Source organism: Lagenorhynchus albirostris, chromosome 2 (assembly GCF_949774975.1).
Source record: "Lagenorhynchus albirostris chromosome 2, mLagAlb1.1, whole genome shotgun sequence".
In the NCBI taxonomy this organism is placed as follows: Eukaryota; Metazoa; Chordata; class Mammalia; order Artiodactyla; family Delphinidae; genus Lagenorhynchus; species Lagenorhynchus albirostris.
The window spans coordinates 119,477,897-120,583,092 of record NC_083096.1 but is presented as its reverse complement, the minus strand read 5'-3'; the positions used below and the strand labels follow the sequence as shown (position 1 = coordinate 120,583,092).

The 1,105,196-nt window shown below is 39.2% G+C and overlaps 4 protein-coding genes, 3 non-coding genes and 2 pseudogenes across 17 annotated transcripts; 7 read left to right on the top strand and 2 right to left on the bottom strand.

The window, feature by feature from the left end:
• The first annotated feature begins 14,634 nt into the window (after positions 1-14,634).
• LOC132516580 (small nucleolar RNA SNORD45) lies at positions 14,635-14,713 on the top strand. The gene has a single exon (XR_009539404.1). It is a non-coding gene; the product is annotated as a small nucleolar RNA SNORD45 (small nucleolar RNA).
• Positions 14,714-14,850: 137 nt separating this feature from the next.
• RABGGTB (Rab geranylgeranyltransferase subunit beta) lies at positions 14,851-21,873 on the top strand. Of its 2 annotated transcripts, none has more exons than XM_060139738.1 (8): positions 14,851-14,991; positions 15,635-15,832; positions 16,975-17,080; positions 17,923-17,975; positions 18,054-18,164; positions 18,729-18,854; positions 20,720-20,873; positions 21,279-21,873. In XM_060139738.1, the coding sequence occupies exons 2-8, from the start codon at positions 15,644-15,646 to the stop codon at positions 21,413-21,415; spliced, it is 876 nt and encodes a 291-aa protein (XP_059995721.1). In that variant the 5' UTR covers positions 14,851-14,991; positions 15,635-15,643; the 3' UTR covers positions 21,416-21,873. The 2 variants fall into 2 exon arrangements, with proteins under 2 accessions (XP_059995721.1, XP_059995720.1); XM_060139737.1 differs by having other exon boundaries at positions 14,852-14,991; positions 20,720-20,869; positions 21,275-21,873.
• Positions 15,268-15,350, top strand: LOC132516581 (small nucleolar RNA SNORD45). Its single transcript, XR_009539405.1, has one exon. It is a non-coding gene; the product is annotated as a small nucleolar RNA SNORD45 (small nucleolar RNA).
• Positions 15,977-16,048, top strand: LOC132516579 (small nucleolar RNA SNORD45). Its single transcript, XR_009539403.1, has one exon. It is a non-coding gene; the product is annotated as a small nucleolar RNA SNORD45 (small nucleolar RNA).
• Positions 21,874-26,529: 4,656 nt separating the features above from the next.
• On the top strand, positions 26,530-120,233 carry MSH4 (mutS homolog 4). Its single transcript, XM_060139736.1, has 19 exons — positions 26,530-26,722; positions 32,637-32,797; positions 34,321-34,431; positions 37,477-37,592; positions 38,488-38,661; positions 43,515-43,687; positions 50,853-50,920; positions 68,392-68,466; positions 77,725-77,789; positions 78,908-79,077; positions 82,913-83,049; positions 84,043-84,149; positions 85,397-85,521; positions 86,756-86,956; positions 101,827-101,945; positions 103,226-103,354; positions 114,123-114,297; positions 115,657-115,745; positions 119,964-120,233. The coding sequence occupies exons 1-19, from the start codon at positions 26,710-26,712 to the stop codon at positions 120,153-120,155; spliced, it is 2,400 nt and encodes a 799-aa protein (XP_059995719.1). The 5' UTR covers positions 26,530-26,709; the 3' UTR covers positions 120,156-120,233.
• Positions 120,234-127,264: 7,031 nt separating this feature from the next.
• ASB17 (ankyrin repeat and SOCS box containing 17) lies at positions 127,265-144,228 on the bottom strand. The gene is made up of 3 exons (XM_060141923.1): positions 143,758-144,228; positions 131,064-131,343; positions 127,265-127,471 (listed from the first exon to the last, which is right to left on the bottom strand). Exons 1-3 carry the CDS (start codon positions 144,156-144,158, stop codon positions 127,265-127,267), a joined length of 888 nt encoding a protein of 295 aa, XP_059997906.1. The 5' UTR covers positions 144,159-144,228.
• Positions 144,229-333,021: 188,793 nt separating this feature from the next.
• ST6GALNAC3 (ST6 N-acetylgalactosaminide alpha-2,6-sialyltransferase 3) lies at positions 333,022-988,336 on the top strand. 10 transcript variants are annotated; one of them, XM_060139726.1, is made up of 5 exons: positions 333,022-333,153; positions 577,805-577,999; positions 695,516-695,925; positions 911,911-912,018; positions 913,082-915,330. In XM_060139726.1, the coding sequence occupies exons 1-5, from the start codon at positions 333,136-333,138 to the stop codon at positions 913,266-913,268; spliced, it is 918 nt and encodes a 305-aa protein (XP_059995709.1). In that variant the 5' UTR covers positions 333,022-333,135; the 3' UTR covers positions 913,269-915,330. The 10 variants fall into 10 exon arrangements, with proteins under 10 accessions (XP_059995709.1, XP_059995708.1, XP_059995717.1 ...); XM_060139725.1 differs by lacking the exon at positions 333,022-333,153 and adding an exon at positions 413,854-413,911; XM_060139735.1 differs by lacking the exon at positions 333,022-333,153 and adding an exon at positions 519,219-519,319.
• LOC132516596 (U1 spliceosomal RNA) lies at positions 372,305-372,441 on the top strand (annotated as a pseudogene).
• LOC132516117 (protein arginine N-methyltransferase 5-like) lies at positions 417,523-419,420 on the bottom strand (annotated as a pseudogene).
• Positions 988,337-1,105,196: the final 116,860 nt, after the last annotated feature.

Sequence of the window (1,105,196 nt, the reverse complement as noted above, 5' to 3'; positions counted from 1 at the left end):
AATGGTGTTTCTGACATCACTTATGATTTTCCAATTCTGATACCAACTGGGAATTCATAGTTCAATCCTATTCTGACAGTAACTCAGAATAGTTAGCATCAGACTCCACAGGTGTAAGGGCTCCACCCACTCCGTCTGAAGTGGTATCTCACTTCAGAAACACCACTATAAGTCCTGGATCCCCAGGCTACCCACACTTCTGACCACTTTGGCTACAAATTCAGGTATTCCCATGACCTTGCCCTTGGGTTTGATAATTTGCTAGAATGGCTCACAGAACTCAGGTAAAATACATTTACTGGTTTATTACAAAGGAGGAGATGCAAAGGGCAAGGTATAAGGAGAGACACCGAGCTTTCATAACTTCTCCCAATGTACCACCCTCCCAGTACCTCAGTGTGTTCACTAATCTGGAAACTCCTGAATCTCATCGTTCAAGTTTCGGTAGAGAATTTACAGCCTCCCTCTCCTGCCCAGATGTCAAGGGTGGGGTTGAAGTTCCCACCTGCATTAGTCAGCTAAGGTTGCCATAAGAAAATGCCACAAACTGGGTGGCTTAAACAACAGACATTTATTTTTTCATAGTTCTGGAGGCTAGAAGTCCCAAGATCAAGGTACCATCTGGGTTGGTTTCTGGTGAGGCCTCTCATCCTGGCTCGTAGACAGCTACATTCTCACTCTGTTCTCACATGGCCTCTTGTCTGTGCACATGCATAGGGAGAGAGTGAGCTCTGGTGTCTCTTCTTCTTACAAAGACACCAGTTTTATTAGATTAGAGCCATACCCTTATGACCTCATTTAATTCAATTACTTCTCTTAAGTCCCTATCTTCAAACATGGTCACATGGGAATGGTTAGGGCTTCAACATATGAATTTGGGGCAGGGGTTTGGGGCAGTTTAGACCACAACACTACCCTCTAATTACTTGGTCTTTCTGGTGATTGGCCCCACCCTGAGCCTCTTTAGGGGCTCCACCCTAAGTCACCTCATTAGCACAAAGTCTACTATGATCTTTTGAAAGGGGCTCATTATGAATAATAAAAGAGGGACTTCCCTGGTTGTCCAGCAGTTAAGACTCCACGCTCCCAGTGCAGGCCTGGGTTCGATCCCTGGTCAGGGAACTTGATCCCACATGGCACAAAAAAAATCCCACACGCTGCAACTAAAGATCCCGCACGCTGCAATGAAGATCCTGTGCGCTGCAACTAAGACCTGGTGCAGCCAAATAAGTAAATTTTTAAAATTTTTATTTTATTATTTATTTATTTATTTATTCATTTATTTTTTGGCTGCGTTGGGTCTTTGTTGCTGCGCTCTCGTTGTGGAGGTCAGGGGCTACTCTTTGTTGTGCTGCGCCGGCTTCTTATTGTAGTGCCTTCTCTTGTTGTGGAGCACGGGCTTCTAGGTGCACAGGCTTCAGCAGTTGTGGCGTGTGGGCTCAGTAGTTGTGGCTTGCAGGCTCTAGAGCGCAGGCTCAGTAGTTGTGGTGCATGGGCTTAGTTGCTCTACGGCATGTGGGATCTTCCCGGACCAGGGCTTCAACCCATGTCCCCTGCATTGGCAGGTGGATTCTTAACCACTGCGCCACCAGGGAAGTCCCTAAAATTTATTTTTTAAAAATAATAAAAGATACTCCTGTTGCTCAGGAAATTCCAAGGACTGGATGAGCTTGAAACAGAGCAGGACCCTATGATCCTTCTTCCCCAACCCCATGTCCTTCACCTGCCTTTTGTCTGTGGAAAAACTTTAGCCAAAGAATAAGTTTAATCAGAGAAGTGAGAAAATGCAGAAGCAAAGAAAAGTCAAACAGGACAAAACAATAATAGTTTAGTCGGTAAGCAAAGTCAAGGACCTTTAGCTCCTCCTCAAGGGCTATAGATAATATTCTGAGCCATATCGAGTGAGCTGTCTTACAGACACTGAAAGCCCCACCAGGTGGAAGAAGTTAACTACATGATGACCAGACTGTAGCCATGACATAAGCTGCTACAATTCTGAGAACTGGCCTCAAGGAAATGGGAACAAACTGACCCTGGAACTGAAGATTAACTGTACTTAAAACAATCAGGGGCTTCCCTGGTGGCGCAGTGGTTGAGAGTCCGCCTGCCGATGCAGGGGACATGGGTTCGTGCCCCGGTCTGGGAAGATCCCACATGCCGCGGAGCGGCTGGGCCCATGAGCCATGGCCGCTGAGCCTGCGCGTCCGGAGCCTGTGCTCCGCAATCGCAGAGGCCACAACAGTGAGAGGCCCGCATACCGCAAAAAAAAAACAAAAAAAAAAACAAAAAAAAGAACAATCAGGATGACACTGGTCAGACCACTACATGACCAATTTCAAGATGACTGTCAGAGCTGACTATGCCATTTCTGCATGTAGCCCCCTCCCTCTGTATAAAAGCTCTTGCCTCCTGACTGTCAGGCTGCGGGGGGAGCCAGCCTTTGGACAGGCATCTGCCCTTCCTCCCCTGCCCCCGCCCCCCGTTGCCGGCATCCAAAATAAAGCAAACTTTCTTTTCCACCAACCTTGCCTCTTTATTAGCTTTTGAGGGGCGAGCAGCCAGACCCCACTTTCACTTACAGGCTCACCCAGGGACTGGGGACAAAAACCAAATCCATTTCCTCTTACACCTCACTAAATTATGAAAATAAAAATCTAATCTTTTACCAAGAAAGTTTAAATGGCTTTTTCATGCTCAATTATGAAACTGTGTTTTAATGGTACAGCTCAAGATTGGTAGGAGATTTCTAAATAAATTGGATATTACATAGAAATTACAAGTTAAATGGAATATATACATTCCAAATGCAAATTTGAATTTACACAAGTTCAAAAATTCACCTACATATTGTAAATATAAAGCTTCTAGACATGTAACTGTATTCCAAAGCCATATAATGAGAATATTAAAGTACCTTTGATAAGTATTAAGCAATTATATAACTATCAATTAAGAGCTTTTAGTCACAAGTAACACAAATGAACTTAAGCTACTTAAGCAAAATATGGACAAATATATTTTAAGTATATTGAAGTGCCTCATGGATCTGAAGGCTGGAACAGAGTCAGTTTTAGGAAGGATCTAGAACCCAAATAGTCTTTAGGAGCCCATGAAATAGTACCTTTCTATCTATTTTCCCTGTCATGTTTCATTCTTTCTTGTTCTATAGCCTAGCTTCTTCCTCTGCTTCTTTGATCCCGTGATAGAATAAGACCTAATATATTAGATTTCCCGCCACTTATAAAAGCTGACTGGCAAGGGCCATTACAGCCAGGAGGATAGGTAGAGTCAGACTACAAACATGATTGTTAGTTGCCTACATCTGTGACTTGATGTTTCCTGGAAAAGACATAATTTTATAAAAGATCTGGTATGTTTATGGCAAGTTTATTGAATGTTTAAGGAATCTACCAGAGTCATCAATTTGCATATAGGGAGAAGAGTTTATTCCAAGACTCCTCTGAATTAAAAAAAAAAAAAAAAAGCTGTTTACATGGCTTCTAGAATGACACCCATTGATTTGAATATATACCCTGTAACTAGATAATACAAAAGTTCTTTGGAGATTGAACTCTATAGGCAACAGGTTTTTTTTTTTTTAAAGGTTTCATATAACTAATGAATGAATGAGAGAACTAACAAGATGTTAAAACTAGTATAAGGGAGAATTTGAAGAACAGACATATCGGCAGTTAGAAACGCTTAAAAGAATTTGCTAATAGATGTAAAACTGGCAGGGCAAAAAACCTAAAGAGGGGGTCATCTTCTCTTTTTTTTTTTAGGCCACACTGTGCGGCTTGCAGGATCTTATTTCCCTGACCAGGAACCGAACCCATGCCCTCTGCATTGGGAGTACAGGGTCTTAACCACTGGACAGCCTGGGAAGTCCCGGGGGTCATCTTTTCTATACAGGAGAAACCACTTGTAGTTCATGGCTTATTTTCATTACTCTCCATTTTCTATAATTTAACTTTTAACAGAGTTGTAAAACAGTTTAGCCAGCCAATAGACAATCACAGGTATATACCTCTTCAGAGGATCCATGAGATAATACCTAGCAGTCCACTAAAAGGACACTCAGTAATTTCTTTTATACATTTCCAAGTCTTTGACAATGTGTTTTGACAGTCTCTTTTCATGTGAGCATAAATAATCTGCCAAGATTACTCTTGATGCAAAAAGACAGGTTTCTTTAGGTTTGGCCTGATTACCTTTGTACAGTAAGGGTGTTAACTGTGTAGGCCTCCTCAGATTTACTTTGCAAATCCAGAGATGTGCAATACTGAACAATTATTAAAGCTGCAAGATTAACCTCTGTATGAAAGTTTTCATAAGGACACTGAAATTGGACTTCTAAAAGCCTCTGGAACCAAGCTCAAGAAACTCTCTACCAGATTTCTCCAGTAGTACCTAAGACTTTAGATAAATTTCTTCCTCAGCATCTCTAAAATTTACTATAGAAGGGACCTTCCTTACCATCTGTAAGACTGGAACCTTTTAAGCCAGGTACCATTCCAGTTTTACTGGGGCAGCTTTGTAGGCACTGACTCTACATATAAAGTCAACTTGTTTTTTTAATAATGGGTTTGTCATACATGAGTAAATGTGAATTGGTCTCAATTATGACACTCCAGGTATGGCTTTGGTTACACAATCAATTTGTTCAATTATGTCCTGGTAAACACGAGTAAAGATTCCTTTTGATATTGCCATGAAATGTAAGGAGACTCAGTAAATGTTTCTAAATTCTGGGGACACAGAATCAGATACCATTTTAAAATTCCAGTTTACAAAAGCAGAATCTACTAAATTGAAGACTAGAGATAGCCTAAGAATTAAAAAGGGCTTCCTTACATATCCATAAATATAGAACATAACCACTGCATAAACAATATTCCAAACAAGTAACCATAATTAAATTTCCCTCATTGGTCCCTTCAGTTCTCTGTAATTGCTCTGTTGGATCTTGGATCAGTAAACTACGTTCAAGAAGCTGTGTGCTTCTAGTGGTTAAGAATCTGCCTGCCAATGCAAGGGACACAGTTTCAAGCCCTGGTCTGGGAAGATCCCACCTGCCATGGAGCAACTAAGCCCATGCACCACAACTACTGAGCCTGTGCTCTAGAGCCAGCATGCCACAACTACTGAAGCCCACGCGCCTAGAGCCTGTGCTCCGCAACAAGAGAAGCCACCGCAGTGAGAAGCCCGCGCACTGCAACGAACAGTAGCCCCCCCCCGGCCGCAACTAGAGAAAGCCCATGCACAGCAACAAAGACCCAACAAAGCCAAAAAAAAAAAAAATTTAAATAAATTTAAAAGTAAATAAATAAGATAATAGAAAGTTGAACCAAATTTGATTAAAAAAAAATAAAAGAACTGTCTGCTTCTAGACAAAAGAGTTCTAGAAATCCTGACTCAGTCCACTGGTATGGTGTGAAATGTGTCTAAGCTATGTCAGTTTGGAAATGTGTACCCACAAAACTATTCTTTGACGTCTCTATTGACAGTTCAAAGCACCTGATTCTTCCCATGAGGCTCTGAGACTGTCTGTTCCTGAATGCACAAACTTTGGCCTGTAGATCTATAGGCAGAGCCCTCAAGCTAGCATCAGAGTAAAACAGAAACTATCTGTAGATAACCGTTTTAGTTCAGGCTGCTACAACAATACCATTGCCAACTAAAGAATGTTACTTACCATCCAGTTCTGTTAAGAATTAAGCTATTAGCCCCTGCAGTCACTGACCTTCAACACAGCCTGAAAGGAATTCAGGGCAGAATGAGGCATTCTATGCTCTGGGAAAACTGACAGAACAGACCTTCAGGAAAAACAGGTATTTTCAGGAGAAATTTTTTTATGAACCTGGATTCTTGCATCTTCCCATACTTAGAAAAGCACTAAAACCATTAATTAAGATATCTGTTCTTCATGTCTAGCAGCAACCTTCTACAGAGATGTGTGCTGGGTTGCACATACCCTCTTCACCACAATCACATGTATACTGACCTCCCCCGTTACCTCTTCAGAACAATTTCTCAGAGCTATTTGAGAGTCTGTCTCCTGGGCTATAGTCCTCAGTGAGACACTGAATAAACACAACTCGCAGTTTTTCTGTTGTACATTTTTTTTCAGTTGACACCATAGACTGAGTGGTTTAAACAACAATGTATTTCTCACGATTCTAGAGGCTAGGAAGTCTAAGATCAAGATGGCTGCCCTCTTCTGTGTTGCAGACTTCTAACTTCTTTTACACTAACGTGGCAGAAATAGGGTGAGAGCTCTCTGGGGTCCCTTTTATAAGGGAAATAATCCCATTCATGAGGACTGTACCCTTATGACCTAATTACCTCCTAAAGGCCCCACTTACTAATACCATCACACTGGGGATTCGGATTTCAACATATGAATTTGTGGGGGGACAGAAACATTCAGTCCATTGTAATGACCAAGATTGAAATAATATCAGAATGGAAGTGAGTTCAAATCTCTATTACAGCATAGTGCATAATTATTTCATAAGAATTTAACCATTATTTCCCCTGAGGGAAACAAAGAGAATTGACAAATCTCCAGGGCCTTCTCATAAAGTATACAATTTTGGACATATTTATATTAATAACATTTTACCTATACAAATTTAAGCTATGGAAGGCTGAATCGATCTGAAATATTTACCAAATTTTTCTATAAAGCTCCCACAGTAGTGTTGGTAAATAAGAAATATGGGGTACATGAAATAAACTTAATTATTTCTAATACTTTTCTTTTTATGAGGTGAAAGAATAGATTTTTTATTTTCCAGCCTCCCAATCCCTCTCCTCCAGGAAATTTCAAAGATACATTTAGATGTAAAATATATCGTGAAATTTTTATTTTTCTGAATTCAAGATTTAACCTTGAGAAGGCAAAATCAAGAGATGTCAGATGATCTGATCACTTGATTAAGATAGGATTATAGGTACCTGAGAAAGAACACTTGTTTACCTATTTAATTAAAGGGACAATAAATAAAAATAAACACAGAAAAATATAACATGATTATACAGAACTTTGTTTCTCAAATGAGGAAACTTTGTTCCTTTTTTAAAAATAATTAAGGGTATTAAAATTTCAATATATAGAACACAGAAAATTTATTCTGTAAGACAAAATCTCTGGTATGTAGGCAGACGGTAAAGAGTAACCTTTTACCTTTGGTGAAGGGGTCAATCAGTAAACCAAGTAAGCAAGCCCCATAAAACTGAGTGAACTTTGCCAAAATTTTAGTACCTTCCAGTGTTTTTTTCAGATTCAGGTATTACACACCAAGGCAAATAAAATTCACTTTCCTAAAGTTTTGTCCTTCACAATGCTTTTTCATATTCTAGAAAAAGCTGATACTTGGAACGAAACTACTCATTTTCTCTTGAAAAATAAAAACACATACATAGTTGTATCTCTCTATCACTACTGGTCCAACTCTAGTGATATAATAATCCTTATTATTATGACTTAATTGTAGAAACTAACTTCTACTTCAGAGAAAGCTGGGAAGCAGGTCATTGAGAACTGTTTTTCACACACGAACATTTTAGCAAAGTTCATGAATATTAACACAACTTTATATATCTATGCATATCCCTTTACACCTTGAAGTGGCAAAAAGAAACATATTTATTAACTTGACCCAAATGTAACTTATTCCATAGCATATCAAAGTAAGAAACAAAAGTATATAAGCTTAAAATTATGTTCAATAATCAATGATTTAATATTCTATCCAAGAAACAATCCAGGCATATTTGATTATTCATTAATTAATTCAATATCAGTCCAAGGTTTTACATTTCCTAAAGATCATGGAAATTATCTATAATCTGACATAATTCAAAACATAATTACTGTTGGAATAAACAAATTTTGTTAGACTTATGATTCAATATGGTGGAACCCAAAATTACATTTTCAAAAATCTTAAACTTCATTTAGGTGTTAGGTTAGCTAATTTGACCAATAAATCATTATAAAAAGTTTAGGAAATCCAGACTAATTAGTCTCTTCATTTAAAAATAAACTGCACTTAAACATATAGTACTATACTTGTATTATACTGATAATTAGAGAAAAAGACACATAGCTGTTTTTCTCTTTAACCTAAATTACAAACCTCTCTAATTTGTCCACAGATTCATCTTACTATGTGAACTTGAATTTTTAAAAATGTTTTTTGAGCTAGTAGTTTTTATCAGAATAACTGTTTTCCTTTAAAGTCTAGCTCATTCAAAGTATTAGAAGTTAATTTTTACAATTTTTCTGTTAATTTGGGGACTAACCCATTTATATAAGTGCCTATTTATCTCTATAAACTAATCAGAACAGAGTTCCTTAATATGAAGCATAATCTGATTTATTAGTTTACACTGCTCAGAAGTGGGAAAGTATTTCATAGATGTGCAATAAGAGGGCAAAGCCTTCCTCAATTTTAGACAAACAGACACAGTGAGAACTTAAAAGTTTCAGATTTACAACAACTTCAGTCACAGGCCAAAAATAAACTCAACAGTCCAGATCTCAAAGCTGTTTTTCTTTTCAGTGGGCTTTAAATTCTTAACTGATTAGAGCTCTCACACATAGACAAGAGTGAATAAACCAGATTCTCTGTCATTTCTCACCCATGAGAGAAATAGACTTCTATAGCAGACAGAGATCACCAAGTGGGTCATAAAAACATAGTCTTAATCATTGCCACCAATGAGATTAAATTATGAACTGTGCCTGAAGCAGAAACAATAACAAGACACAAAATCAGTAAGGAGGTGAAAAAAAAAAATCAGTAAGGAGGGCAAAACCTACATAAATAGAGTCCAAAAAAGTTAAGGCTGTGGAGTGGCTGTGAGAGCCAAGAAAAGACCTGCCTTGGCTTGGGTAGATCTTGAGGTGCCATTCTCAAGCAATGCAGTTTACTTAGCTCTATCTGTTGAGTGTACTTGGGTATCTAAGGAAATGTATAATTTTCAAAATGGTAAAATCATGACGCATATAAATATAAAGTGAATACATGTCAAAAGTTTTATTTAACTCATTATAAAAGGAGGGAACCAATAATATATTAAAACCAATTTCTAGCAACCAATTTAAATCTTATAACCTAGATGTCTCAATGTATCTTTTTTTTTAAAGCTTTAAGCTCTTTTTTATAGTTCATAATTAAAGGACAGGATTTTACATTTTATTTATTTGTTTTAAATATTTATTTACATGGCTGCACGGGGTATTAGACATGGCACGCAGGATCTTTGTTGCCACATGCGGGATCTTTTAGGTGTGGCATGAGGGATCTAGTTCCCTGATCAGGGATCGAACCTGGGTCCCCTGCACTGGGAGCATGGAGTCTTAGCCATTGGACCACCAGGGAGGTCCCTTGGACAGGATTTTACATTTTAAAATGTTTTTTATCTACAACTTTGTTTAGAAAGTTTCTCTTAAATTGCTCCAGAATTCTAGTTCTTATATACCTGCATCTTTCCTATCAGAGTTCCTTTTATTGTTGGAACTACTTAGTTAAGAAGGCCTGCAATTCTAAGACTTTAGACAAGATTTCATTTGCTTGAAGTGAATCCAAAAATGGAGGAATAAAAAAAATCAGGGATGTCCTAAAATATATAGAAGGTTATAATATAATTTTACAAGTGTAATATGCAGCATGGAGCATGTAATATTCTGCTTCTACATTTGCTATTTCAGAAATAAATGACTCATAGTGAAGACATGGAAGCAACCTAAATGTCTATTGACAGATGAATGGATCAAGAAAATGTATATGTGTGTGTGTGTGTATACACACACACACACACACACACACACACACACACACACTGGAATATTATTCAGCCATAAAAAAGAATGAAATAATGCTATTTGCACCAACATGGATGGACCTAGAGATTATCGTATTAAGTTAAGTGAGTCAAAGACAAATATCATATGATATCACTTATATGTGGAATCTAAAAAGATGATACAAATGAACTTATTTACAAAACAGAATTAGACATAGAAAACAAACTTATGGTTACCAAAGGTTATAGCAGGGGGAGGGGGGTGGAGATAAATTGGGAGTTCAGCATTAACAAATACACACTACTATATATGAAATAGGTAAACAAAAAGGACCTACTTTATAGCATAGGGAACTATACTCAATATCTTGTAATCACCTATAATTGAAAAGAATCTGAAAAATAATATATATATATAAAACTGAAACACTTTGCTGTAAATTTGAAACATTGTAAATAAGATATACTTCATTTAAAAAAATGACTCAGTTACTATGTTTCATTGATTCCAAAATGCATATTTCTTCTTATTTAACATCTCAGAAATCTGGGTAAGTTTTATGTTAATAGCCATTGGCTATTTTTTTCTACCTTTGATGTTTTTGCAATTGGGATGTGTCTTATAGTTAGTGGCATCTTAGGTAAAATATGATACTGTTGTCCCCTGGAAATGCTATTCCGTGACATAATAAAGATGTTAAACCAGAGTAGAAACAGTTTAGATATTGAATGTTAATGAAACTATGTTCATAGTTGTAGTCAGTCACTATATGGTCTTTGAACAAAACTGTAGGTAAAGAGGAATCCTTTTATTTACAAAATGATATGTGTAATATATGAAATGGTGAACAAAGCAGACACTACAGCTCTCATAAAGCTTATAGACTACAGCAGCATTGCCCAGTGGAAACATAAGGTGATCTACATGTGTAATTTAAAATTTTCTAATAGTCACATTAAAAAAGTAAAAAGTAACAGATGAAATTAAGTTTAAGAAAATACTTTAACCCAATATATCCAAAATATTTCAGCAATCAATACTTTTAAATTATTAATGAGATATTTCTATTTTTCTTACTAAGTCTTTGAAATGGGGTGTGTATTTTATACTTACAACACATCTCAAATCAGAGTGGTCACATTTCAAGTGCTCCATGTGGCTATATTGGACAGCGGAGGTCTAGAGGCAGAGATGAACTTGTTTTATATATATATGTATGTATGTAGCTACTTTTCTTTGGAGGGGAGATATTTTTATTTTTTTTGAAGAGGTAAAACATACCAAGTTTCAAAAGTATCAGAGTACTCAGTGAGAAGCTTTCCTTAAATCCTGTCCACAGCCACCCATTTCTCCTCCAGTAGGTAACTGCTTTGGTTCTGTGCATTCCCAAATATATCCATATATTTTTTTCCCTTTGTTTCCCACACAAATAGTAGTAGCATATGGCACATCGGTACATCGTTTGGTACATTGTTTTTGTTTTCACTTAACATATTTTGTAAATCTTTCCACACAATGTTTGCAGAGTTTCCTCATTCTTTTTAATGGCTGCATAATGAATACACCATAGTTTATTTCACCTTTTTTTTTTGCGGTACGCGGGCCTCTCACTGTTGTGGCCTCTCCCATTGCAGAGCACAGGCTCCGGACGCGCAGGCTCAGCGGCCATGGCTCACGGGCCCAGCCCCTCCGTGGCACGTGGGATCTTCCCGGACCAGGGCACGAACTCGTGTCCCCTGCATCGGCAGGCGGACTCTCAACCACTGTGCCACCAGGGAAACCCTATTTCACCTTTTCATGGTTAAAATGTTTGTTATTTTTTGCTATTATGACGACTGCTGCTATGAATATTCTGGCACATGTCACTTCATAGCCAAGGGAGTATATTTGTAGGATAAATAGCTAGAAATAGAATTGCTTAATGTGATTACAAGAATTGCTAGAACAGATACTCCCTATAAATATTTCCATTTTGCTCACCATCGTACCCCCAAAACCTAGAATAAATAATATTTGGCACATTATAGGCATCCAATACATATCTGATGAATGAATTAATAAAGTAGGAAGAGAGGCTTACTTTTCATTACTTCAGCAGTTATTGCCTCGACCTGAATGTTATATTTTGGACCGGATGCTTGTCTTATTCTTATTTTGAGTATTACTTTTCCCAGGAGACATGACCTCTCTCTCTCTCTCTCTCTCTCTCTCTCTCTCTCTCTCTCTCTGCCTTGGTTTTTCTCACTCTACAACACTCCTCTCCCATCTGATTTAGAGGCAAAAGAAAGCTGGGAAATGACATTACTATTGTGAAATAAAATTCATATTTTAAGGCAAGACAAGAAAATTTTAAACATAAAGATATTCTTCTCTGTCCTTTGGCCTCCGCTGTGCCCCCACTGTGCATTGTGTATCTGCATTATGCATCAACCAAACCTCCCCCATCAGCAGGAATACCTGCTCAACCATAAAGAGCAACATTCTCCCAGCATCAACAAGACAGCTCCTTAAAAGATAACATTCTTTCCTGATCTTGTAAGGGGTCACACGACCTACCACGATGACACTTATATCTGGATTATGTAAAACTGTCAATAATATGTCATTTGATGTACAGCCCCTTGTCTCAAAAAACATATAACTGTATCTTCACTTGTAACCCGCGGAACGGTCCTCAGAGCTTTCTGAGATGCTCTTCCCAGGTTATAATCCTCAAATTTGGCTCGGATAAAAATTTCCATTTCTTTCTGGCAGCAACGGATTAATTTTTCATCAACACTATTTAACAAGGCAGACTTTTTAAAATAAAAATTATTAGGGCTAGAGACAATCATCACGTAATGATAAAAGGCTCAACTCAGCATAAATAGATAATTCTAAACTTATATGCATTTAATAAAGTGGCCTCAAGCTAGAAATGCGAGTATCAACAGAACTACAGGGCGAAATAATGAAATCTATCATCACAGTAGATCCAACATTCTCTCAATTACTGATAACCCACATAAGTCACTGTGTCAGGAAACCTTCTCCAAATCGTTACGGAATGCAAGGATGTGTGGTGCCATTATTTTCTAATGGGTGCTCAAAAATGCTTAAGTATGACAGTCCTAAAGAAAGCACAATTGAAAACAGCTGTGTTAACACACCTAGTAAATCCGATATCTGTGGAAAGCTCATAAAAGGCACATTGGTGTTTCTTTGTTGAAAATTCAGTTCCAAATATTTCAGATATTAGTACTTCCTAAAGAAGTGGGGGGAGTAGGTGAGGGAGTCGGTCGTAATGGCCAAGGCAAACAGGAGGGGAATGTGAACACTTCATTAACATTCACTCAAAAACATTTATTGAACACTTAACTACGTGCAACTCTATTAATTACCAGCCATTTCAGATCTTCGAAGTTCAAAGAGTCTCAAGAATAAACGATTTCTTAAAAGTTATTCAGGGGCTTCCCTGGTGGCGCAGTGGTTAAGACTCTGCCAGCCAATGCAAGGGACACGGGTTTGAGCCCTGGTCTAGGAAGATCCCACATGCCGCGCAGCAACTGGGCCCGTGAGCGACCATTACTAACCCTGCGCGTCTGGAGCCTGTGCTCCGCAACAACAGAGGCCGCGATAGTGAGAGGCCCGCGCACCGCGATGAAGAGTGACCCCCGCTTGCGACAACTAGAGAAAGCCCTTGCACAGAAGCGAAGACTCAACACGGCCATAAATAAATAAAAAAATAAATTTTTAAAAAAAGTTATTCAGGTATTTACACATTACTTAAAACCCTTGTAGACAAAACCGCGGACCTTACGAGACGAGAAAATTGGTGCCAGAGACTTTAGGCGCAGGCAGCGAGGACAGCTATGAGCAGTCGGTGGGGTCCTAGGGCAGCCATGGCACTGCTCTTTCCTTCAGGCGGGAGTGTGGTCAGCTATGTCGGGCGCGGGGTGGGGGGTGGGGGGGGACCTGAAGGACGGCTCTGCGCAGGCGCTTGCCGCCTAAATCCGCCCAGCGACGAGCTTAGTTCTCTTTTCGGTCTCAGACATGGTGAGTGCGGTAGTGTTTTGAGTTGCTGTGTAGATGAGTCGGGAGGAGACTGGGTAGGCTAATGTTTAAGCAGATCAGGCACCAGTGGGTTGTTTTCTAGGTATTGGAGAATGGTTGAGTTAAGACACAGGCCTTGGAAGGTTTTTTGAGGAGTCAGAGACAGGGTGAAGTATTACTTAGCATTTTCTGCAGATCTCGCGGCTGTACATGCGGCCAGACTTCCTCCTATCCGGCGGGCCTCAGGGTTCAACGACCCGGTTAGTTAATCTCTCAAAAAAGCCGGCTAGTTCTCTTTTCCTTCTCTATATACATGTACATATATATTTCCTTCCATTTGGCCATGAATATATGGTTCAGAACCTTTATTAATAGTATGGTCTTGATCTAGTAAATATTAATGGGATGTGAAGGAAATTAACTGCTTTGTTCTTATTGGTAGTGATCGTGACCTACTTAAAATAAGAACTAGAGCAGCATCCTCATCACCTGGGGGCTTGTAGAAACTAAGACTAAAGCTGGAGAAGATTAGGCTAAAGGGACTGCTTGCTTGATAAATAACTTTTGGGGAACATGGAAGGTGCTTTGAAACCTGAGTTTCTAGGATTAATAAAATCTCATTAAAGAACTTAACTGAAAATTACGGGCTAGCAAGATTTTTATTTTAATGCTTCAACTTTTTGCCACATGTAAGCCATATGTTGTCTTTATAGTGTGTGTTTATATTACTTAACTGTTTAAGTGAAAGATAAGCAAAGAGTGATGAAGACGGAGGTAATTTTTTGGGTCGATGATGAGCTGGCATGTATTCTGAATCTAAAGTTGATTATTACTGCTTTAGCTCTAGAATTACTCTGAGACCTGAAAAATACCTGCATCTTTATGAGGGCTTTAGTTCTTTTTTAGTCAGATACTTTTAAAATTGAAAGTTTTTATATGGCAAGATGAAATCAGAATTCAAATGTGTATTGAATATATGCTCCGGAGTCAAACGTTAAAAGATAAAAATTATGAAATTACTTTTTGTGTGAAAGGGCACACCGCAGAAGGATGTTATTATCAAGTCAGATGCACCCGACACCCTATTAGTGGAGAAGCATGCAGATTATATAGCATCCTATGGCTCAAAGAAAGATGATTACGTATGTATACTTTTATGTTGAAAAGTTTATTTTTAAAGGTGTTGGCCATTCTGCATAAGCAGGTTAGTATGGCCCATGTTTCTTAAAAATGATATCCAACTCCTGTGTGACAAGGACTGGTATGTGTGGTTGAGGGGCAATGGAATTAACCATGGTCCTTACCAACACTTACTTAGAGGCTTTGGCAGACAAAGTAGATTTCCCTTCCTGCATAGATTTGTAATAATTTTGAGGCATGGAATAGAGTTCCTTCTGTAGTTGAGGTAATGCTTTCAAGGTCAATGATGTGTTGGCATGTATTACCTGAGTTTACGGTGATGTGGGATAACACTTAAGCTCTAGAATTACGCTGAGACCTTGAAAAAGTTTAACCTTGAAGAATGGTGTTCCCAGTTTTCTTCTGTGGGAAAATCTTAGAAAAAATTAAATGAACAACTTAATTGGAAGTAAATATTTTCCCCTGTAGGATACAAAGAGCTGAAATTTACCATGTTGGGAAATAATCTAGTATTGATGAATTCCCATAACCTTGTAGCTATGGAGTTAGGGCCATGTAACACCATGACTATTTAGCTTCATGTGTTCAGTATCTTTAACCTGGCATCAATTCAAACTGACGCATTAAAGTAATTCTGTATTTTAGGAATACTGTATGTCTGAATATTTGAGAATGAGTGGCATCTATTGGGGTCTGACTGTAATGGATCTCATGGGACAGCTACATCGCATGAATAGAGAAGAGATTCTGACATTTATTAAGTCTTGTCAACACGAGTGTGGTGGAATAAGTGCTAGTATTGGACATGATCCTCATCTTTTGTACACTCTTAGTGCTGTCCAGGTAAATACTAATAAAAATTCAGCAGTCTTGGTGATGTATTCTCTTCCGTGAGAGTGGGGAAATTGAAACTAGGTATCAGGAACGTGACAAAATCAGTATCTATGTTAAAAAGTTACCTTTTCAAATGAAGTATATGTTGTACAAGGTCAATGATGTGATGGCATGTATTAGCTGAATCCAAAGTTGATGTAAATTCTAAAATTACACTGAGACCTTGGATGGTAATTATGTTTATCTTCAGGATATGTAAATATTTGAAAATCACTCAGTGGAGTTAGGTTTGTTTGTTTTGAGCAAGAAAAATCCTTTGAAGTTAAGCCACTGAAATCTTTTATTTATTAGACAGCATGACCTATCCTATCCAAATAGATTGCGTTACATAAGTCTTGTCTGATAATAGAAATGTCATGTGGAACGTTATTCAGAGAACAGCAAATAGCATAATGGATTACATAAACTGCTCAAAGCCTGTTTACCACATGTGTAGAAGCCTCCTTCATCTGTTTCTTGTATTGGTCAAACTTCTGCATGGCATTTGCTTCTCTCCATGGCCTGGCCATTTCCTCCCTTTTGTCTCATCTTGCTTTTCATCTAATATCTGGAAATAACTAAGCTGCTTGTGGTTCCCTGTTTATACTCTGTCATTTCACAACTCTGCTGTTTTCCGTGGAGTTTTTAAATTTTTATTTATTTTTACATTTTTGGACGAACTGCGCTTGAGGTATCTTAGTTCCCTGACCAGGGATTGAACCCAGGCCCGTGGCAGTGAAAGCGCCAAGTCCTAACCACTGGACCGTCAGGGAATTCCCTCCTTGGAGTTAGCTTTGATTTTGATATTAGTGAAAATCCACAAATAAGGGTTTAAAGTCTATGTAAGTTTAGTATATATGAGTCTTAGAGTGCTAAGTTAACAATTTATAAATGGAAAAATAATGCTTTGTGGTTAAAGCTTTGTGTTTGTTGGTAATATCTATAATTTGAATACATAGTAGAAGTGCACATTTGAGAAAAGTTCACAATGTACATAAACAAAAGGACATGCTTGCTTGACAACTTAAAAGGTAGTTGAGGAAGAACATTGTTAGGACAACCTTACCAGTGTTGAAGAGGTATTTACTTACCATGGTTTGTTTTTGTTACAGATTCTTACCCTCTATGATAGTATTAATGTTATTGATGTAAATAAAGTTGTGGAATATGTTCAGAGTCTACAGAAAGAAGATGGTTCTTTCGCTGGAGATATTTGGGGTAATGTCCCTTTAATCCATGGCACCCAAAATACCAATCCAAAAATGTTCTGCTTTGGTATTTATTGTAGTGATAAGCTTTGTTGCAAATTTTAAAGTTCAGCGAATTGGGGGCTTTGCTAATAACTTACCAGGAGATTTTTAAGTTTTTCATCTTTTCAGGTCCCACTAAGCAGCTGGTCTAACTGGAGTTAATGGTCTGCTGGAAGTTCCAGCATGCACTGTGCTAGTTATATCAGCATACAGGAGTACTGGAACAGAGGGGGCCAGTCTAAAAGATAAGGTAGGTGAAACTTTTTTCCCCAGTATTTGGTGGCTTTGTAAAGTTTTTTAAAAACTTTCTGGCAAGGGGAAAATATTCAAAAAACTTTACAAACTTACTGAATATTTGAGTGGAGGGAGGGAATAGTATTTGACTTGATAAATGTAGATAATCTCTGCTTTAGGGCTGAATACAGTGCAGGCAGGAGAGACCAGCTGCTTCATGGGATGTGAAAATCTACTTTTATATAATAGGGTAAGTTTATTACCATTCTGAGAAATTGACTAGTCTTTTTCTTTCTGTTACCTTTCTGGGGCTTTGAAAGCAATTTATTTGCTTATATTTTTCACAAAGCAGTTTTCTAGTTCTTAGTTTCCTTCGAAATAAAGTAAGTGATTATGGATCACTTTTTAAAGATTTAGCTTTCCTCCTGGTGACTAACATGTGCTTACATGTTAAGCCTGAACTCTTGGAAATTTAACCATGGTAGTTGTACGGAGGTTTTTAATTAACTTTTACTACATAATACGATCAGAAGCCTCTGATAACAAAATGTTTTGGCTTGATCCCTTTATTTTTAGGAGAAATCGACACAAGATTCTCTTTTTGTGCGGTGGCAACTTTGGCTCTATTGGTAAGTTTTAAATGTTGTATTGGAATGATTAAGCTTCCATTATTATTCTGGAATTTAATAGGTATATTTTGTTTACAGGGGAAGCTGGATGCTATTAATGTGGAAAAGGCAATCGAATTTGTTTTATCATGTATGAACTTTGATGGTGGATTTGGTTGCAGGCCAGGTTCTGAATCCCATGCTGGGCAGGTAATTTATCAATCTAGATTAAAATGTAGTGTCAGTTTTGAAGGGATAACCCGTGTAATTGGGAAAATAACAAGTTAATTTGACTGAATGTAATATAATGTGGGATGTTATATAAGAATTAATTGCTGATTAAGGAAGGCGTTTTTACAGTAATGTACTTTGTATGCAGTCCCCTGTTGGTGAAATCCTCTGACCCAGGTAAACGTAAGTAGTTTTGTAATTACCAAAAATATATTTTGATTTTCAATTAGTTTTTAACCAGGTGAAAACATTCCCTACCTATCCCCAAGACCTGTTTGCTTGTGCCAGAGGATGTTGTATATGTAAATGGTTGTCAAATAAAGCTTGCTTTTAGCCATGAAGAAATTGTGACAGTAGTCTTGCATTGCAAAGTTGCATCCTAGTAGTGTTGGATTTGTTCAAATAATTGTGTTCTTGTTTGCAATTCTTACTGTCAGCAAATTTTTAGATAGAAAATGGAGCTTTAATGATTTAAGTAGTTTTTATCACCATGTTACTGTTGAAAAACTATTATACACATGTACTTTATGTCTGTAATTTTAGATCTATTGTTGCACAGGATTCCTGGCTATTACTAGTCAGTTGCATCGAGTAAATTCTGATTTACTTGGTTGGTGGCTTTGTGAACGACAGCTTCCATCAGGTGGACTCAATGGAAGGCCAGAGAAGGTATCTATCGTTTCATAAGATTAACTTTTTTTTTTTTTTTTTTGGCGGTATGCGGGCCTCTCACTGTTGTGGTTTCTCCCATTGGATGCGCAGGCTCAGTGGCCATGGCTCACGGGCCCAGCCGCTCTGCGGCATGTGGGATCTTCCCGGACTGGGGCGTGAACCCGTGTCCCCTGCATCGGCAGGCGGACTCTCAACCACTGCGCCACCAGGGAAGCCCAAGATTAACTTTTTAAGTTTTATAACCTGGATTGAGGACTTAAATTTTTGTCTTATATATTTCAGTATTGCTCTTGTAAATTGATAATGAGCTTTTCACCTTAACTACTTTGCATTATGTATATCTGGGAGTCAAAGGCTTCTATTAACACATGCATCTTGTACAGAAATCTCCATGCCCACTTATGGTGGGTGGGGAAGGACAGTGGATTTGCCAAATGAAAGATTTTTTTAAAAAATTGGATTACAACATTTTTATTTAAAATCTTTGTTAATTTTTAAAGAAAAACCCAATTTGTTTAGCTCTCACACACTCTGAATTGGGTCTGTAACGACCAGGTAGTAAATATTTTTAGCTTTGACCTATGGTCTTGTTACACATACGAATTTCATAATTTTCCCGTTGCAAAACTATTATTTTAAAAAATCATTTACACAGGGCTTCCCTGGTGGCGCAGTGGTTGGGAGTCTGCCTGCCGATACAGGGGACGAGGGTTCGTGCCCCGGTCTGGGGGGATCCCATGTGCCGCGGAGCGGCTGGGCCCGCGAGCCATGGCCGCTGGGCCTGCGCGTCCGGAGCCTGTGCTCCGCAGTGCAACAGGCCACAGCAGTGAGAGGCCCGCGTACCGCAAAAAAAAAAAAAAAAAAAAAAATCATTTACACATATTAAAAGCTATTCCTGTGGTCTAGATTTGACTCAGTGGCTGTAGCCTGCTGAGCCCGTGACCTAAAATATGATAGAGCATGGTGATGCTTTTATCTGGGTCATTGTATTTTTGTTTAATTTTGCTTGCTCAGTATTTCTGAATAAGTTAATGGGTAGGAAAATAACCACAAATGGTTTCTAGTTAAGATCCAATGAAACACCTGGGCAGCTTTTCAATAAGTAGAAGATGGTTGGGGGTGAGGATTGCACTTAAAATCTAGAACAGCTTTTTTTTTTTTTTTTGCCGTTCGCGGGCCTCTCACTGTTGTGGCCTCTCCCGTTGCGGAGCACAGGCTCCGGACGCGCAGGCTCAGTGGCCATGGCTCATGGGCCCAGCCGCTCCGCGGCATGTGGGATCTTCCCGGACCGGGGCGCGAACCCGAGTCCCCTGCATCAGCAGGCGGACTCAACCACTGGGCCACCAGGGAAGCCCTAGGACAGCTTTTAATGTGCCTGTGAATCACCTAAGGATCTTGTTGAAATTCGGTCTGAGGTGGGAACTTCTGCATTTAAGTTACCATGATTTGAGGAGCCAGGGTGAATTTTTTTTTTTTTTTTAAGCAGGTTGTGTACTGCTTGGACAGCACTTACTGAAAATGCTGTACCTAAGGCAGTGGAACATATAGTACCGTAGATCTCACGAGCCTGACCACCAGATTCTTGGATTAAGGGGCTTATTTAGGTATTCATTGCAAATAGAAGATAGATAGATGGATGGTTATCACTGAGTACTGAAACTGAAACATTCAGCGTGGTTTTCTATGGAATGGAGTGTTTGGTCTTCTCTTTTCCAGTGATTATCTTTAATTCTAAGCAATTGTATTTATGGACTTCAGTGTTTCAAACACTGCATTGTCAATATATCCCTTGATTCCCTTCCCACCCCCAATATTTGGGCCAGAAAGTAAATTTGAGGCAACTTGTGGCTTTTTCCTCCTAGTTACCAGATGTGTGCTATTCTTGGTGGGTGTTGGCTTCCCTAAAGATAATTGGAAGGCTTCACTGGATTGACAGAGAGAAACTGCGCAGTTTCATTTTAGCATGTCAAGATGAAGAAACGGGAGGATTTGCGGACAGGCCAGGAGATATGGCAAGTATATTTGTGACTGTTTATGTAACAGTTAAAATTTTCAGTGTTGCTTTGTGTTTTAAGGGTTCTAAGTTTCCAGAATTAGGAATAGGGGGGTGGGGGGAAAGGATGGTATTTCCAAGTGTTGCTTTGAAGGGATGCTTTTTAAATAATTGTCATTTAAGAATATATGAAAGATCTAAAACAAGTTTACAGAAATTTCTGGTCACTTATTGCCAAGAAATGAGTGTGTGGATCAGGTTCTGTGTTTAAAAACACAATTTGAAACCATCATTATTTCAGAAAACTTTAAGCATATGTTCAAATAAAGGGAATACAATAGGCTCCAGTATAATCATTGTTCAGAAGCAGGGTTTTAGAAGTTTTCATTTTGTAATACTCTATAAATTCTTATTTTTTTAATAGGTAGATCCTTTTCATACTCTATTTGGAATTGCTGGATTGTCACTTTTGGGAGAAGAACAGATTAAACCTGTTAGCCCTGTTTTTTGCATGCCTGAAGAAATACTTCGGAGAGTGAATGTTCAGCCTGAACTAGTGAGCTAGATTAGATCCCTTGATGCAAAAGTTCCTTAGTGTAGTTTTACTGTCCTAACATTTCACTATTTGAAGTGCTTAACAAACTTAATGGCTGCCATGTTAATATTTTGTACATGAATTGTGTTGATTTTAATAATTATATAATTATACATACTGTAAATTAGAGATCTTTATTGTACCTTCAGCTTTCCGTTTTCTTCTGGAATGCTGTTATTCTGAGCGTAATATTTTGTTTATGCTTCAAAGTATTTATCTTGTTTGTCTCCATAACAGCAAACTGAGTTGAACTCTATTTAGCTGATGAAGTCTTGTATTCTGATTTTCCCATGTACTCCCTTGATATGTTATATATAACTATAGTTAATATAAATTGGTCTTTGTCAATGAGAATGTTAACTGATGAAGAATTGATGAACCCCATAGAAATTAAAAGATAAAAAAAATAAATGGCTGAAATTTGGGAATATTTCATATGTTTGTGGTTACTGAGCTGGTTACAAAGTGATTTAAGTAAGTGACAATTCACCATCTTGGAATAGGATTGCAATCTGGACTATATTCTCACTTTCTAATATTTTATGTCAGAATGCCACGGGAGATTGTTGGCTTTTTTCCCTGCGGATTAAGGAAACACAAGTTGATAGTTGCCACAGTATTTTTTTGTTACCTGTGTTTTCAGAAAGATAAGACCACAGCTAATCTCTTATAAGAGTTTTATGTTCTTGGTGAAAATGAAGAATTTTAATGAACATTTTTCTTGATGGAAGTTGAAATTTGCTCAAGTGTCCTTGCAATACCCTGTGTAAGAGTTAGAGAATCTTCTTACATGTGTATAGTGATGATTCTCAACACTTGGCCAATGTGAGATTGAAATGTCTAGCATTGGTTTTTTTTTGTTTTCTTTTTTGTTTTGTTTTTTTTTTGCGGTACGCAGGCCTCTCACTGTTGTGGCCTCTCCCATTGCGGAGCACAGGCTCCGGACACGTAGACTCAGCGGCCATGGCTCACGAGCCTAGTCACCCCGTGGCATGTGGGATCTTCCCGGACCCCGTGGACCGGGGCACGAACCCGTGTCCCCTGCATCGACAGGCGGACTCTCAACCACTGTGCCACCAGGGAAGCCCTAGCATTGTTTTTTAACAGTTCACTAATTTGAAGGGTTTGAGTTGCATTGCCAGTATTTTGTTTCTGAAGGTTTGGAAGTCATTGGATGGAACATAATTTTATTTAAGTGCTGTCATTGGAAGTTGGAGTTTTGAGGACTGCAGTCATTGCATGTGGATGAACTGTTCTATGAATACCTGATTTATTGACATATTAACAATTGCATGAATTGAGTAATGCATTTCTTCTAATAGTATCCAGAGTATTCTGTTTTCAATCCTGGCATCTCTACGAAATTGGTATTACTGTGTATTCAAGAAAAGTAAGCAGGCACAAAATTTCCCAAAGGTCATTTGTTGTAAAGCTAGTTTGAGTTTTTGTAGTCTGCTCTTAACCAGTTCATACCTATGTGTGAAAACCCAGTACTAGAAATTGAGAGAGAGGAAACTGTCCAAGAGATAACTCTTCTTAACCTGGTTCCTCCTATACTGTGCACAGCCATATGCTTACGGGGTGAAGGGCAATCTTGCAGTGATAACAGCCCCGTGAATGTTTAAGCTGTAAGGGGTTAGTGGCTCTTTAGCCAGGAAACCAATGTTAAATGGTTTGTACTACTGTGTGAGCATTAAATTTGTTTCCACTATCACAGGCACTGCGTGCATAGTGATGACAGTTTATGTAATTAAAAAGAAACTAGTGTATTTGGAGGTATGTGTGGAACGTTAGCCCCAAACACCTTGTGATAAGGAAATAAGGTGTAGTGCGAATAATGGGTCTTCCAAGTTGGATTGATGGGCCCAGAATTCCTTTCAGCTGAGGAGGTCTGTACCTCACATTTAGCTCAACCAAATCCTGTGGGAGGTGACGGGACCGGAACGCCTGGAAGTACATTCCTCGATGTGGATGGGGGGGAGGGGCGGGGAAGGTGGGCGGTTGCAGCACGGCCTCTGCGCCTGCGCCATGCGGCTTCTTGCGCATGCGCACCATACTCGCACTTTTCCCGGCGTCGCTTCTGCGTTTGGGCCCTGAGGAGGGTGTTCTGAGAGGGCTTATGAGCATGTTGAGGCCTGAGATCCCACCAACTTCGCCTTCTGTCCCTGCGGTTTCCCCTTCCTCGGTAGAGGCTCGGTCCCAGGGTCCCCGCTACAATTTCGGACTCCAGGAGACTCCTCAGAGATGTCCTTCAGCCCAGGCCGCCTCTTCGTCCTCCCCTCCAGGCACGTCTGGAGCGGCGGGCGACCGGAGTGGCAGCAGCAGCCTCCCTCGGCACCCGCCCAGCGCGCGGCCAGCTCAAGGCAAGGAGTGGTTGTGTGAATTCCCGGAGGCTCAGGGAGCTGTGGTTGGTGGTTATCACAGAGAAGTTATCAGTTGGGGTTTGTTTGGAACATGAGAATGGGATGCTCCGGGAATTTAGTGTTTCTGAGTGGCTAAAGGGCTGGACTCTTCAAATTAGTTTCATTACAAGGCTGTGATGGCGGGTGGCATTAACATCCGGTGTGATGTCCCAGCTCTCTGCCCCTAATGACAGATGCCTGAATTTGTGCATGAGTTTGGTGATAGAAATGGTGAACTTCTCGGCTCCTGAGCTTAACTCACCAAGTCCTTCTAGGATGCCGTGAAACAGACCAGATTTAACATTTTATCTAATTGATCTGAAAAATGTCTTTCAAGGAGAGTTCAACTCGTTTATTTTATATTCAGTCACTCTCCATGGCAAAACCATCACCTTTTTTTCCAGACAACACTGCAAGTCAATGATAAGGTAACAAATGCCAAATTCAGTGGTCACTTTTCAGTTCATCTTGTGTGACCTTTCCACTGTGTTTCATGTTCTTGACCGGTCTTCTCTTAAACCGTCTTAATTTGCTTTCGTTGATTCCACTCTCCCGTGTTTTTCTCCTGCCTTCCAGAGAACTATGCTTACCTTTGTTAGTTCCCGAATTATTGGTTTGTTCTTGGAGGTTTTTTCCTAGGCCACTTCTGTCTGGATGTGACTATCACCACAGCCCAGATCTCATCTATGCTCCAGATTCCTATTTCAGACTGTTCTGAAGTTTCTGGTGAGGAACCAGTGGAAATCCTCAGACTCAGTGTATGATTAATTTAATTCATCTCTCTGCAGCTCCTCAACCTGTTTCTCTTACTTATCTCAGTCATTGGGTTTTTCTAAATCTTAAACCTAGGAGACCAATAATTCGAGTATTCCCTCACTCATAACATCCAAATATTTAAATTCTATCTAACTTTATCTTTTAAATAATTATGTACTTTTCTATCTCTGTGCCATTACAGGCCCTTATGATTTTATGTCGGAGTTATTGCCTCATACTGCTAAGTATTCTTTCTTTCAAGCTTACTTACAGTGTCGCTAGAGTTATATCGAAAATGAAAATCTTTTTTTAATTCTCTCTTTTTAAAAATTAATTAATTTATTTTTGGCTGCATTGGGTCTTTGTTGCTGCGTGCCAGATTTTCTCTAGTTGTGGCGAGCAGGGGCTACTCTTCGTTGAGGTGTGCAGGCTTCTCATTGCAGTGGCTTCTCTTGTGGAGCACGGGCTCTAGGCACACAAGCTTCAGTAGTTGCAGTATGCGGGCTCAGTAGTTGCGGCTCATGGGCTCTAGAGCACAGGCTCAGTAGTTGTGGTGCACGGGCTTAGTTGTTCCGTGGCATGTGGGATCTTCCCGGACCAGGGCTTGAACCTGTGTCCCCTGCCTTGGCAGGTGGATCCTTAACCACTGCACCACCAGGGAGGTCCCGGAAAATGAAAATCTTATGTCCCTTGGCACTTCAGTCCATGACTCTGTATTTGCAGTTAAAAAAACATACTTTTTTTTTTTTAAATCATATTCTTTATCAGGACATCCAAGGCCATTTGGGATCTGTTTTCAATTTTTGCAGTCTTATCTCTTACCATTTCTTAATAATTACCCTACTTTCTAACCTAACTGACGTACTTGCAGTTACTCCAAGACAACATACGTGTTTACGTTGTCAGTATAATCCCCCCTTCGTGAAATGCTTTTTCAACAGTAATAACATCCACTAATTAACGAGCACTACTCTGTTCTAGCTTCTTACTTGGCATTTTGTATCTCTGATCCTCACAATAATTCTGCAAGGTAGATTTTTCTTTTGTCCCAATTTTACAGAGGGAGTTTGCCACCCCATGGTTTATAGTGTTGGAGAGGAGTTAGGGCTGTATATGAAGGTTTGAGAATTGTCAGGAAATAGATATTATTAGAAACCAAAATAATAGATGAGATGCCCAGAGAAAATGTATAATTTTGAATTTGAGAGAAAGTAAAAAAGTATGGAACCTTGGGAAGCCAACAGTCAAGAGTCAGGCAGAGGGAAAAAGGACCTGGCAAAGGAAACTAAAAAGAAGTGGTTTAAGGAGAATCAAGATAGAGAGTTGTCATGGAAATCAAGGGGAAGAGGAGAAAAGAGACCCAATATATACTTTTAAGAACTTCTGCGTGTGCCCACAACATTGTAAATCAACTATACTTCAAGTAAAAAACAAACAAAAAAACCTCCTATGTGCCAAGACACTATGCTAGGCTGTTTATGTACATTCCTTCATATTTTATGACAACCCTATAAAATAGGTAATGTCTTATATCAGCAGGTAAGTAACTAAACAAGGAACTGAATCGAAGTGAGCCTAAAACTCTTTACACCAGTTACCTGGGAGGAGACAGTTTCAATGAAGAGGTCAACAGAGGAAAAGATGTGTTATAATTACTATACAAAGAAAATACATCTGGTATATTTGAAGATTAGAAGGTAGTTTGTGATTTTAGCAAGAATAGTCTCAGTCAACTTGTATAAGAAAAAGACATATTAGCAAGCACTTTTCATTATACTTTAGTACAAGATTATTTATCAGTAATGTTAAACTTGTCATAATTTGTTACACTAAAAAATCATTATCAGATGAAGTTTTATAGAGATTATAAGAATTAGTACAACATTGCATAATTTGGAATCTTTAAGAACTGATATTTAATTTTTTTTTAATTTAGATTCATACTTTACAAACAAAAGATCTTATGCAGAAAACACACTTGCATCACATTTTACTCTCGGTACAAGCTCATCCTCTGCGCGAGATAGTAATTATCCTCAAATACTAAAAACTCCATTATCTGCTGGAAATCCCCAGAGACCAGGTTATAAAAGTTGGACACTGCAAATGGAATATTCAGGTAAAGTGAGTGGAATATTGGCCTAATTGATCTTTTGAAACTTTTAAAAATTATATATTAGGGTAGTTAAGTTAATATGAAGTTACTTATAACTAATATGGAAGACTGAATGATAAATACATCAGTTTAGCCATATCTACAATTTGAAGCTGGATTAATAAGTCTACATAGTTTGTGATATTTTTTGTTAAAAAATGCAGGTCTACATTATTTTATCATTCTGACAAAAAAGGCACAAGAAAGAGAAAGCCCTTCTATATGTTTGCTTAAATCTAAAAGTTGATCCTGATAATACTATTGAATGATTTTTTAATACTTAAATTTTAGAATTTATCTAAATGTAGATTTTCTTGAGGGGAAAATGGGTGAAATAGGTCTACATGTGTAAACATCTCTTGGTTCAAAGATATATGAATGTATACATTTGCAAAATAATGACAAATTGTTTTTCTGAGTGGTTCTACCAACATACACTCTTACTAGCAATATATGAGCGTTCTTGTTGATCTGTATCCTATCCAGCATTTGGTAGTGTCAGACTCCTTAATATTTACCAGTCTAGCAGTTGTAAAATACTACCTAACTATAGTCTGAATTTGCATTTTCCTGGTTATAAATGAGGTTGATTATCTTTTTTAAGTTGTCCATCTTCTTTGCTGGACTATAAACTCCATGAAGACAGAGACTGTAGCAGTGAAGATACAATCTGAAGTAGAACCATACAATAATTTAAACACGGAAGATTTAATATAAAGAATTATTAAACTCATAAAAGAGTAACTATAGGATATAAGGAAACTCTACGAGGCACCCTAGGGCTAAGGGGACTCCTAAGAGGTCCTACTTGGAAGTGGCCCCCTTCTGGGTCCCATTTCCAACGCTGGGGTACTGACCTCTTTGGAGAAGGTGAATACTGAATGGCAATTTCAATAGTGACAGCAGATTTGCCAGGCCAGGCAAACAGGAAGCGGGCAGGGTGGGTGAACTACAGCTGATGGCTAGAACATGGCTGTGCAATGGGAGTGGGCTCTGGTGTGGGTTGGAGGCCTGGAGCACACAGTCTCCCTGTTGGGAGGGGTGGTGGCATCAAGAGGACTATGGGAGACAGACTGAATAGAGAGTGAAAAAGCCAAAGGAATTAGTATGGGCAGGAGGCCTGGAATGCAGGATATCTCTGTTGAGAGGGCTATAAGGTGATTGTTACCATGCCATGCTGCGGCTGTGTGATTGCCAGAGGACAGCACATTCTGGGTATGTAGCTGGGCACATCACCACCAGATGTCCTCATACCTACACTGCTGACCCAGTGGAAACTGCCAGAGAGCCCTTCATCATGCAAGGTCCCTCCAGTGCCCTCAATTGAGAAAACTTAACATTATGCACACTTTTCTTTTAAACATCTTTATTGGAGTATACATTATGCACACTTTAAAGGAGAAATATACAGCAATTCTGTCCACTGTTGCAGAGCTTACATTGAAGTGTGAATTTGGAGCCGAGTGACAATAAATTGATAACTGGCATAACTCCTTTGGCTATTCAATGTCCATATATGTCATTCTACACACATTTGGATTCCTTTACAACAACAAAATAACTCTGTGTTTCTACCTAACAGGATGTATACATCTGTACTTAAAAGTGAGGGGGTTCTCACTCTTTCCCAAAATGAGAAGATTCATAGTCCCAACAGTCATTGCATATTAATTATCTCAAATTCAGTCGTGGACCCACTGAATATTGTGTTACTTAAAGACTAAGTTGTAAAGTTAACCTCCAATAACTTGTGCATAAATTTTTTAAAAGTGAAAAGAGAGAAAAATGGTTAGTTTATACAAATAAACATGCATATAACAAAGCATAGAGAAAATATCCAAAGCTACTGCAGTTTGTATTTCTTTTTTTTTTTTTTTTTGCGGGGGCGGGTACGCGGGCCCCTCACCGTTGTGGCGTCTCCCGCTGCGGAGCACAGGCTCCGGACGCGCAGGCTCAGCGGCCATGGCTCACGGGCCCAGCCGCTCCGCGGCACGTGGGATCTTCCTGGACTGGGGCACGAACCCGTGTCCCCCGCATTGGCAGGTGGACTCTCAACCACTGCACCACCAGGGAAGCCCTGCAGTTTGTATTTCTGTAATTGTCACGAGGTTATAGTGGATATCTATGTCTTCCTTCTTCCACTACCCATTCTATATTTCCCTTACCTGCAGCAATACGGGTGGAATGATCCAGACCTTCATTCCTGAAGGGTCTGAGTCCTTGGTCATTCTGCCTCTTATTGGTTGCTGTAGTTTTCCATTAACATTTACTATTGGAAATACTAAGGGGTGCCTTAGAGCAGGGGTTCCCATCTCCCGGGTCGTGGACCAGTACCTGTCCATGTCCTGTTAGGAACCGGGCCGCACAGCAGGAAGTGAGTGGCGGGTGAGCGAGCGAAGCTTCATGTATATTTACAGCCGCTCTCCATCACTCCCCATCGCTTGCATTACCGCCTGAACCTACCCCCTCCCCCATCCATGGAAAAATTGTCTTCCACGAAACCGGTCCCCAGTGCCAAAAGAGGTTGGGGACCGCTGCCTTAGAGAACCCCCTGGGCTCCATATATAGTCCACTTTGCCTCCATTGTGTATAGCGACATGATATCCCCTTGGCAGTTAGGAGCAACCACCCCGTCCATAGATAACCCCTCCCCCCCTTTTTTTGGCCTATTGGTTCAGTAGCATAAATAAGGAGCCTAAAATGGACAGTTGGCAATCTCATCTTCCAATTCAGTGGAATCATTGCTGTGTCACTTGGTGGAACCAATAACCTTGTGGAGACTAAGATCTCCAAATCAGCAGAGCTCAAAGTTGCCAGAATGGGAAGCAAAAATTCTTTGGGTGGGTTGATCGGGATAATAGTGAAGTGAGAATAGCCACTCCTATTTCCTCCTCTTGATTCTTGGACCTGTGTATTCTGGTTATGAGGAATACAGCATCTATGATTCAAAGTATAAACTGCATCCTGTAAGACAGAGCCCCATTCTTTTAGGGTATTGTCTTCCAATTGGCATTAAGTCTTCAGTAAGTCATTCTGCCTTTCAGCTAAGCCAGGCATTTCTGTGTGATGGGGTATGTGGTAAAACCAGTTGTTTCAATGGGCCAGAGTCCATTGATGCATTTTTTTCTTTTGCTGTGAAGTGAGTTCCTTGATCAGATGCAATACTGTGTGAAATGCCATGATGGTGGATAAGGCACTCTGTAAGTTCATAGATCGTGATGCTGGCAGAGGCACTGTGGTCAAGGAAGGCAAATCTGCATCTAAAATATGTGTTTTTTCCAGTGGGGACAAATATCTGCTCCCTCCTTGATGGAAGAAATCCAGTGTAATCAACCTACCATCAGGTGGTATGTTGTCCCTCTGGGGAATGGTACTGTATGGGGCATTTATGTTGATCTCTGCTGCTGGCCTGCAGAGGGGTTAACCAGGTCAGCCTTCGTAAGAGGAAGTTCACGTTGTTGAGCTGATGCATAGTTTCCATTCTTGCCACCATGGCCACCATGTCACCATGGCCGATTTGTTCATGGGTCTATTAAGGAAACACTGGTGGCTGGGAAAAGAGGCTAATTGACATCATAGGGTGTATCATTTTGTCCACTATTATCAAGAGTCTCCTTTACAGTGGATGCCCTTTGGTGAGCATTCACATGAGACAAATATTTTCAAAGTCTATGCCCGTTCTAAGAGATCCATCCACATACCTCTTCCCCAACTTTCCTTGTCACTGTCTTCCAGTTCTGTTCCTTCCAAGTCCCTGACCATTCAGCTAAACCATTAGCAACTGCTTATGAATGAGTCTAAGTCTGTACTTCTGGTTATCTTTCATTCCAGACAAGCCAGACAAGGTGGAGAACCAAATGTACTGCTCAAAGTTCTGCCCAAATGAGATCAAAATGAACTAAACAACTCAAAATTTAGAAGAAAATAGTAGTGAATATCAAATGTCTCAATGAAGGAGGACTTTTGTAGCAGAAAAGTAATGGAAGAAATTATAAAGGAAAAGACTTTCTATACAAAAACAAAAATCTTTGTGACATCAAAAAATAGCAAGATTAGTAGCAACTATAAGTTGTTGCCATTGATTTACAAGATTCTCAAAGAAACAGGTTGAAAAACATTAAGACCTAGTAAAAATTGTGCAAAAAGTATGTAAACTTCTCAAAATATAGAAAACAAATGGATATATTAAGTGAAGTTCAATTTTGATAGTAATTTTAAAAAATACACATTTAAAGCACCAGTCCATTAAACTAGCTAATAATAATAATAACAACAATAATAATACATTGCAGAAGTTAGTAATGGTAAGGATTCAGTAAGATTGGTTTTTCTCATATACTGATGATGGAATTAAAAGTTGGTACAATCCTGAAAGAAATGTGGGAATATATGTGAGATCCTTTAAAAGTGATGGTTTTCCTTTTTTCAGTAATTTGACTTATAAGGAGCCAATTTAGGGAAATAATAAGAGACCCAGAAAAAAGCTTTATGTACTATGATGCTTATTTTAGTATTACTTATAACAGAGGGATAACAGCGTAAATGTTCTTTTAAAGTTTAAGGGAGATGTCTTCTGTGTGTACTGAACTTCCAAGTACTGAAACTTGATATTAAGTTTCCAGTTAAGAATGGGAAGGTCATATTCAATTGCAGAACTTAAATTGACTTCTATAGATCTAATATAAACTCAATCACCATGTATAACAAGGCTTTAATGGCAAAAAAGGTTCTGAGATCTAGACACAATAGATTTTTAAATGAACTCTTAAGTTGACTACTGACTAAAATAGCATAAATGTAAAAATAATTTTGTAGGTGTTACAACAGAATAGAAAAGAAAAAAGGATTCTAGATTAGGGAGGGTGAGGAGGGGAGAAAAGGTATATTGAAAGGTTGCAAAGGGGATAAAAGACAATTTTGCTTCTTTGAAAATAAAATTTTAGGTATGTTTAGTAGTCTGACTTTTTGTTATCCATGAATAATGCCTTATAATTTCAAATACTTTATAAAACCCTTCTATATTATGTTTACTTCTTATATAACAACTTTGTTAAAAAGGTTTGGTATTTCCACTTTACAGATAAAGATATGGTAAATTTAGAAAGGTTAAACTACTTACCTGAATATTTATGGTTTGTCAGGCATAGATCTCAAAATCACTAATATATGTAGTGGTTAAGAGCACCAGGTCTGGAACCAGGCTGCCTGTATACAAGTTCTACCAGTTCCATTCATGCTTCAGTCTCCTGAAAAGCAAATGAAGAAAATAATGATGTCTGTTGATAGAATCATGAGAAGTAAAGTTAATTCAAGTAAAGAACTTGGAACATTCTTGGCACATTAATAAAATATCCAACATTACACAGATATCTCATAAATGGAGTTTATAGTCATATAATGTTTTATACTTTATAAAATGCATTGATATATATTATTATCCCATTTGAGCGTTTCAGCTACCTCTTGAGTTAGGTAGGGCAGGTATTAACATTATATTTTGTGATATATGATTATTTATTATGAAATAATTTGCTCAAATTCATATAGCTCTCAAATGACAAGGTAAGATAAATAATATGTTTTCTGATCGCAAATTTAGTGTTTCTTTATGACTTCATTCCATTCCAATAAAATGCAAAATAAGACAATGTATAAGTTTATTATTTCTAAATGTGAAGTTAAGTTTTGGCAAAATAGAGAATTAACATTTTTATTTGGTCAGGATATATGGAAAGATATATTTTGATGAGCAAAACGAGACTTTTTTTCTTGGATAGTAATAGCTGTGTCCTAGACTTGGTGCTTTGAGATTTTATGAGAAAGAACTAGAAAGTATTGTTAATGTTTATACATTTTCTTTAAAAATTTTTTTTAATAGCTACATCCTCATCTGCAGTTTCTGCACACTCTCCATCAGTTATTGTAGCTGTTGTAGAAGGGAGAGGACTTGCCAGAGGTGAAATAGGAATGGCAAGTATTGATTTAAAAAGCCCACAAATTATATTATCTCAGTTTGCAGACAACACAACATATGCAAAGGTAAGTGTTTATACTCCTAGAAAATGGTTCATCTAGAGGGCACTTTGCAGATTTTCAAGTCAGTGCTTTCCTAATTGGTTTACTTTTTGGTAGAATAATGGTTATTCATTATTGCACCAATGTAGGTTACTCTGAATTACAATAAAGTTTTACATCTGATTTTAATTTTTTAATATTATTTTCTAAAATAACATGTTTTGGTGTTACTTAAATATTCCAAATTACTATTAATATTAGTTTCTAAAATTAATGTCTTCAAATTAATAAATCTTGGACTCATTCCAAAGATAACATATGTAATAATGCTATCTCCAGAGGGTTGTTTCCACTGAACTGTATTTGAATTTTATTTTCCAGAGCTAAGGGAGACTGGTGTCTTAGACCAGTCATAATTTAAGTCTGTCAACTTCTTGCCTTCACTTCCTATCACTCATCATTAACTTGGGCCACTGGCCTGTTGTTATGGGAATTTGTGTGACTTATCAGGTAGAGGTAGTCTACTCCCAATTCAAAGAAGTTATTTGACCCCATTACTATTATTTTTTATTTTTTATTTTTTATTTTTTTTGCGGTACGCGGGCCTCTCACTGTTGTGGCCTCTCCCGTTGCGGAGCACAGGCTCCGGACGCGCAGGCTCAGCGACCATGGCTCACGGGCCCAGCCGCTCCGCGGCATGTGGGATCTTCCCGGACTGGGGCACGAACCCGCGTCCCCTGCATCGGCAGGCGGACTTTTAACCACTGCGCCATCAGGGAAGCCCCCATTACTATTATTAAAACATATTAAATGCTATGTTATTTTTAATGTTTTATTCTTTATTTCTTTCCCTAATTCCCCTTTATGGTTCCCAGTATGTAGACTTCCTTTCCCTACCTAATAATTAATTTTTTAATATACCTAACAACCTAAATGATATTAGTACTGCATATCTGGGTATTTCACATTTCTATGCAATTTAAAAAGAATAGGATAAAAGTTTTTTTAAAAAACGGGAATGTTCAGTATATTGATAAAGTATTTCTGTGTCTAGAATAGTTCTAAGAAATGCATCTTAGACTGAAAAGCATCAGTCATAAAGCAGATGTTTCTCATCTGTGTTTCTGTACTTTTCAACTTCTGAGCTGTATCCGTGTGGCCATATTGATTGAATCACCATAGTTACGCTATTGAATGTTTATGTTTTTCATGGAGATGAATAAAATACCGAGTAGATGAATGTATTAAAAAAAAATTTTTTAGGAATACATATTTGATATGTTCAAATTATTTGGGGGCTTAGAGCTGATACAAACTATTGTGAGTAAAATATAGCCTATGCTTATGATAATATTTTGTATTTATAATTTTATAGGATGTATGTTTGACATATTACCATTAGAAGTATATTTAATTGAAACATATAATTAGAACAGTTGTGATTTTGTATGTTTCTGACTTAATTTTATCTCTCAGAAAAATACGAAACTTTTTTGGTTTTAGAGAATCCTAAGCTTACATTTAAGAAATTATTCAAACAATTTTAGGTGATCACTAAACTCAAAATTTTATCACCTTTGGAAATAATAATGTCAAATACTGCCTGTGTTGTGGGGAATTCAACCAAGTTGTTTAGTCTCATCACAGAAAATTTCAAGGTAAGTGATTTTTATTCTCAGTAGTAACATTCAAGATTGTCTTATTTAAAATCCATTTTATAATATCATCCTAAAGAACAATAATTTGGGTATCTTTACCCTAAAGTACTCACTAAGTACAAATCCTAAGCTTAGGGACTATTAATACATATAATAAAAATGACAAGGAATTCACTTATTTGATTTGGTACCCTTGATATACTTTGCAAAAAAGGAAAAATCTTTTAGGTAATAAGGAGGTTTCCCAGAGTATACAGGAAGCAGACACTTAGAGAAAGCATGGATTTCCTTAGGTATAGCTTCCTGGAAAGTAGTTATTGTGCTGCCAGACTGGTTGAAAGTGAAGTTCTTATTCTTCTAGGGGATAGCAACTATCAGCAAGTACTTTTTCTTTTGGAGAATTTGATTTATATTATAGAATTGTTACAGCTTCCCCTGGCAACACATACTGTCTCACCGTCTGTGGGACTGTGACAGGGAAGTGCTCTGGAACCTTTTCCAGCCAACACTCTCCCTCTCAGTAAGGGCCTGTCTACCATGTGGTTTATTTCTTCCCTTTAGCACATCTCCCTGCTTTGTGGAATGGAGGCTGTGGTTCTGAACCAAGTAGGCAGCATTGCAGTTAGAATAGTTCTTGAGGAGTGCAAATTATTTTCAGAATATTATATTTCATTGTAGACTTAATCTTTAACACATTTGAAACCAAGTTGAGATTATGGTCCAATGAGTTCTTTATAGTTCTTAATATATTCAGCATCTACAGTCATATAAGATTTCTTGTGCTCTTAGAGATCCATTGTAGCTCAGCTGTCTTTGACTCATTGCCAGAAATGGTTCCTATTGTAAACCTATTGTCTCTATTAGACAGGACTTTTTATCTCTTTCATTCATGACTTTAGACTTCTTTTCATCACCCTTATTTATGTATACCTTTCCATATACCTTCATTATTTTGTATTGATTAAGCATTCTAAGTCCTTTGGTTGTGAATAACAGAAATTCAACTTAAAGTAGCTTAAGTGAAAAAGTACATTTGTTGGCTTATGTAACTGGGAAGCCAAATGGTTGGATAGATCCTATCCTTACTCTCATCTCTACTGCCATCTTTCTGTGAGGTTTAATAAAATGATTGCTCATGGCTCCAGGCTGATGTCAACTCAGCTTAGTCAACTGAGAGTAAAAACTAACTTCTTCCTTCCAGTGTCCACATATGAATTCAAGAGAAGGACCCTGACTGTTCCTGCTTTGTTCATCTTCCCACATGTTAGATTAATCACTGTTTCTGGGGGTAAAAGCACTATGATTGATTAATCCCAGGTCATTTGCTTTTTGCTGTGGGGCCCAGAGTACTGTAATTGACAGTCCTACATGGACAGAACAACATAGAATGTGGGATAGATGAATCCTCCAAAGGCGAAAACAACCTACATTTACTACGCTTGAGATGTAAGGCAATATAGCATAGTGCTTAAGAGTAAAGGAGCCAGGGACTTCCCTGGTGGCGCAGTGGTTAAGAATCCGCCTGCCAGTGCAGGAGACACAGGTTTGAGCCCTGGTCCGGGAACATCCCACATGCCATGGAGCAGCTAAGCCCGTGCGCCACAACTACTGAACCTGCACTCTAGAGCCTGCACGCCGAAACTGCTGAGCCCGTGTGCCACAACTACTGAAGCCCGCGTGCCTACTGCCCGTGCTCCACAGTAAGAGAATCCACCGCAATGAGAAGCCAGCGCACCACAACGAAGAGTAGCCCCCGCTCGCCACAACTAGGGGAAGCACGTGGGTGGCAACGAAGACCCAGCGCAGCCCAAAATAAATAAATACATAAATAAATAAATTAAAAAAAGAAAAAGAATAGAGGAGCTATACTGTTGTGGTCTCAAATCCTGATTCTAAATGACTGTGTGCAAATTAAATTAACCTCTCTAAGCTTCAGTTTTTATTCGTCAGTAAAATAGGGACAATAATAGTATCTACCTCCTAGAGAATTAATATTTTATATAAGGTAATCAGAAATGGTCTCACTGATGAGGTTACATTTGGGCAAAGTCCTGATAGGAGTGAGAGAGAGAGCCATAGAAATATTTGATATAAAAGCATTATAAACAGGGGAAAGTCAATGTTATTGTTATCATTATTATCACACTTACCATAAAAAGACCTCAGTTAAATAAGAAGCAATATGAAGTGTAAGGAACATGGACTTTTTAGTCAAAGAAATCCAAATTCAAGTCTCAGCTCTGGAACATATCAATTGTATATTAGAAAAATTGCTTGACTTCTCAGAATTTGACTTAGAGGAAGATTGTACTTAATATTGATACAAAACTTACATCATACGGTTATTGGGAGGATTAAATGAGATAACTCTTCAAACAATCTTGGCACATAACAAATTCCCTACCTGTTTATGACTTTTTTTTGCAGCCTTGCAGCTCTTTCACGGTCCATTGTTATTATATTATTAATACCTTTCTTACCTATTACTTTTATTCAAAGTAGGCAGACCTTGTACTCTGCAGCTGCATGCATTTTTTTTTTTGCTCTTTTAAAAAAAGTTCCATTATCTGCTTTTCTTTATTCTATAAATTAAATTCACCTTATGTAGATAGCATTTCATAGATTTGATAGCTGGAATTGGTATTTTTGGCTTCCCCAGCTAGTGTATTACAAAGATTTACCCTCTCTAAATTATGATAGTGTATATGAGGCTGAATGTAAAACCTTTGTTGCTGTTGTTGCTGTAGAATAAAATTAGTAGAAGTCAGAGACTCTCATGTTTATTTTTTATTTACTTAAATTTCATGTAAATATGGCTTAATAGGAGCTACAGACTGCTATAATTCACTTAACAAGACAGACCATCATTCTTTTTGTAAATAACTAAGAAAACTTCTTATTTAACTCTAGAAAATAATAAATAATGAAAAAAACTTTATTCAATATTTAAGTCATCTACCCATGTATGAGCATGTATTTAAGAAAGCAGCTTTGGGCAAGTGCATGAAACTTAAAATTTATTTTGAAATTAAAAATTCTTTTCAGAACGTTAATTTCACTACTATCCAAAGGAAATACTTCAATGAAACAAAAGGATTAGAGTACATTGAACAATTATGCATAACAGAATTCAGCACTGTCCTAATGGAGGTTCAATCCAAGTAAGTTAAAATTTAGGGCAAGTAGTAAATCTCTGGTGTGTATTCCAGGACGGAAAGGTCTTTTGTGTGTTTTATTCTTTGCTATATTCCCTACCACCTAGAAAAGTGCCTGGCTTATAAAATACACTCAGTAATTATTGAAATAGTAAAATAGTTAACTAAAATTTATATACAAGGCATATCTTGCTAACTAAACTTTTATGGAATTTCTCCAAATTAGTCATAATCTACTGCCTTAATGGTTCCTGCTCACTTTACTTTGAATTGAAAAGCTCAAGTAGCTACAGCAAACTAGAAGTGTGAGGGTACAGAAGTGAAACACAGTTAAAGCTGTGTTCCTGTTACTTCATACCTTTACTCCTTCAGAATGACACAGGGAATGATATTTTTGGAATGGATATTTCTTATAACATGCTGAACAGATACTTACTTTGAGCCAGGTTGGACAACTTGTTCGCTCAGTTAATCATGACGACTACTGTCACCGAGATCAAAACATGCTTTCCTATACATTGGGACCTCCTGACTGTACCTTTACAACTCTCAGACTTTTTCAACATTATTTGAATGTGTACTTAGAATGGTACATCAAAAATTGACACAAATTACCATTGAATGTTGACTTCTAACATGTGACCTATTGGGAGTCTAATATCCCTTAAGTCTCAGACTTTAAAAAATTGTCTCTTTTTATCAACTTTTATGTTTTAGAGGTAATTTAACTAGTTATCAAAAATCAGGAACACTTGGTGTGCTTTTTCCCTTTGATTTTAAGCAATGCTATGCAAATATTTATAATTTTGCTAATATTAAAGTGAAATAAATGTTTTCTTTTATAGCAATACTTTTTTTTATTCCAAAGATTTATAGTGATGTATCTTCGGTCACTTTACAGGTATTACTGCCTTGCAGCTGTTGCAGCTTTATTAAAATATGTTGAATTTATTCAAAATTCAGTTTATGCACCAAAATCGCTGAAGATTTGTTTCCAGGGTAGTGAACAGACAGCTATGATAGATTCATCATCAACCCAAAACCTTGAATTAATAATTAATAATCAAGACTCTAGGTAAGATCATCTATTTTTTTCTTAGAAAATGTATCAGTATATTATGTCATATTTTTCTATGAATAGTTACTTTACATTTCTTTAAATTGTTCGATGGAGAAATATTGAATAAACATATTTTTAATCCTTATACCATTGTTGGTGAGCTGCTCAGATTTTTCACCAAAATCAGGTTTTAAAAATATATTTGTACTAAACAAGAAAAAAAAAGTAACAACCCATTTCAAAACTAGGTAGAAGACTTGAGCAGACATTTCTCCAAAGAAGATATACAGAGGTTCAATAAGCACTTAAGAAGTTGCTCAACGTCACTAGTCATTAGGGAAATGCAAATCAAAACCACAATTACCACTTCACACCCATTAGGATGGTTATTATTAAGTAAATGGAAAATAATTGTTGGTGAGGCTATGGAGAAATTAGAATCCTAATCCATTTATGGTGGGAATGTACAATGGTGCATTCACTTTGGAAAACCACATGGTGGTTCCTCAAAAAGTTAAACATAGCATTACCATATGATCCAGACATTCTACTTCTTGGTATATACCTAAAAGAATTGAGAATGGGGACTCAAACAGATACTTGCACACAAATATTCATAGCAGCATTATTCATAGTAGCCAAAATGTGGAAACAAACCAGATGTGCATCGATGAGTGACTGATAAAATAAGATGTATACAGATAAGGTGTATACAAACAGTGGAATATCATTCGGCCTTAAAAAGGAATGAAATTCTGATACATGCCACGAGATGTATGAACCTTGAAAACATCATGTTAAGTGAAATATGCCAGACACAAAAGGAAGAATATTTTATGATTCCATTATATGAAGTACCTAGAATAGGCAAATTTATAGAGACAGAAAGTAGACAGGTTACCAGGGGCTGGGGGAAGTGGGGAATGGGAGAGTTATTGTTTAATGGATTCAGAGTTTCTGTTTGGGATGATGAGAAATGAATGATGGTAATGGTTGCACAATACTGCAAGTGTACCTAATGACACTGACTTGTGTGCTTAATATGGTTAAAATGCTAAAGTTTGTGTTTTATGTTTTACCATAATAAAAAAAATTGTGTGCAGAATACTACAAAGTTAAAATAACAAGTTTTAAAAGCATTAAATACAGGAAATTCAAGGGGGCTACATAATCATTTGAGAAGGTGAAAATAGTTGAATCAACTTGGTCTTTGTGTATGACTAGATTGCTCGTTTTATTGGTTTATTGTTAGCTTTAGAGGAATATTTATGGTAAGCATGAATAAGAGCGAGAGTGGGAGATTGCCCATGTGTGTGCACACACACACACAAACACACAGTGTTTATAAGATTTCATAGTGGTTGGGATACCTAAACTAGAATCAAAATGTTATTAGAAGATAATGTAATCAACCTGTGGTGGTGCTTATAGTAGGCATAAACCTATATAGTTTAATATGGGTTCAATTTGGTACAAAGAATTAGTGAGTAATGGTTTTTCTCCTTGAGGAATTACAGTCTAAAGGAGGAGATGCATAGTATCATAGTATCATTAACATGTACTAAGTACATCAGGCCCTCCGTAGCCTAGGGACCCACAGTTGGATGAATCCACAGATATGGAACCTGTGGATATGGAGGGCCCACTGTAGTAGGCCACTTTATATAAGGGACTTAAGCATCCTCGGATTTTGGTATCCACTAGAGGTCTTAGAATCAATCCCCTACAGATACCAAGGGACAACTGCATAGTGATATGAAAGTTTACATAAAAAAATGATGGGATCATAGCAGAGAAAGAAAGTTAACTGGGCTTAGTTAAGAAGTAAAAGGGGAGTAATTAGAAAAGGCTTTCTAGAGAAGATAATACCTGACATGAGGGTTTTTTTCCCCTGATATGAGGTTTGAAGTATAAATAGAAGTTATCCATGGGCTTCCCTGGTGGCGCAGTGGTTAAGAATCCACCTGCCAATGCAGGGGACACAGATTTGAGCGCTGGCCTGGGAAGATCCCACATGCTGTGGAGCAACTAAGCCCGTGCGCCACAACTACTGAGCCAGTGCTCTAAAGCCCACGAGCCACAACTACTGAAGCCCATGTTCCTAGAGCCCATGCTCCACAAGAGAAGCCACTGCAATGAGAAGCCTGTGCACCACAACGAAGAGTAGCCCCCGCTTGCCGCAACTAGAGAAAAGCCCACACACAGCAACGAAGACCCAATGCAGCCAAAAATAAATAAATAAATAATTTTTTTAAAAAGAAGTTATCCAGATTACGAAGTAGAAAAGGTAGTAAGGCAGTGAATAACAAAGTCTTGAAAGCGTGATTTTCAATATAGCAATATGGTATGTGCAAGGAAACCATAAGCTATTTACTTTGGTGAAGTACAAGTTGGGAGTAAGTAAGCTTGGAGTAAAATCTCAGCTATCAGTACTTAAATATAACTTTGGATATTAATGAAACAGATAAACTTAAAATAATCATAAATTTTAGTATTAAGAGTACTGAACAGAATAAAGAGTACTTTATACAATTGAAACCTTAAGGTGCTCACTGCCAATTTCAGAGCCATAGTGTTTAAGTATTTCTGTCACTTTGTGTGCTCTTATCTTGGCTTCACTTTTAATTATGTGAAATCTCCAGACATTATTTACAGTTACAAACTTAGAAACCTATAATATCTAATTTTTTTAATTATTTACTTTAATCATCAAGAACAGTTTAGATCTATCTAGGTACTGTTGGCATTACTTTTAGTAGAGGTAAGAATAGTACTGTGTATACTATTTGTCATTGTCAGTGTAGTGACCTCAACACCTTTGTAGTTCCACTGAATAATGATGGTCTAAAATTCTAATGTTTTAAAGGAGTTTATAATTAATTGTAATTATTCCTTTTCAGCTTAGTGAATAAATAATATTTTTTCTATTGCTAGGGAAAAAGGGATAAAATAATATCTGGATAAAGTACTCTGTCATTGACTTTCTAAATTAAAATAACATGGGGTAATGTAGACAGTCAATAACCAAGGCTGGTAATTATTACAAAGGGTTTCGTACTCAGTTTTACTTTGTCACATTTCATAGTTAATCATTGTTTACCATTATCATTGTCAAACATTGCTTGAGTTCCTGCTATATATTAAATGATAGGATATTTGACCTCCAAGAGTTCATGTTGTAGTTGAAAGAAGAAATTGAGGTCTTTTCACAGACTTGAACCAAAGAATATTAGGTTAAAAGATGGGCATGCTATCTACTGAACTGTCTGAATAGCTCTAATGCTTCTATGGATTTGTTACTTGTGCAGCATACTGTTTCACCCATTGATTTCTATAGCAAATGGCAGATTTAGGTATGCTCCCCACCTCCTTTGTTCCTGCAGAAGACAAGTTCTCAAAATTGTGCCTGTGACTTACCTATGATGACCCCCACTCCCAGCCAGGACTTGATTTGAATAGTTCCCTAAAAATTTGTTTAAATTGATATACCAAAAATTTGGCAGCCTGATTACTTGAGTCATTTTTATTTCCTTTCCTCTCTTAACCCAGATTCAATATGTCAGTAAATCCTCCTGACTCAACCTCTAGAGTACATACATATTCTGGATCACTTCTTAGCATTTCCGGTGCTACAACCCTAACCCATACCTCCATCATTTTAGCCTAGACTACTCTATAGTGTAATAGCCCCTAACTCGTCTCTCTGCTTTCTTCCCCTCCTACAATTAGTCTATTCTCAACCTAGTGGCCAGAGTGTGATCCTTTTAAACCAGAAATTAGATCTTAGAACTTTCCTGCTTAAAATCTTCCAGAGCTCCTATTATATTTAGAATATAATTCAGACTCTTTACCGTGGCCTACAAGGACTTATGTGTTCTGGTCTCTTTCAACTTCTTCATTCATCTCCCTTAATTCTTACCCTCACTTGCAGTGCTCCACCAACTTTGGTCTTCTTTCTGGTTCTGGAGCCAGAAAGACTACCTGGGCTTAAATTGCTGTTCTGTTTTGCCCTTTTAAACAGTAACTCTTTTCTTGTTCACTTACTTGGAAACCTTGGGCAAGTTACTTAATTTCTTTGTGTTTCAGTTTCTTCCCTTGTAAAATGTTAATAATAGCATCTATCTCATACCATCATTGTTAGAATTAAGTAAGTCAATATATGTAAAGTGCTTAGAATAAGGCCTGGCACATACTTTGTGTTCACTATATGTTAGCTATACTCACCATCAATTGTCATCATTATTCCCATCTCATCATCATCTTGGCATGGATGCCTTCTTAACTCAACTGCCGAATATACATACAGGTCTTTCTCAACCAACCTAACTAAATCAACCCTCCTGGTCATTCTCTGTACAGTTCTGTTTGTTTGTTTGTTTTTAACAGTTTCTGTACCTGATATTATTTTCTTTCTTTCTCTTTTACTTATAATTCTCTAACTTCTTAAGTTAGAACAGAGTGATTATATTACTCATTTTATCAGTGTAAAAGTTCTCCCCTTAAGGATGTGTTGTTGATATCTTGCTATTATTGATGGAATGCCATGGACTAGAATATTTTATATTAGTCTGAGTATTGTTAACTGATCTATGAAAAAAGCCATTAACTAAATGCAAGAAGATTCTGTCGATCTTGTTAATCAAAGTGTGCTTCACTGACTGACAGCACACCTGAGAGTGTATTTGAAACGTAGATTCTCAGGCCTCATCCCAGACCTACTGAATCAGAATCCTCATGTGATTTGTATGCATATTAAAGTTTGAGAATCACTACCGTAGATTATAGGATTATTTTAAAAGTTAAATTACAGTTTTATTGGATTTTCCTTAGTATACTTAATGAAATTTTCCTAACTTGTGTTTTTAAAGGAGCAGTCACACACTCTTTGGTGTTCTAAATTACACTAAGACTCCTGGAGGAAGTAGAAGACTTCGTTCTAATATATTAGAACCTCTAATTGATGTTGAAACCATTAACATGAGGTTAGATTGTGTTCAAGAACTGCTTCAAGATGAGGAACTCTTTTTTGGACTTCAGTCAGGTAAATGAATATCATCTACTTTTACAAATACAATTTTTTTTTTTTGCGGTACGCAGGCCTCTCACTGTTGTGGCCTCGCCCGTTGCGGAGCACAGGCTCCGGACACGCAGGCTCAGCGGACATGGCTCACAGGCCCAGCCACTCCGCGGCATGTGGAATCCTCCCAGACCGGGGCATGAACCCTTGTCCCCTGCATCCGCAGGTGGACTCCCAACCACTGCGCCACCAAGGAAGCCCAAATAAAAATTTTTTAACAAAATACATTGTCTTCTTAAAAAGATACCAGTCCTGTTGGATTAAGGCTCATCCTAATGACCTTATCTTAACTTGATGACATCAGCAAAGGTCCAATTTCCAAGTGATATCACATTCAGATACTAGGGTTTAGGATTTCAAAGTTTCTTTTTGGGGGATACAATCCAACTCATAACATGAGGTAAGAGAATTGCCCTTGGCATCTGTTCACTGGCATGGCAGTGCAATTTTCTTTTTAAATCTGTAGGTGGAGGGGCAGTTTATAGGCACTGATCCGAGTCCAATTCCTGGTTTCTAGCAACTTGATCTGTCTTCCATAACCTCACTTCCCCAACCTCCCCTCCTGTTGCTCTGGAGGTCTAAACGGAAGTGGTACTTGAAAATCTAGAAGGCATTTACAGCCTTTAGGTTTTCCTAAGTCCAATTCTAAATACCTTTTAATTAGTATAATTTCTTCAAAATTCTGACATTATACTGACTGTGACTCTGCATTTCCAATGTTGTTTTGTATATTCATTTTTTTCTATATATTCCTGTGTATTTTGTGAGGCTTTGGGAAAGGTACAAAAAGGCCACTTTTTAACTGGTCAGCCTTGTTCACAGCAACACCTTATCTCTCTTCTTCCAGTAAACATCTTGTTGAAAAACAAATTTTCTGCACACACTATCTTCTGTTCATCACTACATCTTAATCAATCAGTCTTGTTTCTGTGCTCACTCCTGCACTGAGACTGCTCTTGTCAACGTCACTATAGCAGATATTGTTGGTTCTCTGTCCAGATCTTCTTGGGTCTCCTTTACCTTTCTTTGTGCCCCTTTTCCCTGCTATGTGTGCTTTTGCTTCTAATGGCCTGTACCTGGACTCTCTTTAGAGGCCTGCCCTCAGGCTATTAGAGGGCTTTGCTCTCAGGCACGGAGTGCCAAAAGTGCCTTGTGGACCTTAAATGACTGAATGTTGTGGGAGTATGAAAGCCCAGCTGTCTCACACTGTTTTGGCAAAAACCATGAATGTAACTTAAAGTCCACAAGCCTTCTACAGGATCAGTTGAAGTTACCTTCCATAGGACTTTGCCTGAAATTATACTTTTGTTTGGCTTTTTTTTCTCTTTCCTGTCCTTCTTGTCCTCTTTATTGGTTTCTCGTGGAAGCAAATTCTTAATATATTACTTGCACATGAATCTTCATCTCAGCCTCTGCTTCTGGAGCACCCAGCCTAAAACATTCACCCATAGTCTCATTGTTTTTAAATTTAATGGACACATATTAGTTCTCCTATTTGAAATCCAACTTCTTTGGTGCTGCCAAAAATCTCTCCTTATTGAATTACTGCCTTTCTTTGCTTCTGTGATTATACAGTTTCCTAGTTTTCTTCCTATTTCTTTGGAGTTTCCTTTTTTTAAAGCTCTGTCACTCATTTCTTTAACAAGTTTATGACTATCCAGTCAAAACCAATGGGGTATCTCCCTTGTAATGTTATCTTTACTATTTCCAAATAGACTACAGGACTGTATACTGTCTTGGAATGTCTTCAGAAAGCTCTGTCATTGATCAGGTAACAGAGTAAAAACCCCAGAGTCCTTTCTTTCAAATGGAAGTGAGAATGACTTCTGAGTCTTCTTTTTAGGCTTGTTTTCCTTTGCTCATTCCCTAAATGCTATGGCTCTTCAAAGGTATGTCCTGGGTTGTCTTTTTACCCCGTATATTCTTATTATATGATTTACCCACCTTCTTGGTCTTATAATTATCATTCACGTATTCGTAACTTCCAAATTTACATCTCATGTCCAGATATCTCTATAGACCTTCAGCCCCATATATCTTATTGCCTACTGAGCACTTATTAGATGTTCCTTAATCACCTCACATTTAATGTGTCCAAACTGTGCCATCTTCCCTTCTAAATCAATCCCTTCTGATTTCAGAGAATAGCTCTACATCCAAGCTGTTTACCAAACCAGATACCTGGAAGTCATTCTTGACACTTCCCTTCCCTGAAATTAATCATCAAATTTTGCAAAGTCTCTTTCTATATATCTCTTGCATGTTTAGCTTCTATTCCCAATGCTGCTGCTCCAGCCTGGGGTACCATTTATCTATAATCTGATTTATTGCAGCAGCCTTCTGTTTGGCTTCCTCCTCCAGTCTTGTTCTTTACAGTCTCTTCTCTATATGAGAGCCTGAGAGATCTTTTGAAAATATAAATCTGAGCATATTACTCTTCATTAGTTTCTTGTTGTTGATGTAACAAAGTACCACAAATTTAGTGGCTTAAAACAACATGAATTTATTATCTTACAGTTCTGGAAGTCAGAAATCAGTTTTGCTGGGTAAAATCAATGTGTTAGCAGGTCCACCGTTTCTTCTGGAGGCTCTAGGGGCAAAACTGTTTCCTTGCCTTTCCAGTTTCTAGAGGCCATCTACATTCCTTGGCTTATGGCCCTTCCTCCATCTTCAAAGCCAGCAGAATAGTTTCTTCTCTACTTTCTGACCTCTGCTTTTGTCCTTATGTCTTCTCTCTTTGACTGATCCTCCTACCTCCCTCTTTTTTTTTTTTTTTCTTTTTTGGCCACGCAGCTTGTGGGATCTTAGTTCCCTGACCAGGGATAGAACCTGGGCCCCCGGCTGTGAGAGCACAGAGCCCTAACCACTGGACTGCCAGGGAATTTCCCTGCCTCCCTCTTATAAGGACCCTTGTGATTACTTTGGGACTAACAAATAATCCAGAATAATCTCTCCATTTCAAGATGCTTAACTTAATCCCATCTTCAAAGTCCCCTTTACCAGATAACATATTCAAAGGTTCCAGGGATTAAGATGTGGACATCTTTGTGGGGCTACCACATATCCGCTTGCATAAAATCCTTCATTCTCTTCTCATTACTTTTAGGATAAAATCCAAACTCTTCTGGATGGCTATTTCTTTATCACCTCCCACAGCATCTCTTGTTACTCGTCACTTGTCATTCTGCCTTCTAGTATAATTGAACTTCTTTTAGTTACTTGAACATATCCTGTCTCATGTTCTGGCTTTTAAAATTTTTTTAATTTAATTTATTTCCATTGGGGTATAGTTGATTTACAATATTAGTGTCAGTTGTACAACATAATAATTCAAAATTTGTATAGATTATACTCCATTTAAAGTTATTACAAAATAATGACTATATTCCTTATGCTGTATAATATATCCTTGTAGCTCACTTATTTTATACATAGTAATTTGTACCGCTTAATCCCCTACCCCTTTCTTGACCCTCCTCCCTACCCTCTCCCCATTGTTAACCACTAGGTGGTTCTCTGTATCTGTGAGTCTGTTTCTGTTTTGCTATACTCTTTTGTTTGTTTTATTTTTTAGATTCCATGTATAAGTGTTTGTCTTTCTCTGCCTGACTTATTTCACTAAGCATAATACCCTCCAGGACCCATCCATGTTTTCACAAATGGCAAAATTTCATCCTTCTTTTATGGCTGAGTAGTATTCCATATATATGTGCACACACATATACCACATCTTCTTTATTCACTCATCTGTTGATGGACACTTAAGTTGCTTCCATATCTTGGCAATTGTCAGTAATGCTGCTGTGAACATTGGGGTGCATGCATCTTTTCAAATTAGTGTTTTTGTTTTTTTCAGATATATACCCAGAAGTAGAATTGCTGAGTCATATGGTAGTTCTATTTTTAGTTTTTTGAGAAACCTCCATATTGTTTTCTACAGTGACTGCACCAATTTACATTCCCACCATCAGTGTATGAAGGTTCCCTCTTCTTGACAACCTTGCCAACATTTGTTATTTGTGGTCTTTTTGATGATAGCCATTCTGACAGGTGTCAGGTGATATCTCATTATGGTTTCGACTTGTGCTTCTCTGATGATTAGCAGTGTTGAGCATCTTTTCGTGTGCCTGTTGGCCATCTGTATGTCTTCTTTGGAAAAATGTCTATTCAGGTCTTCTGCCTATTTTTTAATTGGATTATTTGGTTTTTTGATATTGAATTATTTGAGCTGTTTATATATTTTGGATATTAACCCCTTCCCGGGTATATCATTTGCAAATATTTTCTCCCATTCACTAGACTGTCTTTTCATTTTGTCAGTGGGTTCCTTTGCTGTGCAAAAGCTTTTAAGTTTCATTAGGTCTTATTTGTTTATTTTTGTTTTTATTTCCTTTGCCTTAGGAAACAGATCCAAAAAAATATTGACCATTCATGTCAAAGAGTGTTCTGTCTATGTTATCTTCTAGGAGTTCTATGGTGTCAGGTCTTACATTTAGGTGTTTAATCTATTTTGCATTTATTTTTGTATATGGTGTGAGAAAATATTCTAATTTCATTCTTTTACATGTAGCTGTCCAGTTTTCCCAGCACCATTTATTGAAGAGACTGTCTTTTCCCCATGGTGTATTCTTGCCTCCTTTGTCATAGATTAATTGATCATATGTGCATGGGTTTATTTCTGTTCCATTGATCTGTGTGTCTGTTTTAGTGCGTATCATGTTCTGGCTTTTGTACTCTGTAATATTTGTCTAGAATCTTTTATCTTTCTTCTCTGTAACCTCTTCTCCCAAGCTACTCTTTAGCCAACTGCAGTTCATAATTTATCATCCTAGTTTAGATGTCACTTCTTCTAGAAGCCTCTCTGGCTCCCCAGGTCTATATTAGGTATCTTTTCTATATGTTGTCTATAGTATCTTGTTATGGCACTTATCTTACAGTATTGTAAGTGAATGTTTTGTTGGATGATTCCCATATGAGTCTAGAACATAATGGGTGTTCATATTTGTTAAGCTATTGATTTATTATTAAACATGTTGAAAATTGTATTCTGTTGTTCCAAAGATTATAATGTTCTATATGATGAGATTTTAATGAAAAACTTGGATTTTATTTGAAGCTTTAGTTTTCATATATTTTAAGTTTTATAATTCCTTATAATAGAAAGTTTTAAATTGGCATCTACAAATGTTAAATATTTCTATATTTTCTTTATCTTGACAGTTTATAATTTATCTTAACATGTAATAAAGTAGGAGAGCAGGAATACAGAACAAGGGTAATTTTTATAGTTTATTAAAATATGAGAATGTGAACCTCATAAAAAGTACAGTACGTACTTTCTTGTAGGCATTCTACAATAGGGATGAAAACATGAAGATTAAGTTATAAGTTTTTGTCCTCAGGAATCTTACATTCATGTTAGAGACACAGAACTCTAAATAAATAAATATGATACAGTATGAAAAGCACAATAATAATTTAATATTTTGTGGAAACATAGAGGAGGGAGCTGGGATAAATATAGAATCCAGGATTCACAGAGATAATATTTTAGCTCTGTCTTAAGGGAATGAGTAGGATTTTGACAACAGGAGAATTCTAGAAATGATCCTCAAGACAAAGGGAACATGCCTGAGCAAGGTATGTTGATGTGCATAGGGGTAACAAAAATGTGTTTTGGATGCAGCGGCTGGGATAAAGATCCGGTATGGGTGCTGCTGACTGTGATCCTGAGCAGTCATTACTTTCTAGGGTACACTTCTTTTTCTGGGAAGTTGAGGAAGATAGAGTTAACATAAGCTTCTGCAGTTATACTTACATTGTTATAAAAGAACTTGCTGTATTTAAGGCATGGCCAGTAGTTATTTATGACTTGAAGCCTTGGGGAATGGCAGGAAATGAGAATTGAGGCTGGTTTATGAAAAGCCTTTATATAATGCTAAGAAGTTTGGATTTTATCCTGAAATCAATAGGGAGGTGATGATTCTAAACCAAGAGAGTAATATATATGGTCAAATCCTTATTTTAGAAACATTGTTTGTTTGTTACAGTAGATTTGGGGAGAGGAAGAAGGAAGAGACTGAAAAAGAGAAAGGCCAATCTATGTGAGGGCTTAAGAGAGTCTGACTAGTGGACTCACATATAAAATGTCATGGTAGTATAATATAATAGTATAACAGTATAATAGTATACTCAGCCTATTTACTCTAATTTTTTAACCACAGTTTTAACATAATTACCATAGAAGTGGTAATTTAGAAAGAGGCACAGCTCTAGAGGTAGGCAAACTGAAGAACATCAAAAATTTGAACAAGAAAGAAGTGACATAAAATTTTTGTATTTAGTTCTTTTTTTTAAAGGATAACAGTTTGGGGCCACTTTGTGAAAGTATCAATAAGTTTACACAAAAACTTTTGAGATCACACATTACAATGATGATAATAACCATGAGTCATTAAGAAATAGTTACTATAGTTTAAGGTAAAGAAAAAAACACCTGGGGACATTTAAAAGGGATAGATTCCAATTATCTATACATATACTTTTATAGTGTACTTGAAGCTGGAAAATGAATTGAGAAGAATAAAATAACAGTTTTGAGCTCTGGTATGTGCAAGGTACTCCTATGCACATATTATTGCACTTAATCCTCACTACAACCCTAGGAGGAAGATGTTATTATCCACATTTAAAAGATGAGAACAACTAAAGTTCAGAGAAGTTATGTAACTTTTGGAAGGTTATATGGTTAGTGGTTGAACTATGCTTTCAAACTAATCTTCTCTGATCTTTTAAGTATCATGTAGAAAGTTAGAAGTCAAAAAGGTGGGAAGAAAATTATGATAAGCAACATCTAAAAGTCAGAGAAGTAGAGTTTCAAGAAGGAAGGGGTGATCAACAGTGGCAAAATTTGAAGACAAGTTCTGAGTAATCAAAAGTAGGAAAAGACCACTAGAATTTATTAGTTTACTCCTGGTAAATGTAAGATAGATGAAGATAATTCAAACAAGTAATATTTTCAGGTAAAACTGTTCTGTTCTATTACTTGAGGATAATATTTTACATAGTGTATATTTTAAAAATGTAACATAAAGTTTAACTGCTCATAGTTTCTGTTTGTTTGTTTCAGTTTTAGCAAGATTTCTTGATACAGAGCAGCTTCTTTCTGTTTTAGTCCAAATTCCAAAGCAAGACACGGTATGTTTATGTATAAATTATATGTTATATTGTTATACCTTATGTGATATAACTTGTCTTAATATGATGTAACAATTGGAAAATATGAAAATCTTTTGGAAATGTACATCATTATTAATATCTGGAGTATTATACCTTTTTAAAGGAAACTTTTTTCCTCAATGTATTATCATATATGGTATACTTAAAATTAAAAGTTTCTTAGGTGAGGAATTGGTATATTTTCATTTATCAAATATTTACTTAAAGAATTTGGATATAGTTTTCAAAAGCCTTAGATGATAATAATTTGCTTATTAAATAGAGAAAAATTGTTTTAGTTCCAAAGGTCCTTTAAAAGGTGATCATTATGTGAAGTTTGATTAGTTTTCAAATATGCTTAACATTTAGGAATGAAACAAAGTCTTTGGATATTTTACAAATTTAAATACTTAGTGCCATATATACGATGGAATATTACTCAGCCATAAAAAGAAACAAAATTGAGTTATTTGTAGTGAGGTGGATGGACCTATAGTCTGTCATACAGAGTGAAGTAAGTCAGAAAGAGAGAAACAAATACTGTATGCTAACACATATATGTGGAATCTAAAAAAAAAAAGTGGTACTGATGAACCTAGTGGCAGGGTAGGAATTAAGAGGTAAACATAGAGAATGGACTTGAGAACATGGTGGGGGAAGGGTAAACTAGGATGAAGTGAGAGAAGCATCGACATATATACACTACCAAATGTAAAATAGTTAGCGAGTGGGAAGCTGCTGCATAGCACAGGGACATCAGCTTGGTGCTTTGCGATGACCTAGAGGGGTGGGATAGGGAGGGTGGGAGGGAGGCTCAAGAGGGAGGGGATATGGGGATATATGTATGCATATGGCTGATTCACTTTATTGTACAACAGAAACTAACACAGTATTGGGAAGCAATTATATTCCAATAAAGATCTATTAAAAAAATAATAAGTAAATACTTAGTGCCTATAGGCACATTCTATAAAGAAAGTAATAGATGGTTTTCATTCTTCCATTTAAGGTGAATTGAAAAATATTTACTTTAATGAAATACATGTACAGTTGACTGTTGAACAATGCAGGGTTTGGAGTGTCCCCCTCCCCGCCCCCCATACAGTTGAAAACGCATGCAGGTGTGTAACATTACAGTCAGCCCTCTGCATAGGAGGGTTCTGCAACTGGATTGTGTCATACTGTATTTTTTGAATAAAATCCACCTATGAGTGGACCCGCACCATTCAAACCCATGTTGTTCAAGGGTCACTTGTATATTTTTGCTCGTGTGCTTAAAAAGGAAAGACGTCTTGTACATCAGTAAAACTTGATTTAAAATTTGATTACTTTGCAAATCCATTGAAGGCTTATCTGTGTTTAAGAAGCCTTTCCATATTGTAGAGGTAATTGCTCTTAAGGTTCATTTACAATAAAAACATTATATGGAAAAGTTTTGGCTGTTGGGCAGGCAGAGAATTGGAAGTTTCCTTAAATAATTGAAACACCTTAAAATTCAATATATACAATGAGAGGTAACCTAGAACAACTGATGTCTGGAACAAAATTAGTTGGTTTCATACAATGAGGTTAGAAGCATTCCTTCCTCTTCAATTTTCTCATAGTGTTTGTGTAGAACTGGTACTATTTCTTCCTTAAATGTTCGGTAGAATTCACAATTGAAGCCATTAAAACTTGGAATTTTCTTTGTAGGAATGTTTTTGACTCTAAATTCAACTTCTTAAATATTTAATAGATATGATGCTATTCAGGTTACCTGTTTCTTCTTCTTCTTCTTTTTTTTTTTGGCCAAGCAACTTGTGGGATCTTAGTTCCCTGACCAGGGATTTGAACCTACAACCTCAGAAGTGAAAGTGCAGAGTCCTAACCACTGAACCACCAGGGAATTCCCAGAATATCTTACTTTTAATTAGGGTGTTTATTTCATTTGTACTTAATGAGATTATTGATATATTTTGATTTAAATCTGCCATCATGGTACTTTTTTTCTATTTGCTTTCTTTTCCTTTTCTTCTGCCTTCCTTTGGATTAATTGAATATTTTTTATGATCCCATTTTACTCCTCTGTTGATTTATTGGATAGAACTCATTGTTTTGTTATTTGAATGGTTGCTTTCAGGTTTATTGATTACATCTTTAGCTGAATTCAGTCTACCTTCAAGTAATGTTATGTCACTTCACATGTGGTATAAGAACCATAGAGTAGTGGCAACAGAAGGAAAAATAATACAAGTTGGGAGTATATCCAACTAAAAAACTTCTGCACAGCAAAAGAAATAACCAATAAAATTAAAATGTAACTCCAGAATTGGAGAAAATATTTGCAAATCATGTATCTGATAAGGAGTTAATATTCAAAATATATAAAGAACTCATATAACTCAATAGCAAAAAAATAAACAATCTAATTAAAAAATGGTCAGAGGAACCAAATAGATATTTTTCCAAAGAAGACATATGAATGACTAGCAGGTACGTGAAAAGGTGTTCAGCATTACTAATCATCAGGGAAATGCAAATCAAAACCACAATGACATATCACTTTTTTAGAATGCCTGTCATCAAAAGGATGTAAGATAGCAAGTGTTGGTGAGAATGTGGAGAAAAAGGAACCCTTGTGCATTATTGATGGAATGTAAATTAGTGCAGCTAAATTTATGGAAAAGAGTATAACAGTTCCTCAAAAAATTAAAAAAATAGAACTACCATATGATCTAGCAATCCCACTTCTAAGTATATATCCAAATGAAATAGAAGCAGGATGTCGAAGAGATATCTGCACTCCCATGTTCATTGCAGCATTATTCACAATAGCCAAGATACAGACACACACACACAGAGACACACACAGGAATATTATGCAGTCATGAGAAAGAAGGAAATACTTCCATTTGTGGCAACAGGGGTAGCATTAAGGGCATTATGCTAAGTGAAATAAGCCAAACAGAAAAAGATAAATACTGCATGGTTTCGTGTATGAGAAATGTAAAAAAAAAAAGCAAACTCACAGAAAGACAGAGTAGAAAAGTTGTTGCCAGGGCTTGCAGATCAGGGAAATAGGAAGAGGTCGGTTAAAGGGTACAAACTTTCAACTCTAAGATGAATAAAATCTGCAGATCAAATATAAAACATGGTGACTATAGTTTATAACACTGTATTGTATAATTGAAATTTGCCAAGTGAGTAAATCTTAAATGTTCTCACATACAAAAAGAAAGATAAATATGTGAGGTGATGGATGCATTAATTAACTAGATGGGGGGATCCTTTTGCAATGTGTATGTACATCAAATCACCACAATGTACACTTTAAATATCTTACAATTTTATATGTCAGTTATACCTCAGTGAAGCTGAAAAAGAAAACCTTATGGTAGTATGCTGCCATTCCCCCCATTCCTCCCACTGGGCTATTGTCATATATTTTATTTCTACATATATCACACAGTTTATTTTTTAAAATATAACAGCTTTATCAAGGTAGAATTCACAAAGCATACACTTCACCCATTTGAAGTATACAATTTAACCATGTTTTGTACATTCATCGTTGTACAACAAACACTACAGTCAATTTTAGAACGTATTCATCACCCCAAAAAGCAACGCTGTACCCGTTAGCAATCACTTTCCATCCCTTCCAATCCTCTTCCCCTCAGTGCTTGGCATTTCTAATCTATCTGTTCCTTTAGATTTGCCTGTTCTTGACATTTCATATAAATAGAATCACACAATATGTAGTCTCTTATGTTTGGCTTTTTTCACTTAGCATAATGTTTCAGGTTAATTCATATTGTAGCATACATCAATATTTGATTCTTCTTTTTTTCTTTTTCTTTGCGGTACGCGGGCCTCTCCCTGTTGTGGCCTCTCCCGTTGCGGAGCACAGGCTCCGGACGCGCAGGCTCAGCGGCCACGGCTCATGGGCCCAGCCGCTCCACGGCATGTGGGATCTTCCCGGACCAAGGCACGAACCCGTGTACCCTGCATCTGCAGGTGGACTCTCAACCACTGCGCCACCAGGGAAGCCCTGATTCTTTTTATTGATAAATAATACTCCATTGTATAGATATAGCACATTTTGTTTATCTGTTCATCAGTTGATGAACATTTGAGTTGTTTGCACTTTTGATTATTAATAATGCTGCTATGAATATTTATATACAAGTTTTTGTGTGGATGTAAGTTTTTGTTTATCTTGGATCTATACCTAGAGTGGAATTTCTGGCTCATATGGTAACTCTATGTTTAATTGTTTGAAAAACTGCCAGACTGTTTTCCAAAGTGACTATCGTTCTACATTTCCACCAGCAGTCTATGAGGGTCCCAATTTCTCCACATCCTTGCCAACATTTGTTACTATCTGACTTTTTGATTCTAGTCGTCCTAGTGGGTATGAAGTAGTCTCTTGTGGTTTTTATTTGCATTTCGCTGATATGACTAATGATGTTGAGCACCTTTTCTTGTGCTTATTGGCCATTTGTATATCTTCCTTGCAGAAATGTTTACTCATATCCTTTGCTAATTTTTGATTGGATTGTCGTTTTATTATTGAGTTGTAAGAGTTCTTTATATATTCTGGATATAAGTCCCTTATTGTATATATGATATACAAATATTTTCTACCATTTATTGGGTTGTCTTTTCATTTTCTTCATATATCCTTTGATATTACATGTTAATTCCCTTCCAGAAGGATGACTATTTAGCTTTCTTTCCTTTTCCTTCTATAAACATGGACACTTCCCTACTTCCCCTCACCCAGTAAGGTTATAACATAATTTTAGTTAGATAAAAATGATTATGACTATCCATGCTACACAGAACTGAGCATGCACAACTTTTTACATTTTTCCCCCAGAATTAATAACTTTTTGTGTGTGTGGTTTACCTTGTACTTTCACTAATTCAAGCATAGACGTTTTCACCAATCATATAAATATCCTTTCAGTATATTCTAAATATCCTCTCGGTATTCATTCATTCACTTCAGGTACTCAATCAGTTTCAACCTCTGGAAGATGTCTCTCCCACGGGTTTCAAACTTGTTCCAATCTGGATTGTTTACCTCTCTTTCGCTAGTATACAGCTATGACCCCAGATTTCTCTTCATCATCATTGTTTGTCTTTCCTGTGTTGGATCTCTCTTTTTTAAAAAAAATGTTTGTTTATTTATTTTATTTTTGGCTGCATTGGGTCTTAGCTGCGGCACGCAGGATCCTCCGCTGTGGTGCGTGGGCTCCTTGTTGCAGCACATGGGCTTCTCTCTAGTTGTGGCCCACATGGTCAGTAGTTGTGGCGCATGGGCTTAGTTGCCTCTCAGCATGTGGGATCTTAGTTCCCCGACCAGGGATCCAACTCACATCCCCTGCATTGGAGGGTGGATTCTTAACCACTGGACCATCAGGGAAGTCCTGGATCTCTTGTTTTTTATATCCCAAGTCTTCCTCTGTTTTCATTTACTCTCTTCTTTTCATAGAGCACAGTTTTTAGTAACTTTTTGAGAAAGAGTGAGACTTTATATGTCTAAAATGTTTTCTCATTTCCTCATGACTGATTGATAGTTTTGCTGAAAATAGAATTCGTCAGGAAGTAATTTTCCTTCAGAATTTAGGAGGCATTTCCCCACTGTCTTGTAGCTTATAATATTCCTATTGAGAAGTTGAAACCGCTGAGACTCCTGAATTTTGGATATGACTGACATATTTTCCCCCTCCATTCTCTGGAAGCATGTAAGACCTTTTGGTTTCAGCATCTTTAGAAAGTGAAAATAAAAATTAAATAAAATCTCAAATCTTCAGAAAATTTGCAAGTACATTACAAAGAACTTATTTTCCTGAAAATTTTAAGAGTTAGTTGCTGACATGATGCTCTGTCACTCTCAAATACATTAGTATTTCTTACAACAAGGATATTCTCCTATTCAACCACAGTAAACCTTCAAAATAAGGAAATTAACGATAATACCATTTAATAACATTTAATCCTCAGACCCCATTCAAGTTTTTCCAATTTTGTCAATAATATCCCTTATTATTATTTTTTAAGATGTATTTATTATTTTTTTATTTTTTAAATTTTTGGCTGCATCGGGTCTTAGTTGTGGCATGTGGGATCTTTGTTGAGGCATGCGGGATCTTTTGTTGTGGCGCACAGGCTGTTGCGATGCGCAGTCTTCTCTCTAGTTGTGGCATGCAGGCTCCAGGGCATGTGGGCTCTGTAGTTATGGCACGCGGGTTCCAGAGCGTGTGGGCTCTGTAGTTTGCAGCATGCAGGTTCTCTAGTTGAGGCATGCACGAGCTTAGTTGCCCTGCGGCATGTGGGATCTTAGTTCCCTGACCAGGGATCGAACTGGCGTCCCCTGCATTGTAAGGTGGATTCTTCACGACTAGACTACCAGGGAAGTCCTGCCAACAATGCCCTTTATAGAAAAAGGATTCAGTTAAGAATCAAGTATTGCCTTTAGTTTTTGTATCTATTTAGTCTTCAGTCATGACCATGACACTTGAAAATTATGGGTATGTATTTTCGCTCAATTTGGGTTTGTCTGATGTTTCCTCATCATTAGATTCAGGTAATATTTTATTATAGGAAAGAATTAATTATCAGATTATACCTGAGAGCAGTCTCTTTGTTGTCACCTTGTGTAATGTGTAGTATTACACAGTCATACGTATTCATGATTTAGTTTCTCTGGCTATAAGAATTAGTAATATACCATTGACCCTTGAACAACATGAGGCTGAAGGGTGCTGACCCCCTGCAAATTGAAAATCCTTATATAATTTTTGACTTCCTCCAAACTTAACTATTGATAGCCTACTGTTGACTGGAGTCCTTACTGATAACATAAACAGCTGATTAATATATATTTTGTATGTTATATATTTTTATACTGTATTCATACAATAAAGTAAGCTAGAGAAAAGAAAACATTATTAAGAAAATCATAAGAAAGAGAAAATACATCTCCAGTACATATGTGCATTTATTGAAAAAAATCTGCATTTAAGTGGACCCATGCAGTTCAGACCTGTGTTGTTCAAGGATCAGCTGTACATGTTTTTGCATTAGACTGTTTCTGGTTATATTAAGAAAGGAATATCAATTTAGCCAACTAGCTCTCTGGGAAATATCTGTGATTAAATAACCAGCTGCTGTAATCAGTTTGACTGTCAGATTTTAGAAAAGCCCAGTGGGCTAAGTGTAAGGTAATTCTGTAAACTGAGAATCTGGAATCTTTTTTCCAGTCTAGAAAAGGCAATCTGTAACTAGCTCCATAAGGTTTTTATGGGCCAGTGTTACTTCCCACCCTTTTTAGTTTTGGAGGGATCAGTCATAGCTGTACATTTTTTACTTAACCAGCACATCTGTCCTTTGTGGAGGCTTTTTAAAAAATACTTTCCACACCTGAAGCTAACACAACGTTGTAAATCAACTATACTCCAATAAAACATTTTAAAAAAAGGAAAAATATAAAGTAAAAAAAGTACTTTTCAGATGAGATGTACTAACTTTTAAGGAAATTTAAGCAATATATTGACTTGATACATAATTCATGAATTTCAGTATTCCTTATACTGTTTCTCAGTTGCTGTTTCCTTAACCATCTGGAGATATATTTTAAATGAGGCTTTTCCTTCATTTAATATAAGCATATATATATATATCTTAATTAAATATGATATTTACTAAATTAGTTCAGACTTGTGCTGGTTAAATTGCATTATTTGCTTAAGCTTGTGGATGAACTAAATGTTCTTTTGGCTGAATTTTATGATTGGCTTAAACTTCTGAATGAACTAAATGTTCTCTGAAAATTTCCAGTATGGAATTGTTTGCCTAAGGTGAATTCTCATATTTTCTCTTTAAGAATATTGATTTTATAAAATGCATATTTTCTGATCATAAGTATTCATTGAGAATAAAATTTAAATTTATTATTTTAATTAATCCAAATGTCTTTTCTTTTTATGCAGTGTTTGTAACCTTACAATTTAATGTATTGCATTAAGAATGTTTGTGTTTTCCATTATAAACATCCAAAATACTTCCTGCAACATTTGAAAACTTTGATATCAAAGAATTTTTTTCAACTTTTTACCCAAGTTTCTTTGCTTTGTTTTGAATAACTTTTTATTTTTTCCAATTGATTTCAGACTGCCATATAGAGTATGTAGTACATGGCTCCTTCTTTAATTAATTCAACAAGTTATTTTACCAAGCATTGTAATGAGTGCTAGGGATAAAGTAAGAAGTGAATCTCTAATCCAAAGGAATTTATAATTCATTTTGAGATTTTGGTTAAAAAAAAGCAATTACAGCATAGTATTATCAGGAACTGTAAGGTATCTGATATTCTACCCTACTTGCAAGCTAACAAGTTAGCCTGCCACAGTTTCATAAATGCTGACAGAAGACAGACTCCTAGATCAGAGAGAAAGGACTTTATACCCACAATAGCAATATCCAGAGTATCAACATTTTCTTGCACTGATTCCCCAAGCTCCTTTTCCCACAGGGCGATGTGAAGAGGGCTAGGTGATACCTGCACATACAGAGTTTTACAGGAGAGAACTGCTGATCTTAGGGAACCTGAATCTTTTATAATGGGCGGTAAGCATATTTGCCTGCTATTATGCAGGGAGGCACCATCTTTATCTTCTGAGACTGTAAGCAAACCTGCCCTTTGCTGTAGAAGGAGACACTATATCTTTCAAGGCTATTCACTATATAAACATCCTTGAAAAGTCTGTCCAGAACAAAGGCAGTCAGTGCCTTTGCTCATAAGATATGCAATAGGCCAGTAGAGAATTGTCTCCCAGTTCTCCACGAAGAAACTCTTTTCTTGGCTTTGAAGAAGCAAGCTGTAAAGAGACTGTATTAGTGTTCTATTGCTGCATAACAAATGACCTCAACTATAGCAGCTTAAAACTACACATATTTATTATCTCACAGTTTCTGTCAGTTAGGAGTCTATGCATATCTTAGCTTGGTTCTCTGCTTAGGGTCTTACAAACTGCAGTTAAGGTGTCATTCAGGGCTGGATACTCATCTGGAGTACTCACCTAGGGAAGGGTCTGCCTCTCTGCTCATGTGGTATGGGCAACACTTAGTATCTTGCAACTGTAAGATTCATTGCTGTTTACTTTTTCAAAGCCATTAAGGTAGGAAGAGATTGGAAGGAGAGACAGAGAAAGAAGAAACAGGAAATCACTAGTGATATAAGAGGTTAAGAGAGTACCTGTGTAAATATAGTAAGGCAACTCCTCCACAGCAGGATTTCTCAAACTTGGCACTGTTGACATGTTGGGATGGATAATTCTTTTACTGTTCTGTGCATTCTAAAATGTTTAGCAGTATTCATAGCTTCTACCCACTAGATGCCAGTAGAATCCAATTGTTATACCCAATTATTACAGCCAGAAATGTATTCAGGCATTACAACAGTGAACACCCATGTGATGACCACTCAGGTAAAGGAACAGATATTGCCAGTACTTCAGAACTCCCCTTCTGTTCCTTCCTGTTCATTATTCTCTATCTCCCTCCAAAAAGAAACCACTTATTATTAATTACTTTTTTGTTTTTCTTTATAACTTAGTTTTACCTGTTCTTTTAAAAACTTTAAATATAAGGAATCATTCAGTGTGTATTTTTTATATCTGGCTTCTTCTATCCAGCATTGTGTTTGTAAGATTATTCATGTTGTTGCATGTAGCTATAGCTCATTTATTTCCATTGCTATATAATATTCCACTATATGAGTATGCCATTATTCAGTTCACTGTTGTTGGACTTCTGAGTTGTGGGCAGGTTTTGGCAGTTAGAAATAATACTGCTTAATCATTTTATACCTGCTTCTTAATAAAATTTTGGACATATTTTTATTGGATACATAGGAATGGAACTTCTGAGTCTTGAGGTGTATCTTCAACTTTAGTTGAACTTTTGGCAAACATCGTGTTTGCCAAAATGTTTTTCAAAATGATTGTACTAATTTACAGTCCTATCAGGAGGGTATGAGAAGTCCCATTGCTCTTATCCAAAACCTGATATTGTCAGTTTAAAAATCTTAGCCATAGTGGTTGGTAGATAGTAGTATTTCATTGTGGTTTTAATTTGCATTTTCCTGTTAATGAGGTTGAACACCCTTTCATATGTATATTGACCATTTGACTATCTTCTTTTGTGAAGGTCTTGCCCATTTTTCTGTTGAGTTATCTTTTATGATTTGTAGAGCTGTTTATATAAGCCCTTTGTTGCTTCTGTGTTATGAATATCTTCTCCCACTTTGTAATTGGCTTTTTTTGCTCAGTATTGTGGGGTAGACATTGTTAGTGTGCCACCCACATCCCCTTGGCATTCACTTTTGTGTATGGATGGCATCTCACTGCAAGCAAGCTGAAACTTTCTGCCTGAGGACTTTCTCTGGCCACAGGAGAGACTAGAGAGTAATCAGGGAGCTGCTGACCCAGTGATAGGTCTTGACGAATACTGAACTGAAGTTGGTGAATAAATGCCCCATTTTCCTTACCTCTGGAAGTAGTTTCTGAAGCTTACTTTACAGTGTCTCTGAGAGGTCTCCAGCAGGATTGAGCCACGGTACCATACACTGGTAACCGGATCATCATTACATCCTATATTGATGTTCTTCCCTTGCCTTCTTACTTCCCCACTCTTCTTGCCTATACTTCCTGGAATTACTTTTCAAATAAATTATTTGGTTTCTAAAAATTGGTTTTTGGAGAACCTATCCTGCATCAGTGGTGTCTTTTGATGAATAGAAATTCTTTTTTTATGATTCATTATTTTGTATATATTATGAAACAATCACCACAGTAAGTCTAGTTAACATCCATCCCCATGCATAGTTTTAAATATTTTTCTCGTGACGAGGACTTTAAGATCTACACTCTTAGTAACTTTCAAATATGCAATACAGTGTCATTAACTGTAGTCACCATGCTGTATATTACATCCCCACGACTTATTTATTTTATAGCTGGAAGTTTGTACCTTTTGACCTTCTTCTCCCATTTTGCCTCTCCTCCACATCCTAACTCTGGCAACCACCAATCTGTTCCCTGTATTTATGAGTTTGGTTTTTTGTTTGTTTTTAGATCCATGTATAAGTGAGATCATGTGGTGTTTGTCTCTGTCTGACTTATTAGAAGTCTTTAATTTAAATGTAGTCTACTTTATTTTTTCCTTTATAGTTAGTGTTTGTTGTATTCTGCTTAAGAAGTCTTTACCTACCCCAGTGTCTTGATTGTACCCATGGGATTTTAATTTATGGAGATCACTGAGTGATGACATGGAGAGGCTAATGCCATTTAAAGGCTATATGTGTGTGTGTGTATATATATATATATATATTTTTTTTTTTAATCTAAATTTATTTATTTATTTATTTTTGGCTGCATTGCATCTTTGTTGCTGTGCGCGGGCTTTCTCTAGTTGCGGTGAGTGGAGGCTACTCTTTGTTGTGGTGTGCGGGCTTCTCATTGCAGTGGCTTCTTCTGTTGTGGAGCACAGGCTCAGTAGTTGTAGCACATGGACTTAGTTGCTCTGCAGCATGTGGGATCTTCCTGGACCAGGGCTCGAACCTATGTCCTCTGTGTTGGCAGGTGGGTTCTTAACCACTGCACCACCAGGGAAGTCCAAAGGATATTCTTATTACTTACAATTCCTGAGAGAAAGAAGTACGTCACACAGAATTACATGGGGAGGTACCAGGATTACTCAGGAGGTGGAGGACTGGGGGGAAAATATTGCAAAACCCTAAATTACTGCAGTAGTAGGAACTTGTTAGGTGAAAACGTCCCCTATTTAGTAAGAAGCAAAACACAGATGGTGGGATTTGTGGTTGGAGTATTTGTAATGTGATTTTTGTGTGCCCACAAAAACCAGACCATGGGGGAGATGTAAACAACTTGGCCATTAGTTTGAACCTGTGATTAATGTGTGCTAAATCATCCATTATGAAACTTACAAAGGTTTGGTTAGAATATCCAAGGTAATGAAGATATTCTTCTTTGTTATATTCCAGATGCTTTATTGTTTTATGTTTAGATTTACAGTCCACCTGGAATTGATATTTGTATGTGGTGTGAAGAAGGGGCCATATTTAATTTTTTCTTGTACAGATTCATAATCGTATTGGTACCATTTATGGAGAAGACTTTCCTTTGCCTACTGCTCCACAGTCAACCTTTGTCATAAAGCAAGTGCCCATATATGATTTTCTTTCTAGACTCTATTCTATACCATTGGTCTGTCTGTCTGCCCTTGTGCTGATACCACAGTTTCTTAATTACGCTATTATAAGTTGATATTCATTAGAGTTAGTCGTTCCATACTGTTCTTCTTCAAGGGTATCTTGGCTATTTTTGGAAGATGTTCTCCTTTAGTAATAGTGATGATAATTGTCTTATGTTCGGTGAATTTTATTTATTTTTAATATTCCAGTTAGTTTCAGAAATTCATTATAAGAGAGCATGAGATAACTTGTTTTGGGGCTAACCACGTTCATCTGAGTATTTCTTCTAAATTGATCCATATAGTCTTGGAAAAGTCCAGGTATTGTGCAATGGGGATATAGGTTAGGAGGCTTCAAAGAGAAATCGCTCATAGCAATACAAGCTTACCTCAGGAAACAAGAAAAATCTCAAATAAATAACCTAACATTACACCTAGAGCAACTAGAGAAAGAAGAACAAACAAAACCCAAAGTTAATGGAAGAGCAGAAATAAATGAAATAGAGACTTAAAAAACAGTAGAAAAGATCAACCAAACTAAAAGCTGGTTCTTTGAAAAGATAAACAAAATTGATAAATCTTTAGCCAGACTCATCAAGAAAAAAAGGGAGAGGGCTCAAATCAATAAAATTAGAAATGAAAAAGAAGTTACAACCGACACCACAGAAATACAAAGGGCCATAAGAGACTACTACAAGCAACTATATGCCAATAAAATGGACAACCTAGAAGAAATGGACAAATTCTTAGAAAGATAAGAAATGGACAAATTCTTAGAAAGATACAATCTCCCAAGACTGTACCAGCAAGAAGTAGAAAACATTAACAGACCAGTCACAAGTACTGAAATTGGGCTTCCCTGGTGGCGCAGTGGTTGAGGGTCTGCCTGCCGATGCAGAGGACACGGGTTCGTGCCCTGGTCCGGGAGGATCCCACATGCCGCGGAGCGGCTGGGCCCGTGAGCCATGGCCGCTGAGACTGCGTGTCCGGAGCCTGTGCTCCGCAACGGGAGGGGCCACAACAGTGAGAGGCCCGTGTACCGCAAAAAAAAAAAAAACAAAAAAACTCTGCTCAAACAAAAGTCCAGGACCAGATGGCTTCACAGGGGAATTCTATCAAACATTTAGAGAAGAGTTAACAGCTGTCCTTCTGAAACTATTCCAAAAAATTTCAGAGGAAGGAACACTTCCAAACTCATTCTATAAAGCCACCATCACCCTGATATCAAAACCAGACAACAATACCATAAAGAAAGAAAATTACAGGCCAGTATCACTTATGAACATAGATGCAAAAATCCTCAACAAAATTCTAGCACACCGAATCCAACAATACATTAAAAGGATCATACACCATATTCAAGTGGGATTTATCCCAGGGATGCAAGGATTTTTCAGTATCCACAAATCATTCAGTATGAGATACCACATTAACAAAATGAAGAATAAAAACCATGTGATCATCTCAATAGATGCAGAAAAAGCTTTTGATAAAATTCAACATCCATTTATGATAGAAATTCTCCAGAAAGTGGGCATAGAGAGAACCTACCTCAACATATTATAAAGGCCATATATGACAAATCCACAGCTGGTGAAAAGCTGAAAGCATTTCCTCTAAGATCAGGAACAAGACAAGGATGTCAACTCTCACCACTTCTGTTCAACATCATTTTGGAAGTCCTAGACATGGCAATCAGAGAAGAAAAAGAAATAAAAGGAATCCAAATTGGAAAAGAAGAAGTAAAACTGTCACTGTTTGCAGATGACATGATAGCAGACATAGAAAATCCTGAAGATACTAGAGCTCATCAATGAATTTGTTAAAGTTGTAGTATACAAAAGTAATACACAGAAATCTGTTGCATTTCTATACACTAACAATGAAAGTTCAGAAAGAGAAATTAAGGAAACAGTCCCATTTACCATCACATCAAAAAGGATAAAATACCAGGAATAAACCTTTCTAAGGAGGCAACAGACCTGTACTCCAAAAACTATGAGACACTGATGAAAGAAACTGAAGATGACACAAACAGATGGAAAGATACCCATGTTCTTGGATTGGAAAAATCAATATTGTCAAAATAGCTGTACTACCCAAGACAATCTACAAATTCAGTGCAATCCTTATCATATTACCAATGGCATTTTTCACAGAACTAGAACAAAATTTTTAAAATTTTGTATGGAAACACAAAAGACCCCGAATAGCCAAAGCAATCTTTGAGAAAGAAAAGTGGAGCTGGAGAAATCAGTTTCCATGACTTCAGACTGTACTACAAAGCTACAGTAATCAAAACAGTGTGGTACTGGTACAAAAATAGAGATATATAGATCAATGGAACAGGATAGAAAGCCCAGAGATAAACCCACGCACTTATGGTCAATTAATCTATGACAGAGGAGGCAGGAATATGTAATGCACAAAAGACAGTTTCTTCTGTCTTTTAATAATAAGTGGTGCTGGGAAAACTGGACACCTACATGTAAAAGAATGAAATTAGAATATTCTCTAACACCATATAGAAAAATAAACTCAAAATGGATTAAAGACCTAAATGTAAGACCAGGTACTATAAAACTCTTAGAGGAAAACATAGGCAGAACACACTTTGACATAAATCACAGCAGTATCTTTGTGGATCCATTTCCTAGAGTAATGGAAGTAAAACCAAAAATAAATAAATGGGACCTAATTAAATTTAAAAGTTTTTGTGCAGTAAAGGGAACCATAAAAAAAAAGACAACTTACAGAATGGAAGAAAAATATTTGCAAATGATGCGACTGACAAGGGATTAATCTCCAAAATATACAAACAGCTCATACAGCTCAATATCAAAAAACAAACAGTTCAATCAAAAAATGGGCAGAATGGGACTTCCCTGGTGGTCCAGTGGTTAAGAATCCACCTTGCAATGCAGGGGATGCCAGTTTGATCCCTGGTCAGGGAACTAAGATTGCACACGCTGCAGGGCAACTAGGGTTGCACGCCACACCTAGAGAGCCCGTGTGCCGCAACTGCAGAGCCCATGCTCTCTGGAGCCCATGCACCACAACTACAGAGCCCACGTGCTCTGGAGCCTGCACGCCACAACTAGAGAGAAGCCTGTGCACTGCAATGAAGAACCTGCATGCTGCAATGAAATATCCTGCATGCCGCAACTAACACCCAACACAGACTAAATAAATAAATAAATATATTTTTTAAAAATGGGCAGAAGATCTAAAAAGACATTTTCTCAAAGAAGACATACAGATGGCCAAAAAGCACGTGAACATTGCTAATTACATTGCTAATTAGAGAAATGGAAATCAAAACTTCAATGAGGTATCACCTCACACCAGTCAGAATGGCCATGATTGAAAGTCTACAAATAATAAATGCTGGAGAGGGTGTGGAGGAAAGGGAACCCTCCTACACAGTTGGTGGGAATGTGAATTGGTACAGCCGCTATGGAGAACAGTATGGTGGTTCCTTAAAAAACTAAAAATAGAGCTACCATATGATCCTGCAATCCCACTACTAGGCGTATATCTGGAGAAAAACAATTCAAAAAAGATACATGCACCAAGGGACTTCCCTGGTGGCACAGTGGTTAAGAATCCACCTGCCAGTGCAGAGGACATGGGTTCGAGCCCTGGTCCAGGAAGATCCCACATGCCGCAGAGCAACTAAGCCTGTGCGCCACAACTACTGAGCCTGTGCTCTAGAGCCTGCAAGCCACAACTACTGAAGCCCGCGCACCTAGAGCCTGTGCTCTGCAACAAGATAAACCACTGCAATGAGAAGCCCATGCACCACAACAGAGTTACCCCTACTCGCTGCAGCTAGAGAGAGCCCATGTGCAGCAGTGAAGACCCAATGCGGCCAAAAATAAATAAATAAATATTTTAAAGAAAAAAAAAAACAGTAGCCAAGACATGGAAGCAACCTAAGTGTCCATTGACAGATGAATGGATAAAGAAGATGTCATGTATACACATGCACACACACACACACACACACACACACGCAATGGAATATTAGCCATAAAAAAGAATGAAATTACGCCATTTGCAACATGGATGGACCTAGAGATTATCAAGATAAGTGAAGCAAGACAGAGAAAGAAAAATACCATATGATATCGCTTATGTGGAATCCAAATAATGACACAATGAACTTATTTACAAAACAGAAATGGACTCACAAACATAGAAAACAAACTTGTGGTTACTAAGTGGGAGAGGGAGAGGGATAAATTAGGAGTTTGGGATTAAAATATACACATTAATATATATAAAATAGAAAACCAGCAAGGGCCTACTTATAATAGCACATGGAACTATACTCAATATCTTGTAATAACCTATAATGGAAGAGAATGTAAAAAAAGAATATGTATTACATATTATTTAATCTTTATATATTCTTGATATATTTATATATGTAAAACTGAATCACTTTGCTGTATACTTGAAACTAGTACAACATTATAAATCAACTATATTTCAATAAAAATAACAAAACAGCTCTATATCAAGCATATTACATCATAATTGTAATATCCTAAAACTCCTTGTCAGTATTGGTAAATTAGTCCATTCACAAACATTCCTCATTTCCCCAGGTTTAGTACCAGTGTTTGGCTTTGGAGATGGTATGATTTGATTTTCAGAAAATTTATTTATAAAATTTAGAATGTTGATGTTGCTTTATTTTGAAAAACTATAATTAGTTTGGACCACTGGAATTATGAAAATTGTTTTACTTGCATAAACAGGAACCGATGAGGGAAATTCATGTTCTATAACTATCTGGGAGGTTTGGATTCAGTTTTTCAAGTATCATCCATTTATCAGTGTCTTTTCTGCCTTTTAAAATTAATCTTAGTCTCTTAGTGCTGGTCAGTATTGAATTGTATCTCCTATTGCTACTGTGGGTTAAGCTGGACACAAAGGGTTTTATATAGAAATGAAAGTTGGGTACAGTGAGGTGAACTCTTCTCACTGTCAGACTCACAGGAGACTAGTGCATTAGGCTTATCATGATGGGTCAGTAATTTGTAATCATTGTCTAGGCTGTTATCCTGCCTAGGTTGATAAATAAAAATGTATGGGAAATGTAAGTGTAGAATGTTCAAGAGGAAAACCCATTAATGTGTTAAATATTTATGGTGTCCACATTTGGATTTTTATCTTAATAGGTTACTGCAGCGGAATCAAAGATAACAAATTTAATATACCTAAAACATACCTTGGAACTCGTGGATCCTTTAAAGGTAATTTTTATGTGTATATGTTGTTTAAAACATGTCTAGCATCAGCTTTTTAAACTTTTTGTTTTGAAAAAATTTCAAACAGTAAGTTGCAAGAATAGTATAATGAATTCTCATATTCTCTCTCTTTCCACACACAGCACACACACCTATTATTGTCCTTATTATTACCTTACTGAACCATTTGAGAATAAGTTGCAGTACCTAAATACTAAAGTGCATATCTCCTAAGAAAAAAGATGTTCTCTTGCATAGCCACAATATGATTTAAAAATTCAGGATATTTAACATTGGTAAAATACTATTAAGTTGACCCTTGAACAACATGGGGGTCAGGAACACCAACCCTGCGTGTAGTGGAAATTCTGCATATAACTTATTGTTGGCCCTTTGAATATTCAGTTCCTCCACATCCACAGTTCCTCTGTATCTGCAGTTCCATAGCTGCAGATTCAACTAACCGCAGATCACGTAGTATTGTGGTATTTATTGTACTATTGAAAAAAATCCACCCATAACTGGACCCTCACAGTTCAAACCCATGTTGTTCAAGGATCAACTGCATATTATATATAGCCTATATTCACATTTTTTCAGTTGTCCTAATACTGTTCTTTATGGTATTTTTGTTTTTCCTGGTACATGATCCAGCCAAGGACCATGCATTGTATTTAATGTCATGTTTCTTTACACTTTTTTTTTTTTTTTTGCGGTATGTGGGCCTCTCACTGTTGTGGCCTCTCCCGTTGCGGAGCACAGGCTCCGGACGCGCAGGGTCAGTGACCATGGCTCACGGGCCCAGCCGCTCCATGGCATGTGGAATCTTCCTGGACTGGGGCATGAACCCATGTCCCCTGCATCGGCAGGCGGACTGTCAACCACTGCGCCACCAGGGAAGCCCCTTTACACTTTTTTAAAGTAAAAAGTTTCTCAGCCTTTCTTTGCCTTTTGTGATATTGACATCTTGAAGAGTAAGGGTCAGTTTTTTTTTTAAATATCTTTATTGGAATATAATTGCTTTCCAGTGTTGTGTTAGCTTCTGTTGTACAATAAAGTGAATCAGCTATAAGTGTACATATATCCCCATACCCGCTCCCTCTTGTGCCTCCCTCCCACTCTTCCTATCTCACCCCTCTAGATGGTCACAAAGCATCGAGCTGATCTCCCTGTGCTATGCAGCAGCTTCCCACTAGCCATCCATTATACATTTGGTAGTGTATATATGTCAGTGATACTCCCTCTCTTCGTCTCAGCTTCCCCTTCCCCCTCTCTGTCCTCAAGTCCATTCTCTACATCTGCACCTTTATTCCTGCCCTGCCTCTAGTTTCATCAGTACCATTTATTTAGATCCCATATATGTGTGTTAGCATACGATATTTCTTGTTTTCTTACTAACTTGCTTCACTCTGTATGACACTCTAGGTCCATCCACCTCAGTACACATAACTCAATTTTGCTCCTTTTTATGGCTGAGTAATATTCCATTGTGTATATGTGCCACATCATCTTTATCCATTCATGTGTTGATGGACATTTAGCTTGCTTCCATGTCCTGGCAATTGTAAACAATGCTGCAGTGAACATTGTGGTACCTGTATCTTTTTGAATTATGGTTTTCTCAGGGTATATGCCCAGTAGTGGGATTTCTGGGTCATATGGTAATTCTATTTTTAGCTTTCTAAGGGACCTCCATATTGTCCTCTATAGTGGCTGTATCAACTTACATTCCCACCAACAGTGTAGGAGGAAACCATTTTCTCCACACCCTCTCTAGCATTTATTGTTTGTACATTTTTTGATGATGACCATTGTGACCAGTGTGAAGAGATACCTCATTGTGGTTGTTTGCACTTCTCTAGTGATTAGTGATGTTGAGCATCTTTTCATGTGTTTCTTGGCAATCTGTATGTCTTCTTTGGAGAAATGTCTATTTAGTCTTCTGCTCATTTTTGGATTGGGTTCTTTCTTTTTTTGACATTGAGCTACAGAGCTGCTTGTATATTTTGGAGATTAATCCTTTGTCACTTGCTTCATCTGCAAATATTTTCTCCTATTCTGAGGGTTATCTTTTCATCTTGTTATGGTTTCCTTTGCTGTGTAAAGCTTGAAGTTTAATTAGGTCCCATTTGTTTACTTTTGATTTTATTTCCATTACTCCAGGAAGTGGGTCAAAAAAGATCTTGCTGTGATTTATGTCATAGAGTGTTCTGCCTATGTTTTCCTCTAAGAGTTTTATAGTGTCTGGCCTTACATTTAGGTCTTTAATCCATTTTGAGCTTATTTTTGTGTATGGTATTCGGGAGTGATCTAATCTCATACTTTTGCATGTACCTGTCCAGTTTTCCCAGCACCACTTATTGAAGAGGCTGTCCTTACTCCACTGTACATTCCTGCCTCTTTTATCAAAGATAAGGTGACTATATGTGCGTGGGTTTATCTCTGGGCTTTCTATCCTGTTCCATTGATCTATCTTTCTGTTTTTGTGTCAGTACCATACTGTCTTGATTACTGTAGCTTTGTAGTATAGTCTGAAGTCAGTGAGCCTGATTCCTCCAGCTCCGTTTTTCTTTCTCAAGATTGCTTTGGCTATTCGAGGTCTTTTGTGTTTCTATACAAATTGTCAAATTTTTTGTTCTAGTTCTGTGAAAAATGCAATTGGTAATTTGACAGGGATTGCACTGAATCTGTAGATGCTTTGGGTAGTATAGTCACTTTCACAATATTGATTCTTCCAATCCAAGAACATGGTATATCTTTCCATCTGTTTGTATCATCTTTGATTTCATTCATCAGTGTCATATAGTTTTCTACATACAAATCTTTGGCCTCCTTAGGTAAGTTTATTCCTCGGTATTTTATGTTTTTGTTGCAATGGTAAATGGGAGTGTTTCCTTGATTTCTCTTTCTGATTTTTTGTTGTTAGTGTATAGGAATGCAAGAGATTTCTGTGTATTAATTTTGTATCCTGCTACTTTACCAAATTCATTGATTAGCTCTAGTAGTTTTCTGGTGGCATCTTTAGGATTTTCTATGTATAGTATCATGTCATCTGTAAACAGTGACAGTTTTACTTCTTCTTGTCCTACTTGGATTCATTTCATTTTTTTTTCTTCTCTGATTGTTGTGGCTAAAACTTCCAAAACTATGTTGAATAATAGTGGTGAGAGTGGGCAACCTTGTCTTGTTCCTGATCTTAGAGGAAATGCTTTCAGTTTTTCACCATTGAGAATGATGTTGGCTGTAGGTTTGTCATATATGGCTTTTATCATGTTGAGGTAGGTTCCCTCTATGCCCACTTTCTGGAGAGTTTTTATCGTAAATGGGTGCTGAATGTTGTCAAAAGCTTTTCTTGCATCTATTGAGATTATCATATGGTTTTTATACTTCAGTTTCTTAATATGGTATATCACATTGATTGATTTGCATATATAGAAGAATCCTTGCATTCCAGGGATAAACCCCACTTAATCATGGTGTATGATCCTTTTAATGTGCTGTTGGATTCTGTTTGCTAGTATTTTGTTGAGGATTTTTGCATCTATGTTCCTCAGTGATATTGGCCTGTAGTTTTCCCTTTTTGTGACATCTTTTTCTGGTTTTGGTATCAGGGTGATGGTGGCCTCGTAGAATGAGTTAGGGAGTGTTCCTCCCTCTGCTATATTTTGGAAGAGTTTGAGAGGGATACGTGTTAGCTCTTCTCTAAATGTTTGATAGAATTCGCCTGTGAAGCCATCTGGTCCTGGACTTTTGTTTGTTGGAAGATTTTTAATCACAGTTTCTATTTCAGTGCTTGTGATTCGCTTGCTCATGTTTTCTATTTCTTCCTGGTTCAGTCTTGAAAGTTTGTGCATTTCTAAGAATTTGTCCATTTCTTCCAGGTTGTCCCATTTATTGACATATAGTTGCTTGTAGTAGTCTCTCATGATCCTTTGTATTTCTGCAGTTTCAGTTGTTACTTCTCCTTTTTCATTTCTAATTCTGTTGATTTGAGTCTTCTCCCTTTTTTTCCTGATGAGTCTGGCTAATGGTTTATCAATTTTGTTTATCTTGTCCCAGAACTGGCTTTTACTTTTATTCATCTTTGCTATTGTTTCCTTCATTTCTTTTTCATTTATTTCTGATCTGATCTTTATGATTTCTTTCCTTCTGCTAACTTTGAGTTTTTTTGGTTCTTCTTTCTCTAATTGCTTTAGGTGTAAGGTTAGGTTGTTTGTTTGAGATTTTTCTTGTTTCTTGAGGTAGGATTGTATTGCTATAAACTTCCCTCTTAGAACAGCTTTTGCTGCATCCCATTGGTTTTGGGTCATCATGTTTTCATTGTCATTTGTTTCCTGGTATTTTTTGATTTCCTCTTTGATTTCTTCAGTGATCTCTTGGTCGTTTAGTAACATATTGCTTAGCCTCCATGTGTTTGTATTTTTTACAGATTTTTTTCCTGTAATTGATATCTAGTCTCATAGCGTTGTGGTTGGAAAAGATACTTGATACGATTTCAATTTTCTTAAATTTACCAAGGCTTGATTTGTGACCCAAGATACGGTTTATCCTGGAGAATGTTCCATGAGCACTTGAGAAGAAAGTGTATTCTATTGTTTTTGGATGGAATGTCCTATAAATATCAATTAAGTCCATCTTGTTTAATGTGTCATTTAAAGCTTTTTTTTCCTTATTTATTTTCTGTTTGGATGATCTGTCCATTGGTGAAAGTGGGGTGTTAAAGTCACCTACTATGATTGTGTTACTGTTGATTTCCCCTTTTATGGCTGTTAGCATTTGCTTTATGTATCAAGGTGCTCCTATGTTGGGTTCTTAGATATTTGCAATTGTTAAATCTTCTTCTTGGATTGGTCCCTTGATAATTATGTAGTGTCCTTCCTTGTCTCTTGTAATAGTCTTTATTTTAAAGTTTATTTTGTCTGATATGAGTATTGCTACTCCAGCTATCTTTTGATTTCCATTTTCATGGAATATCTTTTTTCCATCCCATTACTTTCAGTCTGTATGTGTCCCTTGTTCTGAAGTGTGTCTCTTGTAGACAGCATATATATGGGTCTCGTTTTTGTATCCTTTCAGCAAGTCTGGGTCCTTTGGTTGGGGCATTTAATCCATTTACATTTAAGGTAATTATTGAAATGTTTGTTCCTAGTACCATTATCTTAATTGTTCTGGGTTTGTTTTTGTAAGTCATTTCCTCCTCTTGTGTTTCTTGCCTAGAGAAGTTCCTTTAGCATTTGTTGTAAAGCTGGTTTGGTGGTGCTGAATTCTCTTAACTTGCTTGTCTGTAAAGCTTTTGATTTCTCCATCGATTCTGAATGTGGTCCTTGCTGGGTAGAGTAATCTTGGTTGTAGGTTTTTCCCTTTCACCACTTTAAATATATCTTCCCACTGCCTTCTGGCCTGTAGAGTTTCTGCTGAAATATCAGCTGTTAATCTTATGAGGATTCCCTTGTATGTTTTTTGTTGCTTTTCCCTTGTTGCTTTTAATATTTTTTCTTTGTGTTTAATTTTTGTTAGCTCGATTAATATGTGTCTCGGCTTGTTTCTCCTTGGGTTTATCCTGTATGGGACTCTCTGTGCTTCCTGTATTTGGGTGGCTATTTCCTGTCCCATGTTGGGGAATTTTTCAACTATAATCTCTTCAAATATTTTCAGCCCCATTTCTTTTTTCTTCTTCTTCTGGGACACCTATAACTTGAATGTTGGTGTGCTTAATGTTGTCCCAGAGGTCTTGGAGACTGTCCTCCGTTCTTTTCATTCTTTTTTCTTTACTCTGCTCTGTGACATTTATTTCCACCATTTTATCTTCCAGCTCTCTAGTCCGTTCTTCTCTCTCAGTTATTCTGTTATTGATTCCTTCTAGAGTGTATTTTATTTCAGTTTTTGTGTTGTTCATTAATGTTTGTTTGCTCTTTAGTTCTTCTAGGTCCTTGTTAAACGTTTCTTGTATTTTCTGTCTTCTATTTTCAAGATTTTGGATCATGTTTACTATCATTACTCTGAATTCTTTTTCAGTTAGTTTGCCTATTTCCCCTTCATTTACTTGGTCTTGTGCATATTTATCTTGCTCCTTTGTCTGTAATATATTTCTCTGTCTTCTTATTTTGTCTAATATACAGTATTTAAGGTCTCTTTTCCCTAGGCTACAGGGTCACAGTTCCTCTTACTTCTGTTCTCTGCCCCCAGTGGTGGTGTTGGTCCAGTGTCTTGTGTAGGCTTCCTGATGGGAGGGACTGGTGCTTGCATTCTAGTGGTGGAGCTGAGTCTTTTCCCTCTGATGAGCGGGGCCACTTCAGGTGATTTGTTTTGGGCTGTCTGTTAGCTTAGTATGACTTGATGTAGTCTGTGTGCTGATGGGTGGGTTTGTGTTCCTGTCTTGTTTGTTGTTTGGTATGACATGTCCAGTGCTGGGAGCTGCTGGCACTTGGGTGGACCTGGGTCTTGGATTCAGATAGAGGCCTCAGTGAGAGCTCTTGGCAGTTAATCTTCCCTGGGACCGGGAATTCTCTCGTGGTCCAGCATCCTGGACTCGGTGCTGCTACTCCAGAGCCTCAGGCCCATCTTCTGGTCGAGGAACCAGGACACTGCAAGTCTCTCGTCCTGGCAATAAAGGGGATAAAAAAAAAAAAAAGACTAACAAAACCCCAGACAAATGGTAAAAATTAAAATCAAACAAATGGAAACAGAAACAAGGAAACACGCCGCACACACAGAAAAGAAACAAAAACAGAACCAAATAAATCAAATAGCAAGAGAACAACCAGACAAACAGAAGAACCAAAGAATGAAATCAAACAGTTAAGAGGAAAGCTGACAAAAACCCAAAACCAAAAAATAAAACCAAAGCAGAATTCTAACGGAAGAATGAAGCAAAGAAACAAAACAAGCTGACAAAAATGATGTAAAAAAAAAATGAAAAAGAGAAAAGCGAAAAGACAGAACAACAGAAAAGTAATGTAGAAATAAAAATACATTTTAACAAATAGAAAATATATTAAAGAAAAAAAGGCAAACAGAACCCTGGAGAAATTGTAAAAACAAAATCAAACAAACAAAAACAGAAACAAGAAAACACACACACACGTGCAAGAAACAAAACAGAGCCAAATAAAACAAAAATCAAGAGAACAACCAGAGAAATACAAGAACTCAAAAATGAAATCAAACAATTAGGATTAAAACTAACATAAACACATAACCTAAAAACAAAAACAAAACAGTGTGCCAATGAAGAATAAAGCAAGGAAACAGAATAAACTGATAAAAATGATTTAAAAATAATAAAAAGGGAAAAAACACAGGCAACAGAAAAGCAAAGTAGAAATGGAAATATAAAAAAAAGAAAAACAGAAAAATATATTAAAGAAAAAGAGGAAGAAAAAAATAAGGGAAAAGAACACAGAACAACATAAAAGCAAAGTAAAAATAGAAATGTATAAAAAAATAAAAATATTTTATAAACCATGGAGATCCCAGAAGACTGAATTTAAAAAAAAAACTAAAACAACAACAAACAAAATGAAAGAAAGAAAAAAAAGCTAGAGCCAACAACAGAATGAATCAAAATGTAATAAAATTAATAGTAATAATTATGTTTCCCTGGAGTCTCCGCTGTTAGTGTCCTTACATGCCGTGAGCCACAGCTCACCTCTGCCTCCCCAAGAGGCCCTCCTCTGCCTCTGGGCTGGTCTCTGGACCTGCTGTGTGCCCTGTGGGGACCACTCAGTCTCTGATCTGGCCCAGTTCCTGCGTGTGCTTGCCCCCAAAGCCCACAGCTGCCAGAGCTAGACCATTTTCATTTGTGGGAACACTCATTGTCTACTCAGATATTCCATGAAAACAGGGTCTTCCTAGCTGATTGTGGGGGTTTGATCTGCAGCTTGTACAACTGATGGAAAGATTTTAGATCTTCTTCCTTAGTCACCCCATCCCTGGGATTCAGCTTTGGTTTTATCCCCACCTCTGCATGTGGTCCACCCACAGGAGTCTGGTCCTGAGGCTGCCTTGGAGCTCTTGGTCTGCCCCTGTGAGGACTAGGTGCAGAGGTGGTATGACTGCTTGGATCACGAGAGCCCTGGCGGTGCCAAATGTGCAGGGAAACCAGCGGCCACAGGTGCCGGGTCAGTTGTTTAATAAGATATTCCTCAGTTTGCGTGATTGTTTCCTCATGATTAAATTCTGCTTACCCATATTTGGCAATAATACTCTATGAGCAATGTTGTATCTTTCTCAGTGTATTACATCAGGAGGCACATGATGTCATTTTTCTTTCCCTTCTTGGTGATAATAACTTTGATTAATTACTTCACTATAAATTTATAAGTAATCTGTGGAGAGATACCGTGAGACTGTGTAAATACACTGTTTCTTGTCAAACTTTCACCCATTGATTTTGTTATTTATTAATGACTTTTACCTGAAGTAACTCCGATGGTTACAGAATGGTGATTTTTTTCATCTATTTTTAAATAGATGGGGGAGAAAAGGAGCATGTAATGATATAAATTTTTTGATTTGAAAAAGGGACAGGAAATATGTCATAATACTTAAGAGTATTTATCTTTGGAAGGGTGGTAGAATAATGAGTGATTTAAATGTTTTTCTTTATGCTCTTGTGCATTTCTAGTTTTTATTGGTATGTATTATTTTTCTATTAATAAGCAAAAAAGTTATTGCCATTGCCTCATAACAAAACTAAAATAGGAGGTAAAAGTCAGGTTACCTATGTTTTCTCTCTTTTCTGTTTATTCAAATAGTGATCACTCATAGTTTCAATTAAGCAAAATAAAATCCCTACTTTTGCCATATAAGAATGGATAAGTTGCTCTATTTACAAATATACAAAACACTTTCTTAGTTTAATGTATTAATACATTTAACCCAAATTTTGGAGTTATATGTAGAGTACTCTGAATGTACAATGATAACTGTTTAACTGCATTAATAAGTAATTAATTAAACTAGTTAAACTACATTAATAAGTAGTTTAATGTTAATGTTAGTTGGGCAGCAAGAAAAATAAAAGTCATAATAGTAAAGCAGTGGATGCCACTGTTTAGCCATGTGCTCTTTATCTGAAAAATGGGCCAGATACAATCTGTCTTCACCTGCATACCTAAAATTTCTGTTATGAGTATATAAATGAGAAGATGAAGCAAGAAAATACTTGGTAAAATGTAAAGTACCAAACAAGTCTAAAATGCTTTGTTTGAATAATGTCATAATTTATTATCCTTAACTATCTTTTTCTTTATTCTTTAATAGATTACTCTGAAGAACTGTAACACACCTTTATTAAGAGCTTACTATGGTTCCTTGGAAGATAAGAGGTCTTTGTCATCCAACTGTTAATAAAACAGCAGATTATTTCTTTCTTCCTGATCATAACTGATTTTAAGAACTCTAATTATATTCTATAGAACAATTAATTGAACTTTGGTTAACAGAAATTTTAAACTGTTCATTAAAAATTTATTTATATATTATATTTTATAAATACCAATAAATAGGGTAACAGCACATTGAGGGTTTGTGTTAATGGACAATTATAATAGCATTAAAAATTGAAATCATACAAAATTTTAATATTTCTTTTTCTTTTTAACTATTCTCCATGGAAAAACTTGCAAATATAAAAATATATTATTCTTTTGTGTTAAATCATGAAGGACTTAATGTAACCAAAAAATAGTCTATATGAATACTGAATGAGATCTAATTACAGTTTAATTTTAGTATTGCTTTTAGCAGTGGCACCTTGGTTCTTGAACAAAATGGCTTGTGATACTTAAAAGCTGTTATTTTATTGATTCAAGGTTCACACCTTATGTGAGGTCACAAAATGAGGTTAATAAAACTGAATTATTACAGATAAATACAGAACAGAATACTGTAAAATAAAAGGTTAGGAAAATAGGTGTTACCAGACTCCTGGTCTGCATGATCACTGCACTTAGACACTGATGATTGAAAGGTTCCTGTTATACTGTCTCATAATATGCTTAATCTCCCTTGCACCAACTGAGGGCAAGGACCATACGTTAATCCTTCTTTGAATCCCTGCACCTAACACAGTGATTGCTACATGGTATAAGTAAATGTTTATTGAGTCAATGAGCATGAAGCCAGAATTTTTATAAAGTGCTTCAAGGATATATCACAGACACAGTTGGTATGTGTAATTTGGGAGATCTGTTTATCATCAGTTGTAGGATTGTTCTTGGTGGTCTCATGTTATTTTAGGAGAGTAGTTATGACTCATGAAATAGTTTACAATTGATGTAGTCACAGTCCTAATTTATGTAATTTTATATATATTGTTTATTTATTTGCAAAATAATTTTCAGCAATAATTTTAAGAAAATATGTTATTTGCTATCGTTAACTGTTGTTCAAATTATCAATTAACATAACTGTTTGACTTATTGCCTATAATGTTCTTTTTTAGGTTTGTAATCATACTTGACAAGATTAAAACAGTAATTAATGATGATGCAAGATACATGAAAGGATGCCTGAACATGAGGACTCAGAAGTGCTATGCAGTGAGGTCTAACATAAATGAATTTCTTGACATAGCCAGAAGAACATATACAGAGATTGTAGATGACATAGCAGGTAATGTAATTACTTGAACATATTTATTCTGTTTTTTAGAAATAAAACAAAATTTTTTAGGACATGTTGTGCTTTTTTTGCTGATTATATTAACGATGCATATTTTAAATTTATTTTTTGTTACCAAAACAAATAATAGATAATGTTAACAGATATTATCATTTAAGGATACTTTAAAAAAAAAGATCTCACAGTGTTATAATGTGTCCCTTCTTTTCTACAAACTTAAATTTAGAGTTCCTTCAAATTTAAATATAGGGTTACGTGAAGGCTAGGAGAGTAGTTTACCTTCATACAATGTTGAGTATAAATTGCATGAAAAATACTGGCTATCCGTGCTAAAGGGTTTCATTGGAGGAAGAGATATCATTTTTGTCTAGAAGAGGTAGCATTTCAGCTAGTACAGTAATTCATTTTGTGAATTTACTAATCTCCTAGTTAATATAGACACTGTCCTAGGTACTGGGAATACATAGTGAACAGAACAAAGTCCCTGTCCTCATGGAGCTATAATAGTAGTAGAAACAGATAATAAACATACACACATATGTATGTGTGTGTATATATATATCTCTCTCCATTGATATATATGGATATATATATATACATATTGATATATAAAGTATATCAATCATATATAGTACATAATTTCACATGGATTTAAGATATAGGAAGAAAAAAATAGTAGGTCAGAGGGGTCAGAGTGTGACTGGGTGTGGAGGCATAGAGGATGGGAATATTTTTAGTAGAATAGCCTAAAAAGGAATTCTGCCCTCTGGCAGTGGTACATACTGAAGCACAATGGCCTGAGGAAACCTTAAGGAAATTTGTTAGGATGGTATAGGGCATTTCCTTACAGAGCTACTAAGAGATAAGGTCAGAAATGTAGACTGGGGATCAGAATTTAGTTTTCGAAGGCCAGATTGGAGATGTTTCCCAAGGAGAATGAAGAGGCACTGAGATGTTTTTGCTCTATGGAGTGAAATTGATCAAGAAGATATGTTGAGTGAATTTGAGTGGAGCAATGGAAAGAGGAACTATTTTAAGCTATTACAAGTTAACAAAGCATTATTTAGGGTGTATATGAGAAGAGAGAGATGCAGAGGTTGAAGGAAGAATTGATAAGAATTAATCATTGAACTCAAAATGGATTAAAGACCTAAATGTAAGGCCAGACACTATCAAACTCTTACAGGAAAACATAGGCAGAACACTCTGACATAAATCACAGCAAGATCTTTTTTGACTCACCTCTTAGAGTAATGAAAATAACAAAACCAAATGGGACCTAATGAAACTTAAAAGCCTTTGCATAGCAAAGGAAACAAAAAACAAGATGAAAAGACAACCCTCAGAATGTGAGAAAATATTTGCAAATGAAGCAATTGACAAAGGTTTAATCTCCAAAATATACAAGCAGCTCATGCCACTCAATATCAAAGAAACAAACAACCCAAACAAAAAATGGGCAGAAGACCTAAACAGACATTTCTCCAGGAAAACATACAGATGGCCAAGAGACACATGAAAAGATGCTCAGCGTCATTAATTATTAGAGAAATGTGAATCAAAACTACAATGAGGGGCTTCCCTGGTGGCGCAGTGGTTGAGAGTCCGCCTGCCGATGCAGGGGACACGGGTTCGTGCCCTGGTCCAGGAAGATACCACGTGCCGCAGAGCAACTGGGCCCATGAGCCATGGCCGCTGAGCCTGCGCGTCTGGAGGCTGTGCTCCGCAACAGGAGAGGCCACAACAGTGAGAGGCCCGCATACTGCAAAAAAAAAAAAAAACTACAATGAGATCACCTCACACAGGTCAGAATGGCCATCACCAAAAAATCTATAAAAAATAAATGCTGGAGAGGGTGTGGAGAAAAGGGAACCCTCTTGCACTGTTGGTGGGAATGTAAATTGATACAGCCACTATGGAAAACAGTATGGCTGTTCCTTAAAAAATGAAAAATAGAGCTACTGTATGACCCAGCAATCCCACTATAGGGCATATACCCAGAGAAAACAATAATTCAAAAAGACACATGCACCCCAATGTTCACTGCAGCACTATTTACAATAGCAAGGACATGAAAGCAGCCGAAATGTCCATCAACAGAGGAATGGGTAAAGAAGGTGTGGTCCATATATACAACGGAATATTACTCAGCCATAAAAAGGAACAAAATTGGGTCATTTGTAGAGATGTGGTTGGACCTAGAGTGGAGTAAGTCAGAAAGAGAAACAAATATTGTATATTAATGCATATACATAGAATCTAGAAAATGGTATAGATGATTTTATTTGCAAAGCAGAAATAGAGACACTGATGTAGAGAACAAACGTAGGGATACCAAGAGGGAGAGTGGGGGTGGTGGGATGATTACTAGATTGGGATTGACACTATACACTATTGATACTATATGTAAAATAGATAATTAATGAGAACATACTGTGTAGCACAGGGAACTCTACTTAATGCACTGTGGTGACCTAAATGGGAAGGAAATCCAAAAAAGGGGATATATGTGTATGTATAGCTGATTCATTTTGCTGTACAGTAGAAACTTACACAACATTGTAAAGCAACTGTACTACAATAAAAATTAACTTAAAAAAATATTGGGAGGGAGAATGGGCTACAGTGAGAGCTGGCTGTCTCTCTGTTTTCCAATCTGCCAAGCAGCCAGGCCTGGCTGGTTGAAATGTGGCTCATTCCTCCTCATCCCATCGGAGTTTCTTTACCAACAGCAGCTGCCTTCCACTTACTCACGCCCAGTCATCTAGGGCTTGTCTCTCTTTGGAATTCCATTCATTTAGACTGTGTCTGGATCTCTTTCAATATCTTTTATGACAGAAGATTTCTAAATTTATTGTTTTCTCATGGTTACAGTGGCACTGATGGTTTTTTGTGACTTTTTAATATCCTAGCTGAAAGTGGAACCTTCTATAATTTCTTTGATTTTCTGGTTTTGTTTTTATTGGCCTTTTTTTAAAAAAAAAAAACTAGTTTTTTACTTTTTACTTTTTTAAACTTTTTTACTTTTTAGTAAGCTATTTATTTTTATTCTAGCACCAGGTCCTTCTCAGTTAATTTGGAAGTAAGCACCATCTAAATGATCAGAAGGAGAACCTGGCTAAGGCTCTAAGTTTTTCTCATTCACTTTTTCGTTTATTCAGTCATTTATTAAATTGGCAGACATTGGTAGAATACCAACCAGCCCTGAACAGAGCAGTGGGCTCGACACCACAGTGGGGCAAACACAGATGAATGACACAGTTTTGACTACAAGTTAGTGGCTTAAGTTGAGTTTTAATTGGACTCACAAGTGTCTTCTCTTAGGAGACACAGAGATATCCAGGACTAGACAATGGGTCTCTTGTATTAAATGTCATTAAAAAAATCTTTCCTGCCTTCAAAGTTGAAAAAAATAAAAAATAATACAAATGAATCTATATACAAAACGGGAACAGATTCACATAGAACACAAACTCATGGTTACCACAGGAGAGAGGGAGGGAGGGACAAATTAAGAGTATGGAATTAACAGATACAAACTAGTATACATAAAATAGATAAGTGATAAAGATTTACTATATAACATGGAATTATATTCAATATCTTGTAATAACCTATAATGTGCAAAAAAATCCCACTGGATCACTATGTTGCACACATGAAACAAATGCAATGTTGTAAAACAACTGTACTTCAAAAAAAAAAAAGGTAACAAGACCTTCCTACTTATATATAAAATAACAAGAAAAAGTTATATGATTTTTTTAAACATGAAGAGTAATTTTTCTCATTAAATTTCTTTGTTTTTCTTGTTTCTGGTCACTAGGAATGATATCGCAGCTTGCAGAAAAATATAGTCTTCCTTTAAGGACAAGTTTTAGCTCTGCTCGAGGATTTTTCATTCAGATGACTACAGATTGTACAGCCCTACCCAATGATCAGCTTCCTTCAGAGTTTATTAAGGTTCATTCTAGAGTTTTGGTTAGGAAATTATTGTTTCTGATTTTACAGAATTGCATTTACATATTTTCTGGCACTTCTTGAGTATTACATGACAAATTTCTGAATGTTTTGTGTATTGCTTCTCTTACTACTACTCACCCACCTAATAGCTTTACTAATCGAAAAGCAATTGAGAAGATTTTTTTAGAGAAATACCAAACACAGTGTTTCCCACAGTTCTGGGAGCTTGGTATGGCTAAAAAAAGGAAAATGAAGAAAGAAAGTCCAAAAGGAAGTTTTGATCAAAGAAGTTTGGAAAGTACTGTACTACCTCTTCTCAATGCACATCTGCCTATTAAAGGTTTAATAAAAGTCCTAAAGTAGAGAAATTTGCTTGATTTTTTAAAATCTCGTATTGCCAAACCTTCTGGCCAGGGTAATATTTTTTTCTATATACATGTTAACTCCTCCACAATATACCAGTTTGGGAAAGTCTAACCCACTTTGTTTTCTTTGCCCCCAGGGAGTACCTTTTGACAAAAACAAACCATTCAACTTTTGGGTCTTTAAAATACCTATTGTATTACCAAGTAATGAGGGATGGATGAAGTAAAGAATGGGCTGAGAGTTAGTAATGGGGTTAGAGATTGAGTGAGGTTTGGATATGGGCCAAGGGCTAAGACAGGGAGGGATCAGAGAGGGAGTGAGGATTACTATCTACCATGCATATTATTACTTGGTAATAAGATGTAGTGTTTTAACATTTCTACATGGCTACTTTAAGGCCTGTAAAAATAGTCATGTCAGATGGACCAGGTTAAAAAATTCTGCTTTAACTTTAAAAGTGATCTTCCTTTTCTCTTTCACAAACATTATTTGGGATTTTTTGTGAAATTATTACCTGAAAAATTAAAGTGATTAACTGAAGTACCTATACTTCTATTGTTTTAAATCTGTATGTTTTATTTCATAAGAGTATATATGTATCTTGACATTTATTTTTTAATCTCCTAGCAGATTTCTAAAGTGAAAAATTCTTACAGCTTTACATCAGCAGATTTAATTAAAATGAATGAAAGATGCCAAGAGTCTTTGAGAGAAATCTATCACATGACTTACATGTAAGAGCACTTGAAATTTTTGAATACTGAATTAAACTCGTTTAATTTGAGGTACTATAAGTTTCATTAATTGACTTTTTGTCTGGTTGTGGAAAATTGTAGTTACAAATGTTAGCAAGGAAAGACCATTTTCTGGAAAACCATTTAAAACTTTAAAGTCTGTCATTGTGATTGGGATCACTGAGCCTCACAGAACATTCAGGGCAAATCTTAATTACAAAACCAAACCAAACAAACACATTATACTGTGTTATAGAAAAAGTTTGATACACAACCAAATTTCTACATTTCAGCAGTACTTCATTCATTCTTTTCATAAAGTTTTAAGAAATGTCATAATGACATGAGCTTGAAATACCTGTAGTACCACTGATACTTTTGTAGTATATATTCCACCATGATGTAGAACTTGGCACATCTGGGTTTATCTTGGGCCCAGATAAGTTTCATTAGGTTTATTCTTTTTCTTTAGTATGTAAGCCCTCAAATTCTCATGCCTTAGTACTTACATAACAATATCACAATAATGCCAGTCTTTTGCTGTTCATGAAACGGTAGCAATGTGTCTAGAAATAAGAACTAGGACATTGGTAAGCTGAGATGATAAAGATAAATGTTGGGCTTTCAAAACAATTTCAGAGCATAGACCAAAAAGATTATAAGATATAGTAAGCTGGGGAACATATTTCTCCATGTAAGGGAAAAACTTTTATATTATGTCACAATATGATAACTGCCACATAAAAGCTTAAATAATTATGTTGTTAGGATATGTGTGTGTGTGTGTGTGTGTGTGAGAGAGAGAGAAGAGAGAGAGAGAGGGAGAGAGAAAATGGGTGAGAGAAAATACATAATAGCTTTTGTGTTGAATTTAACATTGCAAAAACAAAATTATTAGCAGATGGGATCTGTTGAAGTATAGTGAGGGCTTGCTTTGACCTATATAAAATATTTCTATTAATAAAAATTTATTTTATTAATATTTAATAAAAGGAGTTATTTTAAAAACTTGGTGTTAACACACTAGAAGATGGATTCTTTGCTACTAAGTAACTGTGACCTTGAGTATAAGCTTCAATTTCCTCATCTCTAAAATGAGGCAATAGAACAATAAACTTTACCTGTAGTGTACAACTCAAATGTGAATGTTATTTTACCTCAGACAATGAATTTAATATTGTTTTACAATTGCATTGTATGTGTCTCTGTAAAAGGCACTACTTGTCTTACCAAACATGTATTTTCAGGATAGTGTGCAAACTGCTTAGTGAGATTTATGAACATATTCATTGCTTACATAAACTGTCTGACACTGTGTCAATGCTGGATATGCTCCTGTCATTTGCTCATGCCTGCACTCTTTCTGACTATGGTAAGTTACTTTCTTTGGGATAAATACGTTGCGTACTGAAATTTGTATTCCGTTCAAGCAATTTTATGTAACAATTATGAATGGTTTACATTTTTTTTTACCTGAAATACAATGTCTTGCTTATGGTCCTAGACTAAGACTCAAAATAGAGAAAGTGAAATTATCCTTAAATTTTCTTTTAAAAGTCAGAAAATCATTTACTGAGAAATTGAGAAATCACAAAGAAAAAAAAACAGCAAGAAACTTTAAAGTTTCCCCGAATAAGAAAGACTGTATGATGGGAAAAGGTATTTTACAAAGATTTTTTTCATTTTTGATATTTCTGTATTTCTTATGGAAATGTTAAATTTTTCAATTGGTATCATATAGACCAAAACTTTTCAATCTTTTGTGTCTCTTTTGGGGTTAAAACCTTACATTAGAGATCAGCTATTTTAATAGTAGTTTTCTTAACTATTAAGATATTTGATGTTGCTCCATTTTGAGAGGGACCATTCTAAAACTCAGAACTTATAAATAGTGAATTTTTGATGTTAAGAATGATTTAAAAATAGTAAAAAAAAATTTCTAATCAGCCTCACTTTTATAATGAATGCTTTCAAGTTTATCCATGTGTTTCATCTAGAAGCATGTAGCATTTTAATTTTTACTTGTCCTCCCACCCTCTTCACCTCAGAAATTATCTATACAGACCTGATCATTGTTTCTTGCTATAAATTAACAAATCTTTTGTGTCTGTTTTCTCTACCCTCTGAGATTTCTTTTTACACAAAATTTCTATAACTTTGGACATAAAATTATGTTTTTATTTGGTTTTACTCTATTTTTAGACCTCATTCAGAAAGCTAAGTATATCAAATTTGAAATAATGCTTAAGACAAGGATTAAGTAAACGTGCAATTTTAGAGTACTTGTAAATTAATTATTTTAAAAGTGTTATCAATGGCTGATTGATTCACTTTAATTTATGCAAATCTGAAAAAGTTATGAACTCTTTTGGAGCCCAGCACAATGACACAGAGCTAAGTCTTAGATTTTTCTGGAAATGAATAAAAGTTGTGATGTGATTAGACTATGTCAATTATAATTTAGAAGGATTGGAGATAAAATAATACCTTAATGATATTGTTCCAAATTGACCCAGGTAAAATCACTGAAGTATAAACAGTATGTACATACCATAAAATCTTTAAGTATAAATATATTAATCTTTCAAAAACATTTTTCTCTTTAGTTCGGCCGGAGTTTACTGATACTTTAGCAATCAAACATGGATGGCACCCCATACTTGAAAAAATATCTGTGGAAAAACCTGTTGCCAACAATACCTATATTACAGAAGGGAGTAATTTTTTTATCATAACTGGACCAAATATGAGTGGGAAATCCACATATTTGAAACAGATTGCTCTTTGTCAGATTATGGCCCAGATTGGTAAGTTGTGGATTTACTTTATAATTACCAATTCTGCTCCCTATTTAAAATATTTTGTGCCCACTGTTTTATTTTTATTTTTTTAACATCTTTATTGGAGTATAATTGCTTTACAATGTTGTGTTAGTTTCTGCTGTATAACAAAGTGAGTCAGCTATTTGCTTACATATATCTCCATATCACTCCCTCTTGCATCTCCCTTGCACCCTCCCTATCCACCCTCTGGGTTGGTCACAAAGCACCAAGCTGATCTTCCTGTGCTATGCAGCTGCTTCCCACTAGCTATCTGTTTTACATTTGTTAGTGTGTATATATCAGTGCTACTCTCTCACTTTGTCCCAGCTTACCCTTTCCCCTCCCCGTGTCTTCAAGTCCATTCTCTACATCTGCATCTTTATTCCTGTCCTGCCCCTAGGTTCATCAGAACCTTTTTTTTTTTTTTAGATTCCATATAAATGTGTTAGCATACAGTATTTGTTTTCTCTTTCTGAATTACTTCACTCTGCATGACAGACTCTAGGTCCATCCACCTCACTACAAATAACTCAATTTCGTTTCTTTTTATGGCTCAATAATATTCCCTTGTATATACGTGTCACATCTTCTTTATCCATTTATCTGTGAATGGACATTTAGGTTGCTTCCATGTCCTGGCTATTGTAAATAGTGCTGCAATGAACATTGTGGTACATGACTCTTTTTGAATTATGGTTTTCTCAGGGTATGTGCCCAGCAGTGGGATTGCTGGGTCATTTGGTAGTTCTATTTTTAGTTTTTTAAGGAACCACCGTACTGTTCTCCATTGTGGCTGTATCAATTTACATGCCCACAAACAGTGTAGGAGGGTTCCCTTTTCTCCACACTCTCTCCAGCATTTATTATTTGTACATTTTTTGATGATGGCCATTATGACCAGAGTGAGGTAATACCTCATTGTAGTTTTGATTTGCATTTCTCTAATGATTAGTGATGTTGAGCATCCTTTCATGTGTTTGTTGGCAATCTGTATAACTTCTTTGGAGAAATGTCTATTTAGGTCTTCTGCCCATTTTGGATTGGGTTGTTTGTTTTTTTGATATTGAGCTGCATGAGTTCCTTGTATATTCTGGAGGTTAATCCTTTGTCAGTTGCTTTGTTTGCAAATATTTTATTTAATCCATTTGAAGTTTATTTTTGTGTATGGTGTTAGGGAGTGTTCTAATTTCATTCTTTTACATGTAGCTGTCCAGTTTTCCCAGGTCCACTTATTGAAGAGGCTGTCTTTTCTACATTGTATATTCTTACCTCCTTTGTCAAAGATAAGGTGACTATATTGCGTGGGTTTATCTCTGGGCTTTCTGTCCTGTTCCATTGATCTATCTTTCTGTTTTTGTGCCAGTACCATACTGTCTTGATTACTATAGCTTTGTAGTATGTCTGAAGTCAGGGAGCCTGATTCCTCCAGTTCCATTTTTCTTTCTCAAGATTGCTTTGGCTATTTGAGGTCTTTTGTGTTTCCATACAAATTGTCAAATTTTTTGTTCTAGTTCTGTGAAAAATGCCACTGGTAATTTGATGGGGATTACTTTGAATCTGTAGCTGCTTTGGGTAATACAGTCACTTTCACAATACTGATTCTTCCAATCCAAGAACATGGTATATCTTTCCATCTGTTTGTATCATCTTTGATTTCTTTCATCAGTGTCTTGTAGTTTTCTGCATGCAGGTCTTTTGCCTCCTTAGGTATGTTTATTCCTAGGTATTTTATGTTTTTGTTGTTATGGTAAATGGGAGTGTTTCCTTGATTTCTCTTTCTGTTTTTTTGTTGTTAGTGTATAGGAATGCAAGAGATTTCTGTGCATTAATTTTATATCCTGCTACTTTACCAAATTCATTGATTAGCTCTAGTAGTTTTCTGGTGGCATCTTTAGGATTTTCTATGTATAGTATCATGTCATCTGTAAACAGTGACAGTTTTACTTCTTCTTATCCTACTTGGATTCATTTCATTTTGTTGTTTTCTCTGACAGCAGTGGCTAAAACCTCCAAAAGTATTTTGAGTAATAGTGGTGAGAGTGGGCAACCTTGTCTTGTTCCTGATCTTAGAGGAAATGCTTTCAGTTTTTTACCATTGAGAATGATGTTGGCTGTAGGTTTGTCATATATGGCTTTTATCATGTTGAGGTAGGTTCCCTCTATGCCCACTTTCTGGAGAGTTTTTATCGTAAATGGGTGCTGAATGTTGTCAAAAGCTTTTCCTGCATCTATTGAGATTATCATATGGTTTTTAATACTTCAGTTTCTTAATATGGTATGTCACATTGATTGATTTGCATATATAGAAGAATCCTTGCATTCCAGGGATAAACCCCACTTGATCATGGTGTATGATCCTTTTAATGTGCTGTTGGATTCTGTTTGCTAGTATTTTGTTGAGGATTTTTGCATCTATGTTCCTCAGTGATATTGGTCTGTAGTTTTCTCTCTTTGTGACATCTTTTTCTGGTTTTGGTATCAGGGTGATGGTGGCCTTGTAGAATGAGTTAGGGAGTGTTCCTCCCTCTGCTATATTTTGGAAGAGTTTGAGAGGGATACGTGTTAGCTCTTCTCTAAATGTTTGATAGAATTCGCCTGTGAAGCCATCTGGTCCTGGACTTTTGTTTGTTGGAAGATTTTTAATCACAGTTTCTATTTCAGTGCTTGTGATTCGCTTGCTCATGTTTTCTATTTCTTCCTGGTTCAGTCTTGAAAGTTTGTGCATTTCTAAGAATTTGTCCATTTCTTCCAGGTTGTCCCATTTATTGGCATAGAGTTGCTTGTAGTAGTCTCTCATGATCCTTTGTATTTCTGCAGTTTCAGTTGTTACTTCTCCTTTTTCATTTCTAATTCTATTGATTTGGGTCTTCTCCCTTTTTTTCCTGATGAGTCTGGCTAATGGTTTATCAATTTTGTTTATCTTCTCAAAGAACCAGCTTTTAGTTTTATTGGTCTTTGCTGTTGTTTCCTTCATTTCTTTTTCATTTATTTCTGATCTGATCTTTATGATTTCTTTCCTTCTACTAACTTTGGTGTTTTTTTGTTCTTCTTTCTCTAATTGCTTTAGGTGTAAGGTTAGGTTGTTTATTTGAGATTTTTCTTGTTTCTTGAGGTAGGATTGTATTGCAATAAACTTCCCTCTCAGAACTGCTTTTGCTGCATCCCATAGGTTTTGGGTCGTCATGTTTTCATTGTCATTTGTTTCTACATATTTTTTGATTTCCTCTTTGATTTCTTCAGTGATCTCTTGGTTGTTTAGTAGCGTATTGCTTAGCCTTCATGTGTTTGGTTTTTTTAAAATTTTTTTCCTGTAATTGATATCTAGTCTCATAGCGTTGTGGTTGGGAAAGATACTTGATATGATTTCAATTTTCTTAAATTTACCAAGGCTTGATTTGTGACCCAACATATGGTCTTTCCTGGAGAATGTTCCATGAGCACTTGAGAAGAAAGTGTATTCTGTGGTTTTTGGATGGAATGTCCTATAAATATCAATTAGGTCCATCTTGTTTAATGTGTCATTTAAAACTTTTGTTTCCTTATTTATTTTCTGTTTGGATCATTTGTTGATTGGTGAAAGTGGGGTGTTAAAGTCACCAACTATTATTGTGTTACTCTTGATTTCCCTGTTTATGGCTGTTAGCATTTGCCTTATGTATTGAGGTGCTCCTATGTTGGGTGGGTAAATATTTACAGTTGTTATATCTCATTCTTGGATTGATCCTTTGGTCATTATGTAGTGTCCTTTGTCTCTTACAATAGTCTTTATTTTAAAGTCTATTTTTCTGATATGAGAATTGCTACTCCAGCTTTCTTTTGTTTTCCATTTGCATGGAATATCTTTTTCCCACCCCCTCATTTTCAGTCTGTATGTGTTCCTAGATCTGAAGTGGGTCTCTTGTAGAGAGCATATGTACAGGTCTTGTTTTTGTATCCATTAAGCCAATCTGTATCTTTTGGTTGGAGCACTTAACCCATTTACATTTAAGGTAATTATCGATATGTATGGTCCTATTACCATTTTCTTAATTGTTTTGGCTTTGTTTTTGTAGGTCTTTTCCTTCTCTTGTGTTTCCTGCCAAGAGAAGTTCCTTTAGCATTTGTTGTAAAGCTGGTTTGGTGGTGCTGAATTCTCTTATCTTTTGCTATCTACAAAGGTTTTTTTTTTAAAGATTATTTTTAAAATTTATTTGTTTTTGGCTGTGTTGGATCTTCATTGCTGTGCGCAGGGGTTTCTCTATTTATGGCGAGCGGGGGCTACTCTTCATTGTGGTGCATGGCTTCTCATTGTGGTGGCTTCTGTTGTTGTGAGCATGGGCTCTAGGTGCGTGGGCTTCAGTAGTTGTGGCACATGGGTTCAGTAGTTGTGGCTCATGGGCTCTAGAGCGCAGGCTCAGTAGTTGTGGCGCACTGGCTTAGTTGCTCCACAACATGTGGATCTTCCTAGACCAGGGCTCAAACCCATGTCCCCTGCCTTGGCAGGTGGATTCTTAACCACTGCACTACCAGGGAAATCCCTTGTCTATAAAGGTTTTAATTTCTCCATTGAATCTGAATGAGATCCTTGCTGGGTAGAGAAATCTTGGTTGTAGGTTTTTCCCTTTCATCACTTTAAGTACGTCCTGCCACTCCCTTCTGGCTTGCAGAGTTTCTTCTGAAAGATCAGCTGTTAACCTGATGGGGAATCCCTTGTATATTATTTATTGCTTTTCCCTTGCTGCTTTTAATATTTTTTTCTTCATATTTAATTTTTGATAGTTTGATTAATATGTGTCTTGGTGTGTTTCTCTTTGGGTTTATCCTGTAGGGGACTCTCTGCACTTCCTGGACTTGATTGACTATTTCCTTTACCATGTTATCGAAATTTTCGACTATAATCTCTTCAGACATTTTCTCAGACCCTTTCTTTTTGTCTTCTTCTGGGACCCCTGTAATTCAAATGTTCCCACGTTTAATGTTGTCCCAGAGGCCTCTGAGCCTGTCCTGAATTCTTCTCATTCTTTTTCTTTATTCTGCTCCCTGGCAATTATTTCCACCATTTTATCTTCTAGCTCACTTATCTGTACTTCTGCCTCAGTTATTCTGCTATTGATTCCTTCTAGAGTATTTTTAATTTCAATTATTGTGTTGTTCATCACTGCTTGTTTGCTCTTTAGTTCTTCTAGATCCTTTTTAAATGTTCTTGTATTTTCTCCATTCTGTTTCCAAGAGTTTGGATCATCTTTACTATCATTACTCTGAATTCTTTTTCAGGTAGTTTGCGTATTTTGGCTTCATTTGTTTGGTCTTAATGGTTTTTACTTTGCTCCTTCGTCTGTAACATACTTTTTTGTCATTTCATTTTTTATTTTTTTGATGGGTTGTGCTGCATTCCTGTCTTACTGGTTTTTTGGCCTGAGGCGTCCAGCACCAGAGTTTGCAGGCAGTTGGATAGAGCTGGGTCTTGGTGCTGATATGAGGACCTCCAGGAGGCCTCACTCCAATTGATATTCCCTGGGGTCTGAGGTTCTCTGTTAGTCCAGTGATTTGGATTTGGAGCTCCCACCACAGGAGCTCAGGCCTGACCTCCAGCCTGGGAACCAAGATTCTGCAAGCTGCATGGCGTGGAAAAAAAAGAAAGAAAAGAAAGGAGCAGTACAATATCAAAGAATAATAAACAAAATAAAGTTAGGAAGATAAAAAATATATTAGGAAAAATAAAAATATAATTGAAACAACTGCAACAAGGTAAAATAAAACCACAACAGAAAAAAAAAAAAAAGGAGAGCCTCCGGGGAGAACAGGCCAAAAGGAGAGAACAATAACAAAGTATAAAGAATAAAAGAAAATTAGAAAAATAAAATATTTATTAGGAAAAATAAAAATATAAATGAATGAACAACAATGAATCAACAAGGTAAAACAGAACCCGAATCTAAAAGAGGGGGAAAAAAAGTCTTGGCTTTGGGGGTGGAGTTGAGGGGGGGGAACTTAACAAGGGGTGGGGTTTAGGGCAGGGCGGCACCTAGGCGGGTGAGGGGGTGACGTTTGAGCATGGGGCGGTGACGAGGCTGAGGACCCATGCAGCCAGAAAAGGCCTTGGTGGTGGGGCCTAGGTAGGGTGACATTCAAATGTGGGGTGGAGCCTCTACTTAGGACCTGTGCTGAAGGGGAGAGGCAGCACGTGGAAAGGAGGGCCTCTGGAGTGTGGGGTTCTGGTGTTTGGAGATAAGGCCCTGAGGGAGGGTGTGTGGGTGGGGTTTAGACCCAGCGCATTGGAGGGTGTCTCCAAGTGTAGAGGTAGGGCCCTGGATGGGGGTGTAGGGGCGGGGCTTGGGCTCTGCACGTCAGGAGGGAGCCTCCGAAGGCAGAGGATTAGTCCTGGGAACCCAGCAGGCTCCCCAGTGCCTAAGTGGACAGGGAATTCCCAGCACTGGCTGTGTTCCCTTCCTTCTCTGCATGCCCCACCCCACTGTGTCTTCCAGTGTCTCCTCCAGGGTCTCCCCCGTCCCTGCTGGACCCCTAACCGTGGGTGGGTCCCACTGGGTGTAGGAATACCTATCCTCCCCCAGCCACCCTTCAGGGGTGCCAGTCTTGGAGGTCCGGCCTTTACTTTTGCTCTCCTCCCTCCCTCCCACTCCCTCAGGACCCGCCAGGCTGGAGCGGGTCTTGGTGGGCAGAGGATCAGGCCTTGGATCTCATCAGGGTCCTGGGGGCCCAAGTGGGCAGGGGAAACCTGGCCACACTCCCTTTTGATTCTCTGCCCTCCCAGTGGTTCCCCAATTTCCCCCTTCGGGTGTGGGATCCCTTCCCCTCCCCCAGCTGCCCCTCAGGAGCACCAGTCCCATCCCACCTCCACTTCTCCTCCCGCTTCACTCCCCACATGCCCCACGTCCTACCCGGTCGCTGGGGGTTCCTCCCATCCCCTTAGGTGTCCGTGGCCCTCCAGTGGTGCCTGGTAGGTGCCCTAGTTGTGCAGAGACACAAATTCTACATCCTCCTAGTTCACCATCTTGACTCCGCCTGTGTCCAGTATTTTAGATCTAGGTGCGTAATTAACCCAAGAACAGTTTGGAGTAGATTTTCTTACCTAAAAATATAATAGTGTCTAATATATATACATACCATAAGTTTTACTATTTGGTATTTATTAAGCTCCATCCAGTTTGGATTACATTGTACTGAAAATTTTGTGGGATATAACAAAAGTAGAAATTGCCTTACAATAGCTATTAGTGTTGCATCAACTACTGCTAAACTGAATCATATAATTATCTGAGATTCAAAAAGTTTGTTGGGAGGAAAAGTGAAATAAGTAGGATAAACTGCTGCTTCTAATAACCCATGTAAGATTTTCCCCAAATTATAACATTGGGCACAGAAACATTTCCCTTACTTAATTTAAGGGGTACCAATAACTTGGCTACAGCAACTGATATATTACACACATGTGTGTATACACACACATATAAATGGCTATCACTGGCCCAACATTGTTACATATTTCTTGTCATAGAGGCATACTCACCGCTTATCTCTGAAAACTGGGTTCCTTGAGGACTATATGAATCAGAGATGAGATGATTGGTCCTAATGCAGTGGTTCTCAAGCAGGGATGATTTTGGTTCCCCTCATCCCCTGGAATTTGGCAATGTCTGGAGACATTTTTAATTGTAACAACTGAGGGGAGTATAAAATCCAGAGATGCTGCTAAATATCCTGCAATGCACAGAACAGCCACCTTCTCCATTTCACCCACCCCACCCCAGTCCACACACATACACAAGAAAGATTTATCCAGCCCAAGATGTGGTTGAAAAACCTTGGTCTAGTGTAATGGATTGTAAGAGAAATACAGCAATAGCAATATTGATCATACAGTGCAAATTTACCCTTACTACCGGGAAAGAAAATTAGAGATGAACGAATGAATGAATAAAGAGTAAATATTTTATTGAGTTTATAGTTTAAAAGGCCATCTTAGATAACTTCCCTCCCCTTATAAGAATACTGATTCATACGTTACATGATAATCTTACTTCTGTTTGAATTGTTATAAGGAGTTCTATCCTTTAAAAAAACAGGCTATCTAATTGTTGGATAGCTATAATTGTTAGAACATTCATTATACTGATTTGAATTTAACTTCCTATAACTTCTACTCATTAGTCCTAATTCTTATCATCTGTGCATTTCAGAATCATCTAGTATCTCCTGAGAATAGCCTCTCAAATATTTGAAGAAAATTACTATTACTCTACTTCTCTTGTCACTGTCCATCTTCAGCCTCTGAAATACCTAAAAGTATATATATGATCTGATCATAAAGGAAACAGTAGGACTTGAAAGGCACCAAAGTTAAGAATACAGGCTTTGGAGCTAGACCTAGCTTGTCTAGTTACTGGCTGTATGATCTTAGGCAGATTATTTAACCTCCTTAGTTTTTCTATCTGTAAATAAAAATTATAATAGTACCTATGTCTAAGAAGTATTGTAAAGATTAAGCGAGATAATATATATAAAATCCTGTGGACTTAAGGGAAGGGTATGAGAAAGAAGGAGACTTTCCAGATAGAGGTAAGAGAATGTTCCAAAGCACAGAAGCAAAAAACAGCATGATGTTCCCAATGAACCACAAGGAATCCAGAGGCTTAGTGGTTCTTTTGCTTTGTAGAACAAAGAGTGGCTGTGAGAAGTGGCAGGCTTAAAGCTGGAGAGATGGGCAGGAGTCAGATTGTGAAGGGCCTTAGATACTTAATGGAAGAGATAGAACTTTATCCAGAAATCTGTAGGGAGCTATTGAAATTTAAGTAGGAGAATGGCATAATTGGATTTGAGTTTTAGATAGCTCACTCTGGTTAATGTACGGTTAGAAGAGAGTCAGATTAGAAGCAAAATAGCAGCCAGTAGGTTTCTTTGGTATGATGATAAGTTGAGAGCCTTTTAGGTGGAGATATTAGAGAAGGGAAAATATTAACATATACCATATACGCGATATTCTATACTTGATATTTTCACATTTAATCCTTTTGACAATCCTATGAGAAAGTTGTATTTAAGATATCTGCTTTCTGAGGTGTGATAATTATAATTGCCACTATTATTATTATTACTTTTATTTTTATTATCCTGACTTTTGCTTTCTCTTCCTGCTAGTCCTTATTATTCAGAGATACATCCTATTCTTCACCTTTGCCTTTGTTTTATTTTATTTTGTTTGTTTTTTGTTTTTTTGCGGTACATGGGCCTCTCCTGTTGTGGAGCACAGGCTCCGGATGCGCAGGCTCAGCGGCCATGGCTCACGGGCCCAGCCGCTCCGCGGCATGTTGCATCTTCCCGGACCGGGGCATGAACCCGTGTCCCTGCATTGGCAGGCAGACTCTCAACCACTGTGCCACCAGTGAAGCCCTGCCTTTGTTTTAAATCCTGGACTAATCTGGCTTTGTTTGTTCGCCCCCATTATTTCACCATTTTGTCTGTACAGAGTTCTGTATACTTGATACTTTTCCCATTCAACTATTTGTATATTTTTATCTTCCTATGGTTTTAGAATGCCTTTTATATCCCACTTTGTAGAGAGGTACATTAATCAGATTGATTTGTTTTCAAAAGATGAGTATTTTAGATTAGTTAGCCTGATAATTTCTCAGACAGAAACAGTCTTGTGGATGAAAATTTACCTTATTAAAAAAAGAACATATTTAAAGTGATGAAGGAGAAAAACCTACAACCAAGATCTGATTCAGCAAGGATCTGATTCAGATTTGAGGGAGAAATTAAAACCTTTACAGACAAGCAAAAGCTGAGAGAGTTCACCCCACCAAACCAGATTTACAACAACTGCTAAAGGATCTTCTCTAGTCAAGAAACACAAGAGAAGGAAAAGACCTACAATAACAAACCCAAAACAATTAAGAAAATGGGAATAGGAACATATATATCGATAATTACATTAAATGTAAATGGACTAAATGCTCCCACCAAAAGACACAGATTGGCTGAATGGATACAAAAACAAGACCCATATATATGCTGTCTACAAGAGACCCACTTCAGACCTAGAGACACATACAAACTGAAAGTGAGGGGATGGAAAAAGATATTCCATGCAAATGGAAACCAAAAGAAAGCTGGAGTAGCAATTCTCGTATCAGACAAAATAGACTGTAAAATAAAGACTATTAGAAGAGACAAAGAAGGACATTACATAATGATCAAGGGATCAATCCAAGAAGAAGATATAACAATGGTAAATATTTATGCACCCAACATAGGAGCACCTCAAAACGTAAGGCAAATACTAGCAGCCATAAAAGGGGAAATCGCCGGTAAAACGTTCATAGTAGGGGACTTTAACACCCCACTTTCACCAATGGACAGATCATCCAAACAGAAAATAAATAAGGAAAAAAAAGCTTTAAATGACACATTAAACAAGATGGGCTTAATTGATATTTATAGGATATTCCATCCAAAAGCAACAGAATACACATTTTTCTCAAGTGCTCCTGGAACATTCTCCAGGATAGAGCATATCTTAGGTCACAAATCAAGCCTTGGTAAATTTAAGAAAATTGAAATTTTATCAAGTATCCTTTCCGACCACAATGCTATGAGACTAGATATCAATTACAGTAAAAGATATGTAAAAAATACAAACACATGGAGGCTAAACAATACACTACTTAATAACGAAGTGATAACTGAAGAAATCAAAGAGGAAATCAAAAAATACCTGGAAACAAATGACAATGGAGACACGATGACCCAAAACCTATGGGATGCAGCAAAAGCAGTTCTAAGAGGGAAGTTTATAGCAATACAATCCTACCTTAAGAAACAGGAAACATCTCGAAAAAACAACCTAGTCTTGCACCTAAAGCAATTAGAGAAAGAAGAACAAAAAAACTCCAAAGTTAGCAGAAGTAAAGAAATCATAAAGATCAGATCAGAAATAAATGAAAAAGAAATGAAGGGAACAATAGCAAAGATCAATAAAACTAAAAGCTGGTTCTTTGAGAAGATAAACATAATTGGTAAACCATTAGCCAGACTCATCAAGAAAAAAAGGGCGAAGACTCAAATCAATAGAATTAGAAATGAAAAAGGAGAAGTAACAACTGACACTGCAGAAATACAAAAGACCATGAGAGATTACTACAAGCAACTCTATGCCAATAAAATGGACAACCTGGGAGAAATGGACAAATTCTTAGAAATGCACAACCTGCCAAGACTGAATCAGGAAGAAATAGAAAATATGAACAGACCAATCACAAGCACTGAAATTGAAACTGTGATTAAAAATCTTCCAACAAACAAAAGTCCAGGACCAGATGGCTTCACAGGTGAATTCTGTCAAACATTTAGAGAAGAGCTAACACCTATCCTTCTCAAACTCTTCCAAAATATAGCAGAGGGAGGAACACTCCCAAACTCATTCTACGAGGCCACCATCACCCTGATACCAAAACCAGACAAGGATGTCATAAAGAAAGAAAACTACAGACCAATATCACTGAGGAACATAGATGCAAAAATCCTGAACAAAATGCTAGCAAACAGAATCCAACAGCACATTAAAAGGATCATACACCATGATCAAGTGGGGTTTACCCCAGGAATGTAAGGACTCTTCAATATATGCAAATCAATCAATGTGATACACCATATTAACAAATTAAAGGAGAAAGACCATATGATCATCTCAGTAGATGCAGAGAAAGCTTTTGACAAAATTCAACACCCATTTATGATAAAAACCTTGTAGAAAGTAGGCATAGAGGGAACTTTCCTCAACATAATAAAGGTCATATATAACAAACCCACAGGCAACATCGTCCTCAATGGTGAAAAACTGAAACCATTTCCACTAAGATCAGGAAAAAGACAAGGTTGCCCACTCTCACCACTCTTATTCAACATAGTTTTGGAAGTTTTAGCCACAGCAATCAGAGAAGAAAAGGAAATAAAAAGGAATCCAAATCATGAAAGAAGAAGTATAGCTGTCACTGTTTGCAGATGACATGATACTATACATAGAGAATCCTAAAGATGCCACCAGAAAACTACTAGAGCTAATCAATGAATTTGGTAAAGTAGCAGGATATAAAATTAATGCACAGAAATCTTTGGCATTCCTATACACTAATGATGAAAAATCTGAATGTGAAATCAAGAAAACACTCCCATTTACCACTGCAGCAAAAAGAATAAAATATCTAGGAATAAACCTACCTAAGGAGACAAAAGACCTGTATGCAGAAAACTATAAGACACTGATGAAAGAAATTAAAGATGATACAAATAGATGGAGAGATATACCATGTTCTTGGATTGGAAGAATCAATATTGTGAAAATGACTCTACTACCCAAAGCAATCTATGGATTCAGTGCAATCCCTATCAAACTACCAATGGCAATTTTCACAGAACTAGAACAAAAAATTTCAGAATTTATATGGAAACACAAAAGACCCCGAATAGCCAAGTTAATCTTGAGAACGAAAAACGGAGCTGGAGGAATCAGGCTCCCTAACTTCAGCCTATACTACAAAGCTACAGTAATCAAGACAGTATGGTACTGGCATAAAAACAGAAATATAGATCAATGGAACAGGATAGAAAGCCCAGAGATAAACCCACGCACATATGGTCACCTTATCTTTTCTAAAGGAGGCAGGAATGTACAGTGGAGAAAGGACAGCCTCTTCAATAAGTGGTGCTGGGAAAACTGGACAGCTACATGTAAAAGTATGAGTTTAGAACACTCCCTAACACCGTACACAAAAATAAGCTCAAAATGGATTAAAGACCTAAATGTAAGGCCAGAAACTATCAAACTCTTAGAGGAAAACATAGAGCATTCTATGACAAAAATCATAGCAAAATCATAACAAAAATCATAGCAAAAAAATCACAGCAAAATCCTTTTAGACCCATCTCCTAGAGAAATGGAAATAAACAAATGAGACCTAATGAAACTTCAAAGCTTTTGCACAGCAAAGGAAACTAAAAGACCAAAAGACAACCCTGAGAATTGGAGAAAATATTTGCAAATGAACCAACTGGCAAAGGATTAATCTCCAAAATTTACAAGCAGCTCATGCAGCTCAATAACAAAAAAACAAACAACCCAATCCAAAAATGGGCAGAAGACCTAAATAGACATTTCTCCAAAGAAGATATACAGAGTGCCCACAAACACATGAAAGAATGCTCAACATCATTAATCATTAGAGAAATGCAAATCAAAACTACTATGAGATATCATCTCACACCGGTCAGAATGTCCATCATCAAAAAATCTAGAAACAATAAATACTGGAGAGGGTGTGGAGAAAAGGAAACACTCTTGCACTGCTGGTGAGAATGTAGGTTGATACAGCCACTATGGAGAACAGTATGGAGGTTCCTTAAAAAACTACAAATAGAACTACCATATGACCCAGCAATCCCACTACTGGGCATATACCCTGAGAAAACCATAATTCAAAAAGAGTCATGTACCAAAATGTTCATTGCAGCTCTATTTACAATAACCAGGAGATGGAAACAACCTAAGTGTTCATCATTGGATGAATGGATAAAGAAGATGTGGCACATATATACAATGGAATATTACTCAGCCATAAAATGAAACAAAATTGGGGCTTCTCTGGTGGTGCAGTGGTTGAGAGTCCGCCTGCTAATGTAGGGGGCGCGGGTTCGTGCCCCGGTCCAGGAAGATCCCACATACCGCGGAGCGGCTGGGCCTGTGAGCCATGGCTGCTGAGCCTGCGCATCCAGAGCCTGTGCTCGGCAACGGGAGAGCCAACAACAGTGAAAGCCCGTGTACCGCAAAAAAAAAAAAAAAAAAAGTAACGAAATTGAGTTATTTGTATGAGGTGGATGGACCTAGAGTCTGTCATACAGAGTGAAGTAAATCAGAAAGAGAAAGACAAATACCGTATGCTAACACATATATATGGAATCTAAGGGGAAAAAAATGTCATGAAGAACCTAGGGGTAAGACAGGAATAAAGACACAGACCTACTAGAGAATGGACTTGAGGATATGGGGAGGGGAAAGGGTAAGCTGTGACAAAGTGAGAGAGTGTCATGGACATATATACACTACCAAACATAAAATAGATAGCTAGCGGAAGCAGGCGCATAGCACAGGGAGATCAGCTCAGTGCTTTGTGACCACCTAGAGGGGTGGGATAGTGAGGGTGGGAGGGAGGGAGACACAAGAGGGAAGAGATATGGGAACATATGTATATGTATAACTGATTCACTTTGTTATAAAGCAGAAACTAACACACCATTGTAAAGCAATTATACTCCAATAATGATGTAAAAAATAAATAAGAAATAAAGATCAGCTGTTAACCTTAAAAAACAAAATTAAGTGTTTTGCATTCATTCTAATTGTGGGTATTTCTGTACTCTTCTAATAACAGATATTTCCTAATATATCTTTCTATAATGATTTTATCAACTTGAGCTTCATAACCATTTCCTTCAGATTTACATATTTTGAGTATTTATCATCTAAATATATAAAATTTTTATCAAGTTTATAACATATTTCTAATATGCTTGAATATATATTGTCTATTTTCAACTTCCAAATAACTGTACAATAGGTAGGATAAGTATTTCCATTTTTTATGTGAGGAAGATGAAGCTGGGAGAATTAAGTGCTGTCCAAGGTTGTACAGTAAATGACAGAGCTGGGGCCACATCTTCTAGTTCCATACCCAGTGATCTTTCCACCACATTAATTCTTAGACAGGCTAGTAAATAATCTGAGTTGGTGGAAAGTGCAAAATGTTAGTAGTACTTACGTTTTATAAAAGCATCTCAGTTTACTTTGACCTTATATTTTATAGGATCATATGTTCCAGCAGAATATGCTTCCTTTAGAATTGCTGAACAGATTTTTACAAGAATAAGTACTGATGATGATATTGAAACAAATTCATCAACATTTATGAAGGAAATGAAAGAGGTACCCAAGCTCAACTTTTCTTCTGTTAAAAGCATATTGAATTCTCCTATTAATGGTCAGTTATAACATAAGAAAGTATTCTTATACTTGCAGATGTGTTTATACTCCTCTACAAGAGCCAGAGGGCAGTCAAAGACAGCTTCCTAATTTCTGTCTTATGTGGAAATGGAAGCAAATGTTTTAACGAAAAATACAGCTTTAAAGAAAAAGCTAGTATTATTGAGTGATAAAAATGCACATTCATGTTTTTGTGTGAAATATATAAAAGACTTCAGAAAACAATGACCTATTCAGGAACATTTTGCATAATATCTATTGTTTCTGTTAGGCTTGGTTTTAAAATAAAAGATCACTGTGTTAAAAGGCTTTTAAAAATCATCCACTTCTGTGCTCTTGTAGAATTTTCACTTCCTCTAACAAAGTACGTATCATCACCTATTTTTGATCTGAGCAAATGTCAAGTAAGCTTGAAGGGCTAAAGGAATTCAGTACAGCTCTTGGGCTATCTTTAGTAGGTAGGAGTTATTGGATCACTATGCAGATAACTTTTTTTCTTTAGATAGTGGGAGAATAAAGTTATTTGCCCACAGTATATGATATTTATATAATTATTTAGTATGTGTTGACTATATATGGGAGAATATAACAATATACTAGGTGTTTGAGGTGTATTTTTAAGTGGTCCTAGCTCTCAAGAAGCTTAGTTCTATGGAAAGGTAAAATGGCCATGAAGGTTACTATTGTGTCATGTCATACGTCTTTATTGGGCATGGGTTTAAGTTTCTTTAATTGGGAATCAATGGACTTGGATGCTTTTCCCTAAATTTTTCTTTTCATTTTTACTGGCTATAGAGATGGTAAAATAAATTTGAGAGATAGTTCCGCGCGTTTTATGACAACAATTGATTAATCATTTGTAGAGAAGAAAATGACCATCTTTGTGCTTTATTTAAACATTTGATTCATTGGTTTATTTCACTGTACCTGAAATATCAATATTTTAGATAATGTTTATTTACCTTGTTGTCTCATACACATATGCATATGACTATTTATGTACACTCCAAAAATGTATTCTGTTAATACATTTATTCTATTGGAATTACTAAGTAATGAGATTTTTAGAAAGAAAAGCAATGCGTTAGTTTCTGCTCAGCAGGATTTCTCTGTAAAAATATATTTCAAATGAACTAATTATGAGACTGGATTTTTCCTCATTTTTTCCTATAATAGTGACAGCTGTTTGGTCACAATGAATAATACTGAAATTATATTTTCAGATAGCATATATTCTACATAATGCTAATGACAAATCACTCATATTAATTGATGAACTTGGCAGAGGTACTAATACAGAAGAAGGTATTGGCATTTGTTACGCTGTTTGTGAATATCTGCTGAGCTTAAAGGTATTCTTCTCTATTTATTTTAAGTACATTAATTTTGAGCCCTTTTTTAAAATTTCTTTTATTGAATGAAAGATTTTTAAAATTGTACAGTGCCTTACAATTTTCAAAAGTTTCACCCAGATAATTTCATATAATCCCATAATAACCCTTTTTCTTTTTTCCCCTGCCCATATATTGCCTCTGCCTCCTTCCCTCTCCCCACTGGTAGCCACTAGTTTGTTCTCTATATCTGTGAGTCTGTTTCTTTTTGTTTTATTCACTTTGTGTTGTAGTTTTAGATTCTACATATAAGTGATACCATACAGTATTTGTCTTTCTCTGTCTGACTTATTTCACTTAGCATAATGCCCTCCAAGTCCATCCATGTGGCTGCAAATGGCAAAATGTCATTCTTTTTTCAGACATGGAAAACAAACATAAGGTTACCAAGGAAAAGTGGGGAGGGGTAAACTAGGGATTAACAGATACACACTATTGTATACAAAATAGATAAACAACAAGGACCTACCGTAGCACGGGGAACTATATTTAATACCTTGCAATAACCTATAATGGAAAAGAATCTGAAAAATAATATATATATATTCTTTTGCTGTACATCTGAAACATTGTAAATCAACTATACTTCAATTAAAGAATTTTTCATTCTTATTAATGGCTGAGTAGTTTTCCACTGTGTGTGTATGTGTGATATATATATGTATATATATATATATACCACATCTTCTTTATCCACATATCTGTTTTTATAAATTTATTTTATTTATTTTGTTTTTGGCTGCACTGGGTCTTTGTTGCTTCACGTGGGCTTTTCTCTGCTTGCAGTGAGCGGGGGCTACTCTTGGTTGTGGTGCACGGGCTTCTCATTGCGGTTGCTTCCCTTGTTGGGAGCACGGGCTCTAGGTGTGTGGGCTTCAGTAGTTGTGGCACATATGCTCAGTAGTTGTGGCCCACAGGCTCTAGAGTGCAGGCTCAGTAGTTGTGGTGCACGAGCTTAGTTGCTCCATGGCATGTGGGATCTTCCCGGACCAGGGCTTGAGCCCGTGTCTCCTGCATTGGCCGGTGGATTCTTAACCACTGCGCCACCAGGGAAGCCCTCCATATACTTGTTGATGGACACTTAGGTTGCTTCCATACCTTGGCTATTGTAAATAATGTGTTGAGTCCTTCTTTGATGTATCCTTTATAAATTCATTACAATTGGATTTTACAGGCACCTACAAAATGGCTCATTAAACAATTTTAGTTAATAAAAACATACCATAGCATTTATATTTTCTTCATTTCTGATGGAAGCAAGAACAGTTAATATGATAGTCATGATGTACAAAACGAAAGGAGGAAATCAAGAAATAAAAATAATGTCAAAACTAGTCACTTGGCTTTAATTTAATCAAATTAAATAGCAAAACATGAAAACATTTCAATAATTGACTCTATGTGTAATAACATTGACTGTGATGTCACAACATGAAGTAAATTATGTATCTGAAGTCACTTTATGGAAAATCTACTTAGCTGAGATTTCACTTCTTTAAAGGAAATGTTTTTTCATAAATCAACTATGTTAAACAAACTATGATTTTTGCTCTATTATTAAGGTAACTTGTAAAATATCTTTTTAGATAATCACTCAAAATATATACTGGTATGAAAAAACTTAAATAAAAATATTTTTCTATATTTAAAGTACCTTAAAATATCCCTAAGATGAGGTTCTATACCTTAAATGAGTCCACAGTGATTTATTATATATAGAATGAGAAAAATCTTTTTTTCTTTTTTTTTCTTTTTTTATATTTTTCATGTTTTTCTTTTCTTTTTTGAGAAAAATCTTATTTTATACTTAAAGAAGAATATGTGATGAATCAGAACTAATGTTAATAGATAACATTAGTCTTTGTAATTCTGAATCTGTTTCAGTCGATAAGAATTTCTCATATAAATAAGATGCATATATTACTTATTGGGATTAAAAGCTAATTAGTAACAGTGTTGCTAAATTTTATATGTCAGCTTGACTGGTCTATGGAGTACCCAGACATGTGGTCAAACGTTTTCTGGGTGTATCTGTGAGGGTGTTTCTGAATGAGATTAGAATTTGAATTGGTAGAATGAGTAAAGCAGATTGCCCTTTCTAATGTGGGTGAGCCTTAGCCAGTCACTTTTGAGTGGGGCCCAGTTGAAGGCCTGAATAGAATGAAAAGATTGACCCCTTGGAGTAGGAGGAAACTCCTGCCTGACTACCTTCAGTCTTGAACATCGGTTCTTTCCTGCCTTTCGTCTGGAACTGAAACATCAGTTCTTTCTGGGTCTTGAGCATGCTAACATTTAGACTAGAACTACACCGTCGACCCTCCTGGTTCTCAGGCCTTTGGACTTGGAGTGGAACTACAGCATTAGCTTTCCTGGGTCTGCAGCTTGATGATTGCAGATTTGGGGACTTGTCAGTCTCCATGATCATGTGAGCCAATTCCTTATAATAAATCTTTCTCTTTCTCTCTACAGACAGACACAGACACACACCCACGTACACACACACACAAATATATCCTATTAATTGGTTTCTCTGGAGAACCCTGACTAATACAGATTTTAATATCAAGAGTGGTTCTAGGGGAACAGAATTTTAGGGATGAATGTTTTGAGTTAGTTCTGGAGTTTCTAGAATCGATTTTCTAAGCTAATTAGATTTAAAGATACTAATGACTCTATTTCCAGTAGTAAAGAAAGCACTGGTAGTCCATAGTGTGATCTAGCAATAGAAATATGCAAGATATCACCATTGGATATTCTTTTTTTAAAAATTTTTAAATAATTAATTTATTAATTAATTTATTTTTGGCTGCATTGGGTCTTTGTTGCTGCACACAGGCTTTCTCTAGTTGCAGCAAGTGGGGGCTACTCTTCACTGTGGTGTGCAGGCTTCTCATTGTGGTGGCTTCTCTTGTTGCGGAGCACGGGCTTTAGGCGCGCGGGCTTCAGCAGTTGTGGCACGCAGGCTCGGTAGTTGTGGCTCACGGGCTCTAGAGCACAGGCTTAGTAGTTGTGGTGCACAGGCTTAGTTGATCCGTGGCATGTGGAATCTTCCTGGACCAGGGCTCGAACCTGTGTCGCCTGCATTGCCAGGTGGATTCTTAACTACTGTGCCACCACAAAAGTCCCACCATTGGATATTCTTAATCAACCACTTATAAGAAGCAAGGAGCTGGGTAACTGTGTAGATGATACTTTCAAACGTTTTTGGCAAACTAACAAATATAATGAGATTGGCTGGTTGCTTCTAATTTGCTGAACAAAGTGGGGAAAGAAAAGATGAGTTCAGGAATTCAATTTCTGAGTAAATCCGTGCCTAAAAGACCTGAAAGCTTCTATGTATGTCCTGAAGGAGACTCTTATCTCCTATAGCCTGAGGTTACTGAAAATCAAACCCAGAGTCTCATTCTTTGACTGGCTGAATTACAGTGCAAGTTGAACTCCCAGCCACATAGTAGCGACTCTATTTTTAAAGTCAAAACATTGATTGGCAAGGAATGGGATCCTGAAGGTTGGAGTGGAGACATGTGGGAAGACTCTAATAAAGCTGGGGACATTGAACCTCTAAGTTCTAATGAGTCTTCTTTGCCAGTGGAAGAGGCTTCTCTACCCTCAGTGTGAGTAGCATCCCCAGCCCGTATGAGGGGATTAAGTCTGCTTTGTCTGAAGAAACTGTAATGACTTCCCCTAAGGCAGTTGCCATGTAAAACAATGCTAATTCTCCTCAGGATCCACCCTTACCATCCTTCTATGCTTCTAAACTATAAATAGACTCAGGTCCCAGCAGGCCCGTAAAGGTGAGGTATGAAGTGTGGCCCATGAGGAGGTACACTACACTTCAAAAGAACTACTTGAGTTTTCTAGTAAATACAGATAGAAATCTGGGGAACATGTATGGAACTGAATATTAAGGATGTGGGATAATGATGGAAGGAACATGAAGTTGGATAAGGCCAAATTTATTGATATGTACCCACTAAGAGGTTTTGAATTTCATGTTGCAGCTCAGGATGTTTGGTTCGTTAGTTGAAACATGAACCAAAATGTAGCCCATAGTGAGTGACTTGCAAATGCTGTATCTGCCTTGGTTTAATGTAAAGGAAAAGATTCAGAGGATTAGGGAGATCGGAATGTTATGGATTTGTCATTTAAGACCTACTCACCTACTCTGCAAGGGTCCAGAAGACATACCTTTCACTATGACTGTGAGAAATAAATTTGTGAGGAGAGCCCCAACATCCTTAAAGAGCTCTGTGATCACTCTTCTCTGTAGGTCATATCTTACAGTGGAAACTGCAGTCACTGAATTAGGAAACCTGAATACAGTGGGAGTAATTGGATCTTGCCATAGCAGGATGTACCAATGGATGGTACTCTACTACCAAAGGCAAGACAGGCATGGTTACCAAAACAGACAGCAGAGTCCAAGCAGCAATCAGAATAGTCTTGACTTGGGCAGTCATATGGCATTTGCTAGTTGATTGTGGTGTCCCTAGAAGTGAAATAGAAAGGAAGCTTATTAAATTCGTATGTGATCTTCTAGATAAGCAGAAAAGTTTTAGGTCAGGTGAACAAAAGTCTAGCCTGAACCATAAAAAAGAGAGTCAGGGCCCCTCAGCCAGTTTCTAGATCTGAGCCAGTTTACAGATCTAGAAGTTCTTAAATGAAGGGGAAGCCAGGTCCCCAGGAGGAGGGACTCTGGTACACTCCAAAAATATTTTATGTTAATTTTTCTCCCAGCCTTCTCCAAAGGGACCTACAGCCTTTTACCAGGGTAACTGTGCATTGGGGAAAGAGGAAATAATCAGGCTTTTTGAGGGCTACTAGACACTGGCTCTGAACTGACTCTAATTACAGAGACCCAAAACATCACTGTGGTTTACCAGTCAGGGCAGGGCTTATGGAAGTCAGATGATCAATGGAGTTTTAGCTCAGGTCTATCTTACAGTGAGCCCGATGGGTATGCAACCCATCTTGTGATTATTTTCCCAGTTCTAGAATGTATAATTGGGATATGTGTATTCAGCAGCTGGTTAAATCCTCACATTGGTTCCCTGACCTGTGGAGTGAGGACTGTTATGGTAGGAGAGAGCAAATGGAAGCCACTAGAACTGTTTCTTGGTAGGAAAATAGTAACCCAAAGCAGTACCCCATTCCTAGAGAGATTGGAGACATTAGTGCCACCATCAAGGACTTGAAAGTTGCAGGGGTGGTGATTCCCATCACATTCCCATTTAACTCATCTATTTTGCCTGTGCAGAGGACAGATGGACCTTGGAGAATGACAATGAATAATTGTAACCTTAACCAGGTGGTGACTGCAATTGCAGCTATTTGTACCAGATGAGATTTCATTGCTTGAGCATATTAACATATCCCGTGGTACCTGGTATGTGGCTAATTAATCTAGCCAATGCATTTTTCTCCATACCTGTCAATAAAGATCACCAGAAGCAGTTTGCTTTCAGCTGGCAAGGTCAGCAGTACCCCTTCACTGTCCAACTTCAGGGGTATATCAGCTCTCCAACTCCGTCATAATCTAGTTTGTAAGGATCTTGATTCCTTTCGACAGGATATCACACTGGTCCATTACATTGAGAACATTATGCTGATTGGACCTAGTGAGAACAAAGTAGCAACTACTCTAGACTTATTGGTAAGACATCTGTGTATCAGAAAGGGGAGATAAATCCAACAAGAGTACAGGGGCCTAAAGACCTGTACTCTGAAAACTTAGAAGATGATGAAAGAAATTGAAGACAACACAGATGGAAAGATATACCCTGTTCTTGGATTAGATGAATCAATATTGTTAAAATGACTGTACTCCAAGGCAATCTACAGATTCAGTGCAGTTCCTGTCAAATTACCAATAGCATTTTTTACATAAGTAGAACAAAGAATTTTTTAATTTGTATGGAAACACAAAAGACCCCAAATAGCCAAAGTAATCTTGAGAAAGGAGAACGAAGCTGGAGGAATCAACCTCCCTGACTTTGGACTATACTACAAAGCTGCAGTAATTAAAACAGTATGGTACTGGCACAAAAAACCAATCAATGGAACAGGATAGAAAGCCCAGAAATAAACCCACTCACCTATGGTCAAGTAATCTATGACAAAGGAGGCAAGAATATATAATGGAGAAAAGACAGTCTCTTCAATAAGTAGTACTGGGAAAATTGGACAGCTACATGTAAAAGAATGAAATTGGACCATTCTCTAACACCATACACAAAAATAAATTCAAAATGGATTAAAGACATAAATGTAAGACTATAAAACTCCTAGAGGAAAATATAGGCAGAATACTCTCTGACATAAATTGCAGCAATATCTTTTTGGATCTGTCTCCTAGAGTAATAGAAATAAAACCAAAAATAAACAAATGGGACCTAATTAAATTTAAAAGTTTTTGCACAGCAAAGGAAATCGTAAACAAAAAGACAATCTATACAGAATGGGAGAAAATATTTGCAAATGATGCTACATACAAGGGCTTAATCTCCAAAATATACAAACAGCTCATACAGCTTAATATCTAAAAAACAAACAATCCAATCAAAAAATGGGCAGAAGATCTAAATAGACACTTCCCCAAAGAAGACATATAGATGGCCAACAGGCATCTATGAAAAGATGCTCAGTATCACCAATTATTAGAGAAATGCAAATCAAAACTACAATGAGATATTACCTCTCACCAGTCAGAATGGCCATCATTAAAAAGTCTACAAATAATAAATGCTAGAGAGGGTGTGGAGAAAAAGGAGCCCTCCTACACTGTTGGTGGGAATATAAATTGGTGCAGCCACTCTGGAGAACAGTATGGGGGTTCCTTAAAAACCAAAAATAGAGCTACTGTATGATCCACCAAATCCCACTCCTGGGCATATATCCAGAGAAAACTATAATTTGAAAAGATACATGCACCCCAGTATTCATAGCAGCACTATATACAATAGCCAAGGCATGGGAGCAACCTAAATGTCCATAGACAGATGAATGGCTAGAGAAGATGTGGTATGTATATGTGTGTGTGTGTGTGTGTGTGTGTCTACACACACACACACACACACACAGTGGAATACTACTCAACCATAAAAAAGAATGAAATAATGCCATTTGCAGCAACATGGATGGACCTAGAGATTATCATATTAAGTGAAGTAAGTCAGAGAAAGACAAGTATCATATGATATCACTCACATGTGGAATCTAAACAAAATGATACAAATGAACTTATTTACAAAACAGAAATAGACTCACAGACATAGAAAACAAACTTATGGTTACCAAAGGGATAGCAGGGGTTGGGGGAGACATAAATCAGGAGTTTAGGATTAACATATATATGCTACTGTATATAAAATAGGTAAACAACAAGGACCTCCTGCATAGCACAGGGAAGTATACTCAATATCTTATAATAACCTATAATAGAAAACAATCTGGAAAAGAATATACATATATGTATAACTCAGTCACTTTGCTATACAATTAAAACTAACACGATATTGTAAATTAACTATACTTCAATTTTTAAAAAATGTAAAAAAGGGAAAAAGTATAGGGGCCTTCTACCTCAGTGAAATTTCTAGGAGTCCAGTGACATGGGGCATGTTGAGTTATCCCTTCTAAGGTGAAATATAAGTTGTTACACCTGGCCTGTCCTACAGCTAAAAAGAGGCAAAATACATCGTTGGCTTCTTTGGATTTTAGAAGCAACCTATTTCTCATTTGGATGTGTTACTCCAGCCCATTTACCAAGTGACCTGAATACTGCTAGTTTTGCATGGGGCTCAGAGCGGGAGAAGGCTCTGCAACAGGTTCAGCCTTGCAAGCTGCTCTGCTACTTAGGCCATATGATCAAGCAGGTCCAATAGCGTTTGAAGTATCAGTGACAGATAAGAGATGCTATTTGGCCCCTTTGGCAGGCCCTTTGTAGGTGACTTGTAGCACAGGGCATTAGGATTTTGGAGCAAAGCCCAAAGCCCTGCCATCCTCTGTAGATAACTACTGTCCTTTTGAGAAACAGCTCATGGCCTGCTACTGTGCCTTAGTAGAGACACAATGATTAACCACGGGCCACCAAGTTATCATGTGACCTGAGCTGCCCATCATGAGCTGGGTGTTATCTGATCCACCAGCCATAACGTTGGGCATGCACAGCAGCACTCCATCATCAAATGGAAGGGGTATATACATGATTGGGCCTGAGAAGTCCCTGAAGGCACAAGTAAGTTACATGAAGGCATGGCCCAAGTACTCATGGTCCCCACTCCTACTAAACTACTTTCTTTCACCTTGTACCTGTGGCCTTATAGAGAGTTGACAGGGGAAGAGAAGACTTACCTTGTTTACAGATCATTTTGTATGATATTCAGGTGCTACCCAAAAGTGGACAGCTCTAGCACTATAGTCCCTTTATAGTCCCTGAAGAACACTGGTGAAGGAAAATTGTCTGACTGGGCAGAACTTGAAGCATTGTACCTGGTTGTTATTTTGCTTGTGAGGAGAAATGGCCGGTTGTGTGATTACATATCAATTCATGGGCTGTAGCCAATGGTATGGCTGAGACTTGGAAGGAACATTTTTGGAAAATTGGTGACAAGGATGTTTGGGGAAGAGGGATGTGGGTAAATCTCTCTGAATAAGCAAAAAAATGGAAATATATTTGTGTCCCATGTGAATACTTACCAAAGAGTGGCCTCAGGAGAGGAGGATTTTAATAATCAACTGGATAGGATGACCTGTTCTGTGGATATCAGTCTGCCTCTTTCCTCAGCCACCCCTGCCATCACCCACGGGGCTCATGAACAAAGTGGCCATGGTAGCATGGATGGAGGTTGTGTAGGGGCTCAGCAAAATAAATTTCCACTCACCATGGCCAACCTGCCCAGTCTGCACTGAGCCTCTGATACAGCACTATTCCCCAAGATGATTAGCCAGCTGCCTGGTGGCAGGTTGATTATGTTGGACCACTTCCATCACGAAAAGGGCAGCAACTTGTTCTTACTGGACTAGATACTTACTGTGGGTACAGAGTTGCCTTCCCTGCATATGTGGCTTCTGCAAAAACTACCACCCATGAACTTAACAGAATGCTTTATCCACCATCACAGTATTCCACACAGAATTGCAGAATTGCTTCTGATTAAGGAACTCACTTCCTAACAAATGCAATGCAGCAATGGGCCCATGTTCATGGAATTCACTTGTCTTATGTTCTCCACCATCCTGAAGCAGCTGGCTTGATAGTAAAAATATAATTATTGTTACTTACTTTTTTTTTTTTGCGGTACGCGGGCCTCTCACTGTTGTGGCCTCTCCCATTGCGGAGCACAGGCTCCGGACGCGCAGGCTCAGCGGCCATGGCTCACGGGCCCAGCCACTCCGCGGCATGTGGGATCTTACCGGACCGGGGCACAAACCCGCATCCCCTGCATCGGCAGGTGGACTCTCAACCACTGCGCCACCAGGGAAGCCCGCTACTTACTTTTAAGGAGCCTAATTTGTAATCTAGTATCTTTAGTGCCTAGCACAATCCTTGCAATATAAAGGTCCTGAATAATTATTCGTTAAGTCTAATTAACCCGAAATAGAGTTTACAGAGTTACTAGAATAGATTGATTTGATATATGAAATTTGAGCATGTTAGTGTTATTATGAACATGGTCTCTAGCTTCTAAATATTGATAGTTTACTGGGTTTCTGAATATTTTCGTGTTGCTTTGTAAATTTGGTTTGTTTTATACCTTTTGGTTTGTTTAGTAGTTTTGGAGATTTATTATTTTTCTGTCATATACAAAACCATTCCTCCCTCTGCTACCCCCTTTCCATAGTTGATAGCCATTTGCCAGTCAGATATTTTCTTTTTAATGTCTTAATATTTAAAATTTCCACTAATCACCTATTTAGTTTCTCACTTGTATCTTAAAACATAACGAGTTAGAGCCATATCTCCTTCTGCTTCAGTAACTCTGGGCAGGAAGCCACTGCGCTGGTCAAAAGTCACTTGAACCACCTCCATCAAAATCACCTAAAGTACTTAGGGAAAATGCAGTTCCCTGGGGCCCTAAATTACACTGCTGATTGTTAGAATGTGAGCGGGATAAGCACCAAGAATTTGCATCTTTAACAAGCTCTCCAGGGGATTACTAAAGTTTAAGAATCATTGTACTAAGCAGTGTCCTCAACCTTTTTTCCCCTTAACTACCTATTCCCAAACACAATGCAAATATAAAAGCAAAAACCTTTGCAATTTCAAATATCTAAGACAATCCATTGATTTCACTTTCCCAAAACTACTTATATGGAAGGAAGCTAGTTTTAAAGTAAAGGTTTTTAAAAGTTGAGGGAAATTTTATTATTTCATTTGTGGATTACTTCTCTAATAAATGATTACCTCAGTTAGTAGCTTTATTTCTGGTAAACTTCATCCTTTCAATATCTTCAGGTTTCTTTTTTTAGGATTTTTGCATTTGTTCTCTTTCCCATAGCATAACATACGTGTGTGTGTAATCATAATAAATATTTTTTCTTCATTGAATATAAAATTTCAAAACATTTTAAGATTAATTGACCATGTTAGCGTCAAAGTTCATCAGTTTCATTTCTACATTTCTGCTAAGCTACTTAGAAGGTTAAACTAAAAATTTATGTTTAAATAGTTAAAATAAAATTTTCTAGTTCATTTAAAAATACTGATATTCATTGTTGTATATTCTAGGCATTTACACTGTTCGCTACACATTTCCTGGAACTATGCCATATAGATGTTCTATATCCTAATGTAGAAAACGTGCATTTTGAAGTTCAACATGTAGAGAACACCTCAAGAAATAAAGAAGCAATCTTGTATACCTACAAACTTTCTAAGGGACTTACAGAAGAAAAAAATTATGGTATTGCATATAGAAATTATATATATACACTGAAACACTACATATTCTTGTAAGACAAACTTTCTTCTCTTTACTTGACTGTCAGTCTAAGCAACTTTCCTTTTCATTCTTTTGAGTGCTTATATGATCTAAGACTGTATTTTCTATGTCAAACTCACATTTTATATATATTAAGCTTATTTTAAAACATATTAACAGTAACTATGTAGAATTATAATACATGAAAGTCCCAGAAGTATAGTTTCTATCCTTAGAAAAATGTAGTTAGTTTATATTTGCAAGTTATATAATGAATTGAAAATTATGTATTTCTTAGATACTCTTTCAGTAACAGCATCCCTCTGTTTTCTTCAGATTCAGGGAACTTGATAACTAAATCTTAAGTCTTAAAATGGAATGTATTACCAAATTATGTGTGTTCATAAACTTGGTTAGATATTTTCTATCTAAATCATTTTGTGACATGTAAAGTGGCACAGATTGAGGAAATTTTCAGTTGAATTTTACACATAAAGTTCCAAAACTTATTTTAGCTATGAATGTGACATTTGTGAGGGTAAAAATAGCATCTTTGTTTTGCTATTTGAAATGGGAAAATCAAATGGATAACTTAATTTGTATCAGATGTTCAATCTTTATAAGCCTCAGTTTCATCTATTAAATGGTGATATATGTGGATTTCTGAAGATTAAATGAATTATCAAATACAAACTGCCTAGCATAGTGCCTAGCAATTAGTAACTTCTAAATAAATGTTAGTGTTGCTTCTGTTGCCTCTAAAGCAATAAATGAACTATTGGCACATAGTAGAAAGTCTATAAGGCATTTACACAATAAAAATCTGGGAACATGAGAATACTAGTTGGTATTTGAATTTGCATGAAGAGTAGTCACCTACCATTATGTCTTCAGAGAAATTCTTCCCTCGTTGATCCGCTAGATAGATGAATATTCAGCTGTAGGCTTATCTCTGACTACACTTTCTTCTACCCTGAAAAACCTGTTATTTCCTTTGACCTATAAACCAACTGAATTTGTAGTTGGAATTTCAATGTTATTACTACCATTTGATTTTTTATTACCTCTTTTCCTTTCCCTATCATGTTTTCTGCTATCTCAGAGGTATCTTCAGAGGTAATTGATATTCTAATTTGTCTTAAATGTCTTAGCAAGTAATTAAATCTCATAATTGGTAAGTTGTCATCCAGAAATTAGGGAAACTTAATTTTGAGAATTAAGTAGTTCATAAATATCTAAGAAAGGAAATTTAAGTCTGTGAAGAAAAGATTAATACTGATTAAAACAAACTTAACAAAACCAGCAATAATAATATTGAAGCCCCATTCTTGATAATTTTAGGATTAAAAGCTGCAGAGGTGTCGTCACTCCCACCATCAATTGTCTTGGATGCCAAAGAAATCACAAGTCAAATAACCAGACAAATTTTGGTAAGAAACTCTTTAGCAATAAGAATTGTTTTTCAAATTCAAGAAAATACTTTTAGTGTACATTTTTATTATGGCCTCGGATCTAAATATATATAATTAATAATTAAAATATTTAAAACAAAAACCTAATTCCTAAATAAAGAAAATCCTTTTTCCTTCTCAAAACTTTTTTGGTTTGATCTATTATAACTTTTCCCAGCATACCTACTAATAAGATAGGAGACAAAAGTTAAACAGTTGTGTTCCTACTTGTTACTACACTGACTTTATGATAAGAAAAGAAATCTCTATAAAGTAAGCATTAAAAATAAAAATCACTATGCACAACATTTTCATGTCTTTTTAAATAGTTTTCAAAGCTCTTCTATCCATTATCATATATAAGCCTTGTAACTCTTCATGAAGCAGTTAGGTCTAATAAAAGATAAATAATAAAGGTATTATTTTTATGTGCATTTTTACAGCTGAGGTTCATAGAGCTTAAGTGATTTGCTAGGAAGCAGTAGATCCAACACTGAATTCACATCTGTTAACTGAAAATTTGGAAATCCTTTTTCAGGTTTTTACATCAAGTTGCCTTATATTGTTTTAAGAATCCAGTGTGTTCAGTAAACTATGCTAGGTGCAGTATGAAATTTTCTTCAGTATTAACAGTTTCCTGTGTCTTTCACTCTTTCTTAACCTGCCTTCAATTTTTCTTTCGCATTCCTCAGTCTTTTGACCTCCTAGACTGCTTTTACGACTCTACTTGCCTAACTACTCCATTGGAATTCCTTTGCCAGTAATTTTGGCAGTGCTTCACTTCGAAAGAACCTCTCATTACCTAGTTCTTCAGAATTCCTCTTGCCAAATTCCAATTATGGGCAACCTCTCCAGTAGCCTTCTAGGTTTTGGATTTCCTGATGCTGCTCAAAATATATTCAGGCTAATTTTAGCCACTGCAAATTTGTATATACTAACTTTGGTTGAATATTTTACTGAATAGTTTTTTCTTCTGTCCCATTAATCTATGTGGTTTCTTATAGTAACTCTTTCAAAATGTTTCTACTCTTCCTGAGCCCTCAATAACCTTACTCTCTACAAAAAAATTTACCTCCTATACTTTTTGAGAGACTTGAGGTCATCCTGGTGAGTCCTTGAACCTTTTCCTCCTTCAGAATTCTATTTTGGAATTTCTGTTTTTTACCTATTTCTCTTCCTTCCTATTTCAGAGGAAGAGATTACCTTTCAACCTTTTCTTTTTTTTTTTTTTTTGCAGTACGTGGGCCTCTCACTGTTGTGGCCTCTCCCGTTTTGCGGAGCACAGGCTCCGGACGCGCAGGCTCAGCGGCCATGGCTCACGAGCCCAGCAGCTCCGCGGCATGTGGGATCTTACTGGACCGGGGCACGAACCTGCGTCCCCTACATCAGCAGGCGTACGCTCAACCACTGCGCCACCAGGGAAGCCCCTTTCAACCTTTTTAAGGTTAACTTTTCTACCTTCTTTACATCTCGATTAAGATCAGTTTCTTCATCAGTTTTTCTTCTTAGTGTTTTTTTCAGTGGCTTTTTTTTCCCCTATGAATATGGTTAAGTTTTTCCCAATAAATCTTTTTTTTTTTACCTTCTCAAATTATATTTCTCTTCCTTTTACTGCCAGTTTCCCAAGAGTAATCTATACTTGCTTCTTCCATTTTCCACTTGCAAACTGGATCTTGTCATCACTCCACAGAAAGTTTCCTCTTAAAAACTAACTATTCATAAAATTGTATGGCCTTTTTTTCACTTCTCATCTTCCCTGTTCCCTCTACGGCATTTGCCACTACCCTTCTTTCCCTTTTCATAATTCTTCCCTGTCTTGGCTACTGTGGAATTGTCCTCTCCTGGATGTTCTTATTCTCCTACCCCTTTGATTATTACTTCTTTCCTTTCTTCACTAGTGCTTTATATTATTCCACCTACCAAACAGAAGTATTCCTAAGATTTTACCATTGTTTCTTTGTTTAAAATTCTATACTCTTGGGCTTCCCTGGTGGCGCAGTGGTTGAGAGTCCGCTTGCCGATGCAGGGGACACGGGTTTGTGCCCCTATCCGGGAGGATCCCACATGCCGCGGAGCGGCTGGGCCCGTGAGCCATGGCCGCTGAGCCTGTGTGTCCGGAGCCTGTGCTCCGCGACGGGAGAGGCCACAACAGTAAGAGGCCCGCGTACCACAAAAAAAAAAAAAAAATTCTATACTCTTGCTGATCTCACCTTTCCTCAGCCTCCACTTTCATTTCTTTTTGACTCTGAATCTATATATTTTTATCCATAGTTCTTCTTGAAATCTTAATTTATGTTTTCACTCTTCAGTAGGTTCGAAATTAAATTTATCATCTTTTGAAAAATCTTCTCATCTCTTCACTTTCAGATCTCCTAGTGACCCATCAGAGCTATGAATCCTTCTTCTTAATTACCTCTCATTAGGACTAAGCAGTAGGTTCTCTCTCTTTTCCAACCCATTCTACATACTTCTACAAGATTGTCTTCTAATGCATAGTTCTTATGTTGTTTCCTGCTCGGAAATTTTCAGTTGTGTCTTACCAAATAAAAGTTGAACTCCTTAGCCTAATGTTGAAAGTCTTCTATGATTATTTCTCAAAATGTAATCTGAGGATTACCTACGTTAGAATCACCTGGGATACTGGGTACCATCCCAGATTTTCAAGGGTCTCCTGTGGCTCAAGGATTTACATTTTTAACCAGTCTTCAGATGATTTTTAAGCAAACTAAAGTTTGTTAACTACTGCTTTATGATATCCCTTTGTTTACTACCTCAGTGTTGTATAACATTACTCAATTTAACTATAATGTACATTTCTGCCACATTGAATTACTTGTCATTTCATCATTTTGACCTGATTGTGTACCATACTTTCTAATGTGTTTGTTCTCTCTGTTTCTTCCATCTGGAATGCCCTCCCTTCTAGGCTCTTCTGTCCATCAAGATTCATTTCAAGTACTCCATCCTATTTAAGCTTTTCTTGACACAAGCTGGAAGTGAACTTTCTTTCCTCTGAACATTTTATATCCCTCTTAGGGGACTTTTCATGATTAATCAGTTGCTTGTAAACATGTCTGTTTCACTGTAAGACTGAGCTTTTTGACTTCCATTATCACGTCAGGATGACATTTTTGTATGCCCCCATAGTCATGAATGCAAGTTATAGGGTCTGGAATATAGATAATAATAGATATTCAATAACTGTCATTTAAATAATAAACTGATAGTTGATCAATCAGTGTATCAAATAGATGGATGGATCAATATATGATAATCTTATTCTACCTCATGGAGTCGTATTCATTTTTCCTATAGTGAAAGTAGAGAAATATCTGGAATTCTTGGCTATTGAGGAGTTGAAGGGATTGTATTTCCTTTAGTGAATGGAAGCTAAGTCTTTACATAGTTAAGATTGAAAATGCTGCTTCCTCTTTCTAGCTCAGGCAAAGAAATGAATGTAGAATTTTCTAGCTATACTCCCAACCCTGAAGGGAGGTATTCAAGGACTGAATTCTAAAGGTCTTCCAAAGTATTAGAAGATTCCCATTTTAAACATTATTTCTTGGGTATCCTCAAGTATAGTTTGTAAGTATAATTAAGACATAATTTCAACTAGCAATTTATGTTGCTTATTTTAAAAATGTAATTTACCCCTCAGGCAGTATTTTCTTTTAGGCTCTAGCAATCCTATATATGAACTGTTTTGAGGGACAAGCAGTTTACTGATGACCCATTCTGTCTACTAGTTTATCTGTTGGGGAATTAAAGTAGGAGATACAGAGTAGTACTCTGAGTGACATTTAAAATTATGAATACTGCATAGCAATGAGCAGAGTGCTATTTTCCCATACCTTTTTGATGAGAAAGTGTTTGTAGAACATAACTCTGTGGATTTTCTATTACTCTTTGGTGTTGTGTTGAGATATTTGACCATTTAGCAGATTTTTTTTTCATTGAGAAGTGGTTTTCAAGGATTAAGGATCTGTCATAAGGTAGTAAATACTCATGAGAAATGTTATTCTCCAAAATAATATTTATTTCTTCTGGTACATGATTAGCTAGTTGGATGGGGCTGACTTATCCAAAGGGATTGGTTAACCATTGAGTTCTTATTTCTATGAAAGGAGATAGAATATTGCCAAAATAAAAATGATAGTATTTATATTTTAATTTTTATCTATATTTTTTCAATAACAGCAAAGCCAAAGGAGTACCCCTGAGATGGAAAGACAGAGAGCTGTGTACCATCTAGCTACTAGGCTCGTTCAAACTGCTCGAAACTCTCAATTGGATCCAGACAGTTTACGAACATATTTAAGTAATCTCAAAAAGAAGTATGAAGCAGATTTTCCCAGGGCTAAACAAGTTTCAGGAAACACTGAAGAATAATAGCAACTCACATCTTATACTAATGAAATAATATGTCTTAATATGAGGAACCTAGAATTCATTTTTCCCAAGAGCAAAAGAAAGTAATATTTGTTAAATTTTGTATTTTAATTGAAAATTACATTATATTAACCTCAGAATTATCATCTATATGTTCTATATAAGAAAATATTTGTTATATAACTTAAAAAATGAGAACTATTTAAAGAACTGATTTTTATGTTAGAAAAAAGTGTAACGTGACACTTTTTTCTCATTTATGAAACTTCATGTTAAGTTTATTTATATTTACAAGTTATGGTTTAAAATGTTATCATAAATAGTTTAACTAAAAGAAATCTTTCTTTGCAGGTCTGAAAACTTAGGCGGAGTTTTCTTTTACACTGTTATTCAGAAGGAATATTTCTTTTACATTCTTATTATGACTTAATGATGTCTTAATTAATACACCCAAATTCCAACACTGGATGCTTCTGAAGTTTGTTAGAATGATACCGAGAATTTTAAAGTATTCTTTTTGTCATTCAGTATAGTTCTAAAAGGTGAAATTCAGCAAATAGATATTTTGTAATGCAGAGAGTGTTTCTGCGAGGAGTAGTTACCAAATAGCCAGGTGTTCCATTTTCTACTCACCAACTTCTTCTCTTTTCCCTTTTCCAAATTTTCATTTTTGACCATCTTTTTTAGGTGAGTAAACAAGGCAGCAGAAAGGTAATATTGATATGTTTGCCTTAATTGTTGTTTCACAAGGGAGCATTTTATAAAATTGTGTTTCCACAGGCATGTGGCTCACACCTTTTAGAGTTAACCCAAAGGTCATTCTGGTTTTATAAATGGACAAAAGAAAATGGAAGACCATCAGTTGTTCAGTAACTGCAAAGAGCTATTGTCTTCTCAAACACCTTATTTCTATAGTTCCGTCTCAGTAGAAGACTTACTCACATAATCTCAGCCCAAAGGCCTAAGGTAGGGAAATTACTCTTGGAAACTTAAGTGTCTGGAACTCAGGGTATACATTCAGTAAGCTGCAAGATTCATAGTTATTTGTATTACTGTGAATTACTATTACAAAAAATTGTTCACAGACTTATTAGGGCCCTATTTTTTGTTAATATATACATATTTTATTTTATAAAATGTAATACTAATATTTTTTACTTTATTCAGCATTCTAAGTACACATTAGTTGCCAGATATATTGAAAAAGTTATAATTTGAAAGACACATAATTTTTTTGAAAAATAATTGTAAATTAGTGTTAATAATTACGTTAGATATATACTAAATGTCTTATTAGACTACTTCTATTTCCTATTCTCATGTTTTAGAAATAGAGCACCACCGTATTTGAATTTGACCATTAGTCACATTTAAATTCACAGCCTTTGAAATGAATTATATTTTATGCAGTCATTCCTAAAAGCAGTTAGATAATTTAGGTTTGTGGCAAATTTCTAGAAGGTACTGAGGAGGAAAAGGGAATGGCACATTGTTTGGGAGGGCAGGGAAGAAAAGGGAGGAAGCAATAACAGGCTGCGGAAGAAAAACAGGCAAGCAGAGACAGGTGTGAAGTATTAAATATGCTGAATATCATTTACTCAAATGTATTAACTTCCCTTTACATTTAACCCTAATATTAAATTCCACTAGACTTTTAAGAAATTCTTCATCATCATTCTGCAGCTTTTGATGCAAAAATGGCAGCCAACCAATTAATCCCTTTTATTTTAGATTTGGAATACTGAAATAAAAATGGGTTTATATCTTCTTAAAATTAAATACTTTTTCTTCAGTCATTTTGTGTGTTGCCGAAACATATGGAAAAGCAAATCAAATGCAGATATAATTATAAAGTCGTGGTACTATAGGATGGAGGTGAATGCTAGGAAGACAATCCATCCTTTAATTTTCAGGTCTATTTGCTCTACTCTTCAGTACCTCTTCGCCTTTGCCTTTCTCTAAAATTATAGATCATTATCTTATAATTCAGTCTTTTAAGATAAATGTCCATAATGTTTTAGCAAACTCCTTGAATTTCCATCTCAAAGCCATTCTTTTAGTCTGTTCCCCCTTTCTCCTCACGTAATCTTCAAGTCTAGGGGTATGGTATATGGGAGTAGAGGAAAAGGGCAGCTTATCCTCATGCCTAGGAAGTAATATATTTGTTTATTTTAAAATTTGCATAACAGTAAAATCTTTTTTGGTCTACAATTTTATGAATTTTGGCACATTTATGGATTCGTGGTACTACCACATTCAAGATGCGGAACAGTTCTGTCACCACCAGATGATTCCCTTAGTACTGTCCCTTTGTAGCCAAATTCTTCCCTGACTCCTAACTTTAACCCAGCAATCACTGAGTATGGTTAAGCATTCCTTCCCTATAGTTTTGTTTTTACCAGTCATATAGCATGTAACCTTTTGAGCCTGACTTCTTTTACTGAGCATAATGTACTTTAGAATTTATCCATTTGGTTGTGCCTTTTAATTGCTGCCTGGTATTCCATTGTTTGTATGTACCACAGTTTATCCATTCACTCACTGAAGGACATTTAGGTTTCTAGTTTTTGGTGATTATGAATAAAGCTGTTATAAACATTTGTGTACAGATTTTTGTGAGTGTTAAGTTTTAATTTATCTAGGTTACATAGGAGTGGAATGGCCCTGTCATATTGTAAGTGTATTTTTAACTTCATGAGAAGCCTGCAGACTCTTTTCCAGAGGGCTTATACCATTTTGCATTCCTGTCAGCCATGTATGAGAGGTCCAGTTTTCCCACATGTTCTTTAGTACTTGGTATATTGTCAGTTTTTAAATTTTTTTTAGCCATTCTAATAGATATGTGGTGAGTAATGCATTTAAAATATTTTAAAGCTATTCTGATCATTCTTTAGCAAGCAGTGATTTTTAAAAATCTTTCTTTTTCCTAAATTATTTTTTAGCTGCTTTTTAGTTTAACCTCTCTGATAGCACATTTTTAAATCTTTTACTTCAAGCAAAAGTTTCAGAGTTTGGTAAAAAACTACCAAAAATATAATTCAATAATATTTATTATGGAACAGACTACGTACTAGGTGCTAGGCGCACAAAAGATGTCTGACTTTGAGGTAGGCTTTTCAGGTGTAGTTAAGAAAAAAACGCATGTAGTAGGGTTGGAACACCATGTGATAAGTATGATAATAGAGGAACATAAGAAGGGTAGTAGCACAAAAAATGTTTACAGTTCTTTGTGGGTCAAGGGAGTTTAAAAGGTAGTAAAATATGTCAAGTGTTCAGGAAGGGAAGAGCATTTTAGATAAGGATCAGCATATGTAAAAGCAAAGAGATGTGAAACGGTAAGCAGCTTGGTTTAGCTGGGGGATAGAGTGCATATGAGAGAGTGGCAAAAAGATGAAGTAAGGGCTTTATATCAGTTTCTCCTTTAGATGACTGAAGAGTTTTAAAGTCTGTTGCTGGAGAGTGGAAGAGGGTGGTGGTGGTGGTAGAGGAATAACATGATAAGATTTCCATTTTAGAAAGATCATCTGGGTGGTAGCATAAATGGTTTTGGGATGTGTGGTTGAAACCAAGGAGACGAGATAGTTTAAGAAACTCTTTCAGTAGTGCAGAAGAGAATTGATGATTAAGGGTAGAAACAGTGAGAATGGAACAGGGTTGTGTGTGTGTGTGTGTGTGTGTGTGTGTGTGTGTGTGTGTGTGTGTGTGTAAAGGAGGAGAATGGAGAGGATGGAGTGGCTGGTGGAGGAGAGAAGACATTGACTTGAAAGATATTAAGGAGATTTAGTGCTGATTAACCAGATTTAGCGATTCATGACTTATCCGATTTTTTAGTGAGGGGAAGGTGTTATGGATTGAATTGTGTCCCCTTGAAAAAGATTCGTTAAGTCCTAACCCCCTGTACTTCAGTATGTGACCTTATTTGGAAATAGGATCATTTCAAATGTATTGATAATTAGTTAAGATGAGGTCATACTGGAGTAGGGTGGGCCCCTGATCCAATATGACTGGTGTCCTTATAAGAAGATTGCCATGTGAAGACACAGAGACTCAGGGAGAATGCCATATGAAGATAGAGGATTGGAGTGATACATCTACAAGCCAAGGAATGCCAAAGATTGCTGGAAAACCACCAGAAATTAGGAAGGATTCCCCTACAGTTTTCAGAGGGTGTGTGGTTCTGCTAACACCTCAATTTTAGGCTTCTGGGCTCCAGAACTGTGAGACAATAAATTACTGTTGTTTTAGCCTCCTAATTTTTGTACTTTGTTATGGCAGCCCTAGCAAATTAATACAGAAGGGAAGAGTTAAATATGATTCTAGGTGGTGATACCATCAACCATGTTGAGAAATATGGAAATAATAAGAATTCCAGTAGAAGGAAGTTTCAGAGAATTCCCTGACAGTCCAGTGGTTAGGACTCGGCACTCTCACTGCCAGTTTCCCAGGTTTGATCCCTGGTCCGGGAACTAAAATCCCACAAACCATGTGACATGGCACACCCCCCCGCCAAAAAAAAGAAGAAGAAAGAAGTTCCAGAAATTTAGGTGCTGCTTGTTGCCCACTCTCTAGCATAAGTATGAACCATGTTCAGTATAAGTGATGACTAGATAAAATTCATTAAGTTCTGTTAGAGTGGATGGAAATTAGGGAATAAATGTAAAAAGATTTGCTAAAATATTTGCCCAGAAGAATCACTTCATCTGGATGAGCAATCTAGTTTTTCTTTATAAGCTAGATTAAGATTTTTTTTAACTTTCTTCATATTAACACATATTTCCAACTAAAATAATTATCATATGCTACTGGTAAAATATTCAAATATTAATACATTGTGTGTTGTTTGAACTTCCTATATACTTATTTATGAGCTTAAAATATGCTCAATCATAATTAAATGTAGTTTAAGTGTAATAAATAAGCATTTCTATAATCCAACCCTGTAATGCAGTTAAGGGAACGAATGTGGAAGGAGAGGAAAAGCAAGTGATCTAGTTATATTGTTACTTGGCTATTTCCATTCTGTTCTTTAGAAAGTTAAATCACACAATTGTTTTGTCTTACTATAGGACCAAAATGAATACCCTTTTCATATGAATTGTCAAATTTTGATAGTCCCCAGACTGCAGATAGTGAGGATGGATACTGTCTACCATAATCTACTGAAATCGATCTAAATGCCGTGATGAGGTGGGGAACAGATTCTTGTTGTCAAGGACTGTGAAGTGTCTAAGATTTTTACCTTAACTTGCAAACTAGCAGTTTAGCTTACCATACTGTTTTCTGTCAGAAGACAAAAGACTGAGTGAGAAACAAAGAACTTTATTACTAGTGGCACAGCATGCAACATGAGCTTCTTGTTTGTGTTGGTTCCACGTACTCCCATCCTCTAAGATGTGTAGTTGTCCAGGTAAATGTGCACACAGTGGATTGGTGTTACAGCTGAAGAATCCCAAGCTTGGGACACTCCAGGCTTTTAAAATGAGCTTCAAGCAAACCTTGACCACTTCCCCAGAGGAAGACATTGCCTTTATTATATTAGATATTGAGCAAACCTGCCCTCTGCTCAGAGGGAGCCACTCTCTCTATCTTCTAAGGCTGCTCACTGTACAAACATCCTTAAAAAGATAGTCAAGAGTAAGACAGTTCCTCTGCTCATAAGACAGGTGGAAACACAAGAGACCCATGGAGAATTATCTTCCAGTTCTCATCTTTATGTTGCAACAGTTTGACCACATAGTTATATAGAGAACAGTCTAATACCCTAGATATTCAAAAAGCAAAGAGCTAAAAAATTGTTGTAGAATACATTCTAATTCTTTTAAGGTAAGTTTCTTTGTAACCAAAGGATATGCAGATTTAACTGATAATAGTTTCATTTTGATGTGATGTTGGGTCAAAACTGTTTCTTTTTTTGTATTAAAATGCATATAGGGCTTCCCTGGTGTCGCAGTGGTTGGGGGTCCGCCTGCTAATGCAGGGGACGCGGGTTCGTGCCCCGGTCCGGGAGGATCCCACATGCCGCAGAGCGGTTGGACCCGTGAGCCATGACCGCTGAGCCGGCGCGTCTGGAGCCTGTGCTCCGCGACGGGAGAGGTCACAGCAGTGAGAGGCCCGCATACCAGAAAAAAAACAAACAAACAAACATATAATTTGGGGTAGATGAAATGGGTGAAGGTGATCAAAAGGTACAAACTTTCAGTTATAAATAAGTCCTGGGCATGTAATGTACAGCATGGTGACTATAGTTAATAATATTGTTATTATATATTTGAAAGTTACTAAGAGAGTAGATCTTGAGTTCTCATCACAAGAAAAAAAACTTGTAACTATGTGTGATGATGGGTGTTAACTAGACTTATTGTGGTGATTATTTCACAGTATATAAATTTATTGAATCATTCTGTTATATACCTGAAACTATTTTGTTTTACACAATTGTATCTCATTAAAAAAATACTGCTGGGCTAGTATTTAGGGGTATCACATACCAAAACACCCAAGCTCCACGTTGTAACTTAAGGCTAATTATGTCCAAATATAATCCATTTCTGTCATCCTATTCCCAACACTTTAGTTGACTAATTCTTTACCTTGTGTTATTTGTGACCACGGATGCTACAGAATTATAAATTCTTCTCTCAAGGAAGGGATCACCTCTTAATTTCATTAATTATTCCCTACTACCAAACACAGTGTTTTATTTGCAAAATAACTCAATAAACATTTGTTATTATGGATACAAAATATAAAATAATATATACATAACTTAGGACATACTAAAAATAAGAGCTTCAGAGTTCAGAATATTAATATGACCAGATTTTCCACAAGTAACAAGAATGCTCTAAGGCTGAAAACAACTTTTAAAAATAGAATAAAAGCATAAATCTAAAATATTTTAAAAATGCATATAATTTGTTACACTGTATAGAAAGTTAATGGGTAGAGCCATATGTTAATTTAAATGGGATGCATTTAGGGTGTCATGTGAAAATATATTTTCTAATGGAATGTTCAATGCAGTAAAAATTTGTGTGAAGTTAATAGTTTATTAACTTCTAAACCATACAACAGTGAGCGTCCTTAAAGAATGAAGAAAAAGATGTGCATTAGCATTCTAAATTCAGGTAGTTCTGTAGACGAACAGGAATTAGAAGTGAAAATATTCCATTTGGGAGCATATTGTTGGTCAGTAGTTGAGCCCTGATGGTTATTCTGCAAAGATGTAATAGTTCACATGGATCTTTGTATCTTGTTGAAGGAATGTAGTCCAGCCAATTTGAAATAATTGGACGTCTTCCTAAACTTAGCTGTGTCTAAAGAAAAGGGAAAAGGGAAATTATAAACATTTTAATTGTTTTATTTGAATTCACAAAATGCATCTTAAATTTATTTAACCCTTATAATATTTTTTTAAAACATTTTCACTTGAGGCAAGAATTTTCACTCCCATTTTATTCTCACAATCATATATAAGGTTTAATGTGTCTAAGGACACAAAACATTATTTCTTACAACAATGAATCTGTATGTTTTTAATTTTAGACAGACCATACACTTATGGTTTATTAGCTTCTTCTAGAGTAGTGTTGCCAATTTGACCAGTTTGACTGGAATTATCTAGGAGACTTTAGAAAATATTAATGCTGAGGTTCTACTCCAGAATTTCTGATTTAGTTAGTGTGGGGTTGGGCACAGACAACATAAATCCTAAAAGTTCCACCAGGTAATTCCAACCATTGTAGAGTAAAACTACATACTGCTGAATCATGAGAAGACCTAACAAGAGGCCCATACCCACGAAGATAACTTTTTACGTTTTAGTTAAGCTACCCTTTTAAAGATTTAGTTCTAGAAGCCAAATGTTATTAGGCTGATTTAGAAGTAAAAGACATTGCTGTGTTATAGAGGTACTTCTCCAGAGGAACCTACACTCTACAGACTACATGACACTTTAACTTAAATGATATATAATTTTTCATTGTTCAGTAAACAATTATTTAAAGAATATCTCATGTATACTCAGCATTGACCTTGGTGCTTGGGATAATTGCTAGGCTACGCAAAATAGACATAGCCTCTGCAATCACAGAACTGTGGTCTAGAAGTAAAGATATCTAAATGTATATTTACAATAAAACTGGCAAATGTGGAAATGAAAAGCAGGGTTATTTAGAATTCTTTAAGCTGGTTTTTATGCCATTTTTCACCTTATTGCTCAATGCTACTTCACTTATTAAGCTGAAATTGATTGGAATCCAGCTTTAACTGCTTTGCCACTCAGGTGATTTTGATCAACTAATTCTCTCCTAGTACTCTTCTATTTTGAGTGTACCTCAGCAATAGCATTCATGGACCTGGTTGAGAATCCATATGTCCTATCGACATATGTGCAGGACTAACACTGGACAAGGATAAGCAAATTACTAACGAAGCAAAAAAAATTTTTTTAACATTTTTATTGGAGTATAATTGCTTTACAATGGTGTGTCAGTTTCTGCTGTATAGCAAAGTGAATCAGCTATACATGTATGTACATCCCCCTTTCTCCTCCCTCTTGTGTCTCCCTCCCACCCTCCCTATCCCACCCCTCTAGGTGGTCACAAAGCACCAAGCTGGTCTCCCTCTGCTATGTGGCTGCTTCCCACTAGCTATCTATTTTACATTTGGTCGTGTATGTATGTCCATGCCACTCTCTCACTTCGTCCCAGCTTACCCTTCCCCCTCCTCGTGTCCTCAAGTCCATTCTCTATGTCTGCATCTTTATTCCTGTGCTGCCCCTAGGTTCTTCAGAACCATTTCTTTTTTTTTTAGATTCCATATATATGTGTTAGTATATGGTATTTGTTTTTCTCTTTCTGACTTACTTCACTCTATATGACAGTCTCTAGGTCCATCCACCTCACTACAAATAACTCAATTTCTTTTCTTTTTATGGCTGAGTAATATTCCATTGTATAAGTAAAGAAGCAAAAAATTTTTTTTTTATTTTTTATTTTTAAAAATTAGTTGCCAAGGACTTCTCTGGCGGTCCAGTGGTTAAGAGTCCATGTTTCCAGTACAGGTGGCACGGGTTCAATCCCTGGTCAGCGAACTAAACTAAGATTCCACATGCCATGTGGTGCAGCCATAAAAACAAAAACAAAAACTAGCAACAAAATTTGGTGCCAGGGCTTCCCTTGTGGCACAGTGGTTAAGAATCTGCCTGCCAATGCAGGGGACACAGTTTCGAGCCCTGGTCTGGGAAGATCCCACATGCCGTGGAGCAACTAAGCCCGTGTGCCACAACTACTGAGCCTGTGCTGTAGAGCCTGTGAGTCACAACTACTGAGCCCATGAGCTGCAATTACTGAAGCCCACACACCTAGAGCCCGTGCTCCACAACAAGAGAAGCCACCGCAATGAGAAGTCCGCAGACCACAACCAAGAGTAGCCCCTGCTTGCCACAACTAGAGAAAGCCCATGCGCAGCAACGAAGACCCAATGCAGGCAAAAATAGATAAATTAAATAAATTTTTAAAAAATGCTTAAAAAAAATTGGTTGCCAAAATAATTTGACGAATTTGCTGTCCTTACAGTTGGCCCAGGCATGGTTGATTGATATGCATTGTTAAAGGTTAAAAAAATTAAAGACCCAACAGAACTGTATTTCTTAGGAGTTTATTTCTGAAGTCACACCTTTAAAGATAAGGGGAACTGCTAGATTCCTTGGTACTTTGACTGGTTTAAATTTATAGGGGTAGCTTTCTTTACCTTATGCAGACTTATTTCTCTTTTTTTTAATTAATTTTTATTGGAGTATAGTTGCTTTACAATGTTGTGTTAGCTTCTACTGCACAGCAAAATGGAACAGTTATACATATACATATATCCCCTCCATTTAGGACACTACAGTGCATTAAGTAGAGTTCCCTGTGCTGTACAGTATGTTCCCATCAGTTGTCTATCTTAGACTTATTTCTTGATACTAATAGACATGATACAATTTGATGCTGAAACTTGCAGTTCATTTTGACAGGATAAACATGCCCTTCATGTGGTTGATTTTTTTTTAAACCTTATCAAGGAGAAACTCTTCACATTTCTGAGGGATAGATATTTTCAATTGAGCAAATATTTAAAGCCTTTATATTTTCATGCTTAAAATTGTTCAGGAATTTTGAAAAGGAAAATATGTTTCTTGGTATGTGATTATAGTGGGGAGAAATGTAACTTTCATTTTACAATATTCTATTGGAAAAGAAGTCTGTTAAAAGTTTAATTTGTTCTGTTTTGTTTTTGTTTTTAAATTTAATTTATTTATTTTTGCTGAGTTGGGTCTTTGTTGCTGCGCGTGGGCTTTCTCTAGTTGTGATGAGTGGGGGCTACTCTTCATTGCAGTGCATGGACTTCTCATCGCGGTGGCTTCTCTTGTTGCAGAGCATGGGCTCTAGGCTCGTGGGCTCAGTAGTGGTGGCTTGCGGGCTCAGTAGTTGTGCACAGACTTAGTTGCTCCACGGCATGTGGGATCTTCCCAGACCAGGGCTCAAACCTGTGTCCCCTGCATTGGCAGGCAGATTCTTAACCACTGAGCCACCAGGGAAGCCCTGTTCTGTTTTTGAGACATAGAAATCCTAATAAACAGGTTATTATGTAATTAGAATATAATAACATACATCTACTTAATAACTACTAAAATAAACTATACTAACTTAAAAAAATTATTTCATATTTAGAAGACATAAAATTATGAAATAAAAGAGCTAATGCTCAAGATAATTAGAATTTTGCCTATTTTTAATTTATAAACATATACTCAGTGATTCACTGGATTGATAGATGAAAAATTAACTTTATTCTTGCCTCACAATTTTATCTTAAAATTGATCAATATTTGAGGCTACACCCAAAGTACAGTATTTTGCTTACCTCTATTTCCCTGGTTGAAATGACAGAAAGCACTCTGGAACAAAGCACTAAACATGTTTTGGCATCTTCCTGGACGTCTACCAGTTCATGATCAACCATTATCCTCACTCTTGAGGAGTAGAGCAATATTGTTAACACAATGTTGATAGGGTTTTTTTCTCTTTCTACGATTCCATATTGCAGGAGTATTTTTAAGATATTGGATTGTCTCATCTGAGCTACATAAAGTAGAGGTGTGATTCCACTTAATGGGCTTGGACAGTATACTGGTGTGAAAGTTCTGTGAATCAGACAAACAAGAAAAACCTCATTGAATATAGAATTAAGAAATGTGGTAAAAACTTTGTCTTAACAGTAAAGGGAAAATAATAGTATTATCTTAAATAGTAAATATCTTAAATAACATTAATGTAACTTCTCCTTTATATATAGTATGTCTTAAAAAGAGTTTTCCACTCCGAATCTAGGCCAACCTGAAGGTCAAAAAATAAGAAAACTGTACTACACACTTAAATCCCGTTTACACTTGTAAAAACAAACAAACAAAAAGATTTACAGTGTGTGGAAAGTGTTTAGTTTTAGTAATAGCAATTCTGTTTCTCATTTGAGAAATCCATAGTGATTGGAACTAATATTATGAAACTGATATAGCTCTGGAAAATCTAAAATGGAAAAGAGGGACAGACTTTTTTATTTCGCTTTATTAATAGAACAGAATTCTGTGACCCTTTTGTTTTTGTTGTTCTTGATCATGTATCAGGCTTGAGATTGAATTGAGTGTGAAAATTAGACGGAAAAGGAATAAGTTCAACTACCTTAATTCTATTTTTCAACTTTAATAAAATCAGAGTTGGTATTTTCAGGTTGAAGAAATGTAAATTATGATGAGGGTCATATCAGGTCCCTCCAGGACAGAATTTAATTTGCCTTCTTCAGTAGAGTTTTGAGAGTTCTCTGAAATCTTGTTTTTCCTGGATTGCTATATGATGACTGGACTTGAAAATTTCTCCTCCCTTATGACAGAAATGAAAATGTTATTTTTTTCTAATTGTGTATAGTTCTTGCAATTGTTTCATTTAATAGACATTTATGTTTGCTATTGAATTGGTTACTATATGTAGATAGGACATGGTAGAATCAGCCACAGGGAATTTTGTATTAATTATCAAGCTTTGATTTGGCCAAGTAGACATTGCTTTTAGGACTAAAGGTCCTTGTCTCTGGAATTCTCTTGGTTGATCTAATAAAATACTAATATATTCTGCAGAACAGCATACAAACTATAAATATTAGTTTCGGACAATTATGCCTAGCAAGAAAAGCATTATTCAAAAAGAACTTTAAGATTTCAAATAATTAAGATGGAAGGCAACATGGTATAGTGTTAAAAACAATAGAGATTTAAAGGTTCTAGATTCTAGGTTTTAGTTCTCCTAACTAAGAAGTCAGCTTCTTTGAGTCTCCATTTCCTCATGCATTTATGTATTCATTCGCTCATCCATTCATTAACTAATTTATTTAACACTGGCTTGTCCAGAGCATACTGAGTACTAGATATGCAAAGATGAAAGATGTAGTCCTTGATCTCAAGATGCTTATTATAGTCTAGTAAGGGAAACAAACAAGTAATTCAATAAATACAGTACAAGGTGATAATTGCTACGATAGAAACATGCTTGGGGAACTGTAGAAACACCAAGGAGGGACACCTAACTCTATCTGGGTTAGTCATTGCCTGTAGGTTATTCTGGATCTAAGACTTGAAGGTCATATTGTGGCAATAAAAAGATTGGAAAGAATGTTTCATTTACAAACATAAACCAACACTGGAATATTGTTATGCAAGAACTAGCTATATAAAATACATCTTTTATATTAGATAAGTTCTCTGGTTGAAGTGTATTTGGGGTCCTAGAGACCTCCCATATGGTGATTCTCTTGTCAGGAGCTCCAAAAAGTACAGTTTGAAAATTACTAGACCAACTAGTTTATCTCCAAAGCTTCACTGAGCTCTGAAATGCCAAGATTTTGTGATTTTTAAAAAAATAGTGTGGTGCAGTGCAGAATAGTGTTTTAGAAATTAAGAAGTGGGATTTTTGTCATCACTCTACCAGTGGCACTATATATATTCTTCTAACTCTGTATAAAGTATATATACACTCTCTCCTAGAGTCATCTCCAGATCAATATTGTCCTGAACATCTCATCTTTTTCACAAATACTTCCAACACATATCCAAAATTGAACTTCTAAACTAATTCTACATTCCCTCTCCTGATTGTTGGTATTCACTTTCCCAAACCACCACTGCATTCAACTCTTTTACATTTCTTTGATTTGTATATGTTCTTCCCTTCCATTTTCAATTCTGGGACAAGTCTTGCTCATCGTATAAGACCCTGTCTAATAAACTCTATGGCACTTTGTACATAGCTCCATTAAGCTCTTATCATTTTGGACAACTTACTTAATGTCTCTAATCTTTCATTTTCTTATGTTCAAAATCAATGCATGGGCAAGATAAACTATAAAATTTTAAGTTCTACAGGGCAATACTCTTTGTCTGTTTAATATACTTTTATATCCCTAAATGCCTAGAACAATGCTTGGCCCATAGTACATACTCAAATATATGTTAATTGATTTTTTTTTACCATTATCCTGAAAATTATTATTTTAAAGTTATTCTGTAGCTTTCGGGCCTAGTCAGAATTTTAGTGAAGTGCAATCATTTAACATTTTCAAAAGCAGTCTAATTTATTCATCTTGCTAACTCTTAAGAAGATATTTGCCTTAAGAGACTTATAAGTATGGGAATTCACGGGACTTAGGGGACAAAAAATACTGTAAGTGGCCCTTGTTAAGATTTAGAGATATTAGTTCATTTTAAGATATTAAGATTGACATTACTGTAGAAAATATTTTGGACCAAAAATGTTGAAAACATAACTAAAACTCAAATAGGTTTAAAATGAGATTCAAAAGTCTAGTCTGTACCCAAATGACATATGATTAATCCTCATGTTTAAAGATCATGTTATTGTAAACCAAAATTTGCTTAATCTGTCCTGGCAGTTAATTATTACAGTACTTATATGGATGGAATGAGGCAAGCAAAGCAAGAATCAATTTTTAAATGTGAGGTTAATGAACTGAACCCTCTGTATCTGAAAACCTGTCATATATGCACTTATGAAATGGGACATAATATTTCCATATAGACATGCAGGGAATGATTCCGTTTTGTAGCTATAATAATTATTTCTAAAAATTTTCCTAGCATTTCTCTTCTGGTTTCCAGCTGCCAATTTAATAGACCTTTCTTCATAATAATTTTATCTTTGATATTTGACAGTTGACTTTCTTCAGATGTTTTCCCATGACTCCGTGGGACCATTCTCTTCAAGTTATGCATCTACCTCTTTGACTATTCATTCTCAACCCTCTTTCACTGATTCCTCTTCCTCTGCCCTCAACATCTAGGTAAAGTAGATGTGGCGTTTTGACTAATTTTCATCTGATTAATTGTTCTCAGGCAATTTCATCTATGACTATAACATGATAACTACTGTCTGTTAATTTATTCACCAAATACTTACTGAATGCATACTGTATGCCAGGCACCCTTTTGGGTACTTGGGATATATGAGTGAACAAAACAAAGATGCCGCTTCTTGCTAATATAGTAGTGAGGGATAACAGACAATATATAGCAGAAGGAACATAGCAAACAAGCCAATTTCATAATATGTTAGAAGGTTTGATAGTATTCTGGGAAAAAGAAAAAGTAGTGCAGGATAAGAAGTATGGAAGTGCTGGGAAGGTGCAGTGAGGGCATTTCTCAATTTTATTTTATTTTTTTAATTTAAATGCAGTTGACATGCAATATTATATTGGTTTCAGGTGTATAACATAGTGGTTTGATATTTATACACAATATGAATTGATCACCACAATAATCTGTCACCGTACAAAGTTATTACAATATTATTGACTATATTCCCTATGCTGTAAATTACATTCCCATGACCTATTTATTTTATAACTAAAAGTTTTTACCTCTTAATCTCCTTCACCTATTTTTCCCAATTCCATACTACCCCTGCCGTGAAACCAACAGTTTGTATCTATGAGTCGGTTTCCTTTTTGTTTTTTGTTTTGTTTTTTTAGATTCCACATGTAAGTGAAATCATACAGTATTAGTTTTTCTCTGTCTGACTTATTTCATTTAGCATAATACCCTCTAAATCTGTCCATGTTGTCACAAATAGCAAGATTTTATTCTTTTGTATGGCTGAGTAATAATACATTGTATATATGTATATATGCACAGACACCACTTCTTTATCCATTCATCTATTGATGGACACTTAGGTTGCTTCCATATCTTGGCTATTGTAAATAATGCTGCAAGGAACATAGGGGTGCATATATCTTTTTTAATTAGTATTTTCATTTTCTTCACATAAATACCCAGAAGTAGAATTGCTGGATCATATGGTAACTCTATTTTTAATTTTTTTGAGGAAACTACGTACTATTTTCCATAGCGGCTGCACCAATTTACATTCCCACCAACAGTGCACAAGGGTTCCCTTTTCTCTATATCTTCACTAACACTTATTGGTGGTCTTTTTGATAATACGTGTTCTGACGGGGGAAGGTGATATCTCATTGTGGTTTTATAAATTTAGTTATTTATCTATTTATTTATCTATTTATGGCTGAGTTGGGTCTTTGTTGCTGCACATGGGCTTTCTCTAGTTGTGGTGAGCGGGGGCTACTCTTGGTTGTGGTGCACAGGCTTCTCATTGCAGTGGCTTCTCTTGTTGTGGAGTGCAGGCTCTAGGCATGCGGGCTTCAGTAGTTGTGGCACACATGCTCAGTAGTTGTGGCTTGTGAGCTCTAGAGCGCAGGCTCAGTAGTTGTGGTGCAGGGGCTTAGTTGCTCCACGGCATGTGGGACCTTCCCGGACCAGGGCTCAAACCCGTGTCCCTTGCATTGGCAGGTGGATTCTCAACTGCTGCGCCACCAGGGAAGTCCCCTCAATATGGTTTTAATTTGCAGTTCTCTGGTGATTAGTGATGTTGAGCATCTTTTCACATATCTATAGGCCATCTGTATGTCTTCCTTGGAAAAAAAATACCTATTCAGGTCCCCTGCACCTCTTTAAATTTGATTTTTATAATATTGAGTTGTATGAGTTCTTTATATGTTTTAGATTTTTTTTTTTTTTTGCAGTATGCAGGCCTCCCACTGTTGTGGCCTCTCCCGTTGCGGAGCACAGGCTCCGGACACGCAGGCTCAGCAGCCATGGCTCATGGGCCCAGCCACTCCGCGGCATGTGGGATCTTCCCGGACCGGGACACGAACCCGCGTCCCCTCCATCGGCAGGCGGACTCTCAACCACTTGCGCCACCAGGGAAGCCCTATATGTTTTAGATATTAACCACTGGTTGGATATATTGTTTGCACATAACTCTCCCCACTCAATAGGTTGCCTTTTCATTTTTTTGATGGTTTCCTTTGCTATCCAAAAGCTTTTTAGTTTGATGTAGTCCCATTCGTTTAGTTTTGCTTTTGTTGCCCTTGCCTGAGGATACATATCCAAAAAAATATTGCAAAGACTGATGTAAAATTGCATACTGCCTATGTTTTCATCTAGAAGTTTTATGGTTTCAGGTCTTATATTTAGATCTGTAACCATTTTGAGTGTATTTTTGTATATGGTGTAAGAAAGTGGTCCAGGTTGATTCTCTTGTGTGTAGCTGTCCAGTTTTCCCAACACCATTTATTGAAGATGTTGTTTTTTCCCCATTGTATATTCTTGCCTCCTTTGTTATAGATTGATTGACCATATAAGCATGGGTTTATTTTTGGACTGTCTATTCTGTTCCATTGATCTATGTGTCTGTTTTTGTGCCAGTACTATACACTTTTGATGACTATAGCTTTGTAGTATAGCTTGAAATCAGGGAGCATGATACCTCCAGCTTTGTTCTTCTTTATAAAGGTTGCTTTGGCTGTTCATGGTCTTTCAAGATTCCATACAAATTTTAGGATTATTGGTTTCAGTTTCATGAAAAATACCATTGTTATTCTGATAGGGATTGCATTGAATATGTAGATTGCTTTGCGTAATTTGGACATTTTAACTGTTAATTCTTTGAATCCATGAGCATGGTATATCTTTCCATTTATTTCATCAATATCTTCAATTTCTTTCATCAATATCTTATAGTGGTTTTTGTGGTAAGTTTATTTATTTTGGCTGCATTGGGTCTTTGTTGCTGTACACAGGCTTTCTCTAGTTGCAGCAAGAGGGAGCTACTCTTCGTTGCAGTGTGCAGACTTCTCATTGCAGTGGCTTCTCTTGTTGCAGAGCATGGGCTCTAGGTGCTCGGGCTTCAGTAGTTGTGGCTCGCGGGCTCAGTAGTTGTGACTCGCAGGCTCAGTAGTTGTGGCGCACAGGCTTAGTTGCTCCGCAGCATGTGGGATCTTCCCAGACCAGGGCTCAAACCCGTGTCCCCTGCATTGGCAGGCGGATTCTTAACCACTGCACCACCAGGGAAGTCCCAATATCTTATAGTTTTCAGAGTACAGGTCTTTCACCTCCTTGGTTAAATTTATTGCGAGATGTTTTATTCTTTTGATACAATTATAGATGGGATTGTTTTCTTAATTTCTCTTTCTGATAGTTGGTAACATTTAGAAATGCAATAGATTTCTTTACTGATTTTGTATCCTGCAACTTTACTAGATTTGTTTATTAGTTCTAATAAATTTTTTTGTGGACTCTTTAGGGTTTTCTCTATATAGTGTCATGTCATCTGCAAATACTGACGGTTTTACTTTTTTCTTTCCAATTTTTCCAATTTTGTCTCTTTTTCTTGTTTGATTTGCTGTGGCTAGGACTTCCAATACTATGTTGAATAAAAGTGGTGATAGTGGGCATCCTTTTCTTGTTCCTGATCTTAGAGGAAAAGCTTGCAGGTTTTCAACCGAATAATATGTTAACAATGAGTTTATCATATATAGCCTTTATTATGTTGAGGTATGTTCCCTCTATACCCACTTTGTTGAGAGTTTATATCATAAATGGATGTTGAATTTTGTCAAATGTTTTTTCTGCCTCTATTGAGATGATTATATGGTGTTATTCTTTGTTTTGTTAATGTGGTGTATCAGGTTGATTGATTTACGCATATCGAACCATTCTTGCATCCCTGGAATAAATTCTACTTGATCATGGTGTATATCCTTTTAATGTATTATTGAATTTGGTTTGTTATTCTTTTGTTGAGGATGTTTGCATCTGTGTTCATCAGGGATATTGGCCTGTAATTTTATTTTATTATTTTTTTCAAAGTGCGTTTATCTGCTTTTGGTATCAGGCTAATGTGGGCCTCATAGAATGAGTTTGGGAGCATTCCTTCCTTTTCAATTTTTTGGATGGTTTGAGAAGGATTAAGTCCTTTTTGAATGTTTGGTAGAATTCATGAAAGTGTCTGGTCCTAAACTTTTGGCATTTTCCAATTTTAAATAGGATTATAGGAGAGGGCTCTACTGAAATGTGACATTAGATAAAGAAGAAGGAGATGAAGAAGTTAGCCATTTGGACATTTAAGAACCCTAAGGCAGGAGAGTGTGCCTGGGGTGGTGGAGGAAGAGTAAGGGAGCCTGTGTGGCTAAAAGTGTGAAAAGGGTGAGGGATAGTAGGAAATGAGGACAGAGGTAATGGAATGTCACGTCGTGTAAAGCCTTGCAGATCACTGTAAGAACTTCATCTTTTACTCTAAATGGAATGGAAGAGCCACTGGAGATTTTGAGTAAAAAAAAGCAGCACGATCTCACCTTCATTGAGAATTTGTTATGGAATAGAAGGAGAGAAATCACTTAACTTAGGTGATAACAGTGGAGATGATCAAATTCTGTATATTGTTTAAAGGTAGACTCAACAGATGTCCTGACAGACTAAGATGTGCAATGTAAAAGAGAGACATCAAGGATGACACTACATAATAGCTACCTACTGCACATCTTTACCTGGATATCCCTTAGGCAATGCAAACACATGCATCCAAAACTGACTTTGTAGTCTCTTGTAATAATTTTGATAGATTTGTGGCATGACCATTGTGGGAGACTGAAATAGCCTCTCAATATGGCAAAAGGGATTTTGCAGATATAATTAGGATAAGGATCTTGAGGTGCGAGATTATCCAGGGGGGCCCAGTATAATCACAAGAGTCCTTATAAGAGATGTCAGAGAATGACAGAAGCAGAGCCAGTGAAGGAGATAGGACTACAGTGTTGGCTTTGAAGATGGAGGAAGAGACCATGAACCAAGGAATGTAGGCAGCTCTAGAAGCTGGCAAAGGCAGCTAGAGTATCTAGCTAGAGCCCTCTAAGGCTCTCCCTTAGAACCTCCAGAAGGAACCCACCCTGTGACATCTTGATTTTAGCCCTTGTAGCCTCATTTTGGACTCTGACCTTCAGAACTATAAAATAATAAATTTATATTATTTTAAGCCACTAAGTTTGTGGCAGCTTTGTTACAGCAGCAAAAGGAAGCTAATACAATCATCAATGAGTCTCAAAATTTAGAAATTTGAAGAGTAACTCTTCTCTTTCATTTTCTACTTCTAATCACCTACTGTAATGCCTGGTTATTCTATTTAGTAATATCTCTTCTTTTCCCTATTGCTATTGTTTTTAGTTTAAGTCCTCATTATGATTTACCTAGGGATTGGGGGGGGGGATGGTGGCAGAGCAGATTAGTTCTTCCCCCAAAACTATTATAAGTACACATGTAATCTTAGGTAGCACACTGGGCATGCTATGCAAATTCAGTTTCAAGCACCTCCTCTAACCACCTCCCTCTTTTCAATCAGATTGCTTCCCTCAACCCTTCCTCTACAGAAATTCTGGACCTGCCATTCTACCTGGAGTGTTTGAGCAGTCTACTAACTAGTCTCCCTAATTCTAGCTGCACCCTCCCTTACCACAGTCCAGTCTTCAAATGGGAGCTAATGAATCTTCTCATACTTCAAGTCTGAAAAGACCTTCACTGATTGGGTATCACCCATGGTATAAATTTCAAATTCCTTGGTATGGCCTCCAAAGTCCTTCAAGGGCTCTCTTTTAGGCCTTATCTGTCACTATTACCTGATTTCCAACTCACTTTCTAGCAATTGCTGAATTGCCTGTAGTCACTGGATACAACATGTTTGTATCTCTCCTGGCTTTAGTCAGCCTCTCTCTGCCTAGATTACATTTCTTCAAGGGAAAGACAGGGAAAACTCCTTTTTACATTTTAAAAATAAATTTAAGACATCACCTCTTCTAAAGTGCCTTCTCCGATACCAGCTCCTCCCCAATATTAATGATGTCCTCTGTTCTTTCTACCTCTATATGCTTCTATTTTTGAACTTATAGTATAATTATAATTTTTTATGGCTTATGTACTAGTCTGTGAGCTCTCCAAAATCAGGAAATATGTCTACTTTGTTTTTGTATCCTCAGCAAATAACACAGTGCCTGGTACTTAGAAAATGCTTAATAAATGATTATTGTTATTTTAACTGAATGATGTCATCTCTCTTTATCCACTTACAGTCTTCCATACTGTGGCATTTATTTTTGCAGGTTTATTGCAAAAATGAACAAACTTAAGTTCCTTTCTCTCATTAATTCTGTCTCTTCTCCTCCAGAGACCTATTTAGACACCTCATTATTGGGTTAGCGAAATTATCAAACTGGAGTGTATACAGGGGAAGGTGACCAAAGAATGATGCTGCTATGGAAATAAAGAACAACAGATAATAGGAAACATAAGGTATTTATTATGGGAACATAATAGCTATGTTCAAATATTTGAGAGGTTTTCATACAGGACAGAGAATGAGTAGACTTTGTATTCTATATCTCTGGGGGCAGAGTTGGAGAAATGGAGACAGAATTCAGTGCACTATGAGGAAGAAGAATCTAATAAAGCTGTATAAAAATTCATTTTTTCATCCAACACAATCTTCATTAACCACTTACTATGTATCTGCATAGTTCTAGACATGAGGATTCAAAGCTGAAGCAATAGTCAAAGTTCCTCCTTTCCTGGAGCTTACTTTTAGCAAGAGTAGACAGTGGACAACAAATGTGTGGTTGGAATATAGTGTTCAAGGGGGAGAATGACATGAGATTAGAATTTGGGAGATTGGATTTGGGGACATATCATATGGGAGGTTTTTGTTTTTTTTTTTTTAATTTTTGGCTGCGTTGGGTCTTTGTTGCTGCACGTGGGCTTTCTCTAGTTGCGGTGAGCCAGGGCTACTCCTCGTCAGGGTGTGCGGGCCTCTCACTGCGGTGGCCTCTCCTGCTGCAGAGCATGGGCCCTAGGCGCATGGGCTTTGGTAGCTGTGGCCCACGGGCCCAGTTGCCCTGTGGCACGTGGGACCTCCCGGACCAGGACTCAAACCCATGTCCCCTGCATTGGCAGGCGGACTCTCAACCACTGCACCATCACAGAAGTCCCCATATGGGAGTTTTAAAAAATGGTTATTGAGTTTGAATTTTATTTCACCTGTAGTAGGAAAACTTTGGATGATTTTAAGCGTGGGTGGTATGGCCTATTTTACATTTTTATAAGGTCACTCAGGCTTCTGAGTCAAGAATGGATTGTAAGAGGGAAGAGTGGAAGCTGGAAGACTCTTTAGGAGTCCATTGGAGTTGTCTAGGCAAGAGACAATGGTGGCTTCACCTACGTTAGAAACTGAGAAGATGAAAAGTATAACTAATTGTTACATATTTTAGAGATTAAATAAAAAAGATTTGCTGATGTGTTGTGAAAGAAAGAGAAGAAGCAAACATAAATCCTAGATTTTTGGCCTGAGCAACAGAGGTCATTACTCAAGTGCAGAATTCAGGGGAAGGAGCAAGTTGGCAGGTATAGTGTGAGTAAGATCAGTATTCTGTTTTGATTCTGTTAAATTTGAGATGCTCTGTGGAGATGTTGAGCAGACAGCCTCATATAGGAGGAGTCTGGAGCTCAGAGGAGAGGTCATGGCTGGAGATAAAGATTTGGGAGTCATTGGCATATCGTAATATTTAAAGTCGTGGGACTGGGTAAAATCTTTGAGGGAAAATGAGTGGCTAGGAAAGAGAAGGGTCCCTGGCAAAGGAATGATTTACCTCAGGAAATAGTTAACTCACTACTACTAGAGTTGTTCAAGCAGAGACCAGATGAGCACCAACCAGAGATGCACTCTGGGAGTTGCTGCCCAGGAAAAGGGGTTAGGGGAGGTTTGCTAATGAATTCTTAGGTTCCATCTGAATTTAAAATTCTGTGAATCTGAAAGATCCTAAAGATATTGTGGTACTTAGAATTGGCCTGTAATGTGTTTTACCTTGTGGATGCATCTAAGTCAAAATCTGTTAATCTTCAAACAGTTTATTAAGACAGTTGTTAATGGCAGTCTATCATGTCCCACCATATGTTTTTCTTTCATTTTCCTTTCTTTCCTTTCAGTTTTCCCTTCTTGCCCCTCATTAATCTTTTTTTTAACTTATCCTTTCTTCCTTTGTTTTACTTCATTTTTCTTTCCCATGGGCCTGCCAGGGATACACATAGGTACTACTTAACCCAGCTAGTGACACTCAGTGTTAGAAGCTGCTGATCTCTGCTATAGTTACAAATATAATGGTCGTAAAACAACCAAAAAGTACTACTTGGAGTTTTATTTATTGATATTGAAGACTTCAGCTCTCAGTTTTTGTACTTGGGTTATCATTAAGGAAGGTAATCCAGTGGTTCTCTATCACCACAGTGATACACAATCAAGAAAACAACTCTGCTTCAGGCAGAATCTAAATTGGTTTAGTCTTAAACTGATCTTATCTGTCTTGTTTTTCATTGAATACATGGTTCTATCATCATGCCTAGTACAGTGCCTCATGCATAGTAAGGTGATAAGTACTTTGTTGAATGAATGAATAAATGCACATCTGTTCTAATCAAACTAATACCTAAAACCAAAGACTAAATTGCAGTTAGTGCAAACTAAGTAACTTTAAAATCTGTATTACAGACTACAACGAGGTCATATTGGACATTTTATTCTAAGATCCTCAGTAGTATTCATTAGCTAGATTGACACGTTGAGACAATGTGAAAATTTGGTTCTATAGCAGATTGAATCAGGTATTTGACTTTCACTGTGTTCAATTCTGGAGAATTTGGAGTCAAATTTATAATGTTTAACATAAAAATAGGGAATTATTATGTTTAACAAGTATGACTAAGTGAATATGTGTATATATCCTGAATTATACTTTGAAAGACAATTTAGATAGTTTATAGATAAACATTCTCAGTATTCTCAAAAAGAAGAGATCACAGTATTACAAAAAACAATGTCTTTGACTAGTTACAGAAATCTAGGTTGTGTAACACTGCATTACCTTGAACACTTACATATAAGCTTTATAGAGCAAACCACTAGTAATTTATTGGTACATAATAATTTACATATAGGTAAAATTTTACTGAATAAATAATGAAGGAATGAACGAGCAATCAAATCAGGATTCTTTATCCATATGTAGTCACTATGCATATACATTTTAGAAAAAAAGAAGTAGTATATCCTCCTAAAGAGAAATTTTCTCCTTTTATGTTGAAAACATATGAGATTATTACCTCCATATCAGTGCCAGGTTACAACTTCTGTCTTGAACATAGTCTTTTGTCCTCTTGAGGAGCAATTCCACAAAGTCAGGATTACCTTTTCTGGCGAAAACCCAGTACAGAATTGTATTCACACATATTTCAGTAAATTCAAGATTAAAATTTAGTTCAAAACAGTATCTTGATTTTTCCACAAATGCAATATAATCTGTGAGTAGTATGTCAAACCGATCCAAGTCTGTGTACCTCAGAATTTTTGCCAGTGTTCTGTAAATCCTGGGTTCATAACAGTGATATCCCCACTGACCCAAAAACTGCAAGGATGGTCTTTTAACAATTTTGTCAATGAGATCGCAGAACATATTGCTTTGTGGACAAGAAGTCTTTCGACATAATTTAGAAGATTTACTCATTGCTACTTAAGGCAACGATATAGAAATAAAATCACAGGAAGTCATACTGTAATCCTTGAGTTACTCTACAAACAGGAAGTGCTCTTTAAACTGTAGCCAGAAATAAATATCATGTGAAATATTACCATCAAGTACTGGATGACATCACAATAGATGGAGATCTGTCATCAGCATAGGTCAGAAATTTGGGATATTATATGTAACTGGTGACCTTTAAGAAAGACATATTGGACAGAAATGGCACATGGGAGAGCTATATAATATTAATATAGAATATATAATATATATTGTATATTATATATAATATATAATATATATATTACATATAATATATATATAATAAGATATATTTTTAACTTTCTAAGAATTCAACTCAAGCTAGTATGTATGTTTATCAAGTGCTAAAAGTACAGTCTATACATTAGACAAAATAGTATTAATAATCAGACTGATTATTCTTTTTAGGCTATCATATAACAAAGAGCTAATGATAGAGTGAAAAAGTTCAAGTACTGTTGTTCTCATGTTCTGCATGAGGACTGCACGTTCTCACTTAATCTTCATAGGATATTTTCCCTATGTTATAGTTGAGGAAACTAAGGCTTAGATAGGTTAATAAACCTGCCAATAGGCACTGTATTAATTCTCAGAGAGAAAAGATGTCATACAATATTAAACAAAATTTGGAAACTTTGTTTTAGAATTGTAAGTTTTGTAGAGATTATTCCTCTACATATTAGGCAGAATATATACAGTGGGGTCATTAAAAGTACTTCAAGCTGGGGCTACCCTGGTGGTGCAGTGGTTAAGAATCCGCCTGCCAATGCAGGGGACACAGGTTCAAGCCCTGATCCGGGAAGATCCCACATGCCATGGAGCAACTAAGCCCGTGCGCCACAACTACTGACCCTGCTCTCTAGAGCCTACGAGCCACAACTACTGAGCCTGTGTGCCACAACTACTGAAGCCCACTTGCCTAAAGCCTGTGCTCTGCAACGAGAAGCCACCTCAATGAGAAGGCCACGCACTGCAATGAACAGTAGCCCCTGCTCACCGCAGCTAGAGAAAACCCATGCACAGCAACAAAAAACCCAATGCAGCCGAAAATTAATTAATTAATTAATTTTTTAAAAAGTACTTCAAGCTTATTATGGCATCCTTGTCTCAGTAAAATAAAGCAGAAATATGTTAAGATTGTTTTATCATTATTTTGTAGTTAATGCTTCAGCCAACTTTCTGTTAAATGTAACAACCTTGAGTGTATTTATTAGCAATTTTAAAGGTATTTAAGTATTTTCTTTTTCCTTTTGCATATTTTTCTTTACATAACATGAATGATGCCTCTTTAGTAAAGGGAAGTTATAACTTTAGGTTTACTGTAATATACTTCCAGTAATATTGTATTTTATAAAATCCAAACTCTCTTTTAGCATAAAAACCTAATAAATACTGTCATCTTTGTAAAAACTAAGAATTTTGTTGTTTTCCTCTACTTTCTTTTTCTTCTTTTCCCTAATTCAAAAAATACATTTTTAATTGAACTATTTTTATTGATTTCTTAATAATACCAAACATAAAGGTTGTAAAAAATTGAAACATAATAGAACCAGTGAAAATCCCTCCTTAAGATAAACACATTAGTCCTAAGCATAGGCCATGCCCACTGCCCAAACCCCGCCCCTGCTTAGGCCCCGCCCTCCACAGCCAAGGACTTTCCACCTTTTTTTTTTTTTTTTCTACTCCTCTGTTTAACTACTGTGGTTCTGTTTTACCTTCTGGTTGTTGTTTCATCTATATTTTTATTTTTGTATTCTTTCTAACATATCTGTTAGTTTCCTAGTCTAATTTTATTTCTTTACTTTGTTATTGTTCTCCTTTTTTTTTTTTTTTTTTTTTTTTTTGCCGCCCTGCACAGCTTGCAGGATCTAGGTTCGTGAACCAGGGGTCAGGCTGAAGCTCCTGTGGTGGGAGCTCCGAGTCCGAACCACTGGACTAACAGAGAACCTCAGACCCCGGGGAATATTCATTGGAGTGAGGTCTCCTGGAGGTCTTCATCTCAGCACCAAGCCCCAGCTCTACCCAATAGCCTACAAGCCCCACTGTTGGAAGCCTCAGGCCAAACAACCAGTAAGACAGGAACACAGTCCCACTCATCAAAAAAAAAAGGGGGGGATGACAAAAACATATCTCATAGATGAAGGAGCAAGGTAAAATCCTACAAGACCAAATAAATGAAGGGGAAATAAGCAATCTACCTGAAAAATAATTCAGAGTAATGATAGTAGAGATGATCCAAAGTCTCGGAAATAGAATGGCAGCATGGATTGAGACAATACAAGAAATGTTTAACAAAGATCTAGAAGAACTAAAGAACAAACAGAGATGAACAACACAGTAACTGAAATGAAAAATACACTAGAAGGAAACAATAACAGAATAACTGAGGCAGGAGAATGAATAAGTGAGCTATAAGATGAAATGGGGGAAATAACTGCTGAGAAACAGAATAAAGAAAAAAGAATGAAGATAATTGAAGACAATCTCAGAGACATCTGGGCAACACTAAACACACCAACATTCAAAGTATAGGGTCCCCGAAGAAGAAGAGAAAAAGAAATTGGTCTGAGAAAATATTTGAAGAGATTATAGTGTAAAACTTCCCCAACATGGGAAAGAAAAGAGTCACCCAAGTCCAGGGAGCCCATAGAGTCCCATACAGGATAAACCCTAGGAGAAACATCCATGACACATATTAATCAAACTAACAAAAATTAAATTCAAAGAAAAAATATAAAAGCACTAAGGGAAAAACAAAAAATAACATATAAAGGAATCCCCATAACGTTATCAGCTGATTTTTCAGCAGAAACTGCAGGCCAGAAGGGAGTGGCAGTATATACTTAAAGTGATGAAAGAGAAAAACCTACAACCAAGATTACTGTACCCAGCAAGTATCTAATTTGATTTGAGAAATCAAAGGCTTTTCAGAGAAGCAAAAGCTAAGAGAATTAAGCACCACCAAAGCAGCTTTACAACAAATGCTAAAGAAACTTATTCTAGGTGGTAAACACAAGAGATGAAAAAGACCCACAAAAGCAAACCCAAAACAATTAAGAAAGTGGTGATAGGAACATACATATCGATAATAACCTTGAATATAAATGGATTAAATGTCCCAAGCAAAAGACACAGCCTCGCTGAATGAATACAAAAACATGAACCATATATATGCTGTCTACAAGAGACCCACTTCAGACCTAGGGACACATACAGACTGCAAGTGAAGGGATGGAAAAAGATATTCCATGCAAATGGAAATCAAAAGAAAGCTGGAATAGCAATACTCGTATCAGATAAAATAGACTTTAAAATAACGACTGTTACAACAGATAAGGAAGGACACTACATAATGATCAAGGGATCAATCCAAGAAGAAGATACAACAATTGTAAATATTTATGCACCCAATATAGGAGCACCTAAATACGTAAGGCAAATGCTAACAATCATGAAAGGGGAAATTGGCAGTAACACAATAATAGTAGGGGACTTGAACACCCCACTTACACCAATGGACAGATCATCCAAACAGAAAATCAATAAGGAAACACAAGCTTTAAATGACACAATAGGCCAGATAGATTTAACTGGTATTTATAGAACATTCCACCTGAAAGTGGCAGAATACACTTTCTTCTCAAGTGCACATGGAACATTCTCCAGGATAGATCACATCTTGGGTCACAAATCAAGCCTCAGAAAATTTAAGAAAATTGAAATTGTATCAAGCATCTTTTCTGACCACAACGCTGTGAGATTGGAAATCAGTTACAGGAAAAAAACTGAGAAAAACACAAATACATGGAGGCTAAATGGTGCTCTACTAATTAACCAAGATATCACTGAAGAAATCAAAGAAGAAATTTAAAAATACATAGAAACAAGTGACAACGAAAACATGATGCCCCAAAACCTATGGGATGCAGCAAAAGCAGTTCTAAGAGGGGAATTTATAGCAATTCAATCTCACCTCAAGAAACAAGGAAAATCTCAAATAAACAATCTAACCCTGCAGCTAAAGCAACCAGAGAAAAAGAACAAAGAAAACCCAAAGTCAGTAGAAGGAAAGTAATCATAAAGATCAGAACAGAAATGAAATAGAAACAAAGAAAACAATAGCAAAGATCAATAAAACTAAAACCGGTTCTTTAAGAAGATAAACAAAATTGATAAACCCTTAGCCAGACTCACCAAGAAAAGAAGGGAGCAGATGCAAATCAATAAAATTAGAAATGAAAAAGGAGAAATCACAACAAACACCACAGAAATACAAAGGATTATAAGAGACTACTACAAACAATTATACACTAATAAAATGGACAACCACGAAGAAATGGACAAATTCTTGGAAAGGTACAATTTTCCAAGACTGAACCAGGAAGAATTAGAAAATATAAACAGACCTATCACAAGTAATGAAATTGAGACTGTAATTAAAAATCTTCCAACAGGGCTTCCCTGGTGGCGCAGTGGTTGAGAGTCCGCCTGCTGATGCAGGGGATACGGGTTCGTGCCCTGGTCTGGGAAGATCCCACACGCTGCAGAGCAGCTAGGCCCGTGAGCTATGGTGTTGAGCCTGCACGTCTGGAGCTTGTGCTCCACAACGGGAGAGGCCACAACAGTGAGAGGCCCACATACCGCAAAAAAAAAAAAAAAAATCTTCAAACAAACAAATGTCCAGGAATGGATGGCTTCAGAGGCGAATTCTATCAAACATTTAGAGAAGAGCTAACACTGATCCTTCTCAAACTTCAAACAAATTGCAGAGGGAGGAACACTCCCAAATTCATTATATGGAGTCACCATCACCCTGATACCAAAACCAAAAAAAGATATCACAAAAAAGAACATTATAGACCAATATCACTGATGAACATAGATGCAAAAATCCTGAACAAAATACTAGCAAACAGAATCCAACAACATATTAAAAGGATCATACACCATAATCAAGTGGGGTTTATCCCAGGAATGCAAGGATTCTTCAATATATGCAAATCAATCAATGTGATACACCATATCAACAAATTAAGGAATAAAACCCATATGATCATCTCAATGGATGCAGAAAAAGCTTTTGACAAAATTCAACACCGATTTATGATAAAAACTCTACAGAAAATGGGCATAGAGGGAAACTACCTCAACATAATAAAGGCCATGTATGACAAACCCACAGCAAACATCATACTCAATGGTGAAAAACTGAAAGCATTTCCACTAAGATCAGGAACAAGACAAGGATGTCCACTCTAGCCACTCTTATTCAACATACTTTTGGAAGTCCTAGCCATGGCAATCAGAGAAGAAAAAGAAATAAAAGGAATACAAATTGGAAAAGAAGAAGTAAAACTGTCACTGTTTGCCAATGACATGATCCTATACATAAAAAATCCTAAAGATGCCACCAGAAAACTACTAGAGCTAATCAATGAATTTGGTAAGGTTGCAGGATACAAAATTAATGCACAGAAATCTCTGGCATTCCTATACACTAGGAACAAAAAATCAAAAAGAGAAATTAAGGAAACAATCCCATTTACCATTGCAAAAAAAAACGAATAAAATACCTAGGAATAAACCTACCTAAGGAGGCAAAAGACTTGTACCCAGAAAACTATAAAACACTGATGAAAGAAATCAAAAGATGGCATAAACAGATGGGGAAATATGCCCTGCTCTTAGATTGGAAGAATCAATATTGTGAAAATGACTATACTACCCAAGCAATCTGCAGCTTCAATGCAATCCCTATCAAGCTACCAATGGCATTCTTCACAGAATTTACAATTCATTTACAATTTACAATTTACAATTTACAATTTACAATTCATATGGAAACACAAAAGACCCCGAATAGCCAAAGTAATCAGAAAGCTGGAGGAACAGGCTCTCAGACATCAAACTATACTACAAAGCTACAGTAATCAAGACAGTATGGTACTGGCACAAAAATAGAAATATAGATCAATGGTACAGGATAGAAAGCCCAGAGATAGACCCACGCATATATGGTCACCTAACTTATGACAAAGGAAGGAGAACATACAATGGAGAAAGACAGCCTCTTCAATAAGTGGTGCTGGGAAAACTGGACAGCTACATGTAAAAGAATGAAATTAGAACACTACCTAACACCATACACAAAAATAAGCTCCAAATGGATTAAAGATCTAAATGTAAGACCAGACACTATAAAACTCTTAGAGGAAAACATAGGAAAAACACTCTTTGACATAAACCACAGCAAGATCTTTTTTGACCCACCTCTTAGAGTAATGAAAATAGAAGCAAAAATAAACAAATGGGACCTAATGAAACTTAAAAGCTTTTTCACAGCAAAGGAAACCATAAACAAGATGAAAAGACAATCCTCAGAATGGGAAAAAATATTTGCAAATGAACCAAGGGCCAAAGGATTAATATCTAAAATATGCAAACAGCTCATGGAGTTCAATATCAAAAAAACAAACAATCCAATTAAAAAATGGGCAGAAGACCTAAATAGACATTTCTCCAAAGGAGACATACAGATGGCCAAGAGGCACATGAAAAGATGCTCAGCATCACTAATTATTAGAGAAATGCAAATCAAAATTACAGTGAGGTATCACCTCACACTGGTCAAAATGGCCATTATCAAAATTCTGGAAACAATAAATGCTGGAAAGGGTGTGGTGAAAAGGGAACCCTCTTGCACTGTTGGTGGGAATGTAAATTGGTACAACCACTATGGAGAACAGTATGGAGGTTCCTTAAAAAACTAAAATTAGAACTACCATATGACCCAGCAATCCCACTACTGGGCATATACCCTGAGAAAACCATAATTCAAAAAGAGACATGTACCACAATGTTCATTTCACCACTATTTACAATAGCCAGGACATAGACATGGAAGCAACCTAAATGTCAAATGACAGATGAAAGGATAAAGAAGATGTGGCACATGTATACAATGGAATATTACTCAGCCATAAAAAGAAACGAAAATGAGTTATTTGTAGTGAGGTGGATGGACCTAGAGTCTGTCATACAGAGTGAAGTAAGTCAGAAAAAGAAAAAAAATACTGTATGCTAATGCATATATATGGAATCTAAAAAAGAAAAGTGGTTCTGAAGAACCTAGGGACAGGACAGGAATAAAGACGTAGACATAAAGAATGGACTTGAAGGTCCGGGGTGTGGAGTGGGAAGCTGGGGTGAAGTGAGAGTAGCATGGACATATATAGACTAACAAGTATAAAATAGCTAGTGGGAAGCAGCAGCATAGCACAGGGAGGTCAGCTTGGTGCTTTGCAATGACCTAGAGACGTGGGATAGGGAGGGTGGGAGGGAGGATCAGGAACAAGGGGATATGGGGATATATGTATGCATATGGCTGATTCATTTTGTCGTACAACAGAAACTAACACAGTATGGTGAAGAAATTATAGTCCAATAAAGATCTATTAAAAATTTAGATTAGTAAAAAGCATTATTTTTAAATTTAGAGGGAATGTTGGAGTTTGATATTATTGCAATCAAAGGACTCTGTAGAATATAAAATATTGAGTACCTGTCATTAGGGCTGGGAAATTTGTTTGCTTTCCTAATAATTATTCCCATTTTATATAAAGATTAAAAGCAAATTTTTTCATAAACACAAACCTATTTTTGCAGCATTTTTGGTGATAAGATTGAAACATCAGTCAATAGGACATGGATTGAATAAATCAAGTGCATCCTCCTAAGAGAGCACTGGGCAGCTGTGACATAAGGAGTAACTTCTTTTAACTATGCAGACCTAAATTGTCAGTGACTATCAGAATACTTTGTGCAGTTAGCTTTATTTTGGCAAGGAAGTGAATATAATTCATATAGTTTATGCACTTCTATATATTTATGCATTTGTATCTTAATGGAAAAATTAAAACTATACAAGTGGGCAACTGTGAGGTGGGGAGAAGGAAGAGGATAGAGGAGAAAGGAGGAAACTATATTTCTCAGAAAGTACTTGTTTTGTTTTGTTTTAGAATTATATAATTATTGTGCCTGAATAGATATAATAAAATAGTTTAAGATATAGTCAAATAAAACAAAACTAAAAAAATATAATCACATTAGCAGTTGTATATAGAGACTTTAAAATATTTTTATGCTTATGTATATAAATAGATGTATTATTATATACTTTGTTCTTTTTATACAAATGGGCAATATTTTATATAACTTGTTCTATGAGCTGATTTTTATTTGTATAACAATATATCATAGATACCTTTGAATGACCATATATAATAATAGTTAACTCCTATATACTTCTTACTATGTACCAGGCACTACTTTAAGCACTTTCTGTATTAACTCCTTTAATCCTTCCAATAACTCCATTTCACAGATAAGGAAGTTGAGATGCAGCACTTAAGTGACTTACCCACAATGCTATGTCTAGTAAGTAGTAAAGCTGGAATTTGAACCCAGGCAGGATGGTACCAGAGGCTTCACTTCTCTCTCCTGCTTCTCCAAAAAGAGAGGTTACCTTTCCATTTTCATGGTTAGTTTATGAATAGAAATCAAGAAACAAGAGCTCTACAATTATATCTCAAAAACAGAAACAGATGGTAGATTAATCCTGTTTTGGCAAAAAATATTATTAAAGTAATAATGAGGTATATCTCTACATGTATAAATTTGAGTGATTTTTTTCCTTTATAATTTTCTTTGTTATTCGAATGTCTGATTAGGTGTTTTTTAATCGAAAAAACTAGTAAAGTCATTTTCATTTTGAATATAATAACCAGAATATATTAAGTCAGAATTGGTGCTGCATTAGTTTAAAAAAATATTTTTAAATTATAACCACTATGAATGGTAAACATCAAAAACATATTCAGTACACAATCTGCTGATTAATAATAATAACTAATATATATTGAGTTCTTATGTACTTCGACTATACTAGATGAGTGCTTTACATGCATTTTATCATTTAATCCTCAAAATTCTCTATTATTTAATCTCTGTTTTATGGTTGAGGAACCTGAGGTTTAGATTGGTTAAGCCACTTGCCAGAGGTCATATAGTCACTGAGTAGCAATGATTTGAACCAAAGAGGAATCCACAGTCCATATCCTTTGTCTGTGTGCTCAGCTGCCTTCAGACTTGAGTATAACATCTTTGCCAGAGTGTAGTTTATACATTCTCATGTTCATGGAAAATCCCTCAGTAAAATCATTTGAAGTCTAATGGCACTGAAAATATATTCAACAGCTTTTATAAATGTCCCGATTTAAAGAAAAATGTTCTATACATTATACACTAATAATTGAAAAAGTATGAGTTTCAAATAAGTATCTTACTGCTCTTCCTAGTACCCTAGACATAGATTGCATGTTGACCTCTATGTGTTGTGAGTAGGCCAAAGGCTTGTAGGTCTCAAATGCTGCCTAAAATTCCCACTCAGATTTTCCTTTAAGTTTGTGCATTTCAGGCCTAAGTGTTATCTGGAAGGCTTACGCTTGAAACTACTGATATTATCAGTCATAAATCTTTTAAGTAAATTCATTTTTATTAGATGCCTAAGTCTGTAATCTGGCTGGGCTCAGGGCAGCTACATTTTGTTAAGGAGGAAGCTTATCTAGAAAAATCCTAGAGCAATGGCTTAAGGATTGGGGAAGTACAAAGGATGTAACACAGCAGTACTGGACGGCCGAGAGGTGAGTAAGGGAGGCGCCAAGGACAGACTTGGCCTGCTAAGCAGTTTCACCAGAGATAAATTCTACAGGTAAGTCACTGGTGAGGGACATGTTTGTATAATCTCAGTAAACAGTCGAACAGATGTCATTCGATGAGAATGGCCTTTTTGATGGTTTCAAAAGTACAGTTTCTACATAATTATATTAAATTACTGTTTGTAAAAATTCTATCTGCTCTATAAAGTTTATAGTAGCCCTTTTGCCAGGCTTTACCATTCTCAGTACCATTGATCTTTAATACTGACCTACACATTTAAGAGAAAATTAAAAGTAAAAGCAAAATTGAGAGAAGAGGGCTTTCCTGACTTTTAAATATGGGTAGGAACTGTATGTATTTCCAAAAGAAGAATGAAAAGTATGTGTATATATTGTATGATGCCTTAAGTGTGAATACAATAGCTCTATGTCAGTTTTAGGGGATATCCTAAAAGATATGGCAAACTGAATTTTTTATTCTTCTATCTATGACTGAGGCAACCCTCCAGAAACACTTAGACTCATAATTCTGGTTCCCTCAGAACTTTGGCTTGCACAGAGCTACAGTTGGTTAGACTTCTCTCTACCTCATGGCATCCAGTCAAAAATTTGACTCAATTTTTTTAAATTAATTAATTTATTTTTGTCTGTGTTGGGTCTTCGTTGCTGAGTGCAGGCTTTCGCTAGTTGTGGTGAGCGGGGACTACTCTTTGCTGTGGTTCGCAGGCTTCTCCTTGTGGTGGCTTCTCTTGCTGTGGAGCACGGGCTCTGGAGCGCAGTCTCAGTAGTTGTGGCACACGGGGCATGCCACATGCTCCGGGGCATGTGGGATCTTCCCTGACCAGGGCTCCAACCCATGTCCCCTGCATTGGCAGGGAGATTCTTAACCACTGCGCCACCAGGGAAGTCCCTTAACTCAATTTTTAACCTGAGTTTTAAACTAAGTTATTTTAAGTTGTAGATCCCTGGCCAGTTTGTATGTGAGTTGTCCTGGGACAACGTCTCCCACTCAGGCTAGTCAGGTGTGGCTATAGGGGAGGCAGACACTACAGAATATCTAGTATTACAATTAAAAATCTTAAATAAACATACAGGTCATTTATATTAAGCATATTAGAAATACAGTTATTTACGGAAGAATAGTAAGCACATCTATGAAATTTTTTAGACATTTAAAAACCAAAGTGTAATGTCTAATCTCTCTAATTTATACTTAAAAGTTTCGCCGTGATAGATGTTCTAGAATGATTAGGACCTGAGAGCTACCAGGGGATTCTTATCTGTCATTCTTCTGTTCAGCTATGCAAGGCTCCTTCAGATGAACATATCTAACAGAAGTACGTTAAAATCAAAAGTACCCTAAAATCCAGACTTCACTCTTCTGTGCGGCAATCACCTGGCCTTTCATTCCTAAGAATGCAGGTAAGGTTCTTAACTTCCCCTTCTGCAATGGAATGTCACCTCTGCCACTTCTGTGTCTTTCTGTTTGTTTGCTTGTTTTCCTAGTACATATTTATCTTATAACTGAAAGTTTGTACTTTTTGACTGCCTTCATCCAATTCCTTCTTCTCTTACCCGCTGCCTCTGGCAACCACAAATCTGATCTGTTTTTCTATGAGTCAGTTAGTTTTTGAAGTATAATTGACCCACAGTGCTATGCCAGTTCCTGTTACACAGCACAGTGATTCAGTATTTCAGTACATTTCAAAACGATCACCACAATGTCTAGTTTTGATCTCTCACCACAGAAAGATATTACATAGTTATTGACTATGTTCCCCACGCTGTACATTTCGTACCCATGACTCATTGATTTTGCAAGTGGAATTTTGTACCTCTTAATCTCCCTTTCCTATTTCTTTCTTTCTCCCACCTCCCTCCCCTCTGGTAACCACCTGTTTGTTCCGTATCTATAACTCTTTCTGTTTTGTTATGTTTGATCATTTGTTTTGTTTTTTAGATTGCACATGTAAGTGAAATCATACAGTATTTGTCTTTCTCTGTCTGACTTATTTCACTTAGTTTAATTCCCTCTAGGTTCATGCACACTGTGGCAAATGGCAAGATTTCATTCTTTTTTATGACTAATATTCCATTGTGTATAAATATATACATATACCACTTCTTCCTTATTCATTCATCTTTTGATTGGCACTTAGGTTTGTTTCATATCTTGGCTATTGTAAATAATGCTGCAATGAACATAGGGGTGCATATATCTTTTCTAATTAGTGTATTTGTTTTCTTTGGACAAATACCAGGAGTGGAATTGCCAGATTGTATGGTAGTTTTAGTTTTTTGAGGAAGCTTCATACTGTTTTCTGTAGTAGCTGCACCAATTTATATTCCTACCAATAGTGTACAAGGTTTCCCTTTTCTCCATATCCTTAACAACACTTGTTATTTGTTGTCTTTTTGACAATAATCATTCTTACAGGTGTCAGGTGATATCTCACTGTGGTTTTGATTTGCAGTTCTGTGATATTGAGCATCTTTTCATGTACCTGTTGGCCATCTGTATATCTTCTTTGGAAGAATGTCTATTCATATCCTCTGCCCATTTTTTAATCAGGTTTTTTGTTTTATTGATGTTGAGTTATATGAGTTTTTGCACATTTTGCATATTAACCCTTATTGGATATGTTGTTTGCAAAATCTTCTCCCATTCAGTAGGCAGCCTTTTCATTTTGTTGATAGTTTCCTTTGCTGTTCAAAAGCTTTTTAGTTTGATGTAGTCCCATTTGTTTATTTTTGCTTTTATTTCCCTTGCCTGAGGAGACATATCCAAAAATACATTACTAAGACCGATGTCAAAGAATGTGCTCCCTATATTTTAGTCTAGAAATTTATGGTTTCAGGTTTTAAATTTAAGTCTTTAATCCATTCTGAATTTGTTTTTGTGCATGGTGCGAAAAAGTAGTCCAATTTGATTCTTTTGCATGTAGCTGTCTAATTTTCTCAACACAATTCATTGAAGGGGCTGTTTTTTCCCCATTGTATATTCTTGCCTCCTTTGTCTTGGAGTAACTGCCCATCTAAGTTTGGTCTCATTTATGGGCTCTGTTTTTTTTTAAATTGTGATTAAAAAGATACTTAAGGGCTTCCCTGGTGGCACAGTGGTTGCGAGTCCGCCTGCCGATGCAGGGGACATGGGTTCGTGCCCCGGTCCGGGAGGATCCCACATGCCGCGGAGCGGCTGGGCCCGTGAGCCATGGCCGCTGAGCCTGCGCGTCCGGAGCCTGTACTCCACAACGGGAGAGGCCACAGCAGTGAAAGGCCCATGTACCGCAAAAAAAAAGAAAAAAGAAAAAAAAGATACTTAATATGAAACTTGCCCTCTTAACAAACTTTTAAGTATACAGTACAGTATTGTTAATTATATACACATTGTTGTACAACAGATATCTAGAACTTTTTCATCTTGTATGACTAAAACTCTATGCCTATTGAAGCAGCCAACTCCCATTTCCCCCTTCTCACAGACCCTGATAACCACCATTTTATTTTCCACTTCTATGGGTTTAACTACTTTAGCTATCTCATATAAGTGGAATCATACAGTGTTTTTCTTCTGTGACTGGCTTATTTCTCTTAGCTTAATGTCCTCAGTGTTTATCCATATTGTCACACGTGGCAGGATTTCTTTCCTTTTTAGGGCTGAATAACATTCAACTGTATGTACATACCACATTTTATCCATGTGTCTGCGGATGGGCCATTAGATTGTTTCCACATCTTGGCTATTGTGGATGATGCAGCAATGATTATAGGAATGGAATATCTCTTTGAGATACTATTTTCAATTCTTTTGGATAAATACCCAGAAGTAGAATTGCTAGATTACATGGTAGTTCTTTTTTTAATTTTTTGAGGAGCCTCCATACTGTTTTCCACAGTGGTTGCACCATTTTACATTCCCAGCATCACCCAAGAGTTTCAGTTTCTCCACATCATTGCTAACATTTGTTGTTTTCTATTGTTTCAATAATGGCAATCCTAACAGGTGTGAGATATCTCATTGTGGTTTTGTCTTGCATTTCCCTAAGAATTAATGATGTTGAGCATCCTTTCATATACCTGTTGGCCATTTGTATGCCTTCTTTAGAGAAATGTTTATTCAAGTCCTTTGCCCCATTTAAAAATCGGTTTATTTGTTTTTATGTTATTGTGTTGTATGTAAGGAGTACATTATATACTTTGCATATTAACTCCTTATCAGATATATGATTTGCAAATATTTTCTCCATTCTGTAGGGTTTCTTTTTACTCTGGTGATTGTTTCCTTTGCTGCACAGAAGCTTCCAATTTTGATGTGGTCCCACTTGTCTATTTTTGCTCTTGTTGCCTGTATTTTCAGTGTTAAATCCAAGAAATCATTGTCAAGGTCAGTGTTTTGAAGCTTTTCCCCTATAGTTTTTTCTAAGTTTTATAGTTTCAGGTCTTACATTTAAGTCTTTGATCTCTTTTGAGTTGATTTTTGTGTATGGTATAAGTTAAGGATCCAGTTTTTTTTTCTTTTTTTGCATGTGGATATTCAGGTTTCCCAGCACTGTTAGTTGAAGAAACTATCCTTTCCCCATTGTTTAGTCATGGCACCCTTGTTGAAGACCGTTTGACCATGTATGCATGGATTTATTTCTGTGCTCTCTATTCTGTTCCATTGGTCCATATGTCTGTCTTTAGGCCAGTACCATACTGTTTTGAATACTGTAATATTGTAATATGTTTTGAAGTCAGGAAGTATGAGGCTTCTAGCTTTGTTCTTCTTTGTCAAGATTGTTTTGGCTAATCAAGGTCCTCTGTGGTTCTATATGAATTTTCAGATTGGTTTTTATATTTCTGTAATAATGGCAGAATAATGTAAAATGGCATTGGCATTTTGATAGGGATTGCATTGAAGCTGTCAATTACTTCTGGTAATATAGATACTTTAACAATGTTATGTCTTCCAATCCATAAACACAAGATGTCTTTCCATTTATTTGTGTTATTTTAAATTTCCTTCAGCAATGTTTTATAGTTTTCAATGTACAAGTCTTTCATTTCCTTGGTTAAGTTAATTCCTAAGTATTTTAATATTTTTTTAAAATAAATTATTTATTTATTTATTTATTTATTTATGTATTGTTGGCTGTTTTGGGTCTTCGTTGCTGCACACAGGCTTTCTCTAGTTGCAGCAAGCAGGGGCTACACTTCGTTGCGGTGCACAGGCTTCTCATGGTGGTGGCTTCTCTTGTTGCAGAGCTTGGGCTTTAGGTGCGTGGGCTTCAGTAGTTGTGGCACGTGGGCTTAGTAGTTGTAGCTCGTGGGCTCCAGAGCACAGGCTCAATAGTTGTGGCACACGGGCTTAGTTGCTTCACGGCATATAGGATCTTCCTGGACCAGGGCTCGAACTCATGTCCCCTGCATTGGCAGGCGGATTCTTAACCACTGCACCACCAGGGAGATCCTCCTAAGTATTTTATTCTTTTTAATGATATATTTAAATGGAATTGTTTTTTTAATTTCCTTCTAAGATTTTTCATTGTTAATATATGGAAATACTACTGATTTTTGTACGCTGATTTTTTTATCCTGCAATTTTACTCAACTTGTTTATTATTTCTAACATTTTCTTTTTGGTGGAATCTTTTAGGGTTTTCTACATATAAGATTATGTTATTTGCAAGCAGAGATAATTTTACTTCTTCCTTTTTAAAACTGTGATGCCTTTTCTTTTTCTTTCCTAGTTGCTCTAGCTAGGACTACAGTATTATGTTGAATATTAATGGCAAACATGACATTCTTGCCTTGTTCCTGATCTTAGAGGAAAAGCTTTCAGTTTTGTACCATTAAGTATGATGTTAACTATGGGCTTGTCATACATGACTTTTATTATGTTGAATTAATTTCCTTTTATTTCTAGTCTGTTGAGTGTTTTTATCATGAAATGTGTTAAATTTTGTCAAATATGATCATGCGATATTTTTCTACTTTGTTCTATTAATGTGGTGAATCTTTTTTTTTTTTTAATGTTGAAACATCCTTGCATCCCAACGATGAGTCCCACTTGGTCATGGTGTATAATCCTTTCAATACGTTATTGGATCCAGTTTGCTAGTATTTTGTTGAGGATTTTTGCATCTACATTCATCAGGGATATTGGCCTGTAGTCTTTTTTTTTTTTTTTTTTTTGCTGTACGCGGGCCTCTCACTGTTGTGGCCTCTCTCGTTGCGGAGCACAGGCTCCGGACGCGCAGGCTCAGCGGCCATGGCTCATGGGCCCAGCCACTCCACGGCATGTGGGATTTTCCCAGACCGGGGCACGAACCCGTGTCCCCTGCATCGGCAGGCGGACTCTCAACCACTGTGCCACCAGGGAAGCCCGGCCTGTAGTCTTATTTCTTGTCTTTGCCTTTGGTATCAGGGTAATGTAGGCCTCATAAAATGAGATTGGAAGTATGCCCTCTGAGACAGACCAGACAGAAACCAGTCTCTCGGGCAGCCCTCTGAAAAGTCAGAATGTTAGACACATGCTCCAACTTTTCCCCTCCTCTGGAAGAAGCTAGGGCGAGTGGAAGTTTCCTCCTGATCATGCTATACCTGGGGCAGGGAGGCTCTGGAGAGTGGGTGCCATGAATTTTCTTGTTGGCTTTGATGCAGCTGGTTTCATGCTTGCCTGTGGCACAGGAGCCTCTTAACTTTTGGGTTTTCTCACAAAGGGAATTGATCTATGTATTGTAGTTAATTTGGTGTCTCAGTGTGAGAAGGAGAGTCTTGAGCTTCCTATTCTACTGTCTTGCTCGTCACCCCCTACTTCTGTGTCTTATATCAAGCATTCATAATAATAAATTAGCATTTTAGAGAATTCAAACATTAAATTATTGGAATCTTGCACTTAATCAGTGGTCAGTTGAGAGCTGATATTTAAAAGAGAGAAAAATCTAAGGGACAAATTAATGATATATTTCTTTAGGTTATGCTAATGTTATTTCTGCATTATTAGATTATTAGGAATTAAAGTTTCCAGATCTTTTGTTAAGCCACTGTCATGTTGCTCCTTTTGATAATGGACACTAAATAGCAAAATGAGCAATGTTTTTTAAAAAATTGAGATATAATTCATATGCCATAATATTTACTCTTTTAAAGTATAATGAACATGTTTTTGGCTAGAGTTTTATAAAAATCCCCAAACCTTTTATTGGATATTTCTTCTATTATTCTATTCCCTTCATCCCCTAAAAGAAAAGGATATGATATTTATTAATAATGTAATAAAAGCATGTCTGTAACAAGCTTAGACAACATTATCCAAGTATATTTTTTGGCAATAAAACTGAATAACTTGGAAATATTGGCAGTTGCTAAGAATTACTTTAGTACTCAGAACATTTTTTATAGCCTCTGTACTCCTGTGTCAGTAACACAATTGATTTTAAGTATTAAAATGCCTTTAAAAGCATTATCCCTCTTTTTGAATTATCATTTTACCTCTCTGTTCTGTCTTAATATATGAGTATTCAGTTTGAACATACATCATATAGAGAGGGATTTAGACTCCAGTAAGTCAGAGGAAGTGTGTAGTTTAAATTTTCATTCTTTAATCCATTATCATTCTTTTGATTTTAAGTTCATGAATTTCTTTCTCCTCCCTCACTCCCTCCCTCCGTCCCTTCCTCCCTTCCTTCTTTCCTCTCTCTTTCCTTTCATTCTTATTTAACTGCTGCTAGTCTGACCAATCCAAAACACAAATATGAAATGAAAAAAAGGTCTTTGAGTATCAAAGAAGGAAAAAAGAGCCATTTACAAAGCTGATGTACGTTAAAATAGAGGAAGGCCAGATAAATTCTTATACATAATGTTAAGTCTATTGACTTAAAATTGGTTATTTGCTTTTCTCAGGTAACTCTCATGATTGACATGTTTCCCAAAATTGCAAATTAAATTAAGGAGTAGAAGGTGGAGCCAAGCAAGTGCCACTGGAAGGTTCTCCTTATACAGGTAGAGATGAAGTAAATGTCTCCAATTATTACAGAGGCTGGGGTTGTTTATTTTGGAGGAAAACACAATTATATTAAAACTTGAGGCTATTTTATACTGTATAATAACTGATACTTATGAATATAATTATATTTGTAGGCTCTTTTTGGCAAGTAGGTATGTTTATAATTATTTTATACCTTTATAACTCGATTATAAAATTAGTTTCTATCAAAGTGTAAAGGAAAGGTGTAAAGGAAAGGAAAATCATCTGTAATTCTTCCACCCAGAGATAGATACTCATGAATGTTTGAATGTAATCAGATATATATCTTCTTAAAAATTAGTATTATACTATATAAATATATGTAGTATAAGTGCCTGACAGTAAGCTTTTTTGATTGTAATATAAATGCCTGACATTTAACTTTTGATTGCTGAGGCATCTGTTTCAAATGCATCCATCTCGAATCAACTTATTATCAGCTATATGACACAGATGCTAGCAAAACAGTAACCCGACTTTTCCCTTCCTGCACCCTAATTCCTGCTCTTATGTTTTAAATAAAGAGTAAGCCCACGAAACCCTAGGGACCCCATCCTTGACCCCAGTAAAGGCAGAACCCCAGATACATGCTTTCTCCCTCTCTCTCAACCTGCAACTTCCCTGTGTGGCCCTCAGGTGTGTGCCATGTATTCTCTAAGAGCTGTGAGTAATAACCTTGTCTTTTCAATGTTCCTTGATAGTTGTTGCTGAGGTATGTGTTGCAATCATAATAAGAACCACAAGGGCAGATCCAGCCACAACATTGGCTCTGTTGGAGGAAATGTGTTGGGGAGCTGCCACAAGTAGTACAGTGCCCCAAGCATTCCTAGCCAATAGCATTGCTGTCAGTAGGATGAGACTAACATGAAACAATGTATGTAGTTTTGTGACTAGATATCTTACTAAACTCTCCTATTAGTCTTAGTCTTTGCTTTTTCCATTTCTTCTCTTACATTTTTAGTTGGATAACAGTATCATCTGAAAATAAAAATAATTTTGACCCTTCGGGTACAATCGCTGTACATCATATTTTTGTTTCTTAACCTATTTATTGTACTGAAATTTCTAGTCAGTGTTTAATAACTGTTGCTAGTGGGCTTCCTGACTTGTTACCAACTTTACTTATTTATTTAAATAATGTCTTTTTTTTTTTTAATTTATTTGGTTACACCAGGTCTTAGTTGCAACAGGCAGGCTTACTTAGTTGCAGCATGCATGTGGGATCTAGTTCCCTGACCAGGGATCGAACCCCCACCTCCTGTATTGGGAGCGCAGAGTCTTAACCACTGTGCCAACAGGGAAGTCCCTTGTTATTGTCTTTAAAGGAAATGTTTCTAGTGCACCAAGGAGGACTTTTTTCTGCTTCAGCCTCACAGATTCCCCCCACTCCACCTTCCTTTTTCTGCTTCAGGGCATTTTCATAAGCTGTTTCCTCAAACTGCCTCTTCTTTTCACCTTAATAACACTTACTAAATCTTTATAGAGATTTCAGTTTAAACATTTCTTCAGAGAGGTTTCCTTGACACCCCTATGGCTCTTTAAAGTCTCCTTAATATCTGTTCTTTCCTTTTCCCGTGCTTAATTTTGTGTATTTGTGGTTCTTTTTTATTTGTGGATTCAAATTTCTGGAAAATTGTGTGTTTGTATTTTCTCCCAAGACATCTTTCATTCATTTATTTACTTATGTATTCATTTCACACAAATGTTTCAAGCCCACTTTATATGGAGAGCACTGTATTGGGCACTAGAGATTCAGTGGTGAAATGATCAGATATGGTCCTTGCCTTTGTGATACTTATAATCTAGCAGTGAATAAGTAATGTAATTGGGATAAGAGCTAGGGTGTGTGGATGCATATACAAGAAGGAGTTAACCCATATGGGTGTCAAGGAAACCTCTGCAAAAATAATGTTTAAACTGAGATCTCTATTGATTTAGTAAGTGTGATTTAGGTGAAGAAGAAGAGGCAGATATCATTGCAGTTTGAGGAAACAGCTTATGAAAATGCCCTGAGGCAGAAAAAGGAGACTAAAAATCACCAGTATGGCTGAAGCACAAAGTCCTATTGTTTTCCTTCACTAATAATAATTTTGGCTTTTATTAATATTATTCCTTTTTCTTCATTTTTAAAGAGCTGCTAATTTTTCTTTCCTCTATTATCTCTTAGTTCATTTTACTAAAAATATTTAAAGTTATACATTTTTTATTGAGTATCACTTAGGCTGTAATAATTTTTAATTTGATGCATTTTTGTTATTTTCTCAATTGTTTCTATTTGTAGTCTTGATTTCCTTTTTTGGACTAAGAAATATTTAGCAAGTAATTTAAGTTAATGTATGTATTATAAAGAATTTATTGTGAGAAGATATTGCTGGCCTAACCTGGGAATGTTTTGTGGATCTTTAGCTGGATTTACCTAAAATAGGAGACAGCCTCTTTTAAAACCTGTTCTGTCTGGGATGGCTTTATTTTCTTCACAAAGTTATACTTCTAGACTTCAAAATGCTTTTGTCTTATCTCCCTTAGATAATCATTAACTGGAAATCTTCACTGTTGCCAACTAAAATAATTATGGAACTAATTTTTTATCTCTATATTTTTATCACATTAATTCATATATATGCTGATATTATACCAAATTGTATCAGTTATTGGATAACTGTACACATTTTTAGATTTTTTCAGAGAAAAATTATCATTATATAAGATAAATATAGTGGACTATTATATATATATATGAACCATTTTTCGTAAGTTAAGGAATACTAAAATCCTTTTCCTTTTTCTGCTATAGATTAAAAGAGATGACTTCAGTGACTTCTCTATTATAATTCAGTGTGAAGCTAGCTTCAGTGTGAAGCTATGTTTAAATACAACTCAATGTGAGTTGTATGTGAGTGCTGCCTGAGGCAACTGACATTTCAAATTGTGACTCTTTTCACCTGAAAAGCAAGAAGGTCTGCTCTTTCCTGTAGTTGGAGCTATTAAATGAAGTTAATTCAAGAAGTCAGAATCTAACTCGTGACTTATTAGATTCTTTCATTTGCATTACAAATCGTTTGAAGGGAATGAAGCAATTGACCAAAAAATATTGAATAAAGACTAGAGTAAAACATTATTAATTTGAACTCGCTTATTTTTGAATATCTGATCATCTAGGCATAGGGAATGAAAGACAGTGGATGAAATAATTTACAATGGAAATCAATAAGATTTTACAGGAAAGTTTAAACTATTCACTAGAACAAACTTTCCAATCACTATCAGTACCTGAGACTTGAAACCAAATATTGCATATTACCCTCACCTCAAACAAATGTAAAATTTCTTTAGCTAAACTGAGTTCCAAACCAAAATATTATATTTTGTTAAAATAATCTCCATATTCACACAGTCTTCTCCCCTCTGTATCTGTGTGTTAGTGTCCAAAATTTTATCTTATAAGGATATCAGTCATTGGGTTAGGGCCCCCCTTAATCCAATATGACTCATTTTAACTTGATTACATCCGTAAAGACCCTATTTCCAAATAAGGTCATTTTCACAGGTACCAGGGTTTAGGACTTGAACTTGTATCCCTATATTTTTTTAGGGATACAACTCAGCCCACAATAGCACCCATCCTTGCCTTTAATTTTTTCAACCTCCCAATAGCCTTCCTGTTTAAGTATATTCCTCTCAGATTTGTCCTCTTCTTTCTTCTTAGTGACCTTGTTTCAGGTATCATATTCCTCTCGTGTATCTTCAAACTTTATCTCTTTTCTGGCTGTTTCATCATCATATAAACATATTCAAGTCATGTTCATCTTAAAAGCAACAACGAATCCTACCTATCTCAACCCTATATTTCTTTTTACCTCCTATCCCTTCTCCTTCCTATATCCCTGATCATGTGTCTTATATTCATATTTACTATGTCTTCTCTTCAAATCACTCTTCAATCAACTGAAGTCTGGCTTCTGCCCCACCACTGAGACTGCTTGCTCTTGTCAAGATTTTCAGTGCCCCCTTTGTTGTTAAATTGATGGACACATCTTATTTCTTCTGTAAAACTCAGTGCCTCACTGGACTTTTTTGGCCACTCTCGTCTTCTTCAAACCAGACCCTTCAAATCAAATCCCTTGATTTCCATGGTATTTCACCTTCCAGATGTTTCCTCTGAGTGCTTAGCCTTCTTGGAAGGCTTTTCTTCCTCTACTTACTTTATAAATTGTGATGTCCTCCTAGGATTAATTTATCTTTCTTTTCTTACTGTATAATCTTTTTGTGGTTAGTCTTATCTCCTTTCATGTCTTCCACATCAACTGTATGATACTGATCTCCCAGAATGTATGTCTGCAGTCCATATTTCTTTTCTGAACTCTAGTGTATATGCAGCTGCCTGTTACACATTATCTCTTGGGTGTCTCACAGACACTTCAGATGCAACAAGTTAAAATTACTCCTTATCCTATATTATTTTCTTTCTTAGTGAGTGGCACTACTATCTAGCCAGTTACCCTAGTGAGAAGCCTCAGAGTCGTCATCATAACTCTTCCATTTTCTTTACCTCCATATACAATTTCCTATATATTATGTCTCTTTGTAATGTCTTCAAATTAGTCCTCTTTTCTCCAGCATCACTTGAACTGACTTAGATTAGGCCCCATATTTTCTTCCTAGCTTCTTTAATTATAACATTTTGTCCAGTCCAAACCATTTCCACATTGCTGCCTGTTTGATTTTCCAAAATGCAATCAGATGATTGGATTCGGTGCCCCTTGATGAATCTTTTATATACTCCCCTAGGTTATGTGTTTACCTCTGTGCAACAACATAGATGAGATTTTTTTTAACCCCCAGACATTAGCACAGTGTTTATCACATAAAATCCACTCAAAAGTTTTTTAAATGAATAAAGTCATCAATATGTACAAGATTAATCTAAATATAGAGTAATAAGAGAAGGTGACAAAGATTGGATTCTTAGGGAAAGATAAATATTTAAGAAGTAGGCAGGGGATGAAACTGGGTAAGAGAAATCAAATGGTGGTCAAAGGTTCTCCAAAGAGTAGAACCAAGAGAGAGTGGAAGTACTTGGCCATACATGCTAGTTTGTCTAGGACAGCACTGAATTACAGCTGCTATACTGACTCCTGTCCAGTTTAGCATTGTTCCAGGTTTTTCACTTTTAATGAGAAGTTGTTATGAATAGTTGCATTGAGATAAGCTGGGTTGTGTTTGGAGAAATAGTAGATGCCAAGTTATGCTGCCCTGATTCTTCCAAAGACCAAAGCACTCATTTCTCCAGCTACTGGTAGTGGCTGGCAGCAGACAGCTCTCAACTGAATTCTTCTCTAAATGCTTAAAATGTATGGTCTATTAATTTAATTCCAAAGCTTGTCCTCAGAACCACATTGTCTCATCTAATGACTGATAAATGCAGGGAGTTAAAGTCCCATCCTCTTTCTATTTTGGGCAATGATAAGAACCATCCCAGCTCCAGAGCTCCTCATGGGATCAGCAAGGGCCTTTGTTGTGACTGCATTGCTACTCAGTTCTCCCTCTGCCCAGTTCTACTTCTTTTGCTCCTACCACATATTTTGATCCAAGAACACACTCCTACAAACTTCTTGTGTAGTCTCCATCTCTGAGTCTGCTTTATGGGGAACCTGTTGTGTGACATTAGATCTCCACTTTTCACTTCTAGCTACTGCCATGGTCTCATCTAGCAGTATATGAAATGTATGTGCAGTTAACAGATTTCTCACTTTGACACATGGTGAAATCTGAAAGATGACCTTAAGATAACCTGAATCTGTGTCTCGACCCCTCCCAGATGCAATAAACCAATACCTTCCTTTCAAAGACAGCATAATGGTGCTCACTGGTAAAATGAAGCATTTCAGCACAGAGGTTAAATTTATTTACCTGTAGCCTAGAAACAGGTAACTCTGGCTGCAGGTGGTGGTAGATTTATTCAACGGTGATGTCCCTGACAACACCTGTCGTTCCAGCCATTGTGATGTGGCTTGTGCTACAACATTCAAGACACCCAAGGCTACCAGGCCATTAGTAGGCAGAGTCAGTGGGAAACAAGGAAAATTATTGGTTGAGTGTGCATGAAATATGTGCAGAAAATAGACGCTGAACACTCCTGTTCTATAGTGCATCATATATATTAAAAACTCTTCTTATAATTGTTTTTTTATTTACTGTACAATGAAATTACTTTATAATTTGATTAACAGTATTGTGTTTTCCAATACACTTTTTCAGCAGTAATGATCTAAATAAAGTGCATGCTTTATTTAGTAAAAAATTTCATACAGATTTACATTTCTCAAAGAAACTGATGATGAGCAGAATGTATTTTGCACAAAACATTTGTCAATACTGCAACCCACGTGGGGGCCATATCTGGTCACTTGGAAAACAAGAGACACAAATCTGCTGAAGAAGCAGTATCATTTATTTCAAAATTAGCAGTTTTCTGAAAAAGACTGTGTCCAAAATTGATAATTTTACAAGTGCACTTTCAGAATAAACATTTATACATTACAGTGGAAAGCATGATTTTTTTCATCTAGATCAAAAAATAATTAAAAAGTAATTTCTTGCTCATTTTTTATTCAAACTTTTTATGTGTAGATAGGAAAGGGAAGTGATAGTTCACTTTACCAGTGAATAAATAGCATTAGAGACAAATAAGTAAGAAACTATTAAGGAATATGAACATGTTGGCTTCATCAGCAGAACTTCACAAATAGTCAAATGTTACCAATTTTATATTAATGTCATCAAATTATTCAAATATAAAGTCAGTTTATTCCAATGATGGTTCAATTTTTCATCCAATTTATGGAATCAAAGTAAAACTTTTGGGAATTTATTATGTCAAAGTGAAACAGCTAATATTTTGAATGTAATTACAAGTTCAGTGATAAAGTTTCTCACTAAAAAGAAAATTATTGGGTTTAACAATGATAATATGAAACAGATTTTATTAAGAAGCACAGCCTTGTGGTAAAAACAATGTTCTTAGTAAATTAAGAAACCTATGGAATAGAAATGTACTAGGAATTGTTTGTGGAACACATATGATGTGCAATTGAATCCAAACAGCTGATATTTTAAATAGAAGCCAATCTAAATAGAAGCTTTGGTTGTCAAAATGTAAACATACATATGTACATAGGACAATTAACTTACAAAGTTAACTGCAGTTAATTCAACAAAGAAGCCCTATGTTGAATTATAAAACATTTCAGAAAGTATGCACTTTCTCTCTTCATCCATAACCAGTCAGACTGTAGAAATACTTGAGCCTTTGAAGAAGTATTTTGTAAATCAGCCTAAGCTACCATAACGGTATTGGGCTATTTTTGGAAACAGGTACTCCAAATTTTTGTTGAATTTATTCAAAATCAGTTTGAGACCTTAAATGAAAATATTTAATGAATGGAACACCCAACACCTCCAGTTTTTAAAGCTTTTAGAAAATTGCAATTATTAAATAAAAAGTCACACAATGGAAGATGTTGAACTTTATCCTCACAAGCAAGGGAAGTATTGAATAAATTGTATGAGCTTTGATTTCCAAATTCTCTAATTCCACCTTGTAAAATTCAATTTGTAGGAACTTTTAACTGGATAAGTTTACATTATGTCTGGAATGAATAAAATTTAGAAGACAGATTTGCAGCATCTAAATTTGGTGAAACATTGAAAAGAAACAGGTGACTTTTTAAAAAACACAAATTTATTTATTTATTTAATTTTGGCTGCGTTGGGTCTTCATTGCTGCACACGGGCTTTCTCTAGTTGCGGTGAGTGGGGGCCACTCTTCGTTGTGGTGCACGGGCTTCTCATTGAGGTGGCCTCTCGTTATGGAGCATGGGTTCTAGGTGTGTGGGCTTCAGCAGTTGTGACACAAGGGCTCAGTAGTTGTGGCTCACGGGCTCTAGAATGCAGGCTCAGTAGTTGTGGTGCACAGGCTTAGTTGCTCCACAGCATGTGGGATCTTCCTGGACCAGGGCTCAAACCTGTGTCCCCTGATTGGCAGGTGGATTCTTAACCACTGCACCACCAGGGAAGTCCCATAGGTAACTTTTTTGACAATTGTAGAAAGGTACTCTGAATGGTGGCCAAAAAATAGTGCTCTGTAGAAATGTTTGGGCTGAAATACTTACACATTTGTGGTGGCTGTGAGATGTGCCTGACAGCACTCCAACCTCAGCTTACGTCTCTTCCACCCAACCGTTCCTTCCTCCCTCCTTCACTCAGTGTTAGACTTCCATTGCAGTCTGACAACTCTCCCAGCCTTCTCTAGATCCCTTCCCATTTCCTCTCACAGTATTCCCTTAAGAAAATCCTTCCACATTTAATCCTATATTGCCATCTGCTTCTCAGAAAACTGGGACTAACACACAACCTTTTATTTTAAAACATAGAATTGAAAATATCCTTCATTTATATATAACTTGCTTTTGCTCTGAGCTTATCAGGTACTTCAGCACCCTTAGAGTAATTTTTCAATTGATAATATTTTGGCTTATAGAAAAAGTCAACTGAAGGTGTCAACGCTTCAAATTTCTTAACCATAAAATATTATTTTCTTATCCAGATCAGGAAACATTTGAGAGTGAAAGGAAGTGCTAAAATTTATATAAATTTTGAGCTATGTATTTGTTGATGAACAGAGTTCTATCCAGTAACTTTTTAAAAAAGTTAAATTCTTTCTAAAAATATAGAATAACATATATTTCTGTACATGAAAACAAAATTATATTGTAAAAGGTCTTTATATTGAATTTTTAGTGAGGTATGATTGATATAAAAAAGTCACACATTTAATTTATACATTCCGATGAGTTCAGATATATGCACACACCCATGATACCATCACCAAAACCAAGGCACTGTACATATTCATCACCTCCAAAAATTTCTTTGGTTCTTTTTTTTGGTAAGAACACTTACATGAGATCTATCCTCTTAATGTATTTTACAGTGCATAATACCATACTGTTAACTACAGGTACTATGTTGTACAGCAGATTTCTAGAACTTACTCATTTTGCATAACAGAAACTTTATATCATTGAAAACAATTTCCCATTTCCTCTCCCACAAGCCCCTGGCAAACCACCATCAACTATTTTAGATATGCTATGTAAGTGGAATCATGTGGTATTTGTCCTTCTGTGACTGGCTTACTTCATGTAATATAATATCCTGTAGACTCATCCATGTTGTCATAAGTGGTAGGGTTTCCTTCTTTTTTAAGGCTGAATAATATTTTACATATAGACTACATTTTCTTTATTCATTCATTGTTTTTGGATATTTTGGTTGTTTTCTTGGATTCATTTTCCACTTGGATATGAACATGGGGTTGCAGATACCTCTTCAAGATACTGATTTCAAGTCTTTTGGATATATACCCAAAATGAGATTGCTAGATTAAGACCACAGTAATTTATAACCTCATTCATACCTTTTAGGATGGCTATTGTAAAAAAATTTTTTAAGTGTTGGCTAGGATGTGGAGATATTAGAACCCTTGTACACTGTTGGTGGTAATGTAGAATGGTGCTGCCACTACAGAAAATAGTATAGAGGTTCCTCAAAAAATTAAAACTAGAACTACCATATAGTGATGTTTGAACATTACAAAGTAAATCAGAACATTTATACTTGATATATATTCACATACGTTAATAATTTCTGAGACTTCTCTGTTGCTGATACCATGTTGCTGATAGGTGTTTAAATATAAATTTTTGTTTACAGCTTTTCCCCAGAGCCCTGAGGGTTGTAGGTGTGTTTCAAGGACCCCCATAGGGTGAGGCCCATCCAACCGGTGTGTGTCCAGACCTGCTCTCCCGGGCTTGAACTGAAGCAGCCCACTTCATGTGTTTTATGTATTGTTCTTGCATAAACATTTCCTTTTGCAAAATAAATGCTGCTAAAAATATTTGAAAACTACTGGCCTAGTGTTCTCTTGTACTGTACTTTAAAGCAAAAAGAACAGTGTCTAAGAATATTTCTACCATTTATATTTTCAACTCTTGTAAAGTAGGTTGATTTTTTGGATTCTTCCTTCCTCTCCTTTTTCTGAATTAGTTTTATTGTTTTTTGTACCCACTTAAATGAAATGCAGGGAGAGGGCTTTGAAATGGCTTTATTAGTCTGGAAACTTTTCTTTTTAAAATAATAATATGCAAAACCAGACAAAGATGTCACAAAGAAAGAAAACTACAGGCCAATATCACTGATGAACATAGATGCAAAAATCCTGAACAAAATGCTAGCAAACAGAATCCAACAGCACATTAAAAGGATCACACACCATGATCAAGTGGGGTTTATTCCAGGAATGCAAGGATTCTTCAATATATGCAAATTAGTCAACGTGATACACCGTATTAACAAATTGAAGGAGAAAAACCATATGATCATCTCAATAGATGCAGGGAAAGCTTTCAACAAAATTCAACACCCATTTATGATAAAAACGCTCCAGAAAGTAGGCATAAAGGGAACTTTCCTCAACATAATAAAGGCCATATATGACAAACCCACAGCCAACATCATCCTCAATGGTGAAAAACTGAAACCATTTCCACTAAGATCAGGAACAAGACAAGGTTGCCCACTCTCACCACTCTTATTCAACATAGTTTTGGAAGTTTTAACCAGAGCAATCAGAGAAGAAAAGGAAATAAAAGGAATCCAAATCAGAAAAGAAGAAGTAAAGCTGTCACTGTTTGCAGATGACATGATACTACACATAGAGAATCCTAAAGATGCTACCAGAAAACTACTAGAGCTAATCAATGAATTTGGTAAAGTAGCAGGATACAAAATTAATGCACAGAAATCTCTTGCATTCCTATACACTAATGATGAAAAATCTGAAAGTGAAATTAAGAAAACACTCTCATTTACCATTGCAACAAAAAGAATAAAATATCTAGGAATAAACCTACCTAAGGAGACAAAAGACCTGTATGCAGAAAATTATAAGACACTGATGAAGGAAATTAAAGATGATACAAACAGATGGAGAGATATACCATGTTCTTGGACTGGAAGAATCAACATTGTGAAAATGACTGTACTACCCAAAGCAATCTACAGATTCAATGCAATCCCTATCAAACTACCACTGACATTTTTCACAGAGCTAGAACAAAAAATTTCACAATTTGTATGGAAACACAAAAGACCCCGAATAGCCAAAGCAATCTGGAGAAAGAAAAACGGAGCTGGAGGAATCAGGTTCCCTGACTTCAGACTATACTACAAAGCTACAGTAATCAAGACAGCATGGTACTGACACAAAAACAGTAAGATAGATCAATGGAACAGGATAGAAAGGCCAGAGATAAACCCATGCACATATTGTCACCTTATCTTTGAAAAAGGAGGCAAGAATATACAGTGTAGAAAAGACAGCCTCTTCAATAAGTGGTGCTGGGAAAACTGGACAGCTACATGTAAAAGTATGAGATTAGAACACTCCCTAACACCATACACAAAAATAAACTCAAAATGGATTAAGGACCTAAATGCCAGGCCAGAAACTATCAAACTCTTAGAGGAAAACATAGGCAGAACACTCTATGACATAAATCACAGCAAGATCCTTTTTGACCCACCTCCTAGAGAGATGGAAATAAAAACAAAAATAAACAAATGGGACCTAATGAAACTTAAAAGCTTTTGCACAGCATAGGAAACCATAAACAAGACCAAAAGACAACCCTCAGAATGGGAGAAAATATTTGCAAATGAAGCAGCTGACAAAGGATTCATCACCAAAGTATACAAGCAGCCCATGCAGCTCAATAACAAAAAAACAAACAACCTGATCAAAAAATGGGCAGAAGACCTAAATAGACATTTCTCCAAAGAATATATAGCTTGCCAAGAAGCACATGAAAAAATGCTCAGCATCATTAATCATTAGAGAAATGCAAATCAAAACTACAATGAGATATCATCTCACACCAGTCAGAATGGCCATCATCAAAAAATCTAGAAACAATAAATACTGGAGAGGGTGTGGAGAAAAGGGAACACTCTTGCACTACTGGTAGAAATGTAGGTTGATACAGCCACTATGGAGAACAGTATGGAGGTTCCTTAAAAAACTACAAATAGAACTACCATATGACCCAGCAATCCCACTACTGGGCATATACCCTGAGAAAACCATAATTCAAAAAGAGTTATGTGCCAAAATGTTCATTGCAGCTCTATTTACAATAGCCAGGATATGGAAGCAACCTAAATGTCCATCATCGGATGAATGGATAAGGAAGATGTGGCACATATATACAATGGAATATTACTTAGCCATAAAAAGAAATGATATTGAGTTATTTATAGTGAGGTGGATGGACCTAGAGTCTGTCATAGAGAGTGAATGAAGTAAGTTAGAAAGAGAAAGACAAATACCGTATACTAACACATATATATGGAATCTAATGAAAAAATAATGTCATGAAGAACCTAGGGGTAAGATGGGAATAAAGACACAGACCTACTAGAGAATGGACTTGAGGATATGGGGAGGGGGAAGGGTAATCTGTGACAAAGTGAGAGAGTGGCATGGACATATATACACTACCAAACGTAAAATAGATAGCTAGTGGGAAGCAGCCGCATAGCACAGGGAGATAAGCTCGGTGCTTTGTGACCAACTAGAGGGGTGGGATAGGGAGGGTAGGAGGGAGGGAGATGCAAGAGGGAAGAGATATGGAAACATATGTATATGTATAACTGATTCAATTTGTTATAAAGCAGAAACTAACACACCATTGTAAAGCAATTATATTCCAGTAAAGATGTTAAAAAAAAAAAGAAATATAATTCAATAGTGGTGGCTAGAATGATAAATAGTGTTTGGCCAGGGAGTCCATTTTGGATATGAACAACCTGTACTCCCATTTTTCTATTAAGAATAAATAAAATACTTTCAATATCTGTTTTTTAAAAAATTAAATAATAATAATAATATGTATTTAAAAATAGGAATGTAGTGATAATGAAAAGAAAATATGTACCCTTGAAAATTAGTATACAGAGACTTATGGTGATATATTCTATTTGAAGAAATTGCAATACTGAAAAGAAAACAGACCTTTATGTTTTAAAATTATGTCAAATCCTTACTGCCAAATAGTGTTTAAAATTAGAGATGACCTCTACATATAGAAATATTTAATAGAGAGAGAAATATAATCACAATTAGAATTTTAAAGGGTGACAGGAACTAATGTGAGATTGTAATAGATTTGGTCATAACATTCGTAAAAGATCTCTGCTACATAAATTATGTCACAGGAACTAATGTGAGATTTTAATAGTTTTGGTCATAACATTTGTAAAAGATCTCTGCTACATAAATTATGTCATAGTTATAACTTAAATCTCTATATTAAAGGCTTTTGTAGTATATTTTCAAAAATGCTATTATCTTGTAAAAATTTTTAATCTTGATTATTTATGGAGTAGTATTGGAATAAAAAAAACCCACATGACTTTAAGAAACCAATATATATAGTCCAGTCTATATTTTTTTAAAAATCTGTATTTATATATATATGAATAGAAATAACTGGTAAGATATATACATCAAAATGTTAATACTAGATATTTCTTTTTAATGTGGTTAATGGTGATTTTAATTTTATCATTTTCTTTGTTTCCTAAATATTTGCCCAATGCACATGTGTTTCTTTTGTAATCATGCAAGCAAAACCAAATTAATTTTATTTTTGAAATCAGTGTTGTAACTTTTTGGTCATATTGTAGTATATAAACAAATAGAGCTGAGGTCAAAATGATCAACAGCAGTGTCTAGGTGACGTTAGGAAGGAAGAGAGGTCAGGAAAGGATTGGGCTGGTGGAAAATGGAACAACATTTCTCCATGGCCAAAGACTAGGTGAAGCAGGAGTGAAGGAGATGTGGCAGAATGGAAGTTGTGGTCAGAGAGTGCAGTGTCAAAGTTTAATGTGTCTGAGGGGGGGAAGTTCTACTGAAGACAAGATCCACTTTAGAGCCTGCTTATTGCAATTTAAGGGTCCAGCAATTTTATGACAAGGTCATTATATGAATTGTTCCTGTTGATGTTGTAGGAATATTCTAAAAGTTAGGGCAGGTAAAAAATGTGACTAAAATTTCATAATCTTCATTAATAAGGGGGTGCGTGGCAAGTCTACAGATGATAGCAATGAGGAGTGCTAAAAAGCTTTGTAGTGGAGTGGCTTAAGTTTTAGATGAGTGATATGTCAGATATATATACCTCATTTTACTTATTTGTTTTATTTACATATCAACTTGTAAAATATAAAGTGTCAATATAGATTATACTTGGTACAAAGCCTTAAGGAAAATAAGGCTTACTATTTTGAAATTTAAACTAATCAAACTAACACATTATGAGTACTACAAAATGTCTCTTAGGTCCATGGAGAAAAATTACTTTACTTGATTGTTGCTTAATCAGTGATATTAATATGTATTTTAAAACTCTTACCAAAAGGATATAGCCAGCATATTAAAAAGCAGACTTTACAGAAACACATAGCAATGAGCATCCAGCATTTTCTAGAGTGTTTTAAAATCTGAATTACATGAGCATCAAGGTCTCTAGAGTCTTTCTCTGCTACAGGGCAAGAACTCTTCATCAGATTTCATCAGACTATGTTCCTTGCATAAATCCTTTCTTTGCCCTAATTCCATGCTAAGCAATTAATTTTCAAACTACAAATTCTCCTTTCAGGTAGTCAATTCTGATACAATACCTGGTTTGAAAATGTGAACTTATGCTTATACAATTGATATACTAAGGAACAAATTGAACTTAATATGAATTATGAATTTCAAATTTACTTGTGTGTGATTTTATCCATGAGAAACACTAGGTCCACACCCTGGTCATCTTCTGGTCACAGTTCACATCCCTCCCATGTGCAACACTTATTCATCCCCTCTCTTAGGATCCCCTCAGGTTTTATTTCACTACAACATCAGCTTGAAAGGATCTTGCCACCTAAAGGATCTTGCTACCTAATCAGGTCCAGGTGTAGATAAGGCTCCTTGGGTGTAGTTCCCTCTGAAGACTTGTAAATGAGATTATATATATCCCCCACATGCTCAACATGCCGTGGTGGAATAGACATAGGGGAACCCCTTATAGGTAAAGGAGGAAAATATAATAGAAAGCACACAACAGTCACTGCTCCCTAGCAATCCTGAAACCCAGCAGGCTCATGTTGCGAATTCCTTGAATAGGTCTCAGTCCTACTTCCTAGAAGTTGTTTTCCATGACTCTTGGCTCTGCCCCTAGAGTCATGGCTTCATTCCCTCTGCCTTTTGAATCCTTCTCTATAAGAAGTTGTCTGTGTTTATAGCTGAGTAAACTTAGACTGCACCTGCTGATAGGCTTTTTTGAAGCAAGCTGATAGGCTTTTTTGAAGCAAGGAGTTCAGGGATTGGTGGACTTCCACAGGTGTAACTGGACAACCATGACATCATCTGTAGAAATAGGTTATAGTAGTCAAAACACCTCTTTTTATTTCTCACCATCTCTTTCCCTTTCAATCAAAGCTGGTAAATTCTTTTAAAAACATTGTGGCCTTTTTATGTGTCGATTTATAATACACTTTTTTAGATAAAAGCCACAAACACAAATTATTTTGAGATAATGCTTTCTGTACTTTGGCCTCTTGTGAGATTGTTAGGGGGAAAGCCCTTAAGATTTTTGGAAGCCATTGAGATTCTTTTTTTTTTAGTAGTGGACTTTAATTTATTTTAACATCTTTATTGGAGTATAACTACTTTACAATGGTGTGTTAGTTTCTGCTTTATAACAAAGTGAATCAGATATACATATACATATATCTCCATATCTCCTCCCTGCTGCATCTCCATCCCACCCTCCCTATCCCACCCCTCTAGGTGGTCACAAAGCACCGAGCTGATCTCCCTGTGCTCTGTGGCTGCTTCCCACTAGCTATCTATTTTACATTTGGTAATGTATATATGTCCATGCCACTCTCTCACTTTGTCCCAGCTTATCCTTCCCACTCCCTGTGTCCTCAAGTCCATTCTCTACATCTGTGTCTTTATTCCTGTCCTGCCCCTAGGTTCATCAGAACCGTATTTTTTTTTAGATTCCATATATGTGTGTTAGCATACGGTATTTGTTTTTCTCTTTCTGACTTACTTCACTCTGTATGACAGACTCTAGGTCCATCCACCTCACTATAAATAACTCAATTTCGTTTCTTTTTATGGCTGAGTAATATTCCATTGTATATATGTGCCACATCTTCTTTATCCATTCATCTGTCGATGGACATTTAGGTTGCTTCCATGTCCTGGCTATTGTAAATAGAGCTGCAGTGAACACTGTGGTACATGACTCTTTTTGAGTTATTGTTTTCTCAGGGTATATGCTGAGATGATGGCCATTCTGACTGGTAGGAGGTGATATCTCTTTGTAGTTTTGATTTGCATTTCTCTAATGATTAGTGGTGTTGAGCATCCTTTCATGTGTTTGTTGGCAATCTGTATATCTTCTTTGGAGAAATGTCTATTTATGTCTTCTGCCCATTTTTGGATTGGGTTGTTTATTTTTTTGATATTGAGCTGCATGAGCTGCTTGTATATTTTGGAGATTAATCTTTTGTCAGTTGCTTCATTTGCAAATATTTTCTCCCATTCTGACGGTTGTCCTTTTGTCTTGTTTATGGTTTCCTTTGCTGTGCAAAAGCTTTTAAGTTTCATTAGGTCCCATTTGTTTATTTTTGTTTTTATTTCCATTTCTCTAGGAGGTGAGTCAAAAAGATCTTGCTGTGATTTGTGTCATAGAGTGTTCTGCCTATGATTTCTTCTAAGAGTTTGATAGTGTCTGGCCTTACATCTAGGTCTTTAATCCATTTTGAGTTTATTTTTGTGTATGGTGTTAAGGAGTGTTCTAATTTCATTCTTTTACATATAGCTGTCCAGTTTTCCCAGCACCACTTATTGAAGAGACTTTCTTTTCTCCATTGTATATTCTTTCCTCTTTTGTCAAAGATAAGGTGACTGTGCCTGGGTTTATCTCTGGAAGCCCTTAAGATTCTTAAAAGCCTTTTCTCCATCTGAAAGATTCTATGAGATATGGCCTTGGATTTTTCTGAGGTCTTAACAAAGGTCTTACAACCCTACTCTGGATTTGACATCATTTCCTATTTTCTATGCTACCAATCTTTCCAAAACTACATAAAAAGGTTTGCCTTTCCTCAAGATTCCAGTGACATTTTCCTTACTATCCTTTGAGCACTCATTAAAAGCCTCTTTGAAAAAAAAAAAAAAAGCCTCTTTGAAGCCCTTTAGACTTCCACAAACGCTCTCCTCAGAGCCATCCAGCTTTTGCCTGGCCCCAAAGTGAACACCACGTATTTTATATTTTTGGTATGGACATCTCCACTTCCAGGCTTTAAATTTTGTTCTAGTTATCTATTACTGCATAATGTCCCCCACCTCAAAAAAAAAAACCTTAATGGTATAAAACAACCATTTTATTATACTCATGAATCCTATGGATCAGGAATTTTAGCTAGATAATAATCTTTTTTAGATAGATATATCACTAATTTAGGTAGATCACTGCTGTTTAGATAGCAGATATGGCCTTTCTCTGATCTTCATTTTCTGAGGCCTCATCTGGGAAGACTTAAAGCCCGAGAGTGTCTTGATGGCTGAGGAATGGAATCATCTGGCAATGTCTTCACTCATATGTCTGGCACTTGATGCTGGCTGTTGGCTGGCAAATCTATGCATGGTCTCTCCCTAAAGCCTGGGCTTTCTCACAGCATGATGGCCTCAGCCCTCTTAGATGGTGGCCTAGAGCTCCAAAAGTGAATGTCCTAAAAGGACAAGTTGGAAATACATGTCAGTTTTATGATTTAGCTTGTGAAATCAAATTGTATCACCTTTTCTTGTGTTTAGCTGATCAAAGCCATAATAAAGGTCTTCCTAAGTTCTAGGAGAGGGGACATTGACCCATCATTTGATGGCAAAAGGGTAAAGGTCACATTGTAAGAAGAGCATGTGGGATATAATATAGCGTTGTGACCATCTTTAGGAGAATAAAATCTGCCACACCAAGTCAGCCTCAGTGAGGGGAAATATATATTTTTTAAACTCCATCTCTTTCACCATTGTCACTTGAGCAAGCACAAAACTGGCTGGAGGAAAAAGTGGCATACACAGAATATGTCATTTTGTCAACCTGATTACTGGGAACCTCCTCTATAGTGTATGTCCTTTGGTATGCATTCACGCAGGATACACCTTTGCATTGTTCCTATTACTAAAGGTCTATTCATTTACTTCTTTCCCAGACTTCCTTATGATTAATCTTCCAATTCTATTTCTTTCAAGTCCCTGACAACAAAACCAAACTATTAACCATTGTCTATGAATAAGTGTAGATCTGTACATGTGCAATTTCTTAATCTGGATCAAGTGGATAATAAACATACTACTCAAAGATTTAGCTCACTGGGAGAATTTCCCTTCATCACTGTTCCAGAACACTCCCAATTGGGCTTGTACTGCTGCAAAAGTCCACCTTTTGTTGGTGCCAGCATATCATGTAGAATCGTCCATAAATCAGACTTGAGTTTTTTTCCTCCTCAGCCAAATACTCATAAGGAACATACCATGAGGACACAGATGTTGTCAAAGGATGATGGGAGCATTATTCATTATGTGGAATAAAAAGACAAAGCTGAATTGATGGCTTACTATAATAAGAGAGAGCTTTGCTAGTCAGACACAGTCTCTCTGAATAGAGCTTGGTTACTTCAATAAGACTGTTGTTGACTGATTGGTACTCACAGGTGAGTTTATTGGAGCAAATCTATTCCTGATTGGCTGAATTCCAGAAGCAAGGGGCTTTCCCTGATTGGCTGTATGCCACCATGGCTACAGAACAATCAGTCTTTTTTAAGAGCATGGGAACTTTTTTATCCCCAGTCCCCCTTTTCGGTCCTCATTCCATCAAAGCTTCAGGAGAGACCAATGAGGATTGTCTGGAGCTTTACACACTGTTGTTGATTCTCCAGGTAATTCTTTGTTGTGTGGGACTGTCCTGTGCATTGTAGAATGTTTAGAAGCATCTCTGGCCTCGACCTATACTCTCTGCAATTGTGACAATCAAAATGTCTCCAATATTGAATGGATAAAAAACAAGGTCCTACTGTATAGCACAGGGAACTTTATTCATTATCCTGTGATAAACCATAATGGAAAAGAATATGAAAAAGAATGTGTATATATATATATATATCCGAATTACTTTACTGTACAGTAGAAATTAACACAACATTGTAAATCAACTATACTTCAATAAAATTTTTTAAAAAGTCTCCAGACATTGCCAGATGTCTCCTGGGGGGCAAGGTCACCCCAGTTGAGAGCTACTGACACAGACAAACCCATTACAAACAAGAAAGGTACTGTAATTGGCCAAATTGTATACTTTTTTTTAAGTGCTGGCCATTTATTTATTTACTTTTGGCCATGCCCCGTGGCATGCAGGATCTCTGTTCCCTGACCAGGGATCAAACCCATGCCCCCTGCAGTGGAACCGTGAAGTCTTAACCATTGGACCACCAGGGAAGTCCCCAAAGTGTATACTTTTGAACATTGTTTCAAGTTTCTCAACCAAGCAAAGGCTAGAAAGGGGCAAACTATCGACAACCTGACTATCATTGACCCCAGAATATGGACTAAACAAAGTGATCTTCTTTCACAAATGAAGAAGAAAAGCTTTGAGGGAACTCCAATGAAAATACTGACCAATCATCTTTTCACAAATTTATTGCCAATCCAAAGGGCCTTCATAAGACAACTTCACAGCCCCATAGCACAGGGAGATCAGCTCGGTCTTTGTGACCACCTAGAGGAGTGGGATAGGGAGGGTGGGAGGGAGACGCAAGAGGGAGGGGATATATGTATACGTATAGCTGATTCACTTTATTATAAAAACAGAAATTAACACATGTTTGTAAAGCAATTATACTTCAATAAAGATGTTAAAAAAATATAGGACAAGCTTCATAGGTGTATGACCTGGGCAGTCCCACAAGGCCCCCTGCTTAGAAGGACACCACACTTGCTTTTTCTTCTGTTTTCTTCTGTTGCTACCTTGAAATTTTTAATAATTAAAATTTTTTCTGTGGGCTCACAAATTATTTAGTTGGTTCTGGACCTCCATTCACTAGTAGTCATGGTCAGCTTGGACTGTACTGGAGGCCTGTCAAGCCTATATCTCCATTCAGTTCCCTATCACACACTCGGTTATACAAGCAGAGTATAACAGAAGCAAGACAACTGGGACAAAACAAAAAACATGAAATAAGACCCCTGTATATATAGACAAACAAATGAAAAAAAACAGTGGAAAAATAAGCAGGTGGCAGGTGAACAGGTGAATGACTAAAATATCAAATGATATATCTTTATCGTGAAAGGTTTCATTACCTTATACAAAGATCTAGTTCTGATTCGCTTATTCAAATCTGAGTACAAATCCTTAAATGAGGAAATTCAGTAATAAGAGTTTAATGAAATTAGAGCTCAGATCATTGTTGACTTATGTGGCAGCAGATGGCAAAACAGTTTGGGCACAAGGGCCCCGGTGAGTATTCCTGTTGGTCCAAGGGTCCCCTGGTGTGCTGTCACAAGCAGGGGTCTTCAAAATGATCTTAAGAGAACCTCAAGTAATGTTAAATGATAAGTAGGCCATGAATAAAATCTGAATAAAAGAGAAAGCTGAATTTCTTGCTTATTATGTGAGAGCTATGCTGGCTAGACACAGTCACTCTGAGTAGAGCAGACTGCTGATTTAATATAGGGATTTTTAGGAAGCTTGGAGTTCAGGGATTGATGGACTTTCAGAAGTGTAAATGATCTGACATAATCTGTAAAATCATGGTTACTTGAGTGAGATTGTTTGTTGTGAAGCTGTACCCCATAGGGTTAACAGAAGCTTGTGCCTTAACAGAAGTCCTTGAGTGTGTCTTACAGAACAGCAGGTAAAGGAATGGCTTGTTAAAAACCCCTCTGCTTGTAACCAGCCTTTACTAATTAAGACTACTTTAGTTGTTTTTTTCTTTTTTTAACTGCATACCCTCCAAGCTTCACATAGCCTAGGTAGTAGATCACCAGACTTCTTAACCACTTCTGTAGATAAAACCTCTAACTTATGGGTCACTATAGTAAAGGGGGGGGAGTTAAGTTGTTTTCCAGGAAGCTGGAGTTGGCTCCCGCCCAGTTCAATCCAGCCTAGACTGGTTGGGACCACCCCAAAACTGAGCATGTACTGGTGTCCTGTGAGAGACCTTTTGATGTCAGAGGGCCCAAAACTCCACCCTCAGATCATGCTAAGTGCCTCCATTTTTGAACATTTATCAGTGAAGAAACATGTAACCCTGGTATGTCTGCACAGAACACTGATTACCTCACCTTTTTCCTACCTCCAAACTCCTTTCCCCATTCCCAAGACTACTCTGCTTCCTTATCCCATAAATATCTCAAACACCTCGCCTTTGGGGAGGCGGATCTGAGACTTGTTTTCCCATCTCCTTGCTTGCCTGCCTTGTGAATGAACTCTTCCTCAGCTCCAAACTTCCATGTCTCAGCATTTGGTTTGCTGTGTGTTGGGCAAACGAGCCTAGTTCAGTAACAGTTGCTTGGCATTCAAAGGAGATTTATTGGAGCTTGTTCCTGACAAGGTGACTTTCAGAGGGGAGCAGCTCCTACTTATTGGTTGATTTGCAAAAACATTTTCACTGAGGCATATTGCCACTGATCCATTGAAAAGGTTTAAACTGTTTCTGGTGGCTAATTGTTACTTTCTGCCTGCCACCTCCTGACAATCTACTTGCCATTTCCCCTAGGCCTAAGTCTATTTCCTACAAATTCTGAATTCCTCCAATTTCATTGGTAAGATTTGTCATCTGTAATTTCCTTCAAAACTTTCACCACTTATCACAAATAGACATCCATCCTTGCATCAAACCCTAATCTACAATCTGATATACCACAAAGGATCAGATCATCAAATCAGACTCAGATGAATCAGAGATCTTGCCCAATGTTAAGCTTTACTAATTATTTCAAGGACAGAAAATCAAGAAGCAGGTTTGGGATGTGGAAGTTGACTCCCACTGTGTGAAGTAACTTCACAAGACCTCATGGCTGACCTCTTCTGGGCCAGAGAGTTGCATGTTGGCTACAGGAATAAAGTGTCGGAGCCATCCTCAACTATATGGTTTTTCTTCTTTGACTTATTAGTATGGAAAATATTTTAGTAAATTTCTAATGATTGAACTATCTTTGCTTTCTGATGGTATTTTAATATTTCTAAGCATTTTGAATTTTTGAGTTAAAAATTATTTCTGTGTATTATTATTAAGTGTATTATTATTGTACATTTCTCTGAGAATATGACTCATTCAGTTTTTGCTTTTTGAAGTGTCTGCAGATTTTTTTCAGTGATCTCTTGGTTATTTAGTAGTGCGCTGTTTAGCATCCATGTATTTGTGTTTTTTATAGTTTTTTTTTTTCTCTAATTGATTTCCAGTCTCATAGCGTTGTGGTCAGAAAAAGTGCTTGATATGATTTCAATTTTCTTAAATTTTCTGAAGCTTGATTTGTTACCCAAGATGTGATCTATCCTGGAGAATGTTCCGTATGCACTTGAGAAGAAAGTGTATTCTGCCACTTTCTGGTGGAATGTTCTATAAATATCATTTAGATCTATCTGGTCTATTTTGTCATTTAAAGCTTGTGTTTCCTTATTGATTTTCATTTTGGATGATCTGTCCATTGGTGTAAGTGGGGTGTTCAAGTCCCCTACTATTATTGTATTACTGTCAATTTCCCCTTTCATGGTTGTTAACATTTGCCTTATGTATTTAGGTGCTCCTATGTTGGGTGCGTAAATATTTACAATTGTTATCTCTTCTTCTTGGATTGATCCCTTAATCATTATGTAGTGTCCTTCCTTATATCTTGTAACAGTCTTTATTTTATATTTTTTAATTATTTATTTTGGGGGGCCCTGCATTGTACCTCTGCCACATTCTGACTAAAACTGAAGTGGATTTAGCCCCTAACTGGCTTCTGAATAACTAGGCTTTAAAATGCTTAGGCCGTAGATTCTACCTCAGCCAGTTTCTGACTAAAACTGAAGTGGATTTAGCCCCTACCTGGCTTCTGAATAACTAGGCTTTTTTTCCCCTTGCTTTTTATTTCTATAATTAATTACTTTTAATTGACATTTGTTATGCATTTATTTTCCAATTATACTTTCTTGGAATCTTTTATTTTATTTTTTTAAATCTTTATTGGAGTATAATTGCTTTACAATGGTGTGTTAGTTTCTGCTTTATAACAAAGTGAATCAGTTATACATATACATATGTTCCCATATCTCTTCCCTCTTACATCTCCCTCCCTCCCACCCTCCCTATCCCACCCCTCCAGGCGGTCACAAAGCACCGAGCTGATCTCCCTGTGCTATGCGGCTGCTTCCACTAGCTATCTACCTTACGTTTGGTAGTGTATATATGTCCATGCCTCTCTCTCGCTTTGTCAGAGCTTACCCTTCCCCCTCCCCATATCCCAAGGCCATTCTCTAGTAGGTCTGTGTCTTTATAACTGTCTTACCCTAGGTTCTTCATGACATTTTTTTTTCTTAAATTCCATATATATGTGTTAGCATATGGTATTTGTCTTTCTCTTTCTGACTTACTTCACTCTGTATGACAGACTCCAGGTCCATCGACCTCACGACAAATAACTCAATTTCATTTCTTTTTATGGCTGAGAAATATTCCATTGTATATATGTGCCACATCTTCTTTATCCATTCATCCGATGATGGACACTTAGGTTGTTTCCATCTCCTGGCTATTGTAAATAGAGCTGCAATGAACATTTTGGTACATGACTCTTCTTGAATTATGGTTTTTTCTCAGGGTATATGCCCAGTAGTGGGATTGCTGTGTCACATGGTACTTCTATTTGTAGTTTTTTAAGGAACCTCCATACTGTTCTCCACAGTGGCTGTATCAATTTACATTCCCACCAACAGTGCAAGAGAGTTCCCTTTTCTCCACACCCTCTCCAGCCTTTATTGTTTCTGGATTTTTTGATGATGGCCATTCTGACTGGTGTGAGATTATATGTCATTGTAGTTTTGATTTGCATTTCTCTAATGATTAATGAAGTTGAGCATTCTTTCATGTGTTTATTGGCAGTCTGTATATCTTCTTTGGAGAAATGTCTATTTAGGTGTTCTGCCCAATTCTGGATTGGGTTGTTTGTTTTTTTGTTATTGAGCTGTATGAGCTGCTTATAAATAAGGAGATAAATCCTTTGTCAGTTGCTTCATTTGCAAAAATTTTCTCCCATTCTGAGGGTTGTGTTTTGATCTTGTTTATGGTTTCCTTTGCTGTGCAAAAGCTTTTAAGTTTCATTAGGTTCCATTTGTTTATTTTCTGGGAGGTGGGTCAAAAAGGATCTTGCTGTGATTTATGTCACAGAGTGTTCTGCCTATGTTTTCCTCTAAGAGTTTGATAGTTTCTGGCCTTACATTTAGGTCTTTAATCCATTTTGAGCTTATTTTTGTGTATGGTATTCGGGAGTGATCTAATCTCATACTTTTGCATGTACCTGTCCAGTTTTCCCAGCACCACTTATTGAAGAGGCTGTCCTTACTCCACTGTACATTCCTGCCTCTTTTATCAAAGATAAGGTGACTATATGTGCGTGGGTTTATCTCTGGGCTTTCTATCCTGTTCCATTGATCTATCTTTCTGTTTTTGTGTCAGTACCATACTGTCTTGATTACTGTAGCTTTGTAGTATAGTCTGAAGTCAGTGAGCCTGATTCCTCCAGCTCCGTTTTTCTTTCTCAAGATTGCTTTGGCTATTCGGGGTCTTTTGTGTTTCCATACAAATTGTGAAATTTTTTATTCTAGTTCTGTGAAAAATGCCCTTGGTAGTTTGATAAGGATTGCATTGAATCTGTAGATTGCTTTGGGTAGTAGAGTCATTTTCACAATGTTGATTCTTCCAATCCAAGAACATGGTATATCTCTCCATCTGTTTGTATCATCTTTAATTTCTTTCATCAGTGTTTTATAGTTTTCAGCATACAGGTCTTTTGTCTCCTTAGGTAGGTTTATTCCTAGGTGTTTTATTCTTTTTGTTGCAATGGTAAATGGGAGTGTTTCCTTAATATCTCTTTCAGATTTTTCATCATTAGTGTATAGGAATGCAAGAGATTTCTGTGCATTAATTTTGTATCCTGCTACTTTACCAAATTCATTGATTAGCACTAGTAGTTTTCTGGTAGTGTCTTTAGGATTCTCTATGTATAGTATCATGTCATCTGCAAACAATGACAGCTTTAATTCTTCTTTTCTGATTTGGATTTCTTTTATTTCCTTTTCTTCTCTGATGGCTGTGGCTAAAACTTCCAAAAGTGTGTTGAATAAGAGTGGTGAGAGTGGGCAACCTTGGCTTGTTCCTGATCTTAGTGGAAATGCTTTCAGTTTTCCACCATTGAGGACGATGTTGGCTGTGGGTTTGTCATATATGGCCTTTATTATGTTGAGGAAAGTTCCCTCTATGCCTACTTTCTGGAGGGTTTTTATCATAAATGGGTGTTGAATTTTGTCGAAAGCTTTCTCTGCATCTATTGAGATGATCATATGGTTTTTCTCCTTCAATTTGTTAATATGGTTTATCACATTGATTGTTTTGCATATATTGAAGAATCCTTGCATTCCTGGAATAAACCCCACTTGATCATGGTGTATGATCCTTTTAATGTGCTGTTGGATTCTGTTTGCTAGCATTTTGTTGAGGATTTTTGCATCTATGTTCATCAGTGATATTGGCCTGTAGCTTTCTTTCTTTGTGGCATCTTTGTCTGATTTTGGTAGCAAAGTGATGGTAGCCTCATAGAATGAGGTTAGGAGTGTTCCTCCCTCTGCTATATTTTGGAAGAGTTTGAGAAGGTTAGGTGTTAGCTCCTCTCTAAATGTTTGATAGAATTCGCCTGTGAAGCCATCTGGTCCTGGACTTTTGTTTGTTGGAAGATTTTTAATCACAGTTTCAATTTCAGTGCTTGTGATTGGTCTGTTCATATTTTCTATTTCTTCCTGATTCTGTCTTGGCAGGTTGTGCATTTCTAAGAATTTGTCCATTTCTTCCAGATTGTCCATTTTATTGGCATAGGGTTGCTTGTAGTAATCTCTCATGATCTTTTGTATTTCTGCAGTGTCAGTTGTTACTTCTTTTTCATTTCTAATTCTATTGATTTGAGTCTTCTCCCTTTTTCTCTTGATGAGTCTGGCTAATGGTTTATCAATTTTGTTTATCTTCTCAATGAAGCAGATTTTAGTTTTATTGGTCTTTGCTATTGTTTACTTCATTTCTTTTTCATTTATTTCTGATCTGATTTTTATGATTACTTTCCTTCTGCTAACTTTGGGGTTTTTTTGTTCTTCTTTCTCTAATTGCTTTAGGCACAAGGTTAGGTTGTTTATTCGAGATGTTTCCTGTTTCTTAAGGTAGGATTGTATTGCTATTAACTTCCCTCTTAGAACTGCTTTTGCTGCATCCCATAGATTTTGGATCGTTGTGTCTCCATTGTCATTTGTTTCTAGGTATTTTTTTATTTCCTCTTTGATTTCTTCAGTGATCACTTCGTTATTAAGTAGTGTATTGTTTAGCCTCCATATGTTTGTATTTTTTACAGATCTTTTTCTGTAATTGATATCAAGTCTCAGAGTGTTGTGGTCAGAAAAGATACTTGAAACAATTTCAATTTTCTTAAATTTACCAAGGCTTGACTTGTGACCCAAGATATGATCTATCTTGGAGAATGTTCCTTGAGCGCTTGAGAAAAATGTGTATTCTGTTGGTTTTGGATGGAATGTCCTATAAATATCAATTAAGTCCATCTTGTTTAATGTGTCATTTAAAGCTTGTGTTTCCTTATTGATTTTCATTTTGGATGACCTGTGCATTGTTGAAAGTGGGGTGTTAAAGTCACCAACTATGAATGTGTTACTGCCAATTTCCCCTTTTATGGCTGTTAGTATTTGCCTTATGTATTGAGGTGCTCCTATGTTGGGTGCATAAATATTTACAATTGTTATATCTTCTTCTTGGTTCGATCCCTTGATCATTATGTAGTGTCCTTCTTTGTCTCTTCTAATAGTCTTTATTTTAAAGTCTATTTTGTCTGATATGAGAATTGCTACTCCAGCTTTCTTTTGGTTTCCATTTGCATGAAATATCTTTTTCCATCCCCTTACTTTCAGTCTGTATGTGTTTCTAGGTCTGAAGTGGGTCTCTTGTAGACAGCATATATATGGGTCTTGTTTTTGTATCCATTCAGCCAATCTGTGTCTTTTGGTGGGAGCATGTAGTCCATTTACATTTAAGGTAATTATTGATATGTATGTTTCTATTCCCATTTTCTTAATTGTTTTGGGTTTGTTATTGTAGGTTGTTCCTTCTCTTGTGTTTCTTACCTAGAGAAGTTCCTTTAGCAGTTGTTGTAAATCTGGTTTGGTGGTGCTGAACTCTCTGCTTTTGCTTGTTGTAAAGGTTTTAATTTCCCCATCAAATCTGAATGAGATCCTTGCTGGGTAGAGTAATCTTCGTTGCAGGTTTTTCTCCTTCATCACTTTAAATATGTCCTGCCAGTCCCTTCTGGCTTGCAGAGTTTCTGCTGAAAGATCAGCTGTTAACCTTATGGGGATTCCCTTGTGTGTTATTTTTGGTCTTTCCCTTGCTGCTTTTAATATGTTTTCTTTGTATTTAATTTTTGACAGTTTGATTAATATTTGTCTTGGCATATTTCTCCTTGGATTTATCCTGTATGGGACTGTCTGTGCTTCCTGGACTTGATTAACTATTTCCTTTCCCATATTAGGGAAGTTTTCAACTATAATCTCTTCATATATTTTCTCAGTCCCTTTCATTTTCTCTTCTTCTTCTGGAACCCCTATAATTCGAATGTTTCTGCGTTTAATGTCGTCCCAGAGGTCTCTGAGACTGTCCTCAGTTCTTTTCATTCTTTTTTCTTTATTCTGCTCTGCAGTAGTTATTTCCACGATTTTATTTTCCAGGTCACTTATCCGTTCTTCTGCCTCAGTTATTCTGCTATTGATCCCACCTAGAGTATTTTTAATTTCATTTATTGTGTTGTTCATCATAGTTTGTTTCATCTTTAGTTCTTCTAGGTCCTTGTTAAATGTTTCTTGCATTTTGTCCATTCTATTTCCAAGATTGTGGATCATCTTTACTATCATTATTCTGAATTCTTCTTCAGGTAGACTGCCTATTTCCTCTTCATTTGTTAGGTCTGGTGGGTTTTTATCTTGCTCCTTCATCTACTGTGTGTTTTTCTGTCTTCTCATTTTGCTTATCTTACTGTGTTTGGGGTCTCCTTTTTGCAGGCTACAGGTTCGTAGTTCCCGTTGTTTTTGGTGCCTGTCCCCAGTGGCTAAGGTTGGTTCAATGTGTTGTGTAGGCTTCCTGGTGGAGGGGACTAGTGCCTGTGTTCTGGTGGATGAGGCTGGATCTTGTCTTTCTGGTGGGCAGGTCCTCGTCTGGTGGTGTGTTTTGGGGTGTCTGTGGACTTATTATGATTTTAGGCAGCCTCTCTGCTAATGGGTGGTATTGTGTTTCTGTCTTGCTAGTTGTTTGGCATAGGATGTCCAGCACTGTAGCTTGCTGGTCGTTGAGTGAAGCTGGGTGCTGGTGTTGAGATGGAGATCTCTGGGAGATTTTCACCCTTTGATATTATGTGGAGCTGGGAGGTCTCTTGTGGACTAGTGTCCTGAAGTTGGCTCTTCCACCTCAGAGGCACAGCACTGACTCCCGGCTGCAGCACCAAGAGCCTTTCATCCACACGGCTCAGAAGAAAAGGGAGAAAAAGTAGAAAGAAAGAAAGAAAGAAAAGAGGGAGGGAGGAAGGAATGAAGGAAGGAGGGAAGGAAAGAAAAAAAGAAAGATAAAGTAATTAAAATAAAGTAAGATAAAATATAATAAAATTATTAAAATATAAAAAAGTTATTGAGAAAAAAAAAAAAAGGACGGATAGAACCCTAGGACAAATGGTGGAAACAAAGCTATACAGACAAAATCTCACACAGAAGCATACACATACACACTCACAAAAAGAGGAAAAGGGGAAAAAATCATAAATCTTGCTCTCGAAATCCACCTCCTCAGTTTGGGATGATTCGTTGTCTATTCATGTATTCCACAGATGCAGGGTACATCAAGTTGACTGTGGAGATTTAATCTGCTGCTTCTGAGGCTGCTGGGAGAGATTTCCCTTTCTCTTCTTTGTTCTCACAGCTCCCGAGGCTCAGCTTTAGATTTGGCCCTGCCTCTGCGTCTCAGTCGCTGAAGGACGTCTGTTCTTCGCTCAGACAGGATGGGGTTAAAGGAGCAGCTGCTTCTGGGACTCTGGCTCACTCAGGCCGGGGGGAGGGAGGGGCACGGAGTGCGGGGCGAGCCTGCGGCGGCTGAGGCCTGCATGACGTTGCACCAGCCTGAGGCGCCCATGCGTTCTCCCAGGGCAGTTGTCCCTGGATGCCGGGACCCTGGCAGTGGCGGGCTGCACAGGCTCCCCAGAAGGGGGGTGTGGACAGTGACCTGTGCTTGCACACAGGCTTCTTGGTGGCGGCAGCAGCAGCCTTAGCGTCTCATGCCCGTCTCTAGGGTCCGTACTTTTAGCCGCGGCTCGCGCCCGTCTCTGGAGCTCCTTTAAGCAGAGCTCTTAATCCCCTCTCCTCGCGCACCAGGAAACAAAGAGGGAAGAAAAAGTCTCTTTCCTCTTCGGCAGGTCCAGACTTTTCCCCGGACTCCCTCCCTAGCCGTGGTGCACTAACCCCCTGCAGGCTGTGTTCACGCAGCCAACCCCAGTCCTCTCCCGGTGCTCCGACTGAAGCCAAGCCTCAACTCCCAGCCCCGCCCGCCCCAGAGGGTGAGCAGACAAGCCTCTCGGGCCGGTGAGTGCTGGTCGGCCCTGATCCTCTGTGCGGGAATCTCTCCGCTTTGCCCTCCGCACCCCTGTTGCTGTGCTTTCCTCCGCGGCTCCGAAGCTTTTCACCTGCGCCATCTGCAGTCTCCACCCGCGAAGGGGCTTCCTAGTGTGTGGAAACCTTTCCTCCTTCATAGCTCCCTCCCACTGGTGCAGGTCCCGTCCCCATCCTTTTGTCTCTGTTTATTCTTTTTTCTTTTGCCCTACCCAGGTACGTGGGGGGTTTCTTGCCTTTGGGGAGGTCTGAGGCTTCTGCCAGCATTCAGTAGGTGTTCTGTAGGAGTTGTTCCATGTGTAGATGTATTTCTGGTGTATCTGTGGGGAGGAAGATGATCTCCGCGTCTTACTCTGCCGCCATCTTCCCGGAAGCCCCCCTCTTCTGAACAACTAGGCTTTAAAATGCTTAGGCCCTGGATTCTACCTCACCCAGTTTCTGACTAAAACTGAAGTGGATTTAGCCCCTACCTAGCTTCTGAATAACTAGGCTTTAAAATGGTTACGCCCTGGATTTTACCTCAGCCAGTTTCTGACCAAAACTAACAGTCTTTATTTTAAAGTCTATTTTATCTGATACAAGTATTGCTACTACAGCTTTCTTTTGATTTCCATTTGTATGGAATATCTTTTTCCATCTCTTCACTTTCAGTCTGTATGTGTCCCTAGGTCTGAAGTGGGTCTCTTGTAGACAGCATATATATGGGTCTAGTTTTTGTATCCATTCAGTGAGCCTGTGTCTTTTGCTTGGGGCATTTAATCCATTTACATTTAAGGTTATTATCCATATGTATGTTCCTATTACCATTTTCTTAATTGTTTTGTGGTTGTTTTTGTGGGTCTTTTTCTTCTCTTGTGTCTCCTCCTAGAGAAGTTCCTTTAGCATTTGTTGTAATGCTGGTTTGGTGGTGCTGAATTCTCTTAGCTTTTGCTTGTCTGAAAAGTTTTGATTTCTCTGTCAAATCTGAATGAGATCCTTGCTAGGTGGAGTAATCTTGGTTGTAGGTTTTTCTCTTTCATCACTTTAGGTATATCCTGCCACTCCCTTCTGGCCTGCAGAGTTTCTGCTGAAAAATCAGCTGATAATCTTATGGGGATTCCTTTGTATGTTATTTTTTGTTTTTCCCTTGCTGATTTAATATTTTTCCCTTGAATTTAATTTTTGTTAGTTTGATTAATATATGTCGTGGTGTGTTTCTCCTAGTGTTTATCCTGTATGGGACTCTCTGTGTTTCCTGGGGTTGGGTGACTATTTCCTTTCCCATGTTAGGGAAGTTTTCCACTATAATCTCTTCAAATATTTTCTCAGACCCTTTCTTTTTCTCTTCTTCTTCTGGGACCCCTATAATTCGAATGATCGTGTGTTTAGTGTTTTCCCAGCAGTCTCTGAGATTTTCTTCAGTTCTTTTCATTCTTTTTTCTTATTCTGCTCCTTGGCAGTTATTTCCACCAAATTTTGTCTTCTAGCTCACTTATTCATTCTTCTGCCTCAGTTATTCTTTTATTGATTTGTTCTAGTATATTTTTCATTTCAGTTATTGTAATGTTCATCTCTGTTTGTTTGTTCTTTAGTTCTTCTAGATCTTTGTTAAACATTTCTTGTATTTTCTCAATCCATGCCTCCATTCTATTTCCGAGATTCTGGATCATCTTTACAATCATTACTCTGAATTCTTTTTCAGGTAGGTTGCCTATTTCCTCTTCATTTATTTGGTCTTGTAGGATTTTACCTTGCTCCTTCATCTGTGACATATTTTTTTACTCTTTTTTTAAAATTTTTTTTTAATGAGTGGTATTGTGTTCCTGTCTTACTGGTTATTTGGCCTGAGGCTTCCAACATGGGAGCTTGTAGGCTGTTGGGTAGAGCTGGTTCTTCTTGCCAAGATGAGGACCTCTGGTAGACCTCACTCTGATGACTATTCCCTGGGGTTTGAGGTTCTCTGTTAGTCTAGTGGTTTAGATTCAGAGCTTCCACTGCAGGAGCTTCGGCCCAACCCCTGGCTCGTGAACCAAGATCTCGCAAGCCATGCAGGGTGGCAAAAAAAAAAAAAAGGAGGACAATAACAAAGTAAAAAATAAAATTAGAGATGGAAACTAACAGCTATTTTAGAAAAAATATAAAAATAAAAATATATATGAAACAACAACTGGAAGGTAAAACAGAACCACAATAGTAAAAAAGAGGAGGAAAAAAAAAGAAAAAAGGTAGAAAAGGCTTGGCTGTGGAGGGCAGGGCCTAAGCAGGGGTGGGGTTTGGGTGGTGGGTGGGGCCTATTATTAGAACCCACAGGTCTGGAAAAGGCCCTGGGAGGTGTGGTGGGTGGGGCTTAGGTTCAACAGAACAGAAGGGCCCAGGCATGCCTCCCGCCTCTGCTCTCAGAAGGCAGGGGACCCCACTTGGGAGCCCAGCAGCCTTCCAGGGCCTGAGTGGGTGGGGCCAGTGCCCTCCACTCCTGTCCTGCTCTCCCAGTCCTGGAGGGCCCCTCCCCTCCTGTCCTGCTCCTCCAGTCCTACAGTGTCCCTCCCCTCCCACCTGCCTCTCCTGCTCTCCCCCAGCCTCCCTCCTATGCCCCCAGGACCCACGCAGCCCGGAGCGGGTTTTGGAGGGCAGGGGACCAGGCCTGGGCACTTAGCAGGTTTCCCAGGCTCGAGTGGGCAGGGCCAATGCCCTCTGCTCCTTCTCCTGCTCCTCCAGTCCTGGAGGGACCCTCCCCCCCACCTCTCCTATTCTCCCCTGGCCTCCCTCGTATGCCCACCAGGACCAATGAGGCCTGGAGGGGGCCTCTGAGGGTGTAGGACCTGGCCCGACAGCCAGGCAGATTTCCCCGGGGAAACACTGGGCGTGCTCCCCCCTCGGAGACCCCATGGGTCCCTCCAGGCATGAGAACCCCTCCCCCCTCTCAGCCACCCCTCAGAGGTGCCAGTCCTGTCCAGCCTCCACTTCTCTTCCCCCCTCAGTCCTCCCACATCCTACCAGTTCACTTGGGGTTTCCTCATGTCTCCTTTGGCATCAAGGTCCCCCACCAGTGTCCGGCAGGTGCCCTAGTTGTGGGGAGACACAAACTCCATGTCTTCCCACACCACCATCTTGACTCCGCCTTTGTATGCATATACTTTTGACATTTTCAATACAATTTTTTTCCACTGGAAGTAATAGTTATTCAGTACAGGTATTATGTTGATTCAAAGTTATAGTTATTGAAAAAGTTGAAAAAAAGTTTAAATCATGTGATAAACTTGTTTAAAGAATAACATTTTTCTTTTTATGCCTACAGCCATCATCTATTAGATGAGAAAATGAGTCACCATAATAATGAAGAATGAAAATACTGCTTGTTATAAAGGCAAGGAAGCTACCCTGTGAAACTAGGCTATCATTTGGCAGTGTTGTTGAGTTTTCCCTTCTAAATTCAGGTAAGGTATGATTTTTATGTGGCCTATATTTCTGGAGTTGGGCAGTTTGTTCCAGATGGAGTTTTTATGGCTAGGAAATACTGCTGTGCTTGCTGATCATTCATTCTCTGATAAACTGAATTGACTTTCCCATGTACTTAACTCAGTTTTTCATTGTGATGTAGTGAGGTGTAGCTGGATTTGGAGTCAAAAGACCTGAGTTTAAGTATAGGCTCTCCTAATTACCTTATGTGTGACTTTGAACAAGTCCTTTAAGCCCTTTGAACTTTAATTACCTTATCTGCAAACAAACAAAAATCCTACTTCATAGGGTTGTTGCAAAAGATAAATTAGGTAATGTGAAAAATTCCTTATGGCTTATAAAGCAGCACCCAGTTGTAATGGATTATTATCTATATTTTTCAACTTATTAAGAAGATAAATAGCCTCTTTTAGGAAAAAATTTCTATCTTCTACCTCAAACTTGTGTAATCTTTTTTTTTTTATTTAAACTGGAAAAGAAAGATGTGATTGGGTTTTTTAAATGCAGTAAGATTGGAAATGAAGAGAAAAAGAATTTGTTTTTCTTTGGATTCCTTTCTAGCCATATATTTCAATTGTTTTCTCTGTTATCTTCATTCCTTCTACAATATGGTATTATGTCTTTTGGAAATGTTCAATAATATGTTGCTAATTTTTTTACACTGATCCTGGCTTCAGGGATAGGTTTACCCAGTTGAACAAACCTCTATCCTTATGTTCTTTTTTTCTTCTTAACATTTTTGCTGTTAATCAAGTTCATTCTATCAGTAATTCATGCAACCAATATTTATGGCATACCTGCTATGTAAAAAACATTCTTCCGTTATTAACTTAAACATTTATATGTATAATATCTGTCCTGGTTTTCATTCTTTTGGATAATAAACACTTTTGATTACCTACTATATTCAAGGTATCATGGTCATATATTAATGACTCCTGTTCTCAAGATGTCTTCATATTATTTTGGGAGACACACAGAGAAGCAATCTCAACAATAAAATTGTGGGTATGGAGAAGAGAAATGAATTTACAGAGAAGGGAATATTTATGAAGTTGTCTCAAATGAAGGGATACTGTTTATGTAAAGTGTGGTACTTTCAGTTACACCAGAATCTGATTTTTATTTAGAGAACTTTTAGGAATAGTATTGTGGCACTACTTGGGAGAGGGATTTGTCATCTGTTGCTGTGTAAGAAATTACCTCAATATGTAGTAGAAGTCATGCTTTATCTCTTCTGCCACGTTCTATTGATTAGAAGGGAGTCGCTAAGTCCAACCCACATAAAAAGGAAGGGGAATTAGGCTCTATGCTTTGAAGACAGGAGTATGAAAGAATTTTCAGATGTGTTTTAAAACCACTCTAGTCTTCCCTCCAGCGAAAAATTATTTACATTTTTTTTCACATGCAAAATATTCTTAGTCATTCCCAAGAACCTCCCCACAAAGTCTCATCCTTTACAGCACTGACTTAAATTCTAGGATCACATTATTTATGTTAGATTCAGGTGTGGATGAGGCTCCTCTGGTGTAGTTCCTTAAGTACAGTTCCTCAAATGTAGTTGCTCTTGACCTGAAGACCTATGAACCAAAGAGGCAAGTTATTTGTCCCACAAATACTCAGTATACAATGGTAGAACAGGTATAACATAAATGCCAAAGATACTCCCATCCACAAAGGGTAAAAACAGGAGGCTTGGGCTTCCCTGGTGGCGCAGTGGTTGAGAGTCCACCTGCCGATGCAGGGGACACGGGTTCGTGCCCCGGTCCAGGAAGATCCCACATGCCGCGGAGCGGCTAGGCCCGTGAGCCATGGCCGCTGAGCCTGCGCGTCTGGAGCCTGTGCTCCACAACGGGAGAGGCCACAACAGTGAGAGGCCAGCGTACTGCAAAAAAAAAAAAAACAACCAAAAAACAGGAGGCTTACAAGAACCACAGGTCCATAGAAACTCTGTAATATAGCAGAGCACTAGTTTGCAGTGCCTTGATTGGGAATCAATGCTTGAGAATAAGTCTCCATCCCTCTTGACTCTGCACCCTGGTCTCTTGGTTTCACCTTCTGAGTCATCCTTCCTTTTTCATGAAAGGTAGACAAGGCTTATAGTTGAGTAGTCTCGTAAGCCTGCTTACTCCCTGTAGAAGTTTGGAAACCCAAAGATCTCTCTTCATTTTGTACTATATTGTTCCTTTCAGTCCAACTTAGTTGTATTTCTGCCATGCAATTCTCTTTAAAACTTGTGGGTCTCCTATGACTCTTACTGAGAGTTCATGTCATTAAGCCAGACCCATGAATATTTTTGAGATATGCCCTTCCCTACTCAGGCTTCTGCTGAGACTGCTGAGAGAAGAAGCCCTAAGCTTTTTAGAAGTCTTATTTTTTAACTAAAACTTCTCTGAGGCACCTTCCTTCATCCTTCCGAGGTCTAATCAAAGGGTTTTATAGTTACTCCCTCAGCTTCATCTTTACAAATATTTCTGGTAGTGTCCTGGATTTATTCTCTACCTGGGAACATTTCTTAATTTTAGCATAGTTTGACATCTGGAGAGGATGGAAAATTTCAAAACCAGCAAGTCCTGACTCTTTTACATTAAATAGTCCTTTCTTTAGCTTATTTATCTTCTCTCACATGATTATAATTAGTCTGAAAAATACAGGTGACAACATCAACACAATTCCTGGAAATCACCTTAGTTAAATAAACCAATTTATTAGTACATTTTCAACTTTACATGTAGCTGCTGGTAACAGTGTCACTAAGTTTTCTGACAGTACATAACAGGGATTTTCTGTCCTCCAGTTTCCAGTAACATTTTTCTTACTTTCCTTTAAGACCACACCAGTAGCTTCCTCAAAGGCTATCAAGGTTCTGCTAACATTCTCCTCAAAATCCTTTCAGCTTCCTCTCACTTCTTGGTTCTAAAACTTCTCCCACATTTTAGTTTGTTATTATAGCATTATACCATTTCCAGTACTAAAATCACCATTAGTTATCTACTGCAGTGTCACAAATATCCCAATATGTAGTAGCTTAAAACAATAATAAGCATTTATTACCTTCATACTTTCTGTGGGTCAGGAATGCAGGAGTAGGTAGTTCTGGCCCAGGGTCTCTCATGAGGTTGCAGTCAAGATGCTGGCCAGAGCTACATGTGAAGGCTTGACTGAGGCTGGAGAATCTGTTTCCAAGGTGGCTCACTCACAGGGCTGGCGAGTTGATGCTTGTTGTTGGTGGGAGGCTTCATTTGCTTCCAATGTGAGCCTGTCCACAGGTTGCGTGAGTGTCCCCCCAACATGATGGCTGACCTCCTTCAGAGCAGGCTGTTCAAGAAAGCAAGGTGGAAGTGAAAGTGCCTTTTATGACTCAGTATTAGAAATCAGAAACCATCACTTCTACCACATTCTGTTCATTAGAATCAAGTCACTATGTCCATATACAAAGGGAGGAGAATTAGGCTCCATCTTTTGAAGAGAAGAGTGTCAAAGAATTTGTAGATATACTTTGAAACCACCACAGTCTGAATCCTGCTCTTGACCAATAAGTCCTCCAAAAAGATCTCCAAGGGGATGCACACACACACACACACACACACACACACACACACACACACACACACACACAAATGAAGATGCAAGGCAAAGCTGGAGTTTGACCCTGAACCTCAATGCATAACCCCAGGTCTGCGGAAAGTTTTTAACTGAAGCTAGATGGGTCTGAATGACGTAATACAAAAGCAGACCAGATGGCTCTTAGGTATGCTCCCACTCCAACACTAACCACTCCAGTGGGAGAAAAGTAGAAGAAGCACCTATGAGAGAAGAGAGAGAAAAGCAGGGAGAGCAGAGAGACAAGGCAGATTTCCTTTAGTGCCTAGAGTTGCTTGCCTCTAGTTGTTCTAAACAGGGTAGTAGCTCCAGGGTTTCTTATGTTTTGGAGAAAACAATCTGGAAAAAGGGAAGGATAGATGATGGAAACTTCTTAGGGCAACTGTAGTATTCTTATTACTCGAGACCTGTGAAAGAAAAGAGAGAACGAATGGCCCAACGTATGTATCCTGTGATGTTTTATTAGCAAAGTGACTCTACCCAGTAGTACAGTAGTCAGTAGATTGCCTTTAAAACTGACCAGATCGTTTCCCTTTTCAAAGTGCAGCAACTTGGGGCGCCTAAGTTTAGCATTTCCCCAATTTATATTTTTATCCTATTAATCTAGTTGACTTAACAACCATACCAACGGCTAATCTAGAATGGGATCATGGCTTTTGTGGGGGAAAGACTAGCGGCACATTAGATGTCCCATTTATTCCTTTTGTGGGACTTAAAAGCAGTCTTTGCTGCTGCAAAAATTGAGATCTTGGGCTTCCCTGGTGGCGCAGTGGTTGGGAGTCCGCCTGCCAATGCAGGGGCGCGGGTTCGTGCCCCGGTCCGGGAAGATCCCACATGCCGCGGAGCGGCTGGGCCCGTGAGCCATGGCCGCTGAGCCTGCGCGTCCGGAGCCTGTGCTCCGCAACGGGAGAGGCCACAGCAGTGAGAGGCCCGCGTAACGCAAAAAAAAAAAAAAAAAAAAAATTGAGATCTAATATAAGGGTGGTCTAGGCCCAAGTTCCGTTATGAATGTCTCTCAAAGTTGCTCCTAGAAGTTTCCAAGGTGGATTAAGCCTGGAGATGCAGTTTATCCCATGACCACCATATGCACTAGGCTGAGATTTCATTCCTCAGTGAAATTCTTCGTTCATCCCTGCCATCTCAAAGGTGTTCAGCTGCATTGCCTAATGAAACAGGGTTGTTAAAATGAGCACCATGTAAAAGCATAGCCCCAAACACAGTTACACAATATAAAAATGTTCCATACTTATTGCCTTCATATTAAATTTAAAAAATCTCTTCTCACAATCAATTACTAATTATTCTGTTGCATAGGGCCAGTTTTCAGGGGGCATTTGCCCTTACCCACAGAAGAAGCCTAGCCCCAGATTCTCACTAGCCAGTTGCAGTGGTCAAGATAAGCCTCAAGTGGCAAGTTTGAGATCCTAAGATACAGTAGGTGACAGTTTAACCAGCAGGTTTAATCAGCTTTCCTACTGCATTACATGGAATGCCAGCTTCCCAGCTGGGGTCAAGGGAAAGCCCACTGCTCACACCTCTCCTTGACTGAGCCAGTCCCACACATTAGGATCTGTCATTTGCAACACCCCACTGCCAGGTACCTATTTCCATATTAATCATGACTCTTGATTGCAATTCAGAACCCAAGTCACTGGTGGGAGAAGAAAAGGGAAAGAAAACAGAGTTGCCAGTTAATTATACCTCAGTCCCAATCTAGTGATTGGGAGTCTCATCTTGCTATTAAGGTCTTAGTTTCATCTCAGGTACATTTTCTATCCTTGCCCTCTGAGTAGGGTCCATGAAGGGCACAATAGGATGTGGCCTCCTTTTCCTCCATCTTTTTCCTCTCTGTCTCTTGTGCTTATGCCCCTCAAGGCATAAGTGGGGGTGGGGTAGGGAGAGAGAGCAATCCACTTGTGCTACTGCCCACACCTTAAAGATAAGGAGGTGAATTCCTTTCTGTTGGATAATTTTGCTCCTCCGTCAGATGCTGGTGACATATAGAGTTGCTTATATCTGCAGATCATATCTCCACCTGGATGCAGTGGGAAGCAGGCTCCCCATCATCTGATTGACCTTAGTATAAGTGATGTGTACTCTCAGCTGGGCTCCCCTGATCCACCTCCAGCCCAGGGAAAGCCCCAGAAGAGGATGCTCCCCTCTCACTTCAACCTCCCTTCAGGAAAGTGTACCACATGCCTTTTCAGGTGTGTGGTTTCTTATTAGGTGGGCAGCTGTCCCAGGCAGCTTGATTTCTCTCTTAACTGATCTCCAAATCCTCAGTATCCAGGAGCATGGAAACCTGTTTCTCCTTATTGTAGCCACAGAACACGCTGCATGCTTTGCATCAGCTTTATAATGAGTCAGTGCTCAGCAGAAACTCCAGGCAAGAAACAGTGGTCCTCAAACCCTAACCTAATAGATGGTTCTCCTGGGACTTCCAGCTTTTGCCAGGGGGAGGGGGGAGGCAGGTGGAACATCTTCACCGTCCCCACAATCCCCTCTACCATTAGGAAAATGGTAAAATGGAGAAAGACCAAGTATCAAACTGTGAATTCTTCCCCAACTCTCTTTTTCCCTCTCTCCATTTTAGCTCTCTATTCGGATGATAAAAGACTATTATCAAATAGATTCTGCTAGAAGACCACAGTATAGCAAATCGTGTGCTGAGGAGTCCACACTAATAGACTAGTGAACTTGAAAGGCGAAGGAGTGTCTTTGGTTCTAAACAATGAGGTGTTATCAAAGTACTTTGCACCATCATGTTGGATTAATACAGATGCTTTATGTGACCCATCTAAATTCCTGTGCATGACACTGAACACCCTCCATAATCTGAACACCATCTACCACTTCTGTGCCCCTCCCTCCACTTATGCCCTATTTGAATCATGAGAAGTCTCTCTCTGCTCCCCACACATTGTGCTGTTTCTGTGCTTTGGTGTCTTTCAATATGGTCTCCCTCTCCCTTAGACCCCTCTTCTTTCCCTGTCTCCTTTCTCTTCATCATCATGACCATGTTGTTGTCCACCCTATCCTTATCTTCCAGGTTGGAAGATTGCATATCTTTCCCAAGAATATTTTATAGACAGTAATTAACCTGTCACTCGTGTAATATAGGTTCATATTACTGTATTGATTGAATAGTTTATGTATTGAACTGCTATTTTTCTCAAAGATTCTCTTTCTTTCAGAAAAATACAGCTTTAAAAGATGATGGACCTAAAATATCCCTATATGAGGAAAGTCAAGAAAAAAGAGATAGTTGGCCTCTAAATTCCTGACACTGTAATAAGCCAACTTTGATTGATTTAATAACTAACCCAAAATAGATCTTAAAATCAGCCAGTCTGTGATTTCTTTAAAACAAATAATTCAACCAACAAAGGTATATGAAATGCATGATAAGCAAGGATGATCAATACTATTGTATTTATTCTGGGTTTTGAGTTCAAGATAACAACCCTGGGACACGTTCACTTCATAAAGGGGCTAAAAAAAATTTGTGTTATGACTATTATTAGAGAGGTAGTTGCACAGTAGTTTGTGCTGTACTCAGTAAATAATTTTTCATTGTACTATTTAGATCTTACTACCCTATTATATTAATCAGGGATCTCCAGAGAAATGGAACCAATGAGATATATATATACAAAGAGATTTATTGTGAGGAATTAGCTCAAATGGTTATGAAGGCTGGCAGGCCCCAAGATCTGCAAAGTGAGTTGGCAGAGACTGGAGACACAGGAGAGCTGATATTTCAGTTTGAGACTGAAGGCAGGAAAAAAAGCCAGCGTTCCAGTTCAAAGGCAGTCAGGCAGGAGGAATTCTCTCTTACTTCGGTGAGGGTCAGCCTTTTTGTTCTATTCAGGCCTTCAACTGATTGGATGAAGCCCACCCACCTTAGGGAGGGCAATCTGCTTTACTCAGCCTACTGATTTAAATGTTAATCTCATCCAAAAACACCCTGACAGGGACTTCCTTGGTGGTCGAGCAGGTAAGACTCTGTGCTCCCAATGCAGGAGGCCCGGGTTCGATCCCTGGTCAGGGAACTAGATCCCACATGCTGCAACTAAGAGTTCGCATACCGAAACTAAAAGATCCTGCATGCCACAATGAAGATCCCGCGTGCCACAACTAAGACCTGGTGCTGCCAAATAAATAAATATATAAAATAAATAAATATCTTAAAATAAAGAAGAGGAAGTCTTTAAAAGAAAAACCAAAAACACCCTCACAGAAACACCCAGAATCATGGTTGACCAAATATCTGAGCATGTTGTGACCCAGTCAAGCTGACACATAAAGCTAACCCTCATACCTATGTAGTAGGTTCTGTGACTATCCTGCTTTTTGGACAAGGCAAAAGAGAGAGGTGAGGTAACTTCCTTGTCACATAAAACTGATAAATGCAAAACTAAACAAATGGGACCTAATGAAACTTCAAAGCTTTTGCACAGCAAAGGAAACCATAAACAAGACCAAAAGACAACCCTCAGAATGGGAGAAAATATTTGCAAATGAAGCAACTGACAAAGGATTAATCTCCAAAATTTACAAGCAGCTCATGCAGCTCAATAACAAAAAAACAAACAACCCAATCCAAAAATGGGCAGAAGACCTAAATAGACATTTCTCCAAAGAAGATATACAGACTGCCAACAAACACATGAAAGAATGCTCAACATCATTAATCATTAGAGAAATGCAAATCAAAACTACAATGAGATATCATCTCACACCCGTCAGAATGGCCATCATCAAAAAATCTAGAAACAATAAATGCTGGAGAGGGTGTGGAGAAAAGGGAACACTCTTGCACTGCTGGTGGGAATGTGAATTGCTTCAGCCACTATAGAGAACAGTATGGAGGTTCCTTAAAAAACTACAAATAGAAGTACCATATGACCCAGCAATCCCACTACTGGGCATATACCCTGAGAAAACCAAAATTCAAAAAGAGTCATATACCAAAATGTTCATTGCAGCTCTATTTACAATAGCCCGGAGATGGAAACAACCTAAGTGCCCATCATTGGATGAATGGATAAAGAAGATGTGGCACATATATACAATGGAATATTACTCAGCCATAAAAAGAAATGAAATTGAGCTATTTGCAATGAGGTGGATAGACCTAGAGTCTGTCATGCAGAGTGAAGTAATTCAGGAAGAAAAAGACAAATACCATATGCTAACACATATATATGGAATTTAAGAAAAAAAAAGGTCATGAAGAACCTAGGGGTAAGAGAGGAATAAAGACACAGACCTACTGGAGAACGGACTTGAGGATATGGGGAGGAGGAAGGGTGAGCTGTGACAGGGCGAGAGAGAGGCATGGACATATATACACTAACAAACGTAAGTTAGATAGCTAGTGGGAAGCAGCCGCATGGCATAGGGATATCGGCTCGGTGCTTTGTGACAGCCTGGAGGGGTGGGATAGGGAGGGTGGGAGGGAGGGAGACGCAAGAGGGAAGAGATATGGGAACATATGTATATGTATAACTGATTCACTTTGCTATAAAGCAGAAACTAACACACCATTGTAAAGCAATTATACCCCAATAAAGATGTTAAAAAAGAAAAAAAAAACGATAAATGACAGAGACTCTGCTCCAAACCGGGTCTGACTGACCAAAGTACAGTGTTTAACAAGTTTTGGAATGTAGATAGACCTAGGGGTTTTGTGAGAATTACATTAAAAAAATGAATATAAAAGCACATATTGCTGGCACATAGACTCATTATATGTAGCTAACATTATTAGTATTAATAGTAGTACTAGCATTAGGATTATTATTAGTTTGTTAACATGAGATTTTGTCCTTTTAAAATACTTGGTAGTGAGAATGCAGGATGGACTTTAAATGAAGATATATTTGACCAATATTATTCTCTATTCTTTTCTTTGGTTTGTGATATAAATATAAAAAATTGTTAAGTTTCTAGATAGTTAATTTCTCTGACATATCCTCTTACAAAAATAGTATTACCTTTGGCAGAGATATACCTTATTCCTGCTGGTGTCATTAGAAATGGCAAGGTCAACCAAAATGAGAAATTGACAGCATCTCTGTCTTTCCAGTTTTTAATAAGTATTGTCAAAAGAAATAATAATCAGATTTGAACTTGTTTGTCCTTTTTAATAAGGCCTCCTAGCAAATCTAATGCAGGATCAAAAGCAGTTGGGAAAAAGTAGAAATCACTTAAGTATACTTCCTTACTCTATTCTATGCAATAGAAATAAAATACTCACTTTCAATGACTTAGGCTCTGGTATATTTGTCTCCTTTTCCTATGGTGTGAGGGAATGTTGGTAAAGGAAGCTCTAATAAATTAATAAACTAGATTTTCCAATGTACAAATAAAATACAGCCTTCTAGGGAATAAATGGTCTTTAAATACTTTGTCCTACAGAACCCCTAGCCTCATTTATAGAGCAAGACTCCAGGCATAATTGTGAAATTAGTTGTATGTATTTTTTATTCTTCCTCTTCTGTCATTGTGTTTCCTATCTTCCATCCGAAGTCCTCATGTTCTTTCATCTCCACATTTTGTGTTCTCTGCAAAGGGTGTGGTAAACACATAGCCATTAAGACACAATGATTTATATGAATTATTGTGCTCTTTTTACCAATCCTCTTCATAATTTGACATGCTTTATAATTTAAAAAGCTTTAATTTTAGGTATCAGTGGGATTGAGGAGGCATTTACCACAATCAGAGGGACCTTGCTGGAGTTGGTGAAATCACAACACATAGAAAACAGGCTTTCTCTGCTTTCTTAGACATTAAAGGCAGCCTTGCCTTTTTCTCATTTTCTAACTAATATGGGCCTAATTACAGCCACAATAATCACACTGCTATCATCCTTACCTGATTCATACTCGTGCTTTCTTTGTCCTGTTTCCGTGCAATGTATCAATGCTATTGTCTCCACTTAGAATGCCTTCCACTCCCACCTCAGGCAGTCCATGTCCCTTCCTTCAGATGAGCCCAGCTTAGCCAAAATTCTCTTCCATTCAAGGTGTACATAATTGAAAAAAATAAATCATCCTCCAAAGATTCAACTATGAAAGAGTACAAGATAATATACTACTGTTAGCCATTTGTGCATGGGCTGGTGATATATTCATGAGTAAAACATCATCCTGACCCACAAGGAACTTATCTTCCTGTAATGGACACAGACAAATAAACAGAAAAGTATAATATTGTGAAGAGGTTGCAACAGCAGCAGCAGACACAGGACGTGAGGGGACAGAAAGGAGGGGTACCTACGTGCGAGGGTGCACTGTTATCATCTGGGTAGCCCTATGAAACTGCATTATTTCAGGAGTCGTGCCACACAGTTTACTTTCTCTAACTTTGCCAGGTAACTACTGCATCTCAATTATGAAAGAAAACATTTTAGTCTAATAGAACCAATGAAAACACATCGGAAGGAATGGTTCTTACAAAGGGCAGTAGTCAGACCATGAGCACCGTTAGATGCTGTTCACTCTCCCCTTCAGTGTCTCATACTCAGTGATGAAGGGGCTGCTGGATCACTTTCCTGGTTACACACATCCTGTCATCCTTCCTTCTGGTTTGGACAGGTGCTTACAGAAGATCCTTTCATGCTAGCAAGCCAAGTCCTTACAATCATACCAACAAGCTGTATTTGGTATGTGTTTGCCTGTAATAACAACCATATGAAGGGTGTTTAAATTCCTAAATCCCTGGGAGATGAGAGAAAGCAGTGATTAAGAACCAACCTGCTGATGTTTGAGTCCAGGCTCCATCTAATGGTTTGATCATGGGAAAGAGGCTTAAGTTTTCATGCCTCCGTTTCCTAGTCTATACAATGGGAATAATAATAATAGCTTTACCTCATGGAATTGATGTGAGAATTAAATGAAATAATAAATTTAAAGTTCTTCACACTGCACCTGAAATGTAGTATGTTAGTTTCCTAGGCCTGTTGTAACAAATTACTGCAAACTGGGTGGCTTAAAACAATAGAAATTAATTTTCTTACAGGTCTGGAGATTAGAAGTCAGAAATTAAGGTGTCATCAGGGCCATGCTCCCTCTGAAGGCTCTAGGGAAGAATAGTTTTTTGCCTCTTAGGGTCTGGTGGTTGCTGGCAATCTCTGGTGATCCTTGGCTTGTAAACACATCACTCCAATTTCTGTCTCTGTCATTACAAATTATTCTCCTTGTATGTCTCTCTATGTCTTTACATGGCCTTCTCTAAAGACACAAGTAATTGGATTTAAGGCCCACCTTAATCCAGTATGATTTCATCTTAATTTAACTAGTTACATATGCAAAGACCCCATTTCCTAATATGGTCATATTCACAGGTTCCAGGTGAACATTAATTTTGGGAGAACACTATTCAGCCCAGAATACTTAGTAAGCATGCAATAAATGGTATTTAAAACGCACTCACCCATTTTACCACACATAAACACAAAACATAAAAAACATACTCACCCACATACACAGAAGGCACTCTGTGAAGATGGTGGCTTCAATATGATATTATTATTCCTCTCTATTCCCAACTCTAGTCTGTCCATTTCAGAGCCAAGCTGTTGGGACTTCACATAAGGCTCTGAGGGTGGGCAAGCAGCTGTTGGAGAAAACTGGTTCAGGGATATCTGTGCTCTGGGTCAGCTCCAGGGGAGAGTTGCTATCAGGATACAGTTTCCTTGGACCCCGAGGGGTTGAGGAATAGCCAAACAGGTGGGCTGAATCCTCTCTATTCCAGAGAATGAGTGAATGGGAAGAAATTGGGTGCAGAGATGATGGATTGGGTATGATGGCCTGCCTGCTGCATAGCACCCGTCCCAAAGAACAGTAAACACTATGTCTTCTTCAATTTTTGAGCCTTTGGCCATTTAAGGTACTCCAGAAGCTGTATCTGAGCCTCGATAAGCAGGCAAAGGAAAATAAGAAGGCACACTAGTGGTTCAGGTAGAGAGAGGAGGATGAGTATGACTCTTGGAATGAACTCCTATTGAAATATAGTTGCTGGAGAAGATAAAAGATAACATGAATAAAATAGCGAAAAGAGCACTTAAGGATATAAAAAGAGGGCATGAAACAGACTTAATTAAAATAAGTCTTAATTAAAATATGATTTATAAATGAAAACATTCAGTAGATGGAGGGAGAAGAGCATTGTCCTAATCAAGAGCTGTGTACTGGTCTGAAAGATAAAATTTATCAAGACACAGAGCAAACTTTCAAAGAGATGGAACTCATAATGGAAAAGAGAACAGACTTGGAGGAAAGATCTATGAAAAACCTGAGAATTACAGGAATTCCAACTAAAGGAAAAGAAACAGAGGGGTGAGAGAGCTGAAGAAAGACCTGACTACAGTTTGACAATGTCCCAGGAAAGACTGAAAAGACTTATCTAGGCATGTCCTGGTAAAATTTCTGAACTGCAGGATAAAGAAAAACCTCACGATTCTAGGCAGAAAGAAAAAGGTGGTTACAAAGGCAAAGCAGTCAAACTGGCTTTGAACTTCTGCAGTATTTGAAACAGTAAATGACTTAGAGAAAGGAACTAAAACCTAAGGATCCAAACAGAGCCAATATATAATTCATGGGTCAGGCTGAAAGAGAGACATTTGAGGCTATGCCCCACCTAAAGAAAATATATGAGAAAGGGTACAAAGCAAGCAAAGGAACTGGAACAGAGACTTCAATATAAGGAAAGGTGAAGAAGAGAAAAAAGTGTTTAGAAATAAGGACGGAGGCTTAACTGAAGATACAAAAAGAGATGAGGTACAACAGAGAGAATACTATGTGCAACTTTTTGGTGATAAATTTGAAAACCCAGAGGAAAGAGAGGTTTTCCTAGTAAAATACAAATGATCAAAGTTGGCATAGGAAGAAGTGGAAAACTCGAATAGACCAATACCTATAGCATACATTGGAAATATAACTAAATATCAACTGTTTAAGAAGAACAGCAGAATCAGTAAGTTTCTCAGCTGAATCTTGTCTAACTTTTAAAGAACAGATAATTTCAGTGTTTTTTAAACTATTCCAGACCAAAAAAAAAAAGAAACTAGAAAGTGCCCAAATTTATTTTGTAAACCCAATTCATTTTGTGTCCAGCATAACTTTAATACCCAAACCTGAAAAAAATAGTAAAAGAAGGAAATTATAGCAAACTCCAATTATGAATATAGAGGTTGCTTATATGAGGGTCATGAAGAGAAAGATAAGGAACTTTGAGAGTATCAAATCCTATAACTAACAGTACCTTCTTTCTGTTCTTAGACAGAACTAGATTTAATGACAGTATATGACAGAATAGTCAAAGTAACAGTGACTTACACATGATAGAATTTTAATTTTTCCTTTTATAAAAGAAGTCAACAGGAAGGTTGTCTGAGGTTAGTATGCTGATTCCTTTGAGTCATCAGGGACTCAAGCTTCTTTCAGTTCTCTTCTCTCTCATTCCTTTGGTGTGGACCTCATTCTCATAGTCTAACGTAGCTGCTGGAGCTCCAGCACTCATATCTATCTCAGGTAGCAGGATAGAGAAAGAGATACAGGAAGAAGGTGCAAAAGGTACATGCCAGCAATATTTTAATGTGGTTTTTCTGAAATTGCCAGACAGCACAGTTTTTGTAGATCACTGGTGTGAATTTAGCTGCAAATTGGCCGTGTGCCCAGTTAAAAATCAAAGGTTCTATTTCATAGGGAGAAGGAGAGAACAGACCTTGGGATAGAAAACTAGCTGTCTCTGTGCTGTGTTTCTTTGGGCAAGAGCAACTCTTGGTCTGTAGGAAAGCAGTATCTTTTTTTTTTTTTTTTTGCGATACGCGGGCCTCTCACTGTTGTGGCCTCTCCCGTTGCGGAGCACAGGCTCCGGACGCGCAGGCTCAGCGGCCATGGCTCACGGGCCCAGCCGCTCCGCGGCATGTGGGATCTTCCCGGACCAGGGCACGAACCCGTGTCCCCTGCATCGGCAGGCGGACTCTCAACCACTGCACCACCAGGGAAGCCCGGAAAGCAGTATCTTAAAGTAGGCAGGAAGAATGGCTTGCCTTCCATGCTGTTCCTTTGTAATGCCAATGTTCATATAATGCTCCCAATTCACATACTGAATAACACAGTCCAGAGGGAAATCCATTTCCACATGGATGTCAAAAGGCATTTCAAACCTAACATTTATAAAACGTAACACTTTTATCTATTAGCACCCCTCTCCAAACTGGTCACTCTCCCAGTCTTACCTTTCATGAAATGATACCATCACCTGCCCAAGTGCTCAAACCAAAAACCTTGGAGTCATTTTTTATTCCATTCTTGCCTTCACTATTCCCTCACCTCCTGCCATTCAATACATTAGCTCTACTTCCAAAATGTACCCCAAACCTGTCCACTTCTCTCCATCTCCATTGCTTTCAACCCTTGTCTAGGCCACCATCAACTCTTGCTTTGTCACCAAAATCTCCTACCCGGCCTTCCAGTTCCCACCCTCATGACCTGATGGTCTCCTCCACATTGTAGACTGAGTGATCTTTTTAAAATCACGTTTTTCCATTTTATATTTTTCAAATTAAAAAGTAATTTTATTGTATCAAGTATAACAATACTGTGCTGATGTGCATAAGACAAATCTATTCATTTCCTCTCTTGCCCACACCCGCGGAGTAATCTATCAACAGCCTGGTTTGTCTTTTTCCCCACCCATCTCCTAGTAACACAAGCTTACACAAGCATAGATGATAGATAGATAGATAAATAGATTTTATTTATGTTTTCTGAAAAACAATACTCACTACTCACCTTGTTAACTTTCATTTTTATTTTTAACATAAATTTTATCATGTGAGATTCCTGCTTAAAAACTCTTCAGTGACTCCTCATGGTAAGCCTCATGGTTCCTCCTGTAGTATATTTTATAAAAGGATCATAGAACATCTATTTAATTTGGCAAGTCATTCGGAAATTGTAGAGGCAAGAGCTTTTCTACTATGTTATATATATTAAATATATTTTTTTTAAAAAAACACTTATCTGACACTGACTTTGGGCCACACTGTGTTGAGTGCTTCATATTCATTAATGCATTCAGTCCAACAATAATTCGCTGAGGTTTGCACCGTCATTGCTTCTGTTTTACAGATGAGCAAACTGAGGTTTGCAGGGCATGAGCAACTCACAGAGGTCTGCAGAAGAGCCAGGCTTTTCAAGCCAGCATTGCATTGTGTATGTGTCTCATTTCTTGGGCCAGACCGGAAGGCCCTTTGGGGAAAAGATTATCGCATTTCTCTTGTGTTCCTCATGGTGCCATCATAGTTCATTGAACATATTTAAGTACTAAGTAAGTATTTGTTGAAATGAATTGGCTGAGTGGCACTTTTTGTTTGTTTGAAGGTAGGGAAAGCTTGGATATGTTTCAGAGTATCAAATAGAGTCAATGTAGCTATTGAAGCTGCAATGCAGAGGGAGGTATTAGGGTGGATTCAGGTCAATTAATCAGTAAGTTTACTGACTCTCTTTTCCTGTCTAGTATACAGAAAGACAAGACAGGTAGCATAGAGCTCATAGGAAAGGGTAAGCTCCCAAGAAAGATGGACAGTTTCTCCTCTAAGAGAAACTGGGAAATTAGAGGTGAAGCAATGTGCGTACACAGAGATAAACTAAAAGACAGGGGAGCTGAGGGCCTGCCTACCTCATTATCAGAACTCAGAGGAAATAATTGGAGAAATATTTTCTAGACTGTCAAACTGTATCTTTGCAATTTAGTGAAAACAGCAACTGAAAAATCTACCTGCTGACATGACTTGCACTTACAGTTGAGGTCTGTAAGTGCCTCCTGAGGGCCAGGAGGTCTGTAAGTGCCTCCTGAGGGCCAGGAATTGATTTGAATAGGCCATTGTTTTATTGATATTTGAACAACTTGGTTGTTCTGTATTGGAATTCATTAGTAGGGCATATGCTGATAAACCAGCCAGTTCCCTAAACTTTAAAAATGATTCCTGATTTAGAAATTGAAAAAGAAGTAGATTCAGAAATGGTCTGAAAGCCAACAATGAGAAATACTCTTTTCACTGCATGAAAAGATCAGCATGACTGTCCATTAGCTCCCCTGGTCATTTAGTGAAGCTGAGCTATTGCCAATGAAGCTTTCTGTACAGGGTCTATGGAGAAGCAAGCTGAAAGTTCTGTATGGTTGAATGAACTGAAGAGTAGAATTTTCATCATCTACATGTCCCAAGATCATCTGCAGTGTCCAATTTTCTTGACCACACAGAAAATGGATCGTCTATAAGTTACAGTTTTGGTGTCAGCAAATAAAGTTATCATGGGCCATATTTCCTTTCTTTTATACTAGATAGAGGATTTTAAAAAATCTTTGCATAGTGCATTTGTTTTTTTCTCAGTAAATGCTGGAAGCTTAGAATTGCAACAGTCTCCCTCTACTTAGCCTTTTCTTTTTTTTTTAGAACATTTCCAATTTCCTGCTGCATTTCATGAGAGTCCTAATATCCTAATCTATTCACAGTGCAGTGATTTTCATTTATAGGATAAAATTGCACCCACAGCACCAAATTAAACTCTCTTTTTAAGTGAAATCAGTGGTTGAAAACATTAACCCTCTGAACAATAAAAATATGTATTTTCTATATGTGTAACAGCTAGCATGTATTTAACAAATCACAGTTTATAGTGCCTATTTATGCATGTTTTAAACAACATCACTACAATTCCATGAAATAGGTATTATTGTCTTCTTTACTTTGCAGATAAGATTTAGGTCTCAGAAAAAATAAGTGACTTGCCCACGCTCACACACCAGTAACTGGCAGAACTGGAATCACACCCATTTTTTTTTCAGATTCTAAATCCTGTCATGTCTCCTTGGGGGAAGAGTCCAGTATTGAGTCACTCCTTGTTCATTTATTCAAACATTGTACAAACATTTATGAACGGGCTTCCCTGGTGGCGCAGTGGTTGAGAGTCCACCTGCCAATGCAGGGGACACGGGTTCGTGCCCCGGTCCGGGAAGATCCCACATGCCGCGGAGTGGCTGCGCCCGTGAGCCATGGCCGCTGAGCCCGCGCGTCCGGAACCTGTGCTCCGCAATGGGAGAGGCCACAACAGTGAGAGGCCCGCGTACCGCAAAAAGAAAAAAAAAAAAATTTATGAACACAGTGTTGGCACTGTGTTGGCTTTTGTAATACAGGGGAGACTAGGACACAGTCCCTGCTCTGGTGAAGCATATGGTCTAATGGGGTAATATAGTCAAGTAAATAGGAAGGAATAATACAGGATGATCCATGCTTTGTTAGGGAAAATACAGGGAATGATGGGAGTCCCATTAGGGCAGGGGGAGTGATGGGGTGGTCAGGGAAAGGTTTCTGGAGAGGAATGTCTAAGGTGAGACTGAATAAATAAGAAGAAATTTGTGGTGGGGCCTGGGGAACAATGTTCGGGGCTGAGGGAGCAGCATGTGCAAAGGTCCTGAGGCAGGGCAAATCATGGTTTGGACGAGGAATGTTAAATAGTGGCCTATTTAAACACTAGCTCAAACACTGAATGTAAGTATGAGAGTCATGAGAGAGTTAAGGGAAACTTAAGCAAGATGGGTCTTGAACCCATGTTAAGGAGAGTGTTTGAAGATTTCCAAGCTGGAAAGCAATGTGTTGGCTTTACCACTTTAAAAAGGTTACTCTGGAAGGAGTGTGGAGAATAGATGAGAGAAAAATTGTGACTAGCATAAGGAAGGACAATTAAGGGATTATAAGGAAGGGCAGTTAAGGAATGGTAGTAATAATGAAGGTGATGGAAGGTAGTGGTCTGAACTGCCGCCTAGTGACCACATCTGGTCACCTGGGTAACTGTGGCAATTCCATTTAGTAAATGAAAGGCAGGCCTGCCCGAGCACTGTCTAAGGCTGGTAAAGCAACAGAAGGACTCCAGGCACTTAAAACAATGATAATAACCATCACAGGGCCCCAAGTAATCAGTTGGTAGGCTGGTTAATTTGTCCAGTCTTTGAATTGGTTTACCTTCTCCAAATACACAGAGGCTCACTCCTTCATGGTATTTTCCCCTGCTTGGTCAAAAGCACTTTACTGATATGTGGTAGACATCATAGCTACTCTGACTGGTTTTATTTGATTGAGTTGTAGTTATATGGGGATTAGACTGATATCGATTCCTGTCATGTTTGATGTCTGGGATTCGCATCTAGTCAAAACATTGCCAAAGCATCGTCTCCTAAATGTGAAATTACTCAGTGAATAAATCACAATGTGCAGCTTTCAGGCAAGCCATGCTTAGGAAATGAAATTTAAGTAGGAGAAATTACAAAAGGGATAGGGCAATCGTTACTCTGAAGATAATCCTTTACACTCTCCTGGTACTTGGCTTGAGGTAGCAATGTGGCAAATAGAAGGGAAATTAAAATTGAGAGTCTGTTCAATTACCCAGGATATCATTCACTGATGTTTACAGAGGATAAAGTCTAACCTCCTCAGCATGGCATGCAAGGCCTTTCAGCATCATCTCCGGCCAGTCTGTTCAGTCTCCCGTTCTTCCCACACACATTTCCCTCTTCCTGGAATACTTTCTTCTTTACCTATGGGTCAGTTTCCTTTTCCCTTTACAAGTCTTTGCTTAAGCATTACTTCCTCTTTGATTGCATTTCTGTCTGCCTCCATCCTTGCCCACCAGACTCTTACCTGGAAACTTTTGTATGTGATCGTTTATTATCTTTTAAAGTTTTATTGAAATATAGTTGATTTACAATGTTGTGTTAATTTCAGGTATACAGTAAAGTGATTCAGTTGTACATATATAAAAATATATATATTCTGGGCTTCCCTGGTGGTGCAGTGGTTGAAAGTCTGCCTGCCGATGCAGGGGACATGGGTTCAAGCCCTGGTCCGGGAAGATCCTACATGCCGTGGAGCAACTAAGCCCGTGCGCCACAACTACTGAGCCTGCGCTCTAGAGCCCTCGAGCCACAACTACTGAACCCATGTGCCACAACTACTGAAGCCCGCGTGCCTAGAGCCCGTGCTCCACAACAAGAGAAGCCACCGCAATGAGAAGCCTGTGCACCACAACAAAGAGTAGCCCCCACTCGCCACAACTAGAGAAAGCCCGCGCGCAGCAACGAAGACCCAATGCAGACAACAATAAAGAAAGAAAGAAAGATAAAAAAACAAAAGATATTGAGTATAGTTCCCTGTGCTATACAGTAAGTCCTTGTTGGTTATCTATTTTATATATAGTAATGTATATATTTTAATCCTAAACTCTTAATTTATCCTCCCTCCCCCCTTTGGTAACCATAAGTTTGTTTTCTATGACTGTGAGTCTATTTCTGTTTTGTAAATAAGTTCATTTGTATCATATTTTTAGATTCCACATATAAGCAATATCGTATGATATTTGTCTTTCTCTGTCTGACTTACTTCAATCTCTAGGTCGATCCATGTTGCTGCAAATGGCATTATTTCCTTCTTTTTTATGGCTGAGTAATATTCCATTCTATATATGCACCACATCTTCTTTATCCATTTATCTGTGGATGGACACTTAGGTTGCTTCCATGTGTTTGGCTATTGTAAATAGTGCTGCTATGAACATTGGGGTGCATGTCTTTTCTCAAATTATGTTTTTCTCTGGATATATGCTCAGGAGTGGGATTGAAGGACCATATGGTAGCTCTATTTTTAGTTTTTTAAGGAACCTCCATACTCTTCTCCATAGTGACTGCACCAGTTTATATTCCCACTACCATCTCCCACAAAACTCTTGTTTCCTTCCTCTGTGTTTCCATCAGACCTTGTCTATGCTTCCATTACAGTATTTGCATATTACCCTTGTATACACAGTTGACCTTTGTTATTCACTATTCCATATTTGCGAATTTCTCCACTCGCTAAAATGTATCTGTGATCCCCCAGGCAACACTTGTGGCACTTTCATGGTCACTTGTGGGTATACCCACAGAAGCAAAAGATTTGAGCCACCCATCATGCATGTTCCCTGCTGAGGTTAAAGGGGCAGCCTTCTTGTTTTAGCTCTCACAGATTGATCAATTATCCTTTTTTTTTTTTTTTGAACAATTATCCTTTTGTGGCCTGTTTCAGGCTACGGTTTTCACATTTTTTGTGCTTTTTGTTAGTGATTTTGCTGTTTAAAATGCCCACCCCCAAACTTAGTGCTGAAGTGTTGTATAGTGTTCCTAAGTGCAAGAAGGCTGTGATGCGCCTTACAGAGAAAATACACGTGTTATATGAGCTTTATTCAGGTATGAGTCACAGCCCTGTGGGCCATGAGTTCGATGTTAATTAATCAGCAATATATATTAAGTAAATTGTTTTTAAACAGAAACACACAAAAAACAAGGTTATGTATTTATGGGCTGAGAAAAATGTTATGACTGGAGGCTTGCAGGAACCTAACCCTATATTTCCTAGGAGCAGTGTTTCAGTATTTGCTAATTCAGCACTTGTGGTGATTTAATAGAACATTAACAATGGTGAATAATGAGAATCAACTATATTGTTCCTTCCTCAAGGAATTCCTTGGGACATGGAACCATCATCATTGTATACCTAACACTTGGAATAATGGTTAAAATTAAGAACATGGTAGGTGTTTCATGTTCTTGACATTAACAGCAAAGGATATTCCAAATACTGATTTCATTGGTAATTATGTGTTCTTCCTTGTTCCAGGTCCGCCAAGGATGCCTGCTTAAAGGCCAGATGGTTCTAATTCACTTTTTAGTATTAGCTTGGGCATCAACTCCTAAGGAATTGTTAATGGTCTTAAACATTTATTGACTTAAGGGGATTGTGGGCTTACTACAGTGGGAATTATGTAACTCTAGGAGAAGTCAAAGCATAGAATGTAGCACACCCAGACAGAAATAAGGCTCCTTAAGACAGAATTTTGCTAAAGCAATGAGTTTCAATGGTAGGGCCTAGGGAATTTGGATTTTTAATAAGGACTCTAGTGATTCTGATGTAACATGTTCACAAACCACATTATGAGAAATACTGCTATTCCAGGTGTTCCTCACCTGGTTGTCCTTTCTGGGGATCCCTAAAGGGATCTTTAACTCAGTTTTTTTTGAAGATGAATAAAGTATTTTTTTGACAAATGAATGACTCCATAAGCCATCTATCTTTTATTATATATGTGCATTTATAATAAACTCTATTGGGTCTGGAGCAGGTGCTGATCTGTTTGGCTAATGAAGAGTTCGGGTTCATTTTGGCTTCTCTTTTAGGCGTCTCCCACTGCCCTTCTAACCTTTACAGCCTGAGCTTCTAATGTCAGGGCCGTCATAATGCTGAGTTTTAGGGTATGATCAGGATAGGCTGAGTTATGCTGTTGTAACAAACAACCATCAAACTCTCTCTGTTTAAGATGACAAAGGTTTATTTTTTCTAATACTACACATCTAACTTGTGTTGGCAGGGGACAATGTTCAACAATGGTCATTCAGGGGCCCAGGCTGATGGAAACTTTATCATCTTACAACATTGCTATCTCAACACAAGTTTTCAGGGTTTGCTATGACTGGGGAAATAAGTATGGATGATCCTGCACTGGATCTTAAATGCATCTGCCCAGAAGTGACACATCATTTTGCTCATATTCCATTGGCCAATGCAAGCCATTGGCTATGCCTTGACTTCAGGAGACAGGGAAGTACAATCTGCTAGTATTCCGAGAAGAAGAGGAGAAGAGAAATATTGGGAAGTAATCTGTAATGCCTACCATAATCTGGTAACCAAATGTTAGGTTAATTTTTTTTTTCCCTACACACAGAATATGGCCCCTACCCCCTGTGTCTTAGTCCATTTGGACCACTATAATAAAATACCAGAGACTGAGTAGAATATAAGACAACAGATATTTATTTCTCATAGTTCTGAAGTTTGGAAAATCCAAGATCAAGATGCCAGCACATTTGGTGTCTGGTGAGAGCCCATTTCCTTGTTCATATATGGCATATTTTTGCTGTGTCCTCACATGGTAAGAAAGGGAGCTTTCTTGAACCTCTATTATAAAGGCACTAATCCCATTCATGAGGGTTCTGCCCTCATCAACTAATCATCTCCAAAGGTCCCGCCTCCTAATATCATCACCTCAGGGGGTTAGGATTTCAGCATATAAACTTTGGGGGGACACATACATTCAGACCATAGCATCCTGCAAAAGAGAGAATCCCAAATCCCCATGAAACACTGTGAACTAAAAAAACAAATCATCTGTCCCTCCCCCTTTCTCTCCCTATAATGGGGACAGGATAACTTCAATAAATGTTCATATTCTATAAGAGGAAGAATGGGAAACACAGCAATTCTAAAAACTTACTGACATGTGATGGTTCCCTACCTTGGAAGTAGAGTATATTCCTAGACTGGGCTCTATTCTGATCCCTAGGAAACTCTCCAAGTCCATCAATCTCCTTTACTTGGCCCTCTAGGAGGTCTTTCCTTCTCTATTATCATCCTTGGTCCCATATCTGAAGTGGGCATTGGATGATGCTTCCATCTCAACATGGGGGTTCAGGCTTTGCTATGGCAGGAGAAGTGGAGAATTGCACTCTGGATCTTAAATGCTTCTGCTATGAAGTATACTATGTCATTTCATTGGCTAAAGTAACTTAAATGGGTAGGGTCATGTAATCCAACCATGTTTTCAGAAGGAGAGAAGAACCCATATATATTGGTAAGCTTTGGTATTGTTTACCACACTTAATTTCTGCTGATGCACTTGCTCAGAGTATAGAGTTCCAGCAGACAGATTGGGGTTCAAGACTGGCTTTGCTTCTTACTTTCCATGAGACTTTAGGTAAATTGCTAACCTGCTTAATAAACCTCAGTTTCCTTATCTGTAAAATGGAGATTATAAGAGCACCTCCTTCCCTGGGTGGCTCCAAGGATGAATGCTTGTTAAATCCCTAGCCAAATGCTAGGCATATACTGATAGTAAGTGCTCTTAAATGTTAGCTGTGATGTTTGCTACCCTTTGGGCCACAATGTTCTGTACTGGGATGTTCTGGAAACTGTATTCTTTTTTGAAGAATAAGTATTCTCTGCAGTGGGGGCTGTAATCCCTCTGTTGGGTTATCCTTGAATGTGGCAGAATGACAGGGAAAGATTGTAGAAGTCCTTTGGTGGGCAGAGTCTCTTACTGAGAGCCCCATTTGTGTAGCACATGACACCTGCTGTGTATCATCATTAAACATATTCCTGGTGTAGTAGGTAGGGAAATTCTTCACTTCATGCCCAGTATCATCAGGGTCACAGACTTCCTCTAGGCACCTGCATTTCATTGCTTGAGTCATTGTACACAATAGTACAATACACAAAGGTTTCTGAGAAATGGGTGAATTTCAGCAAATCAGGAGAAATGACAGAAAATCAATGTATTAATAACATACTGAGGGGAAAAGCTCTCTGCTGTGGACATTGTCCTTTGAGCCTTCCGAATGCTGCTAATGACACCTCTTCCTTTACTATCCAGAAGGAAGATTTCAAAATAAAAATGGTGTCTAATTCCTTTGCACCAATGGAAAAACATCTGTTTTAACTTAGACTGCTATAGCAAAAATACCACAGACAGGGTGATTTAAACAACAAATATTTATTTCTCACAGTTCTGGAGGCTGGAAGTCCAATATCAGGGTTCCAGCATGAATGGGTGAGGGTCCTCTTCCTGGTTTGCAGGTGGCCACCTTCCTGCTGTACCCTCACATGTTATAGAAAGAGAGCTGTAATCTCTTTATTCTCTTATGAGAGTCAGTCTCATCACGGGGGCTTCATTTTCATGACTTCATCTAAACCTAATTACCTCCCAAAGGCCCCAATTCCAAATACACTGGGGACTAAGGCTTCAAAGTGTGGATTTTGGGGGCACACATTCAGTCCATAGCACCGTCCAGCTGACTCCCACAAAACATTGTGGACACCAGTGAGGTGGCAGGCATTATACTCATCACGGGGCACATAAGATATTGTTCCTGCCTCAAGTAATCCCAACCTAATGGGGAAGAGATTGATAAGTGAGCTGAAAATTCCATACAACATATTATAAATACTCCAACAGAAGAAGAAACAAAATGCAATGGGCTCCCAAATGTGGCAACAACTTAGGTCTGCCTGGGATGTTAAGATCTAGTTTAGTTGCCATGGTGAGTGGGCTGAACTGATCATCAAAGTAGAGTTGTTATTTGTTTACTGTGACCTACTTATACACCCAAATCATGTTCACTTCAGTATCTTGGGAATTAAGCCAACTAGATTGTTGGTTCCTCTCAGATTTGCCTTTGCTTTATTATATTTTATAACAGTAGGATGGCCTGTTATTCCTTTTGTTTTGTTTTCTTTCCTGGGTTTGTGTAAAGAATTGTATATAAAATAAAATACTCATTTGGTTTATATATTGGCATCTGGGCATCCCTGATCAAAGACTGTTCATGATTTCACATTTTTAGTGTCTCTCTCAAGAACCTCAGAGATAGATTGGTTAATGTTATCTTTCAATCTGCCTTTCTTTTCATTTTTTGGCATGCTGAATTTGACCTTTTCCAGACCAGTTGCTTCATCTGTCTGGGACAAAGGGAGTAAAAAAGGCTGTAAAAGGAAGTCAGAGAGAAAGATTACTGATGAGAAAGAAAGCCTGATTCAGAAGGGAGGCAATGACATTCAGAGTTTTTAAAGTACTTAAGATGTCGTACTGTCTCAAGAGGATCTGTCTTCAACAAGCAAAAAAGAATGTCAGGAAATTGTATAGCTCTTGCAAATAGCTCTCCATCAAAGAGTGGTAAGAGAGCTCTCTGAAAGCATGAACCTTACAGAGTGGAGAGCCTGGGTAATACCAAGACTATCATCCAACAAACTTTCTGAGACTTTTGGTCATTATCTCAAAGTTGACAAAAGGCAGCTGAGTGAGGAATTAAAAACAAATCTGGGTTAGAGTCCACCTGTCAGAAAATAATACAGATATAACCCCAGTATCTAGTTAGACAAAAGCATAAACTATGCCTGGCCAGTCCAGGTAGAGGGACCACACGTGGCTGTGCACGTTGTCTGGTGCACAAAATACCACATTACAGAGGACATAGTCCACATCATAGATAGGGTAGATCTGTGCAGTTATTATTTTGGGGCAGATGGCAGTAAAGTATCTTGTTCTAAGAAATCCATATAGGAGGACAATTTTCTGATAGGTGTATATAACGGTTTTTTAAAAGGGGTTCCTTTTCAAATTTGGACACACTGTACAGGCCAGCAGCAGCTGCTTGCTCAGAAACATGAGTTCAGATGTATTCTTCAGCACTCTATAATGCTTGAGTCCACTCTGGTAGGACTGTGCCACTGGATCTCATTCATTCATTCAAACAAGCAAACAAACAACTAATTGGACACCTGCCACATGCCAGCCACTGCTGTAGGCACTGAGACACAATGGAGAACAAAAATTCCTGCCCTCATGGGATTCACTTTCCCTCCAAAGTGAACTATGAACTGGGGAGGTGGGAAGAAGAGAGGATATGGAGATTTGGCGCAGAGTACCATGAATAAGCTTTGAAGGGAAAAAGATCCAGCATTTAGTCCCAGCTCCAGAATAGTGTGGCCTCGGGCAACTTGACTCTCCTCACTTTTGTGGTCTATAGAAATGGTCAATAATACTGTCCTCATTGGGTTTGTTGGAAAAGTTAAAGATAATATATTAAGAAAAACTTTTACTGGGGAGCTTATGACATCACAAGTGTATGATGATGGTAGTAATGGTTATTATTATTATTGTAATTATTATCTTAGTAAGGATAATAGCATGGACAGTCCAATCCTCCATCTCCCCCTGGACAGCAACATTTGATGCTTGTGGTTGGCCTGAGATGAAGGGAGGGTGTTAGAATGGGAAGTTTTACTTCTTGTGAATTTATTTCTCTTCCCCACTGTGTAAAACTTGTTTTCTTAACCCCACTGAAGAAGTCCAGTATGGTGAAAACAGACAGACCTCATGAGCTACATAAGAAAAAGAACTTAGAAGGAATTAAGACCATAATAACCTATGTGGGAAATGGACGTTGAAATGAGACTCATCTGAGCTGGCAAGGTTATGCTGAGTTATGTTTCTACGTGTTTCCAGAGCAATTGAGTTTTACAGGAAAAAGAGATTGAATCAGAGGTGGTCTCAGGTCAGTTCTGGCTCTGGGAGGCTGACTCTGAGATGGAGATTCGTATGCATGAGGCTTGTTGTGTGTGCTCCCGGGATCAGCATCTGTAGGAAGAAAAGACAGCAGGATAGGGCAGAAAGGGAAATTAAACTGTGGTGCATTGAAACAGAGGCCTCAGTTGAACCTAGAGAAGCTCTGGGGCTGGAGTGGCCCTTCAGACTTGACAAGAATTGGGGAGAGGAAGCCAGGACTTCATCCCATTCTCCATCATTGAACAGTCATCCCCTGCAGGCTGTCCTGGGGGAGGGCAGTGACCCTGAGTCAGGTGGTTCTATTCAGCAGAGAGCGAGAGCCCCATTGAGGGACTCTGCTGAGAGCTGTCAGCTGCCATCACCCCCAGCAGCTAGGGAAACAAGTGCTTCCGTCCAGGGAGGGGAGACCTGAGCAGCATGTCCATGACAAACCCAGGCCACCTCCAAGGCAAACCCATCCATAAAGAACCCTGCAGACAGATGTGTTTGCTGTGCTTTCTAATCTTTTCTTCATTGTGACATATCAAAAATAATATTTTTATACTGCATTAGGATAAATAGATTTGGCTGCTTGTGGCTAGAGGTGACAAGCTCAGGGGCTCCAGCTACCACATGCCCACCTGACAGCCTGGGGCTTAGAGAATTAGTGTTTTAGCGAGCTGATTCATATAACCTGAGTCTAAGCACACCGCTTGGGAGATGCCGAATTAAGGTCATAAGGAAAGGTTTTGGTGGGTGCAAAGCTGATAGGAAAGGCACGTGATCACTGGTCCACATAAGAAGTAAAGCATAGGGGCTTCCCTGGTGGCGCAGTGGTTGAGAGTCTGCCTGCCGATGCAGGGGACACGGGTTCGTGCCCCGGTCCGGGAGGATCCCACATGCCGCGGAGTGGCTGGGCCCGTGAGCCGTGGCCGCTGAGCCTGCGCGTCCGGAGCCTGTGCTCCGCAACGGGAGGGGCAACAACAGTGAGAGCCCCGCGTACCGCAAAAAAAAAAAAAAGGTAAAGCATAATTCTTCCTGTCACAATTCTTCCTGTATGTCTCACTCTTTGAGTACCTTAATTGCTAGAAAATCAAAGGCTAGGCTCAAGTTCATAGTGCCTTCACTTTGAAACCTCCCTCCCTCAAAGGGTTTTTTATTTTCATTTATTTAATTTATTTTTTTTATTGGAGTAAATTGCTTTACAATGTTGTGTTAGTTTTTGCTGTACACTGAAGTGAATCAGCTGTATGTATACATATATCCCCTCCCTGTTGGACCTCCCTCCCCCACCATCTAGGTCATAACAAAGCACCGAGCTGAGCTCCTGTGCTAGACAGCAGGTTCCCACTAGCTATCTATTTTACTCATGGTAGTGTATTTATGTCAAACCTAATCTCCCAATTTGTCCCACCCTCCCCTTCCCCCCTGTGCAACATGTCCGTTCTCAACATCTACATCTCTATTCCTGTCCTACAAATAGGTTCATCTGTACCATTTTTCTAGATTTTTCTAGATTCCACATATAGGCATTAATATACAATATTTGTTTTTCTCTTTCTGGCTTACTGCACTCTGTATGACAGACTCTACGTCCATCCACATCTCTACAAATGACCCAATTTCATTGCTTTTAATGGATGAATAATATTCCATTGTATATATGTACCACATCTTCTTTATACATTAAGCTATTGTTGGGCATTTAGGTTGTTTCCGTGTTCTGGCTATTGTTAATAGTGCTGCAATGAACACTGGGGTACATGTGTCCCTTTGAATTATGGTTTTCTCAGGGTATATGCCCAGTAGTGGGATTGCTGGGTCGTATGGTAGTTCTATTTTTTAGTTTTTTATGGAAACTCCATACTGTTCTGCATAGTGGCTGTATCAATTTACATTCACACACAACAGTGCAAAAGGATTCCCTTTTCTCCACACCCTCTCCAGCATTTATTGTTTGTAGATTTTTTGATGATGGCCATTCTAACCAGTGTGAGGTGATACCTCATTGTAGTCTTGATTTGCATTTCTCTAATGATTAGTGATGTTGAGAAACTTTTCATGTACCTCTTGGCCATCTTTTGTCTTCTTTAGTGAAATGTCTTCTGCCCATTTTTTAATTGGGTTGTTTGTTTTTTTGATATTGAGCTCCATGAGCTGTTTGTATATTTTGGAGATTAATCCTTTGTGCATTGTTTCATTTGCAAATATTTTCTCCCATTCTGAGAGTTGTCTGCTCATCTTATTTATGGTTTCCTTTGCTGTGCAAAGCTTTGAGGTTTAATTAGGTCCCATTTGTTTATTTTTGTTTTTATTTTCATTACTCTAGGAGGTGGGTCAAAAAAGATCTTGCTGTGGTTTATGTCAAAGACTGTTTTTCCTATGTTTTCCTCTAAGAGCTTTATGGTGTCTGGCCTTACATTAGGGTCTTTAATCCATTTGGAGTTCATTTTTGTGTAGGTAGTGTTCTAATTTCATTCTTTTACATGTAGCTGTCCGGTTTTCCCAACACCACTTATTGAAGAGGGTGTCTTTTCTCCATTGTATATTCTTGCCTCCTTTGTCATAGATTAGGTGACCATAGGTGTGTGGGTTTTTCTCTGGGCTTTCTATCCTGTTTCACTGATCTATATTTCTGTTTTTGTACCAGTACCATACTGTTTTGATTACTGTAGCTTTGTAATGTAGTCCGAAGTCAGGCAGCCTGATTCCTCCAGATCTGTTTTTCTTTCTTAAGATTGCTTGATATTCAGGGTCTTTTATGTTTTCATACAAATTGTAACTTTTTTTGTTCTAATTCTGTGAAAAATGCCATTGGTAATTTTATAGGGATTGCATTGAATCTGTAGATTTCTTTGAGTAGTACAGTCATTTTCACCATATTGATTCTTCTAATCCAAGAACATGGTGTATCTCTCCATCAGTTTGTGTTATCTTTTATTTCTTTCATCAGTATCTTATAGTTTTCTGAGTACAGGTGTTTTGCCTCCTTAGGTAGGTTTATTCCTAGGTATTTTATTCTTTTTGATGTGATGGTAAATGAGGTTGTTTCCTTAATTTCTCTTTATGATCTTTCGTTGTTGACACTTCTATTCTTAACCAACATGTCATATATCACAAACTGGGGTTACAGATGTGTTTCTTTTGTTCCTCATAGTGTTAGTTCATACAGTATATATATTAAATTAGTTGCCAGCATAAAAAAATTGGGAGATTTCTGAAAAAGTCAAAGGATTTGGAATGACTGGGCCCTTATTTGTTCCCACATGGCAACAATTGGTTGAAGAAGACAGCTGTTCCTTCTTGAGTTGGGGCATGTTCTCTCTAGTTTGCCTCAGTCCCCACCATGTCCTAGTGTCTCCCTATCCATTTCCTTCAGTCATTTATGTTACATACTGGACCTTCTAGGCATAAGAGTTTAATACTTGATTTGTATAATTTCAGGGGACCTCTTGGGATTCATAAAGGGCATGAAGGAAAATGGTCAATATTAGTTTGGGGACAACATAGGTATTATAATTTATTGGTATAACATTTATTGATCAGCTAGACTAGAGCACAGCTGTGGTCATGGGGACCTATGGGTGTTGTGCACATGAGGGAAGAAGACAGCCAAGCAGCAGCTGCTGAAGTAGGATGGATGTGGAAAGGGTGAGATAGGGGCACCCTCCAGTGAAGGTCAGCAGTGAAGACCTGTGGTCAGAAATGGAATAGTGAGGGCTTCCCTGGTGGTGCAGTGGTTGAGAGTCTGCCTGCCGATGCAGGCGACACGGGTTCATGCCCCAGTCCGGGAAGATCCCACATGCCGTGGAGCAGCTAGGCCCGTGAGCCATGGCCGCTGAGCCTGCGTGTCCGGAGCCTGTGCTCCACAACGAGAGAGGCCACAACAGTGAGAAGCCCACGTACTGCAAAAAAAAAAAAAAAAGGAAAGAAATGGGATAGTGAGAGGCTGCTGCTGAAAGAGTCAGAGAGTTCAGGAGATGAGCCAAAAGATGTGTTCTAGGAACCTAGAAAAGGTAGTAGAACTGGAAAGATACCTGCTTTCCCCTGGTGGCCAGGGGTTCCCTAACATCAGTCCTGTTTCCCTTGTGTGGTAGACTCTGCATAGTTTTTAAGAGATCACGGATCTGGCCTTCAACACCACAAGGGAATTATACAGCTGACATACGAAAACTATTTGATTGGAAACAAACATATTTGTTCCAGATAGATAGTATTCTGTCCCATCCCAATTCAGAATACTAATTTCCTGACTTTTAATGACCAAAGCAAGTTATTATTCATGTAACTAGTATAAGCACAGGGGTACTTTAAGTTTAAAAGTCATGCCATACATGTGATTGGGTAACCATAGTAGAACAGCTATGGTGAGATAATGCACCAAATCAACCCATTGTCAATAGATATCCCAGCAGACTCCATAGGACGTTTGCTGCCCTATTTCTCCTTCTGGACAGCTCTGTGCCTTCCATGAGCATAAGAGTTTTAAGTCACGTATTAGACGGGAACCTGTGAAATTTGTGATGTTGGATAGTCCTGCTTTCTACAAAAGTCTGCAATTGCTACAAGATGACTGTACATGGAAAGAGTGGGTTCACCATGTTGGTTCTTTGACCAAGTTGTTACAGATAGTTCTGTCCTTTATGTTAGATTTCTGAATACCTCTTGTATAAAATGGTCACACTGTTGGGCTCTCTCCCCCACTTGCTTTCTGCCCCCTTTCCCCTCATGCTCTTCCCTCACTATCCCCCCTCCTTTTCCTCCTGCTAGTGTTCACCTCCATCCTTCTTACTGCTGCCGAGGGAAAATCCTCTTCTTCCGTTTCTCCTTTCTTTGCTGCCCATACCTTTAGCTAACAGGCAGTCTATTTTTTCTTTGTTTGCTGGACTTCAGGGTTCCCTGCCATCCTGTGGCTGCCTCTCTCTGTTTTTATTCCTTTGATAGAAAAGGCAGTGCTTTAAGTCTCTGAGGAGTTGGGGGAGCAGACGCTGGAGTCCTCCCCTCACCCATTTTTGGGGATAGGGAACTCCCTCTTTCCTAGGTTTCTCTACCCCACCTGGGTTTTGGGGACCTGTGGCTGGAGTTTTGAAAGATTAGCCTAAAGCTACCAAATTAGTTATGTTTTGATCCATTTAGGCTCATCATTCTCAGGCGAGCTGTGGATCAGAAGCCTAGGTCACCAGCACAGTGCCCTGCCAAGGGGCAAAGACATGAGGTCAGTGAGAAGCTGTGGGCATCTGAAGGAGGACTCCATTCCTCTGAGCCAACATTCTTGTTTGTGTAAGAATCGACAAAAGCAAGACAAAAATAATTTTAGAAAGACTGGGCATAACTGTGAAATTAAGATAGAAAACAAGAATCTATACAGAATGAGAAAGAACTTCTGCTTTGAATAAATTTTGTGGCCTTCTGAGCAAAGGTAGTTCCTGATGTTCCTTCCATTTGTGAGTTAAAAATGACCTTAATGAGAGTTAATAAGAACAGCTCCTGATTCACAGGAATTAAGAAAAAGGAAGCTGTGATTGCTCCAAGTGTAGATGTGTATCTCAAATGATTCCAAGCTTACCTGCCTGTATGTATAAATGAGCTTGTAGTAATACTAATTTCCATATCCCGTTGGTTCCAGGCCTGGCCCACCTACTCGCCTATTCCCCCCCAGTATTTTTGGGAGTCCCCAAGTCTTACTTAGGATCAGGACTGCTATCAGCCTCAGCAGCTGCTGGCTGCTTGCTGGCCTGGCCGACTGAGGCACTTCCAGGTTCCTGTGATACCTCTGTGAGCCACTGTGTTTCTGGGAACAACGCCAGCATTGACATGGATGGCAGATCCAGGTCTTTCATCCTGGACCCGATAATGCTCAGTCTTAATTTAGGTAAGCAGTCTGCAGCTCCTGTCCTCTGTGATATGATTGTGTGTGTGTGTCGGGGCCTCACAAAACATAGTCACTGGGATCTAGGAATGTCATGGTGTTTCATGAAGTAGCTCACACACCAACAGTCTCCCCAGTGGGGTAGTGGGCCTGCCATGGACCACACTGCATTCACACCTTCCTGCCCTACTGCTTCGTGGCAGCCCACGCCAGCGCCCCCCACCCCCACCCCCCGCCCAAAGGAAGGCCCTAGAGGCCCTTTGTTCTGCGGCTCACCGCCTCCGCCTCTGCCCCAGGCCCGCACATGCCCAGTACTTGCTTCCCTGTGGACAGGGTTCAAGCGTTTTTCACAGAAGGCGCTCAGCTTCTAGGAAAAAACGGTGGGTACAAACATAAACTTGGAGGCATTTCCTGACATATCTAGTTCTTATCTAAGTCCTGGCCTTGAACAAAAGGGCCAGTGGCCGTCATATTTAGCAGCCTTGAAGAGCACTGTTGAGGCCACTTCAGAGGATTCTTGACAAAAATATCAGTCTAGTCCCCACCCCTTTATCCGCATTTTCACTCAAGCACCAGAGTTCCAGAGAAAGATTTTTAAATCAATTTTTCCTCATTTTTGTCTTATGGCTATTTTGTCAGCTGGTCAGAATAAGGTAATATCTTTAGGGAATAAGGTAGGTTCACGGGTTTTAGTCTATTGCTTACTCGGTATGGATTAAAAAGATTTGCATGGAAACAAACCATCCTTTGTAATATGTCAGAAAAATGCACTCATATTTCCAAACTTACAAATGATTTTTTGTGTCTGGTAATTTAAGACCTTGGTAAGGAAACTATTTAAATTATGTGCAACTACTATACCTAGTCTTCTAGAATGTACATGATGAATAAGAGTAAGTATTCCCAAAGAATGACAATGAAGTTATATTTTTTCTTTCCAACCTTTTTTTTTTTTTGAGTTATAACTACTATTTTTATCACTTTGTATAATACTACTAATCATCATCATACTGGAGGTCTTCTGTCTTCTCTTTCCTCTGTGGAAAAATGATTTGGTATAATCTCAGTCTAGCTTAGGATATTCATATCTTTCCTTTTTTCTCTTCTCTTTTTTTCCAGTCTTTAATTTATCCCTGTCTACAATCAGCTTACCAATTTCCTCTTTCCTTAAGAACAAAACACAACAAAAAAATTCTGTCTTAGTCCATTCGGGCTGCTATAACAGAATACCATAGACTGGGTAGCTTATAAATGACAGAAATTTATTTCTCACAGTTCTGGAGGGTGGGAATTTCAAGATCAAGGCGCTGGCAGATTTGGTGTGTGGTGAGACCTGCTTCTTGGTTCATAGATGGAGTCTTCTTGTTGTGTATCCTCACATGTTGGAAGGGGGAGAGGGACCTCACTGGGGTTCCTTTAATAAGGGCACTAATCCCATTCATGAAGCTCCATCCTCAAGACCTGATCACCTCCCAAAGACCTACCTCCTAAAACTATCACACTGGTGGTTAGGTTTCAGCACACGAATTTTAGGGACACAAACATTAGAGTCTGTAGCAGACTCTTAACTTTGTGATTCTTTGCAGCTGCAGTTCCTGTTCCACCTCCTTTACTGCTGAACGTCCAAATAGTAGCCTCAACACTCACTGGTCCCACTTCATCACTTCCTCCTCTCTCCTCAACCTCTTGCAAGGCAGTCTGATTTCACCCTCACTGCTCTGTTGAAACTGCTCTTTGAAAGATTAAAATGATCTAATTGCCAAATCCACTTCTTATCATCCTCAACTCCTTGAAGCACTGTGAACATTATGTCCTATTTAAAACTCCTCTTTTGATTTCACTGAGGTTGTGTTCTGCTGATTTTCCCCTTTTATCTCTCATCTCTGACCTTTTTTCCTTCTCTGGATTATTTTGTCCTTTAGATAAAGGGTTTTTAAAAATGAACTGTTTAATACATACAAAAATGGATAGAGAATATATAAATAATACCCAAGCATCCATCACCCAGCCTAAGAAATAAAATATTATAGCTGTAGCCGAAGTCCCCTGTATAGGCCTTCTTTATTATTTGCCCCTATTTCCCCACCAAAGAGATAAACAGTGGCCTGGGCTGGGGTTATCATTCTCATGAGTGCTTTGTACTGTTACTAAAAATGTTTGCTGTGATACTTCCTTGTCCAACAGAACAGTGTGTGCTTGCACAAGTCTAGGGAGTCACTGTTTACAAAGGCTATGGGAGGGAAAGTGTTCCCTAAAACTGTGCAGTAGACAGCCTGCACAAAGAAAGATTCAGGACCTTCACTGTTTTGCCTACTTGGGGGCGTTTTATAAATAGTATTATACTGAATGTATGTATGTATGTAACTTGCTTCTTTCCCTGAACATCATTGCAAAATTGGGGAGGGAAGTATACCCTCATGTATGATACCAACTGCAAGTTCAGGGTGTCTCAAAACCACTCTCATACTTGGTAATTCACTAAAAGATTCACTGAGCACATTGAAAGCTGTTATACTCATATTTATGGCTTCGTGTAGGGAAAACATACAGATTAAAATCAGCCAAGGGAAGAAATGCATACAGCAGGGCCAAGGAAACTACCACACATGGATCTTCTAGTCATCTTCTCCCTGTGGAGTCATGGATGGAGTTACTTTACCAGCAGAAATGTGTGACAACGTGCATGGAATATTACCAGCCTGGAAAGCACACTCAAGCCTTGGTGTCCAGAGTCTTTATTAGAGCTCCACGGTTGACTGCCTATGTGGCTAACTTCTAATCTGCAGCCTTTCCAGAGGTAAAGTGGATACTGAGTGTCCCAACCCCCCACCATAAATCACACTGTTAGATTGTCTGGTGGCCAAGGCCCCCAGGCAAAGAAAGACACTCCTATCAGGTATGACATTCCAAAGACATGGAGATCAACTCCCACTAGCCAAGGGCAAAGAAGGTGTCTCTTTAAGTAAATTTAATTCTTGATTACTCACTTATGCTTGGGATATTTATTGATATTGTTCCAAGAAGCTGAAGTTTGCCTATTTTCCTCTTGAAACACATTTGGGGTGGTTTCCAGGTTTGGGCTATTAAAAACAGTGCTGCTCAAAAACAGAAATACAGATCAATGGAACAGGATAGAAAGCTCAGAGATAAACTCACACACATATGGGCACCTTATCTTTGATAAAGGAGACAAGAATATACAATGGAGAAAAGACAGCCTCTTCAATAAGTGGTGCTCGGAAAACTGGACAACTATATGTAAAAGAATGAAATTAGAACGCTCCTTAACACAAAAATAAGCTCAAAATGGGTTAAAGACCTAAATGTAAGGCCAAACACTATAAAACTCAGAGGAAAACATAGGCAAAACACTCTATGACATAAATCACAGCAAGATCCTTTTTGGCCCACCTCCTATAAAATGGAAATAAAAACAAAAATAAACAAATGAGACCTAATGAAACTTCTAAGCTTTTGCACAGCAAAGGAAACCATAAACAAGCCAAAAAACAACCCTCAGAATGGGAGAAAATATTTGCAAATGAAGCAACTGACAAAGGATTAATCTCCAAAATATACAAGCAGCTCATGCAGCTCAATATCAAAAAAACAAACAACCCAATCCAAAAATGGGCAGAAGACCTAAATAGACATTTCCCCAAAGAAGATATACAAACACATGAAAGAATGCTCAACATCACTAATTATTAGAGGAATGCAGATCAGAAGTACAATGAGGTATCACCTCACACCACTCAGAATGGCCATCGTCAAAAACTCTACAAACAATAAATGCTGGAGAGGGTGTGGAGAAAAGGGAACCCTCTTGCACTGTTGGTGGGAATGTAAATTGATACAGCCACTATGGAGAACAGGATGAAAGTTTCTTAAAAAACTAAAAATAGAGCTACCATATGACCCAGCAATCCCACTACTGGGCATATAATCTGAAAAGACTATAATTCAAAAAGGGTCATGTACCACAATGTTCATTGCAGCTCTATTTACAATAGCCAGGACATGGAATCAACCTAAGTGTCCATCAACAGGTGAATGGATAAAGAACATGTAGCACATATATACAATGGAATATTACTCAGCCATAAAAAGAAACGAAATTGAGTTATTTGCGATGAGGTGGATGGACCTAGAGTCTGTCATACAGAGTGAAGTAAGTCAGAAAGAGAAAGACAAATACCGTATGCTGACACATATATATGGAATCTAAAAAAAAAAAAAAGGTTCTGATGAACATAAGGACAGAACAGGAATAAAGATGCAGGTATTGAGAATGGACTTGAGGACACGGGGAGGGGGAAGTGTAAGATGGGACGAAGTGAGAGAGTTGCATTAACATATATACACTACTGAATGTAAAATAGCTAGCTAGTGAGAAGCAGCCACATAGCACAGGGAGATCAGCTCGGTGCTTTGTGACCACCTAGAGGGGTGGGATAGGGAGGGTGGGAGGGAGAAGCAAGAGGGAGGGTATATGGGAATATATGTATACATATAGCTGATTCACTTTGTTATACAGCAGAAACTAACACAACATTGTAAAGCAATTATACTCCAATAAAGATGTTAACAAAAAAACAAAAACAGTGCTTCTATGAACCTGTGTATACATGTATCCTGGTGCACATATGCAAGAGTTTCTTTTGGGTATGTATACATAACTAAGCAAAGAGTATATGCCTCTTCAGATTTACTAGACAGTGTCAAACTGTTTTCCAAAGTGAATACCAATTTATAATTCCACCAACAGTGTATGAAAGTTACAGGTACTCCATGACCTCACCACATTTGCTATTGCTGGATTTTATTTTTTTGATAGGTCTGTAATGGTATCTTATGGTTTTAATTTGCATATCCCTGATTACTAGTAGGTTTTTTTTTAAGCATTTTAATTTTTAAAAATATTTTTCTTTTTATGAGAACTCCATTATTCTTTTTTCTTTTTTTTTTTTTTAAATTAACTTATTTTTTTTGTCTGCCTCGGGCCTCAGTTGTGGCACACGGGACCTTTTGCTGTGGTGTGTGGGCTCTTTGTTGTGGTGCACGGGTTTCTCTCTAGTTGTGATGTGCAGGTTTTTCTTCTCTAGTTGTGGCAGGCAGGCTCCAGAGCACATGGGCTCTGTAGTTTGCGGCACACGGGCTCTATAGTTGAGGTGCGCCAGCTCAGTAGTAGTTGTGGTGAGCTGGCTTAGTTACCCCACAGCATGTGGGATCTTACTTCCCTGACCAGGGATCGAACTTACATCCACTACATTGGAAGGCAGATTCTTTACCACTGGACCACCAGGGAAGTCCCTACTAGTGAGTTTTTATTTTTTATTATTTATTTATTTATTTATTTATTTATTTAATGTTTTCCTTTATATTGTTCTCTTTTGTATTTGTGTTGCTCTATTTTTTTTTAATTTTTATTTATTTATTATTTATTTTTGGCTGAGTTGGGTCTTTGTTGCTGCGCGTGGGCTTTCTCTAGTTGCAGCGAGTGGGGGCTACTCTTCATTGTGGTGTGAGGGCTTCTCATTGCAGTGGCTTCTCTTGTTGCCGAGCACGGGCTCTAGGCGCACAGGCTTCAGTAGTTGTGGCACATCGGCTCAGTAGTTGTGGCTCGCGGGCTCCAGAGTGCAGGCTCAGTAGTTGTGGTGCACAGGCTTAGGAGCTCTGTGGCATGTGGAATCTTCCTGGACCAGGGCTCGAACCCGTGTCCCCTGCATTGGCAGGTGGACTCTCAACCACTGTGCCAACAGGGAAGCCCCCCTACTAGTGAGTTTTTAAGTGAAAGAAACAGTTTTATTTTCAAATAAGCATTCAACAAGAATGTGATGTGCATCACAGGCACTCCGCTAAGAGACTGCAAATACAGGAAGAAATCTCACTCTTTTATGTTGCTACGTGGATACAGCCCATTGCATTCATATTTTCAGTATTAAATTGCTAATTTTCCCATATCTTTCTGAATGGAGGTAGATTTTATCATTTGGAGTCAGGAGACAGCTGACAAATTTTCAAATGACCCTAGGGGGCAGTACTGGGCCCTTTGAGGTCCACACATAGGAGTGAAATTGCAGGGTGAAGCATGAGCTCACCTTCAAGTCCATTAGAAATGGCAGTGGCTCTACAAATGGTCCTGCTGATTTAACAGATCCACCCCTGGTGGATTTGCACTCCAGTTGCTCAACATCTATACATTCGTGAGCTGCTTTTCATAGTGTTATTGGCCATTGGGTTTCCTTTCCTAAGAATTACCTGTTCATATTGTTGGTTCATTTTTCATCTGAGTTGTTTATCTTTCTCCTTATCAATTTGTGTGAGTCTATTACTGTTATGGGACTGTGGGAGCCACACTACTGTGGTTCTAGGCGTTGCAAATACATTTGCCTAGACAGTCTTTTCATTTTTGGTTTGTGATTTTAGTGTTTTGTGTGGGAATCACAAATACCTGAAGTCAATATATTGTAATCTTCTTGAAAGTTTGGTTTTTAAAATTAAGTTTTTAATCATTTAGAATTTACTTTTGTTTATAGTGTGAGGTAGAGGTATACTTTCATTTTTCTGCACATGGAAAAATCAATTTTAAAAAATCAATTGTTTTAGCATGATTTATTTAATAGTTTATACTTTACCTAACGACTTATGATGCTACCTATGTTCTAGATTAGGCCTTTATATATGCATGGGTCAGTATCAGGGTCTCTATTTTGTTCTATTGGTCTTTTATTTATCTCCAGCTAATATCAAGTTGTCTTAATTACCACAAATGGATAATAAATTTTGATGTTAGGTAGGACAAATCCCTCAATCTTCTTTTTCTTCTTCAAAATTTTCTTATTCACTTTTGGTCATTTTCTCATATACATTTTAAATTCATATTGTCAAATCCGTGAAGACTAAGTTTTGACATAACATTAAATAATTTCAGGAAAACTGACATCTTTATAATATTGAATCTTTTTATCCACAAGCATTGAGGATCTCTCCATTTATCTGAGAGAGACGTCTATAATATCTTTTAATATTTAAATATTTTTCTTCATAAAGTTCTCTGTACCTTTAGTTTGAATTTATTCCTCATTATCACATATGTGACATATATGTATATAAATATATATACATGATATGAGATGTATATGATATGATGCCCACATGATATATATATATATTTCTTTTTTTTTGTCTTTAACATCTTTATTGGAGTATAACTACTTTACAATGGTGTGTTAGTTTCTGCTTTATAACAAAGTGAATCAGTTATAGATATACGTATATCCCCATATCTCTTCCCTCTAGCATCTCTGTCCCTCTCAACCTCCTTATCCCACCCCTCTAGGTGGTCACAAAGCACCAAGCTAATCTCCCTGTGCTATGTGGCTGCTTCCCACTAGCTATCTATTTTACATTTGGTAGTGTATATATGTCCATGCCATTCTCTCACTTTGACCCACCTTACCCTTCCCCTCCCCATATCCTCAAGTCCATTCTCTAGTAGGTCTGCGTATTATTCCTGTCTTGCCCCTAGGTTCTTCATGACCATTTTTTTGTTCTGTAGTTTAGATTCCAATTATATGTGTTATCATATGGTATTTGTTTTTCTCTTTCTGACTTACTTCACTCTGTATGACAGACTCTAGGTCCATCCACCACACCACAAATAACTCAATTTTAGGTTTTTTTATGGCTGAGTAATATTCCATTGTATATATGTGCCACATCTTCTTTATCCATTCATCTGTCGATGGACACTTAGGTTGATTCCATGTCCTGGCTATTGAAAATAGATGACTCTTTTTGAATTATGGTTTTCTTAGGGTATATGCCCAGTAGTGGGATTGCTGGGTCGTATGGTGGTTCTATTTTTAGTTTTTTAAGGAACCACTATACTGTTCTCCATAGTGGCTATATCAATTTACATTCTCACCAACAGTTCAAGAGGGTTCCCTTTTCTCCACACCCTCTCCAGCATTTACTGTTTGTCGATTTTTTGATCATGGCCATTCTGACTGGTGTGAGGTGCTACCTCATTGCAGTTTTGATTTGCATTTCTCTAGTGATTAGTGATGTTGAGCATTCTTTCATGTGTTTGTTGGCAATCTGTATACCTTCTTTGCAGAAATGTGTATGTAGGTCTTCTGCCCATTTTTGGATTGGGTTCTTTGTTTTTTTGATATTGAGCTGCATGAGCTGCTTGTAAATTTTGGAGATTAATCCTTTTTCAGTTGCTGTATTTGCAAATATTTTCTCTCATTCTGAGGGTTGTCTTTTTGTCTTGCTATGGTTTCCTTTGCTGTGCAAAAGCTTTTAAGTTTCATTAGGTCCCATTTGTTTATTCTTGTTTTTATTTCCATTTATCTAGGAGGTGGGTCAAAAAGGATCTTGCTGTGATTTATGTCATAGAGTATTCTACTTATGTATTCCTCTAAGAGTTTGATAGTGACTGGCCTTACATTTAGGTCTTTAATCCATTTTGAGTTTATTTTTGTGTATGGTGTTAGGGAGTGTTCTAATTTCATTCTTTTACATGTAGCTGTCCAATTTTCCCAGTACCACTTATTGAAGAGGGTGTCTTTTCTCCATTGTATACTCTTGCCTCCTTTATCAAAGATAAGGTGACCATATGTGTGTGGGTTTATCTCTGGGCTTTCTATCTTGTTCCACTGATCTATATTTCTGCTTTAGTGCCAGTACCGTACTGTCTTGATTACTGTAGCTTTGTAGCATAGTCTGAAGTCAGGCAGTCTGATTCCTCCAGCTCCGTTTTCCTTTCTCAAGATTGCTTTGGCTATTCGGGGTCTTTTGTGTTTCCATACAAATTGTGAAATTTTTTCTTCTCCTATGAAAAATGCCATTGGTAGTTTGAGAGGGATGCATTGAATCTGTAGATTGCTTTGGGTAGTAGAGTCATTATCACAATGTTGATTCTTCCAATCCAAGAACATGGTATATCTCTCCATCTATCTGTATCATCTTTAATTTCTTTCATCAGTCTTATAATTTTCTGCATAGAGTTCTTTTGTCTCCTTAGGTAGATTTATTCCTAGGTATTTAATTCTCTTTGTTGCAGTGGTAAATGGGAGTGTTTTCTTAATTTCAAATTTTTTGTCATTAGTGTATAGGAATGCAAGAGATTTCTGTGTATTAATTTTGTATCCTGCTACTTTACCAAATTCATTGATTAGCTCTAGTAGTTTTCTGGTAGCATCTTTAGGATTTTCTATGTATAGTATCAAGTCATCTGCAAACAGTGGCAGCTTTACTTCTTCTTTTCTGATTTGGATTCCTTTTATTTCCTTTTCTTCTCTGATGGCTGTGGCTAAAACTTCCAAAACTATGTTGAATAAGAGTGGTGAGAGTGGGCAACCTTGTCTTGTTCCTGATCTTAGAGGAAATGGTTTCAGTTTTTCACCATTGAGGAGGATGTTGGCTCTGGGGTTGTCATATACAGCCTTTATTATGTTGAGGAAAGTTCCCTCTATGCCTAATTTCTGGAGGGTTTTTATCATAATTGGGTGTTGAATTTTGTCGAAAGCTTTCTCTGCATCTACTGAGATGATCATATGGTTTTTCTCCTTCAATTTGTTAATATGGTGTATCACATTGATTGATTTGCATATATTGAAGAATCCTTACATTCCTGGGGTAAACCCCACTTGATCATGGTGTATGATCCTTTTAATGTGCTGTTGGATTCTGTTTGCTAGTATTATGTTGAGTATTTTTGCATCTATGTTCATCAGTGTTATTGGCCTGTAGTTTTCTTTCTTTGTGACATCTTTGTCTGTCTTTGGTATCAGGGTGATGGTGGCTTTGTAGAATGAGTTAGGGAGTGTTCCTCCCTCTGCTATATTTTGGAAGAGTTTGAGGAGGTTAGTTGTTAGCTCTTCTCTAAATGTTTGATACAATTCTCCTGTGAAGCCATCTGGTTCTGGGCTTTTGTTTGTTGGAAGATTTTTAATCACAGTTTCAATTTCAGTGCTTGTGATTGGTCTCTTCATATTTTCTATTTCTTCCTGGTTCAGTCTCGAAAGGTTGTGCATTTCTAAGAATTTGTCCATTTCTTCCAGGTTGTCCATTTTATTGGCATAGAGTTGCTTGTAGTAATCTCTCATGGTCTTTTGTATTTCTGCAGTGTCAGTTGTTACTTCTCCTTTTTCATTTCTAATTCTATTGATTTGAGTCTTCTCCCTATTTTTCTTGATGAGTCTGGCTAATGGTTTATCAATTTCGTTCATCTTCTCAAAGAACCATCTTTTAGTTTTATTGAGCTTTGTTCTCATTTCCTTCATTTCTTTTTCATTTATTTCTGATCTGATCTTTATGGTTTCATTCCTTCTGCTAACTTCAGGGGTTTTTTTGTTCTTTCTCTAATTACTTTAGGTGTAAGGTTAGGTTGTTTATTTGAGATGTTTCTTGTTTCTTAAGGTAGGATTGTATTGCTATAAACTTTCCTCTTAGAACTGCTTTTGCTGCATCCCATAGGTTTTGGGTCATCATGTTTTCATTGTCATTTGTTTCTAGGTATTTTTTTATTTCCTCTTTGATTTCTTCAGTGATCTCTTGGTTATTAAGTAGTGTATTATTTAGCCTCCATGTGTTTGTATTTTTTAGATTTTTTCCTATAATTGATATCTAGTCTCTTAGCATTGTGGTCAGAAGAGATACTTTATATGATTTCAATTTTCTTAAATTTACCAAGGCTTGACTTGTGACCCAGGATATGATCTATCCTAGAGAAAGTTCCATGAGCACTTGAGAAGAAAGTGTATTCTGTTGTTTTTGGATGGAATGTCCTATAAATATCAATTAAGTCCATCTTGTTTAATGTATCTTTTAAAGCTTGTGTTTCCTTATTTATTTTCATTTTGGATGATCTCTCCATTGGTGAAAGTGCAGTATTAAAGTCCCCTACTATGATTGTGTTACTGTCGATTTCCCCTTTTATGGCTGTTAGTATTTGCCTTATGTATTGAGGTGCTCCTATGTTGGGTGCATACATATTTACAATTGTTTTATCTTCTTCTTGGATTGATCCCTTGATCATTATGTAGTGTCCTTCTTTGTCTCTTGTAATAGTCTTTGTTTTAACGTCTATTTTGTCTGATATGAGAATTGGTAGTCCAGCTTTCTTTTGCTTTCCATTTGCGTGGAATATCTTTTTCCATCTCCTCACTTTCAGGCTGTATGTGTCCCCAGGTCTGAAGTGGGTCTCTTGTAGACAGCATATATACAGGTCTTGTTTTTGTATCCATTCAGCCAGTCTATGTCTTTTGATTGGAGCATTTAATCCATTAACATTTAAGGCAATTATCAATATGTATGTTCCTATTACCATTTTCTTAATTGTTTTGGGTTTGTTATTGTAGGTCTTTTCCTTCTCTTGTGTCTCCTGACTAGAGAAGTTCCTTTAGCATTTGTTGTAAAGCTGGTTTGGTGGTGCTGAATTCTCTTAGCTTTTGCTTGTCTGTAAAGGTTTTAATTTCTCCGTCGAATCTGAATGAGACCCTTACTGGGTAGAGTAATCTTGGTTGTAGGTTTTTCTCCTTTATCACTTTAAATATGTCCTGCCACTGCCTTCTGGCTTTCAGAGTTTCTGCTGAAAGATCACCTGTTAAGCTTATGGGGATTCCCTTTTGTGTTATTTTTGGTCTTTCCCTTGCTGCTTTTAATATTTTTTCTTTGTATTTAATTGTTGATAGTTTGATTAATATGTGTCTTGGCATGTTTCTCCTTGGATTTATCCTGTATGGGACTGTCTGTGCTTCCTGGACTTGATTAACTATTTCCTTTCCCATATTAGGTAAGTTTTCAACTATAATCTCTTCAAATATTTTCTCAGTCCCTTTCTTTTTCTCTTCTTCTTCTGGGACCCCTATAATTCGAATGTTGGTGCATTTAATGTTTTCCCAGAGGTCTCTGAGTCTGTCTTCAATTCTTTTCATTCTTTTTTCTTTATTCTGCTTTGCAGTAGTTATTTCCACTATTTTATCTTCCAGGTCACTTATCCGTTCTTCTCCCTCACTTATTCTGCTATCGATCCCTTCTAGAGAATTTTTAATTTCATTTATTGTGTTGTTCATCACTGTTTGCTCGCTCTTTAGTTCTTCTAGGTCCTTGTTAAACGTTTCTTGTATTTTCTGCATTCTATTTCCAAGATTTCAGTCATCTTTACTATCATTATTCCGAATTCTTTTTCAGGTAGATGGCCTATTTCCTCTTCATTTGTTAGGTCTGGTTGGTTTTTGCCATGCTCCTTCATCTGCTACGTGTTTCTCTGTCTTCTCATTTTGCTTAACTTACTGTTTTGGGGGTCTCATTTTCGCAGGCTGCAGGTTCGTAGTTCCTGTTGTTTTTGGTGTCTGTCCCCAGTGGCTAAGGTTGGTTCAGTGGGATGTGTAGGCTTCCTGGTAGAGGGGACTAATGCCTGTGTTCTGGTGGATGAGGCTGGATCTTGTCTTTCTGGTGGGCAGGTCCACGTCTGCTGGTGTATTTTGGGGTGTCTGTGGCCTTATTATGATTTTAGGCAGCCTCTGTGCTAATGGATGGGGTTGTGCTCCTGTTTTCCTAGTCGTTTGGCATAGGGTGTCCAGCACTGTAGCTTGCTGGTCATTGAGTGGAGCTGGGTCTTGGCGTTGAGATAGAGATCTCTGGGAGATTTCGCCATTTGATATTACAGGGAGCTGGGAGGTCTCTTGTGGACCTGTGTCCTGAACTTGGCTCTCCCACCTCAGAGGCAGAGCCCTGACACCTGGCTGGAGCACCAAGAGCCTGTCATCCACATGGCTCAGAATAAAAGGGAGAGAAAAAAGAAAGAAGAAGAAAAAAGAAAAGAAAAGAAAAGAAAGTAATAGAAAATAAAATATAGTTATTAAAATGAAAAACAAAAAATAATTATTAAGAAAAAAAATTTTTTTAATAATAAAAAAAAGAAAGAAAGAAGAGAGCAACCAAACCAAAAAACAAATCCACTAGTGATAACAAGTGCTAAAAACTATACTTAAAAAAAAAACAAAAAAACGGACAGACAGAACCCCAGGACAAATGTAAAAGCAAAGCTATACAAACAAAATCACACACAGAAGCATACATGTACACACTCACAAAAAGAGAAAAAGGGAAAAATATATATATATCATTGCTCCCAAAGTCCACCTCCTCAATTTGGGATGATTTGTTGTCTATTCAGGTATTTCACAGATGCAGGGTACATCAAGTTGATTTTGGAGATTTAATCCACTGCTCCTGAGGCTGCTGGGAGAGATTTCCCTTTCTCTTCTTTGTTCCCACAGCTCCTGGGGTTCAGCTTTGGATTTGGCCCCGCCTCTGCGTGTAGGTCACCTGAGGGCCTCTGTTCTTCGCTCAGACAGGACGGGGTTAAAGGGGCAGCTAATTAGGGGGCTCTGGCTCACTCAGGTGGGGACGAGGGTGGGGTACACAGTGTGGAGCAAGCCTGAGGCGGCAGAGGCCGGCGTGACGTTGCACCAGCCCGAGGTGCGCCATGTGTTCTCCCGGGGAAGTTGTCCCTGGATCACAGGACCCTGGCAGTGACGGGCTGCACAGGCTCCCGGGAAAGGGGGTGTGGATAGTGACCTGTGCTTGCATACAGGATTCTTGGTGGCTGCAGCAACAGCCTTAGCATCTCATGCCTGTCTCTGGGGTCCACCCTGATAGTCGCGGCTTGCGCCCACCTCTGGAGCTCCTTTAAGCAGTGCTCTGAATCCCCTCTCCTCGCGCACCCCGAAACAGTGGTCTCTTGCCTCTTTGGCAGTTCCAGACTTTTTCCTGGGCTCCCTCCCGGCTAGCTGTGACACACTAGCTCCCTTCAGGCTGTGTTCACATAGCCAACTCCAGTCCTCTCCCTGGGATCTGACCTTCGAAGCCCAAGCCTCAGCTCCCAGGCCCCGCCCGCTCCGGCGGGTGAGCAGATAAGCCTCTTGGGCTGGTGAGTGCTGGTCGGCACCGATCCTCTGTGCGGGAATCTCTCTGCTTTGCCCTCCACACCCCTGTTGCTGCGCTCTCCTCCATGGCTCCGAAGCTTCCCCTGTCCGCCACCCACAGTCTCCGCCCGCTAAGGGGCTTCCTAGTGTGTAGCAACCTTTCCTCCTTCACAGCTCCCTCCCATTGGTGCAGGTCCCATTCCTATTCTTTTGTCTCTGTTTATTCTTTTTTCTTTTGCCCTACCCAGGTACGTGGGGAGTTTCTTGCCTTTTGGGAGGTCTGAGGTCTTCTGCCAGCGTTCAGTAGGTGTTCTGTAGGAGTTGTTCCACATGTAGATGTATTTCTGATATATTTGTGGGGAGGAAGGTGATCTCCACATCTTACTCTTCCGCCATCTTGAAGCTCCTCTCATGATGTATATATATTTGCTGCTATTATAAATGGCACCTTTTAAAATACATTTTTCTGTTGATGGTGTTTAGAAATGCAATTCACTTTTATATACTGATCTTCTATTTTCCAAATTTATAGAAAATTTTTTTATAAATTATTAATTATTTGTTAATTTAAAATAATTTTGCTATGCACCACATTGTCTGAGAGTAATATTTTTTATTCTTACTTTATAATCCTTTTATTTCTTTTTCTTGTCTTGCTATACAGGCTTAGACCTCTAGTGAAATGTTGAATAGAAATGTTGATGGAGGATATTTTTATCTAGTTTCTGACTTTATAAGGAATGTTTCTAATGATATACCAGTGAGTATGTTTGCTCTAGGTATTCTTTATCATGTTAAGACATTTCTCATCTATTCCTAGCTTGCTAAGAGCTTTTTTGAATTCTGTCAAATGTTTTCTTTCTGCATTTATCGAAATGGTCATTCGTTTTTTCTCATTTAAATTGGTAATATGGTAAATTATACTAGTAGACTTTCCATCGTTAAACCATCTTTCAACTTCTTGAATAAATCTTAATTGATCATGTTGTTCTGTCTATATCTATCTGTTTACCTTTTCACATGCACACGTGCATTGTTAAATAAGATTTGATAATACTATATTTAGGGGGTTTCTTTTTCCTTTTCAATTTCTTAAATCTTTTTTTCCATATTCCGGACTGAGATTGTCAGTGAGGGCATTTTGTCTTCCACTCTCATATCTCTCACCAGATGCATCTCAGATCATTATCTCCAGCCCTGACATTTCTCTTGAGCTCCAGACCACACATAGTCACCTGAATAGTTCATTTGTACTTGCTCAAAAATCGTCTTCTGCCAATGCCTATTTTTGTTTTTCTAATTCCCTTAACCTAGAAATTACCCTTGATCCCTCCTCTTTGTTGTATCCAGTATCCAATAATTTCAATGGTCTCTTAGTTCTGCCATGTGACATACCTTTACTCTGTCTCTTCACTTCCAACCTGTCAGAATCCAGGTCCTCTTTACTGCTTGCCTTATTTTATTGTGAGAACTTTCTAATTAGTCTTTCTCCATGTAGATTTGATTCCCTACTCCTATTCTCCCATTCTAGTCTACGAGCTGTGCCAGATAATCTTTAAAACACACATCTCTCATTATATGGGTCTCCAGGGCATGCCATGGCTCTTGGTTATATGATAGTCAAATGCTTCCTGCTTTAGACTTGACATGTGTCTCCAGTCACAATTCCCATCAGTTCCCCTCAGAACTTATCCTCCAGCCATACTATTTGCCCCTAACATGTCCTGCATTTCCAACCTCCAAACTTTTCCCAGATTGTCCTTACAATGTCTCTGACTCAAAATCCTAAATCATCATAGCACATAGCTAGTGTTTCCTGAGCTCTTATTATGTTCCAGGTAATGCGCTAGCTGTTTGATATACATCTCATTTAGTTGTCACTATGTTCCTCTTACAGTAAAAATTACTACATTGACTGAATGCTTACATATTCCAGGCATTGTTCGAAGTATTCTCTTGTTTAATCCTCACAACAGCCCTATCAGATAGGTGCTATTATTATCCTTATTTTACAAATGAGGATATGAGATACAGAGAGAGAAATTAACTTGCCCAGGGCTATGCAGCTAACACAAGGGAGATCCAGGATTTGAACACAGCTGGTCAGGTTCTAGATACTCCATTCCTTACCATTACAGCTGAGGAGACCTAGACTAGGAGAGGTAGAATAATTTGTCCATCTGTGCCAGAGCATTGATTAATGACTCTTTCTCTGATTCTCTTATTTCCTCTTCCAGACCTTTATTTCTGCAGCTCCTGCCATATGTTGTGTAAAGTCTAATTCCGCTACTAAATCCTTTATCCCATAATATTCACAATACTCTGCTTTCCTAACTGAACCCTGACACACTGACAGTACTTTTCAGGTTACACATAATTTTCAAAGATATGATCTCATTTACTTCAAAGCTTTCCTGGGATTCAAATTATTATTATTATTATTTTTTATGAACCCACCTAAACTAATCCTGAACCTCTAAAGAGTGAAGATGGTAAAAGATGAGAGAAAATGCTCTCCCTGTAGTGCTCTCAAAAGTCTTAAGTAAGAAAATAGATACAAAATATTGGAGTCACAGTTCATGAGTTTGACAGATGAAAGTAATTCTGAACTTCCAGATGCTTTTTCAAGAAGGTAGATGTTTGCAAGTCTGGAGGACAGTTCCTGGGGAGTGAAAATAAATTCTGCCACTTTCTGGGAGAGTTTTATTTCCTCCATATGTTTATGCATTTTTCTTTCCTTATGTTTGGGATTCATCTCTGTCCCAAGCCCTGTCTGTGAGCGATGCTGGGGAGATTGATGGCTGGGAAGGCTGCAGGAATGGTGAGATTGTTGCTACAGTGATGTGATGCAATTCTTGGCATTTGCACAATGATGGAGAGTTCAGACAGCCACAGAGTAGTGGAAATAGCTCTGGGAACCCTGACGTTTACCAAGAAGTCATTTGATTTTCGGTGAGGCCAGGAGATCACAAAAAGAAAATTCGTAACAAAAGTTTATAACAACTTGGGGATAGCCTTTTCTATGTGGAAACACTTTCACTAGCAGTAGCGAGGATTTTAGCCCGTGGTCAGACCAATGATGAGGCTTTCTCCACTCCCTTGTCTTCTGCTTTCACACCTCTTTTTTTTTAACACTTTATTGGAGTATAACTGCTTCACAATGGTGTGCTAGTTTCTGCTCTATAACAAAGTGAATCAGCTTTACATACACATATATCCCCATATATCCTCCCTCTTGCGTCTCCCTCCCACCCTCCCTATACCACCCCTCTAGGTGCTCACAAAGCACTGAGCTGATCTCCCTGTGCTATGTGGCTGCTTCCCACTAGCTATCTATTTTACATTTGGTCGTGTATGTATGTCCATGTCACTCTCTCACTTTGTCCCAGCTTACCCTTCCCACTTCCCACATCCTCAAGTCCATTCTCTATGTCTGAGTCTTTATTCCTGTCCTGTCCCTAGGTTCTTCAGAACCAGCTTTTTTAAGATTCCATGTATATGTGTTGGCATATGGTATTTGCTTTTCTCTTTCTGACTTACTTCACTCTGTCTGACAGACTCTAAGTCCATCCACCTCACTACAAATAACTCAATTTTGTTTCTTTTTATGGCTGAGTAATATTCCATTGTATATATGTGCTACATGTTCTTTATCCATTCATCTGTTGATGGACACTTAGGTCCCTTCCATGTCCTGGCTATTGTAAATAGAGCTGCAATGAACATTGTGGTACATGACTCTTTTTGAATTATGGTTTTTTCAGAGTATATGCCCAGTAGTGGGATTGCTGGGTCGTATGGTAGTTCTATCTGTAGTTTTTTGAGGAACCTCCATACTGTTCTCCATTTACATTCTCACCAACAGTGCAAGAGGGTTCCCTTTTCTCCACACCCTCTCCAGCATTTGTTTGTAGATCTTTTAATGATGGCCATTCTGACCGGTGTGAGATGATATCTCATTGTAGTTTTGATTTGCATTTCTATAATGATTAGTGATGTTGAGCATCCTTTCATGTGTTTGTTGGCAATCTGTATATCTTCTTTGGAGAAATGTCTATTTAGGTCTTCTGCCCATTTTTGGATTGGGTTGTTTGTTTTTTTGATATTGAGCTGCATGAGCTGCTTGTATATTTTGGAGATTAATCTTTTGTCAGTTGCTTCATTTGCAAATATTTTCTCCCATTCTGAGGGTTTTCTTTTCACCTTGTTTATGGTTTCCTTTGCTATACCAAAGCTTTTAAGTTTCATTAGGTCCCATTTGTTTGGTTTTGTTTTTATTTCCATTTCTCTAGGAGGTGGGTCAAAAAGGACCTTGCTGTGATTTATGTCATAGTGTTCTGCCTATATTTTCCTCTAAGAATTTTATAGTGTCTGGCCTTACATTTAGGTCTTTAATCCATTTTGAGTTTAGTTTTGGGTATGGTGTTAGGGAGTGTTCTAATTTCATTCTTTTACATGTAGCTTCCCAGTTTTCCCAGCATCAATTATTGAAGAGACTGTTGTTTCTCCATTGTGTATTCTTGCCTCCTTTATCAAAAATAAGGTGACCATAGGTTTGTGGGTTTATCTCTGGGCTTTCTATCCTGTTCCATTGATCTATATTTGTGTTTTTGTGCCAGTATCATACTGTCTTTATTACTGTAGCTTTGTGTATAACCTGAAGTCTGGGAGCCTGATTCCTCCAGCTCTGTTTTTCTTTCTCAAGATTGCTTTGGCTATTCGGGTTCTATTGTGTTTCCAAACAAATTGTGACATTTTTTGTTCTACTTCTGTGAAAAATGATACTGGTAGTTTGATAAGGCTTGCATTGAATCTGTAGATTGTTTTGTGTAGTATAGTCACTTTCACAATCTTGATTCTTCCAATCCAAGAACATGGTGTTAAACCTCCTGAGTTGTTTCTCAAAAGCCAGTTCCCAGAATATTGCACAGGTAACAGAAAAGGAGAACCATTGTAAAGCAATTATACCCCAATAAAGATGTTAAAAAAAAAAAGAAAAAGAAAAGGAGAGGCAGACATTGTAGGTTAGTATAAGGTTTGAATGAAATAATCTATGTACAGCATTTAGCACAATGCTAGGCTCAAGTACATAATAAAGTACCTGCCTTGTAACAGGCGATCTGCTGATTAATAGTAAAATCAAAATTAATACCAAGGACATTTGACTTCTATTTGATGCCCTTTGCACAGTAACTGTTTTTGTTTTTTAAAAAATTAGTTATGTTACTCATATAGGGCCTTCATATTCCATGTGGTGAAGCAGACACATGTGTTGTAATGCCTCATCTGGTCTGAGCCTGACTTCCTGGTTCTATTCTTTACGTTCCAACTTTTGCCTATCCTTCAAACTTCCTTCAGCAGGACTATTTGTTGGGCCTGCTTGATGCAGACACCAGGTGGCGCCTGACATCAAATTTGGAGAAGCAGTCGTCAAGGGAACCGGCTCTCTGCCAACTCAGTAGGCGAGCTGGCGTTCCCCCTCCAGAGAAGCTAGTCCAGAAGGGAGAGGTTGTATGCTGGATGCACTAAATTTCAAGAATTCTCCCTCTCCTGTCATTTGGAAAGGAAAGGAATTTTAATTTTTTTAAAGATAAACTCTAAATTTATAAGTTCACCCCTAAAAAAGGCCCTATCACACCCAGCTACCAAAAAATCCCAAACTGATAGCTTCTTGATGTGTATCCAAGGCCTTCACTGGAAACAACATTTCCAAAAGGGCCCATTTCTGTGGCAACAGAAGGAAGCAGAACATAAGCTCTAATAAGAAAAGCAGTTACTCAGACAGCGGCGGAGAGACTCCAGAGGGAGCTGAACTGCAGCTCTGAATGAGAAATATTACCATATTTCATAGAAGCTAAGGTACCATCAATTATAAGTCTCCTCACTGTTTTATTTGCACTAAGAAAGAAATAAATCTTGCCAATTAAATTAAATCATTTATGGTAAGGCCATCAGATATATTTCAGGTATATTAAAATGTGAAAAACTTTGTGTCTTTGAACCAATGAAATACAGTAAATCTGAGGACAGTATCCAGAACCAGTCACCTGCTAGATGTCTTAGCCTCTTCCCTCAATTCCTCTCTATGCTACAGCACTGAGGAGATGGGCTTGAAAACAGTCAAGTGTACTGGGCTGCCAGGAAAATGGTTCTTGCCTTTCATGAGGTTAAATGCAGACTGGTTTGTCATAGTCCATTTGGTCTGCTATAACAAAATACCAAAGACTGGGTATCTTATAAACAACAAATTGATATCCCATAGTTCTGGAGGCTGGAAGTCTGAGATCAGGGTGATGGGTCATGGTCGGGTGAGGCTCCTCTTCCAGACCACAGACTTCTCCTTGAATCCCCATGTGGCTGAAAGGACTAGGGAGCTCTGTAGGGCCTCTTTTATAAGGGCACTAATCTCATTCTTGAGGGCTCCATCCTCATAACCTAATCACCTCCCAAGGGTCCCACCTAGTAATGCCATCACCTTTGCTGGGTTAGGATTTCAACATAAGAATTTGGGGTGGATACAAATATTCAGACCATAGCAGGTGCCTTCCACTTCTCCTTGAAGAGATAAATCAAGCCCTGGAGTTAGTGGTGACTCACTGCAGCCACTAGACCAAGGGTTGGCAAACTGACTGTTGGGCAAATCTGGCCCACTGCCTCTTTTTGTAAGGATTGTTTTTATAAATGAACATTTGCTATCAATTTGATGATAGGAAATATTGACTATGACCCCAATTAAGTGAAATATTACCCTCCAAAAAGGAATTTTATTCTTGTTTTTATTAGATCTATATTATAAAAACTTGTATTCAATTATTATCATTATATTTTGAATTTCATCAATAATACATAACATCCTTAATTTTGCTGCTTGGTACACAAGGTCTAAAATATTTACTGTCTAGTCTTTTACCAAAAAAAATGTTTGCAGACCCCTGCTCTAAACCAAACTGGAAATCATAACTTATCATTAACAGGAATCCCAGGATATCTGAACAGAAGTTAGGCTGTATAAGTCAACTTGTTGCAAATGGCCAGACCCAATCAATGGATACATATTAGGAATGTGGCAATAAAGTAAGGAGATTTTAAAAACAGTGGAATTTACACATATAAAATCAGTGCTAATTCACTCAAAGTAGACACCTAAGAGAGACTGTGGTTATTCTAAAACTCTCAGAATGGTCTTCAGAACTAGTTTATGACCCATGCAATGAAATCTATTATCCGTTCTGACTAGCATTTCTTGAGAATGTGATCGTGTTAGACACTGAAAGGAGTAAAAGATGAATAACATATTCTGGCTATAACTTAATAGTCGTATTTTAGTTTGACCTCAAACAATATTTACCCAATTTTAATCACTAAATTTAACTCTAAATGACTTAGAACACATTTCAAAAATAATATACACCTCAAAGTTTGAAGATTCACTTCAAACTAAAGATATTGATATGCTGCAATCACAAAAGAGAATTATGAAGGAGTTTCAGAAATATCTGGAGTAGTGGCACAATTGCACAGCCTCCCAATGTGATTGGAAGTAGACACTCTCTAGAAATTCTCAAGCATACACAAGACTTATATTTTTGATAAAAAGTTTATTCTGATATTTTTATGATCACACTTCACATACTCATATACCACACCAGACTATGACTTGGCAAGTAAGCAATTCCTTGTTTTAGTTGGAAGAAGGGCTGTATCTAAGTGGGTGGATGAGTTGGGGAAACTAAATCCCGGGTGATTTTCCATTTGAAAAATCATTCTGCTTCAGAATTAATGGTCGTGCTCATTTTAAATCCTCCATTCTCCAAATCAGATTAACACCTGATTTCCTTAGTGGAACCCATATCTGATAGACTGCCCAGGAATCACTAGACAAGTTAATTTTGACTAATGCAGACCATATTTGAAAAAGGAGAGAGAGAGAGAGAGATAGCGGGAGAGAAGGAGGGAAGGAGAAAGATACACATAGAGACAGAGAGAGAGGGATTGAGAGAGAAGATAAAACATTGCAAAATAATCCCGTGTGATCAGCGTACATTCAGGAGTTAGGAATTGGATTTAAAGTTGAACAAAGGAAAATGGGAAGGGCGCTCTACCCCCTCCCCCCTCCCCATTTATCCTATTTCTGTAATTAGATAGGTAGCTAGGGATGTAATAGTTTACATTTGTATTTGTGTAATTTGACCTGACATGCTGACCAGACAGACTGATTTCATTTCTTTCACTAACTCTCTGTTCTAGTTTCTTTCAAAACTATGTCTCTTCTTGGAACAAGGGAAATTGTACATTCAGGGACCTCTGTAAATTCACTTTTGTTAATTATCAGTTAGGATCTTATAGTCTGTGAGCTTGGTTTGTTGTGGCTTTAGCTCAGATAGTAATGTTCTTAGTGGTCTCTGATATTTCTGTTTTGGGGGTGGGACAGATCTATAAGAAATATCAGTATAGTTCTATTAAAATGTACAATTTTATCAGGCAACTTTCCAAAGGACATTTTATTATTTATATCATAAGGATGCTTGTCTCAAGCTTTTCCCCCCCTTTTTTAAATGAACTAGTATGAAGCAAGGTCATTTGTTGCAAAAGCTTATGTTAGCAGATGAAAAGGGGCTAGGGAAAACATGAAGCGTCAGGATTTGGCAATCTTCAAACTAAAGGGGATTGCTTGTTAAGAGGTATAATATCAGGTGGTCTTCTAATGCTTTGGGGAATGTGATGAGATGAATTATTTCAAGGGCTGTCAAAGCTTTGACCTTTCTTGGATTTTCAATATGGCAGGGCAGTCAAGATGCAACCTGGCTGAAAAGAATGAAATCTTGCCATTTTTGGCAACATGGATGGATCCTGAGGGCATTATGCTAAGTAAAATAAGTCAGACAGAAAAAGACAAATATCGTATGATCACATTTATATGTGGAATCTAAAAAAAGAAATACAGAGAACAGATTGATAGTTGCCAGAGATAGGAGGTAGGGGGTGGGTGAAATGGGTGAAGGGGGTCAGAAGGTTCAAAATTCCACTTATAAAATAAGTAAGTCATAAGGGTGTAATATACAGCATGGTGATTATGTTTACCACATGTATTGCATATTTGAAAGATCCTAAGGAAGTAGATCTTAAAAGTTCTCATCACAAGAAAAAATAGTTTAACTATGTGTGGTGATGGATATTAACGAGACTTACTGTGGTGATCATTTCTCAATGTATACAAATATTGAATCATTATGTTGTACACCTGAAGCTGATACAATGTTATCTATCAATTATATCTCAATTAAAAAAATAGATGCAACCTGGTTGAATTCCTTGCTGTCTACTCCACCAAGATGGCAAAAGATTGTCTTTAGCTTGCTTCCATGGGAAGACACAGGTTGAATTAACATTTGTAATAAATGAAGTCATGAAATCTTTTATGCACTGGTCTTTTCTTTTGTCTTAAATGAATTCATATTTGGGTACAAAACCTCACCAGAAGCAGATTTCATGTCTTATAGCCAGGCAAAAGAGTTTTCTGATAGAAAGTAATGCTGAATATTTTGTTTTGTGTTTGACTTGTATGAAAAATGTTCTTTGTACAGAGCTGTCTGGAACTGATTATTCATTGAAGAATTTTCTTTTACATGCTTTAAATGTTCGTCCAGAAGATTCAGCCCTGGTTCATTAGATAAAAGACTCCACACACTTATGCACTCAGAATATTTAAATATTGCAAAATAAAGAGAGTTGAAATGCCTTTTTTTTTTTGTCCAGATGCTGATCTGTCATCTTTAACCTGGGAAAATCTTGGATGGCTTTGTTTTTCTAATTCCACGTAGATTCTGTATGTTGTGTTCTCTGTCTGCATGGTACGTGTGGCAGCAGTCCCTAGGAGTGGGTATTGAAGAGTGCAGATGTAATTGGGGTTGCCCCTGAACATCCTTCTTGAATAATATAAAGAAATACTATTCTAATGGATTTGACAGTTTTTAAATAAGGTATTTATACTGGAATTGGCACACAGAAGCTTCCGGTGACACCTGTAAATGTTAACAGCTGTAGGAGAGAGAAGGATAGAAGTATAATTGTGGCCATGACTGCCAACTTAGAATATAAGGTTATATAGCGTATTCTTTTATAAACTATCCATAACCTACCAGCACATTTAAACCTTTTCCCTAGTCTCACTGGAGAGGAGAGAGAGCTTCATAGTGCCTTGAGTTTATTCTTTGTTCATGTTCTATGAACCTTAGAGGAGCTTTCTATTCAAAATTAATCAGTATTACTACATTATATTTATGTATATAATTTATTGATTATATAGAATCTGCAGGCACTGTTCTAAATAGCTTTTGTGTATTGATTCTTTTAACCCTCACAATAACTCTATGAGGTATATGTATCCTTTTCCTTCCAAGGAAACGGCTACTAACACCTACTCACATATTAGCTAGTGCTAATAACCTCTTGATTTTATTCCTGTCTGGATTCATATTTTACTTTCAAACAGGGCTATTGGTATCATGAGGACTCTTTGGTATCATGAAAGGCTAATGAGGAGACACAGCAGATGGGCACTCTGGCATCCCTGAAATCTCATCCTCTTCCCTGTCATATTGGCCATGCACACTGGCATGGGTGAGTATTTCCTGGAAGACTTCACAGGGTCCTGAGCCATGGCAAAAGCACCTCAAGTCAAATATAACATTTTCTTTGGTTCTTAAGCATTTTCATCACGTTGCCTATTATAGCAATACTGCTGGCTATGGGAGATAAAGATTGACTCCTTTTGTAATGTTTTTATTGTTGTTTGAATAAAGGGGGCATTGGAAATGCAACGTGGTAACATTTCCTGTGATTCAATAACTATACATTTTATTTGGCTAGTGTCAGCACTAATGTTTTACATTTGGAAGTTAACTATTATCAGGGTGTCATTTAAAATTTTCTAAAGGGTAAAAAATGGCCTTAATGGAGACCTCATTCTGCAATCTGCCTATCAGGAAAAAAGCTATCTCATTCTTTGAGGTCTATTCACATATTTGAAAATTATATAGGTTACCCTTATAAATCAATTTGGAGTTTGAATATGACATGTATTGCATTTTTCAAAGGAAATATGCAATCTTTCTTCTTAAATTCATATTAAGTCAACACCCCCTTCCCCAATCTAACAGATGAGAGAAACTGGGAAAAAACCAAGCAACCACTAATTTAACAAACTATAATGGTAAGAATGGAGATGGGAAATGTAGACTCAGAAGAATTTTTTTATAAAGATATTTTTATTTTGTGAAAGGAAAACCAAAATGGAGTCGGTATTGCTAAGAGAGCTCACTGAAATGGAGCCAGGAGACCATTAAGGAAGTGTGAGTTATGCACATCTCAGACTGGATGGAATCTGACCTTTTGAAGGTTAGATGAAGTCATCCAGGACACCTGCCAGAAATTCAAGGTGCTTCCAGGAAACTTAACCTAGAATAACTCATGACAGCCTATCTACTTATTGGACCCCTACCATGAAACAACTTGTGATTCCTTAAACACAAATATTTTCTCTCTTGTGTCTTTTCTGTCTTGAATCACAATTCTCACCAGGCAACTTTTACCAACCTTGTGACTTTTTGTCTTTGTAAGCCCCTGACTCTTTCTCTTCCTTGGAACTCTTTCAGAGTTACCCAAATCCGTGTCTTCCAAATTGCAGTTCTTAAGACCCCAAATACACCTTTCTTATTTGCAGCCCCCTGCATTATTTATTTTTTAGTAGACAATTTAAATAAGCCAATCAAGTAGTTTACCTTAAAGGCCACAGCCATGAACATAACTAACCCTTCTGTGGTTGTTGAGAACTGAGACTGTTTAGTTTTCTGGAGAAATAACCATCTCTTTCCTTTATAAGATAGTGAGTGCCATGATCTATAAAGGAAAACTCTAAAAGTGAGCCCTTTGGTTATCATAAAGATGCCGCGGTTATTAACTCCGCTAAATACTTTCCGAAGTCATTTTCCCTTTACATTTTGGACTTTCAGTTTTAATTCTCCCCTCCCTCAACTTTATTTCATCCCTTCTTGCCCTGACCTTGGAAAGGCAAACATTCTGTTTCTTTCTAATTGTAATTCAATCTTGCTTTCTTAATAACAAAGTAATTGTTTATGCTAAGACAATGAAAAGAAGCAATTTTTCCCCCTCAGGGTATTTTCATTCACCTCCTTCCCCATCCTTGAAGTTGACAGTTCTGATGGAATCTTACCTTAAGTCAGCAGAATATTTGGTTTTGTTATCAAGGAGGGCCGAGCTACAGAAATTGCTGGCCTGCAGATTCAGATAATCCCTAAGAGAATTCTAAGGTGATATTTTTGGCTCTATCTTAGAGGGGTGAATGCTCCTGGAACTAGCTGTCAGGATGTTGATATTTGGAGCTTTAATACCTTAATTTTGTTGTCACTTTAATGCTAACTTTCTTCTGCATTATTTTGCCCAGACGTGGTGATTCACTCCTCAGTCAAGAAACATTTCAGATAATAGTTTTGGTCAGGGAATCAACTTGTTTCCAGGAGGTTACTTTTTTTTTTAAGCACTTTGATTTCTTTAACTGTTCTCACTTGATGGGAAGTGGACAGTTTCCTTCTCTAGTAGCAATTTTTTTTTAAGTATTTTAAATTTGTCAATAAAAATAAAGAAGATTTGCCATCTGTGGTTTCTTAACTGGCTCTGACCATTGCATAGTTAAGAGAGATTACTGAGAAAAGTCTTAGGAAAGCCTGTTGCACTGTTCACTTGACTGTCTTTCTACCAGATTATCAGCTACTTGAAGGCAACAATTGTGTTTTATTCATATTCGTATTCCCAGAGCTAGTGCAGGGCTTAGCATCCACTGGACACTCAACACAGGAAAAAGAATGAGTGAATTTTGAAAGAAGGTCCTGGGTCATTCTTCTACTTCTGAATAGGACTGCAACAAAGGCATCTAAGGGACACGATTACAGCATATCCTAGATTTTAAGAGTCTTTGGAAAAGAACAGTCAGCAGAAAAATATGCAGCATGTGGCATATTTACACAGTGAACTTCCCCAAAAACTTACATTATCACATCTATTCTAATGATTAGGTGATATGGAATTGATCCCATTTGGGCATTTGTTCATAGTAGGCACTCAATACTTGCTGAATGAGTGAAGAACTAAAAAACTTAGCAGATGAGGGAACTGAAACACAACTAGACTTTGACTGACTTAAAGTTGCAGAGCCAGTTAACATCAGAATTTGGACTAAACTCCAAGTCTCCTCACATGTAAACATATCATATTATCTCTTAGTGCATCTCTGACCTTATATATATAAAGTGACCACTTCTTCCAGATACTAGTAAATTTTTTTAAAGCTCACTAACAGCTTAATTTGGAGGAAGGTCAATATGACCTACTGTAAAATTAGAAGTATGACATTTTAAAAAACGGTCTTTGACTTTCTTCCCTTGGTTTTCAGGACATGACATTTTCTCTTTTTTTTTTCTACCTTAGTAGTTGACTCTTTTCAGTCTTCTTTGCTGAGTTGGAGTAGTCCAGGGCTCAGCCTATGATCCTATTTTCTTCTCTATGTGTATTCACTCCCATGGTGATCTCATCCAGTCTAATTGCTTTAGGTACCATCTATATGCTGATGAATCCTAAATTCATATCTCTAACCCAGTTCTTCCTCCCAAACTACAGACCTGAACAACAAATAGCCTACGTGATATCTCCACTTGGATGTCTCGTGGACATCTTAAATTTAACGCTTCTTAAACTGAGGTCCTGACCAGGTATTATTGAATACCTATTACATTAAGCTATAAAGTTAATAAAATTATTTTAATGACTCTGCTCAATAATAAAAGGGGTTAAAGAAAAAGTATCATCTCACCCTTTGTTGGATACATCTGGATCATTAAAAAAATCTCTTACACACATATTCTTTGTAAATTTACTGCTGCTAACATATAAGCTCTAGAGCAGACTTTTTATGAAGTTTTATGTGTTTTCTACATTGGGATCCCTTTTATAATTTGTGTGTATATTATAGTTTTCTATTCATTTTCTAGGACTTGAATCGTACCTTCATTTTTTCAAGTGATTTTAAAGAATACGATAATTTTGTTTTTTTGCGGTACGCGGGCCTCTCACTGTTGTGGCCTCTCCCGTTGCGGAGCATAGGCTCCGGATGTGCAGGCTTAGCAGCCATGACTCACGGGCCCTGCCGCTCCACGGCATGTGGGATCTTGCCGGACCAGGGCCCGAACCCATGTCCCCTGCATTGGCAGGCTGATTCTTAACCACTGCGCCACCGGGGAAGCCCAAGAATACGATAATTTTATTTAGCTTCTTATATGTATTTTTATTATATATATTATGTATTGTTTACTATAAATTTATTTAATTTTATTTTAGCTTTTATTTTATGGTCTTGAAATATATATTTCATATATATGAATTGTTGAATATGTAGTATTATTATTAATATTATTGTATATATTGATTTTAAATACCAAGCATTATTCTAGGCACTTTACGTATGTAACTTAATTTGATCCTCACAACAGCCTCTTAGGTCAGTAGTAGTATTATTCCTATTTCACAGATGAGAAAACTGAGGTATAGAGAGCTTGAGTCATTTGTCTAGCTCCTGTAGCTACTGAGTGGAGGAGCTGGACTTTACAGCTGGCTCTAGACTGTGTCTCTAGCCAGTATGTACACTGCCCATGGCTCTCACTACCTAAGGTACTCCATGGGTTACAGAGGAAGATGTGACTGAATAACCAGAACTTCTCTTAGATTTCTACTTGTAAGCAGATATGCTTTTTTCCTCTCCTGTTTTTAGAACAGAAATTAACAATAGCCCTCATTCCAGGTGGATGAAGATACTTTTGTGTCCACCACAAAACTGCTGGTAGATATTCCACAGAGGCTCTATAAAGGAAAAAAAAGAAAGTCTTCCAGGTGGAACCTTTCTAATCAAACCAGGCAGGTTTCGGCAATAAATCATTGTCATTTTCCTCTTCCTCTTCTACCCCTCTAGGCTAGTCTAAGAATTAACTTGACGTGAAACAGATTTACAGGAGAAAATCAAGCAAAAGTTTAATAACATGTAAACATGGGAAAGACACAGGAGAACTGAGTACCTTCCCCAAATGGCTGAAACCCTCACCTTAAATACCATTTTCAGCTAAAGACAAAAGAGGATTTGGGGATAGTGGTTTGGGACTTCAAAGGGGAGGAAGGCAATTCACACAGAGATGAAAAGCAGATGTTCGGGTAAATAACTGTTTGCTGGGCTGTGTAGAGATGATGGGACAAAGAGAAATTTTAACAAATAGACTTTGCTAGGTTTCTCCCTATTTATAATACAAACCTAGTTCATACTACAGTCATCTATGCTGATAGCTCCCTTCCTGGAACAGGTCCTCTACATCATTTAGGCAGTTGGCGGGGGAAGGTCAGTTTCTTCCTGAGCCTTTTGGGCCTTGATGGTTTTCAGCTCAAAATGATATGCATGCCAAAGAGACTTTCTTGGAATGGCAGGTTTAGCTCCCCTACACTCCAAATCATCAGGGCCTAGATCATTCCTATGCTTCAGAACGAGGCTCTGTCGAGGCCACAGGTGCAGATGCAATGAGGTCATAATGAGGATCTCTCTTCTGATGTTAAATGAATGGGGAAATGGTGAGTTGGCTCCAGTTGCAGCAAACTTAGAGGCAAATTTCAAATCTCAAAATTTTTATTACTGAGTGATATTTTAGATGGATAGATAATGGTAGAAGGTAGGTTGTGCTTAGTAACAAGACATATCCATTTTTTGGTCTATTTTCCAAGTCAGTCTGGAAACCTATTGACTCGTCCAATTTGAAGCCAACTCAGACATCTATCACCAATAGATCAAACTGATGCTGTGCAGAGATGCTGAGTGATGCCTCTGACTTTGGAATTTACTGTATCTTCTTAGAAAATGTCCCTAGCTCTTATGCATATGTCTTTTAATCCTCCTTTTGGCTCAGTTTTGCAAGTGGTAACTTCAGCTGACAGCGCAGAAATTTCCGTTATCTCACCCTTAACTGATTTGCCAGCAAACAGAATGATCCTGAGTGACTGCCATGGTCTTGGATAGTGGCAGTGGCTTAAAAAAATTATCAGCAGCCCCTGAGAAGGCATTTTTATTTCTGTTTTTATTAATGAGCTTTGAACTCGAAATAGGCAAGCAGCTGCATTGGATGGAATTTGGCCTGTTAAACTTTAAAGGCGGTCTGGATGACAAGCTAATGTTTCTTGACTTCTTTCAGTTTGTGGCTTTGTGTAGTGCAAAGCCATCATTTAGGATCTTCCCTCGGGCTGCACTGTGGCTCACCCAGGATCCTGTACTTTCCAGTTACTGTATGTGAGTCTCACAGAGATGTTCACAGCATCAATTCAGTTGATGTTTAATAACACAGTCTGGTACTCAGTCACACGAGATGTTCACAGCGTCTTGAACAAATATTTGGATCAAAGAATGTCCAAAAAGCAATCCTCTAAAATCTGTATTGTGAAGACTTCTGAGAATAAAATGTCTATAAAGAGGGCTTTTTTCATGATGAAGCCATGGCCAGGAATAAAAGTAAATCTTTGCTCCCTTGTTTTGGTAAAACAGGATGCTATTAATGTGCAAGCTAAGAGAGAATTTTCATTGAATTTTTAACTAGTTGTCCCTAGCGTTAGAAAAAGGACAGCAGAAAAAAAAAAAAGAAAAAGAAAAAGGACAGCAGGAGAATGAACAGCTTATATAAAATTCTCTGCCACGTGGAGGTGAGGATTGTTGATTTGGATCAGAAAGAACTGATCATCCTTTAGCAAAAGGAGAGAACAACAAAGGCCTAAGTGGAACATGCCAGTAGACAAGGAGGAAGTCTTCTCTATGACCTGAAGCCCATCGAGAATCATGTTGGAATTGTTTATTTCTGTTGGAAGAATCTGTGTACACCCAGGCGATGTCCAAGGGTGCCTGGCGTGGAAGACTCCAAAGAAAGTCTCAGCTCACCAGAGGATTTCTCTTGGGATGCTTCAGGCCATCTCAGGCCTCGCAGGAGATGCTTTTGTATGCAGCTCTCCCTCAGCATCCTCAGGGGCTTTAAAGTATTTGGATGAACCAAATAAATCCATGGGGAAAATTATCCATTGAAGTGCACATCTACGCAGAATAACGAGTTGTGAATTGCCATATTTTTAACCATGCCTCGGGGAGAAGAAAATGAATTACTGCAGTTTCAGCATCAAAGCAATAAAGTACATTAAACCCCTGGAGTCATGTCATGACCCCTCCAGATGCTCTGTGGTTGATAAAGATTCCTCAGCTGGAAGGGTGAGAAATCAACACTCCCACCTGTCAGGGTCACTTCAGGAGCTGGCCATTTAGTGCATTAATTAATGCCTTCTTTCACACAGCCTTAGGGCTTAATGAAGATATGGCCTCTCTTTTCTGAGACAAGAATCAGAGAATATCTTCTCAGTTATTATCAAGTAAAAGGGCTTTTTGTGGAAACAAATGGTGAATCTAGACAAATATCTGCAAATAAGACAATTAAGTAAGCTTGGGGGGGGGCAGGCGTTACAGGTCTACAGTACAGGTGCTCACCAATCAAAGCTTGAGAGAATTACAGTTAGATAACCAGGACTATAAAAGCAGTTCCTATTAGGTCCTGAACTGCGTGGACATCATGGTTGTCACCCCAGTTTCACTCTCCCTATTATGCTCTAGCCATGAGGGCTGGGGAGCTGATCCTCAGCTAAGGTGACCCCATTGCTCCTTTCCACAGTTATGGGTTCAGGGTTAGGTACGTCTGAAGCCAATTCAGAGCAATGAGACTTGATAAAGAATTTTCCAGAGCCTTCTGGGAAAGAATATTATTACCCTTCAGACAACATTTCTGGAAATGGTTCTCTCTCCTGCTGGATGTGAACAAAACAGCATGCGTTACTGATTGCTACCAGTCCCACGAGGGGAACTAGGCTTAGGAGGAAGCCAACTCTGTGGACAGGAGACTGGAGACATAGAACAAGGACCTGGGTCCTTGATAATATCATTGTGGTCCCTGGATGAACCAACGCTTTGGGCAGGGATCAAGAGAACTTCCGGGGCTTCCCTGGTGGTGCAGTGGTTGAGAGTCTGCCTGCCAATGCAGGGGACACGGGTTCGTGCCCCGGTCTGGGAAGATCCCACATGCCACGGAGAGGCTGGGCCCGTGAGCCATGGCCGCTGAGCCTGCGCGTCCGGAGCCTGTGCTCCGCAACGGGAGAGGCCACAACAGTGAGAGGCCCGCGTATCGCAAAAAAAAAAAAAAAAAAAAAAGAGAGAGAACTTCCGGATCTTCCTGACTAGGCCAGCAAACAAGGGATGGCCACTCAGGGTGCAAAATTTTTAAATTGCAACATGTGAGATTTCAGAGAGGATAGTAGTATCCATGAATGAGTCACCTAGTTTTTAAACATGATCTAGTGTTCGCTCACAGGAAATGTTTTGTTATAATTAATTTCTGATGTGGTAGGACTTGTAGTCCAGGAACTTGACCCCACTGGATGCAATTGTTGATGGAGATAGTAGTGTATGAGGTCTGATGAGATGTTACTAGTTTTAAAATATTCAACAGGACTTGGAAATAAAGATCAAGGTTGTGACTGGCTTGGGGAGATTTGGATGCAGTATGGAAAATCTGTTTAAACTGGGGAAAGGGGGAGTCACTGAAAGTTCTCCATATGAAATACTGTTTAGACGCTAGACTCACTTCACCTCTGTTCTGAGGTGGATGATACCAAAAAGTCATCTAATATTTAGGGGTGACATGGGTATATGTGATATTTGAGGCTATTTATTGCAAAAACTTCTATTCTTTTCAAAACTAGGAAGTCTCAATAAAGGTTATCTCTCTCTCTCTCCCCCTTTCTCCCTCTCTCCCTCTTTGTCTCCCTCCATCCCTCTCTCGCTCTGACTCCATGTGCCTCTCTGTTAATCTTTCAAATTCTTGGTTCTTATTCTAGCAATAGTATGGAAGTGGGCAATGTGTATTGACATATCTAATTTTCATTTCTTTTTATACTCATGGGAATTTTCACAGCACACCGATCTGATGCCTTATATAATACTCTTATAAATTGTTGATTGAATCTTGTGGGTTTTCCTGACACCAGCTCAGAGTTTGTGAAGTTTAGTCATGTTTTTTTTTTTTGTTTCCTAGGTAAAACCCATCTGGACTAAGTGTCTGGGGCCAAATGCCTAGAAATCTCAGCAACAGCAGGGGCCCAGAGTCATCACTGTTCTTGTTTTTTTTTCTTCTTCTTCTTCTTTTTTTCAGTAAAAATTAGCTCCCTTCCTTTGCTTCTGTTGCCTATCGAAATAACTGACTCTTGGTAGCAGGAATGAACCAAAAGATCCTCTGGATGTTTTAAGACTAAGCCTTGAATAGTGTGGCTAGGGTCACAACAAAGTGAAAAGATTATTTTGCAAACTCAAATATGGTAAAATTGAAGTTAGCATTACTAGACATTTTCAGTTACTCCATCCATCATGAAACTTTCCTTGAATCTCCCAGTGGTAATTAATCATTTTCTCCTTTGTACTTCTCTCTCATACACCTTACCTGTACCTCTCTTCTAAGATCTATGTCATTCTAATTTATAATATAGGCTTTGGGCATTGTTTTATTCATCTCCACATCCTAGTACCTGGTTTTAGAGCTAAATACATAGCACATGTTGAGTTAATACATGATCAGATGTGCATTTTTAAAAGGTCATCCTGGTTGTGATATCTAGGATGGATTGCAGTGGTGTGCAAGTGGATGCAATGAAACACACTTGGAGAAAATATCTCCAGTAGAAGTGGATTAGAGTATAGGTGATGAGGGTGGTGAGCTGTGGTTAGATTCTTAATACGGTTTGGAGTTCGAGCTATCAGGATTTATTTTGACCTATTAAAACACTCCCACAAAGTTTGTACCTTATGAAAGTGACTCTAAAATGCAGGCTGATGCTTCTCTGCTCAGGTTGTAATCTAACACGGTGGTTCTCAAACTTTTTGATCTGCAGACTCTTTATACTCTTAAAAATTATTGAGGACCCCAAAGAGCTTTATTGTTTGTTTATGTGGATTAGATCTATTGGTAAATATTTTAAAATATGCATCTATTAATTAATTTTAAAACGATAATAATAAACCTAAACCTAATAAACTCATTACATGTTAACAGAAGCAACCCATTTTTTGTGAAAACTAGCTATATTCTCCACAATGAAAAAAATTTAGTGAGAATAATGCCATTGCTTTACACTTTTAAAAATTTCTTTAATGTCACTTAGAAGATAGATAACTGAATTCTCATATCTGCTTCTGCATTCAGTCTATTGTGGTATCATACATCCTGTAGCCTGGAGAACTCCACTGTACTCTTGTAAAAGGATAGGGTGAAAAAGGCCAATAACATCTTAGTATTATTATTTTTTAAATGTTGACCTCAGGATACTACACTTTGAGAATTGCTAATCTAAAGGAAAACAATCTTGGTGGTAAGACTACAACTCTGTCTAAAAGAGACATTAGCATTAATCTCATGAGTTAGATGATGAAGCCATTATAGAATCCCTTTATCACCTGTAATTACCAGCATTGGGGGTATATAGAAAACCAGACCAGAAATTTTGTTTTTTTTGAAAAATTCTGTGCCTACAGATTTCTTTTCGAAATTTTAAAACAATTTTATTGAAGTATGTTTTTTTTTTTAAATTGGGGTGTAGTTGTTTTACAATGTTGTGTTAGTTTCTATTGTATAGCAAAGTGGAGTTCCCTGTGCTATACAGCAGGTTCTTATTAGTTAACTATTTTGTACATATTATTGTATACATGTCAATCCCAATCTCCCAATTCACCAAATTCATCCCATCCCCCACCCCCCACAGACCACAATTTAAAGATTGCTTTGAATTGGGGGTCCACAACCTTTTAAATCCTGATAAATTAATAGGGTTAAATGTGAAATGGCAAAGGTTCAGAGACAGCACAATAAAGCAAGGAAAAAAAAAAAAGAAGAAATAGTGGTAGACCAATGAGAAGAAAGAAGTGATTATGTTCCTGGTGAATTTGAGGTTCTTTCTTCATCATGAAAGAATTCGGAGACAAAGTGATAGGTAAGAATCAGATTTATTTAGCGAGAAACACACTCCACAGACAGAGTGTGGGCCATCTCAGAAGGTGAGAGAGAGCTTGGGAGAAACACAGTCCACAGAGTATGGGTCATCACGGAAGGCAAGAGGCTTTGAAATATGGCGTGGTTAGTTTTTATGGGCTGGGTAATTTCACAGGCTAATGAGTGGAAGGGTTATTCAATTATTTTGAGGAAGGGGTGGGGATTTCCAGGAATTGGGCCACCGCCCACTTTTTGACCTTTTATGGTTGGCCTCAGAACTGTCATAGCACTGGCGGGTGTGTCATTTAGCATGCTAATGTGTTACAATGAGCGTATAATGAGGCTCAAGGTCTACTGGAAGTTGAATCTTCCACCATCTTGGACCTCGTTGATTCTAACCAGTTTTTGTCGTTTCCTATGGCCATGTCATTCCTTTTAAGGTTGTGCCCTACCCCCTCCCCTCCTGGTTCAATTAAACAGAAAGGGTATATGCTGTGGGAGTAGGAGACGTACAATAAAAATTGTCTGCTCAGTGGCTCCAGGTACCCATTACCCATACTGATCTAACAAGCCGACTCTGTTTCAGCCATCAGTTCCAGATGGTGTGCCTGAGACCTTCCCCACAGATGGGCTCCAAAGGCAGAGACACTGACATGTCTAAAGCCGTATGTTGGTCTAACATTACTCCATAGTGTACAAACACAACCTCTGCCTAAGCTTTTCCAACTCAGATGCCAACACTTCATTTCTCCAAGTGAGACTCTGGCTTTAACACCATAATTGCCATAAAATCCACGGCAGGTGAGTATGACTGAGTGTAAAATAACCCAGCAGCTCATTTGCCTGAACCAGAAAGGGAATATAATCAGACAATCCTATGAGTGAGAGGAAAGGGCAAAACTCACCTCCAAACTGAGCATCAGACAAAAAAACCCAGCTTCTCCTTCCAGAAAATACAATGACTCCGTAAACAACATTCAAAACCAAGACTACATTAATGCTCAACATTTGTCCATGGGAGCCATAGGAATCCACATGATTACATGCCTTGAACTTCAAGGTGATGGGAGGGACAGAAGAGGTTTGAAGTTCAAGTACAAGTTTCCCAAGAAGTTCTACTGACTGCCACTCAGCCATAGACTACAAACCCAACGAATGCTAAAAGTAGTGTAGCTTCAAACAGCTGTGCTGGGCGAGAGGTGGCCCAAGGCTGTAGTGACCTGCTCACTCCTGTTGCAGTCACGGGGCTTGGTATTCTGCCATGGGTGTGACACCATTGATAAAGGTGATTTAAGCCCATCAGGAATGGTGGAAAAAAGTCTAAACGCCTACCTGCTTGTGACTAGAACGGGTGTACCCCACTGGATTATCCCAAGGTTGTGTGGAATTAATGTTTTTTTTTTTTTAATCTGAAAAGCTCCCTCTTCTTTTTCTTTTTAAAAATGCAAATGAGAATGGCACTGACGTCTGCGGGCTTTGAAGAGCAGAGGCTGCCTGTTGCGCTGGGAGTCATGACTCAGGGCAGACAGAGCAGGTGGAGAGTGGCGCATTCTCAAGAGCAAGGTGTGAATCCGTGAACCTGTGGGTTTAAGAAGGCCACGACTCATTTCTGACAACTTGTTTTTTGGCACTGAGGTCAGTTAAGTGTTTACAGGTTTGAAGAGAGACTGATGTATTTACATAGATTGGTCTCTTTTGGAGAAAAGCACGTCTGAAATATTCCTGAGATTCTCGTAGCAGTTATCACTTTGTCTTATTTGTAGTTCCAGTTTAGCAGAGAATAAAACTTGGGCTCTCCGTGTGTGTGAAAGTTGTATGTCAGCTTCATCGTCAGGTAGAATTCTGTTCTGTGCTGTGAAAAGAGGCAGGCTGAAAGTCATTAGTCACTGCGCATGTTTTATCTGTGTTTTTCTGGTTCACTCTGGTAGCATTGGAGGCAATAAAACAGGCTGTCGAAACCACTTGTAGGCAAACTTCTAAGGTGGGAAGTGATTCCCTTTGGATTATTCCCCCTTAAAGGCAGTGGATGTTGTAGTGAGAGTGAATTACTGCCATGGGCTTTGCAATCAGAGACATCTGTGTTTGAACTGCACTCATTCAACAAATATTTATGGAGGGCCTACTAAGTGCTAGACTCTGTTTCAGACCTTAGGATGCAAGAGTGCGGAAAAAGCAAAGCACGGTGCCCACCTTCTAGTCGGAGGGGCAGCCGCTATCATCCAGGGGACAAGCTCAAGGCTCACTTAGCCCTATGCTGAGCCAGTTTTGCAGGTGTTACTTCTCAGCTGCAAATCCCCCCTTCCACGCACTACTCTGTGGGGCTGGGCTGCGATTCTGTAAATTTCTCCTTTGCCAGCTGGCTTCCTGTTAGGGTCTGCAAATAGGGACAGCAGAAGGAGACGGTCAAGGATGGAGGAAGGGAGGCCTTTCTCCTCCCTGTTTTCCTGTTGTTCCTCTCAGCAGCACCCCAGCAATGGGCTTCATCCGAGAGCAGCAGTTGGTTCTGGTCTCCAGTCTCTTTTGGCACTCTCAGAACTAGCCCCTGGGCATGTTCTCAGAATGTTAGCAGCAGCTGGGTCCTGGCCCTCCTCAGAGGTCCGAGGGATTCTCCCTGAGCTTCTGAGCCTCGGTGATCCAGCCTCTTCCCTGGGTAGCAGCTGCTCATGCTGTTGCATATCGGAGTTACCTTGGTGACCCCTTTTGCCCATTCAGCTTTCCACCACCTGGAAAACCAATTCCCTGTAGTAATGTCATGTTAAAAATACCCCCTTGGGCTTCCCTGGTGGCGCAGTGGTTGAGAGTCCGCTTGCCGATGCGGGGGACGCGGGTTCGTGCCCCGGTCCGGGAGGATCCCGCATGCCGCGGAGCGGCTGGGCCCGTGAGCCATGGCTGCTGAGCCTGCGCGTCCGGAGCCTGTGCTCCGCAACGGGAGAGGCCACGACAGTGAGAGGCCCGCGTACCAAAAAAAAAAAAAAAAAAAAATGCCTCCTGCGGTTTTTGTTTTTTTGTCTGGACCCTGTCATACATATACCATACCAATTTATCTTAAGATAGTTAAGATTTGTAACAAGGATACTGGGGAATACTCACTTATTGATTATGAAGCACATCATCCTGGCTTAGTCACCATTCCCAATGATGAAAGAGGGTGAGTACTTTTATTCGGTTGAGTATTTTGTATGATTTCAAAGAGGACAAAATACAAATGTCCACATTTACTTTCAGCAGTACAACTTTGCATCTTTGTGAAAATGAAACAAATGTTTCTTAACATTAGTTTAAGGTGGTGGAGAAATAGTTTCATGAATTTTTACCAAAAATGAGTTAGATATTGTAAATTTTATATATATATATATATGTATTACATATATTTTAACTTAGGAGCAAGGCTCCTACTCACTCTCATCCTTAAAACTTCTCTCTGCAAATTTATTTTATTTCTATCTCTTTATACAATATAGATTAATTTAACCAGAATATGTGTGGATTCTATTGTAAAGAATGCGCTTAACAACAATTGTTGCTATACCCATATTCACTTTTAAACCAAGCCCTTACTACCTGTTGATGTTAATTTCTAAGTATAGAATGAAATGTTCCTTAAATGCAATCTAGCATGTAATGCACTGGACTTTAGAAAGCCAACTTCTTCACTTAAATAGGATCAACGTCTCCCTCTCAGATATTGATATGCTTGTTCCAATTCTGTCAGATTTCTAACTGTAAACTTAATAAGCTTTAACTATGGAATGAAAGTAGTATAATCTCTTTTTATAAATGAATATCAAGTGTTTGTCTCTCTATTTGCCAGGTCCTTTGAAAGTTGTTTTGATATGTCTTATAAATGAGAGTTTGGTAAGAAGATATAGATTTGTTCACAGGCAATGGGAATAAAAAGCCTAAAATGTACAAGTTCCAGTTTCACCTAGTTGTTTTTTTTGTTTTTTTTTTTTCCTGAGGTACGCGGGCCTCTCACTGTCGTGGCTTCTCCCGTTGCGGAGCACAGGCTCCGGACGCACAGGCTCAGCGGCCATGGCTCACGGGCCCAGCCGCTCCGCGGCATGTGGGATCTTCCCGGACCGGGGCACGAATCCGTGTCCCCTGCATTGGCAGGCGGACTCTCAACCACTGCGCCACCAGGGAAGCCCTCACCTAGTTTTAAGTTTACAAACAAGGTGCCTCTTGTGGAAGTGAAAGACTATAATGAGTTTAATTAATGATGAGTGGTCACTTGATAAATCTCTGTAAAGTGACTGTTGTGGTTAGCTAGAGTTCCCAGGAACTGAAAAGTAAATGGCTCTAATGCCTCGATAACATACCCTTTTACAAGTCAGAGTGTTTCTAATTCCACGTTATCAACAAAATTGAAGAGGACCCCTTTGAATTGTCAGATGAAAGCTCATGAAAAAAATAATTTTTGATGATAGATCACTGTGTGATTTTTGGCATCTAACTTAGGAGATCAAGAATTGAGTAACACTGTTATAACAGAACTCTGTCCATTTCCACTGAACGATTCCTCAGCACTTAAACGCATTAAAAGATTGATAGGATTGAACTGATATTGAATTATTTTTCATTTCAACACTAAATAATATTCATCCAAGCTTACATAAATTGAGAAAAAGATCTATCGTACTGAGGTGTATTCCTAGTAACATTTTACTTGTTTTGTCCAATAAGTACTTTTCAAAATTGGAAACATATATAGTTATATTGCTTTAATCAACCACCTACAACTAATAATTTTAAGAATAACACAATACTAAAAAATAATTTAACACTTAGAGCTTCATGTTTACAAAAGAAATAGTTTCTTTCCTATAAATTTCATTTTAGAAATATATTTGTAGCAGAGAAATTGAGTGATCAATAAAATACTTTCCAGCATAGCATAATATTACATTAGGATAAAATTACGTGAGGGAAGTAGAATGGAAAAACTTCACAAGGAGAAAAAGTATTGTGTAAAATGTCCAACTGTCAGAGTATGTTCATGTATCTTTTATTTCTTAAAGTTTTTTTTTTTGATGTGGACCATTTTTAAAGTCTTTATTGAATTTGTTACAATATTGCTTCTGTTCTGTGTTTTGGCCTTTTGGCCCTGAGGCATGTGGGATCCTAGTTCCCCCACCGGGGATCAAACCCACACCCACTGCATTGGAAGGCAAAGTCTCAACCACTGTCGGCTAGGTAATTCCCTCATGTATCTTTTAAATAGATGATGGTGGGTATCAAGTATTTTGGTATTTAGATTCCACTGTATTTACTTAAAAGCATAATGAAACACGATATTTATAAATGCGAACATTTCCAATATGCTACAAATTATGTCTTTGCAACTATTTTAACTAATATTGGAACATTTAAGGTAATGGTCTAAGAATATATAAAGGGGTATTTAGTTTTTCATACTTCTGTTAGGGGACACATGAGCAAGAAAATGTGAAGACTATTGGCATACAGAGACCAGCATGTAGCCAGTTCAGAATAGAGAATTCAATGGTTTTGATGGTGAATGTGCCTCTGCATCACCGTGGAGGCCCTGCATCCAGCAGCAGGGGATCTCTTCCAGGGTTCTCTGCTGTTCTTGGGCACAGGATACCATTTCTCAAAGGTGGACCATGCATAATCATGAAAACAGCTGTAAAATTGCATTTAGTATTTTTCTTTCGCATACATTAAAATTTTTTGAGGACTAAAATATTGTTTGGCATTCTATTGTTAATACCCAACAGATTGCTTTTTTCTCATGCACTATTAGTGTTCCATGGGTCATCATCTTGGTGTACTATTTTTAGTCTAACTCATTGGCATGTACTTTGTACCTTGTACTTTCCTCAGCATGCAGAAGCTAGCTAATAAATGTTGTTGAGTTTAATTAAAATTAAGTAAGATAAAGGCCAATCCATCTTTTATTATTTAAAAAGTGAGCCTTCAACATCAATAAATAAACTGAACTCCAGAGATGCAGAGAAAACTGATGCTTCATTCCATAACTTCAGTGTAACAGAGCAAGGGCTCATGTGCCCACAGCACAGAAAGCCAAATTCTGGCAGCTGGTGTTTGTAGCAAAGTAAGGGTTTATTACAGGGGGCTGAGCAAGGGAGTGGGAGACAAGTCTCAGCTCCACTCCAACTTGGCCTTTGAGTTTGGGGTTTTTTAAGGGGAACAGCAGAGGAGCTGAGATTAATCATCATTTTGCGACATTTCTGTGACATTTCTTAATCTTAGTTTTGGGAGTCAGGATGTCTCTGGTTTACAATTCTCTGGCCAGGTGGTCCTTGGCTCCAGGATCTGTTAGCTCTTGCCCTGTAGAAACAACGTGATTTTGTACATTAATGATGGTACCTATAACAGTAATTTTGGTACATTAACAATGTTATCAAAAGCAGTGATTTTAGCACATTAATGCTGTTATCTACAACAGCAATTTTAGTCATTTGACTCTGATTGGTTAGTGTTCAGTTAGCATAGGATTGAGGTCAGAGGAGACAAGAAAGGGATTGAGGTCAGAGGGGACGAGAAAGGGAATAAAGTTGTGGATAGAGAGATTATTCATGAACTCAGTGTGCAGGTTTTAGGGGGACTTGGTTTAACAGTTGACATAACATCTCCAACCCAGCCATGTTCGGCTGGCCAAAGTGGGAAAACTGGTTACCTGTCACTTTTCTACACCCAGATTGAAAGGTCATGGACACTTGGTTCTAAATAGGACTTTTCAAGTCTACAGGGTTTGTAGGTTGCTGACGTTCATGATGAATCTGTAGCCTCTAGACGTAACTACAGATTGAAAATTCCATGATTATTCTGGGATAATATGAAGTTCTTTGCAATGCACATGGCAGTGGAACAACCAAAATTAACCTTGCAAATATATTGAAAGGTAAATGTCAACATATCCTCAATTGGATATGAGCATTCACAAAGTTGTGTTCAGGTGTCAGGGGTGCCCGGAGCATTTGAAAAGCAAACTCGCAACTCTTAAAAGACAAAAGCAAAAATGAAAGCTGTTTCTTCCTCTGTTTGCAAGTGTATTTTGCACAGGTGTCATCAAATCCTTGTTCACAGAACCCAACTTGAGTTATTCTGTTTAAATAAGCTGTCAGTGTCCTCTTATTTTCTATCAAGAAGTGGATGTGCCCTTGAAACTGCTGTTATACAAGATTTTCTGCATTTCTTACCTCCAGCCTCGCGCACTTTTGCCCTAAAATGGATTCCAAACAGCAGGCAGAAAACATAACCATGGAAAGTGTATTCTGTGCCAATCCAGCCTTCCTAAAAAGCACGCAATCTCTTTGCTCCTGCAATTTTGCGTGGCCATACTATAAATAGTCAGCTGTTGATGCTAGTTCGCTTTTTATTTACACTTTTATAAGGTTGGTGAGGCCACTCTTTGTCCAAATAATTTCACCAACTGGAGGGATGGGGGTGGGCAGGTCACAGTTGCCCGAGTACGTGTCAAGGTGTCTCTTAGTTTTGTACCTACAGTTAATTCTTTATTTAACTAACACAGCCAAGAAGGGAGTCAGAAGGTATAGTAGGAGGGGTGAACACCGTGCTGAGTTATTTTGTGAGAATGAGAAGCCTACAGTCAAAACTTTGGATTTGTCTCTTTTTATGTGCTATCTGGAGAGAGTTTTCTTAAAAACATCTTTGTGAACACATCCACTTTCTCAGTATAGTTGAAGGTAGGGTTTAATAAATAGCCTGAATCCTGTACCGCTGGTGCATTCAGTAACCACTATATTCGAGTAACATGTTTCAGTAGACATGTTTGTTCGTGTTGGCGTTGTTAGAAGACCAAAGAAGGGCAGCATTTTCAGCCCTAAGAGGATAAAGAGAACTGTGTTTTTACAGATATATATGAATGGCCTTGAATCATGGGCAGAAGAACTCCTCCTTCAATTTACATAACCTCTTGATGGCATTATACAGGTATCTCTTCCTCTAAATATTTTATTAGCCAAATTAGAGCATTCACATACACGCTCAGTAAAAATGGATTTTTTTCTTTTTTGGCTGTGTTGGTTTTTGTTGCTGCGCACGTGCTTTCTCTAGTTGTGGCGAGCGGGGGCTACTCTTCGTTGTGGTGCACAAGCTTCTCATTGCGGTGGCTTCTCTTGTTGCGGATCATGGGCTCTAGGCACGCGGGCTTCAGTAGTTGTGGCTCGCAGGCTCTAGAGCGCAGGCTCAGTAGTTGTGGGACACGGGCTTAGTTGCTCCGCGGCTTGTGGGATCTTCCCAGACCAAGGATGGAACCTGTGTCCCCTGCATTGGCGGGTAGATTCTTAACCACTGAGCCACCAGGGAAGTCCCTGTAATGGGATGGATTTTAAAGTCAGAAGTTCAGAACAGTTAATGAGTGTGTTGCAAGGTAATAGAAATCCTTAGAAACACTCAGCCAGTTTGGTCTTGTTTGGTGAGGCGAGGTCAGATGCACTGAGTAACCCCCTCTTCAGTCGACCGTTAAACAGCGGTAGGATGTATCCCTGAGGGTCCCAGCACTGCACGTGATGCCACCAGGAGAAGTAATGAGGACTGCAGGCCCTTGACACTTGTTGTCTTCATCACATCGAGGCTCTAGGAGCAAGCAGTTTAAGCTGCTCATCCACTGTGATGGGTTCTGAGGTGCGCGAACTTGAAACTTCTCTGGGAAAAGCTGTATTGTGGGCATTGGTCCCTGTATCAGTGAAGAGGAGCTCATGGCTGCGGAGGTCAGAATAGTTAATAGCCTGCTCTGCTAAGAGGGGAAGGGCTAATAAATTAGAGAGCCCTTAATATTGGCACCACTGAAGGTGGTATGCGAATTGATAGGTCTAAGGGTGAGGGAAAATCTTGTGACACTACTAACAAACCCCCTAATCTTTAAACTTGTCACAGAATGCTGCGTTCCCTTAGTCTCAGCTGGACCCTGGTTCTCCCCCCAGTACGAGACTGTCCCTCCAGCCCTGTTCAGTATGCATACCACAGGTGGAGGGTCGGGGTGTGCATTAGTGTTCCCCATGCACCCCACTGCCGCTTCACACAAGCATGCATCTCCCTGGTGTAAAACTCATACTCTGGGGAGGTTGACACCACCAAGCTGTACCAGTGTATAAGCGACTACTGTTTATGGAGCCAGAATATCACTCTGACTAATTCACAGGAGCCTCTCGCTTTCGCTATCACTCTCCACGCCAACTCCTGCCATAATTGTAGGGTGTTTCAGGGTCCTGGAGGATAGATGAATCAACCCCCATTGGGCCCTCACAATTTTCCTGAACTTTCTAAACTCGTTCCATTTCAGCCACCTAGGTAGAAACCTGTGAATTCTCCTTGACTCCTTCCTCCCTACGTCAATCCCTACCTAATTACCTCTCAATTCTTAAATCCATCCTTACAACCATGCCCTAGTTTAGGGTCTCATTGAAGTGCTTCTCCACCTCCTAACATCTTTATCCAATACCTTTTCTACAAGGTTACCAGTGTAATATATTTTATTCAAATACAACTATATCAATTATTTATTTAAATGCTCTGGTTGCATTTTCTACCAGTTTTCTACAGGATGAAATTCAAAATCCTTACCATGACATACCTCCATGAGCTACTTTCTGCTTATCGTTAGCCTCCTCTCTTCATGTTCACCACTCTCTGACCTAGACCTTGTGGGCAGCAACACTGAATGGCTTGTAGCTCCCTGCACACACTTGCTTCCATGCTTTTACAGGTGCTGTTCCCTGTACCTGGACTACTCTTCCATTCTCCCTCTTGCTAAACTTCCTTTTATCTGGTAAGACCTCCTATGTGATACTCATTAGGAAGCCTTCTCTCACCTTATGACTTAGATATTCTTCCTCCATGCTGCTTACGTATCTCTCTCCCGATCTAGACTATGAGTTTCTTGAAGTCTTAGAAGCTGTCCTATTCATATTTCTATGTCAATGCTTAGCACAAAGTGATTGCAGGTGAGAAATAATGATGAAAATTGTAGCAATACATTGACAGTGTCTTATGCAGAAGGTATTTAATATGCATCCTATCTCATTTACTTCTCACCACAGCTCTTTTCTTTTTTTTTTGGTGTGTGTTAATTTAATCATACAAATATTCATTTATACAGTAAGGAAAAACCTCCTCATCTTCATCTCCTCCCAGGCACCATAAGGCCCCACCCCAAGCACCCACCCAGCTTGCTTGCCGCACACCACTGTCCAGGTGGAGAAGGCAGCTACTGCTGCTCCAGCATTCACACGAGGAAACAAAGAAAAGGCAAGGCAGGGTGGGGTGGGGAATCAGCTTGCAGTTCTGAGCCCTGGCAACCCCACCACCCTCTCTCGCTGGGGCTCACATTGAATTTGGAGGGGTGTTTATTCTTATGCCCACTTCCCACCTTGGCCACCCTTGGGCCGCATCAGCTGTCTTGGTGAGGTTCTCTCCTGGTTGGAAGTGCCTTTGATGGACTTTAGGTAACAGCCAGTCCTTGCTGGGGGAAGAGAAGGCTGTTTCTTGGAGAAAAATGCCCCAAATTCAACTGTCCCCATGGCAAAAACACACACGCACCTCACTCCGTGCACACAGATAGGTTCCTCCCAAGTCTGAGCCCCTCTGCCTCCCATGCTGGGCTTAAGGATGGTGCCTGCCTCACCTCATGGGTACCAGACACTCTCACCACTGCTCTTGATGTCCATTTTACAGCAAGGAAACTGAGATTCAGAGAGGTGGTCACCTGACAAGTGAGTGGCAGACTTATGATTTGAAGCCATGTTCGTTCGACTGACTCCAGAATATACATTCTGTTTAATCAACCACAAGATGAAGGTCATCCTGGAGGGGTGCTCTTCTTTCTGAATCATAATGAGATGAAAAAGAATGAAAGCCACTGATAAGAAAGTTAGTACATTAAGAGGCTGGGCCCCTCACCCCAGGGCAAATGCAGAATTTCATCATTGCCTGCATTTTCACTTTCTTCACCCAGGTCCGTCTTGTGGCTATGGACGCTCAAAAATAGTTAACAGAGTGACTTGCTATAAAACATAACTTATTCATAGAGCAAAGACTGGCATAAAGAACATGCCTTTCAGATTTTGGTTATGTAAGGAAACTAAAGGCTTTACAGAAAAAGAGAACCCACAGATGCTGTTTCACTCAGTGTTATTTTTTTCCATGATTTGTATGAAAAATTCTTAAATGTATATAAATGAAAGTCATCAATGTAATTAAATAGTTACAAACTTCATTTTGAAAAGAATAAAAATATATGGATTGAAGACTGTACCAGAAAATGGAGAAAATATGAGCATTATATCTTCTGCACCATCACAGTATAGTTACAGTAAGTATTACATAGATGGCATCTATGCATATTTCAAAACAAAATATCTGTGACTTAGATTAGCATCTGTCGTTGTGACAGCTGCAAACCATTCCCGAAGCTTCTCATCTTTATGTGGGGACTAAGCCAGCCCATTAGTCAGCATCAAGTCAAAATCTCTCTCCATGATGTCAGCAAATGGATTTCAATTAACTGAGAAAATTCAACAAATATCTATTGAACATCTGTTGCATGATCTGAGCTAGGCATTGTGTAGGATATAAAGGTAGTACATCTCTCCCTTTTTTGTAAGACTCTTTTACTCTATTTTGTAAGACTCTTACAAAATCGTTTCAGATTAAAAGTTAAATCAGAATACAAGGTATTGTATTAAAAATGAGCGTCACAGACAGTGGATATTAGAGACTCCCTTATCCTGCTTGATATTTCCTCATAGCACTGTTTCCTGGAGTTATAATGTATAAATGTAAATATAAATATGTGTGTGTGTATATATATATATACACAGAGAGAGAGAGAGAGAGAGAGAAATTACATATATAATTTTGTTGTTGTTGTTAACCCTGGTCTTCTCCACTAGGATTTTAAGCTCAGTAAGAGTGGGAACTTGTGTGTCTCCCTCACCATTGTATCCACGGCACCTATAACAGCGCCTGACCTATAGTAAATGCTTAATAAATACTTGGTGAATGAATGAATTAATTTGGAGTATAGAGAAATTGCTATAAGGAGAGCTGATTGAAGAGCAGGGAGCGATTTAGCTCTTGAAGATTGAAGATGATTTGCATAGAAGCAGAGAGACATTTCAGGAGCGAGATATTTAAGGAGGGCAAAGGTTTGGGAGTGATAATAAACTTGCAGTAGATTTGCCTGGCTGGAGGGTATGTTTCCTATCGCGGATTATTCTGCCCTAAAACGGATTGGGGCCTCGTTGACCAATTCAGTAAGGAGTTTCCTCTGGAGCATAGGCACTAGAGCTATTTGAGACACTGAGTCACTCATGTCAAAGCAATTTATGTTTTCCCAAGTTTGTGGCCGTCTGTCTGTGCTTGTGATCACGGATTCGCCTCAACTACCGGAGACCGCATGTGCATTGTCTTGCCTGTAGCAAACTCTAACGAGCCCTGCTTTGAGCGGGCTGTCAGCACTGACAGGCTCAAATGTTACACTCCACTGAGAATGACAGTTCTCTACCAATATGTGTTGCAGAAAAATCCTTCAGAGCAAGGACACTGGTTTTTTCAGTGTGTTTTAATCCTTACAATCCCTCACACGTGCTGGAAGATTCATCTATCTTGAATTCGCTCCCTAAGCACCCACAAAGGTTGATAATCATTCAGAGTTCAAAACCCCAGCACATCCTTTGTCAATCCTCCAGATATATCTGAATAAAGACTCTCAGAAGTGTGCTAAGCTGAGTGACTTCGTCATCGAGGTCATCCTCAGTGGGGATGAAGTTGGAAATTTTAACTTTGGGTAATCTGAGTAAAATGTATCTCAACGTGGAGCGTTATGCAGAAACTAAAATTTATTAATTTGCTGAGTTTTTTACATTATTTTTTGCCCTTGGAGGTTCATCAAATCTGATTTTTGCCTCACGTTCTTCCCCAACTTTTAAAAATGAACAGCAGGAAACTTCTATATTTTACTTACAGAGATAAAAATTTAAATTTCCAACATTAGTACTTTGGTTAATATTTTTTTTAACAGACACTTTCGTTAAATCCTCTTAGCATCTCTAATGTATAAAACAGATCAGAAGAGAGGATTGCTCTGGTTAGAGAAGGGGGCTCAGAGCGCCCCCTGCTGATTTCCTGCTTTTCTTCCTCTCCACCCTCACCTGCATGGCAGGCATCATTCTTGAACTTCACTGAACACAATTTGATAACTAATGAATCAAAATTATATATAAGAATATTTAGCTGGACCACCATAAGGACAGCCATTAATCAAGAGCTCACTCTGTGGTACAGTTGCCCAGATTTACCCTTATTACCTGGTGAATTATGCCACCAATAGTGTTCTTATTTTTCTGGAAAACTCTTCCTCCACGTTCTGGGAATTTAACTGATAAAGTATAGTCTGCATTATGTTCTAACTAAATACAGAGCATCATAGCAACAATATAAATGATTATTGTGAAAAAAGAAACGTTTACTTGTAAAATTCTTTAGATTTTGCATGAACTCTCCATATTTCGGTCATTTAGTAAAACCTTACAGTCAGTCCACAAAATAGATTGTGGATCTGAGTGAAGAAATATTAACATAGCACTTTGATCATCACTAGGCACTGTACGATTTATAACCTTTTGTTAATATGCAGAATCCCTGTTCATTAGTGATGCTACTTGCACTCCTGTACAGATGGTACAGTGTGGCTATGGAAACTCTTGTGAGGGGACAGGTCATGTCCCAGGCGTGGGATAGGCTTGGAGTTAGGCTTGGCTCTTACCCTTTGATCCTCTCCAAGAGTTATGCTCCTTTCATGTCACCTACAGTTGAAAAGTCACCAGTGCTGCCTGTTGGTAATTATATTTGGAATAATAAACTCACATGTAAAAATACTAGGTCAAAGTATTCATAAGAATTTACCAAGACAGTGTATAATTAATTAAACTTGGCAAAGGGCAGCCTCAGTCAGAGATGGTGCATAGATTGCAGGGGTCTTCAAGATAACCCATTGAGTTGGGAGAAGAAAATATTAGAAAATATTTCAATTTTTATAGCATTTTACAATTTTCCTACTTTTGTATTTTTTATAATGTACACGTTATGCTATTACGACACCACAAGTACATAATTTATGAATCTATACATGTTTGTGTATTGAGGTGTGTTCTGGAAAGATTTTACTAATAGGATGGGAGGACTACTTCATATGGCTCTCACTGCAAAAAAGTTGTTCATCATTTTATGGTTCAGTAGTTCAAATGAATACAGATCCAAAGAGAGAGGCATAGGGACAGAATGAAGACTTTGATACCAACAGATCCTGGGTTCAAATCTCAGCTGACCACTTACCACCCTGATCATGTAGGACAAGATTACATCTCTGAATATCAATTTCCCCATCTATGAAAAAAGGATAATAATCCCCATTATTTTAAATGAGGTAATTTGTTTAAAGTGCACACTAGATTGTTTGGCACAATAAATAGTACCTATTATCGTTTGTAAAATCTTCTATTCTATCCTCTAAGTTGTCATCCAATTTGTCACATTTTCAGATGTGTCAATAGAACATGGTTACATTAAAAACATAAATAATGTCTAGTCCTTTGGGCTAGAGATACAGATTTTCTTGTCCTTTCGACTCTTAAACCGTAAAGTGTGCATCCTGCACTTATTAATTTGTACAAGACCCTTTGATTCTTGTCTTCATGGGCTCAGCTCTGCCCAGCCATGGCTGGATTAATGCATGTCCACGTCCACATTACAAGATTCATTAAGAAAAGTAGAGTCAGCTCACACTATGTGGTTAAGGATAATGGAAATTTGCTTATTAGAAGTCTTCTGGACAGAAAATTTCTTAATTGCTTGCTTTCGATTAAAATGAAGGTAAATAGAAGCACTTCTGAAGCAAAGCCTCGTGACTGTGTTTTCCTGAACATAGTGTGGGAGTCTGACAATTAGGAAGCAATTTCCTGCAGTTCTCTTACATTTGTCTGTGTCTCAGACAGTTTGCAATGAAACTAAAAAACAGGAGAGTCACCTCACATATTTTTAGAAGAGGATGATGTATAAGCATGGAGTTTACCAGGAAAAAATTTCCATCAGATCAGCCTAACTCTTAAAGGAGTAACTAGGCCAGTTAGTCAAGGGACTGCTTTAGACATAATGTATCTGATTTTGGAAAAGCATTTGCAGGGTATATCCTGGCAACTCTGTAGTCAACATGGGATATGTGGTCTTGACCACATGATGGTTAGGTAGGTAAGATTGTAACCCAGTATATACAGGACAGGAAGTGATTAGGTAGTAATGCCTTGAGTGTTTTGAGGGAGATGGTTAATGGTGTAACAGTTTTGCACAATAGGGGAATTCATTTTTAGTTTGGACTATAAGAAGAAAGTGATTCTTCTGATTTTAATATTTAAAATGCTCCTCAAATTACTACAGGTTTCAGAAAACGCTGATTGCTTCAGAAACAATGCGACATACAGACAAGGTAGACAAAAAGAGATCCAAAGCTGTATCATCATTTTGTTTCCAAGGAAAGCAGAGGATCAGATTCTCCTGTAGTAATCAATTGGTAAAAAATGGTTGCCATGGTCAAGGGCATGAGCAGACTATTATCATTTTTCTAATTAGTAGGAAGGTCTTGAAGAGTGGTGTGCTGGGGAGTGTTTAACAATGTATGCATATAGATACCATAGAAATAAATAAGCACAAGACCATAGATAATAGTAAAATGTAGTAAAATTGGGAAGTGATGTTTTGAGCATTTATTGTCTTTTTCAAAAACTTTTTTAAAAAGCTTTTAAAGCTTTTTATTTTGAAATTATTTTAGATTTATAGAAGAGTTACAAAATAGGATAGAAAGTTCCCACATACCCTTCAGCCAGCTTCCCCTGATATTAACATGTTTTAGAATCATGGTTCATTTATCAAAACTAAAATGAATGTTGGTATAATGCTATTAGGTAACATGCAGGCTTTATTTGGTTTTCACCAGTTTTTCCACTAATGTTCTTTTTCTGTCCAGGATCCCATTCAGGATACTGTGTTACATTCAGTTGAAATGTTTCCTTAGTCTCCTCTGGTCTGTCACAGTTTCTCAGGCTTTCCTTGTTTTTCTATGACCTTTGTTTTTGATATAATTTATTTAATTGTAAGTTTATTTTTGAGTCATCTACTCATAGGTTCGTAATTATTGAAGCACAGTACCCAAAGAGTGTAGTTTAATGGATCAATGTCATGAGGATAGAGGTTTCTAGGGACATAGCCACAAGGAGTTGGCATTTGTCTTTGCTCTTCAATGGTCTTAATAATGCCTTGGATAAGCCTGTTGCTGCCATGCAAATCATATTGGCTGTGATATAGATCTGGGAATGTAACAAATATGTTGGATTATAGTCTAGAACCACAGACACCATAACATAATAGACAAATCTAACATCATACAATTTTATAGAGATAAATGTATTAACCAACATTTATGTACCAAAACCCACCTCCATAAATGTGCCTAGGGAGGCATGATAACACATGCTTAGGACTTTGGGGTTATCCATGTTCCTTTGTGGACAGAATGGGACCCCTAAGGCCTAGCAGGAAGTGACTTGGAGGCCTGGGTTCAGTTCAGGGGCATGAGCCCTCCTGAATGTGAAGATGTGGATATTTCCAGGGACATGTCCATCCACAATCGCATAACTTGTATAAAATGGGATGTGATAAGCGTGATATAATTTTCAAGGGAGAGTGTCCAGATTCACAAATAGCCGCTGCCTAGGGAGGAAGTTGTGAAAAGGGACATGGAAAGGTGCGGTCAGGCAAAACTACCTCAGCTCATGATCACGTAGCCACAGAGGCCTTGTGTGAGGTTCCTGCGGCCAAGGGCAAGTGTGTGCCCTCAGGGATAAAATGGACTCTCTATGTAAGGGTATGGGTGACTGCAAGTGATGAGCCAGTGATGTGATTTGACTGCCAGAGCGTATTCCCTTGCTCGGCATCCATAGAAATACAGTGCCTGGAACAAATGAGCTAATAGTCTCACTCATGTCTATGTCGTTCAGCCAGATCTGGAGTGTTGTCAATTCTGGACATCAAAACCCGGAGCATTTTGAAGAGAGGTAGCTTGAGCAGTCAGAGAACTCTAAGCAATGCTGTATAAGGAGCATGTGAGAAACTTGGTGACGCTTAGCCTAGTAAAGAGAAGATGTAGGAGAGTGAAGATTACTGTTTCCAAATACCTGAAAAGCTCTCTCATGCAGAAGCACAATTAGACTTGGATAAATGGCTGGGCACTACAGAAAGACAAATTTTAGCTCAACAAACAGAGAGCTTTTAATTATTAGAGCTCTCCAAAAATGGAGTAAGCTACCTGAGGCAGAAGTATTCAAGTAGAAGCAAAACAAACACTTGGTAGAAATGTTGTCTAGAAGATTGTTCTGCTCCGACAATCATGTGTTTCTAAGTGTGACTTAGCTCATATTCCACTGGCCACTAGCATAATGCTATCAGTATGACGTGGGATGTTGTGTTGGATCCTTTTTTTTTTTTTTAAGGTTAAGTCTTATATTTAGTATACCTACCTTTTTGAGGACGTAACATTTAAAAAACCATGCTAGTGTTTTTCTATTGTTACTACTTTTTGTTGCTGTTGTTAATGCCCTGGTTATCAAGTTGCATGTGTTTTCCATGATCTGCTTCTGTATCTATTTTGTCCATACGCTCAAGAATTTTCAGGGTATAACGTGGAAGAATAAATGGTGATAGAACAGAGTTGTTTCTACTGGGGGTTTGGACTTGTAGTGATGGTTCCCAATCTTAACTGCACATCCTAATCACCTAGGGAGCCTTAAATACTCCAAATTCCCAGGGTCCACCTCAGGGTCTCCCAGGGGCAGGACCTATGACATTGTGTTTTTAACAAGTTCTTTGCAGTCAGCCTGGAACCAGCTAAGAAGCTGTGATTTGAAATCACTAGACAGATGACCTCTTAGCTCTGTAATTCTGCCACCTGCCTCCTCCTGCCATCTATTAAGATGAGACAAATGCTATCCTTGAAATAGTGAAGTAGCAAAATAAGCATTTCAGTGTGGACATGGACATCTGTCCCCACAGTGGTGAACTTTAGGTATCCTGCACAGTGTGTATGTTAGAACCATGGGAATTTTGCAAGATAAGTATCTCTGGTTGAAATGGCCTTCAAATCACAACATTTTTCATACTGCTAAAGTTAAGCTCTCAGGAAGATTGTGTTTATTAAGTTATTTTGAAGGTGAGCTTATCTTTCACCCAGGCAGTCAGAAATTTGAGCAGATTAGGATCATTATGAGGCCAGAGTGCAAATTGGGATTGGGACATGTCATCCCAGTGAACTCTCCATTGGCGCAGGACGTTTTGACATAATTGAAAATTTTCACTTGGGAGAACTGTTATCAGAACAGGAAGGGTGGAGCAGGTCAGCACCGAGGTATGTTAGCCCTGCAGCTGGTCATTCGCTTGGGAGTTGATCAAGTCAATTTTATGGCTATTAATCTCAATGTCCCAATTATAAAATTTACTTCAAAGGCCATTTGGATGGCATCTGCTCCCCATTTCATGCTTGTCTTTCCCCCTCAGTAAATGTAATTCCACAGTGACTGCTTAACAGACAGTTTTAAGCAGGCACATCTTGAACTTTCCACACGAAATAGGGATCTAACTTTCTAGAAAGTTATCTATAGCAGTGAAATGTTTTCTCAGTCTTGTATTAAGCATAAATAGGCAGCTAAGCTACGGGCCCACTGCTGTTGAATCTTGATAAGAGAAATGCCAGGGGGTTTGAAGAAGAAGAAGAAGAAAACCCTGATACAAAGCTGTGCTTCAGTACTCTAGCAAATTAAAGGATATTTATAACCCATCCGAGTTGTCTCAAGTGCAGGCAGGCGTATTGTAGCAGAACAGAGAAGGCGCCCTCCCTTGCGTATTTCAGATGTTTGGCAAAACAGATTTAAAGCAGGAACCTTAACTCACAGATCGAAGATGGAAAAAAATTCCTTTTAAACATTTCCTTGAAATGACTAGGCCTGTTCAACAACTGTCCTCCACTGCCATTGAAGCAGAATTGCATTAGGATGGCAAGTGATACATCTGGCAGTCAGGAACCTGCACCTTGCAGCTGCTGGCTTCAGAGTCATCACCGCTTGCCTCGGTTTCTGGCTCTTGTCTTTACGACAAAGAGTCAAACCAGAACAGCATGTCTCCAGTCTTGTTCTAAAATAATGTGTGTACAAAATCATACCTGATAGGTAAGACAGAGAGCTAAAGATTTAGCCAGCTAATTCAAAATAATGATAAGAAGAAGAAGAAGAAAAGGAAAAGGAGTGAAAACAAGCCCCAAGTAGAAACCAGAATCCCTGCTACCCTCCAACCTAAGCAAGAAAACGAGGTAAATGCAAAATTTTTACTAAACCCCCAATTCTTCTAAATGAGCAAGACTGAATTGAAACTTTTAATAGTCTCTAGGCTACTTTTTTAAAATTTATTTTATTTTGTTTTTTAAATTGAAGTATAGTTAATTTACAATGTTGTGTTAGGTTCAAGTGTACAACAAAGTGATTCAATTATACATATATATATTCTTTTTCAGATTCTTTTCCATTAAAGATTATTACAAGATATTGAGTATAGTTCCCTGTACTATACAGTAGGTCCTTGTTGTTTACTTATTTTATATATAGTAGTGTGTATATGTTAATCCTAATTTATCTTCCCCCCTCTGCCCCCACTATCCCTTTCGGCAACCATAAGTTTGTTTTCTATGTCTGTGAGTCTATTTATGTTTTGTAAATAAGTTCATTTTTGTCATTTTTCTTAAGATTCCACAAATAAGTGATATCATATGATATTTGTCTTTCTCTGTCTGATTTACTTCACTTAATATGATAATCTCTAGGTCCATCCATGTTGCTGCAAATGGCATGATTTCATTCTTTTTTATGGCTGAGTAATAGTCCATTTTGTGTATGTACCCCATCTTCTTTATCCATTCATCTGTTGATGGACATTTAGGTTGTCTAGGCTACTTCTTGAAGGAGAGACTCTTATCAGGAGCAATCAAATGAATGACTTCACAACAAAGTAACTGAAAATATAAACAAGAAATAAGAGGAGAGGAAGAATTAAGAGGGGGAAAAAAGAGGAGAAAGAGAGAAGGAGGATGGAAAGAGAAGAGAGTATTTGATGTATCGTGTACAGCAACATCTTAGAAACATCATTAGAAAATAGCTATTCCTTTTCCAGAAAGTTAAATTAAATATCAATACATTTGGTTGCTCTTTTTCTACTCCACTGTAAGTTCCCTCTATTGTGATTCATCTTCTTCCAGAGTATTATCACACACCTAGCACATAGTAGCTGCTCAATTAATTGTGGAAGGGAGAGGGAATGGCAGGTTAATATTTGCTTTTTTATTTTAAAATTTAGTTTATTCTATTATTTTGAATAAATATTTCATTCACATGTGTTACGAACTGAATTGTATCCCCCCACCGCCCCAAATCCATATGTTGAAGACCTTACCCCCAGTGTGACTATGGATAGGGCCTTTAAGGAGATAATTAAGGTTATAAAGGTGGGGCCCTAATCCAATAGGACTGATGTCTTTATAAGAAGAGGAGGAGGTAGAGGACTGTACTCACACTGGGGAAATGCCATATGAAGACACAGCTAGAAGGCAGCTGTCTGCAAGCTAGGAAGAGGGGTCTCATCAGAAACCAATCCTGCCAGCACCTTGACTTGGACTTCTAGCCTCCAGAGCTGTGAGAAAATAAATTTCTGTTGTTTAATCCACCTGGTCTGTAGTATTATGTATGGCAGCCCAAACAGACTAATACAATATGGTTCAAGGTTCAAAATTAAAGGTGAAACGAAAAAGCTTCTACTCTTGCCTCTTCCTCAAATATCCTTCCCTGCCTTTAAAACAGTAAGCAGAATATTATTGAACAATTCTCTTATAGACTCATGAATCATATGTCTATTAATTATACAGTGGGCACTAACGGGCTGTGGGTAGTGATGTCCTTATGATATCACAAGTTATACAGGGCTTTGAACACTTACGCTCTTTTATCCTTACCCTGTGGTAACTTTCAAATTTTTTTATGTTTAATAAAAGATTAAAAAATAATTTCCTCTGTCAGGTTATCAGCAGTGACTGGAACAGTTCATGTGCTTACCAGTAGCATTATCTGTTCCACTTATGGCTGATTACCAATTCTGCTAACATTGTTTATTAAATAGGAGTTAGTAAGAGCTCAGCAAGAGCTGAGTTTTTGTATGAGGAAACCACGCAGGCTTTGATCTCTTTTACCTTTCCAGAAGTCTTTTGTCTTTGTTGTCTAATTTCTGGCTATGTTCTGGTAGCTGGCGTTACAAGAGAAGTAACTTCCAATTAGCATTCTGTATTCATAACTGGCCATCCTCCTCTATGTTTTCACTCTAAAATTACTGGCTTTCCCAGGAGATGACGTCGGTTTGCCGGAGAGCTTAGTTATAGGCTTCACAATTCTTGTCTTTGAGAATTTCCAAAAGTCCACCTCTTCTCAACCTATAAATTCCATCTTATTCCCAGATGCTGTGATAGTTATTACAGAAAACTAGTTAGAGCAATACATTAAAAATTAAACAAGGAGCCCCTTTACTTAGGTAAAAGCTTTTCCATTAGGCATGCATGTGATGCTCTCTGGAAAGGCTCTCAGTGGGTGGTATTTGGGTTGAAGGCTAGACTTTGAGAGCTCCTCTGACCCGCTGCCTGCCAAGCATTGTCACTACCACATATTAAAACAAGATAGAAGAAAACTGCTCTTTAATACTCTCTCCTAGTCTAGAAAGGGAGCAGCACCTTTCTTGCTCCTTAGTTTAGACTTACCCATACAATAAAATATGACTAGTTGTCCATTCTTAGTCCATTTAGGAGAACCAGCCACGCCTGCATGTACCTTTAGTTGTTGAGACACAGGAGTCTGGAGTCTGATAAACATGAGTTCAAATCTTGATTCCAGCACTTACTGGCCAAATGACTGTATTCAAGTTTCTTAACGTCTCTAAATCTCATTTTCCTTATACGTAAAATAGGAATATTATTAGTAGCTACCTCATAGGGTTGATATGAGGGTTAAGTGAGATGATAGATGTGCAGGACTTTTTACTGTGCCTTGCAATGTAGGAAACACCCAATAGTTGTGTTTCATTAACCCCAGTGTCTGCGTCCAGCACAGATTCACCAGAGGTGAGCGACATTTTGGCACACAGACCAATTTAGGACATATTAAATATTTATGAGCCACTTAAAAAATGGAAACTTAAAATATATTTAAGCCCTCTGGAAAGAATGTATATCTATACAAATTAAATTACCTACTTTGTTTAATAGAAGAGTGACAACAAGAAAATGGCACTACTTATCCACAGAAATTTTGTTATCATGGCATTGCTCTCTAATCTTTCATCCTCAAATTAGCTCTTGGGCCAAAAGGGTCCCTTAGATCTTGGAATCCTGGAACACAATGTTAATAGCTGACATATAATTTGACTGACTAGAATGACCCATTTATTTGTCAACATCAATAAATCAATAAGTAGGACATGAAACCAAACTATATACATTCAATATTATTGCTTCAATTCTCATCCTCTTCTCACAACATGAAGCATTTTACTTAACAAGATCTGTATCCTTCTTATTAAAATGAGTCTATAAGAAGTGTCTTTAAAATGGTCGTCTAAGACCAGAATTGCACAAGAAACTTGTTAAAATGCAGATTTTTGAGGCAGGGCTGGTCCTGGGAATATGCAATATGAGGACCTCAAATAATGCCAAAGTTAGAGAATTGTTGCCCTAAAACATACAGAGGTTGACATTTCAAGCCTCCTTCTTAAGCTTTCTAGTTTGTTTTTTTTTTTTTTTTGACACATTTTCCAAAAAAGGAATCAGTACAATGTAAAGCTAGAATGGTGAATTCAAACCCCAGGCTCCATCTGCTTCTGCTTTCAAAGTGGGATTCAATATATGGAGTAAGGTTTAGATCATTCTGATGTTTCTGCAGGAATCACTCTTCTGGAACTCCTGATTTTATCAAAGTTTTTGTGATTGTTAAATAGTCCTTCTGAACGGAAGGCAAATATCTTTCTTTTGTTAATTCTTTTTTCAAAAGTGGATTACAGTATGTTTTATCCTACTGTGGCCTTAAAAGAAAACTCATCTCAAACCTTTATCTGATGGAGTACTTTGTACTCTGAAACATAATGAAACGTTTGGAACTTTCAAGAACAATCTAGAAATTTCAGGCTTGCAAAAATTTTTTAATACGCTAGGATCTGGATAAACAAATCCTTTTGTCTAGGCTGAGCTAAACCAGATAACTGTCCTAGTGCACTAATCCAGATTTGAAGTAATCTACGGCCCTGTCCCACGTCCATAACCAACAGTCTTGGAGAGGCACACATTACTTTGCCTCAGTAAAGCCATTTTTTCCCACCCTGGGGGGAAGCCATCCTCCTTGGCTATCACCTCAGTTGGTTCACTTATTTTTTAAGAAGTTAAATGATTTGGCTTCTATGTAACTGGAGGGGTTCAATTATCTTAAAAACCTCACTGGCTTCTTATTGGGTATCTTCAACAGTGACACACATGAGGACAAAGAATACTTTTCTGAAGGTCCTCAGGAAGGTGAATCTCTCTTAAAATTACTCAGGCCTCAATACTCAAACTCTCAGCAAGGATAGGTGTCCTTCCTGTAAGAGGAAAAGTCAATATTCAGCAAATGTTTATTGAGTTAGAAACCTAGGTCTCAAGGAACAAGAATGAATAAGGTTTATGACTTTGCCTGAAGTCATGAGTGGTAGGCAACACTTATTTTAATGGCTGTGATACAACATGATGGCCCCATTAGTAGGTGTCGAGCAAGGAGCTGGAGGAGCCCCATGCAGGAAATGATTAGTCTACCTGAGAGGTGAGAACAGTGGTAAAGGCTCAAAGCAAGGGTTGGTTGGGGAGGCTTTCCAATGTTTGAAGGCATCTTTCTTCTTTCACATTCTAGGTGGGAGGGGAATGAGTGGTGGGGAGAAAGGTCTACTTGTTCATTTTCCATCTTAGGTGGAGTATTTGACTTCTGGAGTTAAAAGCTGGCATTTCTGAAGTTTCATTTAAGATTAGTTTTATTGTTTCAATTGTCAGTGATTTAAGATGTCCCAGGTGATCTCTATTACACTTTGGTTAGACAGTGTGATGGTACTTCGATTGCTACTGCCAAATAGCTGAGCCACTTGCCAAATTTTGAAAAGCGGATCATCAATCCAAAGGGTGTGACATTGAATTTACATACAACGGAGAACTGCAAATGCAATTTTAGCACTAGACTTTTTATCTAAGCAGTTTGCCAGAACCCTTTGCATAAATCAATAGTTAAGATTATTTTTAAAGTTCCCCAGTGATCTAATGATGCAACTTTTCTCGTTATTGATTATGCATAGACATCGGTAATCTATACAGTGTCTAATCAAATTGTCCAGTTTATATACTGAGACCCCTGGAGAAACCCAGAAATTTTCAGAGAAGGGTTAATTACCTCTAGAAATGTTAGTTTTTTCACTTTCTTTCTCATGTCACCAAATAATTCCTTATGAACTCTATAAGGAGGTAATCTATGTGCTCTGTTAGGTCTTTTGTCCATAGTATCTTGTGACAAAATAATTCTGCTGGTTTTGCTCTGAATCATTTCTGTGAGCTTAACACAGACACAATTCCTTCCCCATCAAACTGAGGAATGCCCTAAAACTTCCTTAGTCACTCCAGGCTGCATTCTTTCAGGATAACACCAGTGTATATGTAACTGTTGCTTTCTCTAATTCTGGTTCATCACAGTGGTATATATAACAATGCCCACCTTTTATGGAGTGGACTACAATTACAGCATTTAATGTACACTATTTATTTTGATCCTCAGGAAGAATATTATAATACATATTTACATAATATATATCTGTAAAGAGCAATGTATATATTGCTCTTTACAGATGGTATTGGAACCACAGTGCAAGGGCAGTAACCCAAGGTTACTAAACAAGTGAATAGTAAGATTAGGATTTTAACTAGTCTTTGGTTTCCAAAGCCTATTTTGATAAAACTCATAAAATAATTCTTTTGTTGAGCTAAGTCCCTTGCCAATTTATATAGACCACTTTAAATTTATTAAGTTTACTAGTTAGAAATATTGTGATTGCTGGTGATAAAAACCCAACTCAACTAGTTTAGTCAAAAATGGGAATCCATGCGGGTTCAGTTGTCTGCAGGAGAAAGCAGTGGTGCATCTGAGGATAGACACACTGGAGCCAGGGACTCTTGCTCTGCCAGACCTCTCCTTCTCTCCATCTCTTGCCTTTTATCTTTGCACACCAGATAACAAATGCTGGTTAGAATATAGCGAAAAGGGAGCCCTTGTACACTGTTGGTGAGAATGAAAGCTGGTACAGTCATAATGGAAAGCAGTATGAAGGTTCCTCAAGAAATTAAAAATAGAACTACTATATGATCCAGCAATCCAACTTCCAGGTTTATATCCACAGGAAATGAGACCATTAACTTAAAGGGATATCTGCACCCCCATGTTCATTGCAGCATTATTTACAATAACCAAGGTATGGAAACAACCTAAGTGTTAACAACAAATGAATGGATCAAGAAAATGTGATACACACACACAGAATATCATTCAACATTAAAAAAGAAGGAAATCCTGCCACTGCAACAACATGCATGAACCCAGAGGGCATTGCGCTAAGTGGCATAAGCCAACAGAGAAGGAAAAATACTGCGTGGTATCACTTATGTGTGGAACGTAAAAAAAAAAAAAAGGGAAGTCCAACTCATAGAGTATAAAAGCAGCTGCCAGGGGCTGTGGGGTGAGGTTGGTGAAAAGTATAAACTTTCTGTTTTAAGATGAATAAGCCCTGAGTGTATAACATGTCAATTGTAGTTGATAACACTGTATTGTATAATTGAAATTTGCTAAGAGAATAGACCTTAAATGTTCTCACAAAAAAAGAAAAGAATAAATATGTGAGGTAATGAATGTGTTAAACAAATGCAAAATGACTTCCTCCACTTGGTGGGAAACAAAGCCTCTAGCAGTATCCTTGCCTGGTTTGGATCACATGCTCATCTTTAGACTCATCACTGGTGGCCAAAAGAATGGGGTCCTACCACAGGCAGCCCTCATTAGAACCTCTACATTTATGAAGACAGGGCGAGAGAAGTTTCCAAAAAGAAGGGAGTTAGCATTCCCAGAAGCAGGGTCGCATGGACCCCATACTGGGAGACTTCGCTGAGATGACTAAATAGAAATCTCCAGCCACCTTGTACCTAATTTTATACGGGGATCTCCTTGAATAATTTTTGACTTACATCTTCATAAGGATAGAAATGCATTTACCATGCCCCTAATTTAAATCATAATTTCTGATTTTCTTATGCCCTAACCACATTTCCTTATGCTATATCTCACCTAGCACGATACCTAGCACCCAGCAGATGTTCGACCCTTATTCTTGAAAGTATAGATACATTTTACCCATTCTACCTTCATCCCACTGCTTCACTTGCAAAATAATGTATTTGACACTATTACCCCTCTAAAATAATATATTAAAGTGGTAAGAATTCTGTGGTTTTCCCCAAGAAAATAATAGTCGTAAACCTAGTTCTAACCCCAGCTCTGCAGCCTACTAAATGACTTCAACCTCCTGACATTGTGGATAAGATTGTATGTAACTGGAATAAAAGCCAAGGCAAGGATTCTCATAGAAAGAACTTTAATCCATCAAACAAAAGTAATAAAAAGCAATTCACATCTTTATTAGAGACTCTTAGAAGATATATAAGGAGATCTAATTTGTAACTCTGACTACATATACTTAAAATTGTTTCTTCATTCATCTTGTTCTTAATTTAAAAATATTTATTAAATGTCTCTTATGTGCCACGCATGCTTCTATAGTGGACAAGGTTTCAATGCCCCTAAGGGCTTGTAAATCTTCCATCCCTCCCCTTGCACTCAACTCTTAACCTCAAACAGACTGCCAAGTGCAGCCAGATGGGGCTCTTGATTTCCATAGCCTCCCCCTCCCTTTCAAGGTCTTCTTTAATAGTGTGCTTTTAAAAAGGTTTTTTTCTAACAAGTACCTTGATCTCTAGATGCAAAATCTAGTGACCCAAAGGCAGCTCTTACCCTCCCTAGGACTTGGTGGGGATGGGGATGAAGAAAGAGCTGCTCTGCAAAGGATGGCTTTTCCTTAGCACGTGGAACAAACTGTAAACACTGTAACAGATAGTCATTATCTTTTCTGTTAATTGCATGACATTTTAAAAAGCGTTTTTCTATGTTTCAGAAACTGAAGAAGGGGAAAGAAGACGGGGGAAAAGGATGGGGGAAAATCATAGAAAATATGAGAATGGCTGGCAGCTGAGGAAGTGAGAGAGAGAAGAGATTCCCTGCACCCTCTCTGCTTCCTGCCCTCTCGTCTCCCCAAGTGCCTTGTATGCCAGCCTTCCTCTTCCATAGGCAACTGTTGTGAAGGCTCCATGGTGTACTTTTCTCTTACCACTGTCTGCTATTGACAGCACAGAATTATGTTTTGAAAAGGTGTGTAGTGGGAGAAAAATGCAGAAAAATGATCGAATGCAAATGGAATCATAGGAGTTAACCAGGAGAATGGCTTAAAATAATATTCCAGGTTTTGAGGTCATTGACTGTCTCCTTTAATCTGCTGGAGCCTAATCTAGTAACTTCACTTGGCTTTCCCAACCAGACATCTCTTCTCCAAATATACCAGAAGAAAGCAAACTGACAGCTTTCAAATGGCCAATTTTCATGTACATTGATGAAATCTATAGGCTTTATTTCTTGAAGCCCAAGAATATTTCTTTCTATATATGTATTTCAAAAATACTTTTGAATTCTTAAATGGAGTAAACTTGTATTTGAAAGAAATGCATGTTTAACTTGTTTCAGGGTGAAAAGCAGAACTGTCTTTGAGATGATGCTAAAGCACTGTGAGGCGACCACATGTATTTTCAAATCGACTTTGAAGAATTCATGAAACCTGGAAAGGGTGTAATAACACACTGCCTATAGCTGAGCCTCACAAAAGCTTATCAAAGGGTTAGAAGAAATTCATGTAAACTCACATGAACATCAGAAGTTTCCTCTTACTGGGAAACTTTTGCAGTTTTGGAAGTCCCTTATAATTTAAAGACCTGGGTTGCAGTTTAGCTAATAGGCATCTAAATCTGGCACTAGAAGCAGATGAGAAGATATTTCAGTATACCTGGCCAGAACCTCATCATTAGAATTTCTGGATACCTTCTTATTCTTGACAGTTGCCTCACTCAAACTGAGGCAGTCTTTTAAATTTATGTCTAAATTGGACTGGCATCTTCAGGTATATTGGCAGCATTTTAAAAGCCACTTATTTTAAAGAATATGTGAATTTGAAAAAAAAGCATAGTATATGCAAACTACTGGATCAGGAAAGTTCCCTGCAGAGTGTCTGGATGTGTTTTATCTATAGTATTTGGCAAATACCTAGCTGTCACTCAAAAAAGACAGCTAATGTTCAGGTTAATCTAAAATACCTACTTGAAGTCTGATTTATTTTTTCCAAGTTGGTCTGGTAACTAAACAGTTTGTATTTCTGGGATGGGAGGGAGGGGAATGAAGGAAGTATTTCCAGTAATTTAATTTAATTCCATATACTTTAAAATTTACATTGAACATTAGAGAGCTCTTCAAGAAAATGAATATTAGTATGCCATTTAACATTGGATTTAATGTACATAAGTCCCCAAATCAGTTTGATGCTAAACAGGACAATAGTCATTCTTAGTGTTAATCAACTCAGGCCCAGATTCATCTTTATTTTAAACCATGAATAACCAAATTACTGATGACTACCTTTGCTGATGGAAGCTATTGTCTTAGTCTATTTGGGCTGCTAAATACCAGAGACCAGAAATTTATTTCTTACAGTTCTCGAGGTTAGGGAGTCCAAGATCAAGGTGCCAGCAGGTTAGATGTCTGGTGAGGGCCTGCTTTCTGGTTTGTACATGATGCCTTCTCTCTTTCTTCACGTGGTGCAAGGGGCTAGAGAGCTCTCTGGCATTTCTTTTATAAGGGCACTAATCACCTCCCAAAGACCCACCCCCCATACTATCACATTGGGCATTACGTTTTCAATATATAAATTTTGGGGAGACACAGACATTAGACCATAGCAGCTGTGGATCAGAAGTCAACAGGATTTAGGGGTTTGAGGTAGGGTAGTTTCTTCTGGAGTTTGTAAAGATCTTTCATGGGGCTAAAGCAGAGCCAGAATTCACTTCCTTGGTATTTGAAATTTATCCTTAGTGTATAATGGAGGTTTAGGACAACTGACTCTACTGGATGATGTTGATTGCCTACCTGCATCTTTTCTTCTTCTCCCTTTTTATCAGAACTTTGATTTTGTTTGGGTATTTCCTCCTCCCGCATGTAATCATGTGTTTTGGGAGTAGCTCACCCCAAACCTTGCTCTAGGGGTGGGCCTGATTGGCCGAAATATAAGCCTCACTTCCTTTGTTAATATTTGCTTGAGTGATAGACATGTGACTCAGCTGTGGACAATGAAACCAGAGGAAAAGTCTGCTGGGTCAGGGTAGGAGAGGGGTTCTGAGGAGCATTCCTGAGAAAGAGTTATAAGAAGATATATTTCTCTGAATGTTATTGTATCTGGATGTGATGCCTGGAACAGCTGCAGCTGTTTTGCTACCATCCTGAGGATAATGTGATACTGAGAAAGGCACAGAGGAATTGGAAAGAACCTGGGTCTTTGATGACAATGGGTCTTTGATGACAATGATAAGCCACTGAATCAACTAACTACCTCTAGACTTCTTCCTTTGTGAGATAATAAATGTTCCTATTGTTATGCCATTGGGTTCCTTTTACTGCCAGACAAATGGACCATAACTGTTAAAATTGTCCAAGGGGATTTGGAGCCTTGGTTGATTCAGTTGCTGAAATAGCTTTTCTAGTGCCAGAACTTAAAATGATGTAGGCTTTAACTATTCTATCAAAGATGAAAGCTGTATGAGACAGCTTAATTTGAGTATATGCCATTTTGAGCAAGAATCAAAGCTAGTCTCTGTGATCTGGGGTGATCCAATAAACTTCAGTGTCACTTATTAACTTGGACTAAAAGCACCTCTATTTCTCAGGAATGCTTTCAAGAAAAATTAAATTATATAGTTTAAAAGTACCTTTAGAAGAAAGATATGTCATGAATCCAAGTAATGATAGCCCTTTCTGACCTGTCTTTATATCTGCATAGGAACAAAGGCTTATCACATTTCCTCTCCTGAGCCTACAGGGTAAGCATGCATGCGTGCTATTGTAATTTCAGTGGTAACAATGAAAAAAACATTTAAGGATGTTATAGAAAAAATCTTTTTAGGGATGTACTCCCCAGATCCATTTTAATTATACTCAGACCAAATATCCACACATATGTGACATATTAAACAATATAGAATTTCAGTGCTAGGCTTCTGACACACCAGTTGAGTACTCATTCTTTGATACCATGCAAAATCCATAGAATGTTTTTGAAGCAAGTTTGAAGAAGTTAAAATTTAGTTATTTTAAGAGGAGAAACATGCCATGCTTATAGATAGAAAGATTCAAATTGAAACATGCTAAATGTTCATGAGCAGGAGAATGAATGAATATGTTGGAATATTATATATAGCAGTGAAAATTATCTATATACATTAGAGAGCTCTTCAAGAAAGATATAGATATGTATATCTATATACATCTATATACATTCATATAAACAGATCACATATCTATAAAGGCATGGACAGAAAAAGCAGGCTGCAGAATATAAACAATATGATTGTATTAATATAAAGTATAGAACCATATGAAATGAAACTATTCTTTAGGGATACATACATTTATATAGTAAGTATTTTAGAAACTTATGATGATGATAGTCACGGATAATTGTTACCTCTGTGTATTAGGAAAGGGAATGTGATTGGAGGGAAAGGCAATGTGATTGGAGGGAAAGGCATATGGTACTTTAAGCTTTAAATTATATTGGAAATATTTTATTTCTTAAGTTGAATAATGAGTTCATGAGTCTTCACTCTATTATTTTTTACAACTTTTTGTCTGAAATTGCATAATATATTAAAAACAAAACAAAATAAAAATCTCAGTTTTCTCCCCAATGGGAGTGCTAACAAATGAAGACGAGATTCTCACCCTCAATCTAGAAGATTCTAGATTCCCCATTCATTGTAATATTTTCTAACTATACAGGGATGGAAGCTCCTTAGTACCTATATAAGAGAACTAGACAAACATGTTAGTTTAATCACATTATCTGGCTGATATATCAAAATTTATTATTTTTCTTTTAATACATGTCTGTTACTAGACTAGACAGTACTCTAGCAGGAAGGTGATACTATGTGGATACTCCTCTCCTAGCAAGGTAATTAAAATCATCTTTATCTTTTGTTACTGTCAGTCCATTGTCCTACTGCATCTTGCAGTAACTTTTCTTTTAAACTGTATGCTGCATACCTCTCCTCCACAGCAGTTATATTTATATTTTTGTGTGTGATTATTTTGTCAAGTTCTGTTTTCCAGACAGGAACGCAAGCTCCAAAAAGGCAGAGATTATCAGTTTTGCTCACTATTAGGTTCCCAGAGCTTAGTAAATTGCCTGGCACAGAATAAGTCTTCAATATATACTGGCTGAATGGATTGAATAAAATAGAATTGCATCACTTTTTCTTTCTTACCATAGCCTACTAACATCAAGACCTTCTCAAATTTTCCCCAGTGATATGAGAAAACTATCTTCCTTTTCATCAAATCCCTCTGCTTTGTTTTTCTTGAATATTCTTATTATTACTTGACTATTTTATTTTAGGTTTCCCCCAGCTAAAGCCTGATTTGGGTACAGACGATACTAGGAAATATTAGGAAAGAAATGGGAAGAGAAAGCAAAGAAGAAAAGCCAACGAGGGAGATTGGAACAAGATCCAGGACTGAGGAAAATGGGCCTGGAAATTCATACCTGCAGCTGAAATGTCTGGTCCTCATTTCTTGCTATAACCTGAAGGGGAGAATTGAGAGAGATGCTCACAATTAATCCAGTCAAGTCAGTTGGCCATTATCTCACTGCTCATGTAGGTTCTGGGGACATAGCATGGCGTAGTAGTTGAGATCTAGATTGCAGAGTCGGTAGCCAGATATTGTTTGACTCCTGCCTCTTCCACTGCACCAACTGAGATGCTTTGGGTTGCAAGTAATGGAAAACCTGGCTCTGACAAGTGTGATGAGAAAAACAACTTCTGTTTTTCTGAGTTGCTACCTAGGCATTTTACGGTGTGATAACCCTGCTCATACCCAGAGTCTGGACTTTTAGATAAGAATTTGAGTTTAGGATTTCCGATGTAAGTTCCCACTTTGCTTTTCCCAGGGCACCTTTTAAAATAAGCACTTAGTGTTAAGCCTAGGAAAAGTTAGTGACCTCTGTCCCAACCACCTTATAAGTAATAGGTGTTTGCTACCCTGCTGTCCATCCCCTGCTCACTCATGAGCTAGGGTGGAACTCTGCCCTTTCCTTGACGCACTGCACCCACCCCTTGCCCCCCTTGCCTCCTTTTGAGATCTGTAAGTAATAAATCTTGTGATTCTACTTTCTTTGTGAGGGTGTATTGAAACTGACATTTCAATCAAAACAACCCAGTAAGTTTCACTTTCACAAGGTGGGAGCTCAGATGTTGAGGGAGCTACCTGCTGACCCCGTGTGGGTGGCTTGTGCCCCCTCATTCAGCAGACCATAATCTGCATATTCTTAATTCAGTACAGCAGCTCCACTTCTAAACACAAGAAGATTAAACAATAAGAAAATGTACTGACATAACTGGAAATTCAAGGTAGGATGGCTTTCAGGGTTGACCTAATCCAGTGGCTCTGGCTCTTTTCTCCCCATATTTCCCCCCGTCAGGAAGTCAGTGTGTTTTCCTTCATCTGTTTGTTTTGTCACCAGGTTGGTATCCCCCTTGGTGACTGTGCATACACCAGCCTTTATCTTTTCTGAGAGAGCTCAGATTTTGTCAAGTGTTTGTTTTTCTATATATTCAGGGAAGTTTGACCCTCTAGAGCTTAAGGGGAATATTAATTAGTCAAACCAAACATGGTAATTCTAATCTTGCACGAGATTGGTTTAGTCATGGGCATGTGATAAAACCATGGCCAATAAGAACTAACGAAGCTACCTGTGATACCCAGAATAGTGTCAGCCTTCATGGGGAGACAAGTGCAAGTATCAAGTCAACACGCTAAGCATGGAGGAGAAGAATAGTGGAAAATCCCAGTATTTTTTTCTCTTAAGGATATTGCTTAGCCAAGAAATTAACTCAAAGTTCCCTATCTACCTATAGGCCTTCTGTTTGTGAAGCAACAAATTTTCCTAATTTGTAAGCCAGTCTTAGTTGAGTAACCCATTTGCTGCCAAAAATTGTCCTGATACCATGGCAAAAACCTCTTATAGTTCCAAGCATTGTGTCTGCAAATCACCATGTTCGGGGAAAGAGTGTGCATCTCTAACAACGGCTACCTCTTACAAGTGGGGAGACTCTTTTGCAGGAACCCCAAGTCAACCTCCCTTTGTGTCTCATTGGCCCAGATGGGATCATATTCCTATTTTTGAACAAATCCTCCTGTTCGAGGAAATGCCATGTGCTAATTGTCATAGGCCTGGAACAAATTACTATGTTGGCAGGATGGAATTATCTTAGACGCATCACAGCCTTTTCTGAAGTGAAGGCCAGAACACAGTGGAGTAGTGTTAGAAAAAGAACAGTGAGAATGGATGTTTGGTAGGCCAACAATACCTTTTCCAGAGACTATTGCAAACTGCATCTTTAAAATGGGGGTAATAATTGTACCATCTTCATAGGGTTGCTATATGCCTTAAAAGAAATAATACTCTGCCTGGCAGAGTAAAGTACTTGACAAGTGTTTGTTATTATTTTGTTGATGATATTCAGAAATCCTAGCCCCTTGCCCAGTCCTTTGGCATATAGCTAGTACTCAAATAGCCCATATTCTTTTTTTTTTTAAGTATTCTTTTTCATCATGGTTTATTACAGGATATCGAATATAGTTCCCTGTGTTATATAGTAGGACCTTGTTGTTTATCCCTCCTATATATGATAGTTAGTGTCTGCTAATCCCACACTCCCAGTCCATCCCTCCCCCACCCCCCACCCCCTTGGCAACCACAAGTCTGTTCTCTACACCTGTGAGTCTGTTTCTGTTTCATAGATAAGTTAATCTGTGTCATATTTTAGATTCCACATGTAAGTGATATCATATAGTATTTGTCTTTCATTTTCTGACTTAGTTCACTTAGTATTATAATCTCTAGTTGCACCCATGTTGCTACAAATGGCATTATTTCGTTCTTTTTTATGGCTGAGTAGTATTCCATTGTATATATATATAACACATCTTTTTTTTTTTTTTTCCCACATCTTCTTTATCCATTCATCTGTTGATAGACATTTTGGTTGCTTCCTTGTCCTGGTTATTGTAAATAGTGCTGCAGTGAACACTGGGGTGCATGTATCTTTTTGAATTATAGTTTTGTCCAGATATATACCCAGGAGTGGGATTGCTGGATCATATGGCAACTCTATTTTTAGTTTTTTGAGGAACCTCCATACTGTTTTCCATAGAGGCTGCACCAATTTACATTCCCACCATCAGTGTAGGAGGATTCCCTTTTCTCTGCACCCTCTCCAGCGTTTGTTATTTGTAGACTTTTTAATGATGGCCATTCTGACCAGTGTGAAGTGGTACCTCATTGTAGTTTTGATTTGCATTTCTTTAATAATTAGAGATGTTGAACATCTTTTCATGTGCCTCTTGGTCATCTGTATGCCTTCTTTGGAGAAATGTCTATTTACATCTTCTGCCCATTTTTTTGATTGAGTTGTTTGTTTTTTTGTTATTGAGTTGTATGAGCTGTTTGTATATTTTGGAAATTAAACCCTTGTCAGTCTCATCATTTGCAAACATTTTCTCCTATTGCATAGGTTGTCTTTTCATTTTGTTTATGGTTTCCTTCTGTGCAAAAGCCTGTAAGTTTTATTAGGTCCCATTTGTTTATTTTTGCTTTTATTTCTATTGCCTTGGGACAATGACCTAAGAAAACATTGGTATGATTTATATCAAAGAATGTTTTGCCTATATTCTCTTCTAGGAGTTTTATCGTGTCTTGTCTTATATTTAAGTCTTTAAGCCATTTTGAGTTTGTTTTTGAAACCGCAACCATACAAAACCTATGCGATGCAGCAAAAGCAGTTCTTAGAGGGAAGTTCATAGAGATACAGGTCTTCCTCAAAAAATAAGAGAAATCTCAAATAAACAACCTAACCTACCACCTAAAAGAATTAGAAAAAGAAGAACAAACAAAACCTAAAGTCGGCAGAAGGAAGGAAATAATAAAGATCTCAGAGGAAATAAATAAAATAAAGATTAGAAAAAGATCAATAAAACCAAGAGCTGGTTCTTTGAAATGGTAAACAAAATCGATCTTGGCCAGACTCACAAAGAAGAAAAGAGAGAGGACCTGAATAAACAAAATAAGAAATGAAAGAGAAGAAATAATAACCAATACCACAGAAATACAAAAAATCATAAGATAATACTATGAACAATTATATGTCAACAAATCTGACAACCAAGTAGAAATGGACAAGTTTCTAGAAACATACAGCTCACCAAAATGGAATCAAGAAGAAATAGATAATTTGAACAGACCAATCACTAGAAGTGAAATAGAATCTGTAAAAAAGAAAAAGAAAAAAAAAAAAACAAAACCCTCCCTACAAACAAAAGCCCAGGATCAGATGGCTTCACTGGAGAATTCAACCAAACATACAGAGAAGAACTTATACTGATCCTTCTCAAACTCTTCCAAAAACTTGAAGAGGAGTGAATACTCCCAAAGTCGTTCTATGAAACCACCATCACCCTGTTACCAAAACCAGACAAAGACAATACAAAAAAGAAAATTACAGGCCAATATCTTTGATAACTATAGATGCAAAAATTCTTAACAATATATTAGCAAACCGAATCTAACAACATGTAAAAAAGATCCTATACCATGATCAAGCTGGATTCATCCCAGGATCACAAGGATGGTTCAACATATGCAAATCAACCAATTAGATGCACCACATCAACAAAAGAAAAGACAAAAACCACATGATCATCTCAATAGATGCATAAAAAGCATTGGGTAAAATTCAACATCGATTTATGATAAAAACTCTTACCAAAGTGGGTATAGAGGGAACATAACTCAACATAACAAAAGCTATTTATGACAAAACCACAGCCAATGTAATACACAACAGTGAAAAGCTGAAAGCCTTCCTGCTAAAATCTGGAACAAGACAAGGATGCCCACTCTCACCACTTCTATTCAACATAGTATCAGGAGTCCTAGCCACAGAAATCAGATAAGAAAAAGAAATAAATGGTATCCAGATTGGAAGAGAAGAAGTAAAATTGTCATTATATGCAGGTGACATGATACTGTATATAGAAAATCCTAAAGATGCCACACAAAAACTACTAGAACTGATAAACAAATTCAGCAAGGTAGCAGGATACAAGATTAACATACAGAAATCTGTTGCATTTCTTTACACTAACAATGAAATATCAGAAAAGGAAAATAAAAAACAATCCCTTTTAAACCACATCAAAAAAATAAAATACTTAGGAATAAACCTGACCAAGTAGGTGAAAGACTTATATGCTGAGAACTATAAAACATTGATAAAGGAAATTGAAGATGATTCAAAGAAATGGAAAGATACCCCATGCTCTTGGATTGGAAGAATTAATATTTTTAAAATGGCCATGCTACCAAGCAATCTACAGATTTAATGTGATCCCTATCAAATTACCCATAACATTTTTCACAGAACTAGAACAAATAATCCTAAATTTTATATGGAATCATAAAAGACCCAGATTGCCAAAGCAATCCTGAGGAAAAAGAAGAAAGCAGGAGGCATAACTGTCCCAAGACTTCAGACAACACTACAAAGCTGCAGTAATCAAAACAGCATGGTATTGGCATAAAAACAGACATATGGATCAATGGAACAGAATAGAGAGCCCAGAAATAAACCCACACACTTACAGTCAGTTAATCTTCAACAAAGGAGGCAAGAATATACAATAGAGAAAAGGGTGTCTCTTTGGCAAGTGGTGTTGGGAAAGCTGGAGAACTGCATGTAAACTAATAAAGTTAGAACACACCCTCACACCATACAAAAAATAAACTCAAATGTCTATGTTCTTATCCCAAGTTATAGGTCAGCAGTTTTAGTAGCAAGGAACTAAAAAAGTTACTCATTCAGCGTTTCTTAAGAAAAAGGGGGGACTTACCTGGTGGTCCAGTGGTTAAGACTTCACCTTCCAATGCAGGGGGTGAGAGTTCAATCCCTGGTCAGGGAGCTAAGATCTCACATGTTTTGCGGCCAAAAAACCAAAACATAAAACAGAAGCAATATCGTAACAAATTCAATAAAAACTTTAAAAATGGTCCCCGTCTAAAAAAAATTTTTAATAATAAATAAATACGTAAAAGAAAAAGGAGATTTAACTAAAGGATACCGATAAATTGAAAAGTTATGCCCTACTTCCCATTTGCATTTTTGCTTTAACAATACTAATTCTCCTTGAGCCACTTCAAATGTCTTATTGAATAAATGGAAAGACACAAACAAGGAAGTGCAGGGACAAAGCACTATTTGGGAATATATCATCCTTGCTACAAATATCCTTAACATAAATAGTTGAAAAAGAATTTAGTTGGTTTGGTTATCATTTTGAACCATGTCATATGTTACTGACTGCCCTTAGATGTACACCCTGTTACAATCAGCTATAGATTAAATCACAGGACCAACATGCCTGATGTGTTCAGTGGGATTACATGTGGTGCAGTAGGCAAGACAGTTATTCTGAGGCTTTCCCAGGCCTTCAAATCCTCTTTGTGATCAATATTCTTTCAACCCCTCTTAAGGATGTTATTTGTTGGCTACCATCCAGACATCTCCCCTACCCACACCGCCACTGCTTCCTCCTTCTTGAAAGAACAGACTTCCCCCAATATATAAACTGGAAATGCCTAAGCTTTCCCAGCCCACATTGCAGATAAGGCAGGGACATATGACCCTAATGTGACTGACGGTACTTGGGCTCTGTACCTGAGATCTAGAAAAGGCTTTCCTTCCCAACACAAAAAAGAAATGCTCTGTCTTCTTTTTTTTTTTTGCCAGAACATGTTCCATCTGAATATAATGCCTACAACTTCTGTAGTTATTTTGCAACCACAAAGAGTGAATGCTGATAATATGCTGAATTGAGAAGAAATATGGAAAATTCTGTGTCCTAGACTTTGCTGGGTCACTTGTACAAACCCTGGAACCGCCCTGCCTCTGGGCTTCTTGTTGTGTGATTAATTAAATGTATTTTTTTACCTGCTATTTTGTTCTTTGTAGCCAATTCTCTTTCCTCATTACAGTCTACTCACCTCATTCTGTCTTCATTTTATACATTATCTAGTATGTGCGTCAGGCTGATGTGCTATCTACCACCCAGGAGCCTGTTGCTTGGCATTGAACTTCCGTTGTTCCCACTGGCTGGTGCAGAGCCCTTGGTTCACAGTTCCACCAATAGTAAATGAGCACTGATGATGTTCTGGGCACCATATTCGGGACTGGGAGATGCATAAGCATAAGTCCTATCTTTGAGAAGATATCTGTGTATTGAGAAACAAACAGATAACTCAAAATAATGTGGCAAATACATGATGATGTTATATGCGGATTACATATGGTCAGAAGACCTGAATGATCTCTATCTATCTGGCTTTCTCTACTCTTAATTCTTGTTTAGGGCGTGGAAGTCAGAAAATGGGGACCTACAGGGTCATGCTAACATTAGCTATTTCCTCACTGACATTTGGACATTTTTATTCGTCTAAAAGAATCCTTATTTCACTATTTGCAATAGCTGTTGAAACCCTTTCCCATTCTTCAAGCCTTAATCACATCACTCCCACAACCCACATCATTATCATCGTTCATCTAAACAAATAACCTTGACTCTCATTTTGCTGAGCCATCAGGGCTTGCTACTCCATTCCTTTGACATTCCTTTCATTCACTCCTGCCTTTGAGAGAGTGTCCTTTTATGTAACAAAGGCTAATCCTTCCTCCTTTCTCTGTACCTTTCATTCAACAAATATTTACTGAGTGTGAAGTACTGGAAATACCAAGATGAAAAAGATACAGATTTTGCTTTCAGAGAGTTGATATTTATTTACAGTATCTAGCCTAGGTCTGACACATAGTAAATATTCAGAAAGTGTATTTTTTTTTCTTTTGCCTTGATCCCTTTTTCCCTCATGCTTTTGTTCAGTCTCTTCCTTTCCACCAGCTCCTTCCCAATAGCCTAATACTCAGGCCTCTCTTTTTTCACTAAAACCTTTCCTTGACCTTTTTGCTTCCTGAAGTCATATCTGAATCCTTCTTTACCCTTTATCTATGCCCACCAAATTCTCTTCTCTCCATTCCCTCCACCTACACTTTTGTGCATACCCTTATCACACTGACATCTCTGGGTCTTCTTACCTTTAGTCTTTCCTGCTCCAATCCATCTTCTGCTTAAAGCACAACTTTGATCGTGTTATCTTCTGATCAGAAGTCTTCAGTGGATTGCTATCCTCTAACAATAAAATTTGTTGTCTTGGACTCACTTTCAGAGTCTTCCACAACGTGGCCCTAAATTGTCTTTCCAAATGTGCCCCACTTCTCCCTACACTTACGTACTGCTCCATCCACCTGAGTGTATGCTCTCCTTTCCCATTTCCCTGCATTTTTTAACTTTGTTCACTCATTCTAGTAATTCATCTGCTTTTATTCCCAACTGTTAAAAAAAAATCTTGGTTCTTTGCTCTTTGTTGTTAATATCTTGGCTAAGAGTCTTGGATAGTAGGAAATTCAGGTCTTCTGACAGGATAGTGGAGATGATACTTTAAGCTGGGAAAATTTGAGTGCCGTTCATTTCTAAAGGCTTACATGTCCATGCAGAGAGTGACCCAGTTATCTGAAATGGTGGGGAGCTAATAGCATTGGAGGGAGGGTTGAGAGCGATGGGTTAGAACTGGGTATTTCATTTAATGAACCTGATTTCGGACGCACACAGCAGTAAGCGGCAGCAGTAGCTGGAAGCAAGATCTTAGTTCCCGGGCTGGGAGTCCTCACTGCTGGACTACAGAGGCCAGCTGCTAGGGCCTGGGTCCTTAGTTCTTGCCTGCCTTGTCAGGAATGAATTCAGGTGAGGAGGCAGAAGGTAAAGAGAAAAGTAAAAAGTTTATTGGAAAAGCAAAGTACACGCGGAAATACGTACGGGCGAACTCAGAAAGAGAGTCGCGCCTTTGGGAAGTTTAAATCCTTTATAAGGGGGCAGTTTTACGGGGTTTTGTTTCCCTTCTGGCCAGTCATCTTGCTTGGTCTCTCCTGGCTAATTAGTCTCAGGACCTTTCTCATAGGTGCACATGCACCTCTCAGTCAAGATGGATCCCGCCGTGAAGGTGTCTGGGAGAAGCAAGACGCATTATGGCCTGTCCCCCCACTTTTGACCCCCAAGGAGCCTTTTTATGCATGCGTAGTGTCTCCCTTGTCCCAAGGAAAGGGGGGAGCAGAAATCCCTTCATCTTTTATTCACACAATGTTCTGCCCCTCTTTGTTCTTGCTATGACTGTTATCTTAAGACATCCACAAGAGACAAAGCTTGGGTATTTACCCTGTCTCTGTCATTGCTTCCATTTCGGAGAGGAAACAGGAGGCTCATTTTAAATGCCTAACCTGAAACCCACCTATCTCCTGTCTCAGGAAATGCAAACAGGAGGCTAGTTGTAAGTGTCTGGCCTGAAGCCCACTTTTTCCTGCCGCATACAGTGTAAACAGAAGGCCAGTTGTAAATGTCTAACCTGGAGCCCATCTGTCTCCTGCCTCAAACCCTGGATTTACATGGCTTTGCAATCAATGTTATTTGAAGTTGCACTTGTATTGATGTTATGTTGAATGATAAACTTAATTTATTAAATCTCATCCATGTTGTGCTTATTGAACTAAGTGGCTCAACTAGATCTTTTCCTGGAGTCCATGGAAAGGTGTGTCCACTGTATAGGCACTTATAAGTAATTTATTGAGTATTTACTGCTATGTAATGGAGGGTTTGATAGTGGGAGGTGTGATTAGTGAGGAAATTAATTTTATTTATGTAAACTATTGGGAACCAGTTTATTTTATAACACATCTCAACTTTGGCATATAAAGGAGTTAATAAGCTTAAAATTTTTTTAAGGCTAAAATTATTTAAAAATTTTTTTTCTTAGTATAAAAACAATACATATTCATCTTAAGAATTTGGAAAATACAGAGAATAATAAGTAAAAAATAGAAATTATTACTAATACCACTAATATTTTTCACCTTAGAAAATCTCCTTGTATGTATTTTTATGTATGTGTATAAAAGCCAAGATGTTTAAAAATATTTTAAGCTATTTAAAATGTTAATTTTAACATATATGATATATAAGGTATAGCTATCTTTAACATACATATCTTCATACATATACATACATCTTTAAGATGTATCTGTGTGTATATGTATATAAATCTCATAAAACGTGTTAAAACAGTTTGACTTTTATTTACATTTGGTTAGGCTAGCCAGACTTAATCTTTCCTGATTAGACATTTTATTAGATTTTTATAAACATGACATTGTTTTCCAAAAAGAAATTAATTTGAACTATATATATATTATACAATTATATACAGTATCTTTGTTTAAATGACCAAGTTATGTCTTTTACCTAAAGGTATTAAACCTAAGAAAAACAAATTTCCTTTGTTTTGGGGGTTTTTGTTAAGTTGATAGTACTTGTCTTTTTAGAATGCTCACCAGGTTTGAAATTGAATATTTGTTCTCTGGTTTTGCCTTGGGTTGTTTGATGTTGATTGGGGAATAGTTTGCCTGGGGCCTTCCTAAACCCACATTGAAACCATTTCCTCATCTGGCGATTTCATGTCAGAAAAGTTCTGTGAACTTGTATCATATTTGCTCCCTGGCACAATGTTACCATGTTATCTGGGGAGCTCCTATAAATATATATTTACGAGCATAAGGATGGTAAATTGATTGTGAAGAATTCCCTTTATACATACAGAGGAAATATTTTTTAACAAAACTCCTAACACTGCCAAGAATATGAAACCCCAAATCCCTAGCCTGTGTAAATGTGTAATTATCTGTGAAACTAGATTTTTTTTTTCAGTCAAAACACAGTTTGGTCCCCATCACCTGTAGGTAATTAGCTGGGATTACAGGGTGCATCTGGCCATCCTTTTAGAAATCAGTCTCTGTTATGCAGAACAAATAAGGTTTCTGAGCCTGGAAACAACCCCCTGCTAACCTTGGTGAAATAGCAGTAGCACTCACAGCAACTCTTCTTTGATTAAAAATTAATGGTGATGTGGGCGCTGCGAATTAATTATGAGCTGTGAAATCTATGTCTGATACATTTAAGAAAAAATGAAAACTATGCTTAAAACAGACTATTTTCAGTACCTTTTCCTCCATACAAAAAAAAAAAGTTTTAATTGATTTCAATAGTTTTTTTCCCTTAAAGAACAATGTTAACTACATGTTTTGTTCCTCTATGATTTTTTAAAAATCTCAAATAATATTTTCTTCCAACTAATTCTAATAAAATTGGCAATGCATTCTTAATTTTGTTAGCAATTTGAGTACAAGAATGTTTATATTTTATGGAGGGCTTAGAACAATGAGAATGAAATCAGAAGAGATTTGTTATTTACTATTCTCTGTTACTTGTTTAATATTTGTTTTAGTTAATTATTAGAATTACATGAAATATGTTTTGCATGAAATATTTCAGTATGAAGGAACAGATGCTTGGGAAGATATAAAATAATTCTTTTGCCTTGGGAATTTTTTCTCCCATTTTTCATGATTTGGTATTTGGTGCTTTTCCAAGGTGTTCTAGTTGCTTAATGAGCCCTGGGAAAGATGAGATGACAGGCTTATTGGAAGTGCTAATTTTTACAAATGGCTTCCTTCAGGATTTGCCCTCAAGATTTCATTACCCTATGTTTTCAAAGCAAAATCTTGATGTAAGGTACTAAGGTCCTGAAATATTTGTGGGATACATATTTTCCTCCATCCCCCCTGCCTGCCTGCCTTCCTCCCTTCTCTCTTTCCTCCCTTCTTTCCCCCCTTCCTCCCTACCTTCCTTCCTTGGAAAGGGAATATTGCCTGCCATTGCAGTAAACAAAGAATGTTGTCTGCCATCAAGCCATTAACCACTCCAGTGGCCAAATGTGCGCCCTGAGGGGAATTCAGGATGGAGAAAATCAGGAAGAATTCTGTGCTCTGGATACTGGCCCTAGATAGTTAAGATGCATATATAAGGAATCATTTCAATGGGCCCAGACTCTTCCATCTTCCCATACATAGAAAAGGACTAAAAACTTCAAATTGAGATGTCTGTTCTTTATGATTAACAGTAATCTTTTGATGTTTGGCTACAGGTGTTTTGTTTTCTGGTTTATTTTTAACAAAAAGTCCTATATATCCTGGCTCCTCCCTTACCTCTTCTGAGCAGTTCCTCAGAGCTGTCTGAGAGCTGTCTCCAGGCTATAGTACTCAGTAAGGTCCCCAAGTGAAACTTAACTTCCAACTTTTAGGTTATGCCTTTTTCTTCAGTTGACCTTCCCTCCCTCCCTCCTTTCCTCACTTCCCTCCTCCCTCCCTCCCTTCCTTCCTTCCCTCCTTCTCTTCTTTTTCCTTCTCCTTCATTTATGTATTCAATCATTTATTCATCCTTCATTATTGATTACCTTCTAGATGCTCACTACATTTAGTTCTCTGAGGTGACCAGATAAAACAAAGCCCTAACTGAGCCCTTTTTTTTTTAAATTTATATCTTTTTTTTTTTTAATTTTGGGCATAATGTGCAGCTTGTGGGATCTTAGTTCCGTGACCAGGGATTGAACCCGGGCCCACAGCAGTGAAAGCACCAAGTCCCAACCACTGGACTGCTAGGGAATTCCCTGAGCTCTTATTTAATCCTCCTAACAACCCTATGATTTAGGGTTATTATTATTCTTATCTGCATTTAAGAAATTGAAGCTTCGAGATGTTAAGTCGTTGCTTGCCTAAGGTCATTGAGCTAATAAAAAATGAAAGGTCAGAGTCTTTTCTCCTCTCTTTGCCCGCCTCAGAGCAAACCCTCTCTCAGCGTATCAGAGATAACTCTGAACCCAGATCTGTCATTTTCCAGAATGAAAGCTCATTATGCTACCCCATTCTGCATTCACACACAAAGGTGGAAAAATGTGTGAAAGAGGAAGCGTTGGCTACTTTAAGCAGAATCAACTAAACGTTAGAGGGATCCATGATGATAAAAACTTTGGGGAATCTTTGTAAGAATACGTACCACTTATTGAGCGCTGTGAGGTCCAGGAAATATTCATATTTATCTCCAACTCTTACAGCAGTTCTGCAAAGGTTGCCCCCTTTACAGATGGAAAACTGTGGCCTAGTTTAGAACGATTATCTTGCTGAAAATCACAGTCTAGTAAGAAGTTGGGGATTTGAATTCAGGTCTATTTGATTTATGTTCTTTCCACTACACTACATGATGTCTGGAGGATGAAGCCAGAAGGACCAACTAAGCACTCTCATACATATTCTCTTATGTGTATTTTTTAGATTTTTTTTCTCTTTTTTTAAAAAAAAATTATTGGAGTATAGTTGATATACAATGTTGTGTTAGTTTCAGGTGTACAGCAAAGTGAATCTGTTATCCATACACATATATCCACTTTCTTAGATTCTTTTCCCATATAGGCCATTACAGAGTATTGAGTAGAGTTCCCTGTGCTATACAGTAAGTCCTATCTATTTTATATATAGTAGTGTGAGTATGTCAATCCTAATCTTCCAATCTATCCCTCCCCCACTTACCCCTGGGTAACCATAAGTTAGTTTTCTGATAATACATCTGTAACTCTACTTCTGTTTTGTAGATAAGTTCAATTGTACCCTTTTTTCAGATTCCACATGTAACTGATATCATATGATATTTGTCTTTCTCTGTCTGACTTATTTCACTCAGTATGAGAATTTCTAGGTCCATCCATGTTGCTGCATGTGGCATTATTTTGTTCCTTTTTTTATGGCTGAGTTGTATTCTCTCTCTCTCTCTTTTTTATTTTCTTTCAGTTTATTTGAATTTTCCACAGTGCGAAACATGCTGTTGTCAGCCACTGAATGGAATTTATTTATTTATTTGTTTTTAAGTTTTATAACTTTAAGTATTTGTCGATTTTAAGTATAGTTGGAGTATAGTTTTTTTTTAATAGATCTTTTTTGGAGTATAATTGCTTCTCTTATTAAGTGTTTATTATGCCAGTGTTTCAGTGACTAAGGACAGACAAACAAACTCTTCCCTCATAAACCTACTCTCTAGTTCTTCTAATACTGAAGCCAAAGTTGTTTTTAGCCTATTGCCTATGAGAACATTTCTTACATGCTTATCTATTTTGGCTAAAAATGATGCATAAAATAGAGCCATATTTCTGAAAATGTTAATTAGGAGATTGGTTTTCTGTTTTCATCAATGACAAATGTCTTTTGTGAGGAGAAGAAAGAATAGAAGTTCAGTGTTTATGTAACACTGGGCCACACTAGCCATCACATTAACTGCGGGATAAAAGTCAGCTTTGGTGTGGAGTTTTCGGTTTTAAGTGTTTAGAACCCTCTAGTTAAAACGTTTCTGTGAAGTTGTTATGATTACATTTTATTCACAAAAGGAAAAGAGTAGAGGAAGTGACCTAAAGAAATAATAATAAAAAGCCAACATTTGCTGAGTGCTCACTGCAGGCTAGGTACTGTGCCTTGTGTGTACACATAGAATTTAATGTAATCCTCACAGCAACTCTAGAATGAGATAACCTTATAGTCCCCATTTCACAGAGAAGACAGAAGCACAGAGAAGTCAAGTAATATGGCCAAGATCACACAGAAGAATGGGAATTTGAATCTAAGCAGTTGATGATCTAGGTTAATTAAATTCACTTAACAATTGCTCATCTCTCCCTTTATTTTGCACATGTAAACACAGTATCACATTCATTTCATTTAATTCAACCGACAGTTTTGCTGTGAGCCCTCTAAGGTGTCATAATTTTTCATTGTCATCACCAAACATTTATTTAGCACCACCTCATGCTAGGTGGCCAACATACAGAGTGTTTGACAAAAGCTAAGGTAATGTTTTTCTTCCAGGTTTTTTATTTGTGTCCTCTCAGTGTTGTATCTCTTCATATTCTTTCTGCAGAAAATGATAAGCTCTCTTCAGAATATCAGTGATTTATTCCTTTCTATTCTCGTGTAAGACATAATTCAGATTATGGAAAGGGCCGTTTTCAGAAGCCTAAGTTTAGGTCAGGTAGCACAAACGTGGGATTCATTCAGTTTCTAGTTTTTATAGCTTTCTAAAATCGGTGAGAACTGGAGTGTGTCTTGCTTTAAAATTTTTTGTTTATTTTTTCTTACAAGATGATCTTGAGGTGCAGCAAGAATCAAGGTCATAGGAAGCAAAATTCCATGCAAATGCAGGGCAAGGCTTTGGCTGTTTGGTTATGGGAGATCAGATAGTGTAAGGACCACTGCAGCTTCCCAGTCCCACCTCTGGCAGCAGGGAGCCGGGTCCATCCTGAGCTGCCTCTTTTTAGGCCATTCCTCATCCTTTGATGTGTTGTATCTGCATGTCATTCTCCAGCTCTGATCTCCAGCATTTCATTGTCAGCCATGGATATGCACCCTGCTGCTTCTCACTTCCATCCCAAGGCCAGCCCCAGGCAGACTGTTTAAAAAAAAAACAAAAAAACCCACAAAAAACCTGTCTTGCTTCTCTGCAGATGGAATGTTTTACAAAGAGATAATCCAGCTGATTCTTTTCTCCCAGTGTGAGTAAGAATGAACTGGCCTCTGGATCAGGACTGAGCTACACTGTCAGAAGAAAAGGCAGTTAATGATGGAAGTCTGTGCTCTTGGTTTTGAGTTCTTAAGTACTGATTTAGACACAAGTTCAAGAATTCAAGTTCTATATTGCTACTCACTAGCCCCCTCTTTGAGTCTCAGTTTCCTCTTCCATGAACTCAAAAGTTGGTGCAAGAAGTCAAAGAGATGATTCATGCACAGTGTTTAGCATATGGCCTGATACATGCTGAGGGCTCAGTCAACGTTATTTATTACTGTTGTTGTTTTGGGTTTTTTTGGTGTTTTTAAAATAAATTTATTTATTTAATTAATTTATTTTTTTTGGCTGTGTTGGGGATTCGTTCCTGCATGCGAGCTTTCTCTTGTTGTGGCGAGCGGGGGTTACTCTTCGTTGCGGTGCACGGGCTTCTATTGCAGTGGCTTCTCTTGTTGCAGAGCACAGGCTCTAGGAGCGCGGGCTTTAGTAGTTGTGGCACGTGGGCTTTAGTAGTTGTGGCTCACGGGCTCTAGAGCACAGGTTCAGTAGTTGTGGCACACGGGCTTAGTTGCTCCGCGTCATGTGGGATCTTCCCGGACCACGGCTCCAACCCATGTCCTCTGCACTGTCAGGGAGATTCTTAACCACTGCGCCACCAGGGAAGCCCTGTTGTTTTGGTTTTTATTTCGTGGAGAAGGAAAAAGCATCCAACTTCTGTTTTTAAATCTTCCCCAGAAGCATGGTCACCAGTGTCCTACAAAACAGCTAATAATGTTAACCCCTTCACACCAACCTCGTTCCCAGTGGAGCTAGGTGACTGTGCTTTGCCATATAAGCATATAAGAGTGTAAGAGGCCCTTCAATTAATGAATGACTTTTTCAGGGAAGCCTCCACTGACATCTTATTGTAAATTTCAACTCCCTCCTCTTCCCCCATCTTCCATATCCTTCCCTACTTTTGACTCGGAGATCCATCCATTTCAGAGGGATCTGTCTCTTTTTTTTTTTTTTTTTTTTTTTGCAGTACACCGGTCTCTTACTGTTGTGGCCTCTCCCGTTGAGGAGCACAGGTTCCGGACGTGCAGGCTCAGCGGCCATGGCTCACGGGCCCAGCCGCTCCACGACATGTGGGATCCTCCTGGACCGGGGCACAAACCCGTGTCCCCTGCATCCGCAGGCAGACTCCCAACCACTGCGCCACCAGGGAAGCCTGGGATGTGTCTTTTAAAAATTATACTGTGATGGTGAATTTTAAAATTGCTCCTAGTAATTTTGTCAGGCAGTTTTCACTTTAGATACTTTGTGGTTATATTGTTAGAAGCATGGAAATTAATATTTATATTACTTTCTTGGCATAATGTGCATAACTTTCTTGGCATAACAGGCTTCTCCTGTTGTGGAGCATGGGCTCGAGGAACATGGGCTTCAGTAGTTGTGGCATGTGGGCTCAGTAGTTGTGGCTTGTGGCCTTTAGAGCACAGGCTCAGTAGCTGTGGCGCACAGGCTTAGTTGCTCTGTGGCATGTGGGATCTTCCCAGACCAGGGCTCGTGTCCCCTGCATTGGCAGGCAGATTCTTAATCACTGCACCACCAGGGAAGTCCCTTCCACCCATTTTTTAACTGGATTGTTTGTTTTTTTGATATTGAGCTCCATGAGCTGTTTGTATATTTTGGAGGTTAATCCTTTGTCTGTTGTTTCATTAGCAAATATTTTCTCCCATTCTGAGGGTTGTCTTTTCGTCTTGTTTATGGTTTCCTTTGCTGTACAAAAGCTTTTAAGTTTAACTCCCATTTGTTTATTTTTGTTTTTATTTCTGTTACTCTAGGAGGTGGGTCAAAAAATATCTTACTGTGGTTTATGTCAAAGAGTGTTTTTCCTATGTTTTCCTCTAAGAGTTTTATAGTGTCTGGTCTTACATTTAGGTCTTTAATCCATTTGGAGTTTATTTTTGTGTATGGTGTTAGGTAGTGTTCTAATTTCATTCTTTCACATGTAGCTGTTCAGTTTTCTCAGCACCACCTACTGAAGAGGTTGTCTTTTCTCCATTGTACGCTCTTGTGTCCTTTTTTGTAAATTAGGTGCCCATATGTGTGTGGGTTTATCTCTGGGCTTTCTATCCTGTTCCACTGATCTATATTTCTGTTTTTGTGCCAGTACCATAGTGTCTTGATTACTGTAGCTTTGTAGTATAGTTTGAAGTCAGGGAGCCTGATTCCTCCAGCTCTGTTTTTGTTTCTCAAGATTGCTTTGGCTATTTGGGGTCTTTCGTGTTTCTATACAAATTGTAAACAATTTTGTTCTAATTCTGTGGAGAATGCCATTGGTAGTTTGATAGGGATTGCACTGAATCTGTAGATTGTTTTGGGTAGTATAGTCAATTTCACAATATTGATTCTTCCAATCCAAGACCATGATATATTTCTCCATCTGTTTGTATCATCTTTTATTTCTTTCATCAGTGTCTTATAGTTTTCTGCATACAGGTCTTTTGTCTCCCTAGGTAGGTTTATTCCTAGGTATTTTATTCTTTTTGTTGCAATGGTAAATGGGAGTGTTTCCTTAATTTCTCTTTCTGATTTTTTGTTGTTGGTGTATAGGAATGCCAGAGATTTCTGTGCATTAATTTTGTATCCTGCAACCTTACAAAATTCATTTTTTAGTTCTAGTAGTTTTCTGGTGGCATCTTTAGGATTTTCTATGTATAGCATCATGTCATCAGCAAACAGTGACAGTTTTACTACTTCTTTTTCAATTTGTCTTCCTTTTATGTCTTTTTCTTCTCTGATTGCTGTGGCTAGGACTTCCAAAACTATGTTGAATAAGAGTGGCAATAGTGGACATCCTTGTCTTCTTCCTGATCTTTGTGGAAATGCTTTCAGTTTTTCACCATTGAGTATGATGCTTGCTGTGGGTTTGTCATATATGACCTTTATTATATTGAGGTAGGTTCCCCCTATACCCATTTTCTGGAGAGTTTTTATCAAAAATGCATGTTGAATTTTGTCAAAGCTTTTTCTGCATCTATCAAAATGATCATATGGTTTTTATTCCTTAATTTGCTGATATGGTGGATCACATTGATTGATTTGCATATATTGAAGAATCCTGCATCCCTGGAATAAATCCCACTTGATCATGTGCTTTTAATGTGCTGTTGGATTCTGTTTGCTAGTATTTTGTTCAGGATTTTTGCGTCAATGTTTATTAGTGATATTGGTCTATAATTTTCTTTTTATGTGATATCTTTTTCTGGTTTTGGTATCAGGGTGATGGTGGCTTCGTAGAATGAATTTAGGAGTGTTTCTCCCTCTGCAATTTTCTGGAGGAGTTTGAGAAGGATTGGTGTTAGCTCTTCTCTAAATGTTTGATAGAATTCACCTGTGAAGCCTTCTGGTCCTGGACTTTTGTTTGTTGGAAATTTTTAATAACAGTTTCAATTTCATTACTTGTGATAGGTCTGTTTATATTTTCTAATTCTTCCTGGTTCAGTCTTGGAAAATTGTACCTCTCCAAGAATTTGTCTATTTCTTCATGGTTGTTCATTTTATTGGCATATAGCTGTTTGTAGTAGTCCCTTATAATCCTTTGTATTTTTGCAGTGTCAGTTGTGATTTCTCCTTTTTCATTTCTAATTTTATTGATTTGCATCCTCTCCCTTTTTTTCCTGATGAGTCTGACCAAGGGTTTATCAATTTTGTTTATCTTCTCAAAGAACCAACTTTTAGTTTTATTGATCTTTGCTATTGTTTTCTTCGTTTATATTTCATTTATTTCTGCTCTGATCTTTATGATTTCTTTCCTTCTACTGACTTTGGGTTTTCTTTGTTCTTTTTTCTCTAGTTGTTTTAAATGTAGGCTTAGATTGTTTGTTTGACATTTTTCTTGAGGTGAGATTGAATTGCTATAAACTTCCCTCTTAGTAGTGCTTTTGCTGCATCCCATAGGTTTTGAGTTGTCGTGTTTTCATTGTCACTTGTTTCTCTGTATTTTTGTTGTTGTTGTTGTTGTTGTACGTGGGCCTCTCACGGTTGTGGCCTCTCCCATCGCAGAGCACAGGCTCTGGACATGCAGGCTCAGTGACCATGGCTCACAGGCCCTGTCACTCTGTGGTATGTGGGATCCTCCCAGACCGGGGCATAAACCCATGTCCCCTGCATCGGCAGGCGGACTCTCAACCACTGTGCCACCAGGGAAAACCCTCTCTGTATTTTTTTTATTTCTTCTTTGATTTCTCCAGTGATTTCTTGGTTATTTAATAGTGCACTGTTTAGCCTCCATGTATTTGTGTTTTTTACAGTTTTTTTTCCTGTACTTGATTTCCAATCTCATAATGCTGTGGTCAGAAAAGATACTTGATATGATTTCAATTTTCTTAAGTTTTCCAAGGCTTGATTTGTGACCTAAGATGTGGTATATCGTGGAGAATGTTCTGTGTGCACTTGAGCAGAAAGTGTATTCTGCCACTTTTGAGTGGAATGTTCTATAAATATCAATTAGAGCTATCTGGTCTATTGTGTCATTTAAAGCTTGTGTTTCCTTATTTATTTTCTGTTTGGATGATCTGTCTGTTGGTGTAAATGGCGTGTTAAAGTCCCCTGCTATTATTGTGTTACTGTCGATTTCTCCTTTCATGGTTGTTAGCATTTGCCTTATATGTTGAGGGGCTCCTATGTTGGGTACATAAACATTTATAATTGTTATATCTTCTTCTTGGATTGATCCTTTGATCATTATGTAGAGTCCTTCCTTATGTCTTGTAACAGTCTTTATTTTAAAATCTACTTTATCTGATATGAGTATTGTTACTCCAGCTTTGTTTTGATTTCCATTTGCATGGAATATATTTTTCCATTCCTTCACATTCAGTCTGTATGTGTCCCTAGTTCTGAAGTGGGTCTCTTGTAGACAGCATACATATGGGTCTTGTTTTCATATCCATTCAGCCAGTCTATGTCTTTTGATTAGAGCATTTAATCCATTTACATTTAAGGCAATTATCAATATGTATGTTCCTATTACCATTTTCTTAATTGTTTTGGGTTTGTTATTGTAGGTCTTTTCCTTGTCTTGTGTCTCCTGCCTAGAGAAGTTCCTTTAGCATTTGTTGTAAAGCTGGTTTGGTGGTGCTGAATTCTCTTAGCTTTTGCTTGTCTGAAAAACTTTTGACTTTTCCATCAAATCTGAATGAGATCCTTGCTGGATAGAGTATCTTGGTTGTAGGTTTTTCTCTTTCATCACTTTAAGTATATCCTGCCACTCCCTTCTGCCCTGCAGAGTTTCTGCTGAAAAAATCAGCTGATAACCTTTTGGGGATTCCTTTGTATGTTATTTTTTGGTTTTCCCTTGCTGATTTTAATATTTTTTCTTTGAATTTAATTTTTGTTGGTTTGATTAATATGTGCCTTGGTGTGTTTCTCCTAGGGTTTATCCTATATGGGACTCTCTGTGCTTCCTGGGCTTGGGTGACTATTTCCTTTCCCATGTTAGGGATGTTTTCCACTATAATCTCTTCAAATATTTTCTCAGACCCTTTCTTTTTCTCTTCTTCTTCTGGGACCCCTATAATTTGAATGTTGATGCATTTCATGTTGTCCCAGAGGTCTCTGAGATTGTCTTCAATTCTTTTCATTCTTTTCTCTTTATTCTGCTCCTTGGCAGTTATTTCCACCATTTAGTCTTCCAGCTCACTAATTCATTCTTCTGCTTCAGTTACTCTGTTATTGTTATTGTTTCCTTCTAGTGTATTTTTCATTTCAGTTATTGTGTTGTTCATCTCTGTTTGTTCTTTAGTTCTTCTAGATCTTTGTTTATCATTTCTTGTATTTTCTCAATCTGTGCTTCCATTCTATTTCCGAGATTCTGGATCATCTTTGCTATCATTACTCTGAACTCTTTTTCCGGTAGGTTGCCTATTTCTTCTTCATTTATTTGGTCTTGTAGGATTTTACCTTGCTCCTTCTTCTGTGATATAATTTTTTGCTGTCTCATTTATTTGTTTTATGAGTGGGATTGTGTTCCTGTCTTACTGGTTGTTTGGCCTGAGGCTTCCAACACTGGAGTTTGTAGGCTGTTGTGTAGAGCTGGGTCTTGGTGCTGAGATGAGGAACTCCTTGAGACCTCACTCCAATGAGTATTCCCTGGGGTCTGAGGTTCTCTGTTAGTCAAGTGGTTTGGACTCAGAGCTCCCACCACAGACGCTTTGGCCCAACTCCTGGCTCATGAACCAAGATCCTGCAAGCTGTGTGGGGCTGCCAAAAAAACAAAACAAAACAAAGAACAATAACATAGTAAAACATAAAATTAGACTAGGAAGCTAACAGATATGTTAGAAAGAATGTAAAAATAAAAATATAGATGAATCAACAACCAGAAGGTATATCAGTACCACAAGAGTAAAAAAGAGGAGGGGAAAAAAAAGGGGGGCGGGGAAGGGCTTGGCTGTGTAGGGTGGGGCCTAAGCAAGAGCGAGGTTTGGGCAGTGGACAGAGCCAATGCTCAGGAAACACAGGACTGCAAAAGGCCCTGGGAGCCATGGGGAGTGGCGCTTAGGCTCAAGGAACAGAAGGGGCCCAGGCATGCTCCCCACCCATGGTCTCAGAGGGAAGGGAACCTCACCTGGGAGCCCAGAAATCTTCCTAGGCTTGAGTGAGTGGGGCAATCGCCCTCCGCTTCTCTCCCGCCTCACCCAGTGGGCCCCTCCCACCTGCCTCTCCTGATCTCCCTAGCCTCCCTCCTATGCCCTCAAGGACCCACACAGCCTGGATGGGGCTTTAGGGGGTGGGGTTACTGGGTTGGGAGCTCAGCAGGATTCTCAGCCCAAGTGGGCCAGGCGATCACCCTCCGATCCTCTCCCTCTCTTCCTGGAGAGTCCCTCCTGCCTGCCTCTCCTGATCTCCCTGGCCTCAGGGCCGCCGATCCTGTCTGGCCTCCACTTCTCCTCCCCCCCCAGTCCCCCTACGTCCTACTGATTCACTTAGGGGTTCCTCCCATCTCCTTGGGCATCAGAGTCCCCCACCAGCGGCCAGCAGGTGCCCTAGTTGTGGGGAGACGCAAACTCTGCGTCTTCCCACACCACCATCTTGACTCCCCCTTCTTCTTCTGGAATTCTAATTAGATATATGTTAGGCTTCTTATTTTAACTTTCTAGTTTCTTAATACTCTTTTCACATTTCATATTTTGAATACTTATATCTCTTTGTGCTACATTGTCTTGGAATAATTTCCTTAGGTCTATCTTCCATTTCATTTATTCTCTTTTCACCTTTTAAGGATTTTTATTTCAATGAAGGATTTTTATTTCACTGTTAAAATGTCAATTTAATACCTTCCAAACATGCCTGTTTGTTTTTTATACTGTCCAGTTCTTGCCCTGTGTTTTCTGTTTCTACCTTTAGCTCCTTGCACAATTTAAATGTGTTTATTTCTAAGTCTCTTTCATTTTCTTTTATTATCCCAGGTCACAGTGTACAATTTCCACTCTCTGCTGTGTCTACATCCTGTTTCCCTATGTGGTTTGTAATTTTTGATCACAAGTTCATTTTCAGAAGGGTTGTTTTCCATGTGAATCCCATAAGGCCTGAGTTATGGAAGTGGTTTTGAGTTTGCCTCTGTGAGGTCCCTAGAAGTTTCATTCATCCTGGCCTAATTTTTATGTTTAACTTCTATGCTAGATTGTGTTTCCAGAGAACACCACAACAATATCTCCCCTCCTACAAGCTCTTTTATAAAGTGCTCTTGCCACTCTCTCATCAAGAGGTGGAGTTTATTTTCCCTTCACCTGAATCTGGGCTGCCCTGTTGCTGGCTTTAACTAATGGAATGTGGTGGAAATGACATTTTGTAATTTCCAAGACTGGACCTTAAGAGATACCCAACTTGCACCTTCACCGTTTAAAATGCTCCCTCTTGGAGGCCAGTCATCATGTTAGAAGCCTAACTACCTTGAGACCCCCTTGTTGTGAAGAAGTCCATGCTATCCACATATAGAGGGAGAAGCTGAGTGGCCACCAAAGCAATCAAACATATGAGTGGAGATTTCTTGGACCTTTGCCTCACTCAGCCTAGCTGAGTCACCAAGGGAATGCAGGCAAGTGAATGACCCCAGCCTCAAGTAGAATAGAAGAACGATTCAGCCAAGCTCAGCCTGAATCCCTGACTAACAGCTCACAAGCAAATAATTTTAATACATCATATAGCTTTAGGTTTCTGATTCTTAGTTGACTCTTTTCTGCTCATGGTGGAGGTAAATAGCAAGCTCTCTTAACACTGCTGTAGTTTAGTTGATACAGCCTTTCAATTCCATCATTCAGTGGGGTCTTTCTGTGTTCCCCGCAATAACTGGAAAGGCATCCTCATTCATTAGGACCCAACTCAATTCTCAGTCTCTCTGGCCCAACTTTCTCTGATCATCATAAGGAAGAATGAATAATTATTTCATCTCTCATGCTACTCTTCTACCTACAACATGTAAGGGTTTCTAATTTTTTCATAGAATGAGATTTCATCTTTCAGTTCAAGATATTTTACCTGAGGAAAATCCCACCTTTCCTATCTCACTAGTCCTTTTCACATATCTGTGTCTCGGTCAAACTGAGCTACCTACTCTTCCTGTACATACCCCATTCTGCATCCTGTATGCAGAGTTGCTCATGTTGTTTTCTTTGCATGAAATACCCAACCTTCTGGTGCCCATATGTAGATCTAACCAATCTTTCAGCCCCTGCTAAAGTGCTTCCTTTCCCATAAAGCCTTTTTTCGTAGCTCAAACTATAATCTCTCCCTCTCTTGAAGTCCAATATTGTAATTGGTCTATGATTGCCTTGTGATTTCAACCTTCTCAAAACTTTAGAACATAGTGGTTTAGAACAGAAGTTGGCGAAGTAAGCCCACCACACATCCAGTCGACTGCCTGTTTTTGCGTATAAACTTTTATTGGAACACAGTCACAGTCATTCACTAATATATCGTCTATGGTTACTTTTGCACTGTAATGGTAGAGTTGATTAGTTGCAACAGAGACTGTTAAGCCCAGAAAGTCTAAAACATTTACTATCTGGCCCTTTACAGAAAAATTTTGCCAATCTCTGGTTTAGAGCACGAGAATTGGACTTTGTATCACCCCTTAACATTTATCAGCTGTTTGATCCACAGGCTTGCTGTGAAGGTCAAATGATAGAATGGGAATGAACTATTTTGGAACGTTTAAAGCATGATTATAGAGTATTTTTATTGCTGTTACTTTTGCCTTAACTTAGACTATCTTACGGTTTACCTCTAACTGAGTAAACAGTTCTCATAAAGAAGTGGAAAGAAATTAGAAAGATCATGGTGTTATGTTAGCTATTATTGTATTCTTTTTATAAGAGTGTATAGATATATATAAACATGTGAAGTGCTCTAGACATGAGCTTCACTAAGCAAATACCCAGATTAAGCTTAGAAAAAGAGAGGAAAACCTTCCCTTTGTAAGCTCTAATGTGGTACGTTATGACTGCAAAACAGACCAGCACATCCTTAGTTGTTTGTGTAAAATATCCATTTCAAGATGATATTTAGAAAGTGAGGAAATTGATGATGCCATTTCTAGTCATGAAATGATCTCTCAGCTTTTGCGTTTTTGCAGAGCCAGATTTTGGAAAATAGAATGTCAAAGATGGTTTATCAGTATGGATAAAATAAGTGAAAGGCCACTGTTAAAAAACAACAACAACAGCAATCAAAAAATGGATAGCTCAGTGATGGTGGTAAAGGGAGCCCCCTTTTTTAAAAACAAATCTCCCAGCCAGTGGTATTTTTAAAGAAGGAACGTATTTCCATTAGGAAAGTTTGCTTCCTTATCCCTTCTGAAACAATATTAAATTTTCTTCTAGGGAGGAGACCCCAGTAAACCACAAATTGTTTTCTCCACTGTTTGTACAGTGAAAACAGCAGGTGGGAGGGGGGTGTTTAAGGAGCCTGGCACTCTGCAGAGCATCAGGGCCTCTTTAATTAGAGAGAGGCTGTTAGGGAAGATGAACAATGCTCCCTTTGTTAGAGCAACACAGTGTCTTTCAAAATCATATTTGTTTTTAAACTCAGTGGATTTGCACACAACTATGATGAGAAACACAGTTTAGATGGTGCATAGGAATATGAATAGGAGATGTTTGCTTTAAAAAATATAACAAATAAAGATACAGGCTTTGAAAACCTGGAGTTGCAATGAAAGAGTGCTGTAAAAAGTTCACTCAAACTTTGAAATTTTCTGGCAAACAAGTTATATCAGCTTGAGGGGAACTATAATACACATGGATACTTTGGATATGAAAATGGAATCAAAACAATTCTCTTCTGGCAGTCAAAGTAAGTTTTATGACAATGGATTCTTAGTTGCCTTTTTTTCTTTCTTAGGCTTCTTCAATTTTAACTACATTTGTATGATAGTAAAATGATAATAGATAGTGAAAACTTTAAAACTCCTAGGAATTTCATTGACTTGGGCAATGATATCAAGAGGGCTTGTTGTTTCCAAGTAGCTTAGTGATGAAAAGCACATCATCCAAGAAATTTTATTTTCTAGGACAAATGGTCTGATATGGCTACTCAATAGTGTATTTACATCTTAATGAAGCATTTCCTTTAAGAGAAGTGTCCTGGGGATCAGAACCAGTTATTGAGATTCTGCCTAGGTCTCTGTGCATATTAAATGCCTTTGTTGTGTTTATTTTTCCCAAGGCGGTTTTATGATAATGCAATGCTGGATTACCCAATGGGCAAAATGTACATATTCGAAAAGCATCTACAAAATAGAGACACCAAAAAAGAAACAATTTGGGGTGGACAAAAAGTTGATAGTGTGTGTGTGTGTGTGTGTGTGTGTGTATGAATATATATTTATTCTTCTTATGTATATTGTGTGTGTGTGTGTGTAAAGCATCAAAGTAATTTCCATGAAAAAAACAAACAAGAGCTTTGTTGGACTTCCTTCCAGCTAATTTGTTTTAGTAGGGTTTCTATGCTAAATTATATACTGAGGGAGGGGACACCATAATATTTTCAGTCAGGACTTGATTATGTGTCTTGCATCATACTGAGCCTTTCAGAGGAAATCAAAGAAAGAAAAGACACAGCCCTTTTTTACAAGGAGCGACTTACATAGGCATGAGACATAACCAGGAGACAGAGTTCTAGCCAGTATATAATGTAATTATAATTGTGTTTGTTTGATGTTTTACTTGGTTTGATTATGCTGTTAACTCTCATGTTGATAGAGTTCTTTATTAAATTGTTAAATACCATTTGTTCAAAATATGGGTAATTTGCAGTTACTGATTAAATACCATGAGAGATAATCCACCACACCACAGGCAGATGATCAGAGAGCATCTCTCCATAGTTGGTTTGCCCAGCTGTAGCCCAGCAGACTAATGAGTATGGGAATAAGCTTCATGGGAACCCAACTAACTGGAACCTTCAAATAATTGGATTTTTCCCCTTGCACTTCTGTTTGATGAAAAAGAAGCAATGCTAAGACGGTAACCAATAAGAGGAACTTTTTCACCGAGTTCCTGAGCATGGTTTTGGATCACTATATATAAAGCCCAATTTCCTAGCCCACCTCCGTCTTAGTTCTGCTTAGTGAAAACTATTATTGCTAAGAGTGACCCTGAAAAATATCAGCCTTTAAAGAAATATTAATTCTGTTTGCAATATTCCTCTTATAAAGTGGACAAGCACATTCAGAAACACTTTTTGACCATAACAATTGAGGCAAAATAGTTCTCTATATAAGTCTTAGTTCATTTTTACTGAAATCGCACTTTTACTTACTTGGCTCTATTCTACCATTGAGGTAGTTTTGTATGTCTGGAAATGTGCTCCGTGGCCTGACATCCTTCTCAGGGTCTATAAGGATGGCAAAATCTCTAAAAAGGCCTATCAAAGAGACCCATCAACAAACTCATAATAAAACAAAGCTCACAATACAGTGAAGGATATCCCAATTACCATATGAGTCAGAGTTACAGTAAAGTCCACAGGAGTTTAGGAGAGGAATTGAATGCTGCAGGTTCAATAAGGCCAGGAACTGTGTTTGCCTTGTTCAGGGCTCCATGTCTAATGCAAATGAATTTGTTGAATAAATATTTCCTATTAGGATGGTCATCATCTAGATGGTAGCTTTTGAATGAGGTGTTTAAAGATGAGTTGAATTTTGACTGCTGAAGAGGAGAAGGGAAGACCATCCAGCTGGAGGAATGAGTTGTGAAAAAAATGCAGAGGTAGAAAGAAAAGTGGGGAATGAGGGGTGAGATTAAAAACTGCATAGAGCTGGATAAAGTCATTTACTAGATTATCCTTATGTATTATCTCATGGTTAGACTTGGTGGCGGCTTTGGAGAGATATCATTTTGTGTTTGTGTTTTTATTCCTCTATCTATCATTCTTACCTGTCCTTCCCCTCCCCCAACACACAAATTTTGAATTAGGAGAAGGAGCATTGCTTATTGCTAGGGTCAGCTTGGGTTTTAGCTTTGAAACATCCTGAACAAAAATGATAACTGGGTACGTCTACCCTGAGGTGCAGAGCTAAAAGAAAGCTCTGCAGGACTCCAGAAGTATTTCATCTGACAACATGTCTTCAGTTTCATTCATGATGAACTTCTGGCTAAATCTCATTATTTTGCTTTTCCTAAATCCATAAAGAAGCCACCTGAAGTGTCCCTGAAGGACACTAGTGTGCTGATTGTTAGCATGGCTGGGCTGGTGCACAAGGTCTCTGGCACTGCGTACCCTGCGGAAATGCCGTCTCAAATGCATCATTTTGCTGAGTGCCCCTGCTCAATGCCAGCACTGGTTTGTCTTCTGAGTAGGCGTGCTTCCTAGAAATTAGCCTTCAGCTGACCCCACAGTACACCACACATGATAAGTTTAGTGATGTCACTCCCATGCCCCTACTGCAGACAAGAGATGCCTGAGAAGAGGAGGAAGTTTACCATTGAAGGGAAATGGAAAGTTTATTTTATGTCTCATCAGAGGCTCCACTGCCAGACACACGTTTCAGGGCCCAGTGTTCTGGACATGCAAATGCACATGGACACTGGAGTGTGGAGAATACAAGTGGAATGTGGGACAAAAAAGAGATGGAGTGGTCAGAGTTGTATGTAATGACTTTAATTTGTTGCAAGGGAAATGTCAGGTTTCACATGAAGGAGGATTTGGGAAAGATTAGAAGTACTGGAGCTGAATGTCCCTAAAGAATGTTGTAAAATTTCCTTTTCAAATATGATGGGCTCTCTCCTTTCTGAGATGCATTAAGTTAGCACAATCTTGCTTGAAAACAGAGGGTTAATTCAGATGCGCACTTAAGACATTATTAACATTTGTGCAGTAGCCACTGCTTCATGTCATTCAAAAATAGATAGAGCAGTTCTGCAAATAAAGGGCCCGACTATACTTATTTTCTCTAATTCCTTCCTGGGCTTAGCAATATTTGGGTTTGCTGAAAATAAGAAAGCAAATAAAAAAGAAGTGTAGTTTAAAGGGGAAAACCCTTATTTAGTTATATGAGCACCTTGAATGTTTAGCAGAGCATCACTCATTCAACAGTAATGCAGTCACCATTCTCTACATAGCTAAAGCTTTAATGACATTTTATGTAATCTCTGTTCAAAAGAAAAACAGAAAGTGTGTGTGTGTGTGTGTGTGTGTGTGTATGTGTGTGTAGCAGAAGAAACAGAAAGAAAATAAAATAAGATATTTTTGAAGTCAGTGGGTAAATATTTCATTTTAAAGCATACAGTGTCTTGATGGAATATGGTGTCTGGGGTTGGAGGAGAAATAAATATTTTGAACCTGTGTTTACTTTATTATTTATTTATTGGGTTGCACCAGGTCTTAGTTGCGGCTTGCGGCCTCCTTAGTTGTGGCATGCAAGCTCTTAGTTGTGGCATCTTAATTGTGGCATGCATGTGGGATCTAGTTCCCTGACCAGGGATCGAACCCAGGCCCCCTGCCTTGGGAGCACGGAGTCTTAACCACTGCGCCACCAGGGAAGTCCCATGAACCTGTGTATACTTTAGAATTAGTTAATATCAGTATGATTTTTACAAACTCTGCTTCCTAAAATGTTACTTGAGGCAGCTCACATTCATTCAACAAATACCACTGAATACCTCATATGCTTTTCCAGTTGCCTAAATTTGTTGAAGACAGGTACAGAGTACCAAATCAGACAAAATTCATAATGACATGTACAGTGAATGTGATTATTAGTAGGAGACAATTCTCAATTTGGTCTTTTAAGTTTGTGTATATCTTGCCTTTGTTCTGGATTATCTTTTCACGGATGTTTATAGAGTTACCAGTCTTGGAAGAGAGAGAATTCTCCTCAGGAGCAAAAGGCCAGCATGCTTATTGCCCATTATAAAAATTTGAGTTCCCTAAACTCAGGGTTCTTCTACTAAATGCAACCCACGGTGGGTGCAGGTATGTGGTTTTCAAGTTATGTTGTGAGGACTGGAGTTTGGGGAATGTGTGCAGGTGATGATACTCTGCCTGGGGTAATTGCTGTGAGTGTTAAATGCCCTATGCCTGTAAATTATAGTCCTATATCTCTGGTCCCAGGATCTTGGGCTTTAGCCAAGAGCCACAAACATGTACAGATAATTTCTTAGTTTGCATGTAGGGTAAAATCTCAGGCCCTTCACAAATCTTGTCAATTACTTTGAGTATTTGCATTTTATTCAGACAAGTACTTGAGCCAAACTAGTACTTTCTCAAGGTGAAATATCTCCGTTGGATTTTAATTTTCTTGTTAAATTTAAACTGAAAAAACTCCCAGGGAAAAAAGGGTAAAGGATGTTGTAAAAGAAGGAAGAGGTAAAATGGGGTGATGGGAATACCAAAAATAGTGAAAAAAAAAACAGATCAAAGAAAAGAGCAGGACATAAGTATGAAACATTTTTGTATGTTTAGACAAATGTAGTTTATTTTTAAAATTTTGGGTTCATCCAATGGCTGTGCTAATAGACATACTTTTGTTGAAAATACAGAGAGGCTAGTTCATCAGGAGAGAGGTGGTTTAATACTTTTCACCTATTTTTAAATGGCAAGTGTTTATTACAATTCAAAAGTGGAGAAAACTGTAACTCATTTAAAATGTAAGCTGATAAGAGATAAAGGAAATGGCAGTTTTCCAGTGTTCTAATCATGCCATACTTATCCTAAATACTGCTGAATTCACCACTTGGAAGGGAAGACATCTTATTTGTACTATGCCATTATTTAGAATGTAACTTCTTACTATTTCTTAATTACAAAAGTGTCAGTAAAAACTGCAAACTCAGTTATTTAAATACTTGATATCTTTGAAAATCCAGATCTCTTCATCTATTCGACAAACCAAATTTATTTATAAGATCCTATTCATTTCATTTTAATAAAAATAAAGATAAAACAAAGTGGAATGAACTGAAAAAAATAATAGCGTAAGTCCCAAGTCATTTTTTAATGAGAATAAATATCGGATAAACATAATGCACTGTGACTGATTAAAAAATACTGTACGTAGTGATTTTTTAGAAAAAATATCATGATGGAAATAAGGCAGTTTTCATTTAGAAGAAAACCATCACTCTTCTTAATCAACTGAAAACAGCCACAGGGGTAATTACAGGCCACTCTTGTCGTTAAACATGGACTGCAAAATCCATCTAAATCAAGTAATCACTCTGTTAATTAAAAAATAAAAAAGACTAAGATGATCTGATATATGCCTTATAGAGAAATATAAGATGATCTGAGAATATCATATGTGGTGGTGGGATTACTAATACATGCAAAATTCTCTTCTCAAAATCTTTGAGTAGTATCCAAAATGATAGGACAGTCTGATTTTCAATTTTATGAATTTGTGGCTGCGAACACTTTCTCACTTGGCATTCTTAGTTATCTCTTCAGAGTTGCTGTGTTTCCTTGCTTGGGGCATAGAGAGGTGAAGGGTGCAAAGAAAAAAAAAAAAAAAAGCCAGGAAACTTGTGATCTATTTGGGAAGTAAGACCAAAAATAAGAGTCAAAATAAAGATTCAGGTAATAGGACAAGTTAATGTTAGAAAAAATGCCACTAGAAAGGATGTGATTAACCACCAAAGATTTTTGCAAACAGTAACTGCTGGAATTCAAGTAGGGGAAACTACAATAGACTAGGGTGGTCCAAAAAGGCATCAAGGGCCAAATGAGATTTGATTCAGCCTTGAAGGATGGTGAAATCTGGCTGAAGTGTGCAAAGATTAAGAGATGGGGTTGGCAAACCAGTTTTGGGCTAAATCTGGCCTGGAGACTTCTTTACATACATGCAGAATCAAGAACGGATTGTACATTTTTAGATGGTTGAAAAAAATCAAATAAGAATAATATTTCATAACACTGAAAATTACATGAAATTTAAACTTCAGTGTCCATCAATAAAGTTTTATTGGCACACAGCCACTCTCCATTTGCTTATGTCTATGACTGTTCTTGTGCTACAGTGGCAGAGTTGAGTAGTTGTAACAGAGAACAAATGGCCTCAAAGTCTAAAATATTCACTGTATAGATCATTACTAACAAAGTTTGCTGACTCCTGATGTAAAAGATAAAGGGCAATAATGGAAAGGAATGTTGGAAGGCCTATAATACACCCAGCTCTGGAGATGAAAAGGAACCCCTGCAGGTTTTGAATATAGGAGGAAGCCAAACTGCCTCTGCTTCCTAAACACATCACCTGTGCCTGCAAATGTTTGTTAAATCAAAACAAATGAACAACAATTTTTAGATTCCTAATCCAACTGTTACTTTATATTTGTTGCTCTTCAAAAGGATGAATGACATTTCAGCATAGGAAATGTACCTTGACTCTCTGAGGTTGTCCATCCTAACCTCACACAGGTGTGCTATGAGCAGCTCTCACTGATTTTGACATTGTTGGACATGAAACAATACCTTGTATTTTGGGGATTTTCTAAGAGCGTATTTAGATGACACCTCCCTGGACCTTTCTTCTTTGGATTGTATGACATAATTTGTCTTCTACTTTTCCTACATAGCTCGGATATAGATACAAAAAGTGAGGGTTTATACTGACACAAAGAATTGGTAAAAAACCCTAGCTCTCTCTAGAGCCAGATCGTTAGAGAAAAAATGGTTCAGGCAAAGACACACTGCAGAAGGAGGCCAAGTGTTAAACCCCTCCTGTGGGTGTTCCCATCAGATCCACCATGGATACATTTCAGATACCAAATTTCCTCTCTAATATTTTAAGGCAACATGTCACCAAGCCTCACTAAGGGGTGAAATCTAAGAAGAGTGTAGAGAAACACACATGGGAAGAACATCACAATAAAAAGAAAACAAACTCTGGGAAATGTGGTTAAGAAATATCAGACTCAATTAATAGTGGAGACTTCAATAGCCTTGGAGAAATCCAATACAAACCAAATTCAAATGACATGTCAGTGCTTTCAGCCATGTTTGCTTTCAGTTGATTACGTTTTTAAAAAATCTTAGGGGGAATTCTTTAATGAACCCAAATCTGGCTAAAACCTACATTCTTCTAGGTAATAAAAATTAGGTAAAAACATTAATTTCAGATTTTTCTCTTTTATTTAAAAACAGGTATCTTTTAAAACATTTTTTGGTTCATTTGCAAAAAATGTTTTTGAGAAATTATGGGAACTTTCAATGGAAAGAGTAGAGCTGAGATGAAGTTAAGGGAGAACATTAAGAGAAAATGAGAAAATATACAATAGTTTAAAAATGCAACTTAAAGTCAAACTGCATAACTTGTTTTGGAGTTAATCCCAGATAAGTATCAGTATAGTCAGGGATAATGATGAATTCTGGATTAGAACTGTGTAAAGCTTTGTAAAAGCAGTAAGCTCAACTCTTGGGAATGCAAAATCGATGACATTTTGGAATGAACTTGTACCCTAAATGGAGGGAAATAAAGTTTAACTCACATGTCAATATAGTCTCATAAATATCCACCTAGAAGGGCACAGCTACAGGATACTTGGACACATACAGATACAGATACACACATGGACGTGGACAGATAGACATGTGCTTTAGGATATGAAAAAGTTCCTAGGTAAGAATTGTAACAGTGCAATGGTTTCTAGAAGAAAACCGTTTCCTATCCTGGCTCAGAATGTAAAAAAATGACTTTCCCCTAACATTGTATAATGGATCTTCCAGTCACAGTCGCCTATAGAAGCATAATTTATGTAGTGGATGACAAGAAGAGTTTTATGATATCTGGAATTCATTAAAAATTTTTAGATGGGAAAAACTGAGATCCAATTAAAACCTTAATAAATGTCTCTGTGTTGAATACAAATATATTAAGTTAATATGTGTGCAAGATGAAACTGGAAACGTTATGGGAGTCTGCATTTTAATTCTAGTTCTATCGGGAAACTATTTAACTCAGAGAATTACTTGGTAATGGGACTGTTTACAATGAAGCAAAACTGAATTTAAATAGGACATTTTAGCTCATGACTTGTCATAACTCATGAGATCTCAGCCTTAAGGCATGTTAAGATCTCACTGGTGAAAGGCTGGCGAGGAAAAGGAAGACGGACCAACTAGCGCCAAGAAGAGCCCTCAGGAGGCTAAGGCAGCGATAGGGCCAGTCCCCAAGGATCTTACCTTGAAGGGAAGCAAGGGCTGGCAGGATACTACATGGCAGGCCCCACCCATGTCATACTCGAGATACAGCAGTGACAGTCTTTGGTTGGAGATAATTCTCATGGACAGAAGGTGGTAACAGCTTGGTTTTACAGGAGACCTGGATGGGATGTGCAGTGTCTGTTAAAGTAGGACCCAAGAGCTTAGGGTTTATAGATACAAGTGAGTGTACCTATCCTGTATACTCAAAAAGATAGAATGTATCTATTTTCCACAGACTTACCTACTTGCTCTAGGTTTTGTATCCTATGATGTATCCTAGGGAGGATATATTCTTACCCTACATTTTCTGACTATCAAATCTAAGACAATAGGGGACTTTCCTGGTGGTCCAGTGGCTAAGACTCCATGCTCCCAATGCAAGGGGCCTGGGTTTGATCCCTGGTTAGGGAACTAGATCCCCCATGCTTCAACTAAGAGTTCGCATGCCACAACTAAAGATCCCTCATGCTGCAACTAAGACCCAATGCAGACAAATAAATAAATATTTTTAAAAAACTAAGACAATAGGCTACATTTGAATGGTGTCAAATGGTAGAGATTAGGCCCCTCACCTACTTGGCAGCCGAGTGTAGCAGTTATGATGGCAGAGGCAGAAGTCCAACTATCTGGGTTCAAATCTCTGTTCCCCGCCCTTATCAGCTGAGAATGACAACATTCATACAGATGTTGTGAGGATCAAATGGGATACTGCATATAATTGCAGGGTGCCTCCGTTTTGTTATTATTATTTTTGGAAACAGGCTTTTGGCTGTAAGTCACATAACTTGAGACTTGGAAAATTATACTATGTCTCTGGGCTAGACTAAGCTATTCCTGTAGTTTGGCCAGTTTTAAAACAAACAAACAAAATCTTGTCCATACCCTCCTCCCAGCCCCCACCCACCTGCACATCTAGCTGCACCTTCATCCCCTAATAGGTTCAGAATATGCTTTTATTACCATCTAACTGCTCTTCCCCTTCCAACTGCTGTCCAGATCAAAGTGATTGTTAATATTGTTCTGTGAAACTTCTGGTCCAGATTTATTCTAGAATTGATTGACTTTGTTTTTAGGTTGTTATAAAATATGACTATTCCTGTCTATATTTAGTTATAATTTATGGATGCTAATAAAAGAATAACATTTTGGGAAGTGTGGACATGGGTGGGTGGGAGTTTAATTGAGAGATCCATACTCAAGACTGAGGGAGCTAGTGAAACCCTCCCTGTGGTATGCCCAAGTCACAAGATGCTAAATGTTTGCCTCCTCAGTGTTTAATTTTCTGAGACACCCGAGAAGAATGGCAATCATCCTATTCATACTCTCCTACAAGCTACCTTTAGTGAACATCCCCCCCCCCCCCGTTAGGAAAAAGAGCTACCATTTTGAGAATGTTCATAGTGCCAGAGAGTGAGGTAAGTGGATTTACAAGCATTATCTTATTTAATTCTCACAAGGAATTATATATTATTAAATGAACTAAGGATTCAAGAGAGGTTAAGAAGATTGATCAAGGTCACCCAGCAAGGAAATGCTCAGCGGGGTTGCTCGCTGGATTCTGCCATGTTGTCTCCCAGACATGCAGACTTTCTGTGTGGACAAAGAGAGCTCTGCTCACCCTTGCCCTTCCCACCTGCCACGCTGTCAGGCTCAGTCCTTCTTTCCTTAGAGCTTTGCTTCCACTTTGGTTAAGGACCTTACCACGTTATTTTATCACGTATCTCTCATCTTTCCCACTCGGCTGAACCTCAACTGATGTCAGAGACCATGGAAATCATGCTCTCATCTCCGATAGGTCCTGTAGTACTTCCATAAAGGTTTCCTCCTCCAGTTAGTGGTAGCTCAAAAAAGATTTATTCTTCCAGTAGCAGCTCAATAAAGGTTTATTGAATTCATAAATGGATGAAATACTGGGTTTTCCTGACCCACTAGAGACTGAGCTAAAGTAGTGGTTTGAAATATGCAGTCATGATCAAGGAGTTCTTCCTGAAAATACAGTAGATCTCTGAAGCAGATGGCGGGGCTGGAGGAAGGAGTGGGAGAGCAGAGTGTGGTCCCTCAGCGAGACTGAGAAGAGGAGCTTCCCTTGGGAGCAGGCAGTTCCTCCACAGCCCAGCCTCCACCCTTTCCCGAGGTTCCTCCTGCTCTCCCAGGATTCTGCGTATTCTCATCAAGAAAACACCAGATCTCTTGAAAGCCGAGGTTTCTGCTTTGCGGTTTGTGAGCCAATCTCATGACGCCACAGCCACCACCGGCAGCCCGCAGTGCTTTTCCTGACTCCACGGAGGCAAACTAGACTGGGCTTCCAGCAAGTGAAACCTCTTGGGTAAATATTTTGGGCCTGGTTTTTAGATTTCTCTGACAGACCAAGTGGTGGAGATCTGTGTATGTATACAGGACGGACGGTCTCTCCCTTTTTCTGCTATGTGTGTGATGTTACTTTCGTTATAGAAATAATTCTGCTTCTCTTAGTCAGCTCTTGCTGGGGAATTGGGCTTTCCTTGTTGATTTTCATTCAACAAGGAAAGAGGGTTTGTTGAGGAGAGGTGGAGAGGACCCACAACATGTCTTCTCACAGGCCACCTGCTTCTTAGGTTGACCTCCTACATCACCCTGTGTTTTAGCATCAGAGAGTTCAGGTTGGATGGTGAAAAATGGCCTTTCTGGGTTTCCAGTCCTAATAGGAATGTGTAGATCTAACCTTGTTACTGAAGTTACAACAAAATTCATCAAATTCTAAACTTGTTGCAGGAAAGAGCTAAGTCCTGTGCATGTGCGTGACCGCCCGTGCACACACACACACACGCACACAATTTATATATTAATTATACAATTAATGTATATATGAGAATATACTATATTTTCACATACACATATATGCTATTTACAGTATATTTATGTATACACACATTTTTTCACAAACACAGAAGCTTAAAGCAGGAGAGAGCAATGCATTATATATACACACACATACATATACGTGTGTGTGTACTTACAAACAAAATATATCATACACGGTGTATGGCTCACGGCATCTTTCGGGGATAGGTATTTGTATTTGTGCTCCCCCTTTTTTTTTTTTTTTTTAATTTTCAAGTACTTGGGCCTCTCACTGTTGTGGCCTCTCCCGTTGCCGGAGCACAGGCTCCGGACGCGCAGGCTCAGCGGCCATGGCTCACGGGCCCAGCCGCTCCGCGGCGTGTGGGATCTTCCCGGACCGGGGCACGAACCCACGTCCCCCGCATCGGCAAGCGGACTCTCAACCACTGCGCCACCAGGGAAGCCCGCTGTGCTCCCTTTTAATGGCAAATTATTTTTAGATAAGGCCATCACAGAGTCTTTAAGCAGAGCGAAGGCTCTTTCCTTAAACAGCTCAGGGAGAATTTTGTTTGCTACTTTTGAAGAATCCTTTGATGTACCCAAAGCCTGTGGAGGGGTGATTCCAAACCCACTGAATTAAAAAGTGTTAAGTGTCTGCTAGGAGTTCGCTGATCTGTTAGGGGAGACGAATCGAGGAGAAGAAAAGGCCACTTTCTCTCCCCAGCGGGACCCAGATTCCTGCCTGCTGTTGAGCGACTTTATATACAATGAACTACAGAACGTTTACAGAAAAAAAAAGAGAAAAGAAAAAGTAGCAAGCACCGAGGGGCAGCCGCCGGCGCCCGGGATGGCACGTGACCTGGGGGGCGGGGTCCCGCGGCTCGCCAGCCAGTGGACGGGGCCGGGGGCGGGCCCACGACTCGGGGGGCGGGGCCTGTGCCCGCGCAGCTCTCACCGCGGTCCCCTTATTTGGATCTGCGGGAATGTGGGCTGGAGAGGTCCTGCAGCGGTACCAACCTCGAGCCTGTCGCCTGGACTGCCCCTGACCCAGGCGCCCCGCTGCTCGGTGGCAGGAGGGCCGGCGGAGCGCCATGGCCTGCATCCTGAAGGTAACGACTCGCATCTATGGCTTGGACGCGTGGTTGGGCAGCCTCTTGCTGCTAAGAGGCGTGGAGCCAGCCGCGGTCCCACGGCATCCTCATCTCAGTTGTCTTTTCCTGGCGTTGCTTTTCTTTTTGTTCGTTTGGCAAATGCATAGGGAGGGAGATTCTGAAACATGCAGCTGGCACGGCTTCTCTTCCGACCATTCCTCTTCTCGCGCCTGCATTGAAGGAGCTGCAGACTGTTGGCTCCAGGGGAGAGCAGGGCTGTGTGCCGAATAATGGGGATGGCAGGGAGGGGAGGGGTGCGCCCGCGAGTCCCGCGGCTCTGTTGCCTGAGGCCTTTCTGGGGCCACGCAGAGAAAAGGAAAGGCTGGACATGGGTTATTGGTGCTGAGGGGTACAGGGCTTTGAATGGGGGTGAGAGTGCAGAGGGAGTTCTACCGAACATTTGATCGTATGAAGATAACAACTTCAGAGTTTACAGGTAGTCCCTTAGGAATGAGTTTTCTGTGAGATCTGCTAACTCTGTATGCTGTTAGCTCTACTTCGGAAAAGTTCACAAGAGGGTGTATTTATTAGGTGAGAATTTCAAGCCTTCCTTTTGCTTATAAATTTAAACAGACAAACCTCCCTTGTGCTCATAAACAGACACAATTATTTCACTCCCTATCAGAGTCTGTTCAGCCACCCCTTCTTTGTTGAGTTTTCTTTCTCCAAGTGTGTTCTTAGCCTGGACTGAGCATCTTTCTGGGTTCTTGTGGCATCAGGTGGGAGAACTTGGTACGAGTGCCTCACTTGAGAACTTTTTATTCCATAGGGAGTTTGTTTGTTTGTTTGTTTTTCTGACTACTGTTTCTACTCGTGCCTAACCTGACTACATGAACCAAAAACATTCACAGCATGAAAGTTTCCTGGGCCTTGACTGGGAACGAAAGGCCTATTTGTTCCGAGTTTGGGAGAGCTGTGTGTGACAGAGGAAAACACCAGAAATCAAGTTGTTTGGTTGTGCTATTGTGAAAGAGCATTTACTTGTCTGTAGGATGATTTGAAGCCATCTACTGCTGTATTAGTTACCTGAATCCTCTTCCAACATGCCTTGGTGTTAATGATGCAAGTAAGAGACTAACCTAGTAGAGTTTGTTTCCATTTCTTAGAGTAAAGGAGATGAGGTATTTCCTGTGATTTTTCTGAACTTCCTTTGTTTGGTTTCAGAACATTTTCTGGGACATAATGGTAGCAAGATCAAGAGGAAATACCTTGGTATTACAATATGGGATTTTTACCTTGGAGTCTCCTAGCCCAAGGACTGAAATATGAAGATGAGTCATCTCTACTATTTATTGTGTTATTAACTGAAAGAGAAGTTGAGGAGCGTGACATTTATTGTTGGCTGTCTTCTTCCCTTTTGATTTCTCCCCTGCCTCATCTTGCACATGTTCCAAACATGTTTAATACACATCCCAAGCTGCAAATGAATCTGATCCAACCATTCCTTCCCTTTCCAGCCCCTCACACTGACCTCAGACATTTGGGGCATATCTGATTCCTCCTTTATTTTTTTCTCCGCTGAAACTAATCTGGGGTGCAGACAGGTAAACTGCAAAGAGCAAAGGCTTTGGACTCAGAGAGACCTTGGTCTGAATGCAGGCTTTGCCAAGTGCTACCTGCGTGACCTTGGATAAGCTACTTAAATGTCTCTGAGTCTCAGTTTCCTCAATATAAAATTAAAGTAATAGCACCTCAGGGTTGTAATACTCCACAGGGTTGCTGTGGATGAAATAATATAAGATATGAAAAATACTTTGTGGCACAGGCATTCAATAGGTGCTATTTTTTCCTCACATATAATAATAACTACAATTTAATTAATCTTTACTATATCCTCAGCCCGTTTCATATAATATAACTCTTGGTCTCACATCAAACCCTGTAAGGTGAGTATCATTGTTTAAAACCGCATTTTACAGATGGGGAAGCTGAGGCTCCCGAGCTTAAGAGATTTGCCCAAGGGAACAGGGTTAAGGACAGAGTGAGCCTGGACTTAGACCCAGATCTGCCAACCTTCTTTATATTTTAACTCTGTTCCCTGTACTTTCCCAGATGATGACTTTCTAAGATGCCCTAATACCGTTCAGAGTCCTTACCACCTTTGAGAAACAAAGTACCTTTGTGCAATGGTCTTGATGGCCTCTGGTGGGCCTTTTCCCCTTGTCTTTGAAAGGCCATGCATGGGGGAGTGGAGAGTCCAGAGACCTGGGTTCAGTGCAAGCTTTTTCTCCTGCATATGATTTTAGACAGTCACTGCAACTTGCAACCTCAATTTGCCCAAGCTGTAGAATGCCTGATAGGGTTTTGTGAGGGTAAAATTATATACTGTTGTTGTTGTTTTTAATGAAATATTTTCTGCCGTATTGGTGTTGGTATCACAAGATGCATAAGCCATTGACCCCATTCTCCACTGGCTTACAGTATAGTAAGGGGGATAGAAAAGTAAATGAATGTGTTACAATGTGAAGAATAATAGGTCTGTGGAAGGCATAACAGAAGCATGGAGGGAGAAAGCAATGAACCCTCTAATTGGATAATTAGGATAGTGTTCCTACTTATGATTTGGAGCTGTGTTTTGAAGACTGAATATGATTTACTGTGATGAAGCTTGTGTTTTAGAAGGATAACTTTTGAGTCAGGGTCAACTTTATGCTGTGGGCAAAATCTACTCTTCTCAGCAGATTTTTGAGGTAGATCTTATTATCCCGAGATACAAAGAGGTTGATTAAAGTATCATTATTGCCTAAACAATAGTGACCCTCAATAGGAACCTTTGACTAGCTAAGAAGAGGAGCCTATACCATGGCAGCAAATGGTGGTCTTTTGGGGCATACAGAATATCCCCTCAAGGTATTGTGCGTGGTAAGGGCCCATTCTGCCCATGTGTAGACCTGGTTCTCAAAACAGAATAATGATTACCTCAATAATCATTTAATTGTGGAATACATACTTACTCCACGTTGCATGGGCTTCGAAGCCAGAAATATGTGGATTTTAATTATGGCTCCACCACTTACTAATTGTGTAACCATAAGCAAGTTTCTTGATTTCACTGCCTCAGTTTCTAAAATGGAGATGATCATGCATTCCTCAATGGGTTATTCTAGGGGTTAAATGGGAATATCTGCACATTAGTTAGAATAGGCTAGTTTACTGCAGAAAAAACAACCTCAAGTCTTAGTAGGTTCATTTCTTGCCATGCTCCTGGTTAGGCAGCTCTCCTGGGGAGCTGTGCCATTGTGAATAATGAAGTCAAGGGACAGTCTCTTTCCATGGGGTGTTTTAAAAGTCTTCAAAATTTGGTAGACAAGAAAGATATTTAATTTGTATTTATTTGGTTATTAGTGAAATAAAACTTAAATTTATAGAAGTCATTTGTTTTTCATCTCTTATAAATTACAGATACTTTAGTATTTTATATAATAAAAGCTGTTTGTATTTTCTTTTATGATTTCTACCTTTGGTCAGCAGGTACTTTTTTGAGAACAGTGTCACGTATACCTTTGACATTTAACACATATTTAGTGAATTGTATTAAGGTTTTTTTTTGGATTCAGTACTGAAATGGAAACTGAGTGAACATGTGGACACAGACACTTATTTCGGCCTTGGAGAAGATTATGGTTTTGCCAGGTTAATGATACTTAGGAACTTGAAGTAGTTAGACAATAACACAGTAGGTGCATGACTAAGCTACTGTTATCTTCTCTACCAGTCACCTGTCCTCGTATGACATTGATCCTTTTTTTTTGCTTTTTTGGCTGGACCTTAGTTGCTGGACCAGGGGTCAAACCCGTGCCCCTGCAATGGAAGCACGGAGTCTTAACCACTGGACCACCAGGGAAGTCCCTACATTGGTCTTGATTGATGGGAAATTTGATGAATATTGATATCAAGTTATGGACTTGGTGTCTTCTTATTTACTTTTCCCCCACTGCCCCAGATCTAATCCTTCACCATACTGCATCAATTCTGTCTCAGGAAATCTCTCAAATATGCCCATTATTCTCTATCCCTATCACCTCTGCCTTGTCTAGAGCCTAGTATTTGGTCTGTCTTTTGAAATAGCTTCCTTTCCTTCAGGCGCCTCATAATCTCGCCCATCTTCCACATCACTCTCAGATTATTGTGCAGAAGTGCAGTGCTGATCAAGCCATTTGTAGGCTTAAATGCTTGTCTTGGCTCCCCAGGCCCTGCAGGGTAAACCCAGCTGTTTAGCTTGGCATTCAGGTTCCTTCAGAATCTGGCCCCTGCCCACATATCTGGCCTCACCACCTACTACTCCCTTCCTCATGATCTAGACACTTACCTAAATGAATTCCAAGTCTGCAGATATAGAACCTCCTTTCGTGGCTCTGTGCCTTTGTAGTATAGCACAGGGATTGAAAGCCTGGTCTTTGATGTCAGACCAACCTGTTCCAGCAGTGAAATCTCTAAGCCTCAGTTTCCTCGTCTGTGAAATGGGAGCAAAAACAGTGCCTACTTCTTAAGGTTATGAGGAATAAATGAGCTAATTTCTACAGAACAGAACCTGACACATAATAAGTCCTTGATAATTATTAGCTATTAGTTGTAGTTGTACATGCTGTTTTCTCTGCAGGAAATTCCCTCTGCTATCACTTTTCCTCCACTGAGAGTTCAATTTATCTTTCAACTCCTATTTCAGCAATACATCTGTGGTCAAGTCTTCCCCTGCCTCAGGCTTCCTCTGTGGCTCCATGGTTTGGTTCTTGTCCCTGTAGCAGCAAGTATTACCCTGTACTGTAAATAAGCTCAACTCTTTTGTTTTACTATGAACTCATATAGCACAGGGGCCTTTAGTAGGTCGATCAGCTAGTGTTTACTAAGCATATGTAAATGAATACTGTTCTTGCCCTAAGTAAGATTACAGACTCAATGAGAAGAAAGGTATACCTAGTGAGTATACGAGTAGTGGTGGTGTTGGTAGTTACCTAATTGAATCTTGGGGGCAGAAAAGGCCTTGTCTTATTCAACTTGATATCCATAGCAACTAGTCTGACTCACAGTAAAGTGTTTCCTAAATGTTGAATGTATAAATGATTTAATTTTTTTTGAGATGCTACTTACAGACAACAGCCTAACCTGGTCTCCTCTAGGAGCAGCCTAATTCTTCTTAAACATGCGTGGAGTTTTCACTCTAGCATAAGCAAGCAGATTAGAGTTTATCAATTAGTTTTCTCCTTAAGTTCCTTCTCAGTTTGTTTCTTTTAGATCTGTTAGGGCTTCTCATAAAATCTGGAGCCAATTTGAAATCTAGAGGAGGGAGAAGAGAGACCTGGACTGGAAAGAAGAAAGAAGAAAAGTATAAGAGTGACTTATCTTTTGTCATGATCATTTCAGTTCCCTGGGTTAATAGAAACAAAAAAAGCAAAAGCAAAAAACAAACAACAGACCTCAGCATCCACACCACAATTTGTGGTTCTCAAACTATGAGGTTTCAAAGGATTGGAAAATAATATGGCTTCACTGAGACTGGAAAGCCACAGAAACTTCACAGGTACACAGATTGCAAACCTGAAACTCTACGATAACCCCAGCAAGTAGAATAGACAAGGCACTTTGTTTAATAAATCTGCTATGACATTTCTTTCTGCTGCCCAAAGAATGCTGAAGTCTCAGTAGCTGCCCTGCCTGATTTTTAGGCTTATTGTCACTGAGCAGATGCTTTTGCAAATTCTGTTAGCACACTTTGGGGAATGAGTTGCTTGTGTAAAAAGCTTTGCTTTTTGGATGAATTGAGAAGAACAGCAGCAATAACAGTTGTTCTTTATTGAACACCTAGTGTGTTCAGGCTGGGTCCTGGGCTGAGTGCTTTACATGTATCATCTCATGTAAACTTTTATTACAAATGAAGATACTGAGGTTCCGAGAAGCAAACTAACTTGCCCCAGGTCGTGGTTAGTAAGTGGTGAAGGTGGGGTTGACTCAGGCTCTGGGTAGTGTTGTAGTGTGTATTTTACCTTCAGTGCCAATTCAGTGAATGTTTATAGGGGCTTTGAGTTTATTTCACCATCTTTTGAGTCTAGACAGCTTCCTAACAATCTCCTGATAGAGCTCTCTTTTAGCTGTGTTATTTTTATTTGTTCCTTCCTCAGAATTTCCTTTGTGACAGAGGAACTAGAGGATATAGAGGGGCCACAGAGACTGGGGAAATAAGAAGGTTCTAAGTCTGCCTCTAACACTAACAGCCTTTTGATCCTGGGCAAGTCACGTGACCACAGCCTTCTTTCCTGAGAAACCCCCATGTCCCTTTGAAGGTGGGAGTGAAGGAGAGGAGTGATAGAGTTAGATTTACCCTTAGGCTAAGCTTCAGGGCCCCTTCAAGGCTCTGGGAAGAGGTTCTGGCATGTTTGTATTTATAATTTATATTCATTTTCTTAAAGAGACCCACAGATCATATAAGCTTCAGGCTTCCCAGCCAGCATCCCCCCTGGGGCAGTGTTGGAATCCAAAAGAGATAAAGTTCGTGAATGCACCTTGTAAAGCAGAATGCACTGTACACATGTGGCAAAACTATTATTGGTATCATTAATAATTAGATAACAGCTTGAATCAAGGAAACCTTTCTTGGGGCTGGTGGGAGAAAAAAAGTTTAGATTTGAGGCAAGCAGAGGGAACCCATTAAGCTTTCCAGCAGATGACTGGGGAAAGTTATGATATCTCCTCCCCAGGAGGAACATATTCAGCTGTTTCTGAGAATTTTACACACGCTTATGCCTGAGGGTTGGGAATTGGATGAGTTCTCTATTTCCTGGATTCCGGGAAAAGTGGAGAAAGGCATTTTTCTAATTGAACAGAGTAGATTTACAAGTGTTACCAGGATCCCATTACAGAAAGCTGCAGTTAGATCCTGGTTATTAAAAGGGTCATTGTTCAATTTATGGATTATCCAGATCCTGTTGGTCCCTGGCCACTCTGATGTACACCTTTTATGCGTTTTACTGCCAATTAGCACTTCCACCAGAGCCTGGAAAGGGAGAGGAGCTAAACTCCAAATTGGTTAATTCCTTTTCCTTGTTAGCAGCTTTGTCAAGGTGTGTCAGCAGGAAGGTAAAGAAAATGGCTCAAATGCGGTGAAGAGATTATCTGTGCTTTCACTGTTGTTTTCTTTCTTCCTCAACTCAAATTTAAGAGTAGGCCCTGCTTCTGATTTTAACTTGATTTAAAGTCAGTAAATCAAAGATCTTGGCCTAGGGCATCCAGGGACTTCAATAAACAGCAGCCTTGGGGTAGGTAACATTTTCAGAGAGCCTTTTGCCCACACCCCATATCTCCAGGCCTGTCTCTCATTTCCTGTGTGATGTGGAGGGGTGGAGACTCAAAGAGAGGTCCAGTACTTAAGTCATTCAAGTGTTTGTGTAAAAAAATGTGTGTTTCTCTACATATACATAGTAAATATAAATAGAAATGTGCGCCCACATTCATTCAATCATATCTTAGTATTTATTGAGGTTTGAAAACTCTCGCATGTAAAAGCCTTTTCTGGAAGGGATTTCTCTCTAATTTCAAAGGCTATTGTGTTTCCTAGGGAATTTATTAGCTGTGCATTTACCAGACACAAAATAAAAACTTTGGTCAGTTATGAAAACTCTATTTGCATCTTGCTCTGAGAAGACCATGACCACAAGGGAATTGGAAGTAAAACGTGTGTGTCCTGCATGGGAATGAGTCATAATGTGCGATTAAAATGTGCATGTGGAGCTCATCTTAGATTTTAAGGATTGGAATGAGCAAGCGACTGTCCTGGGACAATTCTCCTCCTTGGGACAAGTGGAATACCCACCTGTGGAGAGCAGGGCTACGATTCCTGGTATTGTTGTTTGTTATTCTTGGCTCCAACCCTGTGCCTGACTAAAGAAAGAGATGTGAAGGTCTCTCTCTGTGAAGGGCTTGCCTTACCAATCAGGGAAAATGGTAACCAGGAAAGAAGGGCTGTTCTCTACGGTGTGGGCAGGAAGAGGACTGTGGCTTGCAGAGGTCAGAGCTACACAGACTCTGATTCCAGCTTTGTGATGAGTTTGAGTAATGACAATAATACTTTTATTTAATGCTCTGTAACAGTGCAGTCCAGGAGAAATACAATGACGGCCACTTAGGTAATTTTACATTTCTAAGAGCCACATTAAAAAGAAAGCAATAAGTAAATAAATAAATAAAAAAGCAAAAAGAAGTAGGCAGAATTTACTTAATAATATATATACATATATTTTTTGTTGTTGTTATTTTTTTTGCGGTACGCAGGCCTCTCACCGCTGGGGCCCCACCCCACCGCGGAGCACAGGCTCCGGACGCGCAGGCTCAGCGGCCATGGCTCAGGGGCCCAGCCGCTCCGCGGCATGCGGGATCCTCCCGGACCGGGTCACAAACCCACGTCTCCTGCATTGGTAGGCGGACTCCCAACCACTGCGCCACCAGGGAAGCCCAATAATATATTTTATTTAACACAATATATCCAAAACATTTTCGTGTCAATATGTAATCAATATCAACTTACGAATGAGCTATTTATATTCTTTTTTCATGAGTCTTCAAAATTCTGTATATATTTTGCCATTACAGCATATTTCAATTCGGATGCTAAATTTTCATCACAAATACTTGATCTCTATTTAGATTTTATAAAATGTACAGTTGAAAAAAGTAGATTCACATGTCTAAGTTGCTCCAGAGATGCTTAAAAGTTTTCCAAGAGTTGTATCGAGTATCAGGTTTTAAGTGTAAATTAAAGAAAATAAAATGAAATAAAAAATGTGGTTCCTCGGTCACACCAGCCATGTTTCAAGGGCTCAACAGCCAAATGTGGATAGTGCCTACTGTATAGGACATCGTGTTCATGCAGGTGGTCATCCTTAGCACCAGAAGAGACTGCTAAACTTAGAGGCAATGAGAACACTGTAAGGGGACCTGGGGGAAAGGATTGCCTACGGGGTAGGGATCAGAAGGGGAGGACACCTCTGTTCGTCAGACTCTTGGCACCCAAAGAAGGAGCAAATGAAGAGCAAGTAATGAGTGCCAGACCCAGGGATACACATTTGAGCCTTTGATGAGCGCTTGAGATTTCATCTGAAATGGAGTCCTAAGCTTTTCCATATTCTGAGCCTGATTGGCCCCCCAGATGTTGAGCAGCTGTGAATTCTCCCAGGAGAGTGCTGCTTTGGTCTCAGTGTGGTCATGTGAACTCCTGGAGGCTTTGAGATCAGAGACAGACTTTATACACTTTTATTTGAATAGTTCCTTTGCTCCAGGAAGGAGGTACACATATGGCAGCAATTTAGTCATCCAGAATAAACCACATGCCTTCTTTCAAGTCAAGAGAGGTGATTGGAGTTCCTTTCTACAGTTTGCTTATTTATTTATTTATTTTTTTTGCGCTACGCGGGCCTCTCACTGTTGTGGCCTCTCCCGTTGCGGAGCACAGGCTCTGGACGTGCAGGCTTAGCGGCCATGGCTCACGGGCCCAGCCGCTCTGCGGCATGTGGGATCATCCCAGACCGGGGCACGAACCTGTGTCCCCTGCATCGGCAGGCGGACTCTTAACCACTGCGCCACCAGGGAAGCCCCAGCTTGCTTACTTTTTGACTGTTTATTTGTATCTATAAAGTCAGCAATATGCTAATAGATGTATGTCCAATGGTGCTTAGAGCAAATCGGTTTGTAAACCTGCAGCTGTCTTGCTTGCCTGTCCTTCTGCATTGTACTCCTGCCCGGTTCCACCTAGTCTTCCTGAATCAGTGTTAGCACTTTTTCATGTGATGAACATTTCATTGTAATAATGACAGCAGGTACCCTTTGCCGGGTGCCTTCTCTCTGGCAGGTAGCCTGCCAGATATTTTACAGATATTTATTTTCGCACAACAAGATTGCAGGATGGGTATTATTACTTTCATTTGTCAGATGAGGAAACTGGTTCATATTGCTTAACAATATGCAAGAACACTAGACCAAGGTCCGCAAACTAACAGCCCTTGGACCAAATCCGGCCTGTGATATATATATATATATATATATATATTGTGCTAGTTAAGAATGGGTTTTGCATTCTAAAATGGTTGGAAAAAATCAAAAGAAGAAGATTTAATGACGTGAAAATGTATGAAATTCCAATATCGATATCCCTAAATAAAGTTTTATTGGAATATATCCATGTTTATTCATTTCTTAGTGTCTTTGTGTGCAGAGTTGAGAAGTTGACATGTAGACTGTATGGCCTGCCAAGCCTTAAATATTTACTGTCTTCCTCCTTACAGATAAAGTGTGTTAACCCCTATGCTGAACTGTTAAGGTCTTACTGTAGACTGTAAGAGCCAGGGTCAGGGGCGGTGAGGGTACTCACACCTGGGGCCCCATGTCATGAATGTCAGGGATATTTAGTGGGTGTGGAGCCAAGCACTCCATGTGGAAGAGGAGACTGAAGCCTAGAGGGGATAAGTAACTCCCCAAAGTCACATAGTGGGACTGGAATCCAACTCCAAAGCTTGATCCCTAGGTCTGTGGCTTCTCACAGATAAGCTGACCACGATGCTGCTCAACTTGGACTGCACCAGGACCCCCTGAAGGGCTTGTTACCCCAGAGATTGCTAAGCCCCACCTCCAGAGTTTATGATTTCATAGGTCTGGGCTGGGGTCCAAGAATTTGCCTTTCTAACAAGCCCCCAGGTGATGCTGTTGACGCCCATCTGTGGACCAGCCACACTTCAAGTAGCCCTACCGTACTACGTCCTGCTCAATAAATAGCTGCTGAGTTATGGAAGGCTTCAAACCCATGTATTCCCCAACCAAAACTAACGAGAAATTTAAGTCAACTGCATTCTAATTACCTTTTTAAGCATTGTAATCGTTTGATTTCTGCCTCCATTGTTCTCATTAAACCCCGAGCTTTCTGATGCTATGGGACTCAGGCCACCCTGACTGTTGAAATGCATGTGCCTCTGTGCCTGACAGCAAGGGGCTGGGTTTGAAATGAACCCATCACTGGTGGCATCCCTCTTCTGTGTCTAGAAACTCTGTTTCTTTCACATCAATTTCAAAATCAGTTCATGATGATTTATGAACCAGGAATTTGTTTCCCGCTGATTGTATGTCAAATCCTTTCTCACTCTGTGCCCCCTATTTCTCTGCTGGCTAACAAGGAGCCCTGGGGGTGCAGGAAACAGCTTCTGTAGTCAGATTGTACTGGCTTTGGTCATGGAAGTTAATGCGTTAGTGCTAGAGTTCACTATCTTAATTATTGATTTAGTCTCATATTTTAAAAGTCATTATTTAAGGATTAGGAATGGGGAAAATGAAGCCTGGTGAAAGATGATAGCTATTTTTTTTTGTTGATTCATAGCCTAGTTTGGGATTTTAATAAGTAACAAAAAGCATTGGAAACTGCTGATTTAATCTCTTCTTATAGGCTCATATTGGCATAAAAAAGAAAATAAATCTCTAAATTTTTGCTTTCTCCTGGCTCTCCATTTATGTGCCTTTGTTTATTGTGGAGCCCATTTTTCTGATTTCCCCTCTTTCATCTTTGGCCTCCTAGCCCCTCTCCACTACAGGTGTTACAGAGATCATTAGCTAGTACAGTTGTCCCTTGGTATCCAGGTATCCACATGTCCGCGGGGATTGGTTCCAGCACCCCACAGGTAAAATCTAATGCTCAAGTCCCTTATATAAAATGGCATAGTATTTGTATATGTCTATGCACATCCTTCCATATGCTTTAAATCATCTTTAGATTACTTATAATAATTAATACAATGCAAATTTTATGTAAATAGTTGTAAACACAATGTAAATAGTTGCCAGCACAAGGCAAATTCAAGTTTTGCTTTTGGGAACTTTCTGGAATTTGAGTGTTTTTGAATATTTTTGACCCACGGACAGCAGAACCAGGTTCAGCTGACTATGTCTAAAGAACGGTCATCTCAGCCCTGTACAAGGGAAGCCTTATAGAACTCTGTTGCTAAGCAGATAAAGCTATCTTGCAGAGTCCCGTGATACAAGCCATTCCAACAGGAAGAATTCTTCTCTGGGAAATGTGAGTCTTTTCTACTCCTGGTATACAATCAGTGGTGTGGCGTTCCTGACAGCCCATGGTTGTCACCCCACACACCTTTGCCATGGTCTAGAGGCTGACTTTACTATCAGTCGCTCTTTTATTGCTGACCTTCTCAACCATGTCTTCCTTTCTTTTGCACTTAGTTCTCAGAGAAAATTCATTCCCCAGCAGTAGCAGATAACTGAACCAATGACACCTTACGCCTGTTTTCTTTTTCTTTTTTTTTTTTTTAAGATGTTGGGGGTAGGAGTTTATTAATTAATTAATTAATTTTGGCTGTGTTGGGTCTTCGTTTCTGTGCGAGGGCTTTCTCTAGTTGTGGCAAGCAGGGGCCACTCTTCATCGAGGTGCGCGGGCCTCTCACTATGGCGGCCTCTCTTGTTGCGGAGCACAGGCTCCATACGCGCAGGCTCAGTAGTTGTGGCTCACGGGCCTAGTTGCTCCGCAGCATGTGGGATCCTCCCAGACCAGGGCTCGAACCCGTGTCCCCTGCATTAGCAGGCAGATTATCAACCACTGCGCCTCCAGGGAAGCCCACGCCTGTTTTCTTATTTATTTTCCTTTACATTCTTTCATTTGGGAGTTAAGAGAATCTTTCTCTCCTACCCTGGTTTATGTCACTTAATTATTTGTTCCTTGGCTGGTTTAATGTTTATTTAATTCTGCCATGCTGTTTAACCCTAGTGGCCTGGTTGATTGCTTGAACTGAGCCAAGATTTCCTCATGTGACTTCTAACTTGTTGGTAAATTAAGGTTTGTTTTTTTCTCACCTATCCTGGACCCTTGATACTAAAATCTTACTTAAAGAAATTACCACTCTAGATTCCTGTATTGGAACAATTGAAATTCACTATTTTTCCAGATTTGTGTAGGTCTGTGTTTGACTTTTTTTCCCTCTTACCTTTGGGAAGTTTATTATCAAGCATTTAGAGAGAAGCCAAGTACTATGGGTGAGAGGAGGGGTAAAAGGAATGGAGATAAAATAGAAGCTGAAGATTTTAATTCTTTTTGAAGGGAAATTAGGGTCTGTATGAATAATAGTAATTGTAACAATAGCTTACATTTATTGAGTACTTACAGCTACTGTGTCAGGGCTTCATAGTTTTGTATTAGCTCATTTAATCCTGACAAGTACCTCATAAAATAGGTACTATTATACATTCCCATATAGACGAGGAAATTGAAGCTTGGAGAGGTTACTTAGAGAGGCTATGTAACCTCCCCAAGGTTGTACCACTATTAAAGGAGGGGGTAGGATTTGAATCCAGGAGTTTGGCCGAAGAAAATATTCCTGTAGTCATGCATGGGCAAACCTATTTGAAACTTGCCCACAATAATTTAATAACTTAATGATAAAATAATATCAGTAAGCTTTTTGAGCATTTAATTGTAGGTACTGTATTTAAGGCATATACATGATTTCCTTTAATAGTCAACAGTCCTATTAGAAAAATAGTATTATTATCATATCTATTTTACCTGGGAGGAAACACTGAGGCTTGCAGAAAACTTTGGTTCTTTGCCCAAGGTCCTTGGGCTAGTGAGTAGAAAATTTGTCTGACCATATTATTTTACAGTTATTGTTATTAGCTAGCATTTACTATATGCAGTGAGGGCTGGGCACTATTCTCAGCACTTTACACTTATTGATTCATTTAATGCCCATTTTTCAGATAAGGAAACCAAGGCACAGAGTGGTTAGATAAGGTCACCAAACCATTTTTGGCGGTAGTGAGCCTGGAACGCAGGCACTTTGGCTCCAGGGTCTGTATCTGTAACAACCTTGCACAAGGCCACAAATCCCCCCTCCCCCCCCACTTTGGTGTTCTACCTCCTAGTGCAGAGAATCACTTAGGACTATTGAAATCCATTCCAGTATCAAATCAGCCCACTTCAAAGGAACTTGTGGCGATTAAAAAAAAATTGCTTGATTTTTGATGAGATAAACTGAATTAAAAAATAAATTTGTTGAGTTTATTTATTTTTTTAATGCCTTTGAAGATTTTTGAACCAGATACATTTAGAAGACCCACTAGGTCAAGTCAGACCTGGTGGAATTAGTTTCCTTGTGGAGGTGGAATTTGTAATTGAGCATGAGACAGTCATTCTGACTGGCTGGGGAATGCCAGGCAGTTCTCCCTCTGCTCTCCCCTTCTTCACCTGTACCCCGGAATAACTCCATGGGGAAGCCAAAGTGCTCTTTTAAAGAGTAAATCAGGTCATGTCAGTTTCCTTATCTGAACCCTTTGGTGGCTTTCCATTTCACTTTGGATAAAATCTAAACTCCTTTCTAGGGTTCACACTGCTCATGACCTTGCTCCTGCTTATTTTTGAGAAATTATCTCCTGCATCTTGGTCCCCTGCTTATTTTCATTCCATCCAGCTCTGGACCATGCCAAGTTCCTTCCTGCTTCAGAGCCTTTGGGCTGCTATTCCCCTGCCTGCCATACTTTGCCCCCAGGTTCTTTTTGAGGCTATTTCATCCTACCTTTCATGTCCCAAATTAAAGTTTACTGCCTTGGACAGTCCTTTGCTGATTTATACCAATGAGATAGAACTCTTCCTGATATTCCCTATTATGCTTCCCTGTTTACTGTGTGCATAACACTTTCTTAATATATGAAACCATGCTTATTTGTTTGTTTGCCTCTCAGTCAAAAGACTAAAAGGGTAGAAATCATGGTTATTTTGTTTATCACTGTGTGTCTGACTTCTAGCATAGTATAGTCAACAAACGAATGAATGATTTAATTAATTAATTTCAGGCAAAAAGAATAGTAGGTACAAAGATAGGGTGGCATGAAGGAACAGGTCATTTTGGGGAACAGTGAAAAGTTGCGGATGACTGTCACTGAGTTCGTTTTGGGAGCCGGAGGAGCTGATATAGTTGGAGTCAGATCATGAAGGACCACGTAGGTCCTACAAAGTAGTATGGACTTTATCCTTTAGAAATGGGGAAACACTAATGGGATTTAAACAGATCATTAAATGTGGTGGAGATACTGGGTCAGAGAGAATATTCTGTTGTCTTATTTTAGAGTACTTGGAGTCCTTGGATTAACTCTGGTCATTGTCGTTGGTATTTGGAAATTACTTGTCCCAATTATGATTTTGCTACAATGATTGCACAGGCAGAATTTCAAATAGAATGCTGGAAATGAAAATGTGCCGAAGATGTAAGTGTGCTGGTTTACAGCAGAGCTTGGTGTTTTATCTATCATTGCCTAACCGGTTATATTCTGGGAGAAAATATTTGCAAATCATATGTCTGATTGGTTCATATACAAAATATATAAAGAACTCATACAACTTGATAGCAAAACAAAAAAACAAAAACAAACAATCCAATTAAAAAATGGGCAGAGGATCTGCATAGGCATTTTTCCAAAGAAGACATACAGATGGCCAACAGGTACATGAAAAGCTGCTCAACATCACTAATCATCAGGGAAATGCAAAGCAAAACAGTAATGAGATAATCACCTCACACCTATACCTGTTAGAATGGCTGTTATCTAAAAGATAAGAAATCACAAGTGTTGGCGAGGATGTGGAAAAAAAGGAACCCTTGTGCGCTCTTGGTGGTATAGTCACTGTGGAAAACAGTATGGTGGTTCCTCAAAAAATTAAAAATAGAACTGCTATATGATCCAGCAGTCCAATTCTGGATACTTATCCGTAGGAACTGAAAATACTAACTCGAAAAGATACCTGTACCTCTATGTGCATTGCAGCATTATTCACATATTTGGACATTGCTTGTTCTAAATATGGTGGCCTTAGTGATTACACAGCCAGAATTTCTCCTAGAAGGCTGTAAGATAAAACTTGGCAGTGTCATTTCTCTCCCTGGGTGTGGTACAATCAGTCACATTTAAGATACATGTTCCTTGAAGTCAAGGAGCTGGGCTGGGCCCAGTTTGTGTGTCCATGCTTTAATGAGAGTGTATCATCTGTAAAATCTTTACAGTTTGGATAAGCAAATACATCAATCCCTTTGAAAGTGCTAATAAATGTAAAATATTGTTGGCAAATGAAGCTACTTCTCCAGATGTTGAAATTTTCCTTTAGCCTGGGGAATCCTAAGTTTAGAAGTAATCTTTTGAGCCCTTAGATCATTGAATGCACAGTTAGGGTTCTTTCTGATATTGATGAACAGGTAGTGCTTGTAATATTAACTGTAATTTTGGACAAGTGAGGTACTTCAGGCCCGTTGCACATTAAATGCCTGCAGTTTCCTGGACCTGACTTAGAGTGTGGTTTCATATTACTGCCCTTGAGGCACCTGTTTATATAGCAGTACTGAGCTCCAGATCTCAAGCTAAGAACCACGTATGTATATTTATCAGTTAAAGCTTCAACACCCCTGTGACTCTGTTTTGTAATCTCCCTGTAAATTTGTATCGTTAATGAGGAAATGTGGGCTTAGAGAAATTAAGTGCTTGAGGTCAAAGAGTTAGTGGATCTAGGGTCAGGGAGTCCAATGCAGTTCTGACTCCAAAACCCTTGCTCTTCACCTCAGCCCTGTCCTAGACATAATGTTGTACTATAGACAGGTCAGAATGGTAGGTAGGAACAGAGGGAGCTCTCCTTTCCTGTAGACTGTAGATAAAAATGTCTCTCAAGCCATTTTGTCTGAAGCCCATCTTTCTGTCTTGGGTTCACTTCTATTTTTAGAGATACTTTGTTTTGCCTAATATATATATATATATATATATATATATGTATTTTAGTAAATATTGCAGGCATCAGTCTTTTGTAAACTGAATCATAGTTAAATAAAGAAGTTTGCTATTTAAAGGACCTTGTGGTTAATCCCTTGGTAAAGAATTGTTTTGTAATTGAATATTAATGCCCTAGTTATACTGTTTTTAACTTGACTTTCAAAAAAGTAACAATGACAAAAGCTAATATTTTTTGATATGTAACAGGTGGTCTTGTAAGCATTTCTTTTCTTATATGGGAGTTTCTAATTTGATGCTCACAGCAACTCTGCAAGATGGGTGCTATTATTTTGTCAGTTTTACAGAGGAGGAAACTGAGGTACATGGAGGCTAGATGAAGGGACAGCTTCATGGCATGTGACATGTATGATCACACAACCCCATGCTCAGAAGGGCCACACTTGATTTAATGTTCTGCAGTTGCTGTCTAAAAATTCTTCATAATTTTGAACAAGAGGCTCCACATTTTAATTTTGCACAGGGTCCTGCAAATTATGTAGCTGGTCCTGCCTAGGTGAGCTGTCCAAGGTCACTCAATGGTCAGTGGCAGAGTTGGCATTCAACCCCAGACTGCCTGGCCTTAAGCTTACACGATTCCATTTACATCCCCTGGTTTCCCATATCTCATATCCTTAAAGCAAGGTCCCTCCTCCACCTTCTTTTTCTTTGGGCCTGTCTTTAGAGGCAGGTGGTTTGATTCATCTCGGTTCAATCTTTTGGATTTGAGCTTTGTTGGTCCGAGTGTCTGATGCATACAATTTCCCCATTAGGTTTGTAGAAGAGCAGTAGGGAAGATTTTGAAGATACGACAGGAATTGCACGTCCTTGCCATAGTGAAAAGTCATAGCCTAAAAATAAATAGGAGTAACATGGAATCATTGTAACATTTTTGTTTTGGCACAACTCTCCTGGGGGGAGGGAAAGAAAAGAAAAAGAAAGCCCCAATGTATATGAAAGGAAGGCAGTCCCTCAGACTGCTTATCTGCATGCGGTGCTCTGGGGACTAGTGACACTTAATTACCACATACAGTTTTATGGACTGTTTTATGAGAAGCTGCTTTTTAGCCTTTCATGGATTGCTGTAAAGGGAAATAGAGAAAGACAGAAGAGGATTTCTATCACTTTGGTAAAAAAACTGTCTCTCTGTGGTCTATGCCTAGAACCTGAGACTGCCTGCGTTCCCTTTCAGCATTTCCTGAGAACTTTCTGTGAAGAGGTAGAGGCCAGCAAGACCCTGGAGCTCGACGATGGAAAAAAGCGTGACACAGTGTAGTCACCACACTACACAGTATAGTCACCACACTACACAGTGTAGTCACCACAGGGCATCTAGGGCTCTGACAGAAACAGGCATCAGCCACGGGAGCCCCAGGAAAGCAGCAGCTGACAAAGTTAAGAGGAGTCTAGGAAGATCAGGGGAATTATACAGGTGGAGAAGCGAGAGAGCATTCTAAACAGAGGGAACAGCAAGAACAAAAGCGTGGAGGTGAGGGAGAAAATGGTCAGGGTGAACTGCGAATATCTGCTCCTGGCTGAAGTGTTGGAGATGGTGTTGGAGAGGTAGATGGGGACCAAATACTGATGAACTTTGTATGCTAAGTTAAGGCGTGTGGATTTCTACCTGAGGTATTAGGGATGATAATGACAACAGCCAACATTTACTGAGGGCTTCTCCATAAATTATAAATATCCACGTAGTCCCTGGTAACATGTATACCTGTTTGAGTGACGTGTGTGCACACTCACTACGTGAAATGACCGGGGACTCAGGTCAGTTATGTCCTCACTCTACCATTTACAGCCCTGGGATCTGGGAGCAGGAAGCTAACGTTCTGAACCTTTGTGTCCCTGTCTATAATCTAAATCATATCTGCCTCACTGACTGTTGGCAGGAACAGTATGAAGTAAGACTGTATACTTTGTATAGATAAAGGTTATTGTGTAAGTTTTCTCTAGTGTAAGAAATTTTATTTACTACTTTACTTTTCTGGGGGGTAACATTCATGGCAACTTTATATATCATTTCAAAGCTGGGGAGTTCTGGAGATCTAGAGGTGGACTGTGGTTAATTAGCTGCCTTTTACAAAGACTGGGTGAATCATTGCCCTAATGGGCTGTGGGGACGATAACAGTTTCCTCCAGGCAGTGGGTCAGACTTCTCACTAGGTGTGATCTTGGACACATCACTTAACCTCTCTGAGCTACCATTTCCTCCTGGAAAATGAAGACAAAGCTGCCTACTTGTCAGGACTAATGTGAAGAAGATTAAATGAGATATTTGATGTAAAGTGCTTGACACATAGTAGGTGTTCAATAAATAGTAACTATTATTATTTTTATTCCTGAAAAGAAAGGAGTTAGTATTCTGGTGTTGAGTGTTGGAAGAGTAGGGCATGGGTGTCAGAGGTGTTTATATACTTTCTTTCCTCTTCTCTCAGTTGTCCCCTCCTTCCCTCATCTCCAGTCATTTTCTCCCCTCAAGGTGGAATGAAATTGGAGGTCTTGTAAATGTGGAGCAGCCTTTGGCATAGTGCCCTCAGACATGCCCTTCTAACACTCTGACAAATGAATCAAAACCTGAACAGCCAAGGGTGGTTGGTTGAATTTTCTAAATTTTCATCCCCTCACGAGCGGGGATAGTGCCAACTCTGCCTGGTGAACTCAGCCCAGACAGATTGAAGGAGCTGGCACTGCTGGGAGAGGGCTTGGTTACCTAGGAAACATTCACCTATGCTGATGACAAAGGGACTGTCACCGCCACCTGACACATGCAGACGTGTATCAAGTTATGGGGAGATGGAAAGAAACAATTTCCTTTGAAATGAGGTAGATGCATCTGTTAATTTCTTTTGAATAGCAGCTAATTTTCTGTTTTCAGAGAAGCAGGATAAAGCTTAAACTTTAACTTCTGGCTAAAAATACTCAGTTTGTGAACCTGGCAAAGCCTCTTAAGAAAAAAAAAAAAAAACAACCCAGTCCTGGCACTGGTCTGTTAGGCTTCCTGTCTTTCAGCAGCTTATTGCATTTACTTTACTACTTTGGGGGATTAGAAAATAGTCTCTGAAGGCTATTTCTTTAATGACTTGGAATATTAATGTGGAAAATTTGCTTGTTGGACAGTACAGTGACTACTATAGTTTTTGCCTATAATTGGCTATTGGGTTTTTCACTCCCTGAAGTCTTTTTTTTTTAATGTTTTCTTTATTGTGAAAGATAATGCACATTAAGAAAAGTGCATAAAACAATTAAATAGCCTAATGATTTATCATAAAGTGAATGTTTGTTAATGAGAAATGTTGCCTGCCATCTCAGTCAACAAAGGATGTTGCAACTCAACAAGCCATCACATTACAGCTACCCCCCCGACGATGAGCCCAGAGGGAACTCAAGGATGAAAACAGGCTGCTCACCATCAAGCCATCAGTAACTGCAGCCATCCCCCAACAGTGCATTCTGAGGAGACTCAGGATGGAAAACACAGCATACTGGCCCCCGATAGCTGTGGTACATATCCAAGGAATGATTTCAGTGAGCCCAGACTTTTTCATCTTCCTATACATAGAAAAGCGCTCAAATCATTAACTTGAGATGTCTGGTTTTCTTTAATTAACAGTAATCTTTTGATGTTCTGACTGCCTGGTTTTTGCTTCAAAACTCCTATATATCCTGGCTCCTCCCTTACCTCCTAAGAGCTGTCCCTCAGAGCTATCTGAGAGCTGTCTCCTGGGCTTCAGTCCTCAGAAAGTTCGCTGAATAAAACATAATGGTCAGCTTTTACGTTGTGCCATTTTTTTCATTCGACATGTTCATGATTATTCCTGAGGTGCCAGAAGCACCCCTCCTATTACCTTCTCTCACTCCCAAGGAGATCACTGTCTTGACTTTATAAAGAAAAGCAAAGAAATTATTACTAGAAGTTTTGTCACCTAAACATATATTTCTAAACACTGTGGTTTAGTTTTGTATCTGTTTTGAATTTCATATACATGGAGTCATAAAGTAAAATATTGTTTTTTGTCTGGTTACTTTCTCCCCAGCATTTTGTATCTGAGATTCTTCCCTCTTGTGCTGTGCAGCTGTTATTCATTCACTTGCTACATTTTATTATCCTAATATACTACAGTTTCTTTACCCATTTGGCCATGGATGGATATTTGGGGTGCTTCTAGTTTTTAGCTATTATAAATAATGATGTTATGAACGTTCTTGCACATGTCTCTTGGAGCACAGATGCACGTGTTTCTGTTGGTTGGAATTGTTGGGGCATAGGATAAATGTATATTCAGCCTTAGCGGCGTTAAACAATACTTTTTTTAAAAAAGTAAAATCATTACTCTAATACAAATGTAAAATGAACATGTGTCTGAGATTTCTTTTGACACATCAATTAATGAGAGAACCAATAAGATGTTACAACTAGTTCAAAGGAGTATTGAAAGACCCACACATATGTAGGCAACAAGGGATGCTGAAATGAATTTGAGTAGATGCGGTGCAATCATCCATTGCATTCTACCGGACACAATTCATTTACATTTGTATGGATAAGAAGCATTTGTATTATTAGTAGTTTCTACAACTTAAGTAGTTGTAGAATAGCTCAAAGACAATGAAAGGCAGGATAACATACATAGGAGGGGCACTAGCCTGGACACTCAGTACTTTTTTTTCCCCTTTTCAAAGTCTTTCACAATTTTTTCTGGCAGTAGATAATACCAAACTGTTTTCCAAAGTGATTGTTTCAAATTACTCTCCCACTAGAAGTGTACCAGAGTTCCTGTTGCTCCGTATCCTTGACAACAGTTGGTATTGTCAGACTTTTAATTTTTGCCATTTGGTAGGTGTTTAGTGGTATCTCTTTGTGATCTTAATTTGCATTTCCCTGATAAGAATAAGGTTAAGCATTTTTTCACCTGTTTATTAGCTATTTGAATTTCCCCTTATGTGAACTGCCTATTCCAGTCTTTTACCCATTAAAAAAAAATTGGGTTACCTGTCTTTTTCCTTTTTTATTTGGTAGAAATTCTTTATATATATTCTGTACATTAATATATTATATATTTTCCAATTACACATGTTACAGAGATCTTCTCCCACTTTTTGGTTTGCCTTATTCTTTTACTGGTGTGTTCTGATGAACAGAACAATTTTAATACAGCTCAGCTTATTACTCCTATTTATAGTTCATGATTTTTTAAAATCTCTTCTTAAGAAGTCTTTGATTACTCAGATTTCTTGAAAATATTTTAGTATATTAACTTTCAGAAACTGTATTATTTTGCCCTTCAAATTTAGATTTAAAAACCATTTCAAATTTTTTATTTCTGTTTGATGTGAAATAAAGTATCCATCGCCCCTCCCCCAATTTGGTACTCAGTTTTCCTGGCACCACTCATTAAAAAGAGTGTCCCTCCATTCACACCCAGCGGGGGCACCTTGGTCATACACCAAGTGTTCATATGTGTTTGGATCTATTTCTGGGCCTTTTTGTTAAATCCCATAGATTTGCTTGACTATTTTTACAGCAACACCATACTGTAGTGTTTTTATAATAAGTTTTATAATGTCTTTATTTCTGATAGAGCCAGCACTTCTACCTGTAGCTATTTTAAGACTAAGTCTAACCCTTTATATTATCCTTTTGAATTTTAGAATTAGCTCATCAAATTCCACAAAAACTAAGGAATTTTATTTGTGGTTTTTCAGACTGCATTGAATCCTCAGAAATTTCACTCCTAGGTGTTTATCCTAGAGAAATGAAAATATATGTCCACGAAAGAGTTGTAAATGAATATCTATAGCACTTTATTCATAATTGCTCAAAACTAGAAAGAACCAATATGTTTGTACATTGTAAAACTACCATTGAAAAGGAGGGAGCAACAGGTGGATATTGAATTTTATTTAAGCATTCTTGCATGTATTAAAATCATATGTATTTCATCCTTAATTCTGTTAATGTGGTGAATAACATTTTAAAAAAATGTTAAACAACCATGTGTTTCTGGAATAAGCCTAATTGGATCAAGATGGATTAATCTTTTTGTATAGTGCTATGTTTGGTTTGCTAATGATTTTTTAGGCTTTTTACCTCTGTTCATGAATGAGTGAGATAGACTTCAAATTTTCCTTTCTCACAAAGTCCACCTCAGGCTTTGGTTATTAAAGTTATGCTTAAAGTGAGTTAGAAAATGTTTTCTCTTTTTCTATTCTCTGGAGATGTTTGTGTACGATCAGCATTGTTTGTTCTTTAAATTTCTGGTAGAATTACTTGGTGAAACTTTCAAGATCTGGTGTTCTCTTTGTGGTAAAGTTTTAAATTATACATTATAATTATTTAATAGTTTAAGACTTCAGATTTTCTATTTCATTTTGTGGAAGTTTTGGAAAGGTAAAGTTTTCTAGACTTTGCCTCTTTCATCTAAATGTTCAAGATTCTTGGCATAAATTTGTTCAAAATATCTTCTTCTTATATATTTAACCTCTGTATGATCTGTAGAGATGTCCCCTTTAAAAATTTCTGACATTGGTTTTTTCCTAATCAATCATTCCAAGGGTTTATCAATTTTATTAATCTTTTTAACATTTCCCTGGGTTGATCCTCCGTATTGTATTGTTTTTTCTTTACTCATTTCTGCTCTTATCTTTTTCCATTTTCTTCTACTTTAAGTTTGCTGATTTTTAAAAATGATTTCTTGAAATGGGGTGCTTTATTCACTGATTCTCAGCTTTAATCGATTGTAATATACATATTTAAATAATAAATTTCACTTGAAGCATTATTTTTATTGCATCCTACAATTTTATATGAAAACATTTTATTATCATTCACATAAGAGTATTTTCTAATTTCTACTGTGGATTTTCTAGCCATTATTTTGTTACTGATTTTTAGCTTCATTGCATTGTGAGCAAAGAACATACTCTGATTTCAGTACTTTAAATGTGTTCAGACTTGTTTGGTTTCATAGCACATGGCCCATGTTTGCTATGCACTTTCAAATGTGTATTCTCTGGTTGATGGATTCAAGGTTCTATACGTTTATTTGGCCAAGTTTACTGTTTATGTTCTGCAGATTTTCTATATCTTCACCAGTTTGTTTTGTCTTATTTGTTGTATAGGTTTCTGTGATGTGTGTTCACATTCCATGCTATGATTGTAGATTTGTCTTTTTCTTCTTGTACTTCTGTCAGTTTTGCCTATACATATTTGGAGCAATGTTAAAGAAATTTTAAATTTGGAGTTGTTATATCTTCCTGATGAATTGAACCTTTTGACATTACAATTTGACTCCCCATACACCAAATAAGAATTTTTGCCATAAGTTCTACTTTATTTGGTATTAATAAAGCCACACGAGCTTTCTTTTGGTTAGTGTTTGCCTAGCATATCTTTAAAAAAAAATCTTTTTAGTTCTCACGTTTCTATATCCATGTTTTCTTTTTTTTTTTTTTTTTTTTTGCGGTATGCGGGCCTCTCACTGTTGTGGCCTCTCCCGTTGCGGAGCACAGGCTCCAGATGCGCAGGCTCAGTGGCCATGGCTCACGGGCCCAGCTGCTCCGTGGCATGTGGGATCTTCCCGGACCAGGGCGCGAACCCGTGTCCCCTGCATCGGCAGGCGGACTCTCAACCACTGCGCCACCAGGGAAGTCCCATATGTTTAAATGTGTTTCTTATACATACAGCATATTATTGGATTTGACTACTTTTTTCTGTTAACTAGAGCATTTAGTTCACTTACTTTTAATGTAATCACGTACATAGTTGGGATGAAAATTATTATTGTATTAAGTGCTTTCTTTTAGTCCTGCTTGTTCCATGTTCCTATTTTTCTTCCCTTCTTTTGGATTGAGTTTATTTGTTTGTTTACCATTCCACATTTTCTCTCTGTTACCTTGGAAGTTTTACATTCTTTTATTATTATTTTAATGGTTACATTAGAGATTTTAGTATGCATTCTTTTTTAAAACAATTTTTTTTTTATACAGCCGGTTCTTATTAGCTATCCATTTTATACATATTAGTGTATATATGTTGATCCCAATCTCCCAATTCTTCACACCCCACCCCTGCTCCACCACTTTCCCCTCATGGTGTCCATACGTTTGTTCTCTATATCTGGGTCTCTATTTCTGCCCTTCAAACCAGTTCATCTGTACCATTTTTCTAGATTCCACATATATGCGTTAATATACAATATTTGTTTTTCCTCTTTCTGACTTATTTCACTCTGTATGACAGTTTCTAGATCCATCCACATCTCTACAAATGACCCAATTTCATTCCTTGTTATGGCTGAGTAATATTCCATTGTATATATGTACCACATCTTCTTTATCCGTTTGTCTGTCGATGAGCATTTAGATTGCTTCCGTGACCTGGCTATTGTAAATAGTGCTGCAGTGAACATTGTGGTACATGACTCTTTTTGAATTATGGTTTTCTCAGGGTATATGCCCAGTAGTGGGATTGCTGGGTCATATTTTAATTCTATTTTTAGTTTTTCAGGGAACCTCCATACTGTTCTCCATAGTGGCTGTATCAATTTACATTCCCACCAACAGTGCAAGAGGGTTCCTTTTTCTCCACACCCTCTCTAGCATTTGTTGTTTGTAGATTTTCTGATGCCCGTTCTAAATGGTGTGAGGTGATACCTCATTGTAATTTTGATTTGCATTTCTCTAATAATTAGTGATGTTGAGCAGCTTTCCATGTGCTTCTTGGCCATCTGTATGTCTTCTTTGGAGAAATATCTATTTAGATCTTTTGCCCATTTTTCCATTGGGTTGTTTGTTTTTTTAATATTGAGCTGCATGAACTGTTTATATATTTTGGAGATTAATCCTTTGTCTTTTGATTCATTTGCAAATATTTTCTCCCATTCTGAGGATTGTCTTTTCGTCTTATTTATGGTTTCCTTTGCTGTGCAAAAGCTTTTAAGTTTAATTAGGTCCCATTTGTTTATTTTTGTTTTTATTTCTGTTACTCTAGGAGGTGGATCAAAAAAGATTTTGCTGTGATTTATGTCAAAGGGTGTTCTTCCTACATTTTCCTCTAAGAGTTTTATAGTGTCCAGTCTTACATTTAGGTCTCTAATCCATTTTGAGTTTATTTTTGTGTATGGTGTTAGGGAGTGTTCTAATTTCATTTTTTTACATGTAGCTGTCCAGTTTTCCCAGCACCATTTATTGAAGAGACTGTTTTTTCTCCATTTTATATCCTTGCCTCCTTTGTCATAGATTAGTTGACCATAGGTACATGGGTTTACCTCTGGGCTTTCTATCCTGTTCCACTGATCTATATTTCTGTTTTTGCGCCAATATCATATTGTCTTCATGACTGTAGCTTTGTAGTATAGTCTGAAGTCAGGGAGTCTGATTCCTCCAGCTCCGTTTTTTTCCCTCAAGACTGCTTTGGCTATTCGGGGTCTTTTGTGTCTCCATACAGATTTTAAGAAGTTTTGTTCTAGTTCTGTAAAAAATGCCACTGGCAATTTGATAGGGATTGCATTGAAACTCTAGATTGCTTTGGATACTATAGTCATTTTCACAATATTTATTCTTCCAATCCAAGGACATGGTATATCTCTCCATCTGTTGGTATCATCTTTAATTTCTTTATCAATGTCTTATAGGTTTCTGCATACAGGTCTTTTGTCTCCCTAGGTAGGTTTATTCCTAGGTATTTTATTCTTTTTGTTGCAATGGTAAATGGGAGTGTTTCCTTAATTTCTCTTTCAGATTTTTCATCATTAGTGTATAGAAATGCAAGAGATTACTGTGCATTAATTTTGTATCCTGCAACTTTACCAAATTCATTGATTAGCTCTAGTAGTTTTCTGATGGTATCCTTAGGGTTCTCTGTGTTTAGTGTCATGTGGTCTGCAAACAGTGACAGTTTTACTTCTTCTTTTCCAATTTGTATTTCTTTTATTTTTTTTCCTTCTCTGATTGCTGTGGCTAGGACTTCCAAAGCTATGTTGAATAATAGTGGTGAGAGTGGACATCCTTGTCTTTTTCCTGATCTGAGAGGAAATGCTTTCAGTTTTTCACCATTGAGAATGATGTTTGCTGTGGGTTTGTCGTATATTGCTTTTATTATGTTGAGGTATGCCCACTTTCTGGAGAGTTTTTATCATAAATGGGTGTTGAATTTTGTCAAAAGCTTTTTCTGCATCTATTGAGATGATCATATGGTTCTTCTTCACTTTGTTAATATGGTATATCACATTGATTGATTTGCATATATTGAAGAACCCTTGCATCCTTGGGATAAATCCCACTTGATCATGGTATATGATCCTTATAATGTGTTGTTGGATTTTGTTTGCTAGTATTTTGTTGAGAATTTTTGCATCTATACTCATTAGTGATATTGGTCTGTAATTTTCTTTTTTTGTAGTATCTTTGTCTGGTTTTGGTATCAGGGTGATGGTGGCCTCATAGAATGAGTTTGGGAGTGTTCCTTCCTCTGCAATTTTTTGGAAGAGTTTGAGAAGGATGGGTGTTAGCTCTTCTCTAAATGTTTGATAGAATTCACCTGTGAAGTCGTCTGGTCCTTGACTTTTGTTTGTTGGAAGATTCTTAATCACAGTTTCAATTTCATTACATGTGATTGGTCTGTTCATATTTTCTATCTCTTCCTGGTTCAGTCTTGGAAGGTTATACCTTTCTACAAATTTGTCCATTTCTTCCAGGTTGTCCTTTTTTTTGGCATAGAATTGCTTGTAGTAGTCTCTTAGGATGCTTTGTATTTCTTCAGTGTCTGTTGTAACTTCTCCATTTTCATTTCTAATTTTATAGATTTGAGTCCTCTCCCTCTTTTTCTTGACTAGTCTGGCTAATGGTTTATCAATTTTGTTTATCTTCTCAAAGAACCAGCTTTTAGTTTTATTGATCTTTGCTCTTGTTTTATTTGTTTCTATTTCATTTATTTCTGCTCTGATCTTTATGATTTCTTTCCTTCTTCTAACTTTGAGTTTTGTTTGTTCTTCTTTCTCTAGTTCCTCTAGGTGTTAGTTTAGATTGTTTATTTGAGATTTTTCTTGTTTCTTGAGGTAGGCTTGTATTGCTATATATTTCCCTCTTAGAACTACTTTTGCTGCATCCCATAGGTTTTGGATTGTCGTGTTTTCGTTGTAATTTGTCTCTAGGTATTTTTTGATTTCCTGTTTGATTTCTTCAGTGATCTCTTGGTTATTTAGTAATGTATTATTTAGCCTCTATATGTTTTTGTTTTTTACATTTTTTTTCTCTGTAATTGATTTCTAATCTCATAGCGTTGTGGTCAGAAAAGATGCTTGATATGATTTCAATTTTCTTAAATTTACTGAGACTTGATTTGTGACCGAAGATGTGATCTATCCTGGAGAATGTCCTGTGAGCACTTGAGAAGATAGTGTAATCTGCTGTTTTTGGATGGAATGTCCTATAAATAGCAATTATATGTATCTGGTCTATTGTGTCATTTAAAGCTTGTGTTTCCTTATTAATTTTCTGTTTGGATGATCTGTCCATTGGTGTAAGTGAGGTGTTAAAGTCCCCTAGTATTATTGTGGTACTGTTGATTTCCTCTTTTATAGCTTTTAGCAGTTGCCTTATGTATTGAGGTGCTCCTATGTTGGGTGCATATATATTTATAATTGTTATATCTTCTTCTTGGATTGATCCCTTGATCATTATGTAGTGTCCTTCCTTGTCTCTTGTAACATTCTTTATTATTAAGTCTATGTTATCTGATATGAGTATTGCTACTCCAGCTTTCTTTTGATTTCCATTTGCATGGAATATCTTTTTTCATCCCCTCACTTTCAGTCTATATGTGTCCATAGGTCTGAAGTGTGTCTCTTGTAGACAGCATATATATGGGTCTTGGTTTTGTATCCATTCAGCAAGCCTGTGTCTTTTGGTTGGAGCATTTAATCCATTCAAGTTTAAGGTAATTATCAATATGTATGCTCCTATTACCATTTTCTTAATTGTTATCGGTTTGTTTTTGTAGGTCCTTTTCTTCTGTTGTGTTTCCCACTTAGAGAAGTTCCTTTAGCATTTGTTATAGAGCTGGTTTGGTGGTGCTGAATTGTCTTAGCCTTTGCTTGTCTGTAAAGCTTTTGATTTCTCTGTCGAATCTGAATGAGATCCTTGCCAGGTAATCTTGGTTGTAGGTTCTTCTCTTTCATCACTTTAAATATATCATGCCACTCCCTTCTGGCTTGTAGAGTTTCTGCTGAGAAGTCAGCTGTTAACCTTATGGGAGTTCCCTTGTATGTTATTTGTCATTTTTCCCTTGCTGCTTTCAATAATTTTTCTTTGTCTTTAATTTTTGTCAATTTAATTACTATGTATCTCTGTGTGTTTCTCCTTGGGTTTATTCTGCCTGGGACTCTCTGCGCTTCTTGGACTTGGGTGGCTCTTTACTTTCCCATGTTAGGGAAGTTTTCGACTATAATTTCTTCAACTATTTTCTTGGGTCCTTTCTCTCTCTCTTCTCCTTCTGGCACCCCTATAATGCAAATGTTGTTGCATTTAATGTTGTCCCAGAGCTATCTTAGGCTGTTTTCATTTATTTTCATTGTTTTTTCTTTATTCTATTGCATGGCAGTGAATTCCACCATTCTGTCTTCCAGGTTACTTATCCGTTCTTCTGCCTCAGTTATTCTGCTATTGATTCCTTCTAGTGTATTTTTCATTTCAGTTATTGTGTTGTTCATCTCTGTTTGTTGTTTAATTCTTCTATGTGTTTGTTCTTTAATTCTTCTAGGTGTTTGTTAAACATTTCTCAATCTTTGCCTCCATTCTTTTTCCAAGGTCCTGGATCATCTTCACAATCATTATTCTGAATTCTTTTTCTGGAAGGTTGCCTCTCTCCACTTCATTTAGTTGTTTTTCTGAGGTTTTATCTTGTTCCTTCATCTGGTACATAGCCCTCTGCCTTTTCATCTCGTCTATCTTTCTGTGATTGTGGGTTTTGTTCCATAGGCTGCAGAATTGTAGTTATTCTTGCTTCTGCTGTCTGCCCTCTGGTGGATGAGGCTGTCTAAGAGCTAGTATTTATTCTTGATTTAGGCCTTAGAACACTTTAATATTGTCTATGTCTCTTTTGACTTACAACCTTGTCTTATATGTCATTACAGTTGTGTATTTTACTTCTATATATTGCAAATACGCAAGGTATTATTATTGTTTTACACAATCATTTATTCTGATTTACTCATATATTTATTCTGTTCTTTGCTCTCCATTTATTCTTGTGTCATTGATTTTTCATCTGGGATTACTTAATTTTTGCCTGAAGAACAAATGTCCTTTAGTGTTTCTTTTATTGTGGGTCTGCTTGTGACAGATTCTTTCAGTGTTTGTTTGTCTGAAATGTCTTTATTTCACCATCATTCTTAAAGGATTTTTTCCCCGTGCATAGAATTCTAGGCTGACAGTTAGGTTCTTTCAACACTTTAAGGATATTCACTTATTTCTGGCTTCCCTTGTTTATGTTGATAAGTTAAAGTCTAATTTTTGTTCCTTTATTTTTCCTTTGACTGATTTTAAGTTTTCTGTTTGTGGTTTTCAGAAGTTTCAAAGTAATATGCTTAGATGAAGTTTTCTTGTTATTAATTCTGCTTGGAATTTCTAGGGCTCCTTGTCTTAGCTCCCTCTAAGGCCAGATGTTATTCTTCAGTTTTGGAAAGTTCTCAGCTATTATGTTGTTAAATATTGCTTTCTTCCATTCACTCTTCTCTCCTCCTTGGGCTATAATTACTTTTATTTACTTTATTAATTACTTGGGCTTAATTACCATCTCACTTTATCCTATAATGTATCTTTTCCTGTATTTTCCATCATTTGTCTTTCTGCACTCCACTCTAGCTTTCTTCTGACTTCTAATTCCTACTTCAGCAGTATCTATTTTACTAAAGCTAAATTCATTCATTAACTTATTAGTTTTAGTTAATATATTTTTAGGTCTAAACTTTCCATTTGGTTCTCTTTTTTTTTTGAGTTTCCCATTTATCTTAACTTCTTAGGGCATTTGTAATAATTTCCTATATTACTAAAAAGTGAATGGCCTAAAACAACAGAAATTTATTCTCTCATGGTCCTGGAGTCTGTAAGTCTGAAGTCAGGGTGTTAGCAGGGCCACACTGCCTCTGGGTGCTCCGAGGAGGAATCCATTCCTTTCCTCTTTCAGCTTCTGGTGGCATTTCTTGTCTTGTGATCACGTGTCTCTGTGCTCCATCATCACATTGTCTTGTCCTCTGTGTGTCTGTCTTAAAACTCCTTATGCTATTATCTTATAAGGATACATCTGGTTTCATTTTGGGCTCACCTGGGTAATCCAGGAATAGCTCCTCCTTTCAGCACCTGTAATTTCGTCAGATCTTTTACCATATAAGGTAATATTTACTCCTTTGCCATATGAAGTAATATTCACAAGTCTCAAGAATTAGGACATGAACATATCTTTTGGGGGGCCACCATTCACCCCACTATACCATTCCATGTTGAAATTTCTAACCTTGTAAAAAGTAAAACTTCTAATAAAAAGTTTCAGATAATTCCAAATATAGAGCCCTGTGGATATATTTCTGTTTCTCTTGTTCCTGCTGGTTTTTATTTATATCTTCTTATCTTCTCATGTGCTTAGTTATTTTTAATTGTGTGTGAAATATTATATTTGCACAGTTGTTTGCAGATATAATTTTTGGTCAACGTTATCCAACTCTAGAGGGGATTAAGTTTGCTTCTGCAAGTCCTTGGAGTGTTAGCATTCTAGAAGCACCTTATTTCAGTTTCAGAACTGAGATGGTTTGAAGATAAGCCACAGTCCTCTGCAGGGGCTTTTTGTTCTTCCTTCCTGCTAAGGTGTAGCTCTTTGGGGATCCTAACCCAAAGCAAATGATATGCTCAGGTCTATTCACCCTATTTCCAGCAGACTGTGAACACAGGTCTCTATCCCCCTGGCTCTTCAAAGCATCTGTAGAGGGAAAACGGGTCCAAAATGTTGTTCTCTTTTCTCTGGACTTCCTTACTTCCCTTGATTCTCATTTAATGCCCCACCCCCACCCCCCATCTGGTTGGCTTTGGGATGTTTTTAAGCATTTCATAAATATTTTGTCTATCTTTCCTTCTTGTCTTTGATGGAAAGATTTATCTGGCAGATCTGGCATATCTAGTGGCTTATTATCAGAAGCAGAAGTCTCCCTGAAGCTTTTCTCTTCTATCTTAAATTTTTATGATGAAAAATTTCTGACATCACAAAAGTAGAGAGAACAGTGCAAAGAACTGTGGCCCATACCACCACCCAAATTCAACTGTTATCAAGGTTTTGTTATGTTTGCTTGAACATGTTCATGATGTATGAGAAGAGAAAGTTAGAAAGCAGGGCAGTATTTAAACAGAGTCGTCCTTTTACCTCTTACGTCCAGCATCAGAGGCAGGACTTCTTCCTTGGTTACGGCTGTGTCCTCAGCTCCTAGCATAGGGTGTAGCTGTTGCATATTTTGCACTTTGTGAGCTCCTGTTGAATGAATGAAATATTCTGTATAACCATAGACTGTTGAAGCTGGAAGAGGTCTTAACTTACCATAAGGAACCTCAGTTTATAGAAGGAGATGCTGAGATCCTAAGATTTGAGATGTGTTGAAGGTCACATAGATGCATAGTAGAGTTAGGCCAAGGTCCTAGCTCAGGGCTTTTTCCAATTTCTATACTTCTTCCCCACTTTGCTAGCTGTTTAACTACCACTTTTTCTTCTCTTCTGATAAAACTGAAGTTTAAGAGCATTTCATTACAAGTATGATGATATAACATGGCATTAAGATATGACCAGGCAAGTTTTATTGGCCGTTACTACGTGCCTCAAGTGAGTGACAAAGCCTTTGACCACTCGAGGCATATATTCATAGCTCCATAAAATACATGCTGGATTGTTAGTGCTATTATCATCTGGCTATTACATTTCCTAAAATTATTGTACAAATACCACTTTAAACAATTTTCTTTTTCTCTTTTCTTTTTTTTCTTTTTAACTGGGAAGATTAGCCTTTTTTTATGAGGGACAATTCTTCATTTGCTAAAGAAACTAGAATTGTCAGTTAACTTGGAAATTTCTGAGTATGAGCATTGGAGTCAGACTCATCTGTGTTCGTGTATTTGCTTTCTTATTTACTGGCTTTACAACATTTAGGCAACTTTCCTAACCTCTTTGAGCCTTCGTTTTCCCTCCTGTCAAATAACAACAAAATACCTATCTTTTAGAATTCATATGCGGAAAACACCTAACATAGTCCTTTGAACATAGTAAGCAGTCAGTAAATCAAATATTGTTGTCATTATTATGAGGTTTAATTGTATGTTGTTGTGATGATGAATGCAAAAGGGAATTTTTTTCCTTTGATTAGTCAATTTATTTGTAAGATTAAAAAATGTTTCAGAGCACTAACATGAACTTTAGTTTAATTTCTTATTAATAAAAGAGCTAATGTGAGTTGAACATGTGCGCTGTTCCAGGCTGTGTACTAAGTGCTTAGGTACACTGTTTAATCCTGACTTTATGAGATAGGTGCTGTTATTATCCTCACAGGTGAAGCAATTTAGAAGTGAAGTGATTTGTCTGGGATTTTCAAGCTGATAAGAGACAGAATTCATAGGAAACCCAGTGTTCCCCTTGCCTGTGGTCTTAACTGTTCTGCTGTACTGCCTCCCTCCAGGACTTCCGAAGTTCACAGTTGATGCCAGGGAGTTCATTGAAAAGAAAACATGTCTGATAAAAATTAAAATTGAGTGGGGAGAATTGGATCAGGAAAATGTTGCTAATGCAGATGGCTCTCGCTCATTTGGAGGCTGATGGAGGGCTTGGCTGCAAGTCTACACTGGTGCTTATTTTGAAGGTGGCCATGGTTAAACAAATGAATCATATAAACAAAGGGAATCTTGAACCTATTTAAGTAAATAGACTTTTCCCAAGCATTTTACCACTTCTCCACATACAAAATTTAATGCAATTTGTTCTAACGTGTTTATGATTATAGTCCCTTCAGATGTTCTCTGCTTGGCACACTTTTGGACATTTGTTGATTACTTTTTAGCATCCACCTCCTTTTTCTCACAGCACCTAGATAATTCTTTTGGGAACCATTTTATACCTCATTCGATAGCAGCCACTTAACCTGGGGGGGCGGAATGGACCCTGATTGGCAGGACCCATCTTTCAAATACCATCCTTCTTGAGGAGTATTGGGCAGACCTCACCCAGTCATTACTTAAGTCAGTGTATAACATTTTCCCTGTCTATGTTGATGAGGTCAGCACTGGGCATGTGATCTAAATTGGTCAAGTCAGTGTGAAGCACAGGACTTTTGTTTGAGGAAGAGAAAATTGCTCTTTCTCTGCATGGTCTGGGCTGCCCATGTGAGGCTTGGTGCTGCTGCAGCCATTTTGCTTCCCTGAGGTAAACCAGCCTAAGGATGATGCAGACACAAGGAGGAGGGCAAAGGTGAAAGAATTGCAGAGAGGGTGAGCTGGAGCAATGATCAAACCATCTCTAAAGTTTGTCCTACTGCAGGACTTTTTTGGTACATGAACTAATAAGTTTCATTTGTTGTCTAAGCTCGTTTAAGTTGAGTTTCCTGTTTCATGCACTTGAACTTATGCTAACATTTTATTGCATTGTACATATACATTTCCTATGATTTGGGTTTTATGGTAATAGAGATTGAACCTCCCCATCATTGATCGGGATAAGCAAAGTTTAAGTATTAAGGCAAAACTCCCCGGCAGAAAGCAATGTTGTCCATGTTATTGAGGGCCGTGTAGCCTCTTGAGATGCCCTGGGAAGATTTTTGTTTTTTCTTTTTTGCAGTATGTGGGCCTCTCACTGTTGTGGCCTCTCCCGTTGCAGAGCACAGGCTCCGGACGCGCAGGCTCAGCGGCCATGGCTCACGGGCCCAGCCGCTCGGCAGCATGCGGGATCTTCCCGGACCGGGGCACGAACCCGTGTCCCCTGCATCGGCAGGCGGACTCTCAACCACTGCGCCACCAGGGAAGCCCTGGCAAGATTTTAGATGTGTTATATTGTAGGTCTTCTCTGTAAGCCTCTCTACTGTGGGTCACTCTGTTTAACCCTGTTATGTGATATCTGTAACCCTCACTTTCCACATCTGTAAATTCAGGAGAGTAATAGTATCTACTTTATTTGGGGGGTGTAAGGCCTAAATGAGCTGATTTGTGTAAAGTGTTTAGCATAGCGTATGTCACATAGTGAATGCTTAATGAGTGTTGGTTGTTTCTATTATTATTGTTTTAGTTAGTTTTCTTAAAATTCTCTCCCAGAGCAAATCTTTGTTCCCTTTTTAGGCCTCATGCCTAAAAAATTGAACAGTGTTGATCAGAGCAAGAGGGGCAGACAGAGAAGTTTTGCGAAGTCTATAAAATGACCTTGGAAACTCCGTCATTTCCCTTCTATGCTGTGCTTCTCAGGCTTGGAGCTCTGTGAGCGGGCCCTGGTCTGTGCTTTGACCTCAGCCGTATGCCTTGTGCTTGGGATGACTGTGTCCTCCACGTGATTCTGTTGATGGCCTGCAGGGCTCTGTGCAGGAAACATCGGATGGTGCCTCCGAGTTCTTTGTGAGCTGAATAATCATGTCACTTGGTGAGGTGAGGCGGAGCAAGAGCAACAAAATACCTTTGTTTGCCTTTTTGAATTAAGCAAACAGAAAATCCATTATTCAAGTATGAGGAATGGTAATTTTTAGCTGGACGAGAGTGAACTTATTAATAACAATGACAGCAGTCTGGGACAGAGAATGATGATGGAAATCAGGGGACCGAAGTATATAAATAAATAAAATAGGGGCACTTCCTAAGCATCTTTCCTGCCCCAGGCTCACTGCTGCTGTCAAGGGAAATATGTGTGTGGCAGCATTCACTCCGAAAAGGGAACACGTATATATTTCCCTGTGTCTGAGATTTGTACATTCTGAAGAGCCTAAAGACGATTTTTTGCTATCTTTCTGAGAAATTAACTTCTGTTTTTCCCTTCCTGTGAGCCAAAAGAATAGTCATCACATGCTTCCCGCTCATGAGTTTATGGAAAGAAACATAGGCCTCACTCGGGGTCTTCACCGACTGGGTAGGGTTTAATTGGTCATGGAGGAAATTTCCAGTGCTAGTTTGCAGTTGTGGTACATGCACATCTCCAAATCTGAGTGGGCTGGGCCCCTCTTTGCAGACTAACTTCTTCCCTGACTAATCCCATGAGTACCTGGCCGATGAGAATAAAAGCAACTGTTGCTAATTAAGTGCTCATCAAACACATTATTCTTTAAATGCGTTCTCATTCTATCTCATAATAATCAATAACCCAATGATATCTGTCCTATTTTTATCCTCATTTCGCTGAGGAGGGTTTAAACGGAGGCTCGGAATGTTCAGTAACTTGCCCAGGATACAGTCTTAGGAAGTACAGCCCCGCTCAACCTCAGGTTGGTCTGCCACCAGAGGATGTGTTCTTAACAATTATTCTACTCTCCCTGGATGCCATGATTATTCCCTTGCCTTGTAAATATTCTTGTATGTGGTGTTATGCTTGTGTTCTTATTATTCTTGGTATGCAGAGGCATCTTTCTGCTTGCTTCTGCTTCCAGTTCCTTCCTTATTAATCAGTGTGCACCTCATTATGACTGAGCCCCTTTTTCCTATTGCCCTACTCTCTAGCCCACCTCATGTTTACGTACAGTCCTGTGGGTGGACCAGAGTGGGTAGCCCACGCGCATAGGCTTTTACAAAGATGCAATGTGGAGAAGAATGGAAGCTTCTGTGGCAGGTCTAGGTTCTTTAATCCACCTACTTCTTCCTTCTGCACCCCAGGGTACTTACTGTCCTTGTCTTTTTGCTCCTACATGCCTTTCCATTATTCTTGCGGCTTACATTCTGACATTCTGTCTGGAGACATTTAGATCTCCTGGCATCTAGGCTACAGAGCCCTAATACTTGAAGCAATTTTCAAAAGTGTGGAAAAGAGTTATATATAAAGAGTAATGTTTGGTAAAAGAACTGAGGGACAGAACAGCAACTTGGTCAGAGCCTGGCTCTTACATATGTGGTAATAGCTCAATATCTCCAATTTTCTTTCCACCATCTTCTTTAAAGTGCTTCCAAAGAAGAATTTGATCATGGAAGGTTATGACTGGTGGTAAGCTGCTCTCCCTGAGTTCACTTATTCATTTATTCAACAAACGGTTATTGCCTGTACTCCTTAAGGTTCCTAAATTTCATTGGCTCACCAATGCTTTTATTGAAAGCTGTGGATTCTTTTTCCATAAAAATCCACAGCCTTGCATGTAGTTTGAACGGATTCATGGGCCTTTGAAGCCCATCTGAAGACTCCCAGCTAGGAACCCCAGCTTTGTGATGTACCACCTTTCTTGTTTAATCACATTCTAATCTCCAAATCAAGGCCTTCTTCATTGATGAATATAGAGAGAAATTCAACCCAGATTCTTGGATGGCACTGTGTTCAGTCAAGTTCTGTTTGTTCATCACTGAAACTATACAAGGCTGTTGAAAAAGAAAGAAAGAAACTGCGGAATTACTTATGATCAAAGAGGTGTCCTTAGCAAAGGTGTGCTGTCTTCATCCATCGGCCTTCTGAAACTTGGTATGTAGGGAGGGTATCTAAAATATTTTATGGGGAATTTAAATACTTTGAAATAAAGGTCCTAGGAGAGAGGAAAAAAAATCTCAGGTATGATTAGGCATAGTGGGTTAGGTAAGTCTCAGTCGTTTTGAAAAAAGTAATACCAATACAATGAGTTCTCAGATCTGTAGATGTGTTTGTGTATGTATGTGTGTGTGTGTGTAATGTCTGAAGAAAATGAAGGTTTTTACACCTAAAGGAAAGACATCTTCCTTTGGGGTTCCTTAGTCCACAGCAGTATGACAGCTAATCAGAAAGCTGCCACTCTGTGAGGGGTTTCATTGACTCTGTTTTCATCTTATTTTCTTGGATGATTTATAGTTTCTCTGACAGATCTGGTGCACGCTTTGCATTCCTAGGAGGAATCATACATCACTCAGAGTCCTAGAATACAGAAAGAGAACCACAGGACCTGGGCTTCATTGCTGTTGTGGTTTACACTGACTTCTGTCATAAACAGAAGTTGACTGGTTACAAAAAAGCGAATGGAATTTTTTGCTGACTTCCTGGTTACACACTCACTGCTCCCTCTCCAGTAAGAGTAACAGGAGAGTTCTCAAGCTAGAGTGGCATTGTGTTTCCACACAGAAAACCAGAGCCTCCTGTAAACTGAGGTGAGGTGGAAAGGGCATGAGATCCCAGGGCTGGACATTTGTCTTTTGTTTTTAGGAGCTATGGTATAATTGGTCAAAGGGACTCATTATCTAGAGCTTCCCGTATGTCATTCTGGAATGTTCTGCTCAAAGGAGAAGAAGCCAAGTCCTATCTTCACCTTCCTGAAGTCTTCAGTGGCTCCTGACCATTGGGTGGAGTGTTCTGCTCAGTGCCAGACTATTTTGCTGTAGCATTTTGGAGAACCCAGATTCCTCTCTGGTCTGGCAGATCCCCTCTCAGGCTGAGCAGGGAGTGGCTGAGGCCATATCTGCATTGCTTGCTCCTGGCGTTGCCTGCCTATCAGGGCATCACGCAGAGCCTGGGTGAAGTCATTCTTCCCTGAAAACCGAGACGGGAAATTTCTTCTGAAGTATAGGAACTGACTAAGAAGGTTAAGAAGAGCCTAGCTGAGAATAAGGCTGAGGAGTGTGTTCTTTCAGGTTTAGAAAGGGATCACATTACTTTTACTTCTAGGGTTTCCTCTACTAACAAATTATTAAGATGAATTTCCACTGTAAAAAAAATGGCCATTTGAAAGTCTTTGAAAATGTACTAAATTAATTCATTTTTAAAACTATAAGGCACAGTATGAGAAGATCAGGCAGTGTGAGCTGAGAATTATCATTGAAGTTTAATTTGCCTGTTTGCCTCTTATGTCTGGATGGAAACCAACGGGGCTGGCCATGCTCATTTCTTCTTTCTCTACCTTCTACCCACAGGGCCTCATTATAATTCCTTTTCATTCTTTGAGTTCCCTCATATTGTCCACATCCTCTCCTCCCCTGGAATCTTGCTCTCAGGAAAGAATCTGATCTCAGTTATCTATAGCTTATAAACCTTAATGTGAATGTAAACCTGGCTAGTGATACTCCTAGGGGAATTAGAATGATATCACTTACTATGAATTAGAAGTCTTGCTTCTTTTATGAAGGCGGTAGAGACCAGTACCTAAACACATTTCAAAAATAAATTTGAATACTTACCTGGCAGGGGAGATACCATGATCAAGAAGGTGGTTTTCCCAGGGTGAGGCTCATCTATTAGGCTCGGGTGTGGTGAGCCCTACGATTTCCCCAAAATGTGGGAAACTCGACTGCATCATTTGTCTAAATTAATGCTGAGTGTAACAGAGATATGAGATATGGAAATAAAATCCTGTAGGTGGAGTTTGACCATGAGAACATAGCCTCATATAGAAATCTGCAGAAATCTAAGCGAGAGATTTGTATTTCTATTGGGCATGCAGTTGAGGGGGTTCCTAGCCAATCTTTAAGATCTATCTAGATCTTAAAGGACAGATGAGGTTGAGGAGTGGCCAGAGGTTATTTGACTGCTTCCGAGTGATCCTGAAAACATAATTCCTTGATTTCATCTGTGGCCACTTGTAACTCATTGATGGCTGTCTTGCCTACCGTTGTTTCCTGGGAATTCTTAGAGAAACTCTGAGATAAACAACTCCTTTGTCTGTGGAAGTTAGCTTTGGAAATGACAAATGAAATTTTTATCTTCAAGTCGTATGTACTATCCAATCCCAGGTGGATACAAACTTATGTATATTTAACAGTTTCTCTGAAAAATTACAGGAAGCATTGGCACCAAGATATTAACTAGAGTAAGAGGTCCCATTATAGTTTTCATAGCATCCTATCCTGTACTTTTTTTCTTGTAGCATTTATCAGAATTGCAATTCATTATTTGTGTAATGGTTGGTTATCAGTTTTTTTCCTAGAACAAGGACTGTGTCCTACACCAGGCCCAGAGTAGTGTTAACTAAACTTCTGAGTGATAGAATGAGAGGTGCTTATTTTCTTGTTTCTGGTTTTCTCTAGTTTTACAACTTCTACCATGAGCATATTTTTTTTCCTCATTATAAAATATAAGTCTTACTAAAATGAAGGGTGCATAATTAAGTACTCTGTATTACTTTTAAGAGAAGATATTTGTGCAGCTGAAGAAAAAACCTACATGGAAAGAACTAGCAAAGAAAGGGACATATGGAAGAGTGTGTGGAAATGATAAGTTTACTCTCCTGGATCTTAGAGCTTGCTAAGTGGAGGAGATACCCTAAAGGGAGTACAAAGTGTGCTGAGATCAAGAAGAGAGAATCCCCATAATAGCAGATAATTGGCCTGGCAACTTTATCTTCACTTAAAATAATGACACAGTTCATAGTTTGTTCTCTACCTTTTAGAATTTGGCTTGTTTTTTCAAGAAAAAAATAAGTGAGACGGTTACTGTAGAATCACTTGTTAGATGTATTATGTTTCAGGATATATTTCCAGGCACTTCATGGTGGAAATTTGGCCTTTGGGGGTTAGGCTTGGTTTTCATGTATTTTCTGTGTCAGTATATTTTAGTATGTCTTTAAGTAAATTGGGTAGCACACTCTCACCCCCAATGATTTATGACTGATTTGGGAGTAGCTACAAGTTTTTTTTAATGTCAGAAGCATTTAAATTTACTACATGACAATCATATTCCAAAGTCACACTTAGTAAGACCACAGAAGAAGTCATTTACACTTAACAGGGACTGTAGGTCTTAAGCGATGGTCGTTTGGTAATGTATCTTTTGATTTTAGGTTGAAAAGAAGCTTGATGTTTTGGGGTCTCTGGTTTTCAGGTGAGTGGCTAATAGTCTACTGTCAGAAAGGCACTGGGGACAGGAACATGTACTTGGCTTCTTCGAGTGCAGAAACTCTGCTTCTTGGTGGACCACAGTTTGACTTTGTTTTCAGGGTTGCCGTGGTGTAGCAAAGCATCCCTTGTGCCTTTGGGGTTGTCCTTGCCACCCATCACCTGCCAATTGGTTCCTGTCTATGGAAGTGTTCTGAGTTGGAAAATGAGGTGTGAGAAATACTTTATATAATTCTAGGCTACTCTTAACTTTTGGATACTGTTACATTTGGAAGTTTAGGATTTGGCCTGGTTCACTTGCTCATCTTTTCTTTTTTATTTTTTTTTATTTTTTTAACATCTTTATTGTAGTATAATTGCTTTACAATGGTATGTTAGTTTCAGCTTCACAACAAAATGAATCAGTTATATATATACATATGTTCCCATATCTCTTCCCGCTTGCGTCTCCCTCCCTCCCACCCTCCCTATCCCACCCCTCCAGGCAGTCACAAAGCACCGAGCTGATCTCCCTGTGCTATGCGGCTGCTTCCCACTAGCTATCTACCTTACGTTTGGTAGTGTATATATGTCCGTGCCTCTTTATCGCTTTGTCACCGTTTACCCTTCCCCCTCCCCATAGCCTCAAGTCCATTCTCTAGTAAGTCTGTGTCTTTATTCCTGTTTCACCCCTAGGTTTCATTTGAAAATATGCATTAACTAATTTTTGAGCATTTGCTATTGCAGGGCACCATACTAGGCACTTTGGAATTAGATTGAGAGAGGAGAGATAGGCTCTGTTCTCATTAAGTTTACAGTATGAGAGGCCAGAAAAAACCATCAACTGAAAAGCTATACAGCTTTTATAAAATATTTTTATTTTATATTGGAGTATAGTTGATTAACAATGTTGTGTTAGTTTGTGGTGTACAGCAAAGTGATTCAGTTGTACATATACATGTATCAGTTCTTTTTCAAATTCTTCTCCCATTTAGGTTATTACAGAATATTGAGCAGAGTTCCCTGTGCTATGTAGTACGTCCTTGTTGGTCATCTGTTTTGAATACAGCAGTGGCTACACAGCCTTTTAATTGAAGTTGTGATCTGGTCTGGTATAGGTGTTATGAGGAAGTCTAAGTGGAAGATACGCTAGGAGGAAGTAGCTAGATGGGAGGGATGGAGAGTGTGGTGACTTTATGTGAAGACCTTGAAGTGAGAAGGAACTTTGTCATTGTAGAGATGCAGTGACTACAGCTCAGTGCGGAAGAGTGAGTGTGCTCCCAGGGCAGATAGAACAGAGGTCAGGGGCCAGATGGTGAGGCTCCTAGCCACGTTGAGGGCTTTGGACTCTGTAAGCTAGGAGCTTTCAGCTGATATAAATGTCTACTTCAGGAAGGATGTGTAGGGGACACATATTATTCCATTTGTGTGTAGCTTGGCCACCCCTCTGTTAGCCCCCTTGCTGTTTTGGAAATTGCTTCCCTATCACTATATCTCCATGATTATCATGGAGGCAGTCATGCTGCTTTAGGATACTCTGTGTCTGAACCAGGGGTTTTTCTTATTTGATGCCCTGGGGTATTGGAATTGGCACTGAGAAAGAGAAGTTAGTTTCTCTCCTGGGGGCTGAAACAGGGGACAAAAGTGCAGAGCTGTCTGGAGGCCATGTTCTGTCAGGTGGCCTGAGACACAGAGATGGAGGAATGAAGCAAATCCACAGAGAGAATTTAAGGTGAAATCAGAGGCACAGAACCTATTCCTGAGTTCTCCACATGCTCCAGGCCTTGGTTCTAGACCTTTCTAGTATGTATCTTAGCCTTCGATTCCACAATATAATAGTATTCCTCTAAAAAATCTTCTCTCCCCACTTTTTGTTAAAATTAGCCAGAGTTAGTTTCAGTGACTAATGTAAAATTATTTTTTTCTGTGTGTGCAGACATTTATAGACATATATTACAATTCTGCTTTAGGCCCATCTTCTGATTGTAAGTGGGCCTCAAAGCTTGTGAAGTCATGGACAGTCAATTATCCTGTAGTTTAGTTTGAGGACACAAAGGAACAGGAGAAATTCAGTTCATCTAACACTTCCCAAGGATGAAAATGTGTTCCAAGGAAACTGCTGCATAAGCAGAAACACTTTAACAGATAATTTGTGGATTTGAGTGTAAAAACTTAATAAGAAGTGAAGTTTTTTACCTGTAGTATTCTCTCTCATCTGAGTCTTTAAAGCCCACTCAGGTCTTATTTCTTTTTAAAGGTGGTACAAACTGCAATAGTATTAGCATAAATAAAAAATGTGGTTTATTTATGAGCATGACCGACTACATTTTCTGAATTCAGTCTTTGCTGCACTTGCAGCTCTTGGAGTGAACAGCTTTGCTAATGGCAGGGCCACTCGCGCAGGTCTGGCCTCTGGACCTGCTCATATGAATGACCAGCCTCTGCGAACCACTGCTGAGGTTGGAGAAAGCGCTAGCCTGAAAATAGGCCAATTAAAGACAGTTCTACGGTGGTGTGATACCAACTAGTCCTCTTACCTAGTTACTGACCTCATCGTGAAACGGTGTAGTACAGCAGAGAAGAACAGGCTTCTGTGGATTCAGGCCTGTGTGGAAACCCCACCTCTGCTCTTCACACACTGAGTGACTTCAAGCAAGTTACCTGATCTTTCTAAATAAAATGGGTTACTAACAGTACCTACTGCATTAGAATATTATGCTTCGGTAAAATAATATTTATGAAGCACACAGTAAGGTTTTCATATTGGCAATTATTATGGGTATTATTATTATTATTTTTTGTGGTACGTGGGCCTCTCAGTGTTGCGGCCTCTCCCTTTGCGCGGAGCACAGGCTCCGGACGCGCAGACTCAGCGGCTCATGGGCCCAGCCGCTCCGCGGCATGTGGGATTTTCCTGGACCGGGGCACGAACCCGCGTCCCCTGCATCGGCAGGCGGACTCTCAACCACTGCGCCACCAGGGAAGCCCTATGGGTATTATTATGTAAAGCAGTTACCACAATGCCTAGAATTTGATAAATGCTATGGCTCTTTTAATCCTTAAAATGTACATATCCATATCTTTAAAACTTCAGTGGGTAAACATCTCCCCTGACCTATCTGTCCCTGGACAGCAGGTGAAGAATTCTTGACTCATTCCAACATCTCATTTGATAGGCAGAGAGATTGAGACCCAGAAGAGTGGCAGTTTCCTAAGGTCAGGCAGTGCCTGGCAGAGCTGGCTGTGGAACTCAGGGACCTGTTTCTTAATTCAGATTTGTACACACAGCGTTGCCTATTTCATGTGTAGAAGATCTAACTCATTCTTTGGCTTCATTGATATGTATACAGAGGGCACATGACATTTGCAAAAGATGCAGTTTGAGGCCATCCCAAACCTTCAGACTTGTGAATATGGAAATGTTTATACAGATCCTTGTTTGTCCCAAATCATATTTCTGTTAGGGATCATGTGTTTCCTATGCAGAGCCTTATTTACTAAAGTATCTTCCTGAGATATGGGAACATATGTATATGTATAACTGATTCATTTTGTTATTAAGCAGAAACTAACACACCATTGTAAAGCAATTATACTCCAATAAGATGTAAAAAAAAATAAAAATAAAGTATCTTCCTTTGCTTGATGGCAAATTTTCACAAGAAACCTGAGTTTGTAATCACTTCGCAGGTATTACTGCACCCAAGGACAAGGAGGGAATCTCCAAGTTTTATTGCTAGAAAGGTGCTGGGCACCTGGATTCTAAATGATTGCCCCAAACACTGGTTGCATCATGTAGTTGAGCCAAATTTGTACTTCAGTGAAATTTCACACTAGAACATGTCATGGATCTTTGGAATTGCTCATGAATAATTGAAGCAATGATTGTTAAGTCCTTTAATTCTAGACATTTACTCTATGATGGTTCCGTTATACTTGACATTGGTCAGACTACTGGGTTCCATGGAGGGCCATATTTTAAGAGGGCTGCAGCCAAACATAATACACAAAGGAACAAGCGATGAGGATGGGAAGAAGTTCTAGGAGTTGGGTTCTGTGAGGGACGGTAAAGGAATTGGGTATATTTGCCCTGGAAGAGAGATGACGAGGGGTAATAAAATCTGCCTTCAGATATTTTAAGGCTGTCAGGAGGAGCATACCCAGTGTACTCTGTCATACTGGGTATTTCAGAAGACATATTTCAGGCTGTTTATTAAAAAAAATGTAGGTGATACTTGAATAACGTTAACTATAACAATTAAAGCTTCCAGTTATTGAGCACTTAATGGGTATGAAGTACTATGCTAAGTGCTTTCCGGGGATTATAGTCCCTATTTTATAGATGATGAAACTGAGAGTCAAGTAGGTTTGGGAGTTGGCCCCAAAGCGCCCCTTAAGTGGAAGGTCCACAGGACTCCAGAGCCTCGTGAAGAGCAAATGCCTCCCTCACAGGGTGGATGAGAGGTTCTAGGAGGGATAGGCTCTGGGAGCACCTCCCTGCCTTGTGTTCCACTCCACCTGGCCATCCTAGCACAGGGCTTGGCCTCAGCCTGGGCTCAGCAAATGGTTGTCCAATGAACGAATGAGGGGATCCTGCATTTGGTGGGAGCTTGGACTGTTTTGACTGGGCTCTAAGGCCCTTTCCAATCCACTAACCATTTAGTAGGAAATAAAATATACATCCCCATCACTCAGCTGTTGGATATGAGCAAGTCACAGCTAGTCTGGTGTGGCTGGATTTGGGGAGAGAGAGGCAGGTGGTGAGAGTACTGAGGGTGGGATTTTCCTTACAGTCTATTAACGGGGCAGCCCAGGGTTATCTGTGTTTCCTCCAAGTGCTGCTCTGTGCATTCTGTGGAGCTGTGCAGAGACAAAAGACTTTAAAAGTCTTTGAAAAATGACTCCTGTTGGGTTAAGAGGCCAACTTATAGGAATAATAAATGCCTTATACTAGTGGCACACCCTGAACACTTGCATAAAATGTCTCCTTTGATCCTAGAGGTGGATAAATACGATATAACTCCATTTTACGGAAGACACTGAAGCTCAGAGAAATTAAAGGACTTGCCCAAGGTCACATGAAGTTCCAGTTTCCCTCTAAGCTGCGGCCTTGGTCATCGTCTATCTATTTGGTATCTCCACTTGGATAGGTTAATGAGTACCTCAAATCCAGCATGACCTAACAAGAGCTGCTGATTCCTGCTCCTTTTCCAGTGCTCTCTGTCTCAATAAATGGCATCATAGTAAACTCAGGTATTTTAGTTTCCTATTACTGCTGTAGCAAGTTACCACTACCTTAAAACAACAGTAACTTGATTATTTCGCAGTTCTGGAGGTCAGAGTTCTAAAACGGCGTGGCAGGGCCGCGTTTCTACTGGAGTCTCCATTTCCCTATCTTTTCCAGCTTTGGAGGCTGCTTGTATTCCATGGCTACTGGCCCTGCATCGCTCTGACCTCTGCTTTCATTGTCACATCTCCTTCTCTCCCTCTGACCCTCCTGCCTCCATATTTCCTTTATGAGGACCCCTGAGATACATTGGGCCCACCCAGATAATCCAGGATCATCTGCCCATCTCAAGGTCCTTAATTTAAACACATCAGCAAGTTTCTTTTGCCATGGAAGATAACATATTCACAGGTTTGGAGATTAGATTACACATATCTTTGGGAGCCATGAGTTGGCTTACCACACCAGATTCTAGGGCCAAAACCAAGGTGCTGTCCTCTGTTTTTTTTCATCCAGTCCATCAGCAAGTCCTGTTGGGATCTCTGCCATCACCACCTTGCCCACCACCCTTTCTCACCTGGTCCATTGATACTCAAGCCTTTTCGTCTGGTCTCCCTGTGTCCACCCTTGCCTCCCTACTGTTTGTTCTCCACATAGAAGCCACAATGGCCTTTAAAAATGTGGGTCAGACCACACCACTCCTCTGCACAAGCCCTCCAGGAAGTCTATATCTTACTCAGAAAAATAAAAAATCCATATCCCTTTCCATGGGTTATGGGCCTTACCGTTTGGCCCCCTTGGCCTTGCATTTCTGACTGCCTCTCCTCTCTCTGCCTTACTCTGCTCTGGCCATGCCAGCTCTCTTGCTGTTTCTTAATCATGCCTAGGACATCCTTCCCTCAGATATCTACATGGCTCCCTCGCTCCCTTCTTTCCTGTCTCTGCTCACATATTACCTCCTCAAAGCATTTAAGAGGCATTGCTGTAGGAAAGTGATAATGACCATAAGCAGATAGTTACTGTATATAGCACCATTGAGTTAAGAACGGGCAGTGTGTGAAGTACCAGCTGCCCAGGGAGGGGCATCAAATCTAAATGAGTGTGTGAGTGTGCTTTTATGTGTGGCACTTAGGGGATTGGTAGAGTGACATTGACAGAAAAAGCCAGCAGAATGAGGTAATAGCTAGGTTAGCTCTGAAGAAAGGAGTAGAGATTTTAAGAACAATAATCATAGCTACCACTTATGGAACACCCTATAGTGGTATAATAAGTAATAGTAATCACTTATATACTTAGCATGTTTCAGGGTCAGTGCTACTCATTTTAATTTCTATTACGCTTATTCAGTACATTACCTCATTTTAATCCTCACACATTTCTGTGAGGTTGGCATGGTATTCTTCCCGTTTTTCAGGTAAGGAAACTAGTAGTAGAGGTCATTTACCAAAGGTCTCACAGCTAGCAAATGTCAGCAGTGAGATTTGGATTTGGCTTCAAAGCCTAATCTATTAACTACACAAACACTATTCTGCCTCTCCTCTTGGGGGGTGTGTGTGTGTGTGTGTGTGTGCACGTGTGTGCGTGCGCAAGCATGGGCGTGAGGGGGGGCACCAGCTGTATGTTACTACCAAAGTATGAAATGGGAGGTGGGGAAGGTAAGGACGTGTGAGACAGAAGGCTGGAGGGGTAGGCCTGAATCTGCTTCCATTTCCTAAGTTTAGGTGTTAACATTTCCCCCTTTCCTCTCCCTGGGGGGTGAGAGTTTCTAAGTAACAACTTTTGGAGTTATCTGAAGAGAAAAAGAATGCTCTTAGTTTCAGGTGCAGCTGTGAGGTCTAAGCTGGAGAATTGAGGCCAGCAAATTGAGCTGGGCTCCTGACTAGGATTGCTGGAGTGCCCGGTGATCCTGAGCTGGGCAATTCGATTCATCTCCATCCGCCCTTCCTGGGCACCCGGCTCGCTGATGATGAGCTTGCGGTGGGAGGAGAGCCAGAGCCGAGTCCTGTTAACATCCCCACGATGAGGAAATCACATGCACCCTTTCAAGGTGATGTGAAGAGATGACTAAATGATTCTGAGAAGCTCCAGCTAGAAATCTTTTTAGATGGCATTGACTGGGCCAGAGAGAGGTTGGTTGCAGTTCCCCCCACCTGACCTTGAGTAACGTAGCATGTCCCTGGATGGTGACATGCAGTACTCCACCTACTGTGTATTAAAAAGCTGTATTGACTTATTCCTGACAGGGAACCAGCTCTGATCTCCATTTCACAGCAGCTGTCATCTGCTGCCCTGTTCATCAACGAGCACGAGGTCAGCCTGTCCCCAACTTCTTTTCCTTTTGTGACAGTGTTAAAAATAAAAAAGCTCCCTAATTGTTCCAATTCTCCTTCATCTGGATTTGATATCCTGCTTGCTACCTGGGCCTTTCAGAGAGCTCTTGTTGATCATACACTTTTTCAGAGTTCTTATTTGTTTAAATAAAACTTGGGGAAAGGTAAAGTGTTTGTGTGTAAACTGCAAACGTGCATTGTCCCGTATGGTAGCCACCAGCTACATGTGGCCCCTGAGCGCTTGGAATGTGGCTAGTCCAAATGAGATCTGCTGTAAGAGTGAGATACACACCAGGTGACAAAGACTTAATACCAAAAAAAAAAAAAAAAAAAGAATGTAAAATACCTCATTAATAATTTTTTATATCGATTACTTAGTGAATGATAGTATTTTGCTATATTAGGTTAGATAAAGTATGATACTAAAATTACTTTCACCTATTTATTTCTACTTTTTTACTGTAACTACTAGAAAATTTAAAATTACAAATGTGGCTTACATTCATGGCCTGCATTATATTTTTCTGGGATAGCCCCTCTCAACCTATAAGTAGCTAACAAGATTTCTGTCTGCTGTAATCCATTCTTGGAGCAGAAGATCAAGTGAATTAAAAACTTCCCCTCCTCTCCTTACCCCTTGCCTTTGTGGTCCTGGACCCACTAATCAAATCCTGTTTAGGTTTTAGGCACTGGGACTACTGATCAACAAGTGGCTGCTGGTTGGCACTTTGCCTCATTCTTACCATCCTCTGGTCTTTCTCTGGGGCTCCTCTGCAGGCTCTTCTCAGTCAGCCAGCCCTAAATGTGAGCGATCTCACAGTTCTGGCCTCAGCCTTCTTCTTTCACTTCCCTCCTCTTCTTACTTTCCTCTCCTTGGATGATTCCATCCATGTTTATGGCTTCATTTACCATCTTTAGACAGATGACACCCAAATTTGTGTCTTCTGCCCCAACCCCTCTCCTGACATCATTAACTCAGCTGCCTCCTGGATGACTTCACTGGGTTGCCCTGTAGGTACCTCAAAGCTCAGCATGTCCTCAGTGAGACTCTTGACTCTTCCTCCCATGTTTGTGTTTGTCCTGTTTTGTCTTCAAATCTTAGGAGTGGTGCTAACATCCATCCATTTCTCCAAGTCAGGTACCCAGGCAATAATATCCTTCCTTGTTGCCTCTCTCTTACATCCCTACATCGGGTCAATACCCAGGCCCATCAATTCTGCTTCTAAATCTTTTTGAGTCCACCCTTTTTTCTCCACATTCTCTGCTACTGCAGTAGCTCAGGACACCGTCTTCTCTCTATCTATGTCTGCCTCAGTCTCCCCACTTCCTTCCTCATTGTCTCTAGTCTTGCTCCCTCCAGGACCCTTCTCTTCAGTACAACAAATAGGATCTTTGTAGAACAGAAAAGTCCTTGCTTTTATCATCAAGTCCATATTCCTTTCCATGACCTACAAGGACCTGTGTTTTCTGGATTCTGCCAGTCCTTCCAGCCTCACCTCTTGCTTTTCTCCCCACCAGCCCCAGCTCCCTACCCACTAGCCAAACCAGACTTTCTTTACGCCTCACAGGACTGCCTTCCCTTGCCTTGCCTTGGCTAACTTTCTCAGTTTAGGTTAGGTGTTCCCATTGTGCTCCAGGCTTCCTCTACCACCATCCTGATGATGATGCTGGGCGGCAACTGTTGGTTTAATTGTCTTTCCCTTCCCTTTAGTCTATGAATCCAGGAGATCAGGGAGTCTGTCTTTCTTGTTTATCTGTATTACAAGGGCCGGAACAATGTCTAACCCATGCAAGAACTTCAGTAAATCTTCGTGGAGTAAATGAATAACTAATTCAACTCTTAGAGGTAGTTATAACATTGGACAGGAAGTGGAAGCCACACTCACATCCCTTGGCTCCTTGCCTATGGGTGGAGTATGAGCACAGCCACTCAGGACAGGGCTGGCTGGCCATCGCCCTGGACTGGGTTCTGCTCCACCAGCTAGCTACTCACCGTTTAGTTACTAGGTCTTGGGGAGGCACAGAGTTAGCCACCATTTACCAACAGCCAATATGGCTGAACTGCCACATACTGGTGAAAGATCTGGTGAGGGAAAGAGTTCACATTTAATGACTCAGAATAATTTTTATTTGTGTTTGTGTGTATCTGGAGCTTTCATTTACCTGTTCTGCTCTTACCTGAACTTCCTAAGACCCACTGGCAAATTTGGAACACTCTATAATCGAAATGCACATGAGACAAGATCCCTATGGGAGCCCTTCTCTTTTCTGGCTGTGCAGCATTTACCTGAAACTCCTGAAAAGATGCATTTAACTTCCAGGCAATTGCAAGGAGCAATGGCCAAGTGTGAGATGGAGATAGTTACAGGACAACATGAAACATACAAGATGGGCTTTTCTTCTCGCTGAACGGTATATTTCACGTCTACTAGAAGGTGTGATTTAGAAGTGTTCTCTAAGTTATTTAACCATCTACTGTCCAGTCCATTCCTACTTCCTTCCTCTGCAGGAAGACACAGGTGGTCTCTCACTGTGTTTCTGGGCTGTGTTGGCACTGCGTCTGCACTGCATCCCACCAAATTGTTCATGACTTTGGTAGGGTCTGAGGATTTGAAAATGTTTAGATACAGATACAGCAGAATGATGAAACATGGAGTGCTGGTGGTCAGAATATGAATGGTGGTTTGGGACGCAGCTTCATTGAACTCCTTTCAAGTTGCAGTGCAAGACTCTGTTGTCCATCTGGAAGGAGCCATAAAGAATCTTTTGTCATCTTATTTCAGTACCTAGAATACAGTCAGAAGATCAGAAGTGGGTTTCTCTGTACAAAAAAATCATGTGTTTCCCATCCACAGACAGCAGACTGTTTTGTAGCTGGGTTCAAAATCTTTGTTGTGGACTGTTTCTGGCATCCTCTCAGATTCTGCAGATCTGGGGATGATTCCTTTTTGTGTCCCTGTCTTCTCTTTAACCGCAAGATCTGCTTCATCCTGATATAGTTTTAGATACCAGTCAGGATATGACTTGTGCCCTTGCTAAGGTATTCACTGACACCCACCAGTCTCCAGTCTCCTACTTTAATTCCCAGTTTCTATGTTAGAATCCTATTTAGATAGATGGAGCCAGTTGAGCGGGCCCTGTGGAAGAGCCACATTCAGTTAGTGTAAATCTTCCTGCTGGTGTTGGAGACAGCGAGGTCTCCTGGGAGTCTGTCTGGAAATCTTATTGGATTTGCAAGACTTAAGTTAATATAGAAACCCTCCCCAGATAGTAAAGGGCCTCATTTCTTTGCCTTGAAAGATGTTTTCAGAGTTCTGTCTCAAGAGTCTTGCTGATAAGGAAGTTACTCCTAATATTTCAAGAAAAACAGAACACACAAAGTCTTCTATTAATACTTTCCCTCTCCAAGCTCTTCCATCTCTTTAGTGTCATTTTTATGCTTCTCCTCTACATTTCTTTCTCTCTTTCTCTCACTCACTCATTAACCTTAGGGCCCTGTTTCAAATGGAATTAATTACTAACCATGAAACTTGGTAGTGATGCCCTTAAGGGAAAAGTCCTTCTTTCTTTCATTTGTTTTCCTTTGGTGAGGAATGAATGTCTCTTACAGATGTAAGGGAGTACATTTCACGATGAAGTGCATTTTTTTTTTTTTTTTTTATATAATCAAGTCAGCATCTCCTTACTCATATAATGGGTACTATTCTCTGACTGCTTCTCTGGGAAGCAACATCTAACAGAAGAAAGAGTGTGGGCCTTGGAGTCAGAACCATGAGCTAGAGACCCAGCTCCACCTTTATTCTGAGCACATGATGTCACTGCTCTGTATTTCCATTAATTTGTCTATGATATGGGGATAATAATATTTACCGTGCCATTATACGTTAAGAATTAAAAGAGTGTACACAAATCAAAACTACAATGAGGTATCACCTCACACCAGTTAGAATGGGCATCATCAGAAAATCTACAAATAACAAATGCTGGAGAGGGTGTGGAGAAAAGGGAACCCTCCTGCACTGTTGGTGGGAATGTAAATTGATACAGCCACTATGGAGAACAGTATGGAGGTTCCTTAAAAAACTAAAAATAGAGCTACCATACGACCCAGCAATCCTACTACTGGGCATATACCCTGAGAAAACCACAATTTAAAAAGAGTCATGGGGCTTCCCTGGTGGCGCAGTGGTTGAGAGTCCGCCTGCTGATGCAGGGGACACGGGTTCATGCCCCGGTCCGGGAAGATTGCACATGCTGCGGAGCAGCTAGGCCCGTGAGCCATGGCCGCTGAGCCTGCGCGTCCGGAGCCTGTGCTCCGCAACGGGAGAGGCCACAGCAGTGAGAGGCCCGCGTACTGCAAAAAAAAAAAAAAAAGTCATGTACCACAATGTTCATTGCAGCACTATTTACAATAGCCAGGACATGGAAGCAACCTAAATGCCCATCAACAGACAAATGGATAAAGAAGATGTGGTACATATATACAATAGAATATTACTCAGCCATAAAAAGGAACAAAATTGGGTCATTTGTAGAGACATGGATGGATCTAGAGACTGTCATACAGAGTGAAGTAAGTCAGAAAGAGAAAAACAAATACCGTATATTAACGCATATATGTGGAACCCAGAAAAATGGTACAGATGAACTGGTTTGCAGGGCAGAAATAGAGACACAGATGTAGAGAACAAACGTATAGACACCTAGTGGGGAGAGTGGTGGAGGGGGGGTGGTGGTGGGATGAATTGGGAGATTGGGATTGACATATATACACTAATATGTATAAAATCTAATAAGAACCTGCTGTATAAACAAATAAATAAAATTAAATTCAAAAATTCAAAAAAAAAGTCACAGAAGGAAAAATAAATAAATAAATTAATAAGAGTGTACATATTAAGTACCTAGCACCTAGCGGACAGTGGACATTCAGATGGTAGTTCTAAACAACTCCAGCCGGGATCTTTTATAAATGTCTTGTTTCAGCCTTCTCGAGTCCAGGAGCCTTGTAACCTTCATGCCTTCAGTAAACTAGGTCTTGTACTTCCAAAACTCAGAGACACATCAGAAAATGATTAAAACAAAATTCAGAGTTTCCCAGATCTGCAGGGATGCTTTTAAAAGGGAAGTTTTGAGGTAGGAGATAGACTTCTGGCATCATCTTTAAGATTTTTGTGTGCTCATGTGGTGGGCTTTGTGAAATGCATGGCCTCAAAGATGTGGGTGGATGTGTAAACAAGGAAGCTGGTGTTACAGGAGCCCAAGCAGCGTGGAGAGGCCCAAACAACTCCCTCTGGGGAGGGCTGACTGTCCTTGGGGCTTGGACTTTTATTCAACATGAAGAGCCATCATGGGGGCCCTAGGCCATTAGTAATATTTCTACTGACAGCAGAGTGATGCTGTATCTGCTTTGGTTAAAAAATATAAAATTTCTACTCTCTTAATAACAGATGGTGGTGAAGGGGTACATGGTAACCGTTGTGGACTGCCTGTTTGTGTGCCCCCCAAAATTCATATGTTGAAACCCTAATCTTCCATCTGATGGTATTTGGAGATGGAGCCTTTGGGAGGTCATGAGATCGTGAGGGTGGGACCTTTATGATGAGATTAGTACCCTTATAAGAAGAGATAGGGGAGAGCTTGATTCCCCTCTGTCTGTCTCTCTGTCTCTCTCTGTCTTTGTCTCTCTGTTTCTGTCTCTGTCTTAGTCTCTGTCTCTGTCTCTCTTCCTTTTCTCTTGGCCATGTGAGGATCCATTGAGAAGGTGGCTATCTATACACCAGACAACGGATCTGCAGCACCTTGATCGCGGATTTTCCAGTCCCCAGAACTGTGAGAAATAAATGTTCATTTAAACCACCCGGCGTATCTTATTTTTGCTATAGCATGTGACTGAGACAGCACCTAAAGGGAATATGGCAACAGGTATGTTATTCACAGGGTAGACTTTATTGTAAATTTGAAATGGAAATAAAGTCAAGAGTCTGTATTTATTTACAATAAACGTTTTGTGTTAAGTGGGCTTTTCTATTCTTATGTTTTACTGGGTTGAAATAAACATTTATGGTGTTCTTGTGGCATGCACTGTTTTCAACATTTTACGTGGATTATCTTATTTATTCCTCACCATGGTGCTGAGGAAGGTATTATTATTATTTTAAGTAGCATCAAGTGATTGGAATAAAGATTCCACAAAGCCACTTGGTAGTGTATCAGTGGTGTCTGTCTTCTGAGATGGCAGTGATGGAAGGGCTGTCTGCTCATTCAGGGAGGCAGCCTCCTGTTAGTATTACGAGCCATGGATTGTGTGCCTGGGGACATGCACACAAGGTAGGTGACCACGTGCACACCCTCCAACTGATCCCATCACCTTAGAACATCCACAGTCTTTATCCCGTCTTTAAGGTCCTATATGACCCAACTTCATCTTTTGTAATTCACCCCACGTCTCTCTTTTTCCATAACCTGATTTATGTTTCCACGTAGCAGTTATTGCTACCTGACATTGTTATGTGTAGACAAGAAGATCCAGCTACCAGTCCCAGGTGAGGATTCCTACCACATGGCGGACGGCAAAGAGCATAACAGTGCCAAGCCCCAGAACTAGGAGTCCACAGCCCTCAATCCACTGTAGCACCTGTGGGCTCCAAGCTTCCAAGGAAGATTTATCACACTAAGTGCTAGTTGGAACAGGGCTTTACTCAGAAAGGAGAAGTGATGCAACAAGATCATCGTCTCTGGTGTGTGCTTGTCTCATGGCCAGCAAGTTTCTCCTGATAACTGACACAGGAGGATGGACTGCATAGACCCCTCTGCAGGCAGAGACCCCATTATCTCTCTGTGGAGAAGGCAGGGGGCACGTATGCCAATGGGCCTGCCTAGGTGCCATGTACCACCCAGACAGGGAACGCTTTCTTCTCATAAGGAAGAAGAATTTGGGGCCAAGTAGCAGCTTGGCACCTGGCCTCCCTATAAGGGAAGGTCCCAGGCCCAGAGCACCAATTGTCAATGCTGGGGAGAGGATACAGGTTGCGCGAAGGCTGCTCCCCCAACAGTCCACCCCCAGCCCTCACCGGGATGCTAGGAAAAAAAAACAAACGAAGCACATCACACCCAATGGGACCATTGGCCACCCTGAACATGAGGCAGAGGTGTGTTCTGTGTGGTTCATGCCCCACAGAGCCTCACAGAGCCTGCCCACTTGAGACAGCAGGTGGTCAGGGCCACTAACAGGGCCTTCTGAAGAAGTCAGACTTTCTTGGAGTATGCGCTCAGCCAGGAGCCCCGGGCGTCAGGGTTTAGCCAGCTGGAAAGGTTAAAGAATGAGTGTGAATGGGACTGTGGATTTACAAATGCCCACCATCCTGCTTTGGCATGGTTTTTCTCCAGCTCGGTCTTGACTTTCCCCGCATTGTTGATGTACACGCAGCAAGCGGTGTCGGCTAGAACACCCTGTTCTGCCGGCAGGTAATCCAGGGTGCTCTGGTTACCCATGATCAGCTTGGCTAGCGAGTTCAGTGAGTCCTCTCGGTCCTGAATGGCCTAGATGATGGAGTTAGCCATTTCTGCCATGGTCAAGGAGTGGGTGCCTATCATCTTTCCTGGGGCCTGTGTGCTATCCTGGTATTTAATTTTAGTTGAGTGGAACCAATTGTCAGTCTTCCCCTTGGGAAGGATGTCACCTGCCACCCTTCGATGGGCCAGCAGAGTGGGGACCCTCTAACCTGCCATGCAGTTATCCACGTGGATGGTGGGTCTTAAGACCCCGAGGCAGCAAGACTCTTCTCTAGGGGAAAGGCCATAGCCCACTGAGGTCCACAAAGAAACATATCCCAAGTGAGAACAAGTGACTCCCACCAGGGTGTGGTTGTTGACTAATCCGGTTATACCTTGTCTCTGCCTGTTGTTGTCAGCTTGTGGCCTGAAGAGAAATATTTACACGTCTGCCTCTGCCCAGATTGCCTGTATGAGTCAGCAACACCTGACCCCCTGCGGGGTCCTTTCCAATCATGTTATAGGTGACATTAAAGCAGAGGACACTGGAGTGATCCTGCATGTGAACTTGTGTCAGTGGAGTCACTCAATGGACAGATCCATTGGTGGCCTGTGTCATTATGTATCAGCCAGGCCACCAAGGTGGGGGTCTGAGGCAAAAGAGTTCTCAGTCTTGGGTGGCAGATCCAGCTTTGTTTCAGGTCATCTTATTTGGCTACAGCAGCGCTGACTTTGATGAGGGTGTTGTCAGTCTAGGCAGCACCATGCGTCCTGGGGAGGAAGAGAGGTATCTGTGTTCCCCCCACCCCCATACCTCCCAAGGCAGGGGGTGCTCCTGTTGTCACTTGAGGTGTGGAGTGTCTGGGGATGGCCACGCACGCTGTCTGTCTTAACTAAGGGGCCAGTACCTCCTCCGGAACCCATTGCTCTTGCTGTCTCACTCAGTCCTTTCAGCCCATCATTCAATCCAGGCAATGAAGTTATGTCCTGTACAAACTTTGCATGTCTTATAACATTACCCGTACAGGGGAGTGGGACTTCCTGTTGCTACCAGGGAATCCTAGCATTGTGGTGTTCTGTGACCCCCCTCCTTATTTCCTTTGAAGTCCTAGAGGAGCTAAGCACCCTGGGGCAGCATGATTTCCAAGTTAGAGTGGGGGTGGGGGACCTGTGTCAGGTGCTACTGCTGCATGGACCACAAACCTTCCTGGGCAGAGGATTGAAGATGGAAAGAAGAAGAGGCGTGGTCAGATATACTGAAATTGGGATTCCTCAAGTATAAATTATTCAGGCTACTGCCTGGTTCTCCACCCCCTCCAAGCTCAGTATTCTCGAGTATGCCTTGCAGTGCTAGAGCATCTCTGACCTCAGGAGGTGTGGGAGAGCGGATACTGACCACTCCATCCCCCTGAGTGTCCAACTGTCTCTAGTGAGACGAGGATACCGTCCTGCTAATAATCCTTGATATCTCTTCTTTGTTACCTTGGTCTTCCATCCCACCATTCCGTGGCTCCCTTAGCTTGTGGGTGGTGTGGAATATGGAAGGTCCAGTGTATGCCATGGGCTTGTGCCCGTTGTTGTGTGGTTTGTGCTGGGAAAGAAGTTCCCTGATCTGACCGTGGGGCCAGAAGGTACCTGAACATGTGGCAGAGATTTTTTTTCCAGCATGACTAGGGTGGTATTGGCATGTGGGTACCATATGGGGATGGCAGTTCCACATCCAGAGGAAGTGTCAGTGGCTGTGAGTCACCAGAGCAATGCATAGCTGGGTGTTAAAGATCCAGTATGATCAGTCTGCCAAACCCAAGCCTGCAGATGCCCCTGCAGATATGTCCTAATTCTCCTCGTACTGCCTGGGCTTGTTGGCAGGAATTGCAAGATGTGCAGAACCACATCCGGGGCTTCTGCATCTTTGAGGATTACTCCCCTGGATTTGGCCCATTCCTGCATCTGAGGTGGGCTTCCATGACTGGTTCCTAATGCACCCAGTAGACTACCATTGCAGCTTGTTGGCTAAGGAATTCCATTCGTGTTCTTGTTCGAAAGGCCCTTTGCCATGAGCATCCTCATGAGTGACAGAGATTTGCCTGTTTCATGTGGCAAGGTATTGCCATAGTCCTTCTTCTCACACGGGGAGTCCTTTAATAGTACAGTTGTTTAGTTGCTAGTCTCCTGACCGCATGGCTAGACTGTTTGCCACAGCTCAGGAATCAGTAAAAATCTAGCGAGGCGTGTTGGGTGGGTTGACTTGCACAGCCATTACCACCTCATGCAGTCCACTGGGTGGAGCGTCCTCTAGTTTCTGTTAAGAGGTGGCCATCCATGTGGCAGATGGCCGTGGCAGCCCAGTGGACTCCACCAGCTTTCAATTTTGCAGAACCATCATTAAATCAGGCCATGCCTTCAGCCAGAACCTCTTCAAGGGGTGGCCCCCAGGTGGTTAGGGGAGGGGCCAGGGCATCCCTTACAGGACACTGTGCCTGCTGGCAGGGTGGCTTTCTGCTCACGGAGTCCACGGATCCCTTGGGATCCTGGCCTGGCTCGGTTCTGGATGTACCATTTGCATTTGATGATGGAACTTGTCCAACTTTGTTAGTAAGCTTGGTGAGAACCCAAGCAAGGATGGTTACCTCAGGCCTCAGGGTCACATAAGGTCCTTTGATGGTGAGATGTTCCGTCTCCACCAGAGCCCAACAGCAGTGAGAAGCTGCAGTTCAGAGGGTGTATATTGGGCAGTGGCTTCGGGCAGCTTGTGGGTCCAGACTCCAAGAGTCTGGCACCCTAGTGTGGTTTCCTGCTGCCATAGACTCCAGTCAGCGTGTGTGGGCATTGAGGATACCTGCAGTTCCATAGGGCTAGTGAGCACCAAGGTCACAAGGCCAGTGCCTGGGCCTCAGCTTGTTGAACAGCTTCCAGTGCTTGTTGTTAAGAGCCCCATTCTAAGGCAGCTTCCAGAAGGATACCCAGGTGGGTCTCGTGCTGTCCCCAGTATCTGGAGAGGCCCACTAACGGCTGGGCTTCCTCTTTACTAGTGGGTACAGCCGGCAGCAGTGACTTCTGTTCAGCCTTCCCTGGAATACTCTGTGGACTCTTGTTTGTGTACTCCTGACCACAAGGTGTGGTGACTGACCTTCTGCTGTGATTAGTGTTCTCCTGGCTGCCCCGAGAATGTACTGGTCCCTGTCTGTGTCATAAAAACCACCCTGCTTCAGACACACTGTCTCTTTCAAGAACTCAGTGGGTTTTTTTTTCTTCTTTAATTTCAGCGTATATATCTTATTCAATTTATAAGTCAAATAAATTTTAACAATAACCCTGGGACCGTTTATAATTTTAGTCTTATTTTACACAGTTAATTAAATACTGTCAAACATTTAATTTTTTAATTTATTTTTGTTGTTTGTGCTTTTTATTGTGTTTTTTTAAAAATTTTATTTATTTGTTTATACAGCAGGTTCTTATTAGTTATCTATTTTATACATATTAGTGTATACATGTCAATCCCAATTCATCCCACCACCACCCCCCCTCCACCACTCTTCCCACTAGGTGTCCATATGTTTGTTCTCTACATCTGTGTCTCTATTTCTGCCCTGCAAACCAGTTCATCTGTACCATTTTTCTGGGTTCCACATATATGCGTTAATATACGGTATTTGTTTTTCTCTTTCTGACTTACTTCACTCTGTATGACAGTCTCTAGATCCATCCATGTCTCTACAAATGACCCAGTTTCATTCCTTTTTATGGCTGAGTAATATTCCATTGTAGATATGTACCACATCTTCTTCATCCATTCGTCTGTCGATGGGCATTTAGGTTGCTTCCATGTCCTGGCTATTGTAAATAATGCTGCAGTGAACATTGGGGTGCATGTGTCTTTTTGAATTACGGTTTCCTCTAGGTATATGCCCAGTAGTGGGATTGCTGGGTCATATGGTAGTTCTATTTGTAGTTTTTTAAGGAACCTCCATACTGTTCTCCACAGTGGCTGTATCAATTTACATTCCCACCAACAGTGAAAGAGGGTTGGTTCCCTTTTCTCCACACCCTCTCCAGCATTTGTTGTTTGTAGATTTTCTGATGATGGCCATTCTAACTGGTGTGAGGTGATACCTCATTGTGAACTCCCAGTTTTAATAACTACCTTTTCCTTGAACTGTAAAATTTTGCCATTATAAAAGTAGTATTTTCTTCTTCAAAGAAAATTTCAGAAAGGAGAAAAATCTTACTCATAATCCCTCCATGCGAAGGTAGAATGGCTAAGGCCCTAGTGCTTTTCCTTCTACTCTGTTTTGTATATTTGTTTGCTCCATGGCACAGAACTGTGTTTATGTTAATGCTTTGCTTTTTGAACTTAATATGTATTTTCCGTGTTGTCACGTGACTTGTTTTAAAAAAGAACCAAATATTGAATATCTACTGATGTGATGGAGACAAATTGGGAGTTTCTACATAAGTTATCTCCTTTACTACAGCATCTAGTGAGGTGGACATTATTATCCCTATTGTGCTGTGAGGAAATGAAGGCTCAAAAGGTTTCTGTCACTTGCCCAGACCATAGAGCTAATAAGGGCCAACGTCAAAATTCATCTGATGTGGGGCTGACTTCAAGAACCTATGTTCTTTTGACTGTGTGTTTTGATGGCTAAAAATTATGCCATCTAATTGTTGTGAAACTGAATCAGTGAGAGCACCCGTGGTAGGGCTACCTGCCTCGTGAGACATCATTCCTCCTTTCAGGCAGCCTCTGTCTTCCAGGCCCGACCCGGCACACAAGCAGGCGGCACACAAGCAGGCGGTAGAAAGGCGACTGCTTTCCTTCCCGGTGCAGCTTTCCATTCATGGGGCTCTGCTCTGATCTTGGGCGCACGTAATCGATGCCAGGTGTCACACGTGTCTCTCGTTTTGTTGTGGCAAAGGGGCGCCCACAGCAGTGCTCTTGAAAGGCTCCGCCCCACCCTAGGGTTGTGCCCCTGAATCTGTGATTTGGTGCACACCCCGGGCTTTTCTCCTCTGGCTCATTAAAGACCTCTGCGCGGGATGGGCCTCTTTTGAGGTCAGGCCTTTTGTGCTGGCTCGTGTGCAATCTTCCGGAATCCTCTGCACAGGGCGAGGAAGCAGCACTGCCGACCACTAACAGGCTCACAGTGGACTTTTAATACAGGTGCTTTATTTGAGAAGTTTATATCCTTCATTGTAAAGAGCTAATAAAAAGAGACAGCTACAGGCCATTTATAAGTGCACTTCCGAAAACAAAATTCAGAGGGTTTACTAAGTGGCAGGAGGCTGGTCAATAGCTGTTTTAAATGCATTTATTTCTGTTGGGAGGCAGACTTTCCCCCAAATACCTTTGTTGTCAATAGGCTCTTTGTTCCTCGAGGTACAGCGTACAAATAAATGCATTTATAGGACTTGCTAATGGACGAGGGCTTTGAAATTAGTGGTAAGTTTGCAGTCTATAATATATCATCTAGTCATCTTTGATAAACTCAATTTTAATCTCATTAAGTGGTGTCTTCTGTGATTCTGTGTAGAGATCCTTGAGCCAATTCTATCCTACTTGGTTTTCACAGGAGAAAAAAAAATCCCCAATGGAACTGTTTACCAAATGTGTGTGTGTGTGTGTGTGTGTGTGTGTAAAATATTCCTTTTAGATGAGCAAGCCCCAGAAGATGCCTGGTAATAAACAGGTTTTACAGTTGGTTAAACGTCAGAGGTGGGGAGGCATCTAACCCCAGAATTATCTGACATCTTTTGTGCATGCCAATTTCAGGAACCTTATTGTTGTTCAGAAAAGGTTTGAAATATTTGGGAAGTTATGTCTTTCTTTTCACTCCCTTGGTTAGGATGATTTGGAATTGTAGTCTTTGTCAATAACCCTTTGATGAGATTATTCCCCCAAAGTCTGCTGAATCTGTAGGCCTCAGAAGTGGCAATTCTCGTACAAATCCTGGTACTGATGCTAACCATCATTTATCCAGTGTCAGCGTCAGCTGTAGGTGCTTGAAAAATAACATCTCACCTAGTTTTACAAAAGCTTATGAAGTTGACTTTTTTTTTTTTTTTTTTTTTTTGCGGTACGCAGGCCTCTCACTGCTGTGGCCTCTCCCGTCGCGGAGCACAGGCTCCGGACGCGCAGGCTCAGCGGCCATGGCTCACGGGCCCAGCCGCTCCGCGGCATGTGGGATCTTCCCGGACCGGGGCGCGAACCCGTGTCCCCTGCATCGGCAGGCGGACCCTCAACCACTGCGCCAGCAGGGAAGCCCTGAAGTTGACATTTTTAACTTACTTTTTTGATTGGAAAGCCAAAACTCAGATTTGTTCAGTAACTTGGTCAACTTTATACAGCCAGGAAGTGACAGAGGAGGGATTGAAAGTGAGGTTTGCCTGTGTGGGCATCGGTTTTCAGTCCACTCTGCTGTCACCCTGCCTGTTTATGCAGGGAGGAGGTTACTGCTAGGCTAAACGATTACCTCGCAGAAGACTCCGTGGAGCTGGTCCTTTCTATTATATTATGTCTGTCTGGGAAGCCCGAGGGTTTACGGACATTCTTGCCATTTTTTTAGGCACCTTCAGCTGTTAGCTGCTGTATAGACCTAATGTTTGGGAGAGTTTTTGGGAACCGATGATCAGTTGCGTGAGAATGAGATTTTCTTTAACTTGCTCTAAGTAAACATGCTCCACTGTTGAAGTGTGTTGGTAGAAACATGTTTCTGGGAGGCAGGTGATCCAAGTGATAATGGCCAAGAAACATGAAATAGACAGAGATAGGACCCAAATAAATGCAATGAAAGTGCACGTCATTTTGTTCAAAGTAGAAACTTCCAATGGAGCAGAATCACCCTGCCCCCCACCTCCGTCAGCTCAAAAGATTTTGATTTGATAAATCTTTGTGTGTAATCTTCAGTATTTGAGCAAAAGACATTACTGGCTTCCTTTTTCATCCAGTTGAGATCACGTCCCCACAAGGGAAATTGTGGGTTACCGTGGGCTTCAGGGTGGGGATCGTCTAGGCTGGAAATCCTTCTAAAGGATTCAGTTCCTTACCCAGGGCCAAACTGCTTGTCTGATTCAGCAGGAAATGTCTACTTGAATATGCTTTTCTTGCTTTCAGCTGCTTGTGACTCTGAATTCCCTGCTGCCCTGAGGAAGCCTTCCCCAAATCCTTGACCCAGACACTCCTTGGTAAGCCACTGGCGTGGCTCAAATGATTTCAGAACCTCACTCTACATGCTGTTGCATCACCTCCAGAACAAATCTTCATGCTTTTGTGGTAAAACTTGTCTCTATGGTATTCAGACATATATTAGGTAATATCTCCACTCAGCTAAACATATGCCACGCGCCATGACAGGTCTTGGGGATATGCAGAAAAAGTACATGGTCTTTGCTCTGAAAGATCATACAGTCTAGTGAAGAAGACTGCAGTCTCAGAATGCAGAAAAGTGCCGATTGAAAAGATGTCCTTTTCCTTAAACATGAGAAAAGGTACAGTCATTTTCAGAAGGGCTTGTGGAGGGGAAATTTCTGGCCCTTTAGAAAGACAGCCCCTTAGTGCTTTAGAGGGGTGACAAAGCAGAGGGTCCTGGGGGTGATGTGTCCTCCTGCAAGGTCCCCCCAGATGACACAGTGTGGGGTGCTTCCTGAGGGCAGTATTGGTACTGCCAGCCTGCTCAGGTGGAGGCCAGTTAGGAAGTGTGAACAAATACATTAGCCATAGAGCCAGAGCTTGATGCTTGAATCCTTGTACCCCGCGTTACAGCAGCTCTAATGCTCTTCATGGGCACCTCCCTAAATTGGTCATTATATGTAGATTCAAACAGCCTTCCAAGTACAGTACCCCTCTCAACTCAATGAGTTTCTGTGTGCTTTCTCTCTAAAATGGAGAGAAGTGAAACCTGCTAGTATTTATTGATTTGTGTACCATCGCTGCTGCTGCTTTTTTTTTCCTTTTACAATTCAATGAGTTTTTAAAAATTGAGTTATAATCGGCATATAACACTGTATAAGTTTGAGGAGTACAGTGTGTTGGTTTGATACATTTATATATTGCAATACAATTACTACAGTAGAATTAGCTGACACTGTCACGTAATTATCATTTCTTTTTTTGTGTTGAGAGCAATTAAGATCTAGTCTCTTAGCAACTCTGAAGTTTCATACAATACAGTATTGTTGACTATAATCACTATGCTGTGCCTTAGATCTCCAGAACTTTTTATCTATTGGTTTCAAGTTTGTACCCTAAAACAGCATCTCCCCAATTCCCCCATCCCCCAGCCTCTGGTAACCAACATTCTACTCTCTATTTTTACAAGTTCAGTTTTTTTTAGATTCCACATATAAGTGATACCATACACTATTTGTCTTCCTTTGACTTATCTTACTTAGCATAACGCCCTCAAAGTCGATTCATGTTGTCACAAATGGCAGCAATTCCTTCTTTCTCTTGGCTGAGTGATATTCCATTCTTCCTATCTATCTACCTACCTATCTATCTATCTATCTGTCTCACATCTCCTTTATCCATTCACCTATCAGTGGATGCTTCGGTTGCTTCCATATCTTGGCTATTATGAATAAGGCTTCAAGGAACATGGGGTGCAGATATCTCTTCAAGATACTGATTTCAGTTCCTTCTCATATATAACCCAGGAGTGGGACTGTTGGATCATATGGTACTTCTATTTTTAGTTTTTTGAGGAACTGCCATACCGTTTTCCATAGTGGCTGTACCAATTAACATTCCCACCAATAGTGTATAAGGGTTCTCTTTCTTTACACCCTCATCAACATTTGTTATTTTTTAAAATAAAAGCCACCCTAATCATAGCTATATATATATATATATATATATATATATATATATATATATATATTTCTTCAGGCTTCCATTTGCTCTTTAGAACTTCAGAATAATACATTTTTCATCCACCAAACACTAAAAAGGGCTTCTAGGCAGGTGATCCCCCAGTAACTATCCAGTGAGACAGACGCATAGTTTTGTAAACGCAGCCAAAACCAACAGAATATTCTTGTTTCCACTTCCTTCTTTTTCCCCCCCATGAATATAAGGTGGAGTTAAAAATATATACATAAATATATACAACTATATGTACAGACAAACACAGAAACACATATATATGCACACTGCTATAGACTGAATGTTTGTGGTACCCCCCTTCCCAAATCCATATGTTAAATCATAATACTCAATGTGATGTTATGTGGAGTGGAGCCTTTGAGAGGTGATTAGGTCCTGGGTGTGAGGTGGAGCTGTTGTGAATGGGATTAGTGCCCTTATAAAAGACCCCACAGATCCCCTGTCCTTTTCACCATGTGAGGACACAGTGAGAAGACAGTCATTTATGAACCAGAAAGCAGGCTGACACCAGACACCAGCACCTTGATCTTGTACTTCTAGCCTCCAGAATTGTGAAAAATAAATTTCTGTTGTCTATAAGCCACCCAGTCTATGGTATTCTGTTACAGTAGCCTAAATGGAGAAAGACAAATACGTACAAATTCACAAATGAGACCTTCACACACACACACGTTCACAACTCAGACACACATATGTACATTTAAAGCACTCTCACATTCACATAGATACAAATACACGTAAAAACATGCACATGCATGTATATATGCATGTATATACACATCTAAACACACACACATACACTCTTACATGCACATTTCCTGTTTCCTGGGAAACATTTCCTGTTTCCTGTTTATTTGGTGACAGTGGCTTCTTTTTTTCCATTTGCAGATTTACTCCTTGGCATTTATCCCTGTAGGAAGCCAGGCTGAAAGCTTTTAAACAGCAGCAGCTTTTGTCCTGATGGCTATGTCTTTGTGACATAGATTCTCAGAGAGACAGAGGTATTAAAGGAAAAAGGTCTCTAAGCAAAGCATAATCTTTCCCAGATAAGTACTTGTCTAGTGCCAGGTTTCTGGGCTCAAAGTGGATTAGTGGGACAAGCACTTGAGTGAACATTCAGGGCCTGAGTTCTAATTCTGCTTTTGTCACTAACCAGTAGGGCAAGACTCTTACCTTCTCTGACCCCAGATTCTTCACCCGTAAATGAGGGTCTGGCCAGATGATCTCCAAGATTTTAGCTCTGAAATTCCCTGCTGTCTCTTTCCCAGTGATAGAGGAAGTACAAAGCAGAATAGGATGGAAATAGTATGTGAATAAGATCTGAAGATCTGAATCCCTACCCGTCTTGAGGAGTAGGAATCCCCATTCCAAAACAAGAGAACCTCTTTACTTCCTCCCTGCTTTGCTCAATGCCCATGTTAGATGTATCTGTCAATCACTGGTTTGTACATATGGTGCCTCTCACCGTGAAAACTAGGCTCTTGAACAATATAATTGGTCTCATTTTGGTTTTCTGACTGCAGGAGCGGTTCCTTCCCCTGCCTGTCTCTTGCCTCAGCTCTTATTGATTTTCATGGTGAAAGGGATTCATCTGATGCTCTGTGGAAGTAGGTATCAATCCCTTGAGCAGAGAGTTTTGCATTCTACCTGTTTGGCGTTTATAAGGTATTTCATTAACACTGCGGGTGATTCATGCCCCTTTTACTTTTGGCCGCCCTTGCAATGAATGCTGCTGAGGTAAGGAAGGCCTTTCTTTTGCCAGGTGAGGATCAAAAAAGGGGCCTGAAGGGCATCAGGTCCATCCCGCAGCGCCTGGTGGTCAGATGGTTCCCTGCTTACCTGCCTGTGCTCACCTCTGGCCGCTCCCACAGATCCTTGTACTTCCTTTAGCATACTGTTGAGCAGATTCTATTGAAATCACCTGTTTATTCTGCCTCTTACAGGACTGTAACAGCCTTGAGGCTTTGTCTTGTTTCTTATTGTATGCTCGATGACTTGCCTCTAGTAGGTACTCAACTCAATAAGTATTTCTTGAAATAATTAATGACGGGTTGATCTGGGTGAAAGCAGGAGTAAATGGAGGGCATTTCTGGGGGGAGCCTGGAGATGTGGTTTTAGCGCCCCATGCTGGGATGTCCCTGATGGCTCCGTCTACTGAGCTGGCGCCAGGGAGTTTGCTAGTCTCCTTTGTGGCAGGCCTAAAGCATGTTTTCATTGGCCGGCATGGTCTATTTTATAAGGCTGAACTGGAACACCCTGCATAGCCAGGGATTTCTGCAGTGGAGATGAGTTTTGAGAGCTGTCCCATTTCTGAATAAGCGATAGTTCCTCTTGTCTGTAACACAGGGAAGAAGTGAGTTCGTATGTCCGTCTACCTCTGGACAGGCTGAGAGGTGACCACAGCTACTGGCGTGCTAGACTGAAAGAGTCCAATATTCCTTCCAGCCACACTCTGAAGCAAATAGCTCCTCTTGTGTCCCCCAATACCCCTGTAAGGCTTGTGCTCAAGTCACTTGAACAACTAGAGAATCCAGGTCAAATCTTGGGAGTCAAGATTCAACAAAAGAAAGCATGTGTTTTTTTTTTTTTTTAAATTGTGAAAGACTAAAGCTTGTCTTTTATGCAGATGGTCAGCATCATGCTTGCTCGTGGCAGAAAAAGCGTAAAAGATGCATGAGGGTTTTTACAATTTAAAACACTTATTAAAATCCCTGTTGTATGCCAAGTTCTATAACTATGTTTTGGGGGAAATAACATGTACAGCTCCTCTTGTCTGGAAACGAAACGGAGAAGTAAAATTCTTTGAGCATCTTCATTATAATAGATATTTTAGCTTGCTTCATTTTTGTCACAGCAACTATGATTAAAGGATATATTCCTTCATGTCTTCCTGGGAGGGGCAGTGTGGTATTTTAGGCTTTAACAATGCACTGCATTGCCCCTCCCAGGAAGAGATGAAGGAAAATACCCATGAAACAATTGGAGTCCGTTCCAGTTAGTACCAGATCAAGTGCCAAAGCTTCAGATTGAAAGGGCAACAGAATCTCTAAGAAAGAGGGATCTGTAAAAGTGGACAAATCTTTAGAGGGGAGAGAGGAGAGCACTTAGACCTTGGAGGATGAATACATTTAGTCATGAAGAGGACGTCCCAGTAAGGGGCAGGTACCCCTGAGAGCAAAGACATGGAGAAGGGAGGGAATGTTGGGAAGGTTGGAAAAATTCTATCTCGGTTGGGATACAAGCCCAGCATGAGTGAATTCGTTAAGGAAGAGGCTAAGCTGTTAGAACAGAGATTTAAAAAGTCGGGGGCTTAAATCCAATAGAAGTTTGTTTCTCTTTCAGATGACAATATAGGCGTAGGTGGGTATCTAGAAAGGATAGTTGCCTTTGTCCAAGGTGCCTTCCAGGGACATGGGCTTCTTTTATCTTCGTGCTTCATCATCTCCTAGGGTACCGTCTGTGTGCACGTCGTCATGGCTGGCTTGCCACTGCTAGCCATGGGGAAGAGGAGGAAAGGCAGCCTCCTTTCCACGATGAGATGTGAAGCTACGTGGCACTCTGAGGCACAGGATTGAGATGTCTGGCCGTGCCTACCTGCAAGGAGGAGTGATACTGTAGGTAGGGTGGCGAGATCTGTCGCTAAGAGAAAAAGGGAGACAGTCAGCTCTGCCACTGTGCAATAAGGAAGGTGGGAATAAAACTGTGAAAGACTTTAAATGCTTTATCAGAGAACTTGTAGTCTTTCTAAAGATACTGAAAAATCATTTTGGACCTTTTCAGCTGGTGAGGGAGTGGCCAGCTTTGGCTGTCTGGTGAGGGAAATGGGCAGAACTTGCTGGTAGTGGCCACGCTTCGCTGTCTTGAAGACCTGATTTTTTTTTTTTTCTGAATTTTGCATCTCTTTCAGGACCACATTACTGCGAGCCACACTGAGTCAATTCACATGGAGTATTACATCTGGGTACACCATGTCTTTTATTTCTTTGGCTTTGTTCTGTTTGAATATGTTGGCCTGAAGTCAGAGCAGGGAGAGGGCGCAGGAGGGATTACTTTCCTATCACAAAGAAATTAGATGCCTAAACTAGTGACAGTGATTTTTTTAAAAACAGTTTTTAGAAAAATTGAACTTATTCTGTTTACCCTTATGGTAGGCTTTCTGGGTGGTGGGAAGGAACCTATTTTTATTTCATGAAATGGTTCTTGGCAGTAGAGGATTTAAAACTAACTTTGAATTTATTTAAAAAGTAATCGCCTTACCACTAACTTGTCTTCTGTTCTTAAAGAGAGGAGAATGTTTATAGTGCTTATAGAATTTGCGGTTCTTTTCCAGTTGTGTGACAGTCTCATTAGCAAACTCATCTGTCAAAGCCTTGTTAGGTGATCACAAATTGCCCAGGACCCAATGTGGACTTCTAACCAAGCCGTGTGTGTATGTGCGCGTGTGTGTATGTGTGTCTACAGTATGCGTATGTCTGTGTGTGTGTGTGTGTGTGTGTCTATCTGTGCATATTTGAAATGTGGTGTTCAGGACATGGTGGTGAGACAGACTTTAACAGCATCCATGTTTTTCTCAAACAGTCCCTCTCATAAAAGGTTGTATCCAGAAGAGGACTTAAAACATGTGAAAGAAAAAGTAAATTGAACGGTTCTGTTAGAATATAATACCAAACACTATGGCTTTTTTTCTTCTTGCCTCTTCATGTTGGAGAATCCATGAACATTTTTCAAACAATTCAGTAAATTACTCTTTGGCTGACTCCCATGTTGAGATAAGAACTTCTGGGGAGAAAAACTGTCATCTAATAGCAGTATGGAGCCTTTTTTTGCAGAGAAACAAAGACTATCTTTCCTACCGAAGCAGATGGGATCACTGCCACTCAGTCTCAGGTACCAAACATGTGCTTGAGATGAAGACTGTGAATCAGACAGCGTGATCACCAGCGCCTGCACTTTGAGAGGCAGTTTGGAGAATGGGTAGAAGAATGGCTTCTACAGCCAGATTGTCCAGGTTTTAAGCTCACTTGGCCACTTCCTAGCTGGCTGACCTTGGGCAAGTCCCTAGCCTTTCTGGTCCTCAGTCTCCTCATCTGTGAAATGGTGTGATGTCCCCTTGCACAGTTGCTGTGAGGACTAAATGATTGGTACCAGTAACGTGCTCAGAGCAGTCTCCAGTACGTAGAAGCACTCAATTAAAGAGCCAGTTTTTTAAAACTCCAGAGCCCATGTTTTTCTCACTTCAACACTATACCTCACTGAGAAAGGAGGGCTCGGGTATAACAGCCAGCTCTTGGGCACGGAATGAGAGGACGGGGAAGCATGCTGCTCGGCCCCAGTGGGTGGAGAAGTGTCACGGATGTCTGCTCAGAGGCCAAGAAAAGGGAAGGAGAAAGGAGCAATCAGAACATCAAGTGTCACATAGCTTTCTTTCCAAAGTATTATTAAGAAAACAGATGTTAACTGTTTGTAGTCAGGGACTATATCTTTCTTTTTAAAATTTTTTAGCCGCTCCGCGTGGCATGCAGAATCTTATTTTCCCGACCAGGGATCGAACCTGTGCCCCCTGCAGTAGAGGCGCGGAACCTTAGCCACTGTACCACCAGGGAAGTCGTCAGGGACTGAATCTTATTTATTTTTACATCCATAGTGCTTGGCCCCTACTAGGAGCTCAGTAAATGTTGGAGTGTGTTGGCCTCTTTCTGGTTCATTCATTTGTTCAGCCATTGGACAAATATTTATTCAGTACCTGTTGTAGACTAAGCACGGCTTGAGGATCTTGGTGATCAGCAGTGAGGAAAAAAGACAGGGGCACATCCCCCCTGCCCTGGCGGAGCCTTCATTTCATCTGGACAGTGAACCTGTGCCGGCTTCTAATGTTCACCACCTCTTTTAATAAGTACAACACTCCACTTTCCCTCCCCGCCCCCAATTTTGTTAAGCAAACTAGCCTACAGTTCCTGATATTTTTAGTTCTTGAAAGTTTGACATCAATGATTTTCTCAAATATTGGTTACCAACAGTGGTTTGGGGCTCTCCTTGGCATTTTGTGTAATATAGAGGAAAGAACTTCTTTCTTGGTGTCAGAAAACTTCCTGGGTTTGAATCTCAGCTCTGTTATGAGTTGAGTGGACTTGTGCATCTTCTGTGTTTCCAATTCCTTTATTGCAAAATGAGAAGAATGCTTATCTTGCAGTAGCTTGTCTAGAACTTGTGTGGTCCTAAGAATCAGCTGGGAAATCTGAATCCTGTACGTTAACCCAGACTAAGCTAAGAATCCCCCTCTTTGTTATTCTTAGCAGCTCAGAGTACAGAGTCTTGCACCAACACCATGCTATTATTACAATTTCATGTTTCTCCCTTGCATTTGTTCTTCCACAATTTGCACGTATGATTTTAGAACCTGAGCTTTCCAAGTGTAACCAAACAGAAGGGGCGGCAACACTTTTCTAGAAGGTTCAACAAGATTCACCAGGCGAACTAAGAAAGCAGTTCAGTCGCTTTCACTTTCAGCTTAATTCATCTAGCCATGCTGCCTTCCCTTAAGGCTCAGCCCTGGAAGATGATCCATTGCACTCAAAGACTGCGGTATATATGGCACCATGGGCATCTCTGGGGAGCTTGTTAGAAATGTGGAACCCCAGACCCCACCTCAGACCTACTGAATCAGACTCTGCAGCTTAATAAGTTCCTCCCATTACTGTTTGAGAAGCACCTCTGGGTCAAAACACTATTCAGGTGTACTGTTCTTTTTAAATTATGGTAATAATTAGTGACTTGAAACTCACTTCTGATTTAGGACTGCATGGCTCTTTAAATAGATATATCTGCATTAATGCTGTAATAATGACATCACAGAATTGCTGGGATTTATGAGCTAGAGAGTAAATTCTATATGTGTTGAAAAATTAGATAAATTTGAATTTCACATGACAGTTTAATGGGGGGGGGCTTTAAAATTTTAACATGTGTAAATCATCTTCTGAGATTGAGAAAAGCTTTCTCAATGGCTTTTCCTGAGTAGTGGGATCAGAAGAAATTTATGTTATTCTGAGTTTTTTTTCCAATGTGGACTTGTAGGTGATTAAATGACTAATTTATAAATTTGCTCTCTGATTAGGAGGTGACTTTGATAATCTGGATCTGTACTGGTCTTGTAAGACAACCTGGTAAATAAACAGAAATGGCTTCCTGGGTCTTTGTTTTTTAAAACTCATTGCCAGCTGAAAGATGTAAAGGGCAATTGAATAGATACAGACAACCTGTAAGCAGCTGAGGACAAGAGATGCTTGAATTATATATGGCTGTGTGAGTGGACAAGATGTGCTTTTCAAGATTGATGATTTAAGATGTTCTTCACATTCCTAGCCTGCTTAAACAAGGCTTAATTCTAAACAACATTTTCTTGTTTTCTTGCTTTTTCAAAACGCACTGTCCTTCCCCATCCCTTCAGGATTGATTGCAGGAGTGATCTAGGTTGCTGCCTGTCTGAAGCTGTAACTTCTCTGTTTTTATAAAAGGAAGATTATCCCTTTCTTAATTCTTTGTTTTCGTTGCTGTCAGATGGAAGGCTTTCAGAAGAAGTCAGTTAGCATTCATTGCACCTTCCCAGAAGGTGCCTCAACTTTTTTTTTTTTTTTTTTTTTTTTTTTTTGCGGTACGCGGGCCTCTCACTGCTGTGGCCTCTCCCGTTGCGGAGCACAGGCTCCGGACGCGCAGGCTCAGCGGCCATGGCTCACGGGCCCAGCCGCTCCGCGGCAATGTGGGACCCTCCCGGACCGGGGCACGAACCCGCGTCCCCCGCATCGGCAGGCGGACTCTCAACCACTGCGCCACCAGGTAAGCCCCTCAACTTTTGATTGAGATGTTCTTGAGAATTGTGTTAGTGGCATCTTGGCATCCTCCTGTCTTCTTTGACTTTGGCGGCTCCTCGCCTCTCCTCCTCCCTGTTCTGGCTGCTCCCATCAGGCGTTTGCCTCAGCTTGCCATTCAGCTGCTTCTCTCCTTCACAAATCCATCCTCTCCTTAGAATTTACAGGGTTTGATTACTTTCGCACTTGATCTGCGGTTCACAAACTTTGTCCTGCCAGGTTGTAATAGGTATTCTGCTCTTCTTGACCCCTAAAAAAATTAATTGGTCAAGAAAGAGTGCAAATTGCTGATTTAGACAGAATTAAACATGGTTCTGCTTGTTTATTTAACAACAGGACAACTCAGAACGTTTAATATGCTGCCAGGTGGGGGTTAGGTTGTTGGGTGTCTTATTCTGAAATTTCTTTCCTGGTACAACCCTCTTAGGAAGTATCTAGCAAGACCAGTGTTCAGTGGAATGTACTTCGGGACCTCTTCCTTAGTATCTCTCCCACATGCCTCTCTCCGTTCTATGCTGTGTCTGACGATCTCATGTGCTGCTGCAAATTTAGTATTCTTAAGTTCGTCCTGAATGCACCACCACCACCAATAACTAACCTCTACTGATCACTGATTTTACTGCCAAGACATTTTCTCAGAAAAGCTCCTTTGCCTCTTCAGTGTCTGTGAAATCAAATTCAAACACCCTAATCTGATATTCAAGACCCTCTTGGACCAACCAGCTGGCAACCACACTTCTCCCTTCCCCAGAGTTCAGCATCCTGACTGTACCATTTATGTATTTTGTTTATTGCTTGTCTTCCTCAACTAGAACGTGCACTCCATGAGACTAGGATGTTTGTTTTGTTCATGTGTATTCCAGGCATCCACCACAGTGTCTAGCAAGTGGTAGGTGCTCAGTAAATGTGTCAAATATAGATTGAACGAATGATGAAGTGCTCTCAGTTTTGTCTCCTGCCTGTGCTCAGTGTTGATTCTCTGCTCTCTCCTTGTTCTTGTTCACTTGTTTTAGCCCTTCATCTTGATCGGACATCCTCTCTCTACACCCTTCAGGATCTACCTAAGTACCATTTCTTCCAAAGAGTCTTCTCTAATCATGACCCTTCTCTCATTGTAAGGATCCCTCTCTTTGGAATGTTGTTCTTTATACCTGTCTTGTCAGTAAATACAGTCAGCCTTGCAGTAAAGTTACTGTTAAGCTGAAAAAGGATCCTGGGGTATTCATGTTTGCCTCTTACGTCACTGTGGAATATGCTCAATACATTTATAAATGAAGAGAACAAACCCAGGATTGTGCTTTTTGTAAAGTGGGCCCTGTTTGTGTCTTTTCTGCACAGGGTGGACTGCAGCAGTGCTGTCACGCCTCTGCATCCTCACTTGAGCCTTTGACGTGAATGCTTGACATCCTCAACAGTCTGTTACTGGGAACTTTTAATTCTCCAATGTTTCTTTTTTCCCAGAAGACATTTCTTTGGTATGTTATAAAGCTTGGGTTGCAAAAATTTCAGCTGCTCATCACGTTAGGAGAGGATGGGCTAAGAATTGAGAGATGGGAGGGTGGCCAGGGGCTCGATGAGTTTCTTTTCTTTTTGGTTTCATTTGCACATTTCATTCTTTTTTCCCTCTTTTGGGCAAACAGGTTTCCCACTTCACAGCAAAATTTCTGTTTAAATTTTTTTCCCCAGTATCTTTAATTCTTTCTCTTTGTTACTTGCTTCTCCTCCCTTCCCTCAGAGAAAATTCAGACACTCCCATATGTATAAACAAATGCTGGGAAGTTGCAATTCTCTTTCATGCAAAGTACATTTTCTCGGGCAGCTCTAAGCCCCGTGTGTGTTCTAAGGCTGCTGACATGGGCTTTCCACTGAGCCACAAGAAAGTGTGTCATTCTTTCTCTTCCACAGCCTGTCTCCTGTCCCCAGGGGACTCAGCAGCAACCAATCCATAACTTGTCCTCTCTCTCATAAACCCTCTCTAATCCCCCAGGCCTTTTCTAATACAGCTTTTCCATTTATTCATGTATCACCAGCCATGACTTGTTCTGTTCCAAGGCGGGGATTGACCAAATGAATAAAAATATATGTTTATTTGGGACGTAGGATAGCAAAGGCTTGGGAAGCAGGCAGACTTTCTTCCTCAGATTCCCATGTACTAGTTGTGTAACCATAGTTATTTTCCTTTCCTAAGCCTCAGTTTCTTCATCTGTGAAATGGGGATAGCGTGCCTGCCTCATAGTGTTGTGGCAAGAACCAAATAAGAGAATTCATGTGTAATTTGGAGCAGAGCGTGTAGCACCTGGTGATCACTCTCTAAATGGCCAGGACAGTGTGGATGATGCTCTCAGCCTTTCTGGCATCTGGGGTCCTAGGGCCTGAATCTTTTTCATCCTTCTGTGCCTGACACATAATAATCAAGTCATTTTTGTTTCAAAGACAAAAATGCAGGATTTCGCCTTCCAAGGCCATTCAACTAAGTAAAGCAAGGAGCAGGACATGGTTGGTCTCAGTCTGCCATGTCCAGGCATTTAAAAGAAGAGGCTTGTACGAGAAGTGCAGTGGAAAGGTGTATATTTCCTGGGAGTCTGGCATTCCCTAATAGTCTATAAGCAGACCTTTAAGCAAAGGAGGGCCTTTATGAGTTGTTTAGTCTGTTGGGTGACGTTTCTTGGATGATGTGGTGAGATTCTTAAGTAAGAATCTCATTTCATTCACTTATAAATGAATGGAACAAACCCAACATTGGGTTCCAGTAAAGTAAGCCCCATTTGTGTCTCAGGCTGCACAAAGTAGACTGCAGCAATGCTCTCCAAGCATCTGCGTCTCACTTGTGCCCTTGAGATGAACGCTTGCCGTCCCTCCTTAGAGCGTGGAGATGACCTGAGTTTCTACTCTGGCAGTGGTGCTAGACCTCCTCGGAAGAATGCGGATTTCTTCACATTTCCGCACACGGTCCTGTACATTTCTGGCTTGTACTTTCTCCTGTGTAGAATGAGGAGATTGGCTAGATTATCTCTAAGATATTCTAGCACTGAAGATCACATTTTCAGCCCCAATTTAAGAGCTTCTTTATATTTCCTGAAGGGAAACTTCTTTATATTTCCTGAAGGGATCTTCACCAATCACTGCCTGGGGGACTGGCTTTTATGTTGAGTGTGGTGTGAAAGGCATACATCTTTCAAGTTGACCTCAGCTTTCCTCTTTTACCTTTTCTCTTTTGTTCCTGCTTCTTCTCTTCTTTAAAGACGTCAAGTAAAGCCAACAGTGATGAATCAGGTTTACTTTTCTTTTGGTGACGGTGAAATCGGTGAGTGGAGAGGTTTCGTCCTGTCTCAGTCTAGGTAGACTCCATTCCCTTCTCATTGCCTGTTTTCCTTTTGCTCGTTCACGTCTCCCTTACTGAAATTTCCCTGGAGCTTTAGCATGTTCTCTCTTCGTCATGTCTTTCCCTTTGTGATCTAAGATTTTCTGTGGGTAGTGCCAGTTTTCTGCAACCAGCCATGGAAAGCAGCGCTGCTTAAACTCAAAAGACCCAGCAGATCCCCTGTGAGTGTGGCTCGCACAGAGGTGGGGCGATGGTGGGACGCTGTGAAACACCTCCAGATGCATGAGTACGGAGCTGGGTAAACAGTGTACACTCACTGCTTGGTTTCCATCTGTTTCATCTGGGTGATGACAGCACCTCGGACTGGGTGCAAAGATTTCTCCAGTGCTGGTCAAACGGTGGCCTGAACATACAGCAGGCTGGGAACCAGAGGTGACTATTTCAGCAGATCTGGGCTGCAGCTGAGCCTGTTTCTGCCAAGCCAGGGGTTGTCTTGGTCTCAGTGGAGCCGGGACTTCTGTAGCATTGTTACGCTCTGGGCTGTAATCCTGACATTTCAACCTCTTGGACACTGAAGAGTGGTTGGGCCTCGCATCTTCAGCCACGACTCCCATTCAGCCTGCTTTGTGACTTGACATTTCTGGCATTTAGGCCTCTTTCTAAGCGTGTATTAACACATTGGGGGTCCCTATCAGAGAGGGAACAGGGAGCCCAGGAAGTGGGATAGTGGCCCTGTGTTGATGTCTTTAGATCACTGCCCTCTGTCTTTGTTGGGGATTCCTGGTGAGGACTCTGCTAGGGTGTCAGGAGGAGCCATCAGAGCCCCCCTTGTTAGAGGGGAGACACACAGCTAAGCCGTGTCACCTTCGAAACTCTGCATTCCTGTCAGCTCTGGAGAAAATTACCTCCTTCTCTCATCACAAGGAAAGAGTAACTGTTTAAGGACAGGCCATTTGCAAAGACCAAGACCCTGATAGAAAGGCACGTAACCCCCTGCTCTAGTTTGGGTTTCCACAGAAGCTGAACCTGAGACAGGAATTCCAGGGTGCATTAGTTATACGGGAGAGGATCCCGAAAACGGGAGGAAGGATATCAGCAAAGGACGTGTTATCAAGCAAGCTGTCCCTGGGGACAGCTGGTACCTGATCCCCCCCGGGAAAGTCTGGGATACAGTGTAGCACGGGTGCCTCCGGGTCATCCCACCTGAGACGTGAAGGATCTGCTGGCCAGACAGTCTCGGGCAAAGAGATGCAAGGGGTGAAGTAATAAAGGCCACGGGGATGTGGTGGAGCACCGGCAGCTTTGCTACAGCTGTTATCCCAGATTCACCTTCCGAAGGAGCTTGTCATTTTCTTTACAGAGAATAAATCCAAAACTCAGAAAAGCAGCTGAGCCTCAAGGTCACAGAGCCAGTTCTTGAGATTCAAGGTCACAAGGATCCAGGTTTCCTGACTCCGGTTCTAGTACTCTTTCCACTTGGCTACTCAAGGCAGAAATCTAAATTTGTAATGATTTATGAGGCGTATGGTATCAGATTAATGGAACAATATTCCCTTTCTGTCGTGGATTTGTTGGTCTTTTTCTAAGTGAAAAATTGTCAAAGGGATTCAATCCTGAGAGCCAGAGAAAGAGCAAAAAATGGCTGAAAGTGTAAATAAAGTCTCCCAGGAAGATCATATTTTTGAAGGTATTCATTATTCATGTCTTTCTGTCACTGTCATGTCTTAAGTGTTTACTTGGGCTTCTAGCTTTTTGCTTTTCCAAGGACAAGCCTGATCCATTCTAGAAGAGCCTGACAGCCATCACCTTAACAATGGCTTATTAATATCTAGGTTATTTAAGATGCGGAGGAAACATTTATCACAGAAGAGCAGCTTCTCAACGTGTCCCGCCAGGTGCGATGACGCCTGTGCCTCGTGCATATCATGCATTTGTGGAGCTCCTCTGGATGAAAGGGTCAGGATTGCTTATAAAGCATTGCGTTAGGTGAGCGTGGGCTTGCTCTTCGATTCCGAAATGCCCACAAGCCTTTGGTAATGCTGAGAGTGAAGCACCTGTGTGATTCCCAAGGCTGAGCCAGAGGCTTTAAGCAGCCTGCACCATAACCAGCTTACACCAAGGGGAACACGTGCTTAGGATGCTGACTGTGGCCGCCGGCAGAAACAAAGCCCCTAGCTGACCGGAAGTGTTTACATTGGAAATAAAATGCCTGGGTGCGACTCTGAACTCATGGGACCAGCTAGAAACATGACAGGTTATTCTGAGGTTTGGGCTAATCATGGGATTAGCCAAAGACCACGTAAAAGTGGAGAAGAGGCTTGGAGATTCCATCTACATTTTCTCTAATTGTTGGATGCATTTTGGTTGCTGAGTTATGTCTCCATTTTCTTATTTATCTGAGGCCAAAAGTGTAAGTCCTACTATGTGATCATTTATAAACTTTTGGAAAAGGGAGCTTCATATTGGAAAAGCTTGTCCAAGTCTTTCTTTAGAATTCCCAGAAGGGAATTGCTAGGTTTTAAGGTCAGCACATTTTTTTAAGGCATTGGGTGCATCTGGTCTCCAGAAACGGGAGACCGTTTTCATACTCCCTTTTCTAGTAGTTTCTGGTATCTCTTCCCTTAGATCTTCTTCAGTTACAGATGTGTCATTCCTTTTTACTTTGCCAGCCTGATAAGTAGAAAATGATATAACGTCATTGCTTTAATTTGTATTCCTTTGAATATTACTGTGATATTTTTTCTTGTGGCTATTGCCTATTCGCATGTCATATGAAGTTGCCTGTTCTTGAAGGACACTGATAATGCTCTCCTCCCCTGCCCTACCCTTCTCTGCTGCCGGAATAACTTTAACTAAGCCAGGTGTTCCATTGCCTCTTCCCTTGGGTCCCTATATAGCTATGGGCTGGCTAGAGAGTAACTGTGAGACCCTGGGGAGATGGACCACCCACTAGAACTGCTCCCAGCTCAGGGCATCACCTGCCTGTGTGTGCAAATTAGACCAACTGGTAACTTCTGGTTAACAAACCTGTTTGGCAGAAGGGATTTCAATTGGGGATAATCCTCATTCACTTCAATAAAGCAGGGAATGAGTCCGGACAAGGGGGTCCACTTTTTACTCTCTAAAGTCAGACCTTTCTGTGTTTTGTTGTTGGTATCGCTTGCTCTGTGTTGCCAACTTTTGAACTCAAAATGTGTTTTGTTTAAAAAAAATAAACATGGGCTTCCCTGGTGGCGCAGTGGTTGAGAGTCCGCCTGCCAATGCAGGGGACGCGGGTTCGTGCCCCGGTCCGGGAAGATCCCACATGACGCGAAGTGGCTGGGCCCATGAGCCATGGCCGCTGAGCCTGTGCGTCCGGAGCCTGTGCTCTGCAACGGGAGAGGCCACAACAGTGAGAGGCCCGCATACCGCAAAAAAAACCCAAAAAACAAAAAACAACATGACTTTCTTTGAGTGACTTACTTTTGCCTTCTAAGGAAGTGACTGGACGGGGACAACCATATTCTATATCAGGCCATCGACTCGGAGCCCCTTCATTTCTCATTTTCCTCTGTCTGGGGTGGTGCTCTGGGCTGCTGTTTTTGAGAGAAGGGTCTGTTAAAATCAAGAAATATTCACCCTTTTGGTATTTGCCCAGAGTTGGGCCCCTTGGAAATGGGCAACTTTCCCCATTTGGGTGTGTTCTTTAGGACCTTTCCTACTGGCTTAACGAGTTGGCTCGATCTGTATTTTTTTTTTAACATCTTTATTGGAGTATAATTGCTTTACAATGTTGTGTTAGTTTATGCTTTATAACAAAGTGAATCAGCTATACATATACATACGTTCCCATATCCCCTCCCTCTTGTGTCTCCCTCCCTCCCACCCTCCCTATCCCACCCCTCTAGGTGGTCACAAAGCACCGAGCTGATCTCCCTGTGCTATGCGGCTGCTTCCCACTAGCTATCTATTTTACGTTTGTTAGTGTATATATGTCCATGCCACTCTCTCACTTTGTCCCAGCTTACCCTTCCCCCTCCGCATATCCTCAAGTCCATTCTCTAGTAGGTCTGTGTCTATTCCTGTCTTACCCCTAGGTTCTTCATGACATTTTTTTTTCCTTAGATTCCATATATATGTGTTAGCATACGGTATTTGTCTTTCTGTTTCTGACTTACTTCACTCTGCATGACAGACTCTAGGTCCATCCACCTCATTACAAATAGCTCAATTTCGTTTCTTTTTATGGCTGAGTAATATTCCATTGTATATATGTGCCACATCTTCTTTATCCATTCATCTGTTGATGGATACTTAGGTTGTTTCCATCTCCTGGCTATTGTAAATAGAGCTGCAATGAACATTGTGGTGCATGACTCTTTTTGAATTATGGTTTTCTCAGGGTATATGCCCAGTGTTGGGATTGCTGGGTCGTATGGTAGTTCTATTTGTAGTTTTTTAAGGAAGCTCCATACTGTTTTCCATAGTGGCTGTATAAACCTACATTCCCACCAACAGTGCAAGAGGGTTCCCTTTTCTCCACACCCTCTCCAGCATTTATTGTTTCTAGATTTTTTGATGATGGCCATTCTGACGGGTGTGAGATGATATCTCATTGGTCTGTATAAGTGGTGAGGAGATATCAGCTGTCTGTGTCGAAGATGAGCTATAGGCCAGGTAGATGCTAATCAGGAGAGAAGTAAAGCTGAACGTGGCCCAGTCCGCCTGAAATTGGGTATATTTATTTCCCCCAGGAATTTTCTTGTATATGGGATGTGGCCTATTCTCTTGGAACACCATCAAGATAATGAAAAGGAGAAAACAGAGAGCATGAACCAACAGCATGAACGCAACCTGCAACAGGTTAGCGAGGTGTCGGGCACAAGGTTTATACCCTGCATGCAGGACCCTTTCTTTCCCACTAGAGGGCACTCTTGTCACTCTTAAAGCGATAGTACCTGGGAAAAACTGGTTGCTTCTCAGTTGAAGTCCCCAGAAGCACACTGCATTTAAGATGCTACTTTGTGTCTCAGCTTCCATTCTCAAGGTGTGTTATGAACATAACACTCTCCAGCCCAGACAGGAATGGGAAGATTAGTGTCTGGAAACTTCTGTTGTAAGTTAAGCATAGTCAGTCCTTGCTTATTTGTGTTTCATTAATGAGATGTGATTGTAGCCCTGGGACTTTTTTACACTTGCAGAAGCAATGTCTACTTTTGAAGTGCTGTACATCCAGTCTGCTCTTCTCCTTTGCCCACATACTTGGTGTAAATGTGGCTGCAGCAGGTTTACAAGAAGGTCGGTGGAAGATGAGGACTTGATCCTCTGTGTTGATCCTGTTTATTTTGGGAGAGCTGCAGAGTACCCGTGGTTGGGGTGGGTCAGCCTGACAGGAGATTTTCCATTTAGAGAGGATTTAAAATTTCAAGCAAGGGAAATGCAAGCCATATTTTACTCACTCAATACATCAGGGAGTGCTACCATTTAAAAAAACCACCATTCTGACTTCTGGGGTTTCCAGGTCATCTGGCAGCTGCTGTATGGGATCAGTTCCTTGACCCTTGGTCAGAAGTTCCTCCAGATTACAAGGCATCTCTTTATGGACATCTTTGCATTTACATCAGTCTTTTCTTAAAAAATTTGTCAGCCTTGGAGGATGTGCGAGATGACTTGCCCTTTCCTTGTAAGAATGAGGAGTGACTCCCCCCCTAGAATGTCACCAGTGTTAATCAGTAGAGCTGCTGGCAGTGCTATTCCTGTTGGGGGTATAGGTTTTGGGAGTGGTTGTTGCTTGGCGACCAGCACAGTGACAGCTTGCTTTCTGGCTCCTTGAAACTAAATTTCCACAGGAAGAGCATAGAGGACTCACATAGCAAATATTCCCCCCTCCCACCCCCGATCCATGACTACTACTACCAGCATCATTACTAGCTAGTAACTATATAGCATTACTATGCTCCAGACATGGTTTATTTTTGTTTATTTTCATAAGTTTATGTTTTAGAACAGGCTTAGATTTACAGAAAAACCGTGAAGACAGTACAGAGAGTTCTCATATGGCCTGTACCCAGTTTCCCTTATTATTAACAAATTAGTAGGCACATTTGTCACAGTTAGTAGACCAATGTTGGTGGTACATTACTATTAACTAAAGCCCGGACTTTATTCGGGTTTCTTTAGTTTTGACCCACTGTGCTTTTTCTGCTCCAGGGCTCCATTTAGGATACCACATCATATTTTTATTTATTTATTTATTTATTTATTTGTTTGTTTGTTTGGCTGCACCAGGTCTTAGTTGCGGCAGGCGGGATCTTTTATTGCAGCATGTGGGATCCAGTTCCCTGACCAGGGATCGAACCTGGGCCCCCTGCATTGGGAGCACGGAGTCTTAACCACTGGACCACCAGGGAAGTCCCGATACCACATCATATTAATTGTCATGTCTCCTTAAGAGCCCCTTGGCTGTGGCAGCTTCCCAGACTTCCCTTGCTTTTGATGGCCTTGACAGTTTTGAAGAGCGCTGGTCAGGTATTTTGTAGAATGTCCCTCTGTTGGAATTTGTCTGAGGTCTTCTCATGGTTAGAGTGGGGTTACAGATTTTTTTTTTTTTTTTTGCGGTACGCGGGCCTCTCACTGTCGTGGCCTCTCCCGTTGCAGAGCACAGGCTCCGGATGCGCAGGCTCAGCGGCCATGGCTCACGGGCCCAGCCGCTCCGCGGCATGTGGGATCCTCCCGGACCGGGGCACCAACTCCGGTGCCCCTGCATCGGCAGGCGGACTCTCAACCACTGCGCCACCAGGGAAGCCCTGGGTTACAGATTTTGAGAGGAAGACCTCAGAGATAAAATGCCGTTCCCATCACATCCCATCAAGGGCACATACTGTCCACATGATTTGTCATGGTTGATGTTGACCTTTGTCACCTAGCTGCAGTAGTGTTTAGCAGGTGTCTTTCCTGTAAAGTTACTACTCCCGTATCCAGACTGTGTTCTTGGAAAAAAGTCACTGTGTGGAGCCCACACTTAGGAGTGGGGAGTTCTGCTTCACCTCCTTGAGGGCAGAGTAGCTACACAAATTCTTTGCAGTTCTCCCGCCCAGGCAATTGATCTCTTCTCATCCATGTATTTCTTTATTCAGTTGTTTATTTGCATCAGTATGGATATTCATGGAGATTTATTTTATACTTCGGGTTATCATAAAATATTACTTTTCTTTTTTGCTCAGATTGTTCCAGCTTTGGCCACTGGGAGCTCTTTCCATTGCTCTGTGTCCTCTGACCTACTTCTATCATTGTGAGATGGTTGTTGTTCTTTTGAGTACTTTCTTATTTTCTGACACAAGATACTCCAGGCTCATATTAACATTTCCTGCCCTAGGTCTAGAATCAGTCGTTTCTCTGAGGGTGGTATTAAAACCAAGATCTGGGCACTAAGTGTTCTTGTTGCTACAGGGTTGCTGTTGCTTAGAGGCCCTCTCAGTGGACAGAGCAGGGAAATGAATGTGTATGTACTAATTTATAAATTGATGTGTATGTAACCATCTATATCTGTATTAAGCTAAACATGAGCATACTGATGTCTGCAATTCTAATCCATTACCACGTGGCCCATTCTGGCCTCCTCCCCTTGAGGATCTGTGATCTCCTACTCCAACAGTATGGTAAACTTGGCTCCCACCATCCGCCATGTATTTACTTAATTGTTCAGTTCCAGTATGCATGTATAGCAGTGTCAGAATTGTTGACAGGACCCCCATGGAAAATAACTGTATCCACTAGAGTACAGTGCTGCTTACCTACAGTTTCCTTTGCCATAGTTTTACAGACTTCTTATTTCCAAAGTTGCTTAGGGAGCACCTTTTTTTTTTTTTTCTCCACTCCTTTCAGTGAGGTTGTTTCATACATTTGTAATACAGTTAGATTGTTTGGTCACATTCTGCATTTCATCTTGGGATTCCCCTAACCTTTTACATGATTTAAAAAAAAATTACATATATTAAAGTTCACTCTTTGTGGGTTTTGAGAAATGCAGGTATCGCCATTACAGTGTCATAGAGAATAGCTTCATCACCCTATGAATTCTCTGTGCTTCCCCAGCTCACCTATTTAACCCTTCCCCAATCCACTGATTTCGTTTTTTTTGGAGCAGGAAAGGCCATAACCTCACTTTATTTGTATTTCCTCCTTACCCAAAATCATCAAAATAGGAACAGAGATGGGCAGGGAAAAGGGCTGAAAATTTGTTCAATCCACATGTTCTCAGGGCTATCCCAGAGAGCACTTGAGGCCGAGTGCCTGTTGGAGTAGCCGCAGATCCAACACGAATTCCTCATGCCTTGGCCTGAAGTCTTCACAGATCGGTGGCGTGAGCCCTGCAATTCTCATCCTTTGCCCATCTTGACGTAAGGCAGGAAAGTGGACTGAAATGCTCCTTTCTGATGGGCAAGGCAAATCAGAACCCATGGTGTACTTACTGCACCTTTGGTGCTACAGGGGCAAAACCTGAAGCTGCTTCCAAGGCTCTAGACACTTGCAGGCAGGGCTAGAGGCCGATGGTGTAAGAGCGGCCTGTGGGGTTCTGAGTAGCAGAACAGACTGGTGCTGTCACAGCCCACTCATACCACACCATCTTGGAATTGCTGCATCTCCAGAAACGCACACAGGTGGTCTGGCCTTCACGCACGGTAATGGGCTGCTTAATGGGGAAGAGGGTGGGAAACCATGAAAACATCTCAGGAGAGAGAGTCTCTGGACAGATACTCAGAGTGATGTCCTGATAAAGCACAGTCTCAAAGTAGGCTGCAAACCCATGCAGCACTGTGTTCACCTCCTCGGGAAACTCCAAGGTGCAGTAGCGCTTGTTGTCAATCATAGGATCTCTGTTGGGACGGCTGAAGGTAAAACAGGGCTGGGGTGCAGACGGCTGGTGGAAATTGTGCAGCCACAGCACATAAAGCATCTCAAACTGGGCTTCAGGGTGGCGGTCCTTTTCCCGACAGGCTCGGACCTCATTGTACAGCGTGGAGGACAAGATGGGAGCTAGAAAGGAGGTACACTCCCCGGGAATGCTCACGCCATCATCCGGTGACAGCTCATGATCCGCTTAGGACCCCAGAAGCTCACCGACAGTCATATCCGCCATTCCCGCATGTCCGATGAGACTGCTGTCACCTGGCTTCCCCATTCTTCAAGCTGCCGGTTCTCCAGCGTCACCACGGCATTTGGGTTCTTCTCCACAGTGTACAGCTTTATCCTCCAGTCTGCCTGCTTGGCTGCCCGCAGGGAAGTGTTCACCCACTGTTCCCAGCACCGTCAGCACTTGGACATTGGTGTCCTTCTCTTCCCCTGGCACTCGGTCTAACAGACATTCATAGATGGCCTGCTGGTATCGAGAGTATTTGATAGGGTCCTTTTTAAACACTTCGTATGTCTGAGATTCCAGATTATCCATCAGTGGCTGGAGTGGGGACCGCAGGTAGTCTTCATAGCCCTTGGCAAAGAGTTCATAGGCGTTGGGTGGAGTTCAATTCTGGCTCCAGTTTTCCAAGTACTGGAGGCAGGAGCAGAACTCTTTCTATGAGTGGTGGTTGGTGCCTGTGATAATGAATTGCACATCCAACTTGAGGAGTTGGAAGATCAGCCTCTGGTGCATCTTAGAAAGAACAGGAAATCCCTTCTTATTGGTCAGGAAAATGCTGGTGGGGAGAATGGTTGCTTTGATGGGCTTCCCCAAGTCAACGATCAATGACATGATTAGATGGGAGGTCAGCACCAGTTTCGAGAGCCACCGCAATCCTCTTGCTATAATCACACAAGGTCCGGAAGTTGTGCCACCACATCCATGTCTTCTCCTCTCCACCGCGCTCCTCTGTGTGTGAAGTTGGCACATCTCTCAGGTCCTCTGGTGCCACCAGTGGCACCCACATCCAGAACATGGAGGAGTGGTGGCCAGTGGGATGTGGTTGGTCAAAACTCTCGCCAAGTTTGTGTTATCGTCCTGATTCAGGGGAAGCAGGAAAGCTGGAAGACCCAAATAGGCCCCAAAATTCAGCTCCTGTAACATAGCTGCCTCGGAGTTCCTGCGGATCTTCTCCACTTTTGAGTCTGGACGAATCCATGGAGAAAGCTTCCCCACAATTAGTGTATTCCAGTCCCTTCTTGACAGCAGTAGGTCTGATCGTGCCTGAGGGCCTGGCCGATTCTTAGCAGGTTCCTGAGTGAACTCCCTCTTGAAACATGGGTGGTACACAGGCATACAGAGGAAATCAAACCCCTGCTTGGCCACAGCCCCCAGTGTGTCAGCCATTTCGGGGGTGCAATTCAGGTCACTCCCGCTGGACGCGCGACTTCCACTGGCACCGCCGACCACCATCTCCTCCACCTTTTCCCTCGCACTGTCCACGCTGAGATTCCCTGACCCCACTGATCTTTTTAACTGTCTCTGTGGTTTTGCTTTTTCCAGAACATCGTATCGTGTAATTGTAATAATACAGAACATAGCCTTTTCAGATTGGCTTCTTTCACTTAGCAAAATGTATTTAAGATTTATTCATGTCTTTTCATGGCTTGCTTTTCATGGTAGCTCATTTATTTTTATAATATTTCATTGTGTGGATATACTTCAATTTGTTTATCCAGTCACCTATTTAAGGACATCTTGGTTGCTTCCAAGTTTTGGTGGCTATGAATAAAGCTGCTATAATATTTGCTTGCAGGTTTTTGTGTGGACATAGTTCTGAAGTCAGTTGGGTAAGTACCAAGGAGTGTGATTGCTGGATTATATGCTAAGACTATATTTAGCTTTGTAAGAAATCGTCAAACTGTCTTCCAAATTGGTTGTGCCATTTTGTATTCGTGCCAGTGAAGGATGAGTGTTCCTGTTGCTCTTTTTCCTTGCCAGCAATTGCCATTGTCAATTTTCTTTTTTGTATTTTAGCCATTCTAATAGGTATGGCTATAAGGTATGCTGTGGTATCTCGTTGCTTTATTTTGTAATTTCCTAATAATGATGTAAAACATTTTTGTCATATCTTATTTGTCATCTATATACCTTCTTTGGTGAAATCTCTGCTCAGATCTTTTGTCCATTTTTATTGGGCTTTCTTACTGTTGAATTTCATGAGTTCTTTGGATACAAGTCCTTTGTCAGATATGTGTTTGCAAATATCTGCAAATTTCTGTGGCTTCTCTTTTCATTCTTTTAACAGTCTTTTGCAGAGCAGAAGTTTTTAATGTTAATAATGTCCAATTTAGATCATGCTTTTGGTGATGCTTCTAAAAACTCATCTCCAAACCCAAGGTAGCCTGGATTTTTTCCTTTGTTCTCTTCTAAGAATTTTATAGATTTGCATTTACATTTAGGTCTGTGATCCAGTTTGAGTTAATTTTTATGAGACATGTGTTTAGCCCTGTGTTTAGTTTTTTTTTTTTGCATGTGGATATTCAGTTGTTCCAGCACCGTTACTTAAAAAGACTATCCTTTCTCCATTGTCAAAGGTCACTTGACTATTTGTGTGGATCTGCTTCTGGGCTCTCTATTCTGTTCCATTGATGTATGTGTCTGTTCTTTCACCAGTACTGTGCTGTTTGGATTACTGTAGCTTTACTGTAAGTTTTGAAATCATTTGGTGTGATTCCTCTAATTTTTTTGTTCTTCAGTATTGTGTTTGCTCTTCTAGGTCTTTCGGTCCAGGCATGGTTTTAAGTCCTTTACATATATTAACTCATTTAGTCCTCACAGTAACCCACTAAGAGGCCCGAAGAGGCTAAGTGGCCTGTTCAAAGTCACATAGCAAATAAGTGGGGGAGGCAGGACCCAAGCCTCAGCAGTGTGGCTGCAGTCTCTGGCTCACATCCACCCACCAGGTGACCTCTGAAGGTAATAAAGAAGGGATCCTTGTTTATTTTTGACACCTTAATGAGAATACTTAGAGGCGATTTCCTGAACCCATTGTCTTGGGAAACAGGCAGCATAGTGGGGAGTCTCAGAGTTCTTGCTTTAATTTCAGAGACTTAGGTTGACACCTTGGTAGGGTTCCCAGCTCAGCCACTTGCCACCTTCATGATCTTGGGCATACTCCTAAACATCACCATTTCCTCATCCATAAACTGTGGCTACCGTTTCTACCCATTTGTTAAGGAGAATAAGCAAGCAACACAGTGTGTGTATTTTACATGATAAAAACACTAGGTAAATACCAAGAGCTATCATTAGATAATAGTGAAAGCTACTAATTACCAGGTACTTACTCACTGACAGGCACTGCTCTAAGTGCTTTGTACATTATCATTTTTAATCCTTGTAAGCAATATGATAGCTACTGTTATCCCTGCACTAACTAAGGTACCTGTAAGCAAGAGAGAGGTTGATTCTTCCTGGCTTAAGTTTTTGTTTTTTTTTAATATACATTTTTAATCCAAATCTTGTGGTGTACCTTTTTTTAAAATAAATTTATTTATTTTTATTTATTTATTATTTTTGGCTGTGTTGGGTTCTCATTGCTATGTGCTGGCTTGCTCTAGTTGCTGCGAGTGGGGGCTACTCTTCGTTGCGGTGTGTGGGCTTCTCTTGTTGCCGAGCACAGGCTCTAGAGTGCGCAGGCTTCAGTAGGCGTGGCGTGTGGGCTCAGTAGTTGTGGCTCGCAGGCTCTCGATGCGTGGGCTCAGTAGTTGTGGTGCACAGGCTTAGTTGCTCCGCAGCATGTGGGATCCTCCCGGACCAGGGCTTGAACACGTGTCCCCTGCATTGGCAAGCAGATTCTTAACCACTGCGCCACCAGGGAAGCCCCCTGGCTTAAGTTTTAAAAAATAAAAAAAAGAAGGATAAAAAGGATAAGAAGGAGGGGGAGAGGATTAGAGGGGGAGCAGGGGGAGGAGGGGGAGGGGAAGAAGAAGAAGAAAATACATTTTTTAAAAGATACTGGAGTTACTCAAAGAATGAATCAGTCCCTAAGCATCCAGCCCGGGCTGGGTAGGGACCAGGGGCAACCCCAGAAACTGCAGCAGCAGACATTGATGGACCTGCTCTCCAGACTATATAAAGGTGCATAAAGGTGCCTCAACACCAAGAGCCCCTGTCACTGGGTTTCAAATTCCTAGGCTAGAGAAGTTAATTGGCCTGACTCAATAATTTATAGGAATACTTACTATATGTGAGGCACTGTGCTACATGCTTTACATGAGTTAGTTAACTGAATCTTCACATCCACCCTATGTCATTGTTCCTGTTTTACGGATGGGGAAACTGAGGCAGGAGATGTTAAGTAACTTGCCCAAAGTTATGCAGATAGGTGTTGTGGAGACAGGTTCCAGAGCCTGCCCTGTTATTTATGGCACTGAACTACCCTCCCCCCCCCACACCCACAGAGGGTCTGAATACATAGTTCTTTCTGGGATGGTTGTTGAGACTTTCAGAGGAGGCATTATTTGAACTGGCTATTAAAGGATGAGTAGGAGTTTATAGGTGGATTAGAAGGGAAAGAGTATTTCAAGTAGAGGAGCCAATATGAGTTAAAGCACAGGTGGATGAAAGTATGTAATGTGTTCAGAAAATGACTAATAATTGCGGAGGTCAAGGGGTAGAAGGGAATGGCTGGTGATTAAACTCAGAAGGTTAAAGCTAATGCAGTAGGCATTGGGGAGCTCTCAAAAGAATTTAAGCAGGGGAGTAATTGTCTAGACATGTTTCGAAACACTCCTGTGGTAGCAGTGTGGAGGCTGGCTTGAACGTGTGTCAGAATAGTTCGAAGGTAGGGGGACCTGCTGGAAGGCTCTACCATAGTCTAGATAAGACAGTGCATCAGCTTCTGAATAAGACAACAGACGTTCCTGCTTTTGGTGGTTTGGGGAAGTTGTACTTCACAGAGTGAAGGAAGAGATGCTACAGGTTCATCAGAGTCCCATTGGGAAATGCTACCTTATTAGTCTCCGAGAGTACTCCATGAAGTAGCCAGTCTGGGAACTGTTTGTCACTATTTAAACCAAGATAAGGGACTTGCACCAGAATGTAAATCAAGGCACTGCTTCCTTCATTGAGAAAGTCGTGGCATGCACCCCCCCCCCCCACACACACGTTGACTGAAGCAAACAGTAAGCTCGCTTCGTGACAAAGTTGATTTACATTCTAGAGCAAACTCCTGTCTCCTTGTAGCCTGATAACAATTTGTAGACCTTCACCAGTCCACAACCACAATTACAGGAGCTTGCTATATGATCAATTTATTATATTTATTATATGTAGGTGTTGTACTTTAAATATCTTTTTCTCTCTACGGTCAAACCTTTAATGTGGAAAACATGGTTTCAGCGTTTTAAGAGTTTTCTTTTTATTCTACAGGCAAGCCACTTATGTCAAGGACTCCTCTTTTGCTTTTTATTTTTTGGAATTGTTACATGATCACTTAACCTTGATTAATAATTAATAACTTTCTGTAGAGATGGGCTTGCAACCTCTTCCTGCTCTCCAGTATTGTTAAGAGCTAGTTGCCCTTCAGACCTCAGGTTCTCTCCAACCTTCAAGACTTGGGTTACGATGCCTTCTCCAGGTTCTCAGACATTATAGAACACTGGAGAGGGAATGGAAGTAATGATTTCTCTATCTCTATCACAATGGAAGTAATGATTTCTCTATCACTCTAGCGTAAACCGAGTCAACACTTAGCAGTGATGTTATTAAAGGGATTCAAACATCAGTAACGTGTCTGAACTAATGGACCTTAAAGATTCTTGGTGACCCTGAGATTCTTCTATTTGACTAAGGTCACAGAGCTAGTGTACGGCAGAGTGGCGCCGGCATCTGGGTCTCCTGACCCTCTGTCACGCTGCTTCTCTGCTTGCTTCCCAGTCCCCTCCCCTCAGTCCTTCACTAAAAGCAGCAGAAGAAATGACAGGTTCCTTAGAGGATGGAATAGATGCCGTGGGTCTTCATTTAATGATGGGACCTTTGGAGGTTTTTTCTCTGCTAATGACCACAGCAGAAAGGTGCTTTACATACTGTATTGAGATCTAAATTTAGATAGCAGATGGGCTGACACTCATGTTCTAAAGTACATGTTGGGAAGATGATTCCCAATCTCCTGAGGAAAGAGGTGTCAAATTCAGTTTTACTGAGGAGCTGAACTGTAATTTGGCTATTCCAACTCTGGCTTGCCCCAGCAATGAGCCACGTAATTTGCCTTGAAAGGCCACCCCTTGATTTGGACACACTCTGTACAGATACCAGTTTAACATAGTGCCTAATGCTGAGTCTGTGCATTTCTATTGGTTTGCCTTGTCTAAATGCTATTTAATCATAGTGGTGCCCGTTATTGTTTCAGTTAAATATTATCGGGCTTTCCTCGTAAACCCTTAAGTGAAGATCAGAGTTGGTCAGAAAAAGTTGTTAGAAATGGACATTTGTCAATGTCAATTGGCCAAAGACAGTCAGCGCTTAGCTTGGGGAATAGGACCAAGAAAAAAAAAGAGATCTTCAGAAAGCGTGCTCCAGAATCCTCTGAGATCCATTGTCCAGACTGACAGCTCATCACCTTGGCTTTGCTGCTCACCAGCTGTGTGAGTGGGCATGTTACTTAGCTTCTCTGAGTCTCTTTCTTTACTGTAGTGTAGAGGTAATAAGTCCAAATCCATGGTATGATTGTGAGAATAAATGACTCATATCAGAGGTGCTCAGCCCACTTTCAGGCAATTGGCAGGTCCTCAATAAGAGTTTAACTTGAGTCTGTTGCACATGCATTATCCACTGTATCTCGATGTCTCTCTGTACCACAACATGCCATTTTATTCCTGCCTCCATGCCTTCCGCTTGCGAGCTGGAGCTGGGTATGGCCTGATGGTTAATGACCTGGCTTTGGTGTCAGGCACATCTGGCTGGAGTTTGAATTCTCTGCTGTGAGACATGGTTAAATTAATTGACTTCTTCAAGCCTCAGTTTCTTCACTTGATAAAACGGGGGAAATAATGGCACCTACCTTCCAGTGGCGTAGTGAGGCTTAAAAGAGGTAAGGCTTGTGAGTGCTTTGTCAAGATACCCATGAGTCAACGTACTGAGCTCCTGTTATGTGTTATAAGCCCTGGAAGTAGAGTGGTAGGCAAACTGGACAGTCCCTGCCATCACGGAATGGCCAGGCCTAACAGGGTGCGACTATACACAGTTATAAACGTGGAAGTAAATAATTAGAAATAATTCCAGGGCTTCAAAGGATTGAAAAGAAGAATAAGTGCTGTGAGAGAACTTATAGGGGGACCCAGCCAGGCCTGGGAATCACATAAGACTTCACTGAAGGTTGATGTGAAGGATAAAGGGCGGGTGACTAGGTCCAGAGCCAGAGAAAGGCTGTTCCCGTTAGGGGGACTAGCGTGTGTTTAAACTCAGAGGTAAGAGAACGTGTGTATGTTTTGAAGGGGGTCTTATTCCTTGAATAAAAAATGAGGATAATATTAAATAGTTCATTGATTCAAAGACTCACTTTTTTCTTCACATTTTAGTGTATTTAAAACTTATACGTGTCTTACCATGAATGACATGTTATAGTATTGGCAGTATTCTTTTCTTTCTTGGTGGTGGCTAAAATAATGGGGTGTCTTACATTCAGAGCATTTTAAGATTTGATGAAATACAGTAACTTTTGCTTTTTTAAGATCGTTGTGAAAATTCAAGCTGAGGTACACAATGCATCTGATATTTACCTGATACTTCCACAGCAGTTTGAAGGTAGCTGCAGACTATAAAACCAGACCCACGCCCCAGTACAAACTTTGCAAACTGCCAAAGTTAAAAGCCGTTACGGCCCATGCTTAGTAAAGCATGCCAGAGCTCAGAGCCACCCACCCTTAGCCTTAATGCCTCCCAGTGTATTTTGCCAATTTTAATATTGTTAAGGTTCATGGCAAAATGCTCAAGATGTTGGCGTCTTTAAGAAGCTGTCTCTCCTGCCCAGGTTCTGAACTGACCGAGAAATAAGATGAAAGAACTGGCAGAGGGAGAACCAAAATGTCCCTAGTTCTAGGTTGGAGTGTGTAGCTTGCATCTATGGGTAACTGGGCTCCCGGCTACTGCACCCAGAATTATCCTGTGCAGTCACAGGTACACCGATAGGGAAGGTGTGGAGGAACAACGGAGATCTGGGCGCTCTGTGGGCCCTCCCTCCAAGGAGAGAAGGGAGGAGCAGACAACACAGGAGCCTCACAGATCAGACCAGTCACTCTCTAGGGCAGGAGGGGAATGCCAGTAGGGCCCCAGCCAAGGAAAGGAGACTTTTGGAGTTGGGTACCACCTTGTATTGAATAGGCATAAATAAACACATTAGGAAGGAGAAAAGAAAGGATGATGTTAGTCAATTACAAGGCTGAGTTGATGGAATCAGAATGAAAAAATACATTTGATTGAAAAAAGTGGGCATTTAAAAAATGTCCAAGACTTTAAAAAAAATGCAAAAAGTAGTAATAAACTGTGTTGCTGTAGAGAGGGGACAAAATGTTTTAAAAGGAAATTATTTCAAAAGTCCATATAAAGCCTTGGATTCTGTAAAGGTTGGTTCATTACTGGCCTATCTCTCTGCCCGTCAGGGAGTTGGCGCGGAAGAGAGATCTGTGGTGCTGAGAAAAAGCCATGGGTGTGTTTTGCTCCGCGTATGGTTTAGCTTTGTTTTTGTATCCGACAAGCTAGTTTAATTTACGCATGTAGTTTTGATACACTCAGCACTGTGAATAGGTATTGGGGGGGTCTGGTGAAAGGCACACAAACCACAGTAGCTCATTTCCGTTCATTGATCCATGCCCAAAGCATTGCTGTTGCTAGAGATTAAAACCCTTGATTCACATAAGAATAGTCTGGTGCAATCTGGAAAGATGTTGTCATGGTCTCTCAGGAGTAAATAATATGAATTTTTAAACATTCCGCAGGAATAATTAACATGATTTCAAGTATTCTAAAGCATCAGGATGTACAGTATTGCTTATTACAGTGGAAGAAACAGCCAGATATTTTGAGAAAAGTGTAAAGGTAGAACTGTGTATTTTTAAGGACTAAGTATTTCTTCTGTTTGTTCTTAACCCAGCAGGTATTTGCTGAGGCTATTGTGTGTGTGTTCTGGGGACAGTGTTATCCCAAATAATAATATTATATAGAGATAGTCTATAATCTCCTACTTACAAACTCTCTGATAGATTCTACCTCTTACCTTATGTTGGCATTTCTCTAGTGGCGCTATTGATATTATTGTCGTTTTTAGTGTTCTGCACTACATTAAAAAAATAACTCTCCCTAAGTAATTACAGAATGTTCTAATTAATTTTATCATTAGCAGATATCCTAAAAATCGTAAACAAGCACAAAGAAAAAAAAACGGAGCTAACCACTGTTTACATTTTTGTGAATGTCTTTCTAATATTTTATTTATTTTTGTATACCTACATATATAATAAAATTATGTAATTATATGTATCATATATAAATTTTTTGTGTATAAAGTGTATGATAAATTTTATATAAGTAAAAGTTATATATAATTGTATAATTTTATTATATATGGTATCTGTATAAACTAGCTTAATTTACAATGTTAATATACAAATTTATATTAAATTTATATTTACATATAATTTAATACATATACTTATATGTATTATAAAACATACATTTATATGTTTGTAGTCTGCCCATTTCTTTAACTTAGCAATAGGTCATGAAGATTTTTTTCATATCAATAAATATGTTTCTATGATGTGCTACTTAATGGTATCCATGTACAGTAAGTCCCCTACATACAGACGAGTTCCATTCTGAGAGCACGTTCGTAAGTCTGATTTGTTCGTTAAGTCCAACAAAGTTAGCCTAGGTACCCAACTAACACAACTGGTTATACAGTACTGTACTGTAATAGGTTTATAATATTTTTCACACAAATAAAACATAAAAAACAAACACAAACAAAAAATAAATAAAACATTTTTAATCTTATAGTGCAGTACCTTGAAAAGTACAGTAGTACAGTACAACAGCTGCATACAGGAGCTGGCATCGAGTGAACAGGCAAGAAGAGTTACTGATGGAGGAGGGACAGGAGGTGGGAGATGGTAGAGCTGAAGGATCGTCAGCAATAGGAGACGGAGGGCGAGCTGCAATCTCACTCACGCCTGACGTTGATGGCTCAGGTTCTGGTTCCTTGCTGGATTCAATTCTACATACTGTCTTGAAAAAATGATCCAATGATGTCTGGGCAGTAGCTCTTTTTTTCTCGTCATAGATGACACGGTAGCACTGGACTGCATTCTGAATGGCTGCTGCAGCCTTCGTGTACCGTTCTATGTTCTAAGGCACCATTCCTGTGCCTTAAAAACTAACAGTGCCTTCTCAAGTAAAGAAAATCCCTTGCCATTTCCTGCATTGTGAATCTCTTCGGTTCTTCAGTAACTTCTTGCTCTGTCTCTCTTTGTCCTTTCTCTGGGCCTCCAATCCCATCAGGTCTTCATTAGTAAGCTCCACATTCACGTCTTTGAAAGCTCTGAAGTTGAAGGTTCGAATGTAGGGGACTTACTTATAGTTTTTAGTGGTGTTTTTGCTGGGTCAACATTATACTTAAAGAAAAAAGGACTTTGGACATGTATAACCAAAGTGCCCTCCAGAGAGGCTGTAAACAGTTTACACTGTTTTTTGGGTGTTCTTATTTTTCCATACCCTCTCACACCAGATAATCTCATTATTTTTAATGTCAGGTGAGACTATACAGTTGACCCTTGAACAACATGGGGGTTAGGGGCACTGACCCTCCAAGCAGTCGAAAATCCATGTATAATTTATAGTCGGCCCTCTGTATCCTCAGTTTCACATCAGGAGATTCAGCCAACTGTGGATCATGTAGTACAGCAGTATTTACTATCAAAAACAATCCACCAAAAAAAAGAAACAATCCACGTATAAGTGGACCCATGCAGTTTAAACCCATGTGGTTCAAGTGTCAACTGTATTTTCATGTTTTATTTGTATTTTTTGACTTTTTGATGCTAAATATTGCAAAGCTATTAATTGAGAGCAAAACAGAAAACATGAAGTCTTATTTCATCCATATCTTGGTTTGATTCATTTGCTTTGAATCCCTTGGGGTCAGCTGCTCTGAGGCACAGGCCTTTGGGGTTGGCCTGGCCCGGATGGGGACCCAGTTGGGAAAGCAGTGAAATTAAGGTAGTTTGAGAATATCATGGTCCCTGTAAAAGAAGTACCAGAAGATGAGAAAGAAGTACAGAGAAGAAGAAAGAGAGAAGTCGAAGACTTTTTTTTTTTTCCTTAAAAATATTCTCCTTAGGTCTATGCCACGGAAAGAAGGAAGAAAATTTCTTTTCCCCCTGTTAGCCACATTACCCCTTGGCCACTGTTCCAGAGCTCGGGACAGACTGTTTGTCCTATACTTTGTTTCTAATGTGGATGAAATAATTTTTGTGTGATCTTTTAAAAACGAAGATCCCAATCACATTGCTTCTCCAGAAAAAATACTTCCTACGTTACTAACTTTGGGAACATAAGTTATTGGTCATTTGGGAAACTACTTATCCTTTTATTTTTCCAATTTAAACATTAACCAAGGCAATCTAAGCTTTGCCTTTTTTTCTCTTGGGTAACTTGATTCCCCAATTATAAATAATGATTATTTAATGTCTGTTAATTCTATCGCAGTTTAGGGTGAATTCTAATTAGCCATTTCCCTAAGATATGTGGTTTGTGGCTTGAAAGGTTTTCTAATGCCTTTCCACCCTAGAACTAATGACTCAGAACCAAGAAAGACTGACACAGAGCTTCATCTTATGCTGGGGCTGCAAATGCTCCAGAGGGTGCCTGCACCTCTTGCAGCCTTGCTGCTTACATGGCAAATAACACCATTATTAGGTGTTCCCATTAGGGTGGAAAGGCCACCAAGTTGGTCTCAGTATCGTACCTGCTCTGCATTGTGCCCAGAAGGCTTGGTTTGACTTACAGGATGCTCATTTCTGGGAGGTCACAAGCACTGTTTCTTCACTGGAGTCCTAGATAGTCATTTTTCCTAGTGCTTTAAAAAGGTTAAAATGTGGCTTTATGGATAGTCATCACCCAGATTTTTGTGAAAGCGTCCCTAATCCTAAGTAATGGTATAAACAGATTCAGAGAGAGTAAAGAAAGATATCTGTGGCTTCTAATTCAAATTAGGCTAACTGTAGTGATTGGTCACCCATTGTCTTAGTCTGTTGAGGCTGCCATAACAAACTACCATAGACTGTGTGACTTATAAACAACAGAAATTTATTTCTGGGCTTCCCTGGTGGTGCAGTGGTTAAGAATCTGCCTGCTAATGCAGGGGACACGGGTTCGAGCCCTGGTCTGGGAAGATCCCACATGCTGCAGAGCAACTAAGCCCGTGAGCCACAACTACTGAGCCTGTGCGTCTGGAGCCTGTGCTTCGCAATGGGAGAGGCCGTGACAGTGAGAGGCCCATGCACTGCAATGAAGAGTGGCCCCCGCTCACCACACCTGGAGAAAGCCCTCGCCAGAAATGAAGACCCAACACAGCCAAAAATAAATAAATAAATAAATAAATTTATTAAAAAAAAAAAGAAATTTATTTCTCACAGTTCTGGAGGCCGGAAGTCTGAGATCAGGGTTCTGATGTCACATTCTGGTAAGAGCCCTCTTCCAATTTACAGACTGCGGACTTCTCGTTGTATCCTCACATGGCAGAAAGAGGACAAGCTTGCTCTTTGGAATCTTTTTACAAGGGCACTAATCCAGTTCATGAGGGCACCACCATCAGAATAGGGATTAGGTTAGATTTCAACACATGAAATTTTGAAGGACATAAACATTCATAACACCCATCAGCTTTGGTATGTAGATGCTTGGAGATTAAACATGACTTTCTGGAACAAAATAACAGTTCTTTCCTGAGCATAATGTATAAACTGGGCTTAAAATATAAGTTGATTCATAAAAAAGTTGGTCCTAATTTTACCCTATATAAGAATGAAACATCATTCAGAGTATTTAAAGAATGGGGAATTCTGTTCAGTAGAATTTTTTGATTGAGTTAAACAGAGCAAGGTAAGGAGTTATTGTTTAATGAGGACAGAAGTTCAGTTGTGCAAGATGAAAAGAGATGGATGGTGGTGATGTTTGCATAACAGTGTGAATGTGTTTAATATCACTGAACTGTATACTTAACAATGGTTGAGGTGGTATATTTTATGTTATGTGTTTTTAAACAAAATTTTAAGAAAGAGTTAAATGGAAGTTTCCTTTTGGAGAGCTTTTCAGTCCACATTTTGATTTAGTAAATGTAGGAGATTAAATTTAACTGTGTGTGTACTGGCTGTTTGAGGGTCGTCATTATGCATGCAGCCCTCATTTTATAGGACTGGAGAGGCAGAATGTGTTTTGGATCTAGGACATGTTTGAGAAGGAGCTTAAAACTCCTTTATATTGTTGTGCATTCCTGTGATTTGCATTTCTGTCCTAAATGAGCAGAGAGAAAAATAAGTTGGATCCCAATTAATTGGGTTCTAATTTATCAGTGTTTTAGGCTCTATATTAAAAGATCAGCCACCTAACGTAGTATTTAATCGTAACCAATTTTGTATGTAACCGCACAGGATAAAAAGAGTTGAAGTGCAGCTTTCTTCCCATCCATGCTTTCCCTCGGCCATTGTGCTTTTGCGTTCTTGAGATTCAGTAAATTCTTTTGAAGGTCAGCTATGGCGCAGAGGAGAATTAATATTAAAATGCATTTAATAAATAAGCTGTCAGATGATTCTCTAAGATACCATAGCAGCTGAAAGTCTTCTCTCCTTTTTCTTTCAGGTCTCTGCGTACAGGGGGAATGATGGTTAATATAGAGTCTCTGTTGGCATCTCCTAATGGGCCTTCAGTAATCATTTCTATCACAGTGTTGCTCCATTGCTGTCATCAGCCTTGAGTGACGGAGCACTTTTCTCGCAGAATACAGCCCCTCCCTGGAAAGGAGGAAGCAGGAAGAGTCATCTATGTACCAGTGTAACAGGACGAGAATAGAAACAAAATCACAGATTTGGCAAAGAAGGCCTGCATGCTGACCCTGTGTTCCTGGCAGTCTGAGTGGGTTTTTGGTCTTTGGTCTGAATTGTCATGATTATTTAATGTTAAACCTGCAGAGTGTTATGAGGCCATGATTTTGAACTCTGTGCCCTTCAGAGGGGCTCTCCTTAAGGCACAAGTGCAGGAAGATTAAACATTAATTAAAGTATCCAAAGTAACTACACAGGAGAACAAAAAATGTAAAGAAGCAGAAAAATAATTGGCCTCCCCACTAGAGAAAGTCATTTTTAAAAGAAAGGTCTTGTATTGCACTTTAGAGGTGGATGTAATAGGACTTCACTAGACCCAGAGGCATGAGTAATTTCTTGGTATTCTGCCTCTGATTCCTCAAAAAAAAAAAGGAAAAAAAAGGAAAAACTCAGCAGGTGCCGGACCATCTCAGGGGCCCTAATGGTATGGAGAGAAAGGAAACAAGAATGTGTTCAAGTTGTAAGTTGTAACTGTCCTTGATGTTTATTGAGAACCCATGGAGGGGTGGGGGAAGGGCTTCCCAAGCCTGACTGAATGCCTTTCCTCCCTGTAGATTCCAATTCAGTGTTTTGGATGTAGACCTAGGAGTCCGTATTTCCAAAAGATTTTTGGTACACAGCATGGTTTGAAAACTACTGGTCAAGGTCAATAGTTTTAATTAAAATGAGAGAGGGTAGTAGGACAGAGGGAAATTGACACAGAGAAAGAGGGAGAATAAGCTTTGGAACCCTTTGTTCAAATATCTGAGGAAGAGGAACATGTAAATCAGTCCAAAGCAGAACTGTGCTGGCTGAATTGGAGGCAGGAGACCTGTCTTCCTTTCCAAGGTCTGAGCAAGGGAGATTTAATCCTCATGCATTGGCCTGTGTGCTGTCATTTCCTTCCTCCCTGTCTGCTGCTGCCACCTTCAGCCTCTCTCGGCTGCTTCATCCCTGTGTCAACTCTATATGCACATGCTCTTGTTTTGTCCTTTCCGCTATCTCTCCTGGGTCCTGTCCGTTTTCTGCCTTGGCTCAGTGCGCTCACAAGTGAGCCTTCAACATGACACCTGTCTGCTTCCCCGTAGTACCAGAACCTCCACTTTCCATGTAGGCAGGGGCAGCCTGGTGGACAGGACTGGACACTCAAGGTGGGTCTGAATTGAATTCCAAACTCATTGATAGATGGTGCACTTTGTGAAACGGCATGATGATTTCAAGAGAGCATGGACTTTGAAGGCTGATAGATTTTCTGTAGGCTTCTTTTCAATAAATGGCCCAATGCCTTTCCATTTGCTAAGGGCAAAATCCTTGGAGTCGGGCTTCCCTGGTGGCGCAGTGGTAGAGAGTCCGCCTGCTGATGCAGGGGACACGGGTTCGTGCCCCAGTCCGGGAAGATCCCACATGCCGCGGAGCGGCTGGGCCCATGAGCCATGGCCGCTGAGCCTGCGCGTCCGGAGCCTGTGCTCCGCGACGCGAGAGGCCACAACAGTGAGAGGCCCGCGTACTGCAAAAAATAAATAAATAAATAAATAAAATCCTTGGAGTCATCCTAACTCCTTTCTGTCTTTTACACCCCACACGTAAATAGTGAATTCTTTCAAATATATCCAGAAGCCATTTATTCTCACTATCTCTATAGTTTTTTTTTATTTTTTACTTTATATTGGAATATAGTTGATTTACAGTGTTGTGTTAGTTTCAGTTATACAGCAAAGTGATTCAGTTATACATATACATATATCTATTGTTTTTCAGATTCTTTTCCCATTTAGGTTATTACAGAGCATTGAGTAGAGTTCCCTGTGCTATACAGTAGGTCCTTGTTGATTATCTATTTTATATATAGTAGTGTGTATTTGTTAATCCCAACCTCCTAATTTATCCCTCCCCCCATCTTTCCCCTTTGGTAACCGGAAGTTTGTTTTCTAAGTCTGTGAGTCAGTTTCTGTTTTGTAAATAAGTTCATCTGTATCATATCTTAGATTCCACATATAAGTGATATCATATGATATTTGTCTTTCTCTGTCTGACTTACTTCACTTAGTAAGATGATCTCTAGGTCCATCCATGTTGCCGCTTTCTTTTTTTTTTTTTTTTTGCGGTACGGGGGCCTCTCACTGTTGCGGAGCACAGTGGCCTCTCCCGTTGCGGAGCACAGGCTCTGGACGCGCAGGCTCAGCGGCCATGGCTCATGGGCCCAGCCGCTCCACGGCATGTGGGATCTTCCCAGACCGGGGCACGAACCCGCGTCCCCTGCATCGGCAGGTGGACTCTCAACCACTGTGCCACCAGGGAAGCCCCCATTTTTTTATATACATATGTATATATATACACACCACATCTTCTTTATCCATTTTTCTGTTGATGGACACTTAGGTTGCTTCCATGTCTTGGCTGTTGCAAATTCACCATCTCTATTGTTAACATTTGGTCCAAACCACCATCACCTGTTGTCTGGATTATTGCCACAGTCTCCTAACTGATCTCACAGCTTCTGCCCTTGTTCCTAGAGTCTTTTCCCAACGCAGCAATCATAGTGATCCTTGCACATATTACTTAGGCCCTCTCTTCTTTGCTCAGAAGTCTTCCCTCTCAGAGTCAGAGCCAAAGACTTTATAGTGTCCTCCAAGACCCTCCATGATGCGGTTTTCCCAACTCAGTTTCTCTCACCTCATCGAAGGACTTATTTGTCCTTTGATCACTCTGCTCTAGCCATAATTTCCTCCTTGCTGTTTCTCATTTGGCCAAGCACATTCCTGCCTCTGGGTCACTGCCCTTGTTTCCTCTGCCTGAAGTGTTTTTAAATGAAATATTTGTACGGTTCCCTCACTTTCCTTCAAGTCTACTTAATTTTTGCCTTATTAGAGAGTCAATTCTGGACCAGCTTATATAAAAATGGAACCCCCTGCTTTGTTTTTCTTCATAGCACATTTCATCACCGGACATTATGTTTATTTATTTTGTTTGTCAAGTGGTAGTAAATACAAGCCCTGTGAGGGCAGGGCCTTTGTTTTGCAGAAACATGGGGTTCTTTTGCAGAATAGAACTCATGCTTAAGTTTCCCAACAAAAGGGTCAGATCAAGTTTGCACTAAAAATATAATAGCTACTGTTATTGTTGTTAGTGTTGATTGAGGTTTGATTTAAAAGACTGAATTTATTCAGGTATGTGGTTGGATTTCAATGAAAGTGGGATCCAGGACGTGGCCCCAGTCCCATAGGATAGTGTTGGCTGCTTCTATTCCACTTCTCCTAGAAGAGTGTGGGCTACCTCCTGATGGTTCCTGGGCTTTTGCTTGAATGATCTTTGTGTAGGTAAGGACTTCCACAGGATAAGTTTTCCAGCTGTTCTTAAGCAAGTTATTAAAATTAAATACAACTACAGAATGGAGAATGTTCAACTTTTTCAATTACACAGGGTCTATGAAGGGTTTTTAATTATATAGGGTTCATTCTGTGTCCCCTTATGTTTAGTCAATATGCAGTATTTTAAGTGCTTTTATCATTCGTGTGTTGAGGAGGTAATATCCATGGTAACCAACTCTTTTCTACATTAGCCAAAAAGATATGGTTAGTGCTCCATTCTGTGAGAAACATGTATGCAGGTAGTTTGCTTATTAACCAGGTTTGGTGTCATCCACACGCTTAAAATGTTAATAATTACTAGCTATTAATATTGTAAATTTAAATACTGTAAATGTCTGTTCTTCCAAGATTGAATGTTCAGATTAGAATTTCGTATAAGTATGTATAAATCATTTCAAATGGAAAAAAATGAATGCAAATCAGAGACCAGCTGGGAGGGAGATTTGCATGATTATTTTAATGTTACGACAGGACACGAACACCCAGAAATTCGAATCAGAATGCTTGTGTCTCATACCTGCGAGGGTTGCTGAATCTCTCTTATGTGGCCAAGTATCACCCTGTGTTATTTGCAGATCCTACTGATAGAAATTTGAGAGTCCAGGATCAAACTCACTCTGCCTATTTGTTTTCTCTGTAGCCTGGGTTTGAAGATTCAAATGGAATAAGCATTTTCACTATGTAAGCAGTGCTTAGCACTTACATTCATGTTCCTTAGAATTGCTCCAAGGTTTTTCAAAAGATAAATCATGCCATTTGATTATTGGCAATCATTTGTCCACTCAGCACCCTGATGCAGAATGCCCTCTGTGTACTGAGCAGACACACTGAAATGAGAATAAAAGAGTAACAGCATGGCAATTTCTGCGAATGAGTCTAGACATAGCCTCTTCTGTAGCATGAAACTAGTATCCGGCTGATTGAGTCTTGTTGCAGATCATTGCTCATAAATGTGCTAAGTCCTTTAGTGCTATTCATAAAGCTTCATAATGATGACTTCAAAGGAGTTTCTTTTCTTTTTAGAGATGTGATTAGCTCTCTGCTTTCAGTTTACACTGTGGCACTTGAAGTGTGCGTGTGTGTGTTTGTGTGTGTGTATGTGTAGGTATAATGTCCTCTGGCCTTTTTAGCAATGATTCTCACTTTAATTATTCAAATGAATTGCTGATTAAAAATAAACTTCGATGGTCATGTTTATTTTTAAACATTGGGGATGATTCTGGTTTAAAAAGAAGGCTGGACAAGTATTTCTGAAAATTAATAAGTAAGGGTATCACTCCACATAAACAAAGTAATTTTTTAGGAGCAGAACACTTTATATATTGCTTGATGCTTTAGTCTGGTATGGTATTTGAAGAGCATAAAGTTATAACATAGATTTTTATTTTAATGGGAGAGTTGTAATACCCTCATAATTTTTTTTTTTTTTGCTTCTCATTACCTTTTACAACCTATGAATTACCTAAAACAACTTCAGTCATTTGAATTTTGACTTGCCACTTATTTTCCTATGAGCTAAATCGTCGTTTGAGAAATGGAGTCTATATTTATGGTATTGGTGTCTAAGGCTAGACGTGAGGAATATTACAGGGTTTGCAGACGCTGGCGTGTGTAACGCAGTTCTAATGCTATCTGTTTGTGGCTTTGTTCAATATATGATTATGGAGAAGAATAGAAAAGAATGACAATGAAGTAGTAGTTACTGTCAGTCTTGTGGTAATATAATGAGAATTTAGGAGACGTTTCTGTACACTGGTTTAGCTCTGCTATTTTAGACTTGTCTGGAGGACATTTTGTATGATTTATTGTAAGCTTATTTCTCCAGTTCATTTATTTGTTGATATATTATTACATTATTCTTTACCTAAAAAAAAAAAAGGTCAGCACAAAACTTCAAGTCTTATTGTCCTTTTTGTTGTTGCTGCTGTAGCTGACTTCTGTAATAAATTTCAGAAATGGCATTTTTAGGGGGTGGGTAGAGACAAGTAATAACTATATGTTCATATATACTTCATATATATTATTGAATATATGTTATATATATATGTATTGAAAGGGTGGAGACAAGGAATGTTTATACGTCCATATATATGTTATTGACTATGTTATATATGCTGCTGAAACCTCGGGGCATTGTCACATACTACGTATACATCAATACATGGTTCAGTGTATGCATCCGTATACAATTGTAACTATGGATATTGTTTAGTGTTTAGTCTCTCTTGTTTCTCTTCCCACGTCTCCCCTCCCTCTTCACTCTGAGCCCATCCAAGTAACCCATTTTAATAACTATTTTTATAATCTTTCATAATTTTCTGCCTTTAGCTCATTTCCAGTCATTAACCGTGTTATATGATCATCCCTTATGTGAGCAAAATGCATCTCCACAGGAGTATTTCTCTACGAAAACTGTTTCTGCTTCATTATAGATAAGCTAGCTTATCCAGGTCACAAAGCTCAGGAAGTTCTAGCTTTTCCAGGTTTGCCCAGGACAAAAACTAGAAATACAGAGTTGACCGTTGACCCTTGGAGAAAGGTCACTGGGAGCAAACCAACTAATGAGAGCCATCAGCGGGAACTGATGCTGTTTGGAGTTGGGCTGGAAATCAGGGCTCACTCTAGGGAGGTCATTTGCGTTGTGGCAGATCAGAGGATGCTTTGTCGCCCAAAATGGGTTGTGTTGGCCTGGTTGGGGGGTCTCCTTTAGACATGGTTATCAGGAGGGGAGAGTTCTTATGTATCCAACTGTCTTACTGTGAGTTAAAAGGTTTGCAGGTGAGGATTTGCTCCAATTTTCTTCTCACACTCTCCAGCTGAGCACAGCCGTGCTCCTGTCCCTGTTGAGGAATAATAACGATAATGATCCTGATCGTGTTCTGAGAGCAGCAGGGACCATTTCCGGACCACCAAGTGCTCTCCTCTGCACTAATTGCTTTAAAGCAGCACGTCTTTTCTTGGGGCCTCTCACTGTTGTGGCCTCTCCCGTTGCGGAGCACAGGCTCCGGACGCGCAGGCTCAGTGGCCGTGGCTCACGGGCCCAGCCGCCTCGCGGCATGTGGGATTTTCCCAGACCGGGGCACGAACCCGTGTCCCCGGCCTCGGCAGGCGGACTCTCCACCACTGCGCCACCAGGGAAGCCCCGAAAGCAGCACGTCTTTTAACCCTCATCACAACCCTGTGAGCTACGGATGACCCATTATCTCCACTTTACAGATGGGGAAACAGGATCAGAGAGGTAAAGTCACTAGCAGACGGTCACCAGGCTAGTCAGTGGTAGAGCTAAGACTTAAATCTAGGACTGCAGTGCTTCCTAACCCAAGCCAGTGTTGTTCTGTGCTTCTGCTTCTCTTTTTTTTGTGTGTGCTACGCGGGCTTCTCACTGTTGTGGCCTCTCCCGTTGCGGAGCACAGGCTCCGGACGCGCAGGCTCAGTGGCTGTGGCTCACGGGCCATGCCGCTCCGCGGCATGTGGGATCTTCCCGGACCGGGGCGCGAACCCGTGTCCCCTGCCTCGGCAGGCGGACTCTCAACCACTGCGCCACCAGGAAAGTCCGCGTCTGCTTCTCTTAATGCCTGACTTTGAGTTCAGTTCAAAAAATACCTCCTTTGCCCTTCCTGTGGGCCCGCAGGGACTGTAGCCAGTACTGCAGAATCAGAGATGACCAAGACATGGGCCTTGCATGGGAAGGCTCACAAATGAATGGAGGGAGACTGACACGTAAATCATTTTACTGTAACATAACTGAGTAGCGCTAGAATGTAAGTAAGCTCCAAGAAGAGAGGCCTTTTCTTTGTTTCATTCCAAAGCACTTAAAGCAGTGCGTGGGACATAGCAGGCACTCAAATGCATGTATGCATGTGTCATGGAGGGAAGCATTTTTTGCCTTGTCTGGGGTTTTCATTTGTGCTCTCACTCTGAACCCTACTCCTGGCTCCGGATCCCTAGATAGCTTTGCCCACGAGCTCCTAGAACGCTCTGCTGCCCTTACAATTCATCCCACAAATGCTTTATGGAGCACATACTATGTTCTAGGTATTGCTTTGCCATTAGGGACATAAGGGTGGACAGACCAGGCACAGGCTCTATCCTCATGGAGGAATACTCTTACACTCAGACAATCCGAATTCAAATCAGCTCCTCGCTCACACATGGTCCTCTGCCACCTACCATCACTGTGTCATCAGCAGGATGGATTCTTAATGGCAGAGAAGTCTGAATGGCAGAGAAGACCCACATACCCCAACTCTGACTTGACCAGGTGCCACACCCAATGAGTTTCTCTGTAAAGACCTCCTGCCGTGGATTCTCAGGTGAAATCTACTTCTTTGTTCACATGACATTGTCCATGGAGGAAAGAAGCAAACAGGTCAACATAAACCCATTGACCATTGGGAAGATAAAGATCTTTAACATGTATGAGCCCCCTACTATGTGCCTGGCAACGTTCTGGGCATTTCCTCCTTCATTTAATTTGCAAAGTAACCCTGAGAATACAGTGATGTTTTTTCTGTTTTTCCAGATGAGGCCGGGTGAGGTTAGTGGGGTGTCCAGGCTCAGAGAGCAAGGCGGGGGGTTGAGTGAGGACGAGGAATGAAGCTCATTCTCCCTGCAGACCTGCTTGTCTAGGACTGTGATACATTCCCAAGGCCTTGAGAAAGGATCAAGGAGAGCTGGAGAGCAAGTCGCCCTGTGGTGCCTATTTATATCAGTGTCCTGAAAATTGTACCTGTAGCTCATTGCCGCCATTGTCTGCTTTCTGCAGCCTCACTGGGGGCCTTTCTTGTGTTCCTCTGTAGATTTATGAGCTGGTACACAGTACCTCCACTCCACGGCAGTCTTTAGAGTTCCCCGAGGATTCTCGTAGAGATCACAATTATTTAGGCTCTAAATTACCCTTGTCCAGTTTTAAGCAGATGAGCAGTATTTTCACCCTGTAAACAATGATTCTTGAGGCTTATTGCTGCAATAATATCACATTTAGTTTCCAAGGAAACTGCATATCCATCCCTTCTCTCCATCTCTTCTCTCCCATTTCCTCAAGCCTGAGTTTTTTTTTAAACTCAAAATGTGCCGTTTTAACCTCCTGCTATTGTTAAAGTTTTAGTTCCGGCACCAGTTCCTAAGAAATTACAGTTTTCCTTATGATGTTCTTAATGTTTTGGATGCTTCTCTACAGAGTAGCCGTGCATTCTAAATGGCACTGAAACAAATTATTGCCTTCATAATGACACACAATAGATCAAAGTATCACACTTCAGAGTCACAGCTTCTTTAGCCAAAACACCCTGGTTGTTTTGCATCCTGCAGTTCTATAATTGCTTACTTGATATTCTGTTGTGAGGCCCAGGAAGAAAGGAAAGGTTAGGCTATGATATATATGTATATTTTACTCTCAGTATGTATGTATATTCCAGTTAACTGGATAGGTTCAGTAAATTTGCAACTTCCAGATAAATTAATCCTTGGATCTAGGCATCACTTTTTGTAAGTTATGCTACTGGTGACTAAAAAATATCCTTGGACATTGTATAAACCACTGAATTTGTTACTACAAAAGGCAAAGAAGTATGTACTTACTTTGTAATCCTGCTGGAAGGGGGTAGCCACACAGTGCCATAGGACGTCAGCATGGAGACCCATTGCTTAGGCATTTGAGCTATGTTGATTGAAACCTCTCTCCTGACTCTTCAGTTTCCCTACCCTAACACACACACACACACACACACACACACACACACACACACACACACACACACACACACACACAGACACAGACACACACACACACACACAATCACCTCCCCTTATAGAAAACAGCAGTGAACAGCCCTGTGTTTACAGATACCCACTCATGGCAGTATCCGCATGTCTGCAGCCGCTAACTTCCATTCACTGGGTCCATCCTGGGGGTTGCCTTGAGCCTTCATGCTTCCCTGCATTCTCTGAGCTTTTCATACAGAGCTCTACACCTTAGGAGTTTTTTTTTTCTTAAAATTGCTCTGAGACTTAGCTCTTGGAGAATTTGGAAATTGGGGTCTGATCTGTCTTCAAAGAAATGAGCAGTAATTAACAGCCTATGAGTGGATACTAGTAGAGTCAGAAATAATCTGTATGGGTTTTGCAGGTAAGAGCAAATGTGATTATTACTGTGCTTTTGGGATTTGGAAGGAATTAGTTCACGTAGGGTTAGAATTGTGAAGTCTGCGAAGGGATTGCTATATGTGGGAAATTGATCTTTCATTTACCTAGTCTTTTAAGCACTTGGAACTGCCTGGGCTTCTTACCAGGTACTAGCTTCTGGTAGGCAGCAAGTCCAGAGCCAACCTCTCCAGAAGAGTTGGATGGGGCTAAGAGGGTGTAATCCTCTGCCCCCCTCTCCCCAAAGGAGAATGGGAAAGGGAGTTTCCTTAAGGGATCCTGGCTTTGCCAGGGTGTATGATCTGATGGGAGAATTTGTTCTTCTACTGGAAGAATACACTTCGTGTGCCCATCTTCATACAGGTAAGTTCTTAAATTATTTTCTTACAGCAAAGCAACTTGTACTTTTTTGCCATTGTTTGTCACCACCACCCGTGTGCTAAGCCTACAACTTCCAGAAACCCAGAGAACAGCCATGGGTGCATAGGACCTCTCTGGCTGTTTTGTATCCATTTCTGTATGCAGTCACCATGGGCTTCTTGGTGTCCCCTTTTTGTTCTGGGCTGGAGCCTACAGATCAGTGGACAGTGGAGTGAAATGTGGATGGATTCAGATTCACTTTGTGATTAGTGAATTTAGAATTTTAAAATCTGAGATGAATACACCTTATGATGAACAGTGACTAGAAGGACTACTCAGATCAAAAGCCTGCAAAGAGTAAATCCAACAACAACAAAAAATAGCCTAGCGTTTGAAATTCCCTAATTTTAAATGGAAATGCCAGCTTCATTTGCAATTAGATTTGTCCCCTCACCCCACGTGGAATTGGAGAGAGAAAGGCTCTTGGGGGAAGTGTAAGTAGCGCAAGTGGAGAGTGAAAGGGCAGAGACAGGTGAAGGGCAGGGCCCAGCTACAGCTGCTGAAGGGTCTTCTGGTCCAGGCTAAGGAGCTGGAGCATCATCTGGGAGGCTTGAAGGGACCCTGGAGGGGTGTCAAGCGGGGGCTGGCATTGTGAGAACCTGACCCCGAGCCTGGCTGGAGGCATGAGTTTCTAAGTCCTTGGATCATAGAATGTGAATTCTGAGAGTTCCGTTGTGGCAGATAAAGGAAAGTTTATCTGATGATGCTCTTTTCCTTATGAGAACCTTCTGACTTTGGGGTAGAGCTTAACAATCCTTGCTTTAAGACAACTCATTGTGTCTAACTGGTAATTAATGCAACAAAAGTATTGTAGTTACTCATGACATTTCTCCCATATAGTAATTTATGCTTGTTTGTCCATGACTGTTCTGTGATAGGGATAGGACCCAAGGACTGTATTATCTGTGTCTGCACTAATAGATCGGGGGGTAGCGTACAATGAGAGTCAGGATCAGAGACAGGAAGGAAAGATTTTTGCAAAGCAGCACAAAGTTGTTAGAAGAGTACACAGTAGCACCTTTCTCCAGGGAAAGGCAATCCCTGTTGAGGCATAGCCAGTTGGGGAAGAACGCTCTTGCCTTAGAGAAAAATGCACAGTAAAAGAAGCTTTCAGCCTAGTCACTTCATGCTGCTTTGAAATGGTTGCTCTTTCCTTTCTTGTAAGCTTTGGGACATATGCCCAGCTGTTGGAGGGATTTAGCTTATATTATATCAAAACATAAAACCAAGCAAAGCAAACAAAACAGCATACCACCCCCCCCACCACCACACACACAGGTAAGTACAAATAAAATTATTTGGTGAGGTAATTTCTTAAGAATTTCAGCTAGATGCGCAGTAGTGGTTCATGCCTCTGGTTCACAAGGGCTTCAGGCATTTAACCGCCCTTGTTGATCAGATTTGTTAAATAATGGTTCCGTCATTTGTCGAAAAACTTTATTTGCTATTCAGCATATTTGCTTATACACAGAGGTCCCCTTTTCTTGAGATAAAGCTTGTTAGTCATCCAGTCCAAACCCTGGCACCAATATACTGTTTGCCATTGTTCTTATGGATGTATATACACACACATATATATACATCTACATAAATATATGATATATAAGGGTGTGCTATATTTATTTGAGGCCCGCAGGAGCAAGGGGCTCTTACTCAAAGGACATAAGGGAATAGAATTAGGCAGTTTTCCCAGAATCCCCTGAATCCCATTCAAAGATGAATGTTGGTTTCTAGTAGCAGAAACTAGAGTGTAGAGACTTACTTTTCAAAGTGTGGCCTGCAGACTAGCAGCATCAGCATCACCTGGGAACTTGTTAGAAATTTAGAATCTCTGGTGCTTCCCCAGTATTACTGAATCAGAATCTGCAACTCACGATGCTCCTCAGTTGATTGTGCATTAAAGTTTGAGAAGCACTGGCATGGACTACTCTTTCAGGAAGCTTGGCTGTGCAGAAAATAGAGTAGATGTGGAGGGGGCCCTAGCTAAACTGGAGCATAGACTCACGGCATTTTTTTAAAAATTTGGACAAACCTCGAGTATATATGTCCCTGTAGAAAAGGAGACGTCTAGGAATGCGAGGTTTCAGAGAAAGGAGATAAGTGGCTGAGGTTCTTGGGGGAGCTGGAGGAACAGAGGTGCAGGTACAGGTGGGAGATTAGGTTGACCTCGGTGAGTGACACTTTGTTCTTTTGAGATGGGAGGGAGAGAGGAAAGGGTGGAGGTGCATATAAATTAGCTTGTATGTTGAGGAAGAATTAGGGAAGTTGAGAATAGTAAAAAATGATGACTTGCTTTTGCTAACAGTGGAGATGAGAGGTAAAGGGCAGGCCTGGTCATGGGACTTAAGGAAAGTCCCAGGGACCCTTGGAAGAACCCACTGTTGGGGAGTGGGGAAACAGTAGATAAGATTAAGGAGGTAACAGCTTGCTTTGGCCAGCTCTCTTTGACAGTTCAAAACACCTTCTAGATCTCTATAATGGAAGAGTTACCCTAGATCTAAATATATTAAATTCCAATGGTAAACATCATACAGGTCTTCCTCAGCTTAGGATAGGTGTGGTCCCCATAAATCCAAGTGGTAAATACCATGTCAAAAATGCATTTAATATTCCTAACCTACTGAACATTAGCCTATCTTACATTAGCGCAGCCTGCCTGACACGTGTACAGAACACTTACATTGGCCTACAGTTGGGCAAAATCATGTCACACAAAGCCTATTTTATAACAAAATGTTGAATATCCGTTGCTTACCCTCATGATTGCATGGCTGAGAGAAACCACCCAACATCACAAAAGAATATCATACTGCCTATCACTAGCACAGAAAAAGATCAAAATTCATGATTTAAAGCACAGTTTCTACTGAATGTGTATCACTTTCACACTACTGTAAAGTCAAAAAATCACTAAGTCCAGCCATTCTAAGTCGGGGCCTGTGTGTGTTCTTAAACTCATATAATGCTGGTCTAAAATGTGGAATTGCATTGACTATATTAATATCTCTTATTTCTAAAAAATCAGAGTATCTTTCCATATGAACTAATTTTCCTCCAAGGCCATTATCCTCGTGAGAGGTGGAGAATCTTATGACAAAATTTTCCCATAGTCACAAACTGAGATTGGTACCAGGATCTGCTGGCTCCCACCAGAAGTTCCTTCCACTAGGCTATTTACAGTTCCTGATTTCTCCAGAGCCTGCACTCTACTTGAGCTGGCAAAAGAATTTTTGAAGAGTCCTGCTGTCACAGAACATCTGTGGGAATGCTGAAGGAAGAGTTAAATTGAGACGCACTTTAATATTTTATTATCTTGACATGGCATCAGAGTTCCCTTTGCATTGTCTCTGCCAACAGGAAGTCATAGCTGCTTTTCATCCTTCTGTTGGCTGCTTGTTGCTGGGGCCTGTGTCTTGGTAAGAGGATGTTTTGTTTTAACCACCTGAGGCCAGGTGGTTAAAATAGACTGCCTTAGCTGGAATATTCGCCGCTATGTACTTCTCAGCACTGTGGATCATTTTTCGAATCTTTTCACTGCTTTTGTTCTTTGATCAGGAAAAATCACTTAACAGGGAGACTGGAATCTCCTTTCATAGACTCCCATGTGTCCTTGTTTTCACCTTACTGGTCTTTACTTCTCTGAAGAGTCTGACCTTATGAATTAAATTCTTTCTGATTGTAACATTAGTCAGGTGAATTGAGAAACTGGGGACTGTTGTTTATTGATCCTTTCATCTCTTGTTTTTTTGCCTGTAAAGGTCATTTTTCAATTTCCCTAGAAGATGATTCTACTTCTACCAGTAATTCTCAACAAACAGTAAGCTTAGGATATTAATATAAAGCCAGAATAAACATTAAGTTTAGAAGGGTCATAAAAAAAATCTAGAAACAAGCATTTGTGCTACTGAATGTACCTTAAATTAGATAGACAAAAATATCTAATAATCAAACGAGATTCTCCCATGCTGTGCAAGGTCCACAAAAGCCTCTTCTCTTTAGGGGTCTAGACTTGGAAGACTTCTCTTCATCCTTTGGCGAAATCGTAAATGTCATTTTCTAAAAGATGCCTTCCTAAACGTCTGCTTCCCTTCCAATCTACATTAGGTGTCTCTTTTATATCTTCGCTTAACATCCTTGACTTCCTCCACAACATTTAACATAACTATAGTCATATGTGTTTTGAATAATTATTTGTTTAAACTTGGTCTCCCCCCTTCTCCCACCTTCCACCACCGCCCCCAGACTATAAGCTCCATGATGGCAGGAGACTTGGAAATTGTAGTGGATACTAAATAAATATTCATCGAATTAATAATAAAAGTAATAGCAGAAAATATTTATTGTGTTTACCATATACCAGAAACTGCTAAATGCTTTACCCTTCTTATTAATCCTTTGTTTTAGTCTGCTCGGGCCGCCATAACAATATACCATAGGTTAGGTAGCTTAAACAACAGAAGTTTATCTTCTCACCATTTTGGAGGTTAGAAGTTCAAGATGAGGTCTGGCTGATTTGGTTTCTGGTTAGAACCCTCGTCCTGGCTTGCTGACAGCCACCTTCTCACTGTTATCCTCACATGACGGAGAAAGAACTAGTTCTCTGCTGTCTCTTCCTCTAAGGACCCTAATCGCATCAGATCAGGGACACACATTTATGATTTCACTTAACTTTAATGACTTCCCTACTCCAAATATAGCCTTTAATGAAGTAGGCACTGTGATTATCTTTTCATTATAAATAAAGATACTGAGGCTTTTTCAAGGTTACACTAGTAAGTGAACTAGCTAGGTTGAAGTCACAGGTCTTGTGTACTCAAGCTGGGCTTCTAAAGGTATAAAGATCTGAACTATGTTACATACACAATGAAGGATTACAGAATAAAGGTGTGATTAGAGTTGGTTAGGTATAAACCAGGGAAGACTTTTGGAAGAGAAGTAATCTGAGATACTGAGTAGGATCTTAAGGAACTATATGCAAGGAAGAAGAGGGTTTTATAGACTAGAGAGCTGTGCTTCCCAAATTTTGTGTCTTAGGACCTTGTTATTCTCTTAAAAAGCACTGAGAATCTTAAAAACCTTTTGTTTATGTGAGTTACATCTATTGATATTTACGGTATTAGCAACTAAAACTGGGAAGATTAAAAATATTTATTAATTCATTTAAAAGTAATAAGAAACTCATTACATGTTAGCACAGATAATATATGAGACGTAATTATACTTTCAAAAACATTAGTGAGAATGGTAGCATTAAAAAAAGTTTTTGTAGATCTCGCTAATGTCTGCCTTAATAGAAGACAGCTGGATTCTCATATATCTTCTTCTGCATTCATTCTGTTTCAGTAAGTTGTGTTGGTTGAAGTAGATGAAGAAAATTCAACGTTACATAGATATGTAGCTGGAAAAGGGAGGAGTATTTGAAAAGCCTTTTCTGATAATTAGGGACATTTTGCTTTGGTACTATAGCAAAACTCCAAGTGGTGATTCCTTAAAGGTTAGTTGCAGTGTGAAATCTGAAACTGAATCAATGAACTTTTCATATACTGTTACATTAAAATCCATTGTCTAGCTTGCACTTTGAGTGGATTTTTTACCCATGTATGATTTCGTCACATCTTGCACCGGTCATTTGAAAATATTGGTTCACTGAGTTAATGAAGATCTTACAAATGTTGACACATTTTATTACACAGTAGCCAAATATTACATTCCTTAATATCTCCTCTCAAATATCTTATCAGAAAAGTCTGTAAGAACTGGGAAGCTGTCAAGCTCATGGTGGTAGATACAAGTTTTATAAAATCCTAATTTTCATTTGAAAACTAAATTTTTATCATTGGCATCAAATACCGTTAGTTGTTTTTCTTGAAGTGGTAGGATCACTTCCTTCATTTTTCAAGAAAAGATCTGCCAAATGCCCGAGTCTAAATAATCATACTTTGTTAGTTTTCCTTTCAAATAAAAATTGTGTTCAAGGAAAAAAGCAACTAGTTGAGCTCGTGACTCAAGCAGTTAGACAAGTGCTTTTCCTTGTAACAACAATTATATTTACGTGTACAGAGGTGCTTTATTCATCTTCCCCATTTCATCACATAGAATATTGAAAGGAAGTATACTCAAGGTTTAATAAAATTAATAATTCTTACTGGTCCATTAAGAACCCTCTTAATTGAAACCACAATTTACTTTATAGCAAGTGCATGGCCTTGAGGAACACAATGACCACCATTGCAGTTTGGTGTCACTGTCTTAATTCATGCTAAGGCACTAACACTTTTACCTACTACCATTGCTTTTGTATCTTTGTGGCAATGTCAACAAAGCAAAAAAGGCAAATACATCTTAGTATTATTATAAAAACAGTTTTGCCCTTATAGTCCCCTAATGGGGTCTCAGGGACCTTCCCACCCTCAAGTGGACTATACTTTGAGAACTGCTGGGGTAGAGGAATTGTCTTGTGGGAATGAGTTCCCCAAGGGAAGCCAGGAACAGGCATGCACTTGGTTTGAGTATAAAGTTCAAGGATTAGCAGGCGTACCCTTGTAGTTGCTAGATGGGATTCTGCCCTAATCATTAAATTGCCTAATAAAGTTCAAGGATTAGCAACTCTGAGATAAGTGTGGTATGGATGACAGGGGCAACCCTTAAATGAGGTTGGTAAGAGGGAGAAAGGTTTTAGCAAAGAGTCCTAAAGCTCAGAAGCTCAGATTCTGTGGTAATTGCTCTTCAAGGAAAACCAGAAATTTCTGTAGTTCGTAGGGACAGAATGATACTGTTCATCTATTTCCTCATCTGTAAAATGGGAATGTAATATTATTATGGTGTGAATTAATGTATAAACAGCTTAGAACAGGGTCTGGTACATAGTAGGGCCTATGTAAGTGCTGCTGTTGTGAAAATGGAGTTGGGCCCTAGTTATAGGATGAATTAGGAAGCTGTTCTCAAACTTCAGTAGGCAGCAGAATGCCATGCAGGGCTTGTTAAAACACTGATCGCCAGTCCCCACCTCTGGGGTTTCTGATTAGGGATTTCTGAGGTGGAGGGAGGTCTGATCTTCTGGATAGCACGCTCCCTGAAACTCTGAGTCGGAGGAATTCATTTGGCATCCTTTTTTTTTTCCGGGTTACTCAGCAAGCCATTGCCTTTTAGTTGATATCCTTGGATGAAAAGTAATGTCTACTTATTCTTCCTGTTTCATTTGTTTTTTTTCATTTAACTTTGTGCAAGAACTGAAATGTTCTCTCTCTCTCTCTCTCTGTGTGTGTGTGTGTGTGTGTGTGTGTGGTTTTTCCTCGGGGACAGTTAACTGATTTAATATATACTTCTTTTTAACAAGCTGTTTTGCCATGCCTCATTGTTATTAAAGCTAGATCAGGTGTCTGGGTTCCAAAAATTCACCTGATGCCAACAGTCTTACTCACCAGCATGGTTTTCAACAACTCTAAGTACCTTGACTAATATCACAGGGCATCTTTGCCACTTTTCTGAACTTGCCAAAGCTTACTTTCTTTGGGGTCTTTGAAGTATAGACAAGGCTGCTGCTTTTAAGGCTGCTGATGAAGATGTGCTAAATGAAGAGTGTTGGTAGTTTGATGATTACCAGTGATGCTGGTTTCAAAGCATAATTCTTTTAATAAATATGCAAGTGCCAGCCATATGAAAAGCTTTGTGCTAGATGCTGAGAACGAAACAGAAGGCAAGATAGGCATGGACCAGTGTGGGTCACCGATAAGCCAACAGGCGGTTATGAAACAGGGAAGGACAGGGAGCTGATTGGGCTGAGGGGGGCACCTAATTCATGGGGCAGGGATGTGTTGCCAGTGTATGTGATATCAGAGCCGAAACCTTGAGAGAGGCTATGAATTAATCAGGTAAAGAAAGCAGGAAAACCACACGGATAGTATTCCAGGCTGACTAAATAGTGTGCAGGAAGACCTAGAGGAGAGTGAGATCACAGTGTCTTTGAGAAACAGTTTAATTTGGCTGGTTCGTTGAGGTTAGGTCCGGGGTGGGGGGGTGTAGAATGTAGTAAGTCACCAGAAGGTAGGAAGGTTAGGCAGAGCTCTCTATGCCTTTTGGGTTTCTTACTCTCAGCACTGTTGACCTTTGGGGCCAGATCATTCTTTATTGGGGCGGGGTTGGGGGTTGTCCTGTGCATTATAGGGCGTGTAGCCACATCCCTGGTCTCTGCCAACCAGCGTCACCCCCCTCCCCGCCCCCACCGCCAGTTGTGCCAACCAAAAATGTCTCCAGACATTGCCAAGTGTCCCTTGAGGATGGGAGGTAAAATTGCCACTGGTTGAGAACCACTGTTACAGAGTTTTGTCTTTAAGGGCAGTTGCCAGGTTTTATTCCGGTGAGTGACATGAACAGATTTATACCTTTGGCCAAGCACTGTGATAGCGGCGTGGAGAATGGTTGGGAGTTGGCAAGACCGGAGGCATGGAAACATATTTTTGCGGCAATTTGAGTGGAAACTACCAGCCATTTGATCTAAGGTAGTGGCTGTAAGGATGGAGAGAAGTGTATGGACTTGAGATATATTTAGGTGATAGCATTGACAGGCTTTGGTGACTAATTAGACATGAATGGCGAGGGAAAGAGAGGAATCAAGGCTGTCGCCAGGATTCTGCTTGGTCCCTGAAAAAAGATGGGGGTGCTATTGCCTAATAAAGGGAGCACAGGAGGGGGAACAGATTTCTTCGGGAGGATCAGGAGAGAATGGCATGGATTTAGATATGTCGAAATTGAGGTGCCTTGTGAGAGCCAAGAGGAGATTTTCATCTGTAGGCGGAGTTTTGGTTCTGGAACTGAGACGGATCAGAACCAATAACTATGTGAAAGTTGAAACTCTAGGTGAGCCTGAGGGAGAATGCATTGAGTGTGAAGAGCAGGACACTCAGGGTAGGTCCTGGCAAGAGTAGGAGAGACTGATACGGAGGAGGAAAACCAGGATGTGGCATTGTCAGGGAAGTTTAGAAGAGCTCAGTTCTGTGAAGGGGAGCTAGCTTTGTGTCCACGGCTAAGGTCCTTTCTTTCCTTCAATGGATTTAAGTTTCATGTGGTGCCAGATGTTCATTAGGGTCATTCTACAGTGACTGGAAACTCCAAGAAAATAGAAGGGTGTGACCGGTTATGGAGATGGCCACATTTACGCCTGATACAACCCAAACGGAAGCTCTGAATCAATAAATCTAGAGTCGAAGACAGATGCCGTGCCTCTCCAGGATTGATGCTGGCCCAGACTACTGAATCATGTAGTGGGCTTTGTAATGTAGACACATCTCCCCATCCAGAGGTTGCTTGCCACTTCCGTAAAGAAAAATCTCTTTTGGGTTGATGAGTAGCGGAACTGTGTTTCTGTTTTATAAAAGCCACTTCTGATGAAAAAGTAATAACTTTAGAGATCGTGTAGCTATCACTGAAGTGTTACGATGCCATATAACCAAGTCTCCAGGATCAGCATTGTACAATACTGTATGATTTTTTTCCCCCTGAGTGGTATGTGTTCCAGATACCTGACTTTTGAAGGTACTAATGTATTATTTACATGAAACTAAGATCCAGTGCATTCTAATTGGGTGTGGTTTATCATGACTATTTCAGAGTTGGGTCCTGTGGCCATATGCTAATTTGACTTGAAGGAAATTCTGTGCTGTGTACTTGGATTTCATGCTTAAAAATTTCATCAATCGTTTCACAGCTCTATTAATTAAAATAAGATGCTTCATAACTTTTTCTGCATAATATGGAATGCACTTGGTAGCTCATATTTGAATTAAAACCCTTAGAAGCTTTACATTTTCTGGTCTGGCAATCTTTGTTTTTCTAATTTGTGTGTCCCATTTGTCCGGAAGGAGTTGGGAAGTTGAAATTTATAGTCATCCCAACTGGGAGAGTTAAGACTCTTGATTAAATGAGAGCTTGTTTGTGTATTCAAACGGAAAACTGTGGTCGGGCAAAATAAAATTTGTAGTAAATTTCTAGCGGGTTATCTCCCAAACTTAGTGCAGTGTCCCCTTTCCTGGTAATTCTATCTGCCCAACCCCACATGCTAACTATGGGAGAAACCATTTTTGTATATACAACTTTATAGCAGTGACTGATTGGACCACAGTTGGGTTTCAATACCAAGCTATGCTAATCAGCCCCTGCATCTGGGACTTTGTAATTGGTTCTACCAGATTTCCAGCATGTCTTTGGGTGTGGCCATTTTCTGCTGTGTAAATAGGGAAATTGAGGAATCAGGTCTACAGACATGGAAGAAGGAAGGGAGAGGAGCAGAGACAAGCAACAGAGAGGAAAAACTCCCAGGTTTCTCTTGAGCATCTCAGTCCCCAGTTCCAGTATGTTCCCAAGATCCAGCTCATCTATGGCTTTGGAGGTCTCTCGCAGACCCCTGAATCCTTCTAATAAATCACCCTGTAAGCTTAAGCCAGCTCATGGTTTCCTGCTCATGGGAGCAGTGAAATAGGCTGCATTGCCTAGATTTCTGTTTTCTGAATGGGTGCTTATCATGCTTTGTTTATATCCTAAAACAAGCTCTCTTATGAAGTGAATATTGTTTGATAGCTTTAAGTTGAGCTAGTCTTTGGTTTAAATGTTATTGATATTTTCTGAAAAATATAACAATGAGTATAGGAAATGTAATACCACACATACAAGTTTGAAAGCAGATTCTTAAAACAAAGGAAGGGTGTGTGTGTGTGTGTGTGTGTGTGTGTGTGTGTGCGTGTGTGTGTGTGTGTGTGTGTAAGCAATGGGTGTGTGTGTGTGTGTGTGTGTGTGTGTGTGTGTGTGTGTAAGCAATGGCTGGTTCCAGGTCTAGGAATCCAAGCCTTTTAAAGCTTGATGTGTAGACAGGGAAAAGAGAGTGTAGTGTCTCAGTGGGGGTTAGGAGCAGTACTGTGGTGACCAAAAGTAACCTTGGGGTGAAAGGTTGTTCCCAAGTCTTTTCCCAGGAGACTTTGTTTCTCATTTTCTAGTCCTATTCCTCTTTGTCCCCTGAAATACATGCTTTGAGAGCCCAGCCTAACTGGGGCCCTCTGATCACCCAGTGTTTTTTTTTTTTCTTTCTTTTTTTTTTTTTTTTTTTTTTTTGTGGTACGCGGGCCTCTCACTGTTGTGGCCTCTCCCGTTGCGGAGCACAGGCTCCGGATGCGCAGGCTCAGCGCCCATGGCTCACGGGCCCAGCCGCTCCGCGGCATGTGAGATCTTCCCGGACCTGGGCACGAACCCATGTCCCCTGCATCGGCGGGCGGACTCTCAATCACTGCGCCACCAGGGAAGTCCACACCCAGTGTTTTTAATGATTGGGAAGAAGACTGCTGTTGCATCTTTGACATTTGAAGATTAATAATAATATCCTTACAAAGTTCCTCTGTCCATAGCACAGTAATGCAAAAAAAAATTGTATCCCAGCGTATCTAGTGTGTTCCTTTTTTATTATCCAAAAACTGTGAATAAATGTGGGTTTATATACTGTATATAAACATATATTTGTATGTAGACATATGCATTTGTATGTGGAGATAGATATGTCTTGGTATGTTTAGAAAGATTTTGTGATAGATAGCCCCTAAAGAGTTAAAAGTGATTACTTCTGGAAAGTGGGGTGGACAGCAGAAGAGGAAACTTTCACTTGTTTTACCTTAAATTTTTTAAAGTGGTGACATTAAGATTGAGTTTAACTTTATATGCATTTTTATTACTATAAAAACAAAATTTTAAAGTTTTGTGATTTGAAATCATTATAATGAGAGATGAAAAACCAATAGTTGTGCTTACCTAAATATGATTAGCTATTAATTAGGTTGTTAGAATAGTGTGGTGTGTGCGTGTCCATGAGTATGCATGTGTAAAGGTATAAGGAAAACTGATAACTGACTTCTAATTATAATAGATTGGGAAATTTTAGATGTCATATATAAATGTTTTAGATAGGTGAAAGTTGTGAACATCCACTTCCATTATTGTGTGATTTCCAAATTATTAATTGACATCTGTTGGTCTTTATGTAGCATACTGCTATTTTGTAGATGTCAGTTATGTTCATTTAAAGAAACTTTCTCATAGTGACTTTTTAAATTCCACTTCATCTCATCCTGGTTATGGCCTTTAGAATCCCAACATAAGGTTCTTAGAAACTTCTCGGTACTTCTACTGTGTATTTATAAGTTAACATCCTGTCATCAGTGTTTATGTAAGTGAGGGTGTATGGAAAAATGTATAAGGGAAAGGGGAATTTGAGAAGCTGGTCCAAGTATTATTCAGTGTAAATATGAATGAGCAATATTTCTTGGTTTTTCTTGGAATGAAAAGAAATTGTTGCAAACATAGCAGTAAAGAGTCATACTTCTTGATTCTGTTACTTGCTGGATTTTTGATTTTGGACTATTTAACCTTTCAGAGTCTTAGGTTTTTCACCTTCATTCATTCATCAAATATGGTACGACACCATGATGATTCAAAATTTCCCCTTGTACCTTACAGTCTACATTGCTTCTAAAATTTTAGCAAGCATCAAAATCACCTGCAGAGTTTAACGCAGATAACTGCATTATGCTTCCAAATTTCTGATTTAGTCCCTCCCAGGTGGGAGCCCCAAAGTTTCATTTCTAACATGTTCCCAGGTGATGCTGATGCTACTGGTCCCAGAACCACACTCTGAGGGCCATCAGTCTAGAGCTTGCAGGCATTAGTCAAAGTTGTCGAATTCCAACAGTGCTGACTAAGTAGTACGGAAGAGAAAGGGCCTGGTGCTACAAAAGGGCATGTGAACTTTGGGAGGTCAGGTAAGGTTGCCCTGACTGAGTGGCTCAAGCAAAAGGCAGAGAATGAGTGGGTAAAGGAGGAGTGAGACTGAGTAGAGGCTCTGAGGAGGGAGCCTGGAGCCTGCTGGGAACAGTTTAGCTGTCGTACTGAGAACCAGTGAGATGGAGGTCATGAAATGAAACTGGATGGACAGGTAGGGCCAGTACAGAGTCATGATAAGGATTTTGTCCTTTACTCAAAGGGCAGTGGGAGAGCATTAATGTTCCAAAGGAGAGACATAAGGAGAAGAAAGTACAGTGGAGTGGGAGGCAATGATGTGATCTCTTTAATGTTTCAAAACAAAGCACTTTACCATTGTCTGCAGTGTTGAGAACATGAATGTGGGGAGATGAGAAAGGAGACGATGTCGAAGTCCAGGTGAAAATTGATGGCACCTTTTAAAATGGGGTTAATAATACGTAAGGTTGTTACGCTGAAAAAGTAATGATGTGCATAAAATGCTCAGTGCTGGCGTACAGTAAGTACTTAGACAATGTTATTTGCTACTGTAATTAATAAAAACAAATATTTTGAGGCCCAGATGCTCTCAGGGCCATGGAAAGTGCCATTAAAATGTCATCTACACTTGAGTTTTCAGGCTTCTCCTACTCTACCCCAGCTAGAGTGACTTTTGAAAATGTGACAGTGAGCAAAAAAGAAAAAAAAAAAAAGGAAAAAAAAGACGCAGATTATTAAATCCTTTCAGACTGAGCAGACTATTAAATCCTTTCAGACTGAGAATCTGAAAGGGAAGGAGAATTCATCATTGAGAAGGAAACAGAATTTATAAGTGTCTATATGGCTAGCTGGCACTGATGATAATTGTTTGTAGTTCTCTGACTTTTCTGCTTAGGAGGTAGGTGGTAGGGAGAAACTGGCTGTTCAAAAAAGGAAGACTACAAAGAATAAGCTATATTTCAATGGATCTGCTAAATTAAAAATAAAAATAAGAGGGAAAAGAAAGGTAAAGTGTGGGGTGAGATGTGGAGAATCAGAGGCCTCAGCAGGAAGGAGGTAAAGAAGTACCTTAGATCATTTAGGATTCTAAGTACCTTAGTATCATTTGGGATTCTAACAGGAAGACCTGCAACAGGGCATGAATCTGTCCTTGGATTCAGAGTGGCAATTTCTAGTTTATAATTACTAATATCCCCCATGTACATAGCATTTGGCATGTGTAAAATATACTGGTAAATGCATTAGTAAAATTTAACTATCCAAAGCTCTGGGAGCATTGACTTGGTAGAATAATGGAATCCCCATCAAAGCAAGAGTAATTAACTAACTCAGCACTCCTTCTGGCTAAAGTGGCTAGGTGTCAGAGATGACCGTGAAGGGCACAGAGGGCAAATCAGGGGAATTTTCTGGCTACAACAGAAGGATGACACATGGAGAGACAAAGCCATTGCACGTACCTTTGAGTTTAACTCAGAGGCACTGTTCCTTACCCAGCGAGCAGGGGAAAACTGTTAATAGATGTTTCTAAGGGGGTCCTTTAAGTATGTTTGGGCAGATTGTGTGTGTCTGTGTGTGTGTACATATATACGTACATATACAATTAACCCCAAGGCTTTAAAGAAATTCAGCACAAGTATTTATTGTAAACCTTTGTGTAAGGTCTCTGCAAGGTTGTGGAGGGGATACATACATGGGTGAAGCCCTAAACTCTGTTTTCTGAAAACTGAGCCTCAGACGAAGGTGAAGAGCACCCCGACCTCTACTGCAAGTCCTTCTACCTCATCCTCTTCCAGTCCTGGCTCTGTTGAAGCTCTGCGTGGGAACACACGAATGTGTTGGTGAGTTGTTGGAAAGGGAAGTAGAGGTGATACTTAGACAACATCAAATGAGAAGAATGAAGTGTCTGCAATCAGAGACTGCCTATTTTACGCTGATGAAACCAGTTAGTCTTAGATGTTGAGATGAATTTTTTTCAGTGAAAAATCTGCCTAGAGTCTTTAAAAAATATAGGCAAGTCATCTATATGTGGCCTTAGTGCGTTGCATTTTCGAAATACTGATTTATTAGGAGTGTATTGATGTGGCCTTTGGACTGTTGGTGTTAAATAGGGAGATCTGAAAATTCTTCAGTTCATCTTAATTGTGAAGTAATTGCCTATCAAGGAAGGAAATACTTTCTGAGATAATCAGGTCTGCAGTTTTATAGGGATCCAAGTATGGTAACTTTTAGCGTATAATTAAACTTTATTGTTTCTGATTAGTTTGTGGGAAGTTGTAGAATCAGAGTTTAGAAAATTTTAAACAAAATTGTTATTATATATTGAAGAAAACTTAATGGCTGTCAGCCATGTGCAAGTGCTGTGCTCGGTCTTAGGATAGGTGCCAAAGAAATGTAAGGTTGTTCTCAGTCTCAGCTTCAAAGTAGAGTCACCTGGAGCACTTAAGAGACTTTTGGGGACCCAGGTGAAACTCAGATCAATGAAAGCTTCACTCAGGTCAATGGAGGCAGCACTCAGATCAATAAATGAAACACTCAAGTCAATGAAGGACACACTCAGATCAATGGAGGCTGCATTCAGATCAACGAAGGTAGAACTCACATCAGTTAAGTCAGAGTCTCTGGATATGGACCTAGGCATCACTAGTTTGTAAAGCTCCCCAGGTGATTTCAGTGTGTAGCCACATGTGAGAAATAGATCAAAGCTCGGGAGAGCTCTAAAAAACTACCCAGTATCAATGAAATAAAACCTCTGGGAATTAAGGTCGGGGTGGGGAGGGCTCCCCAGGTGATTGTGACACACATTGAGGGTTTAGCACCAATGGGATGGGCCTTACCCTCCAGAGGATACAGTCAAATGAGAGAAAAGGGTGATTTACCTGTGAAACTGTTGAGGAAAAGTACGAGAAAGTCTATGTTTGAACACCAAAAAAATAAAAAAATAAAAGCCAAGGAGTGATAAGAAAACATAAGTAGTAAATATTTGATGATAAAATGGTTTGTATTTAGCATGTTGATTCAGACAGAAATTGTGTTTTTGAAGTGTAGAAATTCTTGGAAATCCTTTTTTCCATCATATGTTTTCACCATTTATTCTACATTATAGATTAAAACTTGATCGTCTTACCTGCCAGAATTACTCTAAATTCTAGAGTGAAAGATTTAGAATTGAGAACTGCCCCTTTAATCTGGTCTCTAAACAAAGTCTGCTGTCTGTTTGTCAAGGAGAGTAGGGTGGAGCTGGGTTCCCTGGGAGAGCCATGACGGTAGAAGGAGTCCTTTTTATCCCACTGTGGAGGTGGGAGGTGGGGTGTGTGTGAGAGTGGTTGTTGGCCTGGATATCCAGGAGCATGTTTCTCAAACGTGCACTGTTCGGAATACTCCATATTGCAGGATGTGTGTTTTAAGGCTAAAATCAGGCAATAGCAGTCTTTTTCTATGGGGTGTGGGGAGATTTACTTGATAGAACTTTCTCAATTTAAGTTTTTTTGCCATAATCTTTTAGCCCTTTGGTAACTGCTACTGATAGTTTCTTAAGAACATTGAGTGGGAGGTGGCACTGGAGATTTCTTTGGATTTCCACAGCACTCCATCAGAATGCCAATAGCCTTGGAATTTTATATTATATTGTACCTTACCTCACAGGGTCCTTACACAGACTTAGATGAATTGGTATATGTAAATGCGCTTAGGACAATGCTGGGCAGATGGTGAGCACTCAATAAATGTTAGCAATTCTGTACTTTTCCCACTACTGTTGTTACTTCCATCATTTGTTTCGGGGGCTGTGGGGCCCTTGAGGGCAGGCAAGATCTCTTCCTTGTCTTTATTTTCTGAATCCCCTAGCACAATGCCTGGCACAGAATCACGACTACTAAATGTGTGCTAAGTGAAGGATGGGCCAGCTTGGATCTGATCGGCCAAAAACACTGATGCAATTATTGTAAGTGTAGTATATCAGCATTTCAGTGGTGTTCTACCTGAGTGAAGAGCTCCATGCCTTCCAAATGCTCTGACATGTCAACATTGTGGAGAATGACTGCTTTAGAGGAAAGGGCTTGTTGTACATTCACTCGTCCAGGGTCTCTCTTTGCCTTCTTAATGGTGGAGAGTCCATTACACCTCCCCGCCTACCTCCCTGACTGCTCAGTGTTCTCCAAATCACAGGTCGGTCCCCAAGTCATCATGCCCTGCAGAAGACTGACCTCAGGGCCAAAAACGTGGTAGATAAAGATGTGGAGAGAGATCCTGGTGATGTGCCAGCTGGACATCTGAGCCCTCTTTCAAAAGAGCATCTTGTTTGGTCCCATCCGGCATCCTCTGAGGGAAATAAGTAACTGCGTTTGTGAATGGGACCCTTGCTGCTACTACTTTTCTGTTGTCAAGGAGGAGGGGAATCTACAATGGATTGAGACATTGAAAGCACATATATTTTTTTCCTCCCAAAGAAACCAAAAGCATTTCCACAGCTATATTAGCTGATGCTGCTGATTTTATGCTTCAAAGGATTGATAATGAATACCTGGCAGTAAGTACTAAATCTGTGTGTGGTGAATGACAGATTAAGCACTAGGGATGTTAAAAGATTAGACCATGGATTCCCCAAACAGGAAATGTCAGTATTATTTTCCATCTTGGAATTGAATGAAGTTGCCTGTATGTTTCTCACCATAGCCAGTGCCATTACATTCTCCCAATTTGGTTCTTACATTGTTTCTCTCTTTAGGACATCATTCATTTATTCAAATAGTGTTTCTTGAGCTCCTTTCATGTTATGGCTTTGTTCTAGCTACTGAGAAAATATAACGAAATGTGAGACATGGTCTTTTGACCCTAGAAGCTTATATTTCAGGAAACAGAAAAATGAGACCATAAGATGTGAGGTCTTACGTGATAAAGTTCTATGAAGCCATGGTGAAGGAGTCCTTTCAAGTGAGGGGAGCAGCACAGAAAAAAATACCACCTTTCAGCATGAATATTATCATGCTTCATCTGTTGTCAGCCTGAGATAGCTGAGGGCTGGTGGCTTTTAATTTTCCTCTAGGCTGTGGAAGACAGTGGGGGTGGTAGAACTAGGAGTATGGTCATTGGAGTTATTTCTGGATTTGAATCCTGACCCTGCCAGTCTTCAGTTGTAGGGCTTTAGACAGGTGACTTAATATTTCTGAGCAAAACTAACTACATCTGTAGCTTTCAGAGATGAGTAAGGAGTAGCACTAATGCTCACAGCTAGCAAAGTAATTGGCACTTAGAAGGCATTCAGTAGGTGGTGATGGTTATTAACGGTAATCGTAGCAATAAAGATATTTCTACTGGGCCACTAAACTCACACTTAAAGGGTTACTTCCTACAAAACAACTCCATTCACCTTGCCCAGGTTAACCTGTCTTTCTTTATATGAAAGATTTAGTACTTTTCATTCCCCTAAATTAGCAGCATTAGACAATATATCATGGAGTAATGCTTGCTTTCCTTGAGGAAGCAATATGTTTTTTATTTTTCATTTCATTGACATTTCTTAAGAATTCCTGAAGAAGGAAGCCTCAAGTAATTTCCACCTCATATTAAGAAGGGGTTGTCAATCTAATATTTTAGACTTCTGGTTCCTCTTTCTGTCATTTCAGTGGTAACTAGCAACAACAAGCTTTTTCCTTCTTGTGTTTGAGTCACTGTGCTGAATATCTTACACGATTAATCTCATTTAATTCTCCTAATAGTTCTGTGAGGTAGGTGTTAGCCCCATTTTATAAATTATGAACCCGAGTCCTCAGCTGGCCAGAGAGTGATAAGGTGGGATTTGAACTCTGGCAGTCTTGCTCCAGAGCCTGTGCTGCTCTCCCTGGTGCCTGGCTGTCTGCTCCTTCAGCTCCTTGCACTTATTGTGTTTAGCACCATTTGGGAGACTACACAGTAAGGGTGGTTACCTGCCCCCATTTCAAATTGATGCTAAAGGATGGATGTTAAATTTATCTCCTCTCCAGTGTTGTTTCTCCACAGTCCAAATTCTTTACTGGCTGTTCAATTTTCTCCTTGGATGCTCCAATGTACCTATCATATAAAATGACCTTGGAACCTACTTCATGAGGAAGCTGTACTGTCCTTAGACCTGGGCAAGAGGAACTGGGCCCTGAGCCCTGTCCCTATGCTTCAGAGGGATCCACTTTAGTGTTTGCTTTCAGCTGCTCCCACCCATGGAGTGAGGAGTCCCAATGGACAAGGAGATGGATTGCCTGGAAACTGCACCACCCCTTCAGCACCACAGGAACCTAGGACCCCAAGACTCCACCCACATAGCTCTTACCCTATCTCAGGACTTGCTGGGAACTTTTCTCTGGGCCAGTCCTCCTGAGAACTGACTTTGGCTCCCTAGAGGGAGCACCTCTAGGCTCAAGGGATATGGGAGGCTATTGGGATGCTGCTGCATCTTACAGAGTGTCCTGACAATCACTAAGACACTGATTTTTCTATATCAAAGTGTTTTGCAAATGATAAGGTATTGTCTTAATCTGTTTGGTCTGCTATAACAAAATACCATACAGACTGGATGACTTATAAACAACAAAATTTTATTTCTCACAGTTTCGGAGGCTAGAAGTCCAAGATTAGGGTGCCAGTATGGTTAGATGAGGGCCCTCTTCTGGGTGGCAGACTTCTCACTGTATCCTCACATGGTGGAAGAGGAAGGAATCTTTCTGTACCCTCTTTTATAAGAGCACCAATCCCATTTGTGAGGGCTCCACCCTCATGACTCAGGCATCTCCCAAAGGCCCCACCTCCTAATACCTTCACCTTTGGGGGTTAAGATTTCAATATATGAATTTTGGTGGGGACACAAACTCTAGATTATAGCAGGTATCATACAAATTTAGCCATTATTATTTCATGCCTGCTTGAGCAACAGAAACTCAGATTACAATCCAACGTTTGGTTGGAGAATTAGTCTGTGAAAGGATTAGAATCTGGTTGGTCACAACCTACTGGAAGGAGAATGGAGACTCCATGTGCCTCTGCCTTCCAGAGCATTGGAATTGCCACTGCAGATGAAATCCTAGGACTTTCAGTCTAATACTTTCTGAGGGAAGCACTCAGGGGACTTTTTAGTGCCAAGCCATTGAGTCAGACCTCAAAGGCTGAGGGTGGGCTTGGGAAAGGTAGGGTGAGTCACTGTACCTGTCTCTGACTTTCGTCTTCGATTAGGAGCTGAGTGGCCCTGTTGTACATAACAGGATTCTCTCTCTGTTATGATGATGGGGTTTCTGAAGTAATTGTTGGTTTCCCTTTTTTTAAACATCTGTCTCTACCATTTTCCAGTCACCCTGTACCTGGAGAAATATACATCATAAATGTTTTTCACGTTAAATGTTCTCTTCCAGTGGGTTTGCCTGTATTCTATAGGCTTTTCTCCTCCCACATTTCTCTGGACAGTTAGTGCTGATAAGGATTTTATGGGGCTTCTCTCTCTCTTTCTCTCTCTCTTTGGTGTTTTCTTTCATTCTTCTTGGCCCAGTGTTGAGTTTCTTTGGTCTCCAGAAACCTTCCATGCATCATCTTTAGAGATGAATTTATCTTTTGTACTTCTCAAAACTCTTGTGTTTAGTGGCTCATTTTGCATATATGTTGGTGCTTTCTCAGAGCTTTTATTATTTTATTCTCCTCTTTTCAAAGATGTCTTAGAATTTGCTGGGCTGATATACTAACGTTCACTTGGTAAATTGCTAAGTTGCACTTTCTTGAGGCTAGGTTTGTGATGTTGTGCCCATTATGATGGCTGTTTCTACCCTATGTCCGTTGCGCTTGGAGTGCTTCTTGTAGCCATTGAGCTTGTGCTGGGATGAAAGAATGGACATTTTACTGTTGTGAGCACAGTGGCTCATGAGCTTCAAAAACTCTGTCTTTTACAGAAGAGCATCTCATATAGTTGTGCAGATTGCTTCCTGCTCAAGCATGCCGTCCCAAGGGCCCAAATGGGGGCTGTCTGCCAACCTGTGCTTCCCTTGCCAAGCCTTGCATCCGGTGCAAGGCTGCATCCCCAAGGGAGAACCCTTTTCCTAATACACACGAGGGTGTCATGTGGGCCGGCAGCCTGTCTGCTTTAACTTAGCGAGGTATCTTTAGGGGAGAAGCTGGAAGAAGAGGTTGTGGTGTTTCTTGTGGGGAGCAAAGATCTGCTTACTTGCCTGGAATCTTGAAGTCTCCCAAGATGAAGGAAGTCATTAGGGACCAAAACAAATTGTTTAAAAGTTGGTAAAGAACCACTTGGCCTGTGCTAGCATTTTTCATGCCCAGGATGATTTTTATGTTCCATTGGTTATTCGGTATACTCAGTGGGGGACTTGCAGTAAGAGCTACAGATCCGATTTCAGCCTGTGTAGCCCCTTGGTCACCCTTGCCTGCTGAGTCCTACTCTCCTTAGAGAATTGCTGCCCCCTGAGCTTGTCTCCAGGGGCCTTCAACCACCTGGCTTTCCATTTTCCACCTACTTTGATCAATGCCTGGAGCAGCCCCACTTGGATTCAGGGCTGCGTTTTCTAGATGTCAACAATGTAGTGACTTGGCAGGCTTTGCCACACTGTAGTTGCATCTGAGAGCTGCACGTACCTTAGGTTTTTCATTTTTTTCCTCATGTCAACCATAAATATCCTTCCTCTGACTAGTATGCTGAAGGGATAGTACGCTTCCATTTAGCAGACATTTCTTGATGTTGCCCTTTGTTCTGAATCTGTGACTTGGACCTTATCTATATTGAACTGAATTTGTTATCTATTCGCCTGGACGCCTGTTCTAACGTGGCCTGAGGCTTTCTGTATTCATCCTTGTATTAGTGCGCTAGGGCTCCCTAACAAAATACCACAGACTGTGTGGATTAAACAACAGAAGTTTATTTCTCACAGTTCTGGAGGCTGGAAGTCTAAGGTCAAGATGCCAGCACGGTTGGTTTCTGGTGAGAACTGTCTTTGGCTTGCAGATGGCTGCCTTCTCCCTGTGTCCTCACATGGCCTTTTCTCTGTGTGTGCATTTGTGGTGTCTCTTCCTTTTCGTATAAGGACATCAGTCCTATTGGATTAGGATCTCACCTGTATGACCTCATTTAATTTTAATTAAAAGCCTCATCTCCAAATACAGTCACAATGGGGCTAGGATTTCAACATATGAACTTTGAATGGACACAGTGCACTCTATAACAACCCACACTTGCTAGACTTCCTCATTTAAACATATCCAGTAGATATTAAAATAACAACATTTCAGAGGTACCTTTTTTGTCCATTTGGGCTCATGCAGCCAAGTTAAAGACTTCATTTCCACCCTCAGAAAAACACTCCATTTAGCAATAATTACACTTTGGATCTTGCCCCTTAGATGGAGTCCTAATTGTTATTTCCAAAAATCTAAGCCTCATTTTTGGAAACTGCTCCCCTATGTTAAATATAGCGAAATGCTTCCAGACAATCACATTTTGTTAAAATTAAACTGGTGTTTTCTGGACTCTGTTTGTCCCATAAGCTGCATTCTCTAAGGGCTTGGCAGGCTGGGGCCCCCAGCCTGTGCTTGCAGTAATCATGTTGACTTTTAATCAAGAGCTTTATTTTGGCAGGTTCTCTTTTTTGGTCATTTGAAAAATACTTCCTGATGGTTCAGAGTTTAAATTCACCAGACTTAAAGAAGTGCTGGATCATGAAGAGGAATTTTTCTTGGGAAAAAACGGCTATCCTTGGGGCTTCCCTGGTGGCTCAGTGGTTGAGAGTCCGCCTGCCGATGCAGGGGACACGGGTGCGTGCCCCGATCCGGGAAGATCCCACATGCCGCGGAGCGGCTGGGCCCGTGAGCCATGGCCGCTGAGCCTGCGCGTCCAGAGCCTGTGCTCCGCAACGGGAGAGGCTACAACAGTGAGAGGCCTACATACCGCAAAAAAAACAAAAAGCAAGAAAACAGCTATCCTTGTATATAGTATTAATGGGCAATTTTGGTAATGATGGTAATGAGGGGGAGGATTTGATTATCCACCTGGACCTCTAAAAATTTAGGGAGCATCAGGACTTATTTCACATCTACCATGCAGTATTGAAGAAATTCAACAATTTGATTTTTTTTCTGGGAAGAAAAGTGATTTCCATGAGAAGAGGGTTTTTTTTTTGTGTGTGTGTGTGAGACCATTTTGTAATGCAGGTGCATGATAAAAAGTGCACATTCTTTGGGGATTAATCATGAAGTGTTTCAGGTTCGTTACAAGGAAGCTCATTAGTCTAGTGAAATGAGGGCCACATTCTTGGTCATGAATTTTCTGTTTGCACTATTTGATCAGTTGCTTGCTGGGCTAGGTGGTATCTGTGGGTGCCACTGGTGGATCTAAGACACAGGAAGGGAGAAGGAAAACACCTGAGGCTTATATAGTAAAGTCTGATCCTTTCTGTGCTGGAAACATTTGGTAAATAGTTAAATCTACTGCATATGCTTGAAATGAATAACCGAATGAATAAATGAATGAATTTCATTAATTCAGGCTGGACTATTTCCCAAATAACCCAAATTAGTGATAGGCAAAGACAGTGCTATGTGTTCATCAAGCCCCTGTTCCTTTTCCTCCTGAGCGCATGGCTGAAATTGTACTTCTCACTCTTCCCTGTTGTTGGGTAGGGCCATGGGGTTGAATTCTAGCCAATGGAGTTTGGTGGGAATAACATATGACACCTCAAAACCTGGCTTCTGAAATCCTCTTACATGATCCTCCACATTTTGTCTCCTCCCTTGTCCAGTGATTGGATTCAGAAGATGCAGTGGAAAAGCTCAGGGATAGTAGAGCCATAGATGGAAGCGTGCTGGGTCCCTGAAACACTGCATGGCAAGAGTCCCCCATCAACTCACATGAAACTGTGATGTGGTTTGAACAAGACATAAATCTTTATTATGTTTTAAACCACTGATATTTGATTTTGGGGTCATGTCACAGTAGCTTGTATCAATTACAATAGAGTTTCATCTTGGTTTTGTTTCTCAGTATTATTATGCTGAAAAATATTTGACCTGAAAGCAATGAACACGGCAACCAAATGTACCTATGCCAGTTTCTGCCCTATTAAGACCATATTTTTTGTTGTTGTTGTTCTACTTATTCCTAGTAGAACCACAGGGATGTGCTAACTTAGAGGCCTATTGAGCCCTTGTCAGAAATCTTGTGAAGTTACATGCACATTAAAACAACAAATAAACACACAATCTTTTAGAGAGGTGAAGAGTGCCAGGTATTTATTCTGCCTCTGAGATGTGTTTAGGAGTCTGCCTTCCCTAGACATAAGCTAGCAAATGAGATCATCTACCTTTGCTGGCTACCACCATCTGACTAGGGGAAGGCAGACACCAGTTCAGGCACATGTACTTAATTGTGAAAATCCCACAAAAGAGATATATTTGCAGAGACAAAGCACATGGGTTCCATGTGTGACGACTATCTAATTTATTTTAGGTCTGAAGTGAATGCTTACTTTTTGTGAATGCATTAATGGACTGCTTGCCCCTTAGGATTGTTTCGGGAGAAAAGGATTAAATGTCATTGAAAGAAACCCAAGAAAAAGCAATGACCAAAGGCCGTAAAGAGTGAGTTTATAAATTTTTTGTCCCTCTCCTCACTCTGAGAGGTAGTCATTTCATAACCTAGGTTCCTCTAGAGCTGTGTAGCCCAATACGGCAGCGGCTAGTCATATGTGACTATTTAAATTTAAGTAAAAATTAATTAAAATTAAGTGAAATTAACAATTTATTTCCCCAGTCACATTAGCCACATTTCAAGTGTGCAATGTCCACATGTGGCTAGTGGCACAGACTGGACAACACAGATATACAATGTTTCCATCAATCCTGAAAGTTCTATTAGACAGTACGTGTATAGAGAGCTTGCTTCGATATTTTCATCCTTTCGTGATGCAAACACATTTCCAGATTGTCTTACTTCTCAAATATTTAAAAGCACTATTAAAAACAAAACAACAGGCCCAAAATGGAGTCATTTATGCTAAGCCCGATGTCACCAAACTGAGACTTACTTACAGTTTTGCTTTTCCCAGAAATGGAATATTAAACCACTCAATCAGGAATCATCAGCGTTAGTTAGGTAATCTGCCTGATAAACCCCTGCTATCCCTAAAGGAAGTAACCTTGCAAGAACCAATCTGCTCTTTTTGCCCAGTGCAACCTCCCTGTTCCTGCTCCCTTCTGTCTATAAAATCTCTTGACTTTTATAGCTCTCTGCAGCTCCTTTCTGTCTGCTAGATGGGATGCTGCCTGATTCATGAATTGCTGAATAAAGGCAATAACATGTTAAAACTTACTCAGTTGAATTTTGCTTTTTTAACAGCACTATGGTGTTTTTTAAAAGCACATGAGATGTTTTTAAGATTGTTGTAATATAAATTTTGGAAAAGGTTCTGGAACAAGTCACAAAAGGATGATTTCTGAGTACTTATAAAAGGAAGTTGTGACAATTAGGCGCTATCAAGGGTTCATCAGTTAAGTTATGACAGATTCGTTTCATTTTCCTCTGTGACTGGCATAACAATATAAGCTTCATAAAAGAAGAAATTTTTAAAATCTATTTTCTTCATTGCTGAGTTCTCAATATTTCGGTGCTTACAGCATAGAAAGTATTCAATAAATATCTGTTGAACCACTATCAGAGAAATAGGTGGAGGCAGTTACATGCTGTCTTTGAAGCAGTGGCTGCTGGATAATAAGACAGTTGGCTGAGTTGCTAACTAGTTAAATAACCATGAGAAGCAGCTAATGAAAAGAGCTTGTGAGTTGTAATCAGATTTAGAGCTACCTTCAGTTCTTGGCTTTTTCACTTAACCTGTGTGATCCCAGGTAGTGATTTCGCTTCTCTGAATAACTGTTTTTTCATCTTTAGATTGGGCATAATAATATCTACATCATGAGGTTGTTGTGGGTGTCAGCTATGGTGATATGAAAGACTAGCATGAGCATAGCATGGAAGGAGGTCTCTAGTAGAATTTTATAGGGAGAGTATTCACTCTGACCTAGCCAATGTTTGTATCTCTGACATCAATAAACATATAGTGATTGGATTTGTGGATGACCTAAGCTGGAGTAAAAATCAGAATTCAGAGGGACCTTAGTAGACTGAAAAGATAGGCTAAATCTAATCCTTTAAGGTTCATAAGGAGAAATATGATGATTTACACTTGATTTAAAGAAACATTGCAATGGTAGTGGACAGACGACATGTGGCTTAACCTCTGTGTGCAAACAAACTTGGGGACTTAAAAACAGTTAGTGTCCCATGCACCATGTGCTGTGGCTGCCAGCAGTTAGTTTTAGCAAAGGAGTTACATATTGGAGCTCCTGGGAAGTTAAAAATGCTGATGACTGGGCCATTGCCAGGGTTTCTGATTTAATTGGTGTGGGACACAGCTTTAGCGCTGGGAGTTTTAACTTCACCTTCCCCACCCCTAGGCGCTTCTAGTGAGCAACCAGGTTTGAGGTCTAGCTGTGGGAGGTCCTGCCTAGTTCTGTTTACTCCATATTTACAGTGTGTAAATGTTACCTGCATGGAAGAATGCTTGATGGTGGTTCAGAATGCCCTGCTCAAGCTTGGAGTGTCTTCGGGGAAGATGTCAGGACAGTGAGTGGACTGGCAATTCTAATATTCTGAGGGGAAGTTTGAAGGAACAAAGCCCTTTGTCTTGGAGAACAGTTGGAAGAGGTAACAAACAGCCTTGGACATTGCTTGCTTGGTCTGTCGTAGGAAGCTAGATTCAGTTCCTCTCTCCGGCGTTTCAGAGGGTAGAGAGGGATCCACTGAGTGCAAGCTTCAGGAGATAGATGAGGAAGTGCTTTGCTGACAGTAGTGCTTTCTGGAGGTGGCAGGGTTGCCGGACTCTGGAAATTTACAGAGACCTCACAGATTTTGTGGTGAATTTAAAGGGATTTAAACAGGCTCGGTGATGGGTTCAACTACTGGCAAGTTTTCTTTCATCCGTGACTCACCACCTGCTCTCTCACTTTCATCTCCTGCCTCAGGCATACCGGTCACATCGCTGTTCTTTGAGCCCCACTCGCTCCACCCCCAGCACTTTCTCCATCTCAGGGTCTCTGCAGTTGATGTTTCTTCCTCTTGAAGTACTTTTCCTCCAGATATCTGGATAGCTCCAGATATCTGCACAATTTACCCTCACCTCCAGGATTTTGCTCAAATTACAGTCTCTCCTTCTACTCCTTATATCCCTTTCTTTTTCATTTTCCTTTATCAGCATCTGAAATTACGCAGACATAGACACACACACACACACACACACACACACACACACAGGTGTATATCTCTGTATGTATTCCTTTAATAGACTGTAAGCCTCACATGGTCCAGGACTTTTGTCTGAAGTGTGCACTGATGTATCCCCCATGCCAGAAAAATGCTGGGCTTTCACAGGTGCTCAAGAAACATTTGTTGTTGCATAAATCTCCAGGGTCATTGAGTTCTATGGACTCGTACCAAATGTATCTTGCATTTTCTGTTCTGGCCTGGATGAACTTCCTGGAAGGAGGCCACCTAATTTATATCTTTGAAGGATAAATTTAGTAATATATGGGTAGAATGACCATTTTCAAACTGTTTCTCTTTTTTTCTTTTCTTCCCTTACATCAGATGGGAACAGCATTTCTAAGGACAAAACTTTATTACTGATTAGCAGTTTTCAGGCAACCATTGAATGAAATCCAATGTGGAAAGGAAATATGAAACTTTACTGCAGTGTAATTTGTTTCTTCTGAACCACTTTGGGCACAGTAAGGGTCAGTAATGCACAGGAAAGCTAGGTTTAATTCCTTTGATGTGTAAAAATTAGTGCTTTGTCATCAAGTACAGATGCAGGAGGACAAATCACCGGCACATTAAGTTGTTCCTGCTACATAAATTACACATCTTGTTAGGATAAAAGTATTAGCATCATCCCTTGTTATTTTAAAAATGCCAACTCTGATAAACAGTCAGCCTTGGGCATGTATTAAAATGCTTGAATTGTCCTAAAATAAATTCAGCCTTTTAAGATAACACCTCATTTTAATTTTATACACGATTAAATCTGTCAATTCAGAAGTCTTTTAACATATAAGTTTTGAAATCATAATAGTACTCTTTAACTCCCTGTGGAAAAACTTAAAGCTCTCTCTGCTTCTTTAATAACTTTCCTTTATTGACTGAGAATTCTAAGAAATCCTCAGTTACTTTGTTTTGTGTTTTTGTGTGTTTTGCTCAAGGAGAAGAGGAAATTAAATTGTGATCCTAAATCCCTTTCATTTTTTGAAGGAGATTTTGCTTTTAACCATAGTACAGAAGGAGGTTGAAAAAGCTTTGTGAATCAAATATTTTATCTCTCTCATGATGAGATAGTCTAAATTATTGTCTTATATCCAGCAAAATCTTTATTCCTACATCCAGTGGAACTTTTGAATTTTTCATTCTTAGCAGAAATAGTGCCTCCTCCCTGCCTTTCAGGGTGACTGCTTCTCAGCTGTTTTGTAACTTGAAGGCCTTTTCTTGCAAACGTAAATCTGAGGAGACGGAAGCTCAGGGCAGGTTCTCACTGCCTGGCCTGGCCCAGGAGGCTGTCTTCAGACAGAGCCGCAGTACCGCCTTTCCAGAAGGAGGCATCCTCCTGTCCAGTTCAGAGACCTTGGAGGCTTGAATAGCCATACCTGTGTCCTCTTCAAAATCTCCTTTGAGAGGAAACTCTGTCAATAAATATTTATTGTTATTGAGAACTTCTGCATGTCAGAGTTTGTGCTTGGGGCTGGAGGTACAGTGGTGAGGAAAACCATACGTTCTATAAAATACTCGACCTAAAGAATTAATGCAACATGTGCATATTACCTCTTTGAGATAAAGAAAAACTGGAAAAATTTTCACTTGCTGCAGAAAAAAGTTATATATATAATATATTCATACGTATCGGTATTTATCAAATATTTTTTTTTCTTTCCTCACTTCTTCCTCTTCCCCCCCTTTTATTCCTTCCTCCTTTTCTCCTCTTCCCTCTCTCCCTCCCTCTCACTCTTCCCTCCCTCCATCCATTCATGCATCTTGATTCTTATTACCGAAGTACTGTATTGCGTATATAAGAATTAAAAGTGAAGGCTTTAGAATCAGAAAGACCTATAGTTGAATTCTAGCTCTGCCACTTCATAGTAATATTGTTGCATTTGTCATCACTACTACTATTATCGTTGTTGTTATTATTTTTAGTATAGATAACAATTACTTTTGCTACTTGTATTTGTCTCTTACCATGTCAGGCACCAAGGGATTTGCATGCATTTTGTATTTAATCCTTTCAACAATCCTCTGATGAAGATAATACTATTGTCCCTATTGTATAGCTAAGGAAACTATGCCTTGAGATTTTATATAATATGTTTCCCAAGGTCACATGGTAATTAAGGAATTGAGCCTAGCTTTGTGATTTGAACTGAGACTTGGTTCCTCCTTTGTGAAACAAAGGTACTAATTCCCGCTGTGGAAACTGCTTGGGATGATTCAATGAGATGAATGATTTCACATTTGCAGTTTGGTTCCTGGCAAACAGAATAACATGATAATTGCTCACAAGGCATATGGCTGATCTTGCTCTGCCTTCAGCTGTCTGTTTTTTTTTTTTTTTTGCGGTACGCGGGCCTCTCACTGTTGTGGCCTCTCCCGTTGCGGAGCACAGGCTCCGGACGCACAGGCTCAGCGGCCATGGCTCACGGGCCCAGCCGCTCCTCGGCATGTGGGATCTTCCTGGACCGGGGCACGAACCTGTGTCCCCTGCATCGGCAGGCGGACTCTCAACCACTGCGCCACCAGGGAAGCCCCAGCTGTCTGTTTTTAAGACTGAAAAATCTGCTTCCTTTCTTCTGTCTTCCTAGCTATTTCCTAGCCCCTTACTTAAGTTTGGGACTTTGTTCTTGTCATGATCCTAGAAAACCCAGTGAAGGCTGGAGTACTGAGAACTCACGAAATGTTTTTGAGGTCCCATGTGACCCTGTGACAAATGCAGAACGGGCACAAATGCAAATTTCTGCACTCGAGGATGTGAGACCTCTGCTGGTACTTTCTCCTAGCCTGTCTCTGTAGCCAAGCAGGTGCTGGGGGCTAAGTGGGTCTTCTAGGGCAGCCTTCCCCTGTGCACAGAAAGAAGCCCTCCCTAGAGGTGTCACGTGGGGCTTTTCCTGGTGACAAGGGCCCTGAAGAGTGAAAGGGAGATTGGGCTTTGGCTCTATGTTGCTAAGTGTGTGTTGTGAGTGGCCTGAGGCAGCTGTAGGGTTGGATATGGCAAACATGTCATATGACATGTATGAAATGTCATTATTTGATAGTGTGCAATTTTCTGTCTGTAACTGAATAAAATTCCATGGTAGAAATGACATATTTGACACATAGACTTTGCTTCCTCTAACTCAGTTATAGTTCTTGTGTTAAGCAAGCTGGTGTTAGAGAATTGGATCTCTAGAGACCCATGGAGTGGTTCTAGATCTTTCTCTGTTTTCCTGAGATGTAGCCTGTCTCAGACCTGAGTCATTCCTGTGACTCACGGTGGTTGTTACAGAGAAGGTACTTATCAGTGAATGAAGAAGAGGCTTATTACTGCTATTTGTAAACATGATTTTGCTTGAAAATCTATAATGGCAAACTCTACTAGAGTAGAAACTTTTTTCCCAATTAATTTCTTTTTGCTCTAATTTTCTCTTAATTTTTTGAAGGTTTCCTGGTTCACATTTCAAAGAGCTCACTTAATAATCTGGTAAATTTCATCAGAAGTATGAGGATAGGGTGAAACTTCTCAACTTTTTGCCCTGAAACTTCATAGTATGATTATAGGTAATTTCTTAAAGGCCTATCTATACTAATTTTGTATTTTGGGGCAGACATTAGAGACAGAAAAAATTAGGTGTTGAGAGTATGCATATTACACAAGTTAATTCCCATTGTTACAGTTGTTCTTTAAATACATGCATTTTACACAGACTAAAAGTATTTTAGCAATTTGGTTCATTTTTAAACTATCTCATATCTTCATGCATGATTAACTGAGTCGTTCATTCCATTTAGTTAATACTTGAGTGTCTACTATATGCCAGGTAATGGGGCTACTCAGGCCTTCACAGGTCTTGTAATCTACTGACAGGTGTGAACAAGTAATCAGATCATTGTAACTTAGGGGGAAGCACTATGGGAGCACATAGTAGAGGGTGGCCTAACTCGACATGGGGGGAGGTGGCAAGGACTTCCTCCTGGAAGAAGTAAGATGTAAGCCAGGTCCTGAAGGGGCAGTGAAAGGTAACCTGGTGAAGCTGTTGTGGTGGGAGAGGGGGTTTGGACCAAGGAAGTAGCTCATGCAGATGCCTGGAGCTGGGAGCATGCCATGGTGTTATTGGGGTCTTCCTCTTCTCAGACATATTTACAAGAGCAAGAACTTCAAATTGTGCCTGATCGGGACATTTACAGTTTCAAAAATATTACAGAAGCCTGGTGAACACCATCCCAGTCTTGACAGGTGCGTGGTCTGATATGTCCAAAGATAGCACTTGTCACCCAGGTGATCCCCTGCCCTTAGGGCACAAACCTGAGCTTTTAGCAGTTTATTCTCACCTGGTGGCCAGGTTGGCTTTGGGTTGGTTAGTGCAGACTGGTGCACCTGGAATAGGGATCCTCCTGGGGATGAGGTGGGAAGCCCTTGTAAACTGAAGATTCCAGGACTGCTTCTGTTGGGAAGAGAGAATGATTGGTGTGAGATGTAAGTATCAGGAAACTCTGCATACTGGAGCCCCTAATGAAGATGAGCTGTAGAGGCACATGGATCAGAGTCATGGAGTGTAATTTGATTAATTTCCCGAGAAACCAACTCAACGTTTTGCGGTGCAAAGAGCACTGAAATTGGGAAAAGTCCAAAAGGTCTCGGTTCTAGTTCCAACTATGTGCCCTGTAACAAAGCTATTATTGTTTTCTGCCACCACCGTAATACGGACTTGGCTGTACAAGGACCTAAAATACCGTAGGACCAACTGTGGCTCTCACCAGGCTGTAACCATTGCTGGGCTTCGTAACTTCCCTCTCCCCATATACTCCTTTTTGTCGTACGTTGTTCAGATCATCTTTCATCCATCATTCCAAGTCCTAGTCTCTTGACTAAGTGATCAGCAATGAGAACCTGTCACCCTACTTTTGCTTGCCCTCCCTCTTTCCTTTCATTTCATGTGCTCAGCAATTCAAAAGAAAAGAGGAAAACAGTAAGATATGCATTTCTTGTCAGACTGGAATGTAATTCTTGGAATAGGCTTTGTATCTGCTTGTTCCTTATAGCATATGATAGATTTCTCACTTAATTTAAGTGTACAGGTTATTGGTATAGAATTATTAAGATAAAAATACTTTGACTCAAGGAATATCTCTGCTGTTTCACACTCCATGCAATTTTGTTACCCAGCTCTTGGCATGAGCTTTGTGTTGAAAGAATGAACTTGCTTTTTTGACTCTGTAATGTGAGTGATGAATAGGGGAATGATTGGTCTGTTGCTAGGTGGCCACCCTCTTGAAGAAGAGAATTCTGAAATTCTCTTTTCATCTCTGTTTTTTTTTTTTTTTCCATTTTTGGCCTCATTGAAAGCTCTAAGTGTTAAAAATTAAACATTTGAAATGTGGTTTTGGAAGTATCCAGGCTACAGCTTACAAAAATCCATGTTACTGGGCTTCCCTGGTGGCGCAGTGGTTGAGCGTCCACCTGCCGATGCAGGGGACAGAGGTTCGTGCCCCGGTCCGGGAAGATCCCACATGCCACGGAGTGGCTGGGCCCATGAGCCTTGGCTGCTGGGCCTGCGCATCTGGAGCCTGTGCTCCGCAGCGGGAGAGGCCACAACAGTGAGAGGCCCGCTTACCGCAAAAAAAAAAAAAAAAAAAAAAAAATCCATGTTACTATCTTGCATTGTCCAGTACAGTTAAGAACCTGTTCAGTGGTGTTTTCTACAGTATTTCAACATTTTTCTGTTGTACTGACTCTACTAATTCACCTTTCCGTTCTGCTTATTGATGCCAGGATGATCCCCCTCACCACCCCCCCCAATAAAAAACACTTAATTATGTAGACTTTCTGGCTAAAACCTCCTAGCTTTAGGAATTCTTTCTTTCTTTTTTTTTTTTTAACATCTTTATTGGAGTATAATGGCTTTAACAATGGTATGCTAGTTTCTGCTGTATAACAAAGTGAATCAGTTATATGTATACATATATTCCCATATCCCCTCCCTCTTGCATCTCCTTCCCACCCTCCCTATCCCACCCCTCCAGGTGGTCACAAAGCACCGAGCTGATCTCCCTGTGCTATGCGGCTGCTTCCCACTAGCTATCTATTTTACATTTGGTAGTGTATATATGTCCATGCCACTCTCTCACTTCGTCCCAGCTTCCCCTTCCCCTTCCCCGTGTCCTCAAGTCCATTTTCTATGTCTGCATCTTTATTCCTGTCCTGCCCCTAGGTTCTTCAGAACCACTTTTTTTTAGATTAGCTTTAGGAATTCTTAAACCTGGGTCTACAAATTGCAGTCAAGAAATTGGTGAACTCTCTGAGTACGTATGCAAAATTTTATGAATAGAGGATCCAGAGTTTTGGTCTAAGTCTCAAAGGCATCCTTGACCCACTCTCGAATATCCTAACTCTTTCATAAGAAACACACCTGTCCAACTTTACATGTGACCTCCAGCCATCACATGATGCTCCCCTCACATTGACCTGTTCAACATTTCCTGACCCCTCTGTTCATCCATACATTCCTGCCTTTGACACTGATGATCATTCTGCTTGCGATGCCTTTTCTTCATCCTTGGCTTTGTCTGGTGAACTTCTATTTTACCTTCAAGATTTTATTCCAGGGCCACCTTCTCTGGAGAGATTTTACTGCCTTTGTCAGGAACAAAATGCTATTCTCTCATTTTTTTGCCTCCCTTATAATACTTATCACATTTCCCCCCCCTCAGTTTGAGGACAAGAAATGTATTCTGTTCAGCTGTGTGGACCCAGCCTAGAGGATGGTGCTGGCCCAAAGTAAATGCTCATTAAACATTTGTTTAACAAATAGGCAGATGGTCGGTTGGAAGGCCCTTCTTTACTTAGATGGAGCTGAGACTGCCTTACAGAGCCATAGCGCTGGAATCAACATTGCCTTCTTGCAGGTGAATGGTTTATGTAAGCTGGACATCAAGTTTCCTGTCCTGTGGATGAGGTATCTTGGTCTCCTGTGTTAAATAATAGTATATTGATTCTCTGTTCAACACAAACAGGTTATAATTGATTCCTCTAAGTTTTATGAAACAAGAGATTTCTGGTGCTGGAGATTGATTTTGGTGCTTATTAGCTTCTCAGTAAATCTCCAAGGGGACAAAGGGCCTAGACAGATAGAAAGATTTCCCCTAAATCAGCCTGATAAAAAGTTCTGCATGACAGGATAGCCTTTGTCTTGTATTAAAATGCACTGTTTTCTCACCAGGTGACTTTGGAAGGTGTGTGAATCCCTTATGAAAAGAGAGATCTGGTCTGGAGTTGTGGTCCCCTGGAGATTTAGTTGATATTGTGGGCATCTGATGATAGCAGAGAATGCAGGAGGGTCAGCTTAGTTTATTTCAGACTGCATGGGTGGCAACCTGGCATTAGAGGACAGCTAACTACCTAAGCAGATGGCTGCTTCCTGACTTGTGGATCAAGAACAGGGGTTGAACAGCAGCCAATGCAGTGATTCTTGTGATGCTCTTCTGAAGCCCTCTTTTATTTTTGTCTGCTGAGAAACTGAGCACCTACCTGCTTATCTATGAGACAAAGCCTTCCTTATTTCGTATATTCGATATAATCAAAATCCACTATTCCCAAAGACTTTAAAGAGCCTCTAAATTTCCTGAAATGAGATTTAATCTGATATTGAATTTCATGCCTTCTGTCCAAAGAACAACCCTTCCTCAGTCCCCATTCCTGTGTGTGGATGCCAGGAATTTCATAATTAGAAACTTGTTACTTTAGCTTAAGGCTTTGTCCCCTGTGAAGAACGCATTATACTTTTCACGCGATGACTATTAGTCTGATGAGTCCATCAGAAGCTCCTTTTCCTGAGATTAGCCACTGATGGAGGTAAGAAAAGGAGCTGTTACAAACATGAGGGGAAAAACAGACCCATTAAAGAAGGAAAAGAACCTTCCCCCCCGTACCCCACCAACAATAACATTTAAGGCCCCCAAAGGTAGCATTGCCTATGTCACTATTTATTCTGGAGGCAGTTTCTAACCTGCCATTTGCTTCACTGGATTTAGAGAGCCTAGTTAATGCCCTCTCATTTTGTAAGGAAATAGTATTACTTAGCTAATAGCTTGCAGAAAAGTGGGGAAAATGTTTGCTAATAAGTTGCGTACATCTATGAATTACACCATGGAGAGAAAGTGATGACAGATTGGGATGAGAGGGCAATGCATGTTGTATGGGAATCAAAGATTTAAGCTCTGAAAGGAGCTATTTTATTTTAAGAGCCACTTTTTCTTCTCATCTTAGGACCCCAATTATTACTTACTTGCTTCATCCTACCCCACTCCACTCACCCCCACACACACCAGTCACCCAAAATACCCCCAAGTGTTTTCTTTTAATGTTATTTTTGTGTTTAATCCTCATGAAGGTTAATAAAGTCTTCTCTCTCTCTGTGGTATAAAAGCATAACCGATGACTTTATTGTTGCAGATATATTATGGCTGCTTTGACATTTATGTTTTCAGCCCTGATAGATGAATGATTCTAATGAAAGTAAATCAATTGTACCCAGACTACGGGTATAAAATACCACACTCTGGGTTTTCTTCTTGTCTGGCAGATGGGGAGGGTGAGAAATATTGAAATTTGACTTAACACTGTGTGTTTCTTCTGAAAAAGAGAATTCACTTTGTTGTCTTCTAAAGTACGTTCAGGATCAGTGTTTGGCCTGGCGTTTAGTGCCAACCTAGGGACAGATGTCTCTAATGCTGGGGCCTATTTGCTCTCAAGGGACCCTAGACTGGAATGACTTCTTTTTTCTTCTAGAGTGTTGCACTCAATTAAAAATATTTACAAATATAGTTATTAAGAATCTTGTTAGAGATGGCAAATGGAGTTTTACTAGAATCCCCACAACTGGAAATCCCAGAGAATAATTCCAGTTCCTGGGTTAGGTTTAACTGACTTTTGTGATAAAAAGAGAAATATTTATTTATCAGGCAGAAATACAGGTTTGTTTTTCCTTTTTTGTTTGTTTTTTGTTTCCCCCAAATAATTTGAGTTTACAATGAAGTCGAAACCGGATGCAACTGGAAATGTCAGTTGGCTGTGCAAACTGACAGGTAAATTCAGGAAGCATATCCCTATTTTTTTTTTTTTTTCCCCTGAACCCTGGAACTCCTCCCTCCCCTACATTCAGGAGTGCTGTGGCCCTGATCAGTCAAAGTGGACTCGGGCTGTAAATATCTAGTATGGTGGGCTTCCCTGGTGGCGCAGTGGTTGAGAGTCCGCCTGCTGATGCAGGGGACACGGGTTCGTGCCCCGGTCCGGGAAGATCCCACATGCCGCGGAGCAGCTGCCTCCGTGAGCCATGGCCACTGAGCCTGCGCGCCCGGAGCCTGTGCTCCGCAACGGGAGAGGCCACAACAGTGAGAGGCCCGCGTACTGCAAAAAAAAAAAAAAAAAATCTAGTATCGTGCTGGTATCTGGGTTGAATGTCAGCCTTCCCAGGTCCTTCCTGGAAGAGGTCATTGCCTTCTCATTTTGGATGCCTGAGAACTTCAAGATCAATCTCTCTTGTGGCATTTATCACGTAGTATTAAAACTATTTGTTTGTTTGTCCATCTGAATTTATCACTGACAGTGAAGTCCTGAGGGCAGGGGCTGTATTTTCCCATTTTTGTATCTTCATCACCAACTTGATGCCTAGCACAGAGACAGCACTTAGTAAATATCTGCAAAATGAATTAAATCCGTAGCAGATACTTAGAATTTAACAGAAGCAGAGTCACAGAGTTAGAAGACAAACTTATGGTTACCAGGGGATAAGGGGGGGAGGGATAAATTGGGAGATTGGGATTGACATATACACACTACTATATATAAAACAGATAACTAATGAGAACCTGCTGTATAGCACAGGGAACTCTACTCAGTACTCTGTAATGGTCTATATGGGAAAAGAATCTAAAAAAAAAGAGTGGATATATGTGTATGTATAACCAATTCACTTTGCTGTATACCTGAAACTAACACAACATTGTAAATCAACTATACTCCAATAAAAATTGAAAAAAACTAGAATTTTTACTGTAAATAGATACAAATGTATCATTGTGTTGTGCACATATCAGGGTTTAAAATCCCGCTTACTGGATGTGTGTTTTAGCAGCAATTTAGGTTGTCATCCTGATACTGACTGGGTGAATTTCTGACCTATATTTAAAAAATATTTAGGGAAGAAAATGCCAAAACTTCCTTCTTACTCTTTTTAAAAGTTCAATTACATTAATAATCAGCATGTATTGAGTATGAGCGTATTTCTAGGATTATTTGTTCTCATGTGACCATATAGCATGTATCAAAAGTGCTGCAAGAGATTTGCAGCTGGACTATACTAAGACCTTGGAAAATATTGTGCTGAGCTTTTCTGTAAGGGATGTGGTTTCTATAATCTGTGTTCGGGGCGGGGCAGTGGGAAATATCTAAAACCTGCAAGTACTCATTTGTGGAACATTTAATTTCATTACTTTGTTAACAAAGTGTGTTTCTGGAGGTAAACACCAATCAGCTACAATTATGCTTCGGGCTCAAGAGAATTGAGGTTAGGATGTCAAGGCAGAAAGATGCATATTATAGCAAAATATATTTGCTCTAGATGAGGATGGATTTTCCTATTGAAATGTTGGAAATAAACCATGGCATAGTGGTTTGCCTACCGCTTAGGAATTTTTAAGAACATTATAGTTCAAGGGTGCCAAATTTTAAGCCAAGCCTTGAGGTTTCAGTAATACTGTGAATCAAATCATGACTCCTGTAAAAACAAGCTCTCTGACCAAGGTTGAGCTTTCTTCTCCATCTTGCATTAACCTGAGAAATTTATGGCATGAATCCAATTCTTTTCCTTAAACACTTGTATTAACCAGGTTAATTCATAGGTGATCTGGTTACCCCAGAAAGAGAGGTCAGCTTGGAACCAGTGCACATGAAGCTCTTTCAAATTCATTTCAGCTCTATTTTGTGTCTGACTTAATCCACCACATTTCTGGGTCTACTCTGTGCTCTGGGTCAAACTGTTGCAGCACATTTAAAAACCCTGTAAGAAGTGGGTCTCAGAACTCTAGAGGAACTATTATGCCCGTCTTACAAATTATTTTTTAATTATTTATTCCTCAGTCTCCCACTTGGTTTACTTCCAGGAAAAATGTTATCTCTGTAAATGAGACATGCTTCATATTGTAAGAAAACATAAAATGTGTAACCCTTCTTATTTTAGCTGAGAGTGAATTTAGATTCAGATTGTTTGTTGTATATCAGTTTGTAAGTTTGAAATGAAGCAACATAAGCAACTGTTTCTGCCTGGAGAAGTTCACACCAGTCAGGGAGAGAGCCCTGTGTGTTGACGATCATTCTCAGATGATAAATGTTTACGGACATCTGAACAGAGAATAAAGCAGCTTGGGGAAGAGAGTCGCCCTACATTCGGATAGCCTTTATCAGATTCAAGTTAGACTCACCAGGCTAATGCTCGCTGCACCGGCTTAGGTTTCATGTTGCGCTGAGAGACCGAATATACAAACAGTGTGCCAGACCATATATAAAAATAGAACCTTGACCTACGACCTGCAGCAACCTGCCCAGGAAACTAACCCCTTATCTACAATAAATAGCCCAGAGACTCTAGGAAATCATGCTATCTCTAGTAACAATCCAGGAGGCTAAACAACAACTTCTGGTAACACTCAGCCTCACGTGGCCAGGACTTGATTAATGACTGACAGCTTCCTAATTCTTCTTCCCACTTCTAGTTAAGGACCAACCAGAGAAAGCCAAATATGCCCACCTAACCAGTCACACAGGATGTCCCATTTCTAGTTAGCCTGTTTCCAGCTTCCCTGTGCCAACGGCCTTCAATCAGGACACACCTGAAGCCTTCCTTTCTTTCCACCATGGGAAACTTTCCCACTCCTCTGCCTGCCTTAGAGTCTCTGCAAAAACACAAGTGACCGACCGTGGCTAGCTGACTCCCTCGCTGTAGTAAGCGCTGGATAAATAGCCTGTGCTTGTTCTCACTTGGTTGGTCTTTGCTTATCTCCACAAGGCCTGGTTGGACAGGGAATGATATTATCCAGGAGGACTTTTTAATCTCCGTAGGTGGCTGATCCCATGTGGCTGTTGTTTTTTCGGGTACATTAGCATTTCCTAGCTCAGGAGGGGCTGTGACTGGCCTAAGAGAGATGCACCATGGCCCTCCCAGTTGCCTTTCCACGTGTGGAAAGGGCAGAGCAGTAAAGCACATTACTAAATGTCAAGGCATGCGTTAGGTATTTCTATTTGATGGAGGACTCCATTCTCATGGCACCGAGTAGGGAGGAGCAGAGGGCTTCTTTGTGACAGAGATCAATGGCCAATGGCTCTTCTTAATGTTAAAGTATAAAGGAAAACCTTTTCAAATATTATCCTCAAAAGCTTTGGAAATAGGAGATCTGAGTTTTGCGGGTCACCTAAGGGCTAATACTTGCTTATAGACAAGCTGGCTTAGAAGCTCCAACTTCCTCATACTCTTGTTTGTACTGATAATAGGACCCAGTACAACAGATCTGAGAAACAAAAGCCAAGTTATTCCTTTTCTTTTTTCTAATGAAAATTCAATGACATTCCAACAGTGACCTCTCCTCAAATTTGGAGTACATATGAGTGTTAAGATAAGAGTTGGAACAATGGCCTAAGAACAGTTTGTAACCGTATCACACCTTATTTTGTTATTATATTTGGTTCTTTCTGCACTGAGTTCATTATCTGTGTTCATTCCATTATTACTATATTTAAAAATTGTAATTATGGAGCTTTAATAACATAAAGAAAAGAAGGTACAAAAGTACTTGAACATTGTTCATGGTGAAAGATGTACATTATTTTCACATTATCTTTTATTTTATTAGGATCCTATGGAAATGTACTAGAGTCTAAGTATTTTTTCAAAATAATTTAATTTTATTCAATTATGATTAGGTAAACTTACTGATTATCAGTTTATAGGAAAACTGTGAGATTAACATTATTAAATTTCATATTTTAGTTTGGGGTTTGCCTTTTTAAAAAAGGTTTTAGATATAGAAAATTATGTATAAGATATGTATATAAGATATAAGGCATATATCTTATATAAGATGCAATATCTTAACATGTAATATATGTCTTATATATTTAGATATATAAAGACTGAGATATAGATGCCCATTAGTAACTGATGACTTTTCCTCATCTTTGGGATCAGGAGAAATACATTGGAAAGATATCAGAATCAACTCTGGTTTGTCAACTGGCAAACATTTCTGGATTTCAAAGAATTGCAACAACAAACATAACAAAACATAACAGTCCTGTACTGAATACTTACTATATGCTAGTCACTGTCCTTAGCACTTTACTCCTGTCACCTTCAGTGGTAGTTTCTTTGTGAAGATCCTTATAATTCCTTCCCAGCTTATGCTTGCACGTTTGCAATCTAAATTTGATGTCTACCCCTCCCCACTCCATGAGGGGAGTCTATTTTTCCATTCTTTGAATCTAGGATAACTGTGTGACTTTCTTTGACCAAGTGACTGTGGTGGAAGTGACGTTTTGCAACTTGCAAGCCAGGGTCTTGAGAGGCCCCACTGCTTCCTCTCTCACTCTGGGAACACAGGGCTAGGATGAAAGACCACACAGTTTGGGAGGTCCAGCCAAGAGCTAGCACCAACCCCTTGATATTTGACTGAGGCTGTAGTAGTCTGGGTTCTCCAGAGAAACAGAACCAATAGGATATATCTAGATCTAGATTTATAAAGATATTTATTATAAGGAATGTCTTATACAGTTATGGAGGCTAAGAAGTCCCAGGATTTGCCTTTGGCAAACTGGAGGCCCAGGGAAGCTGATGCTACAGTTCCAGTCTGAGTCTGATTTCAAAGGCAGGAGAAGACTGACATCCCAGCTCAAACACAGTCAGAGCAGATTCTCTCTTACCTAGCCTTTTTGTTCTATTTAGGCCTTCAATGGATTGGATGAGGCCCACCCACATTGAGGAGGGCAATTTGCTTTACTCAGTCTGCCTATTCAAATGTTAATCTGATCTAGAAAAACCCTCACAGGCATACCCAGAATAATGTTTACCAAATATCTGTGTACCCCCGTGGCCCAGTCAAGTTGACAAATAAAATTAACCATTACAGAAGCCACCTTGAACAAACCGGGTCCAGCTGAGCCACATGACTGCAGGCAAGGTCCAGCCCAAATTGCTGTTCCTGAGAATTGTGAGCCAAGAAAATGGCTGTTTTTTAAAATTTTATTATTTTCAATTGTGGTAAAATACAGCTAACATAAATTTACCATCTTAACCTTTTTTAAGTGTACGGTGTTCAATCTCCAATCTCCAGGACTTTTTCATTTTGAAAAACTGAAACTCTGTACACATTAAACAATTTCCCATTTCCCCTTCTCACCAGGCCCTGGCAACTACCATCCTTCTTTCTGTTTCTGTAAATATGGCTACTCTAGATATCTCATATAAGTGAAATCATGCAATGTTTGTCTTCTTGTGACTGGCTTATTTCACTTATTATAATGTCCCTCAAGTTTCATCCATATTGTAGCATGTATCATAATTTCTTTCCTTTTTAAAGCCAAAAAACATTCCATTGTGTGTGTATACACACACACACAAACACACACACACATGCACACCCCATTTTTTGTTTGTCCATTCATCTGTCAGACATTTATGTTGCTTCCACCTTTTGACTATTGTGAATAATGCTGATATGAACATGGGCATACAAATATCTCTTCAAGATCCTACTTTCACTTCTTTTGAATATATTTCCAGATGTGTGATATTGCTAGATCATATAGTAATTCTGTTTTTAAAATGGTTGTTCCCCGTCAAATTACCAATGGCATTTTTCACAGAACTAGAACAAAAAATTTTACAATTTGTATGGAAACACAAAAGACCCTGAAGAGCCAAAGCAATCTTGAGAAAGAAAAATGGAGCTGGAGGAATCAGGCTCCCTGACTTCAGACTATACTACAAAGCTACAGTCATCAAAACAGTATGGTACTGGCACTAAAACAGAAATATAGATCAACGGAACAGAATAGAAAGCCCAGAGATAAACCCACGCACCTATGGTCACCTAATCTATAACAAAGGAGGCAAAAATATACAATGGAGAAAAGACAGCCTCTTCAATAAGTGGCACTGGGAAAACTGGAGAGCTACATGTAAAAGAATGAAATTAGAACACTCCCTAACACCATACACAAAAATAAACTCAAAACGGATTAAAGACCTAAATGTAAGGCCACACACTATAAAACTCTTAGAGGAGAACATAGGCAGAACACTCTTTGACATAAATCACAGCAACATCTTTTTTTTTTTTTTTTTTTTTTTTTTGCGGTACACAGGCCTCTCACTGTTGTGGCCTCTCCCGTTTGGGAGCACAGGCTCCGGACGTGCAGGCTCAGCGGCCATGGCTCACAGGCCCAGCTGCTCCGCGGCATGTGGGATCTTCCCGGACCGGGGCACGAACCCGTGTACCCTGCATTGGCAGGCGGACTCTCAACCACTGCGCCACCAGGAAAGCCCCCAACATCATTTTTTTACCCACGTCCTAGAGTAATAAACATTAAAACAAAAATAAACAAATGGGACCTAATTAAACTTAAAAGCTTTTGCACAGCAAAGGAAACCGTAAACAAGACGAAAAGACAGCCCTCAGAATGGGAGAAAATATTTGCAAATGAAGCAACTGACAAAGGATTAATCTCCAAAATATACAAGCAGCTCATGCAGCTCAATATCAGAAAAACAAACAACCCAATCCAAAAATGGGCAGAAGGCCTAAATAGACATTTCTCCAAAGAAGACATGCAGATGGCCACCAAACACATGAAAGCATGCTCAACATCACAATTATTAGAAAAATGCAAATCAAAACTAGAAAGAGGTATCACCTCACACTGGTCAGAATGACCATCATCAAAAAATCTACAAATAATAATTACTGGAGAGGGTGTGGAGAAAAGGGAACCCTCATACACTCTTGGTGGGAATGTAAATTGATACAGCCACTATGGACAACAGTATGGGGGTCCCTTAAAAAACTAAAAATAGAACTACCATATGACCCAACAATCCCACTACTGGGCATATACCCAGAGGAGACCATAATTCAAAAAGACACATGAACCCCAATGTTCATTGCAGCACTATTTACAATAGCCAGGACATGGAAGCAACCTAAATGTCCATCAACAGAGGAATGGATAAAGACGATGTGGTACATATATACAATGGAATATTATTCAGCCATAAAAAGGAATGAAACTGGGTCATTTGTAGAGATGTGGATGGACCTAGAAAGTGTCATACAGAGTGAAATAAGTCAGAAAGAGAAAAACAAATATCGCATAATAACGCATATATGTGGAATCCAGAAAAATGGTATAGGTTTATTCAAGTTCATGTGGTTTGTACTTAACAGGGCCAGACTTTGATCTTGGGAAATCTGATACCAAAATCCAGCACTTTAGCACAACACCATGTAGTACTTTACAAAGACGCATACTCAGAATTGTTTTATCTATAGTGGTCTACACTGGATAGAGAGTTGCACCAGTAACCAGCAACATTGAAACTAGCTATGACTATCTATGACTAATATAGTTCAAGGAAGTGTGCTTTCCCAGAGTTGATAGTATTTATCCATCATATGGTGGTATGTTAGTCCATTAGGGCTGCTATAACAAAATAACACAGACTGGTTGGTTTATGAACAACAAAAAGTTATTTCTCACAATTCTGGATGATGGGAAGTACAAGATCAAGATATGGTCACATTCTGGTGGGGCCATCTTCCTAGTTTATAGCTGGTGCTTTCTTGCTGTGTCCTCACATGGTGGAAGGGGCAAGGTATCTCTCTGGAGCCTTTTTTATAAAGGCAATAATCCCATTCACGAGGGCTCTGCTCTCATGACCTAATTACCTCTCAAAGTCTTTGCCTTCTAATACTATCACATTGGGCATTAGGATTTCAACATATGGATTTTGAAGGGACACAAACATTCAGACCATAGCAGGTGGCCTCTGAGCTTATTTCTGTGTTGTCAGTAGGGTTTAACGTCTAGTGGTAGTGAGAGTGGTACCGGGTGATCTATAGGGAGGCCCATTCACCCCACTCCATGGCCACTGGGTACATTTGGGGAAATTGGATCTGAACAAAGTCCCTTGCCTGAGAGGAAATGCATGGACTCTGAATCCCAGCCTACATTCCACTCAGGTGGCACGAAGCCTATGCCCTGGCCATTTGGGAGAAAGGGCCCTTTTTCCAATTGACCCTGTCCAAGGAGCGTCCTTTGTACGTTTCATCCAACCAGAGGAGCTCCTTTCTCTAAGGCCCTCTACGTGTCCTGCTCAGATTCCTCTTTTCCAGGATAGTAGGGCTGTAGTTGAACAGTCAGTAAATTACTCCCTAGATCCCTCTATCCTCACCAACAAGTCCTGCTTCCCGGTGCTGGGTGACTATTGTCCCTCCTCCTTTGGGTAACCTGTACCTTGGAAGAAGCAACAGGTACGACCTATGGTAAAGCAATGACAAACTCCTGACCTGATACTAATGCAAGGCCTGAGTGGTTTACAGCAGCAGTCCCTAACCTGTTTGGCACCAGGGACCAGTTTTGTGGAAGACAATTTTTCTACGGATGGGCAGGGGTGGGGGGATGGTTCAGGCAGTGGTGTGAGCGAGGGGGAGCCAAGCTTTGTTGCTTGCCCGCCACGCACGTCCTGCTGTGCAGTTCCTAACATGCAGCGGCCTGGGGGTTGGGGACCCCTGGTCTACAGGAACTAGCCAAGCAGAGATAGACCCAGATGAGCCACCTATCAGCATGAGATCAGGGAAAGTCTCTCTGCTACAGGAACCTATGGGCCTGAGCTTTGGAGCCAGAGCAATTCCTGGTTTTACCACTCAGGAACTGTATGATTTTGGACACTGTACTTAACCTCACCAAGCCTCTGAGACACGGGCACTTGAGGAGTGCCCGCCTCCTAGGATTGCTCAGTTCATGTTTGCTGCTGCTGTACTACACCCACCCCTCCTGGTTCCTTCACTTTCTCGCAAATTCCTTTCCAGTAATAATAATATAAATACTGGAACTACCAATTCATACAGTGTTAGCACTGGAAGAGTCCTGTTTAGTTAGATTTGGTGTTTTCTAATATGATTAAAATTAAGAGAGTTATAAATAAAGACCTGCTTTCAATTACAAAAAAGTCACCTGCATAGTTATAGGATGCGTGAGATATGGATTAGCAGCTATATTATAAAAAAGACTTGAAAGTTTTAGTTGAGAGTAATCTAACATCCATCGGCCAAAGCAAGCTCACAGGCAAACTCAAAAGTGAAGAGTGGGGAAGGGCATCCACCAACCATGAGGTCAAGGCAAGGTGTGGGTGTATAATGTCTGTACAGGAGAGTGAAGAGTTATGACCTCCCGTCTAACCTACCACACAGGTTATGCAGTGATATGGATGACCAGCTGTTAGAGCATTTATCTGTTCTAAACAGGCAGTGCCCATGCTTAATGGGTTAGTGCCAGCATTATACTAAGAACTTCGTCTACAGTGTATCGTTTACTCTTTAACAAGAACCCTGTATGGCATGCATTATCAATAGGGACGAGTCTTAGTCAGCTTGGGCTGTTACAACAAATTACCGTAGGCTGGGTGGTTTTAAACAATAAACATTTAGTTCTCACTGTTTCAGAGGCTGAGAAGTCCAAGATCCGGTATCTGATGAGCACCTTCTTCCTTGTAGCCTCACATGGTGGAGAGTAGAGGGAAAGGACTAGCTCTCTTCTTCTTATAAGGATACATTCCCATCAGTAGGTTTCCACTCTCATGCCCTAATTATTTCCCAAAGGCCCCATCTCCAAATACCGTCAGAGTAGAGACTCAACATATGAATTTTGGGAGGACGCAAATACTCCATAGCACGTCAAGATCTCAACCAAGGGCAAAAATGATTCTTGGGAACAAATAATCTTACTTTGTTTATGTGTAAAGTATATATATATATATATATGTACAATATATAAACAGATGTGGAGTATATCTGTATTAAAATTTAATAGGTGGGCAATTAAATAATATGTCTAAAGAGGCTCCTTAGGGAGTTGGTAATTTTTTAAAAATGTAAGAAGTACTGCCATCAGGTATTATTGTTCTTATTAAATAGATGTGAAAATGTAGGTTGAGACGTAGGTTAAATAATTTGCCCAAGAACACAAAATGATTAGGTGGGAGAGCTCTGACTTAAACCCACGTCTGTGGTGCCAGAGCATAGGCTTTTATTCACTGCACCACACTGCCTCCTGGTGGCTTGCTCTGAGGGTGAGGAAAGAGCTCTCTGATCCTCCACCTTTCTCCAGGTACTTTTGTGCTTCCCTTCCGCCCAAGTCCCTCTGTGCCGGCCTGGGACCTACAAAACTGCTGTTTCCCCCTTTAGGATCTGAGATCCCACCTCCTTGGCTTCACTATTAGCCAGGAAATGCTCCAGGAGAATTTTGGCTGCGGGGTTGGAGGAATGGGTACTTGCATGTTAATATCATGCTGAGGAATTACCCAAAGTTACTGGCTCTTTCCCAGTGAGATTTCAGTCTCTTCCAGGCCAGTGGGAAGCAATCTGAAGCTGTGTGCTTTGCGGATCCATGCAAATCATAGCAGAATAGCAGATGCCTGTCTCTGACCCAAGCCTTGTATGCTACATACCTTCATCTGACCCTCTTGACTAGAATCTCCTGGTGCTGTTTTATAAACTAGGCTCTACACCTGAGTTTCTCTGTGTAGCAGTTCCAAGAACATTCAGTCTTCAAACACATTTCGTAGTTAACAGAGGCAGCCATGAGAAACACTTTGTAGTTGCTTTGAAAGGTTCTTGCTTTGGAAAAATTGAATAGACAGTCTCAGCTTTTTAACCAGGGTTTCTAGGATCAACTTATCAGGAATTAGTGGATTTCCTTCTCTTCTTCCCAGAGGGCCCATGAAGATGAGGAATATAAGCAAGAGCAAATCAATCAAATTTACATTTAAATGCTTCCTTCACAAGAGCACCCCAGGGCTTCCCTGGTGGCGCAGTGGTTGAGAGTCCGCCTGCTGATGCAGGGGACGCGGGTTCGTGCCCCGGTACGGGAAGATCCCACATGCCGCGGAGCGGCTGGGCCCGTGAGCCATGGCCGTTGAGTTTGCGCGTCCGGAGCCTGTGCTCTGCAACGGGAGAGGCCACAACAGTGAGAGGCCCGCGTATCGCAAAAAAAAAAAAAAAAAAAAAGATACACAAGAGCACCCCAGAGGGCCCTACTTAGATAATCAGATGCTAACAGCTACCCTTTCCCCCATCAAATACAGCCCTCCTTTGGTCAGAACCAGGAAGGGTGGGCTTCAGCTTCTCCACAGAGATTCCACTGTTTAAACCTGAAGTATCAGGGCTTGACATGGGCGTTCTCCGTAGGGGGCACCGAGAGTCAAGTCCCTCAACTGATGGTCTCTGGCTCTCAAGAGAAAAGCAAGAACTGTTCAGAGACATTGTTCAAAAGAGAAAAATGGTTACCCACCCCACATTTTTAGTGCCCAAACTCACATGTGAGTAAGTACCTTACCTACCTGGGATGCCTGTAAAAGCCAGGGTTATTTTCTTAGAACAGTAAGTAAATAGGTATCTCTCACTTGATATAATAATAAACTCCTGTGCTTCAGTTCCCCATCTTTAATAAATGGGGGTCATAAGAACACCCACCTATTTTAGTTTTCAAGGGCTGATGTAACAAAACACCACAAACCGGGTGGCTTAAACAACAGGAATTTATTGTGTCACAGTTCTGGAGGCTAGAAGTCTTAGATCAAGGTGTTGGTAGGGTGCTTCCTTCTGAGGGCTTTTGGTGACCTGGTGGCAATCTTTGGCATTCCTGATCTCTGCCTTTATCTTCACGTGGTTTTATCCCTATGTGCATGTCTATATGCAAATTTCCCCTTTTTATAAGGACACCACTTATATTGAGTATGATTGGAGTAGGGGCCTGTCCTACTCCAATATAACCTCATCTTAACTAATACATCTGCAGTGACCCTATCTCCAAATAAAGTCACATTCTTAGTTACTGGGGTTTAGAATTTTAACATATAAAATTGGGGAGGGACACAATTTAACCTGAAGCACTACGTCACTAAAGTGCTGTGTGAGGATTAGCTGTAATTATTACTAGTAAGTAGACATATGAAAGAATTACAATATAAATAATTATTACTACTATTTGAGGCCCTACTATGTGTCAGGGACTATTTTGTTATACTCCCTTCTTTTTTTTAAAAAAATGTTTATTTATTTATTTATTATTTTCTTATTAGTTATCCATTTTATACATACTAGTGTATACATGTCAATCCCAATCGCCCAGTTCATCCCACCCCCACCCCCACCCCCCGCCACTTCCCCGTTTGGTGTCTATACGTTTGCTGTCTACATGTGTGTCTCTAATTCTGCTCTGCAAACCGGTTCATCTGTACCATTTCCTAGGTTCCACATGTATGCGTTAATATATGATATTTGTTTTTCCCTTTATGACTTACTTCACTCTGTATGACAGTCTCTAGATGCATCCATGTCTCTACAAATGACCCTATTTCGTTCCTTTTCATGGCTCAGTAATATTCCATTGTATATATATACAACATCTTTATCCATTCGTCTGTCGATGGGCATTTAGGTTGCTTCCATGACCTGGCTTTTGTAAATAGTGCTTCAGTGAACATTGGGGTGCATGTGTCTTTTTGAATTTTGGTTTTCTCTGGGTATATTCCCAGTAGTGGGATTGTTGAATCATATGGTAATTCTATTTTTAGTTTCTTAAGGAACCTCCGTACTGTTCTCCATAGTGGCTGTATCAATTTACAATCCCACCAACAGTGCAAGAGGGTTCCCTTCCCTTTTCTCCACACCCTCTCCAGCATTTGCTGTTTGTAGACTTTCTGATGAGGGCCATTCTGACTGGTGTGAGGTGATACCTCATTGTAGTTTTGATTTGCATTCCTCTAATAATTAGTGATGTTGAGCAGCTTTTCATGTGCTTCTTGGCCATCTGTATGTCTTCTATGGAGAAATGTCTATTTAGGTCTTCTGCCCATTTCTGAATTGGATTTTTCATTTATTTAATATTGAGCTGCATGACCTGTTTATATATTTTGGAGATTAATCCTTTGAATCATTTGCAAATATTTTCTCCCATCCTGAGGGTTGTCTTTTGGTCTTTATGGTTTCCTTTGCTGTGCAAAAGCTTTGAAGTTTCATTAGGTCCCATTTGTTTGTTTTTTTTTCCATTACACTAAGAGGTGGATCAAAAAATATCTTGCTGTGATTTATTCAAAGAGTGTTCTTCCTATGTTTTCCTCTAAGAGTTTTATAGTGCCTGGTCTTACATTTAGGTCTCAAATCCATTTTGAGTTTATTTTTGTGTATGATGTTAGGGAGTGTTCTAATTCCATTCTTTTACATGTAGCTGTCCAGTTTTCCCAGCACCAGTTATTGAAGAGACTGTCTTTTCTCCATTGTATATCCTTGCCTCCTTTGTTATAGATTAGTTGACCATAGGTGCGTGGGTTTATCTCTGGGCTTTCTATCCTGTTCCATTGATCTATATTTCTGTTTTTGTGCCAGTACCATATTGTCTTGATTATTGTAGCTTTGTAGTATACTCTGAAGTCAGGGAGTGTGATTCCTCCAGCTCCATTTTTGTCCCTCAAAACTGCTTTGGCTATTCGGGGTCTTTTGTGTCTCCATACAAATTTTAAGATTTTTGTTCTGGTTTTGTAAAAAATGCCATTGGTAATTTGATAGGGATTGCGTTGAATCTGTAGATTGCTTTGGGTAGTATAGTCATTTTCACAATATTGATTCTTCCAATCCAAGAACATGGTATATCTCTCAGTCTGTTGGTATCATCTTTAATTTCGTTCCTCAGGGTCTTATAGTTTTCTGCATACAGGTCTTTTGTCTCCTTAAGTAGGTTTATTCCTAGGTATTTTATTCTTTTTGTTGCAGTGTTAAGTGGGAGTGTTTCCTTAATTTCTATTTCAGATTTTACGTCATTAGTGTATAGGAATGCAAGAGACTTCTGTGTATTAATTTTGTGTCCTGCAAGTTTACCAAATTCATTGATTAGCTGTAGTAGTTTTCTGGTGGCATCTTTAGGATTTTCTATATATAGTATCATGTCATCTGCAAAGAGTGACAGTTTTACTTCTTCTTTTCCAATTTGTATTCCTTTTATTTCTTTTTCTTCTCTGATTGCTGTGCCTAGGACTTCCAAAACTATGTTGAATAATAGTGGTGAGAGTGGACATCCTTGTCTTGCTCCTGATCTTAGAGGAAATGGTTTCGATTTTTCACCATTGAGAATGATGTTTGCTGTGGATTTGTCATATATGGCCTTTATTCTGTTGAAGTAGGTTCCCTCAATGCCCACTTTCTGGAGTTTTTATCATAAATGGGTGTTGAATTTGTCAAAAGCTTTTTCTGCATCTATTGAGATGATCATATGGTTTTTATTCTTCAATTTGTTAATATGTTTTATCACATTGATTGATTTGCGTATATTGAGAATCCTTGCATCGCTGAGATAAATCCCACTTGATCATGGTGTATGATCCTTTTAATGTCTTTTTGGATTCTGTTTGCTAGTATTTTTTTGAGGATTTTTGCATCTATATTCATCAGAGATATTGGTCTGTAATTTCCTCTTTTGGTAGTATCTTTGCCTGGTTTTGGTATCAGGGTGATGATGGCCTCATAGAACGAGTTTGGGAGTGTTCCTTCTTCTGCAATTTTATGGAGGAGTTTGAGAAGGATGGCTATTAGCTCTTCTCTAAATGTTTGATAGAATTCACCTGGAAAGTGATCTGGCCCTAGACTTCTGTTTGTAGGAAGATTTTTAATCACAGTTTCAATTTCATTACTTGTGATTGATCTGTTCATATTTTCTATTTCTTCTTGGTTCAGTCTTGGAAGGTTATGCCTTTCTAAGAATTTGTCTGTTTCTTCGAGGTTGTCCATTATTATTGGCATAGAGTCTCTTAGGATGCTTTGTATTTCTTCAGTGTCTGTTGTAACTTCTCCTTTTTCATTTCTAATTTGATTGATTTGAGTCCTCTCCCTCTTTTTCTTGATGAGTTTGGCTAATGGTTCATCAATTTTGTTTATCTTCTCAAAGAACCAGCTTTTAGTTTTATTGATCTTTGCTATTGTTTTCTTTGTTTCTCTTTCATTTGTTTCTGCTCTGATCTTTATGGTTTCTTTCCTTCTGCTAACTTTGGGTTTTGTTTGTTCTTCTTTCTCTAGCTCCTTTAGGTGTAAGGTTAGATTGTTTATTTGAGATTTTTCTTGTTTCTTGAGGTAGGCTTGTATAGCTATAAACTTCCCTCTTAGAACCACTTTTGCTGCATCCCATAAGTTTTGGATCATCATGTTTTCATTGTCATTGTCTAGGTATTTTTTGATTTCCTCTTTGATTTCTTTAGTGATCTTTTGGTTATTTAATAACGTATTGTTTAACCTCCATGTGTTTGTGTTTTTTATGTTTTTTCCCTGTAATTGATTTCTAATCGCATAGTGTTGTGGTCAGAAAAGATGCTTGATACGATTTCAATTTTCTTAAATTTACTGAGGCTTGATTTGTGACCCAAGATGTGATCTATCCTGGAGAATGTTCTGTGTGCACTTGAGAATAAAGTGTAATCTGCCGTGTTTGGATGGAATGTCCTATAAATATCAATTAAATCTATCTGGTCTATTGTGTCATTTAAAGCTTGTGTTTCCTTATTAATTTTCATTTTGGATGATCTGTCCATTGGTGTCAGTGAGGTGTTAAATTCCCCCACAATTATTGTGTTACTGTCAATTTCCTCTTTTAGACCTGTTAGCAGTTGCCTTATGTATTGAGGTGCTCCTATGTTGGGTGCATATATATTTATAATTGTTATATCTTCTTCTTGGATTGATCCCTTTATCATTACGTAGTATCCTTCCTTGTCTCTTGTAATATTCTTTATTGTAAAGTCTATTTTATCTGATATGAATATTGCTACTCCAGCTTTCTTTTGATTTCCATTTGCATGGAATATCTTTTTCCATCCCCTCACTCTCAGTCTGTATATGTCCCTAGGTCTGAAGTTGGTCTCTTATAGACAGGATATATATGGGTCTTGTTTTTGTATCTATTCAGCAAGCCTGTGTCTTTTGGTTGGAACATTTAATCCATTCACGTTTAAGGTAATTATCAATATGTATGTTCCTATGACCCTTTTCTTAATTGTTTTGGGTTTGTTTTTGTAGATCCTTTTCTTCTCTTGTGTTTCCCACTTAGAGAAGTTCCTTTGCCATTTGTTGTAGAGCTGGTTTGGTGGTTCTGAATTCTCTTAGCTTTTGCTTGTCTGTAAAGCTTTTGATTTCTTCATCATATCTGAATGATATCCTTGCCGTGTAGAGTAATCTTGGTTGTCAGTTCTTCCCTTTCATCACTTTAAGTATCTCATGCCACTCCCTTCTGGCTTGTAGAGTTTCTGCTGAGAAGTCAGCTGTTAACCTTATGGAAGTTCCCTTCTATGTTATTTGTTGTTTTTCCCTTGCTGCTTTCAATAATTTTTCTTTTCCTTTAATTTTTGCCAGTTTGATTACTATGTGTCTCAGCATGTTTCTCCTTGGGTTTATCCTGTATGGGACTTTCTGCGCTTCCTGGACTTGGGTGGCTATTTCCTTTCCCATGTTAGGGAAGTTTTCGACTATAATCTCTTCAAATATTTTCTTGGGTCCTTTCTCTCTCTCTTCTCCTTCTAAGACCCCTATAATGCGAATGTTGCTGCATTTCATGTTGTCCCAGAGGTCCTTTAGGCTGTCTTCATTTCTTTTCATCTTTTTTCTTTATTCTGTTGCATGGCAGTGAATTCCACCATTCTGTCTTCCCGGTCACTTATCCGTTCTTCTGCCTCAGTTATTCTGCTATTGATTCCTTCTAGTTTAGTTTTCATTTCATTTATTGTATTGTTCATCTCTGTTTGTTCTTTAATTCTTCTCGGTCTTTGTTAAACATTTCTTGCATCTTCTCGATCTTTGCCTCCATTCTTTTTCTGAGGTCCTGGATCATCTTCACTATCATTATTCTGAATTCTTTTTCTGGAAGGTTGCCTCTCTCCACTTCATTTAGTTGTTTTTCTGGGTTTTTATCTTGTTCCTTCTTCTGGTACGTAGCCCTGTCCCTTTTCATGTTGTCTGTCTTTCTGTGAATGTGGCTTTTGTTCCACAGGCTGCAGGATTGTAGTTCTTCTTGCTTCTCCTGTCTGCCCTCTTGTGGATGAGGCTATGTAAGAGGCTTGTGGAAGTTTCCTGATGGAAGGGACTGGTGGAGGGTAGAGCTGGCTGTTGCTCTGGTGGGCAGAGCTCAGTAAAACTATAATCTGCTTGTCTGCCGATGGGTGGGGCTGTGTTCTCTCCCTGTTGGTTGTTTGGCCTGAGGCAACCCAACACTGGAGCCTACCTGGGCTCTTTGGTGGGGCTAATGGCGGATTCTGGGAGGGCTCACACCAAGGTATACTTCCCAGAACTTCCGCTGCCAGTGTCCTGTCCCTTGTTGAGCCGCAGCCACCACCAGCCTCTGCAGGAGACCCTCCAACACCAGCAGGCAGGTCTGGTTCAGTCTCCCCTGGGGTCACTGCTCCTTCCCCTGGGTCCCAAGGCACACACTACTTTGTGTGTGCCCTCCAAGAGTGGAGTCTCTGTTTCCCCCAGTCCTGTCAGAGTCCTGCAATGAAATCCCACTAGCCTTCAAAATCTGATTCTCTAGGAATTCCTCCTCCTGTTGCCAGGCCCCCAGGTTGGGAAGCCTGATGTGTGGCTCAGAACCTTCAGTCCACTGGGTGGACTTTTGTGGTATAAGTGTTCTCCATCTTGTGCGTCACCCACCCAGCAGTTATGGGATTTGACTTTATTGTGATAGCGCCCCTCCTACCATCTCATTGTGGCTTCTCCTTTGTCTTTGCATGTGGGGTATCTTTTTGGTGAGTTCCAGTGTCTTCCTGTTGATGATTATTCAGCAGTTAGTTGTGATTCTGGTGTTCTTGCAAGAGGGAGTGAGACCATGTCATTCTACTCCACCATCTTGAATCAATCTTTATTATACTTCCTTCTAATCCTCATAGAAACCTTCAAAATATGTTCTTTATCTCTAGCATCCGCAGTTTATAAATGGATAAACCGAAGCTTAGAGAGGTGAAATGATTTTGATGTGGTTGAAGCCTCCCAACTTGTTTAGAATTGTAAACAAGATTGTAATCTCAACATGATTGTGCAATCTTTGAATAACAGAAGAATATTTTAAAAATTTATAACTTCTTACTTGCTTTGTATGTAAAAGCAATTTTCCATGTGATGTTTTGAGTTTTCATGATCAAGGTTCTGCCACAATTTTCTAGATAGAAAGGTCAGCCTTCTCATAAAAACTGTTAATTAGACTGGCATAAAATAGTCATTTTGATCTTGTCAATAATTTTGTTAAAATAGTGATGGTTTCCTGATTTAGTTAACATTCAGTAAACAGAGTCTCCAATACCATATTAGGAATCATTAGACCAATAAAACCTGTCCCCTGCCTTCAGATAGCTTATGTTGAATTTCTGAGTGCACTGAAGGGGATGGGCCATTGGCCAGGCCTGGAATGGGCTGAGCTGAGTGCAGTGGGCTGGGGCATGGTGAGGAAGAGCCATAGTGATGGTATCTGGGGGAGGGGTGTAGAAGGGCACATGCAGCCAGTGCATCCCTTCAGGCATTCTGATATTTATTTTCAGTAAGTTAGAGGAGGTGGGGACTCATTTCAGCTGCACCTTTAGGCTCATTGAAGGGGCCAGTCAACAAAGCTGCAAGGTCTGATGTATGCTTACGTACATTGACCCTTGCCTGATTTCCCAGAAATATGGTTGAAGTTAAATGGTTATATAGGCTTAGAATTTATCAGGGAATCAGTGTAAGTGGAGAAAAGAAAACTCGTTTCCTTCTCTTAGGGCCATCTTCCATGGAAATTCAGACTAGAATGAAAGGAAGTTATTTGGAGGGCATTTAACACCCAATGACCCACGAGGACTCCTGACAAAATGAATACGTTTCTAAATATGGCAATGCTGGGTTTGATGCCATGTGCAAAAATGAATATGGCATGGTCCTTGCTTTAGAAGAGTGTATAGTCTAGTTGGGGAAGATAGATACTCCAAACTTTCCTCCTCACTGGTATGAATATGAAACACTTCCTGCTCTTGGATGAATTATGTTGATGTTGATGAATGATAATGGAATAATATTACTTTGCATTTGTAGGATGCTTTTAACTTTTCAGAGTGCTTTCTCATACTATTTTTCCTGCCAGACTGTCAAACAGACATGGAGATGGATGGGGTCAGGGCTAAGACCAGGACTGGTATGGGACTCCCAGGAGCCTGGCTGCTACTCTTGTGAGGGGAGTGGCTTTCCCTTGACATTGCTTCTTAGCCTTCGGCTTCTACTCTTCCTCTCCATTTTCCACACTGTGCTGTCATTGTTCTGGTCTTCCTTGCTGTTGCCTTGGAGTTTTCTACCTATCACGCTGTGCTCTTTGGAGGAAAGCTATTACAGAAATCTAATAAATAATAAATTCCAGTGTTCAGACAGATCAATAGGATGCATGATAAGCAGAGGCCATTATGGCAAATGAAAAATGCACCAGAGGATGCCCACAGCATGAGTCAGCCTTCAGCCAGGAGAAGCTGAGCCTCTTGAAACACCAAAGAACAATAGGCCATCTTGAGGCATTTTGAAGTGTTCCTTTCTTAGTTCATCCACAGAAGTTTGTTGAAGATCTGTCTCCTGCCTGGCTGTGTGCTGGAAATTAGATGTGCAGAAACATTCTGCCTCCAGGAGCTCGACAGTTTAGCCAAGGATATGGGTGATGCAGCCATGGCTAATTGTAATGCAGTGCCATTGCCTCTGTAGACAATAAACAAAGATCTCTGGAGAGCTCAGAGGGGGAAGAAACCAACTATGCAGAGGACAGGGGAGAGGCTTCCATAAAAGTGATGACATTGGATTTCAACTGTAAAGGATGGATTAGGACTTTTTTTCTGGTGGAAGAGTTGAAACAGGTGTGTGAAAATGTTTGCTAAGGGCGGGAAGTAGCATGTGCACACGTGCTGGATTGAACACATACTGATATGTCCAGGGATTTTTTTGGTCCCGACTTTTTATCAGAACATTTAAAGTCTTTCTCAGTCTGGGGCAATGTAGATAACCCGCCTTATCTTTTTACTCAGCCTGCTCCAATATTTTAGATTTTTACCGTTTAAGAATGTATAAGGTCCGGTAAGCAAGAAGCAAGCACAGGAGCAAGGAGGCTCAGCCTCAAGAGTGTTGGCAGAGCTGTTGTGGGCCGCCAGCTGTTTCCTGCGGCTCCAGGTTGGCCCAATAGAAGGCAGAATCTGAAGGATATGGTCCAGCCTTATCATCACTCTGGCCACATGGAGAGAGCACATAGAAGGGGCATTTTGCCTCAACGATGCTCTTCTTTTTAACTCCCCAGTTTCCAAATATGTGGTCCAAGTCAGCATCCTTGAACTTGATCTATCAGTAACCCTAATCTTCTTCCATGGAGGAGGAGGGGAGGATGTGGAAATAGGAGCCTTGCATTCTCCTGGGAAGAAAAAACTTTGTTATGAAATCTGATGCAGGGCTGAAATGAGATGTGAAGAAGGCCCTGTGCTAATAGAAGTTTCTTCTCTCAGCACCTTAATCTTTTCTTCTGGATTCTCCTCCTTTTTTTATCTTCCTACTCTTTATTTCTACCTCTCAGTTGCAAGTTTTTATCCTCTGCCTCATTTCTTCTTTTTCCTATTAAGGTGGCCTTTGATAAATTAATTCTGGGGAAAAATATATACACTTTGAAGTCATAGGTGGGTTCAAATCTATGAACTATTACTAGCTTAGCTACATGACCTTTGGAAAGTTACTTATCCTCTCTGGATCTTAGTTTCCTTAAATGTAAATTGGAAAATCAATTTGTGTCTTTAGATTTGATGGGAAGATTAAATAAGATAATGTATGTATAATACATCACATAGTGCGTTGTAGTGCAGGCACTCCATAAATGGTAACTGTTTTTTTTCACTGTTAGTTCTTTAGTGGTGGTGTGATATACTGGAAAGAACTTGAGATTGTAAGAGCACTCTCTCCAACAATTATTATCTGTTTGTCCATGGACAACTTATTTAACCTTGACTAATTTCAGTTTTTTCTTTGGGAAATTGAGAAAATGATACCCACTTCATTGAATTTTTGTGCAGATTAATTGGGAGAACCTACATTAAATACTTAGCATGGTTTTACATGAAAGGTGCTTACAAATACCAGCTTTTCCTCCTCTTTCAAGTCTATATATAATTTCTAACTCCTTTAATCTTTGCTAGCATTCTTTCTCAGTTCCTTGCAGAATTATATCTAAGTTAGCCATGTTGAGAAATAACTTCTGGCTGATCACCCAAATCCATTCTCCTATTCTTCTTTAGTTTGACCATCCTCACTGTTGTGGCCTCTCCCGTTGCGGAGCACAGGCTCCGGATGCGCAGGCTCAGCGGCCATGGCTCACGTGCCTAGCCGCTCCGCGTCATGTGGGATCTTCCCAGACCGGGGCACGAACCCGTGTCCCCTGCATCAGCAGGCGGACTCTCAACCACTGCGCCACCAGGGAAGCCCCTTCCCAGCCTTCTTTATAGTTAAGTGTGGCTATCTGACAAAGTGCCCACCACTGGAATGTGAGGACAAGTGATGTGTGCCACTTCCAGGCTTGGCCATTAACTTCCTACAGGTCTCCTCTGTGCTGTTCTCTCCCTTCCAGACAACAGGGGTGGGGTGGCCAGAGTGACCTTGGAAGCCTGTCAGCTAAGTTGCCCTCAGCTTGAGTCCCTGAATAACTAGTGATCAGAGTAAACCCTCCACCACCACAACTAGCAGATGCGTGTTCACACACACACACACACACACACACACAGAATTGGAACATTTGGAAATAAACTATTGTCTTTGTTCTGACAGTTTAGCCTACTGTAATACTATTTTTTTAATTCAATCTCCAAGTTTAAGTGAGAAAGGTGGAAAATGCCAAACTGTAAGGCACTTTTGAAAGAGCACTGACCTGTTTGAGACTTGCTTTGCACCTAACAGCTATGTGATCTTTTTATTTACTTACTCAACCCTTCTCCTTCTTGTTGAAAAAAAGTGATGATAATCTATGTGACTCTGTTAGACCATTTAATTTCTTCTGTCTCAGATTATTTACCTGCAAAATATGTCACAGAATTATTGTGACTATTAATTAGGAATATGCATGTCATAATTTTAAATTTGTAGAGCCCTATAGAACTTTACTGTCCAAAACGGGAGCCACTAGCCATGTGTTGGTATTGAATACTTGCAATGTCGCTAGCCTGAATTGTGATACTTTATAAGTATAAAACATACACTGGATTTCACAGGTTTGTACAAAAATCTTGAAAAAGGAAGGTCAGATGGCTCAAAAATTTTAATTGTTGATTACACATTGAAGTGATAATATTTTAGATATATTGGGTTAAATAAAATAAATTTTTGAAATGAATCCCCCCTTTTTTTAGTGTGGTTACTAGAAAATGTAAGATTATATATATAGCTCACATTATTGGACAGTGCTTCTCTAAACATTAAAGTTATCAGACATACATTTAGTATACTCAGATATCATCTCATACCTCTGAATATGGGACCTAGGTAGTGGGAATTGGGAAGCAGGTTTTCTTTAAATGGAGATGATGGTTCTTATCTTGCTGGGCTGTTACTGGGATTAAAGATCTTATATGTACAGTGCCTGGTGTGCAGAAGTTGTTCAGCAAATAGTAGCTGTTGTTACTCTCCCACCTTTTCCTTTCATCCAAAAGCAGCTTCCACGCTCATCAGTGACTGGCTTTGAATTTTCTCATTAAGGAAAACATTCTTTTGTTTTCTCTTTTAAAAGCGCTTCTAAAATGTATTTGCAATATCAAAGCTGAGACTATTTTTGTTCTTTACAGCTTTTTTAAAGTCACCATCTCCCTAAGTATGCAGTTATAACAGCTAACCTCTCTCTCTGGATCTAATTGAAGGAAACTGAGAGCGCTTAGCTTCCTTGGAATTAGGGAAATGGGTTTCAAGTCTAGCAATCCCTATTTAAAGCCCTTTGCTTAGCTAATGCTTTTCTTTAATCAAATCACTGCCTCAGTTTTTAAAAGGAGGGGGTGGTACTAAATGGCTATTATGCTAAGCCTAGAAGTGTTTTGGGTCAGAGATCCATGGTTTGCACTGTGTACATGAAGTATGTGCTTTCCCACTCTGCTCTCTTGGAACCAAACACTTGTTTTCTCTCTTCTCTTGTCCTCCCCTCTCCTCCCTGCTGAGTACCTACTTCCTCCTCTCCCCTCTTTTCTTCTTCCCCTTCTCTTCCCTCCTTTTCCCTTCTCTCTCTTTTCTCTTCTCCTCCTTTGTTCACAAAGACAAAGATGGAAAGAGGCTGACACATTAGGAAGACTGAGAAACTGTCTCATGTGGCCACATAGAAACCGGAAGCCACGAAGATCGGACACTAATAAATTTCTTCTCGAAGCACTGATGTATTCTGTGTTAACACGACTCACTTCCTGGACAGAAATTGTTTATGTTCTTCCTCGAGGAGGCGGCCTTGAGAGATGTATGTATTTGTAAGTTTTCTTTCTTCCTTTTTAAAATAATAGCTTATTGAGATATAATTCACTTACCATAAAATTTATCCTTTAAAGTACACAATCCAATGGCTTTTAGTATACTCAAAAAATTGTACACCCATTTCCTAATTTCTTCATTTTTTTGAGCGCCCCCCTCCCCAAAGCAAGTACTTATTAGCAGTACTAACAAGTAGTCCCTGGAAACTACTAATCTACTTTTATCTCTATTGATTTACTTACTCTGGACATTTTCTATAAATGGAATCATATAGCATGTGGCCTCCTGTGACTGGCTTCTTTCGCTTAGTATAGTATTTTTGAGGTTCATTCATATTGTAACTTGTGTCAATACTTCATTCTTTTTATTGCCAACATTTTGTACTCTATGAATTTACCACCTTTTGTTTATCCATTCATCAGTTGTATTCACTTTTGGACTATTATGAATAATGTTGCTACAAACATTCGTGTATAGGTTTTTGTATGAACATCTTTTTAATTCTTTTGGGTATATACCTATGGGTGGGAGTGCTGATCATATAGTAACCATATATTTAATCACCAAACTGTTTTCAAAAGTGGCTTCATCATTCTACAATCCTACCAGAAATGTATGAGGGCTACATTTCTCCTCATCCTTGTCAACACTTGTTATTGCCTGTCTTTCTGATTTTAGCCATCTTAGTGAGTGTGAAGTAGTAGTTTGTGGTTTTGAATTGCATTTCTCTAGTGATTAGTAATGTTGAGTACCTTTTGATGTGTTTATTAGCCATTTGTATGCCTTCTTTGGATAAAGTCCTTTTCTAATGCTTTGCCCATTTAAAATATTGAGTTGTCTTTTTATTGTTGAGTTATTCTGCATACAAGTCCCTTATCAGATATATGATTTTCAAGCATTTTCTCCCTTTCTATGGATTGTCTTTTCACTTTCTGAAGCAAAAAATTTTAATTTTGATGAAGTCCACTTAATCTATTTGTTGTTGTTGTTGCTTGTGCTTTGAGTGTCACATCTAAGGAATCATGGCCTAATTCACAAAAGTTTCTTTCAGGGCTTTAAAAACAGAGACATGAAGAAGAGGATGGTCTATAATTTCTAACCTGCCCTTGTCAGGCCTCAATGGCTTCCAGACAGAGTTTTGGCTGTGCTATCAAAGAATTGTTAAAATCTTATTTTCATAGTGGGTCAGCGGTGGGAGGAGGGCACAGCTGCTAGGCATTTGGACACTGCATCAATTGCCTTAATTGGGCATTCCTCACCTCTCTAGTCTGGCTTGTTAATGGCTTTTTAAGTGAGACACACCAGCCAAGTGAATTAGACTACTTGGCAAGTCATTCCTTGCTCACTTGGAAGCGTTAATCCATGGAAAATAAGCAGATGCCTTCATCCAGGAGGAAACCTGCATCTCATTTGCAGAGGTGAAAGAGAAAGAGCTGCTGTCTGCAATCTCAGGAGCTTCCAAGTACACTTCTGAGGGCTGTCTGGAAAAGGTCTTCTTATCGAACGACTCTGCCTCTCCACTACTCTTCTTTAATTCAGCAAATGTTTGTTAGTGCCTGCAACATGGCTGTGAGGCACACGAGGGGGATGTGTCACAATGCCTGCCCTAAGGAGCTTCTACTCATGGGAAGGAATAGAAAATACACACATGAACTGGTTAGAAGTAATTCACTAACATTGTAAGATACTTTCCATTCTCTCCTCAACTTTGGGTATTCTGGCTTCAGTCAACCACTCTACACAAATTCTTCTTTCAGAGAACAACGAGAGTCACCAATAACCTGCTAGTTGCCAAATTTGATGAAATTCCAAATCTGTGCTTACAGCCTTGACCTTTCTTCTGGGTTCCACCCTGAATTTCCCCTTGTCTATCACAGATCTTTACCTAGAAGTCTTGGCAGCGCAAGTTTCAAACATCTAAAATTGAACTTCTTTTCTCCCTTCTTTCTCACCTCTTCTACCCTCACCCGTCTGTTCTGCTCCTTTGATCATGGCAAAACCACCTACCCTAGGTACTAAATTCTCCAATTTTCACCCCAACGTCACCAGTTCTAGTCTATTTATGTTTCTTCTTTTCCAACCCCACTGTCTTTTTTCAGGTTTTGATGATCTCTTTGCTGGACATTACAGTGTAAAGCTACTCTTCACCCAGTTTCTCCCCTAATCATTTGTCTACGTTTCTGCCAAAATTATTCTTCAAAACCCTGAGCCCTATCCTGCCAGTCCTTTGTTCACATCTGCACTGAATCCCACAGCCTGGAGAGTAAAGTTTCAACTCTTTGTTATGCGGCTTCTGTAGACCTGTTGATTCTTGCCTCCCTTTCTAGCCTGATCTCACGTAGCTCTAAATTCCTCTCTGTTCTCTGATCACACTGGGGTCTGCTGTACATCCGTCCCTTTGTCTGCTCTCTTTCCTCTTCCTGGAGTGGTGGCCTTTCTCTTGCTTCTCTGCTCCGTGAACTCTTACTCACCTTGAAGTTCCCAGACCTGAAATGAACCCTGGAAAGGCTTCCTCGAGACCCATGGCACCTTGCGTTGGCTTCTGTTAGAGTTCTTCTCGTACTTCTGTGATTGGTCACAAGTTTCCTTCTGGCTCGAGTCCCTCACTCTGACTTTGATCAGTGCATTCTTCAATCCCTTGCTCTCCTTTCTCAGTCTTTCTGTGTCCCCCAAACTCCACTTATAAACCTGTCAGCTCCTAGAAAAGTAGAGACCCTCTTGCCTCAGCACCTAATGTAGTGCCTCACTCAGAAAAGATGTTAGATAAAGGTCCTCATGAATGAATTTGCTGACTCAAATATGATTAAAACTACTCTCCTCACCCACCGAAAGGCAAACATGTCCAAATTTCAAATTAGTCCACCGTATGGTTTTCGTGTGTTAATGGTTTTGTTTGGGTCTTTTTGGAAGGTGGGGAGAGTTATTATGTAAGTGTAACAAGAACCAGGGAAACAAATGGGAGAAACGTAGTGATGCTAAATTGGCCATGGAGGGCTACGGGCCAAGCCTGGGTGGGCTCATCTGGTCCTGTACTTGGCTCAGCAGCTTCTGTAACCGTGGCACACAGTCCCATAGAGATGGCTTATGGAATGGGTGGCATTGTAGTGTAGTAGTTATGTGGACACTGGGATTTGAATCCAGGCTTACAGGTCTCATTCAAGGTCATCTGCCTAACTTCTCTGCAACTTGGTATCTACCACTGTGGTATGAAACAGGCACCCCCTTCAAACTTTTTGTAGGAATAACTAGGATAATATGTGTGCCGAGTCCTTAAGTTGTCAAATGGGAGCTATTTCATATGTATGTTTGAAAAAGTATGTATGTATTATTTAACTATTCTGGAAAATGTATAGATGATATTTGTAATACATCTGATCCAATTCCCTTAAGCACGGTTTCTTTTCGTAATTTTTTGAATCTGGGACCAGGCTTGGACTCCTGAATGCTACTGGTGCTGAGAGAGATGTATGGTTAAAGACAGTGAACTGAAATTGGGCAAAGTGAAATTCTTCCTAGAATTTATATCCTTGGGGGTATTTAAATAGCAATGTCCAAGGCTGTAAACACAGCTGAGAAATGCTGTTATTGCATTTAAGAATCTCTTTTCTGTAATATTAAGACATCTTGATTTAATTGGTAAGCTGCTCGGTGATAGCATTCAATTTAAATGAGGTTTGTGTATTGGGAGATCATAAGACAATCTCTCACAGATCAAAGATTGCTGATGAAGTCTACCTTATTGCCATGTGTCAGAAGTTAAATCACTGTCTACTGTCATGAACTGATCGATCAGATTCTCTTTTTTGATGGTATAATGCTAGTGGGGAGGAGGTAGAGAAAGTGAGGATACAAAATAGAATTTTACCACTTCTGTATTGTGCTGCTTACTTTATGGTATTGGAAGGGCTCTGTCTTACTGTACTGGGGTATTATCAGTCAGCATTTTCATATGAAACAAAACAGACACACACATATTGACACACAGACACATGCATGCACCCCAAGGCTGGAAATGTGAAGAAAATAGAATATAGAGAAAAGTATAATTTTGTTTTACAAATTCCCAGGAGCCTTGGGTTCCCATGTTTAGAATTATTTCCAATTTAAACTTTCTTCCGCATTGTCCATCTATTAGTAAATTGGCAACAAATTCCGTTTCTGAAAAAGAAGTAGAGATGAGTGTTTGCGGAGTTCCCTAAAGTCCTGGACAAAACATACTGTCATTGATATCTTTGGGCTCGGATGAAGATGGAGGAGCTCATTAAAAATGTGAAGCCTTTCACTATTAAAGCTTCAGATGAACCTGAACTGATGCAGAATAAAAGCTTTTTTGAGAGCATGATAGAAAGAGATTGATTATGTCAGCACCCCAGGTCTTGAAAATGTCTGTGAAGCATCAGACTTCCTAGTATATTCCATGACCCTGCTAGAATGTATCTCAAATTTGGTCAGATTAAAGGATTCTTTTACTGTTTCTTTTTTAAGATGGGCTTAATTGGAGCATACCCTCCATGGAAAATTTTGGATGCAATTACATTAACCCTGGTCACCATGGTGACATATACCAATAAGCTTGGTTGAAAGCACTGTAAGGCAGGCATACTAGGCATCAGTTACTGTTTTAGCATAGGAATGTGCCCCTCTTTTCAGAACATTCTGAAGTTTTTAGTTTCCAATATTCTAGCAGATGGCCTAGGTTCTTGGGGGTACAATTAGTTCTCTGTGCACTGACTCGCATCTTTCAATGGGATTCTGTGGAAAGATGGTGTGTGCAGCACAGATCTTTTTTTTTTTTTTTTTTTTTTTTTTTTGCGGTACGCGGGCCTCTCACTGTTGTGGCCTCTCCCGTTGCGGAGCACAAGCCCCGGACGCGCAGGCTCAGCGGCCATGGCTTACGGGCCCAGCCGCTCCGCGGCATGTGGGATCTTCCCGGACCGGGGCACGAACCCGTGTCCGCTGCATCGGCAGGCGAACTCTCAATCACTGCACCACCAGGGAAGCCCTGCAGCACGGATCTTGAGATCCTTCAAAGGATTCTCAAAGCCCCTCAGTGGCCAATCAGTAGTTAAGGGGGAAATGGTGGTAAATGAGATAGAAGCCCTCTGTGAATGAAGTAATGGTCTGGAAGGGGCTATAAGTTTGGATTCTCATTCTGTTAATTTTCTCTCTGACCTTGGCAAATGACTTTATTTCTCTGCCTTTGCAGAGAAAATTTCCCTGCTTTTGTAGGAAGGAATCATGCAAATAGTCATACGAAACCTTGAAACCGCAAAATGCTATAGAGATGCTAAATATACACCATCTAGGATGTGATTTTCCTCTGCTCTTAGGACAGTTACTATTTCTAGGCATAAGTGGATCACAGGAGAATAGTACTCTGATACTCTAAGGAGGAAACGCGTGTTAAGCTGGATATTGGTGTGCTTAGCTACAATTAAGGAAGCTGCTGTGGCATTAGTGACTTACCCTTCATCAGGATGGCAAAGCTGTCTCATGCCGAGTTTTTGATTTTTCTCCCCTGTTCAGTTTGTTAGAAGTCTCTCTTTTGGGATAGGAGAAATGGCAATTATCCTCCTCTTGTGTTGTTTCCATTTTTGGTAAGCAGTGGGCAGAATTTTCATTGGATAAAGCTTCAAAGGCAGTTTTTGTGAAAAATCATTCCCTCTTGACAATGACAAAATGGTAAGGGAGAGACTATAGTTGGCTTTTATTTCACCAGGTTCAACCATCTCCAAAGGCTAAATTCAATGTCTGTCCCATAGACATTGGGTATCTAGTAATTGCCACAATCTGCCTGTGAATTTCTAGCTTTAAAGCTGTACTGAATTTTGCATTAAGCTGTTTTTGTCCTATGACGTTGACTACATTCCTGTGTCCGATTTCATCACCTGTGTCAATTTCATTGCCTTTCTCCCTTTCACCACTGAGTTGGTTGGGGTTGGGAGGAATACAAACTATTTTTAATTTTTATTTTGTTAGTTTGAACAAATTATAGTTAAATGATAAAATTTGTAGGAAAAGCAGTGCACACTGAGGCCATCTGTATGCAGATTTCATCTGCTCTTTTTTTTTTTTTTTTTTTTTGCGGTACGCGGGCCTCTTATTGTTATGGCCTCTCCCGTTGTGGAGCACAGGCTCTGGACGCGCAGGCTCAGCAGCCATGGCTCACGGGCCCAGCCGCTCCGCGGCATGTGGGATCTTCCTGGACCGGGGCACGCACCCGTGTCCCCTGCATCGGCAGGCGGACTCTCAACCACTGCGCCACCAGGGAAGCCCTATAGTACTTTTCCATTGGTGCAAATAAGAAAGAGCCAATTGAACTTCCTGTCTGGAGAGAGAAAAAACAAGGCTGGAAATGCAGTCTTGCCGAGACTGTAAACTGGCCCTCTAAGGCTGAGTTTGGTCCCTGTGTGTATTCTGTTTGGTTGTTACAAATTTAAATTCACCTGCATTTAAGTGGCTTTCTAGTGCAGTTTGCTACTGTCCCCATTGCTCCTCAATGTCTTATCCTCTACCGGTTCACTGCTTTATTGCCTCCTGCTCCCTGGATGAATTTGAGTTTGCAGCCCCCGTTGAAAGACTCATTCCTACTAGGAAGGTGTGTGTGTCTATGCTAAGGGCTTGATCTTTTTCTCTTGTGTGTAGGAAAGGCTATCTATGCCAGAACAATAATTGGAAACTGAAAGGGTAGAAAGAAAACAAGGACAAAAGCAAAAGGCAGTAGAGGGGAGGGAGAAATGGAGTGTTGCTATTCAATGGGTACAATGTTTCAGTTATGTAAAATGATTAAGTCCAGTCCTAGAGATCTGCTGTAGGACATTATGCCTATGGTTGAATACACTGTATTTTATGCTTAGAACATTGTTAAGAGGGTAGATCTCATGTTAAGTGTTCTTACCACAGTAATACAAAAAGCAAAAGGGAATATATAAAAGAAAAATAATGATATAAGGAAAATAAAATAGAAATCAAATCCCTTTATTTCTAATAGAGCTCCTATAAAGGAAAAGGAAAAAACAAAGTATAATGATACAGGGTAAAAATAGAATTAAAGAAGCAAAAAAAATTCTGAATGGTAAAACACACACACACACACACACACACACACACACACACACACACACACACACGGTAAGGTATAATTAGGAAAAGCTATAAAGGGGCCCCAAATCCAACTTATTTAACCAGTGTGGGAAAATATAGGTACTTATAATATAAAACTCGGCAAAATTGAAACTAATTTTAAAGGTACTTTAAAATAGTTTAAAAATATATTTTTACTTCATATGCATTGACTTGTTATAACAAGTATTAAATTACCTTTGTAATTTAAAAAAGAAAAGAAAAAGGTAATAGTCTTCCCTCCCTCTCTTCAATTCTTTTTCTTTGAAACAGCCATTGTAGAATAGATTGCAAATCCATTCACTTTTTTAAATTGTAGTAGTTTTTAAAGACAATCTTCATGTAAGAGAAGGCCAGCTATTTGGAATATTCCCTAATCATAACAAAAAGGCACTGAAACTCAGAGACAGGAAGAGACCCCCATTATTGGTGCAAAGAGTAACAATGGAAAGAAAAGAAGGTTCCTGAACAAGCTGTTTTCCAGGGTTGGTGTATGTTAAAGTGGTATCATAAGTGGCATCCTCCTGCTTCCATGAGTTTAGATTGTATCAACCAAAAATAAAATGTAAGACAATTAAAAAAAATGGAATTTGGAGGATACATGTGGGTAGGTTAGAACTGGATGTGTGTTCTTTTAAGTATGATTTAAAAATATCTCCTTCTGGTATTTATTATATGGGTTCATAGGATGGCAGCAGATATCTCCAGTGAAATGGTTTGGAGTACATCATAAAGTTCTGAAAACAAAATTACTTGGAATTTTTTTTCAATCTTCACGAGACTTGAACAAGTGCTGTGTAAGTTATAAACAGGACACACTGAATAGTGATTTCACAGAAATGGGATAAATCTCAGCCACAAAAGTTAAAATCAGAGTAATCTGAGGCATTCACAATACTCTGAATATCCTGTCCATATCCAGGGCTACTGATTATATTTCTAAAGAAACTTACAAAACCAGATGTCTAGCTGGCAATTGGTTTTGATGAATCTCCAAATCTTAGCAATGAGAAAATTTGACAGTTGTCAAAAGTAGCTAGTTATTATGAGTGAGAGAGGAAATTTTCTTATCTGCCAGTATAGAACTATCACAGGGAGGCATTGCATTATAATGTTGAGTTTATAAAGAAGATTTCAGAGCATATGGTTTAAACCTCCAATTTTTAAAAGTGACGATGAACTGTCTTGGATGTTGGGAAGTTTTTTAATACCTATACTACATGAATGTGGTTTTATTATCACCAGCCAAAATGTCTTCCTGTTTCTTAATTTAAAGAAATTCATTTTCTGTTGCCAAGATTCACACCGTGACACTGATGTGGCTTATAATCGTGGTTCTGAAGGCTGCCTGTGCATCAGAATGATTTGGAGGGACTTGTGAAATATACAGTTGCCTGGGTCCCTCCCCACTCCTGGAGATTCTGATTTAGTAAATCTAGGTGGAGTTCAGGCATCTATATTTTCAACAAGCCCCATGGGCAATTCTGAAGCATAGTCAGGTTTGAAGACCACTGGTTTGGGTAGCACCTGATTTAGCTCAAAGAATCTTCAAGTGTCTTTAGCTGTGCTCTTCAGCAGTAGTAGCACTTTGTACCGCAGTGTATATTCCAGTAAATCTTCCTCATTTGCTCTTTCATTGCCCCACTTGAGTCTTGGCTTATGCTCTGTTGCTAAATCCACTGTTCACTAACGAAAACGAGTAGCTTGTGAAATGGGTTGAGATTCAGTTGATAATCACCCAAGAAAGAATGACAGATTATTCTGCTGAATGGTATTGGGGAAAAAGAGTGTGATGGAAGCCTGATGGTGTTATTTTATTTTCTGTTCAGTATCTTTGCACTTTTAGGTGCTTTTCCTTTCATTAAGTTGAATCTTACGCAGAATCCCGCTCTATACAGCAGGTAAATGTGGAGTTCCTTGGCTGGCAGCCCTGCCCATTTGGCCTCCCTCTGACTCGGCCACCGGTGTTCAGGCACCTCTCATGAACCTGAAAACTGCTGTGACCTTTAAGTTTTTGTGTCCCACCTAAGGAAATAAGCAAATTGCCGTGGCTTTGTTTTGTTTAAATTGTCTAGTGTAACAAGTATGTTCTCAGAGTAGAACCGGTCCTTCATTAAAATGATTTGTATGTTATTTACAGTGTTTTTTGTCATAAGCCTATATCTCCAACTTTTATGGTGAGATTTGATTGTAAAGTAGGATGAGGTGTTAAGTTTAATTTTTTTGGAAGAAGATATTCATTCAATAAATATTTTTAAGCACTTGCTGTGTATGACACAATTCAGTTTAAAAAGTGCCATGTACTTCCTTATAAAATTGCATAATTGTTAAATTGGAAGGCCAGATATTCTCATCTAATCTTGCTTCTTCAGGTCCTTACTTCCTTAGCTTTTTAAAGAAATGGGCACCTTTAGCACAGATGGGTCTATATCTAGATGATAATTCCGGAGCCATCAGAGCTTCAGGTTGCTGAGGAAGGAAATCAATTTTATTGTCACTTGAAGGCTCCTCTGGGATGGAGCAATACTGGAGGAAGCAATGCAGTCTTGAGTGTCGAATTTCCAGAGTTTTGGAGTTTGCTTAGAAGATAAATGATCTCTGACAAAATTCTTTTGAGTGCTTGCTATATATAAGATTCTTTGGGAGGGCTGGGTGTGCATAGCATTGTAAGATGTGGCTCAACCCTCAAGGGGCTTGGAGTCCAGCTGGAAATAAAGATCTGGAAGTAAGAAAACACAATGAACCCAAATAAAGGGTTTGGACTCTACATACTGCACGATGCATAATATGATTGAAGAAATAGAAATCACCAGTTTACACATCAGACCTAGAAAAGCTGGTAAGTTGTTTTGGACATACGTGTGACCCTCCAAATTTACTTCCTCCAGAATTTTCTTTCTTTTTAAAAAATTTTTAATTTAATTTTATTGATTTTTTTATACACCAGGTTCTTATTAGTCATCAAGTTTATACACATCAGTGTATACATGTCAATCCCAATCTCCCAATTCATCACACCACCACCACCCCCGCCGCTTTCTGCCCCTTGATGTCCATATGTTTGTTCTACATCTGTGTCTCAATTTCTGCCCTAAAAACCGGTCATCTGTACCATTTTTCTAGGTTCCACATATATGCGTTAATATACGGTATTTGTTTTTCTCTTTCTGACTTACTTCACACTGTATGGCAGTCTCTAGATGCATCCACGTCTCAACAAATGACCCAATTTCGTTCCTTTTTATGGCTGCGTAATATTCCATTGTATATATGTACCATATCTTCTTTACCCATTCGTCTGTTGATGGGCATTTAGGTTGCTTCCATGAGCTGGCTATTGTAAATAGTGCAGCAATGAACATTGGGTTGCATGTGTTTTTTGAATTATGGTTTTCTCTGGGTATATGCCCAGTAGTAGGATTGCTGGATCATATGGTAATTCTATTTTTAGTTTTTTAAGGAACCTCCATACTGTTCTGCATACTGGCTGTATCAATTTATAATCCCACCAACAGTGCAAGAGGGTTCCCTTTTCTCCACACCCTCTCCAGCATTTGTTGTTTGTAGATTTTCTGATGATTCCCATTCTAACTGGTGTGAGGTGATACCTCATTGTAGTTTTGATTTGCATTTCTCTAATAATTAGTGATGTTGAGCAGCTTTTCATGTGCTTCTTGGCCATCTGTGTGTCTTCTTTGGAGAAATGTCTATTTAGGTCTTCTGCCCATTTTTAGAATGCGTTGCTTGTTTTTTTTAATATTGAGCTGTATGAGCTATTTCTATATTTTGGAGATTAATCCTTTGTCCATTGATTCATTTGCAAATATTTTCTTCCATTCTGAGGGCTCTCTTTTCGTCTTGTTTATGGTTCCCTTTGCTGTGCAAAAGCTTTGAAGTTTCATTAGGTCCCATTTGTTTATTTTTGTTTTTATTTTCATTACTCTAGGAGGTGGATCAAAAAAAGATCTTGCTGTGATTTATGTCAAAGAGTGTTCTTCCTGTGTTTTCCTCTAAGAGTTTTATAGTGTCTGGTCTTACATTTAGGTCTCTAATCCATTTTGAGTTTATTTTTGTGTATGGTGTTAGGGAGTGTTCTAATTTCATTCTTTTACATGTAGCTGTCCAGTTTTCCCAGCACCACTTATTGAAGAGACTGTCTTTTCTCCATTGTATATCCTGACCATAGTTGTGTGGGTTTATCTCTGGGCTTTCTATCCTGCTCCATTGATCTATATTTCTGTTTTTGTGCCAGTACCATACTGTCTTGATTCCTGTAGCTTTGTAGTATAGTCTGATGTCAGGGAGTCTGATTTCTCCAGCTCTGCTTTTTTCCCTCAAGACTGCTTTGGCTATTCAGGGTCCTTTGTGCCTCCATACAAATTTTAAGATTTTTTGTTCTAGTTCTGTAGAAAATGCCATTGGTAATTTGATAGGGATTGCATGGAATCTGCAGATTGCTTTGGGTAGTATAGTCATTTTCACAATATTGATTCTTCCAATCCAAGAACGTGGTATATCTCTCAGTCTGTTGGTATCATCTTTAATTTCTTTCATCAGTGTCTTATAGTTTTCTGCATACAAGTCTTTTGTCCCCCTAGGTAGGTTTATTCCTGGGTATTTTATTCTTTTTGTTGCAATGGTAAATGGGAGTGTTTCCTTAATTTCTCTTTCAGATTTTTCATCATTAGCATATAGGAATGCAAGAGATTTCTGTGTATCAATTTTGTATCCTGCAACTTTACCAAATTCATTGATTAGCTCTAGTAGTTTTCTGGTGGCATCTTTAGGATTCTCTATGTACAGTATCATGTCATCTGCAGACAGTGACAGTTTTATATCTTCTTTTCTGATTTGTGTTCCTTTTATTTCTTTTTCTTCTCTGACTGCCATGGCTAGGACTTCCAAAACCATGTTGAATGATAGTGGTGAGAGTGGACATCCTTGTCTTGTTCCTGATCTTAGAGAAAATGCTTTCAGTTTTTCACCATTGAGAAGATGTTTGCTCTGTATTTGTCATATATGGCCTTTATTATGTTGAGGTAGGTTCCCTCTATGCCCACATTCTGGAGAGCTTTTATCATAAATGGGTGTTGAATTTTGTCAGAAGCTTTTTCTGCATCTATTGAGATGATCATATGGTTTTTATTCTTCAATTTGTTAATATGTTTTATCACATTGATTGATTTGCGTATATTGAAGAATCCTTGCACATCTGGAATAAATCCCACTTGATCATGGTATATGATCCTTTTAATGTGTTGTTGGATCTGTTTGCTAGTATTTTGTTGAGGATTTTTGCATCTATGTTCATCAGTGATATTGGTCTGTAATATTCTTTTTTCGTAGTATCTTTGTCTGGTTTTGGTATCAGGGTGATGATGGCCTCACAGAATGAGTTTGGGAGTGTTCCTTCCTCTGCAATTTTTTGAAAGAGTTTGAGAAAGATGGGTGTTAGCTCTTCTCTAAATGTTTGATAGAATTCACCTGGGAAGCCATCTGGTCCTGGACTTTTGTTTGTTGGAAGATTTTTAATCTCAATTTCATTACTTGTGATTGGTCTGTTCATATTTTCTATTTCTTCCTGGTTCAGTCTTGGAAGGTTATACCTTTCTATGAATTTGTCCATTTCTTCCAGGTTGTCCATTGTATTGGCATAGAGTTGATTGTAGTAGCCTCTTAGGATGCTTTGTATTTCTGCAGTGTCTGTTGTAACTTCTCCGTTTTCATTTATAATTTTATTGATTTGAGTCCTCTTCCTCTTTTTCTTGATGAGTCTGGCTAATGGTTTATCAATTTTGTTTATCTTCTCAAAGAACCAGCTTTTAGTTTTATTGACCTTTGCTATTGTTTTCTTTGTTTCTATTTCATTTGTTTCTGCTCTGATCTTTATGGTTTCTTTCCTTCTGCTAACTTTGGGTTTTTTTTGCTCTTCTTTCTCTAGTTACTTTAGGTGTAAGGTTAGATTGTTTATTTGAGATTTTTCTTGTTTCTTGAGGTAGGCTTGTATAGCTATAAACTTCCCTCTTAGAACTGCTTTTGCTGCATCCCATAGGTTTTGGATCATCATGTTTTCATTGTCATTTGTCTCTAGGTAGTTTTTGATTTCCTATTTGACTTCTTCAGTGATCTCTTTGTTATTTAGTAACGTATTGTTCAGCCTCCATGTGTTTGTGTTTTTTACATTTTTTTCCCTGTAATTGATTTCTAATCTCATAGTGTTGTGGCCAGATGCTTGATATGATTTCAATTTTCTTAAATTTACTGTGGCTTGATTTGTGACACAAGATGTGATCTATCCTGGAGGATCTTCCATGTGCACTTGAGAATAAAGTGTAATCTGCTGTTTTTGGATGGAATGTTCTATAAATATCAATTAAATCTATCTGGTGTATTGTGTCATTTAAAGCTTGTGTTTCCTTATTAATTTTCATTTTGGATGATCTGTCCATTGGTGTAAGTGTGGTGTTAAAGTCCCCCACTATTATTGTGTTACTGTTGATTTCCTGTTTTAGAGCTGTTAGTTGTTTCCTTATGTATTGAGGTGCTCCTATGTTGGGTGCATATATATTTATAATTGTTATATCTTCTTCTTGGATTGATCCCTTTATCATTACGTAGTATCCTTCCTTGTCTCTTGTAATATTCTTTATTGTAAAGTCTATTTTATCTGATAAGAATATTGCTACTGCAGCTTTCTTTTGATTTCCATTTGCATGGAATATCTTTTTCCATCCCCTCACTCTCAGTCTGTATATGTCCCTAGGTCTGAAGTGGGTCTCTTGTAGACAGCATATATATGGGTCTTGTTTTTGTATCCATTCAGCAAGCCTGTGTCTTTTGGTTGGAGCATTTAATCCATTCACGTTTAAGGTAATTATTGATATGTATGTTCCTTTGACCCTTTTCTTAATTGTTTTGGGTTTGTTTCTGTAGGTCTTTTTCTTCTCTTGTGTTTCCCACTTAGAGAAGTTCCTTTAGCATTTGTTGTAGAGCTGGTTTGGTGGTTCTGAATTGTCTTAGCTTTTGCTTGTCTGTAAAGCTTTTGATTTCTCCATCAAATCTGAATGACATCCTTGCCGGGTAGAGTAATCTTGGTTGTAGGGTCTTCCCTTTCATCACTTTAAGTATGTCATGCTGTTCCCTTCTGGCGTATAGAGTTTCTGATGAGAAATCAGCTGTTAACTTTATGGGAGTTCCCTTGTATGTTATTTATCGTTTTTCCCTTGCTGCTTTCAATTATTTTTCTTTGTATTTAATTTTTGCCAGTTTAATTACTATGTGTCTCAGCATGTTTCTCTTTGGGTTTATCCTGTATGGGACTCTCTGCACTTCCTGGACTTGGGTAGCTATTTCCTTTCCTATGTTAGGGAAGTTTTCGACTATAATCTCTTCAAATATTTTCTCGGGTCCTTTTTCTCTCTCTTCTCCTTCTGGGACCCTATAATGTGAATGTTGTTGCGTTTAATGTTGTCCCAGAGGTCTCTTAGGCTGTCTTTATTTCTTTTCATTCTTTTTTCTTTATTCTGTTACATGGCAGTGAATTCCACCATTCTGTCTTCCAGGTCACTTATCCGTTCCTCTGCCTCAGTTATTCTGCTATTGATTCTTTCTAGTGTACTTTTCATTTCAGTTGTTGTATTGTTCATCTCTGTTTGTTTGTTCTTTAATTCTTCTAGGTCTTTGTTAAACATTTCTTGCATCTTCTGGATCTTAGCCCTCATTCTTTTTCTGAGGTCCTGGATCATCTTCATTATCATTATTCTGAATTCTTTCTGGAAGGTTTCCTATCTCCACTTCATTTAGTTGTTTTTCTGGGTTTTTATCTTGTTCCTTCATCTGGTACATAGTCCTCTGCTTTTTCATCTTGTCTGTCTTTTTGTGAAAGTGGTTTTTGTTCCACAGGCTGCAGGATTGTAGTTCTTCTTTCTTCTGTTGTCTGCCCTCTGGTGGATGAGGCTATCTAAGAAGCTTGTGCAGGTTTCCTGATGGGAGGGATTGGTGGTGGGTAGAGGTGGCTGTTGCTCTGGTGGGCAGAGCTCAGTAAAACTTTAATCTGCTTGTCTGCTGATGGGTGGGGCTGGGTTCCCCCCCTGATGGTTGTTGGGCCTGAGGTGACCCAACACTGGAGCCTACCTGGGCTCTTTGGTGGGGCTAACAGGGGACTCTGGGTGGGCTCACACCATGGAGTACTTCCCAGAACTTATGCTGACAGTGTCCTTGTCCTCATGGTGAGCCACAGTCACCCCCTGCCTCTGCAGGATACCCTCCAACACTAGCAGGTGGGTCTGGTTCAGTCTCCTGTGCGGTCACTGCTCCTTCCCCTGGGTCCTGATGTGCACACTACTTTGTATGTGCCCTCCAAGAATGGAGTCTCTGTTTCCCCCAGTCCTGTCAGAGTCCTGCAATCAAATCCCGCTAGCCTTCAAAATCTGATTCTCTAGGAATTCCTCCTCCCGTTGCTGGATCCCCAGGTTCAGAAGCCTGACGTGGGGCTCATTACCTTCACTCCAGCAGGTGGACTTCTCTGATATAAGTGTTCTCCAGTTTGTGAGTCACCCACCCAGCAGTTACGGGATTTGATTATATTGTGATTGCGCCCCTCCCACTGTCTCACTGTGGCTTCTCCTTTGTCTTTGGATGTGTGGTCTCTTTTTTGGTGAGTTCCAGTGTCTTCCTGTCGATGATTGTTCGGTAGTTAGTTGTGATTCTCCTGTTCTCACAAGAGGGAGTGAGAGCACGTCCTTCTACTCCGCCATCTTGGTTCAGGGCCTGTAAAATTTTCTAGTGAAGTGAGGGCATCAAAGAACTCTAGACTCTTTCAAATGTGATTGGGGAGTCTTTTTTCTATGAGAAGATTTATAGTCTCCCTGCCTTTTCAACCCTGTTTTTCTATCTTATATGCTATAAAGAAACCCCAAGAAACAAGAACATAGAAGATGAATGCATGCTCTGCAAGAATGTAGAATTATGTCACTCAGCTCAATGGCCATGATTTCTTTTAGGAGATGAAAAAATTTAAAACGTAGGTGAGAAGCATTAGAATGAAATGCTCTAGGTTACCATTTGCTTACAAAATATTAGAAGCAGCGCAGCAATGGAAACTTCTAATGGTAGAAGAAATCAAATGCTAGATACTGGAGGGACCAAGGACTTTAGAGACCTAAATGAAAGGTAAGAGCTAGGGCCCAGAGGAGAGACTGCCTGGTTCTAAACTGTGGGTCATCACTCCCTGGGAGTAGTTACTTAACCTCTTCTAGTCTATTTCACATGATAGTATGTATCACATGAATTGTTGGGTAAAACACTCAGCATAGTGCCTGGCACCTGGTCAGTGCTCAATAAATGTTAGTTGCTAGTACCACGACCACCACCATTCTTTTTTTTTTTTTTGGATTGGAAACTATTAGGAAAAAATATGGAAGCTTTTTTTAATAACAATTTTGATAAAAAAGTTGACATCAGTGTATAGAGAGAATATTGGTTATTTGGGAAACTGTATCATAAAATGGATGGGCTCCACAAATTCTTCGATGTACTTGAAGAAAAGAGTGCTGAGTCAGTTTGGGCTGCTGTCACAAAGTACCAAAAACGGGGCGGGGTGGGGGCTTGTAAACAACAAAAATGTATTTCTCAGTCCTGGAGGCTGGAAGTCTGAGATCTAGGTGCCAGGTGTAAGGTCGGATCTTAACAAACGGCACCGCGAAACAGAGGAAAGCTTCAAGTGAGCTTTATTAGGGAGTGCTCCCGGGCGAGGTTCACTGGTCCGAGAGAAAGGGGCCAGAGAAGTCGCACCCGGGCAAGGGTTGGGCAAGATTTTATAGGGGAAGAAGGGAAAGGGGTGTGGTGAATCTGGGAGGGTGCAGGGTATTCCTTATTTGGTGGTCTTTTCGGGTATCCTGGGGAACAGTTAGTCCCGCCCCTCGAAAGGCGGGAAGGCTGGGCCGGGTGCAAAGTCCCCAGGTCAGTTCCTGGAACTGGGTGGTCCAGAATGTCTCCAGGTCAGTTTCTGGAACTGGGTGGTCCGGAGAATTTCGGTCTGATGCAACCTGTGAATCTGATTGTGTTCCCCTGCCTCGGGCCAGTTGGCCTTACACCGGGATCATCGCCTTCTGGTGAGGACTCTCTTCCGGGTTGCAAACTGTCCACTTCTCATTGTGTCCTCACAGAGCAGAGAGAAAAAGCCAGCTCTCTCATGACTCTCACAAGGATAAGAATCTCATCATGAGGGCTTCATCCCGATGAGCTCATCAAATCCCAAAAGACCCACCTTCTAATACCATCACATTGGAGGTAGGGTGTCAACACATGAATGCTGGGAGGACCCAAATATTCAGTCTATAACAAGTACTAATGGGGAAATGAGAGCTTCTCTTGAGGATGTTAAGGGCTGCTACAAAGATCAACGGTACATGTGTTTCCAAAGAGAACTACAATATAGAATAAGTTCTATAAGGCGTTCACAGAATAGATTCATCTTTCTTCCCGAAAACAGTCCTTGGTAACCAGGGACCCATTCCTGGAAATTCACTCTTGCTCAAGGAAATCCATCCTCTCATTAAAAAAAAAAAAATCTTAGGAAGCTACATGAATGACACTAAGGACTTTTCCAGCTCTAAGATTCTGTGTGTAAAACCTGTTAGTCTAAATTTATTTTCAAAAGATAGACCCTCCGCGGGGTCTGCTCCTGCGGGAAAGGTGGGACCCCCACTTGTGTCCCGGCCCCCAGGTATGGCTTCCTCAAGTTTGGGGTGAAGCCCCCAGCCCCCTTGGGCTCTGCAGCGGGGCGGTGGGCTCAGGGGAAGGAGCATGGTCTCCGGGGGGTTCTCAGCAGGAGATGCCGGGGCTGCCGGGCAGGAACCCAGCGGCCCTGGGTGGGGCGCAGACTCGCCAGGCCTGGGTGTCCCTGCTGCGCACGGCTGCTGAGAACAGGGTCCGCGATGAAGCTCTGCCTGGCAAACGCGGACTGTGGGCAGCTCCATCCTCCCCTTCCGTCGGCAGAGCCCCATCGCAGCCCTCCCTTCCAACAGGCAAAGCCTGTGACCTGCGGCCGGACAGCTCCACACCCTCACACCCCGGTGCTCGCCCCACGCCGGGAACAGGCACAAGCCCTGTGCCGGCCTCTCCGGACGGCTCGAGCGGGACGTCTTCTTCGGCGTGCCTGTCACCCACTCCGAGCCCAGGGGCCGGCAGGGAGGTCTGAGGGCTGCTCGGGCCCGGGTGGGGCGGAGGCACGGGCTTCGCGGCTGGGCCGGTCCTCCTCGCCGCCTCCTGCCTCTGCGCCCCGGCCGGCCCGTGGAGGGCTTCCCGTGGCCCCGTCTCCTTCCCACCCCAGTCGCGCCTCTTGCTCCCCAGGCCGCGGGCTCCACCCGGAGCAGCACCGAGTCGTGAGGGTGCGGGAGGGCGGCCGCCCTCGGGGCTTCCCCGACACCTACCCCCTGAGGAGGGTCCGACTGGCACTGCGCACGAAGCGGCCCTGGCGGGAGGGAGACCGGGGGTAGGGGTCGGTGGGGAGCTTGACTCGCAGTCACTTCCGAGGGGACGCTGAGCCCCCAGGGCTGGGGCCTGACCGGCCTCAGCACTCCCACGAGGGTGTGGTCAGGAAGCAGGGACCCTGTCCCCGGGGCCCAGGGCGCTCCCGGGTCAGGCAGAGTCGCCAAGTGTGTCGGGTGCCGTGGACAGCTGAGGCACATTTTGCCCAAAGGTAAGTTCTAGCGCATCGCAGAGAGCGGTGGTGAAAACTCCCTGTTGCTAAGGGTTGAAACGAACCAATAATTCCTCCCGTTTCTCAGGGTGTTCCTTTTGGCTGTTAATGAAATGTATTTCCAAGGAATGCAGGCATGTGGCTAAAAAGGCCAGCAGTGCCTGGGGGGGTCACAGTGAGACCCTCCTATCTCACCCCCCTGGGCCATCCTGTGCTCTGGGAGCAGAGCTCTCAGCCAGAAGTGAAACATAGTAGCTTCCATATCCAGATTCTAAGATTTTCTAAAGCCCTTTAAAGGCCCCCTTCTCTGAGTCGTGCTTGACCTGCTGGTGTTTGGGGCGGGAGGGTGGGCTGGGTGGAGGGTCTGAGCGCCATCCCCAGGGAAGGGCTTTGGAGGCCTGTGTGAACCTGAGACCGGGGCCCCAGTGCCCATGGCCGAGGGGAGGCTAGCGCTGACTCCAGCCATGCCGAGCCAGACGTCGCCCTCCTTCCCGACAACCCAGCAAAGCCTGTCGCTCACATTCCTGGCTGTGCTGCTTACACTTGCCCTCTGAGAAGGCCAGCCTGGCAGAGCTCTGTTCCTGCCCTCTGGGCTGCTGGGAACTGAGTACCTAGCCTGGGTGCTGGAGGGGAGGAGCCATAGATGGTGGAGGCCTAGTCCCCGCCCAGGGTGCTGCCCCTCTGCTGAGCTGAAACTTCTAATCAACGTCTTAATAAAACCAAAAGGGACGTGATATTGTTCTGTCACCTGTGCCCGACCAATGTTAGCCCTTTGTCATATGGGGCAGTGCTGTCTAATGGTAAAGCTTCCAGTATCAGATCCCCAATCCCTTCTCCTACCCCCTCCCATGGGGGTTCAGTGGGTACATCTGTATTTCATAGAACCTGAAACTCTGATTTTACAAAGGAGCTGGAGATCTGGGGAAAGAACTGGTCTGATCTCAGTTAAGAATGCAACTTTATACCTGGACGATACTAGAGCACTTTAGCACCTCATGTGTTTGAAAATGAGATCTTCACAAAGACCTCATGGGCAGGAGACACAGGCAGGAGAGGGGACAGACTGAAGCTCTGTGACTGACTGATCAAGTAGCAGAGGTCCCGCTGACTTCCAGGCCTACCGCTGATTTACTATCACCAGAGCCACGTAACACACCTTCCACATAGAGAACCAGCAGAAAAATGAGTTTGAAGAGCATTTTAGCTAAATCCAAGGTCATTTTGATCATTAGTGAAAGTCATTCTGTTCCTACACGCTGCCCACACCCTGACCCTCCTTCCTAGAACCAAATGGGTTCTGGGATTAAAGTGCAAGTGACAAACCTGGGGGTGACCAGGCTTTACTTTATCATCTCTTTCTTCTTCTTCCACGTGTGTTCCTGGTCTTAATCTTCCCGGTTCTTCTTCCGGGGGCGGTCCAGCAACCCGTTCTCCGGATGTAACTCTACGTCTCTTTTCCTCGTAGACCGGTAGCGGCTGCGGGTAGACGGCGGGCTCGGACCCCACAAGCGACTCCAGCCTCAGCTCCAGCTTCTCCCCCATGTATTCGCGCGCGGCCCCTGCACCGTGCTAGTCTGGTGGTTGGGGGAGGGGCACGGCGCCGCCGGCGGGGGCGGGGCAGACGGGCAGGCTGGAGGCTGAGGGGAGGGGGCCTAGCCTGGGCCTCAGCTGCCGCCGCCGCGCTCCCATCCAGCCCCCCGCTCCCCGGTTCGCTGCTGCGAACTCTGGCCGGCATGAGGCGAGCACAATGAGCCAGGGGCTGGGCTGAACCCCTTGCGTCGTGCGCGGCACCCCTCCACCCCCCCCCCCGCCACCATTCTTCTGTAATAAAAATTAAGCCCCATTGTAGCTCTATTTACAATAGCCAGGACATGGAAGCAACCTAAATGTCCATCAGCAGAGGAATGCATAAAGAAGATGTGGTACATATATACAATGGAATATTACTCAGCCATAAAAAGAAGAAAGTAATGCCATTTGCAGCAACATGGATGGACCTAGAGATTGTCATACTGAGTGAAGTGAGCCAGACAGAGAAAGACAACTATCATATGGTATCATTTATGTGTGGAATCTAAAAAATGGGTACAAATAAACTTAGCTACAAAACAAATAGAGTTACATATGTAGAAAACAAACTTATGGTTACCAGGGGGTTGGGGGGAGGGATAAATTGGGATTGACATACACACATTACTATATATAAAATAGATATAAGGACCTACTGTATAGCACAGGGAACTCTACTCAGTACTCTGTAATGGCCTATATGGGAAAAGAATCTAAAAAGGAGTGGGTATATGTATATGTATAACTGATTCACTTTGCTGTACACCTGAAACTAACACAACATTGTAAGTCAACACTACTCCAATAAAAATTAGAAGAAAAATTAAGCCCTTATTTCTTGGAGAAGTCCATAACCTAATACCAATGCCTCCTTTTAAAAAGTTTTAAAGCAACCAGCACTCCATAGATTGCTGTGGGGAAATTGTAAGTGAAATGGTTGCCATGACCTACATGGTATTGGCAATAATACCTCTCTCTCTATCAGTGTGTAAATACAAGTGCTGAGTATACACACTCTGAGGCTGAATTTAACTAAACTTGGGCAGTAACATTTTCACTGTTGATAAGCTTGTATTTATTTGCTCTGGTTTACAAGGCAGCTGGGGTTGCCCAAAAATCTAGGAATCTCTTTCCAAATTTAAAATTTTCTCCTTCATTCATACAGTTGCTCTAGAACCTACAACGGCACTCCGGAGGGTGAATGGAGACTGGCTCATCTGTCCTCTTTTCTCATTCTCATGCCCTCATTTTGCTTTTTTCTTTCATTTTGCAACTGAAGTGTGAAATAACTAGGCTGTGTCATGGAGCTAATTACCTCACCTGCTTCAGGGCAGGTTCCTTAGAACCCAAAGACCTGTGGGTGCTCTGTGATCATGGCAAACAGGAAGCTTTGGGGACCATGCTTCACATTTGAAATCATTCTGGTTTGAAAATGCGGGAGGGAAGCCGAGCAGCTAGAGAGTAGCATGTGGCTGCCTTATCAGAAGATGTTGAAATGGAAAGAGGTTGCAATAGAAAATCAAATGTCATTTATTCATCAGCCCACGCTTTCACAAGTACCTTCCTGGAAGCCTTGGCATATTCTTTGTGGTGGTGGCCTTTTAAATGTCAATCTACAGAAGGGTTTCTGTTTTTAGCAAAGGCTGATTTTGAAGGCAATTAGGTTATAGTTAAAGTAATAGTCACCACTTATTGAGCACTTGCTATGTGCCAGGTACTGTGTTTGGCACTTTCTTTACATTATCTCATTCAATCAGGACAATATCCCTATAAGGTGGAATATTATTAGCATCATTTTTAGTTGAGGCAACTGAGGCTTAGAGATAAGTAACGTGCCCGAGGTCACAGGTAGTTAGTCGTAGATGATATATGAACCTGGATCTGTCTGATTGCAAAGCTTGTGCTCTTAACCACTTTTCTATATTTCTTCATGTACGTTTCATGGGGGTACAGTTTCTACTAAAAGCGTATTTTAGTTTTCCGATAAATCAAAGAAAATTAGGTCTAAAGAAAATTAGGTCCAGGCTCAGATTAAATTCAACGTGTCCATCTCTGTCTTATTCTCCTTGGGCTCAGTTTTTCATTTAACAGTTTTTTTAAAGCATTCTTTTTTTAACTTAACAAAATACCATGAACATCCATCTAGGTTAAAACGTATCTGTCTGTCTGCAATGGCTGCATGATATGGTTTGGATATACCATAATTTATTCAATTATTCTTTTATTGGAATGGCTGCACCATAATTTATTTAATCATTCTTTTATTCCAGATTTTTGCCAATTAGGTGACTTTTCTATTTGAAAGCTGCTGTTGTCTGTATCTCAACTGCTATGTGATAAAAGTCGAATATTGGCAATGCTTGGACAATCAGGAGACACAAGCCCAGTGGTGAGCACCTGGATGGTAGAGTCAGCCAGATCCTGGCCCTGTCATCCATCTGCTGTGTGACCTTGGCCAAGACATCCAATCTCTCTACGTCTCAGTTTCTTCATGAAAAATTAGAGAAATATTGTTGTTCTCCAAGAATAAGCCATAGGACCAATGGAATACCATGTGCAGAGGGCTTAGCACAGAGCCAGGCATGGAGCAGGTGCTACACAACAGGGCAACCATATCGCTGGGACCCAACAAAACGTCCTGTGATTAGAACTGGGACATGAGTTCTCTGAGGGCAGGAGCATGCCGTTCATCTTTGGGCCGGGTGCATAATAGAGACTCAGTGATATGTGTTGATCAAAGAGGTCTGAAAACTTACTACTGTTCTGGGCAATATTTGCCTCTTCTCTCCTATATCTTTATTCCAACAGTTGCTGGACCACATTTCAAGAGAGTCTGGGATGGAGAACTTCCAGTGGTTTAAGTAGTTTTACCAAGGAAATGTTTTTCACATGGAAAGAAGACAGGGTGGAGTTTATAGAGACCTTGACTCACAATTTTCATTTGCCCAAACCATGTGTTTATGACTCCAGTGTCTGAGCTCTTAACCACTAAGCCACAATGCTGTAATAATCATGATATGATGATAGCTAACACTTATTGAACACTTGTCATGTACCAAAAAATGTGCCCAGCACCCTTTACAAACTACCTCCTAATCAGCACTGCAATCCTGCGAGGAACATACCCCCATTATCTCCATCTTACACTTGGGGAAACTGAGACTCATTGAGATGTATCAGATTTGCCCAGGTTGGTGGGGCCAGAGCTCTACCTCAGCTCTGCCCAGCCCCAGAGCCACCATGCTAATCCCATGCCATTCTGCTGTAACTGTGTATTATTGGGCTCAGTTTTTATGGAGATCTGTATTTGTAAAGATACGGGGATATTTACTATAATACTTATGGTATTAAAAGAAGGCTATACAGAGGGCTAATACAGGAGAGTATTGCTTTGTCAACTTTTTTTTGTTTATTTTGTTTTTTTGATGTGGACCATTTTTAAAGTCTTTATTGAATTTGTTACAATATTGCTTCTGTTTCATGTTCTGGTTTTTTGGCCACGAGGCATGCAGGGTCTTAGCTCCCTGACCAGGGATCGAACCTGCACCCCCTCCACCGGAAGGCAAAGTCTTAACCACTGGACAGCCAGGGAAATCCCTTGCTTTTTCAACTTTGATGCCTTTTCTTTGATGTTAATATTTGGGTTGTATAAGCAATTAAGTTGTAATCAGTTTGCCAACTAGGTTGGTGTAAGATGAATGCAAAATTCAAGAGTCTGTCTGGCTACTTTGTGTAGAACAAGGTAGAGGTGGTAGACACTGGAAATGATGAAGGCAGCTAAGAGACCCTTGCGTCATTAGGCGTGACATGAGGAAATCCAGGATGAGAAAGATGTAAGTGGAAATAGAAACAAATCAGCAAGTGTGAAAAACGTTTGTGGTAGAACTTAAGATGGCTAATTAGACCTCCATCCTGGAGTGGGCTGGAGAGCAGGGAGCATGATTTGTCATCCTTCAGGATGTCATCTGTCCCTGGAGATTGGAAAGGTGTGCCTGAGGATTTCCTGCTTCCCCTTGAAAAACTTTAGGGAATATTCACAGGTGGTATTTCCTGACCTCTCGGAGTGATGGCTGTCATATCCTTGACGAGGAAGTACTTTCTTTTCTCTGAGGCTCGCTGGGTCCAGGGTTACGTGGTGATCTGAAGGCCATATCTGTGAGGATCTTGTCTAAGGGTACCTCAGGCAAGGGTTCTCAGCAACAGTCTTATCTGAGCCACCATGGTCCAGATCTGATCTTCAGTCTTATGAGTATAGAAAATGGTTATTTTCAGGTCATCCGGTTCAGTCTCTGTCTCATGAAAACTAAATTAGAAGAACAATATAAAGGTTATGGATTAAGTCCTTTGCCACTTTTTTTTTTTTTTTTTGGCGGTACGCGGGCCTCTCACTGCTGTGGCCTCTCCCGTTGCGGAGCACAGGCTCCGGACGCGCAGGCTCAGCGGCCATGGCTCACAGGCCCAGCCGCTCCGCGGCATGTGGGATCTTCCCGGACTGGGGCACGAACCCGTGTTCTCTGCATCGGCAGGCGGACTCTCAACCACTGCGCCACCAGGGAAGCCCTGCCACTTTTAACTGTGTAACCTTGGGTAGGTTACTCAATCTCTCTCAGCTTCAGTTTCCTCCTATTAGCATGGGATCTTCCTTGTAAGATGCTGTGTTGATTAAATAGGCCCATGTGTGTAAAGCACTCACAGTAGTGCTTAGAATATAGCAAGTGCTTGATAAATATTATATGCTAATACTATCATGACTGATCTATAAGTCAGAATTAACTTATCATACAGTATCCTTTTTATAGGGGCATCAAAATTTAAATTCATGTATCAAGTCTCTCTGTGCCCCACCCGCTTGTCACTTCTTCTGTCCTCTACCCCCATTCTCTTATTGAGGTTACTGGGAAACAGTATCATTAATCAGATGGTAGCTCAAGGAACATGGAGTCAACAAAGAAAGAAGATCATTTAGGCATGCAATACTGAAGCTCTGGAAAAGTGACAAAATATTCAAACCTCATAATAGTGGTTACCTTTCTGGTAATGGAATTGGTTTAGTTTTCTCAGCTCCAGTGTCTCATTCTTTTGGACACTGCTAAGTAAACACATTTGCCTCTCTGAACATCATGTTTCTCTAATGCTTATCCCTGGCAATTGGCATATTCTGTCTGTTGATGTGTTAGCATTATTCATTAAACCAAAGTCAGGGTCACCCTTTTTGTGGGCCTGGGAAGTGCTCTTTTTCTGTCTTTTATCTGTTGATTAGCTCTTGTGCCTGATTGGCATTTTGCAATGGCATACCATTATAATACCATTGTTACTTTGTATAGCATGCAGAAACCATTGCATACTCATGGAGCTGAAAGGAACCACACAGATTACCTCTGTCTCCCTCATTTTACTGATGAGGAAATTTACTTAAGTAATAGCCTGAAATTCTATTAGAACCAGCAGAGGATGTGTCTGGAGGGGGTTGGGGTTAACTCTGCAGCCACATCAGCATAATAGTAGTAGCTTCAGTTTTTCTTTATAGTGCAGTGAATTCATTTGTTATAATGAATCTATCTATCTATCTATACTATAGCCATCAAATTATCTTCAGTAACTAGATAGGTGTTATTACTTTAAATGTTTAAGACCCAGGAAAATATTTCAGTTCACCAAGCACATCTGCCGTATGCACTTAAGGAGATTCTTCCCTGAATGGTAATTGTAGTAACTGCTGCCCTACTCTTGTAATATCTTCTATAAAAATAATAATTTGTGCTTCAAATGTCTCTTTCTGTGAGTTGCTCAAAGTACTTTGCCGGAATCACTGAGTTAAATCCATCCTTCGAGATGGTGTATGGATTAGTTTACTGCGGAGCGGCTCAGAAGGAGGTGGGGACGAGTACCAGGAGCTCCTAAAATCCAAGTCAAAACCTGGTCTTGGGGCTTCCCTGGTGGCGCAGTGGTTGAGAGTCCGCCTGCCGATGCAGAGGACACGGGTTCGTGTCCCGGTCCGGGAAGATCCCACATGCCGCAGAGCGGCTGGGCCCATGAGCCATGGCCGCTGAGCCTGCGTGCGTCCGGAGCCTGTGCTCCGCAACGGGAGAGGCCACAGCAGTGAGAGGCCCGCGTACCGCCAAAAAAAACAAAACAAAACTTGGTCTTGTTCAGACGTGATCCTTATTAATCACATTAGAATAAGAACTTAGGTATTCAAAGCTATTTCTCATTGATTGAATTAATAGATTCTTGTTAAATTCTGCTGAAATAATAGTGGTAGATATTGTATCAGGTGATTAAAACAAGATGGGGAAGCCTTTTTTTGGCCCTAAAACCACCAAACCATTATTGATGGACCATACCCCAAGACTCTTGACTATAACTCTAAAGATTTGTCTACTAGATTATATTTCTTAGAGACATGTTTTCCACTTTTAAGGAATGGCCTTTATACCTCTAGATTCTAAAAAATAAATTCCCTATTTATCATTATATGAAGCCAGTTAGCTCTTGCAGGAACGTCAAGAGAGCATTTACAGCATGCAAACGATAAAACTCAATGCCATTTTGCTCCAGGAATATTTATATGGGTGATATTTGACTGTGGCAACTGCTTTGAAGAAAGAAGAAAAGCCATTTCGACTACAGTAAGGGACAATTAAAAATCAACGCATCAGCTTTCAGTGTGTCATGTTTTTTGGGCACAGTTCAATTTTTTGAGACCCTTTATGGTTGCATCGTCCATCAAGGTTACCTGTAGGCAGGTCACAATAGTTATATGGGGTGGTGATATTGGTACAGTGTCATGGTCTAAGCATGTTATAGGCTAATAACCCAGCATTGCTAACCATTTTAAATCAAGACCGTGAAATTCAACTGTAACATTTCACTTCAGTGTACAAACATTGCATTGCTCATCCATGTTGCTATTTTCCTCCCTTATGTTTTTCCTGCCTCTACTCTCCTCACGTTCGTAAGCTGTGAAAACATGAGTGCACACAAATGCAACCACATTTCCTCTGAGTTCTTCACCACAAGCATATACGGTCATCAAAACTAAAGGGAAATAAGACTGAACGTGAGACACAGAACATTCTACATTTTATTGGTTCTGTGTCCAGTGTTCATTGAACTCATTCCTATGTGTAAGAGCAAGGATTTTGGATTTAGGCAGACCCGGGATGAATTCTGGCTCAGCCACTTACTGGCTGCGTGACCTTGTTCAAGTCAGTTTCCTTATCTATAAAATGAAGAGGGTAATACTTGCCTCATGGCATAATCATAAGGGTTAAATGAAAGTGTATATGAAGTCTCAAACTTAGGATCTAGAATAGAGGATTCTTCAGTAAATGTAAGTCTCAGTGTTTCTCAAATCATTGTATGCCTGAGTATCACCTGCAGTATTTACGAAAGCTTCAGATTCTTGTGCTCACGGCCATCCCCCTCCAAGGATTTGGGAGCAGTAGGTCTGGTTAGGGCCCAGGAATCTGCAGCGTCACAGGTAGATGGTCTGAGGATCCTAGTTAGAAAAATTATGCTTGAGGTTCTAAGCAAATGGGCTATATATAATGAGTTCTTCAAACGTTTCTGGGTTATGGTCAAATTCCCTCAATTTTTCAGAGGCAGAAATACTAACTTTCAGGGGTCACTTCACCAACTGCAAATAGCTAGTAATAGAAACTTGGATGTTGTGGAATTTATTTATTCACTTACAGTATATTATTGGGCACCTTGTCTCCAGCAAACCGTCTCCTAGCTCCAGGAAACACAGGGACAGACAAGGCAGGTGTGAAGGTAGAGCACTGGATGACCACCTCCCTTCCCTGGGTGCCCAGGGCTCCACTTCTCAGGACATTTCTTCCTTAGCCTCACGGTGACTCTATCAAGTAGGTCTGTAGATTCTTTCAAGTCCCCACTTTCCAGGACTTCTACTCTTGCTCCAGAAAGATGCTGGGTCTCAAAAGAAGTCATTTCAGAGGAAGTAGAGCTGGAAGCCCCTGCTTTGTTGGGACCAAACCCTGCATTCCCGGATAGGACCAGGAATTTACTTGTTCTTATCATCAGATGTGGAGCACAGGCTGTTAGGGCGGCGGATGTGAGCTCGCGCCTATGAGGGTCAAGCCTTCTAAAGCCTAGAGGACAAGGCTTGGTCTCTAGGAACAAAAGAGCAGCTATTGCTTTGGGGGCCTAACAACTGGCTCAGTGGGTACCATCTCCAGCTCTCATCTCCCCGCTCCGTCTTGATTCCAGCCACCCATCTGAGCTTCCTGCTGCCACCCTCCCTGCGAGTATACCGGCCACTAACCATGCTGCCTTTTCTTCCACTCGGGGCAGAAACAATCCTGCATGTCGGCAAGTTGGGGACTATCAGTCCTCGTTTCATGTGCCTCTCAGCCACGTATTAGTTTTGTGACTACCTGCAATCTCAGGCTCAGTTGCTCTGTGGAATCGGTCACAAATGGCCCAGGGAAGCGTTTTCTTTGGGTTGGGTCCCATGGAGGGTCATGCTTAGGTCTTCCTGAGAGGCAGCACGGTGAGTGGTGAGAGAACTGGGCTGGGAGCTAACACTGCCAGCTAAAGCCCCTCTGCTCCAGCCAGCTTCCCAACCTTGGCCAAGTCCCCAGTCTTTCTAGAGGATTCCAACTCTCCTTCCAGCCCAGGACGGCTGTGGGGCAGCAGCAGACAGTGTCTGTATTGAGATCTCTTTCCTACATCCTGACCTCTTTGACTCAGGTTGCTGAGCCCTTGTCCCCAGTTGTCTTCCCCAGTATGGATCCTCAAGGCTTGGCCTCTTGATCATGACTCTTTGCTTGATGGACCCGTGGAACTCTCTGCCTCCTTCTTCCAGCTTGAACTGACCGGTCTTGGACTTGGTCACTAGTCTGCTTCATGTAGGGTCTTGATAAGTCACCTACTCTGTTGCCTCCCTTCGCATCCCGCCCAAGCTCTGACCCACTGTGGTCCAAAGTCAGACGACACGGAGCTGCCTTCCTCGCAGTATTTTCCCCTTGGCTTCTCTCTTTCCTTCTCTGTGCCAGAGAAGAGCACCCGCATTCCCCGCACTGTAGTTTTGCCACCTTTTCTTCAGGGCCCAACTGAAAATCAGATAAAGATTATGAAGGAAAGTATATTAGTCCTGAGGCTGAACGTGAATCTGATCTTCATAATTCTCAGATTTGAAAAAAAAATACATATTTTCTGAAGAAAGTAGACTCTTATCTTAATTATCACCTCTGTAAAATTGCTATCGGTCAGAGGCCCAAGAAATGACTTTGCTCTGACTATGTGTGATGTGCAAATGAAATGAACTCATGGCTACTGAAACCCCGGCTTTAAAATCAGCTCTTTGTGAATCAAAAGCAGCCAATATTCTGTAAATCCTCCCCAGAAAGGTTTTCTTACAGAAATACTGGCAGACTCTGTAATGACTGTGGCTGCTTTGATATGAGGATGTAGTCAATATCTCATGAAAAAAATGTCAACTTTCTACCTTCTGCAGTATAGAGAGAAGGGGAGGAAGTTCCCGATGTTCTCATGTCCTTCTGACTCAGCGACCAAAATGCTTTATAAATTTTTAATTGATTCATCTGGATAGAGTCCGTTCCCTGTAGAACTCACAGATCTCCATTTATGTAGGGAAGAAAATTGTCGTCCTATTCGCACGGCTGCTTGAAATTCCATTATTGATGTGATGAGCTCTTTGTTCCCCATTGTGATACAGATAAGATATTGAACTGAAGAAAATGCACTAAATACGTCTTTCTCCACGAATAAACCGAGCAGTGGTAGTGGTGCTGTTTGTTAATTCAAGATTTGTTTTGCTTTGCCAAATGGATTTGCCATTAATTTTACTCAGGCCACACAAAATTTTACATCAGCAACGTGCAGAATAGAGGTGGGATTGTTGAGTAGTTGCCAGAATTTGTCTTGATGATGCTTGATGCAGATTTAAGAGAGAGAGAAAGCGAAAGCGATACACTGTGCTGGGGTACCAGAGCCAAGGGTGGGACTGGCGCTCTGGGTGGACCCTTTCCTTCCTGAGCACCGCCTGGTGACCCTCAGCCTTTCCTTCAGTTCCCACACCCGTCATCTAGTCAGCAAAGCCACGCGCGGGTGATCTTGATTGGAAGAGAGAGAGAGAAATTGGGTCTCGAAGTCTCAGAGCTGAGGTACTTCTGCCCTAAACTCTAGGAGGCACTTCATTTTTAACTAGCGTCGCATCTCCCATAGTTTCACAACGACTCAAAGAAAATACTTCAGGAAGAAAGCAGAGCTGCTGGAAATTATGGGCAGCACCTGTCGGCTGAATGAACCTGACACGTTTTTTTTTTCTATTGTTTTGACATGATTGTGTTTTCCTTTATGCAGCCCGTAGTGAGCTCTGTGTAACCGTGATGTACCTGTCTTTCCGAGCCCAACCAAGGGCTTCTTTGTCAGATCACTTTGTCACCAATACCACATATTTTGGCACTTTGTGTGGCCTTGTATTGCTGTTTCATGTTTAATAGCTTCATGGGATTTAATGTTATTACTATAGAAAGACTGTATTTCGCTAAAGGGAAGATATTTGGCTTTATTTGGGTTTTAGACTCTAAGCTGCAGTCAGTCGTGAAGAAGTCGGGAACCAGATTCGCAGCCCATCTCCAGCTAAGTGGACAGGACTGTGTGGTGGACACTGGGACATGGCCCTATTCCTGGCTTCATCGCGTGCTTTCGTCTCCTTCCTCTCCTTTCTCCTTGTTGTCTATCTCTTCTAAGCCTCTTTCAGTCCTTTTAGGGATTAGGCAAAGTATAAATAACCTTCCATACGCTAAGCCAGAGGTCAGCACAGATGTTTGCCGCCTCCAAGTGGGTAATGAAATGACTCAGCCCAGAGCGCCTGGCCTGTCTCTGCCCAGCACCAGGCGCAAGGGGCCACACTGGAACGAGGGCTTGTTACTGCCCAATCTTTAGATATTTTCAAAAGAAGTCAGAAATCCAGAGGCTTAAGTAAACTCCACAATTTTTAAACATAGGCAATTAATGTATATGTACATGTACGTTATATATATACTCCTAGGTGCTATCCCAATTACCACCCCAATACTTAGCTGCCATAGTGCACCACTGGTTTGCACCATCTGCTTTTAAGTTTTATTTGGTAGCTACCCAGTTGTAATAGGATTGACTATCCTACCGTGGCTCCCTAGTATCAGGCCATGCATATTTCGTCACTTACCAAGTGCTGTTTACTGATCAGCAAAAGCTGTCGAAGGATTCTGAAAGGAATAGAAAAAAGGAAAGCTCATGGCTTAGTTCCGTAAAGACCACATCCGCTATGAATGTACCCTACAAAATCCTGGACCTTGCTAACGAGCCCTGTCTTCTCACCCAGACTGTAGCTGCTCTAGAGCACTGTGACTTAGAATGGATCCCAACTGTATGTGTGCCTGAAACCCGGTGAGGCATTAAATTAGAGTCGTAGCCATCTCCCCAGTGGCAGAATCCCTCTGAGGTTTTATCATTCTAGATAAGGGATTCGGGGGCACTTACAGCAATGCTCTCCAAATGCTGGCTCCTGAGAAAATTTCTCTGACCTATAGCTCATACTGCGAGGAAAACCAGGTATTTCATGAAGTTAAACTTGTTAAACTCATTTTGAGATTATGTACTTATTATTTCCCAGGAGTGCGCCAAAATACCCTGCTGAGCAGGTCTCTTTCGAAAGAGTGCCTTTGCTTGACAGAATAAAACGTTGACAACCTTAGAGCGGCTCCTCCCAGCTCCCTTTATTTCTTCACTTCTAGATTGTATTTGTCTGTGAAATGGAAAAGTCTGTGACCAGACTTGTGCAAATCCCTTAGCTGATGGAAGGTGCAGAGAGGGAGGGAAGGAGGGGAAGGGCCGGGAACTCCTGTGCGGGACGAGCACACCCATTCTTACTGAAAGTGGTCACCTTTGTGAAGGGAGCCTGTCCTTATTCAGTCCACGCTTGGAAGAGATTTATCCAAAAGCTGTTGCAAGCAGCTCAGGTTTTTTTTTGGGGGGGGGGAGGGGAGAGGGGTTGACCTTTACTAGTTTTGGAAGGAGGATGTATGACTCTTGAGAAACAAAAGATCTTATTGCCAGCGCATTTGAATTCAGCAAATAGACCTGGAGATGGCCCCAAGGGATGATGGGCTCAAAGAACATGGATGATACCATGTAACTCTGACCTATTTCACATGAGCGTTGCTGAGCCTGCTTTTTGGAACTGGCTGCTTTGTTTGTTTTATAAATTGATCCTCATATTGATTCCTTACTTGATGGCTGTGGAAAAGAAGTCTCCCTCTTGTTTGAACTCATGTCTCTGTGGGGACATGATAAGTAAAGGATCGGCCTGTTTATTACATAAAAGTCTCCCTAGCCCTGGTTGATTTGGCAAGTGACTTCCTTGCTGAGAATTTTGCAAGCTGTAGTGTGGGTGTAAAGTGATCTGCTGTAACGGGAAAGGTTAGAAGAGAGGATCCTATCTCCATTTTAAAATGACACTTAACTGATGTCACTTCTTGGAACCAGAAGAACTTATTCTTGGAGTGAGAGAGATTATTGGTAAATTCATAATTAGTCACAATAATTTATTGAGGACCCCCTTTGTGCCAGGCTCTATTCCAGGCACTGGAGCTATAAGCAGCCACTAAACAAAACAGACCCAAAGGCCTGTCCTCAGCGGTCTTATGCTCTAGTGGGACGAAACAGACAAAAACAAAACAAAACAAAATCTACAACATAGGAGTACTATCACACAGTATGTGAGGAGGACACAATTCTATGTGGGAAATAGAGCTGGATAAGGGTGATCAGGAGCATGGGAAAAGGATTGCTATTTAAAACAGGGTGGTCAGAGCAGGTGTCCCTGACTACGTGACATCTGAGTGACAACTTTATTTATGCTTTAAAAAGACTGCTTCTACTGGGAAAAGACCACAGAGGAGCTGGGGTGGAAGCATGGGGGACCCATTAGGAGGCCATTGCAATAATCCTGGTGAAAGAAGCTGGTGGCTGGGAGCAGGGTGGCAGCCGTGGAGGGATGAGAAGTAGTCAGATTCCAGTGTATTTTGAAGGTACAGTTAACATGAATTTCTGATGGATTGGATACATTTATAAAGTAGGCTGGGACTTTAAGGATTGTTTAGACCTCTTCTGAAGCCAGGTAGGGAACGTAAGTGATTGAAACTAGTTGCATGACAAAGGAACTTTTAGAAACGCAATGCTATGCCCTATTACATTAAAAAAATTAAAACATCATGTGAACCAAACTAAATATATTTGCACAATTGGCCTGTGAACTTCCAAACTGCATCCTGTAATAGTCAAGCCCTTCATTTTACAGGTGAGTGATCCAAGGTCCCAGGAACTTCACTGACTAGTCCAAGATCATTAGAGGCAGAATCGGGATTGGAGCCTCAGGCTTCTTTGTTTCTAGTCCAGTGTTCTTTCATTACGTCTGTACTTGAACCATGAATAGCTTTTCCACCTTAGTGTCATTCTCTGAGTAAGCGCCAGTGGAGTAAAATGCTCTTTTTTTTTTGCACTGAGGCAGCATGATATATTCATTTTACTTTTCCTTTCAACTCTATCAAGTGTCATCTTCCTAAACTTGCAAGCCTTTCTGTCTCTGTCCCAGCTACCCCACAGAGCTCCCTTGGGACTGACTGACCCAATGTATGTGCCCTAGGGACTGTGAGTGTTGAGAGGATAGGGGTAACAGCATCCTCACTAGTTTGATGGACACTGCAGTGAGGTAAAGAATAACGGAAAGAGCCTATATAGAATGGGAACAGAGGGCTATACTTTGCTTTGGGCAGCTTGGTGGATGGACCAGTATTTACATAACAGATAAAAGAGGTAGTTGTGGGGCTTCCCTGGTGGCGCAGTGGTTGAGAGTCCGCCTGCCGATGCAGGGCACGCGGGTTCGTGCCCCGGTCCGGGAGGATCCCCGGCTGGGCCCGTGAGCCATGGCCGCTGAACCTGCGTGTCCGGAGCCTGTTGCTCCGCAATGGGAGAGGCCACAGAAGTGAGAGGCCCGCGTACCGGGAAAAAAAAAAAAAAAAAAAAGAGGTAGTTGTGGGGAGAGAAGAGGCCATTTATAAGAGTGTTCAAAGGTTCACTTATAGTCCTTTCAGTGATGAGAGGTTTATTGCATTTATAAAGTTAAAAAATTATAGCCTTTTTCCTATTATAAAAGAAATCCGGTATATGGAATAATTTAATGTATTTCATAAAGAAGGTATTGTTAGGAAAAGAATGTCGAGAAAATTAGATATCTGAGGAAACATCAAGTTATATTTTCATCTCATGTCATAGACAGAAATAAAAATCTCCACAGATTAGAATATAAATGAAAAAATCATAAAAAACTAAGGAAATTTAGTGAATATTTATTTGATCTTGGAATATAGAAGGATTTTGACTGTTTAAAAGCAACGAAAACAGAAAAAAACAGCATTTATTACATAAAAAGTTAAAACACAACCAGAAAAATATTCATAATACATATTTGACAAAATTTAACCTTAATGTAAAAAGTTTATATATATCTTGAAGGAAAAAACCGAACATGAATAGGTAATTGAGTTGAGAGGAAGAGCTCACAATTCACTAAAGAGGAAATATAAATGGCAAATAAACTTATAGGAAAAGCTTTAGCCTTCCTAGTATTCAAAGAAGATGAAAACTTCTTTGATACCATTTTCTGTTTGTCAAGTTGGTAAAAGTTAAATACAAATTTTAATTCTTAAAGCTAGGAAATTAAGATAGACACATTTGTATGTTCCCAATATAAATATTTCCTGGTATATCAACCTGGAAAGCAATAGGCAACATGCATTGAGAGCCTTAAGATGTTACTATTCATTGATTCATTAATCTTACTTTTGAGACTTTATTCTTGAAAAGAAAAAGCTAAAATTTGAGCAAAGATTTATATCGCAGACTTGTTTATAATAGGGAACAGTTGCAAACAATCTAAACATCTACTCAAGAAGTGTAAATTTTGCTATACGATGGTGGAATGATATTTCTGGACGTTTACCTCTCCACACATTTAGTCCTCATGCCACTCTTGTGCTTTATATACTGTGGAGGTCTATTGTTAAGAATCTCTGGCCATTTCCAAAGCCAGTGGCACCTCACTGCTTCATTCAGTGGGAACGTATTATATGGCTCGGAGGTGAGAGTCTCATTTGTCACAGAAACTTTGGAGCATAAAACTAAAAGGAAGAAAAAGACCAGCCATAATCATAACATCCAAAGTTAGACATAGTTAATATTTTGGTATTTTTCCTTTTAATCTTTGTAAAATATATTTATAGTTAGAAGGAATTTTACTTAGCTTTCATCTGTCAATAATGAAAACCCCCTTCAAACTATGCATTAATTATATATGTGTGTACTTGTGTGTACATATATATCATGTATACATGTAAGCAACTTTTATCCTAATTCTCCAACTTCATATAGACTCTGAACCTATTCCAACTCATATTAATTTTTTATAAAGATTCTAATTTACCCACAGCCTTTTAAAAACACACCTGCTGTGCAAAGTGAAGTTGGAGGACCCAGCTGTGAAATCTGTCTCTGTAAGTTTTTTAACCACACAGTGGCCTGGAGCAAGTATGGGGTGGTCTTTTATAGTTTGCCCTCAGCTCTCCCAACCTCCAGTAATACAACCTTATCTCTGATCAGCGTCTTCTCCTGTTGCTCATTATTCCACATCAGGAATCCACAAGCAAGCAGTTCAAGAACCTTGAGTGGAACATGAGTTAAAACTATTCCTGTGGCCCACACTTCTTCAATCAATAAAAATTGTCAGCAGTTCTATAGGCAGAACTTAATAAATTCTAATACTATTCTTTTTTTTTTTTTTTTTGCGGTACGCGGGCCCCTCACTGCTGTGGCCTCTCCCATTGCGGAGCACAGGCTCTGGACGCGCAGGCCCAGCGGCCATGGCTCATGGGCACAGCCGCTCCGTGGCACGTGGGATCTTCCCGGACCGGGGCACGAACCCGCGTCCCCTGCATCAGCAGGCGGACTCCCAACCACTGCGCCACCAGGGAAGCCCATCTAATACTATTCTTATATTATTTTTAAAATGCTAGTCCCAGTCCTCTCTGTCTCTTTTCTAATCTGTGAAGGAAACAGTAAATGCAAACATAAGCATTTTAAGGGGACAGGCATGGAAATGGGATGCTTTTCCAGGATGCTCTCTTACTGTTTTCTTGACAAACTTGTGTGATTCAACACTTACTGGTAGAGACTTTCACCAACAGTTTGCTGCTGTGACAGCAGGAGCAGTCAAATTTGGGGAATGTTGAACTTCATCTTGTGGTGAATTCAAACCTGGCGGAAGGCCATTGCTTCACTAGGAGATGGAAAAATGTCACTCTCCGAGACTGCAGTAAGTGGAGCCTAGGGTTCTGTTTTGAATACTGAGTGAGAGGGTAATGATATGGCGTCCTTGAAGACAGAGAGGCTGACTTCTTATGCCATATGGAGACTGTGTTTTCCAAAATGTGTTTGGTGCAATTATAGTTTTTCGGCTTGTGATAGATGTCCCTCTGGAAAAGTTCATTGCTCAAATGCATTTAGAGAAAGATTCATTGCAGGGCTTTAATATTCTAAGATGCGTTGTGAATCAATGTGAATAGGTTGTAGCATTGACAACATTTCCTAAACGTGTATGAACATGAAACCTTTGTTCACGAGAGAGTAGTGTTTTCTAAAGCTTACTTTGGGAAATTCTATCCTGGGGTCTTGCAGGTGTAGCAGATTTGAATCTTGGTCTACAAACTCAGATATGTAAGAAATAGCACTTTTATTTTTAGAAATATTAAATTCTGATTTTAAAGCCTGTCTCTCCCAGGTGGCAAGAAACCTTTCTTGGGGCTCTGTCCCTACCTGTGCCAAAGTTCTGATCATTGCTCATTCGTCTACACTTGACCAGTTACCAGACAGTGCCTAGTAACCATCTTGAGGTCTTCCCTGGACAATACTTGAGTCTTCATTGCTAGAAATGGGGATGTAAATCTTTTTTCCCCCTCCTGACTCCCTCTCTCTACCCCAAAAGTTTTTTTCCTCCCTCTTCTTTTCTTTTAATTTAAGCATAGTTGATTTATAATATTGTGTTAGTTTCAGGTGTACAGCAAAGGAATCAATTATATATATATTTTTTTCAGATTAATTTCCATTATAGGTTATTATAAGATATTGAATATAGTTCCCTGTTCTATACAGTAAATCCTTGTTGCTTATTTATTTTATGTATAGTAGTTTATATCTGTTTATTCCATACTCCTAATTTATCCCTCCTCTCCTTGCCTTTCCCCTTTGGTAACCATAAGTTTGTTTTCTTCTGTGTATCTACTATTAGGTTCTCCTGTTTTGTTTTTTTCTTAATTGATTGTTTCTTGGTATTTAATAAATCCCTCCAGGATTTATACATTTTAAACAACAAGGAGATTTACTGACTATATGTTTGGGTGGTCCACTGATGGCGCTAACTTCAGGACTGGTTTGATTCAACAGTTTAATAGTATCATCATGGTACCAGTTTCATTCTTCCTGTGTACTGTGTTAATGTGATATGAGGTTGCACCTAAGATGTATTTCTTTGTGGGGGGAAAATGGATAAAGTGATTCCAGGCTTTATATTTGCATACCATGTCTTCCAGAAGGAGAGACAGTTGGCCTTGGGTAACTTCTCAGAATATGAAGTATCTTTCTCTCATAATAACTCCCATCAAACCTCTCCTAACATCTTATTGGTCTTCATTGGATCCCACAAGTTCATTAACATTATTTTATACCTATAAAAATATATATAACATATAAGATAATGAAGAATAATATAATGCAAACCCATGGAGCTACCACCCAGCTTAAGAAATAGAGTATTACCAGTTCTGTTGGAGGCCCCTTCTAGACTTCCCTAGCTGTACCTCCTACATTCACTGCCAGAGGTAAGGTTTCTTTGTGTTTATTAATACCTTGCTTTTTAATATAATTCTACTCCATATGTATATATTCCTAAACAATATATTGTTTAGTGTTGTGTGATTTTGAATTTTATATTGATGATATCATCTATGTATATTCTTCTGCAACTTGCTTTTTTCATTCTGCATGGTTTATGAGATTTGCCTATGTTGATGGACTTTTTCACTGATATAGCATCCCACTGTGTAATTAAACCACAGTTTATTCATCTGTCTACTCTTGTTAGACCTCTTTTGGTTTCAGTTTAAGGCTATCATGAATGATGCCTCCAGGCATCTCTTTTGTGCATTCTGGTGCCTGCATGGAAGGAGTTCCCAAAATATACATATATATTTGTTTATTGGTATTTTTATTTCCTCTTTTGTAAAATATCTGTTCATGTCTTACCCATTTTGCTGCTGGGTTGTTTTTCTCTTCTAAATTAATCTGTAGAAGTTCTTATATATTCTGCTTATAAATCAAGTGTCAGTTATTGATGTTGCAGTATCTTCTCCCGATTTGTGATTTAGAGTTTCACTTTTTATATTTTTTAAAATAATGTCTTTTAATAAATTAAAAAAATTAAGATGGTTAAATATATCAAACTGTTCCTTATGATATATAGTTTAGTGTCTTATTATAAAAATATTTCTTACTTCAACTTCATTATACACCCGCACCCCCTTCCCCACATGCATCTTTAATTGACCTGGGATGAAAAAGGGGCACTATTCCGTTTATTTTTTGAATATGACTATTGTATTAATTGTCTCAGCACCACTTATCTTTTCCCAGTGATCTGCAATGACATCACTATTATCTACCAAGTTTCCATATATGTGTGGATTCATTGCTGGGCTGTTGTATGCCACTGTCTGTGTGTCTGTGTTTGTGTCAGTACCATAGTGTCATTGGCTTTTATAACTTTATAATAAGCTTTACATTCTGATTAGGCAAGTCTCTTCCCACCTCCCCACCTTCTGTACCTTATTCTTCAGGAGTGTCTTGGCCATTCTTGACCTTTTGCTCTTCTGAATAAGTTTTATAATTGGCTTGGAAATTTCCAATATTTTTACTGAATTACATTAAAATTATAGATTTGGGGGAGGATTGACATCTTTATAATTTTATAAGTTTGAGCCTTTCTATCTGTAGCTTAATCTACCCATATCTTTAACCAATTTAGGTCTTTGTGTCCTTAGTTGCTATTATAAATGATATCTTTCAACATCACATTTTCTAACTATTGCTAGGCATTTTTCCCAATGGACTTTAGTGTTTACATAACACAAGAAAGGCCTTTGATATTGGCTTACCTCTACTTTTGGATGAGCCCAAATCCTTGAGTCAAAGAATGATAGAGTTTACCTACTTGTCAGAAAGGAGAAGGAACAGAGAATTAGAAATAAAGGGAGAACAATACAATTTAGAAGTAGTTTTTGTTTTGTTTTGTTTTGTTTTGTTTTTGCGGTACGCGGGCCTCTCACTGTTGTGGCCTCTCCCGCTGCGGAGCACAGGCTCCGGTCGCGCAGGCTCAGCGTCCATGGCTCACAGGCCCACTCACTCCGCGGCACGTGGGATCCTCCCGGACTGGGGCACGAACCCGTGTCCCCTGCATCGGCAGGCGGACCCTCAACCACTGCGCCACCAGAGAAGCCCTAGAAGTAGTTTTGATAAATGTTCCTGCCACACCTATATGACCTTACTAAACCTTACCTCTCAAGGTAGGTGTAGTTTCTCCCGTTTCAATGACAAGGGATCCAAGGTTTAGAGGAGCCAAGTGACTTGCTCGAAGTCACACAGCTGATGTGTTTATGGCAAAGCCAGTGTTTAAAAGTAGGTGAATTTCACTCCAAAGTGGTTTTACTCATCATACTGTACATTCCCTGAGGCAAAAAGAATGTTCAGAATTTTCTAAGCACTGAGTACAATGACCAGAATGAAGAATTCATTCTATAGCCCAATTACGTGACATTCTACCCCCTCCCCAAAGTCAGCAGAGGTTTGATAGCACTCTCTCCCACTCCTTTTGTCACTGTCGCCGGCAAAGGAGGCCAACTGTCCCCCAGGGAAGAGTTTTTACACACCTGAGGAAGCAGATAGCAGACATCACCAGCATGCTTCCCTTAGACTGTGTGTTAATGCACACAGCGAGGCTGGCGAACTGAAATTGTAAAGCAGAAGTCTGTGTAGATTTTTAATATTTTCTTAAACAGTCGGTGATGGAAAACTCCAATAACAACTCAAGTAAAAGCTTATAGCTGTGAAAAATCTCCTCTGTGGATCTGACTGGGAAGGTTTCTCTGCTGAATATGGCCAGGATGCCTGAGCCCAGTGTTCTTTGGTGAGAAAATTACCTCGAGTCATCTAGCCATCTATGATCCTCATGGGTGGAATATTCCCCTGGAAGACACAGTTGTTATCAATCAACTTGCACTATCCAACAGGCCCCGGAGCTGTGGCGGGATGTTTTTACGGCATAAATGGGAGAAGACTTTGTGGGGAGGAGATGACTAGTGTTCCTGATGGCTTGTCAGAGGCAGGTAGTGGCCATAATCAAGTGAGTGCAGCACATGAGAGTGCTGGGTTTAGCTGTGGTGCCTGGGGTAATGTCTGCCAGCGGTGGTCGGTCCATCTGTCCAAGGCAGAAGAGGAGTCCACAGTGGCCATGGCCTCAGGCAGTCTCTGTGCTTTATAGAGCCAGAGCACAACTGTGACACCTGTGCCAGGCATGCCAACCTCAGGCACCTCACCTGGGTCTCCTCACCTGTGTTGCCTCAGAATCCAACAATGAAATAGGAAGAATTAGGTAGAAAGTTTCCAAAACTTAACAGACATCCTCAACGTAGATGCAACTTCAGAAACAGGGTAGAGATATAGGTTATTCAACCAGAAGAGTGCTAAATGTTTTCCTACCATAAAGGCTTTTTGAGAAAGCAGGTGCTCAGTCAACACTTCTTCTGTTTCCTTTCCTCTATTTCTTGCCTCTCCCCTCCATCCTGTTCTGCCCTTTGTCCTTCTTTCATCTGTCATTCTCTTTTCCATTCCTTCCCCCTGCCCACTTCTCTTTCCTTCACTTGCCTATGTCTCCTCTTTCCTCCCCTCTACCATTTATGTCCTGAGTCAATGATGCCAAAGTAGAAAGTTGGAAAAAATTTCAGAAGTCCTATTTATGTTTACTTCATCAGTTGTATATGTCTGCCTTTTGTGTGAGTAAATTGAGGACATGTTCTTAACCATAGGTGGCTAGGAGTAAAGAACTACTGGAGACTGCTGCTTACAAATGTCTCTGTTTTCATCTTAGAACCATTGCGTCCTTTCCAGTTTGGGTACATGAATTATGTTTTTTTGTGTGGTTCTTTCAGCATTTACTATTTTTGGTAAATGAATACCCAGCGTGCCATTTGGGGAGCTGTAACTGTTTCGATCAAGGGTGAGGACTGTGATCTTCTTTTGGCATGTCCTTCACTGATGCCACCAGAGACAGCAGATTGAGTTGGGTGCACTATGGGCCATGGCAGGGGCTGGTCCTATGTACTATCACTAAGGATTCTTGTAAGAATGAAGTGAAATAATGGGCATAGAATTGAGAATGAAATAAATGGTAGCTGTTATCACTGTTATTAATGTTATGTGCATGGTGTTGCACAAAGATTTGGACTCAGATCAACCTCTGTTCAAATTCCAACTCAGTCACTTGCTAGCAAGTCACTTTATTCTATTTGAGACTCTGTGTTCTTTTCTGTAAAATGAGATCAAGAACACCCATTTACAATTTGGTCGTAGAGACAAATGAGATAATATATGAAATCATCTAATACAAGGTAGATGCTCCCTGAAATTGCCTTCTTTCTCCCCACCCAAGTCTATAAATGTTTTATAAATTTGACTCTTTAATATCATAATAACCTTTGAGTACTGACTGTTATTACATTATTACCCCATTTTACAGATAGGGAAGCTAAAGCACAGAGAGGTTTAATAACTTGCCCAGAGCCACATGGATAGTCACTGGCAGAGTCACTGTTATCTGGGGGAAGACACCTTATTGTGAGCTTTCTTCCTTTTCATTGAAGATATTATTACCCTGAGATATTGCCTAGGATCAATACGGATTTTTCTCGAGTCTGCAAATTTTCTTAGGAAGAAAACAACATGAAACAAAAGCACACTTAATTATGAGTTTATTTTCTGTGTTAATGAAGTAAGGGGGCGAATGAACTTCGTTTGGTTCCAGTCTGAGGGAGGCGTCAGACTGCAGCCCTGGCTGCTTGTCAGTGGTGAAGCTGGCCAGACAGAGATGCCTGCAGCCTACGGGGCAGAGCCTGTACCAGCCGCTGCAGCCGTGTGCCTGTGCTCCTCATATGCACAGAGTGCACGCAGTGTGCAAAGGCACACGGAGGGGAATTCAAGTAGGGCCAAGGTCACTGGGAAAAGCATTGGAAAGTGAAGCCTGGCCAACAGACAGCACCCTTCTGTTTAACCGGAACTCAGGAGCTGGATCCAGAGGATAACGACTACAAACTGGCTGTGGTTTGGGTTTATTCAGCATCTTGTTCTTGTTTTCAAACGCTTGGTCCTTGGGAAGGCCCCAGACCTCACTTTGCTACACAATTGTACTGCCTATTTAGGAGCTTTCAAAGAAAATGTTAATCCATGTGGCCTACACTTATTATTCTTGAAGATCATTAACACATGTTTAGGCACAATTGACAGTAAAGAGAGGGAGGAAGAGACTGTATATTGAGCCACACCAGGTGCCCGGTGCTGTGATATCATCTCTACCCATGTTAGCTTAATTGATGACACCAGAGAAGCAGAAATATCTTCAGACAGAAATGGAAAAGGGAGGAATAGGTTAATGGAGAAGGTAGGATGCATGGAAAATGGAAATGAAAAAGGTAGGACGCCTGTAAGCCTTTTTGATGCCAAAATCCATGCCCTCAAGTCACCTGAGGTGATTAGAAACAATATATAACCACCTTGTGTGAGGAGACAAAATCATATTACAGGTATTTCTCATTTTTCTCTTCTTCTGCCTGCTTGAAGGAGTTCTGGCTTTATTTGTTCAGTTCCTTTCCTTCCTTTTGTCCTGCCTTGAGAGACTGGTGATATTAAGCTTTCGTGAAGGATTTTAGGAGGTGGGGAGAGGGCAAGAGGCTTATGGACACAAATACATATTCATATGTATATGTGTATTGATATTTTATATATTATTTAAATATATAGTTTCATACGTGATAAATACATAGACAATGTAAAATGAGATTCTACCATACTTAATCTCTTTTTTTATCTGTTTGAAACCCTTCAGATTTATTATGAACATCTTCCCATGTCAAAATGTTTAAAACTACACTATCATTCTTAATATTGCCTAAAACTCTATACTAACTGTATCCCAAGACTTGATTATTGGGTATTTAGGTCGTTTCCAGTTTTTAACTTTATCAACAGTGCTGCAAATAAGATTTGGAAAAAAAATCTTTTTAGTACAAATTCCTCTTTCTCAGAGAAAAGCTTTATTGAGTTTTCTTTTAAGTCAGAGGAATTATCTATATTTTCAAACTAATTTTTTTTTTTTTTTTTTGCGGTACGCGGGCCTCTCCCTGTTGTGGCCTCTCCCGTTGCGGAGCACAGGCTCCGGACGCGCAGGCTCAGCGGCCATGGCTCACGGGCCCAGCCGCTCCGCGGCATGTGGGATCTTCCCGGACCGGGGCATGAGCCCGTGTCCCCTGCATCGGCAGGCGGGCTCTCAACCACTGCGCCACCAGGGAAGCCCTCAAACTAATTTTTTTAAACCACTGAGATCATTCTTGCAACAGTGTATTATGGAAGACGCACTGTGTTAAGGTCCTAGAAATGTCACTTCCTTCCATGGTTTCCCTCTTGTCCCCCAGTGACCCCAGAGCCTCCACAGTACCTCAGAGTGCCCCAGGACACTGTGGTAAAGCCACCGAGCTAGGTAGTAGCTTTGTTTTTTTTTCTATGATATTATTATTTGCTTATGTTACACAGGACTGAAAATTTGTTTTTTCCATGTAAAGAGGAAACTCCATTTTCTTTTTCTAACGCACATTGAGTTTGGATGTACGACTTAACCAACTGAATTAATAATAACATTTATTTATTTCTATTTTTATATATTATAATAGAGCCTTTATATTTAAACAAATTCAAATGTATTCAGGCAGTTTGGGGTAGAGCTCATTGAAGGGTCGCATATGCCTGAGGAGGAACCGGTCCATTCGGTTTCCTTTGTCTCATCAACTTAGGGGAAGGCACTAGGGATCAGGATCTTCCATAGCTCCTGAAATCAATAATAAAAAGAAAATCTGGCCTGGTTGGTACCACTGAGCTTTTCCATGTCTTGCCCTTTTTGCTCATCTACCTTAAGTTTGGGTTTGAAATGTTAACCCTACACATCTTGTCATGACTTTAACCAGTTAGATTATTTTCCTGTGCAACAAGGTTTTTTATCCCTATGATTTCTATGTTTCTTTGACGATGCTGAGATGCGGAGTCGGGAAATATAAATACAGGCATCCACCTTTGTGTTTCCATTGCATTTCTTTTGTTTGTGTCCTCCAAGGCGAACCGAAGTGTGAAAACAGTTAGCTAACAAATAAATAGGTGGCTGGGTCGTGGATGGACCTAGAGTCTGTCATACAGAGTGAAGTAAGTCAGAAAGAGAAAGACAAATACCGTATGCTAACGCATATATATGGAATCTAAGAAAAAAAGAAAAAGGTCATGAAGAACCTAGGGGCAAGATGGGAATAAAGACACAGACCTACTAGAGAATGGACTTGAGGATATGGGGAGGGGGAAGGGTAAGCTGTGACAAAGTGAGAGAGTGGCATGGACATATATACACTACCAAACATAAGGTAGATAGCTAGTGGGAAGTAGCCACATAGCACAGGGAGATCAGCTCGGTGCTTTGTGACCGCCTGGAGGGGTGGGATAGGGAGGGTGGGAGGGAGGGAGACGCAAGAGGGAAGAGATATAGGAACATATGTATATGTATGGCTGATTCACTTTGTTGTCGGGCAGAAGCTGACACACCATTGTAGGGCAATTATACTCCAATAAAGATGTTAAAAACAAATAAAGAAATAAATAGGTGGCATCTTTTCTTCAGATGTTGGGATTCAGATTGCTTGGAAATTCACATGTTGAGCTTAACTTATAGACTTCATGTGACCATGCAAAAGAGAACCTTCATGAATATGTTATTAGGAACCTGATCTCCTTGTCATTCATCCTTTTTGTGTCCTTGCTTGTTGGAAGATGAGAATTTTTTGATTGGTTCAAAGCAATGGAAATGTCAGAGAACTGAGTTAGATATGCATAGGATATTGAAAGGACAGAAATTTATGCCTTAAAGTATTACCGTTATTAGATTTATAATTTTAATTTTTTCCTCTCGTCTTTGATAAGGTGAATCGTTGACAGGTCTCTGAGACCAGAAGGAAATTAGAAGGTAAATGTGTGCAGGTAACACCAAAGGATCAGAGAGGAAAATCCATTAGCAAATAAAAGCAAATAGGAAGAGGACATTATTGTAAGCAAAACTGGCAAAAAAGGTTCAGGGCCAGAAATTGTCAAAATCATTGGAAAAGTGAGAATTCTAATTTTCAAAGAGCACATTGGACCTATTTTTATTTTACTGGGGCCAACGGAAATAGATAGGAAAGTATAATTGAAACAGGTGGGATTTAGTTGTTTTTCGAAACTTTAACAAGCAAAAAAGGACATTTTGGGGGGTTCCAATTAGTAGCATTAAGATAAATTTAATGTGCTGGCTTTCTGGGATTTGTGCCTTCAATTTATAAGCTTTACTGATAAAGAAGAAAATCAATTTCATTGATTCTGTTTCCCAGGGAAATAGCAAAAAGCTTAGGGCTTTTGGGGGGGACTTTTTAATTAGGACTATTATGGAAACAAGTTAAAGAACCAAATAGCAAACCTGAAAACTGTCTCTGGGGACAGAGTGTGGATGGTGGTTAGGTTTGGAGGCAAATGATTATTCTCAGTCTTCCCAGGCTAAGGTGGTCAAATGTGGCCACTTGCTCCCTACCCCCACCACGTGTCATCGCCCAGCTAGCTCTCCGAGAAGACGAAGCAGGCTTCATTATGTGTGAGATGCCAAGGCATCCTTAGAGAGATGATGGTGGTGTGAGTTGTGTCACAATGGGGTGCCACTACATTTGTGGATAGGAAGATGCATGGCCGCACATTCTTCTGCCTTTATCCAGCCAGGTCTCCCAGTAAGAGAGGCAGGAAATGAGGCAAGGAAAAGAGCATCTGAGTCAGCTACATCCCCAAGGCAGATGTCTAGTGGACTCGACCTGGCTGCGTGGAGAACTCCTTGTGCCTAACCTAGAATTTGAAACAGGCAGAAACACACACTTTGTTTCTATCCTGAAGCTCTCACCAGAAGCTTCAATTGTAACTTTCCCGAATAAGGACAGGACAAGCGTTACCACCCTAACCTGTGAGAAGTAGAAGAATGTGCCGGAACAAAATAACATTAGCCCCAAAGCTTAGAGCAAAAGTAGACTAGATGATCTTGCTTACAACTTTCTAAGCTGGGAACGCAGGGTCAGCCTTCTGTTGGAAGGGTGTGGTATGTGTGTGTGTGCAGGTGTGAGTGTATATAGGGAAAGACTCTGACTGCAGGGCATGTTGCCTCAGGCCCATGATAATTTTATGGGGTCCATAAAATATTTAATTACTTTTTTTAATCAGGAGAAAAACTAAATATAATAATAATGAATATACAGTTATGGATCCATCCTGGATTATATTTGTCTCTCTACCAATGCGATCATAAAATGTGTTGCAATATTTTTTTCCGTAGAGGAGGGAGCCCATGAAGGCAAAAGTGCTGGGCCTGTGAAAGTCATAATGCAGGCCTGACTGACTGGACAACCACGAGAGAAGCACAGATGGACCAGCAGAGCCTCAAAGAGGCAGACAGGGACAGAGCAGAGAGAGGAAGGGACGGGAAGATACACACAGGCTGAGAGAGACAGAGACAGAGAGATGGAGCTAAGGAAGGACACATACTTGGAGGGAGAGACAGGCAGATACAGGCACATGCGCACGCACACACACACACACACACACACACACACACACACACACACTCAGAAACAATCTGACAGATACAGAGAGGCAGAGGGAGTGATGGAGAGCCAGGACAGACATACTGAGCTAGACAGACAGACACAGACAAAGGTATCACAGGGAGCATTCTGCTGGACAGGGGCAGCCATCACCCCAGTGTGATGTTTGCAGCACCGCAGGAGCAAATGTGTCTGAAGAGTCACAGGCCTCTCTAGGCCCTCCCTTATCTCCAGCCACGGAGAATCAAGTGAGAGAGAAGAGAGGGCCAGGCCTTCTCTTTTCCTGTGCTCCTGGGTACATAGCAGTCCCAAGAGGAAGGTTTCTGCCAGTCCTTGGTTTTGACCGTGGGCTGTACTCCTTCTCTTTGTGGGTGGAATAAGATGCAGTGGCCTTTCCCTTCCTCCGTAAAGTGCCACGGTCGATGCTATAAAGCCACCGAGCTCATGGGTGTACTTCAGCCAAGGCAGATGGGAATTGAAAAATTAGGCAAGGAGCGCCATAGCCTGAACCCTAGAACTGCTGCCTTGATTGTGAGTGTACCAGGAGAGTGGGACAGTTGGAACATGAAGACCTTGTCCCTTAATTGAAATTCACAGTTTCTTTTCACTTATATTGTCTCTGGAAAGTAGGGTTGGAGGTTGTTTATAAACGACCCAGTTAAGATACACACCATTTGAAATGTCCTACAAGAAACCCCAATGAAATGAAATAATTTACACTAAAAAGTGTATATGCTTCAATCCGCTCTGAATTCTGGTCTGCTCATCTTGCCAGCAGATGGTTGTAGGAAGAAATCAATAAGGAAACAAAAGAAGTTATTAAACCAGGACAAGCTCGGCCTTTATACCTTTCAGGGCCAGAGAGGAAGCGATAGGCAACGGTACGGTGTCAGCCTTGAGGCAAAACTGCTTATGTGTCCTTGGTTGTGAAAAGTGTTTTTGTTTTTCTTTCTTTTTTTTTTTTTTTTTTTTTTTATTTGTGGTACACGGGCCTCTCACTGTTGTGGCCTCTCCCGTTGCGGAGCACAGGCTCTGGACGTGCAGGCTCAGCGGCCATGGCTCACGGGGCCCAGCCGCTCCGCGGCATGTTGGATCTTCCCGGACCGGGGCACGAACCCGTGTGAAAAGTGTTTTTAGGTGATAATTTCTTATTTTGCACAAATGATCACAGCATGTGTCTGTTTGTAAATTCATTCATAGCCACTGTCTAGCATCATTATGAAGATTATTTGCTTAGTTAAGAGAATACGGGCAGTTGAAGTTATTTATAAGTTTGCTTTTTGTCAGTTGTAGGTTATTTTTCTGCCATTTGTTGACACCAGTGGAATGTAGGGTGGTGCATAAATCCCATAAGAAATGGAGTTATATGATCACATTAAACTGAAGCCTCCTTCCCCCACCTCAAGCTAACAGCTATTATTTTGGATTCATTTTAGTAAGTGTGAGAAGCTCATTTGTTTAGAAGATGAATAGTTTATCTAGGATCATCTGGTAGCAGCAGGTTAATTAAAGAGTGACTCTGTCATCTCTAGCCCAGATTGTGGGTGTTACAAAAGGCAGCCTGTATTCTATGTGTTTCTACTGTGAATAGTACATTACATGTTCTAACTGATGACTACAAAAACACAGAGAGGGGGGCTTCCCTGGTGGCGCAGTGGTTGAGGGTCCGCCTGCCGATGCAGGGGACACGGGTTCGTGCCCCGGTCCGGGAAGCTCCCACGTGCCGCGGAGTGGCTGGGTCCGTGAGCCATGGCCGCTGAGCGTGCACGTCCAGAGCCTGTGCTCCGCAACGGGAGAGGCCACAACAGTGAGAGGCCCACGTACCGCAAAACAAAACAAAACAAAACAAAACAAAAAAAACCCCAAAAAACACAGAGAGGGTATTGATTTTTGCTATTGATTTTTAATCTGGCCAAATTACTGAATTATTTTATTCATTATATACTTATAGTAGATTCTATTGGCTGCCTTATGTGGACAATCACAGTACCTGCAAACAACAATATTCTCCTTTGTCTCTTGAAATGGTCTTACCATTTAATTTTATTTTCTCCCTGATTATATTGTCTATAAATTATTATTGTTGTCAAATAAATGTTTCAGGAATGTAAATAAATAAAAACCAGCCTACTTTATACTGTCATGTGAGAAATGTACACAGTGATGCCCAAAGAGTTTAAGCATTGTTGAAAGATTGTCTCTCTTTGTTCTTCTTCCACATTATACAGACATAAAGAGCATCTGCTAGTTTATTCTTTCCTGATTATATGAACTTTTTATAATATAATAAAAAAGTGATTGTACTTTTGTAAACAGTAGTGTAGCTAATGACACTCCTCTAAGTGTATCATATTTAATTGTTACCACAGTCTTTGAGGTGGGAATACTGTTATTAATTCCATTTTCAGATGAAGGAACTGAGACACAGAATAGTTAAGTAACTTATCCAAGGCTGAACAGCTTGTGGGCAGCAGCGCTGGGATTAGCAATCAGCCTGCCTTGGGAGCCAGTGTTCTTACTGCCTACACTCCACTGCCCTCCTCAGAAGTAGTAGGAAATTATATGTCCCGCTCTCCGTTGAGAGGATATTGATTCATTTTGCGACTGAGAGGGCGGGCTCTTCTGCTTACTGGGATTTTTTACCTGCTACCTTTTTAGCCTGTGGGCCAAAAAGCTTTTATGCCTGTTGTCTGTTGTCTAGAAGCTTTGGGGGAACATATAAGATCACTGTGGAAGCCAGAGCTGAAATGTTGATTATTTTATTCTCTCCATCCTTATATCCAATATTAACGTTTTTTAAGTCCTGGGGTCCAATTTCCGCTTTCAGAGTGACCAAAACAATGTCTCCGCTCACTCCTCCAGATAGATGTTTTGGTATGCACGTTCTAAAGAGCAAACCACATCAGACCCAGTCCCTCAAACATGCCAACCCATCAGTCACTATTTGCTGGGCCCTGGGGAAAGAACCTAGAAGTGTAAGTCCTAGCCAAGCCTTCCCACCTGGGAATGGAGGTCTCGGAGGGAATGGCACACAGAACCAAGTCAACCCCTACCGCAAAGAGCTTCAGATGAGCATTGCGCTCGGTATGTGCTAGGAAGCTCAAAAGAGGGAGAAATCAGATCTGGCTGGCTGGGCAGGGGTCTCCCAGGAGGGGACAGGATGTGGGCTTGTCTGAGGTGGGGAGGAGATTGGATTTGAGGTAGACCCTCAAAAGTAGGCTGGACTTGGATGACATTGCATGTGCAGAGGTGTGTGAGTGAGCCTCTGGGAATAGAAGAGACAGGTGTGGCCAGAGCCAGGGAGGGAGCACTGTTTTAGGAGTCCCAGGCGATGAGGTTGGAAAGACACCAAATGACCCAGGCTTCCCCACAGGGAGCAGGAAAACATATACGTTGCTCAGTGATGTATGAAGGCATGGAGCTCAAAAATCTGGTTTTTGCGTATGGTGTGTGGAACCAGTCTTCACCCTCCAAAGTTATGTCTTGTGCTATTGTGAGTTCTCATCTTGTTCTGTATTTTTAACTGCCATGAACTCTAGCAAAAACAGGTTTGTTTTGTCCTCCCACTTGTGTTCTTGAAAACTGTGCTTACAGGACCTTATGTTACTTACACTCTGGTGTGTTACCTTTAATCTCAACCTCTGCGTGCTGTAAACATGACGGAGGGGTGACAGTTTCATTCGGAATAAACTCCATTGATCTCTGTCTGTGAGGCAAGATATTTTTCTCAAGCATTTTGGGGCACATTTTCTCTGAGAAGCAGTGTGAACACAGAAGGAAGTCAGACTGTCTGGGTTCGGACCCCAGGTCTGACACTTATGACCATGGAACCTATGGTAAGTACTTACCTGTGCCTCAGATTTCTCAGCTGATTTGGGCGACTAAGTATGTCCAATCAGGTACGATGCTTTAAGCAGTACCTGGTACATAGTAAAGAATGGGTAGCTTACTTAAGTCCTCAACAGGGATGAAAGCACCCCCAAGAGGGCAGAAATTCATGAATGGTGTGATTAGGAAAAAAAATTTGCCCTTTGGCATGGCAGGGGCTGCAAAAAAAGGGGTTGGGAAACACTGACTTAAATCAACTCCATTAAATTAGACTGAATGAAGCATTGACAGAAAGAAGCCAAAAGGAAGTTTAGATGTACTTTGAGGCCTAGTAATCAACAGAGTCTGACATCTACCAAGGGCCTCTTGTAGGCCCAGCCTGGTGTCCACCCATTCACTTTTTGGTCATTTACACAGTGAGGTAACCAATGAAAGGACGTTCCACTTTCATTGGAGCCAGTCATGGTGGGAGAACTGAACTGAGGAGGGAGTTGCTTTGCCCACCTTGTCCAAGGAGAAAATGGCCAGGATATGTGGGGTTTGGCCTGGGCAGAGAAGATAGTAAAAGTTCACGTCTACCAAGCATTTTTTTGTTTTTTTCCAGAGTAGTTTCACACACGTATCTCACAAGCACTCTTTTCCTTTCAAAATAACTTTTAATTACATGTTTAATAAAGAAATACACTTTAAAAAATTTTATTGGAGTATAGTTGATTTACAATGCTGTATTAGTTTCAGTGTACAGCAAAGTGAATCAGTTATACATATACATATATCCACTCTTTTGTTTTTTAGATTCTTTTCCCATATAGGCTATTACAGAGTATTGAGTAGAGTTCCCTGTGCTATGCAGTAGGTCCTTATTAGTTATCTATTTTGTATATAGTAGTATGTGTATGTCAATCCCAATTCTTCCAATTTATCCCTCCCCCGCCTTACCCCCGGTAAGCATGTTTATTTTCTACATCTGTAACTCTAAAAAATACACTCTTTAATAAGAAAATTAACATATTACAAATAAGAGTAAATATTCCCTTTGAGCAGCACTTCTGTCTCAGTTCCCTGCTCGCCCCACAGGGCTAACCACTACCATTAATAGTGTATTACATCCAATATAGTTTTCTATTCATTTACATGCAAACTAAACATAAAAAAATGTACAATGTTACTTTGTATTCTTTTTACACTAATGATAGCATACTATGCATAATTTCTACTACTAGCTTTTTTTTTTTTTTAAGCCCATGCATGTCTTGGAAAAATCATTCCGTACTAAAACACACTGATCTATCTCATTCTTTTAAACTGCTGCTTGCCCATAGAATGAATATTTCATTATTTACTTACCCACTTCTCCTTCTGGTAGATACTTATGTTATTTCCATTTTTCCCTTTTACTACAGCTAAGACTACGGCCTCTTTGAGTATGTGGGTGTATTTCTATAGCTGCTCTTTGAAGCAGATATCCTCTTTCAGCAGAGGAAACCAAGGCCCAGAGAGGTGACACAGAACCAGAATCCAGGTCTTTTTGTTCCAAATTCAAGTTTGATGGCTGTTCTTCCCCTCCCCTTCCAAGGCTAGCTCACATTCTCCCAAGACTGGAACATTTGCATTTGGAGACCTATTTCCTAATAGCAGTGACATCCTAGGGGCTTCCCCAGACATTGCTGCTGCTTTTTTTCACTCAATGATAGATCAGCTACTGCATGTTCCCTGAAGGAAGGCGGCTTTCAGGAGGTGGACAGGTCTGTGTGAATAAAATGGAGGTGGAGGGGATTGTACAGAATGTCTGACCCGACCTATTTACCAAGCTGCTGTGCCGAAGCAGGCGCCGTGTTTGCCTGAATGGCTGAATATGAAAGCTCCAGCTGAGAAATGTCAGAATGAAGTAATGCTTAAATTATTAAATAAGAGGGTAGTAAAGAGGGTGAAGGATCATAATCTGTGGAGACTGGCTTGTTTTGAACTGGAAAGGAAGAGATGGATGTTCTAATTGGCTTTTACTTTAAAATAAAAAGGGTTCCTGGAGCCTACTAAAAGCTTAAATTTCAGAGAACCCAGAGCTTCTTTTTGATGAGCCTTCTTTAATATTTTACAGTATTGTTGAAAGAGTTTCTTACTTAATTAAAGTCTCCCAATACGTCACTGGAGAGGGTGCAGATCCGGATGGCTGGACCAGCCCTCTGTTTCCCAGCTGACTGAGACTGCAGTGCCTGAGGCCAGAGTGTCCCCTTCCATCAGCTGCCCCAGCCCTGAGCACGCCTGCAGCCCTGTCAGAGAAGATTCCAGTGGGAGCAGATACTGGCAGAGAGCATGGAGCCCAGCGAGTTCATCACGGCCTCACTGCCGCAGTTCATCCAGACACTCCCCTGGACCCAATTAGCAGATTGGAAATAGCATCCGAGTGTGTTGCAACCACTAAGGTAAAGAGGAATAGCAGACATGAAAGAATCAAGTGGGAAAAGAACATTTTGGATCCAGAAGGAGCAAGTTGCTTGTCAGAGATTTAACGAACCGAAAGAAAATAATTTGCTGCTCCTTAAGCCTTTTTTCTAACACTGCTGGATTTCATTAGCTTAGGGAAAAGCACCGAAATCGCAAAAGAAAAAAAGGAATACTTATTGTTCCCCTGTTCAGTTTCTTATTTAATATAACTTTTTCTGAAAAAAACAGATTTAATAGAAAAGGGAGGGCATCATTAATTTTAGAGTCTGCAAGAAATGAAACTGAAAAATGATCTGCTGATTAGTGATATGCAATTTGTTCCTTGAACGTCTTCAGTAATGTGTGAATGTCACATTACATAACACTTATAATGATTAAACCAGAAGATGAAATAAGATGGGATAGATCTTGTGTTCTTCCCTTGACTAGTAGACAACCCATCTCATCTCACTAGTAGACAACCCATCTCTCTGGGATTGCAGCCTTAAATTGAATAAGCAGTGGTACTGGGGGGAGATTTATAGCCACAAGACTTCGCAGTCTCACCGAGGAAATCTTACAGTGCTATTCTGAGAGATCTCCAAGACAATTACTGGGATTTGTATTCGTTGTAGCCTGTCACAAAACATCAGCTGAACCAGTAATCATCAGTGAACCTTCTCAGGAACTTAATTTTCTGACAGCAACATTGCAAATGGGTGGTTGTTGGTGCCCGATTTGTTGGGAAGTTAAAGCATTCTGGGTCCCCATTTAAATTATTTTGTTAGAAATGGTGGCTTCAGGCTAGTGGGAGACTGTGCAGTGATAGACCTGGGTACTGAGGAATTCTCATGAAAAACCGGTGAGTTTTCGACATCGTAAGGGCAGACCTCCACAGAGCAAGTGTGAGAGGAGCTTATGGAATGTTTGTTGAAAGAATGAATGAACTGATGACCATGACTCCTCATTTCATTTAAGTACTCCCTGTGACTGAAGTCCTGACATTTGGTATATAAATGCCATTAAGATCAGCTTATTTAATGCAATTTTTAAAGGAAATGCCCTGCCACACCTTGGACCAGTAGCCTGGAGTGAAATTTGTAAAGAAGTTTTGTTTTTCCATTCAGCTTTATTGAGGTGTAATTGACAAATAAAATTGTACATATTTAAAGTGTGTAGTGTGATGATTTGATATATGTATACATTGTGAAATGATTACAACAATCAAGTTAACTAACACATCCATGACCTGACACAGTTACTATTTGTGTGTGTGTGATGAGAATGACTAAGATCTATTCTCTTAGCAAATTTCAAGTATACAATACAGTATTATTTACTAGTCATCATACTGTACATTAGATCCCCAGAACTTTTTAATCTTATAACTGAAGGCTCTTACTCTTTGACCAGCATCTCCCCATTCTACCTATTCCTCAGGTTCTGGTAACCACCATTTGACTGTCTGTTTCTGAGTTCAATTTTTTTTTTTTTTTTTTTTTAGATTCCACATTTAAGTGAGATCATAGAGTATTTGGCTTTCTCTGTCTGGCTTATTTCACTTAGCATATTACCCTCTAGGTTCATCAATGTTGTTGCAAATGGCAGGATTTGAACTTGAAGTTCTTTCTTTCTCATAGCTGAATAACACACATGCACACACACACACAAACTGCTTGCAAAAGCAGTTTAACTTAACAAATCACCCAATACAAGATTTCCCTTTAAAAGTCACCGGTAAGCCTTTGCGTAACTACTTCCTCCTTTGAAGTGTTCACTTCCTCTCAAATTAGCCTATTTATTACTTGACTTGAGCTCAAGGACTTGAGCTCCTTGAGCATGAGTCTATGCCTATCTCTGTAGCCCCATATCTTGATTATGCTTAGGACATATTAAATACCCTGGAAACACTTTCCAGTATATGAAACAAAAGTTATTATTTGTATGAAGTCAAAATCTATCTCCCTGAATTTCCACTTGGTAAACCTAGTTCTATACTCAAAAAAAAAATATGCCAACTCCTTCTTCTGTGTGAGAGTATTTTGATGTTTAATCACTCCTCAAGTTTTCTCTGTTCCAGATTAATCCTTAGTTCCCTCAATTAATTATTTTCTAGAGCAGCTGTGTCAATCATTTTGAACTTTCTGGTCAACTAAAACCTTCTTTTTTTTCCTTCTAGCAATATCAAGGAAACATTTCCACCCATCTTTTATTGGAGCAATGCTTTTTTTTTTTTCTCTCTGAATTTGTGACCTATCCCATTTATCATTGTAAAATTTAATCATGTTGGTTTTTACCCATCTTTCTACCTTACTGAGAATTTTTTAAATGCTTACTTTGTCAACAATGTTGTTGCCGTAGTGTTATATCTTTGAAGATTTGATCAATAAAGTTGGTAACAGAAAACTGTGGGTACTTTGGTAGATGCCAGTAGGGTCCTCTTTTCCCTTTAGGGTGGCACTAATCTGTCATTTACCTTTCTTGTGTGTTCATTAGGCCTACAGAATTTCCACATGGTGCTAGAATTGGCTTTCGAAGATATTAAATCTGTTGATTCTATCCTCCAATTTTACATATAAGGATACTGAGTCCAAAAGAGCCCAAGGCTACATAGCTGGTTAGTAGATACACCCAGACTAGAACCAGAGCCAAGTGACACCCAAGGCAGGTGTTCTTTCCTTTTTATCACAGCTGCCACTCTTTTTTAAAAAAATAGACTGGAAAGAAGTTTTAGGTTCACAGCAGAATTGAGCTGAAGGTACAGAGATTTTCCATATACTCTCTGGCCCCTTTCATGAGTAACCTCCCCCGCTGTCTACATCCCTCACCAGAATGGTACACTTGTTACAACTGATGAACCTACATTGACACAGCATTATCACACACAGTCCATAGTTTACATTAGGCTTCATTACTGGTGTTATACATTCTGTGGGTTTGGACAAATTTATAATGATATGTATCCATCACTGTAGTAACATACGGAGTAGTTTCACTGCCCTAAAATTCCTCTGTTCTTCCCCCATTCATCTCTCCCTCTCCCCTAACTCCTGGCAACCACTGATCTTTTTACTATCTTCATAGTTTTGCCTTTCTGAAGTGTCATATAGTTGAAATCATACAGTAAGTAGCCTCTTCAGATTGGCTTCTTTCATTTAGTAACATGTATTTATTAAGGTTCCTTCATGTCTTCTCATGGTTTGGTAGTTCACTTCTTTTTAACGCTGAATACTCCATTGTCTGAATGTACCTCGGTTTATTTATCCATTCACCTACTGCAGGACATCTTAGTTGTTTGCGTGTTTGGGCAATTATGAATAAAGTTGCTGTGAACATCTCTGTGCAGGTGTCGTGTGGACATAGTTCTCAGCTCCTTTGGAGCACGATTGCTGGGTCATATGGTAATAGTATGTTTAGTTTTGTAAGAAACCACTAAACTCTCTTCTCCAGCTGCTGCTCTTCATATCATTCTCAAGGTTAACACTGGAAACATTAAATGTCTTGTTGAAATTCCAACATATTGTGGAAGGTTTCTTAGTCTTTTAGGTGAAAGTCATGTACTAATGTTAATTTGAAGGTGGAGGGGTGGTCTTTTCCTCTTTCTTCTTCTAAGACCATCAGTAAAATTCCTTCTGTTTCTAACAACTGGTACATTATAGGTAGAAATAAGTGTGTGTGTGTGTGTGTGTGTGTTTGTGTGTGTGTGTGTAGGTGGATGTGCATTTGCTTTATGCCACAATTAAAGAGTAGGAGAAACAGGATGATTTACTGGTCAGTGAAAACCTTTCACATAATGGTAAACCGGTCATTTATGCACAGTCATTTGGGGGGAATGTGGCCTTGCTTTGTGCTCGGTAAGGGAGCTCTATCTTTGATGAGAGACTACATTTGTTCAATGGAAAGAAAATAGCTCTTTGTACCTTGCTGACTAAATTGCTAACTATTCTTCAGGTCTCATTGTTCCCATTATTCAGTATTTAAATACACATAATGTCTTTACTACCATTAGTCAGTATTTCAAAAGAGCTCTTTTTCTTAAATCTCTGAAACCCAGGACCAAAGAACACTTTTCTCTTAGGTGTATTTTATTATTGGTTAGAATGGAACCCATCTGCAAATTTTCAGAGTCAATAAACAGTGAGAAAAAGTTTCCCTTAGAATCTTCTTAGAATTTAGCTATTAGATGGTGTTTTTGTTTTGAAAAAAAAAAAACAAACTTTAAAATCTGTTATTTCATCAGAATTGTTTGTAGGGAAAATATAAACCTCAGTATTGTTTAACTGCAGTCCAACAGAAGACTATCGTATCGCACTTCTAATCAAAAATAAATTGAACATAGTGGTAGGCTTACAGAAAGAGAGAGAATTAGATTTGATTAGATTAGCTTTAACCTGCCCGGAATAAAACTGTCTGCCTTTCCTGTTATTTGTTAGTGTTTATAGCAGGTTTCGTGTACAATGCTTTCACTATTATTTCCAGGTAGTAAAAAGCAGTCAAGCAGAAAAGACACTCATAAATGTCAGAAAAGAGTAAGTTTTTTTGCATTTCAAGGGCTTTGAAGGTCAAGTTCAACCCACTTAAGAGAAGCAGAGTGATGGGTCTGTAGTAGCATGTTGTTAGTTGGTGTTAGTTGGCATATAATTTATGTGAAATTAATAGTAATGTCTATTACTCTATGAAAGTGAAATATCCTGGGAGGATTCTATTTATTTTATATATTTTATTCACCTGTTAGAAGGTAAAATAAGCTAAATTTCCGTAATTTGGGGTGAGGAAGAGAAGATGTTCAATTTGTAAAAAGAGATCAGGTTATGGAGCATTGTGATTCTTTCCTTGTTGCTTCCATTATATAATAATTTGATTCTTCCTGGTAGTTTCCCTACTCCATGCTATGAAAAGAGCTCTGTTAAGAATTTTTGCAAACCAGTGAGAGATGTTTTTCCTCCAGAAAACCTTATTGAGATGTTTTCTTTTTCTGTATGAGACTTTATTTCTTTTCCCACCAGGGAGCCTGAGCAATTATAGTTTAAAGCTACTGAAAATAGGTATGTTCTTTGATATCAAAGAGCTTCTTGAAGATTTTTCCAACTGAAGAAACCCAAAGATTGTATTTCAGGGTGCCACTAGCATGGGCCTTTGTAGTTTAAAACTTTCAGAATGTTCTACCAAGTGTATTATTCTTTGGAGGTGTTGGACTTTAGTACTGTTGTATTTGGTAAAGGTAAGGTGTTTGAATCTGTATGTGTCTATGTGTGTCCCCACCTCTGCTGAACTGAGACTCGGTAGCTACAAATTGTTTCTCTCATGATGTAGGATGAATAGAGAGAGGCTAGGGAGTAGGGAGTAGAGGAGACATTTACTGAGCACTCACTGTGTGCCAGTTACAGAATATATATTACTTTTCAGTCCTCACTGTTACTATGAGAAGTGGTAGGTTACTATCCTCATTTTCCAAATTACAGATTCAGAGCTGTAAATTTCACTTGTCTGGGAGCAAACTCAGGTTTCTTTAGTGTGGGTGGTTAGGTCCTCTGGAGCCTCCACTGGGCTTGGCTCCAGAGAGGAAGAATTATATATAAGGAAGAATAAAACCTGCAGATCAAAGCCAATTTCTTGGGGAAAGTGTGTGTGTGTGTGTGTGTGTGTGTGTGTGTGTGTTGCTGTGTGTGTGTGTGTCTGTGTGTGTATGTTAGGTGGGGGAGAATATACATGCAATATAATGCTTTGAGAACTGGAATATCAGTAGATGGTGAAAGTTCAGGTGTCATTTCCTAAGGAAATGTCTTTTGGTCACTCCACTTAGGTCCTGGCTTGCTCCTGTTTTCCTGGACTTCTTGGCTTTTTTCAACCTTCTCTTCCCTTCCTCTTGTCAGTTTTCAGTCTGCAAATTCCTATTGCTTTTCCTATATGGAAAATTGATGATTCCAGACCATGCCTTATCTTAGAAACCCCAAATGTCCATGAGAGTATTTTACTAAACAATGAACTATGAAGGTGTATTCAATAAGTATTTTTGAGCACCATCTGTGTACCAGATATTATATGAGGATGATGTAGTAGCAACAAAAACAGACACAGTTCCTGCCCTTGTAGAATTTCAACCCTAATAGGAAAGAAAGACATTAAATTATTTTATGATGAATACATACTAGTTTTTCTTCTTCATATTTTTCTGCCATCATCAACTTTCTTATTTTAGGAGAATAGACTGAACTCAGACCCTGTATAGACATGGTGTAGGTGCTCAATAAATGTGTATTGATTTGTAGAAAATATTAAATTTCTTTAGCCCTCATCTTTCTTCTTACAAAAGTAATATTTTAAAATAAATAGTCTTTGAGGAAAATCATCATCTGTAGTTGACTGTCAACATCAGTCAACATTTGTATGGAAATGAGGTGTTTGTGAAGAAAGGGCTTTTCATAGCCTTTATCAGAGATAAACCTCATAAATTTGTGAGGAAGGGGCTCCTATAATCTTCATTTTACAGTTTAGAAATCTGTATATAGGAACTAATTTGTCCACTGTGGAGCTGAGATTATAATCTCTGTCTCCAAATCAGCTTTTCTTTTGACTACATTGCCTCTTGAAAATGACTAAAACAAAACATCAAGAGATGTACAAGCATCTCAGTTTCCACTTACAATAACCGTTTTTTCACCTGAAAAGCACAAAGGCAAATTATTGTATTCATTTAATTTATTGATTCACCAACATTTCTTGAGCACCTAGTATGTGCCAAAGAATGAGTTTCCAGGACTAAGGGTCCAAGATGTAGTCCTTTCCTTCAAGGTATTATAGTTTAGTGGAGTAGATAGAGATATACTTAATCAATACAGGGCTATGAGAGAAGATATCCTTGCGGTATAATGGAAAGATCACTAGCTTTTTAGACAATCTGGTTTGAATCTTGACATCGCTACCTATTAGTTGTTATGCTGGGAAAATCATTTTTCCCCTTTGACCAGCAGTTTCCTCAAAAGTGTAAAGTGGGGGATAAAAGTATTTATGTGTATTACAGTTGTAAATATTAGAGGAAATGTGTGTAAAAGGTCCAGCACAATTCCACACACCTAGTAGATGCTCAATTAATGCTACTACAGTTATAACATGGCTGACCCAGTTATAACATGGCTGACCCATATATGTATGTATGTTCGTTTTGTTCTTATATCTCTATTTGTTATCTCTCTCTCTCTCTCTCTCTCTCTCTCTCTCTCTTTGTCTGTCTGTCTCTCTTTCTCTCTCACCTGGCTATGGACTCCCCAAGAATCTAGGGACTAATTTCCTGGCAGTAGAGGCAGTAGAAAGGCTAGGGGAACGGTCTGAGAGGAGGTGAAGGTTTTTAGAGTATGAAGACAGATTTTTATTTTTTGTTTTGTTTTGTTGTTTTCTTTCCCCCAAACTGAAATTTTGGATAGAAGGAACTATACCAGTATATGAAGCTATCAAAAAGCATGGAGCATTTCAAGGACCACAGGATGCTTACTATAGCTAAGATATGAAGAATGAGCTTGGGGAGGCCGAGAGCTAGGTTGGACAAATAGTCAGAGGTCAGACCATAAAGGGACTTTTATATCATGCTCAGCCACTTGGGCTTTATCTTACCATACAGACAGCTTCTCACCTAAATGGAAAAAGACAAGCCTAGAATTAAAGTGGTTGAAACAACTTATCTTGGTTTGTGGAGTTCTTGATTGCATGGAAAGAAGAGGAAATCTACTAAAAACATATTTGAAAACCTAAGAAATGATATATATTGAATAAGAATTTTTATGATTGATGGATAATGGAGAGGTGAGCGTTCTAATGAAATACACCATTAGGAAGCATCTTAAATTAAGTCTCAGAAGGAGCATGTGAGGCTGAAATGTTACAGGCTAAAGCACCCTGGGGCAAATTTTGTCCCTTACATGGCAAGTTCTAAAGCAGCAGAGATAGGCTCAGAGTGCCTGGACCCCAAATAGGACACTTAACCTTTTTCCCTGAAAGTCAGCATAAATATTTGATAACATCTCCCTTTCTGTGAAGGGACCCTCTCTCAGTGGGAGTGGTATCTGGTATTGCTCAGCAGAACAGAATTATTTGTTTTCTTAAGCCTTTCTTTATGTCCTGGAGGTGGATTCTCAAAGCTCTTAAAGTATTTTGATTTTGAATTCTCACAAAAGTATGTTTTCTTTCACAGTAATTCAATATAAAAGGCAATAAAAGTGATATATTCAGAAGTATTCAGGGCCTGCTGTCAGTGCCACGTGGGAATAAACTATCTTGCCACTTGCTCATCCCACTGGAGAAAAGAATCACAATTCACATACAGGAAATATTGCCTGTGTTTGCCTTCATTTTGCTGGTATTATCTGCTTTGCTGAAAGGCAGATTTTTTTTTGCAGATAAAAGCTGCCCTGTCTTGCTGAACTGCTCATCTATTTTGCTCAGGAAGAAGAGGCTTTGTTAAAATCAGGAGCAAAGCCCGATTTGCAAAATAACGCCCCAAAATAACAAAATGCAGAAAAATGTCAAAATATGCCGACTTTAGGCCAACTTCACGCTTTGGAAAATTACCTAACAAATTTGGCAGATATCGTTTTTTTAAGTGAACAGGAATGATGTGTTTTCTAAGCACCGTCTTACGCATTGGTGGTCAGGTGCTCAAGAAGAAACGAGGGTGTGGAGGTGGCCTAGCCCTTGTCGCTGAGCTAGTCCAGGAGATATGTGGCTAGAGGAGGTGAACTGGGTCATACTCACCTGGGCCTCCAGAACCGTTCCCGGATTACTCATGTGTTTTGGAGGTTTGTTCACGCAAGGCTTCCGGCTTGGCTGCTTTTGCCAAAGGGGAAGCATTGATGAACAAGACAGGTAGAGCTTCTGCTTTTCAAGAGCTCGCAGTCCCACAGGGAAAGAGATATTAAGCCAGTCGCTGCAACAGTGAACAGAGACATTTAGTAAATGGGAGGCTCAGTGGTGGAGGTGGTGGGATTGTGAAAGTTCAGTCATTGGGACCTAATTCTGCAAAAGAATTCCCGCCTAGGCTGGGTCTTGGGCACCAGTGCTGAGAGTTTAGTTAAAATATGAAGATCTTGCACAAACTTATCTCCCATCAACTGAATCTGTTTCTAAATTTGGGAAAGTGACCTTTGTTTCTTCACAACTATTTATTGGTAATTCTTTTCCTGGAACTACCTTTGTGTATATTTTTATGATAATGTTTACTGAATAAATCTGAATATTTGGTTTATAGAAGTAACAATTTCCAGAGAAACCTCATCTTTATGCAGAGTCACATATAAGACACAGGGACAGCTTTGTTTTTTTTTTCTTGTTTTAATAAATATACGTAGAATTGAAAATGTTCAGACTGTCTTTGCTTTGATATCAGGTTTTCAACAAAATAACTCAGTGGACATTTAAAATTCCTATTGTGAGTGTCAGGGCTCAGTGGAAGTGGTTTGACTAGGGGTGTTAAGCCATCAGTGTCCATAGGCATATGAAAGACTGAACCTGATCCTATTCTGTATAACTGGGTGAAAGTATATGGAAGCTTCTTTTCAGACAGGGATTAAAAAGGAATGATCTCTTTTGCTGCAAACTTTTTCTCAGCAGGTGCAAAATTGCTGCAATCAGGTAGGCTTTGGTAAGTGTCAGCTGCTGTCTAACAAGTTGAGAGATCACAAATTCTCATTCCATTTCTATTTCAATTACGTAGACACCAGGTTCAATTTTCAAGTGTCTGAAGGCATGCGTAACTCTGTGATAAAAAATGGGCCTGAACCTAGAGTGGGGGCTATGTACAGAGCTGTGCTGCAAACCTTCCTCAAAGTGACATCAGCTACGACCAATCAGGGTTCCTGGTCATGATTATAGTGTCATTAGACTTGAGAGCCAGCTAGGGTCCTAAAAACATTCTATCATACGGATGAGGAAATTGAGACCTAGAGAGGATAACAGTCTTATCTGTGGTCCCATGGGTTATAGACTTATCAAGGTATAGCCTCTGGCCTTTAGTTGCTAACTGTTTTGTGCCACAGAGGTAAATATATCAGGTCGCATTTATCAGCATCACTACTGACTGGAGCATTGTGTTGAAAGTGTTCTGAATTTGCATCCTCACTTGGAGAGAAATGGTACTGCGGTTGATTAGTAATGTCTGTCTGGAGAGAATGTGGAGGCATGGTATGCCATGTGTTTGCAGAATTTGGTTGAATGATGAAGTTGACTGGTAATCAAATAATTACCAAGTGTTGTGAATTATGCTTCAGAAAAAAGTGCTCTAAAATCTTCGTGGAGAGTCAGGATCATTTCAGAAGAGATGACCTTTGGGTTTGGTCTTAAAGAATAAGTAGCAGTTTTCTGACAGAGAAAGGAAAGAAGAAGATATTCCACGAAGGAAGGATAGCTTGTGCAGGGGAACCAATATGTGGAGAAGAGAAGGAAATCAATGATCATTGATTGCCTGCTATGTGCTCGGTCCTAAGCTTGGTCCTTTATGTGTTACCTCATTATTTAATTTTCATAATGACTCTGTGATTTTATAGATGAGGAACAGGGAGAAAGAAAATGAAGGTGCCCCATGTCATACTAAGCAAAGTTGAGATTTTAATTATTGGGGCTCCAAAGTAACGAGTAGTAGCTACTCAGAGGCACACTCAGAGGTAAGGGGGAGAGGGTTGTGGGTAGAGGATATCATTAGTTTGGATTTGGACTATTACTGTTGAATTTGAGTTGCCTCAGACATCCAAATAGCGGTGGCTAGTAGGCTATTGGAAATATGTCACTGACTGATCTGGTTATGATAAAAAGAAATATCAAAGCCTCACTGATGGCAGACCTTGTGCGTAACAGGGGAGATCTTTCTGCCTTTGCTATTTTAGCACAGGGGACTACAAGTAATAAACTAATATGCTTTATGTTTCATGAGCAATTCAAATTACAGTCGAATGTTAAATCCAGAATTAGTAGGAAAACTGTTACTTAGAAATGCAAGTGTTTTTGGCACAATACTACTTATTATCATCATGAGACCTGTGCCCTTGAAAAACTGTACTTGTGTTCAGCGAAAGACTGTTTAATATGTATGCGTTCCTCAACCAAGGTTCAACTTTGACCTGTAAGAGGATTCTTTAAAGAGATGCTGGAAGGTGCAGCAGCTGATACCTGTGCATGAGGATGGGGTCCATATGAATGTGTGTGAAGGGTAGTCTAACTATTTTCAAAAAAAGGGGGTTTGTTGTTTTTTTAACTTGTGCAGTCTTGACAAGAAGAAAAAAAACCCAGAGGGTTTTTACATTGGTGAATTCCAATGTCCTGGGAAACTCCAGGACTCTGTCATCCTCTCTTCATGGATTTGAGGTTATACTTCCTTTAGGTTTTAGGGTGAGGGACAGGTGTTTAAAATAGTCCAGGCTCCGTTCCTGATTCTCTTTGTTCCCTAGAATGATGATGATGACAATGATAACCATGACAACTATAATAATACCACCATATTTCATGTATTTAAAAATGTTTTTCTATTTTTTCACATGTCTGAGAAGGAGGTGTGTCTTATACACAATACCTTGCAGTTGCTATTTGCCTACAACGAAGTTTAATTCTTCCAGATAGGATTTGTGTTGTTTCAGATGGTCACCTGGGGATACTACCATCTGGAGACCACTTTAAATTGAATTATTTACTGACTTTTACCTTGAATCACACTGGTAATGTGAACTTGTATCAAAAACCTGCATGAGTATCTGACTGTGGTTCAGGTTCTCAGGGGGGATTATTTTTCCTTTCTCTCTTCTTGCTGTGCCTTTCTAGATGGCAGCTCTATTTTTAGAATATTCTGACTTTAAGGGAATAGTATTTTGGTGTCAGCTTTTTGCAGAGACAACTTAGACTCCCCACCTTGTTTTCCTTTCTTATCATATTTAGAGTAACGGTGTGATGGACAATTGATGGTGTCTTAGATCTGATGAAATACTCTAACAGTAAAAGCTAACATGTGCTGAGCACTTTCCATTTTCCAGGCAGTACTGTAAGGCCCTTCATATGTAGTAACTCATTTAAACCTTTAACAATCATATTAGGCAGGTACGATTTTTCCTCCAATTTTAAGTAAGAAAACAGAAGCACAAACAGGTTAAACAGTGTGCCCAAGGATACCTGTATTGGCTCATTTAGTGTAACTTGACCACCCTGAGTCTACAGATAGGCTGCTGGTGAGAGTCTAATTTCATCCCTATAAAGCTTCTGGCACAATACCTGATAACTTGCTGAGCACACAGCAAACAGTTGCAAGTTCCTTCCCTCAGAAAATGGGCCATTGTCCTTATTAGAAGGACAGGCAATCCTTCTTTTATGCACTTTTCATTCCATGATGCGGAATTCTAGCTTTAAGTGTTCTCCTCAGACAAGAGTTGGTTTTCTAAAAAATGTGAATTCTTGTAAGTCTTTTCATGATGTGCTGTATAAATGATGTTGCTCTAAGCAGATCTGAGAGTTCTATCAGGAACTTCAAAGCAGCGCTCAGCGAAAAGTCCGGTTTAACAAAGACTCAAATTCTTCCCACTTCACTTTATATTCCCCCTCCTAACCCTCCTCCCCGACCTCCCCTCCACACTCACATCAAATCTACACAGAAATCTCCAAGTGAGGTGAATTAAGAAGAAGAAAGAAAAGAACAATTTCCCCTCATAGAAAAACATTTTTCCTAATGATCCTAAACTAAAACTTTTTGGATGATTTACTGCTTATATTTAGACGAGAATAACTTTGAATCCCTGCATTCTTTCTTCTTTCTCCCCTTTATTGTTTCCTTTCTTCCACAAATATTTACTGAATGTCTTTTAAGTTCAAGACACTGTGTTTTTTTTTTTGTTTTTTTTTTTAACATCTTTATTGGAGTATAATTGCTTTACAATGGTATGTTAGTTTCAGCTTCACAACAAAATGAATCAGTTATATATATACATATATTCCCATATCTCTTCCCGCTTGCGTCTCCCTCCCTCCCACCCTGCCTATCCCACCCCTCCAGGCGGTCACAAAGCACCGAGCTGATCTCTCTGTGCTATGCGGAAGACACTGTGTTTGATGCTGTCTGTATGAGAGATGTTTCTCAGCCTTTGTTCACGTCCTCAAGGAATTTTTATAAAGAAAATTATAGAGGAATTTTTCCCTCTCTCCCTTCCTCCCTCTGCATTCCTCTTTATCTTTTTCTTCTATCTTCTTTCACTACCCACCATCCCCACCCTACCCTCATCCATGAGCTGGAAGCCAGGGAGAAATAGAGGGCTTTGGGGGGGTACACTATTTAAGCTGAGTTATATTTAAACTTGTAGAGATGGGGATGGTAGAAAACAGCAGGGCACCAGTGCGGAGCAGCCTTGACAAAGTCATAGGACCTGGGTAGCCAAGGGCCGTTGGAGCATGGTGAGAAGTCCGGGTGGAAACATGGAGGGCATGAAAGGAGAAATGGGAGATGAGGCTTTCAAGCATCCAACCATCCCTTCTTACTTCACTGGCTATGTGGAGAATCATGTGAGGTGGTAGGCCTGAAACTGCTTAAAAGGTAAGTGTTTTATAGTGTAATGTCACGTAGATTCATGTGACATGGTAAGAAAACTCGGTGTCATCGTCATCGTCCTCATCATTGTCATTCTCATCTTTATCGTGATGCTTCTGGGCAGGACTCCCTCCCTAATGACATTACGACCACCAGAATTTATCCTTATGCTCCACTTCTGTGTCCTAAACACAAAGTAAGAATTGGATTCTAAAAGACAAACATCTTTTTAAGAGTAAAAGATGCCAAGCAGATGTTCATAGAAACCAAGTAAGGCCAATGAAGACTATAAGTTGGCTGAGAATAAAACAAAAGCACCTGGTCTGATGACCTAATTATCTTCATTGCCCCTGGATAGTTAGCCCCTCTCTTCCCTCAACAGAATGTCAGGGGACAGGGAGAGGGCAATAGGTGGACTGGAACATATTTCTTCCCATAAGTACTAGGATTTAATGAAAAAAGGAGAAAAGATAACTTCAGGTTCATCTGCCCCAGTCTCTGAGGTTCTCATCATGAGAACCAGTCTTTTGGATTAAATTTCTCTGTGTCTGTCTGTACAGCCACACTGAGAGACTGCTTGCGGGGTCCTTCATTTTTCATATTCAATATCTGTCTTCAGCTCTATCTTGTGGTTCTGAAGAACTTTCATTTTTTTCTGCTATGTGAAAGGATATATGCTGAAGCAATACGATAAAGATGAAGAAGCAAAATGATATAAAACTGGTTTTATATAATTTTACAAAATAGACAAACTCAGTGAATGTAGCCATGATTTTTTTCATTCGGTACTGTAGCAGTTTAAAAGTCAAAATGGGTCAGGAAACCTAATTCCCTCCTCAAATAAAAGAAGGAAAATGTGCAGGCATATTGAAAACTCATTGACATGTTTCATTAGGTTTTAAAATGTGTTAGAAAGTTCAGTGTGACCTCTTATCGTGCCATCTGACACTCAGAATGTTCACATTAACTTGAACTTCTCTAGTGTTTGCAGCTATAAGAAGTCTCCTTTGGGGGAAAAAAAATCCCTGAAGAAGTTTTGGCCATCTGTAATTTTTCTCTAGGACTAGCGTTTTGAACAGAATAATTTATGACAGTGGGGGTGCCCATGAGAACTCTATTGCTTTGGCTTTTGTTTATTGGATTTGTAATTCTTACTGGACTGTACCCAGTCTGAACTGGACTGTCTGAAGGTGATGTGTGATGTGGCTCCGAATTCTTTTTTTTTAAAATTTAATTTAATTTATTTATTTCTTATACAGAAGGTTCTTATTAGTTATCTATTTTATACACATCAGTGTATACATGTCAGTCCCAATCTCCCAGTTCATCCCCCCCACCTCCACCACCTCCCACCCCCCGCTTTCCCCTCTTGGTGTCCATATATTTGTTCTCTACATCTGTGTCTCTATTTCTGCCCTGCAAACTGGTTCATCTCTACCATTTTTCTAGATTCCACATATATGCATTAATATACAAGTATGGCTCCAAAGTCTTAAAGTAGATCACCGTATTGAAGATGTTCCACTACTGTAAAAAATTCATTTTAATTTTATTTATATATTTATGCATGTATTTATTTAAAGAAGCCATCAACATTTTTCTGTTTGGCTGCATCTTCACTGAATAAAAAGATTATAGAATTGTGGAGCTGAGAAAAAAAGACATACCCATTCTGTCATGTTGGTTCCTATAAACTGTCTGAATTAAGACTCCACACTATTAATTGACAAAGGGTACCTAATATTCTCCAGCAGAAGTGGAAGAATAATTGCTTTATTTTCCCTTAGTGCTAATCAATGGTACCCTGTAGTTGTTTTTTTTAATACTGGGAATAGAGCCAGGGTTAAATTTGTCCACAAATTACTGATTTTGAAATAATATAATTGCTATGCTTCAGATCAGCCTCTTAATTTTCCATATGAATTAGGTATTTTGCTTATTGACAAAATGTATTACAAAATCTGCTAATGGCTAGTACCAGTTTTTAAAATTTCTGAACCAATCCTGTAAGAGTGTTCCTGTTGGTATGAGTAACAATGAACAACTTAGTTAATTCATACAGTAAAACACAGACTCTGGAGTCAGAACTGAGTTCAGTACCTGTCTTTACTATTTTCTTGCTCTGTGACCTTGGGCAAGTTACTCAACCTCTTCATATCTCTATTTCTTCATCTGGAAAGTAGGGATTACAGAAATATTTCTCCAACTAATAACACTCATTAAATATTATCTTCTCTTAAGTCTATGATGATTATTCATCCGTATCTGCTGTATCTGGACTTTATTCCCACTGGCCCTACTAGGAAAAGAAAAGCCAGTCTCTGAAAGTAACAATTGCAGTTTTCATATTGAGAATTCAATGTCCATTAGTGATATCTGAAGAAGTAGTCCATTGTTGGCTTTTGTCATTATCTTTCCTGAAGGGTCTTTCCCGCATCTCCATTCATTGACTACACCACCTACAGAGTGAGCTTTCCTTGATCAGATCTGACCCTCTCTATCCCACACTTAGACCCCTTCTTTGTATTCTGCAGAAAAGTCCAGACTCTGGCATGATATATAACTTCTTATAACCAGATCCCTTCCTGCCTCTCTAGCTTCACTTCCTCTGCCTTCTTCAAAGCCTGCTCTCAAAATATATTGCTTTTACCTATCACATTTTCTTCATCAGCTTCCTAGATTCTGAAATGCCACTCTTTCTCCCATGTTGACCTTGTTTTTGACATTCACTACTCTATTCTTGATGGCCTCTAAGATTCTATTACCAGCTATGCTGCCTAAGGCTGCCCTTGGTAAGCTCCTGTGTGGACTCCACCAGTCTAGAATTGTCCACCTTTTTTTACCCTCCTTTTCTTATCCCCCCAACAAATGAGTGAGATTTCCCCCAGAGTTCACCATAGTTTAGCAAGCAGGATCCAGTTTGTTGATTCAGTAAATAAAGTGAAACAAATGAAGGGTTTTATGTATATACTCTGAGCTTTGATAATTCATCCTTGTGCAAATGGGATGAAGCTTTGTTGTATTCAGGGAGAACCAGATTTGGAGCTTGGCCAGTGGCACAACTATGGGAAAAGTGGGAAAGAAATTATATTTGATCAGGTCACAAATAAGCAATGAGTAGGGTCCTATCAATGTGTGAGGTTACTGAGTAACGGTATAAATAATACAGTTGGCACTGTGCTTTCATATTTATTATTGAGTAAATGACAGCATATGGACAAAAGTGTACCATTTTACCATGTAAGCAACTAATTCAGTCATTAAATAATACGATTTAAGTAGAAAAATACGCCTTTGTACTGTTGTTTATCATTTACGAAAAAGAAGCCAAAAATCTAGCAACCGACTAACCTAAAAGTTAAAGAATTTATTCTGTGGTTAAAGTCTGTGGTAAAAAGAATAAAAACATAAAAATGTTAATAAAGGTTGCAAAATTGCTAGGTCCAAATCTCGGCAATTGTTTTCTCCCTAAATCATGAATTCTCTGTGGGTTTTATTTTGAAATAGGTATTTCTGCTATAAAGTCTGATATCCTACTCTAAAGAGCGAGCAACTGGAATGCCACATTTTTGATGCATATTTTTGCAGCACAGAGGGGATTAAATTCTAAATGTCTCAGCTGTTAAAGGCCCCTTCAGACTTGCCCAAAAGGAGAAAGCTTTCCCTAAAGCAATTCATCAGATCTATTTGGGCACAGTGACATTCTCTCAGAGCTTGTGTGGATGAGTTGTACTGAATAGTTCAAGTGTTTGCAGCTGCTTGGAATATTTAAGAAAAAGATATCTCTCGGTTCTTATCGTTGTTCCCACGGGCTGGCCAATGCTCACCACTGGCTGATGTCCACCAAGGATCTCACAATTCGTGGTTATATCATAATAGTGACACCTTCCATTTTTGAGTGCTCACTATGTGCCTAAAACTGTGCTTTGCTTTTTCCACCCATTATATCATTTAATGTTCACACGTCTGATCTTAGGGCAATGCCTTATTAAACTTATGTCTGTTTTCTGCAGTACGAAAAGTTTGTTGAACTGAATCTTATGCATTATAAACTTGACAAGTACTTACTGTTGCTTTCTCTTACCTAATTGTTGGTTGTTGAATCTAGGGGATGCTCTGATTACCTCAATAAAGGCAGCAGTGATCACATCCATAAACAAATCGTTAGACGTAGAACACATGTGTAAACAAGTAGAGTCTAATTTGCTGACTGTTGATAGACTCAAAACAGTTAAAAGAACAAGCAAGTGATGGGATAAACTTAATTCAAACAACTGGAAACAAGGTGTGGTGCGTTAAATGGCAGTTCGGAATAAAATGAAGTGATTGATACATCTGATTGGAAAGTGAAGAATATTTTAGAGTTATAAAACAGCACTTTGATGTATTTATCCTTTCATTATGCTAATGTAAGGTAGATGGGACAGATAAATGCATCTGACAATGCATTCGGCTTATTATTTTTTGTTATGATTTGAACCTTGTCCACTTCCCAGCATATCTCCCACTACTTATCAAATGACTTGCATGTTTCTGACCAAATTAAGGCCTTTCAGAAACTCCTGTGCCTTTGTCTGTGCTGTTCCCTCTGCCTGGCATGGCCTTCCCATCTCCACTTGCCTAACTCCTTCTTGTTCTTCAGGACTGCATTTGAACATCACCTCCTCAGACAAGCATTCTTTGAATTGTCCCAGGCACGGCTCTCCCCCGTCTTCCTCTGGACTGCCACAGGGCCCTGTGCATACCTCCATCACCCCATTTGATATGTGGTATTATAATTTTATGTTTACTTGCCAGGTGCACTGAACTGTGACTCTTTGGAAGCATGGTCTGTCTGTCTGTCTTTTATGGTTTTATTTCTTTTTTTCAGCACCTTGCCAAGTCTACACAGAATGTGGACTCAATGAGCAGTTGCACCTTGAAGGAGTGAATATATTCACGTATATCATGGATATTGGTATTTTGTTACTTCCCCGACTCCCACATCCCTACACAGAGACACACACATTCTCACTGCATTCTGGTGTCTGTAGATTGTGAGTAGCCTCATCCATGGTTTTCACTGTAGTTGTTGAAGCTCAAGGTCACGATCTGGCAGAAGTGACTACTAGAAGAATGTACTTCATGTTGAGTCCCATTGTCCTTGTGTCCAGAATGTGCTTGACATTAGACCTCTTCTAGTGAAATTTCAGGGTGGTTTTATATCAGCACTATGGGAATGCGTTCATGTTAAACAAGAATATGGAAATATAAAGAAAGGCAAAGAATCGGGTTCAGACAATGCAACAGAAATGGGACTGGAAGCCGGAGCTGTGAAAAGAGCCCATCTGCCCACTGCAGACTGTGATCCAGGCTCAGCACAGAGGAGTCGGTGTCTGGCTTCCACTCCCCGTTTGCTCCCCTCGTCTGCTCTCTGCTCATTACTTGGTTCCCTTTGACAGAACATGGGAGGCAGACACGGATTACTTGGGGAGCGGGCTTTTACAAGTGCGATTTAATTCCATTTTGAAGTTTCTGTCAAAAGGGCTGATTTATTTTCCTCTCATGGATGCATTATGTATGTGTTGCTATGTGAGATCAGTGAATTCAGAAAGGCCCTCCATGCTTTAGTCCCCAGACCCTCAGCCGTGCAATGCAATGCGGCAGCTGAGAGAAGCAGAGAGCCATGCTGGGCTCTGGAATAGACAAAGGCACAAATCCCATCTGGGTCTCCTTCAAAGCAAGCTGCTGTTTTGCAACAATCTACCCGTAAAAAAAGGTTCTTACCAGTTTACTTAATGGGTGACTGGCCCTTTTGCTTTTATTTAGCCATCTGTTCTGGTCTATGTCCCTTTCAACTTGTAAGATCCGTCACCTCATTTAAGCTGTTACCTTGACACATTGCGATGTTGTGGACATAGTGCTTCCACAGAGGAGCAAATTAAAACAGGTTTTCATGATTAGAAAGTTAAATGAGGTAAGGCTGTGGTAGTTACTGGTGAGATGAGGGGTTTTGAGGAGGCAGAACTCAAGGGACTTTCAGGTGATTGGAAGATGGGGCTGGCTGGACAGGGGGATGGATGGGCTTTTCCACATCACGGGAGCTGAACAGGAGCAAAGACTTCTTTTAGGTGTGTCTGACTTTGTGGCCTTGCTCTGCTGCCCTGACGGAGACTCTGACCAGGGAGGATACAGGGGCCACCTTTGGGTTTCTTTTCTCCTTTGGGACATTCTGTGACGAGTAAAAGGAAGCCAATTCCACCAGGAAGTGGTGAGCTAAAAATACAACAGCACCCATTCCCAGAAAGTTACTTAGTTTCCCTTAAGTTTGAAGAAGAATCAGGGGTGAAGCCCAACTTCAGGAAGGAATACTTCACTGTGTCTTTGAAATGGAGTGGGACCCTGTGGTCCCCACCCCCCATGTCCTCTGCCTGCCTTTTGTCTGTGGAAAAACTTTAGCCAGAGAATAAGTTTAATCAGAGAAGTGAGAAAATGCAGAAGCAAAGGAAAACGGTCCAGCAAGACTAAATAATAATAGTTTAGTCAGTAAGCCTAGTTGAGGACCTTTAGCTCCTCCTTAAGGGCTATAGATAACATTCTGAGCCGTATCCTGTGAGCTGTCTCATAGATACTGAAATCCCCACCAGGTGGAAGAAGTTAACTATGTGATGACAAGACTGTAGCCATGACATAAGCTGCCACAATTATGAGAATTGGCTTCAAAGAAATAGGAACCAACCGACCCTGGAACTTCAGACTAACTGTCCCTAACACAATTAAGATGATGCTGGTCAGACTGCCACATGACTAATTTCAAGATGACGGAGCTGATAGAACCCCCCATCTTTAAAAGCTCTTGACCACTGGTTGTCAGTGCGGGGGCCACTCAGCCTTTGGGCAGGTGTCCACCCTCCCCCGCGGCGCTGGCACCCAAAATAAAGCAAACTTTCCATCAACCTTGCCTCTTTAGTACTGGCTTTTGAGCAGCAAGCAGCCGGACCCCCGCTTTCGGTTACATCTTCACCCTGGAGACAAGGCTGAGTTGTTCCTGACATCTGCCCTCAGCTCTGCTCTTTCTTCTTGCTCTAGACTTGACTTTCTGCCTGACCCCTTGATGGCTCCGTTCCGATGACCCATCAGTCCTTGAAAAGTAGGACTTAGAAAGCCAAGTCTTCTTACTCTTTTAAATCAATTCTGCCCTAACCACCCTGGTTTCTCCTGATATGATCAGTATTATTGCAGTTACCTGGACTCAAAATCTCAGGCATCTCTGAATTTTCCACCTGCCACTTCTATCCAATCAGATTATTTTCTGTAGCCAAGTTCTCTGTCTTCCACCTAAATTGAGTTTCTCATGTCTTTTCTCACCTTTTTACACTCCCTGCCACCGCTCTCATTTCCATCCCTCCTAGCCAATTGGAATGCTCTCCTAACTAGTTGCTGCCTATCTTTGGTTTCTCCCTGCTCCAAAGCACCTTACACACTGGCGTTTGATTATAACTTAAAACATTCACATTTCAAAAATTAAACAAACAAAAGTCTCCTTCTGCTTTCCATCAACTAACAAATTCAGTAGAGACTTCTCAGCTTGGTATCTGAGACAGTCCATAAAGTTATCGTTTGTATTTTCAGCTTTTTCTTCTTCTGTGTCCCAGTAAAACAAAGTGCTATGTGGCTATGAATAACGTCATGTTTTCTTGCCTCCTTACTCTGTTTCCTCTTCCTAGAAAGCTCTGATCGCACATCTCTATTGATTAAAATGCATGAATTTTATCAAGCTCAGTCTCAAATACATCTCTCCTTTCCCATGGCAGTCAGATGCAGTTGCTCCTACTCTGGTTTGATGACAGCATGTTTAGGGGATGTTGTTATGCTGCTTGACGTGGATTTGTTTTCCTACTCTTATTGTTAGCTTTTTGAGTCTTTTGCATATCGTATAGCACAAAGTTTCCTTCCTGTAGAGGGTGCTAGGTGAAGAAGCGGAATATGATCTGTAAGGAGACTGGGTCTATAAGAATGTGAAAAATCCATTTATTCATTCACTCAGGTGTTTGCTGGGTGCCTACAGTATGTAAGGTACTGTGTTAAGGACCTAGGATACGCAGAGCAGTATGGCACAGTACGCCCCCGTTCTCGGAACTCAAAATTACATGCAGGAAAAGTCACATAAGGAATTATACCATGAAAAGTGCGCAACAGTAGAAGTGCCTTCGAAGTATTGGAGTGGTGGGACTCCTTACCTCTATTAGGGTAGATAGGCTGGGGCTCAGGGGATAATGGTGGGGAGGGAACTGAGCAGTTAGGAAAGGCTACCTGTAGCTGGGAATGTCTGATTTGGGTTTTGAAAACTGCATAGGAGTCACCAAGGAAGGTGGGAAGGTAAGGAGGGATTGGAATGGGATGGAAAGATAATCCAAGAAATCTGCTGTTTGTTCTCAGAGGCTCAGCACACTAGGGCAACCTGGTCACCAAATGATTATTTTCTGTCTCCAAGTGAAATATCCTAAATGACAAAGTCCTTTGATCCCTTTGAAAGAGAAAGGGAGAGGAAGCACCTCTCAGAGACTGCTTTTGACTGAAAGTCATTCATTCTTCTTTTCTTTTTGACTGTTTTGTAGAGAAAGTCTGTGATTGCAGTGAGCTTCATAGCAGCATTCCTCTTCCTGCTGGTTGTGCGCCTTGTGAATGAAGTGAATTATCCATTGCTACTAAACTGCTTCGGACAACCTGGTGCAAAATGGATACCATTCTCCTATACATACAGGCGGCCCCTTCGAACTCACTATGGATACATAAATGTGAGGACGCAAGAGGTAAGACCTCAGAGGGTTACATAGGGTTTGAGGGTATCCATGGTAACAGCTTTTCTTTAGGAGCAAGGTGGCTTGCAATCAGTGAACTCATTACTCTCTGCCCCAGTGAGCTTCTTTGGGTCCCTGACATTTTCTGTTTTCTCCTTCTTGGACATTTACTGACACACGTCTAAAGTCTGCTGCCCCTCCTACATCAAATCTTCTGATTCACTGGCTTCATGTGGAGTTGAGGAAGCAATTACATGTTTTCCTGGTGGTTTGTGGCATAACATACATATCTTTCCATTTAGAAACTCTGATCAGCAGTTACCAGCTGGAGAACTGGCTGGCTTTATTTCTTGGAGGTCAACTGGTTGGGAACGGCTCTTTGTAGAACTGCAGAGAAGCATTTATACTCGTTAAAACTCTGTAATCCTTAGACCTGGAGCTAGAAAAGGCCAAGCTGATTTAAAAATTCTCAGTGGCTGCAGAGAAAATGGGGTTTAAAGAGTTTCCAAATTTAAAGGGGTTAAAATCATTCAAATCCTATAATCACTGAACCTCTAAATCTTTGTAGCCAATTGATGGTATAGAAGAAGATGGAGGTATATTGACAAGTAGAAAGTATACACTGTGCCAGCACTTTTGCAAGCAAGGATTTGTGTCATGGAGCGAAGTAGAAATAAAATGGACCTCACAAAATGTATGAAGTGTATAGAAGTGATTAATAAAATTGTTTTCACCGTTTGTTTCAATGGAGTGGGATGAATGCGAGGTTAATATTCATCGATGCCAAGTCCAAGCCTGTTGGAAGTTGTTGGTGACAAAGGTGCAAGTCATTAGTGTGTCTACATCACTGGGAAGAGTTTTGGATCAGATCCCGTTGAAAGGTCATTTTTGCAAAGATACGAGAGAGGAGAGTTACCCACAGAATGCTACTCCCATCCCAAGAGTTATTCTTAGCATCAGGGAGGGATGTTGAAAACTGGCTTGGTCCAGACGCTTTTGTAGGCAATTTCATGCCTGAGTCATTGCTTCTGGTTAGTTTGATTCTTTGAAAATTGTTTCTATATCTGCAGGATTTACAAGCTTTCTATTAGACCTTTAGAGTTAAAAAAAAAAGGCACCATTAATAACATAAATTTTTAGGAGCCTTGATGTTTATCCTTTAATTGGCTTTGAATTAATTTTTTTAAAAGTGTCTACTGCTTGAATTTGTTGAGTGTCCTAATAAATTGATTACCTATATAAAAATGTATCTCTTAGAGAATAGTTTGTGTTTCACTCTTGTCTTTTGCTACTTTTATTTCTGGCTGTCGTTTAATATCCTATAACTCTACTGGATTGTGTTAATCATTTCACAAGTGCCTGTCATGGGTAGAAAATGGAACATGTGACTGAATTGTCTCACGAATTACTTTCATGAGGGAAATCCCACCAAAGAGCCTTTCATTTCTTTAAATGTTAATAGACTGGATTTTGGAGTGTTAAGGGGAAAACTGACCTAGGGCTGCAGTTATTTAGTTAGACATATTAACCAGCCACCTTTGAAATTCTTTTGGTATAATTTTTAATACAATGACTTTACTACGGGATATTGATCATTATTTTGATCATGTGGAGGTAATTTCTTGAGAGGGAACATGATTACTGGATAGAGTTTTTAGACTACAGAGGCACACAGGCATGATTTGAGTGCCAGTTCTCACACTTACAAAAACAAGGTCAACTAGCAAGTTATTACGAGGATTAAATAGGACAAAGTACATGAGGTGCCCAGTTCCAAATTGATGTTCAATGAATGAGTTTCTTTTGCTGTCCCAGTACTTACCAGTTATGACATGAAATGCTCAGTGTGAACAACACCAAAATACCAAAGTCTAGAGTACCAGACTTTAAATTTTAAAGGATCTGGATTCAGGAAGTAAACATATGAAGGAGTTCCCAATCTCATTAGAAATCAGAGTTTTGCAAATTAAAACCACAATGAGAAGGAAGAAAACAGCACAAGGAGGTAAATGTACACTAAATGTCAGATTGGCAAAACATCAAGAATCCAACGATGATGTGGAACAATAGAAACTCATATATTAGCAGGGGGAACAAGCACTTTGGAAAAAACAGCTTCCCATTATCGATTAAAGCTGAAGATCTGCGTACCCTATGTCCCAGCATTTCCAGTCATCCATATATTCACTAGAGACATGCATGAGCACATGCAGTGGGAGGCGTGGATGACATGTGTATCAGCATTATTCATAACAGCTAGGACCTGGAAGCAACCACATGTCTCTCAGTAGGAGAATGGTTAAAATTGTGCTACATACACTGGAATACCACACATCGTTGGAAAAGAGGAAATTGCAGCCATATGTGATAATACGTATGAGTCTTAGACAAACATAATTTTGAGCAAAAGATGCAAAAAATGAGAGAATATAAACAGTGTGATTCAATTTATAGATCACAGGAAGAGACAAAACTAAACGATGTTGTTTAGGGAAATGTATAGGAGGTAAAACTAAAAAGGAAAAAAAAGAGCAAGGGAATTAGATATCACATAAGTGAGAAGAGCAGTTACCTCTGAGAGAAATGTGTGGTTTGTGATTGGTGCGAGTTTCTGAGATATCAGCAACATTCTGTCTCTTGATCCAGCTGGAAGTTACATGGGGGTTCACATTCTGAATACTTATTAAATATGCATTCATGTTGTATGCACTTTTCTCTATGTCGATTTTATAATAAAAAATTAAAAATACATTCTGAGCCCATGTAGGATATTTAGGGACTGGAATCACACAAAGCGTTTTCATCTACTTTAACAGCAAGAAATATTTAACTAAAAAAAGCAATGGGATAGTAACCTATTTAAAATAAACTAAAAATATTTGAAATAGGCAATTTCATTTTATGTAAAAACTAGCAGATATACAGCTACCTTATTCCTCTAGTCTATGCATGATAGAAAGGGAGGCCCCATGCTGTGACATTAGTACAAGTAATAAGCAGAAAATTTTGCATGGAAGTTGAAAAACAATGTATAACACTCCAAAAGAATGACAGATTTTCCTCCAAACTCAGATAGTTCTAGGCTAAATTGGGAGGAAAACAAGTTTTGGTGACCCTTGTTGATTTCATCTTTCCTTCTCAAAATTCTACCCTTCCCACCCCATGTCTGTGCTCTACTCTTAGCCCAAATTCTCTGTGCATTAGTCATCACCAAATAATGGCTTCAAGTGCAGGCCTTGCCAGAGATAATTGTATTAGACTATTAGACTCAGAACGAAAAATCTTCAAGAGCCAAAGTAATATAGCAAAAATGATAAGTGGTGGATTTGATGTTCTGGGGCAAATAGCTATAATAGTGGCCCTCAAATTTTGCTTCAAAGATAACTACACACTCCTGTGTGCCTATTCACTCTATTCTAATCCGGAGAAGGGTCAATAGCGATGGCTGAGCTGAGTCAAGTGGTAACCAAGATGATCTATTTATTTGAAAATCTTGGTCCTTGAGGTTTTTTCAGAAATTTCTCAGAAGAAAGCACATGCTTTCTAGAAACCACCAGAAGTCCAAGAATTTTTTTAAACACATAGACATGCCAGCAATTATTTCCAGACTTAGAGCATCTGCAAACATGATCATTGTTGATGATGGTTTTATGGCCCAGTGCTTTAGCTGGATCAGACATTGCTGCCACTAGACAAAAATTTTATGAGCGGAAATGTTTACAAGAAAGAATGTCTCTCCACTACTGTCTAAAAAAGATGGGGCGTGGGAGTGGCAGGATTAGGTTGAAGATTTCGCGGACACTGGAGAGCTGAGTTGCTTGGGAGCAAAATTTGATTCTCTTGTTATCTTTAAAAACACACCATTGTAAAGCAATTATACTCCAATAAAGATGTTTAAAAAAAAAAGAAATAGTAAGTGAAAAATAAAAAAAATAAAATAAAATAATAAAATAAAAAACCAAAGATGAGATAAGTTCCGGTCCCTTTGGCTTGGCACAAGCGGAAGTATAAGCAGTCTCATGAATCTGTGACAGTCTGTCGTGAAGGCCTCCCATATAGTAAATTACACCCAGTTCGAGCTCAGCTTCATTTTATCAATTCACCTAGTTTTTGAATGGTCTGCTCCCAAAGGAAGTACAAGAAGTAAATGTGCAAAGAACACAGGAGAGATAAATAGATAGACTTAGTTATATTTCATATGGTTGGAGTATTTTTTTTCTGGTCCAGATCCATAAAAAGGAATATGCAGTGAAAACTATGAGGACTAATCTAGAAGAGTTAAATTGAAAGAATTAAAATACCCATCCCATCACAATAATGACAGTCTAAATATAATACAGTTGGTGATTGGCTCCCATTTTTTGCCCTGTCCCCCTTCCCTTTCCTAACCAGTGTAGGCTAAAGTTCTTATATTTGGGGGAGGAGAAGTCTTGAGAAGCAGGGAAACAAAATGAGTGCCAACTAACTCGGTGAGTGCTGAAATGCTGAAAGTCCCTGCTGGCCACAGAACCCAGAATTCCTCATCAGTACTTACGTTTGAGCTGCCCGCCACCAGGAGGTAGTGCCATGCTGAAGCTGGGACCGGGAAAGATTTAGATTTTGCAATAGGTCCTATACTTCCCCTGTGTCCCACCCCTGCTTTAATCCCTGACCTGCTAGCTGTTCATACTTGCCCTCTCATGTCACTACTGGTTAATAATGCAGCCTTCCATTTTAACAGGACTGAATTTGAGAGAATCCCCTTATAGCTTTATGGCAGTTACTGTATTATCCTTTGACCTCGGACATGGTAAAAAGCATATAACATCTATATGTGTTTCAAAAAAAAAAAAAAACCTCTGCTTTCTCCTTAATGCAAGTTTTAACGATTCATTTTAAATTAATTGCGGCAGAAAAAAGGTATAAAAGACCAAAGTACCGCAGGGCTTGGTTCCAGGTGATGATTGTTTCTCCCTGTTGAGATCTTGTCAGATTTTGAGGAAAGAGAAGGAAATGAACTTTAGGCTAGATTCTATCTGTAATTTCCAAACCATGGAATCAGTCATTGTGTTATCTCTTTTGTGGTGACCTGGTGTGAGACATTGCTCAGAGCAAGCAACCTGCAACTTGTTTGCATTAACTACTAGATAAGAGAATCAAGCTCTGGAGTTCGATAGGATGCCACAGCCAGATCTTCCTGGTGATCAGGGGGGTGACAGATGTCTCCATCTGATAAGAGAGCCCTAACACATTAGAGCTGCGGAGGATTTCAGGTACTTGGGGCAGAGTGCTCTTTCAGGTGGTGCTAAAGATGTGCTAAGTGAAGAAGCACAGGATTTCTAGAACATAGCAATCAAGTTGTAGGGCTTATATTGGTTTGCTTAACAATTTAATGAGGCCGAAATATGTCTCTTATAAAAAGAGAACATTTTAAAGCTTCAAGTAGACTAAATAAGAATACTTAGGATCAGTTGCTGTGACAGACAGGCCGCACTAACCTAATTAAAGACGTGCATAACATATTGATGTTGCAATAGCCTTTCCCGAATTGTAGTTATAGCGACAATTAAGAAACAGAGCTGACTTTCTTGCAAGTCAAAGCACACACTCCACACATTCAAATAAATGTACACATGTAACTAAAGCTGACATGAATAGGTTTTCTGTATTTGGGAATATAGACTTTGGATTTTACATAAGTATATTGAGAGCAATGATATGCAAATATATGTTCCAAAAATTTAAAACTGATCAATTTAATTGTTAACTAAAATCTGAACATTCCATTTGTGTAATCGTAAAGCAAAATAACTTTCAACTATTGGCTTGTTATAGGAAAGGAAACACCTAAATTAAAATATAGCAAAGATTACTTCCTTGGCATGGGCATATTGGTTTCGTCATTTTGAAGATAATCTTTTTCCTAAGCATGAGGGAGTGTACTTATTGAGTGGAGACAAAATTATGTTTCTCAATCTGGTTGTGAAAGAGCAGCTCCCAAACAGTGGCCAGATCTCAAGGCAGTCTAAGCTCCACTGCCAAATGAGAGGGACGAACACTGCTGCGGGTGATAATTCCAGAAAGCTTTTGTGGGAGAGGTGAGCCACGTGCATAGCGTTAGGATTTGATGGGACTGAAAGAGAAGGGAAAGTAGAGTTGAAGAGAAGAGCGAAAGTTTTGCACTGGCCATTTTCCTTCGGCTCCTACCACTCCCAAGTAGGCCAAGAGCGCTACACTTAGCCATAGTCAACTAACGTCTGCACTAGGAATCACCACCGCCTCACACTCTGTTGATTCATTTTTCACCTCTCTCTGGTTCCATTACCCTTACTTTTTATCTTCCAGTTCCCCATATTGTTTGGTTGGTTACCCGGTCTTGGAGTGCTCTTACCTTGATCCTGATGCCACGAAAACTGTATACGAGGTCACTTCTAATAATGCTTCATTTTGTGTACCGCTGACCAGGACGTGGCACCCCATGTTCAAGGGGCCCCTGAGGCACCGCCATAGGCCTGCGTGATCCTCTGACTTTCCAGAGAAAGAAATCAGACACCTGTGGGGGCAGTAAGTAGGGCAATCTGCCTGGAATGCAATTTACTCTAGGGGATAGAAAGTAGAGGATACATTCACTGGGTAATTATGATCTGGGGATGTGAATGGGATCCCTGGAAAAGGAAAAACTACACTCTTACTTGCAAAACAGTAATGCATATGTACAATGTATGTATCCATCCATAGTCATGAACCACTATGTAAAATATACAGAAAATAGATCCGTATGCACATACATGCATGCAATATATACATGCACGCATGCTCACAGGACAATTTACACTTTCTCAAATACAAACATACAGAGACTATATACATATACACTATATTATATCATAAAATGGTTAATAAATATAATTATCTGGTTAAGTATATATAGTGCCTTTTATTCCTTGCCACTGTCCCTTTATTACAGAAACGATCCCTTCCCTTCTGACTACAGGGGTGAGCCGAAGATTCAGGCCAGTGATTGACCAATCTCGTGATGGGTCAAGGGGTGGACATATGGCCCGAGATGAGCCATTCTGAACACTTCCCAGAGTTTATTGTTTTTCTGTGTAATGCTATGAGAAAGGCCGTCTTTTCTTTTCAGTGGTAGAGCTGTGGAGATATGATTCTCTGGGTGTCAGTGGCTGTGTTCCCTGGAGAGAATGAGACCAAGACGTTGAGAGAAGCAGAAACTAGTTGCAGAGCTCAAGCAAGGGCCTGGACCGTACTCTAGTGCTGAGACCAGCCATTCTTGAAGTCAACCTACCCACCTCTGTGGTTTGACTGTAGAAGCCAGTAAATCACTCTCTTTCATGTCTGCATGTTTCGATTATGTTTTGGTCATCTGCAACCACAAGAATCCTAGTTGATATATATATATATATATATATATATATATATATATATATATATATATATATATATATACACATTACATATTATAGTTATTTGACAGCAACAGCAACCAAACATTCTGAATCTCATCTTTAAACAAAGTGCTGCCTGGAGGATGTGAGGAGTTATCTTTCCAAATCCATGCTTCAAACGTGCTGGGAGGCCGAATATGAGAAGACACATCCGTCAGTCCACCAGTTGGCTCAGGTGTCTGCAGAGATGCGCCCTATATATCTCCCTGCTCAGGGACATATGTTTAGGAAATCAGCTTGTCCTTTTGAGGTAGGAATGTGAAGGTCACAATTTCCCAAGGTTATAAAGCCAGAAAATGACCCGATAAGACTCATTACTTACTGAATTTCTAGTCTTACTCAACAGATTAATCATAGAGTTTTATGATGATTATTCAGATGAAATCTTCCTTATTGCTATGAGGCATCATCAATCAGAACAGATTGATTTTTACTTTACAAATCACATCTGTTATTGATGAAAGATCTGGTATTATCATGGTTTTCAATGTAGTAATTGGTTCCCCAGGAAGATATAAGGGAATTTTATTCATTATCCAACCTTAGATAGAAAAATGCTCATTTGCCAGTTGTATGTTAACACTCTTGAAAGGGGCGTATTAGAAATTCAAATATCAAATTACCTCATGTGTGACAAGCAAAGAAAAACAAAACAGAGTACCCACAAAGACCACCCTGACTTGAAAGTTGAAAAAGATAATAGAACTGGGGCCCCAATGGTAAGAGTTTTTGTTCCTCTTTTCTCAAGTTCCAGCTAATAGCCTGACAGAGTGACTAGCACAAAACCATTCATCAAGTAGCAGTTCAGCCACCAAATATTGAATAAGTCCTTGTTCAGTTCCAGACAATGTGCTAAGGCTCAGCAATGAACTCCACTTTAAAGAAAAATTAAGATTGGGGTTCACTAAGGAAGAGAAAGAGATAGGTTTGGTTTGATTACAAGTATCCTGGAACAATACCACCTAGAGGGCATTGACATTGCAGCATAACAGATTTATTCTGTTGCTGTTAAGAATAGTGAACATTCAAGTAATTTCAACTAAACGATTGTATTCAATACCTGGAAGATAATTTGTCACTAAGTAGATGGCATCAGATTGTGATTTCTCATTTTCCAGAGTAGGCTTACAAAGGCTTACTGACAAAAGAAAAATATTCATTGAAGAATTTTTTATTTCAAGAGTAACTATATAGCTCCTATATTAAATATTATTCCGTAAGGCTTTGGAAGAGGTATATCTAGTTAATTGAGTAATCTGGCTAATAGAATATTTTAAAGTATTTAACAAACATATTAGTTAAAAGGAAACTGAAATTAAGAGTTCTGGTCTGGCAATACGGTGGCCTGAGATAACCTGACAATTCTGCTGTAACACCAGGACATGCTGGATAAAATAGGATATATTATTTAATGCCCAGCTGGCTTTGCTAGAAAGGAGGGAAATCGTCAGGCACCAGAAACTGAGAAGGAATGGAAAGAGAGGTATAAGCCCGAAGACTGATGGTGCGGTTTCCTGGGAGTTTATCAGTATCAGTGACTGAGGAGATGGGTTATATCCACCGTACAGGTTAGAGGGCAAGGCCTGGGTCCAGCAAAGGCAGAGAGTGAGAAACCCCCCCTCCCCCATCCTAAAGCTGGGCTTTTACAAGCTTTCCCCAAGTGAAAGGTTGGGCTAGGAAAAAAGTCATGAAAACTGGCACAGAAAACAGATGAGGAAGCTTATTTATACCTTTGGTCTTTAGATAACAAAAAATTGTCCCTGGAACTTCAAAATGCCAGACGTGTACCCTAGTGGTTTTACAATTTGAATTTTACTGCTTGCACTTTCTAGGAACTGTGCAAGCTGAGAAATCAACCAAAAATTTGGTCCCTAGCTGGTAATAAACTGGAGCTAAAGGAGTTGGGACTCCTCTAGAGGGTGTTCCCGTAACCCAGACACAAGGGATTCTTAGAATGCACTGTTAGAAATTATAAAACACAAGGAAATGGTCTATTTATTGTGATTATTCACATGCTTTGCTATAAAAAAAATATGACTGTTTGACTACGATGTGTTTCCCTATGCCCAATCGTGGTGTTTCATAATATACTGAACATTTGCTCTATCATCCTCCTCAACTGAAAATTCTGAATTCCAAAATATACCTAGTCAAAAGGATTTGGGATAAGGGATCATAGGCCTGTGTGTTTAAACACCTCACACACCATTATCTTTTAGTCCTTACAGACAACCTACTATTTCACTAATCTAACTCATTTTCCAAGGCCCCAAATTGATGATGCTATGCCTGTGACTTTGGTTATCTTGTGAGGCAAAGGAAGAGACTGAGAACGCCTTGGTCAGCAAATTACATTAAATGGTTTCATGGAGGCTTTATCCATTCAAGTCGGAAATCTCATTGGATCACACTTGCTGAAGCCACTACATGCTGGGCACTTTGCTAGGCTCAGCAACTGTAAAGACGAGAACACTCTGTCTAAAACTACAGAACAATTTTTCTTAATGTTAAATGGTAATAAGTGAGATAAAGTAGTATATGCAGAGGATTATTTTAACTCTTTATATGTAGACATAGAAAGAAGTTTTGGAGACGATACCTCGAAATATTAACTGTAGTGGTCTATGTCTGGGTGGTACATTTTAGGTGACCTTTTGCTTAAACATGTTTTCCAGTTTTTATACAATGAGCACATATTGCACTTATTACTAGAACAAATTACTAGAATTAAATATTTTTAAAGCAATATCTATCTGTGAAACACAGATCTATCTGTGAAACAGCTGTTTCTGTTATCAAAAACAAATAGAATTAAAAATGTCTAGATAGGTATATTGTTTGGAGTACTTTTAGAAGTGAGTATTCTTTTACTCCGTTGTGGCTTGCTTATAGTGACTTCCTTCCAAAGTACAACATGGAAATGGGAAAAAAAGTAATTTTACAGTGGAGAAACTTGACAGACTCTACCTGAGCCAGGTGGTCAAGGTCAACATCAATAGCGATAAATCATGTTGGTAGTATGTTCCCTTAGGAAGATGTGATGAAAATGGCAGTTTGCCTCTGTAGTCTTCTTCCCCCAAACCCATAACCCCTGACTAATGAGAAAAACGCCAGAAAAAACCAAGGAAAGTCTGAGAAACTTCCAGAGCCTTAAGGATCCTAAGAAGATATGTCTACTAACTGTAATGTGGTATCCTGGATGGGATCTTGGAACAGAAAAAGGGCGTTAGGTCAAAACTAAGGAAATCTCAATCAAGTATGGACTTTGGTTAATAGTAATTTACCAGTATTGTTTCATTCATTATAACAAATGTATCATACCAAAATACGATTTTGATAATAGGGATAACTGGATGTGGGGTATATGGGAACTCTGTATTGCCCTCTTATTTCCTGTAAATCTAAAACTGTTCTAAAATTTAAAAAGTTATTGTAAAAAATGGATTTGGGTTTTTGACCTGTGTATCTATCCGGAAGGCTGGGATTGCCATTAACTGAGATGGAGGAAGACACAGAATGAGTGGTTGAAAATAGTTTGAAATATATACTAGTCCAGCTCCATAGGGAAGGGATGTATAAGACAAATGCATTGCGAATACATCATTGTTTTAATTTTCTATACCGAATACAACATACTTTCGGGGAAAAAAATAAGTATTATAGAAATAATTCCTGCCTTCTCCTCAAAAAACTTACGAAATACAAGTCCTTCAAAGATTCCCCCAAGAATACATGTGGAAGTCAGTGTGAGCTTTTAAATTCCTCTTAGCTGTACTCATACACTTCAGCAGTTTCTTTTATTGTACAGCAAACCACTTTTTTGGCAATGTAAATTATTTGTGGGAAGAAAAGGTACAAACTAAACAACTTTTTGGTCATTCCATATGGTATTGTATTTTGCCAATAACTCTTTCTAATAAAGTTTAATAATATTTGTTGGATTGAGGACACTTAGCCATCAATAATAGTGATGCTGATGGTGATAATAAGCCGACACATGTAGTGCTTACTATGTGCCAGACATTGTTCTAAATGCTTTACATATACTCATTTATTTAAGCCTCATAATAACCCTAATAAGTAGGTATTATTATCATCCCATTGTTCAGATGAGGAAACAGGGGCATAGAAAGGTTAAGGTGGAGTTGCTGAGACTTATACCCTGGCTCCAGAGTTCCTGCTCTTGACCACCACACATACTGTCTCTTGTAATAATAGCTACCATTTATGTAATCACATCTCTGCTCTGGAAAGGCTTATGAAACTTGAGGATAAAGAGAGGGACCACTTTTCTCCTCAAAAAATGCCTCTTCCACATTTCTTATATATGCCAGAGATAGGCAAATGCTCACTGAAGCATTTTGATAATTTCAAAATGTCCTGTATAGGTTATTTTGCCTATAGTTTTAGTACATGGAAATACTGCGCACAAATGTTGTATTTTTCTCGTCTTTGTTATTTCTCCCAAAACCCTTGAGACAGAAGTACTTTTATTTAAATATCCTGTTATGCCATCATTTTCTATATATTCTTTCTCTATATGCACATATTTGTGAAGTTGTAATTGTGGTGTATGTAAAAGTTTATGGATATTTTTTACATTGCTAACCATTTATCATTAGTATCCTACAATCCTCTCTTTCCCTTTGTTTTGGGAAGCCCATTTCATATATATATATATATATATATATATATATTTATGGTTCGATTTTCATACACTGTGAAATGATTACCACAGTAGGTTCAGTTAACATTCATCTTCTCATATAGATACAATAAAAAGAAAAGAAAGAAGAAAAGAAAAAAAGGATCATACAATTCTAAACACTTTTCTGAAAAGTATCTGTTTTGCCCACAATTTTTTTCTATTTTTTAAATCAAAATATAGTTGATTTACAATATTGTGTTAGTTTCAGGTGTACAGCAAAGTGATTCAGTTATATATGTATTTCTTCAGATTATTTTCCATTGTAGATTATTACAGCATATTGAATATTGTTCCCTGTGTTATACAATAAATCCTTGTTACTTATCTATTTTATGTATAGTAGTTTGTATCTGTTAGTCCCATACTCCTAATTACACCCCCTCTTCCCCTTTGGTAACCATAAGTTTGTTTTCTATGTCTGTGAGTCTCTTTCTGTTTTGCATATAGATTCATTTATATTATCTTTTAGATTCCACATATAAGTGATATATAATATTTGTCTTTCCTTGTCTGACTTACTTCACTTAGTATGATATTCTCTAGGTCCATGCATGTTGCTGCAAATAGCATTCTTTCATTCTTTTTTTATGGCTGAGTAATAGTCCGTTGTGTGTGTGTGTGTGTGTGTGTGTGTGTGTGTGTGAGTGTGAATGTATATATGTATATATATGTATGTATGTGTGTATATATATATATATATTTTTATTAGCTCTATTTTTTGTGCTCATTATTTTGGTTCATTGATCAACATTTGTTTTTGGTAAATACTATTTTTTTTTTTTTTTTTTTTTTGCGGTACGCGGGCCTCTCACTGTTGTGGCCTCTCCCGTTGCGGAGCACAGGCTCCGGATGCACAGGCTCAGCGGCCATGGCTCACGGGCCCACCCGCTCCGCGGCATGTGGGATCTTCCCGGACCGGGGCATGAACCCGTGTCCCCTGCATCGACAGGCGGACTCTCAACCACTGCGCCACCAGGGAAGCCCGGTAAATACTATTTTTAAAATTATTGTTCCTTGTGGGATTAGACTTGCTTCCTCTTTGCTCAACTTTTTTTTCAGAATATTAATTCACCTCTACATCATTTTGTTGAACAAAATGGAAAGTCTCGGTTGTATCAGCCAACTATGTGCATAACAGTGTTGTGTAACGAATCACCCCCAAACTCAGTGGCTTAAACAATAATAACTTATTCTTGCTCACTCTTCTGTGGGTCAGCGGGGATACTGCCCATCCAGTGGGCTCTGCTGGGCTTAGCTTCAAATATGCAAGTTAGGCCCAGGTCTGCTTCCTGTGTCACTCTTCACTGATGACCTCTGGGCCAACTGGAGTATATTCTTCTCACGGGGAAGGCAAAAGCACAAGAGATTAAGCCCAACTTTGGAAGCACATTGCAAGCTTCTGCTGGCTTCACATCTGCTGACATGTCATTGACCAAAAGCAAGTCACAGAGCCAAGCCCAATATGAAGATGCAAGAAAGTACACTTCACCCACCATGAGGCCAAGGCAAGTTACATGGCCGAGTCCAACATCATTGGAGTGGAGTGTACTCCTCCTATGGAGGTCAGTGTAGAGAGAATGCATATTTGCTTCAAATAACTTCATCTACCCACACTAGTGAAATATTGATTGGAATTGCATTATATGCTAACTTAATAAAAAACAAATGTTTTAATAACAGTTGCTCTTTCTATTAAGAATGTATTATCTATACAAGTAATTTTTAAGTAATTTGCTGAAAAGGCATGTATATACATTTTAAACAAAGTTCTTGTGGCATCTAATAGGAGTTCAATAAATGTATGCTGAGCTGTTTTCTTTTTCTTATCTTTAGTACAAGCTAAAATAATATTTATAGCTGTTTAATTTTGGTATGCAGAAATGCTATTAATTTCACATATTTGTCTTGCATTTTTTGCTATACTAAAGAGTTCTAGTTAAGGTTTAGAAGTTTCCTTTGGATTGCTCTGGTGTGCAATCTCAATGTTTTTAAATGATCTTTTTCTCATTTCTTTTCAATGTTTATTGCACTGACCAGAGCTTATCAAACAGTTGCAAATTTTAAAAGAGTGCTTCTAATGCTTGATCACTCAGCATAAAGTTGACCTGACTGGGTTTTCTTCACCATATTAAGGAATAACTCAATTGGTTTTAAAATTGTTTTTCTAAAATTGTATCTATATGTGTTGAATTTTATCAAATGACTTTGGGGCCTATATTGAAACGACTATGATTTTTCTCTTGAAACTTATCAAGATGGTACTTTCTTGTTTTAAACCATCTATGCCAAATAATTTCATCTGTTTCATGATGTATGTATTAGGATTCTCCAGAGAAACAGAACCAACAGGATGTGTGTATATATAGAGAGAGATTTCTTTTAAGGAATTGGCTCATGCAGTTGTGGAGGCCTGGTGAGTTGGGGCAGTCCACTGTGCTTGAGACTCAAGGAAGAGTTGCAGTTGGAGTCCAAAGGCAGTCTGCTGACAGAATTCCTTTTCACTTGGGAGAGGTCAGTCTTTGTTCAGTTAGGACTTCAGCTGATTGGATAAAGCCCACCCACATTATTGAGTGTAATCTGCTTTACTCAAAGTCCAATTTAAATGGTACTTGCATCCAAAAAAAACTTCACAGAAATATCCAGGATGATGTTTGACCAAATACCTGGGCATCATGGTCCAGGCAAGTTGACCTATGAAATTAACCATAACAGTGTGTATGTAAGTCTTTTAATGAAGCATTGGATTTGAAAATTTTTCACAAATAGTCTCTGAGTTATGTAAAATTATTCTCCTATATTGTAGATAAGGAAACAGAGACAAGGACAGGTTATACAACTGGCTCCAAATCACACTTGCTCAAAATGGCAGGGCTGAGTCTTGAAATCCAGACTCCAGAGCATCCGATGTGCTGAAACATTATTCTTTATACCGACCCTGCTTCCTTTGCTCAGGGTTCAATGGCTTAGATCTTTCATATATGTCTTGATTGCTTTTGTTGATGATGACGTATAAGAGTTGCGATTTTTACTTACTAGTATAAGCTGATCTAAGTCGATTATGGTGTCACAGTTCACATCTGGACTGAGAACAAAAGCGAAGCCCTCCTCCTGAATTTTTACTGTATTGTACTGGTAGGCACAACAACTAGAACACCACCATTCTTGCTATCTTGCTGATGAATTGACCTCATAATTCTCTCCTTAACATTTTTCAAAAGAAACTGCTGTTTTATGAGTTACTTAAGCCCTGTTTCAAAAGCAGTATGGTTGATAACTGTATTTCATCCCTGGCTGCCCTGAGCCTTTTAACCCTGTATTCTTGAAACAATATGAGCTTTCAGGCAGGATGTGTTCAGGACAGCCTTTCAGTGTGAAAATACTGACTTTCTTAAATTAAAGAACTTGGCGAATATGGTAATATATTCTCTTGATTTTTAAATTAGGTGGAAGTTGATACCATCAGAAATCCACAGAGGATGAAAATGAGGCACAGTTTTAGGTGCCGAGCTATATGCCAAATAGCCCTCGTGTTTCCTTCTTGAATATCTCCTTCAAAGAGGCAGATTTGTCTTTGATATCCATGGGAGCCACATGAATATGACCTGGCTCCAATTGCCCTCATCATCTCCAGAATTTACTTGTTTATTTATTTTTAAATAAATAAGTGCATGAGTCTGTGGTCAATTTTCTTACTTGCTTCTTGAAACCAGCATGATCATTATAATTTTCCTTTTCATTAAATAACCCACTCTCAGCCTGTTCTTGTTATCCCCACTTAGAAGTTGGGAATGGAGTCACCTAACATGAGGTCATTCATCTCTTCAGTGAGTGGCGTGCCTGTGTTAAAAATACTTATGCTGACAAACCCTAGGAATCATGGCAACAGAATAATATTCACCATCGGAGCCACCTTGACATTTTCCTGCTAGTAGGAAGCTTTCTTTTTTCTTTTTTGCTTTTAATGTAGAAGAATGCATCTTAAATTCTGTAGGCTACATAATCATGCCCATGAGCTTTCTCTTTTCAATGTGTCCTGCCCCCATGACTAGTTTTTTTTTCCATAAGTGATGTTAAGTATGCAGAAAGCCAAGTAGGAGATTCCACTTAGGATTCCTTCTCTTAACTGTTTCTCAAAGCTTATGTGGCATAACTACTAGAAAAGATGTTAGAAGAAGAAGAATATATTCTATATTGGCCCTTCAGTTTCTCACCTTCATGCCTTAGTTCAAACTAGCAAGCTTCTGCTGTCTCCACATGTAGAAAATATACCCATTCCACAGAGCCCAGTCCAAAGGCCATTTCCTCCATGGTGGTTTGCCTGATTCTCTGTAAAGTCACAGCTCCTTCTTGTGACCCTCTTCAGCACTTTTTGTTGTAACTAATAATGATAAACACTTGTATAATTCTTTACGCTTTACAGTTTATAGACATATTATCCCATTTAATAATTTTGTGAACTTGATATGTTCTCCACTTTGAATTGAGAACATTTAACCAATGAAGCACAGAGGTTAAGTAATTTGTTAAGTGCCACACAACTATCCTCTGTCTTCTGACATCACATCTCTTCCTTTGTCAGGTATATCCTGTTGGTCTCAAATCATCATCTTCTTAGCTAGCCCTTATTAAGTACTTCTTTTCTCCAGGCATTCTTCTAGGTGGGTATATGCAGCAGAAGTAAAACCTAACACCTCCTTCCAGATACTCACGTAATCTTCAAAGGAACCCCACACAATATTATTATCCCACTATTTACGAATAGTAATCCAAGGGACAGAGAAGGTATATAACTTATTCAAGGTCAGATAACTGCAGGAAGCTACTGGGAATGCCAGTTTTCCACACCACAAATATGGTGTCTAATTAATGAAAATGCTACAATTGCCAGAGGCTACCCTTCAGCCAGCAATGCTACAGGAAGATTGAGCCCCATTTCCTTCTGCAATTCACATTTTGCAGGAGTGCTTTCCATTGGCAGAATGTAAATGGCATCCAGAACCGTAGTGGCCAGGAAATCTGGGAAATGTAGCTGTTAGTTTTCCAGCTCTTGCTATGTAGGATCGAGAAAGAGCACAGAAGGAGGTAAAAATGGATACTGAGGACCAATGGACATTAGCTAGCATAGCTGTGATAATTATGTGAGGCTATTGGCCATTCCTTTTGAATAAGACGCTTTTAAAATGGTCATTGAATATTGAGTCCCTCAGATTTGCAGTGGTTTCACCCAACCAATGGAAGGAGACGAACCACTGCATAGTTTGATGTAAAGAACAATTGCTTTTTAACGAGTAGTAGAACGGGACGGAGAAAGGAGTGGATGTTTTCTACAGCTCATGAGGAGAAACTTATTCTAACTTTATTGGAAAATTAATCACACAAACAGATGCCCAGAAGGGTATATCCAGATGCATTCCTGGTTGCAGTCACTCACTCCTTCGACTCTCTAAGTAATGATTGAGTAGAAACTTTCTCCCCCTTTCCTGTTCAAATGCTACATCATTAGCATTACTTCTTGTCCATAACCGTTATTTCCTAAATGTTCTGCAACTTATCGATTTAAATACTGGATGAATTGCTATCAATTCCTCATCTGACCGGTCACTCATTTCACGAATCATTTATGGGTTCCCATTCTGGTAATGGTCTTATCCTGAAAATGTCCTATCACTGTCTTTTCCCTATGACTTCCAACTGATTAGGGCAAATTTTTCTCTGATGAGTAAGTGTCTCAAGTGGATCTTTGTTCGAAAAAGTGTCAAGACTCCTTTTATGGGGAATTAATGTAAATGCAGACATTTATTTACCAAAGAGTGTTAACTTAAGAATTAGTGGCTAATAATCACCCTACTTGTCAGTGTATTGTGTCTTTCCTGATTATTCCCCTCTTTTTGTAAAGAAACCTGCCTAGAATATCTCATGGATTTACTCCCTCAAGTGTGCTTTCATGAAGTTTCCTGGAAGATTGATTGGAACACAAGGATTTCAGTTCATGGCATCCAGTTAATCAGCTCAGATTTGTTAAAGTCGTTAGTGCTATAAATTTCCTTGTGCTCACTTTCACGATTTTCCTAACCTGGAGTTAATTCTGTGGCAGTACATCAGTGTGGACAGGCTACCTTTCACCAAATGAGTGTTTTGAATGGAGCTTCTCCAGGTTAATGACAGTGGGGATCCCCAAAGGGAAAACAAAACATTTGGTTCAGATGTCTTGTGGGAGCTGAACCTGCTAGAATGCTCCTCTGGAGGTTTCATCACTAATTGGCCAACAACTGGAGCCTGCACCCCATCAATTCCTCTTCACGGAAGCTTTGGGATGTGGTACACTTTCTTTATCCAGCCATTTCCTTTTTCTCATTTTCTAATTCATGAAAAAGACCCGGAAACATTTGGAAAACTTGGGACTCAACAAATTGTGAGATTGATTTTCCTCTGCTGGTCCCATAGTGCTCAGATGGAGATGAGGTACTTAACTTCACTAAACTCTAAGTTACCTTGTATAGAACAGAGTCGATACCACGTCCTTGGAAAGAAATAAGGCCGTGATGAATCAGTTTTTTATCATGTGTAGGCTGTGCTAAGTGTCTCAGGGCTAATGGCATTCCCTGAGGTAGTGGATAAGGTGGCTGCAAGGGTAGAGCCTGTGTTTTGAATCAATCTATTAATACGACTAGTCCTTAAGACCACTCAGTCTATAGACTCTGACATCTGCCTGCCTCTCAGCTTATCACTCATTGAACTCCCTCCGCATGGTGCTCAAAGCTTTGGCCACGCTGAATCACTTTGAATTCCAAAATACACAATGTATTTCATGCCTTTCTGAATTTTCAGATGTCTGCCCCTCCCCCTCATTTACCTGGTGAGCTACTACCTTCCAGGCCTTTTCTGATTACCTTCTTCTCCTTGGTGTGCTTGAGTTCCTAATGTAGCCTCTACCTATTTCTATCAGAGCACATATAACCATTTATTCCCATTACTTGTGTGCAGAGCTGACTTCCTCTATGTACCCATAAACTCCTAAAGGTCAGGTCCTCTGTATATCTCAAGTCCCTTCCATTCCCTTCCTGTCTGTAGTGGTGCCTTCACACAGAGAGAAGCACATGCAAAAATATTTTTAAATGTTTGAGTTTCAGGGTAGTATTTATTTCAACCCTAACAGAAAAATGAATTAGTTTTATCCAGCGATGTAGCTCTCCTCAGTTATAATATGTTCAGTGGGTGTGAATGCTCAGGAAGATTTGTATTTCGTAAGAATCACAGGAAGGAGGACAGTAATTGGAAGGCGTGAAGGCAGATTGAGCTCAATATAAGTAACAACTTTATGGCATTAAAACTGTTCAAAAATCGAATGTGCTATGTTGTCAAATAACGAGGTCTCAATGACTGGAAGTATTTGTACCAAGACTCACAGGGATGCCTGTGAGTCAAATACAAATATATATTCTTCTATTGATTTGGAATACATGCTTTGCCAAGATCCTTTCTATCTTAAGATTCTTTTTTTTTTTTTTTTTTTTTTTTTTTTTGCGGTACGCGGCCCTCGAGCTTCTGTGGCCTCTCCCGTTGCAGAGCACAGGCTCTGGACGCGCGGGCTCAGTGGCCATGGCTCATGGGCTCAGCCGCTCCGCGGCACGTGGGATCCTCCCGGACCGGGGCACAAACCCATGTCCCCTGCATCGGCAGGCGGACTCTCAGCCACTGCGCCACCAAGGAAGCCCAAAGATTCTATTTTTATCTCTATAATTTTGTTCAACTACCATTAAGTTCTCATAATTGCCAATTATGGGTTTGACATCCATCAATTTATCTCAACCTTCATTTAAAATTTTCTTATTAATCAGTCAATGAAAAAATTATCTTATGCCTCTCTTCTCAGTGAATCTAGCTATCCTTGTTTATGCATGTTTTCACTCCCTGTCTATATGTATTGTAAAATTCCTAAGACTTTTATTAATATCTTTCAATTTAAGAAAACAAATACTTGAATGATGAGCCAGATGCAGTAGGAGATAGAAAGAACATATGATAATGACTATGGTAGCTAACATTTATCAAGTGCTTACTGGTAATTTACGGATAAGAGCACACTTGTCACAGCGATCTTATGTGGTTGGTCCTATTTTCTCATTTTATAGATTAGAATACTGAGGCACAGAGAGGTTAATTAATTTGCCCAAGATCATAGTGTTGCTAGGTGGAAGAACCCAAGCAAATTTAAAATCTGAACCTGTAACCATTAAGCATTGCCTACCTTTGAGGAATAAATTTAGTAAGATAGTATCTCTTACTTCAAAGATGATTTCAGCTGGTAGAATTACATGTGTTTATTATATACTGGATAAGGCAGCCCTTGCTAAAGATTTCTTCTTTGAAGCTTCTCTTTATTGTTATTGCTTTCTAGTATTCTGACATTGGCCAACCAAATGCTTACCTAATTATACCATTTATGATTTTCTAAACTCGCTATCTAACTATATATCTATATTTTTTTTAATTTTTAAATTTTTATTGGAGTCTAGTTAATTTACAATGTCATGTTAGCTTTAGGTGTACAGCAAAGTGAATCAGTTATACATATACATAATCCACTCTTTTTTACATTCTTTTTCCATATAGGCCATTACAGAGCATTGAAGAGTAGTGTTCCCTGTGCTATACAGTAGGTCCTTATTAGTTATCTGTTTTATATATAGTAGTGTGTATATGTCCATCCCAATCTCCCAATTTATCCCTCCCGCCCTTACCTCCAGTAACCATAAGTTTGTTTTCTACATCTGTAACTCTATTTTGTTTTGTAGATAAATTCATTTGTACCCTTTTTTTTAAAGTTTATTTTTTATTTATTTAATTTATTTTTTGGCTGTGTTGGGTCTTCGTTGCTGTGGCCTTTCCCTAGTTGTGGCGAGCGGGGGCTGCTCTTCGTTTTGGTGTGCAGGCTTCTCATAGTGGTGGCTTCTCTTGTTGCGGAGCTGGGGCTGTAGGCACGCGGGCTCGGTAGTTGTGGCTCGTGGGCTCTAGAGCACAGGCTCAGTACTTGTGGCTCACAGGCTTAGTTGCTCCACGGCATGTGGGATCTTCCCAGACCAGGGCTCGAACCCGTGTCCCCTGCATTGGCAGGCGGATTCTTAACCACTGTGCCACCAGGGAAGTCCCCATTTGTACCCTTTTTTTAGATTCCACATATAAGTGATATCATGTGATTTCATCTTTGTCTGATTTACTTCAGTATGACAATCTCTAGGTCCATCCATGTTGCTGCAAATGGCATTATTTCATTCTTTTTTATGGCTAATGTTCCACTGTATATAAGTACCAAATCTTTGTCCATTTCTCTGTTGATGGACATTTAGGTTGCTTCCATGTCCTGATTATTGTAAATAGTGCTGCAATGAACATTGGGGTGCATGTATCTTTTCAAATCTTTAGTTTGAACTCATAAGGATGTGATTCTGTCGCCATATTTATGTTAATTCTCCTCCACTGAGACGTTTCCATTTATATTTTGCTTTTGTGGGAACCATAATAGTATGAAATAATCCAATGACAAATTGACTTCTTCTATAAGCACACCTAAGTCCCTGGAAAGTATAATTTAGAGAAGCAATTTTCAAACTTTAATATTCATCAGATTCACCTGAAGCATTGGGTAAAATACTAATTTCTGGGCCCTAATACAGGGTTTCAGAGTCGGTAGATCTGAGGCCAATTTCAAGAGTTTGCATTTGTAATATGTTTCCAGATAATTCTCATGCTTCTGGTCCTGGCACCATACTTTGAGAGGCTAGGCTTTTCAGAGGTTAGGCTGTGTCACAGATATCACAGGTATTTTTAGAAAGCTTCACAGGTGATTCTAATGCACACTCAGGAGTTACACATATTCATAGTATTATTCCAGCTCTTTCAAAATGCTTGAGTTGATGCCATTTAATCCTCTACTGACTTTGTTAGTTTGATCCAGAACACTCTACATTTTTCACTATTTGATAATATGTCGGCATCTACTTGCTTCAAAAGGTCGTTTGGGAGTAGAACTCTACCTGATGCCTACCTCAATAAAGACCAAGCAAATAATTAATTGAGGTTTTTAATACCTACTTTTCCAAACTATGTTTTCCAATTGTCATAGAGCACGTAGCAGATGCTCAAGGAATGTTTGTTAAGTGAATGAATATCTCTTACAGGGAAACCTTATTCTACCAGCCTAGACTGACTGACCACCTATCTCTAACCATGCTGGAGTAAGAATAACTTATTCCTGGTAAAAATCATTAATTTTATTGATCCAAAAGAGCCATGTAAAATTGTTTTCCCCTTCTTACTTGCTATTTTCAATGTTGTCAGTTTGGGCTCAGCCAGCAGTGCCACAGCTGAAGGGGCTGCATGGATTTTAATAAGGACTCCTGTTTTGGGGAAAGAGAATAAGTGAATCTGGAACGCAGGGTCACACTTTCAAAGCCTGCCTGACATGAGGCAAAGATTAGAATGCTAGGGCAGGCTGAGAAGGCTGGGAGGAAGCTGCAGTTTCTCACCGTGGATTTCCTCAGAGTGCCATTAGCTTACCAAGAAGAACTCAGGGTAGACTGCATTTACATAAGGGAAGCAAGACAGGGCTTAGTTATCTTAATTTCTTTTCTTTTTTTTTTTACATCTTTATTGGAGTATAATTGCTTTAAAATGGTGTGTTAGTTTCTGCTTTATAACAAAGTGAATCAGTTATACATATACATATGTTCCCATATCTCCTCCCTCTTGCGTCTCCCTCCCTCCCACCCTCCCTATCCCACCCATCCAGGTGGTCACAAAGCACCTAGCTGATCTCCCTGTGCTATGCGGTTGCTTCCCACTAGCTATCTATTTTATGTTTGGTGGTGTATATATGTCCATGCCACTCTCTCGCTTTGTCACAGCTTACCCTTCCCCTCCCCATATCCTCAAGTCCATTCTCTAGTAGGTCTGTGTCTTTATTCCTGTCTTATACCTAGGTTCTTCATGACATTATTTTTTCTTAGATTCCATATATATGTGTTAGCATATGGTATTTGTCTTTCTCTTTCTGACTTACTTCACTCTGTATGACAGACTCTAGGTCCATCCACCTCACTACAAATAACTCAATTTTGTTTCTTTTTATGGCTAAGTAATATTCCATTGTATATATGTGCCACATCTTCTTTATCCATTCATCTGATAATGGACACATAGGTTGTTTCCATCTCCTGGCTATTGTAAATAGAGCTGCAATGAACATTTTGGTACAGGACTCTTTTTTTTTGTTTTTTTTTGGTGGTACGCGGGCCTCTTACTGCCGTGGCCTCTCCCATTGCAGAGCACAGGCTCCAGACGCGCAGGCCCAGCGGCCATGGCTCACGGGCCCAGCCGCTCTGTGGCACGTGGGATCCTCCTGGACCGGGGAGTGAACCCGCGTCACCCGCATCGGCAGGTGGACTCTCAAGCCCGACTTTTTTTGAATTATGGTTTTCTCAGGGTATATGCCCAGTAGTGGGATTGCTGGGGCATATGGTAGTTCTATTTGTAGCTTTTTAAGGAACCTCCATACTGTTCTCCATAGTGGCTGTACCAATTCACATTTCCACCAGCAGTGCAAGAGTGTTCCCTCTTCTCCACACCCTCTCCAGCATTTATTGTTTCTAGATTTTTTGATGATGGCCATTCTGACTGCTGTGAGATGATATCTCATTGTAGTTTTGATTTGCATTTCTCTAATAGTTAATGATGTTGAGCATTCTTTCATGTGTTTCTTGACAATCTGTATATCTTCTTTGGAGAAATGTCTATTTAGGTCTTCTGCCCATTTTTGGATTGGGTTGTTTGTTTTTTGTTATTGAGCTGCATGAGCTGCTTGTAAATTTTGGAGATTAATCCTTTTTCAGTTCCTTCATTTGCAAATATTTTCTCCCATTCTGAGGGTTGTCTTTTGGTCTTGTTTATGGTTTCCTTTGCTGTGCAAAAGCTTTGAAGTTTCATTAGGTCCAATTTGTTTATTTTTATTTCCATTTCTATAGGAGGTGGGTGAAAAAGGATCCTGCTGTGATTTATGTCATAGAGTGTTCTGCCTATGTTTTCCTCTAAGAGTTTTATAATGTCTGGCCTTACATTTAGATCTTTAATCCATTTTGAGCTTATTTTTGTGTATGGTATTAGGGAGTGATCTAATCTCATACTTTTACATGTAGCTGTCCAGTTTTCCCAGCACCACTTATTGAAGAGGCTGTCCTTTCTCCACTGTATATTCCTGCCTCCTTTATCAAAGATAAGGTGACCATATGTGCCTGGGTTTATCTCTGGGATTTCTATCCTGCTCCATTGATCTATCTTTCTGTTTTTGTGCCAGTACCATACTATCTAGATTACTGTAGCTTTGGAGTATAGTCTGAAGTCAGGGAGCCTGATTCCTCCAACTCTGTTTTCAAGATAGCTTTGGCTATTCGCGGTCTTTTGTGTTTCCATACAAATTGTGAAATTTTTTGTTCTAGTTCTGTGAAAAATGCCAGTGGTAGTTTGATAGGGATTGCATTGAATCTGCAGATTGCTTTGGGTAGTATCGTCATTTTCACAATTGATTCTTCCAATCCAAGAACATGATATATCTCTCCATCTATTTGTATCATCTTTAATTTCTTTCATCAGTGTCTTATAACTTTCTGCATACAGGTCTTTTGTCTCCTTAGGTAGGTTTATTCCTAGATATTTTATTCTTATTGTTAAAATGGTAAATGGAAATGTTTTCTTGATTTCACTTTCAGATATTTCATCATTAGTGTAGAGGAATGCCAGAAATTTCTGTGCATTAATTTTGTATCCTGCTACTTTACCAAATTCATTGATTAGCTCTAGTAGTTTTCTGGTAGCATGTTTAGGGTTCTCTATGTAGAGTATCATGTCAACTGCAAACAGTGACAGCTTTACTTCTTTTCTGATTTGGATTCCTTTTATTTCCTTTTCTTCTCTGATTGCTGTGGCTAAAACTTTCAAAACTATGTTGAATAAGAGTGGTCACAGTGGGCAACCTTGTCTTGTTCCTGATCTTAGTGGAAATGCTTTCAGTTTTTCACCATTGAGGATGATGTTGGCTGTGGGTTTCTCATATATGTCCTTTACTATGTTGAGGAAAGTTCCCTCTGTGCCTACTTTCTGCAGGGTTTTTATCATCAATGGGTGTTGAATTTTGTCGAAAGCTTTCTCTGCATCGATTGAGATGATCATTATGGTTTTTCTCCTTCAATTTGTTAATATGGTGTATCACGTTGATTGATTTGCGTATATTGAAGAATCCTTGCATTCCTGGAATAAACCCCACTTGACCATGGAGTATGATTCGTTTAATGTGCTGTTGGATTCTGTTTGCTAGTATTTTGTCGAGCATTTTTGCATCTATGTTCATCAGTGATATTGGCCTGTAGTTTTCTTTCTTTTTGACATCCTTGTCTGGTTTTGGTATCAGGGTGATGATGGCCTTGTAGAATGAGTTTGGGAGTGTTCCTCCCTCTGCTATATTTTGGAAGAGTTTGAGAAGGATAGGTGTTAGCTCTTCTCTAAATGTTTGATAGAATTCACCTGTGAAGCCTTCTCGTCCTGGGCTTTTGTTTGTTGGAAGATTTTTAATCACAGTTTCAATTTCAGTGCTTGTGATTGGTCTCTTCATATTTTCTATTTCTTCCTGGTTCAGTCTCGGCAGGTTGTGCATTTCTAAGAATTTGTCCATTTCTTCCAAGTTGTCCATTTTATTGGCATAGAGTTGCTTGTAGTAATCTCTCATGATCTTTTGTATTTCTGCCGTGTCAGTTGTTACTTCTCCTTTTTCATTTCTAATTCTATTGATTTGAGCCTTCTCCCTTTTTTTCTTAATGAGTCTGGATAATGATTTATCAATTTTGCTTATCTTCTCAAAGAACCAGCTTTTAGTTTTATTGATCTTTGCTATTGTTTCCTTCATTTCTTTTTCATTTATTTCTGATCTGATCTTTTTGATTTCTTTCGTTCTACTAACTTTGGGGTTTTTTTGTTCTTCTTTCTGTAATTGCTTTAGGTGCAAGGTTAGGTTGTTTATTCGAGATGTTTCCTGTTTCTTAAGGTAGGATTGTATTGCTATAAACTTCCCTGTTAGAACTGCTTTTGCTGCATCCCATAGGTTTTGGGTCATCGTGTCTACATTGTCATTTGTTTCTAGATGTTTCTTGATTTCCCCTTTGATTTCTTCAGTGATCACTTCGTTATTAAGTAGTGTATTTTTAGCCTCCATGTGTTTGTATTTTTTACAGATCTTTTCCTGTAATTGATATCTAGTCTCATAGCATTGTGGTCGGAAAAGATACTTGAAACAATTTCGATTTTCTTAAATTTACCAAGGCTTGAATTTTGACCCAAGATATGATCGATCCTGGAGAATGTTCCATGAGCACTTGAGAAAAATGTGTATTCTGTTGTTTTTGAATGGAATGTCCTATAAATATCAATTAAGTCCATCTTGTTTAATGTATCATTTAAAGCTTGTGCTTCCTTATTTATTTTCAATTTGGATGATCTGTGCATTCGTGAAATTGGGGTGTTAAAGTCCCCTACTATGAATGTGTTACTGTCAATTTTCCCTTTTATGGCTGTTAGCATTTGCCTTATGTATTGAGGTGCTCCTATGTTGGGTGAATAAATATTTACAATTGTTATATCTTCTTCTTGGATCGATCCCTTGATCATTATGTAGTGTCCTTCCTTGTCTCTTCTAATATTCTTTATTTTAAAGTCTATTTTGTCTGATATGAGAATTGCTACTCCAGCTTTCTTTTGGTTTCCATTTGCATGGAATATCTTTTCCCATCCCCTTACTTTCAGTCTGTAGGTGTCCCTAGGTCTGAAGTGGGTCTCTTTTAGACAGCATATATATGGGTCTTGTTTTTGTATGCATTCAACCAGTCTGTGTCTTTTGGTGGGAGCATTTAATCCATTTACACTTAAGGTAATGATCAATATGTATGTTCCTATTTCCATTTTCTTAATTGTTTTGAGTTTGTTATTATAGGTCTTTTCCTTCTCTTGTGTTTCTTGCCTAGAGAAGTTCCTTTAGCATTTGTTGTAAAGCTGGTGTGGTGGTGCTGAATTCTTTTAGCTTTTGCTTGTCTGTAAAGGTGTTAATTTCTCCATCAAATCTGAATGAGATCCTTGCTGGGTAGAGTAATCTTCGTTGTAGGTTTTTCTCCTTCATCACTTTAAATATGTCCTGCCAGTCCCTTCTGGCTTGCAGAGTTTCTGCTGAAAAATCAGCTGTTAACCTTATGGGGATTCCCTTGTGTTATTTGTTGTTTTTCCCTTGCTGCTTTTAATGTTTTCTTTGTATTTAATTTTTGACAGTGTGATTAATATGTGTCTTGGCGTGTTTCTCCTTAGATTTATCCTGTATGGTACTCTCTGTGCTTCCTGGACTGGATTCACTATTTCCTTTCCCATATTAAGGAAATTTTCAACTATAATCTCTTCAAATATTTTCTCAGTGCCTTTCTTTTTTTTTTCTTCTTCTGCAACCCCTATAATTCAAATGTTGGTGCGTTTAATGTTGTCCCAGAGTTCTCTGAGACTATCCACAGTTCTTTTCATTATTTTTTCTTTATTCTGCTCTGCAGTAGTTATTTCCACTATTTTATCTTCCAGGTCACTTATCCGTTCTTCTGCCTCAGTTATTCTGCTATTGATCCCTTGTTGAGTGTTTTTAATTTCATTTATTGTGTTGTTCATTGTTGCTTGTTTCATCTTTAGTTCTTCTAGGTCCTTGTTAAATGTTTCTTGCATTTTCTCTATTCTATATCCAAGATTTGGGATCATCTTTACTATCATTATTCTGAATTCTTTTTCAGGTAGACTGCCTATTTCCTCTTCATTTGTTAGGTCTGGTGGGTTTTTATCTTGCTCCTTCTTCTGCTGTGTGTTTTTCTGTCTTCTCATTTTGCTTATCTTACTGTGTTTGGAGTCTCCTTTTTGCAGGCTGCAGGTTCATAGTTCCCGTTGTTTTTGGTGTCTGTCCCCAGTGGCTAAGGTTGGTTCAGTGTGTTGTGTAGGCTTCCTGGTGGAGGGGACTAGTGCCTGTGTTCTGGTGGATGAGGCTGGATCTTGTCTTTCTGGTGGGCAGGTCCACGTCTGTTTGTGTGTTTTGGGGTGTCTGTGGACTTATTATGATTTTAGGCAACCTCTCTGCTAATGGGTGGGTTTGTGTTCCTGTCTAGCTACTTGTTTGGCATAGGGTGTCCAGCTCTGTAGCTTGCTGGTCTTTGAGTGAAGCTGGGTGCTGGTGTTGAGATGGTGATCTCTGGGAGATTTTCGCCACTTGATATTTCGTGGAGCTGGGAGGTCTTTTGTGGACCAGTGTCTTGAAGTTGGCTCTCCCACCTCAGAGGCACAGCACTGACTCCTGGCTGCAGCCCCAAGAACCTTTCATCCACACGGCTCAGAAATGTGTCTGTCCTCAGTGCTGTGTTTGTGGTGAAGTTCCATAGTTATTACATGTCCTAAGTATATATTCAAATATATCTATAAATGAAAAACAAAAGGCTAAACATTCACTGGCAAAAGATTGAGCTGCTCCATCAACATGTCAGGAGCACTTCAAATAAATGATCTCTTCTAAAATCCTTTGGAAGAATGATTGCATATATCTGGCTTTTCCTGTCTCCGCCCCTGCTGTATCTTAATTACTTTTGGTATCATTTCAATTATTTGTTAGAATAATAGGACTTTGATCTAAAACATGTTTCATAGTATTGTATTTCTTAGCATGGCAAGGCACAGAATATTTTCTGTTTTACCCTAATGATTGTCATGGAATGCTCTTAAATTTACCATATAAGTGAATCCCAAGATGCTTAAGTATAGAGATCTCCAATTCTAAACAGTAGTGTATCTCTGTGGTATAAACAAGGCTTTTGTATCTCATTTGGCATTGGTGATGGAATCTCAGCATTTGGAGCAGTTTACAACAGTCATATTCATGTTTGACCTCCATTAGAAATTCATGAGATAATCATTGGGATTTTAGACCCATTATGTAGGTGAGGAAACTAAGTCACTACAAGTTTAAGTTGTTTTATTTTGGACAAAATAAAACAACTATTAGTGGTGAGGACTGTGACAACATCTCAGATTGTTTTACCCCTGGCTCAATGCCAGGTTCGAGACACTGTACTCCCAGCACCTCTGTGAAGAGTAGCTCCTTTTATTTCCATTTATCTGCTGAGGAAAAATATGAGGTAGGGGAAAGTTCAAGGTCACAGGGCAAGGCTGATTGGGTGGTGCAGGCAGGGGTGAGAGCTGATTCGTTGGGGAACCGTATCTCTGAAATCTAAGCAGAAATCCATCCCACCCTGCCATAGCAAAGTGATTCCTTAGTGATTATCCCTTTCTTCCCCTCATGGTCTGGGCTGCTGTGAGACTGTGAACAGCAGCTGCATTAGCATGTAGTCAGGGCTTCCTCCAGATAAGCTAATATGCAGTGAGAGTGCAGACTAGCGGAGCTACCTTCACTGGCCAAGGAAGACATCTGCATTTGCCTCACAGCCCTAGTTGTTCAAATCTGCCCACAGCTCGAGGGATGCCGGTCAGTCCAGGCAGAGTTTAGCCTTTGATCTCCAGACTCTCCGCCCAGCTCTGTCCCCTCCTGTCATTTAAGCAGAGGCTAGGCTGAACCCCCTTGGACGTGGAGCACAGTCATTCCCACAGACCCCCAGCCCCTTCTGGCTGCTGTGTCAGCAGCTGGATACTCGCCCGGGCTCTGCAGGACTCTGGAGTCTGGAGCCTGCTGGCCCCGGAGGCAGGAGGGCTGCCAGATGTGTATGCTAACAAATGGCAGAAGCTACTGTGCAATTACAGTGATACAGAAATAAGTCAGGAAATTCTCCTATGGCTTGGAATGCAGAGTAACTGAGGCAGCAAACAAACTTCTCTTTGTGTGTGAGGTGGAACTAAGTGCACCAGTGGCTTCTGTTCAGGGATATCCTCCTCTTGGAATGAGGCCTTTTCCAGCTGTCTAAGGGTAAGGGGTTTAAAAGCAGGTTGTCTTAGTATTTGATACCTAAAGTGTGACCTATAGGTTACCATCACCTGTGGTGCTGGTTAGAAATGTGGAATCCCAGGGTCTAGCCCAGACCTACTGAATCAAAATCTGCATTTTAACAGGATCTCCAGAGGGTTCGCTTGCATGTTTGAGAAGCCCTCACCTAAATAACACTCACGAGCCTGGGGAGAATCCTAGGGGCTTGTTCAACACTTGGGGGCTGTGACATTTTCTATGTACTTTCCTAGCATAACTTGGTCACATCGAATGGGGTTCTACCTCCAGTACTGGGGGACGAGGTGGTATTAACCCTCCTGTGCTTTCTGGCCCAGAGCGACACTTCCAAAGGGCAGTGTGAAGTGGTGAATGCCCAGACAATGAATTACCAGTTGCACAAGGACTGCAAAGCTTTCTCCCGGCAGCCCTTGAGCACGTGGCCCTCCGTGGACCAGCCACTTACATCGTGCCTTCTGGTCAGAAGAGCCCACAGCTGCTCTGGTAGGGGCACAGCGAAGGGAGGAAAAGCATACTGAAAATGACATTGTGGCTATTAACATTTTTATAGGTAGACTGCTTTACAAAGCAGAGGGAGAGTATTACTCTTCTAGGATTAATATTTTTAACAAAAAGTCTGCTAGGAGAGGAGACGTCTCTGCTAGTCTGATAATTCTGCTGCTGATTTATCTAGTAATGGAGACTTGAAATTGCAGGAATCAATGTGTATGTGAAAGCCATTGTCATTTGGTTAATTATGTTTTGCCAGCAGCGTGGGGAAGTACTTTGTGCTCAGTGCAGCCAAATGCATTTCAGCCAGAATTCTTTATTGTGATGGGTCTAATGTAGATAAAGACAAAGACACCTATAATTTCAGATTCCTGGACACGTGATTCATCTGGAGGCTTGACTTCCCTGCTCCCCTGCACCGGCGCTGTGGCATTTAGGTCTGCTTCCTCTAGAGCAGTGGTTCTTAACTGGGGTGATTTTGTAATCCCTCCCCCACCCCATGGTATATTTATGAATAATGGGAGACACTTTAGTTGTCATCACTGGGATGGAGGTGGTGTGGGTAGAAGACAAGGGTGATGCTGGTGCTAAGTATCCTACAAAGTACAGGACAGCCCTCACTCTCGTCCCCCAACAAAAATTATCTGGCCCAAAGTATCATCGGTGCTGAGGCTGAGAAACCCTACGCTCGAGCACTTCTGCTTGTGATTCTGACCCAAAGAATTGGGGCCAAGTTCATGTCCTGTTTGTCAACAGATAAAGAAATTAGGTCTATGGACGTCACTGTCATCCAGGATTATCTACCAGGATATCCACCTAGGATGGAATCGAGGTGAGCGTATAATAGAAGAGGTTGGAATGGTCCCCAGGCCGCTGCCACCTGTGTGTCTTTGGTAGTGATGCTGTCTCTGTTTTCCTTTTCCTTCTTTCTGATGAGTCAGTCATTGGTTTGGAAAGCCTAACCTGCATTATAATCTCAGCGTTGCTATTTACTGAGTGACCTTGAGTATAGTAGGCAGAATAATGGCCCCCAAAGATGTCCATGTCCTAATTCCTGGAAACTGTGAATATGTTACCTTACATGGCAAAGGGGAGCTGAAGATGTGATTTGGTCAAGGATCTTGAGATGAGGAGATTTTCCTGGAGTATCCTAGTGGGCCCAGTGTGATCACCAGCGTCCTTATAAGTGAAAGACAGAGACAGGAGAGTCAGAATCAGAGGTTTAAAGAAGCTATGCTGCTAGTTTAGAAGATGGAGTGAAGTTGGAAGATGGGACATCGAGGCAAGCTACGCATGCTACCTCTAGAAGTAGGAAAAGGGAAGGAAACAAATTTTCCATTAGAGCCTCCAGAAGGAATGTAGCCCTGCCAATACTTTGATTTTAGCCCAGTAAGGCGCATTTTGGACTTCTGACCTCCATGACTGAAAGATGATGAATTTGTGTTGTTTTAAGCCAGTAAATTTGTGGTAATGTGTTATAGCAGAGACAGGAAACTCATATATTGAGTCAGACGTTTTTCCTCTTGATGTCCTACTCTGTTAATAGGGTGTGGTCCACTGTAAAATGGGCCTCGATCATTCATTCATTCATTCATTTTTTCCAGCAGTTATTTACTGATTACCTATTATGTGCCAGGCACTATTCTAAGCACTTGGGATAGAGCAGTGAACAGCACAGACCATCTAATCTAGTGACAGGAGCCAATGAACTACAAAAAATAGGTAAATGTACAAGTGATACGTAAGTCATAAGTGCTATGAGGGAGAACTGAAGCAAAGAAAGGGAGCTGGAGTCCCAGCCTATTTCATAGGAGGTGTTTGGGGAAGGTTTCTGTGAAAAAGTGACATTCAGCAGAAACCTCAAGGAAGAGAGGGAGAAGGCCATGCAGATAGCTGAAGGAAGACTGTTCTCGACAGAAGAAAAGGCAAGAACACATGTCCTGAGCTAGGAGTTTGTTTCAGGGATTTCAAGTACAGGGAAGGGACCAGTGCGGATAATGAAAATAATTACATCACAAGGCTGTCCTTAGAATTCCGGGCAGCTAACATGAAAATCCTTGGTGAATTTCAAAGCACCTTGCAAATATCAGTTATTATCATTTGTGGTCCCTCAGAGCATATTTGTGGGGCTTCCAAGTGACCCAGAGGTTAACCTTTATTTTTTGTCTCTATAAAAGTCAAGAGGAAACAGCTGTTGGCCCAAGGCTCTGGTAGTTGGGCACAGAGGCCCAGAAATAGGAGTGTTTTCCCAACTAGGAGCTGATGGTGATTCTGCGTGTGCCCTTCAGACTGACGAATCTTTGCGGGGTGGTGAGGACCGGGTAAGATGGATGGGAGATCTTTGTTGCTGTGGCCAGTCTCACCTCTTACACCTCTCCCAGGAGGGTGCTCCCCACAAGCCAGCTGGGGCTTTGAGCGGTCAGCTTGTCTCTCACAATGGTGCACAGCCATCCTGGGAAAGGAATCATTGAGGAATTTAAAGACCTTGGCCCCTGCCTGTCCAGGGACCAGAGAGAAGCTGTTAGGACAGCAGCCTCTGACAGCCCAGCCTTGCCAGCAACTAATTCCCCAGGAGAAATCAAACTCTGCCAAAGGATGAAATTGAAATATTTGAAATATAATCTGCACACTTCCTTTTCCAAGGCAGGTGATAAAATGGTCTAGTTTTTATAAAAGGCTGAGAAAATGAAAATGCTGAAAGGCTTTGTGTTTGGGAGTAAGACTTTCCTTGGCAGCGGGGGCCAGGGACTGGAGGAGGCACCCCGAAGGCTCTGGGAGTCTAGAGCTGGCCTGTGTGCTTACTCATTAACATCTTAGGTTTAAGGGGGCTTTTTCAGTGCATTTTGCATCACGAATCTTGGAATGACCACGGCAAGGTCATAGATGATGTGTGTGTATTCCATCCTCCCTTAGCTGAATAAACCACTTTTAGGTAAAAGGCATTTCAGTCATTAATTTGATTATCCTGTTCGATTTTTTTTTCCCTAAATGCGTTTCTCTAAGCTGTCTTTCCCCACTTTTTGATAGATAAATATCTTCAGAACTGAAAGACTAATGTGTGTGCTTTATCATCTGAGTTCCGAAGCTTTCTTCTTTTAGACACAAAGTAACAAAAGTAAAATGGACATCTGCAGCCCTGCCACTTTTCAGCGAAAGAGTCTTTTTTTTTTTATAAAACTTATGCTTTAATATCAGTTTGTTCTGCAGTCTGGAGGGATTGTAAAAAAAAAAAAAAAAAGGAAAAGGAAAAGGAAGGCTAAGCATGATGACAACTCCAAACCAGGAGGAATGAAAATAAAAATGCGAGATCAGTGTGTGTTCTGAGTTCTATGGGAGCTGCATCTGCAACCTAGAAAGCTTGGGAAACTAGTCCAAACCAGACAGAAGTCAGGCACGCAGCCAGGACGAACAGCTAGAAAAACTCTGAGGCATCATGGCCTGTCAACTACTGGTATGCTTGCGGCCTTCCCCGTCCTCAAGGTCAGAACAAATGCCTACCTTACTTCTCCTTTCTTCTCCTCAACATCTAAAGCAAAAACCTACAGACTACAGGGGAGAAGTGAGGACCAAACACCTTCTAGCTTTGAAGTGCTTTGATATTCTCTGCCTTTTATTTTCTTAAAGCCTTGATAGCGTGTTAACGCCATGGAATAGCAGGAATCCCTTACATTATATGATAAATGTGCTGGTGAAAAGTAATTGTAAAACAGGTTTTTACTGAGGAATTAAGGCTGTCTCTGAGGATTGCTATAAGTAGCATATTCATTCATTTATTCATCAAAGAGTTGTCAGGCACTGAGCTGAGCAGTGGATGTGGGCAGGTGTGGGACAAGACCTTATCCCCGGCCTCCTGGAACTCACAATATAAACAGTGGGGGAGACAAACATTCAAATAAACCAACATGCAATTGAATTACAAATTGTTGAAAGTGTTATGAAAGGAACAGATGTGATATTATGCTAGGGAGTTATGGCTGGTAAAGGATGAGGAAAGCAACTTTAGCCAGGATTGGCCTTCCTGAGATTTAATCTGAGACTTGAAGATGAGAAAGAGCCAGGTATACCATTACAGTCCAGGAATGGAAACCCTTCCCTCTAGCTCCTCTGGGAAGACAGGAGAGCCTGTCAAAGGGAGATTTTTTTTTTTTTTTTTTTTTTTTTTTTTTTTTGCGGTACGCGGGCCTTTCACTGTTGTGGCCTCTTCTGTTGCGGAGCACAGGCTCCAGACGCGCAGGCTCAGCGGCCATGGCTCACGGGCCCAGCCGCTCTGCGGTTGTGGGATCTTCCTGGACCGGGGCACGAACCCGTGTCCCCTGCATCGGCAGGCGGACTCTCAACCACTGCGCCACCAGGGAAGCCCCAAAGGGAGATTTTTGATTGAGAAAGTCACATGGTCTAAGAGGAGCCTGTCACCCTTGTGCTTCTAAGGAGACGTTCCCTGGTCCCCCTTCCTACCCACCCCCTGTCTTTTGCATGTCCTATTCCCTTTCCCAGCATTTTTTTCTCCCTAGCTATTACTAATATCTGACATACTTTCTAATTTGCTTATTTATCTAATTTATTGCCTGTCTACCCCACTAGAACATGAGCTCTACAAGGACGTGCATTTTGTCCATTTTATTCTCTGTGACTGTGTCTCTAGTGCCTAGAAGAATAGCCAGGTGTTCAGTGAAGACCATTTCTGCTATATTAAGCTAGCTCTTTTTGCCCCTACAGAGGAGAACGGTATTGAAGAAAGATCAAGAATTTTGAGAACTGCCAGATCTGGAATAATATGCTATACTTACAGGGTTGTTGTGAGATTTAAATGAGGAAAATGTATGTAGAAATGAGTTCCATGCTGGTGTATCGTAAGAGCTGAGTAGCTATCATTCTCCAGTGGTTCCGCAACTGTCTTAAGAGAGCTATAAATATTGTGAAGCAGGAGAAGTTATCAGTATCAAATGTCTCTCCATTCCCTTGTTGGGGCCCCCCAGTCTCTTTCAGTTCTTTCTTCCAGCCTTCCTGTCTCTGTCACACACCACACCTATCTGCCCTCCTAGGCCCTCAGGACCCTTGGCTCTGGTTTACAAGGGAACAGCTGATTAATCTGCAACCAATTGCTGCTGAACCCCAAGCTGACAGCTGCTGTGCCTGGAGCAGGCCAGCCCTCCTTACCGTGCGTGGGTAAGTGTGGGTAAAGCAAGAAGACACCATCACCCTGCTTGTGGGCTCAGGTTTCCTCTCCCCCAGCGATGAGAAGCAGACACTGCCCCTGTGGGCCTCTTTACCTATCCCGCTTTCCTGTTGCTGACTTTTTAAATCCCTTTTTGAATCCCTTTTCCTTAGAGTAAAAGCAGGAGAATGAAATAGTATAGAAGAACGAGAAAACAAGGCTAGAGAGCAGAGGTATAGAGAGAGGACAGAGTGCAGAGAGGAGAAGGGCGAGAGAAGGAGAAGAAGGGAGCTAAGAGATGAATGAAAGAGCGAAGGAGAATAGAGGCAGTGGGTAAACAAGCCTGCTGGATGTTTATAAGCATATCTCATACCCACACAGAGGCTGTTAACAGCAAGGTCCATGAAAACCCTAGCAGGGTAGTGTCTCTACCTTGGAATATTATTTCTAACGCTAAAAGTAATAGCACAATAACATTCAGTAAACACAGTGCTAAGAGTTTTACGTCCATTATCTCCTCTGCATGTTCCTTTCAGCTGAAGACAAATCCTGTCATTCCTATGCTCAGAATTTTTCACTCATGCCCCATCTTAGAGTAAAAAGCAATATCTTTATGGGATCTGCTCCCATCCCCACCTCTCAGTAGGATCCACTTCCCACCCTCATCTCAGAAAGTATTTCCTCCTACTCGCTCCCTTGCTCCTTTCATTCCATCCGCATTGGCCTCCTTGCAATTCTTGTTCAAACTACCTGTCCTGCCTCAGGGCCTTTGCACTGGTTCTTACTTTTCCCCAGTCTTTTCCCAGATGTCCTTATGCCTTTCTCTCTTGATTCCTTTAAGACTCTTCTTCCTTCCCTTCCTAAACAAAATTTCCTCCATCTCTTATAAAATGTCACAAAAGTTCCTCCATCTCTTATAAAATGTCAGCTCCCCATTGCCTTCCTGCTACTCATTTTCCTCACCTTGCTTTAGTTTTCTCTGTACTACTTATTATCCCCTGGCATATAATATTATTTTATATCAATTGTTGGTCTTTTGACTCTAAGCTATGAATACCAGGGCTATGTCAGCTTTCTTCTTGATTCATAGCAGATTTTGTTGGACAATATAATTTTCTTTGGCTTATTATTTACCATTGATTTTAGTCCAAACTCTATAAAGCTGATGTTAATGAATAGAAAACTATGGGATGCAAATCACTACTGTCCAATAGAGAAGCAAATGATTTCTAATAGTAGAGAACATTTTATTGGGTTTTATTGCTCTCTAGACCATTAGGCAGTTTTGTATATATATCTTAGAAATGTCTTCTAGCAATCTTTTCCCATCCATCTCTCCATCCATCCACCTGCCTATTGCCCTACCTACCTTCCTGTCAGTTTCTTGTATTCTCTTTTGAATTAGCTTTATTGCTTTCTGGTTCCTTCGTTAATGATTTTAACACATCTTTGACACAGGCCCCTTATGTATTTGTATGAGAATATTTACGTTTTTAACTTTGTGATATATATTAAAAAGAACAGAATAGAATGAGATGGAATGATAATATAATATAGTATGGTAATATTATATAGTATCGTTTCCTAGCAAGGAAATGGTGGTATCTAAGCTATTTAATTCCTGGTGAACCCTAACAACTATCTAGTTCCCATGGTGCTACCCCCGATGAAGTTGACTATTTATATAGTAGGGTTTACTGTACTTTTGCTTACTAGATATGAGAAGGGTATATAATAGTGGTTAGGAACCAGGGTTCTGGTGTCAAGACTGCCGGTGTTCAAGTTCTTGCTTTGCCATTTATTAGCTATGTGATTGTGATGGTTAATTTTGTGTATCAACTTGACTAGGCCATGGGACACTCACATATTTGGTTAAATATTATTTCTGGGTGTGTATGTAGGATGTTTTTGGGTGAGGTTAACTTTTTTTTTTTTTTTTTTTTTTTTGTGGTACACGGGCCTCTCACTGTTGTGGCTTCTCCCGTTGCGGAGCACAGGCTCCGGACGCACAGGCTCAGCGGCCATGGCTCACGGGCCTAGCCGCTCCGCGGCATGTGGGATCTTCCCGGACCGGGGCACGAACCCGTGTACCCTGCATCGGCAGGCGGTCTCTCAACCACTGCGCCACCAGGGAAGCCCGAGGTTAACATTTTTAAATCAGTAGCCTGAGTAAAGCAGATCGCCGTCCCCAGTATTGGTGAGCCTCACCCAATCCGTTGAAGGCCTGAATAGAATAAAAGAAATAATTCTTTGTCTGCCTGTCTTCAAGCTGGATTATTGGTCTTCTGCTGCCTTTGGATTTGGACTTGGACTAGAACACTAGAACAGTAGAATACTACTAGCTCTCCTGGGTCTCCAAGCTTTCTAACTGTAGATCTTGGACTTCTCAGCCTCCATAATCATGTTAATCAATTTCTGATTTTAAAAAATCTTTTTATATATCTATCTCTATATCTCTAGATATATCTATCAATCTATCAGTTAATCTATCTAATCTTTCATCTATCAATATCTCTCTATTTATCTACTTATCCATCTATCCATCTGTCCATTCATCCATCTTATTGGCTGTGTTTCTCTGGAAAACCCATACTAATACACTGTTCTTGGACAAGTTGCCTAACTATACCAAAAAAATAGGGCCGTATTTGTATGTCTTATCTCAGAAGGCATTTTTAGAAGTAAATGAAGTTATATATATATAAAGTATTGAGCATGGTGTCTGGTATGTGGTTTAACAAATATTAATTATTATGGTATGTGCTTGATGTTCGTCTTAGAAACTTAATAAAGAAAATGAAAGTTTACAAATCTATTGACAGTGTTCAATTAATATTCTCTCTGCAAACTGTGGCAGTAATTGTATAATAAGACAGCTTTCTTCCTGTTTTTCCTAGAAGTCTATGAACTGGAAGCTCTGAAAACAAGTTTTTACTGTAAAGGATATTCTATTCTTAGAGAACCCTACAAAATAAAATCACCCATGCTGAATGCACTTGAAAAGTAGCTCCTGTTATTTATTTTCTAACTTTCTATGCACTGTGTTATGGAAATAACTCACTATTTAGCACTGACTGTCTAGTCTGTAGTTTTATTGTCTTGTGCACTTTTTGACCCTATTGATTTACCCTGAAAGTCTGATTTAGTGTGAGAGACCACCTGTGATTTTTGTACATTTCGGAATGTGGAAGTATCTTTCCCAGACACTTGTACATTCTGATTCCCTTTGCACATGAGAGTGGATGTGGAAAGGCAGCGGAGCAGAGGCTGGCAAGCTTTCACAGGTGCTGTGCCAAGTCTCCATTCACTGTAATTTAAGGTTTCTGTGCTAGAAGAACCTCCTCTCCTCTAAACCACTGCAGACTGAGAACTTCCAAGACACAGGGAGGCTACAGAAATGGAAATTATCATTGAATGATAGATTTTTCTTGCTCAAGCAACAAGAACTTTGAAAAAGCTGATGCCAATTTTATGCAATCCAGGCAGAATGATCATATATGTGATGAGGTGGTTGGTGGACAAGATTGGAGTTCTGGAATTTTTTAAGCTTTTCATGCAACATTTGTTATTTATGTAGCACATCTATACGCATGCACTGTGCATTCGTTTAGTAATCCACTATTAAATTAATATTGGGCCCCTATCTTTACATATGCAGTACTTAATTTTTTTTGAATAATAAGGAAGAAAATGTATTTAAAGCACCTAGCATAGCGCCTGGCTAACAGTAGGTATTCAGTGATGAAAGCCAAGAGTTTTAATCTCCTCTTTAAAAATTCTACAAAGGTAATAAATGTACATAAAAAGAATCTAATAGTACACAAGAATTGAAATTCCCTGTGCTGCTTCTGTTCTTCCCCAGTCATGTTTTTTAAAGCCTCAGTTTAAAAAAAACTCAGTTCTTCCGATAGTTGCCTATATTCCATCAAACAATATAGGTACCAGTGGTGATGCATTCTCCACTGAACTCTTACAGAGAAATTCCCTGCTGGGCCAATCTAGATTCACCCAGGTCAGGGGCAAAGTTCCCTCTTACCCTTTTTCAGGTGGGGGTCTCACAAGTGTCCATGATTGTTGAACACCAGACCCGTTGTCCAGCAGGGGATGGATTGGTATGGAGTAGTCCACAGCTGAGGACAGCTCATGTTCCGAATCCTTTCTGTGCTACTTTACAGACCTCTGTGGGAGCTGTTCTCTTTCAGTCCCTCCAGGATATCTTCCCTTTCTTTCTTCTGTGTTGCCCCTCACCTTCTCTCATACTTTTCTCCACATCCAGTCTTACTCAGCCTCTCCTAGAGGAAGAGCCCTGCCAACCTCTTAGTCTGTGGCTCTTTGAAACTTTGTTTTCCCCTTTGGTGTCGACTGGGGATAGGTATGGAAGGAGGAAAATAACTCTTGGGGTACAAATAAGACAAAAGAACTGGAGGGAAATGCACAGGGAACAACTAGATTAATATTTTGAGATAGAACCATCCTGCCTTATTTCTTATTTTACCACTCCTCGACCTATCAACTTTAGACATTATTTATTGACTCCGCTCTATGAAAAGGGGGGATTTCACTCTTCCTTTCTCCCTACCTTTCTTCTCCTTCCCTTCCCAGAGTTTGATGGTTATGTTCATATTTTGCTTCTTCTGCTAATTTTCTTTTTAACTTTAAATACTAAACTTAGACTTTGATTTTTTGTTCCATCACCATTAGGCAGCCTGTCTTGCCTCCCCACCAAGATAAGCATATTAGCTCCCCTGCTCTTCTCTCCCCTTTTACATTGGCAAGGTTGCTAGTGTTCTGTTCCATAACCATATTTGAAGTTTCCAAGTTTTATATATAATTTGATTATAAAAGTTTTAAACTAATAAACAGGATTTGTATTATAGTATTGATTGGCAAAATTTGAAAATGGACTCTATATTAGAAAATATTACTTTCACTATTAAATTTCCTCATTTGTTAAATATATTGAGCTTAGAAAAGGAACCATCACTATACTCACAATATATATGCTGAAGGGTCATGAGGTCTGGAATGTATTTTCAAACACATAGCAAAAATATGTATATAGGGAAATATAGAATGATACATAGATGGATAAAGAGATAAAGTACATGTGGCAAAATTTTAACAACTGGTCATTCTAGGTACATAGGATATTCATGTTCATTCTCTTAGTCATGTAACTTTTATGTTGGTTTAAATTTTTTCAAAATAAAAATTTGAAGAAAAAAAACTAGTCCATTTCCAAATCCAGAAATTTGAACAAGTTTAAAATAGATGAATGTATTGAATGCTTACATCTCCCTCACAAGATTTACCAAGTACTGAATTTAAAAAGAGGTATTTTAAGCTTGAGGGTTTTTTTGTTCTTTGGGGTTTTTTTATTATTTTTTTTCACATCTTTATTGGAGTATAATTGCTTTACAATGGTGTGTTAGTTTCTGCTTTACAACAAAATGAATCAGTTATATATATTCATATGTTCCCATATCTCTTCTCTCTTGCGTCTGCCTCCCTCCCACCCTCCCTATCCCACCCCTCCAGGCGATCACAAAGCACCAAGCTGATCTCTCTGTGCTATGCCGCTACTTCCCACTAGCTATCTACCTTACGTTTGGTAGTGTATATATGTCCATGCCTCTCTAAGCTTGAGTTTTTTTAAGGTATTACTACTGAGAGTTAATAAGACTAAGAGAAAAACCATGAAAATGTTCTTTGAGTGACACATTTTAAAAGTATTCGTTTGAATCAGATTCTTCAGCTCAAGTGCAATTAATAGTCTAATAAAAGGATCATCAGTAAGGCAGGTAAATGTAGGAATCATGTCTTAGATTTTTAAACCAAGACAGGTTGAAAATAAACACGTTTTCCAGCTTCTCAGATAAGCTTTCTATTATACCAACTCTAGGACATGGATTAAAATTATTGTTTTATCTCATCTAAAACATGAAATATTAGTGTCGTAAACTCTTTTAGTACTTACACTAATACAGGGGCTGACAGTTGTGAAGCAAACACTACATTACTGGAGCTTTCCTAAGCATTATTATTCTGATATATGATCATACTATTTTAAACACCACATCTCAAATTTCTGACACATTTTTCACTTTTATAGTTCTAAGGATTTGCAGCATCACATTCTTTTCCAACTCCTTACCCCTGTGACTAGGAAAAGTGTTAAATGAAGTACAAAAGTTCCAAGTGTAACTTAGTGCTGAGAAATTAAGGTAGATTTTGTCCTGAATCATGCATACTAATCAGCTTGTGAGAGTGGATTAATTTGCTAGAATTTCTTTGGATGTTCATGTCTATATTCATATGCGAGACTGGGCTACAGTTTTCTTCTTTGTGTATTAACTGTCAAGTTTTGGCATTAGGCTTGTGCTAGCTTTATAAAATGAATTGGAGAACTTTCTTTCTGTTCATCTTGGAAACATATTACGTAGCATATCATTATGTGTGTTTTGAAGATTTCAAAGAATTTTTTTCCAAAGAAATGTATGGCCTAAATTTATCTTTGAAAACATTTCATTGATAACATTTTCTTTTCTTTCATGATTACCCATACTGTTTTTAAGTCCTTTTTGAGTTCATTAAAAAAATTTATACACCCCCAGAAAATTCCCTTTTTATCTAGACTTTCAAATTTCTTAGTACAGAATGTATATAGAGTTCTATGATATGTTTAAAATCTGTTATATCTATGTTTTTATATAATTTTATAACTTCCGATTTGCTTTGCATTTTCTCTTTTTCTGTCTGTCTTAGATTTTACATCTTTGCTCATTTTTTTCATTTTTTCTGACAAACAAGATCTTAGATTTATTGATTTGTTCATTTTAGAATTCTTTTATTGCCAATTATATTTTTACAATTTTTTTTCAGAGTTCATGATGACAGGAGAATCACACACCCCAGTTTGCCTGGGACATTTTGGTGTTTGCCTACTGTCTCAATACAATTACCAATAACACCGTCTTTCCTCAAAAATATGTCAATTGGATAATAAATTATATGGTCATTCTAATGATGAGCGCATTACATAGTTTCCCCTAAGTACAACTTTAGCAGCAGCCTATAATTATAAAGTGTGCATTCTCAACCAGAGTGATGTTACATCCACAGGGGAGTGAAAATTGATTCTGGGGAGATTTGGGTGGGGCAAAAGTTCTTTGATATTATAATGGTTTGTGGCCATTCAAAGGGCCACAGTACATAGATAATATATAGTCTATCTGTGGTATTAAAATTTCATGGGGGTGGGACTGCAATTAGGAAAAAATTGTTTAAACAGGCTCTGTAGAGGGACAATAATGAAATGTTGAAAAACGCTGTTGTAATACTGTTTTAATACTACCATTATTTTATTTCCTTTTTTGACTTACTAGTTACTCAGGTAATTTGTAACCAGTAAGTGATTATAGTTTATAATCACTTTATAAATTTGAAAGTGATTATAGTTTGTTTAAAAAATTGGTTAGTTTTTCAACACTGAAGTGCTCCTGTTGACTTCATTTGTGACATCAGTGTTGTCAACACAGTTGTTCGGTCTGTGTCCTTGGCTGACTTCACCTCTCACCAGCATCTCACCCAGTTGACTACTTCCTCCTTTTTACAGCATGAATGCTACCAGCCTTGTAGATTCCCGGGAACTGACAGTGAAGCACTCATTGCAGTGCCTGTCTTCTGGTTTTTCCTCAACCTTGCTGGCTATTATCAGACTTGTTCGGTAGCTTTTTCACCTCTGGCTGATTTCTAATAGCTGGAGTGCTAAAGAGCTTGAGTCTTGGGTCCTCCTTTCTTCTCTATCTATATTTTATTCCCAGGTGACCTTATCCATTCCATCGCTTGAAGTACCCTTGTATAACTTTATACCTCTATCCCTGATGCCTACCATGAGTTCCTTACTTGTATATTGCATTGCCTGCTTGACACTTCCACGGGGCTGTGTATTAGTTATCTCAGGGCATGCTCAGAATCGAGTTTTCTGTTCAAATTTGTTCTCTTCCATTCCTCCCCAATTTAGTAAATGGCATGGTTATGCACTCAGTTTCCTAAGCCGAAAACCTAAGAGGCATGCTAGAGATTTCACTGCCTGTCTGCCTCTACCTCCTGTCTATCAGCATGCCAGCCAGTTATACTTCCAAACCTGTCCACTCCTCTTGATTTTCCCTGTGACTCTCTAATCTAAGACACCGCCAACTTCGTCACCTAGACTGGTCTTCTGCTTCTACTCTCATCCTCCAATTCCCATCCCAACCACCCATTCTCGACAGCTGCCAAAGAGATTTTTTAAAAATTTAAACCAGATTACTTGGTGCCTCTCCTTAAAATCTTTATTGGTATTTTATTGCGGTCAAAATAAATGCCAGCTCCCTATCATGGTCAATAAAGGAACCCATCCCACATCTTCTCTCTAGCCGCACTGGCCTCCTTCTTTTCTGCTTTTTTTTTTTTTTTTTTTTTTTTTTGGCTGTGCGCAGCTTGTGGGATCTTAGTTTCCCAAACAGGGATTGAACCGTGCCCCCTGCAGTGGAAGTGTGGAGTCTTAACCGCTGGACCACCAGGGAAATCCCCACACTGGCCTCCTTTTATCCCCAGAACATGCTGCACATATTTCTGTCAGGGGATTGCTTGCTGTTTCCTCTGCCTAGACACCGTTGAGGTCGTGGTCTTCACATGGCTAGCCATTCTTGTCTGAAAAATCTCGGCTCAGTCGTCACTTCCTTAGAGAGGCCTTCCCTTGTGGTACTACAACGAATGTTGGCCCCTCTCCTCTGTGACTATTAAGTTACCCTGCCCCAGTTTTTTTGTTTGTTTTGAACCAGAGTGATTATTGCAGAAATCTGGCCAAGGTTTTAGTTGGGTGGTTCCATCTAATTTGGGGCTGGACGGACAGGATAGAGGAAGGGGTAGCAGAAGGCCCTGGGTGCAGACCTCAGAGCTGCAAGAGGGTATTGGGAGCCAGGCTGTAAGTGAAGGCTTTACTCTTGGGCCCCACTTTCAGGGCCTTCACAATGCTGGCATCTATTGCCATGGAGAACTTCTTGTGTCATTTCCCTCAAAGAGTAGCAGCAGAGAATTATCTAGTAATAAGTCTGTCCCCTTCCCAAAGGCCCCATGGGGTCAGCTAGGATTTGAACATTGCCTTCCATATTGTGGGCTCATCCCCACTTTCCAGTCACAGAGAAATTGACCTTCAGATATGGACTTGGGCCTCCTTGGTCTTTCTAGCCCCATTCTGCTCCACAAACCCCAGCAAGTGGATCTTGGGACATCCCAGGGTAGAGGCACCCTTCTCGTCTTTGTACAGATCTGCCAGGTTCACCTTGTTCCCACGCTCCTTTCAAGCAGCACCAATGTCAGGATGACATCTGCCACCTTGATAGGGGCTATGGCTACAGAGGTGCCACTGAAGCTGTGGGTCCTGCCAAGTGTTCACCTTCCACCTCCTTCTGGTAGCTGTCCTGCTCCTGCTGCTGTCCCTGATGTAGATTCACAGTGGCTGCCCCAGTGAGAACCAAACCAGTTTGATTTCCTGTCCCAGGTTGCCTGGGCCTGCCAGCCCTGCCTACCCACCAGCCCACCATCTACCCTGTACAGTAGTCTTAGAGTTGATCTTAGTTTGGGGAATGGCTCCTTTTTTCCTGTTGGCCTTCCACTTCTGTCTTGTCATCCTCACAAAAGAGGAGACCTTGTTGCTGCATGTACAACGCATCTTCAATAGCTAGAACAGCCCTTGCCCCTCCGTGGGTATTTGTTGTGTATTACATGGAATGAATTTTTGGCTTAATTCTCATAGATCCAGATAATGGAACTTCAATTATTAAATGCCAAGGGTGTGCTGCATTTAGAGGATGATGGATTTGTCACTTTAAAAATCAAAGCAGTTTTTATTTATGTGAAATTTTATGGAATTTGGTGAGGTGTGTACCTATGTGGCTGGGTATATAGAGGAGAGGTTTCTTTTTTATTTCCTTCCAAATGATTAGTTATGCTTTGCAAGTATTGCTCCAGAACTTTTACGAATGTTGGTTTGGGGGAAGTAGACAGTACTGACAATTCTACATTTATCTATATTTAGCTATCAGGTTGGTTATTTACTCCTTGCATTTCTTCTTTTTTTTTTTTTTAAATGGTCCTAAAACAAAGCAAACCAAAACAAACCAAACATTTTTGTAGACTCTAATTGAGATAAGAAGGGAAATTTTGAGGTTAAAAAATATAAATTATTTGAAATACTCTTTGGATGCAGAGGCTGACTTTATGTACTAAAACAGCATTTAAGAGGTATCTATGAATTTAATATAATTTGATGTATTTAGAATCTCATCGGGGTGATTAGAATTGCCTATGCTTTAGTCGTTCCAAAACACTCACGTGGTTTCTTTTTTGCTTAAACTCAAAGTGACTTGCATTGATATAAAAAATCCCCGTCGCTCCTCAATTAATTTCTTCTTTCCGTGGAGACTGCAAGCTGTCAGAATTTCTTTAAAATGACCCATGAGCTTATATTCAAGCAGCTTTAAACCAGTGATCAGTCTTTTAAAGCAACCTTTTATTTATTTTTTTCTAATTGGAGAGTAATATATATTCATTATAAAGAAATAAAGTAGAAAATATGCATAGCCCCACCAAAGAAAATGTCCATTTTAGTGTATTTCCTTTCAGTCCTTTTTCTGATATATGACCTTTTTCTCTTTCACTTTGAGCTATGCATTGTGATCTCCCTTTGTGATAAAGAGGATAAATCTGCTAGCTCCTTTCCTTTTATAGACTGCCACTTTCTCCACCAACCAAGAAAAAGGGTATTCTGGATTTCGCTTGGTTTGCAGCAATTTATGCTAGAAGAACTATAAAATGTAGAATCTGTAATCTGAATTTGGCCCACTCTGTATGAGAAAAAATAGCTTCCACCACAGGCAGAGAGAAAACTTTACGTATCACCCAGAGAGCCAGTGCTTTTGATACATATTTCATGATCACAGCTGAGGCTTTTCCAAGCTCAGAGTGCATATCATTCATTCACTCTTTTAAACTACAAGATTATTTTTGGCCCTTTGTGTTGGCATGCAGGACTTCCTGATCTGCATGAACTATTTATCAAGTCAAGGTTTAATCTATCAAAGTCAGAATTTCTTTGTTCTGCCTCTCTCTGTCTCGCCTTCCCATATGGTATTGTCTCATAAGTGTATACTTTTGGCTTAAAGAAGGTTATTTGGAATGCAAGGATTTATCACATTTCTCTGCTTTTTCAAAATAATATATTATGGTGCAAAGTAATATTTTATAGGAAACAATAATAATACTGTTAATCAGTTTCTAGAACATTAATCTCCAAACCTCCTTCTTTGCTGGTATCCCTGGTTCTGTTTTTGCCAGTAGCTCCTACTTTTCCTACTTACTTAGTCTGAAAACTTGAATTATCTTTGATTTCTTTCTCTCACCTTTTCTAAGCATTTATTGGATTGTCAAATACTTTGGACTCTCTACCTCCCGGATATTTTTTGAGTCCACCCTTCATCACTTTTGTTTACTGCACTCTTGACGCTGTCTGCTATCTTCTAAGAAGAAAGCCAGTCTGTGTAGAGTGCTTTTGATGGGATCTAGATACAAGTGCCAAAACAAATTAGGTAGTGCGTTCAATAACACGGAGTGCTTGCTGTTTGCCAAACCCTCTTCTAAGCTCCGGAGATACAGCATTGAACAACAGAGTAAAAAAACAAAAAATTACCTCACAGAGTTTACATTCTAGTGGGAAACGGGAGAGAGACCAAAAAAAAACAGCATAAGTAAGTGAAATATAGTGTGTGGTTGTTGTTAAGTGTTATGAAGAAAAGTAAAGCAATGAAGGGACATAAGGAGAGCTGGGGTGGACGAGGAAGTTATTAGATATAAAGCAGGTAATGGAGATGATAATGAAAGTGAATTAAAAATTAAAGGAGTATCATGAAAAAAAGAATACAGCAAAAGGCATTCTAGTTCTTTTAACTTTTTCTTGAATCTCCTAGTCTTGATACCAATCCATAGTGGTAATCTATGCCTGAGCATAATTCCATAAAAACTGTTACAATAGCCACAAACAATTCTCCCTCTCTCTGAGCCATCCCTGTACCAGGTCAGTACTTTCAGTGAAACCTTACTGAGATCCAAATATAATAATTGTACTGTCAATAAATAAGGAACGAGGGAAGGAAGAAAGCAAGGAAGGGAGGGAGGGAGGGAGGAAAGAATTCTGTTTGAGGGAAAGTACTAAGGTTGTTCCAAAGAGGCATGCCCACAGTACGTAACTCAAGGGACATAAAATGGGACTTCCGGGATGAGACACAAATGGGAACCATGAATAACATTTAGTGAACTCTTACTGCCAATAAGAAACAGTCTAAAATTTTTAGCCAAATAATCATAGCCCTCCACCAACTAATTTTCCCACCTTTTCCCCTAGTGCTCCTATGCACACTCCCCAACACCAGTCTTCTGATTTCCTTCCCTGCTGCCTTTATTTTTTGGGTTTTTAAATTTTGTTTTGTTTTCCTAGCTGGAAGACCTTTTCCCACCATCTCATCAGTGTCTAAATTCTATTCACCCTACTGGACTCAGCTCAAATGTTTCCTTTTCTATAAAAACTTAATGAAAATAATGACCACCTCTTCTGAATGTTAATAACAGACTCTTTTGGGGGCGCTTTGCATTGTATTTACTTATATATGAGTGTGCCCCCACATTTCTGTTGGACTGAAAGCTCTTTGAGAATGATCTTCTGCTCTGACTAATCTTGTATCTTCCCCCATGACCAGCAAGTGTGTAGCAGGGATGAGGGAATAATGAACAAAAGTGCTCTGTGGCATATCCATAATAGAGTGACTTTATATGAAGGCACTGGAAATGGGAATGTTGTGACATGCTTAATAGATGAAAGACATGAGATGTTTAGGTTGGAGAGGAGAAAAGTAATGACAGATAAGTTTTTAAATTCTTCTTCTTCTTCTTCCTTCCTCTTTTCTTCTTCCTCTTCTTTTTTTTTTTTTTTTTCAGTCTTTTTCTTAGCTGAACTACTGGCAAAATTTATTGGCGTTTACCACCCCTAATTTTTGAAACATTTTCTCCCTTCCATATCCGTGATGTGAATTGATCCTTTTCATCTCTTTTGCTGACTTCTCTTCTATCCGGTGTTTAAATGTTGCAGTTTAAGCTCAGTATCTTAGGTACTTTCTTCTCCTCATTTTTGACTTACTGATGTTTATGGCTTCAGTTACAATCTACATGGTGGAGATTCATTATATATCCACCGTGGACAAGGCTTCCGATCCCCCAACTGCCCACTCAACATTTCCTTCAAGATGCCTCAGGGGCTTCTCAGACCCAACATGGACAAGCAGAACTCATAAGCCTTTTCTGCTCTTTCCAATTTTAACCAATGGCATTAACGGCCTTCCATGTACCCAGGCCAGAATTCTAGAAATTATCTCTGGCATTCCCTTCTCCCTGATTCGTCATAACCGATCCACTTCCAAGCACTCATTTTTTACCACCTAATATATCTGGAACTCACTTAGACCATTTCCAAGCTAGAGAACACCATCATCTCTTGCCTGAACCTCTTCAATAGCTTCAAACTGGGCTTCTCACATCCACATTTGCCTCTTCCCCTTTGTTTTCTGGTTCTCTGCAGTTACCAGGGTGATTTTTTAAAATCAGCTGGGTGAGACTCCTGTGCCTTCCCCACACTCTGTGGGCATGGCTGGGTAGGGCCCACAGGGCCCTGCTTTGTCTGGCCCTCCCTGCCACTCCAGCCTCATCTCACGCCAGGCTCCCCTCACCTTCCTTTAGTCTATCCTTTAAGCATGGAGGACAAGCTGCTCCCTCTCTCAGGGATGCCTTTCTCTCCCTTCTTCAAATACCTAACCTTCAGCTATTTCATTTCTCAGATCAGTCATCACTTCCTTGAGGAAGCATCCTCTCATCTCCCTCATTAGCTCAAATCCACTATTAGAATCTCTTATAGCACCATGTTATGAAAACACATATTGCTATTATAATTTTACATTTATTGTTGATGATATCTGGGAGGGGGATGGGGAGAAAGAGTGTTCCAAGAAGTAAAACGAGAGAACCTAGGGGCCAGATTAAGAAGCATTTAGGAGGGCTTCCCTGGTGGCGCAGTGGTTGAGAGTCTGCCTGCCAATGCAGGGGACACAGGTTCGTGTCCCGGTCCGGGAGGATCCCACATGCCGCGGAGCGGCTGGGCCCGTGAGCCATGGCCGCTGAGCCTGCGTGTCTAGAGCCTGTGCTCCGCGATGGGAGAGGCCACAACACACGTGAGAGGCCCGCGTACCGGAAAAAATAAATAAATAAATAAAAATAAAAAGAAGCATTTAGTAAACCAGGGATTTTATCCTACAGGCAGTGGGGACCCATTAGATCATTTGAAGAAGAAATGACAGGATCATATTTACATCTTATAAGTGTTTTGAGTTGAATTATTTCCTCTCTGCCCACCCCAGAAAGTAGAATCAACTAGGACAGGTGAGAGATGGGCTTGGATTGTTGAGAGAGGAGAAGAAAGGCTTGAGAAATGATGGAGGATTTCAAGTCCCATTTATTAGCTGATGACTCGCAAATGCACACCTTTAGCTAAGACCTCTCTCCAGTCTTCCAGATTCTCATATCCAAATGCCAAGTCAGCTCCACTTGGATTTTCCACATCCACTTTGATGATGTTTGATTAAATGAATTAATTAAATTACTAATAATTAATAAGGGTTACCATATAGATAAATAACCCATCCCTCCAAATAATTATATACTAAAGGGAGACATACATTCAAGAGTTTTTAATCAACCAGAACTTCTCAAGATGAAATGGATGCTCCTGGGAGGTAGATTTTTTTTTTTTTTTTTTTTTACGGTACACGGGCCTCTCACTGTTGTGGCCTCTCCCGTTGCAGAGCACAGGCTCCGGATGCGCAGGCTCAGTGGCCATGGCTCACGGGCCCAGCCGCTCCGCGGCATGTGGGATCTTCCCGGACCGGGGCACGAACCCGTGTCCCCTGCATCGGCAGGCGAACTCTCAACCACTGTGCCACCAGAGAAGCCCTGGGAGGTAGACTTTTATCTCTGATGTCTTTTATCAGACTCTAGATGACCATAAGTCTATGACTTCAGTCTATTTTTTTCTCTCTTTTGCATTCTTATAGCCCTTTGTTTATGGTTCTTTTATTATTCTCGCTACGTTTTAATTATATATAGAGGCCTAGCTAAATTCCTCATTTTGTTATAAGAGCTCTAAGAGCCCAGACTATGCTTTGTTTATTTTACCAGTGTAGCCTAACACTAAACAGTATAACTTAATAACTGCTGCTCTGTTGAGAATGAACAAATTTGGGCCCTGATTTCAAATATTCTCTACCTCAGCCATTTCTTTCAATAGTTTAATAATAAATATACTTGTTTATTTCCTTACTTAATAATAAAAATACAAAGTGTTGAGATGAAATATTTCTGGTGGCTAATCAATATTCCTGTTTTCAGTTATCCATGCTAGATTATATTATGTGTTAATTTAAAAAAATTTTTAATTTTATTTATTTTTTATACAGCAGGTTCTTATTAGTTATCTATTTTATACATATTAGAGTATATATGTCAGTCACAATCTCCCAGTTCATCACACCACCACCACCACCACCCCCCACCCCCCAATATTATGCATTAATTTGATTCCATGCTTTGCAGTATATGGTATGTGTATTCTGCAAAGGCATAATTGCTTGTGTTCATACATAATAAGTAGGTTGGGGAATTTGCCTAATGGTATACCTTAGTTATTAACAGTGATTGTCAAGTGTACATTTCAAGTTTAGAACCTCATTGGCCTTCTGGTGGTAGCATCGCAATTTCAAGGAAAATTTAAACCTTTCCTTTCGTGTACTCCTGTTCATTTAATCCTGTCAAAATAGGAGATTTTGTGTCTCAGAAAAAAGAGCTAGAGGCTAATTAAAGGGCTGATGGCAAGGGTTTCACGTCCCTCTGATTTCTCTGCAAATGAGTGATGAATTAAATGTAAGTGAGTCAGAAACATATCTTAGGGTTTGCTTTTGGTTTTGTTTTTTCAAATTGTGGTAAAAAATACATAACGTGGGCTTCCCTGGTGGCGCAGTGGTTGAGAGTCCACCTGCCGATTCAGGGGACACGGGTTCGTGCCCCGGTCCGAGAAGATCCCACATGCCGCGGAGCGGCTGGGCCCATGGGCCATGGCCGCTGAGCCTGCGCGTCCGGAGCCTGTGCTCCGCAACGGGAGAGGCCACAGCAGTGAGAGGCCCGCGTACTGAAAAAAAAAGAAAAAAAAAAAAAAACCGTAAAATTTACCACTTTAACCATTTTTAAGTGTACAGTTTCGTTAGTGTTAGGTACATTCACATTATTCTGCAACAGATCTCCAGAACTTTTTCATCTTGTAAAACTGAAACTGTATATCAGTTAAACAACTCCCCATTCTCCCCTCCCCCATTCGCTGCTAACCACCATTCTTCTTTCCTTTTCTATGATTTGACTGTTTTAGATATCTCTATAAATAGAATCATACAGTATTTGTTGTTTTGTGGCTGGCTTATTTAACTTAACATAATGTTTTCCATGTTCATCCACGTTGTAGTATGTGACAGTATTTCCTTCCCTTTAAAGGCTGAATAATATTCCAGTGTATGCATATACCACATTCTGTTTATCCATTCATCTGTTAATGGATTTTTGGATTGCTTCCACCTCTTGGCTACTGTGATATTTTTAAACTAAGTATATTTGAAAATATAAAGTTCTTACATTAGACATGCTGTCAATTTTCTCTTTATAAAAATGAAGGAAGAATATTTTAATACACTTGAAAAATTCTCAAAACTCTTCATCATTTAAGTCTCCTTATTCTAGATTGTTTTTCTCTGACAATAACGGTACCAAAATATTTCTGTAATCAGAAAAATATTGTGAAACTCAGTGCAAGGAACATTTAAAACTCCAAAAACAGATATTGGATGTTTTGACAGATAAGTGAATAGACTCTGGAAATGAATGACTCTTGACCTCCTGAAGGATCAAGGAAACTTGGGACAGAATTATTAAGAAAAACCCATCCCTTTTAAAAACTCTTTTAAAAATTAAATTCTTTTCCACAGTTACTGAAGATAAAGCTATTATTTTTGTTTTAACAAGATAATGTGCAGAATTTTCTGTGATACCTTAAATAATTTCAGGACCTAGAGTCTGTGGCTCTGAGGTTTGTGCCAGTGAAAATCAATGTGTCGTCCACATAATTAAGATGCTTTCGAAGAAGAATTCACAAGAGCTTTGAGTATGTTTGTAAAAGTAGGTCCTAGAATTCTTCTAAAATAATGACAAGCATAGTCTTTCCATTCTTTCACATTCTTAAAACTGATAAACTAACAGAGCCATGTACATTGTCTCTAATTTTCTGAGGATTAGGTTTATTAGTTTAATTCATGATTATCGTTCTTGTGTCAACTACATGGATGTATGGATCTGTAAATATAATCTTCCACTTTCATTTGCTTTTTCTCTCTCCTTCAAGTCCTTATATTATCCACAATCCCTGGTAAAACATATGTGTTAGGTGTGAAATTACAGAATTGCCAGCCTCAGAAAAAGCTATTGCCTTACTACATCAGACTGAGTCCCTCCTGTTTCTCTTCTCACATTGGATGGTTTCTTTAATCAGATTTAACTTCCTGAATTTCTTTTTCTCTAAGCTGATTCTTAATACATTTCAGAATTCCTTTCAATGCATTCAGAATGCATTGTTTTCTTTATAAATCAATTTGTGCATGAAATATTCAATTTTTAACCCAGCTTAATTTTGTCCAATGCACTATTTGTTTTGCTTTCAAAGCAGGAAATAAATCTGTGAACTCAAGTCCATGGATCTCCTTTTGAAAACCCAGTCTGATTAGCCTCTCCAAATTCTTTTTCCCTGACTTTTAATTCAGCTTCTAAAATGAAGTATCTACTGTTTATACTGTTAGACATTTAGACATTTGAAGACATTTGTAACTAGATCTTAAGTGCAAAAAATGCACACAGTCAGTTCTACTTGATTCCTGAGTTTGTTGAAGCAACACCTGTGAGTTTTTTTCCCCTCCATGGATTATCTACTTCCCGAAAGAAGTAAATGATAAGAATAAGAATAAATGTAAGGACACAGGTTGCAAAATGAATGCCTTGTACCATGATCTTTCTCCCATTTTGAACATCTTCATTGAGGAGCTCTAGGTCTTTCCCTACTTGGTTTATTTCTTCTGTGTGATTGTGGGTATAAAATGATTAAACAGAAAGTCTCCACCCAGCAAATATCAAGGTGCCCCTGGTATCATAACTTGAAATCAATCAAGAAATGACTTTTTCTTCTGGGTAAAAACTGCCTCCCATTTCCCTGGTCTGACAGAAAATACAAGCGCTGAAAACTATAGCCGATAAATAGTACCGTTGCTAGGCATAAGATTTGGAAGCCAGCACTTTGCAAGGAAAGTTGGAATAAACAAAGCTCCATAGAAATATGGTTCATTAAATCTTTATTATAAACGAGAGATTGAGAAGTCTTTAGAGTAAATACTAAAAATGCTGACATAAAGAAATGTCCATTCTAGCGGATCAGTATTGGAAAATGGCAGTGTAGGACTCTGAGGCAGAGAGTCAGTGGGATTGCAAAATCTAGACAAAATAAAGCAGAACAAGATATAAACTACAACCAGAAAAGAGAATATTTTCTAAGCAACCCCTGGCTAATTCCTCAGTGTGAGGGAAATGGTGGTTGATATCAGAACCATATGCCTCATTATTCATGTAATTATGCTTGTTAACTAAAGAGTGAACCATATATAAAACTTTCCTTTCATAGCATTAATTCAATCATTATTGGTTTTCCTTTTCATTAATACGTTAAATAAATATATACTGAGGACCCACAAATGTTTCAGGCACTGTCCTACAATGGGAGAAGGGTACAGCGTTGCCCTCAGGGATCTTACAGGAATGAGGCAGATGACAGGAAAGAACCACCACTGTATGGTAAGTGCGCAGTGCACTATGGAAACAGGAAGTGGGGATATTTATCTGAATCCTTGTAGGCAATGGAAATAAATGTAACTACAAAGGATGGTAAGATTATAGGAGAGTAAGGGAGAAGGTTCCAGGCAGAAACATGCACTAAATTTTGAATGGGGCAAAAGTTCCGTGAAGCTTTTGTTGTCATTCTAAAACCCCAAAGTAAAGGTTTTCTGTTCATATATTACTGATACCTCTCTGAACCAGATGAATGTCAACTGTGATTTCAGTCAAGACCTGACAGTGTGGCCACACTGGGTGTGCCACCTGCCTTCAGCGTTTCATCTTAAGAGGGCTTGTCGTGCAGCTTGTCAGATAGTGTGTTTATTCTGCGTGTTGCTGGCAATTTGAGGCTATAATCTAGAAACACAGTTTTTGTCCCAGCAGCACGTAATGAGTTACTGCCTCCCAGCAACTTGGATAAAAATATGTCCTATGGGGCTTCCCTGGTGGTGCAGTGGTTGAGAGTCCGCCTGCCAATGCAGGGGACATGGGTTCGTGCCCTGGTCCGGGAAGATCCCACATGCCGCAGAGCGGCTGGGCCCGTGAGCCATGGCCGCTGAGCCTGCGCGTCCGGAGCCTGTGTTCTGCAACGGGAGAGGCCACAACAGTGAGAGGCCCACGTACTGCAAAAAAAAAAAAAAAAAAAAAAAAGTCCTATAAAAAAGGCTCCACGAAGCACCAATGTAAAAACATACCACAAAGCACCTCTTCCTTTCATAGTGCCACAGGGGCTATTGCTTTGAGTTTGACTTGTAACCTGAATGGAAAAGTGTACCCGTCGACTCATTCCATTTTGCTTTATACTTCTGTCCAATCCAACACCAGAAAAATGCTGAAGGAAATTCACTGGGAGAGAGCTCACCACTTTGCCACTTGCCCTGTTATGTTCTAGAATGTTTTTTTCTGCAAAGGTCCAGATAGTAAATATTAGTCTGTGCAGACCGTACAGTCTCTGTCACAACTACTCAACTCTACCATTTGTAGCACAAAACCAGCTATAGACAGTATGAAAGTGAATGTTCCAATAAAACTTGATTTACAAAAACAGGCAGTGGGCTGTGGGTCACACTTTGCTGGCCCTGCTTATAACAGTTCTGTATGGAGCGGCACCTGGACCCTCGCCCATACTATTGCCGTGGCTTAGAATGCCGCTCATCCCTGTCTCTGCCCAGCTAGATTGCAGTTATTCTTCAGCTCCTCAGCATAGAAGTCATTCCTTCAAGGATGGAGCCCTCACCGGTACCCCAAATCCACATTGTGTGCCCTCATGTGCTCCCCCAGCTCTGCATACCTTTCCCTCCAGAGCACTGACTGATTTCTAGTTGTCTGGGGACTTGTCTCTTCACTCCAGTCCACTGCAGACTGTGAGCTCCGTAAGAGCAGAAACTGGTCCATTTTACACTGCCTTGTATCCCTTATTGCATGTAACACACAATACCTGGGACATAGGAGGGGCTTAATAAGTATTTGTTTAATGCTTAAGGAATGAAATTATTTATTCCTTCTCTGACTTTATTAGGATTGTACATCTAGCAGGTGAAGTTTCTTTATGGCTTTAGAGTTTATGAGCCATGTCACGTTTTTAGTCTCTGTATTGTAACAAAGCAACAGTTTCATTGTATCTTGGTTCCAATGGCATTCAGAGAGCTGTGGACATCAATAGTTTCAGCCCTTCTTTAGCTGAGTGCCATGTGGGCAGTCTGTGACCACTAAAAGTTTTGTCCCCCATTCCCCATCCCCTCCCCCTCGACGGCTGCTCTGCGGAAGTGGAGAATAGCACCTCTCTGTCCCCAAGAGTGTCTTTCACTCTTTAGAGGGTGGTCCCAGGACCGTGCTATCTGTGCTCCAGTGTCTAATAGGATTTTAGTAAAATGTGTCTTCCCTTTTCAATATGGCTCATTATCTCCCTAGAAACAAATAAGTCTATTTGACTTATGAGACTAGCCTGAAGTCAGATCAGATATAATCAGAACAATTCTTTCCTCCACCAGGACCGAGGTTTCATTACTGGATCTAAATCGTGAAGCTCAGCCCTTGGGAAGAATTCTTTCCCAGGAAGCTCCTCTATCCCTTACAGGCACACACGTCAAGAAGCCTGCCCCCCAATTTGTCAACATGCTCAGACATCACTTTGAATCCTAGCCAGAGGAAGCTGAGACCCTGGCCACAGAAGAATCTCTTTTTTTTTCCTCTTCCACTTGCAGGAAGAACAACTAACGAATACATGGAGCTAACTAGGCACCAGACATTCACTATCTACAGACAGTAACTTATTTAACCCTCAGGACAGTTCGATTGCAGTATCTTTATTTTACCAAAGAAAAAATTGTAGCACAGAGAAATTTGCTACATTGCTCAAAGTCACACAGCTAGTAATTGTGGAGCTAGGAGCTGAACTTGGACAAGCTGATTCTGAGCTGGTGCATTAACTCATGTCACTGATGCTATAGTCACTCACTTCTTACCCTCAGCCCTTCTGATGGCATATACAGCCTCCATTCTACTGGTCTCTTAGAATCTCAGAAAATAAGAACGAAGAAGGGGCAGGAAACAAATAAGAGTGCATGACTTACGCTAGAGGCTGAGACTGAAGTGGAAGTGTTCACAGAGACCACATTAGATATTAGGCAATACTGTCTCTACAATAGGTAGAAAATTCCAAATCAGAATATTGGGAGCCTTGAAAATCACAAAGGAAATGAAAATGCACTTGAATGGCTATGCTGCTTTCTCCTTTCAGAGAGCTAGCTTGGAACACTGAAAAGATGTTCTTATTCACTGAGTGTTTTTCACTAAGTTTGAAGTCGAGTTTTAGCCACAAATAGATGTTTTCTCTAAAATCGAATCAGCTTATGAAATAATGTGGAGAATATAATGCCTCTAGCTGTTTTTCCCAGTGACGAGGCAGCAGAGACCAAGCATGAGATGTGGCCACCTGTTGGAACAGGTACTCACCCCATCTGTAGAATGGTGACGCGTGAAGTGATTCTCACCATTCCATGTTGCAAAGAAACATTAGTAACTTAGTAACAATAAGCTTGATGGACTCACTTGTGACACAGAAACTGGCCAGTATGGGTCTGAAGATCTCAGGTCCCAACTGCTTTGTGAAAACTGTCTTCATTACAAGCTTGATTAAATTAGCATAAACAGACATCTATTTTTCAAAGTAAAAATCTTTCCTTTTTCTTCCAAACATTTGCCTTCTCATATTTCCATCTTCAGCGGTTAATTCTTATTTGAAAAAAACATTCCCTTTATAGGGGCATCCCCAGACTAAAACATGCTCTTTCTGACCCAAAGAAACTGCTTCTTCATAAACTCATGGGCATTAAAATATTTTTTACAAGGTCACCAAAAGTGACTTGTGCAAGAGCATCTGAAATCAGTACAGCAATAAATTGAGAAATCAGATTCTCTGTCCTCTATTTATCTAAAATTATTGTGGATGAGATGAACCATCACTTTTTTGGCCTCAGAAACTGATTTGTATAGAGAATAGAAAATGTTCTGGGAAAGTTTATTTTCCCACTGATAAAGCCAGTTTTTTACTTTGTAATCCATCCATCTACCCACCCATCCACAACTTATTTATTTTGTTTATTCTCTGCCTCATAGTTTAGAATGTAAATTCTATTAGGTCAGAAATGCTAGTCCCCTTTGTTCACAGCATATCCCAGCACTTAGAATAGTACCTGGCAATAAGTGATGATGAATGTGAGGACTGTTGAGTGATTTTTTATTAGATAAATATTTATTTAGCATCTTCTACTTTTCAAAGTACTGGACTGACAGCCAAAAAGGATCTAAGATGAAATAGATATGGATCTCACTCTCAAGGAGATTCCAGACTAATAAAGCCATTACCAAAATATATTCTTTTAATAGCATCACTTTACAGGGGAAAGTAGTTGTTTCCATATGAGAAATGAAGCAGAAGTGCTATTTATACTTCTCCCTGAGAGAAAAGCTTCCCTGAGGAAGTGACATGTGAGATAACCATTGAACAAGGGGGAAATTTTGGAAATGGGGAGTTGTAACGAAAAGGCATTCTACAAAAAAGTGATAGTAGGAATTAACAAGTGGAGGTTGGAAAGACAGGATATATAAGAAATGGAAAAGCAAGTGATTCAGGTTAGAGGAAGCTTGGTAGTAATGGAAGATCTATTTGGAAAGAGTGATTGGGTCAAATTATGGAGAATTTTGATGTCACTTGCTGGCAGTGGTGAGTCCAAGATTCTCTTTCTCTGTTATCTGAACCTCTCTATCTCACCTACATTATAACTTCTGAGTGACAATATTTTGTGCTCCATGTTTTGGGTTTCAGATCAGCAACTTGGCCAATCCAGTTTCTAGAGCCTGGAAGGAATCTTGTGGGAAATGCACTTTTGGTCTTTGATCTACATTTTGTAGGTCAACAGGCTTACTTACTTGGCAGAAATTACAGGGCTCACAAGGATGTTGTTCTTGAATAATTTATCTAATATATTAGCCACAAACAAGCTTTCTGCTAAGCAGTTCACTACCCCTGTTCCTGCTTTGCAGGAGGGAGCTATGAATTGTTGCCTGTTCCAAGAGATTATTTCAAAGTTGATCTGGAGTATGGATTTCTCCATTCACCAGAGTTTTATCCCTAGAGCTGTGAAAGACATAGTATTTTCTACTTCCAGTATCATTTAGGGAGGACACCAAAAAGTGTTTTTATCTTGGCATGTGAGCCTCTCGAGTGTGTCCTTGTTCCATAAGTGTACCTTGGCACCAGGAAGCGGAAGCAGCAGTTTTCAAGTGACAGGAGAAGCAGGCTGATTAAGAGCTCTGCATGGCCAGACGGTACTAAAGCTGCTTGCAGAGTCCTTGCCTAACAGTTGGGGGTTTTAATGGAAAATTTTTCAATTTTCAATCTTTTGGGTAGAATTTATTATTTTCCCCCTTCCCAGTTTCTTTTCTTCTAAATTCCTTCCCTCTCAATGAATGCCACGACTGTCCTATCTTTCCAGGTACTCAGATTTGAAACTTTAGTGCCATTAAGAAAAACTGGTGATAACATCATTTATTGAAATAAATTTAAGTAATTTATTTATTTAAAAAATAGAGGGCTTCCCTGGTGGTGCAGTGGTTGAGAGTCCGCCTGCCGATGCAGGGGATGCGGGTTCGTGGCCCGGTCCGGGAAGATCCCACATGCCGCGGAGCGGCTGGGCCCGTGAGCCATGGCCGCTGAGCCTGCGCGTCCGGAGCCTGTGCTCCGCAACGGGAGAGGCCACAACAGTGAGAGGCCCGCGTACCGCAAAAAAAAAAAAAGAAAAGAAAAGACTAATTTATTTAAATTAGCACTGAAGGCCAGAGCTGATTTCCATGGCATGGGTATTTGTTCTTTCAATTCATCTTCTCCCATTTTTTCACCTCCTATCTCTTGAATACATTCTGGAATGAAAATAATATCAAGTGCTAATCCATGAGTTGGTGATTTGAGAGTTCCAGTCGTCCTACTCTGTAGGATGTAGCACAGCTATCTCCTTAAGAAAGCGATCAAGGTCATTTTCCTAATGACTTCCCTGATCAAAGCAGCCAGACATGCTCCCTGCCTCTTCTACATTTCTAAAATAATAAAAGATTGTATCAGTAATGACACCATACTTATTTTGTACCCTCTTGAGTCTCTAATGACTGTGACTTTGAAGTGTTACCTTTTGTTGAAAGAGCTCAGGTGTGTGGCCAGGCAAACCTGGGTTCAAAGCTTTGCATTCCCCCAAAGCATTCCATAGCCTCACCCTTCCCATCCCCAGCATTCTTTTCTTCTGGTGCCTAGTAAACATGACATTAAGACATGAAGGAACACTCAGAGGTACCCAGTTGTTTACATTCAAGGGCCACAGATGAATTTCCAATTCTTTCTCCTGAGATTTATGTAGCCTATAGTTTCACTACCACTAGTTAGAGAGAAGGAAAGCTTACACATTTTGCAGTGAGCCAGGGTAAAAGAGAACTCTTTTGTCAAGGTAATAATAACACTTAGCACTTACATAGGGCTTTTATCTTCAAAGGGCTTTCTAAACATTAGCTAATTAGGAAGTCTGCTCAATGTGCAGCAGCTGTTGAAAAAATAAATGTGATGCTTGGGTGTATGAAAAAAGGGAGCAAAAACATGAGGACATCCTATATCAAGCAGCTGTGGTGCTCTGTCTAATTTGTTTGCTTCACCTGGTGGAATAGATCAGACATTAAAATAGTCCTGCCGCACAAAGTAATAATCTTTAGGGATAAGGCAGAGCTTGCACATAATGGAATATTGCAAGGGCTACAGAATATTTACCTGAAGAGGGAAAGCCAAAGAGAAGCCTCATCACCTTTCATTAAACTTTCATCATCACAGACACATGCAACACTAATGAAACAGACATCTGACATGTAGGTACAGATGCTTTAAGAAAACTCATTGACATAAACAGGCATTCTCATTTATTCATTCAAATTCACTCGACAAATATGCGTTGAGCACTTACCAGACACTGGAGATGTACGTTTAAAAATTACACGGGAACAATTTAAAAACAACTGTGGATCATCTTGGTACGTCATTTACCTATTGGGCCATAATTTTACATTAATATCAACACACACACGCGTGCACACAAACATATTCAGTTCTGTCAACATTTTCCTTTGTTGACTCATTGGCAGAAATGAGCTAACATACCAGTGCATGAGCTGAGCCATGACTTTGGTTATGAAAACAAAGTCAACAAACAACTGGAAAATGCTTTTTGTTGTGATTTTCCACAATTGGCATTGGGAAATAGCCAGCTTTTCTTTTTTCTTTCATGTTTTCTCACAGCAAGAACTTTACATTCTTTTTATATGTTATATATTATATATATTATTATACATAATTAGTATTATATATATAAATATTAATTTATAACTGCTATTCTGTTTAAAGTGTCTCTTTGAAAGATTGGAAATTCCGCAGAGATGAGGGGAGGTGAAACATAAAGAGGAGAGGGAAGAGGAAGTTGCTGTGGCTCTGGGAGCTATGGTCTCTGAGGCTCAGCTGGTGTCAGATCGCTGGCCGGAGCCGGAGTCCACTGGCCACGCTGGCTGCGCAAGGAGCCGAGGACTCGCACTGAGGCAAGATGCTCCCGGCCGGCGAGATCGGCGAGTCGCTGGCAACCACGTGTGGCTCTGAAAATGGTGACCGAAAGAAGAACATCAAGGAGAAAAGTGACATAAATATTGCAGCTCTTGTTGGAAACAAACCAGTCTGCGAAGGTACAGATAATGGTGATCTCCCTTCCTATGTGGCGGTATTTATAGAAGAGGAAGTCGGAAGTGACCTTAAATCTTTAAAGAAACTTGATAAACTCATAGAACAGATGACAGAAAGTAAAATGCAGTTAGAAGAACAGGTACCTACAGTTTCATTGGAAATCCCTAAAAGAATTCAGCGTGCCTTAAAAAATGCAGAAGAATCAAAGCAATTCCTTAATCAATTTCTGGAGCAAGAAAGCCATTTTTTTTCAGTTCCATCAACAGCCATCTGCTGGACTGCAAAGCCCTGGATGGAAGATCTTGGAGCCATGGTTAACCAAATTGAAGAGATTGGACAGCATCTTGCTTATCTTAAATAGCTTTCCCTCTACTCTGGTCTCTATGGCAGAACTTGACATCAAGCTTCAGGAATCATCCTGTACTCATCTTCCTGGTTTCATGAGAGCCACTGTTAAATTTTGGCATAAAATTCTCAAGGACAAGCTCACAAGTGATTTTGAGGAAATTTTAGCACAGCTTCATTGGCCAGTCATCACACCCCCTCAGCTGCAAACTGTTGGCATAAGTCGACCAGTCAGTGCCCCTGAGATATGCAGTAACTTGGAGACACTATTTTGTCAGCTCCTGTAACTACAAACCTCGTATCTTTGTTGGAGTTAAAACTTATTAAAATTTCTTGGGCTTCCCTGGTGGCGCAGTGGTTGAGAGTCCGCCTGCCGATGCAGGCGACACGGGTTCGTGCCCCGGTCCAGGAGGATCCCACATGCCGCGGAGCGGCTGGGCCCGTGAGCCATGGCCGCTGAGCCTGTGCGTCCGGAGCCTGTGCTCCGCAACGGGAGCGGCCACAACAGTGAGAGGCCCGCGTACCGCAAAAAAACAAAAACAAACTTATTAAAATTTCTTTTTTCTAGGGTGGATTTGTGGCCAGAGAGTAAAGTGACCAGAGAGTAAAGCTTTTTGAAAGTGGCCAGGGAATACTGGGCTTGGTCTTGATCTGTGTATGCCCATGGAGTGGTGGACTGTTCTCCTTCCAAATAAATTGCATGGGGGTGGGAGGTCTGTGAGGAATTCTGAAATTCATGACTGTGCAAGTTTGCATCACATATAGGTCTCGTGGGACAATCAAAAAGATGGACAATTTGGAAGAAACCTTAGTAACTTAGTATTAGTTTAATAACATGATTACTTGAATATGTTTCCTTACTACTTATTATTCTTTATTTTAGGAAAGACAGATTAATTCTAATAACATTTTTCATGTACTTTTTATTGAAGTCATATGTAATGTAAAGTTAGACTACATATTATCTGTATTATAATTCATTTTACTTAGTGTCATATATGTCTGATGGAAAAGTATATTGTGTGTATACATACATAAGAAAAAGAGGAAAGGAGGAGGGATCATATGATGTCAAAGTACAAGTGCCTGCTCCCCATTCAAGTACACACCATACTATTTATACCTGGCTACACGCCTGTGAGGCATATTACAACACGTTACTTCCCTTGTACTCAAAGAGAAAGAGCAGTTATACTTTTGATTGAGCTGCTTGTTAAAATGGGATTGTAGGAAAAAGTAGTTCCCCATTCTAGGAGGACAAGTCGTGGCAGAGACAGCAGGGAGGTGAATCAAGAAGAGAGGGTGCTCTAGGTTTTGGGAGACAATCAAAAGGAAACATGTTCTTAAAGTAGAGAAAAATGTCTGCAGGAAATTATAAGTAGGTTCGCTTTTACCAAGGGAAAGTTGCAAGCCTAAAAATAAAGTAACAATGAGAAGCTGAGTGATGCATGGTAACAAAGATAAATAAAAATCTGCTCAGTGTTTGTTAAGTTCAGAGCATAACACACCATAAAGTGATTAGAAGATCTAGGCGTGGCTCCCAAGACCCCAGAACCAAACCACCCTCGTTGTTTGAGGGTGCATGTATGGGGTAGGATTGATGTGGTTAGAAAAAAATCAATTCAGTGATTACTGGCTCACCTGGTGCATTATTTATAATAGGAACTAATTGGAAATAAGCCAAATATCTGTTTTTTGTTGGATCATGTTTTTCCGTGAACAAAGGATTGATTAAATAAATCAGTATCTATAGGAGGAATGCTATGCACCTATTAAAACAAGGTGCTCTATCACTACTAAAAGCTCAAAGATAAATTGATAAAGCAATGTCGGGCGTGGGGGAAAGTGTACATGATGTTAAAATCTGTTTAAAAACTGTGTAAAAATCTGTGTGTACATTCACACATATTTCTATGTGGAGAGACTGCCGACTATCTCTGGAAGGATAAGTAGGAAAATAGCCACAGTAGTTACTCCTGGGGAAGAGAATAGAAGGATTGGGAGGCAGAAGCAAATGGAAGCCCTCCTTTTCAGTGTATATTTCTTCCTCCATTAAAAAACAACTTTTTATTTTGAGATAATTGTAGATTCATAGCAGTTGTAAGAAATAATACAGAGAAATTCTGTATACCCTCAGCCAGCTTCCTTCAATGGTAACATCTTGTGGAAGTATAATTTCACAACCGGAAAGTTGACACTGATGCAAATCCACCGCGCTTATTCAGATTTCACTGGTTGTACATGCACGTGTATGTCTGTGTGTGTGTGTGTTTACATCTATGCAATTTTATCACGTGTAGGTTTACATAACCAATACCGCAGTCATGATAGAGAACAATCCCATCACAAGGATCTCTTGTGCTTTTATCACCCTTTTATAGCCACAGCCAGCTCCCTCCTTTTCTCTTCTTCCTTACTCCTGGCAACAACTAGTCTATTTTCCATATCTATGATTTTACCATTTTAAGAATGTTGTGTAACTGGAATCACACAGTATGTAACCTTTTGAGACTGGCTTTTTAAACTCAGCATAATTCTCCTGAGAGCCGTCCAGGCTGTTGCATGTGTCTGTTCTTATAGACAGCGTATTGTCGGATTGTTGTTTTTATCCACTTTGCAGAAATCTCTGACTTTTAATTGGTGTTTTTAGACCACTTACGTGGGAGGTATTTATTGATGTGTTAGGGCTTAAGTTTGCCATTTTATTAGTTGTTTTCTGTTTGTTTCCTCCATTTGTCATATTTCTCTGCTTCTCATATTCCTGAGGGTTACTTGAACATTACTTTTAGGATTCCATATTTATTGCTTTATAGTGTTTCTGATGGTATCACTTTATATAGTATTCTTAGTGGTTGCTCTGGGTATTGCAACATACATGTATAAATTAGCAAAGTTTGTTAGTATTATATTCCTTTTTTAACTTTTGGAAGTTAATAATGGAACCGACCTCACAGAACTATTGTGAGGATTTGCTGAGAAAATGTATGTAAAGTTCTTAGTATCATGTCTGGCACATGACAAAAATTCAAAGAAATTATTGCTATTATCTAACTGAATTGTCCCCTGAGTTCAGAGGTTGGGCCGGGCTCAGAGTTTGCAGTTGTAGAGTGACATGGCACATTCCTCAGGACAAGAAGCTAATGCCCCCAGATGTGCCTTTTGGTATTTCTCACTCCTCTGACTTCATGGATGGTACCATCTTTCTACTATTTTTCCCACAAAGGCCAGATTGTATCATATAACAATGTTTGGGGTGAAAAGGGCTTACTCCAGGCCTCTTGGCTCATTTCCCTACCCTTAGACTGATGGTCTTTGGTATTTTATAATAGTTGGATATAAAAACAAAGGGTAACTAAAAGATAGATATGGATTCATAGGTTTATACCCTGGGAGGATGAGAGGAAGATGTCAGAACTGGCAGCATTGTCCCTAGCAATAAGATACATGATCAGGCTTTTCCAACTTTCCCTGCCTCCTTGTTGATAGATCTTTGGCTAGAATCTCTTGTCGGGAATGAGTGATGCTTACTTGCTTTATACAGGACCCAGAATATATGTAAATGACTCTTACAGTTGCTTTTTTTTAGTGTTTTCTGTGGTACAAAAGATCATCCAGGTCTGTTAGATGACACTTCACACAATCAGAACGGTCAGTTTAGGCTATTCTAACTGAATAGCCATTTCAGTGTACTTCCCAGAAATGATTTCTCTTTTCCTTATTCCTTACTTGATACAGAAATTCTCAGAGCAAGAGAAAAATTACCATGAGACTTAAGAATGTTTTCCTCTTTTCGTGACTCTTCTCTTTATGGGTCCTCAGCCTTTATTTTAAAATTTCTGATTCATTTTGACTATCCATACATTTTTTCCCCCCCAGGGCTTTTTTCTCATGTATCTTGACAATATCCCTAACCCCATTGCACCCTTCACCAGACCCTTCTAAATCTCCCATCATGAATTTTGTACCCAGATTAGAAGTTTGGCCCCCTCTCCCATCCTACTGAGCAAACTGCAAAGAGATTAAGACTAAGGGCAGTTTAGAGTCAAAAAGAACTGAAAAAACTTGCAGCTGGTCGTACCATCTGTGCCTGTCAAACTGTGGCCAAGTAGTTTTCCATGGTGGAGAAAGATGGAGAATCTGATAATGGCTTTTGGTTTGAGGTTACTGAAAAATGAGGAATACTACCCAGGAGGAAGATTAGGAGAGCTGGTGGGCTGCTCGTTCTCTTTGTAATGTGTGGCTCATCTCTCAGAAAAACAGGTTTCTCCTGGCAAATGGTCAAATTTGACATCCAAGACCGTAGAGTGGTCTCCTGTGTGTGTTCTTTCTTTCCTAGTCCATCTGCAGAATTTAGTCGATGCCAGGTGCCCAACATGGCATAGGAGAGTGTAGAGTCATGAGAAGGAATTTAAAAAAAACCTCACAGAACTTACAAGAAACTGCTAAAGAGACGTTTCCTGCGCTTCTGGTGATTCAGAAACAGAAGGATGGTATAGAGTAGCAGCAGGGGAGGAAGGGGGGGAGGATTCCTGCTGGCTGCAGCCCAGGCTCTCCTGTGTTGGGGAGAATCTGAGTCTTGGATGAAACAAAGAGGTAAGGAGCAAAGTATGGCAGTTAGGCCACATCACCTTTGTTAAGGAGAATAAATGGAAGTAGGTGAGGAGGCATGGGGTGTGACAGATTAGCCACTTGGGCTTCTGGGAGAAGAAAAGGAAAGCAGGAGACTTTTGAGAAGTGTTTTTAAACTGGGCAAGAAACTTGAACAGGAACTTCACGAAAGAGTGAAGGATAGTGAAATTGACAGTGAAAGGATACTCAACCTCATTACTCATCAGGATAATGCAAATTAAAACCACAATGAGGGGCTTCCCTGGTGGCGCAGTGGTTGAGAGTCCGCCTGCTGATGCAGGGGAAACGGGTTCGTGCCCCGGTCCGGGAAGATCCCACATGCCGCCGAGCGGCTGGGCCCGTGAGCCATGGCCGCTGAGCCTGTGCGTCCGGAGCCTGTGCTCCACAACGGGAGAGGCCACAGCAGTGAGAGGCCCGCGTACCGCAAAAAAAAAAAAAAAAAAAGGAAAACCACAGTGAGATAAAAATATTACCTGAATGGCCAAACTAAAAATGACTGACAAAACCAGGTGTTGGCAAGGATATGCAGGAATTGGAACTTTGCTACGCTGCTGGTGTGAGTATAATTTTTTTTTTTTTTTTTTTTTTTTGCGGTACGTGGGCCTCTCACTGTTGTGGCCCCTCCCATTGCGGAGCACAGGCTCCGGACGCACCGCGCAGGCTCAGCGGCCATAGTTCACGGTCCTAGCCGCTCCGCGGCATGTGGGATCTTCCCGGACCTGGGCATGAACCCGTGTCCCCTGCATCAACAGGCGGACTCTCAACCACTGCGCCACCAGTGAAGCCCTGGTGTGAGTATAATTAATACAACCCCTGTGGTAAACTGTTTATCACTATCTCTTAAAATTGAACATATGGCATACCTTGTTTTATTGTGCTTTGCTTTATTACATGTTGTAGGTATTGCGTATTTTACAAGTTGAAAGTTTGTGGCAGCCTTGTGTCAAGTAAGTTTATTGGCACCATTTTTCAAAAGCATTTGCTCCCTTCTTATCTGTGTCACATTTTGGTAATTCTCACAGTATTTCAAACTTTTCATTATTACCATTTGTTATGGTGATCTGTGATCAGTGATCTTTGATGTTACTATTATGACTCACTGAAGTCTCAGATGATGGTTAGCATTTTTTAGCAATAAAGTATTTTTAAATTAAGGCATGTACATTGCTTTTTTAGACATAATGCTTTGCACAGTTAATAGACTACAGTATAGTGTAAACATAACTTTTATATGCATTGAGAAACCAAGATATTTGTGTGACTCGGTTTATTGCAATATTTGCTTTGTTGCAGTGGTCTGGACTTGGACTCCCAATAGCTCCAAGCTATGCCTATATCCTATAACCTAGCAATTCTACTTCTAGGTATCTACTCAAACAAAATGAGTACATGTGAGCATGGAACGTCACGCACATACATGTTTATAGCAGCTTTCTTCATAATAGCTACATTTAGGAATAATAAAAATGTCCATCAACAGTGGAATGGATAAACAAATTGTATATTTATATAATGAAACACTATATAGCACTGAAAAAGAATGAAATATGGGTGAGCCTCACAAAGATAAAAAAGAAATCAGATGTTAAAAGCTATATGCTGTATATCTAATTTATATAAAATTCAAAAGTAGACAAAGCTAATCTATGTTTGTTATAGTGGTTGCCTTTTGGGAACAGAGAGAGGGTAGTAATTGGGAAAGGGCAGAGGGGCTTCTGAGGTCCTTGTAACTTTCTATTTCATGACTTTTGGTAGTGGTTACATACCCAGGATCAATTTGAAATAATCCATTAGGCTATACATTTATTATTTATGCCTTTTTTTATTCTATACTTCAATTAAAAAGTTTATTTAAAAGGAGGAGGAGTGTTGGATTATAGCTTAGATCTCATTTATTTATCTATTTAGCTATCTATTTATTTTAAACTTTATTTTTGAGAGACCAAAATAAGATTGGAATTATTTTTAAATTAATTGTGTTTTTCAACTCTATTCTTTTAACTGTGACATTGTGCCCAAACAATAGCATATGGAACCTAGAATATCTGCCCTTCTATATAACATGCTTGGTTGTTCATCTTTTTTCTTTTTCCTTCCTAGTGCTTTCATACTACACACTTTTCTTCTGTGTAGCTCTCTTCTAGCAATGAAGAGTCTAATATTGACATTTAGACCATCTTGAGTCAGAGTTGTTTTTGATTGTACGTGATAACTCTGCTGCTTCATCTGATACTTGTTTATTCAGATGATAAACAGGCATAGTACTTAGGCCATGACGTGTATTTAGCATATTATGCAGGAAATGCATAATAACTTGGATTCTGATGAGCACTACAGAAGTGGAGTGATGTGTAAAAATCACCAGAAATTTTGGTTGAGCCATGCGGGGCCTTTCTATGGTGGGACTTAAAGAAGATAAAATGTTGGGCAATGTTTTCAAATTTATGGCATTAATATTTAAGGATTATTTTGTTTTAAGAGCTGCAGTGTCCAGAAATTGTCACTATCGTAGTGGTTTTTTTGTTGTTGCTTATTTATTTATTTGGCTATGTCAGGTCTTCGTTGTGGCATGTGGGATCTTTTGTTCTGGCATGCGGGTTTTCTCTTCTCTAGTTGTGGTGGGGGCTCTAGAGCACGTGGGCTCAGTAGTTTGCAGCACATGGACTCTCTAGTTGAGGCATGCAAGCTCAGTAGTTGTGGTGTACGGGCTCACTTGCCCTGCGGCACGTGGGATCTTAGTTCCCCAACCGAGGATCAAACCTGCATCCCCTGCATTGGAAGTTGGATTCTTTACCACTGGACCACCAGGGAAGTCCCGGTAGTAGTTTTTAAACTGGGTTCCTCAGAGGTTTTGGGCTCCAAGACTGTACAACTCAGGAGTGTTTATCTACCTATCTATCTATTTATCTATGACAAGGAAGGTTGAGATAAGAGTAAGCAGAACAGGCATCTCCGGGTGCATTTATTGGGAATCTATGTAAGATTTGTTTGCAAATAGTTTGGGCTACTAAAAACAAAACCAAAAGCAAACAACACACACACACACACACACACACACACACACACACACACACACACCTTTAGAGGATTTTAAAGGACTTTTGATGGTGGTAAAAAACTACCAGCCACCAGGAAAATCTAATATCCTGTAACCTGAAGGCAATACAGATGCACTTGCAATGCCCGGGGCAAGGGTTGGAATAAACAGCACATGGAATTGGAAGTTTGGAATAAGGGCTCCCAGGAACATTCACTAAAAAATGCCCCTGAACTAAACATTAGCTAATATGTAGGAATAATAATATTAGTAAATACTTTTTAAATATTTGCTATTATTTAGTGATGTTAGCTATTTTCTACATTATTTAATCCTGTAAGCACACTGCTTACTGACGTGATGGAGTAACTGGTATCAGACGAATTCCTCCACTAAGAAGCTGGATCAATTACTGCTTGAAGGCATCAGAGTGCACCTGAAAGGGCCAGAATTTGAGAGGTCAAGACAACTGAAAAAAAAGGACCTTCTCTGGGGCTTGTTTTTCTTCTGTGATGCATTTGTAATACATAAAAGGGGCATAGAGGCTGAACAGAAGGTAGTGGCCTAGATCTCACAGGAATCTCAGTGGAATTAGGAGACAGAAATTCATATTCAGGAGTACTAAGACAGCCATAATATGAAAGACCAAGATGCGAGAGAAAAGGGAACTCAGAGATATCTGAGCCAGCATTCTGCATGCAAATTTCCCTAGGAATTTGTGGACCTCTGTCTACACTGTGCACTAGCAGACTGAGAAACTGAGAAACCAAGAATGCAGCAGTTAAGAGACCAAAAGTCCAAAAAAAAAAAAAAAAAAAAAAGAGGGAGAGAGAGAGCAAAAGTCCAAACAGGGATTTAAGCAATCCCATAGAATTTAAGGGGCAGAAATTATAGTTCAGAGCCCCCTAAGGAGGAAGGGCCCTGGTAAAAATGGAAAACTCTCAGTTGAGACCCAGAAGAACTAGACTCTTAAAAGCAAAATAAAACTGGAAATAGACCATTTTCTACAGGACCAAGGTAATATGTCTATGCTGTCTTCCAGAAGCAAGTGAAATTCTCTGTGTAGGAAGATATCCTCCAAAGCCTTATCATCCTTAAAATGTACAATAATCAATGGACATTTCCAGGTATGTCAGGAAATAAGACCAAATAACTGAATTTCAAAAGAAATAGAGATATATTACATGTTATTGATATAATGAATTATCAAATTTTAAAATAACTATGATTAATATGTTTAAGAAAAATAGATGTACAAATTGATTATTTCACAACTGGAATCTATAAACAAGGATCAAATGTTAATCCTAGAGTTGAAAAACATAAATTAAGACTATAAGAGATGGGTTTAATAATACATTACACATAGTAGAAGAGAAGATTAGTAAAGCAGAAGATGTTAGTAAAACATGATAGATTGAAGCACAGAGAGGAAAAGGATGAATGATAAAGAAAAGAACACAACAGACATATGAAACCCAGTGAAAAAGAAAACTAACATAGTGCTTCTCAAAGTATAATCTTGAGACCACTTTTAGTATCAGTCCCTGACAAGATGAGTAAATAAGGATAGAGTATTTACAAATATTTATAGCAATTGACTTTGCCACAAAATCTTTAATGTATTTTATGACAGAATTAGTCTACAAGAGATTATAAATAAAAGGAAAGAAAACATTCACTACAAATAGTTGGCATAACATAGGTGTACATGGAGTCCCAGAAGTCAAGGAGATAAAGAATGTAGCAGAAGTAACATTTAAAACTGTATTGGCTAAGGATGTTTCAAAATGTTAAAGACCTTAAGGTACAACTTCATGAAGGTCCATGAACCATAAGCAGCATAAATACAAATAAAACCATACCTAGGAGCATCAGAATGAAGCTGTTAAGAACCTAGGACAAAGAAAAAACACATTGAAGGCTGCCAGAGAAAAGGAAAAAAAAAACCTTCAAAGGAACAATAGCAAGATTGAAGCTGCTTTTTCAATAGAAATGGTGGAATCCAGAATTCCAATGGACAATGGAATGACATTTTCAAGGTACTGAAAGAAAATAATAATTATTAGCCTGCCAACCTAATTATATACCAAGTGAAAATACCCTTCAAAGTAAAGATGAAATAAAGATATTTGCAGATGAATGAAAACAGAATTTGTTGTCAGCAGACTCACATTAAAATATTAAAGAGAATTATTTAGACAAAAGGAAGTGAACCTATATGGAAGTACAGGAACAAAAAAAAGGGAATGAAGAGCAAGAGAAAAGCTTAATATGAAGGTAAATATAGATAAATATAATGCAAAACAAAAATAATAATGTCCAATTAAATTAAAATACATGACAATAATGGTAAAAAAATGTAGGAGCAAGGTAAAGTATTAAAATGTTGTAATATCCTTGCAATGTTTGGGAATTGATGAAAATACTAAATTATACTCTAATAAATCAAGGTTGAATAGTGTAACTTCTAGGGTAATAACTTAAAAAAAGTAATACAAGGATGTAGAGTAACAGGTCGATAAAGAAGAAATGGAAAATTTTTTTAATTACTTGATTAATTTTTTAAAAGACAAGAAAATAATAATAACAAAGAACAAATGGAAATAGGAAAAAAGAAGGTGGTAAATTTGAATCCAGATATATTCATAGTTATATTAAATATAAATGGCTTAAATATTCCCATTAAAAGATGTATCTCTCAACCATATAAAAATGTTTTTTATGCTACCTGAATAGACACACATTAAATATCAGGACACAGAAAGATTGGAAATAAAAGAATGGCAAAAGATATACCATGCAAACACTTATCAAAAGGAAGCTGGTATAGCTATACTGATATTAGACATTCTAGATTTTAAGGAAAGAAGTCATACTAAAAATGAAAGAGGCCATGTCGTGGTGATAAAATGGGCAATTTGACAGGAATATTCAATAATCTTAAAAGATATGTATTTAATAACAAAATATTTCAAGCAAAAACTGAAAAACCTTCGAAGTGGACAATCTGACTATCACAGTTGAAGATTTTAATAGATCTCACTCTCTCTTTAATTGTTAGCATTAGCAGACAAAAATATGAGTAAGAATATAATATGTTTGAAGACACAGTTAAAAAATTTAACTTAAATGACATATATAGAACTCTATACCCCCAAGCTGCAAAATACACATTTTCAGATAAACATGAGACAGTCAATAAAATTGATTACGTACTAATCAATAAAGTAAGTCTTTAAAAAATTCAGTGTATTGAAGTTACGTGTAGTATTTCCTGTGATCACAGTGGAATTAAGCTACAAATCAATAGCAAAAGATAACAAGAACATACACATATCCTATGACCCAGTAATTCCATTCCTGTATACCTAAAACAAATGTGTACTTTTGGCAGGAAAGGAGATGTACAATTATGTTCATGAAGTCTAAAATAACCCTTTGTCTATCAGCAGTGGAATGAAAAAATTATATGTCATATATTTATATAATGGAATAATGAATGAGCTACTGCTATACATACAAAACAGCATGGTTGAGTCTCGCAGATGTAATGATGAGCAAACAAAGACAGACCCAAAGAATGCATCACATGTGGTTCCATTTATGAATTCCAAATCAGGTAAAATTATGCTATAATGATACAAGTCAGAATAGTGTTTTGTTTTCTTACTGTATATATGTTGTACCTCATCAAATGTCTTTTAATAAACCCCCCCCCCAAAACAAAAAAACCTCAAGATTAAAAAATGAAGTACTTTCTAGGAGAAAAAGGTGGGCAAACATTACAAACAGGGCATTTCTTGGGTTTCAGTACTGTATTCTTCATGAGCCTTCCTCCACCTAATAAAGTCTTGCTTTTAAACCCCATTAACATTCTCATCTATTATTTATTATGGAAATAAATATACCAGCTAATGGTATTATTTAATTGCCTCAGATCTTTTTTTCTCCCCCATCATATAGGGCCTGTCATGTGGGGCAGCAGGATATAGTAGTTAAAGACACAGCCCTAGAGACAAGACTACTTGGTTTAAATCCCAGCTTAATATTTGGACAAATCACTTGAACTCTCTGTGTCTTATTAGTTTCTTCACTGTAAAATCAAGGTAACAATAATACCTATGTCATAGTGCTGTTTTGAGAATTAAATGAGCCAATTACTTAAAACAGTGTCTGGCACAAAAGTAAGCACTCTATAAATGTTTGTGATTGTCACTATAATTACCTTAGGGGATTGGACTGTTCCTTATATTTGTTTTAAATCCTTCTAATACCTAGAACTATACTGAGCAATCAAGAATATGGGATTTCCAGAAAGCTGGAGGCACAGATATTTTGGGAACTGACTGTTTTCTCTCTATGGATGAGGATGAGCTTACACTGATGACAAGGCTGGCTCATGAACCAGAAGCTTAAATAGAGCTGCATAAATTAGTGTAAGTGTTAAGAGTAAGATGAGAAGAATTTGTTTTCCTAACTCTGGTGGGACTCTACAACCCTGGAGAGTCAAGAGCAGCTTAGAACTGTGCTAAGGACCCAAATGGTGAGTGCCAACACATGTGACATCAGTCCCTTCCCGATGTACTCACCTTGCTTCCACTGCTAAGAACTCATGGCTAAGTAAGTTGGGAACTTATAGCAAGGGCATGTATATGTCATTTTCTGCAAATTTATAAGCTGCCTGAACTCTGAATGCCTATGTATTTGAAAAACTAAAATGTTTGTGGATTTAATTGAATTAAATTATACTGATATGAACTGAATTGAATCTTGAGAGGTGGGTAAGAACTACAGTAGTTTAGTGGTTTAACTTGTAGGCTTTGGAGTCAGATAGATCTGAATTTGATTTACCAGATATGTGAATTTTCACAAAATATTTAACTTCTCAGGGCCTCAGCTTCCCCATTTGTAATGTGTGGGCAATAGTCACAGAAACTCCACAGGGTCGTTGTAAGGATTAAATGAGATATGTGTCTGGTACATGTATTAAGCACTCAGTAAATTATAGCAAATACCATTATTGTAGATGTTGTTTTTTAGTTACTCTCAGTCAAGAGGCTTAAACCAGGCTGACCTGAGTTGTGAAAATGAGCTGTGAGCTTTCCAAATGTGTCCTTTCCTTGTTTCTTAAAATCCATTTTGTTTTAGTCTCCTGATAACCTTTAGTTTGGATAGGGAGGTCCTATTATCAGCAATTGGCATATGAAATAACATAGAGAGATAAAGTGATTTGCGTAACAATCTCATAACTATGGGTGTTAGAGATGAGCTTAGAACTCAGGCCTCCTCAATGTTAGCCTTGAAATTTTTATTCCTTCCTGTTTTTTCTACATTCTTATCTCCAGATACCCAGTGAGAGAGTATTTATAACCCCTATGTAAAGGATTCTTGAAAGAGCGGGGGTATTATCCTAAATTACTAGCCCAAGAACATCTTATCTTTTCAGATGTGGTAGTTAGATGGTTGACATAAGTCAACAGAGGTTTTTTAGGAGATCTAAGAGGTTTGATACTAAAGCTTCATTTAAGGATGCTCCCACTTTTAGGACGCAGCATTTTCTCTCTCCCACACTAGAGCTCATTTTAGCCTGAACCTCTCTCCAGAATGGCCTTTCATCTTGCTGAATTCTTCTTGCTCTTAGTTGGGGCTTTTCTGTTCCTCTACTTCCTAGGCTGGAGATGATTGCCTCATCATGTCTCCCACGTTTGTTGCTCCTCATTTAAAGCTATCAGCTCGACGATGAGTTTTTACATTGGAGCTCAGGGTTTCCTTGAAGAAAATTTAGGTCAACAGACAAGCCATTTAATTTTTTTTTTTTTGGCTAAGGTAACTCTAAGGCTGCAGGAGGTGTTCTACCTTCCCTCTCAGTACTAAACGTGAGCTTCACGAGGACAGAGACTTTGTCTCTTTTTCCTGCAGAATCTCCCAAGGCATGGAACAGTGCATACGCTCATTAAGTTTTTCCTGAATGAATGAATGATGATCCAACTCAGAAATCCTTCAGATTTTAGTTAATTTCCTATCTTTGTTATCCCTTTTTCCATACCTTTCAGATTTTTGGTTTAGATTCTGTTTAGATGCTTTTTTGGGTTTTGGTTATGTTACCAAACTCAGGTTTAGCTGCTCGCTGCTCAAAAGTCAATAATTTGAGAGGCAAGGGTCAGTAGAAAGGAAAGGTGCTCTAATCAGAAAATCTGGCAATCTGGGGAGAAGGTGGACTTGTGTCCAGAGACCAACTCCAAAGATTCTGCTCAGCTATGACAGTTTTTAAAGGGAAAAATGGGGGGGAAGACTCTCAGTGAATCATTGAGGCAGGAGGTTGGGTTCTGCATCATTCTCCATTGTGTGCAGACCGGCTGACTCTCTTTTCAGATGTTATTTTGCCCTCATGATCTGCCTGCAGGACTCCTTAGGGGTAGAGAGGTAATCATTCTTTAACCACTCCATGCTTCATTCTTAATTGTTTTTATCTAGGGAAACAATCGACAGGTTAGGCAAGGCATGGTGTGCATTCAGGAAAGTGTAAGTCAGGAATTAGTTTCAATTGCTTAGTGATCCCTGTAATTATAGTGAACCCTATAATTAGGTTTTTAAGGTTAGAGGGGGACAGAAATGGGTACCTAGGAAAGGGGCAAAAGAGCTGCTTTCAGGTATGTGGAAAGACTGTAGAATTACTTTGTGTTCTAGTTGAATTTTAAACTTCTGGCTTCTTAGTGTATTCTACCCATACTCTGGTCCAGGTGTTTATGGCCATGAATTTACCTGCTTTTGAAAATTGGATTTCAGAGTAAATGAATTAAAAATGAAGCTATTAGTTTGTCTTAATTAAATTCTAGAGCTAAGTTACTTAGAAAATTTCAGATATAAGATTTTCCGATGATTAAGATCATAGGGTATTCTTAAAATTGACTTTCTGTCAGATGCTGCTTTCCACCCTCATTGCCAGAGCACATAGGATAGCATTGGCTGCTATTAGTCATGTTTGATTTTCCCTAATAGGACTTTCAGCAACCTTTTCTGACCAAACAAACAAATAAATAAACGTGTGAACAAATGAGCCCCAAAATAACAAAGTGTAAACCAGCCTGTGCTGGGCCCTGAGATGAGTCTCTGGTGTACTCTGGACCGGAAATGGTGAGCTCCTTCAGACTCCTGGGACTGCCTGATGCTACACGGGGAGCAGGGGGAGGTTTGCTCCGTTTCCCTTTAGTGCCAAGTCAACCAGAGACACTTTCATCCACTCTATTTCAAACAGTTGCAAGCAAAGGAAGAATGTCATGGGAATATCCAGACTTGGGCAGATAACAGCCCTACTCTTTATATCCCACTTATTAATCCCTAGGAAGGAAGGGGAGAAACGGTCTTCGGATGGTCAGCTATCCACACGCAGTAGTTGGATGCTGAGCCCTTTTCAAATGTACTCAATAAAAATGAAACCCTACTACTTGTTTTGCCTATTAGATACCATTATCTCCTTGGAACGCCAATTCATATCTCTTTGTGCTGTGTGTGGTTCTCACATATGGGATTTTAATAACCTCCATGCTGTGCTATGAATTTATAAGCAGGCCCGATAGAGGAAAAGCACCACAGGACTTTATTTTTTCATTATTCTTCTTTTGAAAAACAGGGTCTGCCCTGTTTTGGCAGAACTGCCCTGCCACTTCTGCAAGGTTCTTCTGACAGCACTGGCAGTGTTGCAGCTAGAGGTATAGTTGTTACCATGGAAAGGAATAAGCTCTTTATTTATTTGCTATCTATTTTTTCTGGACTCCCTTTCCCACCCCCATCCTGCCTTTACGCACTTCCGTAACATCTTAGGCATTGTACTTGCAGCTTCAGTGAACTGATTGCACAGAAATAGGACCTGTTCTCCAGCTCTGTAGTTCATCTTACATTCTGATATTTTTTCTGCACATCCTTTTAAATGTGGTTGCGTTTCTCCTCCATACACTTCTGCAAGTCCAAAAAGTCTGTTTAGTATGGTGGGTAGGAAAGCAGACTCTGCAGTCAGCTAGTCCTGGATGTGAATGCTAGCTTTGCTCTCAGATCCCGCAGAAATTATTTGGATTGTTTTAATTCATTTATAAAATAGTAATGATAAACTTTCCTCCTAAGGTTGATGTGATGATTAATTGGTATATTATTTATGAGCCGTTTAGCACAATATTTGACAGAGTGTTAATAGAAGTTGCTATTATTCATTTAACAAATATTTACTGATTGCCTACTAGATGTCAGACACTATTTTTTAATTTTTATTTTATTTTTTTCAGACACTATTTTAGATGCTGGAGTTATACAAAGAATAAAACCATTTCCTTGCTTTTATAAAATTTATCGACTAATTAATAATCATTAAAATTGCAATTGAATATTACATATTGTACTCCTCTCAAATAACACTTAAAATCTGCCTTTTTCTTAAACATGAAGGTTAAAATTATTTTATAGTCTTATGTGTAGATGAATAATCCTACTGTGTTGTTATTTTTTCTTTTTCTTGCTTTCAAGCCCCTCTTCCATTTTCATGTTGTACCCATTTGAACTGACCTGCTTAATGAAGAAAAAAATCCTGTGATCCTGGCTTCTCCAGCTATCATCACCTTTTTATTATAAATTCAAGTCTCTTTTAGATTCAGTCTCTCTAACTCAATATGATACTTCATCTGAAATTTCATATTAGACCTCTTGGATGCTAAAGTAAAATGTAGGTTAAAAAAGCAATTTTTGAAAAGTTCAGGAGCAGAAAGAACTCAAGGGCTAAATCCTCACATATCTTTATCATGAAAGTGTCCAGCAGAGCTCCTGACTAGGAATCTGCTATAGTGTGTTTTGACACATGTGCACATGTGCTTATATACACAAAGGCATATATTTGTGTGGTTTAGACACTGAATACACTGAGTACAGTTTATATTTTATATTGTTTCCCAGTTCAATAAGAAGTTGGTGAACTGTATGACGCAATGGTACCAGAGGTCTCCATATTCTTGGAGATTCCTCAGAATTCACTGCACTTAAAAAATTTTAAGACTTACGTTCTGAAAAATATAAGATGCTATGTAAATAAAGCAGAACACTATTTAACATTGACGTTTGGGTAATGGTGTTAAAACCACTCTATCAGTAAACATCGCAGATAACGAGTGTGATATTTACAGTACATCTGAATCTATTTTCATGCATTCAAAAATATTATTAGGGCTTCCCTAGTGGCGCAGTGGTTGGGAGTCTGCCTGCCAATGCGGGGGACGCGGGTTTGTGCCCCGGTCCGGGAGGATCCCACGTGCCGCGGAGCGGCTGGGCCCGTGAGCCATGGCCACTGAGCCTGCGCGTCGGGAGCCTGTGCTCTGCGGCGGGAGAGGCCGCAGCGGTGGGGGGGCCTGCGTACCGCAAAAAATATATATATATATTATTAACACCTGCTTTGGGGCAGGTAGATTGTTAGTGCTGTTGATGCAGTTGCAAATGGATTGTTCTCTTCCTTCAAGAAATGTAGGGTCTAACCGGAGAGACTGACAATAAATGAGTAAATGGATTAATAAGTACACAGTTACAATTATGATAATGTCTCTGAGGGTACAATGCTGTGTGCTATGAAAAGACCTAATGGGGAGGATTTACTTTGAGCTGGATGGGTGGTCAGGATAAGACTTTGAGAAGCTGACATTTAAGCTTGGTGGTGCATGATGAGAAGTTACCTGCAAAAATGGCAGGGGAAGTGGAGGGCAAAGTATTCCAGGGAAAAAGAAACAGAATAGTCCAAGTTCTGAGGCTGAGGCAAGAACATGACCTGGTCAAGAAACTTAGAGAAATTTGGTTGCTGGCTGATTATGACTGGGAACCTAATGCCAGAGGGCAGTGTCTTGCTTTGTGTCCTTTGTGTTTGGATTCAGTTACTTTCATGGACCTATATGCCTTTTGAGAGTATGAAATGTGGATTCCCAAGCTCAGGATCTCCATGTTTATTTTGAATGCTAATTACCACAAATATGTTTTTAATTGGTAACTGTGTATCTTAGGCACACTTCATTACATTTAACCTTTGAGATCACTTTTAATTTATCCTCTTAAAAATGTTTTCTATTAAGAAAGTATGGCACACATCAACCACATTTTAATTACTTTCTCCTGGAAGAGTTTTGTGCTGGACACAATTTATCTGTCAAGGAGGAAATGAAAAAATGGTCATACTTTGAGAGAATGATGAAAATAAGATCAAATGGCAAACATCTCGATGTGTTTGTTTTCTAGATGATTTAGTATTCTGCTTTTACATAATACTGTTTATACACTCAGCCTAACTTTTTGGCTCCACATATTAAGAGTGTATATGATTTATTTTTTTTATAATAGCCAGCAATTTAACACAGCTGGATATTTGCTTTCTCCCCTATCAATAATCTGCTACCACTTTCTATCATCGTATCATGCTGACCTTTAATCCAGCCTTTACATACAAACTCAGTTATATGTCCAATTCCTGCTTTAATGGGTTTTGATAGATTTCCCTGTGCTCGTTCACTTATAGAAATGCTTTACTATTTATATTGTTTTCACGGTATTTTTACTTCTGTGTTTCATTTTGTTTCGGAGGAGCCACCTTGTATCCTAACAAATATTTCTTCATTGGGTATACATGGATTTTAGAGAAGTTGTTCCATTGTAAATAAATGTTGATGATTCTTTCTACCAGTATCTGCAGCTATTATTATCTTTACTCTCCAAGTTGTTTTTTTTTTTTTATTTTTTGAAAGGAATTTATTATATTAAATCTGAGCCGTGAGAGGGACTCTGATGTCAACTAACAGAGATGGCTGCCCCTCTCTGGCATCTACATTATGGATTTATTGACTACTGAATTTCTATAACACTAGCATCCTTCAGATTTCAAAACTTAGCTAAGATTTATTAAAGGTTCTGCTACTGGTAATCAACCTTTTAGCTAATGGAGCACATACTGAGTTTTTGCACAGAGAATGATGGTTCCCGACCAAGGGGTTTTGGCTCCAAAGACTAAGTGTTGCTCTGTGGCTTTGGCAGGCCTCAGAGGAGCCTGGCTGCTGGGAACTGAAATGCTCAGAGCTTGCCAACCCCAAACCACTGTGTTCTTCACAGCTCTCTAGTGCTAGGAGTTTGTGTGCCAAGGAAACAAAAACCTGTCTAGAATATAAACTGTTTTCTCTTGACTTTTCCTGTAGGAAGACTAGAAGAGGTTGAACCTGTAAGTTGTTTTATGATCAAAAAATAACTTAGGACTTTACCTTGGAAGTTGAATACTACAATTTCATACAGAAAACAAAATGGCACATTATTTATGCTCCCCAAATTACTTTATTCCCAATTATCAAAATGTCTATTAATTTTTTAAGTGATTAATAAAATTGTTGTGTTGGTGACAGTTATTTCAGCTCTTGAACTAAAGCAGTCCCTGTGTGTGAAAGGCCTCAAGTTTTAAGTGTGTGATGTAAGCCTGTGACAGGATGGAAATTATTCCACCTGCGTGGTTATATATAAATGAATGTGGGTTATGTGGGCAGGTAATGCTGATGATATTGGTAGCACATAAATTCACTAGCTAACAAAACTTTTTGCAGGATTGCATATTCTTTAGAAATAAGTCTCAAAGCTATTAGGAATATATATGTTTGACTCATAACATTGGAATTGATTTTACTCACTTTCACTCAACCATCCCTGTCTCCTCTTATTTACCATCTTTCTATTCTTTCCTATTTCTCCTTCAGTACATACTTTTCTCCATCCAGTTTTCATCAGAGGGAAAGTTTTCTACATAATCTAGCACAAGACCGAGATGTAAACCTGGGATCTTACGAAATTAGGGCTTAACTTACATTCAGTACAACCAGTACTATTCTAAGAAGGTAGACTCTTGTGAAAAATCAGTAAAACTTGGAACACAGAAAAGGTTAAATTCATAGCATTTGTATAGCTTAATTTCATTAGACTGTTGCCTAATCGTTTATTAGGATTCCTTGATTTCTTTTAGACCTGAGTTTCTCCACCTCAGCACTATTGACTTTTTGGGCTGGATAATTCTTTGTTGTGGGGACCTTTGCTGTTCATTGAAAGATCCTCTACCCACTAGATGCCAGTAGAACCTCACCCCACACCCCAGATCTCTCCAGACATTTCCAAACGTCACCTAGGGAGGAAAACCGCTCCCAGTTGAGAACCACTATTTTAGACCCAGGTACCTGGACACATGATGTTATAAATCAATACATTAAGCATAGGTTTTTTAAAAAAGTCTGTTTTTAAAGACTGGATGTCCCCATCTTATCTCATTATTTCCAACAGCATTCAAATTCAAAAGCTGATGACCAATGCTAACAAAGCCTGAATAGATAGAAAGTAGATCTCTTCCTTTTTATTAGATAAGATGTCCGGCAATGAAAATCCCTGGATACAAAGAGCTTGTTAAGATGTATTATGTCAGATGAAAGTGCTATTTTAATAACTCGTTATTCTTAGCATGGACATTTTATTTTAGAAAAATGGATAATTAGCATTTTGGCTTATCACTTTCTCTCCATGAACACAAATACTTTGATAGACAGACAACCAAGAGAGACTTCATTAAATAATGGGTCTCATCAGCCTGGGACTAGAGTAAATTAGAGGTTAGACTTCCAGCTTGAGAGTTGGAACTCAGGGTTTGGTGGCAATGTCCTCTCATTCATCCAGGATATTTTTGTGGATTGACCTCATGCTGCAGTCAAAAACCAGAGCACAGGTCAGTTAGCTAGAAATAAAAGTCGAAATTCAGCTTGGGAAGCCATAGGCTACACTGCATTTAACTTGCAGCTGGATACTTGCAAGAACACATTCAAAGCATAACTACAAGTCCTATGGTGTCTGGACTTAGCAGCTTCAATTTCTAGATAATGGCCCATTATTAATGTGGAAATATTAGAAAGTTTTCCAGGGAAAAAATATCAGCCTGGAACCATTCCCCTTTGCATACATTATACACGTTACTGCCATCTGTGGTTATCCATACTACGCATAAAACCTAACTAGTTTTCCAAAAAGGACTACAAATAACACTCTATTTTTTTTGAGAACAGCCTTCCCAACACCCAGCTAGGAATCTATTTTAAAATTAATTTTATTAAAAGTTTTTTTTAGTGTAATCTGTCCTTTTGTTTCTAAGAAACAAAGCCCAATGCTGTTTGATTAGGAACTATCTTATCATCGCTCAGAGAAGACAAAAAGCATTAGTGGAATTTTCCTGGCCTTGGTCTTCTTTTAAAGCTTGCAGTGCAGTCTTAAGAACGGATCGCAATTGTTACTTAGATTTCCTCTGTGGGGCAGTGGGGGAGCTCAGGTCTGAGAAATTATTCTTATCATGAGATGGAAGAATGATTTTATTCACCATTCATAATCCACATGTGTGATCCAACCCACACAGAAGCCTTCGCTCTGTTTGTCCTTAAGCTGAATCTGACAGTTTACCTCCTGATGTTTTCTAAGTAGCATTTTTCTACCAAGCAGGCTTGTGTGGAAAAAAAATGAGGGTAACAAGTGTACAATGCTTCTGAAACATATTTAACTTTATTACTAACATATTCTAAGAAAAATAACAGAGCAAAGCCTAAACAAAATGATTTTACAAGTTCTGAAGGGAATCCTCACATGATACAATGCAGGAAATAAAAAGCCTTTATTTCCCGGCGAAAATGTGAACGTGTGTGCTTCTGTTTATTAATCACATGATTTATTATCGATGCATCTCTACTCACCCCTAAGAAGCGTGGATCCTAATAACTAGAGAGTCTTTTTTTTTTATATCTTTATTGGAGTATAATTGCTTTACAATGGTGTGTTAGTTTCTGCTTTATAACAAAGTAAATCAGTTGTACATATACATATGTTCCCATATCTCTTCCCTCTTGCGTCTCCCTCCCTCCCTCCCACCCTCCCTATCTCACCCCTCCAGGCGGTCACAAAGCACCAAGCAGATCTCCCTGTGCTATGCGGCTACTTGCAACTACCTATCTACCTTACGTTTGGTAGTGTATATATGTCCATGCCTCTCTCTCGCTTTGTCACAGCTTACGCTTCCCCCTCCCCATATCCTCAAGTCCATTCTCTAGTAGGTCTGTTTCTTTATTCCTGTCTTACCCCTACGTTCTTCATGACATTTTTTCCCTTAAATTCCATATATATGTGTTAGCAAACGGTATTTGTCTTTCTCTTTCTGACTTACTTCACTCTGTATGACAGACTCTAGGTCTATCCACCTCATTACAAATAGCTCAATTTCCTTTCTTTTTATGGCTGAGTAGTATTCCACTGTATATATCTGCCATATCTTCTTTATCCATTCATCCGATGGTGGACACTTAGGTTGTTTCCATCTCCAGGCTATTGTAAATAGAGCTGCAATGAACATTTTGGTGCATGACTCTTTTTGAATTATGGTTTTCTCAGGGTATATGCCCAGTAGTGGGATTCCTGGGTCATATGGTAGTTCTAGTTTTAGTTTTTTTAAGGAAACTCCATACTGTTCTCCACAGTGGCTGTATCAATTTACATTCCCACCAACAGTTCAAGAGGGTCCCCTTTTCTCCACACCCTCTCCAGCATTTATTGTTTCTAGATTTTTTGACGATGGCCATTCTGACTGGTGTGAGATGATATCTCATTGTAGTTTTGATTTGCATTTCTCTAATGATTAATGAAGTTGAGCATTCTCTCTTGTGTTTGTTGGCAGTCTGTATATCTTCTTTGGAGAAATGTCTATTTAGGTCTTCTGCCCATTTTTGCATTGGGTTGTTTGTTTTTTTGTTATTGAGATGCATGAGCTGCTTATAAATATTGCAGATTAATCCTTTGTCAGTTGCTTAATTTGCAAAAATTTTCTACCATTCTGAGGGTTGTCTTTTGGTCTTGTTTATGGTTTCCTTTGCTGTGCAAAAGCTTTGAAGTTTCATTAGGTCCCCTCTGTTTACTTTTGTTCTTATTTCCATTTCTCTAGGAGGTGGGTCAAAAAGGATCTTGTTGTGATTTATGTCATAGAGTGTTCTGCCTATGTTTTCCTCTAAGAATTTGATAGTTTCTGGCCTTACATTTAGATCTTTAATCCATTTTGAGTTTATTTTTGTGTATGGTGTTAGGGAGTGTTCTAATCTCATACTTTTACATGTACCTGTCCAGTTTTCCCAGCACCACTTATTGAAGAGGCTGTCCTTTCTCCACTGTACATTCCTGCCTCCTTTATCAAAGATTAGGTGACCACATGTGCATGGGTTTATCTCTGGGCTTTCTATCCTGTTCCATTGATCTATCTTTCTGTTTTTGTGCCAGTACCATACTGTCTTGATTACTGTAGCTTTGTAGTATAGTCTGAAGTCAGGGAGCCTGATTCCTCCAGCTCTGTTTTTCATTCTCAAGATTGCTTTGGCTATTCGGGGTCTTTTGTGTTTCCATATAAATTGTGAAATATTTTGTTCTAGTTCTGTGAAAAATACCAGTGGTAGCTTGATAGGGATTGCATTGAATCTGTAGATTGCTTTAGGTAGTAGAGTCATTTTCACAATGTTGATTCTTCCAATCCAAGAACGTGGTATATCTCTCCATCTATTTGTATCATCTCTAATATCTTTCATGAGTGTCTTATAATTTTGTGCATACAGGTCTTTTGTCTCCTTAGGTAGGTTTATTCCTAGATATTTTATTCTTTTTGTTGCAAAGGTAAATGGGAATGTTTTCTTTATTTCACTTTCAGATTTCTCATCATTAGTATATAGGAATGCCAGAGATTTCTGTGCATTAATTTTGTATCCTGCTACTTTACCAAATTCATTGATTAGCTCTAGTAGTTCTCTGGTAGCATCTTTAGGATTCTCTATGTAGAGTATCATGTCATCTGCAAACAGTGACAGCTTTACTTCTTCTTTTTCAATTTGGATTCCTTTTATTTCCTTTTCTTCTCTGATTGCTGTGGCTAAAACTTCCAAAAGTATGTTGAATAATAGTGGTGAAAGTGGGCAACCTTGTCTTGTTCCTGATCTTAGTGAAAATGCTTTCAGTTTTTCACCATTCAGGACGATGTTGGCTGTGGGTTTGTCATATATGGCCTTTATTATGTTGAGGAAAGTTTCCTCTATGCCTACTTTCTGCAGGGTTTTTATCATAAATGGGTGTTGAATTTTGTTGAAAGCTTTCTCTGCATCTATTGAGATGATCATATGGTTTTTCTCCTTCAATTTGCTAATATAGTTTATCACATTGATTGTTTTGCATATATTGAAGAATCCTTGCATTCCTGGAATAAACCCCACTTGATCATGGTGTATGATCCTTTTAATGTGCTGCTGGATTCTGTTTGCTAGTACTTTGTTGAGGATTTTTGCATCTATGTTCATCAGTGATATTGGCCTGTAGTTTTCTTTCTTTGTGACATCCTTGTCTGGTTTTGGTATCAAGGTGATGGCGGCCTTGTAGAATGAGTTTGGGAGTGTTCCTCCCTCTGCTATATTTTGAAAGTGTTTGAGAAGGATAGGTGTTAGCTCTTCTCTAAATGTTTGATAGAATTCGCCTGTGAAGCCTTCTCGTCCTGGGCTTTTGTTTGTTGGAAAATTTTTTAATCACAGTTTCAATTTCACTGCTTGTGATTGGTCTGTTCATATTTTCTATTTCTTCCTGATTCAGTCTCGGCAGGTTGCGCATTTCTAAGAATTTGTCCATTTCTTCCAGGTTGTCCATTTTATTGGCATAGAGTTGCTTGTAGTAATCTCTCATGATCTTTTGTATTTCTGCCGTGTCAGTTGTTACTTCTCCTTTTTCATTTCTAATCCTGTTGATTTGATTCTTCTCCCTTTTTTTCTTGATGAGTCTGGCTAATGGTTTATCAATTTTGTTTATCTTCTCAAAGAACCAGCTTTTAGTTTTATTGATCTTTGCTATCGTTTCCTTCATTTCTTTTTCATTTATTTCTGATCTGATCTTTATGAATTCTTTCCTTCTGCTAACTTTGTGGGTTTTTTGTTCTTCTTTCTCTAATTGCTTTAGGTGCAAGGTTAGGTTATTTATTCAAGATGTTTCCTGTTTCTTAAGGTAGGATTGTATTGCTATAAACTTCCCTGTTAGAACTGCTTTTGCTGCATCCCATCGATTTTGGGTCGTCCTGTCTCCATTGTCATTTGTTTCTAGGTATTTTTTAATTTCCTCTTTGATTTCTTCAGTGATCACTTCGTTATTAAGTAGTGTATTTTTAGCCTCCATGTGTTTGTATTTTTTACAGATCTTTTCCTGTAATTGATATCTAGTCTCATAGCATTGTGGTCGGAAAAGATACTTGAAACAATTTCGATTTTCTTAAATTTACCAAGGCTTGATTTGTGACCCAAGATATGATCGATCCTGGAGAATGTTCCATGAGCACTTGAGAAAAATGTGTATTCTGTTGTTTTTGGATGGAATGTCCTATAAGTATCAATTAAGTCCATCTTGTTTAATGTATCATTTAAAGCTTGTGTTTCCTTATTTATTTTCATTTTGGATGATCTGTCCATTGGTGAAAGTGGGGTGTTAAAGGCCCCTACTATGAATGTGTTACTGTCGATTTCCCCTTTTATGGCTATTAGTATTTGCCTTATGTATTGAGGTGCTCCTATGTTGGGTGCATAAATGTTTACAATTTTTATATCTTCTTGGATCGATCCCTTGATCATTATGTAGTCTCCTTCTTTGTCCCTTGTAATAGTCTTTATTATAAAGTCTATTTTTTATGATGAGAATTGCTACTCCAGCTTTCTTTTGGTTTGCATATGCATGAAATATCTTTTTCCATCCCCTTACTTTCAGTCTGTATGTGTCTCTCTGTCTGACGTGAGTCTCTTGTAGACAGCAAATATATGGGTCTTGTTTTGTATCCATTCAGCCAATCTGTGTCTTTTGGTGGGAGCCTTTAATCCTTTTACATTTAAGGTAATTATCAATATGTATGTTCCTATTCCCATTTTCTTAATTGTTTTGGGCTCGTTATTGTAGGTCTTTTCCTTCTCTTGCATTTCTTGCCTAGAGAAGTTCCTTTAGCAGTTGCTGTAAAGCTGGTTTGGTGGTGCTGAACTCTCTCAGCTTTTGCTTGTCTGTAAAGGTTTTAATTTCTCCATCAAATCTGAATGAGATCCTTGCTGGGTAGAGCAATCTTGGTTGCAGGTTTTTCTCCTTCATCACTTTAAATATGTCCTGCCAGTCTCTTCTGGCTTGCAGAGTTTCTTCTGAAAAATCAGCTGTTAACCTTATGGGGATTCCCTTGTGTGTTATTTGTTGTTTTTCCCTTGCTGCTTTTAATATGTTTTCTTTGTATTTAATTTTTGATTAATATGTGTCTTGGCATATTTCTCCTTAGATTTTTCCTTTATGGGACTCTTCTGTGCTTTCTGGCCTTGATTAACTATTTCCTTTCCCGTATTAGGGAAGTTTTCAACTATAATCTCTTCAAATATTTTCTCAGTCCCTTTCTTTTTCTCTTTTTCTTCTGCAACCCCTATAATTCGAATGTTGGTGCATTTAATGTTGTCCCAGAGGTCTGAGACTGTCCTCAGTTCTTTTCATTCTTTTTTCTTTATTCTACTCTGCAGTAGTTATTTCCACTCTTTTATCTTCCAGGTCACTTATCCGTTCTTCTGTCTCAGTTATTCTGCTATTGATCCCATCTAGAGTATTTTTAATTTCATTTATTATGTTGTTCATCGTTGTTTGTTTCATTTTTAGTTCTTCTAGGTCCTTGTTAAATGTTTCTTGCATTTTCTCTATTCTATTTCCAAGATTTTGGATCATCTTTACTATCATTATTCTGAATTCCTTTTCAGGTAGACTGCCTATTTCCTCTTCATTTGTTAGGTCTGGTGGGTTTTTTATCTTGCTCCTTCTTCTGCTGTGTGTTTTTCTGTCTTCTCATTTTGCTTATCTTACTGTGTTTGGAGTCTCCTTTTTGCAGGCTGCAGGTTCATAGTTCCCGTTGTTTTTGGTGTCTGTCCCCAGTGGCTAACGTTGGTTCAGTGGGTTGTGTATGCTTCCTGGTGGAGGGGACTAGTGCCTGTGTTCTGGTGGATGAGGCTGGATCTTGTCTTTCTGGTGGGCAGGTCCACGTCTGTTTGTGTGTTTTGGGGTGTCTGTGGACTTATTATGATTTTAGGCAGCCTCTCTGCTAATGGGTGGGGTTGTGTTCCTGTTTTGCTAGTTGTTTGGCATAGGTTGTCCAGCACTGTAGCTTGCTGGTCGTTGAGTGACGCTGGGTGCTGGTGTTGAGACGGAGATCTCTGGGAGATTTTCGCCATTTGATATTATGTGGAGCTGGGGGGGGTCTCTTGTGGACCAGTGTCCTGAAGTTGGCTCTCCCACCTCAGAGGCACAGCACTGACTCCTGGCTGCAGCCCCAAGAGCCTTTCATCCACACGGCTCAGAATAAAAGGGAGAAAAAGCAGAAAGAATGAATTAGTAGAAGTAGAAAGAAAGAAAGATAGAAAGAAAGAAAGAAAAAGAGGAGGGAGGAAGAAAGGAAGGAAGAACGGAAGGAAGGAAAGAAAGAAAGAAGATAAAGTAAAATAAAATAAAGTAAGATAAAATATAATAGTTATTAAAATAAAAAAAATAATTAAGAAAAAAAATGTTTTGAAAATGGATAGCACCTTAGCACAAATGGTGGAAGCAAAGCTATACAGACAAAATCTCACACAGAAGCATACACATACACACTCACAAAAAGAGGAAAAGGGGAAAGAATCATAAATCTTGCTCTCAAAGTCCACCTCCTTAATTTGGGATGACTCGTTGTCTATTCAGGTATTGCGCAGATGCAGGGTACATCAAGTTGATTGTGGAGCTTTAATCCGCTGGTTCTGAGGCTGCTGGGAGAGATTTCCCTTTCTCTTCTTTGTTCTCACAGCTCCCAGGAGCTCAGCTTTGGATTTGGCCCCGCCTCTCCGTGTAGGTCGCCGGAGGGCGTCTGTTCTTCGCTCAGACAGGATGGGGTTAAAGGTGCCGCTGATTCGGGGGCTCTGGGTCACTCAGGCGGGGGGCGGGGGGAGGGAGGGGCACGGAGTGCGGGGCGAGCCTGCGGCGGAAAAGGCCGGCGCCATGTTGCACCAGCCTGAGGCGCGCCGTGCGTTCTCCCGCGGGAGTTGTCCCTGGATCCCGGGACCCTGGCAGGGGCGGGCTGCACAGGCTCCCAAGAAGGGGGTTGTGGAAAGTGACCTGTGCTCGCACACAGGCTTCTTGGTGACGGCAGCAGCAGCCGTAGCGTCTCATGCCCGTGTCTCGGGTCCGTACTTTTAGCTGCGGCTTGCGCCCGTCTCTGGTGCTCCTTTAAGCAGAGCTCTTAATCCCCTCTCCTCGCGCACCAGGAAACAAAGAGGGAAGAAAAAGTCTCTTGCCTCTTCGGCAGGTCCAGACTTTTCCCCGGACTCCCTCCCGGCTAGCCGTGGTGCACTAACCCCTTCAGGCTGTGTTCAAGCCGCCAACCCCAGTCCTCTCCCGGCGCTCCGACCGAAGCCCGAGCCTCAAGTCCCAGCCCCGCCCGCCCCGGCGGGTGAGCAGACAAGCCTCTCGGGCTGGTGAGTGCCGGTCGGCCCTGATCCTCTGTGTGGAAATCTCTACGCTTTGCCCTCCGCACCCCTGTTGCTGTGCTCTCCTCCGTGGCTCCGAAGCTTTCCCCCTCCGCCACCCACAGTCTCCGCCCACGAAGAGGCTTCCTAGTGTGTGGAAAATTTTCCTCCTTCACAGCTACCTCCCACTGGTGCAGGTCCCGTCCCTATCCTTTTGTCTCTGTTTATTCTTTTTTCTTTTGCCCTACCCAGGTACGTGGTGGTGGTGGTGGGGGGGGTTTCTTGCCTTCTGGGAGGTCTGAGGTCTTCTGCCAGCGTTCAGTAGGTGTTCTGTAGGAGTTGTTCCACGTGTAGATGTATTTCTGGTGTATCTGTGGGGAGGAAGGTGATCTCCGCGTCTTACTCTTCCGCCATCTTCCCGGAAGCCTCACTAGAGAGTCTTTAGGGGGCTGGGTGAATGGTAGGTGTGAGCATTCAACTTGGAGGAACCCAGAGAAATATACTGCTCTGTAAATAAATGGAGAGATATAGAGTTTAGGATATGTTGCTTGGAAGAAATGAATGGAAGGGGAGAACCTTTTTCCATATTCCCATATCATCTTCGGTGAAATTTCCATTGTCCACTTATACTCTGTGGGGTGGTTTTTCTTTTGTGGGAAATGAGGAGTAGTGTTGAATTTTACTCAGATTTGCTGTGGGACAAATATGGAGGTTGCTCACGGGTAGCCAATAAATTAGTTGCAGAAGTTAAGAAACAGAGAATCAAGAGTTGAGAAATCGTTGCAAAAGTACGCAGCTAGAAAGGGGCAGAGAGGAATTTGAATGCTAGTCTGATGACAAAGCCAATGCTTGTTGTTATTCTACTATGCTGCTGGAAACTGGTTCCATTATAATTTTCCCAAAACAACTTAAGTTCTTTCTGATGAGATAGAAGCAGAATATGAGAGAATGTAGAAGGTTGATGGTATTGAAATTACTCGATAAAATTATATATATTTATATATAAATGTTTATATATTAAACCTTCAAAGCCCTGGTGTTAATAGCTTTTATTTTAAATTATGTCTTCATTGTTTAACCCATTTTGGAAAGTATGGTTTATGGGCAAATGTATGCTTTTGGAACCAAAAAGGTATAGAAAGGATATGGCCACGGTATCATTAACTTCTTGTCTCCTCTAACAAGCAATAAACACTTAATTGGAGCAAATCCCATTTTTTGAAATGTTACCTAAACTTTGCCTAAAATTAGCACTTGTTTGTTTACAGCAGTTGCACACACACACACGAAAAATGTTTTCATAAAAAATAGAAATAGAAAAATTATTTGACTTTTCATACTCACCCTCTCTGCCTCACCCCCTCATTTCCCAGCTCCCTACTCCCCACCAAGTGAATTATATGGTACTGAAAGGTTATTTATTTATTTTTATGATCAGGCCAATCAATAATATATTCCTACCTAATTCATTAGATTATTAATTAGGCCCTGTGTTTCAGATCTGCAGTTACAGACTGGAGCCCAGGAGTGAGGCAAGGAAGCTGTGCTGAGGATTTGTATGTTAGCTGCAGCACGCAGCCAAGATTCTTGCAAGGTTCAGATTTCCTTCTTTTAAGGTGAGAAGGAATCCCATTCTGTCCATGGCCTGTCAGTAAACCTATTTTGTAAGTGAAACAAAAATTAAACATTTGTTTACATTTTGCATTGGCTATGCTTTAACATTTTATGGCAACTGATCTGGTTTCACTTAAGGACCTTTTTTTTTTTTTTTTCCAGCTTTAAAACGTGTAAAGTTGCTACAGTATTTGGTACCTGCGAGATGCCCAAATTACTCTTTATCAAAATTATCCCATGGAGAGTTCTAAAATCTAGTTTCGTAGACTTTGGAGAAGACGCTAAGAAAGTCTGAAATCTGCTCTTAAAAATGTGGCCAAGATGTACCATAATTTTCAACAAAGCATTTTGGTTCATTCATCCTGCAAGTAATTATTTGTTTATTGTTGTCGTTTGATCTTCTGAAGCCTGAGTGGAGTCTTTAGTTTGTCTAGTTTCTGCAATCTTGGGTCCTGGAAGAGTGGTATTTTTCAGTTTTAACTAATTGCTGTGCTTTACATGGTTATAGGGACTGTGCATTTTAGAAAGTCACTTCATTAAAGCATTAAAATACTGTGAGCTCAGTAATTTCATTTACTGGGTCAATAACCCATGATATCTAGAAGATGATTTAAAATAGTTTAAAAATAATTATTCAAACAAGAAAGGGATTTCAAATTATAATTACCAATAGCAATAAAGGAAAAAGAGACTCCAAAGCAAGTATAAATATTATATTTAACCTTAATATCAGATTCCAATAACTCAAAGGGTTTGACTTGTCCAATAGTAGATTACAAGATCTTAGACCTGAAATAAACTTCAGCAATCATCTAGCCTGGATGTAGCAATTCAAGTTTTGTTTTGTTTTGTTTTTTTCTTAAAAACCACTTATAATTCTGTATCTGGACAGCCTATTGCAGTTCATTCTTATATGAGGTGCTCATTTTCTTAGAGCATTCACAAATTTCATATTCAGTTTTTTTCCCTAGGTATTTTTCCTGTTGGTTGCTACTGTACATTAGAGTTCTTTTTATTCTAGTTCTGGTTTTCCTGATGGTATTGTTGATAATTTTGTACAATCATATTGTAGCTGGCTACCATTTTTTAATCTGCTATTAGTTCTAATCATTTTTCTTTGGTTGGTTGTGTTTGCAAGGAAGATTATCATATGATTTGCAAATAATGATGATTTTTCTCCTCTGTTCCAGTATTAATTTCTCCCCCAACCCTGCCTCTGGGCTTCAGTTATTTTATTGAACTTCCAGAACAATGTGAACTAATTATGATATCAGTGGGCATTCATGTCTTGCTCCCAGCCCTAACAAGACTATATATCTAGTGCAGAGTTTCCAAACTATATTCCAAACTCTTATCCCATAAGATGTTAAATCAGTTTCCTACACCCCCGCCCCCCCCAAAATAAGGTGAGGTTTCCAAATAATTTTCTGGAACTCTGAATTAAGCAAAATGAGACAGATTTCCCTAGTGAATGACTTTACATAGCCTTTAGTGTTTAATATGCATTGGCAATCCAAGAGGTGGAGAATATATGTGGCATTTCTCAACATATTTGTCTACAAAAAACTGTTTTGAAGACCATTTAGCTACCATCTTACAACACATGACTGCTACCCTGGTAGGGCACTGTGATGTTGGTTTTGGTTTTGGTTTCAGAATGATATTCTTTATCACGTTAAAAAAAATCCTACTCTTAGCTTTCTAAGAGTGTTATATAAATAGAATCTTCTACTATGTGTTTCTTTGTATCTGGCTTTTGCTCAACGTAATGTTTTTAATATTCATCCATGTTGTTGATTTGTTTTCAATGCTAGATAGTATTCCCTTGCACAAGTGTGTTGATGAAAATTTGTGTTGTTTGCAATCTAAGAGTTTTATAAACAATGCTGCTCTAAATATTCTTGTACATGAATCCTGGTACATAAAATAATGCACTTTTATAGGATACATATATCAAGAAGTAGAATTTCTGGGTCTTAGGGTATATACATATATTCAGATATACAGGATAATGCTACAGTTTTTCAAAGTGTTAATATAAACTTAACACTCTTACCAGTTATTGCTTGAGATTTCCAGTTACTATACAGTACATTCTTTTTAACACTTGGTATTGTCAGACATTTTAATTTCAGGCAACCTGGTAAATTTGCAAACACATCTTATTGTTTTAATTTGTATTTTTCTGATTACTAATAATAGGCACCTTTTCTTATGTTTATTTGCCATTTGAATTTCCTTTTTTACATAACAATTGAATTTTGTCAGTCTTTCTGTTGCTTTGGCTGTTTCCTGTCTTTTATTATTGATTTGTAAGAATTTGTTATATATCTTGTATATTAACTCTTTCTAGGATACACACACACACACACACCCTAGGAGAGGGAGAAAATATATACCGTGGACCCTTGAACAACGAGGGGGTTAGGGGCACCAATCCTCCATGCAGTTGAAAATCCGTATATAATTTATAGTCAGCCCTCTGAAGACATAATTCCTCAACATCCGTGGTTTCACATCTGTGGATTCAACCAACGGCAGACCATATAGTACTGTAATATTTACTATCGGAAAAATAATCCCTGTGTAAGTGGACCCCTGCAGTTCAAACCTGTTGTTCAAGGGTCAACTGTATAAATATCTCTGTGGCCTGCCTTTTCATTCTCTTAATGTCATCTTTTGAAGGACAGCTATTCTTAAATTTAATATGGTTTATTTTCTCAGTCTTTTTCTTTCTTGTTAGTGCTTTTATATTCTAAGAAAAGAGTTCCTATTGTGATATTATAAAAGTTTTCCCCTGTATATTTTTTTCTTAAAGCTTACTGTTGTCTTTCAGATACAGGTTTCCAATTCACCAGAAACTGATTTTTGCATATAAGTAAGAGTCTAGATTTATTTTCTTCCGTGAGTTTATCCAGTTCTTCCAGCTCCACTTTTTTTTAAAGCCTGATTTTTTTTCTCTACTACTCTGCTTGGTGCTTTCATCACAACTCTTTGGGCCCTTTACTGTGTTCCATGGGTCTCTTTGTTTGTCCTTGTGCCAGTACCACCTTGTTCTTCCTCAGGGGTGTTTTAGCTTTCTTGGCCCTTTGCATTTCCATATAAATGTTAGAATCAACTTATAAAGCTCCAGAAAAGAAATCCTGTGGTATTTTGGGATTTTGATTAAGATTACCTTGAATCTATAGACCAGTTTGAGGAGAATTTACATCTTCACATCATTAAGTTTTCTATTCCATGTCCATGTTATAACCCTCCATTTATGGAGAGCTTTTTAAATGTTTATCAATAAAGTTTTGTTATTTTCCCCACAGAGGTCTTGCACATATTTTATGATATTTATACCTAGGTATTTTATATGTTGATGCCATTGTAAATGATATACTTAAAAATTTTTTATTGTTGCTGATATATTGAAATACAATTGATTTGCATTCTGATTTGTACCTAACAATTCTAACTTTAATAAAAATTATAACAAATTATACGTGGATTATTTGATACCATTTTAGCGGAGGAATATTTTTCCCTTCTTTCTTTCTAGGTACTTTGGCCAGCCTAATAATTAAATCGACCTAAGAGATTTAACAGGAGAAAAACAAAATTAATTTTGTCGATATGAGAGCTCATAAAAATATGAGACTCAAAGAAGTGACCAAAGCAGGCAGCTTTTATACCTTTTAGAAAAAGAAACAATAAAGTTGTGAAGAATTAACAAAACAAAGAAGTTTGGGCTTGGGGTAGTAAATTAGTGAAGAAGTAACAAGTTTTGTTTATACAGCCTTCTTGGCCCTAAATTCTCTATCTCTGGTGATAAGGATGTCTCTTTACCTTCTGGTACAGGGAGGGTACCTTCTACGTGACAGATTTATTTCCTGTGTTCAGGGGAACAAAGGAGGGTCAGAGTATCCTTATTGCACAGGCTATTTCTTAAGTAACTCTAATTCAAAATGATCAATATGCCAAGTGGCATATTTTGGGTGGCTTGCCTTGAACCACATCACCATCATGTCATCTGTGAATAATTATAATTTTGTTTCTTCTTTTCCAATCCTTATATATTTCATTTTTTTTCCTCTGATTTGCTGCACTGGCTAGGAACTCAGTACAATATTGCATAGCAATGGTGATAGTGGAAATCCCAACTTCAAAGAGACAGTTTCCAACATTTTACCATTAAATGTGAAGTGCAATGTTTGCTATAGAATTTTTGTTTTGTAGAAACATTTCATTAGATTAAGGAATCTCCCTGTTACTTTTTCTTAACTAAGAGTTGTTTGTTTGTTTTTTTGTCTTCGTTGGGTCTTTGTTGCGGTGTGCGGGCTTCTCATTGCGGTGGCTTCTCTTGTTGCGGAGCACGGGCTCCAGGCGCGCAGGCTTCAGTAGCTGCGGCATGTGGGCTCAGTAGTTGTGGGCGCACGGGCTTAGTTGCTCCGCAGCATATGGGAATCTTCCCAGACCAGGGCTCGAACCCGTGTTCCCTGCATTGGCAGGCGGATTCTTAACCACTGCACCACCAGGGAAGTCCCTAACTAAGAGTTTTTAATCATTAGTTGATGTTGAATTTTATCAAACTCTTTTTCTGCATCTCCTGAGATGATCATATGGTCATATGATTTTCCTTTTGAAATGATCGTATGATTTTATTATTAATGTTGCAACTTACATTGATTTTTCTTCCTAATTCTTTTATTTTGAAAAATTTCATACGAGTTGCAAGGTTCACCGAACATCATTTTTACTTGAAATAACAGCCAACAGACAAATTATGAATATTCAGACTTAGGTATTTGGCAGACATTTTCTAAAATGAGTGAAGTGAGCTTGTCAATAACAGGCAGTATATTTAACTAATGACAAAAATTGAACTTTCAAGTCCAAATTAGCATTTTGGAAAATTTCTATTTGTCACCATCAGCTTTCTGGTTTTCCAAAACTTACAGGCTTTTCTGATGAGGTCAGTGGTAACATCAATAAATGTGTTTAAAATATACATTTGGAAATATCAATGTTTCAAATATCTGCATAACTCGTTGGACTAATATTTTTCCAGATTAGCAGTGTATGATGTTATAAAATCATGCATGAGTTGAAGATCTATGCAAGATACAAGCTAGACAAATGGATTCTGATGCAACATAGACAATTTTATTGATATGGTTTTAGATTCCATATTGCAAATAAACTTTAAGAAACTGCCATTTGTCAAATTTTGGTATAGATTCAAATAAAAATATCCACAGTTATCTCCCTTTTACTATGACATATCTTTGTGAAGCTGGATTTTCTTCATCTACTTCAGCCAAAACATATTTTAATGAATTGAAGCAGAAACAGATGTGAGAATCTGGCTATCTTCCATTAAGCTAGAGATTAAAGAAACTTGTAAAAATATAAATAATATTTTTTTCACTATTTTTGTGGAAACTATGATTACTTTTCATAAAAAAGTGTGTTACTTAGGTTATATGAAATGGACATATTGGTTTTTTAAAAATAAATAGATATGTAATTTTTTAAAATTTTCTATTTCTAATATGGTAAATATTAATATATATTCAGCTCACATAAACAACAGATCCTTAGAATACTCAGTAATTTTTAAAACTGTAAATGACACCGGAGACCAAAAAGGATGAGAACTACTGCCCTAGGAATAACACCAGACATCCTGTTTATGAAAGTATAATGTTACTAAGCATATTTATCCTCTTCCCATGACAATGTAAGAAATTTAAGATATTTGAACTCCATTTACCTCCCTCTCAAATTATATGCTATTTTACGGTACTTTTAATTCTAAAATTTCCTCTTTTTTTTTGTTTTTATGAAGCTTCACTATGATATGTATAGATGTTGATTTATTTTTATTTATTTCGCCTGGGAGTCATCAGCTGAGCCTTTTGAATTTGTAGATTCTTATAAGTTCTGGAGAATTCTCAGCCATTGTCCTCTGTCCACTCTCTCTCTCCTCTTCTCTGGTCTTTCAAATAAATTTGTGTTAGGCCTTCAAATTGTATTCTCTGTGTCTCTTAAACTATTTTTTTTTAAATCTCATATTTCATTCTGAACAGTTGCTTCTGTCTTCTAGTTCACTAATTCTCTTTAGTTTTGTTTGCTCTTTGTTCAGCTAATTTACTGTTAAATACATTCATTGAATCCTTCATTTCATGTATCATATTTATCAGTTATAAAACTTCTAAGTGGTATTTTTTTTGTTTACATCTTTATTGGAGTATAATTGCTTTACAATGGTGTGTTAGTTTCTGCTTTATAACAAAGTGAATCAGTTATACATATACCTATACATATGTTCCCATATCTCTTCCCTCTTGCATCTCCCTCCCTCCCACCCTCCCTATCCCACTGCTCTAGGTGGTCACAAAGCACCGAGTTGATCTCCCTCTGCTATGCGGCTACTTCCCACTAGCTATCTATTTTACGTTTGGTAGTGTATATATGTCCATGCCACTCTCTCACTTTGTCACAGCTTACCCTTCCCCCTGCCCATATCCTCAAGTCCATTCTCTAGTAGGTCTGTGCCTTTATTCCCATCTTACCCCTAGGTTCTTCATGATATATTTTTTTCTTAGATTCCATATATATGTGTTAGCATACGGTATTTGTCTTTCTCTTTCTGACTTACTTCACTCTGTATGACAGACTCTAGGTCCATCCACCTCACTACAAATAACTCAGTTCCGTTTCTTTTTATGGCTGAGTAATATTCCATTGTATATATGTGCCTCATCTTCTTTATCCATTCATCTGATGATGGACACTTAGGTTGTTTCCATCTCCTGGCTATTGTAAATATAGCTGCAATAAACATTTTGGTACATGACTCTTTTTGAATTATGGTTTTCTCAGGGTATATGTCCAGTAGTGGGATTGCTGGGTCATATGATAGGTCTATTTGTAGCTTTTTAAGGAACCTCCATACTGTTCCAATTCATATTTCTGTCCTGTTCCATTGATCTATCTTTCTGTTTTTGTGCCAGTACCATACTATCTTGATTACTGTAGCTTTGTAGTATAGTCTGAAGTCAGGGAGCCTGATTCCTCCAGCTCCGTTTTTCATTCTCAAGGTAGCTTTGGCTATTCAGGGTCTTTTGTGTCTCCATACAAGTTGTGAAATTTTTTGTTCTAGTTCTATGAAAAATGCCAGTGGTAGTTTGATAAGGATTGCATTAAATCTGTAGATTGCTTTGGGTAGTAGAGTCATTTTCACAATGTTGATTCTTCCAATCCAAGAACGTGGTATATCTCTCCGTCTATTTGTATCATCTTTAATTTCTTCCATCAGTGTCTTATAATTTTCTGCATACAGGTCTTTTGTCTCCTTGGGTAGGTTTATTCCTACATATTTTATTCTTTATGTTGCAGTGGTAAGTGGGAGTATTTTCCTGATTTCACTTTCAGATTTTTCATCATTAGTGTATAGGAATGTCAGAGATTTCTGTGCATTCATTTTGTATCCTGCTACTTTACCAAATTCATTGATTAGCTCTTGTAGTTTTCTGGTAGGATCTTTAAGATTCTCCATGTAGAGTATCATGTTATCTGCAAACAGTGACAGCTTTACTTCTTCTTTTCCAATTTGGATTCCCTTTATCCCCTTTTCCTCTCTGATTGCTGTGGCTAAAACTTCCAAAAGTATGTTGAATAATAGTGGTGAAAGTGGGCAACCTTGTCTTGTTCCTGATCTTAGTGGAAATGCTTTCAGTTTTTCACCATTGAGGACGATGTTGGCTGTGGGTTTGTCATATATGGCCTTTATTATGTTGAGGAAAGTTCCCTCTATGCCTACTTTCTGGAGAATTTTTATCATAAATGGGTGTTAAATTTTGTTGAACACTTTCTCTGCATCTATTCAGTTGACCATATGGTTTTTCTCCTTCAATTTGTTAATATGGTGTATCACATTGATTGATTTGCATATATCGAGGAATCCTTGCATATAAACCCCACTTGATCATGGTGTATGATCCTCTTAATGTGCTGTTGGATTCTGTTTGCTTGTATTTTGTTGAGGATTTTTGCATCTATGTTCATCAGTGATATTGGCCTGTAGTTTTCTTTCTTTGTGACATCCTTGTCTGGTTTTGGTATCAGGGTGATGGTGGCCTCATAGAATGAGTTTGGGAGTGCTCCTCCCTCTGCTATATTTTAGAAGAGTTTGAGAAGGATAGGTGTGAACTCTTCTCTAAATGTTTGATAGAATTCACCTGTGAAGCCATCTGGTCCTGTCTTTTGTTTGTTGGAAGATTTTTAATCACAGTTTCAGTTTCAGTGCTTGTGATTGTTCTGTTCATATTTTTTATATCTTTCTGGTTCAGTCTCGGCAGGTTGTGCATTTCTAAGAATTTGTCCATTTCTTCCAGGTTGTCCATATTATTGGCATAGAGTTGCTTGTAGTAACCTCTCATGATCTTTTGTATTTCTGCAGTGTCAGTTGTTACTTCTCCTTTTTCATTTCTAATTCTATTGATTTGAGGCTTCTCCTGTCTTTTCTTGATGAGTCTGTCTAATGGTTTATCAAATTTGTTTATCTTCTCAAAGAACCAGCTTTTAGTTTTATTGATCTTTGCTATCGTTTCCTTCATTTCTTTTTCATTTATTTCTGATCTGATTTTTATGATTTCTTTCCTTCTGCTAACTTTGGGTTTTTTTTGTTCTTCTTTCTCTAATTGCTTTAGGTGCAAGGTTAAGTTGTTTATTCGAGATGTTTCCTGTTTCTTAAGGTAGGATTGTATTGCTATAAACTTCCCTCTTAGACCTGCTTTTGCTGCATCCCATAGGTGTTGGGTTGTTGTGTCTCCATTGTCATTTGTTTCTACGTATTTTTTGATTTCCTCTTTGATATCTTCAATGACCACTTCGTTATTAAGTAGTGTATTGTTTAACCTCCATGTGTTTGTATTTTTTACAGCACTTTTCCTGTAACCGATATCTAGTCTCATAGCATTGTGGTTGGAAAAGATACTTGATACAATTTCAATTTTCTTGAATTTACCAAGGCTTGATTTGTGACCCAAGATATGATCAATCCTGGAGAATGTTCCATAAGCACTTGAGAAAAATGTGTATTCTGTTGTTTTTGGATGGAATGTCCTATAAGTATCAATTAAGTCCATCTTGTTTAATGTATCATTTAAAGCTTGTGTTTCCTTATTTATTTTCATTTTGGATGATCTTTCCATTGGTGAAAGTGGGGTGTTAAAGTCCCCTACTATGAATGTGTTACTGTCGATTTCCCCTTTTACGGCTGTTAGTATTTGCCTTATGTTTTGAGGTGCCCCTATGTTGGGTGCATAAATATTTATAATTGTTGTATCTTCTTCTTGGAACAATCCCTTGATCATTATGTAGTGTTCTTCGTTGTCTCTTGTAATAGTCTTTATTTTAAAGTCTATTTTGTCTGATATGAGAATTGCTACTCCAGTTTTCTTTTGGTTTCCATTTGTATGGAATATCTTTTTCCATCCCCTCACTTTCAGTCTGTATGTGTCTCTAGGTCTGAAGTGGGTCTCTTGTAGACAGCATATATATGGGTCTTATTTTTGTATCCATTCAGCCAGTCTGTATTTTTTGGTGGGAGCATTTAATCCATTTACATTTAAGGTAATTATCCATATGTATGTTCCTATTCCCATTTTCTTAATTGTTTTGGGTTCGTTATTGTAGGTCCTTTCTTCTCTTGTGTTTCTTGCCTAGAGAAGAGCCTTTAGCAGTTGTTGTAAAGCTGGTTTGGTGGTGCTGAACTCTCTCAGGTTTTGCTTGTCTGTAGAGCTTTTAATTTCTCCATCAAATGTGAATGAGATCCTTGCTGGGTAGAGTAATCTTGGTTGTAGGTTTTTCTCCTTCATCACTTTAAATATGTTCTGCCAGTCCCTTCTGGCTTTCAGAGTTTCTGCTGAAAGATCAGCTGTTAACCTTATGGGGATTCCCTTGTGTGTTATTTGTTGTTTTTCCCTTGCTTCTTTTAATATGTTTTCTTTGTATTTAGTTTTTGACAGTTTGATTAACATGTGTCTTGGCGTGTTTCTCTTTGGATTTATTCTGTATGGGACTCTCTGTGCTTCCTGGACTTGATTAACTATTTCCTTTCCTATATTAGGGAAGTGTTCAACTATAATCTCTTCAAATATATTCTCAGTCCGTTTCTTTTTCTCTTCTTCTTCTGGAACCGCTATAATTCGAATGTTGGTGCGTTTAATGTTGTCCCAGAGTTCTCTGAGACTGTCCACAGTTCTTTTTATTCTTTTTTCTTTATTCTGCTCTGCAGTAGTTATTTCCACTATTTTATCTTCCAGGTCACTTATCCGTTCTTCTGCCTCAGTTATTCTGCTATTGATCCCATCTAGAGTATTTTTAATTTCATTTATTGTGTTGTTCATTGTTGCTTGTTTCATCTTTAGTTCTTCTAGGTCCTTGTTAAATGTTTCTTGCATTTTCTCTATTCTATTTCCAAGATTTTGGATCATCTTTACTATCATTATTCTGAATTCTTTTTCAGGTTGACTGCCTATTTCCTTTTCATTTGTTAGGTCTGGTGGGTTTTTATCTTGCTCCTTCATCTGCTGTGTGTTTTTCTGTCTTCTCATTTTGCTTGTCTTACTGTGTTTGGGGGTCTCCTTCTTGCAGGCTGCAGGTTCGTAGTTCCTGTTGTTTTTGGTGTCTGTCCCCAGTGGCTAAAGTTGTTTCAGTGGGTTGTGTAGGCTTCCTGGTGGAGGGGACTAGTGCCTGTGTTCTGGTGAATGAGGCTGTATTTTGTCTTTCTGGTGGGCAGGTCCATGTCTGGTTGTGTGTTTTGGGGTGTCTGTGGACTTATTATGATTTTAGGCAGCCTCTCTGCTAATGGGTGGGGTTGTGTTCCTGTCTTGCTAGTTGTTTGGCATAGGGTGTCTAGCACTGTAGCTTGCTGGTCGTTGAGTGAAGCTGGGTGTTGGTGTTGAGGTGGTGATCTCTGGGAGATTTTCGCCATTTGATATTATGTGGAGCTGGGAGGTCTCTTGTGGGCCAGTGTCCTGAAGTTGGCTCTCCCACCTCAGAGGCACAGCACTGACTCCTGGCTGCAGCACCAGGAGCCTTTCATCCACACGGCTCATAGTAAAAGGGAAAAAAAGTAGAAAGAAAGAATTAGTAGAAGAAAGAAAGAAAGAAAGAAGAGAGAGAGAGAGAGAGAGAGAGAGAGAGAGAGAGAGAGGGAGAGAGAGAGGGAGGGAGGGAGGGAGGGGGAGAGAGAGAGAGAAAGAAAGAAAGAAAGGAGGAAGGAAAGAAGGAAGGAGGGAAAGAAAGAAAGAAGATAAAGTAAAATAAAATAAATAAGGTAAAATATAATAAAGTTATTAAAATAAAAATATAATTATTAAGAAATAAAATTAAAAAAAAAACAAGCAGATGGATAGAACCCTAGGACAAATGGTGGAAGCAAAGCTATACAGACAAAAATCTCACACAGAAGCATACACATACAGACTCACAAAAAGAGGAAAAGGGGAAAAAATTATAAATCTTGCTCTCAAAGTCCACCTCCTCAATTTGGGATGATTCGTTGTCTATTCATGTATTCCACAGATGCCGAGTACATTAAGTTGATTGTGGAGCTTTAATCCGCTGCTTCTGAGGCTGCTGGGAGAGATTTCCTTTTCTCTTCTTTCTTCTCACAGCTCCCAGGGGCTCAGCTTTGGATTGGGCCCCGCCTCTCCGTGTAGGTCGCCGGAGGGCGTCTGTTCTTCGCTCAGACAGGACAGGGTTAAAGGAGCATCTGATTTGGGGACTCTGGCTCACTCAGGCCGGGGGGAGGGAGGGGCACAATATGGGGCGAGCCTGCGGTGGCAGAATCTGGCGTGACTTTGCACCAGCCTGAGGCGCCCCGTGCGTTCTCCTGGGGAAGTTGTCTCTGGATCCCGGGACCCTGGCAGTGGCGGGCTGCACAGGCTCCCCAGAAGGGAGGTGTGGATCGTGACCTATGCTTGCACACAGGCTTCTTGGTGGTGGCAGCAGCAGCCTTAGCGTCTCATGCCCGTCTCTGGGGTCCGCGCTGATAGCCGCGGCTCGTGCCCGTCTCTGGAGCTCCTTTAAGCAGCGCTCTTAATTCCCTCTCCTCACGCACCAGGAAACAAAGAGGGAAGAAAAAGTCTTTTGCCTCTCCTAAGTGGTTCTTTTTCACGTACAGTCCATCACTTTTTATAGTTTTCATTTCCCTGCCAACATTTTTACTTGGCTTTTATCTCCTTGAACACAGTGAACATAGCTGTTTTAGTTTGCCCTGTAATTCCATATGTGGAGCTCCTATAGGACTGTTTCTATTGGTTTTCTCTAATGGTGTTTTGTCTTTTCATATATTTGAAATTTTATTTGTAGCAATAATTTGAGGCCTAGGGTGCCATTATGTTTCTCCAGGGAAGAGTTTCTTTGCTTTCTCCAGATGTCTAAGGTCATTTAGATGTTTAGGACTACATAATGTAATTTCCAAAATTGAGGTTTTCAGAGCCAACCAATTGACGTGAAAGAAGATGATAGATTTTTGCAAGACTGGTTTATTTCAAACTTACTCTTAGGATACCTCTTAGCAGTCGTAGTCTGTCACGTCTGCGCACAGGTTGGGAGAAGAATTTCCAGACACGAAGTATTTTAGAAAAGAGTGAGTTTATGAAGAACAAAGAGCAGAGTTAGTGAGGAGCACTTCAAATACAGTGGGCCGACTTCCTGATAGACCAGGGAGAGCCGGCCTCCTTTGTGGGCTAGTAGCCAACTTTTATAGCCTCAAGACAAAGAAAATTCCTGCTGGCAGGATGGCATTAGGTGATTGGTCAGGATGCTACAAGGTTACTACATGGTGATTATTTTGCCTAATGTGGGGTGGGGGGGACAATGTCTGGTTTAGATTAGGAGAGCCCATGGCAACAGTTGCTTTGGGAGCTTGGTTAATTCTTGAATTTTTGTCCTGTGAACTTGATGTAGGGTGTCCTTTATGTAGGGTTCCACATAGTCCAAAGTGGATGTTGATTTACCCTTTTTGGGCTCTGGATTCTGATCTCTGTCCTCCTAGACCCAGGAGGCTGCCAGAAACAGAACTTAGCTAATTATTCCAGAGCCACAAATTCCACCAGGGCAAAACTAGTCCTTAGTGTTGGTGTACCTCCCTGAGTTCCAGACTTCCCCAGACTGGCAACTCCTCACTATCTTGTTAGGTCTTGGATAGTCTTAAAGAGATGGTTTTTATATTTTTTCCAGTTATTTTAGTTATCATACATGGAAAGGTGGTCTGAATTTTGCAAGTTAACATACCGAAGCAGATATTCTCATGCTGGTTTGTTTGTTTGTTTCTTTCTTTTTCTTTCTTTCTTTCTCCTATTGAATGATTCTTTAAATTCCAGTGTTTTACAATTTTCAACAGTTTCACATACATGATTTCATATAATTCCATAATAACCCTTTTTTTCCCCTACCCCTATGGTGCCCCTCCCTCTTTCCTCTCCCCACAGGTAACCACTAGTTTGTTCCCTATATCTGTGAGTCTACTTCTTTTTTGTTTTATTCACTAGTTAGTTATATTTTTTAGATCCCATATGTAAGTGATATCATACAGTATTTGCCTTTCTCTGTCTGACTTATTTCACTTAGCATAATGCCCTCCATGTCCATCCATGTTGCTGCAAATGGCAAAATTTCATTCTGTTTTATGGCTGAGTAATATTCCATTGGATATATGATATACCACGGCTTCTTTATCCATTCATCTGTTGATGGACATTTAAGTTGCTTCCATACCTTGGCAATTGTAAATAATGCTGCTATGAACATTGGGGTGCATGTATCTTTTTGAATTAGAGTTTTTGTTTTTTTCAAATATATACCCAGGAGTACAATTGCTGGGTCATATGGTAGTTCTAGTTTTAGTTTTTTGAGAAACCTCCATACTGTTTTCCATAGTGGCTGTACCAATTTATATTCCCACCAATAGTGTGCAAGAGTTCCCTTTTCTCCACATCCTCATCAGCATTTGTTATTTGTAGACTTTTGATGATAGCCATTCTGACAGATGTAAGGTGATATCTCATTGTGGTTTTGATTTGCATTTCCCTGATGATAAGTGATGTTGAACATACTTTTATGTACCTGTTGGCCATCTGCATTTCCTCTTTGGAAATATATCTATTCAGGTCTTCTGCCCATTTTTTAATCAATTTTTTTTTAATGTTGAGTTGTATGAACTGTTTTTATTATGTTGGATATATTAGCTTCTTATCAGTTATATCATTTGCAAATATTTTTTTCCCATTCAGTAGGTTGTCTTTTTGTTTTGTCAATGACTTCCTTTGCTGTGCAAAAGCTTTTAAGTTTAATTAGGTCCCATTTTTAAAATTTTTGCCTTTATTTCCTTTGCTTTAGGAGATAGATCCAAAAAAATATTGTTACAATTTATGTCAAAGAGTGTTCTGCCTACGATTTCCTCTAGGAGTTTCATGGTTTCTTGTTTTACATTTAGGTCTTTAATCTATTTAGAGTTTATTTTTGTATCTGGTTTTAGAAAATGTTCTAATTTCATTCTTTTACATGTAGCTGTCCAGCTTTCCCAACACTACTTATTGAAGAGACTGTCTTTTCTTCATTGTATATTCTTACCTCCTTTGTTATAGATTCACCATAAGTGCGTGAATTTATTTCTGGGCTGTTTATTCTGTTCCATTGATTTGTGTGTCTGTTTTTGTGCCAGTACCATGATGTTTTGATGACTGTAGCTTTGTGGTATATTCTGAAGTCAGGCGGCATGATTCCTCCAGCTCTGTTCTTCTTTCTCAAGATTCTTGTGGCTATTTGGGGTCTTTCGTGTTTCCATACAAATTGTAAAATTTTTTGTTCTAGTTCTGTGAAAAATGCCATTGGTATTTTAATAGGGATAGCATTGAATCTGTAGATTACCTTGGGTAGTATGGTCATCTAACAATATTAGTTCTTTCAATCCAAGAACATGGTACTTTTTAATGATAATGAATTTGAATATCCTCTGTTCTTTGGTTTTTGCACTTCCAAACTGGAAGGAATGACTTATACTACAGCTTCCTTCCTGAAGCCTGTAAGCCACATTTTTCTCCTTATTCCCCAAACAAGCATACCCTTAAGATATACAATACAAGCTTATCTCTCCCTGTCTCCAGTGAAGGAACATAACCCCACTAAGACATATTTGTTTCCTTATCTCTTCCATTTACTCATTTTCCTACCATTTCCTTCCACTTTCAGTTTGGAATTCAAGTTACTAGTGCCCATAGTTATTTCTCAACTTTGAATTTTCAGTACACCACTTGCCTCAATCTCCAGCCCTGGATCAAGCTAGCTAAACTCTTTCTTCCTCCTTGCCTCTGTGCTCCTAAACAGTGTGAGAAAGAATGCATAACCTTACAGTATATTCATCAAAAGTCTATAATTTCTAAATTCTAACTGTGGCACAATTGGCAATCCTTTTGATTCTTGCTCAAAATATTCTCTTTCTCAAAAGTTCATGTCTCTTCCGAAGTCTGTTAACCTTACCTCTAAGTCTCTCAATAATTAACCCTTACTTGCTTTATAGAAATATAAGGGAATCTGGAGTAAACCCTAGTTGTATTCCAATCTTGTAAGGTTACATGTTTCTCCTCATTCTTAATTCTTTTTTTCCTGTCTCAGAGGAAGAGGTGTCTCTACTTTTTCAAAGGCTATTCATCCAACTGTACTCTTAAGTATTATTTATTTATTTATTTATTTATTTATTTATTATTGAACTATAGTTGATTTAAAATATGTATTAGTTTCAGGTATACAGAAAAGTGATTCAGATATATATATCTGAATATAAAAGAAGTAAATATAAATACATTTATATTTAAAATATAAAATTCTGAAAAGGATTTTCAGATTCTTTTCCATTATAGGTTATTACAAGATATTGACTATAGCTCCCTGTGCTATATAGTAGGTCTTTGTTTTTTATCTATTTCATATATAGTGGTATGTATCTGTTAATCCCATACTCCTAATTTATCCCTACCCCACCCTTTTCCCTTTTGGTAATCATAAATTTGTTTTCTACATCTGTGAGTCTGTTTTTGTTTTGTAAATACGTTCATTTGTATTATTTTTTAGATTACACATATTAGTGATATCATGTAATATTTGTCTTTGTCTGATTTACTTCACTTAGTATGATAATCTCTAGGTCCATCGATGTTGCTGCAAATGACAATGTTTCATTCTTTTTATGACCTAGTAATATTCCTTAAATTATTGACTTCTATCTTTCCTGGGTTCTCACTCCATTAGTGGCTCCTTTTCTTGTATTTGCAATTACTCCCTCTTCACCAACCCCTTCCTCTCAAACTATAAACCCCCTAAAGCATCCTCCAGCCTAGAAAATAAAACAAGATTAAAAAAACCAAAAAACCTGTATTGAATGAATGTCAACAAATGTTCAATTTATCACTAGCCTTATATGCTGGCAGAAATTCTACATGACAATTAAGAGCATTTGTAAGGTAACATGATTTTCCTTGCTTCCAAAGCAAATTCTGGCGAGAACATAAAGAACACCTCTAATGCTATATAATTAACAATATCTTTGTGGAAATGAAGTTCTCATGCTTGGTACTACATGCAAACCTCCAATATCTTTCCCATTTGTTCTTCATAACCTCTGACTTATAGGACTGATTTCAATCCTAAGTGCTGCTCACCAATCTAGCAGTGTTTGAGGGGTAATGGAAGGATTTACTACACTAGCATCTAGTGCGTGAGGGATCCAAATTTACCATTTTGTTTTTCATCCTTTTTTATCAGGCATTATGGTCTAATTTGCCATTGCTATTTCCTCTAGGACAATATTTCTCAAACCTAGATGCCCATTGGAATCACGTGTGAAACTTAAAAAAAAAACACGTGCAGGCACCATCCTCAAGAGTTGTCTGATTCAAATAGTCTGGGGTGAAGTCTAGCCATTATAATTTTTTTAAAGCTCCTTTGGTCATTGTAATGCACAGCTAGTTGAGAACCATGTCCCTAGTTGAGCGACATGTGAGATACTAATACCATAGCATAAATCAGCTTTCTCTCTTACTCTCTTTATGTGATCCATGAAGAGATAGTATGTTAGCACTGGGTCCTGAGCTCATCTTCCTGAAGGGAGAGGAAAATAATCCAGAGGTAAGTTGGCCTCAAAATCGTCAAATTTTGTTATGATCTGATAGTGATAGTGAAATATGAATTACTCCCATTTTCTCAGTCTGTAGGTGAAAACTCTTTTTTGGTTTGAAAAGACTCATTGTTTGCCTTCCAGTCCAGAGAAAGCAAACTGCTTTCCTTTGGTGTGCCTTCATGATTATACAGATCCATTTTCTAAAGGAAGTTCCAAATAAAGAGAACACATCATCTACGGTGACTGAGAAACATAGTTTTATGGTGCTGGTTTTAGAATTATCTCTTGACATTAACATTTTTATGCACCCCCCTATTAAGTTTTATGCTTGGATGTAATGCCACCAGGTAGGAATCAAGGTAAATGCCATATCCCAAATCCACAGAGCCAGAGCCAAACTGTGGGTTATCAAATGTATCTTTTTATGTGCTGTTACTCATAGTGTATGATTTATACACACTGCTTTTGAAAGCTGCATTAACTGAAAGAAGCTGGCTGTGGAGGGGCAAAAAAGTACATATACAGGCTGGCTTAGTTGCACTGTGTTGATTTCTCTCTAGAACAGTCTTTACAATTCTTTGTTCACAGAGGTCTGCTGAAAGTGACTCAGTGTAGATGAAAACAGCTTGCTTAACCATTCCTGAAACACAGGAAAAATTAAAATACATTTTTTCTTTGTCAAGCAATAAAAACAATGCCAGATTGTTAATGCCTTTTTTGTACCTTTCACTTGAAAGACCTCAAAAGAACATCGAGGAGAATAAAGGCAAAATCTGTTCCCCAATGGCGTCATTATACATGTTGAAGCCTCTAAAACTAAAATTCTAAAGACATTCAGGAAGAGTAGAGGAATAAATGACAGCAAACTGAAGAGTGTCTCCAGAGCTTTGTTCAACCTGCTTTGTTCAAATTTATTCAAATTGCATGATGAAAAGCAAAGATCTCATTTGTTTCAACATTAAAGTAGTAGATTAGTGAATGGTGAGTCGCTAATTGTCCTGTAAAGCATTTAAGGTGCCAGGGGTGCCCCATTGCCGATACTTTAGATTGCATTCTCATGGTTGAAGTGAAAGCAACCCTTAGAAAATATAAAACAATGTTTTTAATAATTTAAGCCGGTTCGATTCAAACATGATTTTCGTTCTGAAATATTTATCGAAGCTCCTGCTTTTATTTGAGATGAGCAAGTTTCATTTTAGACTTCAAGACATCAAATAGAAATTCATTTTCAATATGGGGCTAAAGTAGGGAGATAGATTATCTCTGTCCAGTGCTGTGTTTCATCCCTGGCTGTGTCTGCTTACTTGAATTAGCAGGTTTGGTTAAATTTTACTTGAATTTTTAGTGACCTTTTCTAATCCTGACTGTTTCATAATTTAATGTCTTGACCTTCGTTTTCTGTAGAGCCACCTCAGTGATAAATGCAGAGATTTAATAACTAGAACTGGTTGACAGGTGACCTTTCGTACCTGGCCATTTCTCTTTGCTGGGGAAACCACACTGTTTTGCAAGTTTTAATTCACAGATTTTAATTATCTGTTGTATTGTCTATAAGCTTATTCATGGAGAAAAAAGTAAAGGTTAAATATTTCATTCTTCTTACTGATTAAAATGTAAAGTGCTTGGCAGTTGTCCCAATATATCATTCAAAAAGGAAAGGGCAGTTTGTCAGATTCTTACCCAAAGAAGAGAGAAGGGGAATTTTCCAGAGTGGTTGGTAGCGAGCAGGATGGAGAAAGTGGCCAGGGGGTGAGCTGTCTCATTAGCTGGATGAGGGTGACCGTGTGTGTGTGTGTGTGTGTGTGTGTGTGTGTGTGTGTGTGTGTGTGTGTGTAAATTTAGAGCAGAAAAACAGAAAGAAATCTTTAACTATATGTGTCCTAGTTTGAAGAGAAAAGTGACTATGACTCAACAAAAGGTGAAACTTGCCGATCAGAGTGAATGACCTGTTAGTTTTGGTCATTTTTTTTTTTTCCAACCAGGCAAGGATCAGTTGGGCATGTCATGGTAAATTGGTTCCTAGAGTCCACCTAAATAATATTTACACACAGGAAAATAAGGCTAATAATTAAAATACCACAGACTCTTAAAAAGAGATGAGAAGAGCCACGTCTTCCTCCTTACCTCCATAGTAGCAAGGATTTCTGGCGCTTACATTCTTCAACGTTTATGCAAACGAGAATCCATTTCTGTGCTACATGCTCATGCTTCGGAAAAGATAAAAATAAAAATCAGCATGCCTGTAAAATGACCTACAGGATGAGCATAGTACCGCAGGCAGCCAGTGTCCTAGAACCTTCATGCCTTCTTCATATGGAGAGGGGAGCGACTCAAAGAGTTAGAGGAGGGCTTGGCGTCTCCAGCAGACTTTGCTTCCCAAGGACTTGAAAGCAACCACTGGGGGCTTCTAGAGTGCATTTGCCTCAAGGAGTCTTTCCGATAGGGGGAGGTATTCTCTTTAGCCACGGAGACCAGCTTATAACAACATCTGCCATGGTGGCCTTTTGTTTTCTCGGACATGGACTGTAATCATTTAATGCTTCAGAAAGAAACACGATTCACTGCTGCTATGAAAAAAAGTTTGAAAAGCAAATTGAGTGAAAAGATGTGGAGGACCATTTTAAAGCCAATAAAATTGGTCATGATTAGATTATCTTAGACTAAAATTTCAGCCGTATTTCAAACTGAAATATTAAGAAAAAAATGTCCACATAATTTCTTCTGCCATCATAATGCCATTGTCAGAAAGGAGAGGTTAATTCTACGCCCATGCAAACTGTAACACTCCTGAGGAGACTTTCATCAGCTAAGAACTTTGTCCTGTTTTGGTGAAATTCTTGGCCGCCAGCATGGTTAAGAACATTAATTTATAATTTAATATAAATAATCTTAATATGATACTGGGTGAGATTTGCGGTGTTTGCCTGTATGTATATTAGGAATAGTGCAAATTAATAGTAAATATTTCTTTAATATCCCCCACTTCTTAATAGTGCTGTGAGTGCATTTCATGAAAGATAATATGTGCTCTCTTTTTAACCTGAAAGACATGTAGTACCCACTGGACATCATGTTCGTCTCAATTTCGTCAACTCATTAATGGGAAATAAAAACTAACTTTTGAAGAATTTATTATGAGAACTGAATGGAATAATGTAATAAAGTGCTGGGCGGGATGACTGGCCCATAGTATGTATTCAATCATGTTAATATCAATAAATATAATACACCATACTTATATATCTCCCTTACACTGCTTCTTCCCTCTCTTATCCTCTCCCTGCATCCCAGACAGGAATCAATTCCTTTTTCTTATAAGGAGGCAAATGTCAAGATTTGTTTTAGCAGAGAAAGGACCTGTTTTTCAAGGCAATCCCTTAGACCTTTAAAATAGTATATGAATTGACCCTAGCTATCATAAAACTTCCCCACCTACCTCAAGGCTGTGTACTGAGGTTAAAGCTCACACTGATTAGAATTCTAAAATTATTTTACCCTTGACAGAGCCTTGCACAGAATAGGTACTAGGTAAAAATTACTTGATTGTTTACTAGATATCACCAAATACTTAACTTTCCCCAAGCTGACTGTTATTTCCAGATATGCAGGTATAGAGCCAGTATTATTTTGCAGAGGGAGAAAATACCCAAATCAAATAAGGCAAATCTTGGAGATATTGCAGGTTCAGTACTGGACCACTGCAATAAAGTGAATATTGCAGTAAAGCCACACGAATGTTTTGGTTTCCCAGGGCATGTAAAAATTATGTTTACACTATACTATAGTCTATTAAGTGTGCAATAGCCTTATGTCTAAACAAATACATGCCTTAATTTAAAAAATACTTTATTGCTAAAATACTCTAACCATCATATGACAATGTGGGTTGCTGCACACCTTCAATTTGTAAAAAACACAATATCTATGAAGCGCAATAAAACGAAGCCCAGTAAAACAAGGTATGCCTGTATAATGATGTTACCACTAAAAAAAAAATCAGTGTCTTAGATGTCAAATAAAAGAAAGCGTTTGACATTTGCGAGCTTTCTCTTAACAGTGACACAGTTGCCTAGACAGGGTCAGCTGTATATTTGTGGTGATCTCAGTTTATAGACACAGCCCAAGCCCAAGCAAAGCGTTTGGCTTGATGTTTTGAGTGTGCAAGAGGAAAAGACAAAGAGGTCAAGTTTGTTTTTAATAAAGAAAAACAAAAAATAGGGACAAGTCAACTGAAAAGGAGAATTGAAAGTTAAGATGAGGCTTGATAAAGTGGAGCCAGATAAATCTTTCCAAAGGTCTCGGAAAATCCAGGGCCTCAATCTAGAAAGAAACTGCTTACTGAGGCAGAACTGACCGAGTGGACACATATGGAATAAATTTTCAAGCAAGGGCCTCAAATCAAATAACATAAACGAGCTCAAGAAACAGCAGGACGTTTTAACAAAGAAAGTTGAGATCACAAGATGCAGCGATAAAGCTAATAAAAGGAACTGAGATAACCAGATAAGAGCAGCTCTTGGGTCAAACCATCCATTCATGCCCAGGTGCGGCTTTCTTTTTATCATAGCTTACTGTAGTTTGAAGGTGCCTTCAAACATATAAATGAGTCCCTTGTGCTTTAACAAGCTCTTCGTGTTACCTGAAGCTTCTGATTATGATTAGGATTGTTTCATTCATCTAGCCCTGCGCTCTTATCATGCTGTAAAGATGGTTCCTGCAACCAGGTGGTAAATAGAGCAGTCACTCCATGCATCCATGTCTCCTGGCACCTCATTCAGGAAACCAGACAGCTAGGCAGGTCTGAGAACAAGAAGTATGACATGCAGAAGTTTCTTACCACTCTGGCCGTGGTGACAATATGGCCAAGCGAATAGTATAAAAGAAAGGGGCAATTTAAAGATCACAACCTATCCCCAAAGTCATTACATTCGTAGCACCCTGCCCAATTACATGTTTGTCACATAGACAAGCTGTTATTCCCAGTGTTTGCCCTCAAGTTGTTAGTCAGCTGCTGACCTCGTAAACTGCACAGCTGCAGCATCCTGATATGTTGTCATGAAACAGATTGTGATGTCTTAATTGATCACTCTCAGAGGTCACAATTGTCAAGTGAAACCAGTATACTGATTTTTATTAGTTAAATTAAGCTTTGTTACAGCAGAACCAGCTAATTCACTTTAACAACTTGGAAATCCAATGCAGATTGCTACATGTTGTAGATTAGAACACACCCAAGGCTTTTTCTTTATATCTTTCTTTTTGATTCTTTTTTTTAATGTGTGGAGGCCTGTATCCTCAAAATGTTTTTATTATACAGTGAAGCAACTTCTTGGAACAATAAATGGAACCTAACCTCCCTGTACCATATGCATCTTGGTGATAAGTTGGAATGTGCCATGTGACCCACACAATTTAAATCAGGCATTGATTTGTGTGACTCTAAGTGAGTTTGGAGGACTCCGCTAAGTGTAATGGATGTCAGGCCCAGCTGCAAATCGCCTGGCAGGAAGAACATTGTGTTCTTCCTTATCATCCCCAAAGACTGTGGGCTCCTAGGTGCTTGAGGAAGGGGCTTAGATCAATGCCTGATTCTCAGAGGCATCCCCTTGTGCCTCCATTTGCCCACTGGTGAAGTTTTCACTATGACACCAACCTAGAGAACCCCCCATTTCCGAGTGCTCTAATATACTCACCCGCTTTGAGCAGACCTATTCTGACCTGGCGCCTGGATCACCTGCTGCCCACCTTAGTTCAGAAATCTTACTGTAGCAGGAGTGATGGACAGTCCCTTTCATAGCAGAGTTTTAAGGCACTTCACAAATGGACCTTTGTGGGCTGCATAAGTAAAGCTTTTTTGAAATTCTTAATTTGACATCTCAAATAAATACTCTTGTCATTCTAGTGTATTTTACAGTGTACCATGAAAACAAAATCAAAGAAGTAAAGTTAAATTAATGTAATAACTGTTAGCATCCAGAATACAATGGGAAGCATAAGGATGCTCATCAAAGCAATTTTTTTGTGATATAAAAAAATCAGATAATAGCTAATGCCCAGAAGGAGGCAGATAGGTACATTATGGTACATCCATACAATGGAATATTATGCAGGCATTAAAAATATCGCTAAGGACTATTTACTAACATGGGAAAGTTTAATGATGTGAAATTAATTGAAAAATCAAGGCGGCCAAATTGTATAAATGGTATTTCTCAACATGTCTAAAAGGAAGAAAATACTACAAAACATTGTAGCCGTTGTTGAGTGGTGAAAATGTGGAGAGTTTTAATTCTTTTTATATTTTTCAAGTTTTCCACAATAAGCCCATATTAATTTAATAATCAGAAAGATAAATAAAAGCTGCTTGAGTAGTTTTGTTATAACATTTGCTGCAGGAGTCTGTGTTCAAGTCACCTTAAATCTAACAGGTCTGGAAATGAGCTCCTGCTTCCTCCCCCGGTCTGTTTCTCCTGAAGCCTTCTGCTTCTCAGTTAAAGGCAGCTCCAGGCTTCCAATTTCTTAGGCTAAAAATCTGAAGTTATCCTCGACTCCTTTCTCTCTCTCAGATCTCACCTTCCATCTACTGGTCAACCCAGCAAGCCCTACCTTCAGAAAATATCCAGCATGTGACCAGCTTCTTACCACCACCTCTGCTACCCAACCTGGTCCAAGCCATCATCCTCACTTGCTGGGATTATGGCAGCATCCTGTTCTCACAGTTTCTACCCCTGCCTTCCTTGTGTCAGTTTTCCACACAGCAGCCAAAGCTGTTACAATGTGACTTGGATCAGTCATTCCCCTGCCCAGAGCCCTCAGGGGCTCTTAAGTAAAAGGCCCTAAGTGACGGCTCCCCTGCCACCTCTCTTGCCCCAGTACTCACTTGCTATTCTCAATGCTCTGCCAGGCCACATTGCCCTCCCTATTGTTCCTCTCCTACCCTGGGGTATTTGCAGAGACTTTTGCTTTTGCTTTGCAGGAATGCCTTTTTTTTTTTTGCAAAATCCCATGGTCAGCCCTTTTACTTTGTTCAAGTCTTTCCTCAAATATAATTTTTTCCTGAGGCCTTTTCTGGTCACTCCACCAACACACACACATACATTCACATAGATACATCCTTACTTCCTTCCTTGCTTTAATTTTCCCTATTTAGCACTAACCTCCATCTAACATATACTATGCAGATTTGTCTATTGCCTTTCTTCCCTCACTTGAATGCAAGCCCTGTGGGGGTAGGGATATTTGTTTAAAATGTTCACAGCTGAATCCCCAACCCCTAGAACATAGTACATAGTAGTTAGTAGTTAGTCAAATAACTACTTTGAGTCCCTACCATTGACAGTTGTGTGATAATTACCCTGGTGACTTTTCTGAGTCTCTTTGCTACTCAATTTGCCCACCTAGATTGAACCTGTTGGTATGTTGATATGTTTCTTCTGGATTGCTTTTCTCTTTTCAACTAAATCAGTAATTCTAGACGAATTGGAAAAGTCCATTTCTCCTCTAATATTAAGTTCAGGGTCTTAAGAAATTATCTTAATTAATAAATTATCTTAATTATCTAAATTAAATTGCTTTCATTTCCTGACTTAACCACTATATATTGAGCTACTATAGTATTCCAGGGACTTCTGGGGAGTGAGGTTAAAATGAAGAAGACAGACATTGATTCTGCTGTTACTGAGTTTACTGTCTAGTAGACAGGCATAATAATAAATTAAAGTGCAATACAACTACTGTTGGTTTGGCATAAATATATTTCAGAGGTATTCCCACACTCAGCAGTTATGCACAATATCTGGATTTTCTGTTTTCCCAGAGGAACTTGTTTGGATAGATGGAACTTACTAATTTGCACATTTCTTCCCCCCCCCCCCCCCCGCCCTGTTTCTCTTTTTGTTTTTCAGCCTTTGCAACTGGACTGTAACCTTTGTGCCATAGTGTCAAACTCAGGTCAGATGGTTGGCCAGAAGGTGGGGAATGAGATAGATCAGTCTTCCTGCATTTGGAGAATGAACAATGCCCCCACCAAGGGCTATGAAGAAGATGTTGGCCGCATGACAATGATTCGAGTTGTATCCCATACCAGCGTTCCTCTTTTGCTGAAAAACCCTGATTATTTTTTCAAGGAAGCAAATGCTACTATTTATGTTATTTGGGGCCCTTTCCGCAATATGAGGAAAGACGGCAATGGCATTGTTTACAACATGTTGAAAAAGACTGTTGACATCTATCCCAATGCCCAGATTTACGTGACCACGGAGAAGCGCATGAGTTACTGTGATGGAGTGTTTAAGAAGGAAACTGGGAAAGACAGGTGAGTCTTCTGAGAAGCAGCCTTATTGTCTTTTATGCTAAATCTTTGCTGAGTTCTTTTGCCAGCTGTCAAATGAACAGAGTAACTTTTCAAACTGATTGTTATATGTTTTTGACTATTATGATTACTTGATGAGCCAGCAGCTAGGCCCCATTTATTCCACCTACCCCACCTTCTGTTCTCTCCCTTTTGATTGGCTTGAGGCTCCAAAAAAGCACTGGCTGCTTCCCCAAGATATCTTTAGATTTCTTCTTATTTAGCTCAATTTGCTATTGAATAAACTGGATTTTAGCCAAAAGAAGTCTACACATTTCTGTTTTAAAATAGAAATGTGAGAGAACTTTAGGACCTAAACTCCTTTGGAAGCTGTGGCAAAAATTTACTGAGAGCACAAAACAGAACAAGCTATTGATTCTCTAATAAGGTTGCATAGCTTCTTGCCTGCAAATAGGTCCTACGATCGTGAACACCATAACTCAGCATTTAACATGTTAAGTAGAATACCATGTTGAAATTATGCATTCCTTAAAATCATTAACAGTGGATTCTTGAAGGGAAATGAGATATACATACCGTTCACTCAATGATCTAAAAACCAATTTGCATTTTTTCATTACATCCGGTTTTCTGCAGCATTCTGTAAACCGCCTTTCCCGAGGCCTGCCTGTCTTCTTCTTCTACTCCTTACTTTTGCTGCTTCCTCCCCCTGCTTCTTCTTCCTCTTCTCCCGTGTAACTATTGCTCACCACTCTTTCTTCCTCTTTAGAAAGGTAACCAGTATGTGAGAGAGAAGTAGAATTATAAATCAGTTTACCTTAGTTCATATATCTAGTTCTAATCAAGAACGGCTGCAGGAAAATATTGAAACTGATTGCTGAAAGTTTGAATTACTGTGAATTTTGCTTTTTTGTGTAATACTATGGATAAATTGAGCATTGACTATAATTACAATGTTAACATTCTGATTTCCTCAAAATATCTGTCTTTTATTCTTCCTTATTATCAAATTTAAACTTTCAACTATATTGCAGTGTGTGCTTGAGAAGGGGAGTTTCTGATGTCTCTGGATGTAATTTAAATGCTGATAATTATTTTAAAATCTTATCTGGCTCAACTCTCCTACTGATAATGTAGGTGGAATTTAGTGTTTTCTACTTCTGAGCACCAAAAATGCATAGCTTCTAATGAAATGCAAGACAAATAGCCATGATAGTGGCCCCTTCCACTTTAGTGTTAGCAAGAAGAATCCCAGTGTTAAGATTTGAATCAGTGTAGCATAAACAGTCCAAAGAGACAGGCACTAGGGATAAAAGGAGTAGGTACGTGCTTCAAAGAAATACTCTCACATGTAGCACCATTCTATATAAATACGACCATTCTCAAGTGGCTTTGGAAATTTCTGGTCTCTCACTAGCCCAGAGCAGTGCAGTTAATTAGGTATATTTGGTTTTTCATTAGTAACATTTAGCCCTCGGGGTATGCCCTAGTCATAACTATAAGCCCTAGAATAATTCTGGGGTATCAGAGAAGAGCTCAGCATGCTGTCTGTCCCCATGTGTTTATATCATGCTGGCTTTGCTGTGAGCTTTCAGTGAGACAGCACTGTCACAGATGTGTGGATTGTACAACAAGCACCGGAAGAGAATAGCTTTGGGAGATTCATTTTCCTACTGGCTGTGATGAGGAAAGCTGTTTGTATAGTGGGAAAAAGCGCACTTGGTAAAATTAATTTGCAGGTATCATTCAGTTGGTAGAGTTACCAAAATAAAAGTAGAAAAAACAAGTCAAAATGATTTTATGATGCTTTCTTGCTGTTTTCTTCCCCAAGTCTAATCCCGTCTGGTGCTTCACTGAATACTACAAACAGACCAAAGAAGACAACTATGCTAGAAATGAGCTGGACAGATGGTTTTGGTAAAATCTGGTTGTATGACAAAAGGTCTACCAAAACGACCTCAAGGGTTGCAATCTCCACAATGATTTAATTCTGTACCCTAAATTTAGCTGTGTGGATTTTATTGTTAAAGATTTTCCCATAATGACCTGATGTTCATTGCCAGATTTCAAAGAAGGATATTTTTTAGCTTTTTATGAAGGAAAATGTCAGACTTATAGGGAGACTAATGCTGTAGTGAACTGCTGTATACCACAGCTCAGATTGAATAATTATTAACTCATAGCCAATCTTGTTCTATCTATACCCCTGTACGCTTTCTCCCTCCCCACGGATTATTTTGAAGCAAATGCCAGATATCATATTATTTTATTCATAAATATTTCAGCATGTATCTCTAAAAGATAAAGATTCTTAAAAATAAACACAATGTCACTGTCCTACAGAAAAATCAGCAGACTTTCTTAATAACAATGTATATTTAGTCTATTTTCAAATTTCTCCAATGATCTCATTAATATTTTTAACAGTTAATTGAATCGGGATTAGTGTTAAGTTCTGTGCATGTTCAAATCAGGATTAGCATAAGGGCTTTACAAATAATTGATACGTCTCCTATATTTCTCTTAACACATGGCTTCTTCTCTCCCACTCTCTCCCTGTGTTATTGAAAAAAAACCTAGTCATTTGTGCACAATCTAGATTGTGCTGATTGCACCCCCATGATACTTCTACTTTGGTATCTCTATATTGAGGATTTATTGGATTTGGGTCTAATTTTTAAAAAAAAAATTATCAAGACTATTAGGTGATACCTCTATCAGGATGAAGACCATCTAGTTTACTGTCTCTTTATGTTAGCATTCATTAATGATCATTGTCTAGATCGAATAGTTCATTAGAGATTACAGAATGGTGATATTTCATCATTTCTTTTTCATTTATTAACTAATATACCTTATAAAGAGAAACTTGGTCTCATTAACCCTTTGGTTACCATGAGATAGAAGATAGTACCAATTCTTTCTCTTTATTAGTTATTTTTTATTTTTCTTTTATTTTTTTATACAGCAGGTTCTTATTAGTCATCCATTTTATACACTGCAGTGTATATATGTCAATCCCAACCTCCCAATTCATCACACCATCCCCACCCCCTGCTGCTTTCCCCCCTTGGTGTCCATTTGTTTGTTCTCTACATCTGTGTCTCAGTTTCTGCTCTGCAAACTGGTTTATCTGTACATTTTTCTAGATTCCACATACATGTGTTAATATAGGATATTTGCTTTTCTCTTTCTGACTTACTTCACTCTGTATGACAGTCTCTAGATGCATCCACATCTCCACAAATGACCCAACTTCGTGCCTTTTTATGGCTGAGTAATATTCCATTGTATATATGTACCACATCTTCTTTATTCATTTGTCTGTCAATGGGCATGTAGGTTGTTCCATGACCGGGCTATTGTAAATAGTGCTGCAATGAACATTGGGGTGCATGTGTCTTTTTGAATTATGGTTTTCTCTGGGTATATGCCCAGTCGTGGGATTGCTGGGTCATATGGTAATTCTATTTTTAGTTTTCTAAGGAGCCTCCATACTGTTCTGCATAGTGGCTGTATCAATTTACATTCCCACCAACAGTGCAAGAGGGTTCCCTTTTCTCCACACCCTCTCCAGCATTTGTTGTTTGTAGATTTTCTGAAGATGCCCATTCTGACTGGTGTGAGGTGATACCTCATTGTAGTTTTGATTTGCATTTCTCTAATAATTAGTGATGTTGAGCAGCTTTTCATGTGCTGTCTTCTTTGGAGAAATGTCTATTTAGGTCTTCTGCCCATTTTTGGATTGGATTGTTTGTTTTTTAATATTGAGCTGCATGAGCTGTTTATATATTTTGGAGATTAATCCTTTGTCCATTGATTTGTTTGCAAATATTTTCTCCCATTTTGATGGCTGTCTTTTCATCTTGTTTATGGTTTCCTTTGCTGTGCAAAAGCTGTGAAGTTTCATTAGGTCCCATTTGTTTATTTTTGTTTTTATTTCTATTACTCTAGGAGGTGGATCAAAAAAAGATCTTGCTGTGATTTATGTCAAAGAGTGTTCTTCCTATGTTTTCCTCTAAGAGTTTTATAGTGTCTGGTCTTACATTTAGGTCTCTAATCCATTTTGAGTTTATTTTTGTGTATGGTGTTAGGGAGTGTTCTAATTTCATTCTTTTACATGTAGCTGTCCAGTTTTCCCAGCACCACTTATTGAAGAGACTGTCTTTTCTCCATTGTATATCCTTGCCTCCTTTGTCATAGATTAGTTGACCATAGGTATGTGGGTTTACCTCTGGGCTTTTTATCTTGTTCCATTAATCTATATTTCTGTTTTTGTGCCAGTACCATATTTTCTTGATTACTGTAGCTTTGTAGTATAGTCTGAAGTCAGGGAGTCTGATTCCTCCAGCTCCATTTTTTTCCCTCAAGACTGCTTTGGCAGTCTTCGGGGTCTTTTGTGTCTCCATACAAATTTTAAGATTTTTTTGTTCTAGTTCTGTAAAAAATGCCGTTGGTAATTTGATAGAGATTGCATTGAATCTGTAGATTGCTTTGCGTAGTATAGTCATTTTCACACTGTTGATTCTTCCAATCCAGGAATATGGTATATCTCTCCATCTGTTTGTATCATCTTTAATTTCTTTCATCAGTGTCTTATAGTTTTCTGCATACAGGTCTTTTGTCTCCCTAGGTAGGTTTATTCCTAGGTATTTTATTCTTTTTGTTGCAATGGTAAATGGGAGTGTTTCCTTAATTTCACTTTCAGATTTTTCATCATTAGTGTATAGGAATGCAAGGGACTTCTGTGCATTAATTTTGTATCCTGCAAGTTTACCAGATTCATTGATTAGCTCTAGTAGTTTTCTGGTGGCATCTTTAGAATTCTGTATGTATAGTATCATGTCATCTGCAAACAGTGACAGTTTTACTTCTTCTTTTCCAATTTCTATTCCTTTTATTTCTTTATCTTCTCCGATTGCCGTGGCTAGGACTTCCAAAACTATGTTGAATAATAGTGGCGACAGTGGACATCCTTGTCTTGTTCCTGATCTTAGAGGAAATGCTTTCAGTTTTTCACCATTGAGAATGATGTTTGCTGTGGGTTTGTTGTATATAGCCTTTATTATGTTGAGGTAGGTTCCCTCTATGCCTATTTTCTGGAGAGCTTTTATCATAAATGCATTTTGAATTTTGTCAAAAGATTTTTCTGCATCTATTGAGATGATCATATGGTTTTTATTCTTCAATTTGTTAATATGGTGTATCACATTGATTGATTTGTGTATATTGAAGAATCCTTGCATCGCTGGGATAAATCCCACTTGATCACGGTGTATGATCCTTTGAATGTGCTGTTGGATTCTGTTTGCTAGTATTCTGTTGAGGATTTTTGCATCTATATTCCTCAGTGATATTGGTCTGTAATTTTCTTTTTTTGTAGTATCTTTGTCTGGTTTTGGTGTCAGGGTGATGGTGGCCTCAGGGAATGAGTTTGGGGTGTTAGCTCTTCTCTAAATGTTTGATAGAATTCACCTGTGAAGCCATCTGGTCCTGGACTTTTATTTATTGGAAGACTTTTAATCACAGTTTCAATTTCATTACTTGTGATTGGTCTGTTCATATTTTCTAGTTCTTCCTGGTTCAGTTTTGGAAGGTTATGCCTTTCTACAAATTTGTCCATTTCTTCCCTGTTGTCCATTTTATTGGCATAGAGTTGCTTGTAGTAGTGTCTTAGGATGCTTTGTATTTCTGCGGTGTCTGATGTAACTTCTTTTTCATTTCTAATTTTATTGATTTGAGTCCTGTCCCACTTTTTCTTGATGAGTCTGGCTAATGGTTTATCAATTTTGTTTATCTTCTCAAAGAACCAGTTTTTAGTTTTATTGATCTTTGCTATTGTTTTCTTTGTTTCTATTTCATTTGTTTCTGTTCTTATCTTTATGATTTCTTTCCTTCTGCTAACTTTGGGTTTTGTTTGTTCTTCTTTTTCTGTTTCCTTTAGGTGTAACGTTTGATTGTTTATTTGAGATTTTTTTTTTTCTTGAGGTAGACTTGTATAGTATAAACTTCCCTCTTAGAACTGCTTTTGCTTCATCCCATAGGTTTTGGAGCATTGTGTTTTCATTGTCTTTTGTCTCTAGGTATTTTTTGATCTCCTTTTTGATTTCTTCTGTGATCTCTTGGGTATTCAGAAATGTATTGTTTAGCCTCCATGTGTTTGTGTTTTTTACGTTTTTCCCCCTGTAATTGACTTCTTATCTCATAGAGTTGTTGTCAGAAAAGATGTTTGATATGATTTCAATTTTTTTAAATTTACTGAGCCTTGATTTGTGACCCAAGATGTTACCTATCCTGGAGAATGTTCCATGTGCACTTGAGAAGAAAGTGTAATCTGCTACTTTTGGATGGAATGTCCTATAAATATCAATTAAATCTATCTGGTCTGTTGTGTCATTTACAGCTTGTGTCTCCTTATTAATTTTCTGTTTGGATGATCTGTGCATTGGTGCAAATGAGGTGTTAAAGTCCCCCACTATTATTGTGTTACTGTCAATTTCCTCTTTTATAGCTGTTAACAGTTGCCTTATGTATTGAGGTGCTCCTATGTTGGGTGCATATATATTTATAATTGTTATATCTTCTTGGATTGATCCCTTGATCATTATGTTGTGTCCTTCTTTGTCTCTTGTAACATTCTTTATTTTAAAGTATATTTTATCTGATATGAGTATTCCTACTCCAGCTTTCTTTTGATTTCCATTTGCATGGAATATCTTTTTCCATCCCCTCACTTTCAGTCTAGTCTGTATGTGTCCCTAGGTCTGAAGTGAGTCTCTTGTAGACAGCATATAGGTGGGTCTTGTTTTTGTATCCATTCAGCAAGCCCGTGTCTTTTGGTTGGAGCATTTAATCCATTCACGTTTAAGGTGATTATCGATATGTATGTTCCTTTTACCTATTTCTTGTTTTTGGTTTGTTTTTGTACGTCCTTTTTTCTCTTGTGTTTCCCACTTAGAGAAGTTCCTTTAGCATTTGTTGTAGAGCCAGTTTGTTGATGCTGAATTCTCTTAGCTTTTGCTTGTCTGTAAAGCTTTTGATTTCTCCATCAAATCTGAATGAGATTTTTGCTGGGTAGAGTAATCCTGGTTGTAGGTTCTTCCCTTTCATCACTTTAAGTATATCATGCCACTCCGTTCTGGCTTGGAGAGTTTCTGCTGAGAAATCAGCTGTTAACTTTATGGGAGTTCCCTTGTATGTTATTTGTCATTTTTCCGTTACTGCTTTCAATAATTTTTCTTTGTCTTTAATTTTTGCCAGTTTGATTACTATGTGTCTCATCATGTTTCTCCTTGGTTTTATCCTGTATGGGACTCGCTGTGCTTCCTGGACTTGGGTGGCTATTTCCTTTCCCATGTTGGGGAAGTTTTTGACCATAATCTCTTCAAATATTTTCTTGAGTCCTTTCTCTCTCTCTTCTCCTTCTGGGACCTCTATAAGGTGAATGTTGTTGTGTTTAATGTTGTTCCAGAGGTCTCTTAGGCTGTCTTCATTTCTTTTAATTTTTTTTTCTTTATTCTGTTCTGCGGCAGTGAATTCCACCATTCTGTCTTCCAGGTCACTTATCCATTCTTCTGCCTCAGTTATTCTGCTGTTGATTCCTTCTAGTGTAGTTTTCATTTCAGTTATTGTATTGTTCACCTCTGTTTGTTTGTTCTTTAATTCTTCTAGGTCTTTGTTAAACATTTCTTGCCTCTTCTTGATCTTTGCCTCCATTCCTTTTCTGATTCCTGTATCATTTTCACTATCATTATTCTGAATTTTTTTTCTGGAAGGTTGCCTCTCTCCAGTTCATTTAGTTGTTTTTCTGGGGTTTTATCTTGTTCCTTCATCTGGTACATAGCCCTCTGCCTTTTCATCTTGTCTATCTTTCTGTGAATGTGGTTTTTGTTCCACAGGCTGCAGGATTGTAGTTCTTCTTGCTTCTGCTGTCCACCGTCTGGTGGATGAGGCTATGTCAGAGGCTTGTAGGAGTTTCCTGATGGGAGGGACTGGTGGGGGGTAATGTTGGCTGTTGCTCTGGTGGGCAGAGCTCAGTAAAACTTTAATCTGCTTGTCTGGGGATGGGTGGGGCTGTGTTCTCTCCCTGTTGGTTGTTTGGCCTGAGGCAACCCAACACTGGAGGCTACCCGGCTCTTTGGTGGGGCTAATGATGGACTTTGGGAGTACTCTCGCCAAGGAATACTTACCAGAACCTCTGCTGCCAGTGTCCTTGTCCTCATGGTGAGACAGTGCCACCCCCAGCCTCTGCAGGAGACCCTCCAACTCTAGCAGGTAGGTTTGGTTTAGTCTCTATGGGGTCACTGCTCCTTCCCCTGGGTCCCGATGTGCACACTGCTTTGTTTGTGCCCTCCAAGAATGGAGTCTCTATTTCCCCCAGTTTTGTCAAAGTCCTGCAATCAAATCCCACTAGCCTTCAAAGTCTGATTCTCTAGGAATTCCTCCTCCCGTTGCTGGACCCTCATGTTCGGAGACCTGACGTGGGGCTCAGAACCTTCGCTCCAGTAGGTGGACTTCTATGGTATAAGTTTTCTCCAGTTTGTGAGTCACCCACCCAGCAGTTATGGGATTTGATTTTATTGTGATTGAGCCCCTTCTACCATCTCATTGTGGCCTCTCCTTTGTCTTTGGATGTGGGGTATCTTTTTTGGTGAGTTCCAGTGTCTTCCTGTCGATGAGTGTTCAGCAGTTAGTTGTGATTTCAGTGTTCTTGCAAGAGGGAGTGAGAGCATGTCCTTCTATTCTGCCATTTTGAACCCATCTCTTCTTTTTTAGTTTTAAGGCATTCATGCCCTATCATTCTCCAAAAGTCACCAGTAAATTTATTATTTTCAGTATTTACATATTGACTTATGTACTTAAACATTTTTGAAGTATTTTGATTCATTCTAGTTATGTTCTTATGCTTAACTGTCCTATTTTGAGCTGTGGGAACCTCTTCAGACTGGATTTTGAGTGTTTTTGACATGTCTTTAGTAGTCTTGTAAAACAAAGTCTTTTAAATCTCCTTTGCTTCCTGGTATTATAGGATGTTTCAGGCTCTTCTTGTACATATCCTGATGCAAACATGGATTCAGACTTTTTTCCCCAAAGAACTTTCGTATTTTTAGTATTGAATAGAGCATAATCTTGGCACTACACATGCTCATTACTACTGGATTGGTCTTTGTTTTATGGTCTTTTCATTGGACAGAGCTAGTATATAAACAGCATATGCTGTATATATTGTTTAAAGATAAAATTGTTTTGAGTTCAAACTGAAACTTCCAATACAAATTCAGGTCTACCAGATTTTTATCTTACCTCATCTATCTTACATCTGTTCTTCTTTCTGCCATGCTGACAATCACAGGTCCTAGAGACACCAATGTAAATACTCATCTGCTTTATCCCACAGTATACACACAACACTTTTAGAATAAAAATAACAGCACAACCAAAATATGATTACTATAAACATTTTAAGATTATTTTACATCAAAGAAAGTGTTTTATGCAAGCATTCATGTAGGTACGTGCTTACAAAGTGTGTGTTGGTTATATGCTAATAAATGTTTGAAATATTTTTCTCCTAAGTAAATAGGAGGGGGTTAAGTGGTATACATCACTGCAGGCATGAAGGGATGAGGAAAAAGCATTGTCCATATAATTTGACTTTTGTGTAAAGTATTTTGGTTGATTTACCTGCACTTCCTGGAAGCAAGTGCTAATTTTCGTCATCAGGTTTTTTTTTAACATCTTTATTGGAGTATAATTGCTTTACAATGGTGTGCTAGTTTCTGCTTTATAACCAAGTGAATCAGTTATACATATACATATGTCCCCATATCTCTTCTCTCTTGCGTCTCCCTCCCTCTCACCCTCCCTATCCCACACCTCTAGGTGGTCACAAAGCACCAAGCTGATCTCCCTGTGCTATGCGGCTGCTTCCCACTAGCTATCTATTTTATGTTTGGTAGTGTATATATGTCCATGCCACTCTCTCACTTTGTCCCAGCTTACCCTTCGCCCTCCCCATATCCTCAAGTCCATTCTCTAGTAGGTCTGCATCTTTATTCCCGTCTTGCCCCTAGGTTCTTCATGACCATTTTTTTTTTTTTTAGATTCCATATATATGTGTTAGCATACGGTATTTGTTTTTCTCTTTCTGACTTATTCACTCTGTATGACAGTCTCTAGGTCCATCCACCTCACTACAAATAACTCAGTTTCTTTCCTTTTTATGGCTGAGTGATATTCCATCGTATATATGTGCCACATCTTCTTTATCCATTCATCTGTTGATGTCATCAGGTTTTTAATGGAGAAGTTATGTCACCATTATGATGTCTAATTTATAAAATTAAAAAAATATTTTTCCAGTCTTCCCTGGTGGCACAGTGGTTGAGAGTCCGCCTGCCGATGTAGGGGACGCGGGTTCGTGCCCCGGTCCGGGAGGATCCCACGTGCTGCGGAGCGGCTGGGCCTGTGGGCTGTGGCCGCTAAGCGTGCGCGTCCAGAGCCTATGCTCCGCAGTGGGAGAGGCCACAACAGTGAGAGGCCCACATACCGCAAAAAAATATATATATATATTTTTTTTTTTCCTAGTAGTTAGAGTGATTCATGATAGGAAAGTGATTAAATTAAGTTCTTCAAATAAAAATTTGCCTCTCAGCTTAATTCTTCAAATTGTCAAAATCATTTTTAAAAAATATTAGCCCCTCCTCCATTCAAGGCGGGCATCTTTTCAGTTTTACAGTGGTTTTAATTTTTTTTTTTTTTTTTTGCGGTACGTGGGCCTCTCACTGTTGTGGCCTCTCCCGTTTCGGAGCAAAGGCTCCGGACGCGCAGGCTCAGCAGCCACGGCTCACGGGCCCAGCCACTCCGCTGCATATGGGAATCTTCCCAGACCAGGGCACAAACCCATGTCCCCTGCATCGGCAGGTGGACTCTCAACCACTGCGCCACCAGGGAAGCCCCCCAGTGGTTTTAATTTTTACAATAAGGGATTCCTTATTGAGAAAACATGAAGTAATAAAAGAAAATGTACCCTGTTAAATTTCTTAGAATGAGTTTAGATCAACTCATATGCATATTGGAATACTTTTTCAAACCAAATGAAATTTAATTTGCTTTCTTATCAGTTACTGACTAAAATTATTTGACTTGTCAGTTAGAAACGGTGACCTTGTGGGAAAGGTTGAGAGAACAGAGAGAGAGACTGCTTGCCCTTTCTCTTTTCATCTTCTGGGGCTCAGTTTTCTTTGGAATTCTAGGTAATTTGGGCAGTGGTCACCTTTATATTTTTACTTACCAAATATTTTTCTGGGTAACAGCTGCCTTCAACAAACCAGAAACCTTTGGAATTAAAAGTCTTGTAGTCAAAATAATCTGGACCAAAGTGGATCTCTTTTCCCCCTTTGAATGATTGGTGTGCATACATAATACTAGCTTGCTGACATTTCCGCATTTGCATTAATACATTTTAAGACTGAAATACCCTAGAGGTACTGTAGGGCTGACAGTGGCACATGGTACTGCATTCAACATTTGCAGAATGTGATTATGTGCCTGGCCATGTACAGATGTAAAACGAATGTTAACTCTCTTGGAGAAGCAACAAATCCTGTATGAGGTGTTCTGCTTACCTATGGGCATGTAGGCAGTTGCAGCTTGCATCCCACTTTAGAAATACATTGGCAAATGCAGGCACATTATTTAATTAAGTAATAATCCCATTAAAACTGCAAAGCTAATTCAGGGCTGATAAAGGGCCCTGAGCTCCCCTAAATAGGTCTTCATTAGCGGGCATAAATGTGGCTCTGCCTTCAGGGATGGATGAAATTAATGAAAGCTAGCAGCAAATAGATCAATATTTCAAGACCTTACTGCTTCAGGTGCAGAGGATGTGAAGGGAAGGAGTTACTTTTAAGGATCATTTAAGAAACAGGGTACACAAAAGTCAGTTTCAGAAGACACTGTCAAAATGGGAAACTGATTGGTAAATATCAAGATGGCTACATAGCTAATCATTGCCTGCATGCTCCATCCATTCCCACTCAGTCCTACAGAGAGAAAAAGAAATCAGTGATGTGTTGTTTCTCACAGCCTTGTGTTGGAGTCGGTTTTGTCATCTGGTGTGGGTTTTAAGTGCAGCCCAGGTTTCGCTGTTTTAGCTTTGGCCATTTTGAAAGTTTCTTGTGCTGCTGTGTGATCGATTTTAGGGATTAAATTGTCTCACATCCGTTAGGTTTACAAACCCTTAGTATTTCCTAGAGTGGAAAGAGGAAAGCCTGCTCCCTGAGAATTTAGAGACTCTCTGAGAGTCCCCTCTGTTGGGACACAAGGCAGGCAAACTGCCTCAACAAATGCAGTACAGCGAGAGGAAGGGGCAAAAGCAAAAACTGGAAGATGTGCTAGCCCGAGCACCAGCCAAGAGGCACAGACACGTGCCTAGTTCACCCAAAGAAGTCCTGTGACTCTACCCGGACTCTGAAAACAAAAATGTCTAGTTATTTCTAACTTGGAATAAATAGGTACTAACCTTAGGAAAACCCGGACCAAGAGAAAATAGGCAAAGTAGAAAAATTCTTGGATTGAGAGACAGAACCCAGTATTAAAAACAGTATTTTCTTTTTTTTCTTTTTGAAGACAGCCTTTGCAAATATAGCATCTCAGCACTTTTACAGGAGCAATGTTGACTCATCTCTGTTAAAATGAATTAATGTTCCCACCCCAGCTGATGTATTTGGCAGGAACAATGAGTTCACACAGCAGTCACGGGCAGACCCATAGGACTTCGGAGTCAAAAAGCATAATAAGGCATCCAGGGCTGTGTTTTCATGCTAACAAGCATTGGGAAATAGTTGACTTCCTTTTTCCCATTATTCATGATGGCATGTAGTGACCTACATTAGGCCTCCTCTGTAATACACACAGGCTGGAAATTAAAAATTCACTAAAAATAGGGAAGAACCTATTTTAATAATGGGAAGATGGAAGGGATGTTTTTAATTTATCAATATATCAGTACTGACCTCTCTTTTGTTTAAAATTACACACATGCGTGCAAGGGCACATGCACGCACGCACTGGGTGAAACTAATTTGACAAAACAGCTTAGTTTAGGAGTAAAACAAGAGAAACATCTTTAATTCAGTGACTATATTTTTAAAAGGAAGACCATTCAGACTACTGGTAGTTGTAGAAATCAAGACTTGCAACCAGTCTACTTCAGAAAATGATGTTCTCCTGGGCCTTAGGATATGACTTGACAGAATGGCTAGATACATAGCCAGATTATGCTGTATAGAAAGAAGTCCCAATAGACATTTATGCTAAACAGTCCCTCAATATAAAGGCTTTTGAACACTACAAAGGGTGTGAACCTCAAAGACAAATAGACCTTAAATCGAAAGCTTCGTTAGAGTATATCTACACTTTAAACTTTATAAGGGCTTTAAGGGTCTTCTTTTCTTTTCTTTTCCTGTTTATTTATTTATTTAAAGTCACGGGATTTTTATTTATTTAAGTCATGAGGTTTATCTCTTTGGTTGATTTGCTTCCCTACTATAATTTGGATTTCTCCTCTCCTTTGATTTTTTTTTTTCATCTCCCAAGTTTAGATCAAAATCAAGGAAATTAAGAATGGTTATATACTGTACATGAAAACTGTGAAGCAGGGGCAATCTCTTTCTTTTTTCCTCAATTCTTGTATACCTTGACTCTTAAGACAGAGTTGGTTTCTTTGAGACTTTTCAACCTATACGGTATCCATCTATACTACTAGATTTTTACTTGCTTGGACAACATTTCAAAATATCTTGCTGAGATGCTGTAGGAGCTCTACAAATGTTTGTTGAGTTGAATTTTTGCTTCTTGGAAAACAAAAATAAGAGACTTTTTATTAGATGTAGTAATGTTGACCTTCTAAATGGACTTCCCTCCTTAGCTTTTTTTTTTTTACTAAAGAATGAGTCCTCTAGATCAGTACAGTATTTTCTTTCTTTCCTTCTCCCTTCCTCGCTTCCTTCCTCCCTCTGTCTCCCTCCCTCTCTCTCTTTCTGTTTAGTTACAGTACTTTTCAAACTTGAATGTACATGCAGTCACCTGCTGATTCAGGTGATTTGGAGTGGAGCCTGAGAATTTGCATTTTGAACAAGCTCCCAAGCCAGGCCAGTGCTTTTAATCTGCTGATGACACTTAGAACTGCACTATGTTAAATTGCTTTGAATGAAGAGACAGGACAACATTTCATTTTTCCTTGAGTCAGAGAAATACGTAAGGGAAGAATAACTATGTCTCAAATAGCCTTGGTAATCTACTTGTAGTTGGATGCCAGTTTTGTGACTATGACCTGTTCCTGGCCATTTAAGCATGATGGCACTCTGAAGTCCTTAAGAATTCAATGAGGGTCTTATTTATCTCATCTTACTATGTTTATTTGTCCACTTCTCTCATTAGACAACACACTTCTTAAGAACAGGGACTTTGCTTATCTCCAGTTTATTTTCAGACCTAGCACAGTGGTGGTTTACCATCAAAAGAGCAAACAACTGTGTTGTTTTCACTCTACTTCTCTCAGCTAAATGGCCCACAGATATTTCAGGTTTCCTTGAAATGACCTCAGCAATAGCTCATTTTCTTTCTTCTATCGTTACCACTACTGCTGCTCTAGTTGAGGCCGCCTTTTCCTCTCATATGGGTGACTGAATATAGCTTTGCCTCTATGCCTTTGCAGAGATTGCTCCCTCTGCCTAAATCTTCCTTCCTCCCATTACCATGCACACAAATGCATCCTTTATGACCAAATTAAATGTTACCTCTTCCATGAAGCCTTTGGTAATATCTCTAATTAGAACTCATATTTCCTCCTCTGAAAATCCATAGCATTTGGACTTTTTTTAAAAATAAAAATCATCACTCTCTACCATGCATTATTATTTATGTCTAATCCTCCAGGTAGTCCATAAACTCTTTAAGGGAATATCAGCTCTTATATATTTGTTTCCCCACCACCTGATACAGTGTTTGACTCTAATAGGTGTTTGGTAAACATTTGATAGATGAATGAATAAATGAGTTAAGGAGTGAAAGAAATAATACCCAATAGTTTTGTTTTTTTTTTTAAGTTTCCAAGTCCCTTTGCCACTTGTTGAAATACTTGTGAATTTCCAAACACTTTTCTTCAGTATATAGGGGTCACAGTAATACCAAACGAGGCAAGTTATAGGATTGGATTTTGATAGAAAAGTTTCCACAGTTCTACTCAGACAGACCACCCCTTGCTCTATCTTACCCAAAGGCTGGCAAGTCTATTACCTTTGCCAGATATTTTGCGACTGGGCACTGGGTTTTTAATTAGTCACTGACAGAGCCATTCCTCAAATACAGGTTTGCATTTTAGTTTCACTTCAGTGGCAGAGCAGGTTCCAAGACTTCACTCACAATTCTGTTAGCTGTCAGTTGCCTGGTGAAAAAACAATTCCTAGCACCCAAGGTCGTACTCTTGGGCCTTAGGCAGAAAGGCCACAGAAGGCAGGAAACCAAAGACCCAAGTAAAGGAGAACTGATCACTATCCAACTGTATCTTCTAATTGTCTTCTAGACAATATTTTCTTCACTGATAACAAAGAAAGTGAATTGCCCTAGTGAAAATAGTTTTAAATAACTTTATGAAGGACATAAAGAAAAGGAAAAAAATAGTAGCAGTGTCTTTTAACCTGCTGCATAAATGGTTGATGAAACTCTACACAGACTTAGAGGAAAATCAATGAGTATTATGGCATAATTCAGATCATGTCACTCTTCTGCTCAGAACCCTGAGGTAGTCCCCTATTTCCTTTAGAGTAAAAGCACAAGTGTTTTTGTTTTTTTGTTTTTAAACATCGTTATTGGAGTATAATTGCTTTACAGTGGTGTGTTAGTTTCTGCTTTATAACAAAGTGAATCAGCTATACATATACATATATCCCCATATCTCCTCCCTCTCGCGTCTCCCTCCCACCCTCCCTATCCCACCCCTCTAGGTGGTAAAGCACAAGTTTTTACAACGACTTACAATGCCTTCCAGGGTGACCTGGACCCTTGTTTCCTCTCTGGCCTCTATTTATTAAACTTCCTTCATGCTCATTCTGCTCTAGCCACACAGTCTTCCAAGCTGCATCTCAAACACACCAGGCATGCTCCCTCTTGCAGGCCTTTATTTCAGCCCTTTGCTGGATCACCCTTTCTCTTCATGTATTGCATGATCAACTCCATCATCTTCAAGCTTCTGCTCACGTCACCCACTCAGTGAGTCTACCATGATACTACTTAACATTGAAATCCCCACTCCCAATAAGCAGCATTCCCAATTCTCCTTACTTGGTTTAACTTTTCCTTTCTTTCCCCAACAGCATTGTTTACCTTCTAATATTTTATGTACTTATGGATTTTATCATTTATTGTTTGTCGTTCTCCCCTACTAGGATGTAAGTTCCTTAAGGGCAGGGATCATTGTCTGTTTTTGTTACTTATATATCTCAGCACCTAGAATAGTGCATGGCATATAGTAGATACTTAATACTTGCTGAATGAATGACTAAGGGGTGGAAAACCAATTAAGTAAATAAAGGATTCAGGCAAACTTGCAAAACTTGTCTCATGGGGTCTACCAAAGCAACTTAAAAGGAAGAAAATACATGTGTTCAGAAACCATACAGTTAAGGTACAGGGTTTTTTTTTAAATTAATTTTTTTATTGCAGTACAGTTGATTTACAATGTTGTGTTAGTTTCTGCTGTACAGCAAAGTGAGTCAGTTATACATATACATATATCCACTCTTTTTTAGATTCTATTCCCATATAGGTCATTACAGAGTATTGAATAGAGTTCCCTGTGCTTTACTGTATGTAGGTTCTTACTAGTTATCTATTTTATATACAGTGGTGTGTATTTCTCAATCCCAATCTCCCAGTTTACCACCCCCCCACATTCCCCCTTGGTAACCGTAAGTTTGTTTTCTACATCAAGGTACAGATTTAAGGCAATTTGTTCTGCTGTTATTCTATAAAATGATACTAGGATGACAGTTCTCTTTATTCGAAGAGATCATCATGTCACTCAGGGAACTGGTCTGACTGATTTTTATTCTTCAGCACATGGACCAGTTGTTTAAACAGAATAGACCAAATTAGCTAATTTCTTTGGTATCCACAGAAACAGCAAAAATCTCTGACTCTTATTTGGGTTGGTAGAGCAGTAGTTCCCAAGCATGAGCCTATATCTGAATCGCCTGGAGGACTGGTTAACACACAGATTGCTAGGGCTACCCTGAGAGTTTCTGAGTTGGTGGCTCTGGGACAAGGACCTAGAGTTTGCAGTTCTCACAACTTCCCAGGTAATTCTGTCATTGCTGGTCCTGGGACCACACTTTGAGAACCTTTGTGGTACAGAAAGATTATAAGATATCAGGAGTTATATTCAATTGTTTTGAATACATTTGGTCCTATAATCTTTATACTGTTGGCGCAGTGTTCTGTGACCATCTAAAGTTACTTTTATTACGATTATTTTTAATGGTGAGGAATTTTTTAACTTGCTGTGAAAATCCTACTGCAGCTCTGTCATTCTATTCTTCACTTCCTTACAATCTTGCTCCTCTGTAGTCATGCCAGATGGTGCTGCTCATTAGCTTATGAAGAAGTGATGCTTTATCATTCTGGACAGACAAATCATTCTGTTCTCTGACTCTGAGTCAAGAATCAACATTTGGGTGTATGTTCAACCTACTATTTGCTTTACAGTTTTGCTCATTAGGTATTTATTACCCTGAAAATATATGAGCTAGTCATTATCCCTCTGTCATGTATTTCTCTCAAATTATATTCATTTAAAGTTCATATTGGCACCATTTGACAACTGCCATCGTCACAGCATTACCTCCCCTAACATGTAATTTCTCTTTTGCCTGAATATCCGTAAAATTAAGATGCTGGATAATATTCCATTCTCTGACTCACCATGTTCTAAAGGGATAACTGGGGCGATTGGTATTGCTGATTTGTGAAAAACAGTAAAACTTAAGGACAATACGTAGCATTATGATCAATGTCATCACATTCTTTTTAATTCATTGTATGTTTTCCTTATGAAGAAATCAGAATGAGGAGCCTATATGATTTAATGAGAAGTATAAAGAAACAAAACAAAACTAGAAACACTTAGCAAGACACTGGAAAGGTGGATGGGGAAACTTTTCCCATGTGAAGTGGAGAACTCGTTAAAACTCAAGATCTGGAAAAAAAATAACATACTTGTGCTATTCAATTATTGGAGCAAAACCACATTTTAGAAAGTTCATAATTTTCTCTAAAAGGGTAATTAAAGTTAGTGCTAGATAATTCATGCCCAGGCACCATTACCGGCATACATGTAGCAGTCTCTTGATGTGAATAGGTCATTTATTTTCCCCAAGTATGCTTCTCTACACAGTTGCAATATTGAACATGTCAGATTTTCTTGAACTTTTGCTGATTGGAGTGTAAGAAAAAGAGAAGGATGTATAGTTGGAGGCTTCCGGGAGAGGTTGTCAGTCTGTCTTAATTCTTCTAGTTGAGAGTAGATCTTTGACTATTAAATCTTTACCAACTAAGATGTTCATATTACACAGCATAGTTGTATCATTGTGGAGGTGCAGAAGCACTGAAGGTAAATGCAAAACAAAGAATGGTTGCTTTTTCAAGGTAACTTTTCTACTCTGCATTCTGTATTTCTAATATGTTATGCAGTCCTAATCTGTCAGTCCATAACAAACACAGTTGGGTTTACTTAATTGTGTATTAAATTTTCTTCCATCAGTGGAGCAAATTTCACTTATTCTTCACGGTGACCATAGTTCATTTGTTCTTTATCATCTACTTCACCCATAACTTATAGCTCACCATCCCACCTTAATTAGGAGACAAGACCCTTCCAAAGAGTGAATCATTGGTCACTTGGATAGAGTTACATAAAATATGTTAAAAACAGAAATGACTGCATAACTGGTTCCTCATATTTTCCTTAGCAGGTGGATTCTTAGTGGGCCGAGAGTGTGTTTCTGGTGTTTTGGCTGCCAAGCACATTGTGGGTATTCAATAAATATTAAATAAGAAGAATTTCCTAATTAAGATGAACATTTTTCTATATTAAGCAGGTGGTGCTTAGTAGGAGTAGCCCGTTATTTACAAGTATGACACAAGGTGCTGCAACTGCATGGCTCCCACTTTGTATGCTGATTATATGTTAAAGCAAACTTTTGTGGCAAACAGCTTGATCAATATTAGTTAATGTTGGTGATAAAAACTGTGAATAGCGATGGACTTTGTGTGTATATGCCTGTAATTCTGCTGTTTTGATTGTTAATATTGGCTTCGACTATAAAAATGTTTCTTGCTGGTTGCTGCAAAGCAAGTGTTGGCAAATCAGTGTAGATCTGATTTTATCCCATAGGTTCGCCATTTGATTTGAATCCTCATTATTGCCTGATTTCTAAAGAGATTTTTCTTTCGAGCCCTTTGAGTATCTCTTTGGGTTACTGAAACTAGATGTGAACACCTCCGTGATATTTGCAATGCTTATATGAGTAGCTAAAAGCTCAGTGGAACGAACTAGAGTTAATTAGGCATTCCCAAAATACACATCATTTTATGATTTTGCAGATCACCGCGATGAAAATAACAGTCTAATTTCGTCAAGTCATGTATATTATAGGGAGAGGGATGATGAGAGAAGGCAATTCTCAGTTCTTCGGAGGAGTTAATTTTGTTGTCAGCACATCCACATTTCCAGAAATCACAAACCACAGGCAGAACTTTCTAGCAAAAGTGATCACATACTGTTTCCGTTTCTAACTTCTGCCTTCTATAGTGTCTATGCAAATAGGGGCTTTCAAGGATGTAAAACTAGCAGCTCCGTCTATTAGGAGCTCAGCGAGCAGCTGCCATGCTTTCTCATAAAGGATAGAAAACATCCTGTTTACTAACATACTCCCACATACACTCACACCAAGCTATTCTATTTAAGCAGAGCTTTTATTTTGGTTTGAGATAGGCAGCATTGAAGTAGAGCGTTATTCAAGTCTCTTGCAAACATTTCATTCATTCTTCAAGCACATATTCCCTGGGTGCTAACTAGGTGCCAGACATTGTCCTAGATGTGGAGAATCCACTGGTGTTTGAAACATGTTCTCTGGTTTTACCGGGAACTCATCAGAGGTTCTGGCATGTGTTGGCAGGTTCTTTGCACCGGGTCTCACCCCCTTATTTTTAATATTTATAAATCATGCTCATCAGGCTGTCAGTAGGTACGAAATGAAAGCAGCTGACAAGACAGAACAAATCCCAGAGTGAACTAAAAAATATGTTGACCACAGGGATGTGTGGCAGACCAAGATGTGTTCTTGAAGTGGCAAAAAATAAGTATTAAAAAAAAATGTATTGTACAAAAGTCCAGGCTTTACCTCATTGTCAGATAATCAGTGGGCTAGAGATTTCACCTGTGCCCTCTACAGTCCCTGTTAAGGAGTCATGATCATGTGCTCTTCTGTAAGCCTGGAGTCTGCCCAAAACATGAGCTTATAAATATGTTAGCTTAAGTAAGGCTTATGATAATATAAAAGATGAATTATCTTCCTGTTTTGAAAAGCATGTATTCTATAACTCAATATGTCTGGAGTCCTCCCAGAGACCTGTATGATTTTTCACCTTCAATTCCTTTAGATCTTTTTAAAATTTTTTATTTATTTTATTTTATTTATTTTTGGTTGCATTGGATCTTTGTTGCTCTGCCCGGGCTTTCTCTAGCTGCGGTGAGCAGGGGCTCCTCTTCGTTGCGGTACGCGGGCTTCTCCTCGCAGTGGCTTCTCTTGTTGCAGAGCATGGGCTCTAGGCGCGGGGGCTTCAGTAGATGTGGCACGCGGGCTCAGTAATTGTGGCTCGCAGGCCCTACAGTGCAGGCTCAGTAGTTGTGGCGCACGGGCTTAGATGCCCCGCGGCATGTGGGATTTTCCCGGACCAGGGCTCGAACCCATGTCCCCTGAATTGGCAGGCGGATTCTCAACCACTGCATCACCAGGGAAGCCCCAATTCCTTTAAGTCTTGATTCAAATGTTGCCTTATCAGAGAGCCCTTCTTTGACAACACCCTCCATCTGACGCCCCACCACAACCTGCCTACCAAACTCTATTGTCCTTTATGTCACACTTATCATGGCCTGAGACATTCTCTTTTTGCTCTTGTTCTTCTACCCCCGCCCCACACTAGACCTGTACGCACCATGAGAGTAGGACTGTGTTGTACCCAGTGCTGTACCTCTGCCCCCTCGAATAGCACCTGGCACATAGGAGATGCTCATTACACAGTTATTGAGTGGATAAAGTGAGTCTGTTTGGAATTGTTAGTTCCTTAATTTAAGAAGCAACATTAGTCAAGAACTCCTAGGGTTGGACTGGAACTTAGCAATGTCTATCCCACTGCATCCCAACATTTATGCAATTTTACCCCTGTGGACTCTATGCTTTGAAAGATGTGATCTACAAAAAGGACACAGTTCAGTAGTATTTATTTCTCCATTTTTATAAATCTGAGACAAATACAACTGCCATTAAAAATTCTGATAACCAGAGGTGATATAGTTTTAGCTGAAAAGCAAAAAAGTGGATGTGTCAATAAGACTTTGTGTTGGACAAATAAATTGTTGGACTCCTACATGACCTTTTGAAATTTTATACATAGCTCAAGAATTTCTATTGCCAACTTCATGGTACCCTTGTCCAGAGATTTCAGTAAGGAAACTCCAGAATGAGCCCAACACACACATCTCATGAGTGAGGAAACCTGAGACCAGGATAGTTTTAGTGACTTTCTCAAGGTTGCACCTCTTATTGTAGTGAAGCTTCGATCACAGGGTCTTCTGAGTCCTAGACCAGTGCCGTGTTTACTGGTTCACATATATACTTTGTGGAGCACCTGTTTCAGAATCTTCTGGAGTGGGTTGACAAAAACATAGCCTGTTAGCCCTGTAGATTCATAATCTCTGGGAATAGAACCTGGGGCTCTGCATTTTAATCAGTTCCCCAGGTGTGTCTTATGCATAGAAATATTTAAGAACCAGGGACCTATTATGTGCCAGGATTCTTGATTCTCCTCCATTTGAATGGAAAAAAATAAACCAATCAAATCATATCACCAAACTATACGGATACATGTTTATTGAACACTTTAACCAACAGTTTTACTCAAGGAGGGACACAGGGCCATGTTAAAACCTGTTTAGTTTTACCATCAAGTAGATTATATAAGCTATGAGGTACTTTGAAATGTGGGGCTTAAATCTAACTAGCTCATTAATTTCTTCCACAAACCTTGTAGAGTCCAAGGTGCCAGGGAGTCACAGATAATTGGGACAGCGCCAGTGTAGTTGGGGGAGACATATATGGTTTCACAGGGCTACAGGGAAGCCCTGAAGAGCTTGATGCTTCCATACAAGGCCTCAAGAACAAGTCACACACCAGCTAAGGCCAGGTGGTTAGCAGACTATGTTTTTAAATCTCTTTGCAAACTGCTAGGTCTCTCTCCAAGTCGCCCAGATAGTCTCAGTCTTCACAGAAAGAATAATGAGTGAGTTCTCAGAGGTAGGGGTTAGAAGCAAAAAGTTTATCAGATGCTATTATTATGGTTGTTATTATCACTAGTTTTCAGGACCCACAATTACTGTTGCCATAATCACTGCCCAATCACATTGCCCTTGGCCTTTGTTCTAGTAAGTGTCCCCCACTCTTCATCATCTTTGGGGGTGGATCATAGTGCATCAGCATTTTACTTCTTGACATACGACCCTGAGATTGAACAATTCAAAAAATTTCTCAAAATGGCTTTGTGGGCTATTAATTTAACTCGCTGAATGGTGAAAACTGTTTAAGACATTTTTCAAAGGTTAGGCTATTGAATATTTCATACCATGGAAACTGTCTTAGGAGAGAGTTGGAGAATTAAGGCGCCAAAAATTGAAGGAAATATACTTGGGGAAACCTTATGAACTAGAACTTCTTATAAGAATATTAATATATTCTTTTTCTCCATCTTGAAATTTCCTCAGGCGTGTATTGAATGCGCTGACTTCATGGCTGTAGTTTTGTTGTTCTTTCTATGTTACTTCACAGTCCACCCTCTGGCCATCATATTGATTTCAACACTGTGGTCTTCACTATAGGAAAATGAAGGCATTAATAACTTGGTCTCTATGGACAGATTATAGTAGAAAACCTTATAAATAATTGCCCACTAATGGGAAAATTGAAAATATGCACTGTACTATAGTTGTCATAATGTAATCATTAAAATTATAATTATGTGACAATGAAATAACTCATTATGCATTAGTTTATCTTTACATAATGTTAATAGCTAATGAAAGTGTGACAATTACATCTAATTTAGTTTAACAACATTTATGTACTTCTTGTAAACGGACTATATTTTGCTTGAAACCGTGTATGTGGAGGCATTAGTGAAACCAAGGTCCATCTCTATTATGAGTTTTGAAATGCAACCATCAGTCCAAGCAGAAACTGTAACTTAATGCCTTTTTGTTAAATGAACTGCAAATGTGAGTTCTTACTAAGGGTAGCTTTATAAAAAACGTTTCTTGGATTATGTCATTGATATAGTTAAAATACCCATTAGCCCTTCCCCTCCCACAAATGTGTGTGTGTGTCTGTATGTGTTTGACTCATCTGTGTTTTGTCTATAACTATAGACTAATTTTACTAGACTTTCAAGTTAGAGGAGGTTCACGCAGATTTGGATTATAATGATGAATGGGGGTAGGTGTTCGTTCTTTGCTATAGATTATAGCACGCGACTGTCCCCAGCATCCTACCCACGTGACCTAGGCCAAGAGTAAACTCTCTGTGCTTCAGTTTTCCCATGTGTAAAGTAAGATTGGAATAATAATATCTGCTCTCTGTACTTTTGTTAGAATCAAACTAAATAATATTTATAAATGTCATAGCTAGAGCCTGGTACATGGTAAGCATTAGTAAATATTTGTTATTGTTATGAAATATTTTACATCCATGTTATAAAATCAAGAGAATAATTCCAAGCTAATATCACGTTTCCTTCACTGACATTTTATCATATATAAAGTAATCTTTCAGACTTCGATTTTTCCCTCCTTTAAAAAAAGTCCCTACATGTATTCATATTGAAAACAGCATGGGGGCCCTTGATCTGTAATCAGCATGCTCTCCAGAATGGAGTTTTGAGACCCTTGAGCTCTGGAAGGCATTGGCCAAGTCACCAGGCTTTCCAGCTACTCAGGTTTCACTTTCAGAGCGATGGACTGTGGGATTCTTTCCAGACCCCAGGCCACTGTCATCATTCTTGGGTCATCAGGAAGCATCAGGAAGCAGAGGCTGTTCAAGGGAATCCAGGTGGAAGTCGGCAGACTTGGTCAGTTGCTACCGTACTTCCAAGAAGCTGTGACACTGGTCTTTTTCTTCTGTTCCCTTGATATGTTGAGCATAAATGAAACATTCCCTCCCCGAGAGAACTCATTCAATCCCATAGTGTCAACCATCATGGTTACATGTTATCTCCACCTCTGACATCACTTCTAAACATTAGTCTCTTAAACTAGGTATGCAATTTCTGTAGGCAAATTAATCTGTCTAAAACTTGGCTAATCTTTCCAACCAAACTCTGATTGCATTACCAAGTCCACCATCTCTTACTTCATAATATTGATTACATGCTTTATTTCTATTTCAAGGTTCCCATCATCTCATGTTGAGACTACTAAAATTTTCTCCATCTATTTTCTCCTTTCCATCTTTTGCCCTTCAATCCACATTTTATACTTCTAACACGTTAGTCATCTTAAATCACCTTTGCATTTCATTCACCTACCCACAAATTTTTGATGGTTCCTCATGCCAATAGTATCTTTCATCTGGATTCTTGTCCTAAGAATTTTGCCCTACCTTCTCTCCAAGTTTGTCACCAACTAGTCCTTACAAATCTTCTCTAGCCCAAGCAAATGAATCTGCTCCTTTTCCTCCAACATGCTCTGAGCTTTGTATCTTTGCTGGTACTGTTCCCACAACTGAAATGCCCTTCCTTCTGTATCCTTGTCATATAAATAAGTTCAGGCACAGCCCAAGAGTCAACTCTTTCATGCAGCTGTTTCTAACAGCCCTATTTGTCTCTCCCTGCTATGAATTTCTCAGCCATTTATTTTTCCTGCCCTGAATCTTACTTTGTTCAGACTGTTTTGGCTTTTCCTTATCCTTTACGTATGATTCTGGCTGGCCAATGAGATTGGCAAGATTGGAAGCCCCTCAAGACTGTCTTACATCTCTCTGTGCAGAGTACTAGGTGTATATTAGGTCCTCAACAAATATTTGTTGACGAGAATGTCAATTTTGTAAACACTTGAAGACAATACTCAAAAGCCTTCTTGCAACTACTGGAATCTGCCTGGAGCTGATTTCACACTTAGAAGGATTGTTTTCTGAGCCTCCTCCTTATAGGAGTCTTGTGAAACCTCTTGGCAGAATTAAGCACAACCCCCTCTGCCCTGAATTCAAAGACCTTTTCCTTACGGAAGTATCCTTTAAGCTGAGAGTTTATGGGAAAGGACAGACACACACGGATCAGCATCACAGCCCTGGTAGCCCCTCTCCTGCTAAGGGCAGCTTTCTCAATCTCCTATCTTAGTAGGGCCCTAAACTTACCTCATTTCTGAAAGGTGCTGGATCACCTGTAGCTGATGCCACTTAGCGAACCCCAAAAACAAAAGCAGGTGAACGCTGAGTATGCTTGCCTCAACTCACTAACTAACTGGGTAAACTTGGACGAGTCACTTCCCATAGTCTCCAGGCTTTATTTCCTCCACTCTAAAATGGATGAAGAGCTCAAACATCAAAATTTGATGACTTTTGTTTTTTAATCAGAAGCTAGAGGGGTCCAAATAAAATGAAAATCACATTTTGGTAAAAAAAATAAAATTCAAGGCAAGTCCACCAGATTTTTTGTAGCTCTTCATTTCATAGAGGGAAATCTATCTCAAATTCTGTCTTCTGTCTGTCTCTTTGTCTCTCTCTCTGTCCTTGTCTCTCTCTCTCTCACACACACACCCACAATTCTCTACCAAGTCAGTTTTTTCTCAGGTATCTCTTGCACACTTAGCTCTCCTCTATGTGGAAAGAGCTGCCAATGAAATGAGATAGGGAAACGTGATAAGAAGCTGACCTTCTTTTAGAATGTCTTATTTCATACACTGAAAAAATTCCAGCTAAAATGTGTAGCTAAGTTACCTTCATTAGTTTTTTTTTCTCTCTCTCTTTTATGGTACTGAGTGATTTTTTTTGAGTTAGAAATAGTGAATATAACTGGAAGTCTTTTCTTTCATTTGTACCATCTAAAAATATTTCTATTGTTTAACAAAAATAAAACAAAAGAATCGGGCAGATCACAAACTTACACAGGTGGTCTTCGAGGGTGAGATGTGGCAGGTGAGCATCTTTAGTCTTATGCTGCTTTTCTTCTTGTGGTGACGCCCTTTTGCCATCCCTGCTGCCTTCTGACTCTTGTGCTCACTCTGTCCTCTCTCCTCCCGGTACCTGCTCACAATGTTCCCTCTGGGTCTCTCTTTGTTCTTCCTCAGAGCTCTTGACTCTGCTACTTAATGCTTTTCAGTGCCATGGTTCTTTGGCACAAGCTGATTTGATCACTGTCTTTTTTTTCCCCTCCCTTTGAAAACTTTGTCTTGTGTATCTTCTAGATTTCTGGTAATGCTTGTCATTCTTGTTAGGTTTTGTTCTTGTTTAGATTTGATTTTTCGTTAGGTTTTTTTTAACTCTATGAGAGAAAAAGAAAGAGATTTTATCCCCCCTCTTACTCCAGGTTTTCCCTTCTGCTGCATTTTGTACTTTGGGTATGCATTGTGCCTTAAAGTCTGAAGAAATAGTTAGCAGAGCCGGTGGTGGGGTTAGGGATGACTTCTACTTTCTTCATTATAGTATTCTATATCTTCTGAAATTGTTTCATGGTACCTATGTACAAATATTTATAGTTAGAAAAAGCAATGAAATGAGTTGCATTTTGGCAAGGAAAAATATCTTAACGAGTGTCTGACTTTGGGTCTTGCTTCTAGCCCTCCATCAAACCTCCTTTTTCATGTCTGTCTTCACCACCAACTGTGACTACAATGGCTGGCTGAGCTGGAGACGGACAGTAGTCCACGGGATTGCGGAAGTGAAACTATGGTTAGCAGGCGCCTACAAAGCTGCAAGTCATGGGTCACTTCTGTTGAATTCCCTAAGGCTAGGCGCTTGCTGTGAATTGTTCCTGATGGGAGGAAATGCAGAGCAATAGCACTGACGACCTTATGAAATCCAGCACCCTTAGTTTAACATGACAATTAGTTTTGAAAACTGCTGGTGATAGTAGATAGAGGTGAGATGTGATGAGACTTATTTATTATGATAGTATCACATTGTGATTACAGAGGTTTTTAAAAAAATCTTTTATCTATTTATTCGTTCATTTATTTATTTTAGTCTTCTTATTGATTGCTGGGTACTCATTTAAGTTGCATGACCAATGCTGCTACTTGCTCACTCCTCACAGATGACAGCCTCAAAAAGCAAACCATGGCAGGCCCCCCCAGGAACTAAGGTGGCAGGGCTCTGAGTAAAACCCAGGCTCCCAGATTTCCTTCCAAATGATGTGATCATTAACATGGGTTAAAACCTGTCTTAGGTGGCAAGAATCAGAGACAGAGGTAATAATCTTTGGCCAGAGAGCAAGCCCATTTTTACATGCCCCTAAAATTGCTACCTCTCATTGTATACATGTGAACATAAACATGATATTTCACTCATTGTATACATGTGAACATAAACATGGTATTTCATGACTATAAACTGTCATGGTCTAAGCGCTTTGGTCTATCAGGTCGTTAACCGAACATATAAGCTTCTATCCTAAGAAATCAGCTCACATAGTAGACAAATCAGCATTTCATCTATTTATATCACAAGATTTATTAAACATCTCCTACGGACTAAAAACCCCGCAACAATGAAGAACATTGGAATTTCCTTAAAGCACTTTTTCCAGTGAGGGATGCAGACGTTTTAACAAATAAATGCAAAGCAAGATTATAAAAAAGTATTTTAGAAGAGGTAGCTATTTACAGGATACACTAGTGAGAGAAGTTAACGTTCTGGTAAACATTTTTTATTGTCATGTAAACAAATATGTCTTTGTATTGAATTCACTGCAATTCGCTGATGTATGTGTACAACTGCACACTATAAGCTGTCACTGGAAGGTGACTTTTTATTGCCATTTTATATTTTGGTAATTCATATTTAGTACTCATAGTCACTTAGCTTCTCAGTATCTCATTCTCCTTATGAGTAAAGTTGAGGTAATATTTCATGGTTTTGATATTTAATAGGTTAAGGATATTAAAAATATATATCAAAGAGTTGATTGAAAATATCAAGTAAGACTGAATCTAAAAGCATATATATATAAGATGAAAGATACTGTAACTGTTATTATTATTAGCTTATATATGGGAAAATAAGTGATTAAATAAACATACATATATTTATGGAAGACAAATTTATGAAAAGTGTGACTGTAGCAAATGGTGAGAAAAATCTAGTATGTCCTTTTTCAGAAATAAGAAACCTTCTTATTCAGTTGCTAAAGGTTAAAGGAATTCTAAGAGGTTTGACATTCCCATGTTCGAATGTTAGATCATAGATAATGATTGTCCTGAATGCTGGGTAAATAATTGACTAAATCTAAAAATGTGAAAAGCACTGCGCTGAGGTCCTGGTAATACTTTCCCTGAATAATGTTATTTGACCAAAGCTAAAAAGACTTAACTATAAATCTCCTAAAATGAATGTTTTTTCCTTCCTGAAAAAGTAGTTTCCACAGGACTTTGGTCAGTATTTCAGTATAACTTCAAAATAATATCAGTTTTGTTGTGTTCATGGTTGTATTGGCAAATTATTTTCCATTGATGATTAAACATCGGTGAATCATCATAGAGAATATCAAATGACAACAGACCTATTGCCTTATGTTTCAACCTTTTCTAAAATTCCTCAAATTGGAGTGAAAACCCAAATCTCTTTCTTTGTTTTTAAAACTCCTTTGAGTGAAATTTGTAATCCAATCTCTTTTGCATTAAAGCATTTGACTGCAAAAAGTATAAATTTTCTCTGTGTCAATATGCAATTTTCTAAACTCACTTAAGCTCAGACTGCTAATAATCAAATGAAACTGAGTTCTAAACTAGATTAAAGGACAGATGATTGAGGATGGCAGTAATTCCCCAAGAACCTGGACGTCCATCAGCATATCACATTTGGGAAACTGTTGGTCATTAAGGCTACGGGTGGTAAATTTAAGCCTAAAGGGAAGTTGCTTTCTTTTAACATTGAATCGATCAGTGTTACTATTGAGCAATCCTGAGTCACAATTTTTTCATTTAATGAGGACTGTGTAACTCTCAAAAAATCAGGGTCAACATTTCTGTTTTACCTGTTTGTGGTGCTTCAGCCATTATTTAATACATTAAATATTGGAAATAATCTCTTAACCAAATATACAGTGGGTATATAAATGTTAGGGCTTTATTCTTAATTTATTTAACAAATCCTTAGCTTTGTATTGGGCACTGTGCCAATTATTACATTACCTCATTTAATTCTTACAATAATTTTATGAGGAAAAATACTCCTCCCCCTCCATACACACACACAAACACACACACATACACAGATAAGGGAATTGAAACATAAAGACCTTATGTATAATCCAAATTTGTTTTTGTCTAAGATGATTTACAACATATCTGAGGATTTTTTAATTTTAAAAATTGTCTGTATTTTGAAAACTGACACAACTATTGATTATGGATCACCAATTTTAGGAATTGAACCATAGCATATTCTAGGGATTTTATCTCCAATCCCCAATCCAGGTGGCATGATGTAAAGTGGTCTCTTGCTCTGACCAGAGGTTCAGTGTGAGTGAGCTTTGCTGTGCATTCAACTGACCTATTCTTTCTGTTGTCGACACAGGGTTCTGAAAGCTCCTTTTTGCCGGTAATCCCTTGCAACCTTGTGTACCCATACCAATGGGAAATGCAATACTACAAAAACGAGGAAGACATTTCCTAATCTTGTGTTAGGTTTCATATCATTGCCTCTCGGCAACCCTGTTCAATAAGATTTTCTATTGCCTGATTATTTTCACAGGTGTGCTTTTTTGATTTCCAAGGTGAATTTGTTCTCTGATAAATATATCATTTGTTTACTCTTAGTGTTCAGTGAAGTCTTTTTCTTTTTTTTAACTTGCTGAATTCCTTATTATAGAGAGGCTACATATAATTTTAAATTAATAATAAGGTTAATTATTTAGTTTCACTTGGAACTTTTTTCATTTTTGTATTTTCTTAATTTCTTAAAATCAGTTCTAAGAATGTACTTGGTTAATAATAGGTTCTCAAGCAGCATTATTTTTTAAATTAATGTCCAAATATAAAGAACTGAATATTCTAAGTGTGATCAAGGCTTAATATAAACTTATTTTTGCCTAAGATAATTCATCTTCTAAAGTTTTGAACCAAACCTAGATTCTGATTTTTCAAATACTGATGACTTGTGGACCATTTAGGAAGACCTTATGGTTTTCCTTAAAAAAATGAATTCTTATCATCGTTGTATGATATGCTATCAAACAACATTTTCTGACTTTGTAATAAATCATTTAATTGTATTTAATTCCTACAGACCTCTGACATCTTCCTTCTTAATATTCACACATAAGATTCATAGCTATAGCCTCTGCCTTCCTTATATGAAGTAGGAAAAATCTTATTATTATTCTCTCTCTTCCCCTCTCTCTCCTCCTTTTATGTCATTAAACACCCCATGCTCCAACAAAACAATATTTTAAGCTTCTCTTCTTGCCTTTATGTTTGTAAGTGCTTGCTTTTCATTCCACCTGTAACTGTGGTCCCCACTTTGCCTCCTCCAAACCAACTCACCAGGCCAAATCTGGTGCTTCTTTGAGGCTCAGAAGTGACACCTTTTCCATGAACCCTCCCTGCTCTGCCCACATGTAGGCAGAGTGATTCCTTCTTTCCTCAGGCTCTCATATTTCTTGTGTACGGGCCAGATTGTAGAACGGAGTAGCTATTTGAGTAGATGTCTTCCTGACCAGCTAGAAGTGAGCTTTCTTGAGAGCAAAGGGCAGTTTTATGCTTTTTTGTATCTGTAACACTGTGCTCAGTAAACATTAACTTGGAAATCAGAAACACAATGGTATCATGAGCTAAGTGTCCCATGATTTACTTTTTCTTTGAAATAAGGACACAGTTGCTCATTGCCACACACCTTTCTTAAAGGCTGAATGGATACTGAGATGTCTTTGGAAATGTCTGAAGGATTTCTGTAATGGTATAGTAACTTTTCCATAGTATTCTCCCGTAGTAACACTTCACCTAAACTTTGGTCAACATATATTCGATGGAATGTTACTCGGCTGTAAAAAGGAACAAAATTGGGCCATTTGTGGAGACATGGGCAGACCTAGAGACTGTCATACAGAGTGAAGTAAGTCAGAAAGAGAAAAACAAATTTCATATATTAACGCATATATGTGGAATCTAAAAAAAATGGTATAGATGATCTTATTTCCAAAGCAGAAATAGAGACACTGACATAGAAAACAAACGTATGGTTACCAAGGGGGAAAGGGGAGGTGGGATGAATTGGGAGATGGGGCTTGACATATATACACTACTGATACTATGTATAAAATAGATAACTAATGAGAACCCACTGTATAGCACAGGGAATGCTACTCAGTGCTCTGCGGTGACCTAAACAGGAAGAAAATCCAAAAAAGAGAGGATATATGTATACGTATAGCTGATTCACTTTGCTGTACAGCAGAAACTAACACAACATTGTAAAGCAACTATACTCCAATAAAAAAAAAAAAAAAAAAAACTTTGGTCAAGATAAGTGATGTCCATGGAGGGCATGAAATATATATTATCTGTTTTCTTGTGACACCTAACGGGAGAAGTGAGTCCTGGAGAAATGGGGTAGTACAAAGTTTTTGCAAAATAGTTACTGTCAAAACTAAACGAAGCTGTTTTAAGAGGCTCTTAACTCTCCTTAATATGTATAGCTTAAAATAAAACCTAATGTATAGAAATGAAAAAAGGACTTTTTTAAAAAAGGTTTGGGCTTTAAAAAGCTATGCTTTATGTTTTCAATTTCTCCTTGTATGCTTCAGAAACTCTTAAGGATTTAGGAGTGTGTAAGGCATTGGGTTATTGCTTAGGTTGAAACATGTATTTTTACAAAAGTATTCCATCTCTGAAACTATTTCCTCTCATCTACCCACGCTTATTTCTATCAGTTGCCACTATATCCATTTTTGCAACCAACTAAAGATGTAATAGCATACATGATGTTAGGGAAATCTGTAGAGAGCATAACTACATTTTTCTTTCTTGGATTCATGTAGTTGGTAACCCCTAGATAAGCACTAGTGACTACATGTAAGGTACAGTGCTGGACACTGAGAATCCAAAGGTAAACAAGAAAAGGAGCTTATAACACATCAGACTGTAACGAGCACCAAAATGGCAGTATAAACAAGATCCTATACTAGGAAAGAGGACAGAATTAATCTAACTGATCAGAAATAGCTCCTACTTACCGTTAGTGTGACTGTGGACATATTACTTAACCTCTGTGTGCATCACTTTTCTCTTCTGTAAACAGAGATGATAGTAGTACCACCTCATCGGATTTAGTGGAGATTGAATTAATGTTTATGTTGTAAATGCTTAGAACAGTCCCTGACACCCAGTGTGTGCTCAATAGAATATAAATATGACTGGTTTCATGAAGGTTATTCTGAATTTCTTAGGAGGGAAGATGAGAAAGGACTTCCCAGGCAGAGGTAATAGCTTGAGGAAAATCACAATGTCATGAAGGTACGAAGTGTGCTGGAGAGGAGTTCAGTGTTGGTAGAACTTTCTTTTAATGGAAAATATTGAGGCGATATCCTGGGAGTGAAGTTAGGCACTAGTTGAGAAAGAGCCTCGTATGCCAGATCAAGAATTTCTGACCCTGATGTTTATATTTTCAAAAAGTGAGCTTTGGGCTTCCCTGGTGGCGCAGTGGTTGGGAGTCCGCCTGCCAATGTAGGAGACACGGGTTCGTGCCCCAGTCCGGGAAGATCCCACATGCCGTGGAGCGGCTGGGCCCGTGGGCCATGGCCGCTGGGCCTGCGCGTCCGAGAGGGGCCGCAGTGGTAAGTGGCCCGCGTACCGCAACAACAAAAGTGAACGTTGTGGCAGAAAATGATGTTTTATGAAAGGGTACCAAGGGTACCAAGGAGCCCAGTTAGGGTCATAACTGGTTACTACAACAGCCCATATTAGATATGATGGGGCCAGGATGGGGCCAGGCTGTCCATGGAAGGGCAGCAAGAACACGGATTTGAAAGCAGAGACTATACCAAGGGCAAAATACCCACTACAAGTATATCCTTTCACTTTCCCAGAAAGTAGAACTGTATTTGATAAAATCTTATTGTTCCTCATCAAATTATGTTTCAGATTTTTATCTTCAGACCACCCAGGAACATTATAGCCTCATGTACTATAATTGATTAATTTTATGACTCACTGTTTAAAGTAAATGGAAATTTTAAACTTGTTTTTTATCACGAGAGTCCTTGTCTGGCAGTAACTAGGCAGAGAAAATAAGATAAAGGACGTACTTTTTTTTCACGAGCTGCTGAGTAGAAAGAGAAGCAAAAAGCAACGTGGACACCAAATTTTAAGGAAATATGAGAGAATGTGGGTTTGCTCAATCCAGAAGGTTGAACAAAGGTGTGTGGACCTATGATTATTATTTTAATGGTAATAAATATTTGTTGAACACTTACTATATGCCAGGCCCTGGGCTGTGTACTTCGTACCTCATCTCATTTGATAGTCTCAATAACCCTATGAGGCGGATACAATTATTAGCTTTATTTTACAGGTAAGGAAAGTGAGCCTCGGGAAGATTATGTTACTTGCCTAAGCCAGCAGGGGGGAGGAACCGTAGAGGAGAAAATGTGCTCAAGGTGGGATTCCAACACAGATTTAATCCTAGAGCTTGCACACGTAGCTGTCCTATATACTAAGAGCACCCAAAAAACATTGCAGGAAACACCATGTGAAGAGCTAAACAATTTTAAATTGAGACAGATGCCATTATCCTTCGTCAAGTAGGTTCCTTCTCTGGCCGTGTTCTCTGAGGACACACTTTGGCAGGGTAAGCTTCCCTTTGATGCCCTTCTCAGTCTTCAAGCATTTTAATTTCACTAAACAACCCTTTGATGGTGTCTCACTCATCAGTTTATTAGAACTTTCTGTCATCTCACTTATGTTCTTCCAGTGCACTCTAAGTACTAATGTGCAGATGCATGGAGCAGGTAAGTGGTACTGAGTGGAAAGGACCTCAGGGTCAGAGGTAAGGGACTTCTAACGGTGTGACCTGGGTCAGGTGAAGAAACATCAGCTGCAGTTTCCCATTTCAGATGAGTTGATGTCCATTCCCCTTTATAATGGAAAGATTAGTCAGCTCTAAATTTGCCACCTGGAATTCATCTACAGAAATGTTCCATTCTAAACTGATTTGCTCCTCCTACCTCAGTTGTCTCCTCTGCCAGTTGATGTGTACTTAGCGGCTACACATTAATATTCACATTTCTGCAAGTAAAACACAAACACAAAGGTAAACCCGATGCCTGTCAAATAATACAGTATATTTTATAGACCCGAATAAGGGACTTTCTGATTTTGCACTCTTTTGGATTATCCACATCACTGTCTGCTTTCATTAGCATGACATAGTTCAGAGTTGACTAGATTGGTTTTACTCCATACACGTCCAAGAGGCAATCTATCTGTGTTGTGAAATAACTCACCTCAGGATTTATTGAGCAATGATGTAGACTAGGGGAAAAAGTATGAGGTGCTTTTTTTTTTTGCTAAATCAACCAGGAAAAATTTCCTATCTTTTTTTTCATCTGTTTCCAGAAGCAGATCTGTTATCTGACGGGAACCTCCAATTTGTACTCAGCTTGGCATTATTCTAATACCACCCAGCAAGGGACCCGACTCAGTGGGCTTTTTAACACTACCCCTTTTAGGATCCCTCTTTTGACTTTCACCAACGGAATGTGACTGCCAGCCCCAAAATGTACTTCTTTCGTGGAATTTAAGACTCAAAAATTTGAGTGGAAACAACTTGGCTCTTCCTCTTTCATCAGACTCCTGGGGAATGCAGCCCTCATTTTTTCACACATAGGACTGATAAGGAAAGTCAAAATGGTCTCCTACTGTGTTTTAGACCTTTCCTTTTTCTTTTTTTCTCTTTAAATAACTGGCTTTCTGTAGCTTCCTTCTGTGATTTCTGACATTGATAGTATCACAATTATGATTACTCAAGATTTCTCTTCCTTGAATTCTCAATTTCTGAAGTCTTTAAGAGCACCAACTTGGTTTTATTACGGCACATTTACTGGTATACTTTTTTTGCGGTACGTGGGTCTCTCACTGTTGTGGCCCCTCCCGTTGTGGAACACAGGCTCCGGACGCGCAGACTCGGCGGCCATGGCTCACGGGCCCAGCCGCTCCATGGCATGTGGGATCTTCCTGGACCGGGGCACGAACCCGTGTCCCCTGCATCGGCAGGCGGACTCTCAACCACTGTGCCACCAGGGAAGCCCTACTGGTATACTTTTGAATTATAAGATCCAAGTGTCTTGGCCAGACCAAGACAAAGCCAAGCAAAGCCAAAAGCAGAGCTATCATTGTTAATTCAAACAGTTTCTGGGACAGGTTAAGGCAGTGTTACCCAACTTGGCCTTAAAGAGTGATGGGTTTATCAGTTCATTCAGCCTGGAATTGGGAGGGCTCTGCCTTCTGTCTGCAAGAACGTGTTGCAGAGTACAAGGCAGGACTTCTTAGAAGTCCTGACCATGGCCAGAAACCCGTGGCCCTCTGTAGTTCCTAAGCATCTCTCCCCTTTCCTAACCTATCCCCATCAAGAATCCCGAAACCCAAAAGGATCTTACTTTCTGTTTTCAATAGCTTTGGCTGAAGTGTGAAGGGGACTGTGGTTTAGATTTCTTAGCCTTGTCAAGTTTTTAAAGCACAGCCTGATGCTCCATAAAAGTTATTTTATGAAGATTGAAGCAAAATGATTTCAAAATGAAGATATTATGATAGAAAATAGCCTTCTGATCTTGACTTACGCATTCCAAAGAGGTCAGGCTCCCACGCAAGAGAGATGGCAAGAGAATTATATTTCACTTAAGTGCTGTTTACTTTCACTCTCTAGGAGATTCTATAATGGGTGCAGTTGGGCTTCTTAACAACTGTGGAAAATAGTGTTTCCAATAATTTCTCAATACAAATTTTCATTAGGTTAGTTTTACTAGAGTAGTTCATACCAATGTTTCAGGTAACTGGAATTGACTTTCTACTTCTCACAGAATCAGAAGCAAAGAAGTTGGCATCTTTCTAGAGAAGGAGGTTAGCTTTTAATTTATGCTAGACGTGGCCAACTACAGGCTTCATCGTATCTCCATCCAGAGTTTTTCCTTTCCCAGTGAGTCAACTGATAGCTTCTAGCATGACATCCAGTCTTTAGCATTCATCTCTCTAAAAATTGATCAGATTATAGATCCTTTGAGTTAGATAAAGGGATATTAGAAGATGTTTTTTCAATCTATCCATGTTTATGAGGCTGGATGCTCTAAATGTATTCTTCAGTTCTCTCATACAGCTTCTACAACATTTGCTTACCCATTTATTTAACAATTTTTACTCAATACCAATTCAAGGCCGTGCTCTGTGCTAGGCACACAGTCCAGTGAGAAGCAGGCAAGTTCATGAAACACTGTGGTGAAACTGGAGAAGTTTTCAGAAATCAGCTCATGAAGAGCTTCATATGCCCTTCTAATCTTGAAAATAATGTTGAAAATTCCTGGCAGATAAAATTGGCAATAATGTCATAATACATTTGCGTAGAACCTTTATTTTCTAAACTATTTTCTTGTTTTTGATGTCAGTGGATTTTGATGCCTACCCTGTGAAGCAAGGAAAGGGGATCTTTCTGTCTCCTGATTACAGATAAGGAAAAGGAGGCTTATCCAAGATCACTCAGCTAGTGAGAAACAGGGCAGCCATGAGGAACCAGGCTGTGGATTCCTAAATCAAAGACATTTCATCAGTCAGCCTCTGCTTATGCACTTTGAGTGCAGGGAGTGGTATTCCCACTAATGACGTGTTTGCTCATGGACATGTGCTGTGTTATCTGGAAGATGACTGGGTCACCTCTCTATCCTGGGCAATGCTCACCACAGTGCCTTCAGCCTAGTCTGTGCTCAGTAAATGACTTTCTGTGTGATGTATTATATACTGTCTGAATTTCAAATCATATGTCTCCTTTATTTTCGTCCTTAGGAAAAAAAAATAAAACGTGAAAAAATCAATGAGGAGAAGCTAGCTGACCAACATGTGAGCAGAGATTGGGTTTTTTTGATGCATTCTTAGCATCCTAAACACCTAGGGATGTCCTTACCATTGCAGGGACTATCAAGGGCATAAGACAGTGTCTGGGCTCTGGTAGGAAGTCACTAATATTGGTCCTTCTCCACTTTCCACTGTTCCCTCTGCTCTGGAGAAATGAACAGAGGAACAACATCTGACAGGGAGCAGAGTCACAGCAAGGAGTAGTCCTGACTCTCTCTTAACCAGCTGGCGAGTCTTGTGTCCTCTGTTTATTAGACTGAATCAGGACCCAGACTTACTCGGGCCCCTCCCGGTCATCCCTAGCTCAGAAGATTTTGGTTATCAAACTACAATTCTTAAGTAATAATTTTTTCATTTCTCCATTTCGGTAATTAAAGACATAGGAAAATGCCAAGCAGAGCTGCTGGTTTGTCTGAAATAACCAGTATTGACTAGAGAATTCTGTTCCAAAGCAGGGAAACATGATGCTGGTAGTCAGTATGTACAGTCTTGTCATTGGTAAATCTGGAATTTCTGGTAAGCTTTGTGAGCAGTTGAAAATGGTTTTCCAACTTGGTGAGAACTTCGGAGACCATTTAAGAACCACTTAAGATGCAACTTGGGAGCATCTTTTCCAGGAAGCCTTTGACGCCCTTGTTGTCCAAGCATGTCAGATAAAAGTATCAGTGGTTGGACTTCCCTGGTGGCGCAGTGGTTGAGAGTCCGCCTGCCGATGCAGGGGACATGGGTTCGTGCCCCGATCTGGGAGAATCCCACATGCCGCAGAGCGGCCGGGCCCGTGAGCCATGGCCGCTGGGCCTGCGCGTCCAGAGCCTGTGCTCCGCAACGGGAGAGGACACAACAGTGAGAGGCCCGTGTACCGCAAAAAAAAAAAAAAAAAAAGTATCAGTGGTGTTAGAAGTGTGGTCCCAGGCCAGTAGCATCAGCATCTCCTGGGACTGTGTTAGAAAAACAAATTCTTAGGCCTGCCCCAGATTTGTTAATGAGAAACTCTGGGTGGAGCCCTGAAATCTTTGTTGAAACAAGCCCTCCAGGTAATTCTGATGCGTGCTCAAGTTTGCGAATCCCTGCATCCTATTGACAAACATATCATATCAAAACTGTCAGCTTATATGTGTGTCTCCATACTGGACTAGAAGTTGAGGGTGGGGACTGTTCATTTTTGTATCTACGGCATATACCCACTGTGTGTGTGTCTATATGTGTTCGTGTTTTACAAAAATGGGACTATACAAAATATACTGCTGTAGCCTACTTTTATTTTCCCCTCAACAATACATCATGGTCATTCTTTCTTTTGGATACAGATGTTTTGTGATATGGTATTTGATGGCTGATAACCAGTCTTACATTGGTTATATCAAAAATTTTAATCCTCTATTATTGTAGGAAAACATGGAGTTATTTTTTATGAAAAGAATGCATGTGTATACTTAAAAGTCTGTTTAAAAATCGCAGCTCATCCACCACTCCCCACTCCTCATTCTTACCTCTAGTGGCAATCACTTCTCATCTTCGGATGATACTCTTTACATCCATGTTTTTAAATAACATACATATATGTCTCTGGTGTCTCAACTTTAGACATCTCCTATGAAATTCCTGGGATGGCAGTTGAGAATTTTTCTCTCTCATGTCTCCACACACATTCTTCACCCATTCTTCCGGTATACCTTTGTCATAATTTTTAGTTAAAGCAAAAGTTCAGCGTTTAAAACTGTATAAATAATGTTTATTGCAAAGGCAAGAAATAGGCTATGGTTGTGTTTCTTTTCCTGAAAACCTTTTTCCGGTGATATTAAATGCCTTGTATTTTTACTTGCATAGTTTTCTAAACAGTCCGTCAGCACTGCCACATGTACATCAGTATCTTTCCCTGAGTATTCAAACATATGTTCTCCAGGCCTCTCGCATAGTTGACATTATAGGATCCCCACATCACATTTGTTGTTGCACCTCTGGTTCTCAGATCCTTGTCTTCCTCTTTCTTGGCAAATCCCTCATTTTGCTCTAGGACATCTTCCAGGAGCTCCCTAAGAAAGGGTGAATAAGAAAGATGAGTTGCTTTGCATTTTTTTCTGAACAAGTCTTTATTCTACCCTCCTGCTGGACCAATAGTTTGTTAAGAATGGGATTTAGCTGGGAAATCCTTTCCCTGAGAATTTTGGAGGAATTGTGCCATCATTTGCTAGTTGGGAGGTCTGATACTATCTTGATTAGTTTCAGACCTTTTGCTCCTTTGTGCCTGACCTGACTTTTTCTCATTAGAAATTTTAAGCATTTTTAATCATCTCTGGAGTCATGATATTTCAATGTAATATGCTTAAGTGTGGGTCCTTTTAAATGAATTATGCTAGGCCTCAGTAAGCAGTTTGAATATGCAGATTCTGGTTTGTTCGTACACTCTGGGAAATTTTCTTGAACTATTTCTTTGATGATTTCATCTATTTTTTTCAGCTCTCTTTCTGAAACCTCTGTTAATCTTATATTAGATATGGCTTTGTTCTCTGGTTTTCTCTCCTTTTCTTTTCTCTTTGCTTTTTTATTCTGCTTTTGAGCAGGTTTACTTAAATGTATATTCTAATGATTAGGTTTTTGATATTCAGCTATTACATTTTTCCTTTTCAAGAGTTGTTTTGCATTCTCAGTTTATTTCTGTTCCATAACAACCTGTTCTTTTTTTATGGCTGCAGTATCTTTTTTATTTATATCATGTCATTACATTTTTTATGTTTCCTGCACATATTATGTGTGCATATTATTTTTTACCATTTCCTCTTTTTCTGTTTGTTTTGATTTTTGGCTTTCATTTTGGAAGCTTTCCTCAATTGATGGCAATCTTCTGCTGCTGATTTATATTTAAGAATAAAGCAGAGAATGAAAGCTGACTGAAAGTTGTGTGTTGGGTGGTGGGTTTTGTGTTCACTGGAGCTTGGTCTTGCTGATCCAGCTTTTCTGAGGACTCTTAATTTTGTATATGTAGGTTTTACTCTAGGGAGACATGCAATTTCTTCAGGAAACACCCCACTCTCCTGGGGATATAACCTTGGTTGCTGGGACGCTGAGGATCTTGCCATTCAGTGTGCATATTTGTGAGTTTCAGCTACCAGGTTTTACCCCCACTTTCCATTGTGCCACTGCTGTCTTTATTTCAGTTACTCTAGATGAGAACTCTGCCTCCCCGCTGAGGGATGAGTAGTTCTCTAACTACTGACTTTGAAGAAATACTCCATCTCTCTTTCAGCCCAGCATTTTGCTTTGCCTTTTAGGGTACCTTGGATTCTTAGTCTAACTGTTACTATCCCTACAAAAGAAAGTTGCTTAAGTTTTCAGAGCTTCCTTACCACTCTCCATGAAATGCCAACCTCGCAAAGGCATTGTAAGGATTGAATGAATTATATATATACAAACACTTTGTGAACTAACTGCAATACATTTCTTTCTTTTTTTTTTAACATCTTTATTGGAGTATAATTGCTTTACAATGGTGTGTTAGTTTCTGCTTTATAACAAAGTGAATCAGATATACATATACATATATTCCCATATCCCCTCCCTCTTGCATTTCCCTCCCTCCCACCCTCCCTATCCCACACCTCTAGGTGGTCACAAAGCACAGAGCTGATCTCCCTGTGCTATGCGGCTGCTTCCCACTAGCTATCGGTTTTACATTTGGTATTGTATATATGTCCATGCCACTCTCTCACTTTGTTCCAGCTTTCCCTTCCCTCTCCCCATGTCCTCAAGTCCATTCTCTATGTCTGCATCTTTATTCCTGTCCTGCCCCTATGTTCTTCAGAACCTTTTTTTTTTTTTAGATTCCATATATATGTGTTAGCATATGGTATTTGTTTTTCTCTTTCTGACTTACTTCACTCTGTATGACCGTCTCTAGGTCCATCCATCTTATTACAAATAACTCAATTTCATTTATTTTTATGGCTGAGTAATATTCCATTGTATATATATGCCGCATCTTCTTTATCCATTCATCTGTCGGTGGACACTTAGGTTGCTTCCATGTCCTGGCTATTGTAAATAGAACTGCAGTGAACATTGTGGTACATGACTCTTTTTGAATTATGGTTTTCTCAGGGTATATGCCCAGTAGTGGGATTGCTGAGTTGTATGGTAGTTCTATTTTTACTTTTTTAAGAAGCCTCCATACTGTTCTCCATAGAGGCTGTTATCAATTTACATTCCCACCAACAGTACAAGAGGGTTCCCTTTCCTCCACACCGTCTCTAGCATTTATTGTTTGTAGATTTTTGATGATGGCCATTCTGACTGGTGTGAGATGATATCTCATTGTAGTTTTGATTTGCAATTCTCTAATGATTAATGATGTTGAACATTCTATCATGTGTTTGTTGGCAATCTGTATATATTCTTTAGAGAAGTGTCTATGTAGGTCTTCTGCCCATTTTTGAAATGGGTTGTTTGTTTTTTTGATATTGAGCAGCATGAGCTGCTTGTGAATTTTAGAGATTGACTCTTTGTCAGTTCCTTCATTTGCAAATATTTTCTCCCATTCTGAGGATTGTCTTTTTGCCTTGTTTATGGTTTCCTTTGCTGTGCAAAAGCTTTGAAGTTTCATTAGGTCCCATTTGTTTATTTTTGTTTTCATTTCCATTTCTCTAGGAGGTGGGTCAAAAACGGATCTTGCTGTGATTTATGTCATAGAGTGTTCTGCCTATCTTTTCCTCTAAGAGTTTTATAGTGTCTGGCCTTACATTTAGGTCTTTAATCCATTTTGAGTTTATTTTTGTGTATGGTGTTAGGGAGTGTTCTAATTTCATTCTTTTACATGTAGCTATCCAGTTTTCCCAGCACCACTTATTGAAGAGACTTTTTCTCCATTGTATATTCTTGCCTCCTTTATCAAAAATATGTCCGTGGGTTTATCTCTCAGCTTTCTATCTTGTTCCATTGATCTATATTTCTGTTTTTGTGCCAGTACCATACTGTCTTGATTACTGTAGCTTTGTAGTATATTCTGAAGTCAGGGAGCCTGATTCCTCCAACTCCGTTTTTCTTTCTCAAGATTGCTTTGGCTATTCGGGATCTTTTGTGTTTCCATACAAATTGTGAAATTTTTTGTTCTAGTTCTGTGAAAAATGCCAGTGGTAATTTGATAGGGATTGCATTGAATCTGTAGATTGCTTTGGGTAGTATAGTCATTTTCACAATGTTGATTCTTCCAATCCAAGAACATGGTATATCTCTCCATCTGTTTGTATCATCTTTAATTTCTTTCATCAGTGTCTTATAGTTTTCTGCATACAGGTCTTTTGTCTCCTTAGGTAGGTTTATTCCTAGCTATTTTATTCTTTCTGTTGCAGTGGTAAATGGGAGTGTTTCCTTAATTTCTCTTTCAGATTTTTCATCATTAGTGTATAAGAATACAAGAGATTTCTGTGCATTAATTTTGTATCCTGCAAGTTTACCAGATTCATTGATTAGCTCTAGTAGTTTTCTGGTAGCATCATTAAGATTATCCACGTATAGTATCATGTCATCTGCAAACAGTGACAACTTTACTTCTTCTTTTCCGATTTGGATTCCTTTTATTTCTTTTTCTTCTCTGATTGCTGCAGCTAAAACTTCCAAAATGCAATACATTTCTGCAATAAGGTTGTGACTCCTCTGTGTGGCATTAGCTGAGACCCTCATACTGTTGCACCAGCGGGCCCAATGCTACATTGCTGCAAATTTATATGTTCTACTGCAGTTTACAAAAGTGCTTTTATGTATTCCTGAAGGCAGAGGAGAATGAACCTACCTCTTCTGTGTCTGGAAACTGGTGAGAAATTTTTTTTAAGTCTTGTATAATCTTAAGAATACACATGGATCTTGCATCTTGCTCCATAAAGTATCTGTTTTAATATAAAAATAATTTCTTAGATCCCTTATCATGGAAAGAAACTGACAATTCAGGAAAATGTACTATATCTGGGATTTATATACTCCTAGCATGTCAGTAAATATCACTATGAGTGAACATACCTCTGCTTAAGTTGTATAGAAAGAACTTCTAAGCTATCAGTTCTGAGAAATTTGGTTTCTTCCCTTTCCTCGTTTTTTTTTTTAAATAAATTTATTATTGTTATTTATTTATTTTTGGCTGCATTTGGTCATCTTTGCTGCATGCAGGCTTTTCTCTAGTTGTGGTGACCTCTTCGTTGAGGTGCACCAGCTTCTCATTGCGGTGGCTTCTCTTGTGGAGCATGAGCTCTAGGTGCGCGGGCTCAGTAGTTGTGTCTCGCGGGCTCTAGAATGCAGGCTCAGTAGTTGTGGCACATGGGCTTATTTGCTCCTCGGCATGTGGGATCTTCCTTGACCAGGGCTCGAACCCGTGTCCCCTGCATTGGCAGGTGGATTCTTAACCACTGTGCCACCAGGGAAGTCCCCTTTCCTAGTTTTTAAACTTAGATTCAAGGTGGCCTGGCAAATTAAAATAGTGTCCTTAGACAATAAGGCACCCCTGTCTAACAGAAATATGGGGATAGAATGGGATTGATTGTGTGCTGCTGGGAGGGAGTAGCTTATTACAAGTTTGTAAGCATGCTTGTTCCCTATCACTGTACAAAACAATAAAAATTGCCAGGAGAGTGGAGAAGAAAATTAGCAGTGTTTCCATATTACAGGGGAGAAAAGTGGTGACACTGCAAGCAGAAATTATAGGCTATGCTCATTTAAATAAATACAGATAACAAAATATGAACTTGGTTGAATGCAAAAAGTCTATTTTATTTTCTGTGCATCCACTGTAAGGAATAGCATCCCATATTGATTATTTAAAAATGGAAACACTGGCTACTTCTATGAGATGTTTTAACATGTGCATTTAGCATTTAGCAGTGCTGTGGGATAGTTCTCATAAGTTTCTCCCTTCCTTAATCTCCATCATTCCCTGACTCCCAGCCATCCTAAGTAAATATCCAAATTAAGTGAAAATCATGTTTATGCTTAGCAAACACAGTTTTTGTTTTTAAATTGAAGTACAGTTAATTTACAATAATCTGTTAGTTTCAGGTGTACAGCAAAGTTATTCAGTTATATATTTTTTCCAGATTATTTTCATTATAGGTTATTATGAGATATTCAGTATAATTCCTTGTGTTATACATAAATCCTTTATATTTATTTTACGTATAGTAGTTTGTATCTGTTATTCCCATACTCTTATTTTATCCCTCCTACCATCCTCCCTTTCCCCTTTGGTAACCATAAGTTTGGTTTCTATGTCTATAAGTCTATTTCTGTTTTGTATGTAGATTCATTGTATTATTTTATAGAATCTACGTATAAGTGATATCATATAATATTTGTCTTTCTCTGTCTGACTCCCTTCACTTAGTATGATATTGTCTAAGTCCATGCATGAGGCTGCAAATGGCAATGTTTCATTCTTGTTTACGGCTGAGTAATATTCCATTATATATATATATATATATATATATATATATATATATATATATATAAAATCTTCTTAAACCACTCATCTGTTGATGGGTTGTTTCCATGTCTAGAGTACTGTAAATAGTGGTGTTATGAACATTGGGGTGCATGTATCTTTTCAAATTAGTTTTCACCTTTTCTGGATATATACCCAGGAGTGGGATTGCTGGATCATATAGTAGCTCTATTTTTAGTTTTTTTAAGGAATCTCCATACTGTTCTCCATAGTGGCTGTGCCAATTTACATTCCCACCAACAGTGTAGGAGGGTTCCCTTTTCTCCACACCCTCTCCAGCATTTATTATTTGTAGACTTTTGGATGATGGCCATTCTGACCAGTGTGAGTTCATACCTCATTGTGGTTTTGATTTGCATTTCTCTATTAATTAGTGGTGTTGAGCATCTTTTTGTGTGCCTATTGGCCATCTATATTTCTTCTTTGGAGAAATGTCTATTTAGGTCTTCTGCCCATTTTTTGATTGGGTTGGGTTTTTGCTTTTGTTTTGATATTGAGTTGTATGAGCTGTTTGCATATTTTGGAAATTAAGCCCTTGTTGGTTGCATCGTTTGCAGATATTTTTTCCTGTTTTGTAAGTTGTCTTTTCATTTTGTTGATGGTTTCCTTTGCCGTGCAAAAGCTTTTAAGTTTGGTTAGGTCCCGTTTGTTTATTTTTAGCAAACACAGATTTGATGCAAAGCCTCTAGATCTTTTCAAACGTGTTGATGCCCTTAAGCACTTCCCTCAATTCTGTATAGGACTTCTGGAGCTGCCATTGTGTGCTTGTGTGTCTGTTAAAATACACATAATATAAAAGTTACCATTTTAAAGTGTATAATTCAGTGATGTTTAGTACATTTACAATGTGCAACCATCACTACTATCTAGTGTCAGATCGTTTGCATCCCACAAAAGGAAAAGCCATACCAATTAAGCAGTTACTCCCTATTAGCCCTTGACATTCACTCATTAATCTGCTTTCTGTCTCTATGAATTTGCTTATTCTGGTTATTTTATATAAATGGAATCATACAATATGTGGTCTTCTGTATTTGACTTCTTTCACTTAGCATGATGTGTTCAAGGTTTGTCCATGTTTTAGCATGTGTCAGTACTTTATTCCTTTTTATGGCGGAATAATATTCCATTGTCTGGATATACCACATTTTATTAATCCATTGATCAGTTGATGAACATTTGAATTTTTTCTACCTTTTGGTTATTGTGAATAGTGCTGCTATGAATATTCTTGTACAAGTCTTTGTTTGAACACTAGTTTTCAGTTCTTTTAGGTATATACCTTAGAGTGGAATTGTTGCATCTTATGATGATTCTATGTTTAACTTATTGAGGAATTGCCAAATGGTTTTATACCATATCTGCACTATTTTACATTTCTTCTAGCAGTATATGAGGGTTTCAATTTCTCTATATCCATGCCAACACTTGTTATTTTTTTCTTTCTTTTTTTTAATAGCTATCATAATCCATGTGAGTTGGCATCCCGTTGTGGGTTTGGTTTGCATTTCCATAATGACTAGTGAGATTGAGCATATTTTCATGTGCTTCTTGGCCATTTACATATCTTCTTTGGAGACATGTCAAATCTTTTGCCCATTTTTAAAATTAGGTTGCCTTTGTGCCATGAAGTTTTAAGCATAAAACTTGAGACAAAATGGAAGCTACTTGTGGTTATTTTATTAGAAATTATACCACTTGGAAAAGTCTCAAGGATAAATTTTGCTAAGTTCTTTGTCCACTATTCACCAAGAAGTCCCTTTCTCATTTCTTTCCCTTTGATCATTGGTCCCCTGGCTCCATCTGTCAAGAAATAAGGCAATCTTTGATTCCAGCAAATAAATGATGCACTGCAAAACCAAGTCCCACTATTGCACCTGAAGTTTTATCACTGTGGGTTTCCAGGAGTTGGCATTGCCTTCAAAGACAATTGTTAAATGGCCCTGGCTTCATTCTTCTTCATTTGTATTAGCAACTGCTGTAAGCAGTAACAAGATAATAACCCAAACCAGCATCCTGTTATTGTTCATTTATTTGATATAATACAGAGAGATGTAGTTTCTTAAAGAGCATTTACTTTTCTTCTTCACATCATCAAAATCATTCTCAATGGAAACATTTAGCCTGATAATGGGGATGAATTCCTTTTTAGATCCAGTGAATAGGCTGGGGACTCAGAATTTCTAATTTTGTTTAAGCATTTTGGGTAAATGGGTAGGAGAAGGAATGGTAGTAGATTTTACCATGGTTTGGTTAGGCTTCTGTAGTCAGGTGAGTAGGAGTAATGTTTGTGACCATTTTATTTGAATATCTTATTTATTAAAGTAAGATAAGAACATAAAAAAATATAAGTTAGGAAAGATGGAAGTGGAAATTGAGTCTTAGCAGTCAAGATTGGTCATTGTCTTATTTAATCTGTCTCTGGTTTTTTCTTCTTGTCTATAAAATTGTTCTTCATAATACCCCATATCTGCTGGTAGTTCATATTCTCCATAGACTCCTCTAACTATGCAAGACACATAGTGATCAATGATCAGTTATCATTTGAATCTTAGTTCAATTTAATGAGCTGTGCTTTATACTTAAGTTGTCTCTCCCCTGGTGGTTGCCCATGGCAGACTTTGGAGTTTGATAGCTCTTCACTCCTTACTTTACATTTCATCTCTAAGTAATTATACCCTGTGCCCTTAAGCCTCAAAAGCATCAAAATGCTTAAAATTACACAATTAAACTCTTCAGATGACAGTATTAGAACTTTAGGTAAAGATACTCGGGACCAATGATGCTTCATGCTGGAGCCTTTATTCTACATCGTTCTTCTCTAAAGACTTCAGGCCATGGTCTCCCTCTCAGCATGAACAACTGCCATGCTTGTACAAGTTCAGGGGACCCAGCCTCAAAAAGTACAGTCATTCAGGATATCATTGCGCAAGGGAGCTCTTGCCACCAGCTTTGAGGAAGAAAGCAGAATGATGATCTTGATGTTGACAGTGGTAGTGATAGTAGCAGCGAGCATGTGTTGGACTTCTGGTACAGTGCTAAGCTCCTTATTCTACATCGTCCTACTTAATCCTTATCACAACTTCACTAGATGGGTATCATTACCTTTTCATTTTACAGATGGAAAGACTGAGGCTCAGAAGGCTGTTCAAGGTCACTCAAGTAGTAAAAGGCAGAATAAGTATCGACACATTGGTTACCCTGACTGAAGCCCTGAAAAGGCAAGCTGGGCAGGTTCTTGAAGGTACCTAGCATGTCTTTAGCATGGCCTCCTGGGAGTGGGCAGTGTACCTGACTCTCCCAGTCTGGCTGATCACAGGGCCTCCTGCTTCCTCAGCATCCTGTACATCTAAAGCAGCTGATGTCATCCGTGTAATAATTATCCCCACACTTGTCTCCATCTTCCTGGATTGTGAACTGCTGGAGAGCATAGGTGCTGTGTTTTTTACCTCTCTATATTTAGGACACAACACAGAGAAGGAACTCAAAATCTGTGGAATGAGTGGTTGAATTAATGGAAAAAAAAAATGTGTGTGTGAGTGAACTAATAGGTTATTTCCTGGTCTTTCTCCCAACTCTTCATATAAAATGGGCCCAGCCATCGCCATAGGTTCCTGGATAAAATGATCCTGTTGTTTTTCTCTTTAGTTTCTCCAGTCCCCATTATTTCTTTTTTAGGCTGCACAATTGGCAGTTATATATAAGCTAAGTCAAATCAAACCTTTTAGAATTGTGAATCTCTATCCATTAGTGGGTCTTGAAATTAATTTAGTGGGTAGTAGTCAGCATTTTTTAAAGAAATAAACAGACCAGAAAAGAATACAACTTATCAGCATGCATGGCACATAGAAAGACACAGTATTTGTTTCAGATGGATGGATAAATAGAAGAGTCACTTGTATCAATAGCACTTTTTAAATATCATATACTAAGGCATGTTTTACGTAGAGCAAATGCCACACTGGCATTTAGGAAAGTGTATTTCAAAATGTTTGACCACTATCTACACTAAGAAAAACATTTTATGTTGTTATTTAGTATATATCTGAGTGTGTGCTAGATTGCTATGTGAAGTATATTGCTTACTGTTTGAAATACACCATCCTAAATGACATCCCAATGTGTGACCTGTGACCCAACGTCACTTGTCGCTTAAACAGTTCCTAAAGTTTTACATTTACTCAACTTTTGTAAAAATTATGGCCAAGATTTAGGAATTTTTCTCCTAGTACAATTATTTTAACATTTTCTGATCAAAAATAAAAATACCACAGAGAATTTTAATAGGAAAAACATAGAAAGTTTTTAAAAATTTAATAGCGGAAGCTTAACTTTAAAATTCACAGGATTATTTCATTTTTGTACTCTTCTTTAAACTTGCTCCTCCAAATGTTAACCTAACAGCACTGCTACTTTAGGTAAATTGTGGGGCTCCATTTGTATCAGTCAATAGCATTAATATAGGATTTAAACTTCAACTTGCTGTGAGGGAGCCAAACTTTGCTGTGGAATGCATTCATGTGCAGAGCTGCCTTGCACAGCTCGTTGGAGATAAGACAGTTTTGACTTCACATGCCAAACTTTTGTCACTTTGTCTATTTTCATATTTCTCTATGACTCTGCAGAGACAAGCTTTTGATTGGTTTAGTAGCAAACTGAAAATGTTCTTTAAAAAATCCAATACTGAAGAATACCCAATCAATACTGCTCTTCCTAAAACAAACATTTGTCGGGTGCTTACTCTGAGCGAGGTAATTATTGGACAATAGGATTACAAAGTGAGCAATACCATTCCTGCTCTATAGGATCACCTGGTCTATGAGCTTTCCCACTTTAAGACTTGGTTCCATCTTGCCTGGGTCTATGGGTAGACGGAAGGTCCTCCATCTGCCCTCCAGGCCCACTCTATGATCTGCACCTAGCTCTCTGCCCTGGGAGGTCTGCCCATATGGATTGCAGCCAAGGACTCCTTTGCTCTCTGCCCTCTGGTTGGGTTTAGCCAGTGGGTGGCCTGGCAGGAGATCAGAAGGAAGGAGGAGAATGAGGTAGGAGTATTTATTCTCCCAGCTCCCTCCTTGCAAAGTCATGCCAGGCAGGCTCTGTTGCTGTGCCGAAAATCAGAGCTCCTTTCAGGCACTGTCTCCACACAGTTGTTTCTGTCTCTGTGTTCCAGTGACCGCTGCCCCTCCTCTTGTTTCTCCACTGCCCCACTGTTGCCAGGTCTGGGGTACAGCATATCACCATGGTTTCTCTACCCTGCCCACTTCTTTCTAGATCATCCCTTCAGCATTGTGTGCCTTGACAGAGCACCACTTTCACTCTAACGTCTTCCTTTAAAATCTTCCAGTTCTCTTGACTTATGCCTTAGCTAATTTTCTGACAGACACAGTTGAAACAATTTCAGAAGACTTATTTATTTTTATATATGTTTCCAGGAGGCCATCTGATTAATCAATATGGAAAGGTATTTAAAACCACAACCGCTGGTTCCTACAAATATATTTTATCTCTATCTAACACATACTTGAAATGCTCAATAAATACTTGTCATTGTGGGTGATGTTGATCACGACTCATGAAGGGGTCACAGCCTTAGTCGTTAATTACCCAGTTCACTAGGCTTTGTGGCAGGTATCCTGGGAGGAAGACTCCTGTGGAAGAATGAGGGAACTGTCTTGCTAACAAATTTGCCCCCAGCCCCCAGTTTGCGAGTCCTAGTTGGGTGTTGTCATCTGTTCTCAGGGAAGAATGAAAGAGTATGGGGTGATAACCTAAACCCTGGCAACAGCAATAACAGAGCCAGTGGCCATTTATTCATTGCCTGCTATATGCCACACTTTGTATTGGACAGGCGTCGTACTAGGATCTTTACATTATCATCTTATTTAGTCATTACAATTGCTCTACAAGGTAGCTCTTTGTTTTTTTAAACAATATTATTATTTTTAAATTTATTTATTTATTTATTTATGGCTGTGTTGGGTCTTCATTGCTGCACGCGGGCTTTCTTTAGTTGCGGCGAGCGGGGGCTGTTCTTCGCTGCGGTGCACAGGCTTCTCGTTGTGGTGGCTTCTCTTGTTGCAGAGCACGGGCTGTAGGCGCATGGACTTCAGTAGTTGTGGCACACGGGCTCAGGAGTTGTGACTTGCGGGCTCTAGAGCACAGGCTCAGAAGTTATGGTGCACGAGCTTAGTTGCTCCGCAGCATGCGGGATCTTCCTGGACCAGGGATCGAACCTGTGTTCCCTTCATTGGCAGGTGGATTCTTAACCACTGTGCCACCAGGGAAGTCCCTACAAGGTAGCTCTTAATTCCATTTTATAGATGGTGAAGCTGAGAGTTGAAGAGGATAAGTGTCTTGTGCAGAATTACACAGCTAGCTTCAGAACTAAGATTTGAACTTAGCCTCATCTAAGTCAGAAGCATTCTTCCCACTATTCCATCTCCCAAAAACCTCTTTGTTTTTGCCATCAACTTTGCCAAAAGTCTCATTTGCCATCATGTTTGATCTTATCAAAGCTTCAAACATGTTTTAAAAAGCAGGCATTCTATAAATTGCGGAAAAGAAAATCTGATTGGGATCCATTTCTTCCCTTCCAGTGGTAAAAGATTAAAGAGAATGGAATTTGAAGGAGAAGGAGGAGGAATAAATGAACTGTATATTAGCAAAGGACTTTGGAAACCCTCAAGTAAATAACAATCAAGGATTGAATTTCCTGCATTTTAGATACTGAGTCATTTGCCCTACAACCCAATGAGGCTTTCTCCTGAACTTGTGTCCTTGGAGAATAAAAGGCTTTACCACTGACCAACTGATATACTTCTATGTGCTTTTAAAAGAACCCTACCTACCCTTTATTCCCTTGGAAGCAAGAGTTTCCCAGAGTTTCTATGCTAAGATGAGGGAATGGGGTTAAAAGAGAAAGCCAAGAAGTCTATCTGAAAACTGTCAGTATCATCTCAATGGGGAGTTGATGTTTTGACTTCAATGAAATAGCAAAAGCAAGCAAGCCAGCTGGTTATAAATTTAATTTGTGAAAATACTACCTGAGGCCTAAAACATTCAACAGTACAGCCATTGATTCTTCTTTCTAGTTAGTTCACTGGGAGCCGTTGCTGTATTTGATATGGTGAACTTCAAATTGTCTTACTTTATCATTTAAATGTTGTATCAGCGGTACCCTGAAAGTAGCTGAGGAGTTGCATACTTACTGGAAAAAGACAAGAGAGTGTTTTTCACTTCTTTTAGGAACAAATATTCCTTGGTTGACAGGTTTTCCTTGTTAGTGAGGATTGCTATTGTTTCCTATTCTTTTCCAATCCTCCTTTGTTTTCACCATAATGTTGCATTTCCTCAGTTCTGTGTGAGGCACTGGGAGAGGGTAAATCATGATGTTCCAGGTATACGTTCTTTCTGGTCTTTCTTAACCTCAGGGATTATTTTCTTTAACGTAGTTGTTGGAAAGTCAGCTGTTACCTGCCAGAAAATAAAATAACCAATTTTTCATTCCAAGTTAAATAAACATTGAAAAATCAGCATTCTACAGGGACCATTAGCTTATGTATCACTGTAAAATGTTTTATGACTCTTGGTATAAAGAAAGCTCATATATAAAGAAATTGTGTCATAACAAACATTTCTCCCTATGGTGGTTTGTAATAGCCTTAATATCAAATAAATCTAGATTGAATATTGTTAGTCTCCAGAAAAACTGACCTTCAATTTCAAATAGTTGTTTTAAATCATTGTGATGATGACACTGACTCAGATATAAGGAGATACAAACTTGTATCAACTCCCCAGGTCATCTCTTATTTAGAAGAGGAGAGATGTCTCAATGAGCTGAAATTGCTCTGGAGTGACCCACTTTATTTACATATCTGCTTGTTCTGACTACCACTTCACCAAATGAGAATCCAGCACATAGGTCCCCGGGGTTCTTGAGAGAGCAACTCATAGAAATACACAGATTAAAACCCATGAGCAGTTATCATTTTACATCTGTAGATTAGAAATTCTCTTAAAAGTATAATAGTCACTGCTGGTACAATATTGGTGAAGCTGCTGAACTCATATCCTATTGGTAGCAATACAGTTGCTTTAAAAAGCATTTTGGCAATACATAGACGTGTCTATATCCTTTAATCCTATATTTACACTTCTGGGGATTTAGCCTAAGGAAATCATTTAGAGGAATAAAAAAAACTAAGATGTTCATTGCAGAATTTTTTATATTAGTGAACAGTTAGAGACAACTCAAGCACTCAGCAAATTGAGAGTCAATTTTTTCAATCTATGTGGATTTAGATACATGAAGTCTAATTGGTGACATATAAAATTTTATGATATAAGGCTCAGTGAAAAAATATGATTATGAGGATATGAAGTTATTGTGAGTATATGAAGAAACAGAATTTGGTAAAATGTGTTCAGATTTAGCTTTTAAATTTAATTTTAGTTTTACAGTGTTGTTTTGTGTTCAGCAATAATTAGGATCTAAAAACTACCTAACTCTAAAGATTAATATCAATGAGAAAGATTTTATATTTTTTATTGGAACTTTGCTAAGATATTGTAGCTGTTCAAATGTAAACCTTTGGGCCTGAGAGTGTCAAGGATTTGGAAAATTGACATTTAACTGATCAAATTTAAGCAAAAGAGAAACCAAATAGGTAATCAGAAGAGTTAGACATCTTTCCATAATAATGAAATCTTCCATTCTTGTTCCTTTTGGGTTTTTTTTATTATGCTCGTGCCTCGAGTGAGAATCTCTCATCAGATAATTTCGACAGAAGTCATTTTCCTTAACATGTTGCATCAGTGTAGTTTGTGGGGCATGAACTGAAAAATCCTTATATGAGTGGGATAAATAGGCTTTGTGGGAAGGCTCTATCCCAAAGAACCACAGGACAGAAAGGGAATATGAAAATATCCCTGCCAGGCTTGAATCAGACCTAAAAGTATCCATGAAAAAGACCTGTTGGAAATAACCTAAATACCCAACAATAAAGGACTGGTTAAATAAAGCATGTTCTAGTCATACTATGGACTATTAAATGGGCATTGAAAGTAAAGTAGAAAAATATCTGTTAATCAAGTAAATGTCTATAGTAAAGTTATGTGAAAAAAAGTGAGATAGAAAATTATGAATAAGACATGACTCCAATTTTTACACTCTCACTCATAAGAAAAAGAAATTAAAGAAATGTAAACTTGTCAATAGTGGTCACCTGACTAGTGGGATAGCAGGCAACTAATTCTATATTCATCACATATTCTCCAATTTTTTCTCCCTTAATTAAGAGAAAGTTGTTTGTAAAAATTGTTTCTTGAATTTAATACAGGTGCTTAAATACATAGTGATTGAACTGATGCCTGAAACAATTTTAGAAAGAGGTAATATATAAATTAAAATAAAATGAAATAAAATGCAATTTTGATTGCATCAATTGACTGAAAGTCTACAGCAGTGTTCAGATAAGGTTATTTGCTTTTTATGTAACTCCACCTGTGAGTACCTTGCGTTGAAATGCCAAATATTGGTATTTATGCAAGCTCTTGCTGACACTCTCATGTTTTCTTTTTTTTTTCTGAAAATCTTTTTTTGCTAAAATTATGGTATTATATATACCAGAATCAATCATTCTTCCTCCTTGCCTTCCCTCCTTCCACCCTCCTTCCTTTCAGTTCTACAACAGTAAGCAGAGTGAGTGAGGATGGGTTTAGCTCAGTTTGCCCATTTGTGAAAAGTCTTGGGTTCATAAAATCTTGAGAAAATGAAAGCAGAGAGCCAAGACCCTCACCTAAGTACTGGTTAGCAACTAGATAAAGCCTTTACTTCCAAACTGTTTAGTGCCTATGATTTAAATGGCTATTTGGGTTACATTGATGAAGAGCCTGTTAGCCTTCTAGATTCATACAGTAAGAAGCAAAAAATCCTTTAGCCTTGAATTTTACTAAATAGAACACCCTGCAAAAAGACAATGTTGTATGTATTTCTTGGTTGTAAGTGTATTGAGGGAGATTTGCCCCAAAATTTGTCAGCTTCTCATCACTCAATATACCAGCCCTGCAGTAAATGAAACGATGTAAACTCTCGAGGCTCCTACCTTCACCCACACCACTAAAAGGACTGATAAATGGGGGTTTAGTCATAGTTTTGTTCCTGTTCTTTACTCATTTTTTACCAAAATATGTCTTTCTTGTTATACTTGAGAATCTAGACACCTATCATTTGAGATTGAGGGGCTATGGAATTCCAGGTCCAGAATATGAAGGGCCAGTGTAGTTAATTAGAAGGGGTTTCTAATCAATAGCAAAAACTATGGAAATTTCTCCTAAACCTTTTAGTGGTTTTGAGTAAATATTTATGAAGTAAAGAAACGAAGGAGGCAAGAAAAGAAGGACGGAATCAAGAGAGGCAAGGAGGAAGGAAGGGGAGATACTCTGGCATCACCCACGAAAAAATAATAGTCTTTCCCACTGTATTTGCAGATGGGGACTCATTGCTTTTTCTGCCTCAGTAGTATAAAAGTAAAAGTGACACGAAGGATAACTTATTGATTATTACAATATTATTAGCTAAGTAGTAAAATAATATTATTTATGCAGGAGACAATTATTGTATCTATTTCTTTTAAATTCCTCTGGTTATGTGTTGCAATGATTTAGCCTGGGAGTTAGCCAAAATTGTTGGGGGGTTTTTCCCTAACAAAAGACTATTGTTGAAAGACTTCTTTTCCCCTGTTTATTGCTACCCTAACACAACACACCTCCTCCTGTTTCCTCCTTCATGTCCTCCTCATTTACATTTTTGCTACTTTATTATGGATATGAAGGATATCTAATAGCACAAAACATCAGATTGCCCCAGGATCCAGCACATTGTCTTGCATAGTGTAGGCGCTCAGTAAATATTGAATAAATTCAATTCAGAACCTTGGGGGGGAAAAGTCACAAATTTATCAAATAATTCACAAAGAGACAGATACCTGGCAGCTAATCCAGTTAACTGTATTAAGGAAAGCTGAATCCAGAACATGTTTCAAATCATTTCTCTTCTTACAAAAGTTTTGTTTAGTGGCTAGAACACTTGTATCTCAGTATGTTGATCAAATGTGACTTGAGCCGGGGAGATTCATGATAAATAACACCAGAGGCTTATGAATGATGTTATAAAGCCCACTGATTTGATGACAGGTGAGGCAGAGGAGAGCAGTTACTTCATTTCAGAACAGCCAAAGCCTTGGCAGTGGAATACCAACATGGGAATACTGAGTGGCTGTGACTGATTTGTAGTAAGCTCCTATAATGAAAAAAGTTTGAAATGTTCTGACGGGTATTTGATTTTTTTTTTTTCTGTATTAATGGAGCCATTGCTTCCGGTAGGCACAAACGAAAATGGCCCCTTTTGCTTCTCTAGCATTTGCCCAGTGGAGATTATTTAGTCCAGCTGAGCAGCATTTCCAGTATTAACCTCTTTTCACTTGCAGCGAAACTATACTTCTTTTTGGAAACAGGATCCTTCATGACTTGTTTTCTCTCTAAAGCTTAGGTTCTGCCACACGTCAATCAAAGGATTGATTGCATTGCTACTGTGTGCCTAGTACTGTGATTCTTTCTCTGTGATTGACTTACTAGAAACATATCATAATACTGTTGGGTGGAAATGAATCATAGCTCATGGGTGAAAGAGATTCTAAGTGAAACTAATTGACTGCCGGCATCTAGGAATGGGGCATGATATGGTAGATAGTCTAACAAAAGACTGGCCTCCTCTCCTACTAGGTCTATTCTGTTTCTGCATATAAAACCAATCACCCATTCTTATGTTTATTCCTTAAATAAAGCTCTTATTGTATCATCCAGGATCCTTTTTATTTCCAAGTTAGATGAAAGTTCCAGCTAAAAATGGCTTAAGCAACTTAGGAAGTTATTATATCACAAGCATAAAATACATTTTCTCCTGTGTTGTCTCTATTTTCAAACAGGTTTTTCCCTCATACTTACCCAAATCCAAGAGGAAGAAAAATCAAGGGCTTTCTTCCCCAAGAATTTGGACAAAAACTAAAGTTCTGATTACTTTAGTCCAAGTCAGTTCACATGTCCATCTCAAGAACCCATCACTGAGGCCAAGGTTTTGCCTGGGTGAACTGTTCTCCCCTGGAGCTAGGATCAGCTCCAGCTGGGCTGAGCATGGGACGAAGATGATTTTGCTCAGGTGCTTTTACCAGAAGCAGGAACTGGATGCTGTAAGCAGATGGCAGATGTCTATTCTACTGACTGACAGCCAGGCCTTGTGCTGGTTGTTGACAGAAAGACAAGCATGACTTGGTTTCTTCTTACCCTCTCAGAATCTCACCCCTCCTGCCTATGTTAACACCCCATTGCCAATTCACCTTCTTAAGTCAAAGTTCTAATCCTTTCCTACTACTCCTCAATAATGTTGCTGGTTCCTTATTATCTATTGATTAAAATACTAACTTCTTGGTTAACCTCCCAATCCAGGCAAAAGCAACTGGTCACATGTCTTTTGGGTTTTCCTGCCTCCATGGCTTTGCCCTGGAACATTTTTCTCCATACTATCAATGGTAATCTGAATCTCTTTCAGGTCCAGTTCAAATATATCTTCACTGATACACTGAAACACCCACTGAGTTCCTTATTCTAGTGTTTGTAGCACTTAACATGAACTTATGTTATAGCACTGACTGTTTATTTAACAGATATGTATCGAATGTTTACTATATGCTTATAGCTGTTCCAAGTGTTTAAAAGTATTTTTCCTACTTTGTATTATTGTTCATGGTATTCTTGTCTTTTTTATCCAGTGATTTATAAGCTCCTCAAAAGTAGGATCCTTAAAGGCAGTGACATACCTACTCATTGTGGGCAATCGGCATATGCCTCATGGATGAACAAATGTTCACCAGTTTGCACATATAGTGAGCTCTAGCATTTAAAGCTGAAAAGTGTAGGGCCTGTTTTTTCTCAGATCTCTCTCTGCACAGAGTATGGCAACATGCATACACTTAGCATTCAATAAACATTTGTTGACTAAATGAGATAGAAATGAAAAATATTCAAATATCTAAGAATGATCTATTTGCCCTTTGTTTTACATTCTTCAGTCTTTTGGCATAATTTGTGAAACTTCTTGTTGTCATTGTATTTTTCCAAACAGCTTTCACAAGAACGTCTAAGTTCTGTTTTCGAACTTGAAACAGGATGAAGGTTATTTTTTTTAACAATGGGGACTTCTTTCAGTAGTTGCACATTTCAACACAATTGACCAATTGTTATAAGACTGAGTTTTATGAAGTTCTTCTAACAGCCATAGTGCTTTGCAGGCCCATGTTCTGTGCAGGTGTTAGTGAGTAAGGGCATTCAACAGCCCTTGCAACAGCCCTTATACACAAAAAATTGGTGTATAAGAAGGTAAACACTCGATTTGTGGAGTGACTCACAAGCACAATGAACACTTGCCTTTATTTGTGAGTTTGTGATTTGAATTGACTAACATTTCAGATGTTTCCATGCAGAAATTTGTTCTAAAATACATAAGCCATGAATGGGCAGGAGAAAAGATCCATCTTCTTGGTCTCAGCCATGCTGGACAAGGACCAAATTTCCCATACTTTGCCTTCCCAACCTGAACAGGAGATGGAAAGTCTCTGCCCTCTTTCTTCCCTTTTCAGTTTCATTGTTCCTCATCCCTCTTCACAAATAATTTGTCAGCGACCTTAGATGAGTACCAACAGGTGTCAATTGAAACTGGCAACTAGAATAGCCTTGGTGATTTTGTGAGAGCAATTTCAGGGAAGCAGTAAAGGCAGAAGCCAGACTGCAGTGGACTGAACAGCATGAATAGTTGAGTCGCTGAAGTCTGATGAATGAGTCCACAGACTCTGGAGGTGGACCATCCAAGTTCAAACCCAAACTCTGCCAATCACTAGCTGTTGACTGTGGGCAGGTTACTAAATATCTGTCTGCCTCAGTCTCCTCTTCTACCAACTGAGAATAAAAGTAGAACCATCTCAAGGCTGTTATGAGGAGTAAATGAGATCAAGTGGGTAAAATGCTTAGAACAGTTCTAGTTTCCTTACAAGTCCTCAGTAAATATTAGCTGTGGATTTTGATGAGATTGCAAAGACAAGCTGAGATTACTTTTGAAGCTTGGCTGTAAGAACTTGAAAGAAGATGAGGTCATAGTTTGCTAGGGGGTAGAGATTAGGAAGTTTATTCCAGATAAGGGAAATATGAATTTTTTTTTTTTTTTTTTTTGTGATACACGGGCCTCTCACTGCTGTGGCCTCTCCCGTTGCAGAGCACAGGCTCCAGACGCGCAGGCTCAGCCGCCGTGGCTCACGGGCCTAGCCGCTCCGCGGCATGTGGGATTCTCCCGGACCGGGGCACGAACCTGTGTCCCCTGCATCAGCAGGCGGACTCTCAACCACTGCGCCACCAGGGAAGCCCTGAAATATGGATATTTTATAAGCTGGAGGAAAAGAAGTGGTTCTCAGAGAGTGATGAGTTGAAGATGTAGAAAAATTATGGCTTAATTGATGGAATAGTATTACTGAGAAGATGAGGGAGGGTGGAACTTAGAGAAGGGGTGGATGGATGGATAACCCTTGGATAGAAGGGGTTTCTTGTTTCCTAAGGCTGGGGCTAGGGTGGGGGCAGTAAAGAGGGGCAAAGCTAAGGACACATATGGAGCAGAAAGTTGAAAGCATTCAAGACTAATAGCTGGTTGTCTTTGTGAAACAAGAACAAGCTCATCTGGTGGGAGAAAAAAAAGTGTCAGGAGTGAGAAATGGAGTAGGACTGATAAACAAAGTAGTTACACAGCAGTAACTTCCGGAGACAAGATGACACTAGCCAGAATGTATAGTCTGACAAAGGAGTGAGAATTCTGCTATGATGAGAAACTGTGCTCACAAAGTGAGACACTGGTGTTTGCTTCCACAGGTGGTAAGTCTAAGGTAAACATTTGAAAATCATTGTGGTCTACAATGTGAAGTTAGCATTTACAAGGATTCTCCACTAAAAAAAAAAAAAGGATTCTTCACCACAAATAAATGATTGACATATGTCCATACTTTTCTTGATTTATTGAGTCATCTTTCTCCTTACAAATTTGCAATGCTATTGGAAAGTAGATTGTAGAGTTGGATTTGATGTTACCCCTATACCACCCAATCTGTCCTTGAATATACTTATAGATGGGAAATTAACTTTTTATAGGGCTGACCATTCTATTTTTGAGTAGACTGGAATCCATTAAGGTAGAAACATAAGTGCTAGAATATGGATTTTATTTTATTGTGGATGGTCACACAAAAAGCCTTCCCATCCTATGTGCCCTTCTGCAATGTTATTTTGTCACTTTTCCCATCAAGAGGTGGAGTTTGTCCCCTCCCCTTAAATCTGGGCTAGACTTGTGAATTGAATGAAATAAAAGTGACACAGTGCAACTTCTGTGCCTAGGCCCTAGGAGACATTGCCATTTCCGTGTTGGCCCTCCAGGAATCCTGAGCTACCATGTAAAAAAGTCCAACTTCTCTGGCCTGCTGGAGAGAGAAGCCAGGTAGATAGAGGCCCTGGGGATGAAAGATCGTGGGAAGAGATAGGCCCAGGCAGCCCCAGCTGTCTCAGCCACCCAACAGTGTCACCAGATGTGTCAGTACTGCCAGCTTGATTCCTGCAGCCTCAAGTCAAGTTGCTCCAACCAACACATGTGGAGCAGAGACAAGCCATTGCCACTGAACTCTGTCCACATTGCAGAAACGTGAGCAGATGAGTGGTGGTTACTACTTTAAGCCTCCGAGTTTTGAGAGCTTTATTATGCTGCAGTGGGGTGTGAAGGGGAAGAGTCTCAAGACAGGGGGTCAAATTAAAAGCCCTTGGACATAATCCAGGTGTCAGTTGATGAGCTGGCAAGTACAGAAAGAGAAGTAGGTGAAAATGTGGGAGAGCAGTAGGCGGCCAGGTTCAGTATGACCTGGTGATTGGATGGGGGGCAAAGGAGAAAGGAAAATAAAATTATTATGAAACTCTATGTCTGGGAAATAATGTTGTTGTGGACAGCAATATGTCTAGATAAGGAACTGGATTCTTAAGGAAGGTAAGTCCAGTTTACAGTTGTTACTTTTGATGTGACAGCACAACTTCCCTCTAAAACTGCTCCCAGAACAGCTAGAGACACAGGCCGGTAACTGAGCACCTAGTCAGGGCTGGAGCTGTTAGAGGTTTCAAACAAAAAGATGCAACCAGCTCCCTTTCCCTTTTGTTCCAGCCTGAAGGGTATTTTCTAATTCCTTTCTCCTGCATTTAGTAGCAAAAGCAGAGACATCAAGCAGAAGGGAGAAAGAAAGGAGAGGGAGAGACACATGGGAGAGAAAACAAGCAACATAGTGCCCTGTGGGATTGCACCTTATTTTAGTAACACCTCTTGGAAGGCTGCACTGCTTAAGTAGAAATAAGAAACACAACACTCAACTAAAATGATTGTCATTTACAGCTTCTCCCTTTAAATAGCCTCAAATGAAGATAAGAAACCCTAACCTCAGCTTTTTAAATCACAATGAAAGGAAAAGAGATGCTTTCCTTTTATGGATTCTTAAACTTTCAGAAAGGGTGCGTTTGTGTCTTGAGCAGGATGGCTGCGTGTGCGCGCGTGCGTGTGTGTGTGCGTGTATGCGCGTGCGTGTGCGTGCACATGTGCGCGCGTAGGGAGGAGGCTGAGATCCCAAGGTGTGAGGTTTCACCTAGCAGGCAATGTCAGGACTTCCCATTGGCCAGGTTGTGCTGTATTTGTGAAAAAAAGTGAAAAATAAAGTATACTGCATCTCTTCTAAGGGAGACATTATTGTGTTGAGATTGTATAGTGCAAAGATTACTTCCCCTTGCTCTGTGATCAGCTAGAATGGAGTCCAGATCCTTGTCCCATTGCTTACTAACCACGAGGCTTGGACATGCTATTAACCCCTCTGAGCCTCAGTCACTTCAGCTGTAAAATGAGGAGAAGGCTGTCTACCTCATGGGGTTGTTTTGAACAGCCAATGAAATGTTGTATGCGAAGCACTTAATCTGGTAAGGGCACAATAAGTGGTACCTATAGTCATAAGAATTTGTGCTAATTTGGGGCCTTGTCATTTTTGGCCTATCATTGAGATGATTTTTCAGAAATGTTTACAGAATAAGGAAATGAGGTCTGAGTGCTTTTAGTCAATGATTTAAATGTAACCATTGTTTAATATAATACTGTTTCATAACAGGTCACTTTATAATTTATGTGTCTTTATGATTTCCCTCTTAGGGGACAGATTCCGTTGTTTCACAGAATCTTTGTAAATCTTTAGGCAAACCAAAACTTACATGTTGGTTCCTCCTTATTTCATTGTTCATAATTCTGGATGTAAGAAAATAAAAAATGTTCTAATGCAGGATTCAGCAAACTTTTTCTGTGAAAGACCGGATAGTAAATATTTTTGTCTTGCAGGTCACTGATGATCTCTGTCTCATATTCTTCTTTGTTATTTTTTTACAACCCTTTAAAAATGTACAAACCATTCTTAGCTCATATGAAAACCGGTTACTCGTTGAATTTAACCTATGGGCTATAGTTCGCAGACTCCTGCTCTAGTGTAAATTTGTATTGTTTATTACGAGGGTACTAGTAGTTAACTAGTATCCTACTTATAATAAATAAATACTGAAAAACGAGTGAGAAAATACATTAAGTAAATAACATGTAAGCGATTCTGATTCTGATTCACACACATGCTGGCTTCAAAAAGACCGATGATTGCTTTCCTTAATGGAACAGGGCCATTTTCATGGAGAAGCAATGAGCTTAGGTATGATTTTCAGGACTGGAGACCATTCAGCAGATTAGTTCTGAACAATATCCTTGTGCTTTGCACAAATTTCTTTCCCCTCCTCAGAGGAGCAGTTTGGATACAGGGTTTTATGGCATCAGGCACAAGCTTCCATTAAAACCCTAAACTGAAAGTCGTGTTGCCCTTTATGAAAATGAACAGCTGGTTAGCCTGGACCATTGGCTGCCATCACATCTATTTGTGTTGTTTACAAGTAGCTTGAATATCCCTTCACGTTGAGGGGCTTTTAGGACGTGTTTCAATCACCCAGTGGGAGGGAAATCCTCGTCAGTGATTAGTGTCTCTTGCAGCGCCTGCACCTGCCTTGGCTCCTGCCTCTCTGGACCCAGGAGAAAAGTATTCTCATGGATGCCATGATCTAGGATTGTCTCGATCTTTTCTTTTCTGACTTGTGTTCCAACATGCTTCCTTGGAAACACCAGTAATGTCTTTTTCCCCGGCCCTATTGTCGTGCCTATCTTTCTACTTTCCACTGACTACAAAGAGAAAAAGGGGAAATATTTTTAAAACCTATAAAGTACCCCAAAATATTTATCCCTGGATATGCTGAGAGCAGACCATATTCCTGTGTTTTAATCAAGCATGTTTTTGGTGAGTCCTATATTTTATGTTAAAAGAGACAGATGGAATCATCACCCACTATCTGAGTAGCTCCTTAGCTGAGGTCCTGGTACTCTGTGAGCCAAGCTGGACCATCAGAGATCCTTTTGGGTGGCTTGGTCTTAGTATAACCTAGAGTCTGGAGCAAATTAGGGCAAGGAGCTTCCTGTCTTCCTTTTACCCTAAGCCTACACTGGAGCCTGGCCTTTGGCATCTCACCCATCTAATAAGGAATGAAGGCTGGCTCTGGAAGAGCACATTTGTCAGAGAAGAGAAGCAGCTCAAGATAGAGACAGCCCGAGCGTGTTTGTCGTTGTTGCCCAGGACAGAGCTGGCCTGTGCTTCCTCTCCCAGCTTTCTTGGGGCCCTTTGCTCCAGACGTTCTTGGGGCAAGTGTTGCACCAAGAGAAAGAGCGCCCTCCAGCCTCCAATCACTGCTTCATTCAGTTATTCATCCACCCAGCACAGATTTATTGAGTAGTTATCACGTGCCAGACACTCCTCTATGTCCTGGCGACAAAGCAGTGAACATGAAAGACAAGGTATCTCATCATTTTACTCCATACCTTGTTCCAAAGATACCACTTTTCCTCAGGCTCTATCTTTGATCACTTACCTTCAGTATTGTGACACCTGTGGGCCAGTAACCAAGGGAAATATCTTTGAACCAGACCAATCCATAGCATAGTCCTTCTTGGAAGGGTTGATAGGAGTGATGAAAAGGGAGCTGTGAGTTTCTTCTGCCTACTGGCCCTGTTTCTTACTATGGATGACAATCTCTCATTTTAACGCCCCTCTAGTTCGCGAGAATAGGGGCAGTCCTGTTCGTTTTCATCTCCTAACCTCATCTGATCCTATTCTGTTCGTCTGGTCTGGGCTAATTTCCCTTTAACTGCTTTATGGTCTTTAAATGAAGTCTCAGCCTATTGTAGGCTCACCTTGCAGGTACCATCTCTATCATGTCATGCGGTCAAAGGTTGTTTTGTTTGGGGCAGGGAAGTTTCTTCTTCACCGGATGTAGACCACCTGTCCTGAGCTTTTGCAAACGTGTCCTTTTCTGTTTTGTGGAGGCCCTTTCGGTTTACTTTCTGAGGAAATTTTGTTGAATCCCAGATTGGACCAATGCTTGTCCTATGTTTGATGTATCCAGGCTTTTCTGTTCTGGTTGATCTACTATAGGTAATTGTAGAGAGACTTCAGTTCCTCAGTGAAGTCAGATTCCTTGCCATCAGGCCCAGTATCTCTAACTCCCATTCAGATGGGAATGGGCTTTTAATACCCATAAGACAAAATGATGTTTTTTTTCTGTTCTAAAATCAAAATATTCCCAGTACTATTATTTCTTACAGTCATGTGGCTGTAGATTTTTTTCCTCTGGTTGACCTTCTTCTCGTGTTCAGATTTGTGGCTGTAGCTCTTCCTCTTGTTCAATAATTTATAGTACCTTCCTCAGCACAGCATCAACATGCTTAAAGTGGTATTCTGGAGACATACAGCAGAACTGAAATACTACCCACTCCACATACATCTTCACATCATTAGAAGAGGCTACTCCAGGAAGTGATTTGGGAGGGGCCAGTCACTGGAATGTATAGAAGAACAGAGTCAACATTCTTCTTTTTTCCCCAAACCTCACATAACATCATACAATCAAACAAGTTCCTGATGTATGGCCTGTAAGGACTCCCCTGAGTATGTGAGTGTCAAACCCTTATTATCCAAATTTTTTATCCCTTTACTGGTCAATCCACCTGTTAAAAAAAAAGTCACATTTTTTATATAACATACTGACTTGAAAGTAGTGAAGTTGTCTATAGTTGTTGGTTAATAAATGCAATAAAATTGACAACTCCCACGTCTATAATTAAATGTGTGAAACTAACAAATGGAAGTAATAGAGGAAGTTTTTTTTTTTTCTTTACTGGTCATGTTGTGACATCAATTTGTATTAAATAATGAGAGTGAGAACTTAGAGGATTTGCTTTTCATTATGGTGCAAATTAACATTCAACTACTGATCCGAAATAGATTTGCATAAGAGTTACCACTATCAATAATCATTTAGACTTCATTTTACCCAGATAAATTAGAATCTCCAGTGATAACAAGCAAGACTTTTCCTCTGTATTGCTGAAAAAAAGATTAAAATAATAGCTTTTTCTTATAACTGGATCTTGTGATTGGACACAAGCCTTGTATATGTGGCTTTCTATATCTGATCTTAAGTTTAAGTGTAAACATGAATTAATCCTTCATGAAACTAAGAAAATAAGATGGAATTCAAAGATGATGTTGGATAGACAAAGGTCAGGAAATCATAGCTAGTAAGATACCAAAATATCACCTAGTCCATTCCCCTCCATGGGATGCATAGTACCTCCAGCTGCTATTGTACTTAATTGATCTCTGAGGAACAAAGAGGAAAAAGATCCTTCAGTAATCTGTTTAAGAGTCCCTTCACTCCTGCCCCAAATACTAGTCCTTCAAACCCTCTTTATAGCAGTAAATTCTTATGTATTTATATAGCTTAAAGTAACATATTTGTTAGAGATGATAGAGGTAATGACAAGAGGTAATCACTATCCTTTATTACCCTGCAAATATGGTATATAACCGGAATATCAACCACAATCAAAACACCATAGAGTGGGTGTTTCAACAGGCTAGACACTTTTCTGAGTCTTTTTTAAAGCATCATTCCAATACTATCCATTGCTATTATCTACAAAGAAATAGAGACCTAGAGAAGATAAGTAATTTGCCCATTTCCACCTTTTGTAAGGGACAGAGCTCGAACTTAGATCATCTACTCCAAACCCTCCCTTTTAACCATTCGGATCCTTCATCATTATAGGGTAAATGTGAATCTATTGAAAAACTCTGGTTGGGTCCCCACTGGTGAGTTTTCTCCTCTCTGAATTAACTATATCCAGTTTCTAACAGTTTGTCAGAGTGTCATGTTCTACCATTAGTCGCTAACAGAGATGTATGGTGTATTGTTATTTTAAATCCACACACATCAAGAAAATAGGCCTAATTGGAGGAAATTAAGGTAGTTGAAGCTTCCTGATGATTAAGCACAAGAATTTGTTGCTTGAGGAAGTTGTAGAATTTTCTCTTCTGAAAATCTGAAAGCAAAACACAGATAAGATTTTAACAAACTCTGACTTTGGCAAATGGATGGTTCAGAGTAGGTGATCTCCCTTGGGTCTCCTCAGTCCTAACATCCCACAAGTCTGTAACTTCAGATAGGGACTGGATGTTTCAACCTTGCAAGGTCCCTTTTAGACTTCTGTTTTTATCCTTGAGTGATTCTTGACTCTCTTTGGTTCAGCTCCACATTCTTGCGTCTCTTGCAAATGGAGATCTCATAAGAGCTATTATTTAACAGGTTCCCAATGCACAATGTACAGAATTATATACAACTGTGCATTTAGGACTTCAGCAATCATAGTTCATCAGCACTGTCTGTTCATTCTCCTATTTGATTAAGGTTAAACAACAAGACGATATTTCCTCACTGGGTAACATTTTAAAGTGCACTGTATATGTGACAGATGGGATCTTATAAATGCATTAAGCATGCTTATTTTAATATCTAAGCATATGCAAAAGTTCTAGAAATATTTTACATGCAAATGTCGGGCTTTGCAAAGGCCTGTAATAGAAATCCATACTCTGACTTCAAAGCCTTAGTCTCGACAACTAACCACTTGGCTATTTCCAAATCAAATTTCTTCAAACAAATCAAAGGCATTTTTCCTTCCCAAGAACCAAGTTCTGCGGCAGATTTGACATTTTAAAATCAAGCTGCTTATTGAGATATTAATGCACTGAAAAAAGCACCCAGAATTTCTTTCAAGGGATGAGAAACACCTTTCTTCATGCTCCAATGACTCAGAAATTTGTCAAAGAGAATTTTATCAAATTTTCTTCACATACACACACACACACACACACACACACACACACACACACACACACACACACACACACACACACACACACACACACACACACACACACACACACACACACACACACACACACACACACCCTCACCTTTGCAATAAGAGCCAGCATTTGGAATTTCAGCCCAAGAGAGCTTTCATTTTCTGAAAGGTTATGAGCCCCTGAGATTTCAATCCTTTTGGAGTCATGATCACTGTGTTGCTTCTGAGTTGTTAACAGTAACACTGATTAAGAGGAAAAAAGAGAAAAGATCCCACATACCAATATTAAATGCTTCACAAAGTAGGAATATTTTAAACACCACAGCATTTGTAGTGAGTAGAATAAAGTGCCCAGTTTCCCAGGGAGCAGAGCAGAAAAGAAACAAAGAGAACGATCATGGTAAATAACTAACCTTTATCTAGGGCTTCCTGTGTGGAAGGAAGTGTGCCAATGCCTTCACGTGCATTGTTTCATTTAATCCACCCAACAACTCTCCAAGGAGTTACGTTTACTGTAGCATTTTTAACTCATGAGGAAACTGAGGTTCAGTGAAATTAAATGACTTGACTGGAGGCACCTAGACAAAATTCAGATAGGGTTTATTCCAAGCCCCTGTTCTTAATTGCTTGACTATGTACTGTCTTCTCTAAGAAAGGAGTGGAACAAGAAGCCCTGGCAAGAAGAGGTATCAGGAAGGAACAGGAACAGGAAGATCAGGGTGGGCTTCCAATGGACAGTTCTCCAGCACCCACATCCCAGAGCATACAGGCTGGCTCAGAACCAACACTTAATAAATATTTATTGAATGAAAGACTACATGAATGAATGCAAAACAACGTAAGACAATTTCCAGGCATTCTGGCCTTCAACCCCCATTACTTCCCCAGCCATCCATTCTAGCTCATTCTAACATCTGTCATTTGTCCATGATTGTGTAACAACCTGGCTTCCACTTCCAGAACCATGCTGCACGAATTTGTAAAGAGAGCAAAATGCTTCTTGTTCTTTGCTGGTACCATTATTTCCCCAGCCCATGCTGTCCTTTATGCTGGCTGCTGGCTGTTCAGAACTCAGCAAGCCCAGGGCAAATACCACTCATGGACTTTTTGTGATCATCTTTCTTCTCCTTTCTCTTCCTCCCCGGTCAAAATTTCAATATTTCTGGAACGAACTGTTTGTTTGCTTATCTGTCTTCCCCCTTTGAACAGTGAGATCTGTAAAGACAGGAGCTGCATCATCATTATATTTCACTGCCCATCATGGTACCTGGAATAAAGAAGTTGTTTAGTCAACATTTGTCATCTCAATTAGTGAATGAATGGATGAATGCTTTCCACTGCAAATCTTATTTATCAAGATCGCAGGGAATTGGGTACTACCACCATTAATAACTGTTATAATAATGTACTTATTTAGAGGTATTACTGTAGGAAGCTTTATAGTTTCCAGAGTTGCAGGTGTATGTGTGTGTTCACACATATATATGTAACTGCAATATTTATTGAATACGTACTATGTGCCAGGGCTGTTCTAGCATTGGGGTATACTGTCAACTACTATGCAATCAAAGTGCAACTTTTGTTTTCTACCGTCCCTTTACATTTGTTTTTTTGGAGAGGGATTCTCTTTCCCTGCTCCTGGATGAAAATTCTAGTAGGCTCCATAATTCCTCTGCTCACTCAAGGATAAAATGGTCCTAAAATGCCTTGAAGTCACAAATACGGTCTCAATTCAGTAATTGTGATTTCCAGTTCTAAGGAATAATCAAAACTCTGAACCTGAGTTAGCATTCAATCTTCTCCCCTTTCCCAGATGGAGCTCTGCAGTCTGAGAGGGGACCATGGGCTGAGGTCCTTTCTCTACTCTCCTTTGCTCATCTCTTTTCTCATCTTATAGCTGCTGTTTAAGGTCACCTCAGCTCAGGGTTGAACAAGAGGTGGGAGGAAGGTTAAAGGGGATGGTACCACACTATCCTTACTTGAATAGCTCTTACTTGGCTGTTAGTTCTCTGAGCCTGACAGATGGTTCAAGTTGATCTGCCTGGTTGAGGAAGGTTTCATGGCTCCTTCAGAGGTTCCCCGCTGGGCCCCTTCTTCTGAGGACCGTCATCCTAAGCATGTTCCTAAGCATATTCTAGTCTAGATGGTTTCCTGTGGCTCTTTTCTCAGCTCTTAGGAGCTAGAGGGTATATATGCTGGGTGTGAGCCTTCTAGGCAGACATCATCTAGGAATGATGCAAGAAAATCCTACACTTGCTCTCTCTCCTATATGACCCACCTCTGCTCCATGGGAAACATTCATATCCCTCCCCAGAGTGACTCTGGGAGGGGAGGCCGGTTAATCAGTGGTTAGTGAGGCATCAGTCTTTTCTAGCTCCTGACCAGGAAACACAGCCCATAGATGTCCCTGTGATCTTCTGCTTTTCCCCTCATCAACTTGGGGTAGAAGTGGGGAGGTGGAGATTTAGGAAAGCAAGAGCCTTCTGATGAAATCCCTTCATTCTTTCCCTTCCTTGCACCAGACTCTAGACCCTCTTGGATTCTCAAAGTGGGGATTAAGTTCTAGGATCCAGGAACAGTTTTTTGAAAATCTTCACATAATGGGTTGACCTTGGAAATTCCCATCTATTTTACATTGCAGTCTCTAGACACTTCAATTTTTAGCATAATATTTTATATAACATTTTTATACTGTTTTTTATATATATATATATATATATATATATTGTGTGTGTGTGTGTGTGTGTGTGTGTGTATCTCAACTACGTTGAAAGCTAACAACTTGGAATGTAATAATAAAATTATTTTGTCACCTCTCTCTTTATTTTCAGTTTTTCCTCTGCTGCCAGATGAAACCTCAACTTGGATATACCCATGGGTTTTCTGATACCTTTTAAGAAATAAAAATATTCTGGTCACTTTAAGCAACAAAATACTGTCACAATTTGGTACTTGAGATGTCCAGTCCCATGTAACAGTCAAACCTAATTTCATTCAAAATTATAGCTATTCTTTCTCTTCCCAGTGGGCCCACAGCCTGGAAATGGGATGCATTTGGTTCCTTTTTCCTCTCTTCCTTCTCTCTGCACTAGCTAGCTGCTATTTATAGACCATTTGGAATTGGAGCAAGAGGTGAGGAGGAGAGGCAAGCTCTTGCATGGCCAGTTCTGCTGTAGGCTGGCCTCATGCTCTCTGCACCTGGCCTATATTAAAACACTTTTTCTCATTGAACACTTTCCTGGCTTCTTTGGAATCCCCCTTCTACCCTCAGTGCCGGGAATTTCCCAACTGCGCTGTTCTCTTGATATAGGCGATGATTCATTTTCCTCTGATTACTTCCTTACTCCTTCCATAGTCCCAAGGAATTGGAGGGGGGTGGATAAGAGGCCCACCCCCAGCTTCTGTTTGATGAGTTTTCCCATCTCAGGGACGGAATGGAGCTAACACAACCTCATTCTGGTTCCCTTGCTTACATGGCCTATGTTTAATCTAAGGCACACACTCACACAACTTTTGTCCCAAGAAACTCTGGGAGACACTTTTCAACTCATTATTGCCACTGAATGTTAGACGCCAGTTCCACTACATCTCCTCTGCGGCAGAGGACAGATACCAAATTTCCAAGAGGTCCTGTGAAAGTCCCTTTCACTTGATTGGCTGTGAAGGGATAAACACCCCTTTGGGGAAGGGACCTCACAGCATAGCTCATGCTGAAGTTCCCACTCATTCTTTCCTGTCTTAAGCCTCTTATATTCTGTGTAGTTGACCTGCTTAAGATCATGTAATTGGTTTTAGTTGTCTCCTTTTCAAATCCTGCAGACTGGTCTGTCTGATAAATCACTTTGACATCTATTATGTATGAAAGCAGAGTGTTCAGCCAGAACTTCCAATTTAACATCCTAATATGAATATACAATTTAATGTACACTATCCCATGGCGTTTGCAGCATATATTATTATTCCTGTTTGACAGATGAGTAAACTAAGGTTCACAGAAGTTAGTAACCTACACGGTGGCTAGTTAGGCTTTCTCACTCCATGATCTTTGCTCTTTCCCTGACAATGAGTTAACCTGTTGCCCTTCTAAGAATGGACTGGAGGCCCAGTGAGTTAATGAACAGGAATAATTTTATTGATGTTCTTTAGGCCAACAAAATTACCAAGAGAGCCTTACACTGGATAAATAAAACACACAATTAATGAGAAGTAAAATAAAGTAGTAGATTTAATGATGCTTTAGAATAAGTAGGCTTGAGTGAGAAAAATAGGCTTACATCAAAAAAGAAACAAAAAAGCAGACCAAAAAATATGAGCTTAGTAAAAATTAAGAAGAAAAAACATTATCTATTATTGCAAATTAGGTATCTGGTTATTTGATGATAAAAACTTCATGTGGTTTGAAAGAAAACTGATCAGCAGTAGCTTAGCACCAACACTGAACCCCACCCATGCCATATAAAATGTCTTAGGAAACCAAGCTACCCTTCATGTTATAACACCGTGGTAACACACGGAAGTAGTTATGCAAAGCTAACTTGAGCATGGAAGTAGGCTATGGTATAGGACTACTTAGCATACAGTATAAGCCACCCTGAGGGAAGTACTGAGCAGGAATCTAGATGGACTCAAAATAAGAGAATGAATAAAGGGGAAACGTGGAGGTTAAATAAATACGTAAGACTAATAAGCACATGGGTTTGGAAGTTTGGGATACTGCAGATCTGTTGCAGGGTAATGTCATTCATAAGCCATGTTTCATCACCTGTTCTATCAACTAGCTGATTCTCCTGCAAGGAGAGGTCATCTCCTGGGGCCCTGGGATTGTCTGAATTGCCTCTAACCCTACACCCTTTCTTCACTCCAAGGGTTGGACCTGCAAAGGGATGAGTGAGGGATACAGAACAGAGAGTTGACATCTTCTTACGTTTGTTGACTTATTTTTAAAGTACCCCTAGACCTACATTTATAAATCATTTTACTCCCTGTTAAGTTCAATTTTAGATTCTTTTTCCTCTCCCGTTGCAGAGCACAGGCTCCGGACGGGCAGGCTCAGCGGCCATGGCTCACGGGACCAACCGCTCCGCGGCATGTGGGATCTTCCCGGACCGGGGCACGAACCCGTGTCCCCTGCATCGGCAGGCGGACTCTCAACCACTGCGCCACCAGGGAAGCCCTAGATTCTTTTTTTTTTTTTTTTTTTTTTTTTACAATTGCTTATACCATTCAGTAACCTTTCAAAACTGAATACTGGGGCTTCCCTGGTGGCGCAGTGGTTGAGAGTCCGCCTGCCGATGCAGGGGACACGGGTTCGTGCCCCGGTCTCGGAGGATCCCACGTGCCATGGAGTGGCTGGGCCCGTGAGCCATGGCCGCTGAGCCTGCCCGTCCGGAGCCTGTGCTCTGCAACGGGAGAGGACACAACAGCGAGAGGCCCGCATGCCGAAAAACAAAACAAAACAAAACAAAACAAAGAACTGAATGCTGTCTTTGGAAGTAAAGAATAAACAATTTGTGCTGGAAGTATTTCAAGTGGCTGGAGAGGTAGATGCTGCCGTGTAGAGTTGGCAAAGTCCAAAAGACGTGGCCTCAGGGCACACCTAGAGAAACCTAGAAAAACTGATGAGGGGACTAAAACTAAAAAATAGCATTTGGAGTGGGACTTGTACGACAAGGGAATTTAGGGGATACCAGAAGTATAAAGGTGATCTTGGTTTGAAAGAAAGACACGAAAACTACCCCTGTCATCTCTTCAGCTCTGGTGTCTCTGCTCAAGTGTATCCTTTGCTCCTGATTTTATGTTAAGATCTCAATGTACTGATTACTGACTTTGATTATTTCTCAAATGTGCCCTGTTAGTTTGACAGCTTCTAGTTTTCTAAAATGTAGGCCTTCTTGGACTGTCTGAAAGGAATGCCTGTCTTCCTGCTTTAAATGAGGTAACATATATAGGTGTGTTTTCAGCTCTTCAGAGTAAAAGACAGTGCAGACATTGGTATGACTTCTGTCTTTTTATTATACAGTTTATTCTGATCTCAAAACATGTTTAATATGTATTGATTTATTTATTTGGTCCACATTGTCCTTTTAACATGTGCTTTAAAGAAGAAGAGGTATTGAATTTGGTCATTCAGAACTTTTTCAAATTGATATCAACAAACTTATCAAGAATCTCCACAATCTGAAAATGTTACATACGTGCAGGGCCATTTCCTCAGAGGATATGAGCAGTTTCATGTATATGTCGCACACCTCCAGATTAGTTCCCCTTTCTCATCAGAGCTCCTTTCTCATCTCTGCTCAGGCTCTTAGTAGGGTCTATGCTCATATCTCTGTAAATCTCTGCAACTTTATGACATTTTTCAAATAGTAGAATATCTGTGAAAATGTCTTGGTGTTTATCACAACCTTGACTCAATCTTGGTAGTAGGATTTCTGAACGTGTTTCTTGTTCCATTTTCCTAATACATTTCCTATCCATTTTGAGACCTAAATGATATCTTAACCACATCTTATGCTTTCTAGAATCTATACCACCTTAAATATCTAGAAATCTCATTTCTGACATTCTAATGGAGAATCCTGTTTTTAAGTAAATTTGCATTTTTTCTTGGAAGAAATTTTGGTATTATCAAGTCTCTTGAATTAAGTTTTCTAATCCATTCGTTCATTTACAAACACTCATTGGGTGTGTATTACAGTTCTTCAGAGAAACAGAACCAAAAGGATAGAATAGATACATACATATATAAATATATACATATATGATTTATTTTAAGGCATTGGCTCTCCTGGCATGGAGGCTAAGTTCCAAGATCTGCAGTTGGAAACTGGAGACCCAGGGGAGCTAGTGATGTAGTCTAGTCCAAGGGCCTACAGGCCCAAGGCCCAAGAAGAGCCAATGTTGAGTCCACAGGAAGGAAAAAAACCAATGTCCCAGCTCAAAGCAGTCAGGCAGGGAAAGTTTCTTCTTACTCAGGGGAAGATCAGTCTTTTATTTCTATCCCAGCCTTCTACTGATAGGGTGGGGCCCACCCACATTAGAGTGGGCAATCTGCTTTACCCAGTCTATCGATTCATGTTCAACCAAATGTTTGGGCACCCTGTGACCCAGTCAAGTTGACATTTAAGATTAACCTTCACAGAGTGCACACTGTGTGCGTGTGCTAGGTACTTACTTAATACACATTTTTACTGGTATTAGAAAATGGAGAGAATAATAGAAAGATTGAATTTTACTATTATTAGAGAAGAGTGATAAAAATTACATATCCTTGTCATAATCTTGTTGCATATGAATTAGGTGCTTAAGGGGGGAATTTCTTGCTCTGGCTGGAATGTATGCTATGGCTGCCAATGGTGTGAAAAATTTCATGTATTTGTCAGGGTAACTAATGCTATGTCCTATAACAATCAACCCTTGTATTATGCTAGCTTAAGAAAAAAAGTTATTTCTCACTTTCGTCACAGTCTGATAAAGGTCAGGAGGCTAGCCTAGTAACTCACATCCGAGTTGTAATATCTAGTTGTAGAACCCTTCCATGTGTTTAAATATGGATTTTTAAATCAACATGTATCTCACTGGACTTTGAAAAGGAAAGAGAAATAAAATCAACTCCAAACATATATATTTAATTGATTACTGGCTTAGAAGCCACATAATCTTTGACAAATGATTTTTCTCCATTGATGATCTCTGTGGAACCCAGTGGGAAAGTACTACAAGTTGAGATAGTAAGTTAAACTTTCAACAAGTTTTGTTATTTGAGAGTCTTCCTTTGCAGGGAATTTTGGAAATAGGGACTTGCTGTTAAGATGTAGCAGAGGGAGCCCTCCAATTGAGCTTTAGATTCAGGTACCAAACTCTTCACATCAAGCTGGGTAACCTAGGCAAATAAGTTAACTACTCTGTGCCTTAGTTTCCTATTTTGAAACTTTGGATGTTGGCCACACTGGTATGTCTAAGATCACTTCCAAATCAAAATTTCAACTCTTCTAATTGGACAGTCCTCCCTTTAGGTTTAAGAATGAGTTCTACTTGGAAGTGAGAGGAGGAAGTGGAAGGATGTGAAACGGTTCCTCTGTCCATATGCAACCATCCGTCTGGGACGTAGACAGGTGCTATTCAAATCTTTAAGCCCATGGAGCATCAACTGTGGTCCAAAGAGCGCTTTGTACCAGCAACACTGAGTCCACAGGTCTCACTTACAGAGTATTAGCTGCTTGTTAGTCACAATGTGCCAGAGACTTAGCTGGAAAAGCTGAAGCAGAACGCAGCTCTGTAATGCTGTCACTATCGCAGAGGGACATGGAGAACCCACACCAGGCATTCTGGCTTCTGGTTTGATTTCATTTCTGGATTAGACATCCTTATTTTAATCTTTATGCATTGTTTCAATTTGTTAGCATTGTTATACCTGAGCTTCACACAGAATGCAGATTTGCTCAGATGAATTCCCAAGAACTTGTAGCAGGAGCACTTAGAACAACCCTGGGCAGACCCCAGCTGTGCCTTACACAGGCACACCACTCTCAAGGAGTCACAAAGACACTGCCACTGAGCCACTCCACTCCCGACCACATTGCTACAACCCCAAGAGAAACCACCTGCCTCGAGAGCTTTCCTTTCCTGTGAAGCAAGAGGTATAATTAAATTGTGTCCCAACAGTGAAGGTTCCTTAATGATGATGAGCCAAAACTAATTGTATCGATTTGTTTATTACTGACTTAGGAGGCCCATCAAACAAATGGACTGAGACTATTTCCATATTCTTATCTGTTGGGTAAATGAGAAACAAATGACCTCTCCATATGTCCGCATCCTGAAGTCACTGCCCTTGAAAGCTGACTGCTCTGTGGCCTCAGGTGGGAGCTTTCTCCAGTGCTGGGGCCCTTCTGCCATCTGCCTTCTTCACATGCCTGAAGAAACGGAAAAGTTTGGTACTAGTTCTTTAGTTTTAATTTATTTGGGGGGATTCGTTTTTAACAATTACAATTTGGAACCTTACCAAAGGTGCCAGATGGTCTGCTTTCTTCAGGGGACCTAGTCAGGAGTATTAATAACCCTAATTCAGGATTCAAGAGTGAGGAAGGGGGAGCTACAATATTGGGTTGGCAGGAAATGAGGAGTCATTGACAGCACAGAAATTCAAAGAAAGGGACTCTCCAGTTCCTAGAGGGGAATGAGGTATAACTGCGGGCAGCTTTTGAGGGGGAGGGGGGACAGAGGAAGAAAGTCTGTTGAACCTGAGCCTATTGGGAGCAGAGCCATCATCCAGTCTACTGCTCCATAAATTAAGAGAAATGAAGCAGAATAGAGGAGAGTTCTGAAGAGGGCCATGGTAATGTCCAAGACTGGAACATTTGGGCCCAGGTGGAAAAAGATAAAAGAAATGGTATTGTTTAGCCTCAAAAGCATGAAGCCAAACCATGGATGGGAGGTTAATCTGTGACTGTTTGCCTTCACTGAGGTGAAGGAACAAAACTAAGCCTGATCCTTGTAAAAGATTTAGGTGATACAGAAAGAAAACTAACATTTATTGAGTTCACATTCTGCTCCAGTTACTCTGCTAATAGCCTTATATGTGTTGTCTCTTGAATTCTCCCCCTACCCAGCAGGTAGGCATTCATGTCCCAGGTTAGAGAGGAGGCAGCTAGGAGTCAGAGAATTTAAGTAACTTGCCTAATGGTACCCAGCTAGGGTCAGTAGATTCAAAGCCAAGATCATCCACATCAAAGCCCATAATCTTAGGGGATGAATACTGATCTCTGTCTCTCCTTCATGTTTCCAGTAGAAGACAAGGGAGTTCCTATCAGCACCTCTTCAACGTGGGCAATATTTTTAAAAAATGACCCTTCTTTCCTCTCTCTCAGTGTCCTCACTCTCCCCAAGGGAGGGCCTTATCTGAAAGGGGAGAATGCAGAAAGCCTGAGTGTCTTTGACCAGGCTGGTCAAGGGCAAGACGACAACACAGACCCTTTGGCTGAGCTCTCTCATGCCCTGTGCACCAGTCTGTCGCACTCTGAGGGCTTTGCCCCTGTGACTCCATGCAGCAAACAGGCCACACAAGAGCTGCTTCTGGCAGCCCAACCAGGGCGCTGCCCTCTTGGTCTCTGCATTTCTGCTTGTACCTGGTGGCCAAGTCAGAGCAGTGAGGTCCCAAGAGAAGGTGGTAAGAAGTCCTTCCACATTCTCCAATGCCTTTTATCACCCATAAAGCTGATGCTCTACTGTAATCACCAAATGGCTTGTTCTTTCTGTTCTCAATTGGTTAGAACCCCTATGATATGAAGAGTAAGTGGTTAGTGGGTTAGTGTCTTAAGTGTCCATCAACAGTTGAATGGGTAAAGAAGATGTGGTGTGTACACACACACACACACACACACAATGGAATACTCTCAGCCATAAAAAGGAATGGAATAATGCCATTTGCAGCAACATGGACGGACTTGGAGGGCATTATGCTAATTGAAATGTCAGACAGAGAAAGACAAATACTGTATGATATCACTTATGTGTGGAATCTAAAAAGTAGAACAAACTAGTGAATATAACAAAAAAGAAGCAAACTCACAGATACAGAGAACAGACTGGTGGTTACCAGTGTGTGTGGGGGGTGTTACAATATAGAGGTGGGAGAGTGGGAGGCACAAATTGTTGGATGTAAGATAGGCTCAAGGATATATTGTACAAAATGGGGAAGATAGCCAATATTTTGTAATAACTGTAAATGGAAAGTAACCTTTAAAATTATATAAAAAATTTAATTTTTAAAAAATAAATTTAAAAAAAAGAGTAACTGGTTAGGTTTTTCCTAACCACCAGTCTCCATGACTGAAGACACTTGAAGAAACTTTCTGAATGTGAGGGTCATTAAGATGCTCTGATAGCTTACAGTATCTGGGATGGTTTGGTGGCGCTTTGATCAACAATAGAAAGAAGCTTTCATAAAATCCTCTCTTTGCCTTGCTTGAAATTTATATAGTTGATTCCACAAATGTGAATTACTTTTTCCTATTTCAAGTGTTTATTTTTGAGGAATTCAGTTTCTGAAAATCTGTCACATTTCCTCCTTCATTTGCAGATCTAAACTACTGTACCATTCATGAACACTGTGTAGGGTGGAGAGCCTTTGATAAACTTTGCCTCATTCAGTTCTCAGGACAGCAGAGAAAAACAGAGGGAGACAGATGATAAAGTTTCCTCTCTGTAGAGGTAGAAAATTACTGAAGTTTATGTGACTTGTCCAAAATTGCTTTCCTGGTAAGTGGCTAGAATGAGATTCTGACTGCTTTTCTGTGTTCTGATACATTAACCAGCTGGCATTAAAATATAACAGCACTTCACAACAGAATCTGTAAGAAAAGCAATTGATGAATTTGATTACTTAAGAATATAAATCTTCTGGATAGCAATATTGATTAATTAATTAAACAACATAAAAAGATTAATAACAGATGGAGTAATTTGCCCCACTTAACAGATAAAGGATTAATTTCCTTAATATGCAACAAGCTCTTTACATATCAATAAGAAAAAATATAAACAACAGGAGCCAAAAAAAAAAAATAGGCAAAGAAGACATAGAATTGGTCAATGATCAAGAAAAGATGCTTAAACATATATAAAGAAGTACCACTGAGATATTATTTTTCACTAATTGGCAATAATTTAAAAGTTTGATGATAGAAAACATTGATGAGGGTTTAGGGAAAAACTTTAGGTGGGGGAGGAATTTGAAACAGCTTTTCTGGAGGGCATTTTGGCAATATTTATGATCACCTCTTAGTAATGTTCATAATATCTGGTAGAGTGTGAAGGTAGAGTCCCATTACTGGAAATAAAATGTACACAAAACCCAGAGGATATGTTTTCTAGCCTCTCAGCTCCCTTATCAGACTACACAGAGTTAAGCTCAGATGAAAACCAGGGAGCCTCTGCTCTAATCTCCTTTTCTATGTCCTCTCTTACCTCCTCTTTCCATGGTTTTTCCCTCATCAGATGGTCTTTTTATCTTTTGAGTCATTCTCCAGATTTGCAGCTCCCAGAGTCTCAGTTCTGTTAGGTCCTCCCCTTGTGGGATCCTGCTGTGTGCTGGGCTTAATGGAGGGGAAGGGGCCCTACGGACTTCAGAGTGAAAATATATAAGATAATAAAGCATTTCCCTTGCTGATTTTGACCGCCACATACAGTGTGACACAAATGCACTATACTAATAGAACTCCTCCTTGTGAGGAAGAAAGAAAATAAAGGAGGAATAGAAAACTCTATTCAACTATAATATAAATTGACCCAGAAATTACACGTGGAGGAATTTATTCCATAGACATTTTTGCAAGGGTGCATGAAGACACATTTGAGGAAACTGATTGCAATCTTGTTTGTAATTGCAGAACATAAAATATAAATGGCCGTCATAGAAAACTGGCAAAATAAACCATGGTGTACCTCTGTTACAGAATACCAGGCAGCCCTCAAGAATGGAGTAGATCTTCCATTATGCTCTCATAGAAAGTTGCCTAAAATAGAAAGCAGTCTCATATTCTTCAATGTGAGGCTTCTTTTTTAAAGGCTTTGGTTACTTAAAATGTATATGCTTTTACTGTTATAAATGGAATAGTCAAATGTCTACTTATATTTAATTTTTTAATCTAATTACACATTCACATTTAAGATCACATAATTGCTTTGGAAATGTTCCCACTTTCTGCATTTCTAGAATCAGTATTATTTAAATTATTTAAATATTAAACAAACTGGATTCCTTTCTGTGCCATCTAACATATAATTTCAGAGTACGTTTCACTTATTTCCATCTGTTACTTGAGATGCAACATTTGTTGGCCCACATATGACGCTCTCACTAGAAATTTTATCCTAAACCACAAGTCCCCGTTCACATAACATCAGGAAAATTGTTTTACTACCACTCATTCTGTAAGGGTATATGTGAGGTTTCACAGTGCAACTACTTATTCTGTTGTTTATTGAAAGATCTTTGAAAGGCTTGTTTACACAATGTCAAGCTTGAAATTTTGAGTTCTTACACTCAGGAATAAAAACTAATCTGATCAATTGATCAATTTCTTTACCCCCCTTTTAAGCAATTCCATCAGGAAACCTCAATAAACATTCAGAATTACGGTTGAACGAGGTTGTTTTAGGCTGATGCATCTTTCCCAAAAAACAATCTTTTGTTCAAAATTAAGTAATGAGAAAACAAACTTATGGTTACCAAAGGGGAAATGTGGCGGAGGGAGGGATAAATGAGTTTGGGATTAACAACATATACACACTACTATATATAAAATTGATAATAAACATGGATCTACTGTATAGCACAGGAAAGTCTACTCAATATTCTGCAATAACCTGTATGGGAAAAAAAATCTGAAAAAGAATGGTTATATGTATATGTATAACTGAATCACTTTGCTGTACACCTGAAATTAACACAACATTGTAAATCAACTATACTCCAATATAAAATTAAAATTAAATTAAAAAATTAAGTAATGAGGAAAGCTCTCCATGATCTGAGAGACATTGTAAGAACTCCAAAATAATTATCCTTCTTTCCTGAAGGATAATCTTAGGAAAGTAATTTCATCTTTTACTCAGGCATCTTTTACTCATCTTTTATGGAATGTATATAGATGTGGGAAAATATCCAAGATATATTTTGAAGTAAAGGAACAGGTTGCAGAATAGTATTTACAGTGAACCCATTTATACAAAATAAAAAGGCAATACTAGTACACATTAGCTCTAATTATACATGGCACGTAATCATAAACCTTTCCTGGAATAATACGCAGTGATTACTACTAAGGTAGTGGGGGGAGGACCCCAGGAGGAGGAGGAAGACACATATTTTTCTCTTTTCCCCTTGTTCTAGTGTTGGCAGTAATGTATTAAATGGAAATTAGTTTAAAATGCACTCCTTTTCTTTTCCTCCCTGCTTCCTCATCCAAGCCATTTCTCATTTGGATTTCTGCTTGCTATTACCTTGGGCCAAATTAAACTACTGACCTCCTGGTGGAAAAGGCCAGAGCCTGTTCGATGATTCCAGCCTCTTTCCCATCCATTCTCTACTGCAGGCACTCCCAAAGCCCTGGGCATGCTCCATCTATAACTTGTAAATCCCCAGATGTATACATGATGCTTTATAAGGCAAATCTTTCAAAAGGCAAGGTCCTTATCCCAAGAGATCATGCTGTAAGTCACACAAACACCAGGGAGACGAAATCATTTTGTTGAGCTGAAATAGAAAGAGAATCAGTTTAGGGAAAATTGACTGAAGGAAGCAAATTTTATGAGGTGAGTAAAGGAAAAGAAAAGAAAAAATATGCTTATGGACAAGCTAAATACAATTTTTCCAAATTAATGAAACCAAAGATTGAGAAGCAGGATATCCAGGTACCCTAAATGAGTAAACCTCAAGATGGAGAATGGGGAACAAAGCTACGGAGGCTTCAACAGGAGAACAAAGGGGAAAGGCGGCCCACGTTTAATGAGTGCATACTATGAAATAGCAGCCCTGTTGCTTCAGTTTGAGAATCCCTGGCTCAGATGCCCAAACAGTAGAAGTTTCTTTTCCTCATATAACAAGCAGACTGAAGATAGGGAGCTGCTGAAGTTGATTCAGCCAATCAATGAAATCAGAGCTCCTGATCATTTCAGCATCTCTCTGATACTTGTGCCCTCCCCAGCATTCCTGCATTCTGAAATGTCAGTGTTAAGCATCACATCCTCCCACGATCCACTTCCAGGCCTTGAGACAAAGGGCAGTGTTTCTCCACCTGTGACTCTCTTATCCAGGAACAGGATCGTTCTCAGAACCCCTCCCCCAGCAGTTTCCCCTCACATCTCCTTAGCCATAGCTGCGTCACATGCTCACCCTATTCCAAGGATTGCATCCACATTTCTGAGATCAAGGGATATCTTCCTGATACCTAAAGAAAAATCAGAGTTCTGTTAGCAAGTAAGAAAAGGTGATGGTCTTTGGGGAAGTGACCAGCAATGTCTGACACATTAATCTTCTCAAATAACCTTTTGAGGTAAGTATTATTATTGCCATTAGTATTAGTTTTCTAGGGCTATCATACCAAATTGCCACAAAGTGGGTGGCTTAAACAACAGAAATTTCTTGTTTCATAGTTCTGGAGGCTACAAGTCCAAAATTAGGGTGTTGGAGGACTTCAAAAGAAGGATCTCTTCCAGCTCTTTCTCTTTGGCTTGTAGATGGCTTTTTTTTTTCCCTATGTCTCTTCACATCGCCTACCTTCTATGCTTACCTCTGTGTCCACATTTCCCCTTTTTATAAGGGTACCAGTTACATTGTACTAGGGCCCACCTAAATGGGCCCTAGTAAATCATTTTAACTTGATTACCCCTGTAAAGACTTTATTTCCAAATAAGTTCACATTCTGAGGTACTGGAGGTTAGGACTTCAACATATGAATTTTAGGAGGGCACAATTCAATCTATAACACCATTGTACAGAAGAAACTGAGGCCAGTAAAGGTTAGATAACTTGCCCAACACCACAATAGCTCCAAACCTAGCTCTTTTTTTTTTTTACAATAAACTTGTGTTCTTCCCACCATAACACAAGCAAGCAAAAGTTAATGAATGAAAAATAGTGAGTGAATAATATTGTGATATTTCTAATGTTTAGGACAGAATGTAGGAATATTAATATGGTTATGTTAAAAAAAATATACATTCTCAGCTAAAACATTTGAATCTGTATCTGAGCAGAGACAAAATTTAAATTACACTTACAGGCCAGATAACGTGAAACAGACATGAAGTTAAGTATGCTTTAAGCTCTATACACCAAAATAAATGAAGCCAGCAGAAGAATTCAAGGAAGTGGGGCAGAAAGAATAACTGGTCCATCAAAGACTATCGGCAAGCAGGAGTTGCCAGTGGAGAAGCCATTCAATGGTGCCTTAATTACATTTGCAAAGATCCTTATTTTATATAAGGTCACATTCTGAGGTTCCAGGTGGACATAATTTTGGAGGGTCACAATTCAACCCACTATAGTATTGACTGAATGGGGGAATAAATGAATTAATATTCAGTGTGGCTTCACTATTTAGTGTGAGCATTTATACATTTATACTACAAGAAAGTAACCTGTTTATTGAATTATACAGAAATGTAAATGCAGATCAAACATGCAGGTAGCATAGGAAACCCAGAAATGGATGTTTGAGGAACATTTAGATGTTTGTGTTCGAGGGTAACACCATGATATCTTGGGCCTTCATTGTGTGGAGTCTTAGAGTTGACAGAACCTAACATAACTGTGCTCAGTGGCATAATAGATCATATTACAGTGAGCTTTTACTGTTGCTGGAGTTATATTCACAACTTGAGTGTCTCTAAACTATTAAGTAGTACTATTAATATTGATATTTTTAAAAGATTTAGACTGTAGTAATGTATTCTGATATGGAAAGCCTTTTTTTTTTTTTTTTTTTTTTTGCTGTACGTGGGCCTCTCACTGTTGTGGCCTCTCCCGTTGTGGAGCACAGGCTCCGGATGCACAGGCTTAGCGGCCATGACTCACGGGCCCTGCCGCTCCCCGGCATGTGGGATCTTCCCGGACCAGGGCACGAACCCGTGTCCCCTGCATCGGCAGGCAGACTCTCAACAACTGTGCCACCAGGGAAGCCCTGGAAAGCCTTTTAATAGGATCATGCCACGATCATTTTTTTCTAGCATATTTCAGGTGTGGCCTTGTTCAGTGATAGATCAGAAGCTTCTAGTACTTCTCTCTTATCTTGTAATTTCACATTTGAAACCCAACATGACCAGTAAGGAGGTGGTATCATTACACCATAGTCCTACTAAACAGAAAGCAATTCTCTATCAGATAATTGGGCTAAATATTTTCTGGTATCTAGTAGAAGCATTGTTATTTTAGGTAGTGATGTGCTAATTAGCATACTTAGGCAAAAAAATGGACAGCCAAAACTATTATTGAAAAACTCAGGATAATATTTAGACATGTAATCAAACTACAGCTGTCTTATATCGTCAATTATTGACACCACAGGGTGGTCATTCTTCACTTTATAAATAGATCCAAATACAACCTAAACTGGCAAGGCTCAGTCAGCCTAATTTGAGAATTTCATTTCCAAACAGGCAAAGACTTCAAGAAGTTTAGATGTAGAGAAGCAGAGCTAGTCCCTCTGTCTGTACATTGCTTGAAATGCAGCACCGTATATTAAAAACACTGAAAACAGAGCTCAGAACGGAGGGCTGTAGACTGCACAATCATGAGTATTTCCCCTTTGCTGATCTTAACAATCAGACATGATTTTAAAATGGACATATGGAGCAGCTTGTGCATGGGGAGAAGAGGTGCCGCATAATTTCAGAGCCAGGCACAGTGTTGATTTGACTGTTTGTACTTGTCAATAGCCGCTGAGGGCAACCCTCTTTGTTTAACAGCAGAGGAAAAAATGAAACGCGTTCAGCTCCTACTCTGAGACGTAATCATTATTTAATAATGTGCTGTATATGAGACGTGAGTTTTATTTGACACCTCATATGCCAATAAACTTCAGAATGTTGCCGAGGCCCTTGGGAATGGAGCCCTTGAGATGAGAATGGTCTTCTGGTTTCATTAGGTAGTGCCCTGCACCCTATTCTATCTTGGGGCTCTTGCAAATCTTTACTAGCCGATGTATACCCAAGGGGAGAGAGAGGCTAATTTTACTATCACTGAAATATGACAGAAGTTCAATAGTAATAGAATAATATTGCATTAAGATGGAATAAAGAAAGAAGACTCTTGTCCCAGGGTAAAAAGGAGTCTGGGCCTATCCCAGGCAAAAGTGTAAATTAAGTGAAAGATCTCTTACACTAAAACTTCACCTTTCCATTAATGGTCCTTTTCTCTCTTTCAGTGACCCACATAAACAGATGTTCATTGCCCTGAGGCTTTCCCTGGCTCTGTGCATCTTCCCAGTGCTGAGGTTATCAACACAGCAAACTCTTCCTAGACTGTGCTGCTTGCCCCAGACCTTCCCAACCCATTCTTGAAAAACATTATTGAGCAGCTGTTGTGTTTGACTCTGTATTGGGAAAAATATATGTGGGTATATAATGATGCTTTCCTTTCCAAGGCACATTTATAGTTCAAGGAGGACTTCTGTGCCTTATCCCAAAGGAGAGGCTAATAATGGGGGTTTTAGGTCCAAGACAGGAGGATTAGCTAGTGAAAAGGGGAGGCTGGAGACAATTTGGCTAAGGAGGCTTAGCTCAGACAACACTCAGATAATGTCATAAAGGCAATCAGCTGTCACCTCTCTGTGGAAGGCAGGCCCTGGAGAAATGACTAGAAATCAACAGAAGTAAATAGGCATGAATGTTGACATAGTGGAGTGAAGCCTTAGAGCATACGTGGAAGGTAACGGAAATAAATATTTAAGGTGAACATCCCCTTGGAAATAATGAAAAATGATATGCAGTTGGGCTCTGGCAGGACTTCTCAGGAAGAAGCCAGAAGGATTAAGCAAATGCCCCCTGCCATTCATTATTTCACAAACAAAACATACAAAATTCTGGCCAGCTTGGCACTGTGTCTCAGGAGCTGCTGCTGGTTTTGATTCTGTTGGTCCTAAGTAAAGAGGAGGTGGAGACAGAGGGAGAGCTGGTGGAGGAGGTAGTATGGGTTATGCAACCAGTGGTGCAGCTCAGGATGTAATCTGGTGGGAAATATTCATTTGTTCCACTTTTTTTTTATAAAACAGGTTTGTTAAGATATAATTGACATGCTATATAATTCACTCATTTAAAGTGTATGATGCAGCGGCTTTTAGTACATTGGGAGTTGTACAGCCATCACCATAATTAATTTTAGCGTATTTTCATCACCCCAACATGAAACCCCATACCCCTTAAGTGTCATCCCTCAGGTCCTCAGCCCCCTCTAGCCCTAGGAAACCACTAATCCACTTTCTGTCTCTATGAATTTGCTTACTTTGGATATTCCACATAAATGGAATCATACAATATGTGGTCCTTTGTGACTGGCTTCTTTTAGCATGTTTTCTAGATTCATCCATGCCGTCACATGTATTAGTACTTCATTCCTTTTCATGGCTGAATAATATTCCATTATATGGATATACCACATTGTATGTATTCATTCATCAGTGAATAGACATTTGGGTTGTTTTGACTTTGGGGCTATTATGAATAATGCTGCTATGAACATTCATACAGAAGTTTTTGCATGGACATAAGTTTTCATTTCTCTTGGCCGTGTACCTAGGAGCGGAACTGCTGGGTCATGTGACAACTCTATGTGTAAACTTTTGAGGAAGTGCTAGACTGTTGTTAAAGCAGTTGTATCATTTTACTTTCTAGCCAGCAGCTTATGGAGGTCCAATTTCTTCACATCCTTGCCGATTACTTGTTACCCTCTATTTTTTAAATTATAGCTCTCCTAATGGGTGGAAAGTGGTATGTCATTGTGGTTTTGATTTGGATTTTCCTAATGATGTTGATCACCTTTTCATGTCCTTATTGACTCCTTTCACTTTGTTTTGACTAGTAAACTTGCCTTAGATAGATTTGTCATGCAGAAGAGTTTCACCTCTGATGTCTGTGGACAAAACAGCCCCTAGAGTGTCTGCAGAAAGACTCAGGAAGGCTGCATCCTGTTTGAAGTCTGTCACTTGAGCCCTAGTATTGCTGAAGCATGATATACAGAAGTCTGCCACTAGAGCACATGTTGCTGAGAAAGGCATATAGAGGAGGCTCTAGAAAAGGAGGAAGGGAGAAAGGGAGGGAGGAAGGGAGGAGGGCCTCATGACAGGCACCAGACAGGGGCTGAGCTGGACCCCAGGCTCCTAGGTGAACATCAGGTAGCACATATCCTATGGCCTCCTTTCATTCTCTTCATTTTATGCTCTAAAATTTTACAGGTTTTGGAACACAGTGTCACTTTTAAGTTAATGAAAAGTTGGCAATTGATGATGATGTCTGAGACACTGAGCGTATTTCTCACCTAAGAACCAGTAAGAAAGGTTTTTATTGGCATATAAAGATATACCGAAACTGCCAGGAGAAACCAGATCATGAGCGTAGAGCGTCAATTTAGTAAGGACAATGTACATTTAGAATAAATATCTTACCACATAGGACAGAATTTTCTAGGTCTGAGAAGCTTCTAATATAAAAGTCTATGAGTTGAACAGCTTGTCACTTTTAAGCTCATCAAGAAATGGGAATGGCATTATTTAGAAAGACCAACGGAGTTATTCTTCAACTGTTGGTACAAAAAGTGTGAAATGATTTGAATGCTAGTGGTCTCAGGAAGTATCTTTTATCACTCAATGCAGTCTAAGGAGAAAAAAAAAACAGGTAAACAAATAATTGAACACGAAATGGAAGCTAAAGAAAAGGGGGAAGGGGGAGGATTATAGCTGCTATCGAATTTGCGTTCAAAGAATGGTTCCAAAAATATTGGCAAAAATTCAGAGTACTGGCTTGGGTCAAATTGACTTAACATATTAAGAATAGATGGAAATTTATAATATTGGGTTTGTTTGTGCTGATGCTACAGCCATATCTTGGTTAGAATCATAAAAAGAACGAAGAGTCAGGCTTACTCTGACACTATGAAATGTAAGAGCAGTTCTTGAGATATTGGAACTACATCAAAGGGAACGAATAAACTGGATATTGTTTGTACCAATGAGATTTGAGTTAGGGGAGTGTATTAGCTTCCCACTGCTGTTGCTGTAACAAATTACCACAGACTTACTGGTTTAAAACAACCCAAATTACTTTTCTTACAGTTCAGGAATGAGAAGTTGAAAATGGGCTGGCAAGGTCCTTTGCAACTGGTCCTTCTGGAAGCTTTAAGAGAGAATCTTGTTTTCTTGCCTTTTCCAGCAAGATGTGTGCAAGGCTGTCCACATTCCTTGGCTCATGACCCCACATCACTCTGAACTCTGCTTCTATTGTCACATCTCCTTTCTTCCTCTCCTGCCTCCTTTTTTCTTTTTATAAAACCCCTTGTAATTACATTGGGACTGAATAATACATGATAATCTCTCCATCGCAAGATCCTCAATTACAATTTCAAAGTCTCTTTGCCCTGTAAAGTAACACATTCACAGGTTTCAGGGATTAGGGCGTAGACATCTTTAGGGGGCCATTCTAACTACCTCAGGGAAAATGGAATTTCTCAGTTCTTTGAATATCAGCTGAAAATGGTGGAGAGTGTGTTTGTTCTGTGAGGGCTGAGCCACACTCTCCAGGGCACAAGTTAAAACATGGTGGGCTGTTCTGAAGTGTCACCTGCCGATGATGAAATCAAAGGCTTGGATGACATAGATTTTCCACCTTAGAATAAGAGATCACAGCACCAACACATAGGACATGATTTAACCCACAACATACTAAGAGCTGTGGACAGGAACTTGAAAATGGGTGTCCACACTGAATTTATTACCTAAAAGGCATGTTTTTGAGCTAAAAATAGTACTGTAAGATATTATGGGCTTTGATTCCTACCCTTCACCAAAAATGCCTTAAATACCCTGAGTAAGGTAGTATGCTGGGTACTAGGGAAGACAATACAGATGAGACATAGACATGCAGTCTAGCAGCTCACAGCCAGAGAGAGCATATACACCATCCAAATGTGTCGTGATAGGAACAATAGAGTGAGGGAGGGACCAGAGGGAGGGGCACCAGAGGAAAGATGGTCCAAGAAGTCAGAGCAGAAAGTACTAAGGAGCAGAGAGAACATAGTGGATCCAAGAGCAGCATGTGGGATCTTCCCGGACCGGGGCGCGAACCTGTGTCCCCTGCATCGGCAGGCGGACTCTCAACCACTGCGCCACCAGGGAAGCCCCTCAGACCCTTTTATATATAAATACATTTAATCCTCACAAGTCAAGTCTAGTAAATTGACTATCTAGGCAGAGTTTCTCAGACCCCTGTCTACTTCCCTTACCTGCTGTTACCACTTTAGTTCGGGACATCAGGATCTTTTGCCAGTGTTTTCCTAACTGGTATCCCTGCTCCCTTCTCTTATCCTACACCAGAGAGATCCATTTATAACGTAAATCTAACTCTGCGATTTAAAACCCTTCAAATCCTGCCCAGTATAAAATGTAAATTCTCTAACTCTCCATTCAAACCCTGGAGAGTCTGACCTCTTTGACCTCACCTCCACCCATCTCTTTCCCCGTTCACTCTTACTACTTACAATCCAGACACAGTGGATTCCGTCTCTCCATAGGCAGCTGCGTGTCTCACACCCATGGACCTGCCCTCCACACCTCGTTCCCCCAAGTAAATCCTGCTGTTGTTCTCCCCTTAAATGGCTGCTTCTCCTCGGAATTCTTTGCCAGTCCCCTCCTTCCCCCGCTGAGTGCAATGCTGCTTGCTCCCCTTCCTCCCACAGGGCCCTGAGCACAGGCCCAGCGTGTGCCTCTGCCCTCCCTGTAGATCTCAAGTGTCTTCACATCAAGACGTGGAATTTTCATCTTCCCCTCCCCAGCCCTTGCACAGTACTTGGCACACAAATGTTTGTTACAGTCAACGAAACTGAGCAAGAAGACCCTCTCCCTCTACTCGGACTGTGCTTTATTACATTCAGAGAGTGGTAGTAGAATCGTGGGTGATTCGAGGAAAGTTCAAACTGGAAAGGGCTCCACACTGAAGGCCTCTTGAATGTAGTGAAAATGAATATCAAAATCAATATGCTGCTCAGTTTAGGGATATGAATAAATGATTTCAAATGAATTGAATTTTCCTCTCAATATTAAGTGGTGGAACAACATGATTTATTAGGTAACGTATTTGAAGTAATAGCTCTCTCCTGACTTCTCCTAAAATTTGTTTTCACTTCTCTTACAGGCCTCTATACTTGTGTCATGGCCACCTGAGAAATATTTATCCCCCTTAACGTCCCAAAGGGCAGGGACTGTATCTTAGGCTCCAGATTCGCAATTATTTCCTGGCGTTAGTTTCTTCTTCTTCTGCGCTACCATAACATCATTTCTTCCTTAAGTGATTCTTCTTACATGAAAAAAACCTCATATTTGAATATTATGACTTTTGTAGGAGAAGAATTTAATAATATGTAAACTACAATTTAAAAATTTGAAAGATTGCCTCCATTTTTCCTTCAAAGTAACCTCTAGTAAGAGTCTAGCCCTTTTTCTATGCATAGACACACACCCGCACACACCCTGCACTTACATGGTGTTTGTTCTTTCTGCTGCTTCCTATTAGTAGATGCAATTATACTAGCATTATTCTGCCACTTGAGTTGTTTTTCAATTTTTTATTTTTTTGAATTTTATTTAATTTATACAGCAGGTTCTTATTAGTTATCCATTTTATACATATTAGTGTATACATGTCAATCCCAATCTCCCAATTCATCACACCCCACCCCCCCATCCCCGACACTTTCCCCCCTTGGTGTCCATACGTTTGTTCTCTACATCTGTGTCTCAATTTCTGCCCTGCAAACCGGTGCATCTGTACTATTTTTCTAGGTTCCACATATATGCGTTAATATACGATATTTGTTTTTCTCTTTCTGACTTACTTCACTCTGTATGACAGTCTCTAGATTCATCCACGTCTCTACAATGACTCAATTTCGTTCCTTTTCATGGCTAAGTAATATTCCATTGTATATATGTGCCACATCTTCTTTATCCATTTGTCTGTCGATGGGCATTTAGTTTGCTTCCATGACTAGGCTATTGTAAATAGTGCTGCAATGAACATTGGGATGCATGTGTCTTTTTGAATTATGGTTTTCTCTGGGTATACGTGCAGTAGTGGGATTGCTGGGTCATATGGTAATTCTATTTTTAGTTTTTTAAGGAACCTCCATATTCCTCTGCATACTGGCTGTATCAATTTACATTCCCACCAACAGTACAAGAGGGTTCCCTTTTCTCCACACCCTCTCCAGCATTTGTTGTTTGTAGATTTTCTGATGATGACCATTCTAACTGGTGTGAGATGATACCTCATTGTAGTTTTGATTTGCATTTCTCTAATAATTAGTGATGTTGAGCAGCTTTTCATGTGCTTCTTGGCCATCTGTATGTCTTTTTGGGAGAAATATCTATTTAGGTCTTCTGCCCATTTTTGGATTGGGTTGTTTTTTTTTTTAATATTGAGCTGCATGAGCTGTTTATATATTTGGGAGATTAATCCTTTGTCCACTGATTCATTTGCAAATATTTTCTCCCATTCTGAGGGTTGTCTTTTCATCTTGTTTATGACTTCCTTTGCTGTGCAAAAGCTTTTAAGTTTCATTAGGTCCCATTTGTTTATTTTTGTTTTTATTTCCATCTCACTAGGAGGTGTGTCAAAAAGGATCTTGCTGTGATTTATGTCAAAGAGTGTTCTTCCTATGTTTTCCTCTAAGAGTTTGATGGTGTCTACCCTTACATTTAGGTCTTTAATCCATTTTGAGTTTATTTTTGTGTATGGTGTTAGGGAGTGTTCTAATTTCCTTGTTTTACATGTAGCTGTGCAGTTTTCCCAGAACCACTTATTGAAGAGGCTGTCTTTTCTCCACTGTATTTTCTTGCCTCCTTTATCAAAGATAAGGTGACCATATGTGCGTGGGTTTACCTCTGGGCTTTCGATCCTTTTCCATTGATCTATATTTCTGTTTTTGTGCCAGTACCATATTGTCTTGATTATGGTAGCTTTGTAGTATAGTCTGAAGTCAGAGAGTCTGATTCCTCCAGCTCTGTTTTTTTCCCTCAAGACTGTTTTGGCTATTCGGGGTCTTTTGTGTCTCCATACAAATTTTAAGATTTTTTGTTCTAGTTCTGTAAAAAATGTCATGGTAATTTGCTAGGAATTGCATTGAATCTGTAGATTGCTTTGGATAGTATAGTATATCATTTTCACAATACTGATTCTTCCAATCCAAGAACATGGTATATCTCTCCATCTGTTTGTATCATCTTTCATTTTTTTCATCAGTGTCTTCTAGTTTTCTGCATACAGGTCTTTTCTCTCGCTAGGTAGGTTTATTCCTAGGTATTTTATTCTTTTTGTTGCAGTGGTAAATGGGAGTGTTTCCTTAATTTCTCTTTCAGATTTTTCATCATTAGCATATAGGAATGCAAGAGATTTCTGTGCATTAATTTTGTATCCTGCAACTTTACAAAACTCATAGACTAGCTCTAGTACTTTTCTGGTGGCATCTTTAGCACTCTCTATGTATAGTCATATGTCATCTGTAAACAGTGACAGTTTTCCTTCTTCTTTTCCAATTTGTATTTCTTTATCTTCTCTGATTGCCATGGCTAAGACTTCCAAAACTATGTTGAATAATAGTGGTGAGAGTGGACATCCTTGTCTTGTTCCTGATCTTCGAGGAAATGCTTTCAGTTTTTCACCATTGAGAATGATGTTTGCTGTGGGTTTGTCATATATGGCCTTTATTATATTGAGGTAGGTTCCCTCTATGCCCATTTTCTGGAGAGTTTTTATCATAAATGAGTGTTGAATTTTGTCAAAAGCTTTTTCTGCATCTATTGAGATGATCATATGGTTTTTATTTTTCAGTTTGTTAATATGGTTTATCACATTGATTGATTTGCAGATATTGAAGAATCTTTGCATCCCTGGGATAAATCCTACTTGATCATGGTGTATGATCCTTTTAATGTGTTGTTGGATTCTGTTTGCTAGTATTTTGTTGAGGATTTCTGCATCTGTATTCAGCAGTGGTATTGGTCTGTAATTTCCTTTTTTCGTAGTATCTTTGGTTTTGGTATTAGGGTGATGGTAGCCTCATAGAATGAGTTTGGGAGTGTTCTTTCCTCTGCAATTTTTTGAAAGAGTTTGAGAAGGATGTGTGTTAGCTCTTCTCTAAATGTTTGATAGAATTCACCTGTGAAGCCATCTGGTCCCAGACTTTTGTTTTTTGGAAGATTTTTAATCACAGTTTCAATTTCTATACTTGTAATTGGTCTGTTTTTATTTTATATTTCTTCCTGGTTCAGTCTTGGAAGGTTTTATCTTTCTAAGCATTTGTCCATTTCTTCCAGGTTGTCCATTTTATTGGCATAGAGTTGCTTGTAGTAGTCTCTTAGGATGCTTTGTATTTCTGTGGTGTCTGTTGTAACTTCTCCTTTTTCATTTCTAATTTTATTGATTTGAGTACTCTCTCTCTTTTTCTTGATGAGTCTGGTGAATGGTTTATCAATTTTGTTTATCTTCTCAAAAAAACCAGATTTTAGATTTATTGATCTTTGCTATTGTTTTCTTTGTTTCTATTTCATTTATTTCTTCTCTGATATTTATGATTTCTTTCCTTGTGCTAACTTTGGGTTATGTTTGTTCTTCTTTCTCTAGTCCTTTAGGTGTAAGGTTAGATTGTTTATTTGAGATCTTTCTTGTTTCTTGTGGTAGACTTGCATTGCTATAAACTTCCCTCTTAGAACTGCTTTTGCTGCATCCCATAGGTTTTGGATCATTGTGTTTTCATTGTCATTTGTCTCTAGGTATTTTTTGATTTCCTCTATGATTTCTTCAGTGATCTCTTGGTTATTTAGTAATGTATTGTTCGGCCTCCATGTCTTTTTGTTTTTTAAGGCTTTTTCTCTGTAATTGATTTCTAATCTCATAACAGTGTAGTCCAAAAAGATGCTTGATATGATTTGAATTTTCTTCAATTTACTGAGGCTTGATTTGTGACCCACGATGTGATCTATCCTGGAGGATATTTCATGTGCACTTGAGAAGAAAGTGTAATCTGCTGTTTTTGGATGGAATGTCCTATAAATATCAATTAAATCTATGTGGTCTATTGTGTCATTTAAAGCTTGTGTCTCCTTATTAATTTTCTGTTGGGATGATCTGTCCATTGGTGTAAGTGAAGTGTTAAAGTCCCCCACTATTATTGTGTTACTGTCAATTTCCTCTTTTATAGCTGTTAGCAGTTGCCTTATGTACTGTGGTGCTTGTATGTTGGGTGCATATATATATTTATACTTTTTATGTCTTCTTCTTGGATTGTTCCCTTGATCATTCTGTAGTGTCCTTCCTTGTCTCTTGTAACAGCCTTTATTTTAAAGTCTATTTTATCTGATATGAGTATTGCTACTCAGGTTTCTTTTGATTTCCATTTGCAATGAATACCTTTTTCTATCCCCTCACTTTCAGTCTGTATGTGTTCCTAGGTCTGACGTGGGTCTCTTGTAGACAGCATATATATGGGTCTTGTTTTTGTTTCCATTCAACCAGCCTGTGTCTTTTGGTTGGAGAATTTAATCCATTCACGTTTAAGGTGATTATTGATATGTTTGTCCCTATGACCATTTTCTTAATTGTTTTGGGATTGTTTTTGTAGGTCCTTTTCTCCTCTTGTGTTTCCCACTTAGACAAGTTCCTTTAGCATTTGTTGTAGAGCTGGTTTGGTGGTGCTGAATTTTCTTAGCTTTTGCTTGTCTGTGAAGCTTTTGATTTCTCGATCGAATCTGAATGAGATCCTTGCTGGGTAGAGTAATGTTGGTTGTAGTTTCTTCCCTTTCATCATTTTAAATATGTCATGCCACTTCCTTCTGGTTTGTAGAGTTTCTGCTGAGAAATCAGCTGTTAACCTTATGGGAGTTCCCTTGTATGTTATTGGTCATTTTTCCCTTGCTGCTTTCAGTTATTTTTCTTTGTCTTTTATTTTTGCCAATTTGATTACTATGTGTCTCAGCGTGTTTCTCCTTGGGTTTATCCTGTATGGGACTTGCTGCGCTTCCTGGACTTGGGTGGCTATTTCCTTTCCCATGTTAGGGAAGTTTTTGACTATAATCTCTTCAAATATTTTCTCAGTTCCTTTCTCTCTCTCTTCTCCTTCTGGGACCCCTATAATGCGAATGTTGTTGCGTTTAATGTCCCAGATGTCTCTTAGGCTGTCTTCATTTCTTTTCTTTCTTTTATCTTTATTCTCTTCCGCAGCAGTGAATTCCACCATTTTGTCTTCCACATCACTTGTCCGTTCTCTGCCTCAGTTATTTTGCTATTGATTCCTTCTAGTGTATTTTTCATTTCAGTTATTATATTGTTCATCTTTGTTTGTTTGTTCTTTAATTCTTATAGGTCTTTGTTAAACATTTTTTGCATCTTCTCAATCTTTGCCTCCATTCTTTTTTCGAGGTCCTGGATCATCTTCACTATCATTACTCTGAATTATTTTTCTAGAAGTTTGCCTCTCTCTATTTCATTTAGTTGTTTTTCTGGGGTTTTATTTTGTTCCTTCATCGGTACATAGCCCTCTACCTTTTCATCTTGTCTATTCTTTCTGTGAATGTGGTTTTTGTTCCACAGGCTACAGGATTGTAGTTCTTCTTGCTTCTGCTGTCTGCTCTGTGGTGGATGAGGCTATCTAAGAGGCTTGTGCAGGCTTCCTAATGGGAGGGACTGGTGGTGGGTAGAGCTGGTTGTTGCTCTGGTGGGCAGAGCTCTTTAAAACTTTAATCTGCTTCTCTGCTGATGGGTGGAGCTGGGTTCCCTCCCTCTTATTTGTTTGGCCTGAGGTGACTCAACACTGGAGCTTACCTGGACTCTTTGGTAGGACTAATGATGGACTCTGGGAGGTTTCACACCAAGGAATGCTTCCCAGAACCTCTGCTACCAGTGTCCTTGTACTCACAGTGAGACGCAACCACCCCCCATCTCTGCAGGAGACCCTCCAACACTAACAGGTAGGTCTGGTTCAGTCTCCTGTGGGGTCACTGCTCCTTCCTCTGGGCCCCGATGTGCACACTACTTTGTGTGTGCCCTCCAAGAGTGGAGTATCTGTTTTCCCCAGTCCTGTCGTAGTCCTGTAATCAAATCCCGCTAGCCTTCAAAGTCTGATTCTCTAGGAATTCCTCCTCCTGTTATCAGACCCCCAGGTTGGGAAGCCTGACGTGGGGCTCAGAACCTTCACTCCAGTGTGTGGACTTCTGTGGTATATGTGTTCTCCAGTTTGTGAGTCATCCACCCAGCAGTTATGGGATTTGATTTTATTGTGATTGGACCCCTCCTACCGTCTCATTGTGGCTTCTTCTTTGTCTTTGCATGTGGGTTATATCTTTTTTGGTGAGTTCCAGAGTCTTCCTGTGGATGATTGTTCAGCAGTTAGTTTTGATTCCAGTGCTCTTGCAAGAGGGAGTGAGAGCACATCCTTCTGCTCCACCATCTTGAGTTGTTTTTTAAATGTTCTCTAACAATATGTCTTGAGAATAACTATATATAGATATACGTACATATACATATAAATAGACATATATATATGTATCTATAAATAATTATATACATACATATATGTATGTGTGTATGTATTTATATACATATATATAAATTTTCTTCTTTCTCCTGTTGTTTTCTTTTAATGGATGTATGGTTTTTCCTTTTTTTGTTGTTAATGTTTTGCTTAAACTAATTGAGTTGGGCTTCTATAAATGGCAACTGAAAAAAATCCTCTCTGCTCTTTTTTTTTTTTTTGCTATTACTCAGTATATATGACTTTTGTATAAATGCAAGATTTTTGATAGGAGAGATTCCTAGAAGTGAGGTTTCTAGGTCAGGGAGTATATGCATTTTATATATTGAGAGCTACACACTGACAGATTGCTTCAAAAAGAGTATATGTCTGGATAGCATCTGAACTTGCTCTTTTCACCACATTTTCAAAAATACTATCAATCTTTTCAACATTCTAAATCTAATATATAATATCTTCTTATTTTAATACTTATTCTCCTATATTAGTGAGATTGATGAATTGTGCCTAAATTTCTTAACCACATATATTTCTTTTCTTGTGAATGGTCCTATTTTAAGATTTCTAATATCTTGTCTTCATAATTTTTTCAAAGAACTCTGTATAAATTTAATAATAAACCATTGTATATTATGCATGTTATTGGTATTTTCTCCTAGTTACCTTATAACTCTGCTTACAGTAACTTTTTCAATATAGAAGTTTAAAAATACATTTTAAATAAAAGCTTTCAGTCTTTTCCTTTATTTTTTCTAAGTCCATTTATCATTCTATTTATAAATTTGATAACTGGTGAGACAGATCCGAATTAATTATGCTTTAATTTGTAAAGTTTTCTTTGATATACTTGAACCTTTTATTATTCTGTATAAACTAAATAATTCTCTGTTTAAATCTATAAGTAACCATGGATTGTGATTGAAATTTTATTAACTTTGTAGATTTATATTGAGAGAATCAACTTTTAAAATATGAACTCTTCTCACCCTGAAATATGATATATTGCTTCATTTATTCAAGGCTCCTTTTATGTCTTACAGTAAAATTTCTTCATTTTCTTCATATAGGTCTTGCACATTTTGCATAGATTTATGTCCTTGTGCTTTATACTTTTATTGTTCTAGTGAGTATGACTTTTTAAGTATGCTCTTAATGTTTTATTTTTGGCATATAAAAAAGTTAATTATTTTTACCTAACTTATCTCATATAGTTTTTCATTAGACTTGTCAATTTTTTATAGATCTTCTTTACTCTTGCAAAGAATCAGCTTTTGTTGTGATTAATCAATCTTATCTTTTTAAGGTTTACCTTCAATTATTGCTATGGTGTCTACATTCTACTTTTATTAATTCCTTCCTTTAATATTCTTTTGTTTGCTTTGTTGTTTATAACATTATTAAGTTGATTTTTTATTTTCTATATGTTTTTGTTTTTAACTGGTACATTTAAGCCCCCCCCCATTTTTTTTAACATCTTTATTGGAGTATAATTGCTTTACAATGGTGTGTTACTTCCTGATTTATAACAAAGTGAATCAGCTATATATATACATATATCCCTTTATCTACTCCCTCTTGTGTCTGCCTTCCACCCTTCCTATCCCACCCCTTTAGGTGGTCACAACGCACTGAGCTGATCTCCCTGTGCTACACAGCTGCTTCTCACTAGCTATCTAGCTTATATTTGGTAGTGTATATATGTCCATGCCACTCTCTCACTTCATCCCAGCTTACCCTTCCCCTTCTCTGTGTCCTCAAGTCCATTCTCTATGTCTGCATCTTTATTCCTGTCCTGCCCCTAGGTTCTTCAGAACCATTTTTCTTTTTTTTTTTAAGGTTCCATATATATATGTTAGCATACGGTATTATTTTTCTCCTTCTGACTTACTTCACTCTGTATGACAGACTCTTGGTCCATCCACCTCACTACAAATAACTCAGTTTCATTTCTTTTTATGGCTGAGTAATATTAAATTGTATATATGTGGCACATCTTCTTTATCCATTCATCTGTCAATGGACACTTATGTTGCTTCCATGTCCTGGCTATTGTAAATAGAGCTGCAATGAATATTGTAGTACCTGACTCTTTTTGAATTATGGTTTTCTCAGGGTATATGCCCAGTAGTGGCTGGGTCATATGGTAGTTCTATTTTTAGTTTTTAAGGAACCTCCACACTACTCTCCATAGTGGATGTATCAATCTACATTCCTACCAACAGTGCAACAGGGTTCCCTTTTCTCCCCACCCTCTACAGCATTTACTGTTTGTAGATTTTTTGATGATGGACATTCTGACTGGTGTGAGGTGATACCTCATTGTAGTTTTGACTTACATTTCTCTAATGGTTAATGATGTTGAGCATCCTTTCATGTGTTTGTTGGCAATCTGTATATCTTCTTTGGAGAAATGTCTGTTTAGGTCTTCTGCCCATTTTTGCATTGGGTTCTTTCTTTTTTGATATTGAGCTGCATGAGCTGCTTGTAAATTTTGGAGATTAATCCTTGGTCAGTTGTTTCATTTGCAAATATTTTCTCCCATTCTGAGAGTTGTCTTTTCAACTTGTTTATGTTTTAAAAGGATCATACACCATGATCAAGTGGGGTTTATCCCAGGAATGCAAGGATTCTTCAATGTATGCAAATCAATCAATGTGATAAACCATATTAATGAACTGAAGGAAAAAACCCATAGGATCATGTAAAGAGATGCAGAAAAAGCTTTTGACAAAATTCAACACCCATTTATGATAAAAACCCTCCAGAAAGTAGGCATAGAGGGAACTTACCTCAACATAATAAAGGCTATGTATGACAAACCCACAGCCAACATCGTTCTCAATGGTGAAAAACTCAACCATTTCCTCTAAGATCAGGAACAAGACAAGGTTGTCCACTCTCACCACTATTATTCAACATAGTTTTGGAAGTTTTAGCCACAGCAATCAGAGAAGAAAAATAAATAAAAGGAATCCAAATCTGAAAAGAAAAAGTACATCTGTCACTGTTTGCAGATGACATGATACTATACATAGAGAATCCTAATGATGCTACCAGAAAACTACTAGAGCTAATCAATGAATTTGGTAAAGTAGCAGGATACAAAATTAATGCACAGAAATCTCTTGCATTCTTATACACTAATGATGAAAAATCTGAAAGTGAAATTAAGGAAACACTCCCATTTACCACTGCAACAGAAAGAATAAAATAGCTAGGAATAAACCTACCTAAGGAGAAAAAAGACCTGTATGCAGAAAACTATAAGACACTGATGAAAGAAATTAAAGATGATACAAACAGATGGAGAGATATACCATGTTCTTGGATTGGAAGAATCAACATTTTGAAAATGACTCTGTTACCCAAAGCAATCTACAGATTCAGTGCAATCCTTATCCAACTACCAATGGCATTTTCCACTAATTAGAACAAAAGTTTTTCGAATTTGTATGGAGACACAAAAGACCCTGAATAGCCAAAGCAATCTTGAGAAAGAAAAACGGAGCTGGAGGAATCAGGCTCCCAGACTTCAGACTCTACTACAAAGCTATAGTCATCAAGACAGTATGGTACTGGCACAAAAACAGAAATATAGATCAATGGAACAGGATCGAAAGACCAGAGATAAACCCACGCACCTATGGTCAATTAATCTGTGACAAATGAGGCAAGGATATACAATGGAGAAAAGACAGTCTCTTCAATACGTGCTGCTGGGAAAACTGGACAGCTACATGTAAAAGAATGAAATTACAACAGTCCCTAATACCATACACAATAATGAACTCAAAATGGATTAAAGACCTAAATGTAAGGCCAGACACTATAAAACTCTTAGAGGAAAACATAGGCAGAACACTCTATGACATTCATCCTATTTTAGATTCTTTTGTTTTTTTCTGGAGCATATCCTCAAGTGCTCCCTTCAAAAAGAACCTATGGGATAATACATCCTGAGAACTTGTGTCTAAAAATATCAAATTCATTTTCACAGTTATAAAATAATTTAAATGTGAAATTCTAGTTTGAAAATAATGTTTACTAGAACTTTGAAGACTTGGTTGGTTCTGCAAGCTCTGTGCATCCAAATTTTCTGAAGAAGAGACTGACATCAATCAGTTCCTTGTTTCTTTGTAAATAATCTTTATTCACTGTATTGTCCAAAATAGTAACCACCCACATCACAGGTGGTATTGAGCCTTTGAAATATGGCTAGTAGATTTTTTAAATGAATTTATAATTTTATCACATTTTAATTAATTTAAATGTAAATTTAAATAGCCACATATAGCTAGTTACTATTGTACTAATGCAGCTTCATGATCATGCAGATATAGCTAGTTGTTTCGTTAATCTTTATTAATACTCAGGATGAGCTTCCATTCTCCATGAGTCATTCTTTCTTTCATACTTTTCAAGTCTTTCATTTGTACTTTTTTGTAGTCGAATCCCTCAATTTGATCTTCTAGTTCATTGTTCATTTTTCAACCATTCTGCTGATTTATGTTTATCATAATTCTGTTTTTAATTTCAAGAACTCTGCTTATTTATTTTTCATAGCAGCCAGTTGCTTTTATCATAGATAATATATTTTTAAAATATGTATGAGATTAAAAATATGTGTATCTTTTTTTTTCTTGTTTTCTCTGTTAACATACTTTTTTTCCCTTGTTTCCTCTGTTAACTTCTGTTTCCTTGGTGGTTACTTCCTCTGTTTGTTGAGTCAGCGACTCTTTTCATGCTGTAGCTTCCCTCAAATGCTTAGTGATTCATGCATGTTTGCTCATATTTGTATCTAAGGATCTTGATTGAAAGGTATTGATAGTGACATTTATTTACTCAGTACAAATGAGAATCTCTATTGACCTAGCAGCAAATACAGGCTCTAATAACAGGAGCCTTTGTTCCCAGGACTAAGGAAGGGAAGAGAGACACATAACCAGACAGGCCTCTCTTTAGAGATAGTTCACAGCCTCTTATCTTGGTGCAGAAGACCATAAATTATCAGAGGTACTTCTCAGAATTCTCACTTTATATAGCTATACTTAGAGCTTAATCCTAGAGGCAAACATAGGAGTTGGCTGCTGTAAGAACCGGGGGTTGGTATAGTAAACACACACACACACACACACACACACACACATACATACATACATACATACATACATACAAAATTATCTGACCAATCACCCACAGTCTATTATTTCTAGCCTTCATTACTACTTCTGATCCTGTGGTTAGTTGGGGTTCTCCTGGAAATTTTCACTTATTTGGGGGGCTCTCACTTTTATCTGTATGGCTTATAGATTCCAGAGACGTGCTAAGTTTGTGTTTTTTAATATCAGATGCATAAATGATTTAGAATTATTATATCTTCCTGGGGGACTGGCACCTTACTATATTATGACCTTGTTCAGCCCTAGTAATCCTTTTAGACTTATAGTTTTTTGAGCTGGTATTAGTATAGCTATACCAGTTTTCTTTGGTTAGTATTTACCTGGTACATAGTACCTCCTTATTGTTGTAAATACATGTAAGTTTTTAAAACCTAGCCTGAAAATATTAATCTTTTACTTGAACTACTTTGTCCATTTATAGTTAATGTACTTATATATTTGGGTTTACAACAACCCTCTTATTATTTGTTTAATATTTGGCCCATCTGAGGGTTTTTTAAAAAATGGTTTTTAGTATTTTGCCTTCTTTGGGATTAATCAAGAGATTTTTGTCATTCAATATTTTCTATCTAATATTTTCTCAGCTTTACATTTTAAATAATTCTCTTAATGGTTAACAGATCAAAATAGTCATCCATGACATTACTAATACAAATGTTTATTTTTACCTCTTCCATAATAATAATAGAACTTATCCCTTTTGTGTTATTGTCATCACACATTTTAATTCTGCATATATTTAAAATTCCTTAAACATAACCATTGTTTTTGTGCCATCTATATTCAGTTATATTTATCCACGTATTTATCTTTGTGTTGCTCCTAATTTCTTCCTCCATTTCCATATTTTCCTCTGTGATCATAACCCTTTGGCCTGAAAACTTTCTTTGATATTTCCTTTAGTACAATCCTGCTGACAATGAATTGTTTTAATTTTTCTTTTTCTAGTAATGTTTTTTCTTTTCTTTATTTTTGAGGTACATTTTCACTGGGTGTGGAATGCCACATTAACAGTTATTTTTTTAGCACTTCTAAGGTATTATTCCATTGCCTTCTGGCTTACCTCATTTCTACTGAGAAGCCAGCTGTTTTCTTATTGATGTTCCTTTGAAGATAGTGTCTTTTTCTTCCACTGGCTGCATTTAAGATTAATTTTATCTCTCTCTCTTTTTTTTTTTTTTTTTTGCGGTACGCGGGCCTCTCACTGTTGTGGCCTCTCCCGTTGCGGAGCACAGGCTCCGGACACGCAGGCTCAGCGGCCATGGCTCACGGGCCTAGCTGCTCTGTGGTATGTGGGATCTTCCCGGACTGGGGCATGAACCCGTGTCCCCTGCATCGGCAGGTGGACTCTCAACCACTGTTGCACCAGGGAAGCCCCTATTTATCTCTTTTTTTAACTCAGTTTTTTATTGATGTACCTTAATTCTTTTTTTTTTTCTTAATTCTTTTTAACAGTATTTATTTTGCTTTTAGTTTGCTGAGAATTTTGAATTTGTGAATTGATGTTTTTCTTTAGTTTGGAAAATTTTGTGCCATTATCTCTTCAAATACTATTTCTTTTCAATTCTCTCTTCTCCTTGTGCTAAACCAATTACATATATGTCATAATATTTCTCTTTTGCTCTGTTCTCTCCGCCTACTGGTTCTTTGGTCTCTCTCTGCTTCCATTTGGATCTTTTCCACTGTCTTCAAATTCATTATTTTTTTCTCTCAACTCTGTTCAATTTGGTGTTCTATGCATTAATTTAGTTCTTATTGTAAGATAGGACACTTTTTATTTCTGCAACCCCCATCTAATTATTTTTATAGATTCTTTGGTGGCTTTTTGTGTGTGTCAATTAAGCTAGGCTGAACTACATTTCCAAGAATTCTCTTGCTTACATGTTTTGAGTTCAGGTGGGCCAGTGGGATTTGGAAGGTAGAATTGACATAGTAGCCATATAGATTTCACACTTAGAAGGTCATGCAGTGACATCAAATGCCATTGCACCTCACACACGTTGTCACTGATCTGTTTGTTCACCTCATTGGGGTTGGGCAGCAGTCAAGTATTCAGCTACTACTCCTCTTTCAGCTTCTCTGAACCTTCAGCCAAACGTGTGTTTAACTGGGTGATGGAGGGTAAGAGCTTCTTGTGCATGACAATTGCCGTTAAAGTTAGAGGCAGTGAGAGACTGGTATGGGTGTTAGTCCATCCCTATCCAGCTCATTCTTTTGGATTCCAGTTTATTCTCACTGTCTGGAACTTTATGTCCGTCTTTCTTTCCCAAATACCTAACCTTTAGACATAAAGCTCCAGTATAAGACACAAGGACATCCACTGTATAGTGAATTTTAACCAACTGTCACAGTTGTGTAGAGATAAATCCCTATAAAAAATTAGAAAATCACATGTGAGTATATATGTGTGTGTGTGTGTGTGTGTGTGTGTGTGTGTGTATACACACACACACATATATAATGTATGCAAATAAAAATAAATATGTAACATGACTGATTCAGATTCTTATTACCTGGGAAAATTCTCCAACATTTATCTTTTTTCTCTATCATTTTTCTTTTTTCTTCATATTAATCAGTTATTTTATACCCCTTATAGCACCAATGTCTGTATCACCTATGAATCTGTTTCTGTTGCCTGTTTTTTTCTCCCTTGGTTTTTGGACATATGGTCCTGTCTCTTGCCATATCTAGGATGATTTTTAATAAATGAAGAACACTGGGTATAAATATTGAAGAGGTCCCAGATTTGTCATCTAGCATCAGAAAAGGATTATTTTTTCTCCTGCTAGGTAGAGTGAGAGGCTATCTTAAATCATTCAAGAATGAGCCAGTTTGGGGGCTCTACTGAAGTTTTTATTAAACTAAACTAAAACTCAGTCTATTGCTGGTTTTTCCTGCCTCTCCTCCAGAGACCTCCATTACTTTCAGTTAAGAGCCTGCTGTATTCACTAGGCCCACTGGCAGGTCTGTCTTCTCAGCATCAGGAGTATACACATTTTTCCACTTTACTTCTCAGAGTTTGTGGTTTATCTCTTTAGTCTCTATCTTGTATACTTTCACAGTTTGGTGTATATTTTGAGGGAAGAATCACTTCTGACTTGAAGCTCCTCAAGTATCCAATTTTGTGAGTCCATCTCATTTAAATGCCAAAGTATCTGCTGGTTTCTCTGTCTTTAGCAGTGGTCCTCTACCCAGTGGAAGCCCTGGTTCCCAGCCTCGTCTTGCACGAATCAGCACGTTTCCAGGGAAAATGCCACTGAAGATTATTATTACACCCTTCCAAGTGTCTCCTCTTTCCATGATTTTAGCCTCACTAGTCCTTATTATTTCTGGAGCTGTATATATCTTTAAACAGAGAATTTTTGTGTTTATTTTGCATTAAAAAAAATTCTCAGCAGGTGAATTGGTCTACCAAAAACTACCTTAATCTACAAGGGACAGAAAAACCTGTCAATCTGTTCTTATTTATATCATCCCAAATTCCTGTCAGTATAGTGCTCTGCTGTTAGGATGCCCAGTTTTCCAGTCTTACCATGCTTTTATAATGGTTTTCTGTAAGGTCACATCAGAAGTAATTTGAGAAGAAAGGCAGTACCTGCAGTAAGCCATTTGAACTAGAAATCCCATAACATTTTGAACCTTCTGCATATTATTGTTATATGATTATGTCTGTCTCTACTACTCTATTATACATTTCTTAAAGGTAAGAACTATACTGTATTCATGTTCATGCTTGCTATAATACTTACCATATGTAATCACATGTAGGAGGTGCTTATCATTTACTTGTTAACTAAATTATGAAATAAATGAGTAAATGACTTCAAGATGTTCATGGTCAATGACTATTGATATCTTCCACATTTTGAATAGTATTGCTTTTAAAAATCTAACATATTGTATGAAGTATTAGAGAAATAGAGACAAATATTTTGTTTCTTTAAAGAATGTAGTGTAGTCTATGCCCTTAAACAAAACTTAAACAATAATAAAAACAATTTTTCTCTAGCTTCTAGGATTTCTCAAAGAAAATTCTTTAAAAATGAAGGACTTTAATCATCTGGTCCCTTTAGATTTTATAGTAGTTCAAAATATATAGGAAAAAATCCTGATATATATTTCACTTCTCTCCTAACACTTATGTTTCCCTTTAGAAAAGAAAAAAAAAATCACATGAAAAAGAAAATTGAAAAGAAATGTTACCTAACACATAAAAAGTCATACTTTTCAAAGATTATATTTCCATTTCTACATAATATGCTCTCATTATGAAATCATCAGTGCATTTTTTTAGTCATAAACAAGGCACTGAAAAGAAAATGAATAGCAATGTAAATGACTTTCTGGAAAGTGACATCTATTCCAATCTCAGAAAAAATTAACTTTCTGAAATATTAATTGATCATAGTGAGGAGGCCAAACTAGATAAACAGAGGAGCCAGGGAGTACTTCCCATAGGCCTGCAGCTTGTTGTGAAGACACCTATGAACACTGGCTTTGAATTTAAATTTAAAGTAAGTAAAAACAGATCAACGTATCAGGCTGTCAACTTGAAGACTTCAGCTGGGAATGCCATGCTTCTGTTCCTTTGCTATTCAAACAGAGTAGGAAGAAACATAATTGTACTAGAAAAGAAAATTGCCAGGATTCCTGGCCATTAGATAGGAATTCCAAAAAGATCAGCCTCTGTTCCTTTCTTCCCTAACTTAGAAATAAGCTACGGCTGTAGGTCATCCCATGAGCCAGTGAACAAACGTCTAGTTGTTTTGGCAATATTCAAACCCAGTAGAGAGAACGTTAACGTCTTTCTCATAACTGGTACAGGAGGCAGCACCACTAGCTACGAACTTCCCAACCCCTTGTACTCATCACATTCTGGACTTGCCCTTTTACTTTATACTTGCATATTTCATTTTCCATGAGACTGCTATTTATACAGCTTGTTTGCAAGGAATAGGACAACTCATTCAACAGAGTTCCTTCAAATACCTAACTTTTATTACCAGAGACTTCAAATGAACACCTCTCTGCAGTGGGCCTAATGTGTGATGGAGTTAAAGATGGAAGCAAACTGTCCAGATTCAAGCTCAAGGACAAACGCCAAAAACAATGACAAATGCAGAAGCTGTGCAGTACTGCAAAGCATTCAGAAAGTGATGCCTGACCTTTCTTCATCTTTCCATTTTGTTCTGAATTTGCTACCACTGTATTTTGGAATAGCATAAACTTAGAGGAATGAAGGCTCATCTTCCCTCCTCTTTTGCGTGTCTTTCCATGAAGCTAGAACTTTGCTTTCTCTCCAGCATTCACCCTGTCCCTGTAGTTTACAATACTCCAGCTCTTCTCAATAGCTTAGTGGGCACACGACTTCTGTTTCCAGCACTGTTTATAAAGCAGTGAACTACAGAACCAAAAGGAGGCAAATTTTTTTTTAGAATCTGGTCTCAGAAACCTAAAACCCTGTGATTACAACTTCAGATAGTTTTATGCCCAGAGAGCGAGCTGTAGCCCTTTGCAAATATTCATGCATGAAGCTCATTAATTTTCTTCTCTCGATAACTGAAGATGAATCCTTTAATTTGAAGTGGCCATAACACTAAAGAGTCATGTCATTACTCTGGAATCCTTTAAGTTGATTTTTTTTTTTCCTCATTGACTCAGTGAGGTAAAAATTAAGGACAGCTCCGATTAGCTCTATATATGTCCTGAAGCATCTGCTCATGGTTGCAAATTGATCCATCCTAAATATTTATTTGTCTGTAAATGCCATGGAGTCAATGCTTCACTTTAGATTTCTTTCTTTTTTTCCCCAACACAAAATTTCTTGTAAAAGTTCTGTCAATAACATCATTTGCAATTTAAATGCTTTAAAAATATGATCCTTCCTGCTGTGTTTTTTAATACTTCCTTCATATTTAATTGCTGTAGACACTTTAGTTCCTAATGAAACTTTATTGTTTATAATGTTGCAGTCATTAATAGACAAGATAAGGGAAAAAATGGCTGGTTCTAGCCTATTTTCTGACTGCTAATTCTAGTCTTAATACTTTTCATAGCCATAATGAATTCATGGAGCACAAAGGAGGATGCGTAGAAAGTGAGACAAAAGCAAGTGTACGGTTCATGGTTTTGAGGATTTACTAGACGTTCTGGAAAACAAACTTGAATTGGACTTGAATTGAATTGGACTTCTTGATTTGTAGGGGAAATTACTTTAGAAATAGCATCTCAAACACTTGCAAGATGAACATCCTCATTTCTCAAGGCTCCTTTCTCTATCATATCCCCAGGTTTTGCGCCAGTGACAGAGAGGAGGATATATCGCACACACAAAACTTACCTCATCGTCAGAGTCTTAAAAGACTTTTATTGTGAGAGAATGGAGACACTTGATGAATCTAACGGGTTTTGGTCATAGAAAGATTTGCTATGAACCACTGCACCAAGGGTGAAATGCCCAAGAGGCTGACAAGCTTATTGCCCTTTTCAGAGATTAAATAGTTTTGGAAAAATTTTCTCCCCTGGCAGTTGTAACTGTGTCTGTGAAATAAGTGTTCACTCTGCTTGAGCACCGTGGTTTGAATGCTTCCTTCTATATATTCCCCCAGTGGATTGATTCTAAAAAGATCTGCTCAGATTTCCCTATACCAATGCAAATTAAACCATAAACTTGATAACACCTCCCCTCAACCTTCAACATCCTTGCCATGTCCCATGCTAATGGGTAATCAGAGGCACCATCAAGTGCCTTTATTATGGATTATCGTTGTAGCTGTTTGAAGGAAGGGAAAGGAGCTGAAAAATCTTCCAGGTTAATAATGTGGTGACGGGGAATTGACAAAGGCTACCATCAGTAACCTTGAGAGTCTTAAGCTGCCAGAGTAACACTCATGAGTAGGTAAAGTGGTCATTTAGTTGTTGGAACTTCCAAGGCATCTGGGAGGGCCTCAAATGCTCCAAATAAAATAGGGTGAGGATAACATCTCAAGAAGAGGGAAGAGGGTGCAAGCAGAAAAACACAAGCTCATCACAGACATATCATCTATTCCCTGACTTTGCCCACTGTCAACATTGCATGTTAGTCTGCTAACAGCTGGCAAGTATCTGACCTGTTGGGTGATTTAGAGCATTTCTGTTTCTAGCCTGTGCTTTCCTCTTACACGGCAGTCATTATCTAGAATTCCTGGGTTTATCATTTTAAAGCAGCCTCAATATCATACCTCAGAATTGAATGTGAGAATGTCAAAGAATTCTGGAGACAGTGAATAATCTTTATTTCTGAGTATTCAGTATATCCCTGGCACTGTGCTGAGCTGTGAGTGAATTATCTTAATCCCTTAACAGTTCTACCAGGTAGGTTCTGGTATTATCCTGTGGTAACTGATACTCCGAGAGACTGAGCAACTTGCCTAAAATCACACGGTTAGTAATTAGTTTAATCAGTTTGAAGCCAGGTTTTCCTGACCCTAGAACTTGAGCTCATAACTATTTTCTTGTAGTGCCTTCCCTTTATTCCTCAGTACCTTGAGAAAGCAGAATGAGCTGATGTTAGAAATAAGATGATTGTTTATAACCAGGATTGTATGCTCACCTGCATTCGCTCTGATTTTTCTGCCATTCTATTAACGGGATTGCCTTCACAATAATTTTTAAAGTATTGTTTGTGGCTCCAAAGCCTCCTAGGATGGTGTTTAGCCCTATTACCTTGTTCAGGTACCTTTCTCTATGCACCTTTTTGGGTTGTCAGTGGTGATTAACATCCATGCCTGAGGAGAAGCAGGGGCAGTCACAGTATATGAGTGAAAAAGCAGTGGCCGAGAATATCTTTGTTCAGGTGACTGGTGGGACCACCTCAGCATCTCCTGCTATCTAGAAGCAGCTGTTAGCCAGATGACAAGAGAACATGAAGGAATTCATACTGAACATAGCCAAAACCATACCAGATGTTAACATCAGGCAGATCCTTTTTGAGAAAAGTAGAATTGGGGTGGGAAACAGGACGTGGAATATACATATACAAATACTATGAAAATTTAAGGAGGAAGTCTTAATCAATGGAAATCACCACCGATAAGGTTAAGTGACAGGTGTACGGGCATTATGAAGTGGATTGATTGCTGTTTTCTTACATTTATAACCAATCAGAAGTGAATAATAATTATTCTATGGATACCGTATGTTTAAAGTTTACGTGTCAAGGACAAACCTCTAAGTCAGAGGATATTCCTTTCGCATTCACTGCCCGCGTGTCTCTGTCACTCTTGGTGGCAGGCGTTTGTTTCCTTACTTGGTTTATCTGATTTTTTTTCTTCCTCCCTTCATCCACCAAGTATTTAGATACCAGCTTGTAGGGAGATGGGAGGCAGGTTCAGGAACCTTCCCTGAAGGTTCCATCCTTACATGGATGTTGTAAGGATTAATGAACTAACATATTCTAGAATAATTTTAAAAGGTGAAGTGCTATGTAAGTGTCAAGCATGATTAACTAGCAGCCAGGTTATTAGGCACCTGAATATTCTGCATCTTTTCTGAATTTCAGGAAAATGGATGTGCATATTCATTTTCAAAAGCACCATTATTTGAATGATAGTCAGGCACTGAAATAAATCCTAATTATCTCTACTCTTCTCACACCAGTCACATAGACCTTAAGAGTGACATATTTATGCAACTGTGAGTAGAATAGACATAATTAGCAATCTCATGGAGTTTTCAGTGCATCAGGAAAAGACACAGTGCAAAATACTAGTTGCTTTTCAACCTACATCCCATTATCCTAGTACAAGAAATATTGAGGTCCGGTGGTTGGGAGTGTGAACACTGGCCCAGACTTCCTGGGGCCAAACCCTCACCCCACTGCTGGTTAAGTATTGATAACTTTGAGCAAGTTGCTTTACCTCTCCTTGCATGAGTTTATTTACATAAAAACTGGGGACAGTGTTAGTATCTATCTCGTAGCTGATATATATAAGTTGCTCAGAAAAGCAATTCCTGACTTGCAGTAATTGCTCCTTAAATATTAACTATTATCAGTATAATTGTCATTAATACTGGCCTCGGCAGCTTCCACCCTCAGAGAAAGAAATAATAACTAGAATTGGTAGTTAATTTGCTAGGACTCACGGATGATGTCTGGCAGCTTACAAAGCCCATTTAAGTATAATATTAACCTGTGGTTGTTCAGCACTTGCCATGTGCCTGGGTGCTAACAACAACCTGATGAGATGGGTTAGGACAGGGGCAGCTTTTAGTTTTGCTTTATTTGCTCAGCAAGGTTTTGATTCCCCTTCTGGTAATTCACTCTGGCCACATCCTTTCACCGTAGGTGCAGGGGCGGGCACAATGCCATGCCCGTCAATCAGACTTCTCATCCTAAGGTTAACGTGTGAACCTGCGGGGCCAATCTCAGGCCTCCTCTGACATACTAGAGAAGGATTCCATCTGAAAGTGAAAAATAAACAGTTTTGCCACTGTGTTCATGATGCTAAAAGACTGTGAAATTAGGGTTAAGAGTGACCAAGTTCATTCCAAGTTGAAGAGGTATGGCTGCAGAAGGAAAGTGAAGCCAAGCGGAGCTGAGCTGAGCTGAGAGATGGAGGAGGGAGTGCGTTCTGGTGGCTTTGAGTCCTGATCCTAGCATTTGAGGGCCAGGCTCCCATCCCTTGATTGGGTCAGATAGCCCAATATCCCTCCCAGCCCTGTGAGCCACTAGACTTATTCTTCGTGTTTCTCTTAAAGTAGTTTGAATTAGGTTTCTGTCTCTTGCAACTTAAAGAATGCTTACAAGACAATTCACCCATTTTACGGATAAGGGAATTGAGGCTCTGAGAAGTTAACTGATTTGTTCATGAAGATCACATTAACCAGTGATTTTCAGAACTTCATGCCCTATTTAATAAGCCCAAATGTTATATTCCAGGGAAGAGAGCAAAGCTGAGGAATTGGAGATGGAGCTGGTTATTAATGAAAGGGGCAGGGAAGTTTCGGGGCACCCTCAGGTCACAGCTATTCACATGGCTAATTCATTCACTGGTTCATTAAATATTTGTTCAGTCACTAAGAAACAATCTAAAGCGAGTTGTTTGGCAAGAGGGAGTGAGTGGTTCGCAGGTGCCCTCAGCTCTGCTGGCTGGCTGGCTGCTGTCGGCATAGGAAGGGGTGAGAAGCCACAGAGCCAGCCCTCCTGTGTTTTTCGAACTGTTATTCCAGCGAATGCAGTGTATGCAGAAGGTGTCAAACCCTGGGGTCTCTCAGAAAATTGATTATGGAGCTTGCCCCTTCCTTAAAAAGCAAGCTTTTGTTTTTATTAGCATGCGTAAATACGGAATAATTTCTGAATGTAAATATGGATGATATTTTATTTTCCTGACATGTTTGGAAGCAGCCTGGGGCAGGGTGGCAGTGAATCAGTAAATGTCATGGGTACTACGCTGGGAATTCATCAACTGTGCACACAGTTCATGGACTTATGCCGTATGTTCCGTAATAGCATGTTTGTTGACGTGGGATTGGGCTGCCTAGTTGTATGACAGAGCTGCCACGTCAGTTTCTCGATGTATAGAAACAGGCTCTGCTAGCCAGATGTAGAAATCTAGCAAGGCCATTTTAGGAGTAATTTCCATTTTGTGTGCTTTTTTTCCCCCTCATTGACTGTAGGAGAATGTGGTTTGCCTCATTACAATGTGATGCCAGGTGCACAACATAATAATGACCTTTATGCCGAAGTCTGAAGTTCACATAATTGATTAGATAGACTCCCATTCAGCAATGTTGGAAACCATTAGCTAGAGGCAGGAACCGTGTTAACTTCTTGACATAGGAGGTCACAGGGTCAAGGTGAAAGCCCAGGTCTGGACTCAGATGAAAGGAAAACAGTGCTGCCTGGCAACACTGGGATTTGAAGCCTTCCCTCTGAGAGTCAGAGATGTCCTGGAGCGTGTGGAAAGCTAAGGGGAGGCCTGGGGAACCAAGGTGAGAACTGATAAAAGGGCAGCAGATCCCCCTCCATCCCTCCCCCACCCTTGGCAACCACAAATCAGTTCTCTATGTCTGTGAGTCTGTTTCTGTCTCGTAAATAAGTTCTTTTGGGTCATATTTTAGATTCCACATATAAGTGATACCATATGATATTTGTCTTTCACTGTCTGGCTTACTTCACTTAGTATGATAATCTCTAGGTCCATTCATGTTGCTGCACATGGCATTATCTCATTCATTTTTATGGCTGAGTAGTATTCCATTGGGTATATATACCACATCTTCTTTATCCATTTATCTACCGATGGACATTTAGGTTGCTTCCATCTTTTTATTCTCTTGGATTCTGGATTGTTGGTGTTTACGTGGGAAACCACTGATTTCTTATGAAGTCTTTACAATAACTTGGGAAATTTGAGGATTCCATTTTCACCCACCCAGGGATGGGTTTCCTGCCAAAACCATGCATGACTTCTGTCTTTTATTGAAATTGGCCAAACAAGTTAAGTCCTTTGCTTGTTGATTATGGCAGTATTGACTGCCGTTTTATTAAACACACATTTACAAATGGCACCTGGATATCCAACAATGCTCCAGACCTCAGAACCCTTCCTAATGCCACTGTGTAGGAGTTACTGACAGCCAGCTCTTGCCATTCCTTCTCTTTCTTCCATTTTCACTCTGACTGAGAATGCAGTGTTTCATATCTCCTACAAACTACAAGAACCCGGATGTAAAAAATAGGCAATGAAAAGGGAAAGTAAAAAGGCACATGTTATCTGCAACCTGAAGCTTGTAAATAAAGAAAGAAGTAATAACCAGATGAAAATGCATTTGGTCAGAAGGAAAAAGAATGGGAGCTTGAGGGTGTTAAGCAGACGAGACAAGATGCTTAAAATGATAAATAAAATGGCTTGTTTGTTTGTTTGTTTACATCCCTGGAGTTATAAGTATCTTTGTCTGACCAAGGGTTAATAGTTTTTCAGTAGCAGCCTATTGTGTGTTTTTATCAGTGTTTGATTTCCAGAGCTTCAGGCTCAGCCTGGGACAAAGGCTCTGTCTTTCACTAATGCTCATAGACGAATAATGCCTTTTTAAAATATTGCCAATTCTGCTGTCATTTCAGGACCCCAGAGATTCTGCTTATTAGGATGGCAGGCAAGCGAAGAAATGAGTTGGACATACAGGTGGCAGGGGTTAATTTCATATTTGTCACGAGATCTTGCATGATTTCCCTAAAAGATATTTAATTTCCACTGGGCATAATAACTTGCAGCTGCCGGAATATGCTGTATACTAGTGGTGAGTTCTTGTCTTCAGAGATTTATGCAAGTCGTTATTTAAAAATAGAGATCCGGGAGTTACAGCTGGCTAATTAATCTACCACTAAGGAAAGCTAAGCAAGTGACCCACTTAACTGTTTTCAGGAACCACGGCTACACTGAAGCAAACTTTCAAAAACTGTCCTGCACAGAGAACCAAACTAATGCATCCCTGTGGCATTTTTGTGGTCTTCTCACAGTGTGTGTGTCCCTTCTTCATCTCCCTTTCTTCCCCACGGACACCACTAATTCAGCCCTCATCCACGCACATCTGCACGTTCCACAATTTGAATTCCTAGGTTCTTCACCATCTGGGTCCTTCTTCCCAAGGACGCTGGCAGGCTCCCCTTCCTTAGTCTCCTCTTTCACTGCATCACTCCCCTGCTCATGTTTTCTACTATCACCTCTGAGGCCTCTGCCCGACTTCTGAGGGTTCCCCTAAGAGACCCAAGCCATATATCTGCCCATACTTCCTCTACTCCCTCCACATGCACCTTCCCCTCTGGGCATAATGGTCTCTCCCCTCTCATACTGTCCCCTCACCTAGATCACCTTTTCCATTCCTCTCTCAGCCTGAACATGGTCTGTACAGCTTACAAAGCTCCACTGTGTCTGTCCCAGGCCACCTTGATTTTTTTCCCTGGACTTGATGTCAGAGAGTTGACTTAATCAGGTCATGACACAATTTCATCAACATTGGTCTCTGAGGGCCCTGATCTTATCTTTAAATTAGTCAATCAATTAATGTTTTTATTATGTTTATTCCTATCTCCTTACCTCTCTGCATAGGCAGGCATTCTATTACGTTTTATGTGCATTATTTTTTATTGCATACACCTTTACCAAATAATTATTACTGTGATATGTACAATTATTTTGCTTAACACACATATTAAATTTCATGTGTCTCCTATTTTCACTCAGGCTTATACCGTTAAAGTCCATCCATGTCTCTAAATCTGGCTGCTGCATACTGCATCGTAGGCAACCATCACCTTCAACTCTCCACTTTCACCATGATGTACACACCCACATCCCTCCCACTCTCTGGATCTCCCCTTCTCTGAAATCACTCGGTATTCATTTACCCTACACTGGGCTCTTAATTGTACTGTATTTTCCTACGGTGTTTCATGTTTTTCCCTTATCTTTTGTGTAACTCCTTGGAAATCAGGGACTATTTCTCATAGTACTCCCTCTCCCACTCCACCTCTTCCCATCCCCACCTCTGCAGACCTTCTCTGGAACTCGGTGCATAATCAGCGCTCAGTAAATCCTTGTTTACTTAGTGAATTGAATAGCGTGACTCCATGAGGGTAGGCATTTTCTCTATTCTTAACCATATTTACAGTGTCTGGCAAATGGTGCCTGGAATGTTGTAGGTGATCAGGAAATATGACACAAATGAGTATCTCACTTTTCACAGAAGAAAAGGGATATGGAATAGTAGAATATACAGGGGTCAGGATACTATGTTCTAGTTTCTAATCTGCCACCAGCTAGGTGTTCAACACTTAGAACATCATTTAGGTCTTGGTTAAACTGAATGATTTCTTGAGTCCTTGTTCACTCTAACTTGCTAAGTTTCTGTAACTTCACTTAAGTTTTTCAACAGGAAGAGAGTCTTCAATATGAAATCATCTCTGTGGAATACAGTAATCATATGCAAGGCTCTACTGGGTTGAGGTGTTGGGTAGAGGTGAGAGTCTGTCCTATGGCTTCTGATCTTAGGCTCCCAGAATGATAGGAAGGACAAAATGATTACTACCTGTAAAGTGCTTAGAAGAGTGTCTGACACATAATAAGTGAAGTATAAGTATTTACTCTTATTTTTATAAATTTAAGAAAATCTACTAACATTTGCAGCAATCCCTTGTCTGGCATATGGAAGTCTGGTCTTCATGCTTATGTGCCCCAAAAAAGGCCCCAGGAATTCTAGTATCACTGCTGAAATTAACAGCTCTCTTTTATAGGACAATAATCATCAGACAACAGTCTGATTTCTTTTAGGCCCAATCTGTTGTCTTTCTGATAATGAGCAGGTTCTTTTTTTTTTTTTTTTTTTGCGGTACGCGGGCCTCTCACTGTTGTGGCCTCTCCCGTTGCGGAGCACAGGCTCTGGACGCGCAGGCTCAGCGGCCATGGCTCACGGGCCCAGCCGCTCCATGGCATGTGGGATCTTCCCGGACCGGGGCGCGAACCCGTGTCCCCTGAATCGGCAGGCGGACTCTCAACCACTGCGCCACCAGGGAAGCCTGGGCAGGTTCTTTTTTGAAGTAAAGCAAAAGAATATTGTCCTTCAGGATCATGCAGCAGCTAATAAAGATGTTGGGACAAGAATCTTGAGTTCTATATTTGGTACCTATCAAAAACAACTGTTTCCTCTATAGAGTAGTTAGAAATGGAAATTTAGAAATGGAACAGAATATGAATATATTAATATTTTATGCAGATGATATTTTTCCCTTTAGTAGGGAAGCAGTAACTAAATAATCTAATTGGCTTTCTCTTATCTTTAAAGAAGTGAATTCAAATATTGAACAAACCATTCTTAAAATTCTGAACAGCATTTAAATCATGAGCTTCTTCGTTGCTAGATGGCTTCTTTTTCTCTAGGTCAGAGGTAAAGCTATTTGTCTTAAAGAAAAAAACACTAAATGGTGTTGGTAATGGGCTACAGGTATTATAACCTAACTATATTTGCTTCATGAGCGAAAGTAACATTTGATAACTCTTTTATTCTACTGTTGTACTGGGCAAATGAAGTCTTTTTTTTTTTTTTTTTTTTTTTTGCGGTACGCGGGCCTCTCACTGTTGTGGCCTCTCCCGTTGCAGAGCACAGGCTCTGGACGCGCAGGCTCAGTGGCCATGGCTCACGGGCCCAGCCGCTCCGTGACATGTGGGATCTTCCCGGACCGGGGCACGAACCTGTGTCCCCTGCATCGGCAGGCGGACTCTCAACCACTGCGCCACCAGGGAAGCCCCAAATGAAGTCTTAAACAGCATTTCAGTTTAATGCTTTTACATACAAAATCCAATTTGTGAATATTAAAAGTTTAAAAAAAATCAGGTAAAAATACAAAATGAGAACTGGGGACTCCATAAGGGCTAGAAATTTTTGGACCAAAAAAGAAGTACAACCTCTAATTAAAAGGTTGGAGAAATAAGTAGGTAAAATGTTCAATTACCAACAACAGCACAGGAAAATGACTTTGAATCATTTGTTTTAGAGATCAGAAACACTGGAGTAAACTGTAAGACTTACATGGGAATGGGGAATGGGGATTTTTAAAAAAACACCTCGTGGTTTTGCTTCTGTTTCTGTTTTTCTTTTCTTTTACTCATGAACTTTATTTGGAGGAGTACCATCGCTTCCTATTAAAATAAAGATGGACTGTGTTCTAATAACATCTTTCTGTGTTGTGTTTCTCAGGTAGTTCTCAGCTACAGCTGCCATTTATTTCCATATGGAATAAACTGAAGTAAAATATACACTTTGAATAGCCAAGAAGGATTGCCATGTAAATTCAACGAGATATAAAATGTTGGAAGATGTTCTGAAAAATCGAAAGTCCTATACACATATTTGTTTCTGTTATTGCTGCATTAAGTGAAAATCAGAAGAGTGCCTACCATGTACCAGGAAGTGCTTTAGGCACTGAGGATTCAGAGAAATAATAACACTGATTTTGCCCTTAAGGATTTATAGTTAGGTTGGAGAAACAGGGAATGTCAGTGTATTGTGGAAATGATGGATATGTGCCAGGTGCTTGGGAGCATAGAAAGGGATAGTAAGGGATCCCTGACTAAGTTTTTAGAGCCAGGGAGCCAGAGGAAGTTAGGGAGAGGAGAGGAAGGGAGTCCCAGGAGGAGAGGACATGAATATAGCCTTGGGGTAAAAATTAGTGCAGTATATTCTGAGTCAGTAAGGGGATCAATATGACTAGAGCTTAAAATATCAAGCAGAGGATAACAAAACGTGTCTTTGAGAGGTCAGATGACAGCAGGCCTGTATACTGTGTTAGAGGTTCAGATTCTACCCCATTGTTGACAGAAACCCAATGAAGCCACGGCACAACGCGGTCACTCTGGGAGAGGATTGGAGGCGGATTTGAGGGTCAGGGAGAGCAGTGAGGAGGATATTACTGTAGTTCAGGTGAAAGACAGTGAGAGCGGGGACTTAAGCTCTCAGATAGAACAAGGAGGGCAAATCTGAAAAATAGTGAAGAAAGGCAACATATGGTGATTAATTTTATGAGAGTTGGTGAGGATGACCCTCAAGCTTAGAGGCTGACAGGCTGGGTGATTTGTAGTACAGTTTACGTACGGAATATTGAAGGAGAATCAGGTATAAGGCATAAGATATATGTTCATTTTTTGTCATGTTTATCTCAAGGTTGCTATAAGACATTTGAGTGAATGTGTCCAGGAGGCAGTTGGATATATGGCCCTGAATTGTGAACTGCAGATCTGAGTAGGCAATTCAGGTTTGTAAGTCATGAGCATTTAAGTGGTGGTTAAAACCCTCAGAGAAGAGAAGCGAGGGCAGAAACCTGGGAAGGCCAGTGCTTAAAGAGTGGGCCAAAGAGAAAGCCAAGAAACCCTAGAGGGGACAGTGAGGTCGTGCCAAGGCACCTGATACAGTGTCATAGCACAGAAACCAGAGGGACAGAGGATCAGGAACGTGGTGGGATCCAAAGGGAAACCAAAGCAATAAAAGCCAGTATAAGGACTTAAAAAGAATCCTTTAAATTTAGGAAACTGTGACTTTAGGTGACTGTATCAAAGCAGTCTCACTGCAGGGGTGGCAATCAGCTACAATCAATTGCGGAATAAATGTGGGGAGAATGAGCACAGGTCTTTCTCTGCAGAGAATTTTGGATGGGAGAGTGGAGAGGGATAGATTGGCTGCGAGAGGAAATGCAGGGGCAGGAGCAGGTTATTTTAGGAGCGTGGAAGTTTAAGTTAAGGTCGGAGGCTGAAGAGAAGGAACCAATAACGGGAAAGGTAGAAATATATCAGAAAACAGGAAAAAATGGTGTAGCATGTTCCCAAAGGAAGTGGGAGGTGTGGAGGGGATGGGATCCACAGGAAAGGTTGTCTCTATGCCAGAAGGACTTAAAGTCTTAAACCTCCAAGGCTGGAAGGATGGGTAGAAGGAAGAGAGTGGGCGATCGGGGAGTGGAGGAGGGAGGTCAGTCGTGCTTCATGGCTTCAGGACAAGGTCATTAGTATTTACTCATTCTCCTAAGGTCCAAACACACTGATTTAGCAAGTGAAATCATCTTGGGAAGTCCTTCATCATCCTTTCAGGGCTGCTCTCCCAGCAGCCATGAAAGCTTTTCCCCTGAGCAGCTTCAGTTCTCTTGCTGCTCCTCTCCCACCGCCATGCACAAGTTTTTCTCCAGCAGTGCTGGATGACCCCCCAGCCACTCCCCCTCACCCCACACTGGCTTCCCCTTAAAATATCCATTGAGGGCTTCCCTGGTGGCGCAGTGGTTGAGAGTCCGCCTGCCGATGCAGGGGACACGGGTTTGTGCCCCGTTCCGGGAAGATCCCACATGCGCGCGGTGGCTGGGCCCGTGAGCCATGGCCGCTGAGCCTGCGCGTCCAGAGCCTGTGCTCCGCAACGGGAGAGGCCGCAGCGGTGAGATGCCCGCGTACCGCCAAAAAAAAAAAAAAAAAAAAAAAATCCATTGATTATCTGCATTTAAGTATATTACAAACTACCTCCTTCAAAGATGTAAATATCTGATACCCAGTCAACTGTGCCAGCCTGCCCAGAAGCATCTGCCCTATAGATGGGCACTCGGGCTTTCAGAGGCCCTGCCCTATTAGACCCACCCTCTCAACCTTTCTTCCCACACTCCATCAATATGCGCCCTCTGTTCTATTCACACATAAGTCTTCACTTTTTCAGAAAGTGAAGCACGTGGCATGAAGGTCACACAGTTGGAATAATAGGACAGTGAAGATTATTTGAGGTGTCCCCATTGTCAGGTATGCCACAGGCAGCTCTGCAAGGAAAGGTTGCTGCTACTTCTGACATGGCATATTCCAATATACGTTACCTCCATTCATTAGAAGTCTTAAGCCACAGATTAGGAGTACTGCTTACCCCTTCTGTCTTAATAGAAAGTCAGGAAAATTTGAATCGGTGCTACTTTTTAAAACTCAGGCTTTACTGCTGTTTGCTGGTTAGTGTTACAATCACAAAACAAAGGCTAAGCCATTTTCTTCTTTAAAAACAATAGTGTTTTCCATTATGTCCAAATGATCTCCAAATGACTAGAAGGAAAAAATACCCACAGCAGCTCCTTGGGCTCAGTATCATACCTAGATACCTTAATCCCAGATGTACTGGCTAAGCCCAGGCTGATAGGATGGCTGGGCTAATAATAAAAACACCCCAGAGGCTCTGATCTCTATGGAGTCTGTATCTAAAATGTACAACTTTATGCTTAGGGGTACTGGTTTTACAGTCAAACTGATTTGCTTCCTGATTACCACTTACAACCTACGACACACCTCTCATAGAGTTGTGGGGAATAAGTATGATCATGAACTTAAAGGGCTTCTCCTCATTGCCAGTACACAGTAAGTTCTCAGTAAATGGAGACTGCTATTGAATTATTACCATTAATAATTCATGCTTTGATTTAAGAAACTGCCTGGTCTAACCATCTCCAGGCAAAGGCTGCTTTCTCATCCAGTCTCCGCTATATGGCTATAAAATGGTGAGTTTCCTTTTCAGATGTGTACACATACTTGCTTTGCTCTCATCACTGATGCCTACTTTCTGTAGTCAATTAACATGATCGCCCATTTAGGGTAATCATTTCCTAAGAACCAAATGTGCTTACATTCAGTGGCACCCACTATAATGCAATTAATTTTTCCAATAATATTCATCTAGTAGATAGGCACAGTATAAATGAGAGCTGTGATGATAAGCTACCTCCTGTTTTCTCATTTTAAAGAGAGATTCATTAGGGACAGTGCTCCTCGATGTTGGTGAAATGACACAATCTAATTAGAGAATTGCAGTTATACACACTAGTGCTAGAAAGAGAGGAATTGCTACCTGACAGGTAATGTCAATGTCTGCATCTCGCTTCTGCCCTCCTTTAGTATGCTTCCACCTTGGTCCAGATCTCATCCTTTCCTTGGGCCTATTCAGCCATCTTATGAATGCTGGGAAAATCCTAAGCTATAAATAGCTTGCTTTTTGATAAGATGATTCATGCCTGAAAAAGTTGATAATGATTTCGGAATTTCTTGTAATTGAGTTTTTAATTACAACACAGATAGCCAATATCTCACTCATATGTAATTTTAACAGAGATGACAAGCAATTTTATATTCTTTGGAGATCATTTGACAAGTGTGGGAGCCTATAGTTAAGTACCAATGGCCTTGTTTTTGGACAGGAGTACCTGACAACCACTCACTCAGGGAAGATTGGAAACTGGAACATCTGGATCTCAATAAATTATTTGATAGAGCAATCCAAGTGCTATAACACGGGCTGCCACTGGGAATATAAACCTGATTGCTTGGCCTAGAAACTTGCTTTTCTAATTTATAGTCCGCATATTATGATTTGAGATACTGTAGAGCCAATTGGTATATGGACAAGGTTCTACCGTAAATAAATTTTTCTATCTTTATCAGCACGTCAGATAAAATTTGCAAATAATTTTTCTAATATATGCAGAGCTTAACCTTGGGATGGGTACCATATTTTCTTTACTCCTTTACTCCTTTAGCATTTACTTAAGAGTTCTAGAGGCCATGCCCAGAGTTCTAGAGCTAGAATTAGACCAAAGAAATTGCTCCATCCAAAAGAGCATTGGCTGGTTCCTACTAGTACCTCCCACAAGCTTTCAAAAGCCACTCACATAGACCGTTACATCCAGAGGTGCAAACTGATTTATCTTTTTCAACCACAGAGCAGTATTTCTCAGATCTTTGAATTTCAGAGACCAGGAAAAAAAATTATTCTTAATTAGAGTCCTATGAAGGGTGGTAACTTTTTAATTTTACCAAGTAAAGATGTTTACATTTTTTCTTCCTTCCCACTCATTTGTGAGCATTTATTGAGCACATACTATTGGCAGCTACTAGAGTATGCCCTGGGAATGCAACAAAAAGCCAAGCTAGACATAATCTATGCCCTCAAGTATCATAAAGTCTGGTGGGGGAGATAGTTTTTAATCACTTACACTAATGTATATAAAATTCACAGTGATAAAGGTGCTATTAAGGAAATAAACGTGGTTTTCTGACAGCATGTAACACATTAATTTTATATGGACAGTGAGGGTCAGGGAACTCTTCCTCTTTAAAACTGATGCTTGGACTTAACAGGTCTCAGACTATGTAAGCCATGATGCGAAATTTGAACTTTATGCTAAGAGTAATAGAAAACAAAGATTTTGAAGCAGGATTTATGTTCTTAAAAGATGCCTCTGGATGCTATTGGAGAATGGATTGGAGGGAAACACGAGTGGAAGGAGTGAGATCAGTTGGGATGAAATTTCAGTGGCACAGATGTAACTAGTGTGATGGCTATGGTGATGGTGAGTAGTTGGATTTGAAGAATATTTTGAAACTAGAATTGCTGAGACATACTAATAGATGAGGGGGTGGTGGGAGGAGGAGAGAGGTATCAAGAATTTCTCTTATATTCCTGTTTGAACAACTTGCCATTTAACGTACTGTTTACTGAGGTAGAAAGACCAAGAGAGGAAGAGGTTGAGGCAGGAAGGGAGACTTGAACATCACTTTTTGGGCTCGTCAGTTTAAGGTGCCTGTGAGATATCCAGTGCAGGCAGATACATGAATCAGAAGCTTGGAGGAGTATTCTGCTACTAGATATACATTTAGGAGATATCAGCATATCGATGGTATTAAAGTCATGGGACTAGATAAGGTTTCACAGAAATAAGTATTATGGAACGTTGAGCATTTCGAGGCCCAATACAGGAGGGGAAGTCTTCAGAGCATCTTTCCTCCTATGAAAGGGATGACTTTTTAACACCCACAAAATAGAAAGAACACAGTATCAGTCCTTTAAATTATGGACATTTAGTTGCATGAACTCCTCTCACCATTGTTGTTATCATTCTCATTTTGCTGCAGATCAGTCATGCTTCGTCATGAAGCAGCGGTTGCAAATCACTGCCCTAGAGTTTCTGCAACTGCCTTAGCAGGAATGACCTCATTTTGGTAGCAGAAGGTCATATCCACAGCCAGCTTCACCTGACCTCTTAGTCTCTCCACCCTTAAAAACACATCTGGGGTTTCTGATGCAGAGTAATACAGGATTGAAACTCACAGAATGACACAAGATCCTATGATATGACGTCAATTTCTCCCTACCCTGAAATGCAAAGTCCATTCCCTCCTATGCACTCTGTGGCATTCCTAAGTCAGAGGACTACATTGCAAGTGTAGTACAGTTATCTGTGTGCATCAGCATCGCTTAACACTTGCATGGCTTTCTCCCCCTTCTGCGCATCATAGCATTGGCATCCATCACAGTATTCTTTTCTAGTGGACCTAGTAAATGTTTCTGAATGATCCTATCACAATGTTCCAGACAGCTTGATCAATCAGATTGAATGTGGGAGATAATAGTAAAACTACTACTAACAATAATAACCACTTTATTATTATACTTGCAACTGATATTATCAATACTAACATTCTAAAGACTTTGTGTAATGCAGCATACTAAGTGTTGTCCCTACTTCATATCATGCAAACCCTAACTACAACTTAGAAGAATGGTGCCATTTCACAGGTGAAGAAACCAAGGCTGAGAGAATGACATCCCAGGAGTACATTTTGTTATTGTTTTTGCATTGGATTATAATTATATGCCATTATCTGTTACAGTGGAAACTCACTGAGACTCTGTACTTTTCCTGTTTGAAACCTCAGCACCTAATAATGCTTGGCACGCTTAAGGTGCTTATTAAAATTTGATGAATGTATATAAAAGCATACTCATTGCGCTTCCCTTTATTACATTTTTTTTATAAATTGAAGTTTTGTGGCAACCCAGCATCAAGCAAATCTATCAGCACCATTTTTCCAAAAGCGCTTTGCTCACTTCCTGTCTCTGTGTCACATTTTGGTAATTCTCACAATATTTCAAACTTTTTCGTTATTATATTTGTTATGGTGATCTGTGATTGGTGACTTTGATGTTACTACTGTAACTGTTTGGGGACACACCCATAATAGAAGGCGAACTTAATCAATGTTGAAATGACAACAAAGGATTTAGACTATTACATAAACTTAGTTGATAAAGTAGAGTTTGAGAGGATTGACTCCAATTTTGAAAGTTCTACTGTGGGTAAAGTGCTATCAAATAGCATCGCATGCTGCAAAGAAATCGTTTGTGAAAGGAAGAGTCAGGCGACACAGCAAACTTCTTTGTTCTCTTATCTTAAGAAACTGCCAGGGCCACCCCAGCCTCAGCAATTACCACCCTGATCAGTCAGTAGCCATCACCATGGAGGCAAGACCCTCCAACAGCAAAAAGATTACAGCTCACTGAAGGCTCAGATGATGGTTAGCATTTTTTTAGCAATAAAGTATGTTTTAGCCAATGTATTATGTACATTGTTTTTTAGACATAATGCTATTGAACACTTAATTAATTACAGCATGGTGTAAACATAACTTTTATTTGCACTGGGATACTAAAACAATCTGTGTGACTCGCTATATTGTGCTATTCACTTTGTTGCAGGGGTCTGGAAGTAAACCCGCAATATCTCCAAGGTATACCTGTACTCTGTGAATCTAAAAGCCTCTTGAAGAGCAATAATTGTGTCTTACATGATTTGGAATCTCTCACAGCACCTAGCATAATTCCCAATACATGTTTGGAAGGTTGAGTGTGTGGGTTTAAAACTGGCTGAAAAACTACTGTAAACCGAGAAAGCTCTGAGTGATGCCGGTGGAGGTGGGGTCCCTGCTGAAGGAGGATGAAGATGTGCCGCCAGCTCTGCTGTTGGCACAACTGTGGGTCCGAGTCTTATTTAAGTGTTCTTATGGCCTGGATGGAAAGAGGGAAGAGGCTGCTTGTTTTTGGAATTCACTAATGGTTCCAATTTGGAAAGTAGAGCGAGCAGCTCAGGCAACAGAAATAAAATGCAAACGACCTTTGAGACTTGAGGTATGTAGGCTGGGAATAATAACTTTGTGAGCATTTGAAAAAGGCAAGGCAGTGAATACACCTGGGGGAGGAGAATCCAAACACAGAGCTGTTCTCCGGAAGTAGGCGCAGGGGGTACAGTGGTCTGCAAATTAAATTCAGGCCAGCCAGGCCGTCCGGCAGGATAAAAGGGAAGTCCAGGTTGAGGCCGCCTGTGCAGAAGGGCGTGGAGTAAGAGTTCCTCTGTGGCCAGTTCTAGCTGAGTAGCACCTGGCCCCTCGTGCTGTGTTCCCACCACCTCGTTCCTAGGGAAGCTCAGGCAATTTGGAAGAAGTGCAGAGAATAGCAACAAGGTGAATGAATTCAGGAGCCCGAGGAGAGGATGCAGACGAAAGAGTAAAAAGATGAGAGAGCTAGAGCTTCGCTGCAGAAAGCTGAGGGAGAGAGGAGGGAGAGATCCAGAAACTAATAATAAATATCCAGGTCTATTCGAAAATAGCCGAGTGGAAATTTGCAGAATACCCATCAGATTAAGGTTTTTCAAATGAAAATGGACATTTTTCTTCCAAGCCATGGGCTTCTTGCCTGGACTGGCACTCTGCCTACTCAGGTGATCAGTAAATACTATCTTATAAAATAACCTTCATTTGCCATAAAAGTATACGATCCAGGAAATAGGCCAATAGGAAGCACATTAGAAAATAAGCCAACGCTTTCCATAATGCCCAGTGAGGACAGGATTAAAGCAACTAGATTTTTGTTGTGCTGTTCAAATCAGACTCTCTTCAACAATGAAGTTGCCTCTTCCCATTCAGATAAATACAGAACAAAACAGAAACCTTTGTAGCGTGGGAAATGCCTAAGACACTGTTGGCTAGACTCTGGTTAAGTCCTATCATTGCAAGTTACTTCGTGTCAAGGGGGCTGGTGAGGTGCTAATTTTTTTTTCCCCTCCTAGGCAGTGGAGGAAGGGGTAGAGGAAGCTGAATCTCTGGATTTAGGTGGACTAGGTGGACTTCATTTTTAAAAATTCAAACACAAAAACCCAAGTAGATTGATCAGGGGTTAATTCTTTGTTTTATAGAGAGGAGTCTCTAAAAATAGCAACTACCTGAGTGCTATTGAATTCACCTTTGTTTACAGATAGACTGTACTGTTCTTACCTTGGAGCCTGAGAAAGAGAGTCAAGTATTCAGATTCCCAGCCAGCTGCAAACTGGTTCCTTTATCAAGCTCCAGTGTTGGGAGGGCTTCCCTGAGTTCCTCAAACGTGCTGTCCCCTCCTCTGCTGGCCTTGTCTACCCTCCCTCTCCCCTGCCCCATCCTGCTTTCTGCAGGGTTCGCTTCCCCCCAGTCCCCTCCTCTCACCTTCAATGTCACATCTTCTCAAAGGTAACTGTTTAGAATGATTTGGGCTGCAAAAGGAAATCTTATTAAAAGCGGCCCAAGCCAACAGATCTTTATAACCTGCTAAAAAGAAGTTCGGAGTAAACAGTCCACGGCTGGTACCATGGCTCAGCCATGTCATCAAGGGCCCAGGAGCCTGTCCCTCTTGCTCTACCCCTGGAATATGTGACTTCCATATTCATTCATCTCAAGATGTCTGTTCCACGCCCAACATCACATCCTGCTGCAGGCATGGAGGAGCTAAGGGGGCAGAAAGGCTTTCTTCCTGTGAGGCTTAGCTTTTTTATTCAGGAAAGACCCCTGTCCCCAGAGGCTCCTAACTATATCTAATTGGTTAGAACTGCGCCAGATGCAAGGGAGTCTGGAAAATCATGATTAGCTTCCCAACCTCGATCGTAGAGGAAGGCAAGGGAGAAGGGGGGATGTGAATAGCTTCTGGGCAGCCAGACCTGCCACAGTATGTGCCTGCCCCAGTTATTCAGTCATAGTTCCCTGCTCTTCTCTTCATGGCATTGATCATGGTTTGCAGATGTACAGTTGTAATCCCACTGGAATATATATATATTCCCTAGCGGGATCTCTCACCACGGCATTGCCAGAACCTTGCTCTGTGCCTCATGAATGGCAGGCACTTAATAAATATTGCTTCAGTCGCGGGCTGCTTGGCTTCTAAAAGAAGAGAGAAGAGAAGCTACCTCTGAAATTATCATGGAATCACAACCTCCTGGGAAAATATGATTCTGGTTATAAAATTTGATTTCCACATAGCTCCTTTTTATTTATTAAAAATATTTCAAATATAAAGAGAGGTAAAATATAAATGAAATGGAATACTGAACATTCAAATACCCACTACCCAGCTCTATCAGATTTGCAGATTTTGCCGTAGGCCTTTGTGGTCAGTGGAGGCTATTGTGTTTTGACAAAAAAAAACCTTTCCAATACAGCTGAAGACCCTGTGTCCCTTCCCCTGGCTCCATGCTCCTGCTGCTACTCCTGCCTTTCTCTCACTGGAGGTAAGCAGTATCCTGAATTTGGGTTTACCAGGCTATGCTTTTATACTATGACTGTATACATATCCATAAGCAATATAAAACTATAGGGTATTATTGTACATGTTTCCCAGCTGTATATAAATATTCTACTTTGTATAAACACTATAATGAATTATATGAATATTAAAAGTATTATTCTCCAATATTTTTGAACTATCATGTTATTGATATTTAACCCTATTTTTGTAGGTACTGTTTCATTGTATAAATATACCACAACTTAGTTATCCTGTTTTCTCTCGGTATTTTGATTGACTGTTTACAGTCCTTTTCTATTACAAATAATGCTACCCATGATTAACTTTCTTCTACATATTTCTTTGTCACACGTGTGAGAGTTTCTTGTTCTAAGGTATTTATCCAGAAATAAAGTTACAGGGTGAAGGGGGTATATTTCTTCAATTTTCTTTGATTTTGCCAAAATTCTGTAGTGGATGAGAGAAACTGCTTCTGTACTCAGCATTTGGTATCAGATTCTGATTTTTGTCAATCTATTGATGTGAAATGGTATCTCATTGTTTTATTGTGTATTTCCCTGACAATGGGGAAGGTTGAGGACCTTTCAATAGGTATGTCAGCCAATCAGGTTTCCTTTTATGAAAATTGCCTATTCACATCCATTGCCCTTTTTAGGGGAACAGGGAGTTGTTTTTTTTTTCTTACTGATCTGTAAAGTTCTTTATATATTCTGGATAGCAATCCTTTTTGTTAACACACAGTACCAATATCTTTCCCAGACTGTTGCTTGACTACTCATGTTGTTTACAGTGTTGCTTTGTGAATAGAAGTATTAAACTTTAATACAGTAAAATATACCAACTTATGACTTTGTGGTTTGGGCTTTCTATGTCTTACGCAAAAAATTCTTTTCTTTACCTCCAAAATCTTAAAGATATCATCCCATATTCTCTTTAAAAAAAGTTCAAGTTTTTGCTTCCCACAGTTAGTCCAGGTGGAATTATTTTTATGTAACATAAAGGGATCTAGTTTTCTTTTATTTTTTCCACATGGATAACTAGCAATCTCAGCAGCATTATTGAATGCTTCCTTTTTGATCATTGCTTGATATCAAGTTTCCATTTATGCCTGGGTCACTTTCTGGGTTCAGTATTATATTTCAGTGGCTGTTTTTCTATCCCTGTGTCAATAAGACACCGTGTATGTCACCATAGCTTTAGAGACATTATCGCATAGGGTTAGGTGCAGGGGCTCAGGACCTGCTTGGGTTTAAATTCTAACTCTGTCATTGCTTAGCCTTGGTACCTTGAGGGAGCTCCTTAATCTCTTTGTGCCCTCATTTCTTTCTTAACTGTAAAATGGTGACAATAATTGTACCAAACTCATAACACATGAAAGGTTTTGCCTGGCATTTAATAAATACTCAGTAAAAGTCAGCTGCTATTATTTTTAGCTGTAGTATCACTATTATTATTACTAACTGTGATATCAGATAGGTTGAGCCATGTCTGCCCTTTTCTTCTTCAAAATGGTCTTAACTATCATTGACCTTTTGTGCTCTTTCAAATGGATTTCAAGATTGGCTTATAATGTCTCATGAAAAAGGCTGTTGAAAATGTCGAATGTCGTTGCATTTATACATAGATTAATTTGAGCCTTCTTATCCATAAACTTGGTATACCTCTCTGTCTATTTAGTTCTTTGATGTCGATTGGAAAGTAATTTTATAATTTATTCCACAAAGATCAACACATATTTGTTATATTTTTTTCTTAGCTATGTTTTAGTTTGTTGTTATTGTAAATGAGGTACTTCTTAGTATTATTGTTCTTGAATGAGTTATTACTGCTGTGTAGGAATCCTATTATTATTTTTAGTTTGATCCTGTATCTAGCCACCTTGCTGAACAATGACTAATTCTAATGGTCTGTGGATTCTCGTGGATTATTTACACAAACACACTGATCTTTTACACAAAAATACAGTTTTGTTTCTGTCTTTCCATGATGTACCTCATTTTATTTTTCTTTTCTTACTGTATTGACTGAGACCTCCTAACAACATTAAAAAGAAGTAGTGATAGCAGGCATCCTTGTCTTATTCTACCTCTAATGGAGACATTGTTAAGTTTCATTGTTAAGTTTGATCCTGGCTATAGATTTTTGATAGATGATAATTATCAAGCTTAGGAAGTTCCCTTTTATTCTAATTTACTAAGAGTTAAACACAAATGAATGTTAAATTTTATTGAATACTTTTTTGGCATCTATTGTGTTTAATCATGGATTCTTTATTCTTTACTTTGTTAATATTATATAATGCATTAATAGATTTTCTAATGTTGAAACATCTTTTACTTCTTAAAATAATACACATTGGTGTTCAAGAGAATTCCATAGAGACCCCTGGGTCATTTCCTAAAGGACAAGAAACCTTAAGGTTTTTAAGCAATTATTATTTTTATTTTACTTTACATAAGTTTCTTTTTAGATCTTTGTGTGTTTAGTTCATAATTTATTTCTTTCCCTTTTTTGCATTTCTACATTTTTAAAATGAAATATGTAAGACGTGTAATAGCAAAAGGTATGAACAGTGAGAGATGAAGAGGGTGGAAGTATTAGCTCTGCTTATTCTGGACCATGAAATAAGGGGGTAGAAGAACTTCCTATCAGCCAAGGATTTCTGAGGTAACGTGATCCATAATGACCTTATTTGCTGAGTAGGTGAATCATGCTGGCCATTGGCTAAAAACTTGGTGAGGCCTGTATTAAGAGTCATTTAGGAAACAGGCCCTTAACTGCTCCAGGTAACTGGGTCCTGCTTGTGAACTGGGAGGGCTTGTCCTCCTAGAAGCTGTCCTGGGTAGCACGGATGGTGGTGAAGAATGAATGCATCAGCTCTTATTCCCTTAGCTCCACTTTTGGTTTTTCCTCTGTTTTTATTCATCTTGTGTAATTGCATCATTTTTGAGACTCACATACATGTAAAACCTTTTGTAGTTCTGATGCTCAGCAAAGAAACTATATTCTGCTCAATAATTAGAGCTTCCATATTACAAAATTATTTCAGTGTAATTGCTCTTGGTGGTAAAATGTCAGGTCAGGGTAGAAATATCGTTTTGATGGTTGTTGAGCAATCCTGTTTCTGAATATCTATCCTAATTATATGCACATATTCATACAATTACTGAGAAGTTACTGTACCAAAAGAACTGTACACAAATAGTAACAATAATGTGATGTCCTGGTCTGTTGGCTTTAAAAAAGATTTCGGAAATTGATTAAAACATTTAATGTTAGTTTTTCATTCCAGGTTTTGTGAACCAAGTGCCTTATTCCAATTGGAAATGTGTTACAGAGAGAATATTCTTTTCTCTTTCCTGCCTCATCATATAGAACATAGGGAGAAAGATAACCAAACTCCTGGGAGTTATCTCTTTGATTAACTGTGAAGTGATAAACACAGGAAAGCAGCAACAATTCATGCAGTTGGGTACTAAATCTCCACCTTTGTGGTCTGCATTTGCCAGCTGTCTCCATATTTGACAGATAAGGTACATCTGTGAATTTTAAGTTTCTCAGATTACAGTTAAGATATGTAATGACTTTTCAAGTTATACACCTTCCCCCAAAACTTCTGCTACAGGGGGTAAAACCCAACTAAGCCAGCTTTACTCAGCTTCAAAACAAAACTTCAATGTGAAAATTGGCGGAAGAACTTAACTAATGAGGACACCCCTGCCCACCCTTGGAGAATGCTAGTGCTTGATGGAGCCAGTGCTCTCTGGGGGCACAGGCTCTTCCTTCTCTTAAGGCTGAAGTCTGGAGGTTTACTTGGTTAATAAGGCCAGTTCCTTTAGACATACGGATTGATGCAGGGACTGGTGGAAATTATTATTTGGAACATTTGTTGCATATAGTCTTATCAGCATTTATACTTATTGGATAAAAGTTATCTGAGGAACTGTATTAACTCAAACAGGCCCATGAAGAGCACGTTCAAAGCTCTGAAGCAAAAATAAATTCCAACTATGTAAAAATCTTTGGGTTGCTAAGGACTGATTCCAGATTAGAAATACTTCCAATAACCATAATGACTATGATGATAAAAGTAACAAATATTGCCTGAGCGGATACCACAGTTAAGCACTCCCTAAACATTAAAGAGCATTAACTTGTACTCACGAAAAACATACATAATTGGTATTCTGTCATTTTACAGTTAGAAACTGAGGTTCAGACAAGTTGAGTAATTTACCCAAGGTTACCTAAATGTCCCCTTTGGCAGGTTAAATTCTTTATCTTCGGTGTAATGGAAACAAAGTGGTTGATTATTGCCTTTTATAAAATAGCCTTAATGCCCTTAAATGTAAAAGTTTCCTTGAATAATATAAGAAGGGAATTCAGGAAGACACTAGAAATGTCAGCTCATTAGGGTAAACGTATATTTTATTGTTAACGGGCACAGGAAATTCACGCAACATGAAGTTACTGTATATCTTCAAGAGGATTGTAATGTAATCAGGCAGATAAATACATGAGGAATTGCTTGAGATAATTTTTTAAAATATCAACAAAGGCAAAGTAGGCAAATGCTTGGAATTGAATTCTGTTTCCTCCGGACCCCATTTGTATCAGCTGTAAAACCAAAATGATGGGGGTAGGGTGGACAACTACTTCCCTTAAAACTTTCTTCCCACTTGCAAACCTATGTTGGTGACTCTAACGGGTGCACGTGAACAAATCAATGTGGAGAACACCGCAAAGCAAAGTGGGGCTGGTCATTTAAGGTCTCCTGGAGATGACATTTGAATCAGATCCAAAGAAGGTGAGTCACGTTGATTAGTTCTGATTTGGGGATAGGGCAGAGTGAGGATCTTGAACAACTGGAGAAAGAGTGAGAAAATAGCAGGTGTAAAGAAGGGAGCACGAGTGGCAGATTGAATGAATTTTTCTAAAGTAGATGGGTCAGGAACACTAAAGGAAGAAGTTGATAAAGAGCACATTAGAATTACCAGGAATCTATATATTTTTAAGGCCAGGGTGCCAGAATAACTGAATCAGAAACTCTGGGAGTAGGGAATTTTTATAGGTTTATTGAGATATATAATTCACACACCACATAATTCATCCATTTAAAGTGTACAGCTCAGTGCTTTCAGTATAGAGCTGTGCAACCATCACCACGATCAATTTTAGAACATTTTTATCACCCCCAAAGAGAAACTGTACCCTTAGCAGTCACTCCCAATATCCCTAATCCCTCTCAGTTCTAGGCAACAACTAATCTATTGTCTGTATAGATTTGCTTATTCTGTATAATGCATATCAGTGGAATCATACAGGCTTTTTGTGACTGGCTTCTTTCTTTAGCATTATGTGTTCAAGGTTTATCCACACTGCAGTATGTATCAGCACTTTATTTTTTGTGGCAGAAAAATATTCCATTATATGGGTATATACCTATACATTTTATTTATTCATTTATGTTAATAGACATTTGGATTGTTTTTACTATTTTGACTTTTATGAATAATGCTGCTATGAGCATTCATGTACAAGTTTTTGTGTGACATATGTTTTTGATTCTTTTGATATATACCTAGAACTGGAATTGCTGGGTCACGTGCTAACTCTATGTTTAACATTTTGAGAAACTATCAGATTGTTTTTCAGAGCAGCTGCACCATTTTACATCCCCAGCAACAACATATGAGAGTTGCAATTTCTACGACTTCGTCAACTCTCATTATTATCTATCTCTTGGTAATAGTCACCCAAGTGGTTATGAGGTGCTATCTCATTGTGGATTTGCTTTGTATTTCCTTGATGCCTAATGGTGTTGGGCAACTTTTCGTATGCTTTCTGCCCATTTGTATATCTTCTTTGAAGACATATCTGTTCAAATCTTTTGCCCATTTGTTATTGGTCTTTTTGTTATAGAGTTGTAATAATTCTCTGTATATTCTAGATAGAAGTTCCTTATCAGATATATAATTTAGAAATATTTTCTCTCATTATTTGGGAGTCTTTCTACTTTTTGAGCACAAGAGTTTTTAATTTTGATGAAGTCCAACTTACCTATTTATTTTTTTGTCATTTGTGCTTTTGGTATCATATCTAAGAAGGCTTAGCCTGAGTCAAGGTTAGGAATATTTACTCCTGTACTGTCTTTTAAGAGTTTTATAGTTTCAGCTCTTACGCTTAGGTCTCTGATCAATTTTTAGTTAATTTTTGTGTATGGTGTGAAGAACTTTATCCTTTTTCCTGTAGGTATGTAGTTGTCCCAGTACTATTTGTGAAAAAAATCTGTTTTTCCTCTATTGAATTATCTTGACATTCATGCAAAAAATCAGTTGAGTATAGCTGTATGGAGCAAATTTTGAAATCAAAAAGTATGAGTTCTCCAACCTTGTTTCCTCTTTTTCAAGAGTATTCCCTTGAATATTCATATGAATTTTAGGATTAGCTTGTCAATGGGATATGGGTTTTTTCAAATTCCCCAGATGATTCTATGTGTAGTCTGGGTTGCAAACCACTAATATAGAACTGAGAGGAAGGCAAATAACATTTACTGATCATCTACTACGCATCTAGCGTTTGCACTGGGTAACCTACATTTTTTAAATCATTTGATCCTCACAGTAACCCTGTGGGACAGACACGATTATCTCCAATTACAGGTAATAAATCTGAATCTAAGAAATGTTGTCTCGTCAATAGTTAGTAGCGATACTGAGATTTAACTAGGTTTTTGCATTAATTATGCTAACTCCCTTCCCAAGAAATGGAAACTAACTCTTGCACTCCTATGGCCTTTGTATCACTATTATACCATTTATAATATGTTAGAGTTTATATGTATGCTGCTTGCATTTGGAGAATGGGATTGGGTGGGGACGTTTCCAACCAGAAGCAAAGAAGATAAGAAACTAAGTCCTGTTTTTTCAGTATGGCTGCATCATCATAAGGTATGTAGGAGGAACATGACAAGAAATGAAGCTTCTTAGGCAGGAGGAGTCATGCCGTTTCGCAAATGACAGACTGTGATAAATATTTCCACCAGTACACAGGAACATGAAAAAAAGAAGGGCTATCTGCTGAGTTTTTAATAAAGCTAAATTTACTTAAAATACTTAACTTCTGAGATTATTTTCTTTCCTGGTGTGTGCATCCATGTAAAATACATTCTTGTTAAATTATGTAGAGAGAGTATATAAACACTATTTGCTTTACTTATTGCTCTCCCGAATAATAATAAAAAGTTTGCAACCTTACCTAAGTCTTCCAAAATTATTTTGCTTTTCTGGTTCATGGAGTCCAAGTCTAGAAATCAAACTATACTCAATAGGGAACTACTAAAGAATTTTGAGTGTGAAATGAAATGAAGCCATACCTTTATGTGTAGTAAAGAGCACCCTTTCAACAAACTGTGTTAGGACCACTGTGTATCCACATACAGAAGAATGGAGTTGGACCCTACCTCATACAATACACAAAAAGTAACAAAGTGGACTACTGACTTAAATGGAGTAAACAGAACTATAAAACTCCTAGAAAAAAACACAGGAGCAAATTTTTGTGATCTTGGATTAGGCAATAGTTTCTTACACCTGACACCAGACGCATAAGAAACAACAGCAAAACAGATAAACTGGATTTCATCAAAATTAAAAACTTTTGTGCTTGAAAGGACACTGACAAGAAAATGAAAAGACCGTCCACAGAATGGGATAAAATATTTGCAAGTTATTTATCTGATAAGGGACTTGTATCTAGACTATGTAAAGAATTATTACAACTCAATAACAAAAAGACAAATAACCCAATTTAAACATGGCAAAAGATTTGAATAGACATTTCTCCAAAAAAATATATGAATGGTCAAGAGCACATGAAAAGATATTCAACATCATTAGATATCAGAGAAATGCAAATCAAACCCACAATGAGATACCACTTTCTAACCACTTGGGTAACTATTATCAAAAGATAGATAATGAGAGTTGGCAAAGATGGAGAAACTGGAGCCCTCGTACATTGCTGCTGGGATGTGAAATGGTGCAGCTGCTCTGAAAAACAATCTGATAGTTTCTCAAAATGTTAAACATACAGTTGTATATGTTCTAGTTACTTCACTCTAAGATAATGAAAACTTATATTCACACAAAAACTTGTACGTGAATATTCACAGCAGCAACGTTCATAATGGCCCAAAAGTGGAAACAGCCCAAATGCCTGTCAAGTAATGAATGGATTAAAAAAATGTGGTATATACATACAATAGAATATTATTAAGCAATAAAAAGTACAGATAAATGCTACAACATGGGTGAACACTGTAAACATTATGCTAAATAAGTCAGTCAAAAAAGGCCATGTATTGTATAATTCCACTGATACGAAATATTCAGAATAGGCAAATCTATAGAGACAGAAAGGAGATTGGTTAGTGTCTCCTAGGGCCGGGCAGGTATGAGGAATGACTGCTAATGGGTGCAGGGTTTCTTTGGCGCTGATAAAAATGTTCTAAATTAGGTCGGAATTGATACAAAACTTAGTGCATGTACTAAAACTCACCAAACTGTGTACTTTAAATGAATGAATAATATGTGAGTTATAGCACAACAAAGTTGTTACAAAGAAAAAAACGACAGGTTATTAAGTGTGAATGTGGAAGACAGGGTGTCAGAGACTGAAACTGTACATAAGGAAACAAGCTCAAGAATGTAGATACGTCCTAAGATGTGATAAGTAGGGCTTGAACTAACATAGTGGTAAAGGGGATGGTACAGCGAGAACAAATGCAGGATTATAAGGAGGTCACTGGGCAGGCTCTCCCAGCATCATCCCTGATGGGTGGTGAAACATCACTTTATTTTAAAACAGCCAGAGCTGAAGCCTCTGTCCATCGCTTCTTATCCTCCCACTGGCCTAGTTGGAGAATCATTTTAATTCATTCTATTGTTTCTGAAGCAAAATTTACTTGTCTACAACATCTATCCATTGTCTTTAATTCTGCCTTGTAAAAACAGATATGTTGCTCTGATAACTTTGGAAAACTTTGTTTAGTAAACGATCAGGATCTGTTGTGGATTATAGAATGTATACATGTTTGTACAATAAAGGTCAGAGAGCTTAATTCTCTAATTAGAATTCTATTTTTGAAAAACTAAACTGTTAATCAGATTGCAAATGAAGGGATCAAACCCCCATGTGTTGTTGATCCAGCTCTCTCACCATGAATACATCTGGACTATGCCTAAAAGGCCAAGCAGCCCCAATGCCATGTGGGGCTTTACTGATGGCATCTCTCTGGAATACTGAGCAGGTACTCTTGAGACTCCTGACATTCAGCTTAATCAAGAGGTGACCCTTTCAGGCGATCTAACAATATGTTTACATTACACAGACAGAATTTTTCTCTTAAGATTCCATTAAATACTTAACTAACACCACTAAAGAAAAATACAGCCAACAACATAGCTGTATCAAAATGAGAAATCAATCAGTTTTCAATCTTGTTTGACAACACTCTCACCAAACCAGGCAGGCAGGAGACCTGTGGAAAGGGAGGGAGGGATGTTAGGCGTTGAGCCAGAGATGAAATTAAATCTTGTCGGCCCATCTATTTTAAAATCTGCATCACTTTCCATGTCCTGCAAAGGGAAAGACTGAGAGAGGCAGATGCCTGACGTCTCTTTTGTCTGGAGAATTCAGAGGTGTCTCAGAAGACATGCTGATGGTTTCCAGCACTTTCTTTAAAATGTTGCTCTTTTTACCTGTACAGTTTTCTCCAGGATTCCCCAAAGGAAGATAGTACTTAGGATTTCAGTCTCAGCATCACCCTGATGAAAAGGTTAGGCATATTTAGTAACCAATTTAATTTTCACACCCCAAAGGAGTAGAAATAACAATGGTAACAACAATAATAAAAATATTTTACATTGATTTAGCAGGGTGCAATTACAAAGTACTTAGCGTGTATTGCCTTATTTAATTTACACAGTGGAGAAAACTGCACTGGTTTGACGGTTCAATATATGTTTTGTTTGATTTTACTGTGAGAAAACGTGAAGCAAAAATTTTTCCTCCACAGAAAACTAAAGGCCATAGAAGGGATCTTAACACAGCTTCCATGAGCGCGCTCAGTAATGTTCTTTCTTCCTCCTGCCCCTGCAAAGAGACTTTGGCTAAGAGTCAATGTTCCTAATACCTTCAGCAGGACTAGAGAGTAGTAATGATTTCTTCCATTTTGTGCAGGAAGGATCCATTAAGCATCTCATGTCCAGGGAGAGGTAGAAGAGGCATGGGAGTGAGCATATTATGACCACGTTCCCCTTTCTCTAACAAGGCCCTTCATAGAAAGGAAGTATGCTATCCTCTCCTGGTCTGCTATTTTGCCTCTAAGTAGACTGTAGACTTAATGTTGCAGCATAAGTTCTTATAGAAAACAGGGTAACATACTGGAATAAACTGAGGACCAGAGATCTAACATGAAGCTAAGGAACCTTGGACATCAGGGCCCCTTGCTTGCATGGAGTAAAGAAAAGGAACTAAATTTCCATGTCTTCAATAATTTGTTATGATTTATTTGGTCCTTCTAAATTTCCTTTCATACCTAATTTGTATTCGTAATTTCATTTTTTTTCGTAAAGACCTTCATGGCCCCCAATCATATAGCCTTTAGGCTTCATATCACCTGGATCCATTCTTGCCGAGAATTTAATTCAAAATAATTATTCAGGGCTTCCCTGGTGGCGCAGTGGTTGAGAGTCCGCCTGCCGATGCAGGGGACACGGGTTCGTGCCCCGGTCCTGGAAGATCCCACATGCCGGGGAGCGGCTGGGCCCGTGAGCCATGGCCGCTGAGCCTGCGCGTCCGGAGCCTGTGCTCCGCAACGGGAGAGGCCACAGCAGTGAGAGGCCCGCGTACCGCAAAAAAAAAAAAAAAAAAAAAAAAAAATTATTCAGAAACCACAGCAAATGACTGTAACCTTCACAGCAAAGCCAGATTTGGATTAAATGCCAAATTAGTGGTAGATCCACTGGTGATACCAAACTGGTGAGATCCAAAGGTAACGCCAGATTCAAATATGCAAAGTAAACGTGGCATCTTTATTTTTCTGAAATTGATCTAAACTTCATGAGTTTTCACCTTCCTCCTGGGTAGGAGAGAAACTTCACCTTGACAGTTCTGTTTCTTCTTTTTATTTCTATTTACAGTACTCCTTTCTGGGAATTCCCTGGTGGTCCACTGGTTAGGACTTGGCACTTTCACTGCTGGGGCCCGGGGTTGGATCCCCGGTTGGGGAAGTAAGATCCCATAAGCCTCGCAGCGCAGCCACAAAAAAAAAAAAAAAAAAAATACTCCTTTCTAAGAAAATGCTTGAATTCTTCCCCTCCCCCTTTCTGTTCCCAAAGATGGTGTCTGGGTATATGGCGGTGGAGAGGAAGGTCCCTTGGTCCTGGTTTGGGGTGGGAGGGAGGACCCCTCTGATCTCATTGATGATGCCCTTGGTTTATTCTGAGCTCTCATTGGGTAAGTTCACAGGGACTTCCCATGCTGGGAACAAAATGACTCCAACTGAAAGTACGCCTGCTTCAAAGCTTACCGTGCATGCTCCTTCTGCTGTCTTCCAGAGCATAGGAGGAAGCTTCTGGATAGCCTCTATACCACACGTGAGCTGAGAAAGTTTCTGGAGTGCTAAACACAGGCCGTTTCTCTTTGGTGAGGCCGCCACTGCAGTCTCTTCCCAGAGCACAACTGTCCCCCCTTTCCCCAGGAGACATCAAGGCACATGCCTTCCTATTGGTTTCGCCTACCACTCTCTTCCTTTTTCTTCCCACAGAGAAATTCCTCAGAGAAAGGGAGGCCCTTCCATTTTCTTTTCTCCTCTTGAATGAGCTTCCTCTAAGTCCTACCTTTTCTTCCTGGAACAATTAGACAGCAGCTCAGCTGAAGTGTCAGAAGGTGTGTCCTCTCTACTTATAGAAAAAGCACAAGCATACCTGATTTGTGCTTCAGGCCTGGTTCTTCGTTTGTTAATTGAAGCTAACAGATTTTAGAAAATCCTTTTCATGTTCAACAGAGCCAGTTGTTAAAAACTATTGTCTTGCCACCTGTGCCAAAGATCTGAATAGCTGCATCTCAACTCTCCCTTGACCTTTGCAATCCTGCCCTAACAATCCTAATCCTCCCTGGGGCAGATGGTTGCCTCTGGAACAATATAGGGGTGTGCACAAAGGAAGGAAGAGGAAAAGAGCGCATTAATTCAAAATTGTTATCTCTACCATTTAGACTACTAAAAGTCCTATTTAAAAAGATTTTCTTTTGAAAGTGTTTCTATTTTGAGCAGTGCTGTATTTTTTTTTTTTTTTTTTTTTTGCGGTACGCGGGCTTCTCACCGTTGTGGCCTCTCCCGTTGCGGAGCACAGGCTCCGGACGCGCAGGCTCAGCGGCCATGGCTCACGGGTCCAGCCGCTCCGCGGCATGTGGGATCTTCCCGGACCGGGGCACGAACCCGTGTCCCCTGCATCGGCAGGCGAACTCTCAACCACTGTGCCACCAGGGAAGCCCCAGTGCTTTATTTTTATCTTAGTTTATTTCAGTTATTGTTCTAAGTGAGAGTTTGGTATTGTGATATACTTAGAAACTAGTCAGGTAAGTACATATTTATATTTGGTTAATAAACAATTTTGTTCTTAAAGAAAAGATGACTTCTTCGGCTAGTAGATATGAGGTAATAGTAAATGGCAGGTGCCATCGGGATCCCTAGAGGCTAAATTCCAAACAGCAAGTATTTCCCAGATTCTGAACCAAGATAGTGACACGCTATATCTCTGTATCGGTCTATTCAACCATGTACCCTTGCATCCTTCCATCCATCGATCTATCTATCTCAGACTGGCTTGATATATAAAGCAGCTTTCAAAGGGGTGTGGCTTAATACCTGGAAGGTAAAGAGCAATTCATACTCAAAACATCCCCAAAATAGAGGAATTACGGCAAGAACTTCCTAACTAGTCTTCCTGCTTCTACCCTTTCTCCCTATAGTTTATTTTCTATACAGAAACCAGAACCTTTCTTATAAACTTGAATACCCCTCCAGTGGCTTCTAAACCAGACTCAGAGTAAAAGCTCACCTTCTTTACGATGTGCTATCAGGTCCCCCATCTCCTACTTCCTGCTTCCTCTCACTCCATTCCAGCCACACTGGTCTCCTTGCTGTTTCTCCCACCGTTCCACACACTCCTGCCCCAGGGCCTTTCCCATTACTGGAATACCCTTCCCTGAGATACTATGCAGTCTTCCCTCATTTCCTTCCACCCTGTTGAAATGTCACCTAACCAGAAAGTTTTTGCTAAACCACCTTAAATAAAATGAGTCCTCTCCTTGCCTTACCCATCATTCTTTCTCTTATCCTGTTTCTTTCTTCTTCCTAACACTTACTAGCTTTGTCAGAATTAATTTTTGGTCTCTCTTCATTGGAAAATATACAGCATGAGATGGGATCTGCTTTATTTATTACCAAATGCCCAGCACCTGGAGTAGTACCTGAACAGAGCAGACCAGGAACTACTCTAGGTCAATTAACTGACCAGCTCATCCAGTTTGCTTGGAAATTTCTCAGGCTTATCAGTGAAAATTTCACATCTTTGGAACCCATTCTGTCTCAGGAAATCCCGGAGAGTTGGTCACCCTACTCTCAATAAATTGTTGTTGAATGAAAGAAAGGAAAAAAAGAAAAGAGTGAAGACAGGGAAGGAGGGAGGGAGCTAGGAAGGAATGGAGAAGGGGAGAGAGAGAAAAAGAGTCAGGGAAAGGATTAATATCTCCTGATTATTTATGTGGAAAGTAGAAGAGGTATTTTTGTACGGTATTTAGGGGAGATCTGGATCAAATTAAATATGTGCTTAAAGCCTTGAGACCCTTTTTTTCTGGGTTTTGATGCTTCACAGTGCTACAATGCATCTGATTGGAATTTCAATTCCAGGTTTAATATACTGTGCAAGTTGGTGAAGGCCCTATAATTACACATATTCATGGGAGCAATCATGACCTTACTTTTGATGTGAGTGGCAAAGTAAGATACCAACAAGAGAACAGTAATCAAAGAAACAGGGGAGGTACCAATTGTTATTTACCTATGACATTTTACTAGAAAAAGCAAAATGAAAGACCGTTTCCAGTGATGTACTAACAAAGCAATATTATAAAATGCCACTTTTTCTTTCCATTTACACAATAAAACATTTTAAAGCTGCACAACTTGGCAGTCACACCACCAGATGTTATAATATCCTAATGTGAAGGTACTTAATAATATTGCAGTTTTAATTCCTTTGATATTTCAAAGGTATCCTTTGAACAGCCCAAATCCAATCAAACTTGTGCTTATGGGAAATAGGTGCTTCTCATGAATCCTTATATTGTGGTCCTAAGAACCTACTACGTGTCTTCTAGGTGCTTTTCAGTTATTTACCTCAACAATTTTTCAGCCTGTCTCAGGTGGGTGTGTAAATTTGTAATCAGTTTGTGGAATGTGATGAGGGAGGACCTGCCTTCCTAAGCTTGGAACTGTCAATTGGGTGTCAGGACCACCCGTTCTCTATTGAGTATCTGTTTTATTTGACTTAAGCAAATATTTATATACCTCTGTGCCTCAGCAGCTGCGTCTGGTAAAAATAAGATTATTGCCTCTTGAGGTCTTATGACAAAGGGAGAAGAGGTTTTAGATATTAAAGAAAGGAAGAAAACACTTGAAACTCAAGACAGGAATCACATATTATTTTGTATCCCCAGTGCCCTCAGAATGCCTGGATAACTCGCAGTGTGCATTAGAAGGTTGCTTACCTATTATGTCATCCTATCCTGTAAGCCCTCCTGTGAAGCGGGTGTTACACCCTCCTGTGAAGCTCAGAGAGATTCAGCTCTTGCCCAGAGCTCAGAAGGCAAGTATAAGAGGCATGATTTGAACCCTGCCTTCCAATGACAGTCTGGTACTCATTCCAGGACACCTGTGCATTTTCTCCAGCAATTGAACTGATTTATACGCTAAGCACTTCACCTTGTTTTAACACACTGAAATTCATGTACAAAAATGTTATGGAAGGTTTGTGCCCAAGCCCGCTTCCGTATCATGTGTGTACTTTCTTCCTGGCACTCTCTCAGACCATCTCTATCCCAGCGTGAGTGTTGTCTATAAACCCTGTGTGGTTGCATTGTAATTTGGAATCTCTACAGGAGCCTGACATCATTGAACCATGCATGAGTTAACACCTACTTCGACACACACAACCATTCCCCATCTATACTGGCAGTTTCTACCGAGCCAAACCATAGCAGACTGAGGTTCTACATATGGAGAGGGGGCAATGGAAAGGCACAACGGAGACACTGACATGCTGCACATTACTTAGCATGCAGGTGCATTAATGAGCACTTGCTTCAAATCCCAGGTTTGCCAAGGGTGTCTCTGTTCGCATATCAAAGCAGTCATCTCGGGTGTGAGTGGAAATGTTAGCAGTATTCATTCCTGCCTAAATACTTCCTGGAACCCATTACAAAAGATTCATTTTCCAAATGGATTTTGTTAATTTAATTTATTGTGCTCTTGTTGCAGCTACAAACCTAGAGGTAAATTGAGAATAAATGGGTTAAACTGCCCCAGGGGATGGCTTGTCTGTGGAAGCATCCCAGGGGTACAGAATGGACCTTAATGAGTACTGCTTGTCAAAGGATCTGATACGCATTTTGCAGAATAAAATAACTCTTTTTTCAGCAGTTGATAAACCATTCTTTAGGGAAATGAATGAAGGGCATATACTACTCTCTTGGCTGCCCAAATATACTCTTGTTTGAAGTGAAGGCAGCAAAAGCAATACAATAAAAAAATAATAAAATACGGGTTTCTCTATTTTCAGGTTACCTTTTTCTTCCAAGACATATTATATTGTATTGGTACAAAACAAAGTTCAGTATATGCAAGGAGGAGAAAGTACTCCAGCCTGAAAATGGATTTCAGCCTGGCAAAAATGAATTGATAGAAACATGGAAAGTCAATTATTTAACCCAGTCCAGGGTCTGCCAAATTAACCTTGTATGAGCTGAGATAACTAAAGAAAATTCTGTTTGTTCTGCTGCAAAATTAGCCCAGGCAAATCAAAACAAGACTCCTAAGCGAATCAAAATGACACTTTCAAAATAAAATCATGTTAATATGGATTGCAAATGCAACTTTATTAGCAAGTCAACTTTAGAAGTACAGTCTGAATGTGAAAACCTGACTGCTTGAAATAATAAACAAGTAATAACTGGCCTAATAAGACTACAATTAAGATCATGTAGGACAGCATCTAGGGAGCTTCTTCCTGCTTATTCTCACCCTGTATGTTATTTATGGCTGCAGGTTAGGTTGTATCCCTAAATATCATATTTCTCACCCGAAAGAGCACTGAGTAATTGGATGCTACAGGGCTTAATGTTCAATACTGACTCATTTTGATTAGACCCATATTTTATCGCTTGTGCTATTAGCATCAGATATTTTTAAGCCATGAAACTTCTGTGTTCTTCAATATGATGTTCATAAAATTAGGGAAATCAGTTCCTAACATCTACTTTTCAAGAATCAAGTGACTTAGTATCTCAGCCATGTCTAGGTGGCCCAAATCACTGATCATTTTTGGTCTGAGGCTAGATGTGAACCCAATCCATTTTCTGTAATGAAGCAGCAAAGTTAAAGAAGGGCTGACCCATGCTCTGAACTATGGAAGTAATGGATCTAATAGTTAATTCAGTCATTTCTGAATAGTGTGCACTCATATTGGTTGAGCTAATAATGTCCATCTTAAATCAATATGAAATTTAAACCTTTATAGAATATCTTTATGAAAATATTTTTATAAAATATAAACCTTTATGAAATATCATTAAAATGTATATATAGTAATGGGCAATTCTTCACCTGTGCTTTGGATCTTCTGCCCTCAGACCAAGGGTCCTTATTTTGCCTCCCTCCTTCTCTCCCTCCTTCCCTCGTTCCCTCCCTCTTTTCCTCCTTTCCTCCCTCCTTTCCTCCCTCCTTCCTTCCTTCCTTCCTTCCTTCCTTCCTTATCTCCTTCCTTCTACACCTTCAATTATTTCTCTGTACTGTTGATTTTTCTCCATACAGCCTATGAAGTTGCGTAATTCCATCCATTTTTTCTTATTTTTTATTTTCTCAGTCCCATGTTCTCCTGTATGTACTGTGGTAAAACTCTCCAATACTTCATATTAAAGTACTTCAAAGAGGTGTGCACTTTCCATGTTTCTCTCCCTAAGTTTTCATTTACTCTGTAACCCATATGGCTGTTTTTTCTTACTACCACACCAATAAACTTACCAATGACATTCTATGTTGCCAAAGTACATAGACATTTTCTGTTTTTTAAACTTCTCTTTCTGGGACATTTGACATATTTCCATTTATCAAAATGCTCTCTTCTTTTGCCTTGGAGGACACCACTCTTTTTCATCTCCTTTGTTCTTTTTTCATCTCCTTCTATGGATTTTCTTCTTCTTAATCCAGAAATATTCTCCCTCAGACTTAGGTTCTCTTCTTCTCATTTTACTTGTAGTCCTTAGGTGACTCCACCCACGCTCAGGGCTTCAGGTACCACTTAGGTATTTGTATTCTTGGCCTATGCCTGCTGAGATCCAGACCCGAGTATCAGTCACCTGCTAGATGTCTCTACTTCAGTACCCTTCAACAAAGCTAAAACTCAAACTGCCTGAAACTGAACATATTCTCCTTTCTCCCAAAAGTGTCCTTGGCTTATTTTTCCTAAAGCGCAAAGATGATGCACATCCTTGGTGATGAACAAGGCTCCTTCCTATTCAGGCCTAAAGCCAGAATCTCAGTTATTTAAGATTCTTCTTCCTTGTTTACCACATTCAATTTTATGCCAAATCTTACCTATCCTACTTCATATCTATAAACTGCTCCCCATTTCCACCACTTTTTAATTCTCTCTCCACTGAATTATTAAAATATTTTTTGGAATATTATCTCTACTTCTGATATGGTCTCCTACTAAATGCAAACCCAATCACATCAAACCCCTGATAAAAATCTCTCAGTGGCTCCCACCTGTATTAGTCAGGGTTCTCCAGAGAATATCTATCTATCTACCTATCTATCATCTATCTATCTATCTATCTATCTATCTATCTATCTATCTATCTATATCTATTTGTCATAAGATACTGGCTTGCACAGTTATGGAGGCTGAAAAGCTGAAGACTCAAGAGAGCTGGTAGTGTAGTTCAAAGACCTGAGAGCTGGAGAGCCAATGGTGTAGATTCCAATCTGAGTCTGAAGGCCTAAGTACCAGGAGTGCTGAGCAAAGGAGACAGATGTCCCAGCTCAGTCAGGCAGAAAGTGAATTTAACCCTCCTTTGCCTTTTTGTTCTATTCACACCCTTGGTGGATTGGATAGTGCCCACCCACATTAAGGAAGGTCATCTGCCTTACTCTAATTCAAATACTAATCTCTACCAGAAGAAGAAGCATGCCTTCCTGTTCAATTTTTTGGAATAGTGTGAGAAGGATAAGTAGTTATTCTTCTTTAAATGTTTGATAGAATTTTCCTGTGAAGCTGTCTGGTCGTGGTTTTTTGTTTGTTGGGAATTTTTTGATTACTGATTCAATTACATTACTGGTAATTGGTTTGTTCAGATTTTCTATTTCTTCCTGACTCAGTCTTAGAAGGTTATATATTTCTAGGAATTTATCCATTTCTTCTAGGCTGTCCCTTTCTTCTTTGTGTCCAGAAGCATGCTCACAGACATACCCAGAAATAATGTTTAACCAATTATCTGAGCATCCCTTAGCCTAGTCAAATTGACACATAAAATTAACCATCACACCCACTATTTCTATTATAGAACTTCTATAGACATTTTCTTAGTGCTTACTATGGGGTTTACGTAAAGTATCTTGTAACAATCTATTTTAAGCTGATAACAGCTTCACTTACATACAAAAACTACACATTTACCTCTTCCCACACATTATATGTTACTGATATCACATTTTACATCTATTTTTATTGTATATTCATTAACATAATTTTATTTATAATTATTTTTGATACTTTTGTCTTTTTCCTCTTATACTAGAATTAAAAGGGATTTATCCACCATCCTTTCAGTAGTACAGTATTCTGTATTTGTTTATATATTTACCTTTACCAGTGAGTTTCATACTTTCTTATGCTATCACGTTGCTGTTTAGTGTCCTTTTGCTTCAACCTGCAGAACACCCTTTAGCATTTCTTGTCAGGCAAGTCTAGTATTCGTCTGAGAAAATCTTTATCATCTCTCCTTTATTTTTGAATCACAATTTTGCCAGGTGTAATTCTTGTTCAGCAGGTGTTTTTTTCTTTCAGTACTTTGAATATATCATCTTGCACCCTTCTAGCATGCAAGGTTTCTGCTGAAAAATCTGCCGATAGTCCCATAGTTCCTTTGTATATGACAAGTCAATCTTGTCTTGCTACTTTAAAATTATCTCTTCATTTTTGACTTTTGACAATTTGATTATACTGTGTCTTGGTGTGGATTTGGGGAGGTTCATCTTTTTTTTGGATCTTTTGAGACTCCTGGATCTGAATGTCTATTTCCTTCCCCAAATTTGGGAAATTTTCAGCCAATATTCTTTCGAATGATTTCTTCCCCTTTCTCTCTCTTCTCCTAAATAATATATACATTATACTCCCATAATGTGTATACAGGTCGGCTTACGGTGTCCCATAAGTCCCGTAAGCCATTTTTACTTTTTCACTCTTTTTCCTTGCTGTGCACCCACTATTTCTAGACCCTATTTAGCAGATGAAACTTTTCTTTAACCTGTCCTGAACTTCTCTCCTACCTGCATGGCTTCCTCCTATGTCTACTGATACAACAAACTACTTTTACTCTCACAAGTACATTATGTTTTTGTTTTGTTTGCTTGTTTTTTACCAGTCTGTGCCTTCCTTTGCCCTGGGGAAACTTCCTATATCCCAACCTCCTTCTTCTTATAGCTATCTCCTGCTTATTCTTCAAACCTTAGATCCATCATCCCCTCCACTGGAAACTCTGGTTTACACCCCCCTCTCAGGTTCACGTATCCTTCTCTTAGCACTTACTAAACTTTACTGTGGTAAAGTTTACTGTAATGTTCTATTTGCTTTCATATGCCTTGAACTTTTCATGCTACCTAGCTCTTGTGAGATGTTCAGTAAATGTTTTTAGAATAAATGAACAAAAAGAAGGTGAATAAATGACTGAGTCCCTCTTGATTCCTTGGACCAAAAACTGTGGGCTGCTTCTGTATCCATCTACTTTGAAAAGAGGTAACATCTACATTTATAAAGCCTAGTATCCTCATACCAGTTTAAGGGTTTTCACAGCCATGATTTTAGCAAGGTTGTAGAACTGAATCCTCTTTCTTTAAAAAAAAGAAAATCATGTTTTATTAGGGGACTGTGTTTAATTCTTCACTTCTGTTAACCTCTGTTTTAAATCTTCAGAGCGCTAGAAGTGTTTACTATATTAGAAATGCAAAGGATTCATTTTCCTGGATAAAAGAATAGAAAAGGATAACTAGAATTGTATATAGGAAAGAAAGGTCCACTGTGCACGAGTGAGTTGGTGCTCTTTATTTACCATATAGAAAGAGCGACTGAATTCATTATCATCCTATTATGTATGTGTTAATTCAAAACCATTGTGTTACTCACTATATAGTTAGTACTGTTTGGTTCTGGTGGTTTGTAAGGTAATGATTTATGCAAATTCCACATGACTTTCTTAATTCTCTTATTAAGAAAAAAAGAATATTTCTATGTTCTCTCGTAGTAATTCTCTTAGAAGAAATTCTTCCCCTTTTAATCAAAATACATAATAATAACATCACTTTGTATCTTCTATTGTTATCGTATGTTAGGCATTTTTTTTTTTTTTATCAAGCAAGCTATATTTTTCTCATGGAAAAGTGATACTTTTCAACAAAAAATCGGCCAGAATTTTTACTGTAATACCTTTTTCTTTTTATTTATTTTTTTATTGAGGTATAGTTGACATACAATATTATATTAGTTTCAGGACAATATTATATTAGTTTCAGGTGTACAACATAGTGATTCTACATTTATATACAGTACAAATTGATCACCACAGTAAGTCTAGTAACCATCTGTCACCATGCAAAGTTATTACAATATTGTTGACTAAATTCTTATGCTGTACATTGTGTCCTCTGACTTATTTATTTAACATGAAGTTTGTACCTCTTAATCCCCTTCACCTACTTCATCCAGCCTCCTCAACCCCCTCACATCTGGTGACCACCAGTTTGTTCTCTGTATCCATTTATATGTTTGTTTATCTGTTTTGTTTGTTAGATTCCACATATAAATGAAATCATATGGTATTTGTCTTTCTCTGTCTGACGTATTTCACTTAGCATAACGCCCTCTTGACATTTCACTTAGCATAATACCCTCTAAGTCCATCCATGCTGTCACATATGGCATCTTTCATTCTTTATTACAGCCAAGTAATATTCCATTGAATATATATGTACTATATCTTCCTTATCCATCCCTCTATCAATGGATACTTAGGTTGCTTCTACACCTTGACTATTGTAAATAATGTTGCAACAAATGCAGAGGTGCATATGTTTTTTATTCTTTGTAATTTTATTTTATTTTTTATTTTATATTGGAGTGTAGTTGATTAACAATGTTGTATTAGTTTCAGGTGTACAGCAAAGTGATTCAGTTATCCATATACATGTATCTATTTTTTTTCAAATTCTTTTCCCATTTAGGTTATTACAGAGTATTGAGCAGAGTTCCCTGTGCTATGCAGTAGGTCCTTGTTTGTTATCTGTTTTAAATATAGCATTGTGTACATGTCAATCCCAAACTCCCAGTCTATTCCTCCCCTGCCCCATCCTTCCCCCCTGGTAACCCTAAGTTCATTCTCTAAGTCTGTGAGTCTGTTTCACATGAAAAGATGCTCAACGTTGCTAATTATTAGAGAAATGCAATGGATTGGATTTGGATTGTATGGTAGCTCTATTTTAATTTTTTTGAGGAACCTTAACACTGTTTTCTATAGTGGCTGCACCAATGTATATTCCAACCAATAGTGCACCAGGGTTCACTTTTCTCCACATCCTCACCAACACTTGTTATTTGTTGTCTTTTGATGATAGCCATCAGGTATGAGGTGATATTTTATTGTGGTTTTGATTTGCATTTCCCTGGTAATTAGTGATGTTGAACATCTTTTCATGTGTCTGTTGGCCATCTGTATGTCTTCTTTGGTAAAATGTCTATTCAGCTCCTCTGCCAATTTTTTAATCATGTTGATTTTTTTTTTTTTTTTTTTTTTTTTTTTTTGCGGTACGCGGGCCTCACTGTTGTGGCCTCTACCGTTGCGGAGCACAGGCTCCAGACGCGCAGGCTCAGCGGCCATGGCTCACGGGTCCAGCCGCTCCACGGCATATGGGATCCTCCCGGACCGGGGCACGAACCTGTGTCCCCTGCATCGGCAGGCGGACTCTCAACCACTGCGCCACCAGGGAAGCCCCCATGTTGATTATTTTTTGATATTAAGTTGTGTGAGTTCTTCGTACATTTTGGATATTAACTCCTTATCGGATATATAATTTGCAAATATCTTCTCTCTTACAAGTAGGCAGCCTTTTTGTTTTACTGATAGTTTCCTTGGCTGTGCAAAAGCTTTTTATTTGATAAAGTCCCATTGTTTGTTTTTGCTTTTGTTTCCCTTGCCTGAGGAGACATATCCAAAAAAATATTGCTAAGAATGATGTCAAAAAGCATACTACCTATGCTTTCTTCTAGCAGCTTTATGGTTTCAGGTATTACATTTAGGTCTTCAGTCCATTTTGAGTTTATTTTTATATATGGTATCAGAAAGTAGTCCCATTTGATTCTTTGCATATAGCTGTCCAGTTTTCCCAACATCATTTATTGAAGAGGCTATCTTTTCCCCATTGTATATTCTTGTCTCCTTTGTCATAGATTAATTGACCATATAAATATAGGTTCATTTCTGGGCTCTCTGTTCTCTTCTATTGGTCTGTCTGATTTGTGACACTGTCCTACAGCTTTGATTACTATAGCTTTGTAGTATAGTTTAAGACCAGGGAGTATGATACCTCTAGCTTTGTCCTGCTTTAAGATTTCTTTGACTCTTAGTCTTTTGTGGTTCCATACAAACTTTAGGATCATTTGTTTCAGTTTTGTGAAAAATGTCATTGGTTTTTTGATAGGGATTGCATTGATCTGTAGATTGCTTTGCCTAGTATGGATATTTTAATAATAACCAGTCTGTCAATTCATGATCACAGTGTCCATCTTTTCATTTTTCTGTGTTGTCTTTAATTTCTTTCATCCATGTCTTATAGTTTTCAGAGTACATGTTATTCACCTCCTTGAATAAATTTATTCCTAGGTATTTTATTTTTTTTGATGCAATTGTAAATGGGATTTATTTCTTAATTATCTCTCTCTGATAGTTCACTGTTAGTGTATAGAAACACAACAGATTTCTGTATATTGATTTTGTATCCTGCAACTTTACTGGATTCATTTATTAATTTAAATCATTTATTTGATGGAGTCTTCAGCGTTTTCAACATATAGTATAATGTCATTTGCAAATAATGACAGTTTTACTTCTCCCTTCCAATTTTGATGCCTTTCATCTCCTTCTTGTCTGATTGCTGCAGCAAGGACTTCCATTACTATGTTGAATAAAAGTGGCAAGAGTGGGCATCCTTGTCTTGTTCCTGAACTTAGAGGAAAAATTGCAGTTTTTCACTGTTGAGTATGATGCTGGTGGGTTTGTCATATATTATCTTTATTATGTTGAGGTATGTTCCCTCTATACCCACTTTGTTGAGGTGGGTTTTATTGAATGCTTTTTCTGAATCTATTGAGATGATTGTATGATTTTTATCTCTCATTTTGTTAATGTGTATCACATTGATGATTTGTGGATATTGACCACTCTTGTATCCCTGGAGTAAATTTCACTTAATTATGTCATATGATCTTTTTAATGTATTGTTAAATTTAGTTTGTTGAGAATTTGTTGAGAATTTTTACATCTATGTTCATCAGTATTATTGGCCTGTAATTTTCCTTTCTTTCTTTCTTTTTTTTTTTTTTTTGTATTGTCTTTATCTGGTTTTGGTCTCAGGGTAATGCTGGCCTCATAGAATGAGTTTGGAAGCATTTTGTCCTCTTCATATTTTTTGGAATAATTTGAGAAGGATGGGTATTTACACTTCTTTAAATGTTTTGTAGAATTTACCTGTGAAGCTGTCTGCTCCTAGATCCATTTATCATTATGTAATACTCTTTTGTCCCTTATTACAGTCTTTGTTTTAAAGTTTATTTTATCTGAGATAAGTATTGCTATCCGAGCTTTCTTTTTGTTCTCATTCACATAGATATCTTTTTCCATCCCTTCACTTTCAGGCTGTGTGTGCCTTTTGATCTGAAGTGAGCCTCTTGTAGGCAGCATATAGATGGTCTTGGGTTTTTTATCCATTCAGACATCTTATATCTTTTTATTGGCATATTTAGCCATTTACACTTAAAGTAATTATTGATAGGTATATACTTATTGCCATTTTATTAATTGTTTTCTGGTTGTTTTTATAATTCTTCTCTCTTCCTTTCTTCTTCTCTTTTCATGTTATTTGATGACTTTCTTTAATTCTATTTGTGTATTCATTTCTCTTTATTTATTGTATATCTGTAATGGATTTTTGGTTTGTGGTTACAATGAGGTTTCTATATAACAACCTATGTGTATAGCAGTCTATTTTTAAGTTATGGTCACTTAAGTTCAAGCACATTCTAAAAGCACCACATTTTTACTCCTCCCCCATTACATTTTATGTTTTTGATGTCATACACATATGTATGTAAAAATGTAAATTTTGATGTCATACTTTACATCTTTTTGTTTTGTGTATTGCCTAACAAATTATTTTTGATATAGATTATTTTACTACTTTTGTCCTTTAACCTTTATACTATCTTTATAAGTGGTTGATATACTACCTTTATTATATGTTTATCTTTACTGGTGTGACTTTTTCATAATTTTCTTGTTTCTCATTATGCCCTTTTCTTTTCAGTTTAAAGAAGTCCCTTTAACATTTCTTATAAAAGGCCAGTTTAGTGGTGATGAGCTCCTCTGCTTTTGCTTGTCTGGGAAACTATGTCTCCTTAGATTCTGAGTGATAGCCTTGCCAGGCAGAGTAGTCTGGTTGCAAGTTTTTTTCTTTCAGCACTTTGAATATATAATGCAAGTCCCTTCTGACCTGTAAAGTTTCTGCTGAAAAATAAGCTGATAGTCTTATAGGAGTTCTTTGCACATAGCTAGTTGTTTTTTCTCTTGCTGCTTTTAAGATTTTCTCTTTAATTTTTGAAATTTTAATTACAGTGTATCTTGGTATGTATCTCTTTGGGTTCATCTTGTTTGATCCTCTCTTTTCTTCCTGGATTTGGATGTCTGTTTCCTTCACCACGTTAGGAAAGTTTTCAGCCATTATTTGTTCAGGTAGGTTTTCTGTCTCTTTCTCTCTCCCTTGTCCTCTGGACCCCTATAATGTGAATGTTAGTACCCTTGATGTTGTCTCAGAATTCCCTTAAACTATCTTAATTTTTAAATTCTTCTTTCTTTTTGCAGTTCTGTTTGGCTGATTTTCACTACCCTGTCTTCCAGATCACTGATCTGTTCTGCATCCTCTGATCTGCTATTGGTTCCCTCTAGTGTACTTTTCATTTGAGTTATTGTATTCTTCAGTTCTGATTCCTTCTCTATTATATTTTCTATCTCTTTTTGAACTTCTCACTGAGTTGTCCCAAATTCAGTGATGAACTTTATGGCTATTATTTTGCATTTTTTATCTGGTAAATCGCTTAGCTCTCTTTTGTTTAGTTCTTTTTCCTGAGGTTACTTTGTTTCCTCATTTTGCCTAACTCTCTATGCTTGTTTCCATGTATTATGTATATCACCCATGTCCCACAGTCTTGAAAGAGTAGCCTTATGTAGGAAGTGTTCTGTGGGGCCCAGTGGCACAATCCCCCCTGGTCTCCAGAGCTTGATGCTCCAGGGGTATCCCCTGTGTGGGTTCTTCTGTTGTGGTTGGGCCACAGTTGCTGTGAGCATGCTGGTGCATAGGGTTGTCCCCCAGGCCAGCTGGCGGCAAGGCCCAGCTGCAACTGTTATGGGCATGCTGTGACCAGGCTGGCCCCCCAAGAGTGGGAGCTGCTTTGGAGAGGTGCCAGTACTGGTAAGGCCACTTGTTGGGCAGGCTGGGGCTAGCCCTCTGGAGGAGGAATTGCTTTGGAGGGGCACCAGTGCTGGCTAGAGCTGTCTGTCAGATCGTGTGGAAGCTTCTTTGGAGGGGCTGGCTGGGAGGGTTCTCAGAGGAATGCCAGGACAGGGTGAATGATGTTAGCTAGGTTAATGGAGAGTAACATAAATGGCACCTACCAGCTCCAGGCCAGCTAGGTGGAAGGAGAGAAAAAAAATGGTACCCACCAGTGCTCCTGTCCCCAGGGAAAGTTCCACCAGATCCCTGCACCTCCAGCATATGCCCTAACATTAGTCAATGAATCTCCTTCTCATATGACCTAGGTGCTTTGCAAGTCATTGCCTCTGAACTGGGACTTGGAGAGAGTGAGTTTGTGAACGAGCCCTTCAAGAGCAGAGTCTTGGTTTCCCACAGCCCTCTAGCTCTCCCTGACATAAGCCCTGCTGGTTTTCAAAGCCAGATGTTTTGGGGGCTCATCTTTTCAATGTAGGTCCTCCAGGATGGGAAGCCCAGTGTGGGACTCAGACCCTCGCTGCTCAAGGAGGACCTCTGCCTGCAGTTGTAATGTCCCTCCCACTTGTGAGTTGCTGCACTGGGGATGTGGGTTCTGGCTAGACTGCATCTCTGCCCTTCCTATCTGTCTTGAAGTGGCCTTTTATTTATGTTGTTAGTTGTAAAATGACCTGCTAGTCTTCAGGTCATTCCCAGAGATAGTTGTTCTATATGTATTTGTAGTTTTGGTGTGTCCATGGAAGGAGGTGAGCACAAGAGCTTTCTACTCTGCCACCTTGACCCAGATTCCCTCTTTTTTTTTTTTCTTTTAATATTGTGTCCAAACAACTGGTGGGTTGATTAGCTTTATAATTTTTTTACATGAACTAATTTTTTCTAACCTATTACAGTAATATCTCAATATCTAATTTATATTTTAAACAAGATAATGATATTTTCTTAATCACACAACATATCTTTTCTTCTTTTTTAAAAAAAAGGAAAATAGGAGACTTTGAGGTGACTTAAACAGTGCCTGACACATAGTAAGTGCTCCAAAAATGTTACATGAATGAAAGAACTCAAATCCAGGTAAACATAAGAATAAAGAAGAAATAAGAGTGAGGCTGTGATTAGTTCGTTTGTTTGTTTGTTTTCATATCCATCACTTCTTGGTAGTTTCCCAAGAATAGTTAATTGTTCATGTGGCAAGAACTTTATATCCTTATGTCACCTGTCTCCATTCCCTCCCCCCACCAGGTTTTGAAATAATTTTACCAGACCACCTGATGCACACTCTTAGCTACTGAAGAATCTCTTGTCTGTCTCTTTAGCTTCTCCATAAATACACACATTTCTTCATTTGTTTTTAAGGCAGTGCTGTATGTGTAATCATGTGTGAATCTTTATTGAACACTTATGGAATGAGCCACCTGTTCTTACAAATTAGCCAGGTTCTCAAGAAGGCCCAGATTAGTGTATTAGTTGATGAAGGAAATTTGTTGCAGACAGCAGGCAGCTAAAGAATTTTTCAGCTTGTTAAAAGTATTGTTAGCCTCATAGCTTGGTAAAGAGACAAGAATATACAATTTTGAACAATTCTAGGTAGTGACTTAGTACCTTAAGCTCACCAGAGAAGAAAATAAAATTGCTTGTCTTATCAGCTAAGGGAAGCTTTGCTGATCTCAGACCATAGCCCAGAAAGTTAACTAAGTTTTGTAGAAGTGGATAATCTTTTCTCAGTGATCGATGGCTAGATTAGAAGTATGTTACCAGGGGAGTCATGGGGAAATAGGTTTCATTGTTTTAGCTGTACTTCTGGCTGAAGGCAAAGCTGAAAAAACCTTAGAAGTCACTTGGCCAGGTCTCATCCACGGAGCGTGCAAGGCACCTGATGATTTCTACAGGCACTTTTTTAAAGTAATTACCAGTCCTTGTGAGTGAAACTGCCTTTCAGGTCCCCTCACAAGCATCCAGTTACTCGCTGAAGCATCAAAGGTAATATGAACCCTCTGACAGGTCATTGTGTCACCGGCCTCCTCCTTTCACATTACAAATCCTGTTGTTGATTGGCAGGCAGCAGCATCTGTCACATATATTTTAAACACCCAAAGGTAGTGTTCTTATTTTCAAGGAAGCAGGGCTCTGCATGTGACTTGCACAGTAGGGGGCAACTCTAGATTGGACCCTGCCCTGATCCAACTGGAGAGCCCTACTGTTCAGCTTGTCTCTGCCCAGATCTTTGTGTGACTATGTGAATTAGGTCACATTTCTTGTGCTTCATCCATACAGAGAAAAAGGGCAAACATCCTCTTGACGCTATGTTTATAAAGATGTTGCTCAGATTTGTACGAAAGTACGGCCAAGGTGGGATCTTTTTCCCATTCCACTTTCTGTTAATTTTGTGTCGTACTATTAATAAAAGTTCGTTTAAGAAAAACTATTAAAAAATGAAAAAGCGTAAAGAAAAAATAAACACATTCATAATATAAATACTGCTAACATTTTGTATTTATCCTCTGGTCATGTACTTCTAGGAAATAATGAGTGGTCTGGTCATATTTAAATACTGAGAGCAATTATGGATAGAAGTGAGTGGCTGGCAGGAGCAGTGGAGAGGGATACAAGGAAAATATCTGCTGTAGACAGATGCCTTTATCTTTTTGTCTGGATAAGAAAATGTTCATTGTTCAATAAATGAAAACTGAATATCTACTATGCACCAAGCACTGTTTTAGATACTAAAAACACTGCAGGGAATAATGCAAAAATGCCTTTGTAGAAGTTATAATCCATGGAAAGTAGCCAGGAAAGGGTAAAAACACCCAGTGTAAAACTTGAAAATCCAATAAATAATTTGCAAGCAAACTGTTCTAAATAAGGACTTACAGGACCTGGTATCTGGCAGGTTTTGAGTGATGATGTGTTAAATTCATGATCAGGAATTTTTATCCAATTTGTGTGTCTAAAATAGTGTATTACATAAAAATGAGATAGTCATATCAGTCTTATTTCTAGATAGTATTTTACAGTTTTTGGACAATTATTTAAGCCTGCATATAGAACTTATCATAACTTGAGTCAAATCTATTAGGCTCATAGAATCTCAAAGATGGAAGAGACTTGAATGTTATATGGTCTGCCCTCTCTGTTCTTACCTGCTCTACACCCCTACTCCCCATGGCTGAATCCTCTCCCCAGCATATTAATTATCCACCTCTCATTGAAATCTTCAAGCACAGGAAGCTCTCTACTTCCTGGGGCAACCCATTCCACCAGCCAGTAACTCCAGTTTTAAAAATGATCTTCCTCCTATGAAGCTGAAATCCAAGACCTATAGTTTCTTCTGTTGAAAGTAATGTGCAAGTCTCAGGAACCATCTCAGGCAGTGGAGTTGAGGCATGAGCAGATTTCTTTCCCAGGAGTGAAAGGTCATGCAGCCAGGAAGAGCCCTGAAACTGTCTAAGGTACTAAACTCTCTTCCATAAAACCAGTGAGGAAGATAATGGAGTGGATAAGGAAACACCAGTGAGGTACGGAAGGACGAGGGGGAAGTAATTTGGCTTTGACATCTGTCACTCCCTTGTCTGCAGGGCTGATTTTATCTGATTAACTAGTTAGAAATGTGTCACCTTCCTCCCTCACTGTTCCATATGTGGCCTGCCTCAAACTGTAAGGCAAAAGAGATGAGCTTCTAAGCTCTATCTGGACTCCTCTTTGGTCAAAGGTATCTGAATAGCTGAGTTATTTTAATAGAAAATCTGAATGTGGAATTGCAGTTTAAAGCAGCCCAAATACCTATTTTCATAGCTAAGGAGAGATTCTAACATGCAGAATATGTCATGGAGAAGCCAGTGATGAAATGTCTTCGTTCGAGCCGTAACAAATGTTAATCTTGATGTGCAGAGGAAATGAAAATCCACTATAATTATCAATGGAAAGATAATCATTCTTAAGTTCCTTTCCAACAACCATCACAAACACACTAACTGTTTCATTGTAAAGATAAAACAACTGCATTTTTTTCTCCGTCTTGTGATTTCCAATAGCACCTTAAAACTACTGTCATATTCACTTATGTCCTTTGTGGCCAATCAGGAGGCAGAAAGACTATTCATTAATTGCATCATTGATTCATTTACCAAACATATTGAGAACCTAGGCTGTGTCAGACACTGTTATTGTGCTGAGGATTCACAGACCAATCAGACAGAGCATCCTCTCATCTCCCAGAGGAACTCAAGGAGACAGACAAATATACAAGTTATTTTAGAGAAAAGCACAAGGATATGAAAACATCTACGAGGCATGTTCCAGAGGACAAATGAGAGCTACTTAGAAAAAGAAGGGGTAGGACATTCTGGGCATCCTTGGAAAAAGGCTTGTGCATCATCTGATGGTAGTGGAGAGCTACTGGAGGGCTTGAAGGAAGGGAATAATAAGAGAAGATTTGCATTTCAGAGCAATCATTCCGATTACAGTGTGCAGAAACAAATAAACGGGAATAAGGCTAAAACAAGGAGGGCAGGGGGCACTAAGAGTGGATTGCCATCTACTTGCTCTAATCCCAGTGAGAAATCGTGAGAGCCTAAAATGAAGTAGTAGAGTGTGGGTGGATTGGAGTGGACTAAGTTAGAAGGTATCAAGGAGAGAAGTTTGATGATAACTAAATATGGGAGTGTGGAAGGCATCAAGGGTAACTCTCAGGTTTCTGACTCGTAGTTAAGGGGATGGTGGTGCTCCCACAGACATAGGTAAGGAATCATGAAGGAGCAGCATACTGATGAAGATCTACAGGAAAAAGGAGTGAGTAATGGCGTGTTCACCAATGATGGTGGTCATGCACCAGGATCTGGGAACTTTTCTTTAGGTAGGAAGCCCGGGCTTGGTGGTGTGGTGGACTACATGATAAAGAACGGGCATCTTTTCTTTGAAACATTGGCTTTCCATTTTAAAATAAGAGCTCCTGGTTAAAGCTGTATGTCGACCCCATATGGGGACTCTAAGATCTAATTTTACTTAAGAGACTAGCCAAGATCCTGAGAAGATATGAAATAAAAATCTTGGAACCTATGGAAAGCAATTTTCATAATTAGGAGGAACAGAACCCCATATATCATCATTAGTCTGAGACAAGGAACAGAAGGTTGGAGGAGGGAGGATGGTTTCTCTAAACAGGGAACAGGTGGCCAGTGTAGTTGGGGCCAGCTAGGGAAACCTTAGGCAACTCTGCTCAGAGAATTTCTCTGCTTCCCCCCTAGAGACTATCAGATGCAGTGGAGAACAGGATTATTAGCTACTTGGCAAAGGATGTTTCTCTTCATGATGGTGCTTTTATTCTTACAGCAACACAGGGAAAGGCCAAGGGATAGAACTTAATGGAACCCATTAGACACTATGGAAGATGGAGTGTTTTTGTATCTCTTGATAAACCAAAGTTTTTATATCACAGAATGTCCAAAAAGAAATTTGGCTCTCATTTGAATTGCTTCCTGCAAAGTTAATTGTTTACTCCCAATCCATAATTGATGATAGCTTTTCCCTTGCTGCAGTTAGACCAAGGAATCTTGGCAGTCTAGTGCTGTGGAAGCCAAGCACAAACAGGTAATAACACCCCAAGAAGAGTTGAAATATTGGTCTCCTGAGACACGGGCCGTGCAAATTTCTCTGACTTACAAAAGAGACATCAGTCACACCTTAGAGCCTGTCTTGTAGACTTAGTTTCATAAAAGTTGCATAATAACTCTGGAATGTACAGATGACATGTTAGACGAAACGCCAGAAGGACAAGCTCTGAGGAGCCTGATTAACCCTTTCCACAGTAGTCATGGAAACGAGAGTGTTCTGATAACTGAAGGACTAGATTTGCATGCGTAATGAATTCCTTTCAGTCTCTCAGAGAGATAGAAAGATAGATAGATAGAAAGAAAGATAGATAGGTAGAGAGATATACCTATATAGAAATGTATTTTTCTATATATATTATATATACTTATATCTATAATGTGTATTTTTCTGAAACTGCCATACTCATTCATTATCTGGAGGCCAGAAACTCCATTACTGATCTAGCTGGATCTCTTGCCTGGAAGGAGTGTCCCTTCCCACTGTAGCCATCAAAATTCTATCCTCTTCCATGTCCCATTCAAACCCTAACTCGTCATCTCTTCTTTATGGAGTCCCTTCCTGTTCACTGTGAATGTCCTTGATTTCCTTTCTCCATGAACTATTTAGAGTCTGAGACATAAGGCAATGTCATCATCCATTTTGCCAAACTGTGCCGCAGTGGTTACTCTCCCCTCCTCCCTAGACTGAGACCAAAACAAGTTCTGAAATTACTTCTCCACTCCCACGATGGCTAGTACAGAAGTGCCCGTGCAGTGTCGCCTGATTGAACAGTAGCTTCCACCACCGGCAGTAGGAAGGAAGGAAAGAAGGAAAAAAGACAAAAAGAAAGAAAAACAAAACCCATTTCTGTTTCTATGGTTCAAAGGTTCAAACTGCATCTACACAGAGTTCTTCTTTTGCTTTGTTGACTTGATGCATAATTATTCAGCTATGATGGTGATTTTTTTAAAAAGGAGGGAAAATTGTGCTATGTAAATATTTTTTCATACGAAGGTTTTCTTTCTTTTCTGATCTGTTTTGTTTTATTTAATTTGTCCTCATTGAATCTTATCCAAGCAAAACTTGTTCATCTTCCCATTACTCTGATTTTGATGACAAGACTATAGAATGGAGCTCATTTTGATTCCTTTAAGGGAATTATTTTGTAGAAAGGCCACGCTAGGTTTCCATCACCACCGCATCCTTCTGCTGGGAAGGTAACCTTTAGCAAGAGCCATGGCCTCTTAATCTTTTAGTGGAAACTGCTCTTGTGAAAATGGGGCCTGATGGTATCTGGGCTCACTAATTCATGCCATGTGGGCCAAAATTAAAGCATTAAAATTTCATAGATATAATATCATTTATAAAGCATGTCATAAAAGCATTCATTTCCCATAGACCTTGAAAACTGGGCATGTCTTCCTCCAGCTGTTGCTTAGAGTTCATTACAAACACACCAGTAACTGTCAAAAATAAACCTGAGGGGAAGTGGGGGAATATTTAGTATTGACACCCGCAAAGCATCAAGGCACTGTCCGCTTCCCTGTGCACACGCTGCCCGCATCAGTGGTGATTTAACCTGCAAGGCTGCCTCAGCGCGGTGACGGAGCCCCGCAGAATTGTATTCATAGGCCAAGCAGCTCCGCGAGGGCAGCTTTCTCATTTTTTGTGACCGTATTCTGTTCAGATGGAGAAAGAGACTATTTATTACTTTCCCTAAGTTTCTCTTCTATAAAATTTCAATATGTTTAGTGAGTGAGCACAGTAGACTGATTAAGTAGATGGTCAACATTTGCCACATTTCAAAAAATGACAGGCGCTTCTTTTTGCCATAGCAGATGGGGAGTTAATAATCGTTTAAGTTACAAAAATAATTTGCCCTAGTTTACTACTTGGTTTTTAAAAAATTATTTTGGGCCACACCTGGATAAAATCCCTGTGTTCTTTTGAAATGGTGGAAATCAAGATATACACATTGAGGTGCTTCCGGGAGGTATATGGCACGTTTGTTTGACTTGCAGATGCTAATGGATATATAATCACATTTGCCAACCATAAAACCCCTGTTGGTAAATCACTTTCATCTGCAAAAATCCACTACTTTCTTGAAACATGCTAATTTGCTCTAATAATGCAGGGGCCCTTGAGGGTTTTTCTATGCTGTCTAAACAACTAGTTGTGGTAAGCAAACAGACGCAAGAGGCCATTATATAATAACCTGCCCTTTGTTAGTTTTCAGGAGTTTGGGGAGGGGGGTTGTTTGCTTTCTTGTGTTTCCTTTTAAGAATTTTATTGTGTTAACATTTCATAGGGCAGTTTTAAGATGGATGCTTTGACCTGTGATGTGAAAAGTAGGTGATCCATCTTTTTATTGCTTGACTTGTTGGAAGAGTTTTTATGTATTCAGTTTTAAAGATTAACCCCAGGAAACTTGGAGCTGCTCTGCAGTGTGAATTCCTGGATCTAGTGCATTGTCTCCAGGCTGAAATCTACCTAGACGCAGATATTTGGTCATGTCGAATTCCCTTAATCATTGAGGTCCAGTGTCTGCATTCACATGGACACACTTTATATATGCTACCTACCCATGCCTCATTTGTCTGGTATATAATCTGAAATGTGGTTTTGTGCTAATTGAAATATTGTTTTATTTGCTTTCAGCCTGATCTCAGCCTTCCCCGACAAGACTAAAAACAGTGTCAAGCAGAATAGATCAAAAAGATGCATCTCGGGATATATCTATGCATACACACATTTGTGTGTATGTGGACATATATATATTATATATTCTACACAAATGCACCTTGGAGAGAGAGTTCCTATTTTCTTTCTATCATGTTTACATATATTCATATGCTTCTTGTGGGTATAGCTTTGGCCCTGAGAAAAATCAGACCATTAGACGTATGTTAACGTGACTGAAAAACCTGAAACAGCTTCAATTAGCCAGTTTCTGCTGGTCTTTTGGGTATATGTGTTTATATGTCGACTAATTTTTTTCTTTTTCTTTTTATTGTGGAGAATTCCAAACATACACAAACATGAACAGACTAGTGTAATGAACCTCTGCATATCTATCACCAGCCCCAACAAACATCAACTCATCAATCTACCCTGACCAGTCTTCACCACTAGCCACATGTGCCCAATCCCACTTTGTATTATTTTGAGGCAAATCTAAGATCATATGTTTTTCATTATTTCATTTCTAAATATTTCAGTATGGACTTCTAAAAGATAAAAACTCAGTTTTTATATATGATCAGAATACTAATATCACACTAAAAAACTTAACCTTACTTGTTACTTAACCTTACTTGTATCATCAAATATCCAGTCAGTGTTCACATCTCCAGTTATTTCATAAGTGTCATAAATAATTATACCTTTAAAAAAAATCAGGATCCAAATAAAGTTTGTATATTACATTGATTGATAGGTCTTTAAGAATCTTAGAAATATATAGGTACTCTCCTTCTTTTTTTTCCCTTGCAGTTCATTTGTTAAAGATACTTGGTTGTTTGTCCTGTACCTTCTCACAGTCTAGCTTTTGCTATTTGCATCTTCACGGTATAGTTTAAAATGTCCTTTGGTCCTCTTATTTCTATAGTTAGTAGTGGGATCTAGAAATTTGATCATATTCAGATTTGATTTTTTTTTTTATAAGACAGCTACGTATCTGATATTGTCTACTTAGTAGAAAGCACATACAGTAATGGCTAGTTGTTTCTTTTGGAGATGTTAGCCATTAGAGTTCAATGCCCAGATCCACTAATTCATTAGAGATTGATTACAAACTGGTGAGTTTCTTATTTTCTCATGCATTCTTCATTTACTAGATGTAATATTTCTACAATCAAAAAATTCCCCTTAATTACTCTTGGGTTAACAGTGGTACAGTTAGTGTAGAAAAGGGAGGATAAATTTTTTATTCTTTTGTAGTTTTCAGAATAATGACTTAGGTCCCTGGCATTCTTTTTTTTGCGGTACGCGGGCCTCTCACTGCTGCGGCCTCTCCCATTGCAGAGCACAGGCTCCGGACGCGCAGGCCCAGTGGCCATGGCTCACGGGCCCAGCCGCTCTGCGGCATGTGGGATCTTCTCAGACCGGGGCACGAACCTGCGTCCCCCGCATCGGCAGGCGGACTCCCAACCACTGCGCCACCAGAGAAGCCCCCAATATTTTTTTAACATCATGAAGAACACAGGAATTTAAAATTTATTGAAGTATTTCTATCCATTATAGTTATTATCCTTACTGATGCTCAAATTGTCCCATTTTTGCCCAGTAGGAGCCCCTTAAAGTTGGCTAAGTTCTTGTGACACATTTCTGTCCACTCTCCACTCTTTTGCAGTTTTGTATCTCAGAGACTTTGGAAATGGACTCCTGCCTCTCCACTGCATTCAGCCTAACCTACCTCATTTTCAGCTCATTCCAGGGGTTCTGTCACATGATTTCAACTCTGGGATAACTTCTCAAGGAGCTAGTTTTTAAATGTAAATGACTGAGAGACACAAAAGCGCCAGAACACATTAGTTTTCAACCACATGTCTTATTCTTCTCACATTTTCTTGTTATCTTAGGGAACCAAATTGACCTGGTGTTTGGAATTCTGATGTGTTTTTGGTGGTCTCTTAGTCCCAGACTGCAAATTACTATGCTCTTGTGTCTCCTTCATCACTGCCTGGCACCTGGTAGCCACTGGAATATTTTTTGAATGAATCCACGATGGAAAAAAACAAATGAAAAAAACACCCATGACCTCCTTTGACTTTCAGGAATAAATTCAGTTTTAGATACTGTGCTGTGAAACTGAGCACAATATTAGCTGATGGGAGATAGTTGATATTGCATGAGCTGGATGAGGGTGGACTTCCTGAGCCATTTGGGAGGAGGGCTTCAACAGGAAATTATCCCTTGTGCTGAGAAGCATTCCCTATGCAGTCTTTCAGACGCTAATTTTGACAAGCACCAAAGCAAGACACATGCATTGGAGTGTTACGGGATTTTGTGTCAAGAGGTTAAATACTTCAGTGAATCTGAAGGAGCTGGAGGTAGCTTAGAAGTATGGTTGCTTTATCTACTTCTTCTTATCTGTTTAGGTAATTTATCTGTTTTGATTTCCCTGAACTGTTTAGCTCCGAGATTTCATGGAAATAGGTGTTCTAAAAGCCACTAAATATTGTTTTTTAATTACCTCACGGCCTCAAAGGAACAAGTAATCCTCATCTTCTTGCACTAAAATTCTCTATAAACACCAACTCCCATAAAGATCATTCTTTTTAAAGCCTTGTTTCTTCCTAAGGAATGTTGATTTTCTACATAGATCACTGCAGAATGGAGTCAGGCAAAGAATAATCATTGTCATTCAAGTCAGTGCTTCACAATACATCCGGGTGCTAAGAGCCACTCTAACTGGAAGGGGTCCATGTGTTGTAATAAAATTATTTATCCCCCAGACAAAGAAAGCAATAATTTTGTAACTTGTCGTGTGTCAGTGCTTGCATAGACACAAGAGATACATACAGTTGGAGAGCAGTGGTAAACAGTTTCCTGTGTACACTAAATCCATGCTTATCATACGTCTTATTCCTTAAATCAATAGTCTACAGACAATTTTTTCTTGCCCTCACTCTAAAGGTAAGTGATTTTTGAACATTTGATCTCAATAAATTAGGTTAAACCATCTATATGAAATGGACATTTTATGGGTCAAAAATATTTGAATATTGGCAATTTCTTATTTTTTAACCTTCTATTTATATTTATTATTTAAAAATATGCACATAGATGCTATGATCACTAATACACCAAAGCACAACTCTTTAAGGCAAGGGTCAGTAATATAATGGGTATAAATCTGCATTTTTTATGCTCCTAGATAGTTTCTGAATTGCTTAGTTAGTTCTGTTCAGATCGTCACAGCTTTCATTCTGGCACTGTGACTAGCAAGAAGCTTGACTTTGGAGGGGGAAGTGTCAGCTCTGCCCGGTTTCTGCTGTGTGCCTGAGTTTGCATTGGTAGTATTTTTTGTCAGTCTGTGGTTTCTTTGCAGGCATATATTTAAGGCTCTCGTGCACTTTGAAAGGGCTAATTAATAAGTCAAAGTTAAATAAAATAATAAATGTATAATCCAATTTGACTAAACCTCCTAAATCAGAGTGTGTCACAATATGCTGAAAAGAATGTTGATATGTTGACTCTCTGATATATGGATGAGTGATGCTGCCATTGTCATGTAGAATATTAAATGTTAGTAGAAGTTTACTTCTAATTTTTCAAATAGAAAATAGATATAAATGAAAGTTTAAATGTAATAGGAATTTTTCTTCCCACGTGTGATCTTTCCATATGACTTGGATTTCTCACAGCATGGTGGCTGGGTTCTGAGAGAGAGCGTCTCAAAAGCGAGCATTCCAAGAACACAAGGCAGACACTGTGTAGCTATGACCTAGTTTTGGAAGTGACATAGTGTCGCTTCTACCATCCTTTATTAATTAAAGCAATTACAAGCCTACCCAGATTTGAGGAGAGGGGACATAGACCCTACCTCTCTACGGAAGGAACGTCAATTTGTCAAATTGTCAATTTGTAGCCATTGTTTATAAACCACCACACTAACCAATTAATGAGTCCCATATATTGTGTCTCTAACAAATGGTCAACCAGGATTACTACCTCTAGTGATAAGGAGCTCATTATTGCAGAAGACAAACTATTCCTTTTTTGGACAGTGTTAAATATTAGAAAAACTATTCTCAACTTAGACAAAAATATGCTTTTTCATAATTTTTACTTTTTGGTCCTCCTTCTGCCCCCTGGAAGTAGACAGAGCACGTCAGCTTCACTTTTCAAGTAAACCTTTTTCTTTTGGATGTTCATATTCCTAGGTGCTCTAACCAACTTTCCCATATCCCTCATGACCTGGGTATCCTCTAAGCAAACAGTTTATTCCTACCCCTCTGAAAATGCTGCTGAATTTGAACACATGTTCCAATTAATACTGCCCCTTGCTGTCTGGGTAGCTCAATACTATTTGTATATGAAATAGTTTCCCAAAAGAAAACACATGCATTTATAGAACAATTTATTAAAGCACATTGTTAATATATAATTTTTCGGATCCTCGGAGTGTCGACGTACTCTGAGCCAGCGAGAGCTGGTGTGGTAGACTGTTCTATATGCTTCCAGGCAGCAAACATTCGTGCCCCACATGGCAAATATTCTCATCCAGCGAACACTCCACTGCACCGTATTGAGTTGAAAGTGTTCAGCAATGTGTGTTATATACCCCTCAGGAGCCTCTCTTTTTGCCATATATTTTTGTGTTCTGGTGAACGGCTTCAAACCGTAATGGCAGACAAAATGTATGCAAGTCTAGTGCTGAGAATGAGGCAAAGAAACACAGGAAGAGTATCATACTGGGTGTTAACATGCAGGGTTTCCAGCAGCTTGAGGAACTTTTGATGAAAAGGTCAAGGTAGCAGATGGTAAAGATCAGCAGGAAATTAGGGATTGGTGTTAAGTCCTTTTGACATTCTGAAGGGCCTTGTAAAGCATCCCTGTAGGATTGACCAACAGTCGTCTGAAAAATTCCTAGAAGAAACTAAAGCTAGAGCATGTCATGACTCCTAGCGTTTAACAAAAATGGTAGACTGCTTGCTAGCATATAATGCCAAGAACTCATCTTTATTAAGGCTATGTTCTTAGGACCCTGTGTGATGCAGATACAGAAACACATAGCTCACACCAAAAAGCATATTTCAATATTCTAGGTGAGTTTTGATCAGGGAAGACTGAAGGAGAATTAACCTTGCTAAAATATGACATTTTCCATCTATTATTTCAGTTGGATTTAGCCTTTAAAATATCTACTTTATGCTGTTGACCCATCGTAAACTTCTTCAACGAAGACCTCCAGATCCTTTTCAAATGAAATTCTGCAAAGCCAGATTCTCTTCCTCACCCCCATTCCAACACCAAATGTGGTCATGGTGATGACGAGGCCCAGGACTAATGTTTATTGGACACTTGCTGTGCTCCAGACACAATTAAGTGCTTTCACTATCTCAGGAAATCTTTGCAACAAAAGTATGAGGCAGTTACTTATATTCTCTCCACCTTGGTATGGAGAAAATTATAGAAGCTAGGTAGGTCTTATAGTCAGTAAATGGTAGATCTGGGCTCAGTGTATCACTTGGGGTGATATCAGATATTGAATATGCCATTTATAAAGTCAGCTATCCCTACCCGTTTAGGTTGTATTTGTAAACTCCATGAGGACACGACTTTATGTGGAACAGTGCTTGCTTGGTTCACAGAAATGCTGAACAATGAATGAATGAATATGTTATGGGCCAATCAATCCATGAATCCACTAATAAGCATCTATGATACACAGCCCAATTCCTCTTGATGCAAATCAGGTCTGTCACTCTTAATGTATACTGAAAATATTTCTTTTAATCTACGATTCCATAATCATAGAATTCCATAAAAACATCCTTCTGGGAGATTCAGCAGCACTGAGGCAGAGCAATCCTTTTGTTCAGGACATGTTATGTGTTTGTGCTTTCCAAATATTTTAAAAGCTAGCAGCAGCCTCAGGCATGAAACTATTTAATGGGCAATCCTAATGGAAAAAACAAGCTCTAAAAGAAGAACATACAAGAAATCCTACTTCTGACTCTCAGTGGAAATTGACATGGCTCATGCCAACTTTAGAGAAATATAGTACCCACCATTGACATTATGTGTCAAAAGAAACAAAGCAAGATCATACAGTTGAGCTTTCTCAAAGGTGGAGTGAGGAAGGGGACCTTATCAATTAGCTATTTGTAGTAGATTGTTGAAAATATTGCCACTTCTCCTTATGGGCCCCTTCCTATGGGGCATCTCCCTGTGGAAAGATGATACGCCCCCCACTTCTTTGATATCCAACTTGGACAGTTGACTTTTTTGGGCCAATGGCATGTGAGCAGAAGGGATGTGTGCCACTTCCAACAGAAGGTTTTTAGAACCATTATGGAGTATACTGCCACATGGCCTTTTTTTCTGTGACAAGGCCAGCAATATCCCAAATATGAGGATTGCATTAGCTTGGGTCCTGGAGTGAAGAAGACATATAGGAAACCCATTATGGTCATGTAATACTAGCAAGAAATAAGTTGTTATAAGCACTGAGGACTTGGGGTTATTTGTTACCACAGCACGCTTAGCCTAAGCTGACTGATACACTAGTGACTACGCTAAGGAAATCTGAACTAATCTTGGAGAAACATGTTAGGCATAAAAGGAAGAGCAGCCCCTTGCTGTCCCAGCCACTTTCAGCAAAGGGAGAGCCCCATTACAGACACCATTTCTGAGGGTAGAGTTGGACAGACTAGGGATAGAGGCATACACAGAGTGGATGCACAGCCCATGCTGAGACCAAGTCCACAGATGAGGGTGTGAGAATAATATGAAAGAAGATGGTATTTTCCTGAAGAGTGGCAGAAACTAAATAACATTTACTTTTTCTAATCTTATTGCTTCTTCCCTATCATAATCAACCGATTCCATAATCCCTTCCTTTGAAATACATAGCGCTCTACCATCTGTGAGTACCTTAAAATCACTACAGTACCTTAAAAACAAACAAATACCAAATGGAGTTTTGTTTTACTTACTTATGGGTTGAAATAGGAGTTTTAGGTTGTGCATCTCAGAGTCTACTGTGACATTAAGCAGTCAAGGGTCTGGAGCACCCTGCCCCCCTCATAAATCAACTGACCTACTCCACTTCAATCCATTTCAAATATTTGGCTTCTAATTAGATTTCATTTGTACAAAGCGTTCTGTGACCAAAAATGTTTAGAAAACCACTGCCTCAGATAAGGCCATGAGATCATTTCCACTATGTGAAATGATTATCATCAAATTCTGCGGACTCTCTTCTGGTCTGTCCTAATCTCAACCCTTCTTTTCTGAGCATGTGGCAGCAGAATCGTCGCTGCAGAGATAAATATTCATGTGTGTTGCGTTTTGCTCACAGGCACTGTATAAACTATATTTAGAACTCTGAATGTTGAGATGTACTGTGTCAACATTGAAATTTAATTACTGTGATGGACTTTAAATCCATGTACCTTCTTACACCATGGAGTGAATATTACCTCCTATGTTTGTTCATTCTCCTTTACACTCCTGGAGGAAAGGGTTGCATTCTGTTTAACAAGAACACCCACCTGCCCTTCTCTTCCAAGTCAATGAAATGAACTCTCAGTTTTACGACTCTTTTATCTTTGTATTGTGAAAAAGAAATATTGTCTTGCTGAACTCTTGGGACACTTCCTAATGTGTGATATCTCCCTGCTACTCCTATTATCACTCTTTCTGGTAATAAATGATAATGTTCATTGCTAGGATTTGTAAAGCTCTGTCAAGTTAGCCTGTTATTTTAAGCTCAGGTTAAGGTAAGAAATTTAGATTTATACGAGCCTGGCACAGTTTCATTAAGAACAAAAAGCATTTTAACTTTTCTCTCTCTTTCTGCAATGGACTTTATATATCTTAATGTTACACAAATCAGTGTGTTAATATTTCTTTGAAATGTATCTATTCTTTGTATGCTTTGTCAAAGTCAATAGCAAGAATAAAAAGTATCTACATGGTAACTCAGAAACTACTGCCTTCTTGGCCCTTAAATAATAGCTAAGTGGATGCTTTTAAAAATGAATCTATCCCTGGTACTATTCCTATTCCTGTATAGGGTTTTGATTTTATTTAAAATGAATCGCATAAACCCCAGGTCCTAAAACTAATAGAATTTTTGCATTTACCTGCTGACCCATAACATTTGGGTTAGACTGTGTGCCAGTTTTCAGTCTTCATTCAGTTAGATGAAGCGATGCTTTACAACTGAAATGAGAAGATTTCTGTTATACTCCAGCAGGCGCCAGATATGATGGCCAGTTTTCAGTCTTCATTCAGTTAGGTAAAGCGATGCTTTACAACTGAAATGAGAAGATTTCTGTTATACTCCAGCAGGCGCCAGATATGATGGCCAGTTTTCAGTCTTCATTCAGTTAGGTAAAGCGATGCTTTACAACTGAAATGAGAAGATTTCTGTTATACTCCAGCAGGCGCCAGATATGATGGCCAGTTTGGGTGGATTATTTTTAGAATAACTTTATAATAGTCTTGATAAGTGGTACAAAATAAGCTGTAGGAAGTAGATACAGGCCCCTAAATGAGGAGAGACAAGGAAAGAAATGTGTTTGATTACCTGACACTGATTTACCCTGTGAGATGGGAGGCTGATTAGAAGCCCAGGCACTGGGAGAGGATATTGTGTGAGTCCTAGTCAGTACACCAGGGGCATGTACATGTCAATGGCCAGCTGGGTGTCCACGAAGGCTTTACTGCCCATCCAGTTCTCCTCAGCTCCTGTGTGTGTGTGTGCAGAGCTGTGGCTGGGTTTGAGATGCCTGGTTAAATGACCAAGTTCTTTAGATGCTGATACCTGGTATAAGTGAGGAGTAGCCTGCAGTACTGCTGCTCTGTACTGGCCCTGGGCTGTCTGAGATGGTATAATGGAATACACGCTTGGACACAGAAGCTGGTTCAAATCACATGTCTATGACTTACTGGTTGGGTGACCCTGGGCAAACTACTTAATCTCTGAATCTGTCTCTTCATATCCAAACTGGGAGTTCCCATGAGGATTAAATGAAAGAATACAGGCAAAGTATCTAGTCCAATTCCAGACACATAATGGGCTCTTGATAAAGGGAAGTCATGAAGATAGCCCTACCCTCAGGAGGTAAGATTCAGGCCTAATAAGTTTCAGTGGCACAAGAGAAATGGCATATGGGCAGTAAAGCCTGGAGGCTGGGATTGTCTAGAGGCAGGCTCCTGGCACAGAAAAGTGCAGAAGATCCCACTGCTGTTTATGGCAGCACTAGCTCCCCAAGAGCATCTACCGTGGAGGCTCTACCTGAGCCTCCAGGAACATGAAGAAGTTACCAGGTGCGCTATGCTCCAGGAAGCCTGGGGAATGCCAGATGGGGATGGAATTGGGAAGCAGGGATGATAGATGCATAGAACACACTTTGCCCTTTTTTCCTTTTTTTACGCATAGCCATTCTACTCCTTGCTGGAACAGATCACAACCTAGAGCTCACTTCTGTTCATACTCTGTGTACCACTAAACCCATCCTAAAAATGAATGATGGGAGTCATTCTGGTCTTTGGAGCTGCCTGTACTCCTTACTTGGCCTTGCAATAAACACTGCAGTTTCCTTCACCACAACCTGGTATCAGTGGGATGGCTTTACTGTGTGTAGGAGACGCTTGAATACTCCTAGACCAAAGGCTGGGTCCAGAAAATTATCAGAGCTTTTCTTGCAGACTCGGCTACAGCTCAGTGAGAAGTTGCAGGTGGCACAACTAATGGGAATAAGAGCTGATAAAAACAAAATGAGAAGGCAGAAGATGGAAATGCTTAAAATTATGCAGATAACTGTACTTCACAGAAAATATTATTTGAACTAAACTCAAGAAACATTGATTGAAAAAGAAACTTGTCTTCTATTCCTAACATAATCGTAATGTGAAGAAATACAATTTGTTGTCTTTGAGAATAAAAAGTCCTTTGTGATACCAACACCAGGAGTATTTTTAAGGTTGTAAAAATGTATTACCTTTAAAGCTACTGTCCAAAAATAAAGTATGGCAAAATAAAATTTCGAAAGTCCAAAAAAAAAGAATGATGGACTCAGTAAATGCTCACTAGTCATGAGTACTTTCTTTAAATGTAGACTCTGTCAAAAGAAACAAATTTAAATAGTGAAACTAAAACATTTCAGCCAGATTTTTTATTAATGAAGCTATAATCGAATAAAGTGTACAATGTTTTCCCACTGTTCTCCGCCTTTGGTACATTCCTCCTGATCTCTGCTTTTCTGTCACAACAAACTTCAGCATCTATGTGTTACACAGGACACAAGGGATAGGTCAATAACAGCCAATAGAAATATAAGGAAAAGAAAAAGTTAACTGAATTGCAAAGCTTATAGCACAGAAGGAATGCACTTGATATTTGCCATGGATGGGAAGCTAGAGGGCAGCACACATGAGCTTGTTGGCCATTTGCCTGTTTGTCCTTAGGTCCATTTCCCTCCCTTCCACTGCTCTACTGTCAATCACAGGAAACACCATTTTTCAGATCCCCTTGACAACCAACTTCCGGGTAGTTTTGGCCAGCAGAGGATACTGGCAGAAGACTGGAGGATGAGAAGAGGGAGAATTTAAGGTATTTCTCCCTGTGCCTTTGGAGGGTATTTCCAGCAGAAGCTGTTTCTCCTTTAGCTCCACTCCCACTGGACATCCCTTCCCTCCACGGCCCCCAGCTTCTGCTAGGCAGCCTCCACAGTGGTACATGTTTCAGCCTGAGTGTACTGGTTTCCAGAAATACCACTTCCTGGGGGAATTGGATTCCTGGCTGCTGCCTATATTTGGGATGCCTCATCTTCCCTTCATTGGCTTTTCATGTCTTTCTGTGTAACCAATTCCAGTATTAAATTTTCTCTATTTGAAGTACTTAGAGTGGTTTCTGTTTCGTTTCTAGACCCTGTTACGTTACACATGGTGATAGGAACCTACTTCTGTCCAATGACTCAGTTAGAATGGAAAAGTTAATGTATTTCAGCAGATGTGTGTCTGCACAGCTCTGAATAAAAACAAAATTGCATGAATAATGCACCAAGACATTCCATCCCAGCAAAATATTGCTTTGGTCTCTAATATTTCATGCCATTCGCAAATATCTCCCTGTTTGTTATTCTGAGGATTTTTCATTAGGGCTAAACTATTTCATATGACAATCAAACACTTCTACAGTAGTTTGCAAGAATTCTGTATTTTTCCAGCTGAGTAAAACAGCTCTGAACTCAGTTTTACCTTCACCCTGTGCTTTCTAACATATAGTTCATTCCTACTCACCAGAAAGCCTGCCCATTGCCCTGGTGTAAAGAAATTTGCCTGGTTAGCAGGACGAATGTGCCCTGACCTGCTTTCCACTATCCCCTTCTGAATGAGAAAACCTGGAGAGAGATTTTATTAAGTGGTTAGAGAACAAAACTTGCTAATTTTTGTAAGATTTCAGACAGTAGCTTATAAAACGGACCATTAAAAGAATTCATATCAGGGCTTCCCTGGTGGGGCAGCGGTTGAGAGTCCGCCTGCCGATGCAGGGGACGTGGGTTCGTGCCCCAGTCCAGGAAGATCCCACATGCCGTGGAGCGGCTGGGCCCGTGAGCCATGGCCGCTGAGCCTACGCGTCCGGAGCCTGTGCTCCGCAACGGGAGAGGCCACAACAGTGAGAGGCCCGCATACCGGAAAAAAGAAAAAAAAAAGAATTCATGTCTGAAATTCAGTATTAATATGATGCAAAATGTCAGGTGGAGAACTGACTCCTCAGAGCTCTGGTCCTAAGTGCACGGCTGCTTGAATAATATTCAGAGAACCCATCTGAAACAAGGGGCACTAAAAAAACTGGCTTGTTTTAAGGGTAGCTGAAATTGGCATCAAAAATAGCAAGATTCCACTAGAAACCGATAAACTGGGCATTCAGGTATTTAATGAGTTAGAAACCAATTCTTCCTTGACAACCAGCACTCCTTCATGCACAGAGCTTTTCGTCCACACCAGACTTGGAAAGGAGAGGGCAACGATACTCCTTAATTTCTCTCTGAGGGGTAGCAGGTGGGTTCCGCTTCTGTTCTTGTAATCCATTTTGTATTGTGTCACCTGCCTTTTCACTACGCTAAGCATCCTGCAAACTGGGCATGTATTTTGGTCATCTCTGGCTGAGTCTAGTGGCAGCTAAGAGCGAAATCAGCAAGGGGCCTTGGAAAATGTGTTCAGTGTGGCTAAGTTGTACCCATGTTGTACGTCTGTACTCAAGATGTGCCTCTATTTCTACTCCCCATTCACTGGGGTCCATAAAACCCTGTGTAATCAAGACCCAGCCTTTACTGAGGTTCTGAACAACTGCTTAATGTGTCCACATTTCATCTGCCATTATGTTTCAGTGTCTTTTCATAGGAAAGAACCTATCTATTCTGTAAGAGAAATAGGATTAGGATTTTAGGAAGGCTATAAAATAAAACAACAATAAATTTTCCAATACCCAGTTGTCAGATATGTTTCACTACATTGCAAATATCAGATTACATTTTTAATCATTTCAAACTCACACCGGGAATTATACAAGAACCATACATTAGAGGAGAAAATAGGCTTACCTTTTCTATTGTCAGACTCCTGACACCCACACGGATCTTCGTGGTGGAGACTTCAGGAGCACTCTTAATACTGAATTATTTCCAATCAGAGCTGAGAGATCAAAAAAGATGAACCCTCTGTGGATCCACTCAGTTTTTTTTAAAAACTCATGTTTAAAATTAATAATTTTCTTGGGCATTCAACAGTGAATAATAAAGCTGAGCTCATTCATTTAAAGTTTTTAAAAAGCTCTAGATTAGTTCTCTGTGATACAGGAAGCCAGTATGCAGAAACCCAGTAACTGTCCCAGGGTTTCATCCTTGACTGTGTGACTTTGGGCAGGTTATTTAATTGTTCTCAGTGTCTGCTTTCCCTGGAAAATGCAGATGATAATGGTGTTTACCTTGGATAATTATTATGAGGATTAAATTAGATCATTCATTTGTTTGTCATTCAACAAATACACTTTGAGCATCTCCTATGGAACAGACATAGAGCCTGTCCTTGTCAAGCTTATGGCTTGGAAGGGGAAATAGATATTGGTCAAATGATTACACAAATAAATATAATTACAGGTGGATAAAGGCTACAAAAAGAAGATATTTGATGCAACAAGAATACATGACAGGGGGACTTCACTTAATCTGGGGAAAGGGGGGATTAGAGAAGGTTTTCTGAAAAAATGCAAATGAGTGGAGATATGAAGGATTATTGAGTTAACTAGGCGGGGAGTGTGTGTGTATGTGTGTGTAGGGTGTGGGGTGGATATGCTGTGCTCAGGTTCCCTCTGGAAGCCCACCACCCTGAGAAAATTATTATTAACTTTCCTGCCAGTTTTGTTTATTTTTATTCTTCAACAAAATGAGTTTTATTTTTTGATCTGGAAATTTGGGGGATTACTTAGACAGTGGGTATATATGTGGGTCCTCTGGTGATGTGTCTGTACTTTGTAGAACACAGGGCCAATGTGCATGAAGTCCATGTCACCTGGACACGTATGATGGACAATATTTGTCATTCATTCAGAAAACATTTCCCAGCCATCTCCTCCTGCCAGGCACTACCCCATACACTGAGGATACAGAGATGAAGGAGGCACAGCCTCTGTCTTCAAAGACTTCAATCCTAGAATTTAGTGAGGACGAGAGATACCAAAGCACGTATTTATAATATCCCATATCAGAGCTGTGTATGTTTGGTCAATAAACTCTGGTGGCACAGGAATGGCCTGGCTGCCTCTTCCTGGGAGAGTCAGTAAAGGCTCCCCAGGACGGGCACTCCAGAGCAGTCTGTGCAAAGACATCATATCTATATCCTCAGGAACTAGCAAAGTGCCTGGCACCTTGTATCTAAGTAATAAGTATCTGTTTAATTTAGAAATGACACAGTATGGAGTTGTATAAGTTATTCTAAGTGGTTCAAATAAACCATGCAAGAGTCAACTTATAGATATGAGGCCAGAAATGTAAACAGGGGTAAAATGGTGAAGATTTTTTAATACAAGGTAAAGAATCCTAGCCTTGGTTCTCTCTCGTCTCGATGGTGGAAAGCAATAGAAGTATTGTAGGCAAGGGGAATGATGTAATCAGCTTTGCTTTATAGAAAAATCACTGCGACAGCAGTTTAGGAGATGGGTACATTGGAGAAAAGGCTGAAAGTAGAGAGACCAGTCAAGAAGCGATTATAGTTTCTTGGAACAGGGATGATTCGGTTCTAAGTGAAGGAAGATGAAGGGGATGAATTTGAGAAACATTATGAAGAAAAATCCAGCAATAACACGTGGAGTTAAGGGAAAACAAAGAGATGGAAATGATGAAGAAATGTTTCTGGCTACATGACTGCTGACACCCTTAACCAAGACGAGGATACAGAAATGGGAAAACGGTTGAGAAAACACACAAAGATCAGTTTGGGACAGAGGAGCACTGTACACACAGAGGGAAATTGTCCAGATGGAGAAAGCCCTGGGCCTCTTGTTACATATTTGAAGATCATAAACTTACATCTTTATTTACGCCCTCACTCAGGGAAGAGAAGGCATAAAAGAGAACCTTGGAGCCCCTGATTCTCACCCCATCACCCTCTACTCATCTTCATTTCAGACCTCCTGGTCCCTCCTCTGAGTCACTGAAGACCTTGTAAACTTGCTCACATCTCCCCTCCGCCCAAATTCCTGCTATTGTCCAGCCATTGTTAGCTATTATGTGTTAACCTCTTCAGGACAGGAAAACCAGGATAAATGCTACCCGACATCTTGCCCCTCCTGGCCAGCCATCTTGGGGATATAAAGGAGAGGGAGATGCACCTCACATAACTTGGAATGGTGAGGCTTGAACTATCATACAGAGAACGTTTTACAGAACAGTTATACTCTGAAAAGAACCACTCATGTCCACACATGCAAAGAATACAAATTTTGTGCATACGTGTTTTGTCTTCTTTTTTGTTTTTAAATGGGTGTTCACTCAGAGTTGCTAAGTTGCTAAGAATTAAAACTGTCAACATGATTTCTTCTAAATAACACCCTGAGAAAGCACTTAAAACCTCCATTTATTATCCAAATGTAACTTAAGGACAAGAATGGAATAATTATTTTTGAAAGAAAATAATCAATGAATCATTTATCAGTTTTCCTGCCCCTTGTATAACAAATTGTAATTAGTATGATGTCTGTGTTGGCAAGTGATTATCAGACAAAATGCAGTATAGAAGCAAAGGAAGATTCTGTAAAGAACTGTGTTGTTTTGCAGAGCTAATTGTGATGCTATCGCTGGAATTTTGTGTGATTGCATTGTTAATTTTTAATTTGGTATCTTTACTAGCAACAAGGTTATTAGCTCCTACCTTGAGTTCTTGGTGCCCACATTAGATAACAAAATCTTGGCATGGTGAGCATTTGGAAATGACTATTCATCTAAAATAGAAAAGAGATCCGGAGACTCTGCTAGCCTTGAACAAGGCACAATTTTAAGAAATTGAACTTGGCAGAATAAATAGATACTTTATAAACTATCTTTCTAAAATACTTTTATATTTTCTCTCTTTAGTAAAGAATATAACAACACTGTCCAGAGTTTCAAAATCACCTACCGGACTCTATCTGAGACTGTTTGCTCTACTTCCCCCAAAGTTTATTTTCATTCCAAAAATTAATCATTGAATGCCTACTAGTTGTGATACTTGTTGGAGGATCAAAGATAAATGGGACCCAGCCTCTGCTCTCAGGGCACTCACACTGGAGTCTAATGGGAAACACAGCCGGCAAGCAAATGGTTTCAGTACAACAGAATAAACATGCTAATGTCATAGGTCATAGGTAGGTGCCATGACGGTGAAGCAGGGGGATTTACTCATTTGGAAATCTGCAACCCATTCACTTGCAGAAATCTCTAAGAATTGTCCCAGTTCACCAAAGCCCATCACAATCAGCATAAGAAAGAACCTGGAGTGGAAGGCACCCTTGTGCTACATCTTCTCCCTGCATTTCATCCATAAGGAGCTCCTGGATTGGCTTAGGACAGGACTCTGAACATGGGTTAGGGGATAACTTTCAGTGGCTGCTGAAATCCAGTTATATGGCCATGGGATTTTAGTTGTGATTCTTGGAAATAAATATATTTTTTCTGACAAATGTAGAGAATGAAAGAGTACTAACATAAAAATGAAGCTATTAAAAAAAGAAGCTATTTCGACAGATCTAGAACTGATTTTGTTTTTAAGTAGAGAGCTAGCAGTCCCATCAGTCAGTATTGTAAATATGATATCCCATGATTTCCATTTGCAATACTACTTAGGGGTAAGCAGAAAAGAAGTAAAACATACCATATCTACCCAATTCTTTAAACATTTTATCCTCCTCTTAGAAAAAAATATACTTGTCTCTAAGTATTTTTCTTGACTTTTGGGACCTTCAAACATATCAAAGATCTGTAATACCCTCTTGTTACATTTAGCTTTTCAGAAGACCTGAGTTACCAATTTATACTTCATAATAAGTTGTTTTTAAGTATATCCTGATATTGTCCTCTAAGGAAGGAAAACCTCAATAACAATAGGTAGATAGATGAATGGATGGATGGATGGGTGGATGGGTGGATGGATGGATGCACAGAAAGGGAGGGGGAGAGAGAGAGAGAGAGAGAGAGAGAGACAGAGAGGTGTGACCCTTTGGGCCCTTTACCTTTTTTCTTTGATCATCTTTGAATTAACTATGATTGCACAGAATTTGCCTGAACAATTACCGATACTACCACTGATCTTTGAATTGATTTATGCAACTACTCAATAGATGTATGAAAGTATGTCTGGGTGTATGAACGAAAATATAATACCATTTCTCATCTGTCTACAGCTTCTCTGAGGAGGTAATGATATAAGTAGTCAATATCCACCAGGCAGTGTTCCCCTAATAGGCTCACAGGTCTCCCATAGGCTATGCTTGGCAGTTTAGTTGCTCGGAAAACTTTAGGACAAGAAATACAGCCTGCCAGCAGGGCAGCATCAGGCTCTCCTCTTGGCGGACATCTTGCAGAATCCATACAACTATCCGGAAGCTATTCTCTTGGCATCCAGGTGACCACTGAAGTGTAAGGAAATGAGCTGCATGCCAGGCAGGTGTGAGAGCTACCTTGGTCTAAAAGCCTCATGTCTCACAGAGCCACTATCTCCTACAGCACCATAGGTATAGCTTCCAAGGCCCCTGCAAGGGTCATGCCAATTAGGAGGAGCCTCCACACTCAAGTAAGCCTAAAGCTATGGCTTCCTATCAGGTGTTTATAGTTCTTCCAGCACAGATGCAGTTTATCAACCAGGTGACATTTTTATCATAAGCAGTGTTGGCCTAGTAACATAGCTGATATTCTACCTTATTAGGTTACAGGGGAAGAGAGCTAGAAAGTTAAAATTCTCATGCAGAAAGAGAAAGGTAGCACTGACTGATGTATATAAGCTTTAAAAACAAAAAGGAGAGACGTTTCTAAAAGAAAGTTAAATTTTTGAACAGTTTTACATTTACAGTATATTTCAAAGATTGTAGTACAGAGAGAGTTTCCATACACCTCACATCAGCATCTTACATTAATATTTTTCATTTGCCATAATTAATAAGCCAATATGTACAGATCATATTAGTATTAACTAAGATCCATGTTTTATTCAGATTACCTCCATTTTTCAAAAGACGGGAGACTTCTATTTGGTGATATATTCTATATTTAATCCATTGCGTACTTAAAATGTTCAGAAACCACTCAGGATAGTTTAAATGAGACAAGAATCATTTCAAGTACTTATAACCCCACAGTATTTAGTGTGTAAGAATCTTCAGGTCCACATACTGATTTATAATTCTCAAGACCCAGTAACTATCAATAAACATCATTTATGTGTATTAGGCCACTTTGGACCTGATTTTTACATTGAGTGAAGTTAGGTATATAAAAGTGAAGTTGTGGATTTTAAACCTTTGGCTTTTCTTATATTTTCTATATACATTTCTAGTCCATCTATTACCCTCCTCCCAAAATAATGGTCCCCTTGGCTTAAGGCAAAGAAGCTGTCCTATAGTTGCTTACTATGGAAAAATAGTTCTCAGGCCTAGAGATAATTTGAATCACTTGGGGAAATTTTTGTGTGGGACCAGTGACTGAACTCACTCCAAAGACTGAATTAATTGATCTTTGTAGTCTCCTCCTCCCCATGTTCTGAGCTCACCTCAGGTGATTCTAATGCACAACGAAGGCTGAGAACCACTGCATTGGAAAATGGAGACTTTATCTTTTTAATTCAGATAAACACATGAAATGTGGGTGTTGTTTATTAACATGAGGCCTGGAGGACTCCTGGAAAACTCTTCAAGGATCTCCTGCTTTAGCTTTTGTTTCCCCTTTGCCTCCCCAAACAGAATTAATTATTCCCTCCTTAATAATTTATGAATGCCTCTTTTATTTGTCATGTGAAGTTATCATAATTTTTTAATGCTTATCTCTCCAGTTAAATAGTCAGTCTCTGAGGTAGAGCCCGTCTCCTGTCTATGTAGCTAGTCTCAGCTTTTAACACAGTTCCTGGCAAATAATAGTTGCTCAATAAGGGCTTTAGGAAGGGAGGGTGGTTGTAAATCTGAAAAAAAAAAGACAAAGTATTCTTTAGTGTTAACTGAAAAAGCTCTTCTTGGACAGCACTAACTTCAAATTCCAAGAAATTCAGTAGAGACAAATCTGCACTTGTATTGTTACTGATAATTATAATATATATAGCACATATCAAGTTTTTATTTAAATAATTTAGCCTAGCATCTCAGTTTAGAAAACAAAGAAACATATAGTAAAATAGGGATTGCTAACAAGTATGACTAGTTCCATTAAGCCACAACAAAATTGAAATATCATCAGTCCAGGACTTTCCCCCCATACTTCATGTCAGAACATTTGTTATGACTGTTGCTGTCAATGAATTGTACACTTGGCCAGCCACAGTCTGGATCTCCACACACCGAGATGTCTAGGATGCTATTAGTCAGTCTCTTTAGAGCTGAATTCAGGGACCTCCCTGGTGGTCCATTGGTAAAGAATCCGCCTTGCAATGCAGGGGACGCCAGTGCAATCCCTGGTCGGGGAACTAAGATTCCACATGCCGCGGGGCAACTAAGCCCGCGTGCCACAACTACTGAGCCCACGTGCCACAACTACTGAGCCCGCGTGCCTCACTTAGAGAGCCTGCATGCCGCAAACTACAGAGCCTATGCACCCTGGAGCCTGTGCACCACAACTAGAGAAGAGAAAAACTGCACTCCACAACTAGAGAGAATCCCATGCACCACAACAAAGAGCCCGCATGCCTCAAGGAAGATCCCGTGTGCCGCAAAGAAGACCTGACACAGCCAAAAATAAATTAATAAATAAATCTTTAAAAAATAGATAAATAAATAAAATATTTGAAAAAAGAACTGAATTCAATTTTGATTGAACATGTTTATACCTGTGAGCTTATAATTATCCTTGAGTTCATTTTAAGAGATGGTTTAAAAGGTTTTTGTTTTTTCCTTCTTGCTAACTACTGCTGTGTTTTCAGAGAGATTTACTAGTCTAAAAGATTTCTGGGGACATTAATAAAAGAAAGAAAATCCATAGTTTAGTCTGAGTCTGTAAGCATAAAGCAAAGAGATGGTAGGCAGTTTTCTACTGATTAGTTTTCCCAGTTGATGTGTGTAGGAGGCCTGCCAAAGACACTCCTACCCAGAACGTTCAGGGAGTGGCGAGAAGCTCTAACGAAGCAAAGAACCTAGGTATTCCAATTTGACTAATCATTCATCTTGAGTCATCTTCTCTTCATTTATTCAATAAATGCAAGTTGCTTGCTTACCATGTGTGGGGGCCTGGTGATGACAGTGGTGAGTTTCCTTCCCTTTCTAGTGGGAACCTATAGCCACACACAGACCATACACACACACACACACACACACACACACACACACACACACACACACACACACACACACACACACACACGTATCACTTGACTTCACTTTTTCGTATAAAGCTGAGTGGAAGCTCTAAATACCAATTAAGTTATACATCTTATACATCTGATTTTGTGTCCTGATATTCAGACCCACTCTCCGTTAACTCAAGAGTGGTCAAGCATGACTTGAGAAGCATGGGGAAATTGCTGATAAAACTACTCACGTGTGCTGAGAATGGTCCCATACGTTGGTAGACTGTTCAACTCTGCACCATGTGAAGAAGTGGGGTAGGCACTGAGTGCAGATGCTGAGCTGGCAGTTCTCCATCTAACTATTGTGGGCATCATTTCTTGTGGGAGGGCAGCAGGGAGACTGTTTACCTTTCTCTCCAGATTTGCAATGGGCAAAAGAATTCTGTTTTTTAAAAAGGTACCCCCATAATACACCAATAATGAGGAGAGAAAATTTATTCCTTGCTTTAAACTTTGAAGGACCAGATTAGACTGCCATTTTGAAAGAAATTTAAAAATTGGTTACTTTGGACTTAACAAGCAAATGGACCTCTGAACAGCTGTTGATAATCTAAACTATTAGTAAGTAGAGGGCTTCTGTACTTTTACTGTCACTTTACTAATGAAGAAATTGAGACTTCAAGCGATTGAGTGATGGGCTCAAATTCACACTAATAAGTATAAGACCTGGGATTGGGAGCCCTGGGGTCTGTCTGTGCTCTCTCTAAAATAATGCATTGCTCACACTCTTTGCTCTGTCTGGCATGGCTCTTGTTCACCAGGCCCTGATTTTAATCACCCAGGCTCAGTTTAAGAGCACATAACCAGATGCCTTCATAACCAAGATGGCAGACTCTTCATGAGAAGGGTGCCAATCAGACTCCAGAAGGGCAGGGATCCCATGCACTTTTGCACTTCTGCCCACTCCAGAGTATCCAGGGCTTTCAGAAGGAGAGGCTGCCCCAGGGGACCAAAGGAACGACTGGAGTCGAGCTGACAAGTAGGAATGTTTTGCAAAATGTTGCTTACAGATTCAGAATTTAACTGATGTTGAGGCCTTGGGAAAGAAATATAAATTCTAATCCTATTTCAATCTTTGTGGATCAAAACTTTTTGTGTCTACTCCACTGTATTCAATGATGGAAAAAAGTAAAATACCTTTTCAAACCTCCATTAATTCTTCTACTGATCTCTCCTATACCCATGATTCAGGTGTGCTTTATAGACAAGCACATAGCTTCACTGCCCATTCCTGCCATAAATACTTCCAAAATTAAAAAATAAACAGGAAACCTCTGTCAGACCAAAAGAAAGGATTCTTTTTACTAAGTGAGGAGTAATTAGGACGTTTCTTCAATAATACCAGCATCTACCATATACTTCCTAATATACCTATATAAAAAATAAATTTCTGGCAAAAAAATGTGAAATCTAAGTATATCTAGTTTTCATTGCATTTCTGTATTTTTCCTGGAAAGTAAAAACACTTTATGAAACTGAGTATTGAAATATTTATTTTTCAAAAATAATCTACCTTTATTAGTATTATTTGATTTTTTTTCATGGTTGTAGTTTCATTGCATTGCTTTTTTTCTTACAGATATTTTTAGGATTGCAGATTTCCATAAATTTGATAGAAGAAATACCATTAATACTTCTCATTTATTTTTCATTAGCTAGTCACATTAAAATAAATCATCTTTTATCATTCTCTTGTGCATAAAATGATTGAAATGTTTATGTAAGAGTTCATGATTGTTTTCACTTTTAGAGTATGAGCTTATTGTAAAAGAGCAATTGTAGAGTGAACATTGTGAAAAGGAGCTGAGTGCTATGTCTACCTATGAATATCCAAGAAATTATCATAAAATGCATTGCTTATTTTATTACCCTTTCCATTTTTTAGCTCAGTGTGTGTGTGTGTGTGTGTGTGTGTGTGTGTGAGATGGGAAGAGTGTTGCTTAAAAAATACTTCTGTTCTCTATCATATTTTATTATTTTTGGTAATGCATATCAATGACATTATGATCACTAATGCACAGTTTTCAGGACACACAATTTGTTAGCCTATGTGCTGTGTTTATCCTCTACATCTGGAAAACTGATCTAGTGGGAAGAGAGAAATAGGTAGGAATTAAAAAATCCATTTTTTATGAAGGTTATTTTAAAGGTATACTAATCTGGAAATGGGATGACCTTCACCTCTCTCAAATGCAGAGTCTTATTTCAACCCTACTCTCATTATTCAGTCCAACCTTCTCTGAGTACCCTCTCTGACTACATACATTCTTCAGGGAGCTAGGGCTATAACGACCAATAAGACAGGACCCCTGCTCATTTTTCTGTGTCCCCTTCCCCTCCAAAAATTCCTGGATCTGAGTGTATGCCTCATCCAGTATATAAATCTACCTTATCCAGTATATAATCTCACCCAGTATATGAATCTCTTCCACCTCTGTGGCTGTTGCACTGTGCTGAGACTGCTGTACTGTGTCTTGAAGATGTCTGCTTGGTATGTTTTAAAACATGTCAGGGTTATTCTCAAATAAATGCATCAGAGTAACATTATTTGGCCAGCTTTCAACTTATGAATATGGATTAGCTTTAATAATTAGATTAGAACACTACTTCAGAAGCCATTTATCTAATGTATTTTTCCCAATCCCATTTCACTAAAAATTTTCCTGGAAATGGTCATCTATAAAATAGACAAAACATATTGAGGCCACCTTCAGGCTTTTTCAGGAAAACAGCATATTAAAGTTCACTAATTTCAGTTCTTTTTACTTTTTATTTTCTAATATTCACTGAAATATAACCAAATAATAAAAATAAAATTAAATGAGTAAGGTAGTTTGAGGGAAATGTATAATTATTTTTAATAAATAAAGGAATTAGGACATCGGGTCTTGGTTAAAAGAGATAATTACGGGGTAAAAGAATTTTAATCATTAGCTCAAGAAGCCATAGAAATTTATTTTTCAATGTTAAAAGAGGAGATTAAAGAAAAGGAAACTAAATTAAAAGATAAAGAAAGCGAATTTACACACGTAGAACTCCTATCATGTGCTGGCAGGAAGCTCAATTTCAAAGACTGTTTTATTGAATCCTCACAACAACCCAATGATGTAGGGGAAATTACTCCCATTTACAAGGACACTGTGGCTGAGGAAAATTCCTTATCTTTCTTCTCAAGCTTGGAAGTCCGTGGCCAAGCCAGGATTAAAACCAAGTTCTCCTAAGAAAAATCATTTGGAGTCCATGGCCTAGAGACTGAATGGGAGAAGCCAGTTTGCACTGGAATGAGGAAGAAATGGGCTGGGAATAAAGAGATTATTAGCACAGAGAGTGCTGAAAGTGACCAGTTGAGGGAGAGAGCAGAGTGGTATCATGTACCAAGCAAAAGTCAGGAAAGGAGAGACTTTTTTGAAGGAGTACGAAGAAGTCTAACTAGAAGTTGGCAGGGACAGGATCCAAACACTGGGTCCTGGATGGAGTGGGAGATATCCCTCTCCACCCAAATAAATGAAAACAGATGACAAATGAAGAAAAGTTCAGAGACTTAATCATCTCTAATTGCTTTGCAAAGAGGTGAGAGACAGAATGTTAATAAGGCTTCTAGAAAGAGAAAAAACGCTGTAAATGTACACTTGACAGCTGGAAAAAACATAACATGGGAGTTAAAATGGGTCAAAATTTAGCAAATAAAGTACTGTTTGGACGTGGGAGTTGTCATGAGGCTGTGTTGAAGTGACAACTATGCTGAGTAGACACTGAAATGGATTTGTTCAGCCATTTGCATTAGTCAGCATTTAAATGCAACAAATATAATTTCGGGTGACTTAACGTGAATTAATAAAAATCAGTGCTCTTGGATTAAAAAAAGAGAGAAAGAATAAAGAACTGAAGAAAAATGAATGGCAGCCCTAACTACTGACAGCTTGGTTAAGGATTGCGCATAGCAAGCACAGATAGAAAGAAGCGTTAAGTGTGAAAGTCTGTTGCTGGCAGTGCACCCGGGACCACTTCAGTGGCGCGGCAGAAACGGAGATGAGGGTAAGGAGAGAAAGATGTGCAGGTGCACCATTTGTGTGTGTGTGTGTGCGCACACGTGTGCGTCCACATGGGAAATGATGAGTGAGCAGAGACAAGGAAGGGGGCCAACAGGAGAGACACAAATGTACACTTGAGGCTTCCTAAACCCTTTTGTTTGTAAGTTGTTAGTATAATAAATCGAAGTATAATAACAGGTTTGTGATTTTTAAGTGTAAGGCAAGCAAAGGAAATGTGCTTTTTAAAGAATCTTAAATTTGACATCCGATTAGGAATGGATTTCTTAAAAATAGCTCCCAAAGCACAAACTATAAAGGAAAAGATTGATATATTTGATTACTCTTATTAATTATGTTAGTTAATAAATTAATATATTAATTTTTATTTTTAAAGTTTTCATCAGTTTGATTGATTAATTTTAAGTTTAAAAATTTCAAAAAAAAGTAAAAAGTAAAAGCCACAGAGGCAGAAGATACTTATACACATAACAGACTGGAGGAGCATAAAGGATTACTAAAAAAATCACTAAGCAAAAGACAACCCACTGGAAAAAGTAAGCAATAACCTGGACAGTTTCACAGAAGAAGAAACATGTATAGCTGATAAACATGTGAAAATATTCTTCACCTCATTAGTAATCAGGGCAATGCAAATTCAAACCAAAATTAAATACCATTATACGCGCACCAGATTGGCAAAACTTTTAAGTCTGAAAATATATAGTATTACTGAGGATGTATAAACAGCAGCAGAAGCTATTATACGCTATTGATAGACATAGAAATTGGCCCCAGCCTTTAGAAAACAATTGGTAATTACCTTGTAGTTGAACATTTGCTTACCTTTCTACCTAACAATTCTACTCCGAGATATTTCTCTAGAGAAACACTAGTACAGGTGTGACTGTTCATAGTAGTAATGTTTGCAAGAGGAAAAAGAAAACTGGAAACATCTTAGATATCCATTGACAAAATAATGGATAAATAAATTGTTATGTATTTAATGGACTTTACTATGGTAGTAAAAAAAAAATGAAGGAACTGTAGCCACAAGCATTAACAGACGTGAATCTCACAAACAAAATATTGAATGAAAAAGACAAGTCACAGAGGAATACATGAAAAATGATGCCATGTATATAAAGTTGAAAAACTCACAAAACCAAATAATATCTTGTTTATGGACACATACATGTGGAGTAAAAGTATACTAAATATAATATATAACTAATATATAACTAAACTAAATCCAAAAACTAAAGTAATGAATACTCCCGCTAGGGAGAAAAGGGATTGGAATACAAGGGTCTGAATTGATAATGCTGTGTTTTTCAAGCTTGGTAATTTATTATTCTGTGGACTGATGAACACATTACCTCTAGTCCTTTGTCTGTGTGAAATATTTCATAATAGTGAATGTAGATTTGGGCCAAAATTAAATTTGAAATGAAAAATCAAGTATATAGAAAAAATTTGGTATTAGTCTATAAGCATACATATCTGGTTTAAATGTATAAATCTTTGTGACTTTCACCCTGAACAACATAAAAATTGGTTGGTCCTTGCAAAATCATAGCTCTTTGAAAGAATGGTTGACTATTTGAATTATAACAGATCAATTTAGTGTTTCATTTTTAATAGGTAAGAAGTACTTTATTATAATGAATCTGTCAATTTAACTTCTGTACATAACACAAGATTACTAAAAATATATAGTATAATTTTTTCCAGAATATGTTCTATGAAACATCAGAGCTTAAGTGTTCTTTAATCAGACGTGTTCAGGAAATGCTGGATACTATACCCACTCGTAGAAATTCATAAGTAAGTACCTAATCTGGCTGCTATATTGGTTTTTTTTTCTATTAAAAACATTAATGAAAAGAAGAGTATGCACAATTTAAATACTCTTTATGAGAGATGGAGAGAGGATATAAATGTAATCTCTAGCAAGGTTTAAAAGAACCATGCATCAAATGACCTCTGACACTGTCTTCTCCATCTCTTTCTTTGACCCTTTACCCTCTACAGACCCATCAAATGTTGGAGTTTCTTAAAGATCCATTGTTGTTCCTCTTCTCTCCTTAATCTCCCTTCCTCCTCTAATCCATAGTCTGGTTATATCAAGACCTCTCTGTCTAGACCTGACTTGTCTGAACTCATATTCTAAATTTGATTTGGAAATTCCCAAGCTGAGGTCGCAGAGGCATCTCAAATTTCACACATCTGTACCAAACTCTGTTATCTTACAGCCTAAAATATTGTGGTCTCTGGATTCTCCATTTCCATTACGGTGTCACTATCCCACCTAGTCTTCAAATTAGAAATACCTTCAGTTGGCTCTTTGCTGCATCATCTTGCATTCATTTTGTTATTCTTCTAGAATGTTCCTTAGTTCTAGTCTCTCTTCTCTTTAATCCTTTGTCATACCTTAGTCTCCATCTTCATTATGTCTTAACTGGGCTTCCTGTCTTGTCATTTTATCACCAATATTTCCCAAATGCGGTTCATAATTCACATAGGCTTATTATCATAAAAATCAAATCATGTTATTTCCTAACAAACATGTGTGAGCTCTCTATGGGTTAAAAGGTACAATCAAACACATAAACATAGTGAAGAAGACTCTTTTACAGTCCAGATTTTAAAATCTACCTCTTTCACCTAATTTCCTGCCTTTCCCTCTTGTATACTCTATAGTATGGTGATAGTAAACTTCTTATCATCCACTGAATGTGCCACAGTTTAACTTGTCTTTCATCATATACAGTCCGTCCGTCAGGAATGCTCTCTCCTTCATCCAACAAGCAAACTCCTATTCATACTTTAATACCCAGAAATATCACTTACTATAGAATACCTTCTTCAACATTCCCAATATGGACATCCATTGTAGCACCTAACACATTGTACTGTCTCCTCACCTAACTCTATCCTCCTTGTATTTTCCGTAACCTATTGGCACTTGGAAGAATCTCACTAAATGTATGGATTCATGAAAAGAAGGATAGATGGAACTTCTATTTTAAACATTTATCAATTTTACTGAACTTAATTTTGGGTGTAAACTTATTGAGTCTTTTTTAAGGTCATGTTTCCAGGACTGTGCTCACTTTGGTCCCCTTGTTTTCATTTTTATTTCTTTATTTTTTAGTCAATGATTTAATATTGTAAAAAGCTAAGCAGGTTTTGTAATCAGATTTTATAAGGGAATGCCATGGACAGGAAGGGGCTTTAGATCTCTTATTTGGCCTCAGGCTTTGGAGTAACAAACTGTGGAACAGGTTCTTAGAACCTATTCAATTAAGTCTCTTTGTTTTTAAAAAAAAATTTTTTTAGTTAAGCTTATTGGGATTTATTAAAACAAGGCATTTTGCTCCCCTAACTGCTAATTAGTAGAAACTCTTCCCAGGACCTTTTTTTTTCTTTTTTTTTTTGGCAACAAATGTTCTATCTGTGGAATCTCTGATGATTTCCTTTTTTCTCTGCCTTCTGAACTAGACCTTAATTTACTAAGGAAAGTCTCCAGTATGGTCAGGCCCAGTGCTATCATATCCCTTCATAACAGAAGAGAAAGGCGTCCCATCCAGGTGAGGGATTACTGAATGTCATCCCTTTCCCTGGGCTTATGCAGCCAGAACCAAAGCATAAGTCTTGGCAAGCAGAATAAAGGCTGATTTCAGGCCCCACGTGCCCCCAGCCTCCTTCCTGGCCCTGTGCCCTTGTTTAGGGGACAAGCTGTACAGTCGTGACCTACAGCTCTGGTGCAGACTCAGCAATGCTGTATCTTATATGGTCCCATGACTTACCCAACCAAGCATAGCATTTGCCTAATTATCTCTGACAGCCAGCCTGCTGCTAGGTAAAAAAGCCTCTTAAACTACCTCACTTATAGGAATCTTCTGATACACTGAGATGAGCCAATCAGTCAAAACAGATGGGAATTTTCATAGGCCTGTGATGGATTTCGATTAAACTGTGGTTTGTACCTAGTTTGTATCAGTTCCTACTTCATATAAAGTACAGTTTCATTGTAAAAGAGCAAGTCTAGCCTAAGCCAATGAGGTAGCCCTAAGTACATGAACCTAAGGCATGAACATACTGATACGAATGAAAAAGACAGTTACATATAAAATAAATGAGTCAAAACATCCAGTGAATTTAGGAAATACTTAAGTAAATAGAAGAGACTAAATGGTATTTATTCACTCAATCAACAAATTCTTATTGAGCCCCTACTATATGATAAGTATTACTCTAGATCCTGGAAAAACAGAAATTAACCAAATAAGTGACACTCATGTAATTTACAGTCAAATGGGAGGAGAAAGAGTAAACAAATCTCTACTGGTATTTGTCAGGTGGTGCTAAGTGCTGTGGAGGAAAATGAAGCTGGGTGAGGGGACTAGGGGTGAAGAGTGGTCAATTTGCTGTTGATACAGGGTGGTCAGAGGAGAGCTCACCAAGAAGGAACATTTGTCAGACAGAAGACCAAAGTTCGTGAGCTGGAAAGGTGTGACTGTGTGCACCTGTGCCCACTTTATTCAGTGTTTGCCTTTTTAAAATCATTTTTAAAAAGCAATTATTTTCAACATCTTTATTGGAGTATAATTGCTTTACAATGGTGTGTTAGTTTCTGTGGTATAACAAAGTGAATCAGATATACATATACATATATCCCCATATCCCCTCCCTCTTGTGTCTCCCTCCCACCCTCCCTATCCCACCCCTCTAGGTGGTCATAAAGCACTGAGCTGATCTCCCGGTGCTATGCGGCTGCTTCCCACTAGCTATCTATTTTACATTTGGTAGTGTATATATGTCCATGCCACTCTCTCACTTCATCCCAGCTTACCCTTCCCGCTCCCCATGTCCTCAAGTCCATTCTCTACGTCTGAGTCTTTATTCCTATCCTGCCCTTAGGTTCTTCAGAGGCTTTTTTTTTTTTTTTTAGATTCCATATATATGTGTTAGCCTACGGTATTCGTTTTTCTCTTTCTAACTTACTTCACTCTATATGACAGACTCTAGGTCCATCCACCTCACTACAAATAACTCAATTTCGTTTCTTTTTATGGCTGAGTAATATTCTGTTATATATATGTGCCACATCTTCTTTATCCATTCATCTGTTGATGGACACTTAGGTTGCTTCCATGTCCTGGCTATTGTAAATAGAACTGCAGTGAACATTGGGGTACATGACTCTTTTTGAATTATGGTTTTCTCAGGGTATATGCCCAGTAGTGGGATTGCTGGGTCATATGGTAGTTCTATTTTTAGCTTTTTAAGGTACCTCCATAATGTTCTCCATAATGGATATATCAATTTACATTCCCACCAGCAGTGCAAGAGGGTTCCCTTTTCTCCACACCCCCTCCAGCATTTATTGTTTGTAGATTTTTTGATGATGGCCATTCTGACCAGTGTGAAGTGATACCTCATTGTAGTTTTGATTTGCATTTCTCTATGATTAGTGATGTTGAGCATCCTTTCATGTGTTTGTTGGCAATCTGTATGTGTTCTTGGGAGAAATGTCTATTTAGGACTTCTGCCCACTTTTGAATTGGGTTGTTTGTTTTTTTGATATTGAGCTGCATGAGCTGCTTGTTTATTTTGGAGATTAATCCTTTGTTAGTTGCTCAATTTGCAAATATTTTCTCCCATTCTGAGGGTTGTCTTTTTGTCTTGTTTATGGTTTCCTTTGCTGTGCAAAAGCTTTTAAGTTTCATTAGGTCCCATTTATTTATTTTTGTTTTTATTTGCATTTCTCTAGGAGGTGGGTCAAAAAGGATCTGCTGTGATTTATGTCATAGAGTGTTCTGCCTATGTTTTCCTCTAAGAGTTTTATAATGTCTGGCCTTACATTTAGGTCTTTAATCCATTTTGAGTTTATTTTTGTGGATGGTGTTAGGGAGTGTTCTAATTTCATTCTTTTGCATGTAGCTGTCCAGTTTTCACAGCACCACTTATTGAAGAGGCTGTCTTTTCTCCATTGTATATTCTTGACTCCTTTATCAAAGATAAGGTAACCATATGTGTGTGGGTTTACCTCTGGACTTTCTATCCTGTTCCATTGATCTATATTCTGTTTTTGTACCAGTACCTTACTGTCTTGATTACTGTAGCTTTGTAGTATATTCTGAAGTCAGGTAGCCTGATTCCTCCAGCTCCGTTTTTCTCTCTCAAGATTGCTTTGGCTATAAAAAGCAATTTTTATATTAAAACATTAACCCTTTGCATTCCATGTGTGTCACCAATGTTTTTTCCCCACTCTGTCAATGTATTTTACTTTTGTGATTATTTTTGCACCTGTGGAATTTTTTTTTAATTGAATATGTTGATTTATAATGTTGTGTTAATTTCTGCTGTACAGCAATGTGATTCCATTATACATATACATACATTCTTTTTTTATATTCTTGTCCATTATGGTTTATCACAGCATATTGAATATAGTTCCCTGTGCTATATATACTGTAGGACCTTGTTTTTTATCCATCCTATATATAATAGTTTGCATCTGCTAACCCCAAACTCCAATCCGTCCCTCCCCCAACCCCCACCTTGGCAACCACAAGTCTGTTCTCTATGTCTGTGAGTCTGTTTCTGTTTCATAGATAAGTTCATTTGTGTCATAGTTTAGATTCCACATATAAGTGATATCATATGGTATTTGTCTTTCTCTTTCTGACTTCATTTAATATGATAATCTCTAATTGCATCAATCTCTAATTGCAAAAATCATCTAATTGTTACTGCAAATGGCATTATTTCATTCTTTTCTATGGCTGAGTAATAGTCCATTGTGTGTGTGTGTGTGTGTGTGTGTGTGTGTGTGTGTGTGTGTATGTATACCACATCTCCTTTATCCATTCATCTATCGATGGACATCTAGGTTGTTTCCATGTCTTGGTCATTGTGAATAGTGCTGCTATGAATGTAAGGTGCACCAGTAGAATTTTGGTCAGAATTGCATTCAAAATAATTAATTTGGGAAGAATAGACATATTTTCAGCCTTCAGTCTTCCCAGTGAGTGAAACTGGTAGTCCAGTCCTGAAAGCCCCACAAATTTTTATTAAGATTATTCTTTAGTATTTAAAAAAATATTTGTGCTGTTATTATGAATTTTAGGAATATTTCAGTACATTATATTTTCTACTTATTAGTTCTGGTTATAAGAGAAAACTATTCAGTTTCAAATATATATATTTTGTATTTGACCATTTTATCAAGCTCTCATTCTAATAGTTTTGAGTTTCCTTCTACAATTTTTTATTTTCTTTATTGAAGTATAGTTGATTTACAATGTTGCGTTAGTGTACAGCAAATTGATTCAGGTGTACAGCAAATTGATTCAATTATATATATATATATTCTTTTTCAGATTCCTTTCCCTTATAGGTTATTATAAAATATTGAGTATAGTTCCTTGTGCTATACAGTAGGTCCTTTCCTTCTACAATTTTTAAACAATTATTTCATGTAGGTATAAGAGCTCTGTTTCTTCTCATCATTAACATTTCATGTCTTACTCCATTCTCTAAAATTTCCAGAACAATGTTAAAGAAAAAAAATAATAACAGCATACACATTTTTCTTATTCCTGACCTTAATGACACATACCTTCTAGTATTTTACCGTTACTTATGATGCTGGCACTTAGTCTAAGAGAGGGATTCTTTATTACATTAAGCAGATATCCCTTTGGTTGTAGATTAGAACAATTTTATTTGGATTGAATATTGGATTGTATCAAATTCTTTATGGTATCTCCTAAAGAAATCATATGGTGTCGCCTTCAATGACTGATACAATGCATTAAATTAATATAGGCTCCACCAAAAATATTTCCCCAAGAACACTTTTTCCTCAGGCTGGTCCATCAAAAAAAGTTGAGGGGGGGAGGAAATTGTCATCTAGTCAAAGAGCTTGGGGAAATGCTGCCTCACATATTCACTTCTTAGAGATATATTAGCTCTTATCATATGAAGATGCTGAGAAGTCCAGCAGTCAAGAAATTCAGTTAAAAATATATAGACACCATAATGCTATATGGTGAGTAATTCTGTATTTGAAGGTTGCTAAGAGAGTAGGTCCTAAAAGTTCTTATCATAAAAAAAAAAACCACATGTTTTTTGTATCTATATGAGATGATGGATGTTAACTGAACTTATTGTGGCAATTGTGTCAAAATGTATGTAAGTCAAATCATTACGCTGAACATCTTAAACACATACAGTGCTGTATGTCAGTTATATTTCAGTTAAATTTGTTAAACCCACCATTCCCAAACATTACCTGTTCCTCTTTCCCTTGTATAACACTGTTTAGTATCTCACTGATTTAGGGTTCAACCTAACACACTTGAGAAGTGCCATATTAACAGCTTTACTTACATTAAATTATCCTTGCCCTCCTGGAATAGGACCTCTCTGGCCATAGAGTATGGCTATTTAATTTAGTGCTGTGGTCAGTTGGTTGGGTTTTAATTGAAGATTTTTGAGTCTGTAATTATAAATGGAATTGTACTCTCATTTTTCATCCCTACCCCCTTTTGGCTCTTTCTTGGGTTTCAGTATCAGTGTGATGCCAGATTGGTTATATGAACTGGGAAATGTTCCATATTTTAGGGTACTCTGGAACAATTTATACAGCATAGGAATTATCATAGGATTTTTTAAACATCTTTATTAGAGTATAATTGCTTTACAATGGTGTGTCAGTTTCTGCTTTATAACAAAGTGAATCAGTTATACATATACATATGTCCCCATATCTCTTCCCTCTTGCATCTCCCTCCCTCCCACCCTCCCTATCCCACCCCTCTAGGTGGTCACAAAGCACTAAGCTGATCTCCCTGTGCTATGCAGCTGCTTCCCACTAGCTATCTATTTTACATTTGGTAGTGTATATATGTCCATGCCTCTCTCTCACGTTGTCCTGGCTTACCCTACCCGCTCCCTGTACCTTCAAGTCCATTCTCTAGTAGGTCTGCGTCTTTATTCCCGTCTTGCCCCTAGGTTCTTCTGGCCATTTTCTTTTCTTTTTTTTTTTAGATTCCTTATATATGTGTTAGCATACGGTATTTGTTTTTCTCTTTCTGACTTACTTCACTCTGTATGACAGTCTCTAGGTCCATCCACCTCACTACAAATAACTCAGTTTCATTCCTTTTTATGGCTGAGTAATATTCCATTGTATATATGTGTCACATCTTCTTTATCCATTCATCTGTTGATGGACACTTAGGTTGCTTCCATGTCCTGGCTATTGTAAATAGAACTGCAGTGAACACTTTGGTACATGATTTTTTTGAATTATGGTTTTCTCAGGGTATATGCCCAGTAGTAGGATTGCTGGGTCATATGGTAGTTCTATTTTTAGCTTTTTAAGGTACCTCCATACTGTTCTCCATAGTGGCTGTATCAATTTACATTCCCACCAACAGTGCAAGAGGGTTCCCTTTTCTCCACACCCCCTCCAGCATTTATTGTTTGTAGATTTTTTGATCATGGCCATTCTGACCAGTGTGAGATGATATCTCATTGTAGTTTTGAATTGCATTTCTCTAATGCTTAATGATGTTGGGCATTCTTTCATGTGTTTGTTGGCAATCTGTATATCTTCTTTGGAGAAATGTCTATTTAGGTCTTCTGCCCATTTTTGGATTGGGTTGTTTGTTTTTTTGATATTGAGCTGCATGAGTTGCTTGTATGTTTTGGAGATTAATCCTTTGTCAGTTGCTTCATTTGCAAATGTTTTCTCCCATTCTGAGGGTTGTCTTTTTGTCTTGTTTATGGTTTCCTTTGCTGTGTAAAAGCTTTTAAGTTTCATTAGGTCTCATTTGTTTATCATAGGATTTTATTTTCTTAAGTTGAAATATTTTCTATAAAAAGAGAGATGAACCCAAACACAGCACCAACTGGTTGTCAGTGAGCTTGTAGAATCCCCCTGTTAGCTCTAGTTTTCTTTACTGAAGAGGCTTCAAGTGTCTCCATGTTTTCTTACTGTGAGTAAACATGATTGCTCTTTGCTCTGGAGGGTTAATCGTTCAGATAGCTTCCTCTGCTTAGAAGCAATAACTCCTTGTCTTGTCACTCCAGTTCACCGCAGAACAGGGGGGCATCAAAGGTAGGTCAGGGAAGCAGGAAATGATAGAATCCTGGACAAGGGAGTCAAACTTCTCCATGAGCACGTTGTCCCTGATGCTGGGAACAAAGTGAGGAGACGAGGACAAAGGCCGGAGGGAGAGAGGAAACAGAGCAGGGTGAATTGTGAGGGTCTAGGATCCCAAGAAGAGGGTCGAAAATTATCGACCTGACTTTTAAAAATACTTCCTTTGAAGCACTGTTGAAACAATGTTGGACATTCCGTAAGGGGAGAAATGGGGTTTTAGGGCCACTTTTGACACCATTTCCTCCCCAAGCCATAGAACTCTTTATTCAGAGAAATGCCATATTATTATAGACAAAATATTTCATGGCTCTTCTAAGGGCTTGGGCATAAAAACACACAAAGATGTTTATGTGTTTTCCTTTTTGATACAAGAATTGCTCAACATCAAAAAGCAAAATACCTTAGTGGTGCAGGGCCAGGCTCATGGCAGGCACCTTGCTGTGCTTGGTGTTTGTTGAGTAGCTGCACAGTGCTCGTTAAATAAATGCACACGTTGTCTTCCCCTGTTTTTATGCAACCAATGTGCTCCTGAAACAATGTGGGGCATAAATTATATTGTGAGAAACGAATCCTTTTTTCCATGTTTATATATATATATATATATATGTATTAAATAACTCCTTAGGTACTAAATATATATTGTTTTTTACTCCTTCATTAGTTAGTGTATTTCTTAGCACTTAATCTTTAAATTTCAGTTTTCTTTCTCTCAGTACTTTCAAGGTACAATAATCATTTCAGATATTTCAGCATATTCAAGAGGACTTAATATTCAAAATGATTCTTTCTAAATAAGCTAGTAAGTTACCAATTTTTTCTCCTATTTTCACATGCCGGGTAGCCTAAAAATAAAAATAACGTACCTTTGTCTAAAACACAAATTGCACAAGATGTAACTCTTGAACCAAATCCTGGATGTATTTCTTTTAAGACAAAAAGAAACTGCTAAGATCACATATCCCTGAATTATCCTCTGTAATGTCGTGAATGTCAAGAAGGGAAATATGTGTGTTAGGGGAAAATAATGGTTATCAAGAGAAAAGTGGTTCCTTCCCCTCCATGCTCCATCCCGCTCTTTACAGAAGCACATTTTTCTAGGTGACTTGTTGGGAGAAACTAATTCATCCATTCATTCACTCAAAGATCCTTCCACTTAATAGTGCTAGACCTATGTTTAACATGCTTATTAAATACTGTTACTTTTGTGTTGGTGTACGAAGGAAAAAATGATAATAATTGAAAGAAGTTTTGGGTGGTATGTTGCAATATGAAATCAGGACTTGAATGGTTATAATATTTTAACCAACACTGAGTTCTTTGAAACTCCTTGATTATCACAAAGCTAGAAATCATTCCTTACCCTTGATTAGAGAAAAATCTGATTTTCCTTTGCATTGCCTTCTTGAAAGAGATGATGGGGGAAAGTGCCGGAGTGAAGAGCTGAAACTGAATCAAAGAATATTGACTCTGTGTCTAGCCCAGCTTGTGCTTTTTCAGTTTCAACACCTCACCAGGAAATACAGAGAGGCTGTTTCCACAATAAAGTCACCTGTGACTAGAAAATTATTGGGTAGGGAGATCGGAAAACATATCTTTCTTCATAGCAATGCTTAAGTGTTTCCCTTTTTAAAAATTTTACCACCGTCCCCGCTTCCTATTTTTTTGTGATTTTAAAGAAAATGCCAAGATTGTGAAGGGACGTCTTGGGTGTTGGTGGTGGCTCCCTGAGACTGGACTCATATCCACTGTTGCCTCCAGCCCAGCCACCACGTCATTCCCTTCTGTTAAATGTGTACACAGATTTCATAGATGTACCACAATGGGTGACTGTCCCAATCTGAAGCCTACACCCAAGCCACCTTGTTACCCAGGTTTTTAAAGTAGTAGAGGGATACAAAGAAACAGATGTGAGAGGTGACGTGAAGAGTTAACACAACCCAGTAACTAACGGGACACGAAGGTTGAGGAAGAGGACAGAGTCGAGGGTGATGCACATATCCTGGAGAATCATGGGGCCGTCATCCAAACAAATAAATTAAACAAGATAATTCAGGAGCTGGAGCCGTCTACTATCTGACATCTTTCTTGGCGGCGTTAATATCACCATTAATTCTCGAACTATGAATGGAAGAAAACAGTACTCACAGCAGCACAGTTGCGAGCACTTAGGTTTTCTTCTCTTGCAATGTGCAAATCAGCAGCTGCCAGCTTGTTTTAGAAAGGCTTCTCAATAAGGCTGGGCACTGTCTCTCATGCATGAATCCTGTTAGCAGCATACTAGTTATGGATGATTGCTAGCCACAAGCACAGCCCGAGGTGAATGGCAAATGCTCTTACAGTCAGCGTGGCTCAAAGAAGTGGCAGGTCCAGAGCCATTTAAAAACTGGAAAGTGGCCTTCTGATAAATAAAACAGCACTTCTGAGGCCGAACATAATTGAATGAGCTATGTGCTGACAGGAAGACTGAGGAAGCTTTTCCTATGGCGTCAGTATGCAAATGTCTCTTTCTGGACTTTGTTGATTGCAAAACTGGAGGCAACAGTGGCAAGAGGGGTGCATGATGGCAGCCAAAATCAGGGAGGAAAGAGATTTCCCTGTGCCTGTAGAATGACCTAAGACATTAATTGCCACGAGATTCCATTAAGCATGTGCTTTATGACTTCAGGAAGGTACAAATGACACTTAATTTTCTGAGAGTTTGCTTTGCAGTGAAAAATTCAAAAGACTAAAATTAACTTAGGTAAATTGATATTTTACCTCATGATTTCAGGAATTTAACAGTGAATACGCCTCTTGATGTTGATATGTCTACTGTGGGTCCAATAAATTACAAAAACACATCTTCCCACCTTTTGGAGCCCCATCTTTGTTTATTCTCCTTTCTTTGGCATGTCATGTATGGCCACCGCTGTGCTATGATTTGTTATTTATAAAAAATACAGAGCACATTTCAATCCTGATAGATGAAATCGGAATTTTGGCTGAGCTGTGGGTCAACTGACTAAAAAAAAGGATTTTAAAATTTGATTCTATCTCAATTATAAGATAATAAGAGCTTGGGATCTAATGCACAGCATGGTGACTATAACTAACAATAACGTATTATATACCTGAAAAATTTTGAGAGAATAAGTCTTAAATGTTATCAACACACACACACGTATACGTGTGCACACACACACAAATTGTAATAGCATGAAGGGATGGAAATGTTAGCTAACCTTATTGTGGTGATCATTTTGCAGTGTGTATCTGTACCTAATCATTACGTTGTACACCTTAAACTTTCATATGTTATGTGTCATCAATATCTCAGTAAAGCTGGGGGAAAACCTGATTCTGGAGGTAAATGGATACAAGGGGTACATGTGAGGTTTACCAAATTTTGCATGGTGATTTGGGTTGTATCTCTGACATGTGGTATATCCTTAGATATATCAGTAAGTACCTCTGTTACATCATCAATGAGAAAACATTGGTAAACTGTTTAAAATTCCTTGGGGGAAAAATGTTAGCAATTTCTACTTAGGAACAGCCTGCCTTCCAAAAATTATTCAACTAAGTTGGACAAATTGAGCGCCTAATGTGTGCCAGACATAGTTATTAAGATGGGATACATTTATATACACACAATGGAATATTATTCAACCCATAAAAAAGAATGAAATTTTGCCGTTTGCAACAACATGGATGGAACCTGAGGGTATTAAGCTTAGTGAAGTAACTCAGACACAGAAAGACAAATACTGTATGTTATCATTTATATGTGGAATCTAAAAAATAAAATAAATGAGTGTATCTAAAAAAATAGAAGCAAACTTACAGATATGGAAAACAAATTAGTGGTTACCAGTGGGGAGAGGGAAGAAGGGAGAGTCAAGACAGGGGTATGAGATTAAGAGATACAAACTACTGTGTATTAAATAGATAAGCAACAAGGATGTATTGTACAGCACAGGGAAATATAGCCATTATTTTGTAATAAGTTTAGATGGAGTATAATCTATAAAATATTGAATCACTATGCTGTACACCTGAAATTAATGTAATATTGTAAATCAACTATACTAATCAATTATACTTTAATTAAATAAATAAACTTTTCAAAACAAGTCAGGATACCTTTGCTTACCAGCATTCCTTCACTGGCAAGTTTCCAGTCAGTTTGCAAGTCAGCTATTTATAAATTGGGACATATTTTCCTAAAGAAACAAATTTTAAAACAGTGGTTAGATTCTCAGGCCAATCCTCAAAAGCTAATTTAATTCATAATAAAGTGGAACTCAACTTCTAATAGAATCCTCAAACCTAAGAAGCATTTATAGCAGTGATTTTCAACCCTGGCTACACACATCGCATTATAATCATCCAGGAACCCCCTTTTTTTTTTTAATTTTTATTAAGTACGAATACCCAGACTATACTCCCAGGACAATAAAATCAGAATCCATTATCAGTAGCAGTGGTGGTAAATGGAGCTTGGGAAAAGGTGCAGAGGATGGAAACAATGCCTCTAGGGAGAGTGGGATCAGGGCCATGGCTGGGAAGTGGAGCCAGGACTCTGGGTGTAGAGAGTGGGATGCCAGTACTGCATAGGAAGAAAGATGCCCCTGGGAGAAGGAATAGGATTGTGGAATCACAATCATCACATCAGAGATTTGGGCCTCTGATGACAGTAAAGAGTTTTTCCAGAGTGGAAAAATGGTGGAAGTGTCTAGAATATTCAGCCTAGGAGCACAAGGATTGTGGCTGCAAAGATGGAGAGGGAGCTGGTCGACATCACTCACCAGTTCCCTTTAACCAGTTCATAAGGAAGGAAGGCAGCTTCCTTCAACCTACTTTCTTATTTTGGGGTGAAGCTTTCACAAAATTTCATGCCTCATATTTCCCCTCTACAAAAAACAACTATGTATTTCTTTTCATCCTCTTGGCATGATTATGGACACTTAAGACTAAGCAGAGGTAAGGGGAAGAGAGAGGAATGAAGGGAAGCCAATCCGTGGGCTCCAAAAATAGGAGCGATTCTGTTCATCTACTGCTGCTGTTCGAAAGCCTTCAGAGTTCAGTAGCTCTTCTCGTCACTTCTTTGCAGCCCCTTTAGTCAGAAACATGGGCATACACTGTTATCACCAGCTGGTGAAAGCAAATATGCAAGGTGGAGGATCTTCTCAACTGTTTTCCTGTGTCCTTCTCATTTTTATAGCTAGGCGTGGAGATTTCTGACATTTTGTGACTGTTGCAATGTAGGAAAATCTGTGGAGCTAAAAACATTCTCATGTTTCAGTCAGATGCTCTCAAATAAGAGGAATTTTCTAAGTTCTATTCTGCATTTCTCCTGGCATCTTCTAAGATATATTGCTTTTGCTCTGTGTTCTAGTTCCCACTTTATGAAATTTTGTCTACTCTGGATCAACAATATTACTGGGCTTAATGTATATACAAAACAGAAGCTGACTCACAGACATAGAAAACAAATTTTTAATTACCAAACGGGCGAGGGAGGGGGGAGGGGCAAATTAAGGGTAAGAGATTAACAGATACAAACTACTGTATATAAAATAAATAAGCAACAATGATATACTCTATTGCACAGGGGTTTATACCCATTATCTTGTAATCACCTTGTAATAATCATTGTATAATGGAATATATATAATTTGCAAAACACTGAATCACTATGCTGTACACCTGAAACTAACACAATATTGCATATCAACTATACTTCAATAAGGAAAATAATTACTGGGCTAGAAGAATTCCAGAGTCACATGAAAGTTATCTCTTCTGATTGGAAGAGTGGAATTATTGCCGTTACCTTTTCTCTGATCAGAAAGATCGTCCTTAGATAAAAAGACCTTGTACAGGAGAAGTTTTGGTATGGGGAGGGTGTGCACAGAAGGACTTCACAGGTACAGATTTACTGTAAGCAGCAGACACACAGGTCATTTCCCCAGATTGCCAGCCAACCTGTGTATCAACGCTATGGGAAGACATACCTCCATGAAAGAAATTCTTTGCTTCACTAGGCAAGGAATCTAGCTCAACTGGAAAATCTGGATAGCTTTCAAACCCTATCCCATCTCAAGAATAGAGAGAACAATGGATTTCTTAGGACTAAAATTCCTGGGCAGAATTAAATTGGAATAACATTCTACCTTAGTGGACAATCATCTTGTTTAATAGGTGAGACACCATGAGCTTTGACTGTTTCAAGGAAGATTCCATCACTAAGTCACCTGAATTTGGGTGTTCTTCTGGCGCAGACAGATGCCCCTCTTAGGAATCAGCTGGTACTGGAGTAGAAGAACTAGATAAGTGTCTGTTTGACACATTGATGATAGACTATAATTTGGCAAAGGTGTTGTGTATAAGGTAGTCAATGAATCTCAGCCTATTGGAAAAATGACAAATAAAACCTCCTTCTCTAAGTTGGAGACTAAAATTATCAGTCCCTGAAGACCCGTATGTCAGTTGTTACTTCTGACCTTTTCTAATTGAATTATCCTTCTAATTGAATTATCTTTAGTGAGCCAAATAAAAACAACTTTAATAGACGGGGATGATGGGGGTACAGCTTAGCTTTGCCTATTGAAAATAAATATTCCCCTCAAAATAATTTATTTCAGGATTTATTGAGCCGTGTAACTCAGAATAGCGATAATAGATTCAGATAGGCAGGAAGTGGCAGAAAAATTGGTCTTTCTTAATCAGAAGAAGGTCAGTGCTGCTTTGTATTTTTTTAATTTCAGTTGTATGTGTAGCTGGCTGCTTGGCTGCGGACGAAGGTGGTTTAATGATGATCCCAGTGATATTGGAGACCTTAGCATCAAGCGTGGATACCCAGTTCTCCTTCAATGGGGGTGAAACCACCTCAAGTCTCTGTCTTAAATCCTTGTTAAATCCTGTCTTAATCCTTTTCAGTTATTTAAAAATTATTTTTTAAATTCTGAAACTGTGTGTGGTGACGAATGATAACTAGATGTATTGTGGTGATCATTTCGAAATATATATATATACAAATGTCAAGCACTATGTTGTACACCTGAAACTAATATAATGCTGTATGTCAACAAGGGCTCATTTTTGTCAGAAGCAAGTTTGAGTCTGATTCTGTGCTAGAACTATTTCTAAAGGAAAAGCTTGGTTTAACTCAATTTCCAGTTAAGTCAAAAAGCTAAGGGAGGGCTTCCCTGGTGGCGCAGTGGTTGAGAGTCCGCCTGCCGATGCAGGGGACACGGGTTCGTGCCCCGGCCCAGGAGGATCCCACATGCCGCAGAGCGGCTGCGCCCGTGAGCCATGGCCACTGAGCCTGCGCGTCCAGAGCCTGTGCTCCGCAACGGGAGAGGCCACAACAGTGAGAGGCCCGTGTACCGCAAAAACAAAACAAAACAAAAAGCCAAGGGAAAGTGAGTCCTTTCTTTTCTCTTCTAAAAACTTCAAGTAGCAGGAAAAAGTCTTTTATCTATTTAGATATTCTCCTACCTGATTACAATCTTTCCTTTTTTTTTTCTCCTTAGTCTTAGGGAAGTATATGCAGAGGGAATTGCTGATAAGAGAAATAGGAGAGAAAGCCAAAACCTTCCTTTAATTACCTTTATCAGGTTAGCAGGGAACAGGCACCTATGCCTTAGGTAGAGACAGGTGATTAGCATTCAGAATACTGAAGACCACGTCAATTTAGGAAGGGCATGATTTCAAGATAAGTTGAAGGGTAAGTTAGAAAGAAGCAACTTATTTAAGCCTAAGTATAGGACTTGGATCAGATCAGATAGTGATTGTTAATAAGAATTAAGGATTCAGTAGAAGCAAAGCCCCTATTTATACCTAGAGTATTAAATAGACTCATTATGTTAGAAAGGATCTTGGAGGTCAACCAATCCAACTTCAAATCTTTGGTTGCAAGGAACAGATGCCTCCTTCAGCTGACACAAGCCGAAGAGGACAATTTATTAAAAGGTTGCAGAACCTAAGCGCTGAAACGAAGCCATGCCTGGGGAATGAAGTAAATCTAGGAACTTGATCTTTATTTTCAGGACTTACCCCTTCCTCCCTCCCTCCCTCCCTCCCTCCCTCCTTCCCTTGTCCTTTCCTCCTTTCTTTCGTTTCTTTTTTTTTTTTAATTAGAGTATAGTTGCTTTACAATGTTGTGTTAGTTTCTGTTGTACAGCAAAGTGAATCAGCCACACGTATATGTATATCCCCTCTTCCTTGGATTTCCTTCTCATTTAGGTCACCACAGTACATTAAGTAGAGTTCCCTGTGCTAAACAGTCTGTTCTCATTAGCTATCTATTTTATACATAGTAGTGTATATATAGAAACTGTCATACAGAGTGAAGTCAGAAAGAGAAGAACAAATATCGTATATTAACACGTATATGTGGAATCTAGATAAATGGTAAAGATGAACTTATTTGCAAAGCAGAAATAGAGACACAGACGTAGAGCACAAATGTGTGGATATCAAGGGGGGAAAGGGAAGTGGGATGGATTGGGAGATTGGGATTGACATACATACCCTTTATTTCTTTTTAAAGTTAATGTACATATCTACATCAGTGGCCTAAAGCTATTGTTTGAACATGACCGTGGCTGAAATTCTAAAAAGTGTTTTGAATGCTAAGGCTATAAACACAAATCTATAAAGTGGTGATAATAACTCTTTGCCAAAATACAGCTAGACATTTATAATCTCTCTAACATGGATTATGTTACTATAACTACAATTACAGAACTTCAGTGATGAAAGACCCTAAGCCTACCTAGGTCAATCCTCTTATTCTGCCACCAAAAAAAAAAAAGAAAATGTGGCCCTAGAAGAAGCAACATGTTCAAGATTGCCTAGAGAGTTAACAATAGAACCAGAAGCATTGAGGTCTTTTGATGACTGCTCTATCAGACATGTGATACCTCCTCAGGCAATACTGAGAATGACGGTAACCAAGAAAGAACTTAGTTAAGAACCTGATTTCTCTGATATGACTGTCTTTGGGCAAGTACTTTATATCTCCCCAAACCTTCATTTGTATAGTGGGATATTAATACTCCCTATAGAATGGGGTTGTTGTAAGAATTAAATAAAATGACCTATGTACAGCTCTTGGTACAATGCCTAGTACATATAAATGCTCCATAAATAATAGCAGTTATTATTTATCAAAAAATGTTTACTTAGCTTTTTGCTGCATATCAAATAACCCTAAAACTCAGTGGCTTACAAGAACATTTATTTAGTATTCACAGATCTGTGATGAGCTATAGCTCTGCTAGGTTAGCTGAACTTGGCTCTAGTTTTGGGCTCGTATCTGCGTCACGGGACCCAGGCTGAAGGAGCACCCTCTACCTGGGATGTGTTGTCCTCATGATGGAGGGAAGAAGTGTAAGAAATGGGAACCATGTGACACTTCTTAAAATCTCCACTGAGAACTGTCTCAATGTTCACTTCTACTTATGGTCCATGGGTCAAAGTAAGTCATTTGGCCAAGCCTAAAGTCGTAAGGCAGGAAAGTTACTGACGCATGAGCAAGCCACGTTCAAGGAGGAGATGATCAATACAATCTATCACAGGAAAGTTGACAGAAAATCTATTGTTTTTGAGACAAGGGCCTCTATGGTAGCTTGAATAGTCTGAAACTAGAACCCACACAGACTATCCGTAATACCTCACGTCCTCAAAATTATGGGCCATTTAGGAAAACCGGAGATCCAGGGAAGGCAACAGTTATTCAGAGTGGACGTTAGGTGTTAGTGTACATAGTGTAATCCCTTCTCCCAGAAGCTTCACTGGGTAAAGGAGATGTTACTATGGAAGTCATTTAGCTCAGCATTTCTAGACCAGAAATGTATTTCAAAGGGTTCATGTCCTTAAAGCAGCAGTGGTATCCATTTTCATTTCCAATTAAAAAAACAAAACAAAACAAAAAAAGCAAACTCAGTAAATTAAATGTTTTTGTAAAAACTGTTTCCCTTTTAAGTGGAACAGGTTGTGAGCCTTCAGGTGTGTACTGAGGAAGTCGGCTTGGAGACTACGTGGAGATTAGATGAGTTTGCTCCTGCCTTGTAACTTAGTTTATAATACAGATGAACACCACTGGGTACCTCAAATAGCCTCACACATTTTTTAATTGTTTTTATTCTTAGTCATATATTGTTAACACTTTTCTCAGTTCTGAATTAATGAAGAATTTAACGAGGAAGAAAAAATATAATTCTGCCAATGTTCCCCCTAGATACTTTTCTCCAGATCCATAAATTTCCTTCAGCTGAAAAAACTAGCTATACAGAACATCAAGATATCTCTAATATTTCAAAACATAATGTAAGGGGAAAAAAATAAGTCAGTGTTACTTATGCATCCTGTCTCTAACCAATAATTTATTATGGAAATTAAGCACTGATGATACTTTGAGGTTTCTTCCAGATTAGAGGACAGACCAGAGCTACCCTGTATTCCCGTTAGTCTCATTCCTCAAGCGCAGCTGCACAGCCCATTCTCTCTGCCTGAAAGGCTCTCCTTCTGCTCCTTTTTCTGCCTGGTGTGCTTCCTTAGCCTTAATCTGCAGCTCAGCTCTCAAATCCTACCTTCCCCAATTCCCTCCAGCGGCGTCTGTTGCTCTTCCCTCAGTACTCTCATAGCACTCACAGGGGAAGTACCCCCTTGATAACCCTATTTTTGAAAATAGTCATCGAGTCTGTCTCCCTCCCTTGACCCTGATTTGAGATCAGGGGCAACTTGGTCTTTCCAGTGCCTGGCGCAGTGCCTCACACTTACAGTGCACCCAGCGAATCTTTCTTGAAAGGATGAGGGAATCAAAGCTTTATAAGATTAGAAACAGGAGAAGTCATGGGGAGAGCATTTCAGGAAGAAGGAACATGTACACAAGTCAAGAGAAAAAAAAGACAGAGGCTGACACATACAAGATGTGCTAAGGAGTCATAAATGGACCCATGTGACTAGACATGGGAGTTCAGGAAGAGAAGTCCTGGAAAATGCAGTGGGATGTCAGGTTTGTCAGGGGAGGGCCCTGAGAAGTACCCATTGCCTTAGTCTGCTTGGGCTGCTGGAACAAAATACCATATACTGGGTGGCTTAAACAACAGAAATTCATTTTCAGATAGTTTTGGAAGCTGGTGGTCCAAGATCAAGATGCCAACATGGTCAGTTTCTGGTGAGAACTCTCCTTCTGGCTTGTAGCCTTCTTGCTATGTCCTCATATAGCATGAAAGGAGAGAGCTCTGCTGTCTCTTTCTCTTCACATAAGGGCAGTAATCCCATCAGTAGGGCCCTACCTTCATGACTAATTACCTCCCAAAGGCCCCATCTCGATACACCATCACAATGGGGGGTTAGGGCTTAACCATATGAATTTGGAGGGGATACAATTCAGCCAATACTGAATGGTTATGGAACCAGTCCTGCCTTAATGAAGTTGCCCAAAGAGATCTCCACTATCCATCCTTGCCATACCTGAGGTTCCATTGTTCATTTAAAAAATTGAATGAAATCCCAGAAATCAACTTTTCCAGTTGAGAGGGCTTTAAAGCCCAAGGGTAAGAGCAAAATAACCTTTTAATTTCTGAGATGAATGAAAAAAGTAAACTTTGTGAGTGGTATCTGCTATTTCTACAGCAGTCATAAATCATATCTTTGGGAGCTATACCATTTTACTTTTAAATGTACATTTTGAAAAGAACACAGTCATTTCTTATTATGCTCCTTTTGTACAATTTCATTGCATGCGTCACTAGTCATAGAGTCCTGTTGATTCTACGGCAAGGAAATTATTTGTTATATTTACAGTCCAAGAGCCTACTGATTAGCACAGGCATTTTGCATTAGCGGATTGGGATGATAGTACAGTCCTCTAAGATTTATGGCTTTCTCCATCTACCCATGGTCCATTTTTCATTATTTTCCAGGCCTAGATCCTTTCATTTGGTGCATTCTCTTAGGAATCATCCACAGTATGATGTTTTTATCCATTTGAAAAGTTTATGTCCATTTGCAAATGATTCAAGCCAAGATGGGGAGTTCTGCCGCCTGATTTGCAGAAAGTTGTTGCTGCCTAAAGATTTGCTGGGCATGTCCCATTGACAGATAGTACCAATATACAGTGTTAATACAATGGGCCAACTCCAGAGTATTACCATAGCTCCCGACTGTCGAATGACATACAAAAATATATGACTTGGGGACAGCTGAAATTGCTTCCACACTTTGAGCTCTCCTTTCATTAGACTGGTTCACAATATTAGATTGAATCCCAAGGTGCTACTGTTAATCACCAGCTGTTTTTCTTGGCCAGTCTCTTTGTTTAAATGTATGCTTTCATTATCCATGTGCTTTTGAAAAAAAATGGGGGAAGAATGTTTTTAATTGAATAATCTGTATTCTGTCAGGTATTCCGTCTCCCTAGGAATGTATATGGAAACTTACTTTCTACTTTTATTTATCCTGCCAGTATAGTATAGTGATGAGAGAACTGAGATCCAACAGTGTTAAAACAAGACATGAAATGTTGATTAATTCTTTTATAAAATTTCCTTTTTGCTCCTGAGTATAGCAGATTTCAGAAACTGCTGCCAATGTCGTGCTGTCCAATAAATCTCCATTGTTGGGAGGGTCTGGATCTTCTCTGGGCTTTAATAAATGATTATTATGTTTTTGAAATTTTCGCTTGGAATGCCCCAGACCTTGTTTGCATTAGCTCATGGAAGAAATGAATTAGAAACAGTAGGACCAAAGGCCCCCAAAGGAACCATTCCATGAAGAAGAGGCAGGCACAGAGATGGAGGCAACTGGACTCTGCATCCTTGTTCCTTGACACTTGTTTCCCTTCCTCATTGTACGTCCCCCATTGCAGGCTACGACCTGCCTTTTGGGTTCAGGCCAAGTGAATTTGCTGATTCCTAGGGCTGTGTTGAAAGATAAGATAATAATTCAGTATTGAGCAAACCTGAATGGCTTCAGATAGACTTGTCAAGAAGGAGAAGGAAGTAAGGTGCTTGGCTGGTGAGGAAAGACATTGGGACAGTGAGAAGCCAGACTGGGAACTGTAGATAAGGAGAGCCTGGAGAGCCTGCATTTGGGGTCAGAGACATTCCCATGGCAACCCCCCCTGAGCCAAAGACTATACACCAGGGAGTCAAGAAGTCTACTGCCCTCTTTGGGCTCAGGGGAGCTTGGAACAGAGAGGAATCTGGTGAAATGTGAAAGAGAACTTATTACACAGGACATACCCCACAACAGAGAACTGTCTCATTTAAAATAGGCCGAGGACTTCCCTGGTGGCGCAGTGGTTGAGAGTCCGCCTGCCGATGCAGGGGACGCGGGTTCGTGTCCCGGTCCGGGAAGATCCCACATGCCGTGGAGCGGCTGGGCCCGTGAGTCATGGCCACTGAGCCTGCGCGTCCGGAGCCTGTGATCCGCAACGGGAGAGGCCACAGCAGTGAGAGGCCCATGTACCGCAAAAAAATAAATAAAAATAAAATAAAATAGGCTGAGATTAAAAAATCGTAATATAGAGAAAGTGCTATTATTTTGCCCATCAAAGTATAAGCTTCTTGAGTTCAGAACCCAAGTCACTGAGCTAATGGTGCTCAATAATTAGAACATCCTGTGAATAGATAATAAGTTCAATGTAATTCAGTTTTCTTTTGAAAAGTAACCATTTCTGTGTCCTCAGTTCCTCCCCTGAAATTATCCCACAGGGAAATGTCACTCACTAGAAAGTTTCAGCTTGCCAGGCAATAGGAAAGAAATGCTTCATAATATGTTTCCAGAAAGGAGAAGGTGAGGGAGCATGCTCAGAAGCAAGCGTGCAGGTGAATGAAGGATGCTGACAGCCACAAATATTGAGACTGATAAAAATAAGGCCAGCATGACAGACAACGAATCCCTGTGGCCATGTGATGGCCTTTAGACATCAAGGAACAGGGGTAAACATCAAGGGGCATGGTAGCTTATATTTTATTGGTAATAAACTAAATGAAAGATCATATTTTAAATGATATGCCTTCAAACATGTGCTACATCAAGGTGTTGACAACATCATTTTTCCAAGAGATAAGCAAGTAAATTTAAGTAGTTTCCAAGTGGTAACTATCTTGATTACCAAGGAGCAGTGGGATGCAAAGCTTGGCCGGTGGAAACAAATGATTGATAGCTTCCTTTTAACACTCCTGCCTTTATTTTCCCCTGCATGGCTCATTATTCTGCTGCAGTAATTTAAGCTTTCTTATTGTACTGAATTAGGGGCTTAAATTCTCTTATCATCCCTATGGGAATCTTGATTGTGTATTTGTAGATGACAATAATTGTTTTTATCGATTCCCAGATGTGGAAGGTATAAAAAGTGCCATGGCTGATGGCCAGCTGGTACATAGTGTTGCGTGCATGAGTGACAAATTACAAGACAATATTTGGTCCCAGAAGAGACCCTTTTAGAATTTTTTAAGGCATCTGATGGTTATCACTAGGTCTTTCTAAGCTGAAAAACATAAACAACTTCATGTACATCAGCTCAAGTCTTTTTGTTATTGTTTTTATTGAACCTCCAAAGGTCTCCTAGGGTGTATAATTTATACTTCCTCCTTTCTAGTACACCCACACAGCAGGAGAGTTTAGAAATGGTGCAGCTACAAGAATTCCCAGATACAATGCCATCCAAGCCAGTGAATTCCCTTAGGGACCCAGATCATCAGGACATTTATTCAGAAGAATTCCTGTATTAATCCAGCAGCTTCCATTATTCCACTGCAAGTATCATTATATAGACATTAGCTCTGAGTATTTTGAGAAGAAACCACTTTGCTAGCCCCAGCAAGTATTATCGGTAGGAAACCTCACATGATATCACATCCCAAATATATCAGAGGCACCAGGGAAAAAAATGCAACTGTCTAATTAAGTGCTGTTTGTAGGACAGGGCACTTGGGCAGTATGAACCTCCCAGTCTGAATCAAATGCAACACAGCTTGCTTGAAGAGCTTTTGAGCTAATGATTATGATGTCTATCCAGAAACAAAATAAATTAGGTTAGGCTTAAAAGTAATCAACATCAGAAATGTAAAAATTTCCTTATTAGGTGGTGAGATGGAAAGATCTTTGACCGGATGCCAAACCCTGAAATTCCTGACCCTCTTTTCCTGTGGTAAAGAGAAGATAAATATGTAGAGAAATCACTTTGACAGTTGTACCCTATGGGGTTCTGTTCTGAAAGCTTGGCTGTTGAACTCTCAGACATGAATATCTGGGCTGGATCAGAGTGAGCCAGCGGAGCTTATTTTGCAGAGGAGGGGTCCACATGTCACACAAATGATCCCCCCTTTGTTCCAGGGCTCTAATATTATTTTGGTCCTTGACAGCAACTCCATGGAGGGACTGGCTCCTGGAGAAATGCATAAAAAGAAAAACAATTTGCCCTAATTTAGATTTTTTTCTCACTCAAATTAAGCTTTACCCTCAATGCTATGGCTGTGCCTTTGGTCTTAGCCATTCCAACACCTTCCATGAGCAATCATGTGAAAGAGGAAAAGATGGAGCTTCTCCCTCCAAAATTTAGTGACTGTAGCCACTACCATTGCCAGGTAAAACTGTATACCCTTTCTATATACACCCCAGGCATTTAGTGGCATGCCCATCACACAAGTGTGCATTAAATGTGACCTGATCAATTAATATGCTTGTTAATTACCCATCCAACACACATGGAACATGGAACTGCCAAAGGGCTAAAGAATAAAACAGATTGACCACTGAAGGTGATGATTGCAGAATCATTTGATTTTAAAATTAGAAGAAACCTTAGGTAGGACTAGTTGAACTATCTCACTTTAGAGACAAGGAAACAAAGATGACCCAAAGAGGCCAAATAAGTTCCAAAGCTTGACATTTGAGTAGTGGCACAGCTGGAATGGGAAACCAGACATTCTCACTTCTGTTCTGTACTGCACTTGGTACTGACTCTGAAACTCCACTTTGTTACACTGATTGTGACTAATTGTGTTAACATGTGTGCCTCCCTCCACTAGACCGTGTGCTCTTTAAGAAAATATCCCATATTCATCACCAGCTCCTAGCAGAGTCAGTGGCATATAATAGGATCACAATGAATGTTTGTTGAAAAAAATGAATGGGTGAATATGTGAGACCTGTCTTTTCTCATCATGTGCAAATAGATGCTGTAATTTTTAGTGATCTCTACTAGTGCTTGGTCAGCCTAGTAATGAAGAAGGATAGAGAGGATTGGAAGGTAGAAAAAGTAGAAGGAAAAGGCAAGAAGAGGGGAAAAAATACAATTCAGCAGGAATAATAACTGGAAAAAATCAGTACATGGATAAAATTTCTAGTTTCGATTTGGGAGCTTTTAGTCAAGACTCTGTTCTTCTGATCTCTCCCAATTTTCAAATGACTTTTTAAGCAGATGATGCTTTAAGCAGGTCCCATCATCGCTGTTCCTCCTCAGACCCCAGAATGCAGGATTGACTGCAGGTTCCATTCTCTTCTAAACCAGCTTGCTCTTGTGTCTTCCCCTTCCTGTGCTGTGTCTTCCCACCCATTTGGCACCTGCTCCTAACCCATGCTGCTGCTAGTGTTCCTATCACAGAGGAGAGTGCATGTAACTTAATGGGATCCTGTTTCTGGAATGTTTTCCATTTAGAAGACACACCGGGAGATACAAAGGAAGTCAATTTACATAGCGGCATTTCAGACTCAGTGACAAATAGGCGGAGGGGGTGGATATAAATGCTCTGGGTCTGTTTCTTCTTCCAAATCAACCAAAGTCGATGAAAATAAAGGTTAAAAATCCAGTTATCAACCCCCACTGTGTGTCTGAAATGCTTGCCTGTTTTAAGTGATTTGATACTTAAAGTGGTGCCTGTTTAAAAAAAAGGAATCAGGGCTTCCCTGGTGGCGCAGTGGTTGAGAATCTGCCTGCTAATGCAGGGGACATGGGTTCGAGCCCTGGTCTGGGAGGATCCCACATGCCGCGGAGCAGCTAAGCCCATGAGCCACAACTACTGAGCCTGCGCGTCTGGAGCCTGTGCTCCGCAACAAGAGAGGCCGCGACAGTGAGAGGCCCGCGCATCGCGATGAAGACTGGCCCCCGCTTGCCACAACTAGAGAAAGCCCTCGCACACAAGCGAAGACCTAACACAGCAAAAATAAATACATTAATTAATAAACTCCTACCCCCAACATCTTCTTTAAAATAAATAAATAAATTTTAAAAAGGAATCAAAAGATTCAGGGTCCTAATTGTAGTACACTGATGGCTTGGTCCTGAAGAACTGCAGCAAGGATATTGGACATCAGTGGGAACAATTACTGGCTGGAGTGCTGTACCAGGGTGAAGTGTTGGTTTGGAGGAGAAGAGCCGGCCATGTTCTAGTTTACCAAGACATCTAGATGGAAGATAGGAAACATAGTCTTTTTAAGACAGTGGTGCTACTCAGTGGCCAAGCAACCTGGGTGACCCAGATGCCCCTGCGGGGAAAGTTTTAAGCAGATAGGCCATCATCTGTATTGGATGGATTGGGTTGTCTTGGCTAAAGACAAATACGGAGATCAAATATTCCCTTGAACCATTTGGAACTTGACAGAATCCTCCAATCAGGACTTAACTAATTACTCTCCCCCTTCAGTTACTGTACTTCCCACCTCTTCCTTAAACATACCAAGCACACTCCTCATATTTGTGAGATGGAACACTTCCTGGGACACTCTTCTCTCATACGGTCTGTTGAGCAAGGGGCATCTGTGGCTTATCACCAGGAGTAGAAGTCCAAACACTTCTGCCCACTGTATCTTGGTATTGGAGTCACAAAAGAAAACACAACACAGTCGAGCACTGGATGGAAAAATGCTATCCTCACACAGAGAAGAGATAGAGCAAGGTCAGCTCTAATAGTGGGCATCGGCCCCCCACAGCCAGCGGGTCCCTCCCAGCAGCTGACACAGGCTCTTGGCCTGCATGCAACCCTCTTGTGCCACAGAACAAAAGACCCCATCCCCTTTTTAAAGGAGATGGATATAGCAGTGAGGTTAGCCATGTGTCATATGACACTTAAGCAAATGCATACAACTTGACTGTGAAACAGAGAAAGATATTCACACACAGGGTGATAAGTCCAGCACAGGCTGTGAGAACTCCTTGGTAAGGAAGTGTTCCGGGCCCAAGGCCCACTCTTATGTGACCAAGAGGGCGTTGAAAGGCTACCCACGTGAGGCTGCCTTTCCATTACGGCTTACACGGTTTCTTCCCATTCACCCTCTCCCACCCCCTTTTTTCCCAGATCTTTGCTTCTGTTATCAAAAAGGCCTTCCCTGATCAACCTTTATAATATAGCCACCTCCAGATCCAATCCTCTGGCCTGCAGGAAGACAAAAGCCTTGGTTTTTGTGATAATTACTGCATCCACGGCACCTACAACGGTGAGGGGCACAGGGTAGGTGTGGTGTTCAATAACAGCGTATTAAAGAGATTGGTATGATGGGTCTTACAAAGGAAAAGTCTTGTCTCATGATGCCTGGAAAACAGTGAAGGAAAACTTTTCAGATGCTTTCACAGACCAACTCATTCACCTGCACTGCATCCAATTTTCACTTAGCAAGCCTCAGAGAAAGTGACATGTCCAGGTAAGTAAGATAACACCATTATCACTCAGCTCCCATCGGGGCTCCAAGCAACTTTAGAAAACCTGTCCTCTGATATACAGTACTAATTTGTGTCTTACGGGAAATCAACTAAATTATTTTTCACCTGAAGGGAGCAGGGTTATTTGACTCCAGATATTCACCATTTGGCTTCTCTTCCATACAGCATAGCTTCTAGGCTTAAGGTACTAAGAGTGAGAGCATGCCTATAAATTATTCAGAGATAATTTGAAATAAGTGTGTATCTTTGACAGATTGTCAAGTTTCCTTCTGTTTTTTCCTGATAACAAAGGCTATGTTTTTGATAAAATGTTGCCCGTTTCTCATCACACTTTGCTGTTGCTCTGTGTATGTCTTCTGTGTTGTTTTGTTTTGTTTGTCATTGTTTGTTTTTGTTCTGCCTACAGAGTCCAGTCTGGCTCTTATCTCAGCACGGGTTGGTTTACCTTCATTCTGGCCATGGATGCCTGTTATGGCATTCACGTCTACGGGATGATAAATGACACCTATTGCAAGTAAGATCACAGGAAATTATTTTTATGCATCTCCAATTCTGATATGTTGTCAAAATATCACAATTCATTTTAATACCATAAATCTGAGAAACAGATAAAGCAACAATTATTTCCCAGCATTCTTTGCTGACATGACATTTTATTGTCAGTGCATCAAGTTGTGACTTTTAGGGATGATAAAAAAGAAAAATATTTACCACAGTCTAATGTCAAATGTCAGAAGGAACATTTTTCCCTTAGTCTGAGGCATATCAGGGACTTGTGGCTTGGAAATACAGAACAAGTTCGGTGGTTATTTAATTTGCAAAGTAGGTTTGTCATTTCTGCTGCTCTAATGGTTGATAGATGGCTGTCTACTCAATGGTTGTATTTGATCTTGAAGGACAAAATGTCCTGAAGCCTCAGAGAAGCTGATACCTTAATGAGAATTCCTGGAAATTATATTTCACTACTAAGTGAGTAATCTGCCAGATTGTTATTTAAAATGGGTATGTTTATCCACAGTATATTCCTGCTGGTAGGATAGTTTCTAAGTAGATAATAAAACAAACGTTCCATGCTTCATGAAGGTAATGAAATATATTTCCCTACCAACGATGGGCACAATATAATTCAGAGAGCATTTTAATCATATTGTCAAAATGGTAACTAAGCCACAATCCTCATAATCAAATATTTCTACCCTAACTATAAGCATGATGGAGCACAGATGAACCAAATATCTTACTCTGAAAAATCACTAAGCTTCTTCAAGCTCTGCAAGAGCAATCAGGTTATCCAAAGTTTGTTTCCATTATACACCATTTCCTCCTTCAAAGGGTAGCTATATTTTTGCATGTAATTGGTGTGATATATACATTTTATTTGATTTATTAAGGCACTAAGGATCTGGTATGTCTTCCTAAAAGCTTTTATGTATAATAGCTTTTAAGTGAGTTCATGGACAAGAATCATGCATGGGTTTGCAAGTAAATGCATTTACTGGGCACATAATGGAGTCTTGTAAATGAATACTTCATTCTTCATCTCAGTCTTTCTCTCCTTTTCTTTATTTCTTTTCTAGGACAGAAGGGTATAGAAAAGTCCCCTACCATTACTATGAACAAGGAAGAGACGAATGTGATGAATATTTTCTCCATGAACACGCCCCATATGGGGGGCATAGGTTTATCACTGAAAAGAAAGTGTTTGCTAAATGGGCCAAGAAACACAGGATAATATTTACACACCCAAATTGGACAGTGTCTTGATGTTGGCTTTTCTGACCTTGCCACACCACTTGACATGATCATGATACTGCAACTGTGATGCTAATGATGCTGATGCTGGTGATGATAAAGGCAACAACAATGATGATCAAGTTTCTGTACATTCTCAGATATGGACGGTGATTCTGCCAGTAATTTGAACTTGGGATTTCGTGGAGTGTAGTTGTGTTCATTATGTTCTTTCTGAAGGTTCAACATTTCATACTGCACTTTATAATCTAACTGGAATTGAAATAAAGGCCAGTAACATGACAAGAGTGACCTAAGAAATGGGAAGATTATCCTTCAAGATAGTTGCCCAGGATTCTTGGACAGTGAGTAATTTCCAAAAGCCCTGGGATTTGGTCTCATGAGGCAAGGTTATTGACTCTGCTGTCTGTTGAACCTAAGCAGCTCCACCATCTTGAAGAATGGTTGATTGTCAAACACTGACCCAAGAAATGCTTTCTGGGTACAAGGGTCTTGCCACAGTAACTAGTTGGCCTGGGGGCAGGAAAGGAATCTCTTCCTGACTTACCATCTTCCTACAGTACCTCCTACAGCTAAAGCCTCAGGCCATTTCCTAATTCACAAGGAAGATATGGACATCCTACCCACCGGGATTACTTGACTATCTCAAACACTTCATTCCAAATGAGCTAACTAGCAAATCTTTTTGAATTTCTACTCTCATCACTCCATTCTTACTACCCCCCAAAATATAACTAAACATATTACTAGAATGATCTGTATTAATGTTTAGTTATTTTTGGTTGAGTGCTAAATATTTCAGAAAGCTATTCAACAAGTAAGATACCAACACTGTAGTAACATAGACTGTGAAAACATTCTTAAAACATAACCAAAAGGGTTTACTAACTCTGCTTCAACATCCAACAACACAACATTTTATGCTTTTTAAAATCATGAAACAGGGAAATCAAAGCATATTTTTACATCAATTTGTATCCTACCATACTTCATAATATATATTTGTATATTCAAATTTCTATTTTATAGGCCCAAGATGTGTCTCTCCACACATTTCATTATCATTGCCAAGTGCCAACTGTTAGACATGGAGAGGAAATGATTCCTTGTATTTAATCTGACCAGAGCTTTTGCCTTCTTGGGGTTTATTTTCCCCAAACTGTATCAGTTGCTATACCATAATAACAACAATAATAATGACCTTGATGTCTAAAGTGCTTTGTCATGTAGAGTCCTTTCACATATGCTGTCCCATGTGATGCCTGTGACCACCCCATCAGGCTATTGCCTATGCATTCTGACATATTAGCAGATGATCTCTAATTTGTTAATTGCTACTATATATTCCAGATTGCTCCCCTTCCTAATATTTGTATAGAATAGAGTTTATGTAGACTAGTAACCAATTGATTTCAGTGCCAAATACAATGTATTATATCAGGATTATGCAAAAAGTATCCCAAGGATGGCCCTGGCCATAAACTAGGAATCCTGTGAACAAAAGTACTTTTGATTTTTTTTTTTTTCGTGGCTCTATTTAGGTGGGGAAAAGATGAGGTAGCAGAGACAACAGGAAGAAATAAAAGTAAAGAAATACAGTTTCTCGTCCCCATCTTAAGATTACTTTGTTCTCCATATATTCATTGCTCATTAAATATTAGAGGGTTGATTTGCTGAGAGAGTAGCTGAGAGACCAAAAACATCCTTACCAATGATTCAAAAGACAAAAGCTGGGCTTAACTTACAGCCTGTTTTGGAGACTGGAAGTGATGATGCATTTCACCTTGGGAGCCCTTTCCAGGTCTCTACCAGTGCTAAGTCCCATGATAGGCTATCTTTAAAATGGTCCATCTTGGACAAAAACCTCTTTCCTGCTTTTTCTACCATTTTAATACCTCAATATTCACATCCATAAAAATGACCAAGTGCCACTTACGTTGTTGGAACTATTATTGTTGTTATTCTTTTGTTGCTTCCTTATGTGATTTTCAGTACTACGTATGCTAGTTTTTGTGAGCTAATGATGGATAGAAATGCCCACTCAAAGAAAAATAAACAGATGAAAATGTCAAAATTGTAATACAGACTGTTTTTCCCCCCTGTTGTGATACAGAAGTTCCACTTTTAAATAAAAAAGAAGCTTGGTTATCAGAGTGTTTCAGGGAATGACATAATGTAATTTATTTAGTTTCCTGGTAAATGGAGGACCAACCCTATTTGTTTTAGCCCTTACTAATGAGAAACTTTGGAAAACATCCTTGCTCTCCTACTTCACTGTCGCGCTCTCTGATGGAGACTTTTACAGAGCCCTGCATCCCTCACTCTATGACAGTAGGTGTGTGTAGAATAGGCAGTGATTCCTTTGGAGTGGTAAGGGGTGCCTCCCCTTCCCTCCCTTTCTTTTTTTTCCTTAACTAAACCCCAACTCTACACTTTTTATTGTTGTCTCTTATCTCTTTTTTTCTAAAATTGAGAAACAAAAACCAGATTATTCTTAACATGGAGACCTAATTGAATGACTCCCAGTGTCATCATCATTTTGATAGAGTCACATGACTTATTTTTCTCTGCATTCTTAATGTTCTCTGCTTCCATTTCCTGTTCTTCTTTATCCTCAGCTTCCTAATGTGGAAATATAAAGTGGAAATTTAAAGTCTAATTTCTCCCATGTTGAGAAATTTTCCATCTAAGATTTACTGATAGAGAAGAGAATGGTAAAGGAGCAATTCAAGGAGAGACCTTTGTAGTGCAAATTTCTGGTCCATTTTCTAGCAACTGAAAGAGATTTCATCCAGCACCTAAATATTGGAAAATTTAACTCATTCATCACTGATATGCATACATCCCAGAAGTTAAGTAATATCTGTGAAAAATAAAAATATTTCAATAGCGTCCAAGGCTCTAGGCAAATGGAGTGTGGAAAATGGCCACAATTTTCTGAAATCAACATAAAAATATGCAAGCTAAAGATAATAAAGTAAACATTATTTTTAATTCTGCAGAATCCTTGATAAAAAGTAAGAAAATTTTAAAGGGGTTTTAAAATGGATGTTTGAATCCTTTCTAAGTTAGCCTAGTGATAAGTACTAATTATTTATATTGTTATGATGGTAATGTGAATTAGAAACCTTTTAGAATATATGATTTTACATTGTTGTCAAACCTATCAAAGAAAAAGCAATTTGGGAGGACGTTTGTATGTATGCCCATAGAGTCCCTCTGTGTGTGTGTGTATGTTTATAAAGATATACATGCAATCCTATATTTCTCACTGATGCGTATAAATCACAGAAAATCTGTTTTAGACTTTATCTGAAATTTGTGGGGTTACATTTTGAATCCTGAATAAGAAAGAAAATCCAGATTAAATGTACTGATTGCTAAGAGTACATAAAATCATATTCAGTGGCTGGACAAAAGAATAAAGCTAGAGAAGCTGCTAAATCTAGAACTGAGGACACAATTAGATGCCACAGTTGTCAAAAATCAGACCTGGAAGTATAGCAATCTGTATCGTAGCCTCTGCTGATTGCAGCTCAGCTAAAGTCACATCGAAAAACAGCGCATCAAGCTCCATTTGCACTGATGTGAGTGAACATTGGTCCCCCTATTCAAAGAAGACTGTCTTTACCGTAAGCAAACTCAGATTTGCATGATTTTTATTATATGGCTAGAGAACTGTGACCACTGTGGAAAAGAGAAAATTATATAAGGAGATTGCTCTTTGAGGATTTGGAATGAATCAGCTGATGTGGGAGCAAGAGTCTGAACTGGGGACTTTGCTGACCTTTCCAGAAGTATAAAGCCACTAGAAGAGAATCACTTATTACTTCCTCAGGAAAAAAACAACACTAAAGTACTTCAACTGGTGCTGTTAATTGGATGTTAATTATAAGCTCAGTTTAATTTCAATAAGTGAGAAAATATAATCAGATGGCTCACCTTTTTTTTAAACAGCATACCCATCTAGTGTTTAATGTGGCATGTCAAATGCAAAGAACAAACTCTGTTGTCCAGTGTCAGTTGTTTGCATGTCTTAGCACAATAAATGATTTATAGTCCCAGGGCCAAGAGGGGAAAATGCTTTTCCCTTAACTGTAGTTTTAAGAGGAAAGACCTCATCATTTTAATAGTTTACATAGATCCCATGACTGAAGGAGCCAGTGCTAGCCTTTGTAAATTGTCTTGACTTGTAAAACTGCAAGGGGCTTTAGTGACCAAACAATCCAACTCCTGAATCTTGGAGTTCAGGAAATTGACCGGTAGAGGTGAAGTGACTTGCTGGTGGCTATAAAACAGACTAATGGAAGTACTGAGACTTAAATTCTTATCTCATGTCTCCTTTTTTAATACTTTATCCACTGCGTTGTTCGTTTTAGCACAGAAGAGTAGCTGGAAAATGCATAAGTGACTCATTGGAAGAGTCTATTCCTGGAAACCAAGAGCTCCAATTAATGTTGATTCTACTCACAATCTGAGAAATGTCTATACTAAAGTATAGAAATATTTGCATAATTGAAGTAATATCTCAGTAATTGTTGATATGCTCTATCATCTATGTTTGTTGCTTATACTGGGCCATGTTCGATTATCACAAGATTCTAGGATTCGTTTAAAGTATGTAAAAGTCAGTTTCTTCTTTTGTTATTGAGGATGATGAAGCCACTGATAGTCCTAAGAGCTGTTGAGTATGGAGGTGGCCTGGTGTAACTGGCAGGTCCTGTTGTTGAATTATCCCCAGAGCCTAACTGTCCTCGTCCTGGAACCAATTCAGCTGCCTGGGTTAGTGAAATAATTCATCTGTACTGGTAGGTGAAATGTTACCTTTGATATCATGCTCATGTTTGTACTACACATGATTTTGAGCCCACGTACACTCTGGAAGGTAAATCAAATGCCCCACAAGACTCAATCACCATGAAGATTGAAAGGGCTTTTTCTTTACAGCCCATTCATGTGATACTGTTAGAAGAGGAGAATTTTGAAATACACGCACTAGGTTCTGAAAAGCCTCCTGTGGCTCAGAGATAGCATATTGTCCTGTTCCTTGTTTTTGCTGAATCTTATAGAAACCACTAGAGTAAAATTCCATGTAAATTGCTAAAGCATCAAATCAGAACTGTCCTTGGGCATTGTAACATTGCAGAAAATGTCATTTTTTTTTTTAGTTCTCTACTTTTTTTTTTTTTTTCTTTTCGGAATAGGTACAATTTGTTTATGGAGTAAAAAGCTCCTCTTTCTCCACAGATATGTCTCCTTTTGTTCCTGCCTTGGAGACTTCAGAAAAATAGAAGTTTACTTTCATAAAAATGAAAAACATCTTGACAAGTAAAATAACCAACTGCTAAATTCATATATTTGCCTACATAGCGAGCAGCTTCTTCTAAGAAACTCCAAAGGGACCAAAAGCAGGGCATTTCATGGTTCCTTGTTACCTAACCTACAAAGCACTCATTTCCCTGTGTTTAACTTTGTTGTCATTGCTACTGAGTAAAACCCATTTCTATTACATACACTATATTTTATGCTTCACTCATTTTTCCAAATTCACACAACTTTTGCTGTAGTCTTTCATTCACTTTAAAAACCTGTAATCTTCATCTATTTATAGAAGAAACTGTAAATGCACAGTTGTGAATTTGGTGAGGTTTTATTTTCCTCTGGCATCATATTGCTTTATTTCTAGGCATCATGTCTCAGAATAAAGCTTACTAAGTGGCAATGGACTACTGGTATATTTCAGTTTGGTTTACTTTTACAACAAGATAAATGAGGAGAGGTGAACAAAGCCAGAGAGTATATGTCATTGAAGGGGAAAAAAAAAAAGAGTTGGGCAGCAGTGGGGTGGGGAGAGAGAGAGATTCAATATATTCAATATCCAAGGCAGAAAGATGTCTAGGATACTACTGCAGATAATGGCAAGAGAAAATGTTGGTCAGCCTCCAGAATTTGCTTTGTCTACATTAACTATCTGATGCTGAAGTAGATTTCCTATCTTGCTGTGTCAGACCTGTTAGCAAAGTTGGGTTAATACGTAAGCTGCTTAAAATAGAGAAGTCTTCGTTCTTTTCTCCCTCCCTCTTTCATTACTTCCTTCCTTTCCTCCTTTCACTCCTCCCATTCTCCCTTATTTTCTTCTAGAAAACTCAGCACGCTTACAGTTGAACATCATACATGGATAGTTTCTCATTTTACAAATTAGCTTACAGTTCTCTACCAAACTCTGTAAGAGACCCCTATTTGGATATGATCTTAAAATGAGAGTGTTTCTGGTAATAAAGTAATAATAACCTATGCTTATATGTCAGGTTTATTAAAGGGTTGTTATACCTCATTCAGTCACCTCAAATACTCTATGAGGTATGTAATGTTACTATCACCTTTTCACATATGAGAAAACTGAATCACAGAGAATTTAAGTAACTTGTTCAAGCTTGGCCAGCTAGGGATAGAATGAGGTTTTGAACCCAGGCAATTTGACCTAGAATCAAAACCTGGTTGCAATAGGCTAATAGATGTAACCAAAACCCCCCACCCCCAAATTTCAGTGGCTTAACAAAATAAGGTTTTTTCTCTCTAAAACATGAGTCCCCTACAGATGCTCCTCTCTAACCAGCTTGTCTCCAAGGATGACTCAGAGACACAGGCTCCTTCCATCATGTGGCTTTGCCCTCCACAGCATCCTTAGAGACCTCCCTATGTAGCCTGCTAATAGGGAAAGCATGGGGAACTTGTTTTTCAGGCAAGTCCAGAAGTGGTGTACATAATTCCACCCACATTCTACTGGCCAGGCTCAGTCGTGTGACCTGGCAATGTTGTCTGTGTGCCCAAGAGGAAAACAAACAGGACTTGATGAACATTTAGCAGTCTCTGCCATAATATTCTTAGTCATGATGATATATAGCCTTAAAAAAAATCACTCAGTTTTGTGCAGCTATATGGATGACTCATTTATGTTCATAATCCTTATCAAGAACACAAGAAAAAAAACGCTTTACATGGATGTCAGTACCCACACCTCAACAAAATAAACTAGGGAGCAAAATGCTGTTTTAGATCTTATTATGCCAAGAGAGGATATGATTTCCTTTACCAGAGAAGGTGAGACGAGAAACTAGTAAGAAACACTTCTAAGCATTTACCAACAGTAGACTTTGAATGTCTTAATGATCTGTGGTTAAAGTAATACAGACTGATCCTTGCCTCTGATCATCCCATCTTCTTTGGATACCTATTTCCTTTGCAAAGATTAGCCTCCCTTTTCAATTTTCCTTTGGTCTTCAGGTCTATGCAGTGCTGCAATGATATTTTAAAGTAAAAAAAAAAAATGAAACTGCTAGTTCTCATATTTTAAAATGACAAATATCTCTTTCATACCCTCTTCCCTTTCTCTGTTCACACTGGCATATGAACTTGTTCAAGGAAAAAGGTCCGAATAGGCCATAAGTGTTGTCCATCACCAAAACAGCACAGGGTGTATTCTCATGGAGAGAAGCCCCTCATACTCTCTCCCGACATTTCTCTTCCCTTCCCAATACTTTCTATTCTTTGATATTATTTTCTGTAAGATATCTAGAAATCCTTTACTCCTAACAGCAATTGTATTTCACATCCTAGAGTTCTTTCTCATTTAATAGGAAACTGCTGTCTTGGGAGAAAAATGCTTTGCATGTTAGCATATAAATTTTCTTAGTCTGTCTATTGAGACAGATTAGTTGAGACTCTAAAAACAAAATAATTAGAGAAGAGAACCTGCCAGTGTTTACTTTCTTCCAGGTCAATGTGAAATTCCTTTTAAGGACAAGAAACTATAGCTCCTGGTTGGTAAATGACAAAGGTTTCAATTTCTAACAGTTGTAACTGGTGATAAGAATATCTTTAGTTGCTTTGCAAGGATAAAATGAGGTTCTCATTATCCCTCGTCCTATGGCTAAAATTCTTGAATAATACAAGTATACAGTGTATACCAGGAGCATCTTATACCACGCAGTGTTAAGAGTTCTTGAATCTGACATTGGTAAAACTTTTCAAATATACTGTTTTCTATGCTTATGAAATCACTCAAAAATCTATATAATCTTCCAAAATTATTTTCCTCCAAATGCCTGAACTTCTCCAGAATAAAACACCTACAATGAAATTAACTTAGAAAGGTCTTCCATCTTCAGTGGCAGTTTTAACTTCAAATTATAATGGCTTGTCCAACATATCTTTTGGTGATGCTGGTTATAATGTGTTTCATCTCTAGTAAAAAAGGGCATACTCTACAATCTTTGATGGATAAAAGGGCATTAATGTTGGATGAGGACATTATTACCATGCAAATACAACTGTGGATCACGTAGAGCTGTGGGTGGTTGCTCAATATGAAACAATAGAAGAAGCAAAAAAAAAAAAAGAAAGCATTTAACAGCCCAACATATGGGTTCAATGAAACCAAATGAAATTTGACAGGAACAAATGTAAAGACAGGCACTTTGGTTCAAAAAATACAGGAGCATGACTTAACTGCAGTACTTGTGAAAAATATTTGGAGGTTTTAGAGCAATCTAATGTGAGACGTAGCAATTTAAAAGATCACTATGACCTAAGATGCTAGGAGAGTCTACGAAGAAGTAGGGAGGTTCAGGATTAATCGGACCACTTCTGGGAGTATTTTTATAACTTGTTTTCACTCGATTTCTGATTGGACAAGTAGTACATGTTCACCATCAAAAACATTGAGAAGACAGAAAGGTATGACACTCATTATCAAACTGCTTGGTGTTTATCTGGTACTTTTCTATAGATAATAGTTAAATTACATAAATATAAAATATGCTATTTTATAGCCTGTTTTGCTCCTTAATAAGAAATCACAAGCATTTTCCCAATGTCACTAAATTATCCTACAACTTTTCTGTTGTTGCATTGTGCCATAATCTATTTATCCATTCCTCCACTGTCATTTTTCTTCTATATGATAAACAAGTTTGTCCATGAATTTTTGAACACTCCTCTGATTTGTTTTTACTGTTCCAACATACAGTGTGCCTGCTTCTCTGCATCCTTGCCAAAAATTGGTGGGTTTTTTTCATCTGTGCCAATTTTACATATGCAAGAAAGGTTATCTTGCTTTAATTAGCATTTAATTGCTTACCATGGAAGTTAAACATTTTTGCATATGTTTTGACACTTTATATTTTTTCTTTCATTTATTAGCTCTTCCAATATTTTGTCCATTTTTCTATTGCAGTGGGAGTCAGGATCACTTGGGAACTGGAAGTCATATTATACCAGGAATTGAAAACGTTTATCTAGCTTGATAGAATGTTTAAAGGAGAACTAAATTCAAACATTTAAAAGGCATTAATGGAGGTGCGAAATTAGTGTTAAACTCTGTGGCTCCATTGGACAGAGCTAGAGTCAATGAATGAAATTTCAGATTATATCTCAGGAGGACATTCAGAAGAGTCCAAAAGTAAAGTGTGGAGTTTTAGACTGAATTTGTGTGAAATATTCTCAGAGAGATCAGATCATCCCTCGTTCAGTGTTTCACACAATTAGATAGAAAGTTGGATGTACTGGCCTCACCCCCAGACTCCCTACAAAGCACACGTTCTGTGAAATAGGATGCAACTCCATGTGAGAAGATTTCACACTGAAGCTCTGAAAAAATAAGCTTAAAATGGCTGAGCTTTGGGAGCCCTTTTCTTTACCAGCAGTGTATTCAGAAGCCATCTTTTAAAACAAGTTATTTCTGATGATGGCAAATTTCACAGAATTCATGTTCAGAGTTGGTTCCTGAATTCTGGGGACACATTCAATTGCTGGTAGATACACACACACACACCACCACCCCCAGCTTTACAACTGCCTATTACTTGTAATGCTTCACAAGGAGCCATGATTTCCTTTGCTTCCCGGTGGGGGAAATTTGTTCACATTTCATATATCCATATTTTTATATACTTGCTATTGTGCTATGTCTTTGAAATGTAATGACTCAAGAAAATTACATTTAGTATCATAGCATTCCTCACGTTTGTAATTTATGACAATGGATATCACTGTAGATTTAGGAGTCATTTATATTGTCCACCTTTTCCTATTACTGCTAGATTAAATAAATTCTTCATATTGAGTTTAGCTACATTTTTCAGTTTTCTAGTCTGTACCACTCACTTTCAGTATATTTATAATCCTTTTATCTGATCTTAGTAGTTTCAAAATGTTGCCTTGGATATTTTAAGTTTTGAGCCATCAATGCCCTTTTCAAATTGCCTTCTTAAGATTTTTGTAAAATAATATTCTCCATAATACAACTTTAAATTACCTGCCTTTTCCTTTACTAAACTTAATCCAAGAAGGCTAAGTGAACATTAAGCATCTTAATCATCCCACACTGTCAAACTTGTTTTCTCATTACTGAGACTTGGATAAGCCATAAGCTTAAGTATGTTCCTGGCAATGTAACTAGAGTGAAAGTTTGATAATATAATTAGTATATAACTATAGAATTAGTCCTGGTCTTTATTAATATCTATACAAAAATATTATTTCAACAAATATACATTGAATATAACCAAATTCATGGTACTTCATTAGAGCTTTGGAAAATACAGAGATGGGTAGGCTGTAGTATTTATCTTTATGGAGTTTACTGAAAAGCTAGAAAGATAAATCAAAATTTCCAGTAATTACAAGATGGCCTAGAACAAGGTAATAAACAAAAGAATGATGCAAACAAAAAATATCATATGTTATACAGAAAAATAAGAAGTATAAGGAAATGATGATTCAGATATAAAAATTGTCATTACATTATATGTGCAAGTAATGTTTAAATATACCTATAGGGTGATTCGAACTCTCCAGATGACACAGCACATGTTAGATGTCAGGAAGTTCATCTTGAACTTCTATTAGCAATGCCTTTTGGAAGTGGTTAATACAGGAGATAGCCGCCAAGACATAAAGACGCTTTCATCTAAAACAAGATGAGGCTTCGTGACAGTAGTATCTTGTAGAATAGCAATGTTTATTTGAAAATGTAGGGTTTATTTTTGAAAAGTGAAATAAAAATGTCCATGATACAGTAAAATGCAAATATCTTCTTTGAAATCTGCTAGAGGAACCCCAGAGAAGGCTCTGGTACTATTTTTAAATGTATTCATTGAACAAATAGCACCTTTAAAGGACAGTTCAAAGTAAGCTGTGAATTTAAATAGCATAGGATGTGGAACAAATGTAGGTGTAAATATGGATCCATTTTATCCCTTTTATCCATGTAGATCAATTAGTCTTGTGTTATTATTCTCTATATGCAGTCACTCTCAGCTTTAGGAGTGACCATGAATGTGAATTACCCTGATTATGCTTTTTCTCATGATGGCTTTATCTATATGTATCTACTGAGCTTGAATGAAAATTTTCTAATGTCATGATAGCTATATGCATCTACTTGGAGACTTAAGCAGGCTAAGAAACAGACCGGGAAAACAAAAATCATAACATGCACCTGACCTGATTTTCACCTGTTGTCTACAACTTCCGAAGAAAATCTAATGAAGGAATCACACTTTTTCATGTGATTAAATAGATTTCACGACCTAAGTAACCTACTTATGTTTCTCTAGAAGTGACCTATTCCAGGAAAAATTACTCTCCTGTGTGCTAGGTGAGTTACCTTGAGTGGGGAGAGGGGAGAGGTAGTTTCAAAATCATAAATGAACAATTTTCCACGTCTCTTCTCAGTCTCTGTGGAAATCTTACATTCTTTCCTAATGGTTCTTCTTCTCCATTATATATTCAGCTGGATGGGCTACCCAGTTCTCATGAACTATGGTCACTGAGTCCACACTTCCAAAAAAGATCCACATATTTTGGTCAATTGATTTTCATAGAGATGTCAAAGTAATTTAATGGAAAAAGTATAGTCTTTTCAACATATGGGGATGAAAAAACTGGATATCTACATGGAAAAAATGAATCTCATTTCTTACTTCACACCATGCAAAAAAATTAACCTGAAAAGGATGATTGGTCTAAGCATAGAAGATTAAAAAAAAAAATCTTAGAAGAAAACAAGTATAAAATATTCATGACTTTGGGTTAGGTAAAGATTCCTAGGATACAAAAATCATAAAAGAAAAAATATTAATAAATGAGATTAATCAAATTTATACCTTTTCTTAAAAGACACTGTTAAGAAAATGAAAATAGAAGCCACAGAGAGGAGAAAATATTTGCAGAGGACTCATATTCTGAATATATAAAGAATTCTTACAACTAAATAATAAAAAAATCTGAATTTAAAATGGACAATTTGAACATATGCCTCACAAGGAAAGATATACAAATGGCCAATAAACACTTTAAAATGTGCTCAACATCACAGTGAACAGGAAATATCAATTAAAACTGAACACTCTACTAAGCACGAGGGACTCTTTGGTGAAAAAATTTGACATAGTTCTTGCCTTTATGGAGTTTGTAGTGTAATGATAGAGACAAACAAGTTAAAAGGCTTTCACAAACAGTTGGATAAGTGCTGGGACAGGAAGAATACAGGTGCTTTGGGGGTGATGACAGAAGGAATCCTAACACAGACAAGAGGTTAGACAAGGGAATTATCAAGGCATGCTTTCTGATAAAAGTGAATTTAAGTTGAGATCAATGAGATGAGTGGAAGCAAATTGAGTAAAAGGGGTATGAAGAAGATAAGCATGGACAAGGAACAGCGTAATGCAGAAAGTCATAATGAAGAGAGAAAGCGTGACAAGTTCAAGAATCTAAAAGAAGTTTACTATGACTGGTTGGAGAAAAGCCACAGGGGTGAGAGGTGGAAGGTGGTGGTAAGAGATGGATGAGCAGTTTAATCAGAGGTCAGACCACGTAAGTCTTTACAGGTTGTCATAAGAAATTTTAACTTTATTATGAGAATAACACATGGAAAGCATAGAAAGATTTTAAACACAGGACTTGTTGTTTAAAAGCATCACATAGAGGGAAGAGAAATCAAGGACAATTCACAAGTTTTTGGCTTGAACAATTGGGCAGATGTTGATACTACTATCTATGCTAGGAAATATACTAGAAGAAGCAATTGGAGATGAATTAAGTTTAGTAGACATGGTTAGTTTGACACGTGTATAGGACATGGAAATGAAGTTCTATATACGAAGCTCAGGTGATAGATCTAATCTAAAGATATAAATTTTGGAGTCATCTGTATAATGAAGAATAAAGTGTGATAAGTGCTATGACAGAAATATGTATAGAATATCACAAAAGCACAAAGAACATTTCTATTAGTTTCCTATTGCTATGAGACAAACTACCACAAACTTAGTTGCTTACAACAACACACATTTATTATATCACAATTCTTGTGAGTCAGGAATTAATGCATTGCTTATCTGGGTCCTCTTCTTTAAGGTCTCTAACAAAGCTACAATCAAAGTGTCAACCAGGGCTGACATCTCATCTGAAAGCTCAACTGGGGGAGGATCCACTTCCAAGTTCATGTAATTGTTGGCTAAATTTAGTTTCTTGATGGCTGTCAGTTGGAGACTGCTCTTAGTTCCTTGCCATGTGAGCCTCTCCACAGGGCAGCTCACAACATGACAGCTTGCCCTCAAAGTCACCAATGTAAAGAGTCTGCTAGTAAGATTAAAGTTATAATCTAATCATGAGCATGATATCCTTTCAATGTTGAGATATTCCATTGGTTAGAAGCAAGTTCCTCAATGAAAGGGGATTGCAAAAACCTGTAAATAACTATAGGCAGGATTATTTTGGGCTACCTACCTCTCCATCTCTACCTAGAAGAAGTAAAAAAGCTTCCACATAAAAGTGACTCATGAATCCGAGAGAAGGTATGTCAATTCCAAATAGTCAAAAGAAGAGGGCAGACTAGTGATGCCCCAGTTTTCCATCTTGATGCTGATTATCAAAACTTCCATATTTTCCTATGTCAGGATTGATCATGGACCAAATCGACCAAAATTTTAAAAGTTGTAATAAATCTAGTGTATAACATGAGAAAATGAATTCAGCCAGGAATAATCAAATGGAGTTGCTTTTTCAAGGAAAACCAAGATGAAAGGGGTAAGAAAGACTATGAGAAGTTATCCTGTTTAAACTCTCAACAAAGTGGGTATAGAAAGGACATACTTCAACGTAATAAATCCATACATGACAAACCTACAGCCAACATTATACTCAACAGTGAAAAGCTGAAAGCATTTCCACTAAGATCAGGAACAAGACAAGGATCCCCACTCTCACGACTTTTACTCAACATAGTATTGAAAGTCATAGTCACAGCATTAGATAAGAAAAAAATAAAATAAAGGGAATCCAAATTGGAAAGAAGAAGTAAAACTGTCACTGTTGGCAGATGACATGATACTATACATAGAAAATCCTAAAGTTGCCACCAAAAAAAAAAGAAAATTAGAACTAATAAATGAATTCAGCAAAGTTGCAAGATACAAAATTAATATACATATCTCTGTTTCATTTCTATACACTAACAACAAACTATTAGAAAGAGAAATTAAGAAAACAATCCCACTTACAAATGCATCAAAAAGAACAAAATACCTAGGAATAAATTTAACCAAGGAGGTAAAAGACCTATACTCAGAAAACTACAAGACACTGATGAATTAACTTGAAGATGACACAAACAGATGGAAAGATATACCATGCTCATGGATTGGAAGAATTAATATTATTAAAATGACCATACTACCCAAGGCAATCTACAGATTCAATGCAATCCCTAGCGAAATACTAATGGCATTTTTCACAGAACCAGAACAAATCATTCTAAAGTTTGTACGGAAACACAAAAACCATGAACAGCAAAAACAATCTGGAGAAAGAAGAACAAAGCTGGTGGTATCCTGCTCCCTGATTTCAAACTATACTACAGAGCTATAGAAACCAAAACAGTATGGTATTGGCATAAAAACAGACCCACACAGATCAATGGAACAGAATTGAGAGCGCAGAAATGAACCTATATACAGTCAATTAATCTATGAAAAGAAGGCAAGAATATACAATGGGGAAAAGACAACCTCTTCAATAACTGGTGTTGGGAAAACTAGACCACTATATGCAAAGAATAAAATGGGACTACTTTCTCACACCATATATAAAAATAAACTCAAAATGGATTAAAGACTTAAATGTAAGACCTAAAACCATAAAACCTTTGGAAGAAAGCATAGGGAGTACACTCTTTGATATCAGTCTTAGCAATATATATATATATTTGGATATGTCTCCTCAGACAAAGGAAACAAAAGCAAAAATAAACAAATGGGATTACATCAAATTAAAAAGCTTTTGCACAGCAAAGAAAAATACCAACAAAATGAAAAAGCCACCTACTGAATGGGAGAAGATATTTGTAAAAGATATATTTGATAAGGGGTTGATATCCAAATTATACAAAGAACCCATACAACTCAACATCAAAAAAACAAACAACCCAATTTAAAAATGGACAAAGGATCTGAATAGACATTTTTTCAAAGAAGACATACAGATGGCCAACAGACACATGAAAATACACTCAACATCACTGATTATCAGGGAAATGCACATCAAAACCACAATGAGATAGATATCACTTCATACCTGATGAAATGGTTATAATAAAAGGACAACAAATAACAAGTGTTGGCAAGGATGTGGAAAATTGGGAACTCTGATGAACTGTTGGTGGAAATGTAAACTGGTGTTGCCACCATGGAAAACAGTATAGCAGTTCCTCAAAAAATTGAAAATAGAACTACCACACAATCCAGCAATTTCACTGTTGAGTACATCTCCAAAGAAAACAAAAACACTAATTTGAAAAGATATATGGACCTCTATGTTCATTGCAGCATTATTTACAATAGCCAAGATATGGAAGCAACTAAGTGCCCATCGATAGATGTATGGATAAAGAAGATGCTATAAATATATATAATGGACTATTATTCAGCCATAAAAAAGAATGAAATCTTGCCATTTGTGACAACATGAATAGACCTGGAGGGTATTATACTAAGTGATGTCAGACAGAGAAAGATGAAAACCATATGACTTTACTTACATGTAGAATCTAACAAACAAAACAAATGAACAAACATAACAAAACAGAACCAGAATCATAGATACAGGTAACAGACAGGTGATTGAGGGGAGATGGGTGGGGGCTGGAAAGAAAGAGGTAAGGGAGATTAAGAGGTACAAACTTACAGTTACAAAATAAATGAGTCACAGGTATGAAATGCACAGCTTGGGGAATATAGTCAATAATTCTATAATATTTTTGTGTGATGACATATGGTAAATAGACTTATTGTGGTGATATTTCAAAATGTATAGAAATTTCGAATCACTGTATTGCACACCAGGAACTAACATAGTGTTGTAGGTCAATTATACTTCAAACAAGCAAATAAACTCATAGAAAAAGAGATCAGATCTGTGGTTGCCAGTGGTGGGAGTGGAAGAGGGGGAAATGGTTAAAGTTGATTAAACATACAAACTTCCAGTTATAAAATAAATAAGCACTAGGGATATAATATACAATATGATTAATATCATTAATACTGCTGCATGTTATTTATGAAAGTTATTAAGAGAGTAAATCCTAAGATTTCTTATCACAAGAAAAAATTATTGTTTTCATTTTTCTTTTATTTTGTGTCTATAAGAGATGATGGATGTTCCTTAAATGTATTATAATCATTTCATGATTTATGTAAGTCAAATCCTTATGCTGTAAACCTTAAAATTATATAGTGCTGTATGCCAATTATATCTCAAAACTAGAAGAAAAAAACATATTTTTACAAATGTAAAAATGACTGGGGGAAAGAATATTACATATTTAGAGTGGAAGTCATGGTGATATAAAGAAATATGGCAGAATGAGTAGGTATGAAAGAAGGAGTATTAAATCAGTCATTATCAAGGGAGTGAGATTTGTTTCTAAGCATGCATTTTTTGTGGTTTGGCTTCCTAAATAGGAACAAACACTTTGGGAACTGAGAATCCCAGACACCTTGGCACTGGATAGGTTCTGAGATGACGGGAAAAGGACAAAACAGAGAGAAATGCATTCAAGTATTAAAAATTGAGGTGATGTCAGGAAAACTCCTTTTCAGAAATTCTGATATTACATTTTAAAGTTTGGGTGAAGGGCTTTCCTGGTGGAGCAGTGGTTAAGAATCTGCCTGCCAATGCAGGGGACACAGTTTGAGTCATGGTCTGGGAAGATCCCACATGTAGTGGAACAACTAAGTCCATGCGCCACAACTACTGAGCCTGTGCTCTAGGGCCCGTGTGCCACAACTACTGAGCCCAAGTGCCACAGCTACTGAAGCCCGTGTGCCTAGAGCCCGTGCTCCACAAGAGAAGCCACCGCAATGAGACGCCCATGCACTGCAACGAAGAGTAGCTCCCGCTCGCCACAGCCAGAGAAAGCCCGCGTGCAGCAATGAAGACCCAACGCAGCCTAAATAAAAAAATTTTTTTTTAATAAATAAATTTAAAAAAATTATAAATAAATAAAGTTAGGGTGATACATGCATCGTGAATGTTAAGTGCATAGAGGGAAAATTATAAGATCTCAGAAAAAGACAAAAATATCTTTGATATTTGATATTCTGAACGAACAGTATTTATTATTCATTTAAAATGCATTTATTTAACAAATATTTACTAAGTAACAGTTGAAAGTTCAGAAGTAAGAGAGTGTCATGGACATATATACACGACCAAATGTAAAATAGATAGCTAGTGGGAAGCAGCCGCCTAGCACAGGGAGATCAGCTCGGTGCTTTGTGGCCACCTAGAGGGGTGGGATAGGGAGGGTGGGAGGGAGATGCAAGAGCGAGGGGATATGGGGATATATGTATACGTATAGCTGATTCACTTTGTTATACAGCAGAAACTAACACAACAATGTAAAGCAATTATACTCCAATAAAGATGTTAATAAAATAGTTTGGGACATTTTTTTAAAGTAGGAAACTATAATATTTCAAATTAATATTCAAGCCTGGGGCTAGGCTATCTATATCACAGCTGGAAAGTGGCAAAGGGATAGAGAAAAAATAGTAAAGAGCTTTCAGATCTATACCACCTATGGCTAAAATAAAGTTGAGATTTCTTTTCTGGCTCTAATGATAGAATATATTCCTGACTTGGGAACACAAACTGACAGTTCAGAACTCCTGAGAGAAAGAAGAGAGTTAAGTTTAGAAGATATTACTATAAGTAATAATTTCAGGAACTTCTCTGATTGTTATCCTACTCAAATGAAAAACTTGATGGATGATATAGGTATGGAGTTGAAGAAGAAATAAGATACTTAACCAAAAGAAAAGATAAGACAATTGTATCAGGTGTAATATTTTGTTCTCTTATTGCACTCCATATGAAGGTTAGATAGCTGTTATTTTTCTTTTCCCAGCACACATTCTTTCTTCTCCTGTGTTCACCCAGTAACAAACCATGATCATACAGGTGGGCCTGTAATCCAGGATGGGCCAAACTTTGTACCATATCACCTTGGCCATGGTGATTGGTTTGGAATTGATATCTATCCCAAGTAGGGACAATCAGATCCCTTTCCTGTGATTTACGTATAGACTCTGGGATAAAGGAATTAACTCTTCCCAATGATGTTGCTACAAAGGTATGCTAACAGCCTATCTGGCCAGTAGCTACAGTCCCTTCAAAGAGAAAAATACCCATGTTGCATAGAAGTGAAGAGATAAAAAGCTAGCTGCTTGGTGATACTTTTGAACCCTCAAAAATCCATGAATGATGCCATTCCAGTTTTTCCTGATCACATGAGCCAATAAATGCCCCTTTTCTCTTTTGTTTCAGAGAAACTAACTAAAAACAAAATTGTATTTTAGATATTTTATTTGCTGTCAAAAGAATCTAGACTAATGAAATCTACCAACAACATGAAGGTCCCATTCTTTGAAAGATATTGTCTACTACATTGCACCTATTAAGTAAAAAGTAATTTGTCTTACTTTTTTTTTTTTTTTTTTTTCAGTACGCGGGCCTCTCACTGTTGTGGCCTCTCCCCTTGCGGAGCACAGGCTCCGGACGTGCAGGCTCAGCGACCATGGCTCACGGGCCTAGCCGCTCCACAGCATGTGGGATCTTCCCAGACCGGGGCATGAACCCACGTCCCCTGCATCGGCAGGCGGGCTCTCAACCACTGCGCCACCAGGGAAGCCCTGTCTTACATTTTTAATAACTGAGAAATTTTACATCTATTCTAAACTAATAATCGGGATAAGAAAACTAAAATTACTAATTGAGTTGACAGAATTCCAACCAAAGAAACAAAGAGTAATGCTTCACTAACCTCTGGAAAACTAATTAAAGGTTAATTAGGTTAAAGGTTAAACATATCATTTCTGTGAAGTTTTTCAAAATATTACAAAGGTTTTGGGACCTACACGACTACCCTCAAAGTGCTCCAGGTTACCGAGACTCCAGTGTGGAAACTATGCTCACCAAGATAAATCTCTTTTAGCATTTACAATATAATAATGTAACACATGATTTGCATGTTTATGTTCCCTATCAGACCTTCAGATTTTTAGAAATAAGGAGAGTGGTGCAGAAATTGCTGGCTTTTTGCTAATATCTATTTTTCCATTCCTCCATAATGACAGAGCCTCTACTTTTTGGTTGGGCATATGGTCACATGCCTTTGCAGATGGGTGTGGTCACATTAAATTCTGGTCAATGACATGTAAGCATGGATGTTGTGTAACCCTGAGGTTGAAATTTTCTTAAAAAATAGCTGACAGTTTTTTGATTCCATTTAAGGAGTGAGAACACTCCACACCATCTCTGACTGATTAGAGCTAAAATCCCTAGTCCAAAAATAAAAAGGAATTATCTGAGAACTCTGAAAAGTAAATAATAGCAGTCAGACTGAGCATGCAAACAAAAATTTGAAGACCATCCCATATAGCAGTGAATTCCCTGGTGTTTTGTTTTTTTTTTCCTCTCATATATCCTGGATTATACTCCAGGTATCCCAAATCCTAGAACAGTGCATCATGCATTGACAGAAATCTATCCTCCAAAATTATCTCTCTCTTCAGCCAGAGGGCTAGAGAGATAGGTTCCTACAAGATGGAACTATGGTAATGAAGCTATGACACTACAGTAGTGGTGGCAGTAGCAGGAGTGGCTCTGAAGGCTCTTTTCTCTGAATTCTCTACTCCAAGGTGGACCCAACTGGAGGAAGTATAGGGCAACCAGGGAGGCTAAAGGCCTGGATTAATAGAGCACCAGAAAAGGGTGCTTCTGAGAGCCAGAGTATGTGGGAGAAATCACAGAGAGGAAGGAGGTGGAAAAAGGAATCCTTTAAAATTGTGTATGAAAAGTGGCATCTACAAAACCTGCGACCTAACATCATATTGAATGGTGAAAGGCTGAATGCTTTTCTGCTATGTTTGGCAACAGACAAGGGTTTCTGCTTTCTCAATTCCTATTCATCATTATACTGGAAGTACTGTCCAGTGTGATAAGGCAATAAATAAATAAAAAGCATAAAATGAGAATAAAATTCTCCCTGTTCCTAGATAACAGGGTTGTTTGCATAGAAAATCCCTAAAAATCTACAAAAAAAACCTTGTAGCACTAATTAGGGATTTTAGCAATGTTGTAGGAAAGAAGGTCAATATATGAAAAAAAATTGTATTTTTATATGTTGACAACGAGTGATTGCAAACATTTCTTTTAAAAAAGACCATTTAGGGCTTCCCTGGTGGCGCAGTGGTTGAGAGTCCACCTGCCGATGCAGGGGACACGGGTTCGTGCCCCGGTCCGGGAGGATCCCGCCTGCCGCAGAGCGGCTGGGCCCGTGAGCCATGGCCGCTGAGCCTGCGCGTCCGGAGCCTGTGCTCCGCAACGGGAGAGGCCACAACAGTGAGAGGCCCACGTACCGCAAATAAAAAATAAAAAAATAAAGACCATTTATAAATTTACAATAGCCAAAAAAAGAGAGAGAGAAATGCTTACATATAAATTTGGAGGAGACAAGTTTTCATGGGCTTCTTACATTCCTACCTGTCTTACAGTCAAAGCACTGGCTGCCCTTAGTTCCAAACTACTCTTTCAAGAATATTCATAGATTTAAAGAAACATAAATAAAAATCCCTGCAAGATTTTTTGTAGATGCAGACATGCTGATTCTAATATTTTATGGAAAGCAAAGAAAACTAAATTAACTAAAATGATTTTAAAAGAGAAGAACAAAGTTGGAGGGCTCACCCTACCCAATTTTAAGACTTACTATAAAGCTACAGTAATGACAACAGTGTGGTGAATGGATAGAAACATAGATCAATGGAACAGAATTGAGAGTCAAGAAATAAACCCATACAAATATGTTCAATTAAGTTTTGCCAAAGGTGCAAAGGCAATTTAATGAACGATAATAAAGAAAGGATAGTCATTTCAACCAACGGTGCTAGAACAATTGGACATGCAAAACAAAACAGAACCTAGATCCATTTCTCAAACAAAACAAAATTTAATTCAAAATGGGTCATAGACTTAAAAAAACCAGTAAAACTCTTAGGAGAAAATCTTCATGACCTTGGGTTGAGCAAAGAGTTCTTATATATGACATTAAAAGTACAATCCACAAACACACACACACAAAACTGAAAAGTTGAACTTCATAGAAATGGAATTTTTTTTTTTTTTGCGGTACGCGGGCTTCTCACCGCTGTGGCCTCTCCCGCTACGGAGCACAGGCTCTGGACACACAGGCCCAGCTGCCATGGCCTAGGGGCCCAGCCGCTCCACAGCATGTGGGATCCTCCCGGACCAGGGCACGAACCCGTGTCCCCTGCATCGGCAGGCGGACTCCCAACCACTGCGCCACCAGAGAAGCCCAGAAATGGAAAATTTTTGCTATGAGAAAGACACTATGAGACACTATGAGAAAGATCATTAAAAAATAAGTCACAGCTTGGGGAAAATATTTGCATATCATTTATCTAACAAAGGATTTTTATACAGAAATGTTTTGGACTGCTATAACAAAATACCATAGACTCTTTGGCTTAAACAACAGACATTTATTTCTCAAAGTTCTGAAGTCAGTGGTGGCTACACAAATCTATATATGTACTAAAACTCAAAATTGTATGCAAAAAGTTAATTTTTCAGTATGTAATAATAATTAAAAGTCTTTCAAAACTGGACAGCTGATACCCATCCTTTGTCCCATCTACTTTGTCCTGGGAACATGAGTGCCAGTTTGGACCATGACAACATGGATGGTGGAAATTACCTGGAAACAAGCATATATTACTGCTGTACTGCCTATTATTTTGGGGTTTTCTGTTAATAGCATTCAAAACTGTTGTAAATAATACAGTCAATATCTTTTATTTATGATCCCCCAAATCTAATAATGTATGTACTCAATAAATAACTACTGGACAAAGAAAGATTTATTTAATGAAATGTTACCAATTAAATATTAAAATACTATATCCCCCAGTTAGGCAAGATATAAAATAGTATTAAAACCATTTCACTAACAAGTTGAAAGAGAAGAGTTTACCATCAGATTCTTCCCTGGTAAAACGAAGGATTTGGTTGAGCCTATCCTGGATAAGTCAGGCATTTTATCTATGGAACCACCATAACAAATAATCCATTCAACTGGTTTAAAACTATTTAAATAAAGTCATCAGACTCTCTCCTGGCTCAGGTTTCCAGGACTCTGACTGGAGTTACCCTTGCCCATATTTTCCTGGACTGTTCAACTTAGATTAAAACTCCTGTTTCAGAGACTCTGAGTTTCCAAACTCTCCTGTCTGCTGGAATCTTAGAAGCCTTTTTATATTAACAAAAATAGGCAATACTTCAGAGGTGCTTTTATTTTGAAATAATCTTTGCCAAATCCTGTGAATCTAATTTACCATCTTCCTGTGACCTAATTTATAAGCACCTCACATCTAAGAACTTCCGGTAGCAATCAGAACCTACACTTCAACAACTTTCTAGAAATTCAGTTGTTCATTCAATAAACATGTATTTTCCACAGTAAGGATTCAATCTGGAATTTGGAAGATGGCTCTTGTTTCATGCTGTCTAGGCTATCTACTGTCTTCATCATATATATCACCACACACACACACACACACACGCACACCTGTCTCCCCTATTTTGGAAAAAAGTGTTCTTTTTAATACTTTCCATATCCCTGTCTGCATCTACCCAGCCCTAGTATTTGCATGGTATTTAGCCCATAGTAAACACTAAAATATTTCTTAAATAAATAACTATAACAAAAACCATAATTCAAAAGACTGGGAAAGGAGAAATGACTATTGTTATAGCAAGTAATTGAAGAAAGGAAAGAAGAAATTGGACAGATTTTCAGCAACACATTTATCAGTTGTTTGCCCCTCACTGGGCCTTTGGTCTATGTATTTATGGTTCCTCTGGTGCCATAGCTCCTGCTGGACTCTAGAGATTAGACCTCTTTTCTGCAATGGTTCAAGCCTATGCTATGTTATACCAAGCAACCCAAGCTCAGCTTCCCCACAAGTGCTGCTGCTGCTCTTGCTTAGTACAGCCTTTTGTTTATCACTCTGGGCATCTGTGGTCTCACAACTCCAGAGGGAAGAATCAATGCAGTCACTATTCATTTCCATCTATCATGACACCTCAAAGCAATGTCCTTCACATTGACACTATCTTATTCTAATGCTTTACACAGTGTATTCTTTTGTCTCATTAATAACTTGACTGACGATGATAAAAGATGCCTTGAAATTCATCTTGCCTGTCTGTGGTCCTGCTTTCTGGAAATTCCAATTATGTCCAGATGTTTTCCTGCCCTCTCTACTTCTAGACACTCACAAGGGAAAATAAAAGCATTCTTTATTTTACTTTTTATTGCTGATGGTGTGCTAGTTACAGAAAAGATGATTAGTTCTATGTTTTCATGTGATTTCTGGTTCTAAATTCTTAAATTTATCATTAAAAAAATCAAATAGTATTGGCCAGCACACATGGCAAAAGTGGCTTTCCCTGATCAATAAATGACAGAAACAAATTCAAGCCTTCTGACATTTCTTGTGATACATACATTAAAAGGTATTTTTTTTAACAATTAAAGAAAAAATTTAAAGACTTCCTCTTCTGACCATGATAAGGAAGGCTGGATTTAGCTTTTTGCCTGAAACAACCAAAAAAGTAAACTAAACATATAAAACCTTGGTTTTCAAGATACTGAACACCAAGCAACAAAGGATAGTAATCTCTGAGAAATGGGAACTAAATGAGGTGAGTCTTATGATTGCCCCAGCTTACTACTTGAGAGTTTCCTGTCTCAGGGAGGGGGAACCCAAGAAAAATCTGGTGAATACTGTGAGTAGAGAATAAGAAGCTGGAATTCTAGAGAGGCCAAGGTGACCAGAGTTGGCAGGACAGAGTACCAGAAAGGAGAAAGATGCAGAGAGAGAGAACTCCAGAGAATTGCAGAAGGCTCCCTAGAGTCTTCAGATGGTTATCATCATATACCTTAGAGACCAGGGGATTAACTACCTGAAAGTATTAGAAGGAACAATTGCCAGAGTTCACACAGCCATGAATAGGGCCCATTCACATTAGCAAAACTGGAAAATCTCATTATTTATAGAGCGCTGAGTACAGTACTCGGAAAGTTCTTGATTGAGTACTGGGGACTGATTAGGTCTATCCTTAATACCACTCTAGTCCCCCCTAACAAATCTTAAGAGCAATATCTGAAAGGATTAAACTGAATCCTAGTAACTTAACTGTGTCCCAAAACAAAGCTCAAGAATATTTCTAGAAATACAAAGATGTCCATTACTCAACAATGTAAAATCTACAATATCTAGTATTCAATCAAAAGTTACTAAGAATGCAAAGAAACAGGAAAGTATGAAGAAAAATTAATTAAAACCAATCCAGGGCTTCCCTGGTGACGCAGTGGTTGAGAGTCTGCCTGCTGATGGAGGGGACACGGGTTCGTGCCCCGGTCCGGGAAGGTCCCACATGCCGCGGAGTGGCTGGGCCTGTGAGCCATGGCTGCTGGCGTCTGGAGCCTGTGCTCCACAATGGGAGGGGCCACAGCAGTGAGAGGCCCACATACCGCAAAAAATAAATAAAATTAAAAAATACCAATCCAGAATTGACACGGATGTTAGAATTAGCAAAGATATTTTAAAAATTATTATAACTGTTTTCCCTATGTTCAAAAAATCAAGTAAAGACAAAGATATATAAAAGACTCATATCAAATTTCTAGACATGAAAACTGCAATGTATCAGATTAAAAATACACAGGATAAAATTAACAGCAGATAACTGAGAAAGGAAAAAGCTAGTGAACTTGAAGACATAGCAATAGAAGCCATCCAAAGTGAAACACAGAGAGAAAAAATAAATAAAGGGGTGCTCAGGATGGATCTCACAGAGAAGGTGACTTTTAAACAAAAAATTTTACAGAGGCAGGGACATAGCCACATGATATCCAAAGGAAGACAACCTCAGGTATTACTGAAATGATGGGTCCAGAAATAGTGATCATCACGTATTTAACATAGTATTTAGCATTTAATAAGCACTCAAGAGATTAAAGTTATCACTGCTGCTGTTGTTATTGCCCTCGTTAAACACTAAGAGTCTGGGAAGGGAACTCGTGTATACTCACGTATATAGCGGCTTCCTTTCGCTGGCACACATCTAGGCGTTTCCATATATATTACCTCACATAATCCTCAAAATAACCCTGTAATATAGGTAACCCCATTTTATAAAGATGAAAGTAGATATTTTGGGGAGTTGAGATATTTATGCAAGGTCACCAAGAGACTAAGATGAGACTTGATTTTTTGTTTGTTTGTTTGTTTTTTGCGGTGTGTGGGCCTCTCACTGTTGTGGCCTCTCCTGTTGCAGAGCACAGGCTTCGGACACGCAGGCTCAGTGGCCATGGCTTGCGGGCCCAGCCGCTCCGCGGCATGTGGGATCTTCCCGGACCGGGGCACGAACCCGTGTCCCCTGCATCAGCAGGCGGACTCTCAACCACTGTGCCACCAGGGAAGCCCTGATGAGACTTGACTTGACCTCAGAGTTCTCTGACTTCAAATCTTAGACACTTTCCATTCCTCCACATGGAATATGGGGACTTGGGGAAGTTAAATGCTCCAAGCTTTCACACACCTCTCTTTTGCCCAGGAGATACAAATTCAAATGGAGCTATCATGATAAGTGATGTGGGGAGCCTCCACAAGGCAAGTCAGCAGCCACTATTCAGCCCTGAGTTAGTATAGACAAGATAGAAGGTAGGCAAGTGTTGCTTGGGCTTCTTTGTAAGTTTTCCCAAGAGAAGTCAGAAATCTATGATATTTTCTAATTTTTAAATTATTTATAACATGTCTTTACTTGAAAACTTTCTATGTGGGCCATTGAAAAGAGGATGATGATCCTAAGTACAGATTTGGAACCATTTATTTACCAACTCTGGTCTAGGTAATTAATTAGCATGAATATAAACTTATTGTTTTCTCTGATTATAAAAATGATGCATATACGTGGTTAACTAGTTTTTGATGAAGGCACCAAGAATACCCAGTGGGAAAAGGGTAATCTCACCAATAAATGGAGCTGGGAAAACTGGATAACTGCATGGCAAAAAATGAAGTTGGAATCTTGTCTTACACCATACACAAAAAATCAACTCAAAATGGATAGAGAATTTAAACATAAGACCTGAAACTGTAGAACTCCTAGAAGAAAATGTAGGGAAAAACACCATGACATTTGTCTTGGCAATGATGTATTGGCTATGACACCAAAAGCACAGGCAACGAAAGCAAAACAAATAAGCTGGACTCTATAAAACTGAAAAGTTTATGCACAGCAAAGGATAAAGTTGACAAAATGAAGAGGTAAGCTACAGAGAAAGCATGTGTGTGGTGGGGGAGAGGGGGAGAAGTTGCAAACAATATATCTAATCAGGGATTAGTATCAGGGATCTGTAGGGAACTCATACAACTCAATAGCAAAACAAACAAACAAACAAACAAAAACAATTAAAAAATGGGCAAAAGCCCTGAATAGAAATTTTTTCAAAGAAGATATGCAAAAGGCAAACAGGTATATGAAGGGGTGCTCAGTATCACTTATGACAGGGATTTACAAATTGGAACCACAAATGAGAAGTCACCCTGCACCTATTAGGAGGGCTTTTATCAAAAAGTCAAAAAATCACAGCTGTTGGTGAAGATGTGGAGAAGAGGGAATCCTTATGTATTGCTGGTGGGAATGTAAATTGGTACAGCCATTATAGGAAAGAGTATGAAGAGTCCTCAAAAATTTACAAGTAGACCTACCAGAACAGCAATCTGCTTCTGAGTGTAGAGCCAAAGGAAATAAAATCACTATTGTGAAGGTATATCTGTACTCCCATGTTTATTGCAGCATTATTCACAAGGTCAGGATACGGAGACAACCTAAATGTCCATCAACAGATGAATGGATAGAGAGAATGTGGTATACAATGGCATATTATTCAGCCTTAAAAAAGAAGGAAATCTTGCCATTTCCAACAACATAGATAAATGTAGAGGATGTTATGTCGAGTGAAATAAGACAGACACAAAAAGATAAATACTGCATGATCTCACTTACATGTGGAATCTTAAAAGGTCAAACTCATAAGAACAGAGAGTAGAAGGGTGATTATCAGGGGACAAAGATGGGGGAAATGGGGAGATGTTGGCCAAAGGGTACAAATTTCAGTTATAAGATGAAGACATTCTGGAGACCTAATGCACAGCATGATGACTGTAGTTAATAATGTATTATATGCTGTACTTGAAATTTGCTAAGAAAGTAGATCTTAAGTATTCTTACTGCACACACAAAAATAACTATGTGAGTTGATGAATATGTTAATTAGCTTGTTTGTAGTAATCACAATGTATACATATATCAAAACATCAAGTGTTGATGTTTTGATACATCTTAAATATATATAATTTTTATTTGTCAATTATACCTCAATAGAGCTAGGGGAAAAAAAGGAATACATAGTGAATGGAAGAAATTTGTTAAGTGTTCTCACCACACACACACAAAAAATGGTAACTATATGAGGTGATGATGTGTTATTACTTGATTGTGGTTATCTCACAATGTATAGGGATTTCAGACCATCACATTGTACTCCTTAAATACATACAATTTTTATTTGTCAATTATACCTTAAAAACACTAGGAAAAATTTTAAAAAGTGAAAAGGACATAGTAAATGAAATCATTTCTCTCTCAGTATCCCTAAGCATCATACTCCCCAGTTAATTTACTCTGCAGCCCTCACATGTGCCCTCAAACTTCTCACACTCTTACCTCCACATTGACCCTGGGCTGGTATCGAAGCCATCCTCTCCCCAAGATGCAACTCAAATGCCATCACCACCGTGAAGCCTTTCCTCATCCTCCCTTCTGTTTTGAAAATCACTGGTAGGCTTCTCTACCTTCTACTAGAATCGTTTTCGTATCTGACTCATCCTTCCTATAAAATTGTCCTTTACCTAAAAACAAACCAGCCTTGTTTTCTGTAGTTTTTCTTTTATCTAACACAACACATAGGACAATCTTCTAAAAAATATTTTATTATGAGAAATTTAAAATATACACAAAAGTAGAAGGAATTGTATAATGAACCTGCATTACCCATCACCCAACTTCAGCAATTCTCAATGTATTGCCAAATTTGTTTTACTGTACCTCACACTCTCTACCTTTTGCTGATTATTTTTTACAGCTTTATTTAGATATTATACAACTTGTATACTGAAAAATTCACCAATTTTAAGTGTAGAGTTCAATGAGTTTTAGTAAATTAACAAGTCGTGCATCATCTCAGTACAGTTTTTGAACATTTCCATCAGCCTAACAAGCTTCTCCAGTGTCAGTACAAAGACAATATCTGCTCTTACTCTCAGTCCCAGGCAACTACTGATCTATGTTCTGCCCTTATAGGGTTGCCTTTTCTGGATATTGCATATATATTGTCATATGATATGTATACTCTGTCAGTCTTAACTTACTTAGCATATATTTTGGGGGTTCCCTTATGCTGTATTATGTAACAATACTCTGTTCCTATCCATTATGAAGTAGGAGTGCTTTGGAAGCATGAACTGCATTTTTTTGACCACAACCAGCTGATGGACGTTTAGATTTTTCCAGTGTAGGGCTGTGACGAGTGGTGGTGCTATGACCATTCACACATAACTCATTGTGTGGATATATGATTTCATTTTTCTTGGGTAAATTTCTAGGAGTGGAATTGTTGGGGAATCTGGTGAATTTGTGTTTAGCTATTTGAGGAACTGCCAAATGTTTTGCCGGTGGCTGCCTTATTTTCATTCTGATTAGAAATGCATGAGGGTTCTGGTTTTTCCTCATTGTCCCTGACACTTGATATTGCCTGTATTATTGATTATGGCCATTCTGGTGGGTGTGTGGTAGTATCTCATTGTGAATTTTGATTTGCCTTTCCCTGGTGAAGAGCGATGTTGATCATCTCTTTGTGTTTTTATTAACCATCACATATTTTATTTGATGAAATGTCTATTCAAATATCTGGTGCATTTATAAAGTGTTGTTTATACACTTATGACTAAGTTGAGAAAGTTCTTTATATGTTCCAAATGCAGGTCCATTGCTGGTTGTACGGTCTGCAAATGTTTTCTCCCACTCTGTGGTTTCTCTTTCTATTTTTTATGAATCATAGATGTAAATGTAAAAGCTAAAAGTATAGTAAATCTAGAAAAAAAACAAAAACAAAGAATGCATAAGCATTGTAAAAATATTCAAAAAATACAAAAAAGAATAAAAGACAAAACAAAACTTACTGGAATTTCTACAAGTAAAAACTTCTATGCCCTTTTAATGCATATTTTTCTGGTGCAAATATATCTTGTATTAATCAGCTCCATTTTTTTTTTAAAGACTTGAATAGAAATTTCTCCAAAGAAGACATACAAAAGGCCAATAAGCACATGAAAAGATGCCCAGCATCACTAGGCATTAGGGAAATGCGATAGGAAAAAGCAAATCAAAACTACAGTGAGATACCACTTCACGTTCAGTAAGATGGCTATTATAAAAAAGAGAAAAGAAAAAGTAAATAACAAGTGTTGGTGAGGATGTGGAAAAATTGGAACCCTTGTGTATTGCTGGTAGGAACATAAAATGGTCCAGCAGCTGTAGAAATCAGTATGGAAATTCCTCAAAATATTAGTCATAGAATTACCATATGATCCAGCAATTCCACTTCTGGGTATATAACCAAAAGAAGTGAAAGTAAAGAATTGAGGACAAGAATCCAATTTACACCCAGACATAAAGATATACTTACATAGTTTACATAAAAGACATCGTGCATATCTAATTCATTCTTGATAAGTCACAGAATTGGAAGAACCTGGTTCCTAGTTTTAAAACTTCCAAACACCACAAAGTTTATTAATAAACTTAGATATAAAAAAAGGAATACTTACAGCTGCTTGGACTTTTAGTAAAAATCTGAATTTTTTTTTTTGTTTGCTGCTTCGCACCTGTGAGTTTCCCCAGAGATCAACAGTAATACTCATGAATCAAAATAGTGATACAAGTAACCTAGAAAGTAAATAAGGAACACTATAACAGGTGTCTTTAACATTCCAGAACCTGCAAAGATATATTAGCCATTTAGGGAGAGAAATGATTTTCATACTCCATATGGCCCCAGATGACACGGACTATGTAGAGGAAAAGAGCTGTATTTTCAAGAGATTCTAGCACCAAGGTGCTCCATCCCAAATGAAAGGACTAATCATTTTCAAAAATGAAAGGGATTAGAAAAGGAGGTAGAAGCATGACATTTTCTGCTTAAGAAGGGGACTTTTATAAAATGTTTCCATTTGCCCAAGGTCAAAAACAAAGAGAATCTCAGATCTAGTATATTCCGGCCAAGCAAGAGCTTCTTCAAGCCTGAAATGTTTATGTCTCACCTAGATTATCAGACAACAGGAGGTGGAAAAATAAATCTTGTGTCATCAGACAGCCATGTTTCTATTAAAATGCAATGTAATGTATTTATAAAATGAAGTTCCAGATTGTGATCTGCTAGGTGCCTGACCTTTGCCCTGAGGGGTATTTTGGGGAATGATATCATCTTATAACTGTGGTGGTGCAACCCTTTATCTTCTCAGTGCTTTGGACACAAAGACCATGGGATTAATTATATACTGTGAGCAACAATTCATGAATATTTAACACACTCATCTATACTTAATGAATAAATTTGCATCTTGACACTATTATTTAATGTGCTTTAAGGAAATACTGCTCATTACCTTTCAATTTTGTAGATTAGTTGAATGTAATCAGAATGATAAGGCAGGAGAGATATAGTTTTATTTAAATAACATGGTTTTTTATGACTGCTTCGGCTTCCATCAGTTCCCCCCACTCTTTTCTTTTAAGTAACTAGGTTTATTTTATTGTATTCTGGCTGTTCTGTATTAATCATTTTGTCTCCCTGCTCCTTGCAGAAGGGAGTTTCTTTAGATTCATGGAAAAACAGTGCAAATTAAATAATCAGTGTTTTGCTTCCCTCTGTGTGTTCTGTAACAGGGCATTCTCTCACACAAAATGTCCCAATGCAATTGGCAGTAATTGCATCCTGGGCTGGCAGGCTCAGCGAGGTTGCTACAACCTGCACAGCAAGCAGAGGGAGCTGCATAACCAATGGCAATGAGCAGACATCTCTTAACTTTCCTAAGAAAGATAGAATCCTAAGGAATCAGGGCTGAGAAAAACCAGCTAACTGGCAAGGATACAGTCTGAGATGGGCTTCCCTGTTTGTTTGTTGTTTGTCAGTCTTTGGCTCGTCGTGAGGAGCTTTTTCTCATAAGGATCCTTTGTTTGTGCAGTGGGCACCTAATCTACCTATCCACTTTAGGGAGTTTGGGCTTGAGAACATGCCTCTAGGAATCTTATTTGCATGAAGGTTCCATAATCTTTCCAAAAGGAAGGATACTTTGAGACAAAGAGTCAGGCTCTTGGAAATCAGAATTAATACTGCCCAACAAAGATGGAGGACAAAAATTGGACAATAACAAGAGGAACAGAAAAATAAAATCTTAATGCCAGACACTGTGCTAAATGTTTATGTACATTATCTCACTTAATCCTTACCTTATGAGGTCTCTGTCGTCATCATTATCATCATCATCAACATCATCACTGCCATTTTACAAATGCAGAAACTGAAGCTCAGATAGGTTAACACAGATAGTAAAAAAATAGAGCTAGGATTGGAACCCAGGTCTGTTGGAACCTAAAGTTCATATGCTTTCAACAGTTCTCAACTAATTGGGGTTTTAAAGGGCTTTGCTATCAAACGTACTGGGGCTGAGTTAAAATAGGGAAGCCTTCCTTGCCCCACAGTCCTTGGTCGGGTTCTATGTTGATTATGGTATATATGTATTATGTATATCGTTCCCCCCTTCCCATACTTGACTGTAAATTCCAAGAGGGAGGGGACTCCTGTTTGCTCACCACTCCATCCCTGGGACCTAGCAGAGTACCTGGCACAACGTAGGCGTGTGTGTGTGTGTGTGTGTGTGTGTGTGTGTGTCTCAGTTTCTTTGTCTATAAAAATGTAGTGAAAAATACCTAACACGTGGTGAGAATTAAATGAGATAATTTATGTAATGTGACTGTCACAGAGCCTGGAAGATAAAGTTGCTCAATAAATAGCAGTTTAACAAAGTAAAGATGTGTAAGTGGGCTGTGAGCAGTGGTTGAGAGTCCGCCTGCCGATGCAGGGGACACGGGTTCGTGCCCCGGTCCGGGAAGATCCCACATGCCGCGGAGCGGCTGGGCCCGTGAGCCATGGCCGCTGAGCCTGCGCGTCCGGAGCCTGTGCTCCGCAACGGGAGAGGCCACAACAGTGAGAGGCCCGCGTACCGCAAAAAAAAAAAAAAAAAAAAAAAAAAAGATGTGTAAGCTACTCTGAGCCCACAGGAAAGGGACGAGACCAGGTTTTGAGTCCTGATAACAAAACTGAAGGGCTCCAAATCAAATACAGAAGCTCTTAATTATCCCCAAGACTAGTGTGACCCAGGAAACCAAGTAAAGAATATAGGAATAGCAGATAGGAGAAGTAGTCTGACCGTCAGGGTAAGATGTGAACAGATCCCGTAGCATAAAAGGGAATAATGACCAGATTTGAACTCTCAGTCTTCATGGGGCCTGTGCAGCTGCTTACTGCGTCCTACAATCTGATTTCAGAAACACAGATGCGATGGAAACGGAAGAAAACATTTATACACTCTCCACCACCTCACAATCCCACTACCCTTTTTTCAGATGGCAGGATTCCAGCTTTCTGTGTCAGCTTAAGATATTTTAATAGCAGTTTGGAACAGAGACCCAGAAAAAAAAAAAAACTATGAATGGGAATGCACAATCTAACCAAATGGCATTAAAATGTCTTCAGAATTGTGACTCATTGCTAAAGTTCAGAACTCAATCAAGAATTGAGAGAAGTTAACTGAAATATGAGTGAAAATATGGGATTCATATTACCCAGACCACACAAAAGCATTGGGAACGGTATGACCTTTGAGTCCCTTGATGACGTAGGGAATAGTTTTTAAAAGGACTAAACATATCCATATATGCTTCAGAAAGAATGACGTGGGTGAATTTAGTCCCTATATCTCCCCTGTAGTCTCAAAATCTTGACCAATAAATATGACTATTTCTTTAGCCTGTCTAAGACGGTGACTGTAACATGAGTATGAATTACTGATCCAATGACCTTAGCTAACTAGAGATTAAATTGTCACATAGCTAAGTCAGTATCTTTTCAACCCTGGGAAGGTTTGGAAATAAGTAAAGAATGAATAAGCAACTCAAACCTACAGTGTAAATACTGTTGTGTCAAGTTTAAGCTAATCCGTATTTCTTATTTAAAATGATCATATATACAAATATTGAATCATTACATTGTACACCTGAAACTAATATAATATGTCAATTACACCTTGATAAAAATGGTTTCAAAAAAAAGGAGTTTACTAGAAAAAAAAATAAAATGATTATAGTAGTTAACATAACTTGGCATATCGATTCTGGAAGATTAGTCTTCTATTGCCAAAATTAAATCAGTAATTGATTGTAGATTTATGATTTAAATTGAAATCTCTAGAAGAATTTGACTGTGAACAAATTGGAATGCTTATGTGAATTTGAAATTTCCTATACTAGTTTAACTTATTACATTTATAAGGATTGCTTAAGTATGTGAGAAGATTTTGCTTGTTAGGATTTTCAGTTTTCCTTTTCAGACATTTTAAAGGCTTTAAGGAAAATTAAATGTGTTTAGTACATATGTGAAATTGAAAAGTCTAGGCATATTTAATAATTAAGTCTATAAAGGGGACTGCTGGTTTAAAGGGTCTGTATCAGGCAGGGTCCAATAAGAGACAGAAGTCATAGAGAAATTGTTGCAGGGAAAGTTTAATATAAAGAGTTATTATCTATAATGGAGGATTGGAGTAATAAGGGATTGTCTAGTAAGAAGTAAAAAGCACCATAAAGAATAAAGGAATAGCAGGTATAAGAAGCAGTCTTACCCTTAGGGTGAGATAGAACACACAGGAAGAAGCCTACGCAGGATAGGAGTGAGATCCAGACCTTGCTGAAGGCTCATTGAATGGCAGAGAAGTCACTGTGGTGCTCTGCTGGTGGAACTTTCCAGAAATCCACTCTCTAAGATGCCAAGGAAAGCTGTTTATGGGAATGTCTTACCAGAGGGAATCCTGCTAGGAAACCTGATGAGGCTCTGGGAAGAGTCACTTGCTTCCAGTTGTATACTGCAGGCAGCAGATGCTGGAGAAACCATCCACACTGCAGTAGCCTGGAGGTGGAAAAGCCATCTTAACAGAAAACTCTAGACTTTGGAAAAGCCACTCACACCACAGTAGATGGGCACATGGAGAGGGTGCATTTGTGCAGGAGCCTTTCTAGAAGAAAAGCCCCTTCTTGCTGCAGTATCTCTCCAGCGCCCACTACTGACATCAGGCCTGCTGACAAAGGAAACCATATTTCAAGGGCTCATTTAGGATTGATTTTTGAAAAGCAAGTAATGAAGGATGGAGTGGTCCAATTTGACAACAGTCACGGCAAACTTAGTCTGTTAACCTGAGTTAATGGACATTGATAAATTGTTTTTATTTTATGCCAAAATTACTAAGTTAATAAATAGAATAACAAGACATGCTAGTTAAAGGCTGAAAGAAAACCAGGTTTTAAAATTATGACTGATTTTAATCAACTAATATTAGTTTAAAACCCAGGTAAGTATAAATAAAACTAATTTCTGTCTATTCTCAAAAGCCACCCTTGGATATTAAAAATTTCATATTGACACTCAGGTCTCACTTATTCTCAAGGAACCTATAAGTAGGTAAAGAAAAAAAAAAACAACTAAGTCAATTTTTATATAAAGAAATGGGGGCAAGGAAGAGAAAACAAAAAAAGCAATTAGGATGGTGGTGGGGAGATTCAGGCAAAGTTTTGAGCACAAGGCTCAGGAAACAACTGAGACTGTGAAAAAATTGGAGAGGAACAAACAGGATTTTTGAATAAGTGCTTCTGTGTTTTGAATTGAATCCTTTTCGTTATCCTTTAGGAGATGCATGTAAAAATTGGAACCAAAATACTTTTTAGTTATTTTTTGTTGCTGGATTGTGTTTCTTTATGTGAGACATGATGGTGACACTGAGTTTTGTGAAACCCTGGAATTTATCTGGATAGCACTTAAAAAATTAAATCTGACTAATAATCCATTTGAAAAGCAAATGCACTGCAAAAGCCCTTCCCAAGTTGATGACATCTCCATCCAGAGCTAGGAGATGACTCCCACAGGAGGGCTGTGTCACTGGCCGAGTCAGCCATCCAGGGTGCGGCATTTGCTCCCTCATTTGTGCACCACACTATACAGCGTGGGATAATGGAGTGAGGAGAAACCTCCCAACACTCACCTGTAAGGATCTGAGAGGGTTTATTCTTAACATTACTCTCCCTTCTTCACCCAAGTTCAGAATCAATAAAGAGACCCAAGTTTAGAATCAATAAAAAGAGAGACCCAAAAGTCAGGCAGATTATTAATGAAAGCTGATATGGGAGACTGATGATTTAGGTCTACTGGCCAAGTGGGCCTGGTCATACGTTGCCCTAATTTAAACAGACTTACCCATCCACAATCATCGGAAGTGCTGAACAACTGTAGGCTTCCCCTGGAAGGGAGGAGCGAAACAGAGCATAATGTGTGCCCTCCGTCAACTACTGCCTCCAAAGACTGCAGGGAGAGGAAGGAACTTCATATTGTGAACTCAGTGCCCCCAGTTGCATCAATTAATTGAGGTTTCATCATATGGAAACCTGAAGCTGGAGAAACTAGTTTCTCCCCAGATATTCCCTAACCTAAGGGTCGCTCAGGGCTGTGGTTATTCCATGGAAGGAAGAAATCACCCTTTACCAAGCACTAGTGGGAAGTTTAGATTTGCCCCAGAAAACTTTGAAGTTGGTTAGAACAGTACAGGAGAGAACAGTACAAGTTCATTCTATACTCAAGGCTGAACATTTACTCTGCCATTTGGTTCCCCAACCTAAATCATGTCCATCACAATGTCTGATTTAGCTCATTACTGCTTCTGCAATGAGATTACGTGACAACCTAAAGACTCTCCAGTAACAAAGACTGCCACATAATTGAACTAAAGCCATCTTCCTTTGTGAAATTCCCAAGGAGAAATTGAACTTCGCAGATTAAAGTCCCAAGGAATGGTGGGCTGCACTGAACACTTAAAGCTCTTACCTCTCCCCTGCAAAACTACAAACACCAAACACGAAGGAACAGAGCAGACTGTATGCTTCCTAAGGGAAGCCAGCTCCCAAAGAGAGAGCGAGAGGAAGTGCTACGTCGCGCCTCCCCTACTCCTCCTAAACTCACTAAGCAGTGAGACGCCAGCAGAAGTCCCCAAGGAAGGAAGCAGGAGAAATACCCCCTCTCCCACCCGCACTCACAACACGCACAGTAGACCAACCCCCCTTTCCAGAAGTGCTGCAGAAAGACTGCTATCTTATAAACAGACAATAGAGAACACAAGTTCATGATGCACATGGAATTTTGAATTTATCCGCCTTTCATTTCTTGCTGACTCAGAAACTTTCTAGCCCACCTAGACCCGCCTTACGTAATGACAGCTCCCCTCCTGCTTTCCTTGTACCTAGGAATCTCCTATTGGGGCTGCCCGTGCCATTCTTGTTCTGTGGCTGAATTTGGATGACAATCCATCAGTCTCTTCCTTTTTTTGTATATATATTCCCCATCACTAATTCAAACATTTTATTTCTCCAGTACTAATAATGGATATATGCCCTCCTATCTACACTCTTTTCTCAAGCATTATTATGACAGGTTAAGGCAGCTTATTCCTGGGATTTTCCAGCATTAGAATATTCTTAGACAATATATCCTTACTGACAGTTCACACAACCATCACTCTCTTCTAATCTCTCAGTGTCATCACCCCACTAACAGATCTCAACTTCTGTGCAATGTCTGCAAAGATGTTAGTTACAACTAGATACTGTGAAGTATGCTAGATAGAGTTCCTAAAACTTTATCCCGAAACCAAAGTCTTTCAGTTATGGAGGAAACACCAAAACCTGTTTTGGCACAAAGCACTACGTTTCCTATTTTTAAATCATTTTTAACATGACCTATAAATATTTTTATTTCTCTGTGGACAGACCTCCTTATTGAAAGAAAAAAATGAAAGTGTTGGTCACCACTGCCAAAAGGTGCCTTCATACTTTTACTGTCCCATATTCTCTATGTCTCACCTCCTCTAGCAAACATTTCTTAGCTCCCCAGTCCAAGTTAGGGAACTGTTCTGTGCTACCACAGTTCCCAGTGTCCACCTCAATTATTGCTCTTTCCACTTGGCATTGAAATGCTCTGTTTATGTACCTAGTGGACATACTGCTTATGAGTCTTTTGGATGAAAAGTTCTTTGAGGACAAAAACTACCTCTGCCTCCCCAGCTCTGACATAATGTCTTGACACATAGAACAATTAATTTGTATTTCATAGAACAATTAATTTGTGTTTGAGGTAATCAAATCAACTGCAGTTTCTTGAACAGCTTCCTATATAGAGCATTCTGCATTGCAAGGCACTTGATGAAATCCAAAGAATGATTAACAATAACAACAGTACCTTATATATGGATAGCTCTTGCTTGTTTTTATAAAACACTTTCAAAGCTCTTACTTCACCTGGTCTTTTCAACATCCTTTGAGAAAATTAGGTAGAAGGGGTACTTTCAAGCCCATTTGACACTTGAGGAAAATTTGACCAATTGCATCCTGTTAGAAAGAGGCAGAACTGTGTTCAGAGCCCTTGACTTAGAGCCTCATCCTCAGAAACTGTGAGGGTCATTCCAGACCTTGCTGGGCTCTGATTGAAATGCTAGGTCTTCTATAGTGGAAACTCCATCCCTTTCCCCAGGAAAAACTCCTGTCCAAAATCACAGAGTTCTCTATCTGCTGCACAGACCCAGACACTCATTTTCAATTCACTACCATGGAAATGCTACTTTTCATTACCATCTCTAAGTTTCTAATTTAAAAAATTATTTACAAAGTGATGAGTTCTCTTTCTAAATTTTCAATTTCCTTTCCAAACAAACTTCAAATAACAGTGAACAGCCCTAGACAATGTAGCTCTATTTCTTTCTTTTTTTTCTTTTTTTGGGTCACACAGCATAGCTTGCAGGATCTCAGTTCCCCGACCTGGGCCACGGCAGTGAAAGCCCGGAATCCTAACCACTAGGCAACCAGGGAGCTCCCAGTCTATCTCTATTTTTATTCTACTTGAAAAAGAAAGAAAACCACATCAGGTGATACATGACTTTTGATTCAGCCTAAATTGTCTTTGGTGTTCATGAAACTAATTTGGGGAGAAAAAAGTGCAATGTTATCTAAGTTTGTTCTACTATGTTGGAAAGCAAATGCTCCCGAGATCAGAGTAAAGGGAACTCAGGTGAAAGTACGTTAGATGGCCTTTTCCTGTCTATTTTGCTACTTCTGCTGGCAAGCAAAGTTGTAGAATGTGAGACATTCCTACAGATATTACCCAGAGTCCATTTTCCAACTTTCTAGATGTTGCAACATCAGTGCCACGGAGGTGGCCAAGGCAGAAGCAGCACCAACTGCAATGATTCCAGGTTCCAGAACCCTGGATCACATGTACAAGATCATGTTCTTGAATTATTACCTCCAGTGATGGTTTCAGACGGTAGCTTCCCTAGGGGTCAGTGAAGAATGGGTTTGAGAGCCCTCTAGAACCTCCTAGTACCCACTCCATCCGTCCTTCTGAGAATTTTGAAAGCAACCAATTCTCCATCTTAAATTCCTTCTTGCTTTAAGTATTTAGAATGATCTGTCTCCGGTATGAATCTCTAACTGACTCATTATTAGCTCTAAAGCCACATATCTCACCCAGCTAACTCTCTCAGCTATAATTCAGCCACTTATTCATTTCTTAGAATCTCACTTCTCTTCTATTTTTGGGCTCAGTGCTGAGCACTGTTTATCATCCAGTTTCATTCAGGGCCCTAGGTCAGTAATTTCACTGTGTGATACCCATTAGTTCATCTTGGTGGAACTAGGACAGGGTCAGAAGTGATTTTGCTGCCTTAATATTAAAGCAAGAATGTGGTTCCCACCACACTAAGCAGTCAGGATGGATCTGGAAATTCTTTTCCCCAGAAAAGATATTTTAAAACTGTCCCTTAAATAAATAACCTTGCAAGGAAGAACTACTCATCAGCAAATGGCTATCCTAAGTTTCTAGGTTTTTTTGGCTGTGCTGGGTCTTTGTTGCTGCGTACGGGCTTTCTCTAGTTGCGGCGAGCGGGGGCTACTCTTCGTTGCGGTGCGTGGGCTTCTCATTGAGGTGGCTTCTCTTGTTGTGGAGCACGGGCTCTAGGGCGCGCAGGCTCAGCAGTTGTGGCTCGCGGGCTTAGTTGCTCCGCAGCATGTGGGATCTTCCCAGACCAGGGCTCGAACTCATGTGCCCTGCATTGGCAGGCAGATTCTTAACCACTGCGCCACTAGGGAAATCCCCTATCATAAGTTTTAAAAGGCTAACTAATAGTGGAATTATTCACAAGAGCCAAGAGGTAGAAACAACCCGAGTGTTCACCACAGAAGAATAGATGAATAGCATGTGGCATATACATGCAATGGAATATTATTTCACCATAAAAAAGAATGAAGTTCTGATACATGCTACCATAATGATGAACCGTGAAAACATTACAGTTAGTGAAATTAGCCAGACACAAAAGGACAGATGTATAGTTTCACTTCCATGAAATATTTAGAATAAGCGAATTCATAGACACAGAGAGTAGATTAGAGGTTAACAGAGACTGGGGTGACAGGAAGGATGGTGAGTTATTGCTTAATGGTTACAGAGATTCTGTTTAGGGTGATGAAACATTTTAGAAATCGATGGTGGTGATGGTTACACAACACTGTGAATGGAATTAATACCACTGAATGGAATTGTACCTTAAGAATGATTAAAAAATCAAATTCTATATTACATATATTTTACCACCATCAAAACAACGAAAGGTTAAGTAAACGGCAATTATGTAAAAGCAGTGTTTAATTCCCTAAAGGTTTCTCGTAACAGTCTGGGGAGTAATGATGATGTAATGCAGTTTTCACCAAACACAGGAGTGGTACATCTGGAAACTATCCCTAACATAAGAATTCTCTTAGAGATTTCTTTCTTTTTTTTTGTCTAAATGTTCTACTTCCTCATGCCTCCAGTCAGCCTTTGTTTAACTCTGTTGTTCTCCACTGTCTCCCTGGGTCTATGCTCTTTATCTTTTGGTCTCCTTTATCCTGCTGGAGAGTCACATTTTCTATACTTGGAAATGACCCTGAACACCGCCAATCTTCTTTCTGATTTCCTTAGTCTGATAGTGAGGGCCTGGGAAGAGCTGGAATGGGAGAGAAGAGGTGTCTCAAAGAACCTGGGGGAGTTCTCAGGGGATCCCATGTGGGTAGTAGAGGCATTGCCAGTTTTTATGTTCCTCCTTTAAGGGAGGGAGGAGAAGAGGAGGAATAAGCACCTAGAGATATTAACAGCCTAAAACTCCAAGTTACTGTACCGCAAATAAGTAATTTCCAGCTATAACACCTTCCCTCATGGTCTCGATATTACACAAGCACTCTCCTGACACTGACTCTAAATGTGAGTTCTAACCTGGTTCAGCTATTCGGAGCAAGGCCAGAGAACCACTCGCTCCCAGCTGGAGGCGGCACGCCTTTGTGTGTATCCCAGACAAGGCTTTATTTTAAAAGTTTGTAAAACTTAAGCTGAAAGGCCATACAAGCGTGTCAGAAGCAAAAACCAAAGGGAAAAAGTTGGTTGCAGAAATCAGTCTCATCAAATAAAAACCATATCACTAAAAAGTTTCCCTAAACTTATAATCAGCACCCGAAATAGGCTTCAGAAGTGTAGGAGGAAGACAATTCATTCAAACAAAAAGAACTTAGAAGAATCCTTTGCCTTAGAAAACGTCTTTCAATCTCTCTCAGATCAAAATACGAAGCTCGATTTGCTTACCCGCCTACGTATATTTTTCGTTTTTAATCTTAATATCAGAATAACATAATAGCCCTCACATAAATCTGTCTCTGACAAAGCAGCTTTGTCATTACACATGCCAATGGTGGACCACACCGTAGCCCCTGTAATATCTGCATCTCAAGGTTAAGTAGCACATTAGTCATAGAATTCTAAAAATAAGAATGATACTTCTTGAAATTCATAATGCTTTTTGTGCAGCGGAAGGTAATTTTCTCCAGATACGTAAGGTTCTCTAGACTGGTATTCTCTTCACTGACCTTACGCCCCACAGGTAATCTCTGGGCTGCAGGATTGTTGTTTAAACTATGCAGCTTCGCTCTAACCAAGATGATATTTTTTCCACACGACCTGCTGATGTGGGACATGGCTGAAATGAATCCCCTACAAGCTGCGGGGTTAACAGGGACACTTCTGCCTGGTTCCAGGGTGAATCTGGTTTTCACCTAGCCCCCAACTTCATTTACCAAAGAAGACTACCTGAACGTGACTATTGAATCATCATTTTGAGATCTATATTTTATAACATTTACTCAACTGCTAAAAAAGTGGCAATCTTAAGAAATAAATCCCTTGCCAGAAACATTTTTTTTGCTTAAATTAAGAATTTTTTATAACACTTCTCTCTGTCTATCTCCCTTCACCCACTTCACAACCCCCCACGTACAACCACAACCTAAACTAATTAAGGAATTATTCTCCATCATATTCCTTTGAGAGAACTGTGTGCTTTTCTATGACAAAGACACTGTTCAAATGTGATATGTGACAACCCTTATTCCACTTTAAGTTGCTAAAACTTGTGGGTGGAGGGGGGCTTTAAGACAATAAATATATCCAGGGGAAAATCAGAGGTGCTGGCTGGCGATGGACACTAGGTGAGCAGAATAATTAAAATCATACTTCAGGCTCAATAGGCTTTTTTTTTTAACATCTTTATTGGAGTATAATTGCTTTACATTGTTATGTTAGTTGCTGCTGTATAACAAAGTGAATCAGCTATATGTTTACATATATCCCCTCCCTCTTGCTTCTCCCTCCCACCCTCCTTATCCCACCCCTCTAGGTGGTCACAAAGCACGGAGCTGATCTCCCTGTGCTATGCGGCTGCTTCCCACTAGCTATCTATTTTACATTTGGTAGTGTATATATGTCCATGCAACTCTCTCACTTCGTCTCAGCTTACCCTTCCCCCTCCCTGTGTCCTCAAGTCCATTCTCTACGTCTGTGTCTTTATTCCTGTCCTGCTCCTAGGTTCTTCAGAACCATTTTGGGTTTTTTGTTGTTGTTGTTTTTTAGATTCCATATATATGTGTCAGCCTATGGTATTTGTTTTTCTCTTTCTGACTTACTTCACTCTGTATGACAGACCCTAAGTCCATCCACCTCACTACAAATAACTCAATCTCGTTTCTTTTTATGGAGGAGTAATATTCCATTGTATATATGTGTCACATCTTCTTTATCCATTCATCTGTTAAACAAAGCAACTAATGAAGGATTAATCTCCAAAATACACAAGCAACTTGTGCAGCTCAATATCAAAAAAACAAACAACCCAATCCAAAAATGGGCAGAAGACCTAAATAGGCATTTCTCAAAAGAAGATATACAGATCACCAACAAACACATGAAAGGTTGCTCAACATCACTAATCATTAGAGAAATGCAAATCAAAACTACAATGAGGTATCACCTCACACCAGTCAGAATGGCCATCATCAAAAAATCTACAAAGATACATAGTGAAGTAAGTCATAAAGAGAAAGACAAATACCGTATGCTAACAAATATATATGGAATCTAAGGGAAAAAAATGTCATGAAGAACCTAGGGGTAAGACAGGAATAAAGACACAGACCTACTAGAGAATGGACTTGAGGATATGGGGAGGGGGAAGGGTAAGCTGTGACAAAGCGAGAGAGAGGCATGGACATATATACACTACCAAACGTAAGGTAGATAGCTAGTGGGAAGCAGCCGCATAGCACAGGCAGGTCAACTCAGTGCTTTGTGACCACCTAGAGGGGTAGGATAGGGAGGGTGGGAGGCAGGGAGATGCAAGAGGGAAGATATATGAGAACATATGTATATGTATAACTGATTCGCTTTGTTATAAAGCAGAAACTAACACACCATTGTAAAGCAATTATACTCCAATAAAGATGTTAAAAAAAATCAACAAACAATAAATGCTGGAGAGGGTGTGGAGAAAAGGGAACCCTCTTGCAATGTTGGTGGGAATGTAAATTGATACAGTCAATAGGTTTTTGAAGAGCTAGAAAGATCTTGGAGATCATTTAACACTTTAGACCAATTTCTCCATTTTGAAGAAGAGGGTTTGCTAAGGCTCGAGAAGCTGAAAATCTTCTAATTCCAGTCTGGACCAGACCACTGGCTCTGTGATGAGTGTCTTCATGGGTACAGGTCTGCTGTGAACTGTGCTTCACTTGATCCTGTCTTCCATCCACGTGTGCCTACTCTTGGTTATGTGATACCATAATGAAAGGAAGATGGAAGGAAACAGAAGTGGAACCAGAGTAAACCCTTCTCTCACCGGCAAGGATAAACAGACCACTTTAGAGCAGTGATGGCCTCTTGCATACCTACATGGTTTAATAAATCAGTTCTGGCCCAGGATGCAGAAACATAGATTCTGGTCATGTCTCTGGCACTCTCCACCTCTGCCCATTCATATGCCCTCTGCCAGAGTTCTCCCCATCTCAATTCCCAGCATGAATAGGCAAGCTAGAAGACAAGCAGGCCGTAAGTGAAGCATTTGTTTACACTCATAAGAAACATAATCGAAATTTACTCTGTGGTTCAAGAGGATGATGAGAAGAGAGATTGCTGTTGGGGCAATCCAGGGGGAAGAAGTTATTTTATCAGCTTTAAATGGCACAATGACACCATTTCTTGCACCAAGAGTTGCAGTGAGAGAGAGCTTCACTGACACAGTTATAGTGGGTAAGAAATTTGGTGGAGTGAACATACATCACTGACCCAGTGAGCTCAAGAAAGGAAACAGGAGGAGAGGAATAAAGGGTGGGAGGGGGAGAGAGTGAGAGTAAGATAGAGAAAGAGGGAGAGAGAGAGAGAATTCCTCAGACTTTAAAATCCAAAAGAGGCCTTATCAAGCCATTTTCTCCCTGTTAAACTCTAAGGAGAGTGCTCATCCAGTGCTATCTCCACCCACACTATGGGCGCGCCTTACTAGTGGACAAGTTCGTTTATGCTACCTGTTTAAGATAACATCCTTGGAGAGGTTACTTAACTTTATGCTAAACTCTAAGCTGTGGCAGGTTGCATTAGAGTGATATTCCACGGTGATAACTAGCCTTTAAAACATGAAGCAGTCCTGGATTAACTTACCTAATGAATCTCAGGAATGGTCCCACTCAGTTATGAGTCATTGTGTTTCCCCATCTGATGACACTGCTCTTCTCAGCAGTGGAGACTGACACCTTTGTCCATACATCATATTCACAGCAACACAATCATTTCAAGCAGGATTCTTTTCTTCCAATATTTGTTGAAACTCATTTTACACTCACTTCGTAGGTATTTCATTGCCAAACACAAAGGAAATTCCAGGCCCACTGTGACCTGCTGTTTACCCACGACAGGAAGGGGGTCAGAGTGCCGCACTTCCTGCCATCTTCATACGAGCATGGCCGTGATGTGATTATTCAATATCAAAACATGATGTTTCTGTTTCAGAGATAACATGGAAAATTACGAATGCCTTTTCTCTCAATGCTAATTAATGAAGGACTTTTAAGATGGAATCAGACACTGTCCAAATGGAAATGACACTGTCCTTGGAATGGAAAGTTGGGTTTGGAGTCTGTCTTTCATTCATTCAGTAACTATTTACTGACAGCCTACTGTTTTTCAGGCACTGTGCTAGAGGTTCTGTCACTTTCCACTCCCATGACCTGGACATGTTATTTAATACACCCCTGCTTCATTTAGGCCAGACCCCTTTTACAGTGCCCAACTGCCCAACTGTACATGGCAGCCCAGTCTCAGAACCTCCAATGCCATCCTTCCTGCATAGATGTGTGAGTTCTTTTGCCATTGTTCCATGTCTGAAAAACAAACACAGGCACAGTCCTCAAGGGCATTTCCTGCTAGTGAATCTTCCAAAACCCCCAGTACATCCTGTAAACACATAGAGGTGGCTCAAGATGGAGATAGTGTGGAATCCTTTTAGCCCCTAAATGTCTAAAGTCCAGGTGAGTATTCCCCCCTTTATTTATTTTTTATTGAAGTATAGTTGATTTACAATAGTATATTAGTTTATAGTGTACAGCATAGTGATTCAGTGTTTTTGTAGATTATATTCCATTGTAAGTTACTACAGGTTAATGGCTCTAGCTCCCTGTGCTATACAATGTATCCTTGTTGCTTATCTATTTTATGTATTGTAGGTTGTATATGTTAATCCCATACCCCTAATTTGTCCATCTCTGCTTCCCTCTCCCCTTTAGTAACCACAAGTTTGTCTTCCATATCTGTGAGCCTGTTTCTGTTTAACATATACATTTATTTGTACTATTTTTTAGATTCCACATCTAAGTGATATCATACGGTATTTGTCTAATATTCCCCCTTTTAAAAGTTAGTCAGAAAAGCAATGGGGCTGGATAAATTGAGAGTGAACCAGTCTCTGCATATATGAAACTCTTGATCATTTGCGTTTATCCTTAGTGGGAAACCTGTCTCTCTAGTACTGGAGCCATTTACCATATATGTGACCCTACCCAAGTCACTTAATGTCCCCAGGTATCCATGGGTCTTACTGATGTTATCTTCATTCTCATCCTCATTCTCATCTGGACATCTGGTCAGAAAGAACTTGGTTGGGAGATTCTCCGTTCAGGCTCTCCGACACCCTTTGTGGGTAGTCAGACTGCCTGGGTGAGATGAGAAATGCTATCTCTCACCAATGATCTCTCAAACATGGAAAGGCTGTCTGCCCACTAGAAGTCTATCTGTGTGAATGTCTCTCACAACCAGTGCAGATATTTAGGAATGAGAGGGAGTCATAGCAACCTTACATAATCAGCCTCATTAATCCAGTAGAGCCAGAGCTCCTCATTCTTCTTTTAATAAACACAACTGGGCTGGGCACTGGCTGTTGACAAAGAAAGCCATAGGTGCCTCCACTTCAAGACAGTCCTGAGAGCCTCAATCCTCTGGCTGTATTGGTGAGCAGTGGGGGGCACTGTGCTTCAGATTCTGGGAGGAAGCCCACTCTCATTCTGAGAACCTCTCTCAGGAGGTCATGTGATTGTCCAAGCCCTGGACCATCAGGGGTGCTGACCACACTCAGGCGGTGCTGGCAGCTCAGTGCTAAGAGGCAGAGCATTTTCAGTTCCCATCTCTATGCCGACGACACAGAAATTCATTTTTCCAGAGAGATGGTATCAGGGGCATTGATGGTCGGAGTAGGGAGCCCTGATCACCCCCATCTGGCCAATGAATCCTCTACTTTCAATATGGCAGGTGAAAAGGTTATAGCATTTCCTAGGTTAGAGTGATCGCTTGCTTGGGTTTGCACAGCCCAAAGGATGTTCCTGGGAATATGAGGTCATGGTTTGAGGTCCAATTCTCACCAGTAGGAAACAGGAAGAGCCTCTTGAAGAACTGAATCAGAGTTGGGTACGTGGTCCCCAAAGGAGGGGTGTAGTGGAGTAAGATCCCAGGTTGTTCGATGTTGTGTGGGTTTATACATTGGGCAGCCTAAGGCTACCTAGTAAAGTGTGTATCATGAAACAGCTCTTACAACTTAATGGGGCTCAGTGTCTAGGCCTCTTTTTGGCCCATTAGAAACTAGTTTGTTAGCCTCGAAAATGAATTAGGCTGACAAAAAATATTTTAGATTGATAGACAGGATGAAAAGAAAGATTCCAAGTGGAAGATTCAGCAACCTACTCAACCTGTCTCTCTGAGTAACAGCCTTCTACTCTTTGAATAAACAATGATTCTGAAAGAGACTCCAGGGCAGCCCACACACATAACATGCCCTCACCTACACCAGGTATCGTTTAAAATGTCTGTGTCACAACAATCCCCTTCTGAGGGAATCTGCCCAAGCCCACACTCTCTGTCAATGGGCCCAGCCAAACTCTGTACCACCTGACCTCTCTCTGGCCACAGCTTCAGCCCAGGGTCAGCATCTCTTCCAAGGGGAGTCCACAGCAAAGACAGCAGTGACCCAAGATTTATATGGCCAGGATCAAAATGTTTAGGTGAGCTGGGCCAATGAGGTTTCTCTATAAATATTTGGAACTGGAAGGCTGAGAGGCTCTTTTTGTTATGTGGGCCACCACAAATAGAATGACACAGGTTCAGGGCAACCCTAGTGGGACATGCATAGTCTGAGGTAATGGGGGCAGAAATATGAGTAAGCAAAGGAAGGTGACAGTGGAAGAGGGGCCCAGAGCAGGCAAGAGAGGAAAAAAATGCTGTTGGGAGGGAGAGATCAAGTAGAAGGTAGCCCTGAGCTCTCCTCCCTGCTGTTCCTGGCTTGCACGTCCTTTCAGGCAACTCCTCTCTTCTTGCCACTAGCTCACACAAATGCTGAATTTAAAATACCCTTCTGGTCACTCCAGGGACAGGCTGGCATTTGCCAGGTGGCGCATCGGGGAGGTCCATGGAGGCACATTTCTCTTTCAGTTTCCAGCTAGATGGGGTGTCCAGTCTCTTACACGACACGACTTTGTTTTCCCTTCTTCACAGGCAGAAACTGCTTATGGTTGCACACTCTTGACATTAAATATATGGTACCTGCATCCAGGTCAGTCGGTGGAAAGTAGTGGTTTTTACCCCAGAAACTGATTGTTTGATCACAGACTTATCAGAGCTGGAAACTCTCACTTTTGAAATGATTCTTTACTGCAGTCTTGACAATAGTCTCATTTTTCTTCCTGAGGACACATTTTAAAGAGCCAGGCGGTGCATAGGCTGCAGCAGAACTCTCTGTGTTCTCTCCCCCACCCCCTCAGATTAGCTTCAAACACTTCTTTTTAATTCAGAGAAAATATTTATAGCCATTTGTTTAGCACTATCCCAAATATCTCATTTGGTCCTCAAGCAATGAGGTGATGGAAGTACATGAGGTAGTATTTCTCACAAATATAAAATTAGGGACCTACAGCAAAGAGAGAGATAGTAACTTACAGAAAGTCACACAGCACTGGCAAGTAGCAGAGCCGAGTCTTGAATCCAAGCCTTCTGATGCATGTCCACTGTCTTTTCTGCCACAACAGAGGACATCTCTATTTTTTTTTTCTACCAGAGTTTTCCCATTAAATTAGTACTGTAAATAGTATAATTAGGTTGAATCAAAAGTCCTTTGCCTTTGGACAGAATATCTTTGGGGCACACATGTATGCTGAAAAGAAAAGTACACATTGGACTTCCTCTGCTCATCTGCAATGGTCGACAGAACTCAAAGCCATGACCCTCAATTGCCAATGTGTTAAAAAGCATTGAAGTGTTCCTGGTGTTTGTTGTATTCTTCCAATTGTTCATTTATTTAAAATGTACTTAGTGAGTGCCTGCTATATGCCAGACATTACTTTACCAACTAGGGGGAAACATGAATAACGTGACACAAAGTCCCTATCTTCACGAAACTTGCATTTTGGAGGGGAGGTAGACAGTAATAAGGAATTACATAGAGTCACGTAGCGATAAGTGCTATGGAAAAAAAAAGAGCATAGTAAAAAAAACAGCAAGTGACAGGGAGATCATAAGGGAGTCAGACAAGGACTGAGGAAGTGACATTTGGTGCGGAAGCAAGGCCTGTGAAAATGTGGGGAAGAGTTCCAGCAGAAGGAACAGCAAGTGCGAAGCCCTGTGCCAGGAGAATGCTTGGTGCATCTGAAAAATAACAAGGAGGCTGGTGTGGCTGGAGCTGTGTATCTGAGGGGATGAGCAGTAGGAAATGAGGGAGGAGGATGAGCCAGGCAGGGTCAGACAAGTCATGGTAGAGCCTTTGCATTTTATCTAAAGTGTGATAGGAAGAGAGCATGACATTATTTGCTTTATGATTTAAGAGGACCACTAGCAGGGGTTTTTGGAGAAAAGACTGTAGGATGCAGACGTAAGAAAACAAGTGAGAAAGCCACTGTAGTGGTAGACGCAAGAGAGGATGCTGCTATATGTTGCTCCCATTAGCACAGTGCTATTTCTTCCATTTCTCTCGACCCCCATGTCTCCCTTTGCTCCTCTTTGCACCAAAGCTCCTCCAAACAGGAGAAGATTCACTGTTTCCACTTTCTCTGTTCTCATTCTCTCTTAATCTCTTAACATTCATGTTTTTATTTTTTTAATCTTTATTTGAGTATAATTGCTTTACAATGGTGTGTTAGTTTCTGCTTTATAACAAAGTGAATCAGCTATACATATACATATATCCCCATATCTCCTCCCTCTTGCGTCTCCCTCCCACCATTCCTGGCCCACCCCTCTAGGTGGTCAAAAAGCACTGAGCAGATCTCCTTGTGCTATGCGGCTGCTTCCCACTACTTATCTATTTTACATTTGGTAGTGTATATATGTCCATGCCACTCTCTCACTTCATGCCAGCTTACCCTTCCCCCTCCCCATGCCCTCAACTCCACTGTCTACGTCGCGTCTTTATTCCTGTCCTGCTCCTAGGTTCTTCAGATTTTTTTTGTTTTTTTTAGATTCCGTATATATATGTGTTAGCATACAGTATTTGTTTTTCTCTTTCTGACTTACTTCACTCTGTATGACAGATCCTAGGTCCATCTACCTCACTACAGATAACTCAATTTTGTTTCTTTTTATGGCTGAGTAATATTCCATTGCATATATGTGTCACATCTTCTTTATCCATTCATCTGTCGATGGACACTTAGGTTGCTTCCATGTCCTGCTTATTGTAAATAGTGCTGCAATGAACATTGTGGTACATGATTCTTTTTGAATTATGGTTTTCTCAGGGTACATGCCCAGTAGTGGGATTGCTGGGTCATATGGTAGGTCTATTTGTAGCTTTTTAAGGAACCTCCATACTGTTCTCCATAGTGGCTGTATCAATTTGCAAATATTTTCTCCCATTCTGAGGGTTCTCTTTTCATCTTGTTTATGGTTTCCTTTGCTGTGCAAAAGCTTTTAAGTTTCATTACGTCCCATTTGCTTATTTTTGTTTTTATTTCCATTTCTCTAGGAGGTGGGTAAAAAAGGATTTTGTTGTGATTTATGACATAGAGTGTTCTGCCTATGTTTTCCTCTAAGAGTTTTATAGTGTCTGGCTTTACACTTAGGTCTTTAATCCATTTTGAGTTTATTTTTGTATACAGTGTTTGGGAGTGTTCTAATTTCTTTCTTTTACATGTAGCTGTCCAGTTTTCCCAACACCACTTATTGAAGAGGCTGTCTTTTCCCCATTATATGTTCTTGACTCCTTTATCAAAGATGAGGTGACCATATGTGCATGGGTTTATCTCTGGGCTTTCTATCCTGTTCCATTGATCTATATTTCTGTTTTTGTGTCATTACCATACTGTCTTGATTACTGTAGCTTTGTAGTATAGTCTGAAGTCTGGGATCCTGATTCCTCCAGCTCCATTTTTCTTTCTCAAGATGGCTTTGGCTATTCAGGGTCTTCTGTGTTTCCATACAAATTGTGGATTTTTTTGTTCTAGTTCTGTGAGAAATGCCATTGGTAGTTTGATAGGGATTGCATTGAATCTGTAGATTGCTTTGGGTAGTATAGTCATTTTCACAATGTTGATTCTTCCAATCCAAGAACATGGTATATCTTTCCATCTGTATCATCTTTAATTTCTTTCATCAGTGTCTTATAGTTTTCTGCATACAAGCCTTTTGTCTCCTTAGGTAGGTTTATTCCTAGGTATTTTATTCTCTTTGTTGCAATGGTACATGGGAGTGTTTCCTTAATTTCTCTTTCAGATTTTTCATCATTAGTGTATAGGAATGCAAGATATTTCTGTGCATTAATTTTATATCCTGCTACTTTACCAAATTCATTGAATAGCTCTAGTAGCTTTTGGGTGGCATCTTTAGGATTCTCTATGTATAGTATCAGGTCACCTGAAAACAGTGACAGTTTTACTTCTTCTTTTCTGATTTGGATTCCTTTTATTTCTTTGCTGTCTCTGATTGCTGTGGCTAAAACTTCCAAAAATATGCTGAATAATAGTGATGAGAGTGGGCAACCTTGTCTTGTTCCTGACCTTAGTGGAAATGGTTTCAGTTTTTCACCATTGAGAATGAGCTTGGCTGTGTGTTTGTCATATATGGCCTTTAGTATGTTGAGGTAAGTTCCCTCTATGGCTACTTTCTGGAGGGTTTTTTTCATAAATGGGTGTTGAATTTTGTCAAAAGCTTTTTCTGCATCTCTTGAAATGATCATATGGTTTTTATTCTTCAATTTGTTAATATGGTGTATCACATAGGTTGATTTGCATATGTTGAAGAATCCTTGCATCCCTGGGATAAACCCCATTTGATCATAGTGTATGATCCTTTTAATGTCCTGTTGGATTCTGTTTGCTAGCATTTAGTTGAGGATTTTTACAACTATGTTCATCAGTAATATTGGCCTGTAGTGTTCTTTTTTTGTAACATCTTTGGTTTTGGTATCAGGGTGATGGTGGCGTCATAGAATGAGTTTGGGATTGTTTCTCCCTCTGCCATATTTTGGAAGAGTTTCAGAAGGATAGGTGTTAGATCTTCTGTAAATGTTTGATAAAATTCTCCTGTGAAGCCATCTGCTCCTGGGCTTTTGTTTGTTGGAAGATTTTTAATCAGTTTCAATTTCAGTGCTTGTTATTGGCCTGTTTATATTTTCTATTTCTTCCTGGTTCAATCTCTGAAGGTTGTGCTTTTCTAAGAATTTGTCCATTTCTTCCAGGTTGTCCATTTTATTGGCATGAAGTTGCTTGTAGTAATCTCTCATGATCCTTTGTATTTCTGCAGTGTCATTTGTTACTTCTCCTTTTTTCATTTCTATTGATCTGAATCTTCTCCCTTTTTTTCTTGATGAACCTGGTTAATGGTTTATCAATTTTGTTTATCTTCTTAAAGAACCAGCTTTTAGTTTTATTGAGCTTTGCTGTCATTTCCTTCATTTATTTTTCATTTATTTCTCCTCTTAGCTTTATGATTTCTTTCCTTCTGTTAACTTTGGGTTTTTTTTGTTTTTCTTTCTCTAACTTCTTTAGGAGTAAGTTTGTTTATTTGAAATGTTTCTTGTTTCTTGAGGTAGGATTGTATTGCTATAAACTTCCCTCTTAGAACTGCTTTTGCTGCACCATAGGTTTTGGGTCATCGTGTTTTCATTGTCTAAGTATTCTTTGATTTCTTCAGTTATCTCTTGGTTATTATATAGTGTATTGTTTAGCCTCCATGTGTTTGTATTTTTTACAGTTTTTTTCCTGTAATTGATATCTAGTCTTGTAGCATTGTGGTCAGAAAAGATACGTTATATCATTTCAATTTTCTTAAATTTACCAAGGCTTGATTTGTGACCCAAGATATGATCTCTCCTGGAGAATGTTCCATGAGAACTTTAGAAGAACGTGTATTCTGTTTTTTTTTTTTGGATGGAATGTCCTATAAATATCAAGTAAGTCCATCTTGTTTAATGCATCATTTAAAGCTTGTGTTTCCTTATTTATTTTCATTTTGGTTGATGTGTCCATGGTGAAAGTAGGGTGTTAAAGTCCCCTACTATTATTGTGTTACTGTCGATTTCCCCTTTTATGGCTGTTAGCATTAGCCTTATGTTTTGCAGTGCACCTATGTTGGGTGCATAAATATTTACAATTGTTATATCTTCCTCTTGGATTGATCCCTTGATCATTATGTAGTGTCCTTCTTTGTCTCTTGTAATAGTCTTATTTTTTTAATGAATTTATTTTTTTTGCGGTACACAGGCTTCCCACTATTGTGGCCTCTCCCGCTGCAGAGCACAGGCTCCGGACGTGCAGGCTCAGCGGCCATGGCTCACGGGCTTAGCTGCTCTGTGGCATGTGGGATCTCCCTAGACCGGGGCACGAACCCGTGTCCCCTGCATCGGCAGGTGGACTCTCAACAACTGCGCCACCAGGGAAGCCCAATAGTCTTTATTTTAAAGTCTAATTTGTCTGATACAAGAATTGCTACTCCAGCTTTCTTTTTTTTTTTTTTGCGGTACGCAGGCCTCTCACTGTTGTGGACTCTTCCATTGTGGAGCACAGGCTCTGGAAGTGCAGGCTCAGCAGCCATGACTCATGGGCCCAGCCACTCCGTGGCATGTGGGATCTTCCCAGACCAGGGCACAAACCCATCTCCCCTGCATTGGCAGGCAGACTCTCAACCACTGCGCCACCAGGGAAGCCCTCCAGCTTTCTTTTGATTTCCATTTGCTTGGAATGTCTTTTTCTGTCCCCTCACTTTCAGTATGTGTGTGTCCATAGGTCTGAAGTAGGTCATTTGTATATAGCATATATACGGGTCTTGTTTCTGTATCCATTCAGCCATTCTATGTCTTTTCTTTAGAGCATTTAATCCACTTATGTTTAAGGTAATTTTCAATATGTATGTTCCTATTACCATTTTCTTCATTGTTTTCGGTTTGTTATAGTAGGTCTTTTCCTACTCTTGTGTTTCCTGCCTAAAGAAGTTACTTTAGCATTTGTTGTAAAGCTGATTTTGTGGTGCTGAATTCTCTTAGCTTTTGCTTGTCTGTAATGGTTTTAATTTCTCTGTCGAATCTGAATGAGATCCTTGCTGGGTAGAGTAATCTTGGTTGTAGGCTGTTCCCTTTCATCACTTTAAATATGTCCTGCCACTCCCTTCTGGCTTGCAGACTTTCTGCTGAAAGATGAACTGTTAACCTTATTGGGATTCCTTTGTATGTTATTTGTTGTTTTTCCGTTGCTGCTTTTGATACTTTTTCTTTGTATTTAATTTTTGATAGTTTGATTATTATGTGTCTTGGTTTGTTTCTCCTCGGATTTATCCTGTATGGGACTCTCTGCACTTCCTGAACTTGATTGACTATTTCCTTTCCCATATAAGGGAAGTTTTCGACTACAGTCTCTTCAAAGATTTTCTCAGACCCTGTCTTTATCTCTTCTTTTTCTGGGACCCGTATAATTCGAGTGTTGGTGCATTTAATGTTGTCCCAGAGGTCTCTGAGACTGTCCTCAATTCTTTTCATTCTTTTTTCTTTGTTCTGTGGTGCAGTAGTTATTTCCACTATTTTATCTTCCATGTCACTTATCCATTCTTCTGCCACAGTTATTCTGCTGTTGATTCCTTCTAGAGAATTTTAAATTTCATTTATTGTGTTGTTCATCATTGTTTGTTTCATCTTTAGTTCTTCTAGGTCCTTGTTAAATGTTTCTTGCATTTTGTCCATTCTATTTCCAAGATTTTGGATAATATTTACACGGTGCTGATCATCCTCAAACATTTAGATATTATGCTTAATTTGGTGGTCTGTCATCCCCAACTACAGTTTAAGCTCCTTGAAGGCAACAGTTTTGTCTCTTCCCTAATGAAATCAAAGTTTATGGAATAGAATCATGAACATATTTAGTGTTCAAAAAATATTTATTGGAGATTAGGGAACAAGATGGCGGAGTAGAGGGATGTGCTCTCACTCTCTCTTGCAAGAACACCAGAATCACAACTAGCTGCTGGAAAATGATCAACAGGAAGACACTGGAACTCACCAGAAAAGATACCCCACCTCCAAATACAAAGGAGAAGCCAAAATGAGACGATAGGAGGGGTACAATCACAATAAAATCAAATTCCATAACTTCTGCGTGGGTGACGCACAGACTGGAGAACACTTATACCACAAAAGTCCACCCACTGGAGTGAAGGTTCTGAGCCACACATCAGGTTCCCAAACTGCGGGTCTGGCAACTGGAGGAGGAATTCCTAGAGAATCAGACTTTGAAGGCTAGTGAGGTTTGATTGCAGGACTTCAACAGGATTGGGGGAAACAGAGACTCCACTCTTGGAGGGCACACAAAAAGTAGTGTGTGCATCGGGACACAGGGGAAGGAGCAGTGACCCCAGGGGAGACTGAACCAGACCTACCTGCTAGTGTTGGAGGGTATCCTGCACATGTGGGCAGCGGCTGTGGCTCACCGTGGGGACAAGGACACTGGAAGCAGAAGTTCTGAGAAGTACTCCTTGGTGTGAAACCTCCCAGAGTCTGCCATTAGCCCCATCAAAGATCCCAGGTAGGCTCCAGTGGTTGGGTTGCCTCAGGCCAAAGAACGAACAGGGAGGGAAGTCAGTCCCACTTATCAGCAGTCAAGCAGATTAAAGTTTTACTGACCTCTGCCCACCAGAGCAACAGCCAGCTCTACCCACGACCAGTCCCTCCCATTAGGAAACTTGCACAAGCCTCTTAGCTAGCCTCATCCACCAGAAGGAAGACAGCAGAAGCAAGAATTACAGTCCTGCATCCTGTGGAACAAAAACTACATTCACAGAAAGATAGACAAGACAAAAAGCAGAGGGTTATGTATGAGATGAAGGAACAAGATAAAACCCCAGAAAAACAACTAAATGAAGTGGAGAGAGGCAACCTTCCAGAAAAAGAACTCAGAATAATGATAGTGAAGATGATCTGGGACCTTGGAAAAAGAATGGAGGCAAAGATAGAGAAGATGCAAGAAATGTTTAACAAAGACCTAGAAGAATTAAAGAACAAACAAACAGAGATGAGCAATACAATAGCTGAAATGAAAACTACTCTAGAGGAATAAATAGTAGAACAACTGAGGCAGAAGAACAGATAAGTGACCTGGAAGACAGAATGGTGGAATTCACTCCCGCAAAACAGAATAAAGAAAAAAGAATGAAAAGAAATGAAGACAATCTAAGAGACCACTGGGACAACATTAAATGCAACAACATTTGCATTATAGGGGTCCCAGAAGGAGAAGACAGAGAGAAAGGACCTGAGAAAATATTTGAAGAGATTAGAGTCCAAAACTTCCCTAACATGGGAAAGGAAATAGCCACACAAGTCTAGGAAACGCAGTGAGTCACATACAGGATAAATCCAAGGAGAAACATGCCGAGACACATAGTAATCAAACTGGAAAAATTAAAGACAAAGAAAAATTATTGAAAGCAGCAAGGGAAAAACAACCAATAACATACAAGGGAATTCCCATAAGGTTAACAGCTGATTTATCAGCAGAAACTCTACAAGCCAGAAGGGAGTGGTATTATATACTTAAAGTGATTAAAGGGAAGAACCTACAACCAAGATTATTCTACCCAGCAAGGATCTCATTCAGATTCGATGGAGAAATCAAAACTTTACAGACAAGCAAAAGCTAAGAGAATTCAGCACCACCAAACCAGCTCTACAACAAATGTTAAAGGAACTTCTCTAAGTGGGAAACACAAGAGAAGAAAAGGACCTACAAAAGCAAACCCAGAACAATTAAGAAAATGGTCATAGGAACATCCATATTGATAATTACCTTAAACGTGAATGGATTAAATGTTCCAACCAAAAGACACAGGCTTGCTGAATGGATACAAAAACAAGACCCACCTATATGCTGCTTACAAGAGGCCCACTTCAGACCTAGGGACACATACAGACTGAAAGTGAGGGGATGGAAAAAGATATTCCATGCAAATGGAAATCAAAAGAAAGCTGGAGTAGCAATACCCATGTCAGATAAAATAGACTTTAAAATAAAGAATGTTACAAGAGACAAGGAAGGAGGCTACATAATGATCAAGGGATCAATCCAAGAAGAAGATATAACAATTATAAATATATATACACCCAACATTGGAACACCACAATACATAAGGCAACTGCTAACAGCTCTAAAAGAGGAAATCGACAGTAACACAATAATAGTGGAGGACTTTAACACCTCACTTACACCAAAGGACAGATCATACAAAAAGAAAATAAAGAAAGAAACAGAAGCTTTAAATGACACCATAGACCAGATACATTTAATTGATATTTATAGGACATTCCATCCAAAAACAGCAAATTACACTTTCTTCTCAAATGCGCATGGAACATTGTCCAGGATAGGTCACATCTTGGGTCACAAATCAAGCCACAGTAAGTTTAAGAAAATTAAAATCATATCCAGCATCTTTTGTGACCACAACGCTATGAGATTAGAAATGAATTACAGGGGAGAAAACGTAAAAAACACAAACACATGGAGGCTAAACAATACATTACCAAATAACCAAGAGATGACTGAAGAAATCAAAAAATACCTAGAGACAAATGACAATGAAAACACGACGCTCCAAAACCTATGGGATGAAGCAAAAGCAGTTCTAAGAGGGAAGTTTATAGCTATACAAGCCTACCTCAAGAAACAAGAAAAATCCTAAGTAAACAATCTAACCTTACACCTAAAAGAACTAGAGAAAGAAGAACAGACAAATCCCAAAGTTAGCAGAAGGAAAGAAATCATAAAGATAAGAGCAGAAATAAATGAAATAGAAACAAAGAAAAAAATAGCAAAGATCAATAAAATTAAAAGCTGGTTCTTTGAGAAGATAAACAAAATTGACAAACCATTAGCCAGACTCATCAAGAAAAATAGGGAGAGGACTCAAATCAACAAAATTAGAAATGAAAAAGAAGTTACAACAGACATCGCAGAAATACAAAGCATCCTAAGAGACTACTACAAGCAACTCTGTGCCAATAAAAAGGACAACCTGGAAGAAATGGACAAATTCTTAGAAAGGTATAACCTTCTAAGACTGAACCAGGAGGAAATAGAAAATATGGACAGACCAATCACAAGTAATGAAATTGAAACTGTGATTAAAAATCTTCCAACAAACAGAAGTCCAGGACCAGATGGCTTCACAGGTGAATTCTATCAAACATTTAGAGAAGAGCTAACACCCGTCCTCCTCAAACTCTTCCAAAAAATTGCAGAGGAAGGAACACTCCCAAACTCATTCTATGAGGCCACCATCACCCTGATACCAAAACCAGACAAAGACCGAACAAAAATAGAAAATTACAGACCAATATCTCTGATGAATATAGAGACAAAAATCCTCAACGAAATACTAGCAAACAGAATCCAACAACACATTAAAAGGATCATATACCATGATCAAGTGGGATTTATCCCAGGGATGCAAGGATTCTTCAATATACGTAAATCAATCAATGTGATAAACCATAATAACAAATTGAAGAATGAAACCCATATGATCACCTCAATAGATGCAGAAAAAGCTTCTGACAAAATTCAACACCCATTTATGATAAAAACTCTCCAGAAAGTGGGCATAGAGGGAACCTACCTCAACATAATAAAGGCCATATATGACAAACCCACAGCAAACATCATTCTCAATGGTGAAAAACTGAAAGCCTTTCCTCTGAGATCAGGAACGAGACAAGTTCCACCACTATTATTCAACAGGGTTTTGGAAGTCCTAGCCACGGCAATCAGAGAAGAAAAAGAAATAAAAGGAATACAAATTGGAAAAGAACAAGTAAAACTGTCACTGTTTGCAGATGACATGATACTATACATCCTAAAGATGCCACCAGAAAACTACTAGAGCTAATCAATGAAGTTGGTAAAGTTGCAGGATATAAAATTAATGCACAGAAATCTCTTGCATTCCTGTACACGAATAATGAAAAATCTGAAAGAGAAATTAAGGAAACGCTCCCATTTACCATCGCAACGAAAAGGATAAAATACCTAGGAAAAAACCTACCTAGGGAGACAAAAGGCCTATATGCAGAAAACTATGACACTGATGAAAGAAATTAAAGATGACACCAACAGATGGAGAGTTATACCATGTTCTTGGATCGGAAGAATCAATACTGTGAAAATGACTATACTACCCAAAGCAATCTACAGATTCAATGCAATCCCTATCAAATTACCAATGGCATTTTTTACAGAACTAGAACAAAAGATCTCAAAATTTGTATGGAGATACAAAAGACCCCGAATAGCCAAGGCAGACTTAAAGGAGAAAAACGGAGCAGGACGAATCAGACTCCATGTCTTCAGACTATACTACAAAGCTACAGTAATCAAGACAATATGGTACTGACACAAAAACAGAGATGATCAATGGAACAAGATGAAAAGCCCGGAGATAAACCCATGCACTTATGGTCAACTAATGTATGATAAAGGAGGCAAGGATATACAATGGAGAAAAGACAGTCTCTTCAATACGTGGTGCTGGGAAAACTGGACAGCTACATGTAAAAGAATGAAATTAGAACACTCCCTACCACCATACACAAAAATAAACTCAAATTGGATTAGAGACCCAAATGTAAGACTGGACACTATAAAACTCTTAGAGGAAAACATAGGAAGAACACTCTTTGACATAAATCACAGCAAGATCTTTTTTTGATCCACCTCTTAAAGTAATGGAAATAAAAACAAAAATAAACAAAGGGGACCTAATGAAACTTCAAAGCTTTTGCACAGCAAAGGAAACCATAAACAAGTTGAAAAGACAACCCTCAGAATGGGAGAAAATATTTTCAGATGAATCAATGGACAGAGGATTAATCTCCAAAATATATAAATAGCTCATGCAGCTCAATATTAAAAAAACAAACAACCCAATCCAAAAATGGGCAGAAGACTTAAAAAGACATTTCTCCATAGAAGACATACAGATGGCCAAGAAGCACATGGAAAGCTGCTCAACCTCACTAATTATTAGAGAAATGCAAATCAAAGCTACAATGAGGTATCAACTCATACACGTTAGAATGGGCATCATCAGAAAATCTACAAACAACAAATGCTGGAGAGGATGTGGAGAAAAGGGAACCCTCTTGCACTGTTGGTGGGCATATAAATTGATACAGCCACTATGGAGAACAGTATGGAGGTTCCTTAAAAAACTAAGAATAAAATTACCATATGATCTAGCATTCCCACTACTGGGCATATACCCAGAGAAAACCATAATTCAAAAAGACACATGCACCCCAATATTCATTGCAGCACTATTTACAATAGCCAGGTCATGGAAGCAACCTAAATGCCCATCGACAGATGAATGGATAAAGAAGATGTTGTACATATATACAATAGAATATTACTCAGCCATATGAAGGAATGAAATTTGGTCATTTGTAGAGATGTGGATGGATCTAGAGACTGACATACAGAGTGAAGTAAGTCAGAAAGAGAAAAACAAATATTGTATATTAATGCATATATGTGGAACCCAGAAAAATGGTACAGATGAACCGGTTTGCAGGGCAGAAATTGAGACACAGATGTAGAGAACAAACTTATGGACACCAAGGGGGGAAAGCGGTGGGGGTGTGGGGGGTGTGGTGTGATGAATTGTGCAATTGGGATTGACATGTATACACTGATGTGTAAAAAACTGATGACTAAGAAGGACCTGCTGTATAAAAAAAATAAATTAAATAAAATTTAAAAATTTAAAAATACATATATTTATTGAATGGATGAAAGAATGAGAAGATGATACTAAATGTTGTCTAATTTTTTCTCTAAATATGTCCCCAAAGGTAATACCAAGCAGTCATGTAAACAGTTACAATATTTAATGACTTGGAAAGCTATTTATGACCTAGTGGTAAAATTTTTACAATCAGGGCTTTCAGAAAAATAGTTACAATTTTATCTAAGTGTTATTTAAGTAATGTATATATTTTCATTAGAGAAAAATGAGAGGAAATGTTTATCTAGCCAGTATTTCTGAAGTGCCTACTATGCATCAGGCATTGTGCCTATTAACTCTCCCTGGAGAGAGGTTATAAATTGATTTTATTTTCTCTTTTTGCTTGTCTGTATTTTCTGTGTTTCTGTACTAGTCACTTATTAATTTTATATTAAAAATAATTAAGCTGAGAGCTTTTATTTGTTGATGTGCTTTAGTGGCTGTCTTTGGGAAGTGCATTTTCAGGATAAATGCATAGCCCTATGTTCATACTGGTTTACTACAGTAGCCATGGAAGAGGCTACAAGTTTTTTCTTAAATTCCACTAACTAGAGAGAATCTCAGATCTCATTGCCTGTTCAAACAACTGCAGGGACAGCTATGACATCAGCAATCAACATTCCTCCAGTAACCAAAGAGATATTCTAGGCAATTTGTAAGCTACTGGGGGAAGAGCAGACATTTTACCATTGCCCATCCCTGGTCCTTCATATTTTAATTGCTTGTTAGTAAGACACTTTGGAAAGTCTTGAGCATGAGAGAGACAAAACACTGTAAATTCCAGTATAATTTCCTTGTATTCATTAAATCACTGCCAATGTGAACATGATTTCCTTAGTACAGAGGGTGTACTATCAATTCTAAGAATGGTAACTTCTATGTACAGGTTTGAAGAGCAAACTTTACCTGGAGTTTATTCCCTGTAGGTATTTCTATAACATGCTATTTGAAGATTCCTCTATTTCAATTTTTAAAAACCTCCATCTGCACATGCTGTCCTAGGCTGTGAAATTCTCAGCATTCGAGTAGGACAGATGTTTCCCAATGCTGATTTTTTTTTCACCGTCACTGTGTGCTTTGTTATATCTGTCAGTTAATGAAATGCTTAATTAGCTCTTTCTTTTTGCCACAGAATCATTTTATAAAACAGTAAATTAAGAGCTTTGAAAATGAGACATCTGTATGTGGCACAAAGGTATTGAAGTCCAGGTGTGTCCTTTAGCCATCTTTGTCTAATTGAAATAATCATGCAGGGTTGCTCCTGGTTCAACACAGGACACAGGCTTCTCTACAGGCATGGGTTTCTGGTGATGTTGGCCACACCAGCTCTACTTCCTGAGGACCCCAAATATCACTTGATTTATCTGTAAATGACCAACTGGGGAAAATCAGGGAGAGTCATCCTGGTTTCTGGGAAAGTACTTCCAGTGAAGTTCACTCTAGGCTACTTAGAAGCTTTGTCTCTCCAATGACATCGACAGCAAAAGTCTTCACCCATCTTGACCACGCTATGATGAGCAATGCAGTTGGAGAGTCGATGGCTCTTCTGAGGGTTCTACTGCCCCCCAATGCAATTCACATTGTCAGGTATAATCTAGTCAGTCAACTGCTCTAATCTTTTTTTTTTTCCAGTTTGAGTCTTACTTTTATTTTTATTTATTTATTTATTTAAACATCTTTATTGGAGTATAATTGCTTTACAATGGTGTGTTAGTTTCTGCTGTATAACAAAGTGAATCAGCTATACATATACATGTATCCCCATATCTCCTCCCTCTTGTGTCTCCCTCCCACCCTCCCTATTCCACCCCACTAGGTTGTCACAAAGCACCGAGCTGATCTCCCTGTGCTATGTGGCTGCTTCCCACTAGCTAGCTATTTTACATTTGGTAGTGTATATACACGTCCATGCCACTCTCTCACTTCGTCTCAGCTTACCCTTTCCCCTCCCCGTGTCCTCAAGTCCATTGTCTACGTCTGCCTCTTTATTCCTCTCCTGCCCCTAGGTTCTTCAGAACTTTTTTTTTCTAGATTCCATATAAATGTGTTAGCATACAGTATTATTTTCTCTTTCTGACTTACTTCACTCTGTATGACAGTTTCCAGGTCCATCCACCTCACTACGAATAACTCAATTTCGTTTCTTTTTATGGCGGAGTAATATTCCATTGTATATATGTGCCACATCTTCTTTATCCATTCATCTGTCGATGGACACTTAGGTTGCTTCCATATCCTGGCTACTGTAACTTAAAAGCATTTGCACAGCAAAGGAAACCATAAACAAGACCAAAAGACAGCCCTCAGAATGGGAGAAAACATTTGCAAATGAAGCAACTGACAAAGGATTAATCTCCAAAATTTACAAGCAGCTCATGCAGCTCAATATCAAAAAAACAAACAACCCAATCCAAAAGTGGGCAGAAGACCTAAATAGACATTTCTCCAGAGAAGATATACAGACTGGCAACAAACACATGAAAGGATGCTCAACATCACTAATTATTAGAGAAATGCAAATCAAAACTACAATGAGGTATCACCTCACACCAGTCAGAGTGGCCATCATCAAAAAATGTACAAACAATAAATGCTGGAGAGGGTGTGGAGAAAAGGGAACTGCTATAATCTTAATGAACTTATTTTCCCTCCCTCCACTCCATCCACCTTGTTATCCCTCCAGCATTTGCATTTGCCTCCTTAGAAGGTGATGTGCTCAGCCAGCCGCCTGCCCATGTTTCCTTTCCGTCTAGCCTCTTTGGCCCTAGGAGTGAACAAGGGTGTTTTCTAAAGAAGAGTGTATTTTATCTGTAGTCAAACTGGGATTTCAAGTGTGAGCTATTTTTTTTTTCCCCTTGGCTGGCTTATATTTGCTCAGGGAAAAACTAGCAGGCAAATCAGCTGCCATATCGCCCGAGGTGACCAGTCAAAAACTAAGACCTCAGGATGTTGTTATAACTACTATTTTCAGCCAGAATAGACATTCTTTCTGCTTGTAAGGATGGCAATTTGGTTGGGTTAGGAGGTGCCACAGGAAACAAGAGCTCAAGGCTGATCACCGTTATGCAGACCTGGATGACGGCACACGCATGATCAGCTGATTGCATTAATGTATCAATGCATTCATTTAATGTAGTCAAGGTCAAGGAGGTCTGCTTCTCGGTGGTGCTAGACAGGAAGCTCAAAATATTATGTATGCTGGCAACAAGTGCCATGATTGATTTTTGTTATGGAATTAATATGTCAAGAGTTGCAGTTGCAGGTTTGCTGCTGTGAATTATATCTCTGGTTCAGCTGGAAGACACAGTGCTGGAGAAAAGGGCTAAACTGTCTTTGGCTATTTGCATCAATAGGAGCTTTGTTAAGTCCTTGCTGCTGCTGCTGTTGATAGGGAGGTGTATGTGAGGGCTGGGGCCCAACCTCATTCCATTGAAATTGCAATTAAAAGAGACCCTTCCCCCCATGTAATGGTAGCCAGATCAAATGTGGATGGATGGTTGGGTTGAGTTTATTAACCTCTGGGTTCCTCTGCAGAGATCCTGATTTAGTACATCTGGGTGGAGCCTAGGGAGCTATAATTTAACAAACATCATGGGTGGTCAGCAGCCTCAGTTGGAAAACAGGCATAAGGTGTGGAGACTTCACTGTGGTTGATGAGTCACTAGACAAAAAATTTACATGTCATAGCGTAGATGTGAGGGGAGCCCATGAGAGGCGTTAGGTAGAGATGAATTGTCATTTTAGAAGGAACATTCAGGCAATAGTACACAAGTGGACTGGAGACAGGGAAGTCTAACACAGTGTGAACAGTGAGGAAGCTGCAGTGCAATAGGGAATTATCACATTACTTTGAGGTGGGGACACACATTAGGGCTGTCATCCTGACCCCCAACAAAGCTTGGTATTCACAGCAAAGGGATGTATTCACCATGGCCCAAGGTAATCATCCTTCATTTTGTATCCATCACACTGTAAAGAGTCATTGTATAGACTGGTCTCTTTTGAAATGAATTTAATTTTGATTCCCATTCCTCTCCTCTTTCCATCTGTATCCCTGATGCTCCTCGGTACCCAAGTGCTGGTTTGAGGGAAGCTATTTTCTTTTGGGAGTCATAAAATAATTATATGACTGATTGTTCAAACATACTACTCATTACTATTCAAAAAAAGGTGGTCAAACTTTTTTTAGAGAATCATGAGATTTTGTTGTTGTTTTGTTTTTCAAAAATATCTCAGCCGGTGCTCAATTGATTGGCAATTTTAAACCCTTAAAGGCAGGGAATATAGAAACATGGAATCCTGGGACCTCAGAAGAGACAGATACCTTATTGATTATCCAGTGAAACTCATCCAAAGCATGAATTTCTTCTACAACAATCCCTCCAAGAAATGCTACCACTAATAGACCAATTATGTCTGAAATATTAAACTAATAATGTCTAAAGCTTACAAAGCACTAATGTGCTTTACATTTGTTAATTATTTAATCCTCACAACAACCATATGAGGCAGGCATTGTTTTTATCTCCATTTTACACTGAGGCACAAAAAGGCACAGGTTGTAAGCGACAGAGCTGGGGACTTGAACCCAGTCAATCTGTCTCTAGAATGTTCCCTTACCCATTACACTCTCCTGCCTTCAATGCAGGTTTTGCTTGACTACTTCCAGGCATGGGGAGTTCACTAGCCCCAGAAACAGCCTACTTCATTCTTGTCCGTTCTGGCGCTTGGACATTCTTCCAATGACCTAAAGTTTTCTTTTCTTTTCTCTTCTTTTTAGTTTTTGTTAGAGTATAGTTGCTTTACTATGTTGTGTTAGTTTCTACTGTACAGCAAAGTGAATCAGCTCTACATATACATATTTTCTTCTCTGATATTTCCACCCATTGAGCCCTCTGGAGTAATAAGAATGTTTAATATGTCTGTTGCCAAAAATCTTTTCCTGGGAATTCAAATTTGCCCTCCATGACTTAAAATGCCTACGTCAGTTCTCTGTAAAGTTTCTGTGTGTGGCAGTTAAAAGCTGGTGTCTTTTTTTCTTTTACAAGTTCTGTTGGTCCCACTCTGAGTGTGTGTTTAATTACTACTGCATTTGTGTGTTGGGTGATGTAATTTTTTTAAATCACAAGAGTAGAACTTTATATTTCCTTATTAAATTTCTTTCAAGATTGAGCCTATATGTGGCAACCTATTGAGATCTACTGCTGGTTTCATGGAAATAATTACTAAAACACGAAGAAATCAAAGCTCAGAGAGATTAAGCTGCCCAAGGTTTTAGGAAATGGAATTTGCACCCAGTTCTCTCTAACTTAAAAATGCATGCAAATCCAGTTGCTTGCTCTTGCTACCAGATCTGCTTTTCACTGCATCTGTTTCTGACTTACCTCCTGCTCAACCCCTGGTCTTCCCACTAATGTGAAAGGGACATGGCTGCAGAGGATTGCCTTGTTTCAGCAGCTACCTCACTCTCTGTTCCTCATTTTTATTTGACTTGAATTGTGAGAAAAGATGTTGTCCTGATATAATGCCTAATCATAGTGTAGCTTTTGGCTTGATAGTGACTCTTTTTAGCCATCTCAACTGTATTATCTGTGATGATGGTTTTCAAAAAAACTTAATTAAAGCCATAATGAAGTTAATTCACTGCTGAACTAATAATGTTCAGAAAAACATTATTCCAAAGACCAATGCGAATAAGCAGGAGGGTTTTTAAAGCTCTATTATTGGTCTAAGCGACCATACAAAGTCAAAACTGCCAGCATTATTTTTTCAAGACAGCATGATGCTTAGGAAGGTATTTGTAAGTTGTATAATCCAGATAGAAATATGCAACTGTCAAGTGGTATGACAGCCTGTACTGAGAGGGAAGGGTGTAGTAACAGTGGAAATCACCTCAAATATCACTTTGAATCCTAAAAATAAGGACAGTGATAAGGGAAGAAAAAAATAGAATTCTCACTGCAGGATCTTGCGATAATTTCTAATCTTTTCCAATTTTTCTATCCCTTTCCCCGTACCAAGATACATCTGTGGACATAGGACATTCCTTACCATCATTCTAGAAGTACCAGTCTCCATTTCTATCTCAAATCATGCTCTTCACACCCTTTCTTCTTTAATCAACCTAACAGGTATTACCAGAAACCAGCTATGATCTTACATCTATGCTAGTTACTCTGAAAGATTCATTGAAAGATAACTACAGTATAATTTTCAGAATTTTAAATCAGTTGGTAAGGCAGACTATACAGAGAAGAAACAGCCCTCCTGCTGATATATTCAGTGCATCTTCGAGGACTGAATCCATCATGCTAGATACATATGCTATAAGAATTACATAATTTATTCATTTATCCTAAAGACATCCAGTGAATGCCTGCATGTGTAGGATTCTAGAGGAGGCCTGGAGAAACAAAGATGAATCAGATATGCTCCCCGACCTCAGGGGCTTGAATGCTACTGAGAGACAGAAACATAAGCGGATGATCAGAAATCACCATGGTTGGGCTTTTTGTTAGGCTTGGAAAGACGGGTAGGGTTTTACTATAGGCGGAGCAAAAAGGAGCTGGTAAGACGGCACAATTCAGCTCAGCAGGAGGAAAAGAGAAATATAGGAGCGTGGTAAGGTACACAGACTGGGGAAGGAAGGGGCTTTTTATTTGGAGGAGGACTGCACTGCAGAGGAGTGAGGAAGCCAGCCTGATCTGCAGGACCACCTTGTGGCTTCAGCAGTTACAGTGTTGCTAGACCCCTGTGTTGGGAAGACTTGCAGCAAGATACTGTGCCTTACTAAAAGAGACACCTAAAGTATTTATTTTTCATGACTTTTATTTTAATACTTGCATTGTTTTGTGACATTATTTTATATATACACCAGCCTTAACAATGTCTTTCTACCCCTTGTACACCAACCCTAACATCTATAGGATGCAGACCAAGATATACAGTATGTATAAATATTTATAATTCATAAATCAATGTAACAAAATGTCAAATGAAAACTGTTCTGTCTTTCTACCTTGACAAATATATCTTCATAACAACCTGGAAGATCAGTTTTGAATTTAAGAGTTCCTGGAACCCTCCCAGTTCCATGCTGGAATTTGGTTGTTTGGGAAAATCTCCTCAATAGCCCCCTGCTCAATCTTCCCATTCTTGACTCCATCCCACACTGTGGGATGTTCAAATGTATCTGGATACCTCTGTCCATTGACGAGCTCCATCTCATCCCTCTCTCCGACCACGACCAACCACTCACTGGTCATACCCATGGCCTAGAGGGATGTTCATTTGAGGTTTGGTCCACTCTTGGGAGGACATAATGTCAGGGAAGAATTCTGCATAAGCCTTAGTAGTGGGCTTTGAGACATGGATGATGAGTACCCAAAATGCAGCCTAGAAGTCGAGATTTGGGGAGATGCAGGTTCCTGGTAGGCCTGTTCCCTTACCTCTGTAGGGAAATGGGCACTTCTACCCCAGTAGGAAAGAGCCGGCTAGATAAGGGCCAAAGTTAGGTTCCCTAAAGTGCAGGATACAGGGGTTAGGGGTGGGGATCTCCTAACCAGAACCAAAGGCAGTATTCCCCGCCCCCCCCCCCATCTTGCAGTGGTTGAGTTATCTTGAGTCCTTTACCCTTCTAGGGACAGCACTGATGGTTAGAACTGAGGGTTTTTTATGCTGATATTCCCAAAGTTTCCAATAAGATGGCTCCTTCGTTCAACTGTTACATTTAAATTTCTCCCTTAAAGGCCTATCTATTGCAGCCATTTTCCTCCAAGCCAGAGTCAACAGCCAGTTTGTATGTGTATGTGTGGTACAAAAGAGTGAGTTGGAAAATTCACCTTTCTTACAGGCCTAACATAATGGATTGCTAATTATCAAACATTAAACCCTTTCCGAAGTTCTTTAGACCATATTTCGCCCTGTGCTTCTCCACCAGTGCACAGAAGAATATCTACCACCTTTTACCATTGAGAAGGGAGAGGGAGTAAAAGAATATCAGGTAGGCAAAGAAAAAGCCCTGTTTCTTCTGGCTGCCAGGAAGGGTGGACAGGAGTTTACCAGAGGAAGGAGGAGTGTTGGCAGTGAGAGTGTTGTGCTATGAGCTCCACCCTGAATGGAAAAGGAAAGCCTTTGGATTATGGACCAGAACTCTGAAGGTACAAAGACTCCTGTCCCTCTCTCTTTACAGGAACCTAGAGGAGGCTACCTCACAGGCTTGTGCCAACCACAGTGGGGACTGACCCACTACGGCTGGGCAGCAAGGTTAGCAGAGAGGGGCAGCCTGAGTGCTCTTATCAGACTCCCCTTCTCCTTGGCTCCTTGACAACAAGGACAGGACCCCAGTGCCCTGAATTCTGGCAGCTAGCAATAGCAGCTCTTGGCCCCACTCATCCGCAGACATCTGCTCCCATCAGTTGAAATACACAATCACTAGATCCTTTGGGATCAAGTCTTAATCCTCATCTAACTTGGCAACATGTGACACAGTTAAGCAGCCCCTGCTCCTTGAACAGCTTTCCTCACTGAGCTTTCAGCATGTCACTCTCTCTGGGTTTTTGTTTTTTTCTTCCCTATTTCACTAGCTTCTTTCTTTTTTCAGTCATTTTTGCCTGTTCTTCCCCATCTCCCTATCCCATAAACACTGGAGTGGCCCATGGCTCAATCCTCAGACATTTATTCTTCTGTATTGTTTTCACTCTTTGTGTGATCTCATCTAGCCCCTGGGCCTGAAAGATCATCTACATGCAAGGATTTCTAGATTTGCATTTCCACATTGGACCTCTCCTCTGAACTCCATACTTGTATATGCATCTGCTTACTCAAGAGTTTATTGGGAAGTCTATCTTTACACTAAAATTGGATATTGACAATTTACTATCATAATAGGGCACTTAAACACAAGGTTCTCAATAGCTGATAGAATATGCAGTCAAAATTGAGTGAGGATAGATGAAATTTAAACAGCACAATGAATGTTTTTGTACTAGTAAGAGCATTGTACCCTAAAACTCCAGAATACACATTCTTCTTTGGTACACTTGGAATATTCATGAAAACTAATGATGTGCTAGGCCATAAAGACAGCCTCAATATGTTTTAAAGGATTAGTACCAAACACAGCTTATTTCCTGATTATAATGCATATAGTTAGAAATTAACAACAATAATGACAAAAAATAAAAACTAAAGAAACCATAAATGCATGGAAATTTTATATTATACTTCAAAACAATTCCTAGTAAAAAAATTGCAGAGGAAATTAGGAAATATTTATAACTGAACAATTTTGAAACAATATTTATCAAAACTTGTGGTGTGCAGCTAATATGTTACTTAGAAGAGAACTTATAGTCTTAAATGTCTTATTAGAAAATAAGAACAACTGAAAATTAATGAATTAAGTTAGAAACAGAACACAAGGTAAACCTTAAAAATGGCAGAAGGAAGGAAATAATAGGGATAAGAGTAAACATCAATGAAATGGAGGAGAATAAAGTCTACTCTAAACAGTATGAACAAATCAAATATCTGTTCTTTAAGAAAGAAGTTTCTTAAAAATAGGCAAAAATATGGAAAGAATAAACAGAAAAAAGTGACAAATGAATAACTTTAAGAAGGCATCAGGTGGTATAACTACACATAGAGGGGAGAATAAGAAATAAAAAGAAAATATTTAGATCAACTTCACGCCAAAAAATCTGAAATGAATTAGGCAAATTCCTAAATACTTATAATTAACAAAATTGACTCACAAATCAATAAGAAAACTGAATAGTCACATAACCATTAGTGAAAACAAACCAGACGTTTTTTTTTTGCTGGTTTTACTGATATTTCCATAAAATATTGAGACCAATTATTATTCTAATCTCACACAAAGTATCCCCAGATTAGAGAAGAAAGAGTACGTTCCCTTTTTAATTTATTGAGGTTGACACAACTTGGATATCAAAATTTGATAATGATAGCACAAAAGGGAAAAGTTACAGTCCAATGTTTCTTATGAACATAATTGTAGAAGTGTTAAATTATTAGCCAACCAAATCCAAACATGGTTGACCAAGTTGCATTTATCTCAGAAATTCAAAATTGAATTAACATTGGAAAATCAATAAATGTAATTCACTACATTAAGAGATAAAAGAGTAAAAAATGATATGAACATCTCAATGACTACAGAAAAATTCCTTTGATGAGGTTCAATAAAGCAAGAAACAAAATTACTATTATTTGACAATAACATTATTATGTTTATAGACATCCCAAAAGATCTTACTAAGCTATTAAAGAAAAAGTTAGTTAGAAAATATAATTTTAAATATACATTTATAATATCAAGAAATATATAAACTATCCAGTAATAACTTTTTTTAATAGAAATCCAAATTTATTATTTTTTATTATTTTTTTAACACTTTTATTGGAGTATAATTGCTTTACAATGGTGTGTTAGTTTATGCTTTATAAAAAAGTGAATCCGTTATACATATATTCCCATATCTCTTCCCTCTTGCATCTCCTGCCTCCCACCCTCCTTATCCCACCCCTCTAGGTGGTCACAAAACATCGAGCTGATCTCCCTGTGCTATGCAGTTGCCTCCCACTAGCTATCTATTTTACGTTTGGTAGTGTATATATGTCCATGCCACTCTCTCACTTTGTCACAGCTTCCCCTTCCCCTTCCCATATCCTCAAGTCCATTCTCTAGCAGGTCTGTGTCTTTATTCCCACCTTGCCCCTAGGTTCATCATGACCTTTTTTTTTTTCTTAGATTCCATATATATGTATTAGCATACGGTATTTGTTTTTCTCTTTCTGACTTCTCTCTGTATGACAGACTCTAGGTCCATCCATCTCACTACAAATAACTCAATTTTGTTTCTTTTTATGGCTGAATAATATTCCATTGTATATATGTGCCACATCTTCTTTATCCATTCATCTGTTGATGGACACTTAGGTTGCTTCCATGTCCTGGTTATTGTAAATAGAGCTGCAATGAATATTTTGGTATGTGACTCTTTTTGAATTATGGTTTTCTCAGGGTATATGCCCAGTAGTGGGATTGCTGGGTCATATGGTAATTCTATTTCTAGTTTTTTAAGGAATTTCCTTACTGTTCTCCATAGCGGCTGTATCAATTTACATTCTCACCAACAGTGCAAGAGGGTTCCCCAGTAATAAATTTTTAAAAAATATAAAAGACTTTCAAGGATAAAATTATAAACTCTTATTGAAAGATATTAAAATGTTAAATAAATGGAGAACTTTATCATGATCGTGAATATGAGACTACAATATCATACAGTTGTCTATTTTTCTACAAAGGGAAATTAGGGAAAGTTTCCTACAATATAAAAAAAATTTATAAAGCTATAGCAATTATCAGCTTTGCATTGGCTCAGGGGTTGATAAATAACCCAATAGAACAGCAAGAGCCTAGAATTGAACCCATTTAACATAGAAACAGAATATATGAGAAAACCAGCATTGCAGATTAGTGGGGCAATGACAGATTATTTAATAAAATGCACTGAGACAATTGGTTCTTCACTGAACAAAAAATGAAATTAGATTCTTACCTAATGCCAGACACAAAAATCAACTCCAAATAGTTTAGCTACTTATATGTGAAAGGAAAATTATGAAACATTTAAAACAGAATATAAGAGAATTCATCTATGACCTTAGGATAATAAAGGTTTCTTAAACAGGACATAAAATTCAATTTATAAACTAAAAACAATACATCTTATCACATGAAATTTTTAAAAATGCTTGTTCACTAAAAGATACAAGAAAGAGAGATATGAAAATCCAAAAACTGGCAAAAAGATGCTTATTACATTTATCCAATAATGGATTAGCATCCCAAATAAACAGTAGGAAAATATCAAGTATTGATGATCATGATTCTATGGCTGGTAGGATTGTAAATTGGCCCAGCCTCTTTGGAAAACTGTTTGACATTACATTGTGAATTTGAACATGCCCACTATCTACGACCCAGTATTTCCTACACATAGCCAAGGAAATATTGTATATGTGTGTGAGGAGACATGTACAAGAATGTTTATAATAGTAAAACCTAGAAACAATCCACTCTCCATCAACAGTAGAATGGATAAATTTGAAATATGAAATAATTAAAATGAGTGAACAGTAGAAATACACATGAGCATGGATGCTTTTTAAAAGATAATTTTGAATGAAAAAAAGTAAGTCATTGATAGGCTTTATGATTACACACATATAAAGTGCAAACAATAGCAAAATTAAAAAAAAGACATATTTTCAGGAATATTTACACATCTAATAAAACTATGCCAGAAGCAAAGGAACTGATTAACACAAAATTCAAGGTAAAGTTTACCTAAGAAGCAGAAGAAGAGTGAGTAGCCTGTTGGGGAGGGGAACACAGTAGGGCTTCTAGGATACAAGTAATGCTATATTTCTAAAACTGAGTGGTAGATACATTCTAAAATTGTAGAGAGATATATTTTGATTTGTTTGATGCATTTCACCATAAAAAATGAATATAGGGCTTCTCTGGTGGCGCAGCAGTTAAGAATCCGCCTGCCAATGCAGGGGACATGGGTTTGAGCCCTGGTCCTGGAAGATTCCACAAGCCGCAGAGCAACTAAGCCGGTGCACCACAACTACTGAGCCTGCGCTCTAGAGCCCGCGAGCCACAACTACTGAAGCCCGTGCGCCTAGAGCCCATGCTCCGTAGCAAGAGAAGCCACTGCAATGAGAAGCCCGCGCACCGCAACGAAGAGTAGCCCCCGCTCGCCGCAACTAGAGAAAGCCCGCGCACAGCAACGAAGACCCAACGCAGCCAAAAATAAATAAATAAAATAAGTAAATTTATATTAAAAAAATGAATATAATGTCTTGGAAAATCTTGTTAAAGATAGGTCACATTTAAAATGACTATCCAATTAGATGTGGGAGAGACAACTGTAAAAGAGGAAGCTGGAAATTTGCTCCTTTTTAAGAAAATTGAAACTTAAAACTGCAGAAAACACAGTGGATGTAGCTTATGCAAAAAAGATAAGATTCACTTGAATTAATAATTCATACACAAATGAAAGTCTTTGAACTTATATTAAAAGCTAGGCAAAACAATGCCTATTTATGCTTCAAGTTGAAATCTTTAATGTATTTATGAATCTATTTTTGTGATTTCCTGCCTTGCTAAGCTTTTTCAAATAGTCAACCAAATATGGATAATGAGAACACCAGATAAGAAGGCTTCTATGGTATTATATCAGTCAATTAAACTAAAATCTAGTTGCTTTTCTTTTTCTTTTACCAGTGGGTGGCAGCTTGTGAAAAAGAGTGAATAGCTAAGAGATAAAATATATATCTGTGTAGAGTGTGAGTAAAACTTTTAGTCCTCTTAACATAAGTATCTTATGTTTTCTGGGAATTAATAGCTTATAAATACCACGTCTACTTAATCTGTGTTGATTACTGTGACAGAGACTGTCTGCTTTTCTCCTCCTAGAATAATTGTTCAAAAACATTTCCCAGTCTCCCTTGCAGCTCGATCTGGTCATAAGACTGAATGGTGGTTGGTAGAATATAGGTGGAAGTGATGTACACAACTTCTAGGCCTATGAAAATTCTACCATAAAAACCTCCCAGGTAAGACCTTCTGTGATATATTCCCCTTCCAGCTGGCTTGAACGGAGGTGACCCCACAGTGTAACCTGGAGACGCAAGTGGAAGGCAGTGGAGCTTTAAGATGGAAGGAGCCTTAGTCACTGTGACATAACTTGCAAACAGGCTTACTTGACCAGGAGAATCTGCACTGGATGCCATGAGTAAGGAATAAACTTCAGCGATATATACTTCAAAGATGTTGGGGTTTATCTGTAACAGCCATTAGAATTTACCCTAATCAATGTCAGGAAAGCTAGTTAAGGGAAAAAGAAAAGGAGAATGAGGCTGCAATTGGATACCTTTTTCTTCTCTCTAGAGAACAGATCCAGAGCACTTCCATATACACCAGCTGGCTGGGCAAAGTCTAATGAAGGAAGAGGTAACTTTGCTCATTTGCTGCCCAATGATCTTTATGAACTGGCAAAGTCATCTGTGACCAAAGTTGTATTATTACCAGTGGTTAATCAGCCAACCAGTGATAAGATGCAAGATTATGAAAGGTTTGCATTGAATTGACACATATTCGTGGATTCAACAAATATTTATTGAGCAACTATTATGTGTTGGAAACTGTAAAAGTTCTGAGGATACAGTATTGTAAAAGTGCCTTACAAAGTGGAAATGCCCAGCATTACTAATGTTGGAATTATTGATATTATTGGATGTCTAGAATTCACTAATCCTCAAACCCCTCCATACTCTTGAGAGGAAGGACAATTTCTTTGTTTTGTTTAGATACACCTTGAATTTTCCTTTTCCCTCTTCTCAATAGAAATAATTCTAATTTTTTAAAGATATGGCTGAGAGTGTTGGTACTCCAAAAATATCCTCACTCACAAAATGTGCTTCACCGTATTTCTCTGTCCTCATGTATCTAGGTGGGTGCATGTGACTAGTTCCTGCTGGTGAAAAGTTAAAGCAAGTCTGCATCCTTTCTAATCTGGGGCAGAGAAGAGTGGATGTGCCTTCTCCACACACTTTGTCTTCCAACAAAGAGGTTAAAAGCAAAGGATTCTGGGATTCCCAACTTGCAAGATGGAAATAGCTTGGTCCCCAAGTCATCGCTAGGATGAGAGGCATGCAGGATTGCCACATGGCCTGCATTGCCCTGTGCCATGAGTAAGAAATAAACATTGATTGCATTAACCTACCAAGACTTAGGGCTTTATTTAATGAGCTGATTCCTTACAAATAGAAAAGACTGTGCTATAGATTAAGACAAAGGAAAACAGTAAAAGATGAACACAATTTATTGAAAGATTAGAAAGGAAACCAAGGAAAAAAGTACAATCTCAATCTCACCTGTATATTACTGAAGAAGCCTCTTGTTGAAACTGGCAAATGAAGGTGCCAAGTCCCAGCCCCTTCTAACACCTCAGGAGCTTGCTCTTCCTTTCCCCATGACTGGTCACAAAAATGCCACATGTAGAAGCTGAAATGGAAGACTTGAAATGTTATACACAAAGGCCTTATTTACTTACCACATTTCTGTGGAAATCTGAAAATACAGCATTAAAAAAATTGGAAAATTTTGTGAATCGATGTGGAATTACTAATGATTTCATTCTAGCACAAGGGAATAGATTTAACTGGGAAAGAGAATTAATATACTTTAATGTTGCTAACGTGATTATCATTAAATATTATTAATACACCAATAGTGATATGTGCACTGATCTGCTACAGGGAGAATAAAGAAAACAATAAAAGCTTTGCATCAATTTGTAGATTTGAGAGGGTAGAGCTATTCCCTAGTGCAGGAATTTTTGTATTGCATTTGTAAAAGAAGTATGTTCCTTTTCCAAAGTCTGCTAAAGAGAAGGAAACCAAGAAAAGAGTACATTGGATGTTAACAGCTGCTTTCTTTACCATGAACACTGAATGCTAGCAAAGAAAATATTGAAGAGATGATGCTACATACTAATAAAATAAGTTTCTGTGCTTCTCTTTTCTGTAAAATACAATTTACCTATAGTGACATAAGCTGGAAGTGTTTCTTCTGAAAATTTTCCCTTACTGCTTTTCAATTTTTTTCTGCCGATAGTCAACAAAACTTCACTACTTATTAAGAAAGACTTATGTTTATTCTTTAAGCAATACATGTATTCTCTAAGAATTACGCTGCTATCACTCTGTTGATAGTTGCATTTATGAGCCAATTCAAAATCCAAAATATTTGCCTCAGATATTAGCTACAGAGAGTACACATTCATAAAGATATGTTCTTGCAGTATAATTTCCTCTTTCTTGTTAATCACCTTTCTGAGCTCCTTGTTTGCCAGACTTTGGCTTTATTTTTGTATTTTCTAATCAGTAAAATGCACTTCCTAAAGAAAATAGTTTGTTGCCATTAATGCGTGGCAAGAAAGTACATATGGTTGGTGCTTTCAACCAGCTCCCACTGTGATACGATAAGACGTGTTTAAAACATGTAATCATAATCACCAGAGGTAGGCTAAGGCTGGCATCAGACTAAAAATCTCATCATGGCAATCGAGGAAGGGACTGGGTTCTGTGGAGAAATTTGCATAAGTTCCTTAATAATCACAAGCCTTATTTCTCCAATCGTCCCTCAGACCAAGTTTCTATTACCTCTGTATTGACATACTGAATGAAAATAAGCTGTTGATGTATTCAGAAAAACAAAGGCTCCATGGTTGTATACATGGGTAGAAATAGTAGTTTGCTTGAGAAATATCGATACAGTGTTCTCAGACGACAAAATATTAAGATTGAGTTTTTGTGTCATATAGCACAAACAGCATCACAAACAGCATAAAATCACAGAATCACAAACATTTAGATCTGGAAAACATCTCTTACACTGTCATCATTTAATGCCTCTATTTTCAGAAAAGGAAACAGAGCTCAGAAGGATAAAGTGACTTATTCAACATCACACAGCTAGTCAAAGACAGATTTAGGTCTTTCAAATAGTCAAACGTTTCTTTTGCACATACAATGCAGAGGGTTGACCAGACAAGTCATGAGTGAATGGAGGACAATTCACTACCCAAGTGATCCATGGTGATACCTGCAGGCAAAGCTATTCATTGATTTGCTACAGACATTGCAGAGGAACTTGAAAATGTACTGATTGCAAAACGTACTCACTTGAATTCAATATGACAAATGTTTATGGAGACCCCACTATGTGAAGTCACAGAATCAGGGAATTTTTGCACTTCCTTTTTTAGCATCTAATAAAATCCTTCAGGTTATTCTCATGGAAGCCACACCGTGTCCTCTGCATATTTTAATTTGCATATATTCATCAGTACACGTCAGGCAATAGAGAGGGAGAGGAAAAGGGACATTTCAATTTTCCTGGGAAGAAATGGAGGGAACAGCAAATGGATCATGGTAAAAGGTAGACTAAGTTTCTTCTGCACCCAGACTGAGTCCAGTACTGTTTTCCTTTTCTCTATTCCCAATTTCCCCTCCTCCTCCTTCCCCTCTCCTTTCTTTCTCCAGGGCTTCCCAGGTTTAGGATATTTTCTTTCTTTCTTTGAGACTCTAAGTACATAAAATTTTTAAAATGACAAATCTAGAACATACATTAAATGTTTTCACTTAACAAATTGACAATTTTGACACACACACAAAGCAATATAATTGCACTATTCATAAGGTAATTATATTTTTAAAGAAATATTTCACTGCACAATAGTTGCTGTGATCTGAAATGATGCACGAGCTTAAAATCGTAGGAAGGCTACCCTCTTTTTAACCTGTGTTTCTAACTTCTTTCTAAGTTATCTGATGAGAGAAGCCAGAAGTTTAAATTTGAAGACTTTTGTGTACATGTCAACCAAGTACCCTCCTCTCTCTTCCCCGCTTCTATCCCACCTTAATAATCACCATATAATTAATAATCACTTAACAGTTTCCCTTTCTCCTGTTGCCTGTACCCACACACGGCAGAGCGTTGTCAGGAAGCACAAATTCAGGACCACTCTCAGGCCCTCTCTCTGGGCTGCAGAGTTGGGAAGGTGGGGATTAGTTGGGCAGCTGCATACCAAAAAAAGGAGTTCACTCAAGGAAACACCAATAGCTATTGTGAGGGAATAAAATCTAAGAACAAATCAAGTCAAAAAGTAAATGGGATAAGCATGACTTTATTTTGAGACCAGATGCAAACCCCAACTTGAAATTTGAATGCTGGGCCAAGGTGTGGGCCAAGGAGGGCAGAGACTGAAATTAGAGCAAGGCAGGTGAGACACTGGAGTTTGCTGTGCAAACTCCACAAAGGGACTGGCCTTTTCAGTCCATTTTCATTGGCCTCTCTGGCATCAGACTTAAAATGTCAGCATGGAAATCTTCCCATCATCTTGAACCTGAATGGGGAGAAGTTTGGTTCACTGGTGAGACCAGAGTTGGTAGGAAAATATGGACAAAGCCATCCTCTAATCTTTCACTTCTTCCCTATCTCAAAACTAGTAGTCAACTTTCATTACTCAGGAGCTGGTCATCTAAAATTCTCTTTCTTTGTCCACACACTAGACATTTGCTCGCCATTGCCCCTCTACCAGCTTAAACATGGGAAGAAAGAGAGGGCAAAATCCAAATCAGTTAGAATCTGGCTTGGCAGGAAGGCTAGGAAAACCATTTAGGTATAATCATTTTCTTTTTTTTTTAATTACATGGTTTTTGTTTCACCACTATCATTGACCTTATTAAATCAAATGTTTGAGAACTGGCAGTTGCATAAGTTTTACCTGGATAAAGTGTTGCATAAATTGATAATGGCCACTTCGTATGTATAAGTCAATCTAGGACTGCCAGCTTCCTACTAGGTTTCTAGCCCTGAGATTTCATGCAAAACTAGTATGTATGTGCATTTTCCTGGAGTGATTGTCTACAGATTCCCTTAGATCCTCAAAACAGGTCTGTGACCCTAAAACTATAAAAATATCTTGTTGTTTTATAGCTTCACATTCATTCCCTGCCCTAAGCAACTTGCTTCCAGGTCAACAGATAATTTACTTTGTTCTTTTTACATGTGTCAGACATCAAAATGGTCCTGTTGCAGACAGAATATACCATTAAAAACAGTCTCTTGCCACATAAGCTTGTTATCTAAGGCATAATGAGCACAGCTGGCTTGAAGCTCCAGGCTGTGACCTGACTGGATTGTTGCAAAATTTGGACTGGAGTGGGTAGGGCATGTATACACATCAGTTTTCCAGGAGAGTTGAGTTTCAAGTCCTGGTCACCATGCTTTAATCCTGTCCTATAAAATTATAGGAGAGGAATAGGAAAAGGGATCTGAGTTTGAGTTTCATGCAGACTTTCCCCACAAAGAGGGAGTTATGCATTTTTTCTCATGATAAATACCAAGACTTTGAGGCTTCCTCCATGAAAGACAAAGTGGAAGAGTCTCTCTGTTTTAAATGGCTTAACTATGGTCCTGCTAGTAGGCAGAGGGATGGATCAGAGGACATCCCCCAAGGATCTCTGAATTTCCAGCATTCTGTGAAGTTGAGACTTCATTTTACATTCCTCCCATCTACCTTGAAAATGGCCAGAAATGACATCTTGTTACTAGAATGCATCTTCCCCTCCAAAATCTGTCTCCAGGCAGGTGTCTGGGTGTTGAAGGGCTGAGCCCTCGCTCCATTCTGTCAAACACACATAAGTAGGGCACTTTTCTTACACTTCAACTGAATTTCAGTGCCTGACCCTTTGTCTAGATTATTGTTTTCAGCCAGCCTGATGTTTGGCTGACTCCCAGGGTTCTGATAACCACATTTGGAAGGTTATATCTGAAAATGGAGAAGGCCATATAAATTGTACTTAGAAGTATATACATTTAAAAACTTCATGGGACACATCCATCACTCCTGGACACCAAAATGATGATTTTATAGATCATGTAATTGTTCTGAACACCCTCTCTTAACAACCTTCATCTTTGAACTTGTAGCTGTTTCATTTATTACAGCTATTTGGATCATTTAAGATTTAGCCCACTTTTCGCCAGGTGATTTATGTTGTGTTTCTAAGTCCATTTTGACATCTTCTTCCATTTCTTCCACCAAAATAATCTCACCCTTACCATCTGAGTGGAGGCATCATTTACAGCTAGAGAAGCATATCTGGAAAATGCATTACCTTTAAATAGTAGGATTCATCATATCTGAGTTCATATGTCTGATAGCCAAAAAGCCCCATTTCATTTCAAAAGAAAAATTGCTTCTGTCAGCATAAACAGAATGCATTATCTTCTTTTAGTAACCATTCTTAAGTATGCTGCTGTATTACTTTCTCACAGCTGTATTCCAATAAGCTATAGAGTAATTGCCAGTTCTTCTGTCTAATAGGTTCATTATTCTTTTGCCATAATTGCAGCCATTAAATGTTCAATTGTTAAATTTCCACTCCTACGTTTACTTAGTGTTACATTTTAAAATGGGGCATGTCATTACAGCACCCCAGTGGCCATGGCTGTTGTTCAAAGTATTTCTAAAAGTCACTGAGATCTCTTTGAAATATGTCTTCATTTTTCATTTGTTCAGGTATCCCCCGCACCCTGCCACATGACCTCTTCCCTTTTTTAGACCTTCTAAATAGGCTCTTAGAAATTGTTATATTTTACTAGAAGTTTGAGGACCAGGAGAAATAAAGCTGAGCCCTCAATGTCTATGAGCACCACTTTTTCACTTTAATAACGTGATTCATGTATAACAAGGTAAAGAAGCAAAGATTTCACTACGGAAATGAACACTTAATGGTTTTCCAAGAGCTCTGATTTATCTTTCATCATGTTAAATTTGTGAGGCTTTTTCATCAAATGAAAGACACGTTGGTCAGAGGTTATGTGATTGTTAACCCCTGGTCCACAACGTTCATGGTAATAAAGCAAATGTCTTCCCTTTATTGCTTGACATTTCTGGATGTGTCACATCCTCGGGTCTAGGCTCACCTATTCCATCTGATGCAATAGACTGCATTACTTTGGGAAGTTATGCTGATGAAAATGGATAGCAAAATGGTTAGACATTTTAACTTAATCACTTAATCATACAGTTCAGACTCTCCTGATCTGTTTGGCTTTGTTTGCTTGTTTTGTTTATTTGCTTTGGGTTTTCAGTATAGGGCTGAAAGTTCTTTTATAAGACATCTTGTATTTCTTAAATACTCAAATATTATCCAAAAGCTTTGATCTAAGTCACATTTCATTTTTAAAGACTTTTCTAATCATCTATTCATCAGTTAATCATCCTTTTCAAGGTAATTTTATTTCATTTCCATTCATTGCATTAGCTTTTATTTCCTTCAGAAGCTGAAAATAATTTTTACAGCCAATGGGTTAGCATTGTAATTTTTTCCAACTCATTTCAGCTCTATGTTCTTTCAGGAATCTTCTATGATTTAGAGTACATTTTGAGTTTTGGTAAAAACAACAGAAGCCTTTTTGATAACATGGTTCATGATATCAGATGTTGTTATACCCCTTACACCATAAACACTCTTATCCACTTCCTTTGCTCATTTGCCTTGATATTAGCAAAAAATTAATAACTACATTTGTTGAGCATTTACTCTCATCCTGTCTCTGTATTATATGATCATACACATTTTCTCACTTAATCCCTATGAGGTAAATACATTTATTATTCTCATTTTACAGATGAAGGAACTGAGACTAGAGAGGTTAAACGACTTGCACAAAGTTATAGCTAATAACTGAGTGCAGAGCCCACACTATTTACTTCTACTCAACATAATTATTAAGGGAGTATTGCTATAAACAGTGAAAAGAACTTAATCATATTGATGAAGTAGCAAATGGTAAATAATTCTTGAGAATTCTGCCACCTCCCTAGGCAGACGGTTTGGGAACTTGTTAAAAGTTACAGGGCAAAAGAGACACCCAAGGGCTTCCCTGGTGGCGCAGTGGTTGAGAGTCCGCCTGCCAATGCAGGGGACACGGGTTCGTGCCCCGGTCCGGGAAGATTCCCACATGCTGCGGAGTGGCTGGTCCCGTGAGCCATGGCCGCTGAGCCTGCACGTCCGGAGCCTGTGCTCCGCAACGGGAGAGGCCACAACAGTGAGAGGCCCGCGTACCGCAAAAAAAAAAAAAAAAAAAAAAAAAAGAGACACCCAAGACAGAATTCTTCCACCCTCTGTTTTCCTCCACAATAAGCCTGCTGACAGAATAGACTAACAAAAGTAACTGTAAAATTGACCTGAGAGCAACTTATAGCTTACAGTCCCACTAACTTTCCTACAAAGAAAAAAACAGATACAGGTATAACATATTTAACATAGATGTGTTCATCCTAAAACTCCATCAAAAGTGTCCAGGCATTCCTCTCTTTCACATATTGTTAATATACATTTTGTAGTAAGACTTTAGATATAATTTGATTGCTGATGACAGAAACTGGATGACGCTTCTTTTTCTCTTCCCTGGCTACACTGGCTTTGCAACATTGCAAAAGAGAACATTTGTTGTTGTCAATAAAGCAGTCAGCTGTGTCACTTGGGGAAGAGATATATGGAGTGGGATGGTATTATTTTGACAATCACTTTCTTCCAAAGCAATACAGTAAACGTACTTTATTTTGCTCATTTATTCACAACACAATGGCCAAGATGGAAAAAGAAAGAGAACAGCATAGATTTGGGTCGATAAGAAAGCCATACTGTGTAATTAACAAAAAGAGGCACATTACTTGATGAAGTCAAAGGCATCACCCAAGGAGAATGGCTACAATGGCTGCAGGAATAATTGGAGAGTAAAAAGGTAAGCATCCCCATGTCTGAAAACAGGTTTCTTACCTGTCTCATAAGGCAGGTGACCTTTTCACGGTACTGTGTTTTAGAAAATGGTCAGCTACAAGACACAGAAGTCATAAAAGATTTGCCAATCATAAAATGTCTATCATTAGAGTTTATTTAGTGCATGATAAAATTGGCTGATCAACTCTTAGAAGCTTTCTGAAAGGATTGAGGATAAAGTGGTTTTTTAAAAAGTGTGTGTTTTCTGCTCAAATTCTCTTTAGATTTGAGATTCACAAAGATTTGACATAAAGAAAATACATACAAGATCCATCTCTCTATTATATTTTAAAGCTTTTGTCAGATCTTTGAGAGTTAGCTCCAATAACAAACACTGTACACATTTATTTAAATTAATTATAACAAATTACAGGGTTTGATAAAAATTACATTTTCAGGGGCTTCCCTGTTGGCATAGTGATTAAGTCTGCCAGCCAATGCAGGGGACATGGGTTCGAGCCCTGGTCTGGGAAGATCCCACATGCTGTGGAGCAACTAAGCTCGTGCACTACAACTACTGAGCCTGTGCTCTAGAGCCCATGAGCTACAACTACTGAGCCCGTGTGCCACGGCTACCAAAGTCCATGCACCTAGAGCCCGTGCTCCACAACAAGAGAAGCCGTCACAATGAGAAGCCCACGCACCACGACAAAGAGTAGCCCCCACTTGCCACAGTTAGAGAAAGCCTGCATGCAGCAGTGAAGACCTAATGCAGCCAAAAATAAATAAGTAAACAAACAAGCAAATAAATAAATAAATTTATTTTAAAATGATCAAACATTTTTAAAAATTACATTTTTCAGATATACATGTATGAAAATTATAAATGGTGAAATAGAGAAAGAGATCAAATGGTGATTTTTTTCCCCTGTTCTACAGAAACATTGAATGACTTAAAACCCTCTCATATCCTTGTTTGTTAACAGAAAAAAAATACACACATAAATATGAGATAGGTTTAGAAAAGTCTAAACTGAATCTCTCTATTAGATGGAAAACTAACCCAGATGTGATTCCACTTTCCAAATCTAATCCGATCCAGAAGCCATAGAAAGATTCGTGGTGCCAAAACATTATAAGAGCAGTGCAAGAAACCCCTGGAGAAACAGAAGTGTGTGCTGGGGCTGGAAGGGGGCAGGAAAGCACCTAGAGTAGAAGAGGAGCAGGGAGGTAGGGGAAAGTTTTCTTACAGTGTACTTTGTTCCACCTTATACTGCCCTACCTAGAGCAAAAATTCAGCAACTCCAACCCAACTTACTGGGTGTTTTGTCTACTACTGGTACAGAAATGGAATCTTTCTTCTATATTGATCTTGTATCCTGCAAACCTGCTAACCTGTCTTATATTTAAGTAATTCCAGAGTGTATCCTTTTACACATTTGAACACTTCTGAAATTAAAATGTACCTTATACTCAAATTTATGATCATTATTTTGTAGATAGTAGTCATCATAACCTGTGAATAGTGAACTTGGTCTTAGCTATTGTCATCTTTTCAGTTGAATTGTGTATATAGTTATTAATACATATGCTATGTGTAACTATCAATTAAAGTGTCTTTAAAACAATTACACTGTTATTAAGTGGGGTTTTTTTGACCATGCCATGCAGCTTGCAGGATTTCAATTTCCTGATCAGGGACTGAACCCGGGCCAGGGCAATGAAAGTGCTGAATCCTAACCACTAGACCACCAGGGAACTCCCTATTAGTAAGTTTTTGAAAGAAAAATTATTGAGTACACAAAAAGACACAGAAACAGAGCAACAGAGCATAAACTAGATATTAAGGTAGTAAATATTCATTATGAGAGGTATAATCATATCATATGTGAGGAAAATATTATATTTATTTGCAAAACAATAAAGTGCTATACAGAAGACAAAAAAAGGAAAATGTCCATAAGCAGATGAAGTTGTGTGACAGGTTTTTGCCGTAATTAGTGCAAAATAATTATCTGCCATAAATCAAACAATGAACTGAGAGCAGAACTTCCCTAAACCCTGAAAGGACTAACAAATCCTTCTGTAGAAATAAAGACTAATTCATGCAGTATGCAGGACTATTGTTAAGGCAATGTCAGAATTTAATTGGTATCATTCTTTTTCTTTCTTAGTAGAAAATAATGATGAGTCTTAACAACTGAGAAAAAATTAAAGGCTCAATGTAAAATAATATGAATTCTAATAATACTCATTATCATAGTAGAAAAATGACAGCTGAGTTTCTTTGTAATTCTTTTATTTATTTTTCCTGCTTTATTGTGCTGGCTGGGATCTCCAACAAATACTAAAAGAAGGGAAGGTGGAAGGCTTTTGTCTTTTATGGATTTTAAAGGCAAAGCCTTAAGAATTTTATTTCAAACATGACGTTTAAAATAATTGTTGTAAATACCTTCATGGGTTAAGAAATTTCCCAGTTGGGAATGACATATACACAATGCTATATACAAAATAGATAACTAATAAGAACCTACTGTATAGCAAAGGGAACTCTACTCAATACTCTGTAATGATCTATACAGGGAAAGAATCTAAAAAAGAGGGGATATATATATATATATATATATATATATATATAACTGATTCACTTTGCTGTACAGCAGAAACTAATACAACATTGTAAATCAACTATACTCAAATAAAAATTAATTTAAAAAAGAAACTTCCCTAGTTTGCCCAGAGTTTCAATCATGAATAGATGTTAAGTTTTGTCAAATAATTTTTCTGCATCTATGGAGATAATCATGTGGGTTTTATTCCTTTCACCTGTTGATGTGATAACTTACATTTATTAATTTTTCTAGTATTAAATCAATCTTGAATTCTTGGGTTAAACCTGAAGTGACCATAATGTATTATTATCCCTAATATATTGCTGGATTTGATTTAATACATTTTGTTTATAGTTTTTGCATCTACATTTATAAGTGACCTGTATTCTTCCTTTCTTGAATAATCCTTTTCAATTCTTAGTATCAAGATTAAACTAGTCTCATAATGTGCGTTTGAAAGCATTCCTTCTTTTTCATCCCTCTTGAATCATTTGCTGAGGATTAGAAGTAACTTTTCCTTGAATGCTTGGTGAAACTTGCCAGTGAAGCCATCTGGCCCTGGAGCTTGCATTATGAGAAGAATTTTGACTACTAATACAATTTCTTTAATGTTTATAGCTCCATCAGTTTTCCTATTTCTTCTAGAGCAGAATGGTGCATATAACCTATTAAAGAACATAGTCTATTATATTTATATTTTTATATTGTACCAGATTATAACCTATCTCATCTGTATATTCTAATTTATTTCCATGAAACTGTCTATAAATAAATAATACTTTATTATCTTTAATGTCTGCAGCTTCTACACTTTTACATTCTTAATATAGTTTGTGTCATTTTTTTTGTTTCTTCACTCTCAGTCATCAGTTTGTAAATTATATTAGCCTTTTCAAAGAACAGTTTGTCTTTTTAAATTCTCTATATTTTACATTTTAATTCTATTCATTAATTGCTAATTATTTTTATTTCTTTTTTGTTGTTTTCTGAGTTTATTCCACAGTTGTTTTCTAAATCTAGTTTGGATGAGTACCTTATTAATTTTTTTAAAATTTTTCTTACCTTTCAGTGTCAGCCTTTTTACACTATATGGCTATGAAATTCCCTCTAGTTTTTGTTGAATCCCAAAATATTTGATATGTAGCGTTTTAATTCTTGTCAGTTCTAAAGTGTTTTCTAATTTCCAATGTGACTCCTTTTCTGATCCATCGGTTGACTTTACAAATGTATATTTTAAAATTTCCGTATATAATTTTAAAATTATTGATTCTTAAGTTAATTGTATTGTGGTCAGAAGATGTGTCTATATGATTCCAATCTTTAGATATTTGTGGAGATATGTTTTATGAGCCAGAAAATGTTCAAATTTTGCATGTGTTTGAATAGAATGAAATACATTCTATGTAGTTGTTGGATGCAAAGTTCTGTATGTGTCCATTGCATGAATTTTGTTAATCATATTACTTAACTCCCACCCAAAACAAAACATTATAAGTGTAATGCAATTGTCATTTAATAATGAAACTATATGGCAAGGACTACAAGTAGTTTAGAAATCATGCACATATGACATATTGTTCATACACTCAGGTGGTGTGTTCAAATCTTCAACACTAATGTTGCAGAATTACTGGCCATAAAAAGAATGATGTTGGATGAAAATGTAAAAGAGGACATCAAAATCATAAAATGTTGGGGAGGAGAGTAAGAAAATGTAGGTTCTTTTTTTTTTTTTAGAATGTGTTTGAGCCTTTATGACTATCAGTCTAAAACAAGCAGGTATAGAAAGGGGTTAACACACTTGAAAAACAGGGTAACCACAAATCAAAAACATACAAGAGATTCACAAAAAACAAAAAGAAGAGAGCACAAGCAAAAAATAAAAGGAAATCATCAAACCACAAAAAGAAAAAGGAAAAGGAATAAAGAAGAAACATAGAATCAACTGGAAAACAAGGTTTAAAATGGTAATAAATACATATTTATCAATAATTACCTTAAATGTCAACAAACCAAATCCTCCAATCAAAAGGCATAGAGCGGCAGACTGGATAAAAAAACAAGAGCCTAAAACATGCTGCCTACAAGAGACCCACTTTAGGGCAAAGGCTATACATACATTGAAAGTGAGGGAATGGAAAAAGATACATCACACAAAAGGAAATGACAAGAAAGTGGGGGTTGCAATACTCATATCAGACAAAATAGACTTTAAAACAAAGGCCATTAAGGAAGATAAAGAAGGACACTACCTAATGATAAAAGGTTCAATGCAAGAGGAGGATTTTACACTTGTCAACATGTATGCACCTAATATTGGAGTACCCAAATACATAAAACAAATACTAACAGACGTAAAGGGAGAAATTGATGGGAATATAATAATAGTAGGAGACTTTAACACCCATTCACAACAATGACAGATCTTCTAGACAGAAAACCAATAAGGCAACAGAGATCGTAAATGATACAATGGAACAGTTAGACTTAATTGATATTTTCAGGACACTATGCCCCCAAAAAAGCAGAATACACATTGTTTTCAAGTGCACATGGAACCTTCTCTAGAATTGACCACATACTAAGGCACAAAACAAACCTCAACAAATTTAAGAGTATAGAAATTATTTCAAGCATCTTCTCTGACCAGGGGCATGAAGCTAGAAATCAACCACAGAAAAAGAAATGATAAAAACAATTACGTGGAAATGAAACACATGCTACTAAAAAACCCAAAAGGTCAACAAAGAAATCAAAAAGAAATATAAAAATACCTTGAAACAAATGACAATGAAAACACACAATCATACAAAATTTCTGGGATGCAGCAAAAGCAGTTATTAGAGGGAAGCTCATAGTGATATAGACCTTCCTCAAAAAGCCAGAAAAATCTCAAATAAACAACTAAACATATCACCTAAAAGAACTAGAAAAAGAAGAACAAACAAAACCTAAAGTCAGCAGAAGGAAGGAAATAATAAAGATTAGAGAGGAAATAAATAAAATAGAGATTAAAAAACAATAGAAAAAAATCAATAAAACCAAGAGTTAGTTCTTTGAAAGAGTAAATAAAAATGACAAACCTCTGGCTAGGCTTACCAAGAAAAAAAGAGAGAGAACCCAAATAAACAAAATAAGATATGAAAAAGGAGAAATATCAACCAATACTGCAGAAATACAAAAAACCATAAGAGAATACTAAGAACAATTATTTGCCAACAAATTCGACAACCTAGAAGAAATGGAAAAGTTTCTAGAAAACACAGCCCACCAAAATTGAATCAGGAAGAAATAGAGGGCTTCCCTAGTGGTGCAGTGGTTGGGAATCCACCTGCAAATGCAAGGGACATGGGTTTGAGCCCTTGTCCAGGAAGATCCCACATGCCACGGAGCACCTAAGCCCGTGCACCACAGCTACTGAGCCTGCGCTCTAGAGCCCACAAGCCACAAGTACTGAACCCACGCACCACAACTACTGAAGCCCATGTGCCTAGAGCCCATGTTCCGTAGCAAGAGAAGCCACTGCAATGAGACACCCACGCAATGCAATGAAGAGTAGCCCCCGCTCGCCACAACCAAAGAAAGCCCGCACACAGCAGCAAAGACCCAATGCAGCCAAATAAATAAATTAATTAAATTAAATAAATAAATTAAATATAAAATTAAAAAAGAAGAAGAAATAGATAATTTGAACAGACATATCACTAGAAATGAAATAGACTATATAATTTTTAAAAAAACCCACAAACAAAAGTCCAGGACCAGATGACATCACAGGCGAATTCTACCAAACATACAAAGAAGAACTTTTACTGATCCCTCTCAAATTCTTCCAAAAAGTTGAAGAGGAGGGAACACTCCCAAAGATATGCTATGAAGCCACCATCACCCTGATACCAAAACCAGAAAAGATACCACCAAAAAAGAAAATTACAGGTCAATAACTTTGATGAATACAGATGTAAAAATTCTCAACAAAATATTAGCAAACCAAATCCAACAACATATATAAAAGATCATACACCATGAGCACGTGGGATTCATCCCAAGTTCACAAGGATGGTTCAATATACACAAATCAATCAATGTGATATACCACATCAACAAAAGAAAAGACAGAAACCAAACGATCATCTTAATAGATGCAGCAAAACATTTGACAAAATTCAACATCGATTCATGATAAAAACTCTTACCAAAGTGGGTATAGAGGAAACATATCTCAGAATAATAAAAGCTATTTATGACAAACCCACAGCCAATATAATACCCAATGGTGAAAAGCTGAAAGCTTTCCTGCTAAAATCTGGAACAAGACAAAGATGCCCACTCTCACCACTTCTCTTCAATGTAGTATTGGAAGTCCTAGCCACAGCAATCAGACAAGAAAAAGAAATAAAATGTATCCAAGTTAGAAGGGAAGAGGTAAAATTGTCATTATATGCAGAGGACATGATATTATACATAGAAAACCCTAAAGATGCCAGACAAAACTTACTAAAACTGATAAATGAATTCAGCAAGGTAACAGGATACAAGATTAACATACAGAAGTCAGTTGCATTTCTTTACACTAACAATGAAATATCAGAAAGGGAATGTAAAAAAAAAAAAAAACCTTTTAAAATTTCACCAAAAAAATAAAATACTTAGGAATAAATGTGACTGAGGAGGTGAAAGATTTATATGCTGAGAACTATAAAACGTTAATAAAGGAAACTAAAGATGACGCAAAGAAATGGAAAGATATCTCACGCTCTTGGATTGGAAAAATTAATATTGCTAAAATGGCAATACTATCCAAAGCAATATACAGATTTAATGTGATCCCTATCAAGTTATGCATAACATTTTTCATAGAATTAGGACAAATAATCTTAAAATTTATATAGAACCATAAAAGACCCAAAATTGCCAAAGCACTCCTGAGGAAAAAGAACAAAGGACAAACCCTCCCAGACTTCAGACAATACTACAAAGCTACTGTATTCCAAACAGTGTGGTATTGGCACAAAATCAGATACACGGATCAATGGAACAGAATAGAGAGCCCAGAAAAAAACTCACACACCTACAGTCAATTAATCTTTGACAAAGGAGACAAGAATATAAAATGAGAAAAAGACAATCTCTTCAGCAAGTGGTGCTGGGAAAGTTGGACAGCTGCATGTAAATCAATGAAGTTAGAACACACCCTCACACCATGCACAAAAATAAACTCAAAATGGCTTAAAGACTTAAGTATAAGACAAGACATCATAAAACTCCTAGAAGAGAACATAGGCAAAACATTTCTGATATAAATCTTACCAGTATTTCCTTAGGTCAGTCTCCCATGGCAATAGCAATAAAAACAAAAATAAACAAATGGGACCTAATCAAACTTACAAGCTTTTGCGCAGCAAAGGAGACCATAAACAAAATGAAAAGACAACCTATGGATTGGAAGAAAATATTTGCAAATGATGCTAACAGCAAGGGCTTAATTTCCAAAATATATAAACAGCTCATATATTCAACAACAACAAAAACCCAATTGAAAAATGGGCAGAAGACTAAAACACATTTCTCCAAAGAAGACATACAGATGGCTGGTTAATAGGCACATGAAAAGATGATCAACATTGCTAATTATTAGAGAAATGTAAATCAAAACTACAATGAGGTACCGCCTCACACCAGTCAGAATGGCCATCATTAAAAAGTCTACAAATAACAAATGCTGGAGAGGGTGTGGAGAAGAAGGAACCCTTCTACACAGTTGGTGGGAATGTAAGTTGGTACAACCACTCTGGAAAACAGTATGGAAGTTCCTCAGAAAACTAAAAGTAGAATTACTATATGATCCAGCAGTCCCACTCCTGGGCATATATCCAGACAAAACTGTAATTCAAAAAGATACATGCACCCTTATGTTTATAGCAGCACTATTCACAGTAGCCAAGACATGGAAACTACCTAAATGAATGAATGAATAAAGAATCAACAGATGAATGGACAAAGAAGATGAGGTATATATAATATACCATACAATATAAATGGAATATTACTCAGCCATGAAAAAGAACAAAACAATGCCATTAGCAGTTACATGGACGGACTGAGAGATTATCATACTAAGTGAAGTAAGTCAGAAAGAGAAAGACAAATACCATATGATATCACTTATATGTGGAATCTAAAATGACACCAATGAACTTATTGACCAAATAGAATTAGACTCACAAACAGAAAACAGACTTGTGATTGCCAAGGGGGAGGGAGAAAGAGAGGGAGAGGGATGGACTGGGAGTTTGGGGTTAGTAGATGTTAACTATTACATTTAGAATGGATGGACAACAAGGTCCTGTTGTATAGCACAGGGAACTATATTCAATGTCCTGCATAATGGAAAAGAATATAAAAGTGAATGTGTATATATGTACAACTGAGTTGCTTTGCTGTAGAGCAGAAATTAACACAACACTGTAAATCAACTATACCTCAACAAAAAAAGAATGATGTTGGGCCATTTCAGTTATTTTTCTCTCACCAAAGTCAACCTACATGACATACAAGAGATTTTGGAACTCTCTTGTATTGTACTTACACAGGATGTTTTTTTAAAAATCAGAAAAGCAGCCTCTGTGTGTTAAAAGAAAAACAACAAAAACCATAATACTATACATTGCAGTGAACAATATCAATAAAGTAGGATGTGCTAGAACACATGAAATAATGTATTTGCTAGAAGCTGCTGAAGAAGCAACCAAACTCACGTGCCTTGAAAATGCAAGTGCTTTTTACCTGACACCTGCTGAAAAAAAATTTCTCCCATCATTCTACTCAAAAGAAGAATTTGAAATTATTGTGCATGTAGAGAAAGCTGAGATGCAGATGGAAATTTTCACGACTTTTAAAACAAAATCTTGAAATATAACCACATTGTTGCATTGCTTCATTTCTAAATTCGAGGTTTAAAAACATTTTTTTCCTCAATTTTATGGGTGTAGGAAAAAAATTGAAGGGAAAAATATTAGAAATAAAAATGTGTGAGGCTATTATTAATAGCTTAAATATACTTCAGAAAATAGATATTGATCTTCTTCAAGAAATACCCATAGCTTTGCTTTGCTTCAGTAAAACTGCATCATCACAATAGACCAAATTTTCAAGTTCCTGAGTTGAAGTGGAGTTGTGCCTTTTACCTAACTAGTTTAGTGAAGCTAGCCTGTTACCACTAGAAAGAAAGAAATACATAATAAGCACTGGTACCAACATCTTCCTCATAGAACCCTATCTTGGCAGAGTGGGTGATGATACCTTGTTTCTCCCCTGACTCTCATTCAAAGTAAGTATCTATTGTAAAAAGGCATTATGGGGCTTCCCTGGTGGCGCAGTGGTTAAGAGTCTGCCTGCCGATGCAGGGGACACGGGTTCGTGCCCCGGTCCGGGAAGATCCCACATGCTGCGGAGCGGCTAGGCCCGTGAGCCATGGCCGCTGAGCCGGTGCGCCCGAAGCCTGTGCTCCGCAACGGGAGAGGCCACAACAGTGAGAGGCCCAGTTACCGCAAAAAAAAAAAAAAAAAAAAGTAAAAAAAAAAATGCATTATGGTGATCATAGTTTCACCAACAGAACTGATAATGATCAACAGCACTGAGAAACAGTGTGTCATTTCAAATGTTTTAAACTTGCTTACTAAAAATTTCAACATTTAGACTATAATTACATTTTAGTAAAATTTCAGATTTTATTCTTATGCAACAGAATTGATTCTATTAGTATGGCATTAACATTTGACCTCAACTTTGGTTGAATATTGATTTCCAAACCTTGCTGAAATGTACATTTGGTGTACTTTCAGAATATAACTTAGAGAGACACCAGAATCTGTGCATCCAGAAACATGTTCAAAACTGTTTACAGCAGCACTGTTCATAATTTTAAAATTGGAAACACAAATGCCTACCAACATTAAATTGAATAAATAAAATGCAGTACATCTATAGAATCAGATACTACTTAGAGGTGAAAATAAACAAACTAGAGATAGCACATTAATAGGGATAAATCTTACAAACGTAATTTTAGGGAAAGAATCAAATCCCTGAATAATATGTGCAGTATAACTCCATCCATGTAAATTCAAAACCAGACATAATTAAATGTTATGAGGAAGAGGAGGGGGAAGACACATGTATAGGTATTAAACTATTTCTAAGAAAAAGCAAGGAAAGAATAATACACAGCTCTGGATCCTGTGTATCTCTGGGAAGGAGGCAATGGAATGGGATAGTTGAGGAGCAATTAGGAAGCTATAAGTTAGTGGTAATGTTCTAGTGCTTGTTAGGTAATGAATTCATGTTCATCATATTATTATGAAATGGAATGAAAATAGCTACCTCTGCATACACCGATCATAACAGTGCGTCATGAACCAACAACTATGACTAACACAATTCTGTGCACCTGGAACCCATGAGAAAAAGCAGGGAACAATTATCCCCCCAAAATCAGGGTAGTACTTCCTGACCTTGGCTACCACTGGTTAGTGAGGGAAGGGGCCATGACTGGATGTCTCTAAGGTACTGTCAACATTCCAGTTTCCAATCTAGATGGTGGTTATACAAGGATTCACTTCATGATTATAGGTTTCATATATTTTTCTGTATGTATAAAATAGTACATGATTTCTAAAAGTTATAAGTAAACACATACACGCAAACACAAGGATACATTCATATTACATATTCACTTGGATATATTAAACACATGGAGGTAAATTTTGGTGGGAGTGGACAGTGGCAGTAGTCACTGGGGATGGGGAATCAGGAGGCGGCAAATCTGTTTCTTATAAGCTAGTGGTTTGGTCAGTTTTGCTTACACTCCATCTCCATTAACTGGTGATCGTGGAAAGAAAACCATACACATAACGCCAAGGCTTAGAACAGCTCCATTGGACTCACTTCACCTGCATGGCCATTTTGATTATGAAAGGTAAATTATACTGCACACATTTAGAGTGATTTTCCTCTACTGAACTAAAGCAACAAAATTTCCACAAGCATCATATAGCATTGCCTTATATATCCTCTTTGCCAGTTTTACTCCATTATTTACTATTTTTATCAGTTCTATTTCCACTGCACTTTATTAAAATGTATCATATATTAAACCCAATTTTGAAAAAAGAAAATAAATCATCCATAAGTCCATCAAACTAACATAACTATATTGTCGTGCACACTTTCTTTCCACTCACATACATATTTTTAAACAGATGCTATCATAATGTACGCTGTGTTTTAAGTCAGCTTTTTTTGCTCTTAACGTCATAGTGTGAACGTTTTTCCTTGTTATTCGTAGTCTTCATAATTATAATTTTAATGGCTGAATAATATTCCATAGACTTAATGTTGCATAATTTACTAAAGAATTTCACAACAGTTTTATACATATATTGTTTCTCAGAGGCATTTTTCTAGTCGTTATTATAAAGCTGCTACAATGAATATTTTCTGGCACATAGATGTCTTGCTTGGGTGGAATTATTTCCTTAGGACCCATTCCCCAGGGTGAGATTCCTGGGCTAAGAGCTATGACTGTCTCTACAGTTCTCCCTTTATGTTGCCATATTGCTTTCAAGAGAATCATACTAGTTTACAATTGTCACCAGTAATGTACAAAAGTGCCAATTTGAATGTAAGCAGCTGGCGTTTGTGGGATTAATCATTTCTGCTCTCATAAGTTCTTTCCCCAAGATAGAAATGCTTGACTCTTTACTTTTCTTTCTTTTTGAAAAATTAAAACTTCCCTGAATCAGGCTTGTCCAAAGTTTCTTCACCAACTAGTTTGACTGCACACCAAAGTTGTGCACAACTTAATGGAGAGCCATGCAGGCTCTCCCTCTGTACCACATGCTGTTTCTTCTGTAACAGGAGCTCATCCTTTCTGAGACCAGGCATTTGTTATAAGGAGTCCATATTGCCCAAGATTCCTATCTCACCCAACTATATCTCAGTAGTTTCTTGAAGATATTTTTAAGATCTTCATTCCCAAATCCAATGTAGATCTTTCTACATTGGATAGCATGCTTGTATGTCTGCCTAAATCTTGGACCTTGACCTTTTCTCTGCACTGCCTTCAGAACATCCTGTTTCTGTTTTGGCCTTTAAAAAATTTTTTTAAAGCATTTCTTTTCAAAAGAGCTCTTCTTTTCTACCAGTCTTTCAACATGAGCAGGGCCTATTTGAAATTAACATTCTGTCATTGTCACTTTCTGCCATCTGCGTTTCAAAGCACAAGAAGGTTAGAGACTAGAACAGTAATGCATTAAGTAAGCCCAGACCTAGGCTCCTTTGTTCCAGTGGGCGCCCCATCCATAGCATTCTGGTGACCTCCACAAGCTATTCCAGGACTCACTCAAAACACCCCATCAGCAAGTCCACATACCTGCTGGGGAGAGCGTAGAGAAGACACAAAAATTAACACCAGAAATTTGGAGGCAATTTTACTCTGTTTTCTAAGGTTAACTCCTAAGTGTGTATTCTCTCATATCTTGTATTTTATTCTTCCAACCTCTTTTTGCATATTCTCCCCTTCCAGAGTGTATAGTTGGACTCTGCAACTTGTCCAGAGCCCCTTAGGAAACAAAACCCTTCATGAACCTAGTTCAGCCATAAAGATACATACTGGGCACTGAAAACAGTTTGTGCTGCAGCCATAGAGAGGAACACTGACAAATGTTGTTGATCCAAGTATTTAAACTCGTATTTCATTGTACACATGTTAAAATCCCAAAAGAATGTAACTTAGCTTTTTTCACCTTTCGAGTGTCTATCAAACCTCTGTCAGACTATGCTATAGTACAATGATATTGAAACTTGCATTTCAGAAACCATATTCTTACAAAAAGCCCCAGATTATATCCTTTTTTTCCTCTTCTCTGCTGAATGTTTGGGAGGGGGATAGTCATTTTTTATCCTGTGTAGCAGATACACTAGGTTAAAAACACACACACATGAAAGCAAAACTGTTTCTCCTGCTTTTAATCAACAGCCATGGCCTTCCATGGGCTGGCTTCAACTTTAATGACATGACATAATTAAAGAACAATTCACAAAATGAAAATGGGCATTTCAATGCTCCCTGTAACACATTACCAGCTCTAATATCATTCTTTTGTGCCCATTTAAGCCTCAAATTATTTTCCCAGGCTATAAGATTTACCAGCAAGTATATGTTACCCTCATATTGGAACTTGAATTTCTACCTGAAACATTTTTCTTTTAGACCTAGCTGCACAGTTGATACACCTAACTTCAGAACATTTGTATTCTGAACTGTAAAAATCTCTAAGTTTTAGCAGATAATTCTCTGAGCTTTTTTATATGGGTAATAAAACTTTCAGACTATGTTTCTACACAAAGCGGATGACTGTTAACGAAACAAGTAGCATAGGCCTGGTTCACAGGACCCAAAATATCCTACAAAAGCAGGCGAGAGCCATTGGCAGACTGGATGAGGAAGTTCAAAGAAATAAGGAGGACACAGACAGGAATGAAAAGCAAGACTGAAGCATCAGAGAGAGTGCACAGGTGACTAGGAGCACATAAAAATCTGTAGGGGAAAGCCTCATTTTTCACGCTTTTTTCCCATAGTGCTAGATTTTTAAAATATCCTCCTATATCCTCCTACTATCGAAGCAATTGAGTTTATGTCTCATGGAACACAGGTATTTCTGAATTCCAAGGAAAATCAAAAAATTTGAAATGCTTCTAAAGAGAAAAAAACAATCAACAAATTGGTATTCAAAACCTTATATAAACCACTAGATTCTGGAAAACAATAGGGCAATGTCTTAAAGCTATATTGATTTTGAACATAGATTTATTTGACAAGCCAACCAACGAAAGAATATAGCTTTAGACACACAAAGGTTCAGAAGGCATACCACCCAAGAATCTCTTCTACCAGAATATACTTCTGCAAAAAAAAAATAAATCTAGGGCTTCCCTGGTGGCACCGTGGTTGAGAGTCCGCCTGCCGATGCAGGGGACACAGGTTTGTGCCCCGGTCCAGGAAGATCCCACGTGCCGCGGAGTGGCTGGGCCCGTGAGCCATGGCCGCTGAGCCTGTGCGTCCGGAGCCTGTGCTCCGCAAGGGGAGAGGCCACAGCAGTGAGAGGCCTGCGTACCGAAAATAATAATAATAATAATAAATAAATCTAAGCAGAAGGAAAGTTTCGGGTGTAAGGAAAAAAATGGTGATGAAAAGACCAATAAGACAAAGAACTATTTACATCTGTGTTAATTAGGTGTTAACGAATGCTTCTGCTTCTGGTCATGACAGAGTATCAGGGACTGAATGAGCAGTACTACTTTAAACAACTGGACAACCAGTCAAAAGAGACAACATGTTGGTTTTCATTTATTGGACAACAGGCAGTACAGGATAGTGCTGCCTGAAAGTAAAAAACCAAACAAAAACCCCCAACAAGTTCAGTCCTGCCACTTTCTTAGTTTACTGTTTGGGGTGAGTTTCCAGGCCTCAGGGCAGAGAGAGAGAAGCCAAATATCTCAGCAGTTGCTGAGCTGAGCTATTTCATATTACAGAGATGTCAAATGACAAAAGTGATATCAAAGGGCAGAATACCAGGGATGAGGGAACAGCACAAAGACACAACTCAGAGAGGTCCCCTTACATCTCGGTCTAATCTGCACATGCAGGAGAAAAATATTTCCAAATCTGGAGAAGAAGCACTGGAAGGGAGTAGATGTAATAAACCCTGGAGCTCCCACAGGGCTGGGACGAGTCTGTGTTCAAACCAGGAAGGGTAGAAACCCCACCAAATATATAAAGCATTGGGTAGAGTCCTCAGTAGAGTATTAATTAGTAATGGAGCAAAATTAGCCCCTGAATAAAGACAGCTCTGGACCCACCTTCACAAAGGCCAACAATATTTAAAGAAATACAGCAAAATCCAGCATCTAACATTATAAAATTCAAAATGCCTAAGCTCTAATAAAAAATTATAAGGCATATAAAGGATCAAGAAAATACAACTCTTTAGCAAGAAAAAGATCCGTTAGAGGAATGAAATCAGCAAAAATGGCGGAGTCAGGAGATCTAAATTCCATTCTTGCATAAAAGTAATGAAAAAAAAACTGATAAAAACTTTCAGAATCAACTTTTTCAGAACTCTGAAAATTAACCAAAGCCTTGCAGCAGTCTGGATAGCACTTACTCAACAAAAACAGCTGATTCTCAGTCAGGACAGAGGACTCTGTAGCATTTTAACTTACCCCAGTCCCATCCCCTGCTTTTCAGCTTAGCAGTAGCCATGAAGATACCAGCTCTCATTCCCCTTACCGGAGGGAGCAAAGGGGCCTCATTTAAGAGACTTGTAATTATTTGTTCTGATTTTGGTGGCTCCCTGGGAGACAGGCTCAAAGGTTTTGTCTTTATCACCTGGTCCAATGCTAAAGCTGCTTCCCATGGGGCATTTGTTGAAAACCTTTGCAGGCTGATGTTTTAGTTGCTGCTGCCTAAGGTACAGTTGGAATAGGCAATATACTAACCAAAAAGTTTGGAAGGAAAAGCTAGAAAATGAGATGTCTGTTAGGGCTTCGAAAAGCTCCAGCATATTCATGGGAACCTCAAAGGCCATGTGTATGCTCAGGGCTATGTGTGTGCTCAGGAGAGCAGAAGGCCCCAAGGTCTCATCTCCTTCTCACCTTGAGGCGCTGCAAGAGCAGGAGCCATAAGCTTCCTAGCTGAGTGTTGAAGGAGTGCCCCGACAGGCACGCAGAGTCCCTCAGCACAGTCTGCGATCTTTATTGGTTCCAAGAGTTCGAGGAAATCTCTGTCCAGTCACTAGTTGACTACTAAGCTAATGGAACAGAGATTTCAGGAGCCAGACACAAAGTTGGAGGATTTATATAATCTGATTGCAAGACTTACTATAAAGCTACAGTAGTCAATGTAGCATGATATTGGAACAGAATAGAAAGTCCAATATTAGACCCATGCATATGTGGTCACTTGGTTCCTTTGTGATTTTTTTTTTTTTTTTTGGCCATGCTGTGTGGTTTGCAGGATCTTAGTTCTCCGACCAAGGGTCGAACCCGGGCCCCCTGCAGTGGAAGCGTGGAGTCCTAACCACCGGACTGCCAGGGAATTCCCAGTCACTTGGTTTCTGATAAAGCTACCATAGGGAGATGGAGGATGGATGGAGAGAACTGACTGCAATGCATTCCATAGAAAACTTTCAAGGTGATGGTCATGTTCTACACAGGCTTACTTTCTTTCATAGCACTTCACTTTATTGCACTTTGCAGATACAATTAACAAATTGAAGGTTTGTGGCAACCCTGGTTAAGCGCATCTATTGGTGTCATTTTCCTAACAGCATTTGCTCACTCTGTGTCTCTGTGGCACATTTTAGTAATTCTCACAATATTTCAAACATTTTCATTATTATTATATTTGTTATGGTGACCTGTGATCAGATCAGTGATCTTTGATGTTACTATTGTAATTGTTTTGGGACTCCATGGGCTGTGCCTGTATAACACAGTGAACTTAATCAATAAATGTGTGTGTTCTACTGACTGGCCCTTTCCCCATCTGTCTCCCTCTCCTTGGGCTTCCCTATTCCCTGAGAGACAACAATATTGAAATTAGACCAGTTAATAACCTTACAATAGCCTCTAAGTGCTGCAGTGAAAGGAAGAATCGCATGTGTCTTGTTTTAAATCATTTAAGCCTAACTATAAATGATTAGGCTTAGTGAGGAAAGCATATTGAAAGCTGAGATAGGCTGAAAGCTAGGCCTCTTGCACCAAACAGCTAGCTAAGATGTGAATGCAAGGGGAAAGTTCTTGAAGAAAATTAAGTGTTACTCCAGTGAACACACAAATGATAAGAAAGTGAAACAGCCTTATTGCTGATATGGAGGAAGTTTTAGTGGTCCAAATGAAGAACAAACCAAATATACCATTCCCTTAAGCCGAAACCTCATCCAGAGGAAGGCCCTAACCCTCTTCAATTCTTCTAAGGCTGAGAGAAATGCTGAAGCTACAGAAGAAAAATTTGAAGCTAGCAGAGCTTGGTTTGAGGTTTAAGAAGCCATCTTCATTACATAGAAGTGCAAGGTGAAACAGAAAGTGCTGATGTAGAAGCTAAAGCAAGTTATCCAGAAGACCTAGCGAAGATAATTAATGAAGGTGACTACACTAAACAACAAACTTTTAATGTAGACAAAACAGCTTTATATTGGAAGAAGATACCATCTAGGACTTTCATAGCTAGAAAGGAGAAGTCAATGCCTGGTTTCAAAGTGTCAAAAGACAGGCTGACTCTCTTGTTAGGGGCTAACACAGCTGGTGACTTTAAGTTGAAGCCAGTGTTCATTTACCATCCCCCTAAATCCTAGGTCCCTTAAGAATTATGCTAACTCTACTCTGACTGTGCTCTTTAAATGGAACAATAACACCTGGATGAGACTTCCCTGGTGGCACAGTGGTTAAGAATCCGCCTGCCAATTCAGGCGACACGAGTTCAATCCCTGGTCCGGGGAGATCCCACTTGCCGCGGAGCAACTAAGCCCATGCGCCACGACTACTGATCCTTGCTCTAGAGCCCGCGACCCACAACTACTGAGCCTGCAAGCCACAACTACCGAAGCCCATGCGCCTAGAGCCCCTGCTCTGCAACAAGAGAAGCCACCGCAATGAGAAGCCCGTGCACTGCAACGAAGAGTAGCTCCTGCTCGCCACAACTAGAGAAAGCCCATGCACAGCAACAAGATCCAACGCAGCCAAATAAATAAATAAATAAAATAATGCCTGGATGATAGCACATCAGTTTACAATATGGTTTATTGAATATTTTAAGCCCACAGCTGAGACCTACTGCTCAGAAAAAATGATTTCTTTCAAAATATTCCTGCTCACTGACAACGCCCCTGGTCACCCAAGAGCTCCAGTAGAGACGTACAATGATACTAATGTTGCTTACATGCCTGCTAACACAACATCCATTCTGCAGCCCATGGATCAAGGAGTAATTTCTACTTTCAAGTTCTGTTATTTAAGAAACACATTTGGTAAGACTATAGCTGCCATGGACAGAGACTCCTCTGATGGATCTGGGCAAAGTAAATTGAAAGCCTTCTGCAAAGTACTCATCATTACACTTGTGATTCATGGGAAGAGATCACAATATTAACATTTACAGGAGTTTGGAAGAAGTTGATTCCAAGCCTCATGGATGACTTTGAAGGGTTCAAGACTTCAGTGGAGGAAGTAATTGCAGATAAGGTGGAAATAGCAAGAGAACTGGAATTAGAAGTGGAGCCTGAAGACGTGACTGAATCGTTACAATGTCAGGATAAAACTAAGACATGAGGAGCTGCTTCTTACGGATGAACAAAGAAAGTGGTTTCTTGAGATGAAATCTACTCCTGGTGAAGATGCTCTGAAGAGTGTTGAAATGACAACACAGGATGTAGAATAATATGAAACTTAGTTGATAAAGCAACAGCAGGATTTGAGAGGCTAGACTTCAATTTTGAAAGAAGTTCTACTGTGGGTAAAATACTATCAAACACTACTTCATGTTACAATGAAATCATTCATGAAAGGACGTGTCAATCGATACAGAAAACTTCACTGTTGTATTACTTTAAGAAACTGTCACGGCCACCCCAGCCTTCAGCAGTTACCACCCTGATCAGTCAGCAGCCATCATTATGGAAGCAGGACCCTCTATCAGCAAAAAGATTACAGCTCACTGAAGGCTTAAATAATGGTTCACATATTTTAGCAATAAAGTGTTTTTAAATTAAGATATGCACATTGGTTTTGTTTTGTTTTTTATGTTTTGTTTTTCTGTACACTGGTGTTTTAGACATAATGCTATTGTGCACTTAATAGAACTACAGTATAATGTAAACATAACTTTTATATGCACTGGGAAACCAAAAACATTGTGTGACTCTCTTTATTGCAATATTTGCTTTATTGTGGTGGTCTGGAACCAAACCTATAATATCTCTGAGGCAGGTATGCCCACATCTTGATTTTGGTTAACAACAATTTATATTTGTCAAAATGTATTGCATTACAAATTAGAGGTATGGGATTAACAGATACAAAATAGATAAGCAACAAGGATATATTGGGAATTATAGCCACTGTCTTATAATAACTTATAATGGAGTAAAATCTGCAAAAATACTGAATCACGGTGATCCAGGGACAACTTCCCCGGGAAAAAACATGTGAACATGGAGCACCTCAGGCTGTTGCAGCGTCATGCTGGCCTCTGCCACCACAGGCTCGCACCGCATTCCATACCCCTCCTTCCCCCCAGCCTGAGTAAGCCAGAGCCCCCTAAACAGCTGCTACTTTAACCCCATCCTGACTGGGCAGGGAAAAGACACCCTCAGGTGACCTACATGCAGAGGCGGGGCTAAATCCAAAGCTGAACCCCAGGAGCTGTGCGAACAAAGAAGAGAAAGGGAAATTTCTCCCAGCAGCCTCAGGAGCAGCGGATTAAATCTCCACAATCAACTTGATGTACCCTGCATCTCTGGAATACCTGAATAAACAACAAATCATCCCAAAATTTAGGCAGTGGACTTTGGGAGCAACTGTAGACTTGGGGCTAGCTTTCTGCATCTAATTGGTTTCTGGTTTTATGTTTATCTTAGTTTAGTATTTAAAGCTTATTATCATTAGTAGATTTGTTTATTGATTTGGTTGCTCTCTTCCTTTTTTAATATATAATATAGATTTTTTTCCCTTTTTGTGAGTGTGTATGCTTCTTTGTGATTTTGCCTGTATAGCTTTGATTTTACCATTTGTCCTAGGGTTCTGTCCGTCCTTTTTTTTTTAGTATACTTCTTAGTGCTTCCTATCCTAGGTGGATTTGTTTTTCGGTTGGGATGCACTCCTATTTATTTTTTTAATTACTTTTTAATTTTTTTATTTTAATAACTTAATTTTATTTTTCTTTCTTTCTTTCTATCTTTTTTTTCTCCATTTTTTTCTGAGCCATGTGGCTGATAGGGTCTTGGTGCTCTGGCCAGGTATCAGGCCTGAGTCTCTAAGGTGGGAGAGCTGAGTTCAGGACATTGGTCCACAAGAGACCTTCTGGTCTCACATAATATCAAACAGCAAGAGCTCTCCCAGAGATCTCCATCTCAAAGTTAAGACCCAGCTCCACTCAACGACCAGCAAGTTACAGTGCTGGACACCCTATGCCAAACGACTAGCAAGAGAGGAACACAACCCCACCCATTAGCAGAGAGGCTGCCTAAAATCATACTAAGTTCACAGACACCCAAAACACACCACCGGACACAGTCCTGCCCACCAGAAAGACAAGATCCAGCCTCATCCACCAGAACACAGGCACCAGTCCCCTCCACCAGGAAGTCTACAAAACCAACTGAACGAACCTTAGCCACTGGGGGCAAACACCAAAAACAATGGGAACTATGAACCTGCAGCCTGTGAAAACGAGACCCCAAACAGAGTAAATTAAGCAAAATGAGAGTACAAAGAAATACGCAGCAGATGAAGGAGCAAGGTAAAAACCCACTAGACCAAACAAATGAAGAGGAAATAGGCAGTCTACCTGAAAAAGAATTCAGAGTAATGAGAGTAAAGATGATCCAAGATCTTGGAAATTGAATGGAGAAAAAACAAGAAACATTTAACAAGGACCTAGAAGAATTAAAGAGCAAACAAACAATGATGAACAACACAATAAGTGAAATTAAAAATTCTCTAGAAGGAATCAATAGCAGAATAACTGAGGCAGAAGAACGGATAAGTGACCTGGAAGATAAAATAGTGGAAAAAACTACTGCACAACAGAATAAAGAAAAAAGAATGAAAAGAATTGAGGACAGTCTCAAGATGTCTGGGACAATATTAAGCACACCGACATTCAAATTATAGGCATCCCAGAAGAAGAAGAAAAAAAGAATGGGGCTGAAAATGTTTGAAGAGATTATAGTTGAAAAATTCCCCAACATGGGAAAGGAAACAGCCACACAAGTCCAGGAAGCACAGAGAGTCCCATACAGGATAAACCTTAGGAGAAACATGCCGAGCCACATATGAATCGAACTAAAAAAAATTAAACACAAAGAAAAAATATTAAAAGCAACAAGGGAAAAGCAACAAAAAACATACAAGGGAATCCCCATAAGATTAACAGCTGATATTTCAGCAGAAACTCTACAGGCCAGAAGGGAGTGGCAAGATATATTTAAAGTGATGAAAGGGAAAAACCTACAGCCAAGATTACTCTACCCAGCAAGGAACTCATTCAGATTTGATGGAGAAATTAACACCTTTACAGACAAGCAAAAGCTAAAAGAATTCAGCACCACCAAACCAGCTTTACAACAAATGCTAAAGGAACTTCTCTAGGCAGGAAACAAAAGAGAAGGAAAAGACCTACAATAAAAACCCAAAACAATTAAGAAAATGGTAATATGAACACACATATAGATAACTACCTTAAGTGTAAACGGATTAAATGCTCCAACCAAAAGATGTAGACTGGCTGAATGGATACAAAAACAAGACCCATATATATGCTGTCTACAAGAGACCCACTTCAGACCTAGGGACACATACAGACTGAAAGTGAGGGGTTGAAAGAAGATATTCTATGCAAATGGAAATCAAAAGAAAGAGTAGTAATTCTCATATCAGACAAAATAGACTTTAAAATAAAGACTATTACAAGAGACAAAGAAGGACACTACATAATGATCAAGGGATCAATCCAAGAAGGAAATATAACAATTGTAAATATTTATGCACCCAACATAGGGGCACCTCAATATATAAGGCAAATGCTAACAGCCATAAAAGGGAATTAGCAGTAACAAAATAATAGTTGTGACTTTAACACCCCACTTTCATCAATGCATAGATCATCCAAAATGGAAATAAACAAGGAAACACAAGCTTTAAATAATACATTAAACAAGATGGACTTAATTGATATTTATAGGACATTCCATCCAAAAACAACAGATTGCACTTTCTTCTCAAGCACTCATGGTACATTCTACAGGATAGATCATATCTTGGGTCACAAATCAAGCCTTGGTAAATTTAAGAAAATTGAAATCGTATCAAGTATCTTTTCTGACCACAACGCTATGAGACTAGTATCAATTACAAGAAAAAACTGTAAAAAATACAAACACATGGAGGCTAAAGAATACACTACTAAATAACCAAGAGATCACTGAAAAAATTAAAGAGGAAATCAGAAAATACCTAGAAACAAATGACAATGAAAACATGACGACCCAACACCTTTGGGATGCAGCAAAATCAGTTCTAAGTTTATATACAATCCTACCTGAAGAAACAAGAAACATCTCAAATAGACAACCTAACCTTACACATAAAGCAATTAGAGAAAGAAGAACAAAAAGAACCCCAAAGTTAGCAGAAAGAAAAAAATCATAAATATCAGATCAGAAATAAATGGAAAAGAAATGACGGAAACGATAGCAAACATCAATAAAACTAAAAGCTGGTTCTTTGAGAAGATAAAAAAAATTGATAAACCATTAGCCAGACTCATCAAGAAAAAAAGGGAGAAGACTCAAATCAATAGAATTAGAAATGAAAAAGGAGAAGTAACAACTGACATGGCAGAAATACAAAGGATCATGAGAGATTACTGCAAGCGACTATATGCCAATAAAATGGACAACCTGGAAGAAATGGACAAATTCTTAGGAAAGCACAACCTTCCGAGACTGAGCCAGGAAGAAATAGAAACTATAAACAGACCAATCACAAGCACTGAAATTGAAACTGTGATTAAAAATCTTCCAACAAACAAAAGCCCAGGACCAGATGGCTTCACAGGTGAATTTTATCAAACATTTACAGAAAGTCTAACACCTATCCTTCTGAAACTCTTCCAAAATATGGCAGAGGGAGAAACACTCCCAAACTCATTCTACGAGGCCACCATCACCGTGACACCAAAACCAGACAAAGATGTCACAAAGAAATAAAACTACAAGCCAATATCACTGTTGAAAATAGATGCAAAAATCATCAACAAAATACTGGCAAACAGAATCCAACAGCACATTAAAAGGATCATACACCATGAGCAAGTGGGTTTTATCCCAGGGATGCAAGGATTCTTCAATATACGCAAATCAATCAATGTGATAAACCATATTAACAAATTGAAGGAGAAAAACCATAAGATCATCTCAATACATGCAGAAAAAGCTTTTGACAAAATTCAACACCAATTTATGATAAAAACCCTCCAGAAAGTAGGCATAGAGGGAACTTTCCTGAACATAATAAAGGCCATATATGACAAACCCACAGCCAACATTGTCCTCAATGGTGAAAAACTGAAAACATTTCCACTAAGATCAGGAACAAGACAAGGTTGCCCACTCTCACCACTCTTATTCAACATACTTTTGGAAGTTTTAGCCACAGCAATCAGAGATGAAAAAGGAATAAAAGGAATCCAAATCAGAAAAGAAGTAAAACTGTCACTGTTTGCAGATGACATGATACTATACATAGAGAATCCTAAAGATGCTACCAGAAAACTACTAGAGCTAATCAATGAATTTGATAAAGTAGCAGGATACAAAATTAATGCACAGAAATCTCTGGCACTCCTACACACGAATGATGAGACATCTGAAAGAGAAATTAAGGAAACACTCCCATTTACCATTGTAACAAAAAGAGTAAAATACCTAGGAATAAACCTACTTAAGGAGAAAAAAAGACCTATATGCAGAAAACCATAAGACACTGATGAAGGAAAGTAAAGATGGTACAAACAGATGGAGAGTTATACCATGTTCTTGGATTGGAAGAATCAACACTGTGAAAATGACTATACTACCCAAAGCAATCTGCAGATTCAATGCAATCCCTATCAAACTACCAATGGCATTTCTCACAGAACTAGAACAAGAAATTTCACAATTTCTATGGAAACACAAAAGACCCTGAATAGACAAAGCAATCTTGAGAAAGAAAAACAGAGCTGGAGGAATCAGGCTCCCTGACTTCAGACTATACTACAAAGCTACAGTAATCAAGACAGTATGGTATTGTCACAAAAACAGAAATATAGATTAATGGAACAGGATAGAAAGCCCAGAGATTAACCCACGAACATATGGTCACTTTATCTTTGATAAAGCAGGCAAGAATATCCAATGGAGAAAAGACAGCCTCTTCAATAACTGGTGCTGGGAAAACTGGACAGCTACATGTAAAAGAATGAAATTAGAACACTCCCTAACACCATACACAGAAGTAAACTGAAAATGGATTAAAGATCTAAATGCAAGGCCAGACACTATAAAACTCTTAGATGAAAAAATAGGCAGAACACTCTGTGACATAAATCACAGCAAAATCCTTCTTGACCCACCTCCTAGATAAATGGAAATAAAAACAAAAATAAACAAATGGGACCTAATGAAACTTAAAAGCTTTTTCACAGCAAAGGAAACGATAAACAAGACCAAAAGACAACCCTCAGAATGGGAGAAAATATTTGCAAACAAAGCAACTGACAAAGGATTAATCTCCAAATTATACAAGCAGCTCAATATCAAAAAAACAAATAACCCAATCCAAAAATGGGCAGAAGGCTTGAATAGACATTTCTGCAAAGAAGATATACAGATTGCCAACAAACACATGAAAGGATGATCAACACCACTAATCATTAGAGAAATGCAAATCAAAACTACAATGAGGTCTCACCTCACACCTGTCAGAATGGCCATCATCAAAAAGTCTACAAACAATAAATGCTGGAGAGGGTGTGGAGAAAAGGGAACCCTCTTGCACTGTTGGTGGGAATGTAAATTGATACAGCCACTATGGAGAACAGTATGGAGGTTCTTTAAAAAACTAAAAATAGAACTACCGTATGACACAGCAATCCCACTACTGGGCATATATCCTGAGAAAACCATAAATCAAAGAGTCATGTACCACAATGTTCACTGCAGCTCTATTTACAATAGCCAGGATGGAAGCAAACTAAGTGTCCATTGACAGATGAATGGCTAAAGAAGATGTGGCACATATATACAATGGAATATTACTCAGTCATAAAAAGAAATGAAATTGAGTTATTTGTGTTGAAGTGGATGGACCTAGAGACTGTCTTACAGAGTGAAGTAAGTCAAAATACCATATGCTAACACATATATATGGAATCTAAAAAACAACAACAACAGAAAACCCAAAATGGTTCTGAAGAACCTAGGAGCAGGACAGGAATAAAGACACAGACGTAGAGAATGGACTTGAGGACACAGGGAGGGGGAAGGGTAAGCTGGGACGAAGTGAGGGAGTGGCATGGACATATATACACTACCAAATGTAAAATAGATAGCTAGTGAGAAGCAGCCACATAGCACAGGGAGATCAGCTCGGTGCTTTGTGACCACCTAGAGGGGTGGGATAGGGAGTGTGGAAGGGAGACGCAAGAGGGAGGAGATATGGGCATATATGTATATGTATAGCTGATTCACTTTGTTATACAGCAGAAACTAACACACCATTGTAAAACAGTCATACTCCAATAAAAATGTTAAAAAAAATACTGAATCACTATGCTGTACACCTGAAAATAATACATTATTGTAAATCAACTGTACTTCAATTAAAAAAAAAACTTTTTGCACTGTATTTAAAATTGGTGAATTTTGTTATCTGTGAAATGTACCTTGATAACATTAATTATAAACATTAAAACAAATAATATATTAAAATTGCAAATATCCCAACCATAGGAACTTGAACTTTGAGTAGTGTATCTAGGTATACAAAATTTTTTGTCTTAATTTATCAATTTTCCCTAGTGTTGCATATAAATGTATGGTGAAAATTAAGAAAGAATTGTTTTCCAAGGAGAATACAGGATTAATGGGGACAAATAGCTATATAGAACTGAACCTCAAGTTATTTCAGTAAGGTATGGGAGAAGCTAAGGGAGTTGTAAAGCGTGCTAAATGTCTTGGTTAGACTAAGGAAGTGTATAGAGATTAAATACATGTAAGAAAATATAAAGTTAACCCCTATGAGGAAAGAGATAAGATGTATGACTTCAAAACTCCAGAGGAAAAAGGAACCAAGAAAAGCAATCTAGGTAAAGGTAAAAAAGAATTATAATGAACCCAAATGCATCAAATAGCCCCATTAAAAGATTCTGAGATTAGGTAAGATATCAAAATTCTGGTAGATGTTATTTACAAGAGACATACCTCAAATAAAATGACATGGAAATGTTGAAAATAAAGGGAAGAACAAAGCTCTATTTGGCAAAGGCCAGCAAGAAGAAAGGAGGAGTGGCAATATTCACTTCAAACAAAATAATTCAACATAAAGAATTAAAGAAGATAATATATAATTATGATTTAAATTATTTACCATAGCCAGAGGGAATAGAAATGGTCTGTGTAACTGGGAAGGCTTCAAGTAAGATTGACTCTCTGAAATGAATGAGATTTGTGGTGACTGGTGAGCAGAAAAGCATTGGGAAATTTCCATATGGAAGGAATCAAGTAAGGAAAGTGTAATAGATTACAAATACAGCCATACAGCCATTGAAGCACCTACCAAGAAGTGGAATCTACTTCCTCACCCCATGAATACTAGTTGACTTTATAACTTGTTTTCATGAGCAGACTGTATTAGAAATGACATTGTGCAAATTTCCAGCCTAGACCTTGCAGCGTTTGCTCTTGGACCAGGAGCCATTCCATCTCCATGTGAACAGGCTCAGGCTAGCCATTTGGAGGATGAGAGACCCTTTGAAGGAGGGCCCCAGTGGTTCCAACCCTCCCAGATGAGGCCCCAGATATGTGAAGGGGCCAACTGAAAATAGCCAAGCCCTACCCAGACCAGAAGAACGTCCAGTTGAGCCCTGTCCAAATTACCAACAGAACTGTGAACTAAATAAACTTGTTGTTTTATGCTCCTAAATTTCGGGTGGATATCTGATTCAGAAAGGTATTTTGTTTGAGATGTCATAGGATGAGGCCACTCTCCCTAAGAAGCAAGAAAAGCTCTTCTGTTTTGGGGCGTGTTCAAGTATCTCTCACACATTCACAGGTGATCATACCTTGTTTAAGGTGTAACCACAGGTCTGGGGGACCATTTGTACCAAAGGAATAGGGGTCCCACATCATACTGTTGAATCTCAGTCTGATACCCACTGGGTTACTTTATCCCACAGCTTTCTTTGCCTCTAAAGTTATAGAGCTGCTGTGGTGCCACAAAGGGACATCATCTAGGGCTTAGGGTCACATTCAGAGGAGTTATTTAAATGTGGCTTCAAGTGTCACAGAGTGCCTTTCACACTGAAGTTCTGGAATCAGTGCAGGCCTCAGTGACTGAAGGACAGGTCAGTGAAGCAACATGGCACAATATGAAAATGACGGCCTTTCGAAGTCGGGGAAGCTCAGTTTGAATCGCAGCTCTGACTCATACTAGGTGCGTGTCATAAGTCAACTCCTCTGAACTTCAGTCTTTGCATGGGCAAATTAGAACGAAAGTACCCACCCCGAGGAGGCACCTTGAGAACGAGACGTGGCTGAGACTACTGGATCTGGAGTGAGACTGCCTGATGTGGGCTTTCTGTTCATCACCCTGTACCTCGGTTTTCTCATCTATACAAAGGCAAGAATCGTAGTGCCTACATAAAATTCTAAGAACACTGCCGAACACGTAGTAAGTGGTCAATAAAATGTTACTTCTTGCTCTTGTCATTCCTTCCTTTCTTCCTTTCTGTGTTAAAAGTGAACAACCTAGAAAAGAGCCCTCAAATCCTATTTTATAGAGTTATTTTGAGTACTAAAGGATGAAAAGCGCATTGCATAGTTCCTGGCACGTAGTGAGCAATCACTAAATGGTACAAATAAGAGGCAAGGTGAAGGAACAGCAACGGCTAGTGGGGGACAGAGAACAGCTGGCGGGCTGGTCAAGAGGAACATTATGAGTGTGTGCAGACTAGTGTGACCCTCTCAGTTTCAGAGTCTTGTATTCAGGTTTACCCTCTAAATTTACACACCCAAGAGGTAAGCTTTGCATCCAGATAGCTTTTCATCTAACAGGTCTTGGGTATATTATTTAAAAATTTAAGCCACGAACAGGAGATAATTGTTCTTCCCTTTCGAGTGCTTTAAAGGATTATTTAAACTGTATATAAAATGCCAGAACATAGTATATTCTTAATAAATCATAGAGTTATTTTTCCTCTGAGATTGGGAAAGCAGTATTATCATCCTTATTATGAAACATCAGAGAATGCACGGGATTTGCCTGTAAGCACACAGCAAACATGTGGCAGCACTTAAGCCCAGATCTCCTGACTCTGAGTCTATTGGGCTTCTACCGTGTATGTGGGTCTATACTGGGCAATACAACATTGTGGCTAATGGCACAGATTTTAGAGTTAGGATGCCTAGGTTCAATTTCGAGTCAGCTCCTATATAACCTCGGAGAAGTCATTTAATTATTTGGTGCATTGGCTTACTCATCTGTAAAATGGGGAAACTAAGAAGTTTTTGAGAGGATTCATGCATGGAAAGTGCTTGGCGCATAGTAAGTGCTCAATAAATGCTAGCTTTTACTATTATACATTATTACACTACACGACTTCATCAGATTAACCTAGATGGGTCCTTTTCGTGGGGAATTTTACAGCCACCTTCCCTCTCTCTAAGTATGTGGGAGGCTCAGAATCATTTCACTAAAATCAGATTATGCCGAGAAGAAATAAGGAAACAGAACGAAGACCATGGACCAGATCTTATTGTCTAGCTGCGAGAACTTCTGGGCATGTGGGGCATGAATTCAGTTCCAGACGCCACCAAACTGGCTTTGCTTAGCCTGATGCCGAGGCCAAGACATTTTCTCAGGCCTCAACTTCTGGGCAGTTCTGAAATGGGCTGAATCATCAATAGCTATTTACTTCCCTGATGATCCAGTTTTTAAGTGTAATTAAAAGTGCATCTCAGGCTTCCCTGGTGGCGCAGTGGTTGAGAGTCCGCCTGCCGATGCAAGGGACGCAGGTTCATGCCCCGGTCCGGGAAGATCCCACATGCCGCGGAGCGGCTAGGCCCGTGAGCCATGGCCGCTGAGCCTGCGCGTCCGGAGCCTGTGCTCTGCAACAGGAGAGGCCACAACACAACAGTGAGAGGCCTGCGTACCACAAAAAAAAAAAAAAAAAAAAAAAAAAAAAAAGTGCATCTCCCTTCTCTTAACACCATCAGGAGGAAGGGTGGAATTTTGAAAAACTCTGTCCTTTAGTAAGACATCTCAGCATAATCTTGGGGCTATAACATAGCTCTTGATGTGTAATTACCCTGTCACCTAGAGGAACTATTAGTTTCCTTCTTACTCAAAGGACAAACATGAAACACAAAAGCATCCATCAAGATGAAGGATTAAAAATATTTTAAGAGGTGTCATTATTTACATACTACATGGCCCATAACCAAGCTGACAGGTCCAAACTGTGGTCCAATGAGCTGACAGCTTGAAATCCCAAAGCTTCATTCACCAAAGAATGGCAGCAGGATTTACTGGACAAGAGGACAGGTGACAACTGAGAGAGAAGCAAGGAAGTATTTTGTCTGCACATGTGTAGATGTGTCCACATAGAAAGAGGCTTCAAGGAAGGAGTTCTAGACTGGGTGTGTGCCCAAGCAGTAGAAAGCAATGAAGAGGAGACAAAGACTGTTTGCTGGGTGTAGGGCACTTTTCACAGTGATCATATCTATTCTTTGCAATGGCTCTGCATGACAGGTAATCCCACCTCCATTTTGCAGATGACAAAACCAAGACTCCGAGAGAGGTTACATAAACTGACAAGGTCCCAGGACAGATATCAAGCCCAGAGTTCCAATCATTATCACCCCAGCACTCAAATGCCTGCTTTTTCTACAACTCTTGCTGTTCTTTGCATTAAGCAATTATTCTGTGAGTATAGATCTTTCCCTATTACTGCCCAGATATTTCAGGCAAAACAAAATTTCCACACACACTGCCCACATAGAAGACATTCTTCTAAGTCAAGATGAAGTCATTTAAATTCAAAATCCTTCTCTCTCTCTCTCTCTCTCTCTCTCTCCTCTCCATCCACCCTGGAGAAGGGTACTAGCCAACAACACATGAGAAGAGATAAAGGGACCGATGAGAAGAAAGGAGGTGATAATAAAGTATGAAAGTCAGGTTCTCTACTTATAATTTGCTTCAGTTGGGAGTTAAGTGCATGAAAGAGAGTCTAGATCAAGCTCTTTATGTATAATTATCAGGAGAATGATTTCGAGATTCTGAGATGTCATCTTGTTACTCTATATATCTGCTTCTGCCTGAGACCCTGTGCTGCTTATTTTCATATTTTAATAATATTCCACCACAGTTCAGACAACAGAACACTTATAGCCGGGAATAAGCCACTGGATTCCGTCATTCTTTGCAAATTCCTAACAATTAGCTAATTTTACTAATGATACATGTTGGAGGAGGTAGATGATTTTTGCTGCAGGTCCAGTGAGCAGAAATTCTTTATGGCCTTACCACTCACAAGCGCTTGATGTCTATTTTTCTAATTTCTCCCCTTGGTGTTTTCCTTTCTTTCTCTTCCTTGTTTTCTGCTCACATGGTCTTTCTCATCTCTCCCTCTCTCTTTCTATGTCGACCCTGCTAGTGGCACTCAAGGATAAAGAGTTTTCTTGTTCCTGAATAAAATATCCAATGATTCACATGTGTTTTCTTTTCCCCAAGAGCCTACTGGGGGGATTCTGCCCATATGTTACTTATGTTTGGAATAAGTTAATTCCACTAGATGATATGAATAAGCTTCCTGTAGGGTAATGGCTTGAACTCCCTGATTCAAACCATTATCATCACTCTCCAGAACCACTTTAATGACCTCTTCTAAATGGCATCCCTAGTTACAGTCTTCCCAACCCCACTCTGCAATCCACTCTCACTCAGCTGCTGGAGGGTTTTTGGGTGGCGGGGTGTGAGTGTGTGTGTGTGTGTGTGTGTGTGTGTGTATGTGTGTGTTTAATACAAATCCATTCATGTAGCTCTGCTGTTAAAATCCTCCAATGGCTTTGATCACACAGAGAAATAACTGCGTAGAAAAGAGCTGGTCCCTGCCTCCCTCTCTACCCCCATCTCTTACTTGTCTTCCCACCCTCATCCACCCCAGCTGCAAGGACCTTCTCTTTGTTCCCACAGCTGGCCAAGCTGGGTGCCTCTTTAAGCCCTTGGCTTTCAGCTGGTCTCTCTATGCTCTTTCTTAAATCTTCCCATGCCCAGCCCCTTTTGTCATTTGATTCACTGCTTAATGTCATTTTCTGAAGGAGGCCCCCTCTGCCTAACCAAACAAAAGCATCCCCCAAGCTCCATCTATCACATCAGCCTGCTATGCGGTCATCATAATTTCTTATGTCTTCATTTTCTGTTCTCTTCATACCCCTACTAGAACGAGTCCTCCACTAAGTCTGGAATTTCCTCTTTTCTTCACAAATCTGCATGCCCAGAACAGTGCCTGGCACATAACAGATGCTTAGTAAATACATGCGAAATAAATGAATATATATTCACAGTATCTTTTTAATGGGAAAAAAACAGGCTGTCAAATAGGTATATCTGCATTTCTGTAAGTATGAGTGTATTGCCTCTGTGTGTGCGTACAGAGTAACTATTAAAGTAGCAAAAATAATAACTGGTTATGTCTAGGGGACTATAAACAATTCTCTTCTTTTTGTAAAATGTCTGTAATTTCTGGGTTCTTCAATTATCATGCATTTGCATGGGATTACCAGGTCAGATCTTACTTCCCAATATTTGTACTGAGTCTGTCCAGCCACCTCCACAGAGCCCCATCACACCTCCCCCACTTGCAGGTTATGGCACCTGGAATTTCAACCGTTAAGTTGCCCCCCTCAGTGTGAGCTTTGTGTGAGAACGTAGATGACACAATAGCACGCCACGACAGCCATGGAGTTGAGCAGAAATTCTGGCTGGCAGTGAAGTGCTTACCCCAGGAAACATCCCCGTGGCACTTTCAAACATGAACAGAAACAAGGTGTGCACAAATCACACGAACCTGTGCCTCTAGCAGAGAGCTTGAGACACGTGGACCCTCAATAAACCTCTGCTGAACAGAATGGAATATTACAGGGTTTATCGTTCACAATAAAGTAAGAGGCGGAACACACAGCTTGCTGTTCCCATCTTGGAACTGCTCTGTGGTTCTCGCCCTTGGCAAAATGACCTCATCAACCTGTATGCTTTGTGGTTTGAAGAGGATGGAAGCCACAAAATGAAAGTAAAGGTAGCCATGGCCTTGGTATCATTTTGCTGTCATTTCCAAGATATCTATTTCTCAGTTCACAACGAGGAGCTGGCAAAACGGCTCATCTGGAAAGACTTAGATGCTTTTGGGTTTCACCTGCCTTAAAGTTCTTCAGGGGACATTCAGTGGCAAACCACTGTCATTTTCCCTTTCGCAGCAGTGACAGCCAAATCGGCTTTGGTTATTGGTTATGCAAAATCAATTTTTTAATGCCATAATTATCAGCTGTTCTGAAGAAATTGAGAACAATTCAATAAACAATAAATTGAGTTTATTGACGAGAGTCAGCAAATCCTATGTATATGGTGTATCGGGGTGAAAGCATTGCTCTATCTGCTAACCGCTAACTGCTCAGTGAACAAGCTTGGGCGTCTGCAATTTTCATTATGATGAACTGTTGACCCAAGATAGATTTTCTGACCTGTCCGCTATAATATCTTTCTGTTAGGGCAATTCCATTGCAGCAATGGTGGCTGTTACTGAAACTTGAATGGGAAAATAAAGCTAAACATTACCAGGCTAAGGCACAGCATGTTTCAGATCAATAATCAGTACTGGGTGAGTGAGGCTGGAATATATAGAATGAGCCTCTCTGATTCATTTTTATTAAGCTGAAGTGGGTTTTATTGCAGCTGTTATGATCAATTGAAGGCAAATAAAGAGAGGGAAATCTACACGGAAGAGGGAAGGGGTGCCTCTCAAGGGCAGCTAGAAATCCATCACGTTGACCTAATCGCACCTGGCACACTGTGATCCTGGTGATTCTCTCACCAAAGAGCTTTCCCATCAGGACACCCGCAAAAGAAACAGCGCATCGTTTTGTGAGCTTCACGATCGCTGAAAATACCTTGTAAATTTCTCATTCCCACACTCTTACTTAACATGTTATATGAGGTAACAAAATGAACACTCTCTTAAGGCTGAAGTTGGAGCCATACTCACATGTTTTCTACCCAGGTTCATTCTAATTAAGCGCCACTCTGCTTATGGGCAAAAGGGGGTGGATCTGCAACTAAACGCTCCAGATTCGTGATGCGAAACTGAAAAGCAGATGGGAGATGTATGAGTATTTGCACAAACATGTCAATGAGGTACCAATAATCCACGTGATTCCAATTCTCTCTCCTTCAACGTTCGTGCCACCTCAGCTCTAATGTGTTTGCAGGGGGAGCAAGTGATCGTGACAGCAACAGCTGAGTGCAGGAAAGCCTCATTAAGTCCATCATCACTTATTTGACGTTTTCTGTGTTCAGCTTCTTCCCATCCTGGCATGCCTTGCTCTCTGGCACTGCTGCGTCACTGTGCAGCTCACCCCTGCACTAAGAATGCGCCCCCCACCCCATGGCCACCTGTCATCATCCTGCCTCACGTGTGGGCCCCATTCCTTCCATCCACCGCCGGATGGCTCTCTCCGGCCTCCTCAGTCAGAGCCCCCTCCTCACACACACACACACACACACACACACACACACACACACACTGCCCTTGGTCCTTACTCCCCACCCAGTACTCATTCCAGGTCCGGCCCCACCACACACAAGCCACAGAAACCTATAGACCGACTTCACCTCTCAGCGCTTCAGTAACATGGAAAAGTAACATGAATTTGTTCTTTTTTTCAAAAACAAATTTTTTTTGAAAAAAAATTTTTTTGTTATTTATTTCACAAATCACAAATCACCAGGCTTGGTGAAAATCAAATGAAACGATGCCTTCTCAGCATCATACCTTACAAAGAGTAGGCATTCAATAAACATGATTACTATCATTTTTATATGAACATATCTTTTGGTTGATTGAAGTATAGTTGATTTACAGCATTGTGTTAGTTTCAGGTGTACAACAATGTGATTCGGTTATGCACATATATATGTATATATCTATATTCTTTTTTCAATTATTTTCCACTATAGTTTATTACAAGGTATTGAATATAGTTCCCTGTACTATACAGTAAATCCTTGCTCTTTATCTATTTTATATATGGTAGTGTATATCCTGACATATCTTAATTTTCTTTTAGGAAATCAATTTCTTCCCTTTCAGCACATGTGGCTGAGAAGGAGGTGACAGAGAAGCCCCCATTCATCCCTTCCTTTTCCAGTGGTGAGCACATGACATAAGGTCAGATCAGAGCTTCTGTCCCACTGGCCACAGTGATCAGTACAAGGATTGGTAAGTCACCTCAATTTACGAGGGACTATTAGGAAGGAGAAGATTTCTTTCCGCTGGGTTTTCTGAGTGGGAAGGTGTAAGCTTGGGTTGCTGGTGGCCACCAGAAAGAGCAATTCAGTAAATGAAGCCAACATAGCTGAAATATTGGAGAGGGAAGGAGAGAGTGGCAGGGGGTGGTTTCCAAGATGACAGAGCTTGAGCCCCTGGATCCAGCTGTGCTTGGAAACAGCCATACCCAGGGACTGGCAAGAGAAAGAGTCCTTGGGTAAACAACTTCCTCTCCTTCCTGCACCTCCAGAATTTTGAAATCCTAATGGGCAAAACCTGTCCTGCCACAATGGTGCCCACCAGTGTTCACTGTGCAAAACAGGTGCTGAATATCTTTTAAGCCAACTTGTCTTTAAATCACCGCTAGTTCCAGCTGACCCAATAGCTACAGCCACATGACCTCAGCCACCTGGTGCTCTTCAACCAGCCTTGCCCTCCTGCTGAGTCATCCCCTCTCTGCAGGGGAGAGAGCAGTGGCCTGGAGGTCACATTTTCTCCCATTCCTAGTAAGATGACCCTTCACTGGCTCCACACTCACAGAGCTGTCCTGGATGTTGAGCTGCCCCTGGGGAGGCCCCTGGCCATCCTCCAGGTCTACACACCATTCTAAACGATAGAAGTGACCCGGACCATGACGCTTTCCCTGATTACCTTCCTTCCATAGACAACGAGGGCTGATCCCAGGAGAGCTCACGTCTCTGGTTTCTCCAGGCACCCGCAGATAGCCAAGCCGATCGTTTTCATTTATTATCACACTCCTTCTGTTCTTCCAAAACTTTCCAGTTACCCTCTGGTGTTCAGTCTGTCATCAACAGTCTTCCCAACCTCTTCTCTGACACTTGGCTTCACTTTCTGGCTCTGAGTCAGTGGATCTCAGGGGGTGGTCTGTAGACCAGCAGCACAAGCATCACCTGGGAACTTATTAAAAATGCAAATTCTCAGGCCCTAACCGAGACTTACAGAACTGGAAACTCTGGAGATAGGGCCCAGAAATCTGTGTTTTAACAAGACTCCAAGAGGATTCTGATGCTCTAACTGCAACTAAGTTTTCCCTTGAAGATACTGCTTTCCTGGCACTTTCCTGAAGATGGTTTCCCCACCCCCATCTCTCCTAGGCCTGTATCTCAGACATAGGGGTAGAGTATGTCCTGCTTGCTCCACTATGCGCTCCCAAAGCTATTATTCTCCTTTGTCCCAGAACCTTTAAAGTGCAAGTCATCAAAATTTGGTCCTCGCCATCCTTTCTGATTGCTTCCACCCACCAACACTGAGGTCCCTTCCCCTCAGTCATGGCCGCTATAGCATCTGAGCCTCTGTCTTCATCTCCATCTCTGTTCTTGCAGTCATTCTAAGTGACTTCCCATCCCAGGGGAGGACCAACCACCATTCCCTGACATATTATCCTCCACCCTCCACTTCAGTCCCTCCTTCCTGTGCTCCTAACTTAGGCATCATTTTCGCCAGTAACACACACAAACTCCCAATTCATCTTACCTTCTAAATACTCCTCCTTCTACTACTCCAGCTCTCTTATTCCAGTCTGCCCAATCCACCTCCCCTTTTGCGGTATGCGGGCCTCTCACTGTTGTGGCCTCTCCCGTTGCGGAGCACAGGCTCCGGACGTGCAGGCTGAGCAGCCATGGCTCACGGGCCCAGCCGCTCCGCGGCATGTGGGATCTTCCCGGACCGGGGCACGAACCCGTGTCCCCTGCATCGGCAGGCGGACTCTCAACCACTGCGCCACCAGGGAAGCCCCCCAATCCACCTCCCCTTTGACCCTAGAAGAATGTTCAGTCTATTAACCCTCCACCATTTCATTATCCTCATGATTTCCAAATCTATATCTCCAATCCTGACCGTGGCATGAACTACAGACACATATTTATGACTACCTATGAGATATGTCTATTCGGATGTCTAAAAACCTACCTCAAATTTAATGTCTTAAACTTAGCTCTTGTTTTTTTCCCCCCAAACTTGCTTTTTCCCCAATGGTCTCTATCTCAGTAAACAGCAACACTACCCAGGAAGTTGTTCAAACTAAAACTCTAAAGTTACCCTCTATATATTTTCTTTTTTTTAATATAACCTTCATTCAGTCCTTCAGCAAGTATTGTACACATGACTGTCAACATTTATCCCAGCCTAACCACTTGTCTCCACCTCCAACTTCCAAAGCTTCAGTTAGCTCTTGCTTAGACTAATGCATTACCTCCTGTTTTCCTGTTTCCTTTTGGTCACCCGAATACCATGCTCCACACTGCCACCAGAGTGATCTCCACACTCACATTAAATCACACCACCCACCACTGTCTTTCCGTTGTAAAGGTATCAGGGAGCGTTGAATCTCCTGCTGACCTCCTCTCCTCCTTCTCTCCCACCTAATATATTCTAGCCACAGCAGGCCTGCTTTCTGCTCCTCAAACACATCATTTTCTATCATGTCTCAAGGTCTTCGCATATGTTCTCTCCTCTGCCTTGGTGTCCTCTTCTTCCCACAAATTAGTTTGACTGTCTTTCTGTCATCATTCAGATTTTAGACCAAATCACCTCAGAGAGCTTTTCCCTAACACTCTAACTAAGGTAGCCCCCATTCCCTTAGGAATTCTTTATTCTAACTCCCTATTTAGTGTGTTTATAGCACGTAGTGACATAAAAATGTGTTGTTAGAATAAATATCCTATCTCATCATCCCACTCACCAAAATAAATGAAAGTTCCATGAGGTCAGGAACTAGGCTATATCTCTTAGACCTAGATTACATTGAAATCAAATTGAGAAATGGCCTACAATTTAATTTTGTACTAATAGAGATGAACAGAACATTTCAGAACAGTGAAATGTATAAGGGAGCTTTCAAAGAGGATGTTTGGCTACGTCATAGAACAAAACCTTTAACCACCCCAGAAGCACCCATTTTCATACTAACTTTGTGATCATCTAAATGCTTATGCTGAAACTTTGATTTAATAGCTATAAAATATTTTTTTTATTTCTGTGTTAGGGCAGGACAGCTGTCTAGCAACACCTCGATTGGCATAATTTCTGACACAACACAGAGCGAGGATTGTGATATTCGTAATTGTTTTAGAAAAGCCCACAGTTCAGACATTTTACTAATTACTCCAAACTAGAGCAGTTTAATCAGACATGATCTTTGCACTGTATGCCAACGTGACAAGGCTGATTTTAAGTAGCCAACACTGGGATTGTTAAAGGAACATTTCAAGGATGTACAGCCCACCAAGCTGGTCCAGGATGGCAGCCAAGTATTGGTGAGCGGCCACCAGTTTTCATCTCTGTCATCTTTTTTAAACACATGTCTATAGAGACACAAAAAATGGCTGATTAATTATTGGAAATCATTGGCTAACAATTGACAGAGCTTGACCAGAGCTGTGCACAGACTGGAATTGTACTGTCTCTCTAATCGTTCAAATGTACTCTGTTCCAAGTGTGTTTAGGTAGTACCAGGACACGTGTGAAAGTGTTCATTTTGTTTGGAGCCTGAAGAAAACGTGAAAACACTGGGCAGAAGACAATTGCCATTTACAGTCGGAAAGATTAGATCTTGTTAAAAATTATACCCTTTAAAAAATAGGATGTAGCTCTCATTATAGCTTTCTCCTCTTCATCCTGTGATTCCCTAACTCGTAATACTATTCACCATCATCAGGTCACCCAGGCTGAAACTGTGGTGTCATCAGAACTTGTCTCTCTCTCTCCCTCCTGTTGCCGCTTAAGCTCAGATTTCTTCCACTCCACTGGTTCCTACCTGTGTTTTTATCTAGCATTGCAGAAGTCGCCTAAACTGCCTCCCTGCCTGCTGTACCCAATTCTCTCCATTTCCAGCATTGAAGACTGGGGATTGAGGGCAGGGAGCGTTGCTGAATCCCTAAAGGCGTGCACGGGAATTGCCGAACTCCCTCACACAATGAGGGAGCCTCATTACAATGGGGAGGGTCAGAGGACTCGCTGAAAAAGGTCTTTGCTTTTGCCCTGTGCCATTCATTATTGGATGATTAGATCATCCATATCAGTAATCCCCACTGAAGAAAAATTTCGTGAAACAGAACAGAAGCTGTTCTTGACACACCATCCCCACTCCTGTGGAGATTAGGTACCATTCCTCCACGCTCCCTCAGCACCTGGACGTGGCTTTGTCAGGGACCTGACTGCCACATGTGGGAAGCTTATGTAATTAAAGCTTTGTCTGACTCACTTGAGCTCCTAAGACCACATACTTACATTATCATCATTTTATCCCTAGTACATATTACAATGCCTAACACAGAATAGTAGCCTAGAAAAGCACCCGCCACGTCATAGGCATGTCATAACTCTCTGGTTAACCAATTAATTAATTATTGCATGATTGATTAATTAACCAAGTTGTTCATGGGCTGGAGGAGAAGGCATTCGGGACTTATCAACCTACTTTTTTGGGTACACAGAAGGTGTGGCACCAGGAGCTCCAAATAGACCTGGAGCAGCTGATGATCTCAGTGCTATATTGTGAGAGAAAATCATTAAGTTTTTAAAAGATTTATTTTTATATGAGAGGAAACACATGCTCCCCAAAGTAAGGGCTTAATTCTCTGTATTCATTCTATACTTCTTCAGAGCCTATGGATGGCACATTATGCCTGAACTTTGCTTCAAACAAATCAGCCTTGAAAATCCAAGGTTCCTTAATGAGTCAGCAGAAGAAAGATATTAATTTCTTTACAGTCTCATCACATCCACCCATGGATCTTTTCTGAAACATTTATTAAACACATACTGCATGCCAGGTGCTGTAGTCATCCTTTTAGATGTATCATAGCACTTAATCACTATAACATTCCCATGAGGTGGGTTTTATTTCCATCCAGATTTTACAGGCAAGAAAACTGATGTCTAGGAAAGTTGAATTACTTGCCTATGGTCACAAAACTAGTAAGTACAAAGCAAGAATTCTAAACCAGTTCTGTCCAACCCCTAAGCCATGTCTTAAGCATCCTGATGTTCTGCTTCTGCACCAAAGGTGAAGGTAAATATAGAAAAGAGAGTGGAGAAAAGCACCTGTTTCCAGAGCAATACTTTGAGGTAGTGGTAGCATCATCAGGTAGTGTTAACTTCAGTGTTATCTACAGGAGGACAGCAGGGGTCTCTGCACTGGATTGTCAATAGTGAGTCATATATGTGCCTTTAATATGTATGTATGCGCTGCACGGAACAAAATCAGTAAGCCATGGTACCTGCTCTAGAGATTGCCTTAATGTACAAATGAGATAAAGGTATGTTCTCAGGAAATACCAGGTACAGTCATTTGGTCCAGTCTGGAATCTGGAAAGACTTCCTGGAGAAGCTGATGCCTAGGAGTTAGTTAGGTATCAGAAGAAAAGTAAGAAAGGGTTTCCAGGCTAAAGGAACAGAATTTACAAAAACTCAGAGGATTGAAATCATATAGTGGGTAGAAGAACCTGAAAATACTTGAGTTTCACTCAAGTGCATAAAATAGAAATTAGGGAGTGAGCAGATGAATTAGGGCAGCTATAAGCCCAGATTTTCCTGGGATGGTACTGTTTTATACCTGATGTTCCAACTAAATTAAGTGCGGATATCTCTTTACACTCAAAAGAATGCTGGCTTGTTTGATAAATTATATGGCCACCCTACAATCGCCCTACAGATGAGGTTGCAGAGTGAAATAGAGGCCAAATCATAAAGAGTCTTTTATTTCACACTGAGAAGTTTCCAAAAGTATACTACGTTTATCACTGATATAAGGAACTAATTTTAGGTAATACACAAACATTAAAAAAAATTTTAATAGTTAAATGTGCTTTTTAATGTATATTGCAGGAAAGCATAGCTAGCACATCAAACTCATGATTTCATGAATATTTATGCCTTGGATAGACTAAAAATGGTTATTGCTCTGGTGATTGTTTCTACCTGGACCCATAAATTTCAGGCCCAGTGTTCTGACAGGAGCATTGCAGACCTTTAACAACTGAAACGTCTTTCACAGCTCTTTGGAAGGTTGCAAAGAGCACGTGATAAGGGTTGGTCACATGGATTCTCCAGTATTGAATATTATGGGTATCAATGTATTCTTTTCAACAGTACACTGAATATCACTTTCAATGGTGTAGGAACATGGCAACAAAACGAAAGGACTATAAACATGTTGAAATCTAGGAAGCACTGCACTGGGAGAGAGGGAGTGTTGAAGGGCTCTAGACCAGGGATTTCCATGAGAATCTCCCCATTTTATGCTCCTACATATAAGCTCTTCACTCTGGTCCCAGGTTGGACTTCAGGAGGCAATGGTGAAAGAGGAAAATCTAGGAGGAAAATTATTTTTGTTATTCAGGTAAAGGGTGGTGAAGCCTTAAAACTAACAAGGTAGTGGTGGGGTGGAGAGAAGGTAACATTTTGAGATATATTCAGGAGCTAAACATGAACACGACTTGAGGAGATTAAGCAGAAGTGGGAGAGAGAAAGAATAAATAGTCTAGTTTGACTCCTAGGTCTCTGACTCAGGCAACTGGGTAGAAAATGGTCCCATGAACCAAGACCAGGACTGTAAGAGAAGAAGCAGGTTTGAAGCAGAAGACAGTGAATTCACCAGTTCTCCAGCTACAGCTTGACCATGTGCAAATGGGAGGTAGATGGAATGTTTGGAAAAGAGCATCACATTTAGATTAAGAAGAACTTGGTTCAAATTTCAGTTTTGTTATTTACTTCTGAAAAATGTGCATAATATATTAGGAGGTGGTTGTGAGAATTAAATGAGAGCCTATGTTTGAAAGCTCTTTGTAAATTGCAAAGTGTCAGTTGTTATTTTGAAGTAAATAAGCAGAAGTGATAACGGAGTCTAAGTGTTTAGGGATTATAAGGCTCAAAGGCACACTTAAGGAGGCCGACCACATGGTCTGTGCTTAGTATGCTGTACTTCAACCACCTCCCGGAGCTGAGACGCTACCTTATTTTTTTTAAATCCTAGAGAAAGTAACCTTGTTAACCCATTTTAGAGTTTTAAAGCCCTTGATGTTTAACAATACCTAGCCTAATTTTATTGTGCTTCAACTCCTTTTGTCTATGTCCTTGGGTTCATTATATTCTTAAAAACCCTTCCTGAGGGCTTTCAATTTTTTCTTCCAGCTGAATGATACCTTATCTATAAAGCTATCTGTAAGCTATTGAATGTGTTCCGCGGGGTTACCAGATTAAAGAAATAACATTTCCCCACCTCCTTAAATCCTTTTTGGAAAAATGTAGGTTATAAATAAGGAAAGCTTATGGCATGTTATTTTTTCAAGCCTAAACACTAAGCTTTACCACTTATAATTTGAGTTTAGATCAATTACAAGTCATTCTAGCCTTAGTTTCTTAATCTTTCAAGAGTGGGTGCAGTGATGCCTGCCCTCACTCTATTTCTTGACATAAAAGAACATTGACAAATGTCACAGAGCAGCCTGGACCTTGGCTTGCTTTCTGTACTATGTTAGCAATTTGGAAGTAATGAAGGAGAATAATCTCTAACAATAAGGGTTCTAAATTGAGTTCTTTAAAATGTCTATCAGGGCTTCCCTGGTGGCGCAGTGGTTGGGACTCTGCCTGCCGATCCAGAGGACACGGGTTCGTGCCCGGTCCGGGAGGATCCCACATGCCGTGGAGCGGCTGGGCCCGTGAGCCATGGCCGCTGAGCCTGCGCGTCCAGAGCCTGTGCTCCGCAGCGGGAGAGGCCACAACAGTGAGAGGCCCGTGTACTGCAAAAAAAAAAAAAAAAAAAAAGTGGCCAGACATGCAAGACTTGGAGACTTCAGACTAAAGTAACTAATTCTCCAGTCTTTTAAAAACATATACTTAAAAGCCAATCACACAATGCTTTTCAAAAACACCAGTGGCACCAAAGTTCAAGCTAGTGTGTTAAACTCTGGTTGCAACAGCTGGTTTTACATCCAAGGCCTAAAAACTTTATAAAAACTACTCCGGAGTCAGTCCGATGAGAAAAAAAGGGAAGAGAATCTGTGCCTTCAAGGCAACACCTAATAAAAATTAAACAGCATTGAATAAACTTTTGCAGATTTCCTGTGAAATAAGAAGTCATTACCCCAAAATCAGAGAAAATGTTTCATTCACTTAACAAATATGTATGGCATGCTGATTTTATCAGGCCCTGTGTTTTTAACATATCAGGTGGTTATACAACCCATTCTTCACTGTGCACCTAAGGGTTTTGCACCATGCAGGTCCATGTGGCAAATTTTTAGCGTAGCCTGAATTTCCCAGCCAGCCAGCATGCTTCCAGGCCACTTCTTTCCTCCAATACTTTCCTTTCTTCTCTCCTTTCAGGCAATCCACTTGCTACCAAACATCCTTCAAATGCAGATGGAATACAAACTAATTTTACTACTAGCTTGAGCAAATAAGACTTAAATCCTCCACTAAAGAAGTCATACAGCACATTCCAAAGCCCAGTTTTATATGCAGTTTTAAGATGATCTACTGTTTGGTGTGATTTGTGACACTGTTCTCCTTCCATTAACTCAGAGTTAATTATGTCGCCTCTTCTTTTCACTGCCTGAGATTTCCAAATTGAATCCAGCATTCTAAGGGGCCCCGTTTTTCTTAGCAGCCACCACTATTATATTAAAATACACAGAAAATCATCTCGAGCATCAGCGCCCCCCAACCCCTAATCCCACGAGCAGCTTACTTGGTGCTTATATATGACCCACAAGGGCTAAATAGAGTTCCCAAGATACCAGTAACTTCCTGGATCATTGAGTTCATGTATCAGCACAAAATTTCACGAACAGTTTAGGTGAAATGATGGTAGAGCAGCTCTGAAAATAACATTGTAAAGGCTCAAATTAATCTCTAGCGGTAGAAATTTCATAACCCAAAGCTCTTGCCAGGGAGAATTCTTTGTCCATTTACGCTTCGCTGCCTTGCTAAGCTCTCCCTTTCACTGAATCGGACTGTTTGGTGGTCTGGAGTTAATTTTCCCAGGCTTTGTTTTCACAAGCCTTTTCTTTTTACGTTTTCTTTTCTTTCTTCTTCTGCTTCTCCTCCTCCTTTTCTTTTTTCCTCTTATTCTTCTAATCTCTAATTTCTTCAGTTTTCATGCCTTTCTTAACTAGCAAAATGACATTTGCTAGTACTCTCAATTTATGTCCAAAAGTAAATGTAAATTCCTGGTTGCTAATGATAAGCTTGCAATGTTGCCAGAGTGTCTTGCTAGCATGTAACTCTGGTCATGTTACCCTGCTGCACCAAATTCTTTAACTGCCCTTCTTATGCACTCAGAATAAAATCGCACTTCCTTATCAAGGCCTTCATTTATTCATTCAATCAAACAAATGTGTTTTTACTAACCTGTGTGCTAGGCATGGTTCTAGTACAGACAGATACGATATTAAACAAGATATCATATACCCTCACGAAATTTACATTCTAGTGTGAGACAGTGTGATAATAAAAAATTAAGTGAGTAATATAATTTCTGATATAAACTATGAAGAAAATAAAGAAGGATAAGGGTGAGAGGGGGTCGGGGAGGGGGCCCCTTAGCTAGGAAGGTTAGGAACCCTCTCTGAGGGGTGACATTTGACCTGAAACCTGAATGACAAGATTAAAATGTTAGTTACCTATAAATTCAGTAACATGAACTAAGTTATTCTCTTATATATGAATTTTACTTTGTAAGAATTGTTTTGAATAACAGCCTAACTTTGCCTATTTCTACATACTGCTTCCTTGTAGACTACATTTTTGTACTTGTATGAATTTTTTAAATGAATAGACTCTTACAGTTGGAGGAAGCACAAACTCTCTTCCAGTTAGTCCTGCTACTTACTCAAAATATGGGCCTTACTGGGCTTGAAAGCCCTGAGTATTGTGAGACCTTGGGCAATGGGGTTTCCTTACCAGGTAGAAAATGAGAACATCTAATATCTAAGACCCCTTCCAAGTCTTAAGTGTATAAAATGCCATGATTCTCTTTTGAGTTATATATTTATGATCTATCAAAAACTAGTACCTAGGTTGACAAAAATCTGTTAATTTATGAAATAATGTTTTAATGGCACAGGAGGTAATTAATAATAATTGATGAATTTTCCATGTTTCAAAAATTAATTTATTGCTTAACTTCTAGATCCATTACGTATGCTAAGACCCTTAATGCTTCAATGTTAGTGTTTTGATTCTTTTTTTTAAGTAGTTGCTTAGTTTATTTAAAATATATAGAGTATTTAAAATTTTGTAAATGCAATATAAACTAATATCAGGGTACTTGATGCTCTGTCTTGAATCTTGCAATCTAGTAATTTACTATTTTTAAAAATTTATTATTATTATTTTTTGCTGCATTGGGTCTTTGTTTCTGCGTGCGGGCTTTCTCTAGTTGCAGCGAGTGGGGGCCACTCTTCATTGTGGTGCGCGGGCTTCTCATTGTGGTGGCTTCTCTTGTTGTGGAGCAGAGCTCTAGGCACATGGGCTTCCGTAGTTGTGGTGCGTGGGCTCAGTAGTTGTGGCTCACGGGCTCTAGAGCACAGGCTCAGTAGTTGTGGTGCATGGGCTTAGCTGCTCCGTGGCATGTGGGATATTTCTGGACCAGGGATGGAACCTGTGTCCCCTGCATTGGCAGGTGGATTCTTAACCACTGCACCACCAGGGAAGTTTTAATTCTTTTTGAATTCCACTGTCTGTAGTTTTAGAAGACCATTTAAGGAATGGCTTTGTCACTGTAGTTTCAAACGAGATAAATAAAAAAAATAGATAATAATAGCTAACACTTATTGAGGTCTTATCAAGAACGCTGCTCTAAGTCTCTACACGTAAATTTTGTTGTTGTTGTTGTACGCGGGCCTCTCACTGCTGTGGCCTCTCCTGTTGCGGAGCACAGGCTCCGGACGTGCAGGCTCAGCAGCCATGGCTCACGGGCCCAGCCGCTCCGCGGTATGTGGGATCTTCCCGGACCAGGGCACGAACCTGCATCCCCTGCATTGGCAGGCAGACGCTCAACCACTGCGCCACCAGAGAAGCCCTCTACATGTAAATATTAACTTGTCCCTCTTAACACTGAGATAGGTTATGAAACTTCACAGATGAAAAATCAAGTTATGGTTATTTTAATAGTCCAAAACCATTAAATAGAAGAGCTGGGATTTGATCCCAAGTAGTCAGATATCAGAGGCTATGCTTTTAATTACTACACTATACTATACTCTTATGCCCTGTATTGATGACCCTAGATAGATAAAGGCAAATTCGCACTTAACAGTAGGGCTACGGTGGGGGGCAGGGAGCTAGAATGGTTTTTTAGAGTTTTTTTAAGAAAAATATGAATATGTGGCCTAGAAGTTACTCTACTCTGAGAATCCTTTGAAGGACCTCTCTGCACTAAAAGAAATGGCATCCATTTTAGAGTATAGGGAAAGTATATTATATATATGCCCTTTGCTAAGTCATAATATACAGGTGAGAGGAAGGGTAGGAATGGAATTCACATGCCACTTTTTAAGACCACAGTGTAGGGGAGGGATCAAGACCATAACTGAAACTGCGAAGCAAATACATGACCACACCAATAATTAGCTTTACAGATATGGGGTAAAAGGGAAAGGACTTCTATTCACGTTCATGCCAAGATGAGCTAGGTCAATTTCAGGCTTGATGGGCACAACATAGTAAAGGTTTGCTCACTAGACTCAGGCCAAACAGCAGGGAAATGTGACCTCAGGTACCATCTTATACATATGTCCAATAAGCATAATAAAAAAATTAGGCTGGTAGTCGTGTGTGTATAGGAAATGGATGCAAACTTCATATAGGGTTTTCCTTCATACCCATAAAAGGCAAGTGAGATACTGAGAAATAAAGACTACAATCTAGAGCACATGCTGCTGATTCTAGGGACTACTTTTTCTTTTTTTCTTTAACAGGGGAGGAAACTTCTCTCCACTCTGCTGAAAAGGGGAATAGCATTAGGTCCATAACTCACCAGAAGACCCAGTGGGTTTGAGACTCAGACAATTATTGCTCAGTGAATCGACTCTGATGGGAGATTCTCAGAAGAGGGATTACTGTCATCACTCTGGCTATTACTGACCAGTGGGCTGGACCTGTTAACAGACCAAGCCTCATAGGGAGCATCTCACTGCGTCTTGACCACAAGAATACATCCTTTAACTCTTCCCCCCAGTGTTCCTCAGGGTTCCACAGTCCACTCTTACAAGTGGGCTCAGCCCATGCTATTTTCTTGCAGCTATGATGTATGGCTTATTTACAGCCTGCTGGAATCAACTTTATAAATAGTCTTCACTATTTGCAAAGCATTGGGGATGCAGCGTTAGCAAAAGGATACAAAGATGAATAAGATATAGTCTCTGATCTCAAAAATCTGATTAAAAAAATGTAACTGTAATACAAGGCAAAGTGAAATTCATTCTAAAGGCATTCCAAGAAACAAGCTGTAGGAGGACAGAGTGTTGGGAATCCTTAAAATTTAGTATACAGCCTGGAATTTGGAGGCCATCAATCAGTTGCAAGCAACGGACAGCACCCGTCACTAAAATGAGCAGAAAATGACTTGAATAAAAATTCATTGAGTAGCTTACAAAATCTCTAGGAGAGCTAGGCATGGAGGCTTGGCCAATGCCCAAAGTCACATAACACAAAGCTGGTCTGACGAAGACGCCACTGCCACAAGAGCTGTGTGCAGGTTCCACGACATGTACCACTGACAGTGGACACAGCTTTCTGGTCCCAGAACGGCACTCTGCAGTCTCTGGAAACTGGATGTCGCTGCTGCCACTGTCACCAGAGCAGAGTCCACGCAGTTGCAGCTTCTCCATGCCACCAGCATCCAGCAACAAGCCTGGGTGGCTATCTCTCATTGCCAGCATCTGGGTCATGTGCCTACACTGTAATTTCAAGGATCTGAGGAATAATCATGATATTTTCAGTCTCTCTAGTAAGGTCCGGCTCTTTATAATTTGATGTGTGGGGAGGTGGCTCACAAACATAGGAAGGGTATTCAGATGCTGGGGGGGCCAACATTCACTGCACCTGCACCATCTCCTACATCAAGCAAGCTATACTGGACTCCCAGTTTAAGGGGAAGAGATTGGGAGGCAGCCCACTGTGGCTTGCATGTCCTTCTTCCTTTGTACAATGAGATGACGCCTTTTTTCACTTGCTACCATTCTATAGGCCCATTTATCTGAGAACATTTTGCAGTCTCCTTGGTGAGACAGTCTGAGCTGAGACTCCTAGGATTTATTTAATCATGGTATTTTCATTTGTGCCAGGATTATAAACAAGGCTATATTGAAGGGCCAAATGCTTAATTAAAGGGAAAAATAATAATTCTTTTAAATTAGATGATGGTGTGGAAGAAAAATAGACATTATTATAACAAGTGTCTTCAAAGAGACAGTTGGACGTAACTCATAGAGGTGGGTAGTTTATCTGACAACCAAGGAAAGGCTGAGACTGTAGAAGCAGAGATAGCACCATCAGCTCTTTTTTTCCTGACAATGAGCAATATTCAATACATTTAAGGCTGCAGAATGATTTCAGGCAATGGAAAAATGCAATAAAGGGGAAAACCTCACTCAAGCATTTAACAGGATAATATGGAAAAGATTTCCCCAAGAGGCTCTGATTCACTAGTAGATACTCCCTTGAATTCCTTGACCATTAACTGAAAAACTTTGGTAACTAAGAAGAAATGTAAATCAAATGATTACATAGCATGAACGACTATTTAGAAGATCAAGGAATTCCCTCTGAATTTCATATACACAAATGTCCCCAAGTTCATAACCCTCAACACCGCTTCACCACCAACAACTGAATTATATTAGCATCTCGCCAATCCTCGTTCCCTTTCTAATATTTCCTACACAGCAAATGAAGCCCTCATATGCCCAGGCAACCAATCAGGAGCTAGAACATCACAAAAAAATCTTCCCCAGCCTATCCTCCTACATCTATCCAATCAGAATATTCCTCAAATCTTATGTCCTAAATATGCTTTCAATCTGTCTGCTTCTCTCAGTCCTCATTACCACCACCCCAGCTGAAGGCCCCATCGGCTCTCACAGGACCACGGCCATGTGCTTAGCTTGCCTCTTCAGCTCTGGACATGTAGCCCTCAGCTGTGCTCCATGCAGCAGTCAGAGGCCCTTCTGAAACTCAAACCTCATCATGGGTCCACCTTGTGTGGATTTTTGGATTCAGAGGAATCTGGTTTTGAATTCTGACTTCTCCACTAAAGTAGATTGGACAAGTCACTCAACCTCTCTAAGCCTCAGTATCTTCATTTTAAAATGAAAAGTAATGCTTTTCAAATGGACGTTGCTCTAAGGGTTAAAAGAGAAAATGTGATGAAAGTGTCCAGTGCAGTAGCCAGCATAAAATAAATCCTTTGATGAAATTTTCCGTAATCATTACTAAGAATTAAAATCTTTTCAGTGTAGATTCACCATTAGAGGAGGATTCTAACACAAAGCAGATATTTTTGTTGATGTTTAAAGAAAGAGACAGAAATAACAATGGATAAAGGATTATTTGCATGCCATAAGGAGTACCATGTAACAAACGACACCCTTGGAATCTCCCAAAGGGAAAGGGGGTTTACTTCTCAGAGGGAACAGTGTGTCAGTGCAAAAAAAAAAAAAAAAAAAGAAAGAAAGAAACGCGCCGAGATGCATGAGGAGCGACAGCAGCAACAGCTGCAGCACCATTAAGTGTTTTCCAGGTATTCATTCATTTATGTATTCATCAAACATTTATTAAGCAGCTACCATGTGCCCTGTGCTTCTTGCTGGGAATACCAAGAATAGAATTCAAAGTGCGCTCTTGAAGGAGTTCACAACTTAGGGAGAAAAGCATAATTTAATGTGCTTTATATGATAATAGAAGTACACCCCATGTCTCTTGAGACCTGTAAGACCTCCATCAAAAGGGGAAAGAACTGAAGGGAGTGACAAGAGTAGGAGGAAAGAGAGGGGAAGAGAAGGTCACAGCAGCGCACTGACAGACACATCATGGGAGACATCCTAGAGGATGAATCAGTGATGGGTCTTTTGATGTGGCTGAAGCGCATCTGGTTGTGACAGGCCCTTGCTTTGTACTGGACGTGAATCTGGGACAATAATAAGTTTAGTACTATTGCCTCTGGAACCTGGGCTCATCTAAGGTGCCTCCTTGATCACTGGTCTCTCCTGTATCCACGTTTAATTCATTCAAAGGCCGATACTCCTTCAGCCCTTTCTCCATCAAAATGCTCAAGGGGGGTGAAATCAGCCCTTTTTCCGGGCCATACTGTCCATCCACTTCCAGCTGATAGAACGCTCTGAAAGATGCAGTGGCTTGAGGCTTGCTGGAGGGATAGCAGAAACCAAGAACAAAGGAAGGAAAGGTCACATTTTAATCAACTGAGTTGTGATCTTGACCAAACAAGGATTTTTTCATACTCAGTGCTTCAGAGGGAAGGAGGCCAGCAACAACTCTCATTCATCTCTGATTCTCATATTCTCTCTCTCCCTCCCCCTGCCATCTCTCCCCCTGTCCTTTCTTCCCCATACCTCTCCTTCATATCTCTGTTCAAACACAAAACTATTGTTCAAGAAAACTGAACTCCTTTCCAGCAAATTTCTTCCTGTATGCTCCTGCCTCAGTTACCCATGGCATTCTCTTCAGCCCAGTCACTGAGGGCCCCAGAGAAAGAAGGAGGGAATATGACTCCCCAGTTCCAATTTCATTTCCTTTTCAATGAGACCTGCATTTTCCCTGACTTCCTTACTGATGCTGAAATCGAGTTACCTGAATTTGAATCCCAGCCCGACCTCCATCTGTAAGATCTTTGAAGATTTAACTTAACTCTCTATGCCTCCGTTTCTTCATCTGTAAAATGGTGAGAATCATAGTATTTACCTAGTGTTGTCTAATGATTAAATGAGTTAATACATATGAAGTGTTTAGAATAGTGTCAGTATATAGTAAATGATAAATATTATCATTATTACTTATGAAGTAAGGACGCTTCAAAAAGATATTCATTAATCCTCCTCATGAAAAGTTCCATATCTTTGGAGGAAAGGATATTTTGCTAGTTGGTATAGTGTTGGATCTGCTCGTAGATTAAATATCCCACCCCACCACCACCTTATACTGAGAAGCCCTTGACTGTTCCTGCCTCACCTGAGTTTGGCTGTGGTATGAGACATTTACTGCTCCTTGCTACCCAGCCGGAAAGACAACGGCTCCTATGCTACAGCTCTTCGTCCTCTTGGAACTGATTCAGTGTTCCCTAGGCCCAGTCATGTGGGACATACCAGGGGGTTAAGATTTTCATCCCAAGGCAGTGGGTATCTGCTGAAACTCTTGAAAGAAAAACTGGTGATTGAATTTTCATTTTAGAAAAAGAATTCTGGCTGCAGTTTATGAAGATATGTTGGACTGGAGGTAGAAGAGGCTGAAGCCAGGGAGACCATACAGGACACTGTTAAATAGTCCAGGCAAGAGATGATGAGGGCCTGGCCCCAATCATGGCAGAAGAAAGGAATTTCTTCTGAAGCAGACATACCAAAACTCTGACGTGGAAGGGAAAGATAAGCTTTTAGCTTAGACAACTGAGTGGGTAGCAGTGCCGTTAGTTGAGACAGAAATAAATGATCTGGACGGAAGACAGTGAGTCCTCCCTTTGACCGTGTTAAGTTGGAGGTATCTCTGGGTGGAGATGTACAGTACGCTGTTGGAAATGTGGATCCACCTCTTGATAGAATGGTCCAGGAGATAAAAATCTAGGAGGCATCACCACATAAGTGAGGGCGACGTCACTAAAACGGATGAGATTGCCTAAGAGCAAGATATAGAGCAGGGGAGAAAGAGGACCAGGAACAAAACTCTAATGTCCAAGGTGGATGAAGAAGGCCAAGTGCAAATGAAAGGTTTGGTCAGGGAGGCAATAGGAGAACCAGAGAGTGCAGCACCACAAAAGCTAACAGATGAGGGACATTCAAATTTGTTCATTCAACCCAGCATTTATAAAACATCTACTATGTGCAAGGCACCACTGTGGGTGCTGAAAATGTACCTGCAAAAAAAAAAAAAAAAAATCCCTGCCCTCATGGAGTTATATTCAGGGAGAGGCAGACGAGGAAAAGGAAGGTAGTGAAGTGTGCTGTGAAAAAACTCTAAAGATAAGGGAATTGGAAGTGATGAGGGAAGAGGGTGTCACTGTAGATACCGGGGCTCACGGGGGGCCTCTTTTTTTTTTAATTTTTATTATTTTTTGGCTGTGCCACACACACCCCCAGCAGTGAAAGCTGAGGAGTTCTAACCATTGGCCTGTTAGTGGGATTCCCCAGGGAGGGCCTTTTTAAAAAGCGACATTTATGCAAAGATCCGAATAAAGAGAAGGAGAGAGCCATGCAAATATCTGGGAGAGAAACGTTCCAGAGGCAAAGGCACCAGTACATGCAAAGGCCGTGAAACAGCAGGGCTGGCTTGTCTGCAGAACAGGATGTAGGCCAGGGTAGCTGTGGAGGGGTGAGTAAGGGGAATGTGATGGGAAATGAGGTGAGAGAGCTGACCTTGGGCCAGACCATGCGGGGTCTCGCTGAGAGGTCAAGTGTGATGACTGAGAAGACACTATTAGATTCAACAATTAACAGGCCATTGATGACCGCCGCGAGAGCAGTTCTCTTAAACTCTATGGAAAGAAGCCAAATAGATGCAGGAATTGAAAAGTCAGCTCCACGAGAGAAAGGAGACACAGCTCGTATGAGCTCTCTTTCAAGATGTGTGTCAATGAAGCAAAGGAGAGAGGGCAGGAGCCTGATGGCATTGCAGGGTTGAGAAAGGAGTTGTTGCAAGATGGGGAAAACCTGACAAAAAGGAAGATGCAAGAGAGAAAGAGGGAGAATCATGAACAAAGGAAGGCCCCATAGAGTAAAGAATGAGATCAGGTGCGCAAGTGCAGGAAAGCTTTGGAGAAGAGGAAGCACCTCTGTGCTTATACTGCTGTGCACATGTGGTGGGCGAGGTGAGCCCAGGAGCTCGCGTGCACTGGCCTCTGTTTCTCCTGAGAATGACGATGCAAAGTCCTGTGCTGACAGTGAGACGACTGGGTACAAGTGGGAGCCTGGGCAGGATGGGGGGAAGAGTATGGAGAGCAAGTGGCCTGGAATCAGAGAAGGGGTTGGGAGAGTGGCAGGCCACACTGAGGGCACTGGCAAAGGCAGGAAGGCCATGAGAGGGTTTGAGAACCCCTGCATCCAGAGAGAGCCAGCGCAGAACCTTGAGGGTTGGTGGACAGCAGTCAGGCCAGAAAGGACCCCAAGGGGTTAAAGGGAAGAGATGAGGGAGGACTAGGGGCCATCTGGGAAGCTGATGCCCACACACTAGTGCCAACCCCTAGTGCAAAGAAAGTGGCAGTTAAGGAAATCCATACTATACGACGTCTGTGCGTTTAGTAGCACGTACTCACAGCTCGTTAAATCCATACGCCATCTGTCCATATCCAACTATTTCCTTTGTTTCTGAGGCCCTCGTAAAGCACATCTTTCAAGTATGGTTGACTGAAAAAGACTTAAATTTGAGAGCATTTCAGCATCAGTTATCTGGACATTACATAACATTACATCGTCTCTAACGCCAGGCTGCCTGGGTTTGAACCCCTCCTCTGACACCAGCTCCATGACCTTGGGCAAGTTTCTCATCCTTTCTATGCCTATTTTTCTCAGCTGTAAAATGGATATCATAATAATACCTCCCCTCATAGGGTTATTATGAATGTTTCTAGATCACTCAGGATAGGGTCTGGCAATATGAACACTGCATAAATATTTGTTTAAAAATAAAATTCTCTTTTGGTCAGTAATAATGCTAACCATTGGATATGAATTAACCTAATCCTCATTTAAAAATTATAAGATAGGGCTTCCCTGGTGGCGCAGTGGTTGAGAGTCCGCCTGCCGATGCAGGGGACACAGTTTCATGTCCCGGTCCAGGAAGATCCCACATGCCGCGGAGCGGCTGGGCCCGTGAGCCATGGCCGCTGAGCCTGCGCGTCCAGAGCCTGTGCTCCGCAATGGAAGAGGCCACAACAGTGAGAGGCCCGCGTACCTCAAAAAAAACAAAAAAAACACACAAAAACCTAAAAAAAACTATAAGATAGGTTTTATTGTTCCCATTTAACAAATAAAAGAGACTCAGGAGGGTTAAGTGACGTTTTCGAGATCACACCACAAGGAAGAATAGAACTGGGATTTGAAGCCATGTTTATCTGCTCCCAAAGCATGTACTCCTTTCACTAAATCATGCTACACTGTGAAAGTCTGCACTTGCAAAGGTTACATTGGTATAGTAATTTCCAGTTACAGAAGGCCATCTATGTACTTGACGCTCTTCCATTTGAGTGGCTTATGTGGGCCGTTTGCAGCTTGGCTATCAAATTCAGCTCATCACACACACACACACACACACAGAGCCAAGCTCAGCACTGAATCACAACCCAGATTCTGAGGTTAAGTTTAAAGTATATTAGTTTTGGTTTGGTTGTTCTAAACCTTTGATGACATTTGATATATTAACTTTCTGCCACCCTGAAGTATTTTCAAAATGTCAGCTGAAATGATTGATTTGTACTTACCATTCTTTAAGGTTGCTCAAGCCCTACCACAAAATAGAGATGACTGATTAAAGAAAAATGAGCCATTTCCCTGTCTGCCTTAGGAATTCCCTCCATAAACAGCACAGTGCATTTCCATTCTGGGTCCCTTGCTGGGGCCTAGTCTTCAGAGAAGCAATCTGGTGCTTCCCAAATGCCAGTCCGGACCGCTCTGTGACGATGTTATCACAGGTATGCAACAAAATGGGGAAAATAGAATAAAGATATCCACACACACTCAATTTGCGGAGGTTTCTTTTTTGGGAAGGACCGTCTTGTTAGAGACATAAGGTTGTACCGTATTCAAAATCGCATCATGCGCTCCAGAGCTAGACTTGTGAATTCAACTCCCAGTCTCACCACCTACCAGAGGGTGACCCTAGGCAACTTTTAAACCCGGTGCCTCAGTTTCCCCTCTTATAAAATGAAGGTAGTAGTTTCAGCCTAACATTTTTTGTGAGGATTAATTGAGTTCACACATATAAAGCAGTTAGAATATGCCTGGCACATAGCACTCAAGCACACATAACCCACTAGTATCATCATGACATTCTGTCCTTTCTACCTTTTTGGTTTGCACAATATCTTTTCCTTTTATGAACAGTATCACTAGTACACAATTGCTAGAGATGTTGGTTTGGGGTTTTTTTGGTATGTTTAGTTGGTTGTTGGTTGTTGTTTTAATATTCTTACTTGGAAAAATAAAAAGTTTAAATGATGTCCCTGGCACATGGTGGTTGTTGATTCTTTTTCATTTTGTCATTTGTTGTTGTTTTAATATGCTTACTTGACAAAAGAAAAAAATTACAAACATATGTCAGTCCCCAGTTTTTAAAAATTTACTGGTTCATGAAACCCCCAAGTTTGGGTATCACTATTCAACTTCAGGAATTTCCTCAATAAAATAACTACATCACCAGCTCCTGTGCAGTCACGAATTGTAGGACTTTCCATTTTAATTCAAGCCAGTGGGAAATAGGAATACAATAAAGACAGCGCAACTCCTGGGACACTTTTGCCAACCCATCTAATTAAAGCTGCAGCAGTTATTCAGGCAAGGCAGGAAGATTACCATCAGCTTAAGTTAATGAAACTAGTTTCATAATTTGAGCATTTGAGGATATCAGAGGGCAGTGTGTCCATTTGCTTTACAAAATATCTCATATGGTTGACCTTAGATTTTTCTTTTAAATGTGAAATAAAATCAATGTAGTCACAATTAACTCTACCCACAAATACACAGAAAATCTTAAATTGAGCCTTAAACTTCTTAAAATCTTAAACTTCCACAAATATGTTCTTAGACTGCTATAATTGCTCTTCTGGTAAGCCTGTTAAGCAGTGTTTCTCAAAGTAAGTTCTTCAAAACAGGATTCCCCTGAATATTGTATTAGTTTCCTGGGGCTGCCATAACAAAGTGCCACAAGCTGAGTGGCTTAAGCGACAAATATTTATTCTCTCATAGTTCTGGAGGCTAGATATCTGAGATCCCCACCTCGTGTCATCAGGGACACGATCCCTCTGAAGGCACTGGGGGGGATTTTTTCCTGGCCTTTCTCCTAGCTTCTGGTAGTTCCTTGGCTTGTGGCAGTACAACTGCAATATTCACATGGCGTTCTCTTTGTGTGTGTGTGTCTGTCTCTATGTCCAAATTTTCCCCCTTTATAAGGACTCTAGTCATATTGGATTAGGGGCCCAGCCTACTCCAGTATGACCTCATCTTAAACTAACTGCATCTGCAATGACCCTATTTCCAAATAAGGTCACACTCTGAGATGCTGGGAATTAGGGCTTGCTGTAGACTGAATGTGTCCTCCCAAAATTCATAGATTGAAACCTATTCCCCAGTGTGATAGTATTAGGAGGTGGGGCCTTTGGGGGGTGATTAGGTCATGAGGGTGGAGTCCTCATGAATGGGATTAGTGCCCCTATAAGAGAGATCCCAGGAGCTCCCTTGCCTCTTCCACCATGTGAGGACACAGTGAGAAAACAGCCATCTATAAACTAGGAAGTGGGCCCTACACCAGACACGGAATCTGTCAGTTCCCTGATCTTTTGATCTTAGACTTTCCAGACTCCAGAACTGTGAGAAATAAATCCTGGTTATGCTATCTAGTCTATGGTATTTTTGTTACAGCAGCCCAAATTAAGACAATGCTTCAATATACGAATTTGGGGGAGACACATTTCAACCTATAAATACTCTTCCAAAGTAGAGTTCTGAGGCTAAAAATATTGGGAAATTTTTCCAACTCTATCTACTGTCTACATTCACAGGGTACATCAGCATCTTAAAAATATTGAGCCTCTGCACAATGAAGAAACATTGTACAATAAGAAATCTTTGTAAAACCCAGTGTTTCTCAAATTTAGGTGACTTGGGAAGCTATTTTCTTAAGTGACATTTGTATATATCCCACCAATATCCCTCAGAAAATTCAACCGGAATAACCCTCAGAAAATGCAATTGGATTTCAAGCAGGAGAACAGCCCAAGGCTAAAACCATGGTCATCATCTATAACAACTACAAAAACAAATTCCAGGCAAGGCAGTAAGCCTTTGACAGTCTATAACCCTCTGGCCTTTTCTTGTCTCTTAGGGAGGAGAGTGGGAGTGTTACAAACTCCTGGACACAGAAGCCCTTTGTGGCAATTATGACAGACACAGAGTCAAGTGGCCAAATGGGATGCCATTATTAAAGGTGGAGGGAAAAACATGACGCTGACATTCTGCCAAAGCGCCATAAATGAGGTCATGCACTTGAGTGCACAGACTATTACTGATAACAGGCAGTGCCGGAAGAATTTGTAGGAAACTAGAGAGCATGGTGGAGGCTGTTTTATGGGGGGGCTGGGGGAGAGAAAGGTGGGGTGGGGAACAAGCACCAGAGCTGTCCTTGCCTCTGCCGGTAATCAGGTCCGCAGCTGGCCGCCTGGAGCAGGTGCTCAGTGGGTCCGGGGCCCCAGGCACACAAGGGCCAGAGCTCTCCGGCTTCCCTGGCAGCCACAGTGCTGTGGTTTGTTGCCCTGCTAACCCCACCCTGCACATACCCCTGCTAGACAGGAGCAGGAAAAAAGTCACCATGCAGGGGCCAATGTGCTTTTCTTTTCAAGCAGATGGTGCTTTATTGGACGCCTGACTTTGCGATTAACTTTGGCTTATTGTTGCCATATGCCTTTCCCAAAGCCACTTTAGTTCCTGGTGCAAGCTGAGCCCCTGCGATTTAATTAATCCAGTACTGCCTCTGCTCTCTGCAGCTGGCTCACCACTGGGTCTGCAATTGGCATTTTGCTCGCCTCCTTTGGCCTGGCTAGAACAATTGCTGGTCTATTTGTCTCGACATGCTCATTATCGATTTAGCCCATAGACTCATATCAGACACTGCAGAGCCACTGTCTTTATCCAGAGCTGAAAGACAAATATGCTAAATATGACAACACCTGTGGCGTCTTTTTAGGCCTGATATGGAAAGGGAAGAAATGAACAATTGTAGTGCAGAGAGGCGGAGGACCACCAACTAGGGGCATTTAACTGGAAAGCAAACTAGCCTCTGGTATGTGAAGATGTGGGAAATGACACCCGAATTTTGATGAGAAACAAATATTGAATAAAACATTTGGAAACAGATGGGGGAAGAACACGAAGTCTACTTTTTAAAGAAAACCCACTCAACTGGATTCACATAAAAGGCAGCGTGATCTAAAGGCAATTGGGGCTTCCCTGGTGGCGCAGTGGTTGAGAGTCCGCCTGCCGATGCAGGGGACACGGGTTCGTGCCCCAGTCCGGGAAGATCCCACATGCCGCGGAGCGGCTGTGCCCGTGAGCCATGGCCGCTGAGCCTGCGCGTCCGGAGCCTGTGCTCCGCAACGGGAGAGGCCACAACAGTGAGAGGCCCACGTACCGCAAAAATAAATTAATTAATTAATTAATTTAAAAAAAAGGCAACTGGCATCCTCTGGTTAAAAATGAGCCTTCAAAAGCAAACTTCTGGGGCTTTCAATTATAGCCTCTAAATCCCAAACATGCGCCTTTATCCACATGAAACAATTGCTTGCCAGGTGAAATGATTAGCTGAACAGGAAGATCAGAGATCGAGATACCCACGGGATGTTAGTATCATGAAGCGCAACCAAGCGGGGTCTGGGAGATAAGCCTGAGCTCCTGTTTGGCCATTATTTGAAGCCATAGAAGAAGATCCATTTTCTTCCCTATTCCCACACCCCAAAGGACTCAAGTCCACACACACACACACACACACACACACACACACACACACGTACTTGTACACACACACAAACACAGCTGGAATTCCTGCTTCCCCATTTAGAAAAAGACCTGCACTTTTCACCTGCCTCCTTGCTCCATTCCATCTTAAGGGAGGGCATGGAACAAAATAAAAATGAACATATTGGGGAAAACGGTGTGAAAGTATGACTTGGTTCTTCTAGTGAGAAATTGAAACCCAACAAGACTGTGGGATAAAATGCAATTGTTCTTCAGTCTGCGTTATATTGTAAATTCTGCCTTGGAAACCAAACTGAAGGACTGCAGAAAGCTTGGAGGTCAGGAAAGAAAACAAAACACAGGAGGTGGTCAGTGATTCCCCACAAGTGGTCAGGGGAGTTCTTTAAAACCGCATCATTATGACAGGCTCCCTGCAGGCCTTTTTCTAAGCAGTTGCTTCTAAATGCCCTTAGAGTGCAAACATATAAGTTCAAGGAAGACTGAATTTCTGAGATGGAATATGCCACCTCTTTGGGATCTGTGAACCAGAGGGGGGTGCAGGAGGGCATTTTGATGCTAGGAATTAGAATTGCTACAGGAGATAAAATAGAGTGGGAATCCAACCCTGTTTTGGCAAAGTTTGCAATATTCTGCAAAGTTTTCACAAGCAAAGAGAAAAAACTCAAAGTATTTTATTTCAAACAACATTGCTCTCTTTCCCACCTCAAAGCTGCCCATTTGTGGTTGTTGTTTCCACTAATCAATCATTGTAACAACAATATGGGAGCCGTAAGATGGTGAATTTCTATTCAAATGCACTTTATTGTCATTGAGATTAAACGCAAGGTGTGCCTTCAATGCCTTTCTGAATGATATCCTCTAACCAATGCTCTTGATTTTGCCTGAACATTGGTATGACCCGGGGGAAACTTTTAAAACAACTGGATTCCTGGATCCTTCCTCCCCAGAGGTTCTGAGATAGGTATTTTTTTTTAAGCTTCCAGGTGATTTAGTATAACAGGAGGTTCTCCTGAATTGCACCTTCCTGAGCCTCAAAAGGAAAGTATTCCTCGCGGGTAGTTCCCCCACTACCTGCCAGGGCTCCCTGCCGTCATGCTAACAAGTTCCTCAGTCAAAGGCTTTCTTTCCCAAGTTTCTCAGTAGAAATCTCAAACTTCTCCAGGAGAACTCTAGCTCCTTCTGAGGGCTGTGTGGGACAATCTGCTCTGTGCCTCTCTCCCAGCTTCGGGGGATTTGCTGGCGTTTGCCAGATGGCCGATTGTTCCTGCAAGCCAGTATTCCTTGGCCTGTAGGTGCATAATCCTCATCTCTGCCTTCAGCTTCACGTGGCATTCTCCCTGTGCGCAGGTCTGTCTCTGTGTCCAGATTTCCCCGTTTTATCAGGACCCAATCATATTGGAGCAGGGCCCCACCCTAATCTCTTCTTAACTTGTTAATTTACAAAGACTCTTTCCCAATAAGGTCACATTCCCAGGGCGTGGGTGTGGGGGAGGCAGGGGTTAGGACTTACACATATTTGGTGGGGGAGTGACCACAGTTCAACTCGTAACATAAATAGATAAAGAAATGTATGATAATGATAAATGTTAAATTAAGGAAAGTGGTTACTTCAGGGGAAAAGGAGGAATATGCATTCAGGAAGGGATTAACAGGACTTCAGCTGCTGTGGGAATATTTTATTCCTTAAATTGATCATGAATACACAAGTGTTCACCCTGTTATTCTTTACAATTCTTTTGATGTGTATTTTTTTTTTTTTTTTTTTTTTGCAGTACGTGGGCCTCTCACTGTTGTGGCCTCTCCCGTTGCGGAGCACAGGCTCCGGACGCACAGGCTCAGCGGCCATGGCTCGCGGGCCCAGCCGCTCCGCGGCATGTGGGATCTTCCCGGACCGGGGCACGAACCCGTGTCCCCTGTATCGGCAGGCGGACCCTCAACCACTGCGCCACCAGGGAAGCCCTGATGTTTATTTTGTTCTTGGTTTTTGTTTGTTTGTTTTTTTGGCCGTGCCATGCAGTTTATGGAATCCTAGTTCCCCAACCAGGGATTAAACCTGGGCTTCGGCAGCGAAAGCTTGGAGTCCTAACCACTGGAGCATCAGGGAATTCCCTTTTGATGTCTATTTTGTGATAATTGTAAAATGTATATATGTGGGTGTTATATATATATATATATATATATATACACACACACATATATAATGACAATTAAAATACTGTACCTTTTTTCTTCTTAATGTAGGTCTTCAAATTACACTGGAAAATATATGAGGGAAGTATCTCTGTGTCACAAGCCTAGCACAACGCTTGGCACTTAGTAGGCATTTAATAAATCCCTGAATTAGTTAATGAGGGACATTATTGTACTACTTGAAGATGAGGACGTTGAGGTTCAGAGGAGGAAACTGAGGTTATAACCGCATTATTGTACGGATGCTCAGCAGAGCTGGGGCTTTAACTCCGTACTCTGATCTGCCAAATATCACTCTACCCCCCTTTCTTGGTGAGTAGGAGGAAAACTGAGGACTCCAGAAAACCAAACATCGATAGTTCCTTTATTGTTGCCCTTGGATACTCAACAGTTAATTAGGCAGAGCCACTCAGATGTTAACAGACCTCAGCATCTTCAATGAATTTAGAGACCAAGTTGTTACGAATCTGGCCTGGACGTGGGTGGGTAGCCTTGAAGAATTACAGTGATTATCTCTTCCTTATGGCAAAAGCATATAAATAATGAGCTGGAAGGATCTACAGGGAAATACGTGTATGATACAGCATGTCTCTGAGGATATGAATACCTGTTAAGTTTGCCCATATTCCCAACTGTCTCCCCTTATTTGGGAATTGTCTCTTGGTCCACGGAAGTGCATCTTCCCATCAACTTGATATTACGTGCCCCTACCTCTCTCATCATGGCTGATTAGACCAGGGATAAGCACCAGAACAAAGCCCACCATTTCGACGTGGATGTGGACCTGGGACTGAGCGGCAGTGATCAGTCTCTTCCACTGAATGGAACTATAACACATGAATTTGGGTGCTGTGGGGTGGCCACATTCCACCTGATGGACCAGAACCCTGAGAAGAGGGTCTACAGAGAAAGAGAGAGGGAGACAGAGACAGCGAAAGAGACAGGGAGAAAGCCAGGGAATCATGAGACACAGAGATAAGGGACAAAAAAGAGAGAGAGCCAAAGACTCATTCCAGATCCTTCCTGAAGTCCACTAGTCCTTAGATTCTGTGCAAGATCACTGTATACTTAAAATAAATGTCCCTTTTATTTAAGTGAGGTTAAGTTAGTCCCTGTTACTTGTAACCAAAGAGACCTGACTAATATAGCTTGGCAGATGGTGGGGACAAAGCACAAAAGAGAAAAGAATGAATTGTGTAGTCTAACAGGTGGCAGGAATGAGGCACCCAGTCCTGTTCTCCCAGCCTCGCCCACCTACTACCTTTCCATCCCACTCAGCAGACAAATTTCCATTATTTTCCATCCAGAATGGGAAACAAATGGAAGAAAGAAAACTTAAATTATTATCAAAAGCCAAATGGAGGTGGACAGCCTCCAGCTACCATTCAGCCACGCTCAAGCAGCTGTCTCTAAGAGCTAAATGGAAACGACCGAGCCAATAAGAATTCAGATAGGAGCACACAGCAGCCTACCCCAGAGCCAGGGGAGAGGGAACCATGAGAGTGGGAAAGGGTTCCAGGGCTGAGACATTTGAGTGACCAAGTTAAGAACAGGCAAAAAGAGAAAGTGAGTAGGTAGAGCCACATGAGTCACTATCCGGTGAGTCAGGAATAGTTTCCAGCCATAAACCACAAACAAACAAAAAAACCAAACTCATTTATTGGAATGTTTCCATGTCTACCAGTTGCCCCGCCCCACCATAGGTATATATTAGATGAATAGCATCATCTTTAAGAAGGTTCACAGATCTCAGCCATATCTAGATAATAAGCACCAGAAACCATGTCTTACTCAAATTTGTGTCACCGGTAAGCAGCCTGATGCTTGATTTAGAGTTGGCACTCAAAACGTGCTTGGAGAAATTAAGTAAATGGAATTGAATATGCAGTCAAGATGATCACTATTGGTACTGCAAGTTGGAAATATTCTCTTGATTACTGCAACCAGAGGTGAATGTCTAATACTAACACATGGAGCCGGTGTTTCTGTCCAAAAGGGAGAAGATCAGAAACGTGCTTTTCTACCAAAAAAGTTCAAAACAAAGTCTCCTACAATGTAGCATAACTGGGAAGACAAAACATAGAAAGAGGGCCCAAAGCATCCAGATTATAAAGACAGAGCTGCAGCTCTAAGCAAAGTAAGACAGTGAAGTGCTCCCTACATAGCGGGTGGGTTTCTCTACTGTGCAACCCACCCATGTTCCCTTACCCACTGCCAACATGCCTATCAGCATCAAACATTTTCATCATTTAATTAAGGGAGCTTATGAGTGTCCCAGAAGGATTGAAAAATGGAGGAATGTCCACTTGCGGCAGCTCAGATGGGGCTGAGCAAAGCCTCACTTCTTCTGGTGGACAACCCGCTAACAACAGGTGTGCTGGAAGCCGTAACTAACAGGGCCCCACCAGACATCAAAGACAACATGAAGGGTTTACATAGATTCCTCACTCAGATGATGGACAGTGACTCCCAGAATGCTGAGTGGAGGGTCTGCAGGGCTGCTCTGGCTTCCACAAGGCCCCACTGTATCAGGGCTCAGTAACCTTCCGTTGCTCATTCCTTGCCCTTCCCTGTGGTTCCCTTGGGTGTGGCCCCTGCCGCTGCTCCTTCTCTAAGCCCATGCCCCATCCCATTCTCTACTTTTCTTCAGGTCTCAAATGGTAAATGCTTAGCATCTTAGCTTAGCTTTGATATCATTTAAAGGCCCTGGAGGCAAGATCATCTGATCTTTTTGTTTCCCTTGCCAGTATGACATTCTGGCATAATCTTTAGGTCCTGCATGCTTGAGGGCTGTCTTTGTGATTCTCAGAGCCTCTCCTTTCTTTTTTTTTTTTGCGGTACACGGGCCTCTCGCCGTTGTGGCCTCTCCCGTTGTGGAGCACAGGCTCTGGACGCGCAGGCTAAGCAGCCATGGCTCACGGGCCCAGCCGCTCCGCAACATGTGGGATCCTCCCGGACCGGGGCACGAACCTGTGTCCCTTGCATCGGCAGGCGGACTCTCAACTGCTGCGCCACCAGGGAAGCCCCTCTCCTTTCTTAATGTATCTCTTCTAACCCAAGTTTCTCCTTTCAAAACTTGTTTCTACTGTGGGCTCCAATAGCCTATAATGAAAGCCAGAAAAAAAAAACCCACTTGACCGGTTCCTTTCTGCATTTCTGCTGCAATTCTCATTCTTTTCAGGGCAGAGCGGAAGCCTCCAGCCGTGGAAGGAACACATCAATCACCTTCAAGGGAGTGCTGAGGACAAAAGTGCACATTTTTTGCCATTATCTTCATGTATCATCTTAACAAGAATCAGGTGGCCAGCATTTTGCAGTCTTTTGGAGGAAGAAAACTTGGTAATATTATTTCTAAAGATTGTACGTAAAAGGAGCTAAGAGCAGGGCTCTAAATAGGGAATTTTAAAAGCTGATAGTTCTTTCTAAAGTTTTATAGCAAAGAACTGAAGTGCCTGAATTCTGACCCCCAGCTAAGCTTCTAATGGCTAGAGTCCTAACAGAAGCCTCAGAAAAATGCAAACTCCTTGTCAATAGCTAGGCTTTTGCTCCACTTTTCTTTCAGGTCTTACCCTGGTGAACTGAGCTGGTATGTGTGAGACCTGCAAGAAGGCTTTAACCTTTCAGTCTAAACTCAAGGCTAGAGGCAGACCTCCCTCCCACCTTCCCCTTGAGGCCCACCATTGACTCCTCACATGATGATGAGGTTGAGAACTGAGGGGATGGCCTACGGTCAATGCTATATGAGATGGAAGGAAGAATAAAAGGGAGGAAAAGAGAAGCAAGAAAAAGAGAGGAAGAAGATAACTTTTTAACCCTCTCCTCTCCTCCAATTCAGCTACATTCCTATCAGAGAAATCCCATTGCCCGTAACTTGAAGATTCTATGTTGTCCTTTATCCAGTCAAAGCTCCTTTCTTGAGACTTGTACTGTCCAATATGGTACAAATGAATATTAAAATTTAAATTTTAACTAATTAAGATGACATAAAATTAAAGATTCAATTCCTCAGTCACACTAGCCACATTTTGAAAGATCAAGAACCATGTGTGACTAAAGGCTACTCTTACGTCAGCACAGATGTAGAACATTTCCATCATTGCAGAAAATGAACTGCACTGTAAATCTAGACAATGGAGAGAAAGCGGGAGGGTTTAGAGTTTAGAGTTTAGAGTTTAGAGTTTAGAGTTTAGAGTTCCTTAGAGCTTAGTGAGTGTGATCAGTAAAGGTGACATCACAAAGTAGACTCAGTTAGTGGCGGTGGTAGTGGTAATAGCTTACCATTTATTAAGCACCTACCGAGGTAGGTATGGGAATTATTTCCATTTCACAGAAGGGAACAGGAAGATTACGTAATATGCTCAAGCTTACACAGCTATGAGGAGGGCGAGCCAACTTTAAATACAGACAATTGGGTTTCAAAAGCCCATTCTCTCAACCACGATGTAGGATATAGAAAAGGATCCATAGACCCTGAAAGAAGAGTTCCCCATCCCAGACAGGTGGAGCCTAATAAAGAGATGTTTGAAAAATGAATAAGACTGTGCTTTTGCAGACACTGGCTATAGCTTTCCATCAGCTACTCAGAGGGAAGAACGGGGACATCAGTATCAGAACCCACCTGTGCATCCTTTGTGTATATATTTGCAGATGTTGGTGTAATGTAAAATACGTGTTCATTATTATTCCATAATCTCTAATAATCCTTTAGCTGTCATCCTAATCTTCCTAGGTTATAAGATCCATGGAGGTGGGTTTTATATCTGTCTTTCATATAACTCTATCACCTATATATATATATATATTGGCCGTGCTGCTCAACATGAAGAATCCTAGTTCCCCGACCAGGGATCGAACCTGTGCCCCTTGCAGTGGAAGCGTGAAGTCTTAACCACTGGACCACCAGGAAAGTCCCTGTATCACCAATATTTAACACAGAGATTTTAGTAGTCTCCCAATATATATTTTTTGCATGAAAAATGAAGGAATAAATAAAAATAATCCTGTGAGGTTTGTTATATATAGATATGTGGACCCGTAGGAGCTGCATGATTATTAAAGTCAAGATGAATAATCATTCACATATTCTGGTGGTACAGATACTCAGGACCCTTTTCATAATGTCTCTCTTATGTAATGGGCATTTGTTGGTTTTCCACTCAGCTTGCATTCTCCGTTCCTGCGGCACAGCTCCCCAGTTTCAAACTAGGGAATGACTCCTTCCCCGTGGTGTGCAATCTTGGAGTACTGTCAGTCAGGGAGACCTGCTCTCCTCTAGCCATGTGGCAAGCCAAGGTGGACCCATCCAGCTCCCCCTCCGGACCGACACTGCAGAGTGGAACCACACAGGCATAGACAACCAGTTGGAACAGATTCACCCCAGCTGCAATACCCATAAGATTGCCCTTTGGTTCCTGAACTTGGATCCCTGGAAGTTTCTGATTTCTTCCTGTTCTGAACTGTTTTATCAGCTGTTTTTTTCAGTGCTGTGAATACCCTGCATCCTTCCCAAACAAAACAAAAGAAAACAAAAACGTTTTTGATCAAGTTAGCCAACTTGGTTTTGCTTTCTTTAAACCAAAGTATTCAACCAGTGCATCTAAGGAGAATTTCCCTATTTGCCTGTGCTCAGCATCTCAGGACCATCATACCCTCTAGGGCTGGCTGCATCATTTGTGAGCCCCATGCAAAGTGAAATTGTTGGGCTCCTTATACAAAACAGGGGAAAGTGTCGTTAAAGCTACTAAAATATAAGCTTTTCCTTTCTTCTGTGGTCTCTCAACTCATCATGGAGTTTCTTTTCTATTTAATGTTCTAAGTAAAAAAGAAATTAAAATTTGAAATTATTATGATGAATTTTACTGTTTATATTTATATTGTGCAATGTCTGTTTTAAATACAAATATCAGAGCATTTAACTGATAGGTAAATCACCAACACTACACAATTCATATTTTGTAGCTCATACATATGGGTTTTATTCTTTCCAGAATAGTGGGAACTCTACACAAAACTAATCCAACTGCGTTTATGTCACTTCTTGGTACACATACACTTCACCTTTGACTTACTGATGAGTGAGGAAGTACCCAAAGAAATAAGAATTACAGGAACCTTCTCTTTAGTCATGATTTTCAACATATGTTTCAAGGAAGCAACACAAGTGAGAAAGGATCTGATCATCTTTCTTGGTTATACACGTTTCTTAGAAATCACTGCCTTCTTCCCACATGCAGAGGAAGTTCTGGTTAGAATAGAAAGCATGGCCACTTGGGGCTGTCAGCACTGAGTTATAGACACACCACAGTTACCTTATACTACCTTTAAGTCTCAGTGAGCTCCCACCTTGTGAATCCACCAGAATTCTGTGCCCCTGGGGCATTGGAAAGGCTATATGCAAATGGGGTGACAAAGAATAAGAGTGAGCACGCATGTTGCCTGTACCTCCTCTGCTCATACACCTACTCCATTATCCCATTGTACTTTATGTATAAAATATAAGGTAAAAAATAAAATTATTAAGAATTTCAGGACAGTGACAAAGACACACCACTTCTGGGCATAAGCCTCTGTGTGACAGGTCAGACTATGAAACTGGCCCTGATACCATAAGAACTTGTATTTGGAGCAAGAGCCATCAAACAGCCTACCCTCCCAACAGCTTCAGCCCTGAAGTCTGCTTAGCCTGTGAACTCCTCATTATAAGGAGGTGTCCCTGTATAATGCTCACCCCAGTGTCCTTTCTATAGGATTCAGGAAGAATAAGAGGAGGCGGAGTTTCAACTAAGAATTTTATACCTTTCCTATTGAGGTACATTTCAAAGAAGCCTCTATAACTCTACTTAACACAAGGGCAGGGAGAAAAATCTCTGAATATTCGACTGTTTCCTACAGCTGGAAATGAAGGGAGATTTTTACACAGCAGGAGAGTATCCAGTAGTGACCCCCTACTAGAAAAGATGCAAACATTGCTAGAAACATCCTCAGAGAGAAGCCTGGAGAGTGGCCTTCCTTGTTCCCAAAGCCTCAGCTCTGCCCTCCTATTGTGTCAGTTCCAATCTGATAGCACTAGAGCCATGAAATTATAACAATTTTGAATTAGAAAGGACCTTTGAACTCATCAGACCTAACTCACTTTACATATGAGATTAGATGCCTTTCTGAGGTCACAGCATTAGTGAGTAGCAGCACCAGCCAAGGACCTTAATTTTAGCTTTTAAGGCATTCTTTCTCTTAAAGATAAAAATAAAGGATATACTGTATGATTCTAGTTACACAATGTTCTTTTTTTTTTTTTTTGCGGTACGCGGGCCTTTCACTGTTGTGGCCTCTCCCGTTGCGGAGCACAGACTCTGGACGCGCAGGCTCAGCAGCCATGGCTCACGGGCCCAGCCGCTCCGCGGCATGTGGGATCCTCCTGGACCGGGGCACGAACCCGTGTCCCCTGCATCAGCAGGCGGACTCTCAACCACTGCGCCACCAGGGAAGCCCCACAATGTTCTTTAAATAAGAAAATTTTAGAAAGGGAGAGCAGATTAGCGATTGCTGGGGGCTAGAGAAGAAAGAGAGTGGAGGAAGAGGGTGTGGCTGAAACAAGAAAGTGTGGCATCTTTGTGGGCTCTCTGTCTTGACTGTATCAATATCAGTATCCTGGTTATGACATTGTGCCACAGATTTAAAAGTTGCTCTTTGGGAGAAACTGGGTAAAAGATACACAGGGTATCTCTGTATTAGTTTTTATAACTGCATGTGTCTGCAATCATTTCAAAACAAAAATTTTAATTTAAAAAAAATGAATAAAGGACACATTGGAAGTTTAACTTCAATAATTCAAGATAAATAGTAAAGGAGACAAATACTAAGTTGATAATCATTGAAATACTGAAATGAACCCTATTCTCTTACGTGAGTGACAAGAGGTTGTACCCAGGCCTTCATATTGTATGCTATTCCTGACTTTTCAGAATTATTATTTCATTATTGGCAGGCCTTACTTTTCAAAGTTTTTCCTGTTGTAGGCTATTTGACAGCACCCTTTGAAAAAGCAAGAAGTCCCAGCCCCAGAATACACACGATGGAGGTGACATTGCTGATAACTGAGAATGTTTATGTTGTTTAGAATCCAAAGAGATTGCAAAGATCATGCAGCACCTCTGGACACTGTTGTTTCATCTCTTCACGATATCTCAATGCAGGAGAAGAGAAGTCTTTAAAAGACTGTCCATTGAATACAAAATCACCTAGCAAAGATTATTAAGGCCCTTGAGGGCTGTTAGAGCCCATCCCAAGAGAGCAGAGAAGTACCAGAGTGTTCCAAATTTGTCAGCCTCATCTCAGACGATAGGCATCGCTAAATGATGGTGTCATTTCCTTACGTAAACACTGGTCTCAACTCAGCCTTCTGTACTAACTACCATCAGAGAAGAAGTATTCATTCCTTGGTCAGATACAACCTCCCTAACAGGTGTTTTGGAATGTAACTTTAAGGAAAGAGAGAAAGAGAAAAAGGATAAAGGCATTAAAATTCACAATAAGAATAATAAATTGGCCTCAAAGGAAGTTCTATAAAGGGAAGCTCTTTGTTCTACAGAATTCCCAGTGGGTCAATGTTGATTACATTTGGAGGTAAAGTTAAAACGTGATCACTAAGAACCAGAATATATTCAAGGGTGGATGTGAACTGCCTTTTCACAGATATGACTGCTTTGTAAGCAATCATGAAACAGAAGTCATGTATATTATTAGAATCGTTAGGAGTGTGACTACGTAAACAAAACATAGTGAACCACTTTGGGCATTTATCCTGATTTTTGACTTTATTCCAGCATTTGGAACAAAGTAAAGGTAGTTTGGCAAATGTGGACTTCCAGTTCTCTTAAGAAAATAATTGTTTTTTTCCAAAAAGAAAAAAAAATTGTTTTATTTATCCATTCATTCTTTTTTTTAAAAAAAAAGAACTATTCTATGTAAGCACTGTACTAGCTAGGTAGTGGGGATGGCACCTGTGAAGAATAATTATAGCAGCAAAAGTTCGTCTAGTTTATATAGGCACCAGTCATATTATAACAAATATTAAATCGTATAGTTTTTCTAATAGCCCTGTGAGGTAGGTATTACTATCACCCTTGCTATATGGCTCAGGAAACTGGGCTTTCCCAAGGTTACAAAGCTAACGCAAGTGAAGCTGGGATGTGGACACAGTAATCCTAGCTCCAGAGCTAAATTCTTAACCCCTACACTATGCCTTACACAGAGACTGATTGATATGCCCCAACCCCATGGTTTCAGTTTACTGGGAAAGACAGACATTAAACAAATAACTTTAAAGAATATTAAGAACTGGAAAGGCAGGGTCTGTCTCTCTCCCTGAGTGTTCTAACCACTCCTCTTTGCTTTTGTGTTTCTTCTCTACCAAGCACGGAGCAGTCACTTGCCTTGTACTGGACCCTGGCTATCTTCAGCATGATGCATATGAAAACTTGTAAATTCTCCGGAAGAAAAAATCACCTCTGGTCCACGGTAAAGAGCAAGGCTATAAAATGTGCTGGCAATCAGGTGTCAGTTTCCTAGCTGCTTTTTGTGGGCATTTAAAAAAATGCTTGCTATTGGTATTTTATATTTCTTGCTGCTGATGTGTCCACTGAAAATAATTGTATTAATGTGAGCATTCAAAAGGACAACGTGAAAGGAAAATTAAATAATTTTTTCGTATTACAAAACCTTCATGTGGGAACTGATGGCAAGAGCTCAATCTTCTTTGCTCGCGGGTCCCACAAGCCTAATTAACACGGGCTTGCAATCAAGGCTACTATTCTAGTGGCTACTTCCTCCACGGGCCTGACACCACAGCACCTCTGACCCTACTTCTTGTTTTCAAGTTCTCACAATAGATCTTTTCTAAAATGTCTCTTTTTCCCTTATGAGAATGAAACTAGTGGTATTAGCTATCTCCCCCACTGCTTTTCTTTGCAGATTCCTTTTTGGTTTTTTATTCCTAGGGCTCTCTCTGGAATGAAAGCACTTTTTCTATTTTGCACAGGCTTTTTTTCACAGTGGAAAAATTGGAGTTTGGTACTAAGTAAAGTGGAGGCCCTCTGACAGTAAAATGATTAGAAAGCACTTTGTTCAGAATTCTAATCCCCTGCCCCACTGTGAGCACAGGATTACTCCCCAGAACGTGGATCGAGGGGTCCTGCAGGGAAGTGGAAGGACACAGTCTTCAGAGCCAGCTGGATTTAATTTAAAATTTCAAATCCATCACTTTCTAACTGTGTGACCTTGGGCAAATTATCTGAACCACCCAAGCCTCAGTTTCCTCATCTGTAAAACAGAGATAATAACATCTACTTTGCAGAGTTGTTTTCAAGATTCGATAAGAACAGAACAGTGCCTACAGCAAAGCACATCTTTTTCTTTCTTTCTTGTGGGGAGAGGGATTAAGGTCAGGGTGTAGGAGCATTGGATAGAGAGTTAAAGGAGGACAGAAGAGAACACTATCAAGAACTGGGTCTGAGAATTAGCGACCACAAGGAAAGCACGCCCCCAGGGGGATCACTCTGTTAGAACTTCATTGTGGGGTCCACCATGAAAGCCACATGTGAGGTCCCCGGTCAGACAGACCTGGGTTAAAGTCAATCCTCACCACTTACTGGTTGTGTGATCTTTCCTTCTCCTGTAACTGGGGGAATTAATACTTGTTTCAAAAGATTATTATGAAGATTAAGGTGGATAATATTTGAAAAGTGCTTAGGCCAGTGCCTGGCACATTGGAAGCTGTCAATAAATGATAGCTGTTTTTAATTATCTTGGTAGCTATTAGTTGTCAGTTTTACTTTAAGCAACTTTCTAAATCTTTCCAGGCCTTCATTTTCCCATCTGTAAAATAGGTGTAGTAGGAGGTACCTCATATGGCTATTGTTAGAATTGAGACAAACCATTTAAAAACAGATGGCAAGGGGCTTCCCTGGTGGTGCCGTGGTTAAGAATCCGGCTGCCAATGCAAGGGACATGGGTTCAAGCCCTGGTCGGGGAAGGTCCCACGTGCCGTGGAGCAAGGAAGCCCATGCACCACAACTACTGAGCCTGCGCTCTAGAGCCCGTGAGCCGCAACTACCGAGCCCGTGCACCTAGACCCCGTGCTCTGCAACAAGAGAAGCCACCGCAATGAGAAGTCCGCGCATCGCAATGAAGAGTAGCCCCCACTTGCCGCAACTGGAGACAGACCCCGCGTGCAGCAATGAAGACCCAACACAGCCAATAAATAAATAAATACATTAAAAAAAAAAAAGATGGCAACATACATAGCACCTGGTGAGTAATCAATACTTGTTTCCTCTCTTGCCTGCCCTGGTAATTATAATGCTTGTTAAAGATTACTCTCCATATACCTCCATGAATGAATATTCCATTAATTATACTAATTTCTCATAGCTTGTCTGTTAGTATTTCTCTCCAGCTCTTCAAAATCTTGTTTTTTTCTGTAATTTCATAACTGCCCTTGGTGTGGGATCCTTGTTGATTACCTGGTAGGTGTGTCTGAAGTTTCCCAGGAAGACCCTCCTTCCAAAACATGTCTCTACTATGGATCTCACATTTCTACTATTAGCAATTTATTTCACCATGTTCTCCATAAAACAGAAATTCGTGTTAACACTTCAACTGGAGTCAATGAAAACTTTTTCCTTCTTGATAGGAAAACTAAATATCCTAGAAGGGAATGGGTGACAAAGTAAATGAAGGATGTGGACACAGAAGGTAAAGCTCTCAGAAGAAAGGCAGAGGGGAGGGTCCTCAATGGACATGAACTTCATATTTTCACAGTGCTTTAAGGAATGGACTAGCTTCTATGCTTTCTAAATTCCTCCCCCACTCTCCCCTCTCTCTGTCTTCTTCTTTCCATCCCCCTCCCCTCTTTCCTTCCTTTTCTGATTCACATTTATTTTTGTCCACTCAAACAACAGTCCCTGCTTTCTCTTTTTCTCCTCAGAGTGTTTTAAACTGTTTCCCATTTCCTCTTTGTTGTTTCGGATACCATTTTTACTGCATTTGCAATCTGTATGCTGACACAGCATCATTCCCCTCCTTCCCTTTTCCCATTTATATCAAATACTGTGCAGGAAATTCATCCTGCTCAGTGTCAAATGCCAGATCCACTTTGGATATGCATTATTTTTTTCAAGGTAGGTTTTATACCCACTGTCTTCCCTGCAAACCTAACAACACACACACGCACACGCACACACACACATGCACACACACACACACACACCGCACACACCCTCACACACACGTTCCCTATCCTTACCTGACCGGTGTATCCAGAAACTGTCTATTCTTTATACCCTTTAGAGATGCATGGAAATATTAGATGGTGAAGGCTGGACCAATTCAGAGTGAATTAGTACCCCAAATCTAGGAAGCCTGGAAACTTATCGGATCACATTTCTCCCTTTTTTTCCCCTGAAATTTATACCAGCTTTTGAATTTGTAAAAGTGAATGAATAATTTGGTGAGAAACAGATTTCTGAGAAGATTTGCCGAGTCTCCAGCTTCTCTTTAGGGCTGAATTTTCCTAAGAACATTCTTTCCTTCTGGCAGTTGGAGAAATTCAGGTCCAGGGAAATAGAATGGACTCACAACTGCAGGATTCACAGCTAGAGGAAGCACATGTGCTATTAGAAATCTTAAATGAGTCTGTAGTCAGCCGTGTTTGAGTCCCATGTACACCTAATACAGAGATTAGTGTTTACTCTGGTGTAAACCTTCAGTGGATTAAAGATCTAACGTGATCTATGACCAAAACTGTTGGAGAAACCCACCTGTAGCAATGCCCACACATTCAGACTCCAAACAAGTAATTCTTTAGGGACACCAAGAGCAAGGTACTTTGAGATATAATAATTGTAGTCCTGTGTCTGTCTACACCCACTATGGTCTCTTTGAAGGAAGGTTGTGTGTGTTTTACTAATATTCCGGACCCCTGGCCCCCTAGCACAGTACACGCTCCATGTCCTCTGTAAAGACTTTCTGAGGCAAACTGAACTGAGTGGATGTTAACTAAGCCACGCTTAGTGTGCAAAGTGCAAGATGAAGAAATTAAAGTTTCAAGCTACAACAACACACCTGTTATCACATTCCACGGATTCGTCCCAACCAGTTTCAACACAGATCTAGGCTCAATTTAAAGACAGAGACTGTGATCAGAGAAAGACTGCCTTTCTCCCAGGTTCTTGTCCTGTTTTTTCCTTTTGTAACAGTGCTATGCATGTTCCATTTATCTGGTTTGTTGCTTCACTGGATTGTGCATGCAATCAGTATCACCAGACTGTGAGTTGAGACGATCAATTTATGTGCAACCAGAGAGATCCTGGGAAGCAGTCATGTTGCTCTGAAACAGTTTTGTCCTGACAGGAGGCCATTAGCAATGAGCTCCATCACACCCAGGAAGATTTGCTTTTCTAAGACCACAACACAGTCATTCATTAGAGCATCATTTTTCATAGAACCTTGGAGTGGGAATCAGGAATTCTGGTTTCCACTTCTGCCTCTTCACACACTTGGCTTTGGGACCATGGACAGGTCACTGAACCTCTCTAGACCCATCCAACTACACCTTGAATTTGTGTTTTTATATGCGTATTCTCATTTTTTCCCTTAATTCAGCTTTTTAAGTTAATGTTGCTACCCTTGTTCTACAGGCCCAACAGCAAACACTAGTTGAGCACTAGATCCTGTGCTCTGCACTGTTCTAGGTGTTAGAAATGATCAAATGTAAGGCGCAGAGAACTTTAGTAGTGACACCACTACCTAGAAATTTCTTCTAATGATGGCAAGTAGGTAATTTTAATTAACCCTCTATCTGAAGACAGCAAAAAGGAGAGATGAAATATAAAAAGCATTTCTTAAAAGCACATAAGAACTAACAAAACCCAAGAATGACAAAGCCATAGTCTAGGAGTTGCTGAGGATCCAGAGAAGCAAGTCTAGCATCCAAAGGTGCTTTGGCCTGAGCACACTTGACTATTTGGAAGAAATAGCTGCAAAACCAAGCTGTGTTTCTGGTGGCATTGAAAGGAGAGGAAAAAACGCCCCTCAGGACCTGCCCCATCTGGAGAGTCTGACAATCCCTCCACATTAAGGTGGGACTCCAAGGGGCTACAGTCTCAAGGGTGAACCAGAAATAAACTCTTGCTAGACTTACAGCGCAGGTTTATTGGCAGAGGCCAATAAAAATCCTCTTGGAGAAAACTGTCATTATCCTAGACCTCCAATTTTTTGAAATATAATGTCAAATACAGAAATATAACTAGACAGCAAGGAGACATAAGTCAACAAGAATATCTTCTCTACTCACAAGAAATTGACATGCTTGAAATATCAGACATAAACAATAAAATAATACATTTTGCTTGCCATGTTTAAAGAAAAGAAAAGCATGCTATAAATTATCTACAAGTAATATGAAACTATAAGAAGTTACATGCCAGACTTGAAGAAGAACCAAGTACAACATTTAAAACTCAAATTACAGTAACAAATTAAAAACTGAGTTGTATTTAAACTACATTAAATCCAGGTGAAGAGAGAATTGGTGAACTGGAGGACAGGTCAGAAGACAAAATGTAGCACAGAATGTAGCACAAAGAAACAAAATATAGAATATAGAAAAGGTAAAATACATAGAAAATACTGTGAGAATGTCTAACCCACGTTTAAACCAGATTTCCATAAAGAGAGGAGAGAGAGCATGAGATGGGAGCAATATTTGAAAAGACAATAGATAGTAGATAATTTTCCAAAAATGGAGAATTAAACTCGAGACTCATAACTCCAAACTGTATGCTCTTTCCTTGTGTTTGGAAGAGTCATGGATCTCTTCATCCCAGCCTTTTTTATAGTTTGATATTTACCCTTTTCCTTCATTTATTCTTATCATCTGTATTTGTTCTGGAAAAATTCTGTAATATTTCTGGTTCTTAGAAGAATGGTGATGATGCAGCTCCCCATCTCTTATGGAGTAAAAGACTTAGTGAGTAACTCACAAGGAGCTCATTTACAATGTCAAGGAATCAGTGCTACAGTGACATGATTTTTAAAACAGTACTGTGGGGAATATAGAGCAGGAAGAAACTGACTCAGCCATGGGGAGTTTGAAAACCCTTTACCAAGGAGATGACACTTTAACTGGATCACAAAAAGTCTTGAGGGATGAATGGGAGTTTGTCATTTAATAATGTGGAATGGCCACTCGAGGCAGAAGGAAGAAAATGTGTACCTGCATCAAGACATTATTATTCACAGAAAGTCTGAGAGAGAAACAACTGATGTGGCTGGAAGATAGAGTATATGATAGGAGAGGAGGGAAGTTCTGCTGAACAATTAAGATGGCACTAAAATGGAATGAACACCCACTTAGCGAATTTGGTCTCGTCCTATAGGCCAGTATTTCTCAAACTGGAGTCCACAGACCCTTGGGGTGGAGGAAGTGAGGGCACACTCTTGAGAGGCAAATGTTCCCCCAGAAAAGCTTTCTTTTCCCCCCCATTTAGATGAGAATCTGAACAAAACAAAAGCAAACAAACCAAAGCCCTAAAATGAATACAGATGTATTCTGAATCATTTTGATTACCACTGTATTTATTGTCCATGGTTACACTGTCAACTTTGATCCAATATGGGAGTTGAACACTTAATTGATTCCATTTTGCAAATAAGTGATCATGCTGGCTATAAACAATCAAGAGTAGAAGGGTCCACGGTATATTAGAGACTACATGTCTTATTTTAAAAAGTATTCAAATCTGATGTTAAAAGAAATAACTCTGTGCAGTTCAAACAAACATGGCACTTCCAGTTTGCAACCCTGACCTAAAGTGACAGTTTTTAACTTTTAATGTGTTAGTAAGTGTATTTGATTGTATGGGGTTATATCAACACACCCTAATGGCAAAATGACAATTGTCCTACACTGAGTTCATTGTATTTATGCTGAATTATTTTATCAGTTATTACAAAAAAAACTTTCTTTTTCATTGACAAGTGAAATAAAACACACTTTCCTAGAATATGATATTTGTTTAAGTTAGACAATAAATCGAGACCAATGTGAGATCATGAACACAACATTGCAAGAGGAATGATGGCCCCTTCAAGCATTTCTGGTTTATAACAAATGATCAGAGACATTTATTAAGTAAATACTTTGTTTATGCCAAATAAAGGCCAAATAACATCATGGGGCACTGTACAAAGGAGGTTTTGTTTTAGTTTGAATAGACTTTTTTCCAAATTTCAGACAAAATGGAAACAATGATAGAGAACTTGATTTATGGTTGAGTCATTTCATAATGGTCTGAATGAATCACTTCCAATATTTATTGACATTTTTTCACTAGCTCGGTGTTGCAGCCATGAACATTTCTTTAACAACTACAGGAACCAAAAAATGACTTCAAGTGTTATTTTCCCATTCACAAGTCCAGTAATAATTGGATTAGGTAATCATTTAATGCAAATTTGTGTGTCATAATAATAACTTATCTTCAAGTTACCAAGATAGCCTCATAGGATCAAGAGACAGCTCATTAAAATTGGCATTTGATGATTATTCCACAGAATAATCTAGGCAGAATTAGGATAAGTAGGTGGTCTGAATATCCTAAAATAGTAAACAAAACTGTGAGGTTACTTAATACCATTATGGACAACATTGTTAAATAAATGGTATTGCCCTCTTTAAAAAGAGTATTTTTAAATTTAAGATACAGATTAAAAATAGAACATAAAAATATAGAAAGATTTAGCTTTATCTTTTTACTATTAATCTTTCACATTAAATTAATATTGTTAATTAGAATTGTGTAAGTTTTACAGTTTTGTTTATATTTAATTGTGTATTTATTTTTGGATTTAATTTGTACATCATCTATGAGATAAAGGAGTTGTTATATCTAGTCTTACATGTTTATAGATTTTGTTAATATTATGGTAAATAATTTAAGTCAACACTGGGAGTCTGAAAGAATTTTTTTCCTTTAAAAAAAAGCCACCATTATAGGCCCTATGTGGCTACTGAACGATTTAAAAGAAGGAGTAAGTGATGAGATTTTCATTTTAAATTTACCCTCAGGTGTGTGAAGGTTAACATGAGAAGGAGCAAGACCCAAGGCAGGAGCTCCGTCCGGAAGCAGTGATGTACTTGAGAGGTAATGAGGATTTTAACAAAAGATGTTGCTTTAGGAGTAGAGAAACTGTGATATGCCAGGTGGGTCTCTCGTCGCTTATCTCCTGTTATGTACAATGGTTTGGGATGTATTTTACAAGGTCATATGGCAAGGGTTTAGCAATATGCTTTTTTAGGGAAAAGGATAATGTACAATCTGGATCCAAAAGTCAGGAAAAGGTGAGGGTCTCTAGATCTTAGCATTATTTCACAGAGTGCATGCTGGGGCCTAAGCTTGCTGGACATGCATTTTGGGTCTACATTCCAGTGGAGAGATGCCCCCCACTTAGCTATAGGTCTGTCTCTTTGTAGGACAAGCTTGAGAAAACAGCCTAGCCATTGCAGGAATACATAGGCTGCCTAGTACAAGACTATCTGAATTTGAGATGCTAGCAGTTTGGGAATTGACCAGGAGTGCTTGTTCTTCAAAACCTAGAAAGTTTGGGCCCATGAGATGATGACATTGACCCTGTTGAAAGGAAGAAACTTCTTGACCCATGGGAAGTGGAGCTTGGGTGCAGCCCCTCCCTTTGGGAGAAGAAAAATCCTAGATCTAGCTAGTTCTCTGTTCAAATAATGAGAGTGAGCTTCCAGCATCACTTTTGGACAATTCTGCTCATTACATCACAATATAGAAGTTATTTTATGGAGAGTGTTCATCAGACTTGGTGATTAATGGAATCTGGAAGAGTGTATAAGACAGGGAAAGAGGAGTTAAGAATTACTCTGAGGTTTACACCTTGGTTAATTGAGTATATGATGATTCCATTAACGGAGATAAAGGATGCAGGAGAAGAAAAGGCTTTACGGGGAGGGGGAGATGATGCATTCGCATGTGGATATATTGAGTTAGAGGTATCCCTGGTACATTCATTTGAAAGAAATGGAGGCTAGGGAACACTGATTTGCAAGTCAGAGGCACTGCTTATGCTTGAAGCTTGGGAAGTGAATGGCAATGACATTGTTCTATGTAGACTGAGGAGAAGCGAAGGGACTTTTAACATTTTAAAAGCAGTTCGGTATAGTAGATCAATTGTTGAGTGGGGATGAGGCTGGGGCAAAAAGAGAAAAAACATATATTAGAAGCCCAAGAGCTATCAACACAATGAACCATTCACAACATGTGAGAAATTTTAGGAAAGCATATTTTGCCATTGTTTAAGATACAGTTGAGTTGAGGAAGATGACATTTTCTCCAGAAGTTTGCTGATGAAGAGGAGAGAAAGAGGAGAGATGGACTGGGGATCAAAGGGGAACCACAGGAGAGGGCAATATTATTTACTATACTATCATATCATATTAAAGAAATACCTATGAGGTTTTGGGTTGACAATATATAATATGTATGGGATAAAGTTGGGTCATATTTGCCAACCTCCAGTTTTTTAAAATAATAACTATTTTTAAGGAATTTACCAGAAGAGATTTTACTTTAAGTATAAAGTGATCTGCAAGATAATTTCTCTATTGTAATACCCTTCTATTGCTCGCCCTGCCTTCATTTTTAGCCCCTCGGAATCAGCCCTCCCTCCAATTCCCAAGACTGTGGTAATCTATCAAAAATAAAATTCCAATCACGTCTCTCACATGCTCATGACTTCCGTGATCTGGTCCTTGCCCAAATTCAAATATCCATTTAGCATGTATTCATTACATATCTCTACGTGAAGTCTGGTATGGGAGACAGACAAGTAAATGAGCAATCCTAATACATAGCATCGTACTTTCTATGATAGGGAGGCCTGGCACACCAGATCTAGAGCTTGGTGATGGTTGAGCTGAGTCCTACGAGAATGTCAGGAGCTCGCTGCGTCTTTCATAAATGCCCCACTTAGCTCTGGCCTTTTTGTTTCAACTTCCATGCCTTTGTATACACTGTTCTTTCTAACTGAAATACCCACCTCCACGTCCATCAGCCTGTGGAATTCCTATTTATCTTCAAGATTTCACACACATATCATGTTTTCCCTGATGCTTCTTTTACATTCCTCAACTGGGTTAAGTGCGCCAGTTTTATAATCCCAGAGGATGTTACACTTACTTCTGCAGAAACACTTGTCTCCACATCTACCTATGCATGTACTCTTTCAGGGCAGGATAGGTCTTTCATCTCTAATACCTCCCTCCTAGTATAATGCCTGGCATATAGTAAATGTTCAATAAATGTTTGTTAAATGACTGAGTGAATAAAAGTTCCTTGACAAGTGAATTATCTAATTCTAGAGCTTTTGAGATTTGAGGCAAGGAGGTGCTGTGACCTTTGAAATACTCATTTAATCTCTCTGAACTTTTCCAACTTTGTGTTTGGCTATTGATAACTAAGATCATTTACCACAATAAAATCCCATTACTCTATTTGATTCTCTGTGTCTGTGAATATAAAATAGTAAGATATGATTGCTCAAACACGTCTGTTATCAGCAGAGTCTGACAGATTATGTAATTCATTTAACATTCAACCAATATTTATTAAACACTGTGTACAAGGATCTGGTCTCAACATAAGTATTAACCATGCAGATAAAGGCCTTGCCTTCATTGAGTTTACGATCTATGAGGGAAATATAGTAAAGAACTAAGCTTGTATGTAAATACAGTTTGCGATAAAAGCTACGGGAGAAAAATAACATGGTGCAGCAAGAGAGATTAACAGGGACGGCTTACTTTAAATTATGGGGTCAGAATATGGTGAAGAGATATTTAAAGCTAAGATCTAATGGGTGTATAGAAAGTGAGGACAGTGAGAAACTATTTCCTTCTAAGAGGAGGCATTTGAGAATGTATTTTGAACTGTTTTTTTTTAAATTTATTTATTTTTGGCTGCGTTGGGTCTTCAGCGGTGCGTGCGCTTCTCACTGCAGTGGCTTCTCTTGTTGTGGAGCAAGGGCTCTAGGCGAGCGGGTTTCAGTAGTTGTGGCATGCAGGCTCAGTGGTTGTGGCTGGTGGGCTCTAGAGTACAGGCTCAGTAGTTGTGGCTCATGGGCTTAATTTCTCTGAGGCATGTGGGATCAAACCTGTGTCCCCCACATTGGCAGGTGGGTTCTTTAACCACTGTGCAACCAGGGAAGTTCCAAGAATGTATTTTGACAGCACAGTTTGTATGTCCAGAGCCTGGTGAAGGAGGGGGTAAATCCCTGGAGATAGGGTTGGAGAGGTAAGCAGGGGACACATCATGCTAAAGATCATAGAATTATTTCTACAAGTAATGAGAAACCATTGAAGGGTTTTGAATAAGGAAATTATATAATCGCTTTCATTTTAAAAGATCACTTGTCTGTGGTGTAGAAAATAGATTTGAAGGAACAAGAGGGAATATGAGAGCCCAATTAAAAGACCTTTTGTTTAGAAACTTAGATTTGTTTCCTTATAATAGAAAACCCCAAAGAACAATGGCTTACAAGCTAGTATCTGACTCTCTTTGCATGTAACAGGAAGCGCTAACTAAGGCTGGAGCAGAGGTTTCTATGACTATCTGGGCTTTTCCCTCGTGGGGTAGTCACAAGACAACCACTCAAGAATATGCCAGCACATCCATACTTTGGGGAAGAAGAGAAAAGAAGCTCTAAGTCAAAAATAGAACTTGAACTCAAGCATCTGTCCTCACCCCTTTTAAAAGACCTTCCCAGAATCCACCAATAGCGTTTACTCATATTTCGCTCCTCAGAACTGTGTCACCTGGCCAACTCTATCAGCAGGAGAGCTGAGAAATGCTGATTTTTTTAAAAACAGGGTCTGTTACCAGGCCAGACAAAATCAGACTTAGAAAAGAAGAAGAGAAAAACAGATACTTGAGAGGCAAAAGCTGCCTCTGTCCCTGTCCACCCCTTTTCATCTCTTGAGGGGAGGGTGAGCATGGTTGGCTTGTATGCGGGAGGGCTGCGCTAGGTTAGGCAGAAGCAGGCTGCTGTTTGTAAGTTTAATGATGGGAAGAGAACTGTGCTTGAATGTAAAGGGCAGAAAAGGAGGCCTGGAAGATACTGTACATCAGCTTACTCAAAACGCATCCAGCCCTCTTCTAACTTGCTTTCCTAGACTAGATTCCTAGACTCCTTTGCAGCTAGAATGCTGCCGTACTTTCTAGTTTACACCCATCCTACAAAGTCTCCCAAATTTGGGATGCAGACGTGAGCCATGCGTGGTGCTATTTTAATACTTGGGATATCAGCTTTTCTGGTTAGCAGTTGACAGAGATGTCTGTTCTTCTAGTGCTGCCAGGGTACTGGGGTCCTGTCTTTGAGTTTAATAGGTCAGGGGTGTGGTTGGGTATTTGGTCTGAGTCTGTAGTCCCAGCTGTGTTGTTCATGGCTATGTAGGATCCAGAGTTAATCCTCTGGCTCCCTTATAGATTTTTTTTAGTTAACCAGTTTCCTTTAATAAACACTCTCCTGCTACATGTAGCTAGAGTGGAGTCAGTTGTCTACAGTTAAGGAACCTGACCAATGTTGGAAATACTAACCCATGGAACAGTATATAGTCAGTTTCTTGAACTGTTATGAATATATATTTATATAATATGATGAATAATACACTCCATTTTATTAAAATCTTACTGTGTGCCAACTACCTACTTATCTCTCCTTTTGGAGATCTCAAAGATACCCCAGACTTAACATGAGATCACAAACTCCTGATATTTGCCATTCAGACTTGTTCTTATGGCTTTGGGTTATACAGTCCAGAAATTTAGATAGTCCCCTCAGTGCACACATTCATTCCATAACCAAGTTCTAGTCGGCCTCCTAAATGTCTCTGGATTTCATTCACTTTTCTATGTTTCTACCATCGCCATCCTGGTTGAACCTATCACAATCTGTCTCCTGAACGACTAAATTCATCTCTTAACTGATCTAATTACATATTCTCTGGGTCCCCTCTAATCTAGTTTTTACAGTTTTGCCAGTTTTCAACATGAAACGTTGTAGATTAAGACAAACGTATTCACTCATCCCAAATCCCCGTGCAGTCAAGCCCTTGCCCACCTCTTTCAGCTTACCTGTCACCCTGCCTCTGGTTCTTTAGCTGTCTCTTGTGCATGCCATGCTCCCCAGCCACCGCACGTGCTAATTCTTCTTCTAGAACGTTCCTCTTTCCATTCTCTCCCTGGGGCACTCTTACGCATCCTTTAGATCTCAGCTTAAACGCAACTTCCGACTTGAGTAGGATCATGAAGGTATCCTTTATAGCATCTATCACAGTGGCAATTTATTTATTTATTTACTTTATTGGAGTATAATTGCTGTACCATGGTGTGTTAGTTTCAGCTATACAGCAAAGTGAATCAGCTATATGTATACATATATCCCCATATCTCCTCCCTCTTGAGCCTCCTTCCCTCCCTCCCTATCCCACCCCTCTAGGTCATCACAAAGCACCGAGCTGATCTTCCTGTGCTATGCAGCTGCTTCCCACTAGCCATCCATTTTACATTTGGTTGTGTATATATGTCCATGCCACTCTCTCACTTTGTCCCAGCTTCCCCTTCCCCCACTGTATCCTCAAGTCCTTTCTCTACATCTGCATCTTTACTCCTGCCCTGCCACTAGGTTCATCGGTACACAGTGGCAATTTTAAATTTACTTGTTTTTATTTGATTAATGCTTATCTAAACCCACTGGACTGTCAGTTCTAAGTAAAGAGGAAAATGTCTTTTTTGGTTCCGTATGTACTGCATATTGTTTTAATTTACATTTTTCTGGTTGCTGAGGTTGAACAAGCACAGTGCCTTTTGAACCACGAATAAAAGAATGAACAAACCAGATCGTTGCATATGTAATTAATAATTTTTATATCAAAACCACAAAGTAGGAAAGTATTCCAAATTTGCACACAGGTTCCACAAATATCAAGCAGCAGAGGCGGAACTTAAGTCCAGGCCTGTCTGAATCCAAAGCCTGTATTCTTTCCCTGTTACCATTCTGACTTCTCCTCTTAACTTAGACAATGAATGTGAGAGCACTTTGTAAAACATATTAGTGAGGGTTGGATGTTTTTATCATTATCATCTAGGCTGAGAGAATAAACAAAGGGCAGTATTGTTGCTCACCATCCATATGAGATACCAAATGATGAAGAGAAGTCTCTAGCACATCCTGCTTGCACAGCACCACACTGTCAGCATCCTTGCATTTTGGTTTGGTTGGCAGTCTCAGTAATTTAGTATTTTGTTAGGTGTCTTGTGAAGCAACCACTAAAAACAAAAGTTCATCTTGATTATTAATGTCTCTTGAATATTTCTATAATAAATATAGCATTCTGATCTGAACCAGATAAAACTAAGACTTTATTCAACTCTCCCCATCTTAGAACCCATAAGTCATCAAGGATGTAATGTCGGAGACAAAGAACAAAGGGGTAGGAAGATGAGTACAGACGAAACCAACTCATCGTTTTCTTATCTCTGAGGAATGTGCCCTCCCTGTAGTTCTGACCAACTCCAGCCAGTTACTTTAATTGGTAGCTGAGAGCTGGTAGCCTCCAGGTAAATCATGGTCTGCTCCTTCCACTTAGCACAACAGCAGGAGGGAAGGCGCATAGCTCCTTAGAATCTCAAGAGGACCCCAGTCCTGAGGGCAATAACAAAAGCAGATTGGGACTGGGGACCACTACAAGAGCAGCAGGGGCAGGAACTCTGCGGACTGTGAATGTCATGGCTTACTGATGACCAGCTACTCCAGCTCCTTGTCTCAAACGAGGACAGGAAGGAAACAAAATCAGAACAGTTTTTCCAACACATTCAACACGATCAAAATAACTTGTAAGTGGTGATAAATAGTATGAATAATGCTCTGGTATATTGCTTTTTAAAAAATAACCTTTATTATTTTTGCTAAGAGGAGATTTGAAAGAAATGTAAGAAGTAGAAAGACATCAATTAAAAATTAGCCAATAACGGTGCCACCCAGAAATAACCTCTGCTAATTTTGATCAGACGTATTTACTTCTAGTATTTTATAAGAATATTTTCGTGCAGCTTTTAACATCTAAATATACAATTTGTATTCTTTTTGATAAGATATTATAGTATTATTATCTTACCATGTCATTAAAAATTCTTTATAAACATAATTTTAATAGCCAACGTAGTATTTCATTATAAAGATACACATATTTTACTTAACCCTAGTCCTAACTGAAGATGTTTTCTTTTTTTCCTTTTATTATATAACACTATAATAAACACTTTTGTCACTAAACTTTTCTCTGTATATGTCATTATTCTCTTAGACTAGATTCTGGAGGAGAGATTTTTGCATTAAAGGATATAAAGAATAAGGTTTTCAATAATATTTCCAAATTGCTTTCCACTGCCAGCATGAGTACATTTCACCATATATTTATCAGCTTTAAGTATTAGCAATTTTTAAAATCTTTACTATTCCAATAAGGAATAATAGTCTTATTTTAATTTATATTTCTTTGATTGATAATAAGAGTCAATTAGAATATTTATTTATTGTTTATATTTCTTCTTTTATAAAATATATTTACATACCCATTTTTCTATTTGGCAGTGCTCATTTTCTTAAAGATTTATGTAAGTCCCTTATATAAGGATGAATATAGCTTCGTGAGACTAAGATCTATGAGTAGGTGTTTTTCCTGAAATCAATAGAGTTTGGCAATTCAACTGACTCTAATTCATAAAAGTTATTATTAACGTTTCAGAAGATGGTCAAAGAGATCACAAAGATTGAGAAAACTAACAACCAAGCTTAAAATGTTTATCTATAACCAGTGATCTTTATATAACAAGGGATCCAGTGAGCCAGGCATTTTTAGGAGGAGAGAGGAGTCCCAAAGACTCTAATGGCCTCAAGGGAATTGCAGTATTTGCCTTCAAGGTAAGAATTCTATTTGACTTTTTATCTAGTTGATGACTGATTATGAATATTAAAAATCCAAACTGATCCACGGATAATCAAATTAACATGATAAGAGTTACAGATCACCTTCTATGTTGCTTTATATTGCTGGAATGATGGGTTCCTAGACAAGATAAAATAAATTATCCAGGAATTGAGCAATAAAAAAATATTATAAATGTGGAGAAAAAATAAAAATCAAACATTAATAATGACCTGGAAGATGGGAAGTGAAGTTGTTCTTTATTTCCATCCCTACACTTTTTTGTATTTTTTCAGTGCATATGTACTACTTATAATCAGATGAAATGATAAAATTATCCAAAAAAATGGCCTGGAGGATTGGCAAGTTCAACAAATTTAACAAAATTAAAATAAGGGGGAAATGAAGAAATAAAAGGTATCCAAATTGGAAAGGAAGAAGTAAAGCTGTCACTATTTGCAGATGACATGATACTATATATAGAAAACCCTAAAGTATCCACCAAAAAAACTATTATAACTAATAAATGAATTCAGTAAAGTTGCAGGATACAAGATTAATATAAAGAAATCTGTTCCTTTTCTACACACTAATAATGAACTATCAGAAAGAGAATTCAAGAAAACAATCCCACGTACAATTGCATCAAAAAGAATGAAATACTTAGGAATAAGTTTAACCAAAGAGGTGAAAGACCTACACTCTGAAAACTATAAGACACTGATGAAGGAAATTGAATACAATACAAATAGATAAAAAGATATGTTTACAGATTGGAAGAACTAATATTGTTAAAAAGTCCATACCACCCAAAGCAATGTACAGATTTAATGCAACCCCTACCAAAATACCCATGACATTTTTCACAGAACTAAAACAAATAATCCTAAAATGTATATGGAACCATAAAACCCCCAAATAGCCAAAGGAATCTTGAGAAAAAATAACAAAGATGGAAAGATCACATGCTCTAACTTCAGACTATATTACAAAGCTACAGTAATCAAAACAGTATGGTACTGGCACCAAAACAGATACATAGATCAAACAAATAGAATAAAGAGCCCACAAATAAAGTATGCACTTATGATCAATTAATCTATGACAAAGGAAGCAAGAATATACAATGGAAAAAAGACAATCTCTTTAATAAGCAGTGTTGGGAAAACTGGACAGCTACATGTAAAAGAATGAAATTAGAACATTTTCTTACACCATATAAACTCAAAATGGATTAAAGACCTAAATGTGAGACTGGAAACAATAAAATTCCTAGAAGAAAAACATAGGCAGAACACTCTTTGACGTAAATTGTAGCAATAATTTTTGGATCTGTCTCCTAAAACAAAGGAAATAAAAGCAAAAATAAACAAGTTAGACCTAACTGAACTTAAAAGCTTTTGCATAGCAAAGGAAACCATTGACAAAATGAAAAGACAACCTACTGAATGGGAGAAAATATTTGTAGATAGTATGACCAATAAGGGGCTAATATCCAAAATATATAAACAGCTCATAAAACTCAATATCAAAAAAAGAAACACCCTATTTAAAAATGGGCAGAAGACCTGAATAGACGTTTTTTCAAAGAAAACATACAGATGACCAACAGGCACATGAAAAGATGCTCAACATCACTAATCATTAGAGAAATGCAAATTAAAATCACAATGAGATATCACCTCACACCTGTCAGAATGGCCCTCATCAAAAAGTCTACAAATAACAAATGTTGATGCGGATGTGGAAAAACAGGAACCTTTGTACACTGTTGGTGGGAATGTAAATTGGTTCAGCCACTATGGAAAACAATATGGAGGTTTCTCAAAAAACTAAAAATAGAACTAGCATATGATCTGGTCAATCCACTCCAGGGTATATATCAAAAGAAACTGAAGGGCTTCCCTGGTGGCGCAGTGGTTGGGAGTCTGCCTCCCGATGCAGGGGACGCGGGTTTGTGCTCCGGTCCGGGAGGATCTCACATGCCGCGGAGCGGCTGGGCCCGTGAGCTGTGGCCGCTGGGCCTGCGCGTCCGGAGCCTGTGCTCCACAACGGGAGAGGCCACAGCAGTGAGAGGCCCGCGTACTGCAAAAAAAAAGAAACTGAAAATTTGAAAAGATGCATGGAGGCTTCCCTGGTGGTGCAGTGGTTGGGAATCCACCTGCCAGTGCAGGGAACATGGGTTCAAGCCCTGGTCCAGGAGGATCCCACATGCTGAAGAGCAACTATGCCAGTGCACCACAGCTACCAAGCCTGTGCTCTACAGCCTGCAAGCCACAGCTGCTGAGTCCACACACCACAACTACTGAAGTCTGTGCGCCTGGAGCCTGTGCTCCATAAGAGAAGTCACCGCAGTGAGAAGCCCACGTGCTACAGTGAAGAGTGGCCCCCGCTCGCTGCAACTAGAGAGAGACTGTGCACAGCAATGAAAACCCAACACAGCCAAAGATAAGTAAATAAAATAAATAAATTTAAAAAACCATAGTGCTAAGGACAATTTATTAAAAAAAAAAGATGCATACACCCCAATGTTCATAGCAGCATTATTTACGATAGCCAAGATATGGATGCAATCTAAATGTCTATCAACAGATGAATGGATAAAGAAGATGTGGTATACACACACACACACACACACACACACACACACACACACACACACACACTGGAATATTACTCAGCCATTAAAAAGAATGAAATTCTGCCATTTGCAACAACATGGATAGAACTGGAGGGTATTATACTTAGTGAAATAAGCCAGGCAGAGAAAGAAAAATACTGTATATTATCGCCAATATATGGAATCTAAAAAATAAAACAAATGGATATAACAAAACAGAAGCAGACTCACAGACATAGAAAACAAACTAGTGGGCAGGGGGTAAAGAGACATAAACTATTATGTATAAAATAAATAAGCTACAAGGATATGTTGAACAGCACAGGGAATATACCCAATATTCTATTATAGCTTTAAATGGAGTATAATCTGTAAAAATTTTGAATCACTATGTTGTATACCTGAAACTAATATAACATTATAAATTAACTATATTTTGATTACATAAATAAATAAATAAATACTGTAAGTCACTCCCCCAAAAAAGGTGGGACAGAGAATAATACCACTAGAGCTATAATAAGTACATGAGACTCTTTCTGGAGTGAAAATTAGAAGCAGCATCCCTACTAACACCAAAGAAGGGAGACATGTAGTAAGTGATGAGATAAATTCTCTTGTAGTTGCCAAAGGACCAGAGAAGAGATCGCCATTTGGAGCAGCACAGACCTAGACCTGGACCACCACTTTTACCTGAGTGATCTTATGAAAGCCCCCTAATCTCTGAGGACTCCTCATCTGTAAAGCACAGGCTAATAATACCCATTTGCAGGATAACCGAAAATTAGTGACAAGATATGTAATGCATTTAGCATACGTTGGCACAGAGTAGGTACTCAGTAAATGTTATTTTTATATATTTATATATTATATATATATTTATATTAAAAAATGTTATTTTTATTACTACCACTGTAACATGAAAATGACTTTTTATTCCCACTTTCCATATAAAGACATGGGTGTTCAGTGAGTTTAAATAACTTGCTCAGAAGTAGGTTAGTTGTGGAGTGGGATTGGACCAATGTATGTTTTGACTTCATATCTATGCTCTGAACCACTAAGATGTTCAATACATGGTATTTGAGTGAATGAATAAACACTGAATGTAATGAGCAGATCCCCAAAGCCAATGATGCAATCAAAACCCCCTAGATTTTTTCCCTGGAGACTGTAAAATTCTAAGTAGGAAATAGGAGGACTTGGGGTCTACACTGCATTTTAATCCCTTTTCCCAATAAAAATTTCTCTCTGTAGGAGAAAAGAACACACCAAGTCACATAGCATTCTACAGGGTGTTAGGTGAGCAGAATTTAGCTGGTGGATGCAACTTCTGGCAAGAGATGAAATACATTTCACGAAAACTGGGAAGAACGGGTTAGGAAATAAAAGCCATAGACCTGGGTTGTGTGGGATACAAGAGAGTGAAGCATTGCAAATAACTCATCAAATATGAAACATCTGCACTTGCTTCTTTTCTCTTTCCCATGTCTCTGTTAAAATGTCATTTCTTCAAAGTAGTCCCTGACCACCTTAACAAAAATAAAGCCCTTCCCTAGTTTCTGTCTACCACATCATCCTGCTAATGTTTTTCATAATAGCAATCTCAATCGAAAATTATTTTACCTATTGGTTTACTAGTTTTTGTCTGTCTCTCTCATTACATCATAAACTCAATGAGGAGAAAGACCTTGTTTGTCCTATTCATCAGCACAGGGCCAGACACATACTAAGGGCATGAGAAATGTTAGTTGAGTTCACGTTCCTAACCTGGGCAACTGAGAGAGTGCGGTGCCAATGACAAAGTTAGAAAGTACAGAAGAAATAACAGATTTCTGTGGGGATGGAGGAGGAAGAGAAGAAATTCAGCTTTGTAAGTTTTAAGCTTTAAGTATCAGTTTTAAGTTCTTGAAGAAATTGCAAATGGGAATATCTAGTGACTCATTAATTAAATGCATATGAAGCTCAGGGCACTGATGCGGGCTGGAAATAGGGACTTAAGTGCCAACTATATTTGACAGCAGCACTTGAAACCATCTGTATGACAAGGTACGTGCACACTGGTACTGATCCAAGGGATCAAGTGGGGGCTGAAATCCAGCGTGAATCTGTGCAAGCTTTGTGTCCTGGAGCAGACCTGAGGTCCCTGGAAAAAAAAAGGATGTTGTTCTCTTCGCCAAAATGTGCTATTTGCTGGGTAAGCCATGTGCCCAAGGAACTGTCACACCCACCAAAGCTGGAGGAGAACGTTTTTCTAATTTGCACAAAAGTATAATACAAAAAAATAGCATGCCTGAGTATGAATGAAGAGCACCCAGGAAAGAGGGTAGAATGGCAACAAAGGACCTACCGCCTGTCTCATTCAGCTGGGCTACATTTTGATGCATGGATGCTTTTCGTTGAAAATATGAAGAAGGTTGGATGTGGGTTTCTCGGTGTAAGTGATTAAGTTCAAATTCCAGTTCCTTTGCTTACTAGCTGTCACCTCAGAAAGGTCAGTTAACCTTGACGGGCCTCGGTTTTCTCATTTTTAAGATGGGGGAAATAATGGCACTTGTCCCATGGCATTCTTGAGAAGATTAGATGAAATAGCCAATAAGTCACATGGCACAGTGCTCAGCACAGACCAAGCCCTGGGAAATGCTGATTGCCACTGTTATGACTGTAGTTTGACACTGATGCACCACCCTCTAGATTCCTCTTCAGGAAGAAAGGAACTTCTTCCCCTAGGTTAGTGTATTGCCAACAGAAAGCCCTATCAGCTTCAACAGGGATAGCCTTGGCTGCAGAGAGCCACCTTGCCCCAGGTCACAGACCCTTCCTGGAGCAGGAAGCGTTCAATGACTGGTCCACGTGGGATATAAAGCCCCAGCCCTTTCACCCCTTTGACCTTTCACCCCTTTGACCCTTTCAGAGTCAGGACAACTCTGAAGGCTTATCCCAGCTTTAGAAACAAACCTTAGGGTCAGCTCGGCCTCCACGGAGATTGTATCCCAGTTCAACTTCTCTCTCTACCCAACTGGGTGTCCTTCTACAGTTGAAAACACTCCCCAGTAACATTGTGCACATTCATCTCCATCTCAGAGTCTGCTTCCCATGAACCAGATCTGAGACAGCTGGTGCTGGGAGTGACTGGAGGAATCACATGCCTGGGTGGGCTCTCGGAGCTGGATTACCTGCTGCTTGCTCTCAACGAGAACCCAATCACTGGTGGCACAGAGAGTCTCTGACATACAGTGCAGTTGTTTCACCAGCAGTAAATGCAGAAGGTACACCAGTGGAAGGTAATGCCTATGCTTTTCAAGCTTTTGAGGTATATTTGGGAAAATAGTACCTCTAGGTACCTGGAATTGAGTGGCTATCCTTAAGCCCACATGACCTCTGGAAAAAGATAACAAAATGTTAGGAGTTCTTGATCATCAGTTAAAAGCTAAGTGTGAAAGCCAGATGACTTTTTTGCAAGCAGGTACAGATGCTCTTACCTCTTACAGTGGGAAAGCAGAGAAACTAAGGACCAAGCCCAGGACTTCACTAAAAGCATAGCAGAGCTCCAAGAAAGTTAAATTTCAAAATGAGGAAGGTCTGCTCTGCCAAGCTCAGGGGCCTGGTAGATAAAGAATGTGACCCTGATACATGGGGTAGGGATATCTGCGTTGACACATCTGAAAGTATTGAATCTCAGATTCTCCTTAATGCTCTGAACCTACAGAAGTAGCCCAGTCTACTAAGAACTAGAACCCCCCTCCTTCGCTTGAGGATGATGTAAAGGACAAAATGTGTTCCCCTCCAGCTATGCCCCCACACCCTTCCTGCTCACTTCGCAAATAACTAGGGAAAGGTCACAATATAACCCAGCTAGCATTCTCCAAAAGAGGTACTAATGTATCGGCAGCAGCTGGGAGGATACACAGAGGCCTGGATTCTGTGGATGCTTGATTAAGGGGCTTGAACATAATGTCTGATAAGGAAAATCCTATCAGTTTGGAAGCACTCTACCAGGACACAAGATTTAACACCCTGACAAGGACTTTGGAAGATAATATGAACATGCCACCAGGATAATATCTGGTAGCATCTGGAAGCATGGTCAACATGATGATCCACACAAATTGAGCTAGAATAATCATGACAGATGGTTAAAAAGGGAAGTGGGGATAAAAGACTCAGAGAAGGGAGCCATAATAAAGAGGATATACTATGCAAGCCTGAAAAACCAACTAGAGGACTATTTCATCAGAAAGCCCAAATGATACACTAATTACCAAAGTAATAAAGAATGCACTGGTGAGACGGGTGCCAGTATCACCGAGAAGTTCAGTGGTGCCTTTCTTCTGCAGGCCAGGGCTGAGCTGGAGATTCCATTATAGCGCTGGACTCACAAATAGCAGGTGGACAGTAAGACCCTAAAACATAAGGCCAGATGCCAGAAGCCTAATGGATGCAATTATGGTGAGTGACAGTCAGAAGTGCAGGCAAGGGCCCTGACCTACAGAGGATTATAAAGATGGTTAATTATATTTGGCATCCCTGAATGGGGAAGTGGAGAATAAACGGGCAGCCAGTATGGGTACTAGTCAATATATGTAATCAAATGATATCAAGGATAGATGAACTGATACCTTGCAGAGATTAAAATCAAGGAAGAGGGCAGTCTCCCCAATTTAAGGTCACAATTCCTCACCCAGTTGGAAGGCCTGAGCCAGCATTCAGATCTAGAATCCACTGACTGAAAGAGGGCGGGCCCCAGGAAGAAGGGCCTTCTAACACCATGCAGGTGTACATAATAGTGGTTCCCTCAAAGTGACCTATAGCCATTTGCTTGAGTAGCTGTACATTGAAGAAAGAAGATTACCCAAACATTGAGAGGATTCTTGGACACGGAGTATGAGCTGCCACTGACACTTGGAGGTGGCATTGTGGTCCCCCATTAGTATGAGGATATAGAAGGGCCAGGAAATAAATGTAGCCCTGGACTAGGTTCAGGTCACAGTGGGTCCACTGAGTCCATGGACCCACCCAGTATTCACTTCCCAAGTCCCCAAATGTATAATTAGTCTGAACACACCTAGTAGTTGACACAACTACACAGATAGTGTTTGGCCTGTATGGCAAGTGCTATCATAGTGAGGAAGGCCAAGAAGAAGCCTCTGACATTGCTCCACACTCTAAGATGGGAAAATAATAATGTCACATCTCAGAGAGAATGGCAGAAAATAGTGCTACTATTATACCTAAAAGATGTAGGGATGGAGATTCTCATCATAACAGAATTCAGTTCATAAGTCTGGCCCCTATCAGGAAACAGATGAATCCTGGAGGATCACAATATGCTACTGCAAACTCAAAAAGTAGGAGCCCCAATTGCTATGTTAGATGTGCTAGAGAAGATTAACACAATCTCAGATACATGCTATGCAGCTATTGATCTGGCAAATGAATTATTTTCCATCCCTATCAGAAAAGACGATCAGAAATAGCTGCATTCACTTGAGTAGACAGCCATGTATGTTTGCAGTCTTGCCCCAGGGCTTTGAGAAAAAGATCACGGAGCATCAAATGACCATACCGCCAGAGCTGTCCATCATGACCTGAGTTTTGTCAGACTCACCAAGTCATAAAATTGGATGGGCCCGGCAGTAATCCATCTTAAACTGGAAGTGATACAGCCAGGATTGAGCACAAACGATTCTAGAGGGCATGGACAAGCTACAAGAAGAGTTAGGACAGACCCACGTGTCGTCCACCACTGTTTTCATACCAGCAGTCCTCCCTCACCTGCTCTTCATCATGGGGGGGCCCTGAGACATCCCTCATGACCCACTAATGGAAAAGACCCCCAAGCCTGGTTTATGGGGTGATCAGTTTGGTACAGGGGTAAAAGTTGCAAATTAACTGTGGCAGCAACACAACCTCACTCAGAGGTATCCTTGATAGACAGTAATGAGGGGAAATCCTATCAACGGGTAGAGCTTTGGGCAGTTTACCAGGTCATCCAATTTGTGTAGAAAGAGATGTGGCCCAAGGTAAGGGTATAAGTGGACTCATGGGCTGTGGCAGATGACTTGGCTGGTTAGCCCAGGGCCTAAAAGGAGCAATATGGGAATCCCAGGAGCAAGGAGTTCTAGAGAAGAGGGATGGGGTAGTGGGCCCCAAATGTTTATAATTTACCAAGATTATAGTGCAGCTCACTCTTCCCCTTTCCAATCCTTCTTCCTGCCCTTCCCTTCCCCATGTGTTGAACCCAGGAATATAATCTAATAAATCTCCAACTCAAGAGTCTGCTCCCTGGTAAAACCTGCCTGTCAACATTACCTACAACATTGAAATCATAACTTTGTTTTCTGGTCTACCTCCAGTGCTAGTTCTGCCTGACACACATTAGGTTCTCAATAAACACTTGTTAAATAAATGACCAGACCCCAGGGATGCTGATTTGACAAGGTCCATGACAGAACTACATCTGAGCTCTGTACGCTCATGTAAATTCTAGCCTTCTTGGCTCTAATGCAGGTTTTGGTAGCCTGAGGAGGACACAAAATGGTGGGGGTAAGAGGATCATTCCTGCTCTGTTTTGTCAGTCCCAGATTGTTACGGCTGCAAAAATACACACACACACACACACACACCTCAAACAGACATACCAAAACACACATTTTTGTCTGAATCTTAGATAGCCAGATTGCATATTAATAATTTTCAAAATCATCAATAACACAACTACATCATTATCACAGAGCAGTTATCGAACTTCTATTCTCAGTAAATTATCTTACAGAAAAATAGCACTTCACAGAGAATTAGAATTCTTCACACACACACAAAATAAGTTACTTGTTATTCAGTATTCCTGCTTAAAATTCTCATGGAGGCTCAAATGCAACACAACGGTAGAGTTGAAAATGTGATTTGTATTGTAAAAACTATCTCTTTTCATACACTCAAAAAATAGAAATATGAATAAATTTTGTTAAAATATATGTGGTGTTAGTTGCAAGGTCATGCAAAAAAAGAGAAAACTGGAAGGGAACTTGCAAAATGTTCTTGGTGAGATTAGATGTCATGCATAATAGCCTCCTTCCTAAAATGTGAGGAATCTACCTGCTTTTCTTCAAATCCTCTCTCTAACTTGCTCTCATATTCTACTTTCCTGAAAAGAGAAAGAACTGTAAGTTCTGCTTGCACCATTTGTGGGATAAGGAAAATTCTAATTTTTATCAAAATACTTTCCTTTGTAGATGGGACAAAACAACTGGATTGAATATGAAGTTTGGGTTCTCACACAATTTAATAGAACTGTGTTGATCCAGCCTGGATATAGGAAAGTGCTAGTGACTTCCAAAGTGTCCAAAGCCTGTGGTGGCAGCAGCGGCAGCAGCAGTAGCAGCCTAGGAATCCTAACATCTGACTTCATTACCTGAATCACTGAGGTGATAGCATTTTAACAGTCAATTGTAGATGATAGGTAGCAATTTACATGTCCCAGTATTTTTTGGTCCAAATCACTGCTAAAATTTTAAGGTAATCTCTATTACTGGTTCATCTTTCATTTATTTGTTTAATTGTTAAAGTATTATATCATATTTACCAGGTTATAAAATGAATACTTAGGTACCGTAAAAAAAGTGCTACAGATAAAAAGTTATATTCCTCCACCCTTCCCCTCCCATTTCAATGTATTCGTCAGCTCTATGAACAGGTAGTGTGTGTATGTGGGTAGAGATGTATAAATATTTTTATATGCACTCATTTTTATATAAATGAGATAATAAAATCACCTGAATTTTCGTGTGTTTTCAATCTTTGACTAGATGGTCTATATTTTACGTATATTTTGTTTCGTAAATTTTCATTTCTGCTCTGCTTTTAGCTCTTCTGGTGTTACTTTTGTAACTGCATGAAATGTACATATGTCCCCGTTTCTTGGTTTAACAATGTTATACTGAATCTGTTGAGACTCCAGTATGTAAGTTGAAGATATTAGTCCATGTAAGTCTCTCATTTCTCTCCAAATCCTCACCACCTCATATCTTGGGTGTTTTCAGTTGTGTTATTACTCTTACCTTTGTCAAGTATAACAACGTTTACATTTTGGTTTCTGACCTTGATTCTCAGTCTATTAGTCTCTTCTTTCTTACTATGTCTTTCTAATGCCAGAGCCCTTCATTTGATTCTCATGGTTGTCTTGATTTCTTCATCATTTGTAGCTCAAATGTTTGAGAATCTATTTCCTCCTGTCTTTATTAATGAACTACTTGATACAGATTCTTGGGTTACCCTTTATTCTCTCTTCTCAGACTACTAAAGATATTGCTCCAATATCTCCAAACTTTGAGGCCAATCTGATTTTTTCCTTCCTGAATGCCATTTTTTCTTTTTACCTAGATAACAGTAGGACTCTTTTTTATTTTTTTTGAGTTTTGTTGCTTCACCATACCATGCCTTGGGATTATTTATTTTTTTGTATCTTGTTGTTGTTGTTGTTTCTGGAACAAACTTATGTGAGGGAATAATATACTCTCCTGGAGATCAGAAAACCTGGGTTCTAGAACTTGATATAAATGGGTGACCGGATCAGTCATTGAGGCTCTCTGGGACTAAATTTCCATACAGTAATATAGGAGGAAAGAGTATATCATCTCCAACAAATCTTTTCAATGATACCCATGCAGATGCATGGCTTTATACAATATATTTTAAGTCACTACAATCTTTCATAAACTGTGAATATTATAAGAAACAAGATGATTATAATAAAGAAGAGAGAATAGATATGGATATCTCTTTAGCTCTTCCTCCTTGATACATGTTGAATGGGTTACATCAAACATAAATAAAGGTTCACGTATGTGATGTTATGAGGATATGGGAAATTTACCAGGAGGGAAAAAGAATAGTCAAAGCCTCAGGCTTTATTCTCAGGGTCCAGGTTCACCCTGGCTTGGAGGCATCATAGGGAGTTGGAAGAGAACTGGGCTCTGAGTCAGAAAATCTGAGTTCTTGTCTTATTAATGTAGCTGATTCACTGGTATGAGTTTGGGCAATCGATTCAGATAAACTCAGGTTTGAATCCTGGTTTTGCCATTTTCTCGCTGCATGATTTGGGGCAAATTACAAGGCCTCTCAGAGCCCCTGTTTCCTTGGATATACAATAACAATAATTAGTTCAACTTTCTAGTTATGTCATGGGTATTAAATGAAGCAAATTTATTTAAATGGATGTTTAGGTCTCTACCTCCCAACTACTTTCTCTCTGAGCTCTCTTCTCATGTTAACGTTCCCTGAGTCTAATTAAAGTCAGGATAATATAGTATATTATTCATTTCCCCCTATTTCTCTGTGATATTTCTGTAAGGTACTTGCCATTTTAGCTTGGGTGTAATATTTTTCTACTACTTGGAAATCTCATTTTTAATGAAATATTTGCTGAAGACCCATTTCTAGTCCCTAATTAGGCATGACAGATGGGTATCTCTGTGACCACCATTTAGTAACTGCAAAACATATCATAAAAATACATAAAGAGGAAGAAAACTGCCTGAGAGCAGCCAGATTCTCCTCATTCCTCTACTTAGCAGTTTCATTCGATTTGGGGAATTCTCTAGGTCAAGAAAAATTAGGTGTGTGAACAAGAAATTTGACATTTTATTTCCAAACAATCTATCTGCAGAATCTGAATGTGACATGAAATCTTGCTTAATTAAAGAAAAGAACAAGTTAAATATAGTAGTTTGCAAATAATGAACAAGTGTTGGACTGTATTCTAATTCTATTTAAAATGCAAAAGAGAAATAAAATATATGCTTAACTGCTTTAACTCTTTTAATTTTGTTTCCTGAAGCCATACATCATCTGTCTAGGTGATTGATGATATCATTTAAATTCAACTCCCCCCCAAAAATAGTCGATTAGGTTGCAAATAAAATTGTCATATTTTCCACTTATGACAAGAAAAGGTAAGAAATGAATAAATTAGTAGTCCAACATTCCCCCTCAGGGAATCCTGTATTAATCTTTTTAAAGTAATGAGCAGTGTGGTGGAATCAGCATGGGAACGAGAACTATTTACTAGCAGTGTGACCTTGGGCAAATTGCTCAACCTCCTCCAGCCTCCTTCTCTTCATCTATAAAGTAGGGGTAAAAACAACAACAACTCAAAGGTTGTTTAAAAGAACAGGTTAAGAGAGCAACCTTGAAACAGCATTGTAAACCAAAACGATATCACCAATACCGGTTAATACTTAAAATTAAATCCTGGCGTCCTTTTTTGTTTTTTATTTCACTTCTTTATAACCAGCCCCAAATCTAGAGTATTTTTATTTCTCTTCTTTCTCCCAACGTGTAAGGGAAAGTATGAGTTTTGAGAAATTATCATGTCCCTCTAAATTTTACTTCCAAATTTAAAGCATTAGTAAGTTCCATCTAATCAAATCAAGACGCCTTGTTGAGCTTCTCATGTGTGCAGTGTGTTGCTTTAGGTACCATAAGGAGAGAGGAAAGGCAGAGGCATGTTCATTTATGGGACTTTATGAAATAGAATCACATTAAGCAAAGCCTGCCTTCAGTATAGATGGTGCTGGACATTTAAGTCATCCTGTTAAAAGGATTGAACCTTCTCTTTTTCTCTATCCCCTTGTGTTGGATTCTTCATTTTGCTTCTACAGACCCATCTCCCTGCTGTACCATTGTGTCCTTTGCCCCCTGGAGGCAGATCTGTCTGGTTACATCAGCGGACCGCCTGGTGGAGTTCAGTGAACATGCAAGAGAATGGAAGTGGGAAGGAGTGTCATGTTGCAGTACTTCCCAGCCGCTTCTGTGGGCTGGCTGTGTACTTCAGCTGAAGGCCACAGCCTCTCTGTTTCTATTCTGGCGATTACTCCTTTCTCCATCCTTGCTAACCTGGGGTATTATGGTATCTGGACACTGTACCTCCTTCATGGTTTTCCTGGACCCTGAGCACCTTTAGCAATACTCTCTTTAATAAGCTCTTCTCCAATGACTCAATTTCAATGCTTTTCTATTTGCTGACAAGACCCTGACAGATACACCCGCCTACTCCCAACTTCCCACCCGCCTCTACCTACCCCCGACCCACTTCCAATTCCAGGTACTGCTTGGTTTGGTGTCTCTACATCAGTGTTTTTCAGACTTAGGAACTTGCAGGCCTCTGAAAATACATTTATGGACTCCAGGAGTCCACAGACAGGAGTGTGAAAAGCATTGGTTTATCCAGCATTCCAGCCCTACCCCCCAACGTAAGAACCCAACGGGTTATTTTCTATTTACAGGAATTTGATCTTGTTAGAAAGAAGTCACAATAACAATCACAGGTTATTGTTTGTTTTTATAATTTATTAGATAGCACAAAATCCCAATAGTCTACAAAACCTAAGTTCTTAGGACTTAAAAAAATATCAGAGAGAGTTTAATCTAGCACTTTTATTTTATAGTATAAATGAATGAACCCAGATTTAGAGAAGTTAAGTGATTTCCTCGAGACCATACAGCTTTCATCGGCCAAAGCTACAATACACTTCCTGAGTCCTAATCCAATGTTATTTTCTGCCTGACATCTTACCCAACTTACACTGTCTTATAGAGAAAAAATGAGACATGTCAATAAAATGTTGTGTACCTGAACAGGAAGACTTTTCTAAGAATCTGTTCCTAAAAGCAAGAGAAAAAATATAGACTTTTGAGACATTAGGGCTAGAAGATACTTTTAGCCTCTCCCTGAGTTCACAGGCGGGGAATCTGAGCCTCAGAAAAGATCAATATCGTATGTTTCTCCTGTTTCCTGAAGTATTTTCATAACATTTTCGCCATCCCTTTCAAGATCTCTCAGGGAACTTTGAATAATTTCACATCCAGAGTGTCTCCATAAATCTATCATTTTTCCTGATGATAAGATTTTAAGACTCAAAGAGGTGGTAAGATAGAGAATAACAAAAAAGCGAAATATGCCATCTGATGGAGAATATCTCAAGAGCTAACCTGTAAATTGAAATATGAGTTAGTTAGGAGTTTTCTTTATACTAATATGATGGCAACTGACAAAGGCTCTCTGAAAGAGGACACCCTCGACCAGTGAGCCCACGAAGTCAAGGTACCTGCGGTGATGCACTTTTCCATCAACACATACGCTGGTGCTGGCATTTGCCCAGGACGCCATCACCAGTGCAAGACATTCAGGATGAAGTTTTCAATCTCTGTCTGAGGAAGGAGCGGCTGCCATTCAACCCACAGGAACACTTTCTCAGTGTCAAAAGATGCCGTTAACTCTGAGCTGGCATCATTTTTCATCTTAAAGAGGATATTAAATAAGTAAATTCATACAGGTGAGCCAACATGTACTAGCCATAAAACAGTACATTGTTCAGGTTGAATTCCTTTATTAAGGCTTATTCTGTGAGTCAATTGGCCAATAACTTTGCCAAATTGTTAAGCTCTCTACTGAGGAAGGCTCCCACTATGATAAAATCAGCTCCAAGCTTCTTCTGCCCGTGTGGAGTGGTACGTTGGAATGGGACAGAGACCCTGGAGTTTTGTTCTTAGATGTCCCTTTCAGACAACCCAGGGCTACTCATCCCTGAGGTCTGGTCATCACCCTTTGCTCACCTCTAGAACAGGAGGACCTCTTTGAACACAGGCATTTTGCTCAGTCAGGTTAGAGCTTCTCTCTAAGAAAACAAGAGATGGGAGGGGGGGGGGAAAGGTAAAGTGTCTCCAAGTCAGAGATCCTATTGAGGAAATTCAAGGACTGGATGGATGATTCCCCAAATCCTTTCCAACTTTCTAATCCTCTGGTGTAGAACCACAACAAATGTCTCTGCCACGGTCTGCAGACTGATTACAGCTGAATGTAATCCATAGTGGTTTGCTGCAGAAGAATCTAGACTTCTGAGTTTCACTGCAAAACATTTCTGCCCCTCCTTCTTCCCTCCACCCTCCATCCCAAATGGCAGTGCTATGACTTTCTGAGACTTACCTGGCCAAGAGAGGGCCCTTTAGGATGGTAGAGGACTTCTCAGGTCTGTCCTGTTTGAAATCCCCAAATTCGTTGCAAAGCTAGAGAGAGTCCAGAAATAAAGCCCATGGAGCCTGCTGGAGTATTTTACCCAATTTAGTACAGAGCGAGGGCCTTGAATTCATAGTCCTGTGTCTGAACGTTGGTGTAATCTTAGCCCAATTGAATAACCTCTCTGAGCGTTAGCGCTCTCATCTAGAAAACTGAGTTAGATATTTACCCAGTGGGGTGGATAAAGGGTTAAAAGAGATAATGTATGAGGCCTGCCCTGAAGTTCAGCTTCATCCCTGGGGTTTAGCAAAATGTGGTATCTAGCTTCAACTTTGGCCTTGATCTTTGGAAGGTATTAATAGCCAACTTACCTACTTCATCATCATTTCTGGCATTCCCCACCTTGAGAGTCATCAGTGATTGCGTGCTCTCATCAGTTACACAAGATCAATACGACACACAGCAAGACTGGCAATAAAAGCAAGCGTTTCTATTCAGCCTCATCATTAATGTACGAATATTCACCTTCTAGAATAGGTAAGTTATACCTGACCCTTCTCTATTTCTCTACCTGACCCCTATGACTACCAGAAGATAATACAACATTTATGTTTTCTATACATTGTATGTCTCCCTAACTAGTATGCAAGCTACACCAGAGCAGGAATTGATTTAGTTTTGTTCACTGCAGCATCCCCAATGTCTAAAAACAGTGCTAGCCACTTCATAGGCACTTAATAAATTATTGTTGAATGAATGAATATGCAACAGATCCTAATTTCTCTCCTCATACTCAAGTCTGCAAGAACAATCATTTTCTTTATTTTTCCATAGTTGGACTTAGCTGCTCTTCACGAGATTGGCAGTGTAAGATTCAGCTCCATGTTTCTGTGGCAGGGTCACCCATCACAGCTAAGGTCTGGGGGCCTTATATAGTATCAAGGTGTTGGAGGGTGGGCAACACATCCTCCCAGGCATCTTTCCATGTGGACACCCACAGAAATATCCCTCTGGTTGCCTCTGAGTCATTCGTTCTCCTCCCCCAGACTTCTCTGTGTTAGTGGCCCTCTCGCTCTTTCTCTGCTACTTCGAGGCCATCATTCTGCAGCTCCCAAGCTATACTGGAACTCTGAGTATCTAATGTTCATTTCACCTACACAGCACAGTCATTTCTCTTCTGGAGCCCTGTCACTTACCCAGGACTCTACCTAGGAAAGGTAGAGTTTCTTCCGTTTTCAGATCCAACAAACCAATCTGGGTTTTCCAGTGGCTGCACCCACCTTGGCCTGGGGCTGGGTCCAGAGAGCAAAGCACACAGAATTTCTTTCTTAGGGGCTCATCCATGCTTCTTGTCTGACTGTCTTCTATCTCTAGTGGCAGATTTTTTTTTTCCCACTCTTCTTTCAACAGTCAGAATCTGTGCTTTTGAAACTCAAAAGCCAGGAATAAATTTCCTTTTCTCTGCTCTATGTACCCACTTTCTTCTTCTGTGCCAGTGAACACAGACTAGTTTAGCTGATCAAAACGTGGGAGAAGGGTCAAGACATAAAAAGAAATATGAAGAGAAAACAGTTATTAGCATTTCCAAAGCATCACACACACGCACACACACGCGCGCGCGCGCGCGCGCGCGCACACACACACACACACACACACACACAGTAAATTTAAAAAACCAGTCCAGTTGTTTAAGCCTCTCAATGAAAATCTCCAGCCCTCTCTTATTTGGCAAATGGCAGATCAATTTATATAAGAGCTCTCAAACCCTCTTTCTAATAAGTTTGTCTAGGACACGCCAATAGTATTTATAAATAGACACAGTACCAAACTCCTAATATCTGGGCGCCATATTGGGCGGCAGACCCCCTGCTTAAGCATCACCTATTCTGAGAAGCCTTGCCTGCCCCCCCCCAAAGAAGTCACCAGTCCCTTCTTAGTGTCTCTCACTGTATCCTATTGCATTAATTCACTGAAGTTAGACTAGAAGTTGCAGAAAACTCAGGAGAAGAGTGGCTTAAACAAAAGATATGTTTATTTTTCTCTCATGATATTTGAAGGTAAGAAGCCCAAAGCTGGGCTTTGCCCCATAATCACCAAGGATCTAGGTTCAGGGGTAAATCTGCTTTGCTCCTGCCTCACCCCCTCCCTGCAGGATATCTTCCTCAGGTCCAAGATAGCAGCTTATGCTCCAGCTATTACATTCCAGGTAGCAGAAAAAGAAAAGCAGACATGAAGGAATATTCCTTAACCTTCAGGAAACATCCCAGATGGTGCACACAGAGGCCCTGCTTATCTCCCACTGGCTGTTACTTAACTGCAAGGACATAACTACTTGTCAACTGGAGTTTGTAAAATAGTATTTTAACTGAAGGGCAGTGTTCCCAGAAAAATTTGGGGTTCTCATTTGTAAGAAAGAACAGATGTGTACTACAAGGCAGCTAGCAGTTTCTTCTATTGCTTGTTGTAAAATGGTTACCACACTTGTTTACCTGTTTTATCAATCACATAGTAAGTTCGTTGAAGAAAAAAAAAAAACACAAAACAAAACAGTGTCTCATTCATCTTTCTTCCCCAAGTTCTAGCACAGGGTAGACTGGAGTTACACTCAATGTTTATTAGTAAAGGAGAATTTGAAGCCCCTATAATGGAAGGCACTTGATAGATGTAAACTCTAGTTCTTAATTAAAATACAAAACAAAAACCAATAAAGGTATGTTTAAGAAGAACCTGTTTCCATCCCATTTTATGAAAAATAAGAAAGAGGCTCAGAAATATTAAGTAACTTACATAGGATCTCAGGTCCTATGAGCGTCAGAGGTTGGACTTAAAGAAAGTACTGACTGACTCCAAAGTCACAGTCTTGTATTATGTGGGCTCCTTTACCTACTGCTTCTAGCCTTTCCTTACCTGCCACTAATGTGACAGTACCAGGGGTTATTTATGAACCTTGGTTTATTAACCTGTATCACCAACACTCCAGTGAACGAAATGACTTGTAAAAGCAGTGCCTCCCGGCTCTTGAGGATGAAAGCTTAGTACATCTCCCTTACTTATGATGAAAACCCTTCCCCATTTGATCTCACACCATACCATCGACTCCAACCATTCCTTCACGCTGAGCCTTACTCCAAAAGCCAACTTATAAAACCATGTTCTGCTCTGCCCCGATGACTGCTTACTTCCTTTGCATGGAGTTTTGCTCAGCCTACTATCTTGAGATGAGGAGGGCTTCAGTACCTGGACCACCAAGAGTGATGATTATAAAATCCCTTCTTAGCCAAGATCTCTGCCCCATCTCATGAGATTCTGATTGCTGTCCCTGGCTCTTGTCATTGCTATGGTCATAAAAACAGAGATTCTCACAGCCTCCTTCTCTCCATCTTGACAATGCCTTAAAATAGTTTACTATCTAAAAATCTATTCCCCTAATCCACTGATTTAGTGTATTCTATTCTACTCATATAACACAAATTATTTCCAAGCGTATGTAACCACACAATTATATCTCTATAAACCCTCTAACCCAATACATTTTATATGCTTATTAATTACACTAATAAAATTTCCAATAAAATTTCTTACTGATCTATATTACCCATCACATCACACTATTTTCCTCTCTAACAGAGAAATTCTTAAACACTTTAGCATATGACTATACAACTAGAATTAGTCACAGATCAAGATTAGTATATAAGGTCTTTGGAGGAGTGAACTAACTGTATGTCTTAAATGTCTATACTCTCTGATCCTCACCTTGCTGTGCATCATATCAGCGCTCACTTATTTCTCAGATTGATCCACATGGGAGAGTAAAGTCTAGAGCCAGATGAATCAGGCTGGCTCTAGATAATCCACTGGGTTATTTTCAGCAACAAATTATATTCTCCTATGAAAACAATATTATGGTCTTATGGTCAATAATGCTGAGTTCCTTGTCTTCTTTCCAAAATAGATCTTTTCAAGAAACCAATCTGACTTAGGAAAAGAGGGTTTTACCCATGTTTGGGTCCTATATTTTCTGACCAAGCCAGGTGGCTAATGAATAGCATTAAAAAAATTTGTTTTTACCAGAATAGCAAACTGCCCAAGGGTAGACATTTCCCATTTTCCTCAGGAAGTGTTTATGAGAGCCCTGCCAGCATCTCACCAAACCTTGGAATACAGCCAGGGAGGGACAAGTGCCGATACCACTGGCATCCCCGAGGCACAGAGTTGAGGCACAAATTTCAGGTGATTTCAAGGGACTGGAACCTGGGATAGATCTGCAAATCCTAAGTTTCATTTTTTTAAATTTTTTAAAAATTATTTATTTAGGCTGTGCTGGTTCTTAGTTGCAGCATGTGGGATCTTTAACTGTGGCACGCAGACTCTCAGTTGTAGTATGAGGACTCTTAATTGCAGCATGTATGCCGGATCTAGTTCCCTGACCAGGGATCGAACCCAGGCCCTCTGCATGGGGAGCATGGAGTCTTACACACTGGACCACCAGAGAAGTCCCTGCAAATTCTAAACTTTAAAAGAATAATTTTAAACCATAAACCAATTCTATTTTAACTAAATTCAAGAAATATGCACTGACTGCTTACTACACACCAGGAGCAGTAGTAGCCACCTGGGACGCACAGATGAGAAGACACACTTTTCACCCTCAACAGGTTTACAGACTAAGGAGGGAGACAGAGCCAGATGCAATTAGCTGATGCTTGTCATACTGTGCCATGCGTTCCAATAAAGCCCAAGGAATAAAAACAATAACAAAAATAAGAATACAAATACAAATATAAGACTGACTGATATTTGCTGGTGCCTACTGTGAGCTCTAAATGCATTATCTCATTTATTCCTCTTGGCACCCAATAAGGTCTAAGTCAGTACTCTGCATTTTGCAAACAAGGAAATGCTATTGGGATGAGCAGAAGAGAATAACAAATTCTGCCTTCAGGCATTGGGAAAGGCTTCACCGATAAAGTAACATTTGTTGGAATCATCAAATCTGGTTCCTCCTATAGCCCCCAGCAGGCAGCGATGGAATTTCATAGTAAAGTCACTGACAGAAATTACGTACTTGGGGATTCCAATGCAATTGCTAATGGGGAAAACTGCCTATACTAGATGACTAAATATGTTGTTCTGGGTCATTAAAATTTTATTATGCATATGCTGAGGTTGGGGATGGCTAAAACGTTATAGAGAGCAGCTAATCTGACCACTAGACCATGTTCAGTAAATTTGTTCAGGGATAAGCCAGAGCTAAAAGTATAGATCCAGCTGTAAATAAGGAAATAATTGGACTGCCTGCATCAGCTGATGAAAATCTGTGGCCAGCTGGAACCTTTTTAAAATTTTATTTTTCATGAAATATTTCATACATTCAAAAAATTATGTCTAGTGAATAGCTAAGGTATAAAGAATGATTGACTGACCATCCATGTGCCCAAGCCAGCTTAAGAAGTAGAAAATGACTAATTATGGCCCAGCCTCTGATATCCTTCCCCATTAGTTTTTCCTATTTCCCTGACTCCCCACCAAGGATTATGGCTTTTAAAAATAGTTTATTATAGATGCACTTTAAAAAATAGTTTATTATATATTATTATATATAACCATACATGGTTACATATATAACCCAGAAATATATGCTACTTATTTTTGTACATTTGAACGTTATTAGGTGAACTCTGTGTATCCTTTTGTGATTTGCTTTCTTTACTCGCATTGTGCTTTTGTTCCCATGCACGTTGAAGCATGCAGTTGTATTCAATCATCTTCACTACTATAGTATGCAAAGTATTGATCCATTCTCCTGGCAATGGACATTTGGATAGACATTTGTGTAAACCCAGGATGAACATTTTTATACACTACGCACACGAGCAAGAATTTCTCTACAGTATACACCTAAGAAAGAAATTGCTAGGTAATATGTTTTCTTTAAGTTAAAAAAATAATGGCAAATAATTTTCCAAAGTGTTTGTACCAATTTATACTCTTACAAGGTCTACGTGTCTCTCATTCTCATCACAACTAGTATTGTCCAGCCTTGCCAGTCTAATGGGTATAAGACACTAATTCACTGGTGTTTTAATTTGGATTTCTCTGGTTATTAATTAAGTCGAATATTTTCCTCATATATTTACT

Bases quoted from the DNA above. Each gene is read 5' to 3' on its own strand.
- RABGGTB (XM_060139738.1), top strand. From the start codon at position 15,644: ATGTCTGAATATTTGAGAATGAGTGGCATCTATTGGGGTCTGACTGTA. The intron at 15,833-16,974 runs GTAAATACTAAT...TTTTTGTTACAG, and splicing joins ACACTCTTAGTGCTGTCCAG to ATTCTTACCCTCTATGATAG. The intron at 20,874-21,278 runs GTATATTTGTGA...TTTAATAGGTAG, and splicing joins CAGGCCAGGAGATATGGCAA to ATCCTTTTCATACTCTATTT.
- ASB17 (XM_060141923.1), bottom strand. From the start codon at position 144,158: ATGAGTAAATCTTCTAAATTATGTCGAAAGACTTCTTGTCCACAAAGC. The intron at 131,344-143,757 runs GTAATAATCTCA...TCTGATTCACAG, and splicing joins AACCTGGCACTGATATGGAG to AACTTTCACACCAGTATACT. The intron at 127,472-131,063 runs GTAAGCAAAATA...CCTTTTCTTTAG, and splicing joins TTTCAACCAGGGAAATAGAG to ACACAGCTAAGTTTAGGAAG.
- MSH4 (XM_060139736.1), top strand. The intron at 32,798-34,320 runs GTAAGTGTTTAT...AAACAATTTTAG, and splicing joins ACAACACAACATATGCAAAG to GTGATCACTAAACTCAAAAT. The intron at 83,050-84,042 runs GTTCATTCTAGA...TTAATCTCCTAG, and splicing joins TTCCTTCAGAGTTTATTAAG to CAGATTTCTAAAGTGAAAAA.
- ST6GALNAC3 (XM_060139725.1), top strand. From the start codon at position 413,879: ATGAACCAACAGCATGAACGCAACCTGCAACAG. The intron at 413,912-577,804 runs GTTAGCGAGGTG...ACTGTTTTGTAG, and splicing joins ATGAACGCAACCTGCAACAG to AGAAAGTCTGTGATTGCAGT. The intron at 578,000-695,515 runs GTAAGACCTCAG...TTTGTTTTTCAG, and splicing joins TAAATGTGAGGACGCAAGAG to CCTTTGCAACTGGACTGTAA.